Source organism: Corvus moneduloides, chromosome 4 (genome assembly GCF_009650955.1).
Source record: "Corvus moneduloides isolate bCorMon1 chromosome 4, bCorMon1.pri, whole genome shotgun sequence".
Classification (NCBI taxonomy): domain Eukaryota; kingdom Metazoa; phylum Chordata; class Aves; order Passeriformes; family Corvidae; genus Corvus; species Corvus moneduloides.
In genome coordinates this window covers 57298384-58383242 of record NC_045479.1, presented here as the reverse complement: position 1 = coordinate 58383242, position 1084859 = coordinate 57298384, and the positions used below count along the sequence as shown (strand labels likewise).

Sequence of the window (1084859 nt, the reverse complement as noted above, 5' to 3'; positions counted from 1 at the left end):
AGAGGACACATGCTTTGATAATAGCTGCATAGCTCCATGTCACCATGTACAGAGAAGGAACATGAAAACCCAGTGTGGTATCATGATTGCCTTCAATAGCAATGCCTAAAAAAAACATTGTTCAGATTTTCTTTTCTAGGGGACCGCTCCTTTATTGCCAAAAAAAAAAAAAAGGAAAAGGAAAAGGAAAATAGAAGAATTCTGGGAAATGCTGTAGTGTATTCTTTTTATATTGTGAACAACTGAGATATTTGGTCTTTTTTTTAATTCAGGTGAATAAACTCATTAATAATGACTCTTTATGAGATGGCAAATGGAAAATAACACAAAAGGAGTGCTTAAAGGTTGTATTTGAATTTCATAAGTTCCATTAAAATTCTGTAAAATTAAAAAGCTGGTCTGACTGAAATCAGAATAGAAAAAAGGAAAGGTGTTCTTGATTCTTGACAATAGTCATTAGGCCTCAGCACAGGTTAAATGTTTACTTTTAAAAGTGGAGAAGTTAAAGTTACAGTCAGCAAAGAACTTTAGCTAACTGAAAGTCATTGTTACAATACCTCATTTTAATGACACCCTGTGCTGAAATGAAAAGCCTAAATAAGAGAAATACTGTAAATATGATGCAAACAATATATATAATTTTCTGCGTTAAATGGCTTTGGGCAGACAACTGTTCTTTGACAAGACCATAATCAGGGATGAAGAAAAAGATATAGGAATTTAGATTCCAAATCTGTAACATTTTTCTGGAGAGTGCTTTCTCTCACGGAGAAAGCTTTTCTACCATTTAATAACATAAAAGAAGCACACTCAGCTCAGCCTGAATGGAGCTGAGTTCTCAAGAATGATCAGATCCTGTCACTATACATTAACCTCGGGAAGGGAAATTTCTGTCAAAGTTGTGCTCCTCAGCCAACAGAAGTCAAGATTCATCATTTTATACTAACGGCTAAGGATTGGGTCCGACAATAAGTGAGATTTGCACTGGTTCTACCACCATTTTTCCCTTTCTGCAGGCCTGGTAAGTGCCATGTTAGTAACAGAGAATATAAAGGGTGCTTAATTTTCACGATCCTCAGTGCTGTGTCACAAAGCCTTTTACACCTGGTCTCTACACTTGGTACAACATCACTTTTAGAAATCTTAGCCCAAAATACTTTTTCTTAGTACAGAAAGCTATTCCTTATTTGAGTACTCACAGCTCAACTTACTATCTTATTAAAAGCATTAAATGTCTAATGTTAGCATTTCAATGCAATAGCCAGATATTTTAATTTATAATATTAGTTTCATATTGTATTGACTTGTTTCTTTATTGAACAAAATGTAATCTATATATATATTACATATGCTGGATGTAATGACAAATCTTTAAATTCATAAAACAATAAAAAAGCATAAACCATTATAATTTTTCACAGCTCAAAAGGCCTACATGGCTTCCTGTTTCTACCTTCAGAAAAATCTAGAGAGGCTTTTTCCAATTGCTGTTAAAATGTAATGTGAATTATAAGCATGAGTGGTAGTGAAATACTCCATTTTAGCTAGTTCTCTTTTACATACGACATGGATTTGCCTTAAATCAGTTTTGTAAACTGGTGATATTGCAATAGATCAAACATTCTAATATTAAACTATTGCAATACATACAAACAAAAAAAAAAGTGTAAGTTAATTCTTTCACATTGCAAAACAGTGAATAAAAATGTCCTTAATACTTTTTGTCAGTGACAACATTTTCTGTGATGAAGATTTTTAGTTTAAAACATCTAAGGATTGAAATTTCTTGGAAAACTAAGTCATTTTAGGAATATTTAACTGGAACCCAAAACCTTCACACCTTTTTTTTTTTTTTTTTTTTTTTTTTTTTTTTTTGGTACAGTTCAGTTCATCCATTTATCTGTGAATAGCCAGGTGGGACAGATATGTCAGTCTCAGGCCATTTCTAATAGAAAATGGTTGAATATTCACTTGGTTATATGATGTAGGTATATTATTTTGATAGAAGAGCAGTTATTTAATGTCATGGGTGATGAATGGCACAAGAAGAGTTAGAAGGGAAATAATGGCGATAATTTGTCAAAGATGCTGAGAATAGAGTGGTGGGGCAGGTGAGGTAGAATGATACACTATGTAGTTAGAATAATATGATATAGGGCTGGAGGGTTGGAGAATAACTTAGTAGACAGGAAAAAAATGAAATAAGAAATGGGAAAACACTGCTTTGTACTAAAGGACTGAGAAATATTTAGAAAATATGAGTGCTTGGAATACTTCTGATACAGGACAAATAAAGCCTAAGAATAAAAATAATCTGAATTATGCAAATAGAGGGGGAAAATAAGATACACCAATTAGAAAGATTCATTTGAGAAAAGCAGAATAAAGGATACTCCTAATGTAAAGGGAGTGAAAAAATGTAATATTAAATCATTTTATATTTCATTCTTCTGGATTAAATCTTTCTGAGTTACTCAATTTACATGTCTCAATACAGTAAGAGGATAAACAAAATAAAAATAGATAAGAATAGAAAGGTGTGTTTCTGGAAGGTTTCAAGGTATTTGTGCTTGTTTCTAGCTTTTAAAAACCTCTTTAAAGACATTTATGACTAATCAGGACATTAGAGGCTTTTAAAATATAAGAGATATTTGGAAAATAGATTTTTGTATTAGAAAAAGAAAGAGTAAATACACCTGAAATCTTGAGTCATGTGAGCTTTTCAATACAACCTGCAGAAATTGAAAAGAGTAAAAATGTAGATGGATGAGTCACACATAAAACAGTAGTTATATGTCAACAAGAGAGGAAAAGAAAAGACAAGTAGGAATTTTGAGCAACTGGTAAAGTTGCTAAAAGTCTTGTTACAGGAAACATCCCTGTGAATTTAAAATATACAAGATATAAAGGAATGATGAGGACTTCTGTTGCTGACTGTTACAAACAATCACTAATGTGCAAATGAAAGGAAGTGTTCTTGAAAGACAGAGTTGTCCTTTAAAATGACAGTTCAGTTGATTCAATTTATTCAACTTTTCATCAAAGAAAATAATTTCAAGAGTAAATTGAACCCAGAACATCACAGTTTCCCCAAGGCAGTGCAGCCTTCTTTCCTAGGTCAGCTATGTGGACTGTTACAGGAAGAAGGTACAGTAAAGTCTCTGCAGTCCCAGAATTTTCTCATCTTTTAGGTGATTATGTCCTTTATTGGTAAGGAAACTCCATGCTTTCTCAGATACATAGATTGCTCACAAAGTTCTCAAACATAATACCCAGGCTGGCTTTTCTCTGTTCTCACAGTTCATGCACTGGGATAAAGCAAGGATTATTCTACTGTGGTAAATATAGTTTCACCACAAAATCGATAACACAGAAGAGTCAGGTTTATCTTTCCTTGCTTCAACAACCATTTTCCACTTGTTTTACTTTGTTTTTTGACTGAATTCATGCTGATAACTAGAATTCTTTCTTTTTGGAGTGGGGGCAGGGGAAGAACGAATTGAAGGTGTTAATGACGGAGACAGAAATTATGCCAATATTCTTCTCCCCAGTCTAGAATTATGTACCTGGAGGTGTATGTGCAATACAGATTCCTAAATCCATTCCTGCATACCAATCTTTCCTGCACGTACTATTTAATATTCTTCCTTAGACACAGCAGTGTCAACAGGTATAATCAAGCGTAGAGAGTCATGTTGAGAAGGAGCCTTGCTGTGTAAGAGCAGAGGCTTCCTACTGAAGAACCAGCACATGCAAAGCTTTGCAAACAGCAGAATTTACTTGGCACCTATGCCCTACCAAAGCTGACATGCCACCTTGTGTGTGGGCACAGTGCCATCCTGACAGATGGGGATGACTGCAAGCAGCCAAGAGACCATGTCTGAGCATGAAATATGTTTGTGGAGGGCAGGATTCCCAGCTAGAAATGTCAAAACATCTGTTTGTCCTGAGTTTTGTGTACCTACAGGTTAGATGGTCTAATGCTTTTCTAATTCATCACTGAGCTTGATTAATTTTGTAAGAGTTTCTGCTATAGCTGACAGTCGTCATGATTTCAGACTAGTGCTGTGTGTAAAGAAGCAAAATTAGTCCCTTTTTTAGGCTGCTCATGACAAGACTGAAAATAGTGTCATGAAAGGATGGAAGAGTTTTCCTGAGGAAGAAACTCATTCTGTGCCTTCTTCAGTTTCCTATGTTATTTTACTAAATGTACTCTTATAATATTTGGTATTCATTCATCTCAAATCCAGCACCTTCAGGCTTCCATACTCAAGCCCATTAAGAACTGCAAGAGTTATTTAAAACAGTTTGTTCACAAAATAACATGTCAAAGAGTAATCAGGCCTGAGAAATGTGAAAAATGGCAGATCTCTAAAATTACACTGTCTCAGCTTTTCTCTAACTGTAACAGTTTCTACAACTTTCATTTTCATAAGAAGAAAATATATTCTTTCTCACGAGGCAGTAGAGCTTCAATAAATTATTGCTTTTTAAATAAATCTACTTTTATAACTTCTTAACCTTCATTTTCAGAACTGATTTCAGACATGAACCTACTATGACTACTACTAACAGAATTTCTATAATTCCTTTTTGTAACACCTCAGTCTCTATGACTCCGGTGAATAGCTTCCTAATGACAGTGAAGTGATTCTTTTCTGTTTAAGGTTGAAAAGATTGCCTTTCCATAGGCATTATTGTAATTGCCACTTTCTGTGATCTTTAGAGCTTCAAGTGCAATGCACACTATTACTTTTAAAGAATTTTAAAATATCTACTATTCTACTGCCGAAAATCTGCATTCCTTAAGTGTTTACCAATATCAAGCTAACCAATGAATGCCATTATTATTTAAATTAAAAAAAGAAAAAAATTGAAAATAAAATTGTGCTTCAAAGACTTTTTTCACTATAAAACCTTGCAGAAATATTGACCTCAGATAAAGTGTAATTTTTGAACACAGAGGACATTCTGCATTGTAATTTATGATACAAGGTTAAGACTTTCATACCCAAGCTTCTAAAAATGTGTACTCCAGCAAATGACCTGCCTTCATATTCTCTGTTGGGTGGCATTTGTTCCCTTTGTAAAATCTTTCATAAGGAGCATGCTGACCTTGAGCAGCAATAGAGAACTGTTTTTCTTAATGGAGATGCAAACCATGCTGACAACTCAGTCTGCTGCCTGCATCGGTGCTACCAAGGGGACAATGTTTAGACCAGGGAATGAATGCATGGGGAATATTATAGTTTCTGAATGAAGAGTGTTAGAGATGACAAACAGTAAAAGATCATGAAATTCAGATCTGTGTGGCTTAATCTGCTGCAAGTACACCTCTGTGGCAATGCGCCACAGGAGACCCAGGCACCAGACTATTTGAAACAAAGGTTGAGTAAGCAACCTCACATTCTTATTCAGAAAATAAAAAGCTTAGTGGAGGGGAAAAAAAATCAAGTTCATTCAAATCATAAAAGCTGTACGGAGATTAGAAATCACTTTATTGTCTCTATCTCCTTCAACGGAAAGCTTTGACTTCCGTCAGTGCACTCTGCCAACAATGTTCACAGTCACTGACATATGCTGAATGTGTGGCTGATTTCTTAGTTTGATAATTGTGGCACGTTTTTTAACTGGCATTTTGGTAACTATTTCACATTGGAAAAGAATACCCTGCTTTCAGCTTGGCTGTAGCTTCTTCCCATACACTGCTTGTCATCTTCCACTCCCCCTCCTGACAGCAGGACTTTTGTCTGCTATGCACTGCAGAGCTCTACAGCTCACCACTGCACCTACAGGTGTGTGTGGTAAACAGAGTTATACCAGTATAAAACCATTGAAACTGAAGAACTGGGTCTGCCTTTCACTCCCAGGAGTAAATCTGCAGTTCAGCCTATAGTTACCATTTTACCAGCACTTCCAGACAGAGACAGGGCCTCAGGGACAAGGACGTTGCTCATTCTGGAATTAAGTACACAAGCCGAAGGAGGGTGGATGAAAGTAATTATAGGTATTATTTGGGACTAAACATCTGTAGATGCAATCATACCAATAAAGCTAAATAAGCTCTTTTTGCTTGTTTTAACCAGAATGTACAGAATGGTTAAAGCAAAAAACCATCAGTGACCAAAAAGAAAAAAGGGACAGTCATTCAAGTTTATTACATGAAGAAAATGTTTATATATAGGAATTTGTCAAATAAATGCAATGAAATACTAACCTATACTTTTATTTTGAGACCAAAAATTCAGGGTACTACTCAAAAAATAAAGTCTGTCAAATCAGTAACTCAGACAAGTACAAATGAAGCCATAGACACTGTGGCAAAATATATAGGCCAAAACACTTTGGCAGAAGACATGAAAAAAACAGAGTGGGCTATGTCACCTTGCAAGGCTTTGTCAGAGCTGATAGAGATCACAGCAGAGACAAATCAGGCCTACAAACACTGTCAGAGCATCTCTTCACACCATCCAGGCAGAGAGCTGCAACACAACTGAATGAAATATCAACATAAAAATATTTAGGACACAAACTGATTTGAAGAAGAATCCAGACAGAACTTATTAAAACATTTCTATTGGCATTCAGGGAGTTACCGACAATACAGCATAAATGGGCAAATCTAATGGCTCTCTCCAGTAATGTTTTCTCCTTTGCAGGAAATTGATATGTAGACTAACAAGATGTATTGAATTGAAAATTGAATAAAATATTTCCTCATCCTATTACACACAACATTATCCAGTTTTGTCAAGCCCTTCATCACTTCAAGAGAATGAAGACATGTAACAGCAGAAAAGAATTCAACAGAGGAAAAAAGTCTAAAAATAGGTCCTGGGGTTGAAGCTCTTTGTTGCTGCAAAAATAAGGCTTTTTTCATTCCAAGCAAAGTGACCTAGGGTCTGCACTGGCCTGGACTTCCCTTGACCAGAGCTGGGTTCTGCTGGTTTCAGCTCCTGCCTCGGGGTCACGTACTTGCAGCCTCCTCTGCCTGAGCCAGATCTGTGCCAGTGTCTGTGAGAAGGATCTGACAAACCCAGGGGGTGTCTGCCCAGCAAACAAGAGCCTCTGGGAGCTGAGCCTGAGCAGGCTGCAGGGCAATACTCACACTCACGTGGGAGCAGCCAGAAGGCAGCAGCCTGGGGCAAGGAAACCTATGACAACCCACACAGGCAGGTCCTGGGACTAAAGAGGAAGATACCTCCACCATTAATGACACCCTTCTCCTAGTAAAGATCTCCAGACAACGAGAACTCTTTAAAAACACACCACTACCTGCAATTTTTCTTGAGAAAACTGGAAGTCTCAGCCTTAAGACCTAAAAGGACACTGAAGGGACAAGTACAGGACAAGGGGAAAAGGTAAGTACTAGGAAATTTTGGGATTTTGAAGTGGGGATTTTTTTTGTTTTAACAATTTACACTGGGAAGACTTCTCTGTGTTAGAGAATTTGGACTATTAGACTGTTAAAACATTAATTGGATTAACAGTAAATCCTTAGCTCCATAGATACAATGAATTCTTCCTTGCCCAATGCGAGGACTTGGAGTGTAACAGGAATGCACAAGTAGAGACGAAAGATACCAACTGCCTTAAAGCTTATGTCCATTAATAAGTTCTTCTCAGTCTAAAATGAAAAAGAAATTGAATAAGCTGTTGTTAGTAGGAAGTTATAGAATGACTAAAAGAAAGAACTACATGTAATCTTGTTGGTCACTGTAAAGAAAAAACGTGGATATTTTTGCTTACTGATAGACTCATCAAAAATATATATATATTTGTCTCTACAAATAAATAGTTTTCCACTGTTAGAGTGGGAGAAATTCTTGGAGTGACAGCCAATACCCAGTATTTTTGTGTGGTGCATAGACGACATTTTTTATAGCAGATATTATAGTATACAAGAGTCAGGAAAATTGCAAAGTGGAATAACCAGAGGCTGTTCAAAACTCAGAAATAGAAATTTATGTATAATAGGTACTAAAAAGCTATAAGTACTAACTTATTACTATATATATCAAACAGAGAATAAAGTTCTAGCCCTAGGTTGTTGGGTGTTTATTTTTTAATATTTATATAAATAGACATATTATCAGAAAAATGGTCATACAGTATTTATTGCCACTGCCAGAAAATAATGCCACTGTTTGGCAAACAAATGGCTGGAAGATTAAATAAAACATGAGATATTGTGGTTATGGCATACCATATCATGGCACACACACACAGCATAACTGTAGTGGGACAAAATTCAGAGATAAGAGTCTCTAGATGTCATGAAAATGACAGAATTATGAGCCAAGATCAGCAGATTAATGGTTCAGATCAAGTGCACATTGGTTTATTATTTTGTTTACGTGATTGACAACCATAAATAATTTCTCTTCTTGTGTTAATGCCATTTGTTGATTGTTAGTCTCTCTGCTTTGGGTAGGGAAAAAAGATATGGGAAATTTGCCTTTGAAGAATCTCTAGAGAGAGATGCCTGTATTGCTCTTTCCAGATCTGTGCCATATGAGAAGTCACTTGCAGTCAGAAAGCACAGCTATGGCTGACTCACTGGATCCTGATTATTTTAGATTTAACTTGATGCACTGGATGAACTAAGTAAGCTTCCTATTAACAGTCAAGTTAATTTTTGTGATAGCTCTCAGAGCAGCAATCTCAAGAAGCTACTGAGGGCTCAAATTCCTTGTTCGCCATTCCCTATCTCCCACCTCTTGGGGCAGTGTCCACTGAGGAAGAAAAGAAAAGATTTTCTACCACGTAAAACTCCCAGCCCAACATTTAGAAACCAAAGCAGTAAAGAAAGAAAGTCTGTGAGAATGATGTGATGATTAATTAAAAGAAACTCACTAGCAAAGAGGAAAACAAAAGAGAATAAAGAAGCCTTGGTCCCCAGTCTTCCTGCAATTTATACCCAGTTTAAAGTTTATGAACATGCATCCTCATTCTCTCCTTGGTTTTTTTACACTTTATGCGGGTCAGGGGAGAACAAACATATGGTCAGACTCTGTAGTCAGCTCCTCAGATGAGTTAAGTGGAAAAATATGTCGTTCCTGACCAGAAAGGCTGAAGAACCTCACTTGTGAGCTAAATATTAAACTCAATATCTTTGTTAAACTATAGAATATCCTAAACATGTATGAAAGACTTTTGTCAGCACTTCTTCCAAAATTAAGTATTAATTATAAAATAATTATAAAGTTATATCATTATGTTTCATATATCTAGCCTGAATCTACCCTTTTTTAGTTTAAAACCATCACCCCTTGTCCTGTTGCTAGAGACCCTACTAAAAAGTCTGTCCCCATTTTCTTATAATCCCTGTTTGAGTACGGAAAGGCCAATCAGGTCTTTCTGGAGTCTCCTCTTCTCCAGGTTGAACAACCCCGACTCTCCCAGGAAACCCTGACTTTCTCATAGGAAAGGTGCTCCAGCTGTCTGACCATTTCCTGGGCCCTCTTCCAGGCCTGCTGCAACAGGTCCCTGTTCTCCTTGCCTTGACGGCTCCAGAGCTGAACCGAGTACTTCAGCTGGGATTTCACCAGAGTGGAGTAGACATGTTAAAGCAATACTGGCACAGGGCATGCTTCACAACTAAGTAGGTTCAAGAAATGTATTTTAATAAATTTTTTTACTTAGAAAATATGGATTTGATTTAATGGCGCCTCCCTGCATTTCTATTAAATATTTGTCTGTGTGGGTTATTCCATCAAACTTATGAACAAAATTTTTGTAAGCAAAATGAGTTTATTTAAATAAAAATTCTCAGTAAAATAAATAGATATTTTGCTTACAGTAGATGTCCTTATATTTGCTGACCACACTTTTTATTTTTCATTAATTTATACAATGATTTTATTAGAATAGTCCAAAAAGGAAATATAGAGTACTTCTTATTTAGGATCCAAAATACAGTATTTTTGCCAGCGCCAAATTATCTCTTTTTCTTTCTACGAAAATGAGGCACAGCCAAACAGATTCCATGAAAGAGCAAAAGAAAAGTTTCTAATTAGACAGACTCATATATATATATACTTCTAGGGCTGAGAAATATCAAAACATTTTCAACTTGTTTTTTAGAACAGGCTTTTTAATACAGTCCAATTCTTCTTATATAAAGATGAGAAGGGAAACAACAAGCAGCATTTAAAACACAAAGCACAGACTGTCATTGATAAACAGTGACGTAAGACTGAGAGAAAATTTCCAATCAACTGTAAAGACAAGGAGAGGGAAAAAAACCCAACCATCTTTAAAAGGGTATCCAAATTCATTTTCCTCACCTTCTGGAACAGACGGATGGTCCTGCTAGTAAGAAGATGCAGCTCAGAAACCTGAGATTCAGTCTCCACACTTGACAGGGCCCCCGTGAGCTCACTGATGAGGCAACAATTAATCAGTGAACTCCCTTCCCAGAGTATTAATTAAGGATCATAACACTTGCTTTCTCCCTCCCTTACCTATACAAGGACCTGGAACAGCTGACTCAGATCAGGAAAAATTGTCACTAGGCTGTGAGAACTTTGTGCCTCTCTCAGGAGATCAGAATATTTTTTTAGAAATTTATATTCTAGATTTTCTTGTCACATGTCCTAGGATCTCATTTGAGGATGCTCCAGTCTCTGATAGGGCATGGATTTGCTATGAAAATACAAAGATTAAATGCTCTATTTGCTGCTTCAGTAGTTTACAGCTTTCACACACAGCAAACAAAATATCATTGTTCATGCTAAGCATTAGAGGTTACTCTAAAACTTTATACAAATGATCAAGTACACTTTTTTTTAACCCAGAAATGCATAACATTTCTGTTTCACCATATCCTGATATTTTATCAACAATTTAAAGAAATCTTCTGGCCAACATCACCCACTGGCTGACCGCTAGAAGATACAAACACATCCTCAAATTTGCCAGAAAATACTCACTCTTTCTCTGTGAATCCCTCTTACTCACAGAAACATGACTGTGTCTGAGGTTTACCTCCTTTGCTTGGGATATTTTCATTTGTGATGAGTAAAAACACATCATCACCCAGAGAAGGCAGGAAATATAAAAACTGCTGTAGGTGCTTTGAGAGGAAAAATCTTTTTTCATAGGTCTTCTATGTTTTACACACAGTGATTTCCTTAGAAATATTTCTTGCAGTGAAATTTTACATCCACAGCTTAGGCAGTCGTCTGTGGATAAATGGTTAAGAGCTAATTTTCCATAAATTAGTGAGAGAAAACCCATAAAATTTGTCATCAGACTTCAAAAGTGTGCTATTTTCAAACAGTACAAATTGTGACTGGCTCAGCACCATATGGCATTTAATTTTGTGTAATGTATGCATGTGCACAAATTGCATTTAGGTAACTGGGATGCTGTCAGTCTGAAGATAACTCTACATACACTAACAGGTAGAAACCAAAGGTCTCTGACAATATCTGAATCATTTCTAAAGATGGACTTTTTATTCACCATTCAAGTAAACATGGAGGAATGTTAGGAGATGGGTTCTTGTCTAGATCTGAGATTTTATTTATGAACCATGGGTCAATGCAAAAATAAATGCTCAAAATATATGTATGTGATTTTCAAAACCATTTTCCTGGATTTTTGTTGTATACAGCCTTCATGGGAACCTCATGAGTCTTCCATCAAGAACAATGTCTATATTGTACCTTAACATAGTAACATGACACAATGTAAGCAATTCAAAAAACCCCTGTGAGATAATTTTCTGCTTTAGGTATGATTATTCTGTAAATATTTGGGCTGTATTTCTTTCCCTTTGCTCTTTGAAAGTTATGGGAAGTAAAACGCAGTAGCCAGATGGTGAACTTCTAATGTCAGAGAGAAATATCAGATGATATAGATCAATATCAAGGCAACAACAGAGGTATTGCTTTTGTTAAATGATTTTCTCTTGACATTGTTCTTTTTTTTGTGACTGGTGCAAAAGAGAAAAAAATAACGGAATATAACATATCTTAAATACCATCCTTAAAAGCAGATTCACAGGCAGTTTCATTTTCCAGATTTTAGAGATGGTGTCTTAGCCTTCATTTGCCTCTTGGTTTTTCTTTTAGATTATTTTAAACGTACATAGATATGAGCAAAAATAACTGAACCTACATAGTATGTTCATAGATTTTGTAAAATAGCTTCCCATTGACAAAATACGTTCTTTAACACCAGGCTGTACTTATCAAAGTCACAAAGCCTCACATACTCTAGAGTTTGTCACTAAGGTCATATGCAGAGATCTTTAAAACGTTATCCTGATAGTGAACAGGATTATATTCCATAGAAAAAGTCACAAACTTCATATTCACCAAAGGCAATTTTAGACATAGGCCTCATAGGTTTGAAATTAAAGGAAAACTCAGAATTAAAAAAGTCACACCTCTTCCAATTGTGTTTAAAATTAATTATATCTGATTACCAAAGGGGTCTTGGACTAAGTGTGTCTGATGAAGCTATTGTGCTTTGAGTTTATAGAGTGAGCTCAACTTTAAATGCTATATCCTTGGTCACAATCTGGATTCCTGATATATAAAGAGGACAGCACAACATGTTGTCAAAAGCAACCATAGCCCACACAAAGCAAAGATTTGTTGTTTTATTTGAAAACCTGTCAGTATGTGAAAGTCAAGAGATAAATGAAGAGTACCTAGAAAATATTCTTATCTTTATCTCAGAGAAATGCTGAGGATTGGAAATAAAAGAAAAAAGATTTCCAAATCCATTTGAATGCCTTGGGGAAAGATAGATGTGAAGAGGACCTGCAAGTATCTCACTTACTGTACACAGCGGGCAAGAAATTCCTGAAAGTATTAACTCATGTTATTAGAAACCTGTTGAAAATATTCCACTTAGAATGAGATCCTAATACTTAGCAACTGCTGTAGTCCAAGGAAAGTATTAGGTTTGATCAAAATCAGGTCATTTTCTTACCTACACCTAGGAAAAGAACAGATAAGACATGTAGAAAAGCTAAAGGGGCAAAATAAGTGCCAGCTTCAGAAATACAAAGCATAGCATGTTTGTGTTCAGATCTCCTGCTGAAAACAGCCTAACTAGAAAATAGTGAAGGAACTTCAATTAAAAATTGCAAAAAGACAAAAAAGTGTCATAAAAACATCACTAAGTCAAACACATGGGTTAACAGTTTCATCAAAATTAGGAAGAGAAAATGGCAGATAAGAAAATCTGTATTAATAAGCATTCACAGCAGAATATCAGCTTTATCTTGAGATAGCATCATCCTATCTGCACAATAGTTGATATACAGCACCAACAATGTGATGCAAATATTTTCACTGAGAACAAGGACAGGCCATGGCTAGCCAGATTACAGAATCAATTAGCTGAATTGAGCAATCTCAAACTCTATATAGTAGCTGCAAGATTATACATTTACTTCTTGCAATTAACTGAAATAGAGGATGTTTTAATAAAAGAGCAAAGAAACACTTGCTCTTTTTTGTTGTTTTGAACAACAACATGATGAGGTGATAATGGCTGTACCTGCCCCAGATAAACAGACACACCGAGGAAAATGATGAGAAGGACACAAGAACCATATACTCAATTCATTCTGAAAAGATGCCACCCATGACAAAAGCATTCAAAGGCATGGGACACATATATCCATCAAGCCATTTAAAGAACATATTAAAGCTGTAGCTGACATAAAAACCCACACAGAAGTGTGTAGATCCTTGAGAATTTGTTGTACAGTCCTGTGCAAGAAAAAGAGGTTTTACTGCTCATCTAAAATAATTTTTTTGTGATACCATGGATTTGCAACAGTCACAAAAGAATCAAAGTTTGCAGAAAATAAAGACAACACTTTGCCATGTCCCTGTTGTTAAATTTTGATCACTTGCTGCCAATAGTAAATGGTGATTTCTTATGGAAATCACCAGAAAAACAAATCTTGAGATGACTAGATGTGCTGGTCTAGTGTGACTCAGCATCCAGAACAATTTCTGCATAAAACCTTTATAGTTTCTTTTGTCCAATTGCACAAAATAGCTGAAGGTTTCTTCTTTTTTGTCCAGTTGGTTGTTTGTTTATTTGTTTGTTTTTGGTTTGATATATAACAGCCATCCACCTTCCAAAATTTTAGTCTTCTCCTGACATGTCAATCCATTCTGCCACTGCTAAACAGTGTGTTCTGTCTTCAACACATGGCATCCCAAAATAGGTATTGAGTGATCTCCTTGTGCAAGCAGTGAAATGCTTGACTTATTATTTTAGAGCAAGAAAATCCAACCTAATGAAATGACTGAAAGACTGTTCAAATGGTACAACCTATGATCAGAGAGCAGAAGTATTCTGGCTCATTTAAGCCTGAGAAATTAAAAAAGATGGATAGGAAACAGTGTCTTACATGGTCACTGGGTGATAGGAGATGGCTTTTGTCTTGTTATGCCTGTTACCCATTGACTCCAAAGAGCTTATGATAGGTTAATGCACCTATAATAAAGACTGAAATGATAATATGGCCAGACAGCACAGCAACAGTCTCTTCCACCCTGAAGATTACACACATGTGGAAACTACATACACAATTGAAGGTTACAGCTGGGAGGTAAAAGGCACACATCTACAAACTGGCAGCTGAGACTGGGACAAATTAGAAGAGTAGGAAATACACCAGAAGTGTTTGTGTCTGAGGAATGAGATGATTAGGTGAGACTCGCGAAAGAGCATGAGGAGCATCTGAGGAAAATCAAGAGTTAGATGTTCTCACTGTGCTAGTGTGGAGAGTTGCTGGACATCTGGAGCTGTGTGGCTGTGTTATCTACCTTTGACTGACACAAAGAGCTATTAATCATAATGCTGCCTTAATTAATATAATAAGCCACCCATGTCTCAGGCTAGATAGTGAAGACACTGGCAAGCTGCTTAGCAGAAGGTTTTCTAGGAACATAGAAATCCAGTACATTGTCCTATTTTTTCTTTAAAAATAGCTATGTGAAATCACCAGAATACTACTGTTAGGAGAAAAGTCTTACATTATTTAGGTGCTGAGTCTTCTGCACTGTGGTACTGTTAAAAGTTATTACTATCTGCCATATAATAGGAATCTATGGTCCAAACATAAATAGCCTCAATGTCACCATGAGTTCTTCATACAGTGAAGGTATGACATTTAGAAGCAGACAGTCTCTCTTCCTTTTTCCTGTGTAACTGCTGGCAAGTCTGGGGCCATAGGGAAATACCACAATGAGCAGATATCATAATTAAAAAAACTCCAAACAACCAACCACGCCTTTATCCTTCCTGAAGGACTTGGTTTGTTTATTTAATAACAGTAGCACAATTTAACTAACAGAATGCAGAAGTGTGATTCCATGGTCTATGCCCCTTTCGTTTGGGCTAAGGGGATCGGTTTCCATCAGTGACCACAAGCCAGTACTTTCAAAAGTGTTTGCTGCTTTTTTCTCTAAGGCATAATTTGGGATATTTTATGGCCTTTAATTAATGCAAAAAAAATGCTGTATTTTCAAATACTTTGTGAGGAACTGAAAATACAAACTTTCCACAGCCAAACAAAAATAGTGTGCATATCTCTAGATGCATATATGGAGGTGGAAAAAGACAAGAGGATAGAAGATAAGAAAAAATAGATACCGTCTGGGATGGGGGAGAGGAGAGGAGAGGAGAGGAGAGGAGAGGAGAGGAGAGGAGAGGAGAGGAGAGGAGAGGAGAGGAGAGGAGAGGAGAGGAGAGGAGAGGAGAGGAGAGGAGAGGAGAGGAGAGGAGAGGAGAGGAGAGGAGAGGAGAGGAGAGGAGAGGAGAGGAGAGGAGAGGAGAGGAGAGGAGAGGAGAGGAGAGGAGAGGAGAGGAGAGGAGAGGAGAGGAGAGGAGGCAAGAATGGGACAGTGCTCCAGGATCTGTGGCAAACAGTAAAGAAAAATATTTTGAGGTGTCAGAGAAGTAGAGGTGTCAGAGCATTAAAGGTGTCTCCAGTAACATGATAATTTGAATTTTAAGATAGAGTGTCTGTAGGCAGTTAGGTAAGGAGATGTCAAGGAAGGGAATGTGAAAGAGTTAAGGATAAAAGGAATTGCTTAGAATGGATCTATCTGTGAAGTTCATGAACACAAGTTTGCTGCCATTTTAAGCACCAAGTGCTCCACTCAGCCATACTTTGAGATCAAGTTCCTGTAAAATAGGTATTTAAGCCTGTATGAGGACATTATTTCACACAGGAAGAATTCAAGCTATTCCTGCAAAGACAGGCAGCTCAATGCTTGAGATATAGAGTGGTTCTGCAGAAAGATCTGTTTCTTTAGACTGATGGACTTCGAATCAAATATGAGAACGAAGTCTGTTATGACACCTATATTCGGAAGTTTACAGTAACCCTGTAGTGATGGCCCTGCGGTGATGGCCCTGCTTCAAAATTCATGCATGATGTCAATGAAGAACTAGTGCATGGACTGAAGAAGCTGCTTACCCGTGTTTTCCTAGGAGACTGAGCTGTGTGAAATCACCTTGGATGAGTATTTCATGGGGCTTTCCATGTCTGTTCCTGTTGGGAAGGCAGATTTCCTCAGTAAGCTGAGCATTGAGTCATGAAGGTCACACAACAAAATCGAGTGGAACAAACTATTTCAGCTGGAAAATTCCTACAACAGTCATAGAATGCACAGAATCATAGAATATTTTGGGTTGGAAGGGACTTTAAAGATCATCTAGTTCCAATCACCCTACCATGGGCAAGGACACCTTCCACTGGACCAGCTTACTCAAAGCCTCATCCGGCCTGGTCTTGAACACTTCCAGGGATGTGGCATTCACAACTTCTCTGGGCAATCCATTCCAGTGCCTCACTCCCCTCACAGTAAAGAATTTCTAACTTTTTATCTAAACATACTGTCTTTCAATTTAAAGCCATTTCTCCTTGTCCTATCACAACACGTCCTTTTAAAGTCTCTCCATCTTTCTTGCAGCCCCCCTTTAGGTACTGGAAGGTGCTGTAAGGTCTTCCTAGAACCTTCTCTTCTCCAGGTTGAACAATCCAAACTCTCTCAGCCTGTCATCATAGGAGAGGTGCTTCAGCCCTCTGATCATATCCATGGCCTCCTCTGGATTCACTCCAGCAGTCCGATATCCTCCTTAACTAGTTCAACTGCTTGAATCAATTCAGGACTGACCAAAATGTAAAGAATGTTATTAAGATCATTGTCCAAGTACCTGTCAAACACTGACAGACTTGGGACCATCAGCCACCTCTCTGGGAAGCCTGTTCCCAGGTTTGAACACTCTTTCAAGAAAAAAAATGCTTCCTAAACCTCATCTAGCTGAGTTTTGAACCATTCTCACATGTGGAATCATCACTGGATACAAGGGAGAAGAGATCAGCACCCTGCTAGCCAACTGCTATAGCTACAAGATGCTGTCCCCAGAAGTTGAGTATTGTCTACAGAAAATCAAATGATCAGATGGACTTTTCTTTTTTTTTTTTTTTTTTTTTTTTTTTTGGTGTTAACCTCTACAATTCTGCATAATCAGCAGACTTTGCTGATTATGTCCTCACATGCTTTTACTAAAATTCTTTGGCCTATCTCAGCTTTTATCCACATATCTAAATTACAGCATACATATGAAAATATTTCCCAGCCTTGTTTGTGCATTTATCACTGTTAATACATTGCTTTGAATAGCAGAATTATTTCAATAAATGAATGAAAACTGTCAGTATTATAAAAGGCAAGGTAGAAGGAAATAAACATCTCTCTGAAACAGCTATTAAGAATCTGTCTGTCCATATATATTTCCTTTCCACGGGACTCCTGGTTTGATATATGCGTGTTACAGTATCCGCACTGCAACAGTAGAACAGCAAATTAGAGGGAAAAGTTGGTTTTAAGGACACAGGTAATTAGGGCCAGTCATGTAGGTTAATTTTGATTTCAAGGCCACAACTTTGACCAAATGCCTGAGATTTTCCACAGAAGCATTCAATCTGGCTTTGATGACACTGAGATAAGAGAAATCTACTCTTTTCTTCATGTTTTGCTTTACTGAGTATTCACTCCATGTGCAAAAAAAAAAAAAAAGTCTGATAAGTATTTTCTGCCTGAATTCTTACATTGTTTGTACCCATAATATTGTTTGCTGTTAGAATAAACACTTCTTTAATATCCTGTACTTTTACCCTGTGAAAGCAGTTGGAAACTATGATCAAATAACCCCTCAGTCCTCTTTTTGTTGAGATAAGTACATTGATCTCTAAAAGTGTCTCAGTAAACATTAAATATTTTTAGTGTCTGTGAAGGTTTCTTACATTCTACAATTTTCCAACGTTTCCTTCCATTGAAAAATACAATATTAGAACTGTAATACTCTAACATTCATATAGTATTCCCCTATAGGTCTGTTCCTGTAGGGAGAGTGGAAAATATCTTCCTACTTGCTACTTCCTCTAAATGCAGCCAATGATCATTACAACCTGTTTTTGCAATTTGTAGTTCTTTCCAATCATGTCTTTAGGAAGTCTTGCCAAACTTTTTGTCACTACAGTCTCTCTAAATCAAATGTTGCAGTATGACTTTTTTTCCTAAATATTCCAAAATAATTTTACTTGTATGAATCACAACACCCATCAAAAAATATTTTAATTCTATTTTTAATTAAACTTTATTTTCTAGAAATACAATTTGTACACAAACATTTTCCGGAAAATATTTTTTTTTCTGTCTTTCATTCTTTTACAACCTAAAATTCTTGAAGAGGGTGTTATTGCTGATCGAAAGTTACAACAGCCTTAGAGGGATTTCTACTTAAAGAGTAAAACTGAGGGGGAGGGGGCAATGATCATTTTAATTACATGCTTTTGTGATTACTGATGCCATGGCAAAGATATTTATTACAACAATGTGTCTGGAACTGTACAAAATATAGAGAAGTGTGTGCTCTCAAAATTTACTTTGATCATCTCAAGCTTTTTCTAATGCTGTTTTTATCTTGCATTGCCTTGACTGTCAATACATCATTGCTTTTACGTTCTTAAAGGAGAGAGAATGAAGATGCTCAGAAATGGCATTAGAATTCCAACTGGGATTTCTTCCAATGCTGTTCAGCATAAGTAATTGAAACCGAATACTGTATTTTTATATACTCTGTAACATTTCTTCCAAGGGGCAACTTTCTATTCACTTATTATTGTGCAGGTTATAAATGGTATTCTGCATTTCTTCTATCAAAATGCTAAGCTAGTGATATTTAACTGTAAAGAAATATATCCTTGGGCAATGAATACTGTCAGAAATTACTAGGTGAATTTAACCAAGAAAAGAATGATCCCATATTGATGTAGTGCATAAATTTTTGAGTGTGGGACAATGGCCCCCATTTATTAACATTTTATATCCACATTGAAATGCCTGACCTTGCTTCAGCAGTTTTATGACTAGCAAGATCTCTGGAAGTTCAATTTTTCCCTCTAGAAGAAGAAAGCAGCTATGCCAATGGGAATAAATACAACTCAGATGTAATTTTTTTCTGTTTTTCTTCAGATGTAGCAAAAATTTTAATACCTCTATAGCATAACAATTCAGAGAATAAAAAGACCAACTGCTATAAAAGTGAGGAGAGGAAGTTCTTTGAAATAGATACCCTTTTATGCACAAGTGAGGCACTGAAAGTAATTTTTTAGTTATGTGAATGCCTAAAGTATAGGCAAAGATTGCCTACTAATAATGTTTGAGATGAATATCAGAACAGCTAGGCTGGCATGCAGCAAAACCTTTGGACAAAACCAGTAGTATGTAAATGAATTTTAGAAATCTAGGTTTAGGAAACGAATTCAAGAAAAGTAAGGTTCATACCCTTAAGATCTTGAAATGTTTAATATTTGAGGCAGTTATTTGTCAATATCAACTCTCACAACCTTTCATCAATTTTAAATTGGATTTAAAGAGCAAAAAACGATGAGAGCAAGAGTGAGAATTGCCAGAAACCCATTCCCAGGGAGGTGCTGAGTACTTCAGGGCTGGAAGTGAGGCCAGGCCTCTGCTGGACTGTAGAGCAATATAATCTCTGTTCTAGGGTGATATCCAAGCACTGCTGGAAAAGAGTCTCAGCTGCTCTTTGCCAACTCAGGCAAGCTGCATGTCAGAGCTTTCCTGTCCTGCATACGATGTATCTAGAGTGCTGGTACCTAGTTTAGCGTGCTATGAATTGCTCTCCCAGAAGTGGGTGCCTGACTTATGAAGCATCATCTGTCTTCCCACAGGTTTTGAAAACCACAGGGGACCTTGAAAATAGTAAAACAATATGAGTAAATTTAAACTAAATGAGAGGTGACAATGTAAAAAAAAGAGTCCCAACATTACACAGTAAGGAAAATAAATTTGATATTTTGTCTGAAAATCCAGAAGAACTACTGTTCCCCAGTGAAGAAGAGCTCTACTTTTACACAGAAAGTTAATTTAGCATCACCACCTGACAGATGGACTCCCCAACAGGTACTTACTCTTCTTTTTTCTGTCCTGTTTCACAGACCCACACAGTTTTAAAAGAAGTCTGAGACAGTGAGAGGTGAGTCTTCTTTCAGGATGAAGCAGAGGGCCAGTTTCAAGGCAATCTAGTATAGAGGCAACTTTGTAAGTCAAGCCATGACAGAATAATCAATGGGATTTTTTTTAAGCGATCTGTGCTAAAAAATAGAGGAAGAGACTGTTTTTTGTTCTGCACATTGAAAATATGTCTGAAAGGATTAAGAATTGTGTACTCTGAGTATCATCACATTGTTCCTTTGGACTTGCTACTTCCAATGACTGCTTTCTTTAAATAGAAACAAAGATTGAAACTGTTTAAGAATCCTTAAAACAGCCATTTGATACACAAATCTAAGACATTTATTAGTTCTAAGACTGTCAGTGGGAGTCATAATCTGTTGACTGTAGACAGCCAGAAAAAAACCCAGTCTACACAGTCATCAAAGCTTAGAATTTAAGTGTGTGAGAGGCTGCATACAGGGCAGAAGCAGTAGGCCAGGACAAGTACATAAAAATGTCATTGTATGGGGAAAGGGAAGAAAACACGTGATTCACAAGAAGGACTGGAACTGCCTGAAAATGTCTCTTCCAGAAGTTACCATCTGGGAATTAGCATTTCACCAACCTGGTACAAATAATTCCAGACATAGCCTTCACTGAAGAAAAAGCTAGATAAACTGGGATAAAGCTAAATAAACTCCTTAGCATGAAAAACAGGTGTGATAGAAGTCTACACAATCATGAGTAGCAGCACTCAATAGGTGAACAGAGTACAAAGTTCCTACTTGAGAAAACAAACAAATTAAATTCAGTGGTAGTTTCAAAATAAGCAAGAGGAGTCACTTCTTCACATCATGATGATGATGAAGTAATGGAATTCTTTTCCACATGATGCTTGATTACCAAAAGATTACATGGCTTCAGAAACATAATTATTAAACCCAAAAATGTTATCTTCACTATGTGTAACTTTGAACCACAAAAATTTACGCTTAAGAAAATATCCATAAATACTTGTGTTCCTGTATTCATGGTATCATAAAATAGTTTGGGTTGGAAGGGACCTTTAAAGGTCATCTAATCCAACCACCCTGCAATTAAGCAGAGCCATTTTCAACTAAATCAGGGTGCTCAGTGCCCTGTCCACCTTGGCCTTCAATGTTTCTGGGGTGGTGCATATATCTCCTTCTGGGTAACCTGTTCCAGTGTATTAACACCCTCATTATATTAAAAAAAAAAAAAAAAATCTTTTTTACATTTCTTTCATAAAAATATACGTATGGTTTGAAACCATTATCCCTTGTCCTACTGAAAGCAGGCCCTACTGAAAAGTTTGTCCCCATCTTTCCTATAAGCCCCACTCAAGTACTGGAATGTCACAATAAGGTTTTCCTGGGGTCTTCTCCAGGCTGAACAAGCACAATTCTCACAGCCTATCCTCACAGGACATGCATTCCATCCCTCTGATCATTTTTTTGGCCCTCTTCTGGACCTCCTCCATCAGATCCATGTCTTTCTGAACATTAAGTTTGGCTGCTATCAGAGAGAGTAGAAATATTTATTTACTGGAAGTCTAAATTACTCTATCATGGTTTGCTGTATGTACCATACAGGACGTGAAATGTTAACAGGGATGAAAGATCTGTAATAGGATTTAAGACATTCAGAGAGTGTTGAAAGCATCTAATCTGAGCTATTGCCAGCCAGAAGTCAGATCTACACACATAGTGTTTATCCCACAACTTAATTAAAATGGAGCATCTAAAAACATCCAATACAAAGAAAAGGTTTCAAGAGTTGGATGCTTCTTGAAAAAATGACAAGCCAATTCAGCAGAGTTTCTACATGGAATTCAGCTCTCACTTGGTAGCTTATTCTCTGAGGACACAGCTAAACATTACCAAGTTAGTCTTGAAATACTGCCATGAGAGCAAGGTTTAAATACGGCTAACTATCCATTTGCTCACAAAAAATTCCTTATCATGCAGATGCCATCTGCAGAGATACTAACACGGACAGATCTCAGCGTGCTTATTTTGATGCCAATGTTCTTCTGAAGTTGACCCATTGAATTGCATTGGCAGAAGGCCTGGACAAAGTACAAGTTTATCCTGTGAGCAAAAGCATATTGAGAATAATAATGACATTATTTTGAAAGGAAATGGGAATATGGTACAATTAAATTGTGATATAAGTTATACTCTAAATCAGAAATAAGATAACCTGCAGTTTCTTTCATGTTTCAAATACAGTATGAGTAAAAATTAATAGAAACCTGAGAAAGAGAAGTCACACTGATGAACAAGTACTTTACAGATATTTGGAGACTTCCAACAGTAGATTTCAGACTGTTGCATCTTTCATTTTGTCTGTGTCATTTAATTTTGATTCTTGATTAATGAGTATTTTCATTTTTTTTCCTGTCCCTTCAAAAACATTTCTTATTTTTGTTTGTTTGGGATATGTTGGTTTTTTTTCCCCTTGTTTGTTTGGGGGTTTTGTATGGAATGTAACTTTTCCAGAAAGCAATCTCTCTTGTTTGCAGTACAGCTCAGGAAAATTGCAAGCTGCATTTCCTGTCATGTATTAAAATAATCAAGCTTAATATGAAGATGAGGAAATAAATCCAACCACCTGAAAGTTTATCTGGCTGAACATCCTTTCTCTAGACACCATCCTATATGGAAATTTCAAAGACTGTTTAAACAATGGCAAAAAGAAGTTTCTATTGAGGGAGGAATGCTTTCTAAACCATAAGAATATTACAATTAGTATACTCTTTTAGTCCAAAGATCAGCCTGGGCCAGCACCCAGCTTTTAACTGTGAGCAGTAGGAGATTCTTGGGAGAAGGGAACAGGGCAGGCATATGTGAAAATTGTATTCACTCTCAGTTGTTCTTCTAGTCTTCAGTCCTTTGCTGCTCTTGAGCCAGAACTTGTTTCCCACAAAATTAATAACCTCCTTTTACTGCTTCCATTTGAACCTTTTTAATCCTTTAGCATATTGAAGAGTTTCTGGCAAAAGAGCTAGAATTAAGTATATAGTAGAATATTTTAATCATTTAGCTCCTATCCCATTTATATATATATATATCAATTCATCTTAGTTTGACGAGAGAAACTAAGACAAAATGTTTACAGAATGAAGATTCACACACACAAATATAAAATAAAGCTTACATGAATATTAGTTTGTGTGATTTTCACATTTTTTTGCCATTAACCTTTTCTCCCCTGACATCCAGTAAGTCATCATTGAAAAACTAATGCAGAAATCATATGTTCATGGACATTCAATCCTGAGCTCTTCCATGGGTAAGCAGATAACTTACTGGAATTCTACTGACTGGAATATAATGTGGTCCTTCCGGTATGTAAGAGAAATTTGCAATCTGGCCTTCACTGAGACACCATTCATAGAATAAATGCTGTGCTTACTGTACTTACCACTTTAATAATTATCAAATTGGAAATGTGGTGGGATCAATTAAATTAACAGTTATACATGGAATAATATCAACTGCTTAATCTCTTAAACATTTTGAAAAGATTTGAAAAGCATTTTGATAAAGTAATTTAGGTAAAAAATGGCAATGGGCTGTGTTAGGATTGCAGGCAAATGATTACAGCACATACTTGTCCCTGGCTGGAAGCTGAACTAAGTGGCTTGGGCATGGAAAACTGCTGGATACGAAACTGTTGGCCATAACAAATAACCCAGGGACATGCTGACATGAGATATAGTTAGTACCACTAGGGTTGGCTGCATTTCATAGGTCAAAGGGAGAGACAGTAGAGAGACAGTCAGACTGCACAGGTACTTGAAGGGAAGGATTATGGACCTGTTGGGGAGTAAGTGTTGCAGCCAGGTAAGTGTCCCAGAAAGGCCGTTTAAGGGAGAGAGAACCTAGGAAATGTTGTCAGAAATAACACATTTAGATACTGTTGTAGCACAGCTGGGAAAATAGTGAGAAAGTAATCATGACTGGATTTTAACTGGGAGGAGACAAAGACATAGAAAGAGAGTTAGAACAACAGTGAAAGGTCAAAAGATGCAAGAAAAGGACAACAAACTGTGTAGCCACATGACTGGTGCTGTCTGAGGGTAGCTGTGGAGCAGCCTCATGTAGGAGACTGGAGGAATGGTTGTCTGGCTCAAAACAACCACATAGGAAGGAGTGGGGGAACAGGATGAGCTCTGCATAGGTGGGACAGTGCTGGTCCCTCTCCCCACCCCCTTGAGCCCTCTCACACTGCACTATGCAGCATTCGTTCATTTGAAAAGTCAGACTCTGGTCTGCACTGTAATTGGGGGGTCAACCTCATGGACCTGCCAGGAACATTCTGGCTCTGTGTAAAATGCAGGCACAAGTCAGGCTTTGCCAAGTGCCTTATTCCATCAGAATGTTCTAAAGTTTGCAAATAAGCTTGCTATTGAACCTCCCAAGAATTTTGTTGTTTCTCCCACACACTGCCCAGAGTAAATCCAACTACCTACTCCTAAATACACCAAGCGGAACGAGGCATTACAACTTGTGCTTGATCACACACTTCGAGCAGGACGAGAAACCAAATCTATTGTCCTGATCATATCAGACAAGTAAAAGCTGCTCCTGCTATCCAGAGGATGGGATTTGGAGTAAAGGATTACCCTGACCACGGAGAAAACATCATGATAGATAGCAGAACATCCAGCTACCACTGTGCCAGTTTCCATTCCATGGCATTGTCTCATGGCATCAGTCACTACTCCTTAAACTTAATTAATTAAACTATTAATTTCTCTGCATTTCCAAGGAAAAATTAACAGGGAGATTAGGCATCTGCCTGGGTATCCATTTCTTACAGTCTCCTATCTGACTGTGACCACTGACACCAAATAGGGAAAAAGATTAAGAACAGGTCAAGATGAAGTGCTATCTTCCCAGTAGTCTCACTCCTCCATTTATAACCTTCCCTGAAGATTGTATCTGCATTTCAGCTCTTAATAACCTTGTTTATGGATTAACTGTCCATTGTATTGTGTGACCAAGAATCTGGAAGCTTAGCTGTACATTGCACATCAACTTAACTTGCACAATTTGATTATCTTGACTACCTCTTATTTAATAAATTAGAAGGGAAAATTTATTTTTACTTGTTGGTGATCACATTATACAGACATCTTTACTCCTATTGCCACTGTGATTGCATTTGAAAGTTGTTGTATTAGAAACAAGAAAGAGATGGTATGGGTTAGTTCAGATGTATCATGCATGGAGCAATGCACCAAAGCCCACATTTGGCTCCTAAAAAACTAGCCAAATTATGATCCACCAAAGTCTGCAAAGAATGAGGAAGCTTCTCTTTAAAAAATCAATAAAATATAATTTAACACTGTTTAATATATTAAAAGAGGAAATTAAATCTATCTACTTTTACATGAAGAATGAGGATCAATTACTATTTTAGGCATAAACTAAAGCCCAGAAGACTAATTTGAAAAGAATTCATTTCTAAGGCTAGAACAAAAATATTATGTATCAGACCCTTTTTTTAAACACAAAAGAGATTCAAAATAAAATACCTGGCATTAGTCAATGAACCGACTTCTCATATATGTTCAGTTTCTGGAATGATGAGAGCAAAAAGTGTATAAATACTGCAAGAAGGGTATTATGTCTGCCTATTCCCACAGCCTCAAAGAGATCAAATCTTTTTCTTGCAATATTGCAGAAGGTGAAATGAGAAAAGATGAATTGTTTATATGAGGAGTAGGGTTACAAAAATATCAGAATTTATGGTGTGCAATTATTATTGCTGTCTGTCAGCCTTATATCAAAAGAATAGAAATGAATCTAAATGATGGGGGGTAAGTACATTAGTAATAATCCCAACCCCAACAAAAGCCAAAGGCTGCTATTTGCAAAGTTTGTTTAAAAAAAAGTAAAAACCAGAGAAATACATGTCAAAGAAGTTTTAATTTTGCCTTCCTGACATAAAATATTGGCTTTAAACAAGATTCATGTGAAGTCCATCTAGTCAGAGAAGGAGTCTAGCTTACAAGTTAAATAAGAAGATATTTCAAAATATAATTTAAAGTATTTGTCATAGTTGAAAAGGATGGACAATGGTTTTCCCACAGCAGAAGAGCCAGTGACAAAATGGAAATGTTGCTCATGAAGTAGTGAATGGAGTTTTGACATCATTAAAAAAATTAGAACTATGGTAAAAATGGAAAATATTTCAAGGAAACATTCTTCATATAAATAAGAACAACACTATTAAGATTTAAAAGCTGTGCATTAAATAAGGTGATAAGGAGAGAGACTGACACCTTCTGTTAAATCCTAACTTTCATATTCTGAAAGACAACAAGACAGAGAGCAGACTTGTATGACTGAGAAAGAGGGGTGTGAAAAGGAGCACTATACCAAAATAGCATAGTTTATGATGAAATACACTGAATTAGGGTTATTAAGTGAATATGATTAACTACCACGCACACAAGTCAGCTTCCATATATAGTAAGGTAACAGGTAAATTAAATTAAAGTGCAGATATGTGAATCAAAACACCCAGAGCATGAAGTCAGCACTTACATTTGAAACATACAGGATTGAAAGTAACTCAAGCTGCACAATCTCATCTATGGCATGTGTCAAGCTCTGTGACCTGCTTCACAAGCTTCAGGATATGACCATATTTGTTCCTAGGAGGATGAGCTCTGAGAAAAGATGTGCTGGATCTTAGAAAACTGTTGTAGTTTTGATTGAATAAAGTGCTGGCATGAGGACAAAATAGAAACTACAGCACACAATCACCACTTCTTCTTACTGTTATATCTAATTATGTATAAATAATGCAAAAAGATTAACTGAAGTCTTTAGAAAATAATTTCTTGTATTTGTAAGGGGAAGAGGCATGTATTATAGCTTCAGAGGAAGCCACAGATGTTTGGAAATTCTGAAAAATTAGTCTCTCCATATTTGTATTTACATCTTAAAAATAATCACAAAATAACTAAATACTCAACAAAATTAAATCAGTTAAAGAGATTCTGAAATTTATGAGCTGCAGAAAATTGTTTCATTTAATTTATTTCAGGTAAAATATTGATTCTCCATCTTATACAAAACTTATTCTAATAGCCTCTTTCAGTCCACTTCTGATCCAATCCCAAATTATTTTCTATCTTTCATTATTCAGAATAGCATACAAAATTCAACTATTGCCTTCAAAATAAGCTCACCTGTATCATTATCAGGTTCATTAGAAGTCTTCCAAAACAAGTCTCCCTACCATCTCTTCACTGGGTTTTATATATCTTTTTAGTTTACCAGTTTCAACATCCTTAGTGCTTTGAGTTTCAAATGGACTGTAATTCTCCCCAGGTCCTCTTAGCTTCTGGAATCTAGTTCCTTTTAGGTTTCTGGCAACTCCTTCCTTGCAAACAGGCTACTTTTTTCCTGAAGTTTTAATTTTCTAGAGTTACATCTTTTGAACTGTGGATAAAAATATATGGAAAGATAACTGTATTTCTTTCAGACTGCTCCTAAATGAATACATGCGGGTTTTTATTTCATTTGGGGTTTTTTTAGATTCTCAATTACTTTCCTTAATCCTCTGTTTCCTTATTCTGTGGGGTGGCTGATTCTCAGAGCTCACATATAATAAAAGTCTTTGGTCTGAATGATCTGGGACACAGAGACAATGCTACTTTCACCAAATAGATATGTTTCTGCAAAAAATTTATAAATGGAACCACTTCAGAATGTTGTTTACTACCATTCAATCCTACCTATCATTCATTGTTCAAAGTCTCAAACATGTTTTCTTTCCCAAAAAGAGCAAAACAGGTAGGGACAAAGCCCCCACAGATGCCCCTTGCTTCCCAGTTATTTTGTACTGTTTAACGCCTTTGTGTAAATTTATTAGAAATCCAATAAAATATAGTTAAATCTCTCAGTTCCAAATTATAGTTCATCTCCCCAAAGTTCTTTCGCATATCAATACCATAGATTTTGTCTTGTGTTCCACATGTGGAAGGTTAATAATTCTTTCAGATGTTTTATAATAAATTGGGTTTTTTTCCTTTCCATCTGGAAAGCACATAATAAATTCTTCCAGAGGTTAAAAAGCCCTTGAAACTGAAGCACAAGGAGAACACAGAACACTGAGGCAGTGAAGATCTCAATGGGATATAGAACACTACAGTATGCAAATCCATATGCCTTGATTTAAATAAGATAATAGCATATTAGTTTGGTATAAGTATATAAATCAAAGAAAACTGACCCTTAACTTTATCTATTATCCTTGAGTACTACAGAAACAAAACAGATGCCCTCAAAATTCCCTTTCCCAATTCCCACACACACTTTATAAAAAGATAGAATTTTGTAAAGCAGTTAAATTTAAGACCATTCAGAGCTCAGCTACCTGGGGCTAAGCCCTGTCAGATTTCAGAATTAAGCTCATTAAGTTGCTTGTAAAAGCCCTTTTCTCCTCTAGTAGTATCGTGGTGATAAATGGTTGTGTTTGACCAACTGCAAGTGTCTTTGACGGACAGCCTGCTTCAAGTGAGTTGAAGTTCTCTCTTTCTTTCCTTACCCTCCTGCCTGCTAGGGAGAGTGGTGGTACAAAGAAAGTGCCCTCTCCTATTTTTCCCCCTTGTACATACAACTAGAAAGTGCCCTTGTTTATTTTTTTCCCTTTCATTTTTATGTGGGATCAGATTAAGAATCAGCATCCTCAAACTGAGAATGATACATATGAAAGCACAGAAAAGATTATGTCAAAAAACCAAGTTACACATTGTTTATTTGAGAGAGAAATTTTCCTTTAACCACAAGTCAGAAAAATTCATATTCTCCATTCCAGACCCATGAAGTTAAATATTTTTTGATAATTTTCCCAGTATCTCTAAATGAATGTGCATATACACTTTGTCCTTGAATGCTATTTGTTTGTGAAGGTACCTGCTATGTTTGTACAATATATTTATTTGGACAGGAAAATCTACTTTAATTTCAAAGTCATACCACTGCTTGACTGAGGAGAAATTTCTAATATGTTTCCTGCAATAAAAATACTCTTTACAGAGGAAGTTTTGTTTTAGGAAATTTTATAAGACAAAAATGTACAAAACCAAAGTTACCCTTTTTTCCAGTCCTGCAAATTCACAATATGAAGGGCTGTTGGTGATGTATTATAGAAAACTGAAACAGATTCACACAACATGATGCTAATAATGTATTTGCAGGGAAAAAAAATAAAGGAGTAATAAAAGCTTATTTTTTGGATTCCAATGTAAAATTATAACAATGGATGAAGGCAGATGGGACAGTGAAATATTTGAAGATTCCAACTACCATCTGTCCATAATTTATTATCCATCTGATTGTAGGTTATTATTGTTTTTCTGCTGTCATTAAACACTTGTTATTTATCTTGTTACACCACTTCTGCATTTAAAATTGAGACCTTCACAGATTTGAGTGCTGTTATCTCCAGTGACCTATAATTTATGTAAGTCCTTTGGTGTCCTTACTTCTATTCACCAGGCATCTAAAAGTGAATATTGCTCTCAGCTTAGATTGCTGATTAATTAATTTCTGCCTTCTATATCCCTGCATTGCAGCCTTGGGTTGTGAGTTTAAAGTAATGATTCACCATTGCACATATTTTGTGAAGTTAAATTCTGCAAACTTCTGAGAGTCTCCAATTTCCATGCTACATGTAATAGCTGGTCCCTTAGAAATTAATCCCTTTCTATTTGTGATTTATTTTTTCTTCTTGTGCTTAGTGACAAAAATGGATTTCTCCCCCGATCTGCTGTGACCTGGCTGCCTTTCCTGCAGTATTCAGTGTAAATTACATGACTCCATCTGCTATTTTTTGTTCCCTTGTGGAGTTTTAGCTCTGAAGATTACGATGCAAGTTGGAATGTCATGGCTATAGGGGACAAAACTACATCCACTCTAAACAGAGACTGATAGCAGTGGCAAAGTTTGAGTACAAACCTGAACACTCCCCATACTTGTGCAGATATGAAATTCCCCATCCGGTCCCTAGACACAGTGGGTCCACATATCACCCAAAAGCCAGCCATGCTTCATTACTATATTCAGTAGCACAGTAAGGTTTCCATGTTACTGAACCTATGCAACTACTTATGAATTCAAAGTAACTGGCTGCTTTCCCCTTACCAGTAACATGTTCAGTAAAGGTGATCCCTAAATCCTGTAGAAGTCATTCTCTTTTGCTCATCATCAGCCTTCCTAACTTTTCCATGTCTATAATAAAGACATAACTAAAGATCTGTACTTAAAGTAAAAAAAACCTGTGGAAACATTTTACTCTTCAAATTCATTTTCGTCCTTATTTGAGATAAATACTAAAGCTACCAACTCCTCTAAGAGAATGGTGTACTCAGGAAAATTAATAAACTTTGGAATATTTAATTTCTATTTCTTGAAAGAACTCAGAATATGACTATAAGTTGGACATCCTCCCAGGTTTCCAGAGTCCCAAAAATTTATCTTATATAGTGATTAATCTTATTTCCCATGATTCACTTCAATTACTTCAATAAGGATAATACCACAATGGAGGAGACTTCTTTGTAACCTCCAAGCCTTATTATTTTACTTTCAAGTCTAAAAATTTTCTTGTTCCATTTTGTAAACTAACCCTTCTGTCTGTCAGCACAGACCCTTTTCCTCAAGCTTTTCATTCTTTCCCTCTAGCTCTCATTTCCATAAGTCACTGTCACTCCTGACCTTCCTGTCATCCTCTCCAACACAGACAACTATCTCATTCTGCACCAACTTCAAACAACTAAACACTGAAAATTTCTGACCTCAACATGCAGTACACCAGTGTGCTAACATTTTTGGAACACTAAATAGAAAAAGCATATAGTTGTATTTGTAGACTATAGATCTTCAAATTTGATTTCTTGTCTACATTTTCCAGAAGTTAATTCTTTCCCCCACAATTTTCTTTCTTTATTTCATGGAAACAAATCTAGCTCTAGTCAGGACCTAAGCATCAAACTACAAAATATAAAGAAGAAAACTTCAAAAGATTTTTATCCATTAACTATCAAAGTACTGACTTCAGCAGTCACTGGCTAGCATCCCAAGCTTTGTTTGTTATTGTAAGGTAGGAAATTTATTCTAAAGAATTTATAACCTCTTGGAGCCAGTAGAAATAATGAGAGTTCCCAAGACACCACACAGATCAATTCTTTAGCTAAAAATGTGGTCCTTGTCTACTGGTAAAATTAGGACACTAGGCAGCCAGGACTTCAAAAGCCATTGAGACAGCAAAAGGTAAGAGAAGTCTAACAGTGATAAAAATATTATAGCATTTGCTTGTGGATCTCCATGCTCCTAGGTCCTTGTTCTAAAATTAGCATAATTTTAATCCAATATAAAGTATGTTTACAGACCTAGGAACAACTTCTAACTACATAAGCCTAAACAATTTTTGAAATTCTTTTACAACATGTACTTGTATATATGTAGCATTTCTATCCTCTTACAGTGTGTAGAAAGCACACCAAGATCAACTGATGTCACTGCAATAACATATTGCAGTGATGATATGACGTCAGTTGAAGTGAGCATCATTTAGGGAGTACTGAATTAAACACTGAAATATCCTGAAAATTTTTCACTGTTTATCATAATATCGTGGAATCACAGAAATTATTTGGGTTGGAAGGGGCTTTAAAGATCATATAGTTACAAACTCCTGCCATGGGCATCTCCACTAGACCAGGTTGCTCAAAGCCCCATCCTTCCTGGCCTTGAACGGTTCCATGGGTGGGGCAGCTACAACTTCTCTGGGCAACCTGTCTAAGGTGTCTTGGTTTCAGCTAGGGTAGAGTTTATTTCTTCTCAGTAGCTGTTACAGTGCTGTGTTTTGGATTCAGAATGAGAATGGTGTTCATAACACACTGAAGTTTTGGTTTTTTCCTAAGTTGTGTTTATCCTAAGTCAAAGAATTTTTTCCTTGTCTCATGCTCTACCAGTTAGGAGGTGCAAAAAAGAAACTTGGTGGGAGCACAGCTGGGACAGGTGACCCAAAGTGACCAATGGCATATTCCACATCACAGGATGTCACGCCCTATTGTGCATCACTTGTTTTTCTGTATAGACAATCAACTGCACCACACAGCTTGGTGTCATCGACAAACTTACTGAGGGTGAACTCAATCCCACTCACTCTCTTGTGTGGAAATCTTTTATTTGATATATTTTTATTCCTCATATTTTAATTTCTGCTTCCTCAGTCTAACCCATCTTTTATAGTCTGGACTTCTATGAAAATGTTGAGGTTGTTTTAGGACATCCATTCTTGGGGAAGTTCAAGAATGCCTACTGCTGGATGTTTTCAAGGATCAACTGTAGCATTCGCTGTATTAAATCCTGACAATTTGCAAGACTACAAGTTAATTGTTCTATTTTAGGAAGTCAGTAACTGTGGCAATCCAAATGCTATTTTGTCCAACGATATAAATTAAAATTGTGTCATTTTAGCCAAGCATTATGGACCTATCTTATTTAACTCTTTTTCTGTCATGCAATTTTTTGGGCTGCATAGTACAACAGTTCAGGTTAATTCAACATTAATTCAGTGGCATAGTCCCATTTTACTCATCCATGAAGCTTCCTTGTTTTGAATGGACCTATTCAACTAGTAAGGAAACTGGAAGCAAAAGGGTTACACTCTCCAGTCCTTAGGCAAAGCTGTTTCCATTTAGATTTTTCTATAATGAAAAAATACGTTCTTTCTGTGACACTTTAACTGATGGTATTTATTAGTGTCCTTCTACTTTATGCTACTCTGTGCAGTTGGGGAACAGTTTATATTAATAACCATTATAATAATACAGAATGGTATAGTGTGCTTGGGGATCCATGTTATGTATTCTCTGGGAAACAAATTGTGGTCAGGATGGAGTCTCCCCTTAGAAAACACGAGCAAATGGTGAAAAATGCTGCATTCTGGAAATAAATACAAAGCAGGTGGATGGGGCAGCGGGAAGCCATATTGAGGAGAAATGGGCAGCTTCAGTCTCTCATTGCATATTCATCAACTCCACCTGTTTATGTAAATGACAGGCAGATATTAATAAATGAATGGAAAGACTGACTTCCCATTAAAACAAAGATGCTGTTCTGAAGTTGTATATGAAATTTCCAATTGTTACTGGTAAAGATCTCTTATATACCTACAAAACATTTATTTTGAAGAAGAATAAGTGTGACTGCATCATCAAGGTAAAGACTAAGCTATGGAAATAGTACTCCGCTGAAGCCTAGCTAAAGATCCTGTTGCTTTTTACTCTTGGCCACATTTCTCCCTTCCTTTTGCCAGGGGCAATCTGTGCTGAAATTTAGTAGGGGTGATGATATTTAACTTGTTACCACCAGTGATCTGATTGCCTTTCAAGCCTTTCCTAATCTGCATATTCACTGCATGAGTTGTACTCTTCCTGGCACAAACTTTTAGAGCAGCTGAAGCACTAGCTTCCTGAGTGCTGTTATCTCAGATTAGATTTAACTGTGCTCTGTTTACATTTAGAGTTATGCTTTATCATTACTCAGTTAAACCAGCAGACATGGATTATAACTCTGTATATGTGTCAATTTATCCACACAGTACAGTCATTTTGTTTGTCAGCTGGTAGATGGTTTATTCCATTACTCACCTGAGACATCTGCTTTGCCAGTTAATCACACAGTCATTTTGTATTAGTTTTAAGCAACAGACAGTAGTTTCAACTTTAGTTAATCCAAGTTGTTTGCTCAGAAATTTTTCTAGTAACAGATCCTAGAGTTCTCTTGGAGATTTATCCTCCACCCGATTAAGAAGATGTTTTATGATTCATTTCTCAAGGCTGAAACACAAACAGCTCTACATCAAAGATACCTTCTGGAGGAAAGTGAGGCCAAATTACACCTTCTCAGCTGAAAGAATGACTTACTAGTAACTTGGTCTGGCAGAGAAATAAAATGGGCTTAATTCTCTCTGAGTCTGGAATCAACCGTTTCCGTTGTTCAGAGGCATGTTATTAATCACCCAAATCAGTAATAATAATAAAAAAAGTCTGTAAGTCATCTTAAAAACCCTCAAATGAAACCACAAATAAAAGGACAACAACAAATTTGTCTTTTCGGATTGGTCTTTTAGCCAAGACCGAGACTTCAGTGTGTAGTAAGGCATTAAACCACAATCCTGATGTCAGTTCTAATCCCATCCATGTGTCAGCCTTAACTGACCCATCCCAAGTAAATTGTACCACCCAGCCTCTTGCTCCATAAATTAATTACATGATTAAGGAAGTAAGATTAGTCTGCACAACTGGGCAATTTCTTAGGTGTTTGAGAAGGAGTTCAAACATGCACCATCAGAAGAAGGAAGAGTTAATACCAGAAAAAGGAAAACATATTTATCCTGCTCCCATAGGCAGACTCACTTAAGGACAGTTAAAGTTCTTATAGAAATTTGGCATTCTCTAAAAGAGGAAAGCATCAGTTTTTCCTTAAATGCCACAAAAGTTCCAGGGGAGTCCTTGAATTAAGAATGTATTTTGTTATTTACAGAAACTCTATCAATTATCCAGATAAAACTAGATTATGAGCACAGGGGGTGGGATTCCTTTTGATATAAATTTCTCTAGTAACTTCTTTCTTCTTAGGGCCAATTCTATTACACTTTCACAGAAACTGTATGCAAAGTCAGTAGGAATCTTGTCTGAACCTCATGACTAAGATCAAACCTTAATTATCTCCTTCTCTTGAAGAATAGTATCTAAAACTACACATTGATTTGTTTTTTATCAGTCAGGAAATTAGTTATTGTATCATGATGTGTTGCCATCAATCATTATTTAAATGAAGCTGGGTCTTTTTTTTTTCCCTGCAGTCTGCTTCTATTGCTTAGAACTATATTAAATATCACATTAACACAGCATCTTTTCTCAGTGAGCGTGCCAAAGTCATGTGTATACCTTACATACCAAATAATTAATCAAATTAACATAGCCACATTTTGAAAGTGAGGAAAGGTTTAGGAGACATTTAACACATTATTACCACATAATAACATTTGACATGTGAAGCTAAGAAAAATACCCTGTCAAATGGGAAGTAAAAGAAAATTTGCAGCATTCAATTGGGTTACAAGTTAGGACAAGTCTTGGGTTTTTGAAAAATTATGAGATTTCCTATCAACACTAATGATAAAGCTGTTTCAACTTGCTTTCAAAAATAAATATCATTATTATTGTTGTTGTTGTGCTTATTGTTGTTGTTATTATTGAAAATATTGTCCCAGGCATTGTGGTTTGGTCTTCTAATATGGGAAGAAAAAATGCCAAATCTGATAAATTACAAGGTAATTCTCCATTTCAATTTCTGCTTGATGGTCATAAGTCTAAAACAGAAGAAATGCCTCTGTTTCTACTTGGACATGCAAATCTAAGCATATTCATGTTTTCCTCAATGTTTCTGAAAGGCTTTCAAAAAGCTTCATTTTCTGGCAAGAAATATAGAAATAGAAAAGTTACCCACAGACTGGGTCAGTCTGGAAGGGATGACAGGGGTCATCTCGTCCAGCCTCTCTGCTCGAGCAGGGTCAACCTAAAGCACACTGCACAGAATTGTGTCCAGATGTTTCCCGAATAGCTCCAGTGAGGGAGACTTCACACCCTCGCTGGGCAACCTGTCCCATTGCTCAGTCACCCACACAGTAACGAAATTCTTTCTCATATTCAGGTGGAACTTCCTGTGCATCAGTTTTTGCCTGTTTCTCTTGTCTTATTCCTTGGCACCACTGAGAACATCTTGGCTCCATACTGTTGGTAGCTTCCCTTCAGATACTTATAGACATTGATGAGATCACCTCTCAGTCATCACTTCTTGAGACTGAACTGATCCAACTCTCTCAGCCTTTCCTCACAAGAGATGTGCTCCAGTCTCTGAATCATCTTCGTTGTCCTCCACTGGCCTTGCTCCAGGAGGTCCATATCTCTCTTCTTTTGAGGAGCCCAGAACTAGACACAGCACTCCAGACGCGGCCTCACTAGGGCTGAGTAGAGAGGGAGGATCACCTCCTGCATTCATTGGCATCGAGACTGTGTTCTTCCCACTCAAAGCAATTCTTTACCAGTATTAATGACCTGACAAGTTTAACCCTTCTGAGTTCACGTAAGTGGCAGGCAGCTGTAAGCATAGCTTTGTTAGCCATGCAAACCAGACACATTTATTAAGACCATGCCTACCCATGTAACTTTGTCTATGGTAAGAAAAGGAATTCTGGAGGTTGACAATTTTGATCTTTTAAAGATCATCTTTTAAAAACAGTCTGAGAGACTGTCAGGCCAATCACCTTCTGTAATTTGCAAAGCATTTATATTACTTGTCAGAAGTCAGTTTTTCATATGGAAACATTTCTATACACTCAAGACTAATCTAATACTTCTTTGTTTAGAGAATGTTACATTCCTTTTTCAAGGTGCTTATCTCAGGCTATATTATGTCACATCTCCTTGTTAGATGGCACTGAAAAACTTCAGTTTCACAAAAATTTGTTTCCTTCAGCTCCATAAGTGACTCAAGGGGTTTTTTTCTGGTTGGTTTTGTGTTTTGCTGTTACTCAAGAAACAGATTTTCAGTTGATTCTTTTTTTTAAATCACCCCCACTCCCTATTTATAACTTTCTTGGGGATTTTCCTCTGGTTGTGGCTCATTTTTTTACTAGATCTCTCAAAAGTATTCACCTAATTTGTTTTGTACTTGCCAGTCTCATTTTGAGCAGAGATATGTAAAGCATTTCTCGTTTGATTTTTTTCCATACCTATAAAATCTTTATTTTGTATTGTTTTTGCTGTAATTTAAGTTCTGAATCAGCTTTAAATTAAAATGTTTTAAACTTGGTAGGAGATGGAAAAGGAAAAAATGTCACCCTTTCCTACTTAATTTAATTTTTTAGCATATGTAGCAAACTTTATATAGAATCCAAGTCCAATGTTTCAGCAAGCACCCTAATGAGACTTTCTGCCCAAATGGAGTCATAATATTTTGTTCTTTTTATTTCTGGCTCAGTAAAACTGATAATAAATAGTTTTGAAAGTAAAAAATGTATTTGGATGAGCTTTTTAAAGTCTTTTTTTCTATCATGACTAACTACACTTTTCCAGCATGGCTCTTTTCCTAACATAACTTGTGAAAAAATATTTTATGTGTTTTATTATTAACAAGTAGATTTTATATTCATTTCAAAGAAAATAGAGAGAAAAGCTTTATGATTTACCTCATTTTTCAAAGCTTAGACTTGTATAAGTAAGTGATTGTGACAAAAACTATTCTTTAATATTGTCCCTGGCCATAAATCTCAGCAACATTTGATGATGTGGAATAATGGAGCAATGAGATAAAGATTTTATGGAAATCACTAATACTATCTGTACAGAAAATTACAAAATTTCATTTTTTCCCTTTGAACACACAAAAAGGGAAGAATTTACCATTACCACTGATTCTTTTAGACTGGTAGTGAGCAACCTAAAGCAGATGAAAATTAAGGAAAATGTCCCCTCCACTGACCTATTGAAGGATCTAGACAGGGGAGAGCAGGTGGTTTAGCTTTGCTTGGTTGGCCTTGGTGTTCTTCTAAATCCCAAGATGCCAACACATGCCCAAGAATGTGACACCCACGTTCAGAATTCCCAGAGTCAATTCGGCCTTCATCTGAGTCTTCCTGTACTTCCCATCTGACCTTGCAGCAGGCTACATCCAAACCATAGCGGGGAAGTCATCACAGCATCTCCAAGAGGGAATTAGAAGTTGCTTATTGCACCTACAAAGCAGACTGATGACTAAAGACTTCATGGGTACAGGAGCTGTTAGCCATCAAAACTAGCCATGAGTATATTCCTGTGGATAAGTGATACGCAAATTTGACTAACCTGGCCTGGAGCACTTCCTTTGAGCTGTGTGCATAGCATGATAAGCAGGGAATGGCTGGTAAAAGCAATCTTACAGAAACTTATAGTAGGACATCTGTCTTCATACAGCTCAGGATTAGGTAGAAAAACACAATTGCACATGAATGTCAAAGACAAAACTGAAATAATTAATAAACTGAATGTTTCCACAGATGGCCAGAATACCCATAATTACAGAGAAAACAGAAAGAATGAGAAAGAATTATAAGCAAAACTTCCATACTCATAGACTCAATATTGCCACAATCCAAATATTTGGCAATCTGTTCCTGTCCCCCTCTCATCCCGAGTAGGGAGTTCATTTGCCATCTCTCCTCTAACACCTTTCAATGAGGCAATTGATACATGTCACAGAAGATGAAATGATGATAGGCTGCATGGTTCATACATCTGAGCATCAAAGAATCAGTACTGTATAACCATAATCACAGATGGTTCTGGAGGGGACTGTAGAGCTTATGTAGTGCATCAGAACACATCAGGTGGTTAAAAGAACCACTCCCTCCTCACCCCCAAATTTAAAATAAATAAAAAAGATAGGAACAGTGACTTTTCTGATGGATAATTAAATCTTTTTAGGAAAAAAACACAAACACTTCCTTAAACTTGCAGTTTTCTACAAATCTCTTATTTTCAGGGCCATAAAAAATGTCTTTCATTATACCTAGAGTTTGTGTCTGCTGATACATATTTAAGATCAAGTGGGAGAAAAAGTGGACATTATGTCACGAGTAACAGATTGCATGAGTTTTTTCCAGCTCTTATCTACCACTGACAACGTGTTGGTGGTTTTTGATTGTCGTATCGGTAACAGCGATCTTAACAGAAAAACAGGTATTATTAATTTTAATTTATCTCCTATTGATCTTTTGCTTTTCTGTCTATTTTTCTGCTGAACCCACCACTTGGTACTAGGGTGCCTACCTACAGCATGTGATCAATAGAACATACTTTTATTTTGGCAAGAGGCAGGTAAAGCCTTTTCCTAAACCCACCTGTGTTTATTTCTCTGGAATCATCTGTTACAGACAAATCCGGCAACCTGTGGCAATCTACTAATAAAGTAAGAGCTCCCCTGTATATTGAATCACAGTGAGAAAGAAAATGAGTGAAAAATTTGTATGTTAAGGCTGCAGAGAGAGCTTACAAAGTTATAATATAATTAAATTAAATATGCAGTACGTGTTTATAGTATCTGTGGTGGTTTTACCACCAGCTGGGATTTAAACTCCAAATAAGCCACTCTCCTTCTCCTCACCCCACTCTGGTGTGAGAGGGCAAAGGCAGAGACTATGGGTTGAGATAACAATTTTCTGAAAGCCAACAGCAATGGAATTAGAAACTCACAGCTACAGCAAAAACATTAATAATAGAAGTATACAAAAGTGAAGGTACTTTACACATAAAAGGTATTCACGAGTTTGACTTAATTCTGCATAGCTGCTGAGACAAACACAAGATTGCGGGTGCTCCTGTGCCTAGCGTTTCCCATCCCCAAGCTCCAGACAATGAAGAACAATGATGGACTGTCATAGGTTAGCAAGCTGAGTCTTGGAAGTGATGTTCTTCTTACAGCTTCCTCTATGACCTAACAGAACCTATCAGCTGGCCAGTTCGAATATGGACAATTCTCAAAGCCACTTAAAGTTGTGATCGCCTCTGTGATCCACACTTAAGAACAGACAGACTCCCCCCCAAGCTCTCTCTCGTTTCCGGTGCTGGGACAGGTGGCTGCGGGGCCTGAGCGGGGGCCAGTGGGCCCGGCCAGGCCCTGCTCGGGCCAGGCTGGGCCGGGCCACGGCCATCCTGGAGCCGACAGGCCAGTTCCAGCTGTGGAACCCCCCCCCAGCACTTCTGTCGGCAGCCGGAGCGGTCAGCTCCCTCCCCCTCCACTTCGATAAGCAACATTCCAGCCGCAAGGCCGAGGTGAGATTAACCCTTTTATTGCTGTGAAGAGCTGAAAACCTGAGGGAGGAGAAAGAGGAGATGCTTAAAGCTGAAAGACTATGTGAAGCTATGATATATCAGAGTATCCTGTTGTAATTTCATGAAGATATGGGGGGTGGAGTGTTCAACTCGTAAGCAAAAGCACCTGTGCTGAGATAGGCAGATGCTGATGCAGCTGGAATTTCATGAGAAGTTTGAACAGGGAGAGATGGAAGCGATGAGGACTTTTGCTCCAAATGGGAAAGGAGAAAACCTCAGTTCCTAGAGATGCTCCCAGAGATAGTCCTAAAGATGAAGATGAGGAAGACCCTTTGCTCACAGGGAGGGAGAAGGGCTTCTGTTCTTAGAGATGAAATGCTCCCAGAGATGCGTGAAGAGAACCTTTGTTTCTGAATGGCTCAACCTTAAAATTGTACCCCAAAAACTTCAAGAGTGGACCCTCGAAAGCAGTTGCGGGAAAAGCTGCAAGTCGGGGGAAGGGACTCGCATGCGAGCAGAGAGACCTCTTCCTAAATGGACTGAACAATATTTGGAAGTGGGCGGCTGTCTCGTTGTGATAATGTTTTCATAGCACGAGCAAGAAGAGACTTCTCTTTCTAAGTGGACTGAACAAGGTTATTATGGAAGTGGTAAACAGACTGAACATCTTAAGGGTTGTCTTTTTACTTTGTCAGTGGGAGAAGGGAGGAAGGTGGGGGGAGGAGGAGAGTTCTGAAGGCGTAGTATAATTTTTTTTCCCTCTTTTAGGTCTGTTAATAAACTTCTTTATATTTTTTCAAGTTTGGTGCCTGCTTTGCATTTCTCCTAATTTTTATCTCGCAGAAGATAAACAGTAATGAGCATTTTGGACCAAACTACTACATGGACAAAGCCCCAAAGGGCTGGATCATCCACAAGGCACAGAACCACTTCTTTGGACTGCTGTGCTTGGCTGGGCTCAGGCTCAGCTCAGGTTCAGTTCTTCTCACCTTGGTTTGCTTCTGTTTTTTTCTGGAGCTGCGTCCTGGAGCTGTGTCTTGGCTGGGTTTCCTGCATCTCAGAGCCATGTCTCAGAGGAATGGGAAGGGCTGGGCAGCAGCAGTGGAGGGACAGAGTCTGCAGCACTGGTCCTGAGAGTCCACAGTGCTACCACAGTTACCTTTCCTGATCAAGAGGGTGAATAAAATGCTGCACTTCTGGGAGTATGTTCCTTTATACTTCCCTCCAAAATCACGCCCCTGGGCTATGAGGTAAGTGGTATAAAATAGCAATCTGGCCTTGCCCACACGGCTCTAAGCTCCGCCCCAGTGAGCAAACCAAGGACAACATCTGAATGCAGTTTACCGAATGTGCGAGGCTTGTTCTTGTCCCAGCATTAGCATTCTCCTACCAAAAGGCAAAACCAGTATTTATTATATGAAAAGGGGTCTACTACTGGGTCTGTCATACAGTACAGTTCCCACTCACAGCCGTTGACATTAGAGATAAGCAGTAAGGCTCAGATAGAATAAGATGTAGCTAATCCAGTCATCAAATAATTTTGACACTGCAACTCCCCAGAATATGACTAATACAAAAATAATTTAAATTTCTCCTGATTAAGTATACAGACATTGCAACTATTAGGAAGGAATGAGCTGAAACTACTGCATTTGGCCTTTCTCTCTGACCTCTTAATTAGTGTTAAAATGAGGTATTAAAAACTCAAGAGTGGAATTCATTTGTGCTCAGCCGTTGGGCAGAGATATCAGCTGCTTTTCTGCAGTGAGCTGCCTGGTTGGAAGTAGGAGCTAAGGCAAGATTGCGTATAAGTTGGTGTTTTTCCTGGAGTAGAAATATGGAACAGAATAATAACCCAATTTCTTCCAAATAGTTCCTGACTGTTGTAAGGATACTCACTGGATTCACCCTGGATCTACACTTCCACTCCCTCCTTTCTCTTAAAGTAAAAATTGATTGTTTCAAAACAAGGGTTTAGATTCAAAACATAAACTAATTACTATAATACAGAAGCCTCAGCTTTGCCTAAGTCTTTTCCAGCAGTTATTAACTTGACTCAAGTTTAAAAACATTCTTGGTTTGCATTTTCTTTGGTGACTTAGCTCTTTTTGGAAAAATAGGTTCCTACCAAGAAAAACTGCTTTGAATTGTGCAGTCACATGCCTAATCCTTGCTCAGGAGCAGTATGTGATGATCAAAGTGAGACAGTAGAAAGAGACCAAGTCAGAGAAAAGACTCGCATCTTCTAACTACAAGGGGTCGGTAAATAAAATTTCCTTCTAAGCAGCTGGGACACTATTATAGGTTGTTTTTTCAAAGAGACATAACTGTAAACACTTTAAGGGGAGCTGGAGCATTCAGAAGTCAAAAGGTATTTGGGAAATCATATTCATGAATCTGAGTCCTGGCTCTAATCTTTTCACCCTTTGATATTGCTGTTTAGTTATCTTGCTCACTTCCTTCTGTTATTAAATTAGCTAAGAGATGAAAATGTACTTTTTACATTGCTTTGACTTCTTTCTCTCTCCCCATGCATTGCAGGCAGGAGTAGATTTTATTTAGTAATAATGGGCTTAGCCCCCACCAGAAATTTATATCCTTTGCCTCTGAGTTTTAATTCACTCTTGCAGAAGCATTAGAGCTGCTGCTGCCCGCAGGCATATTTAGCTTCATTTTCACCAGTGTACTAACTCTTGAATCCCTGTAGTCCTTCTTCCCCTCATTACTCTGTGTTTCTCTTCTACTGCTGGTTTCAAAACTGCTGGGTTATGCATAACGATCTGGGGCCCTTCCTCCTGGAAAATTAGGTCACTGGGATGTAAAATGAGTCTCTTCTACTCTTATGAAAGCTGCACATGTTGAAAAGTACAGCACAGTTACTTTAAAACATTTGTTTATGATAAACAGGGTGGAAGCCTGCATTTTTATTAGTCCTGCCCTTGTCCTGTATCCCAGTCATACTTCTGTCTCCCTAACTCTTATTTGTGTGTAGCAGACTCTGCACAACTGTAAAGCAGTATTTTGATAGCAACCACAACATTACTTTAGTTATAATATAATAATCTTAGTTATAATATTTGGTTAATGGGAAATGTAGCAGGTAAGAAAATTCTGGTCAACTCAACTACTACTGAGGTGAGACTTCAAAAAAAAGGGGTCTCTGCAGGCCTTATCTGGCTACATGTTAACAAATATATATATATATGTGTGTGTGTGTGTGTGTGTGTGCGTGTATACCTATACACATATACACACGCACATACATATGCTGAGAAGCTCCTGAAACTCAGAATTTGTCACTTCTTTCCGACTGTCACCATGATAGCAGAAAGATCCTAAGACTAAAGACAAATCTTATTCAAAGTAAATATTTGTGTCCTTTTGTGTCTATTTCCTTATGATTCACACTGTAAAATCAGCCCATGCTGACTCCATCTAATGCTCCAGGGCAGCAGTCAGCTTGTATTCTACTTAAGAGTTTCTGAGGTAGTTAGAAACACTGGCACTGCAGATTTCAGTCCAGCTCAGCACTGCAATACCTTTAAGCACAAATAGTCTTAGAAACATTACTTTCTTGCATTTAAAAATAGTTTTAGTTTGTAAACTGTGCGTTAAGTCTGATAGCATACTGTGAACAATGAAGAAAGAATGCTTGGAAGACTAATAAACAACACATTTAGAAAACCTACTGTTCTTGAAAAGCAATTCACGCTGATGTGTATTTACAATGGTTTTGCCTCTTTCTTGTACTTTTGATTTACCAAAATATGAATATCGATCTAATATCGATATCCAACTGAGATGGACAAAAACTCTCTAACAGTTTAGAGTTAGAAGGTGTATGTTTTATTTGGCGCCAGGCACTGTGTGGATAGCTCCCTAAGACGCAGGCCCTGATCCAAGCAAACACAAAGCCTTTTATTTCCAAAAATTATGAATATCCAAAATACAAATGCATATTCATAACATTAACACCTCCCATTCTCTGCTTCGTATGGAAATGAGATTAATTGTCATTAAGCATGCGTAGTGTGTGTCCTGAATTGAGTCAGTGGTCTTGATTTGGGTCAGTGGTCCCAAAAAAGATGAAGTAACTCATCTTCCTCATTTTGACCTTTTTGCCTTTCTGAACTTTAACAATCCTAATTACTTTAGTGACCTCTAAGTTTCCTCTTGTGTGACTTTTGAACGGGTTCCCACCAAGGGAGGAAATTGGTAATTGTCCTTGTTCCCTACACCAACTTATCAATGTTCCTGTTCCTCGTTCTAAGCACAGCTAAGCAAACATACAAATGACAGATCATCAGTTATTTGGTAATCAGTTACTAACATCTTAAAACCCATTTCAGGTCCAGCTCTCTTAACTATTTTAATTAACTCTAGCTGGGCCCAAATTCCTTCCTCTTCTAACTAATTTCAGCACAGCTAGCCTATAACTAAAATCTTTATGCTTCTTCTAAATCTATGTTTCACTTTTTAGAATAGATGATCTTTTAATCAATAGCAAGAATATCCAATGACAGAATTATCTCTGCTCTAAATTCCCATCTGATTATTGCATGGGTCAGAACTTCTTCACTTACCAGCATAAATACTAGCACATAACTCTCTCTTTGCACATTAAGGGGGCTTTTCCTGTAAAGCTTATTAAGTCATGTAACTTGAGAAGCAAAATAACTGCTTCAACAGCTCTGGTCTGTAATAAGAGACATCAAATCCTACCTTTCTTTCATGTTCTTCAGCTTCCAAGAGAAACCTCTTAATAATTAAAAATACAGTAGTTTTTTAAGATATATGGTTGTATGGTCAATTTTTTATATCAGTGCCTTTTTTACAGTAGTAGAAATTCCAAGGAACTGCATAATATTCAGTTCTGAAATAACCTAACAAAAACAAATTTTCCTGCTAACTTCATAAATCTGTGATTTATTTATGGCTTATAGAAGAAAAGACAATTTATTCAGGAATTTTAAAAGAATTAGTGGCAATGGGATATTCATCATAAAATCTTGTACTTTGTTTTAACTTGGCAAAGCATACAGTAGCTTTTAGGAGCTACTGTTGATAGGTCTTGCTCTAGAATTTTCTTCTACTATTATCATAATCAAAGCTCTTCTCTCTACTCTGTGGTTGAATGCTCAGCTAAAACATGTTTTATCTTTCCTTAATCGTTAGTGAAGGCTTTTTTTCTGTTTTGTTTATTTATAAAATCTGCTTAGCATAATTTTTTTCCTTTACATCACTAAAAAGTAACTCAGTTCCCTGTTTCCCCACCGATGGCAAACTTCCACACAATCCAAATTCTTGTGTAACCTTACCACCAGTTTTTTCTGCTCCATCTAGGAGTTGTCTTATCTTAAGCATTTGACTAATATAAAAGAAGTTATCTCTTAAAAAAGGGTGTTATGAAAGTGTGTATTGTTGCTCCATAACCTCTAAGTTTTGGCTACTGTAAGTTTATATAAAATAAAATGTGAAAAAATGACTGATAAATGTAAATTTAAGCTATGTTTACAGGTCAGAATGCAGTCATCTTCAGTCACAATGCTTTTAAATTATCTACTTGAACTTTGCAAGAAATTAGCAGTGATGTTACCTGAAGAATTGTGGGGTTGATTTGTTGTCACCTCAAATTTCCACTGCAAGTTCGATGAACAGGAATGGTGCTCTAATTGGTGCTTAGTACTCTGAAGAAATGCTCTACATACCAGAAGTCATCAGCTGAAGGGCCATGCTGTTATCCTTCCTAAAATACTTGAACGGGAAAACCCAAAAGAATTAACATTCTTTATAAAGTTTTAGTGAAATTCCAAGGGCTTGAGCTAATTTTCAAGTGACTAATAAGTGTTTGTCCTTCCAGCTGAAATAGTATGAGAGAACTGAAAGACACTTCTGTTTAAGATGTCATCTAAATGTGCAGTGACATCAGTGTCTAAGGGATCTAGTTTCAGTGATTTCTCACTTACTGGAAATTCTGACTTTTCTAAAACAATAAAAAATTCTTAAGTGCTCTGTAACTTCAAGGGAAGGGTTGTGTTATGCAACATGGGAGATTTCGACTTACATTACCACTCTTGTCAGCATAAATTGAAATGTGGAATATTGCATTTGTCATGTCTCTGAATCCTGTGCTCTAATCATAAGGGTGTACATACTTTTTTTTTACTGAGTGGAAAATCTCAAAGGGAAATCTATACACTGAGATTTAACTTTCGCTTAAATGTTTTTTAAATCTTGCTTTTATTCCAGTCTGTTATTAAAAAAATGTCAAAGTCTTAAATGTTACTGCAAGATCGAACTGGCAGCTTTTGCAAAGCTCTGATCTGGCATATTCTGTTTAAATTATTTGCAGAGGATAAATAGTTTGGCAATAATAAGCACAGAATTGTTATGGAATCAATATCTTTATCTGCAAATATCTCACAATAACAAGCCATGTTTAGACACTTAACTGTATACCAGTCACCTGAGACGTGAAAGTCCATGATTTATAAAATATTCATAATATAAAATTATACATATGCCTATTGTAATGAATTTGATTTAACCAGATAAATAAATGTTATCTTTTTCAACTAAGCATATTGATAAAAATGCAAACAAAGTTTAGCTTCGTATTTGGCAACATTCCTTATTACTCTGTTGACTGATAGGTACAGAGACATGTTGGAACTTACTACAGTTTCTCACTGCATTCGACTGGATGTGAGGAGGCTTAACCAGGTTGAAAAAGTATTATAGTTATAATCCATTCAACTGTAGCATTTAATTGCTTGTGTTTAATGTCCTAATCAAATCTTATAAGGTAAACAGGATATAATACAGAAACAGGAAAAACACATATTTTATACACAGAAAAATGGGATAAATGTTAAATAAATAAATGAGATAAATAGTATTAGTGCTCAAGGTAAATGCATCATAAACATTTTTTGGTAACCAGGCCACGCTACAGAGGGTGCATCATCTGGGAAAGTAGAAGAAGCTCCTGGGGTGGAGTCCTGAAAGGAATAAGGGTTCAGACTTCCAAAGTGTTGCAAAGAAACACATTTCTGGAAGTCCTAGAGGAAACTGGGGAGCTGTTAATCACCTGAGTGCAACACTGGATGTCTTGGGGTGACTTTATCATGTGTATCCCATATCTCTGTTCTATGCCCAGAAATTAATTTTGTGCCTTTCTATGCCTTTAAACTGAGCCTGCGAGGGGAGAGAGAAAAAACCGAGCGAACTTTCAAAACAGTTTGCAGCTTGTTTTCATGTTTCAAGGACACAGATAAAACCTCTCTTGTGTTCTGCTGCAGCGAGAGAGAGGAGCGGGAGGAAGCAGCTTGTTTGCTTTCTCAGCCAGCTTTTGGCCCTTTTTCTCTGGAGAGAGACAGAGAGTTGAGATTTTGTTTTCCTGGGACTTCGATTTTTTTCCCTTTTTCTCTGCTAGACTGTTTTCAACATCAGAACACTTCGGGACTTTTTCCACCCAGGTGGAGGCCCTGGAGGTGGGCCCACCACCACGACCCAGCTCCAAGGAGGGGGAAAGAGAGGCTACCTACAGAAGGACTCTGAAATTTTCCCAGGATTTTCTCTCCACAACGAGAGGTTTTATTATTTAGCATTTTTATCCTTTTCCTGTGTATTTGTTAAATAAATAATTTTTATCTCTTTCACTTCCCTTCAAGGAAAATTCATTTTTTTCCGAACCTGGTGGGGGAGGGATGATTGTAACCTGCCTTCTCTCAGAGGATATATTTCCAAATATGTCCAAACTGGCACAAATAATTAGTGGCGCCCAACTGCCTGGCTTGAAGGAAAGTGAAAAACCTGTACTAATTACATTTTGGTTTGAATTTACTTATTCTGTGTTGGGGTAAAATAGTCACCATGTTGGTTGAATTAATGTCTCTCTAGCTTGATGTACTCATGTCTTTCTGGTCCTTAGGCTTGATTGAGGTACTAGTGCTTTTTTGGTCCCTAGGGTTGTTTGCCTACCCACAACTTGCTCTGATCTTGTCCTTCATATGTAAATTTTACAGACGAGGGGCATGAATCCGGATTTCTATTTTGCTGTGCTCTGTGATAATGATTTATAAACAGTTAACAGAGGTACAGGCAGCTGTTTAAAGTGTGTATGATATGTGGTTTCTCCGTCCTAACCCCAGTCCCAGCTTCAGTAGTCTGTTTTGGGAATTCATTAGTAATTGCACCCAGTTTGTTAGAGGCGGAGGAGATGGGGTTTCCCAGCCTTTCATCTCCCTTCCCTTTACATTTGATATGTTATCTTTTGAGAGTGTTCAGTTTCCCCTGGATGTTAAAGAGACCACCCTCCTGGTATTTAATCTGGTAATCTTCTTCTATGTGGTTTGCAGCTTGTCTAGAATAAGAGCTCTGATTTCCAGGGTGACTGATGAGACACCTGACCTGGAGGTGGAAAATCCTGAGTGGTGTAGGGTATGGGAGGATATGGGCCAAACCCTGAAGAAATTCTCTGACCCAATCGTTTAGAACTTTCTCCCTGAACAAATTCAGAAACTGGCACACTGGAGAAAGTTGTTCTGAAAGGACATGTCAGAGATAGAGATGTGCTGATCTATAAATGTTTTATCTCTATTTGATCTCCTTGAATTTCCTGTTATTTTACAATGTTAAATGTTTTAGCTTATGTTCTGATGAAATCTAATCTAATTTAAAGACTCTGCCTGAAGAGTCAATTCCATCATAAGTATTTCTGTCTTTTGCTTGCATGCTGGAGCCCAGATTCACATTCCCATTTTGTAGATGAAATTGTCCTTTATTGTGGATTATCTAAGAAAGAGGAAGGAAGGAAACATCATTATCCTTCTCTGTAATCACTTAATATATTCATGCCTTGGGCAGTTACTAAAATCACTAAATATTAAGTGTTATAATTTACACCACCATTATATTTCTGAAGTAGTTAGTGATTATTCTCTTAAATTGTTTCAGCTGTTCTTAGGTTACTAACCTGAGCTACCTGCAAGAGTGTTCTGGAAGCAGTCATTCACAGCTGCAGGTTTAAAAATCCTACTGAAACCTAATCATCAGATATCACCATGATATTTTACTGGTTTAGTCTTCTTTTTTTCCTTTTTTTTTAAGATACAGCAACTTTTCTACTAAAAAGTTGCCATTCATTTAAAAATTATTTAATTATGACAGTGGAGCAGAACAGAGCAAGAAACAGAAGCGATATTACACAAAAAATCAAAAATGGTACCACAAAAATTCTGTAAAGGGACCCATATCACAGTATTTTTCAATATTTACTTACAGGTACAAATGAATTAGGGGTGTTTGAGTGAGTTGCAGTTTGAAAGTTCAGTAGTTAAAGAATTAATATCAGTGATCCATTTTCAGTGCCACATTTCAGATTTTGCTACCTTTACTCCTTCTCTTAGACAGCATTGGTAGCACCCTATCAGTGTTTCTTATATGTATCCCTGGAGGAAGATCTAGGATCATATGTTTCTTCTAAGCATGTTAATTTTTCTTAGCTCAATTGTTTATGTTAACCTTGGGGTTTTTCAGAACTAAAGATGAAAAAGTTACTATAGGCCTAATCTACCTGGTAAAAAACTTCTCTGCTCACTGACAAGGTCATTAATCCAGAAAAAAACCAAGTGATAGCAATGTACTTAATAGAGACAGATTGAAGTAGCTGAGGTGAGAAAAGTTGAAAATGTTGTTCTTTAACACAGGCAAAGTTAAACCAACTCCTCTTTCACCTAATTCAGAGCAGACATTTGTATCCACTCACCAACAATTTGGATGAATATCCTTATTGCTGAGTTGCTGAATAGAAAGCCTTAATTTTTTGGTCTGTCCTGTCCTCCTTTGCTTTTATCACACATGCCTGAAAAATAGTAAAAAAAAGGTACCTTTCTAATGGAGCTTACTTAGTTTAGCAGTCAAACTGAACCAGTGTCACTTGCAGCACACATGCTGTTGATCCTCCTGTTAGGAGAGTTCAGATTTTTTGACCCTTCCAAGAGAGGCAGTGTGAGCACATTAGGACAAGGCTGTTGCTGCAGAAGCAAAGCTGTTCCACTTGAGTAGAATGGTGCATCCAGCTGTTTGTTTATTGCAGCCCCATGTCAGAGCAATGAGGTTGACAAGAAATGGAAACAGCAGGCAGTGATAAGAATTGTATTTTTAAAAGACAGTGGTGGTAGTTCAGTTGGAAGAGAGAAGAAATTAGTCATTAGTTTTCCCACCTGTTCCTGTGCTAAATATTGGCATTAATTTCCTAGTTCCAAAATGCCAAGCAGCTGAGCACAGAAGGTTCAGTCTAAGTGGTTTAAAGTGCTGCCTGGAGTTTTCTAAGGTTTTTCCTTCAGTAAGACAGGATCCTTTAATAGGAACACTCTACAACATGCTTAATGTGAGGTCTCCAGTCCCATATCTTCATTAAGAGAGGAATTTCCTGCTCCATGCTTTTTGGGTTGGCTGGTTGGGTTTTTTTTCACTGATTTGGCTGTCAGATTCACAATCTGTGACAGCCATGCTTCTTTTTTTTTTTTTATCATTTTATATGAAGAATATTTAAAAATAAGATTCTGTTTTTGAGCAAAGGAGAAATTAAGAAGAAAGTGCCTACCTTTTACCCTCATAATTCCAAATAGTTTCAGTTTGTCTTAACATAAAAAGTTTGTTGTGGTTTGTTTTGTTGGGCTTTTTTTTCTCTCTGTAATTAGCTTTAACCTTTTTTTGGTTTTCCCTACCAATAATCATAAGCTGAATGTTTGGAATAAGAACTTTCTTGTATCTAACTCTTATTATCTTACAGCAGAACTCCCTCTGGCTGTTACTCTTTCAGTTCTGCATTTCTTTTCAGCAAAGTTTGAAACTGAGCAACAGTCAGAACAACTAAGATTTTCTACTCCTGACCTGAATTAAATAATTTTTTGTGGTTGAAATGTCATTGTGACAACACAGATGTAAATCCACAAGCCAAACTACTCAGATGAAATGCAAACAAAAGCCTAAGAAGCTAAATACTGCTCCTAACTTTCTAGCTTTTTCCTTATATTAAACAAAATTCAAATCTACAGGTCTTGTTTCCAGTGATGCAAACTGGCATACTTTGCACCAGCTATGAATGATCTCATTAAGTTGTACGGGTAGACAGACCCCCAGTATTAGTAACTTCAGAGACCAATAGACTCTACTGCCCCTGTTCAAGCTGAGCAAAGAAGTTGTTTGGTTGAATTGTGCGTCTAGCGCCACTTTCAAGAGAACCACAGGGGGGTTGGTTTGTTTTGCCATCTCTCTGTTGTTTTCACCCTCGAGTTTGCTGCTAACAAGTGCCTCAGACTGAGGCACAAGTACAAAAAAGTTATATATTAGTGAACAAGAAGAGAAGATAAGGAGCAACCAAGCACGAATCAAAGTATATTTTTCTCCATTCTGTGCCATAAGTGGCAGACTTGGATTCATCCTTCTAACAGACGTAGGAAGTTATTAATCTGCTCTATATGGGTTTCCTGGCTTTTAATTTTTTTTGGTTGGCTGGTTCTTTGGGGATCATTGGTCCAGAGAGGAAAACATTTGCTTCTTCCCCCTTTGATTTGCCTTGAGGAGTGGTCATACTGCCCTACCTATACGGCAGTTGATCTGACCTCCAGGCATCAGGTGATTGTTATTTGAGGAAGAATCAGAAGTCTGTCACTTTCTAAAAAAATATCCTGCCCCCACTAGTTTAATTTCTCCTGACAGTAAGTGATACTAGGAAATAAGCTATTGGGGTAGACATTATCAGGATTCATGCTGATGCTTTTAATTTTTTTTAGGTTTTTTTCCCCCAGAAAACCATATAGCCTGCCTAACAATAATTTTGTATTTGTTGCAGTGTGAGGCATGTTCATCAGTGCTTCAATTAGAAGTGCAAACCTATAATTACTGCCTCCACAGACAGAAAAAAGTGAAGTTTCATTTGTGGTGATGAATATGCAGGTCTTTTAAAAAGTTCCTCAAATGTATTACTAGAATATGAAGGAGAAAAAGAAACAGAGGGGGATTTGTCTGACATTTATACTAGGGAAATGGCAGTTATATTGAGACATTTTTGTCCCTTTTAGCAGCAAAACATCAAAGATTTTATACATTTTCCTCAATATATAGGACATGAGTAAAGAGAGTATATATAATCTACTCATCAATAACTTCATTATAAAGAACCTACTATCTATATGGAATAAAAGAATATTAACAGCATTGAGATGTGCATTTATGTTTTTGTAAAGAAAATAAGAGCATGTTTCTGTGTAAGATTTTGTTCTAGCCGTTGGCTAGGACTGGGAAGTTTTTAAGTACCAAGTATGCCCAGCCTTGGGGTACTGCCTTCGAGTTTTATAATACTGAAGAGAGCAGTGTAAGAGAAGAACGGTACTTCAGAGAGCTCCAGTTTCATGCTCCCATTTTCAGCTCAGAGCTTCCCTCCAAGGAGGCCGCACCATGTGTCTGCCCCTCACTATTGCATCCTTGATTTCAGCCAGCCAGGAGCCTTTGTAAAGCTTTGTGCCTCTCTTCCTGATCTGAGAGTATTGAAGTTGTTCCTGCTGTACAACAGCACAAGGAATACTTTCAGACCTCAGTCACTGGGCACTGTTCTTGATCTGATCTGGGAAGGAAAGTACTTAGACCTCAGGTTGCCCCCATCACTCTCAGGCCCAAGCTCTGCAGAGAATTAAAATCCTCTTGGCCTGCCTTCTTTTTCTAAATCTGTGCTAGGTATAACTCCAGTGACTACTCTTTTCTGCAGCCAGCGGTATCTAGGAGCAAGTGGTACATCTTGTCAACTTCTCCTTTGACATACAGGTTTTAGAAATTCTGCATGAATTGTTTCCAGTATGGTGCATTTTATACATTTATATTTATATTTTATGTACTTATGACAGGACAAGAGGAAATGGCCCCAAAGTTTTCCAGTGGAGATTTAGATTAGATATTATGAAAAATATCTTTACAGAAAGGATTGTAAAGCATTGGAACAGATTGCCCAGGGGTAGAGTCCCAGTCCCCAGAAGTGCTTAAAAATATGTGCATTAGCACTTGAGCACATGATTTTTAGTGGTGCTAAGTTGACAGCTCGACTCAATGATCCTAAAGTCTTTTCCAAACTGAATGATTCTATGATTCTGCTTAAATCTTATTCTGCAAAACAAACCTAAGAAGTGAATGGGCTACATCCAAGATGTAGTCAAAATGAGACAGTGGAGAAAGGCTGCAGCAGAATATGTGTGTGTAGAAAATAATGCTGATTCTATAGAAATGTTCACAGTTCACAACAGCCAGGTACGTGTGACTCCTGTGGTATTTTCTAGTTGGCCTCTGTTAAATATGATCTGTAAGTTTCTGCTGTATGTGATGTAATGGGGAGTACGTGGTATTGAGAGGTTAATAAACAAGATGCAGTGGAAAATTAAGGTTACTGAGTAAAAAGAGTCATTGTGAACTAGATTTGTAACAGAAAAGCTACTGTTGAAAAATAAATGGCAGGGCTACATTTCAGTACATGGAAAAGACTGTTGAAAGGGTGGACCTCACTTAATTCTTATTCATAAATTCAGGATTGTTGAAAGTCAGGCAGAAATAAACCTTGCAAAGGCAATTATAACAAGTGAGAAAGGTTTTCTAGTAAATAGGGAGAAAAGTGGAGCAGCAATGTGTTAAAAGTGGGTATTGTCCTTAAGATAATCTGGATCTGGCTCAATAATTAAAGGAATGCTTCATCTCAGTTTTCAATAAAGGGGACTCTATAGCACAGTGGCAAAGGCAGGATGGCCAATGGGAATGACTAGATAGAAATGCAAATTAAAATAGCTAAGGTGAAGTAAAACTTGGATAACTGTTGGAGTCAGGAAGATTGAGTAATCTTTATCGGAGATACTGAAAAATTGACAGATGAAATGGAGATCAGTAACATGGATTCCTATTAAACCTATCAACAGGTTTTGTGCTTAACGGTTGAAGAAAAGAAAAATCAGTATTTGCAGTTCTTCTTTTGCAATGTGCAATATGCAAAAGGAGAGGAATAAAATGTAGGAAAGGAACTATAGGAAAATAACTATAAACACTTTAGGTTTGATAAAATGTAAGAAGAAGGGTACATTAAGGAAATCATCTATTTGACCATAGCTATTAAAATAAACCCTGATTTACTAAAAGTGGATTTTATCCAACCAGTCTGGCATTTTCCTTTGAGTTTAAATATTTGTCTTAATGAGGTTCTCAATATTAGAGCTGAGCATAGACATATAAAAATATTTTCATGAATAATCAACTAATTTTAATAGATTTTGCTTTAGTCATGGCCAACATTAATAATCACCCTTATTTTATTGGCATAAACATATCACACTGTTCAACTGTACTTTTCAGCAGACATTTTCCTCTTTGTAAACACTACCACATTTATCCCTTTAACATTAATGGATTTTAAACTCACAGTAAATTTATAAGAACAGGAGACACCATTTTAATTTTGGAGACAAGAGGTGAATTATCACAGGGCGTATAGGGAGAGAACAGGCACAAGAGAATGGTCATGGAAATTTCAGATGAGGCAGGGTTTGAAAGAAGGGTTAATTCTTCTCAGTATCTTCTCTCCTAAATCCTTCCTTCTTGCAATTGTCATATAGAAGAAGAAAGTAAACTTCCTCTCCCAGTACCTTTTCGATTTCCAAACTGATTATTTCAAAATAGCTGTATTTTTTTTCGCTTGGGTTTGGGTATGGCAGCACTACAGACCTTTCCTGCCAGAAGTCTATGTGGATATGTACTCAGCTTCAAAATAATTCTAGTATCAATCACAGAGCAGCTGGGGCAATATAGCACTGATTCAAACCTCACCTGAGAAGCTGAATTAGTACTGATTATGTTAATATTCCAGTGATTTCAAAAGTATCTGTGGAGAGGAAAATTGAGATCACCTAAAATGAGATGACCACACATAAGCTAAAGGCTTCCACACATAAGGTAAAGGGTTGGGTCATTAACCTAAAGGTAGATGTTCCGGAGTATCTCACTTGGTTTCCAGCTGTTGGTCCAGAAGGAAATTGACATCTCAATATGTTTCATGCAATAAATTATATATATTTTTTTTAATTTTCAATTTAAAATTAAATTTTTACTTATTTATCAAATACAGAATTTGTTTCATCAGGCTTCATTCTCAAACTCACTAATATGCTCCAATTGAGAATGTGAGCAAAGAAGACATTTCTTCTACAGAAGACCAATAGGAGAAAAGCAAGTACAGACTTCTGGGAATAAATTTGGTTCAAAATTCTGCTTAAACTTTTGTAAATGGCATTAAATTCCTCAGAGTTTTTTTTTTCCTCAGAATTCTGAACACTCAGGGAAGATACTAGATCCTAAATGTTGACATTTTCTATGTTCCAAGTAGAATACTACTTAAACTTAGACTTGTAGTTCTGCCCAGTTCATTTTGATATTTTGAGTGTTAATTTTGACCATATGAGTATTCGTTTTGAAACTTGAGTACTGGAGAGTAGTGGTTGGTAAACTTGAAAGTATGAAAACTGCTTACTTAAAAGTGCTACTTTGAAAATTCCTTCATTCCTTTAACACTTCTTTTTACTCTTTTCCTGGATGAGGGTCTCTAGCATATGCATGTATGAGGATGTGATTGCAGACAGACCCAGGCTGGAGGGTCTGTGTCTCTGTGGAGGCAGCAGCTGCCAAGACCCCAGCGCATGGATATCAATGCCAGAAGCTGGAGTGGGACCTCGGGTTGCAGGGACACAGATGTCCGTGGTGCCAACCACTGGAGCAAGTGGTTGATTGAGTGTGTGTCAGCAAAGGTCAAACCAGGTGAGCCACCAAGTCAGTGTGGTGGTCTGGGAGTCAGGCAGTGAGTGGATCTCTAAGAGTGAGACCACAGGGATGGGATGTGTCGTGGTTAATGGGGGCCAGGAGAGCTCAAGTTTGCTCTGTGTGTGAGAGCATGTGTGCCAGCAGCTAGAGCTTGGCATTGCATGTCCAGATGCCAGCAGCTGGGCAGACTGGGTGTCTAAGCCCAGCTGTGAGCAGCCCACTCTGTACATATGCACATATACATACTCCCAGTAGCTCAGCAGAGAGGGGAGCAGGATGAGGCCATTCATGTCATCTTGCTCAAGTGAGTGCTCTGTCAGTTTGCTGTGTTGATATGTGTGGCCAGACCTGTACACCTGTGGTTCATACTTGTGCTCCACAAACCTCTGCATGTGTGTCCTGGGAATGAGTACTCAGCCTTGCTACCTTTTGAACCTAGGTACAGGGAGCTGTGGCAGCCTTGTGTCTCTCAGGCTTTCAGATCTGGTCTGATTTTCCCCTAACAAAACAAAAAACACCAAGTCCTACTTTTTGGACAAATGGAAGTTTTCTTTTGCATAAGACTGAGGCTTTTCTTTTTCCCAGATGAATTTGTTGTACCAAAGTCAACACCTGCACTGCAGTTGCTAATAAATAGCTTTTTATTTTTGATGTTAAGCTCTTCCCTTTTTTTGGTGGCATTACCAACTGATGGAAATGATCTTTAATTGGGCCTCTCTTTCTCTGTCTGCACCAGCATTAAAACCACAGACCAACATTAAAAACACATTACTCATATGCAAAGTGCACTTTATTTCAGTCATGTCTGGTCTCAATCAGTCAATTTTGTGTAACAAAAAGGTTGAGATTGCTGATGCCCGATCTCTTCCTTATAAACACACTGTAATTTCTATTCTTCTTCCAACTGCATTCTAAAAATGCAATTTTTAAAAGATTTTGCTAGGACTTACAAACAAATGAGAAGGTTTGAAATCAAAAGACCATCAGCTGATGGACAGGTGACAGAGCAGGCAAGTTGTTGTTCTGCTATGTCCCCTCCAGAAAAGTAGCAGTTGATGGGGGGAAAAGGTTGGCATTAGCAATCTTCTTTTGTCTTCCTCCTCTGATGTGTCAAATAGATATCATATTTACTGCCAACACATGGTGCTGGTGTTAATGGTGAATGACTGAAGATCTAAAAGGCCATATGTGGCTGCACTGACTAGAATGGAATTATGGAATAGTTTTGCAAAAGGTCCACTGGTATTCCAAGTGGATTCAAAATATAAACAATGTTTCCACCACACTAGTGCCTGATTATTAAAGTAAATTTTACCTTTCCATTGCTTTCAGAGACTAGAATTTACAATTTGCCTTGTCTTGTTGGCATATGCTACACCACATTTAGAATGGATTGCAATTTTACCTTTAGTGAATTTCTTAACTGAAAAAGAGACACTTGGTCTATATGGTTCAGAGTTGACATTTTGAAGCTGCAATGACCTTTTGAGTCTGAAATGGTTTTATATTAAAGGATTTTCAAATGGTCTCATTTATACCTTACACACCCAATATTTTGGATTTATGCTAAGGGAGAACCAAGATTTCTGACTTTATAAATCTCTATCATGGCCTTAAAATGCCAAATGGAATTCACAGTCAAAACCCTGATTCTTCAAGACCAAGAAAGTGTTTGCCATTGAGTTTAATCAGCCCCAAAGTTAATTCTCTATAATATCAGCTTTCTGCTTTATGACTACATATCAAAGGTTAACCGCACATTCATGCAGCAATGTTGTGTTCTATGAATATTTTTCTGTGCTATAAATTTTTCAGTTTTAAAATTATTTCCCTGCTATGTGACAGAGTAGAAAGCAAGTGGAGAAAGGGGAGAGGGAAAGAGTGCCACTCTATCAAGGGAAGATGTGTTGTCAAAAAGTTCAGACTATCTCCTCTTCTGCCATAATTAGATTTACGGGAATAACAGGTAGCTGTACAGCATACATTTATCATATTCTCAAAGTCAATTTTCATGGTTCTTTCACTTACTCAGACTCTAAAGTTCACATTTAACTTTTAATTAAATCTAGAGAATATAATATAGAATAAAAATTACATTTATCAGTTTAATTTTGGAATGCTTACTGAATATACATTATTGCTCTGTGTTTCAATTGAATTTCATTTATTAAAGACCCTTTTTTCCTGTTATAACTACTTAGACTCCCATGGCCTCATGATTTCTTCAAAAAAAGGGATTTGATTTTGTTAGCAGTAAATGATCTCCATTCAGGCTGTAAAATATATGCTAACATTTCTTTGACAGACTATCCACTTTTTGCTTTGTATCTGTTCCCCGTAGACCTCTGTTTGTAGTAAGTGTGTCCTACTGCAATGAGAAGCACATATTATGTTTTTCAAATAATTGCCACAGTGACCAATATCTGACTCCCATTTTTCTGTAACATGCACTGGTAGAATCAATAAATTAGTTATTGGTAATCAGATTTTGCAGAGAATTAGGCATGGAAATGCCAACATATAGATACATTTTTTGAAAATTATTTTCTATTTCTATTTACTGTATGAATGCATGACAGCTTACATGTATGCTATCTAGATGAATCAGGAATGAAAGCCTAATGTTGTGCAATGGAGTATCTCTGTTTACTCTGCAAAGAGGTATTTGATCAAGTTTTGGGTGGCATTTTTCAGCAATAAAGAGAGAGGAGCTGTTCTAGGGTGTTGTTTTCTCTGGGTTCCCAGTTTCTCAGGCTTCTCAGAGTACTTAATTAACTTAATGTATTGTACTGCACCCACTCTGCATCTATCTCCTGAGAGCAGTGCTGCCTTTCTCTACCTTTGTAATTTCCTATAATGGTAGATGTACCTAAGATAAATAGAAAGATAACAGTAACCAACAATAAATCTATTTCATTTTGGTCTTTTGTGGAAACAAATAGGATTATTCAAAATTGCCCATATTTTGACAGCACTTTCATCTTTAATGGAGTTCTGAAATTCAGTCTGAAGGTTTCTCCTGCACTTCACTTACAAGGCAGAATCTGCTCTATGCTTCTGGAAAAAGCTTAGCGGAAAGAAAATAAAATTATCTTTACATCTATGTAGACTGAGGTCTCTCTCAACAGGCTTTTTCATCTTTACCGTCTTTCCCTTTTCAAGGACATCAAGTTCTCTCAGCACCCTTGAAGTCAGAAAGTTGGTTTTCATGGAAACATATGGGTTGACTTCACTCAAGTAATACCAGACTCAACCCTCTCGTAGTGATCTGTTGATTAACACCCTTCCTATCTACAGTCTCAGTGTTGCTATCAACTTGTTTCTGCCAGCTGTTGGACTGTGCTTATGGTTATTCTTGGCCTTCCCCATCCATAGCCAAAAAAAAAAAAAGGTTAAAAAGAAAAGGAAAGGAAGGGAAACACCCCCAAAAAAGGCCTATAAAAAGAAATACTACAAAAGGACAGGAAAGTTGCACTTCAACATATTTCAATTAGCTGGAAATTGTCTTTTCTAAGTTATTGTTTTCAAAAAATAGCAATTTGATATCATATCCTGCATTCCAAACAGAGGAGGAATGAGTAATTGTAACTCACCTGCAATAGCAGAAAGTTCTGCTTTATGGAAGACTATGAAAATAGTTGAGGTAAAGAAAACAAAAGACCATCCATCCCAAAACACATTTTCAAGGAAATATAAAATGAACAAAGTAGAATATATGTTCTCTTGGTGAATCTAACCTGGATTTTAAGAACTTCTCCAGATGTGTTTTATAGATAAGAACTTCCACAATGCTTTTCAGATTTTTTTTCTTTTATCTCATCTTGTTCTCTAAAAAAACTATGGAAATGAGTTTTGCAATAAGAAAACAGCCCACAACAAACAAATACTCTGGAGATTGTAGATAAGGTTTTTTTCCTTTTGGTGGGAAACTAAATTTTGTTATCCTCAGTAAATACTGAATTTGAGATCTTCTAAATCTATTTGTCCAAGCTTGCTACAAATTACTTGGGATCATGATAGATACTCAATTCTATACAAAGACACCATAGTCAAACTATAATAACAAATCTAAATCATTATAATTTCCACAAGACGTGAAGGAAAATAACTGATCAGGTCAACAGTCATTGTTTTCATAAAAACCACAGAAAACATAAAAATAACAAAAAATACTTCGATAATTATTTTGTCCCCCCCTTTTTTTCCCGCAATTTTGCCAGATATTCAAGACTTGCCCCAACACATTCATAATACTTAATTTTCTGCTGCTCTGCAATATTTTAATTGATTAGAAGAGTAATTTGTCAGCTAGCAATTGTGAAGTAATGTGTATTCTCTGCCTTGTATTTTTGTGATTTTAGAAAATTGAATTATTAAAAAACCAAAAAAACCATCAAACAAACAAACAAAAAACTCTCACCAACAAAAAACCCAACAACACCCTGCCATACTTTTAGAATCTTTGGCTTTGTTAATCTGTGTAATAAGAAAACTTCAGAATATTGCAAAGTCACAAAGGCTAGGAAAATATTTTTTCCTATACTGCATGTGGCTGCATTTGTGGGTGTTTTAACTTGTAATTAGCAGTCAAAATATATCACAAAAGGGAGCATGAATAACTTGACTGGCCCACTGAAATCAGACAATATCAGTACATGCAAATATTTTGTCCTGACCATTTTACCAATTCCAACAGACACCTAGAGGACCTCTCTCTTTTTTTTTTTACACTTTAGTAACATTTGCACTGCTCATCACACCAATAAAATCTATGAATTTGAAATATATGAATTTTTAACATGGCTGCATCCTCCTTTGAAGCATAAAATAATGGCTTTGAGACTAATGCATAATATCAGAAAGATGGCCAAACTTTTTAGAAATTTGTATAATGCTGTCATTTTTTTGTTTCTGCTTAATAAAATACGAAACACTTCTGTATTAAAAGAGTCAATCTTCTACTTGCTAATTGAGGAGGATTTAAATGATGCCCTTTGGAAGGTCAAAAAATGTTTTACTGAGTAAAAAATACATACACTTAGTAATTACAGCCTAGCATATACCTTGTGACCTCCCCATCATTCCCTAAAAGGAGTAGTTTGATTAATTAGCCTTTTGCTTTGTTGTGTTTCTTTTTTACTTATTTTTTATGCTATTCACTTATTGGATTTTTGAGGGTGTTATTATCTTAAATAATAAATGAAGTTTTACTATTTGTAATCAATACACTCACTAGTTTGCCTTAAGATTCCAGACAAGACAAAATGACCAAGTTTTGTTTCTTATTTGCATCCAACAGACATGTGTCTATCTAGACTTATCTGTGATTTACTTACTATTTAAAAAAATATATAAATTTATAGGGCTGTAAAAGAGATCGTAGGCAGGATCAATTAAATCATACAGCAGAAACAGACTGGCTGGAGGAATATGATAAGGGTAAAGACAGCTCCTGAGCACCTTAACGGGTCATCATTTACCCAATTTGCACACTCCAGGGTTCAAATTGCTTTGCATGCTAATGTTTACTGAAATGCATGACTCATTAAATCAGTATTATCCAACAGGAAGAGTTTGCCATATTAGTTGTAAGCATTGAAAACACTAACACTGTAAGTTAAGATTTGTAAAAACAAAAAGACTTTTTTGTTTGGTTTGTGGTTTGGATTTTTTTTTTTTAATAGAAGTTGGTACTTCAAATAGCTGTAAAATTTTTAAACTTCACAATACAGGTTCTCTCTCACCAGAGAAGAGGAAAGAGAAGATAAGAGAAAAGGAAAGAGAATAAATGAACCAGCCATCATCAAGTTCTGTTTTAGCTCTTTTCTTGTCAAGATAACAAAACACACTGATAGGCAGCTATAGGGAAAGCAGAAACAAATACTTTTACCAGGTGGCTGAAAAAAAATCTTGGGAAGGCTATGATATTTGCCTCAACAAATGTATGTGAAAGGCAGAGAGGTGATGATGACTTCCAAGGCACCTGCCACTTTTCCTGCTGCAGGTACTTCCCACCAGGGGGATGGGGAGAAGAGAAAGATAAGAGATAAGCAAACACGTTTTATTATTGTGACCTGAAATATATTAGTGATAATTGGGGTTTTTTACAGCTATGCAGGCCAGTTGCCTTACAGTGTACTAGTGGAGCATATCTTTCAGTTAGTTCTATTCAGACCTAACCAAGTTTGCACCCTTTGATTTGTTCCACAAAACAAAACAAAAAAAACCCAAACCAAACCAAAACAAAATGTGGATAGTTAAGTATTGGCATAGATATGGAAAGTAAGATCTTGCTTCAAAGTGGAAAAGCAGTGTAGCCATCCCTCATGTGGGCCATTTAGAAGATAATTTTTGCATTTGACTTGTAGTGGTCTTGCATATATTCTTGGTAAAGTTACTTCTCATCTGATAAAAAAGCGTCTGGAGTCATATTTTCTCTCCCGTCCTGTTTTCCTGTGAATTGCTCCATTCACTACTCTTCATCTAAAATAAGAATTTAGGTAAATTTTTCTTTTTGTTCTTGTGAACTTTTAAAATAATTGCCTAATGCAATTAACAATTATGTGTACTTTTAACAAGTTCCTGTCATCCATGGTTAGGTCTCCTTTGTGTTTCACTTCTGTCAACACTTAATCTGTAAAAAAGTTAGTACATTTTCTAAAACACCACGTGCAAATTACAAATTTTCAAGTGATAAGATTTCAACCTGCTGCAGCATTTTTTTGTGATTTGACAGTCCAATTATTAAAGCATTTTGAGAAGGAAAAAGAACAAAAAACAAACTACTAAAATTTGTAGCTAATAATGGATCCATAGGCATGAGCAATGAAAATAAAATTTACTTAAAGAAGCATAGTTATAGGAAATAGGCTATCATTTATATTCAGGAACTGAATGGAAGGTAGGTCATAGCTTTGAAGCAGAACTTAGAATGAACATACTAAAAAAAAGAAGCACTTCCAATTTCTAAAGCTGCAGCATAAATATCCTAATGCAAAGGAAATTTATCTCTCCACAAAAGACCTCCTGACCCCAGGGGATTTGGCTTCCACCTCAGCTTTGCTATGGTCCCCAGTGTGATGCCTTCTCATTGAACTCTCCAAGCACATTCATGCTAGAAAAATGGAACACCAATGGCTTAAGCCTGTGAATAAGCCCCTTAAAAAGACGCTTTCTCATACAATGAGAATGGGATGTTGGGTTCTTTCTAACAGTTAACACCTGGAAAGATTATAAACAAATGAGAAATTTGTAATGCAGTTGAAGTGAAGAGTTTGTTTTACAGTTTTATAGTTTGGGGTTTTTCTTTGATTAACTTTAAAAATCCCTACTGCTAAACTTTTTTGAGTTATCTGGACTGAGCATGCACTTAATGGCACATGACATGTAAAAGACACAAAGGGAATGTATGCACTTCCAACTTAGCCCTTATTTTTGCTATTAAAGCACATTTTTCTGAAGCATTGCTTTGGGAAATCTGGATTACCTCAATTGGCATACAGCAGAATCATTATTATTATTCCATATAAAATTCTCTTATGTTATTTGAATGATGTAATTGGAGTTTTGTATTCAAATTTTTTTTTAAAGAGTCAAAGTTTATAGATGTTAACTGTCTTATAGAAAGAGCAAAATAATCAGGTATAAAACATCTGAAGTGATAAAATCTGAGGGAATAGATTATAGTGATTTGACAGGGATACATAATAATGTAATAGTTTTCAAACATCTGCTGAAAGAGCAAAACCAAATCTCCACACATGGCACATTATAAATTCATTCGTTCAGAGATTAGGAAAAGAAAATTAAAAATTACTGCTGGATGTGAGTCACTGGTTATACTTATTGTTTTTTATAAAATGTGATATTTTAAAAGCACATGGCTTTGTGATTATTTATTAGTACTGCATGAAAACTACTGAACTTGAAAAGATAACTGTGCTGCTAGTCTGAACTGCAGATTAAACCAAGAAATGTAATAAAATTAATGTTTTTTGTTTCAAAAAAACCCCTAAAAATTGAATACTTGAAAAGTTCAACCAAAAAGAATAGAAACTATAATCTACAACACTGAAATAAGTGAGGAAAAAAAAGCATGCATTATTGTTAATTGAGAAAATTTTATCTTGTACTGAGTGTATTTCTGATGAAATGATAAAAGGTGGTGATAGTACTTGTGCAAGACTTCACACAAACAAAGGAAACTAAACGTAGAGTGCATTCAAGCCTTCTTAAAATTATCATCAATTTTGAATAATTTTGTGAAACCCTTCTATGAACAAAACTACACAAAGAATGTTTGATTACATGACAGACGGGAGAGGAGTGAGAGGAAAGCATAGAGTACTTTGTTCAGCAAGAGTAAAAGGCTATTTGTGAACAAAGGAACAAAAATGAAAAAGGTCTGAAAAAAAAGATAACAAAAAGACTCACATACAAAATTAAACCAATGTGGTACCAAGACATACTTAAAGCAGTGAGTTCTTTTCCTATCATCCAGTCAATATAGAAGTGGAAGCTGCATGAAAACTAAAAATATGCAGCAGCAGGACATTTTACAGTCAGCTTCTAGGGTTTTATTTATACCACTTTCCCAGGCCAGGCTTCAAAGCATGTAATAATTTGCCCACACCCTTCTCCCTCTCTCACTCTTTCCAGACAGAACACATATTGATGGGAATTCTTAGTCCTTTTTGGTCCACCCTGACACATCAGTTATGGGTCTTCGGACACTAGCGAAGAGAAACTACAAGCAGTATCTAAATACCTCAAGAGAACATAGTAGGTATTTTTTGGTAAACACAGTAGTTTGCTGAGACTTCAACATGCCAGTAGGGAAGACATTAGTAAGCTCCACTTACGCAATGAGATGGGTGATGAATCTGGATAGGGTTATCAGCTTTCAGTCAGGATAGGAAGAGATAATTTTCCTTGTACTGGATTAATATTTCATGTTGCTGTCTTGCTCTTTTTTGATTCACTGTTTTTCTTCTTAGGAATTTACTTCTTCTTATGCCAGTATTTACCTAGTGAATCCATCTGCTAACAATTCCCAAATTAGCAATTGTACTTCTGTGGTTTTAGTTTTCTTATACTGCATGTCATAGCTTATGTACTCTTACATATTTTTTTCCAATAAACAATTTTCACAATAAAACTGAGCCACAGACATATGACCATGCTTTAACAAAACGGGGTGGGAGCACAGACAGCTGAACTCCTGAAATGAAGGTTACATGGAGAAGCCTTGCTCTGTTACCACATCTGTCCCCATTCTGCTGTGAAATCACTGGGGTTCAATCGCAAAAAGCTTCTTCAGTATTGAAGCTAAGACTATGATAGCCTTCTTAACTAGATTGATGTTTTTAAATAAAAACATTTTATAATAACTCCTTTGGTTGTCCCATAGATTATCAAAAATCCTTGGGTTTGTTTATTTCTCCTACATTTTATAGAAGTTATCTGTGAAGGGCTGAGATATAAATACATATATATTGGGTTTCACAGCCGGCTTATCATGTGATTGACAGAAAACAATTCATTCATCATTCATTTCAGAGAGCTTTTCTGACTTGCAAGTGTAATAGTGGATTGGAACTGAATTTGGAGATACCTAGGCTTATTTTCTAGCACTGGGGAAAGATTTATGGTTTCTGATGGAAACCAAATAGAAATCAGTGAACCTGACTCCCTGTCCTGCCATAACAGTGTCTATAAAATTACACTTGAATAAATTCAAGTGTTCAGGGTGGAGGATCCACCTCTATGGGTTCCACTATAATTTTCTTTGATTATCTTGTAAATAAAAAGTGAAATATGGGGAAAGACCTACAAATAGAGTCCATGCAGGTCAGAGTAATAAAAGTCATGTGAAGCACCAGTGAATGTAAACTAGCAGGTTCTGCATGTCTATCATCTTGAGCTGAAAATACTTATTTCTTCTGTATGAAACAATATCATAGCTTCTTTTTTTATTTAAAGAAAGGAGGTAGAAAAATCTATGCATACCAAAGAAATGTAAATAGTGTAGCTATCTATTCATATCACCTCTGAGCTTTCTCAGACTTCAGCTATAAGTTTTATATTAATATTTGCATATTTAAGATTCACTTAAACAAAGAAGAGTTTTAAGGAGAAATTTATTTCCACCTTTCAATATGGGAGTGAGAGAGATTAAGAAGCAGTTATAAACTACAGAGTTCATTACTATAAAGTAGACAGTCTGGTCATAAAATAATGAAAAAAACCAATCACTTCCATTTACAGATGCAACTGCACAGTCTGTTTTAGTTGGAAAATATAGATGGAAGATGCAGCATAGTTATTAAATATTTCCAGATTTAACACAAGCACATATTTTCTGAAATATTAACTGTAGTTTACACTTTGTCATATAATCATTTTTAAAAATATAGCTCATGATCTGTTGAGGGTTATTATCATGATTGTTGGATTTATTTTTTTGTCTCAGTTATATTACAGGAGTTTGTCCTTAAAGATTTTTCTTAAGGAGTTTCATGCCCAAATTATTTATTTAGCATTATAAAATATGGTAGTTTATCTGACTGGAAGAAAGATGTGAGCAAATTGCCTAAGAGACTTTAAAAACCTACTCTTCATCACAGAAAACTTTCAGCTCATTCCTTAATAGTTGTCATCAGTGCATATCTTGGAAAAAACTTAGAATTGGCCTATCTTGAAGTAGCATGTTTTAATTTCATGTTCTAAAGAACTAGGTACTTTTAGTTTTCAAAAAAACTTGTGTAGTGTAATGTTTCTATTCAGTGGTCTATAAGCTGTTATAATTAAAACACTGCATATTGCAAAAAACCCATGAGATTTGGGGTTTTTAGAGAATAGAAGAAAAAGACTCATATCCTTAGATATTCTGGTATTTTCATACTCCATTATGTCCTGGAAAAAAGAATATGTGTGATGTTTATTCACAAAAAAATCCTGCAATATCTCATTTCATCAAATAATAATTTAGTCTTTGCTGTTGATGCCAGAATGGCATTTTGGGAGGTAAGATATGGAGCTCTACCTGTATCATCACATTCTAACAGGGTGCAAGACATTGCTCAAACAACAATCCCAAGTTACCCCAAAGACCCATGCAGGTCTTTCTTGTCTCTTTCTTCCTTCAGAAATCTCATCAGTCTAACACAAAAGGAATTGCTGCACAAACCTGTTGGTGAATTTTCTTCTTTTCTGTTACTGAATCAACTTTTGATAGGCATATCGAGAATCTAGTAATTATTTTTTTAATTTTAAAGTATGCGGCATACTTCTGAAACTAGGATAAAAACATATAATGTGAAGAGTACATCAATATTGCAGAAAAGTTGGTACTGTTGTATGAAAGAAATAAGCTTTCAAATGTATATTTGAATGTCTAAACTCATGACTTTGGATTTTTTTAATAAACAAAGTGCCATACCCACTTAAGAACTTTTCCTATAACACTGCCAGTAACTATGAAAGGATAATCAGAGCATAAAAGATAACAAAGAAGACTACCGCATGAATTTAAAAAATGTACCTGTCATCATTGAAACAGAATACTAAAGAAAGTCGAGAGTACACATACCTAGTAATTTTAAAATTAATTTGACTTTAAGGTATTAATTCTGAATGTTCTACATGCTCTTCCTCTTTAGTGGCTTCTGACATTAGTCCTGTGTCAAAGCCAAACTATTGCATTGCTTTTACCGTCTGAGCAAGTTCCTAAGCCTGAACAAAGTTGGTTGTCTCTGTTATATTCAATGCAAATACTTTTAGCCAAAAGAGTGTTCTTCACTGAGCTTCCTTAATGAACAGAGATCTCTTGATATATGTGTTTAAGGCAAATCCAGGAGAAGTTCTTACCCTAGGAAGAATGGATGTACACTTGAACTTTCAAAATCTCATTAAAATCTTTGTCCTGTTTTTATAATGACATGAAGGGGCAGCACAATGCAGTGGAGGTTTAAGCAAAAAATATTACGCAAAATAAGAATATGAATTATTCATTATTGATATAACACTAACCGCAGAAGACTATGGAGTTGTTGCTCATTGAAAAACAGCAAAATGGCCAATACCTGGTCAAGGACTTTGTAACCTTCTGGCTTATGTTTCCCTGTTCTGTAAGCCTAGGAATAGGCTTTTTTTCTGGTAGTCCATGCAAAAAATTTTGCACCAGTCTGGACAACACAACACACAGAAAGTACGTAACAGTTCTCCCAGGCAGTATACCTTAGTGAGGATTTTGCTAGGCTTATTTTTTATGCCTCTTTTACTCACTCCTGAATTTCCTTTGATTCCTGTATCCAATTAAATTTCAGGTGGGCAGGGATTTTACCTACATTTGTGATTTTGAACATTCTGAATTCTGGGAACAGGATAAAATAAAGTGCTTTCTATCATTAATCTCTATTTCTTTATTGCTCTTATGGTGGATATTGCTGCACAGTGTTTCCATGTACATCTCATTTCCATGGATGTGTGAGGGCTGTATCAGCCATTGTGAGGGTCAGTTGCATCTGAAAAGACACAAAGAGGATGTTTAATTTCAAAGCAAACACAAAGAGAAGAGGTATCTGATCCTCTCTACTCATAATTTGTGAAATCTACTGGCAGCTTGACCATATTTTCCATTTCTCTAAAATGTAACATTTTCTCCCTAAAAGTAATTTGGCAGCATGTAAGCAAACAGAAATAAGTAACTTATTAAAAAAAAAAATGTTGCACTCTAAAGAAAGCAGTGTCTGGATATTAGAACATAAAATTTTACAAGCAGGAACATTATTCTAATATGTCAAGGTATCCTAAAGGGTGTCATTCTCTGTTATTCAAGTTTCTTTGGTCAAGTCTATTGCCACAAGTGGAAATGTCCTAAAATTTAAGAATATAAATGTATTAGAAAAATTAAATGCAAAGAAAACCCATAAAATGTCTATGGAGCCATTATATCTAATTGGCTCATTAATAGAGATAACTCTCATTGCTCCTTATCTGTTCTCACAACCTCTAAGTACTGGTAACACATTCTGGGTGAATGTTAATGGCTGACAGGAGAGCTAGCACTATGCTGAGAATGTAACATGAGATTTACCTAAGATTTTAAAATTCAAGCCTCTAGCTCCCTCAAAGAAATCACAGAAGGGTAGGAAACAATTACACTGCAATATAAACTGGATTTTTTCTCTCTGTGTTGTCTTCAATTCTCCTTCAAAAGATTTGTGTCATTTTATTTCCATGTGAGACTTAAAAGCATAGAAAAACAAAATGAATTTTCTGGGATACTGACTAGAAGTCTGACTTTTAAAATATTCTACATGTTTGCTTTCAGGGTATGTCTTTAAAGCTTTCTTTTCCAATCAGAAAATAAAATGTGAGAGTCTTATTTTGGAAGCAATTCATATATTTGTTGGAAAAATCTTTTGAAATAAAAGGAAAGGTATGTAAAGAAAACAGCTTTTCTGAATCTCACAAGTCTTACACAGAACTGTAAGAACTGTCATCTAACACAGTAAACTCTCTGTGTTGCAAAATGATTAGTTAGAATACTTCTGATTAAAAATAAGGAAGCAGGAATTGGCAATAAGATCCTGGAAAACAAATAAACAAACAAACAAACAACAACAAAAAAACCCACCCAAAACAAGAACTGTCCAAAAAGTGAGGTTTTTTAATACTTCAGCTATTTGGCACATAGACGTGAACTCCAACTACATAGAAAAATAAGGAATATTCATCACACTGGAATTTCAATCTGTCCTCATTCAGTGGGGCAAATTCAGGATTTACACAACAACTCTTACTACCTCCCCCCTTCCCTTATGTGGCTACTAGTATGACATTACATGACTCACTGTGCTCAGGAAAGTCTTACAGTAAATGAAAATGAATTAATGTTAGTAAAGGTCATGGACATCATGGTGATGCACATTATGGAAACAGCTCCAAAGAAAGACAGTCAAAGAGACAGAAACAAAAGAAAAAGGAAGGAATGGGATAACAGTTACCACAAGTAATACATTTCTGTGTAGAAGACATCGACACTCAAGAAACACAATATCAGCACTCAAGAGACAATAATCCCTAATTGCAGTGTTGCCAGTCATATTGAAATGACTGACCATTAATAGAACTGGCAGTAAAAAACAAATACTCAGCTGACAAAACATGTCAGTGCCTCACCAGGTATTTGAAAAAAACCAAGTGTACCTGGTGAGCTCACAGCAATTGGAGATAATTATATGCTCAAGACATATACAATTCTGCATTCAAAAGTCATGTCACTAAATATATTTTTTCACACTCAAGGATTTTAATAAACAAACATAAAAGCAAATAAGGGAGCAGTAAGTGTTTTGGTTAAAACTTACAGTAATAAATAATACTAAAAGATCCTGTGGTGGTGCATTTGCCCCCCACACACTTTTTCCAGGCCACACTGTGATCTGAGAAACGCTCGTTAGGCCTTGGCCTTGACAAACAGCACCTGGGCTCAGATCTTCCCAAGCTTATCAGAAACACTGTCTGCTTCCAGGAAGTGTTGTCCCAGGGGCTTCTGTTCTCCTTATGAGCAGCCTTGAAAAATATTTTCCTTGCCTAAATGGCATAACGTTCCTGTTCTCACACTTTCAAAGAAAGTGCCAACCCAGCCTATGGCCAGGATGATACAATGTTGTGACTAAAGCCTCCCTTGTGACCTTATGAACAGCAGTCCAAAATGTGGCTCTTTCAGCGCTCCTGGACTGCAGTGGGCCTGTGACCAGCAACCTCCAGGGACACCTCCAAGAGCCAACAAACTCTCATGTTTGCTGTACTTGGAGGATCACGATGACAAGTCCTGGGCTGATACCCTGACTCCTCAAGGCTACCAATCCTTCACGTTTTGGGAGATGCAAAGACATCCAAAGTGATTATTTCACTGACTTTCAGTGGAATTTTTTCAGAGGAATTTTTACAGGTACCTTTCTTACACTGACCCTTTATGTCTCTGTACGTGCACATGTGCATATGCTACAGCAAATCTGGAGCAGTACTGCTTTCTTACGTGTTTAAGTACCTTAGATGTCTAAGTCAGGCCTGTAAGTAAGCTTGTGATTTATGACTTAACCTTACTTAAATGCTGCTAAGTGTTGTTCTTTTGCTAATTTGCTAAGTATAACTTCAAAGTTATGAAATTAGTTAAATGCTATTAAGTGTTATTCATCTGTTAAATTGCTACAGTTAAGTTATAAATTAAGGTATAAGTTAAGTTAGGTACAAGTTAAGTGTTGTTCCTTTGTTAAATTATTAGGTTTAAGGTGTAAGTTAAGTTAAAACACTGTTAAGTGCCATTAAACTTTAAGCCCATATTCCTTTTTATCCTTGCCCTCACTGTCCTTTTTTCTCACACACCTAAACAGACACACACACTCACACAGAGCTACACCCCCTGAATAGTTTTTAGTTTATTTCTGTTTTGATTGTCTGGATTTGGTTTGGTGTCGTTGCTTGTTTTTCCTTGGTGTGCCTTGATTCTCTTATAAGTAGTAGAGTGAATCTTGCCAACTAAATTTGTCATGCTGTCCACTTAATATTAAATCTCATTTTTGCTCATACCCTTGATTTTTAAATCAATCTTGGACATTTATTTGGAACAGATCCAAAAGGGCAAAACACAACAGTGACCTGGCTTTTGGTTATAGATAAACTAATCTTTGGGGTTTTTAGAAACAGAGAATTTAATATTTCTAATATGCATCAGTAGCCACCAAAGAGTGATTCTTCTGCTTGCAAATCTTCGGCATTTTTAGAAGGCAACCTTTCTTGAAAGTTGTCTTGGTGGTGTTTTCAGAAAGATGGACTAGACGTTCTTCTCTCTTTGTGATCAGGCAATTACTTTTGGGAAACCACCATATTTTGGCTTCAACTTCAGTTTAATATTCAGTTATATATTATGATTATGACCTAGCATTCGGATGTTTTCAATTATTTCATTTCTACTAACAAAGTGCAACAAAATCCTCTGTAATATTCTGTGAGCCCTGCAAACTGTAGAAATTATTTAATTTCTACATTTTAGTTTGATTGTATACACATCAAATATGCATACAAAACTATCAAGCTCATCATGACAGAAGATATGCTGAAAGCAGTTATACTAATATCGTAGTAATGTTAATACTACTGGCAGCATATTGGAATAATAAACAATGGTGAAGAACTTTTAATAGCACACTATAATTTCTCTGAACTGTTGTTTAAATTATATTATAGTGATACCAGAATTATTTTGATCCATCCAACTTTTGCAGCCATCTCAAACTACCTTTTTCATTGTAGATACCTGCTGAGGAAACTGTAACTTAAGTCCTCAATAGGATTTCAAGCTAGATATTTACCTTAAGGCAAATTATTTGCGAAGAAGTGTAGAGGAGTAAGTTAGGTGCTTAATTCTTCCTAAATTTCAGTCCTTTTTAACTATTTCTAAAATTTCTCACAGAAATTCCATTCTATTCTATGGATTACTATACAGCACCACAGTTTTCAGAGTCTGAATGCATTGCATACTTTTTATTCAGGCAGAATATTTTCAGTTCTACAGTGAAGGAAATGGTAAACAAAACCCTTCATTTTCAGCTATTTCTTTCTTTGCTTTCACTGCAGCTTGTTATTCTTACTTTTGGCCAAAATGCCCATGAAAAATTAACATGACTAAAGCACAGCTTATTCAAGCAGGCATATAATATGCAAATTGTGCCTGGTGACTGATGGACTGACAAGGCCAGGATGTAAAATTAAAAATCCTTCTCCAGGTTTAAATTTTATTTATTTAAAAGCAAGATCAAGAATAAATTGTTAGAATACACATACTGAACACTTAGTGGAGAAGATGCATTTATTTATTCTACACTTCGAATTCCACCCCATGCTTTGCAGCCAGGTAGATACTTGCATGAGTAGTCCTCGATCATACAAGATCTAATTGAGCTAAGGAGATCTTTCCTGATTAAAATGTATTCACAGCCATTAGAGGCACATCATGTTGAAAGGTTCTCTTGAAGAAAAATGCTTGCTGAAGTTAACTGATGCTTTTACTTTTTTGAACTTCCACATTAATGGTCTGGTTGTCTGAAAAAACAGAAGATTTTGCCTGTCATATATATAATAACCCATATGATTCAGAGGGAGATAGGTTCCATCCTTTGTGAAATGATACCTGAGCTGTCCAACTTTTGGCTTCTAACATTCCAAAGCTTTAGATTACTTTCTATCCAGGAGTCCTTGAGTGATGGCAAAAGCTGTGAGATTTTGATTAGCTTCCTCATCCAGCAAACAGAAGAAAGCAAGCTAACAGTTTTATAAATAATGAGTGAATTTTAAACTGAGGTGGTGGCTCCCTGATATGATAGCCATGATTGTGGATGACTGTGTGCAAAACCTTTTGGGTTAGTTTAACTGTGTTTTTTTGCAGAAACTACAAAACTCACCAAGATAACTTTCCTTCTAGCCTCTTTAGCCTTGTGAGAAGTATCTACAGAAGACTGAAAACGAAGACTATATTCCAGACCTAATTTATGCTAGCATGATAGATCATTCTCATTTCAATCAATTGAGCTATATTGCTGTAACAGGTCTTATGGGCTAAATATTACTCTAACTATCCCAAGATAAATACGGTGTAAAGAAAGAAGCTAATGAGATAACGATTTTATATCAATTCATCTGACAGAAAAAGTCCCCCCATGGGTTATATTTTATCATTAATTTATTTTATTTGCTTTTCCTTTAAGTTAACTTATTTCTCTCTCACTGAAAGATGGAAAAAATCCCTGTTCATTCTGAAGAGGCAAGTACAACATTATTTGAGACCATTTAAAGACACGATATGAGTTTATTCAGTGAATTTCATTTGTTATGATGCTACATTTCTTTTTAGTTACAATAAATAATAATAAATAAATTTTCTCTTTCTTTTCTTCTCATCTTAGTCCCTGTATCACTCCACACAAATGTCCAGTAGGAGCAGTAATTGATTTGTAAATATTGAGTAAAATCACTATTAGGCTTAGGAAAGAAAATACAAAAGATAATTAATGTTGAGAATTTAAGAAGATTCTTTAGTGAACAAAAAAGTTATTGGGGGGAATATGGGAAGATTTTTTTCAACTAGAAGTAAAATGTCCCTGTTACATATATCTGTGAGAGATTATTCCAACGCTTACTGTAATTAATATGCATTAGTGATGAAGTAAAGCTCAAAATCTACTTTTAAATGAAGACATCAAAAGAGATACAACACAGTATATTCTGACAGTATTCATTTAATCACTCTTCAGAAAAATTCTTGGAAGTCTTCTATGTACATATATTTTCATCCTCTAGATCAATTCAAAATGTTAATGTCTTATGTTACTGTGAAGTTTTTGCACTGTGAGTTTTATATCACTTACCTGTAGCATGAGTTTGCAGCTTTCTATTATGTTTAAAAATGCAGCTGACTTACCCTAAGTGATTCATACACAGGGAAAAAAAAATCATGAACACAGATGGAGCAATAGTGTCTAACAAATTGCTGCCTCCTTGAAAAATTATTTACTATAAGATTTAGAGCAAAAATATTATTTACTTTCTGCTATGTTTGTTTTCCAGTGCATTGTAAATAAACTGCTTCATTTCACTGATTTTTATTCATTAAAATTTCATTAATTAATGGCAAGCATCCATTCTATTAAGCTACTGTCTCCATTGCAAAACAGTCTAGTTGTGAAAGAAGATTTACATTTTTAAGACTTTATGTTTGCATATGTAAGTATGAAGAATGAAGATTTTAATATTAGACAGGCACAAAGGTCATCTATAACTGCAAATCTGTACTGTTTTTTACAGCTGGAATAGCTGAATCCAGAACAGCAATTTCACTGAATGCAGTTCTCAGAGACTTTGGTGTAACATGCCACTTCCATCTGCTTTCATGAAGTGTCCTGTTTTAATTTAGAGGAGCCATAAAACATTTGTAAGAAAACAAATCCTACTTTGAGAAGGAGTATCTTACTTGTCCAGATACAAAATCAATATCTACCAATGCCATTCTAGGGATCTAACATAGAAATGCTTTTACTTAATATAGGCAGGTGTGTTTTGGAAGCATAGAAGCTTCAGATTAGGTCTAAATCCTGCAGAATATATTTTCTTCCTTATGGATTTACCTCACCTGAAGACTGCCATACCTATAGTGGATAGCACCTTATCTCTTGAGCACCTCCACTGCTTTTATTTACCCTATGAATCTGTTCAGAAATAACACATTTCAAAGCATCATTACATGAAAAAAAAACCCACTCAGATATAATTTTCTTTAGGAACAATTGATTTCTCATTTTTCTCGTAACAGGTTGCTAACAAAGCAAACAAAGTAACAGGAGCAGCAAAGCTTATGAGATGCCTTACATCCATCACCTTTATAAGCTTTGTATATATATCAGATACACATATATGCTTCTTCTAAAAAAAAACCCGAAAACAATGAAACAACATTTAGAAACAAGTGAACTTCAAACTTTTCAAAGGATGACTAGATGATGTTGGATTTAAACTCTTTGGACACTTGAAGATTAAATTGAAAGTTTGTTAAATAAATAGCACTCTCAAATTTAATTGAAAAAGAAGCTTGAAATATTTTGTTAAAAATCAGGACTTCTCTGCTGTCATTATAGAAAAAGACCCAAAACCTCACCGCCTTCTGAGTGTGAAGAAGTATCTGATATTACAGCAGCTTTGTAGATTTTTTCTTTGTTCTTTCTCAGCATTGCTGTCTACTATTTGTGTATAATGGCAACATTAACAGCAAGCAAGTAGTTTTTTATTCCAAGTAGTGCAATATTTGGCAGTACTCCCAAAAATTCCTTTTCCCTTTAATTCTTCCACTTTCCCCACCATAGCGATGATGGGCTGATTATTTGTTTACACAAGATGAAAGAGTCAATAAGTGAGTTTTCAAATCTGCAAGCAGAGACATTTGTCATTTAAATAGGAAGTTCTCTGCCTGCAGCAGAACTCAGTTTGATCTGCTATGGAAAAAAATCTATTTGGTTAAATATGCTGCTGAAGATGCACAGTGCTTCAGCAGAGGGAATAGATTAAGAACAGATATGCACTTTAGCTCATCTAAAAATATCAGAAAACATTATGACATATATTCTGGCAAAATAGAGTCTATACAGTATTTGAAGGGAAAACATTACAGAGCTCAACATTAACATGCATCAAACACATCTCTTAAAATGGAAATAGAATGAACAGAATGGTTTTTGGTTCTTTTTTTTTTTTTTTCTCATGAACATATTGTCTTGAGAACTATATTTAAATTTAAGGAGATTCAGTGCTGTTCATGAAGGAGCCAGTACTGAGTCTCCATTTAAGAAAACCAGCTGCTGATTTCATTAGAACAATAAATATTGTAGTGAAGCATTGTAAATAAAATAATGTGTTACCTTAAACAGCTTAAATGGCACAACAGAAATCAAGTAGAGAAAATAATGGCACTCAAACCTAACTATTTTGAAAAAATATCATTCCATTTTCATTTGAGTTTTCTTCAAACTGAAGTCCCTTTATTTCAACTTAGCATATATCTAGACTTTTACAATCTGAGATTTTCAAAATACATTTAATAGCACTGCTGACTTCTGAGTTCCAGATTTAATAGAAGATATAAGGAATGTAACACCTTAATGAGATCCAAACCCCTTATTTTATTTCTTAGATTCCCCGCAGTTTGCATGGAAAGTTAAATTAGAATGTTATCCCATTGGCATTTGTGGTGTACTACAAAACTAGTGGTGGTGTAGATGTTTGCACAGTATTCTACGTGTAACAAGCCTTTTGGGACTGAGGAAAATTTTTGTATGTTTCTTGGCCATGAACTGAGTGTAGGCCTCCTCAGACTATTCAAGAATAGGCAAGGAGTGGATGTGAAAAAGATGTGACTTTATATGCTTACAGAAACGTAGTGAAAAATGAGCAATGCCTACAAAATTTTAGTCTCATTCAGCCTCAGAACCTGGAACGGAATTTTCAGATCACAGTTTGAAATGAGGTGCCTGAGTTCATTTATTGGTCAGACTTAAGATTATCTTTTGATATCAAAGTTAACAAAGGAGCTTTACCTACAAAGAGATCTTGAACAAATATTTCATTTTTCTAACTTCTCAGGAGGTATGTGAGTAAAACTCAGGAGTGTAGGGGGGGAAGAGGGAACAGAAAGAAAAAGTGACAAGAAGCCCATACAGCTACAAAACCAAATCTCTGCTTTTCTAAGTTTTGGGTTATTAGAAATAAATGCAGCATAAATAGAAAAGGAAGTGTCAAGTGATCTCTTACTTTTAAATGGAAGAATTTCACTGAAGCATCATAATTGTTGAAAGCTGTTTCTCACTCAGAAAAGTCTGTAAAGGTATGTTTTGTCAGACTCACTGTCATCATCCCACAGATTAGTATGGGGGAGGTCATGCAGCTTCCTGGATTTAGTCCTATAGAACTCGTTATTGATCCAAAGGTGAAAAGTAATGTCTTGAGAAGAATGTACCCTCAATTTCACTAATAACTAGGGTGATTACATTGATTCACATCCAACCTATACATATAAACAATAAAGTTGGTGGTAGTTACAGACTAAGTAATAAGTATCACTGAGATTGCTTCTGTAAAACATAAGTGATCCCCAAACAGATAATAGATGTCTCCATCTTTTCTGGCAACTCTGCTGTAAACAGCTCTAAATTGAAATTTTGATCAAGGGAACAGACGAGAAACACACCTTACATTTCTGTTATTTAAAATCTGGAGCATACCATGGAACCCTAAAGATGTTCTCCTTTTGTGTTAAACAAGTTACATCCTGTCTTTAACTCTTTGTAATACTATAAAGGAACATGTAGTGGTGCAGTAAGGACTTCTCTATAGATGTAATCAAAAGAAATCAAGACGTATTTAAATTAACTAATGAGTTTTCCTCTTCACTTGGAAGCACTGTGTCCTGAAATCTTCACTCCTTGAAGATTCCGATAGTAAATATCTATCAGTGAATAGAATAAGACAGAAAGCTTTGGTAAATGACCCACATTTTATTTTAAGAGAGTAGCATATAAGTTTGAATAAGCTTTATTGGAGTGAAAAGGGGAAAACCTTCAAGATGACCACGCAGCTGACTGAGTCAACATGGCATTAAATTAAACATAGAAGAGAAAAAATAGTAATTCATTTAGCACTGAATCAAAATGTCAAGAAAAAATTCACTATGTCACTATTACGTACCAAAACGGTACAGGAGTTCATCTCCTATATATATCTGCCAAGAGACTGACTTCTAAACAGTGAGAATTTGAGCTCATAAACTGCTCCTTTATGAGCGTAAATGCAATTGCATTGATATTACTGAAAAGTAGTAGAGAGAATCATATGATTAAAATATCAAAATCACAAATTAGAAATCGCTTAGGAAAGCTTAAAGCAACAAAATGAGAAATGAAACACATAGAAGGCTTTAACTTTTTAACAGTTGGAGTTGATGATCTTAGAGGTCTTCACCAACCTTAATGATTCTGGTCTGGTCTAATCTAGTCTAGTGTAGTATATCTTTACCTTGATGAAAATTCAGTTCCAGATATTCTTGGATACTTAAAGATTGGTACTCTAGTGGATAAAACTCAAGCTGTACTAAAGGAGGTGTGTGCTAAAGACCACAGCATCTCATTAGGAAAGAGATGTGCTCATTAAATACTCTTGATGAAGTACAGTAAAAAAACCACAAGGAACTTCAGTCTGTGGTAAAAGCCTGGGATTACTGGTTCAAAGCTGTTCTTTGCCATTTGTAAATGCTTACATCAAACTGTTGCTGCATCTAAGGAGAATCAAGGATCTGCATACCCTGTGACTTGAATTTTACCACTAACTTCATTCCAAGAAACATAGGGATGCAGATCACAGAACTATAAGTAAGTTGTTGGTTAGTTCCAAGTGGCTGTAACTTGTCTGCCTTTGCAAAGAGCCTGAAGTCCCAATCAGTAATATATGCCTGTTTTATACTCTGGGAAAAGTGTGCCAGTTTGTTTGCTTTATACTTGAGGACACTGTTACAGTTTCACAAAGTGGAAAAAAATTATAAGCCAGTCAAACTGAGAAAGAAGAAAAACCACCAATACAATTAATATTTGGGAACTGATTAAAAGATTTTAATAGATATCCCAAAAGCTTCGTATTTTTTTCTGATATAAATCAGCTTTTTCTAAAAGTAAAGAGAAAAAAACCCAATCAACTTCAATAAAGAGAAAACTGGCAATAATTAATGTAAATCGTTAGATAAAAATTTCAGAAAGGTCATAAGGAAAAAAATATAGACAACTGTATGGCCAGCAGAGTAAGGGAGGATGGTTAGACTTTTAAGTAAATCATTGCCAATGGCTAATTACCAGATAGAAATAGGCAAGAGAATACAATAATATAATTCAATAAATATTTCTTTTCTGTAGCTGAGGAAAAGACAGATTATACATATATATGTGTATGTATATGTTATAAGGACTTTGGATTAGATTTCACTGTGGCAGTAATTAGGAACATATTGAACAGCAACTATTGAAGCTGGACATCTCTTGATCGACAAAAATTAATAAGTTTGATGTAAGAGTTTTAAAACAATTGGCTTATGTCTGGAAAATGAATGCTGAATTTTCAAACAAATATCTTCAGACGGTGGTGTATAGATTTCATTTATAAGTGAAAGAAACTCTGATGTTTAAACACCTCATTTTTCTCCACTTTATAAAGTGAAAATTTGTGTATTTCAAAAATATAAAGAATTAAAATTACCACTAGTAATGCCCACATGTTTTGCTTAAATCCTTTAAGTTTGTACTTTAGTACAGTTGAAATCAGTCATTAGCTAAGTTGTGATTGCTGCGCTGGGAACAGTGGTTTAAAGAAAAGGTAGAGAACTAAGATTTTTACAAACAATTTCAACCAAAATCATTGTTTGGTGAATGATCAAGAATGTAGATATTCTTTTACATTTTTAAAAGATACTATTCAAAGCACTTTTGAAGGAATGCATAAATAGCTTTTGCAATATTTCCATTCAAAATTAAATTTAATGCTGGGCAATCAGTAACTTCAGATTATAAATAGATATATGCTGCTGTTATTAAAATATAAACAGCTGTATTTTCTTTTCCAATTTAATTCTGGAGGAGGGAAATTTTTCTTGGCAGCTTGACTCTTTCTTGATCTACCTACATTTTTCTGCTGAGTTTACTCTGAGAGTAGCTTGCAGTTTCCATTTGACTGCATAGACTGAATTAATTATAATTTTAGAAGATACAGATTTTGCATTGTTCGACATCTGACCTTTTCAGATTTAGACACATTGCCTCCCATGTTTAGAACTCTGCTACATTTCATTAACAAAAATGGATGTTCAGCTTTTATGTTTGAGCTGTCCTACTTCTAATTTGTACTCTCATTTCAGATGGCCACTTTCTTACTGGCAGAAGCAATAAAAACACAGTTATTTTGGTGTATTCATTACATCTAAGATGCTTTCAACATGGGAATTAGCATATCACTGCAATTAATTATTAGAGTAATAGAAATCTTCTTTCACATAATGAATTTTGATGTCTTAAGATTCCAGACTGCAATGTGCAGCTATGCAAATGTAGTGATATCCCAGATAAGCACCAGTACCTGTTTTAACATGCTAGAAGCATCTCTACCTAGATATTACTATATCAACTTCAGCTTTCTACTGTTTTAAATCTTGGCTTTTTTTTTGTTTCTACCGTTTTCCTGAACAGGTTTTAAATTTATTCCAACAGAATATTTAATGTATCAGCTGCTAAATTCCTAGACACTTCCCCAGCATTAGTGGCCCTTTTATATTACATATGTCGCAGGCTGTGGAACTTGGTAATAGCTATTGTTCTTGAATGAGATGAGTGCATCACAGATGGCTTATGCACCTGCAGCAAACATTTATCTCAGGCTGCTCATACTTAGACTGTTTTGTATTGAAAAAAGACTTGTAAAATGGAGGAAAGCATGCCTGACAATACCAAAGTACCATGTTGGGGTTTGGTGCATGCTTCTGAAAATGGACTTTATGGGATGAATGACATTTTTACCCTACAAAAATCACTTGTAGAATATAACAGAAGTTTATAGGAAATTTCTTCCAGTGTTTTCCACAATAATGTATTAGAAATAAACCTTAGTTAAGTGGTAAGAGGTAGTTTAATAGGGAAAAATGAGGAGGGGGTTCCTTTAAGCTTTGCCAGATTTTTTAAACAATTTTTGCAGAATTTTACATTTCACCCTACGAGTAGGTTTACACACTTGAACTTATGAGTAAAAGTAGACTATGTGCTTTCCAAAACATGATGGTATGGTTTCTACAGATATGGATTTTGGCATTGATGGTGAAGAGTGTTGTGCAGTGTCATTTCAAGATGAGAAGCTATAACATCAAAAGAAATTCTCTGAACATGTATCCCACGGCACAATAGACGCACTGACTTTCTGGATAGACAGATGACCTAAAGACATGTTATTAATATATTATTGAGTTAAGAAAAACCCAAACAAACAAACACCACAATAAAAAAAACTAGCCTGAAAACAACACAAAGCAAACCCCAAAGAAAAGCTCCCAAACCACAAATATTTGCAAACTTTGCTTGCATCTTTCTGCCAATTGCTAAGCTTTAGAGTTCTTTAGCAAAAATCTTACTTAAGTGAATCAGAGGTTTTCCTAAGTAGAACCAGTATAAAGCAGAATACAGTTAAACTACCTCCTTAAAAGTAACTAATAAAAGGAAAAGTGAAACTCAATTGTACTGAGCGTTGGATCATATTCATAGTGAGGAGCTACATATTATAATTTTTATTTATAATTTTAAATTTTATGTAAGAAAGGAACTGTATTACTCTTCCATTTAAAATCAGAATTTTGAAAGTCAGTTGTTTATCTAAAAACCCGCACAATTATTCATTCAAAGAACCCTAAAATATCATCACTGAAAATTTACCAAATCAAATTATATTTTTTTTTTCTGGACAGGGATCTACATCAATACTCACCAGACCAGCCTATGTATTCAATGATTTTTTAAAATTATAACTTAAAATTAAATCATGTCACTTATCTGTTTTCTTGGTATGCACCTGTGAGACAATGTTTCCTCTAGAGAATAGTGATTAATCTTGTGTAGGCTTAAACAAATTTGCACTGCTACTTGGAACTACTAAAATTACACATCTGTATTTACTGGTGCCAAGTTACAAACTAATTTCTTTCACTATGACAGATAATTTCACAGAAACACAAAAAATTCCAGCCTTCATAAAGTTATTGTAAAGCAAAACCAGACTGAAGGAAGTTTCTTTTTTTTTTTTCTTTTCTTTATGTAATACTCATTAGTCTAGTGGAATTCAAAATTTCTAGAGGCATAAAGACATGGAAGCCTTTAAGTAGGAAGACCAAGAACTCCACCCCTGGAAATTTTGCTAAATTTTTATTATGCCTGCGGTTTTCATAGTTCCTCTGTGACCTGTTAAAGGCATGAATCTAATCTGAGAGATTAAGTAAGTACTTTCAGAAGATGATTTCAGACAGAGATGGAAATGAAATGCTGCTCTGATGTAGCAGAACAAAAGTTCTGTTGTAAAGACCTCAGAAAAAATAAACCACATTAAATTTAAAGAAATCTCTATATAGCTCTGCCATTCAAAGATCTGAGCAAAATTTATCTCTACTGTTCACTTCATTAAAGTGCATCTATTCTGTGATTCAAGCATAACTTAGATTTAATCAAGTCCCCTCGCAGTTAATCAATGTTAAGATATTGGAGCGTAGAAACCAGGTCTCTGTCTTCTCGAAGTGACCAAGTGGCATTGGTGGTGACACAGGTTCAGTCTGGAACTTGCTCTCCAAACCAGTATGTCTTGAATTCTTTTCTAATTGGGCACGACATGAATAAGGGAAGTGCCAATGCAGGCAGACAGGTACTGTTGGGGTTTGAGAAATAGATTTGCATTTACTTTAGCAGGGTAGAGCATGCAGTGAAGTGGCTTCTGTCTAAATGTGTGTATAAAAAATATTATTATACAAGCAGAAAATCTCCGCCTTTGACTTTACCAGAAAACAATGGATTCTTCTCTTCTTGAAAGCCTGCCTTGTTTGCAGATCCCAAATAGATGGATATGCCCTGTAGCCTGAAGTAGATATAATTGCTTTTAACCTCATTCTTGTGAAATCTCGTGTGCCAATTTTTAGGTACTGACTCTTCAGAATTCCTGTATTTCAAATGAGACTTCGAAGTCCTTGTAACTTATGATAATGTTTTGATTCCAATCAGTGGTCATCGTCTAAATCTTAGGATCATCTAGTATAACTGTTAAATACTTTATTGACCTTTATGAAATCATCACTTCCAGAAGAACACAAATACACATATTAAATATGATATTTAAAGACCTTTTCATGGCTAACCTTCTGACTTGTTCATTTTCATAGAACAGCTACCTCAAAAGAAAAATTAATCAAGGTCAGAAACTGACGATTCATCTCATTATATTTAAGCAGTCAGAAAACGAAAAGAAAACTCAGAAAATCTATTCAAATTAAGTAGGGTTTGTTCAAGGCCTTGACATGGAAGGATGGTCTCACAGCTCCACTGTTATCACATGGCACTACTGCACAGAGTACAGAGAAACATTTGGTTTTTCCCGACTCTCATAAATTCTCCTGAAGTAGCTGTTTTGAATAATGATTAATAGGGTATGGGAAAGGGGATTCTCCAAAGTGCCTAGTTTGTACTAATAACACTGCAACTGCATTAACGATACAGTTTGTAGCAATAGCACAAGATTTTAGCAAGTCCCTTAACTGTGTCCAGTGGTAACACAGCGTTTCAGTTCAGTAGAAGTTTTAGTGTGCTCTAGCTAAAGTTCTGCAAGAAGAAATTAAATGAGAAGTTTCTCTCTACCAAATGCTTTTTAGCACTCTACTAATTTTGGCTGGAGTAGAGTTAATTTTCCTCATAGTGTGGGGTAGTTGGTGTGGGGCAGCTGGTGTGGGGCTGTGTTTTGGATTTGTGCTGGCAAGTGTTGATAACAGAGATGTTTTCTTTACTGCTGAGTGGGGCTTACACAGAGTCAAGGCCTTTTCTGCTTCTTACCCCGCCCCACCAGTGAGGAGACTGGGGGTGCAGAAGGAGTTGGGAAGGGACACAACTAGGACAGCTGACCCCTACTGACCCAAGGGATATTCCAGAGCATGTGGCATCACACTCAGCCTATAAAGACGGGGCAAGAAGAAGGAAAGAGCCAGTGTTTGGAGTGGAGATGTTTGTCCTTCCAAGTAAGCATGATATATAACCAAGCCCTGCTTTCCTGAGGACAGCTGAACACCTGCCTGCCCATGGAAAATGATGAATTAATTCCTAGTTTTGCTCTGCTTGTGGCCAAAGCTTTTGCTTTCCCTATTAAACTGTTATTATCTCAACAGAAAAGTTTTTTCACTATTACCCTTCTAATTTGCTCCCCCATTGCACCAGGAGTGGACGTGGGGGGCTTGTTGGCATGAAACCAATCAACCTTTCTTTTGACTTTATCAGCCACTATAGGAAGACTGTAGCAGACAGCACTAGACTGTGGACTGGCACTTTTAGGAGCACATTGACAGTAGGCATTGACTGTTTTACTTGCCACTGAACAGGCACTTGTGGAAGATAATGAAGGTGTGAGCTTCACTGTGCATGTGCATGAATATAGCAATAAAGAAGGGTATTTAAAAGTTTGTCTTAAAAATATAATCACAGGCTTATACTGTACATTCCTATGACCTAAATGTAATAATTCAATCTATTACATTTGGAAGTCATAAAGACAAATTTAAACTAACACTAGATAATTTTTCACCTTCAAAACACATTCTAAATGAAAGAAACAGTTTATTTCAAAGAAATCATGAGCTAAGAATACCTACCTCTTTTAAATCAATGCAACATCTAATATTCAATTAGTTTGATTAGAATCACAGCCAGCAGCATTCAGGAACTTCTCAACCTTATGGCGAAAGGTTAAAGTTATTAAAAAGAAAAAGAACTGCAAGGATAAGCTAATTTTCTTAGACAAAGGGAACAATGTCTTCCTGTAATAAAGGGACACTAGTTTGCTTTGACTAACTTTTCTACCTGCTTTGTAGATGGAAAAAAGCTCTTCAAAATATTGTTTTCATTTCTTGCTAACATATAATTTAGGACTGTTACATGTAACTGCATTACAAGTGGGAGTTTTTTTTGTTTGTTGGGAAAGTTGTTAACAGAATCAGTGGTAACAGAATGTCATAAGAATTAATACAAACTTGTGAACAATTTAAGGGAGTCATTAAATCTGTTTGTTAATCCATTGGGAAATTTCCTGGTTCAAATTGTAGGAAAGGATAATATGGATTATAATAGGGAAAATATTCTCTTTACAGTCTGATTGTTTGCTGTCACATGCAAATAATCATGAATACATCAATCTACTAATTGCTAATCAGCCCCCATGCTGTTTTAATAAATTCATCTACTAAGGTTGTTCTGTCAATATTTAATTAATGCAGCTTAATATAATGACTGTTCCTGTTAACATCTGTTTGCAGCAAATATGGGATTCAGACATTTAGCAACACAGCATTGCTTTTCTTCACAGGCAATTGGTGTTTAAACAGTGTTTTCCTTTACATAGCAAATATTACCTAAGACATCCAACAGTTTATGATACCATCCATTTTTAATGTAGCAGCAGCTTGTATAGCAGCCTTGAAGCTGCACCATTTTGGGTACTATAAGCATGCTTTTGAACCATTGACTTTGATGTAAAGTTTACCACAAAAATTGTGCTACAAGTTACATAACAAAATTATATAACAAAGAACAAGCTCTGCTATGGCATAATGCGACTGCCTGAAAATGTGTGTCCGTTTTTCGAAGTGCTTGTTATTTTGTCATGTGGTGACCCTCCATTTAAACGGTCAAGTAAAGCCAAATAAAAGTAAACCTTTTGTGATATGGAATACCCCAACTGACAGTGGATTTCCTAGAATTTTAATTTATTTAATTAGTATAATTATGCAATGTCTCAGACCATACATATATTTGTATATTAATCACATTAATTCTCCACTATATGTAAGATCCTTGGGATTTTATTCATTATAATGTAAATTGGCTGGCAAATCATCAGTTAAAAGTATCAGATGAACTTCATTTAAAGCATATAAATGCATTTAATAGCACTTTATTCACTCAAAAGGTAAGTGAATACAGGAAATCTTAAGGAACGATCATGGTTTAGTTTCATTAAAAGTTTAAAAATTGGAGAGCTCACAACATTTAGCACATTCAGTGGTTATTTTTACTCTGCTTAATAGAAATAGGAGTGTCTTTTGAAAAGTAAGCCTATATTTATTCATATACTCATAAGTATAGGTGGTGTTTTCATTTAAGTACATCACCAGATTTTAATGAAGTCATAGACACTATCATTGTTATATATATTCATATTTATAAACTGATGAGACTTTATCAACCCTATATACATGGGACTTAACCCCTCTATTTCTACATCCAGTTTCTATAAACTTTATCTTCTTTTTTATTTCTAATTTAAAAAGTCATCTTTTTATTTCAACATATTTCGTATTGATAATGGGTTTTTATTTTGTTTTTACTAGAGTTGTTTGTTTTTGCAAAACTGAATCACAGTGCACAAATCACAACAGAAATTCCAACTTGCTTGATTTGGAGATGGGGTAGAAAAAAATGCACAGGAAAACTTCTTCAAATTGTTGTTCAGAAAAAGGTAGGCAGCAGTCTGCGGAAAATTTAGACAGGCAGAAAAATAATTTTGTTACAGTTTGATAGGGGGCATGGTTGTTTGTGTTTTGTTCTGTTTTGGTTTCTACCCTAAAGCAAACACAATATAAAAAGTCATTACTGACAACTGACAAGGTTGGTAGTGAGGGAAAGGGTAAATGGGAAGATGGTCCTGCTACCAAAAGTGTCATGTCACACAACAACTTGTTAGCCTTATCATAGGTATGCAAAATAAACACTTTCTCCATGTTATACTATGTATAAAAGGCTGTGTCACTCTTGAAAAGGTGAATGGCAAGCCCAGTTAGGCTCTGTCTTGGTTTTTGAGACAAAACTTAAGGAGGAAACACTCCAGAATGAGTGTTCCTCCCTTTTTCCTCTGTCAATGAGACAAACGGATCACAAGGAGTGAAAGCGGGAAAAACAAACCAAACTGTTTATTAGCACACAAACAAAACAGGGTAGAACAGGATAAAAGCCCCCTCAAAATACAACAAATTCCCGGAGAGGGAACAGACACCTGGGCTTGGACCAGCTGGGGCCACCCCGTAGGGCTGCCGGGGCCACCCGCAGGCTCCCCGGACCAGCGAGGAGGGAAGGGAGGCAGTGAGGCAAGGGGGAGGGAAGGGACAAAAAAGAACAAGAAAAAAACCAACAGAACCTTTTCCCAGCTAGCTGGAACACAAAGGAAACCCAGAAAAACAGCACAGCGCTCCCAGCACACTCCCTCCCGAGCCCTGCCGAGCCCAGAGCCCCCGAGCCTTTGGGCTGAACCGTTCAACCGCCCCCTCGGGTCCCTGGCTCCGGCCCCACCCCCAGGCCCATCTTAAAGGCACTGAGTCCTTGGGCATTGAGCGGACGGTTAAGGAATAAAGCGGCTTCATAGCATCACCCAGGACAGGCTCTGAAGAATGTACTAAATGAAACACATAAATAAAAGGGTCATGTGTCCAAAAAGCCTTCTGGGAGACAAAATGCTCTATCTTCTACTTTTAACTGAATCAACTGGGTTAAAAATAAAAACAGGTAAGTTAGAGAAGTTCTCTGAAACACAGAATGGGGGACAATTTGTCCTGGGAAATCTGAGCCCCCTGGGACTCAAGTAGCAATTCCACTCAAAGCTAGTTAAGTCACTGGACCAAGTAAAGAAGCACTGTAGGTCTTTACTACTGCTTGTGGTAAGAGTAATTCTAATTTTGTGAAAAAAAGTTAATTATATACTTGGAATAGACTTCTGTAAATTTAGCTGGTGCTATGTGTGATAAAAGAGGTTAATTTGGGGAGAATAGAATACAGCATCTGTTCAGAACAAAGCACGAATTGAAATCAAGTGTTGTTGCAGGTTGACCTGAGATGTTTGCAATCAAGCCCTTATTTGGGTGTCTCAGGAAGCAGTAATTTCACACCATTTTGCAAGTGGGGATCAAGCTGTATCAACTATTAGGCATAAATACACAGCTCTCGTAATAAACATTATTCGGTGGGCCAGATGAAAGCAATTCAAGCAGGATGCAAATGTCCAAAGAGAGAATGTATTTATATATATATAAGTATAGGAAGCTCACCTAAAATAAATCCTACCCATACTCACTGCAGACCTACATGATGAGACGCAGACAGTTCTGCAGTTGTTCAGTTCTCCGGTCTGAGAAGTACTTGCTTTAAGGCAGTATAACTTAGAATGCTAACTATATTCTCTTGGCTAATTTTGAACTTGTTAGGATTTAGTGATTTAGATGGATTTTTGAAGTGAATTTCCCAGCCACCCTTACGAGGCTCTCTGCAAGAAACAACTTCAAAAGATATAAGGAGGATTTCTTTCAGAGGAAACAGAATTAGAAGATGGGCTACCAGAGTACAACCAGTGCATACCAGATACTGTGGACTGGCATATTAGGCTGGCATGAAGAGCTTGGCTTCTAGGCTATGTTCTGACAGTTTAGGATTAACGTATGCTGAGTGTGAATGGACAGGATGTATAAGAGCCAGAAACACACAGGGTTTTGACTTCTAATGTAGGGAAATAGTATTTTCTAATCATATGCCTGGACATATATGTGTGTCCAGTTACAATATTTAATCCTACAGTGTCTCAAGAGCCAGGATATTTGCAGCAATTCTAAAAGCCTTTTCCTCTGTTATACTGCCATTGCTTTTCTCTCTTCTTCCATCCACCATTCATAGCCATGAGAAAACATGTGAACCATATTCTTTTAAGAGAAACAAAAGAGAGAAATTTCATTAACAAAGGAGAGACTACTGTACACAGGCCACCAGGTATGGGATCAACATTATAACAACCAGCTTCTGCCAATATGAATGACAGTTGGCTACTCATTCAAACCAGAAATCTAGCAGCCCAAACTTCTTTCCCTTCATGCTTAAAATTATTCTGTTTTTTCTGTTTGCTTCCCTGCCACTGCCTCTTTCATCTTGACGTCCTTTTTTCTTTCAGAGTAGTCAACAGTAATGTGGGAAAATAAAAAGGCTTTATTCTATGATTTTTCTATAGTTTCTTCCTTGAGTCACCACTGAAGTAACAAAACCAGTAATTTCTCAAAGTACTTTCATGTCCCCTTTCTGATAGAGTTCTGAAGGTCTTTCTTGTTTGGTTTTGTTTATTTCTTAAATCAGAGAAGCTCTAGAAGAAAGTGATAATAAAATCTAGCACTCTTCCTCTTGATGAAGCCTATCACAAGGAAAATCTTGTAGGTGCAATAGTAGCCATTGGCAAGCTCTAGAGTCACTTTAATTATTAATCCTCAAGGACTGTATATAGATGAAAAGGACTACTTGTACCCATCTGCTCTTCCTGAGATCCAGTAAAATGACATCTGACTGTGTGAAACCAGTACACAACCTCAATACTCTGCTCATTTACATACTACTATCAGGAAAAAAGCTCTTGGTCCCTTTGAAGTGAATCTTCTGAGATAGTGGCAGTCGATAATGCAAATTGAGGTTTCCACATGCTTTTCTTCTGTGACCTGTTCATGTTTTTTTAGCAGCAGGACTTATCAAGGCTGATTTTTCAAAATATGTTTTCCTATGGTTTTTGACAATAATGAAAGCCCGTAAGTTAAAGGGCAGAGGGTAAGGATGCACAGAGGGCATGATTCTTAGACAACCTAGGATGTTAATGATAGATTTAAAGAGTCTTTATAGCTGGAGATCTTTGAGTTGATTATACAACTTTGCAAAAGAGCAATTCATTACAGTTCTTGCAATGGCAGCTTCAAAAAAGTCATCAATAACTACTTGGCAGTTAACACAAAAGAGTTAGCAGAAAGGGCAAATAGCATGGTCTTACAGTCAAGCAAACACTTGAAAATATGCAAGTTTCTCTCAGGAATGCATATTGAGTTCTGAACCAACTAACTATTAAAAGATAATTAAATAAGATAATAAAGCTATTGTATTAATCTAGAAAAGTAAACAGTTTCTTTGACATTATTTCTGTATTGCATCTCTTACTCTTATACTCTATGAAGAATGAAGTACTTCCATCTCCATTTAAATGCTCCAGTTCATTGGAGTATTTGTATCTCCCAGAGAAACAATTTAGCTGAAAGGTAGTGTTCTACTTAATTCTTGATATGACTGCAACTAAAAATGTCCATCTCCCACTGAAGTGAATGAAAAATTTCAGTGATTTCACTTCTTGAAGAAATGTTTATAGAGTTGATGGGGAGTGAAATAAGTATGAAGATTCTTACCAAAACAAAATGCAGGTTACTATTCTGTCAACGTACTCTTGTTTCCACTGTTGTTAGCCCACTAAATTTGATGGTTTTCTCCCTGCTGAGTGAAATGATTTTGAAAAAACAGAGAAGGGGGATATCTCTGTTGTGATAAGTGTATAAGCTGGTGGTTAATTTTTCAATATGGTTATGGTTTGTATTATGACAGTGATATGATAAACATTTATAGAAGCTTATTCTCTAGGTGTCTTTAAGAATAAAAAACCCTTTTTTCATGTAATAATTTTTCTTTATCTATGCCTTGTTTCTTAGGGAAGAATGATACTTCAATTAGACAAGGAATAACTAAAATTATTTCATTTACTTTAAAATAATTAATGTGAATACCTGCTGGAGTAATTAAAATAAGTTTCTGGCTCTCAGGAAAAACATTTATTTAGGATAATATGTTGTAAACAAGTATGATTCTAAAATACTCAAATATTACAATGAGGCACCTATACAGAGACTAAATCCCAGTTTTCAGCACTCTGTTGTGCAATAATGAAACAATAATCATACTTTTTCCCTCCCTGTCTCAGCTGTCATACTTTTTAAGCTAGCTGAACATTTTTACTTCACAAATATGTTACTTTCTTATTGGGAGATAAAGTGCTTGACAGGAAGACAGTGTTATTTTATTCTAAATTTATTTTAGTCTAAATTTATTTCAAATATGTGTGCTTTTGAAGAGAGAGATTGGATAGCAATGCCAAGGCAGAGTTCATAGTTGATACAGACAGAACTCATTAAAGCAAACCTGAAACGGTCTTCTCCCAGACTGTTTTACAGGCGAGATACTTCTTTAGCTTTCACCAGGTTTATATGTTATAGCCATACAGTGTTGAAGTGTTGAAGGCAACTACATACTATTAGAATCTGTCCCTATCTTTTTATTGTGTAGAACTTTCTGATCATTTAATATCTAACATAATTTTGTTGACCTAGATAAGCCAGGAATCTGCTCTTTGTTACTTACTATGCTTTTATTGAAAGACAGGTACCAAAATGGAAAATAGTTGAAATTCATCTTATGTCCTTTTTACTTCTGCTTCCACTTTTACCCATGTTTCTATGCTGGAAGAAGGATGATGCGTGCAAAGGTCGTGACACAATACATACTTATAGTGAAGCAGAGAAGCAGTTAAGGTTTCTTTAGTTTAGACACAGCACAGTAGCCTCAGACACATAGTCATTATGGCAGCATGGCCCAACAGCTCCCTCAGCTGCTCCTCAACAGGTCTTGTGTTCCAGATCCTTCACCAGCTTTGTTGTTTTCTCTGCACATGCTCCAGTACCTCAACATCTTTCTTGTAGTGAAGGATTCAAAAGTGAACACAGGATTCAAGGTGAAGCCTCCTTCCCTGCGTGGGAGTCAGGACAGTACAAGAGAGGGTACCCAGTGTCAGACATAGCACTAGAAAGGCCAGGTTCAGATACAGGGTCAGGAGCAGCAGTGCAGAAGTCCAGGCCCAGGCACGGCTGTAGTGCAGATGGACCTGAAACCTGGTAAGTCCATAGCCTATCTCCTGCATGCACTCACAGACCTAGATGAAATTGGGCTTCTGGGCCTTTGGGTGTGGGGTTCCCAGGAGAGGCCGCTCAGTACCATTGAAGCCCATTCGTGCCTTTGGGACCTAAATATAAGTTCCTTTGCCGAGGCAATGAAGGAAAAGCATTCACAGAGCTTGTCTTGCTCTGTCAACTGGATTTATCCATTATGTTCAGCTTTTCTTACCAGCAAGCTAAAACATCTCCTCATTCAGCACTTTTGCCTCTGCTTTTGGAAGAGTCTTATTCTCCTAAAGCTTTCAACAAAAGGCTTAAGAGCAGGAGAATGACCCCTGAAAGTAAAGCATTTTGTTACTCTGCAGGACTGTAGGTATCCCCATTTTCATCTAGTTTAGAGAATTCTTATCAAGGCCACAGCAGACTGTTCCTGAAGGACAGTACCATATAGAAAGGACCCATGCTGGAGCAGTTCTTTAAGAACTGCAGCCCATGGGAAGGGCCCATTTTGGAGAAGTTTACTCCTAATCTTACACTTTACTCCTTTTCTCATTCATAATATCTCAGTGAAAAACTACTACCCAGTGCCAGAAAGGACCTTGAATCAAATGTCCCAGCCTATGCCACCTAAACTGTCCTTTCTAATAAACTTCAAGCATATCTCCATTTTACCAAGCTGTTTGCCAATTTGTCAGTTTTCCAGTTTGCCAATTGGTTTATTTGTCAGGTTTTGTTTCTCAATTTGTTCATTTGTCAATTTGTTAATTGCTTGCCGCTTTCACAGTACTTACCCATTTGAATTCATGTCTTCATTCTAGGGATTGCAGTGGAAAAAAGCACTCAGTTCAACCCAACACCTTAGTGTTCTGTTTAGAAGGGCATGATATTGACATGTATTTTTAAAACCTCATGCTGTATGAATTTGTAAATATTTTAAACAATATATTTTAGTTTTTACTCTATATGATGTTACCCAAATACACCACACAAGCAATTATTAAATCTATGTCTTCCATAATTTGCATTTCATAATACAATATGCTTTGGCCAGTCCATTGCATGCCTCCACAGAAACTGAACTGAATCTATGTTTAAAAAAAAAAAAAATTCTAAAAATCTAGAAACAAAACAACACATTTATGACACAGTTATGACTGTAGTTATAAGACAGAATACCATGTTGCCAGGAAATTTTAGTTTTCAATGAAAGACCCACTTTGACATTTAGGAGTTGTAACAACAGCATAAATATTCAAAACAGAACAATAAAGCATAGTAGAGAAGCAGAATCATTCCCTGAACATACCTGTCTAGTACTACAGATTCCAAAGTACTGTTTTCTTCTTTTTAGGAATCAACATTCTCATCTCCCAACTCTTAAAAATGTGCTCTTGAGTTGCTCTGTTATTGTGGCATTATCAAGTTAGTCTGCTGAAGGCAGTTTCTTTGCAGAAAACAATTTAAGATTTATTTGACTTGAAAAAGTGAGTTTTACTCTGTAGTGCACTAGTTATAGCCCTTGCTCTGGAAAAAAGAGATCACAGGCTGTGATCTGTGCTCCCCGTCCTTGTTGTTCTTAAAAAAAAGTAAAATCCAATAATGTTTAAGTACTGTTGTGACATGTGCTTTTAGTTTTTTCTTGTTATTACTCTTTCCTTCATGTAGTGTCAGTTTATCTGAACACAGCTGTTACTCAAACTGTCTTGGCAGAAAAACTGTTTTTCATCTTATCTCAACATGACGGTCAATTTGACGACTTAAGACATTAAAACTGAAAATCAAGATGGTTAAATTTGTCGTACTTTAATTTGCGCCTTCTGACGTCACGACATGTAGCATAGACATGACTGGGATTGTTAATCTTTGAGGAAACAATCATAGTTTGAAATTTCCCTAGATGCCTAAGATCAAAGCACCAATAAAAAGAGGGAAATAAGTAACTGTATGAGAGAGAGCTTGATCTAATTTACTAATTATTTATGAATGATTCAAGGTTTATTAGTTACATGAAGATTAATCACCAAGTAGAAATTTCTGAAAAAATTAATTTTGTACACTGTAAGTAGAATGACTGTGACATTCTTTGAATGCTCAGTCTGAGAGAAACTGCAGAACATGGCTAACCAACTTATATTTTGTCCCCATGAATATATACTATATATAATTATATACACTATATTGTGTGGGAATAAGAAATTGATTCTTTGCTGTGAATACAACATGCTATACCTTAATTTATTGGTTTTTGTTTCCTGTCCAATAATACATATCCTTCTTTAATTTGTACAAAGGAGATTTTCTTAATTCTGGACCAATTTTTCCATAAAAAAATGGTCTAGTACCCTTCTCATAATTGTAGAAACTTGGTACTGTATTACTTTTGTAGATGATTGATTTTCCATTCCAGAAAGTGTTTGACATATTTAGAGTACATTCATACGTATTGAACCATCAGACTACTTGTATCATCTGTTTATATTTAATTTGTTGCCTCTGCTTCATTCCCTGATGTTTATTGTATGTGCAATTTACTATTTCTCTTTTTAACCTCATATTTTCAATTTAATTTCCAGTATTTATAAATGAGAAAAACACAGCAATGTTAGGAAGAAGTGAAATAAAACCTGGCAAAAGAGACAATTCATTCAGACATTTAATTATCGTATTTTATGAAGGTGTGGATAAACTGCGCAACCTGTCAGTCAACGGTCAAATAGAAATAATGCAGTTCCTCAGAAAAGACATCACAAAGTGGGCCAGTGAGGTGAGAAAAATGGTTCTCATAATCTCCTTTAGTTCTAAGTTCTCTAGGTGTATTGTTCAAAAAGTAACACATTTATATGAGTATCTGTCCTGTGGTCATACCTATCAGAGTCTTGGTGGTGGTTGCTGGAGGGTGACCCATGTGGAATGAAACAGGAACTGCTCTGAAATGGACCTAAACAACTCATCATCTGCCAAATATGATGCTAGCCCAAGGAGGATCTAGTGCTACTACTCAAACATATTTAAGAGTGCCATGCATCGCCTCCCCAAAGGAACTGTGCAGGATTGAGTGTAACCTGTGGCAAAAACAAAGCAAGCTGAGTTTAGGAAATTAGCAACTTAATGCTTTTTTTCATTAGACTAAAAACAAAACAATAAATGAATGAACATTTAATATCAGTATGAATTAAGGAAACAAAATTTATTTAATAGGATATAGGTTAACAGTTTAATCATATAGTTTTTCTTATAGTATTTTTGTAGCGGGTTCAGTTCGAAAACGGGGCGGAAACACCAATTTAGTGTAGTGGTTCTGTTCAAATTATCACTTAAGTATTTTCTTTCTGTGAGATAAGAATTAGCAGAAAGCAAAGCAGGCACGAACCTTAAACAGTTGCAGTGAAAAGGAAAAGTTTTATTACTAATAGAATTAAAAGTAAAGAGAAATAACAAGAAATTAAAGCAAACCCCCTCTCCCTCTCCAGCCACCCTCCCCCTTTTACTCAGCTCACACAAAGGGCAACAGAACATGGGATTTTATTCAGTGTTACAGTTCTTGATAAGCCTCTTTCATATGCTTAAGGGAAAAAGGGTTTTTTCTTCAGCTACACATGGTTCCCAAACTGCCACCAACAGCAGACCCGCCTGGAAAGAAGCATTCTGCTGTGGTGTTAAGCATTTCTTCCATGAAAAATCTCACTGTTCCTTCACACTGCCAACATAGGGTATTACATGGGGTTATTAATCTTTTTAAGGATGAGTTATTTTGGCCTGAACACAAAGGCTTTTATTTTCCTGACAGGAAGTCTCTAAAAGCCTCTCAATACTTCTATATAGCCTGGCATAAGCACTCTTCACAATTTTCATGGGCCACTTGTGAACTTTTCATCCCCCCATGTACTTCAAATGGATTAAAGAGACAAACAGTTTGTGATATTACAGTTTCTTACCATGGCATGCAAGAAGTTTTTTAAGCTACGTGTGAGAATCGTGGCACGGCCCTCTTTTTTCTCCCGTCGCCATGTTCAGCTCCGTCTCACGTGACTCACTTTCTCTTTCTCTCTGACTCTGTAGCTGCCATGCTGAAGAGTGTCCTTGTTCAGGCTTTACGATGGAGAAAGCCTCGCTCCCTTTGTACTGCTGGCTGCGTGGTGTCTTCTTCAGTTTGGCATGAAGTGTGCTGGCTGCAGACAGGAGGCTACGCTGGCTCCCGTTGGCTCCGCCAGCTCTGCACGGAGAGGAGAGGAGAGGAGAGGAGAGGAGAGGAGAGGAGAGGAGAGGAGAGGAGAGGAGAGGAGAGGAGAGGAGAGGAGAGGAGAGGAGACCCGCCCATCCCAAGAAGCCGCGCCAGATGGGGTCAGCTATGCGGCAGTCCATGGCTGGTTTTAGCTGCCTGCGGCTCTGGGGCAGTCCCACCCCCCCAGTGACCCAGGGTCCATGCCACAGCGTTGGGAAAGGGGGGGCAGGGACCCCGGCCCAGCCCGGTGGGGCCTGGAGGCTCGGAGCCCCCCCACCTTCCAGCAGGCGAGCTCGGACCAAAGGCAAATCCCGCCTTTATGTGCAGTTTGAATATGGAAATTGTGAGAAGTGTCATTAGTCTAAAAGACTGTCCATCAGCTCAGGTTCAACCCACTACAATTTTACAAAGAAAGTCATAATTTTATCCAACTATCAGAAAGGAAAGTTGAGGCTAAATGATGATCAGTGATTTACTAAACATCAGTTACTCAGTAGCTGGCAACAGAATATAAATCCATTTTGTTACCACTTATCGGCTCATGAATGTAACCACTGGTTGCAGGTATCATTATATTAGTAAATATGATCAAAATCCATGTGTCCACAAATCCCTGCATATCCGATACAGTCTTGGAAAATAGACTACACAGGAAGGAGACAAATTGGGATTTTTTTTTAACTGAGAAATTGGATCTAAATTTATAACATTGAAAAAGTTCAAGTACAGTTGAAACTGGCAAGAGTTGTGTCAGAAAAGAAGAGGTTTTATAACGTATGCTAAAAAGAAGAGGGAGTCTAAGGAAAATATTGGACGGATACCAAGTGGTATCAGATGCTAGTGGTTGTAGCACCAAACCTGTGTTTGGATGATGGTCTTAGTCATATGGTTTGTGTTTAGGTAGTTCTGCAAGGAGCAGGGAGTTGGTCTCAATGATCCTTGTGGGTCCATTCTAACACGAGATATTCTATGATTCTACAAGTCTATGATAATGGAAACAGTGGCTTTCCATTTGTGAACACTAAAATTCTAAGAGACCAATTGTATGTTCATAAGTCTGTAGGGCCTGATGGTGATTCATACCAAAGTACTTGAAGAGTTAGCAATGTTACAGCAGGAACACTCTTTATCTATCAAAAGTCTTGGGATCTGGGAAAGTCCCTGCTGACTGGAAGCTTGCCAACATTCTTCCAATTTAAAAGAAGGGCATAAGGGAAGACCTAGGAAACTACAGACCTGTTTGTTTAACTTCAGTACCTGGAAAAATTATGGAGAGGATCATACTGGGTGCTACTGAGAAAACTTTAAAGGAGAATTCAATCATCAGGCATAGTCAACACGGGTTCAGAAAGGGAAAATCCTGTTTATCTAATCTGATATCCTTCAATATAAGGTCACCTCTCTAGTGATGAAGGGAAGAAAGCAGATGTAACTTTACTGGATTTATTAAGGGTTTTGATACTGACCCTAACAGTATCCTTCTGGACAAGTTGTCCAGTTGTGAGATGAATGGGTACACAATGCATTGCATGAAGAACTTGCTGAAGGGCAGGGCTGAAAGGGTTCTGTTGATTTGCATGAAGGAGGTGAATGCACCACTACCAAGTTTGTTGACAATATTAGATGGGAGGTACTGTTGACTCTTTTGAGGGACAAGATGCCTTGCAGAGGGACCTAGATATATTGGAGCACTGAGCAATTGTCAACGGTCTGAAATTTAACAGGAACAAATGCTAAATTCTGCACCTGGGATGGAGTATGGTCAGACAAAAGTATAGATTGGGAGAGTAGTGCCTGGAGAACAGCCACAGGTGCTCACAGTTCTGGGGGTGTTGGTGGGCAGCAGCTCAGTAGGACCCAGCAGTGTACCCTGGCAGCCAGGAAGACAAATCTCATCGTGGGCTGCATGAAACACAGCATTACCAGCTGGTCAAAAGAGTTGATTACCCCACCGTATTCAGTGTTGGTGCAGCATCATCTTGAGCAGTATGCAGTTCTGGGCCTCACAATTTAAGAAGGATGTGAAGGTACTTGAATATATCCAGAGGAGGGCAACAAAGCTGGGAACAGGGCTGGAAGGCATGTCCTGTGAGGAGCAGCTGAGAGTTCTGGATTAAACTAGTTTGGAGAAAAGGAATCTGAAGGGCAACCTTGTTGCTCACCATAACTCCTGAGAAGCGGAAGCAGAGAGAGAAGCACTAATTTCTCATCTCTGGTAATCAGTGATAGGATGCTTGGAAAGAGTTCAAAGATGCACCAGGGGGATTCTAAGCTGGACATTAGGAAGTATTTCTTTACCAAGAGAGTGATCAAACAGCCAAATAGCCTGCCTAGAATATGGTAAATATCCCATTCCTGTCAGTGTTTAAGAGACATTCGGACAATGCCCTTAATAAAATACTCTTAACTTTTGGTCAGGTGGTTGGACCAGATGATTGCTGTAAGCCCTTTTAACTGGAACTATTCTGTTCTATTCTATTCTATTCCATTCCATTCCATTCCATTAATTCCATTCTTAATTGAAAAATCAAGCCATGGAAAAATTTTGACTATCACTTTAAAGTTAATACAGTGCTGTTGTAGATATGTCTTGTGATGTATCATCTAATTACCTCTGTTCTCCTTAGGACTCCTGTCTTCACAATATCACAGTGTGTTTCCCAGATCTGTTCAATAATTCACATTCTCTTCAGTGTCCACTGCCTGGTCTCCTCCCACTGGCCCTCTTCCCTATTTTCTCCATAAAACAGAAAGCCTGATCTGGAGAAGGAATTCTTAATTTCCCCAGAAGTGTTTTTACAACATTATCAGAGAATGTGTTACTGTTTCATAAATATTAATAAATTCAATTTCACATATAGCCACTGTCACCATTTTAGAGAGAGAACTGAGACACCAAAGGACTAAAATTAAAAAATCCCTTGTCCGAATACCTATGACCTTATTTTTCATATTATTTGCATTAATGGATCTTCATATATTCACAGCATAACAAATCAACTTCAATTACGTCTCTGAACAGTCAATATTGCTGTTACTGAGGTGCAATATGTTCTGACTATTATGAACATTCACCTTTAGAACGTATTATAGAAGAGATTTATCAAATACAGTGAAAATCAGTAACAGAGGTATAGACAGAATCTAGTTTCTATACAAACATTCAGCTTCTGCAAATATAATATTAATCTTCATGTACTTCAGCTTTTGCAATAAACAAAGCATGACACTGTATAGGCAACAGTCTCCCCTGTCCTATTGCAAATCTCCTCCTCTATTGTGCAACTGCTTTCAGGTCTTGCCCCACTTCACCCTTTGTCTCCGTGCTTGTCCATTCCCTGTGGACTATTTGACCTCAGCCTCTCAAAAGTCTTAGCTTTTAACCACATCTCCTGTCTTCTGTTTTTTCCTTCTCTCCTTCATGTCTTGCCCACAACAATACTCCTAGGAATTTTTATTCATTTTCTTATTTACTGACCAATACTCAGACCAAATTTACTGTGGCTTGAGCCAGTGAGATGTACAAAAATTTGGATCTAGAGGGGATTTAAGTGCCTAATTCGAATTCTGAAAGCTTCAGTCTAAAACCTGGAGAAAGCCGAAATGCAAAGGGACTTTATTATTTTACTTTCCTGTTTTACTGGGACATATCTTGTGCTATAGGTGGTCATTAAAGTGTTATATGGCAACAAGCAGGGAAGTTGTTGGGATTTTTCTTGTACTGAGGAGTGTTAAATAATGTTACGTTATGCTGGCACTAACATATTAGTGAAAACAAAATTTCAAAGGAATTATCTGTACTTGATGAAAGCCATATGTACATATATGTGTACACAAATGTGCGCAAACAATTTCAGTTCAAAATATCCTTTCAAGTCAAGATGTTACCAAACATTGCAGGTATGCCCATTACCAAAGCACAGCAAGACTACTGATTAATGTATATATGCATGTCAGGCAAATTATGTAGGCAATTAGCAAATTGAGCAATGTGTAACACTGTAATTATATAAGAAGGAAATTAGTCAAATTCAGATTTTGGAACCTGGACACTTATTACATCTCTTGGCTGAAGTTTGACTGGTAATATGAAATTTTACTCCATTCTGCTAATTGCCATACTGTTTGAAGTCGGGAAAACCGAGTGACAATTCTTGCAAAATATGAGGTTGTAGCTGATATGAAGGATTTATATTGATGGGAGGGGTAGACCTTATTAGAAAAATAACCTAAAAACCTTTCACTCTAAAATCAATAAAAATATAACTGTCGATGTTTTGACAGTATAGTGGAGCTTGAGCTTAGGACTAATTGGAAGCCAGAAGACAAACTCTCCTCTACCAATATCCCCAAGGACTTAATGTAACATCTATTACCACAGTGTAGGCTCCAGCTCTTGAGATTCTGTGGGAATAGGCTTCAGGCTGTTTCAGAGATCTGTTTCCTTTACTGTCCTTCATCTATTAAGTTACATTTTCAGGATATTAACTAAATTAAAACAAATGTACAGGCATTTGTATATTCTCCATCAGTGATGAAAAAACTTTTTCATGTCATTCTGGTTTATTCTTCCAAGATCAGTTAGGAAATTAAATTAAGAGGGTGTTTTAACCTACTCTACTGAATCTGTCTGACCATCCCTCAAGGTTTTAAGGTCACGATTACTTAAGGACTAGTACTGAAAAATCCTTTATGATCTGTGTGTTTATCATTTAGAAAATGTGTCTGGTTTCAAAGTGGTAATTGATGACATATGAAACTGCCCTTAGCACCTGTGACTTTTACACTTCTAGTTAATACCTAAATAGCAAATTAGAAAAGGACTTCTGTGTTCATAGGGCCAGGTGCAATACTTGGCTATTCGTCTTTCAGCTTTAGGCTTTTATTGAAGAAGGTAGCACATATTTCTTGTTCATTTGGTTCTTCTATGACATCAAGATATTTTTTAGGCCTTCATAAAATTATGAGTCAGAAATTGTTTGTCAGAAATTATTCTATAAGAATAACCATTTTCAATAATAAAAAGTAAATACTGTTGAGCTTTTGATGAGATACCCTTCCTTTTCAGACAAGGGTGAAAGAGCAGAGGAGGCTGCTCCTGCTAAAATTCTTTATTTCATAGTCTCATAGTTTTCTGAAGGCAGAGTTCGAAGGGGTTATGTGATAAGGCCAAGCAGTAACAGCAGCAGCAGCAGGCAAACAGCAAGTAGTAAACAGCTTCTTCTTCTATTATCTAAACTTACAGAAGTGCCGATTATAGTTGTTAATTGACCAGTGAAATTAACACACGATTCTAGTTTTTCTTAACCTATCCTGGTCTAATTCTAATAGTCATAAATCTTACACAAGTATTACATAGGTATTACACAGATTTGTGTGTATAGTTTCTATCAGCTCTTACTGTTTATGTGAACACTCTATCTAAAAATGTGAACAGTATAGTTCCATCTATGTTTTGTCTAAAGTAAAGAAATTCTGTGAAAGGTAACACTCCAGCAGTAAGAACTGTGTTTAAGATTTCTTTGCTGCAGCTTTTCAATGTTTAAAACACTTAGCATGTATTTTGATTAAAAGTTAAAAATCTATATTTCTATTTCATTTTGGTGTTACTTCATGTATCTCAGCTTATCTGACGGTTTTAATTAAGCCCCTGTGCTTTGGCTTTCCTCTGGGCCTGGGACCAGAGGAGCTTTCACTCCAACGAAATAATACAACTTCAAAAAAAGCTAAAAGAGAAAAAAAATACAATCAATCAATTTAGCAAAGATTCCAAGGTGGGCTTGAAGTCTGATGCTTCACACATGATCACAGTAGAATTTATGGTAACAAATTAGCACTGGACAAGTCTTGCTAGGAGAACAGTGGATTATTAATGAATTGTCAGGAAAGAACTGTCATGGTTTAACCCCAGCCAGCAAGTGTGTACAATGCAGCTGCTCATCACTCACTCCTCCAACCTACCCTGTGTGGGGGAGAATCAGAAAGAAAAGGTAAACCTCATGGGCTGAGATAAGAACAATTTAATAAACTAAATAAAATATTATCATAATAAAAATAGCAGTAATAATAAAAAGATGCTGATAATACTACTGGTACTACTACTACTACCACCACTAATAATAATAGTAAGGAGAAAGAGATGGTAACAGAACCCAAAAGAAATAAATGATGCGCAATAAAGTTTCTCACCACCTCCTGGTGGATAATCAGCCTATCCCCAAATAGCACTGGTCCCTTCTGTACAGCTCCTCAGTTTATATACTGGACATGACATTCTATGATATGGAATATACTTTTATTCAGTTTGGGGCAGGTCTCCAGCACACATCCCTCACAGTTTTTTGTGCACCTGCTTGCTGACAGATCATGAAACACTGAATAAGTCCTTGACTTAGGATCAGCACTGCTTAGCAAACACCAAAACATTGGTGCATTATCAACATTATTCTCATGCTAAATCCAAACTACAGCACTATACCAGATATTAAGAAGAAAATGAGCTCTGTCCCAGCCCAACCATGACAAAAATGATAGTACTCACTGAGATGGAAAAAAACCCTGCATTTCATCCTTCTTTTTGTGTCAGGTTTCATGGAATGTTTTCTTTGAAATATGGCATTAACAAGGCAGTCAAGATCAGTTAAACCTATAACGAAGAAAATGTATACCTACAAATGCAATTGCAGGACACCCATATTGATAATGCTATGTGTAAACTCATTTTTGCAAGCAGTGTCAAATACTCGGCTGAAATTGGGCCCATAACATGCATTTAAAGGAAAAGTGATGGGGAAAAACCCCAGCCCTGAAATACTATAGTTATTTTCCATGTAGAAATCACAGTGCTATAGGGAAAGTAAAGTAAGACACCAAACACTTCTTGATTAGAAATAAAATGGATAGTGCCATGTAATGAAAGCTAAGACTTATTTTACTTAGGCTAGTGCCAGTTGGTTAAATGCAGGGTGTCTTTTTAATAGATTACACACTGCCTTTAGCTAATTTGAATTATGTTAAGACAATCAGCTCTTTACTGGGACATATAAGCGATAAAGTCAACAAGAGTTCCACGTGGCAGCTATTTCCACTGACTTGAGAAGCTTGCTCTAGAAATATGCAACTTTTTGAAAGCTTTGGTGTTTTTGTGTATCCACAGTCTGGTTTTAATAAAAAATATTGTTTGTCTGACATACTACATCTGAAATATAGCTTATATCAACTCCAAATTTGCATATTAAAATGAATGTTGTCACTGTAAATTCTAGCATTGTATACAATTTTTTACAAAAACTTTTTAAAAATTCCTTTCAGATGAAATATTTGTTTCATGGAAGCTGTATTTTATGAAGTATCTCTCAGCACTCCTGAATAAGCAGGCGACTGGAGTTGCCTTTTTCCCCCTACAAAAAGCAGTTTATCACCAGACTACTGCAGTGCTTCAGTAATGAGTTAAAGCCAGAAGTGGCATTCCCCTCTCTGCTCTTCCCTCATGAGACCACATCTGCATCCACCTGCTACATCCAGGTCTGGGGTTCTTAGCACAAGAAAGGCATGGACATGTTTGATTGAGTCCAGAGGAGTCCTCAAAGATGATCGGAGGATTGGAGCAACTCTTCTATGAAGACAAACTTGAGAGAGTTAAAGTTGTCCAGCTTGGAGAAAAGAAGACACAGGGGAGATCTCATTGTGGCCTTCCAGCACTTAAAGATGACTTATAAAAAAGAGGGATAGAGAATTTTTGCCCAGGTAGATATGGATAGGATAAGCAGGAACAGTTTTAAATTAGAAGAGGAGAGATTTAGGTTAGATATTAGAAAAAAGACTGCTGTCTTTTGTTGGTGGTGGTGGTGGTGGTGTCTAAGGGTTATGAGGCACTGGAAAAGGTTGCTCAGAGAAGGTGTGGATTCCCCGTCCAGTTGAAGTGTTCAAGGTCAGGCTGGGTGGGGCCCTGAGCAACCTGGTTTAGTGGAGGATGTTTCTGCACATGGCAACAGGGTTAGAAGAACATGACATTTAAGATCCCTTCCAACTCAAGTCTTTCTGTGATTCTATGACCCGCACCACACAGTACAACAGCCTAGAATTTCATAGGAAGTCTACCATATTAAATCCTGTTTTGCTTGCAAATTCTGACCAAAAAAAAAAAAAACAACAAAAACCCACAAGATGAGACAAAAGATGTTATCAAAAAGAGATTTTCATTTTAACATAAGTAATCTCTAAACAGCATGTGACTATAGATCCTATCACTGTCACTATACTGTCATGGCTTTCAAGTAAAAGTAAAATAATAATATTTAGAGGCCAAACCCTTAAAACAGATGTTTGTCTGGCTTTATAATGTGATAGCAGATTTTTCTTGACTTGCTTTAGTCACTGAAACCTTTGTGAAATCTGTTCGGTAGTTCGGAAAATAATTTTGTCAACAAGTGTAATGGCAACCAAATTTTGTTACTTAAGGTCTTTTCAGCACTGTTAAACTGTATCTAAAATCCAAATTAAATACAAATTCTATTTTGAATTAGAATGCAGAGTAATTAATTTTAATTCTTTTAAGAATGTAGTCAGAAGCTAAATGAAAACAATGGAACAAAAGAAATTATCCATGAGGATAGCAGTAGTAAAAAAAAACCAAAAATCTTGTTTAGTCATGCATGAAGAACGGAGATGGATTGTGGGCAAAGGCACTGCTTGAGTGGACTTGAAAGCAAGAAGAAAAGAAGTTGAAAAATGGTAGAATAGGCAAATGTCATTAACAGATACAGCTACTTGTAATCCATAGATATCAAAGCAGGAGTAAAAGCAAATATTTATTTAATGAAGACTCCTGTGAAATGCAAAATTACTTGCATTGCAACTAAAATAAAACTTAAAGTAATTTAAACCAAACCTATAAGCAAAAATTCAAACACTGGAACCTTTAAACAAAATTTGATTGCACCTCAGGAGTTTAGAGCAGTTCCTCCAACCACAGCAATAGTTGCTGCTACTGTGTTACTTCCATAAGAAAGAAAAGCAGGTTTTCATGAGCAGTGGGATGTTTTGAGTGTCCCAAGTCTCTTTGAGAAAGGCAACTAAAATCATAACCTTCATTCAGAAATTATGAAGTAATTTCTCATTGGATTAAAGATATAACAATTGCAATATTCTCAAAAGCGGCACATTATGGAACACATACTTGGCACAATACAGTGCTCTGAAGACATGCCTTTCTATAGTTTCTGTGCATGACACTGCAGCACACTATGTGTACATGTGAATTTACCCCAGAAATTTTAAATATCACTCAAATCACAGTACTGTAGGATAATTAAGGCTAGAAGAGACTTAGGAGGTCTTTAGATCAATGTTCTGCTCAAAGCAGGGTCAGCTGTAAGATCAGACCAGGTTGCTCAGGGCTTTATCCAGTTAGGTCTTGAAAACTGCCAGCAATGGAGACTGATGGCACAATCTCCCTGGGCAACCTGTTCTACTGCTTGGAGTTACAGAAGCATGGCAGATGTGAAAGCCAGCCCATAGGCTGACCTCTAATATTAGTTACAATGAACCACTGTTTGTACACAACTGTGAAAAAAAGTTTGGTATATTATTGACCTACTTCTCACTGTATTTCCATAAAAGAAAGGTGAGAAAAGGAGGAGCTGAGTGGAGAAAAAAAACCGCTGAAATTATTCTATATAACACAGATCTTATCTTACAGAGCAGAAAAGCATAATTCATCAAAATTCTGCTCCATGTTTTGTGTTTGGATTTCTTTAATGGGCTTGACTTGGGGCAAGGCAGGGAAAAGAATGGTAATTGGACAGCTTGAATTCAGAGGACATTTTGCATCAATTATATCACATGAAAAGCAAAAGAAACATATTGAAAATTTGCTATGTAAGTGGTATATTCCTCTTGCAGGGTGTTTAAAAACAACTTTGTTTAGATCCATATTTTTTGCTTTACTGTTTATAAGCTTACAAATTATAGTTTGCACAATACAAATAGTCAAGCTGGGGATTCAATTTCTGAATTTTATTTTGACCCTCAAAACTTAAGTGATATTAAAATAATGATAATCTAATGGTTTGCATTTCATTTATTATAATCTCAGAATAATATAACTTATATTGGTCATACCACATCAGATGATTTAGAGTGAAAGACTCAGTTTTGAATATATTGAGTGAGAGAAGCTGTATACCTTCTCATAAAAGGACTGTGAAAAAGGAGAACTTATTTTTACTGTATTGCTTTTCTGTCTAGAGGGAGTTCTATACGTGCAACATATATTTTTGGAAACTCTGCTTTTTACTAAATTTATGGGCAAGAGCGAGCAGTACTAGCTGTATATCCAGATTTATTGTCTTCAGAGCTTACACCACCATGAGCAAGGAAAATATATGGTTTCTATGCATTAGCAATGCAATGTATGTAGTAAAAATATTTCAGTATAAATTAGTAAATGAAGTTTGCTGACTTATAAACAATATGCTGTTGCACTTTCTTTTTTTTCCTTCTTTTCAAGACACTGTGATTAACTCTCTCTTCATATCAGTAAATGGTCACCTATCATGCACTAGTATTAGTTGCTATTATAAATTGTATAAGGTTACCAGGATTTCGACATCTTTTTTACCTTCAAAATGATACAAGTAAAATGAGCGTGTAAGGCCACTTAATATGTAGTATTATATGCAGAAATATATAGCATTATATGCATAAATGTATAGCATTATATGCACTTACAGAAATATGCAGTAATAGAAACAAAAAAATCTCATTCAAATACCATCTAAGCATAAACCCAGTTCAGCCTTTTTGAAGAGGTCAGGAATACCACGTGTTTTGCACAGATGATCATGCAGGTTATGACTGTGATGTCCTCAGTAGCAGTGTTTAGGTCCTGTCTAGACTCTGAGTGAACAAATTGGCTGATTCCTCTCTTAGGCTTCAGGGCTACTCTGATGAACACCAGTTGTATGTAGACTGTGCAAGTTATAGAGGACTCCCATTTATATTCTCACATTATAGGTCAGTTCCAAAGGCAATAAACTCAAATTTGACCCTGCACCAAATTATATTATAAAATTTCCATCTGGATTCTTAAATTGCTGGATTCTGGAAGAAATGTTAATTATATGCAAATAGGTATTGATTTTTTATATAATTATTAGTCTATTAGCTGGATCTTTGAACTGTGTTCTCTATGCTATCCTGACACTGGTCCTTGAGTCAATAACATCTTCAGATCTAAGCATACTTTGAGATTTAGTTTTTGGCTTTTTATCACTTCAAGGATTAGTTGTTCTTTATTTTTCTTACCTAGACGGAAATACATTTTACATAGTGATTGATGAGAGATAAAGTTTATTCATGGAGATTACATAGTAAACAAGAAGGATTTTTGTGTTTTCCTAATATGCACTTGCAAGTAAAAATTGCATTATTTTCAACAAGAGTGTGAAACATCTGTTCTCAAGTAATGAGAATTTGAAAGATGATTCTGTTTTTAATTTCTATTTAAGTGATTCACATTCAGAAGAGCTTAGAATAAGCACCAGGTCTCAGACAAACAAATTTATTAACGAAGTGGGCTGAAAAACTAGCACTATTGTCCTCTTGAAGATTACACTAAATTATATTAATTTAATTAAAACAGAAAATCATGTTTATTGATTAATTTATTCTGTCGTCAGTCAAGAAGATTGAGTAGCTTCTTTAGTTCACAGGCTGAAAGCAATGTGAGATTATGTGCTGAATTAAGAGTAAACAAGGTAAATACATTACTTATACCTGCTTCTTGATATAGGTAGAGCTAAGTATAAGCCAGATTCTGCACTCTCCCTAGAGGTTTCATTCGAAAGGCAGATAAATAAATACAGAAAATGCATTTCTTTATATTTATCACCAACACTGTTATTCTTCAAGTTATCCTCATGAGTTGCAGAACTTCATTCCTTCTCAAAAACCTTTGATGCGATTTCTATTTGATCACATATTTTAGTAGGTTTTGAACATTAATAAATATAACAGAGATCCTTAAAGTTATCAAAAGAGGTCAGAATAATAATGGCCAAAAGTTGACAAAAAGTGCACACAAAGCATATAGAAATATACATTTCTTTAGACATTGTAATAATAACTAAAAAGTATTAAAAACAAAACAAAACAAAAGAAATAAAAGAAAAAGGAAAGACCAGGACACTGGGATTTGCAAGAAGAGTAGAAGAGGATGAGCTCTGATGATATGAAACACAGAAAACTGAAATATAATTTGTGATCATAGATCAGGGTACTTTAACTGCTTTTACTAGGGCCTTGTTAAATTGTATTTTAACACTGAATAAAGACACATATCCTTAAGTAAACCAGTCTGTGCCTAACGGAATGTTCTCCATTGGTGGGGTTAGTGGACTGAGCATCTAATTTCCACTTCCCCTATATGTGTCCTGGGGTTGCCTAATTTTATGGACCAGAGTTTATGGTGCAGAATGTGAAAATTGTTTTTCCTGATTCAGTAAACATTATGAAAAGTTTTGAGAAGGGAAACAATGCTCAAAGGCAAAGTCTCCAGAAAAGAGGCTGAAAATGAAGATTATGGATCTACTTCCTCTTCTCAGATTCTGACAGAAATAATAACAATCCTTTCTTTCTTTAAAAGTCTCTTCCCTAAGGAGAAGGGCTACAGCCTTTGTATTTCAAGGTATAAGGGCACAAACTAAAGTGACTCCTGAGGTCACATTACCCAGTGTATTAAAATATCACCTCACAAATGATTCAGAGTTTATCCCTGCCATACAGTCAGATGGCCGTCCTGCACATGAGTACTGGTATGAGATATCTAACCGAGAAAGTAATATATATGTTCTAGAAAAGTTTATCACACTTCCAGAAAAGAGTGAGAGATGCCAATGTACAAATTATTTCTGATTCACAGTTCTGAAAATTGAATTAGATCCTACGGTTTTGCATGGTTAACAAAAGAAACATACAAAATTTTTAGTATTTTGTAATCTTGCTGCAATATTTTAAATAGTGTAGAATAGCACAGAATGTTCTCTCAGTAGAGTTTGGTTTTCCAACTTTCCAACTGTTTTTTTTTTGCCCACTTTTGCCTCATTTGCTTGACCTTATCAGTCTAAGAATAATGACACTATGTTAACTCAATTGAAATTGTTTGAAGTGAAAAACTGCTCATCATTAATCTTATAGTGACAGTCCTTATTGTAATTAAACTCCAAAGATATGTAATTCCTTGTTAAGAAAGATTTTTTACCATTCAACTCTCAATTCAAATTCATCTATTTTCATACACTTTGCCATTTCATGGTAGTAAGTTGCCCCTTATTTTACCTGAGAGCTTTAAGTGTGTTGATTTTTGATGTCGTTTATGCAACTGTGAAATTAAATCAGAAATGAAAAAGCCTTGTAGATCAGTAAACGAAAAATACTGATTGATTATATTTGTTACCAACTAATGCCATGAATAAGTAATAAGGTTTTCATTACTGAGATTTTAAAGATATGCTCTTATAGCAGTCATGTCATGCACATATATGTCACTTTTGACACTTTGATATTCTATTGCTGAAAAGAAGGTGTTTCTGTACAGCAGAGAACTTCTGAAAAAAAAGGTAAGAAATAGATAATGATGGCTCATTTCTTTAAGCCATCTGCAATGCAACCCATGAGCAACAGATCTCCATGTTAAATAAAACAAGAGGTTATGGTGTTCCTGAACACCAAGAGAAAAATAAGATGTGCAATATTCTGGCTTTTAAATTTATTAGAATCCATATTGTTTTAAATTGAAATTAGTTTGTTTATTTTAAAAAAATGATTAGTGTATTGCCATCCTTTTTTTTCTCCCTAGTGTAGGTAGGAAATGTCAAAAAATGGCTCTTCACATTAATGTTTCTTTATTTTTCCTTGCCAGATTCTTTTATCTTTGTGGAAACAATGTGAACAGAAAGGTCATCAGCCCAGAAGATCAAGATGCATGTAAACATTCTTTCTGACAAAGACAAACTGACCTTTTATGTTTCACATACGGGTCATTAAATGTCAGGGCACTGAGGGCAACGATGGCCCTCAACAGCCCTATCCAGCTTCCCTCGGGCTCCACACCCGTGTTGCATAGCCCAGGGCCGTGTTTCAGCACAGCCCAGAGCTGTGAGTCTGTCCTTGTGGTGCTTTAGGGGTCTGGTTCTCTAGCCCCACCACAGCAGGACCAACCCACAGCCTGTTGTCGTCATTCCCACAGGGGTGCCTGGATGCCCCAGCTGCCTTCCTGGCCTGCCCTGCTCCCTGCCCAAGGGTCCTGAAATGAGGCCTGGCTGGTGAGGCTCATAGGGATCCTCTCATGTGTCCTGGTACCTGGCTGCCAGTTCTTGTGGCACTGCCCAATCCATGTGTATCGTCACTAACCTTGGGAGGGGTTGTATTCCTCCTTTCTCCACAGGGGGAAAGTTCTCAAAGCAAAGATTTCAAACAATTCATCTACAACAGTGTGCTTACCCCCAATTATTTTCATTTCATGGAATAACAGAATAAAATCAGTATATGAGGAGGAACTGTGTATAGTGGTTTGTCACTTCAAAACAGACCTCAATAAAGCAATGTTGTCAAATCTTCAGGAGATCTGGGTACCACACAAGAGATAACATCACATACACTTCAAGGTGCTTTGCAAGACAGGTCAGGTTCAACATCCCGTTTTTTACAGACTAGAGCATGGATGTATTATCGAGGCTCCACTGCACTTAACTCAAATCTCATGTCCTGTTGGCTTGTATGTTACAACCACTCAGACTCTTGTACACATCAGCAGAGTAGGGAGAAGCGTGATAAGTGTGTTTGTAAAAGGGTAAACCTTCTTAAGTGGCGCTTCAATCAACTTTGTAGGGAAACAGGATAACAGCCCTGCAAAACTCACACTAGAACAGGGAGATGCCGGTAATGACTTTATTGGACTTCCAGCAAATCAGACTTGTTCTCTTTCCAGATTTATTCTAGTTCATGTGTGCCTTTCTCAAGTAGATAATTTCTCTTATACTCCAAACTAGTGCACCTCAGTTCTGAACTTTGTTTCCAACATTTTTACTTCTTGCTAATAACAAAATTACAGATTTAAAGTACACAACAGTCAACAGTGGTTTTTTCATTGGCAAATGATTCATTGCCCTATCATTTTGCTCTGAACATACCACAAGCCTAAAATAAATAGATCAGTATTAATGGAAGCAAAAACTTTTAAAATATTTCACACCACTCTGATCTCAATGCGTGAAACATCCTAGCTGGAGAGAGTCAAAATGTCATTATATATAAGCATGGTTCATTTAAGGGTGAGATGAGATAATCCCACCCTTTGTAAATATGAAGTGGACGCAAACAATGAGGAAAACCAATCTCTTTTAAACTGCTCAGGTATAAACAGATTAATATAGGTATATACACCTCGTATACCTATATATAGATTGGCTATTAATATATGGAGATTGCAAATTCTCTTCAGATGAGATTCTGAAACAGTTTTCCAGTGAAAAAAAATGTGATAAACATGTTCAAAGTACTATTTTTAAAATCAACTCAAGAAAAGAGTACAACATGGTAGAAGCTTTGTCATTTTCTTTCCATGGTTAGTAATTCCAAGTGGGACTAACGTTGGTACTTCATTAGGAACTTCATCGATTTTGGATGATCCCCAGAAGATACAAGGCATGAACAAAGTTTTTGAGGACAATAATTTCTGGTAGATTCTGCTGATACATGAATAATCACTCCATTTTTACTTCCAATAAATTTAAATTAATTAAAATCCTTGAATTACATAAAAAATTCAAGTAATTGTTTAACTGCTGCTATGGACCAAGCCTGAGTTCTTCAAACCGGATCAGAAAAATAGTAAGTCTCTGAGAATTTAGGGAAGAGACACACTGAAATTCTCAAAGAGATCTGCAGAACATGGTTATCATGTCCTCACAAATACCACTTCCCCGGTGCAATTATTATTTTGGTTCTTCTTCGACCTGGATTATTGTGCTTATGTGCTAAATGATGACAAGAATGGGTGTGTTTTGTGGGACCAGACAGCAATCAAAGCCTTTGCAAAGGAGAAATTAAAACTTCTCAGAGGGGAATAGCTGCAGACAGGTCAAAGCTGTACCTTCTCTGAGCCATGTAGTCTGGCCTGGGTATATTAATGTGGAATCCCCGGCTGCAAAGTCCAGTGCTAATGTATTGACTATTAATTGTCTGAGCTGAGGAAAGAGATAGGCTTAGAAGTCCACCTCATCTAAGTTTAAATGTCTGTAATGTCTGCTCTAGTCACAGGTTGGCTAGCTTTGCAATCAATAGAAAGAATATTTAGTTCCCAGCTGAACTCACCACTGTTATAAGCATGATAAAACCTGTGTGCTAATCTCCACTGATTATAGTGACTAGTTGAATACCAATTCAATAAATTTTAAGCATTCTGAACTGGCACCAAGCAGTGTTTGGTGCTCTCTGTTGACTACATAACAAACTTCTGCTCCTAACGTAGCTGCTCTGATTTGTGTCAAAGTAGCTGAAGTAGCCACACAGTGATCAGAAAATAGCAACATGTAAAAAAATGAGTAAATGACAGTTTCTTGGGCATGAATCTCAATGGAATAATGGACTGTGGAGTGCCAAGAAAGCAAATTGCCTTGGAGGGACTCCTACAAAACTAACTTTAACTTTACTGGTCTTTAGAATCAATAGAGGGCATCATGTTCTTCTGAAGAACATTTGAGAAAGGACGCAAATGAATATGGTCTTGGTCATTTCTCTTGATTGTCTAGTTTCTTTCTCAGGAAGTTATTTGTACTTAGGTCTGAGAATATAAACCAATCTTAAGTAAATAAAACCAAAGAAAAATACTGCCTTGCACTGAATTGTTCAGTCTATGTGCTCTGAGAATATTCATGCATCCTGGTGATTTTCTTTGCTATGGAGTTACAACTACTCAACTATTGTAAGTGATAATATACATATATATATATATATATACATACATATATACACATTTATTTATTTATTTATTTACTTATATGTTATACCCATAGGCTTTTAATTGTAATCTGATTTTTTTTTCTCAGAGCTCTTGCTGTTGATGGAAGCAACATTTTACCCAGGATAGTTTCCCTTTCAGGGAAACAAAACTTAATGGAGTTTAAGCAAATTTATTCCTTATGTGAAGAGCTATGCCCCTGCTTTCCATTTCTTTCATTCTCTTTATCATACATTTGACCTTCCCAGGTTAACCCAGTGTATTGGCTTGGGCTGGAATAGATGCTGACCTGGAATAGTTGCGTAAGAACTTTTCCTCGTACTAGGTAGTATGGTGATATGTTTGGGGGTTTGTCCTGAAAACAGTATTGATAACACAAGGATATTTTTATTATTGTTGAGCGGTGCTTACACAGAGTCAAAGCCTTCTCTGCTCCTCTCACCACCCCACCAGCAAGGAGGCTGGGGGTGCACAAGGAGTTGGGAGGGGACACAGGTGGTATAGCTGACTCCAGCTGACCCAAGGGATATTCCAGACCATAAGGCATCATGTTCAGCCAATAGAGCTGGGGCAAAAGTAAGGAAGAGAGGGATGTTCAGAGTGATGGTGTTTTTCTTCTCCAGTGAACACCGGGAGTGATGAAGGTCTGCTTTCCTGGGGCTGGCTGAACATCTGCCTACCCATGGGGACAGGTGAATAAATTCCTTGTTTTCCTTTGCTTGTGCATAGATTTTGCCTTCCCTATTAAACCCATAAGTGTTTTTTTTGACTTTTATTCTTCCAGTTCTCTGCCCCATCCCACTATGGGGAAGTGACTGAGTGGCTGCATGTGTCTTAGCTGCCAGATGGGGTTAAATCATGATACTAAGTCTATCCAGTTATGTGATAATTTTATTTCCATTTTCTTTCTTTCTTGCCTATTACCTCGTGATCTGATTATTAATTGGAAAATTAAGGTTCTTGAGCCTTGTCATAGCAACTTCAGTACTGGGTTTAAGAAAAAAAAATATAATCAAAAAGTTATATATAAAACTATGCCATAGATGATTATATTCATCCACACTCCCTTTCTGCAATGAAGAGCCTGGACACTAGTTAAAGGTGTTTGGCATGACAAAGGAGTAGCCAGAAGCCAATGGCATATAATAATCACTTTGCATATCCCTAAGGTGTGCTGTTTGACAGCTAGTGCACCAACTATTCTTTTACTTGGGCTCTGGCAGAAAGCCAGCCAGTTTTCATGCCTGTGTGTTCATTAACAAGTATATATACACGTGAACAACGTGCAGAACATACTTATTTTGGACCTTCAGCCTGAAGAAAGGTTGATCTCTGGAATGGAATACCTCAGAACAAGAATATCAGGGCAGGTTTTCACAGTGCCTCAAAATATGTTGTACAAGAGAATAAGTGTCACACAATACAACCTGTACTGTAAGATCCTAATTACGAAGTAAATATTATATTGTCTTCTGGGTCATTTATTTCTCATTTGTACATTTTCTAAGACAGTCACTGTGTATATTGTTTCGTTGCCAGCATTGCCATAAGCTGTGGTATCCAACACCCTGCAGCTACCCATTCAATTGTTTGTATAATAACAGTGGGCCATTTCTGCCACTCTTGGTATCATAGAAAAAGTCAAACACTCACTTTCTAACTTTTGAGTCAGAAGTGTGAAGTAAGCATTATAACAGCAAAAACTACTGAAAAGTAAAATCCCTACAGAGATGGATTTATGTGGCTCCCTAGAAAATCAAAGCAACCTTTTTAAAAGCAAACATCACTTTCTTTCAGAAGATGTTCTAGTTCCACTTACTGAATGCACGTCTGTTTTGACTGGAGCCAACAATGCACTTGCACTTGCTTTAATGTCTCTTGATCTGAAAATTAACTTCCCAATGTTCTGAGTTCTGAACTCTGAAGGTGCATGAACCTTGCTTCTGACCTAATGAGTTGTTCACTCATACCAATTCTTCCCAGTTCCTCAGAGATATTCCTAGTTTCTGTCTGCCATGAGACACTGGGCTACAGTAAGCTTTAGCTCTTTGGTGAGGTTTATCAACAGTTTTTCTTATCAATGAGCTCTTTACACTTATGCATTGCAAACAAGTTACAAAATAAACTAATGGGATCCTAAAAGCAGAAATGCTATTCTGCTCTTCACCCTGTGAGTCTTGAAAAGGGTCTCAGCCAAACCCCTTGAATTTTGAGTGACATGTTTTTAGAAGAATGTCCTCCTTTCCTTAAGGAAACTCCTCTTTCAATTTTTTTTGTCACCTACTACTCTGCACCTGGATATACTAAGGGTTCGGAAAACTACAGTTGAATTCATAACTTCATATAAATTCGCCTTAGTGTCTCAGCAGAACCTGACACGCTGCTGCCAAAGTCTTAGAATAAAATGTTTCCATTTTGTTCATTCTTCTTTCCTGTTTTTTCTCCTTCCTTCTTGCCTCCTTCCTTCCCATGCCATCATGAATGAAGTGAGTAGACGGAGACGCAGTGTCTAGCCCACTGTCATGGTTTAAGTCCAGTTGACAACTAAACCCCACACAGCCACTCATTCACCCCCCTGCAGTGGGATGGAGGAGAATTGGAAGACTAAAATGAGAAAATTAATGGGTTGAGACAGTGAGAATTTAATAATATTAAGGAAAAAAAAGGTAAGGAAAAAAAACACAACAAAGAGGGAAGAAAACAAAAATTTAGAAAAACAAGTGATGCAAAAGAAAACAATTATTCCCCACCTGATCAATTCTCTGTCAGTCCCAGAAAAACAGCAGCCCTGGCTTACATCCAGCCATCCCAGGTTTATTGCTGAGGAGAATGTCACAGGGTACGGAATATCCCTTGGACAACTTGGGTCAGCTGTCCCCTCCCAACCTCTTGTGCACCCCCAGCCTCCTTGCTGGTGGGATCGAGTGAGAAGCAGAACATTCCCTGACACTGTGTGAGGACTTCTCAGCAAAAATGAAAACAGGAGTGTGTGGATACAAAAATGCTGTTAGCTGTTGGGGCCCTCCCCCTGCCATGTGGTCCTGGGAGAGGGGTCCTGGGGGGAGACACGGGGTTTCCCTGCCCCTGGTCAATCTCGTTCCCCACTGGTTGTTTTGTGTTCCCCTGCGCGGGCAAGGACCCTCGGGTCCCGTGATTGCCTCAGTTCCTCGGCAGAGCCTCAGCCATGCGGCTGGAGAAATAAACATCTCTCTGAAACATCTATCAAGAATCGGTCCATATATATTTCTTTTCCACAGGCCTTGTTGTCTGATATGCGTGTTGCAGTATCCCCGCTGTAACAAATGGTGGATAATGAGAGTAGAACGATCCCTGATCCCTAAGGACAGTGACTGATTTGTGAGTAAACTCGGGATTTCTCTTCTTTTTTTCATTTTGCTGTTCCATCTCTAAATTATGGAGGAACCGTGGAAAGACTCTTGGCTCTCAGAGCCGCATATGGACATTTATCATAAACTTGAAAAGATTCTTGAACAACGATTTGTAAATTTTAGCTTAATTCAAGCTCAAAAGGAACTGAAACACTTCCTGGCATGGTTGTTTAAGAACTTTTTCTATGTTTCTTGGGATTTGATTCTTACCAAAGACTTTTGGAAGACCGTTTGGACACAGTTAATTTCTGAGTCAAAATATATGCCAATGGAAGAATATTTTTGTGAATATTATTTAATTACCGAGACTGTTGAGCAATGCCAGCTGTGTCCTGGAGAAGGGAAGCTTGGCTCACAGACCGTGCGGCCTTTCCCACGTGGACCGAGCACTCTGCAAGCATCAGCAAGGCAATTCCCACGTGCGGGCGGAGTGGCACAAGCTGCAGTGTTGGCAGCGGAGCGAGGTGTGGCAGGAGCCTTCCTGGCCCCGCACAGCGTGTGGTGGAGTGAGCCCTGTGAGAGGAGCGGCGCACGGGCGGCGGCTGGCGGCAGAGCAGAGCTGCACCGAGCTGAAACGCGCGCTGGAGCAAGGCACGGGGGGGCCGCCGCTCGGGGGCCCGGCTGAGACGTGGGCATGGCTCCAGGCAGCGGCAGCGCAGCTGAGAGCAGAGGTGGTGGCGGCGCGCGGGGAGCTGAGCGGCGCGGCCCGGCCTGGTTCGCGCGGCCCCGAATGCAACCCCGGGAAGAGCGCGCAGGCACGAGCAGCCCCGGTGGCCCCGGCAGCCCTGGTAGCTCCAACGCGGGAGTGACCAAAAGCGAAAGAGAAAGCAAAAACGCAGCGAGACAGAAAACAGCAGCCACTCGGAAAAAGGAAAAAATCACCATAGCTAAGGTTTTAGGAATAGTAAAATGGTATAACGTTAAATAAAATTACGGTTTTATAACAAGATGTGACAACCAAGAAGACATATTCGTTCATAGAACCGCTATTAAAAATAATAACCCTAAAAATTACCTGCAAAGTGTAGGAGATGGGGAAGTTGTACAATTTGATATAGTGCAAGGAAAGAAGGGTTTATAAGCAGCAAATGTTACTGGGCCTGGGGGTATTCCAGTCAAAGGCAGCCGTTATGCACAAAATTATAAACGATATCCATCCCAGCAACTTCCCTACCCACAACCTACTTTCCCCTTTTACCCTATACCCAATATGAACCCTTTTCTAAGTTTACCTCATCCCCAGTTTATTCCTAATCCGTTTTTCACCCCATGGCTTCCCTATACAATTCCCTTTCCCTACAACTCCTCTCCGATGCTGAGGAGGGGATGAAAAGAGGGAGGGAAGAAATTAACTATTGTTGTTTAGAGTTCCAACAGGTACAAATGGAGGAAACCCTCTCCTGCCTCAGTTTCCCCACAAAGCATGCCCGGAGAGTCCTGTCTCCCTTCTGTCAGGCTTAAGATGTTCCAGAGAATCTGTTCGGACATTTCAAGACTCAGGAGGGTGGCTTGTTTTGTTTTGAAACTGTCCTTGTTATCTCATGTTTATCCAGTTGTTTTCAATGTTAAGTTTTAAATCTCTTTTTGTTAAAAATAAACAGGTGAAATGTTGGGGCCCTCCCCCTGCCATGTGGTCCTGGGAGAGGGGCCCTGGGGGGAGACACGGGGTTTCCCTGCCCCTGGTCAACCTCGTTCCCCATTGGTTGTTTTGTGCTCCCCTGTGCAGGCAAGGACCCTCGGGTCCCGTGATTGCCTCAGTTCCTTGGCAGAGCCTCAGCCATGCGGCTGGAGAAATAAACATCTCTCTGAAACATCTATCAAGAATCAGTCCATATATATTTCTTTTCCACCAGTCTCGTTGTCTGATACGTGTGTTGCAGTATCCCCACTGTAACAGTTAGCAAGGAATTTTCCTGCTTCTTCTAAACCGTGGGATACTTTTCTCTCTCATGGAAGATAATAGCAGAAGTTCTGTAAACTAAGAACACCTGTGACCTTGTAAAAGTTTTGTTTATAGTACAGTAGAAAAATATTTTGACAATGGATGTTTTAGGATTTTAGCCAATCACCCCAAGGGGTGGCTGATCTTTTGTCCAATTAGATTATGAAGAAAAAGGTCTATAAAAGAGTTTGTAAAATAATTAAATAGATCAATCTTGCTGCACAATTCCTGCCTGCTGGATCTTCTCTCCTCCTCCCTGCTGCTGCGGGACACAGTAACGTTTTACGGCATTAATAGGAGTGGGTTATCAACACTATTGCTGGATTTTCAGCACAAATCCAAAACATAGCCCCACACAAGTAGGCACAAAAAAATTTAACTATCTGAGCCAAAACCAGTATATCCAGCAAGAATCAAGCAGTATATCACCTTTTGCCTGCCTATTGGAGAAAAGTGAAAAAATTAATCTTTTATATGGCAATATGGTCAACACTTACAAAAAATTATCATAATCAACTAATTTCAGAAAGAAATGCCACCAAGTACTATGATACTTGGACACTTTTGATGTATGCATTTTTAAATTGTGTCTTTCATTGACAATAATCAAAATGTTTGGGTAGGAGTGTAATTATTTGAGCTATTTTATAATTGAGAAATTAAAAGATGGAGTCACTAAATGAATTAAGTGAAGCAGTACTTGCATCTTGGGCTGCATATAAATTTTCTAGAAAGAAAGAAAGAAAGAGAAGAAAGAAAAGAGAAAAATGCCCTATTTGGTCACAGAGAGAGTTACTCTTCAGTTTAAAATGTTTTCTGTGCAGTAAGACTTGCTTGTGTTTGATGGAAGCAAGAAAGGTGAATTTGAAGATGTTCTTCTGGAGAAAGGTTTAGAATACAAGTTATCTCAGGTTTCATGAGTGAATGGTCATAATTCTTCGTTTAATATTCAAAGGTGAGAGCTAACAGCTTACCCTTCTATATCTTGGTAACAGGTTTTAGAAAGAATGCAGACATGATTATACTTTATCATAGCTCTTTTGATAATGTGCATTTGATATGCTGTGAGAGTACTTAGCAGATCTGAACCCTGCCATGGCTGTGTCACAGATTCAGCAGGTTGCAGGCAGAAGATAGGTACTTGACCAAAGGCAATTCAGGTCATGTGCAGATGCAGAACTCAAAAGCCTCAGTGAAAACTGAGGGTAGGCTAAACAAGGATGTGCCTACCATAACTGAGTGATACTGGGATGGATGGCTTCTGAGCAGTAATTAACAAGGCTGCAGTTTTACAGTAAATCATCTTTTCCTTATTTCGGTAACCCAGACTTCAGAATGTACAGACCTCAATTACTGCTAGACAATTCCCATTCAATCAAAATGCATTAAAAAACTGATGGTCAGAAAGCTCTACTTATTTTGGTACATGAAAAATAGCGTTTTGCTCGTGGTCTACATAATGTCTAGTCCAGTTTAAAAGGCATCTTACACTTTTTAAAACCTTGTAAATAAAGACTCCCTTTATTTAAATATGTCAATGTAAGTCTGTTCAGTAGCACTATTCATTATTATCATATAACAGCTTATTTTCATTGTAAAACTGTACATAAATTGGCTTTCACACAGTTCTTTTCATTTTAAATAGATAAATTTTAGTAATTTATTTCCAATAGCCAAAGTGTTTCACAAATCTTATGTTGAAGTCAAAAAAGCATCTTCTGATATTTTTATATGTACATTTGCCCACTTGAAATTTCTAGTCATCTCACACAATTTTCAGTGCCTCAGATTAATAATGAAGATATTATATTTTGCAACTTGTGTTCTTGGTCCTGACTGTTCTAATAGCAGTAGTGTTAATACTTTTGATTATTTAGAACCTACATCCTCAACTGTTTGGTTAATTCCTTGACTGATCTAAATTCTTTTATATTATTGTGAAATGGAATATTAGAAACTAGAATCTACCCCATGAAAGACTAGCATGGTATTGTAAGCAGAGAATTTTATTGCTATATAAAAAGTGCATAAAACTGTTTACTCAAATGACACATACAATTTTATTTTTTTGGTATTAAAATTACAGGGTTTTTTTCTTTGTGAAAGTTTATAAACAGAAATTCTCAAGCTGTCTACCTGCACCTATAGAGATAATTTCACTTAAAATCAGGGAGAATTATGTGTTACGAATCAACACAGAGCTGTGACTTGAAACTCTAACTGGAACTTAAAATATAGCCTATACCTAAAAATATGAGCCTTCCTAACTAAATACATCCAAACAGCATTTTCTTTTGCACTCTGACAAATAGCCTGAGAACAAAATAATTTTATTTTATTCATCATAGTTGATATTTTCTCTTCTGTTTTATCTCCATGTAGGAGAAAAGCTAAGATATATAAAAAGCTCTGAAGAGACCTTAAAGGAGACTGAGATAGACTTACCTCAAAAACCAGCATTCAAGCACTGAGGACGGTCACTTTTAGAGTGTTAGGCCCAGGCTCAGTTACCTTCTGCAGCTCAAAGCAAATAGTTTAAACCCAGATTTCCTAATTTTCCCTGACCACAGAGTGAATCTCAATTTGTCAGAATTCAGTTAGAAATTCTACCCTGGACCTGAAAAAAATTTGTTCATTATGAAATTTTTATTAAAAAGATATAGATTTCTGTGAAAAGCTTTGGTTTCATCAAGACAATGTTTTCTTATAAAAAATGTTTTGTCAAAATTATTTTCACCAGATTTTCCTTAAAGAGACAAGATGACAACTTTCTGATATTATTTAAAAGATAACTACTATTTTGCTTCTCATTTGGCATCAGAATAAACTTAGAAAAATGTGCATGATTCTGCAGCACTTGGAAACTATCACAGTTTCCGAGAATGACATTTTAGTTTATGGGAAATCTCATAAAGAATGTTATCTATGTTTAAAAGTAGCTCAGAAAGAAGCTAAGCTGGAGAGACTACAATTAAACTAAAGGAAATGGGTGCATTGACAGGCTCAGTTCTTGCCATATTTCGCCTGTAATGGCTTTGCAATCAGGTGAAAAGTCTAATGATTTAAAAGCCATCTCTTGAAATTATATTGGAACTAAAAGTGACAAGAGAAAAAGAAAAGAATACTGTATAGAAAAGCTTTATCCAGCACCATAGTTAATCACAAGGGAGGAGAAATAAACTCTGAGGACAAAATTCAAATGCCATGTGAAAAAAATTCCCTTATTTTCAATTTTTATCATTTCTGAATTTAAGAACATGCAAATCAGTCAAAATCTGCACAGTTTTCATCCTCAGAATTTCTCAAAATAGTATTTTAAAATTTATAAGGATTTTACTCAATCTTTTCTTGAAGCCAATTCTTCCTATGACTTAAGTGTTTAAAATATTATCCATATCTGACATAAAGCACAGAGATCTTCCTGTGAGACAGGGCATTTTGATTACAGTAGGTAATTTTGGGAGTGCACAGGGGAGCAGTAGAGTACACTTTTAAGCAACACAGATAACTGAAAATATCTGTCATACCAGATATCAACAGTTAGCACGTTTGAAAGAGAGCCTTAGACATAGAGATATTCACATCAGACTTGAAGTGTCATGTTAGTTTCATGTGAGGTCCAGTTAATAAACAACGACATTGTTAAGGTCCTTCCTGCCTGACAAAGATGGTTCACACAGCTGATGAGATTTAAAAATTTACTGTGGAATGAGCATCAGAGAAATCTCTAATGATGAAGGCTGGCAACTTGTCAAGAAATTTTTCTGATTGCCTTAATTCATGATGACACAGAAATGTGTTTGGGTTCTGTTTTTATTGTCCTGCTACCCTCAGCAAAAGAATAGAAGTGAATTAAAATATTCATTAGCGGTCTTGTAAATAAGTATGTTGTTTCCTCATTTTAAGCTAAATTATTTTAAAAAATTTGTATACCTTCTGTTCACTCCAGGACCTAAAATTGTATTAACAGATTCTGCGGTTCACCTTATTCCAAACACAAAGCAGTTCTATTCAACTGGAGATAATATTGCATGATATTGTCATGATGGAGGAAATGAAGCTCCATAGGGGAGCAGCAAAGCAATGTCTCAAAGAGACACACAAAATCAATATTCCCAGCCATTCATTAGTGTGCCCAACAGGAGAAAGAACCAAGATGCCTTTCTAGGGTGCCAATGAACCAGTTCTAATAAGCTGAACATGTGACAAATTACCACTTATCACTCTTGTGAATCAAATGAGTACAGCATCCAGTTTTGGGGTCTTCAGCACAGGAAAGACATGAACCAAACAGAGAGGGTCCAGAGGAGGGCCACATTTAAAATGGCCAGAGAGCTGGAGCATCTCTCCCATGAGAAAAGTCTAAGGGATTTGGGGCTGTTCAGCCTGGAGAAGAGAAGGCTCTGGGGAGACCTTAATGTAACCTTTCAGTACTTGAAGGGGGCTTATAAGAAACATTTCAGGAAGACCTGTTGCAATAGGACAAGGTCTAAAGGTTTTAAACTTAAGGAGGGTAGATTTAGACTAGATTCAAGGAAGAATTTTTTTTACAATGAGGGAGTTGAAACACTGGAACAGATTTCCTAGAGTGGCAGATGACCCAGCCTTGAAAGCATTCAAGGTCAGGTGTGGCAGGGCTTTAAGCAACAAGATCTAGTTGAAGACGGCCCTCCTTATTGCAGGAGGGTTGGACTAGATGACCTTTAAATGTCCCTTGCAGACCAAACAATTGTATGATTCTATGAAATGTGTTTATGGCAAGTTAATATGCACAGCCGAGCAATTCTGTCTTCCTACTTATACTGCTGGATATTCCACAGGTTTGAATATTATATACTTTTCTATAATGAAGAAAGACAGTTCTGTTATCTTTCCCTCTGGGCAAGTTGCACAAACAGTAGTGTTCCCCAGCTTCCTGCATCTATCCAGCCAGCTGCAACCAGAACTTGCACCGGATCCACAGGTAATTACTCTGAAACCCCCTTTTGCTGCCATGCCAGGTGTCCACCCCTCAGCTGCATCAAATCCTGCTCTGAAAACCCAGGACCTCACAAAAGTGAGGGCAGAGATGGGGCAACCCCATCAGAGCTGACACCAGGGGTTCAGTGCCACAGGTGCGGCAGAGTAAAGCATGTCCATGTATCCCTGCACACCACAGAGGCTCCAGTGTTAGGTATGGGTTCTGTGCAAACACCAAGTGTAGTTTATGTGCAGAAATATATAATACTGCTTAAATTGGATTGCAATAATCCCAACCACAGTGAAGAAGCATCTGACTTCTCATTTTGCAACTTGTAGATTTTAAAGGGTAAAAAATAAAGCTGTAGAGAAGAAGGCAAACAAGTTTTGGACAACTTAAAAATATTTTTTTAGGGAATGTATTATTTCCAGTGGTCTAATGAAGTGTTTGCATTAATAAAAGAGTAAAAAAATAGTCCGGGTGGGATGAAGAAGAATGTGAGCAAAGAAGAAAGAAAGTGTTCAGTGAAGTGAATAACAGTGTATTAATTATAATATTTGTTTGATCTTGTCAGAAAACATTGTTATGAATACTAATGTAAAAATTTCATTTGTTTGCTTGCTTAATGAAACCTGTCCTAGATGTAACTATTCAGAAATTTGCCATGAAAAGCTGCATACTTACACTGGATATTATTCAATTTGCAGACAAAGCATGGAAGTTAAGACCTAGTAAATAAAGTTTTCAGATATCTTTTCAATGGCCTGTCTTTTCCATAATTAAGCACATTACACAGTCATTGTTAAAATTATATGAACTGTCCTGGGATCTGGCAAGAAAAGGTTGGTCTCCTCTCAAGGTGAGTACCCACATAAATAGTTAGCTACAGAATCAGTTTCACTTTTATACTTTCTCCTTCTGCCCTGTAAATCTTGATTTATTACATGTACAGCGACATTGTTTCAACAAGGGGATTGTAAGTGCCCCATTATAGAACCATTGATTGATGCAGATTTGCCCACAGCAGAGACGAGAACTGAACTGAGCTCCCATACATCCTGAACAAATGTTGTAATGACTAGGAGGCCTTGAGGACGTGGTGTGACACCTGTCCTATTGCCACCACTTCATTCCCTCTAAACATGGTACTTAGTTAAAAGGAAGGATTATAGGTAACACCCTTCAGGAGTAGGTTACCCAGGTGGATAGCAAAGCATTCAGAGTCCTAATAAGAGGACAGGACTTACCCTTGTCCTCAACTTTTTAAAGTGGATGTCTCCAGGTTATTTCTTAAGCTTCACCATTTGCTGACTTTATGGTCAGATCATGTGCTGAGGTACCCAGCCCTCATCATGCTGTCTGAAAGCACAAATGTTAGATAAGAGACAAATACCTTGAAAAGAGGCAAGAATAAGTAACTATAATTTTAAAAATATAAATTTATTTATTTATTTTTATTTAGTATTATACAGTTACTTTTTAAAGAGCAGCTGAAGGTGGTAAAGACCTTTGGAATTAGTGTAGTCGTACCTCCTTGCTCAAAGCAGTCTCAGTTACACCAGACTGTCCAGGACATTATCTAGACAGGTTTTGCATATTCCCAAGGGTGGAGACCGCACAAAGTCACTGCACAACCTGTTCCAGGGTATGATCACCCTCAAAGTAAAATATTTTTTCCTATAATTAAGTGGAATTTCCTCTGTTTCAATTTGTACCTATTGTCTCTTTTCCTTTCATTGACTAAGAAGAGTCTGTCTTGCCCCATCAGGACCCATTACTAAGACATGCATATACATACACAGAAAAAACCACACACACAGCCTTCTCTTTTTGATGATAAACAATTTCAGCTCTCTCAGCCTGCCCTTGTACAACACGACTCTGATTCCTTAACCACTCTCTCAGCTGCTTTACTAGGGAGAGAGATGGACATACCTTTCCTGTGCTCTCCTATACTACTTCTTCTGAGAGTTCAGTATGGAACAAACCACTCCAGATGTATCTCACCAGTGCTAGCTAGAGGAGGAGGACCACCTTCTTCAACCTGCTGACAACACTCTGCCTAATGAAGCCCAGGAGGCTGCTGGCTTTCTTTGCTGCAGGAGCATGTTGCTGACTTCTGGTCACCTTCATGTCCTCCAGGACTCTCAGGTCATTTTCTGCAAAGCTACTTTCCACATCATGGGCCCCAGTCCATAGTCCCTTAACCCCATAGGAGTTAATCCTCTGCAGGTGTAGGACTTTGCATTTCCCAGTTTTGAACTTCAGGAGCTCTGTGAATGCCAAACATTTTATCTGAAGCCATGCTTCAGCACTGACAAACTTTTGCAAGATGCACATGGAAGTGACAGTTTTAGAATCAAATACGTCCACTGCCTTATGAAAAAATACCTTTCTCTAATTCAGCATTTACTGCCATCTCACCACCTCTTGTTCTCCCTTCCACTGCCCCCCATAAAAATCCCACCCAAAGTCAAAAATCCCAAACTAAAAATTATTTTACCAGCAAGATCCTTAGTAAATTGCTCCTATTTGTAATTTACTGTTGTCCGTTCCAACTTCTAGTACCCTTTATTTTCCTACCCTAGATCTAAAATCTTATTTTAGATGATAGAAACAGATTGTGTTTGATGATGAACTGAGCATTTCAGCTGACCAGAAAAAACATTGGCAATTTCAACCCTTGTCTGCTCCTCAGCAATAAATACCATTCAAGAGACAGCTTGTCTGCTTCTCAAAATTAAGTCCATCAGGTTCACAGGTTGCAGTTTGTACACTAGAGTTTTGAGTAAACCAATAGTTTCTAGTTTCCACTCAGGAAGGCAATGATTTTTTTGAGGGATTTCTTGGTTACAGAAAGTTAGCTGATTTCTGAAAGACAGGATACTGATACCAGAAACACCATTTCATCCTGCTCTAAAGAACAAATAGTTGAATTGAGAGAATGCAAAGGAACTACATTCTCTGTAAGTCTTATCAGCATTAGATGAAAATTTCAGCTTTTAAATCTGCAGCTTTGCTTGGTTTGTCACGATTTATTTTCCTGAGAAAATTTCCTACTATTCACTGATAAAACATTGCTGGATGGTGAATTTAACAATTAATGTACCAGCTTACCCATGTGAACTCACTGCCTTACCATAGAGATGAGTTCTTAAAAACACATTTTTTAAATGTTTGTGTGTTACCTCACCTTCAAACAGAAGAATATTTTATCAAAATTCTCTAGGTCTTTACAGAAAAAAGACATTAACAATTCATGATTCCAGCAGCAACTAAGGCAACAAGAGACATTTAAACCATTGTCAAAGAGCTGCTCAGAAATATATCGGCTTCATTATCAACAGAATTCAGCTCTCAAACATATCCCTGTACTCTACCTCCAGAAAATACCACCTCTGTCTTCTCCTATAGCAAGGTTTGTGAAGAAAGGGCAAGATTTCCAGGAAAAAAAGTAGGGAGACATAGCCTCATATGCCCTTACCTCTCTGGTGTGTGTGTTAAAATGTCCAAGGAAATAAGGGTTTACATAGCAAACCCATAGGTGGCTTCAGAGCACACTCCCTGAAAAATGGGATCACGCAGTTGCCAGATCTACAGGGATGCTTTTTTCTCTTGAATGGGTGCTTGCTGATTGTATATACAGAAAAGTATAGGATACTTTGATTTCTCTCTCCCACAGAATACGGTGCAGGGAAGCTAACAGATACAGGACAGAAAAAAATACAGGACTGACATAAAGAAAATTAGATCTTTGTGACTGTACACTTCTTAACACGTGTAAATGTCAAGGGTGTAAGTTATCAAATTGTGGTGTGTCACTGAAGGAAAAAAGTAGAGGGAAATCAGGGAAAAAAAAAAAAAAAAGACAAAATGGAATAAATTCCCAGGCAAGTAATGTACTCTTTCCTCACTTTAAATACATTGTAAAAGAATTGCATGTGTTATTTGTCATGTAATCAAAAGCAGATTTTTCTGGACACTTTGGAACAGGCTCTGAATTCAGTGTCCCTTTTGCTTGATTGCACAAAATTAAACTAGACCTAATTCACAACAGATCTGATTAATAATTTATGTAGTTTCCAAGACAGAAATTTGCTCATAGTCATGATTTCACATCTGTCTCATTTTCTATCTATTTGCTGTAATGAAAGCAATTTAACATATTTGGATTTATCTCAGGTTTGTTTGCTGCTTCATGTTTGGATTTCTATCCTAATGTTTTTTAAATAACTCACCTTCCTAAATTATCCATGTATGCAAGTTAGTTATTTTTGTTCTTGCTGTCAAATCCAGTATATTACATCACCGTAGCTCACGTAATGACTCACTTCTGAATGATTTGGTAATTTGCTAAATTCCAGACACTTTTATAATATCATTTAAGATACTCCCCAATTTTTTTTTTCTGAACTAGTGAAGGTTGCTAAGTGACAGGAATGTACTTATCTGCCACACCAGTTGTAGGCATTTCAATGCAAAGAAACAATTTTACACACCCACACCATAAAAAATAAACATTTTATTAGTGCATGCTATAAAGAGATGCAGTTTATTTTAACCCAACTTTAGATGTGATGTTTGGACAGTAAAGTGGGTTTTTTTCGATTTTAGGATCTAAGTGATAAGGCAGTAATTTTACAAGAAGTTCATTTAATCTCTTGGTCATCTACAACTAGTATTTCTTTTAAAAAATGGCAGACACATTTTGAAAGGATATAATATTGGTGTCAGTTTTTAATAAAAACTGCAGACTTGTCTTTGACACAAAGTGGAATTAAAATGCACTTTTAAGTATTTCTCCTTCATTGCTTTTCTGCATTTTAGTGTAAAGACTAAAAATAAAATTCAGTCAGGATGATAATGTGGATGTTGTGACAACACATCAGTTATACAGATAGGTATAAAAATGTTTTGGTGACATATTCTCACTGTCACTTTCTTGCTTTTTTAAAATGCTTGGCTTTGCACGTAATTGGACAGGTTAACAGCTGTCAGTGAACAACTTCATAGATTTTGTTTTACAGGGTGAGGATCTCCCATAACTTATGAAAGCTTTCATGTTAAATCAAAACCACATACAGCTTTTCAAACCATATCTATATCACACGATATCTATAATATCACTGGCAGATAATTAAAGTTAGGGAAAAACCCCCAAACCCAGCTAAACTAATAATGGCTGGAAAAAAAATAAAGAACACTACTAACTGGTACTCTGATTCTGTTAAAGAAAGAAGATCAGTGAAAAGGCACAGTTTACAAGTAACAGGGTTGTAGTTTTGCATTTGTAAAAATCAACAAAAGCACTGAGAACACCTAACACATAGACCACACAATGCAATAAAGTAACATGACTTATATTTGGTCAACAGCTTCCCTCTAAATATAATTTGACTATGCATTAACAGAATTGTTCTTAGGAACCTTACTGTTACTGACCATAAAAAAGCCTATTTCATGTACATGTATCAAAATATCTCTCTACAAATTTTAAAATACTCTGAAAACAAAGACTTTTACTGAACTAGTGGGTAAGAATAAAGTTTCTTATCCCACCATTTCAGATGTATGAAGCTCACTGCCATTTAGACTCAAATATGATTTCTGTTATTGAAGGACTGAACTTTCTAAATTATAATTTCACAATAAAATAAGCATGCAACTACACAGTCTCTCTTTCTTCCTTACTCTTTCTTTGTTCACAAATACAATAATTTTCTGCTTCATGTAAATCAATAGCAAAAGCTTCCCTACTAAATAGATGGTCAATATTCTGGGCACTAAACAGGTTTTAAAAAAAAGTCATTGAGGCATGTGTCTAGTTAAAATATTTTTTCCAAAGATAGCCTAAGATCAGTAAATACAAAGACAGTAAAGCTCCTCATAAAATCTAACTAAAACTATTGTTTTTCCTCAACCATGAATTTGTATCCCCTGACTCAAGAAAGATGAAGAAAATTTAAGTTCTCCTGCACTTTTTTTTATATTTGCTATGGTTGTTAAAGAGGTGCTATGGATTTTTATAAAGAGACATACAGAGAGGTGCTATGGATTTTTATAAAGAGACATACAGAATTGTTTAATTAATTTGTTGAAAATATAAATGGTTAAATAAAGTTGAGGAGCTTACTTTCTTAGTATTAAGCTCTACTGCTCTTCCTTTGAAAATTCTTTAGAGCTAAAACAACAAGCTTACATTACACAGCTCTTGTATGTAGTTCATGTTTTTAACATTGTAAAAAAAAGAAGTTTTAAATGCTGCTATTGTTTTACATCTATTTTGCTAATATTTATCTCAAAATTAACAAACCTAATCAATAATGTCCAGCCAGATATTCTGTTTTTTCCTTGAAACAATCATTTAGAATCAACTGAATAATTTTATTTTATCCCAAGATAAAGCTCAGTTGTTGGCTTGAATATAATTGATTGGTAATTCTCTCTGAAGTATACTGAATCAGTGCAATGCCATGTAATTTACTCACTATTTATTTAAAACTTCTATTTTCAAAGTAAATAAGCAAATTCAAAAAGAAGAGAAGATCTCTCTGTAAAGACCTGAAGAACATTATCTACCTTCTACCATGTACATGCTTGATGCTACATGAATGCTAAGATTTATCCTCTGTATAGATATATCCTCTGTAGATTATCCTCTCACCTGTAATAGAGGTCAACATCACTACACAGGCTTCACAGGTCTGATGTGTTAGCAGAAAGCAGTGATGCATATACACATTATGGACAAACTCTGACACACAAATACAGCCTACGACAGGCTTCAAACTATGCCTTTTCTAGTCAATAGATACATTTTACTTATCATTTCAGCTAGAGCAATGGCATAACCTATCTTAGTAAAGAGCTTAAACATTATTTCAATTTCCTTGTAAATATTAACTCTTCCAACAGCAATGGCAGAATGAGAGATCTGTGTCTTTGACTGTATGGGAACAAATCTGATTTCTGAAAAGGGTATTTCACTTTGACATACAGCCTTTAACTTGGGTTTTTATTTTCTTTTCAGCTTTCAGACATCTGTCCATGACTTTAATCACTCTTTGTTACATTTCTGTACACACAAATCTGAATACTGGGATTTCTTGGGAGATTAGGGAGGTGATAAAAACAGGCCTCACACATTTTCCTTGAAAATCAATGTGAGAGGAACATATCAAGAACGGGGTAAGCAAATTAATTTGAGATCACATTCTGCCACTTTTTCCTTCAGTAAGACTTTACATTGTCAATAGTGTCACTGTAGGAGGAAATACTTTTCAATACAAGACCATGCAGAACAGCCAGGCCGTTACTGGAGATCAACGTGCACCCACAAAACAAATCAGCAGTGACCTAAAATTACATTTTAAGAGTGGTTTTAAGTCTTGTCTTTGACAATCAAATTAGAATGTAATGTTTGAAAATCTTTCTTAATTTAAAATTTCTTTGTAAAACTATTACAGGTAGTTGTATAGAAACACCAAGGCCCCAGCTCTGTCGTTCCTGTATTCAGTGAGTAGTGCCTTACTTTCTGAATAACTGAGTAGTTCTCCAGCACGGGAATTAACTTGGTCTCAAGCGAAGAATGTCAGTTCTCAGAATTATCAAAGCAAGCCTTTAGCTTCTGCATCAACCTTCAAGCTGTATTTAGGTGAACAGTAATCATGATTCCCGCTCCTCAGACTGGAAGCTGGATGTATTTCCAAGGGAAATCCTCTTGTCTAACCACAACTTCTTGGGTAAAGATCTACTATATAAATTCTGTGGACCCTACTGAAAGGTATAGTGGCCTATATACTGCTGCAGCTATCCCTTACGGCTTTAGAGTCTTCTAATCTATACATCATACTATATATCTCATTTCAAGATACTCATGCTTTTTCTTTATAGTAATTTTTAAAATATGCAATTTTACTGGACATTCATTACTCACAGATGTAACGGAAATAAATTTTTTTCATAAATACAGAAAACTGCTTAATTTACATAGTCCTGGAATTGCAATAAACACCACCACATCATGCAGAGCCATTTTTATTGCTTAACACTTTTTTACATCTAGTCTGAGAATAGGAATTTTGAGAGTCCTAGTCTTTAGAAAAACTCATGAAGCTGTACAACTTCACAACATAAAATTGAAGTAATACTTCAGGATTCCAAGGAGGATGACGAATTTATATTGACTTAGAAGGAAAATATAGTGTCTAAGTCAGGGATGGAAGGTGATGCAAAGATTTAGTCTCTACATACAAATAGTCTTTTAAATTATATGGGGAAGGAGAATACAGCTTAGCATGTTGTCTTAATGCTTGAGCTGTGCTCTATTCTAGTTTTCAAATATACTAGAAAAGAAATTCCCATGAAAATAAGGGAAAAGAAAGTCACATCTTGGAAGGAGATGTTCTGGTACCCAAATGTAGTTGTACTCAAATAATAGTTAAAATTTCATCTCTGAAGCATGTTTGAACACATTAATCTATTGCCCTACCAGTTCAGGATGAAACCTTTCTGGTAGAAAATCTTCTCGAAGACATTACATCAGCAACATCCTCATGGTGCAAAACTGAACTTAGTTACAAGTATCTAGTCAAGTGCAGCTGTACTAAAAAAGTCCTTACAGTCCTGTCTTGTGAATATTGCATCATTCACATGCAGTTTTAAGTCCAGATGTTTATAATGGCAAACAACCAGACAAACCTAGGGCTTCTGAAGGAATATGGATGAGCTTTTTCATGGCATTTTCATTATGCAAGTAAAACACAGGAGGAGATAATGGGGACATTTTGTGACCAAGCTCCTCTTCTAGTCTGCCGATCCTGCATGTACTTGGAACGTGACTACCTTCTGCAGAACTTAAAATATTAATTTGAAGACATTGCTATGGAGACTCCGAATGGAAAAGCTCAACTACCTGGTCCCTCTTAAAACATTCAAGCTTTTTATCATAAAGGATACTGGCACACATGTGAACTCAAGCCCTCTAAAGTGGGTTTCATAACGATGTGTTGCTGTCATTTCAGCGACAGAAACCGCGTGCCAACAGCAGTCCCCATAAGGACCGCAGATGGATACATAATGAGGAGTTGTTTCCTTTAGCATCTATGGTCGTGTCGAGGCGCAATACACCGTGGAGATTTCGAGCCGCACCGTGCAGGTGAGGGGACGGGGAAAGACAATTCCCTGGGCCACTTTTCCTTCTGTCGAGACCCCGTCTCAGCCGAGGGCAAAGACTCCCAGAGGGGGCTCTGGGCGGGCACCGGCTCCGCTCCCTTCCCCTCTGCTCGGTTCCCCGCCCCGCGCCACCACTCCGCTGGCGGCCGTGGGCAGACGCTGGGGGCCGGAGCCGCCTCTGCCCTGCCGAGGCACAGGGCTCGCCCCACGGCCCCTGCCCGCCGCACAGCCCGCGCCCACCGCCGGCCCCGCAGGGCTGGCAGCAGCCTCTGCGGGGACAGGGACAGTCGCCCCGCAGCCCCTCCCTCCCTAAACCCGCCGGGCGCCGCCTCGGGAGCGGGAGAGGGGAGCGGCGCGGGGCCGGGGGCGATGCGAGCCCCGGGGCGGGCGCGCTCCTCCGGCGGGGACGCGCGAGCGGAGCGGCGAGGGGGAAGGACCGCTCCGCTCGGAGCGCTGTGCACCTGTGGGCGTGACCGCCGGCCCCCTCCTCCTCCTCCTCCCGCTTCCCTTTACTTGAAGGGCCGGCGCCGCTGTAGCGGCAGAGCCTGAGAGCGGAGCGGGCGGCGCACGGAGAGGAGGAGACCCGCTGCCGACCCTCCGCCTAAAGTGTCCCGGCCGCCTCTCGCGCCTCCGCCCCGTCGAGCCGCAGGACCGGTCGGGAGGGGAGCCCAGGCTGGACAGGCCGGGAGGGGACGGGGCTGTCCTCGGCCTGGGGGCGCCGGGCCGGGGCGCGGATCGCCCTCGCAGCGCGGAGCTGCCTGGCGGAGCCCTGCCCGGCGGGCGGGCGGGCGGCGGTGGCGCCGGGCTGCCCTCGCCCCTCGGTGGCCCCCGCGGCCATGCTGCCCTGGGCTGGGGGGCGGCGGCGCCCTGAGCGGGGGTCGCCGTAGAGCGGCGGGCGGGCGGGGGAGGCCCCGCGTTAGCACCTCCGGGGCCCGCGCTCCGCCTGCGGGGGCTGCCACCGGGGAGGGGGAGGCAGGGGAAAGGACAGCAAGCGGAATAAGTTCTGCAAATTAAAAAAAAAAGAAAGGGGAAAAAAAAAAAAAAAAAAAAGCTCGTTCGTGGGACATCTTTGAAGCTCAGTACCACGCGAGGCATCCAAATCGCAGTGAAACCCTCCAGGCTAGTGAATCCCACTGCAGTGACAGGAGGGAAGCTGGCTGTGGCCACTGTGCCCAAGCCCTGCATGCATTAGAGTCGCCTTGGCTTTCTGGCTGGAAGATGATTCCTGCAACAGGACCATGTTGCTGATGATGAACAGCAAAGACGTTGGAAGATGCCTTCCTTGAGGATTACATGTGGAGAAAGGCCATCAGTCAAGGGGAGAGCTGGCTGGTGAAACTGTCTGACTTTCCCCCCACCGGGGAAGTGGCTTCAATGGCTCCATCTCCCAGGAGAAGCAGTAGGAAAGATGCCAACGCCTTGCCAAGCATGTCCTCAACTTTCTGGGCTATCATGATCCTGGCTAGTCTCCTAATCGCTTACTGCAGTAAGTACATATTTGTCCGGTGCTTTTGCTGGGCACAAATCTCTGCTCTTCCCATCTGAGGTAACGCTTCAGGCAAAGGCCAAGCTCTGAAACTGGCAGACATAGGTACTGTGCCTTAGACTTGGCCCTCAGCACATCTCCCCCCACTCCTCTATGATAAAGTAGGTAGACTGACACTTTAATGCTGCTGCTTCTCAGGAGAATGAGATATCCTTAGGTTGTAGATGTGGCATTTCCAGTCCAAACAGTAACGTCTCTTGGATTTTAGAAACAAACTTTCTAGCGGTAGTAACTCTGATTCACTGTTCACTGCTTAGTGTCAGATATTACCAATTCCTCCTAGGCTGCTCCCTCCTCTACACATTCTCCTAACTCTGTCCACCTTCCATGAAGAGAAGCTGGTTTGCTTATGTTCATTCTTTTAGGAAGCACATACTTAATCAAGTGACAGATGTCTTAACATCCCTGGGATCATATGTGATCCTCTGAAATGCCATAAGAGAAAAATCTTGGCACTTTCTTAGCATATCCTCAGCAGTTTAGTAAGTCCATGTTGCCAGTTTTAGAGCTGCATCTCAGGTTATTGGTAGAGTTTTTATATTCTTTTTTCAGTCTTGATAGATTTTCCATTAATCACACTGTTGCAGATAAGGTATCTGTTAGAATCAGGTACTCGGACTATAAATACTTTTAAAAGTCTTTAATTTTACCTGCTTTTTGTTTGTTTGTTTTGTTTTGCTTTCAGCAAGAATTGTTTTCAAGCAGTTATATAATGTAAATGGAGCTAATGCCCATACTTCAAGTCAAGGAATGCAAGTTAGTCCATAGCACCAGAGTGGGAAACTTGCAAAGAGAATAGAAAAAGCAGTTTTTACACAATAATAAAAAAAGGACACAGTTTATCAGAGAGGACCCGCATAGCTTTGCCAAAATGAATCGACACTGTATTTTTCCCCCCTGAACTGAATGGAGTCTGTAATTTACCCATGGTGCATATTGCTTTCATTAGCTGTAGCATAAAAGATTTTGCACTAGGCTTGTCTTGTTGAGCTGTAATAGGTGTAGGCTATGATGAATAGGAAATAGATGCTTTCTATTTTGCAGGAATTTGCAGGAGCATGCCTGCTGCATTTCTTAACCCTCTATTCCATTCCCTCCAACTACATTACATTGACCATTTCTCTGTGTGTGTGTTCTGGGGTTTTTTTGAAACAAGATTGTAATTGGTTAGGAGAACCTTTAGTTCACTTTTGTTTTGCATATTATAGAGGCTCTTCGTAGTGATGACACTGAAAGGGCATTATTCCAAAAAGAATAACATATTTTGTAATATTTTTTTGTAATTTGGCACATTTTGCATTACGCTTCTCATTAATAAAATCATAATAAACAGGCCACACTTTTAATAATATAAATTTGTACATAATGCTATATTCAATGTGTTAATATAAAGGATATAATAAACAACATAGTGAGTTTTAAAAGAATTTATTGTATACTAGGAGTGCATATTACAGAATGAATAGTTCAATGTAAAAGGAATTCAGCTTGATATTAGTGATAGGAAATATTTTATTAAGTTTGTGCTAGAAGTGTCCAGAGAGTCACAGGCTTTTTATGAGAATATATGAGATCTTCTGTGCATATATTTTCTACCAACATGGCCTCAAAAAGAGTTAGCATAAACTCTGACACTTCAAAAATTATTTATTTTCAGCATTGTGAAGTTTGACAGTGTTTTGTCCTAAAAATGAAGTAATCCATTTGAATTGCTACATATTGTTCATTGTTTATTTTTTGCATTGTTTACCGATGAAAAATGCAAATGTTGGCTGATAATCTGAAGGCATTTTCTGGTGTGCTTAAAGACCAGTTTCTAATTAGTTCTCTCAGCCAGTGTAGATGGTGTTCCTCAAATATGTAGTACACTCTTCATTTCATATAGCACTGAAAAGCACCATGCTGCTTAAAATATGCAGTGTCAAAACACTCCACCATTTATGTAATGCTTCACTGATTTGACAATTGCAATTCCAAATGTTAATGAAGCATCATGAATATTTTCTCTAGTGGTAGTATTTGAGACATTGCAAAAAATGGTTTTTGCTCTGTGAAAAATCAAGATGAAAAAAAAGTGAAGCTATTTCTAGGTAAAGCAGCACTTCAGATTTTATGAATTCTTTTAAAAATCAGCTAAAATTTAATCAGTCTTTTTTTCATCTGATGCCTTTTTCTGAAGAAAAGCAGATCTGGTGTTGGAGGGGACATGATGACTTTAAAAAACGCTTTAAAAATAACAGGATTGTGATATTTCTTAGGAAGTAAAAGAAATGAATTTGACTATATAAGGTGTTCTCTATTTTCTCCCACACCTTGTTGTCAGGTATATGGAAGTATACCAATAAAGGTGAATATATTATCAAAATAATTATAGGAACTTAATATTTTATTATCTCTCACTGTATCATTCTACTGCAATCAAACCCTTCAGCCTCCAAAACAAAATCTGGAAAAGAACTTTTCAATTTTTCCTTTCTTAATAGCACTGTAAGTAAAATTTTTGATCTATCTTGCCTCTTTCCATTTTTAATCTGTTAGTCTGACAAAGCTTATTCCTGAATCAGTTACTTGAACATTGCTTCTCTTTCTCCTAATTACTTTGTGAATCTTTGTTTCTGGAAGTGTATTTGTTGTACAATAGTCATCCCTGTTACTGGGAACAACCAGTAAACACCATACTCTTAAGTTCCACTTGACAGATAAGCACATTTATAAAGAATGTTCTGGATGTACATGTACAACCCATTAGACTTTCATTTATACTTTAATATCTGAAGCCCAATCATATTACTATTGATGTGGTAAAATGATAAACTGATAATTTTTTCTTTCTTAAATGTTTAGATTATACTTAGGGATAATGGCTCCATCCTATGGTGGAAGAGAAACCTGCATCAAATCAATTAGGTTAGTTGCTATAGTGATAAATATAATGTAATATTCTCCATCTGAAGGAAAATGGTCTGATTTGGTAGGCTCTCAACAGGGGAAGACAAAAACAAAGTAGTAGAAATAGGCTTTTTTTGGTCCTTGGTGTGACCAGCAAGGAGTTAGTTTACTTAACAGAAGCATCAGTAAATGTAAAAACAGCCTCAGAAGGCTCTTCTGGTAGAGGGTGGCCACCTTTGTGGCAATTCAGAATTAAAAGAGTTGTGGCATTTTTGGATTCCAGACATGCATCTTGCACACTTGTCTAATGAATAGGAGTAAACCAGAGAGAAGTACCTGCAGTGAATACCTCACGTTGTGTTTTTTACTGTTGTAAAGGTAAAATGAGTAGGGAGTATTCATGAACTGGAGTATGTATTTTGCCATGTTAGAAAGTTGGGTCAAATTAAAGAAATTCTATGTGGTATCACAGCTGCCTGCTACATCAGGAATCTAAATAACATAGTTGTGATTCAGAACTACTTTTTTTAGTGCATTTATTCAGTTGACTTTGCTATAAATATTGAGGAGCTTTTTATATGTAAATGGTAACTTTGTAAGCAATATATGAATCAGCTTTTAGCAAAGTTGTGGCTGTTACAAGCTTTTGCTTTTCCTTATTTTATACTGTTTAGTAAGCGTAAGGAATAGAACATTAGAGCCCTGTGCTGTTCTGTTAAGGTAATACTTCTAAGGGTGAGTAAATGTTTTTTTTGAAAAGAGCTACCAAAACTGAATGGTACTTGGAAAATTGACCTTCTTGCTTTAAATATTGTGTATGGAAGAAACAGTATGAAACCCAGCATTTGTGCTTACTAAATGGTGATAGTACTAGGAAAAAAGAATCTAAAAGTCCAAAATGCAAAGTATTTCTCATAACATAATACAGAGATGTTTTTGCTGTTGCTGAGCAGGGCTTACACAGAGCCAAAGCCTTTTCTGCTTTTCCTGTTGCCACACTGGTGAGGAAAGGGGTACCTGGGAGGCTGGGAGGAGACACAGTCAGGACAGGTGACCCCAACTGACCAAAAGGCCATTCCAGACCATGTGACACCATGCTCAGTATATGAAACGGGGGGAAGAAGGAAGAAAGGGAAAGGTTTCAAGTGATGGTGTTCGTCTTCCCAAGTCACTGTTATGCATGATGGAGTCCAGCTTTCCTGGGGATGGCTGAACACCTGCCTGCCCATGGGAAGGAATGAATTAATTCCTTGTTTTGTTTTGCTTGTGTGCATGGATTTTGCTTTCCCTACTAAACTGTCTTTATCTCAATCCACAAGTTTTCTGGCCTTTACCTTTCTGATTCTCTCCCCAGTCCTGCTCGTGGGGAGAGAGTGAGCGGCTGTCTGGGCCTTGGTTCCTGGCTGGAGTTAAACCATGAAAAAATATTATATTATATTATATTATATTATATTATATTATATTGACCTCACCTTAAATTGAGATCCTGTTACATAATGGGTAGACACTGCACATTTGAGAAATACCTTTTCATTGTCCTGTTCAGGAGCTGCTCTCTGTCTAAAAGATACGGGCTACTATGGTCTCTAGGTCTTACTGTTCTTACTTATGCTCTTTGAGACTGCCAGCAGGGATGGCAATTAACTGTGACTGTCACCTGGCCACTTCTACAACAGGAGCTACCATATCATCATGTATCAGCTACTGAACAGCTGTCAGATGGTAAATGGTCACTGCCCATTTATGTTGGATGAAAATAAGCTACCTCTAAATGAAAGCCTATAGCTCCTGTTATTGATCTGTTATCATTTAGGTAACTTCTTCCTTTTTCAAAACTGAAAACCACAGATTTTTTAAAAATCTGTTTACCTGATCTGTAACTTTATTATGTTTTCTGCAAGAATTACTGTGTATGTATTTTCCCCAAACCCTGCATGCAGGATGTGACATAGAGAGCAACTGTCATTAGTAAAACTTTTTTCAGTCTAATTTGTATATAGAAATCAAAAATTATACTTTCATGACATTAAATAAGAAAAGTAAAATATTAAAATTCTGTTTCTTTATGTAATGTCCCAGCTGCTCCTTTTGAAGTAGGATCAATTTTTGAGATAAAACCAGTGCTTTGAACTTGGTGGCCTCTACAACGTACTACTTGTCAATGTGAGTACCAAACTGACACTGAGATTGCCTCACCAGTTGTATTGTAGTCTGTCCAGATGATATATTACATAGAAGTCCTTGGCACCAACAGAAGAAATGTCTTCTTACTGCATTCAATATTGAATTCGACCCTTTAAGGCTAAGTAAGCACCATTACAATTTCTTACAATTTCTCAAATATATTTGAATTCTGGTAATTCATACTTTCATTGCAAGTATAACCACTGATAAAGATGGACAATGGGAAATAGGTAGGGAGGGGAAACTAGAAGAAAATGGATATTTTCATTTAAATACAAGACATTCCATGTCTTTCAGCAGGATTGACAGGACAGAGATTGAGACCTCTTTGACAGCTTTTTTATGCTGTTTATGTAATGTACTATTTTTTTCTTACCATATACTATGAAAACAGTACTGGGGGCATGGAGTAGAGCCCTGCTGCTCAAGCTAAGGGTGTAAACGTGAGCTAGATTGGATTTTGTTTTATTGGGGTCCCATTAATCTTTTGGTCTTTCTTTACTGATGCCACTGAAGAAGTAGTAGTAAGTCCTTCACTGAGCTTAACCCTTAGGGGTGGGTATTTCCCCACTTGTTCTTCTCTGCTAGAAGCTGATGGTATGAAATATCTCAGTTTTTAAGATGTAATTTAGTGCTTTCTTAGAGAGTTCTCTAACTGTAAGGCTATTATGTGAAAAAACCCCATTGACAGCAAGTCCAGCATCTGGCATGTCAAATACTGTTTTTTAGAGGTATGCCTTGAATGTTGTCAATAACTCAAAAATGCACTTGAATACTGAGCTACATATAGAAGAGTTAGATATATAGGCAAATCCTGGCAGCTTTGATTAACCCACAGTCTTCCTGGTCTTTGTTGCTATATTCAAACTAGAATGTTTCCATGCTTAGTCTTATGTTTGATCAGGTGTGCTGTTCCACTGCTGGGCTGGGAATCTATTTTTTTTTTCTGTGTTTAAATCTAAGTTAGACTGCTTTTTTGCACAGATGGTTGGCAAATATGCTTATTGTAGATGTTTTGGAAGTCATCTCTTCATGGATATGCTTTTATGTTAGCCCTGCAAATAGGAAAATGTTATGTGGTGACTATTTGAAAATATATGAACCGTATTTACACTGTTTTCCAATATTTTTAGTATAGAGGTTTATTTCAAAGACTTTGTGCATATTTTTCAATAAAAGGACTTTCCATGAATAACAAGTAAAATGGTAGAGGGTTTTGCATTTATGTGATGGTCTTTGGATCTCTTCCAAAATGTGTGGTCTGTGTTATTAGTTTGATCTCTGAATGGACTGCATCTTTGGATGTCTTCCTTCAAACACTTGATTGCTCTGAGATAACAGGAAATTATCTAACTGGAGTGAAGAGTATAACTTACTGTTTCTTAAAGGGGTCTCTGAGCAATAACCCCTCTGGTTTTCTCCTGAGTAGCATGCAGTTACTTAATATTATCTGTGCTTTTGCATGTCCTAACACTTCTCTTTGGTGCCTGCAGTCCAGTACAGCAATAAGGAAGTTGCTTCTCTAGAAGAAAGTGTTATTTATTTTGCCCAATTATATGCTGTTGTTGGAGAAAACATAAACTATATGTAGAGAGACCTCTAGCTTCAATTTTTCTTTTTACAATTCCCTCCAAGGCTGGTGTGACTTATTTATAGTTTTGATGGATTTTTTTTAATGTTTATATATTTTTTATATTTCTGCCTCATAAAATCATAGAATGCTATGTGATGGAAGGGACCTTGAGGGTCAGCTAGTCCCAAACCCCCTGCTATGGTCAGGGGCACCTTCCACTAGACCAGGTTGCTCAGAGCCCCATCCAGCCTGACCTTGTGCTCTTCCAGGGATGACAACTTTTCTGAGCAATCTCTTCCAGTTCCTTGACACCCTCACACTAAGGAATTTCATCCTAATATCTAAACCTCCCCTCTTTCGATTTGAAGCCAGTAATACTTAAAAACATTGCCTCTTACCCTATCACTAAATGCCCTAGTAAATGGTCCCACTCCTAGACTGCCTAACTCTTGCAGCCTGAGTTAACCCATGCCTTTATCTGATGCTTGGCTTCAAGAGTCCTCCTCCACTGTCATATCCTGCTCTTACAACAGGAGAATGTTTTCATAGTGCAGGATCTTACGATGTTTTCAGGATCACATACCTTACATAAGAAACCATTCTTCTGTCTTTGCCTGCAACTGAAAGTATCAATTTATGCTATGTCCCGTTTGTCCATTTTGGTGCTTTGAAGGTCTGGAACTGGGACTGTCTCTGGTTTTGTTTTATGTGGAGGTTAATTCCAGAACATAGTTAACAGATGTGTCCTGTTTGTGTTTTCTGTACCAGAAACTGAGTAAAAGCCCAGAACAGAATGCCTACGAGATTGGTAACATTTCAGATTGCAAGTTATGTTGCTTGGGTTAATTCCTCTTTTTCGTCCATTGTAGGAAGGAATTGTACTGACCAACTTTATTTAAGCATGGTGGAAGAACCTCATGGTTCTGTTATGCATCATCTGAGAGAAGGGTCCTTAATTCTCACAGCAATCAGAAATCACTACATATAAAAAGAAGTCTAACAAAAAGTAAATGGGAATGTTTACAGAGTTCTTGTTAATCCTACTAGAATTTATGGTGGCTTTGACCTTTGCTCTTGCAACTTTTTTTTTCTGATTATCTTAGAATGCTGATCTTGACAAATGTGTTCTAAGAGATGATACACTGACAAATTGAGGTTCCTTTAACCCTGAATGCCTCTATCACTCTTCAAACGCTCACCTGTCAATATTCCTTTTAGCGGATATTTAATTTTTCCATTGAACTAGACCAGTGCAAAGTTTGGCAGAACATCTTAACTGATGACAGAAGTGGGTTTAAGCTAAGCTGTTGCACTGTTCATTTAATGGTTGTCTTGGGGTGACTCCAAACTGGCACAATGGTTCAACTGAACGCAGAAATGTTGAAATGGTGTGGGAACAGCGGCTTCTGGCAGTTCTTCTGGCAGATGCAGAGAAAGCCCACAAAAATGATCAAGGGGCCGAAGCCTATGAAGACCAATAGAGAGAGCTGGAGTTATTCAGCCTGGAGAGGAGAAGGCTTAGGGAAGATCTTAGTTACAACCTTGCAGTATATCAAGGGGGCTTGTGAGAAAGATGGAGAGGGACATTTTCCAAAAGCCTGTAGTGACAAGACAAAGGGTGGTGGTTTAAACTGAAAGAGAGTAGATTCACACTGGACATAAGAAGTCTTTTACTGTGAGGGTGGTGAGACACTGGCATAGGTTGCCCAGAGAAGCTATGGATGTCCAGTTCCTGGAAGCATTTGAGATCAGGCTGGATGGTGCTTTGAGCAAGCTGGTCTAGTGGAAGGTGCCCCTGCCCATGATAGTGAGGGTTGGAACTAGATAATCTTTAAGGGTCCCTTCCAACCCAAACCAGTCTATGACTTTTGTTCTCTTGCTTTAAATTAAACAAAATGTAAGTGTAACAGATATTGAACAGTTGCCTGTTACTGATAGCATTCTCTTGTGTTACTGAAAGGGTCCACTGGTTTCTCATTTTTAAAACAAAAATGAACCTTCTGTTTAATTATACCTTGGGCAGACACTTTTCTTCTGTGCAACCTAAAAGAAATGTGACTGTTTTTTTTTTTTTTTTTTTTTTTTTTTTTTTTTTTTTTTTTTTTTTTTTTTTTTTTTTGTATACTGAACTATTACAGCTGGAGATGAGGGTCAGTGGCTCTGACCCAGGAAGAGGTGACCGGTCCGGGGAGATGGTCCCGAAAGGAATCGCCTTCCCGAGGTCCGGTGTCTTCCTCTCAGCTGCTGGCAGGAGGGCCCTTGCAGAGGCTGTCAGCTCTTTAGTGATATCAGCTTGTGATTCCAGCTCAGCTCTGCAGGGCAGCCTCCAGGCCAAGCCAGACCAGAGAGATGAGAGGCTCGTGTGGCTGGTTCCGCACAGAGGTAGCTTTATTATGGGTCCTCTCCAGCAAAGGGGGGAGCCAGGGATGAGAACCCACCCTCTCTGGGACGGGCCCCAGAGAGCTTGCTTTTATAGGGTTACAGGGGATCAGCAAGGGACCAATGGGTTACAGAGGATCTGGGATGGGAACAGGCCAATGGGTTACAGAATGATCTGCATAGTGTCTCCCAAAGGATTGTGGGTCTGCCTTTCCTCGCCGTGACCAAAGTGGTTGCCTTTCCAGGGAGTCCTGCTGAGCGATTGCGAAATTTCTTATCTCAGCAGAGATCCCTCCAGGGCAGGGGCTGGGCATACCCCACACTGAACAAATTCCAGTGTAGTTCTGGGTACCAGCTTGAGTCATAAAAAATAGAAAATTATTTTCTGAATTGAACTGATATAATCATCTGAGTTATTATTAAAAATAATTTTGTTGAAAAATATCAGAAAGGTTTTCCAGAGCTTTCTAAGTATTTCCTGTCAGTACTGCTTTATTGAACCCTCATTGTAAGGTAAGAGTTTATATGGCTTTTTGTATATATATATGTGCTCAGTAAAAAACATATCAATATTTAAAATAAAACTAAGAAGCTTTAAAATGTGATATCACCGAATGGTACTGAGAGGTAAGAATTTTGATGAAATTACCTGCTCTAAAGCATTTGACCTAATGTGCTTGTAGAGCATAATATCTGGAATAATGATTCTTTTAAGATATCATTTTAAAGAACTTTCACAGATGTTTTCATTTTAAGTTCTAAGATACAGCTGGGAAACAAACAAACAAAAACACCAAACCCAAATATAAATGTTCTGGAACTCAGATCCTCATAGATTAAAAGAAGCAGCTGACAAATAACTTCCGTTTCATCTGAACAGGATGGGTCTTCCCTTACTTTAGAGTTTTGCAGTTTAGTCATCTATATTTACCATAATCTCACTTTAAAGTCAGTGAAAACGTAAACATTTTCATAGTGCAGTTCATGTGACCTGTTTTAGATGCACAATAGAGTTTAGAGTTTGAGGTAAACTGTGCTGCAGAAGTTCTTGTCTTTGCTGGCAGATAGACAACTTGCTAAGATTTTAACATATAATGTTATCACATTAATCCAGTCCTTCATTACAGCATCTTTAAAATCTTGCTCTTCTTATTTTCAAAGCCCACATTTAATATTGAAATATTTAATGCCAAGTAACTGATTCAGTATTTTTGTAGGGAAGAAAAAACACAGAAAAATGGGCTTGTGATACAGATTGATTAAGACTGTAGTTCAAGATATTGAACTAATGCAGCAAAGGATTTGTACAATTCAAGGGATGTAGTTGGCATAAATTACTGGGATTTTCGGAAGACATCTTTGCAAACAGTTTGTATCCTGAATAATTTTTGCAATGTTTTGTCTTACTGTAAATTCTCCAGTTTCTTTGCCAGTATTGTTACACTCTGGACGCTAAAAGTACTGTCTTTCCCCCAGAAGTTGGAAACTTTGTGAATTTCAGAGTGTACCAAAGGTTATCAGCTTTACCATTCCTTTTTTCTCATTTTTAAGCCTCTTCATATGAAACAATATTGAACACATTTTCACCATGCAAACTTTTATAGTGTGGTTAAAACATTTGAAACACCTTCATCTACTACTGATTTAGGTAAGAAAAGGTTTAAATGTGTACATGTTTATAAGAAGCTGCAGGGGCAAAGAAGATCTGAAATGCTTACCTTGAATCTAAAAGAAGATATGGAGAAAATAAAAGCTTTGTGTGAAAACATTATGTGGTTATTTTTGGGAGGATATTGGGCTTTATGACCTGAGATGTTCCTCCAATTCTCCATTCTTCAGTGTAAGTGCTATTTTTACAGTCCTTTTCATCTGGAGAGATTTGTTGCCTTCTATGGCTCATTGTTTTATGTTTTTGTTTAAGGAATATATTGTTTTTCACCTTTTTTCACAGTAAATATATCTTCATGGACATTCTTTGTCTAAAAGCTGTTCAGTTCTGGTTGTGCTGCCTGTGTAACTAGAGATCGCTACCTTAATCCTGTCTACAAATGTAGAATGCCTTACTTGTCATGGTTTAGAAATGGTATTCTCCAATTTAGTACTCTCACTAAAAAACTCCCCCACACTGCTCCCCCTCCATCCCGCCTCCAATTGGAGGCACAAAACATTACGGATTGAGAGAAGAACAATTTACTGGAACAGCAGTGAGATAAGAAATGAACAGTAATAGCAACAATGTTAATAATAAAAATGTTTAAAAGAGAGTGATTCACATGCAAAAATGGTCACTGCAGACCCTATGAGAAAAAACAAGACCAGACAGTTCCCCTGCCATGTTTTCTTAACGAGAAGGAACCCCTTCTCCCCAGAAGTGAGAGGGCCTTTCCCCCTCACCTGGCAATGACCTGAGGTGGTATGGAATAACCTCCCTGTCCTAGGCAGGCCCCCTCCCAGCTACTGCTAAAAATTAACCCCGTCCTGGCCAAACATTATTGTAGAGACTTTTTAACATTTATGGTGGTAGAAAGGCTTCCTTTCACATATTTTTGCAGAGTTCTCTGAAGTGCTGCTGTGAACTCTTAAGTTGCATGAACTGCCAGTTGAAATTACAAGAAGTGGATATTTCAATAAGTGGATATAATTGCAGTGAATTAGTTTAAAAACAACTTACAATATTTGAGTATATTCTTTGGCATAAATATTACACTGACTTCACAAGATTGACATTGTCTTGAGAATAGGTAGAATCATTGTCTAATGTTTTCTCAGATAATTCATCTCTATATGGAGGAAAAGGATGTCCTCAGTTTCATAGAGCGAAACTAATCTTTTCCTCTTAGTATTTTAATTTAAGCACAGACACAAAAATCAAATGATCCACCTACCTGCCTCACTTTCTTAGTTAATTTCCTGGAATTTATAGGTTAGGGGTTTTTTTTTATCTCCATCAAAGACGAAATATGTAGAACCCAAGAAAACATCTCTAATACATTATATTATTAGAGCACATTCCTAATATATTTCACTGCCTTTCCTTTCACTGTTTATAATAACTGATAACCATTTCCTTCCTGAGAGCTTCTTTTAGAATTTAGTGTTCAGTGTTGGCATTAAGTTCCAGTATTAGTTTTCTGTCTTTCTGTATTTTTCAGTTTTGCTTCCTTTTTTTTTTCTTATCTAAGGTCAGGTGAATTGCCCCTACTGTTTGTCTTGCCACTTTCTGAAGTGCTTTTCTGTTAGTTGGCATGACAGGTACTGCTATGTGAATCACAGTTTGTCAGTGACTTTTCAGACAAATTAACTTGATATATGTGTAGAGAATTTTTCTCCCAACTGCTAGATCTTCAGAGATTTGAGAATTGGGCTTTTTTATGGGTTTTTTTTTCCTACGTCAGGTTCTGTGAGCCCAATTATAAACTCTCTGATACAGCATACTGTAGTCTGGAGTCGAAGTACCTTGTTGGAATTTAGTTTAAGTTTTCTTCTGTCATTTTCAATTATTTTGAAAGTATATTAAGCAACAGATATGGTTATTCACAGAAGGTTAGAACTGAAGTGCTGAGGAAAAAATACGCTTTCAGTTTCAGTGCATGGAATTTGAACAAGCCTTTTAAGTTGCCAAAATGCTGTACAGTGCTGGTGGATGTGATGGTTATGTATCATTTGTCATGACAAGGGCCCCTAAATTTCAGATGCATGTCAGTATTAGTGAGGTAATATGTTTTGTGTGACAAAGGACACCTATGGTTTGGCTGAATAACATCCATTTTCCCAGGAACAGGAACAACTGTCTTAAAAGTGGGTGTCAGGAAGCTAGAACTTAAATCATGCCTCGTTGGTTTTGATCTTTGAAAGTGATGGTGACATAAAGCATATGGAGTGAGAATTACAGAGCTCTTCTGTAAAGTCAAAGAGCAACATTTCTGAAGTATGCTTTTGACCAATTTCACGTTCTTTGCTTCTGATATACTCTTCTCAGTTTATATTTCTATAAATTCACTTATTTATTACCTCTATATAACTCTGTAGCTGAACTTAAGTGATCAAAATGTATCATTTTTTCCCACATCTCTAAATCTGCTCTTTTTTTCTTTCATGGAAGATCAGAGATAGTGCCATGAGTTGGGCGTTGTTGCTGCTGTTTCAATTTTTAATTTACTTAAGTTAGAAGGAAAAAAATACACATTTCAAGAAATAATGGAGGAGTAAAATTCTGAGTTAAAACAAGTACATGTGATAGAGAACTGTCAGAGAAAATTCTGTCATTAAATAATGAAAGCTTCTGAATCTACACTGAGGCTTGTTTGTGTGTTGGTTGCTTTTCCGGTTACCTACATCTCCCTTATCTTATGGATATCTCTTATTTTCTGCTCCTGTTTTGGTCTCCTCTTCAATTCCACATAGTTTTGCTGACAGACTTGCACAGTTTGGATAAAAGCAAAATAAGTAGAGGGAAACACATATGAGAAGACCATATGATACTCTGGATCAACCATTTTAGTTTTGCTTCATTGGAAACAAATGCATCTCTCTTTGTCTTTCCCACAGGCACCTGAGTCTGAAACATTACTGCTAGTCAGGAAGTTGTACCTGCTGAGAGCGTCCACTTCTGTCTCTTTTCTTAATGTGAGAACTGTTGTAGTGGAGGAATTAAAGTGGTTACAATCTGTCAAAATGTTCGTTCCTAGCTTTTGTAGTATTTTAGCTGAAAAAATCAAGATCTTACAGAATGAGTGTCAGCAAATTCATTTACTTACTTACACTTAACAGGAATCTTGGCCACGAGGTTCATGAAATGCTGCAGCATTTACATCTATAAAACACAATAGTGATAACCATAAAAATGTATTTTCTCCCACATTGAAAATAGATCTTGTTGGGACTGTTCTCAGACAGAGTGAATGTTGCTTGATACATTTAAAACCTACATATATTAACAGTTGATATTATTCCAGGAAAATTACCATAATGTTTATTTCCTAAAAACAAGGAATTTGAGCAAGTTTAAATACACAAGGTGAGGAATGATTTATTTTCTGTAAACAGTTGAAAAGTCTCTTTTTAAATCAATTGCAGGTAATTCATTAACGTATTAATGGTGAAAAGAGAAGACTTTTTTCCCTTTACTTGGATTTAAGATGGCTAATATTGAAACAACACATTGGAAATTTGTTGTAGTGTCTGAGCCAGTGAAACTAACAAAGGAAGAAGAGCTTCCACATATGAAGCACATGCAGATAGTATCAAGATACATAGCAAACTCAATATTTCTTATTCTACTTAATTTAAGTCCACAGATTGTTTTGAAACAAGCTAGATTTCTAAAGGTAGCTTTGAGGTATTACTTTAAATGTGCTTTAGTTCTCTGTTCGTTTTGGTTTCTACAACATTTGAAAAATTTTTCATCTAAATGTGAAACTTTTGCAAATATTGGAAATTAGTATCTTCTGTTCCTACAACCTATTTTGGAGAGTGATTCTATCTGTACCAAGTAGAGTTCATGTATACCCATCATAATCCTTGTTTGATAGTAGATTTTCTTCCCCATTGCCTGACTAGATTCTATACATATGAAAGAGCAGGTCTATGTAAGATCACACAGAATCACGGGATTAATTAGGTTGGAAAAGATCATTGAGTCCAACTTAGGACCTAAAGCCACCTTGCCAGCTAGGCCATGGCACTAAGTGCCACATCCAGTCTTTTCTCAAACATCTCCAGGGATGGTGACTCCACCAGCTCTCTGGGCAGCCCATTCCAATGCCCAGTCACTCTTTCTGTGAAGAACAGATGAATCTCAATTTTTCTTGAAGAATATTGATTGTACATTAACAATGTGTTTCTAAACATAAGTGCATTTTCTTCATATCTTTTTAATAACATTGAAAAAGAGTGGTTGTGATGTGTGTTTTTGCAGGATAGGCATAATACATCTGCTATTTTTGCCTTTTATAAAAGATGTACTACCTCCATGAACTTAAATATTATTTTTTAAAGAGAAGGGACTAAAAATCTACGACATAAATTCTTGTGAGCAGCAAATTTGGCTGGTAGTTGATCAGGCAAAAGAAACTAGTCTTTTTTTACACTTCAAGCATGAGGTACAGACTAATTATATGAAGCTCAAAAACATGTGTCAAAGAGTTTTATGGGCCCCATTACCTTTCAGGTTCGTAAAACATTGTCAACAAGCGTTCCCTCTCTCTCCTTTGGAGAATAAATAGCTCAATTAATTTATAGGAGTCTTTCCATTTTGTGTGTAAAAGAAGAAAATGAAGGTAAATTAATCTGAATAAATTGGATTTGTATTCTATTAATCTTGTGGGAATTAGTATCACAATGATGCTAATACCATCATAAAATTTTTGTTGCTTACACTTAATTGTGAAGAATGACAAACGTAATTGTTTTCTTGGAATGGTAATGAGTACAGAAGTTACTTTCTTGGACCAATGTAGGCCTTTGAAAGTTTGAACTAAGCTTTGTACACATTTTTATTGCTTAGTTGATTCTTTTGAATTTTTTCCCATTTGAAGCTTCATTTCTACATAAAATCACAGTTCCCTCCTCCTTTCATAACTGCAGTGCAGATCTGGAGAAATGACTGACCACTTCACCAGGACCAACCCATGCCTGGTAAGTTCCAGTAAGTCTCAGATGACAGCCAGGGGCACATTTTTGCTTCCATGGTATATGAGCCAAAGATGAGGAAGAAAATATATCCTTGAAGCTGTGACCTGTTTTAATGCCACAAACATATTTGTAAATGGAAATTATTCCAGAGAAAGGTTTTTTTGAGCACTTCTGTCAAGCTTCAAACATTGTTTTGTCCTTCCTGGATTCAGTCCTTACCACCTTCTCTCTGAACAGGAGCTTTTTACAGAATTTGTTTATGTTCATACTTGGTGTGGGGTAGAGTTGAATGCTGTGTGTGGCTTCTGCTGCTTGCACTTAGCAGATCTAGATCCTGATGAGAAGTAAATAGGAGAAGTGTGACCACTGTGAGAGTCTGAAGATGGTAGAGGAAAGGAATGCTTGTACTATCTCATGTTTATAGTTTCAGAAAAATGGCCCAAGTCATTTCAGGCTATTAGTGTTTGCTGTCTGCAACTGTCTTTGGGATGAAAGTAGGAGTATTTGGAGATCAGCTGTATCAAAGATGCCAAGTCTATTAGAATTGATATGACTGTATTCCTTTTCCCTATAATGCAGAGGTCATCCAGCAGAGCCACAGGTGCTGTCTCAGGCTAGTGGCCTGGTCTGAAGCCCAGCTGACAGGTGGTGTTAGACAGAAGGGTTTTTTACTACTTAATATTTTGCTTAGAAAAAGGGGATCAGATTTCAGCCAGCAGCTGAGAACATGTCCAGCACTGAGATGTCAAATTGTTGCATGGTTTAGTACTTTTAATGCCTGGCCAGCAGTCATAATCAAATGACCGCTCTTTCTGAGTTGCATAAATGTGTGTTTCTGCACATGTGCATTGAAACTTGACATCTAGGTCTTGTAACTGGGTTTACAGAAAAACAGTTACTTTGTTGATTAGAAAATATTGTGTCAGATTCAATACAGGAAAATAATTGGTTTGACCTCATTTCTAAAGAACAGTACACTTATTGAAATAGAAGAAAAGCTACTGATGTTTTCTTTTACTGGATTGACATGGGAACAAAAAGAATAAGGTAAGGCTTAATCTTCACTGAATTCCAGTGCATCTTTTGTTCCTCAACTATGTAATTCTTCACTTAGAAAAAAGATGTTAAAAAAAGCCATAATAATTTGGGGTATCTTGTTTCATTGATCAAGGTATTAGAACTTGCAATGGAAAGAGAAATAATGACAGAATGGGATAAAGTGGTAACTTTCTGTTTATACTTCAAGTCTCCCTTTTGCAAGAGCTTCCTTATAGATTTAGGTAGCGACTGGTCACAGCTACCAGTGAGTGACTGAAGAATTTACTTTAAGCTGCAACTGTGTATTCTTGACTGTTGATATGTGTTTATACAACAGTTTATAATTGTAATTAATTTTCACATTGATAATTACTTAACAATCTACTGAATTTTAATACATTTTATTTCAATACTTTGCTGGTAATTTTCAAAAAATCTACTGGCAACATCAATTATGCCCAAAGTTGAAGCCATTTTTCACTAAAAATGTTACGACTTTTTAAACAGCTGTTTCTACTCCTGTTTTCCACACAGTAAAGACTACAGCTGCTTCCTATTAAATGAAAAGTATTAATAATTTTCCTTTACATATAAAATCAAATAGCTGTTAAAATAGTGTCTGTATGTAGAATTTGTTGTTTGGCTGGTTTCCCTAGTTTAGAACAAATGATTTGACCACGGCATCATTTGCTACAGTATGAGTTTGGGATGTTTTATATTGAAGTAAAAGGTCTAAATAATATCAAAGACTGTGTTGTATCTAATGCTTGAAGAAGCAAATGTATTTAGGGTGAACATATCTCCTTTTGCTTGCATATTAAAATCATTCTGATATGTTATCTATAAGAAAAAGTGTAACACCAAGGGATGATTAGTGAAGACTTAGAATAGAAAGGGAGCAACTAGAGTTAAATGAAGTACAGCATCATATGAGTTCCATCGAGAAGATGATGGGAGGTGATCCTCCTTCTCCACTTGGCCCTAGTGGGGCCACCTCTGGAGTTTTGTGTTCAGGTCTGGTCTCCACAGGTCAAGAAAAAGACCTACAGGAGAGGGTTCAGTGGAGGCCACAAAGATGATGAGGGATGTGGACCATCTCTGTTACGAGGAGAGATTGCAGGAGCTGGGCCTGTTTAGTCTGGAGAAGGGGAGACTGAGAGGAGATCTCATCAATACATACAAATATCTCAAAGGTCGGTGCCAAGAGGATGTGCCAGGCTCTCTTTCATGGTGCCCTGGGACAGGATGAGGAACTATGGCAATAAACTGAAAACCAAGAAGTTCCACCTCAACACGAGGGGGAACTTTACACTGAGGGTGGCAGAGCCCTGGAACAGGCTTCCCTGGAAGGCTGGGGAGTCTCCCTCTCTGGAGACATTCCAAATCCACCTGGGCACATTCCTGTGTAACCTGCTCTAGGTGACCATTCCTTGGCAGGGGGTTGGAATAGAATTTCACCAAAGGGCCCTTCCAACCCTAACTATTCTGTGATTCTGTTTCTTAATTGTCAGCATGAATTTCTGCAGTAAAATGAAAGATTATCTATCATCTTCCTGGAACAGAGATCCTTGGCATGGTGGTTAGTAGCAGGAGAGCTGTGAATCATTACTGGGATTGTGAAAAAGATGTGTGACCCCAAGGTGAATTAGAAAATAGAGAGGTGTTAATGTCACTTCAGACAGCATTGTTGAGACTTCATTAGCAAAGCCATGTATGATTTCCCTTATTCAGAAACTCATACTGAAGCAGGGAGAAAAATGGTTGGATATTCAGAAAAATGGAATGTCTGTTCTTGAAATGAAAATTGCTTGACTTGTTTAGTCAGAAAACAACTGAGAGATATAAAGTACATCAGAAGAATAAAGAACAAAAAAGTTAAAAAAAAAAAGTGTTAGTTCAGGATTAAGTGGAAATGGAATTTAATTAATTTAGAAGTGGGATTTTATTACATAGGGGTCTGTGATACCAAGGCACCGGATTTGATGACTTGAAGAGATCTCATGTAAACTTTTGTTTGTCTGCTGACTATTTTGGTCAAATTGGTTTTCAGACAGACAGCTTCTTGAGTGCTGTGGTTGGCATAAGAGTGTGTAGGATCATGTGGCTGAGATTACTCCTTCTGATAAGTCTTTACTCAATCATGGAATTACCTATGGATTACTGTCTTCATCTCCTGATATCTCTGACAAGTTGATTAGCTCCCTTGGACTGTTTGATAAGGCTTTTTAAGTTCAAGTTTTGAATTACAGCTGGAAAGACTTCTGTTCATCAATATCATATATTCTTATCTGTAGGACTTCCCCAAATGAGTCCTGGGAGAGATCCATGTCTTTTGTGTAACATTTCTTCTGTTGAGAAGACACATTTAGGTACCCAAAGTTGTCTTGATATAATTTATTTATCATTTTATGGGTTACAGTTCTATTTAGTTCAGTTCTTTATTTATACTGAAACACAGGAACAAATTTATTGGTCACATCAACAAGTTATTCAGCCCAATACTCACAGAGGTAGCTGTTAATGTGTACCTAGGGAAATCTAAGGACAGCACAAGGCTATAGGACACTTGTCTCTAAAGCTCTCTGTTCCCCCGCTGTTTTCTGTTCAGGGAGTCTGGGGTTGAATCAGATTTAGGGGGATTTAGTAAATGGCAAATGATTTCCATTAACTCCTTTTAGCATGGCTGTTGAGAAGTTGTTTTTTTCCTCTTGTATTTCCTGGGGTCACCAGACACAACTGTAACTGGTGTGATTTAGAATGGCAATAGTATGCCATAAATTGTATCCAGTGACAATAGGCAACACAGCATAGGAATTGGGAAAACAATGATTAACTGTGATGTTAAAGTGATTTAGTATGGTCTTTTTTTCAGTATGACTGATACCTGTTTTTTTAATTCATGATCACCATATAGCATTCTTTATCACACTTGTAGCTGAAGTCTGGAATAGGGAATGAGAACATGTAATACTACATTTTTGAATGGAAATAAATAGTATGCTGATGAGAATACCAAGCACTCCCCTACCAATAATGTATATTAGATCTTCTCTCTTTCTTTTGCTAAATAGAGAATAGCATACTGTGTGTTTATATGTTTGGTAAAGTAATTCTGATAAATCTGTTGAGATGAAATTCTGTTCTATAGCCATTTCTTATCTTTTTTGGGTCAGATGAGAAACAGGTTTTTTGTGGCCATAAGGAAATGTTCAGTTTTGTAAGAATTTTTTACAGCATTCTTTTTTAGTAATACTTCTGGAGATAAATACAATAAGTAATTTTTAGCTAAAATTTTATACAATAATTAAGTCTGTTGAAAGTCAGCGGGGATGGAATGGTGAATTTCACTAGAACTCCTTAAAACTGGGATTATGCAAAACTGATTGAAGTCACTTTTCAACTTAAAGATGTTGAAGTGAATCCCTAAATCTCTACAGTCCCTCTGGTATTACAATGAGTAATGAACACTCCATATTTCACTTGACTGGTTGATCAAAGAAGTGGATTTCAGAAGGCTCACTGGGCTTCTGAAGGCTTCATCTTTCTTTGCTGAAGTGGGGACTGAGATTAATTTTGAATTTTGGCTCTTTAATCAAGATGACTTTTATAAACTGCGGTTTATTTCCTTTTAGTAGATAATCCTGTAAGATCTTGTGTTTTTAATGTTGTTATAGCTTCTAAACAATTTTTAAATCAAAAATTTGCCCAAAATTCTAGATTAAAGGAGCACTTTAGATTATGATTAAATTCTTTCACTTAGTAAGCAGATTTGATTCAATTGAGAGGTGATTACTCTCAACTAACGTCTGTCAAGCACTGGCAGTAACATAATCCTTATGCAAAAGCTTATTACATTGACCTTATCGTCAATGGGTTTAAGAGAAACATCCATGGTGAAAAATCACATCAGAAATGTTCTTTCTGATTGGCTTAACAATACTGTTACTATTAACTTTATGGTGTGCTACCTAAGGAATAATTAAACCAGATGGTGTGTTAAACCCAACTGAAAGAATAAAGATATTTTTACTTTTAAGTTGATCAAAATTAGGTAAAACAACATATGTTCATATGCATTACGATTCCTTTAACTACATATTAACTGCTTTCCTTAATATTCTTCCTGGTGGTTTGAGAGCTCTGCCTCCTGAAAAAAAACCAACAAAAACAAACCCAACAAAATTCCTCTTTCAATTCTTTTTTTCAGACTCTCTGGTCACTCATACCCCTGTGTTGCTTTGTGTTTTATGTAATTTAAATAAACAGTTTGAACACTGCAGAATCCTCAAATTATGTGAAACCAAAATGAAAGCTATTTTGGGCCACATTCAAATTGTACAAATTAGGGCAGGTACATCCAAAAGAAAGGATTTTGAGATTGCCTCTAAAGAAGCACAGCTTGTACAAATGAGCAAATTACATTTTATGCAACAGATGTTGAGGAGGGAATTACAAATACTCCAGTTCCTGTTACATTAGTCCTGACTTGCCACCATTTCTCTTTAGCAGTGCCATGCAGGGCACATAATACAGAATACCACACAACACCACACACATTATGACTAAAGTCTTTCTGCTGCCCATAAGCAGAGCTGTTATTTTTATTCCTCACATAATTGCTATGTTATTTTTATTCCCCATTATTCCCCAAAGCATAAAACACTATTATGCTTACTTTTTTCATACCAGTAACTCTTTTCAAACACTGACGGTATTTCCCTCCTAAAGATTGTCTGATGAATGGAATGCAGCTCATAGAAATATGCAGTCCCATTGCCTGAACTGATATAAAATTAAATGAGAGTGGAAACACACAGATGAGATATATGATCATAAGGCATTATGGAATAATGTTTTATCTTCACAGCTGCTCCTTATCCAGGTGCTGTTAAAAGCACTGAAAATATTCATAAAATTAAGTTGACTGTATCTTGATTTTGTGAAGGATTCTGAATAATGGGCTTTCATTAGCTTGATCATTTTATATGCTTCTGTCTTCCTCGTGTAAATTACTTCTTAGTCACAACTACCTTTTCAAACAACTCGTAGAACAGCGTTAAAAGTGAGCATCTCTCCTGACTGGATGAGCTTTACTTTTTTCTGGAAGAGCTTCTGTTGGTTGAAGTGGGAGAGAAAAATTATCTTAATATATTATCTATAATTGCCTATTATAGTCCTCAGCTCTAAATTTCTACTAGTTATAATGAAATCCATACCATCAGTATAAGTTGCCAACCAGTCTAATAATGTCAATGTTATAAAGTACAGAGATTAAACAAAAAGACTCTTGATCTTTTGTTTGTGTCTAAATGGAGAAGCAATGTGATAAAAGGTAAAATCAATGTAATTCACAGGTAGAGTGATTTCCTATGAATATGCCAAGCAGGACATTCATGTAAGTGTTTACATAAAGGCATTTGTATTAGCAGAGTTTGCACACAGATAGTGTAATACCAAGTAAGTAAGTGTTGCTATTGGTGAGTGGAAAAGAACTTTATTTTACTGGATTTAATATTCATTTAAATGGAGGATTAACAGAGTCAGCCAAAGCTAAGCCTGATGGAATTAACATTTCAATTTGATCTAGGATGTTACTGCCTTATTTTTATAATGTTTTGAACACTTTTATTGAATTCTGTATCTTCACTGGGCTTCAGTCACAAGTCTGCATTTCAGAATCATAGATTTTCAGAGCAGTTGATGTTGGAATGGACCTCTGAGCTCATCTGGCCCAACACCTCTACTCAAGCAGGTCCATCCAAAGCTGACTGCATATGATTATGTCCAGATTTTTTTTTTTTGGTATTTCTAAGGATGAAGACTCCACCCATGCCAGTACCCAGTCACCCTTACAGTAAAAAAATTGTTTCCTGATGTTCAGAGGAAACCTCCAGTGTTTGTGCCCCACTGCCTCTGGTTCTGTCACTGGGCACAACTGAAAGGACCTTGTCTCTGTCTTTACACACTCCCTTCAGGCGTTGATCAAATTCCCCTGAGACTTCTCTTCTATAACCTGAACAGACCGAGCTCTCTCAGCCTTCCCTTACAGGAGAGAAGCTTCAGTCCCTTTACCATCTTCATGCCTTCACTGACCTGACTACACTATGTCCATGCCTTATACTGGGGAGCCCAGAACTAGACACAAAACTCCAGCTGTGTTCTCACCAGGGCTGAGTAGAGGGGAAGGAAGGATCAACTCCATCATCCTGCTGTCCACAATCATCTACTGTGGCTCAGGATACCATTAGCCTTCTCTGCTGAAGGGGTGCATTGTTGGCTTATAGTGATGTTGTTGCCTACCTTTTCTGCCAAGCTGTTTTCCAAAAGATTGGTTTCCAGATGATTGGTGTACAACATGTACTGCTGCACTTCTTGTTGAACTTCTTGAGGTTCCTGTCAGGCCATTTCTCCAGGCTATTGAGGTCCATCTGGATGGAAGCACAACCCTTTGGCATATCAGCCACTTCACCCAGTTTTGTGTCACCTGCAAATTTGCAAAAGGAACACTCTGCCCTATCATCCTGATCATTAGTGAAGATGTTATAAGGGACTGGACTGCTGGGATACACCACTAGCATTGTCTTCCAACTAGGATTTGTGCCACTAATCATGACCCTCTGGGCCTGCCATTCAGCTTTTGTTCAGTTCACCTTACGGTCTGCTTATCCAGCCCATACTTCAACAGCTTCTCTGTGATGGTCTTGAGGGAGAAACTGTTAAAATCTTCACTGAAGTTAAAGCAGACAATATCCATTGCTCTCCCATTGTCTACCAAGTCAGTAAGTTATTTTTGGTTAGAAAAGAGACCTACTTCTTTCGTTGAGCATGGATTATTGTGGCTTAGAACAGTTGAGTAAGACTTGTAGGTGAAACTTTGCTAGAGAAGGATGCAGAGTAAACTATAAAAAGAAAGAAGACAATGCCAAATTCTGCCTGCCTAGAAATCCCTAAAAATAACATCAAGAAGAAATGTTTTTTTAATGTAATTTGAAGAAATTTAGGGGGTTAGCCTACACAGAGATTCATAGAACTGGTAGAGGACTATATGGAAAGTCTTTGCCCAAGTCCTCATTAAATTTGGCAATGATAGATGCTTTGAAAAAGCTGGAAATAAAGTGTGTTGTAGAAATCTATGAAATGACGCAATTCTCAGGGGCTCTCCTACTCACATGCTTTCCTCTGCAGCTGATGTCCTGAAGTATAAGTCTTGTCTTTTCTACTTAGAGTTATCTCCGGCCATGTCACAGGATCATTTACCATAAGTGCATATTCAAGCCAGTGGGTAAAGAAATTGTAAAAGAGCTATAGAGAATAACAATACCACAAAAAAACCCAAACCAAACCAAAAAACAAAACAAAACAAAAATTTAACGGAAGTACAAAGTTTGCATTTCTAGTATGTGCTTGAAATCAATCACCACATTTTGTTGAGGTGCCCTAGAAATGTTAATAGAGATAGAACTATCTAAAGCCTTCAGAAAATATGCTAAAAAAGTATTCAAATTATTTCATAATTCCATGTAACCCTCCTAGAATTCTGCATTAATATGAATCTATATTAAATTCAGCAAGACCTATTCAGAAAAGTTTGACCTTGTGGTACTCTTAAGCAAGAAATCTTGCCCATGTCATCTTTAGTTATTAGCAAAACCCAGTGGTTCTTATTGTTGCTGTGAACAAGGAAAGCATTCAGCAGTCTGAAAGGAACAGAGTATATTCCAAAATTGTTTCACACTTGCACACTGAAATAGCTTCTTTTAAGCTAGTTTTTCTCCCTTGCCTTAATTTCTCAGGGGTTTTTTTATCAATTCTGTTCACTTAGTTGTGTTAGTCTTATGTTAGCTTTCTCTGTAAAAGATTTGACATAAAATACTCATATGAAAGATACAACACATATTCTATAGCATGAAGTGCTAAATAATTCTGCCCTTTATAGTGTCTCAAGGGATTTGAAATGTAAACCAATAAAGCCACTGCAAGCTCGTTCTTTACAAACGAGTAGCACTGATTTCAAGTAGTACCCGCCTGATTTACAAAAAACAAGGTTATTTTTAAAATATGATATGACAGATGTGTAAGCAAGAGGGAAAAGAGTAGTGCACAGTAGCAGACTGAATCTCAAGAATTTTCTTCTCAAACTCCGTTTTTGAAAGCTGAACTAGTGAGTGGATAATTGTTGCAGCGTGTTTCCCAGCAACTGGTACTGTCAACAGTATACAGAAGTTTCCCATGTCACAGAACAATGACAAAAAGAGAAGAATAAATGCAGTGAAACCACAAGGCTACCATCAGAAGATGAGGAAGAAGTAGTATAACTTACTATAGAGATATTTGATTCTTTCATTCCAGGTGTTCAGTCTTATGTATAAGATAAGGTAGAGGGGGCAAATTGAATGCTCTACATGTTTGTTGATGCTCTGGGTTAGAAGGGCTGGGGACAGCAAATCTTGGATAATAAGTATGCTCCCTGACTTACTGACACAGAAGTGTTTCAGTGAAAGATCCACACAGATATCTTCCAGAAAAGAACTCTTTGAAAATAAAAATTTTCAAAAACAAAAGATCAGAAAAATCCTACTACAGTTATCTCTGAATTCCCCAGGTTTTTCTCAAATTTATGAAACATCATCAATCAAATCTTTCTAATTCTTTGAAGGTGTTGGAAATACTTCAGTGGTATAGAATGCTATAGAATAGTCAAACCTAGAAGATAATGTTCTCATTTGAATATAACACTTCAAAATTGAACTCAGGGGTAACAGTATAAGAAATTCCCCTGAGAGAGACCAAGGTTCCAAATAGTCTAGTATTCTGTCTCTGACAGTGGCTGGAGAATGTTCAAGCCTGACCATATACTGCAGTCTGGAGTCTGTTGGTGTGATTTATTTACCCTGAGCACCTGTGTCCACAGATAGCAGGGAAGTCAGAAAATCCAAATACATATGAAAAGTTACTGCCTTTAGAGCTGATTTCCGTGCTATCTGAACAACACACTAGGATATTCCCTCATTTCTGTGACAACACAGTCTAAATATTACAAAGAGGTTGTTTTGAGCTAAAACATGATTTGAACAATAGTGCAGCTAGGAGAAAATTATCTATTCTTGTTTGCCATGAATATTCACCAGTTTGTTTTGTTCAGTTTCTCAAGGCCTGATATTTCTACCACTGAGACAAAGGTAGCTCGCTCTTTAGTTCTTTCTTGACTAGAGATGGAGGTACATGTATTCTTGAGACATATATCTGCCAACAAGTTAGCTCTTTTCAAAGAGCTGAAACAGGATGCCTGGGCTTCTTGCAGTTATGTTCTATTGTAACCTGAATATTTTATGGTTTCTCAACATTTAACTTGATTTTTAATATTGGTAAAGTTTAGAAAGGGATAGAAATTTAAGTCAATGGTGTTTAAATGTAAGAATTTACATTTAAATTTACTAGTTTGGGTTGTTTTTTGGCTAATGAGGGAAGCTGTAAAGTCCCTTTGATTGGAAGAGACTATAAATAGATTTTCATAAGTTTTTGAAAGCAATCCCCGTTCTACCCCCAATCTTGCCTCTGCAGGTTCTGATAGTATTTGCAAATCTGTTCTTATAAAAAACTGAAGCACTTCAAGTTCTTAGTCTTCAGGCTTTGTACTTCAGTGTCAAAATACTGGTACACTCTGCTAGAAACACAGCTGTAGTCACCTTTATGTTACAGTAAAGAAAACTTCTCCTCAGGAAGGATCACTGACTTTTTTTGACTCTGGATGTAATATTTTCCTTTATAATAGCAATTGGTGAAATAGATCTCAAAAGAGATGGAATTAATTCAAATAATGAAAATTATGTGAGAGAGTTCTGTGTGAAGGTCCAGCATAGGACCTAATCTTCTATTAGTTAAACTCTGATAAAGGGGGTAGTGGAGGAAACTTTTCCCTGTGAATTTACCTTTGCCAGTGAAAGAAAATGTTACATATAGTCCATTTGTATTATTTTCAATGAGCCAATTCTGCCATAAGCTATTGCGAACAATTGAAAAAAAAAATGAAATGCATTCAGATTTCCAGGAGCAAGTTGCAATCTTAAAAGTTCCTGTCTCTACTTTGCTGTAACAAGCAATACTTTAACAATGTGCCCTAAATATATGACTATAGATTGCTTAAATTTGAAAATCCACACTGGATCAAAAGTGATGGTAATTTCATTCAACCTGAAGTGTTATTTACTTTCTGAACTGGTACCTATATTATTGATGTATGATGCCAAAAGGTAAATTATTTTGATCTAGATTTAATTTGAATTTCCTTGCATTTTAATTTGAATTACCTTGCAATTTTTTGTCTGACAGAGGATTTGACATTCATTTCTTTTCTTCATTTTGAGGATATTACACTTTTAATAATTGTGTTGCCTAATGCCCTAATCTGTTTATTACACTATAACTTGAACAATGCTGCTTCTGTTCAAAATAAACAGATTTGGTATGTCTGTGAAATGGACTTATGCCTAGTAGGATGCTTTACCATCTAGAAAAGCTCGGAGGTTTCTGAATGCTTAAGAAATTATAATGCCAGTAGATTTAGCATTTGTATATCTGCAGGCTCATGCTTATTCAGTTGTATCAAGGCAGCTTAAGCTAATATCTAATCTTCTTATGGAATAGATCTTCCTGTAACAACAGGATTGTGCATAACAAGCTTGAACAACCATGTGGCTCCACTGTTGTTTGAAAGGGAGGGAAGGAGGAGTTGCCTAACTTTTTATTCTTTACCAAATGTTTGATTATCCTTGCATAGGACAGCCCAAGAGTCTTGCTGTGGTACCATGTATCAAACTCATACAAACCAAGAAGTCATGAAGAAATCATTGTCCACCTTGATGCTCTCCTTTATGCCACTATTTGATCAAAGGGGGAAATAGACAAAAGCTGAAAAATTATACCAAAATTATTTTGGTACTATATTGATTTTAGCTATATATGACAATGGAAAAAAATGGATTAAATTTAGTTATCCATGTATTAGAAGGGAAAATGAATCAAAAAATTTTAGCAATGTTTTCCTGAAAAATGACATTAATTACAAACTGAATTTCTGTTTTTGACAAAAAAACTGCTTCTGAAGCATGAAGTAGAAATCTAAATGTCATTATCTTATTTCAAATTCATACTTTGTAGAAAAAAATGAGGCAACTTACTTGTATGCAGAGATTCAGTTCACTGCTCATTTTGCTCAGCACTTTCAATTGTACTCTATTGGCAGAATACCCTTAGGCTTCAAGAAAAGTGTGGATCCTGTATAGTGGAAATGATAAACCAAAGGACTTAATAACTAAAGGAGCAGCATGCGTTACAAAAATCTAGAAAGAATTTCAAGGGGTGGTGTAAGGAGAAAACAGTGTGGGGAATTGGGTAGCTTTTGCTTTTTTGGAATGCAAAAGACTAAATAAATTTATCTCTTGTGCATTTCATTGATCTCATTGATGAGCAGAAATAACATAACAGCAAAGATTAATCTACTTTCCAATCTACCTCCAGATATTGTCTTCTCTTTAACAAGTAGTGCAGCTAAAAGTATCCAAGTAGAAAACCAATAACTTTCCTATGCAGCTCCCAATCAGGTTCATTATCACCTTTCAAAGTAAAGTGTCTTAATTTTGTCCTCCTTGTTGCTTCATATACAAACCCTGTGGTTTTTTTCCTGCCTCTATTTTATAAACCCATACTTATGTTTGACGGTGCTGAAACAATACTAAGTAATTTTATTGTAGGATGTTGGGTTATAAAATCATTAAATATCATACTTAAATTGAGGAACAAAGAGAGCATAGTATGAATTTTCAAAGTTTTTTTTGTAAGCTCTTCTACTTTGATGGGAAGTCATAGTTTTGTGATAAACCAATTATTTCTTTCATTAATGAGGAATGTGTAACATAAGATATATGGTGTGTTTTCTAGAGTTAGATAAGAAAGGAAAAGATCATGCTATCTATTAAGTAACTTAAATGCTTTTTCCTTATTCAAAAATGTGAAAAATAAAGTCAAAGATTTTGTTTATATATTTCTGATAGAGTTCCAAGAAATTTTTTCCCGTTTGTCATACAAATCCAAACTGATTTTTTCATGTTTTTTAGGAAAAAAAGAAAAAAAATTCATATAATGCCTTGAAATATACAATGTAGAAACTTCTGATTGTAGGATAACTTCCAAGAAAAATACTGACTCTACAAATAGTTTATTTTTGTTTTTTAAATGCATGTTTTGCATATGCATCCTTATCTTGTTCATAATTTTTCTGCAAATTAAGATTTTGTCCTCTACCCAATGCATAATTAATATAGCAAAGTTATACAAAAGTAACAGAATAGAGACAACCTCTTGAAAGTAGATATTTAACATAAATTTTTCTCTTAGTGGAAACTAATCAGACATCATTTTGCATGTAAGATCACCTTAATTTAAATAAAATACAGTCACAATGTGCAAAAAATGAACACCACTTTCACAATTATTGTTTCATACAGTCAATTTACTCTCAGTAAAATATGACTTGATTTTCTTTTAAAAATTAATTTACCTGGTTCACTCAGATTTGTTTTGTTTTGTTGTAACTCCGTTGGGAATGTAACCGGTTTAGAAGGCTGCAGAAGTCTTATGAATAAGCTTTGGAATCATAGAATGACTATGTTTTAGAGTGCCTATAGAAAAGCTATTTGCAGCTTGCCTGACCTCTCATTCATGCAGTGTTGCTGTATCTATTTCTTTTTCTCCCATGTTGTCAGCTTTTGTTCTTTTATTTCAAACACAATTATATTTTATTCTTATCACCCCATTGAAGAGAAAGGATAATAACAGGTCCATTAGACTTCATTAAACTGATGATAAAAGCCAGAAATTCTAAAGGAATATTTAGAAGATGAATAAGTTTTAAATAAAAGTATGGTTTCTTGGATCTTGTCATATCCTAATACATCTTTAGAGCTGTAACTAAAAAACAGCAAATGGTCCTAATCTATTAAATATGAAAGAAAAATATGACAGAGGGATTAAAATTATAGTCAAACTCCCTCTATTTGTCATCAAAAAAATCATTAATTGCTCCAGGCTGTTCATTTTTATTAGTAGTTGAGCTATTTTTATTTCTTTGGTTTTACAGTTTGTAACTCAGATATCTGTCTCAAATTACTTTCAATGGGATGAATTACAAATTAATTATTATTTTTTCTTGAACCTCTAAACGTCAAAGAATGAAATCTTTGAATGTTTTGGTTCCTATTTCATATTAGATAAATGAGAATTTAGCATCCATATAGAACAGTAGTTGCATGCATACTTTTGCGGATCTGGGCTCGTCATTGTTACAGAGAAAAGAGGGGCAGCATACTGACCAAAGATGGACTGACCATGCCATGGAGAGTTTAGATGCTGGAAAGCACAGCACTGGTATAGAGACAAGATTTTTTTTTTTAATAGAGGATGTATTATAGCTTCCTCTTTCCTTGCTAATAATTAAAAAATGAATGAATTTTTAACAACAATGTAAAAACCCATCACAATGGATAAAACGTTTTTTTAGATAGCACATGATGAACCATTCAACTTGGTGCAACAGGGAATCAAGGATATAGAAGACTGGATTAAACTGAAACCATGTTTGTTCTTTATATGGAAAATGTAAACATTTTTAATTCTAATAAAAATAAAATTACTCTTCTAAATCCTCACAATTTACAAGGTAAGTCTATCTATAGCTTATGATAGCTGTGGAGGGGCCTCCACACAGACAGTGTATTCTGTATCTGTTAGGAGCAGAATTTCCTCTTACAGAAGGTGAACCTGGCCATTGTCAGCAGCATGGTGCTAGACTAGATGAATCACCAGTCTAGTAACTTTCTTATTATGTTGCAAATAAGAGAGATGCTTTATAGGATTATTGGGAGATAATAGGATGATATAGTGAGAAATCTTTTGAGGTGATAGTGGTCAGTTGGCTTAAATTTTCTCTCACTCTTGGTATTAACTGAATATATGGCATACACATCTGAAAGTGTAACAGTGTCAGAAGAAAGAACAGATGTCAGACTATTTTTGAATTTCTGCTGAAGTTTTATAAAGTTTAGTTCTTGGAACCTTTTGAAGCTTTCCAGAGTTTGAATCAAATTACTGTGGTTGCAAATTCTATCACTTTTATGTTGCTCTCTGTTATTTTGCCTCTCTTTTAGATGTGTTTTTTTTTTTCTTTTTTTAATATAATGCATGAGTCCAAAGATCATTTCAGGGATGATATATGTATTTTAGTTTTGTAGACCTCCACATTTCTAGCTTTTCTTTCCTGACAAGTTCCAGCAGGCTGACCTATTGTTCCTATTCACTTTAACTATATGTATGCTGCGCCTCTTAGCAGTGCACCAGAGATATAATAGGGTTTTTTTCTCATCTTTACAAGGCACAGCTGAAAAATTGGACCCAACAGTATGCTGTCTCAAAAGCTTATATAATCTCACCTCATTGTTAGTGTAATATAAAGAGTCTTCTAGTATAATTTTGCATTTCAGTGACGTTAATTCTAGTCTTTCATTAAACTGCCATTGTGATCTAAGCTTCTAATGGAAATTTAGAAATATTTCATCACCTGCATATTTTCAGAGCCATAGCTATTAGACCAGAAGTGATAGTTTCTTACTTAGGCATGAAGAATTCTTTGAACATTTATGCTAATTTAAATGTTTTTTTAGTTTTTAAATTTGAACTACATAACATTTGCATTATATGTTTAGAAATGAGATTCCCCCTCATCTTTTGCTCTCTAGAAAAGGACACAAGTTCCTTAAAGAAAGTTTCTTAACATGAAAGTAAATCTGACTAGTCTTAATGATACCAAGAGTTAGGAAATACCTAACTGGTCCTAACTGGAGAGTCAGGACCTCCAAATGGGAAAGGAACAAAAGGTTTGATGATGTTTAGAATAGCAAAGAGAAGGCATGAGAGGATATAGAATTTTTGACTAGAACGGAGAAGTGAGTCAGACGTGAGGCCAATGTCTGAAAGTGTATAACTGGTTTCTTTCACTGAAGAGGCATCATTACACAGATATGTGGAAATGCTCCAAACAGAATCCATTGCTGTGATGGTTTTCTGCTACACTTTTGTGAAGCTTAGCTTTTTTATTTTTATTTGCTCCTTCTTGGGCAGATGGACCATGATGGCCCCATTTGGCATCAGATTCTCTTGGGAGAAGAGGAGGGAATATAGAAGATGTGTCTCCATGGAGTGCAAAGTTGTGTATCTGGGCAGGCAGGAAGATAAGCTTAGGAGAGCCATACATATTTCCATCTTCCCTAAGGCATTCGTTGTGGATGCTGCTGTTAGTAATGTAAGCAGATACTGCTACTCATTCATGTCTCAGTTCCTGGGTTCTGTATTGTGAAAGCATTGTAACAGATGCTCAGCAAAAAAGATTCCTCAAGAGGAGGGGCTATGACAAAACCATGCACTGGTCTGTTAATGTTGTAGACCAAAGTGGCTTATAGTCTTGCTAAAAATGATGGGGTTTTCTTGAATATACATGCCAAGAATTGTACTTCCTTTAAAAATGTGCGCTGAAAATCTACGTAAAAGGGATGCAGAAAGTAGAAAAAAAAAGGCCAAGAATTTTTGCAAGGATGGATATTATTCTTGTCAAATTGCATCAAATTCACACTTAAGCTTAATTGTACTTAGTGGCTCAGAAGGAGGCTTTAGTCCTAGTGACTGACAGAAACCCTGTGACTATGACTATTAAAAATAAATTCTTAGGTTGAGTCCAATTTGAATTAGAATAAACAATCTCTTATTTTCTGATTAAGTGATGAGGGTTTTAATGAGCTCAGACACAGGGATGACTTAGTGAAAATTCCTTTACAATAGAGTCCAATGGTTATGATATAAATATTTTGTTGCTCAACACACACAGTTTAAATATGGCTCTGATAAATGGTCTCTGGTCTCTGCATGGTCAGTGGAGAGATTCCAGGTAATTTCAAGGACATGTAACGTACTTTAGACACTATAGTACATTTCCAAGGGTATTTTGTCTTAAAACATACAAAATTAACAGTAGTTTAATAATTCTAGAAGACCTGAAATCTTAATATTTCTTTCCAAATTATGGAGAATCTTTGTTTAAAAATGGTGGAAAAGTAACAAGTTCATATTCTTGTTACTAGACTGCCCTCATCAGACAGTGCTCCATTTCCTAATTTATGGAAAGACTCACAGATCTTCATCCCTTGGAGCCTTGAAGTATCTGGCTGTGTTCTGTCAGTTACTGCATCTCATGTTGTCATTGGTATAGTAAGAGATTAAATCACATTTTTTGGTGCTTTCCTCTAACATTAGCTTTAGCCTTGTAAAGATGATGTGAATCTATTACATGTACAATTTGGGTAAGGTTTTGCTGAATGACGCTGCTCAAACAGCAAAATACTACATTAATAGTCATCATACATTATGTTCTCAAGCTAATCTCTTCATAGGATTTTAGCTGAAGATCACTTAGCTTCTCAGTCAGGGTTTAATTACTTCAGAAGCTTACAAGGAATCTATGAATCTAATAATTCAGGCATCTTGAAACTGGATTATTCAAGGATTATTGGTTGTCTGTGGTTACTTGTAATTAGCCACCTGATTTTGGCTTTTTCCATCTCTTGGGGAGAGAACATATCTGTCTTATTATAGCACAGGATTGAGACTCCAGTCCTCTTAGTTTAGCTCTCTGATTTGTGTGTAGTGCATACTTCAAAAGGCACTTGACTTATCTGTGTGTAAATTTCTCTGTTGATAGCAATGGAGATCACAATGCTAAACCTTCTTTGTAAAACATTTTGATAAAAGCTCTGCATAGGACTAAGGACTTTTTTTATCATATCTAGTTAGCAGAACCAGATCAACTAAGACAAACAATGAAATAGAAAAAATAAATACCATGATAAACTTGATATATATAAGCTACTCTTGATAAGGAAGTCGTATCAATGCTAATGAGGCCAATCTCAATTAAGGGGACTGTTTGTGTCAAAAATATTTTTAGACGCCAATCTGAGCTTATTTATGCATCCATCACTGTACTATATGAGAATCATAAATATCATGCATTAAATCAGTATTAAGCACACACATTGTAAGAACCCAGCATGTGTAAGCCAGCACTGATGCTCTTGTGTAGCCCATATTTATAACTTCACCAAACTGTCAGCTCCTCGCTGTAGTATGTGCACTTCATGCAAGCTACATGGTTCAGTGATTCTTTCTAAGAACATTTTAGGTAGAAGTACCTTAACACATGGGAGACAGTAATGAAGGAAGGAAAAAGGGAAGCTGATCCCACCTGGACTGATTGATGTACAACAGAATTTTCCTTAACTATGAGGCTGTCTATTCACTGATGGAAAGTACCTATTATTTGCTGCACAGCTGTCTTACCAAAAAAATAGCAATTTTTTTGTCTGCATAAGATATAAAAACACGTAAAGCTACTTGATATCTTCCAAGGAGTAGATAAGCTTGGTTGTCTGCTAGAAACTATTTAATTGTGTGTTTATAATTTTTGAAATGACAAAGGACAGAGGATAGTCAATTAAACAGATGTAGCACTTGAAGCCAAGGAGGCAATTACTTATTTTTCAGTGATTCAGGCTACCAGCTTGCCAAACTATAGAGCAATATCTTCTGAAACATTAACATTTTTTTCTGAGCACTTTTAAATTAATCCTTCTTGTTCTTTCTTATGGTATTAATCCTCTTTGGCTAGTTTAGCCTCTTATTTCTCAGTGTTTAAGCAGAATTTAATAAAAACAATAGATTACAAAAAGATAACATGCATCTTGTTATTTATGTTTTCTGTATGGTTTTTAAGTATGTACTACATGTATTTATTCTCCAAATAGTTCTCCTAGTTTAATAGCATAATTCATTACAGATACTGGCTTTTCATTTTATGGAGAAAAATCATGAAGCTGGTAGTAGCAGTGTAAAGGAAAAAAAAAATCTGTCAAAATGGAATCATAGAATCATAGCATCATAGAATATATAAAATTGGAAGGGACCCATAAGGATCACTGAGTCCCACTCTCTGGTCCTTGCAGGACTACCTAAAACTAAACCATATGGGCAAGAGTATTTTCCAGACACTCCTTGAACTCTTGACAGGCTTGGTGCCACAACCACTTCCCAGGGAAGACTGTTCCAGTGATTGACCACTCTCTTAATGAAGAACATTTTCCTAATGTCCAACCTGAATTTCCTCAGATGCAGCTTTATTCCATTTCCTTCTGTCCTATCACTAGTCAACAGAGAGAAGAGGTCAGCACTTGCCCCTCCACTTACCCTTTTGGGGAAGTTGTAGTAACTTCAGTGATGTCTCCCCTCAGTCTCCTCTTCTCCAGGCCCAACGAACTAAGTGACCTCAGCCAGTGTTCGAACGGCTTCCCCTCCAGACTCTTCAGCATCTTCTAGACCTCCTTTGGATGCTCTCTAAGAACTTTATATCCTATGTGGCATCTAAAACTGCCCCCAGCGCTCGAGGTGAGGCCGCCCCAGTGCAGAGCAGAGTGGGACAATCCCCTCCCTTGCCCAGCTGGTGATGCTGTGCCTGGTGCCCCCCAGGACACGCTTGGCCCTCCTGGCTGCCAGGGCACTGCTGACTCATGTTCAACTTGTTATTGACCAGGACCTCCAGGTCCCTTTCTGTGAGGCTGCTCTCTGGCCTCTCATTCCCCAGTTCCTATGTATAACCAAGATTTTCCAGTCCCAGGTGGAGAATCCAGCACTTGCTCTTGCTAAATTTTATACATTCATGTAAAATTGTTGAAGGCTCAAGAAGATTAGATTTCCAAAGTTTAAACTGAGAATTGCTATTGCCTAGGACAAGATTTCTCTCTGAATAGTCCACGGATATTTTTTATTGGATGTGATAATGGACTCTCTTGTGTCCCTAATGAACACTACATGAGAAAAACACTTTCTGTTCTAAACACTAGAAATGTCTGTTGCCTTTCTGTTGTGTCATCATGTAAGCCTAGATTTAGTTCTCTTTATAATGAAACAAAAAAAATGTTCATCTTTTTTGCACACTAAAGTGAGAAATATGTCACAATGTAAATATTTAAAAGTCTGCCTTGTGCAAATATGTTGTGGGCTTGGTACAGTCATGGAATAGGAACTTGATTTCATTTTAGGTACTGAACAAGTGGTTGATACAGATACTTCCTTTCAGAAAATTTACAATTCAGCTGTAAGACTACAGATAAGAAAATAAATTCTGAGAGGACCAGAGGGGAATAATGTCAGTATGAGGAATGGCAGTCACAGCATACCATGCATATTGCTAAAATGGAGTATTTTCTTTATACAGACTTTTAATATAAGAAAGGGGAATGACAGTTAGGGGCTTTTCCCATTTATGTCAGGGTATAGTATAAGGAGTTGATACTGATTTATGAGTCGTACAGAACTTGAAACTTGACTTTCCAGAAACTGCTCCTCTGAGGCAATACAGTTAGCAGCTCTCTGAATGGAACTAGCAGCTCTGTGTATTTCACTGAGGGAAGATAAAGACTAAAGATCCCAAATGCTAGATTAGCATCCTTTTCTCTGGTGGAATCAGATAGATCTTCTGGGCTTTCAAGGTTTGGATGCAAAATATAATCCTTTTTTAGGGATTTTTATTTGCGTGGTGAGAGTTTAGTTACAGGGATCTTGATGGATGAATTATATGAGTAGTTTTGATGTATATCCATTTTTCATATTAAAATATGGCTTCAAAATCTGTAACTTCATTGTTTTGAACAAATGAATTTTCAAAAAAAAATTCAGTTAATATTCAAAATGAAAAGTAGGTGTGCTCTAGATTCTCTTATGTGGTGAGATAGCATGAACACCAGGATATGGATGAAATGTATAAGTGAATAATCGTCTTGCATACCAGTCCTGCTAAGTGTCTTCAGCTTAATGAATGATATGGAAGATGAGGAGACTCAGCATCAGTCTGGATAAGCTTGTAAGTGCTGTTTATCTCTATTATCCCTCTATTTATTAATTTCACTTACAACTTTGAGATAGTCACTTTTAGGAAACTCATCCATACAGGATAGTGAAGACAGTTTCTATGCTGCTTATTGTTACATCTTTCCTGGTCTTTACAAGATTAGACAATGTCTTGTGAATTCATTTATATGTTGATTACACTGTCATTATGTGTCCTCTGGAGATTTTTTGCAGGAGAAGAATGACATGATCACTGTTGAGTACTGTGAATAGACTTAACTAGATTGCAACATGGCACTTTTATTGGAGGAGGAGATTTCATTTAAAAATATACTATGAAATGTGTTCTTCTTAAATGCTGAACTGATGAATCCTTTTATTCAGCTTTTGTTTCTTGAATGTGTCATTTAGGAAATTAACAGAGATCTGTTTGCTGGAACTGTGGTTTCTGAGTGAGCACTCAAGGTGTTGTAGTATTTTTTATATTCTGCAAGGTTTTCTTCCTTGATACTTCTGTATTTTGACTGTCCATCTTTTATAAAACATCCTTTTTATGAAAAGAAACTAGGAATACAGTATCACAGCCTGTAAAAGCAATTTGAACTGGATGGAAAAGTTTTCATGAAAACACTTAGCATTACATTTCGATTCCATCACTCAGTCTCTTGCAGTTGTTCCCAAGTTGCAATTGTGACATGTTGCCTTGTAGCCCTGTTCTTGTACACACTCTGATAGCACCTTGACTAGTGCTTAATTACCATGCAGATGAGGGGAGAGACTTTTCATAGACAGTATGCTTCCCTTAAGATAGGAGCGTATCTCTTCAAGCATCTAAGATAAATAAAAATAGTTACTAGCTATACCTGCTTATAGAGCAGGTAAAAGTAAAAAGATTTAAAAAAATCAGTGGTAGTGTCAGCTTAGGGAATAAAAAAAGTACACAAGACTTCTCCCAACACCTAAGTAATTGCATATTTTAGAGGAGATAGAAGTTGCTGGAATTATTATGAGAGTTTTATGTCTTAGAGCCTGATCTTTGTTGACTAGACATCTGGAGTATTTCCCTGTAGTCTGTGGCTTAGTCAGTATTTATAGAGATGTAAGAACTAAATTTGACTTTAGAAGTTCTACATTTAAACTTTCTTAACACACTTACACTGTTGCTCCTCCTAAATATTCAAGTCTTTTCAGCTGCCAGGATTTGTGAATTCCTTCCGAAGAGGCACTTAGTGTGTGAGAATGTAATACGTGTATATATTTCATTATCTAATTGAAGAGCTATGTTTGGAATGACTTAAGAGAGAGTAGATTGCACTGAGATTTTTTCACCCTGATCTGGACTTCACTTTAAATGAGCTTCCATAACAAACTTGTAGTGACTTGGCTGAGAGTCAGTAATTATTGTAGGTAGATGCTTCTGTTAAATGTAGGTAAAAAACAGGTGAAGGTTGCAGTTTGTGGTCATGTGAGTAAGACATGATGACATTATTAAAGATTTCCATATATTAGGTATGTAGCTCTTAAAAATAGTACCAGCAACAAGGAAATATTAGGGATGATGTATTTTTGAAAAGCTGGGCAGTTAGTTCACACTTAAGCATTTTTTCACCACCATGAATGTTAGAAGTATGGACTGCACCTGAAGCTTAGTTAAAAAATTATGCTTTCACCCTTCATTTTAGGACATATATTAAATGTTTTTCAAAAAATAAAATGGTAAGTTTACAATCCTGTATTCTGGATAAAGCTTTACTAACACCAGAAATATTAGTAGAAATATTTTTATTTCTAAAGACTGTCATTTCAGCTGGAACATAAGGTATCTTGGTTACTGTGTTGCAGCTGCAAGTGCTGGTTCATTGTCATCGTAATAAGGAGGGCACTCACACTGTGGAACACCACTTAAAATGCCATTTATCAGAGCTGAGACTGTAAAGGAGAAGGTCTTTTGAGATTTTACAGGATTTTCTTAAAATAAAACAGTTCTATTAATAAATTCTACTGTCAAAAAAAAGAAAATTATGTTCACATGAGTACTTCTTCCCACCTTTTTTGCCTAAATACAACCCCGTACTGAGTGGGAGCTGCCTGCAGGCTCCTGTGTTACCCTGGGTGGGCTATGGTTCTCCTGCAGCCAGGGGTACACACAGCACAGCACAGCACAGCTGAGGTTCTCCTGCAGCGAGGGGTACACACAGCACAGCACAGCTCAGCACAGCACAGCACAGCACAGGTGTGACGGCCCAGTGACATACGTATAGCACAGAGCAGCACAGGCATCACCTGCTCAGGATAACTGTAGTGTGGATCACTAACTCCTCAATTTACAATGGTCTTCTGGTTACAATTGCTACAATTACAGTTCTGGAATTTTAGAGAACTCACTTGGTGTGGTCATAGCATAAAGAAATATCATGTTATATTATAGAAGTAGTTAATACTATTTTTTATGCTCAGTTTGAGATTCAGTTTTAATCTTTCTGATAAGGTCTGGACTGTGATAATGCCTTTGTCTTGTTCTGTCTGAAGATGACTTTTTCATTAGTTCATTCTTAGAGATGGAAACAAATGTCAGCATGTTATATAACAATATGTGGTACCTTCCTTTAGTTTGTTTAATTTGCTGGATTTTTATTGCTTCTTTGGTGACTTGAGGACAAAGATCTGATGGTTTCAAAGGATCAGGGTCCTCACTTTCTGCATGGTAACTTCTAAATTAGAAGCAATGGGCTTGCACATCTCAGACTAAGTGAAACACATGGGATGTATTTGTCCTTGTTTCTCTTTTTAAAAGGTGACAGTTGGTTATGCTAGTGAGCCACAGAATTATGTAGCACCTAAAATTAGCTGCTGGGAGAAGGCTGTAGTGGTGTCCCACCTCTTAAGGGTACCTGGAGACACAAACATTCAGTTCCTTCCAATGCCTTGAAACAGGACCTGGACCTGAGGTTTCTCCCTTTTAAGTGCCTTATCTGATTGTTTATGCAGTCATTTACCCCTCTGTCTTTCTGTTGGTGTATAGTGTTTATAATTACTGTTAGCATACAGTGTTTATGCTATTAGTCTGTAGTGTTTGTGCTTATACTGTTATATACTGTTTTACGGCTGTACAGTTTATCTGTGTGGCTCAGGTGGCTTTCGTTTATTTCCTCTTTTGGTTTCTGTCTGGAAAGGCCTCACTGTTTTCAATTCCGAAAGCAACCTAAGTACAAAACTGTAACTACTTTTGGATCTTGACAATTTGTAGACATCAAAACATTTAAGTGTCTAATTTAAGCCATTTCCCTAGACTTTCTCCAGAGTCAATCAAAAAGAAGAGGCAGAACCACCTCTGGTTCATCCTGTTATTTTGTGCATATATCTTATGACAGAATTAATAGTTTTTTGGTGATGGTGGCTCCGGATTGAACCAAGATGACTAATGTCAGATAAATGTCTTTTAGACTGCTAAAGTAGCTACTGTTAAGTCTCAGCTAAACGTTTTACTGAAGGAAATTAAAAAAACTACGGCAAAAAAAGGGTTGACAGTCTGCATTCTTAACTGTTTTACTGCTAGCTTGGAAAACATTTTTTAATTGTGTGTTTACCCAACCATCCTACCTACTGCTTTTCAGAAAGCTGAATTTCAGTATATGACACGGGATATTTCATCTGTCTGTTCATTTCACATTCTGTTAGTTTCTTTTATATAATGAGAACTCCTTGGCCATGACCTTTCATGAGAAGAAGACTAATCACTTGAAAAATATTCTTTGAATGCCTGGAAAAAAACCTACCATGAATGTGCATGACAGTCATTAAATATGTTTTGCAAAAGGAGGCAGAGAAGAGGACATATGCAAGGAATTTGTGACTAATTGTACAGTTTATTCTGTAAACATATAGAAAATAAAATGTCTGTACTGTACTGAAGTACTCAAGCACTAGAATATTAATCTGATGAATAGATCTTTCAGGGAGACAGCAAAAAACATCTTTGTGTCTAAACAAAATGTACGAATCACTCTAAAATGCGAGTAAAAAAAAGTAACTAGTGTTAGCATCATCTCACTTTTCTTTGCAGAGGATTCACTTTAGTGCTTTAAGTTGGTCAATCCTCTGATGATTCCCAGAAGGTACCGTTTAATTTGCATATAATTGTTCTGTAGACTGCTTTTTTAAGTTAAGCCTATTATTCTTTTACTCCGCACTGTGCGGTTTCTACAGGTCTTTCTATGCAGGCCCAGTTTCCAAAGCCTGGAAGTGAGAACATTCATATTAAACACAAGCCAAAAAACTCAAGTAAATAGTGAGAATAAGAAATTTCACTTTGTGTTACTGCTCTTATTTTATCAGTGTATATAATTTTGGACATTAGGAAGAAGTTCCTCACAGAATGGGCTGCCAGGGAGGTGATAGAGTCACTGTCCCCGGAGGCGTTTAAGAAAGGACTGCATGTGGCACTTAGTGCCATGGTCTAGTTGACAGGCTGGTGTTAGATCATCGGTTGGACTTGATGATCTCAAAGGTCTTTTCCAACCTAGCTGATTCTGTGATAATGGAAGAAATAGTACAAGAATAATCCAATTTCAAATAGTTTATTAGAATGCATCTCATTTCATTGGCATATGGGTATAGTTTGTTTAACATACAAATAGATCTTTGAATATATTTTGTTATTGGATTCCTTGTACTAATTGAAATGTTCTCCAAGATAAAATATCAAGCTCTCCATTAAATTTCATTAAATATTGTAATGATCTGAAAGGTCAAGGTTCATCCAGGAGGCTCCTAAATCAGTTGTGTAAGTTAGAAGTGTAGTTATGCCCTAAATTTTTGGCATCTTAATTTTTCCATCTCACATAAGATTATCTGTCATTAAACAGCTACATATTTCTCCTACTGTATTCATATTCTTGTGTTGATCAGAATATGTTTGCTACTTTGAGCCATTACGTTATCTGCAGTAAATCTCGGTGGTCCTTATTTACAACAGTAATTAAAACTTCATGATAGCAGAGGCCCTCTCAGGCCTGCTGTGTACACCATTAGTGTCTTAAAAGAAGAGTGTGTTACTATGTGGTGATATTTGGAGCAGCAAGTAAATCAGAGACTAGGGGTCTGGCCTGATCATTTCAGACTGCAACTGCAGAAGAAGTAGCAAGAGAACAGAAGAGGAAAGGTTGACTCTGTATTCTGTAGAGAACATTTATTAAGTGTGGTATTCTGTATTTTTTCTCTTTGTTCCTTTAGAAAACACTCTCCTTATCCATAGATGGGAGAAAGGATTATCACAATATCTTCTCATGTTAAATGGGCAATAGAATGTGACCCAATTGCCTCTGTACTGAACATAGTGTCTGTTTGCTGGGTTTTCCCTAAATAATTTTGCTAAAATCTGATATCAGTAATCTGTCTAGCACATCTCTAAGTGAGAAATTTTATTAACCTTGATAACTGACTTATTTCCTTGTTCAAAGAAATAGGATAAACAAGTGTAACAACAGATGCTTTTAAAAACACATTATCTTAGTTTAATCACTTCCTCAGTAATTATACAAATACATCAGAAGTTGAAGAGGCATGGTCTTCAGATCAAAAACTTGGGAAAATATTTCTGATTTGTTTTGAAAGAGAAATCACTTTAAATATTTTGATAATATATATTACTCTTATCCCATTTTTTAAACTCCCTCATACAAATTTTTACTTGAATACGATTGTAAGTTTAAAAAAATATATCCTTTTCCCTTCAGCAGAAATAAAAACACTTTACATATCACAAGATTTTTGAAATAAGCTTCTTGAATTCTCATAATAATATTTATGAGTATCTATGATGATGAGGAAAGAACCTGTGATGTTTAAAAAAAACCCCCAACCAATCAACTAACAAAACCTGGACCAAAGGATTAGTGAGGAGACAGTACAGAAAGCAGAAAATAAGTTCTTTACAGATTACCACTGAACATAGCAATTCAATGAATGTTTTAAAATTGCTAAGTAATGAATCAGATTCATGTAATTCCTCAAAATGTTCCAGGAGATGAAATCAGTTTTTTTATGAAATGGGAGTTTTGCTAATACTACCTTTTTGACACAAACAATACTAGTAGACCAGCAGAAGGAGAAGATGCTGAGGTATTGTAAATCTGCTAACTGCATATTCAAATAAAAAAGCTGAAGAAAATTACTGCTCCCCTTAAGATGACTGGGGGGGAACACTGTGGAGAATAAGGTAGTGGAGATATGTAAAAACTACCTGCCATCTGCCTCAGACTATCACAGAGCCTATTTCTCCTAATTTGTGGCCTTCTGCATTGCAGATAACTCAGCAGCTGGGAAGAGCAAAGAAGAACATGGAATCAACCTTTCGGGACAGTATTTCAAGGTGTTATTGGTGTAGTATGAAATATATAGATAAAACTAAACCAACCAAACTTAAAAGTTTTTAATGCGAAAACTTTTTGAATACCCACTGTTGAATGAATCATTTGCACCATGCAGAGTGGTGATTAAGAAAACCAAAATTTCAGTTTTGCAAGCATTTTGCAGCCATTTTGCACAAGAAGAAATGAGACTGAAAGCATACAGCAGTCAGACCAAAACACTCCACTTACATTTTGACATCTTATTGAAGCCCAGTAGAGTTGAATCAGCTGTTCAAAGGGGAAACAGATTAGTTTGGTACACAGAAGATGTGCTCCTCTAGGTACAATTGGCAGGCACCACTAGACAAGGCATAGATAGAAATTACAAAGACAAAATATTTCAGGCATTAATCAAATTCTTTTTTATTTAGAATTTTTTATTTTCCGTTTGGGTTGTCTTCTAATGTTCTGCTATGCAGTGTTGAATGGCTCCAGGGCCCTGCCAGAAACCTGTTGTCCAGTGTTTTGATACAACCAACACATTTCTGTACATCCAGAATGTGGGTTTCCAATCACAATTGGCTACTCACAGAATTGAATCACCAAAAAGGTCTTCTGTTCCCCCCACTCCTCTGTAACGCTGTAAGTATTTCAACAGCCATCTAACCATGCTGTCATGTGAAAGAATGGAATGGCTAACATTTAATTTTATAGGACAGAACAATCTATGCTGTGTGTAATATATAAAATAACTCTATGATATTGAAGCATCAGACTAATAGTTATAAAATAGGGTATTTTTATGTAGGTAAAAATGATTAATTTAAATACTGCTTTATGAGGAGATGTTTTGCTAGTTGAAAGAAAAAGGAGGACACATTCACCAAGAAGTTTTTTCAAATCAAATTTGACAAACTTTGTATAGAATGCAAGTATTTAAGAAACTTGACTAATACCAGTCTTTAGATTGAAAAATACATTTGTTATGGAAATATCCCAAACAAGCTAAATTAAGCATAGATAAATATTTCCAATATGTAATAAAAATAGACTTCTTAAGAGAACACTGATCTTAAGGACCTTTTCTAATTAATTGGAAAAATTATATATATCTTTAGAGCAGCATGATCCCTACATTTTGTTTTTATTGTATATGTACATATGCATGCAAGACACACAGGTATGTATAAAACTTTTTTTTCTCCCCCACAGCTATAATTTCAAATATCAGGAAAGCATTTAGACCATACAGAATATTTCTTATTAGTGTATTCCTCATCATATATGTCAGCTTCTAAGTCACAGGCAAGCAATACCTACCTGGCTACTTCTTGAGCCCTTAACAGGATCTTCTGTGATAAATGTTTGGTGCACAAATGCGTATGAATCATATGGAAAGGTGCTTTGGCACATCATATAATTTTTCCAGTTTGAGTAGCCATCACAGTACATTATGACTATTCTCTACCATCCTTATCAGATGAACTGGTCAGGTTCAGAAGGAAATTTTAAAAACTGGCATTTGTTTAAGGTAGGGATGAATTAATCACTACACATCTCTAATAGGGCTTTCCTAAACTGCAGTTTATAAAGAACTACTTCCATGAAAACTATAGCCAAGAGTTTCTTTGTATCCTGGCATAACTTTCTATGTGTTTCCTCACAAATAATTGACTTGCTTCTCCCCTCTAGTGTGAGCATTTAAAGATGGAACACTATTTGTCTTTGAAGAGGCTTGAGAAAGAAGAAATCCCGAAACCAGCATCGCAGATATATCTAAAAAGATATGGAAGATATAAATAGTGTAGATAAAAGGAGTTTATTTACATTAATGTAGATCAGGATCCTTACCTTGCGGAGTGGTCTTGAAGCTTGTAAATCATATTCCTTTCAAAAGGAGTTCAGAAGATGTGGGACCAGAGTTGATCTGATCAGGAATATAAATTTTTCAGTGGGAATTTAATATGGATCAGATATTCAATACCATCTGTTTTTCAATACAGGTCTTCTTTCCTATCCTGGTTGCTGCTGTAGATCACTCTCTAATCCCCTCTGACGCAGCACAGCCTGTTCACTTCCTCTGTAACTCCTCCACTGGTGACACAGCTCCTCAACAGCAGCACACCTCCGTGGGAGAGGGGACCACCTCTCCAGCCCCAGGGAGAGGCCCCAAGGACTCCCTGCAGCCTGGGACTCACAGGGCTGCACCCACTCTGAAGCTCTGCTGGGGTTGAAGCCTCTGCACTGGTAGAGGCAGCTGCTCGACCACCTGCTGAAGAACCTACCCTGTGGCACCTCACTGTGCCTGAAAGCATGTAGGGTGCTCTGAACTGAGATGGGACCCCCTCTTTGTGCTCCTGCATCTGTTAGCTACGTTCTGGGAGCTGTGCTTTAGTTCTGGCCCCTCCCTAGCTACACTAAGAGGGTCTTTGGCCCCCCAACATTGGGGGCATCTGTAGCAAAGGCAGTAGGTATGCTTGGGTCACAGGCAGCTGATTCAGCTTGTTAGAAGCTGCTAGAGCTTTCTCATGCTCAAACACATGTGGCCTTATCTTCTCCTTATCTGGCAGCAGATTCTCAGAGGGTTCCCAAGGGTCCCCTTATGATCCTGAATCCAGAAGCTCTTAAAGCAGAATTCAGCTAGGAATTTCAAAATTCTCTGCCAAACAGTATTTTCTTGACAATGATCAATCTTGATTGATACAGCCATTCTCACAGAGCAGTTAGGACAGGAGAATAAGAATGCAGGTTTTTATGTACTCTAAAAAATGGCCAGAGAGGTGAACACTGAATACAGAAATGCTTCTAAGTCAGCACTTAGTTTGGGAGCATGAAACCTGAATGCTGTCATAAAACCATTTCTCTGAAACAGCAGGGTAGCAATTTTTGTACTTGTTGTATTTATTTTTGGATGATAAGTTTTAGAGGTGAAAAGCCAAGATAATGACATTTAAATTATAACATGGATACCACCTGTATCTGGTTTAGCATCAAGTCCAGCATTTGGACTTGATAGAGTCAGCATTTTTATCCATTGGCAAGGTTTTCATACTAGATTGTTGAACCACAATGATTCAATAACTCATTTTCTTTGCTATACCTCAGTTTCTACTGCTATCTGTGTAACTTTAGCAACCCTCTGCTCTCATGCTTCACCATTAGACTTTTTCCTTCCCTTTGGATAGGATATTTCCCACTTTCTCACCATGTTCCTAACTTCAAAGATGTCAGATAAATGTGATTTTCCCTGACATCTGACTGATCCTTGAGGGGAAGAAGGAGGTGAAGAAGCAGGGAAGGGCAGTAGTAATGTTTAATTCAATTGCCAGTGTGTAGCAAAATGGAGCACATATTTCATCAAGGAATTCATTATGGCTTTTCTTTTCCAAGGTGAGGTAGTTGAAGAAATAGATATTCTACTTCTCTGAAGCATCTTTTGATAATGTAAAAAACATTGCCCCTATTATTCAAATGTGAGAACTGAAGTTGTAAGGAATTAAGTGACATTTTCTGAAATCACACACTATTCAATATAACATAAAATTAGGTCATCTTGTTCTGATTCTAGTGCATAGTTCAACATACCCCAGTGAGAACTCTGCCTCAATAAGACTTCAGGAAAAATAGAGTCAGTAATTCAGGACTTCTCCAGTTTTTCTTCTATTTTAAGATACTTAGTTTATACAGGTTTCTTATGCATTTTGTTATACGTTTTAAACACTTCTATGCAACTCTGCCAATTTTACATGTCTTTCATCTTTAGCTAGCAAATTAATTATTGTTAAAAATAAAAAAATCCTAAAGAAAGATTAAGAATAGCAACTATAATCTCATGACATGAGACAAACTTCTTTAAAGTTTGGGGTTTTTTTCCTAAGAAAAAAAAAAAGGCAGAGGATAAATAGAGGATGTGTTTGTCAGGAAGATTATGTGTTTAGTACTAAAGGGTTTTATGTGGAGAATTTCTGAAATGTTGTCCCAGAAGTGCTCACTTACTGGTAAAAGCTTTATATGAGATCCCATGAAAATAGAACTTTAATCTTTCAAGCTAATCTAAATAATTTATACAGGTTTATTTACAGAAGGATTTTCACAAAACACGATAAAGTTTCTGGAAACAGATTGCTTGTGGTCTCTTTTGGATTAGGCTAGATATTTAGATGTCATTTAAAATGTATGTCCTTTTTTGTTTTGTTTTTTTTTTTTTAGTGGAATGGCTTCCCCTAATTCCCTGCTCATTTTTTTTTTCCTGAAAAAATGGGTTGTTTCCTTTCAGGCATCTCTTAATTTTTTTTTTTTTTTGCTTTTCTGAAAGTCCATTTTGAAGAAAAAGGGGAGTAAAATAGTTTGGTGAAAATGAAGTTAAAGAAATGTGATAGATCTCCTGCTGGCAGCCATGAGAATTAAATGACAGAGTTGTGTGAGCTTGTCTACTTTCTCTTGGGGTAAACCATCTTGCAGTTCATTGATGTGGCATATCCTTTTTCTAAACATTCCCAGAGCACATATGTTCAGGCCTTTGTACCTTACTTTTCTATATTTGGGCCCTGGAGCTTGTTTTGCAAACATATGAGAAGCAGAAGCTTTCGCTCATATGTCCCACTTTCAGAGTCACATGCAATCCAATTTCTAAGCTGTTATCGTTGCTGCTGTATTAGCCTAGTAAAGTACAGTTTAAACGGGCAGTAAATTTTGTTTATCAACATTGCAAGAAGTAAGTATAGCAGTAGTGAAGTTTCCAGAAAAGCCATATAAGAATGGTGTTCTTTTCAAAAAGCCTTGCAACAGAGGTTACTCTTGTTACAACCCACCCCTGGAGGTGAGGTAACTGAGGTTCTTGTTAATAATAGATCCCTTGGGGAGGATTTGAGTGAAATGACACTAAATCCTTGGTGTTTATAAATATACATATGGCAGGCTTATTTCAGAACAATTTGGTTGCAATGGAAAGTACGTATGTAGCTGTTTTGGTAATTATCTGTAGAAATATAGCAATATAAAAGCATAAAAATAACACTTAGAACATGAATTGAGCTTCCTGATGCTTTCTCTTCCCAAAACATTATTTGCATTAGTTTTCATAGTGATACCTGATGACTGAATTAACTGGGCAAGCCAAATTCATTACTACTTCAGAAAGATGGGTGCAATATCAGGTGCTACTTTAAGGTTCTGAATTATTTGTCCAATAGTAAGCCTGGACCACTCTCTGGTTGGTTTATTTATATTTAAGCTTTGGCAACAGAGAATTTTTTGGTGAGTTTTCTTTTGTTATGCACCGTCTTTTTATGGCATTAATATTTTTAAAGGATGGAATAATATTTGCTTTGTCTTAAATTTTAACTATTTTGATTTATTTTTCCTAGGCCAGAATATGTTTACTGCACCAATCACGATGGCTTAGCCATTTGTCCCCAGAAAACTGCCAAGTGTCCCCTAGTGCAAGTATTAGCTGAATGCCCTGTATGTCAACATATGTTTTACTCATACAACAGGATTAGGTAATATCCATCTTTTCTTGGTGTTCTTAAATTATATTGCAGGTCAAAACTTCAGCTGATGGCTCACCCAGCTAAGCATCTAATCAAATTTACTTTCTTCTGAGAGAAAGAAAAATGCTTCAATGTGTCAGTCTTTCTAAATATGGATGATAAATCCCAACATCATTAATTCCTATTGTTCAGTTTCTAAAGAGTTAAGCTAGAAGGCTATGTAGAATAAGCAGGGTTTAAAAAAAAGAAAAAAATTGACAGTAATTTTATCCTCATGTTGTTTAGTACAATTTTTATGTTGCTCTACTGGTATTTTATTTCTTCATAAAGACAAGGTACATTTCAGGAACATTACATTTAAATGTTAAGCAGCCAAGCTAGCAAAAACGAACCTTCCTTCCCAGGGTAAAAGCTCTGTCAAAACTACTGAAGAGTATACTTTCTCTTAATAAAATTATGTATATATTACTTCCATTGATTGAGTTGCATGTGCATTTCAAGAAAAAGAAAAATTCTAAGGAGTCTGGAGATATTTTTTCTGATATAGTTTTATGTGATTACATTATTTGGATAAGAATTACAAAGCAGTTTGTCCATAGATTTCTATTATCATCATTTGTAAGCGTGACAATACTTGGACCTTGGGTTGGAAAGAGAAGTATTGTTCTAGTGTAGCTCACTTTTAACTGCAGCGGTTGTTTTCTGTCTTTTCCAAAGACAATGATTGGTTGCAGAACCCCTCTTAGGGATTTGGATAGTGTAATTTCTTTTTCTATTGTTCAATTACAGCATCATGGTACTGTTCATGCCGATAGCCTTGGGGAAAGAGAGTGATGATAAAATGTTGATGTCCTGGAGATATTTCTGCCTCTGGAAGCCCAGTGGTACTGAACCAGAAATTACTTACTAGTGCAATTTTGATTCCTTCTTCCCACCTCTAAAAATAATGTATAATTCCTTACTAGTTCTGCCAAATCTGTAGTGGCAGAACTCTCTCCTGCTCTCCATCTAGACCATTGCCACTTTCTTGTAAGTGGAAGAGGAGACAAGTAAATATTTATCTTCTATTTTAAAGTTAACTGATTTCCAGTTAAAGTTCTTTCATCCTACAGATTGATGCTGGAGATAATTAGACTTGAATGAGCCTGTGTATTATACTTATGTCCCTTACCAGACCTTGTCTGAAGTATTGGACTATTCACCATTTTGCTATAGCAGCCTTTCATAACAGATTTGATGAGAGAATATTGTGCTTCTTGCAGGCATGCTTCTCTGGCTGATTTCATAGAGGAATCACTATTCATTTGAGCCAACTTTAGAGAGCACTGAGAGCAGACAAAACAGCTGAGCTAAGCAGAAGTCAATTAGTGACAGAGCTATTTCTTTTTCCTTGTAAAATGACTAAGTACTGGCATATTGAGATGTGCAGGTGATGATTTTTTTTTCCCCCAGAAATTAGTCAGAACTACAACTCATATAATAATTGCCTTTTTGGGAAAAGTGTGACTAGCAGAAATTTACACTGCTGGGTACATTAAAGTGAAAACTATTATAAACAGTTGTTACTCTGTATGCAAACAAGGAGCTGAATTTAACTTCTGTTTGAGCACTGTAAGCCTAGATGAGCATCTGTAAAACCCAAGTGATATTTTTGTCAAAAATAACTGGATGTCTAAAATTGGAGTTTTATATGAGAATGTTGATGTTTTTCCTCCACTGTGCTGTCCAAGGAATTCAAGAAACTTCTGCTGTTGTACTACAGTGCAGTGTAGACATATGGCTTTGCTCAACCACTGAAGATGTTGTCAAAGACTCATACCAGGACTTGTTTCACCCAATAGTTTGGTCTGAGGAGCAGGGAATTCAACCTGATTATCAAAATTTGATGTTTTGAAAGAGTGTGAGAAATTTTTAACTGTTAAGTTTCCATGACAACAGCTTTTATTTTTTTCTAGTTGTCTTTATGATTTATCTTTGTCATTTGCCACATGAAAGGAAAGATTTTGTCGAACTCTTTGTGTTTGACTAGTCTATCACTGTGGGGATCTGTTAATCCATTGCTTTTCCTATTTCACATGTTCCCCTGTTCCCTCCCGAGCTTTGGCCACTCCCTCAGTTTCTCCCTATGTGTTCTGTACCCACCCCCACCCAGGGACCGCCCCTGGGCCCCTGACAAAACCACCCCGCGCCCAGACCACGCTGTCTCTCTACCTCTGAACATCACGGGCACAAGATGTGATTAAAGCCATCTCACACCCTCATGAGAGACCCTTCTCTGCCTCCTTTACTCCCACTGCGTTGTGACGCTGCTGCTGCCGGAGCCAGATCGCGGGGCTGTCCCAAATGGACTCCGGGATGCGACTGATGGCATGGCCCTGGGAAACCCTCACTGAGCTCTCAGGGAGCAGCAGCCTGCTAGGCAGAGTCTAGCAGTTACAACATATCATTGCCCCAGGAAAGGCATCCCTGTGAGGTAGAAGTCAGTTTCCTGTCAACTGATCCCAGCAAATACAATGGATTCTTCCGTGACTACTCCCCATTTTTACTTACTTTTACACTATGTTTGCATTTAGGTGGAGCTGTTGTGACTCTGGTCATACGTGATGTTCAGCAGTCATACCCTGGAGGTGGATAATGTCAGTATTACATCTGGGGTAGCCTTTAGGATGGAGATGGTTCAACAGCAAGAAAGCTCCTTTCTCCTCCCTTGGTTGACAGCTGCTATGTGGCTTATCAGCTACAAGGTACCACCAAGTTCCTCTTCTTGCAAGGATTTTAGCAGAGTCTGGCCATGGTGTCTCCACTCTGTTCCACCCTCTGTTTAGTCTCCCTTGGCATGGATTGTGTGTGGGAAGTCGGCATGGCTGCATTCCATCCAGGGAGTAGCAACTGCATTTCACCCAGGGAGTAGCAGCTGTATTTTAGCCTGTAATTTCTATACTGTTATAACTTGCTAGAATGTGAATCTTCCTAGTTTTCTCTATTTTTACCCTCAGGCATTTTGCCACACCCTTCATGAAATTACAAAGTACTCTGTTTTATATTTAATCATCACGAGACTTACTTGCCTCATCTTCACTGCAAAATATGCATACAACTGCAATTATTTCCCTGTGCAAATTGTATAGAACCTAAACTATCTTGTATTGCTGGGGCCAGAATATTTTTTATGTAATCAACATGATTAGATGATAATCAGGCTTCAATGATACTTTATGTCATTAATTAGATAAGTGAAGTTTTAAAATAGGTGATATAAGAACAAGATTAGGAACACAGAGGTCAATTTTCTGTTCTTCACTGTGAAGATATGAGTAAATGTAAACCAAAGTGTTGGGTTGTTTTGAGTGTCTCTGATTTCGGATGATTAATTTCAGGTACTGAATAATTTTCATAGTGGTAAGCAACTTCAGATCTTATTTAAAAGAACTTGAAAGTACAAACATACACTATCTGCTTGTCCTAATAAATAAACCAACCTCGTAGTACAATCCTAACCAGAGAAAATCTCAGTGAAGTAACGAATCTTCTTCCCACTCACAAAAAAGGAAGAAAAAAAAATCCATGCAAATGGGGAGAAAGCATCATTTGTTCTCATTCTGTAGTCACCGTTGCTCCCCTAGGGGTGCACCAAGCTTGCTAAACTATCCTCTCTGCAAGACAAAAGAAGAAATCAGATGTGTCTGTAGAGCTGAATACATTGCCACCTGACCGTGCCTTGAGCAGGTGATGCAGGCACAGGTGAAGGCAACCCCTGCTGCCCTTGAGTGAAGATAAAGATCCGTTTCCTATGTACTCAGAACCTACTTTGTGTTAGAAAGAGAAATACTTTTCCTCTCTGGATTATGTGCACTTTGTATGTACATATAAAAGATCAAAAATACCTGTTTACTCTTTCACCAGTGCTTTAGGATTCGGTTTCTAGGGCGACAGTTAATAAAAGTACATGGAAAACAGTTCCTTCCATGAGAAATGGGACAGACAACTGAGTTTCTTAGGGATTTGTATTCTATATCCCTAATCTTTTCTTCCTTCCTGCTGCAATAAGTATAGCTGTCTCCTATGGGAGTACATCCAGGCAAGAGACAGTACTGTGGCTTATTAAGACCTGTTCATATATTGATCATTGGGCCAGAACGCATATCTGATGGGCCAGCTGGTTGCTGCCATTGTGTTATGGGCTCTGCTCTCCCTGCATCTCACTTTTAGTAAGACTCTCTACCTAACAACCCACTTTTAGGAAACTTCTAGAAAAGCAATGGACTGTGTCAGATGGACAGAAATTATTCAAAAGTTTAAAAAGTTAAGGACTGCCAGATGGAGAATCAAATATTCAAAGCAATTTATGTTTTGTTCCTCTAAGAAATAAGCTAAAAATATACTTCATCAACATTATTCATGTCTCAATTTCAAGTACTCTAAAATTAAAAGATGTAACAATTAAGATGATCATCGTAGATTGATTTTAAAAACTTAGTGAAGATGCTTTATTTTTTAAAGCCTTAATAATTTTATAAGAGACTGTATTTTCTATCTTTACCCGGAATTTATGTAATTATGAGGACTAACTTGTTGAAAAATGTTTTAGATATTTCTCTGAGATTTTACACACAAAGGTCAAAGTCCCAGATTCAGGTCCTTGCAATTACCTGTGCTTGTGAACATGCACACGCACACACACACACACTTGCACCAAAAAAATCGTGTCAGTGTTTTGGTTTAAAGTGCCAGTACTTCTTGCAGAGATATTTAAGATTAGTAGCTATTGACTGGGCTTGTTTCTGCTCTCATTTAATTGACACAAATGGGTTAGTCTAACTTAAATCAATAGGGAGCACTGACCTAAGTTGGGTTGTTTTACATAGAGTTGAAACAGAATGTTGATTTTTTTCATAATTTTCATTTGAATGGCAATACATTTCACAGTGATAGGTAGATATAGGCTGTTGGTATATAAAGTTTGCAAATCCTAAGGTTAGTTCGGATGTTGTAAGGTCATTGTGAGACAATAATGGTAATAGTGGCAGCTGGTTTTGCACGTAGGACACTTTTACATGCCACTTCAGGTATTCTTCTAAGAAAAAAAGCCTCTTGGGGATAAAATTTATCTTTTGCTATTGTAACTTTTAAGTAAATAACTATAAATTATAAGTATTTAAAATCCTATCTGTATGCTATATGGAGTTTTCAAGTAAAGATTTTGAAGGACAGACATTAGACTGTTTAAATCAACTGCAGCATTTCAAATTTGATACAATTGTCCCCTGATGTCTAAGCCATTGCTACTAATTTAGCAGATTGTCATGGGTTAGCAAGCATGGTCCCGGAAGTGATGTTCTTGCAAAGGGGTGCTTACAGCTTCCTCTGTGACTTGACAGAACCTATCAGCTGGCCAGTTTGAATATGGACAATTCTTTAAGCCACTTAAAAGTTGTGACCGCCTCTGTGATCCACACTTAAGAATAGAAACTCTGAGGCAGAGCCTCTCTGTCTCATTTCCAGTGCTGGGACAGGTGGCTGCGGGCCCCGTGCGGGGGCCAGTGGGCCCGGCCCTGGCCCTGCTCGGGCCAGGCCGGGCCAGGCCATGGCCATCCTGGAGCCGATGGGCCCTGTTCCACCTGCGGAACTTCCCCCCCACCCCCCACAGTCCTGCTGTGGGCAGCCAGAGCGGCTCAGCTCCCCCCCCCCCCCCCCCCCGTGGCCAAGATTCAGCCGAAAGGTGCCCCGATGTCCGGCAAAGATCATGTGACCAACAGCAATAAGCAGCATTCCAGCTGCAAGGCCTCGGTGAGATTAACCCTTTTAGTGCTGTGAAGAGCTGAAAACCTGAGGGAGAAGAAAGAGGAGATGCTTAAAGCTGAAATTCTCTTATGAAGCTATGATATATCAGAGTACCCATTGTAATTTCATGAAGGCATGGAGCATTTCATGAAGGTGGAGTGTTCAACTTGTACTTGAGAGCAAAAGCACCTGCACTGAGATAGGCAGATGCTGACACAGCTGTAATTTAATGAGAAGTTTGAACAGGGAGTGATGGAAGCGATGAGGACTTTTGCTCCAAATGGAAAAGGAGAAAACCTCAGTTCCTAGAGATGCTCCCAGAGATAGTCCTAAAGATGAAGATGAGGAAGACCCTTTGCTCCCAGGGAAGGAGAAGGGCCTCTGTTCTTAGAGATGAAATGCTCCCAGAGATGCGTGAAGAGAACTTTTGTTTCTGAATGGCTCAACCTTTAAGTTGGACCCCAAAAAACTTCAAGAGTGGACCCTCGAAAGCAGTTGCGGGAAAAGCTGCAAGTCAGGGAAGGGACTCACATGCGAGCAGAGAACCAACCTGGGCAGCTGTCTCGTTGTGATAATGTTTTCATAGCATGGGCAAGAGAGGCTCCTCTTCCTAAATGGCCTGAACAAGGTTATTATGGAAGTGGTAAACAGACTGAACATCTCAAGGGTTGTCTTTTTACATTGTCAGTGGGAGAAGGGAGAAAGGTGGAGGGAGGAGAAGTGTTCTAAAGGTGTGGTATAATTTTTTTTTCTCTTCTTTTAGGTCTGTTAATAAACTTCTTTATATTCTTTTAAGTTTGGTGCCTGCTTTGCATTTCTCCTAATTCTTATCTCACAGAAGGTAAATAGTAATGAGTATTTTGGACCAAACCACTACACTGATCTAAGAAGGAAATACATTTCTTACATGCCTTGCCTTCTGAGCCCTCCATCATGTAATCTGGTAGATTTTGGCATCTGATAGATGTAATGTCAGTTATTTCAGTGAGGTCTTCAAGATGGATGCAGGCAATGATTGACAGTCTTTGTCCTACTAGTGTATGTAAAAAAAAAATATATAGTTCCTTGAAGCAAATATGATTTCTTTTTCTCCCATAAAAATATGTTTCTTTCTGAAATGACATTCATCCATTCCTTGTTCTATTTTCCCTTAAAATAGATACAAGAGGGATGGTCAGGTTTATATTCCAAATTGACACTGAAGAATGTAGTGCTTGAATATTCTATGCTGAGATTATTTCATATTTAGGAAAAAAATGAAGGGTATAAAGGGATAAAGTCATGTCTTGTTCTTAGATGAAGAGATGTTTTGAAAATTTCTCTAATGGATAATAGTTTGATGAATGGGACCTCTAAGTCTAGAGACAACAAATATTACTAACTGAAGACTCCATTGTAGTTTTAACATATGAAGGTGATGAGAACACAATGAGCTTGAGTCTCATCTTTCATGTGGGGAAAATTGAGAGTAGTTCTTCTGAAATCAGTAGAATTTTATTAAAACAAAGTTTTTGTCTATAGAAGGGAAATAGACCAGAATAAGTTATTCTGCTGTAATTATTTCCAAATAATTCCCATATGGACCTTCTGTTCTGGAAAAAATGTTATTGTATTAAGAATAATTCATCATTTTTTCAGGTAAACCAGGCATAATGACCTAATATCAGAATTTTTTAATCTGAGGAGATCAAGTGGTTTAAATGTTAGCACTACGATACAGAAGTTTGGATATTGAGTTACTGATTTAATTCTAAAAGATATTCTCTTAATTAGAAGCTTATTGTTGACTCAATTGGTAGGCTCAATCCATCACAGTATACCATCTAGACTACTTCATATTTAGTATCCTACTTGAATGAATAAGGTAATAAAAGATTTGTTCTTCATCACTGAAAAAGATATATATTCTGCAGTATAAGTGATCACAGACATTATCTATCTGTAAAATTTTGATATATGCAAAGTCATATATTTTTTTCACTATTTTAGAATCACGGGGTTAAACACATAGTTAAAACTTTATTTTATAGAGACATATCTATAAGAGAAAAAAATTAATACCTAAAGAGAGAAAAAAAGCTTTAAGGAACCTGTTTTCATCCGTTCCTTCTTATGACCTTTTAAAACTTTGGATGTCGGTATTGATTGTCAGGTTATGGGATCTCCTCACACTTCTTCAGGGACTGACTGGTTTCAGGAATATGGCACTGTATGCCAAGCTTTATCTTACTCTTTAGTAGGCATTATTAAAACTGTCTTCTATAGTACCTGCACTGGCAAACAATCCTCAATGTGGCAGTGAGACTCCAGCCTCTTTAGACAATTTTAGACACATGATCTACACGGGTTCAACAGAAAAGTGTAGGGACAGATGAGCTTCATCTCACCTAACATAGCAGTCATGGTGTACATTTTTGCATCTGATCTAGTTCTCTAAGTTTTCTCTGTAACTGATGAAAGGGAACAGGCACTTCTGAGTGCAATTCACATAACCTTTCCTAGACATGCCTTGTGAGAAGTGGTAAGAGGCCTTTCCAAAAAAATCCATTTCTCTCAATTGGCTATCAATTGAACCTTGGCAGATAAGATTTAAATATCTATACTGTGAAAGTCTGAATTTAGATGAGAAAACTTAACTTGAGTGTTAAAATTTCACCCTTAAGATCACCCTCTCTTGCTTTATAAGTGAGCTGATGACTTAGGAGGCAGCCAGAGCAAAGGTACAGAGCCAGAAAACGCAGATGTGTCAGATGTGCACGGTGGTCTTACAGCCACTCTGAGAACTGTCCATGCAAGGCCAGGTGAGGTGCAGGCAGGAAGGATGCCTCTAATCTGTCAGGTATTGTCCCTGTGCATTAAGTACCGAATTCTGCTGCTGTGCTAATCTTCTCCATTGGTTAGCATGCTTGTATAGGTATCTGTATTTACTAACTCTAATCAGGGAGAACAAAGTCTTATATAGTTGTTACATGTGTTTTGCATAGATCTGGCTGCAAAGAATTCAATCGACCTGCATTACTGACTAACTGCCAGCATTTGTCTTCTGCCTTGCTTTGTCTATGTAGGTGAAGACCTGAACCTAGCAGGTTTTCCAAGTGGTCAGTTTGCTACTGACTCAATATCATTAAAATAAAATGTAAACTTTTAAAATTAGCCCTACAACCTCCAAACAAGAGTATTTCAGTATTGAGCCATGTTATCTAACGCATTTTAGATTATTAGACTATATTCTCTGTAGTACCCTGATCTTAAAATGTATTTTGCAATTCATAGAAGAAGGATCAATCTGAGTGGAGCTGAAACACCACCGTTCATGAAAACAATTAAATAACTTTTCTGGGGGGACGTAATACTGAACAGACCAAAAGGATGATGTATAGATAATAAAAAAGCACTACTGTAATTATTGAGAAATCATTTGTTTGATGAGTTTAAAGATTTCTTTGGACATTAGCAGATTAACTTGAAATAGAGTGAAACATCTATAAAGAATTAGTCAATCTAAAGCTGCAAAGGGAGGAAGTTTAGACCTTAGACCCTCATTTGCTAGGGTGCTGAGGTTTGTTAGTGTTGATCTGTTCACCTGAGGGAATGACTTGCTAAGGATGTTTTTATATGTCTTGCAAAAGATGGCTTTAAATTTAGTTGTAAGACTATTTCTCAGTATGTAAAGTGGAAGTATATATCACTTTAATACCTTTGTTCTATAATATACACAATAAAGGATGTCACATGAAAAACTGGTGGAAGTAGGCCAATGGGTAATGAACTCATTTACAGCTTGACTATACTGAGGTTTAGGAAATGTCTTTTTATAGTTACATGCCAATTAGACTTAGTGAGGAAGAAAAATAAATATATAAATAACTATAGATTAGGTACTATAGATGACCAAATTACATTTCAGTTGCTTTTTTTTCAGTATATTCAACTTTTTATTTGCAAATATTTCATACCTATTCATAATTAGAATATTATTGTAGCAGAACACAATCAAAACCTTCTTTAATGATCTCTGTAGACTCAATGCAAATCTGTATTAATCTGAGCCATACTTCCTTGGATATTAATGCAATCTGTAGAAAAGGGATCTTAGAATGAAGCAATAGAAGGTAAGAGCATTAGTTATATATTTTTAAAATTTTTATACATGTAGAAATTAAGTTATGAAATTCAGAAATTCCTTTGCCACATAATTGGCAAGTGACTCTCACCAAGAGGGTGGAATCAGTGCTTGCTTGTCTAGCTCTGTTCTCCACTGATGTCTGCCGTGACAACACATGTTCATCTTGGCAAGGTTTTGGAGGCAGTGTGATAGTGATGCTTTCTGTCTCAGCATTGCCAATGGTGCTGCAATTGATGCATTGTTAACTTTGATGGCAGTCGTGGACTACTACCATGGCTTTATTCTTCGGCTGCATTTTCCAGGATGAAGGAGCTGGATGTTGTACACATCTAAATGTGTGTGTCTCTGTGTACACTCCTTAGATGCTGGCACACAATTGTGTTTGAAGCATGCAGATGGGCAGCTCAGTTCCATTTACCTCTGGTGTGCATTCTGTCATTGGCAGCTGATATGAGGAAGCCACAGGGACACATCTTCATACAAATGTGATTTTGAAAAGGCAATTTTCTTTTTTTATGGTGGCTTTACAGAGTTTTCACAAAATTTAATGTGCAGATGACTTGCTACAGCATATTGAAAGTCAAAAGGCCTCATTCAACTTTTGTGTTTAACAGATTACATGATGTCTCAAAATTAAAATAGCTGCAATTATAAAATATTATTTGTGATTAGAGACAGTGGACTTCTTTGCAGAGTTTGTATTTAATCATGCAAGATACTCAGCTGCTCTGAAGAAAATAAATTAGGCAGATATTAAAAACAATCAGTATAATTACTATTTAAATGCAGGTTTAAAGTTTTAATGCTTTTGAATTATAGTTCATTATCCTTACAGTAAGAGAAGCCTGTAGATTGCAAGAAAGATGGTGAATCTTTGTTAATACATTTATTGCTGTATTTTAGTACTGTTGCTCTGCTGAGCAGTGCTTGAGCACAATTTTCAGATAACACCATCTCTGCAGAGGGGAGACTCTGTGGGCCAGGGTAACGTTGCTGCCCCTTTGCCTCCCCTGTGCTGGGCTGTGCATAAGCTGAGAGAGTCTTCCAGTCTTTAATGCAGGAGAAGCAAAATGTCAGGAGAAGCAAAACTGCGCTAGTGGTGCTCTGGGCCAGTGTAAAACACATCCTCATGCTTTGTTTTGTCCACTTTTGCAACAACCATTCCACATACCTTGCAAGATAGCAGGTGAAACAGAAGTATGTATTTGGCCCATAGATGATCATGTTGACTGCACTGATTTATTATTACTAAAAACTGACTGAAAAGAAATTAAAAAATAGAGACATGAAGATTATCATGTGTTCAAATATTTATAAATTCATTTTAAACTCTCCCTTCAGTTAACTGAGCTATATGTAGCTACACAGTCTCAGAAGTCTGTGAATTTGTACAGTTAGATGATATAAGAAATAATATATTTACTCTTTACAAATTTCATGTGCTCTCATTCTTCTTAACCCTGCAACATAACCAAAACCATAAATCCTTGTCACTCCTTGTACTAGAGAATTCTTGCTTTTTCAAAGACTTTCCACTTGACCTAGAGTTTCGTAGTTATTTTATTGTTCTGAATGATAGTGGTAATAGAAGTTACAATACAATCGCTCAGAGATGTTTGTGGAATTATTCTTTAAAAGAAAGATATTAAGAAAATGGAACACATGGCATTGCAAACAATAATTGAAACAGTATGATGAAATAATTCTCAGTTCTTCTTAGCATGATGGAAAGCATCCGTCTTTGGAATTTTGAACCATGAATAAGTTTTTTTAAGTTAAATAAATTGAATAGTTTTTCAATAAAAATGGCTTTTAGTAGAACCCTAAGTACGCTATTCTGAAATCGTGCAGTTCACATCAGTTATTGTAAAATACCAAACTGCCTTAATTTTTATATTGAACAATTTATAGGATCCATTATAAACATTTTGTTATTAACTTTTCATTTTCTATTTTTCTTTCAAAATAGTTAAATGGCTACAGACCCTTGCTGGGGATTCACTTTTGCTGACATCAACATGGCTGTTCCTCTTGTCTTATGTGAACATTCACATCATTCCAATCAAACACTGAAGATTCCAGAGATTTAAATTATTTTGATGTACTGCAAGTAGTTATGTGTTGTACTTTTGTATATAGACAAATTAATTAAAAAAACTTCTTATAAATGTGGTCACCTGTGTAGTAGCGTCTAATTAAATGGGCAGGCAGCAAGGACAGTTTTTTCTAAATTCATTTTCCTACAATTTTTTTAGTTAAAATGTATTATGAAATCATCCCCAAGAGTCATAAAATTATCTTTTACTTGCAGGTGTTTATGTCTTGCATTCATTGTGTTTGATATGAACTTCTTTTCCATGTCTGAAAGAGCATCTTACTGCATGGGATATTGGATTCATTTGCCTTGTTTTGAAAAGCTTGCTACCCCCTCCAAACTGTTTCCTCTTCCCATTTTAAATATTTTTAAGTCTGTCACTTGTTCATGCAAATTTTGGCTCTTGACAAATTTAGATCTTATTTAGATGAGTCAGTTTGAGAGAAAATTATTTAATAAACAGCTACCCCTGGGACCCGGAAATCTAAAAGATTTTTCACATTTTCTGCATTGGTCTGGCAAATCAGTGAATTGGGAAAAAAGTGAAAATAAATAAGCAGAAATCATCCCTTTATAATGACATTTCAAGTTTTACTAGAAAAGAATATCACTGAGCATTCTTTATTTGGGATATTCTAGTCCCAGCTCTGCTGGTCACCTGCTGTATGATAACCAAGTCACTTCCTCAGGTTTTCCATCTGAAAATGGAGGTATTGATATTGCCTTCCATACTAGAGCGTGAGATCTAGAGATATACAATCATAGAGTCATTGAACATCCGAGGTTGGAAGCAGTCTCAAAAGATCCTCTGATCCAGCCTTTCATGGAAAAAGGAGTCTAGATGAGATTACCTAGCACTCAGTCTAATAACATATCAAAAACCTTGAGCAGTGGGGACTCTACCATGTCCATGGGGAAGTTGTTGCAGTGAATAATTGTTTTCACTCTGAAAAACATATTCCTTATATTGAGTTGAAACCTCTCATGATGCAACTTTCACCTGTCACCCCTTGTCCTCTCCATATGGCTCCTTGTGAAGTCAGAGCCTCTGTCTTTGCAGCTGCTGTCACTGTAATTGTTAAAAATTAACCACTTTTACAAATTGACTGTATTGTGGATTATCTCATGTAGGGAAATCTTTCTGACAAGATTTACAGAACATAGATCAAATGGAAACGTGACTAATCTTTCAAATTCCAGAAAAGTAAAATTCTGCCTTCAAATTATTGAAGTAGTTGCTATGAAGAGATGCCAAAAAATGATGGAATATTGAATAATATTTGAGCCAGGTTTCTACATTTTACAGTGTCTTACCAGTAGATCAGAACCGTGGAGAGAGAATTTAGTTGTGACATGCATAACAAATCAATTTAACATCAGTTTAAGCAAACTATTTGGATTATTGCTTTAGTAACCTCTACACAGATTATGATTACAAAATGTAGCCTAATTTCTCAATATTGGGAAAAGTTACTGTAAAAAGCTGAATATATTTTATCACAACTCCTTTTCTCTTTATTTATCTCCTTTTTTTTCCATTTAGGATTTCTGCAATTCAGTTTCAATTTCTGTTATGTGAATTCTGATTGTAATCTGCAATTTATATTTTTCAAACCCAAAATATCCGGAGCCACACTAGGATCATGTTGTCTCATTGGGTCATAAATCATATGGTCTTTGAAACACCCTCTAACATTATCATGAAACAGCATTTTAAAAGGATATAATTAAAATAATAAAGTCCTGTCATAGAGCATGCCTTATTCATTTTAGTCATTAATTTTTAATTATTTCCAGGAAAATAATTCAGAATAATTCAGCTTCTTGGCACAGCTTTCCTTTTCACTTTTTGCCTTTTTTTTTTTTATTTGAGTATTATTAAATTGCTATATTTTTAGTTTTATTCCTGATCAATAATAGCTATGCAGTTTGTTCCAAATGGCCAACATTAAAGATTCTTTTTCAGTCTCTTTGTAAGGCTTCTGTAGGTTTGACAGCTTATCTTCCAAATCTTCAGTGCATAGGATCATTTGGATCTATTTCAGTGCAAACTAATGTTGAGCTAAGGGATTGTTATATCATAATTGTGAAACAAGAATGAAATGAAACATTGAATTTACTGTAATAATTTAGATTGTTTTGTTGTAAAAATACAGAAATTAAAGGAAAAGAAGGAAGCCTGTAATTAGAGCCAGTAATGCCATCAAAAATTATTCAAAAGCGTCAATGAAACCACAGGCCAAATTTAGAACAATTTCCCAACACACTATAAGGAATTTTAGAACTGACAAATGATGAAGCACCACAATAAAAATGTGCTATAAGAATACAGGAGGAAGAATTTGGGTACTTTAAATGCTGTCAGTCTAAAAAGTACTGTCTTATCCTGGCATGTAAAATATTTTTGTTAGGTGAACTACCCAAATAAGAGGTCAGAGTAGCCTCTGTCCTGGACAGCAGGAGAGCCAATGTTTTCTGCCCACCCAACAAAAGGAAAACCTTTCCCTGATTGAGAGTCCGATGTCTGATTAAGCCCTGAACATGTAAGACAAAGTACTTCAGAGGATACCTGCCAAAGTAGCAGCATAATCTGCTTTATCTTCTCTTTCATGGTGATCAATGCCCCCTGGTTCAAGGGAAAGCAGTATCTAGGAGCCACATAGTGTACCAAGAAAAAAATGTCATTTTTAACCCTTGCAAGTAGCAGAAACATTGAAGTGTTCATAAAATATAAACATATGAACAATGTAAACAAGCACAAGGAAATAGCAACCACAGTGCTTCTTTCATTTGCCTGATTTCTTTTTTGTACTGTAAAATCCAACATGAGAAAGTTCAGTTTTTACTGTGATGTCCAGAGATATGAAGGGGTGAGATGTCAAAGGTGAAAGGGTGGTAAGGCATCTTAGGAGCAGAAAATGTTGTATCAAGCTATGCTACATGCATGTTACCTGCCATGAAATGATACGATTCCAAAGAAGTAAGGACCATAGATGAAATTGTGTTTTCAAAAGCACCTATGATTTTGTCTCAGTAAATATTAATGGTAGCAAAATTATACCCATATTAAGTGCTGTGGAGAATATCAGGTCCATGTTGAGAAGCAATTTAAAAAAATAGAAACAGGGCACTTATTATATACACTACTTTTCATTAAATCAACAAAAATATGTTTACTTTGATTCATCTGTTCAGGGTGGTGTAGCCCACGAAAAAAGTAATACCAGTTATACAGCATTCATCGACCTGGTGTGCAGTTATGCTTTAACATGCACTGGTATTCAGTTCCTCATGTCTTTGAAGTGTACTTCTCTAAGTGTTTTGTTGCTTACAAAGAGAAATTATTTAAACCTGAATTCATGTTTGCATGTGAGGTAGAGATGGAGTTATTTTCCTTTAAGGTTAACTTACACCAGAATACAGAAGAAGCAAACGTCACCCATTTTCATGAACAGCAAGAGGGGTCAGGTTGTGTTCTTTTTCCTACCTGAATAACCCAGCCCTCTTTTTACTTGCCAGCATGCATCAGTACTCTGAAGTATCTATCTACCTACCTTGCCATGTAATGAATTTATTTTTTGGCAATGATCCTTTCTTGCTTTTTACTTAAATCAGTCTTTTTTTATGCACTAGGCAGATCAAAAAACTGTTACCTAATTGTGGGGTGGCTGGGACAGTACCATTTTAAGGGATTGAACATTACAAAGTGATACAAAATAGGCTTAATGATGTTGGTTGTTTGGTATCTGACTTCAGACACTATGGTCATGCACTTCATTTTACCTCTATTCCTGGATGAGAAAAGCAGAGAGGCAGCAGCTCAGTTGATCTTGCTGTTGGTTTAGCATCAAACATTTTTTTCACACTTCTGCTAAGAGAATAACCTCTGTGATTATTCCAGACAACATTATCCCATTCCATCCACCCCCAGATCCAGCTACACAAAGGGAAAAGTGTCAGCTGTGAACATGCTTAAACCTATCCCAGCATTATTCCTTGGTCATTCTATAAACACTACCCAGAATTTCCCAACTGTTCTAGCACCAATCTCCAGTAGCCCTCAACATTTTAGGAGTTGGGTGTTAGGAGTCGAGCAGCTGCCTTCAGTTCCTTAAGGAAGTGTGTGAAGAACACTGTCTAAAACATATGTTTAATATGTGAATTGTGAACAGTCTTGGTATCTATCAGCATAATTCCACAGAGAACTGTGAAATACTCAGTCATGATGGCTTTTGTGTCATTGCAACTGAAAGTGGAATCCAATTCTCCAATCAGTGTGCAATGAAAACCTTTCAGCAACCAAAACTCAGTTGTGTTAAGCTTCAGCCAGGGGGAGCATAGGCCTAAAAGAGGTCAGTTTTCTGTCTAAGATCACTTAGTAAGGACAGAAGTTGTCTTATTAGGATGTGAAAATCATTATAGTGACTTAATTCAGACTACTGAATCTTTTTTCCACCCTATATCTTTCCTAACACAGAAACCTAGAAAACTGAAAAATTGCTAATTGTTTATTTTTAAAATGCTTTGAGTTGGAATTTTTTCACTAATGGGTTCTGCAGATTTGCCCTCAATTTTACATTATTTTTTTAGCAAAATGCTGTGGTACTGGAATAAATTAAATTAAATATGCAGTTTTTAGCAAGAACTAGGAATGGAATGGGAAAGCCTTTTACTTTAAAGTAGAATTACTGTAGCTTTGTTGTCGTTAAGAAATATGAAAAACAGCCAGATGCTATACACAGTTCTTAGGAAACTCGTTTTTTTTTCCTCTGCCAAAACATTCTGTATGTTCAGAATATACTATTCAGAAATTTCAATACCATAGATCATCAAGCATTGCCTCTAAGACAGAGGGTAAAATAGTATATAGCTAAGAGACTATTGATACTGTTTTTAATCTGACACTGACATAATGGTTGTTGTGACACAATTTGGAGGAACTTTTTGCCATTTTTGAACATTTACCATAAAGACTGGAATTAGTGTTGATCTTTTATAACTTTTTAGGCATATATATTTTATGTATACAGATATGTTCTTTTAACATAGTACACATGAGGGTTTTTTAAATAACTTCTAATGATTCTGTTTAGTTATTTAAAAATGAAACTGGTTTTAAGACTGCCATTTCGTTTTACTGTATCGATGACATCAGTGCTGCAGGTTGTGCTTTTAAAATTGCAAGCTTCAATAATGCACTTTCATCATCAAACAAATGGTCTGTAATACAGTTGAAAATTATGATCTTTTTAATTCCCCTTAAGAGATTTATTTTGTTTAACTGTTTTATTGGACAGCACTAAGTACTGCATATAGATAAATCTGTTTCTGAAAAGACAAAGAAGATTCATTTTCTTCTGCTTGGGTAGTTGTAGACATGCACTGGCATTTGCAAAAATGCTGAAATTTTCAGTGTCCCTTTTTGACATTTATTTCTTTTTAGATTCTTCTGTGTATTCAATGGAGCATTCAGCCTAGTTCTCTGCATTTTTGGTTTTGTTGGGAACGACAATCACGATTACAGGGAGAAAGTCTGCTAATTGCCATCTCCAACTACCTTGCAGGGCCAGTGGTGTGACACAATATATAATTAACTTCTGCCTTAGTTTAGCTACTAGCTGTGCTGGTAAGCAAATGGAATTCTGAATCCAACAGATAAGTCAACTATGCCACTACTTTTTCTGTTAATTTTACCTTCTCTTGTTGAGTGTACCTATTTTTAAATCACTCCCTGTCTTGGTCAGTGTTTTTCACACACTCTCAAGTATTATGCCTACTAGTTTTAGCAGGATATTACAGCTGTGGTTGCAGGTCATAATAGAAACCTTCTTTGGTGTTCAGACCAATAAAAAAATTAGAAGTAGGGCATAAGCTCTGTATGATAAGATGAACTGAAAGTAGGGCAGAGAAAGAACAACCTTTGTAATGAGCCTACCCTGGGGCTAAAAGTTCATTGTGTATCTCAGAACATGGTGCAACAATGGCATGAAGAGTTAGTGACTGAGGTTTTTCACTGCCTCAGGATACCGGTGGCTCAGCTGTATATAATGATAGGGAATGCTAAGAATGCTCTAAGTAAATCCTGTGTCCATAACTTGTAATTTCTCACTGGAGCTATGGGCAGGATGAAAGGCCTGACAAGGGTTCATAGCCAGCAGGATGAAATATAGATCTGGTTGCCATACTTAGTTGTTCACTGGGGACCACAGAATGTATTTTATTAGTGTGATTATATAAAAAAAATGAAATCAAACCACAGGAGAAATAAGGCATGAATTGATGACATATAAAATATTTACTGGTGGACTAAGAAAAGTGCCAAATTTGCAAATAGTAGCACACGTTCTCCTGAAAATCAGAGGTGTTTAAACCACCTTCGAGTTGAGAACCCTCATACTTCAGGGTTCTGCTTGTTTCTGAAGTACATTTCAAGATGTCCTATCAAATCCTTCTTTCTGCTCTGTAGGTTTTACTTGTCAAACCATGGCAAACAACAATTATGTGTCTACATAAAACAATTTGAAAAACTATGAAATGGTTAATTTTTATTTATATGCTTGCAATTTTCAGCAAAATTAATACGTTTGCACTTCTCGATTAGGACTAGATTTCTAATCTGAACTATTGGATTAAGAATTTGCTAGGATGTGATTTTTCATATATAAATATATAAATATGTATTTATATAAATATATAAAAAAGGTTATTACTAGGTTAAAATACAGGAATACTTAACATGTAAATACTGCTTTGAACAATTGATATCTGAACTACAATATTTTGAATTATAAGTGCATGGCATTTCCTCTTTCACTAATGTGATCTCTGTGGAAAAATACCAGCCAGTTGGAAACAGAGGAGTTCCATGTATATAATTCACAGTAGCAACTGTGTTAATGCTGTTCATGGTGATTTTTGCTTAGAGGCTGAGCGAAATAGCCTGCAAGAGTGTATGGTAACAATTTAGTTACAGATCTGAAAAACATAAACTGCTCTCCCTGTCCAATTCCCTAGTAGCAAAATTTCCCCCTGATTAAGATATTCATTGAAAATGAAAAGAATCCTTCTGGTTCCATTATTGTAAAGAACTGATTTATTTAAATGGAGATGCTGTTTATTCCTCTTCCTATTCCAGTATTTCTCATCTCAGCTTCCTTAGCATAAAATCCATAGCACCATCTCACCTAGAAATGTAAAATTCAGTCATGTGAAGTGGTCTCTCTAACCTGCTGCTACACTTTTGCACAAACATCAGTCAACTTTTTATAACAGATTCCTTGGGGCAGTTGGTATTGGGCAGGTAGCCTACTTAGATTAGCCAGGTAAATTAAAGAATTCAGCTGACATGAAGCAAAGGTATTAATCTGGGAGAAAGTCTTTGTCAGATCTTTAGACTTCAAAATGTAGTGGCTCCTGGTAAGAGATGCTATACTTTGAATGTCAGTTAACTCCATAAGGAGGTGGAGAAAAAGTTCTTACATTCTATGGTATAACTGTGCTCACACAGCTACTTGTGTCAGGACTACAAATACTCCTGGTGAAAATGGGTGAGAATGAGGCTTTTAACAGCCAACAGGCCATGCATGGAGATGGAAGATGCTGGGACACAGGTGAGCATTGCACAGCGGTGCCACTCTGCGCTTGTGTGCCCTGCTCTAAACCTTCACCCAGCCCTGTAGCCTGTCTGTTCAGCTATGTGGGTCTCGCAGTTGTATTCCTTGAAATGTAAATTTGGCAATTTATGTGTGAATTTATATACTTGCATGGCTGTCTTTGATCCAAATAATACGTTTTATTTCGTAAATGGTTTGTGTGAAATGCATACTCTCCAATTGCATTCATTCTTCTCTTCTGGTTTGAAGAGAGCTTTTACGCCTGACTAAAACTGTTCCAAACTGGCCCTGTAAAGTAGGCTTCATGAAGAGATGAGGGATGAACTATTTGACCTCTACTGGGGTAAAAATGGCCCTGTGCAAAACAGAGTTACAGAGTCTTTGGGGCAGAGAACACTGTTATTGGGTTTCCTACAGTGGTATGTGGCCTGGAGCAGATTCCAGAGTCTGAAAAGCTGGGTAAATACTTATCTACTATGTAGTTTATGCTGAGGTCTGGCTTCTGAGACTCTATTAATTGTACAATGTTTAAAGTCATTTAGGTTATGGCCTCATGAGCTGTTCAGTAATTAAAATGCAGGAAGTACCCTAGATAATTCTGAAAACAAGATTTATCCTCTGTCACTTTGGTACTTCCAGATAGAGTTTCTCTCAAGGTCTTCATCACAAATCTTCCTATTTCCAGTTAACATAATACTCAGCTTTTCTTCTCTAACTTGAGATTGATCCTGAGTTAATGAACATTTAGTTTTGAGTTAAATTAGCCATACTCATATTGTATCCTGGATGGTAGTTCTTAAATAGCTGGTGACACTTCATTATAATGCTGCTTTATCTATCAGATGAAAAACTTCATCAATAGAAATTCTGCTTACAAGTGCTAATTTCCTTTATTAATGTCCATAAAAAGTAAAAATATAAATCACAGAACGCAAAATGCAAAAAGCAGATTTCAACAACATTATAATAATGTGTTGAATTGAGAAGCCCTTTATAGATGTTTCTAAAATAATGGTGAAACGAAAAAAAACTTTGACGGGAAATATTTCCATTATGATCAAAAGGAGACAAGGATTTGTGTGTTTACATGTACAAGATATAGTATTTATTAAATACTGAGCTTAATGCTAAACAGTTTACCAACTTTCTTCGTTATCTTAATTTCTCAGCAAGATATTAATGTTTTGATTCATGTTTGTGGTTTTTAGAACTGAGTCAACACAGCAGGGAGCGCTTTAAGAGGGAATGGCTGCCTCTTCCTAAGCTTCTTTGTTAAGTAGGAAGTTATTGGTTGCCTTTCTGCATATATAACTTCCAGTTACCATCCTTCCCCAAGTTTTGGAAATCACTGCTCACAGGTGAGTCACTGCTCTTCGGACCAACAGTCAAAGGGGGCCATTTCCTAATGCAGGATGGGGAAAAGCTATTGCTGCCCTTTCACTGGGCTCATTTTTTAACAGCATTGCAACATTTCTGTGCTAAGACCAGAAAGGCACAATAGGTTTTTTGTGCCTCATTTACCTCCAATATCTCCTAATTGTTGCTGGAGGGTTCTAAAATAGATACATGGCAATAAAGGAATGCACATAACTTTTTTGTTTGTTTATTTCTAATGCGGTAATAATAATATATTTAGTATTTATTGCATTAATGACTGGTAATGGATAACTCAATTATTTCAGACTCCATTTATTAGGACATCATTCAAATGGGTAACTCAAACAGCTCATAATTTAAAAGATTAGAATATGACAACAGATAAAACTAAAAGAAAGGAGAGTGGATAACAGAGATAATTAGAGGGTTTAGCCCAAAAATGTATAGTGAAATACTTGGTCGTTAAGCTTTTTATTACTCAATTTCTGCTACTGTGTATGCCAGCAGGAGAAGCTTAAGAGTGGAGGAGATGCTGGTATCATAGACTCTGACTGGGAATTCTTTACATGTGGAACAATTTGATTTTTTTACTTACTGTGACTGGCAGCCAGAACATAGAGGGTGGCCTTGCAAGAAGATAATATGATAGGGAAAGTACAATTAATTTTGTAAGTGCTTTGCAATTGAGGGAAAGAAGTACTGGGTTCAAAGGGTAGAATTGAGATCCAGTGAAGGTAAAGAAACTTTAAAAAATTACATATTAGTAGGTGCTAATATAGAAAATTATTTTACTTACCAGCATTTTAAAATGATTAAAATAGGATTAATCTGAGAGTATGTTAAGTACTTGAGGCATCAAGGTCAGTAAAAAATTGATGACTAACTATTAGATGATAATTCTTGCTACATAAAATTAAAAAATAAAATAGGGAGAAGTTATGAGATTTGAACAGTTAGTATTCTTTCCCACAGAAAGTAATGGTTTACTTAGTAGTGTTTTACTCCATAGCTAATTAATAGCCTACATGAAATTATTGTACTTAATTATCTGCTAATTAATATTCCACAAAGGAGGATACAGTTTCAGTACACAAACTCCTGCAAAGAAAGATTCCAGTTTGATTACAATCAACACTAAAGCAAGAATGAAAAATCATTGTTAATTATATTTAACACCATGTTAATTCCTTCCTATCTTTCTGCAAAGAGATGTGTCATGAGATATCTTAGGGTTTGTTGTCTTGAGCTGCAGCAATATTGTTTTTATACTGCTACACGCAGTTTTCCTTTCTGCTTTTGGATCAAACTTCTAAAACTGGTATTTTAAGTATTTAGTAGGGTTCTCTTCCTTTAAAGAAGATCTTTGTATTTGTATCTTAGTATTTGTATTTGTATCTTTAGATTAAGAAATAAAAACAATAACTACAATGCCACTAACTAAAATAAAATTTTCATTTAAACTGAAAAGGCAAAATGGGCTTTAATAATATTTCTGTACATTTAAATCTTGCTTAAAAAGTAGATTAGGATATTTGCTTTAGGGTTAGATAAGAGATCAGTGCTGAACCATGTCCAAAACTTGTATTCAGACTAGTTACTACTGGAGTCCTCTGGGTTGTTTTTAAGAGAATTCTATCAACGTGGCTTGAAAATAAGCATGTACAGAACTGGCACAGAATCAAAACTGAAGGGATTAATTTGTCTGAGAAATTTCCTGTTCTTAATTATTTCTACCTTCCCCTATTTGATTTAAGATTCCAATGACTATCTTATCTTGTAAGGTTTGTATATCGTGTACAGGCATTATTTTAATGCCTATTCAGTTATGCATCTTACCTCTTGGTTGGGAATTAAATAAACAAGAAGGGCATCTTCCAAGTGATAAACCACTACATTCATGCCTAGAGTATGTGAAATTTAGTAATAAGTCAGAACTGTTATCTTTTAACTGTGCTCCTGTGATTTGTTTTTTAAGTTTCTATAATATATGAAGTCTGCACAAACATTCTATATACCGGGAAAAAACAAACAAACAAACCCTGTAGGATTTCGTGTCTTTCCTTACTAAACTGTCTCCTAAACCATTAAAAATTTGGCACCAATGTAAAAATGCATAAAATCAAGAAAATATTGGAGTATGTTGGGTAATCATTAAATACAGTTGGATGAATCTATTTACTGGCAATACAGATGTAGTCTGTAAAAATAGTCCTTTATAACATTTTAGGGTTTTTTTCATGACATGAGGACAAATTTATTCATATAGTCATCACTTTTTATTATTGAAAGGGATTTATGACTCTATTTATTACTCAGAGATTATTATTAGTCTTCTCCTTAGTAATCTTTGCCTCTAAAAAATGCTGACATGAGATCAGTTTGGCCAATTTCCTCAGTGCACTACAATTCCTACACTTGTTGGCTTTGGCTTAAGTAAAACAGTACAAAAGAGAGGTAATTTGACCCAAGCTTAAAAACTTGCTGTGTCTCAGTCATTGATCTGGCAAGACCAGATCGCTCAGAATGCAGACTACACTGAACTCTCATTAAAATATTTGAACCATAGGGTATATTCATCATCAAAGCTCTTAGCAGTGTAAGTCTTCCAACTGGCTTGACTCACTGAGATTCCTGGGATATCTGTAAGTATGCAATCGATCTCACGCTTTTAACTTTAAACATGAAAGAAAATAAGTTTTCAAAGTTGAACCCCTTGATGAAAAATGTTCTACAATAAATATACCCCATCCACTTTTCAATGATGCACAGATATTCTTTTCAAGTTTTATTACAAGATTCCATTTGAATATTTGAATTAAATTTTTTTTTCTAGCTTTTATTGAAAAATAATTGCCTGCAAGCCCATATGTAGGAAGTAGTCCTTGCTTTAGGCCTCATTCTGTTGTTAGAAAAGTACTTTCATGTAACATTTTTGCAATTAGCAGCTTTCAGCTGTGTAAATATCATTTATAGCTATAAAACTTAACAGAAGTGTAGAATGCAAAGATCTCAACAAAATTAATTTACTGCTGCAGTTATGCCTAAATTTTCTGTGTTTGTGTCCACTTTTCTGTACTGTTAAAGAATTGTATTCATATCTGAAGAAGCCTTATACTAAACTATTCAAAATACTCAATAGTAATGTATTACTCCTGAAAATCAGTATATTGCTGTTAGCATAATCAATTTATTTTTAAATGGTGACTTTCTAAAAAATAAATATTAGTATATGCAAAAATTGGAAATAATATATTTGTTGTAGTGTGAAAACTCCTGTAGATGCATCTCTTAACCTATTAAACCTAATTATAATAAGAAAATAACTCGGAATGGAAGTGCCAGAAGCTATTTAGGAGTACTTCAGCCTAAACTAAATGGCCTAATATCCCATACATCTTTACAGCAGTTACAGAATAATGATGTAATATCAGTCTAAGTATTCATTTCTTTCTCCTCTTAGTACTGGTACTAATTAGTACTATTAGCCACTCAGGCTAGGTAAATTATTTGTGACTTAAAGGAGAATGCAGTTCTTCTCAGAGTTATATCTGGGTAAATACACACAGATAGGCCCTTCTTCCCACCTCTGAAAAACATGAGGGCGAGGTGGTTGAAGTGGTTTGACCTTTGTGAAAACTACTATGTTCTAAATGACTGCTAGTTATTTCTTCTTTTTAATTACAGAAGGTGTTTTTTCCTTCTTGAAAAAATTCCTTCCTCTATCCAGATGACTACAAAGAAACTAAACATCCCTTTTATTTAAATAAATTGTTGTCCATGTAGTTTACCAGCAGTTCAGTGCACTTTGTGGCTCATATAAGCATTGGACTTTTTTTTTCCTTAGGAAATATTGATGTTATAATAGCAAAAATAATATGTAAGTGTATCAGAACATAGAAACAGCTACACCGATTTTTTGTCTTCTCTTCTCTTCTCTTCTCTTCTCTTCTCTTCTCTTCTCTTCTCTTCTCTTCTTTCTTCTCCTCTGTTCTGCTCAGAAATCATTCTCATCTGGTAGGAGACTGGATTGTATCCTGGTAAGTGCCAAAACACTTCACGAAATCGTGTTTGCTATTTTTGAGACTTCTTTTAGATGACAAAAGTGAATTTAGAAAATTATTTTATTTTTTATAGCTTATGTGAAACAATGTAAATGAAATTTCTATAAATACTTGGTCAAGTGTTTGAGGAAGAGATTCTTCTGCAAATAGTTGATGTTTTATTAGACAAAGCATTAGTATCCCATTGTGGATAAGGTGGCCAAACAGGCTAGATTTGTAGGAAGGTTAATGGAACAAACCAAACTTCCTTACTGGTCATGATTCCTGTGTATTTATACTTACAGGAATAAGAGTTTATTAGAGTATGGGATGAAGAACTAATTCGAGAAGGACGTTTCTGAGTACTTTCTAAGATTAGTTTATTCTCTCTTTTTTTAAATTGATCAAAATGAGGAATTGATCTCGTATCACCTCAAATATAAACATACAGCAGCAAAATAGTTGCTCAGTTAGATGTTGTACAAGTTACACAAGTATTCCAGAAAGCTCCTGAATAGATTTGGAGTGAGTCCTGTAAATATTGAAGTAATACTTTGCATCTCCTATTCTTGGTATCTTCTTAAGATCATGGTTAATTCTTTAGTTATCACAATCTTTATTTATAAAAGATAAGCTGTTTAAAGCACTGATTCACACTAAGAAGTGATGTTTCCATCCTTTGTCATCTGGTGATATTTAGGACCACTGAGAATTCTTACTAACATGTTCTCAATTTGCCTGAGTTAGAGGAAATGCAATATGATAAAAACCATCTGGTGGTACTGCAGGTATAAAAATATTTGCCATGTACATGTTGTTTTTTGGGGGTTTTTTTTCCCCTCAATAAGATATAACATGTTAGAATTTTTTAAAAAAATAATATTTATTTCATATTTGATAAAATGAGAAAACATAGAAGATATCCAAGAGATGACCATGTCTCAGTGCTAAAAAGTGGACCACTTCAGGAAAAATGATGTTTAAGTTTCTACAAGAATTTTAATGCCATTTTAAAAAATATTTTTTCAAAAAAGAATTTTCAAAATAGGACTTCCTCAACTTGACATGTCTTCTGGAGTCTTTAATAATGGCAGGAAAATTCATCCTCTGCTCAAAGCAAGGGAAGGAATTCAAGAGGATAAAGAATGAAATTTTGTTCTTGAAATGTCTGAAACAGGAAATATATAAATGCATTCTCTGTTTACTGTGAAAGTTTATTCTTTAGTGCCTTCTGGGAAAAAGTTGGATATCATGAAAATTTTTACAATATCTCCTAATGATGTTAACATAGCACATATCTTCTTTCAACTGTCCAGAATGAAGAGGCAAATGTGAAAGAAAATATACTGGTATGGCTCTGGTTAAAGTGTTAAGATCCAATTAGTAGGGAGAGATGCCTGTACCTGAATTAAGGTATGAGCAAACGAGACCATATGCTGAAGTTAATAGAATGGATTTTATTTAACTGTAAACATGAGATACAAAGAGATAGAAAGAAATAGAAAAAAGAGAGTGAGAGAGAGACAGATTAAGTAGAACAGCAGTCACCACCCCTGTGGATCCTACAGTGTCCTGTTGGTCCTCTTCTTTTGGTCATTTCAGTGGTGTGGTCCCACAAAACATAGAGTTCAATGGGTTAATATATTTCATGTATACAAGGGAATGCCCAGGCAGCTCACCTGTGGGGAGGGATGTTTTGCACTACCTTTTGCAACACTGGATCTGTTGCAACATTTGTCACTCATATGCAGTCCTCTGGTGGAAGGGTTCAGAAATGGGTCTGGGGCTGCTTTGGGATCTTTGATGGTTTATGACACCTTCTAAGACACTACAGCTGCCTCTCAGGTCAGCGTAGTTGAGTCGGTTATGCCCCATCAGAAGGGATGGACACCTTCAGGACTATGTGTGAATGTGAATGTCCTGTGTGCATGTGACCTTCATTAATTCCTTTGGAAGTCTGTATGAATTAAAGTTGCAAGGTGAAGTCACAAGATCTAGTTGTTTGGGGTTTGTGTAAGTTTGTGGGGCTGGAACACAGCACTTTTCAATGTGTTGCAGTTTAGGCATTATTGGTATACACATTTCTGTTGCCTTACTGCCTTAGTCATTTACCCTTTACTTTCTTCTCTGCTCAGTCATGCATATTGAATTAGTTAGAGTTTGTTGAGTACATTTAACATGGGCTTAATTAGGTCAATCATTTCAGATATCCTATCAGCATTTTTGCCAAGCACATGATGCTTAAAATAGTTTCAGGATGTTCTTATATCTATTAATGAACCTACTTGGGTATTGTGCTGTTTTGGTGGTTTTTAATTAAGATGTTTGTCAAGGTTGAGTTTTGTTATAGGAACTGATATAAAAGAAAGAGATTTAAGAGAATTTCAGTCACTTGCCTATTTTTGTAATCCTTAAAGAGTGAATAATTTTTTTTAAATAAAGTGTTTATATTTGACTTTATAGGTCCCTTAAACTATGAGATGTACTAGAAATACTTCTATATTCTTAAAAAAAAAATAATTTTAAAGATGAATGTCAAAGTAGGCCTGATGAAAAGCTACTGCATTTGCCTCTCTTTAATACTGATTGTTCTTGTAAGTTGAATACACTGCAAATTTTCTGTCTTTAAAAGTAATGTGAACTCAAAATTAGGAATACTGGCATTCTTTAGAGCACCAGAAGCTCTCTAAATAGATTTTTTCATATAGTTCATTTGTCAGAATGCAAGTACAAATAAGATTTCAATTGGTTTATTATATGAAAAGGCTAAGATTCTGAAGACAAAATTATCTGTTCTTTTTTGAAAATTCTTTTTTCTTAAGATGAATTTAACACATTACAGGTGTAGGGAGACATAATCCTAGACTCTGATGTGATTCAGATAGACATGACATCACATCCTTTGTAAAGAGCTACTACTTTCTGATATCAAAGACCCTTTAAAATAATTCTATTAATCTTTATGTTTGTGCGTGAAAATACACAATATTTGCACCAGCCTCACCACTGTTGATTCTTACTGAAACACAGAAAACTATTGTATCTAGGTCTTTATGTCTAAAACTGTGTCATGTTTGACCTGTGTTTCAGAGGAGATCTACTCCTTTATGACATAAGGCTCAGTAAATTAGTTCTGGCAAATTGCTCAGCTTACCTTGCCACCACAAAGCCATATCAAATACTTAAACACATGTAGTTTAATGCACATGTAAAATAAGAGTACTGAATTTACCAAAATTCAGAATACCAAAGTAGTTTCTATTATCCAAAATAAAAACTGCCTTGTGGCCACTTTCAATACTATTCCAGTATTTTTCTCTTAATTTATCTTGATTTAGAAAAAAAATATTGATCTATAATCTTCAGTTTAAAGAAAGGTAATTCTTATAATAACCTAGTATTTTTACCAATTAAATATTTTTTATATATAAAGATTAATAAATAGATATATACTTATATACCTGCTCATATATTTATTAATTACTTATATATACTTCTATATAAAATTATATATACTTATATATAAGTTAAACATTGTTTTCAGTCCAGATAATTGTTCTTGAAGAAGAATTTAGACAGACTTGAGTAGAATTGTATTAAGATTTGAAAAGATGAGACTGAAACCCAGCTTTAATGAGAATGCAAATGAGAATTACTAAGGTTCAGTGAAGGTCATAGCAGCTTAATCATCAATTTATGTCAGCAACTTCTCACAAGTAACAAATGGGTTTTAATAAAAACTGTTGTCTTAATGGATTAAACTACAAAATCATGATTGCTCTAGAATTTGACCAGCTGTCCTCACACACATGCAGTTGTACATGTTTGTCTCTTTTATCTACTAATTCAAGAATAATCTATTTAGAGATTGTTTATATTTTTTCAAATGAACATGATGACTTTGTATGGCCTTCTAAAAGGAGTTCTAAAAGCATCTTCTGGTTATGCCTCAAGTATCTTTTTTTCCTGGAAAAAAATTTTGTACATTCTCAGATGCAATTTTAAATTAATTGTTTCAATTTAAAATAGAGAGGTTGTATGGATATGCTTCTATTATGTTGAATAAAAATCCTTAATTTTCTAGGGCAAAATCACTTCACTGAAATGTCTTTCTACGTTGTAAATACATGCCTAAAACTACATCATTTTCAAGAACAGAAAGTTTTCCTGAGAAGGAAAATAGAAAATAATCTTCATTGTATCCCAAACATTTGTGAAACCCAAACAGAAGAACTCAAAAAAGAAAACTTTGCTTTAGCTCTTTTTGTTTGCTTAAGTGTCTATTTTGCCAGTTTGAATATATTTACTCTTCAACTAATAAACATAGATATGTGTATTGGATTTGCATGGCAAGGTTTTGGTAGTGGGGGTTGCTGCTAGGGTGGCTTTTGTGAGAAGTTGGTGGAAGCTTCCCCTGTGTCCAGTGGAGCCAGTGCCAGCTGGCTCCAAGATGCACCTGCTGTTTGACTGATGGCTGAGCCTATCCGGGACAGTGGTATCACCTCTACATAGTTAAGAAGGGGAAGATGTTACTGCACAGGAGCAAATTGCAGCTGGAGAGAGGAGTGAAAATATGTGAGAGAAACAGCCGTGCAGACACCCAGGTCAGTGAAGAAGGAGGGGGAGGAGGTGCAGAGATTCCCCTGCAGTTCATGATGTTGACCATGGAGGCAGCCCAGGGAAGCGGGGCCCATGCAGCCCATGGAAGTCCACAGTGGAACAGGGGAAGAGTGTGAGGAATGATCCCTCTGTGGAGAAAGGAGTGGCAGAGATGTGATGGACTGACTGCAGCCCCCATTCTCCACCCTCTGCCACTGGGAGGAGGAGAAAGTTAAGCTTTAACTTAAGCAAAGTTAAGCCTACAGGGAAGGGAGGCTGGGAGGGATGTGTTTTAAGATTTAGTTTTTATTTTTCGTTACTCTATGTTGACCTGATTGGCAGTAAGTTAAGTTAATTTCCCTGAGTCGCCTCTGTTTTGCCAGTGACAGTAATCAGTGAGTGATCTTTCCCTGTCCTTATCTTGACACATGAGCCTTTCGTTCTATTTTTTCTCGCCTGTCCAGGTGATGAGGGGAGTGGTAGAGAGGCTTTGTTGATGTCCAGCCACAGTCAACCCACCACAATGTATAAATATTTAGCCACTAAGAATGTGGCCAGTTATTGCTATCAACAAGCATTTCAATTTTAAGGAAAGCTTCCTGATCTTAAAATAAGTCAGTCATGTCACAGTTCTCATAATTTATAATCTTTTGAGTATCTAGAGAACAAGGTAAGAGGAAGGAGTCATTAGCACAGTACAGTTATTGGCAAATGTGCTTGCAGGGTGGGCTGTACTTACGAGATACTTTCTACACCAAACTGTTCAGACAAGCCCACAAAATCATGTGCAAAAAACCAAATTAAGAAAATATTTTTTCTTGAGAAATTTTCTAGTGTCAGGCAATCACATTCAAGTATCTCTTGCTATATTAGAAATTGAGAACAAGTGAAATCTAGTAATACTGGTATCTGTATAAGGCAAGAGCCCCAAACACCTTTTCCTTCTAATATCAAGATCTGGAATTTAAATCGAGAATCTTGACTTCATAATGCATGAAACCTTCCTATGGGTGGGGTTAAATAATACTAAAATTAAAATTTTATGTGAAGGGGAACTTCAAAGTTCATTTCTGGATGAAAAATCTAGAAAGTGTAGAACACATTAGCGCTGGGAAGTTACAAAGAAGTTTAAATTAAGAACTTTAAAAAATTCTATCAATATTACTGATTTTAGCTCAGTGTTAAGTAAGAACAAAATAGGGCAAATCTTCATTGTTTGAAAGAAATGACCTTCTCAAAAGCAGGGAAACAACCTATTATATTACAGAACAGGTAGCAACACCTGATTTGTCAAATGAGTTGTATAGTGTGGGAGTAGTTTTATGTGTGTGCATGCACAGTGGTGCAAGTCAGAAAGAAGATCTGATCTCTGTGTCCTGTGGTCCAAATTGTACATCAATTGCTCATGACTAAGCAAACCTTGCTTCAGTATTCGGTACAGGTTGCATTAGTAGGTGAGGATATTACAATCCTCTCTCCACCTCATTACTACCACATGGAACATTTATTTCTTATAATGGGCTGCAGAATTTATTGCTGTGCAATCTTTTCGTACTGTCCAAGTACTGCAGTCAATGCTTCTTTAATCTTCATTTCCGTGTACCTTAAACAGCAGTATGCTGTTGTTGTTGTTGTTTTTCCAGCTGAGGTTGTATTATATATATCTATAACTACAGAAGTTTGTCTTCCTTTGCAAGTATGTACACTGGTGCTTTGAAGTTCCATACCACTGTGCTCACTCACCTCATCTTTAGCTGGTTCCAGCAGGGATCTTGCTTGAGCTGAAGAATGTGTGAGGGCAGAGACATGATAATATCAACCAAATGCAGCACTAACTTTGCAATATTAACATTCTAGACCAATGAATTAGAATAGTCTAAATACATAACTCTCAATCTTTGCTTCATTCATGTTCTTAGACTACTGTAGGCACAGCAACACAGCCAAACATCTGAGCTTCACTTAAAATTTGAGGACACACGTGGTTGTCTTCATGTATGAGTCAAACAGAGTGAAACCACTTATGGTGCCACCTTCCCTCTAAGGTTAGAGGGAGCCCAGATGAGCAGCTGAGACTTTTATGCATTTTGTGCATAAATTGGGCATTTATGCTTTTCAAAGCTCAGAAATTTGGTGAGATTAATTTTGTTTGTACCAGTTTATTTTTATCAGAGTTGAATAGCAAAAAACTTTATGCTTTTCATTACATTTTTTCTGTACATTAACTCTCCTGAAGTTTATGAAGTTTTTTATAGAAATGATCTGACTGTAAAATTGAATTTTTAAGACAGGGTCTCTAATCGCATCTATCTCTCTATTTATATAGTTTTTTTCACTTTATCTGTTTCTAATTTAATGTGATTAAGTTATGATTTACTTGCATCATTTGATTCTCTCTTACTAACTTCACATTAGATCAGTAATAGCTGAAACACCTTAAATTGCTGCTAGAACCATCATACTCTGTGTATAAAGCTAGTTCCTTCAATCTGTCATTTTAACAGTGGCTAGCCAGGGTAATGTGTGTCAACCATGCACGGACTCATGGTGGAGGGCCTTGATAACCATGAACTTACCTTAAATTTTTTTCTTACCTTTGAAGTAATGGAAATATTTCACATTTAAGGCAATGCTAAAATGCTAATAGGACTTGTGAGATATACACCTTATATAGTAATAATGCTTATATTATCCTACCTGTCTTAGGAGTTTGAATTTTAATTTCTTCTTTAAAAGAACTTTAGTATTGAATTGCATTATAGGATACTATCTATGCTTTACTTCCAGTGAATTTTTATTTGGCGTATTTAAATGTGGCTACTGGAATGGCAGTTAGTCTATTTTAGCTGAGTAGAAATATACCTCTAGTGCCATTAGTATCTGAATTAGTACTGTTTTTATCAAGTTATATTTCCTTTTGAAAATGCTCAATTGAGTACAATACTCTATATTAAAAACAAAAAAAATTTGAATACCAGAATGTCACCTCTGATTTCAGTATTATTTCTAAACTATCCCTTCACCGTATCATTAATTTTGTTCTAATTTAACTTATTTACTTTTTATTTTAGTTATTAACCCATTCATTATTTCTAATAATCTTATTGCAGTACTTGGAAAGCAAATCACCTTGCTAGTTTTTGTGGTATGTTCTAATTTGCAGGAAAAGGAAATGGTTGAATATGGAATCATTCCTTGATTTAATTTTAAACCCCCTCAGTGATTTTCAGTGATATCAGAGAGCAGCAAGAATGGGCTGCTCCATGAGGAAAAGCAAGTTGGGTGCTGAGTGTGAAGCAAGGTGGGCAGCAGTGCCCTCACTAGCAAGGGCCCAATCCTGCAATACTCAAACCCGATGAGCAAAGCAGGTTTGGTTGCGTTAACCAGTCAGAGGAGAGTCTAAAGCACACGGCAAAACTGAAGTGATGACAGATGTCCCAGGTCAAGCTGAGAAGTCAAGTCAGCAAGTGTGGATCTGGTCCAGTGACATAACCAAGCTCACTCCCACTGCAGTGATCCCAGGCAGGTCTGGGAACAGAAGGAATGTCAAGGTTTTGAAACGCAAGCCAGGAAGTCAAGTTCCCAGGTCAGGGTCTGAATCAACAGGATACATCAGCAGGCATGGTAGTACTGCAGCTCAGTCAGCAGCCAAGGACAAGAGCCTGAGCTCAAACTTCTCAGCAGAGGAGAGGGGAGGCTACTGCTTCTCACAGCAGTCTGAGATGAGGTTATGCAGCTGTGCCATACCAGCACTCCAGCACAAGTGATCGAATTCAAGGAGGAAAAAGTGTACCTAGGACCTGAGAAAATAAAAAATACAAATACATTTGTAAATTACAAATACATTTTTTGTATTTTGCTGTTTTATCTCTTAGCTGTTCATATGGAAAATAGATATTAATTTTATTTAATGGATAGCTGGGAGAAGTAATTAATTTTGACAACTTAATTTCCTTCTTGTGTTGTTTTTAACTTATTAAATGCTTGAAACTTAGCACTTAGAAAGACAACCTATTATCCTCTCATAACATAAGTGTATTTACAATTCATGCTTTGTAGCTTATATTTAAAATCAGCTGTGGTTTATTTCTTCATTTCTTTGTCTTCCATGAAGTTTTCCTTCTTTAAATAAATGAGATTCAACTTAAATCCCTAACTTGTTTCTATGTTCATATCTATATTTGTACTTATTGAACAGCCTGAATCCACTGCAATCAATAATTCTGTTAGATGTCAGAAAATAAAACACGTGCATTAATTATACTTTCAAGATTTGTAGACAGTTTGTATTTTTCTGAGTTAGAGAACTCCCTTTTGACTGTGTATTCAGAAGGCAATTAAGTTCATTCTTACAGAATCATAGAATCTTTCAGGATGGAAAAAACCTGTATGATCATCAAGTCAAACTATTAACCCAGCACTGCCAAGTCCATCACTAAAATATATTCCTAAGTGCCACACCTAAAAGGTGCTCCCTTCCAGGGGTGGTGACTTAACCACCTGCATGGCCAGTCTGTTCTGATGCTTGGTAGCCCTTTCTCCTGAAGTAATTTTTCCTAATATCCAATCTAAACGTCCCCTGGTGCTCCTTGAAGCCAGCTCCTCTTGTCCTGCCACTTGCTCTTTGGGAGAAGATGCCAAAAACCACCTGGCTACAACCTCCTTTCAAGTAGTTAAAGAGTGTGATGAGGTCTTGCCTGAGCCTCCTTTTCTCCAGGCTGAACACCCCCAGCTCCCGCATCCACTTCTCACCAGACTTGTGCTCCAGATCCTTCCCCAGCTCCACTGCCCCTCTCTGGACCTCAATGCTGGACCTCTGCTCCAGCACCTCAATGTCTTTCTTGCAGTGAGAGGCCCAGAACTGAACACAGGATTTCAGGTGTGTCCTCACCAGTGCAGAGTACAGGGGGACAATCTCTGCCCTGGTCCTGCTGGCCACACTGTTGCTGCTACAGGCCAGAATGTCACTGGCCTTCTTGGCCACCTGGGCACACACTGGCTCACGTTCAGCTGGCTGTCCACTCAGCACCCCAGCTGCTTTCCTGCCAGGCAGCTTTCCAGCAACGCTTCCCCTATGACTTATTCTTCAAGTCCATAGGAAAATAGCAGAAATATCTTCCCATACAGTGAAGATCCTATCTGCCTACTTTTTTGGGGGGAGTGGTTGTACTTACAATGCTTCTCTTTTGCTTAATAGCTAATGATTAAAATAGTCTGCTAGGTCTGCTAGGACATTAAATTTAAATTTTCTGAATTTCTGGCAAGTAGTGTAATAACCAGGCTACAGTGCCACAGATAAGAGTACTTAAATTGATTATCCTAGAAGTTGAACCTGTATGCTAACAGAGGATACAATGGTTGGGACAGAAAGTAGTAAGTATCTCATTTTAGTCTAATGGTACGAGCAATGAGTTTGGAGGAGCTATAAATTTGGTTCCAAGCACAGTTCCTTGAATAAAAATCCTTTTCACCTTAGACATTAAACAAATAAACTCATTTCTGCTTTTAGTTACTCCTAGTTTAGAATCAGAATTGCTTGGTCTCCTGGTTACTCAGTAGCCTAGTTTCAAATAATCACACAAGGTGATTGCTATGGATGTCTTGTGAGAAAGGGATTCAGTATTTCTGAGTTAAGTAGAGATGGAAACCCATCTCACAATTCCAGTATGAACAGTGTGAACACAAAGATGGTTTATATGACAACAAATACTTTCTACTAAGTCTAATATTTTATTCTTCAGAGAGACACAGGCAGTGTGGACCTAGGCCAAGGTATGGATGTAAAGGAATGGGTGGCCAATGGATGTAAAGGAATCTATTGCACTAGAAATTTGGGCATGGGCAAACATCCTAATGAGGCTAGATTACAGTTTACCTTACTAAAATAATTTAATGACATTTTAGAAGTCGAAATCTTGTTATAGGGAGAATTCTTCTGAATTCTTCTGAGTCACTCTGTGTAAATGAATCAAATACAACCATAAAAAATTAAGGATTTCAAATTATTTATTGCTTATTCATTATGAGCCATAGAGGAAGGATATATATGATCTGTTTTAAAAATAAAATTATTTTAATAAGTACCATTTGAGACATGGTACTCCCAAATGAACTTGTTGCAAAGCACTTACTCATAATAAAATTTCCCTCTATTGCACTATGAAAGTCTAATATTCCTCATTTAATTAATTTTGCCAAAGAAGGATTCCCAAATGTCTTCAGCAAACTTTATATCATAGCAATTTTAAAAGCACTTAACCTTTATGATTAGCTTTGTTAGGCATATCTAACAATGTATGTTCAGATTGCCACCTTTCTGCTCTGTCTGGAGGCTGTATCTCTGGGGAAAATGCAAAGTCTGGGTCAGATTATTTATTTATTTGTCATCTCATTAACTTTTATAAAACATCTATTTTAATTTTTTCAATCTATCCAAAGTATAGAATCCATGCATAGAAATATTTCAAATACCAGATGATTTTTTTAATTAAAAAAACTGATGTTTTATGAATGAAAATTCTTTATTAATTTATTTTTACAATGTGTATTTACTTTAAGTGTATGACATAAAACATAACTCGGTTCTGATTTCTATAAATGTTTTTTACATTACTTTTACAGCATTTTTGAAACATTTACATCATGTTTGAAATAAATGTTAATATCATAACATATTAAATGCTGTAACTATTATCATACACTTTTGTTAAAAGCAGAAATGTATGCTCTCTTAAGAACGATCTACAAGTATGGTTGATGTTCTGAAAGTGAAATATCAATTTCACAAATCCTCTTTAAAGTACTGTAAACAATTCAGTCATGGAAATGATCTGTTGAATTGGAGGAAACGAGAGTGAACTGAAACTGCTTAATAGACCTTTGACTAATCATATACCCATTCTAATGTATTTCTCAAGATTACTAAAAAGAAAAATTTCTTGGAATCTAGGATGTAAATGTAATAGTAAAATAAAAAGTTGCATCTTACACAGCTGTGAAGAAATAAATGTCTATTTTAGTGTCACAACCTCAATTCAGCAATAACTAAAAATTTGGAAAGTAGATAATCTGACAGTCTAAATGGAAAAATAGAATGTTTTAAAAGCCCCTCCACAGAAAAGAGTTCTACATACAAAACAAAACTAGCAAAAAGTTAAGTGTGATAATAGATACCAGCAATGTTAGTTACTTCCAATAACACAAAATTGAATACCTCAGATTTCAGAAAATTATTTATCTGTGCCCTGGAGAACTGATTTACCCCCTTTGTGCACTGCCGTGGAACATTCATTGCATTCAGAATAAGAAGAGTCAGCTAAACATAATTTATGATGTATACCATAAACCAAGACCTGATCTTGGACTCCAACTACTCTAGAATCTCTAGTTTTTTAATTTATCAAAGATGAGTGAAAGTGGCAGCAAAAAAATTGGCTTAGATTTTAAATGTAAGTAATTATTTTTAGTGTGGTGCCTACTGCAAAAGGCCACAGAAAGGGTGTAGTATTCTAGTATGAAATCACAATTGGCTTCCATGCTGCTGTATCTTTATGACAATCAGGCTTTTCCCTATAGGGACATCAGAGACCTATTTAAAATATATAGTGAGAAGAAAAATATGGCAGTACTTAAGTGACTTGCAACATGGATCATTAAGACACCTATTATATTTCCAATAAATGTGAAAACACACTAACAAGCAGGATTACTTTAAATGTAGTCTCCTGAATACACTAAAAAAGGCTACATTCTTTGGTATGTAAAGGTACTCTTTACATTAAAAGGGTATTATGCAGGCTGTGCTGATTTTGGCAGGGATGGAGTTAATTTTCTTCATTGTAGCTAGTATGGAGCTATGATTTGGATTTGTGCTGAAAACAATGTTAATAATATAAAGATGTTTTCATTATTGCTGAGCAGTGCTTATGCAGAGCCAAGTCTTTTTCTGCTTGTCTTACCATATCACAAATGAGGAGGCTGGGGGTGCACGAGTATTTGGGAGGGGACACAGCTGTGGGGAAAACTGACCCAATTCTATACCATGTGTCATCATAGAAGCTGGGGGAAGCTGAGAGAAGAAGAAGAAAGCAGGAGACACTTTGAGTCATGGTGTTTGTCTCCCCCAGTAACCATTATATGCAAAGGAGAGCTGATTTCTGGGGATGGCTGAACACCTGCCTGCCCATGGAAATGGTGAATGATTTCCTTGTTTGGCTTGGCTGGTGTGAAGTTTTTGCTTTACCTGTTTAAGTGTCTTTATCTCACCCCATGAATTTTCTCACTTTTACCTTTCTAATTCCCTCCCCCATCCCTCTGGTGGGGGAGTAAGCAAGTGGCTGCGTGGGGCTTGGTTGTCAGATGGGCTTAAACCACAATGTAGGTGTAAAATGTTTAGAAAAATGTTGTGGGTTTTTATTTCATGTGTTTATTTATGGAAAGAAACTGGAAGATTTTAAGCAAGACTGTAAGAACCTAAGAATGACCACACGTGTTCAGCTCGATGGTCCATCTCCTCCCCTGTCTCCAACACCGCTCGTGCATTGGTACACAGGGGGACTGAAAACAGGACAAGCATATATGGTATATCAGAGAATAACTCTTCCAGCTTTTCCCAGATTAGTTTTTCTGACTGTGTTGTGATATCTTACATTAATAACTCTCAGCCAAACTTTTTTCTCCATACTTGCCCTGTCTTCCCTTGAATCCACAACATCACAAGGTGGTTCACACACCTGTTTGTTTTGAGAATCATGTACTTCTGTTTCCCTAGATCATGAATGCTGCTAGCTTTATTTGATACTCCCTAAATAACTTGTCATGATATTTTCTTTTATTTTTTCTTTCTTTCCAGTTTATCTATAAATTGATGGGATAGTAGAATTGATGGGTATAATCAGAAGTTGATGTTAAAAAGTGCTGATATTTGCCTAGTTGCTATTTGCATGATAAAGGTTCCTGCATATCATTGTTGCTATGGACTTACTGACTGCCTTACAAGTATACCAGCTGCCAGTGTTTGGGCCAATGGCAAGAAAAATGTATCAGAAAGTTGTCAATTAACACTATTTGTATTGTTGTAACCTATGCTAGAGATATTCTGGTGCTGACCTAGGAGCTGGGGACACTTCCCATATCACCCTATTTGTATGACTTTCCTCAGAAGACCTTCTATACAGAGATCTATCATTCAGGGCTCAGAAAGCTTTCTTTCTTTAGCACTGTTTGAATGAACCTGCCACTTCCCATTTTAAGGTGTGAAAACCTCAGCTGTCTTCCTGTAATTCAGCTGAATGGTTGAGGGCTGTATAGTGGAAGAAATTTGAGTTTCCTGTAATTTCTTACCTGAAAATGTGAATTAGGATTGTCCTCCTAAAGTTTGATTGGTTTTTGGTTTTTGGTTGGTTGGATTTTTTCCATTGAACTGCTCTTCTAGATAATGCAAATATGTAAAGGGCATGTAAAGGCAGAGAAGTCATGCTCTATTATTGCTCATGTTATCACTTATTGTTAGTTCACTGGTGTACACAATTCTACACCTTAATGCTGTGCTTTTGTAGTGAAGATTTTACATAGTGGCTGTTGGACAGCAACACAGTATCACTGCTATTAAAGCAGGGTGGAGAATTGTGAGTTTTTCAAAATGATTGAAGTGTGAACAAAGCATTGTTTATTACTTTTTTGTAAGTATAAGCCCATATGTATGGGTATGTATATTTTTTGAGTAAGTGCTGTTTTCTATTAGCATGATTTCCTTTGGATTTTGTATTTCCAGAGAGAATTGTAACATTTTCTCATGCAGAATTCTGCTTTGGCACACTGCTAACAGCGGTATATGTCTGCTAGTATCTATTACTTTGCCCCTGCCAGCAACCACAAATGGAATGTTTGTATCTGATTTGAGCCACGCACCAAATTGGAAACAGTTGTTGTGCTTATATTGTGCCTTCACAATTGACTGATGACAACTACCCTTCAGAGTATTGGGGGGTTTTTATGCCTAATTATTTTTACTGCAGCACTGGGAACTTAAGAAAATCCTGTGAGCAAATTTTGGACAACTTGAAGTCAGGAATAGTAGAGTAGTGAGAAGGATTGAAAAAATTGCAGGAATTTGTTTGAAGTCAGAAAACAATTTTTCAGAAGTACATTCATACTTTCACCTGGAATATTATAAATGTTTGAGAAGGACTGCTGATTTTTATTTTTATTTTCTTTTCCTTTGTTATTACCCTAAATGCAGCAGTCAGTACCATACTTTCCCATGACATTTTCAATTACATTTTCTGGTACCTTCTCCTCCTTTCCTGAAAATAAAAATCTTTTCTATGCATTATATTTGGCTTTTTGGTACTATACTTAGTAATTTTCTACCAAAAAGAAAGCATTATATTTAGTATTGACACTTTTTTCTCACAGAAATTCTTTTAGTTTAATCGAATCATTATGAAGAAAAGCAATTAATTTTTCTTTACATATTTAATTGTCTTTAGAAATATACTACAGTTCATCTACCTGTAACATATATCGAAAACCAGAGATAGTAAGATTAAACTAGATTTTATGTCAAAGCCTTTAATCATAAACTATGGTATTTGCAATCAAACTATGACATTTAAAACAAACTATGACATTTAAATATTTTAAATTATTGTTTTCTTTATTTAAACATTAAACTACTAAATTAGCAAGTAAATTATTTGATTAACGTATTTGTATTCAGTTGGTACTTAATTTGGCTTGCTTTGAAAGAAACTTGAAATTTTTGTAAAAAACATTTTCTGTATATATTCCTATATAATATAAATATATATAAAATTCAGAAATACTTTAAAAATGTAGTCATAATTAACCAGTGTGTTGGTTTCTGTGATTGCTCTTTTAAGTCTAAATAAAACCATTCTACAATATAAGTAATTTTACAGTTGTCATCCATAAGCAGGCATACTTACGGCTTCTTGGAAATGAGATCATACCCAAGCGAGAAGTTGGTTTGATGAGATAATGTGTTTTAAAAGGACAAGCATCTGAGTTTGACTGAAGCTGCTTTAGGAATAGTAGTCTAATGTATTGCTGTGCTTTATCCCCTGTATTTTTTCACAGAAGGGAAAGGTACCTGTGGCTGGAGCCATACATGTCAGAAATATTTGAAAAATTGGAAAAATTTGGTATCTGGAAAATGAAGATCGTATATGAAGTGCCACATATATTCTAACAAATTTTGCATGTATATCATTACAAATATTAAATTGCAAGTATTAGACTTAAATTCTTGTGACTGTGAATGGTTCTGACTACCTGAGAATGGTGAATAATGTGTGCAAATAATTTATGTGTTGACATAGCTAATGGCTCTACGTTGTGGGCTGGCTTTGTTATTGGTAGTTCACAACAGAATATACAGATTCTGACACTTAAGATATTACTTAAGAATTTTAGTAGGAAATGCAATTTAAGGTCATTGAGAAAGTCATACAGTTTTTCTAAAAATGTAGAAGCAAAAGTAGAATGCATTTCATCAGAAACACTGTGTGGGATTTATTACAAAAGTCTTATTAAGATTCTTTCTTTATACATCTGCTTTTTAGAATTTCTTAATTTCTTTTGTTCAAGAAACAGAAGTTCTACCTACAGAACTTTATTTTGTTTATTCTTATATGGATTTGATTTCATTTTCCGGTGGAATTTCTGCTGTAAAGTGTATTTCCTTAAACTACTTCTGTATTTTTTCCTAATGTAAGGGATTGTCAATGACACTGACTAGTGGCGCTGAGTAAGGCACAAATGGTGGCTTTGGAAAGAAGAGAGGTACCAAGGGTAGCATCTTGCAGTCAGCAAGTGGCAGTCCCAGAGCAGGGGCAATACTTGGGGTCAGTGCAGGAGCAGGTGCCAAGACTCTGCTCAGATGAGCTCCTTGGCCCATGGCCAAGAGGAATCTTTGAAAAGCTGAAAAAAGACATCTTGCAGGGTTGTAGAAAATCTGCTCATACCAAATTAACACCAATGAAAGCAAGCACTTTACATGGACTCTCATTATTGTATCATTGGCTGTGATAAAGGCATATAAGCTAAGTTTCTTCAGAAAAAATTTCTTACTTAGAAATTGGCTTAAGTTATTGCCAGTGGATTCCCCTCTCTAAAACTCATTGTATCATAAAAATTGTAATAAAACATTAAATACTGTCACAGACAGAGTGCATACATAAACCATCCTTAAAAGTGTGCATTTGAAATTTGCATACTGTAACAAAAGTAATACAGTTTACAAGCTATGTAAAGCCATCAGACCCAAGAAGGTAATAACCAAGTATAGGGATTTACTTGCTGTCCTCTACGGCCAGAGAGAATGAGCATAAAAAGTAGAAAAGTCACATGGATATTTGGTGAATTTTGAACTTGGAAATTCTGAAAATAAGAGAGAGAAATGTGAAGTTCCGAATGAAACTTCTGCTTATTTTGCTATAGCGAGGAGAGCTCTGTGGGCAGGTTAGCAGTAGGAATCTGACGGAAAAGATGAGAGTCAAAGGAGAGGAGATCTAGGAAACTTTTTATTGCCCTGGTAACTGAAGTACATAAAACTGCAAATTTAGATGTTTGGGGTTTGGAGAAGTCTTGGTATGATGTGCTTTTCTGCTTGTGTATTTTGCCTAATGTCTATTATGTTTCAGTAATTCATACACTGAGCTCAACTGTAATTCAGGTGCCTCAAGGTAGGGTGCATTGGTCAGTACAGGAACCAAAGGAAGATAAGTATTTAATTCCTTCCACTAAAACCTTTATTTTCTTGCAGAGTTCTTCTGCAATTGCATGCATAAGTTTGGCAGGCCTTCATTCTGATTTCTTTGTTTGTGCAGCGCAGAATAATGGTGCAGCATTTCATTAAGAGGCAACCATGCCAAAAATTAATGAAAGCTTACTATTTTTTATAGCTGCATTGTAGATTTTACTCTCTTCTGGCAGGTAGAACTTTTATTCTATCGTGACCTAAATATTTACAGTTGTCTGCAACCCCTGTAAGTAAGCTATTTATTGCTTTTGCTACTAGTTTCATGTCAGGATAGAAATGTACCAGTGTGTATGTGCCTTGTACATTAGGATTATGTAGATTTGTTTACAGTTATGAAATAATTTTAGAGAGTTTGTTCACATGGAGCTCCATGAGGGTATATTTCAGGGACAGGTATGAGCTCATTTATTTGTGGAAAAGGCTTGGTCCTTGTTTTTTAAGCTTTACACAATTTTTAAGCTTTACACAATTTACCATTGAAATACTATCTACTCCAGGGGTGCACAGTGCTTGTGTGCAGACATGTTTTTAGTGTGAGCTGTTAGGGCACAATGTTTTCTGGTGTACAATAAACATAGAAATACTTTTTCTAAGACTACTTCTGATGTCTTCTCCAAGAAGATTAGCATAGAATCATAGAATATAATCATAGAATACACTGAGTTGGAAGGAACCATCAGGATCATCAAGTCCAACTCCTGGCCCTGTGCAGAAGGCCCCAAGAATCACACCACATGCCTGAGAGTGTTGGCAAAACCTGTCTTGAACGCTGGCAGAGTGTCTTTATTTTGCTCTCAGTACCTTCCTTCTGCAGGAGACCCATGATGGCATAGAAGGGCTTAGACAAGCATACAAAGGAATTGTTAACGATGTCTTCTTCTTCAGTTTGTATGTAATGATATGTAGAGCTATTCATATCTCTTGCAACAAATTGATACTTCCAAAAATAAAGGAATATCTGACCAGGCATGATGTTGAGAAGCTGAGCTTCCCTGGCAGGCCAGGTTCGTTGGGGTTTTTTTACCTTATACATTTCTGTGACTGAGGAGGTGCAAGAATTGACCTAGTCCTCAGGAAGAGGCCAGTTGCTGTGGCATGGTAGTGATTTTTCCATGTGAAATAATAAGTTAAATGAATAATGTGAGCAAACAAAAAGACAAACCAAATAAGTATTACTAGATAAATTAGTAGTATTTTTGTTTATTTTTTTAATAACTGAGATAACTCATTTTATGCTTTCTGCAAAGATATATCAGCAGTAGAGCATATGATTCTCAGTTACAACTCAGCTGTATAATGAAAGGAAACAGGGGTCCCCAAAATGCATTGTGCTTCACCAAAAATAAACAGATAAATCCGAGCATCAGTGGAATTCTAGGAATTTGGAATATTAACTTGCTTGTCCAACTTGTCACCTTTAAACCTCCCTTTCTGTAGGATAATGAAAAATTAAACCACAGCATTATAATTAAAATGGTAGTGCCTGGAGCTTTTTTTTCATATATGCATATGCATATTTCATCTTCTGTCATAGCCTGATGCTATGACCATTTTGTTTTAAGTTGGAGAAAATTTCTAGACGCTTAGATCCTCTGTTCCCTTCATATTGTTTTAGTAATAAAAAAGCATGGATCTTGTGCTAGCAGATTATTTGCTTTTCATATAGAAACATTGAGCAATGGAATTTATGTTGTTGATTATCTGGTATTTATTGCAGTCTGTGTTTCTTTAAACAATTCAAGTCCAGCAGAATGCTTAGCATTTGTTGCTAGAAGAAAGCTAAAGAAACCCATAGAATGCTCTCTGTAAGCATAGATATGTGCTAACTTGCAGGCATTTGTCTTGACAGAAGAAGTGGAGCAGTGATGAAAGCCTATCTCCACAGTGAATATTACACACTGTGTTATTCTGTAATTTTTTTTTGAAAAAATAAAGACATCATTATACAGTTTTGCTTTGCCTCACATCTTAAGTGAATTTGAAAGGTTCTTCAAATAAACCTCAACAGAATTTATTCACTGTAGTTGAAACTGGAATTTCTCCTGCTTTCCCTGGTTGCATCTCAGTGTTCCTTTTCATCTCCCCAGTTTTCAACTTACAGTTAAAATTATCACCACAAGGTGGAGTTCTGAACTTTCCAGCATGAACAATCTCTTCATCACATCAAAAGGGAGCAAATGTAATTTCTTCTTAACTATTACACTGCAGCCACAGTGTCTGTCACTGTAGTTGGAGCAGCTGCAGCACCTGTAGTTGTCTCATTGTCAGATTTAGAGACCTTCTTTCCCTCCTGAGGGTACTGAGTGTTGAATATGGCTCAATAAACCTGGGCCAGTCCCTGACACATTGCAGTGATTTGGGTCCTCTTTGCAGTGCCAGGTGCCAGCACACTTTTAAAAAATATTTTGCTTGTTTTTCTGGCTTCGTAACTTGTTCGGGGGAAGATGAAAACATGTTGGAGGTGCCCACTGCCATGGGTACTTGTCCATACATCCCACAACTCCAAAATATCCGGCTTTTGGGCAGACCTTAATTATTATAAAGATAATAATCTTAATTCTTTGTCTGACCTTAAAGAAGACCTCAACCATACAGAACAACATGCTCTAGCAAAAAACCCAGTTTCGTTTCAAGGGTAGTCAAAGGATATTCAAAATCTTTAAAAATCTGAACTACTGTAATCAGCCTGGAGGACAAGGAAGAAAAAAAAGAGGGGAGAAAAAAATTAGGAAGGTGTCTCCCCCGTAAGTTGTTCCTCTGCAGAGAAAACAACAAAGGTGTGACTATTGATCATTCCCAGTAGATGACTCCCAAAGCACAAAGTGCCTGCAATACTGAACACAGACACCAGATTGGTGTCCCGATCAGTGACACTGTCATATCATAAGCCCATCCTATGAAATACACCACAGAGAACATGTACTGCAAGTAATGTATTACTGGTATAATCGAGACAAAAAGCCACAAATATGAGAGCAAGTAAGTCCACATTGTAACTAGCAATGCAAATGCTAGTTACCAATGCAAAGAATGTTTATAACAATTTTCTTTCAAAACCCTCTGCTCAGATCTTCCTTATCTCAACCCTTTGAGCCCCACACTGGGTGCCAAAAAGGACTGTTGTGGTTTTAAGCCCAACTGGAGATAAAACACCACGCAGCCACTCTGTCAAACCCCCTTCCCACTCTCAGTGGAATGGGGAGAATTGAAGTAAAACTTGTATGTTGAGGTAAGAACAGTTTAACAATTGAAAATATAGTAAAATACAATAATAATGGTAAATAATAACAATAATAATAATAATAATAAACCAAAAACAAACAACCAAGTGATGCACAATGCAATTGCTTACCACCTGCTGACAGATTCCAGACCTTCCTTCCCAAACCCAGGCTGGACTCCCCTTCTGGGTAACCTCCCCCAGTTTATATACTGAGCAGGATGCTCTATGTTGTGGAATATCCCTTTGGTCAGTTTGGGTCACCTGTCCCAGCTGTGCTCCCACCCAGTTTCTTTTCTGCTAGTCCTCAGTGGCAGAGCATGAGAGAAGGAAAAAAAAAGGGTCCTTGACTTAGGATAAACAGGACTTCTCAAAACCCCAAAACTTCAGTGTGTTATGAACACCATTCTCATTCTGAATTCAAAATGCAGCACTGTAACAGGTACTAAGAAGAAATGAACTCTACCCTGGCTGAACCCAGGACAGTTGGTTACATCTGAAATTTGCAGGAGTGCTTATAGGTATAAACATGCAATAGAAGACAATAACTTGAGGCTATTTAAATAGTCTGTCTAGAGTTTAATGGAGTTAGTGCTGGTTTTAAATCTGGACTTTTTAACCTCATCTTGTGCATAGGTGACAGTCTCAGAATATTTTTTCCAATTTTTCTATGGATTAAGAAAGACAGTTCTGCAGCACGTCTAAGACACTGCTTCATATGATCTTTTTAGTGCTTACAGAGAAGGAATTTTGTATCGTAGTCAATTAAATGTTTTGGGAGGAAAATCTACACTTATCACCCATAAAAAACCAGAATTTTTATTAAGTAGGATTTAGTAAAATTAGTTGGATGTTTAAAGGAATTCTATTATGCATGCTTAGTTATTGAGAAGAAATTATTTCTTACTTTGCAATTCTGACAGGATTTTCAAACATATATAGATTTATCAAATACATAGCTTTGAAGGAATTTCTTTGTCTTTTATAAAAGTAGTGGTTTATAAAATTATCAGTGTTTCTAGTTTATTCTAAATGAGTACTTTTACATATGCATAACTCAGAACTCAATTTGAATATTTTAATTTATGTCTTTTAAACGTATATCTCTAGAGTCTGAATAGGATTGTAGCATTCTTCTTTCATGAGACAATTCACTGCTGGAGTTGATTGGAGGGCTTTAAGTGTAGCTCAACAGCGGCTGTGGTGGGTTGTGGTGCTGAAGGGACAGCTCATGGCAGCGCGAGGCAGCAGTGCCGCAGCGGGAGGGTAGGGCAAGGGGCATCGAAAGTATAATCATTATATTGAAATTATCAGAGAAGAGTTTTTAAAAATTCTAATAAATATTATTGATTATAAACAATTATTTGTAGTGTTCTTCTTGCTTATGGAACTCACTACATTCTCTAGGATCATGGAAATATTTAGGAGGGTTGTGATAAAGTCCTTCCTCAAAATGAATCTATTTTATTGCTTAGGAGAAAGCAAACTAAGGTACTGAGTAACGGGTTTTTAATATTTATTTCTCTTTTTTTCCCCTTTATTTTGTTAAAAAAAATTATAGCATTATGTGATACTGTCTCTCAGCTTCCCTGCAAATCTTTTTTTTTAATGTCACAGAATGTGATTTACTCTGTTATGTTACTCACTAGTGATGAAAAGTCCAAACTATTAACCTTTAATTAAACAAAATAAAATCAGCAGAATTGTAAAGATTATTTCAAAAGCAGTTAATACTTTGCTCTTATTTTCCTTAACCTCTTTACTCCTTCATTTGGAATTTATTCTCTGATAATTTGAGCAAAGTTTGAAAATCCTATTGATATTTTAATTTTTTGTATGCTGTGTGCATGTTCTACATGGGTTTTAAAATGTTCCCTTAAACTTTTTAACAATAAATATTGTAAGCTGCCTTAGTTCAGGCTTTTGTCAGTGTTTTGCAAATTTCTGTTTCTTAGACTGTCAGGTAGGTGTCATGTTTGTCCTAAGCAAATAACATAAATTCTATATAAAGTTTTGGAACAAGAAAAGATTATCTATGTAACTTATTGCCAGGACTCATGTAGAGTAAAATTTTTGTGTACATGGAAGCCCATGGAAGACATTGCTATGGTGGCCTGTAGATACATATGGTAGTTAGTGTTGCATGCTACTGCTCAGCTGAACAGCAACTGCTTCTGTCACCCTCTTCTCTTAGAGACAGTTTCCTCTAATTTCTTCCATTTTGGTTGAGTTTTGCCTAAATTATTATGATGAGACAAGAGAAAATGGACATCAATTTAAATACAATTTTTTAAAATAATTTTTTATCTGTAAGGGTGTTTGAACACTAGAAGAGGATGTTCACCAGGATTTGGTGATCTGCATCTTCCCAGAGAAACAGTTCTGAGTGACCTTTAGTGCCAGATGACTCTGCTCTGAGCAGGGGGATTTGACCAGATGACCTCCAGAAGTTCCTTCTAACTTGAACTACTCTGTGACTCTAAGGCTCTGTAAAATGAAAGGAAATTATCTGTGTTACCAAGTGAAATGAAGCTACATGAAGCAGACTCATGTTTTCATTTGAGATTCTAGGTGATAGCTAGCAGTGATTCCTCAAATTTTTCTCACTCATTGGGCCCTTGTTTTCTGTGTGAAAGTCAGAAAGGCTGTGTGCTTTCCCGCAGTCAAGCACAGTCACAAAACCAAGCAAAACCAAAAATAACAAAAATTTACCCCACAACTGGATTTCTGTCTTTTAGAATTGTCATGCTATATCAGAGATTAGTAATGCAAACAATAGAAGTATCACCTTTGACAAGAGAAAATGAATTTGCTTCACTTGCCATTCTCTAAGATTTCCCCCTATATGTTGTTGACAATCTCTTAGCTCCTGGTAAAGTTAGCACAATGCTGATCATGACCAAATGTCAAGTGAAATGTTATGGGGTTTTTTTCAGTCATCATGACTCCCTTCACTGATTGTGTTGATGGTGGTTGTCCCTTTTAAGTGAAGCCACCAATTTTAACTGATACTCACAATTCTGAGACTCCTCTCATTGATCTCATATGATCATCCTATGAGGAATGACGAATGTCATTGTCTAAACCATCAAAACTATCTGGGATTCCTACAGCTTTCCTAGCTCCATATGTTCATAATTAACAGCTTAACTTTCAGTTTCCAGTATGGGATTCCTGTGGCTTTCTTCATTAGTGTTTGGCCAGGCATTCCACAAACTTCACAGCAGAGGGCCCTTGCTAACATCTTATAAGTGGGCTCTCTGGTACCCACTGTAATTTCACTAGTCTTTCTTTCCAGATTGTCTGAAAAGCATCCTGCAGGTTCTTGAACATTCTAGGCAAAGGCTGATTTTCTCTTCAAGTAAGGACTTTGCTTCATGTGTACACTTCTGGACTAGCCAGAGGTGTGGGTTTTTAGTCAATCCTTTGTACTGTCACTTCTAAACTGCACATAAACATAGCTATTCTAATAACATCTATGTTAGTGAATATGGATTTTTTGTATAAGGGACTGTACTCCTTCTTAGTGGGAGCTATGCAGGCTGCTATTTCAAAAAACCAAAATACATTTATTGATATTGTTATGGCTTTTGTATAATTTCAGATAACTGAATAGTTTATCACAATCAGCTTTTTATATGTGGGAACAAAGTAGGGCGAAGAAAACAGTAACTTGTTCTAACCAGATAACATGGCCTGATCTCAGTATTACAAAACAGTCCCAGAGGGGATTATATCTCCAAGAGGGTGGTCCACATGTAAAGTCTTCCTTTAGTCCTTTGTTAGAAACAGTTTCTACACACCTATTTGACTGCATTTCACCTGGAACTATGAACTGTTAAATCCTATTATCCTTTCATTTGAGTGCACTTCCATTTATCTCTGCCCAATCCCTGTCTCAAAAGAAATGAAAGGAGACAAACTTGTGGTACAGGACAGTTTTTTGTCTTTCACATGACACTGGTTTTTATGAAACAGAACAATCCATGAGCAACAGTTAAATTGGAGGAAGTTTTTTGCATGTGCTAACATGAACAGGTAGCTGTGATGGTAGCGAACAGGCAAAAAAATCTTGCCGTGTACTTGGGAGACCAGAGAAAATGAAAAAGTGTTCCTGCAACTGACCTGAGCACCTAAGTACTTTAATATCAACAGTCTCTTTTTCTCTAACCTGGTAATTTTGCTAATGTACAGTCTATCTTCCTAATTTTTCTATTACTCTGGTAATAAAAATGATAATAAAAATTACCCAGAAGTACCCACTCATTGCAGTTTTCTGGTCCTGTAGTGAGAATATGAGGAGCTTAAATAATATTTTATCTAAATTTGGATCTTGAGGTAGTCTGTAGGGAACAGATATGTGATCTCTAAGAATAGGATGTTCCTTAGCATGCTAAGGTTGCTAAAGGTAGACATCTCAGGAATTTCCAGTCCAAATAGGGATGTGTGACTTTAAGTGCACACAGAAAGGACAGAGGGAGGGCTGAAAGAGAGAGAACTGATGGGTGAAAGAGGAAGAAAGAAAAGAAGGGAAAGTAATAGAGATGGGGAGAGAGGGAATAAGAGATTCTACAATAGGAGTTCTTGGACAATAATTGATCTGAATGACTGTTTGTGCAGTGATTAAATGTATGTGTTAGGCTAAAATGGATCTGAGGACACAGTCTGATCTATTCTCTTATGTGAATCAGGATTGCCCCAATGGGTATTTATTAAATTATTCTTAAACATGTGTTGAAATGTAGATTCACTATCAATAATAAACAGCTCCATTATTTAACTGTCCTGACAGATGAGCTGTTTTCAGTTAGCATCTAATGTAAATCCTCTTTCCTATACTGGTAGCCCTAATTAAAAGCAGGTCTAATTTATCTACATCTTTCTTAAAAGATGAAGCCACAAACTGAGAGAAGTGCTGTTGTTGGAACTTCAGGAGACACTACTTACATTGTCTTTTGTTTCTGCCAATGAATTCCAAGATTATGCTTCACTTTGTTACAATAATATTGTATTTTTGGATCATTATTCACTTTGTGATCCACTATACCTTCATACCTTTTTCCATTATTTAAGCAGATGTCCACAATTTTCTCTTTTTAAATTGTTTAGCACTTGAGAAAAAATGTAATGCCTGTGCTTCCCCTCTGCCAAAATAAAAGACAAATTGCTGTGTTCCTGATTTAGAAGAATCCTGCTATCATTTGATCTCTGAATTCATTAAATGACTGCAAAACTCTATCTATCTATCTATCTATCTGTCTCTCAATATAATATATTTACATGATTATAATATTAAATTATTATTATTAAATAAGTCGTATTCTCTTCCCTGATATTCAGGTGTAAATACACTTACTGCAGTTGTCCCTCAAGGTCTGACCTCATTACAGCTGGAAATACAATGTGTGTCTTTTTATTGCAGAAATAGTTTACCCAAAAGGAACTATTTGGGGAATACAGCTAGCCTTTCTTTTTCTTCTTTTTTTTCCCTTCCCTTTATTCTAAACACAAGACTTCTCTGTATAATGTATATTGTTTGAAGGAGGATATTTAGGTATCAAAGTCATGTTCTGGATATGATGCCTCCTGTTCTGAATGTGATGATCTGGGAATTCTCTTTCATTGCTCTCATATATCAGTACCAGTTATGGTCCATATAACTGTCATTGTTTGAGTAACCTGCAAATTTGTTGCTGTAATGAACCTTCCCGATAAACAAAGTTATTTTTCTTTATTAAGTCAGTGGTTGGATCTACAGCTGAACAGAAAGGCTTATTGTGTAAAGATCTGAGGTTATATGTAACATATTTTGAAATTCTGTATATGGACAGGAGAATATAGTCATGCTTACAGCAGTGGGCAGGAAATCACAGTTTTGAATCTTGGCTGTGCCACAGACTTTCTGTGTGACTTTGGACAAGCTACTCTTTGTGCATTAGCTAATAATACTATCTCTATCTCCCAGGGGTGTTGTGAGAATACATTCATTAATGTTTGTAAGGCACTTGGATGCTATAGCAATGGGGCCATATAAGCACTTAGAGAAACAATCCATTTTTGCAACAATGTGCATCTCCCTGACTAAGGGCTTTTTTGTTGGAAGTTTTTCATAGATGCTTGTTATGAATAAATCTACTTTATAATGATACAGTGAGGTTAAACTGCCTTTTGGAGTGCAGTTTCACTTTAGTATTCAGAACAGGTGTAAACAGTCATAAGTTGGAAAGCTGTTCCCAAAGAAAGAGAATACCATTTTATAGTCAGACATTTGAATAGAAAAGATACTTCTCCTGATTCATCAAGCTCAAAACATGGAGGATTATTTACATCTCTGTCTGTCTCGTAAATAGTTTATTCTATTTTAAGCACTTCTCATTACATTGTCTAAACTACCTCCTCAGGCAAGTAATTTCATTGCCTAATTGCCTTTAAAGTTAAACAGCTCAAATGTCTACTCTACTTTTTCCTTGTGGATATAGGCTGCTCTTTCAGTCTGTCCTTTCTTTCTGAAATAACCTTCACTCACATGTGTTCAATTCAGACATACCACGCAGTTACAGCAGGTTAACAAGGTATTGCTTTAGTGCTGATGGGAGGTAAATTGGTAAGCCACTATAACTTGATTTGATAATTTGCCTGGCTGAGTGCTGGTCAGTGTTAAAATCTGAATGTGAGGCTCAGGACATTAACACCAAGGAGCAGAAAAAGAGTATTCAGTATTCCCAAGGCTTTTGGAAAGGACTTGGTGAGAGATTTCCATCCTAGGATAAAAGTTGCTGCAATGACTTCATAAAAAAAAAATTGTTTTGCTATGGCTTGTTTTGTTTTTACTTGTAGGAAGTAGTAGCAGCAGACAAACTGTACAAGTAAGAGATGTGGAATAGTGTGAGCAGTCAGTAAGGACAATGAAGAGGGCTCTGTAGCTTTTGAGGCTCAGAAAACAAGATATCTGTTGTGCTTCCATGTAAAGCTTTCTAATTTAGTGATTGAGTTAAATCAAAATGCCTATGAAATCATCATTAGAAGATAGAGACCCTATAAATATCCCAATACTATGTCCTCTCCTACAGCATTAAGTGTAGGGAATTGACATGGTCTTAAAAAATATTCAGCTGTAGGAATTCAGTTAATTGCAGTTAAATACAAGATGCAAAGATACAGAAGAACAGGCCTCATTTGTGCTGGGGTTCATGAGGTTGCTTGTTTGCCATTCAAACAACTATTGTTGTTTGAATATGTACTGCATAGAATTGCTTTTAATAACATTCCCATATGAGTGACAGTATAAACGCTTCTCAAGATGAGTATTATATTATGCCATGGTTAAGCCTTTCCTCACAATGCAGGAGAAAAGAGCTTTGTAATTTTTTTTTTCTTATCTCTATGAGTATTGCGGATTGAATGGGGTTGATATCCTCTATTGTACACATACATAACATATACTCCTCTAGACACAAGGACCAAAAATGAAAGAAAGAAGTACACTATTGCAACTCTTAAGTACAAAAGGAGCCAGAAGCATCAAGTCCCAATCCTCACTTGAATTCACAACCATCAGGCTGCTCCCAGTGTCATGTATTGCCATTTTCTGGATTTAGTAAAAGACTCAGTACAACCATCTTTTCTTTCAGTTTTTCAGTAAATGCAGGACCTGATTCTTAATCAGAATTCCAGATTCTGTAATATAAGTTGGTGCAGGATTGAAGAAAAAATTATCAGTGAAGTCAAGGAGAGGAAGGTTTATTTCACAATTGTTAGTGAGACAGTATTTTGTCTCAGTTGTTGTACATCCTAACATCTTTTCAATTTTTAGTTTATACATGTCTCTGGTTATCGAGCATTATTTTAGTAAAATCCTTTGTTACCAGAAATTTCCTGTAAAAATACTTTGTCATAGTGCAGCAACACTAAAATATCTACCAAAATCTTCAGGAAAAATGTAACTCAAAGGATTATTTTTATCTTCTTAAAAAATAGGAAATATTTTATGTTTTGGTCAAATTAATCCTCTTTAAGACACAGTATAAATCACACAAAAATAATTGGGATGATAAAGATTATTGTAGTTTTAAAAAAAAAAAAAAAGGAAAAAATACCTGTTTACAAAACTCAGTTCTGATAGTCAGCCAGTTAAAAAAATAAGATCATCACAAACAGTGGAAAATTCAAATTCCTGTTAGAGAATTTCTGTCCTATGTTGTGTCTGTAAGAAAGAAGATTACACATATTTGGTAGTATACCTGGAAAAAGAAAATAAAACAGTAGCAGTTACAGTTGTATCACTTTTTTTAATGACTGATTTCTCAAGAATACTTTTCTGTATGAGGAGCAGCAGGATACATAATCTGGAAAGAGTAAGGCCTTTTTCTTATGACAAAGTAAATTGGAGCTATTTCTCACAACAGGAGGTCATTGGTCATATACTGATTCTATCCATTTTGATAGGACAACATTATTCATAAACATCTTCATGCCTATGGTATGTCCTTAGGATTGATACCAGTTGCACGTGTTTTCTGCAACAAAATAACTTCTGATTACTTGCTGATTGCCTTGCTGATCCCTCAGGTGATACTTAATATACAATTAGATGCTATCTTGCTCATACTATTTGATATTTCAGTTTACTACATAAAGTACACACCTGCTTCTTATAGCCCCCCCTTTTATTGTTCTGTAGTGATTTTGAAAAAAAAAAAATTTAAAACCTAATGGTTCCTAATAGAAGAAAATAAAAATGTGTTACATGTCATCAAAGAGAAAACAATAAAAAATATGATTATTCAAAATAAATCCAAGATATCCTTTTTACCATAACAATTATTCTACTTAATATACTGCTTTTTACTAGTCCCTCATTTCTAGAAGTAATTGTCATGTGTTGGGAATTTGATCTGTTCTGATTGTATAGAATTATGTTAGTTTTCTGTGGAAAAAAAAGGCTTTTTCTGGTACAGTTTCTTTGTAAAGTTAAAAAAATCCACAAAGCAAGCTGCATGTGGATCCAGTATTTATCCTCTATGGTTTTCTTTAAGATGGTTTTACTATGAAAGCTATGACTAGGTAGGTGCTAGGTACTATACTATAACCACTTTATAGGGAAGATAATGAATACTTAAACTCTTTCAAATAGAAAAGAAGAAAGGGTGGGAAGAGAGATTCTACCAAGTTTCAGTTGTGTCAGAGGTGACTGGATGTTTTTGGTTAACTTTATGTCTGAAGTGATGTAAAATAACTCTTCTAAAAATCAGCTAAGGTCAATTTTGTAAGTACTATTCTCAGCATCTTAAAGTAGCTGTCTCATAGAGTAGGATGACAGTAGGGGGAAACACCAAAGTCTTCAATTCTAGACCTTCAGGTGTGCACGCTGTTAGACCCACTAATGTTATAGTTTGTTCTGTGTTCGTTTCCTTTTGCATTTTCAGACATGATTTCAATTGAATCATTTATGGTTCTTCCATTCAGATTATAACAGCTATTTTGGAGCGGATAACCCTCAATGGCTGTATATGAGACATTGCCCGGGGTGCTTCCAAGATGCTTTTGAGCTGGGTAAGGAAATCGCTGAGTGTTGACACATTCTCAAAGCACTATGGCATGGATTGAGAGCGTAGTTTATAAACTGTGTTACTGATCTATTATTCTGTGCTTTACTGACAGAATAGACTATACCGGTTTCCTCTGAAATGTTAAACAAAAACTAAATAAACATTTTTTCATTAAAAAAAAGGTAAAAAGTATTTAAAAAAAATTGAATACAATATCTAATCTGTATGTTGTAATTCATGCATAAAAACTTCAATTCATCATTGCCCACTTCTGATATGTCTACTTCTCATATAGTAGCCATTCAATGTATAATATTATACTAATCTAATTTCTATTACCACTATATCAATACACTGGTGTGGTAACCCAGACTCAGATTTTTACTGTGACTTTAAGGTCAAAGCTGTTTCTGCAGGTATGGCTTAACCAATCCGCTAGTTTAAGATTTATACTCTATTCAAGATGTAATGCCTGTATCATCCTTACTATCTACATATTACCTTGCACACTCCTGTTCAGTCAGGAACAATTAGTTATCATGACTCATCTCCCCTTTCATATATGGACACAGACAACTGAAAACATAAGGGCTTGTGAACTTGCATCTGTGCAGTACATGGGCTGTGGGTGTGGGGCTTTCACTGAGTGTGCACTAAGAAATTAGAGAAGGATTTTTATCTTTTGTTTAAAGTGTGATGATGAGTATGATGATGAGTGGGACAGTCCAGCACAGGTGTGATGCTAAAACCACCCAGGACTTGGCACTCCTTCTCTATTTAAGGTTAAGCAGTGTCCAAGGGACAGTGTATATTCTGTTGTAGAGGAGGATGTTTTATTTCTTACAGTGTTTGTATAATGCTCTTTGTAATGCTTTATCCGGCTGAAATCCAGCAGAATCAGCTACAGTATCTCCAGGATTTTTACAGAGTTAGTTCAAGCTGTGCGCTGTCACTCTTCCATGTACCAGGGGTCATATTTTAATACTGGCTTTTTTGTTAAATGCCAAGTATCTCAGATGCTCCATTTCACCTTGTAATTAAAGCTTTCTACTTCAAAACAATGTAAGCATGCAGAAAAATGGTTCCTATTAGCACATCATAATTTAAAACAAAACCAAAGAGGTTGTTTGCCTCTTAAAATATGTTTTCCACAAAAAGTTTTGTGAAAAGGTTCTATGGAGTGGCTACTTCATTAACTATAGTAAGTTATAGGCCTCCTGATGTATCTGGTAAATAGAAGAAATAAACTTCCTACAAAAACAAACAGACAAGCAAATAATGAATAGGTTGTGCATGCAAGAGAAGGTTATATTAATCTGCAGTTCCTGCCATTATCTCAGCCAGGTGTAAATAGATAGGCCTCCAGTGTATTAATTCCACAGAGTCCAGTCATAAACCTCAGATTAGCTTTCAATAATCCATTTTCTTCCAACTGAAAAAAAAAAAAGTCTTATACCATTTAGTATTAACTGGCCATATTTAATAATAGCTAGAGATTAATTAATACTTTTTCTTTACTGTCAAGAACTAGTGGATTATATTATACATGAATGGCTTGTAAAATGATTATTTTATACTTCAGAATGACAAAGAAGTCTCTGTATTCAGATAAAATATTTAAATTTAACAACCATTTCACCTTTACTTATTCCTGAAAACAGGCCCAGCAGAAACTTAATAAATAAAATTCTGGGTCTCTTTTAATGTCATAGTCTTATAATCTCTTGAAAACATGAGAAATTTTAGGTTAAAGAAAAGAGTGCCATAGTGGTAAATCCATTTTAATTTATATGTAAAATGTAATAATTGTTAATTTTGTGCATGTAAAAATTTTAAATGTTTATTTGAGGTTTTGAGTAATTTTTAAACCATGTGCACTTAACATTTGTCTGAAAAATTTGTTTCCCTTTCACTAGCTTAGTAGCAACCAAAGATTACTTCTCTCAGTAGTACCACTCAATGTGCTCAAACATGAGGTGCAGTTGTTGTCTCTTCCCCGTATGTTCAGAACCTGTTCTAATTTATTGTGGAGGTGCCTGGTTTGTTCTGGATATGCATCCCTTTTGCTGCAGCTCACTTTTATACATACTAGAATAAGAATTGCTACTGGCAAGAATTCCAAATGGCCGTTGACGTCTAAATTAATTTCCTGATCGATTTTTTAACACCCAGGTTTTGATGTGGAAAGTCAAAATCTAAGGAAATGTAAAGGAGGTTCTCTGGTTAAAGTTAAAACTACAGGTCAAAGAGGTCATTGGTTAAATTGCCAATGAGTATGAGTTTTTATGGCAGAATTCATTTTTGTAGAATTGGTTTTTTGGGATTTTTTAATTTTCCCCCTCCACTAAGATGGGAGAAAGAAACAAACATTGCAAATCCAATAGCTTATTCACTTTTCCATACAACACTGCTATTGGCTATTATATAAAGGTTTGCTGTGACATGGCTCATAGAGTTTGTGTGTATTCAGCATGGCTTTCTCTATGGGTCTTATTCTCAATAAAGAACTTACTCCCTGAATGTTGCAACATTTTAGCTGCATATTTTTTAAGATCCTAAGAATTGATGCTGGAAACCTGGATCATAACTACATTCCCTTAATTTTATGTGTTTAATCATCCTGGTTATAAAACAAATCATTTTTCTGAAAAAAAAAAAAAAAAAAAAGAGTAAACAATTATATTTTGAGAAGTATTTAAAAGTCTGGATGATCTTAAAATACATTAAAAAAATAAATGAGACTAGGCCCCTTCAATTTCATTGTGATTTTTGTGAATAGCCCTACAGTCACTGGAATGTTTGAGCCTATGCCTTGCACACTAATCTTAACTGTGAGTTTCAATAGTTGTATGCTCTCTCTGAATTATCATAGAATCACCGAATAGTTTGTGTTGGAAGGGACTTCAAAAGATCATCTAGTCCAAGCTCTCTGCCATGGGTAGGGATGTCTTTCACTAGATCAGGTTGTTCAAAGCCCACCCAACCTCATTTGAACACTTCATTTCAAGACAAAAATCTTACAACTGAAGGCAGGTAGAAAGGCCTTTAAGGCATTGTACAATCTCTCTTTGAGATTAGTAGTTCTCTTTGTTGCTGTAATTTGCTAACTATTCAGGTCTTTTTAGGTGAACAAAAGCATATTTTGAAGACAAGAATGGATGAAAGCCATAGATAAACCAGAAAAAATGGGTAGTAGAAAAAGGATGGGCAGATGGACACTGCAGTAATACAAGTTCTCTCTTAAGACACATGGGGTTCTTTCCATTAAATTCCAAGTTTCTTCTTCTGCTCAAATATAAAACTAGCCACAGGCAGTCATAGCATATGTAATCATGTATCACAGAAATTAAATCACATCATTTAGATGTCTCTTTCTTCAGACATCAGAATATTTCTTCCTGAATGGGTTGTGTGAAAACTTGGTACATCTTGAATTTAAAAAAAATCTATGCTTTGGAAGGCAAGAATGAGTTTCAGCACTGCAGATTCTTCACAGAGGATATGCTGCCTGTCTCCCTCCTCATTGGTAGCTCATTCATTGCAACTCATGTATTTTCTCATATGCATACTGGCATTATAGTTCCTTGGGATCTGTAATGGTTGCAAATACCAAAAGTGTAGGAGCTGGATTTTTTAAGGCTCTAAATTTTTCAAACCCAGATGCAAGGAGGTTTTTATATGTAGAAAATTCCCCAGGTCATAATGCTGTCATTGTTCTCAGTAGGAAACCTTAATTGCAGAGCTAGTTGGATAGGAGTTGGATTAGCTGGCAGAGTGTTGTCTGGAAAATCTTTCAGCTGTGCAATGTTATCACTTCCCCTACGTCCCTCCGCCCCCACCCCTGAGGATTCCTAGCCTACTGCATTTGGTGAGATACATATGTTTTCCCCAGCTACAGGAACTGTGAAGGGTTCCTCTGGGATATCTAAGTATAAATACCCAAGTGTGTCTTCAGTTGCTAGGTTATTTTTAGTCAATGGGTGGTTACCAAGTCATCTATAATTGTGCTGTTAAATGTGTCAGAGCAGCTACTGCAAAATGAGGTGCTCCCTGTAACAGGTGGAGCATATAAAGTAAAATGAGAGAGGACAAAACAACATTTCAGAACTGAACTGCTTGAAGATTTGAATTATATAATGGGAGATTTACTGGTAGGCAGATGTGAGGAGGATGATCCATGAATACAACATGGATGAAGGAACATAGTAGCATTGTTTGACTATATGTGGTGGTTTAACACCTGCTAGTAATTAAACACCAAATAGGCCACTCCCCTTTCTCCCACCCCTCTCTGGTGAGAGAGGGCCAAAGGCAGAGACTGTGGGTTGAGACAAAAATTGACTGAAAGCAAACAGCGATGGAATAGGAAATGCACAGTAGCAACAGCCATATTAGTAACAAAAGTATACCAAAGAGAAGGCCCTTTACACACAAAAGGTGTTCACCATCTCAGTTTAGTGCCATGTGGCTGCCGAGACAAAGACAAGATGGGAGACCTTCCTGCAGCTTGGCCGCAGCTCACGGTTATTCTTGAGACGGAGACAAGGTGGCAGATGCTCCACAGCCAGCATTCCCCATCCCTGAGACTGAGACAATGAAAAACAATGATGGACAAACCCCCAAAATTGTCTGTGTGGTGCTGCCTGCTTTCTGCACTGCTGGGCTTGACTGTGGCCAACAATGCTTGGCTCAGGACCTCTACTTCTTAGGCAGGTCCTTCTTTGGTAGTGGCCAAAAGCTGTTACCAAATGGTGACTGCTGTGTGGGAGAATGTTCAGTGAGTTCCCAGTGAACAACTGTCAACATGGCATGAACTGCTGGCACAGTTCTTTATAAATAGAAAAAAGGAAGAAAATCATACCTGAATAAAAAGTCAGTAAGACGGTAGGAAGAAGACGTGAACAGCAAAATAATTCAACTGAAAAGAAAAATGAAACAAAATTACTTAAAAAAACCCCTCCCTTAAACCATCAAAAGTTCTAAGTAAACATGCACTGTTAGCAAGGAGATTGCACATTGGTAATTCTAAATTATCTAGGATGTGCTATCCCTTTTATGAATCTGCCACTAGGAGACCGGACAGGAAGCAGCATATAGTCCATCAAAAATATTAAAGATATATTAATATATCACCTAATTTGGTAAGTCATGGGAAAAAAATGAAAATTGTAGGTGTTCATGGAAGGAGATGGTCAAATGAATCTGTATTTGTGGTACGTATGGTAGCTGCATCATGTCACAAAACAGAGATCAATAGCATCTCTTTAGATGATAATTTCTACTCCAGTGGCAGTTGCCCAGCATCAGCTGAAGATCAGGAATAAAATCTTGAGGACTGCTGTAGTTGTGCCTAGCTCAAAAGCAAAGAAATGCAAAGCAGCCATTGGTATGCAGAGAGAAGAGCGGGGAAAAACCACTTAAACTCTGCAAAAACTAATTGGTGGAAATATATTTATCTGTGCTTATTCCTATATATTCAATATATATTCTATTTTGGTTAGTTTCAAAATGGAAAAGGTTTTATAATGCTACTTCAGGCATCTGTGAAAGGTGAAAGATGAACTGTGTGAATTTCAACAAAATAAAATGTTAAACTTAGCATCAGGAGAAACATTCCAGCTGAGAGAACCACTGGGCTGGAATAATCACCTCAAGTGACTGGTGACAGACTATTGACTGAGTAACTCAAAAGTAACAGAAATGAAATCCAGTGGGCATTGGCAAAGGTTTGGTCTAGATAACCTAATAATAGCTATTGTCTGCTCTATTTTTTTTTCAAAGCCAGAAGTAGCTTCCAAATTCATTAGTGAAGATGGACTAATGTCATATTTTGTGCTCCTGCATTTAGGTCTGCATTGGCTGTGCATAATTTGGGGGTTTATTGCATGAACAGGAATAAAATAGTTATGCAAAAGGCATTTAGCACAGCTGAAAATAGTAGGACTTTATTTCTAGGTATGTGGAATACAATCTGAACATGATTGTTTTCCAGGAATTTTAGCACATCTTTATTTATAAAATATCTCAGTAGTGAAGAATAAATCTCACAGAGTCTGGTAGAATCTTTTCACAAAATTAAATGCAGAGTATAGATGATTTTTTCAACTCTCTATACTTGAGCAAAGGCTGCTGTCTTTGCTACAGAGTTTCACTTTTAGTAATTCTGTAGAATTCCTTTGAATTTTTGGTAAAAAGAACAAATGAGCTGTATTTCCAAGAGAGAACACACATTTCAAAATTATGCACTTCATTTTCCTGCTGCTTTCTTGTAAGATCTCAGAAGATCTTCTATCTCACACATTTGCTCTTGCTCCCTGATCATCAGGAAAATGCATTCCTCACTTCTCTTCCCAGCTGCAAATGTCTTCTATATTGGAAATATCTTCCAGCACCATCACTACCCTTTACCAGCTTTTAGGTGCTGAGCATTGCTCCTTCAGCTTTAAAACACAATGGGGAAAACTCCAGTGGAGTGGTTCCCTGGCAGGAGCTACTGCTAGGATCATGGCTTTTTGCCTCTGTATTGTATCTGGAGATGAATGGGGTCAGAGCTCTGGACAAAACCTGGAAATGCAGAGTGAGATAGGTCTGCAAATCTGTTACGGCCTAAGCAGCTTAGAAGTTGTTTGACAGGTGTTATTGCATTAGTTGGGGATGAAAATCTTACTTGGCTGAAAGATAAGGGGGAATTTTTATCAGTGGAATTTATTCAAAAAAGTCTTCCAGAAAAGTCCACACTGGTAACTTGAATTATCTTTAATATTTTATAAATCTTTATGCAGTTGACAAGTAAAGAAATTGAGGATGGATATTTCTGAATAGGGCTCATCCTATTTGGAAAGTCCAAAGCTATTTAGATAACACAAAAGTGAGAGTGAACCGTATGTAGTACAGCAAGTGGCGTTGCCAGGTACCACTGTCCTCTCAAATGGGAAGTCTTCTGGAATTCCTTGTTGCTATGAGACTAAATATGTCTGTACGGTGTGAGCACTGAACCAGATTTTGCTCCCACTTCCACTAGTGTGCAAGTAGAGTGACTCCCCTGCAGCCAGGGAGCACAATGCCACGTTCTGGTGTTTTGTTTGTGAAGGGTCTAATCCAAAGGCCAGAAAAATCCAGGAATATTTGTCTAATTCAGAAGGTCAGAGAAGTAAGACTTGTTTAAAATGGGAGAAGGTACCATCTTGCACCTCGAAAGGAGCAAGGAACAAGCAGTTGGGTCTTCTGACCCATTGACAGTGGGTCTTCATGTGCTTTTAGTCAAAAAGGAAAGCAATGAGTAAAATTTTTCAGAGGATTTCTCTCTAAATGTGTTCAAACTAAAAGATACATACTGCTTATCCTGGACTGTGTAAACTCTAAAGTTTGACACTTTTAAAATCCAGTTACCTGTGGATTTTAAAGCTGCAATGTCGGTGGGAGGGCAGGGGGGAGAGAGATGTGTTTGCTTAAGTATAAAATGTGTGAATTTTCTTTAGCTACTTGACACTTTTTTCTTTCACCCAGAAGACAAATAAACAAACAAAACCCAACTTGAACTGCGCCCAAGCATGGCAAATTTCTCACCAAAATGTACATTTCAGAATGAAGAATTTACAGTGGAATTTCTCTAGTGTAGCTATGACATTGCTTTAACATTGCATTGCTGTAATCTTCAAATATAGTAAATGCAATACATGGGTTTATAGGGATTTGTGTGAAGTTTAAAATTCAGAAGATGGTTGTTTTTAATGTTTCTCTGTGCTATCTGTGAAAAAAGAAAAGGCACAGGAATGAATTTAACACACATCATAAACAGCATGGGAGATGTTTGCGCAATAAAAATACAGATCTTTTATTAATCTGTCATTTCAAGCATCCACAGACCCTTTCCCGGTTTCTTAAAATTAAGAACATATTTAAATATGAAATATTACAAGAAACCACCCCAATCCACATCATAAATGCAGACGTAACCAAGGTGCTAGGAAAACAAAGCTCTCAGCGTGCAAGTATTCCCGTACTTGGTTTAAATCTCCAAAACTATGGATGTCTATCCCGGAGAAACCGGGGTAGCTCACTGGCCGTCGGTGCGTTACCATCGTCGTCAGTGTTGTGCAGTGAACCTACAGCCAGCCCGAGCAGCACCGCAACTTCCAGCGTTCCGCGGAGCTGCGCGGCGGAAGGCCCCTCCGCTGTACCGGGCCGGGCCGCGCAGCACCGTCCGCCCCGCCGAGGCCGCTGGGCGCTCTGGCCGCCAGCCCTCTGCCCGCAGCCTCCGCGGAGCTGCGAGCCGCACCTGCCCCTGTCCGCACCCGCGCTGCTGTAGTCCTCTCCCCGCATTTCGCGCCCGCCGCTCGCACCTCGCCGACACCCGCTCCACGCTCCGCCCCGCGGGCCAGCGCCGGCCGCGCTGCGGGACACGCAGGCGCCGCGGAGGTTGCGCGGTGCAGCGGCGGCGTTTGAACACGAGAGGCGCGGAGCTGCGCCGCCTGCGCGGGCAGAGGGCACCGGGAGGGAGCCCGGCTCGGGCAGCCCCCGCTGTGCGCCCGGCAGCACTTCGGTGTGCGGCTGTGAACCCTGCCCTGCCCCGAACCGCCGAGCCGCCGCCGCCCGCCTGTGCGCACGGAGATCGGTGCCCTGACCGGGCAGCCCCGGCCGTCGGGGCGGCCCCCGGGTGCGGAGCGCCACCACGCGTCTGCCCCTGGCCGGGGCCACACCACGTCCCGCAACGGCGGGGCCGAGCACGCAGCCCCCGCGGAGCGGCTCCGCATCGCATCGCAGCACCGCCCCGGCCTTCCCGCCCCCCGGCCCGGCTGCTCTACGGCAGCCGGTGGCCGCGGCAGGGTCCTTCCCCTGGAGTGGGAGGGCGGCAGCAAAATCACAGCCTTGGTGTTTCGTTTTTTTTCGTGGTTTTTTTTTTTTATTATTTTTTTGTGGGCTGGTTTGGTTTGTTGTTTTTTTTTTTTTTTTTCCCCCTCCCTGATTTATTACATTCTTTCATTTGCGCTCCTGTTTTCCGCGGGGATTGCTGCAGCGGAGGCATCAACCTGTAGACTGAGAGAGCCCGCCGTAGCCCGGCGCGGCTGCTCGGAGGGCGCGTTGCGGTGGCACCGCCGGGGCGCGGCCCCGGGACAGGGTCGACCCCGCGGGCGGACGGCGGACGAGGGAGCGGGGCCGGCCACGGCGCCTGGGGAAATTCCTGGGGCCGGGCGACGAGGAGCCCCGGCGGCGGAGGTGCAAGCCCAAAGGGAGACCAGCGATCTGTGCAAGAGCCCCGGGGACGGCGGGATGAACTGACTTCCCTCCCGCCCCACCGCATCCGCACTGGAGAGCATCTCCGAGCTGGGGGAGGAGGAAGGGGGTGCAACAAATTGCCGCCAGCCGGGAGAAGTTGCAGTAAAGAGAGATCCCTCCCTCCCTCCCGCTCCCTCCCCTCCCCGCTCGCTCTCTCCTCCCCGAGCCGTGGCAGCGAGCAGCGGAGCAGCGGCCCGACGAGCGAGCGGCACCCGCAGCCCGGCGATGCTGCAGCGGCTCCCGCGGAGCCTCGGCGGGGAGGGCCCGGCCCCTGCGCGCCCCGCGCCGGCCGGCGGCGGCGCGCCCTGAGCGGCGGCGGCGGCCCCGCGCCCCCGCGGCTCAGCGGGCGCTGTTGCGCAACACTGCCCGGCACTGCCGGCTCCCTGCCCCCGCCGCCGGCTCGGCGCGGCTCGGCGCGGCTCCCGCGGAGACGGAGCGCTGATTCATGGGGCCCCGCGCCGGCTGCCTCGGCGAGGAGAGCGCGGCGCTGCCGCTGCCCCCGCGTGGGGTGTGAAGCCCCGGCCCCTCCTCCGCAGCCCCGGGCTCGCCCGCCCTGCTCGGGAGTGTGGTCCCTGCCGGGAGCCGCCGCGCCTGGCGCACAGAGGGAAGCGTTGATGCATCGCTGTGGAAATTCATTGTGTGACTTTCTGGGTATTTACTGAGTTTCAGACCGAGATGCAGCTCTTGAAAGCTTTATGGGCACTAGCAGGAGCAGCGATCTGCTGTTTTCTTATATTTGTCATCCACTCACAGTTTCTTAAAGAAGGTAATTGTATGTGCATGTCTACATATCCTGTTCTTTAATACTAAGATCTTTACGAGGTGCCTTAATTATTTTTACTGTTTCCAGTATGTTCTATTTACAGCAGTGCTTCCACGCTATTTTTCCTTTCCGTTAAAGCCTTCTCAGTTTTGTTGCTTTAGATAATAGGTAGGCTTAGACTTACATCTTTGGTAAATGTATATATTATATATATATAAATATATATATATATGAAATCTGTATGATGTTTATATTCGATGTTTTAGCTGACATTTCATTTCTTTATGGGGCATGTATAGTGTATAGAAAATATTTGTTGCTATCAGATGACCACAAAACAGTAGTCATCATGGGAATATTAATAAACCAAAAAAAACCCTTAACAAGTAAACGTCTTATTTTTATACCAAATCAATAGGCATCCTTTTCCTCTTCCTTATTCAGTACATTTTCAATAGATGGCACTAAAGTTCTATGGAAAGGGCAGGGCAGAGCAAATCCTGGGCATTCAGCATCTTCCTTCTCCTCATTGCCCCGAAACGGGAAAAGGCCTTTGCGTGTCTTCAAGGATCCTGTTTTTTCCACCTTGTGGTCAGAAAATTGTGATTACAATTTACAGGAGAAAATAATTTGGATTGTGGGACAGGCTTTCCTCTTTTCTTTTTTTTTTTTTTTTTTTTATTTTTTTTTTTACTACTTGAATTGGGTGGAAAAAATATGTTTGATTAAATGAGTAGAGGGATTTGAGGGATTTTCCTGGGGAGTAGCCCTTGTATTGCTCCTTTTTTGTTTTGTTTTCTTTCCTCAGGAAATTGGTATTTTCTTTTTTTCCACTACTGCTAAAATAATTATTCCATTTGTTACTTGTATAGCAAACTGTAGTCTGAGATTCAAGTGTGACTCTTGAGAAATGTAAATATATTGGGTGGTGTATGGTGTATGGGAAAGTCCAGTCCTGTTTTTTAAGCAATGTTAACGAAGATAACACAACAATACGGGGGTTTTGGTGAACCAATATTTTCTTTTTTACCATTGTAATATAGTTGAGATTGTAGCTGGAGGAAAAAGGAGCCAAACTCAGCTTGAAGTGCTGGGTGTGTAAAGCAGGGAGAAAACTTTTTTGTGACTGGGACAAAGTTTCACTCAAGGCTGGGCAAAGCGTCAGCCTGGCAAACACTGAAGTATGAGTACTGATTTTAATTTTCTGTCAGTCCAAGAAAAGCATGAGACTATGTTTTCACAGATTTTTTTTTTTTTTTCTCTGAAATTAATAAATGCTGATTTGCCTGGTCTGGTTAATTTAGAAGCATTACCCAGATACCTTAAGTGCTAAAGGTTTCTCCTTTAAGAAACATACCCATGCTGTAATTGCATTGTGTGCAATGCCTCCCACATAGTGACTTATTTAACATTCTTTTAAAATGCTCAGACAACTGTACTTATATATATCTGTCTAATGACATGGCCTGTTTTGAGGAGATTTTGCAGAATTTCAGGCTATTTTTTTACACTATTTACCATTTTACTGCTTTTTTTCTTCTTCAGTCTTTCAGGGTTTCATGTCTGTGTTACTGTAAAAAATCCTTAAAGGAAGAAGCATTCTGTCTCACTTAAAATATTTCATCCTGCCTTGTAGGAATAGAAAGCTGACAAATTATTTTAGAAAGACAGAAACCATGGCCGTACATGAAGGACTTTTAACACATTTTACATTCTCCAGCAATTATAACCATTCTTAATGTGGGCTGCAGAGAGCAAACTGAAGCTCTTTAGCTTGTTGGATAACTTAATTACATCAGTTTGTTTATATTTGTTCTTGAAACATTTCTGCTTTCTTTAGCAATGAGAACTATATCCTGACTGTAAATTGCTTGTACTGGCATAGTTGTCAGACTTTTCTTGACAGGTGCTAATCTCCACAATAGCATTTTGACCCTTTCCATATAATTACTTCAGCAGTGTATGTTTTCCTTCCTCCTTGTAGTTTCAATAAGGACACTGAGTAGTTTAGTGGAGTTGAATGAAAGTCTGCATGGTACAACTGAGTGTTTTTCTTTATGAAGAACTTTTAAAATATCCAATAAAAATGAATGGTTTAAGCATAAGATATTTAAATGAAAGCATATAAGAGAATTAGTTAACATTGGATTTAAGCTATATATTGTAAGCAGTTTGCAAAATAAGATTTACATTTACTTTTTTTTTTTTTCATGTTAAAACCTGGTGTTTTATTTTACTTTCAGTAAGAAAACAAAGAGAAAAAGTGTGAGGAAAGAAGTAGCAAATAATTTAATCATATGCCTACCACATTTGTTTATTAAGTAAATATGTATAAAGGATACATGTGAGATTACCTCACTACCTTCATAAGACTTGAAGTAGTTTTCTGATGTCAGAGTTATCCATTTACATTATAATTTTATAAAAAGTTAGGAACACTATGTCTCATTGCACATGATGTTAGATTGTTGATTTCCTGGCAAAAAGATTAATTTCCTATTGGATCCTAATGAGCTACATGGGCTTGCTGTTTGTAACTCAGCTGTGTGGTCGAATTTCTAAGTTAAATGCTTGGACATTTTAATTTGATTATTGCTTGTGCAGAAGGATAATTTCCTGCTGTCCCAAAGAACATTCAAATGAGGCACCAGTTTGACTAGCTGGATCAGATTAGCTGATAACACCTGTCTCCTGAGACAAGTTGACAGTACAAGTTCATACACCAAGCATCTCTTTTGTATGCAAGACAATTGATTTAAGGTGAATGACATGAAAAATTAATTAAAGTTCAAACCTAATTTATTAATGCATGCTCTTCCCATTTTTGCATGTTTTGTAATATTTGCTGTTTATTAATTTTTCCAGAGCTAAGTTTTAACAGAAAACTGACATAATCTTCACTTCATACAAAATTATATAATTACTACCTGTCTTTTTCTGTGCTCATTTTCCTTTTACTCACTTGGAGTTACTGATGGTATCTGGTATGTTAGGCTGTTATGACCTATTAACACAATGTATTTTTATAGTTTCAGTTTTACTGCATGGCTATTGTGTGTAGAACTTCCATGATGTCCAGCTGAAACTTATTACCAGAACCAAATTCTCCTTCAGTCCCATTCATAAATATGAGATTGTATGTTGCAACAGTCAACTGAATTTTTTTTCATAAACAATGTTAATTTCATGTTAATTTAATTTTAGTTCCTATGCTGAAGTGGCCCTGTCTTAATTCTTAGATATTTTTATATACATTTGTGAATTGAGGCAGTTTGGTAGTAGCATTACATTGCTGCCATATAAATGGTGCTAAGAAACAATGAATGCTTGTTCTGAGATGAGTGGGAAAGAGCTGTTTAAATGTCTATTTTCATGAATATGTTTTTTTCAGGAAGTAAAGAATGGGTGACACAGGGTGCCATTTTTCCACACTTAGGCTTTTGTGTGGAAATACAGGTCGTCCTGTGGCTAATCCGTTCCCCTACGTCCAATCTGTCCTTCAGTGTTTCTAAAAGATGAATAGAGCTGTGAACCCAGAAAAGGGTATTGTGATATATAATTGCAGTCCCATGGCTGTCTGATCTTCCTGCAAAGCAGTTTAACATACTCTAGTCAGCTGCAGTCGGTATGAAGGAGTGTTTGATATTTCAATATCTAAACTTTTTGCATACACTATTGAAAATTAAAAGTAGCCAAGTACATTCACTACCCATATCTGGGTTTTAAATGATTCATTATCTATTATTGTTTAACACATTATTCAAAGAGAAATGAAAAATATTTGAGTTTATGTTACACCCCATGAATTGTGGGGACTCCTTTGCTCCGACAAGGACCTCTTTCCCGTTGTTGAACATTTTAACCATTCAAACACAAACATTAACCAATAATGGGGAAAGGTAAAGGATACAGTTTCTAAATGTGTCTTTGAATCTCACAGAAAGTAGGGCAGTTAGGGAGTAAGTTCAGATGGGTATGTGTACATGGCAGCCAGGGTGTGTTACAGCCCTGCATATACTATAAAGCTTCGTTTATGTGCTGATTGCTCATTAGGAGATAGAAATGTCTTATTTATTAAAAGGTGCATTGATTTTTTGAATGGTTTAGGAGATTACGGTGATGTTAGCCTTATTTGGAGAGGGACTACACAGAAGCATAGAGTCAGTCTCAAGAATCTTGCATAAAGTATAGAGGATTGAAATATTCTGATCCCAAAACCATATTCTTAATCCGTTGGGTAGATGCTCAGTAGTAAGCTCTGTAAAGTAGCGTGATTTTCTGTTGATACACTGCAGTAATTAAGTAGAGAGAAGAGAATTCCAGTACTTCTTTTATAACCAGATGATTATGGCTAAAAACCAGAATTTAGTATCATTTGTGCAGATTTAATGTATACTTATATCTATCAATAAGGTAGCTGTTTAGCACATTTTTCACAATTATATTTTCTTTCTTTTGCCTTGGACAAAAATTAGCAATTGTTGGTTACACTTGTAGGCACTTCTGTGTCAATCCTATTTATAGGAATCAGTGTCACAATAGTGAAAAATACTACAACAATATACTATTGCACTTTTAAAAGAGCGCATATTGCACATAATGACTTGGTTAAGTTTTATACTTAATGTCTTTTTTCTGTCACATTTTATACAGATTTAAATATTTTAGCCTGCTCTAAAAGTACAGGAAAAGCTTTATGCATGTTTTTGTTTTTAACGTGTACATTTTGACACTGACAATAATAAGGCACATATTCTATTTAGCTGTGTAACCCCAAGCAACTCTGCTACTCCTCTGCTAATGTTTGAAAATGTCTACTGACAGTATACCCAAGATGATTTTTTAAAGAGCTTTCTGTTCATATAACCTGATGGCTTGAGGAAGCTGGTATTGCTGATGTTTACTGCTGTGTAAAACATTTTGAGGAAAGGAGTTCTTCTAAAGTTCATCTTCTAAAATGTTTTGAGCCTTTGGCCCTCAAAATTTTCCTAGAAAGTATTTGAATGTGACTTAGTATGACAGATAATATTGCCAGCCTTTCATTTTTCTTTTATCTTTTAAACATTAAAAAATACTTGAACCAGTTAAGCATAGAAAGATGATTGCTTTTAAGAATGTGGGAAGAAAAAATTTTGGTTTCTTTTACAATTATTTTTTCAGTTTGCCCTTTTATGCTTTACCTGTGTCTCAAAACAGTAAGATACCTTGCATACCAGATGTGCTGCATATGTTACCTATATATAGTAAAACTGAGTTGAGGACAGTGTGTCCCAGCTGCATGCTTCCTGAAGGGTTTGTTACATTTAATGCACTGTAGTATAATTTTTTGTACTGTCTATCTTCCATACATTTTTGGGGGATGTTGTGAAGAGGCAGCTATGAACGATATTATCAGTGCAGGACATCAGGGTAGAGAGAGGCACAGAATGCAGAAGTGGAAGGTTTATTCTTCCCATCCAGGAGACAAAATTGGCCGTTGAAAAGCCCTAAGCTTGAATAAGGGCTACATAGGAAAGAAAATGTGAAAGGTATCCAATCTTTCTTTGTATTTTTTATATGGTTTTATGGCAACCAAATAGAATTAAGACCCAGTTCAGTGGCTATGTGATAGTGTGTGGCACACTGGAGCTGCAGAAAAATGAGAAGAGATCCTGCTTTGAGATAAAATAGCTTTGTACTTGAAATGTTTTGACGTTTCCAGTCCGTTGTTGTTTTTTGTTTCTTTGTTTGTTTTTTCAATAAGATTAGAGAGCTATAGCAGTGAAAGGAAGCAATGCAGACAAATTTCTCAATCATTTTCTTTTCAGGGAGGCAGGAAAGGTTTTCTCTATGCGGCGTCTGCTGTGCTGGGATGTACCAAGAGGGGGAGCCTGACAGGTTTTCTACCCACGGGAGGAAGCTTTGAAATAGTCTTTCACTTTGGGTGTTTAGTATGAACGACTTGCATGTCTTCACAGGGAATTGCACCATCGATGGTATAAACCTACTTTTCTCGACTGAGCACCTTAAAAAAAGCCATTAGTAAGAGGTGTTTCAGTAGCCTTTTTACGATTGCCTGTTTTCATAGCCCAGGAGCACAAGTGACGAATTATTGACCTTTCTCAGCATTTATCAGCACTACCTGTTCCTAAAGGCAGTACTATAGACTGATGTGAGTCACATCATACAAAAGTGCATGCTTTTTAGATCTGTTTGTTAATACTTACTTTTCTCATTTCTTAGAAGGCATACACTGAATCAAATATTAAACTGCCAAAACAAGACACACACAACTGAGACTTTTGAAGCTGAACTAAAAAGGCCAAGTGAAAAAAACCCAAAAAGATGTATTTAAAAATTGAGTTCAATATATATTGCTGAGAAAAGCCATATTTTTTTAAATTCACTAGTCAAAATAAAGATAAAATTATTCTCTTTGCACATATATTTTAGAAAAGTTTTTTATAATCATATGAAAAAAACACACAACACAATTGTACTAGTTAAAATAACAGTATTTGTTGTCTGGGAGTATTTAAATATCCCAGCTGGAATTGGTCACTCAGCTGAGTATGACTGACCAACTGGGGTATCTATTCCATGCAATATCTTCATTTTAGCAAAGATTTGTTTTTCTTAGAAATTATATCCTCTTGCTACTTATAACCCATAGTGATAGTAGGTTCTGTTTAATAACAAAATCCTATTATTTGCCTAAATGTACTTTCTATGCTTGTTCTAGAAATCCAACACAACATAATGAATCTGCCTATTCATTATATTTTACCTTTGGCACCACATCAGTTCACAAGTAAATCTTACTCAGAACAATAGATCTTCCAACTAATTTTTGTTAGTCTTGTGAAAAGCAATGAGTAACATGTTTGGAATATGTCCAAACAGCAAATTAACATATAAATATCGAATACAAATATTTTCTTAAAGCAGACAGTGTACTAACATGTGTTTTCATATGAGGATGTATTTTTTTTTGATGATATAAAGGAAAGGAGATTGTATTAATTTACCAGGTGAAAAAAATTTATTTGTAATAGACAACTATTTTCTGGAGCTCAGCTTCTTTCTAATGTGCCACAAGGCTATGGGGTGTTTCAAAATCTGGATGTTTAATTGCAGTCACACATGAGAAAAGATTAAGTTGATCCGTAGGAGAACAAAGGGAATAGCTAAATCTTTAGGAGATATGACCTAGAAAAAAGAACTAAAGACACTAGTGATACCAAGTTTAGAGAAGAGATTACTAGTATGATAAGAGATGTCAGTGGGTAAAATTCTACCTTGAGAATACTAAACCATCCTTTCTGTAAAGTGGGAAGATCACAAGAAACAATGAATGCTAACTGATTTGAGGGAAATTTAGGCTAGACATTGGGAAAGGTTGCAGCAGGACAGATTTGTGCTGATGCATTAGGGAGGACTTGCCATTGGCAAGAGCAGTTAAGCATTGGAGTAGATTTTCTTGAGAAGTTGTGGAATAGGAGAGTTTTATTTTCAGATTAAAATGTTGGGAACAGTATTCTTAAGTGGAAGCAGACAGGTGGACTATGTGACTTCTTAAAGTCCCTTGAAGTCTGATTCTCCAAAATGTGCACTTACCTAAAACCTTCAAAGGTGAAAGATATTTAAACATCTAACTTTAGGGCAATTTTCTGTTGACCGCCGAAGTGAATAGGCTCATAAGAAATTATCCTAAGATCTGAAAGTATCAGAGAACAACAACAACAAAAAAATCTCAAGAAATCAGCCAGTGTTTTAAGTATTTTAATAGTTAAATCATACCTTTTTTTTGAGTTGCAAATGTAATTTAAAACAAAAACAAACAAAAAAAGGGAACAGAAAATATAATGATTCATGTAAATAAAGATCACTTTTTAAGTACTGTTTATGTTGCAAGCTATTTTGGACTCAAAGATGTCCTGAATCAGAACCGTGCTCTGTTTGTGCTTCTTCATATGCAAAGAGCAGTGAAACAGGGATATTAGTCTAATTCACATTCTGGTATTTCTTACAAGATGAGGATTTGTGTTAAGGATTGTTTGTTTCTGCCAGTCTGCTCTTGTTACCCCAGCATGTGAAGGGTTTATATCCAGGTTACCCTATGGCTACTCTGACCTGTGGTGGAGGAAGCACAGAACCTGCCCCACAACAGGGTGAGCTGCAAATGGCTTTGTAAAGTTCTCTATTATCATGTGCCCGTTTTGTGCCATGGGTGATTGAAAGCTTTGTGTTCATTGCAGTCTGCAATGGTGTGTATCTTGATGCAGTACTGTCCAATTTTTATGGTGTTTGTATAGTTCCAAATCCAGTAGCAAAAGGAGAATTAGCAAGTTGTGCTGACAGAAATGCTTGTGGGTTGATGTAAGGATAGGGAGAGATCACTCACTAATTCCCATCACAGAAAAATTCTTCTTAACAAATAATTAATTCAGGGAATAATTAATTTAATTTATTGCCAATGAAAATCAGAGTAGGGTCACAAGAAACAAACCCAAATCTTAAAACACCTTCACCTCATGACTTTCTTCCTGGGCTTCACTTTGCTCCCAATTTTAATTCCTTCTCCCCTGAGTGGTACAGGGAGATGGGGAAGAGGAGTTGCAATCAGTTAATCACACATCGTCTCTCTTGCTCCTTTCTCTTCATACTCTTCCCCATCTCCAGCATGGGGTTCCTCCTATGGGAGACAGTCCTCCACAAGCTTCTCCAGCGTGGGTCCTTCCATAGGGTTAGTCAACCAGGAACAGATTGCTGCAGTGTGGGCTCCTTTCTCCCTGGGTCCACAAGTCCTGCCAGGAGCCTGCTCCATTGTAGGCTTCCCATGAGGCCACAGCCTGCCTTGGGCATCCATCTGTTCCAGCATGGGGGATCTTTCAGAGGCTGCAGGGGGATTTCTGCTCTACTGTGGATCCTAATGGACTGCTGGGGGACAGCTGCCTCACCATGGTCTTCACAGGAATCTCTGCTCTGACGCCTGGAGCACCTTCTTCCCCTTCTTCACTTGGTGTCAGCAGGGCTGTCTGTTTCTCTCACATATTTTCAATCCTCCTTTTTGAATGCTGCTGGTGTTGCATAGATTTTTTTTTTTTACCCCCACTTCTTAAGTATGTTGTCCCAGAGGTTCTGTCACCATCACTGATGGACTCAGTTGTGGCCAGCGGTGTGTCCATCCTGGAACTGGTTGGCATTGGCTTCCTTGGACACAAGGGAAACTTCCAGCAAGCTTCTCACATGAGACATCCCTAAAGCCCCCCAGTCTCTCCCCAAACATTGCCATGCAAACTGAATATATTCGTAGTCCACAGCTTGTGCTTGGAGCAAGTTCTGTGTGGAATTTTTTTGTGTCTATGGAACAGTTATGCACTACAGAGTTGTTCTACTTAGAGGTGTAGAAGACCTGGGTACTAGTCATTGTTTTCTTGAGCAGCACTAACATTTCTTAAAAGACAGGAAATAAGAAAGTTTTCAGAAGCTACTGTATTGCAAGTTGAAATTTCTTTGTCCCTTTACACTAGGTTTTGAAAAAGCACTTGCATTTTGTGTACTTTTGTGCTGACTGCTAATTAATCCTGACAATGATGTTATATCTTATTGAAATTTGCTACTGTTTTTATTGTATTAAATTACACTTTTTTTCTGCATTATTCTTTCAGTACAAATTTATGGCTTTAAGGAAGGAAAAAACCAAACCTCTGCTCCATTATTCAGAGTTGTACATGTTTTGGAGATGTGCGTTGTGAATCTGGGAATAGATTTAGCCTCAAGGGAATCAAACAGTTATTTGAAATGGTCAATGCTTGGGTATCACCTTGCTTACGGCTATGAACTAATTGAGATTAAACTAAAATGGTTGTGAAGATGCTTTCTTTTCTTGTGCATCGGCAGGTTCCATTATCTTTTAATCCTTTAAAAGTATTATTTAGTCATTAAGAAAAATGAATGCCCTTTTTTATTCCTCTTTTGTTCTAGCTTTTGCCTTTGTTTTTATAATACATGCTGGTAGATGAAGTAAAGAGTCTTCAGCTTCATTTATTGTGAAAAAATCTTGTAACTGTTTTAAGCATTTTTGTGTACTTGGCTATAAAACTATATAGATTGTACCAGATGCTGCCTTATCTTATTTTATAGAATTATAATAGATGCTGATGAGTTTTAGATGCAAGCCTTTAAAGATAAAAATCACTTTGCTGTGTGTTATTTTCTTTGGTAACATATAGTAACGGCCCCATGTTGTTGAATCTTTTCACCATTCTATTATTTTGATTAACATTTTAGTAAAACTTTTTGTATTTTAATATTCTAATAAGTTCTATGTCTTCTCTAAAGACTACTAAAACACTAAACATGTATTTTAGCTCTTATTTAGCAAGTAGTGGAAGGATTTTCAGGTGGGCTGAAGACCCAAGAACGCCCATTATCTGCAATTAGAGACTGTATGATAAAACATGGGTTGAGCATTTTCTTGGCCATGTCCACTTCCTAATTTAATGTCAAGGCCCAACAGATTTATTATAATTACTGGTTAATTAACAACTAGACAAATATCCTTTTGTTGTGAGATATAGACATCACTTGTAGTGTTAAGTATTTATAAAAAAAGGCATTATATGCTTAATTAGCAGCAGCTTTTCCTTTGTGTTGCACTTTTGAGCACAAAAGCATCTTGCAAACCACTCGTGACTTTTCACTTTTAACTGAACTTAAACTTTGGTAACAGCCTTAAGAAAGTAAATCTGTAAGGTATGAATGTTGAGGGGAGCAATGTGATTGATATTAGGAATGAAATTTTGTCTCCTTTGAAATTGAAGCTGAACTTCTTGCTATTTTCATTTATGCTCCTGTTTTAGCTGTGCTGGGCAACATTGAGGTTTTGCTTTGGTATATTTCTGCCTTGGTTTATTGACTTGGGAAAGTGTTCTTTCCATCTGTAAGGTGTGTGAGGTAAATGCCTTTGGAAGATAATCCCTACTGAAACTCTTTTCAAATCAACTGATTAAAGCCTGTTCTTAACTGGGAAGGTTCTGCTTCACACTACAGTTCATTGTCCCATGCTTGGGCACTCCAGCTCCTGATGACAGTGTTTTCTGATGGTAAAGCAAGGTTATTTTCCTTATTCCACAGACCCTAAAAATTATGGCTTTTGTGCAACTACATGCTCCAATGCAGTGAATTATTAGTGTCAGTAGTGCTTCTACTTAATTAGGCACTTAGGCCTTATCTAGAGCTGGAACTATATCCTTGCAGTCACTTAACAAATCTAGAGATGCTTGCTGTTCACAGAAGAAGTGCAAGAAAAAGATTGTTAAATTATACATGAGCAAGTAGTTAAAATAACAGAAGTTATGAAATATCATTTCTCCTCAGTCTCTTCACAGGCATAATGCATTTCTTCATCTAGAATTGCTGAATTTCTTTAGTAGTTCTTGTCTACTTTTAGTTTCTGTCTTGCATGCTCTCCCAAGAGAATGCAGCTTCATTCTGGGCACACACATGGGAACATGGACAGAAAAGGAGATGGTTAAGGGATCTCTTATGATTCTGAACACCATGCTTTTTTCCCGTAGTTTTTAGGCTCTCTTAGAAGTAAATTCCATGCTCGCTCTGCCTGTGTGCTTGTATAACTATAAGTATAGCCTTGACCGTCCCTCTACCCATTATAAAATTGTTATGGTCTAATTTTTAGTTTAGAATACGGCTGGCTGCATGATCTGTTTATGCCCAGTTTACTGGGCATTAGGGTTTTGTGTATTAGATAATGAATTACCATTATCCTGATTTAATTGTGTTAGAATATAGTCTGATTTTTTTTATAGTACTGGCAGAGAACTAGGATGAACCGGGACTTTGTGCCCTTTTTCTAATTCATTCACCTTTGGTGATGACTCGGTTGCAAACTTCCAGACAACTGGTCCCTTGGGAAGACAGCACAGATCACAGAATCATAGAGTGATTTGGGTTGGAAGGGACCTTAAAGATTATCTATTTCCAACCCCCTTTCATAGGCAGGGACACCTTCTACTAGACCAGGTTGCTTAGATGCCCATGCTGGGGAGACCAAATTTTATATGTAGCTAAGCTCCTACTTTTTCATATGCATTTTATTGTATTGACGTGTTTTAAAGTTTTCTTCTTCACTTTTGTGAGCTCCATTATGATAAGAGCTAAAATGTATTAGATTTATAATAATTCTTAATATTAAACCCAGTTCATAGAAATGATGCATGTTTCGTGATGGTGTAAAATGAATTGAAAGTCTCTATTTGTTACTGGTATTTTAATGAGTAGATTGGAAATTATTCTGAGTTCACAAGTTGAGATTTGCAAGTCTCTTTTTCCGCAGACAAGAAATGAGAGTCAAATTTGAAGGAGTAGCTTTTCTGTCTGATTCATTTTAATGCTATGACTCTCTGACATGATGATAAAGATGTCAGATCTATCTCTAGGCTTACATAATTCCTGTAATGTTCTCTGTAAAGGGAACTGCAGACACCTGTGCATCTTTAGGCAGACGGTTTCTTGAATTCAGTAAGTCTTTCCAGTACTAGAGAGGCATATTGAAACACAATTTTCTTCATAAAAAAACCCAGAAAAATCATACTTTCTTTTCCAGATTTTTTAAAATCTCTGGTAAGAAAAGAAGAAAAAAACCCAAACCAACACTAAAATGGGTTTTCAGTGGAATTAGCAGTAAAAAAAGCAAGAAAAGGACTGAAATGTGCAGCATATTTTCATTTTCTAGAAGTTTATAATTGTAAAAGTCAAAGAGAGAAACCTTTTCCATAGAACTCATTTGTTTGATTGCTTTCTCCTGCACTTATTTATTGTTGCGGTTTAAAAGTCAAGGTTAAGCAGAGATGTGCTTACAGTGATTTAATCCCAACTTCTCACTGTAGCTTCATCTTTTAATATAAACTGTAGGCATTTAAAGTATACAGCTATTCTGATTCATATTCTGATATAAAAAAAAATGTACAAACACAAAGGAAATAACAGAGTTTGTATCAAAGTCTCAATGTTAATTTACATGTTGAAAAAACAAAAAGTTGCCATAGTAACCTATAGGTTGCAAAAATTTTCTAAATCTGATGTATTAGACTGAGGGAACTCTTAACTTGCATGACATGTTTCTCTAGTTTTGTGAATAAGAGCATAATTCTGTGTATTTGGCCACAAATTTGTGCAAAACATGAAAAAGTATACAGACATTAGTAAGTTATGCAAACTGAGTCTTTTCCAATCAGCTTTCTAATTATGTTGTTTCTAAGATAATTGTTGTTTTGGATCTTTTTACCTAAAAAAAAATAGAATATATAGGTGTTTTTCAGTATAAGATTTTGTTGCATCTCTGTTGCTCAGCAAGTATGCAGTTAATATTGATGATTTTTAAACATGCAGGACATTATATTCTCTCTGTTCCCATAGATTTCTTTTCAATTCTGTTACAATGGCTAACTTTTTTCTCTAGAACAAACTTTCCAATAATATTTTTTTATGAAACAAAAATTGGTGCTTAGGTGAACAGATGAAAAGATAGAATTAATAACAGGATTCATTTTTGCTATTTTAAAAGGACAGTTTTAATACTATGCACTGTGAGTATTGTAAACTCTCAGTGCCATGGGCTGCTCTGTTACCTTTCTAGCTCCATGTGCAGCAAAATGGAGCAAATAACTTTTACTGAGCAATTTGCAGGGTCAGTTTTTTTAGCTAATTAATTTACTGCAGAACTCTCAGCAAACAGCCAGTTTTTATTTTAAGTGCTATTTATATATTTAAAACTGATTAAGAATTATGTATGAAATAATTTTTGCAACAAACGATTGTCTGGTGCTTTCTAAATATTGGTGTGTCAGGTCCATCTCTACTGATGATGGCCAGGGACCTTTTGACTCATGGAAGGTTGACACTTTATTGTGCCATAAATTGAATCTCTCCTGAGAGAGAATTTGCTGAAAGACCTTGCAAGGAGTTTAAAAGATAAAGCGAGATGTCTTCTGTAGTTCCAATGCTTCCAGCTAGTTGTTTAAGTCTTATCAGAGGAACTGAGCCAGTAGCGTGACCCAGGTACAGCATGGAAGGAGGAAAAGTAGCAGTGAGAGCGAGAAAGACTAATTATCAAGATTTACACAGCCTTTTAAAGACATTTTAACCAAAAGTTACTAAAAACTTACATTATTTTCACTTTCTTACCAATTATTCAGTAACACGACTAGGAACTGTGGAATTTTCTATCCAATCAATCCAAACTATTTTTACTGCAAAATATGGAGTAATAGAAGAAGGAGAAGAAGGTCTAGAGAACAACAACAATCCTCCATTTTGATATTTTTTACTCTTATTTATTTACTATAAAGAGAAGCCTAAAACCTCTAAATTTTTCACCATATGACAATCTTACATATAGTCTATCATCTAATTCACACCACTGTATTTTCTAGTTGTTGTCTGACTGTTGGTAATTTTTTCCAAGGTTTAAAGCTATACCAGTGTTGTCCAGGGGGGTAAAAACTCTTAAAAACAGGAAGAGAAATATTCTGGCACTCTGGGTTCCTACCGAAGATCTAAGCTATTTAACTTTTTAAGGTGAAGTTTTTGCTGATGTCTGATACAGTTGAGTGTTAAAGCTTGGGTAATGCTTCCATACTGGTATGTTAGATTTAAAAATAGATCTCATTTTTACTTATGTTAAATGTAATAACAGAAAGTACTTATGAATAGATAGCACTAATGTAAACGACCATTACCATTTTTCAGCTGAAGTTCTGTTGCAAAATTTCCTTTCCCATTCTAGATTTTTAGTATATATTTTTAATTAGCATTTATTGTTTCCTACAGAATCATAAAAAATAAGTCAAAAAGCACACAGCAGATCTGAGTACACCTAGACCCTTTTTTTGCTTTCAAACATCTCGTGATGGAGATTCTACAGCTTTCCCAGATTTTCATGCTGCACTCATCTGTTATGTCTGCATTTACTCTTGAGTGGTTGCTGTGGTATCAATCATTTTGTCATGTGGGAAGGCTGGAGCAGAAAGCACACACATACAGAGCTCTTTGAAATCCTAACATACTTAACCCAATTAAATTGTAAAGATAGTACTTTATGTATGATTGCTGGGTTGCAGTTGCAGAATGTGGTGAATAGCAAATCAAAAAGCAGTGTTCAGTCCCTGCTGGCAAGGAGGAAAACTTGTTGAGGACACCCAGGATCAGTGGTGAGGTGTGCCATCCCTAGCTGAGAAGGCAGTGCTGGGACAATCCTGTTATTCCTTGGCCTCTGCCCCTGAGGGAGCTGCAGCCATTTTTCTATGCCTTTTTTTTTTTTTTTTGCACCTCCTACAAGGGTGTTTTATATGTGTGAGAGGCATGTTCCTTGTTTTTCCTTGTTATGCTGGTTCTACTGAATTCCCCAAGCTGACATTCCTTCAGTAACCAGTAACTAGCCATAGAATGATTTGTGTTTATGCTCCTATCCCCAAGATTTTACATCCTGTGAGGCCCCTGCTCCACATCACTGCAGCATCAAAATGTCTTCCCATACTGCCCTATATGCTTGTCTTCTGCTTTCCCAAAATATCCCAGGTCAACAGACCACTAGTGGTTTTAGAGGTTGCCACGGGCTGCTATTTAATGGTATTTCAGAGTTTTTAAATGCAGTGTCCATGCATTTTACTGTTTAGGAGTAGCATCCATGAAGCTCTGACCACCTACTGTGGTTGTCCAGGACTTTGCAACATGTCTTGTGAGCACAGTTCATAACAATGCATTTGATATTGTGACTAATGTCTTTGTGCTATTGCTTTACTTGCCATGGAAAGGTAAATGTGTAAGGGAGAATTTTACTGATTTTTTTTTTCCTGTTTTAAAAATACATAAGTTCCTCTTCATTTGAAGTATTGAATGTATTCAAAGCAGCACATCGTGCTCTCCAGCAATACAATTTCTGAAAGTTTTGAAGGACGTCACTAGCAAATCTCAATCCAATGGGATATAAAAAGTCATGTCTAAATCCATTTTTATGGAAACATTTGGTACTTGGGAGTATTTAGGACACGCAGTTGCTACTGTTGACAATCTTGAATATTTTTGAAAATCATCCATCTCTAATTGCTGCTCTCTGCAGTCTCACTTTGTGGTGCTGTTTTCCAAAGTCTTGGCAAATATGTAGCTTATTTCTTTATGATAGAGATGGTAACTAAATTTCGTGTTAGAGGGTGAAGTCTATGAGGAAATATTCCTTACATATATTTAGCTAAGGTCCATGTTCTGCATTTTTGTGTGTCAGGGTGCTGTGAGGCTGGCAGCTCTTCTGGGTTGGGGTGCAGGGGACATCAAGGCTCCCCAAGAGACCTGGCAGCCAGGGCCTGTCTGACCCCAGCCCAGAGCCAGGCAGTCAGGGGCACAAGGGACAGCCCCCGTCCAGGCAGCAGTCCCCTCCCTGGGGACAGGGACAGGCCAGGCTGGGCCAAGGGCTGTAGGGGGCTAGAGACCAGTCCTGCTGTGGCATCACTGGGTTGGGGGCTGATGGCCCTGCAGGCTGGAATGAGATCCTAGGCTGTGGGCAGAGTGCGCTGAGCAGGGACATTGGTACCTTCAGGGCCCTGATGTTGTATCTGCTTTTGTAGCTGATCCACTAAGAAAGTCCCTTGAACGTGCTGTAGATGCATCAGGAGATTACCAGCATTCATTGACACACTGCATTTTGCATTTTTGCGTATTATGTGGAAGCATATACTTGTCTTTTAAAGACCACGTATATTACTCTGTGAATGTGGTAATGGGCCCTGAAGGAGCTCATTGTGGACTGGCACCTGAAGACAGAGTGAGCTTGGGGTGATTGATACGTTGCTGCACGATGTCAGTTCTTCAAGGAAGTAGGATCTGTGCTTCTGAAAATGTCACTTCTTCAGAAGACAAGAAAAGAAATGCAAGAATGGAGGGTTGATACTGAATTGAACTGTATTGGACTTTCTTTAATGTTATCTAACTGATGTTATCAGTTAGGTCCTCCTCTATACTGTGTTACAATTAAAGGGTTTCTGCATTTTAATAGTACCTGAATGTCTTAGAAAGGCATGAAGTTGTCTTCCATGGATGTGACTCTGTGAAGCATTTTGGGATGCAGGATCCACTGCAGGATACTTTTAAACTAGAACTTTTATCTCCTTTCTGTTTTCCTTTATTCCACCTGATGCTTCAGACAATGAATCACATCGAATATGGGACAGCATCGTTTCATCTACAATGAATGGACTGTGCTGCCATGACACAGTTTAGGAATCATTGTAGTATGGCACAGAAGGAAACATTTAAAAGTAGTGAAAATATGTAGTTTTACATTGCAACCTTAAATTGTAGAAATTAGGAGCAAACTATGCATGGTTGAATTGTTTTTTTTTTTTCTCTATATATATTGCTTATTGTCATGTTACAATAGTATGACTTGCATCCCCACAAGTAAAGTAATACTTCACTGTACTTGTGACTGTGATAGAGTAGCTCACATTTCAGATATTGTCATGCTTAAGTCATATAAAAACATTGATTCATTAAAACTGCAGTAATACAAAATGCCCTTTGTATTACTGTATGCAAAAGACAGGCTGCAATGTCAATGAGACCCACATTGTCCTTCTGGGGGTAATTTACATAGTTTGCAATTCTGATTTCTCAAAGCATGTTTGATAGCGCTATTCTATGCTGCAGGTAAATGAGTAGCCAGGACTTTTAGAAATTCATTCAGCTTGAACAGTGTGTACTCTTTTTAAATACTGCAGGTATCTCAGATGATATCTCTGTGCAATGAATGTACAATGTACAATGAAGCTTAGCTGGTCATCCCTCTCTACCAAGGCTTTACTTTGTATTTTGGTTGTATCACAGTCTAGCTGTCCTGGAAGCTTACGTACATTTTTAAAGCTTGACAGGCTTAAATGCACATTTGTGGATGGTAGTTTGACTAAATTTCAGTTTAGCTGCATGAGTGATTGCTAGCAGCAGTGTGGATGTGCCGTACTTGTAAGAGATCTTGCTTACATGTTCATTCGCATCTCAGTAGATGAAGTGTGCCATAATGCCAATTGCATATAACAACTGAAATTTGGGTTTTGGGTGAAAATGGGAAATATCGTGATCACATACGTCGTATACTTACTGAATTTTTAGCACAAGAAAATGGTGAAAGGTTTATTTATATTTGGGATGCATGCTTTCCCTATTCTGCACAGGCAAAAACATTTATATATCCTTAATTTTCAGTGATGAAAATTGAGTTAACATGTTTAAAGTGCGTGTTTATGTTCTGTGGTATTAGATGTATGTATACTGTGAACATGAAACTCAAAAATATTTCATAAATGCAGTATGGAAGGGACTTGAATGTTATGACTAAATACTTACTAGTATATCTCATTAGTTTTAGGGAACTTGGTTTTTCAAAGGTTTGTAACAAGAGGTGGAAGATGGACAATGATTCCAGACCTCTTGGCTCGTCAAAGATAATTGCTGCCTATAGTCAGTAACAGTAAATTCTGAACTTGCACACTCTGAAGCATTTGTTGGCAAAAAGCTTCATCATCCCTAACTATAAGTACAGTGTTTCCTTATAAATGTAAAGTTAGTAGTCTGAAACACTGTCGGTCCCATCTCTCTTTTGATCAGCTCTACAACTGTTCTGTTGCTCAAGTCCTTTTTCTCTCTCTTGCCCTTTCCCAACTTTTATTCATCTAATTAAATTTTTCAAGTTGAGCACCAGAACTTCGTAGACCATAACAGTCAACTACATTATATTCTGTTTATAAACTGAGTTTGTTGAAGATTTTTTCACTCCTTAATCCTATCATAGGCTGTTTCAGATTTTCATTGTTGTTTTTAGTGGAAATTGATTTTTTCCACCTTAATTTATTTATGGTACATGTCCATTTGTTATTTTACACTCTCCCTCCTTCCAGTAATTTAAGTGTACCCACTTAAATTATTAATATACCTTTTTTCCTTCTTAGCCTTTATTTTGCCCCACTTCAGAAAAATAGATATTTTTCCAGCTTTACTTCAGAATGTGTACACATAGTACTCTTGATATTACTTTTTTTCCCCACAAATAGTGGCTTGAAAAAGTATAATCTTACCTTTAGCTGTGTTGCAGTGGTGTTGAGCACTAATACTAATACTAATACTTGCTTCTCTCTTTTTAGCATTACCTCTCCTTATTGCCATTTTTTAGGATAGCAATTGTCCTTTCATAGCCTCATAAGGGTGATAGGGTACCGTGAATCTGTTGTCAGTTCATGGTTTTAGTCCTTTTTTTCTCCTCTGTCATTTCCAACCAGTAAATTCCCAATTTTTTCATATAAGTTATTCTTAGTTCCTGCCTACTTGGCTTTCCATTACATTGTTCTCATCCCACTTCTGTTAAACCCATCATCAGAAAGGCATTCAATTCTTCCTATGTTGTATTTTAAGCTTTTATTGTATTAACAATGCATCTAAAATTTGTGTTTCAGAATTCTTTTGAGCTTCTAATTCAGATGTACAGTAAAAAGAATTCAGTAACCACATTTGCAGTAATGTTTTATTTTGCACATAAAAAGCGCTGGGGAAAAAGCAAAATTTAAGATCTGATATAGGTTTAAACTGGCATTTGGAGATTAGATTTCCAGACTAAAACTGTTGTCTGCATGTCTGAAGGCTCTATCAAAAGTGGTATAAGCTGGTGTTATTAGCTCACTTTTTTAGGACTTCCATCTTATAATATTCCAGGCCGTCATAATTAAATTAGAAAAGCATATTCTTTTTTTCTTTTTTTTTTTTAACAGAACTGAACTCAGTGGTTTAGCTATGTCAATTAATATTTAATTAATCACCTCTCATTTTATAATCTGTATTTTGTCTTCCTGTTTGTACTTATAAAACCCATCAAAATGTGTAATAGTTTTCACTTAGTGGGTTTAGGAAAAGGTATGAACAGAAGAATTAGTGGGGTTATTTGTTCTCTGGCAGTTGCACAGCAATATTTTCTTTTCTTTTTTGATACCTGCTGTTTGAGAAACATAGTTTGGAATTACTGCAGCTTTTACGTCTACAAAGAAAAGCTTAGTGTCTTGTGAGTTTGACTGCATATTTTCCAGTGTATTAAGGATACAGGCTTTTCAAGTTGTTCTTCTGTTTTTCAGTATTTTTACTGCAAATAGATGATCGGGGTGTAGGAGAGACAAGAGAGGAATAATTTCGGAGTTTAAGTTTGCTATTTTTTTAAAATTAAGAACTTCTTTAAATTGCCTGGGCCTGAAAAGACCTTACTGAATAAAGTGGAAACAGTTAAAGATGAATTGTGATAGAAAAGCTTTGGGGTTTGGTAATGAAATACCTGTCTTGATTTAAAAAAAAAAACAAAAAAAGCTATAAACAAACTAATCCCTCAACATAAACTCTCGTCATTTTTAGCAACTGAGTGGGTGAAATTAGATTACCAAATACATATTGTTTTCTAGGGATGACTGTTTTTCATTGCTTGCCTCTTTCATTTGTGAGAGAACATCTCAAATTTTCTTTTTTTTCAGACCAGCATAAATGACTACAAATACTAACTTTGTACTGGCTTTGAAATGGAAGATTAGAGCAGTTGTATGGTGTGAAACTAGATTCTATTTTTTATAGGAAGCACTTAACTGACTTAATTTCACAGAAAGGTTAACAGAAGTTCATGATTCTTTTAGGTGAACCATGACTCAGCTTTGAACCAAACCGTATATCAAGGAGAAGTTTCTGATTTTATTCAATACCAGCAAAAATTGGATGGTCTGAGATCTTGAGATGTCTAATCCTGAAATTAACTGCAGAATTCAGGGTATGAACTCACATGAACTACACTGAGAAAAGAAAAAACCAAGTGTTTTCCTGTAAGCTGTTTTTCATGTCTAATTTTCTCATGCAATATTTCCTTTATCCTATGGACCGACCTCAAAATTCTGTCCTGGTCCCTTGTGTCAGAGAGAGTGTTACCTCCTGCTGGCCCTTCTGTTGTGTCATTTGCCCTCAGGAGGTTTTTGGAGGAATGTGCTTTATAAATGGCTTCTTCTATCTTCTTTTGAAAATTGTTAATACACTTTTAAAAGGAACAGACTTAGCACATTTACAGCACCGTGTGAACTATAAACTCGATTTATATGAAAGTACATGTTTTACTGGAGAAGGAAGTATACCCTAGCTGCTTATAAGCTGACTGTAAATATACAGGTTTTTTTTTAATATTACAAACTCAACTGGAATTGTGATTTTCAGAAAATGAAACATTTTGGCTGAGTTGTGTGACCCCCTTTCATCTGTAAGTACATCAGGATTTGCATTGTTATACAGTAATCGCTGATTAAGGGTTTCTATTTTAGGCTGGGTTTTTTAACTGTAATGTATGTTTCTCAAATACTGCAGCAAAAGCTGGATACCTTTATGCCTTTCAAATCTTGTGGGTTTTTTTCTGTTGAAATCTTAGAAGGAGAAAAAAAGTAAAAACTATTATAGAATTTAGAACCCGCAGGTGTGATTTGTATATGCTATGGCTTTTTCATTATTTACTAACTTGAGAAGCTATAAATCTTATCCTCCAAATCAAAATATTCTGCTCAGTGGCTGCAGCAGTAGCAGTGCTGAGACAGCAATAGCGAGTTCAGCTGACAAGATTCTGGTGTGTGTTTCTCTAACACAAACATGGCTCATAGAAAATGGATATGCAGACCAATTCTGGCAGGAGTAGTGAGAGCTCTCACAGGAAGAAGTTCTGTGCAGGTTGGAGAGCTGTGCAACTGATCTAAACACTGCTCATTTGAGCCACCAAACGGGCTGAGTTAAAACTCCTCAAATGTAAATAAGATTTATCAGTTTCAGCAAGCAAACCTGCAGAATTTGATAAATGTCTACAAAAGACATTTAAAAAGATAGCTAGCAAGCTTTCTTGGCCTGAAACTCAACCAGCTTTGAACTTATCAATATACTGTTTAATTAATGTCTTTGTGGAGCAACATTAAAATAATACTGTGCTCTATCCTCTAAGAAGTAAGGATGTCTCAGAACTGCAGCTGAACTACATGCTGCATAAATTAAAATTTGCAGTGCACAGTATCTTTCTGGAGCTTTATTAAGTGGTGTGATTATGCAAAAATAGGGAACTATGAAAGTGGACGTTTCCAAATAATCATTAGTATTCTGTTATCTTCCTTTTTTTGAATATTTAGGTCCATTTCCACTTAGAATTAGCATATTTTTGTTCAATTATTCAATGTATTACTGTTAAGAAGACCGTGCTCCACAGTTTGTGTCATAAATCTGTATTTTTTTTCATAAATTCAACATGCTTAATAGAGGAGAAAGCAGTCATTTATTTCAACATGTCATTAATTTTCTCAATTTACTCTGCTTCTTGGTCGATAGAATAGGCTTTTCAATGTAGTGTAAACTAATTGCAGTCACAAGAAAGTGATATTAACACAAATGACATGTTTTTAAATAAGAAATATTGCCAAATACTCAATGTATTTAGTCTGCACAGGACTGAGCTTTGAATAAGTTTGGAATATAGCTGGCATATTAACAATGCTTGTCAAGCCGAAAGAGGGAAAGGCTGCCCTTCGGAGATGGGGGTTAATTTAATCTAAACTGCCTGATGGTCTTCCGGTTGGCAGCTCCATTTTGCCTGATGGAAGAGCAGAGGTGAGCCATCTCCCTGTCCCCTGCCTGTCGCTGTTTCAGCAGGGATGGGTTCAGGGGAAGCTGCATCACACTGCTCTCAGGGAATGAGGCAGTTGGGGCAAAGGGCTGCTGAGGGTCTTGGCAGCACCTGTGCTGCTGTGCCAATAGTCTGCAGCAAAAGAGCTGCCTGTGGAAAAAGCCCATGTAAATTAGCTCCATTGCTACGGAATTGATAGGGTTGGAGATTCACCTCCCTGGAGGGTTTCTTTTGTTTGATGGTAAACAGTAAAAACTGACTTTATGATATTAAACTGAAATTATCCTCTTCTTCATTTAACTGCTATAGAAAAGTTGACTCCAGCCCCAGTGAAAGCAAGTATCCAGGATCTTCTACACAGGGGACAAAGACCTTGATTAGTCCTCTGCACCGCAGACATCCACTTCAAGGCCTTTATGCTCCTCCTGCCAGGGACTGAGGCTGGCAGGACAGCTGCTAAGATGTAATCAAAGATACAATCAATTGCCTGAAAAACCTGAAAGAACTGCTGACAGGCCGAGGTTCTTCCATACTACATGGAAAGAACTATGCATGTGGGGAAGGATCTTTCTATGTATAGATCTGATATTGAATAATCTGAGAATGGCACCTATTTACTCTTTATGTTAAAAAAATGCATTCACAGGGGACAGTATCAAGCAGAGAAAGGCACTTTAATGTTAGTTTTGCTGTTTTGATGGTTATTTTTTGAAAGTATGAACTGATGGATACAGTTATGTGTGAACATAGTGGTAGGAAGACGTGAGTCTTTGCATCTCTGTTTAAGAGTCCAGCTGTGCGCACACTGACACTGTGATTCATATGCTGACCTTAATTCATATTACAATGCCCCTTGACAGTGTGCCAGCTGTGAACATGCACATGAAGTATAACAGGAGTTGTCCTTGTGTTCTGTCATGAAAATATGAAGCTTGTCAGCCTTCTTTCAGTTAGCTTTGCCTTGTTAGATAAACAAGGGTATGCAATGTCATGAAGTATAGGGAAGATACTGATACTACCCATCAGGAAGATCTCATTGGTTAATGTTGGACTGGAATATTAATTGAATGTAATGCAACCAATTGGAGAGGGCAAGGTAGAGTTTGTCACCATCTTTTTAAACTAGACCTGATAGACAATTTCACTGTATACAAATGAAATCATAGTTATATTTTCATTAGATGGAAATAACATTGCAAGTGGTTGGAATGGAGTGTTGCCAGAGTTTTCACCTTCTTATTTTACCACTGGTATTCACTCTAAGACCTGAGGGAGTCCTGCTATAAAATTGTTTAAAAACCCCCCAATTTCCAGTAAAAAATCCAGGTGAGAATGCTTCCTAACCAAATTAAACCAACAGATAACTTGTTTTACAACTGTTTGATTTTCATGGAAGGTAGATTTTTAGGTAAATGGGTGATTTAGAGAATAGGGTTTTGATTTGGAACAGAATATTTTCTGGACCTGAAAAAAAAAGGGAGGAGTAATATCACAAATGACTGAAATATTGTCATTACTAAGGAGCAGAAACTTTTGTACAAAATTTGGTGATTGCTCATCCTTTCTTTCTCTTAGCTACCCATTGCAGGAAACAGTCTCTGGTGAACTTATGGGGACAAAGCCCCTTTTTTGCACTAGTTTGGTGTAAGGACAGTGCCTTGTACAGCTTCCAGCTGAAAATAGCCAGTAAAATGCAGAAAAATGGGCAGTTTATCATTTGTCAGGATTACATACCTGTATAGGGAAGCTTCTTGTTTGGGCTGCATATGCTGTCCTGCAGCACTCCTTTAATTTTACCTTTTGGGTAGCTCTGCTTGCAGAGTGTATCTTCAGGATTGCATGCAGTCCCACCCCAAAGCCAGAGCATGCAATTCCGTAAAAATACTCCTTTCAGTTTCATTGAGAGAATGGGTGCAGTTTGTGCTGCTCAAAGAAGGGATTTGTATCTGATAAGACTGCACAGAGGCATCCAGCATGCAGGTATTTCTGATTCATGAAGAATCATTTTTCATGTATGGACACAGGCTTGGGAGGAAGAAGAGGCCCTCTGCTTCTCAGAGCTTTTAGCAATGGTACTGCTGAATTCTTGCCATTGTGTCCTCTCATGCAATAATGACTTCAAAATTCTTCCTGCAAGGACATGTATCAATCCTTCAGTTCCTGCTGCTGTGCTTAGTTGAGCTGTATCTGGTATCTAGAAACTCTGCTTGTGTTTAACTTTTGTGTTGCTTTGACACTGACAATACACCTAGAAAATTGGTAATATGTTTCCTTTTTTTTCCCCTAGTAAATACTGCATTCCAAGCTTGTCATAGCTATCCTTCCCAGACATTATTTCACATGATTATGTTGTTTTACATTAGTTATGCTCTGCAGATTGATAGGAACAATATTTCTGTCACCAAAGGCTCTGCCCTAAAAATATCTGTACATATCGTGCTAAAAGAAAGACAAAGCTAAGGCATGAGCAGGTCAGTTAGACTGTTACTGACTTCGATATCTGAATAAAAGAGGGCAGAAAGAGCAGAGAAAAGGACCTGTGTTCAGAGAGACAGGTGACAGCAGCCTATGTTTAGAAAGCGAAAGAGTGCATTTCTTATTTCATCAGTCATTCCTATTCCTAGTTGAAATATTATCTGCAGTTTGGCAATGAGTAATCTGTTTGTAGGATCAGTCCCTTGCTGTTCAAAATGGGGAAGAGACTGAAGCATCCAAACGTTGCAAAACCAAACCAAAGCAGAACCAAAAGTAGGTGAGACCTGTTATGTTCTTTAGATGATCTGAGATTCTTTTCAGTGAAGATGCATGTTGACTGGCTGAGTAAATAGCCTGTATTTTTTTTCTTCAGTATATAACTGCGCTGTAGATAGAAAATCTCTATTTTTCAATTAGCTAAATCACTCCATCTCTCTGTTGGTTTTTTTTCCCCCAGAACAAAGACTAGAACAAAAGGGTTGAGATGTTAAGCATTGTGTGGTCCACCTGATAATTTTTAGTATTATATGTACTTACATATTTTTCTTAGAAGCTTAATGAAACAGATATTGCACCAGTGCTTACTTTGTAGTTTCAGTGAAGCATGTACAAGAAGAGTCAGACAGATTGGTATAGTCTGCTTTTAGCAAGAAATAATTTGATCTGTTGATAGGTTTTGGGTTTTTTTAATCTATGATCCTTTACTACAAATGTTTCAAGAAACAAGTCTTGGTTCAAGGGAATGAGCATTGAATATATTAACGTTGCTTGTTTTACCAGTTTAAGCCTTATTGGTTATGCACACAGCATAGAGCATTCAGACCCACTGCTGAGGGGCTTATAAATGTTTCCCGTATGGCACCATGAGACCTTGTGTATGAGTTCAGATAATTCAGAGATTGCTCCATTTCACCCAGCCTTCTTGGAAGAATATATTAGGTCAGTGAGTATCAACATTACATACTGTGCTTTGTCCTTCCTTTCTTCTGACTCATCTACTGTTAAAGGAGAACTTAGATTGGACTGGGTCTAGGGTTTCCCTTGTGTAAGCAGGGAGAATAATTAAAAAGGCTCAGTTAATTAGTATTTGTGAGTTGTTCAGACCTTACAGTGATAAGGTCCATAAAAATGCCAAGATAAAAAATAAAAATTATTTACTTGAAGGTCGTAATCCTCTGCCCTTTGTCAACATTTGTCCTGCAAGATTGTTATGGTTTCATAGCAGTATAATATCTTTCTGCAGCATTTCTCTTTTGAAAAATTCATAATACTTTATAATGAATGGACTAATTATCACAATACCTTTTGAGGTGGTGTGCGTTTTTTTATTATAAGGCTTTGAAAGCTTAAATTACAATATAATTGTAATTTAAAGTTAGTTGTCCATGGGAGGCCTATGTGGAGCTAAAAACAGAACACAGGTCTGTTGAAACTGTTGGCCTCTGATTTTGCTCTTTTGCTTTGATTTGTGAGGAGAGAAATTAATGCTATCAGATGCTATCTAGCAAAGAGAGTCTAAGGAGCACTGGAGCATAAGGAATGAATTCGCAGTTAGAATCTCTAGGTTTAGAGATTCACCTAGAATTTGTGGCTCTACTTGTTTTGCTTACTTAAAAGCATAACCTAAAAGTCTGTGATGCTAATGATAGTGTCTCAACCTGGAGTGTTTTTTCATCATTCAGATACATAGGTTCTGTAGAATGATTCAGATGTGTCTTTACTGGAAGTCAGACTGATGCTTTCAGGGATGACACCAGTCCAACAAGATTAGTATAAGGCTTTCTCTTGACCTACTCTGTGCAACCCTTGAGTAATACAGTTCTCAGGCGATCTGATTACTGCTGGAGCTTGGCATAATGTTTGTTATTAAAATCATAGTGTAAACCAATCTGGTGTTAACAATGGAAGAAAAGGACTAGAAATGGAGCAGGAATCGGGCCACCAGCTGTCTGTCTGTGCTGCTACTTGCCCAGCTTATCTCATGGGTCATTGCACTGGGTTTACAGGGCAAGGTTTTGGTCGTGGGGGTTGCTGCTAGGGTGGCTTTTGTGAGAAGTTGGTGGAAGCTTCCCCTGTGTCCAATGGAGCCAGTGCCAGCTGGCTCCAAGATGCACCTGCTGCTGGTCAAGGCTGAGCCCATCAGTGATGATGGTAGGGCCTCTGGGGTGACATAGTTAAGGAGGGAATAAAATTACTGCACAGAGGTAAATTGCAGGCAGAGAAGAGAAGAGTGGGAATATGTGAGAGAAACAGCCCTGCAGACACCCAGGTCAGTGAATAAGGAGGAGGGCAGGTGCTACAGGCAGTGGAGCAGAGATTCCCCTGCAGCCACAGCAGGTGGCTGCCCAAAGGAAGCTGTGGCCCTGTGAGAAACCTGTGCTAGAGTAGGTTCCTGGAAGGACCTGTGAAGGTCTGGAGAGAGAAGTCCAGACTGGAGCAGGTTTTCTGGCAGGACTTGTGACCCCACAAGGGACCGTTCTGAAGGACTGAGCCCCATGGAAGAGACTCATGCTTGAGCAGTTTGGGCAGAACTGCAGCCTGTGGGAAGGGAATGCACTAAAAAAGTTTGTGGAGAACTATTTTCCATGGGAAGCATCCCACACTGGAGCAGGGGAAGAGTGTGAAGAGGCCTCTCCCAGAGGACAAAGGTACAGGAGAGAATATTTGGGATGAACTGACAGCAGCTCCCATTTTCTATCCCCCAGCACCACTGAGGGGGAGAAAGCAGAGAAAATGGGGAGTAAAATCAAGGAAGAAGGCTGGGGTGAGGGAAAGATGTTTTAAAGATTTACTCTTATTTCTCAAATTCCTCCTCTGATTTGATTGACAGTAAATTCAATTAATTTTCCCCAAGGTGAGTCTGTTTTGCATGTGATGGTGACTGCTTAGTCATCTCTCCTTATCCTTATCTCAACCCATGAGCCTTTTTCTATTTTCTCTCCTATGTCTAGTTGAGAAAGGGAGTGACAGAATGGCTTTGGTGGGCACCTGGCAGCCAGCCAAGGTCAATCCACCACAGCCATATTGATCTCTCAAGCATCTTGTGCAGCACTGTAAAACTTTGTGTTACAGGCTCTCCATATTTCTGGTGAGCCCTTTGGGATCAGACATGAGATAACCACCCACTGACTGATAATTTTTAAATGTGCAAGATAACCTTTGTGGCTCTTTGTGATGAATTGCCCTTGACATAAGGGAAGTTGCACATTTGTTTCTAGCCCAGAAGCCAAAAGGAATTGTGCTCTGGAAACTCGCCATAACCAGGCTTGTGCCAGTCTGTAGCACAGCAGTTCTGCAGTGCGTCTGCATGGTTATCATTGTCATTACAGCTCGTCCTCTACATAATACCTTTTCCCCTGGTTGGTGTCTCAGGAATCATGACAGCCTTGCTGGAGGCATATCAGAAACATCCTTGACCAAATCCCATGTTCACTCCATGACTTTATTGATCACTGGCAGTGTCTTCTACCTGTCTGAGGTTTGCCTAGAATTTTAGTTCTTTTTTATTTTCTCCCGGGGAAATATATTAATTGAACATGTATATTGTGAAATTACCTACCTGCTTTGCTGGCGTTGCTTGCCCAACCAAATTCTTGTGAATTGTAGTGTCCAGAGGGTCTTGAGCCACATCCTTAGCTCTTACTGGTGCCCAGAAACTGAGCCTTTGATAGCTGAAGATTTGCTTTGAAAAGAAACTGTTCAGGCCATCCTGTCCTGAGAAGATACCTACCTTTTAATTACAGTTAACAAAACTGACATTTTCCAAGGACCTTCCAAGCAAAGGCTTCCACTCCTTTCCCACTGCTGCTGTTTTGACTATTTTAATTAATGACAGTGTAAGGCACTTCTTTGATTTCCTGTTTGGGTGCTTTCCCTGTCCTGTAGACCTGTGGTAATCCTGGGTCTCCATCTGAAAAAATTGCCTGTGGGAAACCTGGTGCAGGATTGGCTTTCCTGGCTGTGTTTGCTCACGTGCTTTGATTACCTGGGAGGTTCTGCCATGCCTCCATTCACATTTTTACTGGATCAATGCAGCGGTATGTACAGAACAAAAACTATTAATTGCATGTGCTGTAGTGGAGAGCATATTGTGTGGTGTTCTCTCCAGGGCTCTAGGGGTGTGTTAGCTGGAAACAAGGATGAACCTTGGACGTGGACAATCTCCTGAAGATGCACTGCAGCTATGCAGTATGAACAGTGAGAAAGACTGGCTTTTTGGTTGCCTCTGAAGGTGCTCCCAGAGGCACCTTCCCAGTGTATGTGGTGGCCATAGAGCTAAGTATGTATTCAGTGGGGGGCTTAACAAAGAAGTGAAGTGGATATTAATGCATAAGAATGGAGTTGAAGAAGAGCAAGAGGAAGATTATGCCATTGTTTGAGATTGATTAAGCAAAGCTTTTTGTATAAGACTTTTATTTCTGTGGCCCTCAAGAATTAAAAGATACCATAATTCATGTACAATTCAGTCTGCTTTACAACTGATATTTAGTATTTTTTATGAGGCAGTTAAGTTTTCAAAGTATGTTACATTTTCTTGGAGTTACATGGGTTTACATGTGAATCATTAAAAATTTCTTCATTAAATTAGTAGGTGTGTTTCAGGGTGCATGCATTGCCAACATTTGTAGATATTCACAGTTTGAATATGTCCAGAGGACCTTGGTCTCTTGAGTAATAATATAAAATTAGCACTCTATATCTACCAAAAAATTGCATCCATATAGGATATTGTGGTGGGTTTGTGTGGTTTAGAGATGTATCTTCTCTCTACTGGAAGGAGAGTCCGTACTCAAAAAGGCATGAAAGGTTCCAGGGCTTGAAATGATGTATTGTGCTTGGGACCTTTGTTTCCAGAAACAAATCAAAGAAATAAATTTTCTTTATACTGAATTTGGGCTTAAACTTTAGACCCAGTGAATGCTGCCTTTATTTCTTCTTGGATTAGTTTTTCTATGTAAATGTCTTCTCGTGGTTTATTGCCATTTATTTTTTTGCCATGTCATGGTATGACTGGGATAATTTGGATCATAAATACAGGAAGACGTCTAACTCTGTTAGGCGTTGTGCACTTGGTATGTTTGCACTTGGTAGAAGTTTCCAAGAGTGCTCCTTTTTTTTTTGTTAAGGACATTTTACTAGCTCCCATTTGCCTTTCAGAAAGGGAGTTGTTTTTAAAACATAAAATGAGAATAAGTGGAGAAGCAAAATGCAGTTCTTTCCATTTAATTGGAAAATTTAGTTTTGAACATAGTTAATATATTGCCAATTTTTTGTTTTGTTTTGTTTTCATTAATCTGTAAAGAGTTTTTGATTTATCTGGATGTGGTTTTCTAAATAGAGCCTTGGCAGACTTCCACTGCAAGCTAGTTTCTAGTTCTATTTCATTAGCTGACTTATCAAAATACTGTAATCAATGCCTGTCATAACATAAGTACATGACCCTTTTGAGTAGCCCAAGTGCGTATATTTGCTTCTCTCTGAAAGGAGTATAAATTCCTAAGGGAAACAGAAGGTCAAATCAACATTGGCAAACTTAGCTTATATCAGTTTGTCTATATGGTTTAGAAATATTGAATTTTTTTAGAGGCTCATTATTCATAAATTTCCTTGTAAGGCACCTGGGAACATGCTTCTTTTTTTCTTTCTTTTTTTTCTTTCTGATAATGCATTACGGAAAATTGTTGGATTCTGATGAGACAAGAATACAGCATGGTATAAGAATACACAGAAATCAGTGGATGGTGTTGAATGAGATGTATGACTTCTGTTGTAGAAATTTGAAATAATCTTGTTAACTATCCTGTGTTCCTGGACAAATTGAAAGAAGTTGCAGCTCTACAAAGACTCATCTAACATTAAGACAATGCGCAGAATGCTGAGTTGTTATTTAATGACATCCTTGAACAGATAATTGATATATTGTTTTGGTTTGAGTTCTAGGATGACATGGAAATGAACTGGATTTTTCACAAAGTTTTTGCATCTGACCTGTTATTTCTGTAGTCTGTTTTAGATTTGACAAGATTGTTTCTGCTTACCTTTGAATTTTTGCGGATCTTTGTACAATAGAAAGTTTTGTTTTGTTCTGTTTTGTTTTAAAAACTGCCCAATAAAACTTTACTTTTACAAATTTATTTATGTAATATATTCTACATGAAAAAAAAATCAGAAAGTTAATATTATTTTGCTAGTTTGAGTGTATATGTAGGTAGATTTGATGGAAATAAATTGACTTTTGTAAGGGTACATATTTTTAATACATATTTCCTGACATTTACTCTGAGGTGATTAGTAGTGTAACATCATTAATTTTAGTTTCGCCTAGGTATTTGAAATTTGATTTTATGTATCATATGATTTTATGACTGTTTCCTTCTTTGTGAAAAGAATTAACTCTTCATCTATGAAGCTGTTTTATGAGAGCTACTTTCTGTAAATGTCTGAAGGGACTCTCAGAGACATTTTAATGTGTGGGATACCCAATATATCTTTAAAGGGTTTTGGTGGTGAACACTGTATTAAACTGTTCTAAATAAAGCACCAGAGTCTTGTTAATCACTTTTTGCTAGTTGAATGTTAGGGTAGTTTATGGAAAGAGAGTTGCTCTCTGACATTTCTCATTCTTAGACTGGTTAGCTAATAATGTTAGACCACAACTGTAGGAATTAAATATTGTAATTTTATCAGTAGTATCTATATAAAGAAACATTTCAACATTTTATTGATCTTGGATTGTTTTGGTTTGCTTTAGTGTGTTTTTTTTGTTATCTGCTGAAAAACAAAATCAAAAAACATTTTCCTGTGTGTTTTCCAGATCTTTGAAAGATTTGTAAATATGCAGTCAAAAGAGATGGAAATTCTGTCTTATGTGTATTTGGTTTAGTGCATATCTAAAGGCTATACAAAACCAAAGAAACTTTAGTTTTATTAAAAAAATTAAAAAATATTAATCAGTAGCAAAAACTACAAAACAAGGAAATCCCCTATAGGTTGCACCATTGGGTTATTCTTATTTCAGCATGGAACGTCCTCAGAATCAAACTCAAGGAACCAAAAGTGAAGAAATACGTAGAGATGATTATTTAGAAGTAGCATTTATTCTTTGACTTTTTTCTTTATGGAACTATGTATTTTTTCAACTACTAAAAACCACGCTGACTTGTTTAATTCTTTCTTTCTTTTGCTCTCATTGGCATAAACAGAGCAAAATGAATTTCTTTTATTAGCCTGACAATTCTAAATCTAACTTACTGCCTCTTTTTCAGCCTATCATCTCTATGATGGAACAAGGGGGCTGACTTTTAACAAATTCTTATTTTATTACTTCTCTTATATCTTTTGTTGTTGTTATCCACAGTGGCATAAAATAGCTGATCAAATTGTGTTGAATAACATCACAAAATTGAAAGTTAGTGGCTTTCACAGTGGGAAACCAATAAAGAGCTGCAATATTGCTGTTCACATGACTGCACTACTACTGAGTTTTTGGGAACTTTCTTATACATCTATTAGTATGCTCCATTTGGACCAGGAACTTGTTATTGGGTTGTGTGATATCTACAATTAAAGTTTCAGTGTGATATGTTCTAAGTGCATGATTATCTCATTTATCTTAATTGCATAAGCATTACATTGCCAAAATCAAACATGCATTTATAAAGTCAGAATACATTCCTGAGGGCTTGTCAGAATATTCAGTAACTTATTATATCTGTTCCTTGCTAACACAGGGCATATAAAAAGCACATAAAATGGTTATTTTTTATATTGCCGGTAGGAGGGCAGTTCATACTATGCAAGGAAATCCTAAGAAATCATGGAAAATAGAGACTACACTGAAAGTTTTAAGAAGTTCTCTGTTAGAATTTCAGGGTTCCCTCTCTGACCATCCCTCTAAAGATATGATTTGATTTATAATTTTCACTGATCTTTTTATGCAGTATATCTATTTCAGAAGAAGCTGATATAGCTATGAGGTTCTGTTCCCATTTTGAGACCAGGAAATTTGTTGCATCTTGCAATTTTTTGAAAGAGATGGAATCTAGTAAAGCAAACAACTGGCTGTAGCAATGCTATGAATAATAGAAAACTCTTTATGTTATTTTCTTTCTTTGGCTCATAAGAAGTAGAGAAATTCTGTGGGCCATCATGGTAAACTATCTCTTTGTGTTAAATTACCCTTTTAGAAATCATTAGTTCATTGCATAGAAATAAAAAGAAAAATTGCATATCCTGGGTTTTTTAGATAAAAATAAATATTTGCATTTCCTACTTGGCTCAGCAAAAAGACAAGTAACAATACATGTGGCAGTGGGAGGTGATAATCAGATACCGCTGACATTTCCTGACTGCAAACTTTGTCTGGTGCTTGTGCCAAAGATCTAAAAAAGTCTAGAAGGATGTCTCAAGGATGTATTTCTGCTGCTTTTGCCTTCTTTGCAGTTCAAAAAAGACACAAGAGGCAGCAGATTTTTTTTTTTTTTTTAGAAATTAGACAACTTTTTACTTTGCATAAAAACCTCTAACAAAGACTTCAATTAAGGTAGGTATTAGTTTTTGTTAAACTGGGAATTGCCGTTTCTAGGGACTTGAACATTTAGGTTCAATAAATAAATATCCTTGAGCTTCTGTTGTAGTTTAAGATAGGAAATGTATATGAACATTTACCAGTGTGTCTTCTCAAGCTTGAAGATATGCAGATCCTGTGCTAATGTTATGCCTCGTATCTTTGCCAATGTGCACAGGAGTGAAATTACTGCCTTAGTTTCATTTTTGTTTTTTCTTTGTTAGTTTGCAATCTCTCTTCAAAACTGAAACCTGCAAGATTCACACATGCTACTGGCATTTCTGTGTAGTAACTGGAGTTATTTATAAAGCAAGAAGATTCAAGGGGGAAAAAGCAATGGTAAAAGTTATGTTTAAATGAAGTATTTGGAGACCTCTTACATCCTTCTCTTCTAGTGATGTGTAATGTCTGTAGAAGAAGTGGAATGTTCCCTTACTCCTGTGGAAATGAAAACATTTAGGTGAGATATGCAGAGTTAGGTGCATGTAAGGGAGATCTGAGGAACAGTGCCTTAGCTGAACTCCCTGTACTCTTCCTCTCATTCACAGCTCAAAACGGAATAGAGATTTCAGGCATAATGATTAGGGCTCTCATTTATGGAAACTTTGCTCTTAGCTTTACTCTTTATTCTTTGGTGGAGGTTGCCGTTCTGCTTAGTATGTACTGACGTGTAGCTCTCTGCATGTCTTTGGAACTGTTTTAAAATACAAACCTGGATTTGGCCATCTTAATCCATAAATTTAATCCTACCCTAAATATCTGGTAAGTTTTCAGTGCTGGCAAATTAAATAAGATCTGGGAACAACATGAAGACGAGTTGGAAAAAGAAAGAACAAGACGCTCTTCAGGCTTTATCACCTACAGAGAAGGTGTCAGCTGATTTATATGAGCTACTAGGGCTTCTGTACACTTGTTGATAAAAGTGACTAAGTGGATATGTAAATTGATCAAGCCTCAGCAGAGATGACCAAAAGAGAATAGTGGGCCTAGGCTGTATGTCAGGGACCTCTCTTTGTTTTTTAAATGTGTCTGCTGGAGTACTTTCTGAGCAGACCTTTCAGTAGCCCCTGGAGGAAGGGTTTCTGTCTCTCTGCACACAAGCTTAGTGCTGTTCACACTTCTCAGCCTTTGAAGGAGTCACTAAGCCCCTAACGGCACCCCTTGTGCCTGTCAAAACTGAACCCCAGTGGAACCAGGGACTGAGGGATTTTTGAAACAAAGGAAGTGCATAAGGGTCACTAGATCTCAGACTAGTGATTCAAGCAGTCTTTTGAAGAGACTGAAATCAGCTTTGGTCCCCGATCCTTCAGTGTTCGTATGCAATGTATCAATCATTACATAAACAAAGAGGTTGTCCAGGGATTAGTTCTGATGAGAGTTTGGAGAATTCATATCTGTGAGTAGGTGGGACACATATAGAGTTTGCATCATTGTGTATTTTCCTACTGATTAGTCATTTCAGTTAATAGAAATCTTAATATTTACATTCCAGGGTTTATACATATAGAATAGTAATATTACTCTGTTAAAACAAATACTATACATATTTTCCACAGCATGAAAATAAAACTATTTTGATAGTAACTTTCGTAGCTACTTAAATGAGAGATAAGTAGATAATTAGCTAGTCCAGAGGGTCAATATTCAAAGTTATGAAAAAGCAGCCCAAAGGAAAATTAGTACACTCCACTAAATTACAAAAAACACCTTTTGGCTAAACTAAGTGCAGCCCATTGGAATTGAAAACTCATTTGCTTTCCTGTTACTGTCATATGGCTCTTATGCAAACATGCAATTTCCTTCTGTCATCCATAGTATTCCTTTAATTTTTAATATGCTTCAAGAAACAGGTGTCTAACAGCAAGGCTAGATTTTAATTATTTATATGTACTCATATCTTTAGCATATGCAGGTTTAACATCCACAGGTTTTTCTGTCACTTTTCATTTATACATTCTAAATTAGAATTAGTTACACATGGCAGTTCTGTACAGATGTGGTCAATGTGCCACAGTAGATTCTGCATGCTAGAACCTGGTGTTCAGGGACATGACTATATCTAGTACTTTATTATGGATGTAAGGTCCGTGTAGTTTCACCAGAAATATGAGAATTCTTGGCCATTCCTTCCCTCTCACTGTCAACTAGAGAACATTACTCCATGAAGGTTAAATGAAAAGTGTTTCTGTACTCACAGAAATTGAATGCTTTGCTGAGAGCATGGATTCATTAAAAGCTTTCCCAAACTCATTTTGTTACATTTCGTACTGCTTGTGTGTGGTCTTGTAGAAGTTTGTTACTGATGCTGCTGTTATTCTAACTTAGGACTTCCTTTTTATTCTAAATAGGCAGTATCTTAACCCAGCAGGGCTTTTTAATTGCTATTTCCTACTGTGGGAGGCTGCAATGGCAATGTTAATGACTCAAAGCACTCGCCATGTGTGGAGGAGCTGGGATGCTTTTCTGTGGCAGGGTTTGCACCCCCAAGGGGAGGAAGTGAGTTTTGGGGTGTGTGGTTCCAAAACCTCTGATTGGCATAAGGCAGAGGGGTGAACACTCACGACCAGAGAGAGGCTCTGGGTTTTGAACCAGATAAGGGAGAAGGGTGATCAGAAGCAGACCCTCCGGAGGCGGGATAGTTAATTATAAGTGTTAAGTATTTCATCTGAGATTTTTTTTCTATTGTACCAAAAATAAATGATGACATCTTACAGTCAAAATGTTATTCTGGGCATAAGGAAACATACTTTAGCATGGTCCCAAGAATTTACTACTGCTCTATTTAAATCTTAGCTACTTAATCAAAATGACAACAAGCAGATTCAAAAATACAAGCAAAGTATTTTTAATCAGAATACTCTTTAAAATTGTTACATGGGAAATGTTGCAAATTTTGGCCTTTTTCTCAGGTGCTGTGCTCGCCTTTCCAACAACACTCTGTGGTGATCATGTCAGTTTTCCTTCGGCAGATGGTGGTGGGAGGAGTCACGGGGAGACTTCAGGACACTCCTCTTTGCTGGGGGGATTTCTATGTCGATGTTGGTTGATCTCCTTCCTTCACAGAAGTGCAGCCTGATCCTGCTTATGTCAACACCCTTCCCACGCTGCTGCTGGCTGGCTGCTCCCAAAGGAGCGTGAACACGGCCCCGAAGCCCCCTCCCTATGCTCAGCCTTCCCATGGACTCCTGTTTCTTAGACAGCAACTAAGAAACTCTGTTTCCAGACCCTTCCCATGGAGGCTCTGGCACATTTCAGCTCAGGTAGTGGAGGCACAGGCACTTGGCCCCGAGGCAGAGCTGAAACCAGTCCAGCCCAGCTCTGGCCAAGGCAAGCCCAGGCCAGCCCTGAGACTGGAGCTCTCAGCTCAGGGAAGGGCCTGTGACACATCTAGGAACAGCAAAAATTACATTCACTGGTCTGCAGTAGGCAAAAGATAGAAGTACTTGTATCTGATTACTTATATCCAGGAACAGACACTGAAGTCAATTGTCTACTCTTTGAAGGCTGTGTAGACTCATAGTTTTGGCTTGAGTGATTTGTCTTTGAGTTGTGAGAGTATCCCTGGAAATCAAGCAACTATGTTTCAGCATCTTTTCTTCAAACAATATGAAAATATAGAACAAAGGTTACAGGTGATTTGTTTCATAATAATCTGATCTCTTCCTGATTGTCATGTGTTGTGGTCATATTTAATTTTTACTTTTAAGAAAATACTTTTTCTTTTAATACTGTGTCCTGAGACAACAGTTATTGCTTTTGACATGAGCCTAGCAAAAAGGACAGTGACATGAATGGTAGGTCAGAAGTTGAAATTTAAGCAAAGGTGTAACAAGTTAGAATTGTGATTTACAGTAATAAGGACATCCTTTTGTGTGGAAATTTCTCAAAACTAACTTCTAATAAAAGTAATGTGAGGGGCAATTGAAAATATTCTATTTTCCCTACTGTAAAGAGACATCCCACATCTTCAGCACTTCTTTGTAATCATGACGTTATGATTCACAGCAGTGGGTGGCAAACATGTCTGTTCCTGAAAGACTCTGAGTGATGTTCCATGTCAAATTTTATGGTTTCCAACATGAGACTAACGTATGAGCAAGGAACTGGGTTGTTTGGGAGAGAGATTACCTGTTGTCTAAAAAAAAGGATAACAATTACATATTAATGAACATTAGGTTTGACAAGAAAGAGACTGAGTCTACACTGAAAGGGTCAATAAGAAATTTGGTTTGAGTTTAGTAGGACTAGCATGTCACTATATCAGGAGTAAAGGAAGCCAGAACAACCCGAATTCAACTAGTTGGATATGCTGGTCAGTTGTTTGGGGTCAACTGGCTTCCAAATCTGAGTTTGATATTTTTGGAGTAATTTAGGGATCAGGACCTTGGACACTGAAAAACACAATGAAATACATTGATGAAAAAGGGGAGACTTTCAGTCATGTGAACAAAGTCAGAATATAAGTTTGGGAAGGTGTTGTACTCCTTGTCTTGTTATTGCCCAGAAGAACACATATTCTGTGAAAATTAAAGAATTTAGTGTATTTTAAATCTTATAATCTAATCAAAGTGTTCTTCTTTAGTCCAGATCTATTTATTACAGAAAAAAGAGAGAAGAAAATAAGGGAAACAATACTAGTAAAGGGGAAAAAAACATGCACTTATTGTACATAGACTTCCTACTATCTACTAATTTCAATGGTGTCACATTCATTCTTCCCATACTTTTCTGTATTCTAAGCCTATTGGTGAAGCACCACTACCACGAGTACTTTGCTGAGAGAGTGTGATGTCTGTGCTGCGGTTCCTTTGTCCTCTGCCAAGAGGGCTGATACTGATATTGATGGTTTCTTCTTCCTCACTCTAGTGCTCACTTGGGACTATTACTGCATGTTCTGTGTCATGCCTTGGTTTAACTCTTCAGTCTGCAAGTTCACATTACAATCAAATCTATTACAGTGTCTTAACACACTGGTAGGTACTGTTCTTAATGCTTATTGTTACACTAGCATCTGGTTTTGCCCAGTTTCCAGGTCTGTATTCCTTTAACTCACTATTTTTATGGGTTTTTTATGGCCATGGGATCTTAAAGGATCCACTTTCTTATTGTCTCATGCTTTCACCTCACTACACCGCATTCTATGTCCTATCGAGACCTCTGTTATCATATCATGCCTCTGTTCCTCTATGTTACACCATTACACTAGGCCTAATATTTCTGTCTTCAGAAAATGACTTGTTTACTGACTGTAAAAATTATGATTATACCACAAAATTATTCAAATACAAATCAGGCTGTAGCCACCTGAACCTTAGAAAATTTCTGTTTTCACCAATAAAAGTTACAGCAGAGCTCCAGGCAGACCAAGACAAGCCCAGTCAGAGCAAGTCTGACAGGTGTCAGTCCCAATGCCGTGCAAAGGTTGTTTCAAAGACAGTGTGGCTTGTTACTAGCAGCAGAATATGGTGTTTTCTGGGCTACAGGGCTGCAGAGGTGTACAGGGATAAGGGATAAGTAAAGGATGACAAAGAGAAGTGACATTTGACAAAGATCTGCTGTTTCCATTGCAGGAATAAGCCCTTACTTGACTGCTCGTATCCAGACTTTCACCATTTTAGAGTGTTTCTTACTTGGCACAAAAACTTTGTTGTTTAAAAGGTGGTAGTAAAATATCTTCACTGAAACAAGTGCAGTCACTGCTGACTCTGTATTGAACTCGGTACAGTGATCATTCTGGCTGCAGTTATACATGCTTTCTGTCAGACAGCAGGGCAATTTACTACAAAATGTTCTCAATAATTTTGACAGAAAGATGTTCTCCAAATTTTTCATGTAAAACATGAGCTAGAAATTTTATAGTGGATTGGATTTCTGTAAATTTTTACAGAATAAAATAATCTCTTTAAACTAGTCTTTTCTATAGGTATTATGCATAAATTCCTGCATACAAGAAATCGTAAAAAATAAATAGTAGCTTTGGTCATTTAACTTGCTCAGTTCTAGAGTACGAACTCTTACAATGAATTACAATGGGAATTTGTGTTTTTAGTGTACCTTTTCTGTTCTTCGACAGAATATAAAGGGACCCGTTGAGGTAGCTCTTAGCTAAAAGCATAAGATAAAGTTCTTGCACTGAAAAGCTTCAAGTATGACTAGGCAAATGATGTAGAAATTGGCAGAATAGGGATGTTAATAAACTCATTTTACAGCTGAGGGGAGACTCTGTTATAACTGGATGCAGGAAAATTGTCAAGCTTAAGTTCATTGTTCTTGGAGTAACAACTTGGCTTTTCCATACTGTGAGCATTTTCTGTGTCTGAGATATTTCTTTGAAGTGTGTTTGTCGTCATATATTATGGGTCTGGGACACTTGCCTGTGATTATATGATTGCTCATGAATGCTCTGCTAATGGTATTTTTCCTGAAGAAAAATATTGACTCATTTGTTTTGAACTCCTACTCCACCCACATGTGGTAGTGTAGAATTATGTAAATTTAGTAAATGAGAAAAGTAAAGTTCTACCAAGTGTAATAGCATTTATTTAAATGGGGGTATCTCTTATTTCAGTGTGTTTTCAGAGTGAGTGTTATGGAAGTGCTGTTGTAACACATGTGAAGATCTAGGTTTTATTATTTGATCCTTTAAAATTTTGTCATATAAGAAATTATAACATAACTGAAAATTGCCAGTAGATCTTTTAGCTATAATTAAGCAAACTAAGCCTTATTTCCATACATCCAATTTAGATTTACTGTGCTTATTAACAGTTAAATGTTTTCATTTTACATTTTCATAGCTGTGGTTTTATAAAAATAATTAGCTTTAAAAAAATAATATTTTTATCAAACCAAGACTGGCAAATATAAAAAGGATTTTCTGTTAGTTTTGGCCTATTCCAGCATACTTTGTGCTGGAGAAGTTTCTATTCTTTTGCTTGGTAAGAATAGCAATTCCATCTAGGTGTATTAAATCTGTCCCACCTGTTTTAAGCCATCCCTCCATTTGTTTCAAATTCCTTATGGATAGGAAAGACCGTATATTATAATTTATTTAAAGTAAAATAAAAAGGCATGGAAGAATTAAAAATGCTTTATTGCACAACCCGCTGCCCCCCCCAAACAACCCTGAGAATAACATTGTAAGGATTCACCATCATCAAAAGAATGTGGTGTTGTCCTCTTTTAGGATATCGTGTATTTTTATTTTAAAAATTATATCGATTATACTATATTTCTATTATTACTGATTTTTTTTCTTTTCTCATAGTGGTTATGCTTGTGAAAAATTGGATACTTAACTACAAAGGATTGATTGCAGTACATTCTGGTTCAGGAGTACAGTATTATCCATACAAAGCTTAAATGAATATGCATTAAACTACTGCAGGACTAAGTCTTATGATAGCAATATTTGAAAAATCCCTAAATTCTCCTGAACAGGACTATGTGAGTGTGGAAATTTAGAGGAGCTAACAAACAGAATAAATAAATAGCAAAAAAAAAAAAAAAAAAAAAATCTGTTCTGAAATTAATTTTGTTTTCCCATTGCTAATTTTTTCCTTAGTTTAAATTGGTGAGTAAGAATTGGTATTCTTTGGTTTTGGTATTGGTGTTCTTGATAGTCATGATTTTTGCTATCCTTGTCCTTTCATTTTCAAGGAAGAAGTAGCAAATCAATGCAAAACAGTTGAAATCACATAAGTCTTTTAAAGTTGAATTGCAGACTTTTTCAGAGCACTGACTTTCTGTAGAATACAGGATTTGTGATGTTTTGTTTAAAATTTCTAAGGATAAAATTTTGGGATATAAGTCTCCTTGATTTAACTCTTAAATACTTAAAAAGTTTACTTTTATCCTAGGAAATGTCTTTCTGATATATGGCTTTAGTGCCTAAGGGAATCAGCAGGTATGAATCACACCAGCTGATGGAGGTATGATGGAGAAGATTGAAACAGTGATTAGGATTCTTAATTAGCAAGAATCTACAGGCTATAAATTAGTGACAGCAGAAGTAATTAAACTACTTTATTTGAATTAAGTGAAAAGCATGCCTAGTTTTAGGAGACAAACTTAATGAGAAGATTAAAAGAAAAAAAGACATTTGTATGTGAGGTGCAATACAGATGTTTCAAACACATTTGAAACAAAACATGACCAATGCATTTTTTTCTTCTGTTATTAGAAGCTTCTGTTTGTTATTCATTAAGTGATTTTCTTTTCCTGCTCTGTTTCTTTTTTTATTTGTCTACAATTTTTTTTTCTTTTTCTTTTCTTTCTTTGTTTTTTGTTTTTTTATGAGGGCAGCTCTGAAGGATTTGGAATCAGACATGAAGGAATAATGCCTCTTCCTAATGTAGCTGCTTTTCCAGTCACTTCATGGGCAAATATCTCCTGGGTTCAGAAAGGCAAAGTATTCTTTCAGGGTGTCCCTGGTCAGAGAACCCCTTGGGATTTCAGTTTTTTGTGCATCTGTGTCTTTTGCACCAGTCTGCTCTGAGTGAATATGAAGCTTCTGAGCATCACATAGTTTGCAAATAGACTGTGCCCTTGATCAAAAAGCAAAATGATCTTGAGCAGAAGTTTGGTCATTAGGGATCTCTAGGAGCTTCAAAGTTTTTTAATTAATTTAAATGTGATCATTATTCTGATTTTCTCTGTAGCTATTACAGGAAAGAGTCCTTTACTGGTGTGGTAGGCCAACAGGCATTAAAATTCACTTAGACTTTTTTTTGATTGATGTTTTATCTCAGTCTAAGCAGTTGGTGGGCAGAATAGGGTTTGGGTTTTTTTGCCTGTTTTTCTTCTGACTAGTAAACTTTCTACATTCCTCCCACCCCTTCTTTCCTTCCTTTCTTTAGGAATATAAATAATAATTTTTAATGGACTCCCTTTTTTCCTTTCATGTATTGAATATGTACTGTAATCCTACCATCTGATCTGACTATCGGAGATGGAAAGCTATATTACCTGGATCACTTCTAAGCACATCAAAATGACCTCCCTTAGTACCATAGACAGATGCTTGCATCCAGTCTAGTTCTGATTCCTTGTTCATCATGCAGCATAATCTATTGTTCGTATATTTTATTAGTGATTTCTTCATGGATAATATCTCTTAGAGTTTGTTGAATCTGACTCTCAAGATGAGTCAGTTTTACTCCTCCTCCCTCTCCTACTCCTCCTGACATTTCTGCATCAGAAGGACTAATATTCTGAGTCATTTTTTTTTATTTTAGAGATCAAAGGGAATTCAATCTGAGGAAACCATATCCACACGCATCAAACAGGAAACTTTCAGAGTATTAGTGCAACCTATTGAACATTTTTGTGACTCCTTACTTTCTGGCTTCTGACAGCTTCCTTGGAAGTTTTTTTCCCTCCTTATCTTTTTGGTTCGAGAATCAGTAGATCTGAAAAGCAGACTGTTAAGGAGACTGTTCCCTTTGATTAATAAGTGAATATATTTGCTGTAGAGCCAAGAATGGAACATCTTGTAACTGTTGGCAGCATCACGAAAAGAGTAAGTATCCTCATGGAAGGGGCAGAGCATAACGAGAGTTTTGATCGAGAGGAGAGGAGGGTCTTAGGCTTTCAAGAGTTGCTGCATTACTGTAAACAGCTATCTATTTTATTCTGGATGTTGTCCAGTGACCAGAGGAACCAAAAAAGTTCTTTTCAGGCTCATATGATTTTGAAAAAGGACTTTTTTTTGCTATTTGACTTGCTTTCTTCTTTTCTGGCAGAGCCAGCCTGACTTTGTATGTCTGATGTCAGAGAGTGGCATACTTGTTTTTTAGCTCGAGAGGTTGCCACTGCAAATCTACGAGATGACTCTTGTTTTCCTTTCTGAAGTGCTCATATCTATACTGCTAAAGAACACTGGACTGTATCATGCAAGACATTTAGGGAAGCTGTTTCAGCCAGTTCATCACAGGATTGGCAGTGTGAATGAAAGTTCCCACTAGAACATCTCCCGTTCAGAGAAGATGAGCCATGCTGGGCAGCTCCCTATTTTAATTTCTCTAGTGGAAGTAGAGTTATAGTTGGTCAATGCTAGTCCTCCTTCTCTGCTACTACTCGTGTAAAGGAGATGCCAGGGAAATAGCTGGAGCACAGCATACACTGGCTGTCTCCCTAGATGTGTTATGACTGCATGTTATTCCTGATTGTGGCAAGTAAAAACATTTCCTTGTTTAGGCCTTGTATTCTCTAAGCCTGGGATAGAAAACACTTCCTGGCTGCATCCCATCATAGATCTGCTGCATCCAGCAGATTTTTGATGCTGTAGAAAATCTGTCAGTCTGTGTAGATCACAGATTCACAATCTGCTCCTAAGAGCCAAAGATTACCATGCATGAAGGAAGCTTTGTTATTGAGGAAACCATTTCTCCAGGGTCTACTTATATCAACAGTTTCAGCTATTTCATTTCCCCTCCCCAAGAAAAAAAAAAGAAATAAACATACAAGGACACAATTATTTTTGCTCAAAATCAACCTTGAATTTAGTAGATTATTTAGGTTCTGACTACAAAATTTGTCCCTTAAACACAGTATTTTCTTGTGAGTCACAGACTTCAGTGGAGTGTTTATAAAGCACAATCTTGGTACTCAAAGTCAGTAGTAGAACACATTTGTTGGACCAAGGTCCCCCTGATCAGGGGGATTCTAGAGCTTGTATACAAATTTCAGTGAATACAAAGGAATTTCATTAATTTTCTGCTTTTCTTACTGGTTTGAAAAACAGTGAGTACAATCTAAAGTGAAGTTCTCTAGAGTATTTAGAGATGTCCAAACTGATTCTGTGTGTTAGAAGGGAGTGCACATAATATAATCTGCATGAATATATGTGTATATGTGTGTCTATTTATATATCTTTCAAGATCTGGGCAAACTAATTTGGCATGGATCCTGTTATTTTAATTACTGGATGTTGTGATAAGGTTCCTTTCTATATTGGTGGATGGAATGATGCTCAGTGTGCCACTGGATGATTTGAAGGGAGATTTTGCACAGTAATTCCTGACAAGATTTCTCCCCATCTAATAAACAGAATATTTGGGAAGGGGAAACTTTAATAACTCTTGGGGAAAAAAAATTGAAATATCCATGGAACAGAAACTTTTAATAAGATGTTAGAATTCCAGAAAGAGGATGTTTTTGCTTTTCTTTTGAAACAGACACACAATCATTGAAAAATCACATCTATATAAACCCCAAAATTATTATTATGATATATTATAAAGCCATCAATCAGTCATATAATTATAAGATATAGGATTAATAAATATATATACACACAGAGTAATGTATAAAAATCATATCTATATACCTGTATTTTTATACATATATAAACATAAGGAATATTTCTACATTTTTCTTTAGTCATCTTCTTACTGAAAAGTTTCTTGAATTTTGTTTTCTAAGCTTTATCCATTCTGAAAACCTTTCAATGTTAGGATACATCTCAAATATTAATTCTTCTTGATGTGTAATGATATATAGCATAAGAAAAGATTACTTGAGTTTTTCTATTATTATGTGACTGATTGGATGCAGAGCACATGGAGGAACATTAATATATAACATGAGCTACATTATTGGTCTCATAATCTGAGTCAGAAAAGAAGTGACTTTTCCCAGATCAGGACTTTAAGCATGTGCCAACTTTATTAAAATTGTGACACTGTCATGAATTTTGCCCCATGAACAGTAACATTTCACTGACAAGGAATTGCCTGATCTGATTACTCCAAGCACTTCTGGAGTCTGTTTCCACTGGGCCACAAGGGCTCTGGCTTTGACTCCTGCTCCTCAGCTGCTGCAGACCTGTCCCTTCCAGGCTGGAAGCTGCGTCTCCTCAGCTGCTGGGCTGGGGCTGGAGCTGGAACTGGGCCTTTTGGGGGCAGCCAGGACTGCTGTGATGCTGCCAGAGCTGCACGCTGTCCTCTTGCTGCTAGGAAGGGCGTAGATTCTTGGAGGACATGACTTCTGCTTCCTCACAAGGAACAAAGATCCAGTTTCTGCATTGACAGGAACACAGTGTCTTCAATTGGGGTGGGTATTTTGTTTCTTACCTGGTGCAGAATTTCTGTGTCCTTTGGCAGATAGCAAAGACAAGGGATCTGCTCCCCTAAGTGGCTGAACACCGTTGTGTTTCCTGGCTGACTGGCTTTGAGGAGGGGAGAAAAGAGGAAGGAAAGCTTCTAGTGTTTGAGTTCATGCTGAAATACTTAATTTTTAGGTAGACAGGTGATGGTTCCTGCTGTGTATAAAATAATGTCCAACCCTGGTAAAACATGTTATTAATTTCAGTTGAAAATGCCTTAGCTTCACCAAAAGATTGAAAGGAAAATTGAGAGCTGACTAATATATGTTTTCTGCAAACATTCTCATTTTGTTCATCATCTTCTGTAAACAGATCTTTTGATCTGATTTTATCATCAAATTTTATAATGCATTTTATTAATCTTACATTTTTCCTTTCATATGTCTAGCTATATAGGGTGTCTAAACATTACTGTGTAACAAAATAAAAAAAATTGAGAAAAACACCCACTAGCTATAATAATAATAATGATAGTAATGATAGTAATAATAGTAATAATAATAATAATAATAATAAATCCCTCATATCTGCTCAGGGAGTTGACTACACTTGTGAAAATTTAGACTTATCTTTATAGCAAATGATAGCTATGAAATGCTTTGGCCTATTATCTTCTGTGGACTTACAATGTCATTAGTTTAATATTTATTATGCTTCATTAACCATATACAAGTTGCTAAATGATTTAATTTTCATAAATGGAAGCTATCTTTGTATAATTCTAATAATTAGAATATTTTACTTAGAACTTTGCTCTGTCTCAAAGTCAGTGAGAAGAAATTGCCTGTTAATGACAAAACCTGCTACTATTAGAGAGATATTTAGCATAGTTTAGTATTTGTCTTGGAGCCCAAGCAGATGTTGAAGGAAGTGAAAATAATAAGATTTTATATTCCTTTTTAAATACTAATGCTGCTCATTTTGGGTAAACTAAGCAAATTCTTATATTTCAAACCTATTTTTTCAGCAATCTTGTTTCCTTGAGTTAGGAGTTGCAGTCTTCTGGTAACAGTTCAGGTGGAAAACACGCACGTTACGATAAACAAAGCACAAGCTCTGATGTTTAAAATAGACTGTTACAGACATGCTTTGCTTTTAAATGGGTTTATGCACCTGTTGTATTTGTCATGAAATATTGGGATTTCTCTACATGGAGAAAGTCATATTTGAATGGAATGATCTCTGGGTGAAGTATCAGTGACTTTAATCATGACTGAAAACAGGACTATTCTTGGCTCTCTTACGCATAGTTTCTATTAGCTAACTTTCACCAGACAACACATGGTGAGCAGCCTGACGTGTCTTCTTAATAAGTACAGCAAATAGCTGTGAGAATACAGAAGCTTTCAGTCTGCAGTCACAGCTAGGTCTCTTTTCTTGGAGAGCAGATCAAGAGCTGTTTGGAATAATCACAGTTGTTAGTGAAGCTGTTAAGGAATGCCCATCACCTCAAGTCAGATGTCAGTGAGGAGTTTCTGTGTATCAAAGGATTAGTCAATATCAGTTATAACTGAGGAATATATTTTAGTTTGTTTTAAAATTTCACCTGTTAAAAATGGCTAATATATGATAAAAACTAACATAAAATAAAAAGAAAATGGCTAGCTAAGCCTTAGTTTTCAAGCTGAATATATAATGCAGAAAAACATAGAAATCATTAATATGACAAAATGAGTTTTATGGTGGTTTCAGTAATTCAGAAGAATAATAACATATGGAGAAACTTACCTTTTAGAAATGATGGATTTTTGATTTACTATTTCTCTATAAAGCATTGTTTATTTCTGCTAGCCTCCAGCTGAGTTATAGACCAAGGAAGATAAGCACCAAGGACTGCAATTGTACAAAATGTCCTTGCTGAGATACTGTTTCATCTCTTTTAGATCAGGCTGTATAATACTTGGGCTCAAATAACCTTTAAAATGCTTCTACTCTGAAACCAACAATGGTAAAGTCAGTGCTTTCTCATGTTTTATGTCATTTCTGCTCATTACTGAACTATACTGAGATACATTTTAAATGTGTGGGTTTGGAACTCTACCCATCTAATTCATATACGTTCTTTTCTCCCTCTGCCCCCCCCCCCCCCATTTTTACTTTAGAACAAACAAAACTGCTTTTGCAAAGGATGAACATTTTGTTTGCCCACTGCTTTATAGTGGGGTCTTGTCATTGATAGACTCATTTTCTGCGCATAATGGAATAATCAAAACATTTACACTGGTACTTGGAGGTATCTTACATGTGTCGGAAGAGGACCAGAACAGACGTCCAGATGTGAAAGAGTGATGGTTATAGAGCATTTTGAAGGATACATCTTTAATGGGATCTTGAAAGTCATGGTGTCACTGATATTTAAACATGAGTCTGTGCAGAAACCACGGTATTTTTCTTTGGAATTTGTAGACTTAGATACTTGGTTTAATGGTCATTCTGGCTTACTATTTCAGTAACTATGCTGTAAAGAAGAACTGCCCTTAAAAAAACCTCCTTAGGAATAAAATGTTTCATTATCTCCCTTTAAGTGATTTAAAATAGAAATTATTTTAAGCAAAGTAAACCAAAGAATGAGTTAATGGAAAAATGAAGGTGTCATGAGCACATCACAGCCCTCAGACCTTCTAAAATATCAAGACCACTTTGAGAAAAAGCCCTGAGGGCCAACCTCTTGATTTTAACCTTATCTTTCCCATAAGATTATTCATTATATTGAACTGAATTATTTCTTTTTTTCTTTCTTTCTCTTTTTTTTTTTTTTTTTAACATGAATTACTTGATGTGGTTTTCCTAGAGGGACCTGTTGAAGTTTGTGGTAAGCTACTGTTTTTTTTGGAATTTACTCCTTTTTGTACCCTGTTGGAATTGTAGCTGACCTTATTGCATCTTCCATTAGATAGTATTAATCTATTTTCCCTTGTCTATTCAATGATAAGTGTGGAAGCAAAATTCTTTTTCTCTTCCCATTATATTGAACTTGCTGATGGCTCTTGCTTTCTTCCTTTCCTGTGCTATGAGCTCCTTCAACCAAGTTCATTTTATAAGAGCCTTGAATTTCTTACTTATTTCCCTTCTGGTAAAAAGCCAATTTAGGACAGCTGGTCCAATAAGTCACTTGGAAATTACACGTTCTCCTTTATGTAGATTTTTGGTTGTCTAGTGTATTTTTCCTGAAAGTTTTGAAGTCACAAGCAACAGAATATTTTTTTTTTTAAAATATATACCTCTTCTTTAATTAGAAACTGAACGCTAGAATTCAAGCTCCATCCTCACATTTTTCCCTTGCTCCAGCATGGATCCACATAGTCTACAGTCTTTCAGGATAAACCTGTTCCAACATGAGCTCTCTGTGCACCACAGTTCCTTAAGGAATATCCACCTGCTCTGGCATGGGCAGCCTCCATGGGCTTCAGTGTGGATATCTGTTCCACTGTGGTCCTCTCCCTCTCTTCACTGGGGACCTTTCCAGGCATGGCATGGGAATCTCTGCTCCGGTGCCTGGAGCACCTCCTCCCACTCTTTCTTCACTGACCCTGGTGTCTGCAGGGCTGTTTCTTACACTTTTTTCCTTGTCCTACTTCACTGATCTCTGCTGGTTTTGCTCTTTCTTAAATACAAATTCCCAGAGGTGCTGCCTTTGTGGGCAAGTGGCTCAGCCATGTCCTGTGGTGGGTAGGATGGAGTCATCTGGAACTGGCCATGTCCAGCCCAGGGCACTCCTGGCCTCCCATCACAGACCCCCCAGCTGCCCCCAAGGCCTGGGCACCGACAGCCTGTTCAGTGAACCAGGACTGGTGTTGTCCAATAGCAGTGGTAAGTGATTCATCATCTTTCCTTCTCTTCTTTCCTTGGTTCTGGATGCATGTTCTGGGCAGTTGTCCCATTGAGAGGCAGGACAGTGCATTGCATATCATGAGTATCAATTCCTGTGCCACTGGAGGTGACAGTGGCCCTTGGTTAAACCACACAGTGATGAAGCATGCTACATATGAACCTCCACAGAGTACAGCGGTCTTGATTTCATTCTATATTTTTTCAGCTGATAGTGCTGAAAGAAGCTATCCTGAAAGGCCCTGGAGATAAATCTCTCTAAAGAATAGTGCTGTCTTGGAAACTGCTGAGCTCTCTTGCCTCTCACAGTGATGTAACAGTTTGCTGGTTACTGAGCACCCTGATTCATAAACAGTTTCCAGCCCTGACATCACTGAAAAGAACTAATGATTTCATGGGTTTGGATCTGGTTTTTTTTTGTTTTGTTTTGGTGGGTATTTTTTGTTTAGTTGGTTTGGTTTGTTTTTTTGTAGTTTTGGTTTTCTTTTTTTTTTTGTTTGTTTGTTTGGTTTTTTTTCTTTGAGTTTTTTTTTGTTGTTGTTGTTGAAATGCAAACAAAGCATTGGCAGAAGCGAGGAAAAAAACCAAGCCCAACCCAAACAACCAAGAAAACCTCCTCAGTCCTTGAAGTTTCAATTTACTTTTGATTCAGTCAGATATTTCTGCTTTCTCTAAGAACTGATTTTTGTTGTACGTGGAAGGACATAAGCTTGACCCTTGAGTGATATTCAGGTTGATAAAATTCTAACATGTTTCATTCAGTGGGATTTTAAGCCTGTGTGAGTATGTTGCATTTTTATACAAATATATTAAAAGTTTTGGGGACTGGAATAAGAGTGAGTAAGCACTGCAAATTGAATCTGGTGATACAGAGGTGATAAAAGTTTATCTGCAATTGAGTTAGCAGACTGAGCCATTATTTATCAGGTTATTTGGGATGGTTGGGACTGAGATTTTGTGTACATTCTTGGTAAGCTTTTTCAGAATTTAGTATCTAAGTCCTGTGTAGCTGAAAATTTACCAATTCTGATTTTTTTTTTTTTTTAACAGAGTAATATGTAGTGATATTTTATAGACAAAGGATGGAATTTAAGAGCATTTCTAGTAGGTTTTTTGTGTGTGTGAGTTTTCTATGGTAATTTTTTTTCCACATCTCTCCAGGCCCTGAACCTCAGGGCAGATACTGGGAGAATGAAGTACCCCCCATTGCAAAGGAAAATCCCATTTGAATCCACTTTGAACATGTGCAAGTTCATGGGACCCAGCGAGATGCATCCCAGAGTCCTGAGGGAACTGGCTGATATGGTTGCTAAACCACTCTTAATCACTTTTCAAAAATTGTGGCAGTCACTGAAGTTGTAAATAAGCCTGTCTCTTTAAGGGGAAAGTGTAGATGGCTTACAATGAAACATTACATTTAAAAGGTATTTTCTAATGCCTTCAAAATAATGTGTAATTAAATACACAGATATAGATGATACTATGGGGGGGGGGGGGGGGAAAGGAGGATCCACTTACCCCTGGTCTTTTAGCTACTTAAAGCAGTGATTCTGTACTCTCTCTGTCTTTCTTTATCCCTACTATTCTTCAACATGGAAGGAATTTTTTTAGTGAGCAATATTTTGAAAATGGTGGCTCAGAGTAAAAGGATTTCTGTATGCAGCTGTAGCATGACAACCCAAATTTGCAGATAGTTTTGTATCTGTGTACATGCTACAACACAGATTTCAGCTAAGAACTTGAACAAATCTTTTGTTGTAATCTGTTTAGGAACAGAATTAATATAATAACTTGTCTCTAACATCAACTTTCAATCAAGAGTAGTTGCTTGGACTACTTTCTGCAAAGCCATACTTTTATCAAACATTAGCCACTTTTCTCTCCCTTTCCTTTCCCTTTCAAATGTCAGTGCTAGAAACCAACAAAAACATCTGTAATAAATATACACATCATTAAAAAGAAATAGAGGAAGTTATTACCTAAATTTGGAATTAGAATTAAAGTTGAAAATCATTTTTAATTACAATATTTCTTTGACAATCTTTTCCACTTGTTTGCTTTGTTTTGATGTGTGCCTAATGTAGAATTTAAATAACAATTAAAAAAAAAAAGAAGGGAAAATTACTTTGTACGTCTTAGAAATCTAGCCTGGTTGATCTTTTCATAAAATGTATTGATAAAGAAATATTATCATTATTCATGTTCTGGTAAGACTCAGTGATTTTTAAAATTGGGTAACCATGGAAACACAACTGGGTAACATAAGGAAGAACATGCAGGGGTAAATTTACAGTTAGTCTTTTAAGCAAAAGTTATTATGTGGATTCTGTTTTTACAGTATAATTGAGCTCAGTTTTTTATCTAATCTCTTACCAGTTTGTGTGTGGAGGTATATATATATATGCATACACATACAAAACATATTTAGTTGAAATAAAATAAATATTTACTTTTGATACATCATTTCTAATATTTTAAGTTTGTTTTTTTTTTTTTTGACTCAGTAAATTCTAGAGAGAAAACTCACTAGCTTCTCCTCCTTCATTTTTGTTTCATGGATTTTTTTCCTAAATGAGAGTTTGAGTAATCTTCCTGAGTTATAAGTTAATTTTAAAAGGCAAATTTATAAAGCGTTGTGGTAGAATACCCTAGTAGTCAAGGCATTAGGAGGATCACAGATGGATTGTTGAACCAAAGTGTAATAAAAATGTTACAAATGTAAGGTAAAGTCAGTTTCTTGTTACTGTATAAAGCATATGTTGTTTTTAATGTGATAAATTGCAGAACTCGTAGGGGTTTGCGTAGTATTTGGCACACATTCAGGTGTCTGTCTTTTATATTGCTTGTGAATGTGGACTAAAAATATGTATTTACTTTATTAGAAAATATGCCCCAGGTATTTCTGGACTCTGCTTTTATATAATGGCCTGCTGGGTAATGTTTGCTCTTCTGGATATCCCTATGTACCTCAACCTGCTGTTTTTCCTTAACATTTCTAATCCACATGAGGATATGTCTCTTTGTATGATGGAAAATGTGTTGATTTCTGTAGTGTTAATAGCAGCAATTTTTAAAATTATACTTGCTTTCTCTCAATATCTAAAAACCTTCAGATGAAATATTTTAAGCAAAAAGATCAAGGAGATTTTGAGCTTTTTTACTTTAAACTTTTGAAATTTGTAGTTTGTGACTTTCTTTGGGATAAGAGTATTTATCTTTCTTCTAAAATCAGCATTTGTTGGGAAAGACGTCTCTTTCCCTGAATCTTTTTTTTTGCCCACATTTCACGCACTCATCTTCTCCTATCTTCCTCTAGAGAAAGTTGAATAGGAAGCTAAGTCCCCAAATGTATTCTCTTGGTTCTGATGCAACCTCTAAAATGCATCAAATGTCAAGCTATGCCCACTGTGAGCAATTCATGAAGAAATTGCCTCAACATTTTGATCACAGTCAGGCTTTTATTATGAAAGTAACTGGCATAGAAAGACACCTTTAGAAGTGTGAAAACAAGCAACACAATGAAGTAAAAATGATGAAATTGAGCACAGCACTGGTACAGTACAGCTGCTGTCCCTGGCAGTGACTGTGGCCTTCAACAATAGTCAATGACTGCCAGGAAAGCCCCACTCACTGTGGGGAAGTAATTTCTGTTGGTTAACGTTCATTTTAATATCAATGAAGAGTTCCATCCAGAATCCCATCTGTGAAAAACTCTGAACTTTGGTAGGTTTTGTGTGTTCATGAAATGGTCTTATGAAGCTGGGTTATTTTTAAGATTTACGTAAAGGAACCTTTACCCTGTCTGGCTCCGTAAGTAATTGTCTGTGTATTCTGAATCAATGTTGGAGACAGAGCTTTGCAAAAGAATATATTCAGTACTTCAAGGAAGACAAAAAAAATAGTGTCAAGTGAACATGGAAATCGTTTGCACTGTGGAGGGTAAATTTGCTTCTTCCTTCCCTGGAGTTTGTATGGTAGAGGAGACACCTCATGTTCACTGCAATTTTCAGTGTGTGGTATGGCAATACAAAAGCATAAGTACTGTCTTAGTTTCCCATAAATTTCCTGGCAGGCATTTATACCCTTAAACTTGCTTCTACCTTCATCTTGCTGAAGGATGAATTCAAGTCCATCAGATGTCTCATATCCTTGCAGTATTCTGAAATTCTGCAACCAAGAGTCGACAGGCTCAGTAGCATTTTGGCTGTCAGAAGCTGGCCCATGTGCTTTATAGTATACAGGGGAGGCACATGTACTGATAAAGTCTAGATTCAGCCTGCCTGATGGCTTAAAACATGTAAATGTCCTCATTTGGACTTGGTAGTTACTATGGACCCAATTATCCATTTCCTGCCCCCTCTCACGGTCATTTATAGCTGTGTGAGAAGATGTGTAATGCTACATGATTTACAAGTCCTTTCGCCCCTGGCATGCTTATATGACAAAAAATATGAATCTGTGGAATATCAAGCAATTGATATTTGTGATATTAGACTTTCAGTGTTACAGGAAATCAAAAGTTGAAATTGATGAGTGTCAAGCCCTTGAAGGAGCTAGAAGCTTTCTTGTGTTATTTTAGTCTTCTAGAGATTGAAGAGGTGAGGACCAAAAAAGTGCTCATTAATAGCAGCCTGAAAATCTTTGGTTCTAGATGGTTCCAGAAAAAAAAACCCTCTCTGTTGTCTTTTCTCTGGTCCTGTGCTCAACCTTCCAGGCTCCAAAAGGAGCCTGGAAGTTTCCAGGCTGATGTCTGATGGGTTCTCCTAGCCCACAGTGAGTAGAGCTGTGCAATCACTGTCCTGAGGTTTTTGCTGGGTGAGCTGTGATGTTCATGATGAGAATACCCACCTCATCAGTTCTGGGACCTGGCTGGGTTTATTTTCACGTGTTTCCTTGCCCAGGCTGCTGCCTTCTGGCAGCTTTCAGCTCAGGGCAGGTTTGTGGGCCTTTGCTAGGAATGACAGAAGTTGTTACTTGGGTACTATTTATTTTAAAAGAGGTTTTGTATAGAGTCAGCCACATCTATTTCAGGGAGGTTGAGTCTGCATCTTCAAGCAAAACATCTGTCCCACTGCTTCAGAGAGTCAGGTTTATACTTCCAAGACATCTGGGATTATTTGTTCCAGGTATCATGGTCTGTCTCACCATTCCCTCCAAATATGAGTTCTTAACACTGGAATTATCTGAGTAGTTTTAATTTATGGAAACAGCTTATTTTCTGCTGAACCTGAGTGTATGAGCTGCCTATAAGCACTATTTGCAGCTCAAGAAACATGAAATAGAAGATGGGAATTGCAAGGAATACTGAAATCCTTCTGAAAGGTGCATGGCAAGCGAGAGCAGCAATGCATGGGTGGCTGACAGGACATGGATTTAGGTATGAGAAAGGGAGGAACTGAGGTCAGTGATAGAGGTACAGGATGAAAGAGGGTGGATAGCAATTCAGTGCTGCTGAAGCAATGAAGGGAATGAGTACTTGGGGATGGCTGAGGTGCAGGCTGTTACTGAATCAGGATTTGATGTGTGTGTGTGCGTGTAGGGAATTTGGAATAGCATTGACAAGCAGAAGTTCTCATGCTGCTTCCAGATGTGTGGAATTGGAAAGAGCACTACATAAAAGCTGTAGCTTCAGATGCAGCAGAGCACAGCCTGCCTGTCTCTTCATGCCGCATGAGTTTCCGTCTTTATGTAAGATCCACAGATTTTTTCTTTATTAATGAACTCTTGACTTGCATTGTTGAATGTCAAGAGACAAGTAGAACAGGATATACTGTACTAAAATATATAATTGATTGTAGCCTTGTGCAAAGAAGAAACTGGTATGTAGAAACTCTGTCCTTTATATACTAACTGATGACTTGAAGTTGATTTTCAAGTCAAAGTGATTATCTTCTTTGAACCAATGCTGTTTTCCCCAGTTTTCCAATGCTCCTATGATTTGCTTGTAAAGAGGAAGCCTTGGTTTGAAGTTTTATTTCAAAATGAGAATAATACTGAAATCTGAGATTCTCAAAATTGGAAATCACCTGTTAAGTTAGCTTTAGTTCTGCACTGAGCAATAGCAGTGCTTTTCTCAGTCTCAGTTTTGAAGGGTAAATTAATAGGAAGAAACATCCTTCTGAAAGTACTCTGTTGTTCTCTCAGCAGACAGAGAAAAATGACATTTCACCTCTTAGACTCTGCACACATTTTTTTATTATTATTTATTTATTTTTTCATTGAAGAGAGGTAGGAATTCTGAATTTATCAGAATCCCAGACTGGGTTTGAGAGAGCTGTAGCATATCTCAATCCATCCTTGCCTTCAGAAGTAACAGCTTCAAAACATGACAGTGGCAGCTTTCAATTGCTGCACTGCACTGCAGTATCAGCTCCTTTCCAAGCAACAGCTGATCACTGCACCCTGCTCAGTGCGTGGTGGAAAAATCCATGTGCTTATGTAGGTGTAAACATGTGTCAGCCTATTGTGCCACTATCCAATTCTAATAGTAATATATGAGCCTTTGCTGCTCATTTATTTGTAAGTGCTGAGTTATGGAGAAATATTAAGAATCAATGATCCATCAAATGTAAGACCTGAGTTTCCTAGAAAACTGTTTGTTAGTTTGCTTACTGCTTATTCATACTCATCAGTTTTCCTGTGTTTATTTATTTCTATGTATTAACTGCTTTTTGGCTCCCCATGTTGGAACAAATTTTTTACTTATTAACTTGTGAAATGCTTGAATTGTCAATTCCAGAACTGTTTCATTCAGTCATTACAGAATGCATCATTTATAGTAATTTTGAAATGCTTAACATAGGAAGCTTTGAATCCTCTTCTTTGATTTAGCAAGTAAACAGGTTTGCTATGAGAGGAAGGGTTTGAAGGTGACTGCCAAAGATCAGTGCCTATGAACTGTTCTTAAGCAATTATTTCTACTGTTGATTGAGTTGACTTCTGTTTTGCCATGAATATGAACTGGGGTGTCTGGTTTCCATTTGGATTACGCATAGTAAAACTGGCAGAATGTATTTGCATCTATTTTTGATACTTCCAAGCTTCAGTTACCCACCTATTTTTTCAATAAGTCTTCTATTCCAAAAGAAGTGGATTGTATGACACTGTTTGTATACCTAGTGACACCATAAAGGGCACGACATGAAAACAGAATATCGTGCTGTAGGTGTTGATGTTAGTGCTAGTCTTCAGAAAATACTTGGAAAAGTGTAGAGGAAGGATGATATCACAGATGAGGAAGAGAGCTGGGGTTTGAAATAGTTTTGTCCTGTCATAGTTATTGTGTGAGACTGGGCAAGGCACAGTGTCTGTCAATCCATTTGTAAAGCAGTACAAACAATAGTTACCTTGTAAAGATTTAGTTAAAATAAATGAATCATATTTGAATGGAGTTTTGGGAGATTTGAACCAAAAATACTATCATTTTCTGTAAGCATTGCATAAGATTTAGAGTGTAGGAATGTTTGTTGCAGTATACTGCAGTCATTGGGAAGACAGCATTTTGGGATATTTATATGCATTCTTTTTTTATTTGTTCTACTTACCTGTTCTTCATCCTTACTCTGTGCAGTTCAAAAATCTTTTAACATACTCTTTTATATAATTAAATTTCTTTCTCCAGTTTTTACACCTCACTTTTTCCTGCTGACCTTCCTGAATCAAAATTCCCTTTCTTGGAGATGATGTGGTTGACAGTTGTCTTTCATGAATTATCTCCTTCTGTCCCTATCTCCTCTTCTATCCCTCATTTGCCTGAAGCTGTACCATTATGAAAGAAACAAGGCTGTGAAAAATTATAATTTACACTTTTTTGTCTTTAAAATGTCTTTTTCCCTTGATATGAAAAGCCTTATCTAGCTCAATAGATTTTTTTTCCAGAAAGTGTGAGCTGATTTCATGTCTATGTATTTTTAAGTATTTATTTGAAAATCTGAAGGTAGCATAAAGTTTTCCCAGAATCTACTTTGGAGGTTGTATTAATGTCTAATTGTGGATTTGGTGAAAGATTTGTAGAATTTCCTGTGCACAGGTGCTGTTTGTTTCCTTTTGGTATTTTTTTCTATGGATTTTTGTCTTTATCAGAGATTATTTGTCAGTTTTTGATTTGCAGTGGGTTTCCATGTTGTAGAAAGTCATAGCAGCTTCTTTTCTTTGTCATAATCTGTGCTTTTTGAGTTAGTTTTTGTCTTCTTTACAAACTTTTTTTTCTTTTTATACTGAATTATCTTTGTTTATAAAGTTTTTAATATCAGCCCTCTTTCCAGTGCTGTATGAACAATTTTGCTAAGAGATTGAATATACACACCATATTTAGAAACTGTATGTTCCATGAACTCAACAGTGATCACAAAGTTCATTAAACCTAGTAAACTGTATATTCCCTTTGATCCACGAGTATAATAAGATGCCACTAGAGAATGGTAAAAAAATCCTTTGTTTACAATATAAAGCAATTTTGTTGTTTTGTGGATAGCATGGAGATGCTAAGAGTACTAAGCACTTAGTATCAGATCAAAATGAGTGATAAATTGGGGGAATGTTTTTCAGTCAGTAAGATGAAGATCAATAAAGATAAATGCTAACTACTAAAACTTAGAAATGAGGAATGGAATGTCTTTGTAGAAAATAGGAAATCAATGTGTAGGCAGCAGTAGTGTATAAATATATCGGGGTGTTAGAATAGCTACAAATTGAAATTAATTAATGATGTGATTATTTTGCATAAAAAAGAGCAAATAGCCCTGGGACATGCAGACAGGAATGTCATTTGCAACACATGGGAGTTGCTACTGAATTTTTTTTCAGTGAATGGCATATCACAGAAACATTTTGCCTGGTCTTGGGCATTTGGCTTAAAGAAGGAAACAAATGAATTGAATGGCCTCCAGAGGAGACAAACTATAATCAGCACCAGATATTAGAAGGACAAAAGAACATTTCTTAGTACTGAGTAGAAAGATTGAAAGGTATATATGCCAATATTATTTAAAAAAAAAATTTGTCTTCTAATGTAGGAAAGATTAGCATGAGCAATGATGGTTCTGTTTCCCAAACAATAACAAACAGAACAAAACTAATCATCATGCTCCGTAACACCAGGAATCTGGGACAAGAAAACTCTGTATGTGACAGTTAAGTACTTGGAGAAACTCTAGGGCATCTCTGTCTCTGGAGGCTTAAAATAGGTAAGGCAAATCTGTATTAAGAATATTCAAAGGATATGGTGATCTCCCCCAGAGTAGAAGGGATGCATAAATAAGATGTGTTTGGCCCTGTCTGGAGGCCAGGTAGGCAGCAAAGCCACTCTATCGCTCTCCTCCACAACTGGACAGAAGACAGAAAATGTAACAAAAGGCTTATGCGTTGATATAAAGACAAGGAAAGATCACTCATCAGTTACTGTCACAGACAAAACAGACTCAGCTTGGGGAAATTAATTGCATTTATTGCCAGTGAAAATCAGAGCAGGATAATAAGAAGTAAAACAAATCTTGAAAACACCTTCCCCCCCACCCCTCCTTCCTTCTTGGGCTATACTTTCCTCCCCCAGCAGCACAGGGAGATGGGGAATGGGGGCTATGGTCAGTTCATCACAAGTTGTTTCTGCTGCTGTTCAGAGAGAGGAGTTCTTCCCCTGCTCCATCATGAGTCCATCCCATGGGAGACAGTTCTCCACAAAATTCTCCAGTGTGAGTCATTCCCACAGGCTACAGTTCTTCATGAACTGCTCCAGAGTGGGTACATTTTCATGAGGCGCAGTCCTCATGCAAGGATAGGTTGCTCCAGCATGGATCCCCCACGAGGTCACAATTCCTACCAGAAAACCTGCTCTAGTGTGGGCTCCTCTCTCCACCCCTCTGCAGGTCCCTGACAGGAGCCTGCTCTAGTGCAGGCTTCCCATGGAGTCACATCCTCCTGTCGAGCATACACTTGCTCTGGCATGGGTCTTCTCCAAAGGCTGCAGGTGGATCTCTGCATCCCCAGGGACCTGCATGGGCTGCAGGGGCACAGCTGCTTCACCATGGGCTGCAGAGGAATCCCAGCTCCAGTGCTTGGAGCACCTCATCTCCCTCCTTCTCTACTGATCTTGGTGTCTGCGTTGTTGTTCATCTCACATATTCTCACCCTGCTCTTCTCTGGCTGCAATTACAACTCAGCAATAACTTTATTTTTACCTTCTTAAATGTGTTATCACAGAGGCGTTACCATCATTCCTGACTGGACTGGCCTTGGCCAGCAGTGGGTCCATCCTGGAGCTGTCTGGCATTGGCTCTGCCGGACATGGAGGAAGCTTCCAGCAGTTTCTCACAGAAACCCCTGCTGTAGCCCCCTTACTGCCAAAACCTGGCCACACAAGCCCAGTGAAATGAGATCAGGTCATTATTATTTACAACTCTAATTTTTTAACGATTTTTATCTTTTCTTGCCTACTTAAGTCAGTATGTGTTTCTGAGATGTTATAATATAACCTTTGAAAATATTTTAATGATTTTATAAGACAAGGTTTTTTTGAAGATATAGTAAGAAGTTTTACACATATATATATTAAGATACATATATGTGCATGTACACATAGACTATAATGTGTAAATATATGTCTTCATTATATATGGTTGGATAGATATGTGTGTGTGTGCATTTGAGTTTTATAAGCAAGAGATGTTGGAAAAATAAGCTAGTTCTTGGATACAACTATAATGTGTAAATATATAAGTCTTCATTATATATGGTAGGATAGATGTGTGTGTGTGTGTGTGTGTGTGTGTATGTGCATTTGAGTTTTATATAGAGATGTTGGAAAAATAAGCTAGTTCCTGGATGCAAAACCATCTCTTCAAAACTTAAATAAAATGCTACATGTTGAAAATAGTTGCTCTGTTTAATTTAATTATGTTAATTTAATATACAGTTTGAGAAACAATGGAAAGGGTTTTTTTTACCTGTAGAACAGTAGAAACTGCTAGTAAAGCTGGAGGTTTTCTAGTTGTTAGCTCTGTGGGATGAAAAGAGACAGATAATTATTACCTGTGGAACATGGAGAAGTTGTCTGGGGAGAGGATGTGAGTGAAATAATAATGTGTCATTGTTAAGTCTGGGATTTTTAGTATCTGGCAAAGCTGTAAGTTTTATTCCCAAAGCTTATCTTTTCAAAGTATTTTGTATCTCTCTGTTGAGAAGGAGGTTGAATGATCAGAAATATTTTGTGAAAACTGTTCTTCCATTAAGTGCATGTCTTGTCTTTTACTGTTTCATATATGAGTTCTGCTGGTATAGGAAGGTCTCTTCACTTTGCCCCACATAGTTTTATACCAGTATTGGTGTCTTCCATGCGTGCATGCACAGGATCCATGTGTTTGATGGCTCTGTTATGTGAGGTGTTTATGCCAGTTGTGAAAGGGCACATTTTCTATTTTTCATTCTGGTGAAGATTTGTTTACTGCAGCATATGTTGATAGCAATTTCGATGATAAGTGTGCTAGGGTGGAGGGTTGTTTTAAAATTAGGCATATGAGAGGAGGTTTGGATTCCCAATTTGTTCTTCGGTTACAGTGAACCTTTTGCACTGAGGTAATTCTTTCAATTTTTGAAAACTAGACCATGAATTCTTAGGTCCACAATCTTTAAATCAAGTTCAGTTGTTACCGAAATTACTAATGCATTGTGATTTTTCCAGCAGTTTAGTAAAAGAAGTGGTTTAAGCCTTCTCATCTTCTGAAAGAATGTTTTTTTACAATAGTAGATATTAGCTTTTGCACATATTTTAATGCAGCAAAAATAAAAGCAATCCTAGCCTAAAGATATATATAATACAAAGTAAATTTCTAAGTAGTGATCCAAATGTAGCTATAATTTGTTGCAGAAGGTATTTTATGCATTGATTAGGAACCTTTGGTCTGAGGAGCATAGAAGTTGTGATTATTTGCTCTTCTAGTCATAATAAATGGAAAAGACATTCTGGCTAAATGACAAAAGGATATTGCTTTCCAAATAGTATAACTCACTGTAATGTTAATAGGAGAAAAATACACAAATATGATTGGTCCTGTAATGGCTTTCTGTATGAACATTTGAAAATGATTGTCAGTTGTAGGTGTGTAGCTGTGTTGCCAGAAGCATGCCTGGAAATGAAGGATGGAGAGAGAGAGAGAAATGGTATTTCTGTATGCTCTGCTGCAAGGACAAGAGCTACCATTGTCAGCTGTAAATGCTACAGCAGCTCTGCTTCAGTGAAAGGGCCCCGATGGAATTCCTAATGGAATACCAGTTTGAGACGAAAGAAGGACTTTGTGTCTTAGCCCAGTGTTGGTAGCCATCACTGCATATAAAAAGTGGTCTCTGCTTTATCTGGGCAGGATTGGCCTTTTTGAAAACCTTAAAGTGAGCAAACAACCTCCTGTGATATTTTCTACAGAACTTCGAACGGAATCATTTATATTGCCATAACTCAAAGGAAAGCTTATGTAACACAGGCTGTATTGAAGTCTAAGATTTAGAAGCTTAGGTAAGCATGTAGGCTTTTTTGTTATTTTAAACTAATTTGCTATAATGTTTTGTCTGATTTAGCAAAAAAAAGTAAAAAAAGGCAAAAAGGTTCTAGATTCACTTGCTGACTGGTTTTAAAAAGGCTACTTGTCTATGTCACAGCCACCTAAGGGAGAGAAGGGTCTGCACTTAAGCCTTTGTGGTAATACGTGCTTTGATAGACAAGTTAAAGTAAACGTGTCTGCAGCCTTGTAAAATATTACAGCTCTCAAGTATTAAAAGGCTTCTTTTGGAAGTTACTGTTCATTGCATCAGAGCTGGTGGTGCAGAACACAGACCAATCACACCAGTGCTGTATTTCAGCTATGCCAGCAACTTCCATGGCATTTTAGCTTAAAACAGCAAACAAAAGGCAGGCTTGCGTTAAGGTATATTGTGGTCTGGAAGGGTGGGCATGTCCACACACATTCTGAGTTTCTGTGGCCAGTGTACCTGCTGGCAGAGCAGGCTGGATGCAATCCTGTACCGTCACTGCAAAATTTCTGGGTATTTTAATGTGAAAACTGTAAAAACTAGTTTAAGGGCAAGCGAAACAGTTACCTATCTGCACAGCCACATGCAATTTCAATGGCATACTAAGCACATTTTAAAGACAAGCTGAAGTATGACACCCACACTACTTCTGAACTCATGTTAGGCTGTTGAATTTTGGGTATTTTAACCACTAGTTCATGCTCCCAATAATCTTGTTGGAATTAGACAGCCATTCAGGGCATGGGCAGGGAACTGCTGGGAAAAATTTCCTACTAACATGTTGATCAACCATCTGAGGAAGTCTGCCTGTACCCCAGAATGGCCTGCTGAGATTAGGTATTTTACCATCTTTGTCCCAGGTACTGTTGGATGAGTACAAGCAACACTGGCAATGCAGCTGAGCAGCAGCCAGATGTACCTCTGCAATAGAAATAAACCTTAAGAATTACAGATTTGTAAACGCACAAATGGAGAGGGGGGAACAGAGCCTTGAAATGCTAACACAGAGAGTGAAAATAGGACTGCAATGCTCACTAATTAACAGTTTTACTGGAAGTTTATTCTTTGGTTGTGTGATCATGACTCTTCCATGAGTTTCCATTTTTTAGAACTGATTTTTAGGCATTGTATTTATATATAGTATTGTGCACAGACATTACAAAATGTTGCAAATTTTATACATAGACAGTTGTGGTGAGTTTGTGGTTTTGCCCTTTGTAGGTATACATGATACAAATCTGTGTGTAATTCACATGCTGTGCATATGGCAGCTATACTCCTGATCATGAAATTTATGAAAAAAGTGCAGGAAGAATGGCTGACTTAGCCTGTGTTGTACCATGACTCACAGGAGTCTTCCCATTTGCCTTAGTGAATGTTGGTAGGGAGAGGATGCTGGCTGCGTCTTCGGAATTACAGAGCCAAGTATTGGAAGAGAGGATCTTTTCTAGAGCTGCTCATGCCTGTGAGTCTTTAGAGACAGCTGTTTAAAAAGCAAAGCAAAACAAAAAATACTGGCAGCATAAAATGTAAGGACTCAGAAAGGAAATTGCCCAGTGTTCAGTTTGATAATAACTGCCATCAATCTTGGATGTTCGTAGGATTATGTTCTGTGTCTCTACATTTAAGAAGAAAATAAGAAAAAGCATCATAGAACATTAACATAATTGTCATAGTGCAAGGGCTTTGCAAGCAGTCTATTAGTATTTTCCTATCTGTCTTGACTTGTGTTAATTAGCAAAGGAGCAATTTCTACAAGATTTCTTAGATAACCGCTGTGTTTCAAAACCTATATTTGCAGAAATAAGGCCAGAGGCTCTCCAGCTTATGAAAGGAAACAAACGCCTTGAATTTTCTGTAATATAAGTACATGAGTGAAAGTAGTTATTAGTGAAAGCTAACAAATTGATTTGAGAGATACAGAAAGAGACAACTGGAAAGATAATTGTCTTAGAATCATAAAATTGTAGAATAATTTAGTTTGGAGATAAACTTTAAGATCCTTGAGTTTAACCATGAATCTAACACTGTCAAGTCCGCCACTAAACCATGTCATTAAGCCCCACATCAGCATGTCTGTTAAATACCTCCAGGGATACTGACTCAACCACTTTCCTATGCAGTCTGTTCCAATGCTTGACAAATCTTTCAGTGAAGAAATTTTTCCCACTATCCAGTCTTCAAACACTCCTTCCCAGCAAACTTGAGGGCATTTCCTCTTGTCCTGTTTCTTCTGACTTGATAAAAGAGACCAACCTCTGGCTACAACCTCTTTTCAGGTAGTTGTAAAGAGTGATAAGGTCTCCCCTGAGCCTCCTTTTGTCCAGGTTGAACAACCCTACCTCCATCTGCTGCTCCTTATTATACTTATGCTCCAGACCTTCACCAGCTCCACTGCCCTTCTCTGGACACGTTCCAGCACCTCAGTGTCTTTCTTGTACTAAGGGTGTGGCTTCACCATGTCAAATAGAGGGAGACAATCATCCCTGGTCCTGCTGGTTACACTGGTTCTGATACAGGCCAGGATGCCATTGGCCTATTTGACCACCTGGGCACAGTAGCTCGTGTCCAACTGGTGTCAACCAGCACCCTGAGATCCTTTTCTGCCAGGCAGCTTTCCAGCCACTCTTCTCGCAGCCTGTAGCATTCCATGGGGTTGTCGCGACATAAGTGCAGGATCTGGCACTTGGCCTTGTTGAACCCCATGGAATTGTTCTTGGCACATTGATCCAGCCTGTTCAGATCCCTCTGCAGAGCCTTCCTACCCTACTGCAGATCAATGCTCCTGCTCATCTTGGTGTCATCTGTATACAGAGTGAGGGAGCACGTGATCCCCTTGTCCAGATCATGATACACACGAGATAAATTTGAGCCTCTCAAATCTTATGCTCTAACTAATTTTGAGTATTCATACAGCTGGTATGAGTAGTGATAAAAGTATAACCACAGTAGCAGGCAGCTTGTCTTTCACCATGCACAAAAATATTTATCTGAACCTAAATGTTTTGAAGCCTGAACTGGACTTCCCCTTAGCTGTCACACTATATTTTTGAGTTTGGTAGTATCAGCACTGCCTGTTTCTGTCTACAGGAACTGTAATATCTCAGGGACTGTTATAACTGGATGCTGGAGTGTCTAAAATAAATGAAAACACAGACGGTACTAATCTGAAAATATACTCCCCGATGGGTCATTTTCTAAACTGAAAATTGCAGCTGTGTTTTAGGCCTGTCCCAAAGATACCTATTGATACTATAACATTGTCACATGTTATGCATCTTTGGCTATACTCCCTCTATTTACACAGATGAAGATCAGTATATGTGGGTATTTTGATACTTTTTTTTTTGCTGTTATTTTGTTGATGTCTGAAATATTTTTATTTACATTACAAAACCAAACATTATGATCCAGTTGGGAGAGAGAGATAGTAAATATAGAGAGATGTCAGCATGCATTGTTGGCTTGAACACCCCAGCACAGTGTCATTAAATCTCATTCTGGTTGGAGAGGATTCCCATTCAGCTGTTGTGCAGTGCAGTCAGAATGAGTTCAGTGTCTGTCCACATCTGTGCCGATATTCAAATTGCCAAAAAGAGTGAAAGAAAAGGAAGGCAAAGGAGGAGGTGGGAAATATGCCTAAGGTTACAGACTGAATTACCGGTGAAACTACTGTGTTAGTTTAGTCCTTTTTCAGGGATACCACATTGCCTTTTAACTCTCCTGACCTTTACACAAAACTCAGCCATGGGATACGCTTAGGAGTGGTGAGCTTTTGGATTGCTGTATTCTATTATCCAACTATATTGCACTCACTGTTTTCTAGTACCTCTAGGTTTTGCATTGAAGTATTGGAGTAACTTTGTAAGACAAAATCACTTTCAGGGCAGCTTTACAGTTGTATTCAATTTTACTTTTCTAGTTTTAATATCCTTAAGTTGCCCAGGTTTGTTTAGTGCTTAATAAAGTTTTCTTGAATAATTTTGACAGTATCATCCCAAAAAGTCATAGTTTTTTTCTTTTTTTTTTTTACTCATTCAGATAGTATATTTTTAATGAAAAAAGTTCTCAAGAAGTCATATTTAAAGACAAATGGTTACTCTTTTCAAGTCTGCCAAGTATCGACTGCGTTGCTATGTGCATGATAATCTAATAAATCCTAGTAAATCTAATCAAATAAATGTAATAATTTACTGGATGCTTTCTTCTGAACAGTAAAATTCTTGAATCCATAGTAGGAAATGTATACATATTAATACATACATATTTCTCTAAAATCATACTTCAACTCAAACTCAGACAATAAATGTTATTCCTGAATAAAAGGATTTATTTTGTAAAGCCTTATTCCTAGTGCCCCGTCTTGGACTCAAATCTCCTTGTACTGTGCAAAAACAGGACAAAAAGAAAGAACTCCTGCCCCAAAGAGCTGACAGTCTCAGGTCTGAGCAGCAAGAGAAGAAGAGTTGAAGGAGGCAGGATGGTGTTACAGCACTTTGGCATCCTACCCGCTCTTGTTGGGTACTTTGTTGAAAGAAGGAAAAGTACCTCTTACTAGAGTAACTGATACACTTGGAAAAATCCTCCAGAATTTCACACCCATGGCAGGTCTGAAACACACTCTAAATACATGCTGAAATAATTTGCTCTGGAGTTGACTAATTCATCAGATGATTTGAGAAGCAACAGTAGGTATTTAGTGATGTTTTACATTACTAAAAGGAAGAGAGGGCATTTTAGCAAGAAAGTTTTAAGCCTATGTTTCAAGGAACATAATGAAGTTTTGGAAGGAAAACTCCTGCCAGCTGTCATGAGAGTCAGCAAGGTGTATGTTTGAATCTTTGGGCTTGTTGAAGTCATGTAAAACAGCCAGAATTCCTATTTTAATTTGAAAATTTGGTTTTACCTTCACTTTGAGGTGCCTGATGTTTGCAAAAATAGTATGTGAAGAGTTACAGTAGGCACTCTGGAATGTTTAGAAGGGCTTTAATGGGATATTTAGGAGATACTTTATTCTGAGACAGACAGTATGTGGCCTCCTCTGTGCTTTCTGAATCGAGGAGAATTGTTTCTGCCTGAATAGGTTGAGGTTGGATTACCTTGAGGGAAAAAGGTGCACAAAAATTTATAAGGTTTGATCATGATATATAATTTTCTCTCACTTCATTTCTGGTTTCTATAATTTATTTTATCTGTGGATTTTTGGGTTTTGTTTTGTCAGTTTCTTCCTCTGGATCTGGGGTTTTTTTGAGTGTTGTTTTTTCTGGTTGTTTCGTTTTTGTGTTTTGTTGGGTTTTTTTGGTCTTTTTATTTTACTAAATTATTTTATTGAGTGTTGCTGGAGTATTGGATGTAGTTTCATGTCCATGTTAACCCTTTAACTTCATTTTTTTTACCACCTCAGATTATGGTAGAAACAGAAAAGACAAATCTTTTTGCCAGTCTGAATGGCTGCCAGAGCTTATTCCCAGGCATTCTAGGAGTCTTAGTGCCTGGGAGAAGCAGTGTAGGTGTCCGTGTTGTTTGCAAAGGGCTGGTTGCCTAAAAGAAGAGCTGTCCAAATATTCAGGATGATTCAGGAACAGAGTCAGCTGTGTCTTAGTTCAACATGTATTTGCTGAGGAGGCAAACAGTCTTGTTGGAGGTCTGGCTGCCCTTCTTCCTTCCTGAGCCAGAAACCTCAGGAGCTCTGCTCCATATCAGTACTTTTGGCAGCCTTGTGCAGAAAAAGGAAACAATGGACAGACAGACCAGCTGCCAGCAATACTGGTGGAAATAGTCCTGGTACTGGCCTTAGAGTTTAAAATATAAATAGATTTATTTGGAAAATTTTGGTTGTATTAGACCATCATTCTTTGCTGGAAAAATGCTCATACAAAAGATTTATGGACATTTCCAGTTAGAATAAGGAATCAAGGAAAGTAATTACCACCTCTCTTTAGAATATGGAGAACTTCCCATTTGAAGAGGAAATTAATGAAGACTTGATATTAATGTTTATTTTTTTGTGCAACCATTTCTCTTTATTTCATGATCACTCTAAATTATTTTATTTCTCTTGCTCTTCTACTTGTATGTCCAGTGGGGCTACATTTCTATTCTAAGAATGAAGGAATGGATCCTTATTTTACCTTATTTTCATTTTAGCAGTCAGTAGAGCATCTCTGTGAGGTGCATATACACTAAGACTAAAAATTCCATGTTGTCTTTTTTTTTTTTTTTTTTTTTTAACAGATGCAGAGTTCATGGAAATCACTAGTTACAACACAAAGGGATTGAGTGTTTTTTCAGTTTCCTAAGGTTCTATTCTTGCCTTGGATATAGGAAAATGCCTGATTTACTGTAATGAGAATACCAAATGTAACTATAGGGAGGGAAGCCAGCTTTATATCGTATAATAGTCTAGGATCTATGTGGGTTCCCATATTTTCTTGTAGATATTCTAAATTGTTAGAATGTTGAAGTATTAGGATTTTTAAAATAACTTCTGAAAGGTTTTGGGGTTTTATATTGATCTTTTGAAAGTTAAAAACCCCTCAGCTTTAAATATTTTCTGAAGAGCAACACATAACTTTTATCTGACATGCTGATTCAAGTCAATAAGACTTTATGTTAGCAGAACTACTGTTTTCTATTTATTCATATAATATCTATATATAAAGAATAGAAATAAGATAGGGCATCCTACAGTATTGAAGATGTAATGAATAATCAGCAATCATAGAATCATGGAATTGTTAAAGTTGGAAAAGACCTTTAGCATAATCAAGTCCAACCATCAACCCAGCACCACCATGATGTTCACCATGTCCTCAAGTTCTAATGAGTGATTTGGAAAAAATGGACCTAATTATTTTATATTTGGAGTTGAAATTTATTGAGTTTCTAATGGAGTGAGTTAAACACGTAGTCTTTTGACATGAATAGTAAAATATACTAAGTTAGTAAGACTCAAATAATTCTTCTAATCAACTAATTCAATGACATTTTATTAAACTACTCAAATTATACTGTCTTTAGATAACAAAAAAAAAAGAAAAGAAGTTTCTTAGGAGTGTTCCACATGTCTCAATGAAATCCATTGACATGTTTTGAATCTGGCTATGAATGTTCACATACTATAACTCACTGCATAAATAGAATGAATATTTTAAAGTGGTACATGTGTGGATTTGGAAGAAAAACTGAGCTGTCACTAACAGAAAATTATGCTGGCAACTGTGATAAAGTATCACATTTAAAAGGATTTGGGGGGAGTATGTTTTGTTATTTTGACTTCGAGATTGTGTGGCGATGAGAACCATTGAAGCATATTGCACTGATTAAATGTAGTATTTGAGAGTCTCAAATGTCACAAAACATATGGAATACCAGGAACATTCATCACTGTTTGAAGGGACCATGTAAAGCCTTGATAGCATGGTCCAATGACAGTGCCAGTAAAATAGTGAATGAAAAGAAGATCTAGTAGCATGAAAACAAGTGAAATAATATTAGAAGCAAGAGACTACAAAATTGCAGCTCCTTCTTCCTCCTGCAAATTCTCCTCCTCCTCTTCTGAAGGAAGAACTAAGACTGTGGTTAGGAAAAGCCATACCAATGGTATCAGCCTTACCCTAGCAATAAACAGACATTGAATCTACATATATAAATGTTTAGGATTTAAAAAACCCCAAACTTTGTACGCAAGAGGGGATGGCCACAAATTTTATTTCACTTGAACATGTGAATTTTGCTAAATCAGATGTGGTTTTTTTCTCAGTAAGTGGTAACAGTGATCAGTCTAATTTTGGTGGAGAAGGGAAAGACTGTTATGATTAACTTGATTTTTAAAATATCTGTTAGATAGCGTTAAGGGAGAGGAGAAGGTAGCTTCCTGAAATCAGTCCACAAATCTAAATAGGTTGTTCACTCGCTTGCAAGACCACATTTTAAAAGCATTTTAGATAGAATGGAAATTGGATGGGTATTAATTGTCAAATGTTTGAAGTCCTTACAAGAGTCAGTTTCTTAAAAGTGTCCTTATTCCTCTTCCTTCTAGTATTCCACATTGTAGTTTTATGTGATGTAAAGGCAAACCTAATTTACCATTCTGGGAGTCAGACCTAGACTTACTGTTTAATGTAAAAAATAACTTTTATTGAAAAAAGAAAAAAAGTATGAGAAAATCTCACTGTTGCAAGACAATATATGAAGAATTTAAAAAACAATGTAACTAGCAAATTTCAAAGCTTAATCATGTCATGTTTCTCAGAGATATCTGACAAAGAAGCAGGGCTCTATCAGACATTAGGTGTTACTTGAGAAGACACATGCCACAACTCCAAATGTCCTCCCCTATCTCCTTCTGCCCGCAGTTTTTATTGCTGAACACAAATGCCATATTGTCTGGAACATCGCTTTGGTCAGTTGGGGTCAGCTGTACTGGTTGTGTGCCCTCCCAACTTCTTGTGCACCTCCAGCCTGCTTGCTGCTAGGGCAGTCTGAGAAGCAGGAAAGGCCTTGATGGTGTGTATGCCCTGCTCAGCAATAACAAATCATCCCTGTGTTATCAGCACTGTTCATCACAAATCTAAAACATATCCCTGTACCAGCTACTATGACAAAATTTAAGTGACCCAGCCAAAGCCATTGTGGCTTTTATTTAATCTCTAAAATTTACAGATTAAAATTTCTGTGCAGGAATACTCTTCAACAGAAATATGTGTCATTAATAATTCCACTAGTGCTATTTTGTCTGTGATATTCAGTTGTAGTTGGTTTTTTTTTTATTCCATGAGACAATGCTGCCTTATCTTTTTGTGGCGAAGTTTCCATTGAAAACAAACTTTTCAGATTAAGTAGTCTTAGCTCTAGTATACTCGAAGCAAAAATGCATTTTGGTTACTGAAATGTCAGGGATGCAAGGAAACATAACTATTGCATGTCAGTTCCATAACAAACATAAATAAGTAGTAAGAATATCTGTAGCTTTAAGAGATTTAATTCAGCTGGAAACCAAGCAAGTTTCTAAGTTAAAATTATGTTTTGATCAAGAATAAGACATAATTGCCTATTTTGGTTTCCCCATATTATATAGGCATAGCACAAAACTTCTTATATTCACTTATGAAGTGTTCTAAATTTAAATTACAGTTCAAAGATCCTTCAAAAAAATAGAAAAATGCAATTTGAATTAAAATAATTTCTAAATCCAGTGTATTTATTGACTTCATCCTAACATGCAATTTAACAAAAAATGTTGTGCATAGTTAAAGGAAGCTTCTTTAATTTTCCCATAAAGAAACTTTCTGCCTTCTTTTTCCAGAAATATAACTTTAAATTTTTCTGGAGCTAGCTAATGTTTCTTTGAGTTATGGAGGAGTAAAAATCAGAAAATAGTGTTTTACATAATTATTAAACAATTTAGAAAAAAAATTGCCAGTTACATGTCTGTGTTGGATATGTATGACATTATTTGAAGGTCTAGATATAGCTTTTGAATATTTAGAGATTCAAAATATTATTCTGATTTATGTAACATAAGTCATTGTCATCTACGCTTTGGATAAATCAAAGCACCAAGTGATACACTGATTATTTTGAGCCTTATAATCAAGTCTTGTCTACACACTGAACCTGTTGCAAAATAGGCTGGCATATGAAATTTAAACATGATGAGTATTCCATGCTGTCTTCAGTTAAACCAAAGTGAACTAAATTACCTGAACATAGAAATTTTTGGACTAATGGAATAAGAGTGTCTGTAGGAGAAGCTATTATAGGTTGTTTTCCCTGGGTAGATAAGCCCAGAATCAGTAGAAGAGCTGGGTTGAATCTGGGTCATCTGATTGCTGCTCATATAGCCAGTTCTCCCCACTAAAAGCTTCATCTTGTGGAATTACGCGGTGATGTTTCCTACATTTGTACTGTGTTGTTAAAGATTATTATGGGATATCTGTTGTTATGATTTTATAATGTCCTACTGAGACATCTACTGAGTGAAAAAGTTGGCGTTTCTAAAAAACAAATTACTGTCCCACTGTTGTTTTGTGCTTTTAGTAATACATGTTCTATATCTTCATTGTTTGACATAGGCAAAGAACTTTTTTTTTTTCCTAGTATCTTTATTATCATTTTGAGTAAAATAAATCACTTGCACATTTCGTTTTTGAGAGCTGGATAACAACCCTATTTTGTGGCGGTTCAGGACTGAACAGATGATGTAGACTTTAGGAGACAAAATACACTTGTGGAATCTGTAGCTATGTCATGTTGATCTTGTTACAGATTTTGGACTTGACAGTTGCCAAGTAAATTAAAAAAAAAAAAAAACAAGTAATGTAAAATTCACAGTTGACTATTAGTGGATACCAGTTTCAAGGTATGGGAAAAGATTCTGGTAGATAAATAGGAAACCTACATTATAATTTCTTGAATTCTTGTATGTTTTTGGTGAAAAATAGGTGCCTTGGATGAAGTCTAAAAGAAACTGTTAACTACCTGCCTAGCATGCCTGGTACTATCTGCAAGAAGCCTGTAGGAAGTGGTAAACACAGCTGGTTTGTCTGAAACTCCTTTTCTCCCTGGAGATCAAGCTCCTTATTCTTATTATCACAGTATGTTCAGGATGGCACCTTTCTCCATTTGCCATCTGCAACCCGATAGGTACAACCAAACTTCCGCAATCCTGATCAATTCTTATTGTTGCTCTTAACTGGAAGGAGATATGTATGTATATTAATGTGAGATGGTGAGTAGTACCTACATTTTCTGTCTTGGAGATTATGGCTTTTCCATTTGAGCTTCTTTCTCACCTTGAGGGGTTCGATTGCAGCTCTGGGGATGGAGGCTGGCACCTGGGTGTCATGTGTGCTGTGGTGGGCAGCCCCAGCACCTGTGCAGCTCTGCGAAGGCAGTTGTTCCTCTGCACAGCCAAGAACTGCCAATTTGAGGAGCAAAGAGGGGTGAGAAGCATCATGAGTCAGTGTCTGCTGATTAAGGTTTTCACCCGGGCTGTGGGAGGTCTGGCTTCAATTCCTGTTCTAGCAGTGACAGCTTAGGTGTAGTCTCTGGAGGAATTAATTTAAGGATAGAAACATTCTGACTGAAGCAGTGGTAGAAAAAAAGGAGAAAACTCTAGGTGTCCGTAGGTTATGGGATAATGATAGAGGGAAAATCCTACGCAGACAGGATATAGATAGAGCCTTTTGTCACGTACATTTGGGCACCAAATTCCTGACCTACTACCTAGTTTAAATGCATCCTTGTATCAAACCTTTTCTTTTTTATTATTGTATAAATGCATATCAAAGCTTTCCTTAATGACTAGTTAGTTCTGCCAAAATCATCTAAAACACTTCCTTGGTCACTCAGGATTATTGAATTTAGACAGACTTCTAGAAGTTCTGGACTTTTGTTACTAATTCTTATTTTTCTTCCAAGTTTTTATCAGAAGTGCTGGATATTGCAGATAAAGGAAAAAAAATCCACTGATTGTTCCTTAAGCTCGCTTCTGAGTCACTGTAGGCTTTCTGTGACAAAGTTTTCACTTCTTCTATATGATATGTGAAAGACGAAGGCTTTGTTCTTTTGAGCTTACTGCAACCAATCTGTTAAACTACACAGACACTCACATTAATTTTAACAGGGAAAAAGAGTATTTTTAAAAACACAGTTAGCAGCAAGAGAGAAAAAAAATATTAAGAAAGAGTTTGTATAGTTGCACAACTCTGCTATGAAACAGCAGTAGTATCTGGGAGTCCATAAGGTTTTGACACCCAAAAATGTAACATTTATTTGGACACTAGACAACTTTCCTTAATTATATGCCTTGCAAATTTATTATATATAGCCATTATAGTTTTTTGAGATTATAAGCACTATTATATTTTGGTTAGCTTCTTATAACTCTGACTTCATGCATTAAAATAATCTATTCTGGTTTAAGATACAATTAAATAATTTCATTACTGTGTCATGAGAGATACTTGGTTTTTTTAAAGCTTTGTGTCTTTTTTGGACTGATCTTACCATCTGGGATAGGATTTATTAAGAAAAACTGCATAAAAGTGGTTGTTTAGTTAATATACTGAAAATAAACTTGTGCCTGACTACTGAGAGGCAATGGTGAGAACTATAAAACCAAAAATGGTCATAGATTCACAGAATTGTGTAGGCTGGAAGGAAACTCCATATGCCATCTACTCCAGCTACTTCTACGAAGTCAATGCAGTTAGATCAAGTTACTCAGGGCAATGTCCAGAATTTGAATATCTCCAAGCACTGGAGATCCTGCAGTGTCTGGGGGTCATGTTCCACCATTTGACCTTTTGCAGGATAATTTTTTTCTCCTTGTATCTAACTGGAAGTTCCCAAGTCCATTGACTCTTGCTCTGCACACTTTGTTTTCTGTATCCTCCAACTTGGTAGCTGTAGATTCCTGAACCTTCTCTTTGTCAGGCTAAACAGATGCAGCTCTCTGTCTGTCCTGTGTGGTCCTGTGTTCCATCTCCGTGACCAGCTTGGTGACTCCCAGTGGCTTCATTTCAGTGCATCTATTTCTTTGTTGTACCAGAGAGCCCAAAACTGGGCTCAGCACAACAGGTAGAGTCTCACAAATGGTAAATGGGGTGGAAGGATCATTCCCTTATATCTGTTAGTTATGCTTATACAGATCAGGAGGCTGCTGGCCATCTTTGCTCCAAGTACACTGCTGACTCATATTCATTTTGTTGTCCAGCAGGACTCCACATCTTTGTATACAAAGTTGCTTTCTGGGCAATCAGCCCTTCATCTGTAATATTGTGTGGAATTATTTCTGCCTAGGTAAAAGAAAACGAATTGTAGAATAGTTTGGGTTGGAAGACACCTTTAAAGGCTGTCTAATCCAGCCCCCATGCAATGAGCAGGGATATCTTCAACTACATCAGGTTTTCAGAGCCCTGTCCAAACTGACCTTGAACGTTTCCCGGAATGGGGCATGTACCACTTCTTTGGGCAACCTGTTTCAGTCTTTCACTATCATCATCATAAAATATTTCTTCTTAATATCTAGTCTAAATCTGCCATCTTTTAGTTGGTAACCATTGACCCTTGTCCTATTGACAACAGACCCTACAAAAAGTCTGTCCCCATCTTTCTTATAAGACTCTTTTAAGTGTTGAAAAGCCATGGTAAGATCTCCCCAGAGCCTTCTCTTCTGAACCATCCCCATTTTCTCAGCTTCTCTTCATCCCCATTTTCTCAGCTTCTCTTCTCTTCTCATTCATAGCCAGTTTCAAAACATGTCAATGGATTTCATTCAGAAATGTGGAACACTCCTAAGAAACTTCTTTTCTTTTTTTTTTGTTATCTAAAGACAAGGTGTTGCAACCCTCTGATCATTTTTGTGACCCTTCTGTGGACTCCAGCAAGTCCATGTTTTTCTTGTACTGAGGACTCCAGCAATGGATGCAGCACTCCAGGTAGACTATTGTGAGAGCAGAGTAGAGGGGTAGAATCACCTCCCTCGACCTGCTGGCCACATTTCTTTTGGTGCAGCCCAGGGTAAGATTGGCTCTCTGGGCTGCAAGTGGACATTGCCAGGTCATGTCCAGCTTTTCATCCACCAGCACTACCAAGCCCTTCTCAGCAGGGCTGCTCTCAATTCCTCCTTCCTCCAGGCCTGTATTGATACCAGAGACTGCCCCAGTCCAGTACCTTGAACTTGATCTTGTTGAACTTAATGAGATTTGCATGGGCCCAGTTCTCCAGCTTGTAGAGTGGCATGCGATATTTCAAAGTAACTGCTTTATCTGCTGACAGATAAACCTGTTTGTATCTTAAAAACTCAGCAGCGCTTACTTGTTTTTATATAGTAAATGATAGCACAAGGAGTGTTCTCTGGACATTGTTTGCAAAGAAAATGAGGTTAATTGCCTGTTTGTGCTTCTATGTTTATTGCACTCATTAAAGCTTGCAGAATGCCTACAATATTCAATAGTTACCAAATTAGTAGTGCCCTATCAGAATTTTATTTTGAGGACAGGTTCACGGTGACAGTTTTCTGCTCCCAGTGGCAGTAGTTTTGCAGAAAATGTTATGTTTTTGGGTTCAGAAAACAACAACTTGGAATTAAAATCACTTGAAAACTTTACAATCATTTGGTTGACAGAATTAGGTTAGTCCTCAAATACCTGTGTTCCCTAACTGCTTATTTTGTTTGAAAAGAAAAGAAAATAAAAAGACATTTTATTATCTTAGGCTTACAAAGAAAATAGGCATTTTTCATGGCAAGCTTTCTGAAAGAATGCTGTTTAGATCAAGTGTGATCAAAAATAATTTTATTTTGGTTGTTTATTGACTTAGATGACAGAGGTTTGTTTTTGTCTCTTGCTTAGTAAACTGAAGCAGGGGAAAAACACATTGAATTTGATTTTGAATAAGCTCCTTTCTTAAGCAACTTGAGAAGCCTAGAATTACCTTCTTCATTACAGGTTTTTACATATGATGTTCTGGGTGCCCATTTCTAGTAACACAATTGGTTACCATATAGCAACGCAGAAGATGCCTGACATATTTTTGTAATATGCACATTAAATAGTAATTTTTTTTTTTTTTTAATTGGAACATCTCTGTTCAAATCAGGAGATAAATTCTAAAATAGTGGAATTACTAGGGATATGAAATGAGGTATATTTCAATGCAGGTTGATAAAGTGATGCTATGGAGTTGCATTGCACATTAGAGTCTTCTTTAAAGGTAATCTAGGAATATAGCTAAGCAGGAAAGTTGCTACGTGCTACCTTTTTATACAATTCAAGTGTCAGTTTTAAAATACACCAGTCAGATGTTTGTAAAATTTACACTTTCTTTCCTACTATAAGGAAAGTTGTCATAGCCCAATTGGTTTACACTCTGCAACAGTCTGCTGGTAAATGTTTCAGTATGGGATAGATTATGGTCACTCACTAAATCTTACATAGGTTGGCCCCTGTACAACAGTGCTACAATTCTAAATATATTTGGCCAGCAAAGCTGGGAATAAGGAGTCAGTTGTTCACTGTCTGGTGCTATGTGGAAGACCAGGAGAAGACTGAGAAAGGCTGGCTCTCCTCAGGTCTTTTTGTGCATTCCATAGCTGGAAAACAAATTACTTCTCTGCATGGGTGTGGATTTTTATCAATTTAGCTGTTTATTGACAAATTTTCCATGGGTTTTGGTATTTTTCATAATTGTGGACCAAAAATGCTACATCACTGTTGTTCACTGCAGGATGAACAACTTGTGTAATCGTACCTTTGATTATTCAGTAGATTCATTGAATGACTTCCTAGGCCTGATGAGACTTGTTTTGCAGAATGTTCCTTAGGTCAGTTCTGCTGGAGGCTTTAAGCACACAGCCTGTACGTGCAGCACATGAAGGCAACTTACAGGGGCCAATATTTTATGTCACTGTGTGGTTTTTGTTATCTCATTGGGTTTATGTAGTACGTTATAAAGAAGTTGCCCTTACTGATTTCACAAGCTTGTAACCTTTCAAAATGTTTTTGCTATTTATTGAAAATAGTAGTTGATCTTTCTTCTCAAGGTTTTCTGGGTTAACCTATAGTTAATTCTTGAATTGTTTAAAAATATTTTTTTATTTTCTTTCCCAAAGAAAGTGTGTGCTTGTGTCTGCATGTGTGTGTGCCTGCAGGTTTGTGTGCTAAAAAGAGGAACAAAATGTGTGACATCTATTACAAACTGTAATTGGATACAATTTTGCTGGATTAAAAAAAAAAAAATTGTTTCAAGCAGTTAATAGTCACTCTTGGGGATTCTTGCTAAATACTTGCAATACTTTAGGCTGTAGCTTCCCACTAAAATCAGTGTTTCCTTCATGAATTTCCTATCTCAATTTGAAAATTATGTAGTTGAGCAGAGCAGGAATAATTGTTGCTCTCCTCTTAGCTGAGGTCAACACAACTACTCACATACCACATAGCTTTCACTTTTTCTGTGCTGATCTCTAGGAGAGCTTCACGTTGAAATATTATACTGTGAAAATAGCTTTATTTTGCAGACAGGGCCTAACCACTATCAGTACTTTTTTTCTCAGTATTCTGCTTATGCCAGAGAACCTTTTTGTGAACAATTTTAATTTCTGGATGACAGGACTAGCACATTTTACTAATCCTTCTTGCAGAACAATAGAACAATGATGTTTACAAAATGTTGAATCATTTAAATCTTAGCATGTGTTTGAGACTTGTTTCATTCTACAGCACTGGCTTCATTCTGAACTTGTGAGAAAACAAAAATAACTACTCCCCATGTAGTGATAAGGGGAAGTGGCATCTGCTGCTTGCCCAAGTAGGCCAGATTCGGGAAACACAGTATAAACCAAAGTATCAGCAGAAGGGAGAAATCTCCTTTCTTCAGTTTCATTTACCATGAAAATTGCAAGGTGAATCAAACCTGTTTTCATGTTTCTGTCATTAGGCAAAGGAAATGTATCCATTTCTTCTTATAGAAAGAAGGGAAGGAGAAAATTAGCATAGAAGTAATACAAAGGTTAAAGAAAAAAATCAATTTCCTGTTCATTTAAGACCTTTGCAGCACTTACAGGCATTCAAGAGGTATGTCTAAAGGAAGAATGATATTTTTTGGATACACATGCAAACCAACCTTTCTTTTCAATGAATACCACAACAAATACAGTCAGAAAATGCTATCAGAGCACACATTTGCAAACAATCTTTTGTGTAGATTTTTAAAAAATAATTTTTCCTGTTGAGGCTTTCCTTGGATTTCAAATGATTAAACTTTAACTGTTTCACAGCCTGAGTCACACTCAAATGGAGAATGGGTTTACAAGTCTGTGATCACAACTTGCTTCACTTTTTTCTTCAAAGAAGGACAGGTGCTAAATATGCAACACCCAGCTTTTCTAAATTCTCCAACTGCCTGAATTCTTCTGCATTTTTGTTTTGTCTATTCAGTCTTCACTGACTGGAAGTCTACAGTGGTAATACAATTGTCATGCATATATCCAGGCTGCAAAGAGTGTAAGCAAGATCTTGCTGCATCTCATCATTTAGGGTCAGGTGAGGATGAGGTGGGAAAAATTTCATTGTTGTTTTAATCAGGAGTTCAAGAGAATTAACAGTTTCTTAATCCCCCTTCCCCCCCGGATATTAAATAGTTAAAATTAGATAGGTTATCTTTTAATTCTGTCACTCTGATAATGTCTTCTTATGAATATTGGAACTGTTATCTTGAAGTGTTATTCTCTGCACTTCTGTAAAAATTACAGTCTATTGCATTAGAACATACTTATGAGGAAACTAGGAAAGATTTAACACAAGAGGTTCATGGTAATAGATAAAATTAGAGAACTGCATAATCCATGCGATAAATAGCAATTTTCTGCTTTAAAAATACTCATGTAAAATTCACATATTCTTCTCAGAGCAATGATAGTCCTTGTGCAGTAACTAGACATACCTTCCATTGGGAGGATATTTTGAAATAAGATTTCCTTATACCACAGTAATTTCCTGATTACAGGCTGGGATTTTTTTCTCCTCTCAGCAACATTGTGAAGCAGCAATCTGCTGAAGTCTCAGTTGTACCTTCATAAAGCAGTAAAGCTGAAGACCAGCCTCTTGACCCATTTCTATCCCCAGAGCTCACCTATTATTCCTAATGCCTTGAAAAATACATTCTTTTATTTTGTGCCAGTGTGAGTTAATGGAATGACCTTCATCTAAAAAGGGGCAAAAAAAGTCAAGGTAATTGCATGGTGCAGAGTCTTTATTCAAGTTGTAGTAGTCAAGGGTACTTCCTGCAAAGCGTTTCCCTTCCTGTGGCACAGGGCAATGTCCCCTTCATCCCTGGTGACTGACAGCAGGATGTGTTGGTATTAGTTAACACTCTGCCCACAATCTGCAACACAGATGCTCTCACAGTATCACAAGTGGTAACTTAGAGGATATATTCAGACTGGAAATCTTCATTTGAAACAATACAGCATGTTTTGCCACATAGCTTATTTTCCGTCATTTAACAGTATTCGCATTTCCTGAATCATCTTCGTAGGTCTGTGATTATCTATTTTTCAGGCATAGAAACCTCCATGGTTGCATCACAGGAAAACCTGCTGCAGAAGTACCTTTGTGTTTTGGGGGTATTCTTTTTTTCATATATCTTCTCTTCCAAAAAATAACATTGATGTAGTGTGTTGATTTACTATGGGGAATATTTGCATAAAACCATAAATAACCAAATGAAAGTGATCCTCAGTACTGACCAGGCACAGTATTAATAGTTTTAGTCTGTGCATTTTTCATGTTTTTATTACTTCTTGAATCTTCTTCTCTAGAATAGGATTATGTCTTTACTAAAGTAAATAGCATGTTGCAAGTTGCTTTTACTGAACTCTGTTTTAATTTTAATGAACCGAAATGTAATTAGAAGTGTTTGTTATATTATGCCAGCAAAGTACCAATCATGAACCAAAGACTGGCATTGGAATGGACAGTTTGTGATTATAACTGTATGTCAAGATCTTTATTAAGATGCACATTAACTAAACATAATTGACTGTAAGGCAGCTGGACAGTGGTAAAATCTTTAGTAATGAACCTCTTCACTGCAGTGTTTTCTGCCTTAAGGAGAACAATAAAAGTGTCCATATTTTCTTTTTAATACCCTTTAGTAAATGCTGCCATATTAGCAAGCAAAATTATATGATCACATGAGGGCTTCATCTTTGCTGCTTCTCTAGTTTTCTAGGGCTATTAATTCCAATACTGAAAATTTATGAAGGAAATAGAGCAAAGAGTAGTAGTAGTGTAGAAGAGGTTACTTGTGGCTCTTTCACTTATAATCAAAATTTCAAAGCAAACAAAAATAATAGCTGATTTTATTCCATTGAAAGTTGAACTCAAACAGCAATTTTCAATTTTCTACAAGTAACAGTGCATCTTTTCAGGAAATAACTGCTATCCATCTTAACAGAACCTTAATTTGGTCAGCATTTTTTAAAAGAAAAATTAAATCAGGGAAAATATACCTTGTTTTTTCATTATTTTTGTAAGTATTTCAAAGGTAAGTGATGTCACACTAATGTTTCTGAGATATTTGATGGTGTCTAGCCACCAAACTGGTTTCATTTTTTCTTACCACCTTTTAGTGGTGAGGTACTTAAAAATATATCAACAATAACATCTTAAATTTATGGTGTGTCATCTAGCAGCTGTTTCAGAGGTATCTTCAAAGTAAAGTATTTTTGAAATTGGGATTTATATGAACTTTTCATCACATCGTATCTATAGAATGTAATGGACTAGAAATAACAAATTTATCATTGTTGGCTTTTTGGCTTGTGTAAGACTTAAACTTCTCTACAGCAAAGGAATGAAGATCTCAATTTTCTTTAGGAATTGTAATTACATAATTGCACATAAAAAGTCTGTTGCAACAAATGAGAAGCAATGTAATAGTGTTGTGTTTATTATCACCAATTTGTACCATTATCTCCCTTATGCACTTTCATTATAAAGTGTTAACAGCTTAATATACTAGAGCATAGGAATGGCTGTAGTCACATAAAGTATTTGGTGTTATTGCCTCTAGTTTTTTTCACATAGATCTGTTGAGGCCTTTGCCTCACACAAGCTTATAATATTTCAGTGTTAAATACAGAACAAGTAAATTTCACCTGATGAAGTGATTTCAGAACACATAATCCAATTCAGCACTATGATATTTGAGTGGCTTTTGTTGGACTTAAAAACTTGATGTATTTTGAAACCTGATGGGCAGAATTGATTTCTTTAGATGCAGACAACTGTTATCAATAATTTATCTAGTATTCTTTGTGTTCTATGGCTTCAAAAAAAGCGCATATTACTTCCTTTAATTTAGATTTTTAAGAATAGATATATCTCCTGAAAAAGATTTTTCCTGGTATTTGATGCAGCTTGATGTAAGTAGTTCTGTTTAATAGAAAAACCCCAAAACCCCCAAAAAGGGGTTGGTTTTCTTCTTGCTTTGTTATTCCTTGAGTTCAGAAGCTTCAGCTCAGATGTACCATCTGTTGGGTATTTTCCCTTTTCTTTTCCCTTTTTTTTTTTTTTTTTTTTGGTTAGATTTTTCCTCTAACCTTTACTATTTTCTGATTTGGGTTTATTTTCAGTAAAAAAAGCCAGATCCATTTCCTCCAGTTCACTTCATGACTTAGCAGCAAAAGAACCCAAAAATCTCTTACTTTATTTTTTTGTTTTGTTTTTTTTTGCCTTTTGTTGACAATCAGTGCAGTCTTTGTGATGTATGCAGCAACATTTTGTGAGAACCATTGTGGTCAGCTATCCTTTCTTTCAGAAATGTGTTGTGATATGACTGCATATTATTACTGTCATTATGTAAATTTATGTCATTATTACTGTCATTATGTTATCAACATAAATAGTCAGGTCTGAAAGAATTCAAAGTAGCTTTCTTAACCCGTAGAAGCAATGATTAAATGTATATATGTATATATAGTTATATATCTTAGATTCTGTATGGTCATATATTATGTCTTTTTTTTTTTTTTTTTTTAAGAATATATTGTGACATTTAGGTATTGAGTTCTTAGAAAATGTTTTTCTCATAACAAAATTCTAGTTTTTTAATATAGTAAATTTTTATCTCTGGCTTGCATTAGCCAACATTAGTCAGCAGTTACCTGATACAACTTTGTAGGAATGGAAAAGGTTTTATTTCTTCTCAGTTTTTATGGTAAATGTCCTCACTGCTTGCATGGAAGTCAGAGGATCTGACTTTTCCTATCCCCAACAAAGCTCATGAAGGATTATGTAAAGCTCTTCTTCCTCTGTTTCTGTCAATTTTTCCCTGTGAAGACCGGGTATGATACATTTCCCATCACTGCTTCAGCACAAGGACTCTCCACAGGAGGCACAGACAGCACCAAGTTCTGTGATAGGAGTATTCAGTCCATGTTGTATCTGTCTAAACCAGCAGCAAAAGCTGAGTCATGTGAATCAAAAGGAGTAGTAGCATTTGAAAAAGAAAAAATACAGTAGAAGTTACCCTAGCACTTCAATTTTCATAGCTCCCAGACAAATAGCTCCTTAAAATAGATTGTTTTCTTGTGCTCATGTTAGAGTGGTTCAAAACACTGTATGACCTTGCCTTGAAGAGAGAACCAAAATATGAGCATTGGTTTTAAAGGAGCAACCTAATTTCTACTCATATTGTTTGAATAACTAAAGGAGGGTGTAAAAACCCTCCTTATCTATGCAATGGAGAAAAAAGTGGGCTTTTCATCTGCTATCTCCTACTTATCCCATGAGTAGCTGTCCTGATTCCGTTCATGAAAGGCTGGCCTTTTCTTCAGATAGACATGTTCTATCTATATGAATGAATTAAAGAGCCCCAGAACACAAATTACCCATAGCAGAAAGCAACAGGAATTTCCCAAAATAGCTTATATCATGACATTAATGCTATTGCACTCTTGTGTCAGTCAGTTGTCCTGTGTTTATATGGTTTGTTCACTATTATTCTTTTTTTTTTTCTGATAATGTTTTTACTGTACTAATATTATGACAATCTCTTTAAACGCTTGATTCTAAATGACCTAATTTTCAAACTGCTGAGCATTCATTGCTCATACTGAAGAAAATCTGGTTAAGAAAATGTCTGTTCTGCAACTCAGTGTGCTGAGGATGTTTCTGGTTTTGTATGTATATCTGACTGTCCCATGTAAATGTTCCCTTATACATTTCTACTGAGACTTGGGTTCATAATGTTGTATTTTCTTTTCTTCTTTTTCTTGTGAGAAGTAGTGTAGTTGTGTTTTTGTTCTGAAAAGCATAACATCATTTTAGGAAGAAAAAAAAACCCCAACTTTTCAAATTGTTGATTGATAATTAAATTACTACTGACTTATTTTCATAGAATCATAGAATAATTTCTCTTGGAAAATACTGTTAAGTTTATTGAGTCCAACTGTTAACCCAGAACTGCCAAGCCCACCACTGAACCATGTCCCTAAGTGCCACACCTACCCGACTTTTAAATACCTCCAGGGATGGTCACTCCACCACTTCCCTGGGCAGCCTTCTTCCTGCAAATTTATTGCTTCCTAATTCAGGAGCTGTACTGGGATAGGAAACTTTCACTTCACATCTTAAAACCAGACCCCAGGAACACAGCAGATCTCTCTAAGAAGAGAGGTTTAGGCTTCTTATTGAACCTTCTGTTCCCTTCAGAAGCATGTCTCCTATCATGATGACCCATTCTTTTTCTTTATGGAAATAGTTTTGATGCAGGGCATAGGCTATTTTGATGCACCTGGTGCACCAGGTAGGAACTCACCGCCATTGCCCCTATCCCTTAAGTCAGGGTTTTCAGGCAGGTGGACAGAGGACAGGGAATCCTCCCTGTCATGCATTCTGTCTGCATGTTGAGCCTGTCCCAGAGAAGGCAGGGTGTGATTCCAGTGGCACCTCTTGATTCCGGTATTATCTCTCTCAAACTCCCTGATACTCCTCAACCTGCTCACCTCCTGCTTGAACTCTGGCTATAAGTGGGGGGGGGGGGAGGGGTTCCACTGCCCAGGCAGAGGCAGTGCCCCTCCCACTCCTGTGCACACTGCTGCTGTCTGGAAAAAGAGCAGGGCACATCCTGCAGCCTGGCACTGGCACCACATTCCCACTGGAGCTGTGGGCAGCTGCAGAGTCGTCTTGGGGGCAGAGCATAGAGAGGTCATGGCTTTCTGCTGGGTGGGCACTGTTGCTCCCTGGTTGAGCTGCCAGAGCTTCACTGGCTTTCGTTAATTATTCTTTTCTTGTAATTATTTATTACAATGAAGTATTGAAATAAATGATTTAAACATCGCCTTTTTTGTTATTATATAATTTGTGGAACATGTTTTTAAAAATATGTGAAAGACATCTATCAGTAGTTTTGTGTTTGCATTACATTTGCATATTTTAATAACGTGTTTCATATGAACACATATTTGCAGTTTTATGTTAGTACCATGAAGTGGACTTTAGACAAGAAAACCTGTTATATTAATAGGTGTTTTAAGATGACTTTCTTATATCCTGTTGGAATGGAGTGTGGGAGATAATACTTACTGCTATTAAATTTATCTGGCAATGTAGATAATGCTTGTATTAAAAGTCACTTTTTTGTAAAGCTATAGGGCACTAGCTCTTGGGAGATAAATACAGTTTTTTTGTTAATTGTGGCACAATTTATTGAGAAACTCTTGCACATTTCTGTCAAGTTGGTTCATAGACTATGAATCTTTCTTATGAGAATTACAGCTCTTTCCAAAATAACCAATAAAGTCAGTAAGCACTGGTTAGTGTTAAGACCTTGCAGTATTATATTGAGAATTCTCTTCTCAACCTGTATTTCCAGGTACAATTTAAGTGCTTAAACCGTTACTACAACTACTTTTTTCATGATTCCATGAACAGCACTGAATATGTCTAATGGTTGTTTAATAAAAATATAAAACTTCTAGCATGGGCACATTTTTCATCATCTTGCCGTGCTTAATAACCAACTACTAAATCATTTATAAATCATTACAAGTAAATCAACAAACCAGAATCAATAATATAGAATTATTAGTAGCTTGCTCTTTTGGAAAAATTGTTGTTCAAGGAAACAAAACTACTTTTTTTGCTTCCATGGAAAATTGATTTCACCTATGCTTGATTTTTAATTTTTTTTTTTTTTTTTTTAGTTCTGGCAAAACTAGATTTGTACGAGGAAACTAATTTTTTCTTTTCATAAGGAATATCTATGAATGAGAGGCATGAACAATCAACAGTCATTGCTGGACCCAGATATCATATTGTATGATTTCTCTTCCATCAGTTTCCATACGAAGGTGACCACAGCTGCAGTGTATACAACATAACAAATCTAGGTCAAGTACCAGATTAATGATGTCGGGCACATAATTATGAAAATTACAGAAACATTTTCTTTTCTTTCGTTATATGTTTTCTATACATAATATTACATAGTTTACAGAAAGGTAATACTATTTTATGATGTAATTTTGCATCCAGGAAATGCTGTAATCATGAAGCACTGCTGTGATATCATGAAAAAAATTGCCATGTACTCAGCATAATCCTTCAGATTATAGACAGAAGTGTTCACTTAGTTAATGTTTGTCTGAACAGTTCCTCCTCCATCTCAGTTTAAAAGAAAATAAGTTAATTTTTCACTGGAGATACTTTTAAAGGTATTTAAAGTAAAAAAAAAATATAAACAAAGCTTATCACATATATAGGGCTCTTTACACATTAAACACAGCTGTGTTATATTTAACAGTATACTGTATTTAACAGAAATACTTGCCATATCTGTGTTACTGCCTTCTTGTCTTGAGGGTGATGTATCTGAGGAATACATGCCTTAAAATTTATAGTTACCAGCCATGATTCTTCAATTATTTGGGTAAGGGTATCTCCAGCCTCATGACTTTCTTGCTTGATAGATCCCAGGGCACCAGAAGACAGAAGGACTCAACGTTTCTGAATATTTCAAGTGAGAGGTAGTTTCATGATTGATTCATTTGGTATCAATTATGGGCAAAATGTTAACGGTCTGTGTAATAAGAGACAGAAATAAGAGAGTAAAGGGGAAAAGATGTATTTAAGAAAGAGTAAGACTTTTCTAGGCAGTTAACATTTCACCAAGGAATTTGGTTTTCTTGAAAAAACAAGTTTGGTTGATATATGGTTGCATATCAAATATATCATATAATATATATCATCAATATGATATATTTGATATGCAAATGCAGCATAGTTTAGCCTTTGTAAAATGTTTAATTTAATGCCAGCCCAAAGCAATTACTGATCATATACCGATTTTAAAATGCAGAATCAATTGCTCAATGAGGCACTAAACATTTTGGGGAGGGAAATTTGAAACAAAGGAAAGTTATCAGTGGTAAGTCTTTAAATTAGGCTATTTCTTTCAATTAATTTCAAATTAGTTCAGACTGAACATCAACAGTGACAGCAGAGTAATTGAGCTACTTGAATAAGTAGAGCAAACTAATAAATAATTATTGTGGAGATATTTTACCTTGGTGTAAAACAGCGGCAGAACTAATACTCAGTTGTGGTTGTTCTTTTTCATATTGAAAATAAAGAGTGAAGAAAAGAAACCTAAAGCTGAACTCTTGGTAGGAGAAAATGACACAATTTCAGATGCATCTGAATACGTTTAGCTTATCACAGATATGACTGAGTGGTGGCTTGCTAACTGTGTCTAAAACACTTAGTAATAAACGGCTTTTTAATTTAGCAAAGCAAGTTAGTAGAAGCTGAAGCCAAAATTCAAATTAAATATGTGGCAAACACTTTCAGTAGGGAGGTGATTAACTGCTGGGACAAATTGCCAAGAGAAACAAGTGATTTTTCCCTCACATGAGGTTGTCAAATTAGAACTAAATAACTCTCAGGAAATTATTTGACTCTTGCCAAGAACAAATTATTGGTCTCAGTTCATTGTTGACCAGATGAAATTTTAAAGCAGGTGGTTGAGATAGTGGAGCAAATAATTCCTTAGTTTTGTAATGTAAAATCATAAGGAATACTTTATTTAACTTGCATTTGTTGAATTATCATCAACATCAGGAACTTCATTGCAACATAGTACAATATCAAGTTGGTGGAGTGTTGTTATTTTGTGGCATATTCCCATTCATGCTATAACATTCAGGAGATGCTCACTTGTTATGTACTTCATCACATCTGGTTTCAATGATGAACTTTTTTTTTGTTGTTCTTAGAAGCAAATGGTTGTAAAGAGTCAATAGCTCTGTCAGTAGAACTAAACTCAGTATTTTATGCCAGTGCAAAATATTAAATTCTGTCTTAGTGGTGCAGAATCACTGAGTATCACCAAAATTTATTTAGTGGGTCAAATGGGAGGGACATGCCTTTAAACTTAGGGAATTGGCTTGGTTACCGTGTGTGGCACGCGCATATCTTACTGCAGTATGCAAGCACATGATCCAGAAATAATTGAAAGAATTAGTGCAGAAATCCTGCAGTCCCTTTTCAACTCTCCTTTTGTGGTTAGATATGTATTTCAGTTGACTATCATTGGATTTTCTTCAGTACTTCCACCTAAATGCTGCAATGTAAGTTAAGAATATTTAACTGCCTGAAAGATTAATTGAAGGAGTCTTTATTAAGCGCATGAGAATATTTAAATGGCAGGTGATGGTACTGTATTAGCGATCACTTGGGAAATTCCAGATTGAATTATTCTGTTGAGAAGTATGTGATTTAGTAGATGCCTCATGTCTGCAGTCCGTGAACATCCAGTGGGAGTGACCTGAGCAGGACACTGTGTAGGTTGAACTTAGTGATGCTTCAGTAGGCATTGTAAAACTATTTTGAGTCTCAGTTTCACTGTAAGGGTTTTAATAACAGGGCTTAATTTCTCCACCATTTAAGTTTAGTGCATTATTTCAAATACAGTTTTATGTTTCAGAGATGCAACATTATTGTGCCATGTTGAAAGGAAAGTGGTGCAAAGTGAATTGGATCGATCTGCCAGTCTTAGCACACATGCATGTGCTTTCCAAGCTATTAGAAAAATTAATAAACTCACTCCTTGAATTAATGGATGGGCCTGCAGGACACCATCAGACATAAATTTTGAAGCTGAATTATATTTACATTGATATTTGTACTGTAAAATTAGTAAAGGTTATTAATTCTATCTGGTCTTGATATTATCAGTTTTATACCATAATTACATGCACAGACACACACAACCTCTTGAGAGGAGTGCTGAAACGCAGGTACTTAAAAGTACATGAAGGGCCGAAGCAAATGTTCACAAGTTACCCTGTCTGTCAGTTTTATATTTTTTTGTCTTTACCTGTTGGTCCTACTGCTCATCTTGACTGCATGATGGGATCACTGCATTTTCTGTGATTGTGCAGTACCAGTCAGAGTGTAAGGAGTTTCTGTCCCAGCCTTTTAAAGACAGAATCCAACAGTGACAAAATCAGACTTGTGGTTGTGCCTTTAGATCTCTGCTGCAAAGATTTTCAGGCTGCCCAATGTTCTTTAAATAACACATTTTTTTATCATATAAGAAGATGGTAGTGATGGTGCAGTTCTTCTCTTGTCAGTGATGACATCACGCTGGACAAGATATGAAATGTTGTGAACAGTGCCATCATGAGCATGTCTGATAGATATTATGAGTGAAGAGGTATGTATGGAAACAGTGGAATGGAACAGCAATTGTAGGACTTACCTATTCTGAATGTGTTTCCACAATCTATTTTCTTTTTTCCTTTTTTTTTTTGTTTGTTTGTTTTATAGGGTTTTTTTTAGGATATAGTGATTTTTTTCCCCAGCTGTGAAACGCGGACTCCTCCAAACCTCTGTGTGTGTATTTTCCTTCAGTTCTTTGCTTTTCTGTTGGGTTAGAAGAGGTTCCCAGCCTCCTACTCACTGCCAAAATAGGTTTTAGTAACTATTTATTTTTAATAACACATTTCATGGGTTTCAAGATCACTTTTAGAGAATGATGCTCCTCAGATTGTAGACAATACAGGAAAATTAAATTTAAACATAACTTTCTATCATTGAGTTCACATTTTAGAAATCTCTTCCTGTTTGAATCATAGTCCTTTATATTGCTTCACTTACAGTGTGGTAAGTATATTTACTGATCTTTAAAGGATCTGCTTTCTGCAGAGTGGCTAGCAGGACAAACAGTGTCCCAAATTTGGAATATCCAGTCTTTCATCACTTGACCTGTCCTTATTATTATAAGTGGTGTACTGAAGAACTGAAGAAAGATCTGAATTTGCAATTCTGGTTTCTTTTTTTGACATTTACACCGGGGTAACTGAAAGTAGATCATACCCTGAGGAAATTAAAGATGAAAGTTACTAGATTTTTCAGTTCACTTCCCACCACATATTTTCTCCTTTTAAATATCCCTAGGGAAGGTGCCTCCACTGCCTGTGTCATGAAATTATAGCATAAACTTTATTAGTGATCTTAAACAATGAATCTTTATAGCATTATACTATTTTTGTAGCATCATACTGTATTTAAAACATAATATTATTGTTAATTCTTTTCTGTGTTACTGTAGATCTTCAGACTTCCAACCTTGGGCTTAGTTGCTCTCATTTTATCCCATTGCAATGACCACTGTATCCAATTCTGTAGCTGACATGTGACAAAGGAGCACAGATAGAGTAAACACATGTTATTTTTCACATCTTGTTTTAAGGTAAGATGGGCATATTTTTTATAGATTGTCTTTTCATAGGTTTTTATCCCATGGCAAGTAGAAGTATGGCTCAAAGTCTGTGCAGCTACCATCAATGTGCATAGTTTGCCAGTCTTTAATGCGACTAATTCCTAGCCAAAAAATGTCCTGCATTTTCAATGAATCATAATTGAAAAATTATTATGGTGACAGGAAATTTAAACAAAAATGTCATTTCATATTGCTGTTGAAAAGCCAGTTTCAGTGACAGTTTTAGAATTATCAGTGAGAAGACATCAATCTGTGGTGACAAGAATTGAACAGAAGTGTAATCATGAAAGTGTTTTGGGTTATTTGTTTAACAGCAGTGGTTGTTAGGATGATCTATAGATGTAAAATGTTGAAAAAATGTGTTTATTAGTAATAAATATTTGTTTGATGACAATGAGACTTGGTGATACATGCTATAAGAAGTTTCCAGTGGAAGCGTTGTGGAAAACACAGTGAAAAAGTGTTTTTTTAGTGAGCATAGAAGGCTTTCTTTTCCCTCAGAAATACCCAGAACCTACATTTGAAGTCCTAGACACCAGTGTTTTGTACCCGTTAGCTGAAATGAATGTGCATACCACATCCCCAGTTCTTTTCCACTACCTCATTAAGATTGTACAGAGTGTAAAGTACTAGTAATACAGACTTAATCTACCACTTCTCCCACTGTTCCTGAAACTGTACTCACAGTAATTGCTTATTCTGCCTTAGAGAGTGGTGTGATTCAATCAAATCCCACCATTTAGGTTGGATTTAAATTTCGGACAGTACAGAGACTGAGAGTTTCTACTGGGAAAACATGCAAACAACTGTGTTGAAATTCAGTAATTAGGGAAGTTCTGCTTCAGTTCCTAGATCTTACAAGTAGCCTTTATGTAAGTAGAGTCTCCAAGAACACACTAATAGGGGAAAATGCTCCCCAAATCTCTGTTCAAATCGGTAGGCGTCCTGCTCCCCACAGGTTCCTGGTACAGATGGGGTAGTGAAGAACTCTGCAAGATTTCCCTGTGGGTGGCACATAGTGTATATAAGGATAATTTCCAATTACTTTTTTTTAAGTTAATAGTGATTAATTCTGCCTTCCTTGGATGGGTATTTCACTTCAGTGATCTCAGAGATCGGAGCCTGCAGTTGACCTTGAAGTTCATTATATACGTCACTATCTTGAAGCTCATGCTAATGAGATGTGTCAGGCTTTCTGGCCCTGTGTAGAAAGGAGTTCAGCTACAAATAATGTAGTCCAAATGCATATTTTGCAACTTGCCCTACAGAAAGAAAAACAACATGAACTTCTTTTTGCTTGTGTGGCTCACTGAATAACTTAATCAGGAGTTTCTAAACACAGTTAAGTAGCTGTAAACTCTGCAAGCTACTACAAACAGGAACATAAAGGAAAGGTGAAGAAGGTGGAGGCACATCTTGAATCAGTGGTTTTGACTGGACTACCAAAAGGAAATTAAATGAGCTAGACCAGCTGCAGGGCTCCTGCAAAACATACTTGTGAATCTGCAATCAGACAAACTGATATTAGTTTGTGCAGTATACATAGTCCATACCTTAACCTATTGTTAGATTAGTGGTGGGTCAGTGCTTTGAGCCTTCAAACAACTTTAGCCTCTGTCATATTTCCTTAAGGATATTCCTTTCAAGCCAGGAGAGGGGGAAAGATCTGGATCCCTGTGGTTGATTCTTTATAATCGAATATGGTGTATATACATATTTACAACCTCCTCCTCTTCATTTTTCTGCGAGATGTTATCCTCGGAAAACACCCTTTAATTTTAAGGCACTGGATTTTATTTAAGCCGAGGCTTCCTATCTTTGCCCCAGTATACGTGCTAGTTCTTCTTACACTTTTCCCAGGCAAGCTGTCTCTTTTTATATTGCCAGGATGAGGCCTTTCAGGAAGAATCCTTGTTTGTCCATATGACAACAAAGTGAGCTAGAAATCAGCTGTTTCAACAGATTGTCTTACTGGATAGCTAAGCATGTGGGAAGCAGTTTGTCTGCTGAACTGGAGCCACCTTAGATTAACATAGCTATCTTATTTTCTTCAAATGCCTCCATCCCTAGCATTTGCAGCCTGCACATCTAGTTGCCACCTAGAGTTTCATTCTGGAATCCACCTACCTTGCAACAAATACCCCTACCAGGTGTGGCGCTGCTTTTGTAGGAGATCTTTTTAAGTCCTTATTCAACTTTGGTTCCTAAGATTTTTTCAAATATATTGTGTTTTGTGGGGACTACCGCTCGGAGTAAGAGTAGCATGGGAGAAAGAAGGACCACTTGTCTCTAGCAGTCCTTCCTCAGGAATTTATCTGACTGCAAATTTACAACTTTTCCTTCTTCTGCTTGGATGTTTCAAACCTAAGACTGAGGTAGAGTTCTGATTCATAGCCAGTACTATGGAGAGGTGGAGATATGTACTTTTCAAGCAACATGGACTCTACACTGTGAATACACATTTAGAAAAAATATATTGAAGCAGGAATTACAGAGTGACTTACCTTTATTTTACTTTGCTGCAGGATTATGAATGACAAATAAAGGGAATATATATAGATTCCTCCCAAGTTAGAAAAGGTCCTCTGGGATGTTTTATTTTGCCTCATCTCATGTGTACCAGCAGAATGGAGTGATGTTAACTGAAAGAGGTCAGCATATGCTCCAGCTAATCGTGGGTGTCAGTAGAGCTCTTACAATGCTGTTATAAAGTACTTTGATATCTCTAAGATGCGTTATCTCAGTTTCTCTATAGGCCATGTAAGCTGAGTCAGTTCAGAATATGTGTTTAAACAATTCCTGTTCCTTCCTACAACTAAGCAGAGTCAGGATACAGATTAATTATGCTTTGGTTCGCAACTTAACGTTGTGTCCAAAGTAATTTATTTCTTTCAAAATAGATTATTTAAAGGCAAATGACAAGGGCAAGATTGTTGTCTTCCACATAAATCCCTTTAATTGCTCCCATAACATATAAAGCATGTATTGAATTTTGTATTAAAGAGCAAACAGAATACATTTGAATCTTTACTTAAAGTAACTTATGATATCAGGGGTATACATATAACATTCATGTTTACGAGCATTATCTATTTTGTGAACCATTATGTGTAGATACAATAATTAAATCTTTAGTCAGACAAAGAAAAGTTTGTGTTTCACCATAGCAGTGTTTCTTGTTCAATTAACAAGCAATCCCAGAATTTTATAAAATATAGTGTATATTAGGTCTTAATCGAGTTATGAAAGCGTAGTATCTTTCTACTACCTGAGGAGGCTGGGGGAGGAGTCTGAAATTCATTACATTTTTGGACTGAAGGCTACTTTTCTTGTTGTTGGGTTGGGGTTTTTTCTCCTTTATTTTTAGCTTGAGTAAGATGGACAGGTTCAAATGGTAGTTCTCCGAACACTTACTAGCCCAAAGGCATATTTCCTACTGAAATAAATTCATGTTCAGCAATAGCCTTAAATTTCAAAAATCTTAAATAAAGCTCTTAAAATGCAGGCATTTATGTATAAATCAATGTCTCTTTATTTATTCATTGTTCACAACACCTTTTCCTGAGCATTGCCTCAGTTACTTGCTATACAAACCTATACAGGTAATTGTATAGATGTGCAGGTTGACTTACTTCTCAAACCTGTGTTTAATTAGTGCATAAATTCATGGTCAAAATGTTTCATTTCACTGTTTTTTTTTGCCTAGGCTATGCATTATAATAGTTAAACTCCAAAGTCATCTTTAAAATATAATTAAATGATACATGTTTAGGAAAATATAATTCCATTATTTGAAAATCTTCAAGATAAATGAATTACATGGACAAAAAACCTGCAAGTTGAATCTGAGCATAATCATCCTAGGGAATGGACTGATGTGATAAAAAAAACAAGAAAAGGAAATTTGTTCAAGATAAATTAGTGAGTAGGAGCTCAAAATAAGTGCACTAGAGGCCTTCAGAACCCAGATGCTAGATTTACCAGAGAAAAGCAAATAACAAGTAGGAAAAAAATTGCCAAAAGTGATAGTTACATTCTATCCAAAGATTGTAATTATGCATTTTAAAAACAGAATTATAAACCGAAATAACCTTTCAATGCTGTTGGAAAGAAAGATTAATTTTCAGTTCAGCAGAATTTTTTAAGTACTGTTTTTGTTAGTCAAAAGTGATTGACATGTAAATGCAACAAGTATTAAAGAAGATCAAGAAAATATAAACCATATTTTTACAAATATAGGATTAATACTGAAGCAAACGTATATTTTCAGATGAATAAAACCTTTGCCTCAAAGGACTGGATTTTAGTTTTGTAATTTATTTTATTTTAGTGAAATGACACTAACAGCAGATGGAATCTGTCACAATTTCCTGTAGTAATCTTCAAAATCTGCTGCAAATCTTTAAGTAACATGGAGAAAGATGAAATTTTCAAAATATTCTTGTCTAGTGTATTGCCCAGTAGAGAAGACTAGGATTATTAGTTAAATGATCTTATTGTTGAGAATCTTCTTCTTTTCTGCGTTCAGGGAATACATTAAGGATATTCACTTAGTGCTTTCGTGCAAACTGTAGGTTTCTCCTCATGATAATAGTAACTGAATTTGTCATAACATAATCAATAAAAGATCAAGATTGCTTCTGATCTCCTTGATTTAAAGCTTCACTCCATAAAAACCTTTAAAGGATAGTAGTGATGGGATTAGCCCCATTTAGTACAGATTTGAAATATAAACTTTTATGTAAGAATGGCTAATGTATATATGTTATTAAATTACTCTTGGGAAATAGAAAAAAACCACACACAAAAAAAAGGTGACTGATGCAAAGTTTTATATGCCTTATGTCTCATAAAACAGTAAAGTATTTACAAGATTGGTACTCTGTATGTGACTTTTGAATAAATTTGGAGAGCAGTACTCAGTGAGATCCATACAGCACTCTGGTTTTATGGCAAGCATGTAGCTGGATTTGCAGCTGCAATGCCCTTCAAGCATTTTGTAAAATTTTATTTCATTTTAATGCTTGTTGGTTCTGAAAAGTATTTGGGATATTTTTGTTGATGAAAGTACTGTTCATTGATGATATTAACAGTTTTAAAGGCTGTCACTCCACAGCACTTTTTTTTTCTAAAAGGTAGCTTCTTTTGCTGTGGTGCAGTGATCCTGGGCAGCATTTAGGAAGTGCAAAATTCATATGGTGTATTTCACTGTGATTAGAAATTGGTGGTATAAGGCATCATACCATGTATTTTGCATATTTTTCTACATAAGGCATGTATAAATGTTGCCACATCATCAGTCCTTTGCCTAAGTAATTTCCTCAACATCAGCTAATTTCTGAAACTGAACAACAGATTTAATAACTCAGCAATATAATGTTCTGTGTTATGATTTCATGGCAAAGAGATTGCCTGATTTTGTGTCAAGTTCTACAAAACCTGACCTATATTTTAAATAAACTTGTTGTGGTAGGCCACATAGGCCAAATTTCATCTGCCGGCTGCCAGTGGTCCACAATCTGCAGCAGGTATTGTGCAACCACACTACAGTAAAATTTACCGTTTCACTCTCTGCAGCTGAACTGGGTGTTTGCAGAAAATTTTGCAGGGTACAGTGAGAAATCAGTCAAAAAATCCTGGAAATTTCTGGTTTAAGTTCTTCAGTAAAGCTGTTTCAGTGTCACAGATGAAAGGTAGATATGTTGCTTGCTTTGCATTTCACTATCAGTAGAACACACAATTTGAGGAGTCAGTTTTCATGCTTCGTCTGCACTTATACAGCATTGTGAATAATTAGGGTAACAGTATGTGGTTTGAACTACTGTGCCAAGTTGTCGTATCTTGTTTCATTGACACGTAGGGATTGCAAAGTTTTCTGAAAAGCAGAGTATCAGTGGTGTGCACTGATGTTAGGAAGGACAGCTGATCGTCCTTAATTAAATTTGTGTAGCAAAGTCTCATTAGGGGATGCTTATATTTCCATGTAATATAGTCATTGCCTTATGCGTACCTGGTTTCTCCAAGGAGTGTTGCAAATGCACTTACTGTTCCTTAATGTTATATTTTGCATTTGGATCTGTGATTTAGATGACAAATGTGAAAAAGCACATGTTGCCAGAGAACGTTCAAGAGACAAGCTGTGAAGTCTAAAGAACACAGGTTATTCCAGCTAAGGTTGGCAGCGGCTTGTGCTTAAAAGTTTTTCCCCTAGCATGTGGTTTTCAAACTTATACCTGCAGAATATAGGCTAGCATTTGACTGATACAGATTGTTATTTTCTAGTTTATTACACTGAGGTGGAAATTTTATTTTCACTCTTCCTCTTCTGGTCAGGCACTGGAGCAGTGTCCAGTCCAAACAGCTGCAGAACAAGATCACATTCAAATTCCACCATTTTGGTGATTTTTCAAACTCTGATTATGGGGACATGTAAATTAGTACCATAGAAGGTTGTGTTAAAAATGACACAAAATATTTATTTTTGTTGGTGGTATGAATCTCTCAACACTGAACTTGGACTAGTTTATATGAGCAGACAATAGTATCATACAGGGTCTTACAGTTCTTACTTCATCAGTGGAAAAACCCTGCTGTGTTCCCAAGCAATACTATGGAACGTTCTGGTCTCTGAATTCTTACTCACCAGATCTCGTCATATGTCATCTGATTTGATTGTCCTCTGATAAGCATGTGACATTGTTGTGCTGTGTCTTACACAAATTCCTTACTTAGCTTTGTGTAGCTAAGATTTAGCAACACAAGTTTATTCACAAACACCTCTCCTGTCATTGATATTGACACGTCTGTGCAATACCAGTTGAAATCCAGACTGATGTAATTTGTGGCCCTTGAGATCCCAAAAGAGAACATGGCAAAGACCACATGCCTGAAGTGTATTTAAATGGAGAAAAAATGTTCTGTAATACACTTCCTACTTTTCCTTGATGAGTTACTTTATTTTAAAGGCAGAATAGGTGTCTAAATGTCAGTGGAGCAGTGGTGTATGTTTTAGAAAAAACACACCATCTTCCTAAAACATTAAAAAGAAATCAACAGAAGAGCAGTTAAAGAAAAACAACTTCCCAGCTAAAATCAAAAGAAACATTTCAGACACCAACAATCATCAGCTGTCTCTAAAGTCTGGTAAGTTTACCCACAGTGATACTGACTTACTGTTCTGTTGTCTTAATTCATAATTTCTGAAGTCAACATAAAAAAATGGCCTTAAATACTGCAGATGAAAGGAATAATGCCTCATTGGGCCAATTTCTATTAGCTTTGTTTAAACAGCTTTATTGAGATTGAGAGTAGCAAGTGAAAAATGCTGACTAAAATTTGTTTCATGCCTCCTCATAAGGTACAAGGCAAAATGTAGACATTATTACATTTTCATTCAAGCTACACCTCCAAGGACATTTCCTCAAATCCTCATTAAACTCATTCAGAGTGATTTCCTTTTTAACCAAGGTCAGGATGGTTGTATTGCAAATCTTTGGACACTGTGAATGGGAATTCATAAATCCTGACATTGGGAAGCAAGGTTGCTCTTGCCCTACATTTAATGAGGAAAAGAACTAAGATGAAAAAAAAAAAAAAAAGAGCCGGCTTCTTTGCCTGATGGTGCTAAAAGGAAGACCTAACTTTTCTGGAATCAAAAAAAGTAAGACTTTTTTTTTTAAGCAGGTCACAATGCATTGATGAAGTCTCCTGTGATATTCATCATTTATATTTCCAGTAAGCTGCTATGTTGCCTGCAATCACTTGTCAGCTTTCCTTTTCTATGGTCTGTTTAGTCTGTTAGCCCACCAGTTAAAATATATCCTGAATAACGTCTACATTAAAAATAAGAACAGTTGATAAAATGGTTACTTTAGGAGATACATGTCTCACAAACAGAATGGGTTTCTTTTCATAGATGTTGTAAATAAATCAGATTGTGCACCCTGTTGGACAATTATGGTTTGCTTTTTCTGCTTTTGTTTGCTTTTTATGTGTTTGTTTGCTTTTGTTTCCTTTTGGTAATACATTAAGCTTCTTAGCAGGAAACATGTTGTTTTTAATTAAGAAGAAATTATTTTAACTAAGCAGCCAGTATGAACATTTTGAAGTAGACTCTGGAACTTATGGTGTTTTTGTAACAGTGGCATCCTCTTTTTAAATAAATAATAAAAAAATCATAATGTGAGCTGGTATAGTCAAATCATTCAATATTGCTGACCAATTACTACTAGTGAATGGTTGTTTTCAGGAAAGATAGAACAGTCACAGCAGGAAAGTGAATAAATATATTGGTATCAGTCTTTGACTGACAATTCAGTGTATTTGCACTTCAGCGTAGATAAAGTCATCCTAACTCCCTTCTCCATAACAACATACAGGTAGTAAAATTAGTCTGTCTCACTGTGTGTTGTGTTCCTTTGTCATTGCTGCTTAGAAGATTTTAATCTCTCACAGTCAATGGGACATTTTTTTTCATATTCAACGGTTTGGGTTTTTCTGATTGAAGTAAATAACTAATGAAACCTGATCCTTAAAAGTGCACAGTATGGTAAGAGTGCTTAGGAGTGGAAGGTGCTGGATTGTTTGCTGCTACTTAAGTACAACACAGAATTTGCCTTGTTTTCTGGGGATGGATTTTAGGTCCCATTCTTTAGGTGGCATTGTAGTTAACGAAATAATTTTTTATTTAAAATATTTATTTTAGCTGTCCCAAGGATATTTCTGCATCTCCCTGGGAATGTGCAGAGTTCATCTTTTTTATCTCCTTCACTCAGTGATCTGTTTGCTGTCTCCCGATTTCAATGCAGTGTATCAATTGCTCTTTACTTAGTTGAGAGAGATGGTGTTGAATGTTGCATGAAAACGGTGTAGGCGGGTTGTTTTTCTTCTCTCTCTCTCTCTTTCTTCATTTTCATTATGTTTTCTGCTCAGTAACTCTTTAGGAGAGAAACTTAGTGTAAGAGAAATGGCAGCTTCATATCAGTAACAGGCACTCTAGAGCCAATCCTCTGCAGAGCTCTATCCCACTTACCTCTGGGCATTAAGGAATGGTGACATGCTTTCAGTCAGAAAAACTGCAAATACTTTCCCATCTTGTAGTGGAGACTATTAAGTAGGTTCTTTAGAGTGTCTTGTTTGTCATAACAGTATCTTTTTTATTAAATTACAGCTGTTGTACTGATCAAACTACATCAATTTCAGTACAAAATGAGTGAAAAGCTGTGATAGTTTTGTATGGCAGACTTGTGAATTCAAGGAGTCTGGCATACTGAGCAGAAGAAGTCAGCTAGACTTCTGAAAGGAGTCTAGGCAGATTTTCCCAAAACTCTTAGGTATTTTAGTATGAGGAGGAGTAATATAAAATAGAAGTTGTCTTTTTGACACCAGTGTCACTCCAGTGTAATAGTTGCTTACCAGTTGCAGAGGTTGCTTGTGCTTACTGGCTTTACATATAATTCCATTAACTTTACCATAAGATGTTTAAGGTACAAATTAGGCCCTAAGGTATTCAGGACCCTTAGAACTCAGTGGCTGCAAAGCCAAGGCAGATTCAAGGAACAGGTGATATGGAAGTGTATATGAGCTCTTTTTGTCAAAATAAGTGATGTTCAACAAAAAAATAAAAATAAAAAAAAAAACCACAAAAAACCCAACCCAAACAAGCAGAAAAGAAACCAAACAAAAGCCCCATTACTGAGTAATGAACTGTATGCTTTTTAACATCAGAAATTTTTTAGTACCAGTAATGTTAAAATTCTATATAATGCCATTATAAGTCAGTTATACTTTATTATAAACATATACATTTGATTTATATATACATATACATGAAGGTAATAGAATTAGTATTAACTGGGAATTCGGCTTTTTTTTTTTTTCTTTTAATTTAAGATGTCTGCAGAGGCAAAGTGAACATGACTTAGTTTCCCTGCAACAAAATAATGGTGTTTTGATAGTAACAATTGTAAGCCTGGCGATTACCCATACCCAAACTTTTTTTTTTTTTTTTTTTTTTTTTGGGAGGGGTGGGGGAGGGGATGGATGGGGGAGAAGGGAGGTGGAACCAAAACCATAAAGAAAGAAAAAACAAACCTGATGATCTTAAATACATAACAAACATACACACAGCAATCATGGGATTCCAAGGGAGGGTGGGCAAGGAAGAAATGTCAGAGTGTTTATCATACAGCTGTGCCAAAAGTAAAGGCTGAATGAATGAGATGGAGATTAAAGCCAGTAGTTCTGAGCCTGTATTCAATCACTGCAGTCACTCTGTTTGCCTCCTGCATGCTGATGAAGTGTCATGAATGGCCCCATGTACTTTCATTCCAATATATTTCAGGCAGTAGTGATTATTGCTTGTACTCAGCTAAAGCTTGAAATAACTGCAAGCTCTTGCTTAGCAACAGAAGGCCTCATCTTCTCTCTCGGGACCACTAACTCAAAAATGTGCTACTTCTTTTAAAAGTTAAAGTTAGAAGGGGTAGATGCTTTATATTCATTTCTTCACATGGTAATTTAAAGGAGAAACCACAAACTAAAGCCAGCAAATGCCTTTGTTTCATAAATAATTATTGACTAGTTTATGAAGTTCAAATCCAATTTCCTTTATAACACATTAAACTGTCCTGTAGTTGGATAATTTTTATACAGGTATTGCTTTTATATGTGCTGAGAGAATAGAATCAGTTTATTTCCTTTTAAAAAATAGTGTATTTTGATAAAATTCTTTGGAAGTCATTCATGCATCATTAAATCATTTAATGTTTGTGATTATTTTTAATGTTTAGACTGCAGTTTGTATTTTTCAGTGATCTCTCTTAAAAGGAAAATGACTGTACATTTGTTAAATAAATGACAAAATGCAGAACATTGTTTGAGTTGTAGATTTCCAGCAAATGCACTGAAGAATTCATTAAAAGATACGGCAGCATTATTCTAGTGTGAATTATGTGCTGCTCTGTAGGTTTCTATTTTTGGTTACCACAAGATGGCAAAGCAATGAGCACACAAATGCAAGGACGAGTGAGTTTCATAATAATGCATTCTACATTCACACTTTATGCACATCAAGAGAGAATCCAAGCACAGCAGGGGTGACAATCACTCCAACAGTCTTTTGAAATCAAAATACTTCCTCAAGGATGTCTTTCCAGGGCTAATTACACTCTTCTATTGTGGTTCTTGTATTGGGCAATATAAAATGTTTACACTGTCTCTGGATACAACCCCATCACTGGAAAAATGGAAGGTAAAAAGTAATCAGATTATTAAATAGATTTGTTCTCTTTTTTATTTTGCTGGTTCTAATTTGTGTTTAGGGCTTAAATATCAAAATCCATTTCCTTTATCACCAAGGGACTTTGGCAAAGATTCTAATTTTTCACCAACTCCAAGAAAGTCTACTTGAGAGTTTTTGCAATGTGGGAAGGATTGGTTGCCTAGACAGCTTGAGGGTTTTCTCTTTTTTACTGTTTCTTTTTTTTCTTTTTCTTTCCCAGTTGCATACTGATCATGCAGTAACCATTACAAGTGGATTTTCTAATAAGAGGAAGGCAAAAAACTTGAGACATGGCTTATCCCAGGACAGGATAGGGTGTGACATGCATTTGTGGTTGTGTGTATAGCCATGCACTTATGCGTGTAGGAACGTATATCCAATCTCAGTAACCACTATGAAACTCTCTCTGTGTAGGATACAATATATCAGTTATGTAATGTTTAAAAGGAAGGAGAGAGAGTGTTTAGGCTTTATAACTTTTACCTGACAATGCATAAGTTTATGTGAAGGGTTAAGCAAGCAATCCAGTCTTGACTTTTATTCTTGTCTTTACTGCTAGGCTTGGTGAAAAGGATAGTTAGTAGGAAGGACTATCAGACGAAAGTGGAAAAGGGAACCATTAAATGCCATTTTTCATGGCATTCTGTAAAAGCTGGTAGCTCACATCTTGGACAGGTGGTCCCTTTACTGGGTTAAGAACTGTCTGGATGGCCAGTCCCAGAGAGTGATGGTGAAGGGTGTTGCATTCAGTTGGCATCTTGTCACTAGTGGTGTCCCCCAGGTATCAGTGTTGGACCCAGCCCTATTCAATATCTTTATTGATGATCTGGGTGATGGGATTGAGTGTAAATTCATGGATGACACCAAGCTGTGTGGAAGTATCTATTCGCTGGGGAGTGGGAAGGTTCTACAGAAGGATCTGGACAGACTAAATCTAGATCTGTACATTTCTAAATTTCTTCAGTATGGAATATCCCCCTACAATTTCTAGGTATTCACAATTTATAGTATGCACTATACATACAGATACGACATATATACAATATTTATATCATTTATACATGTAGTTCTACATTCTCTTAAGGAGTTTAGCATTGTCAGAAATAGTTTATTTGTACACCTTACTCTTATTAAGTCTTTGGATCTGTTACTGTGTTTGCTTCTCTAACAGCGACCAGCTTCATTTGATTGAAGATACCAGAAATCAGGTATTAAATGTAATGACTTTGGAATAAGCTTCTCTCATATCAGCAGAGAAGTTTTGTTGATATTAATATCTGAAATTGGGAAACAGTAGAAAATAGAAACTGTCTACTTGAAATTGCTAGAATAGATGTGGTGTGTCCAACGTGTTTTAAAGACTAAAATGTCAACAGCCATAAGGAAGAAGCTATGCATACAAGAGTATAGACACCATGTGTACTCATTTATACCTGCAGCATACACTAGTGTATTCTGGAACATTATTTTCATCATTTAATCATAGAATGATTTAGGTTGGAATGATGCCTGGAGGTTATCTACTCCAAGAAAAATAGAGAGACTGTAGAGTTGTCATACAGTGCATAGCCAAGTGCAACACTGAAGAAGTGTGCCTCTGGTTTTACATGTACCTCTACCTCCTGATCTCAGGGCACCTTTGTTCCGAGCTGCTGCCATGGCTTGGGGTACATAGAAAGTCATACAAAGTGAATGGTTCTTAAAACAGAGCTTTCAGTTGGCTTAAGGATTCATTTGATGTATGTCCTTGGTTAGAATGACAGTTATTTAAGATGCAATACAAATTTGTTAAAGGACTGGTGCTGGGAGTGTGGAGACTTTTATACCATTGATTTTTTTTGTCCATGTAGTTAGTGGTAAGACTTCCATTGATTTTATTGGGAACAGGATTAGTCATTGTGAAAAGATTCATGTTGTACAGAAAATGTGCTACTGTTTTCACTTAAGAGTAGGGAAGGATTGTAGTTCTTTAATTCATTAGGTTTCAGCAGATTAGAAGAACTGAATTTTGATTAATACCACATTCTTATGGCTTCAGCTCTGGGCTACTGTGAGTTTGATGGGGTTGTAGTTTCACTGCAAACAGTGTTCTATCCTCCTGTTAACAAGAGCAAAATGGCTAGCTAGTACAGAAGACATATGACGATGTCAGAAACTGAATCCTAGTCTTTTGATTGCCATACCTGTTTAGCACCAAGACTATGTAATCTTTTTTTTAATACATTCCTTAATATGGGATTGTGATGTTCTCTTTATTACAAAACTGCTGTGTCCCTCTGCTGTTATCCACCCCAGCATCAGACTGAAATATCCACGTGTTCATCAACATACACACAAATACTGTGATGCGTAGTTACAGCTGTGATTAATCACTCAGTTCACCACGCTTACTTGCCCCTTAGGTAATACATGCTTGTGTTGGCCTATTTTCTGTAGAGATACCCTGCCCAGTCTTTGGTCTGAATGATTGGATTTGTCTTAGTGTCATAATCACTCTCCCTTTAGCTGTTGCTGTATAAATTCTGATTACCTATACTTAATTAAAATAACTTTATTTTGTTTGAACCTAATACATTTTGGATTTGAGGCATTTAGACAAAGGTTATATGGCCTTTCAGAAACCCTTTTTTAATGAAATATTTATTGCTAGCTTTTCTGTTCTGGTTCCTATCAGCTTACCCTCGGTTTTCATTCAGGTTTCTATATTGCCATTGGGAAAATTAAAATAAGAAGGGCAGGCCATAAGTGGTCAACATGACCATGTATATCTCATATATGTACATTAGTTGCTTGACATCATTCAAGTTTTATTACATCTGGTGAGTGCAAACATTCATTCAATAAATCTTGCTTTGCTGCTGTTTTACTCATCCCTGTGGGATCATTCTCCTCTCGGTGAGTTTTATACTTTCTCCTGCTTTCATACTATTACCACAGAAACACAATATCAGTATCACTGATCTAAACAACTGAAATATATTCACCATTAGGAAGGCAGAAAGTGTTAATGCTTCTCCATAATGTTAACAATTTTCCTTCAGCTTTTCCTCTGTTTGAGGAGCAGCATTTAGTTACGCTCCGTGCTCTTTACCTTGACAGCTTTCTTCTTGTCCTCTGCACCAGAAAATTCTGGTCAGTGCTACTTCAGTGTAACCCATGGAGCTGATCAAATTTCACATCTTAGCTTTTCTTGTTAGAGTCTTAGCTGATAAAAGATGGAATATAGTTTATAATGGTTTATGATGCACTTAATCCCAAATTTAGGAGGAAAATTTAGTGTCATCCACCAGACACAATCAGAACGCTGAAACATTGTCTACAGTCATCATTGTGGTGTTAAAGTTCTAGCAGGCAGGTGAGAATAAACAATGCAAAATATAGCCAATACCAGACTCAGATGTGTCTTTTATTTTTTGCATATGGCATTCCCTTAGAAATAAATGGGAGTTCTTCTTACACAGGTAGTTTCTGCTTTGAAATTTTTCTCTGGGTTTGACTAAAAGTTGTATATTGTAAAGTAAAGATATTGCATCCATTGACTATGGTATGATAAAGAGCAGACTTAGTGATTCACTTGGTGTGATTAGTAAAATAGTATTGTGTGAGGAACCATAGCAAATTGCTTGTATCTGATGGCCAATATGAGAAGCAATGCATTCTGCATACCCTTCAACACATCCTTCTGTGAAGAATGTCTGTGTATGTATATGTGTATGAGATTATCCAAGTACATATTTTGTTGTGTTTAGAAAACTTAACCACAGTCTATTCTACGTCTTAGAAAACATATTTCATGATGGTACACCGTGAGTAATAGCAAATTTAGTTCATCAAAATGCTAAGCAAAATGGTGTCAGGCCTCGTTTTTGTTCCTTTTTATTAAGGACCTTGAACTAAGGAAGTATTATTTATTAGGCATTCATTGGTAAGTTGATGGCATAATTTAACTTTTTATTACCTAGTAAAACTGATAAGCAGTACATAAAAAGATGGATCTTGTTATAGACGGAATAATAATAATAATAAAAAAAGGTTCATTTAAAGCTTTTTAAACGGTCATCAGTGTAAAGTCTTTTTGACATTGCCTTCTATGGTATGAACACATATCATACCACATAATTTTTGCTTCTGTTGATAGATTTGTGTTTATTTTGCAGCCACCGAGTCCAGCAGTAAATGGATTTGTACAATTAAAATATTTTCAGGTTTTCAGTAACAAGGTTGTTTCTACTTTTAATTTGAACATACATGGTGGACTTTCTTTGAGCAGAAACCCCTCTATATGTTGTAGAGTTGAAATAATGGAGTTGTGAGTGTGCAATTGTTGAACATTTAGTTGTGTAAATGGAAGGCATTGTTCCTGGTTAATGGGACACAGGAGGAGATGCTGTGTATGTCTCTAATCTCGAGCCCTTTACTGACTGGTAAAGGTGGGTGGGATGACTGTTGTCCTTGTTCACTTCTCACTGTTTGGGTAGCCTTGGATACATGAGCAACTTAAAACCTCTTTTTCTGACACCCTCCTCTGAGTTGTGCAGAAGAGAATCTTATCCCATAAATGGTTATCTTCTTAGAGGACTAGAAATAAGGATATAAAAATCATGGATTTTATCCATGAAAACTTTTCATTTCAGCATGCACCTGTTTCATAAGTCATTTTGAGCAAAACAGATAAAAATGGAAAATGCAGCAGTGAAGCTGGCCCAGATAGAAAATCACTCCTCCAAGTCTGCAGAACATCTGAGAATAATAGCCGACATACTCATGCTTCTCTGTCATATTTGTGTAAAACTCTGTTCTCAGACAAACCTTTAAAATGAAAGCCATAACTCAAAATCGTAAGTTAAGGAGCCTGTCAAGTTCATGTCTTCTGGTTGGTGCTGAAGTTTGGTATTATTCTAACAGAAAGGATATATTTCTTTTGCATACTATATGTGTATTTTTAAACTCTTACCTTGGTGCTGTACCTGCAGTAGTGTGGCTTGTGTGCTGAATGTAGCCATGTGTTCAGCATAGCACCTGAATGAGGTGCACCCTGTGTTAAACATGGAGGAACTGCTCCTGTGGAATCAGTGATGAAACTGAGAGCAAAGCAAGAAGAAAGAACAGGCACAGAAGGTACTAGCTGTTCTGTTCCAGTCCTGATGATGTGCTTGATTGGAGCACTCATGCTAGCATCCAGATTAGTTGAGCATATGCACCATAAACTTCCTTTATGATCACTGCAGGCACACTACAAGAGATGCAAATTCTGCCTGTTGAAGCTTTGGGCTTGAGGATCCTTTGTCTGCTCAAGATTCTCAGCGTGAGACTCTGATTTGGATTCATCCATAATACTTCTAATTAATGTCATATAGTTTTCAGTGGGAATATTTCTTCTCAGGTATAGTAAGACATTCAAAATTCTTGAAATTTGTTTCCTTCTTGGATATGGATACTGTTTTGCTTCAGAGCTTCCTTTTTTTTTCAGTGTTTACTTTTGCTGTGTTATTAAGTTTATATTTTCCTGTGGTTATGTGTGAGCTGTTGTACCTATATGTTCGCAGCAAGTGCAGCATAACAAAGTCTTGAGAGACTTTATTTTAAATGGAGAATGTTTATGGACTTTTTCTGTAAACAAAAAAGATGGCAAAATAATTGCCCTAGCTACTAGAACATTTTCTCTGCTGTCTAGTGACTTCAGGGTAAGCCTGCCATCTAGATTACCAAAAAAAAAAACAACTGCATTACAGTGCCATTACTAGAAAGAAAATGTTTTAGGGTTTTTTGGTCATAGCCTTTTGCGAAGAGGGAAGATTAGTGTTACAGGCAGTAGAGAAAATAAGCAGCCTTATTTTAAAGAAATTATTTAGATACTCTAACAGGACAGTAGGCTATTTAGTGTGATCATATTTGTCCTACAAAAATGACAGAAAATTTTCATAATTTGAATTTCTTATTCATAAATAGGTATGAGTTAGCATATGGCATGTTAACAAGGCTGGATAGTGTTAGGTAGGTGCTGTCTTAAGCTGCCTACTTTGGCCTCCAGGTTTTGAAACCTGCTACAGGCGCGGAGTAATGACACAGTTCTTGTTACATAGGATATAACTTAGTTCCTGGTGGATGGTAATTAGACTTTGGGGTTATTATTTCTGCAGTTTAAGGACTGAGACATATCAACAGGATTCAACAAAACAAAATTTCAGTATGTTAATTCTTTCCTGCATGACCCCTACCGGACCGAATTTTATCCAAAATCTGCTGTTGAACCCCAAATCTTGCAGTCCATATTTTGATACAAGTAGGATGGCCAGTTGTATAATGACTTTTTAAAGGCTGTGTTTCATTTGTAAGTAGTTTTCAAGTCCTTCTAGAATAACAAACAGCTAATCCTAGGATAGTGGTTTGACAGTACAAAAGAAAGCCTGAGAAGTTAAAAACTGTTTACCTGAGCTGCTACATTATATCTACTTCTGATATATGACTTTATCTGCATGTTCTTTCAAAATGATTTCATGCTCCCTGCAGTGACATATTTTGCTAACACAACAGACTTGTTCCTTCCCGACATACAGCTTCTGGCTCCAACAAATGTCAGTAGCTTTTTAGACAAACCTGTGCTTTTTATTCCTGTCTTTCTCAAGAGGAATATCAGCATCCCTTCAATAATGTTTTTTTCCCCTATGGCTATTCTGTTTGTTTTATAAGCAGACTAGGTTTATTTTACATGTAGAGGCTGGTAAAGACATAGAAATAATTTTTTCTTACTTTTTCTTGGTTTTTTTTTTTTTAATTTTCTTTTTCCTTCTTTTTTTTTCTGTTTTTTTCTGGGTTTTTTTTCTTTTTTTTTTAATCTCTTTTAATATTTTTAGGAAAGTAATAGAATGAGAGCCACTTCCTGACTTATGCAAATAAGCAAAGCTTTGTTCAATCCTGAATTCCTACACTTATTTCCTTTCTGTAACCAATTGAGGCCTCCAGAAGCAATTAACTAACCCTGCATGAAGACAAGTGAACAGGAGGCCCTCGGAGCTGCAGGTCCTCCTTGGAGGAGCTCTGTGGAGCTGAGATTTGCAGTTCACACTGACTTACACAGAGGCAGAAATTACTTCAAAAAAAAGGACTCAAACACCTTGTCATCTCTACACACTCAGTATGAATTACTTTTTAAAGTAATAAAGGAGGAAAAAATAGTTAGAACTAGGTTCCTATGTACAAATTACTTACTTCCACATTTATTCATACATCCTTGACTTTTGAGCTTTTTCTGGTCTGGAATTCCCCTTTGTGTACCAATTCTGATTGAGAATTGCATTTGTAATATGAAATCTTGCAGTTTGTTTTTACTGAATTTGGTTTTAAATTTGTTTTTCTTTCTCTTCTGTTTTTAATAGTCAGATATAGGGGAAATTATTCTTAATTATACAACAAAACATTAAGCAATTACATGCAATAGCAGTATCAGGTGCAATAAGTTAGGGCATTACTCTTATCTTGTAGAAAATGAAAGCTCCAAATGGGTCCTGAATGTATCTTGAATCTCCACAGACTTCATTTTCTTTCCTGTGCAACTACTTAGAAGAGTAGGATCTATCTTAATTAAAATTTACTGCTTATTTCAGAATGGAAGAGCTGAAAACTATTTTCCTTCCTATCCTTCTAATGTCTGTGCTGTTTATGTGCTTGAGATGGCTAAGTGGTAGTCTGAAAATTGCAGTAAGATTAGTAATTACTAGGGGGACATAATGTACTGTTTCATTGCAGTGGAACTCTGAAAAATATTTAAAGTATTTAAAGGAGAAGGCATTAATCATATTTTTCTCATTATTAATAATTTTTACTAATTAAGTTTTACAGTGAGTTTTCCTTCATAAAATGGGCACTCAAGCCACACCTTTTAAGACCAATATTCTTCTCTAATACTACTAAAATTCAAAATCACTTCTTTTAAGATTGAGAAGCTACAAAGGTCATGTTGTAATGTTGACTCTCATCAAATGTAGCTCTGAACCTGTAATGAAGTAAATGTAAGGAAACTTCTGAGAAAATTGTACTGCTTTTACTATACTGGGCACCTGTGGGTTACACCAACAGATAAGGATTATCCAAATTAGTTAGTTTTTGTTTCAGTGACATTGGTCCTGTCTTGTACTGACAGCATAATCATACCCTCAGGAAAAACTGCTGAAGACTATTTTAAAGACGTTGTCTATCTTTACTGGCATGAAGATTTGTTTTGTGTAGTTTTGTTGCTTAAATAGCCACAACATTTGTTTCAATAAAAAGATATAAGGTCCAAAATGATATATGAAACATCTTGGAAACAAATGCTTTTAATGTGATTGACTTTGAGAAGAGGAAAGGGAAACAGTGTATTTCCTTGAACATACTCTATTGAAAAATTGAAATGCCCTTGTATCATATAAGTTAACAATTGAAACAATGTTCTTATTTGATAGTTATTCTCAAATTGTGCTGATTAATTTGAAAAACTTTCCCCATACTGTCTGAGCCAATTCTGCTGTGTTACTTTATTTTAAATACTTTTTTTTTCCGGAAGCTTTGTGGGAATTGTTCTCTCTTATTTAGTGCTAGTTGGATTTCCACAAATTTTACTATTTTAGCTTAAATGTGAGTGTGGTTCTTTGAGACAAACCAATTCCTTGATGTAATCTCCCTCATTACGAACTAAATTTGAAAGAGAAAAGGTAATTGGACTGTCTGGAATTGTATCATGCTCAGTGTAACACATCTTTCAGAACATTCTCTTTGAGGAAGGATTTGTGACAAAAAAAATTGAAATTACACTTAAACATATGCTTTTTATATTTTAAATTGAATTATGTTTAAATATTTGTTACTCAGGTTAATATCAAACTGCAGATAATGAGTGACAATAAGTACTTCAGTTCCCCCTTATTTCAGTAGGAATTGTTGATCCTCAGCTCTGCTCAGGAGTTGGCATGGCTCTGTTGTCAGAAAGACTTCAATATTGTAATAGAAAACTACTGAATGTATTCCTATGATCTGATTTTGAAACAACTCCTGCATTGTGTTCACTGACAAAAGCATATCTGAATCTAGCCAAGGATTTTAATACCATCTAACTTAATGCATTTTGAACTAAAAGAGCTTGTGTTGCTAGGCATCAAATTGGTGATGCATGGAAAAATTGTTCACTGAAAATATAATATAAGACTGCATGTACACATCACAAGTAGGTTTTCTGGATGAGCATGAAATCTAAACCCCTGGAAAAATCTGTATATTTAGATCAAGCCTTACTTTCATTGTACTCCCAGATTCCATTAGTTGATAATTTGATTTTATTTCTTTAAATGAATTCTAGGTAAAGTCTTCTGCTTTTCTTTAAGCATAAATTTAAAATAAAGAGTCTGTAACTTGGTTGCTGTAGTTAATGTGGATTATATAGATTTTTATTTCCTGTTGGAGAACAGAAATATTTTTAGCCACAGAAAATTCAATATTATCCCAGGTACCCTCCACGTAATACAAATATATTTACTATTTAAGGCTTTTACCTACTGCAGAAAGTATAGATTTTTCAAAATCTTTGTTCTTTTAACAATGACATATAGTTGACAGAGGAGTCTTAGTAATAAGCATGAAAAATGCCATTTGCTTTTAAACTTTTCAATAACAAATTCTTTCATTTCAAGAATGCAAGTACTAAAGATCTATTAAAAATATGCTCGTTTTACCTTGAGATACTTCCCACATATTCGGTAAATATATTCACCTATACTTACTGAGTCTAACACACTTCATGAAAGTCTCACAAAGAGCAGTTTGAGGACTGATCACAATTGGACTTCATTTAGAAAAAAAACAAAAGAAGTGCTGTATACAGTAGTTACTGTAAACAAATCCAAGATAAAAGCCAAAAGCTCAATCCTGTTTAATTTAAAATTTTAGCAGCTGTGCAATTTTTTTATTTTTGTTTACTTTGACTTGCATTTTTAATTCAGAATACTGTGTTTTTTCCCTTTTCCTGAAATAATTCCATATAGAAGCATTTGTGTTTGTGGTGGGAGAGAGAGGGGAGAGATCAACTGGCATTTTAAGAATGCAGTGCAACATTATAGAAGAGCATTAAAGAACCTGAAACTTTTCTCTGCTTAGGAATCAGATGGTGACAACACAAAATCAAATAAATTGCTACTGAGGTCTTAATTACTGGATTAAAATTATAAAATAAATATTAAAAAATATTTACATATATATAATAACAGTAGCCACAACAAAGAAATGTCTACTAATTAACTTGGAAAACTGTATTATCGTACTTCTGAAATAATCTTCATGCTTGGTTCATAAAATAATAAAACCCAAAATTTTCTTAGAAAAAAACTTTTAGATAAGGCTAGAATGACTCTGTTTTTTAACGATGCTTGTCTTTTTTTTCCACCAAGATTATTTTGTTCAGGTTGAAGGGTGGTGAATTGCTTTTTGTGCTGCAAGAACATAAAGAAAATATAATGAAAGTATGGAGCCTTTATGACTGTTCATGGACTGTAGCTCTTAATCTCTCAATTGGAAAAGCTCCAGTGACACTCCACCCATTGCTGCCTTGAGGTTTCTTCTCTGGGTTTAGGAGTGAAGTGGAGCATGTTCAGAGGCTTACTGATGAACAGCCTTTTTTCATTAATATCTTTGAAAGAGGTCACTGTGTTAACTTCCCTGAAAATGAAAGGTATCCTAATTTTTGCAATTCAGTACTTGCAAGAAGCATATTCATTTAGTGCCATTATTCCATGTAGTACCTTATGTTTCTAGATTAAATTGTTAAAAAGCCAAAGGAGCACACATGTCATCTAAGTGAGGTACCCCTGCAGACTTACCCTCTCCCTAATGAAAGACAGAGAAGATGTGTTTTACACCAGGATGACTCTCTCTCTGGAGATGGCCTTCCATAACCTTAACTAATACTTTTCATGCTTTTCAGCCATCTAAAGCCAAGTAACAGAGGATGTACTCTGTGCTGCAGTACTCAATATGCTTACAATCTTTGCAGCCTGTGACACAATCAGGAGAAAATATTTACGTCACATATATAAGAGCTCCTGTAGCTCTACAGTAACTTGCAATTTTCTTCAGCTATGGAAAAAAGAAAGGCAACAGACAAAATGTCCGTGTATAGCAATTACTCTTGTGTAGTTTTCAAAATTCGTAAAGAAAATACGGTCACTAGGCCTGCAGGAAATTATCATTTCTGAAAACAGTAATTATGAAAAAAAACCAAATAGCCCAGCTGGATCAAAATGAGCCAATGCAGAACTAAAATTGTACAGGTCCAAAAGCAGAAAATACCATTAGGTATTCTTATTGATACTCACTGCTTGCAGTCCCTGGAAAGCTCTTCGCCTTCGCAAATTACCTTGATAGAAGGCTTCATTGTTTTTTTTCTCTGAGTATAGTCATTATTCGCTTTCACTGTGCTGTAAATCTGGTTCCTTTTCTCTGAAATGGAAGTTTATATAATTATTCACCTAGATTATATGATTTATCATATCTTTTAATGAAAGAAATAATAGTACAGATACTCATGGATAGTGGAGAGTGTGGTAACCCATACATTTACATGTGTCATACTTATGCTTTCAGTTTTTGTGGCTTAAGGCATCAGGATCTAAATACACCTCTGATTATCTTTATTTTCACATGATCTGCCAAGACAGCTATATTCCTTAGGAGCAATACATCTCTTACAACCCAGAATGAAATATATTAGCACCAGGGCAAAAAAATAGTGGTTTTTTTTTATATTTTTCAGTTCAACATGTTTGAGTGTAGCTGGATCTCCCTTGTCATTTTCTAGAAAATTGTGCCACAATCATTCTTGCTAAACCTCTGCATTCTAATCCAGTATTTTTGAGCGAACAAAGAAAAAAGCAGCGTATAATGAAGTCCTCTAATCAATATGTTTATTCTAAGATGTTTTTATTAACAGACTGGGTGGAAAAGAGTAGAAACACAGGACTGACCATAGCTCATAAGTCTAGTTGCCAGCAGCCATTAAACACTGCGGTGATAGTGTTCACAGTTGTGAACGTAATACATATATTTATAAGTGCCTACTATTGGTTGTACCAGAGGAAGTGCATCGCTTTAAAAGTATAACATTAACTTCAGACTAATGCTCTTCCTAAAATAATTTTTTTAAACTTTTTGTTTGCCTCTCATAGCATAGTGAAAATTCAGAATTAGGTGTCGTGAATTTCTTTATTGTTTAGGAAAAGCTACCCATACTGGAAAATTCAATAAAAAATAAGTAATTACTGAACTAAGGGTGTGGTGTCATTTAAGCCATTTGACAGTTACATAGTAAATTTAGTAAAATAAAAAAAAATAAAATAAACGCTACATCAAATATGAGTCAGGTAGATAATTAATAAACTTTCAGTTTAGATGAAGCGAGAGCCAAAGGACTGACAGTTTGGCAAACATGGGCATGCTTTGCAAGACTTTTTCCTTCAAAACAAACACACAAAGCAGTTAAGACTTCATTGTACACCTGGAAATGTGGGGAAGTTTTTATTTGCCATATACTTTATAATTCTTTTCTGAAAGTATGTAAAGAGCATACCATTTGAATTTCATTACCGTAAAGTATTGTTCCTTTACTTAGCCAACATAAGTAAAAGTAACCTTGTGTAACCTCAACTCATTGGCTGTTATGGAACAATAATCATTTTCTGATAGAACCAGTTTGCAGGGTTTTCATACGTCCACCACAAAGAAAAATTGTATGTCATCTCAGTTTTATTATATCCATCAGCTGGCTGCCCATTTGTTGTGGAGTGTCTGCTGTGACTTGGGGCCGTGACTCTGTTCGGCTGTAATAGATTGCCTGTAGTGCATTCAGTGACTCTGGTACCTGTTGCTGGTTTTTTTTCCAGGTCAACTGGCTGCAGGTACATGTGAGATTGTTACTTTGGACAGAGATAGCAGTCAGCCCCGAAGGACTATAGCCCGACAAACAGCTCGCTGTGCATGTAAAAAAGGACAGATTGCCGGTACAACAAGAGCAAGGCCAGCGTGTGTTGATGGTAAGAAACAAAATCTATTCAATCAGTTTCTGCAATTCAAGAGTGCTGTCTCATAAAAAAAACAAAGCAAAAGCAGTCTACAAAAGAAATTTTCATGTTGTCCCAACTACCAATGGCAATAGCATTGAAATTCACCCAAAGGGTAATACTGACTAATAGTATAGATATTTCAATTACATTTTTTTAATTGGAAATTTCACTTTTGTTTTAGCTTGATATGCAGTTGAATCTTAAGGGCACAGTACTGTTATTTATTCTGCATGTGATGATAAAATCCGCAGTGAAATGGCATTCTTTTTTCCCCTAGTTTTTATTCCTTAAAACATTAAAAAAATGCAACAAACAAGCCTCAAAGGTCTTATGCCACTGGGAGGCTAATGTGACTGCTCCTGTGTTATATTTAATGGTGTTGAAGAAAACACTGATGCTATATTTGGAATACAGTGTCTGAATGTACCTCACATGTCCAGTATTTCTTTTCTCTTTAAAATGATATTCTGTATGATTCACTGCAGATGCATTGATAGCATGTAGCTGGAAAACTGCTCACATACAGGGAAGTATGAAAATGTTTCTCTTTGAAATAATTTTTTGAGACAAATGAAATTCTCTTTTACGTTAACAGTGGGACAGTCTTCAAGACAGGCCTGCCTTGCAAGGCTTTTAGCAAGCATTCATATTAAAAATGAAATTGGAGACACATTGAAAATAATGATGTAAAATTATATGTTTTTATCTAGTCTCCATTAACAAAAGTAAAAAAAAAAAAAAAAAGAAAGATGCTTTTGTATAGAACTATAATAAATTCATGGATTGGCTTTGAATACTGGCTGGTTTGAGTCCTCAGATAAAAATATTGTGGAGAACACCCTCCTGTTGCCTCAGAATTTGGTCTTACCAGTGATTATCAAAGAAGACAGCTTAAAGGAGATTTCAGAGACAACCCACAAAGCTAAATATAGAACATCATGCACATTCTATTTTCGCATTTTTCTTTCACTGTTTTTGGTACTCTGTAAGACAGTTTCTTAGCTGTCTCTTTCATAATATAATACCACATCCAGCAATTCTGCTTTCCTGTTTTATTGTAAGATCATAAGATTTAATTGCTTAAGAAAGGAATGATTTTATTGCGTCATTTATAGTTGTAACTTTAGGAAAAATGCTTACTACCAATTAAAAAATTCAACATATGTTTGTCACTTTAAAAACAACAGAGTTCTAAGGTAGAAAAAAAGAGTTTTGCACCAGCTGATGGGAACAAAACATAATTTTTCCTCAGTCAGTTTTGGCCTATGGTTAGATTGATTTGCTGTAACTTGGGTATCTGAAGATAGCTGATAGTAACTCCAGTTTTTCTTTATACCCAACAGAGAGCAAAAGGCACCTTCTCAGAGTAATTTATCTTATCCTAAGTGCCTAAGATAAGTCAAGTGTATCACTCTCTGTTAAGCACTTTGTCTGCCTTGCCTTAATACATCTGTGAGTGTCTGAAGACGGAATTTAGATAGCTAGAACGTACATGTCACTGAGAAGACATGACTGCACCACATCCTTCAATTACTACATTAGCTTGTTTTCCAAATGTGGAAGCTTTAAGTTAATTTGATATTTGAAAATATTTTTTCTTTCTTTACTTATTTTTTCGGGGAAAATCATGAGGAAAGTCTGTTTCAAATTCTGCTTGTACTTTCAATGTGCTTGATTATAATTTTATGAAAACAGAGAACTGAATGACACGATCCATGGTTAGAGATCATGTAGTCAGAGAAGGTTCTTTATGTAGTACTTCACGTTTGAAAAACAAGTGGGAAGTTCATTAGTTGAAAAATAGAGCTTCCATTTAACATTTGTGTCTAAATATTTTATTTAAGGCTGACAAGGAGTCACATGGAAAAGATAATGCATACATGTTACTCATTGGGATATTCCAATTAGACACAAAACTATAATTTTTCAAAATGAGAAAAATCAGCCATTGAAATACCCCAGGGAACTGGTGGATTCCCCAGTATTGTACACTTAAGATCCAGTTGGACAGGGTGCTGGGCCATTTCGTCTAGACTGGTATTTTGCTGAAAAAGGTTGGACCAGATGATCCTTGAGGTCCCCTTCCAATCTGGTATTCTTTGATTCTGTGAAATATTAAGATCTAATAACATGGTTCTTCATTATTTTGTGAAATGTTTATAATTAGGATGTTGAGCCCTTTGCTAAGGATGATAACTGCAAGATATGTAGGACATGCTACTTTATTTTCCTCAACACTGTCAGGGATGTTTTGTAATCAGAGCTCAAAAATGTTAATAATACCTAGAACTGCATATCAGGTTTCCAGACTAAAAAGAAGACAAAAGTCAAACCTTTGATCTGTAAGTTTTTGTCATGAATGAAGTTTAAAAAAATAATTTTACATACCATCAACACCATTACACAGGAAAGAATAAACAAGCACTTTATCTTGTCTCTAATCTGCTTGTGAGTAAAGCTGGCGGATAAATGGGCCACTGATTGACAAGTATCCATCTGTGAATTTAGCAGGTTCATAGTTTAAAGAATATACACACTGAATTCTTCCATATTTTTATACACATTTCTAGAATAATTTTTTTCAAACACAACTACTTAATGCTTTATTCTGAACATGACATGAACACTACATAAAATTATGTATGAGAAAGCTGGTTTTGTCTCCAATATTAAGTCAAACACTGCTGGTTCAGGAATGTAACAACTAAACATAATTGCTGATTTGTTTTGGTTTTTTTACAATAAAGAATCCCATTTTTCAAACAAACAAATAAATCCTCCTCTGAGCTTGCTTAAATATATGTAGATGTAGAATGTACTTCTGCAAATTTTTCTTTATTTATATTATAATTGATATTAAGAATATAACTGCTTTTTGACATTTCATTTCTGTTACCAAAAAGAAAAAAACTCTCAAAAATTTGGTTCTTTTTGTTTTATTCTTTATATACTCTTGATTTTAAAAAGATTATTTCTTAAGTGAAGGTAGACCATAGGCCTTTAATGCGAATTCATTTGTGAAGGAAGCATGCATAATAAGTGTGACCTGCTAGTGTAACCTACTAGTGAGAAAATATTAGCTAACAATTTTGTTGCAGCTTCTGGCAAGCAAGTGGTTTAAGAATTCAGTATCAAAGCTGGTAAATTTTACAACCTTAAAATGCATTCTGTTGTGCCTGACTACCATTTGTACAATGTTTAATGGAGAGAAGTACCTTAGAATATATTCAGTTGTGTAGTGTATTTCCTGGAGCTTTGAAATCCAAGTGTCAATTCTTGCAGCAAAAGGAGTAGGTAATTTAAGGGCTCTTAAACCTTACAAACATTGGCTGAGATTGCACTTGTCAACATAGCTCTTAGAGTAAGTCCTGAGTTGATTATCAAAATCCACTCTGCTTTCCACTGCTGCATCACCTAAGGTCTTTTCCTAAGAAAGGAAAGACAGTGAATGTCAGATAAAACTGGAATTCTTAGAAATGGAAATACAGTGTCTAGGAGTTTGTCTGAGCAGAACATGAAGAACAGAGATTTTCTTGAAATATTTCCGTGTGATGGAGACGGTTGATTTACTTTGTATTTTTTTCTAGCAATCTTTAACTATGGCAGATTGCTAATGTATTCTGAAAAAATGGCATCGATATTCACCCTGATTTAAAGCTTGATTTAGTGTTGATTGCTTCATTTCTATACCCACAGAGTCATAATGTATATTTGGTATGTTTGGCTATGATGTAATTTTTATTCATGAATGTAGGGTTTGTGATATTATGACAGTGGTTTGTCTGCACTTTTCATTATATTGTTTTTATTTGCAACTAGTGTTCCCAGTCCCACTTTTGAGATCAAATTCCGTAGCAATGACCTCAGTTGCATTAGTTTGATAAGATATTTTATTTCAACATAGCATCTGGTTTATCACCAGAGTAATTTCCCTGTGTGTCAGTTAAGCTTCATCAGTTTTTAAGCTGGAACCAGTGAGAGATTGGAAGATAACAATTACTGTTTGGTTTTGTACAGTATTTTTGCTAATTTAATTTGTTTTAAAGTATGTGATGAAAAGTCTTTGATAAAAGTTTGTGTACAGATGCACCCATGATTTGTGTTCTTTCACAAGAATTGTATATATCTGACAATAAGATTTGTTATGCCAAAGCCTTTCTTAGAACACTAGTATCCTGAGAAGTGTGCAGTGAACTTTTAAATGTTCAATAAGTCATGTACTTCTGTCCAATATACACTTATAGGTAAAAAATAAAACCACAATTCTGTTCAGAAAATAGAAACAGCTGATGAGAGGAAAAGTGGTATGAGAGTGTTCCCGTTTGGCCAAATTTAGAAATATATCCACTGAGAGAAGGCAGGTCACCATCCCTCCCCCACAAGGTTCAGGAAAAATAAATTTTCCTCGAAGGAAAGTGAAGGAGATAAAAACTATTTCTTTAACAAACACATGGGAAAAGGAAAATAATGCTAAATAATAAAATCTCTCACTGTGGAGAAAAAACCTGGGAAAGTGTTCGAGTCCTCCCTTTGGTCTCCTTGGAGCTGGGGCTTGGCCCAGGGCCAGGCCCTCTGTGCTCAGTGGAAAGTCCTCCCGATGTGTTCTGGGTTGAAGCAGTCCAGTAGAAAAGGGAGAAAATCAGAAATTCCAGGGAAGGGAAAAAAGTTCAACTCTCAGTCTCTCTCCGGAGACACAGAAGCTGAAACTGGACAAAAGCTGACTGGAAAGCAGCAAGCCGGGTACTTCCTCGCTTCCCTGCCGCAGCTGGGGAAAAAAAAGTCACTATCTGTGTGTGACCTTGAACAAGCTGCAAACTGCTTTGAAAAAGTTTTGCTCAGTTTTTCCTTCCCCCTCTCAGCCTCAGTTTAGAGACATAGAAAGGCACAAGAATCAATTTCTGGGCATAGGGCAGAGATATGGGATACACATCATAAAGTCCCCCCAAGACAGAGAGAATTAGTTTATTTGCTTGAGAAGATTAGGATGGCAATCATTAATTTGCTTACCTGAATTCTGTGATTAGAAGATTCTTATGCTCTGGATTTGAGTACTGGTTACTTTTATGTCCACAAAATGCTATGAGAAATACCAGGAGATCAGTCCCAATATCCAAAAATCTTAAATTTGGACAAGTTATACCTCAGATAACTGAATTCAAAGTGTTCAGGCAACTTGTGTTACAAATCAAAGTGTGTTTTTTGTTTGGGTTTTTTTTTACTTTTTAAATTTTTAGTAATATTTAATTGCTTTTGCAAGCATTGTAACAATCTTGTTTTCTATAGGATGTTATTAGATATAATTTGTTCATACATTATGATTAACATGCTTTTCAGTTGCCATTGATTGATTTTGTTTAACACAGACACTCAGGATCTACAAGGAAGCTGCATTAGTTTCAATCAATAATTCCTTGCTCTTCTCATTATCTCTAGGACTCTATAGGGAGGTGTAGGAGTCAGAACTGATCATTAATAGAATCCTAGGTCATGCACTTCAAACAAAACTGCTTAATAACTGGAGAGCTTCATCATCCTAAAGAACCTTATTGCAGGGAGCAAAAAAAAAAAGACAAAAAGAGAACTATAATTATATTCAGAAATGGGAATTTTCGCTTTGACATTTAGAATATTTAGTATGTTTACTATTGTAATATTTATGTTATTTTATCATTATTTTATTGCAGATATTTCAAATCTTCCTTCACTCTAATATACATTTTACTTTGTTGCATTTAAGAAATGTATCTTTAAAACAAATAAAACCAAAAGGAAAACTAGTGTGGGTATTAAACTTAGTTTTCAACATGACTTGAAGAAACAATAATTTTTTTCTTCCTTTCCTCATCCTAACTCCCACATATACAGTCACAAATACATCTGTACTTATAGATGCACCGGAGCATGTACAAGGCTTTCTTTTCTTTCAACTACCTCTAGACAATTCCATCAGAACTGCAGATTTTCCTAGTTACTGATATGAAAGTAAAATTGTTTCTGTTACTCACGAGCTTCCCTTTTCTATGCATGGTACAGACACACTGACAACTTCAACCTTGCAGGTCACTTTTCATTTAGAAATGCACAGGAAGTTAAGTGTCATTCCAGTTTCTTTGCTTTCTGCTCCAAACTAAGGACAATACATGACATTCCAAAAGAAGCTGAGTGAAATTTCTTGTCTAAATAATATCAAAAACTTAGTAAAATCATGGAAAAAAGTTCACTTGAATACCTTTGTTCTCTTGGATCATGAATGTCAAGTGTCAGTTAGAGATTGAAGTGCTGCTGGGGAAGAAATGGCACTGTTCAACCCTGAGACAGAAACTGAGCAGTATAAAATGGAACATCTCAGTAGCTCCACCATCAGTGGCAACACAGAAGTGTCTATAAGAAATACAGAGAGGCAAGTTAGGTTTCCTCTCCTGACTGAGAATCCATAAAAGGAATAACCAAACACATGACATAAAAAGCCAGCAACCAATGAAAAAGAAACCAAAATCCTGCTTAGGAAGCTAGCACACAGATTGATAACTATCCTAAAGGAATACTTTAATGAAGAAGGGTAGGTAAAGGCTTCACTATGGTCTGAAGTATTTGGTACCTAAACTCAAACAACTGAGGCCCCACCTTGAGTACTGTGGCAGTTTTGGGTGCCTCAATATAAGACAGACATCAGATAGTTACAGTTTGTCCAGGGGAGAGTGACCAAGATAATGAAATGTCTTAAGGGCAAGACTTGTGGGAAGCAACTGAGATCCCTTTGTTTGTTCAGCTTGGAGAAGTCTGAGGGGTGACCTCATCTCAGTCTACAACTTCATCTGATTTACCAAAATATGAATATCGATCTAATATCAATATCCAACTGAGATGGACAAAAACTCTCTGACAGTTTAGAGTTAGAAGGTGTATGTTTTATTTGGCGCCAGGCACTGTGTGGATAGCTCCCTAAGACGCAGGGCTCCGATCCAAGCAAACACAAAGCTTTTTATTTCTGAAATTATGAAAATCCAAAATACAAATGCATATTCATAACATTAACACCTCCCATTCTCTGTTTCGTATGGAAATGAGCTTAAATGCCATTAAGCATGCATAGTGTGTGTCCTGAATTGAGTCAGTGGTCTTGAATTGGGTCAGTGGTCTTAAAAAGATGAAATAACTCATCTTCTTCATTTTGACCTTTTTGCCTTTCTGAACTTTAACAATCCTAATTACTCTATTGACCTCTAAGTTTCCTCTTGCGTGACATTTGAACAGGTTCCCACCAAGGGAGGAAATTGGTAATTGTCCTTGTTCCCTACACCAACTTATCAATGTTCCTGTTCCTCGTTCTAAGCACAGCTAAGCAAACATACAAATGACAGATCATCAGTTATTTGGTAATCAGTTACTAACATCTAAAACTCTATTTCAGGTCCAGCTCTCTTAACTCTAGCTGGGCCCAAATTCCTTCCTATTCTATCTAATTTCAACACAGCTAGCCTATAACTAAAATCTTTATGTTTCTTCTAAATCCATGTTTCACATCAAGATGGGCAGCAGAGGGGGAGATCCTGATCTTCCATCTCTTTGGTGACTAGTGTTAGGACCCAAGGAAATGGAATGAAACAGCATCAGAAGGACACATTGGACATTTGGGAAAGGTTCTTCACTGGGAGCATGGTCAGGCAATGAAAAAATTTCCCTGGGAAATGGTCACAGCACCAAGGTGGTCAGAGTTCAAGGAACATCTGGACAAAACTCTTGGTCATAGGGTTTTCTCTTAGTTGGTCCTGAGAGGAGCAGGGACTTGGACTTCATGATCCTTAGGGGTCCCTTCCAGCTTGAGATATTCAATGATTCTATGATTCTGTGACTGGAACTGGCATAAAGATGCAGACCAGGATTTTGCATAATGTTAGTCTTTTCCACAGAACAAGCAGCCAAGTAGCAGGGAGTGAGTACTGATCACAGCTTAAAAGTCAGGCACAGTATAGGTTTGTGGGTTCTCAAACTGAGAATTTGTTTGTTTGTTTGTTTGTTTGTTTTGAGATCCTAATTTTTTTTTTCTTCCTAATGTTTTGTTGACCAATAGATCTCCTTCCATGATCAAAGACTGTTTATTGGGTAACAAATCAAGGAGGTAGCAGAATTAGGTTTAAATAATTATGGCACAAAGAGGCAGATTCTTTTCTACTAGCCTCTGAAGGATTATACACCACAGATTAAGAGGGAGCACATTATATATATAAGGGAAATAATGCCAGGATAAGAGTGAATAAAACGTAATTGGAAATAAAATACTTCTTGTACTGTTAACAAAGAACTGGAAATACGTTTCACTTATAAGCATCCTACTTCGAGGTTAAACCTGGCATCAATATACTATTTCAAGTCAAGAGATGGCTGTCTTTCTAAATTATAGGGCAGGGAAATATTTAGGAAAGCAGAATTATTTATGTGATTTGGAAGGTGGCCAGGAACCAGGGGTTAGCACTGATACTGTGCAAAGAGTGCTGAGAGAACTTAAATTGCCTCTAATGCTTAGTGCCTTGCTTTCACAATCCATCTGAAAGACAACACCTTCAGCCTCCTGGTGTTTGATTGGATGCATTAGTTCATCAATGCTAACAGCTTTGTTTCCTTTACTTCCTTCATGTTCCTATGCAGTCACCCATGTAGTCTAATCCCCTTTCATCTATGTGCTCTGATGGCAGTTTCAGCACAGAAAAATCGTTAGAGGTTATGTGACATTAGATTGTGGAACAATTTTCTGAGGAAGTGACTAGAAGCCTAATTACTACAGACATTTTCAATTGAACTGGACAAAATGACTAGAGAACATATTATGCATTAACATAAGCATGCACTGAATCACTGGCTAGAGTTTTCTGTGCTTGATATCTTGCGGCAGGGCACTATCAACAACCACAGCAGTCTGCAGTCTGATTCATTACCCAACTTCAGGCAATAGGTCAACATGACATTCCTCAATTCAGGAGTTTGGTCACTGTAAGCTCCCTCTGCATCTCCCTCTGTAGGCAGGGGGATGAGATGGGCATTTCAGAGATCACTTAGTGTCAATATTGGAATCACTTGTGAAAGCTTGTCTCTTTTTTTTTTTTTTTTTATGGCATTAAAGAGAGCATAGGATGACTAGCAGATAGGTTTTCTGCTTGAATGTAATGTGTGTAAACATTTCAGACCATCAGCTGCTCAGAGTGCCTTCTGGAAAAGCCACTGTCTTCACTGATTAGAGGCAGTTTAAAAAAAAAAAGTAACATGTTTATATTACCCCCCTCTGGTTGTCATCCTACCTTCCAGTTATCCCCAGAAGAGTGGGAAAAGAGAAACTTTCAAAACTATTCATGTGTGAAGGTGGGCTTCTGTCAGGGCAACGTTTGTCTCCAGTGAGTGTAAGAGAGTATAGAGAGACGAACCTTTGAAAATACCCCTGCCATTTCACCAATGGGTGAGATATAACTATAGCTAAATGACATTTCAGGCACTATGTGAAAGTAGCATGGTCAAGGAATAACACCCCCCCCCCCCCCATATTTGTGTCATAAAAACTGGCATTTTCATATCAGAAATAAACTTTAAGATGTCTTTATTTCTCTAACTTGTTTTGCTTATGTTTTACTGCTGTGTTATTTTTACAGTATCAAAGACATGCAAGACACTTCATAATCCAGTTTCACACAGTCCTAGACTAAAAGCTCTTGCAGTCTAATGATAGACCAAGTCATTGGTTGTACAGGATACACAGAAATAAAGATGTAGCTGCTTCTTTTTGTTAATTATCCAGATTCCAGGGAGTAGGATAAGGAGAAAAGCCCTCCAAGCTTCGTTGTACTCTCAGATAAGATGGAAGTTGAAAATTGGAATTTCCATCCACTTGTTTTAGACTATGTCTTTTGAGAGTTTCAGAGGTTCCTCTAGCATCCTTCCTGGAAGGGCATACACAGGGAACTTCCACCCATGCTCATCCCTTTCGAGAGGGCAAGGTTCAGCCCCAATTGAATATGAAGGGAAATGTATCAGTCTAGACTGTGCATCACAAAGGAGAAATAAATTCTTATTTGTGATAGAAAAAAAAAATTAATTATTTCAGATAAAGAATAGAAGTTTGATTTTTTTAAAAGAAGGAAAGGTCTATTGGTTTTTTTTCATTTGTACTAGGGTGTTTTGATGCACTGACTAGCAGCAGCAGTGCAATAACAGCCAATGGAAATAATCACCTATTTTCTCTCCAATTATATCATGTAACAGTTTACAAAATTGGAAAAATCAGTCCTCCTGACCTTGAGAATAATTGTAATTTTTTTTAAAGTATATTTTTAAAGCTTACTGTCTGGGATATATGTAATACAGATTAAAATAATTTAAGAACAGGCTTTCCTTGCTAGGATAGATGTCTTCTGCACAAAGCAGCAAGCTTATTTTAAATTTCAGGCTTCAGCTTTGCATGTATTACTGAATTTTTAATTTTGTTAAGCATAAAACATGGAGGTCTTGCTAAGAATATTGACGAATTCTGAGCAGCTTTTTTAAAGTAAGTAGTTACCCTGGACTCAGTATTGATATTCTTGCTTTAACAGCCTTAATTCAGAATTTTGATGTAACTTTTGGAAATCTAATCATTATATATAAGTATGAAGCCAAGGGAAATGCCAGCCTTGGAAGATGGAAAGGAAGGCTGCAGTGATGAGTGTAGGTCCCAGCATTGCCTTCCCCAAAATATATATGAACCAGATTCAATTTCATCTGGTCCCATACACTGACACATCCCCCTTCTGGCTTGCTATTCGTTTATGTGGGGCGAAACCTGATGGGATCCCTCTAGGAGGGCCTGTTGCCTGTCTGAAGAGCATCAGCAATTTGTTCCCAGCTGGAGTTCAATCTTCCTTCAGAAGACAAATCATGCTACCCACAAAGTGCCTGGAACCCAGTTTTATTGTGATCTGACTTTGTGAAACTGGATCAGGAACATACCATGTTTTAGCTAATAATATCAAGGTTTTCTCTGCACATTTTGTCTCAGAGAAGTTCAGAAGCTCCCACAGATGTCTGTCTCTTTTAATCCGTATTTTTGTATAGATTCTATCTGAATTTTTATTTTCAACTGCAGGCAGCCTGCTTAGTAACTTCAATCTGAATGTTAGAAGCTCCTTGTTGAAGTGGTGGGCAGCAGGAGGATAAACTGCCTCACAATCATGGGGCAGGAGGACATTTGGGTTTAAAATAGCTGGGTAGGTCTTCACTGTTAGAAAATACTGCTGGGCTCTTAGTACCAGATTTCCTGAAGAGCAATTCTTAGACTCTTTATGCAAATAAACTGGGTTCTGCAATTTTGCATTTGTCACATGTCAGAAGTGGAAGTAAGTCTTGGTCTATATGAATATTTTAAGTACCTGACCTCTGTTCATTTGAATACACATCACACTTTAATTTTTGTGATTTCACCATCCTACACTAAAAAGTGCTGAGTTAGTGTTGTCTTCCTTTACCAGTGATATGAACTGCATTATCTGCATGTTGGTGTAAAGCCCCAGACTTGCTTGATGAGTTTCTTAAAGGGGTTAAGCTTTTTTTATACCCTGAGGCAGGGGCACAGGAGAAACATGACATTCTCAGGAGGTCACACAACAAACTTCTACTTTAGAGAACTCAAACTTTACTCAAACTTTAGAAAATAAGGGTACTTGGCAAATTTTAAAGCAAATATTCAATCAAAATAAAGCATTTCACATGGCATTGACTTAGAAACCTCTAACCCATCTAAATTTAAGTTACACAGATTTCCAGAGGAGGAAATTAGGAGAAGGGAGAGCAGGGTGGGAGTGACAGAGAAAGATTAATAATCACTGCTTGATTTCCAGTGCAATTACAGCTACTATAAAATCCAAATTCTGGGCTGTGCCCCCGTGTGCCTTTGTGCAACTACTTTTATCTGCTTTGGTTTCCTGGGGCCTTCCCCTCCAGGTGGGGCCTCCGGTGTACCAGTGGCTGACAGCCATTCTGGGCTGGACAAGAGGCTCCAGGGGATAGGCTGTGCAGCAGTGCATGTCCTGCTTTCCACAGAACTTGCCCTGTCTCCTGCTCTTTAAGGTAACCTGGAGTAAAGCTAATTTTGAAACTCTTTGCACAGTTTAGGACCCTTTGGTTAATGTAGCTGGAAACAAAATATATATACTGAGTATCACATTGTCTTCAGTTCTGCAGGCACCGTGCATAGCATGAGATTTTGTTTTCTGGTAATTATATTGTATTTTTCATATTTATTTCTGTCTTACAGTTATATATATATATATATGTAGATAGATCTTGTTTCTGTATAAATATATAGTAAATATAAAATCCCTTTATATTTCTATTATTATGTGGCATTGGAGTGAATAAATTAGGAGCTGAAAGGCCAAACCACAAAACTCTTTCCCAACATGTAGTGCTTCTGCTCCAAAATTACTTTCCTGGTCAAGGATGACCTTGCAAGTAAAAAAGCCTTGCTGTTGTACAAAGTTACCTAGCAATTGTAATTGTCCTAAGCTGTTAATTATACCCATGGGAGTAGTTTCTGGGACAAGCCGGAGGACTCAAGTCAGGTTTAAACCAGTGTAAGAGCCCATCCATCTATTACAATGGCTAAACTAATTTATTATGAATTAAGTGGTGCCATTTCTTTGTGTAGGAAATTCTAAAATGACATTGTGTTCAGTGTGCAAACAAAGATTATGGAAAGGTTTCTGTACTTGAAGCAGTTTTTGCTTCTCTTTCAGATGTTGATGACTATATCTGGAACATGAACATGGGTCTAGATCCTATTATAGAATTAATAAAAAAGCCTACCCAGACAGAGAGACATGATTCCTATCTTGATATTCTTATAATTTAAGGTTCACATACTTTAACCTCTTAGCCAAATTAGGAATGCTATTGTAGCTAATGAACCTGTTTCCTTGAATTTGGATTTACCGGATCAGTACTCTTTTGGATAGCTAGATATAATAAAAAAATAATGGGATCAGTGCAGTGACAAGCTTCCCGTAAGAAAGAAATTTGAAGAAGATGGTCAGATTAGTGTAAGAGTAATTTGAATTCTGAAGTTCTTTGTATTAATGTTTTCCCTTTTTTCCTAAGTTTTTATATAACAATTGCTTTAAATAGTGTACTTTTCACTGTAATCTACTAATAATCAACTGCAGGCTTTTATTTGGAATAGAAAGTTTTATATGAAACAGACAAACTGCATCTCAGTTTGCATTGGATTTTTTTCTGTACTCTGAGGTTTTTTAAATTTTATTGTGGACTGTTAACATAAAGTGTTGGGTATTGTTTTTTGGGTTTTTTTCGGGGGTGTTTTGTTTCGTTTTGTTTTACTTCGGGGTGTTGGGTTTTTTGGGGGTTTTTGTTGGTTTTTGTTTTGTTTTTTTTTTTTTGCATTGAGTTTGCCTATTAAAATAATGAAAAATAACATTCCCGGGCCTTTGATTTCTGACTTCATATCATAATATGATAAGATTTAGAGGTGTGACATCCTGTTAGAGTGCTTCTGATAGCTTCAATATTTAACCTAATTTTGGAGTATTTTTCAAAATTATGGAACTTCACTTAAATGTTAATTTGTACAATATTTAAGGTTCAAATTTTCAATTACTAAGAATACTGTGCCTACATATAGTATTTTCCATGCAGAACATGTTGCTTTTTATTTTCCCATAAGATGTTGAGATTTTTCTGTACTGAAAAAGAGTTAAGATATTTAAATGTAAATGAAAAATTACAAAAAAGTTATGTATGATAATATCAATTATGAAAATTCATCAGAGTATATATATATACACACATATATATATACACAATAAGCATAAAGAATAAAAGAGGTAAAGATTGAAATTAAAGCAGTATAAATTTCTGGTGATGTCTGTGAAAGTGAGTTTTAAGAAAATTATGAGAATATTAGTAAGTATGCTCAAATGTAAATAAAATGGATTATTAGAAGAATTTTTAAAATTTTGATTGAGACATTTATTTTTTACGTTCCTAGAGTGTACCCTTATGATGTAAAGCTGAATCCACTTGAATGGTTTTCGAAAGATTTTGCCAATTGAAAAAAATAATTATTCATGAGAATGGAAATGGGGTAGATACTCCTTTCCCTCTCCTTACCCTATCCCTCTCTTTTACGTATCCCTTGCATGCCCTGATTCGAACAGAAAAAGCTTCCACTGAATACTAGAGTATGCTTTCTACAAAGTTATTTGTGTCCCAGATTTGTTGACTCTAAATACTGTATGATATCAGCTAGAAAATCAGCTACAATCTTGGTGTTCAGCAATCTGCAGCCCTGATAGCCATCTGTGTCCATAATACTTTCATTAACAGGATGTACTATCATCACACCAGAATTTCATTATGCTGCAGAGGCACAGCGGCTGAGTAAGGAGAGATAACCAGTAGCTTATAAGAGTTGCATTAAGAACAGTCATAGACATTTTGAGAAAAATAAGGCATAACTACTTCTGAAGACCTTTCCTGGTTTTTTTTAAGATTATCAGTAGCTACTGAAACCAAATTTTGTGGAGTTTTTTTGATATATTTTATAAGGATTCTTTATCTACAAAAGTATTTAATCATTGATCTCAAAAGAGCATTACTGATACCTGTTTGAGGTATAGATTGCATAGTTGCCATTTTCTGGTAGACATTCAATAGCAGAGTTACATATGTAATCATGAATAAAGATCTTTTCTGAAAATGGACTGTTGCTTCTGGATTCATCAACATAAAAAGAAAATAACACTTTCCATACCCTCACTGAAAAAAAAAAAAGTCTGTGAGATTGTTCAGTGGCCTGTTTACACTGGTTCTCATAAAGACGTTTTAGGAAGAATAATGATGTATTCATAATTTAGTTTACCGTTGCTATATTCTTTCATCACCAAAAGTATATCACATCCTGTATGACCAAATGAGATTGGCCCATGTCAAAAACTTTGACTTCTTAGGTCAGTCAAAATTAGTAAAATTAGAAAAAAATTGATACATCTGTAAAAGCTGATTGGCAAGATTCTTGTTACTGTTTCTCATGGCTGCCATGGTAGTGTGCAAGGACAATCGCAGTCCTTTATTATGCTGAGCACTGTAGAAACTCAAAATAATAGTTAATCCCCTTCCTGAAAAATTAAATAGAAATAGGATGGGAAAAGGGCCAAAACTTAGTAGAAAAAATATGAGACCAAATAATCTTTTTCCATGCTTGTTCCATTTCGTTCATTTCTGTACGGTGTAGAGGAATTAAGTTGTGCTGAGAGCCAATAGAGCCAGATGAAAACAATATATGATGGAGATTGTGTAGGGGATGCAACCATAGAAAAAACCCTGAGAGGTGTGGGTATACAGACAAGCATATATAAGAGAAGGAAGAGTGAAGGGCCAGAGCAAGTCAGCACAGAGTAGAGGAAGTCCTATCAGCATTTTAACAACATTTTTGAGCATCCAAAAATCTTTTCTTTTGCTGTTTATATATGTACTTACGTTAGTTTCAGGATATTTTCCTACATTTTCCTTTTGCGTGATGTTTACTTTTTGAGGTTTGCTTTATTTTTATTGGCTTTTTGTTGGTTGGTTGGTGTTATTTTCTTTTTGTTTTGTTATTTTAGTAATGTAATTGGATACTGGACTACTGGACTTATAAAAAGAAGCAAGAGTTTAGAAGAAAGAAAGAAGACATAGAGGATGAGGAGAGGGTGGAGCCAAGGACAAGAAGCTAAACACTCTGGCCTGGTTAAGTAAAATTAGGGGTTGGCTAATGAGGTGAATCAAAAGGCAATACAGAGGAACTGAATAATTGCAGTGGTAATAGCATGCCTTTCCAAGTGAGTAAAAGCTGTAATTAGCTCTGAATTTAGCTGAAATAAAAAGAACAGGTATAGATTCACCTGAAGATAGAAACAGAAGCCTATTTTGTTCTCATATTTGTGAGGGATGGTAGAACCTGAACCAGGAAGGTGAAACAGAAGTTAATATTTCTATATATCTCTGAATATATACTTACTTTTGCCTTCTCCTGAGCTACTTCTTAATTTTTTAGTGTAAGAAATATAGGAGTTTTTTACCAATAATGCATGCCTAATCAGATGGATTAATTAAACTCCTAAAGGAAGACATTAGTAAACTAGTTGAGTTAGTCCTGTTGCTCAGTTCCTCAATCTTCATCACTTTTCTCACAAACCTATAGATATTCATCGATTATTCATCCTCTTATGAAAGGACATGGAAATACCACCCATCATCTAAAACACAAGATAAATATGCCTGCTGTCCAGAGTTACTTGACATCCAAATTGGTGTAGGACTTCTAATTGCATTTCTTTTCTTCTTGTGTTCAATGATAAAGAATCAAATATTTTGGTGAGGAAACCTTTTATTCTGCAAGTAACTGTTGTGCAGAGGTTTCTTCAGCTACTTTTCTCTGCCATTTATCTTGGGTAGACTGTTCAGACCAGGGTACCCTTCTTCTTTTGTTGCAAAGTAGTTAATCATATTTCTAAACATAATGTGAATTAAAATATGAATAAATCTGTTCCTGAGTGCTTGTGTAGTAGGACAAGGACAGTATAGATAATGTTTTCATAGCCATTCATCTTCTTGACCCGTTTTTATCCTCATTGTGTGCTTTATATATATGTATATAATTGTTTTGGTTTAAAAAATATGGATAGCTCCTGAGCTTCATGAGACAAGGTGAGTGGATGGAGTGTTTAGAGTGGAGAAGACTGAAGTATGCTCAGTGTCAGGACAGGTAAAATGTGATACTAAATACCTCATATGGAGAGACAGGTAATCTAATAGAAAATTATTTGCAGGTTTGCCATAATGAGAGAGGAACTACATCTCACATCTGCTTCAGATTAAATGTTTGCTTGCTGATAAGTCCAGAATAGTTAATCAAATGCTAAAATCCATTATTCTTCATCCTTCTTCCTGTGTCGTAATACTGAGTAATGATCTTGTCAGGAGTTTGCAGCTAAGTTCACAGAAGTCTTATTGGTGAGGGTTGAAGTGTGTCCAGTACCATATTCCATTGGCTTACACGGCAAAGTTAGAAGATGGAAGGTCTCCATAGTCCATTATCCTGTTGTGCTGGAGACAAGGAAGCTAACAAGGGCAGCAAGAATTTAGCAGTATTCTCTTAACACTGCTGCTTTCAAACAACTTACTGGTAAAGACACTGCATCCCCTGCTGGGCCTTCAGCCACTCGATTGTCTCTTCAAAGTCTTCAAAGTTTGTTGTGTCAGTAAATTTTGTATTAAGTCCTTAGTTCTTTAATGTCTGTTGTTGTAAACAATGGTTCACTTTTCCTGTGGTGCTCATAATTTTGTATGTGTACATATATGTACCTGTCCTCATGTAGTGTTCCAGTAATTAGACCTTATTTGTTCCTTTCTCTGAACACTTCTCTTTCAGCATCTTTTCAGTTTTAAAACTGCCTAGGTAGGTACTGTGACTTATGTAGCTTTTCAATGGTGTGGGGTTTTTTTCTTCCTGTTTTGTTCTCTGTTCTTTTCTTAGTAACTTGTATCATTCTGCTTCTAGTTCTGACAGTTACTGAGCCCTGGCTTGATCTTTGAAACATTTCTGGTTTGATTTCCAGATCTCTCTCTGAGATGATAATAGCTAATTTAGAGTACATTCCTGTATATCTATAGCTAGAGCTACTTTTTTCCATGTGCATTACTTTGTTTTTATTGACATTGGATTTCAGCTGCAGTTTATCATTTGATTTCACAGCAGTATAAGATCTCTTTGCAACTTTCACAGTTTTCTTTCTACCACTCTAGAATAATTTATTGACATCAGCATATACACCTCACAGTTCCAGCTCAGTAAAAGCTGCAGCATCACAGTTTCCTGATTTTGGACATTCTGATTCCTGTTCATCTGTATTTTGTGTTGTTTATTATCAAACTTAACACTAAACAAGTTTTACAATTTTGCAATTTTCTCCAAGTAAGACTATTAGACTCCAGGCTGTCCTTGGCTTTTTTTTAATCTACTCTTTCTGATCCCCATGCCCCTTTGTAGGGATGCAAAAAACAGAGAGAACATGCCTACGATAAGAACATATAACATAAAGAAATAATATCACTCACCGTTGTTTGAAAAAGGAACTTTCTGTTGGGTTGCAAATTGTCGGTATACTGGGTCTTCTTTCCAGTCTGATGTCAGTAGTCAATTGCTTTTGGAAAATTTCTTTTTATTGTAGAATAATCAGATGACTTTTCTTACTAGCACTTAACCTGATTGCTTTCCACATTATGATTTTTTAAAATTTTTCCTTGTAATTTGTTTTTTTTCCATAATGAAAGCTTTAATTTTTTGCAAGCTGCAAACTTGTTATTACTATTGAGAGGTTGGAAATGTAAATGAGACTGCCTTTTGCATCTAGTGTTTGTTCATGTAAATTCACAAAAAAAATGTGCACTGCCTGTTTACAAGAATCCTTTACCCTTAGTAAAAATACTATACCTGGCAATTTGTTAGTTACAACATGAGTCGCAGTTCAAACTCTTAGGAGTCAAAATTGTTTCTTTTATCTTAGGTCAAAATACACTAAAACAGTAGGATATTTTACCATCAGCAAAGTTATAAATAATCCCACAATCTATTAAATGCCTTTGTAAAATAATTGAATGCAAATCTGAGGTACTAGCCAAAATGACTTCTGACCTCATATCTCTAATATGGCATGTTGTCATGTTCATACAAGCTGAAGAGAATAGTTATTTTGTCAGCTTATTTACTTTGGGTTTTGTGTGTAACACATTAAAACAACTCTCTGGAGATCATCTGTCCAGAAAATAAGCAAAGTTTCTGATTAGTCAAACATTAAAATATATTCTGGGATAAGAGACAGAAGAAAGGTTCAGTTTGGGAATTCATATTATTAAAAAGTTGTCCTTCCTTGGCATCCTAAAACTCTTTTTGGTTTATTGTTGATTATTTTTTGTATTTTTTTTAATCTAGATTATGCTTTTTTGGCATCTGCATTGTAGAAGAACATTCTTTTAATTCTATTAGAGTAAAATGCAAGTTTTATTGATGTATAGGTGTTTCATTCTTCATTCTTACTGGATTTTTGTGCTCCTTTTCCAGATGTTTAGGTGCTAAGTGCTTTTATGTTCATTACTGAATGAGTGCTAGAACAAGTTGGTTTAGTTTTGTTTGAAAGAGAAGCTTTGAAAGGGAAGCTTTGAAAGAGAACAGAAAACCTATTACCTTTGAGGTATCTTCATTCACTGCTGCTGATTAGCAAAGATTAATAGTATTTTAAATTGTAATTTAATTAGATCTATCAAATAATTCAAACAGGAAATTAGTTTCTATGTATGCAGTTAATGGAATTGAATGTCAAGCTCATTATACGGCATTAAAATTTTGCCAGATTTAGGATAGCTTTAAGAAGAAATACTTGAAATAGTTGGGATTCACAGCACATATAGTGTCTCTGCCTTTAGGCATAGCCTAAGGCTCTGAACATTTTTAGCAAGTGGAACTCTATTAGAATCCATTTTCATAAATAAAAACAGAATTTAAGTTATTCTTCCCAGGGATTAGCTATCTGGGACTATTCAGGAATGTATTTATATTAGTGTTTATTTCCTTAGCATGCTAATTTATTTTATTTCACATTTGTATGCTCAAGTACAAACTCCTCCAGGACCATCCCTATGTCAATCAGCACATGCAAGTACTTTCTTTTGGTTCCATTTAAGCTATGCTTGAAAGAAATTTGCAGAAGTAGATCTATGAAGTATTTCCAAGGGATTTCATTTCTCAACAGTTAGCTTTACGTTTGCTATCCATATTAACAAAGTAACATAATCACATATCCCTATAAGCTTATCTTAAATTTACATATGAAGTTAGAAAATATGAGTCTCTTAAGGCATTACTAGAATAGCTTACATTTTCTAGCAGAGAGGAAATATTAGTCCTATGAATTCTCTTCCAACTATTGTGTCTTGGTAGAAATCCCTTCACAATTCCATTTTTCCAGCAGTGAGGATGATTTGTACAAGATACAGTTAACTTTCTGCCTGAACATTAGTCTGGATATCAAGCATTTTTTTTCTTTAGCAGATATATTTCTTTTGTCTTTTTTTTTTTTTTTTTTAGGTGACTAGTGGTATTTCTAGGTCTTCATTAGAGGAGTATGAATAGATGATGAATGTCTGTTGAGGGAAGTACAAGAAAAGTAGTAAAGGTGGAGAAGTAACTTTTACAAAAGGTAGTAGTTAAATGATGGTGTTCAAAAAGCAAGCAGTAAGTCACATATGTGCATCAGGCCTGTTCTTTCTAGTGTTTGTGTTAGCATTCCTCAGATGCATATGAGCTCACTGAGTATGCAAATAAGAAATGGACTGATGTTGTATTGGAACTAAAAGCATGATAATGTGAGCACCAGTATTTTGTTTCTGTGAATTGCAAAATATATGGATTTAAAGGCATGATCAAAAGGACTGGTAGTGAAGTTGTTTTTCAAGATTTCCTTCAGTATTTCATAGTGCAATAACTTTTAGTACTTGTTTTGCAACTAGACTTTATGTAAATTTTGCAAAGACCCTGTTTGCTACATACAAGTCCCCTGTGTAGTTAGTTGTCTTCAGGAGTTGGTGGCATGCCTGTTTCTCTGGTTTCTGTTCCAACCTTGTGTCTGAGACAAGACCCATGTTCTGCATGGTCTCTTCTGAGTGTTCAGATAATCCAGTCATCCACAGAGTGAACTCCTGTGTATGTGATGTTGAAGGTCAGTCAGAACTATCTTGTAGTTTTCTATGTTATGACAAAAACCACTGCAGTTTCTTCTGTGCTGTAATGTATTATGTTTTCATGACACATTCTTGTCTGCTCCTTGATAAAATCTCACCTGAAGATTGGCAGTCAGCACTTCAGGCAATGTTACAGCAGAGTTTTTTCCCTATTAATTCTTTATTTCTCACATAATATATGGCCTGGAAAATGTCCTCAGACTAAATTATTACTTTTAAGTTTTTTAGTGAAGCAGGGAAAACCTTTGTTTAAAATATATTTTTAGTCCAGGGAGGAAAAACAAAGTCCTATCTTCACGTTATATTTAAAAATTCATAAATAGATTTTAAAGATTTTGCCAGTTTAATTTCCTTCAAAGATCCTGTAACTTTTTCGGAATCAGAAGACTGGATAACAAATGTCTTCATCAGTAGAAGTCCAGTTCTGCCAGAATTTTTGTTACAGGAAACCTTTGTCTGAGGAAGTTAATGACATTTATTCATAAAATGAAAACATTGTTTTCAGCAATACTTCTATCAGTTCTGTCTCTGGAAGAAGACTTACAGCTGGAATGCTGGCTGGGCAATATTAGTCTGTTTCTATAAGACAATAATCTTTGATCTTTGAAAATAATGAATGATGAAATTACTGTGCAGTGTCTCCCTAAGTATACGATAAGCTTTCCGTATGGACTGTAACCTTGTTACAAAAATTTCAAAGCCAGGACAAGTCCAATACTCCAGCAAAGCATCATTTTCAGGGATGTATGTAATTAAGAGATCCTTATGTGCAAATCCCATTGCCTGTGCAGTAGGATGCATAAATATTTTCTTAAACCTACGGACTCTAAAATTCACATGTAGGAATAATGGGGACTTGTTTTCTGGTCACCACTTTTTAAAGTAATTCCTGAAACTTTTTGGGTTCTGGTTCAAATATCAGACTGGTGATTGTTGACCATATTCTACAAGATAACTTATTTCCACTTTATGAAAAAACTAGGCTAAAAAATGCTATTATAAATTCTAAATAATGCAAAAATATACCATTTAAAGTTTTGAGGCTTCTGTAAATTTTGCTCAGTTTATAGGACTTTGCTGATTGAAGAGGCACCTGTAATGTTTTTTATATGAAGATGAGTGGTGTGTTCTTTGAAGAATGGTAAGATCTGTATGGCTGTCAGCTGCAGGAATGTTATCATTTTCCCTTGAATCCCAACACAGAGTAAGTTTCTCAGATTGTGATTTGCCAATAATATTGATTACTGCAATCCCATTACCATGTTTGATTGTTTGTGAGATCATAACAATCTCTCAGCAAGTTATGAGGATTAATCAGTCAAAATGAACCAGAGCTCTTAGTCCATAAAATAATGCTAGCTTAATTGTAAAAGCTAGAGTTACTTTAAAGTTTTTTTGGTTTTAATCTTTCTTTTACAAATTTAACATTTGTGATTGTTTCCATAACAAATTAATTATGGTTTGCTCCACATTGCATACTGAAGTGTAACAAAGAACTAAGCTTAACACCCTAATAGAGGACAATCACATATAATATTTGTTTCTGTGGGTACAGTAGCTATATTTGCCAACTTTGTGCTCGAGTCCTTCACATACAAGTTATATCTGTACATGTGCAGCACTTACAGCCTGTATTTATGCTGCTGCATTACGCTTTAGAATTCAAGATTTTAGAATTTGACAGTTTATAGGACATGAGAGTACAGAACATAGTAACTCCTTTTGATTAGTTACTTTCAGCAGTTGAGATGACAGTAGCTGAGATAAATGTGGGTGACCTGCAGCTGACATCGTTCTGCTGGGGTTACCAGTACTGGTATTACGATGCTGGAACAAAATATTTGACAACAGCAGATACTTCACTTCCAGAGCAGGAGGTGGAATGAACAGCAACTTAAAACACTTGGCAGGAGTCATATATTACATTTTCATTAGAAAAAAGATGAAATAAAGAGTTATTTAAACAAGAGTGAAGGAATATGAACTATGTCTAGCAAATCTCAGTATCAGTGTAGAAGAACAAGAAGAACACCTACTTGCAGTTGGTAATGTATGCACCACTGGTGCTCAACATGCATGTGCTCTGTCTGCACAATTTGTGTTTGTTACCCAAAAAATAGTAGGTGTGTTTCATGTCCTGACATACTGTTTCAGCTCCTTAATGTCTAAATGGAGTATCAACACATAGTGTATGTTAGAAAACAGGTGGCAGCAAGGGCAAGGATTTTTTGTTGTCACAGCTAGTCATGAGTGATTAAAAATATCTCAGATTCTAAGGCTGTATTTTGTTAGGTGGCATAGGGACAATTCTGTTAGTCAACTGAGTCATTGGGTAGATGGAAATGTCACTTTGAAACTTCACTGATTTTCAGAAATGTTGCTTGGGTTAAGAAGAAATCAAGGGAGTTTGGGGGCAGGGGCAAGAGAAGTTGCAGTAAATGCAGCAAAGCCCCTTGTACAACACGCTGCTGCCCCTCCTGGCATTGTCCAGACTAGCACACAACTCACCTCAGCCTGCTTGAGCGCAGTAGTGCTGTGTTCTTCTACCCTGCTGCTTCTTCTGCTGCAGACCATAATACCAACAAAGGCTACAAGGCAACTGAAGCCGTTTAATCAAACACATCCCATCTAACCTTTGCCAGAGGTGGTCCATGAACAGAATAGAATTGGGAAGAACAAGAAGAATGGCAAAATCCTATTTAAACAATTTATTTCTGAAGTCTACAGCAATGTTATTATTTTTATGCACCACTGATGGCATTAGATACAAGGGATGAATGTAGAAATTGCTGTGCTTGTAAATGAGAGTAGGATTACTATAGATTGCATGAGAAAACAGCAATTTCATTGGACGCGTACAGCACTATCTTTGCTCATTTTAATATTGATTCTATTTAGTGTAATGCTTATGCCTAACATCTGCATTTTGTGCTAAAAACTAAAATATCTGAACAATTTTCTAACATAATATGTTACTCATAAAATAATGGCTATTCAGAGTCATCGTCAGATACAAAACTCAGTTAAAGTAGGAATTCCTGTTATAAGAATCAAAAAATATTTCCTTCCATTTCCAATATACTGTAAGTATAATGTAATTTTCATTCATTGTGCTTATGAGAAAATAAATGAGATTTTTTATATATATCTCAAGCTACAATGAAATATTTATTATTCATGTTTTTTTCACGTATTGTCCAGTGAAGCAACTATATATACCATAACACCACTGGTTTCCTAACCAGATTATTACAGACAAGTTGCAGAGAGGTAGGTTTCATTACTTTATCTTGAATTTCATACTTCCAAAAAGGAATTAAATAGTCCCTTTGCATAATTGTATTATTATGTTCTCCATGGAATCACATTCCATGATGCGAACAGAAATTCAGTACTGGATTAAATAATTGTAATATCCTCATAGCTGGGTGGTAAACTCAGACTGAGGTGAAAGTATGTATTTAAGTATTGTTAGCTTCAGAAAATCAGGCTGAACCAGGCTAAACCTTAATCAGCTTTTTGTTTTATGACCTTCTGTATGTGGAAACAGTATTTCCTGAAGAGCCTAATAATTTAGGATCAGCTTGAGTAATTTCAAAGAAGTAAAGCTAGAAAAAAAATGGACAAGACAAGGCAAAAATTCACATAGCAAATCCCCTTGCTAATGAAAGTCTCAGAAATCACTTCCTATTAAAAGCTTTTCTGCAGTATCTGCAAAGTGGAAATAGCTAGAATGGAAACTTTCTACATTTGATTGGTTAAATTTCTCTGCCAGGGAAGGGCTGTAGCATACTGAGAATCACTACAGAGCTTGAGGATTGAAAGATCAGGGGCCCCAGATGTTCTCTTTTCAGTCCTGCTGGTACAAGAGAAAAGCTTGGGTGGGAGGAGATGAGTGTTGGTGGGTAACATCTAGTTCAACAGCTTGTGTCAACAGCAGGGATTTGGCTTTTATGGCCATGAGATTCACTCTGAGCACTGAAGACTTCAGGGTAGAGACAGGATCCACCTGAGAAAGTGGGGCAAGAACATCCTTGTCAACAGTAAACATCCTTGTCAACATCCTTGTCAACAGTCTGGCCAACATGGTAACAAGATACTTCTAAACCAGGAATTTGGGAGACAAGTGAGGAAGTGGAGACCAAGAGTAGGAAGCAAATGCTTCTGAGTTATATGAAGAAGAGGGACCTCAGAAATTACAAAAAATAGCAAATGGATGCCTGCCTCAGGTAAATGTACAGAAAGGCATGCATCCTGGTAAACAGGCAGGAGGAACCAGAGCACCAGGTGTGGTCACAAAATGCAGATGCATGGCCAGTCTTGTTAACACTTTTATAATTATCTGGAGGAGCCAGTAGTCAAGTTTGCAGATGCCACCAAACTGAGAGGATAAATGATAGAATGACAGAATAACTTAGGCTGGAAAAGACCTCTAAGATCATCAAGTCCAACCATTAAAACTGCCAAATTCACCACTAAACCACTTCCTTAACTGCCACATCTACATGTCTTTTAAATACCTCCAGGGATGGTGACTCCACCACTTCCCTGGGCAGCCTCTTTCAATGCTTGGCAACCCTTTCGGTGAAGAGATTTTACCTAATATCCAATCTAAACATGCCCTGATGCAACTTGAGGACATTTCCTTTTATCCTGTTGCTTTTTACCTGAATGAAAAGACTAATCTGCACCAGTTTCAACACTGTTAAAAACTAAAGTTGCATTAAAAATTTTAAGTGACATTCTCAATAAGAATTTTTCTGTCCTATATCATTTTATCTTATGAGGAAAGAGAAAGTAAAAGTCTGGGGTAATCTATTTAGAGCATTTTAAAATATTTTTTCTTTCTTTTTCTTTTAATACACATTAAAGTATTTGTAATGCAAAAGTATGAAAACCAATTTTTAAACTCTGATTATTGCATAGCTAAGTGACAAATCTTCTTTTGCTATGAAAACAGATTTTTAAACTCTGATTATTCCATAGCTAAGTGACAAATCTTTTGCTTCTAAATCTGAAACCTGGAGTTCAGAAAATGAAAGGAATAATATGAATATTTTTATTTTGAATGCATATAAGCAACATATTTTACAGTTTTTGTGATTTTTATTTTTTATTTCCCCATTAAGTAGCCTATAGATCTGAGGAAAATACCCAATGTGCATATATAACTAAGGCATTAAAGTTCACAGGCATTGAATTACATAAGAATATATCTTAAGATATCTATATCTTACTTAGTAGTAAGTTATTTTAAAGTTATTTAAAAAAAAAGTAATAAGTATAATAAATAAGATATTTAGAAATAAAAACGTTACTTCTCATCTTGTTTTTCACCTATATGCAATTCCATATTTGAATTTTTTGGCGTCTTGCCTCAGTGAAATTCACTGTGACTTCAGTGGATTAGAGTTATAGACATCTTTGAAATTATTTTTTAGTAATGAGATTATTCCAGTCACCCCATAGCTTTGATGGGAGTACTTCAGAGATGAAAACATTGGTGGTGCTGACATTATACTAACATTCTCTTCTAAAAAATCCCGCCATACTGAATGTAGTCGTGTAAAAGGTTACAGAGGCCTGACACAAAAAGATGTGTCATTTGTTAAAACAGACTGCCATAGAATTGAAAAATAATAATTACTGAGAATCAAGTTGTTACCCAAGAAATGTCCTTGCTATATCCTGCAGAAAGATTTTAGGAACAAAAGCAATGCTTAATAGAAAACCATTGTAACCATTCCATTATAGAAATTAGGTAGGACACAGACCCAAAACTAGTGGGTTACAAAACATGGTCTGTTTTCTGTTACTTCTTTCTTTCCAGTTTACTTCCTGGGTTTCAACAAAATGTTCCTCAGAAAACTCACATTCTTTCAAGTTCCTCAACATCTTCATCAGAGTAATTATACTATAGAACATGACTGCTCACTAGTAGCCATGTAATGCATTTCTCACGAGGTGAGAAGCTTATTTAAATGCGGGAATAAAACCATATTTTCCTCTCTTCTTAACCTCACATTTTGAGTCCAAACATAAGAAAAATGAGTCTGTTTGTCTCTTTTGTGGACAGTAGTCCACATCATAAAACATCATGAATTATTCAGTTAAACTGGCAGGCTTTTGGCAAGACTGCCTAAATCCCAGCCAGCAGACTAGCTGATTTACTTCATGGTGAATTCTGGACACCTGTGGAATTATGATACTAAGTGTACTGAAAAAGCTTATCCTGTCTTATATGCAGAATAGAATACGGATAAATAAAAGATTCTGTGTCCAATATTCATAGTTTTTTAACCTTCATTAAAATTAATAAGTTCCACTTCCCGCTTAATATTTAAGATCATAAAGCAACAAAGTTTACTTGAAACTCATGTGAGATTTCCTGTTCTAATTGTTGTCTGTAATGAATTAATTCTACAGATTATCAACTAAAAGAACATAAAAATCTTAAGCATACCTCAAAAGAGAGGGTTTTCTTAGTAAAGTGATTAACTGTCTTGTTTGTTTCCCATCTTCAATTTGTCTTCACCCTGTCTTGCTAAAAAACACTGCCTTCATCTGTCTTTATAAGAGATGTAGTAATAAGAGATTTTGATCAAATCACCACTCTACATGTTACAGTTAAGAAGGGATGAAAGGAAACACTGAAGTCCATAAAAGCATTAGAACAATCATTTGGACGCAAGAACATGTTTCTGTGTAAACCCCAAACAGCTTTTCTCTTTTAAAATGTCACATTTAAATCTTAGAATAGTATAATAATTGATGAAATATTTATAATATTTCTTTTTCTGTGCTCTATTCCAAAGTTGAGAAGTAAGATAGAATAAAGAAATTAAAAGTAAATCAAAGCAAGGCCTGACTGGTGAGGCAGATTGTACCAGAGACAGAGCTATCCCTAAAAAGCAGAATTGTCAGGGCAGGTGTACACTGAACAATCTAGTGTTCTATCAATGACATTTTTTAAGTGTCCAAAAGCATTTCTATCACTATTATTGTTAATTACTGCATTTAATAATGTACTAATTATTTTTTCTAGCTAACTTGCAGAAAACTTGCTACCAAGATGCTCAGAGATGTGAGCAACTTATGAATTTTTTTGCCTTTTCCCTGTCAGATGTTATCCATAATTGGAAAACTGCTAAATACTTATGGAATCCAAATTTAATAGGTCTCTTTAGAGAACTTCCAAGGTAAATGGATTTAACTCAACAAACAGAATGCGATTTACAAGGTGGCTTATAATTAAAATAAACCATGCAATATTATGCAGGGAGTATAAAAAAGTAAAGGATCTGTTATGATATTTGTTCACTGGAAGACAAGGCACTGCTGCCACTATTCTCCATAGGGTTGGCCTTAAAAAAACGAGGAAATCAGAGTCCAGAAAACAGATGGCTGGCTGTTGCACACACAGGCTCTAGAGAGATGGGCGTAATACGGATTACCTGCAACATCTGCCTACCAACTTTAAACCTATCAGATAGGTACAACATCCTGTGTGCCAGAAAGAGGATATTTTATGAAATGCAGTTATTAAGGACATATTGAACAGTAGATATATATGTTGTATAAATTCAGAGTTTATATTATCCCAAAGTAACGTACATGGTAGACTGTGTCCAATTGAGTGCAAAGTTGTAGGAGAAGACTTTCATGTCTCTCCTCATTACTTATATTTCTTCATAAGGTCTGCATTGGCTTTAATTTTGCCATTTTTGTTACACTCACAAAAGCAAGGAGTCAGTGTAAGCATCCTCTCTTTCATATATAACTAAAAATTGTGATGCTCATCTAGAACAGTCACAGCCTGTATCTAATTGTGTGACCTTTACTCTTTCTGAGATACACAGAATAGCTGTCAGCACTGAGTTCAGGTACTGGAAGCCAGTTAACTGTGTCAGTGTGGGTTTAATTTATCCAAATTATCAACATTAAGATCTTTCTTCTTAGGGTTTCCTGTAAATACCCCGCACAGCTGGGATGGAACATCTCATCCCACACCACGTCCTTTGAAATAATTCCTCTAGTTTAATAGTTGCTTGTGATTTTTTATGTCCAGTTTGAGGAACTCTGAAGGAAGCTTAACTTCCAAAATGTCTTGAATATTAGCTGTCTGAAGTGTATAACCAGTGCCAGAAGTTGACCAGAGCAACTGTCTGTTATTGTCATTTTATTTTTGCATCTACATAATTAAACCTTGCACTACCCCAGTAATATTGATTCAAGCACTGCAAAATGCACAGGCGTTTTAAGTCTATATCTTAAAAAAGCCATTATCTAAAAGCACCTGAATTCTAAACCAAGGAATTTATTTCATTTTAATCTTTCCCCCACACTATAAGGAGTACACCTGGATGAAGTCCTTAAATGAATTGCAGTATGTACATCCTTCAGTTAAAGGGCACCAATGCTCATCTACGCTGTTAAACCTGGAATTAGTATGAAGGGAAAATGTTCTTCTGAAGTCTAGGACTTCACTTTCAAAGCATTTTAGTTTCAAAAGATGGTATAGTCTCTTTTTTTTATTTTTAAGGAAAAACCAAGTTAGTAGTTAACTATTTGTGTATCACATTAGAGGACACAAGTTCCACTGTAGGTAGTAGCAAAGGACACATTTTCAGTTAATCAGATCCTGCTACTTTGACGTGTCTTCCCTACTAAGAAAATTCACCTGTGCAACTTCCTGTTTTTCCTTTGATTATTAAAATTTGTTTTGACCAAAAGTGCATTGAAACAGATGAGTACTGCACACAACATGGATGTGATCCCCTACGAAAGTTTGTGATCATCCATGCATAATATTTTCATGCCTTATTTTGGATCTGTCTCACTCTCTTGCCCTTGTCAGATCTGGTGCATACCTCAGATTTCATTTGCTTCATTTTTTTTTTGGGTCTTCATTAATTAGGAGGATCAGAAACAACATAGTTTCTTAATGCTCAGGTTATTTACCAAGGCTGGTCATAGTCTGCTCTTAGAAGCGAAACAATTTCACATCACCAAAGAGTCATTTTCCTAGTTCTGGTAACAGAAAGTGTTTTGGTTTTTTTGGTGGGTTTTTTTGTTTGGTTGGTTGGTTTTGGGTTCTGTTTTTTTTGTTTGTTTGTTTTTTGTTTTATTATTTTTTTCTATTTTTAAAATCTTTTATTAAAAAATTAAACTTCTCATGTTGACAGGATTGGGTCCTGAAGTGTGAACAGAAAGAAAAAGATAATCCGAAAATGACAGCATGGGGGACAGTTGAAAATTATCATCATATAATTCTAAAAAGCTGATGTAATCACTAAATAAATGTGTATCATTGGCTGATGATAACCATATGCGTTGGTACATGTTGACATGTAAATCTGTACAGCTGATAAAAATGTTTTAACAGGAAATGTTTGTAGAATGGCTTGAGATCCTGGGGCACAAATTGAATATTTGCTAACCAAACATGATTACTGATAATGTCTTTTTCAGTTAGTTTTCCTGTTCAAATATTTTTTTTCTCCCAATCTTTGCAACAAATAAACTTTCAAAGCAGAGAGAGAGAGGAACAAACTTAAATGTGAGAGTTCTGTTTAAAGAATGTTGAGATGCAACCAGATTGATCTGTTTTACTTAGTTCTCTGTATTTTGACTGCATTTTTATACCAAAAGTCTGTCATAGAGAAAGAAAAAATTTCAAGTTTATATATTTTATGAGGGATTAGGTAAGAAATAGTCTCAGAGCTTTTGGGGGGTTTTATTTAGATTTATCATATTTGGGTTTATCATATGTATAGAAAATGTATTCGAAATAATTCAAAGTATTCTTCTGTTTTGGAATTTATCTTTCCAAACTACTGACTCCTTTATCCCCTGAATTTATAAAGTTGCAAGTGTGAAAGATTAAGCTGGTTTACGTACAGAGAGGTCAGATTTAAGTTCACAAATACTGTTTCATTTCTGACCATTTCTGCCACATGAACAGATGTATCTCAAGGTTTTAGTTTTTGTTTTCAGTCAGTCAGCATATAAAGCCCTGGCTTTTATAAATTACCTTAAGGTTGCTATGGGAAAAAATAGCACATATTCTTTGAAATGCTCTTTAGCAACATTTGGATATTTTATGACTGAAAATCCTTGCTCTGCAACAGACCTAACAAAATATTTTCCAATCAGGTTCCCCTTCAATAAAACAGTTTCTCTCAACATTTAATTTCTTTACTATAATAGCTTGTTTCTCCACATTTTGACAAAAAAGAAGGAAGACATGAACTCATTTATCTTTTTGAAATCTCAAATATATTTCTGAGATTCTTCTAGAACTGCATTCACTATTTTTCAGGTTTCTTATTTGAACTTTCTAGTGCTTGCATTGTGCATACTCTAAATAGATTATAGCAATAAATAGCAATAATCAGTGTAACAGTAAGGAAGAAATAAAGCAAAATTCCCAGCAGCTAACTGTGTGAAAGGGAACTTTCTGGTCTTCGTCTTCATACACATAATGAGGTAGTCCACAACATCTGAAGCAACTGTAGATCAGGACAAGATATTATAGGAGTGTATTTAAAACAAGGAGTTTTCTAAACATTAATTAACATTCAAATATTTTGAATGGTAAGCAATAATTAATTAATAGCAGCTCCACTTATAACATTTATATGTACAATACTAACCTGAAGCACAGTACAGATGAAAAATAATCTTTTTCCAAAATGTGTCTCCTTTATGGAGCAGGCTTTTTTCCCTTGACCTTTTAGTTTTTGTCTCCTTTTTTTCTTTCCCATCTGTTACTGGTTTGTGTGTAGTTCCAAGAAATCCTCATATAGCCTTACAGTTTTTATTCACACTAATTAATGTATGTTTGTAGTGTATGTTTGCTTTTTTCTCCTGGATTCCATACAGCGGTGAATGGGGTAGTTACAACCTCTCATAACAAATGGCTTCACTTTATTTTCAAACTCAGGTTGCAGGAGACGTATTTGGTTTACATTTTGAAAGTTTCATTATACATTATATGATTGTATATTATATAGTATTTAAAGGAGAATGTTTGCATTTATTTTAGTTTAAAAATAAGTTCTGGTACTGATAAGTACAAGAATACCATTTAGATATGGTAGTATTATTTATAAAGGCCTCTACTCAACCTTGAACTTCTTGATGTACTGTCATATCCTTCCACAATTACAGTAGGCAATATTTTGGGATAAAGTATTTGCAATTGCCCAACTATTACCATTCATGCACTATTGCAGAGTTTATCTAGTATTACAGAATTTATCTAATATTACAGATAGTCTGTCATAACATTTACTCAACTTTAAACAATTTCTTTGTGTAATCTGGTTTAAAAGGTAGTTTTGATACATTCATGAAAATGCAGATTGCTTAAGAGAAAATGAAAATGGAGCATGTAGACAATTTCCATCCTATGTCTCACTGGCATGCTCTGAAAACTAAGAGATGCTTTTCTTAAGATATATCACAGTTAAAGTATTGTTTTCACAATACAATTATAACCACTGTCTCATAACATCCAATGAAACCACATATCCTGTAAATCTTCTCATTTCTGTTACCTGTATGTACTTGCTAAGGCAGCTGCAAAGTTCTTTCGGTTGAATCTTAGATATCCAAAATAGCATTCACACTAACTCACACAAATTTCTCCCATTCACTGTAGCACTTTAGCTCTCAGATACTCCTTTAATTTGATAGCTTTATATATGAACTATTTAATTTTGACACTTTTTTCTTGACTGTTAAAGTTTTTTTCATGTACAGAACTATTTATTACATGTATTTAGGCTACTGCTCACTGCTTTCGTTTTTACCTTAACTACTGACACAAAACTCATAATTTAAAAGATTAAAATCAAAAGTTTGTGCACTAAAACTTAGATCATTACATTATGCAAATCGGTGATGACTATAAATTCCTTACTTCTCTAATAATCATTTTGCATTCTCTAATATGAGCTTAAAGTGTTGTCTTATGTTGCATAGTTATAAAACTTCATTTTTTTTCAAAGATTTCCCAGTCCTTTTAAAGGTCTTTGTTTTTCAGATCTTTGTTTTGCTGCCATATGAGACTCAACTTAGCATGTGATTATAACAGCTCATTTGACATTATTTTAGGAACAGTGGTCTCACATGTTTGGAAAAATTAGAGTTCTATTTTCCATAGTTGGTATAAGTGTGTTAAAAAGGAAAGAAACATTGCAGTTTGCTTCTGACTAGGTTTTTTTTCCTCCTTTTTTTATTTAAAGTAAGTTATCTCAATTTTTATGTCAAAGCTGCCACATCTCTCCTATTTAGTGGCACATCCAACAATAGACTGGAGAGGAAATGAGGTTATTTATTCTCCAGTGTCCAAAGGTCCCTCGGCTTGAGAAGAATTACAGGGCAGGGTTCAGAGTATTAGGTGACCTGTGAGGCAGGAAATGTTTGGGGTTTTCATTTTTCTTAGGTCACCTCATTCTATTTTTTTTTTTTTTTTTTTTTACTTTTTTATTTTTTTGTAAGTGTTCAAAATATGCCCAGCATTGCTGTGTTTGCAACTGTTTTCCTAAGCTAATTTTAGTCTCAAAAGTATAAATCTTTCCAACAAGGTTATACTGCCAAATGGATGTCAGGCATGGTTGGATTTTGGGGGATTTGTTTCTTTATTTTGAGTATACAATAGGCTATGTGTATTATACACACATCTTTTAGTTGTCTACCACAAAGATGGGTCTCTTTTTTTTGATTGTTTCTAACTTTATTTAACTTTCTGGTTTTGGACTGAAATATTTCATTACAGCTGCTTGCTTGAGGCTAAATATGGTTCATCTGTTTCCAAGAAAGAGACTGGGGAAATAATACATTCTTCTCTGTTAAGCATGAACCCAGGAATGGGTAGGAAAGGGAAGAAACTGGTAGAAGCCAACTGAGAGAAGATGGGAACTAAACAAAAAAGGGACTACAGTGAAGAGCTAGAAATTAATAAACAGTTGGGAATGGTTTCAGTGGAAGACAGACATCAATGGATGGACTCAATGATCCTTGTGAGTCTCTTTGAAGTCAGCATATTCTGTGATTCTGTGATTCTGTGATTCTGTGATTCTGTGATTCTCTGATATGGGCTTAATTTGGAGGAAACAGGTAGAAGGATGCTCCCGTATAAACATATGATTTCCAAACTTTACTTTCTTTCTTTGTTAGTAAACATGAGTGAAACCCTTTGGACAATTTCTTGTCTGCATCCAACTCCTCTGTCCATCTCCCATCTCTGTGTCCTGCTGGCTCTATAGCAGGCATCTTTATAATAAGTAAAACAGGGCCAGAGCACCAGCTTGAGCCTTGACCTGCACTCATCCAGCTCTCTTATCAGCATGGTCCCTGACCATGCATCAGTGGTCTGGGCCAGCCAGTGCTCCTTGAGACAGTGCCTGAGGGAGTAAATGCCAGAGACCATTCCTGAAGAAGTAGTGTGACCAAGATAAAAGAAAGTTTGTCTGCCTCCACAGTTGTCCATTACTATCTCAACATATTTTCACCAACAAATACTCCCATGTGCTGCCATGTCTTATCCTAGAGTATGGCACAGAAGCAGTTATGTGTAAGAAATACCGCCATTAGCAGATGCAGTTCACTCTCCCAGTATTTCGGACACTTTAAACCAGAAAATGAAACCAACAAACAAAAAAACCCCCAAACCAAACAATAAGCTTTAGAGCCCTGTGGCTGCTTTATGGGGCTCAGAGATGATCTAAGAGGGTGTCATCCAACTTCAGAACTAAGAAATGTACCCTGTGCCTATTTTATATCAATGATGCTATCATTAGAATTACTGTTAATTACTGTACTGTTAATTCAAGTGGCAGTCATCTTTGTGATAAAGATACAAAATCTTCTTATCATTCTTCTGTGTTCATATTGCTATGGAAGTCATGTAGGGGGATTTATAATTTTTCTAGCTGCTAGCTTTCCTGCTGCCCCTCAGAAAGGTAAAATTGCTAATCAAGCCGTACACTTAAGGAGCATGGTTTCCATTTGAGTCATGCCTCATGATGAGTTCAGGCTGCCTCCTTTCCCTCTATAAGTACCCATGACATTTCTTTCAACCACCCAGGTTTACCCAGAATTTCTTTGTTTTTATTTTCCAACCTCATTTGAAATCAGAGAAATTACTTTTGGGTTCAAATTTTAACAGCAGGGACACTCAGATAGCATTATTCTGCACTATCATGTCTTTAGGGAGTCATATTGAAAACAAAAGGTGTTAGAAGAATATTATTAAGGTGGCAAAGTTGAGATGGAAAATTGAGACAGGGCTGTCTGTACGATTGGGTGGGCAAGGCTATACTTATATGAGCAGACACTATCATGTGGTCAAAGCAGGTAGTGTTGTCAGAGCTTGTTTGCTCGGCTGTTAAATCCTCAATGGTGAATTAAGGAAGCAAAAGATCTACAGAAAAGTTTGTTTCTTGAACTATACTCTGAAAAACTGAATTTCATTACTACCAGAACCAAGAATTCCTAAATCATTGTAGACAAGTCACTCTAGACTTTTCACAAATCATTCATTTAGGAATTCCTCACTTTATTAAGGAACCTAAAATCTAGGGTTATGCCACTACTCAGTACGTCAGCCTAACTTCACTGAGCTTTACTCTGTGTCAGAAATTGTCTGATGTGAATTCTCTTAGTCAGTGGAAAAGGTGGTGAGCTTCAAAAGAAGCAGTACAAAATGGTAAATACCAACAATATACACTAAGAAGTTATTGCAGGTTTCTGAGAGTTCTTCCCTCCTGCTGATTTCTATTCGGAGGAAGACTTTTCTTAATAATTTGTCTTTTCTCTTTACCATGCTTTTTAGTGCATCTCCTAATTGTTTATTATAGTTGTGACTCAGGTGCTCATCATAGTGTGCCTCTTTCCACTGAAATATCTCAGCAACTTCAGTACTTCTCTGCTTTAAAATGCTGTAAACACAATGCCTTAGAGGCCAACCTCTGTTCAGACGACTTAAAAATCTCATCCTATTCTAGTGAAGCAAATGAGAATTTCTGTAGCTTTTTTCCTTTTTTTCTTTTGTTTCTTTTTTCCCCTTTTTTCCCCTTTTTTTCTTTTTTATTTCTTCTTTTTTTTCTTTTAAGGAAAAAGCACGGCTCTGAAAATTTCTAAATTTGAGGATGATATCTTAGTCCAACTGAAATGACTTAACATTTTGGATTTTTTAATGACTGCAATTTAACGTTTCAAATTTTTGTGGCATATGATGGTTTTCATTTCTTCATCCATCGAAACTTCTCAAAAAAGTGGAATTCATCTGTTCACCTGATCAATATTACCGAAGTGGCAGTCCACTGTTTTTATGTGCATATGATGAGGGTTCTATAATGAATAGAAAACCAAAACAATGTTAAGAATAATGGGTATATTTATAATTAAAACTTGTGAAATTTCTTTGAGTGTGAAATGTATTTAATCTGTTTCAGCTATTGGTAAGGAATAAAGTTTTCTAAAACAGCTGCTGAATTAGAATGTGAAAGATATTTCCTGTATTCTTTTGTGTTCTAATTGCAACTTGTTAGCAAGTTATATGTGTTTATATATGCTTATATATGTTTATATATGCTTTATAGAAAACACTGATGTCACCTATAGGGAGTACCTGAAGAAATAAAAATTTCACATAAGGCAATATCCACCTGAGTGCATTATTGGTTTAATAGAGATGGGCAGCATCTTCTCTAAGCCTGAATGGCTCATTATAAAAATGTAATTTTGGTGAGGATTTTTTAACAGAGTATTTTCTGGAGACTTAAAATGTACTTTGAAGTGTCGTACATTTTAAAACACTATTGGATGCAGAAAGTGGTCATTCTGGACTTCTTCGATATCTGGAGTTAATTTTTTTCAAGAGAGTCCTGTCCTATAAACAGATTATTTAAATTATCAATCACATTTCATCATTACTCTGTCAGTCATTTTATCATATGTTCAATAACTGCTACTATTGTGCACTACTGGAAACTTTTTAGTTGAGCATGTTCAGAAGAAGCAAAATAGGTTTCTTATGTGTGAGGGCAAAGATAGAAACTGGGATAGTCCCGTAACTGCAGTCTTTATTTTGATTTGTTTATTATGTCACTGTCTTCAACATTGATACTACTCTCAATGTTTATACTTGCTCTATATCACTGATGTATATCTATATTACAAACATTACTTGAATAAAAATGTTCTTCAGTGCTTGTACATTGAACTGAACTCTACTACTCATTTAGCTGTATTCCTTTTATATTCTCACATAGCTGACAAAAGTAATCTAATTCTTGCAGTTCGTAATGCAAAGTTTAAATTGGAAACTCAGATCCTTGTCTCTTAAAAATAATTCCCTAATATTTTAGATCTACTAATCGGGTTATCAGAAGGGGCATATTAAAGACTGCGATGTGGCATCACCTTGTTTTCATGATTAACTTGTCTTACCAGGTTTTCAAGGAGATTCTGCCGCAGACGAGGTCTAAAGCATTAACTTTAATGGATTAATCAAGATGAGAGAGAGAGAGTGATCTGTCCAAATGTACACTCACTCATCTCAAAAACAGTTAAAAATGTGAATGCTACCAAAAGCCCAGCAGTTGTAGATTTATCAGTATATAAAACCTGAGAGACCAATTCATTCAAAATTGTCAGATTAGCAGATCAGATGCCATTTTCAAACCCAATTACATGTGTTCCTCAAACAAGGAGAAAGTCATTTCTCTAAGGGCAGATTTTATCAAGTGCTTCTCAATAGTTTCTGGGATTAATGCTAAGTAATAAGTAGATTTATCACATTATTAACTTACTAATACCATATCAAACAAGCATCGCTCTCCTTTGCCCTACTGTAACAGCTACATTTCTGATGTCATGCTTATTTTTGTTTAAAATTTTAATTAAAATTCCAGACATAAAGAAGAGAAAGTGCTTTGGGCTTGTTAGGTTGTATTTTTATTTTAGTCCTGACATCAATGTTCTTGTCTTTTGTTTTATATATCTTTTCTCTAATGAGGAGCAGCTGAGGTAACTGGGATTTTTCAGCCTGGAGAAAAGGAGGCTCAAGTGAGATCTTACTGTTCTCTGCAACTACCTGGAAGGAAACTGTAGTCCAGTTGGGGAAAGCCTCTTCTCCCAAGTAACAAGTGATGGGACAGGAAAAATTGTCCTCAAGTTTCACCAGGGAGGTTTAGATTAGATGTTAGGAAAAATTTCTTCACAGAAAGGGTTGTCAAGCACTGGAAGAGGGAAGTGGTTTAGTAAGCGTCCCTGGAGGTGTTTTTAAAAGACATATAGTTGTGACATTTAGGGACATGGCTTAGTGGTACACTTGGTTAATGCTGGAGTCAATGATCTTAAAAGTCTTTTCCAATCTAAAAGCTTCAATGATTCTATGTTGCGATGATTCTATCTCTGTTCGCACTTTTGAATGTCTGTTTTTGCTTTTCTGCAGGCAGGTGGCTACCTTTCACTGCCTGTCAGATCCTCTCTTGAAACACAAGCTCAGCCAGCCAGTACTAGGAAGATACATATTTTTGGTATAAAATCTTCCATAGTTTCCTAAGGGATAGGATGGCTAGAAAGACCATTTCTTTCATAGCTTTCATATGAGGCAGAGTACTACTGTTGTACTGCCTAGTCTTTGATCCTAATGTGGTTTTGGTATCTAAAAAGAGATGCTTTTGGGAATCAGGAGTTCTAATGTGTTGATGCTGTTATTCCATGACTGCATAAGGCTGCACAGCCTGGGTAGAAGCTTCTCCTAAGGCTTACGATATCACTTGTTTGGATCTATCCCAGTGAGGCTTTAGGTTACTCTTAAGGCACTTTGTCTCATTCTTTTTTTTTTTTCTGAAGTGTAAACTTTCCTCTGAGACTTTCAGTTGTAAAGATTATACATCATTATCCTCATTAAGAAACCAACAGGGAACTTGCTCAAAAACAAGCTCAAATGAATGAATGATCATAATTATTTATTTATTTTATGCTTGAAGAGTGTGTTACCCTCCTGTATTTTCAGAAAACAGCAGTTGGCTTGTGTTCTCTTTGTCCATTTATTCTTCTTAAACAGCTGTACAGAATTGTGAGCCGTTCTGTTCCCTGTAGAACAACACTGTAAATCTCTAGGTCTTTAAACTTAAGTCTGAGTCTCTTTTCCTTGCATCAGTCTTATTTTTAATGTACAACATCTTAATGCCTGGTGCTGGAAATGCATGATTTATTTGTGATAGTTTGCTGCAGTGTAGGATTTTATTAGCTATACTAATAGAAACTCATCACCTTTACCTTTGCCATGGGAAGTGAAAGAGCTTAATTGTCTCTGACTCAAACAGTACTGATCTGCAAACACAACTGAGCCAGGAGATGTTATTTGTCGTTCATCTGTATAAACTCAGATTGAAAAAGATATCTATATTTATTATTTTTTTACTATAAAAATATTTAACAAGTAGATTATATATTTTCTTTTTTCTTTTCTATTTCTCTGAGGTTTCTAAAAGCATGTTATATTATACAGCCTTTATGGTTTTGCTTTCTTATTTATTACCGTGACATTAAGTGTAATAATAACCTAAAGGTCAGTAAATCAAAATCTTTTACCTATTCTTGATCAGCTAATGACAATTCTGTCCTTTCAAAGGCTTTTCCAGTATGGTGAGAGTGGAAACATCAATTTGTATACAATTTTTATTTTTGAATGATATTCTATAAAGCCGACTATGGAAAAGTTACAAATAGAACCGTACATGCTTGTAAGTGTAACTAATTTTCAAAGGGAAAGCAAAGTAGGATGTAGGAAAGGAAAGAAGGGAAGGGAACCAAACTAATTCTGTATGAAAACCATATTAGTTTTTGACACGTAATTTCTCATCAGGTGTACAGTCAAGATTTCTTTTACGTTTTCTTCAAGTTTCATTTTCCTCTTGACTATAAATGTGACAGATTCTTTGCTGACTCTGTGGTCTGTTGTGATGGGCTCCTGGCTCACTTATGAGCTGCCTTACTTCACTCTGTTCATCCTGCAGAGCTCCTGTTCACCTTTGCTTTCATAAAATGTTGTCACAGAGAATTGATTTGAGTAAACAGAAGAGTCCGCCTTCAGAGAACTGGGGGGAAAAAAGCATTTCTCGCAGGATATTAGAATAGTGAGGAATTGTCAAAAGGAGGTGGCCAGAAATGCACAGTTCAGATAACCTCAGTTACTCATGTGAATGACAATTAAGTAGCAGTATTGAATCAGCTTTTTGTGGAAGTTACACTCCTACCTTATTACTAGAGTGCTATGTTTATGTTATTGACATATACATTTTGCAAGTCTGCATTTATTTGTGCATTGATATTTGACTAATCCATATTAATGAAATTATATACAGAAAACTGTAACTTAATTACATTGTAAGCAGGAGTGACACATTGCGAAGTCATCTTAATGTACTTGCACTTCCCTGGAGACTATTGGCAGCATCTGTTAATCTACTCACCATTGTATTAGAAGTGATTAACAAAACCAGCAAAAAGCCAAGACCTCCCTCCTATCAGTCACACAGCTGTAAGAATGTATTGCATTTTACTTTACATTGGGAAGAAGTTTGAAGTAGAAGTCAATGATACATAGGAAAGGGAAGAATAAGACCCTTATTGTGTGTGTTTGAAAACATAATCATCCTATTTTTTATTTTGCCTTTGAAATTTTCATTCTTTGGAAGTCATAAATTCAGAATAAAAGTAGTTAGAACTACTGAACACATCCTTCAGTCCTCCAAAACATACCTTCAAAGAGTGGCAGGGGTAAACAACTGCTTGTTTTTCCTTTAGCACTGAAAAAACCTGGTTGAAATCACAACTGTGGTCAAGAAATTCAAGTTATTCTACTACTTCTCTTCAACATATTATGCCATTATATGAAGTTAAGAATAGTTTTAATATCTATTATTATATTTGCATTTGAGCATGTATTTCATCATAATACAGACTTTCCCGTTTGATAGTACATTCCCAAACTGATCATTGCATTGCAAAGACATACGTTAGAAAAAACATAGAGGCGAGAAGGTGTATACAAAGTCATAGAAAAATCTGTGTGTTTGTCAGCATATGCTATGATTCTAGGAGTAACTTCAATTGTGATTGGAACTGATAAACACATGAAAATTCATATTCTCCTACCTGAATTACAAGAATTGGATGGTGTTTACTTCTCTCTCTCATTTTGCTTTCTCTTTTTGGGGGGAAACAAGGCTTGGGAATCGTAACCTAAAAAAAAAATGAGCAAAAAGAAATCCAGTTTACAAAATGGAAATTATAGCCTAAGATTTATGAACCTTATTGATTAACAATCATCTTGTAATACTAAAAGTTACACTTGAGAACAGTTTCAATATTTTGAAGTGTTAGAGTTTTGGGGAGAGTTTGATTGGTGGTGGGAGTGTATTTTTCTGTCAAAAGAACAAGGAAAAAAAGTCTCAAATTTAGGCCATCTAGCAAATTATAGTCCATCCATCACATAATATGGCATGCAGTATTGTCATATGCTGATTCTAGAAGAAAAGTATTTTTCAAAAAAATCCTGGTGATAGTATTTTCTGTTTATACATTTAATCCTTGATCTATGCTTTTAATCCCTTTTAATCACTTCTGTATCTTGCAGTCTTCAAAGCGATTGTGAGGGTAAATCAAGGTAAGTGAAATGAAGAGGATGCTTATGATGGAGTTCAGCTTGTATAGAACTGAGTGTGCATATGAGTCTAAATTAAATACTCGTTATACAAGCAGAACACACTGTTTTGAGTTGCTAGAAATAAGCATGAGGACTGGAAATGTTATTCATTCCAGAACAGTTACAGTGTTTTAGTGTACAGAAATGCTGCATATTTTTTATCTTTTTGAGGAAATTGGATATTTTCTGAGAGTGAATACACCTACAGCTTTTAGTTCTATTACCTATTGTGGGCAGGCGTTCTTGTGATAAGTATGGTTTAGAGAAGACAGGTATTTAATTGGTTCAGAAATCTATTCTCAGCTTGTAGTACAGGTGGGATTCCTGAGAAATAAGGAAGATGGTAGGAGTGACCTCTTTATGTTGCTTTTCTATAAACTAAATTGTGCCTGTGTAAGATATTTTAAAATCTTTCATCCTTTTTAGCCCTGTTAGATGGCACAATTGAAGCCTTCCTGGTCTTTTTGGTAATATTTAAAATAAAAACCATTGGAGAAGTGGCAGAAAAAAAAGTGAGGTCATATCTTTGCTTTGCCAGTATGTACCAAGTTCTGGTGAGAGGAAAAGTTGGTTATGCAATGGCAATTAAGAAATTCTGGAGACCTGATGCTAGAAAAACTGCAAGGGCTCTACCAGCATAACTCATATCAATCAGTCCCTATTAGGATTGTCATAACATGCTGTTTATTGTTAAAGGAAAAAAAATATTTAAAAAACTTAAAGTTTGACACAAGGCATTTCATATTGGTAGGGGTCCTGGCCAGTTTATGCCTTATACAAGTAAAGATTGTGTCTGTCACGATTGTCCTTGCTCAGCTTTTGCTTCTCATTTGCAAAATGTAGCAATGTTAACTGTAAAAGTTGCACCCCTGCAATGAGAGTTGCACAGAAAGCATCTGTGCAGGAAAGAGATGCTTAGAGTTTGTTTATGTTTTCAAGTGAAATGCAGCCCTTTGTCTTCAGGAAATACAGATAAAAGGACATTAAAGCCATCAAGAAGATGAAACAAAGCAAACAATATACTGTTCAAAAATGTGCGTAAATAATTTCTGACCTTAACAGTGGATATGAACAACACAGAGGTTTTCATTTTCAATTAGTTACTATGTTACAGTGTTCTGTAAGGCTAAAAAATAGCTAATTTGAAAAAAAAAAAGAAAAAAACCCAAACAATTTTTCTGTTTAAAAGCAATTACTTTTCTTATGTTGTTATTGTAGTTTCCTAGTAAGAACTGGAACTTAATGTCTTCCTGTGTTGGCCATTAGTACAACCATATGCTAATAGAAGTCACATTTTCAACTGAGAAGGACAGGATGTACTGTAAATAATAGTTTGAGAGCTGGAGATCAAAGTGAATGAATACTTTGTTCACTTCTAGCCTTATCTTTATTTCATCTGTTGTTTGATGCTTTCATATGCACTGTTCAACTGATTTGCAAAAGTCCAGACAATGGAATGTACCAAGGGCAAAAAATACAAGTAATCCTAGTATCAGGTTTTGATATGGATCCACTAATACAGTTTTTTTTTGCATAAAATACCACTGTCAGAGTCAACAGGAGGCATTGTTCAGTGTTATAGAAATATTCTTTGTCACTATACAAGTCAACCTTCAATTAACAGTATTTAGATCCCTTCTTTTTGTACAACTCTTAATACAAGTATTCACATATTCATCATTTGACTCTTCGTATTGTTTATGTTTAAAGTAACAAGTGGTCCTAGATGCAGGGAGATCTTAACTCTGTGTATTTAATTTAAAAAAACCAGCAAACTTATTTTTTAACTGCACTTCTTTCTTAAGGAGGTGGTCATTTTAAAAACTTTGAGTTAATAACATAAACCATAACTATTGGGTCTACAATTTTCAGGGGGATTACAATATTTTATATCAAATGAGACTCTGAATACATCCATTAACTAAATATTTTCTTTCAGTTCATAAGAACACTTGTACAACATTAACTCTTCTTCATTAGTCTGACAAATCTATTCCATGGCTTTACTTCTCAGATATTCCATAATACAAAATATAAACCTGAAATATGAGTTGAAATGTCTTTTCAGGCTATTTTGATGACCTTCGACAGGTGGACCTGGATTCATCTTCCTTAACTTCAGATGACTACATCTCAGCTAACCCTCCTAAATTCCCTCTACTCTTTGGAGATAAATAAGCACTACTGGACTTGGTTCAACTGAATTGCTTTAGACAGCCACTTTTAGATGAAATAAATATCTGAAGTTGCACAGAATATATTCCATTCTATTTGTTACATTGCCCTTCTGGGAAATGAAGGAAATGGTGCTCTTCTGTAGCTGCCATACCAGCATAAAAGGTGGGATAAATAATAGTAAAAGGTGATGAAACTGGATAGTCCATCAACCCCAAAGATTCTGATTTATCTGGCCCCAAAAATGTGCAACAGTGTGGACAATGAGTCAAACAAGAGGGAACATACAGAAATGGGATGAGTAATATATGACTGTAGACTATGACATTGATCTGAAGTTCTGATTGATCTGATGCACTGCATGAAGCATAGCAGGATGAGACAGCTGGAAACTAGCACAAGGCAGGATCATCTCACCAAATTAGGATTATTTTGAAATAAGGATATTTTTTTCCTATGCATATACTCTATGCAATATGTATAATCTTATTCATGTTATCAACATGTATTTAAACAAACCAGATCACAAAGTTTTGCTGTAGTAAAACTGTAGGGTGGCAAAATTTTTCATCACTCAGGTAAGGCCTAACAAATTGAGAGGAATAGAAAGAATAAGGAAAGGTGAAATTGTTTTCTCCTTCTTACTTTTTTCTCTACAATTGAAAAATAAAGGGAGTGCTTAGTTAAGGTTGCTAAAAACTGCCTTCAAGACATTGATTGACTGACTCCATTGTAGTTGAATGTTATATTTAAAGACTAAAACAGAAGCTTCTCTGGAGAGCATGTGAATTAGGTGTCTATAGGTAGTGAGCCAAGGATTAAAATTTTTAAAATATTATATTCTTTCCCATGGAAAAGAAATGTTTCTCCAGATGCACTTGAAGATAAATGAATAGTAAGAGAGTCTTTTTTATTGTTGTTAGTAAATTCAGAAAGCAGTTTATCAGATCTTTTCTTCTCAAAGACTGTGAGCAGGAGAAAATTAAGTAGCATGCAATCAAAGTGTCAGATTAGCAGAAATGGAAATGGGAATACTCTTGTTAGTAAGAAAAAAAAGCCTAAAATCAAATAGTTGCTCAGCCTTTGCCAGTAGGAAATTTCTCACTGAATCATATGAAACCAAGCTTTTATATCTTGTTTTCTCAGGGAATAAGCAAAGTCAGTTTATTTCCTTTGTTGTCATATTCTACCAGAATTTGTTTTGAACTAGGTATAATTTGAACCAACACTGTTGTTTTTTTCCTTATCCAGCAACACTGTAATAATTACTGTATTTGAGTTTTTTAAGGTTTGCACTGATGACACTGGTCATACTACATGAATTTAAATAATCAGCCTTTGTGTCATTATTTGGGTTAAAATATTTTAATTTTTTTTCCAAATTCTAAAATTCTTATCAGGATTTAGGAAAGAGTATACCCATAAAATTCTTTACTGCTATTCCACATCAAGATGTGGTTACTTCATTCCAGCAAAATGTTATTTTTACTCTAAGAGGATAGACGATACAATGTTCTTACGGTATTTCCCTTTAGTACTATATCTAGCAACCTTTTAGCATAATTTCATAAGTTACACAGTTCCTGCAGTAAGTGTGATTATTCACTCATCATATTGTTCACTGTTCACTTAAGTAAATAGCCTCTAGTCATCATTTTGAAAGTAGATATGGAGAAGATTGCATTTCCATAATTAAAAATAAAAATCAAATCCCTCTTCTGTCTTCGTTTTTAAATTGCTGCTGTCAAACTGTACAAATGTACCAGAGAAAAATGATTGAAATATTTAAAAAAAAAAATCATTCATAATACTTAGTCTTGGATGAATTATAAAAAAGGTAGAACATTACAAATTGTTATTTCCTCATTCTAATTAGATTAAAAGATTATAAAAATCCTCAATGCCTTACATGAGTATATTATGGTATGGCAATCATAAATCCTGTGCATTTTTACCTTACTAAGCATATGGGATTGCTAATAGGTAGCTCAACAATCAATTTAATCATGCAATTTAATCTTTAAAATTAATATACTTTCATGGTAGCAACTTTAAAAAATAATAATCATCAGGGTTATACTCATTTAAATTAAACTAGCTTCCAGTATTTGTCTTGTCTTCTGTTAAGATGAAACCTGACTGTTGGGTAATGTTTTCCTTTTTTGGCTCTACTTGTTACTGTGTTATAGATGGAAAATGCTTTTTCTTTGCATATTTTATTTTACTCATGATATTTTCTTTGACTTCAAATTAACATTTATTCAACATTTCAGGGCTCACTGATATGTCCTTTTAAAACAATTGCAAGTTTAATAGGGCACAGAGCTGACATTTGTCTACAGATCAAACCAATTTCACAGGCAGAATTTTGATCTGAAATTATATAGTCTGAATGCAATCATCTTGTCTGTCTCTACACTTTAGCTTTAGAAATTGTCTACTGGAGATAGGATAGTTCTGATACATGTCTGTGTGTGCATTTTTATAGATCATGCGGCTTTAAGAACTACATGTATACTTGATCATGTATTCTTGAACAGAAAGACATCATGAATACAACTCAGCATAGCTATGTTAAGGTTATTAAAGATGTACCCATTTATGCCAGCTGCAATTCTGGCCAATAAGGATAACAAGAAATCTTTTCTCTTGTGCTTTATTGCTTAGTGCATAGTGAAGCATCCAGCACTAGGATTTAATGTTGACTATAGCAGCAGTAGCCTCATGACTGACAGATAAGGTTACTCCCTCCCCCACAAATGCTGTTCCATGCTCAGACTTTCATCTGTTGGCATCTTCAAAATTAAAAACCTAGGTTTGAAGTATATAAATTTAATATTAGAGTCCACAACCTGTATTTTATTCCATCATAATTATCATAAAGAGATTTTAGGTTTTTAATGTAAGGTGGAATGTTTATAAAACCTTTTTTTTTTCTATTTTAAATAAGAAACATATCTGAAATTAATACTATAAAAATAAAAAATCACATTGAGATTACTTCAACACAACTGCATTTAATTTTCTTTATCTTCTTTAATTTTTTGTATGTTGTAATATAAATCTCCATGAAAAGGCTGTAATATATAGATAACGACATACTCAAAGCACGAATCTCACAGGCACTTGAAGCAGAGTTAACAATTCGTTTTAGGAGTCCAGTCTCAGAGATCTCCAACTGGGAACCCAACTGCAACAGCTTTGCCCACTGAGTAGCCACTGGGATAATACATGCCCTGAAGAAAGTTGTTTCAGTGGACTGAATCCTCTGATTTCTTTCATAGTAGGCAGGGTAACATTCAGGGTCAATCTACTTGAGTCTCATACATTCTGTGAATACAAAAATGATTCTTATCTGAATGATGTTATTGGACATTCCAGTGCCATTTCCATGTAATCACGTAGGCAAAACCAGAAATAAGAGTGCAGTTGCAAGAAGTAATAATGGCCTAATTATTTTATTATGCTGATATCAGTAAATTTCCCTGGATATTCTCCTGACAAGGTTGTACTATTGATAAACCACTCTTGAGATGAAAGCTTGTATTCATCTCAAAGCATTTGGATTCATTAGTAATATATGATCACCATTAAATTACTCTTGTTTTGAGTGACATATTTAAAAACAGTGTCAAAAACTAGGAACAGGCATGGCTGTAAATCTACTCAAATTGTTCATGCCCTTTTGGTCTACATTACTAAGCAATGATTAGTTAAAAAAAACAACATAATGCAAAAAAAATAAACCGAACAAACAAACAACCTCTCTCAAACAAACAAAAAAAACCAAACAAAAAAACAAACAAAAAACCCCCACCAAGAAATGAAACCTCAGAAAATACAAATTTTTCTTTTATCTGTCTAGCAAAAAGAAGCTTTACTTATAGTAAATATGTTATATTCAGTGATACCTGTAGTATGAAGATTCTGCCCCTTCCCAAAGAAGTATATCCTGTCCCTCTGTAAAGTTCAAGCAGAACAAAAAGTGTTTCAACAGATATGTATTGATTCTTTGACATCTATCTGCCTGTATTTTGGTTTATATACCTATTTATGCACACACACATGAACTTACATAAACGTGGGACAGGAGAGAGAAAGAAAGGATTTTATTTTCTTAGCCAGACAGAGCATATATATTTCACTTCTGCAACTCCTTTAAACTTCCAGTTTGATTTTTAGTTTTATTGTCTCAACATGGGTTCTCCAGCTGTAAAGCCCCCTGTTATTAAGTGAGAGCAGAGGACTTCCAAAGATAAGCTCTTTTATGGCAACCCTAATCCAATGGACTTCCCAGCACAAGTGATTTCTCCTCTGAGTCTGTTCGCTGCCACTCCCATTTGCAAGTCCAGCTTGTGGCAAGGCCGGCATGGATTCCAGAGATGTTTGTGCAGGCACACAGAGGTGAACATGTACACACACCCCCACACACACTGTAAGGCATGACCAGCCACATGGACACCAAAGCAAGCTGTGTGCAAGTGACACCCTCATGAACACGCACAGCCCTTTGTCCAGCTGATGAGGATAAGACCTTTCTGGTGGTCACACAGTGTCACAGACAACACACCCGCACATAATGGGATCCAGAACTGGCTTCACACATATGGTCTGTCCAGGAGCCAGACCTAGATCCCTTTTGCCCCTGTTCCTGGCCTTGGTGCTCCTGTCCTACATCCATACCCAAAGTTGGTAATTCTGATACCCCTGCCTAGGTAATCTTATCTTTTATGGCATTACTTGTTATTGCTTTGAGAGGCTCTTCTCTCCACAAAGGTCTCCAGTTCTGCCTTTCAAGTACACATGCAGTTTGGTTGTTCTCACAGGACTCCTCTCATCACGACCACTCTGTCCTTTTTGTCACCTCCTCATGCTCTTCTTTACTGGCTCGAACAATTTCTTGTGTTGTGTTCAGCTAAATCTCAGGCCAGCACATCTGTCTGTGTGTCATAACATCGTGACTCCATGTGTTTGTGTACAGATCATGTATGCGCTCTGTATGCTGTTTGATTGACTTGGATGCTGCCTTGGGGACTGCCCCTTTTCTTCTACACTGGGGAATTGCAGAATGCTGTATTACAGGTTATTCCATGTTTTTTTCCATCATCAGTATTAAGATCCTGCTTTTTTACTGATTCATTTCATGTTTGATGCCAGAGCACTGTTTTCTTTTCCTTTTCCCTTTTTAAGCAGTTTCTCTGCTTTGCTTACTCTCAACTCCAATCATCTTGTAGCTTGGTCCCAGCCAACTGACAACTGTCAGCAATTATGAAATCAGTGAGAATATGCTTGCCAAAGCTGAAATTTATTGAGGACGCTCTGCACTCTTCCTGCAATATATGCTAACCTACCACTATCCCAAATTCCTCCTACACAGAAAATATTCAAAGCATTAGGACCACTTGTACAGTTTCTACATGACTGCTTTCCTCTTCTCTGGTAAAGGGGCATGGTTAGGAAAAGGAGCCATTGCCGATGGAGGTTTTAGTCAGTCTGACACTTTGGCAAGAAGACATAAATTTTAATATCTCAAGTCCTTTCTAACCTGTTCTGAAGTCCAACTCAGTAAACAAGTACTTTTGGAAAGGAAATGGATATGCATAGAAGGCTTGAATTCACCTTTCTGTGAGCACGCACATTTTAGCTTCTGAGCCCAATGCATTAATTCCAGGCAAGTTTTGCTAAACTATGTCTTTTTGTGTTGATGAAAAGCTTTATAAAATTAAACATACATTTTAGCAATTTCAGGTACTCTGAGATAGTGCCACTTGAATTTGGAGCTAGAGAATATTTCAGATAAACCCTGTGCTTTGGTTATTCTGTCATTAAAAATACTTTATAAAGCTCCTTACTTCTCTTTACTTTTCCAGGACTGAAATAAGGTGGATTTAAGCAACTATTAAGTTGTTTAATAACTATAAAGTTATTTACATTGGTTAAGAACAGTACTACAGCTGTATACAGAATTCAAAATAAATATTTGCTTCAGTATTGTCTCCACAAAGACTCTGTGGTACTTAGATTCAGAAGAGCTTTGATTCTTTCAAAGCTCACTTTGTAAGATATGGCCTGAGGGAGAGTAGTTATGCCATAAACAAATTCAATCGAATATATATATGCATTTCTGACCTAATTTTACACGTTTGCAATTAATCCAAATTGCAGTTTAAATTGTTTGAAATAATTTCTTTCAGGCATTAAGTCCAATATGATATTTCACAGACTTAGAGAAAAGTTTAGAGTGTTTTTGATCTTTTGAAGTATTCCACGAATAGGAGGTAGAGCATGCATTATCACAAAAATACTTTTATGGAAAATGAGAAATGGAGGGATAACCTTACACTGTCAAAATATGTTGCATTTATTTTTTTTTCAAGGGCTCTGAAAAGTAAAAAGTATTGCCCAAGATGGTGTTTGCCCAAAGACACTACTTCTAAGACCTGTTACGTTAACCCTAACACTGTGTCATATCTTTTGTAAATCTATGAAGAAACAAATAACCATCCACCCTGAGAAAGCTGAAAGTCAGTGAGAGGAAGTTTGTATTTACTCCAGTGTTACCTCCCAAGTTTCCTGTCTGGAAAAGTAAAACATCATAATAATTCTGCCATCCATAAGTTTAGATAAGTTTCAAAACATTGACAACATTAGCTCATGAAAGCTACATAGACATCCAGCTTGCTATGGGCACTTGGCAAGGTAAAGTAGAATGGCTGAAATAAAAACAATTTGTTAGGGGTTTTTTTATAAATATGCATATGCTCTCAGAGGCCTAACTGATTCAGAATAGGTCAGCGGAGATGGTCACAGTTTGAGATCCCACAAATGGGATCATACATATTTTATGTATGTGCCTATGTATAGTAAATGACCAGAAAAGTAGATGGGAAGTGGGAAGGCAAGAGTCCAATGGAAATTATTTTAATCAGCTTACTTTTCTGCCTATTATTCACATTTGTTTTTTCAAGTCACTCTTGCATTCATAGTCAGATCTCCATCTTTATTATACCTTCATTAACCTTTTAAATCTCCTGTCTGTGTACAGGAGCCTTTCTTTCTTTTAATTATCTGTTTAAAATTCACAAGGGGTAAGTGCTGCCATTTTGGCTTTTTGACATTTTTCACCTGCAGACTGTAAGAAACAGATTTAATAGTCTTGTTCTGCTGGTTTATGTTGCATCCTGATTTTAGCTGAAATACGGGAGCTGGAATTCGGTCATTCATTGTCATTCAGAAGCTGTTTGAGTTGGGCTTTTGTGCTTTGTGGCGTCAGCAGACCTCAGCTGAATTACAGTCTTGAATTTTGTTTTGCAACCATGCATTATTTTCCTGTCCCTGTTTCTTCCTTTTTGGTACAATCATAAAATATGCCAGTTTGGACATTTTATGCAGGGATTCCATTTCTTTTGCTTGTAGATAGGATCACTTGGTTTGCAAGTGAGTCAGTTCTCTTATCATCAGTCGATTTATACTTTTTAAGGCACACTTGTCACTCCGCTTTCTAGCACACTGCTACCTCCCAGCAAATATAAGATAGAAGTATTTATTATATCACACACTATCTGATGTACTTAATTCCTTTTCTATTCGTAGTCATCATTTTTCGTTGCATTTCCTAGAACATCTGGTGTAAAGATATGCAGGGTCGGAGTAAAATGTTTCTGTTACTTTTTAGTTGTTCAAGCAGTTCTTTCTTATCTCCTAATCATATTATTAGCACTTAATAGCAGTTGCTATGGGAGCTGCAGAACCAAACAGCGGCTGAGGCTCTGTGGCATTACATCTATGTTAAAGGTAATATCTGGTCCTTGCCCCCTTGAAGGTAAGAGAAGAGGTGAAGGGAATTTTAAATACTCATTTTTGCTCTAGCTTGAACCTCAGTACACAGTATGATTCACTGCTAAGGAAGAAGTGGTGTTACCAAGCTTCTGTTATCACATATAAGGATTAGAAAGATAGGAGGCAGACTGAGTTTCTCTCATGGCTCCTGTCTAAAGTAAGGTGGTGAAAAGAACACATGGTACCTTTCCTGCCTGTCTGGTTTATTCATTAATGTTACCACTCTTTGGCTCATAACCCGCCTCCTTCAAACACACTTTCTGATACAAGAAACTCAGGCTGTCTGAAAAAGTCCTTGTCAAAATCTGCCCTTCATCATCTTTGTCGACTTTCTGCGTATTCCCAGCATGCTGCTTTTCTCATAGTCAGTCCTTATTATAACACATAGGCACACTGCTTGCCAGAATTCCCATGAGATAAAACCTTAGCCTTCTTTTACTGGTATCAAATATCTCTTTAATATTCTTCTTTAATTCTGATAGTGCATATCTCTGGGTGCAGTTCCTTGAAACTCATGCTTTAATAGTTTTGAATGTCTGCTAAAGAACTCCAAAGTTTGATTCCTCTAATATCCATGAAAAACTCTAGCAGAGGAGCAGTATCTTTTTAACTGTCAGGCTTACAGAGATTTCTCAGAAGTGCATTTGTTTCTTTGTCCCTTGTACTTTCTTTTTGTGTGTGTGTAATAATAATACTGGAATACATATAAATGTGAACTATGCTAGCTAAAATAATTCTTTGTTGTCATGCTACGGTCTTTGAACCACAATTTCTGCAGGACATGGTGTCAGTTGACAACCTCATAATTATAAGCAAGCTTTTATGCTATACTTAAAAGCTTTCAATCTTGTTGTCATAGCAATTATTTTTTACTGAGAAAAAAGGATCTCATTTTGTAGGAAAGTATCTGACAGATTAATAATATTTCACATGTCCACAGTCCCATTCTAAGAATTGCTCAGTACTTTACACACATTATTGAATTAAACTTTCCAGTAACCTTAAGAGAAACTGTTATTATTATACAGACATGGAAACAATGGCACAGAGAAAATAAAAAAAGTTCAGACAGCTTATTTGGAGCAAGAAAGGGAAAAAATCCCACAGTCTTAGTCTTCCATTCTGACCACTAGGTCATGACTTTTGTTCAAAGAGAGGAAGCTTAACCCTCTTTCTTTGTCATCTTGGCTTAGGTAAACAACGGTTTCTCATATCCTTCTCATCTCGTTATTAAGGGAGGGTTTATCTTTCTCTAGTGATCTATATTCTTGTCCTTACTTGATGCATTGATGGGGCTACCTGAAAACAGAGGCTAGACAAAATTAAGAGGATAAAAGTGGGTATTTATTGAAGGGCCTTCGGGTACGCTTTGGACAATCAAAAGCCTTCAGAGAAGGCTTCACCCAAAATGGACGACAGGTCACAAGTTTTTCATACTTTTATAAGTTTGGTCCATTTGCATATCAGGGTTAATTCTCCAATTAAAATTTCACGTAATGAAGTCATTACCCCAAGTTTGTTCCTCCCTTTTAGAAGCTTTGTTTACATATTTCGAGGCCTGGGACAGTAAGGTGTCCTTTAAGTCCAGGCCTAGAGAAGATTTGTTTTGTCTGACCAGGATGGGAGAACAGTAGCTAACAGGCTATATGGAGTTTTAGATTTGCACTCTAACATTACAGCATCTGAAAAATATAAAAGCTAAAATCCTAAGTCATCAACTCAATTGGCTAAGGAAGAAGTCAATGGAAAAAGAAGAGGGTGAGGGGAAGACTTCAAATCCTGTAAAATAGATGCATGTCTGTCTGTCTTGCTCTCTTCCTTCGTCTTTCCCTTTCTTTCTTCCTTCCTGTCTTCTAAATCCTTCTTAAATGAATAGGTTGGACAGGCAGCCCTTCGGAACTGGAAAACTTAAGGTGCTTGAAGTGTGAACTCTTTCAGATGCTTTGGACAACCTTGTATGAAATTTCATGAGATGACCATTCATCCCGTGGCCTCATGCAGTCCTTTACATATGTCAGCAGAGCTTGGAGCCAAGATTGATCCCACCTAACTTCAGGTATTTTTTGAAGTCCCCAGTGTGAAGATCTTAGTCTCTTTAGACACCCTTCATTGTCAGTGGAGAGATGAAAGAATGTCTGAAGAGAAGTTCTCAGCTATGCTGAGCTGCTTTCTAAGGAGAAAAGGGTCTCCCTCCACACATGACAAAGGAAACTTGGTTAACCACACTCCTCATTTAGGGTAATTAGTGAAAGTATAAAATCAGAGAGGCTGTTACAGGATTTAGTGCAGAGCACTGCCTGAATGTGTATGCAAGACTTTATAGTACATCCAATGAAGGCTAAGCTCAAGCTGATCTTTTGACAATGGAAACAGATGTGGCCGTGTGTCAGTGCAGGTATGTATCACCTTCCTGCTCTGAACCACTGCATTTCATCAACACATATATGAAGGGATACAAGTTTTTCCTACATGTGCAGGTTAACTTTGTGGGAGGAAATTATTGGCTGAATTACATCAGGCTCTTAAGTTTTCTTTTTTAACTCTGATGCATAGGATGAAGCAAAAACAGCATTGCGGATGAGCAGGAAGATGTGCAGAAATCAACAGATGAGTATATCACGAAGTGAGAAAAATCATAGGGTAGCACTCCTCCTGTAAAATTGCTAAGATACTAGTAAATTAGATTTCTGGGTTACATTAGTGACTCAAAGAAAATGCAGAAACACTGTTGTTTACCTGTGTTCTGAGAATTAACTCTGCAATCTTACATTAGTATTTTTATAATACTTTAGAAGCTATTTCCTGTGTAATATTTTACTCTAAACTTAAACAATTCTTCAAGCCTGTGTAATCAAAAGTGCTGAGATTACCATTAGAACCATTTTCTCTTAGCTATCCTCCCTTGAAATTTAGTATGGAGACTCAAGAGACAAATTCTGTATTTTCCATCTTATTATAAAAAACTTAATAAAAGTTAAAAAATACAGAATATACCTTTTCTTTGGTGCTGTACCCAGGCCTTTATATTCATAACTTTTTGCTCTTCCTGCTGCCTGCACTAGATATTCACATATGCCATTGATTGGATCACCACAGGTATGTCAGAACAGGACAAGCTGCAATGGAATGTGCTTGTTCATTTAGTCAAAGCTATTTGGTTCACTTTGCTACAGACGGATGTCAACTGATGAAACTCAGTCAGAAGAAGAAATGAGAGACTAAACAGTTACAGGGCAGGAAAGCTGTACTAAATTTATGACTTTAAAACAGAAAAACCCAGGATTTTCTAGAGGTCCTGGTTAGATGCAATTAGCAGTTATGTTAAATGGAAGTTTTACTTTCTGAATACCATCAATTTTCAGTGATAAGAAATTTATTTTTTTTAAATTTGTGTTGAAACACAGTTACTTAGTTCATGTCATAATAGCAATTCTTACTCTTTTCAGTCTTATCCTTTAACATAATATCAGTATTTGCACTTAGGCTGATTTTTAATTATGTAGTTTATGATTCTGAGAGGCAAGTGGAATTTGAATTAGAAGAATATTTGAAACATTCTCGTATTTAGCATTAGTGTAAATTATTATTTTATTATTTATTTATTATTATTAGTTTTAATGTTATTATTAACATTAGTTAGCATTAGTGTAAATTATACGATGTACAGTCATCAATGTCAGAAACCGCTAATGTCTTGGAAATGTTGCTGAAGAGTGTCCAAGAATGTATTTTTAAAGAAGAATAACATTTCATGCAAATCAAGAAAAAATTTCTTTTTAAAAATCCAACTAAACCTCGATGACCTAGTAATTATATATATATATTTACCAGAAGAGGAAACTTAAGGCAGTGTGTGGCAAAACATGATATTGATTTGGATGTGTCCTAACAAGGATTTCAGAGGATCAAGTCATTACATTTGACATAGAGAAGAAACTGCAAATAGAAACAGTATAAGAATATAAACTGTTATTTATGGAGCCAGAATAGATTCGGTACTGTAGTTTCAGTAAGTGAACACATGGAGTTAAAACCAGCTTTCAGAATTGTATTGATCTTTTTTTTTTCCTTCTTTTGACATTTTGGGGTTTGGTAAGCCCTCCTACAATACTGTTAAGCATTTATTTTTTATTTTTATTAAAGAGTAATCTGCACAAACTGTATCTGTATTGAGAAGACAAATCAGGCTCTTTCTGTTCAATGCGTAGGTTCTTTTTTCTTACAGAAAAGGAGGAGTATTTAGTTACACCTTGTTTGTAACTGAATACAGTAAAAATTGTTTTTTTTTTCATTTACAGAATGTATAAAATACACTTGCAGGAGAGGAATAGCATCAGTTGCTTTTCCTGATGTCCGGTAAGCTGCAGGAATGCTGCACAGACCGTTCCTATGCATCCTTCTGTTTTAGTTTCTGCCTGATTTCCATTTTTTAGATGATTTTTTTTCCAATAAAGTTAGATTGAAGTAGGTAGCATGAATTAGCCTTGACTTCCATATCAGTCATAAATTTGCTAATACATCACTACACAGAGGAAACATTAATGAACATGTAGTGTGTTTACTCTCTCATGACAAGAGTTCTGTTTTTGTGGAAATTTACCTAAGATATGTTGATAAATAGGTAAAATTCTATATTAAAAATATACAGGTAATTTAACTTCCGGTTTTACTGCTTTGAAAGGGGGTTTTACTCCATTCTAGACCCTACTTACCATGACATGTTTCGGACTGCGCTCAAAGCCCTTTGATGGTCAATTCTTTGTTTTTGTTATGCTGCCATTGATTTCATTGCCAGTCTCTGATGATGCGTGCTGGAGCCTTGGCCAGTCAAAGGTGACAGAAACTTATTTATACTTATAGACAAAAGATTGGAGCAGCAGTTTCTGATACTTCTCCTGTTGTCACACCACCTTCAGGCCGATAATTTACCATGATTGTAAAAACTAAATAACACATAACATTAAGTTGGTTTGCAACTCTTTTGTGCCTTTAAAAAATGGCACCAGACCCGAATAGAGAAAATTATTTGAGGGACCAGGTAGGAAGGATATGAGAAGGAAATAGCCATATGTGATAAATAGGTAGCAGGTAGGAGAGTTTTGAAGAGATTGTGTCTTGATTAAGGGTTGTCAGAAGATGAAGTCCAAGGAACAGTATAAGGTGTTGAAAGTAATAGGAAAGAGATCTTCAACAGAGATTTTGAGGTTAATGAGGAAAAGAAAGGGGATGAGGACAAAGAAGAAAAAAAATAAAGACAAATGGCCTCAATTAGCTCTTTTAAAAATTCTCTGAGATACTTGACAGAGATGGAAAGAAAAGCTAAAAGTGCAGAGCAGCTCTTACAGGTCTGTGTCTCCAAGAGAAAAGCTTTAATAGCTGTAAGTAACATTTATTATCTCAATTTTGGTGGTGTCCTTGACATACAAGCAGTGAAACCACAGTTATATCAGGTTGGCCTAACAGTCAATAGTGTACATGAAAGGTGAGTGGTCATTACTTTGCTTTTTAAAAAATCTTTCCAAGTGAGCTGCTTTTGATCAAAGATACGTAATTAAAGAATTAAGCAAGTTTACATCTAGTAGACAGCCTGCAGTTCTCCATTACATTTTTACCAAGTGATAGTCTACTTTACATGACTGTCTATTATACTCATTAGGAAACTAAGCAAGCTGATTGTGTTTCTCTGGGAGGAAAGTAAATGTAAGCTAGAAAAGGTGAGTAATGCTTTAATGAGATGAGTGTGGTGCATACTTGCAGCCTGCTTTTCTTCATTTAGCACGTGCATCAACTTCTAAATTATCTTCAGCTTTCACATGGCATAATGATCATTTGCCATTTTGGTTGTGCTGCACTCAGTGTTGGCCAGTCATGGAGATTGGCTGGTGTTCTGGAAGAGGCTTCTTTCTCCCTGACAACAAAAGTAACAGTGATTAGTTCAGCTTCTTAGTTGGGGCTCTATGCTATAACCCAGCTTGACATCATAAAGGCAACACTTTTTTACAGGTTTTATTTTCCTTCTTCATTCTCTCTCCCTTCTGTCTCTTCTGGAATGCTTTCTGAACAAATTCTTTGCTTGAGGAGGAATGTGACATTCTCTTGCACTGGTTGATAAATATTTATGCCTGAGAACAGCATAAAGCTCTCTTTTTGGATGCTTTCCCATTTTACACTGTGCTGGCTTTTGGCCTGATCTCTGTATTTAGAAAACACTGTGTATTACCTGCATGCTTTCTTGACTCGATTTCCTATCTCCAATGGGTCTGCAGCCAGTACAGCATGAGAACTGTATTGCAATATTTTCAATGAATTGTCAGGATACTTGAATAAAGCAAAATGAAAAATAGGTGGCTTTTTTCAAGGTGTATAAGCACTTTTTAAGGAGAACTTTATAGATATGCCTGGAAAGGATATAGTATACAGAGCATGAAAACAGTTTTAAGCACTTCAGTACTCTGGTAAAACTGAACAACTATGAATAGATTTAGAAATAGGAAAACATTAGTACTCCTGTGGCAGTATTAATACAATCCCATTTCACAATCATGGGGTTTTTTCCTGCCCATTTTCTACAATGTATTTCTGATTTTTGCTTGTTGGAAAGTAAACGCTGTGTACATCCAGTGAAATATCTTTTCATTATTAAAGAAATTTTTCTGCCAATTTTTAGATCATTTGAGATCTACAAATGATCTCCTGAGCTCAGGCCATTGCTATGGGTCAGCATATATCGACAGAGCTGACGAGGGATCTCCCCAAGCTTCAGACCAATGTTTGATGTCAACCAGCTCAGCTGCAGGGCGGATTAGGCTGGCTAGCCTTCGTAGTTGCATGAGCCACATTTCCAGCACCTCCATGTGGGCAAGATTCACAACTGAGTGCTGTGTGCTTAGTGGGGCTTCTTTGAAGGTTTACGCTGAAATCAGCCCTCACGTGGACTATTAAAATGCTCCTGATTTCTGCTGTGCTGTGGAGTAGGACTGGGTTAGGTGTCCAGCTTGGTACTAGAGTGGATGCAGCGCTGCTTGCACAACCTGGCTGCTTCACTTCCTCTGACAGAGAATTTGGATTATCGCAAAATCTTCACGTCAGCAGACTGGCCTCAAACTGCAGTCCCAGCATGGGAACCAGATGTGAATTGCTTGTTAACTGTATGTGGCTACCATTTTGTCATCTTGAGCTAGTGCTAATCACTGACAGTGCTGTGAAAACTTTGTGATTATGTACCTGATGGGCAGTGTGATCTCTGTATGTGCGTATACACACAAATGTGCATCTACTCCTAAAAATAGCTTACAGGATTCAGACTTTAGTTAAAGATCAAAAAATTCCACTTTGATGTAGAATCTACAGTGTGACCACTGGGGCAGGAATCTTCATGTCAGCATTTAGACATGAAGAAAGAAAATGATAGCTGAATATTTATTTAAATGTGATTGGTTTTATATTTTTATTTCCTTCATTTTGTTTTTTTTTTTCCAGATATGAGAGAATGGAAATAGTTTTGCTTATTTTACAATTTAATCATCACAGAATCACAAAATGACAGAATGGTTGGGGTTAGAAGGGATTCCTGGATATCATCTAGTCCAGTCTTCCTGGTAAAGCACGTTAGACCTAGACCTGGTAGCACAGGATAATGTCCAGGCAAGTTTTGAGTATCTCCAGAGAAAGAGACTCAACAACCTCTCTAGGCAGCCTGTTCCAGTGCTCTGTCACCCTCAAAGGAAAGCAGTGTTTGGTCATAACCAGATGGAACTTTGTGTGTTTCAGTTTGTGCCGTCTGCCACTTGTCCTTTCACTGGGCACCAAGGAAAAGAGCTTGGCCCCATTCTCTTGACGCCTGCACTTAACATGTTTGTGTGCATTGATAGGATTTCCTCTGTCATCTCTTCCCTGAGATAAACAAGCCCAACTCTCTCAGCCTTTCCTCATAAGACAGATACTCCTGTTCCTTAATCATCTTTGTTGCCCTCCACTGGACCCTCTCTGATAGTTTCTTCTTGAAATGAGCAGCCCAGAACTGGACACAGTGCTCCAGGTGTGGTCACACCAGGGCTGAGTAGAGGGGCAGGATCACCTCCCATGACCTTCTGGCAATGCTCTTCCTAATGCACCCCGGGATACCACTGACCTTCCTTCACGGACAACTTGTTGTTCACCAGGACTCCCAGGTCTTTCTGCAAAGAACTGCTTTCCATCAGGTCAACACTGTTCTGGTGCATGGGGTTCTTCTCTGCATGGAGGATGCTACACTTGCCTTTATTGAACTTCCATGGGTTCCTCTCCACCCACCTCTCCACCCCATCCTGTCTGGGTCTCACTTAATGTCAGAATCCTTAATTGAGAATGAAATTATCATTTTACTGAAACAACTGGTTGGAGTTGGGGTGAAACTTCAACTTTATACTACTGCTATTCTTTTGCTGGGTAACTTAATTGCTAAGTTTCATTCACTTTGAAAGAATTGAATAAGCTGAGTTGGAAGGGACCCATCAGGACCACCAAGTCCAACTCGTGACCCTGCACAGGATACCCCGACAATCACACCATGTGCCTGAAAGCATTGTCCAAATGCTTCTTGAACTTTGTCAGGCTCGGTGCTGTAACCACTTCCCTGGGGAGCTGTTCCAGTGCTCTAGAACTACCCTCTGGATGAAAACCCTGTTCCTGTTATCTAAGCCAAACCACCCCCAAGGTTTAGCTTCATGCTGTTCCCTTGAGTCCATTCACTGGTCACAAGAGTGAAAAGATTGACACTTGTCTTTCTGCTTCCCCTCATGAGGATTTTGAAGACTGCAATGAGGTTCCACTTCAGAGCAGGTTAATAGGGCAACATACATATTTGTATATGCTGTAATAGAAATATTGTTGCAGGAGGAAAAAAAAAAGAAGGATTAATTTCAAAATAGAAAGGGGAAGAGATTAAGTATGCAAAACAGCAAAGCATGGAAATACTTTAACATTACTAGACCAATTATTATTTTCTCAGAGTCGCATTTTTCCCTGTGTCTGATGCAGAAGAAGTGTTGGTCTGTTTGGTTTTTGCAGACCATGGCTCTGTGTTTCAGTGCCTCAATTAAAATTTGCCTCATGCAAATTGTTTGAGGAGCAGATGTGCCTGCCAAACTGGGCAGAGAAAATGTGCAGTGAGGTCACAAAGGAGATGGTTCTTCATTATGCTCTGCCAAAATCTTAGTAGATCATCACTGAGCATTTCCAGATGTGAAATTTCAGTCACTGTTTTATTTTTTGCATTGTATTTTTTATTTCTTGCATTCTAGTCTCTATTGATGGGTGAAATAAGTTCTTCCCCTGTCAGCCAAGCAGAGTATCAAGTTGATGTCTCTTGTTTATAACAAGTTGGTTTTTAATTTGGTTTTGGGTGGGTTTTTTTGTTGTTGTTGTTGTTGCTGTTGGTTAGTTGGATTTTTTTTTCTGGAAAGAGAATAGGGTAGATGCATTGCATATGTGTTTTTTAATCAGGATAGAGTCTCCTAGTAGCCAGGCTAATACTTACGGGTTGAGGGAGATGCTGTATGGTATAGAGCAGTTTGCACATAATGTGCTGTGGTTTCCTATTATAAAGCTCTCCTAATTATGTGTTTTCACCCCTCCCAATCACTGTCTCTTATGTCAAATTAGTGAGTGTCAGGAAGACATTTCTGGATTTTGTCTGAATTACTTTTGGGCTGAGAATGAGCTCTGACAGTTTAAACTGAAGCTGAATTTTTAAAAACTGTTAAAATCTGGAAACAAGGGGAAATCTTTTAGCAATTTTAAAGGGTCAGTGATAGCTTAAAAAAAAATCACCTCTGCCTGAAAAATAAGTACCTAAAGATCAAGTATGATTACAGTGACTACAAAAGATCTGAGGAAAAAAAAGCCCTTCTCAGTTTCTTGTCTTTCCGAAACCTAGTGGTATATCATATATATATATATATGGCTTTCCCTGCTTTCTTAGGGGTCCAATCTTTAGGAATAAAAAAAAAAAAAACCCAAACAAAACCAAAAGAACAACACAACAAGAAAACCCCCAACCAACCAAGCAAAACCAAACCAACCAGAAAACCACACACAAAGATATGCCAGATATCATATGCTGGCAGAGCTGGTAGAAGCAATGAATATCTACTCTTTTTTTAGCCATTGTTTAGTTTCTCACTTCCAGTAAGAATTCTTGTAGGTTAATAATTGCACAACAGAGATTTTATTATTGCTTCATGACTTTAAATCTTACTTGTAGAAACACTTGGTTTTAGTATACATAGTATTTCAGGCAGCCCTCAGATATTTTAAGTACTGTAACATACCTGAGAGAAAAATAAATGGTATCTGAGACATTGAAAACCATGCCTGCTTGTATTAGGAAATACATTTTTCATCTTCAAATTTTATGCATGTATAGGTTAATTAAGAGTGTAATATGAAATAAATCCGTGGCAGTGCAGATGTTTTAGTTGCAAGAGCAATAACTTGATTGATTTCCTGTAGGTTTTTAGAAGAATAAATTTGAATCTCAGGCATTGGTCATGAACTCATTTATACTGGATAATACATTACCAGAGGAAAAAAATACAAACAAGCAGGGAAACGAGCCCATATACTTCCCAGCTTTTTTTCTATTGTTTGCTCAGGTTTTTTTCAGATCACTTAAGATTGATAAATTTTAGCTCCCTTCTCATCTGAGATGCATTTCATATTGATTGAATGATTATCCATTGAATAAAAGAAATATCGTTGGCAGAATTTCTAGCTAGATATCTTGCTGTTGATTAGAAGACAGGCTGATTGTATCTGTCAGATAAAGAAAAAGACTCTGTGTTTCCAGTATAGCTTCATCCTGGACTATTATTTCTTCATTAACTTTTTAAAAGAGAAAAAGCATCTATGAGTTGGGGTTTTTTTCACCTCAGGCAACCATGCACAAAATGAGTATGAGCCAAAAGAGAAAAGAGGGTGAGTGAAGGGAAGTAAAACAACTAGTGAACAGGGAAATGAGTAAATCATAGACAAAGCATAACAGTATTTTTTGTATTTCATCCATGATTTCAAAATCAGGAATGACCTTCCGAAAGCTGAAATGAGTAGGCATCTTCAGCAAGGTTCATTTGAGGAAAAAATGGGCAGTTAAAAAAACGGAGTAGCAGTGACTATGCAATAGCTCCTCAGGGACTTCTGATGAAGTCATGCAAGATAATTTTATATTATATAAAGAATATTAGATCAAATCTTTTGGGTCAAATACCTTAAGACTCTTATTTTTTCCCTTCTACGACTGTGGGATGCGTGACTGATCACCTTTCTTGTAGCAGGCTAGAACTCAGTTTTTAGAAAGGCCTTTAGGGCTCTGAAGCTGTTTCTGTTTGACAGTCATGGGCTGGATTCCCTCATTTATATTTAACTGTAATCATCAGCTTCGAGAAGAGCTTCTAATTTTAAACACATGGTACTCCCTCCACCCCCTCCTTTTCTCCTCAGGAAAGCTATAATTTGCTTGGGTGCATCTCTACTTTAACTACCAATACGTTTGAGCCCTAGAGTGGACTTCACACGTGAAAACTGTGCTGCCAAAAACTGTTACTTTCTTGTCTTTTTGTTTGTTTGTGATTGCTCATTTTTTCTTCTTCTTTTTAAAAATTACTTCTTCCTGGATCCTGAGTATCATCTAAGCCAATTTGTACTCTTTTCATTATTTGGCTTGATAAAATACCATCACTTTAGTATTAGTATTATGATACCTACTATCTTTCTTACAAATTTATCTCAAAGTTGAACTAATAATTTTTTAAATAACAAATAAGAAATGCAATTAATTGTCATTTCTTGAATTGATATAGACTCAATGAGATGTCTCTTCTTGAACTATATATGAAATAGAGGGATTTAAAAATCCCCAACCAACCAACCAACCAAAAAAACATATGCACATCAATATCCATATTTGCACTAGCAATGTTTTATCCAAACTTAGGTCAGATACCCACTGCTTAATTAATTGACCACAAATCAATAAATGGTTATGTAGAAATAAAACTTTACTGCAAAATTATAGCATTTAGTTAGACGTCTACGTTTTTAAACAGCAAACAGCTTTGTAAACTCTCTGCCTTTACTCTTGATACAACGCTAACCCCAGAGGGAGGGAAGAATGAAGGGCAACAGGATTTGTTTGTGTTTGTACAGAATGTTATCCTTTTAACAAAGACCAACACAAAACATACAAATCCATATGTTTGGATTTGTTGCTGCCACATTAATTATTCATGTGCTCACAGTGTGACACAGTGGGAAATAATCTAAAATTATATAAAAAAAATAATTTCAGGACTGCCATCTTTTTCTTTAGTTAGAAATCCTAAAGTCTAAGCCAATTTTTATGAGAGTATATTTAGTTTAGTAGTTTGTGAGAAAGACCATTGAAAAACACTCCCTATTATTACTTTCACCAATGTCTCTAAGAGTTTATGTCAACCACAGAATTGCAAACCAGAAGTGAGATTTTCCAGCTTGGTGAAACAATTTTATTTATTTGATTTTTTTGGCACCCATTTTGTGGTGAGGTAGATAATATCATGGGTAAATCTTCCACAGAACCTTTATCTTGCAACATTCAATATTCTCATAAACCTATCTAAATTTAGGTGTCTTAATGCCTAGTCTGTAGTAAACAAAATCTAGAGAGTCATTCAGAATAAAATAAATGCCTTTATTTGGTCACATGTATAACTCCCTAAACTCTTTGTATTGCATGAACAAAAGGTTCTGCTCTGTTATCTCCCAGCAGCCACCTAATACACCTGAGTTGCTCTACAATGTCAAAAGCATCAACCTGAGGCCTACAGTTTTGACAGAAGACTCGCCTCTTTGGATCACCAGCTGGAGGTTAGGGAACCTAAGGGCACTTCAGAAACACTAGATACTTGTGCCTGACCTATTGAATAGGAGCCTGGACTAAGATACCAAAATTCAATCCAGAGTTTAAGTCAACTCTAACTCTGCCTAAATATGGGCTGTTATGAGGTGTCTAGTTCTGCTCATAGTTGTTGGGATCCTTATGTCTGTTGTTTTTTTAAGACAGTCCAGTCATTAGTCCTGGCAATTTGGAAATTAGCAGCCATTCGCTCACCTGCATAATATGCTGAAGCCCTGTAGTTACTTTAGTGTCCCACTGATGGCCAAATATATGTTTTGTAATAGTGTTCGCCAGAGCTGATGTAACTTTTCAAACCTATATATCTGAGGTGTCATGGAATTTCTCAGTTTTCAGAAAGCATTTGTTTTGGAGTAAGGCTGTCCCAGTCCTTTCTGCTGCAGGTGTTCCACTTGGTAATCAGTTTATAGTAATTTGAATTTTTACAGTCAAATTTTATAGTCATTTGAATAAAGAAGGCTACAGAGATGATGCATGTCTTACAGCTTGAATGCTGAGGCATTCACAGTCTAGATCCAGGCTCTGCTTCATGTTAGCACATGAACTTGAAAACAGGCATCCTACTTCTTTTTTTGACTCTTCCTCTTACGGAGTCATTGGCTGTTGTATGTGCTAACAAACAAGTTCACAGGTAGTCTGTTCCTGCTGCCAAAACTATTCCAGCATCTATTTTTACATATACTTCCTCAAGTGTGATAACTTTTGAGGTGCAAAAGAAATGAACTGGCTGATCTCCTGGTGTCTGATCACAAGACATTTTGGGCAAATCAAGACTTTTTTGCCTGCTTGTTATTCAGCAAAAATGTGACTTCTCTGTGGCTTCAGTTCATTAAGGGATTAGGGAATCATTTAACAGGACTTCTGACCATCCCATTGGCATCTTCTTGTTATGGATTTAGACTTAAATCTGCAAATATAACTACACACAAATAATACCTTCTGCTTCAGCTTCTAAATTCTTCTATTCTTAAGCAAATGCATAAGAGATGTTTGACTGTCTTTGCAGACCCTGAGAAATGACACTCAGATATAAGACTTCTGAAAAATAATCAATTAGCTTGAGAAGTGTGGGTTTTCAAAAAAGTAGGGCACCAAAAATAAGTGTAGTGCCTAATTATGCAATTAAGTGATTACCTTTAGTTTGCCCCACTTGTAAAACCCCACTTGAAAGACTCCTTTTCTTGATTCCCCATTGGTAAAAATAACATGCTGTTTTGATGTCCTTTAGATATATTTAACTTATTTTACAAGATGTATAAGTGAACTAAGTAACAAAATGCCTTTCTGCAGAGATGTACAAGAAACTTTAAATGACTACCAAATGTCCTTGAGGTCTTTCCACTGATCAGTGTTGCTTGTATTTGTTAGTGGAGAATTCACAACACACATCATTGAACCTCATCATCTGTCTAACCAAAGAAATCATTTAAGCAGTTCAGCTTCTTCACTGTTAGTAGGGGCAATTTTTATAGAAACCATCATAGGGTATCCACATGCCTGAGAAATTCATTTTGCTGTCAAACAGCATGTGTAAGTCAAGTAGAATTTTCTTGTAAAGATTACTGCAAATTGATATAAATGAAGGTCTGCTTTCTGAGAAGAACAAAGTTAATCGAAGTGGGATTAAAGCTATAGGTTCCTTTCATTTAGTAGAGGTGCTCCACTGATTCGTTAAGTAATGGGTTATTTGATGTACTGTATGGAGAGTGATGTAGGTCACTTTCAGCACGCAGTGCTGAAGATTTAAATTTAAAAAACAACCAGGGAAAATACTAGTGCTTTCTAGTTTCCCAAATACCATGTGACAACACTTGTAATGAACACGTCCCTTCCACCTCCTGCTCTCAAACTTTTTTGCATTATTTCAAGGCATTAGTTTCTTTTTATACTTTCCTTATGTCACAGCCCTAACACTCAGTTAGAAAAGCCTCTCAGGAAGATGGCTTTCACTTTGTTTCTTATCAGAAATTATGTTATCACCATCTCATTTGAGCAGCAAATTTGTTTTCGGTAAGTATGAGCCTCAATTTTATTTCATATGACAGTGACCTGTATTTCTGTTGATGGGCTCAGAATACTTGAAGTGATATTGTCTTTCCATGTGTTTTGTCTGTCTGGTTTTGGTTTGTGTTTTTGTGCTTGCCGATTCCATGCATTTCTATATAATTTTATTGCTCTTGGAAAAGATCCTTCAATGGTTTTAAAAAGAAACATAATGCCTAAAGTCTCTGACTTAAAAAAATATTACCATTCATGGAGCTTTTTGTAAGTTTTCAGCTTCTGTTCAAATCCAAGTTATCGTGTGTAAGTCTCAAAATGCATCCGCATGAACAGATATGAAAGAATGAAAGGTCAGTTCAACAGCTAGAGAAAACAAGGGTAGGTCCCAGCACTCACTTGAAAAATATCTTTACTAAAGTATTTAAATTCAAGTACCCACATATCAGTAGGTATCTAACTTCCAATTATCACTGACGGAACTTTAGCATTGACTTAGTTATCCACTCATGGGCATTTCTTTCCATGATACCAGAGTGTTCAAAATAGTGGAGTTGCTGTGGCTGATATAAAATGTGCAAGACTTGTGCCCTTTGATAGGGCCAGAGGGAGGGGAAGCAGAACCCCCTGTGCTATTTCAGAAAGCACAGGATGCTTTTGTGTGAAAAATACAGTAAACCCTACTCTAGTTAATGGAGTACAAGGAGAAATTTTTACCTACTGTTAGTTGTCTAATTTAGGGTGAGCTGAACTGCCTTGAACTATCTGGCTGTATTGATTACATTTCCACTGATTAAACTGGGGAGATTGGATCCTACACTAAAAGACATCATAAGATACCATTTCTGAAAATGCAAATTTGAACTCCTTTTGACTGTTTCAGAAGAGAGGAAAAGACAGCCGGTAGAATTTTAGCATAGAGGGATGTAAGGGATTTTTAGCAAGGGATTATACTGAAAACAAAATTATCCTCTTGCATCCACATAAATGTTCAGATACATTAGTAAATGTTATAAAGCAGTTTGTCAGTGGTCTCATCTCTTTTGTTGGTTAAAGAATCTAATTCGCATAGAAACAGTTTATAGAATCAGAATCACAGTATCAAGTTTGTTGGAAAAGACCTTTAAGGTTATCAAGTCCAACCATTAACTGAGCACTTCCAAGTCCACCACTAAGCCATGCCCCTAAATGCCACCCCTACACATCTTTTAAATACCTGAACCATCAACCATAAGTGCTTCCTTTTGTTTGGGAACATTATTTGGCTGAGTATTTGGGTTGATTTTAAAATGTGTAATATAAAAATTTGTTTGCTGGACTGATTTTCCTGACTAAGTTATATATTTGTCATGAGAAAGTAAGAATTTTCTTGTGCAATCAACTAGTTCGTGCTCTAAATAAGTTATTTGTATATGCAATTCTTATTGTAAAGACTACCAATGGAAAAATCCTCCAAGATTTTTTTTCCCTAAAATGTGCTATAAAATAGCAATAAGAATGAAAGGAATCAATATTTGTATACACATGATTTAAAAACAAATAATAAGTAACCACTCTGGTAAAAAAAAAAAAAAATTCAAGTTCCTGTTTAAATGCGCTCTTTAAATTAATTAGAGATTGATTTATTTTAAAATATTTCTAATCTGGACAAGTATTCTGTCAAAATTTTTCTCATATCAGGGTAATGAGAACCAGATAAACTCTAGCTTGGAAATATAATTTTATTTCATAATATGAAACATAAAGGAACTTTGCTACACATAAAATATTACTGCCAAACTCTTGCCTGAGAAGCTGCTCTACCTTAAGTATCTATTCATGCATACTCATATCAGATGGTACACGAATTACAGAACATTCTTATCTCTTACAAGGAGATTGTAGAGATTAATTTCTTATACTAACATTTTATATCAGGGCAGATAAAAATAATTAAATTTGCCTTAAAAAAAAGTTGTAAGTGGCTATATCTCAAGCTGTACATAGTGCATTTCTTTCCTTATAGTTTAAAAACATTCTTGTTTTAAATCATACATAATCATTTCAGTTTTGAATGCAGCCTGACTAGCACATGGTATTTTATGGCAAAAGACTCAAAATAGGCCTATCTAAATAAATATACTTTTTCATTAAATTGTTTCTGGAAAGTACAGCCTAATTAGTACACCACCCTTGTAGCTGGTTTCAGGCAAAGTGATACTGACTGAAAATGGCCATTTTAATCTAGGAATTGGAAAACTAACATGGTTTGAAAACAAAATTAACGTCATCAGTTAAGACATCATTTGCAGAATGGCATGGAGAAATTTCTCATCAGAAAAAAAAAATTATTTGTGGCAGTGTCACTCTGTGGGAGCTGAAGGGTTGTCCTAAGCCTGGTGAAAGAACAGGCACTTCTCATTTCCCTGTGTCTGACTGGAGTGAATTGTGTCTTCTTCACTGATGAGGATTATACACCTTTAAGGATTACTGTTACTAATTGCAATTGCTGTCTGGTTTTGGTCAAGGTTTAAGGTGGTAATAAGATATAATGAGTTTTGTGTTCATTATGAAACAAAGTGCAACTTGGAAAAAGGCACCATACTCACCTCAGTGTAAGGATAGTCTTGCCTTCTTTATTCACAGCAACAGTCTTACTGTGCTGTTTCATTGCCACATTGTGACACTGTTAGGATTCACAGCATATGCCATGTCTCTGTTGCACGCAGGGAACAGCGAAAATCACGACACAAGTCCAGGTCAGATGATGTGGCCAAAGTGACCTCGTTTAATCACCCATAGCTTTTACAGCATGGTTCGCAAAAGAGAAATTACATGATTGGCCTACTGACCCACCACCTCTCAAGGTGATAGGTTGAGCAGTAAGACACCTATTCCCAAATATTATTCTTAGAGAAGGAAAATAATTTTCACAGTTCTCAAAACAACTTGCAGGTGTAGAAATGGTTTACATTCTCTAAACTGTTGTCCATCCCGTTCACATGAGAATGAAAGCTTTCACAGAGAAGCTGTGAGAAGCTGGATTTCTCTAACTGCTCTCTCATGAGAAAGAAAAGTTTCACAGGAAAATTCCTCTGCTCCTGCCTTTTAGCATCCACAATGCCCTGGTTTTCTATCCCTCTGAAATTGTATAGTGATAGTCATGGTTCACAATAGCTACATCATCTCATTTCATCCATTGAAAAGTCTCAGGTCCCTGAGACGATGGACAAAACCTTCCAATTCAGATAAATATAAGGAAGAATTAATCACCTGATTGGAGTCTACAAAAAGGTAAGCATATCTTTTGGTTAGTTGCAATGATTCTGGATCAAATTTCATATGTATTAAAATTCAGAAACTAGGGCAGAGTTAGTATCCCTCCATGTTTACATGTAAATATGAAGATATTCTGTCTTGCTGAATGTGAATGGATGTGAACTCTGACTTACAGTGTGTGCAGCCCACCATGTTTAATGGGTAAATTTGTATATTCATAATCTAGTCAAAGACTGAGTTGTCGATTCACCCAATAGCCAGTAATTTTGAAAGCAAACTACTTCTTTTTCTGCATAGAATTTGGTAGGGTTATAAAAGATAGTCTTCCTCTTACGGAAATTATTTACTTAACATAAGTCAAATATTTGACTTGCTCTTTAGTTTTGCATGCAAAAGAAGCAGTTTAGTTACACTACAACTCACATAGGTCAGATCTAGAACAATTGAAATAGGGTAGCTCTTTACTCCTCTTTGATTGCTCCCAGGGTACTTCCTCATCCGTAATATTAAGGTGCTATGTGTTACAAAGTGGGTATATGGTGCCCTCTGTTCTGTTCCCTGTATTCTCTTATCATGGACCTCTGGTGTAGTAAGAAGTGTTCTCCCTCCCTTGGGTCAACCATGTATGAATTTGAAGGATGTCCACTCCATCCCTCCCCAGCAGCCACAGCTCTTATTACCCTCTTATGTCCTTAGCACTTCCTGTTTCTCTCCCCCTTCTTCTTTGGTGACTCTTCCAAGGTCCTCTGCACCTGATCCAAAGCTTGCCCTTATTTTTAATTTTTCACTTCTCTTATTTTTAGAGTGTGGTGAGAGAAAATGCCTGTTCCATCAAATTTGCACTTATTTTGTAATGATCTAAGGCTGTGATTATTTTCCTTGATGTCCTACTCATGTTGGTCTGTAATAACCATGGATTTCCTGGCTTACCACTGCCCATGGCCACTTGGTCATCAGCTGTGGAGGAAGCCTTGCAGTGGTGTGCACCTGGAGATGAGCTGCTGCCTTGTTGTGGCTGCTAATTCATTGTGAAGAGACGTTCACATTAGAGGTACGATGTTGATGTGTCTTCCCAAGGTATTAGGAATGGCTTGCCTGAGTCCATTGCCATGCATACTCACTCAGGCAGATCTTTCCATCATTTCTAAGCATCATTGTCCACAATTGACACTTTGCTATTGAGATGAAACACGTCTTATTCTTAGATGAATTAATGTGTTTTTAAACTAGACCAAAAGTCTAGTTATAGTCTATAACTCTATATAGTTTTGAGTGAAAGCCACAGGTGGATCAGTTTAATTAATACTACCGTCACATTTTGGATTACTTGCAAAAGCTGGGGAAAAACAATAGGTGATTTATTATTTCTAATTACTAATATGCATAATAATAATTTTTTTAGGAAAAAAAATCAGTATTTTTAGTAGTTAGTATTTATTTTTACATGATTAAGATTCTTTCAGAGACCAAAAGCAAAGTTTTAAAATAATTTTCATAACCATTATGCTTTGACACTATCTATGTGGAGTTCGCAAACCCATCGTGTGTTTCAGAATGTATGAGTGCAAAAGTCAGCTGAGGCCCTTCCATTTTGAATAAAGGTAAGCTACTAAAAATGCCCAAATCTTGTTTTCATTATTGATTTACAGAGACCCTAAAACAATATGAAATGCCAGGGTTATGAATCAAATATTCTAATGTCAGGAAAGGTACGGAGCACATCCCGTAAGTGATGATGGCTGCCACTACACATTACCTTTCCCACAAACCTCTTCCCTGCTCTCTATAAAAAGCATGATCTACAAAAGGAACTTGGTCTTCACATGAGCTGAAAATTATGGAAGAACCCACAGGGTCTATGCCACACTTTTTCTTTGTTAGGAGGGATTTGATGAAAAGCAAGGAATTTCAGGTGGATTGGGTGGGGGAAGAATGCCCTCAAGGCAAAGGTGGTAAGAAAGGATACTGGATGATTTTCCTGCTAGAGCTACAAGTTTCCTAGATATTGCAAATCATTTAATCAATCTTTCCTACAAAGTTACTGGTGACAGTCTTTGGTTATTTGTATCAGCCCCTAAAAATACATGACATATTTTTCAGTTTTTTCAGGTTATCTTCCAGTAGAAGGATTCTCAAGTTTTATGAGGCAATATCCTGCTGGGGTTACATATCCACCTGGTCTCTGTTGCCCATCTCAATCCTTCTTATGCTGACTTATTCCACTACCTCGTGCTACTTTTCTCTCTTTCAGATTTCAGTAGTAACAGTAAATTGTGAGGAAAATTCTCCTTTATAATGAAGCTGCTATCCTGTCATAAAGGAGTTTTCCTCAAAGATCATTAATTTGTAGGGAGATCATGAAGGAAAGGAAGCATGTTTGGTAGCTTTAGAGAATTTAGGTGCTGAAACCTTTAATTTGCTAAATATTTTTTGTAGGCTGTTTTTTGTTTCTTTGTTTGCTCATTTGTTTTTTTCCCCTGCAGAACATCTCAGAGACTTATAACATCTGAACCCATTATCAGCTGCCTGTTGAGGAGCACAGAACCATTAGAAATTGTCCAGAAACAAACCAAGGACATTGTTCTCTCTTAATACAGTCAAAATTGTTTTTTTAATTTTCCTAATTTCACTCTTGTATATATTTCAAACAATCTTTTAAAATTTTCCTGACCCCATCAGCCCTAGGTGCTTAAGCAATAATATTGAGTATTTTATAATAAAATGTTTGTTATAATAAAATATTTTATCAAGATAGTAAATTATGGAATACTTCATAAATATCCAGAGCTCTTACATTGGCCATTGTAATTTGAGATACTTAAATTTGCTTTGAATTGTAGGGTATTTTTTTCTGGATCCATTTCACTATCAATTTATTAATACCACCAGAACCAACAAAACAGAAGTAAGGTTTTTTTGAAGGGACAGGAAGTTAGTTGTTCAGGAAGAATGGTTTCTCATTCTCAGGTAGCTCAGATATTCTCAGGTAACATCTCAGACAGAATTCCACATTGAGGGAGGAAAACTTGGGGAGGAAGCTAGATCAGGCTGAGGCTTGTGTACCTTTTTAAAGTATGATACAGTGGAAAATTTGAAATATATCCTATGTATATATGTCTGTTCAGTGCTGGTTGGAATTACCAATTGCTTATAGAGGAATTTTACTTTGCTGTTGAAGCACTCCTAATTTTTCTTATCTTTCTGAATTCTACAATCAGTTAAAGGGTTTAGGATATATTGTGAGGCTGGAAAGTCTAGATTATCACTGAAACTAATGCTGCATCTACTACAGACACCTCCTGCTGCTAGCTCTTTACTTCCTCAGTTGTCTGTTCTTGAGCTATTAGCAGTTTCTTCAGTATTATAGTTAAACACAGTGAGATGCCAGAATTATTCAACTGATTCGTTAGTTTTCAATTTGCATTCAAAAACTTTTTTTTTCTCTCTCTTTTTTTTTTCTTTTTTCCTCTGGGAATATATATTGTCATTTGTAAATATTTGTGTAATGTTAAACAAGTAGAAATAAGTCCAAGTGTACTTGTGATTTTCCAGCATAACTGAGTTAGTTAGGGATACACATTCTATTTTTCAGCTGACACTGCAGACGAAGTTGTCTGTACATGTCTGGTTTTCACTGATAGAATTTATGCCAGTCAGAGGAGCCTCTAGCTTTTACTGGGTGCTAGATGAGTAAAAGCATGCTATAACAGGAACACTGATTAAAAGATCGATTGTTTTCAATATACAACTATTTATAAGCAAAAATGTCTGCTGGAATACACAAGGTTCAAGTCTCTAGTTTTGAAAACATTTGTAATCTCATTGGCATTAGCGAAACTACCAGGATGGACAAACATAAGCTTTTGCAGGATGGAAGCTCAAGTAAAAACATTTGTTAGTTGTATGTAAATACAGTTTAAAATCTCCTTGTCGCTGTTGTCTGTCAGATATTAGAGACATTACTTTTTTTTACTTCTTTGTCATTCTTATCATGTTTCAATAGAAGTCATGAAACACAAAGAAATGGGCTGAATTAATTTTTGTAGAAACTGCCCTAGAGTGGTGTTTCCAGGGAATGTGGCCCATTAAGTTTTCACATTATTGCTGTTTCTTTGAACTTCTTTTCTTTAATGTTTGTGGTTTCAGAAGATGAATTACTTTTTGTCTTTATTTTTAAGGACACATTGTCCAAATGATGTAACATGCAATAGCTTGAACTAGGAGTTTGTTGTACCTAATAATAATAGCATACTCTCATATTGAAGATTGGGATGAGACAGCAATTAATCTCATTTTAAGTGTGAAATTTTAAGACATTGTGGATGTGTTTGTTATTTGCTTTCTGGGTAAAATCCTTTACTCACTTAATTAATCAGACATTTTGATGTTGTCTTGAAAGGGATTAGGATCTTTATCAAAACCAGACCAAAACAGGGCAAATACTTCTGCTTGCTGCTTTGGAAAATATTCATAAATTCTAGGAAAAAAGAGTTAAAATATGTTTGGGAGGGATCCTTAAAGCATTAATAGTGGCATATCGTTATGCTTTTACTATTATTTAATTAAAAATTTGTTAATTATGAACTTTTATCATTAATAGCTATCACAGAAGACTAAAGTTGAATAGTAAATGGCTTTGTAGATTTTTCTATTATCCAAACTAGAATATCTTCATTTTCAGATGAAAGTGTACCTGGTTTTCATAAAAGATCATAAATTGTCCAATGACCTCAGCTGTATGCAGAACCATTCTTCCAACTTTCAAATGAATTATCTTTGAAAACTACTGAGGCTGTATCATCTATTTATTTTTGATGTGATATAATCTTAGTTATTCTTCAAGCTATTACAAATAGAATTAAGATGCAAACAAACACATTTTAAAATTGCAAAGAAGCATTTTTTGGTAAGAACTTTCTAACAAGTGTAATCAAGCATAATCAAATCCTAATCAAGTAATGGCAGTCCATACAATAGCCAGCATATACATAAATTCATTCCCAATAGGAAAGCATCATCTCCTTCAGAATGACCTTCTTGTCGTATAAATTTATACTGAAAATTTCTCAATGCTTTAATTTATCTTAAATGATAAAATAAACATTGAAAGTTGTGGTTTTGGTGAACGAAAATGGTTCAGAATATTTTGTTCACCAAAAAATGTCTTCTACATATTTATTTTATTTCAGTGTTGGTAGAAAAAAAAATGCATGTGTTTGGGGGATTTCTTAGATCTACTGTGGAACATCACTAAATGTCACTTCTTTAGAGTGGTCCTGTCTATTCTATCTTTCTTTATTTTAAAAGAAAAGAACATGATAGGTTTGGGTTTTTTTTACACTAAGTTGTTGCATTGATTAGAAGGCTTATAAGACCAATGGGCAGTATTCTAGTTTTTGTTAAACAAGGACTTATTAAACAAGTAAAAAGTAAGTTGATATTTATTCTAGTGCCATATGGCACTAGAATAAATAGGATTCTGTCACATAATGAATAAAGATTAAAGGAACAAAACCTTTAGTTAGTCTAATGAAAGAAAAAAACAAACCAAGCACCTCACTAGGCTGTAGTCTGTTGAATCACCACTTTGATTAGAATGATTTGTCTCTTTAGGTAGAGCAAACTACAATTGATTTATTTTTGGTCATTTGCTAAGACAAGGTGATGTAGCACTCAATTGGAAGTGTGAAAATCTTTCCTCTTTCCCTCACAGTTAGTGGTGAAACTGTACCAACAAATTAGAAACCATTTAAGGGGACTTTTAGTGGGAAAAGATATGGCTGCAAGTAATGAACCAAGAGTAGAAAAGAAATAAATCGTGATTGGTTATTTAGAGCTATAGCATTCTCTAGCTACATAATAATCTCATCTCAATATTGAATGAGCCCAAAATATCAGGACTGCAAAATAAAGTAGTGGCAGTCCTCACCCACCTTTCAGCTAATTGCAGCACTGATCTAAGTAGGAGAGACTCAGAGTCTTCTTCAGCCTGATAAGTTTTGACTTGATGCCAAAAGGGATGGCACTACTCCCTTGTTTCTAGGGCATTATGATATAATAAAAACATCTACCAATTGTACTCTATGAGACTCAGCTGCCTTGCTGTCAAAAATGCCAGAGGGGAGCAGGTAGGGACAGGTGAGGTCTGTAATTCTCACCCACTGGAATGAAAAGGCATTTTAAAGACTTCCAGTGTGTCTAGAAGACTTACACCTCTCATGGATTGTTCCTCCTGTCACTGAATACAGGCAAAGGTCATAGGATCAAGATATTCTTCAGGTATGTGTATCCAAAAATCACAGATGAGATGCACAGTGCATTAAAGCATTTTCACAGCAAATCTCCCAATCATCCCCATTTTTAACATGTTTTACATTACATTGCAGACCTCTCTGAGAGCTTGCAAGCTAAATTCTTTTTAAACAAAAACTCAGCTGGAAGATATTTTGTCTGATGGCATCAAGTGTAATGGTTACGAGCATTGAGCCAGAATAGATCTAGTCCAGGGTAAACCCCACAAATCCATACTCGGTTAACACTGGGTTTGCAGCACCGTCTTACTCTTCAACTTTGATCCTTCGAGTCTTTCAGGCTTTCTTATATAAGGACATGCTCTTTGTACTCCCAAGGATGCTGCATTAGCTGGATTGAAATACTTCCTTCTTTTACCAGGGGAGTTTGAACTTCTAGACTTGTCAAAATTCACCTAAGTAGAAATCACAGAATAAAGAATTTTTCATGCTCTGAATTCATTGTTTTCTAACAAATAAGTATTTTCTCATTTCAAAATATTTTATGTAGCAAGCATAAATCTGAAAATGGTAAAACTTTTGTGGCCTGTTTTGTGAACACTGTTGTACTTCATGTTTTCTATCCCATAAGTTGATAATGCTGTTAAGAATGTCCCACATTGAATTATAATTTAGTAAAATAAATTATTATGAACACTGCTATTGGGACTTGACTAGTGGTAGTTTTTAATCCAGATAAACCATATCTGAAATGTACTGATAGCCAGTATGTGATAAGAGAAATAAACTAACTGCAATTATAGTATCTTGGTGTTCTTAAGTCAAGAAAGAAATGTCAGCAGTGCACCAATAAAATTATGAATTCACATCTTGAGGTCTGCCTTCTATTCATTAAAACAAAAAGCATTTCCAAGGAGTCAAACAAAAACACTTGCAATCTTTTTAAAATATTAATTTAAAAGATTAGAGTCTAGCTTTCAAGTGTCATGTTGATGCATTACAGGGGATAAAAAAGTTAGTGAAATGACATCTAAAACACAGGTTTGAAGCATTGTGCTTTAGCAAGTTGCTTATAAACCAAGATTTTTTTTTTTCTCTTTATTTCTTATGTTTTTACTTAAATTGACAGCTACCAGATGAAATTCATGGGCTGCCCCACATTGTATCTACCCCTCACTGGAAGAAATGTCTGTTATTTCTGAGCAATGAGTGTGTTGTATTTTGTTATGCAGCTCTTTTGTATCACCATGAAATACGTTTTCTCAAAATTCTTTAAGCTTTATGCAGTGTTATTCTATAAAACATATAAAAGCACATAAAAAGAAAAGTGTTGATTTCTGAAGGCCTTAGAATTCACTTTGCTGCTTTATTTCAAGTTCTTGATTTCACAGGTAGTCTTGATTTGAAATTGATCCTTGCAATTGTAAGAAAAAGAAAACCCTGATTTTCACTTGCACTGCAGCTCTTTTGCAGCTGCCACAGCATGAAGCTAATGCAAGTCTGCATGAACTGCATTCCAAGGCTGCTACCTCCTTCCAGAATGGTACTATGAAGTTCTACTGTAAATCCAAGTTGAATTCAAATGAGGAGTTTTTGTCGTCCTCTTTTGTCCCAAAGAAAAGGTTTTGAGTCTGCTAGCTTGTCTAGATAAGTTTGATCAACAGGGCTAATACAATATATTGCTTCTCACTACCAGGCTTGCTTTGTTTAAGCGTTATATGGCATTCCATTTGTCCTTAAGCAGTGAAGTGGTTCCTGAGTGGTGGAAGCATAGTTCAGAGAAACTGAAGAGCTCAGGAATGTAGAGGAAAGTCAGAAGGAAAAGAAAAATCTCTGTATTTCGTAGGAATATAGCGAATAGTTAAACAGGAATGTTTCACAGAAATTGTCCAATTTGGCCAAAATATCACTAATAAATTACACTGGTAAATTGTCAGTACAGAAATCTGAGCTTTGTGAGGTTGCAGCATTTCAGGAGCTGACCTTTTGGCCTGGAACTTCCATGCAAACTGCTGCGGGGCTTATGCATCCAATAAATGTGTCCCTTTTAAATGAGCCTTTCAGTATTTGAATTTTCTTGTTCTTAATCAGATTGAAATTAGATTTTGGAATATTAGATTCCCCCATGAAATGGAGTGACCTTCTGCATAGATAAAATAGGGAATTATATTGTAATACAAGAGAACACTGTAATCTTCAGCAGCTGTTAAACTTTTCAAAGGTGCCTTCTTTTGTTGCTGTCTTATTTATATGGGGTCTGGTGGGGCTCCCCATCAAACATGCAATGTTAAGTAATTAGGCTGCTGACAGCCAAGTTTCACAAATTATACCTGCGGTGTGTAGGCAGTCTAATCATGACTTTCAGGTTGCTTTATCACACTTTTCTTAGGTGACTGTATTGTCCACAATGGTGGCAGTATCTTCAATTAAACGTGATTAAATTCAGGCCAGGTTTTATTCTCCTGCAGCTTGGTGAAGGTAGGAATAGTGACAGAAGCACTAGAGCTGGCTCTTGTGAGCATGACAGAGTCACAGCGATATCCATTTGCACTCTGTTCACGTTTGGGTGGCTGATGCTACAAAAGAGGCCCAGAAAGGTTGCTTCATTTCCAAAAGAAAAGGAGATCCTGCAGAATTTGCACTTGACTAAGAAAGAGGTTGCACTAAAGGTGCATGCAGGTGAGTGGATAATGCACACCAAATCCTGATGCCATTTTGTGTCTTTGTTTTGCTTACATGTTCAGCTACATTATCACAGTGCAAACAGTGTGAATAGTAGGAATGTCAGCGGTTTCCTAGACTTACAGGAATGTCTGAATATCAGCATGTGTACGGGATACATCTGCTAGTGAACCAAAAGGGGAAGAAGATGCGGGAGAGACTTTAAGTAATCTATTAATTACATCCAATTAGAACTGTAAATGTTACAAAGCCAGTGAGAAAGCCTTGCAAATGCCTTTTATACCCAAGCCTAGAGACCATTGATCAGATTGAAATTAGATTTTGAAATATTCTTGTGCTGTCTCAGTTTTCTCTCTTCAGTGTCAGAGAGAACTTGGGACTGATTCTGTGCATTTGTGCACTAGCCATGTACTGGAAAATAGAAAGGGAGCTTTCTATATTGCCTTCCTACCCAAAAAAGAAAAATAGTAAGGTGATTTTATAGACTCTACTATTTGGCAACATTAGAAGAAATATTTGTATTCTTGAACATTCTAACAATGTGTGCAAATTTTCCATACCTTTTGGAAAAATACTTGCAGTTTTGCTCTTTATGGCATGTTTGAATTAAGCAGTGTGCAATGGTACGTGCAGGACTTCATGCAGTCTCACAGGTCTTGTTCTAGGTGATTCATTTTTTCCAGCTGTTGGTTAAAATAAGCAGATTCATGTGTTAAACAGAAACCAAGAAACAGCGAATTCCAAGGGGACAGGTTCAATTTGCATAGCATGATGAAATATAGTGTTTCTTTGAAAACCATTCATTTTCCACTGCAGAGGTATTTATGTCTTTACTATATTTCCAACATGTTTGTTTAATGCACTTTTGCTACATTGCATTTTGGTAAAGTGTTGCAGTGCTTGGTTTGGTTTAGCAAGCCACAGCTTTCTTGGGAAGCGCTGCGAGGCTGCTTAGGACAGAGCAGCAATTCCGCTCTCCCATAGTCCTTCCAGATGGCCCTGCATACCTGCCCCCGCTAGCTGTCAGCCCCGCAACATGGTAACAGTAAAGGAGGTGAGAAGGGTCTCTCCATGTGGGCCTCAGAGGAACTTTCATTATTACATGCCGCCCAGCCAGTTCCCAGAAGCAAAAAGCCCTGGTGATCTGGGCACAGGGGGGTTTTGTCAGATCACAGGGGCGGTACCTGGGCGGGGCTGGGGTACAGGAACCAATAGCGAGAGCCTGAGGGAGTGGCCAGGACTAGGGCCCGGGGAAAAGCGGGGGGGAATACAGCACCACAGTCAAGAGCAGAGAAAGGCATGGCTCTTATGTAAACAGAGAACTGAGGAGAAGCCCAGTTGCTGCCCTGGCCTGTGTTGTGGGAATGTGTATCACAGACAGTGAAAGTACCCAGGTGGGGAAATACAAACCTTGGAATTCCTTCTCTCTTTGACATGTCTGTGTCCAAGGAATATATCTGTGAGAAGCTTATTTTGTCACATGTTCAAAAACATATACGTGACTTTGTGGACACATGACAATTAATCTTTCTGTTAATTTATTGTTGTTCATATTGCTAAAAAGAGACTTAGTGGCAGGGTAGTATTGATAGAAGTATGGTATAATATGGTACTTTATTGGAAATGCTCCCATTATAGTGGGAAATGGTTCTGGGACCGGAAGGTGAAGCTGTGACAGGAAGGGATAAGCTAATATTCTAACGAAGAGGAGAAGAAGAGGAGTGGGGTGATTATACTAGTAGTAAAGCAGTCTGAATATCTCATTCAGTTGTGCTGGGTTTTTTTCCTCAAGTTACTCACATACTTGCATATTTTGTTCCTGAATACAATGGGAACATCCCCATTGTCTGGGAAAATGGAATCAGGAAGGGTATTCTGTATGCCATTTTCTGTATCTAGTTAAGCATTTTGGATTAGTTCTAGGTGGTTATATTTGTTGATATACTTTTACAATACAAAACATGAGATTTAAGGTTGGACTCTCAAGCAACTTTTTTCAATTTCAGTAAAGCCCCCTGTCTATCACAGGGTCCTTCTGCACAAAAAGTCCAGCGCATAACAGCTGGATAAACACATCATGTGATTGGTGAGCAGCTGGCACACGGGTTGGGCATAAAGGTTTATGGTAAATGTGATGACATCAGGCTGTTGAACTGTCACCAGTGGGGCTCTACCAGGCTTCATCCTCAGCCCTGTGCTCTTCAACATCTTAGTAAACAACTTGGACAGAGAACTTGAAGGTATATCAAGTTTGCTAATGACAGTAAGTTGAGAGGAGCTGTTGACCCCTCAAAGACAGAGAGGCCCTGCAGAAAGACCTCAACAAATTAGAGGGCTGGACAATCACCAACCATATGAAGGTTATCAAAGGCAAATGCTAGATTCACTGACTGGGACAGGGCAACCCTGGATTCCATACAGACTAGGGAACAAGATGCTGGATATTAGCGCCATGGAAAGGGACCTGCGGAGTTTTGAGAAGAAGAAAAATCTCTAAAAAAGCCTGAAACCTGCTATACTTGAATTCCAGATGAATAATCCATCCAAGCTGATATAAAATCTAATAGTTACACTTAAATATTTGGGATTTACCCTCTTGTGAGAAATTAAAACACTGGCAAAATATATCATTTGGAAAATTTTCTTATCCCTCCCAGTCAGACTGTTTGGTTTCTGAAAATATGCTGAAGCAATAGGAGAATCTAGAGACTAATGAGCCATTCCAATAAAAAAAGAAGCTTTAAATCTAGCACAGATACATACCAGACTAAATTCTGGACATCTAATTTTTCAGTATTCTGGGCTTAATTAACATTTTTGCCTCAATTTCCCCATTAAAAAATGAGAAGCAATAAAATGCTTACCTTTATAGTCATAGAGATGCTCTGTTGGTAATTAGATGCTGTCAGACAGAATTACTGTAAATTACAGTAATTACTGTTCATTAATTAATTCTGTCAGTTTTATGTTTTATTGTAATGTACTGTCAAAGTGCTATAGTGTTTAAATTGGATGCATTTAAAATGAACATTCACATTAAAAAGGAGTGAAAGAGAACCTTTTATTGAAATTAAAAAAAGTTCCAAAGAAATATTTTATTATGATCTAATTTTGGCTGTGGAATTCTGAAGCTGAAAAGTACTGCATACTAGTAATTGCATGTATTATTATAATTAAAAATTATACAAAAAATATGAAGAGACATTCAGTATTTAAATTGAGCTGCTTATTTTAGAGCAGAATTCAGTATTTAGTTGTAACATTCTCTGTTGAACCAGGTGTATTTCCAGCGACTGTTTCGTGCCAAAGAGAATTAAGGCAGGAAAGTTGACATTCCCCTCAGGAGAAAAAGACTAAATATTAAATTTGTATCTCCCACTGCTGGAAATGCGGCTTCCTTTGGCTCATACTGCACTGAAATACTGTACATATTGGTTTATTGTAGTGGCGTAGTTTGCACTACTGTGATGAAGTGATGATAATTATGCTACTTCTAAATTCTCTGAAATTTTGTAATGATTTTATCTGTGTTACTGACATGTAAATATGCAGAGGAAAGGATCTGCTGTTTCCACAGCTAGGTTAAGACATGGTTAGTGGAATAAATACTCCTCCTAAGGCAGCCCAGGATACCATTAGCCCTCTTGGCTGCAAGGACACATTGCTGGCTCATGGTCAGATTGTTATCTACTAGGACCTTCAGATTCTTTTCTACCAAGCTGTTCCCCATCTGGGTATCCCCCAGCATTTACTTGGGATAGGTTTGTTTCTCCCCAGGTGCAGGGCTTTGCACATCCCTTTTGTTAAGCTTCATGAGGTTCCTGTCAGCCCATCCCTCCAGCCTGTCAAGGTAAAAACTCACTAAAATTATTACACTGAAAATGAGAGCTAGAAGAAAGGTCACTTTAGTCTAAGAACAGTGAACAGGGATAGATTTATTCACAAGCATCTCAAGTTTCACCCAACAGCTCAGACTTTTGTGTTTTAAGAGGTTTTTGACTAGTTTTGTGAGTTTGGGGTTTTGTTTTGTTCTGGTTTTTTGTCCTGTTTTTCTTTTTTGTTTGTTTGTTTGTTTGTTTGTTTTTGTTTGGGGTTTTTTTGTTTGTTTGTTTTTTGGTTTTTTTTAATTATTCTAGTTAAACTTACCTGTAGGTAGGTATAAAAGTGAACTATCACTTGATGGGTGCACTTCAAGAAAGCAAGGGAGAAGAAGGTAATTCTACTTCAAGGATCTGGTTGATTTGGGTTCCATAGAGTAGAAAGTTCCCATTAAAAGCAATGTATTGATACTCAGATTTCTTTAAAGTGGGAGGAATTTAGGTTAAGCCTCTCTGTTGATACTAGCTGTGGTATCGCTTCAAGTAGGTGGAGCAGAGCACATTTGGAGCATTTTTGTATCAAAGCTCCCTTTAAGTTAAAACCAAAGTGGGAGCTGTGCAGGTCATGAAATCCTGGAGTCCTACTGTGACTGTCCAACACTATTACCCAAGTCAGATGGCACTTTTTTGCTCTGATTTACTTTCTAAATTGATCAAAAGTCGAAGCGTTGATTTGAGTGTAGGTAGCTGAAGCTATGTGAATATGAAGTCCTAGTACAGTAAAGACAAATGCTGAAGTGCATTCTAGAATATTACCTTACTGTTCAATCCTCTTAAAGGATCTGTGAGTGAAGTAAAACTGCTGGAATGCCAGTATAACTCATAACTGGTAAATGGTCTTCAGCAGTCAGTGGTAAGAGGATCCTGATAGCTGCCTCAAAGGCAGAAGCACCCTCTTTTTTATCTAAATCAACATCAATATTTCATCAATACTCCAATCCCATGCAGTAGGTCAATTATTTTAATTTTTCAATTTATTCCAACTTATTAGTACAATTTTAAACTTTTCATTCATTTTTTAATCAAAATAAATAAAAATATTTAATTGAAAGTAGATTTTTCTACACAGGAACCTGAGTTTTGGCCTTTTTCCTTTGTTTTCTTATTAGTGTTGTGTTTTCCAAACTGGTATGAGCCTGGTATGCTAAAGATTATGTATCTTTTCTTACAAGCTTCCCCAGAGCTTTGTTTTGATGTCAGATGATGAGATAAATTACTACTTCACTAGTTTTAAAAATGACTGTGTTGCCTAATTTGAAAGTAAAAGTATATTGAACTATAATAAAATCAAATCCTTTTGGTAATCTGAGATTTTCTCAAAGGTATCTTTTCTGAGGCTGCTTTAGAAAAATTGCAGAGACTGATCTATTTGAGCATATGTAAGACCAAGTTTTTTATTTTTTATAGAATTTTCTATTTAAGGCACCTGTTAAGTAAGATGGAAGGCATTTTTATGTATTTGTGTTGTTTTATATTTTGAATTTGAATTATATTGCTTGCATGTATCAAGCAATGAATGACAGATAAAATAGTTTCCTTTGTGGGTATGTAAACAAAGATATTTGGCTACTTAATCTGATCAAACAATATTTGCTCTGGATTTTGTTGGTCTTTTTTCCTTAACAAATTAAGCTTTCAGCATAAATGCTGTCTCAGCTACTGAATAAACTCATGTGTCTCTCAGTGTATCTGTTATAATTATCACAGTACTTTACATTCAAAAACTTCTACTTTTTATGTCTAGAATTATGTAAAAAGAAAACATTATATTAGATGGAGATGATAGCAATGAAATACTTTTTTACAGCAGCAATGGAGTACTTTAATTTGGAAGTAGTAGTAGTAAATACCATCTTTCTTAGATTAAAAAATACCCAGGTAAAGACTCTTCTCTGAATATCAGCATGGTATTTAGCAAGTCTAGCAAGTATGGAAAGTATGGAAGTACAACCAGGGACAGGTTGAAAGAATTCCTGGGAGTGGAGGTTGAGCTTGGTTATTTTTGCTTGATAATCTAGTGGCAGCTTGCAACAAACATTGGGATGTCTAGTACAAATTTACATACTAAATTCTAATAGACGAAAAGGTAATCCCAGGTGAAACAATGCCTGTAGTTCTAACACGCCAAAAGACCACTTAGGTCAGTGATTATTCTGAGGGGCTTTCATACAGTGTTTCTGAAATGTTTTAATCTTAAACATGAAAATTATTCTGTAAAGATATGGGGGAGCTTATTTGCTTAAATCTGCATATCAAAAATAAGTTAAGACAATGAGGGGAGTTCAGTTTGCACATCTCTTGGGCTACTTTAAATGCAGGCTTTCAGCTGGTATACTGCTCCCCACCTATTTGTTTTTTCCCCAAATCAATTACATTTTTTGTAATAATGGTACTAGTGTTAATGTAATGTACTTCATCTATGGACACAAGAATTAGAGGCATGAAAGAACAGTGTACAATTAAAAATAATCATGCCATATAATAAGTGAAAAACGTAATTAACTAGTAGATCCTAGTAAGTAAATGTAAATAGAGGATCTCATCAAATAGCTGCATTTTTAGTGGATCTTTTAATCTGTAGGGCCTAATATTCTTTGTTCTTAAATTGGAAGAAAATGTAAGGTCACTTTTGTTGTTTGTGAATGATTCACAGACTAAAAGGAGGTAAAAAATGCATCAATGGCTACAGTAGTTCTAATGGCTTTACCCATCCTGCTGTGTTAGATAACTTTATGTGACCCCTGTGGTGGCATAGCTATTTACATTCCTACTGCAAGCCCTTAAGGGGACCCCAGTCACTGCATTCTGCAAAGGAAAGCTCTTAAGAGTGACAGATATCCCAAATGCCATTGCTGCCGTTTCAACACAATCTTTCCAGAAATTTCTCCTCCACTGGATCCCCTGGATGCATCAAGCTCTCCCTGCCATGCCTCTGTGGATACCTGATTTGTGCTATACTTTACCTGTGTCTGCTGGCAGACCCAGACAGGTGGGACCAGGAAGCACCAGGCAGTGGGTCCATAGGGCATCCAATGTATGGACCACATAGGGACCGTCTCTGTCCGCTTTTCTCGACTGGGTGTTACATCAGCACTGGGCGGTGCTGCTGGCTGTCAAAAGTTGGATTGCAGGTCCAGCTGGCTTCTGGTTGCTGGCAGAAGGAACCAAGGAGCCAAGGAGCCAAGGTTGAACAGGCACCATGTGCATCTGTCTTCTGTAGCTGCCAAGGAACAAGATGATGCCATGGGAAATAGCAAACACACTGTGATGACCTTGTAATGCGTGCTTACATGGGTGGTTGCTAGACAGATTTGAGTTGCCTGGGAAACCCCCATTTCAGCTCTCAACCTACAATGTCAGGGCAAGAGCCCAAGTCTAGCATTTATAGTAGTTAAGTGAGGCATTTGTAGAATCTAAATGCTGGAAGGTGTGAGGTTGCTCTATTCTTGGTGATCATCATGGGCACTTCTTATAGCTGTGGCTCTAATTGTGGCTGCACATGTAGTGCTTTTCCTGTGCAGTATCATGCAGTGTTGGGCTCTTAGAAGTAAGATTTTTACTACATCTTGCCCCTGAAAAGATAAACCATGTGTGAAGTCATAATGAGATGGAAGAATGATATGGGAAGAAAGTTGTGTGGGATCTGCTGCATTGCACTGGAGGATTATGTCTCCATGAACTCAAGCAGCTCTAGGAATTCACTTCTTACCATGAGGTGATCCAGAAAGTATGCAGCAGAGATTGCTGTAAAGACTACCCAGGTCAAATTTTTCCAAAATGTTCCAAAGGCCAAGCCTGGGAATTATCCACAAAAACTTCAGTGGCTTTATCAGATGGTACAGTGCATGTAACCATGTGAACTGTACCTTTTAATAGGCTGTATTGGGTTAATCACAGCCAGTAACTTAGGCACCCACCATCTGCTTGCTTACTGACCCCCACTCCCTCTCAGGATAGGCAAGAGAAGAGCAAAAGTAAGAAAAAGAGTAAGAAAATACTGAGAGTTGAGAGAACGACAGTTAAAGTGATAGCAAGAGGGGGAAGGAGCAATGTAAAGGCAGTTGCACACCACCTCCTCCAAGCAGACCAATGCCCAACCAGCATGTCTACCTTGGAAAAACTACCCCATACTTTTTTTTGCAAGAGTGACATTGTAAGACATGCAGCCATTTGGTCAGTTTGGATCAGCTGTCACAGAATCACAGAATATGCTGAGTTGGAAGGGTGTCCTCTCACACCTCTTGCCCATCCCCAGCCTGCTCTCTGTGGGAGGACAGAATGAAAAGCATAGGAAGCCTTGGTGCTGTGCAGCATTGCTCAGGAATAGCTAAATCACTAATGTGTTACCAAGACTTTTGTCATAACAAGTCTAAAGTACCATGCCAGCTGCTGTGAAGAAAATTACCTCCAGCCTAGCCAGATCCAGTGTATACACTGCAAAAAAAGAATTGGAAGATGGAAAATGCTCATAAAGGTGAATATCTTGCTGACAAAAGTCTGGAAAAGGTTGGGTCAGTATGGGAAAACCCATTGGTACAGTTTTGAGACATAGAACAGATTTTAATATGTTAGTATGCTCAGTTCTTATGTTCACAATTCAATAAAGATACTGAAAAATTGAAAAGACTTCAGAGAGCTGTCTTGGTGATGATGAAAGTAACATGCTTTACTGTATGAAGTTTGTGCTAATCAAGACATTGATTAAGAGTTAAGAGAACTAGAAAACTCCTGAGGCCTCCTCCATCCCTAAATCTGGGGTACCCAGTTTAAGGCACCAGTGTGGTAACTTTGACTTTAAAAAATGCAAAACGAGCACAAGATTTTTCTACAAGCAATTGCGATTGTCCTTTGGGAACTGTTACTGAGGTTGTGGTTTGAAAATTTTAAACTCAGGATTTTCTGTTTGTTTTTCAAAACGGTCCTCTAGTTCTATGACATCTACAGCTAGTTGTGGTGAGTAGAGTGATGAATGCAGAGAATTCCTCTGGGTAACATTGTACAGGAGGTCAGAATATAGAATTACAATGAATCTTGCTGGTCTTACAGTCTGTCATCCATAAAATAAATTAACAGCTCTTGTGTTTGCCAGTTTCAGATTTTTCAACTCAACTTGTATTGCTTTTAGATTTCCAAATATGTAATTTTTTAATTTTTTTCTTTCTTAACCTAGTTAAGTTCACACATGTTAATGATTGAGATAATTTACAGTTTTGCTTGAAGTTGATTTCTGCTTTTATTTGCTGTATTAGGAACAAGTGTTGCAACTAAGATGTGAAGTACAGGCTTGCATTTTCTCTCAAGTAACACAGATTTTGAATTTTCTCATTTCCAAGAGCAACTACAATTTTGTCAGTTGTAAGATATGCTCATATGTATCTCTAAACCTAAAATCTCAGTGAATGAAACATCCCAATGCTTAATAAACACAAGCAGTTCTAGATTTAGTATTAATGTAAATGGATTTCTTTTGTTCAGTGGAATTATTCTGGTTTATACCGCTTGAAAAAAAGGCACAAATACTCTTTATATTGGTAATACTAGCTGTTTAATTTCCATCATGCTCTAGTAACTTGCTAAAAGAAATAACAAGGGATATAAAAGCGGAGATCTTAAATACTCTTGTTGGAAAGTTTAGAATTATACTTCACTGTTTCTTACTGTGGGATAGTCATTGAGAATTGCATTTATGCTAAGCCTTTGATATTAAATCAGAGTCAGTAAAAATATGCAATTTTTCCTAACCAAGGTTTATTTTTATCCACTGCTCTCTCCTGAATTTCTCTTTACATTATTTTAGCAATAATCTTTCAAAATCCTTTTTCAAGGTTACTCCTGGCCCATTTTTTTAATGAGTCAGTTTTATAATGACAGGTTACTTATATAGTTGACTGTGTGTGTTCAGGCCACAGCAAGTTTTACTATTTTTGACTGAAGCATAATCCTGAAGCCTTTGAAAAAATCTTCCAATTAAATGTGTCTTTGACAACATATACCACTGCAAGACAAACAAGCTGACTTGTTTGCTAGTGCCTACATCACCAGAAGATGTTAAATCTTATCTGCATTTTGCTTCATAACTTGAAGGAACTGAGTGAAGTAGACAATATGGTCAGTATTCCTAGAGGAAGTTCTCAGTGCCAGACTCCAGCTTCACAAATAGCTGTGAAACCAGGAACTCCTCATATCCACAAACGATGAATGAAGGAGTGCAGGCTTGAGAGGCATTCTAAATGTCAGAATTGCTACCTTGTCATTAATTTAGTGTGTGTTGTCCCTCTGAAGGTGTTGGGACAAGGCAGAGGCTACACATTTTTTAGGATAAATATACTGCTCATGTACTTGCATGTATGAATATTTGTCATGATCTATGCATGAACTGCACAAAAAATATATGAAACTACAGCAATAAGAGTGAAAGAACATACTAAAGGGTATAAGTGTAATTACCAGGGATTCTGCTAAGGAGAAACAGTTCCTCATTATTATAGACTTTAGTCTATAGAATCAGAAAAAAAATAAATAGAGAGAATTCCTTAACTCCAGTATGTTCCTCTCCATTAAATAAGGTAGACCACTAGCACCCCAAGTGGGTAAGATACTGGAGTAACATCCAGTACAAATGTTAACATTCAGAATTTTTTTAATATTCTCTTTTCATGTTCCAAATGTTAACACTTTGCATTATAATAAATGTGGGTTTGTGTTTAAAATTGTCCAGTACTAAGGGTGGGTTCCAGAGAGCCTGATGAAAGCAGTTGTGGTCTTTTGCCTGAAGCAATGAATCTAAATCAAATAGTAGTCTTTCCTATCTAAAACATGGGATATATTTAGGAATTTCAGGAAATGAATATGATTTCTTAATTTGAGAGTTATTTTGAGAGCTGCTGTGGAAGAGAGGATAGATGTTTGAAGAAGTGTCTTGAAGTTAATATAATTAAACATGTATTTATTGACAAGAGAGGGCAGGAATGAGAGTGCATTCAGCAGCTTCATTTGGCATGTGGCTGTGCTAAGGCAAGCAGTCCATGGCCTAACTTCAACTGAAATAAATTTTTCAGAGAACTAATGATAAGATTCAGCACATTCCATTCTAAGTGCGGGACTTATTTCATTGATTTGCTTTCCCTAACTTTTAGGTGTATATGCTCATTAAGAAAAACAGAAGCGATGAAGTGTTGAACAAAACATTTAGTGCATGTGCTTCTTGTCCTGGGGAGTGAGAGTGCACATGATAAATGAGAGCCACATTGCTTGTATCCTACCAAGAGACTCTTGGGTCCAGCACAGCTGAGTGCTGTGTAAGAAGCTGAATGGAACAGAGCAGTGTATGAGCAGGTCAAGCTTATTTAGGAAAGATTTCCTATTAGGTTGTGGAGGGAATAATGTGCTGTAGGTATTACAGTGAATGGAATACCTTGCAGATTCCATCATAAAGGAAATGTTTGTATTTTAAGCCAGGAAATGTATGCAGTATGGATGATTTTCATCTAATATATAGAGGAAGATGAAGCAGAAAAAATTGAAGGCAGTTTTCTTTTTTAACAGCTTCATAATGCAGCTATATGTTCACACATTTTTGTGAAGTGTTAATGGCAAACACAGTAGTTAATGAGGTATACAGGCCTGATGCTGTATTATATCTCAGGCAAAAGGATGTCTGATTTATCATATTTGTTTTTCTGTGTCTTTAATTTTTCTGTGATTAATGTGTGATGCATATGCAATGCTTTCTATATTATAATGGAAAAAAATTTTAGTGGTTTTTTTTCCCTCAAACTGGCAATGAAAAATCTTTAAAAAACAGAAAAAAAAGAGGCACTTTTAAATACAAATGTATGAACATTTTTAATGCTATCAGTTTAGATCTATTATGGCAAATTCTCCTTGGGTTAATTTATGGTATTATGGCTTACCGTACACCTCAGGGAATCAAGAACAAAGTTAATTGTTCCTCTGAGATGTACAATTTCCACCCTTTGCCCCTCAATCCACAGCTTGGAAAGCAGTAACTGAGAAACAAACCTAAACGTATTAAGTTATTTCTTCTTAGAACAGTTCTTGCTAGAACATACAGAAACAGGGGCAGCTGGCTGGTCCTGGGTTCTTACACGTCCCTCTGGCTACTTGCAGAGGCAGGATGTTAGACTAGACTGATTCAGGTCTGATCCAGTATAGTAATTTCTGTGTTGCTTACCCTTAGCCTTTGTTATTCTGGGTCAGTTGATCAACACATTAGGAGCTGTAACCAAGAGTCTATCCATGTTTTGACCAACTGGTAAGGAAAAGCTTAGCAGCAGGCTGTACTGTGCCTGCTTATTCAGTGTGAAATAAAGGCACACAAGAGCCTTTGAGGGGTCGTTTCTTTTTTGTTTCTTGTTTTACGAGTGTGTGTTGTGCAAGTGGGAACTCAGGGTAACACATTCTAGACAATATTACAGCTGTTCCTGAATGATCGCTTATTAATGTCTCACAGGGTTGTGTAGTTCAGGTATTGGAAATGTTGTGACTGATACTGAAGACGTTTTGGGGCATTTAGATTCTCATATCTATCTTTACATTACTCTAAAATGCTTTGATATTGCCTATATGCCATTATTGCAAATGTGTTTGTGATCTGTGTTTTTCTGACCAACTCTGTGTTACTCACTTTTTTGTCTTGTGAAATTGCCTGTAAATTACAATTATTATTAGGAGAAAGTATAAAACATTTCCACTTTCTCTTGTTTGTCTCTAATTAATATGATCAGCATACCATGAAGAAACAGTTTTACTTCATGGGAAGCCTCAGTGTTTGTCTTAGTGCCAATGTGGCAACTTGAGGTAGTATTGGCAACAAACCCCATCAGTTCCTAGCGTTATATAGCTGCAGATTCTTCCTGCTTCCCATTTACTGCTCAGTGTTAGCAATATTTTGGGAATGACTGCTGTGAATGACTCTATGCTAATTGCTGTCCATTCTTGTTGATTATACGTGTGACAAACCTAAAAGTGTTTTTCCTATCCTTTAAAGCAAATAAAAATTAAGAAAAAACATCCTGTGGAAGCACTTTGCCATTTCCACACAAAATCCTGCATCTGGTTGTTAATATGCAATTCCCAATACCATGAACTTTCATAGAGGTTAGAAATGAGAAAGATCTTTTAGGTAACCTTGTCCTCCTCTCAGTTGTACGTTGAGTAGATTCACATAAGGCACAGTCATGTCTCCTCTGCACTGAAAGGGAGCATTCTTTTCACATGGCATGAGTGCTTCACTGATACTGGAAAGAAGAAAAAAGACCTTTTTCCTGTAAAGGGTGTGTGAGATGAAGTTGTATCACGTTGGCATAAAAGGCTCTTTGTTAATTGCTATTGTGCTAATGGTGCTTTGAATATGAATGTTTTGTAAGCAAGAAACAGGCAATGATTCAGATGAGCACTGTCTCAAAGAAAACTTGAGCAGGACTGGAAGTGAAAGAAAGTCTTTGGCATTTTGCAGTCTGTTTTTAAATGGGTTGCACAGATTCCAGTAGTCAAGACCATACATGTAATAAACAGGGCACTGAAGCTGTAACATCCACTGCAAATTTGCTTAAAAAAAAAACCCCAAAAAACCCAGCATTCATATTACAGCAAAGCTGCTGAAGAATTTGCTAACAAATTTGTGTCAGTGTGTGTTATACATACCTCTGTCACATATGCTCTGGGGCATTCATTTTCAGAAAACTGAAGTGCCTGCTTGTGCACATGGTAGCAATTGCCAGTCTTCATACTATCAGACTACATATGTGTTTTCATGCAACTATTCTCCTATATCTGGAATATTTGTTGACTATTTCTAAGTTAGTGAGCTTAGAAATCTTTGTAACAGGCAGCTAAAAATACCTACCTTTTCACTTGACTAGCTAAAATTTAGAAATTTGAAGATTATTTTAGGATACACAATATGCTGATAATGGCACAAGATATCAGAATAATTTATGTTTATTAATATATACATATCTCTATTCTTGAACATAAGGAATTTAAAAAAAGGTGTAAATAGGCTCTACAGATATGGAATTATGAAAGTGTTTTTTCAATTCAACAGGAGAAAGTGTGCACATTATTCTACACTTTAATACAAATTATTCTATTATTCCAATACAACTACAGTGGTATCCTGCTGACCAGAGTAAAACACTGCAGTGAAGTAGTAACAGCAGCTTTTATTCCTAATACTGTAGATGCATAAATGCATACATACATGCTTAATAGCATAATTAGGCATTCATGGATAATTTAGAGAGCCATTTTGCTATGTGAAAATATAAAAAATGTGTGGAGTTTCCCTGGGGAGATTTCTTTAAGTTATTTTTTTTTGGTATGTTTAAAATGTTGAGTCTAAATGAATGCTTAAATAGTTCAGTATTGTACTTAAGAGAACCATGGAGAACTAGCAGTTGTTATTTCTTAATCTGCAAGGGGCTATTTCCAAGCTGCAGACTCAGTCAAGCAGTGCTTTATTCAGAAGAACCCTCAAGAAACCCATTGCAGGTTTTGCCTGAGTCAGGACTGTGAACTTGTACTGTTTGTATTGTTACACACCGTAGATATTTCCAGTAAGGTTTCCCCATTGCTCTTACAAAGTAAGAGTCACTTGAGAAAGCTCTTTTGCAGACAGTTACTGTAAAAGAAAACAATTACATTCCTGCAGATGTAGTATTCTAACTTGCTTCCATTCCAGTTAAATTTGTGGGATATTAACTCCCATGTGTGTCCAGTGTTGATGTTTAGTTTGGTTTATTTTCCTTAATATACTTTTGAATGTTAAAAAAAAAATGCAAGAGCTGGAGATTTAAAATTTAGATAATTAACCTTTAGGAACACAGAGTGTTTCGTTAGATATGTGGCTTTATTAGAGCTGACAGTACACCACTCAATCTTTTGGAGCTTAGTAAAGGAGATGAGTATATGCCTATGAGAGTTAAATGAGTCCTGTAGGAATAATACTAAAAACTACAGAACTGAGAAGTTTTGCCTTTGCCATTGAATTGTATAAGCTGCCTTAAGAGTTTTTAGAAATGAGAGCATTCTCTGAAAATCAGTACTGGATGTCTTTCTAAAAGTTGTGTTTTATGTCAACAAGAAATTATTGAAATGGTTATAGAAATTGCTGGATTAAATTTTATGGCCTTCAAAAAACTTTTTGTTTCTGTCCCTAAAATATATGACTCTGTCATGTTTCCTGTAAAGGAGTACAATGCAAAAAAAGTAGTTTTAACTCTCAGTGTCCTGAACTGATCAACTGCTTTGTGCCTGATGGTCTGATTTTTGGCCATTGGAACAGCTGTTGCAGAACCACAAATGCTTACAGCACCTAATTTTAAGAATTTCTGGTTTAGAAAAGTAAGTCAGAGTATATTTGTGCTATTTCTGTCCTTTGGCCCAACCAACCTTCATTGTGCAGCTTTTGACAGGGGACAGGATTCATGCTTGCAAATACAGTGGCTGTAGCATGGCAGAACATGCATTGCCTGCCCTGGTAGAGAGGCAGCATTTCCCCTTTTCTCAGCCTGTGGCCAGTCCTTCTAGTCTGATTCCACAGAAACAATTTTGAAAATTTCAAGTTAGGTGCTTTGATGATGAAAAAGATAGTGATATCAAGAATATATGGGGTTATTCATAGATTTGCTGGATGTGTTCCAATATATCAAATATTGCCTGTTAGGTTAAGAAAGACTACTCCTTCTAATCAGTGACTACCTCAGTTATAGAGCTCCTTCTGAACTGTAGTGTTTTTAATGCATAAAATATCTTAAGAATTTTTATGAAGTAGAATCTAGTGGATCTTTGAAAGTCAATTTCCTGCTGCATTAGGTACACAAGGTAAAAATGTCCATGCATTAGCTGAGTTTTGGAGATACATTGTCTTTTTAAGGTATCTGTCTCCCAATTTTATGAGCATTGTAAAAATTAACTAAAAATAGGAACCTAATGTCAATATAAGGCACTCATTTCTAATTTTTTTTTATTTTTACAAAATACTGGTGTATTTACATAGAAAGCTTTACTAAGTAATGAGACTAACAATTGCCCAAATTAAGTACAAAATTAGGAAAATTTTGTCAGATCATAAAATTTTGGGGTAAAGGACCAGTAATATTTATGTATAGATGAAAAGCTACCTTAAAAAAATTCACATGACCTAGTCTGTCAGTCAGAAATCATATTCTGCACAGCCATAATGTCAAACTGCCGTGTGTGACAAGACGTGTGATTGACTGCAATTGAGATATAACACATCCACCTGTAACAGGATTTCCCTGTGGACAGTGTACCAATACAATGCATGTTATATAAATTAACATCTTTGCTGTATTTTAACACTTTTGTTTCTCTGTTGGTCAAACGCTGGCTAATGAAATCAAAAGTCATAAGGAAAGGCCAGTTTCCAAGCTATCTAAAGGTCAACATCACACTTCCCTATGGCAAGTGTCCTGGGGCACTGGCACAAGTTTCAAAAGAATCACAAGTGATTATAATTAATTGTATTCTCACTATGAAAACTGATACTTTGGCTCCCTTTTTTTTTTGTTTTCATCTGTTTCACTCATTTTGTTATTTTTTTCTTAATCTTCATTCTTTAAGTATTGATTTGTGTCAAAATACCCAGTATAACTGTGGCTTATTTTTAATATTTGATAAAAGCAAAAACTCACAGGCTTACCCCAAAAAGCACACAGTTTATTGTAACACAGCATCTAGTCACGTGGAATAAGGGGAAAACACTTTGGGTAGGAGATAAGTACAGCTTCATTGCTGAGTTCCCTTTTCTAATACTTTTAATTGTTCACACAGGGCAGCTTGTTACTCTGTTTTTGTGCTAGTCATCAGCTCATTTCACCTCAATTTGCTTCCGTATTCTGTTCATACATACATGACAAAAGGAGGGCAGAATTTGCCATTGCTCTGGTTGTTGACAAAGGAAGCCCATTGTGCTTGAGAACAGCTGAATTATTATCTCTTTCAGTGCACAATAAAATGTCACCACCATGTCACAGCAGCAATACACATGCTGACACAAGACTTGGAAAGTACTAAAAGCAATGAGGGCCACAGCAGAACCACTCAGCTAAATGCTTGTCATTTGAATGCACATGAAGAAAATTAACTAAAATTCCCAGAAATAGCTGTCAAAAGATTAAAGACTAATGGATTTCTGTCCTTGGGCAAGTGAAATCTCACATTTTGATTCTCATTGATTTGTCCTTGCAAAAGCAGTTGTCAAATGGAGAGTGCTTCTTGTTTTCTTCTTCTTTTTTTTCTCTTTCTTTCTTTTTATATTTTCCTTACAAAGCATGTGTGGAGTTTGTTAAAAGTATCCAGTAAGACTGGGTACATGAACTCTCTACAGCTAAGATCCCAAGAAGGACCTTGATCCTTGGCTATCATTTTAGTGTGTGTTTTGTCAGCGCAGTATCAGATACTGTGCAGTCAAATGTGAAGCTGCAGACAGGGTGAAGTGTCCAATTATTCTCTGTCACCCCTATCCATGAGTATTTATACTCTGAGATTTAGTCTGTGTTCAAATGCTTTTTGTGAGGTTCATTTATAACCTTCCTGCCACCCTTTCTTCACTCCAGCCTCATAATCTTTTATTCCCAGCTTCTTTCCATGGCACTGAAAATTCTCTACCATGTAACCTAGAGCAGGTTTAATTACTGTGGCTTCCTCCTTAAAATTCTTGCTTTGCTGTGTATTCAGCGGTTACCTTCTTATGTTCACATGTTTCATAGCTACAAGTTCTCAGGGTCCTTCTCTCTCTTCCACAGCTGCCCAGCCTTCTCTGCATAACATAGGGATGGCAGTGAATATCTGGTCAGTTCTTTCACATTCTACTTTTAACCATAGTAAATCTGGTCTTCCACTACAGTTCTCTGCTCAAAACATCAGGAGGACTGAAACTGGTGTACTTAAGAGGAAAAAACTAGTGTGTTCTGGTCTTTTGCCTTCACTTACCTACATTGTCGTACTGACTCCACTGAACAAGTTGCTCAAGTTTTTGACCTTGCCCATTAGCTTCAGTAGCTACTACATATACCTGGGATTTGCCCTCTTTTTCCTTCCTTTCTTGCCTTATTTTTTTTTTCCTAGTATCTGTTTCCCCACTACTTCCCATTATAACCCTTCTTGTCTCTATCCTTTGCTGCCATCTTCAAATTCTCTTCTTTGGGTCTGAAATTGCTGTCCCTCTCCAGTTAAATTTGCTGTTCTCAATGTGCTGGCAACAAAGTGAAATGTGATGAAAACCTGATCTCTGAAGGGTCCTCTGCTGGAATATCACTGATCAGATTTTTAGTAATTTTTGCTTTGCTTCCAGCACACTAATTGAATACAGCAGAGCAGAACAGCAGGGGACAGAAACAGATGACACTGAGTCCTGACGAAGGCTTTCTCTAGGGGTGTTCCATTAGCATCTCTTATTAGACAGCAAATGGTAGCTACCCGCAGACAATTAAGCATTAGATCATTCATAGATTGAAAACCACTGAATATGTACATCTATGGATATTCAGACAAATGCTGAAATCCTGGGCGAAGTTGTAGGCCAGGCTGCCTATTCAAAGCACTGACATTTTAGTATTTAGTTAGCAAACAGTAGTTTTGAAGAGACTGGTAGCACATGTATTGTCCCTAAATAAAATTCAACATGTAAATTTTATATGTATTCATCATTTATTATAATTGTCAGGATGCTTGTTGGGACCTGTGCAATTTAGTAAATGATAATACATTATTTTTTTTCTGTTTCTGTTTGACTGCTTTGTAAGAAGTTGAAAAAATATGTGTTATATTTGCTGCATTACTTTTCCATGTAAGCAATTGTAGTAATTGCCAGTGAGAGGCTGAGGAGTTAAGAACAAATGCAGAGATATATTGCAATCTCAAATGAGAGCAATTAGAAAGAGAATACTGGCCCTTGAAAAGTAAAATGGCAACTGACATGAGCTGACTGTGAAGCTGATTTGTAGGACACTTTCCATCTCAGCACAATGCTTCTGTCATACAAATATTTGAACATCTGGGTGTAGACTAATCTAAGGTACCTATCACTATGTCAGTGAGTCATATAGTATTAAGGTTTTCAAAGAAGTGAAAAGAGAGAGGCCACAAAAATATATTCTGTTTTCTACAGTACAAAAAATCAGGTATCATGTTCCTGTGTATTTAGTCTCATATGCTTTTCATTGTTTATTTATTTATTTTTGGGGTATCATAATGAGGAAATTCTTCTATTTGGAGACATAAACAGGAAAAAAGATAAGACCTGTTGAATTTCATGAGAGTGCTCCTAGAATCTGGATTATACTTCAACTTTTGTTAGTGTAATTATTTTTAAACTGTCAGTATATATTTATTTCACAGGGTCTTATGAAGATACAGCAAAACATTAAATATGTCATAAAATTGAACAAATACCTGGATGCCTCACTAAATGGAGTAGTTTAAACTTGGTTTTACTTTTTTAAAGGTTTTTTTAAGTAGTTTTTGCCTCAGTGGTTTACTAAGTAGCTTCCTTCATTCAGTCAGTTTAATCCAACAATTTCTTATGCCAGCTAATTCAGCTAAATTCCTAGGGACCATTCATGTAACTGGCAATAGTGTCCCTTAGGAAGTCTTTGTTTGGGATAATACAGATGACTGCATAATTTGGAGATTGTTTCCTAGGTATTATCCTGCTCCTCCTAAATACATGTTATACAAGGTGCAATCTGCATAATTTCTTATAAAGCCAGATTTTCATTCTTTTTCAGGGTACAGGTGAGTAGTGAAGGTATTTCTCAACCCAGGGTTTGCAACAAGATTTATCCCTCAGTGGAGCTATGATTGGATGAGCTGCAGGAAAAAGCCTCTGCCCTGTCATTCAGTCTTTTACTCATGATCTAGTTACCTGGTCTCAATTTGTAGCTTCTCTGTAGCCCACAGGAGACCACTTTTTCCCATATTTTTCTCAACCTCAGCTCAAGCATCCCTCCCAATCTTGACAGCAAGAGCTAAATGATAAAATGGGTGTCTAGACATTGCTATATTGCTGTTCTTAGAACTAAATAGTCTTCAGTCTAGATGCCCTATAAATAATTGAGACAGTCTAACTCTTTGTGAATTAGCAGTGCTTCAATTATTTTAAGGGAAGCAGAATGACTGCTGTAAAATGTTTCCAAGCTTTGTGATGTTTCCTTGTTGTAAAATAGATTGACATGTGGGGCTTTTACACTATTACAGTCAAATTGCTGCTCTAAAGACAGTTCATGATTGCAGTGTCTTAGAGCACTGTGATTCAGTTTGTCTTTCTGACGGCCTCTTTCCTGCTGCTGCAATTTAACTGGTATATGTTTTTAAAAGTGTATTACTTTGCATAGTTTATTGTTGTTTAATTTTTTTATATTTAAGTACACTCTCTCTCTCTGAAGGAAGAAGGGACACAGAAAGGTCTCTAGTCTAGTGACCACTAAGAACTCAGAGGTTTCCAGCTCTGCAACAAATTCTTGTGTGACCTTGGTCAAAGTGGTTAACCTCTGTGCAAAATAGGGACAATGATCAGTATTTACCAGTCATAGGTAAAACTAGTTAAATATAGGAAGTTCTGCAAGGTGTGTGGGGATTTTTGATAGGTAGATAGTGTGTATGTACTGAATCAGGAAGAGGACGGAAATGGCCAAAGCAAAATGCTAGAGTTGAAAAAAATGGGAGAAGGAAAAAGGAGAAATATCAGATAAAAAGAAAAAATATATGAGTGGGGTGATGGAACCAGTTGGGATCGTTTGCAGGTGAATAATTATAAAAGATGTGATCCTATTCAGTGTTTATAGGGCAAGAGAAGTACACCAAGATGAATGTGTTTGTCTATGTACTTCTAAAGTGGTGAAGCCAAAGGCATTTCTGAACCTTGGGAATCCACTATGCTGATCAGCTTTCTTCGGAGTTCAAGGAAAACAACAGTGAAATAATATATGAAAGTCAAAGAGGAAATATTTTCTCCAATGCATATGTTACAGCTTGCATTAAATACAACAAATTATCATTGAAAAAAAGTAATGTGAAGAAGAACATCATTCTGTAAGAAGTATAGGTGAGCTAAGTTCTCATTGAAGAAATATGTTTCAAAACGTTGTGTTCTGCTTGGGAGAAATTTTCCCTACTCCCTACTCCAATGAGTCTTCTTTCTGCTACTTCAGGCATCTGGAATTGACTGATAAACATCAACTAAGCTGTCTTTTGGGGCTTTTTTTGTTGTTGGTTTTGGTGGGGTTTTTTTACTTTATTTAGGCTCACACACCATGGTTTTGATTATACATTATAAGTATTCACTTTGCGCACCACCTTTTATGCATAGAAGCATAATGTATTCTGAAATCATAAGTCTCAGTATCCAAGTGCTCTTTCAATCAATATTCTTATTCAGTGAAAATAAAGTACATTTTTACTTTTATTTCCTGATTCATTCTCCAATGTTAAAAAAAAAAAAGACAACAAACTGTAACAATCTGAGTGTTTTAATCTATCATATTTTAGATAGCTGTAAGTTTTTCCATTTACTGCTGCTGAACAAGACTTATCTCTGTTTTTTGCTATCACAAACAGCTGATGATTTTCAGTTAAAAGATTGACTAGAGATGCAGTGATTAAAATGCATTGCATGTAGGGTGAATTTGGGAAAAGAAAATACAGAAAATAAAAATGATTTTCCATAGGAAATATATATATAATGTTAAACCAGGTGAGAGGCTTAGTGACAAAGCTTATCTAGCTGCAGTATTTAGCAGAAAACAATCTGTGGTGTTCTGAAACGCTACTCAGTTAAACACTCTTAAATTAGGCTATACTGATCATGAATGGAGACTGATCATGAATGGAGACTTTTTCTACTAATAACTGGAAATAGATTGCAAGTTTCTCTGTCTTACAAAACAGTTAAGATCACATTGGTGGATAGTTTGTCATTATGTTGATACAGCCTCTGCTTGCATCCAATGCCTCAAAACTGTTTGCATGAAAAACCCTTGGATAGAGTCTATTTGTTCTCCAGTTCAAATGGCACTACCCAGGAAAGCAATTCTACCATGTGCTGAGCAATGTCAGTTCCTATCAACTTCAGCTTAAGTGAAGGGGCACAGCCTCCTTCTTAGGAGATGCAAGGTAGTGTCAGCACAGATTCTTAAGCTGAAATTCAGTTCTCTGCAGAAGCTCTGCACAAAGCCGGTGTATCATTTAAGTGCCGCTTAATTCTTTATAATGGAGCTCGGAGTGGATTTGAAGAAGCTGATAGTCTTTTTGCTCTCTTGTCTGCAGAGGGCTGAATTACACCCCTGGTGAATATACGCAGTAAAAAGGCAACTGCACTGCCTCAGGAAATACACTATATTCCTTTGCTTTGACTAGTGTAACTCAGTTTCAATTACCGATGAAAATTCTTTGAAATTATGCTCATAAAAATCATTGTACATTTTGCTCCCTTCCTATATTACACATTGTGCTTCACTCATACTCTGGTATAATGTGCAAACCGAAAAGTGAAAATGCAAAAGTAGACGTAGTCCTGCAGACGGGAACAGGGCCTCCCTTGTGGCACTGTGTGTGAGGGCCTGTGTGTTGGTGAAGCTCCTGAAGCAAAGCGAGGGGTGGGTGGAGAAGCAGAACTAAAAGGATGTAAAAACCAGTAACGGGGAAGAGATCCCGGTGGGAAGCAGAGTGGGGAGAGGGCGTGGGGGCTGAGGAGACACCATTTTGCTACCAATTAGCTGTAAACCATTTGAGCTGAGTAACTCTTCCCTGCAAAAGAAGTTCTGATTCTCAAGGCCTAAATGCATGAACTGGTCTATACCCAGCACAGAAATGTTTTAGACTTCATGTTTTGTAAAATATTTTTGGTGTGTCTTAAATTTATGGTATTGGACATATTGTGTGTGTTATTATGGCTAATACCCAGAGCAAGGACCCCATGGATTTGTGATAGTACCGATAGCGACCAAGCAAACACTGAATAATTCAGAGATACTTTTTTTTAAAATAAGATTACTTCAAGTTATGTTTCCAGGAAAACCTCCTAGCTGAGATAGTAAAGGCAATCTAGTCCATGTTTCTGAGTTTAGCTGACTATTCAGTCTCTCAAAGATACTTCATATTGTTGAAACATTGATAGACATAGCCATTTTTATATGTGAATTATGAAAGTTGTGCATGCAAGTAAGTCAGATTTGGTGTTAACATTTTACTGAGCTTTTTCTGTTAAGCTTGTAACTGGATGCATGCCTTCACTAAGAAAGGATGAGACTATTATCTGTTACAGAGGAGGAGTTAGTCTCAAAAACTGATATGATGCAGTTATCAGTAGAGCTGTACCTCTGGTGCCCAAGTACAATCCACATTTCTGTGTATTATGTGCTATAAAAACTTAGCAGAGTTGCTTCAAAAAATTGTAGTTATGAATCATTTCACCATTGATTTCTATATTGCCTAATGAACAGTGAAAATTCCTATGTAGACATTTAGGTGCTAAAGAGTTTTTTTTTTTATTTAAAATATTAATATGAATTTCAAATTGAATTTCCACTGAAAGAAATCAGGTTTTGTTATATTGCTAGAGCTTATCAACAATTATACCAGATCTGAGGACGCAAGTTTTTTTGTGTCAAAATATTGGAAAGGATTTTATTAAAAGACTTTAAATTGCACTTCTATTTCTTGCCATGATTCAGTGGCATTGGGAATTGTATTCTTAAGTAGTTCCAGACAGAAGAAGTCAGGCTGAATCACACGTTCAGGTGAGCATAAAGCTGCAACTGCTGCTGGAATAAATGCCTGCTTTTAGCCTTCTTGGACCCCAAATTAATTTGATACAGCATAAGCTTCTTGTACTCTTATTTTTCTAATTATTTCTCCTGTAGTTCTCTTTTTGCTGGGCTTACAACTATTGAAAGTGTGTTATGTGTATTAGTGTCACATAACATAGAGGAAGGCATGATCTGTGTCCCTGCATGTGGAACAAGTTCTGGCCTTGAATCCCTAGGACACTTATGTATGAATTGAAGTGGGAAAGCTTTCTTATAGTCCAGGCAAGAATTGGTGAGATGATCCCTGAAGGAACTGAGGACCATTTTCTGCAGACTGCAAGCCTTACAGTCTGAGAAAAAGTTAGTTTGGGGGACCTTACCTTGTTTAGCATAAGTATATGGCATCATGAAAGTGTCTCTCTGTATATGTATTTTATGAAAAGTATCCTAAACACTCTGCTCTACAATATTGTCTTCAGGGGAGAGTGAAAGAATAATAGAATGCTAGATATTAGTAATATTATTTACTATTCTAGGAGAAGGAACCCAGATACTACAAAGGTGAACTCAAAAGAAGTAGTATTATAGTCCAGAAAGAAGTTTACAGGTATTAAAGCCCCTTGTCTCCCTATCTTGAAGAAAAGTTTCTCCTTACAGCTGCTCTGCTTTTACTTCATTGCAGCCAGGGCTCTGTTCTTCCAAGGCTACATGCTGTGTATGACCTTGAGGAAGTTTTGCAGAACTGGCTTGCCAGAGACACAAGCATTAAGAGGAGACACAAAATCCGTATCACACCATCTTTCTGTTAGGGCCCTTCCTAACTAGACTTCTTTTCCCTTGTAGTAATAGGCTGTTTGTTCCTGTCTTTTCCCTCAGCTTATTGTCTCCTTCTCCATGATTTCTCAACCTTTGCTTCATTCAACACCTGTCCTTCTTATGTTCCTAGTTTCTGCCCTTGACTATACCCCTACCATAGCAAGTATCACAGTTTCACAATAGCTGTCATTATGCTGACCCCTTTAACTGTTTATTATAGCTTTTCTCTTTCCACTGCATGGCTCATGTCTATTTACACTGTCAGCACTTCAGGATAAGGACTGTCTGCTCAGGTTTATGGAGAGTCTAACACAATGGATCCCAGTTGTGGGCTACCATAACGATTAGTTAGGATAGGAAGTCTTAATTGTTAGCCCCTCCAACAGTGTTTCTTTGATTAGGAGGAGCATGAAATTAGAAAAATAGCTAGTTTCTATGTTCTTTTGATTTATAATAAAGCTGTCTTTTGTTTTATTGTTGGTTTTTAAGTTTGAAATTAAATTTGTTGGCACAACATGTGTTGTAAATAATTTTGTAAATTGCCTAGGGCTGTCTACATCATAAACTATTGCTGAATTATCAGGTAATGAAAATAGACAACTCAAATGAGAAAGTGTTTAGAGATAAATGAAATGTGAATTCTCCTGCCAATTGTTTTTGGTTTTGTTTTTCTTCTTCTTTTTCTGTTCCATAGCACGAATTATCAAAACAAAACAGTGGTGTGAAATGCTTCCATGTTTAGAAGGAGAAGGCTGTGATTTGCTAATCAATAAATCAGGCTGGACCTGTACACAACCAGGAGGACGGATAAAGACAACCACGGTAGGTCACTTCTCTGTTCTATATTTCTTCAATTTCTCATTCACTTTAATTTGTTGAAAAACAAAAAGTGAGATTTTTAATCATTTTCAGCACTTTTATGTAAAGTTGAGTTCCTCATAATTAATGTGTGCCCAAGTGTGCATGCTGAAATACACAGCAATGTTATCCCAAAGTACAACATTGGAAAAGATAACAAGTCATTCTCATGGTTATTAAGAGTAGATATTATATCAAGGTTTTCTTAAAAGACACCAGTAGCTTAACTAACATTTGCATTCAGCCTGAAGAATCTTATTCTTTCAACATACACAGATTTTCTTATGCTGTGGTAGTGCAGGATATAAAACTCAATGTGTGGTCTATCAGGGTGAAAAGAAAGCTTTCACTGGGAGTTTTGAAGAAAATATTTTTCCTATTCCAACTATACTAGAAAAACAAGTCACACAGATAGATCTTTAGTTTTCAGTGAGACCTACAGAAAACATAGCAAAAGATCCCATCTTCCAACTTCCTTTTGGCCCTGGTTTGTTGATAAATCCCTCAGTTCTCAGATTAGGTGTCTTGTGGCATGTGCTTGTAGTGAAGCTGAAAGTATATACGACACTAATAGTTTCCAGGGCCTATAATGAATCAAACAGATTTCTAGAAAATGTTCTCAAATTCCAGCAATTCTTTGACTTAAAAAATTGAAAAAATCAGAAGAGATATAATAGAGCAATTTTCTGATAGCTTGCTAGGCCTCTTGAAATTATTTCCCCTCATAATCTTTTTTTAGATTTACAGAGAGTTTGAGTGTAATTTAAATAAGTGCAATTTCAAGAATATTTAGTCTTAGATGTACTTATCAGTGAGGACTAAATTAATGCCCATCATTGCCTGCACAATTTCTCTGTCTGAGCAGGAGACAGAAAGCAGTACAAAACCTTTTACTGTTTTAGAAAACCTGTATCTAGAAAATTAACATGATTTTCACTTTTTAAAAAGAAGGGAGATTTGATAATTCTGTATGAGATACAAATTTTATGAATTGTGACCACTGTTTTCATGCTTTGTATTTTCCAGATATGATATTCATTATGGACAGGGCTATAAAACTTAACTCATCTCTGAGGTCTTACTTAAATATAGTTTGCCTTTAGATCTTTTGCATTCAAGTTATGTAAATCTTTTGCATTCAAGTTATGTAACAGTGACATTAAAAAAAAGGGAAGGAGAAAAGTTTTTTAAACATTGCCAACTTTCAAAGGCAAGGAGATCTAATACCATAACTTTCTCATAATTGAAATATAGTCTTAAATCTTATTAATTCAGGAGTGTTTTCTGTATCTGAGGAAAACAGAAAACCCATGTACTGTGACACATTACCAGCTGTCATTTTAGTTCTTTGTTTGATGTTTTATGCTAATGGCATGACTGAGTAATGCAAAGTAAGCAGAGGATCTGTCCTTCAGTTTCTGTCTTTAATGAAGTGATTCAGATATGCTTTCAGATTAAACACCAGAAGCCTGATTCTGAACTCTTACTTGTCTGTATAGCTCTTTAATGCTATTGACATGAATGGAATGACTCATGAATTTGATTAATGTAAATGAAATCATAATCATGCCCCATCAGTAAAATTAAGACCACAGCAAGTATAATATTGTAAAACAGACTCTCCCCACACAGATACATCATCGTCATTGGTAAGGAAAGATTTTGCCAGAGAGACAACTGTAGAACAGTTCTGAGCATAAGCCCTCATCCAACATCAAGCAGTCTTCAACAGTTGGTATCACACATGCAGACACACAACAAACACGCAGTACTTTCCAGTCAAGCCAGACTAGCAACTCAGAATGCTTACGGAAGCACTGAATGCAGAGCGGGGAGAGGGAAGAAAGACAAGAAGAAAAACAAATACAAAACCCTACGATAAACTCCCGTCTATAATACAGTATCAATAGCATATTGGTTGAAGGGTGAGCTTTGGACCATAGTAGTAGATTTGGAAACTGTGTCTTAGGATGACTTCATGAAATGCATGACAGTGATTAAAAGAAAACAAAATTCCAGCAGAAACACTAAGAGACATTATTTACTCTAGCAATACTCCAGATCAACAACGCTAATGCAGTAATTTCTATTTCTGCTCTCAATCGACATACATGAGTTGCCAGGCACTATCATGCCCATCATGGTATTTAAGTGTACTAGGAAGGATTTCTGGCTGGGCAGGGGCATAAAAATGACCATCAGGTAGTAGGGGGAAAAAATGTCCAGACATATTGAATTAGTTACTGTACATGGTTCTTAAGTAGGAATAATTCTTGACAACATCTCCAGCAACAGTCAGATTAGGTCCTTCATTTTTTAACTATCAGTTTTGTTAAAACACATTCGTTAATCTAATCAGCCCTTTCCTGCTGATATAGCTTGCATCTTAAAGATATTTTTGGCAGTAGGTCTTGAGTTATCATACTGATAGTAGATTGTATAGCAGAGATATCACTGTTTGGTAAATGCTGACTATAATTTGTCACCCGTACTAAAGTCAGAACAGCGTTGAACTCTGATGGACTGAGACCGACTGTTGTGGTAATAGCAGCTGTCTCGGTTTTGAAAGACAGGTGTCTGCTAAGGAAGGCAGAAGCCCCCCTTGAAGTGGCAGATATAACCCCTTTTTCCTCCAAGTTATTATATTTTGAAATCAAGGGCCTTTAGGCAAAGATGTGGGAAATAGGAATAACAGTTCTTTACTATATATATATATGTATATAACCAGTCAAACAAAACAACAACAACTATGGCAGTAACAGCAAACACAAACCCAGTCCCAGCCTTCTCGGCTGTCGGGCCCTTTCCCCTCGGGTGCAGTTCCGCTCGCAGCCGGCAGGGGCGCTGGCGGCTCCCGGTGAGCAGGGCAGGTGCGATGGTTCCCCCGCGGCTGCAGGGGGCGCTCCGGAGCGAGCTCGGGACACACGCGGCACCGGTGCCCTGGGATCCCGGGAAGGGATGGGACAAAGGCGTCACAAACCCCTGGGCAGCTGATCCCGGGCTCTCAGGAACAGCAGGCTGGAACGGCAGGCTAGAGTGGCAGGGACGAACGCAAATCCCGGGTGGCAGACGAGATGTATCCAGATGGGAAAAACCCACGGAGGCCCAGGCAGGCAGGGCGAGCAGGGCTACAGCGTAGCGAAAGCTCGAAGCAGCAGCGGGGCAGGGCAGCCACAGCCCGGTCTCCAGCAGGGCAGGGAAAGCGGCTTTTGGGGTCCCGGCGTTGTTTCCAGCAGGAAGAAAGGACGGCCAAAAAGAAAGAAGCAGCAGCTCCTTTCTCTGCAGCTTCTCTCTCAGGACGCTCAGAGCGAACTGACCCCACACCCAGGTGTAGACAAAGGAGTAGCCAGGCCCGCCCCACCCCCCTTTTTGTCTTTCTTAAGTACAGCTATTTGTCCCCTAGCAACATGCATATGGGAGAAAATTCCTTTAACAGGAAAAAAACTAAGACTAAACTAAAACCCCAACAGCAGCTTTTCACATTCGTTCCATAGGGTTTTTAGAAGTGCAGCTTTTTAAGTACTGGGTTTAAAAGCAGCATGTGGAAAGTTAGCACTTCCGGAGATCTTATAGATGACATGAGTTCCCTTTTAAGTGAGAATATACTTTAGGACTCATAGTTAAATATGATTCTTACAAAGAAAGGAAAAAATTAGCATTTGTTTCCTGTAGATGAGTTTAACATTTAGTATTTTTTCTATGAAAATTCCAAGCAAACAGCAAGTGAAAATACCCATTGCTTCAAAACAGAAGTGCCATTTCTGTAAAATGTTTGGAAAGGGCTGCTGCTTTTTGCTTTATGTTTTGTGTCAAAGTTGTTTACACATTCTATGCAGAGCCAGATTTTTCAACTGGCTGGCACTTTTTGTGTTGACCTCTGGAAATAATGCAACCAAATCAGAATTCTCTCCTCACAAAAAGTGTTTTATATCCATTTTGTGCTCACTTTGCACAGCTATAAATGACTACACAAGGTGCAAGGCAAAGGAAAATCAGACTCAAAGTACACTCTAAATGGATCTGGATGTCACTTCTGCCCTGTTGTTCTCTCTACAAGGTGTGAATGAACCAAAGATTTTTCATCTTCTAAGAGGCTTTTAGACTTGAGGACTGACTGGGCTAACTGCCAATCTATGTATTAAGATGCTGACTGTCAATACAAGGAAACAGTATGGCAAGTTGTAAAAGAAGATAGCAAGAGAATACTACACAATTGTTAGCAATTTCAACATACGAAGTACTTTCATATAACAAATGTCCTTACAGTCACTTTAAAATCTCCTGCCTTAAAAATTCTTTTTTTTAATTCTCATTATTTTTTCAATTATTTATTAAAAATTAAGTTATATGATTTTTTAAAATATTTTGTAGTTTTAATACTGCCAGAAGATACGCCTTTTTTTTTTAAAGAAATTGTTGAAGGGCCTTTCCATTTTATATTTCAAGTGCAAACCTTGCTAGTGTATAGATGAGAAGATACACAATGTATTGTTTTTACTGGGGAGATTAATTTTTATCACCCAAGTGTATATATGTTGTCAATGATCCATCACTACCTAATTGTTACTTAATTAATTCCTTCTTCTACATAATGTGATTTCAATGCATGGAGCTTAACAGAACATTCATGCACCAATTCCTCGGTAGCTAACCTTTTAAACCTTTGCTGTTTTACTGCTAAATTAGCTGAAGTGGGAAATTAAGGAATATGGAGAAGCTAAGAGAGAGCTCACAGTGGATAAAAGGTGTAATTACTCTGCCATGGAGCTCAGTGCTTAGCTAGTAAAATTTACTAAGGATTAGGCTTCACCAAGGGACCTGCCTTTCTTAATAGAGTTTACTTACGCACAGAGCAACTTGTCATTCCTCACCATTAATATAAATGACATGCTGGCTGGGTTGGAAAGGCAATTTGTTCCTTACCCTGAAAAATACAATATGTATTTGTATTGGCTGTAATTTAAATCAAGATTTTTTTTTCAGCAAAGCTTTATCATACATATATGTATGATAAAAGTAACTCAGATAAAATACACTGGTTTTTCACCACTGACATATGTATGAGCAATGTGTTCTCACTCATACAATTACATTCAGGAAAAAAGAAATATATATATATATATATATATATGTTACATATCTGTAACATACTTGAGAATTTACTTTTTTTTAGACTGAAGATCAGCTGGAAATATCCTGAGGCCATGATCTAGTGGTCTGAGCTTGGGAACTGGGAGCCAGAAACTCCTGAGCTCTAATCCCGGCTCTAACAGTGACTCCCTCTGTGGCCTTGGGTAAGTCACTGAACCTCTCTGCCTCAGTTTCCCCAGCAGTAAGATTAACAATTCTTAGCTCCATACATCAGTGAATTTAGGAGTCCTGACTTAACATTTTAAGGGATTTAGAAAGTCACAGTAACTTAGAAATAAAACTAATGTTATTTATAAATGTCCTCATTGGTAATGTTCCTGTTGTTGTTAGGTATTGACATAAAACTGGTATTATGTATTTAGCCTCACCTGCATTCCAGCTCTGAGTGTTTCTAAATGTGCATTTCACATCTCCACAGCTCAGCTGATTTTATTTGGTTAAGCTGGTTTTGGAAGTATTTTGACATCCTGCCAGTTCTAGTTCCGTGTCATTCCAGGATAGAATACCTACCAACACAAGCTTTCAGGCAATACCAGATTAGAGCAGTGGAATGTTGCATGCATGCCATGCCAAATTAAGTTTCACCCTTCCCCTTTGCCAGAAGTGGTCAACTTATGAAACAGATACAATAATACCAATTCTTTACATGTCATAGCTGTGTGCTTCAGTGTCCATTCTACAGATCTGTCAGCAGTTCATCTACTAAGTTCCTTCACTGTCCTAATTGTAGCAGAAACACTATGTATGGACCAAGATTACAGAGGACGCTTTTCATCAGGCTGGTATATCCCCTCACTCTAGTCCAAGTATTAGCTTTTAGAAACAAGAAGGAAATTAGGAGCCTGAATTTTCATTGTTCATACCCAGCTGTTGGGGAATCAGAATCTTTGGCTATATTTAACCTATGGGACTATCTTTTCTTCAAAGTCCATGAGCTTGCACAATTGTGAGTCCCTATGTCTTCTCTTTCTTCTCTTTTTCTATGTTCATAATGGCATGCCTGACACTGCCTTGTGTGTGCTCTCACAAATACACTTTTGTGGTGAAATAGATAATTAACCCTTTTGGCCCATCCTCAGACATGATCACTCTTAATTTCTAGTTGGTTGTCTAGAAATCTGATTTAAAAAACCCCTATCCATTAAGCCACTAAGAATAATTTGCATTCTTAAGTCCTGCTGCCAGCCAGTTTTGTGAGCTCTGAGACCATTGCTTCACCAAGCATTATGCATCACAAAGTCCTTTAAAACTAACTCAGGTTTCAGTAGTGTGCTTCTGAAATTGATATTTGATTAAGGTTTTCCAAGACCCCACCACATAACTGGAAGTTAGCCTGAAATAGCTTTCATATGTTAAAACATTGATGTGCTCTACCTTTTATATATACACACCAAATTGAGGAAGGGTAGAACATGAACACTTTCTGAAGAATACCTTTGGCAGATATTGTTGAGATCAAAAAGTCATGATATCTGCATCTTTGACTGTACATATGAACTACCAGAACTAGGTTACTTTTAATTAACAACTCATTCTAATGTACCAGTCTATCTATAGAATAAGTCCTAGTCATTGTACAGTGCTTTAACTGAACCTTTTAATAGTTTTGTATTAATTTGATGTTCTTCTCAGTAGTACTAATATAAATTATGAGAGAAAATACCAATTCTTTACATGTTATAGCTATGTGCTTCAGTGTCCACTCTATAGATGTGTACTTCAAGGTCTAGATTCAACCTATTTATTTCCATGGATTACCAGAGGCTTTAATCCTTTGAGCTGTATTCCTCTCATTGTTTTCCTGATCTACAAATGGGTCATCATTCACAGGATTGCAACTAGATCCTGTTCTGTTAATTTCCAAGCAAATATGGGGTATGGGAGTTGGTTGTCTTAATTCTCAGAAAGGCTAAATATCATGTTTCTACTTCTTGTGTTACAGAAGAATAGTAGACAATTTACAAGCAGAATGGTAGGATGGTCTTCATGGCCCCATGTCTTAAGGACTACATCACAGAGAAACCTAATAGAAATAAAATCCTCCTGAAGCTGAAGCGTCTCAGAAGGGGCCATGCTATTCCTTCTAAATACACGGGTTCTCTTGCATATTAGTAATGCTTCAACTATTACAGTCTTTTCAAAGCTGTGCCTTTCTTTGTCATACCAGTGTATCGAAACCTGCACATTGTATTTTCCATTATCCTTATGAAAATACACTTCTTCATGTCAAATAACTGATCTTCAAGTCCTAAGCCAAAATGGTAGCAAAGATTTTGTGATTTTTGTAGGTTGAAAGGAGCTGTCAGATATTTAAAGAACCAACTTAAAGAGATTAGATGCCTTCCTCTGTCCTGAATGCTGAATACTGATGTTCGGTGATTCACACTGCCTGAAAAGAGACCAAAATTTACACCAAAAATAACTTGTAGTGAAATGGCAAACTAAGTGAAATCATAATTTGTTAACATCTCAAATAAATCCTTGGAAGAAATTAGGGAAATTTAAGTTTTGTTCTTCACTTTTAGAGCATGTATTTTCAGATTTCAGTAATGAAGAATTATACTAATCTTTTTGTCTTTATAAAGCTACAGAAAATATGAGTGCCCACTTCTGCATGGGCTATTTCAAAGATGTTGCATATCCTGTGCAAATAAATAAACAGAATTTTAGATAGATAAGACTTCTAGTGATATATTTTCTTTCAGGATTCCCATTACTTAACTCACAGTCATATTGGGAATTCTAGCATTCAGTTCAATCTTACTATGCTAACTTAGGGACAGGCCAGTTTTAGATTCAGTGAGGTAAAAGTGATTTCTGATTAATGCTTACGAACTATGGCTTTTCATGGTTATATAGATTAATCTATTTATAAAAGCAGTTACTACATGGTAAAATGAGCTACATTTTGATCTGTTTGAGGTCTGAACTGTCCCTTTCAGTAAGTAAACGAAAGCTGATTCTACCCAAGGCAATAATAATAATTTCTGATAGTCTGTTTCATGGGTTTGTGGAATAAATTATGTTTTCAGTAAAAACACCAAGCAAACCCTTTGTTGGGTTGGGTTTTTTTCTGTACTTTGAAAGCAGAATTCTGAAATGGAAATAAAACCACATCTGTAGCTTGGCGAGTTCAGTATTCTGTCATAGTGTGAACCCACACAATGAATTGTGGATATTTGAAAAAGTTAAAGTGTTCAGTTTTTAAAAGGTGCATTTAAGGAATGCCTAAATTGTTAAGTTGGTCCTGATAAACACAAAATACTTTCATTTGAAATTCTTTCTAAATAGCATACTTTTCCAGGACACCAGTAAAAATTATGTTCTTGTATGGGGTTAGGATTATCTTTCATCGCCCCCAAAACAAGAAAAGAGCCTAAATTTAAAAATGGAAGGCTCAGGTCATAGAAAATTCACACCTCTAATAGAAGGTTCAGGTATCTGCCTGGAAAATTTGCAGGCCCATCAAAGAGAGTCTGTGAAGAGCCTGATACTAGATTTTTAAATTATTGTTTAACACCTTGGTCACCACTTGCATTTAGATAGGCCTTTCCAAATACTGAAATAGCATGGTAACTGGTCTAAGAAAAAAGCATGTTAAGAATTAGTATTGAGATGGACTAAAAGCAACAGACAAACCAAATTCATATCACTAATGGTAATATTGGGTCTTTTTGTGTTTTGACAATTCTTAGCATAACAGATAGACATTGTAAGGGTATGGACGGCATCTTTCACGGGGTAAGCACACATGACATAAAACCTATAGACCAGTGCCCTTGTGGGGTGACAGCTGGAAGTCAGGAGAATGTGCTGGTTCACTGGTTGTCTGTGGTAAGCAACTAAACTTCATTTCTCATCTGCTAAATCAGACAATTTGATACAGCGCTGCCCACTCCTACCATATATGCTTCATGATAGATTTATACTGTCTGAAGGTTCTGATTTCTTGCATGAATATGAGAAAATCAATTTTCATTTAATAAGTGACTGCAAGGAGAGACTATCTGAGGAAACAAACCTGGAGATTACTTGCACAATTTTTTGCTGTAAGTAGCACAACGCACTGTTTTTAAGAAGGGATTCAATAGATGCTGAATGCCATATAGTTGAACTGAAGGGGACTGCAGGATACATTTTATGTGTGGAAGAAAAATAGATTTGATAATGCAAACGAGGAAAAAGCCTGGAAAGACTAACACAGAACTTGGTATATAGTTTAAAACATGTTTTTGGTGGGCATGTAATGTAAACTTACGAAGGCTGGAAACTGGTATGTCACATCAACCCCAAGAATTTAAAATGCTAGAATTATTACACTCGCATTTTGCCCAAAGAAAATGTTCATGACATAAGTGTTAAAAGATGAAGTTATTGCACATGTATATCCATTTTGGAACATTTCCATTTTTAAGAATACTCCCAAAGATTTCTGTTAAATCATGCAAAGCAAGCTAGAATTCTTGGACTGAAAAAAACAAGCAGTGAATATAGAAAATGAAAAAGGTGTTTTAGTTTATGGATTTTTATAATAACATTTGACACATTATTTCTTAAAACCATACTTGAAAATTAATTCAGAAAGGCCTGTCATATTGAAAACTGTCATTTCAACAAGATACTGATGGAGGACCTGCGAACAGTGCATAATAACACTTAACAGGAGTGTATTGATCTAGGTCGAGGTGGCCCAGGAGGTGACAGACTTGTGAAAAGTCTAATGTTATTTTATTAAGAATGGTTTCAAAAGCATAAAAGATATTAAGCTCTTAAGAGTTATTGAAAATCTGTGAAAGGTAGACACATAACAGACATTTCTGTTTTCCAGTATTCCACTGCTATATTTGCATTAACCATTTGGAATAGAAATACTCAATAGCATTATGTCTGCATGTAAGTTTCTTTACCTTGGGGGCAGACCTTAAGGATAAAGTTGCCAGTTTTTTTGATCTAGTTAACTCCTGCCTGTGAGGTTTTGTTTTCAGCTACTTCAGCTACTTCCTGATCACTTGCATATGAGCATGCAGGGGTATGCAGAAAGACAATTCAGTTTACCGTGTGAGGCAAAAGTGATAGCCCAAAACTCGGGTTATTCCTGTTTTTCATTAGATCTTAGTAATCTCATTATACATGAATGAGACAAGAGGTTGGAAGTGAACAAAACCGGCTGATCCTTGATCCAAATAAAGCCAGGCAAGAGTGGGACAGCAAAATCAATCAGCAAAATATAGACTAAGAGCTTTTCTTTCAACTTGTAGTGCAGCTTCATGGTAGTCTAAACCAATCTAAATCCAGAGTGCTCCATTCCTACTCTCCCACCTCACTGTCTGTATATGCCTGACTTCTGTTTTGGTCAGGCACTAAGTGCTTGTGGAAATGTCTGGGATGCAAAACAGGCATCACTTTTTGCCAGGTTAGTTTTCAGCCAGATCAGCTTCTGATTGCAGATTAAATTATTCTAGGCCAAAACCTATGAGGTCTGTCTGCCTTTATTACATAGTTCCACTGCCTTTGGGCCATCAACAATTGCTGATGGATACCTAGTTAGCTTTTTTCAGCCAACACTGCTATTCTTCCCCACTTTGCACTTACCAAAGAATTCTGAAAGTTGACTCTGAAGTAAAGACAAAGTGCATTAAATACATCCCTCATGTGAAATACACCAGTGTACACCTACATGAACAGGATAAGATGTTTGAAAGTCCATGTCCTAAACTCCAGAGGATGTTGTACTTTTCTGGACCAGGGCTTTTAAAGGTAGCATCTCTACTCTCTAATAAATTTACTTTTTTTAAAAAAAAAATTCTCTTTTATTCTTCTCCTTTTTGTTCCTGCCTCTTTCTTTTCTCTCCATGAAGTCCTGAGAATTTTCCCTTACACAACAATTCTTGTTCTAGCCACAAAAGAATGAGATATTTTGTGGTGCGGGAATGTCAAATGTGTAAACAGTAAAAGAAAGTTTTCAGGGTTATGGGAAGACTGATACTTAGTTCTTATAATAGTAGAGGTAGCATGGGAAAGATCAGATACAAGCCAACTACTGTATTTTTCAGTAGTCTCTGAGATTTGGCCCACCTGGGTTTGAACAGGACACAAATTATATGATGAAATTTCTTTCTAGGCATTGCAAATTTTGAATTGAATTCACATCTGGGCATATCTTAAATGTCTAAGCCGAGGACATGAGCAAAGGTGCCCAGCTTTACTATCCAGCCCTCAACCAGGACAATGAAATTTTTGTCTGCAGTGGCTTTGCAGTCAGATTAGGTATCTCCAGAAGACAATTAAATCTCTTCAGACTGTTATTTATCCAATGCCAATATAAAAATCTATGTTTCATGGAGAGAGGTCTGTATCCTCTGTTCTCTTCCCTGACTGGTGTCTACTACTGAGCTTAGACAAACTATCCTGTCAGTTCTCCATGCAACTTCAGATTTGCTGCACAGTGCTTTAGTTTTTGAAAAAGGAGTGAGAAAATATTCTGATTTGACATATTTGCCTGGTGGTCATGGAATTTTCCTGGGATGCAGGACGGGGAGATTCAATCACCCTTGTGATAAATAGGTCTAGATGCATCCCAGAAAAATGGTTTACCTACTAGACTGATATGCAAATGATGGATTGCCCTGTTGTCATCATACTTGCCATGTTTTTCCTGATTCATCCTGGTGGTTCAGCCTGACTTCATATTCTTGTCTGCCTAAATCTGGAAAATAGTAGAGGGGCCTCCATTTAGAATGTGAATGAACATTTTTTATTTAATACTAACTTCAGAGAGATCTAATAAATATAAACTCTAAAGACATGCAAATTAAGAGATTGGATTTGGAAGGTTTAGATGTTTATCACCTAACCTAAGATTTTAGATGGCTTGCCTTTTCCTTCATGTTACTTGCTAAGCAATCAGGGTGATTATCGCAGAATTTTTTACTGACTTCTGTAATTTTTTCAGAGTAACTTGCTATTGGTGGAAAAAGAAGAACTTGGAGCCATTAGGGAATCTGAACAGAGGCTGTGGATATCTTGGCCACTGCAGGCAATCCAGAGGATCAGATTTACCCATATAATACTGCAGTAAACAGGTTCAGTGGAGGCTGGGGGAGCAGTGCTAAATGCATTTGAGGGAGAACACTTCCAAACAGTTAATTTTGATGCTTACCTTTATTTTTATAGTCACATTTTATGTCTTTATTTTTAAATCAAATCATCCCCTGTTACTCTCATTCCAGAAGACAATTTGACGTGGAGAGCAGCATTGCTTTCGCCTCCATTTCATTGAGTGCATACTTGCACTTAATCATCTGATTTTCAGTAGGCTTTGTTATGTTAAATATCATACCTTTCATCTTTGTTCTTCCTTTGTGAACTGCTGTTTTCTCTTTCTTCTTATTCTTGATGTAACTAACTCTACTGAAATCAATGGTACAACATGATGAATAAATGTGTGTTTATATAATAATGCTTGATAGAAGGTCCTCTAATTGCAATATGAATGCTTTCTCAAATGTCTGTATTTCACCAGTAATCTCTTTGTCCTTCTTAATAAATGATAAAGAATATAAGACCACTGGCAGATGTTTAAAATCAAACAAAGGGTTCTTTGGTAGCATATTATTCAGTTCTGCTCAAGTAAGTGTGAAAATGTCTCTACCTGCATTCTGAAATAGTCACACTGTTCTGATGGGTTGTCATCTGGCTCTTATGAGAGCAATGTAGCAACTTAGTAATGTAGAAATCCACTTCCGTTATATCCCCTAGAAGTAATATTTTATTTTTCATTTAGGAACATCAAAATTGAACGGGGTCAAAACATCCTCTTACAGTGTGTTTTGTGCCACGTTTTATTTGTTTTTGATTCAACATATGAAATAAAACTCTTAACACTAATACAAGTATAGTTGTATTTTTAATGGTGAACTTGAAGGAAATAAAGGGTACTGACAAAATCACATTCTCTGCAATATACACATTTTAATGAAAGCCAGAAATTCATCATTTTATAATACATTTTTGTTTTATATGCCTCAAATTAATGAACTTTAAAATGAAACAAATTGTGAAGCACCTCCCAAAGTGTTGTAGATGTTGCTGACAAAGCAGTCTGTATTTGAGTATTATTCCCATTGGAAGATAAAGTACTGATCGTATTTGTCAGCTCTTAACAAAATTATTGAGGTACAGGGAATTTGCATAGACATAATACAATTTTTTGAAAGGAAAACAAAAAATATCATGCACAAAACATCTGCCATATAAATGTCTGTATGCATGCAAAGACTTCTGCCATAGAACTGAGCATTGCATAAAAATTTGGCAACATAGCTTAGAAGAGTATTGTAGCTAGGTTGTAAAGAGTGAAATATCTGCACAGCAGGGTTTATATGGCTTTTTAAGGAAACCTTCATTACAGTATTATGCAGCTTAACCAAAATCTGAACAAAACAGAAAAAAAAAACCCTCAAAAAACAGAGCCATACTTATTTGCAGGCCAGGGATATTAAGGATAACAGAAAGGCTTTATAGATATGTTGCAAGCAAGAGAAAGACTAGGGATAAATGTGGGCCCTCTCCAGAAGGAAAAGAGAGACATTACTACCATGGGAAAAGAGTGCTGAGTTTCTCAGTGATTTCTATACCTCAGTCTTCAACAGCAAGTGCTCCAGCCATGCCACCCTAGTTGAGAAATGCAAATGCAGGGACTGGCAGAATGAAGACCTGCAGCCCACTGTAGGAGAGGGCCAGGTTCAATATCTTCTAAGGAACCTGAATGTGCCCAAGTCCGTGGGACCTGATAAGATTTATCTGTGGCTCCTGAGGGAGCTGGCAGATGAAGCTGTTAAGTCGTTATCCATCACTGTTGAAAAAATCATGGCAGTCAGGTGAAGTCCATGATGACTGAAAAAGGGAAATATAACCCCCATTTTTAAAATGGGAAAAGCAAAAGACCTGGGGAACTACAGACTAACCAGTCTCACCTCTGTTCCAGGGAAGATCATGGAGCAGATTCTCCTGGAAACTGTGCCAAAGCACATGGAAAATAAAGGGGTGATTGGTAAGAGCCAACATGGCTTTACAAAATCATGCCTGCCTAACCTGGTGACCTTCTAGGACAGGGCCTACAGCACTGGGAGATAGGGACAGAACAACTGACATTGTCTACCTGGACTTAAATGCAAAGCGTTTGACACTGTCTCATGTGACATCCTTGTCTCCAAACTGGAGAGACATGGATTTGATGGATGGACCAGTTAGTGAATAAAGAACTGGCTGGAGGGCTGCACAGAGAGTTATGGTCAAGGGGTCATTGTCCACGTGTTGAGTGGTGTCCCTCAGAGGTCACTACTGCGGCTGATACTGTTCAACATCTTTGTTGGCAACATGGATGGTGGGATCAAGGGCACCCTCAGCAAATTTGCTGATGACACCTAACTAGGTGGGGCAGTCAACACACTGGAGGGAAGGGATAATGCCATCCAGAGGGATCTGGACAGGCTTGAGAAGTGAGCCTGTGTAAAGGTCCTGAAGGTCAATAAATCAAAGTGCAAGGTCCTACACATGGGTCATGGCAATCCCAGACACAAATACAGGCTGGGTGAATGAGTGATTGGGAGCAGCCCTGCAGAAGAAAGATTTGGGGGTGTTGGTTGATGAAAAATTCAACGTGAGCCAGCAATGTGTGCTCACAGCCCGGAAAGCCAGCCTGTTCTGCATCAAAAGGTGCATGGCCAGCAGGTCAAAGGAGGTGATTCTCCCCCTCTGCTCTGCTCTTGTGAGACCCCACCTGGAATACTGCATGCAGTTTTGGTGTTCCCAACATAAGGACTGTTGGAGCAAGTCCGGAGGAGAGGCACAAAACCTGATAAGAGGACTGGAGCACCTCCCTTACAAAGACAGGCTGAGAAAGCTGGGGCTGTTCAGGTTGGAGAAGGTTGTGTGGAGACCTCATAGGATCTGTCCAGTATCAGGAAAGGGGCCTACCAGGAAGCCAGAACGGGACTCTTCATCAGGAACTTTAGTGACAGGACAAGGAATAATGGGTACAAATTGAAAGAGGGGAGATTTAGGTTAGATATTAGGAAGAAATTTTTTTCTGTGAGGGTTGTTAGACACTGGAACAGGTTGCCCAAGGAAGTTGTGGATGTCCCAACCCTGACCGTGCTCAAGGCCAGATTGGATAAGACCTTGATCAATGTGGTCTAGTGGGAGGGGTCCCTCCACATGGCATGGGTGATTTGGATTAGATGATCTTTAAAGTCCATTTCAACCCTTTGACATTCTGTAATTCTATGGCCCACAGACTGAAAAGCTGATAGTTTGAGGAGGGACTAGTAAACCTCATGATCAAAAACCTGTGACCATAGTGTACACAAACCAAGTTAGGAGTGCTAAGTAATAAAGTTAGCGTGTTATTGTTGATGTTTCCAGACAGTTTTATTGATTGATTTTGTACATATCACATGTTTTTAAAAGTCTGAGGTTGTTACAGCTTTGCTGCAAACTGATACACTGAAAAGATATAATAGAACTATAGAAGAGAATATAGAAGAGTTCTATAAATAATTCAGCAATTCCTTCTATTTTTGGGGTTTCCTTTTCCTTTTTTTTTTTTTTGCTTATTTTGTTTTGTTTTTAATAAGGCCTTGATTCAGGCACAGCTCTACTCATAAATCATGTATAGGTTGTGAAAATTTTGCTAGTATCAACAAGACTGAAATTATACTGTACTGTATTGACTACAGCCACAACTATGAATTCTTGGTGCATGTTTTAAATTGTCAGCATGCCGTTTTAATAAAATTGCATTGAATTCTCTGCCCATTGGTTCAAGAATGGTCCACTAATTCATATTCAGAGAGAAGAATATTCCCAAATAAACCTTCTCATTTTCTTTTCAGTGATAGTTTTGTGCCTACTTAAAATTGCAGGGGTAGACAGTCATTATGTCAGGAATGATAAAATCATTGGAATCATAGAATCGTTTCACTGGAACAGACCTTTGAGATCATTAAGTCCATTAACCTAATAATGATGTCAAGTTCACCACTAACCATGTCCCTAAGTGCCATATTTACATATCTTTTAATGCCTTCGGGGCTGGTGACTCCACCACTTCCCTGAGCAGCCTCTTCCAGTACTTGACAACCCTTTTGATAAAGAAGTTTTACCTAATATTCAATCTAACACTGACACATCCCCTCACCATCTGTCCCCCTCAGGGGAACTTGAGGCCATTTCCTCTTATCCTATGACTTGTCAAAAGAGACTAACCCCCACCTGGATACAATCTACTTTCAGATAGTTGCAGGGAGTGATAAGGTCTTTCCTCAGCCCCCTTTTCTCCAGGCTAGTATAGACCTTTTTCTCTAACCATATATTTCTGTGCATGAGGGCACCTGCGAGGCTCAGGATTAGCCAGCCTCCTTTCCTCACAGCTAGTTCTGGCCTACAGTGTGATCTAGCCCTAGAAGACCTGACCCTTATGTGTAGCCTGTGCTTTCTGGGAAGCCAGCAATTCAAGCAGAAGTGATCGTTGTACTTTGAGTGGACTTTGCCCTCAGCAGGGTGAAATTTTCCCGCTTTTTCTTTTTCCATGGTAGCAGGACTGAAACCCCATTCTTTTACCATATTTGCTGATAGTGGTGTTTTTTTCTGAGTCTTGCAAAACATGGAAAATCAGAATTTATTGAGCTGGATTCGGTAATATTCTGTATGTAATATGCTGTTGACCAGCACTACATATGTATATTTCATCATACTGCACCCTATTACAACTTATTGCATAATGTAAGAAAAATCCAGGGTTTTCACTGCTAGTATATAATGGCAGAAACAATTCAATTACAGGTGGTATGGGGGGAACTTTTTGTTCATAGAATGTGTGTTAAGTTCTATTGCTGATGAATAATGAAACACTTTAAAAGATCTTTAACCTTTTCAGTAAATGAACAACATCCATCCAAAATAAAGCTGAGTTCTGTAAAAGCCCATAAGATAGAGATACTATTTCTCACAAGTTATTTCCAAGTGACTTATTCTTAAGGGGCCTAATATAAGTGCAGAAAGAAACTAATAGGTTGTATTTCTTAAATCTCTGATACTATCTGGAACAATATCCTTTAAAAATGGTATTCCATTACGAGACAATAAAAAGATGAAAGAATAAGATAACTGCACTAAAGATTATTAACCCCGTAAAATAGGATGCATTTCTGGTTTTGTAATGTTGATAGTACATGTTTCAGTAGAATATTTTGGCCCAGCTGTGCCTCTTAAAACCAGAAATCTTCCCATAGCTCTTAAAATTGCCACCATTAAAATTATATACTTTACTGCACCTGGCCCCTAGAGGGGACTCCATGGTGTAGATGACAAGAGTTGGAAGTGAACTGAGGGTTTGGAAAGGGGCAAAAAGTATTAATACATTAATACAAAAGTTATTAATACAACTACATATGTGCTAATGCCCTCCTAAAACTTTTCTGGAAAAATGTCTGAAAGTTTCCTGCAAAATCTTAGATTGCCTTACATCTGCTGTTATCCCTTCAGTCATCTGCCAGCTCAGGCAGGTTTCAGGTGAGATGGTTATTGCCCCAGAGAGACCATGGTGCTTCAGTTAAGGTTTTGCTGTAGATCCCCATTGCTGCTTTATCATGAACTGCATCTTAAATATTAGAAATCTCATGAACTGTTCTGAGTCCTCTGAAGATAACACACCCCTGATAAGGGTTAATGAGAGAGTTTTAATCTACAGTGAGTGGCTAGTCACTTGGGTCATTTGATTTATATCTTCATACAGATAGGACTGTGACCCAGTGACCCAGTGATCTAAGGGGCTGCTGCTCTTCCAGTTCTCTGGTTCCTGTAGTGCCAGAGCAAGCTGAATTACTTGACTTGATCACAGGAGCAATTTGATCTTTCTAGGAGGAATGACTTGTCTTTTACAATCCTATGGAACTATTTCCTCTAAAATTACGATGAACATGAAGGATGCAAAAAGTACAAGAAATACATAACCAATATGAGAAGTCCAGCAGTTCCTTTCACAGAAAAGAAGTATTTTTGCTACTTTATTTGCTCTATTGAAGCTATCTTTCTCTTGCCTCGTGGTGCAGAGTGGTCTGTTGTTAGTGATGGAGATTTTACTGCTGATAACATTTTTGGAAGTAAAAATTTCAAAATAATTTGTAATAAAGGACCCATCATTAATTACAATCATCTTAGTAAAAGTGCTTGTTAAAACGGGAGACAGGGATGTATCTTATATGTCTTTGGTAATGCATGCTAATAAAGGCAAATAAGCAAGAATTTTATGAACCAAGGACTAGGTCTTCCATTAATTTATGTGAGGAATGACACATTCACATTAAAATTATTTTTGGCGTACATTTCATTTTTGTCCTTGGAATAGTATGTGATGTATCTGAAACATAAAAACAGAAAAAGCCCTGAGTTACAATGGATAAGTAGTCAAAAAATCTGTAAAGGTAATAAACTGTTTTTCAGACTGATCTTACTTTTAGATATTGACTTTGTAGGTTATCTTAATGTATGGTAATAGCTCTTCACCTGAGAAGTGTGTGGGATAGGGTGTGGGATCCCACACCTGATAGGGTGTGGAATACACACGGAGATGGCTGAGAAGATAAGATACAGAGATGGTTTCAGCTGAGTGGAAGAGAAAGGTGGGCAAATAATATAACAAGTAGAAAAATCAGTATCTGTTCAACAACCTGCTCAACACCCAGTCCACTGGCTGCCACTGCAATGCTGACAGCTGCAGTGGCCCTTGGGAAAGTGGTTTGGTTCAATGTGTTCCTGGTCTTTCTTGTTTCAAAAGTAGTTTGCAAAGGTTAAGAGCTGAAAGTCTCAGTGATTTGGTTTCAGACTCCTGAATCTAAGCACTCACTTTTAGCACAGTGGCTTTGTTGGATTTGGATGCTTGCAAATGCATAACGCTTTGCATTCAGGTTTTCCGAAATACAAGCAGTTAGTTTTTGTGAAGCAGAAGAATGCCTGGGGCAAAGGATGTGGACAAAGGAAAAGAGCAAACAGGCAAGAAACCTTGTGGATGATAGATTGCTACCACACGGCTCTGTGGAAATAAAGAACTGCAAATTAAAGAGGTTGTCAACAGTTAGGAATTTGCAGAGGAGGGTTGCTTCTAAGGACTTAATATTTTGTTGAATGAACTTCTGCAGATCTGAATTGGATCTGAACTGTCTGTTTTAAAAATGTTCAGATGGACAGACTACAGTATCAATTTACAGATCTGTTACTATTAGGTAAGTTGTGCACTCCACTCTCAGTAGGGGAAGACTATAGTTGCTTTTTCAGGCTGAATAAAGACTTTAGTATTTAATTTATTAATACAAATGGATATTGAGTGAAACAGTTCAACTGAAACAAAAATCTGGCAGTTGAGTATTAAGCTGAGCTTTCTTTTGTAAGGTCTGAATGGATGATACTTATTGCATCTTTGTGCTAGTACACTATGGATATAATTGTAACATAATTGCATTTTACATCAACAGTTGGCACCCTTCAGAATATATTTTCATTTTTGGCAGATTTTTATTTTCCAGCTAAGGGTCAAGAAAACATTTTCCCAGTTAAAAGTTAACCAAACAACCAAGTCCATCTAAATAAACAGGGATGTAATATTGTTCACAAATAGTCAACAGCAATGGTTTCATAAATTTCTGCATGTTAGTGTATATAAGGGCATGTTTTTCATCAGTTTTAATAGATTGTTCCTTGTTTAAAATGCCACTGTTAGGTTTGGATGATGGAAATGAAGAAATATGAAAAATGCCAAGGGAGGTGATGCTGTAGTCTAGGTTATTTATCTTGGAACCTCCCAGAACAATGAATTACTGTCTGATGGAGGCAATTTCTTGTTCTAGGTCCTGGGCTAACAGATTAGTTGAACGGCTCGGTGTCATAGTTCCATCTTCTCCCTTGTTCATGTTCTATGCTAATATGCTGTAATGACATATTGGTTTCTCGTGACTGCAAAATAAGTGAAATACACTGTTTTATTTATTGTACCAAATGAAGCAAAAAAAAAAAAAGGCTGTTTTCATCTTCACGATGTGAAAGATGTTGAGAGATTCTATATCGCTGCAGATGTTAGCAGATTTGTGCCATGTAAATTGGGTATGTTAATGATGTTACAAAATGTTCTAATCAGTGTTTATTCCATCATATTTTATTTATATTTGTTTTTCAAAATGTATATGCATATGGTACAGGAACCTTGAAAAATCATAATAAGGCAGTCAGATTGAAATACAGGTTTTAAGTTAAGTACAGAGATATATGTTTTAATTAAAATGGTTTGTAAATATAAATTAGGGATACTCAGAGGAGTCCTTCTAATTTGTTTAACACAGTAGTACTTTAAAATATTTCTTCTTCAATGATAACAGAAGTCCTTTCAGCATAAACTGGAGAGTGTGCTTGCTGATGATCCAGGAAAAAATACACTGACATTCTTTAAAAATACCTGACAGGTAATATTTACAATTTTTTATTCAAACTTCTAAGCTGAGCTCTTGGAAACTTTTTCAGTATGGTTCAGGCTGTGAATATAAACTTTTATAGCTTATATTGCAAGGAATATGGATGATAGCCGTTAGGTTGCTTCCTAGGAGTTAAACACTGTGTTTTCCGTTGCTTTTTAGATTGTGACTGACCATAAAAATGTTTGCAGTTTTCTGGGGAGTTAAGTGGAATTTAGGTTAGGCACAGTAGATCATAGAGAAGCTTAGGCAGAGGAAAGACAGAATTCTCCCCAGAGCACACGCTTCCCTGTGTATCAGTGTCAATGCACTCACATTGATATTTAATATAAAAGCACAGGGGAAGTTGAGATCAAACTGAGAACTGGGTAGAGAGTGAAACACTTTCAGGATTAGCTAAAGCTGGGTATTAGGTGATGTCTTGATGTAAGATATCTAAAAATCATTTTAGGCATCATTTAGCTTAGTCTACTATTCCTAGAAAGAGAAGTATTTAATTTTGTATCCTGAATATTATTACACAGCTATACCTTTGAATCTCTTCCATAGGCATTGAGTCACAGTAAGCCTAAGTGATACACAATTCATACACAGAACTTGCTAGTAAGTTTTGTCATCCTAGAAGAGTTTTTTGAAAAAGAAGCAATCACTAAAGACTGCAGCATTGTTCACCCTTTTTGTACTTAGCTCTCACACAGAAGTACAGAATATGTTTTTTGTGATACTTGAAAGCCAAAAAGAAAGAATATATTTCTTCTTATTTAATAGGCAACTATGCTACACATTACAGTTTGAAAGCTATTGTTTTGTGTGAAAGAAATTGTTTGCAGTTTACCTCCTCATATATGCAGTTCTGTTGGAGGGTAGGAAGAGGGTTTTTTTGTTGTTTTGGGGTTTTGTTTATTTTCTATCTTTGTAGTCTTTATCAAGAGCTTATTTTAATCATTTTCTTAAAGATTATCTACATAACTGTCATTGATTAAGTCTTTTTTTTGTTTTAACTGTACAGGTTAATTTACTGAGTGCTAATGTATGGAAGTTGGTCAGGGCACTAAGTGAGAACAGGATTTACGGTGGCAAACCCTAGAGACGTGTTTATTTATAGAGTCTGTGTGTTAAACCATGATACCACAGAAATCAGAGGAAGTCTACCTGTTCCCTTCATTGAAGTCAGAACTTTACCTCAGATTGAAGAGCAGGTCTGCCCAGTGTTGTGTTGTATTTGTCTCCATGGGATGACTGAAGGTGTGGTATTAAAATTAAATATATTGACAATGGTGTTTGAGGAGAAAAACTAATGGGAAGATGGATGTGCTGAAACCTAATTGCAGTCACAGAGAATAGACTAAAGCAGGAACTGGCGGAACTGAACTAGCTATTTAAAAGCCTTTCTCTTATGAGAAAGTCACGTTTTTTCTTCTGCAAGTTTGATGTAACAGTTATAGCCATCTTTGGATCTCTCTTGAGCTAACACTACAGTCACTTGCTCAGCAGTTAACCTCTGCAGACCATGACCTTAATAATATCTTAAAGGTAATATTTGTGCAAGGATGAACACTTCCAGAACAATTTCTCCAGTGAAAGAGAAGCACACTGTTTTCTCAGATCGTTGGCATAGTTTTGTTTCAAACAAAAGTACTTTTCTAATTGACTATTGAAGAATAATATACTATTTTGAATTTTTTGGCTGTCTTCTTTATTTTTAATTTTTGCCAGTTTGGTTTTCTTTTGTTACATTGAAAGACAGCTTTGGATGTTTCTAATTGAGGGTTTTTATTATAACCATCATTCTTCTTAACAGCAGTGAAGTGAAAATGCAAATAAATGCCTCTAATAAGCCTCTTTGTTTTTGTTTTTTTTATGTATACCAAACAGATTCTCATCCTGTGTTATTTACTACTGAACTGCTGCTCCATAGCTGTCCTCTGTAAAATAGGAAATGAAAAATCACACTTCATATTGTGGGAGAGTGGCTTTAAAAACACTTGAGAGAGAACATGAAAGTATTAGAAAATCCAGGCTAATCACATAAGAAGTGCATGATCTAACTGCTTCCCCTAGAATTCCAGATATTTTTTTTTTTTTATCATGGCAGCTTTTAAGATGCATTTGAGTACTTGATTTCCTAGGGAAGAATAGTAATGTCTAGAGATTTCATTCATGGTTTCTCATCTTTGCAAATTGAGGTTGGCTTTCCTTACCTTGACATGTAATTGTATCCATGTGCCCTGGCACCAACCCAAGCTGGTAATAGCCTGGACTTTTGGTAGGACCTAGAATTATCTGCAAGATTCTGTGATTTTTTGGCTATTCTTCTGCTTCATAATAAGTGAATTTATAGGGATGTTGGTACAACACTTTCAAGCAAATAGACAAATATCAGGTTCCAATTCTCTTGTTTTCATTTCCAGTTGTCACAGTTGTGGTTTTGATGCATATTTAGAATGTTTTAGTATTCCATTGGCCAACTCAGTCTTCCATGGCAACCAGAAATCAAATAAGCAATGAACTGAAGTCTGGGAAATACGAAGTGGAGTCTTGTACATGAGGAAAAAACCCTGGGTGTTTGTGCTCCACAACTGTCAGTTTGAAAACCCTAAAACTTATTTTTCTCATAATATGACTGAATTTCCACATTAACAATAGAGAGAATTCATTTTCTAATACATTTTGGACCCCTTTTTTTTTCTGTTTATCAAGCTGGGGTTTCATTGCAAATTTTGATCTTGACCAAGATACCACGATTGCAAAGTTTTAGAGAACAGCATTTTATTACCGCAGAGCGCACAATTTGGGGAATTGATAATTTTTCTTCTCTCCCCCTTTTGGTTCAGCTTTCGGCAGGTCATCTTGCTGCATACAGAGACTGATTGATCTCTCACCACGTGAAAATGGCAGGTGCTTCTTAGGCCCCCAGTGGGACTTACTTCAGTCTGCAGTGATTCCTCTTTCTTCATACAGTATTGTTAATAGATGCCATCTTTTGGTCTCTTAATCTTTAACCAGCAAACAGAATTGAACCTGTTAAATACATCCAGTATTCCGTGTTGTAAATATGGTGCTTTAGTGCATGACTGCAGTGAGTGCAGTGGAGTTTAAAAGCAAATGAGTGCTTCCTAAGAGATAGGAGATTTTGCTGTTCAAATTATCTGCAGCCTACATCCTACAGAAATAAAGCCTGAATGGACAAGATTTTAACTCAGCATATTACCTTCCCAAATGACAAAATTAGAATGGATGCTATGTTTTTAAAGAACTGTGAAGTCATGAATAAAGAACCTACTTCTTGACCAAAGAGAAATAAATCTTCATTTAGGAGTTTTTACAAAAATGTGTTTAAATCACAGATCTGTTAATGAAATAGAGGTTTATTATGCTAATTTTTTTCACTCAGGTTGTTGGTGAATTAGCCTTTTATTTTCTCTGAATCATTCACTGAATTAATTTACCCTCTAATATTAGAAGCACTAATTATCAGTTAAGTTGTTCTGTAGGTTAGTTTGGAAAAGACCATCATGTTATTAAACAATGCTCTAAAAAGCATTATTTTAAATCATCAAGTGGGGTGATTCAAAAGTAATACTACATAAATGTTTCTAAAAGACATTGGTTAGAAAATTTAACTACACTCTTGAGGCAAACTCATCTATCATCAATGCCATCACTGCCAGTCATGGGATCTTATTATACCTTTGTTTGCTGGATGGGAAAATGCAAGATAAAAACCTGTAAAGAATTTTACAGGCTGTGACTAAGTCCCTTTTTCCCCATTAATCTTTTCCTTTGATCAGGCAAGGTCTGTTTTCATTCCTTTAATTATTTTCTCTAATATCTTCTGAAACCTCTCCATTTTATTGGAGATCTTCTAGATGACAGTTTTAGCAGAACTGAACAGACTGTTCCAGAATTAGCAGATTAGCAGTGTCTTGGACTCCAGTGCTCTATTGACTCAGTAGTGAAGATCCTCCCTTTATATGCATTTTAGATAAGTCTCTTACAGGAAAGTGGATTTATATTCAGCCCAGTCCCTGTCCCACAGCACTTTGCAGAGTTTTTGTACCCCAAAATCTAGCTGTACTTATGCCATTCATTCTTTATTCCTGTAGATATAATACTAATTTTCCCTTTTCTTTTGTTTTTTTTCCTGATTATATTATTCACAGTTTATCAGCCAGTCACAATTATTCTGTAGCAGGGATCAGACCTGCTCCTTTACGTGGCTGCACTCTTTGTGTTACCTTATATTTTACCAGAGGTGATGTGGGATGCACTTGTGTTGCAAATTACTTACATAGATGGTTAAAAATCATGGGGTGAAGAAGTGACCTATTTGCAAGAGAAAAAAAGTTAGAGGTTTCTAAAAGTGCAGTTGATGAAACTTCTGTTTATATTTGCAATTTTTTAGGCAGCCAGCTAGCTAGATTTAATAAGTTTCTTTTTTTGTTTTTTTAACCTTTATTTCTTTTAAAAGTCTAGCTGTCTTTTAAATAAACCCAATCTCCAAACTGAAGGTTATCAGCATTTTGATTGGATTGGGAATTCCTTTGCATGCGTGGAAGAAATGTAAATGCTATGAAACAAAAGTTCATGTGGAGTGTATATTTCTTTATGATCTTCTGATTTAACAGTCAGCTGGGTAGAAGCACAGTTACATTAAAAATATCATGTCTTCGACTTTTTAGAAGCTGGTAGGAAAAACTTCTTCCTTTGGAAAATTAAAAATCATAGTATGACTTTCAGTAATTAAGAATGTGAGTAAATGATTACGATTGGATCCAGGCTGTTAGTATTTCCTCCATGAGGTTTTTTGGTATCATTGATTTGTATAAAAGCTTCATTTTACAAGTAAGAAGAGTCTAGTTCTACATGTGGTATTCTTTTCTAAAATTCTAAGTTTAGATTTTCTTATTTTTAATATAAACACCTCTACATTAAAATTGATAAAGTAGTTAAGATTTAGTTTTGCTGTTGGAGTATCTCATGGCTTCAGCATAATTTTGCAACTTATTACACACTGTGTATTTTCAGTGGAAAAGAATAGAAAAATTCAGAGCATTAGTCCACGAGAGCTATCTTCTACATTCTTTATGTTGCAGTAGCATTAGGGAAAAACCTGTGCAAAATTCTTGAGGACTGCTTAGGGAATCTTGGCATTCCTATGCCTGTCCACCCTGATTTTATTATAAGAAAATCTATATCTTTAGATGGCTACCCATGGCTGTGAGAAAGGCAATAAAAGATATAAGTTAATCTACCAAATCAAAAGTAAAACTGTGTGAAATATTCAACTTGCAGTTAAGATATAAGGAATTGAAAGACCACCTCAATGGGGCTCAACATTTCATGGGAATCAGTCTCACTTTCATGAAGAGCAATGAACAGGAGGAAATATTTCTTTTACCTTACAAAAAGCGTTTGCCATCCAATTATGACATTTGAAAGGTCTGCCTGTCTATGTAGACTTTCAGATTTATGCCAATAAAGGTCAGAGTCACAAACGTTGTTGCTGTTATTCTTATCTACTTATGTGTACAGAACTGCTCTATGGAATTTCTACGCAAGATCACTCATGAAACTGAAATTCATCATTCTCTTCCATGACCCAAAATATCCAAAATAACAACCACTCCTGCCATCAGTTAAGTCCAAAGCATTTTCAGAGTGAGTAACATTTTGAATGTTGCTACAGATTCGTAAACAATTGGTACTGAAGAGAAACATGGACATGCAAATCATGTAGAAAGATTGATATTCTTCAAAGAAAAAGAAAACTCAGACCTTGGCACACATAATTTCAAATCCTATTAAGCCAAATGTAAGATCTTGTCTTGTTTTAATTCATGCTAGTGCTCGTGAGAACTGGCCTGAATGAGGGCTACACAAAATTGGAGTTGTCTCTTAGGAATCTGTTCCTTGTTTCATCTACTAAATCAAATGAATGAGATGGGATTTTTTTTCTTATGATTTGTATCATTTTTCAGCTACCTGGGCTCCAGAGTTGTGCTGCTAGTGGGATTTCTGTGTGCCAATTTTGTGACTCCACAGTATCTTAAATTCCTAGAACAGAAGTTACATTAAAAAAGGGATATAATGAGCTCTCTTCAGGCTAATGTAGAGACACTTTTCCTGAATTCTTGAAAATTTTCTGTCTTAGTTTGACTATTTCTCTTTAACTGCATTTCAAATACAAGCATAGTATTGACAAAGTAAAAGAAATACCATTATTTTGAATTAATAACACATAATTTGAGTAATAGATAAGTGTTTTCATACCAGAGAGGCTGCTACAGCAATAAAAGAAAAAAAAAGTACTTCAAAACTCAAAATTTAAAAATTGGCTTTTAAAGAATATTTTGTATTCCTTGGATTAAAAAAGATGGTGTGAGTCTGTGAATTACATTCTTTATTTAGATAAAAATACAAGTTTTGAGTATTTTGAGTGTTAATAAAAACACAGAGATTTTAACTTTTAGGATGAATATCTCACCTGAATGTGATTGATCAAGCTGACATCCATCCATGCTCCAATTTGGGATTACACAGGAGTAGAGAACTTTGTCACTACATTCCCAAAGGCTATATATGGTAATTGACAACATTAGTATCAATTCTCCATAAAAGTGTGTTTCTGACAATCATTTTAAATGCATAAATGGTAAATAATTTAAATGTATTACAGCATACATAACTCCTCATTCATCAGCAGCCTTTTTCAGTACGAGCTCTTTTATTTCATGCTAGACAAGGCAATGCCTGTGAAGTGCTTAGCTCAGTAAATAAAGAGGGATGATCTTCTACAGGAAAGTAAATCTTGCTTTAAGGTATAATCAGTACTGTATTGTTAGTGCAAATCCAGCTTATGTGCAACAATACAGGAATCTAGTCAGCTCACTGCTCCCTTCAAATTTAACACCTTTTTCAGTGACAAAAGGCACAGCACTTAATAATTTTATCCTAATCTTTTGAGTCTACCTCAGAAATGCCAGGTATATTTCTATTTTAACAAATGCACAAGATGGGCAGTAAATGTGCACGACATGCTGCACTGTATGCAGTGCCATTAGGACATATCTGTATAGTAGAACGCACTCTTTGCAGTACTGGGAGTTTATTTTGATTTCACCTGAGGCAGTAGGATTGTATTCTGGAAAAATCAGAATGTGAAGTCATTAGATTTTCATCCCCTTTGAGCAATGTATAGTCAGGAATTGTTAGTGGTGTTCATTTTAAAGCTGAACAGTGGTATTAAGTATTTCATGTCAAACACTGGGATTGCTTTCACAAAGCAGAAACAAAAAGATATGGTTCCAGACTAATATCTGAAATTAAGAGAACCAATAAAATTTTTTAAAAATTGAAATTACCTTTGAAATTTAACGGAATTTATTGTTTGAACCTTAAATCCCAATACAATGTTTCATTCTGCCTTACCTACTTGCACTGATTGTATGCTTCTTATTATGAACAGAAGTCACCCTTAAGAAATCAAGACTTGCCAACACTTCCAAATACAGCAGCATACCATAATTGCTTTTCTATTCTAGGTGTAGAATTGGGCTTTAACTGCTGGCAAATTCAGATTTTTAATGGTGCCTCCTCTAAGTTGCAGCCTTTCAATTATATGCACTAGCAAAAAGCTGCTGATATCCTGTTCTAGCAACCTAGGTATAAAGAGCATTTTGAAGTGCCACATGAAATAAGATAGTAGTGAATAATAAGCTAGAAAATATGCTTAAGGAATCAGTTTGCTATTGTTGCCATGTACAAATTATACAGGAAGAGCTGAGGGCTGGCATCTGTTTTTCAGCTTACTTCTGTGCACTTGAAGCTTAGTATTGTTGTTTGCCTACAGCTATTTTTTGCATTTATTAAGAATCAGTCAATCATACAGCTCCTAAACAAAAGAAAATCATTTGGTGACTGAATTTACTGAGATGACTCTCCAAGAGTACAAATTATGGTTTTCATAAGTAAGGTGAAAAAAAAAAAATGAACTTCCTACATTTCTTCTAACATGTATTAATTTATTTAATCTAACTATGTACCATTAATAATGCTTTGTAACTTCAAAGATTGACTCATGAGAAAAAAGTTTGATGTTAGTTAATCAGCTACATTTCTTGTATGAAATTGCCTAGAATTATATCTAGGTTTGCTTTATCAGTATTTACCCATCTTCTTTGAGATACAGACTGATGTAAATTACTTCCAAGGAATCTATCCTGGTCCCAATAAATTTTTGCTTTTTCATTGGTTCTTCCTGAATAGAGCAAACTCAAGAGGTTAGAAGGTGCCATACATTTTCAGTATTTTTAATTTTGAAAATATTTTTAAGAACATTATTGCCTACTGCTCAGTCATAAAATTTCATGCTTTTTCTGGTGAGATGGGTGAGCCATATGGTTATCCACATGCAATGCAAGGTTAGAACAAACTTTTATCTTCTATTCTGTAAACTGCAAACTGAACAAAGCTCACATGTAAGACATGTATACCAAAATGATACTGCCTCATTACTGATTCTTAAAAAATATCTCTTTAAATTGAACCTAAGACCTTTATGTGGGAAAGGCAACAGAAGTAGATTCTGTTTTAAATTCTCAGTACTGTTGGCTTTCAGCATAATTCAAGTTCCAGACTTTCCTGGACTCAACATCACAATTTATCTGCTCAGTCCCTATCTTCGTAGAGTGATGGAGAAATCTCCTCAAGAGCTGATATATCAGGAAAAAGTGATACTATGATTTGGAGAGCTCCTTCAGCTGCTGTTCAATGTGACAGTTTCTTTCTAAACAGTCTGGGTTTTGTTTTCAAATGTGAATCAGGAAGAAGTGCAATCCTGAAATCAGCATGGTTAAATTGCCTAATTAAATATGATAAGCGGGTTTAGTTTTCAGTACTCTACTCCTGTAGAGTGATAGAAGCACTGTTTAATTGCACATTAGGCAAGTTGTGGGTGAAAAAGACAGACATGGAATAGGACTCACTGAAATGTAGATATCAAGAATCCCATTTAAATTCTATGGAGAGATGCCGACCCTAGCAGTGAGTGATTTCTCTCATTTTTAAAGTATCTAGTGTATATGGGTAAATTAATAGTTTCCTGTATTTTTTTGGCTACAAAGGGAGCCTGAGTGTGACTATCTGAGGATAGAAATAGGGTATAGATAATGTGAAGTCTACCTTCAGGCAAAATATAATGAACTACATCCTGTAGAAGACACCCATAGTTCTTCCAAAATATCTTAGATGGAAAAAGGAGTATATAAGAGGTGCAGCACAGGTATATTTAGTCTACAATTCAGAGTCTGTATAGGCAAAACAATGCAAGGGATGAATCTGACATCCCTGAATGACATGTCCACAGAAGTGACAGACTTAGTAGACAACAGCATGACTGCTGTGCAGTTCCTGCATATTTTTTTTATTTCTTAGTAAGAAATCTAATAAAAATAAACCTGGAAAGATTTGTTTTTAATTAGATCAATATCCAGGTCTTAGAAAGTTTAACTGCTTTTCACTGTCTTTAACAATTCTAATGCCGATGAGCACAAGGATGAAATTACTAGTCCTACTTTGTGAAGAATCAGAGAAAAAATGTCAATAACTTTAATGAAAAACAAAGCATCCTGCAATTTCTCACTTATGACATGTTTTCAAATAAATGGAAACATTTTTCTTGACATCATGATTAAAACAGGACATGATTCTTTGGCCCTCACTAATGATTAACTGTTCTGATCATAAAGCAGACTCTCAGCTTTTCTGCTAGAGTAACAAAGAGGAATTTGGTTTAACAGTAGTATTGTCAGGTGAAAAATACTATTATTTAATGTAGACTATTATTTAATGTAGACTTTCCTATGAATTATTATATTGTCATTTCATATGGACTTAACCAAATCACACTTTTTTTTTAAATGAAGGCAATGAGGAAACAGAATGATGATGCAAAAGAAGGTTGTTCTGTGCAGAAAATAAAGACTGAAGATTCAGAACAGTTTTTTTCTATCTCTGAAATGATAATTTCAAATGTTCTTTTCAAGAATAATAGCTAAAAACAGTTCATACAGAAGCATGGATTTTACACTGGAGTTATCCCTTTAAATGATTACTTGTTAAGAGGAATCTGATGGAAACCTACATTATAATCATGTTGGTATAGATAAAATCTATACATGATCATGGCAGACACAAATTAGAAGGTTAGAAACGAATGTTAGTCAAGTCTTCCTGCTCACATTCTTAAAATTTTCGCATTTTTCAGTGACAGCTTTGGTTTAGAGATGGAAAACACACAGCAGACAAATGGTTCAGAGGTACAGTGCTGAAGAAAAGCTGCATTAATCAGGGGAAAAGACAGCCTTTATAGAAAGCTGTAGGTTTCCAGACACAAGTCAAAGGTGTTTTGTTATTGATGCTGCAATATCTAGTTCAAAGGAAATGGTGTCAAGAATTGTTATTTTGAAGTAACAGCATCATCCACTGCCCAGGGCACTGTGACCCACTGTGTGTGTGACTGCAAGGAGAGCAGCAGCCTCAGGATGCAGCCATGCAACTGCCCCTCATGTCACAGAACACCTGTGATCAGCAGTACAAGTGCAATCCCTAATATGGCTCTAGATTGCTCTGACCAAGCTGTTTTGGTCTGAGTAAAATAATGTATTGTCCTGTGCTCTCTCATCAAAGGAGCATAGCAATAGTAGATGTCAACAGTCTTTCTTTGTGGCACCAAATTATGATCCTATGGCATAAAAAATTAAAAGCTAACAAAATGCACTAAAGTGATTACTCCTGCTCAGGTGAAACAATGATAGGGAAGTGTTTATGTGGATTTCTTGATGACAGACTTGTAAGGAAAACAGTGTAGAGCTCACACCAGTGAGGAAAGCAAGAATATATGACAGGGGGAAGTAATTTAGTGAAAATGTTATTGGTAGTTTTTAAAAAAAACCTTGCAGTGTCTTGAAATCAAGGAGGAAGTTCAGGAGCTATTGGAAACACCTATATAAACCAGGTCTTATGGGCCTAAGCTTTTTAACTTGGAATATAAACCAGGCATTTTGAGTTTGCTTTTGTTTTGGGTATTTATTTTGGTTTTTTCTTAGTTTTGAGGTGAGGATTTTTGTCATGTTTTGTTTTTAATAAGAGAATGCAGGATATGCTTTACCAGGTATAAAGTTGAATATCCAGTAAGATCCTCAAACACTGTCCTTTTCTTCTAGTTATGCTTGCTGGGTTTATTTTTTTTCTTAGAGATTTACATTTTTAAGTGTAAAGTTCTTTTTGAAGTTGCTTCAAAAAATATACATATGACCTCACAGAAATTCTGTAATATATTGTGACATATATATTACATCATCTTCTTTGCCCTTCAATAGTACTCTATCAAGGACAGTAAAAATACAAAACCAAATGCACAGCCCTTCTGCATCACTGCAATAATTAAGCCCAGAAAAGTGGCTGCTAAGAATGCCTTACTTATGCCAGGGGCCAGTTTGGTCCCAGCAGCCTTAAAAAATTAAGAAGAGAAGGTGACAAAAAGGTGGAGAAAAGCATGCATGACTTCAAATGATGGCTCTATCTCAACAGTCCGCTTTTGCCATTCTATGGTCTATATTGCACCAGCTGACCTCTCTTCAAAAGGAGTCACAGCTCTGGAGAGGGCATGCCAGAGGGGGAACTCTGTCATTTTTTGAAAGGGTTATTGAAGGCCACTCACTGAGTAGATGGAAAAATGGATGAGAATTTCAGAACCTGGCTTAATGGGGTGATTTGTATGACAATTACTCTTAAGACAATATTTTGGAGGGAAAAAAGGCTCCAGAAGGAGTCTAGCATGATAGGATTCCATTATAAAATTGTACTTTGGAACAGAACTTCTTTTCATGAGTAGTAGGATTTCTGATTTTAGCCATAAGTGTTTACAGAACCTGTGGGGTGCAAGAATAGTTATTTCTTCTTTTTTCCTTTGCATATAAATTTCCACTTAGCTGTGTTGTTCCTTTAACTAGCATAGCTCTTTCTTTATTCTTCAATTAGTTTTTTAAAGACCCCAGACAGTTTTGTAAAATAATCTATACCTTTGTAGAGTTTCATGTTATGATTTTAATGTATGAACTGTCATTGGAATTTAAACTGCCATTGGCAATACAAACATTATTCAATGACTGGTGCAAATTATAAAAACAACCCTTTTTTCTGCATTTGCTTTAGAAAAAAAATTAAATTTACTGACTTCCGTTCTTATCTCTCTTTGCTGAAAGCTACCATGGCATGAACTCTTAAAACTGATTAAAGTATCATGGAAAAAGTAGTTCGTATTAAGGAAACTTTAAAATCAAGTCTAATATATGTGGTGTGTGTGAAAAAATCAAGACATATTAAAGGTACTGAATTTGACTGGATATAAGAATAGGGAATATTTATCACATGAGATTTATAAAATATTACAGAAATAGCTTTAAATTACTGCAACTAAAAATAAGACTTCTTGACACAGTGGATAAGGTAACTAAAGACTAAAATAAGACAGCAAATGAACGACATGCCTTAGAAAGGGGGAAGGTTGCTATTGGAGGAGCAGTTGCATTTTGGACACCAGGGATCAAAGAAGAGCTGAGCACCATCACAACCATATTTAGTAGCAATTTAGTATCCAAATTTTCTTGAGATGAGAAAGCATAAAGCATTAAGAGTGAATTTTTGTGAAGCAAGCAAACACATTCAGCATAAAGAAAACATCAAATACTCTCCAGTCTATGACTGGCCACACATGTGGAGAGATGTGTGCCCTTCTCCCAGACATTACTTGGTGCAATAGAGGGATGAATTGCCCTTTGAAGCAATTTTGCCATTCCAATTCATTGGGATGACTTAAAAAACTGGATTAATTGACTTCTTGATGGCTATAATGACTGGGAGTATTAATTTTGTGAAGTTTTACAAAGGAAAATACAGAGTTTTGCAGCCAAAGAAAATAGCCCCACACATCAGTACAGACTGAGGACTGACTGGCTGGAAAACTGCTTTGCAGAATAAGGGAGTCTTGATGGACAGCTAATTGTGCCTGAGCCAGCTGAGCTCTCTTGCATTGAAGACCAACAGCTGTCTGGGCTGCATTAGACAGAGCATCACCAGCAGGTCCGAAGGAGTTGCCTTCATCTCTGGTGAGCACTGGAAAGACACATCAGGAGAGCTATGTCCAGTGCTGGTCTCCCCAGTATGAGAGAGACATGGACTTACTTGGGCAAGTCCAGCAAAGGACCACAAAGAGTGTTAAGGGCTTGCAGCATCTGTCCTATTTAACCTGGATGTGAGAAAGCTCAGGTGGATCTTATCCATTTCTATAAGTACTTGACGGGAGGGTCATAAAGAAGAGAGAGAGCCTGTTTCTCCTCAGTGGTGCCCAGTGAAAGGAGAAGAGACAATTGACAGAAATTTAAATACTGGAAATTTCACTTATATATAAGAATTTTTTTCTTTTTCTTTTTCTTTTTTTAACTTTGAGAGTGGTCAAACATAGTGGGATTGTAGAGTCTCTATCCTTTGAGATATTCACAACCCAAATGAACGCAGCTCTGCACAATCTGCTTTAGCTGTTCTGAGCATAGGTGTTACATTAAAGGATTTCCAGATGTCCACACCAAACTCAACCATTATGTCATCCTGAGATTTTGTGATTCTTTGATGAATTCTAGGGAAAAATGGAAGAGGACAAGCATAGAGATACATTTTTTGACTTGCATTGGTCATTTGGCTTTGTGCTGATTTCTCTGACAACAGACATCAAAAATGTAGATATACAAGCCTCAGCTATCCACCCTAACTTCTACCTGCAAATTACAGAGAGAAATGAGCACTTAGCCATGTGCTGACCTATCTCAGATGCTTATCGGAAAATAAGATTGATTGCTCTCTGGAGGAGGGTTTTTTTACCCTCCAGTGACTGCAATGCAAGCTCAGTGTCCAGTTTGTTCCAAAGCATTTAAAAGTCAGGTATCAGGAAAACTATTCAGTCAAGAAAAAAATGTTCAAATATTCAATTTTATATCTACTGTAACAATTTTTTCATACTAAAAGATGTCTAAGACATGCCCTATTCCAGTATGTAGAGTATTAAAAAAGAATAAAAATAAAACATTGGAACAACCGAAAGACATTGGTATTTAATGGTTAAAATTCACAGAATGTTGATCTGAGAACTGTTCCATGAAGCTTATATAAAGTCACAATGCACATCCTCCTAATTTAATTAGACATTAAATTCTGGAGTCATTCTGAGCATACCCTAAAAACTGGAGGTGTATTCATTATGCAGATGCAAACATCTGTATTTGTGTGTAAATCCAGGGTCTGAATATATGAACGTGACAACTGCATGCACTGTGTTATGCTAGAGGGAACAAGAGACAAAGAGGAGCTGTGCAACAGTGGAATCCCCTCAAGGAATACTCTCTGATTCATCTGTCACATACTGAAGCCTTTTCAGAGGGTGCCAGACCTCTGGAGAGGGGATGCTGGAGGAGGAGTTCAGCCACAGTTTGAAATGGTTCAGAGCTTGTTTGTCACTGCTCAGCTCAATTCTACTAACCTCGACTGCCCTCCCCAGTATTCCTGTGGCTCTCACCTGCAAGAGTAGACTTTTCTGTCATCTGGCCACTCGTGTCAGCTACAGCCTGAAGAGTATTTAATATTTTCTTTACACTGAACATGCCTGATTAAATGAATCATCAGTATAATCCCATTGAATTCAATACCATTTGTGTTTAGCCTATTCTACCTTGTAGTCATCAATGTAGACATCTAAAAACACCTAAGTAAGAGCCACAGGAGGATTTTTGAAGGATTTAGATATCATTCCCATTTTTTGCTCTCCAGAGCAATTAGTTCTCTGAAGAGAACTAATTTTAAAAACCACATCCATCAGCAGTGTTGTTCTGACAATCAAGGTTGATCTGCAAGCAGAGTAAATAGAAAATTGGTGATAATGTCAAACATCATTAGAAATAAAAACATAGAGAAAAAAAAATCCAAATCACAATGTGTTTTCCGAATGGAAAATAATATGTATTTAAATGATTCATCTATTGATTGTAAGCAAAAGAGAGAAAAATCATTTGAAAATGTAACTGAAACAATCAACAGTTGTGTTTCATTCTACCAAGAATAAATACCTTAAAGAGATGCAAATATTACATAAGTTTTTTTGTAGTTCATTCCTGCTTTCAATTATAATTAAGTCAGTGCCCTTCTTTTAGTATAACCAGTCTAAGAGAGCAAGCTCAGGCCAACAGAAGGGGCTCTGTTTCTCAGCTATTATTTTTAGTTGCACTTTAGTTTTTTGTAAAACAGTTTTTTCAAATCATTACTGTGATTATTTCTAGCTTTTCAGTTTAACTACAAGGGTTAATGCATGTCTATGCATATATATACACATATAAGCTGGTATATGTGTATAAAGCATATATATTTGTTGTACGTATCATGCAGCTGTTGGGGTGGTTTTTTTTGTTTGTGTTCCAGAAGCAGATATTAGTGGGGATAAGAGAAGGGGGGGTATGGAATGGTGGAAATAATTTCCTTCAAAACTTCACACATTATCCATTGTTGTAACGTAAGTGATCTGCCTAGACTAAAGTCTAGATAATATATATATGATTGCAAAAGTAAAAGAATAAAAGAAACAGTATAGTTTTATTACAGATTTTTGTAGTAGCCTGTCAGCTAAAATCCTGAACTTCATTTAAGAAAGACAGTAAAAGATGGGTTAATACAAATTTCATTCCATTTACAAAAACTGCATTATAAGCAATAGCAGGAAACATTGTCATTCCCCTCCCCCTGCCCCTCTGTCTTGGATAAGACCTATTTTTGAGCTGTTCTCATTCAGAGAACGAGTTGCTCCTTTTGGCTTTGTTCCCGGAGTACTGCATACTTGGTGGTGTGTGAGGCATTGCCTCCTGGGGAAAAAGGAGGAGGGGGACTGAATCACAGCACTTAATGATTGTTCTCTGTGGTCAAGAGGATACAGAGCAGGCAATGCTCTTTATTCTTTACTTACTGTTATAGCTATTGGCAGCTAGCCCTTTTAATTTAGTTATCAATACTCAATGCCCTTAATCTTTTACTTTAAAGCCAGTCCAAAATAAGTACTAGCCAAGGAGCATCTGCTAAACAGAAATATTGGTGGATAGATATGATTTAAGGCAGCACTGCTAAGGGCCTACCAGTGTAAATTCTGAGTAAGAGTTATTTGGTATTCTCTTGACAAATCTTGTTTCTTTATCAGGATAGTTGCTTTTCTGACAAAATATCTGACAACTAATAGTGCGTGGAAAAATTCAGAGGTGTTGCTAATAGATGAGCTTTTCAGATTATCCCATCTGTCTCCCTGTTGATATAGGACACTCTCCTAAAGTACATTTTCTATTACTAAACTGAGTTTGATTTTCAGTATTCTGTGAAGTGGGATTACTATGTTTCAGAGGTTACTGAATAACTAAAAAAATTATCACTGACTGGGAAGTTTCTGTTTATATTTCTTGTCTTTGTTTTCTAATTACACTCCAGAGTACTGCATACTATTATCCCCTTCTTTTCTAAGGAGTAGTACTATTGCAAGCTGATACTATTCTTCCTTTCTGTCGCTTGTCCAAGGTTGTTTGACCACTGAGTTCTCTGGAATATTTAAGTGATTTAATAAGTAAAAGTTGAAGTATTTATTCCTAATCTCTTTTTTTCTTTGAAGGACTCCTTCCCATTTGCCAATCTGTTTCTAAGAATGTAGTTCCTTCTTTGAATGAAGTATTCCAAATAAGAGTGGCTTCATTAAGACAATAATCCTCTTTCTTTTGAGTGATTTACCTGCTAGATTGTGAAAGTTAGTGCTGTGGGAGTTCACTTGGTTAATAATGAATCCAAGGCTTGGTTTGTTTGTAGTAAATGTACACTGCAGAAGAATGTTTAACCAACTACTTAATAGGTATGCATAGAAGAAAGTAGATGCACGTGATTTAATTCATAGTTCTGATTTTATCCTGGTCCTCTGCAGGGACATGTAGGGATCAGCTCAGTTCATCTGCTGAAGATGTCCATTTTGGAGGGGGTTAAATAGCTCTTTGGATCCATTGATGGCTTTGCTTCAGTTGTCCATGAATTTATGAGCCGTGTCTCAGGTATTCCTGCCTACTCTCCAGCCTCTTCTTCAGAAGAGTGTCCCTGAAGTCCTCTGTGATATCTACCAGTCCCATGAGGTTTTCTCAGATACTCTGGAAGCATTTTAAATCAAAAGGCATTTTAAATAGGAAGGCAATACTGTGTTTAGACAGCTGACTGAAACTACAGTGTTTTACTGACTAGACTGAGGTCTTGGATATGTAAGTTAGATGTAGATACATAAATTTGGTGTCTCAAACGTGATGTAAATCTCATTCACCTCAATTTCTAAATCTGAATGAGAGGAATCTCATCTCCAGATGAGGTGATATTTTGCTCTCTGAACTCAATATCCACTACATGTTAAGTAGAACAAGGGATGTTTGGAAGAGACGGGTTACTTACTTACCTCACCTACTATTTGTTGCCTTGTATTCCATGATCAAAATTTGCAATTAAATAGTGTTTTTCTACATTGCATTATTATTACAGGTACTATGTTTTGTTCTCTTGCTTGCTTATTTTGTAAAAACCTACTCTGTAGGTGAGGTCAAACATGACTACTCTGCCAGTTTAATAGTATAATCTGTCATAAACTGGGATGTAATTATTCTCACATTGTTCCCCCTTTGTTCTTGTCAAAATCATGTCTTCACATTGAATGGGTTTCTCTAATAGATTAAAGCCATGCTTTTTACAGCAATTCCAATAGCAGTATTGCAAATTATTTTTCTCTGACTTCTACCAGTATATTTATTTATTTGTCCATTTCTTTTCTGACAGCCAATATCTTTTTCCCATAGTGAGTTTAGTACTGTCAGTTTGGAGCCCTGAAGAACTTAATTGCAGCTTCACTCAACATTTGCTATAATCAGAAAGGCAGTATCCACCACACCAAAGGGAAATTTAGGGATTCTAACTAAAATTCATGTTTTTCTTTAAAAGCTCTATAACATATTTTAGCATTCCTTCTGGACTGACTTCAAACTGAAGAAGAAAACACCAGTTTGCTATTAGATCACCTGTGAAAAGTTATCTCCAAACCACAAATATTAGGTAAAAATTCAGTGAATGTGTGGTGCTACAGAATTTAATTGTTCTCTCACAAGAACATTTTCTAATTTCCACAGTTCAGTTGAATTTTCAAGGTATCTTGTCTGGTTTTTTTTGCCTCTGAATCCAGGCCATTAACAGTGACTCCAGCATCTTTGGGAGTACTTTAGCTATGAATTGAATCTTATGCCCCGTTTCACACACTTCTGCATTCCCACAGTGTAGCTAGTCTGTCCCAGCTGATTAACTGATGATGAAGGATGGAGTTCAAGGAAACATGTATTTAAAATGTAGTGTAAAATGTCATTTAAACTCATGCTTCCCATTGTATTCTTCAATTCACTTAAAATATGTCCTTATATTTAACATATTTAAACAGCATAAGGATGTATCAGACAGCTAGGTGCATCATGGGATAAAGAAAATACTGGTGTTTGTAGATAGATATAAGGATTAACAATTTAGTTGTGCTGCAGTTTGCATTCACTGATTCTTTTCCCAGCATTAACACCTTTTTTTCTACATTTCTGTTTTAAATGTCACAAGTATAAAATGCAACCTCCAGCAGAACTTGTTTGGCAGACTGTTATTAGCTGTTAGTCCCTCTTTGGAGAGGGGCAGCTAACTAGGCCTGTAAGCGTCACCAGACATTCTTTTTCTAGAAAGGTTCTTTGTATGATGTGCTTCTCATACAGATGTTTGTTCAAGGTTTTTTTCTATTTGGTATTTGTATACGTTAGAATAGTCATGGATGGCTTCTGTAAAAACCATACAGACAACATCAGTTTTAAACTGTCTGCACTGATTTATCTCATTAAAGAATTTTTAAAATTTTTCCTACTACCCTTTTTAGAGAATGAATATGTACAGCTAGTCTAAAACTTTCTCATACACACAGCTCTTTTTGTCCATCCTGCTTATATACCTCTGTGAATATTCTGCAGCAGAAAAGTAAAAGAAATAATGATAGCACACCCGAGAGAAGCTGAGAGAAGCTATTTTTTATAGATACACAAAAATTTTCTTAGGAAAATGTTTCTTAAAATGGTTTAAATTTTTTAAAAGTATCCATTAACGAAAAAGAATGTCAGGCACCATAAAGTGTAATGGGGTTGTGACCTGTCAGCTTCAGTCTCTGTTGCCTTGGTTGCTCTGATTGAAAGAACTTATGCATAATGCTGCAGCCAGCCATGTCTTGGGAATCTCAGGGCTGCGACAGACAGAGCTTGTAAATAACCACTTCAGAGGCTGACATTTATCGCAAGCAGAAGTCAGTGGGAATTCTGCAGCTGGGTCTGCAGCTCCGTGTGGCTTGACCGCCCTCTAGTTAGGAGTTGACTTCTTCCCCTTTATAGAAAAGGGGATCTATTGACCCACAGTCCCAGGAATCCTGGTAAATATGTCATGATCAAACATCAAAAATTCTCCTCCCCAAGTGACTGTTTTCCCACCTGTGGCAGACTTCCTCATCACAGTGTCCAGTTCAAAACTTTTGGCTCTAAACAGCCGACAATAAACAGCTCCTTTTTTAGTGCAATTCAAATAATAGTGATTGTAAAGGTGTTTCCAAGAGAAGTACTCGTTAAAGTCTGAGAGATATTTTTAATTAGATAGCCATTTCTTTAGCAGCAGCAAGAATCAGTATGGTTTGAAGCAGTTAGTATTTAATATGCTTGTTCACTGTGTTAATTTTCCCCAAGTCAATTTTTAAATCTGAAATAATCTCCCTTTGGCTTTGTATAGTCAGCATTATAACCATAGTCATTTTTAAATTAAGCTCCCTTATTGTCTATGTGTATGTGAAGTAGGTGATATAGCACAAAAAGCATGGGCTACATTAACTTGATACAAATGCATATTTAAGAGCTTAACAAGCCTGCAAGAAAAATAATGCTCTCGATAAACATTAGAATGGCTCACTTGTAAGCTTTTTGTTTAGTTGCATTTTCTTACTTGCACATTCAGAGGAGTGATTAAATGCTCTGATTAAATAAATAAAACCTATTATAATGTCCCAGTAGAAGGGAAAAGTTGATTTTAGTTACACTAACAAGTTTAAAAACTCTTGAATTATTAGATTTGCTGTGAATTAAAACACACAATGCCTATTAAAAAAAGTGGTAGATTCTGGTAAGCAAGTTAAGATCTGGTCTGCTACATAAATGCATCTATACTTATATAAGAAGCATTTCTCTAAACATCCTAACTATATTGCTGAATATGAAATGTAGAGTCCTACTGTGTATATGTAATTTTGTCTGGACTTTTGTTATAGTCAGTAATTGCATAGCACAGTCATGGCCTTATTGCAAGTGTGAGAAAGTGCTAAGCAAAACAGAAATTATAATGAAATTTGAGATGTCAGTGACAATTAGCTGTGCTATGAATATTCATTTCATATTCATTCTGGATAGTGCCATTTTTCACTATCTTTAATGACTGAATAGTGTTTCAAGAAATAGAGACATAAATAATAGTCATGTGATAATTACTTTTTTTCTGAGTGTTGTAGCACTTGTCAAGTGCCACGAGGGCTGGAGCAATGACTAGAAAGTTAATTTTCAGGCATGGCCAGCTCTGTGTGTTTAGCAGAACCATTTGACATTCTTGCAGAATTGTTAATTTACAGGAAGATAAAAATCTGCTTGTAAGTGGTTTTACTTAGGCTGAAGTCTCATTAGAAAGACTGAGTGCTACACTAGAATTACAGAAAGCTAAATCAGGACCCCACATGAGAAGTGCAAAGAAATTGAGTTACAGTGAAGCAATGCCCCCAAATAACAGTCACCTCTAACTAATGCTGGGAAATGTGATTCAGTGTCCTGCTTGCAGGCTGGTACATGCATATTGACAGAAAACTGAGTATGTGCTTAAATGCTCTTTTTTCAGTCAGGATGAAGGGACCCATGAAAATGAAAGGGGGAGTATTCACTGGGCAAAACGTAGTCTTTGGATATGAGGTCTTAACCTCTTCTGAATACTTAACATTACTAGTGTTCTGCTAGTATCCCCTACAAAAGGCTGTGGTATGACCTCCCAATGTCGTCCTAAAAACCACTCATGTGCACTCATACTGATGAAATGCATTGAGTCTTTCATTCAGTACCAGTACGTGAAGCCACGCAGTCCATGGAACAATAATGGGATCTTCCTCAAGTCTGACTTAATGTTTTGAAAAGAATGTCAAGATTTCCAAAGAAAAAATATCTATCTGAAACCACAAAGACCCTCAGAGAAAGACCATAATAGAAATCTTCCTTTTAGATTACAAAGCAAAGCAAAAGAGCATAACGTTTGTTAAATTAGTTCTAGAGGACCTCCTTTGTGTAAGCCTAGCATGAAAATAAGTAAGACAAATGTATTACTGCCACTCCTTCTGCATCTCACGGGCATTTGTCTTTTATTCAGTGCCCAGCTTCATCTGGCATGTGAGGGAACTGGAAACAGCTTTGAAATTACTTTGTTACAGAATGGCTAGTAAAAAGCTGATAATTCATATATGTTAGTTGATTATGTCCATAGTCTTTATTATTTAAAACTCAGGCTTATATTTTATAGTTTATTCAAGCATATCAGCTTTCATTGTTTGAAAGAGAAAAATAAAAATAATAACTGTTGCCCTCAAATTACCTTGGTGTTGGTTTCAGTACGAGTAATGCTGAATAGCAATGATAATATGTCTCAAAGTTTCAGTGTCCACACAGAAAGCTTTGTTTGTTCAAATTGTCCTGTTTGAGAGCTGAAGTTAAACTGGGTAGTGGACACTATATCCTTATTAGAAACACTGGTAGCTAATCAATCCAACAGCATATTGGAAGACACTAAGGAAAGAACTTATACATGTCTAACTCCTACTTTCAATTATACCCTCATAAACACAATGCAGAAGTGTTTCCATCCTTGATTATTTGGTTTAAACTACTTAGCTAATCTTCTTTATATTTATCTAACTGTTATAACTCTTATTTCCCAATTTCCTAGTTTTCTTTTCCCAAGGCTAAAACAAATATCATTTTAATTTATCTTATCTGACCCAAAGCCTTACCAAGAGCATTTGTCTTTTATTTAGGTTTTTTTTTCTTCCTTATCCCAAAGTTAATAGTCTTATTATAATAGTTTCCTCTAACTCCTCAGGAGGACGCGCGATTCTTAAGCTTTTTTTTGTAATTAACTCCATCGCTTCTGCATCAGGCCTTCCAACAAATATGAGTTGTTGTGTTAAGGTAAATGTTACTTGCCCTTGGAAGCACCAGAAGAATGACATCCTGGAGTAAAGAAGCAATAATGCCATTGCATAAGACACAAATGAAACCTCATCTAGTATGCTAAGGTTACTTATACTCACCATTCAAGGTTATTTCAAATTGGAACATGTAAAAAAAAGGGTTATTATAATAATCAGATTAAAGCACTTTTGTAAAATAAGTTGATTTTATTTTTTTTTTTGAAAAAAACTCCAGAACTCAAAAAAGCAAACAACCCCCCCCCCCCCCAAAAAAAAAATAAAAGAGACTGTGTGCTTTGTGGCCCTGTCTAGAGAACAAGCCTGTGAATGTAGATGATTGCACAATAGACATAGGCTGGAAAGTAAGCACTGAAGGGAATGAATTGTTTTAAGGACAATGTAGCCATGGACAATTGTGATCTTAAAATTGAAATGTTTCTGATTATTAATGGAAGTAGACTTTGGATTAGCCTCTTAGTAAGAGAATTAAGCTAAGACAGTATAATGAATTTTAATATATAGAAAGATTGGTGCTATGGTGTGGGGTATGCCCAGCCCCCGCCCTGGAGGGACGTCTGCTGAGATAAAGAGAGTACTTAACCTCCCAGCAGAACTCCCCTGGAAAGGGAGACACTTTGCAGTTACCGCGAGAAGAAGACAAACCCAAAATCCTCTGGGAGACCCTGTGCAGATCCTTTGTAGCCCATTGGCCCTTACCCTCTGACACCCACCCCCTGTATCCCTATAAGAGCAAGCCCCCCTGCCGCTGCGAGGGCAGAGAGAGCTCGTCCCTGGCCTCCCTTCGTGGAGTGCGGACTAACAAAGCTGCCTCGTGCAGAACTGCTACACGGGCCTCTCGTCTCTCTCTCCCTGGTCTGGCCTGGAGGCTGCCCTGCAGAGCTGAGCTGGAATCACGAGCTGACAATCACTAAAGAGCTGACAGAGTCTGCAAGGGCCCTCCTGGCCAGCAGCTGAGGGAAGACACCGGGCCTCGGGAAGACGATCTCTTTTGGGACCATCTCTCCGGACCAGTCACAGCTTCCTTGGTCAGAGCTACTGACCCCACACCAGCTGCCATAACATGGGTGTGTGATAGGGATGAAACTGATATATTCAGGGATGTGGTGGACCTTTACTGTGCTGCATTCCTTTGTACTTTTTAAAGGGTACAATTTGTGATCCTTAAACAATGGCTTTTCTCATTGCCTATACTGTGTAAAAAAGTTGTTTGATTATTTTGTTTTGTTCTGTTTTTAATTTGCTAGTCAAATTGAAAAAAAATCAAGGCACAGAGACTACTGAAACAGAATAATAATTTTATTGCCACTGTATTATTCTTATTTAAATGAGAGGGCAGGAAAATGTTTTACTTGGGGTTTTTGTTTTGAAGTGTGGAGTAATCTAGTCAAGAAATCCAAATTACCTATCCTAGTATTTTTGGTGTCTTCTGGATTGTATTTCTGAGTGAAATTCATTTAAAAAGTCACCTAATTCTACTGCTGACCCAATCAGAAGACCATGGCCTTAGATCCCTTTTTGGCACTCGGTGTTTCTAAAAATATTAAATACAAATCTTGTGCACATTCAGAACCTACATCAGGGATGAGATTGTGTCTTGTGTCTGCCCCTTGACTGAGTGCTCAAGGAAGCAGGAGGAGTTCTTGTACCCTTTTGTCTGATTCACTGCAAGCCCATGCAAAGCCAGATACAATCTAGCCCAAATTTATCATCTGTCCTTCATGTACCAGGGGGCAATACTAGGAAAGAATAACAGATGTAGCCTTGTGGATAGTATCAAGTGGGAAATAACTCTGAGAAATGTTTTGCATTTAACTAAAACGTTAAAAGAATCAGTTGAATGACTGTCGTACAGAAGGTCATTCAATCCTTGGAGAAACAAGGGAAAATGTCCTATGCTGTGTCTGGAGATAGCTGAGGTACAGATGGTACTTAAAGCAAGCTCTCTGACCTAGAGCTCAAAGTCTATATTGAACCTGACTCCCAGACCTAAATATTTTCTATTCAGTCTAATAGCGCTGTGTAACTTGTAAGATGATATGTATGTATGTTAGAATCTAGGAGAGCCCTATATGAGACATTACCACAGACCACGCATGCCAAGTACCTTTCTTCCTGTGCATATCTAACAAATCCACTTGCCTAAAAGTTGAAAATTATTCTTATATGACAGAATGTATCTTGATATTATCTGGATACATGTGGGAAATGGAGGGCTTACAGATTTTTCCAAGCCTGTGAGGACCTCATAAGGACAGAGAGAAATTACAGCTGTGCATTCAGAGAAATATAAAGCTTTTCTCCAATTTCATCTGATAGTCTGTGAACTGGGAATAAGGTCTGGTGGTGGTTCAGCTGACAGCGACCAGTATCCCCAGCACCCTACTATGTCAGAAGGGTGTAATGAGAAGCAAGGGAGAGAGGGGGATTGAGAGAGTGACTGCATAGTGCTTATTTTCCAGCTGAAATCACAGCAGGCTGATAGAGGGAAAGAGTACCATAAAAACTCTGCCCACAGAGGAAGCTCAGGTGTACTGTCTGCAGGAGCAGTGAATCAGGTGCTGTGCTAGAAATGTCATCCTGAAGTGTTACAGTACAAAATGCTGCAGAGCCAAAGCTCAGGACGTTGCCACTGAGCAGTGTAAGAACAGCAAAAACAAAGCTGTGTGGTAAAAATCTCAGTGCTGTATCTAGGGACCTGTACACTTAACAGCTGACGTTGTCAGGCTGGCAAGGCAGAAATCGTAAATGGACATTGCAGTAATCAAATTTCCACGATTAGACACAACCACAGCATTCTGTACCAATATTCCTAGAAAAATAATGACTTGGGCTTCTGAAAAAAAAAAGCTGTGTTCTTTTCTTAGTACTTTGTTTACATCATCTCTTAACTTTTCAATGTGTTTACAAGATTAGGGTTCTTTTTATCTTTGCTTGCTTTGCTAATATCACCTCACAGTTTGTATTACAGAAAGCTGGTGTTATTAAAATTTGCGTTATTTTGCATATTCATCTCCAGTTTATTTCCTCCACAATTTTGTTTTCATATTGTGTTTCTACACCTTCTGTGTGAAACTGTGAAGATTTTGCTATATTTTACTCTAAGTATAGATGACCTTTTCAGGGAAATTGTAGTCCAATCAAAATGGTTAATGTTTTCTTAAGAAATATTCCAGTGTGTAAAATTCCAAAACATCACACCCTGATCCAAAGAAAATTCACCAGAAAATCTTTTTTTTTTTTTTTTTACAATGCACATTTTTTTCTGTATTGACAATTTGCCAAGACTTTTTGCAAACTGTGGACTAAAACTAGTAATTAATGGAGTATGCACTAGACAGCTTGCATTTTTCCAATTAGAAAAATAGTCTGACCAAGTCAGAAAGAGCAACACAGAATGAAGGGAGTAAGCAAGCCAAGAAAAGTGTTAGAAGGTATATGCTCATTATGAAGAATAAAGATTGTTAAGGTACTTTTATTGCTAATTATGATGCTTTGATAGAAACTGTGTTGCACAAAAATTTTTCTCTTACATTAGGTCATGACATCAAGGAAAGCAAAAAGATCCCATGGAAAACACTTTATTTCATTGTTAGAAGAAATTATAAATTTAATACTGAATAACATAAAAGTCATAATTTGGTAGGGATACATTGGTTATGTAAATATAATACTGTTTAAAATTTAGTTTTGAATAGAGCATCTCACATGCAAAGGAAAGAAGAAACTGTCCATCAAACTGTGTGTGCTTATGCAACAGACATGTTGATAACTCTTCCTTTCTGCTTACCTTATGTGCACTGTAATAGTGATGAGAGATAATAAAATTTCAAAAATTAAGACTGCAGTAAAAAAGAAGCCGCTCTCTGGCCAGCAACCTGCACAGATGGAGGGAATCTATTGAAAGACTCCATGGCAGCTGTCTTTTCTCCTTATAGCACCGTTTACTCAAAGCACCAGTGAAATGGCAGGGCCACCAACTTCTAACCCACAACCTGTAGCATGGAAATGAAAGCTCTTTTCTTCTTTGTATCCATGATCTGGGATGGGGGAGAGAAAGAGACATGGAAATGTTGATCTGTCTTTCCTACCCACTTGCTCCAATGAGAGCTGTAGGAACAATACAGGTATTTACATCTTTAGTTTGATTAGAGACAGACAGATCTTAAGGTACCACTGAGGGACCACAGCCCCGCTGTCTTACTGTGGCTATACAACACCCTGTGGTCTTTGCAGAAGTCTTTTGGTACAAGCACAGATGTTACAGACCCAAATATAATCAACCACACATGTCCATATAATGGATTACCCACAGGACTGGATACACAAGTGCTCATTTCCAGCTTCAGATGCATTGTGGCATCAGTGGAAGAGCAAGAGCCGTATTTTCAGCAGTCCTTGTGGGATACCTGCTTGCCTGCTTACAGGTTGGTTGAAGCTGTGCCATCACAATGCTGAGCCAGAAGCACGTTGTTTGCTGTGACCTGGTGATCTTTGGCCACCTCATCCTCTGCCACAGCTGCAGTGAGGCAGAGAAAAAGAAGACAAGGTCTGTTTATAAGGTGCGCATCCAAATCTGGGTCCTTCTCCTATGACAAGGCATCTGCCTTGACATTCTGTTTCCTAGATGCCAAAGGAAAGTGAAAGGGAAAAACAAAAAAAAAAAAAAAAGGGCCAGTAAGCAAGGCAGAGAGAGAGGTATTCCATCCCTCAATATTCTTCCAGGCTGGAGTGGCTGGTCATCACCATTTTCAGTCCTTCTGCTCCCTCACTACTGTACTCTCAGTCCTCAAAGGTAGCTTTGAGTAATAAGAGCTCATTATCTCAGGCAAAATTCCTCTCAGTGGGATGAGTTACCCAGAGAAACAGGTACAGGTTAGAGCATCTGGTTTTACACTAAAAGAGTGGGTATGGGATAAAAGCTACAGTGAATACCCATTTATTAAAAGGTGGTTGTGCTTCAGGCATCCATAAAAGTCAAGCCCTTTTTTTGGGCAAGTGCCATTCTGGGAGCCCCAAACCAGAAATACCCCTCCCAAACTATCTTTAGAGCATGGTAAATCCTGAAAACCATTGCACCTGTGCTAGAAAGGGCTGCCAACTTGTGATGTCATCAGTCTCCTTGGAGTCTGTGTGCAACTCACTGTTGCCCAGTTACCCTAGGAACTCCACCCTCTGTTGGTCAAAGTAGCATTTCTTCTGTTGAGCACAGCCAGCACTGCTGCAAGTCATTAAAAATGTCCTGGGTGCTGTTAACAAATACCTTTTGAGTAGTGCAGAACACCAGGATATCATCCAGGTATACCATAGCATAGCTACAAACTCCCTAAGAACAGCATTTACAGAATACTGGAATGTAGCCTGAGTGTTGCAGAGACTGAATGGCATCGGAGGATGCTCATAGTGGCCCCTTATAGATCCACCATAGAGGGCAGAGGAGCCCACTGCAGACATTCAGAACACTTCAGAGTAAGAGGCAAGGAGTGCTGGTTCTTTACTCTGATGTCTTTCTGCTTCCTGCAATCCATGCAGAGGCAGAGACTCGCATTCTTCTTTGTGAAAAAATGCCATATGGAAGTCCCCAACAGGGGAGTCGGAGAAGAAGTTGAACCCATACACCAGATTGTTCTCGAGGTACTCCTCAAGGGCTGCTGACTCAGATCCTGACCAAGCCGAGGTACTCCCAGAGAGCACCTCCTCCTGAGTGGGGGAGTCACAGGTGACAATCTCTCATACAATCAGAATGGTGAAAGGTGTTTTTCTATTAGACATGGGAAATGTGCAAATCAGCACTTCTGTAATTCCTAACATGATTATAGCACACCGTCTGTGTGTGCATGGAGCTTGCCAAAATGTCTCCCTCAAACTAGAAAGATACTGGGGTGTTGAAAATGCTTGTTACTTGGGTAAATCCACTACTTTGTTACATTAAAAATGCTAAATCTAGATATTCGCATTAAATCCTGTATAAAACCTTCTAAAATTGCCATAAAGAAAGCTGGGTGGCCCTGTTGGGATGCAGCATGCTATATATGGTAGATATATGTAACCTGTAAAAATGAGTAGATCACCTCAGCTATAAATGACATCTGAATGAAATGCAGGAAAAAAATAGTAGTGAAATGATACAGAAATGAATGATAACAGAGGCCTTCTAATATAACAATATTGTACCTCCTTGGTCAATATGCCTAGTATACCTCCCAGAAAATCCTTATTTATAATGTACAATACCGACTGGAAGCAGCCATGTGTAAAAATACCATCTTGAAAAGTACCATTGAGTTGGAACACCAAATGCACCCATTGTAATTTCTAACACCCACAGCACTCATTACAACCTATCATGAGCATGTTGTATGTGCCTTTCAGTCTTCTTGGCAGCTTGTTCTGTTTGAGGGGTGATTTGGAAAGGGAGCATTTTCTGAAAAAGACAAAGACAAATCGTTCCAATGATGGGCCAGGGGAAAAAATGGAAATGCAGGCATATGATGACAAATACGATGTTTGGCTTTGCTTCAGTCACTTCAATACTACAGTATGTAGCATGCTCAGAACTGCCAGCTTCTGAAAGAATGGAGATTTCAGCATTGTCACAGTATTTAAAAACAAGACATCTGACACCAAACAACAAAAAAAAAAAACCCTCAATATTTTTCATTCTTGGTGGATCAACAAGATTTGATTACTTAAACTGGCACTGTCAACACAGATGTCCTTCAGGTATTTTCTCTGGTGTGCCTATGTGTTGGCGTTCATGTAAAGTATGTGCCATTCCGGTTCATCCTGTCTCACACTGTAGAATGGTTTCTAAATTTTTACATCCTGAAGCAGCTGCTGAATTGAAAACTATGTCTTTTTTAAAGAACAATTTTTTGTGTCATAGAAGGAAAATATAGTTGATCTTGTATGCATGAAAACTAGTTAAATAGTAGTTCAACCCAGTGAGTAAACTTATAGAGTAAAAGCGATTGTTTAAAGTTTCTTTTAAAAACAGTTTCCTTTTTTGGAAGAAGGTGCAAGTGAAATATTTCAATGAACAGGTAAAAATTTCTGTCTTTAGGTGATATGACAGTAAATTCTTCTGTACATATATACTACCACCCAAGTAGTAGCGTATATGATTATATGTATTAAAAAGCATCTCTTCCAGAGGTACTACCAAGTTTTTGTGTTAAGCAAAACAAAAGAAGCACTGAAATGAATATGAAATAATTCATATTCCTATTCTACAATATTAATTCCTTGTAGTAGGACTAGTAATGAACTTCACTGAAGGTTATGTGATATATTCCTAGCTGTATTTATTGCTTTGCCATGACAAGGGTTCTTTCCAATAGAAATACCTCTTTTGGACTTAAAGATACCACAAAGACTTTTAAGGACAGAAATGTTAATTATCATGCTTGATCAGCCATGTTCCCTTGCTTTATGCTGCTTGTATTCATCTGGTGTGTTTACCCAGATATCTTGGTCATGTTGACTGAACAAATACTCTGAAGTGAGGTGTGCTCAGCAAAACTATAGTAGCCATCAAACTAATTGGAAATTAGTTTTCTTTAGAGCAAAGAAGCTATGGGTTTCTCTTAGCTCAACCTATAGCGAGGGAACTGAAGAGCCTTCAGGAAAATATAATGAACTCATTAATCATAATCTGAGGGAACTTCAGAGGTAACAGTGAGAGTGTTTTAGCTCTTGATCTCCATAATGGGAAGAGATGATTCACTAATCCTTTCTTTCCAGGTGTTGTGGAAAGTGCGGTAGAGGTTGAGCCGTTGGAACGATAGCTTACAAGCTTGACCTCTGATAAGGCAATAGATTCAAAATTCTTTAGCCAGGAGCTGGATATACTTAATCTGTCTCTGAAGAAAGATTTTGCAGCTTAATATGTAAACATTTTATCCAGTTTTATCCACTGTAAATCAAAATGTTCTCAGTGCTGGCCAAGAAAGTGAAGCATTGTTAGCTCATTAAATAAAAAGGGCTGAAGGCCAACACTTCTCTTCATCATTAAACTTTACTTGGCACATGTTGCATAGATGGTGGATGACTTGTGAATCCTCTTTAAAATTAAAAATTACCTTCTTTAACCTTGGTATCAGCTGTTGGTTTTCCTATTAATACAAAAAATCAATGCAGATTAATATAGAAATAATCTAAAATGATCAGCAACCTCTGTGTCAGCTCTTGTACACATAAGACATGAGATATTACTTGTCCCCAAAACTTTCCACTTCGAATCTGAGGGAAGCAATATGTCAGATAAAGAGAAGAAGAAAGGAGGTAAGTAAAAGTTAAGAAGACCACTTAGCATCTGGTATGTAGTGTTTGTAAAGTTCAGTTAATTTTAGTTAAGTAATGATTATATTATGAAACATATAGTATTCTGCATATAGCTGGCTGGTTCCTGTGAAGATGAGAAACACAGTCCTCATGGTAATGACATTGTTTGAAATCACGTGTAAAATATTTCAAATATAGTAACCTTTTGCTTAAGGTTATGGCTCTTAAGCCAATTCGAATACAGGAAATCTACACACCTGATAAAATGGTCTACTTTGAGTCCTGCATATTCAAAGTCTCTATAGAACGCAATCATTATATTTTGCTTATGCTAAAGCTTCCATATAACTTCTAATCACTACGCTTTCCTCTCATATTACATCTAGACATTACCCTTGTATTTATCTTTCTCAGGACTCACTGTGAGATTGCACCTGATTTAATACAGCTACACATTGCCCCTGAAAAGGAGGCTCTTCTAGGCCTGGCTGGAAATTCATGTCCCTCTCTTGCAGCTAGCAATTGTGTGCATAAATCAGTTGAGCTCACTGCTCTGACAGAAAGTCTTTTTTCCCTTTTTTTTTTAACGAGTTAATTTTCTATCAGATCATTGAACTGTTCCACTTCTTCTTTGATTGCACCATAATTAGATTTGAAACAAGTGGATAAGCAACTGTGTATGGTGCAAGAAAACAGAAGAAGAATTGAATAGACTAAGAGCGAACTATAGAGCATAGAGTATAATGAAACCACACCTTTATTTCTATATCTGGAAAGTCTACTAATCAAAGTGGGTTAGCAGATTAACATTGGCTTTACTATTGCAATCCATTGCCCTGTTTCATCCTTCTATTTTACATGTGCCCTCTTTTGTCTGGAGATGGTGAGGGATCAGTCACTTCAAATTATGGTAACAAGGCAAAATACTGCAACAAACATTTACCATGCCCTTAATCTGTTTGGGTTTTCTTTCAATAACACTGAAAACCAAATTACATTATGGAAGCATAAAGATAATCTTTTTGTTACAGGATCCCATAGAAATCCCACTGGCAACATCTACCCTGTGCAGCAAAGTTCAATGTTATTTTTCACACTGTTACTTGTCGATCTCAAAAACGTCTTAGGTTTCCCCCTATCAATTTCACTGGTCACAAGTAGCCCTTAGTTTGTAATCTAAATCAGATACAAAGTTTTCTGGCCTTTTTCCATGCCAAAAATAATGCATGATTGCCATTCACGTAAGCCACTTTCTGGTGAATTAGCCTCATGATGTCTTTGACTATGTGACAGTGTTGTGTTTCAACCCAGATTCTCCAGCCAGCTGTTTGCCAGAAAGAGAAATTATATTATTGATGATATTATTATTATCATAATCAACAACAACGATAATAATAACAACAATAAAAACAACAACTATGACCACCAGACTTCTTTTTAAGGGCTGATGATCAGGAGCCATGCAGAGGTGCTGGTTCTCACTGTAGAGCTATCACTCTTAGAGCAAACTAAAACCATCACATATGTTTGGATTATTAAAGGAACAAATGTTACCTTGTCCATCACTGGTTTCAGATGTTTTAATCCTGTATTTCTGTAATAAAGTAGTCAGACTTAACAATTTGTTTAAGACTGGGGATAGGGAAAGTGCTTTCATTTCCAGTCATAATTTAGTCCAGTTCTCTCCTTTTGTTGATGTCAATTTCCATTGTGTGGACAAGTACAAAAATGTTCATGCTTTGCTTCAGTTTTCTCAGAATGGTAACTGTCTTAGAACAAAATTATTATGATTTGCACAAATCAGTAGAAATTGGAAAAATTTAGTATAGGATCTCAAGAGCAAGCAGCGACTGTATTTTCACAGTTCAGGTCCCTGAGAAAGGGAGACATGACAATGAAGGTGACTGTGTACTGACAACATACACACAGTAGCTATTTGTGAGTTAGTAGCAGTCCAGTTTTAAATTACATTTTTGGACATAAAATCATTATTCTGTACTTTCTGAATGGGGTTTTTGAACTATACTTTCTAGTATTATAAATCAAGTGGCTCTGAAATTAATGAAATAAATTTTTAATGAATTAAAATACTATTTTATAGACAGTATCAAGTAATGCAAAGGATGAACTGACTAGTTGAATTTTCTTTCATATTTTAAAACTTATCTCAGGCTAGCATTACATGCTACATGTAGTGTGGCTTTCCATTTTTATGGATCCTCTTGCAGTGTCATCTATTTTGGTCTAAACAAAGGTTAGGAATACATAAATGCTGCTGAAGGTAGATACATACCTGAATTTTAAATTTCCCAGTTATTTTGTTGCATATTTTTATAAGTAATGAAGAGATTTTCTTGACTTGTTTTTCAACATACAAGGTTAGGGAAAAATAATGGTTTAATCATCTTAGAAAAAAGTAAGAGTAGTAGCAATATTTATAAATATATTAAAGGAGAAAAATGCTTGGAAAAGATCTATTAAAGTCTATTTCCCTTGGGAAATACAATATCAGCTTGCATGATTAATTTACAGTGTGTCAAGGATTCACTGAAACCCATCTTAAATTTCTTTATGTGATCAATTCTGTTTTATTGCTCTGAGACTTATGCAATAAAGCAAATAAATGGTTGATTTATCTCACTGTTCCACTTGTGTGACAAAGCATGAGAGAAGCAATGAAGAGAGATGAAATCAACTGATGTAGAGAAAAGAATTTATTATATGCTAATGCTGTTTAGATTTGTGAAGATAGTTATGCTAGATTTGTTTTGAGTGTTTCCTTAACATATCAGGAACACCAAAATGTTACTCAAATAAAATAATTATTTTTGCATTCAGACTTGAATATGATGTGTGTATATAGTCCCAATGCTTTAGAAAGTCCAAAAATTTTGCCTGAGGTTTTCTGTTTAGGTCATGAGTACATAGTAGAATAGAAATACATTATAAGCTTCACAAGTGTTGTCCAAAGTGCCTGAAAAATGTCATGGTGATACCATCACTAAGAATGACAATAGGTTTTTTAATTCTGCCAGAAATAATACCCAAGAATGAGGGGGGATGATCCTTGTCTAAGATAGAAACCAAAATTAAATCCAGATAACATGAAAGTCTGAGAAAGACACTGTATAAGAAGAACATTTGGAAAGCTTATTTTATAGAATGAAGGTACTTTCTCAATGAAATGGTTTTAAAAAGGAATGTTTGTAATAGATTTTTCCTGAATTTTCAATCAACGCTAGTGATAATAGGCACTGTAGTCATTGTTTGTGGATACCAATTTTTTTTTTTTTTAATAAAGATGTATCCTTAGGTCACTGTCATGATTTTTACTGATGTCAAAATTGCATATTCTCCTCTGTCAGTAGAAGGTTTTGTAGATCTGGATCCTACAGTGTACAGCACATGACCACACATTTGTACAGAACCTTTCCCCATTTACAGCCAAAGGCAGGATCAACAAAACTTCAGACATGATTAGAAAGTTCAACACACAGCTCCTCACTATACAAGAATCAGTGGACAAGCACATCTTCCCTGGATGCCATCTTGGCATCTCATTTAGTTTTGCCTATGGCTGAAGGTGTGGCTGATTTTTAATTAGGTGTAAGGAGGTTTGGCCCAAGTTATTCTGATGATCATCAGGGATCATAGAAACAGAATCATCTAAGCTAAAAAAGATCTTTTGTCCAGCCATAACCCAGAACTGCCAAGTCCACCACTAAACCATGTCTTTAAGTGCTACATCTACACATCTTTTAAATGCCTCCAGAGCTGGTGACTGAACCACTTCCCTGGGTGGCCTCTTCCAATGCCTGACAACCCATCTGGTGAAGAAATTTTTCCCAATATCCAATATAAACCTCTCCTGATGCAACTTAAAGCCATTTCCTCTCATCCTGTCAGTTGTTATTTGGGAGAAGAGACTGACCCACAACATATTCAAAACCACTAAGAAATTTTTGGTGCATCTGCTGCCCTTGATAGCTACTCACCCACAAAAAAAAAAGCCTTGCATTTCACCTTCCTTCTTTCTAAGAGGAAAAGAAATGGATTAGTGTGCCTCTGAAACTAAGATAATAGGTTTTTAAAGCATGAGAGTAGAGTAGGTTTTAAATTTGGGCTTTTCTCCTTTTTAAGATTTTTTTAGCTTGTCTTAGTGGTCAGTCAGTCATACACCTTTTATGACTTTAATTTTTCATAAGGAGTTACATGATTTCCATTTGCTTCCCTGGACTCATCTAGTGCTGATGCAGTGGCTGGAGTGAGGGTGTTTTTCAGGGTCATAGGTTGTTTCTCAGTCATCTCTTATCTGTCCTGTTGAGTGGGAATATTTGATGCACTTCATGGGCACTAAACTGATGGGCAGTACTGGGCCCAAATTAGCATTAGAAATAAATTGGGGATTGACTGTGTCATAATACAAGATAGGCCTCAGTGAGAGGGAAAGCTGTGTGAAGCTGGAAGGAGCTGTAAGAAGAGCTGTGCCACACGTGCATTCCTCCTTGTGTTCCTGGGTTGGACCACAGACTGGCAGTGCTTTACTTCAGGCAGCTGTATGAGACAGAATAATACTCACCTCCTTTCGTGCAGTATAGCCCATTGTTGGTTGATGTTGCATTGCAAAATAAGGTTTTAGATGCTACACCCAGTTAAGTGGAAAGAAGTATATGTTGGGAAATTTTAAAATATATTTGCTTGAAAAGACAGAACAAGAAATTGCCAGCATTTCTTTTTATTGTCCCTTTTCACTGAATTTTCAAGTACTCATTTTTCATGAGTGCACATAATACACAAAAAGTACTAAAAAATATATTATTTTTAGATCTAAAAAATATCAGGATCATACTAGTAATATTACAGAGTATGCATTAGTGCAGTCCTCAGACGGTTTGATACATTTATGAAAGTTTATGTCGTTTTTGTTGTCACATCTCAGTGTTTCCAGAACATCTTATAGAGCTTGTTGAGAGCATCTGGCTGAGCTCTAAGGGAAGGTCTGACCTTAGGCATTTTAGTTAGTCCAGCATGCCTACAGTGCATGCAACTTAACTTTGTTAAGAAAAGAAAACTAGGTCTCTGTCAGAATTAATTCTTTGTGAGAAACGTTTTTGGTGGAGACATCCTTCAAAGACAACATAGAGAGTGAGACTAGTGAATGGTGAGGATGAAGAGGTGTGCAGTAGGATATCTGCTCCCTCATCATGTGAAAAGCCTGTCAGCATTCCTTGTCCCTGGGGTAGACATTCATTCTTGTTGAATCTTGTGATGCTGTATTTATCGTATTTGCACTACAAGGCACCTGAGTGGTGTTTACTGAGAAAGTATTCTGTTATGACAAAGCATTCAAAATGTCCAGGGTAATTTTCAAAAGCAATTTAAAGCCCATGGAGGCCAGAATATTCAGTTTTATCCACTCTGACTTCTTTTAGATAATTCCTGAGGAATATTGCCCATGGTTGATACTGATGTGTTTTCTAACAGTGAGGTCAAAAGGTGAGCTCCGAAATGGTTGTCAATACATTCGGTGTGGTGATTAAGGCACAAATGTGAATGGAAACTGAATATCAGAGACAACATATAGAGAAATAGTCTCTCTTGAATGAACCATGTTCTACTTGAATACTCTAGTGCAATATATTTGTGTTTATGCTGTTCCTGTTTTATTGATGAGTCTTAAATCCAAGATGGTGTTCAATACATGTTCTGCCTAGTATCTTTGTCCTTGTCATTTTATAAACAACATATGTTTTCTCGGTAAAGTTGCTCACAGGCATATAATTTTACTTCTGCATACACCCTGAGGTCTGGCTACTGTGGCAAAAAGGAGCAATTTAGTGCTACCTTGAGATTAAGCGTTTTTGAGATCCACAAAGTGCACATTCTCTCACTTAATTCTGAACTGAGACAGCCCGTGCATATTGCTACTCTGGGCTTCTACACTAAGCACTGGATCCAAACGTCTTTTCCTCAAAAACTAGAATAGGAGAAAAATGCACCAGCCATGTTTTTGTAACAATTCCACAGAGGACTCAAAGTCAAAGCCAGGACCCAATCTTTCGGAGGTTTCACAGAGTCTGAGTGTTATTTTGCAAGTTAGCTGCCTGGGGACTAATAGTTCTGGGAACCTCTGAGGTTTGGGGCTGTCCAAACTTCCACTGAGTCAATTTATCAGAAGTCAGGCATTCTGCTCTACTTCTCCCCGTGCAGACTTTTGTCATATAAGACCTGTAAAGGCAGAAGATTGTAGAAGATTTTTTTTTCTCAAGGAAATGGTCTCATCTGCTGCAATTTATTCCTGTGTAATGTAGTTCCCACAGCTGCCTCCCTGCTTCCCTACTAGGAGATACAGTACTTTGTGAAGAAATATAAGCAGGTATCCATGATCACTGGAGCCTGACCAAGTCCATCAGCACTCAATACACTGAGGCATCTAAACATGGCATGCTGGGGTTAATGGATTGAACCCATAGACTTAGTGGTTAGAACTAATGAAAAATAATTACTGATGAGGCAAGAAACTCGTGTTCTCTTCTCTTTTCAGTGTAGGAATTGAAATCTACTTTGTCTCTAGTCTGGAGATAAGGTAAGGGAGAAAATGAACACTGAATCTTTTTTGTTGTAGGTATATCACTGTGCAACCAGGAACATTGGAAAGACAGGGGAGAATTTGGAACTGCAACCTAGCAAAGAGGACATTCTTTTGAATGGTTCCTTAGGAAAAAAAAAAGAAGTACAAAGAAAAATCAAAAAAACTACTTGAGTAGTTCTTTACTCATCATCTGATTAAAAATAGACCTGAATCTGTGAACAGGTTGGCATTGTGCTTTGAGACAGTAACCAGAACCTGCAGATTCATACAATTCAGCTAAGTGCTTCTCTGATGTTATAAAATTTAATAACTCTGCTGTGCTAACAGCCATACTGCTTTCAGATACTGCACCTAATTATATCTTTGGTCTCCTTATCTCTTTCTGTGACTGAAAGTGTTACAGATATGTACACCTTATCCTGTCTTCAGAATCCCAGTGAATAACTTTCTTCTCAGTTTCTGAGTGGTAGCTGTGAACTATGTTTAAGGTAAAGTATGGTTGTTAGCTGATGCTTTAGATATTACATCAGACTCTCTCTTATTTGCACTAGGAACTGAATTGTGAGAACTACAGTCTTTGTTCATACAGTTGACCAGTCATAAATTATATTATAGAAAATAAAAAGCCGGTATTTAATCAATGATAAATAATTATATTTATTTGGCAAAAGGATCAAGGAGCTTTTTTTTCTTTTTACTTGTCTTTTTTTAAGCTTTAAGGACTTAGCCAAGAGTTCAGTTTACCTTTCGTATCTTGATATTGGAACACTTCTTTCCCTTAACTCACAAACTTGACAGACAGAAGTGTTCTACCACAGTTTTCACTTTAGGACACTATACATTATATTTTCTATGAGCCAAATATCCTTTACAGAGATGTCTGGGAAATATGCCAGTTATAGTGGTCTCAGGAGAATCAGCAGGATTGCTGAAAAACAAAAAAGTATACTTAAATATAAGTACATTAATGTCTCGAATTAGTGCAACAAATGGCAATTGACAGCTTTTGATGAATCTTGGCACTAATTTCTGATCAAACAATGTATGAGGCTTTAAAGGAAAATGTATTAATCTCTTCATTGACATTAACAAAGATCTGAATCTGTAGCTTCTTAATTATGTCTACTTATAATTCATGTCAATTTTGTGCAAATACTGTTTGTGTAGTTTTGGCCTATCAGAACCACTGTATATTTCAAAAGTGAGCAAATCCATGTCATTGCTAGGAATGATAGGATCATTTTGAAGGCACTCTGTTAATTTTGATGGCAAGGTGCTCAATTTCAGTTTACATGTGTTTGGCCGAGGTTGGTTGGTCCATCTTTGAGAAAGATGGCCTCTGGAAATACTGGTGGTTTTTTTTTTTTCCATTTAGAGGTAGCCCAAAGTGTTCCAGATGTCAGAGCTCTGACTTACAGTTGTGCCAGATTTTGAATGAAAATTCCCAGGAGCAGAGCTCAATAGGGGAATATGCAGATACTCTGCTATTTATAGAAGAACACTAGCATAATCAAATATCAACATAAGTGCACTTTTAAATAGAAAATCATGGTGAAAAGGTCTTCTATTACACGCTGATATAGCTCTTACGCATTTTGAAAGTAGGTATGAAGAACAAGTACCATTGGTTAATTAAGCATACTTTATCAGAATAAGTTTAAAGACTTGATAGTGCATATATTGTAAAAAAGTAAACCTTCCTCACCCCTACCTTTTAGTCAGATGGTGTGCTGGTATGGAGTTTTTAAAAGGAAAGGGAGGAGATTCAGGGATAATTTCAATTTTTCCTGTCCCAAATGTTAAATCAACAAACAGTCAGATGAACAACTAATCATATTTGCTAAAACTTGGAATTTTCACTTTTTTTTGATATTTAAGTATTTTAATATTTTTGCTTTCAGAACCCAAAAGAAACTTCAATTCTATCACAGTGTTTCTCATTTTCATTACACTTGTGGCAGTGTTTTATGGCCTATCCACAGCAATTATAATGTGCTTAATTCCTACTGATGTGTTATAAGGGAATGTATTGATCCAATCAATTTTTAGGTGTACATTAAAAAATATTATATATATATATACATATATACATAGATATAATTTTTAAATTATTGGGGCCTGATGCTACTTAAAACTGATTAAAACATTTAGATCAAAGTGTTCCCTGACTGTGCTGTAATGAAAAGAAGCTAAGCATCAAATGTACTAATTAGAAAGGCAGCTGTATTCTTGTTAATATCTTAGCGTGAAATAATTTTTGCTGGGAAGATGAAAATGTCATCTTATCTTTAGAAGTTGCATAGTATGCAGTTGGGGTGGGTTTTTTGTGGTTTTTTGGTGGTTTTATATTTTTTTAATAAAAACTAACAAAAACAAAACAAAACCAAGGAACGTGATTTTTAAAATTTCAAAGAAATAACTTGTGACATCCAGATTCATTTTCTTTATAAGGCATTTACCGGTCACATGACTTCAGAAGAGAGTTGCTGTTAGCCTTCCCCGTCATCAGTGGAAAGACAAAGGTCTTTCCAAAAGATAAGGTTTAATTTCATTTAGATGACTAAGACAATTTTATTTTTTCCTCAAATACTATCAAGCTTTACATTTTTAGAGCATTTGACATGAAAGCACCTAAAAACACTAGTTGCAGTATGTGTGAAAAAACTGTATTGCCACCTCAAAATGTCTGTTTTCCAGGAAGTCTCCTTGAGCAACAAAATTGTAAGTTAGGCTTTTAAATGCCCAAAAGTCAATAGGATAATATTTGCAGCCCAGTTGGATTTTTTTTTTCTATTAGAAGTATTGTCAACTTTTCACCACAGCTCAATAACACTGTGACACTGAAAATAAGACATCCCAGTTAATTCTTACTAACAAATTATGCTAATTATTTAAGTAATAAAAATCAAAATTAATATTATATACTCATAATAGCTTATCTTATTACGTATTACTACTTCTGGAGTGCAAAATGAGAAATTAATTATTTGACTTTAAAATGGAAGTTTAACTTTTTGAAATACCGGTTTTTTCTTAAGCAAATTTATTCAAAATAATTTTTGACTGTTCTTGTACCTATTAAGTCTAGCAGTGATAAAAGATTTTATGATCAGAGTTTTTAATTGTGTATAGAAGAGAGTTGCAGCTAAGCTTTCCAAACAGATGTGACTTCTGGGACAAATGTTATGCTTTTACCTTGCAAGGTTGTCTTTCAATAGTACGTTCCTGCCTGTGTTGTCATTCCCACAGTGGTCCCCATGAATCTTGCAGAATCTGTGGAACACACCCACATTGTCTCCTACACAGACCAGATTTCTGCTCCTACTTGGGGAAAAAAAAAAGGGGGTTTTTTTTTCCATTTCTGATTAATTAGTGAAAAAAGGACAGCGTCGGAGAAACACAAACTATTCCTTGCTAATTAACAATACACTGATACACTCACATCCAAGAAACTCTTAGCCTAAGCCAAGACCTGTTATGAGCAGAATCTACAAGTATCCTTCTGACAGCAGAAATTCAAACAATACGATGTCATTTGTGCACTAGTCCTATTCTATATGGCATGTAATTCCTGACCTCAACTGAAAGATTGATCATGCCTTCTTCCATCTGATATTTATGAAATGTTGCCTAGCATGTCTGGCAGAGTCAGTAATACATTTTCCTCTTTTTCTGTTTTGTCTCTTGTTTCTATAGCATCTGAGTTTTGTGTGATTTCTCATTAAACATTCTCAAGTTTCACCCACACATGCCATCTGGATTATAGTTAATATTTTAGGACCTATCCCCTTAACTTTGATGTACTTTCTTGTAGCTGCTAAAGCACGGTGATATCTCTTCCTTCTGTCTTGAGAACCTCCTCCTCACAAACCCAGACATACCAGAGGAACCAAGGGCTTGATACTGCCAGCAGCTGAACTCTTTTAGATCTCTTCTATATTTTTTCAAATCTGAGAAAAACTATGATGAGAAAAAGAAATCTGTGAATTCTCAGCAGAAAAATCTTACCATAATGAAAGGATTAAAGTCTTAAAGCATAAAATATTATATTAAAAATAAATTTTATGTTAGTGATTCCTGAAGTTGATTTGTCTCATTACATGATGACCAGCACAGAAATAGCGTGATTCACTAAAATGGATTCACTAATGACATTGTCAATAATATAGCTTGATCCCTGTCTTCACCTGAAGCTTATTTCTCTCTCAGGTTCATTGCATTTCATCTGAGTAACTGTTTTATGAACCAGCAAGGTCCATTCCATACCTATGATTGGAACAAGCACTTTATTCTGATTTAACCCAGAAGCCTCTCTCAAATAGCTCAATTACTTTTAAAATGTTCTTAGGGTCTGATGTTAATATGTGTCATTCTTACAAAGTGAAAACAAGCTTGGAAGATAACAAAGGTCAGATAAATGTTTTTAAGAAAGAAACTGACAGCTCGTATAATACCTGTGCTTAGTGTAATAAAACACTTATCTGTGATCCCATCCTCCTGATTCTGTGTGATCACTGTAATGACATTTCTTTCTTAAGGATGGACCCACACAAATGTTTCATGGTCTGTCTTGTAATGTTGACTAACTGAACCATGATCACTTGCTTCTTAAGCACAGAGACAGATCATGATTGGTGTCTTATTCTTTTTGCCTGTCATCTGCATCATTCAATCCAGATGAAATGCTCAGTCACAAGACATGGTTTGGGTACTGATGCATGTGCAGTGGGTCACTCATGACTAAATGAGGTTCACTGAGCCACAAGCAGGAGCTGCTTGGAACTTTTCAGCTTGAGAAAAGAGAGTAAGGGCAGAATTCAGTTCCCTTAACTCATGTGTCCAGGGCAGCCTAGATGTTCCGGGAGCCTAAGATATATTCAGGAGCACAACAAGGGCTTTTTAAGTAGCATCTGTAGACAATGAGAGATACCCAAGCATGTCCAACAGGCACTAAGCATCTATGCCTAGGTGGAATTGAGCTCTACATTTTGCTGATACTGACTGAAATCACATTTAATACCTACATTCAGGTTTCATAGTCTCTGAATTTGACCCAAGGTGACTGTAATAAGGGGAAGAGACACTGTCATGGAAGAGACACTGCATTAGGCATCTCTAAAATCTGCTTGAGAAAGGTTTAATAAGGTAGGGGATTCACCCCACTTTTAGGAGAGACACATGAGATTGATGTCTTTGAGAGAAGGTAAGATTTACTTCCTCTCCTCCTCCCCAAAAGTCCTATCATACCTGCTTTTATATAGTTTTGTCTTTTGTCTGTATATTATTGCAAATTACAAAAAATTCCTTGAAGTTTGCCACAGTTTATTTTTCCTCTTTTGTTGTTTGTTTTCAGACTACTGCAGAAATCTGATCACCACAGAACTGCTTGCCAAAATAGCATAGAAACAGGGTAGGGAGAGTAATGGTGATCTTGCCAAAGAATTTTGATCCAATATGCTGCACAGTGCACAAAGCGCTCTGCCTCAGTAGTCATTGAAACACTGGTTGTTTCTGACACACTGCATCCCTAATCTGTGTTAGGTTTAAATATATTTGCACTCCTAATCAGAATGCTACACGGTATAATGCATTTAAATGTCTGCTATACCTAAATGCATTATTCTAGGTGATTCAAATTGTTCTAATTGGCTGGTTTGGGATAATGGTCCTTAAATTCCTTGTTTCATCCTTCTTTCCAGCTTTGCCAATGTCATGCACAACTTAAAACTGGAGGATGAGCATAGGTGCGCAAAAGAATATTTTACGTGGGATTATAAGATTATATCACAAAACAAACATAAATATTTCCTGGAGTGAAGAACACTAGGACTGGAATGTTTGTAAGGTGTATGGATACATTAATTGTCATTAAACAGAGGATCAACATATGTTGCTGTGTGCACAATCCGCTACATCTGTCAATTTTCCCCTTACTCTGTCAAGAAATATCCTCTCCCTCCTCAAAATGTGAAGAAAAACACTAAGTCACTACATTTTCCACTGTCATTTCAGGATGTTTATGGTTGAATGATGTATTGAAGGATCTCTAGAAAACCTTGGGTTTAATCTGATATAAAATGATAGTTGACTTTTTGAAGAATATCCATTTCACTTTTCCAAAGAACCTCACTGGTTCTGTGGTGAGGTGTTTTAGGGAAAGATTTTTCTCATTTTAGAAAGTGTCTTTAGGGCCAGGAATGAAATCTCATAAACCTGTTAACAAGGATGTAACAATCTGTTAGTCTAGGACTTTTTGGGCTTGCACTGAAAGTGAATAGGATCAAGGTTTAAAAAACTGAACTAATTTGTGCTGTTACGTGCTAATGTTGTTTTCCATGTACATATTATGTCTAAGAATTCTATTTTAGCAAATTTTATCTAAGAATGTACATATATGTCTAAGAATTCTATTTTAGCAAATTTGATCTTCAGAGGACTTTCCCTTTGCAGAGGACGTAAGAACTAAGAGCAGTAGTAGACTTTCTTCTGTTTACATATCTACCTACATGTGAGCTGTGTTGAAGACCACACTTGCTTTTACTGCTTTCAGTGGATGTCTGTGTGTTATTTCTACAGAAGAATGTTGTGTGTATTCCTGCTTTTGTTTTCAAACATGTCTCTGAGAGAATAAAAACCCTACTGCATTCTTCTTACCTGACATATATATATTCCTCCTCTACTCTGATTCCCCATAGTTGTCCACTGTAGTGGTTCGGTCCAAAATACTCATTACTATTTACCTTCTGTGAGATAAGAATTAGGAGAAAGCAAAGCAGGCACAAAACCTGAAAGAATATAAAGAAGTTTATTAACAGACCTAAAAAAAAGGAAAAAAAAAAAGAAATCATACCACACCTTCAGAACACTTCTCCTCCCCCCACATTTCCCCCTTCTCCCACTGTAAAAAAGACAACCCTTGAGATGTTCAGTCTGCTCACCACTTCCGTAATAACCTTGTTCAGTTCATCTTGATCATGCTATGGAGACATCTCCACAAGAGATTCTCATGGCTTCAGTATCACAACGAGACAGCCATCCGGGTTGGTTCTCTGCTTGCATGTGAGAGTCCCTTCCCCTGACTTGCAGCTTTTCTCACAACTGCTTTCGAGGGTCCAATCTTGAGCTACTGGGGTACCATTTTAAGGTTGAGCTGTTCAAAAACAAAATTTCTCTTCGCCCATCTCTGGGAGCATCTTCATCTCTAGAAATAGAGGCCCTCCTCTTCCCTGGGAGAAAAAGGGGCCTCATCATCTTCATCTCTAGGACTATCTCTGGGAGTATCTCTAGGAACAGAGGTCTTCTTCCGATTGGAGCAAGAGTCCTCATCGCTTCCATCTCTCCCCGTTCAAATTCCTCATCAAATTACAGCTGCTTCAGCATTTGCTTATTTCAGCACAGGTGCTTTTGCTCACAAGTTGAACGCTCCACCCCCCATGCTTTCATGAAATTACAACGGGTACTCTGATATATCATAGTCCATCACCACCATAGCTTTACAACAGAATTTCAGCTTTAAGCATCTCCTCTTTCTCCTCCCTCAGGATTTCCGCTCTTCTTTCTTCACTTAATGTCTGCAGACTTCATCTGTTCTGGAGGGAACTTAGAGCACTAAAAGGGTTAATCTCACCCGGGCCTTGCAACTGAAGTTCGCTTATCACTGTTGGTCACATGATCTTTGCCGGGTAGTGGGGCAGCTTCAGCTGAATCTTCGGCTGCACTGGAGAGGGGGAGCCGGGCCGCACTGTCTGCACGTAGCAGGGGGGGTGTGGGGGGGTTGGTGCGGAAGCAAGACAGAGGGCTTCCCGGGGTTTGTCCATTCTTAAATGTGGACCACAGAGGCAGTCAAAATTCTAAGTGGCTTAAAAATTTGTCAATATTCAAACTAGCCAGTTGATAGGTTCTGTCAGGTCATAGAGGAAGCTGTAAGCACCTCTTTGCAAAAGACTCACTTCCAGGGCTATGCTTGCTAACCCATGACATCCACTTACTACTTTCTCCTCAAGTCCTAGACAAAGGCTAAGCAGAGTAACTCCAAATACTAAAATTTATTTCCAACACAACATATTTATAAAGATTGCTTGTTAGAAGTCATTTACAGTGCTACATTGCTTTCTGGAATGATGTGAAACATGGCTGCTTTCCTTAACAATCAATTGTGAAATGGAGTACATAAAGCAGACATATCTCACTGGTGAACATTGACTTCACAGTTCCTTCGTTAGAAGTTGAACTTCCAGTTTAAAGCTCATGCTTTTAAAGTCAGAATTAGCTCTTTTAATGGGTGAAATATCCTAAATATTCCCTCTAAAAGCATATTGCCTTTTTGATGTATTATTCAACTAGTTTCACAATCAGTCTTAGCAAAACACTGTTCCAGTTCTTACTGAATGTGAGACTAACCTTGCTTCAGCCCAAATACCTGTCAATCAGCTGGTACTCCCAGATGTCCCTGAAAAATCTTCTCCTTTTAATTAGAAAAGAAAAAGTAATTCTTATATTTGTGTGTGGACTTCAGTGCTGACTGATGCCCTTTTTCAGATTTTTTTTTTTCCTTTTTCTTTCATGATATAGACTAGTAAACTTTAACTATAGACAAGATTATTTTTTAAACTTTATAATTAAAAGTCACATCACCCTCTTAATAAAATACTCTTCTATTGTGTCAATACAAGCATTATTTTATGGAAGATCATTGTTTTTAATAGACTTATTAACACAAATATTTAAGTAACTTTTTTCACAAGAAGCTTTAATGTAATTAATCTTATATCTTTGTTAAAATTTGTTAGGCTATGAAGAGCATGCTTTGAATATAGGTATATAGGTATGGATATTCAGAATTCAGTATAAATTAAGTTATTGCATTTAAACAAAAGATAGATTCTTAGATACATTGGTGATTTAATCTGAATCAGTCTCCTACCTCAGAGAAAAGTGTCAGAAATGGTAAACTCGGGTTATCTTCTCAGTATCCTGAGGAAAGCCCATGGCTATTCTTAGATACTTTCAATCATGTTTGAAACCATAAAAATTACTGCAGTTGCTTTTTATTTGAAGAATAAAAAGGTGACAGAGAAGTAGTAATTTTTCAAGTTTACAATTCCATGCCAGTTACAAATCTTTCTTCATTTTATCTGCTATTAACCTTCATATGTGCACACCTGTAACCATTTTAAAAGAGCAGAAAGAAATCAGATAAAATTGAGTTACTTGCTCAAGGTCTTTAGCTGGAGTTATTTTAAGGGTGTTTAGTATTTTAGCCAGCATATGAGAGATGAAGACACTGCTTTGCATTGTTGTGCTTTATAAGAGGAGTGATCCTCTTCATCTTTCCTTCTTTTCACCCATGTTGCTTGAAGGAGTTGATACTAGACTTTCACAGGGGCACAATGAGACCTGCCTTGCTCTTTTGTTATCCACAACAGCTTTAAATGCTACTCTGGGCAAAAATCTCCCATGACCACCTTTGTGTCCAAGGGCTTTGAATGTTCTGGGGACAGATATTCTTGCTGCTGTCTTTCCCTTCTGGACCAGTGTTGACCTGGGGCGCTGGTCAACAGCCGGCTGAACATGAGCCAGCAGGGAGTGCAGGTAGCCAAGAAGGCCAACGGCATCCTGGCCTGGATCAACAATAGTGTGGCCAACAGGACCAGGACAGTGATTGCCTTCCTGTACTTGGCACTGGTGAGGCCACACCGCAAATCCTGTGTTCAGTTTTGCGCCCCTCACAAGAAAGATATTGAGGTCCTGGAGAATGTCCAGAGGAGGGCATGGAGCTGGTGAAGAGTCTTTTCCAACCTAAATGAGTCTGTGATTCTGCAACCTCCATTGCTTTTCCTTTGCTTATTCTCAGATGCTGCAAAGCAAACTTGCGATATTATACATGCCTAAGGCTGAGCTCTTAAACAAGGGTTACCAACATGACCCGAGTTCAAATGTATTTCAGCTGGGTTGCAACATGTGGTTCTAACATTTTTAGTCATTGTAAGGATTATCTAATTATAACAACAGTCCCACTTTCTTCACTGCTATTGCTTATGATGTAATAGGCAATTCAGAAGAGTAGAGGAGTGTATGATCTGACCCAATGTATTCCAAGATCTTGTAAGTTAAAAAAAGGTAATATGAGACAAAGGATTTTAACAGAAATGGAAATTAATGATCAGGATGATAGTCCTGGTAGATGATCTGGGAAACTTGAGAAGATAGGACTAGAAGTGTTATTTAAGGGGAAATGAGACTTTTGGGGTTTCTTTCAAGAGAGATTGATATTAAAATAATTATTGGGAAAAAATAATCTGCAAAGAGTCTCAGATTTGAAATAAACACTCCTTTCTGTGTCTGGTTTGAATAGTGGGTGTGAAAAGAAACAAACAATGGATGTTAAAAGAAAAAGGCATGTGTTTTTTTAAGGTGGCTGATAATGGGATTCTGCTATTTTTGACTCAGGAATGCTACTTTGTTGGAGTGCAGAACAGGAAAATATACCTGCATATACACTGCCTAATACATTAGACTTCTTTTTATAAATATTCACCCAGAAGCACAGACACTAAATTTGTTCAATCTTATAACTCCTAGTTCTGCAGGTATTGTGGTTTGAAATTGTGTTTCCTGCGGCTAGCTCAGTGAGACAGAATACAGCATTAAGGAGGGTAGCTTTCATGTTTCTTTTTGTTATTCCTAATAGCTGCAGATACTTTAGCGTTAAATTAACTTGCCTTTTTTTTTTTCTGAAGACTAAGCAATTCAGTTTGCGTTTATGAACAGCATGGAGAAAGGGGGAAGAAGGGAGGAAAACAGAATAAATTTTCAGGAGGGAATATGGCAGTTCTTATGAATGCAACAGGTCATTTCTACTCCTTGGATCACCACCAGAAATTTACATTTTTACTCCCATAAAGCAGGAGGTATCTTGCAAGGCAGTGTAAGGTTTTCCTTGAGCATTTTAATGCTTTTACATCTTTCTCTCTGCATCATACATGCTTAGTTGTTTAGGGACCTAGAACTGAGAGCCACATAAGCAGAGGGAAGACATGCTGTTTATCTGACTTGCAGTCAGTTGGTAAAAGGTTTGGAACTGTTTCTATTATGAGTAGATTTGTGAGTCGGAGACTTGTCCAACCTGCATCCATCTCTGTGAACTATCTTTGTCAAATAGAACCCAAACGAAAAAAAGCTGTTTGCACTGATGGATGCCGTACAGAATCCTAAAACTTGCAGAGGCATAAGACTGTAGTTGAAAGTGTAAAACACACAATTTAGACAAGTAGTTCAGCTGTTAAGTACACTGAAACATCTTTTCTATGACCAATTTCTTTGTAGGTACCCAGAAAATTTCCAGAAATCAATTCTGGAAACATGATAGGTAGTTCAGAGTTCACAGAGTCCCAGTGTGACTGCAACAGGTAGTCATCTAAGAGGACTTGGCTACTGTAGCAAAAATAACAACTTTGGTGCACTCTTATTTTTATTCAGAAAACACCAAGTAAAAAGCAGATGCAACTGCTAAAGTTTTATCAGGCTTGACATGGAATTGTTGGTATTTATGTGGATTCCACATGAAGTAAAAGGTCAGGACAGACATACTTGAAACTCAATCCTAACTCTGAAAATACTTGCCACTTGCAGTAAGCCTGGCTCAACTTTCTGGTTTGTGATGAGAAATTCAAACATTTTTGTCACTCGGTTAAATCCTAGATACTACACTGAGAGAAAGAGAGGGTTTTATGGGGGGTTCTTTGGGTGGAAAGCCTGTGTAAGTCAGCAAAGCATCATATATCCTTATCTTCTCAAGATGACTTACATAACTTTTTTTCCTTTCTTCTTGACCATAAAAATTAACCAATGAAATATTTTACATGCCATTAGGGCACAGTTGGAGATGGACTGACCCTTATTCTACTCCCTCCAGAGTAAGACAAATTAAGTGGACTGTGTTATAATTGCTCTAATAAGCCAAACACTCTCAAGACATATTCAAGTCACCAAAAACAACAGTAAGATATATATGGTTATGTGAACGGTATTGTTTTTTATGCTTTGGATTATTAGCAGGAAAATTTGTTTTCCTCTTGAGCAGATTCCTGTGGAACATGCAGGGGCTTGGACTTCCACCATGTAAACCATCAGAACACATACAGTAGTATTTTAATCTCTGGTACTAGATTCCCATTCAGTACCTCAAATTTGAAGAAACTCAAACTTACAGCCCAAATATTTGGCTCCTCCCAAAGGAAGCAGAACATACTGTCTGAAGCACTAGGAAAAAATTCTGACTTCACTGAAGTCAGTGACAAACAGATGTGCATTGGTACCTAGAACTGACATGAGTTCTATGTATGAACAGAATAGAAAATGTTGTCCTATGTGATTGGTACCCAGGCCTTCTTTAATTTGATGCTGCTACAAATATCCTGAGTGAAGGGAAAAAAAGAACCAAAACAATGTGAAAACAAATTTCCCAGGCTTTGAAGCAGTTTTATGTAAATAGTTATTTAAGTTGCAGTTATTATTGCAATCTCATGACCTAAATGGTTTTCTAAAAATTGCCAAACACTCATCAAGAGCATCATTTTACTTAAAACTTGCCTGTCAGGGAAGTGGCTTCTCATGCATTTTGATTCACGTTTTCAATTCTTAGAGAAGGAAAGAGGGAGGTCAGCAGAACTGCCACCTTGGACTTCCAGAGAGCAGACTACAGGCCTTTCGGTCTGACTTTGGTGCCAGGGAAGGTCATGGAGCAGATCATCTTGAGTGTCATCCTATGGCACATGCAGAACAACCAAGGGATCAGACCTAGCCAGCATGGGTTTATGAAAGGCATTGACCTGCTAGACCAACCTCATCTAATGCCAAGGCAGCTTACTCAGTGGATGAGGGAAAGGCTATGGATGTTGTCTACCTGAACTTTAGTAAAGCCTTTGACACTGTTTTCCAAAGCATTCTCCTGGAGAAATTGGCTGCTTTGATAGGTGCACCTCTCACTGGATAAAAAAATACTGGATGGCTGAGCCGAGAGAGTGGTGGTGAGTAGAATTAAATCTCACTGGCTTACAGTCACTCGTGGTGTTCCCCAGGGCTTAGTATTGGGGCCAGTTCTGCTTAATATCTCAACCAATGATCTGGACAGGGGGATTGAGTGCACCCTCAGTCAGTTCACAGATGACACCAAGTTGGGTGGAAGTGTTTATCTGCTGGAGGGTAGAAAGATTCTGCAGTGGGCTCTGGACAGGCTGGATCAGTGGGTCAAGGACAAGTATAGGAGGTTCTACAAGGTGAAGTGGTGTGTCCTGCACTTGGGTCACAACAACCCCATGCGGTGCTACAGGGGAAGAGCAGGTGTAAAACGACCCAACAGAAAAGGACCTGAGAGTGCTGGTCAATAGCAGCTGAACATGAGCCAGCATGTACCCAGGCGGCCAGAAAAGCCAATGGAATTCGGGCTTGTTTCCATAATAGTGTGGTCAGCAGGACCGGGTGGTGATTGTCCCCCTGTACTTGGCACTGGTGAGGCCACACCTCAAATCCCATGTTCAGTTTTGGGCCCCTCACTTACAAGAAAGACATTGAGGTGCTGGAGCATGTCCAGAGAAGAGCAACGGAGCTGGGGAAGGGTCTGGAGCACAAGATTTTTGCGGAGTGGCTGAGGGAGCTGAGGTTGTTCAGCCTGGAGAAAAGGAGGCTCAGGAGACACCTTACCACTCTGAAAGGAGATTGTAGCCAGAAGGGGGTCAGTCTGTTTTCCCAAGTAACAAGTGACAGAATGAGTGAAATCAGCCTCAAGTTGCACTGGGGAGGTTTATATTGGATATTAGTCAAAATTTCTTTGCTAAAAGGGTTGTCAAGTCTTGGAAGAGGCTACCCAGGGAAGTGATTGAATCACCATCTGTGGAAGTATTTAAAAGATGCATATATGTGGTCCTTATGGACATGGTTTAGTGGTGGACTTGGCAGCACTGGGTTGGACGTGATGGTCTTAAAAGTATTTTTCAACCTAACTGATTCAATGATTCTATTCTATGGATTGAACTATTACTATAAATAGTAAACAAGTCCTTTTTATTTTTTTTTAGGAGTCCCTCTTTTCTCTTATTTGATCTGTCTGTTTTTCTGGGGAGTGATTTATTTACCTGTAATGAGGAACGAAAGGGAAAAAACAGGAGGTGGGAGGGTAGGTGTGCATTCTCTTCCTCTTCTCTGGACTCATCATGCTCTCTCTTATTTTCTCTCTCCTTTCTATCTGTTATTACCTATCTTACTTCTTTTTCATGCCTTCATTAATAAGTGATGTTTATACTTCCCTGGCTAACCTATGCATTTTTCCCACTTTCATTTTCTCCTGTCATTGTCCAAAGTTGTAAATTCACCTCCTGTTCTCTAATCTGTTCCTCTTCCTGTCATCACTTTATTTCAAGCCTGCTCTATGCCCTTCCTCAGCATTTTTAAAGTGCATAATTTTCTCCTCGCTTCTTGTCTTCTTTTAAAGTGTTAATACCATATTCATGCAGCAGGGGTGTTTAAAGTGGAGACAGGGATAGCAAGGAAGGAAGGAAGCTTTTATCCCCATAAAATGACAAAGCAGCAGGTATCTATGAATGTATGTTGTTGTACCTGAATTCTCTCTTCATCCTGGGACCAATATGGTAGAGAAGTACACTATGAAAACACTGAACATACAGTCCATCAGCAGTTTACGCTGTTGCTTTTAGCTGTGGGCCATTCCAGCATGATAAAGGAAAGATGGATCTATGTCAAGCTAATTCTTAACACATAGTAGTTTACTTTCAGACCTAATAAACCATAAATTGTTTGTTTTGTGTCTTGCAACCTTAAAAAGTATTACTACCTTTAAAGTTGTGTTCTTTTCTAATGAGAAGAAAAATAGGGGGCATATCAGGAAGCCCAAGAAAGAGTTTAAAGGGGAAAGAGTAAAATTAATAGAAGCAAAACTTTAATTTCTCTTGCTGAAAGTATATTTAAGAAGGGGAATATATCACAATAATCATCCAGGTTTTTTGCCTTCAGCCTGTCTGAGGCCATGTGGTTTGGAGATCTGATCACTAGTCCGAAAAGGAAAGGCTGTTTGCAAGATTTCTGGGGTGTTTTTTCCTGGAAAAGGTGAGAGGACAAAAGCAGAAATCTATGACATACACTTTATGCCTTGTAAGGAAAGTATTCATCTATCTATCTGCCTCTCTCTCTCTCTCTCTTTCTTTCTTTCTACATGCATATATATAGAGATCCATATGTTTCAAGCTGTCACTAAATTGATTTGGAGGCAGCTTTTTTTTCATGTACAGCTCTGAAGATTAGGTTAAAAATGCAATATTTAATATATGGCTTAAACCAATTGAATTTGATTTTGTTGTTTGTTTTGCTTTTACATTCACTGTTAAGTATTTTCTGGAGTTTTGCATGGTATTTCCATCAGTAATAACAGTTCTGACTACTTGGAGACAGAAAAATGCCAAAGCAGAAGATAATTTTTTGAAAATTCAAACAGCATTTTGTAGCAATCATGCTTTCTTAATATACCCCACAACATTTTGGAGCATACAGCATCTGTGTATTTTTTAAACCATTTCTAAACTCATATTTTGGGTGAGCATGAGTAGCTGGCTCTTTGTTGTATAAATCGGTTGTTATTTTCTCATTTGTGCTTGTGCTGTCTTCCAGTACTTTTGATTTCTTTAATGGTGTGAACTTTGGTTCTGTTTCTCTTTCAAAATACTGCTTCCATTCAATTTTCTTTGCAACAGGTTCATTGGGCAGTACCTTGCCTGTTTTTATTATCTTGCATTTTGTTGGGATTTTTTTTGTTTTGTTTTGTTTGTTTCTGGTACGTAACTAAAACAATTTTCTGATTAAATTGACTATTAATAGCCATTATTTACATTATTTTGCACTTGTAATAGCATCGCTAGAGGGCAGTATTGATTAAATTAGGCACACTCTAGTGCTCTTTGGAAACTTAACTGCAGAAAAGTCTCCAGTACAAACATCTTTGCATTTTTAATATATGTTCATGGTTTTCATGTCCATTGTTCATTACATCCTAAACATAAAAATTAAAAGTAATCTTAATCACCATGTGTATTAGACATTGTTATTTGTAACTTTAATGTGTGTAAAAGAACATTCTGTGATTTTTATGAGAAAGAACGTGCAAGAAGCTTAGTAAAAAGTGGATGGCATTGAAGTTATTATAAGTTATAATTTATTGGAAATAATTATTAAAGCATAAACGTTTTATAATAAAAATATAGGCTTTTTCATATGCTTCTTTCTCAGGGAAAATTCTGTGCAAAATAAATATCTTCAAATTAATTAACTGTCTCCTTGAAAAATCTCAGTACAGTGTATTTTGTAATAATGGACAGCAAAGATAAGCAGAATTGCAAATTAAAACACTGACTCATTTGTTCTTATTGATTTACAGGTCTCCTGACAAATGCAGCAACACAGAATCCTCGTAGGAGTGGTTTAGGCTCTCTGTGAGCTACTTAACTTAGTCAAGTTTCACTGCTGTTGATCATCATCCGTTATATGTCATCAACCCAACTGTCTGTTTCTCTGTATCTCATGAATGACAGCATAATTCCTCTGCATTATGAGCTAAAGTTTGTTCTACCATTCTAAGGATCACTGGACTAAGGAATATAGAAAAAGAGATATGCTTGGGCATTAGCAATACAAAAAAGTTCATGGTTAACATTTCATCTGCGTTATACACCACTGCTGGACTTGCTGTTACCTACATGTTTCAATCCGAAGAGTCTGCTACAATGAAGAGTATCATCCCAATCAGCCTTAGAGAAGACTGTTTTGCCTATGGGAGGAGACTGAGGTGCAAAAGAGAAACTCTTCTTGTGCCCTAAACTGTCTGAATTGCTTTTATTTTCTTATACTTTCTGTATTTACAATAGACCAAAGAGCAAAATCTATTTTAAAGTGGACACAATCTTACTCTTAACAGAGTTATGTCATTAAATTGAAGGAGGTCTCTACAAAGACATGATTCCAGCTTTCACAAAGCTGAAATGTTGTCCAGCAGAAGTCTTTATGGAAAGCTGAAGTAAAAACTAACTCAGAGACCTGCTCTTGAAATGCCATGTTCAAGAGAACATAATGGAGCACTGAGAGAAAATTACCTATGTTTGAAAAACTTGGACAAAAAGAACACAAACTGTCGACACGGCACCTTTATTCCTCTGTACTTAGATTGACTTTCTCGTACTAAAATCATTTTCTGTTTTAACCAGTTAAACATGCCTCTTCTACAGTTCCATTTTTGATAGTTAAAGTTGGATAATACAGTATTTGCAAAGAGCATGTTTGGTCATCTGTGGCCTATGTCTCATCTGATACACCATTTAGCACCAGAAAGCAAATTAAAGAGAAAACAAAAGTAACACTTGTTTGAAAGAGATCATTAAATGTATTTTGAAAAGCCTAAAGTTATATATTTAACAGTTTTTATATGTTGTATATTTGTAGAAAATCCTATTTAACAATTAACGTGATAACTCTGACAGTTATGAAAAGTGGTTCAGAGTTAAGTTGTGTTTTATTACTTCAGTTGTCTCTGAAGTGACCGGTGTCGTTTGCTTTCTTCCATTGGGACATTCTGGATGTAAAGCATGACCAGAGAGGACTGTGTAGAAAAAGCAAAGAATAATGTTGTTTATATTACATAAATGCATTCAACCATTGCACTGTTGGAAGGCATTTTTTATTTTTATTTTATTTTTATTTTTTTGTCTTTATGTACTGATAAAAATAGAGTGTAAAATATTTTACTCTTTGCTCTTCATAGCAAGGCCTTCCCTTCCCTTCCCTTCCCTTCCCTTCCCTTCCCTTCCCTTCCCTTCCCTTCCCTTCCCTTCCCTTCCCTTCCCTTCCCTTCCCTTCCCTTCCCTTCCCTTCCCTTCCCTTCCCTTCCCTTCCCTTCCCTTCCCTTCCCTTCCCTTCCCTTCCCTTCCCTTCCCTTCCCTTCCCTTCCCTTCTTTTATGTAAGGGTCTGTTTGAAGCCTGTTCCTTATCCCATTTTCAGTGTTTTACCTCATTGTTAGAAAGCCCACTTTTTCAGCATTATTGGTTAGTGAAAATTTAGCAAAGACAGCGTAGACAAGGGAGAAATTATGATAAAACAGAAACAAAACCTTGTTCCCTTTTACTGTACCTTTTGGCATATAAGTTTGGTACATATTGGTATGATACAATCAACAAGGGAGCTTAATTTCTTCCTGGCAAATGTATTTTGGTTTCAAGTATACTACCTAATACTCCAATTAACTTTTAGTGTTATGCTAGTTCTATTCTACTAAAGAAAAATATATAGAGATTATTCAAGTGACCATAGATGAAAGGTACAAAAATGAAAAGTTGATTAAAGAATTTTTTTTAAAGCCTACTCAAACATTGAGGCTTATTTAATGCAGCGGTTGCAGGAAAATGTGAACTATGGATCATTTTGTCTTCAAGTAAAATAAATATCTACAAAATTCTTATTTAATCATAGGATTTTGACCAGTATCAAAGTAGCAATTTAAGCCCAGCCACTTGTAAAGTGTTATGGACTGACTGCACTATAAATGACCAATGTCAGGTTTAAAATGTCATGCAATAAATGATGGTAAATACATTTACTGTACATGTAGACCTCAAGAGCCAGATCCCTCACTCTACCAACTCTCTGTTTGGATTTATTTTAAAGGGAGCTTAGTAGCCTTATTTAGCAAACACAGAAAAAAATGAAAGTTGTTACATCCTTTTTGTTGCTTTACAGTATTCAGTTTTGTGTTGGTTCAGCTAAATTATGAAAAATAAAGAAAATCCTTTTATAAGTGAGACTTGTTCCCTGAGCATGACGTCACCAAAGGAATTTCACCAGATGATAAGTAAGGTGGGAGCACAGAGAGAAAGATGGAATTGGAAATTGAGGACATGAGCTGTGTTTTGAAGTTTTACCCTTCCTTTTTTATGTCTTGGGTACTTTCATTTTGGTGTGCTCAGTCACAGATCGTATTAAGGTCATTTATTTTCTGGAAAATGGATCTTCCAGGAACAAGAGAATCTATGACTGGACATCTGAATTCTTTACATCTAAAATCATTCTAAAATGATTCTAAAATCTACATTCCAATCAGTTCTGAATATGCAACCTTATGTTTTTGTTTTCTAAATATTTAAATACTCAAAAAAGAGTAGATATACATGGTTATAAGGCTTACTCTGGATAAGATCTATAAAGGAAAAAGATTCTGATTACTCTTCAGAGATGCATTCTAGTTTCTGAGTCTCTTGTGTACAACAGACACTTCAAGGCACTTAAAATGTGTTTTGTGCTTTTCCGTCCTCCCCCAGAATGTACAGTTTTAAGAAAACTAAATACACTGGCTGCCTTTGTCACTGTGAATTACTACTCTAAGAGCAGTGGTGAAATGTTTCTCTCTCAGGAACAATATGTTTTCAGAATATTGTTAACCTTAATTTTACAAAACTAAGTTACATAAAAAAAAAAACTTGTTTGTTTCTGAAAGTATTTTATGTGCCTCTTCAAAAGCAGAATTTGAAAGACAGAAGATAATGTCTTATTTGAATGCTATTAAATATCCGTCATTTCTCAACTTGCACACAAGTAACTTTTTCAAAACATGCTTGAAAGGAAACAGAATAATACATAAAAACACATAATAGACTAATAAAAACAACCTCTAGAAATGCAGTAAACCTTTAAAAATTTTTTGAAAAAAGCTTCAATTTAGCTTTCTGTTAGCCCAGGCAAGGACACATTTAAGTACTGCTTTTAATATCTGGGATATCAAATGGAGCAAACATTAGCACACTGTAGCAATCAATGTGACACATCATTCACCAATTTCATAATTATGCTTTTAGCTTTTTTTTTTTTTTTTGTCAATTCATTTCTTCTTAGCAGCAGCTCAGGTTTTATGTGGAATCCTCAATCATTCACTTGTTTACTGAAATTGTACCCATGTGCTGTTGCATAAATCTTTAACCCAGGCACTTACTATCTCATATAGCCTACTCATCACAATCCTGATTACTAATTAGAGTTTCCAGAAGAAAATAAGGAATTCAACTCTGTGTCTGAAAAGCCTCTGTAGCTATGAAGAACAGCTGAACTAAAAGGTGGTAAATGATTGGTTGACAGGAAAATCACAGCACTGACTGACTGGGCAACTGAACTAGTGGAAAGAAGAAATGAACAAGCCAGCAGTGGATGTAGCACAAGAAGCCAAAAAAACTCCAAAAAAACAAACAAACCCAAACCTAAATTGAAATATTTATTATATTTATTCAAAGGAGAAAACCGCACCCAGAACCAGCTGTTTCATCACATAAACCTACATATATGCAGTACCTATTCCAATTAAAAAAATATAAATACATAAGAAAGCATTTTCTTTTAAGCATCTTTGTATGATGCTGGATGTTATATGAGTAACGACCAAAGACAGGAATGTGTTGACTATTTTTTTCTGACATAACAGATTTGATCCTACTGAAGTAATGAATCTCACACTGGGTTTAGGCAAATAAAGATGGACAGAAAGCACGATATTCGACTTCTGATTTCAAACTGGGGCTTGAGTAGAGAAAGGAGTTCAAGAAAGAAACTGCAAAAAAACCCAACCAAGACCAGAGAAAAATATTTTTTTCATTTCAGAGTATTTAGTGTTTAATAAGTGCTTTTTAGTATTCAGTACATGCTAGGGGAGTCAAAAGGAGTATTATTTGAAACAGGGAAATAAGAAAGGAAACATTATTTTAACTGCAGAGATGAGAATTTTACTGATAATGTGGTTGTCTTCTTTTGAGATATAAATCCCATTAAACTTGGAGACCCATGGGTAATATATAAAAGGCAATTCTGTCACTTACTAAATATAAACTAAAAAATGGAAACTAAACAAAAAGTAGAAATTACAATAAGCCAGAATAGACAGTAACTAATAATGAGCCATTCTGTGGGAGGATCGACACAAGTTCCTGTACTGCTTTTGACTATGAATGAAATATGAATACTGAGATTGCACAGTTTGTTAGTATCAGTAAATTACACAGATTAGTGAAGATATGGGAGGCATATGAAGATATGCAGAGGCAAAATGAATCACCAAATATTAACAGAAAATGGAAAACTGAAAATCAGGAGTGTCAATTTATCATTTCTTACACCATCAAAGTAATTGTGGCTTCAATTATGTCAAATTTTAGGAAATATGTGGAAAATAACTTCTGCTCTTGAAATAGATACTAATGTTGTTTTCAAGCTAGTCAGTGCCTAGGTCAAGTCACTGTTTTCATATGGTAATCCTATGTTAGTTATGCCTTTTCAGAGCTCCAGCAAGCCATTGGAGGACACTTACGATTTATATTTGTAGTCACAAAGCACAATGTGCTCATGGCATTGATGTCCTCCACATCTGGCTTGGACAGACCATGCCCACAATTTTCTAGGTTTGATATTGCCACTATCAGGCTAGTGAAAGTGACACTAAAACACTATACTGTGCCGCAGTGATGCAAAAAGACCTGTGGAAATGAACAAAGTTGATTAGCATATAATCAAAAACCAGTTTTACTAAAAATATTAATAAATAGCATGCAAAGAACAGATACAGTAAAAAAAATGGAAAGCAGTGAGGACTTTTAATGTAAAAAAAACCCAAAAAACCAAAAACCACACCAAAATCTAGTATGAAAAAAGAAAATCTCTGCAAAGATCTTTGTTTAGGAGTAGAAACTCCAAAGGTGTTTATGTTAGGAGTATAGGGTCTGACATAACAGAAGGAACAATGTTAGCATGTGCTGAGAGCAGTTTACACTACCTAAGGAGCTTGAGCACTACCTCAAAGCCATTGTATAAAGCACTGTGAGCAAGTGTCTGTCTTCCTTCCCTGCACTGGAAGAAGCTGATGTGTACATTTCTATGTACCCAGGAAGAGAGACAGGTGGCTTAGTATGGGTTCTCACACAGGCATAACAATACTTGTCACCCACCTCAGGCAGAGGCTATAATGACAGGAAAGGTTGACATCAGCTGTCAACAAGAATTTTGTACTGAGTTGTGAAGGTGCTAACAAAAATTGGGTAGTAGAAGCCTGACATAGCTGTTAACGTACAAACACATTGCACAAAACAGCTCACAGAGCCCCGGTGGCAGTAAAGAGGGCCTTCCCATCACAATGACTAAAGCAAGTGCAAGGGTCATATATTTCTTCCTGTATATGCAGACAATCTCCACATGGATAGATGAAAATTATTGCGAGCTAGTTCTGTCCACATTCTCCATTCACTTCTACAAAGATGTACTAAAGCAGCCTCCAGAGCAGAAATTCACCATGGACTGCAACTTCAAGACATAGAAGCCTAAATGACATGCTATTAGCAAACAATAAAAAAGTATATATTGGTGCTTGAACAAAATTATGTTTAATTTGGCACAACTTACAATTTCTGCCTCAATGTAGCTATGCAGCACTTGGTTTTCTCCACGGGCATATTTGTTTCTTCTCAGAATTTTGAAGAGAGCAAAATGACAGTGATAATGTATCTTGCAGCTCATGCAAAACAAATCAAATGAGGGTGAGCTCTGGATGGGCAGAAATTCTAGCTGAGTAAATAACAATGACCTCACTGTGCACAGGAAACTAACACCCCCAGAAATGACACAGACAGTTCTTGAGCAAATGGCCACACCTTGTTCATGAAAAGGAGGCTCTTCCAGAAACATACATGCATTGCTGTAGAGCTTCTTCCAAACCAGGAACACATGAAAACTGTCTAAACTCAAAGATAAATGCAGCAAGTTAGAGAGAAAAGTTGTGAAAACTTTGTATTTAATTGTATGCATCAGGTTAGAGTTTCCTGTACTTCATTACTTGTTCTTCGTAGATTAACAAAATGTTATTGGAAGAAGATTTGTCGCTGACTCCATGACATGATCACTTTGTATTATTTAGATGGTAACTGTAGTCTCCTTAGGCAGTTTGACAAACTCAGCAAGCTTCCTCTCCTGTCCTTTTTCTCCCATTGTTGCAGCCTGTAGTGCTGTGCAGACATACCCACTGCAATGGTTACCAGCAGTTCTAAAGGAATTATTTATTGGCTACTGGTGTGGGTTTGGCAGTGTGTGGTGCAGTACCAACTAAAAGCCCATGTCATGATACTGCCTCTAGCTGAGTGCTTGTATGCCAGGTGGCAACTGGCCCTCAGGTTTGCTACTCTTGAGGGGATTTTGTATAGGATGCATAATCTGAAATCACTGCAATTTGAATGGCTTTCTGAGAACAGGAATGAAAGATTTCTTCAGTATCTCTCTCCAGTTAAAAAAAGAAAATTTTGCTTTTTCAGAAGTCTTTTATCATTCTTTTACTGTCTTGTGAAGAATTAAAAAATCTAGATAGATGCATGGTAAAGCTTGTTGACTTTCTACTTACTTGTAAAGATGCCTTGGGTCTGGAAACAAGGCAAACAGCTTGTAAAACAACTATTCACATCCAACAGTATATTTCTGTGCTCCAAAACCAATTCTTCCTTGAGAACAAACTCGAACTGGAGGTAAAAATATTGCTTCTCATTCCATTTTTAAAGATAATGCCTAAGCTTATGTTCATAGTTGAGAAGTTTCCCAAGTTTAAATATTTAATCGCGCAGTGAAATAATTCAGAAGTCTGTTTCTAATGATGCCATCTGGTGACACCTGTCATAATAATACGTAGCTTGGTCTGTTATTTTTCCAAACACAATATAAAAGCTATAAAGTAGTTTCATTAGATAATAAATGCTCAAAAAAAAATACTGCCATCTACAAGGAGGAGTATCTTGTTGAGCTTTCTAATGTTATTAATGAGAGAGGTATGTGTTTGAGGACAATCCTGCTTTCATTGTACCTTAAAAAAACTTCCTTACAACAAGGCACAACTCTTACAGAGGCTTGAGGATTGTATTAGTTTCTTAGACAGTGAGTTGGCTGCAGGGAATATTGCTGCACAGTTATCTATTGCCGAGCTGTAGCAAGGTTCCAGGGCAATACTGTATTGCTATATTCGTTTCACTGAAAAGTTTCCCTTACTAGAGTGCATTGACCAATATTTCAGTCCTACCATGAGCTAAACCAGCATTACTGCTGTATTGAAGTAATTAATTCAAAATATAAAAAAATAAACATACATTTATTTATTAAGAAGTTCGGCGGAGAACTCTTACAGTGACAGATGACATTAGCCTATAAGCCTTTATAACTTACAAGGTAATAAAATGGGGTTACATTTTTGGATTAAATTGATAACATGACCAAATCGATTTCATTAGTGTATCTGTCATATTTGCTGTTAATGATGGCTAACAGTGGAATAGAAACTGACAACAATCCCTGAAAAACTGTGCAGATCAAAATTATATTATACTAGCATTCATGAATTTTAATAACCTTTTTTATCATGAATTTTGAACTCCCTTTTTAAATTTGAGGCTCGCAAGGAAGAAGAGAATTAAACTTTCTACACCTGTCTCAGCTCCTATTATTTCTATTGTTACAAGTTAATAGGCTCAAGAATAGAAGACATTTCCACTAACTAAAACAAAAAAAAGGTCTTGCTTGAGAGTCTCTTGTGAGTGCTTATAGAGGAATGGATGTTTCTCTGCTGCTAAAGTGTTGACATCAGAGTCATTTCTCCTGAATGACTAGAAAGCTTTAGGACACCCAAATTGCTGTTTAGAAGACTGTTTGTGGAAGCTGCTATTCGTATTAATAGACGTTGGTACTCCAGTGTGTAACTCCCTTTAATAGAAGATCTGCAAAAATCTACAGGACAATATACCTACTGCCAGGAAGCATCATAACTCTCTAATCCCATTAGCAGGGCTTAAATAAACGTGAGTTAAAAAGTGTACAAGTATTGAAATGCTACAACCTCACAGCACCAATTGAAACATCAAAGTGCCCTTATGTAATGAGACACCTTGACCTCTCTGCTACTTGGAAATGCGGTATGATATTAAATATGTGTCATATGAACTGAAAGACCAAATACTCTTTCGTATTTCAAGTCCTGGATTACAACCTCATTCTTGGCTTAAAATGATGTGAAAATAGATAATTAAAAAGGAAAAACCGTGGGATAATCTGGGCACAGGTAAAGGATAACTTTACCATTTTGTTAATAGTTTTATCTTAAATATATTATATAAATGTATGTGTGTATATATATAGAAAGTGAAGGACACTGTCTGGTTTGAGCTTACTGTCTTTCTTGCCCTCATAGATGTTACACTCAGGAGCTGTGATATCAACATGGGTAAAAAAATTCAGAGATACAATCTATAGAGCTTAAGTGGTAGAGGTAGAAATATTTAGTCTTTCATATGTGAGGGTTGTTCTGACCTTTTGGAGATGCTGATATTTGCAAGAGAAACATTGTCTTCACATCTTCTATGCTACTGTTAACAAAAGTTGGGTACTTTTAGTGTGATTCTTCCTGTACTGCACATACTGTACAACCATACAGACTCTTCAGAGAGTCTTTCTAGCTACATTTTGACAACGTATTCAAAAATATTGCTGCTCCTGGTATTCAAGGTAACTTGATTTGGATTTTATACACATGGTGGGTTAATCTTGGCCTCATGCTCCTCAACAGAACAGGGGGAGAAAATGAGACAGGCACAGGGAGATAACTTATGAATTAATCTTAAGAGAAAAACTGACTGAAGTTGAGAGAATTTGTCCAATGTATCAACAATCAAAACATAGGGGATAGTAAGAAAAAAAGACAATATTTAAAGATCACCTTCTCTCTCTTCTTTTTCCCAAAGTTCAACTTCACTACTTCATTCTAAACTCCTCCTCCTCCTGTCCTCAAGGAGGGTATGGGATGTGAGGATAGTGCTGAGTCCATAACAACCTCTTTACTGTTCTTGCCTCCTGAGACATTTCCTTGCTTCAGCACAGTTCCTTCCAGTGGGCTGCAGTTCTCAAGGGAAAACCAGTTCTGTGTGGGTCTGCCACAGGCCACAGTTCCTTCAGACCATATCCACTGTGGTGGTTTAGGAATGGTATTCCCTAATTAAGTTTTTCCAGTAAAATGCAAACCACGAGCTTGAGCTTCTCCTTGTCCCCATCCCCTCTGGTGAGAGAGACAAAAGAGAGATCTCGAGCTGTGATGAGAACAATTTACTGGAAACAACATCCAGACAAGAAAACAAACAGGAACGAAAACAACATTAATAACAAAAGTATACAAAAAGAGACCAACCCAGCCCCATGTGACCCCTGAGACAATGAATGAAATGGTGGCAGATCCTCCACATGCCACTTTTTTCTTCATGACCGCAAGCCACACTCCCCTCCTTGGAAGTGAGAATCCCTTACTTTTGCTCCCTGGCAGTGAAGTAAGTGGTACAGAATAACAACCTCCACACACCCACACGGCTCTGGCCTCTGCCCCCTCACAGTTACAGTGGAAAAATTCACTGTCCTGGCCAAAACCAGGATATCCATGTACACCATCCAATGTGTCATCTCCCACAGGCTACAGTGTGGATATCTACTCCAGCAGAGTCTCTCCAAGGGCTGCAGGGAAACATCTGCTCCACCGTGGTCTCCTCCACAGGCTGCAGGTAAATCTCATCTCTGGCAACTGCAGCACCTCCACTCCACTTCTTCATTGACCTACGTGTCTGAAGGGCTGTTTCTTACAGTTTTTTACCTCACTTTTCACTGCTGTGCAGTATTTTGACCTTTCTTAAGTATGTTTTTCCACTGGTGCTCCCATCTTGGCCAAGGGGCTCAGCTGGGTGGAGCTGGCCATGGACAGACCTAGATCCTCATCACTGAGGCCCCTGGAAGCCCCTTTTTTTTTTTTCTTTGTAATTGTTTGGGGGTTTTTTTACACTGACATCTTTCTTCATTAATTGCAATACAAGGGATTTAGTCTCTAATCCAGCACATTTTAATAGCCACTGTCTTTAAAAATAAAACTAAACAACCAAAGCTAAACAAACAAACCCCCCAAAACAATCAAAAAACCCAAACCAAAACTCCACTGATCCTCAAAGCCACTTAAATCACAACTTTAAAAAAAAGTTAATTTTCAAACTACAGAAATAAATGTAAAAGGTACAGTACTGTTTCTTAACAAAGGTGCTGAGGTCTGAAGAATATTAGGAAATAAGTAAATTAGTGAAGCCAATAGAGCCCGACAAGACAGTCCCTTGACAATAAGACTGAGAAAAATTCCCTTTTCCCAAGTCTCTTTCATCTCCTGTCTCTGGGGATAATTGCATTTTCAGTGGATTAAATAAGGAAAAGCAAATGCCTTTGACATTGTATTTGCTCCCTTGTACAGCCAGCTCCAGATATCTGAGGCTTTAGAAGTACTTTGACTGCAGATTGCAGGCAATGGAAAACCTCAGTACACTTACTAATAAAGAGTTGCAATCCATGACTTCTCAGTGGCTTGTGTTTACTGAAGACGAGTCACTCCATTAAGATTATTCCATTCAGACCATCTCATTGAGTTTATTTTAAGATTTATTACTGCTGCCCATTGCTGTATCCATATGCTGAGAAGTCAATAGCGATAGGTAGTCCATATCAGAAATCACTGGATCAACCTCTTTCTATCTTCTTCTCCACCTTCTGCCCTCCTCCAAAATCCTTTGTAAAACTTAGGTTTGGTCTTGCTTTGGTAGAAAGGAACAGAGAAGTAGATTGCATGGTATGTGGAACAGAGTGCAATGAATCATATTTTAAATGAAAAAAAAAGTGGATTCACTAAATCTCAAGAAACTGCTTTTTTTTTTTTTCACTAGATAGCCTTGAGCAGAAATCTTTGTAACTCATGTGTGGCATGCTGAGTTTTTGATCTATCCTATCATGGTGGAGTGTAACCCACTTTTTAAAAAAATAAATATCCAGTTTTTATGCTCTAGTAGGAATTGGAAGGTCTGGCACCAGCATATACATGCAATTCTCTTCAAAGTGAATATATATATTATTATTATTATATCTTAAAAATCAGCTGACTAATTCACTAATATGTATGTCTTTTGGCAGAAGAGCTGAGCTTGGCAGGGACTGGTGGATATTGTCAACTACAGCAGGTTTCTCGGGATCTTGATCAGTCAGTTTTGAGTGCTTTCAACAGTGAAGAGTTCACAACCTCTCTCAGCAATTTATTCCACTGTTTGATGATCCTACCAGTAAAAAGTAATAATAAAACAGAACTTCTTTTTTTAAAGTGGAATTTTATTTTATTCAGTTTGCTTCTTGTCCTGCTTGCCACCACTGAGAAGAGTGTACTTCATTGCTACTCTGCACCACTACCTAACAGAATGGGAAATCCAAATCAGTAAATTTATTTACATGTAACATTATATTTCATCTCAGGTGCATACTTTTTTGTATTTGTTTTGAACAACATTGAAGTGGTCTTTTGAGATTAATGGAACAAAGTGATGTGAAGTGAACAAATCCAGAGCTGTCTCTGTGTGAAATTCTTGTCTCTCTGCACAAAACTCCTGAATCCAGGCTGTCTTAATAACCTATATCTAGTATCACCAGTGTGCCAGGACCTGGCATAGCACCCTATGTAGTGTAATTGCATCTCACAACACAGATCTCTTGTTAATAGGCCCCTCCAGAATTCAAAGCATGCAGGGGAATTATGCAGACTGCTCAGCTGCTGCTGTTCTGGCAAAACATAGGAGCCTGGGATCAGTAATATGTTGATGTTGTCTACAATAGGAGAGAGCTGGTTTTACAATCGGAGAGCAATTCCTGTGTGACAACAGATCTAAGCTGAAAAACTGCTGAACTCACATAAGCTTTGTGAAGGATAATTTTGTGAGGTACCATTGTGTGTGTAAAATGGAGGAGCATGTTTGCTCGTTGGCATGGTATTGGCTTGGCAGATGCTGATGCAGCTGCAGTGACAGCCATGGCCTAACAAAAGGGCAGAAATTCTGACCTGTTGGTGTCTTGGCTAGTTTGCATTGTCTGCATACTTGGAATATAAACTTTAACAGCACATCCTTATATGTGTTTCTTTACTTCCTTTCCTTAAAAGAGAGGTTAGTATATTCCTTCATAAAGCATTCAAAAGGGCATTCTAATTTTTTTTTAAATGTTAATTTTTAAGAAAATTTGCAACATGACTAAAAGCATATATTTCTAATGCATAAAATTTCCAAGCACTCAATTTGACTAATATTTCAAAATATACATAGATACAGTTCAGGCCATCATTTCACGCATACTGTCACAAGATACAATAGCATTGTTTACAATCTAAATCTAATTAAAGGATATGCAGGAATGAGAAAGGGATCAATATCTAATATGGTTTTTTCCATCTGCTTTCCTCACCACCGCTAACATGTCAGAGAAAATGCCAATAATTTGATCTCAAGCATGTGTCCTGTTGCTTTTCCACTGATACACACAAGGTCAGTTGAGATATAGGATGCTCTAAATTCTTCATTTAGTTCCCTAATTAATAGGTGGTCATGAGACAGCATATTCAAAAAGTGACAAAAAAATATAAATGTATCTGAAATACTAACTGTGGGATATCTTTAAATAAAATACATCTTTGATTTCAAGCATAGAAACATCACCTGAATACCTGAAAAAATGTTGGACAATTCAGACATTAAATACTTGTGGGACGTTTTTACATTAAAGGCATCTAAACGCCATCATTTTTATAATAAATTTCCATGAATGTAGTTTCAAAATAAAGCTAGGCAAACTCTAGTGGAAATCTTCCTGTCGTACAGCAGGCAATTTATTGAGAAGACGTGAATGTAACCTTTATTGTCCAAAAACTTGCAGTTCACAGTCTCGAGGGTGATAATAAAATTCTCCTTCATGCTAATGTTTGTTTTAGTTAGACTGAGCTCTTATCCCAATTGTGCAGAGGCTTGTATGATTGTTTCTTGTTAAAATGTTATTAAGGATGACTTGTGGTCATACAGAAACAAGAAATATTATCTGCAGTAAAGTTATTTCCTCCACTTCCATTTCCTCATCTTCCTCTAGTTTGAATGACATCCTACTTCTAGACCGTCAATGTTCTATTCCCTCAGTGTTAAGGTCTTCACTTTTTTCAGCACAACAGAGCAAACATTTATTGAATGAGGTGCAATGTTTACGGAGAATTAAAAATGTCCCTGGGGGGCAGGATGTTTGCAAAGAAATGGAAAAAATATGTGGAAACCAATCAAATATTTTGGAAGTTGTCTGACTGTGTCTAAAATGTCTAAGACTTCAGATGAATGATTCTGAAAAGAGCTGTGATTTCATTCTTCAGTTTAGATTTCCTTTAAGTCATTAAAACCAGAATGAAATGCTTGTCACAGTGATGTAAGTTCTACACTGAGCAAAGGAGTACCACTAAAAATGGTGTGCCAAACTTCCTGTGGTAAACAATCCATGAAAGGCAAAAGAACACAAATTAGGTGAAGATCAATATAAAAATATTGGAGTGTATGGAAAATTAATCAATCTGTTTTCACCGTAAGGGTACCATCTACCTGTGATGTTGTAATGGGTCTGAAATAATAAAATGCACCACTTGACTTTATTTTCTTGTAAGCCTGGCCTTCAACAAAAATCTTACAACAATTCATTTGCAAACTTATTTTATTCTCCATGGAGTGTTTTTACCATATTTCAGGTGACTGCATGTTTTCTCTTTAATATTTTCTGCTCTTATACTGAACTCAAATCTGTGATCTTAGAGAAGGCAAGTATATACCCACCTTATGATTTTTACCCCAAATATCTATAGAACATACTGACTAAATGAATACTTTACATCCTTGGTGGAATTTTTATAAAAAATAAATAAATATTGACATTTTTAAAAGTTTTGCTCCTGTTATACCTCAATTTCTGAAAATAAATAAAAATCACTTAAATAATTCTACTCTGAAATAGATTGTTTCATTAAACGTCTTATAGACGTAGCCTAAAGTATTGCAACTGAATTAACCTTTAAAATTTAAATACATGGAAAGAAAATTAAACATTCACACTGTTAATATAATGTGAGTGTTGATGTACGTGAGGTCAGTGACATAAAACTGGAAGAATTAAGTAAAAATAGGAACCATGTGATATGGCAGTCATATAAAAGAAATTACAAGATAACGGGCAGAGAAAGGTCTAGTGTGAAATAACTGATAGATAAAGTTTGTCTTATCTAAATTTATATGCCTGAAAGTCAGGCATCTTGAGGATTCTTTTGCCTTGTCTTTAACTGCCTCAAACACAGGTAATTTTTTTCAGACCTTCCCATATAGTTAGTAGAGAATATGTAAGTACTGTTAATAGTGTCCTGAGAACAATTTACCTTATCCTAAGGGAGACACCAGCATTTGGCCCTGTGAACTGCTTATAAATCATCAGCTTAATTTCTGGTGACTTATGACAGTTTATAAAACTGTATATGTAGCTGCTTGCATTCTATACTACTAAAATGAGGCCACAATTTGCCCATACTATAAGCTTCTAATAACCCTTTTACAGCCAATAAATCAACTCCAGAAGATAAGTTATGTATTCTAGTGTAGGATATGTGCCAATGGCCAGACAACTGAATCTCTTTGTAGAGACCATACAGGAAGCTTCCGCGCGTAACTTAAATCAGATACCTTGCTTGCATTATTTGCACTTCTACATTTCAAGATTGGTAGGTAAAATAAAGCAGGACAATTCTCTTCTTCATTAGTTTAGAGTGTCTCAATTTCCATAATGTCCCGGTTTATGCACTTTGCTTTATAAGGTAAAATATTATGATTCTGTGTTTGACTTTCCTGACTAGTCACCTTTACACTGTTAAATGGATGATATAGATTCTATGAAATATAGAAAGCAATCCATGGCTGGTAATTCCTACAGTGTTTGGGTTTTTTAAAGCATTGCAAGATGAAGTGTACTTTTCTACCCATAAAATTCATGAGGCACTGAAGAAGACAGATTACATACAATACTAATTTTATCCATCAAGCAGTTCAATTAGAGGAGAAAAAAGGATAGTATTCTCTATGGAGATTCTGTAATTCCCTCCACTGATCTCAGAGGGGCTGCAGATGACCAGTTTGTTTAATTACAAAACTGGGGTATAGGATTGTTCTTTCCTTTTGTTAGTGTAAATGTTCTAGTGTAAGTGTTTTCCATAGAATTTTAAAGGCGAAGGATGGATTTCTGAGCACACACACGTGCATGCACACACACATACAGGCCCCAAGCCCAGCCTTGTGAAAAATCTCTTGTTCTGCTCTTGTAATTTACTTGCACGAGAATGGTGGTGGGATCATAGTTTAGTCCACTGAGTGTGAGGATACCACAGCACTACTGCACCCAGAAGTATGAAGCATCTTTTCTGCCTTCATAATGTTAGTTTTCCAGTGTTAACAGCAACAGAACATACACAGAGGCCCAGATCCTGAAAAATATTTACGTGTCTTTTAGAACTTTAGAAGAATTGCTGACTTCAACAGGAGTATAGCTTCAGCAGGAATGCTTTCAAAGTTGAGCAATTGCTAAACCCTCAGCTGGATAATAATTCAACAGTTGCTCATGAAAAATACAGATATCTAGTCTGACAAAAATTACCTCTTCTCTTCCCACTCTCTCTTTCCAGCCAGCTATTGAGCCGTAATGTATCTAGCCAACAGGAAGGACATTTTTTCTTTTGTGTCACTGAGTCAAATGACGTAAACTTGAAATATGTTGGACACATAATTGGACTTCACCATAAGAGTCTTCCATAAGTTCCTATTCCTTCTAAAGGCAGTGGAAAAAATCTCACAGACAGCCAAGGATGTTAGCCTTTCACTCTCATGCTCAGTGACTTACATGGGAATTCTTTGTGCAAGTGTGTTGTATAATCAAATGTACAATCTGTGATTCAAAGAGAAACATATAAAACAATCACCCCTCTCCATGAGAATTAAATAGAAATGTAAATCAGAGGCTTCTGAATCAAATAATTTATGTGCTTCTGTCTTTTTAGACTGAAATAAATGAGCATGAGGTCTAAAGCTTCACTAAGGCGTGGTGATTTGAGAATAATTTATTGTGTAAAAGGGTAACCAGTCAAACAGTGTTAATTATAACACTGTTAGAAGCTGAAATGCTTAAATCTAAATCATTTAGAACTTATGTGATTGATATTAAACACCTCTGAAAAGGAAAAATGCTGTAGGCAAGTGTTCTTAATAAGTCTAGTTTGGTTAATTATTGCCTGAAGCATTTCTGAACTAATTATTTACCTCCAAAGTGGGCTCCATGTTTTCAGCATTGAAGTGCCAGATATTGATTTTCTTTAATTGTCAGGGTATAGCACTAGACAGACCACACAAAGCTGAAGGTTAAGCCATTTATAGAAAGTGATAGCCAGGTCCTCCAGTGTCACACGCTGCATCAGTGTGAAAGGGAGACCAAGACCCTGAAACTCGGCACATTCAGGGAAAAGGATTATTTGTCTCTGTCATCTGCCCTTTATGGTTCATTTAACATCTCAGATAGCCTGTGTAAACTAAGTGTGTTTAGTAGCTGCCCAAATTCCAAGTCAAAGAGAGTGTTCTGCTCAAAAGGGGAACTGGAGTATATTATCCTTCTATTTAACAAGATGTACATGGCTCAGCAAATAATGAACATTGAATTATTTGTTTACCCATGTTACCATAAATGGCTTAAAGATTAGTTCAAGATGGTTTTTGATTTTCTGCACACTTTTCCCCCCACCTCTTTTTTAATAAGTGAATATACATATTTCACAAAGGTTGTTCATGTGAATTTCTCAGTAGGGTCTGGGTGCTTAGAGAATTGTTGCCTATCTGGATGGATGTAGGTTTTTTGGCCATAAGTTGGGATTTGTGAAATATTACAAGTCCCAGCATATTGAAATCACCTTTATATCTCATCAAACCACATGTGATGTGTGGACAGACATTTGCCAATTAGCTAGAGCTATTCCAGCCTACTGCAACTTAAAAATAATATAAAAAATAATAAATGCAATATGGCCTCTTAATTCACACCATCAGTGCCATCCCTGCTGATTTGAATTTATAAATAGAAAGAAAACATTTTTCTTGTTTTGAATTCTTTGTGATTTGTTGCATTTTTCTTTGGTTCTTCAGTTTCCTCTTGATGATTTTTCTCTTCCATGGTGATTAACTTGTGTTTAATCTTTTCCTGTTCATGCTCTTAATTTCTTTCTGATACCCCAGCTATTAATTTCTATGTCTTAATACTTTGCCCCTCTTTTAGTTAAGCTGAAGGACCCCTACAGGAATAAAATGGCATACTTTATCTGGGAGCAAGGGCTGTCCCTGTGGTTAACAGTGTGAGACATACCACCAGAAGATGACTTGGTTCTTAGGTGGGGTAAACTGCCTTATGAAGGTTCCTACCTCTAATTTGTTTTTCTGTGCAGGGAGCCTAGAGTGACTGATGATCTTAACTTAGCAGGCTATCTCAAGTTAAGTGGAATGAATCCAGACCTCGTTCATCTCACTTTTTTCCTTGCTATAGACCTTTTTTTTCCTTTTCCTTTTTTTTCCGTCTGTATTGCCTGCCTTCACCTGTGTTTGTTTCAATGAGCTCAGGCTGCAGAAACCCTTAACAGCCCATGTGCCCAAACTGGGCACCATCATCACTGAATTGTGGTTGCTTCAGTTCCTATGGAGAAAGACAGACACAGAGAACAATTCAGATCACAGATTATAATGCCTGCATCTCTTTTCTGGTAGCATATATAGATACTAAACTGCTTGTGATTATGGTTTAAGCAGACTATTGTGATGTGATTAATTCCCACCCAATTTGTAATGGCAATTATTCTTTTGGGCCGTATTAAAACGGAAAATTTTTGAAGAAAATGTATCTAATCTCTATCATTTAATTTTTAACCAGTTCCACTCTTAAAGGGACAAAAAATTCCATGTATTAAATATAGAGATACTGTATTGAGAAATAATGCAATAATTTCTACAAATAAACAAATCTACACAAATATTCTGAAATACATTTCCTTGCTAAAGACATGGCATTTTAAATAGCATATGAACATGACATGTTTTGTGAATATTTTGCTTAAATGATGACTAATGCAGTAGTAGTAGTAGTAGTATTACTATTTTAATTGTGCCTCATAAACTCATTTAATTACTGGTTTTCTTTCCCCATCATGTCAGAGTAAAACCTGTTAAACGAGATCCCTATCACCAAATATTAGCTTCATTAACTATATATATATATATATATCCTTCCCCTGCCCCTGGGATTTCTTTTTCTTGTTAATGCTGATAATATCTGAACCATTGTTTTCTTTTTATAAGTTCAGGACTTTTTAATGGAGAAGATGCACAGTAAACAGAAAAATATTGCATAAAAGCAGTCATTCATTTTTTCCCATTCCTTTAAATTGGGAAGTACAGCTATGTTTTATGCTCATAGCAATATAACAAAATTGGTTTTGTTACAGTTGTCAGTTATCTATTCTTTAGAATAGAAAATGATGAAACGTGTATATATGTCTGTTCTTTTTGGTTTATAAAATGTGGTTTATGTGAAAAAATGTGCTACGTATAAAGCACGCTGAACTCCAACCCAAACCCCAGGGCCTATTTTGAAAAACTTTGGATTGAGTACTAATTTTACATTTGGATCTAGGATCCATCTTGACATTATAGTGCATTTGTTTGTGTAAATGGAAATCTAAATACTACTACATGCTGAAATTACAGCATCTTAGAAAATGTTGAATCTCTTTAGTGGCAAACAATACTGTCTTTGACATTTGTTCCGCAACTTCTTGAAGATTAAACTAAAAGAAATAAAATGTTTTTAAAGCATCTCTTACACGTTTATTGGCTTATGAAGAATGTGCACTGTTCTTACATAACCACTATTACCAGGAAAAAAAATCTCAGAGGCTCTGATTTGTCCTATAAGTAGTATGAATTTCCTTTCAAACCCATAAATTTGATGTAAATTCAGCTTTTTTTTTTTATGCATTCAAGTCTGTTGATTTTCATTCTCTTTCAGTGAGGTACCCACTATATTCACTTACAATACCAGAATTAAGAATTCAACACGCTCTATTACAAAGTGCCAGTATTATTAGAGATGGTTCTCATAGATAGGGTTGTTTATATACTACAGAAAAAAGGTGTTTTCTATCACTCTCAAGTCATTAAAATGTTTCAAATAACCTTATGAACTTCAGTTAAGACCTTCATCAAGGTCTTACGATAATTGACTTTTCCTCTAAATACTTCTAAAGACAAGTCATTGTTCTATTGGCTCATACCCCAGTTAACAAAACCATTAAAAAGTGTCTCATGTTATCAGTATATGTATATCAGTATATGTAGACATGGCGTGATGGTTATCAAATCTGCTAGGTGCATATTGTTGAGAATAGGCTTATTTTTTTTTCATATAGTAGAAAATAGTAGATAAAATCCTCTTTCTTGAGCTTTGAGCAATCATTTTTGGGAAATCATAGTAAGAAACACAATGAGTAGCCACAGGAACTTTCTTAAGGAAAGATTTTGTCCTAGCCTTAAATTAAAGTGTACAACAAGGTGCAGCACAAATATTCACATGAATATATATAAAATATCCCCAACCAACCAAGTAAACTTCAGTGTTTTCTCAGATATTTCTTTTTCTGTTACTGAGTACTGCACAGTGTACAAAGTGTTTGCTCTCCGTTGTCATGCTGATTTGTTGCGTGGGTAGTCAAAGCAGGTTTTAATTTAGAATCAAGAGTAACAAAGTGAACATGAACAACCAAGAGATCAACCAATAGCAGCAGTCATTCAGCAAAAAATAAACTGAAATGAAACAACCATGAGTTGCTCACCAACAGTTTGAGATCAGGAAAAGAAGCAACATCCAAATGAGTTATCAGTCGCAAATACGCAAAACGTGACTGTCTGAAGGCAAAATCCCTCCTTCCACCCCCAAAGATTCTGTTGCATTCATCTGATGTTTTATGAGGCACGTCCATGAATTATTTCAAAATTTTTGCTTCTTATATCTCTGTATTGATTATTCTTCTCAGAAACTTCCTGAATTTTATGGATATATTTATTCTTTTCCCAACACTCTCTTCCTTCAACTATGTAATATAGCAGGACCCCTTTTTTTTTTTTTTTTTTAAGTCTAAAGTAATATGATTAATCTTTGAAGAATATGTGTCTGGGGTTTAGGACATAGCTTTCAAAATTGTCTCTCTACACATATCCATTAATTCTCAAGAGCTAAAGTTATTCAAAAGACAGAAAACATTTTAAATAATGTGGGCTAACACTGTTGGAAAATTTTTGAAAGTTAGTAGATTATAAATTCAATATTAAACTTTAGATCAACACTACATGAAATAGATACTCAAATCAGCAATTCAAAACTGAAGGTTAAACTTCTTTCCCCCACTATTTCTTGCCTACTCTTTTATCCATTATCTTATTTAATTTCCATTTAATAGCCCAGCAGCAGTAAACAGACTACATCTTAAAATGTTACTTTAAAAATAAAATACAATTCGACCTTCTTTGTAAGTCTTCCCCCTTTCTCATTTCCCAGTGCCCATCTTATTTTAGAGCAGAGCTAAGTAGTGATTTCTTCTTCTAACACTGGGTGGCGTTCAATTAACTGCTGAAGTCCGTTCCCAGGAGTCTCAAACATTCCTGGATCTTCAAGGTTTATTTCCATAGACAGTATAACCAGAGCAGGACTACATCAAGAAACAGAGAATTTATTTTTTCTTTCATTATAAGTATACTCAATGTAAAGGAAAAGAGGTAGAATCATTCTAACCTTCATTCATATTTACGAGATCTCTATGGAAACAAATTGGGAAGACGTGAATTATTCTTGTGATGAAGCTTTCTCTTTAAAACATTTTATTGAAAATATGTATGTATTATGATGCATTTCAAGTGTGTCTAATTCTACAGTGATAAGGCTCCAAAATATTAACGTTATAAATAGTCAGATTGAATTCTTAAGTGCAATCAGGGAAACATCGTAACATCTTATGAATTTGTTTAATAAGGATTTGTAATATTTAAAGCTGCTGACCTGAAAGATCCAAAGAACTCTGAAGGCTCCTGTTCGCTAATGTGGGTCTTGGCATGCAAATAATTTGTCTAATTTTTTTAGAACTTAGTTCTCCTTAGATATACGTTCACCCCTGGAAAGTACACAAAGGATTTCTTTGGGAAATCAGGAATGACGTTCTCGTGTTTGTGATTATTCTTCTGTTACTGACTGTGGTGGATTGACCTTGGCCAGCTGCCAGATGCCCACCTGGCTGCTCTTTCACTCCCTCTCCTCAACAGGACAGGGGGACAAGACATAAAAACTTGTAGGTCAGGATAAAGACAAGTGGACCTCTTACCATTTTCTGTCAGGTTCAAAACAGACTTGACTTGGGAAAATGAATTGAATTTTTTGCCTGTTAAAATAGACTTGGATGGTGAGGAAAAAAAGACAAAATTAAAGAAACACTTTCCTTTTTCCCAGGTTCACCTTCACTCCTTCATTCCTAACTCCTCTACCTCCTCTGTCTCCCCCTCAAGCATGGGTGGAAGGAGAATGGTCAGTTCCTCTCTGCTGTTCACAGTACATATCTTAGACCAACAGCCTTTTTGTGAGTGAAGTCAAGATTTGGTCAACAGAGGAATTTACACATTCTCATGTTTATTTAGGGAATCAAAACCACAGGCCAGTTTAGAACATGACTTTTCAAATAGGTGTATCTGTTCTGCTCTGCTCTCTGCAGTTAAATAATTCAATGTCACAATGTAATGCAATAGTGATTTAATATATACATGAAGTTTACTTCAGCATAATCTCCTTAAGGTTATGATATATGTTTCCTTTTGTAGACTAGAGTTGTTCCCATGAATTGCATTCCACCCTTTAAGAGAACCCAAAACTAAAAGAAGGCCGTATCAGTACAGTGGACTATTAAGGCCTTTTAGATTTAGCTCTAAGCTGTCTCCTGGGTTAGTATAGCTCCATGACAAGGTGTCTGCTCTGGTCTTGAAAGCTATATAGCCACATAAAGCTGCTAGTGAGGATAATTAAAGATTGAATGCATCCTCAGCTATTCACACAGCTATGGAGATATGAAAAGAAAGACTTGCTGCAACAATGGTGTGATCATACATTCTTCCAAGTATTATCTGACAAGGGAAAAATGTAGACACCACAAATGTTAGACTCTAGAAATGAAGTTAACTCAAATTGCTACAGAAAATAATGTTGGGAGTAAAAATCTTTCACTACTTGTTTTAAAGCAGGTATTCACAAAATAACAAAAGGAAAAGATCTGTGTTTTTGTAATTATGTGCCACCTCATCTGTGGCACAGAACATTTGTTAACAAAACAGTCCCTTGCACTGTGTGCTCAATAGCAGGGTCTTTATATGTGTAATCAGCTGTATAAAACAATGAGAAGTGAATTCCTAAATACTCAACTACCAAGATATGTCTGGAACATGATGTGAAACTACATAATGGGGTGTGCAAACACACCTTCTTGCACACACACGGCTCGTTTCACCCAGATAAGGGAGTTAACACCATAGTTGGCCTTATTAACATGTTTTCTGAGAGCTGATGGGCTCAAGCTAATGCTTGGCATAAGCTGGATGAGCTTCAGAGGTATTCTAATTTGTGAATACTCTTTCCAGTATACTACTAAGTAGCTGATCTTAAAGCCAAGATTCTTGAAGTAAATAGTGAAATGTGCTTTTTCCATGTTCCTTAAAAAACCTGTGTCAGACTAGTTATAGGGAGACACTGCCTTGAAGAAATGTCAAAGATGGATGAAATCTTATAAATATTACTTTGACACAATGTAACAATTATCCAAATCCATTAGAATTATCTCAGTCTTTTCAGTTGTCTGAGAAAAAAATCTTAGTGTACTGTAAAAGCAATTTTTGATTTACAGCTATGCAATCGTATTCTATATGTATCATAGAATCCATAGATCTAAAGAATATTGCAAATGCTTTGTACTATAAGCATACTTAGAAGGGTCGTGCCAAAAATATAGCTGTTATCTGTTCAAAATAGTATATATGTGAAAACTAAACTGATATATACATACTCTCCCCATTCTTTCTTCACTAAATGTACATAAAGAGATATGAGAAACTTTGCAGCCTTGCTACGTTACAAAATGTACTCTTCATAATGATTTGTTAGATTTTATGCTTGAATCCTAGTGAGTGTAAACAACATGAAGATTTATGAACAAATGTTATGTGAAAATAATATATAATATCTATCACCACTGGCTTAGATCTACTTGAAATTAATAAGAATCAGATAAGGTCATAGAGGAAACAGTATTTCCTAGCAACTATATCTATTTCTCTTTTCTAAATAGGTCTGCTATGAAGTGAAGGATAGTAGTATATTATGTAGTCTTTATACTGTAACCTCTCATTGCAATGGAGTTTTCATGTTTCACCAATTTTGTTCTATGGAGTTTTGTCTCATTCCCTTTACTCCTTGCACTAAGTCTTGTTCTTCTTTCACAGTTTTAAGAGTTTAATTGAATTCAGTGTCTCACATATTCATGCCACCATTTTAGTACAAAACACAGGTCTTTGATTCCTGATGCTTTGTCCTGCTTTGTCCTTGGTACCACCTCTCGTTTGATTTTTTAACCAAAGTTTACAGAGCTGCTATAAGCTACTAGAAACAGTATATTCTGCCACTCCATAATTTATTTTAGTTTAATTTAGGACATATGAAGAAAAAAAGGTGTTTATTTGGCTATCATTTCAAATTGGCTAGTGACTGTTGATGAAAGTGTCATATTCTTTCATACTGTCCATGCACAGCCCCCCATAGGTGAGTGTGGTTATCCCAGAAGGGGCATCTGTGTTCAAGCTCCTAATATCTTTCTGATTATGCTAATTAACACCCTAGTGGGAATGCTGTAGTGGCTTTTCTTCAATCTTTCATGCAAGTCCTGTTTGTGTAAACAGTTGGTCATAGCCCAATCACTGGACTGTGTGCTTAGTTGTTCATTCTTTTCAGTCAGATTATGTACTTACAAAAAGTGACATATGTTCAGAAAGACAGGATTTTTGAAGGGGTTGACCTCGTAACCTGACGTTTCTAGAACTCATTTGGGATGATGATGCATGTTTTTTGTTTGTAGGTAATCCACATCTCCTCTGTCATCTGCTGAGCCTCCTAACAATCAGACTACCTCTGTTACCTGGTTTGTTATTTACAGGTGTTTAAGAAAAATTATTTGTCTAAGTAGATGATCTAATTCTCATTTGTGTCCATCTTGTTGGCTACATTAATGAAAGCAAGTAAGGGGCAAACAAGCATTTTGGCCTTAGGCTTATAAGAAGCTGTGTTTGGTATAATTAAAAACCTAGCAGACTAAGTAATTAATAAAAATAATTAGAACTGTATATGCATCTCTTGCTCTCCGTCTTTCTCTCTCTAGAAAATTTTTTACCTATTGTTAGCTAATGCCAAGCAATTTTTTATTAGCTTTGAATAGAAATTACTTGACTGAAATTGATGAACAGCAGGGAACAACATAGCATTGTGGGTTACAAAACTGAATTTGACATTGAAGAATATTAATACTAAGGACTCAGTAGGAAACTTAAAAAAGACATTTGTGAATTTAGCCAAACGCAATGAAAATAAATTCAAGAAACTTGAAGTAAGGTGAGGAAGATAGCTAAAACTAAGAAGGGAAATTACAATATCTTTTGGAAGAGACAGAAAGATAAGGGAAGAAATATTCTGCTCTAGCTAGAAAAAAAAGGGAGCCATCTGTTTGTATGAACCTTGTGCACAGATATCTCAGCACCCTTAGGGAACGTGCAAGCAAATCTGAAGTGTATAAAATCTTCATGCGTGATGTTTTATGCTGCGCTGTGGTATTTACTTAAGAGTCTGTTCTACTAAATTGAAGACATTTTCGAGGGTTACATTATTTATTTTGCTTTTAGTTATGTTACTTCCCTCTCTGTTAATTCAAAGTCTAGCAATTTTTGTGGCTAATCAAGAAGGAAGCTGAGCTATCAGTTATCTTAATATATATAGATAATACTTTATAAATCGCTGACTGAGCAACGAGGGCATAAGGACACTCCTTCTAACTTCAGAGAACATCAGACTGAGAGAAGAAACTTTCTGAGGCTCATTTGCTCTTCCATAGGTGCGTAGACATGTGGATTCCATCCAGAGTCAATGTCAGGGAAAAAGTGTTAGGAAATATTTCATTCTGTCTTAAAATAATGAAGATAAAAATTTACAGTGAATGAGGAAATGTCAAACCCTCCCTTCTCTGTGGCTGGAACTGTGGAGATTAGTTTCAATTACATGACTGATTTGGAGATGGTGAAAATTAGGCTAAAATTATCATCAATGTTAAAGTAGTTTCAGAGACTTTTACCTTAAGCTGTTTCTCATCTCCCACTTTCATCTTCATCTACTTTTATATCACCATTTTGTGCTTTGTTTAAGCTCAAAATATCATGCTATGCAAACTAAATAGGTCTATGTGCCTATTTATTAGGAGGTATACCATGATAAAACAAAACAACAAAAAAAAACCCCAGACACACAAAACAAAAAGAAAAACCCAAGCCCTCAAACAAAAAGACTCCACAAAACCTAAAACCCTCACCAAAAAAAAAAAAAGTCACCAAAACGTAAACTCCCAAATTTTTAAAATTCAGTGAAAGATAACTTTATAGTACTTGGCTGTAGTCTTAATGTTCAAGCTTTTTGAGCCCCTAATTTGGGAAGCAAATCAGTGGGACAAACACTTCCTTCTCTCTGCCCTTTCTTGCATACTGTGGAGTGCCTCATTTCTTCTGTGTCCTGACCAGAAACCAGCTCAAACCTGTTTCTCTTCCTTCTGTTCTGTGTGTCCAGATTTATTTCCCAGGAAAATGAAGGTCTTGGATGGGAAATGTGATAGGAAGACTTCAGTCTTGGCTTTATACAGGGTTGGGATACAACTAAAACAGTGACCTAAATCCAAGAAACTTTCAAACTTTTTACTTAATGAGTTCAAATACTGTGGCTGAATTCAGTCAATCCCACAGCTGTAGTCTAAATCACCAAGGCTGTTTTTAGGATCGGGTCTTTACTTAGTCTCTGTTTCTGTTATTTTAAGAAAAGTGATATTCAAATGGCATTATAAATTTCATACAAATCACAACGTTGCTAAATGAAAGTAGATTATTATCTAATGGAGAAGCCTCTCATCACCTTCTTATCTCGTTTCATATCACTTACTCTTTATCCTTGAAGGACGTGATGTGTTTTCACGGCCCTACAAAGAGAGGTCAAATCTAGAATGCTGTGCAGAGCAGCCTCACCAAGATTACCAAGTCCTGTTGGCCATTCACCATAAACCACTTAAGTCAACTATAACCTTTTATTTGAGCAACCAGATACCTCATCAATCTCCATGACATTGTTCTCCTGTAATTGCTTCCAATCTCCAAGTTTGCTGCTAGTTATTCCCAGTAACCGTGCACTGCAGACGGCCTGCTGGCAATGGTTTTGCACTGCCATTTCTTTAGACTTGGATCTCATGAGCAAGATCCAACCGTCAGTCTTATTAAAAATATACCAGTTTCTTGAGCAATCTTTTCTATCTTGTCAAAATCACTCAGATTGTTTGACTAAAATCTATTTATTCAAATGTGGCTGTTTGTGAGAGGACACCTTATCTTTTAGGTACTGTTTCGCTCTTGTGTTTCGCAGCATAAATATGGTTCTTTGCTTTCTTTTAATGTGCATTGTTTTCAAAAGAAATGGGCATAAAATATTACAAATACACACAAAATTTGATCTGTTCCTGTGCCTATTCTAGTCAACCCTTCAGTGAAACATATTGTAATATATGTCCTATGTATTAGCATAGTTTAAATTGTATTTATTGTTTGTGAGGTACCATGATGAATATTGCGAAGGAACAAATCATATTATGTGCCTCAAAATGGCTGGAACTGCTGCCAAGAAAACAGCAGATGTTCATTCAATCAACAGCAAAACAACAGATATTCAACATGTAGAGAACTTATTTCAGAGAATTTATAATTTTTTACTGGGGATTTTCAAGACAATGTGAACTGAAAGACAGGAGACTTATTCTATTTTTGGTTTTGCTGTGACCTGCTGTGTGGTCTCTAAGCAGTTACGTCACCTTTCCCTGTCTCCATTTCTTGTTTCCCCCTTTGTCTCTTCTCCTGAGAATTTAAGGTTTTCAAAAGAGTCTATATTACACACTTGTCACATGCACAATGAAACCACTGCAATATAAATAATAATTATAATAAGGCCAATTTTAACTCTGTCCTCAGCAGAAAAATGAAAGAAAATTCCTCATTTTCTGTAATTTCAGAAAAATTACTTGTTATTAATGTTCTTGTGAACACAACAGGAGGAACTAGAGATCGATCAGGCTCATGTCTTCATTCTATAAACTTTTTGGCTGGTTTTAGTGAAATCAGCTCACAGCCGAGCTGGAGTCCAACCAACCAACAGAAAAGACAGGCATTTAATCAGGCTTCTCTACAATGGAGCACATCCATTTGATAAATGAACTAATTAAGCAAATGAATAAGTATAACCTACCACTGTGAATGACACTATGAAAAAGCTTCAGATCCATATTAATAGTTCTAGAAACCCAGAAAAAAGGATGGAAAAAATACAAGTTCAATTCATGAAGCATGTTTATGTAAATGAAATTTTACCATGGGCAGTCATCCGGTATAATGCATGCTCTGTGTGTATAAAGATGACAAGGGATAAAGAAGTCTGAAATAAGGTTATTTCACTTCTAAGGTTTTCTTAATATCAGCCATTTCACAGGCAGAAGAATGTAGCAATGACTCATGCTCTTTCTGAATGTCCCTTTTTAAAAGTAATTGGAATGCCATAACACCTGTATCCTGGTTTTTCCTTTAATATCCCATATCCATGTATAATCCCCCTAGCAAAAAAAAAGAAAAAGAAAAAAAAAGAAGAACAGGAAAAAACAACTCAGACTCATTTAATATAACCTCAGCCGCATTTTTCCAGCTTTGTCTGATTAGAGGTTTCTAGGATTGATCTGACAGCTTTGGAAGCAACATAAGTGTTCTCATTGGTTTTAGGGAAATAGCAGAGATCCTGTACTAGTTTGAAAACAAACCAGTGGGAGGCACCAAGTCAGAATAACAATTTAATAGGGAAATTAAAGAAAAGGAAAAAACAAAAAAAGAAAACACTGGTTCAAACTGACAGAGTCAAGGTACAACCTGACACCCTGTTAGTCAGGGTGGCGGTAACAGTCCGGTAGAAAGGTGGCTGCAGTCCTCCGGTAGTGGTGGATGTGGTTCTGTTGAAGCAGTGATCCTGTAGAAAGGGCTATGTATCCAGTGGTAGCTGTGTAGCCCCTATCCTCTGGGAATCCAGTGGAAAGGGTGTCTGTGGTGTTCGGAATCTCAGATTATATCCAGGATGGAATGCGTGGTTCCTCCCTCTGGGTGGAGCATCTCACAATGGGATGATGAGTCATGAGGCCAAGTGTTGATGAGGCTCATTAACAGCAAGATAGTCTGGGGGGAGGAGGCAAGGAAACACTGCCCCACCTGGTTTCAACAGTTCATGAGGATCGTAATAGAATACACTGCAAACCAGGACAGATCTCTGAGACTGTGGGACTTTTTTAATGTCCTGCCTCTCCCATACATACCCTTGAAACTGTGGCTTTCTCTAAAAAGTATTATATATAAATAAGACAAAAGATTGACCTCTCAGGTAACCAAAATCATGTGAAGGGGTAAGAGTTAGTTATTAGAACTGAAAATTTGAATGAATTTGTATTCCTGTGATACAAATATTATATGCTGCTCATCTTCAGCTGTTTAATCTTCAGCTGCTTATCCAATTCAAGGTGCTTTGCATTTCAGTATTATTTAATAAATTGCTTCTTTTCCTGCTATAGGTATTACCTTCTAGAGATTTGTTATGGGTTTTTTCTTTAAGACATGGTACACATATTAATAACTTGTGGGACAATATCTGTTCCCAGGACCTGGTTTTTTTCATTATGAGGTTAATAATCATCAGTGACTTATCTACCAGGAACAGAAATCCAGTTAGTGAGACCCTCAGAACTGAACCTGTTGAAAAATTGCCATTTCTAGCTAGCTATGAAAACTTTTGCACAGAAGAATTTTGTCCACTTTACACCCATTACAGAAATTAAAGCAACCAGTAAAACAATTTTTAAAAAGGGCATTCAGCAGGAAAGACACTATGGTAGCACAGATAATACTTTGTTAAGATTTGTTTCTATGATATGTCAGATTCTTTACCATTGACTTTATTGTACTATAGAATCATAGAATCATACGACACTTTGGGTTGGAAGGGACCTTAGAGATCACCCAATTCCAAGCCCAATGTCATGGGACATTGGGACACCATCACTAGACCAGGTTGCTTGAAGTCCCATACATCCCAGTCTTTCATGCTTTCAGGAATGGAGTATCCACAGCTTCTCTGGGCAACCTGTGCCAGTCCCTCACTACTCTCACAGTAAGGAATTTCTATATATCATATAATCTAAATCTAACCTCTCTCATTGAAGCCATTTCCCCTTGTCCTCTCACTACATGACCTTCTACAAAGTCCCTCTTCAGGCCTTGTTTAGGTACTGGAAGGCTGTTTTAATATATTAGTATACTGGTAACCTGTTGAAGCAACTGCAGCAAGTGGGAGTGTGTTGTATAGTTGATAAATAAAAATTTAAAGCATGTTAAATTGACTGTAAAGGTGCTTTATGGGTTATTAGCTGTAAAAAATGCATGAATAGGAGAAATGAAAAAGAATCCTGTTAAAGTCACTTGATATGTATGGAATAATAATGACTTTCTGTAGTTATCCTGCAGAACCTCCCATAAAGAAGCTACAAATTCATAAAGTACAGTTGTGTAATAAACAATTCTTACATATGTTAGTTTGGAAAAATGACAAGTATCTCTGATACAGTTACAAGGTTTTCATACAAACTGTAGGCTACTGCAATTATCTCTCTTGTAGTATTTTTCAGACTTGTCTGTTTTAAGCCTGTGATGTGACTCTGCACATAGGACATGGGTTACTGACCATGCATTCTGTAATGTACAATCAGAGAATGCCTTGGGTTGGAAGGGACCTTTAAGACCATATAATTCCAAGCTCCTTACCATGCCAGGGTATCCTTTCACCAGTCCTGGTTGCTCAGGGCCACATCCAAGCTGACCTTGAACACTTCCAGGGACAGGGCATCTACAACTTTTCTGGAAACCTGTTCCAGTGCCTCACCACCCTTACTGTGAAAAATTTTATTTAATACCTAATCTATACTTACTCTCAGTTTGAAGTCATTACACCTTTTCTTATCACTACATGCCCTTGCACAAAGCCCTCTTAAGCTTTTCTGTGGGTCTCCTTCAGGTAATGGAAGGCTGCTGTGTGGTCTCCCTGGAGCCTTCTCCTCTCTAGTCTGAACAGCACTTACTCTCTCAGCCTGTCTTCATATGACAGGTGCTTCAGCCTTCTGATGATCTTCATGACACTCCTCTGGACTCTCTCCAACATGTCCAAGTGCTTCTTATGTTGGTGGCCCCAGAGCTGGATGCGTTACTCCAAGTGTGGCCTTGCTAGAATGGAGTACAGGGGGATAATCAATTCCCTCGACCTCCTGACTATGCTTCTTTTTATTCAGTCCATGATACATTTGGCTTTCTGGGCTGTGATTGCACATTCCTGAGTCACGTCTGGCTTCTCATCAACCAAAACCCCCAAGTCTTTCTCCTCAGGGCTGTTCTCAATCCATTCTCTGCCCAGCCTGTGTTTGTGCTTTGGATTGCCTCGAGCCACTTGCAGGACTTTGCACTTGGCCTTGTTGATGTTCATGAGGTTTTCAGGGGCCCAACTCGCAAGCCTGTATATGTATACTAGAACTAGAAATAGTTTAAATTTTACTTTTCATTTCTTAAAAGTGCTTTATTGGTAAGTGGCTGTTGAGTTACAATTAGTAAACACAAATTACTGTTGTATTTATCTCTATGATTATTCATTGTTCTTTAATTTAATTAATTTTATACTTTTAAGAAATCCTTGTGCTCCATTTTCCTTAGAAATGAAAAGGGAATATGAAGCTATTTTAGCTCCAAGTCTTCTGTATTCAGGAAGTTCTTTTTATTTCCTGGGACATCCTGATTTCTAAAAAGAATATAATGTTCTGACCTTGAAAACAAGGTTCTCCTTTTTAGAGAGTTAGCTTGTTCCTTTTCTTTTGTACTATATCTCTGGTGTATCAGGTTATGGTAATCTCTGTTGTGGTATATTTATCTTTCTGCAAACTGCCCCATGCCATTGGACTGAGGGATAAGAAATCAACATTGTCCTTTCTGCTCTGTGCCTCTGTGGTATGTTAACACATATGTCAGAGGTTCCTGGTGTAAAATTGCATTAAGTTAAAGTGGGTAGTAGTGTAGAGAAATCAGAGCTGGAAACAATCGAAATGTTGTCTTGCAAACTGAGAGCAGTGCTCTTTTGGGAGAAAGAAAGGGAATGTAAAATACGAGGCAAAGCCACTTAGAAATTTCAAGACTGCTGTGATGCATTCAATAATATCACAGGGGAAAGGAATTTTCTTTACAAGAAACAGGCTGCCAGTTGAGACTATTAGCCATTCTGTTACCCCTACATAATAAAGCTAAATCATGTAAGCTGTGCAGATAACAGATGGACCAACAGAGACAAATTATTTGTGATGTAACTGATAACTAGGTTGAAGCTGAATTATTGTGAGAAATGGACTGTACTTTAAGAGAACACTGAATAGTTTGCAAGATTAGGGAAAACTTGACTTCCCAAATGAAAGCAGTGAGAGAAATGAAGTGCATCTTGTTATGAGCACATACTGATCCATAAAGACAAAATACAAGGGTAAATGGATGACAAACAAAAGACTTCTTGGTAATAAATGGGAAGGCGATCACAGAAAACCACAATTTTCCAGTGCCAAGGACACATAGTCATGGTAACAATTATACCCATTTCCTGCAGACATACGTAATTTTCTGGACAAATTAAAATGTACAAAACTAATTATTTTTATTTCTTGCTTTGTATATATACAGTTTTATGACTAATTTGTGATGACATCAGTGGTCATCATAGCTCGTGAAACACATAAACAGACATACCTGATCGCTTGATTAAGAACGAGTGACAGAAAATGAATATTGGAGATGACCAAAGCATGACTTCAGGGAAGATATGGAAAAGACAATATTAATGTAATGGTAATATTAAAAACTTGCTCACTTTGCATAGAAGAATCAATTAGTGATTCTATTTTTTTTGCAGTATATTCTACTACTTTGTAATTTAAATCTCATTATTACTCGTAGTTTATTTGGTTAAACACAACAGTGATTGCTAAATACTGGCTTTTGTCATCGGGCAAAAATATTAATATTTTCTAACTTGTTTCATGCTAATAAGTAAAGTGTAATCTCTTTCTAGCTTTCCTACATATCACATTGTTTTACGTTGCTGATCTGTGTAGGGTGAGCTTTTCCCAGATTCCAAAGATAGATGAAAGTTTTCTTCAGGGTAAGAACTGACTGTTCTGAAGCCTGCCAGTTTTATTCAAATCCTTTTTTTTTTTTTTTCTTTTTTCTTTTTTTTTTTTTTTAATTGAGCCAACTCTGCATTGTAGAGTGATTTTTACTCAGAGTATCCCAAAACCCTCACTCAAACCAATAATCATGTGTTGATAGGTGAAATTAGTTTCAGAATTCTAATGAAGCTCAGCAGCTGGGAGACAGACAGCTCATCTGAAGACTAAATGAGAAAAATTGCCACTTTTGCTGGTTCCTTTAGAAACTCATTTACATTCTGTCAGCTCCCATTAGGGATGGGAACTGCGAATATTGAGGGGAATATGCATGAATTCAGTGCTGAAATGGCCAATCGTGATCAGTTTCTTCTTGCTTACAAAGCTGCCAGAAGATTTTATGTAGTTATGCCTTCTGGAAACAGTGGGTGATAATCTGCTTGCTTTCAACTGTCTCCTAACATTTTGAATTTAACATAACCAAAAGAACCAATCCCCAGCATAACAAGGAGAACACAGGATACAAATGTAATCCTAAATCCTGGGGTTAATATTCCTGGAGCCTTCTATACAGTATTCTGTCCCTTTTGTTTTTCTTCCCCCTTTTTTTTTCAACTATGTGTCTGTAAAGCTTCAGTATTTCTTTTTATGTGACAGTACCAACAGCAATGACAAGAAAGATACCACACTATTCATCTTTCCCTGTGCTTGTTACAGCCCTGAATTTTTATGCACTTGGATCCTGATCATATTGACAAGTCTTCATGAGGTCTGCTGACAGAGCCAACAGTAGACTAGGAATCTATAGCATGTAGGTGTTATCCGTTTCTCCACTGGCTTTGGTTGTATTTATGTAGACCACAAGTAGAGGTGACTGTGCCATTGAAAGAAATGCATTTAAGCATTTACCCAGGAATGTAAAAGACAATGTATAAGTGAATAGAGGAAGAGTAATGCTACTTTAAACATGGGAAAATGTGATGCTGTTGTGTTGCAGATTTTTGTTGTTATCAATTTTCTTTAAATAAAGGTTGCAGAAGATTAGTAAGGGCATGGGAAGGTGGAGTAAGATGCTCAACAAATGTTCTTCTACTGCACCTGAAGGAGAGTTTAATGACAAATTCACAGTTCCAATGAAACAGCCATATTTTCTGTTTCAGAAATAATTAGGCAAATTCTAAATGGAAAATGATTTTTTTTGTTAGATCTATAGGTTTGAGTAGCTTATTCCTAACAATTCTAAGAGAAAGTAAATTCCTTGATGCTGTTGATTTTAAATAAAGCTGAGTATATTATTATGAATAGTCTGGCATTCTGAAGAACATACTAGCATCATTGGAATGGAGCAAGTCAGTTCTACAGGACATGCTAAATGGCTTGAATCACACAGGTAGAAACGTAGCATTGCATTACACTTACAAAGAGAGGATTATGAAAAGCAAATGATTTTGCAAAAGCAGACATAATAAACAGCTAAATGTATCATATATTTTGAAAGTGATGCCACATAACTTCTTGGTGATACTAAGTGTGAATACAGAGATTACAAAGAATGAGAACAATTGGAGATGTTAAAGGATACTTCATACATCTGCAGATGTAGATTTTCAGCTGGCACAATGCTTTCAATGTATCACCTGATAATCCTTACTTCCTTGCTCCTTACTTCCACCCCTCTAAAGTACATAGAAAAATAATTCAGGATTTAGTAAAGAGCTACAAGAATGACACAAGTTTTGGAAACCCCATTTCAGAGTTTTGGAGTGAAGGGTTTAGCCAACTGACCTTTATAACGTAGTTTGAGAAATTTCATTATAACATATTTACAACTATTTAAAACACTAGAGAAATCTGAAAAATAAAAATCTCAATATACACTCTACAGATGTCCTAGAGAATCAGATACTATTTCAAATGCATAAAACTAACACAAACAAAAAGCAGAAAGCAGATTAATTTAGTGCCAAGAAACAGCATACAGTATCAACCACTGAAATAGCCAGTACATGCTAGTGGGCTCCTCATCACTGAAATCTAAAGTATCCTTGTAAAAAAAGTATACAGTACTTTCCACAATGCCTGTGACAAAATGTATTTAATAAAATACTAGCAGCATTTATGAATATGCTTACCATTTCAAAATTTTGAAAGTTATACTAATTCATACGTCCTAAATTTGTAACCTATATAAAAAGTAAGTTCATGGGAGCTACCGTCCAGACAGCTTTGTCTCTATCCCTGGTAATATCATGGTACAGACTCCTGTGGAAATTATGTCAAGGCATGTGGATGCCAGAGAAGTTATTAGAAACACTGAGAATGGTTTCACAAAGGGAAAATTGTGCCTGAATAATCTGGTGGCCATCTATGATGGACTGACCACATCAGTGGATGAGGGAAGAGGTATGGATGTCATTACCTTGGCTTCTGTAAGGCCTTTGCAGTGGTCCCACATAACATCCTTGTCTCTAGATGGGAGAGATAGAGGTTTGATGGATGGAATATAAAATGAATAAGGAATTGGACAGATGGCATTTTCCAAAGACTTGCAGTCAACAACACTTTGTCCATAAGGAGATTAGTAACAAGTGGTGTCCCTCAGAGGTCTATACTGGGACCAGAATTATTCAATATATTTATTAACAGACACTGGGATTGAGTGGACCCTCAGCAGGTTTGCAGATGGTACCAAGCTGAGCAGTGAAGCTAATTCACCTGAAGGAAGGAATGCCATCCAGGGGCAGCTTGTCAGGCTAGAGGAGTAGGCCTATATGAACCTCATGAAGTTCAATAAGGCCAAGGTCCTGCACTTGTCTTAGTATTAAGACATAATTAGAATGACCTCAGAACTGAGAGCTGCTACAGATTTTAATTACACTTGAATCTATGTGCAAGGGTTGTTTTAGAAGGTTAGTGACTGGTAGATTTTAATTTTCAAATACTACCCTAAATCATAATGAATAATACTTGAAGATCATTTTCTTGATTGCCTGATTTGGTTATTGATACCTATAATAGAGTGATTGTTGAAAAAAAGAAAAAAGAGTTGAATTTATTGATTTTTGTCTGGAATTTCATGTATATAGAGGAGATTTACATAGATAAATGTTATGTATTTGCATTGCTAGCATGTCTCATTTTTTTCACTGGCACTCTTAAGTTAAGAAGGTTTCTTCATTAATTTCCATACAGGTCAATGACCTGTATAACAGCTCTGTACTGTAAGCACTCTTACTCTCTATAAATTGCTTTACATATTAAAAATATCATCTCCACACAGCAAACTATCTGTTAATGAATAGTTGAATGACTAAAATGCATGTTGAGAAATGGATAAAGATTTTGTAAGGCAATTAAGCTTAGCATTATGCTTACATTACTCTGATATTTGCATTACAAAAGAGTATTGTACAGTCAGAAAAGTGATATGAAGACAGATGTGTCATTATTGTGAAACTCAACAGCCTTCATAACTAACTCCTCTGTTCTGCTTATACTGTGCTGAAAAATAATTTGTTTTGAAGCTATAACACTCAGTATGTCAAAAATAAACATTTATAAATGTACTACTGATTTACAAGGGAGGCTAATAAGCATGTGAAAACATATTGACCATTTGTACCAGATAACTGTTTTACAAGAGTGAAAAAATGAATCTGTCATACAACAAGCAAATATATAATCCTCTTTCAAGTACTAACCCAAGTTTCTTCTGATATAATTGTATTTTGCAGGAAATTTTTGTTACTGCTATTTAACATCTGTATTGAAGTATCGCCTGAAGAACAACTCATTGCACTATAGGGTGTATAAAATAGAACTCCACAGTCTATGACATAGTATTTATTTGAAAAGAAATGTGATAGAGGAGCAAGGAGGTAGAATTCCAGTGAAGGCTTTGAAGTAGAGAAATAAGCTGAACCAAAGCACCAGGTACATACTAATTTGGTGTCATATTATCCCAAGCACAGTATTTTCTTGAAGTTTAGGAATTCTATGAAAAAATAATCTGATGTAAACCTTGTAAGTTTTGTAAATCAGGCCTAAATATGTGGCTTGCTTAGGCTCCTGGTAATTTACCTGCACAATCCATCAGCAGTTTTGGCTTCCTAGGAGTGCAGTTCTGTGTCTCTGCATGGTGCCCAGAGCCATGCTCTTGTGCTGAACAAGCAAGACCTGGAAGTGAATTCAATATAACTTTGAATATATTGCTTTGGGATTTGTGCTGATGTATCTGCATGGTGTTACAGCGTGCACTGTTGACATTTTAGAGATAGATTGGTTGAGGGAGATAACTTGGCTGGTGCAGCTGCCAGACACTTTGATTGCCACAGGGCTGAGGATCCCACAGTTCCCCAGTACTGTAACACCAAGCATTTTCCCATATTGTCTAGTCTTGAACTACATGGATTGAACCCAGAAACAGGGATTCTGGGGTTTCTAGGGTGCAAACTTTTTAGACAACCCACATCTTCCACTTTTTTGATAGGTCTCGGTTTTCTTTCACCAAGAAATAGTTATTTTGGTTGGGTTTTTTGTTTCATAACATAATTCCAAAATATAAAATCTTTGATTAAATGGAATTTTCCGTCTCTGCACAGTTCTAATTAGGTATGAAGATGAGAAAAAAAGATGAAATTATGAGAAGATTAATGATGAATTCTTGCTACCTCAGAGCCTCTAGCAGATATCTTCTTTCAAGCTGTGAGGTAGAAAATGAGAATTCTGGCAATGAAAAAAAGAGACCATAACAAAAAAGTGATAGTAGTTCCCCTAAAGCAACATTTTTCAGCCTTTCAAAGTAGATGTCTGCTTATTCAAAGTTAAATTTTCATTGCCACCTCCCTTACAGTTTCTATAAAAACAAGTTCAAAAATGTATCAATGAGAAGTCAACAGAATATATTTGTGCGACTCTGGAAAGGTCATCAGAGAATACTTTTTCCTGAGATTACAGTTCTAAGGAGCAGGCAAGTGAGATTATCTTCATTTCAGATGATAATTACATTTTCAGCACTTCAGAACACCTAGTTGCCTCTCCTGACCCCATAACTCTGGGAAGGTAAAATGAAGTGCCTTTCCTTCACTTGTATCTATTAGATTGTATACTGTGATCCCCATGTGTTTGGTAACATGCCGAACCTATAAAACATCATTACTCTGGTCAGTTAAGAAGCACCAATCTTTTTTCCACTGTCATTTAAAACTTCTAGGATGTTTGACAGTTTTGCCCTTACAGAAGCCATACCCTATTGGGCTACAATTGCATGAATGCTGTCTTTAATTAAATTCAAAACCAGTTTCCTTGGAGCAAATATAAGACCCACTGGTCTGTAATGTTAAGGATCATATATATGGCTTTTCTATTTAATTTTTAACCTAAGATAACAACTTCCAAATCTTTGGGAACAGTGTGTGGTTTATTAAGGATATATTGCATATCTTCACTGCTACCTCTGCTGTTTCACACTTCAGTTCCTTCAGAATTCTTTCATCAGCACCATCTGGTCCCAGTGATTTACTGCCCTGGAGTTTTTTTGAGTTGCTCAATAACATCTTTCTTAGAGGCATCAGCCTTTGTTAAGTCCACTCATTAATTTCTTATAAAAATTATCTTTGAGTCAAGAAATTTCCTCATTGCCCTTCGTAGCAAATATGAGCATAGAAAGCTACTTTTCATTTTTGCCTTCCTTTGATTCCTTTGTTCATTAGTTGATAGTTCAAAGGACTAGTAGTTGTGCAGTTCTTTTGCTGGTTTCTGAAAAAGCTTTAGGTTTCTTCCTGCCTCTTCAAGATGTTTTGATGATCTTAGTCAAACTTCTTCCTCCCTTTTTTTCTTCCCTAATTATCGTATTATTTTTCCTTTTGTGCACATTTCTTCTGAGCTTAATGGTAGGACTATGTTTATGTTGATGTGTAGTTATATTATGTTAATAAGCTCTCAAGAAAATGAAGATTTGGTACATTTTGAAGCTGTATAGTATGAAGAATTAGCATATTATTAGGAATTTCCTGTGCAGAATGAATAATTCTGTGGTAAGTGGGGTGTGATTTTGCACCTACATTTCTTACCAACTGCCTGGGTAAATGAATATAAAAATTTCCACCTTCAATAAGTCTGTGAATATGTGCTTATGAGCAGCTTGGGGCAGGGAGAAGAGTATAGGGCAAGACCTCTGGATGGGTAATGCTTGATCTCTAAAGAACATCTTTGGTCTTTTTCTTTGTCTCTGATCTCTGCAATTCATATGGAGTACAAGGGAAGCTTGAGAAATGCACTTGGCATGGCCTGACCAATAAGGTTTGTCAGTCCTGGTAAGAAATCACACTCTGTCCTGAGCTGCGAGCGCTGGTCTCAGAGCTGGGCTGGGCTGGTTTCAGGTCCTGCCTTGGAGCCATGTGCCTGTTACCTTCCCTGCCTGAGGCTGAGCTCTGCCAGTGCCTCCGAGGGAAGGTTCTGGCAGACCCAGGGCATCCTTGCCCAAATAAGATGAGCCTCTGTGGCTGAGCCTGGGGAGGCTGCAGGGCCACGCTCATGCTCAGCTGGGAGCAGCCAGAGGACAGGAGCCCAGGGTAAGCAGGAATATAAAAATTGCCTGAGTAGGACCCCCAAGGCTTAGTGGGGGGGACTCTCACCATGAACATCATATTCTTCCCCATGGAAGTCTTAGATTATTAATGACATATCATGTATCACCTGCTTACATATACCCAGTGCTTTTTGAGAAAGATTGAAACTTTCAAACACAAGATCTAGAGGAAAGGTGAATATAAACCAGAAACAGTAGTGGGTTGTTCAAATACAATTTTAATTGTATTATTAACATAGTTTTTCTGTTACAATATGATAATTTACTCTTTTAGACTGTTAAAGCACTAACAGACAATAAATTCCTTGCTCCATATAGCTGGTTTCCTTTTGCCATAACAAAATTTTGGACGTAATATTTTAAGCCTTAAGGCTTAACCCAAAAATTTCCAGCTGTGTCGGCTTTGCAACAAAGTCTACATAATCACTTCTCAACCCCTGACTGCTGAGTCTGCGCCCTGGTTCATCTTAGCAAGCTCCGTCTTTCTCTGGGTGCCTCAGGTTCCATCCTTACTGTCATTCCAACTCCTTGCTTTACCCTTTCATTTTCCAAATGTGAACAGGTCCTCTCTCACCTCCATCATCTGGAGGATTTGGGTGACTCAAACTGCAATAGCTGAAACACAGAAAACGTGGGACTTTCTCCAGATGACCTAGCAGTGGGCTTTGTTTCTTTAGCAGCCTGCTAAAGAAACAAAGCCCACTGGCATGAGTCACCATACAAGCAGCAATAGCAAAACGACAGGATCCTTTTGTAGTTCATTACATATTCACACTCACATTGTTCCCTAAGAAAGCTTTTTCTCTTAACCAATAATTTTTAACTGTAGGGTGGAAATTTTCATAATACCTGAGAAATGTACCGACTATCCTGATGCAGACAGACATGCTATAAGGATGTAAATTGCTTTCCTTTGATTGTATTACTTCATGAAAAGACACTGTCAAGAGAAACTTTGATGTTCTTACCGTGGGTTTTTTGACTAGGGAAATATGAGATTGCTAAAAGCAAATTAAATATTGTCCTGATGTTTTACATAACTATAGCCCAAGCTCAAGCCAAGCATATAGGAAACAATGGAAAGTGCTAGCATGCACTGTGACAGCTGACCTTTTTTTTAGCTGGACACAAGGTATTTGGCCCATTAGCATGCTTATTTATTTAATATGATGCAAAAAACCCATTGCAATTCAAATGGGTAATTATTACAGCCTATTTGGAATTGCTATGTGTTGTTCACATTCTTTGTAATATCAACACAGAAGCCTGCCACCATGCCTTCTTTATTAAAATAGTTTATTCTACACAGTGCTGGCAGTTAATTTAAAAAAAAGCATCACCTTTGAATTCACTTATTCGATTTGAAAATAAAATGGCAGTATGATAGTTTGATTCATTATTATAAGCATAATGTCCAAAATTAGGCATTACTGAATAGCCTTTAAAGACCTAAATGTTAAAAATGTTATTGTAATTCTAAGCAACTATAAAACAGACTCCACCTGGTTGTATTTTGTACAAAGATATGAATAAATACATCTATGCAATTAGCTGGTACTTACACAACTATCTGCAGACATAACCAACTACACGTATCTTGTTTTTTGCATGTTTTTGTATAATCGTATACTGACAGCATTAAAAATGGAGGTATGGTATAGAACAGTATACATAAACTATATATATGTATACTTCAGATAAATATAAACCTTTGTATTCTTCATGCATGTATGTATCTTGATGTGACAGTCCAACATCCAATGACACTTTTCAAATGTACTGAAAATAGTACTCAAGCAAGCTTAGCTTCAAAACGTAAACTAAGTGAATTCTAGAAAGACATATATAAATATATACACATGCACATATATATCTATATGTATATATATATTGTTGTGGCCTCAGGTAAAGTTCAGTATTTAATTGTACTATGGAATGGACCATTAGAAGGAAGAGTTCTAACCTCTAGCTTTGAATTTTAAATTGAATTCACATTCACCAATTTGTGAAGTGGTATTCAAAGAGAGTTTGCTTGTTTCCTAAACCTGTCTTTTGCCTCCTATCTTGACCTAGTAAAAAACATGTGCATATGCACTGAGCATACACATAGTAACTGATGGTCATTGGTTAGTTCACAGAATGGTCTATTCACTAGTGTAATACACTCTATTGTATTGGAATTAAAAAAATATTCTTTGTCCTCATGCAATTCATAGCACTTTCTGTAAGTAAAAAGAATCATAGAGAAGTCACAAGTAGCTAATCCCATCCATTTTGCACCCAGTCAAAGCTTGATTTTTCTCTGTAACTTTGATCTATGCATTTTAATTTTAAATGATCAGGTGTTAGCATTTCACTGTGTCTGGTGGGAGACCACTTCAAACACTGCACAGCCTAGGCATTAGAGAATCATCTGATTTATCCTCACTTACCTTTATATGATTTTAGAGGTTGTTCCAGATATGCACAAAGAATTTTTTAACTTTTCAGTATAGCTGTTGTATTTTTGCTTGAGTATTTAGTAAAATTAAATATATTTAGCACTAAAATCTATTTCAAATGGATTTGCTGCTTTAATACTGAAATTTGTAGAACTACCTACAATGTGCAATACCATCACATATTTGTTTTGCTGTGAAGATTAATTTTTCCTATATGGTGAAATAGGGAATCTTAGATAATGTGTGCAGTTGTTTAGGTAAAAAGAAAATTGCAGTCACATTAATGGGGATTGCTGAAAAATATTCTAATGATCTAACTCTTGTTCTTCATAGAAAACTAAAATGTTTCACATTCCTAGAAGAATTAACATTTTCTTAAAACCGTATGCTCTTGACTTATACCCACAGTAGCTACTGCAGCACTTTTTCAGCTCGACCAAACTTTAATACAAAAGGTGATCTGAATTTGAATCAGATCCAAGCTTTCTACCAAAATATTGCAAACCCACCAGAATCAGCATCACTAATTCTTTAATAGAATAGATATTTTATGAAACCTGACAACATTAGTAGAGATTTTTTACAATTGCAGATTAAACCTTTTATGGAGAATCACAAATGACAGTCAGGTTCAATAGAACAAAAATTTCATCTAATATTAGTTTCTGGCAAGTCAATTTGCAAGATTATTTTTGCAGATTATATTAGCTGTATTGGGAGGTCACCCTCTTACTTCTAAATCAAGAAAGAGAGACAGTTGCATAATAGCAAAATGCTAGATATATTATTAACCAATCTTCCACAATAAGGAAATTAGCTATTCACCAAGAAGGGGTGAATAAAACAAAAAGGTGGTTTATAACACAATGAATATTTCTTGGAAGAAGCTGGGGAAAGGCCAGCTGAATACCACTAAGAGTGCAACCTGTCTGTATCTTAGTATTCAATCTCTGGAAAATGTAAGCTTTTAGCTAAGAGTCAGAGAAGGAAGATACCACAATTTAAACAGGCTCAGGATCTATCTATTCTGGGCTGCATGATATTCTTAAAAATGTGAGTTCAGATTGGGCTACTTAATTAATCAGAAGCTATCAGTCCATCAGTAATTAGTGACTTATAACATCCAGGCAAAGCAATTAGTTTGGATTTGAAAACTGCCACTAAATTTAAACTGAGTCCTAATGTTTTACGAATGTTTATATTTATGTTTTAGAAGTCTAGGGGGTTTTTTACTTCTGAGAAAAGTTCTGGATACAATTATTCAGTATATTATAAGACGTGCACAGAGACTGAGACAAAAAATTCTGGAAAAAAAAAGAAGGAAAAACCCAAGTAATCCAATTTACAAACAAGTTATATCTTGAATTAAACAATTTCTTGTCTGTTTCCCAGGAACTTTTGCCATAGATCAGAAAAATCTGAATCTTGTCTTCCACTTGTCCAAAACCTGACTATCTTGCAGGGACAACACTTGCTCACACCAAAACAACATAGGCTGTTATGAAAAAAACATGAAAAATCAAAAAACCTAGAGATTTTTTGAGCTAACTAAAGAACTTTTCAGTCTTGCTGCAAAGAGTAAAGGTGCTGAAAAAGGCATGACGAAGGTCAGCAATCAGTATTTTTTAATTTACTTATTTAGGTTTACCAGCAATACAAAACACCCATAGAGAAGTATTTAACATTGTTATCTATTCAATTAATTTATCACTCTGAGATCTTTGGCCAAGGATGGAACTCAAAAGCAGTGTGGTAGTCAAAGTAAATATACTAACTGGCATGTTTTTTTCCTCACAAAAGCATTTGTATTTCATCTGAAAGTGCAAATGAATACACACTAGGGAAATGTTTCCTGTTTTGTAACAATGTTTAGCCAGTGACATTATCTCCCCTCCTACTTGCCTACCTCTCAGTACAGATCATTGTTGGACTCCTTTCCTACATCATGGATACCCCATCCCTGGCATTGTTCAAGGTCAGGTTGGATGGGGCTTCAAGCAACCTGGTGTCCCTGACCATGGATGGGGGATTGGAACTTGATGATCTCCAAAGTCCCTTCCAACCCAAACTATTCTGTGATCTTTAACTCATTTATTCTGAAGGCTTTCTCTGACTGATAGAAAACTCTCCAAATGTGTGTTTTCTTCACTAATGCCATGTGACTGCAGTTCCTGATTGGCAGGTGGTGAGTAATGGATGGTTTGTTTTTAAAGTAAACGTGCATAATCACCATGTTCTTGTTTCTGATGGCAGAATCAGTAGGGAACTGAGGGCCAGTATAGTAGCAAATGCAGTATCTACAAATTTTACTAGCTGGAAGCTGTAACTAATAGAAATACAAAGCCCAACTAGCCTTTGAAATTAACCATAAGTGGTCCTTTTAAGACAATCTTAGGCTGCTGACCACTGCAGAAGAAAATTAAGCACCAGATTTTTGAAAGAATCAGAAAAATGAGGAGGGAGGAAAGAGGAACAGTAATGAAGACATGGAAGATTTTTTAAGCAGCATTTAGTCAATTACATTCTTCATCCTTTTAATTTTGTTGCACTTTTCAGATTTCTGTTTAAAAGACAATTTTCATTTAACTGCTTCAAGCTAATTTTTGTGTTGTACCTTCTATTGGTTATATGTCTCATATACTTCAGTTCTCACTTCTTTATCTTCTTGTTCATTGAGCTATTCTTATTAATTTAATTATCTGCTTTTGCTTTCCTTTCATTCAGTGTTACCTTCACTTGTCCTTATAGTCTTCTGTCATGTCAGTTCCCTGCTGTTTAATTCTTACTCCTTTCCAGCACAGGCAAAGGAAGCATTTGCCTTGAGTTCAGTGAGCTTTGGAAGGACCTTTAGCTATCATTAAGATTTTCTGTGACATGCAAAAGAGTAGCTTCCCCTTGCACTATGCCATGAGCGGCTGATGCTGACCTCAGGAAAAATTCTTTCTTCCTCTGTGGTATATAGAATATTTAGTGCATCACTGACTACAGAACACTTTGGTGGGTTTGGTGTGATCCCCCTGTTCTAAAATTTATTTTTGGTGGGGTGTGAAACAGTAATAAGAGTTCCAGGAATCCAAGATCAAGAAGAGAATCTGGGACCCACACTGTAATACCTCTCACTAACTTGCTTACTGCACTAACTCTCACTACCTTGGTGACTTTACCCTGTCATACCCAAGCCTTTTACCCTGTCATACCCTAGCATATATCCCATAGGCTTATGGAACCAGAGTAATCTAGAGTATGAATAACACGGACACTAAAGTACTAATACAGTAGACATCAGTATTGATTTTGGTAGTAATGAATTTGTTTAGACCTGTGTGCACTACTTAAAACCTTACTGTCTAATCTCCAATCTTCTTATGAAAATGAGAAAATTTCCAGGGTATTAAGGTCTCTCTTTTCCTTCTGCAGAGGACTCACACTTATCCCTAATCCCTTGCTTGCAACATATCTATAGAAGCCCTTCCTGTTATCCTTAATATCCCCAGCCACGCTCAATTCTTACTGGGCCTTGGCTTCCCTAAACCTGTCACTAGCTTCCCATACAATTCCACTGTATTCCTCTCAGGCCACCTATCAATCGCGTCTACTTCCTGAAAGCTTTTTTCACTCTGAATTTGCACAGCAGATCCTTATCTATCTGAGGCCTCCTGGCATTTTTGCCCAACTTTCTCCTTGTTGATATGCATTGCTCCTGAACTTGGAGGATGTGATCCTTGAAATTCAGTCAGCATTCTTTGGCCCCTTTACCTTTCAGGGCTCTAAACCATGGGACTCTACTGAGTAGGTCCGTGAAGAGACCAGAGTCTGCATTCCTGAAGCCAAGGGTAGTGAGCTCTTATATTTGTCCTGATTTGCTTTAAAGTTTTAGCATATTTTAGTGACTTTAGAGTAGCAGCAGAATGACCTAATAGTAAAACTGGGATTAGGATTCAGGGCTTTGGAGTTTCATTCCTGTTCCTATGTGCCTTGAAGAAAATAGAGAAATTAAGTCTCAAGTATGCCAAATTGCAATTTCTTTATTTGTTCTATCTGGAAACAGCAGCCTAAGACACTGGCTGAATAATTCTCTGTCAAAGCAATAAATGATTACACATATGCACACACACACATATATGCCTGGATATTGAACAGTTTGACTGATCTCAAACTGTCCAGCTTAGAAGTAACTCCTAACATTATAACTGGTTTGTCTTGAATATCTGGATTTTAAGTGGAACCAAGTAAGAGGCAGAGTGCCATCTAAAAGTACTAACAACAAAAATATATCTGCCAGTAAACAGACTGGATGCTAATTAAATCTTTTCTCCCCTGCCCTAGTCATGAATCTTAACTTATTCTTGGATGAATATCAAAGCTAATCATCATTTTACCACTTCAACATTCTCTTCAAAGCAGTATCAAAAGTGGACCAAGGATGAATTGAATTTACATTTTGATTTAGTAATAAGGTATCAATATTCACAGAGATCTTTTCCCCTGGCAGATAAAAATATTTCAGGTTTAGTGTATTCTCTACTTGTTGTAGTGCTAGGTTTAGTTTAGCAAGCTTCAGCTTTCCCTGAGAGCTCAGCAGAGCTGCTTAGGGCAGTGTGACCATTTCGCCCTCCCGTAGTCCATTTGGGACGGCTCCGCGGTTTTGCTCCGGCAGCTCTCAGCTCTACCACACAGTGACGGCGAAGGAGGCGAGAAGGGTCTCCCCATGAGGGTTTCAGAGAACCTTTAATGGTTACATCTTGTCCTGGTGACCCCCAGCGACAAGAGAGACCTCATGATCTGGGCACAGGGGAGTTTTGTAAGGGGCTCAGGGGCGGTACCTGGGTGGGGTTGGGGTACAGGAACCAATAGGGAGAGCCCGAGGGAGTGGCCAGGGCTAGGGGCAGGGGAAATCGGGGGGGAACAATATGGGATCAGAAAAGCTGTGGGTAAACAGATCACCACATCTACTTATTAGGCCCTATTGCTGAAAATGCTTCTATATATTCCTGAATGTAAAACATTTCTGCAGTCCCACTAAGTTAATGGGATAATCCATATACTTTTGGTTAAACAATAGTGTTTGCATAAGAGCTAGAAGTTGTCACTTTGACTGTCAGCCATATGAGCAGATTACTCATTTGACAACAGTGATTTATAATATTCATCTAAATTCCTTTGAACTTTGTTTTCATAATTTGTTTCGTAGGACAAAATAAATAAATGGACAAGTAGAAAGAATTTTTCCCTATTTTTTCCCCCAAACTTAATCAATCTCCCAAATTATGGAACTTTTTCCTTGGACTTTTCAGTCAAATATCTTGAAGGAGTGAATAATCTTTTCCAGTGTTACCTTTCTCCTGACTTCCTTCACTGCTTCACTCTCCATGGAAAACTACAGAAACTTGTGCTGTGGGGTGCAGCTGGGAACAGGGCAGCCTAAAAAGTTCACTGTATTTTCCTCCTGATAATATAGCAGAGAAGGAAAGTGAATTGCAGTTAATAATGTGCCTTGTGTGAGTACTTGTTCCACCCTTACTGCTGTGGTACTCTTTACCTTACATCCTTTTAATGCTTATACAGCTTATTTATGAATTGAAATCATATCCAGAACAGAGTCATGTTTGTGTTCAGGAGTAAAACAGACAAAATCTCAAATTTCTCCTAAGTAAGAATTATATTTGCAGATCCATGAGAGGCTAAAACTCAGATGGGGCTCTAAATTGCAGAGATTAACTTCATCAGCTGATACATGGAATGTGCAGGATATTAAGATATATAACTATGGACCAATGTCTAAAAAATCTGATGTTACTGTAGACCCCATAGAATGTCAATATATGCACTTCTATCAATAATAGGTTTATTTCATGCTAAAATCACAACATTGTCATTATCCTCCTTAGGGCATTTTACAGTTTTATCCAGTAATGAGAATCATACTTTATACTTAAATTTACCTATTACCCCAACCCCACTCCCAGATCCCCTTGTTTCCCTAAGCTGACACACTCCCCACAGCACCAGCATCATTAAGTTTTTCTGTGCCAAAAAACTGGCACAAATAGTGGTCTGAACACCTATAAATTCAATTATTCACTGAAACAGCCTGCAGACAGAGAAGTGTTTATATCATAGTTTTACAAAAAGAGAAATTGATGAAAAACATAAAGTGTCTTGTCCAGTACCATGGAGCTGTCAAAGCTAGTGCCAAGGTTGGATTCACTCATGACTCATATCCCTGTTCTCTAAATACAAGAAGATATCACTCAAGGTCCATGAAAGCCCTGACTGCAAAAAAAAAAGAAACCAGCATGTTTCTGCAATGTCTCATAATATTCTAAAATCCTAGGATACAGACAAACACAGGTGAGCACGGACCAGAATGTGGGTATGAAAGCCATGGTTAAGTCATAAAAAGAAACAGCTGCTTGAGTCAAAATCTTGCATTTGTGGGAGCACAAGGCAGTAGCATATAACACTCCACAGGAAGCTTCAAGTTAAAAAAAAATTCAACCCAAAGATAAAGAAATCCAAGAAAACTCTCAAAAAAGCATTTGGCACTTATATTTGGAAACTGCATTGGTTTAAAGTAGAAATTATTCTGGACTTCAACAAGGACATAGCATGTGATCTAATACTGTGTCTTCCTTGAAATTTATCAGTCATAATTCAGCTGATTATTTCTATTTCTTGTTTCAGCCTAAATCAGTTTTTTGTTCAATTCTACTTCAGGTCCTGTCTTCCAGTCTTCTCTTTAAATCACATAGTTTTTTCAGATGCACCTATCTGGTTCACATTTTAAATCCCTTCAAGTTTTACATCTCTTCAAGTTTAATTAAGTTCACCATTTCCGTTGTTCACTTAGAGCTACATCAGTTTTTTGAATTGCTTTATTTTCTCTGGCTGCTTCGATTTCTGGACCTAAATCATATCAGTTTTACATCAACTTTTCAATCACTCTTATCTCAGACATCTATTTTACATCTTGCTTTAAATCACATCAACTCTCATACTGATGTAAATTATATAACCTATTACTTGTTCTTGGTGTATTGACTTAAAAAGGATTTCCAATTTGTATAAATTTATGTATATTTGTTATGTTTGCAGTACCTTTATGCGTCATGGTGAATTAAAAATTAAATTGAAAATTATTTTCCATATGGAAATACTGTAACTGGCAACACAGAACTCTTAACATAGAATGTTTTTCCTTAACAAAGACCTAAAACAAATCTTCTGAAATTAATGGGAGTCTTTCCAAGTAGCATTTAGGAAAAATGCAAGGACAGCATTTTAAAAGAAATATACTTCCATGTTATTAAACTCAGATCCATTTTCACAGGAAAGATCAAATATGAGATAAATTTAGGATAGAAGTTAAATTTTAAAATAGACATAAATTATGAACTGAAGCTATTTTAGTAACACCTGTTTCTAAATTACAAGATAAGTAATGTAAGCAAATATAGCTTACCAAGCTGATCTGAAAGAAAGAAGACACGACTACATTTGGCTCTTACTTAATCAGATATTTTTGGTGTTATCATCACTCCCAAAACAATTTCTAATTCCCTAAATGATACAAATCTTAATCTATAGACAAATACATTCAGTTGCAATACTTACAAATTTAGCATACAAATTATTATTACTTTGAAATATATATGTCCAGAGACTTGTTCAAAATAACAAAAACAAAACCCAAAGCTAAAGTGTGTGAATTACAACTGCTGCAGTTATCTGTGTATCAGAAATTCCTTAGTGTCTTGAAAGGAAACATGATATGTTTTAAAACTATCTGGTTAAAACTGGAGGCTTAAAATAATTATAACAAGGACCACTGAATAACAAATTGTTGTTGCCTAGTGCATAAAATTAAATGCATAATAGATCTACTTAGATGCCTAACCATGACAATGTTTCCAATCAACAGTATAAAATTTTAAATAATAACATTTTTTCAGAGATTATCAAGAATTTTTCAGTGACATAGGAAGTTTGTCCAATCAGTAAGTTTTCTTAAAGAGAAAAAGACTTTTTTATTTGGCGCCCAACCAAATTTTGGAGACAAAACTTCAGGAAGAAACACTCCGGAATGAGTGTCTCCTCTGAAGGGAAAAGGGCCTCCCCTTTTCCTCCACCAATAAGACACGTGGGTCACAAGAAGGGAAACTGGAAAAAAGCAAACTGTTTATTAACGCCAAACAAAACAGGGTAGACCAGGGAAAAAAAAACCCTCAAAATACAACAAAATCCCAGAGAGAGAACAGACACCCGGGCTCAGACCAGCCGGGGCCACCCCGTGGGCCCACCGGGGCCACCCCGCAGGCCTCCCAGACCAGTGAGGAGGGAAGGGAGGCAGTGAGGCAAGGGAAGGGAAAAAGAACACGGAAAACCAACAGAACCTTTTCCCAGCTAGCTGGAACACAAAGGAAACCCAGAAAAACAGCACAGCGCTCCCAGCGCACTCCCTCCCGAGCCCTGCCGAGCCCAGAGCCGCTGAGCCTTTGGGCTGAACCGTTCAACCGCCCCCTCGGGTCCCTGGCTCCGGCCCCACCCCCAGGCCCATCTTAAAGGCACTGAGTCCTTGGGCATTGAGCGGACGGTTAAGGAATAAAGCGGCTTCATAGCATCACCCAGGACAACTGCTTTGCTAAGAACATGGCTCAAATGGCCTGTAGATTGACCCTGTTTTTAATATTTGTGAATATCTTAGAAATTTTTTAGTAATCAGTTATAATATTGAGGAAAGCTAAAATTTTACATTTCCCTTTACTATTTAGAGAGAGGCTTTAGCTCTTGTTATTTTTAATCACACCTCTACTTTGGTTGCAGTTTAAAATCTGTCATCCAGAAATCCCTGAAGCTTACAGTGTTTCTTAGTCTGCTGAAAACACTTTTGCCTTTGGCTGCCCTTAGGGTTGAGGCTAGAAGAGCACAGGGAAGTATGCCAAGATCTTGGACGGATGCACAAGAACTCTACCGGGTCTGTGGTACTTTAAAACATTTTCCTTGAAGGAGGGCAAATAATCATCAGAGTGCTTGAATATTGGGGAAAAAAAAAAAACCAAAAAATTCAGTGAGAAAAAATAATAAAATTGAAAGTACTTGTATTGCTTTAAAGCTCTTGTACTCTACATATGAGCGAAAATGTTAAACCCTTTTATTAAACACATAACACCTCTGACAATATAATCTATGAATGAACTGTTAATAATTACTTTGCTCAAAAGAAAAAACAATCCTCCTTCTGGTTTTATTATCTTCTAGATATTATAGTAAATTTGTTTTCATTACTAACATCAATAATTTTTACATTTCCTTATGGAGCAATCTGGTTACTTTATTTTCCTCTCCTCATCATTAATCTTGGTTGCAACTGAAAAGGTCAGAATCCAAAAGGTAAATGAAACAACATTATTTTCCTCAGCTCTATAGCATGCAAGTTGATCTACGTACAGTGTGCACTGTCGTTGTTAGTGATCATTACTGTATATATTCAGCAATCTGAATTGTATTAGAGCCGCACCTTAGATTGTGTTCAGTGTGTAGTACCTACAATTCTGCTTCCTGTCTGACACAGTTCAGATGAGGATGTGAAACTCTAATAAGAGATAAAAAAAATCAAGGCCAGGATCAAAAGTAGTTCACAAAAGGCTGGTACTAAAATAGTAGCCATCTGCAAAGACAAAAAAAAATAAACCCAACATCAAATTATATTAAAGCACTTTCTGAAGCATTTATTTTTGAAAAAAATAACTACTGAAGTAAACATTTTTGTGAAAATATATATAGGGAATATTTTTATCAAGAAATAATATTTTATTATTTTAAAGGAAGCCTTAGGATGCTGAAAATCGAAAAGTAAGCATATCCAGCTTGACTCTCCTTAAGAGAGTTTGGTTTTCCAGGTGCTTTGACCTTCCTTAGGGCACTCCATCACTCTGTAGTCTGAGAACTAAATTAAGCTTGGATGTTTGGAGTTACCGAGGCTCCCTGCATCCCCTTGAGTGAATCTGGTCATTTTTCCTTACATCAATTAATTAAAAAATATTAGTTGCATCCCTAAACGTCAGTGATTATTGCACCTCTCAGCAAGACCAAGTGTTCTGATTCCTTAAGATGCTGGATTTTACTGGAATCATTACAGTCACTGTAAAGGTGACAGTTTCCACATGAACAGGAAAAAACTAGGCTTGGCACAAGCACCAGTAAAAAAATACAGCAGCAGGCCAGAGCAGGAGAAAAACCAAAATAGAAAACCAAGCTGAGAACATAAACATGACCTAGTATGACATTCTAAAAATGACAGACACTCAGGACTGTTAACTATTTACCAGTCCTGCAATTTGCTAAATTTGATGACTTTGAAGAGGAAAAGTACAAAGTTCAGGGATTTAGAGCACTGTAAGCAGTGTAGAGGTTCTATGCTACTACTCTGCAGAGAAATTAAATTTTTCTATTCAGGAAAAAAAAGGGATGAGATGAGCATGTCAAACTGACAGGGAATTTCTGCTTTATATTTGCTTCAGATTAAACAGTAATGGATATTTGAGCTTCTGGACATGTATGTTATACAAGATATGTGGATTTTTGTGTCTTTGTTATGTCTCATCTGGGTTTGTGGACAAGTAAAAGCAAACACCATAGGGATGCATATTGAAATATACTGCTGGAACATATAAGCAATAAGATAAATTAGTGTGTATTTCTGATATTGCATAGGAAACTTACTCTGTAAAGTTCAAGAATGAACAGAAAATATATCTTTTCTTGTAGGAAATGAGAATTTTAGAAAAAAATTTCCTCACTTCGTGTTTATCATATAATGGCAATGTTTGTTTTAATGCAGGTAGAGTGTGATGTATATGTATTTAAATCTCATGGTTTGTTGAGCCACATGTAATAAACTCAATGAATCACTGTATTTGCAGCCTTGAGAAGAATTAATTATAATCCCATATCCACAACAGGCTTTAAAACCTTTAATTTGAATAGAAAATGCAAAAGCATTTTCCAGATCTCGACTGTTTCTGAAATATAAATAATTGCATTTTCAATGGGAAGAAGCTGGTGTTTTGCTAATCTATCATATGGTAGTGACTTCCTCCATCCCTAGTGATCACACAAGTGAACATTATGATCTTTCTTTTTCAGTCTTTCTTCTCAGTCTGTCCTCTCAAGGTAACAGAGATACCACCTCTGTTAATTACTTGGTAACTTAAAAAGTAGTAGAACATACTCCTTAGAGTCACAAGTCAGCTGTGATAAAGTAAAAAATGCCGGCAGCTTCTATGCCATGTGCCTGTTTTATAGACTGTTTTTCAGATGAAAATATCTAGAAATATCTACATAAACGAAAATGCCCATAATTCAGTGATATACATACATTTTTTACAGTTTATCAAGAGAAGTATTTAAATGGAAGTGTGCTTAAAATTTTTCTGGATACAAGTAGGTCATAGTTTCTCCTTGTTTCCCTTGACCAAATTTAGATAAATAATCAGGACTCTATCTTTTTCATGTTGTTTTCAGCACATGAAGCCATTGAAGACATTTTCAGCCAAGAGGAATATAAAAATAAGGGCGTAGAAGTGTACAAAGACAGTCATGAATATATCATATCAGCAAGAGCTAGCTATTTTAGGATATCATAGATGTTCTTCAATTTAAAAATGCATTACTGTGTCACCACATTTCTTCATATAATGTGTTCATACAATTTTCTCTAATTGTAAATGCACCATCACAAAAGATTCCTGATTGGATTTTTCATATATTTCTATGGAGCTTGGCAATAATGATAATTCTATGATGAACAGAAATTTGCAAATTCATTTTTTTTCTTTATTTACTCTTCTGATTGTTATCCTTATACAAATATAAAAGAACACTGAGTCAGCAGTAGTTAAATTTTCTTCAGTACATTGGATAGTTAAGTATATTATGCAGTTGGATTAGAAATGCTGGTAATTAGAGTTATCGAATCTGGCTGGAAACAATTACATTAATTTCCGTTGATTTTATCATAGTGCTCGAAAACGTTATCAAACATAAAGATGAATGCATGAAATCCCACTAATATGAGGTTTTATTAAGGCTGTAAAACAAAGCTAGTCAATGAAGGAGGGAACGTAAAATAACCTGTATTTTTATTGGTGTCTCTTTGTTTTTCTCTAAGCTCATGAAGAGAGGAGGTAGGCCTGGATTCAACCTTGGTGTAACTCCAATGAAGTTAGCTGAGATACACCAAACGTGGTTTTGCCCCAGAGGATTTTAGATTCATTTATTTTAAATGAAGTCTATACATATTTTAAAATGAGCATTGCCCTTCAGAATGCCAAAGTAGTGAGTGTAAAAAGAAAGACATCCTGAAAGAGAAAAGAAAATGTGTGTGATATGAAGTATTTTAGGACAGAAAGTCAAATAACTTAACCATATTTCCAGCCTCATTCATCTGATTTACTTTGCTTATGCAATGCCTGTGAATTAAACTCTGGTAAAGACAGGAGAGGGAAAATCATATACCCCTTGTGCTTCTGGTTGACTTGGAACCTTCCTAAAAGGGACTGCATCTTTCACTTGTTGGGCATGCTGTCATACTCAGAAAAATAGAAAGAAAGGGATTATGTCTTTAGCTATGGTGCCACTCCCCAGGACAAAAGGGTGAGTAAAGTCTTTAGATCACTTTTTTTAATGTGTTTACAGCCATATAACTCCTGTCTGAAGAGAGTTATAGGCTGCATAGAGATGTGCATGCTCAATCTTTCCTCCAAATCTTCCTTCCCAGTGTGTAGAAATATGGGAGAAAATGCAGAGGTCATGGAATGCTACCTTACACTGCTGTCAGAGATGGAAGTAATTTTTTTAAAAGGATGTAAGTATCAGTGTGTTCATATTCCTACATGAATTGCAAGATCTAGCAATGAACTTTAAAGTGTTCAGAGTCCCCTCTTCCAATACCCTGTTGCTCTTCTAGCCAGGTGTATGCCTTAGAGTCCCCCCTCTTGGCTTCCAGCTGCTGCTTCAAAGACCTGCTAGTTTCTTGAAAGTCCTGAATGTGTCTGTCAGCTTCATGATAAGCTGTGAGACATCATAGGGCAAAAAAAAAATGGCTGTAGCTGGCTGTGTATGAGCTACTGTACCTCCCTTCTATGAAACACAAGGAGGGTATCACTACCATTTGCAATAGTCTGAGTGAGATGGAGAGGAAGGCATAAAATATATTTCTTTTTGCCACTAGTTGACAAGGACTGAATCTACCTTGCGTGTGAGGCTACAGTAGAAACCATATCTCATATCAACCAGAGTTACAGGACTCTTTTCCCTGAGTGCAAACAGTGAATATGAATTCTCTGCTACTTGTAAGAGGTTAATAAGGGAATACAATTCCTTCGAAAAGTAAGGGAGCTTTTTGTCAGTTTTTGTTTTATGAGTTTGTATCGCTATGCAAGTCTATTCTCCTGTGGCATGTTCAGCAGGATTAACCCTTTCCTATAGCAAAGGCAGTGCTTTAGGAATCATGGTAGGCAAATTAACAAATAAATACATTATATCTAAACAGGGAAGAAGAAGACGCCTGTTGGGCTGTAGCCAGCCTCCCCTACCAGTGAGCACATATACTACTCTCAGCATGAAATTACAGGCAGCTAGGATGTGTGAACACGCTGCTTCTGTTTTACACAAGAAACTCTGTGATGTTCTTCAATGTGCTTTGCCTGGAAGAACCACTATGAAGTAGTCAAATCACACTATATGACATAATCAGGTTGAATTTGGTTGTATATTTTGAAGAACTACAGTTTACAAATGCTACATATTTTGTTGGCTATGTCTCTACTTGCATTAATTAATTCATTTGTCAATAATTACAGCAACTACAAGTACCTACAAGTCAGTACTGAGACATCAGACCCTGGATATACCAATGTTAGGAATTCATTATTAATTCACTACAGATTAATTTTCCATGTTACCTCTGCTACAGGCTGGAAAGTGGGAACCAAAAGAGCCAATGTCCCAAAGGAGAGGAATTTGAGAGTCTGATAGGAGAGCACATTGAAGAGAAAGAAGGTTATAATTAACATATGTGTCATAAATATGCCTATAAAAATTCCCTTTGCATAGGTACTAAACTGACATGTTGAGTTAGGCATTCAGGTAAGATTTGGTTTCAGACCAGAAGATCTCTCATACAGGTATTTGGGTTAGTCTGTTGCAAAGGTTCAACTATATCTCTCCTGTAGAACTGGCAGGATTTTGATCCATAGGTATTATACAGAATGAAAGATGTAATTTTTTTCCTTAAATTCCTATCGGTTTCTTCTGAGTTCTATAATGAGTTTAGAGAAAGATCCCAGTAACACAGGGATTGTTACACAGTTATTTTGAGATGAGATTTTGCAGATTATGTTTATGCTGGCGTGTTTCTAGAGCAGCAGGTACAGACACAAGTGACTGAGAGACTACCAGCTATGCTGAATGCATGCAGAAAAATACTTCTTCCTCCCCCTATTCTCAATTTGTTATTAGGAAGATTGATACTGGTTTCTCATGTTAAGTATTACAGATACATTAAGAGCCAGAAACTCTTACTGAATTGCTTCCTTTTAACACAAATAGATGTGTAAACTAATTTCATCTGACCTCCAGCCAGAGAACGTTTATATTACGAGTCTCTCTCTCTTTCCTATAACTTTTCTCTTCAACTGCAATTTTCATTTTGATTTCAGGAGTGGTAAAGACAGAGTAGTCTGTAATCTGCTACATAAATCTAAACTGCATTACTCTTAGATTGAGGCACATTATACTGTTTATCATTTATTAAAAATAACAGTGTTATTACAGAACTAAAGCAGATGTTAACACCAGTATAACATAGTTAATTTGCTCTATATAATAATATATATAATCTATATAATCTACATAATAATAGATATCTATTTTGATATGTAGAATTAGACCTCAACAGAAATAATAATTTGGAGATGAAGAGCTCAGATCTGAAACCATATTTAGATAGATGATCAGGTATCAGCTCTTGCTGGGAGTTAGAATTTTATGGGGGGGGGGATTGCTTTGTATTTGTTTGTTAAGTATGGCTGTAAATTGCTGATTTTAATTTTCTAGGGGAAAAATGCAAAAAGAGGTTGTCCTTTAAATTTTATTAAATGAAAATGCCTACAGTTAGTTCTCTCACTCTTCCACTAAGGGCAGTACTCAGTCCTGTAGAGGTTCTTTATAAGGAGCACACTCAATTACTGCTCTGTGTTGTATTCTGACCTTTTTATTGGTGCCCTGTATGTCCTTTTCACGACATCTGGGATATGCTAATCACACTCCTGTCACAGACTGAAATTTATTGATCACATTATCCCTGAAATGTTTTTGGGTTTGTCTTTTTTTCACTGGCTCAGCTCTCTGTTCCTTCTGCTGATCAAAAAATGTGATTCCACACCAAACGGTGCGTGTCTTTAGTTGGCATTAGCTTATGAATTCATGCCCTGAGTCAAACAGTTGTTGGAAGAAGTCCTGCATCTCTTCTATGACTCCCTTTGTGCAACATATCTGTATATGCTTCATTGCAATCTCTGAAGATCATGAAAATTTCAGAACTCCCACCTTCTGTTTTGATGAGTGAGAGGAACTGACAAGTGCTGGAAGGATTAAGAAATTTGTTTTCTGATAGTCTAGATCCACCTAGTGAGCATCATTTATCCTGATTTCTAACCAGCTTCTAATTTAGTTTTGGTTTTGGTTTTTTTTTTTAATGGAGGAATCTGTGAAAAGAAAGGAGAATGATACTGCTCTGCCTGGAAAATTGTTCTGGGAAACTCCTATGAGTGACAAGATGAGGGATTCAGAAAGGTGAAATGTGACTTAGAAACATCTTAACTCCTTTTTCCACTCCTGAGGTCTTTCACCAGGTCACAGACATTCTGGTCCTAGTGTGAGAGAATGTTCTATTGGCTTGTTCATAGGCATTTACATTATGTCCCTACATTTGCAGCTTCTTGGAAGTGCTCGTTGTATGCTCTACAAAAGACACCAAACCATGAACATTTTTTATAGTTAATGCAATTTTGGAAATAAGTTTTGTCATAGACTGTAGCTTGGGAAAAACTGCCAGCTTTCTAACTAAATACTCCCTTATTTCATAAAATGAACATTTATACACAAATCTGAGCCATCTTCAAAAACAATACACAAGTGGTCTTTGCTCTAAGTGTTAAAGTTACACAAAAATTAATTATCCAGTGGATTTCCATGACTTTAAAAGAAAATTTGACAGATATTGACTTAACTGAGTACAAGAAGAAAGACAGAATCCTAACTCAGCACTGAAAATAGTAATGAACCTATTTTTGTACTGAACCTATTTAAATATGTAGAAATATTTTTGCCTATATATTATGTTCCTTTCATTTTCATACTGTGAAAGAAGTCAAATTTGAAAAGAAAATGAACAGTTTGCCCAGAGCCCCATCAGCCAGCACATGGCGCATGGCCTCTGTCTTGTGGTGTCACTCCATCCACCAGCAATGAGCTTCCCGCTCATACTGGTGCCCTGAATACTTGTCCTTTAGGACCTGCACCATTCCCACTCCATGGCTGGAGGTTAAAGATGCCCACTCATCCCAGTTGCTGAGACCACCCTCGCTCCCATAGCTGACACCACAGGCTAGGGGTACCCATACCCCTGGTCTGAGTCCAGTAGCTGGCACCAAATTCCACTCACACACACACTGGTCTCACCAGTAGCTGGCATTCAGCCATTGTATTGCACAAGTACACACAAGATAGAGAGTGAATTGCACAGAGAGATAGTTAAGAAAAGGTTTAAGAACGAGATATGAGAAGATAGGATAGAGTGAGGTGATTGGACACAGGGCTCAGTCAGACAAGTGTGCTGAGTGACCCCATTTTTTGTTTACCCCTCACTTTGTTGCTCCCTGCTTGCCCTTACCCTGCACATTGCCTCACCAGCTGGCATAGTCCCACTGACCTCTTCCCATGTACTGGACCCTCAAGATCCTATCCTTATCAGTTTCAGTGTCCTGGTTTGCCTGCAGCTTCCTGAAAGCACATCATTTAGTGCTAATGACCAGGTTTGTTTCCTGTTCTTTTTTTAAACATTAATTGCTCAGGGTTTATGTCTGTGTGTTGTCTTCCTCCCTTTCCTTATCCTTCCAGCTGAATAAAGGAACCTTCTCACCCTCCTTATGTCCTTAGCGATTTGGGTGACAAACCACAATTTTTTATGTCACAGCCCCGTTATCTGTGTGGTCAGGTTTGTCTCTGTGTGTTCTTGTTTATGGCTCCTTTGACCAGATATTCCTTAATGGCACAGACAAGCCCCTTCCATATACCCTTACATATTATTTTCAACCACACTAAAGCCACTTCAGAGAAGAATACACATGTAAATCATACAATACAAGAGGAAAGAACAGAAGAAACACAAGGAGGGAATGTGATTTAAGACATCCTGTTAAGAAAACAATTTGAGTTAGTATTACCTTATATAAAGCAGAATCATCCTACAGTTAATGATGCATAAGGAAGAGTATCATAAACAGAGGAGGAAGAAGTTCTAGAAAGATTTTCAAACAACTCCTTTGTTAAACCTCCCAAATGAACTGATTCTTTCTCATATGTGCAAACACTTGAAGAACACTAGAAGTCTTACCTGCATTTACAGATTAAAATCACAGCGGAAAAAAAGTTGCATGAATACACTTTATGCTGTTGGTTAAATCCAAAGATTATATTTAAACATACAATTTTAAATATAAATACTTAGCCAATATTTCTCTTTTTCAATAGTCTCTTATGACAAAATAATTATGTCAGAAACAGGTTCTGCTATTTCCTATAGGCATATTTCTCTGAAACTCAGATTTAGGAGAAAAAAAAACCACCTTTACAAAGCATAAATTTAATGAAAATTATGAAGTAAACCTGTGAGCTTCTGCTCATCCAAGGATCTACTCTAAATATTCTCATATAGGGAAAAAAATGTATTTATGCTTCAAATGTTGATAAAGCAGAGTAACAGTCATTTCTTTTTGTTTTCTGACCTCTGATATATTCTTTCATTTGTTCCTTAAAGAATACCTTTACTGAGTCTCTTTACCTCACTTCATTCTCCTTTCTGCTCTTACTCTTGGATTTCATTGTTATATTGGTTGTTATTTTCTTTCCCACAGCTATAACTTCAGAAGAAGAATCTTCTGGGGAAATGATTTTCCTCTTGCTGCACTCCCAAGGGTCTAGTTAGGCCCCTTATAGTGATGTCCTTGGTGACTACTTTGTTTAAACTTGGAGAATATCTGTTTTACTTTTGTATTTTAGTAGTCAAAAAATAGTATAAGTCACAGCAACAACAATAACAACATTGAAAACCTGTAGAGAAAAAGGATGAAATCCACCACAGACAGGTCAATAAGCAAAATCCAAGACAACTTTTGGCCCCAAAATATTGAATATTACAATATCCAGATGCAAATTTGTAGGTGGAAAGAAGTTAAGATGAAACAATCTCCTTATTCGCTTGCACCGTGATCCTGCAACGGGGCTAGAGATGGAAATTTTCCCACAAAAAGTGGGCTGCCACTTTTTTGGAAATCGTATATTAGATCCTTCTTTTTATTTGACAAGAAGTCAAATATGTGAGTGGGAAATCCTGTGTGCTATACAGAGAAATTAGATACTTCAAAATACTCATGTGTTGATTAGGGATTTAGGAAACGAGGAGGACCAGAGAGCTAGTACCTGAAATCCCATTGCTTTTCAGCCTCAGGACTCTAACATATCTTCAGGTAGGTATGCGCAACAAATTTAAAAGGAATGACTGTACACAATTAAAGCATCTATAGCAAATTACTGCCCATGGGCCACTATTTCCTGCCAACTTTTTATAGACAGTTTAATGAATCATGCAAGAAATTGGTGATAAAGATAAAATATCCATTTCAGTCCAGCCGTTTCAGATCCATATCTCACCGTGACCACTGGTTATAGGCTAATTATATGACAAAGCTGCATCACTGTGCAAATCAAAGTGTATGATTCATGAAACCAGGGCAAAAAAGAACAAAGTGGAAGTGTAGCTGAAGTCCAGTTGTTACAAATGATAACTTAGGAAGAAGGCTGAGCAGCTTCTAATTGTACCATTTTCCAAGCCTGTTTCTTGCTGGAGCCAGACAGCCAGTTATTGCACCATTTCATTCCCCACTGTATCAAAGCTGTGAAAAGCTGGGCTCCCTTTGCTGCCAGCTCCAAAAGGAGAAGCTGGGACCACAGCTTCTGCAGAGGGAGAAGACCCTCCTATCTGAAGCTGTCAGTTCTCTCTTTCTTCATCCTGCTCCCCCCACCTGTGATGCAGAAGCTACGAACTTTGCATATCCACTACATCCTTTCTATGGCATAACTGGCCCAGCCCCTGGTCTTCATTCTTGCAGGAGAAAAGTAACACTTCATTCAAAAACTCGTAAGACAGCTTAAGAAGTTGTCCAGCATTTCAGTCCCTGCGCAGTGGGATGTTAATGCCTTTTATACTGGCAACAGTTTAAAATTTGGGAGCTCTTGCAACCTGGTACTCTCAAAAATTAATTTGAAATCAGGCAACGTTTCAAACTGAAATGTAAAGGCAACTATCAAAATTTTAATAATGCCAAAAAAGGAAAACCTTTTGGGGTTATAATTTTCATTTTTATTGAGAGCAGAAGAGAATTAGCATCAGCTTGCCATTGGCTGTTTATGTACAAAACTCTGCTTTTGTCAGTTTAAGATGGATTCTTTTAAAGGACTGTGCAATCAAAAAAGTATTTTCATTTGTATATTATTTAGAATAGTTATTCACTTTTTGTAGCTCTTGTTTTTTAAAAAATAGCCAATAGGAACTAGTGAATATTTTCTCTGTTACTGAGAAAAAGATATTTTCATTGTTTTAAATAAATAAAAGTGTGCAAACCAAAGCAAAGATAGTCTTTATTGTTGATTCCTGGTGTGGAAGTTTCTTTAGGCCCTGTAAGATTGCATTAGTCACAGTAACAGCATGTCAAATCTGAAATAGTAAGGAAACAAAGTAGAAAACTCACCAGCAGTGACACATTGCAGTATAGCCCAGCATGAAGAAATACATCAGCATGTGTAATGGATAGAACCAATTTATCTCTTTATTCTATAATCCTTTAAAGGAGCAATTTATTTAAGCGATGTATTGGGAATGTTTTAAATCACTTTTTAAAGGATCTGCACAACAGTTTCCTGTATTGTATAGCAAGCTGCTACTACTCAGAAGTTTTGGGGCCAATTCCTCGTTCACATGATAGAAGTGTTACCAGTATCATAAAATAGATGCAAACATATGTTATGAAGTTAATGCTAAGATAGAAACAGATTGGGCTGGCACCATCCTGGAGACTGCATTAATGAATCATTTGCATAAAGTCACTTCAGTGGAAAACTTTATATTCAGTTTACTAATTTTCTCAGCCTGAAGACAGGTAGTTTACAACAGTAGTGAAAAGAAAGTACCTCAAGAACTGGTGCTTAAAGACATGTACTAAAACATAAGTATTTCCTCTACCGTGACTCAGGGATTTTTCCTATATCTTCTCCGTACTCTCTCCCATTACCTTTCTAATGTCTAATTTCCTTTCTTTTCAATACAGTAAGAGAGAGTCCTGCCCTTTCAAAAGATATTCTTATATCTCAGTTTTCCTCCCAGTTTTAAGGACCTTCTAACTGATAGAGTTTTTGCAAAGAAGTCTGTGCGTGTACAGTTTCTACCAGAATTTTCAGACTTGATAATTTGAAGCCAAATAGGTAAAATTATAATTTTTTTTGTAATGAGTATTTCTTTGTCATTTGAGTTTCCTTTTACCTAGATGCTTGCATATTTCTAGACAAAGATGTTCAAAATTATTTTGGAACACGTGCTGCTTTAAACAAATGCTTTTCTGATACCATCTGATACCATTTTTCTGGCAAAAAAAGGTTACTCTTACAAAACATTCTATAGTCCTTATTCAGATAACTGGCCATCTATTCTAAAAAAATTGCTTTCAAAACAATAAGCATATAAAATTAGAATGGTCAGGAGTTTCCTTATTTCAAAATTTCTCATGAAGATATGTAGTTTGTTGTATTATACAGAGCTATGATAATGTATAAGCTTGTAACTAACAAATGATTTCTGCTGACTAAAGCCACATGGAAAGCATGGAAGTAAATAACTGATTATAATTATCTGCTGATTTTACTCTGCTGTCTATTGTCTGCTAATTATGGATCTGGCTTCTCTCCTTTTTATGTTTTTAAAGAAAATTGTAAATCATTGTCAACAAGCCTTTGGCTTATTCAAGCAAAATTCCTTTCATAATATTTTCAAAATTTAGGATGTGTCTATATTTGAAAAAGCTGCAGCCAGGGATATTACCAAAGAAAAAGAATCTCCAGTGAAATACCTTGGGGAAGATTAATATTTTCTTACTGACAATTAAAATTGAGTGACAAAAGAAAATTCCTCTTCAGATATGTAAAGCAAAATCCATCAGAGATCAATACCTGAAGCAAAATGGGAGGGTTTGCCAGGAAGATGTGGCTTGACATGAAAAGGTATTGCAAAATATGCACAACATAGAAGAAAAATGTAACAGTGTTATACATGACAGAGGACTGAGAAAAGGATGAGGCTCATCAGTCAAAGATTTCCAAGAAATTAGAGATGAAATGTAAAGATAATTAATCAGATTTTTAACCCAGAAAATTCCAAGGAAGACAAATATTTTCTGTACAGTTTCATTTTGAAGAATTTTTAGATAGACTTTTGATTTAATTAACATACATTTAAATCTCTATGATGAAACAGTTCCCATGTGTTTGCTTAAGTACCTTTTTCTAGGCCAGATTAAAAAAAAAAAAAGAGAGAAAATTGGAACACTATTATGAGAAAAGGACACCAACTATTTTTAAAGTGAAACCTTACAGCAGCTTGTAGCTGCTTATAGCTTTCAACTTTGAAATGGAATATTCACTTTAGGCTGCTGTAGCTGTAGCTAATCTGCCTACCAATGGAACTCTTCCAGTGGACAGGATGCAGAATAATTCAAATTTCCAAAGTGGAATGAGAAATCTAGCAAATACTCCAGTTAGTTATTACCTATAATCCTAAAGTGACTTACTTTGACAAGTCTGATGACTCTCTTTAAAAAAAATAATTCTGTACTTATCCAATGTCTTGTCCCTTCTGTATGTTTACCTCTTGAGAAATATTATCTGCATTCTGAGATAGCATTCAAGTTGAAACCTTTTGGTCCTGCTGTAAGTATTAATTCAAAATAAACAACTGGTAAAAAATAAACAGTTGTATTAAAAATATATAGTTTAATTATTATATTATATATTAATATATTAGTTATTATAATTTTTATTATTTATTATAATATATATTAATATAAATTAAAAATAAATAGCTTAATGTGAAATATAAACAATTTACGATTTTTTTTCCTGAAAAATGGTCATTATCTGAATTCTTACAAATAACAAATATCCAGAACTTAAAGACACTTTGGTTCCAGTAGTATGACACTCTTATTTTCTATGAGAGTAGAAATAAAGAATATTAGAAGGTCCTATATTTTACACATTTTATGAAATCCATTTGGGAATTACAAAGAGTCAAATTTTCATTCTAGACCCTTTCTCTTCCATGTAAACTAATACTGAAAATATCAAATAATTATGATATGGTCATGACTCTGATAATTGTTGTAAGGTGGCAAGGACAAAATACAACAGAACGTAAAAGCTGATTCTCACAAAGACAGCTAAATCCATGACTGAAATTTTACCATCACGTTTTGTAGTAATTTTGCATTCTTTTACACTGAAAAGGCCTTTCAGAGCTTTGGGATGTAACCAACTAATCCACTTAATACTTATTTAATTATCTCAGCACTCTGTTTTACAACTCTCTATGAACTACTTAGATGTGAACTGATATCTTCTCATCACAGAGCTTAGAATACAACCTTCACAAAATTTAATCAAGGGTAAAATTAAAGAAGAACAACATTAAAAAAATTATATCATCCTTATAGTAGTAGCTTTGTTCATTTACAGTTATTCACAGAACATATACGAATAAAAATTTACATATAAACCTCATAATTTTGTGATATATTGTGAAGATATAAAGATTCTTAATAATTGAAATCTCAAACATAAATGTAAAGGTAAGATATAGGAAATCAAAATGGTAATAATTTATATATATTAATACAGGATATATTGTATAGCAGAGCTACTTTTTTTTTTTTTTTTTTGCAAGTATATATTATCTTCAGGATCTTGACCTATTACAGTTAAATTGTAAGGTCAATAGTAAACACTGCAAGAGCACTATATGAGTGATACTGATGTGATTAACCCTGTTAATTATAATAGGAGCTACACCTAATACAGACATTGAAGCGGGGTAAATTGGATAGATGTCAAGTGTTTGACCACAGCTTCAGCAGTAAATGCTGGATTGACATGAAATCATGTACACCATGTGCTGGAGACCCACAGGAACATATGACGGAGAAGAGTCATCTCAAGTAATGAAGATTTCATGACCATTTGTAACTGCTATAATTTCATCAAGACAAATTATGTATTGCAATGCTGTTTTTAACATACCAATGTCTGTAAGACTATTTTATCATTCTGTCCTTAGGTGCCAAAAAAAATAAACAATCACCTCTTACCAAATTATATTCCCTCCACCACTTGTCACCCCGTCTTCATTAAGAACAACTATGAACACGTAGTTTCAGAGATGGGACCACTGTCTCATTTAATATTTTAGTTTAAAAACCCCTAAACCTTAAGATTTTTTTTTACATTCTTCTTCTGACTATAAAATTGAAGTTGAAACCTTTGTCATCACTGTTGAAACCAAGCTGACTAATTTTACTCGTGAACTATTGTGAAGTGTTGTTAAAATATAAAAGGTGCTGGGTAACTTGTATGATTTGAATCTTACATTGTTTTACCTCTGTTCACTAGAAGTGGCTTGATATTAATCTGGAATATGCAGCTTCAGGAGCTGTTCTTCCATCTTCATCTCATTCTTTCAAGAGCCATGGAACTATACGATTCAGGTATTTGTGTGCATATTTGAGAAACACATCAGTAAACGTTTGTTACATATTCATAACAGTTTAAAGTACAAAGAATTTGTATTTATTGATGTTTTTCTCCCTCACTGGTCTTTCTCATACTTGATAATATATTTTTTTTTTTCCCAAAGGAAAGATGCAGTGCATATGTAGATGATAAGAAGCTCAAACTGGAAATGTACCTTGTTCAAATCCAAAATGAATTTGCTTTGGTTTCATTATGTAGTATACTTTCCCCCTCTCCCCACCCTACCCCCCCAGCTTTAAAATTTTCATTGGGTAGTGTTTGGAGTTGCTGGCTGGAGTTACTCTTGCTCTTGTAACTCTCTCCCCCGTGGCAACGGGGAAATGAGTGGGTGGCTGGGTGGGGCTTAGTTGCTGATTAGGGTTAAACCAAGACAATCCTTACAGAACACATAGAAGTTGCTATATTCTGCAGATCCTCTTTCAAAAAGTTTCCTGGATATTTCTTAGTCCTCCTGAAATCATAATCAAATTAGTGTGCACAGGCATACTGTAACTCATGGAGGTAAGTGTATGCAGTGAAAATTCCAATTCTGACCATAAGAAGTATTTGCTTTGGAAAGTATTTTTATCTGTAACTGCCAAAACAAAAGTTGGTTATGTTTCTCTACTGTAATAGGTGAAGTCAAAAGTAATATCTTTTCATATGGGATGGTCAAAACCTTTAGAGTAGAAAATTCAGACACTGATCGTAGAAAGAAGGAAATTCACTACATAATCTCTCTTCTCAAATCTGTTTTAGTGATTGTTTTATATTTATTTTTCTTTATGCAGAATTGTCCTGCTGGCAGTATCCATTGTCTCAGAGTCATTCCTCACTACATGGACTGCTCTGTCCTTTCTGCCTACAACCAAATGGCAAGGCATTGCATCCATAAACTCTGTGTTAGAACAACCTTGCAGAACCATAAATGACACTGAACTTTGAGCCTAAGCTTTTATTACTCTTTCTTTCATCCTGCAGTTAAGAAACCATCTTTCATTGATAACTGCCTCAATCCTGCATATAAGCTGTCACTGACTTTTGTAAACAAATTCCTTATGTTGTGTAACACTTCTGTTTATTGTGTTGATCGAAATCTTGACTGTAGCCATGAATGTTATCCAACATCTTACCAAGGCTTCCCTCATTCCAAACACCTTATTATAGGAACATATCCTAAATTCTGAAACTTTGGGCCTGGTATAACTTTTTATGTTGTTGAGGTTAACTCTGTGTTCTTTACAGAAGAACTGGATAACAGCACATAAGCTGATTTTACATATGTCTAAATTTTTCTCAGTCACATACAATAGGGCTTATATATTTAAAATAGTCTTTAATAACTATTTGTATTCAACAAAATACACATTTTTTCATGCTTTATTAAAGTGAGAGAATGTCTGGCATAGTTAGGCATTTCAGTGGAAGACATTGTTTTAAATACAATTGAAAGTATTACACTATGCACCAGATTCCATACTTTTCAAAATTCAAGGGATTTTATTTCTTAGTTATCATATGGCATGGAAAGAGTTCATTAAAGCAAGGAATTCAAGAATGAAAGCTCATCCTCTGAAAACAGAGTGACATGTCGAAAGAGTTATACAAATCTATTTATTTTAAGTACTTGACAAGATCTCCATTAAAAAAAATAATGTGCCACATGTGCCACTATGTTGAAAGAAAAACTGGAATCCCTTGGGTGGGAGCACTGGAAACAGACTGTATACATTTGACCCCCCTGAGATCTGCGCATTATTTCAGGTTTTGGTGCTCATGTTTGAATGATTCTGTGTTTTAGGCTCATGACTCTAAGTGTTCTTTCTATATTTTTCTGAAAATAAAAGTTTTTTGGTAATTGTATGTGATATGGTACTGTATGTTTACTTGATTAAAATCTCATGTGTGAGAAGTGAGTTTTCCTTTCCGATTTCTTTTTTAAAAAATCATATAATTGAATTGTATCTCTTTTATTCTCTTAAATCAATACCAATCAAATGATAGAGTGATAAAATACATTTCCATCCAGCAGTGTTATTTTATTAAAATTAAATTGATTTAATCTCTGTTTTAAAAGTGGGATATAATACAAATAAAACAAATCAAATATCCTCTCTCTCAGAGAGAAGGCAATGTGCAAATCATGATGGCACATGCAATCTCGTTAGCAGGCTATCAAGGAAAAATAACTTATTAGTCTCATCTGTCTTTACTGTATGAGCATGTGGCAAGGGTCTATAATTAAGTTTCAGTTTCTAGAATGCAGAAACTCTAGAAATCAAGAATCCTAAGTTCAACCTTCTGATGTGATTAAGCCTATTATGACTACAGCTCACTAAAGAGATTGTATTCTGCTTTTATTTTCACTCTGGTCAACACTGGTTTATGGGGATTAGGCTTTGAAATGAATACTATCTAGATTTACATCCAGTTTTATCTAAATCACTAAAATTTGAGAATGCTGAAGAAAGAACAGCTTGGAATTTGTGATGAAATAAATTTTGTCAAAACACATCTATTAATCCAGACTGAAAAAGTTAGTGGGAGCATATAAAATTCAAGGGGTTTTTTTTTCTTTTTGAGAAAGCGTTTTCTAGCCAAAATAAATTAGAATTATAGATAGACCCTAAATCCTCAAGCATCCAATATCTTCAGTTAAAGCAGCTAGAGTAAAAGTCTGACCATGTCTTTTATTAGTATACATATCTTTACATTCATTTCTTTATAAACAAATTCAAAGATCTCAGCTTTGTACAGTTACTGAGTAAATTTCAAATTTCAATAATTTCTCCACAGCAGATTTTCATTTTCTGATCAGCCCTAATAAATCTGAAATATTTATTTCTGATCCACTTCTAATTCAGAAAGTTTGGAATGTTGAAAAACAAAATGGGTGAAATTTATTTGGGTATTTCTGGCACAGATGGACAGCTAATGTGTCCATATTGACATTGAAATTACTTTTCAAAGAGAAATAATAAATCCATAGATCATTTGACCAAAATACTGTTTTGTCTAAAATATGTTTTAAAAAGAAGCAGATATGTATTTGCTTCGTGTTTCAACAAATTGACATAAACTAGGAACTTTTTTTTTGAGAGACCTATATAAATATATATAGATATAGATGTGCCATTACGTATTTTCATTTGTTTGAAAGGAATAGAAGCAGCATTCTATCATGCAGTAGCATTTTCAGCTCAGACATGTGAATCCTGGAGAATAATTCCCAACTTTTGTGGAAAATCCCTGACACTGTAAGCCTTTGTGCAGTGCACAAGACTTGCACTCCAGCTCAAGTGTGAGTAGAAGCTACACCTGAGCTCAGAGTAAAGCACTAATCTTTATCCTTTGCAGTCAGCATGAAGAATTCCAAGGGTGCTTTCTTCTGGACACTACCTTTATTTGGTTATTCTGACAATATAAACCCACTGCTGCTGGGGGAAAAGGAAAAGTAAAATTCTCCCTTCACCTTGCTGATCAGGCACCCCAACACACAGTGAGGTGTGTGTTCTTCTGCTGACAGTGGTGAGCAGTTATGATGGCTTCTCAGCAGCCTCCAGCATGTAATAACAGACTTCTCTGCCCCACACTTCATCTTCTGATTATACATCTGTGCCTCACTGACTACACTTTTGTGCCCCACTGAGTTAGGAAGGACCAGGTTAACAAATTATGCAGTGTGTCAGCATTTCTACAAGAAAAAATATTTATGCTTTGTTTAGGGCAGGGCAGCCTGGTTTTTAACACTTTTTTTTTTTTTTTTTTTCCTACCTAAAGAAAGACCATTTGAGACTTTTATTAGCTTGGTTGGTTCTAGATTTTTTTTTTCTATTTGAAGTTTAGACTTTCTAATGCAGTAGAGACCAACACTGCAATGAAACATACAGCTTTATGAAAGCCTAAGTAAATTCGAGAAAAAGATCCATGAAAAAAAGTTCAGTGTGCCTTCAGCAGAAAAATGACCACCCCACACCCCCCATCCACACAGATGTGTAGGTAACAGATTTAATTAGAAAAATGTTCAAACTGGAATTCTCAATAGGGTCAGTTCTTGGCACTGAGATTATTTGAGATGCAATTCTCTGGTCGTCTTTACAGACTTTCAGTAAAATTTGGTGGAGGTATGAATGTGCTGCCTTGCCCATCCTTTGCAGCTATTGTTATGCACAGGTGCTTGTATACTCACCTCTATTGCTTCTCACTTAATCCTACAGATAGAATTGATTCTGCATGTCCAGTCAATGCTATGTCAATTTGAAGCAAGTGCACACACTACAGAATGCAATACCTGTCAGTATACTATTGGTCTAAATTAAGATTAGGATTTAAGAATTGCTGCAATCCAGACATAAACAAATGACAATAGCATGACAAAAAAAGCCTCTCTTAGAAGTAATGCATTTCTTACCAGCTTGGTACTTGAATTTTTTCTTAAAATGCATATAATGATATATCCTCTGATTTTAATTTTTTTTCCATGTTGACATTTCAAAAGAGTGAATAAAGAAGGAGATTAGTGAGAAGAACTTGATGGCCTTTCTGAGTCCTGGGAAGTACTAAGTACTTAGTACTTACTAGCATTCTGGGAAGAGAAAATAATATCTGCTAAGTTTCTGAGTATAATACATCAATGGCATATTAAGGCTAATAGTTCACAAGAGAGATGTTGTGTGCCACCTGAAAACGGTAGCTTGATGGTTATGCTTTGAAATTTAATAGAAGAACCCACATTTCCCTGTATTTGATTTGGATCAGTCAACAGAAGGTAGATTCCTCAAGACATTTGAAATACACAAGTATAAAAAAGTCCCATTGTATAAATTTTTGATTTGTTTAGATTATTGATTTGTCTAGATTATTGATATTTGTTTAGATAATAGATCACCCTATCTCTGTCCTAAAATAAGGAAGGGAGTATCTCAGAGACAGAGTACTTAAAAAAGCCCCCACTACTATGGACTCACAACTTCTGGCTCCCATTTCTAACTCAAAACATTGACATGGGAGTCCTCTTCCCTTCACATAAACCCTGAATGCAAATGAAAAAGACAGGTACTTACCAAAGAAATGTCTTCTTACCCAAAGCCAGATATCTGAGACAGAAGAAAAAAACTGCATTCAAATTTGCTTTGTTATTTTGGAGAGCTTATCCAACTAAAGGAAGGAAGGAATTCAACACTAATTATATGACTTTGTGAGTCTGGCCTGCAATGATTTTTTTTTCTATAAATTCATTTATGAATATAAAAGAGCTTGAGTGGAAAAAAATCAGCTCCCTACCTCAGAAAACTCTGTAATAAAAAGCTGCAATATAAGAAGTCTAAAATGAATTTGAAATAGGCACTTAAAACATTACATGATCAGTATTACTGTTAAATTATTAAAGTGAATACAGCTTCAAAACGTTTTTATGAGAAAAATTATTATAGAACCACAGAATAAGCTGAGTTGGAAAGACCCACAAGGACCATTGAGTCCAACTCCCTGTCCTGCAGAGCACCATCTGCAAGAGTCACACTATTTGCCCAAGAGCGTTGTCCAAATGCTTCTTGAACTCTGTCAGGCTGGTGCTGTGACCACTTTCCTGGGGAGCTGTTCCAGTCCCCAACCACCCTCTGGGTGAAAAACGTTTTTCTAATATCAAACCTAAACCTCCCCTGACACAACTTCAGGTCATTCGCTCAGGTCCTGTCACTGGTCACCACAGAGAAGAGATCAGTGTCTGCCCCTCCTCCTCCCCTCATGAGGAAGTTGTAACTGCAATGAGGTCTCCCCTCAGTCTCCTCTTCTCCAGACCAAGTGCTCTCAGCCACTCCTCATATGGCTTCTCCTTGAGGCCTTTCACCATCTTTGTTGCCTTCCTTTGGACACACTCTAATAGTTTAATGTCCTTTCTTGCATTGTGGCACCCACAACTGCCCCCAGCACTAGAGGTGAGGCTGCCCCAGTGCAGAGTGGAGTGGCACACCCTTATCCAGGTGGTGATGCTGTGCCTGATGCACCCCTGGACACTATTGGCCCTCCTGGCTGCCAGGGCACTGCTGACTCATATTCAACTTTCCATCACTGCCATATGAGAATAAAATATTTTCAGGATTGACAAATAACAGTAAAGGGGCATGTCTGAAGCAGCATTTTTAAGATTCCAGAAAAAAAACAAAGAAGTCTGTAACATGACAATAATATATTTGGTTTTAATCATTTGGTAAATAACTGGAACGTTTGTGTGAAATTTATAGCATCACTTGAGCATTGCTTTTTCAAAACTAGAACGCATTAGACGCCCAGCTGGGATAATTTAATGTAGAAATGGTCTTTTCACAGTGTCGCTTAAGTAGGATAAAAGATTATTTTCTTTAGAAGAAATATTTTTTCAAAAATTCTTTCTGTGCTTTAAGATGTCACTTACTGTTATTTCATTTTTTTTTCTGGTCATAGACTCAAATGGAATGTTATTCTGGCACAAATTGCAAAAAGTAATTAACAAGACCTGTTATGCATTGCAGGAGGGTGTTGGGCAGAGGTGGACTGGCTGCTGAGCACCAAATATTGTTTTGTCCATATCTTACTCCCAAGCCTATTCTGTAGATTTCTGGTGGGTTTTTGTTCACCTCCAAACTGTTTGTAAGGATGTAGCTACATGCTTTTGCCTACAGCCCTGATTTTCCTTGAAGCTAGAATTTACAGACACAGAGAATGTGGTATTCTTGGTAGAAGCAAGATAAACAAGACATACGTAAACTGAAGGACGCCCCAAAGTGGTAACATCCTTGGAGTTTGACTATGGGTTACCAGGACAATACAAGGAAAATACAGCAAGACCATCTGGACAGTAACAAAACCAGTCGGGTTAGATGATCACAGGAGAAGGAAATTTTTGGTGGGAAAGGCAATACTGATTTATTCCTTCCCTTCAGCATCTTCCTAAGAGAGACTGTACACACAAAGCTGTGAATATAAAATCATTAGAGAGCTTCAGCAACTCAAAGCAGGTTTTGGGATGTTGTGGTTAGAGAGTGTTAAACAGCTGTATCTTTACTCTGATATGGGAGACAGAGACACAGATATGCTCATTCCTGCTTATTGAATCAGGAAATGAATACTGGTCTCCTGAGGGCAAGACCAGAATCTGACCTACAGGTGTTTCTTTTCTTTTTTTTAGAGAATGTTTTCTTTTCTTCTTCTGCCTTGTTTAAAGCCTTGTTACAAATTATTACACCTTCTGTGTCAGGTCAGTGAGGAAATACAGAAATCTGAATGTCATATTTGTAGATGTATTGTGGATTTTGGCGCACGTATTCTTTGGGATTTTTGCACACATATTCTTGTAAAAGCAAGTGTGAGAAACTAAAAATTTCCAATGTACGATACAATTTGCATTAAAGCGCGAGTCTTTAAATGGATGACAAGGACCTTCAATTCCATCATCTGGAACTCTTGGAGTTCTTGGAGCTGTATTAGCGAATGGTCAGCTTAGAATGAAACAATGTATTACCCTCTTAGATATTAATTCTGTGGCTCGTATTAAAGCCAAGTTGCTGGAAAGTTGTTGGAATGAGACTTTTATTGATCCAACCCATTTTTATTATTAAAATTTTGAGGAAAAATGAAAGCTATAGGAATACCTGAGCCATCTGCTGCCTCAAATGTTTCTTAAAAATATTCTTACTCTGTAGACTCATGAATCTTAGGTTCAACAAGAAAGGACAGTGTTCAGTTTCATTTTCAAATACAGAAGAAAATAAATCAGCATGGGTTTTCAAGTATTCATGTTTAGTGTTGTAAAAGAGTTTTCCAGCTAATCATGCAAATTATCTTGGTGATTATATTGCCATTGCAGGAAGATAGGATCCAAATAAAAGTTTCATATTATATTAAAAAAAATTACTTCAGGCTAGTTGTCAGTGTTTTTAAATTTATAATTCAGTAGGTAATATGTTCAAAAATGAAATTAAGAATTCTTGCTTGAGGACATCAATACAAAGGAGTAGAAAGTCAAAGATGCCTAGGACGAACACCTCTGTGTATTTGTGATTGCATTTGCCTGAAAATCAAGATATTTTCTGGGCCATATTCAAAGAAATGTTGGAGGTTTTCTTCCTTTCAAACATCAGTGCTTGAGAAGCTATACGCAAGTTGGCTTCAGTGACAGAATAAGCGACTATGTCAATTCAGTCACTGCATAAAACCAGCTTTAAATACCGGGATTGTACATTGCTGTGATTTATAGATTTCAAGAGAATGGGATTCTTTTAAAACTTTGCTTTGTCTACTAGAGCTCTAGAAATGCTTGATGGTATGTTCAACTGCCCAGGGAACTGCAGTTCACACTGAATACACATTTGAGATATACTGGAGATTGCAGCAAAGGTCAAAATCCTTTGCACAATTCATGATGTATCTTCATACCTGTGCTCTTTCTTTTTGATCTGGGTCTCAATTCATAGAATCATGGGATATGCTGAGTTGGAAGGGATCCATCAGGATCACTGACTCCAGCTTCTGGCCCTCTTCAGGACATGCCAGGGGTCACACCATGTACCTGAGAGCATTGTCCATACAGGTTTTCTTGCTGTGCTTTTACAGACAGGGTGGAGAGCCTGCATCTTCCAGAATGAGCCCCTTGGAAAAGAGAAACAAACTTAACTGAACTCCTTCCTGTAAGAAATATGACTGGTTTTGGTTTATTACTGATTACCAGTGACATTTCCATGAATTGAAGTATGTGCACAATCTGCTTTCATGCATGAGCAGCTGACTCTAAGTATCCAAAAAGACACTTTGTGATCAGTACCTAGCTTTAGCCTGATGTTTTTTCTCATTTTATAGTCTTTACTGTGTCTTTTTAGACCATACATAACTTTGACCCACCTTATAATTTTGCAGTCAGTGTACCACATAATAGCAGCTTTTGGTCTGTAACATAAATAAGCAAAATATTGCAGTTGGATTAAATTACTTTTGTAGGTCCCTTCAAAGTGAACTATTCTCATCTATTCTATTCTTTAAATGTAATTCATGGCTTAGTGTTCAGTGTGCCACACTGAAATTCCTTTAGCCATATACATATATACACCACACAGAACTGAGATACGATTAACCCTCTCAACAGGAAATAAACTGTTTCCACACTAGTGTATGGGTGCATTGGCTACATCCATACAGATGCTGGAGGGATCAAGATAGAGACCTTTAACATTAAAATTGTCACCCTTACCACTCGATGAAAATGAGTTATTACTCTAGTGTGAGCTTCAAGTTATCATTACTAGAATCATCTCTCAGATATAGTCATATTCACAATGCCTGTATATTGCATAAGTGCTTTGCTAATTTCACACTCCAGTACCTTGGCAGTGTGCATCTGTGAAACACTTAGGAATCACGTAATGTGTTATCTTCATAGTCATTATGCCAGTTTTTGCCAATCAATTAATAGCAGGATAAAGTATTTTGTGCTTGTTATAAAATCATTCTCCAGTGAAAATTTAACTCTAGCATTGCATCTTTGGAAAGTTGTATTCATATGTGTGTTTCTTCTCCTTAACTGTTCTAACACATTTTGATAGTATTTAGAGAGTCTTATACAGTATTTCCTATAATAAGACTTTTATTAAATACTATTTTTCAAAATATCTCTCCTCACGTAGAAAGCCTCTAGATATTTGCATGAACTTCACGTGTCTTATTATTGGTACTGGTATAATATGGTAGCACTGGAGCTGCAAAGCAAACTCAGTTTTGTGCTAAGCTTGATTTTAAAAATATTCTTATTTTTCAATATTTCTTCCATTTGAATTTTAGTTTGCTATTGTTTTCGCAATCAAAGGACCGCAATGGAACAATCAGCACTGAAAGAAGCAGCTATTTCTTCAAGCACTTTTTTGTTTGCTATACAAAAGAGTCCTGAATTAGTCAGCATTATGGAATCATGTTTCTCCTTGACATTCCTGACTGAGAGCTTTAGTTAATATCATGTTGAGTTCAGTGGAAACTCATATGGTCAGCACCCAATAAAGAAAAATTTTATGGTTAAAATATGTTAATTTTGATTCATAGGAATTCCTTAGAAAGGGCTGGGAATGCTGTCAAACAAATAGTGTATCTTACTTTAGGCTAGAAGAAGCTGAAGTCTTAGAGAACAAGTTCAGAATAGATTATTGCATAAACAGCTAGGTGAAACTGAATCATTTCTAAGCATTACTTTTTAGTCATAAAAAAAGAGTAACACCTATTCTTTACTCCCTAAAATGCAAAAATATGTAATATTCTGTAGAATTCAAAACAAGAATTTGAATAGAATACTTCATGTGTTTCATTCCAAAGGAAGGCAAATTTGTTACAAACTGAATTAAAACAAGCTAAACCGAGAAGCAAATTCTGACTTTACACATTACACTCTTAACTTCTCTTGCCCAAGAAGTCATGTGTGTTACTTCTTTTACTACCGGCTACAGCAATTCTGTAGATTTTTGGTGGGTTTTTGTTTAGGTTTTTTTTTCTCTATTTTTGATGAATAAGAAGATAAAAAGGGCAGGGAAATAATTAATTCAAATTTGAGTATTTAAAGTTGGGTATATACAGTGGATTATCATCAACCATAAATCTCATAAATGCTATTGAATTAAATAGGACCCATGAAGGACAGCACATAGCAAAAGCAGAATGTGTGAGAATGATGTATCAGTTCTGACTCATGGAAGTCAATTAGTAGGGGAAATTACTGCAGTCAAACAAGCTCACAGCTAATGATATAACTACACTTTCTGTTAGAATTAGTATATGATTTCAAAGAAAAAAAAGAAGAGAAGCTTCACTGTCTGGTAAATGGATTCTGGTTATCACATTTTTCCACAACCATATTTCTGTCCTGAATGTAAGTACAGACAGCTTATGGTCAAATGAATCCTTTACCTTCTTTTTGCTTTCGAAGTCTTTCAAAATAAGCACGAAGGCTGACTTCTTCCTACCAGAATAGTTGCTATGCTCTCTATGATAAAAGAGGCAAAGGAACTGCTGTATCAGAAAATTTTTAAAGCAGTACCTTAAGATTAGGTGTAAGATTTATTTCCTGATGCTTAGATATGTTTGCAATGTTTCTCGGTACTTGTTTTTAGATATATGAGTGTCCTTCTTTAATTGAGGAGTACAGAGATAGCCTTAGTATTCCAAGAAAGAGAGTCTGAATCCTGCACAGGCCAGGATTGCATTAGGCTCTTCCAGGCATAGTACATTGCTGTTTGTCATCCCCAAGGTTTTGGAGTTTTAATTCTGAGGATAGAGGTTTTTTCATAAATGTTCTTTACACTGTTGTCCCTAGATACATAATTTTCCTTGTCTATAATAGAGAATCGTTTATACCTGATATCTGGTGGATTCCAACTGCTTGTCATCAATCTTTCCTTTTCCTCATTTACCCCTCCTCCAGTTGCTGTGTTATCCACTATTTTTTTTCAAGCAATAATGCTGTTATACTGAGGCTGCAAATAAAGCTGAAAATAAGCCCTCTGGCATTTTTTAGAACACATGCTCATTGATAGTTCTTTAAATACAGTATATTAAAACCTACATGTTAGAACATTTTATTCAGTTTAGTATGTATAATGTTGGTGTTTGAAATTTCTTCGTTAATCAGCATGTTCAGAATGAAACTAAATGACCTATAGAAGTAAAACAAGATCATCAGCATCATCCTTATCCATGTTCAATGCTAGCTTTTCCTGATCAGCTTACAAGCAAGTTCAAAAGGATGTCTTTCCTATAAGCCCATGCTGATTGCCATTTATTTTATTATCCTCTTTTAATAGGTTATTCATCAAATCCCATATCTCTTGTTCCATAATTTGTCTGGGATCAATGTCAGGATGACAGGCCTATAATTAGATGTCCCATTTATACTTTTAAAATATTGGCATAACATTAGCTTCATTCCAACCCTTTGGAAATGCTCCAGTGCTCCAAGACTTATTGAAAATCATCTCTGATGATCAAGAGATCTGCTCAGCTGACTCTTCACAGCACTTGCAGGCAAAATTATCTGGACCTGCTGATTTAACAATCTATCATACTGTTATTTAGCAACCTTGTTATTTCCCATTAATATGGAAAGCCTTTTACAATTTAAATCTCATCCAGCTACAATGTCGAGCTTTTTCACAAAACCATAAAGTTATTCCCTCATTCCCAATGCTGTAATTCAAACTACTTCTCTGGTTTTTAGGGTTTTCCTCTGCTATAATTTTTTTTTTTCTACTCATCTTTTTTTCCTCCTCCTTCCAATTTCTGGTTTATCTGAATTTCTAAGCATTTAGTTTTTCTTTCATGTCTTTTACAGTCATAAAGCCATGCTCGCTTTATATATACTGGATATAGTCTTCTAAGCTTTTGGAAATTTATCTAAGGTTTTGAAAATAATTCTATGACTCTATTAGGTAAACTGTGATTACATGCCTAATTTACTGTGTCTTTGAAAAGGCAGATTAACTCTGTGAAAGGAATACACAGGATTCCTGAAATTTACTTCTGTTTAATACCTCAAAGCTAGTAAGTAAAATAGATCAGGTTCTGCTTTCTGCAAGTTATAACCTGATATCTTTGTTAACAAAGTTAAATACAAAAGTAAAAAGACCATAACTTCTTTTGAAACATTGTTGTGAATGAGTTGCTTGGCGACTTTAAGAAACATTGTCAAAGTACTGTCAAAAACAGGGTTTGATATGAATTTGTGAAAATTTTTTTCCAGATGTTTACAGAGTTCAGTGGCAAGGTTCACTCTACTGCTTGCTACAAAGATTAATACAAAGGAAGATCAAATTAGATGTAATTTTGAATGATTTGCATGGAACCCAGGAACTCAAAAGGAGGTAAGAGCGAAAAGGATGTGGATGGAAAGATAAGGGTGCAAAAGGATGTAGCAGCTCTTAATCATCATATATTTTAAAATTCACAAAGTGATTTGGTAGATTTCACTACAGTTACAACAATGACTTAATTAAAGATTTGAAATAGTAACAATCTGTCATGTTTTAACCTCAGCCATCAACCCACCCGCAGGCAGCTGCTCACTCACTCCCCCACCAGTGGGATTGATGAGAGAATCAGAAGGGTAAAAGAAAACTCGTGGGTTGAGATAAAGACAGTTCAATATGGAAAGCAAAAGCCACACAAACAAACAAAGCAAAACAAGGAATTAATGCACTATTTCCAATGGGCAGGCAGGTGTTCAGCCATCCCCAGGACAGCAGGGCCCCATCACACATAACGGTGACGTGGGGAGACATATGTCATCACTCAAAACATTAACTCTTTTCCTCTTTCTTTCCCCCACTTTATATACTGGGCATGATGTCATATGATCTGGAATACCCCCTTGATCATTTTGGGTTACGTCTCCTGGCTGTATCTCCTCCCAGCCCAAACTTTCTCACTAGCATGGCCGTATGAAAAGTAGAAAAGGCCTTGGCTCTGTGTAAGCCGTGCTCAGCAATAACAAAAACATCTCCATGTTATCAACCCTGTCTTCAGCATAAATCCAAAACACAGACCCATACTATACATTCGGAAAAAAATTAACTCTAACCCAGACAAAACCAGCACACGTTCACACCATCATCAATTCACACACACACAGATAAAATGATGTGTACACTTATTTCTGTGTGGGAAAAGGTACCTATCAAAAATTACCCTCAAGTTCAGAGAACCACTCACATCAAATCCCTTTGTGTTTCCCCACAGGCAAGGCGTGCACATCAAGGAGTGTGGAGATGGGGGTGGGGAGTATCAGCCCAGGCCTCTAAACACAACAGACTTAGTGAGCTCTGAGAGGTGTCACACACAGAAGGAGGTGGTGGCACAACCTGCTGTGGTCCCAAGATGACTAACTTCTGTCAGCAGTAAGTTTCCATCCTGGCTATAATGCAAGTTGGCAGTTACTGGGCTTTTTTCCCCAAAGTGCAGTAACAATGATGCTGTTCCTCTCGGGCTACAATTCACAATGGTACCACTCCACTCAGACTATAATTCAGGTAAATGGTTTACCAAGGTAACTAAGGATAATTGCCTATCATTTGTTTTCCACCTTGACTGGGCAGCAGATGTGTGTGGCTGTTTCCACCTTTACCATGCAAGAGCTCCTGGTAAATCAGGGAGTGACTCATGGCCCAGCTGATCCAATCAAGGGATGTTTCATCACTCAGTCAGCTTGGTCAAGATTTATCAGGAGCTTCTGAGATCACAGGGCAGGCCCAAGATGTCCCCCACAGACATACAATCTCCATTTGAACACAGAGACTCTGACACCAAAGTGACTGTATAATTACAACTTCTTGCACTTGGTCTCTTTGATTTTACTGTTTCCACAGGATCTCTATTTCTTTGTTTTCTGCAAGTGGGAGGTCTATTAAAGGAAGCTGTAGACTGTTCTATAAGAATACACATTAGAGGAGGATTTTTTTTCCCTGTATTCACTAATAAAACAAAACAAACAAAAAAAAAAAAGAAGAAAAAAGAGAGGCTGTTTTATACTATTTCAGAAACTTCTGAGACAATACTCAAGTAGCTGGAAGGTCTATAGAAGAAACTGCAAAGTCACTACTAGTGAACTCAGTGAATGACAAAAATATTGGCTGTTATACAGACAACTCTGTGCTACTCATCAACCAAATTCACTTGCCCTTTAAGACAGCTAAATACAAAACCAGCTAACTAACCAAAAAATTGTGGGAAAATTCAAATCTTTGAAATGTGAGTAATCAGAAAGCACTCTGAACATACCTATGGCAGACAATATCTTCAGACTATTGAGTCTCAATAAGCAAAAGATTATCAAGTAGAAAGAAGGAAATTGTATTGCCACATTAGTGAGGTCATTGCCTGAATACTGACTGTGTGAAGCTCTTTAGAGCAAAGATGACAGAGTGAAACAGCTTCATAAAACACAGATAAAAGGATTCATGGTTTGACAGTGGCTTAAACAGAGACATGCTTTTTGGTTTATCCAAGAGAAGTTTAAGAGGTGACTTCATCATAAATGAAACATACTGAAAATTGAAATATAATTGGTTTGTGATTTAACGAGCCATTGAAATAACTTATCAAAGGCCAGGACACATTCTACTTTATATGACGTTACTCATTCAAGAGAACTGACTTTTGGGAAGAGATAGTATAGCTGAAGGTAATGAATGCATTACAAAAATGATGTGAAATTATATACTCTACGCTATGCAAGATACTAGATTAGGCGATCATGTTGATTTCTTCATGCTTTAAAATCTGTGAGTCTAGTGAAGAATTAATACTTGAATTATACAGCTAGAGAAGAGTATTCAGCACTTAACAGAGCAATAGCAATAAAAATTTTACTTTGCTAGAGATGAGCTTGATACTGCCAATGAGAGCATTATTGCTGAATTCAGTGAAGCAGCCTTCTATGAAGCCACTCACTTGGGAAAAAAAGAAAGGTTACAAAAGCAGAAGCTAAAGTAATGATAAAAGGAGGAATGCTGGATGGAATAAAATATAAACGAAGTCAAAGGTAAAATTAGGGAATATTGTCAGCTGGATTGTTCTCAGTTTATTAAAACTAGGTGCTGCACTTTGCCTGTGCTCTGACACTGCACATTTGTTTAAGTTTATGCTGTCTGTAGTCTATACAACTTAATGAGAAATATTGCCTGCGTTGGATATTGGATGTTCATGCTGACAAGAAAATGTCACAATCAATACCAAGGAGCTGAACTTGAAGGGTTCACCTCCAAAGAGCATGTTGACTTCTGGAGGTTTGCCACATTTACAGTGAGCCAAGGTCTTAAATTTTCACAGTGAGAGATTTAACTCTACAAACATTCTGGCTGTTTTTCATAAACAGTGGATTTTGTTTTTAAAATATTTTCCACTCACTTCTGATATAAAAAAATAGCTGCTACTCATATTCATGTATTGCAGACACAGTTGTCAGGCAGTGGTAGCTTTAAAGTTTTAATAAAAATTAGCAAAAGCTTTTAGGGTGAAAAATTAATTTAAATCCAAGTTTCTTGTAATGCAAACGGTAAATGAGCCTAGCGTGCTGATTCAGTAAAAGTCTGAGCATTATCATCTCAGCATTTTTGTCCCAAAAAAGAATCATAGTCATACCAAAAGAAAGCCGATGAACTCAACTCAGTGTAGGAAGAATGTGAGAGAAATAATTTATCCTAAGATTTTAGGACAGGAGATATGTATTGCGTCTGGTTGAGATTAAGATTTTCCCCACAACGGCCCACATAGTGTTTTTCTTTGTATAAGAAGCTGGAAAGGTGATGGTAACACACCAGCATTTTGGCTGCTGCTGAGCAGTGCTGGCACAGCATCAGCGCTGTCTCACCAACATCGCCCCCTTCACCAGCAGGCTGGGATGGACAAGTTGGTAGGAGAGATAGTCAGGACAGCTGACCCTAACCGACCAAAAGTATTCCGTACAATATGGCATTTCTCTCTAGCAGAGGGCATGGTCCACTTGTTGGGGTCAGTACAAAATTTTGCATGTATTTGTTTTACCACTATAGCAGAGGCCTTGGCAATACCCTTGAGCTTTTTCTGTGGGGTAAACTATGTGTATGTTTATATGTCTTGACCTTCTACAATGGTGGTTCTTTTTTTTATGGAATGGGGATGTTGTGTCTCCTAATGTATGTGTGAATACATGAAACATTTACAATGGAAATGAAAATTGAAATTTTAAATCATTAAGAAAATTTCTCAATCTGATCATTCTTGAGCATCTCTGGCAGTCACACTCCCAATGCCAGACTTTCACTGCTGGGACCAGAGCTCCTTCACAGCAGCAGCTCCAGTGACCAGAGGGGAGCCCCCTTGACTCCCTCATGCCCCACTCACACCCAGACAGACCAGGTTTCCTCACCACTTCGATCCCAGGTTTCCCATCACCATTTATTTGTGGTGCAGTGACACAGAAACAGCTCGAGCTGGTGCTTCTGAGAAGGGACCCCCAACAAAGGAATCCCACGGCTTTTACACTCTCACAAACTGTCCACAAGTCTCGTTCTTCTTCCTGAGGCCCCGCTCCTGCCCCTCTCCATGTCCATCCAGCTCGCTGGCTGTCACTTTTTTTCATCTCCTTTGTTATCCAAAAGATCAGCAATTCTGAGCTCCAGCTATGTCTCCTGATGCCTTAGGTTTTAACTTTTATATTTTTCAAATCCTGTACTGCCTAATGTGTAACTCTGAAGTTTCGTGTGGCCTGCTAAGTACTGTTCTCTCATGCTGGTTAGACATAACAAACCCTCTCTAGCTTTTCACTCCAAGGACACCTTGATTGTCCCAGGCCCCAAAATGTGTAAACTAAAAGCCTCTGAAGAAGAGGGACAAACTTGGGTTAATTACATCATTAACTGAAGTTATGATTGGAGAATTAAACCCGATATGCAAATGGACCAAACTTATAAAAGTGTGAAGAACCCATGACCCAGGGTTCATCTTGGGTGTGGCCTTTTGACTACCCAGGGTGTACCTTTGAAGGCCCTTCAAATAAATACCTACTTTTATTCTCTTATTTTTGTCTAGCCTCTGTTTTTAAGTAGCCACTCAAGGCATCACTCCCAGTGTCCATTCACCTGGCTGATGTCACCAGTTTTCATGCCCTTTGTTATCCCAAAGGTTGACAGTTCACAGCCTCTTGTCTCGGGCTCCCACCCAAGCTCAATCTGCATCTCCATCTGCAGCTTTTGAGCCCAGCTACCTGCACCAGATATATTCCTCAACAAAATGTGCATGACATTTCTTTCAACTGAAAAAAATTAGACTCTCTGCTTAAAGTTATTCTTTACAGCAATCTCTGGAAAGCATAGCAGAAGTGTGGCTGCTGCTTGCTTGGAATCAGTTAACTGTTTGAAAAACAAAATTTGCTACTAACATAATTTTTATCATAGTAATATTTTCATGTCATTTTAACTTACATAACATATCCAAATGAAAAGAAGCACATGCTGTTTATTCAAACTTCTTCCAGGTAAAAAACATGTAAGAGGTGGTTCAGAGTAAAGCTCCTGGTTCCTCAGAGAAATCTTAATTGTTTGATGACTCTATAATGAAGCAGAAACACTCTGTTAGACATACAGACTGTTATTAGTTGGAACTACCAGGAAGACCTAGAAGCTCAGTGACAGTTAGGATTGCGGTGTGTCAGAAGCAACATGGAAGGATGGACAGAGAAACATTTTTTGATTTAAAATACATTTCTGTCTTTCCAGACTTTGCCTTCAATAGTAAAAGCAATTATGTTTTAATTAATTTGCCCAGATTGTAGTGAGTCCTGTGACAAAGCTAGGAAAAGAAGGGAGATCTTACTATTTATTTTACTTCAGTCCTAGATTTTACATTAGCTAATATATATACTTTTTTTTTTCCCCTTGGATTTCTTGGCTCCACATGTCTCCCATATATGCTGTTATTGCAACTTCACTGAAAGCCATTCATAGAAATGCGCAGAGAATATCTTCCAGCCTAGTAAACTCTTGTTTTATGTAAACCAGTCTCTGCTGAATTTTGAAGTTTTGTCCCAAGGATCTTAGCTGCCGTTCTTGACACCTTGGGGGAGGCAAGGGGAGAATTATTTGCTTTCTCATATGTGAAAATTAGTTTGTTTTTAATACTTTTCTCAAATGGTTCCTGTAATGTCTCATTTTGATGTTCTTGATATTATTTTTTTCCTACGGCCTAATTGCACTACTAATTATCTGGTTGATTTAGTCACTGTATAAATCAAGAACTAATGTAATTCATCATTCAATAGCATAAACTTTGAAGTATGAAGTATTTTTACCAGCTATCATAAACTACAAAACTAAGAATTTTTAAAGTTTGTTTACATGTAAAATGGCTTTTAGTTTGTTTACATATAAAAAGAGGGGATAGTTAATAAGATGGGGCCTAATGTTTCTGTTCTTTCAAGATTATTCACTAACTTATTTTTTAATTTATTTTTAATATGCTCCCTGTAGAAGGAACAAGATATGAACAATGTTCCAGAGTCTCTGGAACTGTATTTTTGCAGAGGAATCTCATTATTTGAGTATCAAAACTTTCTTTAAGAAGTTTGTATTGTAGCTTGCTAACAAGTGTTGAAGGTAAAATACGTAAGATAAATGAAGGTAGAATACATAAGATAAATGAAGCAATACTTCTTAATGGTATCAGTGAAAAAGGAAGAAATATGTTCACCTGTGCTCCATATCAAGGTAATAAATCACTTAGCTTTCATAGCAGAATCTTTCACCATTTTATACGGTAACACATAAGAAATATATCTTGCACAGATTTAAAGGACAGAATTCTTTGAGTTGCTTTCACACTGCCCAACTCCCTGAAATTAAGCTCCTACCATTGAAACAGATTCTGCTATTAGTGAGAATGGCTGAGTAAATATCACAATTCTTTAAAATAATATCTGCTTTAGAAACAATATTTAGCCTTGTTATGTATCATGTGAGGTTTTCCCAGACGCTACTGGCCAAGGGAGCTTATTACCTGTGCAGTTGGTTGTCTAAGGCATCACATTTAAATTCATATCAAACACACAGACTTTCTCATCTCTCAGAAAAACATTAAAGGGTGTGATCATTCATTGATAATTTCATCAATGAAGATGTTTTTAGCAAGGATTTTTTCTCTATTTTCTCCTTTATATGTCTAGGATCAAATAATTTTTATTTATTTTATGAAGTGTTTAAAAACCCCCAAATATTTCTCTTCTTTCAGAAGACAATCTCCCATTTAATCTCTCTCTGTTGAGAAAGAATTATAGTACAAAAAGCAAAAGCAAAAAGCAAAAAAAAAGTAATTGCAACTGAATAAACTAGTCTCTTGCCTTCCATGTCCACGACCAAATTTCTGTTAGATGCAGCTATATGCAATAACTACTGCACAGATTTTTCACTTCTATACTGTGTGATTTTTTTTTATTTTGACAATGACAGCTTTGACAGTAACTTTTCTCTCATCCTTTGAGTGTGATTCTGTACTTTCAAGAGAAGAACAGCATTGGAGGCTGAACATGAAATTGTCTCCTACCATCTGTTGAAGGCAGACAGTTTAATAGGGAGATCTGAACAGGGAGAATCCAGGGAGGTTTCACTAGGTTTATACAAGTGACCTTCCAGAAAATTATTCATAAATATAATTTCATACTGTCCAATATTACCCAAACATCTGTTGAACAACCCTTTCAGATGCTCTATCCAGAACTTTTATTTTTTCAAAAAAGAGATAGCAGATTTCTATGACTGGTGTATTCTCTAGAGAGAAAATTTCAGAGTATTTGTAAAATTTCATAAGGTACTGTCCTAGATACAACTAAAACTGGTGTATAGAAATCAGCCTTTATTATCACTGACTCAAAAACAAACACAGATTTTGATGCTTCAGTAAGTAATGGCCTGTTTGCTCTCAAAGCACCTAAAAAACTGGTAGTTCCAAAGTAGATACATGTTTCTGATGGAACGTTTGTTTTCTCTTTTTCTTAATCTAAACTAAAGGACTCCAAAATTTTTTATTACAGTCCTATGGCTACTCTGGGTCACTGTAAAACTGAACAATAATATCTTTGCTGTGAATTCAATAAGACAGTCTTCATATATAATTTGTTTTCAAAGAATATTATCTAAAGACATATGAGGTTTTTTTGTAGTAAGGAATGGTGCATTCACATCCATGTAGATTGTATCGAAATTATCTCCAGAAAGTTATTCTTTGCTAGAGCCAACAACAGGAGTATGACTTACTGAAGGAAAGCAGAAATTTAAGCGGCAGATTTGAGCATTTTTTTAGTATTCAGATAAATATTGGCTGTGTATCTGTGCTCCTGTGAAATCTGACAGAACATCCTTTTCTTTACAACCTTCTATCTTTATCAACTACTCCAAAGATGCTGAACACTCTAATATTAAATCAGCATTTAATTTAGGTGGATGATTCTTTTATACCTATTGTCATATGTAAGAGAGACTTTCATTCTTTTTTTTTAGTTTATATATTTTTAATTACATTTCTGGTTTTAGCTTTTTTTTGACACTGAATTTTCCATATTTTTTTATATTGCTACAAGAGAAGTAAAAGATGTGATGCATGCTCATTCCAGAAAGGCAATTTACACAATTTTGTCTGGTTTTCCTTTCTAAATAAGAATAAATTAAGGAAATACTTTCAGAATAATAATTTTGGTTTTCCTAATAGCATTTTGGACAATCTTTTCTGCAGAAAATTTGGCTGCTGCTGTTTCCACTGCCAGTTTTGCTGATGCTTTACAGTGAAGCTCTAAAACTGCAGAATGAAAAAGCCTGTAGAAGGTCATATAGGATTTAGTGAAATGCCTTGTATTGTCTTTGGCTGTTAAACTCATTGTGGTGGGTTGACATGGCAAGGGTTTGGTAGCACAGTGTGCTGAAGGAGTGGCTTCTGTGAGGGGAAGCCTGGGGCTGCCCTATGTTGGACACAGCTGGTTCCAGCCAGCTCCAAAAGGCCCCAAAATTGGGCCAAACTGAGCCCATTATCCAAGCTGGTGACCCCTCTGTGATGGCACGTTTAAGAAAGGGTAAAAGAATGCTGTGTAGAAGTTGTGAGAGAGAGGAAAAAGAAGTGAACGGCCATACCGACACCAACATTAATGAAGAAGGAGGGAGAGGAGGTATTTCAAGTGCCAGAGCAGAGATTCTCCTGCAACCTGTGGAGAAGACCATAGTGACACAGGCCCATGGAGGACCACATATAGCAGCAGGTTTTCTGTCAGGAGCTGTAACCATGTAGGGAACACAAACCATTCCTGAAGAAGAGTACACCATGGAAAGAACCTTGTTGGAGCAGTTCATGAAGCTGGTGGGAAGGATCCAAAAGGAAGAAATTAATGAAGGACTCTATCCCATGGTTGAGGAACCCACACTGGATTAGGAGAAGAGTGTGATGAGGAAGGAATGACAGAGTCAAAAGGTTATGAACTGACTAGAATGCCCATTACCTGTCTGCCTGTGCCACTCGGGGAAGATTTAGAAGAGTTAGGAATGCAGTTGAGTTTGAGCAGAAAAGCAGGCTGGGAGTATGTGTTTTTAATTTTGTCTTCATTTCTCACTATTCTACTCTATTTTTAACTTACAGTAAATTAAATTCATTTCCCCAAGTCAAGTCTGTTTTGCCCATGTCAGTAATTTGTGAGTGATCTCCCTGTCCTTATCCCAACCCGTGACCCTTTTCACATTTTTTTTCTCCTCCTGTCCTGCTGATAAAGGGGAATGAGAGAATGGATGGTTTGGCAACTGGCAGTCAGCAAGGTTAACTCACCACACTGATTCATATTCCTTCTTTAGTTATGGAAGGATGATTTTGATTGAACCAATTTTTTTATGATTTTTGAGTAAGGCTGAAATAGTGTCTGTTTTTTGATCTATTTTGCTGTAAAGATAGACTCATAGGGAAAGGTAATGAATGTTAAAGACAGGTATGTGAAAATCATTTTTGTATCAGCGTATCTTCTTACATTGCTTACATTTGGCAGGATTTTTTTTTTCTTTTGGAACTACTGGCTGATGAATATTCACTTGAATTAATATACAAAGCTTATACTAAACAGATTTAACATTAGAAATTTTTTTTCTTGTGCTAATAAACTTGTAATTTATGACAACATCTAAAAATGCTGATGTTTGGAAAAAAATTCTGTTTCAACAGCAAATAACTTGGGAGGCACTGAATGCAATTATGCAATTTCTCCTACTACCACACAAATTAACTGCCAAAACAAAAAGATTTCTATACTCATATGAGTTACCAAAGATCTGTTGCTGGTGGCAAGGTTTCAAGGGCTTACAATTTGGTTTAGTTCTTGATTTTCCACATTTTTTTGCGGATGCACAGATTATTCCTCTAAAATTTTAGGACAGATTTTGCAGTCACACTTGAGCAGCACTGGAGAACTGACAGCAACATGAGGCAAAGTGAGTACCAATCACACGTACACATTCATGGTTCAGAAAACATTGCCAACCTCCGCAGGGCTGGGCCATCTTGCACAAGGTCAAATTTGTATCTTAGTACTCAGTCTTCCATCCTAGCATTCAATATGAAACATCCCAGGATTCAATGTAAAATATAAAAATAATGAAATGAGTCAGAGATGCCTGAGATTTGACAAGCATGACCAAATAATCTTAACAAATCTTTTTAAGACTCCCCATTCTCTATCACTACCATCAATGTCATACTGCATCCTCAAGGATGTACCTTCAGTTAAGGTCAATAATGGGAATATAATACTAAATTCTATTTGACTACAACATTTGGGAGCAGGTCATGTGCTATGGGTTTCTCCATAATGCACATATCTGTCATTGGTAGATGGGAACATTTCTCATACAGGAAAAGAAAAAAAATTGTCTGTTCCTTCCTCTCTCGCTCTCTCTCTCTTTTCACAGTAGGGCATTCCAATTTTTTAGGTTTTCTAATTTGTAAAAAACAGCCCTGAAGTCCAGCTTGAGTATTCCCAGTTTGAAACAGCACTTTAATAGTTGTTAATATACTGCAAAAAGCAAAATATAGTTTTCAACCTCCCTCAAGTGTTCTTGGCACTATATTTTTATTACAGACTATATAATATCCATAACTGAGTCCTAGTATGAATACTGACAGAATCACACATTAAATAAAAACATGATCACCGTAATTTTGTTTGTTTCTAATGAGTCTTCCAAAAGATGGTCTATGGGCAGTCTAAAGCACAGCTGTATTTGATTGAATTAGGTTGGTTTGAATTCTAGCACTGTTTTCAATTTAGTGGGGTTTATGTTATTCAGTGCTGTGTGCTGCCTTCTGTGGATTACCGTCGCTAGGGCCTATCATGTCATGGGTAACATCAATGCATATGTCAATAGTCTTGTAAACTGCTACAAATTATTTGACTGTTCTTCCCCTTTACATATGCAAGAAAGCAGTGCTAATCACAGGGCATCGAGTTCTGGAATGTTTAAGACTGAATAAATGAACTTGTTAAAGAAAGTGAATTGCAGTGACTGAAAGGATTCCCAAAATTAAATTTGTGGGGTTGCAATTACCAATCCCATAAGAAACATCACATTATTTTTACCTTGTGTTTTCACCTGCTGTGCAACAGCTTGGATTACTGTTCCTTTGTTTTCACAAATTTTCAAATAAATATCACCATAAAAATGAAGATAATTCTTCAAGATTTTAGAGAATCAAAATAGATTTGTTAATATATAGGGCAGAAAATGTCAACAAGATTTCAAATATTCAAGAAACTTGGTCAAGTTACATTAGATAACAATATTCTTGTAAATTGTGATAAAAACTGTCTAACCTGATTACTGACCCATCATGTCATCATATGAAATAGACCTGTAGATGGTGACAGCACTTTGTGTAGACTGCTGGTAGTTTTCAGGACATTTTATTCTTAATCTTTGAAGATAATACCTGGGCATTATATGATGAAGAACAAGACAGTTTTGTATTTACAGAAACTCAGGAAATTGTTGAAGCCTGATGGTAGAAAGAAAATCATTGACATTGACTCGGTTTTTCTTCTCAGGCCCAGTGGCTCTAATTGCATGAGACTTTGCTAAGTGATGTAAATGAGTGATATCAGGATTTATTTCCTAAAATATTATTTATTTTTCAGAAGCATTTTCCTTTAAAGGAGAAATTAATTTGAAGTGTAAGCAAATGAAATGGAGAAAAAAAAAATCTTACTAAATATTTTAGCAGACATTTCAAGAAAATACAATGCTTTGAAGAAAATGTCCAAAAACCAACAACCTCATGGCATTACTAAAACTTATGACAGCTGAAACTATAAGCCAGCCTTTCAGCTCCTAAGATATGTATTATATCCTGTAATGTCAAAGAAAAGATTCAAGGCAGTGACTTCCGTTGTTCATGAACTTAACAAAATTAAGTCACTGGCCAGTGCATTAGCTTGTGTCAGAGACACATTTCAGGGCTGGGTGAATCTTTTGGAGGATTTTCCCCTGGTAGTTTCACCCCTTGTCAGTCACAGTGGTTCCAGGTTAAATGCTTCAGATAGAGCATGGCACACAGGTAGTTGCCATTCCCTGCATTTGCAGTTAAAATAAGGTATATTTGAAAAACTTTGGCTCCCCTTTGGAGCATTTTTTATGGAGTGCAGTGTATGAGAAAGTGCAGATGACCTAAAAACACAGGACTGATATATGCCTTCTGAAACACTCCCATAGTAACATGCAGTTTCATCCTGCCAGACATCTGTAAGCACAACTGTATTTCATGCAGTTGTGGAGTGCTTTGTAACATTCCTGCTTTGCGACTTTGTTTTGTATTCTCTTTTACTAACCATCTCTCCAGGTCTTACCCTGTCTCTGGAAAAAAATATTGCAAGTGTCAATACAGTGTGTTTCGGTGCAAGTGACCCAGGTCCCTGATCCCTGATCTTGACAGAAAACCAACGCATCTCACAAAAGGATGGAGCTCTGCAACTCTACACCCTACAATCACCACTACTTTAAAAATGGTGATCCGGAGCTGCTGACAGGTTTTTGTCACCTAGAAGCAGGGAAGGCTTAATTATCATCCAGCTAATCCCATAAGGAGACATAGTTAATAGAGTATAATTTTGTGCACTTCACAGTAGCTGCACAGCTTGCCTTAGTTACTCACTGGCTCTACAAAGCAGCTTGCACAAAGGTATCCCCTTACAATAAAAGCCGATGCCAACAGAAAGAGAATGAATTCCTAATCAGGAATGTACTGTCAAGTCCTTTCAGTAATATTCCTTCAAAGGAATATAGGCATTTCAAGTTAACTCTCTCTCCAGTATTCATTGCCCTTTTCAGAGCATCTGGGTGTATTCGGGCGACAATTTGCAGATGGTGCTATAAACTGCAAAGAAAGGAGCATTATGGGGACGGAACATAAATACATACACAACACACATGTGGTTCTACAAATGCACATTTGTGTATATACAGTTATGTGCCTGGGTGTATATGAGTTCTTTGTTATCTTTTCTACTAACCAATATAGCTGAGGAAATAAGATTTGGTTAGTATAAACAAATACATATTTTACTTGACAAAATATATATATTTGAAGATTAATTTTGTTTGCTGAAAGAACTAAAAATTATAATTCTTTTCAAACTTCAGTGATTTATCTGTGTGGTTTTGGTTTGTGACTCTCAGGGGAAATGATATCACTGTTACGGTATATTAAGCTACTGAAAGTGAGACGACCATAATGTTCAGCTAACTCAAGTATTTAGTGTCAAGAGCCATATAAAAATGGAAGTAGATGCATTTGAATAACTTAAAACTATTTGAACTAGCATGTCTTTTCCCAGTAATCTCCATTTTCTACTCCTTTGTCTGCCCTTGTTTCACTGCCTGCTGCTTGCCCTCTCAGTAAATTTGAGTGCTAGCCTAAGAAGACATTGGAGCTGATTATGAAAGATGAAGAAAAGGGAATAGCTTAAAAGCAATAAAATGGTATGAGAAAAAGAAATTGAAATGAAAAAAAGATGTTTTGCAATGTAGTGCTACTCAGGGAATAATTCTAACAGAATTAACTAGCCACAGTACAACAGGGGCTTGGTTTATTGAAGGCTTTAAAAGATCCTTTAGGGTCTTGAGTATGCAGTAAATGGAGCCCATCTCTCTCTCGGGAAAATCAACAGGAGTTTTGATGTTGATATTACTGCAAGTACGACTGATACAAAGAGCACATGCAGGGGAAAGCTACGCTACCCCTTTCAGCACTGGTTTTGGGTTAATAATTCTAATTAAAGTCACTATTCAGAAATTAGAGCATGCATGTAAATCATGGGGTTCCTTCATTACTACCTGAAATATGGCAGCTATTGAGAGCAAATGAATTTTTCATATTTATCATATCCAAATGAAAGCTAATATCAGAAAACATTATGTTGCTTTAATGAGGCCTACTGACAAAATAAGTAATTTCTCGGTGGTAAAATATATGCCCATAGCTCACATATATGGAGGCAAGTATCAAAGAGAGACGTTCTTGCCAGTCTTTTGTATCTTTATAAAACAACAGATCAGCAAAAATGAAGACTTGTTCTAAAAATGTGTTGGAAAATGATCCTACCATAAAGAATGTGAGCAGCTCTCAAATTCCTATTATTTGGAAACTTTTATTATAAGACATTTCTATGCAGACACAAAGCTTGAGCTTGTGACACAGAGTTGTGATAAGGCTTTTGAAGGGCAATATCACAGCTGTTTTTTCCCCTAATCTGAATGAGAAGGCTTCTTGCAACACTTTGTCCCTTAACGTTGTTTTGAATAGGACTGTTTTACGTATGATATAAATTAATTGAAGTATGTATACTAATAAATTTGCAGTTATTTTAATGAAATAAATATTTAAAAAATTCTATTTCACATTTTAGGTCTTGGGATAACCTCTTGAGATGAGCAGTTACATCTCATTTTCATTTTTATCCCAGGGTCATTTTTCTGAATGAGAAGCATCAATGTCTCAGCTACACAGGTTTATGGGGTTATGTCTTTCATTCCACAAGAGATCTGCAAACTTTGAACTACACAGTGACAGAAATTAAGACGATCTATAGAGATCAATTCTAAACCTATATATCATGGGGGAAGAGACTTCTGGTCAATAAGCTCATGTGAACTTGTTTCCATTTCTAACCTGCCTGTACTTGTATCATGTTCCCACACAAATTCTTCTTTGTCATACTTCAGGGACTTCCAACATTAACTTAAAGACATAAAATTAAAAAATAAAACGTCAGATGCTGTAGAATTTTCACCACAGATGCTGGGCAAAATTCCCAATCAAATAATATCATGGTTCATTCCTCGTGGTATCAAGGAATGGGCAAGATTAATGAGAAATATGACATAGCGCTGCAGTTAGCCCTACAGTATAATATAGCCATTGTGATTTCAGTAAGAGTTTTGAAATTTCATAGACCTTAAATAAAGGTTCCTAATTTAAGGACATCACATATAAAAACCTTGAGTTGTGCCTATTTGTTTCATAGCAATAATGTAATTAACATTTACAAGTCTAAATCCTAATGACTGAGATCAATGATATAGCTCACAGAAAATATTTACAAAAAACCCTCACACTCAATAATGTGCCACTGTTGCTTAAACAAGCTTATTTTGTCTTTCTCTATGTAATATTGAAGATAATGGTTCTTCATTGGAAAGGCAAGGATTTCAATAGTTGATTTTGATAACAAGTGCCAAAGGTAAAATTTTATGAACTGAAGAGGTTTAAAGACACCGGTTTTTTGGATTGGGATTATATTTTCTGAAATATATGAACACTCAGTGGTTCCTTCTTACTCTATATGACAGGTCTGACATTGCATTCTGAACTCAAATAAAGAGGTATACATCTGGTTTGGTTATGACATAAATATAAGAGTATCCTTTAATCTAAACTGGAAGAGGATGATGAGGGGGCCTTAAAATCCAAGAGGATTTCCCTCCTATCAAGTGCTCCTTGATTGCTTTCTGATAGAAGACCACAAATTAAATTGGTGATATACCTAAACTTCTTGCTGCAATTCAAACAAGAAATGGCATTTAAAAAAATAATTAATTCCAAGAGTCACACATCATTCTCTTTGAAACTACTATATCCAGTTTGTGTCTGAATTATTATATTTATAGACTTATAGATACATATAAGTTATAACAATTTCTCAGTCTTTTCTTTTTAATTTTTCCTGCCATGAAAGTCAGAAAGTTAAAATCCATTCTGCTCTTTCACCACTTTTGCAAGCTGTTACAAACCTAAAATATTCTAGTTGATGAGTGCTTTTTTTTCAGATGGGAATGCAGGCAGTAACACTGGTTACTGAATGGACAGGTAACTCTGTAAATATGTATCTTCTCTCTCCATGGTCTCACACACTGGGCACAACAGCGATTCTTGATGCAAAACAGCAAGGACCAAATGCTGTTGTAAATGCTCTCATCTAATTCTACCACTTTCATCCACTTAGTAATGTAATGTCAGTGCTCAGACTCAGCAGTTCAGCATCCAGCAGCCCCTCAGGGAAAAATTCTTATGAAGTTACCAGTGGCTGACTGGTAAATTATATGAAATCACCAGGGCCCTATTAATATAAAATAGTTTCAAAAGAAGAATGATGGAGTTGTAGACCTGGAGTTTCCCTTTTTCCACCATGAAATAAAGGTAAAGCCATCTAATAAAGGTAAATGATTCTTATGAAGTGCTAAAATAAAAGTAGTTGTCTAATACCCTTATTATTACCCTTGTTGTTTATAAAACTGGTTGCAGATTTTGGTCATCATTCTGTTATAAAACAGCCTGCTGTGGTAATTATCATTTAAAATATCTGAGGGGCTGCCTGTTGGTCTCCTCATGCCAGAGGTATTTTCCATTTATCAAGGACATATTGAGGACTCAATTCCCAATGTGTAAAAAAAGGTAATTTATAGAGAATAGTACATTCTTGCTGCTACTAAATATCAGGCCCATTAATATTTCCTGCTGTTTTTCAGCTCCGACATTTTTTTGCCTGATGATGTATCACAAAGTATCATTAAACCAACAGAAAACAGAAAGATGAAGTGAGAAATGTAGAAAACTTTTTTCACTATTTCCTCTTAATCTGAACACTGTTGATTACTTAGCTCCCTAATGAGAAATTGTTTTTCCTGGTGGAAAAAATAATCTCATAAAAAGTAGATAGAAAGGATCTAGTTTCATTAAATTATTTTATATGAGCCTCAAATACTTAATTCTGAAATAATCTGCTGACAATGCCACTTGAATTGTGGAAAGGATGAGAAGTGCTGCTCTAATATTTGTTTTTCTGTCATATTCACCACAGGTATCTGTTGTATCTATCTATATTTAGGCAATATATATGAAATGAGAAACTACCTCTAAATTTGAGTATAATTCTGCCCTTTGGAGAATTATAAATGACTTTATGAAATGAAAAACCTTTGTAATCTGGCCCTATGTTCTTAAGAAACCTCCTTCTCCTTTACTATGCTCTCTATGGCACTCATGTAAATGTTACAGGTAAAGGTATTTAAAGCAGTAGCTCATGATACATTGGTCTCAAATTTATACACACAAAGCTTTTTTTTCTTTCTTTTTGTTTTCACTTTTATTTCTTCCTTTTTTTCCCTTTTTTTTCTACTTTTAAATTATTTTCACAATACTATCATTGCATAATATACAGAATATGAACTTCTGACTGGATTTTTCATACAGGTTTTGCACTTAGGCGTTTCAGACCATTGTCCAATGAGGGTCTTACACAGACTTGTATATCCCATTTAACATGATCTCTATATTGAATGAGCCCAAATTTCTGAAAGTGATGAAAAGTCTTCATAACACCTATGACTGGGGTTATAGATCCCTTGGTAATATTCCCATTGAAATCATCAGAGCAGAGAATTGCTGATTTCAGTTGTAGATCAGATAGCGATAAGGTTAGTTTGAAGAGTTAAAACAGAAAACCAAAGAGGAATGTTAGACTCTTAGGATTATTGTATGGCATCAATTAGGTGCCTCACATTGGGTCTAATTCTCATCCTCTGTCCTGGGGTCACCCTCCTGATACATGGTGTAAAGTTTTAGAAAGCTGTGTAAGACATGAGCTCACAGAGCCCTCCGCTAAGGGCAAATGCCAGTGACTGTTCTGTCAGGGAGAGTAACAGATCTGCCTCTGACATGCAGTCAAAGGAGACACTTTTCCCTTAACCCAGTGGTTAGCAAATTCACACAACCATGTCAGGGGATCTGATCTATATATCTTATATTCTGTGAAAGTTTCCTATTTATCACAGGTGAGCTGCTGCTTTCAGCTCCTTTGTTCACCCCTTGGCACAGGAGAAGCCCAGAGAATGACTGAAGAATAAATAGTCTTCTGACTTGATAGCTTGCATTTAGAGCAGTTATATCAGTAACTGAGAAATAATGAAGGTTCTAGGCTTTACTCTTAATTTTCTTTAAAATCCAATTAGTGTTTACTGTAAAACATAAATAGAATTAGAACTGAGATTTCCTTCATCTCCTTGTTGAACCCAGCACTGAGTTTAACCCTGCTTGATTCCTTTTGGGTTTTTTGACTGCTCTGAGACTGTTCAATTCCTTGAATTTCGCATGCTTAGTTCATTAATTTGCAGCTATGTATTCTTATCTGTGCAAGCTCTGGGGCTTCACACATGATACTATTATTTGTATTTCCACAGAGTGTGGGATTTGCATTGAGAATAAGCACCTCTTATGCAAGGCTCAATACAGCCACATGCTACAGTGTTGTATCCACAGAAATTACAAAATTAATTAATGTGTTATTTCTATTTGCTACTTTGCAGCACGTGCAACTATAATCGAGCTATTTGAAATATGTTAAGTGTTGGTGTAGACTGAATTCCTTATTAGAAAGGAAGCATTTTCACTGGCAAAAAGCCAGATAAGAGACTGATAGCAGGGTTTGGCATACAGTACGGGTAACAATAATTGCATGTCAGTAATTGGAAATATATACTCATGCATGCCATTTACCTTAACAGATATGTCATTGATGAATATGTAAACCTTAACCTCCATATATACCCATTCTACATCTGTAAAATTGAAATAACACACATGCTTCTCGTAAGACAGCAATGAGATAGAGTCACTAAGAAACAAAGAGAATTTATCTTGATCAATGGCAAAAAATAGTCCATGATATATTATTATAATCTCTTCAAACCTGATTTTGAATATAGATATCTAAATTTAGTTAAGACAGGGAGAGGCAGTGAACAACAAATAGATAGCAAAATACTGCATATCCACTGATTTAATGGAGATTGTCCATTACACACACTGACAGCAGCAGAAAATGCAATCATTAAGTTACAGGTTGTTTCATAATTCATAACACAATTGGGAAAATGATATCTTTCTAATTTATTTTTCTTTTAAAGAATTTTTTATGTTAAAAATGCTGGCTTTAAATAATCAAACTCATGAAATGAGGGAAGCAAAACAACAGAGCAGATAAATATTTTCTCAAAACCTGTGAAATTTTAATTATAATTTTCTTTCATTCTGTCAAAGCCTATCTTCTGTTTGAGTATCGCTCTAAAAAACTGACTTGAATGTCCAACTGCTTTTCCATGAACTCTCATTATAATGTCAAGTATTTAATGATAACACCACTCAACTCTATGACACTAATAAACAGCTAAATAGTAATGGAATTATTCCAGTCTAATAAAAGCATATACATTTGTTTCAGTCTGTAGCTGTTTTTTCACTCATGAGATTCCACTGGGAATAGTTTGTAAAGAGGGGCTTTTGAGAGGGTACACCTATTCACAAAAAATAAGAGGGTAAGAGGTGAATTTTTGCATGGAGTGGGAGACAAAGAATAGGTAAGATAATTATATCTACTCATATCTTGCATTCACACATTCCATTTAAAACAAATAAAATAAAATCCCCCAACCCTCTCAAAACACAACTTTCCATGCTTTTTATCTGAATTATAGCACTTTAGGTTAAAACTATTACAATATTATTTAAGACTAGAATAAAAGCTGTGGGCTTAATTCATGCTGAAGTAGGTTTATGCAAGTCCCTTGTGACATACAAAGTACATTGTTGTGTTAAGCTCCACAACTGAATATCCTGCAATACATAGGACTAAACTTGTGTAGCTATGTCAGAGAAGTACATTTGAACCTTGCTGTTATGATCACTACAGAATATTCACCAAGAGACCTCTGGCTTTGGAAGACCTATTAATGGAGTAAGACTGCTTGTGGTGGCCGGTGAACATACATTACAAGGGACAGAGAGTTCTCAGTAAGACAAGTCCCTAGTACCACAACAACCACTTCATGGTTTCTCCCAGGATACTTATTCTGTTATGTTAATCTATCCTAGTTTGGATTCCCCGGTTGGCTGTCAGCCTCTACCCCTCGTCACTCCCCCAGAGCTTCCCCATTGGTCCCCGTTCCCTGGTCCTGCCTTTTCCCCGCCCCCAGATAAAACTGTGAGTTTCGGGATCATGTCCATATTTGCCTCTGCACCCTTTGACAGTGTAGCAGCAATAAGTGCTCCTGGCAGAACGCACGCAAATGCCCTTCTCGACTCTTTGCTACCGACTGTAACACTGAACCCACCCGTGTGTCTGTGGGGGCATGTGGGACCCTACGGAGCCGGGCAGGGATGGTAATAACTGCTCACAATGCTACAGTTGTCACCACTTCAAGCTGTCCCTCAGAGAATTTTCTTTTCTCTGCTGAATATAAGAAGGAACTTGGGGAAATGAGACTTGAGGTAAAGTAAGGCTCAATAAGTATTGATCCATCTTTTGTTTTGCAACTGAACATTGCACTATTGTGGTTCTTTTTTTTTTGTCATCAAGCTGCAAATAACTCCTTAATATAACATACCAAAGTTGTTCAGTAAAAAAAATTGAGAAATCCCAAAAGATAACCTTCATTTCCTCTCAGTCCTCACCGCTCCTTTTCCATGCCTCCAGCTAACTCATTTATTCTGTGATAAAGAAGATGGAAGAGTGAAATAATGTCAAAAGCTTGGTATGGATTTCAGTTTGGCTGTGGTGGCAACTGACTCACCAGATGCAACTGCTACACCTCCTCAAAGATAAGTCTATACCTTCTCCTTCAGAAGGAACCGGGTTTATCTAGTGAAAGCAAAGGAAGACAGCATCCAAACTGCTATAGACGGAAAGAGCAGAGCCTGGTCTAAAAACTTGAGGACGGCTGTACCTAGACTATATGAAAATAATAAGAAATTAATTTCTGGACAAAGAATATGTATTGGATAAAGGGTAACAGTGCACACAGATGCAGCAACTTAATTCTAATTGGATTTATACACCAGCTGAGAACACAATGATCTAGGACTGAAGAAAGATATCTTTGTGAGGAGGAAAGGAACAAACAATTTTGTTCAGAATATTCAATATTTCTTTCACATTTTGCATGTTTTATTCTTTTCTTATTTCCTCTGTCCGAATCAGAATAATATGTTGAACACTAGAGGTTCCTCTACCCTGTATTGAAGGACAAGCAGATAGTCAAATTCATTCACAGGTACATATTTATATTTGCTCCTGTGATGCCACATGCATATTCTGTTGACCTAGATGTCCTAGATATCTGCCTTCCTAACTTTGTATTTCAGTGGTCAATGTGTGTTGGGAAGACAGCCCTTCTTAGCAAAGAAAAAAATTTAAAATATTGCTAAATCTTCAGGTACAGAGAGTGCATGAGAGCAGAGCTAAGGCAAACATCTAGGCTATTACCTAACTATGATTTTAATTAATTTTTCCTGAGATTTTCATTTTTCATGTGACGGCTGCAGATTATTTTTAATCAAAGTGTGAAAACAGTAAAAAACCAGCTTTGTTCTCAAACAGTTTTTTGACTGTTCACTATGTTCTATTACACTCAAAATCTTATAAGAAGAAAGGAACATAATATACATTTAGCTATGAACTTTATGTTAGTCCAATTAACTATTTAACAGTCCAAGAGTCTAAACAAACAGTAACATTACTCTTAAAATCTTTATATGTGAACTGGCTAGGATCTACCCCTTTTACCTGGCCTTATTCCCATCCTTTTAGTATCTCTTTGGGATCTATGGTCAGCACTTCATTATGCCTCATGAGCTGCTGGATGGAAAGGTTTTAATATGTTTGAAACATCACAAAGTCTCACCAGGAGGAACAGGTCATTTCTGAAGTGCATAGGAGATTCGTGTGCAAAGGTGGGGTGCGTCTTTCCTCCTCAGTTTGTTAAGCTTGGATTTATTTTAAAATACTTCCTTACCTATGGCTGATGCCTTCTGGTTGATCCCAGCTGAAGGATGAGCATAACCCTCACCATTTCCCTGTGCTCAGACACAGGGACCCCCTGGGTTTGCCAGACCCTTCCCATGGAGGCACTGGCACAGTTCAGGCTCAGGCAGGGGAGGCAACAAGCCCTTGGAGCTGCGATACGAGCTGAAACCAGCCCAGCTCAACTCTGGCCAAGGTGAGCCCAAGCCAGCTCTGAGACTGGTGCTCTGAGCTCAGGGAACAGCCTAAAGCCTTCTACTAGAAATGGCAAAAAAGTAGAATTTACTGTGTTACAATTCTGGCCAGAGATGAAAGTGTTATTTGGTTTTGATTTCTGGGTTGGTTTTTTTTTTTCTCATCTATTTTTATAACAAATACGTTCAAAGTCACATCTTGCACTCTTGCAAAAAGTTCTATTATAAAAAGCCTTTCATCAACGTGATAGGTTGTATTTAAACATATCTTAATGAAGAGTTTCCTGGAACTGATGAACACATACTACTAAGCCATTTTTCACATGGACTTTATTCAGTAAATTAACAGGCCGTCTGTTATCCACACTTCTTTCACCTCTAATGAAAGAACTACATTCCTCAAAATTCATTGCATACAGGTTTGCTAAAGAGCATCAGCATCTTTTTTTCCTAAAGGTACTAAGTGCATTGTGTACTCATACATATACATAGGGTAAAAGCTTTTTTCTTACCATTTTCTTGCACATTGTTGAATATCATGAATCTTAAAGTGTGATTTACTGTGTAGACTTATCTCTGCTTTTATGTGAATGCATAGCATTTATTTTTAATGCTAATGCATCTTCTCTGGAAAAATTACTAGCCTGTAATGACATCTTTCTTTTGGTTTAAAGCTGTGCATGCTTGCATGAGCTGAAAGGAAAAAGTTTTTATATTTGTTTTCATTATTGCTGTTGTGTATTAAAAGAACAGAAGGCAAAAACCACAAAGTGCTTTATAAAACTTTTAGATGGTGCATGCATCAATTAAGCTATAAAAGGTGTGACTTTTCTCATTGTGACCAAAAATGATTACAGGAATGTAAGATCCAACTGAATGAACTCACATACAACGAGAAAGAAAAGCTGTATGTTTATTCTGTACACATCTGACTGATCTTTGGACATTTGTATTTTGTTTTTAAGCACCAAGCAGTGCTAAATTGAAATTTCAGAAATGTGCTAAATAATTTGTTGTAGTCAAAGGTGAAGGATATGCAAGTAATAATGGGTTTAAAAATGTTTTTCTTTCTTTCTTTCCCTGTTGTGATTTGAAGCCCACAGCAGTTTGTATTCATTTGGAAGGGGAATTGCATTGAACAGTGGTAAACTGTGATACTTCTTGTAGACCATACAAAGACTATTATGAGTTTAACAGACATTAGTTAATTTCTATAATGTACCATATTAGGATAACAGAACTTAGACTGGATAGCTGACACATCTGAAAATGGATTAGAGTTGACTTTCCATGTGGGCAGGCATTATGCAAATGACAGAAAACTGAATGAGTTGGTCACTTGGCTTAAGTATCTGTCACTTGCAAACTTTGTGTAGGTGTGCTTACTCTTCTTTGTGTGTTTGTTGTGGCCAAGATTCCTATCATTGCAATCAACAAGACTGGATAGGGGTAGAATTAAGAGAAATATACAATATTTTTCAGATCTTTCCTTTGGCTTAAGATCTAGCTCAGAATAATTGACTTTCCTGGGTACGCCAAAATACTTATCTGATCATTTGACTGCATGAGGCAATTTATCCTAATGTGGGTTAGATACATAAAATAGAAAAGGGTTAAAATTATGTGGGATGAGACTGTCTCCTAGGGGACCTCTTTCTTCAAAGGCACCTGATCTAAAAAATTGATTCTAATGTTCTAGTGTGTACTGGAATAACAGGGATGTTGCCAACAGCTCTACCATAGAAGGAAATTGCTACCCTGGATTTAAACAATGCTTTCTTCAAAATTTACATTTAAAACCTGAGAATTTGTCCTTAGAATTCCTAGACATTTATATATATGTTTCTATACATATATAAAATACTAGTTAGTTGTGAAAATTACTTGCCTGTTGTTTGTTATATATATTTTATTAGGATCTTTCTGAAATCTAATTGAGGAAGAAAGTGTAAGAAAGAGGTAAGAGCAGCTAAAGAAAGTATTTTTTTTTAATAGATGTATGCTAACAAACATCTAGATACAGCATTAATAAAATTGTGAGACCTATGATTTAGACACCAAAGCATAAGCAAATGTGCAATGAGAAACATCATTATGTTATCCCTGGTTCCATTATTAAAAGCCATAATTTTGAGTCTTGTATTTTTATTAGTTACTGTCATATATCCTTAACAAATATATCCAGCATGAAAACCTAGCCGATACATAATGAGCATAGACTTTTTCTTTCACATCTTTCACACTGAAGAGGAAAACAACTGTACTTATGAATATTCCTGACTCATGGAAAAAACAGTGTTTGAAATCTACAGTACTGTTTACTCCTATTGTTCTATAGGAACACGTAAAAAAATAGTTGTGTGACTTGCTGTACGTATCAGCCCAAACCAGCATAATGCAGTGATCCTCCACAATGCACTTCTTGCCTTACAAACTCTGTGAAGTCATGGGTAATTTTCACATGATGAGGAATGATGCTGAGGCCATTCTAAAGAAAGATAATTGAAATTGTCAAGAGAATTATCACACGGAAAAAACCAACCAACCAACCAAACCACCAAGAAACCCTGAAAACAACAAAACAAAATCACTTTAAAATCATATGCCATTGTCTTCATATCAAACTACCAGGGTTATTAGGATCGTAAATATAGATACAGATATAGATCTATACAGATAGATAGATAGATAGATTTATGTGAGCAAGAGCAAGAGATATGACATGTAGAAGGCACTTGTATCTTCTCGCTTCTAGAAATCAGAACTGTAAGTTTGTGTCTGCTCCCTGTTCATTAAAGTATTTAAGACTGGTTCAGTTTAGAATTCTGTAAGGTTACTGACTTCAAAGAAATGTATGTGTAAGTTTCTAGCTTGTATCTTTGGCTTGATTAGGGACAAAATTTCCAGCACTTCACTGGATTAAAATTTTGAAAAATGAAATATTAACACAGGTTTATGAGAAAAGGAAATGAAAGCAAGAAATATCTGTGTAATTTTTTGAGTGTGTGCTTTCTTTGCCAGTCTTTCTGCGTGGTCTGTATTAAATGTCTCTTATTTGGGTCTTAAAAGATAGTGTGGTCTGACAACAATCTTCTGAAGATAAGCATTGAGAAGGAAAATTAAGAGTAGGATGAAAGGATGATAAAAGTTCTATACTGAAAGTGAATAAAGACAAGCTATAGGCAATAGCAAAATAACACTAATAACCAGCAGTGGGAAATGAGGCATTCTATACTAATAAAGTAATTTTCTTTTTACTTTGGAATACTTTTTCCTCAGCATTAGTAACAATAATAATGATTCTCTTCACTGCCCGAGAATGAACACAGAAGTTTTACAAGGATAGTTAGGATGGTTTTGTGAAGATGTCCTGCTGCTTCACTGCTGCACTATTGAACTCTGTTGACCTTTTTTCAGATGGGACTGAGGGGATGTAAAGGATAATATTAAGGACGTCTGCTCAACTAGAGAAAGTAAGTTCCTTGTGTTAACTACATATTTTTTGTGTATTTAAAATAAAATGAGAACATTTTCTTGTAATACATATTTCTTGAATTTTGATATTTTCCGCTCTGCTTTTTGGTGAATGGACTGTGTTATTCACATTTTCATTCTAGAAGTGTCTGCTTTTTAAACCAATCACAACAAACAGAGTTGCAGGAGGCTGCAGGTATGTCAGAATAAGTAGATGATTTAAAACATCTATCATTTGCTTTTGGGACAGTTTGTAGATCACACAGGATGCTGAATTGCTCTCATAAATTTGTATTCCTAACAATCAGAGGGACTGGCTATATGAAGTTGCTGTTCAAAATTGGGATTATTAAAAGAAATTGGTTTTAAAAGTCCGTATAGGTAGTTACATGGTATCTTCCTAACCTGGAAGATGTGAACATTTAATACATGGAGGAAAAAATCCCAAACAGTCAGTCATGAAGTTGTAGAGTTTTAGTCCCATCCACAAGGCCTCTCATACTCCCTCTGAGGCATTTTTTCTTTCCTCTTAGGTTCTGCACCTGATTATACTGCTTGGGTCCTACATACTGTGCTGAACTGTTCAGAAGACTTCCAGCTAAGCCTTGAGATCTTAGTGTTCACAAGCCCAAGTGAAAGTGAATAAAGACTGTGGTGGCTGGTTAGCCTGTGGTACAAGGGACAGAAAGAGTTCTCGGTAAGACAGTCCCTGGTGCCAGAGACTTAGCAGTCTGGCAGGTGAGAAAAGAAGCCTCTCCCAGCATTATTCTGTTATGGTAATCTACCCCAGTTTTGCTTCCCTGGTTGGCTGTTGGCCGCTCCACCTCCTTGCTACCTTATATGTTCCATACCATAGAAAGTTCTCCACTCCAGGTTCCCCCCATTGGCCTCTGCCCCTCGCCACTCCCCCAGAGCTCCCCCATGGGTCCCCATTCCTTAGTCCCGCCTTTGCACTGCCCCTGTGCCCTCACACCATTGGTTCCTAGTGCAAGCCTCACCCCCGTACTTAAGCTCGAGTTCTGCATTGTTCTGGGATTTTTGCTTCTAGAACCCTTCACAGTGTAGAGGCAATAAACTACTCCTGTGGAACTCCACGCAAAGACCCTTCCTGCCTCTCTGCCGCTGACCATATTACTGAAGCTGTCCGTGCATTTGTGCCTGCACGTGTGTGTGAGTGTGTGTGGCTGATCCTGCTGAGCAGCTTCGCTTTGGAGATGCCTTTTAGAGATCGCTACACCTCGTGCTCTGGCACAGAAGCTACAGAGCCAGAGAGATAGAGATAAAAGACCTCCAAATTTGATCGGTAATGAAGAAGAGCTAAGTAGTTAATTATCAAGGGAATTAATATTTTTATGTCACAAACTATCTAGTCTCATTTGAGAATGCTTTTTGGCTGCATACATGGCACAAAACCTCCTCCCTTTACAACATTATACCCAGGTAACATCTCTTTCAAGTGCCATGTTTGGAATGACAGGAAAAAGTATTTTCTCTCCAGAACTTTCACTTAATTTATTATACTGTTCTCTATTTACAGTTTCATAAAATAAAATAGAAAACCGTCTTAAGGTATCCATACAAACTCAGTAGCAAGCTAGAGCTACACTAGAAAAAACCAGATGCCATGCCCATCACTAAGATGGACCTTCTAACACGTATTTTTTATAGGAGTGTGTTTTGTGATTGCATTCCCAGTCCTTCATTATGCTGAGATTAATGAATTTGCAGTACTGTAAATTTTGATAAAACAACAGCTTCCCTAGAATACAAGTACTAAGGCACATCCCTGGCTTTCATTCAAGGTACCTTTTCATGATTATGTAGCAGAGTGGATGCACTTCCACAGAATCACGAGAGATGCTCAGTTCTATCTAAAGTCACAAAACTGGAGAGTGTCAGAAAATGCTAATGCATTTCAGAGATTATGCTTTCTTGGCTATGGTCCCTGAACATGGTGACAGCTATAGTACTGATGTTTCCCATTCTCAAAAGTCTGTCAAACCCAATTAAAAACTGCATTCTGGTATTCCTTGTCCTTTTCAGTGGCAGCTTGCAGTGGAGATATTTGTCTTACTTTCTACCTGCTCCAAATAATCCTTCTGTGTTTATATACTGCTCCTCTCACCATATGTAGACATGGGTGTACATAAACACATTTCCTAGAACAAAGAAGACTACCTGGTTGCTCTGCCATGTGTACCAATATTTCACTAGGTTACTTTTTAATGTAAAATTGTTAGATTGATCCCATAAAACTTGTGATCATGTGTTTTCCCTTACTGTCCTCCTTCGAAACAGTACCTGTTTTTAAAAAGCTTTCTGGCAATGTATTGGTTTGTATGAGACTTTTTAAAATAAGACATCTAATTCATGAGTCTATGCTATTATGTTATTTTCCAACTGTTATGATGTTCTTTTCTGAGTTTTCCAATTTCAGAAATTGGCTCCTCTACAGGGTAATTTGGAACATCACAGATAAAGCGCTCTGTACTGCCTTCTGGAGGAGACTGCAGAAGGAGAGTAGGAAGCTTGTTCAATCATACTGACCCTCAAATTAGTTACCTTTTTCAATGGGATCGTTGTCTTAATTTTGGTGGAATCAGTAGAATTTGATTATTTCAAGCTACACGGAAGCATTAAAGCCTCATTAAGGAAATCTGTTGAGTTCCCTATACTTCATTGGAATGTAAATTCCTAGGTGAAAACCATAATTTTCTGTTTATTTTAATATGATCTGGAAAACATAAGGTCCTGAGTATCTATTCTAAATGAAGACTTGTATACCCACCTGTCATGGTCCACAGCTTGTTGGTGCTGGATAGTGAGGTGCCGCGACCTTCCTAAAAGCGTCTCCTTAGCGAAGCCGCTCAGCAGGACCACCACACACTCACACACGCATACACGCACACACACATGGATAGCTCCAGTAATGCGAGTTGACGGCAAAGAGGCAGGAAGGATCTTTGTGTGGGATTCCACAGACAGAGGTTTATTACAGCCACACCGCGAAGGGATCCAGGAACAAAGACAGAGAACAATGCAGGGTTCAGGTTTAAGTATGGGAGCAGATGGAGCATCCGGGACCAATGATCTGAGGGCACGGGGGCAGTACACAGGCGGGACTAAGGTAAGGAGGCCAATAGGGAGCTCCGGGGGAGTGGTGATGGGGCAAGGGCCAATGGGGGAACATGGAGTGAAGAACCTTCTAGGGCAGGGACATATAAGGTAACAAGGGGGCGGAGAGGCCAACAGCCAACCAGGGAAGCAGAACTGGGTACATTAACATAACAGGGCAGAGTGACCTTGGAGAAGCCTCTTTTGTCACCCTAACCTGGGGAGGATCTCTGATCTTAGGGACTGTCCTACCACTGGACTCTCTTTGTCCCTTGAACCACAGGCCCACCGGCCACCACACCCACCAGATGAAAGTTTTAATTTCATGTGTCACATTTATTAATATATTTTCAGCCTGATTGTCTAAAGTTGCTTTATGATGAAATTAGTCCAAAGAAAAGATTGTGACGCCATTCTTTATTGTGACCATGAAGAATGCTTCTGAGTTCTTTGGCGTCTGGTACAAACCTAGTGTGTGGAATTACTTTTAAAATTAATAAATATTGCTATATATGGAGTCACCAAAGGGAAAATACCCAATACCTCCAATCTGGGTTTTTTATTATTGCATTTGGGGAAGTTCTTGGAAGGAAAATATATTGAGAGTTAGAAAAGACAAATTACTTTTAGCTCAAGAGGTTACTCTACCTTGAATAGTTTGAAGCTGTGAAAGTAGGCAGTGGAAATAAAATGTATGTATGCACACATGACTTTCAGGTCTTTACTTGCAGAATGAGCTGCAACAAGGCAGCTGAAGGAGTATTTGAATGACCAATGGCAGTTAGAAGTGGCTGAATTTTGCCATAAATTTAACACTGATGTTTATGGCGTGCAATGTTTCTACAGAGACATTTAATAGATGTAGTCTTCTGCCTTGAAATCAGCACTTCAGTGTAAAACTCTTAATATACCAAGTTATAGTATTGCACAACTGTAGATAAGACAACCAAGTTTGGTTTCAGAAAAATGAGAATTCGGAGTGGAAACTGCAGGAATGTGGTTGATCTGCTTCTTTAGTCTCCTCACCCACAATTTCTGTTAAACCTTGATTACCAGTGATGTTTTTTCAAGGTTTTATATTTATGTATACTTTACGGAGATTCTCTCTGTTAACGTGGCTTGCCTAAATTCTGTGTGTTTTGTGATAACACAGAGAATGTTAACAGTGGTAAATCATAACTATGTAAGTTCCACACTTCAGTTATGTTTGTTATCAACCTACATTTTTTAAGCACTCTGCAAGGATTTTTCTTGAAATGCTAGAAAATACAATTGAAATAGCTCATGGCAAATAGGTAGAATGTAGATTTGTTGTAAACTCTTTACCACTTAGTAGCTGGTGAAGATAACTTTTTTATTAGTCTGTTATAGAAACTTAAGAATACAGCCAAGATCCTATGAGGAAGGGAAAAAATAAGTTACAGTTCATCCAGCACAGCTCTTCTTTCTATACAACTTTTACTGACATGTATAAAGTTGGCAGGTAAAGTCTGGAGTTTTTATGCTAAACAAACTTTGGGATACAATAACTTACTTGCTAATGATTGCAGCTAGGATGGGGAAGAAAATATCTGGAAAATATAAAGTCGCTGGCAAAAAATTTGTAAAAAGGTAAAATGTTCTGGGGGAATGTTATGCCCCAGTCCACTTGGTGGGTGTAGGGGAAGGTTGGTTGATTTATTCTGGGCTGTGCACAGAATAAACAACAGAATTCTCAGGAGGTTCAAAACCACACTTTTACTTGCAAACTTTAGAACATCGTGGTAGAATAAGGCATTCGGCAAATTGTAAAACAACACCCAGACAAAGTAAGGCATTTCACAAACTTTAACTTAGCAAATTTATACTTAGCCAAATTTAACCTAGCCAAAGAACAAGGCACTTACTAAGACATTGACTGGAATTTTTTAGTCTTGCCTTCAATATATTTTGATAAGAAGTTAGGAGAGAAAGAGAGAGGAAAAGAAGAGAAAAAGGTATATAGTCACCACCCATGATATAGCAATGAGATTTGACTGCTGAAATTTCAATGTCTGTCAAAGTGATGGTCACAGTCTTGGTCCATCAGTGGTAGAAAAAGCCCACAAAACACAGAGTTCAGTGAGTACACTCTGGTTACGTGGGAACACCCACGTGCCTTCCCTGGCTTAGGAAGTTCTACACTATTATAGCACTGTGGATCATGGGACACTTCAGGGTTCTTCGGTGGTTTATCACACATTCTAAGACATGACAGCTGCCTCTTAGGTCAGCACAGTTGAGACAATTATGCCCCATCAGAAGGGTTGAATACCTTCAGGTGAATGTCCCAATATCTCCCTCAGAGAGGAGTTTTCACACCTGAGCCAGTTGTGTAAGGGCAGAAATTGACATAATGAAAGGCATTATCCCACATATCAGGAGCTGTTTCTTACTGGCCTCTTCCCTTATCTGAGCCAAAACCCTCATGTAGCCTCTGGTGTTGGGTGTGCACCCCCTCTGCACCTGGGCTGCAACCTTGAACTCCATCAGCCAAGCACCCACTGCTTTGGCAAATGGCCGATTCTTTGAGACCTTGATCTCTCACAGTGATAAGAGAGACAGATGAAGCACCAACTGGCTGAGGAAAGTTTGGTGTGTACAATGAGGATAAGTTTTAAATTTTAATGTACATATGCTTCAAAAAATAATTTAGGGTTTTATTTTATGTGTATGATATTATCTCCTAGATATACCATGATTTGAAATCAAATGATTCTATATTTCTGAGGAAACCTGAATTCAGTAAAGACTAAATCCCACCCCACAAAGGAACCAAACTAATTTCGATCAACTGAGTAAAGTGGGCCTTCTGGCTTAAAGTAAAAGAAAAGAAAAACACAACATCCCAAATATGAAGCTCTTTTTATTGATATAGTGTCTGCTCTTTTTGGTCCTATTGGGAATGACTGCTGATAAGAACCTTGGGAAGCAGCAGAAGCTATTGCTATTTGCAGTCATCAATAAACTTTAAACTACATCCAAGATTTATCTGTTAATGTTCTTGTATTACAGCACAAAAGAAAAAAATGTATAAAGCCGGAAGCATGAATTTCCATATGTGTTGAGCTGTTGGGATTGATGGCTGCTAAAACTAAATGATGCTGAATTTACTTAGCTTTATTAGGCTATTGACATAAGAAAAATACTTGTTGAGAAAAAAATGGATACAAATTTCTAAGAGGTTTTCTGTATTAAATGAAAAGATTCATCGGATGTCTTTATTATACATCAGAGGCAGTTGTCCAGACTCCCTTTAGAGATCACAATGTGGTTCCCATCACCCCAGAGAAAATATTTAAGTTACATCTGAGAAATGTTACTGTAAGAAGCCTCTTGATCTCCTCTGTTAAGCAGATGTACAAGTCTAAGCTGAATGAGAGGAATTCCATCAAATTTATCACTATCATCAAAGATCTATCATGGTGCAGCCTATATCATATATATATGATTTGATTTGATTACTTGCACTTTCTATGGGAGAAGGTAAGAATTACTTTTAAATTTAAGGTTGAAAAATAGTTCAAATCTTTAAGGAATGTATTTTTTTCTATGTTGTCAAGAAGTTTATGTTATTATAAATGTTGGCCAGAGAAATCTGGTCATTAAAACTTGGCACCACTAGCCATTACCATGGCTATGGAATTTTCAGTATTGTTTCCTGTGCACAGTTTAGGTATTGGTGGAAATAGTATGAAAAAGCCATGCTTGAATGTCTAATGTATAGGCAATACCTATTGCACTATCACAGATTCACGTTGGTATGTGACAAAATATGAGATCAGACAAACTTATTGACCTGAAATTTTTGGGATTTTTTTACAAGGGCAAGCTCAAACAATGAGAGTCTATTTGGTCTGGCTGAGCTGGAGCTCATTTTCCCACAGCAGCCCTCACAGTGCTGTGCTTTGCACTGGTAGCTGGAAAGGAGCTGATAACACTCCAGTATTTGGCTGCTGCTGGGCAGGGCTGGCACAGCATCAGCGCTGTCTCTGTCTCTATTGCCTTTTTCTTTTCCTTTTTCTTCTTCTTCTTCTTCTTTTTTATTTTCTTTTTTTTTTTCTTTTTCTTTTTCTTCTTCTTTTTTCTTTTTCTTTTGCCCTTCCCCTCCCTTCCCATCAGGGAGCTGGGAGTGGGCAATATCCTGGGACACAACCAGGCCTGCTGACCCAAATTAATCAAAGGGCTAGTCCATACCAGATGATGTCAGCTCAGGAATAAAGGCTAAGGAAGGGAGGAAGAATAGGGGATGCTTGTTATTTTGTAAGGTTTGCCTTCTGGAGCAACTTCTCCATATGTTGAAGCCCTGCTTCCCAGGAAGTGGATAAACTTCATTCACTGATGGGAAGTAGAGATTAAACTTTTTTTTCTTTGCTTATGCATGCACAAGCTTTTGGGGTTTTTTGCTTACTTTTTTTTTTTTTTGCCTTTTTCCTTATCTCAACCTACAAGTTATTTTCCATCTTATTTTGTCTCCCCTGTGCTGCTGGGAAGGGGAGTCACAGAGTGTCTTGGTGAGCACCTGCATTCAGCCCAGGTCAACCCACTACAGAGAGTAAATATAAAACCTTGAAAAAACATTGCTGGTAATCAAGGTTTAGCAGAAATTATGGGTGAGGAGACTAAAGAAGCAGATCAACCACTTTTAAAACACTTTTTTTTTGTAAGGAATATTACAGTAAAGAGAGGATTCAGGTTAAGCAGTAAATTTCAATCTGAACACAGGACGAAAGGAGGAATAATGCAAGGTTATTACACTTCGCTCTTTTTTTAGCAGAAAAGGTCGATATAAATAATGGTCTCTTCACAAATAGCAAAGGTATTTTCAGTTTACATTAATAAATTTTAAAAGTTTGAGCGTGAATTGATTAGGTCTTTTAAGAGGCCTAACTTTCCCAGTTACAAAGTCCTGAAAAAAGACTGATTATAAAGATGGAAATTGATATAAAGTGAGATAGCGCCATCATAAACATGGCAGAAAACAGTTGCAGATTCCATGTCAAGTAACTAGACCTGACTCTCATGTTGAATTAAGTATTATCAACTCTTCTGTTATGGATGAGTATCTAGACCTCAGGAAAACACTTGCCAAATGCCCTTGAGAAAAGCTTTGTTCAATTATACTTACTGATTGGCTTTTAAAGAAGACAGCATTAAAAGTGGGTCTCGGGAAGTCCTCTAGCTCTTCTACTGTGTTACTTTGCACATGATTTTTATGAGAGCGCTTACAGCAAATACATCACATGATAACCTTTATGAAAGGTTCTGGCACAGAGTACATTTGGAGACAAGAGTGTTTAGGGCCTCTGAGAAAAATCTTACTGCTTAGAAATAAACCCTTTGGCACAAGAATAGAGCTCTTGCCCAAGCTAACAGCACTCTGGGGGTCTCTTCTACCCCTTTACATTCTATACTTAAAATCTCCCTGGAGAAATTACACAAATTAAATTCTGTGGGGCAATACTTTTAATTTTTCAAAAAGTAGCAATAAAAGCCTCTCTGGACCTTTTGACTTTAGGACTAAAAATCTGCAGTAAGCTTTGTTACCAAGTAAATTGCAGTAAGACTCGATATTTATACTTCTACTTAGAGGCCTGCATAAAGTTCATGCTGATTTTGGCACTGCTGCATATGTTTTGGCATTGCTGCCACATTACATTTTGAATTTGTCATTATTTGTATTTGTCATTAGATTTTAATAACAAAAGAGAATTCAAAAGTTTGGAAGTAAGTAAAGCAACACTCAAGTCTCAGGTAGAATTTTGAGCTGCAGCAGTTCACAGAAATAAAAGAAATACCTGAAAGACAAGACCACTTATATCTGTGGTCCTACTGATTTCTTCTTACTGAGTATTAGAGCTTTTGAGGCTTTGAATGTTTGAAGGATTCTTGGGTCTGCAACTTCATGCACTTTCATCTATTTGTTCCTTAATAATCTGCCGCTTTTGAAATACTTTACAATAGAGTTGAAGTAAATCTGTTAGCATATAGATGAATACAGACAAGAATATAATTTTCAGTAAAGAGTTACAGAAACAAGCAAATACTTTAGCAATGGAAAAAGAAATAATGTGATTATTAAGAAAAAGAGTAATTTGGGTTTTCTGCTTTGGAACCTTCTTTCTTTTTGGTTTGGTTATTTGGGGATTTCTTTGGGTGCTTTTGTCGTTTCATTCAGTCACTTTATATTTTTGTTTGTTTTGTTTTTTGATTTCTGCCATGTTTGCAGGTAATTTAGAAGAATCCTTATGCTGTCCTGATTTTTTTCTATCTTCTTCATTTGCTGCCCAATCTATAAGTAAGAGAGAAAACAGAATTGAGGAAAAGCAGAGTCACTGGTGATCCATGGTCTTGTCTCCCATCTCTTTCCTGATTTACTACTGCCTTCAGTGAAAGGTGGGAACACACACTAAGTCCAAAGAGAGTTTCAATAGGAAAGCAATTATCCATCTATTTTAAAAAATGAACCAAGTCCAGCTATCCTACTAGCTTCATAATACTATACTGATGTTTTATGAGGCAGAAAGTGGTGCTGCTATTGGCAAGATCTACCTAGAGCTGAATTATTAGAATAACTAGAGAAATAATATTTTTTTTTTCTGTTAAGATATTGGCTAAAGAAGAGAAACATGATTTAATTTTTAGGCTAAATTTAGTGCAGGATTGGGTATATAATTTTGCCTGATTTAGTTCTTCTTTTACAGTCTATGATATGTAAATGTGAATGCAATAGAATCTAAATCTAAAACTGTCTCTGAATATGAAAGTTCCAGTGGATTCTGTGAAAAAGTTAGGCAAGGAAAGATTTTTATATTGATTGAATGTGTCTGATTCTGAAAATGGTGCATCCTTTTTCTCTTATACCCCAGTATTAAGCTCTTTGTAAAATGCACTAGATGTTTCTCCTTACTAATCAGTGTTTTTTTTTATTTTCAGTTAACTTGACATAATGTCTGTTCTAAAAGTTTTATCCTTTTGTCTTGATGCTGTAGCATATTCCTCATTCAAAGCTAATAATGTTTTACAACCTCTTTGCTCCCCTCTGTTTTGTCAAGGAAACCTCTTCTATTGTGGTATTGCTCAGGTTTATATCACAAATTATCATCTTAATTTTTATTAATAAACCCAGCTTCCTGACAGCAGGGGTTCAATGACTCTGGTGATAACTGTTTTGAATACATAGTGAAGTTGGGAATTGGCATCAGAAAGTTATTCTGAAATAACACTAGTATATTTTCTGTTAAAATATTTTAATAGAAGAAATGAAATAATTTCATAAGGAAATCAGCAATAGTGTGTGTGTGCCCCAGCTGGTCTTTTTCTAGGTCATTGGCTTTTCAAGTGTGAAAGCATAAATAGCCTTTTGTGTTGTCTGTAGTTTTACATGGAACTTTACTGATCAAGCATGGAGAGAGTAGGAAAACAATCTGCATTTTCATTTAAGGAAAGCAGTGTCCAAACATCTTTCAGGGTGTTCATACATGCAGTATGATTATAACCTACACTATTGCTTCACTTTGTATGAGCCAATTAGTCAGTCTATATGAAATCTGTTCTGCATTCATGTTCTACTTGTTTTATTTTACATTCATAAGAAACAAATATGAATGAATCATTTAAATTCAGGTCTAATCCATTCTTTAGATATGTTATGTACTGTCTCATTTCCTTTTTTATTACTCTGGATTTTCATTTGATCTGCTTAAGAATTTTAAGGTAAGTATCTATTTTAATAATCATAGAAGACCACATTTCAACTCTGTTTTATCACATTCTGCTTTCTGTTTTGAGATAATTTCTTTAACGTTATTGATACGTTCTTTTCTCGTGTATTATGCTTCCCTTGTGTATCATCTTGGGATAATCTTGTCTCCACCTTAATGAAAAATCTGCTAGGGAATTTCTATGTAGTTTCATATAAATGACATATATAAAGTTTGCACAACTGGTGCCAGCTGAATTTCTTTATTTAGGCTGAGGAAATAAGTAGTTGCATAAAGGGAAAACATTTCAATTTGTCCATACCATTTTCCAATTTAATTAAGAGTCAACATCTGAACCAGAGTTGAATTCTCTGTTCACAATCCACAATTGCACATAGTAAAAAATGCAGAAAATCTTGTCTGTAAAAACAGAGGATAATAGGAAATTTTTGTTTACTCATAAATATGGTGACACTTTATTATTTACTGTTTTTATACTGTTTCTGGCTGTGAATTTTCTAAATTATTTGTATATGAACATAGATGCAACTAAACTTAAGTATCAGCTGAACTGGGATTATGTGGTATCATAATTTAAATTACTGCAAGTACATATCATTCAAATTTTCCATGGGAAAGTGTTTCAGATGATAAAAATTAAAATTAATTAAAAACTAAATTGTATTTAAAAAAGAGGCAAAAAAATATTACTCTGGGTAAGAGAATGAATTTTTAAAAAATATTGTCAAAATATTTATTCACATATGCTACAGGAATATATGTCTAATAGTCTATCTAATAAAGAATATGCTTTTTTAAAAAGTACTGCCAAACTTAATCACATTTTAGAAAATGTTTCTGTTACTACTGTATTTTAGAAGATACAAAAAAAAATTACTTTCCTGTAATACCCATCATGACCAATGCTATGAATTAGTTATAATTACCAAATATATAGATCTTATCTAGTAGTGCATCTGAGGGACACTAGGGTGCTACCTAAAGTGTATTGGATTTTGCATAAAATACATGCTCCACTAAACTGAGGTGGTTTTGCTTGTAATGAAACACTGTTCAACAGAAGTTCTGAATTTTTAGAGTATTTTCTGCCTTTATCTTTTCTGAAACTATGTAGGCTTCTTCCTGTGCATCCCTGGATACGTTGTGCGTGCCTTGTCGGTAGACTGTGGTTCTTCATGGAAACTCCTGCCCCAGTCAGGCATCGCGTGGGTGGATAAAGGGAGGGGTTCCAGGAACTTTCTTAGCTCGTGCCTCTCCCACTCAGATACCTCTCCTCAAAGTACAGCCAAGCACACTGTAAATATACTTATTTCCTCCCAACCTGACCCTGTGGTTGCATTCAACTCCTGCCTGTCTCTGGCCCTAGACACTCCTCTCTGTCAAGGCATCCTTCACCTTTTTCTTTTTGATACTCATTGCATGCATGTAGCAGGGATGAGAGAACACAAATGGGAACATCCTGTGGTAGGATTATACATGGGCTTTGAAGGAGCTTGAAATTCAGTGTATTAGGCTTTGAAGGCATCTGTGCCATGTCTGGAAGGAGAAACTGTGATCCCTTGTTATGAAGGGCCAGTGTTGGATGTATAACACACACGTCATATGAGTATTTTGATCCTACCCATAATTTCCTACATGTATTTACAAATATACAGATATATATGCATTGTATACAAATTTAATGTTCCTTCTTTGCTGTTGTCTACTTTGGTTCACCCTGCTTTTTGCTTGACAATCCCTGTAGCAATTCTGCTGTCAGTCTTACTTGAACTACTTTTCATTTGTGAGCACACTTTATCCTCCTTAAATCCTTTCTTCTTTAGACTCCATGCCTTAAACCATCCTTCTTGCTTTCAGATTTAAAGCCTGCATCAGCTTTCACTTGAAACGTTATGCAGATATTTGTCTCCTCTTACATTACAAGTGAATTTTGTTGTAGAGTAGCTGAGTGAATATATGTAAAACACTTCTGTGCTCTGTTCAATTTGCTTGAATCCTAAATGGATATGGCATGCTGGTTTCAAAGACAGCATACATAGGAAACCTGATATTAACCTCCAACCATCTTGCATTCTACAACTTAGAAGACATAGACACTAAGGCACTATGCATAATGAACGTGAAGGACTGATCTACATTGCTGATACCTTTAGAGGTGTTACACCTGAGACATGTGTGATGAAATATTACCAAATTGCTCCCAATACACCTTTTAAAAGAAACAGACGTATTCCCTGTATAGTGATTCATTTTTTTGTACTTCTCTTGATATTTTCTTTTACATACTTGTGTCTGTGCACTCTGTTAATGATATTTTGTTGTGAAAAGAAGAGGTACATGTATAGTTTACACTGCACTGAAATTCTGGTTTGGGATTTGAAGTGAGTTGTGAGATACGCATAAACCTTCTGGTGCAGTGCAATACTTAAGGCATGAGTAATATTTATATAAAATTTGAGTGAGAATCTTCACCTCTTATCTGAACGTTCAGGACAAAATTAAGTATTTAAGCTTACTATTTTGTTTATGAGGAGAAGAAGCACTTCTCCTCATAAATGGAATGGGAATGGGAACAGGTTTTCCTGTTGCTTTTTTTTTTTTTTTTGGTAGCACTGAGGAGGAAAAGTCTGGTTAGGTGAATTTTAGGCACAAATCTATAAAGGGTCTATTCAGCTCATTATACATATTCAATGAAAATGTATAACATCACACTCCGCTGGTCTGGCTAAGTACTAGTAAGAAAGGATCATTTTGTATTTTATTAGCAGAACTATTTTGCAAGAAGAATTAAGGAACTCTCACATCAAAATACCTAATAATCCAGTGGTTTGAACACTTCTTAAGGTTGTCCACCAGTCAGCTCATGTCTCTGCATCATTCTCATGATTTACTTTTTCCCTCATGACATACTTCCTCCCACATAACAGTGAGATCGAGGGCACCTTCAGCAAGTTTGCTGACAACATCAAGCTATGTGGTACAGTTGACAGGCTAGAGGGGAGGGATGGCATCCGGAGGGACTGTGATAGGCTTGGAATTTTTGCCTGTGCAAACATCATGATGTTCAACAAAGCCAAGTGCATGGTTCTGCATGTAGATCAGAGCAGTCCCAAGCACAAATACAGCCTAGGTGGAGAATGCATCAAGAGCAGGCCTGAGGAAAAGGATTTGGGGATGTTGATTGACAAGCAGCTTAACGTGACCCAGAAACGTGCACTTGCAGCCCAGAAAGCCAACTGCATCCTGGGCTGCATCAAAAGAAGTGTGGCCAGCAGGGTGAGGGAGGTGATTCTTCCCCTCTTCTCCACCCACATGAGACCCTGTTTGGAGTACTACCTCCAGGTCTAGGGCCCCTGATATAAGAAGGACCTGTACCTGTTGGAGTGAGTCCAAAGGAGGGCCAGGAAGATGGTCAGAAGGATGGAGTATCTCTCTTATGAGGAGAGGCTGAGAGAATTGGGGTTGTTCAGCCTGAAAAAGAGAAGGGTCTCCAGGGAAACCGTACAGCAGGCTTCCGGGAAGCCTACAAGAAAACTGAAGAGGGACTGTTTACAAGGGTATATAGTAACAGGATAAGGGGAATGGCTTCATACTGAAAGAGAATAGGTTTAGATGAGATATTAAGAAGAAACTCTCTACTGTAAGAGTGGTGAGGTACTGGAACAGGTTGCGCAGAGAATCACAGAATTGTTATTGATGGAAGGGACTTCTAGAAATCTTCCAGTCCAACTGCCCTGCCAAGGAATGGGACAGGTGGATTTTGAGCAGGTGACACAGGAATGTGTCCATTTGGTGGATCTTGAATGTCTCCAGAGATGGAGACAACATGACCTCCACAGGCAGCCTGTTCCAGTTCTCTGCTACCCTCAATATAAATAAGTTATTCCTCATGTTGAGGTGGAACTGCCTGTATATTAGTTTCTGGCCATTAGTCCTTGCCCTGTCACTGGGCACCACTGGAAGAGTCTGGCACTGTCTTCTTGGCACCCACCTTTGAGATATTTATAGTTGTGGATGCCCTTGTTCCAGGAAGTGTTCAAAGCCAGGTTGAACGAGGCTTTGAGCCACCTGTTCTAGTGAAAGACATCCCTTGCTATGTCAGGGGTTTTGTAACTAGATGATCTTTAAGCTCCCTTCCTACCCAAACCATTCAGTGATTCTACGGTTCTCTTCTGTTCCACAACAATAGATCTATACATCTGGTCTGAACAATTTAATAGTACAGTTCTCTGGTAATCACTGCTCTTCCTGTTCCTTGGGAGTGTGGAGGCTGTCTTCAGAGCTGTTTTCTTAAATTTCAAGGTCACTGCTAGGTAGCTTTGGTCTTACAAAAGAATCTCACTGGCTAAGGCACAGAACTAAGCAACGAGTATTTGGGTGAAAAGGCAATAATCACACGAATGATCATAGGTGTGATAGCTAAAGTTCGTGTGATTCCTTTTGAAAATATTTGTAAGGACCTATCACTTCCCAGACAGTAGAGGAGAAGAAAAGAGAAACATATTATGTGTTTTCTTATGCATATTACCATTTTTTGACCTTGTTGATGCTAATGGAAAGGGGCAAGCTGGTTACAAAATTGATTATCTCCTTCATCTTTGGTCAACAGAGAATTATTTCCAGTCAAGGAATAATCCTTTGTGTTTGCAAAATTTGGCATTTCTGTCATTCTTATTTGCTAAAACTTAGCCAAATATACATTTTGTATTATTGCAAGTTTTTAACATGTGACACAACACATTTGAGGGAAAAATGTGCTTCATTATTAAATCCTGAAGGGCTGTCCAGAATAAGATTTAGCTCTTCTTCAAAAAATGCCAAGGAAGTTAGGCAATTTGAACATATGCATTTTAATCTGTGTAGTTTATGATTTCCCAGCAGTAGCTTCCCTCTGGAATGTTCATAGTTTTCATTTAATATTTGTGTCTGAATAGTGACAAAATCATTTCCATTCTCTTCCCCTTGCCTTTTCTTGTTTCCTGCCATTTCTTCTCTCTTTGAACCTAATGAAACATAATTTTCTGGTTTCAGTGGGATCAGAACTTTTTTCCTACATTTGAATAAAACATGGAAATACACAATGCATTTACGGTGCTGGAAGAAAATTGACTTGGTGCTCCATATATACCTATATTTCTGTGAATGCTTGCTCTATCCATTTCAGAAATAATAAAGATTAATTTTAGTCCCAAGAGGACAGACAAAAAGTCAGAGGTGTCACGCCAGAAAGGATGTGATAGAAGTTGTCTTTGTCTGATCTTCGGTGGCAGGAAAACTTGTAAGGTTACATCATCCTTAATCCCAATGTCCAGAAACAAGACCAAGAAACAAGACCTGCTTCCTAAGCAGAGGTGTGTAAACCTCAGTGATCTACTTGCCAGTAGGATGGGGAAAATTCCATTTTTTTCCAAAGGAAAACCATAAGTATTAAAAAGTATATTTATGAGACTCAGTTTATAAAAATGTATGAAAACTACTTTTTTCTTTTTTTGACTATTGCATTGTTCTTTCTTCTATCCCAGCTGCCAACTTTCCACTTAAGCATGTATGTTAAGATAAAGAAAAATTTGTCCATGAATGACACCGTCTTTGGAATAATTCGAACTAAAAGGTAGAATTTCAGGAATGCTGTTAAATGTAAAAGCTGTGTCAAGCCTGCAAGTTTCTTCCCTGAAATAGGATAAAAATTGTCAGCATTCACGTCACTCTGGAGAATCACTGGCAGAATATCACCCCAGCCCAAGGATGTTGCATAACCCTCTTCAGAATAAACTTTTTTTCCAAACACTTTGGCTGACTTGTGATGATTTCTATTCTAAAGATATGCAAAAGTTTTACATAGTCATGAAACAGAGGAAGGATCCTTCCATCCATTAGATTTCAGAGTGCAGTTGATGTCTGCTTCAGCTCCATCTTTATGCAAAAACAGTTTTCTCCTCTTGTTGATCCATGAAGTAAATTTTGCATTTCAGAAAAGGAACAGCACAAAGGCTACCCACAAGAAAGAGGCCTGATAAGTGCAGATGTCAGGAATTTTTTTTCTTTTCTAGGATCTTTAAATCTCGTTGACTTTTTTTAAGTAAATGTGTAGAGACTAGTGCAGTGAAAACAAGATAACTTTTAATATTGGAAGAAAAGAATGAGGGAAAACATTATCAGACAAGGAGATTTTCACATGCTGAGGAATTAAAACACATTTTTTATCTTTAAAAATAAGTCAAGCTATTGTGTCAAGTTGCAAAAAGAATGACTCAGATAAAAATGAATTTTAAAGTGAGCCAGATGCCACAATATAGATGATTCAGAAAATAGTACTTCCTCAGACATGTCTTCCACTAGCAAAATGTTCTTAAATATTTTAATACATATGGCTCAGTTTATTGAGAGCAGCTTTGAGTCCCTGTCGACCATGTTCTAGAAAAGAAATATCAAGGCTATCAAAGTACTCTCACATGCCCATAACAAAAGACATTTAAAATATAAATATTATTAAGACATAGGATTCTGCAACTAGATTTAATTTGGCACATTTTAATGTTAAAAAATGACCTTTCAATCAAATCTGCAAATCAGAGAAGTTTCAGAAAGCAAAAAGCTATTGGTATTAATGGAACAGGAATAGTATCCCTCTTCAACTGAGTATTTTCCTAATGAATTGTGTGCTTGTATTGTCCACACTCAAAAATACATTTCAAATTCCTTAATATAGGAAATTAATATATTCTATAAGGTACATTATGATTCTATCCTTAATTTATAGATGTTTTATCAACATCGGTTTTGCACATTTCCTTGGTTACATGGTCTTTATCTCTGCTCCTTAGTGATACCTATGGCTTTAAACAAATAAAAGGCTCTTGTCATGTGGATTGTAAAAGTACCATAGGCATTTTGGATTAGATTCCTGAAAGATAATGCACTTTCTTCATGACAGTCTGAACTTCTGTAAGGATTAGCAAAAATTCTGTCATTTACATTATATTCCAAATAGTCAAGCTTTCTTCTTCTTTTCTTAGAGGTCTTTGAAAGAAGAAAGTAGAAAACTAAATGTTACTTTCTTTTACTTGTGTGTCAAGCAGAACACAAGTGCTCTGGTGTGAAAACTTAAATTCATATTGTCTTATCTATTTTTCAATAAGAATAGCCTCTGCATTTTCTAAATGTTATGCATTTATTAAATAGGTAACAATACCATATGCATTTAATTGTTTCATGTCACTGCTTAGGTAGAAACTTGCCATACAAGAAAACTGAAAACTGCATGTAGGATGTTCTGGTCGCAGTTCTAATAGAAAATCTCTGAATACATGAAGAGACCTTACTTTTTACACTCCATTATACAACAGCCTCAGTTTCAAGGGAACACTGCTCTTCTGATAATAATTTCTCAAACTCATCATGTTTACATGCTTAAAGGGAATTTATTTATATCTGGTATCTTTAGAAACACTGCATTTTGTTACTTGAAGATTGCAAAAATTGAATTCTGAATCAAAAAAATGAAAAACAATAGACGTAAGTAATATCACATACTGCAAGCTTTAATCTGACAAATGTCAGGACACCAATTTTGATGTTGATATTTATTCAGAGAATGGAAACCTACTGCATATGGCCTCATCTTTCCAGAAAACTTACTCATGTATTTATCTGTAAGTTACCCTTCTGGGTTTATAAAATCCCATCTGTATACACAGAAAACATTTATCTTATTGAAAGGCAGGGTTACGCTTTTCTGCTGTTTGTTTTTTGAGGCATCAGGACTTGCAAGGAGAAAAACATAACTGGGTTGACTGTTTCCACACTGAAGTTCTTCTGCAGGGCCTCTGTTTCTCAAGTTCTCAGAATTTATTTCAATTCAAATGTTTGTTGCATTCCTACAGAAATATTTATATTTTGGAAGTTTGACTACATGATGACAAGTGGAACAGCATCATCAGGAGAGATCTGAGCTATGTATACACCAGCAAATTATGTGCTTGAGTTGGAATGGATTTATGCACTGGAATACTTGGTGCTGAGAATCTCATATCCACGTAATTTCTGAGAGTATACTTCAGGCTGGCTTCAGTGCAGACTCATGGGAGGACTAATTTATAATCCTGGATTGATTGCATTTTCCAATTTAATTTCACCTGTAAGAAATTCAGCTGATGTAGTCTAAGAATGCTGCACAATGTGAACTGAACAGTATATAAGTGGATTCAAATTCAAGATTCATTTCTGAAGAACACTTTTGATTTGAACTAGGAAAAATTAGTAATGCAGATGCAAAGAGTCCTGAATTCAGACCATTATGACATTCTTAAGTCATAGGACACTGGTTGAAAATCACTGCCCTGAATCACAGAGTAAAAAGTATTTAAAATCTGGTTACAACTTTTAGGTGAACTGTTGTTCATTCTGAGATAGGGCTGTCTGGGACATTACTTGTCAGCAAGATAAACAGCAAAACAGATATACTGGAAATAGCAATTTTATCATGCTTGTTTCTGACTTGCATGGGGAAGGTTGTGAATGTCTAGGAAAAATATGCTCCTTGAAACACGTCCTGGTGATGATTTGGTTTGTTATGTGGATGTTATTGTGAGGTTTTTTTGGTTGGGTGGTTTTGGTTTTGAATTTATTAAAAGAAATTTCCAAATACTACTTGACACACTGAACTTTAAATTCTTAAATTTGAGACCAAATAAAAGCGGAAAACTGGCAGCATTATTAGAATTCTCTTGTGGGCAGCACCATGTTCTGTTCATCAATCTGCTGTACCCATTTTCTTAGCCCTCACTGGGAAATTAAATAATCCTGACTGACAACTGACACATTAATTGCCTTTGAGGGAGCGCACCTTTAAAAAGCAGTAATTTAAAGTCTTCTGCTTTGGTGGAAGAACCAATTTGCAGCATCATCAGTCAGGGTTTTGACATGTAACTTTGCACTTGCCATTTTGTTAATAAAGAATCACACTTGAATCCTGAGAGAGTGTTTCCCTAAAGAGAAACTTAGATGTCTTTGTGAAATTAAGATGACTTTGATAGGGACATGTAATGAATGTTTAAATGAGTTATTAACCTTTCATGACTTCAGTGAGTGTTACTGCAAGACAATTCATCATTATATTGTCATAAACTGCAAAAAGGTGAATATCACAGTAAGATCCATTTCTTTAAAAGTTTATTTCTTGCTAGTTTTGTGCATAACTAAACCAGCTTCTTGTGTTTTTAATGTTTAGCAAACCGCGTGAAAGAAAGAATATCTTGAAAATAACTTTTACTATAGCTAAGTAAATAAATGGAAATTAAAAAAAAATTCATTCAGCAATTAATATTTTCAAGTATTTAATTCAGGTCAAATTTTTCCATGCATGTTATTAAGTCAAGAATAGTTATATCATGTTCCTTTCTATCAAAGATAGTCTATGTATGTAAATCAATTTATCAGAAAACAACTTCCTTTTTTATTATATGCAAAATATCAATGAAATGGAAAATTTTAAGAATTTTTAAATTTAAAATTGTCAAATTCAAACACATGTTCACATTCCGAGGGCAGAACATTTTCAATGCTATAAGGTTCTATTTTATTTTTACGTGAGTTGGGTGCATTCAAAATTCACTTTTGACGAATGAACCAACTTGTTTGATTGGTTTTGTTTTGTTTTCATAAGCCTCAGTACAAGTCAGTTTTGATAAATTTTCTTTTAAACTTATTTCAAAATTGTTTGATTACCTTATGACTTGGAAAATGGAAAAAAAAAGAATGTAAATTCTTTTCAGGAAGTACAGTCTTCCATGAAGAAAAAAATCTACACTTACCTATAAACTTGTGCAGTTTTTAAGTGTATTTAGAATAGGAGTTAATAGCAGGCAAACAATTGCTTTTCAATAGTTTATAAAGCATGTCATGTCTTTAGATCCTCTGTTGGCATATCTGCAGTTCTATGAAATCAGGTATGTTCTTTGTAGAGGTAAAATTACATCTCCCAACAGTAAGAATGCCTATTTCTGGGGCAAGCTACACACATTCTTTAATTTTCATTATATTGGTGGAAAAGTGTTTTAAGTCAATAGTTTCTTTTACTGACTAAATCCAATTAATACTAAGAAATCCTTATATTAAATTATAATATAACAAGATGTTATAGAATTCTTTATTTCTTCATTTTCAAAATAATATTTTAAAAGAAGTTGAGAAATTGCTAATACTTTGAGGATATAAAAGGCTGATTCATTTAGGAATACACTGTAAGTATATAGTGAAAAAAAGGAAGTGGGAATTACTTGGGAAAAGTAAGTGACATGCAAAACACAATATTGAGAATGAAGACTTTAAGCAATATCACAAAGAAGCTTTTAAGACTGGAAATGCACTGTTTTGGGCAGGTGACACTTGCCCCCCAAGAGCTGTAAATTATTATACACAGTATGAAACTGGAATCAAACAAAGATACAAGATTATTTTCCACAACAGGAGCTATATGTCCATTTGACACAATTCTGTGACAATTACAAAAAAAAATTGTGCCCTCTCCTGTAATGTGTTTGCTCTCATTATTTGTCTTTTTTGTCATCATGTCAGTAATTTCAAATTTGAAAGTTAAATCATGGAAAATTGTCACAGTGGTAGTTCATGCAGTGTTAGAAGTACATTTATGTGATTGTTTTAGTAAATGGCTCATTGAAAAAATATTTTCTGCTCAGTTGAAAGTTTTGCTGCAGGCATTAAAGCATATGAATCTGAAATACAAATTCAAGTTATTCATGTGTAAAAATTGACCTTTCCCTGATATATTCTTAATAAAAATATTCACTAGGTTGAATATGAACTGGAATTTTGTGTTTATTTCATTTTACCATTGGCAATAACATTAATGCAACTTTATGCCATTTAAGTATTTAAAACTTAGCTAAAACAGAAAATTTACTTAAGTAAAAAAACAAACTACTTACATATTATAGAAATTATTTTCTTTAAAAATTGTCATATAAATTTCTTATGCACAATGATCTCATATATATTATGTTCTGTTTATTCTAAAGCAAAACATAAGAATAAGAAAAAAAGCAATATTTATCTCTGAATTTTAATAGCATTAATTTTTTTACAAAGTAATTGCGAATGCATGAAAAGGTACCCTAAAAATATTGAAGATATTTTGGCTCAGAATCTGAAATGCCTGGGATCATAATCAGAGATATGAAAACTCCAGGGAATTGTTTTATCCCTACTGTTTGCACCTGTAACACAAATTAAATAAAAAAATTTGTCATAGATATGCACATTTACATATTCAAGATAGTTTTGATATTGCTATCATCTGGCTGCACCCAGAACTCAAAGGCTATTGTAAATCATCATATGCAAAAAGACTGTCACGGTGTTGTCACAAGTAATCCAATTTTCTTCTCTTTTTTTCCTAGCTGTTCCAAACTGTAATTAACTTTCATAAGAAATGGAGATTCAGTCTTTTAAGATATCTTCATAGTTGATAATGTGTAAAAAGGTTAAGCCACTGCATTAGTAGAAAAGAAATAATGGGTTACAAAATATAGTGAACTCTGAACCACTAAGCTTGTTTCGGCAATAGACACAGAATCATCTCCTACCGGTGGCTGTGACTAACGAAAGGGCAACACAGTTTTGTTTGGGATTTTTTGTAAAACCAGTATCTAGTTGCCTCAACATGATATCTGAAACTGGATAGCATCTCTCTAATGTAGAGTTTCAGAGTAAGACTCTTAAAAATCACAATTTGTGATTTTTGCCTTGTTAATTGGCCAAGACACTAGTAAAACACAGCTTTCTTACCCAGTCTACAAGGAGCTGTCAGAGTTAGGACACACTGACTGCTGCCTCAGCCTAAGTGTTGGGGTTTGTATGTGAACACTGCTGCACACAAGAAACCTGGGAAAGGAGGGAGCAGTCTGCATGTGTTGTATACACATCAGTTGCAGTTCTGGAGCCACCACTTTCTTTCAAGCGCATTCTTGATTACACGGGAGGATGCTGCTTCCATAAAGGGGTCCTTTTTCTCACTGTGTAGGAGAAATGTGCTAGAAGCTTGAATTTAGTTTCTACAGGGAACAGGAATCTGCTGGTTCTTAACACTTGAACACTTGCTTTTGCAGATTTAATAATGTATTTTCTAGAGAGATTTTTTTGATGTACTTTCATATAGGTAAGTAGTAATATTTTTAGGACCCCAACTCAACTCACTGGGTTGAAAAAACTGATCTGCTTATTTGTTTTTGGTGGAGGGAATAGACAAAGAGCATAGCCTAACTTCTTTTCTTCCTTGGAGGTTTGGTTCACTAGACAGACGAGAAGAAAGTCTCATTTATAGTTTGCTGGCAATCATCTTCCTTCTGGAGGATGGTGGACTGTTCATACTGCAAATGAAAGCCCATGTTGTTGCATGGATGCACCAAACTCAAAATTTTTGTTTGTAGAGATGACGTGAATTTTCATTCTGTTGCTCATAGGGCTCAGACAAATGAAAGGTAGTGACTCTTGCTAAAGTATTAAAGCTGGAGTAGCCAACTGGGGTAGCTTGATGGCATCATGGTGAAGTAATCCAGGGCTTAAATTCTTTTCTCACAATAATTTGCTGTGCAAGACAGTTGTTAAGACATCCTATCTCCAGGACATCTCTAGGATATCTCTGCAGAGAATGAGCTCTGTTCTCATATGCTGAAGTAGATAGGAAGAAAATGATAGCGTAAAGAAACTCAACAGATTTTGATTTGAGAAGAAAGCTACACTAATTTTTTCCTGATCTATGAGACTTATTTTCATATGCTTTATTTCTCTCATGCCCTTCATTTTCCTGTAGTTAGTATTTTCATTAGAAATCAAACACAGAGACAGAATATTACTTCATTGGTGTTGGTGCATCTTCAGCAAAATTGTACAAGAAAAACTTGGTCCAATGACTCTGGGAAACTTTCATTAAATGGGAGTTTGCCCTGTAGCAGATTTGCAAGCTGTTCAAATTTCCGCTAAGTTAAGTCAATCAATCTCCATAACAAGAAGATAGTTTTATGGAATGCCTGAGGCCCTCTGATTCCCTGTTGGTTTCTGTAGGGCAAAAAATCTCAGGTTTGGTCAACTTGTTCAGAGGAAATATCTTGTTTGTTAAAAATGCTCCACAAAAATATAATCAGAATTCCTGACATCTTTGTCTGTGATAAGAAAAAATTCAGTTTCTGTTACTTGAAGTAAATTTTTTTCTTAATTCTTTTTCTGTTGTACCACACTGTTTCCAAGGCACCCCAAGTCACTTCAACTATGTCCCCTGTTCACATAGAAATTTGAAACTGCCTCGTTTTGACAAATAGTGTTTCAATAGTATTTCAATAGTATTTGATAAAAATTGTTCTGAATTTAAGTGGAATATAGAAACACATACAGGCTTCCTGCATGCAAGAATATGTGAAGACCACAGAAATGTAGAATTAAAAAAAGAAAGGGGAAGGGGAATTCTGAACTGTTTTTTCCAGATCTAAGCAAATTGTATTTTCCATAGGTCTTTGTCATTCTGCTTTGTGAGACTGAAGGCAAAAGTAAAAAAGAAACCTTAAAAATACTGAAATCTTTAAGAGTTTGCATCCTTGATGTATGGGAAGCCTAATTTCTGGTACAAAATCAGAGAAATTCTAGACATATTGCTGAACAAAATGGATGTAATGTTTCATTGGGAATTCAGCTGTTTGAAACAAGGAAACTTCAGGTATACTGTGCTAATACTTGTCTTTCCAAGCTGAAAAGATACTGTAGGTTGACTTTGGCTGGATGCCAGGTGCCCATTAACTGCTTTATCACTCCCCTTCCCAGCAGGACAGGGGAAAGAAAATAAGATGGAGAATAACTTGTAGGTTGAGATAAGGCAGTTTACTAAAGCAAAAAGGCAAAAGTTTGCACTTACATAAACAAAGAGAAAAAAAATTTATTCTCTACTTCCCAGCAGTGAGTGAAGTTTATCCACTTCCCAGGCAGCAGGGCTTCAGCACAGGGAGCAGTTGCTCCAGAAGGCAAGCACTAGATAAAAAATGCCCCTCCATTCCTCCTCCCACCCTTAGCTTTTATACCTGAGCTGACATCACACGGTATGGAATAGCCCTTTGGTTAATTTGGGTCAGCTGGCCTGGTTCTGTCCCCTCCCAGGACCTTTCCCACCCCCAGCCCCCTGATGGGGCCGGGATGTTGGGGGACAGCACTGATGCTGTGCCAGCCCTGCCCAGCAGCAGCCAAACACTGGAGTGTTATCAGCTCCTTTCCAGCTACCAGTGCAAAGCACAGCACTGTGAGGGCTGCTGTGGGAAAATGAGCTCCAGCTCAGCCAAAGCAAAGAACCATATCCTTAATGGAGGAAAGAATGTTTTGATGCAAAGTAATATGCTGTATTTGATATATTGTGGGAGTTTGATAATAGAACTGAAGCAATTCTAACAACAAACATTAACCCCTGATTTTTCTAGTCATTGATGAGCATATGTCATGTTTGAAGATGGAGGCATCATTAAGGTGGTTTTGTTGCTGCATGTACTGAGGCTTGCTCTCAGTGCAAGGTGAACAATTTTATTTGACTTCTGTATGAGATCCCTGATATTCTGATTCTTTTCTCAAGTCTCTTCCCCTTCTATTAATGCAGAAATCACTGTTCTTCAATTTTCTTTGTTCTTAGTTTTTCCTTTTTCTGCCCCTTCTCCCTTCTCCCTCTACCTCTCCCTCTCCATCCCAGCACTCTGTTAAAAATACCTAACATCTTTTTGGTGGCTTCCTGATTAATATGTATATAAATTTGGTTTTCCATTTCTCTTCTATATGTAAGAGCAAAATCTGGGCTGGTTATTCGTCTTCAAAGACAAGACAGTAGGGTTTATTTTATTATACCCCCTTTCCCTTTCAACTATGTCTAAACAGTTTTAAGACATCTTCACAGCGTGCCTAAAAAGTCTGTAGTAGGAAGTTAAATAGTCATACATTCTTTTTTAATCTTTATGGTTTAATTATTTTTCACCTCCATATAAAGCGATTTTTAGGAAAACAGAACTGTCAATTTCAGCTTCTTACAGGAAGATATAGAGAAATGAGGATCTGCATAGAAATGGATGATTTTGGTTCAGCTAAGTGTTCTCAGAAAAACCCCAGCTGACCATGTGAATAGCCCAGATTGAGTTTCATTCTTGGGGAAGTCTGTATGGCCTATGATTTTGTAGATAGGACTTTTTTTTTTTTTTTTTAAGTTATTACTAGTATTTTGGCAATCCAAAGAGCAAAACAAGCTTCTCTATTTTTCAGATCATTGAAGTGACAGGTTTGGGGAACGCAAAGTATAGATAAGGGTATATGAATTTCTCTTCTAGCAACTTTGTAACTTTAAATGTTTACATTTTCTATGGTAGCAAACCCTTCAGTTATTTTGCAGGGATGATGTTTCAGTTGGTTGTGTTCTTGACTATTTACATTTAGCAAGCATTTTATTCTTCAGTGTAATTTTTTTTTTTGCCTGTGAGTTTAAGATCTCTTTAGGTTTAAATCTTACCATGAAGATGAAAATTAATTTAGATTTCCTACTTTAACCTCTAAGGAAAAATGGACTAGTAATATGTTTTCTTTTCTCTAATGTGAAAGTAATATGGATGATGAATGCCTGACTTGTGAACCTGGTGGAATGTTGCTGAGAACCACAGAGCCAGTCATTCCACAGTTTTGATAGGCAGATGTTACAGCATGTCTGTTGGGGTCTCTCCCCCTGCCATGGAGCCCTGGGAGATGGGCCCTGGGGGGGAGACACGGGGTTTCCCTGCCCCTGGTCAGCCTCATTCCCCATTGCTTGGTTTGTGTTCCCCGGTGTGGCCAAGGACCCTCGGGTCCCGTGACTGAGGGAGTTCCTGAGCACAGCCCCGGCCATGCGGCTGGAGAAATAAACATCCTTCTGAAACATCTATCAAGAATCTGTCCATATATACTTCTTTTCCACGGGACTCCTGGTTTGATATATGCTTGTTACAGTAATCCCCGCTGTAACAAACTGGTGGAGGAATGCGGGCAAGACACCGATCCCTGAGGAAATTCGTGAGTAAAAAACCACTCTAGACCTCTCTCTTCTCATCTTGGTTTGGATATTCTCTCTGGATTATGGAAGAATCGTGGGAAATGGGGCTCTCTGAGCCACAGAAAAAAATGTATCTAGAAGTAAAAGGAATCCTTGAACAACAAAACAAAAAAGTAATGCAACCGGGAGATCTAGAACATTTTTTTATCTGGCTTTTCGAAAGGTTCTCCTATATTTCTCGAGACTTACTTTTTGATATCGAACCTCCTGGATCTTGTGAGGGGTGTTTCTGGGACGAGATCTGGGATAAGGTAAGGGATCAAAGAGAAGCTTTCCGTGCATACCTTATAATCAGGGAAGCTCTTGAAGAGCATTTGTATCATCCCATTACCCCTAAAGCAGAAGATCATACTTATCCCGTGGCCGAGACCGCGCGGCCGCCATCCCACGAGCACATGACTGCAGCCGTGCCGGCGGAGGTGCCTGTGCTGGATGCGCCCGGCCCCCTCGGGAGCGCGCGCCTTATCGCGGACCCCATCCCTGTCTCGGGGTCCCCGGCCATGCGACCGCGAGTGAGGGAGCGATGCCGCAGGCGCTGCGGGTGCCGTGGGCCACAAGCAGCCAGGAACCGGGCATCAGCGTGGCAGCCCGCTCTGAGCACACGGCTCGGAGAGCCCTGTGGAGGGAGAAGCGGCGGTTTCCACAGCGACACGAGAAGCCGCGCAGCGCAGCGCCGAGCCGAAACGGGGCCACACTCAAAGCAGTGTGGAGTTTGCGGAGCGGAACCACTCACAGGGCCCGGGGCCAGCGGCGATGGCAACGCGGGGCCGCGTGGAGCCCAGACACGCACCGGAGCAGCGCCGCTCGGAGAGCGTGGAGCAGCCGCAACGCGGGGGCCCGGCCGAGACGTCGGAGTTGGCGAGGCGGCGGCCACGCAAGACCAGCAGCCACGACGAGCATGCAAGCACGTGATAGGAGAAGTTATAGCAATGAAAATCACAGGAACTGTGAAATGGTACAACGTAAAAAACAACTATGGATTTATAACACGAGATGATAGAGGGGAAGATTTATTCATCCATAGAACTGCCATTAAAAGGAATAACCCTAAAAATTACCTGCAAAGTGTAGGAGATGGGGAAGTTGTGCAATTTGATATAGTGCAAGGAAAGAAGGGTTTACAAGCAGCAAATGTTACTGGGCCTGGAGGTATTCCCATCAAAGGCAGCCGTTATGCACAAAATTATAAACAATATCCATCCCAGCAATTTCCCTACCCACAGCCTACTTTCCCCTTTTACCCTATACCCAATATGAACCCTTTCCTAAGTTTACCCTATCCCCAGTTTATTCCTAATCCGTTTTTCACCCCATGGCTTCCCTATACAATTCCATTTCCCTATAATTCCTCTCCGATGCCGAGGGGGGGGTGAAAAGAGGGAGGGAAGAAATTAAACCCTCTCCTGCCTCAGTTTCCCCACAAAGCATGCCCGGAGAGTTCTGTCTCCCTTCTGTCAGCCCTAAGATGTTCCACAGAATCTGTTTGGACATTTAAAGACTCAGGAGGGTGGCTTGTTTTGTTTTGGAACTGTCCTTGTTATGTTTATCCAGTTGTTTTCATTCTCCTTTTATTAAAATATAACGGGTGAGATGTTGGGGTCTCTCCCCCTGCCATGGAGCCCTGGGAGAGGGGCCCTGTGTTGGAATTGTAAAAGGACAAGAGCCCGGGGATCCCGACGGGGGGAGGAATGCAGTCCTAAACCAATGTGGTTGATAAGCGCAAACTCCGGTTTATTAGCAATCCAAAAGCACTTATATAGTATACCAGCTTGTTAACTCCTAAGTGGCTTAAAGCTTATCACAGCACATTTCTATTTCTACATAATTGGACCTACATTGGCAAGCCTCCATAGTCATGTTATGATTAAAGAATTCGGTGTTTACCCCTCCTGTTCCCTGGTTAGCACCTTATCAGGACAGCTGCATCGTTTCAAACTCCCTCTTTATTCCCAGGCTTGTTTCTCACGCCAGTGCTTTCTCATGCAGGCAGTTTCTCACACACAGGCCTTTTGCTTCTAGGCCTATTGCTTGTACAGTTTTTCTATAGATCCCATAATTCTATCAATGATCCATGCCCCTGATCCTTTAATAATTGCAACAGCCCAGGGGGGGAGACACAGGGTTTCCCTGCCCCTGGTCAGCCTCATTCCCCATTGCTTGGTTTGTGTTCCCCGGTGTGGCCAAGGACCCTCGGGTCCCGTGACTGAGGGAGTTCCTGAGCACAGCCCCGGCCATGCGGCTGGAGAAAGAAACATTTCTGAAACACCTACCAAGAATCTGTCCATATATACTTCTTTTCCACGGGACTCCTGGTTTGATATATGCTTGTTACAGTAATCCCCGCTGTAACACATGTCTATGAACACAAAAAAGACATAACCCCTTATTGAAATACCAGATAGATGCTTAGGTGTTTTAGGAAGGGAGAAGGACTGCAAAATGTTTTTTAGGGGATCTGAATTTTGATTGAGGTCCCTGCAGAGGCAAATTTTATGATAAAAGGCTCTGATCTACATGCATGGAGGAACACAGAGGCACAAGGACAGGTAGAGGAACCTCAACAAACCAGTCAGAGAAAAATTCCATTTCTGGGTCCTCCAGGTCTGCCCCAGGAGAGTTTCCTTCCCATGGACCACATTACACCCACCACTATAAGACAGTGGGAGCTTCTCTCCAGGTCCCCTTTCACACTGAATATGATGACTGCCTAGGTGTATGGGACACAGTATGGAATCCAGAGGAAGAATATTTTGGGAGTGTACAAGAATTTTTATTGGATGCTTGAAGGGAGTGTGGTGGGTTGACTGACTGGATGCCAGATGTCTACCAAAGCTGCTCTATCACTCCCCTCCTCAACTGGAAACAGGCTCATAGGTCAAGCTAAGGACAGGGACATATCACTTAGTGATTACTGTAATGGGCAAAACAGACTTGGGGAATTTAGTTTAATTTATTACCAATCAAGTCAGAGTAGAATAATGACAAATAAAAAATAAATCTTAATAACACCTTCACTCACCCCTCCCTTATTCTTGGGCTCAACTTCACTCCCAATTTTCTTTACCTGCACCACCTTCCCAGCAGCACAGGGGGATGAGGGATGGGTGCTGTAATCAGTGTGTTATACATTGTCTCTGTCATTCCTTCCTCTTCAGGGGGAGGACTCCTCACACTCTTCCCCTACTCCAGCATGGGGTTCATCCAATAGGAGACCGTCAGAAACTTCTACAACACGAGTCCTTTCCACAGGCCCTGCTCTTCATTAGCTGCTCCACCTTGGGTCCCTTCCACAGGGTGCCGTCCTTCAGGAACAGACTGCTCCCGCATGGGTATCCATTGGGGTCACAAGTCCTGCCAGCAAACCTGCTCCAGCCTGGGCCCCTGTCTTAGGTTACAATGTAAGATGTAACCAAAAGTATGTATTCTATCACCATCTGTTAAAACCAGGTGGGGTGTTGGGGTGGGTCAGCCTGCTCTCGGGCTGAAACCATCAAATGTCAGTCACCAGAAGAGATCACTGAGGTCTAGGTTACCTCCCCCTGGGTGGCTCCCAGTCCTAAATTACCTCCCCCCGTTCCAGAAAGTTCTCTCTTTTTTAGTTATTAATTGGTTCCTTGTTATGACTCCTGCCTCCCTCTTTTCCCCATTTGTTCTGAAAAATTGTATCCTCCCCTCTGCTTGTACCCCATTGGTTTTCCCTTTCCCTGCCTTGCTCCACCCCCCCATAAAGGGGGCTAGCCCGCGTCTCCTCGGCGCTTTTTGCTGGTCCCTGGTCCCTCCTGCAAACAAACCTGTTGGAACTCACACCAGAAGCCCCTCCTGCCTTCTTTGCCTCCGGGCTAACGCCAGCCTGATCATCGGCTGCCCGACGACGTGCTTCCTCTGAGGAGGAGCCAGCGCACGCACCCATCTCACTCCGATTCCACTGAGCCGTCCAGCGAGGACGCTGTGGAGGCCAACGCTGCGTCCCCTCTGCCCGAGGGCACGCCGGGGCTTGTGGTGACAAGCCCCCGGTTGCGTTAGTGGGGCAGTGTTCTTTGTCTCTTCCATGACACATCCCTGATAACTCCCTCCAGAGAGAGATTTTTCTGTTAATGAGCCATCCAGCCTCACTCATGACTCATAAAATTACATCATCCCATCGTGAGATGCTCCGCCCAGGGGGAGGAACCAAGCATTCCTACCTGGATATAATCTGAGGTTTGGAACACCACAGGCAGCCCTTACCTACTGGGTTCCCAGAGGACAGGAGCTACATAACCACCACTGGACCTTCAGAGGAAGGGCAGACCCTTCTACAGGATCACAGCTTCAACAGAACCACATCCACCACTTCAGGAGGACTGCAGGCACCATTTAATCAGACTGCTACCACCACCCTGACTAACAGGGTGTCAGGTTGTATCCTGACTCTGTCAGTTTAAGCCAGTGTTTCTGTATTATTGCCTTTATCTTAATTTCTCTATTAAATTGTAATTCTGACTTGGAATCTCTCACTAGTTTGCTTTCAAACAGCCCCCCAATTCGTAGGGCTGCAGGTCCTGCCAGATGCCTACTCCAGCACAGGCTTGCACGTGTGTGTGTACCTGTGTGCCTTGGGGCTTTGAGTGCCTGGGTGCCAGCAGCTGGGACAATGAGGACATAAGGGCTAATTAGCACAGAGACTGTAAGTCCAGCTCCTGGGGAAACGTGTGTTGTACAGATACAATATCTATAGAGATGTACATTGACATATTTCTCGCTAATGCATGCTTAGCCTGTGAGTGGAACAGGATAAGGCCATTGATGCTGTTTCTACTTGCATGAATGCTGTGTTTTCTGTCTGTGCTGATCTGTGTGGCTTTCCAGGGGGATACATGTGTATAAAATACATGCATTTGTCTGTGTGCATATTGAGAAAATGTGCCCAGTCTTGCTGCTGGAGTTGAATCAGCCTTGGTTTTGTTGGGCTACTCAGTTCAGCAATCTCTAGCAACCACATGACTCTAGCCAGAGGGTGTCAGAACTATAAATGTTTCCAGTGTGACCCTTCATTAAAACTGTAGATCAAGAACACCTACAGGATTCTTCTTGACTCCATTCAGATATGGGTTTCTTACTATGTAACACAGTTTACAGGGCTCTTTTGTAGGCTCTTTCTCCTTTGATACCCACACCTTTGAAACTGGAAGTACAAAGCAAAAAGGAGTATTTTTTTAAACAATGTTTTGAATGCACTTTCAGCTGGATGGCTATATTTAAAATCAGAAATAGACAGTTTTTGTTGGCTAAAAGCATTTGCAGTGCAGAATAAAAAGTCTTCAAAGACTTTATGTTACAGACTTTCTCTTATGATTCATTCTCAGCTGTCTGTGGGAACTTCTTTTCAGGGAAAAGAAATCAGGGATTTCACAACACAGTTTCTAAATGTAGATCCAGCCAGGTTTTTTTTTTATAAATGGTGTACTTATTCCTAAAACGAATATGGTTTCATATCCATTTCTCAACAGAAAATATACAGAGATATGAGACTAGGGGTGAAGTGTAAGGTGCAGTCTCGTCCTACTGTGATATGTTTTACAGAATCTTGCAATCTCAAAAGTGTGGTTTTTAAAATAATTTGAAGTTAGTGGTATTAAGTGCTTTCTCTTCTCTTGGTCATGTTTGAATCCTGTGTGACAACTATGCAGCTGCTTGATCACTCCCCACTGACGGGCTGTGGGAGAGAATGCAAAGAGTAAAAGTGAAAAAACTCAGAGGTTGAGATGAAAACCGTTTAATAGGTAAAGCAAAAGCTAGGTGTGTAAGCAAATCAGAACAAGAAATTCATTCACCGCTTCTCATGGGCAGACATGTGTTCAGCCCTCCCCAGGAAAACAGGACTCCTTCACACCTGGTGTTCACTGGGGAAGACAAACACCATCACTCTGAACTTCCTCCTCTTTCTTCTTCTTCCCCCAGCTTTATATGCTAAGCATGATGCCACATGGTCTGGAATATCCCCTGGGTCATCTGGAGTCATCTGTCCTGGCTGTGTCCCCTCCCAGCTCCTTGTGCAACCCTGGTTTCCATGCTGGCAGGGTGGGGTGAGGAGCGGAAAAGGCCTTGACTCTGTGCAAATACTGCTCAGCAATAAAAAAAACATCCTTGTGTTACCAACATAGTGTCCAGCACAAATTCAAAACACAGACCCATACTAGCTACTGTGAAAAAATTAGCCCTGTTTCAGCCAAAGTTAGCACACACTGGCAAATAAGGGAGAAGGCAGGGAACTTTATAATCCTAAAAGGGCTTATGCAAACTAAAGCCCTTTTGAATATTTTTGTACAAAGGGCACTAGAAAATACTTATGACCACAAAGTAGAGAAAAGATGAAATCATCATTCTTTTATAGACTTAGTTGGAAGAGCATCATGCAAAACTTTATATAATTCATTACTTCTTAACTTAAATTAGAAATAGGGACAAATCACAGAATAGCAGCATGAAAAGTTCTGTGACTCTTAATTCCACTCTAGCCAATCACTCAATTTCTCTTATTTTGATCAAATCACAGTGTCTGAACGTGTATGTTTATACATCTTCCCTAATTTCCAATTTTCTCATTAACCTAACTTTCATATTCTCCTAAAGATAACTTTGGTTGGAATATTAAATGGAAGCTCTAAACACTAAAATGGAAGAATTAAAGCCATGATTTATTTATCAATTTAACAGGACAAAATTTGATGAGGAGAAGCTGAGGGACTTGCTTGGCTGAAAAAAGGGGCAGCTCTAAGGGAGCTGAACAGCATCTTTCTATTATTAGGGAGAAAGTCATCAAGTAGACAGAACCAGGCTCATCACAGCATTTGAAGGCAGGAAGGGAAGAGACAATGGATATTAGGTGAAATGAGAGTTGTCATAAACAGCAGTAGGAGTGTCTAACCAACTGGATATAAGGAGAAACGTCTTCACCGTGTGGATAATAAAGCCTTGAAGCAGGTTGTCCAAAGAAAGATTTTTTTTTCACAAGTTTCCATCCTTAGGTGTTTGCCCAACTGTATAAATCTCTGAGCAATCTGATTTATCTCACAACTTCTCCCTGATCTGAGAAGTTTTGACTAAGGTTCTGTTCACTCTGAGTTATCCTATCATTCTGTGAGTTATACTGAATGTCTTCCCTGAATAAATGAAAAACAAATTTCTCTCTACAGAAGATTGGCTAAAGGTGTTTGAGCTTTCATTAGAGAAGTATGGTAAGTGCTCAAGTTTGGATTTTATTGTTTGGTTTGGGTTTTGGTGTGTGTTGTTTGGAGGTTTCTTAATTTTTTGTTTTGTTTTGTTTTGTTTTTTTTTACATTTTTTAGTTACCTTGTGAATGCTGTGTTTTGTGAGGTTATCAAGCTGGTGAATTTATGTAACATATTGGATCAGTCAGTAACCCCACATTCATGGACAGCCTCAGAGCTGTAACTCTGTAAAAGGCACAACTACCAGCAGGCAAAGCCAGCTTACATTATTTTGGAAATCCTAATTTCCTGTTGGATAGAAGTTTATGCAATGACTTTGATGGTCATGGTCAAAAATCTGGTACTCCAGGAGTTTAGGGCACAATCTAAAACAGGACTTTTAGAGCCCAAAGGACAAGGGATGGACTGACAGGGAGGGAACTGTAGAAAGAGAAAACAAAGAAGTCTGTGTGTTTCTGCTCTCAGCAGTCCTAGCAGCAGAAATTGCTGGATTGAGTTCTAAGTAGAACAGCTGATCACTGTCCCTCTCATACTGTTTTGCCACCTTGACAATTTGCTGCTTGAATTGTTGCCAGAGGAAGTCTTTCAACAGAAAGAGAATGGAAGAGGCATATGAGATCCTAATCCCTGACAAGTGAATGTATTTTACATTAAATATTGAAAAGTAGAAGCAGTCATGGAAACAAAGACCACATCCCCAGGCCACCCTTCTATAAGGAGTGCATCTTGTGTGCTGTACTCTCTCTGAAGAATACTCTTGTTTATTTTTACCATTTCTGTCTTCATTCACAAGACCTATTTAGATGAGTAGACTCAGAAGGAAGACAAGGAAATTGAACTTTGAATGGAGTTAATGATTTTGTATTTTCCTCCATATTCCTCTTGAATCATTGAATAGAGCTGTGCATCCTAATTTAGGAGGACCAAGAAATTTTCAAAGATTTGTAGAGGTGACTTACAGTGAATTTGTAGAGCAAGTATATACTTATGTTGGAGAACATAAAATCAAACTCTTTCTATTCTAGTCTCTAGAAGACATCTAATGGTGCATTTCTTCTGCTAGGTGTGTTATTTAAGTACATGTAGTAGGTACCCGTTGAATATATATGCATTCTCAGTTCCATGAACATAAATGCCCAGAAGCTGTATGCAGACAGTTTAAAAGTCTGCAGTCCATTGACTTGCATGATTTTAAATCCATGTTTGGAAGCTTAATTTTTTTTTTTTTTTTTTTACCTCTGGGGGGTAAAGTTAGAGGAAACTGAGAAATTATATTCACATGCCAACAGACGTTATAGTGATACAGAAATTACAGGATAAAATGCAGCTGCTACACCCTGGCATACTTGAGACCTAATCCACAATGATTCCTCATACTTGTAATCTGCAAATGTAAGCACCTGCTAAGGGGAATGGAATGGAGGGTGGAGTGGAGTGGAAACATCAAGGCCAGGCTCTGATGAAATCCTTGCAGGGAGAGGAACTCAATGGTTTTTGGCAGCTGATAAATTGCATAGCACCTGTCAGCCAGGGGAGAGAGGATGTCCTGCTGCTGAGCCAACAACTATGGTGAAATGGTTCTCCTTGGTTGAACTTGGTCATTATAATCTAATTCTAATATTACCACACACCTCCTGCAAGATACAACCCCCCCTTGCTGAGCATGTGCTCTAGATTTTGTGGACTATGTCTTTAAGAGAGAAGAGAGAGAATTTTACACTGATAAGTAACAAAGGTATGTATGACTGGTGTCACTCAAGCTCCACCTAAATATGAAGAAATAGCATAAAAGTAAGTTGAGAATGGGTAGGGAAAACTCCATTGTAACTGCTGGGATCAGTCGATGGGCTGAACCTCTCTTCTACCTGGTAGGGATGCCTGATGGGTGAGAACCGCACCCTGTGTGTGCTGAATATTTTTTGGGGGGATTAGAGCTGGTCTGTGCATTGCTTTGAGTATGTTTTTGCAGTCAGATACTATCACCAGTGATCCCCAAACCTTAACCTGTCACAATTTTCTATTAACAAAGAGTATTTCATAAACTGTTAGTGTGAGTCCCTCACAGGTGCTGGCTGTCACCGGCAACAGGTAACGTACTCGAATAAAGTGTAAGACCTACTGAGGGGTCATAACATGAGAAGATCTATGAAGAGATCTTGTGCTTCTGCTCTTGATGTGTGTTTCTGACTAAGTCAGTCAAACCCCACTGCAATCCAGCAGTACTGCTCAGTGAAGTGTCCCCATAACAGGACATTGACAGACTGGTCAGGCACGAGGGTCTCACCTTTCCTGGAGCACTGACAGACAAATCAAACCCTAAAGGTTGAGGAAATCTCCCCACACTAAGGGTGAAAGAAATCTCCCCTTTTCACATGACAAGTAGAGAAAAAAGTTTTGGTGAAAGGTCTTTAATAACATGAAAAATACTTGGAATTTTATATTTATGTATATAAAAATTGGGATAGAATGTAGCAGAAACTTCCTGATCTCTGTCAAACATGAGAAAAGGATTTTGTTGCTTATGTACCATGCAGGGGTCATCCTTGAGATAACTCTATAATATTTTATTTTGTGTTGTTGTTTATACACAGCTAAAAACTGCATAGAAATGCCAAATAATATTTGTCAGTGCATTTCGGTAGGATAAATCTCTTACTAAAATCTCTGAGCACTGATTGAACCACACACTACAAGCAGAGTCATAGGAAACAAATAAAAACCAAAAGAAAATTCTGGCCTCCTCAAACTTAGCAAGGTGAATATATTTTTATCTTAACCTTTCAACATGTGAGGTGTATAGTTTACATTTTCTATTCCAGTAATATTTGAGTTTCTGTGTATATCTTTCATAAATATGTGTCAATTTGAACCACTAAAGCAACAGTTCATTTTAAAAGTACTGAATAATGTTCTTTTTGTAATAGTATCTGATTTTTCAGTCCGTAAGAGTAAACATATTTGGAACAATAGGATTTTTGACATTAAGAAGAAAGTAACCTTTATTTTTAAAAGCAATATTTGTAATACAAATGTGCAATTTGTTTGTGATTTCAGATATTTTTTATCCCACTTCTACTTTTTTTTATCTTTCAAATCCTAAATCTAGAGTTGGTTTCCTGCAGGAATTAATGAATTGTGAGTTTTCCCCCTGTTTTTAATCTCAGGACCAAAATTAAATTGTGTGATTAGAATTGGCTTCCCATTGAGTTTTATTAGGATGAGTTCTGATTTCTGTGTGAAACCCTGATGTTCTCCCACTTTCAATTGACAGGATGTATATTTTGGTGGCATTTTGTTATCGCAGACTTGAGTTAAACTAATTATAAAGACATATAAGTTTAGATTTATTTTAAGCAAAATCTCAGAACTACATCAAGTGCCCTCTGAAAGTGCACTGAAATTGCTGTATATTGGCAGGGGTTGACTGAGGGTATCAGATCTTCTCTGTGGTCATTGCTCTAGGCTGCAGTTTTTTCCATGCCTACTGAGCATGAATAGTGAAGTAGTGGATGAACACTCTATCAGAGCATCTACCAGTAGGTGATAAACTGCCTTCCCAGATTGCTACTGGTTGCCCCTAGGTTGTCCCAGTTCCTTGCCAAACTCTCCTCCAGTACAAATTGTTGGCTGAAATAGTTCTGAGACTCGATACACAGTAGCTCAGAAAACACTGTATATAAATCACATTTTACCTGTGCATTTCCTGATTGCTGGCTGATTCATGGTCAAAAAATTCATGTTGCTCTTTAGTGAGAAAGAAATTGTGTATCTCTCCTTCCCTTTTCTTTCCCTTTCTGCTTTTCCTGTCTCCTTAAACTTTTTCTCATTTAAGTTACAGACAGCAAGGATCACTCAAGACATGATTACACACATTTATTTTCTTTTGCTGTTAGTATTTAAAAAAAGAAGGCTAATCTCACATTATTCTGGAGAACTGCATGACTAGTACTTGAGAAAGTACAGTACTTAAACATATTACAATAAGAACATCACCAAGATAAAGCACAAGAAAACAAGAGAGGCAGTATTTTAATCCTATTTCCAGGAGATAAATACCTCAAGTTTACTAATTTTTTTGTTTGCAACCTTAAAGGATCACAGATAATTCCCTCAACAAAGCATGAAAAACAAGAAATGCCACTGTACCTGGCTACTGAAAACTCTTAATATGAAAGATTACTTGAACATAAGTCTCCAGAGTGCCTTTCTCAGAAAGATGTAATGATGTCACAAAAGAGAGAATTTCAGAAGGAATTCTCGAACTTACAGGAACTTGAAAAGGAGACTGAAAGAGATGCTTTCAGGAATAAATGAAACAATCAAAGGGTGATAATTGTGGCACATGAGAATCCTCTCAGGGCTAGGTGCAAGGATTATGTTTTAGATCTCAAACTGCAAATTTTGTTGCTTCCAGATATGCTTTGCAGCAGTCATTAAGAAGTGAAGATGACTCAAGCAGTTCCAATACTAAAAGTTATCCAAGTAATACTGTTACTTTCTCCATAAATACACCCTTGAAATAACAGCCAGAAGTTTTACACACCTATTGAGACATCATATTTCAAACACACTTTCCAGACACTGAAAACAATTTTGGAGACATTACAATGTCATAGATACCAGCAAAAGTAAATCCCTAACTTTCAGTTTCAGCAATTTGCGTACTTCAAAACCTAAACTCAAAGTTAGCCACATAGCATACATATATCAAGCAGCGAAGTAGGACAATTACAGAGTTGCTGTGCCAGTAAGTTCTTTAAATACTAATCAAGGAGATTATTGAAGGGATAATTCATAAAATATAGTTCTTCTGAGGAGCTCTCAAAAGCGATATGAAACTATCAATTCAGCAGACAAACACAACAAAAAAGAAAAAGAGAGAAAAAAGAAAACATTGGTATGGCAAGGTTATAGCTGTAAAATAACAAAACAGTATGGAGAAAAAACAATGTGAAGAAAAAATAATCAAATGCAAGAAGAAGAAAATATTCTAATCTCATCCAAATTACAATGTCTTTAAATTAAAAGGCAGTACTTTTCTACAAAGTGCAATACAGATTTTTTACTGGAACATAGATTTAAGTACTTTTGTCAGTAATAAGGCCATCTACATAGAAATAGAATAAGATGCATAGCTTACTAAGTTCTAGACAATTAAAAAATATTTTAAAATATATTAAATCCATGTAAATTTTAAACCTTATATTTTGAAGGCTATTTACATTAAATAATATTAAATTGTCTACTACTTACTGAGGTGCTAACTAGATTAATCTCTTTTAACTAGGTGCATTTTCTGTATCGGCATATGGACTGCATAAGGCAGAATGCTAAGAAATCATACAGAGATAAAGAAGAAACAGATTTGTAAACCTCATCTGGTTTTAAGCATTTTTTTCCTATTCTTAAAGTAAATAAGGATTTTTCTTGACTACGGCAGAAAATTTTAAAATTGTTTCCTATAGATTATACTGTATATGCCTAATGTCCATGAATAAAATTAGGCTTGAAATTAGAAGAAAGTCTTTCACAAGTGTGTTTATGATGTTCTAGAACAGTAATCCAGTAGGTGGCTGCTTGGAAGGTGATCCAGCTACTTTTAAGATGCTTCTGTGTTAAGTCATTATGCTGAGTTTATGTGACAATGTTTTGGTAGTGAGGGGCATCCAGGGGTGTTTTCTGTAAATCAGTGCCAGTTCTCCCCATGCCTGATAGAGCCAGATGGCTCCAAGATGGTCCTGACACTGAACAAGCTCAAACTCATCGGTGACTGTGGTAGTGTCCCTGTGAAAACATAGTCATGGAGGGGGAAAAGTTAGTGTGCGAGAACAACTGCATCTGTAGGGAGGGGTGAAAATATGTGAGAGAAACAGTTCTGTAGAGACCATGGCCAGTGGAGAAGGAGGAGGTCATGCAAATCTGTAGCCCATGGGAAAGACTTAGGCTGGAGAAGTTCATGGAGAGCTGTCTCCTATGAGAGGGATCCCATGCTGGATCAGGGGAAGGGTTTGAGGAGTTCTTCCCCTGAGCAGGAAGGAGCAGCAGAGACAAAATGTCATGAGGTAACTCCAAGCCCCATTTCCTGTCCCCTCATGCTTTCGGGGAAGGAGGTGGAGAAATCTGGAGTCAGGTTGAGCCTGGGAAGAAGGAAGGGGTAAGGGAAGGTATTTTAAATTTTCATTCTTATCTCTTATTAACCTAGTCTGATTTGATAGTTAATAAATTCAACCCATTTTCCCAAGTCAAGTCTGTTTTGCCAGTGATGGCAACTGTTCAGTGTTCTCTCCCTGTCAACCCAGAAGCCTTTGATTATATTTTCTATCTCCTATCCAGCTGAGGAAGGGAGTGATAGAGCATCTTTGGTGGGCACCTCAGCTAGGGTCCACCCACCAGTGGCAAACTGGTTTTTAGGGATGCTGAAATTAGGTCTTATACCACTTTGATGCTGTTTAGCCAGCTTCTGTATTTCTTCTATCTCTCCTATAGAGTTTTCATATGGTACTGCAAAAGAATATCTATCTCTGCAATGAGAGTATCAATTAAGTAAACCCAAAACTGATACTGAGTCATTAGGCTTTTTGTCTTAGAAGTCATTTCCTGATGGATTCAAGGCCAAACACCTTCACATTTTAGAACAGCTTCTCATATCCTTGATTCTTGTTAAATGTCTTTTCTTTCTCCATTAAATAGCAAGGATCTTCTGAGCTTGAAGAACCTATTTTCTCAGAATTTATATTATGAGAAAGAGGTCATGGGTACATGCTCAAGGTCTATAATTTGACAATTTCAAAACATTCTATATTTCTATATTCTATATTCTATTTCACACCTTGCTTTCTTTGTTTGAAGACTTGGATTTTTTTTCACCTTGGTTTATTTGTTTGTAATTTGGGTGTTTCTTTTGTTTGTTTTGGTTTATATTTGGGTTTGCATTGGCCTTTTTTCCTAGTACAGTTATATCTGTTTTCCCAAGGCTTATTTCAGAGCTTATATAAATTGTGGTCTCTCCAAGAGAAGATTTTAACTTTCTGCTGTCCCTTAAATGTGCTCAACAAACGACTGAATTTTATTTTAGTTCTTGTGCAATGAAATTTTTGTCCGATTAGGAGCGAAGTCTCTGCTGGCACATCTCTCAGGGTCATTGTAATGGGCTTCCAACTACGTCCTCTTTGTCTTGTAAGGATTCTAGTCATTCCAGTCTGCAGAAGTATTTACTGGCTCAGGATCTCCCAGACAGGGCATTACCTAATTGGAAGTTGGACTCTTTTTTTTGAAGAGTTTTTTTTTTTCTTCTCATTGTTTTGTCAAGAATTGCATCCTAAGCATCTGCTATATAGATATATATTTCCCGTTTCCAAGTACTCGTTGTGAAGAGGTGCAGAATCAGCTGTATGTCTCAGTGGTGTAGGAGGACTTAGTGTGAGCCATACATCAGCAATGATAACAGGATCATGATTGCTGTTAGCCATAGTTTGTTTAATTCTTTACTCAAATTCAGGACTGTCTTCAATAATATCTTACTCAATTAGTTGAATAAAAGAAAATTCAAACATTTTATAAGCTTAGCTGTTTAGGTTGTTCTTCTAGGACACTTCACAGAACTTTAAATATTTTAGAAATCTTTAAAAAATAATGCTGTCTTTCTTTAGGAAAGTCAAACAGACTGATAAAGAGAGAAAAAAATGCCTTAACATCCCCATCATTTTACTCCTAAAGGGAAAGCTGAAAGAATTTGTGAAAGCTGAAACTACCCTCCAGAGTCTCAGTTTTACATCAGTATGTTTTTACTACTGCACTTAACATATTTTCAAATCTACTCCTAGTCTATGACTTGGGTTCCTTTGTGAATGAAAAGGTTTTAGTGTTTTTTATGACCTATGCTATGTTATTTATTGCATTCTATGATTTTTTTTCTACCTAAAAGGCAACACTTTCATGGAATCACAAGACTGCGTCCGTTTTGAACGGACCACAGTGGGTCATCTTGTCCAACTGCCCCGCTCAAGCAGGGTCATCATAAAGCACATGGCAGAGGATTGTGTCCAGATGGCTCTTGAATATCTCCAGTGGGGGATACCCTATAACCTCTATGGGCAACCTTTTCCAGTGCTCAGTCACTCACACAGCAAAGAAATTTTTCCTCATATTCAGGTGGAACTTCCTGTTTATCATTTTATGCCCATTGCCTCTTTTCCTATTGCTTAGCACAATCAAGAAGAGCCTGGCTCCATCCTCTTGATACCCACCCTTTAGGTATTTATACACATTATTGAGGTCCCCTCTCAGTAGCCTCTTCTTGAGACTGAATAGGCTCAGCTCCCTCAGACTTTCCAGACCCTTGACCATTTTAGTATCTCTCCACTGGACCTGCTCCAGAAGGTCCATATCTCCTCGTACTGAGGAGCCCAGAATTGCACGCAGTTCTTCAAATGTGGCCTCACCAGGGGTGAGAAGAGGGGCAGGATCAGCTCCCTTTACCTACTTGCAATGCTCTTCCTAATGCATCCCAGGATTCCCTTGGCCTCCCTAGCTACAAGGACACACTGCTGGCTCATAGACAGGTTGTTGTCCACCAGGACCCCCAGGTCCTTCTCTACAGAGCTGCTTTCCCTATTTCTTATGCTGTATCTTGCTCATTTCTATTCATACCCCATTTCCTCAGTAGCATTTTCTCCCCTTCTTCCTATGTATTACCAATACTGAATCAGAGCTCAAGATCCTAGTTGCATTTTTAAATATTTTTCAACTGATCTTATGTATGTAAGAAAAAATCCTCTTATAAATTGAATCACGGTGTAATAAGGTACCTTGTTATTACTTGCAGTTTTCTCTTTCAATAGAAGTAAGACAGAAATTGATGTCACAGTCTTTCATTGCGAATTTCAGAGGATTAAAATCTGGGAAATAAACCAGTGCATCAAAACTGACTACAAAATCTCTGTTGCCTATAATCTAAACAGGTAGTCTACAAATTATTAAATAGGAAAAATACCTCATGTGACACAAGACAATGATGGTCAGGGGATCAAAATCATAGAATCATTTAGGTTGGAAAAGACCTTTGAGATCATTGACTCCAACCATTAACCCAGCACTGCCAGCTTCACCACTAAACCATTTCCCTAAGTCCTCATCTACACATCTTTTAAATACCTCCAGGATGGTGACTCAATAATTTCTCTGATTAGCCTGTTCCAATGCTTGACAAACCTTTCACTGAAGAATTTTTTCCTAATATCCAATTTAAACTTCACCTGGTTCAACTTGAGGATGTTTTCCCTTGTCCTGTCACTTGTTATATGGGAGAAGGGACTAACACCCACCTGGCTACAACATCTCCTCAGGTAGTTGTAGAGTGGGATAAGGTCTCCTTTTCTCTTGTTGAAAGGTGTAGGTGGTCAGATGACAAAAGCTGAGCCATCCCTCACCTTATAAATTGAGAGTGAGATAGGAATTTCTAGAGCAAGAGATTGAAGGTCTTTATAACTTCTTCCATACCTCAGTCCTGATTTGTAGGCATTGTAGTGCCTCTATCTGGTATCTTTGGAGACCATTTTCATTTGTACCTCTCTTCCACTAAGGGTAGGAATGAAACTGCTAAACATAACTCAGCAAGAGGCCTGCTTACGTTACAGATAAGAGTAGGAGAGCAGGAGTACACAATTGCGCTACGACTCCATGATAGAAAATACTGTTTTGTACACCATATTTTAAAGTGGCTTAGAATGCTAGAAGGTATTTTTTATTAGACTGTACATAATAATCTAAGGAGATGGAAGGAACAAATATCAAATAAAGTATATGTTCTTCTGGGGAAGACTGTAAAATGACAAACTGCAGTGCATTCTTTTAATGGTCAGCTCTCTTCACTTTTAATAATTTAATAACATCTACTCTTATGAAATGGAACTATGAACATGGAAAACAGATTTGAAGAATGATCTAGGAGAGAAATATAAATGAGTACGTATCAGGTTAGTGAAAATAGATTCTGGTTCTCTCATGATATTTGGATGAGATTTCAGTTTCCATGTAGAGTTTTTTCTAGTCATTAGATGGATGAGAACAAAGTTGACGGTCTTCCATGCTGTTGCAGAGTATAAGGAAAAACCCCAGTGACAAAAATGGTGCCAAAAAGAGCAGTCTCATCCTCAATAAATCTTATTGCAAAATAGCTACATATTTTTAATTTCAAACTCTCAGTCTGTCATATTTAGCTTTTAAATGTACCAAACTTAGATCATAAGCAGAGTGCTGCAAAATGTTAAACCCAGTTTAGCATGGTGCTCATTCTGAGCATGAGTATCAATAAGAATCTGGGCAGAAGTGTAACAAAATGAGAAGTGTTCATCCAGTTCCAGTTGAGGCTGTATTTCCATTTAAACTAAAAAAACTCCAGGTAACAGCCAGAGTAAGAAACGTCAGTTCCCCAGATAATTGATTCATTACGGGAATGTGACTCATTATAGGAATCTGATCTAGTGCTCAGGAAATGCTGCAAAGACTTTCTTCCATTTCAGGTGGTTTTTTCATGAGGTCTAACATAACCAATCTCTGTACCTATTATCAGGTAAAAACAGTCACCCGTATCCACACACTCCAGCATGTGATTAGAAGGAAGAACATAGGAATTCCCTGATGTTACTCAAATACAATCAATTTCAGTGCTATTTCTGATACAGGTGACTCCATCCAACCAACAGGCAATACACAGCATTTTCTATACATAGAGTGTTTTCTTCTCACTTATCTCAAGACAAAGATCTTTTAACTCTAGTTTAACTTTTAACACTAGTTATGTATTAATAACTTGCATAAGGCTTGTGCACTTATTTTGAGACTACTTAACTATGGAATCATGATAACTGAAGTTGTACTGATTTTGGAATATATCTCTGGATGCCATCTGGTAACAGCATTCTTTCCTCTGCCTTACCCTCTATAACAAAGGCCAACACCATTGTGTTTGGATAGTTCACCAGGAGTCACGCTGCCCACTTCATACAGATAGTTTGTTTCTTAAAGAACTCATTATTTGTATCCCTTCTCATCTGGAGAGATATGAAATCACATCTTCCTCAAGGATATAAAATGTCAAGAAAATTGTAATATCTTCCATAACTAAAGTTTTCTAAATCTGAACAGCAATACAATGAAGTTTAGAAGATTCTTGAATTTAGAGAAAGAGAAAACAAAGACTTGTGACCAAATCCACTGAAGAAAGATCTTGTGTTCTAGTTTCACTTCTCAAACTCTTTATTCTAGAAGAATAAAATAATCAGAAGTAATGCTGGGAATCCAACTGAAAGCCAAGATTACACATTTTCCTCTAAATGCCATACCTACTTACTGTTTTTGATTTCTGCCATATACTGAATGAATATCTTCAGTGAACTGACTCTGTTTTGAAATTTCTCCTCAATAATTGGCTGCATTTATTTGTTTATAAAATCCAGCATGATGATGAGCTATGATGATACATTCTGCTTCCTAAAGAGACTAGTTAGAAAAGCAAGAGTCAGGCAAAAATAAGAAAGAAAAACAATGTTGGCTACTTTGAAATATTCCATGGTGGACCTTATTTAGGAAAGCTCTGAGTGACTCCCAGGCTTTCAATTATAGTAATACAGGTCCCTTTCTGAGGTAACTGACACAGCAACAAGCTATGTGACTACTTCAGAAAGTCAGGATGAATTGTTATTGATTGATGTAAAGTATTTGAACCTTGATAGTGTGCCCCAGCCAAACCATTTTTAGTTATTTTTACCAGAGCCCTCAGAGTGGGACCAGGCTGGAATTACCCTCACTGGCTTCACCTGGCCTTTCCACCTTCACCTGCAGCACATCAGCCCCAAGAGGGTTTTTAAGCTCCGGTCTGAAGGTTTGAGGGGAGAGGTGGGATTGGCTTATATCTGTTTTCTGCTGTTTTGTTGTTTGGGGGTTCCTGGACTATCTTGGTTGCTGATCACTGGATGGGTTTTGTTGCTGTCATCATCTCGATGCTGCTTGCCTGGATCAGGAGTCCCACCTGTTAGAGCCCTCAGGAATTCATCAAGGACTGAAAGGCAAACTGTGCTAAATTGGAGATGAATTGGGAAAGAGGAAGCTGAAAAACTAAATACCAAGACAGCAAGGAATAAATAAAAAAGGACTGTGCTGCACTGGATTAAAACCAATCATATTTTCAGAAAAATGTGTGCAGAGCTCATGGACAAAATAGAGGGAACAATCCAGCAATGTGAGATCTCATGCACAGCAGTTGCAAAATGTATATGGACTGTATTTTATGCAAAAGTTGTAAAATGTATAAGTAGAGTAGTATGTAAAAGTAGGTAGAATGTGTAAGTAAGTAAAATGCATAAGTAGTGTATTATGTATAACTAGGTAAAATGTATAAGTAAGTAAAATGCGTAAGTACTGTGTTACGTAGAAGTTGTAAAAAGTGTAAGAAAATGTATAAGTTGAGTGATGTGTATAAGTAGTATAAGGAGCAAGTGAAATGTATAAGTAAGTAGAATGTATAACTAAGCAAAGTTTATAAGGTATTATGTCAAAGTTGTGAGATGTTTGAACACAGGGGTATTTTAAGCAATAAGATGCTTCTGCGTAATCATATTGATTTGTTGATCAGAAGGCATGAGTTCCCGCAATTGATCGTACCCAAATGCTGTCAAACATATTAAAAAAAAGTCTTCTACAGCATAATCCATAAGTGATATGGATTGGAATAAAGTTTTATTCATATTTTACATTCAGTGATCTTTAATTAGAACTATTTGTGTGTTAATGATGCATAGTAACAAAGCAAACAGAATGCATATACCTCTATGATAATTGCACATTACTCAGAAACTAAATATAAAAAACAATAAAAGCAAATATTAAACCCACAAACAGAATAAAACTATTTCAAAACTCAAAAATCTTTGTAGCAACATGAGAAGCACTTTAATATTCCACAGTGTATTTAGAACAAATAGGTATGCTTTGTTACTGTGCAAAAAATAAAACCATTTGATTTTGTATTAGGTGATTCTTCCTAGTTGCATTCAGTGGGAAGTCCCTGTTCTCCTGAACACATGGGAGACTGGAAATATTCTGAGGAAACAGAGGGGAAAAAAAGAGAGAGAGAAAGAAGAAAAAAACAGGTATCAGAACTGTTATCTTGAGTCAAATTTCGCAAATATATTCATACATAATTTTTCCCTCTGTTGAGTTGTTTGGTGGTGAGTTGGTCTGTTCTTCTATGACAATTCTTACATACTCATGTGAAACACTGAAAGGAATTTTGTAAGACTGACATCTAATACAGGAAGCCAAATTATACACTAGCCTTGCATTACAGTGTTATGTGCTGATAATGTGAATAGGTATGGCATGTTATTTATTCCAGTACTGCCTTTTCCTAAAATATTTTGCACATGGTACATATCAAATTTGATTTTTGGCAGGGCAGGTTGTGAATAGCAAATTGCCTTGTCATGTGTTTTCTTGCCAGAGTTGATTCAGGGGAATCTTGCACACTTCTGCATTTCAGGCCTGATTCTATTCAGAGAGTTTTCATAATGGTGAAAGTCTTTGGGCTTTAATGAAATTCCTTCTCAGCCCACACTTTCTCATAGAAGGAAGAATTAAGCTCTTCTAACAGTTTCCTGAACACCATCTGCTTGATAAGATATATGGCCTTTGATGAATGTTCTACGTGAAGACTGAGGGGCTGTCAAGGCTCTGAAATCTTTAATGCAGACTTGTTGAATGGGAATGAATTCTGTAGAATTTCTGCTGACTAATTAGAGGATGGAAATTTTTAATTCACAGCAATGCTTTTAAAATCTATTGTTGTAGCAGGAAATGAAAATATGTTTATAGTTGTAACTAATGAAATCAAATAAGTACCTTAATTATTGTTGATACACACAGTATGGGTAATACAAAAAGAAAAAAAAAAACCCAAACAATCCCAAAACTAACAGCAAGAACAAACCTCGAAACTTTATTTCAAGGTATTACCCTTTGGCTTGACTGACTTCGACTCTTTTTTCTGTTAGAGAAAAAACAAAGATCCAGTGTCAATTTATTATTTAATACCCTTGGAAGGAAATTCCAGTTTTCTGAGATTGCATTTCTAACCTGTGAAGGGCATAAAAATACCAAGTACTTCACATTGTGTGTTAGTGATAAAGCCGACAGTCAGAGCTGTGAATGTGCTGGTCTTTGCAGAGTTGACCTAATGCAGACACCCTGTTTTCACTTTCAAAACAGTCATACATGTCCCAGTTCTTTCACTGATCAGACAACTTTGTCATGTCTGAATCTGCTGTTGATGACAACATCTTTGGGACCTTCTTCGTGCTTCTTTCACTATTGCACCTATGGTTCTTTGAGGTTGTCCATGTCATGCCAAAATCTACATGTGAATCACATGTATCTTAAGGTGTCTCACATCACTGTAGAGCAATCACACCTGTCATGCTGTCCTCCAGAAAGACGGTGTCTGCCCTGTGATTATTTTAGCTTTTAGAGCAGGGTCCTTTCTAGCTATTCCTTATATCACCTCTATCCTTCATCGTCTACCTTATCAATTATTTTGTAAGAGTTTGAAACAAGCTGTTGCTTTGTATTACTTATATAGCACCTGCTAGACTTAAAGGTTTGGTAAAATAATCAATTTGATGTTTCTCAATGAAAACAGTTTCTGGTAACCTGAAATTCCAGGGACTTGTACCGCCTGTTTAAGAAGTCTTAGTAATGTTAACTTAAAGGTTTGGTAAAATAATCAATTTGATGTTTCTCAATGAAAACAGTTTCTGGTAACCTGAAATTCCAGGGACTTGTACCGCCTGTTTAAGAAGTCTTAGTAATGTTAAAAAGGAAGAGATGTAATAACCGTTGTCTGCAGAATATACATTTCTGACAAATTAGAAGAATCTGCAGCAAGTGAAAATTCTTCTATTTGGAGAAGAGACAGAATCTCTAAGAGATTAGAGAGCTCTCTAAGAGGGCTAAATCAAGACACAAATAACCATGGAGTAAAACGAGACCAGTGAAACAATGCACACACTGCTTCTCATCTCTGTTAAAGACCAGCTGTTGAGTTATGGGACTACATTTTGAACACAATTTTTTTTTCCTTTGTAAAGACTTTTATTAGTCTTGAGAATGCATATAAGGAAATAATTCAGTTTGATTTGATATGCAGGGCTAGGTAGATTCTGAAGCACAGTAGTTGATAAATAAATCAATATGTTGTCTATAAACTAAGCTAAACTAAGCAAATTTGTTACAGGATCAGTGAGATGCAATAAACACAAAACCCCACAGAACCATTTCATAGTCACTTCATTGTAAAACTACATTTTAGTTTCTCATTCCATCTGCTATTGCACCCCCATAAAGTGCTTTGAGATGACGTTTGGATGAACAGTGCTAAAGAAAATTAAACTGTTGTATTACAGTTGTAATATCTGCACATGTCTATGCACAAAAGAATGGAAGCCTTTTGGAAGTAGTTTCCTAATGGATCCCATGCAAAAAAGTGATAATCTGAAAATATTTAGTTATAGATATGTTTAGTATGCACATTTAGTTATAGATATGTTTGGTATGCTCCTTAAAATTTTTCCATGTTGTCAAACATCCACATATTTTTGATTTATCATCATTCCTTATCTTGCATTAGATGCAACACTGAGTATTAGATGCTCAGTTGTCATGCAGTTACTTAAAATTAAAAAGTGGCATAAGCCAGATTAGACAAATCAAAATGTTGAATTTTATTGTAGCTATATGACTGTATGTAAAATAAGTTTTACAGCGGACCTGTACGTGCATATACACATTTTAACAAGTGAAATTAACTGTGAGAAAAAAATAATTTTTCTAGTGCTCAGAGAATAAACTGATCAGAGTTCCAGACCGAGGGCTACTTTTCTCTTTCCTCTGTGAGGACAGAAGACTATTATTTAGAATTTCCAAAAGATATGTATGGAGTCTGTGGTAAATTCTCCTTTCCTATTACAGAGGTTGCAGGCCAACAAGAAAATAAGTTGATCATTACAAGACAGCGTACTGTAAATGTGCTATAACCTGTGTACTTTCATTTTTGTATATGTTTACTAGTGGCTTGAGGTATTTCAGTAGGTTGCAGTAAGCAGGACCAATACAGTCTCTGTGATAGATACCAAGTGGAACACTTGGTATCTATCTATACTACACTGGAACACAGCCTCCAGTTGTCAGAGTGATTTGCTGGAAGTTGATGAGTGCTGGATCCTAAGGAAAATCCTCTCCTCTCTCACTCATATTCACTGATTCATAACCCCACCTATATGAACACATATATACATATATATATATATATATGTGTGTGTGTGTGTGTGTGTATATCTGTAAATATCTAGATATAATTAAAATACATTAATTAATGTAATTTCTTCATCTGCCTACTGAATGGTTTGGTAAAGCAGAACTATTTGTTTGCAGTTGTATAACACATACTTTGCTAAGAGGAATTTCTTGTTCCTGAGGAGTTTAAAACCAGAGCACATAGAAGAGCAGGGACTTGACTGCAGCCTTGACTGCACAAAGGTATTCTGATAATCACAGACTAAAATTCTCTTAAAAAAACATGGAAAAAATTTGGTGGATTGTGTACAGACTTCCACAGTTTGCTGAAAGGGACTGGTATCATGGCAGTAATTTCCCTATCTTCTACAACCATGTATCAGGTTTTTTCATTACAGGGCCTTCAGTTTTTCACTGTCTGCAGCATCCAAGTGAGAGTTTTGAAGAGCCTTCACATTCTTTATGAACTCTTTAGTTGGGCTTGAGTCTAAATATAAAATGAGCATGCTATTTGTAAATCATGCAAAACCACAATGTTACAGAAGATTGATGCTTGAAGTTTCATCAGCACCTGAGAAGTATCAAGGTTTAATTAACAAGTCATGCAATGGTGTATAGAGTCTTTGAATATTTATGATGATATTATAATTTTTGGAAGAGACCAAGACAAGCATGACATGAAACTGGGAAATATTTCAAGATGTTTTAAACAGAAACATTTGCTAGAGGATGCAAAATAAGGCATTGATTTAAAATTTTTAGAAAAATAGAATGACCAATGAATTTTTAGTGATTAAAATTTGTTTTCCTATTGAGTATTTTTTGGGATTTATCTGTTTTATGTTATCAGATATATAGCTCACACAAATCAACATTCCTAAGATTAGATTTGTGCAATTAAGTATGCAAAATGAGAAAATACACTCAGTAAGACTGTAAATGTATCCCTAATTCCATCTCCAAGTGCATTTTATTGCAGGGTAGATTGTCCCTGTAGCTTGTGGCAATCTGTGCATCTACTAGAAAAAGAAATGAAAACTCTTACTGTCATGTCTTTTTTATTTCATAGAAAAATTTCAACCCTATCCAACCACAACCCATATTTCTCTATATGAATTGTAGCTTGTCTGCTGGTTTAAAAATTCTTCTTGTATCCTTTATAGAGCTGATTGTCTGACACACCTTGATCCTTTGATTGTAAAATTGTAATCCTCTTTTACATGAGAAAAAGGAAAATAATCCGTGGGCACTAGAGGAAGAACAGATTGAATAGGAAGCAAAAAAGGAGTTTCCTAGATTACTTAGTTTTTCAGCCAAATCTTAATCTTTGGGGTTTTTTGACTTCTCACAAGTAAATTAGGCTCAGGAATGGACTTACTAAATGTTTGAAATAGGTTTCATCTTTAAATATTTTTGAGTCAGACAACATGTAAATTTGTCTTTTGAAAGGCAGAAATAATTTTCTTAGGTAGTTTATTTCTTTTGAAAATTTTACTCAATCTGAAATAATGCTTAAAGGTTTCTAACAGATCTTTATATTCATAACATTAAGAAAACTTGTGCTATTCTGTTCCAATGGCCTGGATAATTTATTTTTCCTCTAACACATATCATTTACAGATGATGCTGTGAAAGTTATATTTTACTTGAAATTACCCAAGAGAAGATTTTATTCAGAGAAGTTTCTGTAATTTGACTGAAAGAGTTAGTGATTGGTTAAAACAAGAAGGAAAGGGAGGGTGGAGATAGTAATTAAAACTAATAGAAAAAGATAAAGAAAAAGTACTCATAATAGTAACACTTATAATAGTAACAACACTATTTATTTCTATTTTTCCTTTTCAGATCAAGATATCCCTAGGTATCCTTAATTGTATCAAATACCATTATTAACAAAAAAAATATTTTTATCTCTTGTGAAGACACAGAATTGAGACAGAAACTTTCTCAAAACATTATAAAATTAATTATGTATCTCATGTGATCAGTTCCTGTTTTCTCTTTCACTTTAAATGGTACTGACTATGGTCAAGGGAAAAAAAAACCAAACAAACCTATTCTGAAGCCTGATGCTACTTTCCCTATCAGAAAACACCCATGTGAAATTAAAAGACATTAGAAGAGATAAAACAGATAATTTTGTTCTTGAATTCTACTCTCCCATACATCTGCTGTGGAAACAGACTGACATATCATCTTATCTGTTGCTCAAAGAATTGAATTTTCTGGCATGGAATTTTTGAGACCTTTGATTTTAAATTGCTTTCCTAGCTGTAGGTTAGGGATACTCTTACAGAATATTAGCCCTTGTACTTGGCAAAGTTGGATGTTTTAGAAAGTAAAAAAACCGAGATAAATGGTAGAATTAATAAAAAGACGTGTGGAGGAAAGAAAATGTATTAAGGAAAGACCAACAGCATGAAGTTTATATTTATAGCCAAAGTGTTACTCAGTGGTCACATAATTGAAAAGAATATAGTGATGTAATTCTGTCTTCTGTTGGACTGCTACTGTCTGTTTGGCCTTTTTTCTTTTCCCCCTAACAATTCTGTACTGCAAGGTTAATTGCTCTTTTGCTTTTCTCATTCACTTTGGACAACTTAGGATCCAGGACAACCTTGATAAAATCCCACAGTTCCCATATTAATCATGGTAAGCTGACAGTACTGTGCAATGTTCAAATCCCTCAAAGGATTGAAACCATAATTTCCAATACAAATTAAATAATATCTCAAACTTTTGGAAGGTACTGAGTGCCTTGAAAATGGTCTTTGAATGAATTTTAGTAATGACAGTCTACATATAGTGGTATACAAGCGTGTAATTTTATTTGCATATATAAAATTTGAGGTAATAAATATTATTTAGATAATCCTTCTTAATGGTCAGAATTGTAAGGAATATAACAATATTGCAGGACTGGTAGTCAGTTAGTGAATAAGTGACTGTACCAGAGACTTCAGAGACAGAAGAAAATATTTACCTTTACTCATCTGATCTAGAAGTGGTATATCTCAGGAAGACATCAGTGGCCATGAGAGGTTAAATTTCCAACTTTATTGTGATTTCACTGAACCCTCACTCTCCACAGATTTTTCCATATTTTCTTGGTGCTACAGATATTCTTGCTGGATTTTTTTAATGGACTAGTTCAAATGAGATACAGTTGTTCTCTAACAAGGTAAGGTATCTCTGCAGATGGAAATTGGCAGCTGTCCCTGTGAAGGATTGCAGCAGGCTACTGATGTTAGGGATATTGTAGGTGGCAGACAACCCTTTACAGGATTCTCAGCTGGCATGGAATGCTGAATATTTATCATCAGACTTTATCATATTTTGCAGATCTGTCTGAATTATATAGGCCATAGCTGTCTGTAATTCAGATTTTGTAAGGACATATATGTGCAAATAAAGAATGGATTGCTATTTATTCTTTTGTATTCAGTAAGAGAGTGCTAATTTCCCTTAATTAAATGCAAGCTCTTTCTTGGCTTTATATCCAATAGAAAGTTAATGATTCTTTTTTTTTTTTTTTTTTTTTTTTTTTTAATATATGTGAATTTTTGGGGATTCTTTTGGTCTACATGTAAAATTTGCTTCCAAAATTTAGTAGCTGAATATTTGGCTGTCTTAGAGAGATGACAGACAAACACATTTTCTGCTCTACCAGCACAAGAACTAAGAGACAGTAGAATTGTTTCACTTTATTTCACCTTATATTTTATTTTGATAACATTAGTATGAACAAAATAATACAATATCTAATATTATGTGCTATATGGGAAAATAAATTAATTCATGGTGGTGTAATTGTACTTCATGTACTCTAGGAACTGAATACTCAAAATATTTATCAAATGTCTAACAAGGTATTATGTAGCAAGTAGTTACTAAACAAAATCTCCTTCAGATAAAGCAGTTAGCTTTTCCCCTGTAGTGTCTGAAATCATTATTCTGGTTCCAGAGTTTAGTCATGTTTTACAGAATCATTTTTAACAGATAGTTGTGCCTTGCACTTATACTCAAAAATGCAGTGGAGACTCATAAAAGGCAATTCTCTCAACTGTGGAGGTGTCTAATTTAATGAGAGATTTATCAGTTGAAGGGTGTCAAGCAGCAGTATCAGGTGACCTCCCTCAGGAATGAAATTTGGCACATTTAGTTTTAAGCTACAGATCATTTGTAGCACAAGGGCCTGGTTACATTTTTAAAGAGAAATCCTACTTATTTACAAATAGTTCTGAAACGAAAAAAGGATGTAAACAATGTTGAATATAGAGAACCTGCAAAAGTAAAAATGTGAGAAAACATGGGCATAGACAGACTATGACACCGGGGTGAAAAAAAGCCAAACATCTAGTTGAATAACAAACTTTAAGATGTATCCTTCTTTAAAATTATTTTGGTCATTTTATTACTGATAAAAGCAAGAGTTGTGCTTCTGTTTTGTGTTTCTCCTTTCTTCTGATCCTTCTTTTTTCAAGGGAGCAGTGTGCTGCACCTGGACTGTGCTTAAGAGATTTTCTTCCCAAATAATGCTGCAAGTGAGCAGTTAGTAAGGTCTGATGGCAGCTAACTAGCAGCTATGGGGTGGCAAAACTGATGAAGAAATGAGATAAGATCTTCCTTCAGCTCATCTATTACTGAGAATGAAATTATTTCCATCCTTCTCTCCTTTATTTAGCTATCAGATCTCTGGTGGTGTGTTATATGTGCCTGATCTCATGTTCTGTATCACAAAACACTAAATGTTGTTCTTGTAGTTCAATATAGTTTATCATGCTTCATAAAATTTGTTATGGCCTTCATTTTAAATATAAAAATAGTGGCTGCATGTCATTGAAATTTTGCATAGAAATATCCACACAAATACATGGACCATTCCAAGTTCATTATCAACATAGTATCTTAAGCAGGAAGACATTTTGAGAAAACAGGTTGATTAAAATTCCTGTAAGTTTTCATATGAAGAATAAGAATTAAATATATTTGCTTTGTTAACAGTATCAAAATCAATTAAGCATACGGGTAGGTTATATGAGTGGACTGGAATTTATTGAAAAGCTCATGAGGTGGTTTTAATTTTGAAAGATAAGGAAGTTTTAATAAGAGATTTATAAGATTAATTTGCTTTCATTTTAAGGATTTTGGTAGCATTTTGAGGAAGTTATTACAGCTCCAAAACTGTTAATAACTTTGTAAATTGTGTGCCCTTAATAAAATTACATATATAAAGGCCACAACTACAAGTTAAAGTACATCCATGAAGCATACCAAAGGTTCTCTGATATATGTTAGTATGCTAAAAATGGAGAAGAAAAAAAAGAAATTAAGAAAAGAAAACCTAAGATAAACGTTTTATTTCTGCATGTCAACCTCTTATAGTAGTTTATCATAAGGAACTCTAAAACAGTTCAGAGTTAATATCAAACATTTTCCTCTTATACTGTGGGAAAAATTACACAATCCCACCTTCCAATTTCCTATATAGCATTTGATCATGTCTTCCTCAAGTAGTAAGCCTGTAGTAATCGACTTTTACTCTCTCCATGAAGAGTTAGCAGGACTCACAAAACTGTTATTAAACCCTCTGCCACTGAAAGAGCACAAAAAAAAGTTTGCTGTAAAGCATATCAGACTTCCTCTGTAAACCATGCAACTAAAAGCATCTTTCTCATTATCAGATTGGTTTAGAAGAATTTGTTCATCAGATACTCAGGTTATGATGCTGTCAGTCACATCCTGTCTGGAGAATCTTACAACTCTCTAACCTCATCCATTTCAACCTTACCCATGTCAAAATTACTGTTCACAAAAACATGTTTTTTCAGATTATGACAGATAACTGATTGTCCCATCATATGCTGAACTTTTAATAAGCCACTTTGATAAAGAGATTTTTTTGAATAAGTTCAAATGATATTTTAATAAGTTACCATAAAGTTCATGATGCAATGTGTCTATAAGACATCCTTATCTTTTGGATAAAATTTGGATTGTGAGTCTATTATTGCAGCCAAAAATTAATTACCATTATATCTCTATGAAAATTTAATATATATATTATATATTTTTCCTAGGGACAATGGTCAGCATACATGAAATGGAAACCCACAGGATCCTGTTAAACTTGCATAACAACATACCTAAATAAAGCCAAGAGCTGAGTGAAACATCCTGAAGTATGCTCTATACAAACTTACGCACAAATACACTTAATAAATTATACTGAAAAAAAAATTATCTTGAAAGAAAATTTTCCAAAATTATGCTAACAGATCCCTCTTCATTTGCACACCAGAGACAGATGCCTTAAATGGGTTGTCCAACATACCAGATGCTGTCCAGCTACATTTGGAAGTGAAATGAAATAAATACTATTCATGAAACAGTGACCATTCTTCCTACTGTTTGTTTGAAACAAATGACCAAGTGGACTTGGCACTAGAAAGTACATAGGCCTTCACTGGCCCTTTTGAATGAATTTCTTGACTTGAACAGAACAAGATGTGTATGAGAATCCCATGCCCATAACATATTGTGTCTGTTTAGCTGTGGTTTCAATCACGTATTTGTTTATACAGTTGCATAATTAGATTCGCATCAGACTGGTTATTTGAATCTCTTCATATTTAAGATGCTCACACACTAAGTTTGCACAATCTGGGTCTGTAACAGTGCTGACACTAATTTGTGGGAACTAGAGTTTCAGATTTGAAAATCAGTCTTAATGGGTTTTTCCATCTGTTCTGGTTTTAGATTTTACAACAGTCAAGAGTTTTGTGCTGTACACTTTGAATTTTGCTATGTCTTTCTCCTTATACTAAAGTATGTCTGACTGAATTACCCAATGAGATGCTTAATACATAGTCATTTGTGGGTTTTGTATGTAAACACACCATCCTAAATTATACACTAATAATTTCTTATTGGTGGACAATTTTTGCCCATAAAATGACAACTTCCTACAACATAAATTTTGAAATAATTTACAGAATGAAATAAAACAGCCTTATCTCCTTGAGGTATAAAAAACAATCTAGTATACCAAAATATGCCCTATAATCCAAAGATTTGTATTGTGCTTTGAAAATTATTATTCAATGAAATTGAATTTTTTCTTTATCAAGTATTCAACAGATGCTTCTAATACCCATCAAATTCACTATGTTCAGACTCGTATTATTTTAATGTAAAAACTTATAAAATATTTATAAGGAGATGGTGCAACAGTACTTTTTAATTATGTTTATGTCTTTCTGCTCCATTTAAAATATTTATTGCACCATGAGAAGATATTTAAATTAGAGAGAGTGAGGAAGAAATGTAGAAGAGACTTTGTAAAGCTTATATAGCTTATGCCAACATCAATATCCTACATTATTTTATCTAATTAAAGCATATTGTGGAGAGTTAATTAGAAAAATCCTTGTAGTTTTTTAGTTTGTTTTTTTTTTTTAATGAGCAGTAAAACCTTTATAAGTTACAGCAAAAAAAAAAAGGGGGTTGGCATTATTAGAGAAGAAATCAATTTTTTTGCTGTTTTTCTCTTCAAATGTTTGTGTTCTGTAAGCTTTCAACAGAGTGTTTCATCTGTGATTTTTCCTATCTGTTTCAAAAGTGTAAAGAAAATTAAGGATTAGTTGAACTCCTGTATACAGAACACCTTTCAAAGTATCTCTACATTCCTGCAGAAGCTTGGCTTCCATAGTTTCCATATATCTTTTATCAATAGAAGACAGCCAGAAATAAGGCAGATCCCAACACACCCAAGATGCCAAATTGATTAATGGTTTCATTTGGAAATAGAGCTCTTCTTTATAAATAAAATACTATGTCTATGTTCTGCAACTGGGTGATTTAAATACTCAAAGAACAGAAAGTGCACCTAGAAAAATAAATAAAAAGGGCTGGTTTTTTTTGGTTTTTTGTTGTTTTTTTTTTGTTGTTTGTTTAGTCCCCTGTTCTACCAACAGAACAAGAGGGGGATTAGACATATCTGAGGTGCTCGACTCTATGAAGTTTTGAGTAGCATGTGAGTGTTACAGTCATGACCAGGTTTACAGGATATTGGAGTCTCACTTAGGACAAGGCTGAGCTGAGAAAGCCAGTGTCATGGCAGGACACACTGAAGCTGGGAAGCTGAAATTGGGAAGAGACAGTCCAAAGGACCAGGATAAGACATCATTTTAGTCAGTACTGAGCAGCAGGAAGTGGAGTCAGAAATCTAACCAAGAAAAAGGGCAAAAATAAGGACTCCAACTCTGCCATTAAATTCTAAGGATACTTTTCTTCCCCCCGATACTGATGTGGTATCAGTGTAACGATCTGAAGTTTTTACTTGGTGCTGCACTATTTTCAAGTCAAAGTTGCACAGTTGCTGGGCACTCTCCATGACTTCTGTACACTGTACTCTGGTAGTGGATAAAAATTCATAATCCATTGTAACTTCTTCTCCAGTGTGGAAAAGTGATGGTGTGAGAACTTTAATACCCCTACATCTTTCTATTACAGCTTAGATGGCAAGATACAAATGAAGATATTTTAAAAATCAATTGCATCTTGTATTCAATAACTTGGCTTAAGCTTTTTTTGCTTGATGCGATTACATATGATTAAACATTTCACTAAAACACTGAGGCTTTTTCTTCTGAAACCTGTTTGGTTTTGAGATCAGCTGTCAAAATGGGCAAGATATGCCAGTTTAAGTGATTGTTTAAAATAGGGTATTTTTGAGACTGAATGGGCTTTCAGGTGGCATTAATTGGAAATAGGATCGCGCCTTCAAGAAAGCTATCTGGAAAGTCCTCTTCCAGAATTGTTGGAACCAAGAAACACTTCAAAGTGAATAGATACTCCTTACAAATAACATTCTGAGTTGTAGACATTGGAAGCTTAATGGATGTTGATTGAAAAAAACAACTATATTTTTGAGTGGGGAAAAAAAGAAAAAATGAACTGCTCTTTAAAAGCCAATTCTACAGTAAGCCAGAAAGACTTGAGACTAGACAATAAGGTAAGAAGAGGTTATCTCAAGGAAGATTATCCGTGTGAGGTATTAGGAAAGTTAAAGTGCTAAATTCAATCTCATTTAATTTGTATATTACTGGCATTTTTAATGCTAAAAGTATATTCATTCTATATGGACCAGACTGACCGGAAACTGAGTTTGTTTTATTGAATTGAATTAGGTGATTCATCCAAATGCATCAGCAATAAAAGTAAATGTGCCTCTGCAAATCTTCAAACTTCCAAAGCTTGATGTTACCTTTATACTACGTAGCAACCCATCCAGACTTAGTAGTTGTTACAGGACAGCCCCTCAAAGTTCATTGCCCTTCAGAGATGTTCCTCTAAATGAACTTGTTTGGAGAAAGAAATCACCAAGTAAAGGAGATCTTGAAGACTTCAGAACATCTGAAGGAAAGATGAAAAGAACTCTGCAGCACTGCTTGTTTTCACCTGCTTCCATGGCAGAACTCATTCTGCTGGCATTGCCCCTAACACAAATGTGAGTGATTATATTCTGCCACAGTCTTAGGAAACTGAGAGCTCTGAGGGCATACTAAATACCAGGAAAAACTTTCTAAATGGGTAGACATTAGATATCCACCAGAGGTGACACAGCCATTTCCACTTTGCTGTTTCATCTGCATTGATTCCCCTCCTTCCAGTCAGAGGGACAGACTCTTCAGGATCAGGTATTTATGTGGTAGTATATCACACATTCGGGTGCATCAGAGCTCTCTCCCCCTCTGAGAAATCAAAAGTCCTAAGTGTGCTTATTCTTGCAGCTCTGACAGTCAGCGTCAAAAGTAAATAGATTTTGAGGGAGGAGGTAAGGGAAAAATAGGTGTTTAGCAAAAAGTTTAAGTCAGTCATATGTTACTATCTCAAACAGAATGATCTTGAGCCAATTTAATGAAGGTAAGTTACAATTGACTTTGAAAGGATTAATTTATACTCTTGAGTCTCCTCGGATGCAGAGCTAATAGAAAGCTGTCTGGGTATTTGAGTTTTCACACATTTTGGAGCTCAACTAGAGATTTAAAAGCTAAATCAAACACTCTGGGACACCTGGGAGGACTCAGAATGCATACAACAGTGAGCTGATTGCTCTGATCAGGAGGGTTTTATTCCCAGCTATAATAATATTGATAGCTGTTAATGTTATTCTCTGTTAATGTTATTCTTCTAACAATTAGCCCAAAAAATTATTACAAATTAACTATGTTAGTTAAATGTTACCAATTTTATATTTTCAGAATGCAGCAATTTCACAGGAAATGGAGGATTATTTACAGCATTTATGGTGCCTTGTCACTGCCATATCAGATCTCCTTACAGTTTTTGAGAATATTGATCTTTACATCATGTTATTTGATGTAGAATATAGTGGGGGAGGAGGAAAGATTAAGTTTATCTGGTGTCTGCTGCAGGCTCCGTATGTAAATTATATACTAACAAATTCTCTGATAAAAAGCAATTCAGTAAGAGGAGCAAATAATAGACCTCAGGCTTTCCTGTGGAGTGCCTTCAGCTATGGCTCAAGATGTTGCTCAGTTTTGTTCAGGCTCTCTCTGATCCTGTTAATTTATTTAAGCATGCTTTTGGACTGTCAGTTGGGGCCTGGACTGTGGTCCAATACACCTGTTCTCCTGAGCAAAAGTGACTGATTGTCACACCACGGGGTGGCAGCTGCTCCGTTAGAAGCAGTGCAATCCCATGCCTCCAGCCCTTGTGCTGAGTTTCGTAGGGGAGATCAGGCAGCTGTACAAGACTTCAGCCAACGGGGAAAACACAGATATGCAGTGCTGTAGACTGTCTCCATGCTCTTGCATCTGCTCTGTGAGTGGGAATTTCACAGATGAGCCCCCTCACTGTCCTAGGAGCATAATTATTAGCACAATTGGGAAGAGAGCTTACAGTGATCACCAGCTCTTTGGAGAAAGAGTATGACTTCTTCATACAAGGTGTCTGTTATCTGCTGCAAGTTTCAACAATTGAATTTCAAACAAAATGTCCATAATTTTCATTGTCTGAACCCCAAAAAAATGTCAACGTCCCACATATTTCCTTATGCAGCTCTCCATGAAAGGATTTAGAAAATTTGTAAAATCTCTATCTGTAACTTCCATTTGCTTTTGTCCTTCATTATTGAGGCCATTGGAAGTATTTTTTCTTGTTTTACTTTGTAATGTAATGAACTTCTGTAAAGCAGATGAGATACATGACCCAGACTATAGCTGGTGAGGGATCTGAAGTACATATCTCAATCATACCCTAATAGTTCAGTGATGAACTTTGCTGATAAATGGCAAACATAAGGTTAAGATTGATGTTAAGATTTGGTACCTAAGTAGTTCTCTGAACACATAGATTCTGATAAAGTACTGTTTGCTGTTAGTTTCCATGGTTTGTTTTTTCAAAGAATTTAATTTAGCTGGTTAATGCCATCTGTACCTCAAATAAAGCACTATGTTCTCTCTAAATATTAACTTAGAAGTGTAATATGATATGCTTCAAATGTATAGGTCATTCTTTAAAGCATTATTAATCCCACCATTTTAGAAACACAGAATTTCTAGAGATTCACAGCCTTGGCAGAACTGCAGCTGGAGGCAAAGATTGCTCAGAGTTTCTTTTCTTGCCCCTGAGGTTGTCAGAGTGGCCAAACTGGCCTTGAGTATCAGTCCCTGTAAGACTGTCCTAATTTGCAGTGTTATTGGTCCTTAAGCAAGTATGCAGCTAACATTTAATGTTTAATTAATAAATGCAATAAATGCATTTAAATTCTGGACTAAGTACACCTAAAGTTGGGAAAAAAACTAGACAAAGAGGTTTTTAAAATCAATCCCTTGTTGCCAAAATTGTCACTTTAAGACCAATTTACATTTCTCTGGCAGTGCAGTGTAGCTTTATTGGACCAGGAAGAATAAGACATCAAATGCAACTAAAAATTGTAGGACATAAATCCATATAGCAAGTGTGTGACTGAATTTTTTCTCTTACTTCTTTAATAAGCTCAAGCCTGAAAATGTAGATAATAAACACTTCTTGATATGAGTAAACTTTTCTAGAAGATGTTTAGTAGTACACAAGTTACCAGATTGCAGACAGAAATACTGTGCTGAAACTTTATACTTTGGTTACAGAGAGCTCCATATATTATTATTAGCCCCTTTTGTCCTTCCAATCTGCAGAAGAACAGGGATTTCTGTCTCCTGGTGACCAGTTGAGGGTTATAAAAGCATTAATTTCATTCTACTTCCTTTGAAGAGTTTGATCTTAATTCAGGGTTGGAACAGTTTAGTATATTGTTTCTGACATCCTTGTGCTTTCACACTCCTTTGCATAATGCTCTTTATGTCTTCATCACTTGAGTCAGCCATAACTATTACGCTTTCTGAAAATCAACTTCCCTGGCTGAAATCACAGTAAAAAGTACTTCTTGAATGCATAAGTAGCAGTCGATATTTCTAAGCCATGTTTGTACCTGAACCTCCTGCATACTCTTTGAATGAACATAAAGTGGAATTCATGGTGGGGCAGAAGCAATGAAAGATGAGCTTTGTTAATGAGAGATGCCTCACTGACTCTGCCTTGATTAATGTCAAAGCCTGCTGATCAAAAAACTCTCTCTCATGTTCTCTTACTGACTGATTTCTAAGGATCAATTTAAAAAGTCTCAAGAAAAAGGTATTAAAAATGGCATGAAATTCTGCCTGACAGGGTCAGTAACAGAGCCTCTGATTCACCTGAGTCTCAAAAATGGGGCTTGAGAGAGGATTAAATTGAGGCTATTATTCAGAGAGCCCTCTGATCTAAAATTTGCTGTATTTATGTATTTTCTTTCAATTATTTATGATTTTCCTTCAGAATACAACAGACAAGTCCTACAAAGATAAAATGTTATTCCAAACTCATCAGAATTTATTCCAGGACTTTGGATTCTTCCCACAGCATCTTCTTTACACTCTTTTCCTTTGTCAATTAGAAAAAACACACAATGGAAAGGTCTTTGTGAAGATCCCATTAAATATTGAGAACATATCATAACAGAAATTTTTTTTTCTTCTTCTTCTCTGGATATATTGTTTTCTTCCAATCTTAATTTCTTTTCAGGTTATTTTCTCTGTGCATGCATGGAGGACATCTGATAAACCTTGAGAAGACTTATAGAAGTCCTATTTCCATTGAATTCCTGCATTCATTTCAAAATGCAGGTGCTAATGCTAAGGAGCAAGGAAAAGGATTTATTTTCTCTTTCAACACTAACTCTTCTGGTGAGAAGACAGACAGAAATGAATCTTCCTTAGCTCACTAATATATCTGTAAACAGCCATTCAAATATGCTTTCTTTTCCTGTGTTGGGCCGATTGGCAGCTTATGGGCAGAACCATCAATTCATTTGAGCAACTGAGAAAGAGCAAGTAAAATACCATCAAGTGAGAGCCAGAGCACTGACTCCTGATGCCCTTCAGCTATGCTGCTAAGGTGAGGAGGAAAGATGCCCCAGTGGCCTGAGAAATTTGAAATAAATGAAAGTCACAGCTCCTTCTTTGTGACTGCTGCCTTTCTCCTGGAAAAAGAAGACATAAACGGTGGAGAAGATGTACAGCTTTTCTGTAGAGGACAAAAAAGGCAGAAAATATCGTGTGGAAAAAACAGGTTCTTGGAAAAAAACCCTCAGAAAGCAGCAAGTGTGAGTCAAAGTAGGGAGTTAGGCAAGAAATGCAGTGCACTGTGAATGTTTTTAAATGCAAGACAAAGTAAAGACAGTTTAAATAAAAGGTTTTTAAAAAAAAAGAATATCAATTTTTTCCCACAGAGATTTGTCAAATTACTCCATTTACTCCTATTGTTTTTTGTCTAGGATCTTTCTTTCTGTTTCTATTTCCGCTGCACTCCCTTCAGATATTCTGGTCATTTACTCATTTTGGTTTTCTCCTAGCTAGCCTTTGGACTACTGTTTGCAAACTCTGCCTTTACTATATACCTAATGAAATTGTCTTGACCCCAAACAGACATTGTAGAGTGTCCTGGCAAAGTTGGTTGTTTCAAAGAAGAGAGAAAATATGTGAGAAGCAGATGCAGGATAGTTAAGTTCTAATTCAACCATTTCCATGTACCAGTGTACAGCTTTTGCAGCTGGAACCCAAACACAAATTTGTTCAGCTAATACAAAGTTGCTAAGAGCAAAAGCTTTTCTCACCAGTGTCTTCTGGGGCACTCCTTATTTGCTGCTTCCGAAACAACCAGATGCTTTTCATGCCCAGCTCTCCTAATAGAAATTGCTAACTCATAGTTCAAAAACTCTGAGCCAAATGTGTCTCTAATGTAACTCCATAGCCTTACATTTGGCCCTCTGTACTAAAAACAGCTTCATGACACATCTAGACTCCTCTTTGTTCTACACTAGCTGGCTTTCTTCAGAAACTATTGCACACAGGGATATTTCCTGCTGGTAGGCTCACGCCAGCTTTCTGAAGTACTTGGCAGTAGCAGAGGATCATTTGTAAAATTAGTAGCCCACTTTTATCTGCTCACTTACAGCATTATTTGGTTAAGTGGCCCATTCTCTGAGAAAACCGAGCAGAGTACAATTCTGCTCTTTGTTACAACAATTGAGCAGTGCCGAAGCTTTGCTATTGAGCATAAATGCAATGCTACAAAATATAAGTACTGTGCCAAGGAAAATTTAAGACAATGTATTTTTTCTTTTCAGACATACTGCTCTTCTGTTTAACTTATCCATGCAGCACAACGGTGACTGATTTCATCCTCTGGAGAAATCTGTCTAATTCCATTTGTGTAGGAACATTCAGGAACAGAATTCAATCTTACACACTTTAGAGATGTAACCTGCTTTCATTGTAGGAGCAATTGCGTACCTATTGAGTAAAATAAGAGAGAACAGATTTCCCTGGTTTTAACTATTGCTTTCAAAATAATTTCTATCCAGGCACCCATTACCAAGTCTTAACAGAAAAAATTCAATTTCACTTAACATTTCAGCTCTGTACTCATAATGAATAGTGTTATGCCTTTGCAGTTGTTACTTTATACGGTATTTGTACTAGAAGTATCATAAGAAAGTACCAGATTTAGTTTTATATCCTATTTGAGCAGGATTGAAAATTCAGGTTCCATTTGTCTCCCTCAAGGTCTGCCTTATCTGAATATGTAATTTGTGCTGGAAGAAAAGCAGCAAAATATGTTAACATGACATTGAAATAAATACACATATTTTATAAGGTTTGTCAGGATATTATGATCAAAAGCATTCTTGATAGTCCCAATGACATCACAGAGTTATTTTAATGACTCAAAGATGGTAATCTTAATGCTTAACCAAGACTCTTAGACCACATTTTATCTGAGAAAGGAGGAAATGTGGCTAAGCTGGGGGCATCATGCCTGCTCCTGACATTTTTAGGCAGAATACACACAAAGTTGTTGGCGAGATCAAATGTAGCTACTATTTATAGTAATCCCTTTGCAGTATTTGCCTTCCACTCCAGCCTTGCAGCCCTCTGGGCTATGCAAAGGGAGAAAAAAAGCAGTTACAAGAATGTGGCTGTTACGACACTTCACTTCCAAAATCTCCTTGGGCTGCTGAGTGCTGGTGGCTCTATCACCTGTATGTCCTCAGGAATTTTGATCAATTATTTCCTCTTTCACATATAATGCAGCAGAAGAGAACTTTGTGTATTTTCCTAGATACTGTATTACTTTTGGAGAAAGCAAATGAAATATGGGAAAATTATTAAGTAAATAGCTGATACAAGTACATCAAAGAACTTTTAGACTCTGACAGTCAGTCCAGGACAACTTTCTTAAGTACTTTCTCAGGACTCCAAGTTTACTTTCCAAGTAGAAGCAACAAAACTCATATAAATAGATGCTTTTAAATATCTGAAATTAAATGATGGAACATTGTCCTTCCCATGCCATTTTTGAATGTATTAAAATATGTAGTGATGAATGCAATATAAGAACCTGATGAAATCTAAGTGCTGCAAAGGCCCATCATGTGCTTTCCACTATTTCAGTTCTTTTAATAAAACACTGAGATTTTTGGTATAATGCACCTGACCAAAGACCATAGAAGTTGATCCATAGGAAGCTTCCATTTGGTAACAACTTTTTGCACAGTGTGAGGGATATAGACAGAAAGACAAAGAAAACTGGAATTCTGGAACATTCTAAATTCTTTAAAGATCCCATCCTACTATCCCCTAGTGCAGGAAAAATGGTTGGCTGCAATGGAATGTTCTATCATAAAAGTTGCAGAGCTGGGTTTACAGCTAACTTGCTCACATCGGAGAAATTCAATGCAAGGCACATCAAATAACAGTACTGAAAATCATGCCTGGTGTTTTCTGCAAATGTCCCCAAATTACTCAAACAACTATAAAATGGTGTCTGCTTATACACATTTCCTACTGTGCAAATCTGTTCACCTCATGTTAATTTCCTTCTACTGTGAATGAGCAAAGGCAACCATTAGCAGAAAGATTATGGGAAAAGATTTTCATAAACAAGTAAGCTAGCTCCAGCAGGACTGCCCTGATTCAGTATACCCATGAAAGAATTCTGAAATACCTTATGAGAGCTAGAATTATTTTTTTAAGAGCAATTCAAAATTTTAGTAACTGTAAATGTAGATTGTAAGTGTAGATTATTCTATTGCCTTTTGGCAAGAAGTTTAATTTCCCATCCTGCAGTAGAATGTAAGATACAGCCACATAGAATTTTTTAAATTTTTATTAATATTAATTTCTTCATTAGTTGATTCATGGCTGTTCTATTGTTGGTTTTTTTTGCCCATGGAGAAACTAGAAGGTTTCCAAATCCAGCTGCATGCAAAAAAAGAAGGAAGTAGTAAGTATTCAAGTATCTTCCATGTGACAAATTATATCACTATCAACAAAAAAAAAATTCCTTTGATTCCTCTTCAAGATTATGATTCTTGCTTTCTTGGTATTGGTTGTCTTGTAAATTAGTTTGTATAATGAGTAACAGTTTTAGGCATTGTATGCACAATTCTTGATTAATTATGAATATTAACCTAAAATAATATTTTAAAGTATTTCCGTAATAATTTTATTTATAAATACTTTATATTTCACTTTACAGCCATATGGTAACACAATAACTACTTGTTTTCAGAACCAGGACATCAGCTATTCAGTTTGACTTTGAAACATTTGCATTTACTTATTCTACATTTCCTTCAGCCTCCACAGCATTTAGAAAACCCTGATCTCCATCAGTAAAGCTTCAAAACAGTGAACCACAATTGCCATTAATAATTTCCTCTCCTGAAGAAGCTGCTTGGGACACAAACCCAATTAATTCTTACAATATTTCCCATGACAGATTTTACTTTTCAAACCAATCCCTTTCAGACCCTTTTCATCTATGTCTTTTATGATACTAAACTGTTCTGTGGATTCATTCTGCCTGAGTCAGTTATAAGAAAGTGGGTGTTTTTATTATCTCTTACTTTCTACTATCTCTATCTCATTAGTGTTTCACATTACTAAGCAAGTCTAGATACAGACTTGAGTGTGGGTTAGAAATAAAATAAAATATAAAATAAAATGAAATAAAATAAAATAAAATAAAATAAAAATAAAATAAAATAGCAATTCCCTGTGGGTTCTTTTTTATTCTATAAGTGACAAATACTGAGAAATAACCACCCAGAAATACAATCCAAAAGTGGAGGAGGTCTGTCTGACTGAGCAAACTCAGGAAAGGCATTGTGCCTCAGGCCTGCAGCAGCTGAGAGATTGTGAGGAGTATATGACAAATATGTCTGCTTATTTATATCAGTGGGACTTTGATAGGACATTGTTTCCCTTGGAAAAAATTGATTTTTCACAGCAGTAGTGAATAGAATGTCATAATGCTAAGTTTCCTAAAATGACTAAAGCACTGACACCAGCCATTTCGTGAAATGCCTGACACTTTTAGGTATTTCATATAATGACTCCGTGTAACAGTTAAATAGTGTAATAGAATGCCTATAATTCCAGGAACAACTTTCAGTCATATCATGAAATGAATGATTTCTCAAGATGACTGCAATGTATTTATAAAATCTTCACTGTGAGCAATGAAACAGGTGCTGTAAGCTGGGAGTTTGCCAGCCAGTGTTCCAGGCCAAAGACAGATTATTTTTGTGAAGTGGTATTGTAGATTTGACAAATAATCTGAATTAAAATTTCCCTTTTGTCATTTAACCTGATGTACCTTTTGTAGAAGAACAAATTTCAAGTAATAGTAATAGCAACAACATCAACAACAAAGTTATTGCTCACAATACTTTTTTAGAGAAAATAAACACTGTTACTGGCCAGGAAGCTGGCTGAAATATTTCTGGGAAAATGCATTTTTGCTGAAATATAATTATTTAATGAAGTTAAATCTTTCAGGAAGCTGTGTACCTTTGAATTAATTTTTCAACCAGAAGATTGCTGAGGTTCAAAGTTTCCAAGTCACCTTCCGAAGTGTACGTGTGTGTGTGTGTGCGTGCATGCATGTAATAGGAGCAAAAGCATAAGAGCTGCTGGTCTGATTTTCTGAGCAGAAATGAATGGCAATATATTCACTTTTTAAAAACATACTTGGCAATTCTTGTCTTCATTGTCACATGAAAATCAAGTATATTTAACACCCTAGGGTTACCAGAGAATAGAATACATACTTTCCTGTATGTTTACACCACTTACTCAAAAAAGCTAAAATCCTATCTCAGATCCTAACAACTCCTGCTTATTGCTGCAGTAGGATTGATAGTAACACACCTGATTGAAAGTGCTCTTATTGGTCAGTTAGGAGGTGGTGCACTTTTATGACGTTATTTTTTAGAGATGTGATTTAGAATGTTTTCAATCACTTACTTAAAAATATTCACACCTGATAGATAGTGTTACTCTGCAAAGATCATAACATCAAATGTTTTAATCAGCTTCAACTGACATTCAAAAGTGTCTAATCTGCACAGGTTCAAATAGATGAAACACTAAAACCTTGGATGTGAATAACTGCAACATTATTCTCTTACTCTACAGTAATTGCATTGACTTCAGTGGATTTAGACCAGCATAAACATGGAGTAACAGACTAGCAAAAATAGCCCCCTGTGTTTCATTATCATTTAGAAAATCTGGTTTGGATCTTCCTTTTAAATACAAATTTCTATGACAACATGGAGAAGCAATGAAAGGAACACTTCTAACTCTTAATAAGGAGTTTTGTAATTGGGAGCAGGGCTAGAAGTAAACGAGTATATTAAAAATATTGATGGATTACTATGTGGAAGGTGTTTTTGCAGTTCCATGGAAACAAGTGAGAAGCAAATTCACCAGTCTTTTCATAAAAAAAATTAGCATTAATAAGATAAAAAACTACTGGGGACTTGCAAGAATTGTAGGTGATATTTCTGATGGATAATGTTTTAATTTGCTTTGGGGCATTTTACTTTTAAACATTACTTACAATAGAAAAGGAAACATTTCAGAACTTGAGAGATAATCTTGCCTAGGTAGATATATATGATACATCAGCTTTGTAATCATTCAGAAGCACAAAGATATTTATTGAAAAGCTCTTATGACAGCAATTTATGTAACTGAAATGAAAACTGACAATGCAAAAGTACACAATGGTATTGGATCACCTCTAGATTATAGAGGAAGCCTGACTTATTTACAGCATTGTCATAGCCCAACAGCAATGTAGTCCTATTAAGAAATTCCATGTTTTTTGTAAAGCTGTTACTAAACAGTGTTGATTTTATATTATACTATTGTCTTTCAAACATAAAACTTTTTGAACAAAAATTATTACACGATATGTGAATGTTCTCAATAAGTTAATTTTACAAGTTTGAACTTTTTTGTTAGTGTGACAGTATCGTGACTAATGTCTTTATTCTTGGTAAAGTAAAATCAATATGCACACATATACAACCTAATTCACATTTAAAATCTCATGTTTTCTGTTCAGAACGTTGCCAGATCTCTCCAAATCTTCCTTTTATTATATTAAGAACCACATTTGAGATATTCCTGCATTTTTTTGAAAAACAAAGGGAAAGAAAAATTAAACCATCATAGTACAGATATTAAAAATTAGTGAATTACATATTACAGTGAACATTTCTGTAAATTTTTCCTTTAATCTACAGGGAGCTTTTCTCATAAAAATATTTACATCACTCTTTTGGATATTAAAGATAAAATCACCATCCTTTATGTGAATAATTTAAAGGATTTGCCCTTTGAATTACCTATTTCTTCTTCCATCAACTGATAGAGCTTTAATTTAGAAGTTTAAATACTAAATTAGGGCAGATTAATCCCAACCTCAGATACCTAAATTTCATCATAGGCACCTAAATCTACTTCTGGATAAGACTCTGTGCTTAAAAACTCCTGCATATTAAATTTCTCTTATAGATTTTTTGGTCAATTCTTTCCTTGAAGCACACTTCCTATTAATCTTCAGAGTTCTCATATGCTACCTACTGCCTTCCACTTACTTGAACTGATCACTGCTGCTGCCTGAAAGACATTTCTTCCTCTCAGCAACATTTTGATAACAGCACTGAGATAGCTCTGGAATCTTTCATTATTACTCTGATAGTCTGGGGAATGCAGTTGGGACTAAAAAGGTTTTGCTGTTACCCTGACCTAGAGATAAACAAAAATCTTAATAAGCTATCTCTTGTCATTATAATGTCAACATAGTAAACTTTTTAATACTAATTTCATTGGACTAGTTGTCTTCTCAGTCTTCTAACTAAGCACTTAAATTATTCTTCATTTATGGAAATATTATATTTTTTTTGATTTGACATATTAAAAGATTTCTTAAACTCCTCTTTCTCTCATTTCTCATTGAGAAATGTCTCAGTGTACTACACCTCTAATTTTCATCATACTATATGCAAAGAAACAACTAGTACCCCAGATGTTTAGATAAATGTGTTTATGTCAATTGAGAGTCACCATAACAGTAATTAACCACTTTGGGGTGACAACAGATTTAAATTTAAATTTTAGGAAGCTAGAATTCCACGCACAGCTAATGTTCTAAGATCACAATTATTTCCCATCTTCACCTTGTTATGATCCATCACTAGGGGCCAAGATGTTCACTATGAATTCTCATCAGGCTGAGCAGACACTGCACCATGTGTCAGGGAGCTTTTATGCTATTTATGCCCAGGGAAAGCAAGGGAAGGAAACAAAAAGCATCACCAGTCCTTAGATCTCACTTTGGTGCTGCTGCGTGGATGGTTAGGAGCTGGGGTTGCAAGACAAAGAAAACAAAAGAGAAAGAGAGGAGAAAGAGAAAGAGAGAGAGACAGAGAGACAGAGGAAAGAGAGGGAAAAGGGGGAGAAGGTGAGCCAAATAAAAAGAGAGAGAGAAAAGAGAGCAAGGGGGCCCAATCTGCTCCCTTTTTAGTTTACCTGGCGCACACCTCTGATGTACATTAGACATTTCAGGCATTTGTTCACACGAGAATGGATAGTCCTTCTCCAGGAAGTGAGTTGGCAGGAAGTGAGAGGACAACACTGAGCACGGGTCTCTAGGTGGAGCAGGGCTTGCCTCAGAACACCTCTGCCCCACCTCTCAGAACCCTCTCCTCCGACCACTTTTCCTGCAGCAATACTCAGAAGACAAAACATGCATAGGTCTGGTCCTCTACACAACTGCACAAGCTCAGTTTCTTTGTCACTTTTATCCTACACATCTTGTACAACATTTTACCTGGTTGCACGGTAACGCCCACTTTTAACGTTTCTCCTGTGGGTAATGAAAAATCTCTCCTTAGAATCTGGCCCCACCTGCTATCACCTGGCCCCACTCTGCTTAATAATTTGGTTTCAGGATCTCTAAGTCAACCTAGGGCTCAGACCAAAATCAGTGCTTACTCTGCTTGAAAGGCCCTAATAGAGAGAATTTTGATAATTTTAGAAGCCAAAGGATATGTGTGTACCATTAGCTGCAATTTTTGAGATGTTGTTTGAGATATTTTATCTGCCTGTTTATATTCTTGAAACCATGCAAAATTATGAGCCTTAGTACAGAGCTTCTCTGCTTAAGCACATTATATCTGATGTAGCATTTTTTATTCCTAGATAGTTGATAGATTATCATCCTTCACTGTCAGGCTAAAATATTTGGAATAAAGAAATGGGATAGAGTTTTCAATCACAAACTGGGATATGGACATTAGGACCCAATTTGTTATATTTGAGATCCCTAAGTGCACTCTACTATTTACTCAGCCTATAAATATGAAACTGCTGTCTTTCTTGACACAACACAATAGCTGCTTTAGTTAACTTATGGTCTCCAGAAGAAAAAGTGGTCTATATTTGGTTACATTACTTGACTTTCACAGAAAATTTTTATTCATTTCCACTGACTCTGACAACCACAAAGCACTTACACCCAGTGGTATGAACTATGATGATTTAATAGACCTGAAAGGTTTAATAGAGTACTGCTTTTCTTACTACTCTGGTTTAGAGAGGACTGATGATCACTTCACTTTTCACCCTACAGGAAAGTAAAAATGCTGAATGAAAAATATTTAGGTAAAATAAATGGAGAAGAAACAAGCAACATGAAAAAATCAGTGTTCTGAAGCTCTAACTTAAACTTTTCAATTAATTTAGAAGACCAGACTTTATCTTCCATATTGACTAGGCACCATGACCTGAAACAACTTCTATCAGTAGATTTCAGTTTCTAACATGATACAAGAAAAATTCAGAATAATTTTCCATAGTTTTCATCCTCTTACAGGAGAACAGATTTTTTCTTCCTCTTTAGTATGAAATTTTCTATTTCTAGAGGAATATTTTCCCAGAGGACTACGTAAGTATGTAAAGAAAGCAAAATTTCCAGTCTCTTTGCTGTCACATCTTGGAAACGTTTTCTAGAGAGGACTGTGGCTGTGATTGGAGAAAGGGTGATATTTCTTCCAAAATGTGGGTTTACTGCTGATGGAAAGATGAATTTTTATTTAGAAATGGGGTACTTAGTTGCTCATTCACCCTGTGTCATGACACACCTTTGACAGGTTTATTGCACTGATTGCCTTTTCTGAATAGGGTGTGATCAGTAGGTAGTTCTCTTTTCTGGTCTAGATATAATTGAATCCCTCACAGATTAAGGATGATCTGTCACTGCTTTATACTTCAAACATCTTAGCAAATAAAATTAATATAAACCACACCTAACAAATTGCCTGCTCCAGGCTCTCTAAAGAATTTAGCAATATTCTGTTCACTATAGCTTGAAAAAAGCTCACAGCACCTAAGAATAACGACCTAAATTTCTATACCAACATTTAATTTATTCTGAAGAAAGCAGTCAGTCTAGTTCTGCAGAGCCTTTGCAAAATGCTGTTCTAGTGTTAGCCTTGTATTACATAAAATTCTGGTGTTCATTAAGTATATACTGTAATGGCACAGAAGTTACAACTCCACAGATAGACAACAGTCAATTCATCCTCTCTGAAACATTCTGTCCAGCAGCAGTCTCTTTATGCCAGATAATTTATCGTTAATTGTAAAACTGTTTCTTTCTGTATTGATCACATTTGGTTTAGGAGCCCGAGATGGTAAAATTGGTGTGTGCATATTTCCTTATGCAGTTAAATGATACAGATACAGTATCGTTTGAAGACAATTCACATTTCAGCTAAGATTACTGGAAGCATTTATTAATCCCTGTTGATTAGAGCAAAATAAGTGTGAGTATACTGGCTTTGGAGTCTCAGGTGACATGAATTCAAGTCTATAGCTGTCTTATTGAATACTCAGAAGTTCTGCAGCTGATCTACTGAGAAGCTGTCATTCTGTCTCAGTTTTTCCTCCTTCTGGGTCTTCATGAAAGGTCATCCTATAATGTTGTGAATTATGCAAAGTGGGAAAAAGAATCCACCTGAATTTTGAGCTCCAATTTCCTCACCAGAGAGGTGATTTGGGATTATTCCCAAAAACCTGCCTCTGACTACTGCTGGGAGAACAACAGGTTTTATTCTTCTGACACTCAGTCAAAACCCTGATCCACCTGCATTATAACAGTCCCAGGCAAGACTGGGTAATTTAGTAATAATTTACTAATCAAAGTGATTTACTCACTAATTGCCATTTTTAGTACTTAGACTATTTGTTCATTAATATATTTTTAACAGTTTCTAGTTGGGAGATAATTTTCATGATAATTAAATCCATAGATATCTTAATATATTAATCATAGATTCATCATGGGGAAAAAAAAAAGGAAAATTCACAAACCTCATGTTTTTACTTCATTAAGTTAAATTTTGAAGCAATCACTCAGCAGAGAAGGACATTATCTGTCAAGATAACCTCAGAAATTCTTTAAGAAAACAGCATTGTCTTTGGGCCTGAAAACAGCACAAGTAATGCATTTTGTTTAATTAGACTCCACTTTATTTAAATGAGGAAGTCATGAGCTATATCTTAATTCTCTTTTTTAACCCTTAAAACTATACATTGTAAATTTGATTATATCTTTGTTATGGTGAGTCTGATATACAGAATTATTTTATGCAAAATAATGTGAAATATATTGAAATGACCCTGTGGCAAAAATGAGATAAGACATCACAAATGCAGAATTTCTCTGGAAAGAGAAGGAAAATAAGAAAGAGAGAATCTACATTGATTCCCTCCCGGGGAAAGCATGGACCATGAGTTCCTCCCATTCCTATCCCAAGAATGCACAAAGGTTAGGAGAGCTCTGGAGATAAGCTTGAGCAGAAGTTTGTGCTTATGAGACAGTCACCAGAGGCAGTTTCTCTCACTCCTCCTCCTGCTCTTCCCCTCCTGGATTCTCTGATGTCCAGAGAGAGTAATTTATGATGCAGTCCTAACAGTTAACAAGCAAAAATTTGTTGGATTATTATTTTTGTTCAGAAAATGTCTATTGTTCCTCTGGACCTTTTGATTTTTTTTTTTTTTTTTATAAGACCAATTTTTTGAGTCTGTGGGCTTTAAAACTGAAATTGGTACTAACATTTCAGCCCATGTTATTGCCATATTTATTCAGAAGTAGAAGCATCTACTAAAATATTTAGTAAGCTTTCATGGAATGAGGAGTCATCTAATCAGTCCTGGTGTAACATGCTTGCTAATTAAGAATGTCAATGAATGGAGGAAGTTTTCCCCAAAGTACTTTTCTCTCACAATTAAACCGAGTACAGGTAGTTAACCTCTGGCTTGGAGTCACCATCCCCACAAACCAAACGTGAACTCCAAGTTTGCTCAAGCAGCTAGAAGCATAGTGATTGAGCAAGATGGAAATTCAAATTTAATAACAACTTTCTTTTCCATGTAGCATATGAATATGCCAAGAAAACCTATATTTATTATGGAAGTTCAGAGGAAAGGGATAAGGCTTATGATTCTCTCTTCTTGGTTTCTAAGCATTCAGCTGTTTGGCCTCATATATAAGAGTCTACTAATCATTAATTAATCAAGGAATTCAAGAGGGAAAGTTTATTCCTGTGCTAAGATTTAGTCAGTTTTTTGCTCTTGTATTTCAGAGGATTTCAAAATAAATAGATGCTCTTCAAAGACTGCAGCCAAGTAATTATTTTCTTTTAACAAGCTTATTAGTTTATTGACTTATGGTGAAGTGGGATTGCCAGTCATTATATTTCATTTTGGGAACATTATTTTTGAAGAATGATAGGATGATTAGCGTCATATTAGAGTTTCATAATTTGCAATGTTATAGTCAAGGGTTTGCCAACATTTACATCTCATATCCCTTTGGTTCAATGGCTTCTTCCAACTTAGCTATTAAAAGAACTTTTCACTGCTGGCCCATGAGTCTGTCTTTCAACAAATTAGTATAAAATTATTTCTGTAAGTTTCATTATCGTTGAAAGAACTTGTATAATTTTTGCAATTTTTTAATATAACCAAATTTAACAGTTTTGATTGAAGCCACACTTCAAACAGCATTTTAAAGGAATAAACAATATTTTAAAGGCAAATATCTAATATGCATGGTAAGTATTTGGATACTTCATATAATAAGGGGCATAATTTATCTTTTCATTTTGATATATCATAGAAAACTTGTAGCTTGAACTAACTTAAAACTTGTCAACATCATTATGGTAAGGACCAACACATAGTTAATGAGACTTCAGAAAAGTTGAAAGCCTTCAAAACAAACACAAGAGCAGCTTACCTTGTGTTTGGTAGTGCATCTTACCTAAAATGATGCAGTCTTGGTTCTTGACTAACATATTTATGGTTTCTTGACAATCTGCAGGCAAGAAGAAGAAAATTTTCTGTCTCTTATAGCTGACTCACATTCTCATCAAAAGCAAAGACTGATTTTTCAATGCAGCTATTCAGCCACTTACACTCATACATTCATACATACATTCACTGGTATTACCATCAAAGGGATAAGTACCCACTCTCCTGGATTGGCCTGCAGTACTAAAGCAGTAGTTCCCACGCAGCTGAGCCAACTGTGACATTCATCACAACCGAGCAACCATCTGCCTGCATATAAAACAGGTTTTTTACTGCAGACTAAATGCTGTACAGAAAATTTGTTAGTTCTCAAAACACAGTCTGAATGTATTTAACTTGGCCATATTTAATGTTGTTCTATGGAATTGAGCGAGTGTAGCCATAGCCTACTACCTGGTTGGTTTGTTTTGGTTTTTTTTCTGGCAAGAATAAATGTTAGGAGCAGGGATTCATCCAGAGATTTAAGAAATGTGCATTATTTAAATGCACAGGCACTGGTTATATGGTATAGAGGATGGAGAGGCACAAACAAGGCCATCAGGTTTGTTAACTGTTTTTTCAAAGACTGTTATTTATATTTCTTTTCTCAGAATGGATGAAGAGAATTCTTTTCTTGGAATGAACACTTTCTTTATCTATAAGACTGAGCACCTGTTACAAATCTTCTTGCCTCTTTGTGAACAGTTATGTTTTCATCATGTCATCCTCTTATAGATGAATCAAGGTCAATCAATGGTAGAGGACACAAAAAAGAGGTATTGACAAGGGTTAGCAGGAAAGAGTATTAAACAAGACAGAGAAATGATGAATAGAGGAGAGAACAGCAAAAGCTAACAAAAGAACATTGGAAGCATGGCTGCTACTGTGCCCTTTGGACATAGAGCAAAGACCACTGTAGTTTAGAGGCCATCTCTACTCTCTGATGGTGAGCTTAAGGAAGAAGTGGAGCAGTTTTAGGCCCATTCCTGACTCTGGGACTAACTAATGATCTAAGCAGCAGCCAAGGTGGCTTCTTAGCAAAAGTCAGTTTCTTTGGAGTTTTTTTTTTTTTTTTTTCCAAGGTGGCATAAGTCCTTTATCTGTGTCCAAAATACAATTAATTTCCGAGTTACTTGTTTCTCATTTTTTTTACTTTCAGCAGCTCAACAATTTAGTGAGTGCAATCAGCAGTTTGGGAGATTACGACCACAGAAGGTTTAATTGTGATTTAGAGAAGGATTTAATGAGCTTGCAACTTAACAGAGACTTTACTACAGTCAGTGTCTGCTGATTTTAAGGTTGAGTTCCAAGAAAACATACCATGGACAACTTTCCAGTGTCGGTGGCCACAGTGAATGAATTCATTCAAATCTCTGAAGTGACAAATAGTTCCTAGGATAGGTTTTACACTCCAGCTGCAGTACACTCACCACTTCTTTTATTTCAGTAGTTTTATATAAGAGCCAACATCTTCGGAGGATTCACAATTAGATTTGTAAATAAATACTACAGATATTGTGAAATTTGTTCCTAGGTAAGGGAAAATTTGAGCAAATTTATATTACACTGATTTTTTTCCTGTGCTTGTTTTTATTTGATTTAAAGAGTTAGATGAATTTCCATATAATTTTATGACACCATACACTGTAATAATAATTCAAAATTGAAGCACATTTACATTTAACGACCCATTGAATATATAGCTGTTAATTTTTTAAGCCACAATCCTTCCTAGAATAGGTGCGCACCAACTACTCTGTGCCTGATTGGGAATCAAGTGATACAAAGCACAGCCAAAGGGTTCTGACCCACAAAATTGTGTAAATTGACCTAATTTTTGCATCTATTCTTCAGGGAAGTAAGATCCAGATGACAATAAAATTGCTGTATCTCCATTATCTGCATCAAAAGGCTGTCATGTCCTAAAGAGCTGGAGTTTGAAACCAGCTGGTCTTTGCCATGTTTGTTATCATTCTTTTGCAGGGCAGCATGATGAGCTAGTTGGAGGATAGCTGTGCCTCCAGTATAAGAGACATCTGCTACAGAAAATGTCACTGCAACTGCTGAGCTATGGTTTACAGTATAGGTGTGCCTAGAAACAAAAAGCTGGTTTTGAACCTTTCTTCAGTCTCCCCAGACATCCTTTGAACTGGGAGAAGCTTCTCTCACTTGTTGACTCTACTCAGGCTGCCTCCCAGACTCTTTTATCCACTATGCTACAGCTATATATAAAATATATACAGCTATACATAAATGTATAAAATGTATACAGCTATACATAGAGCTAACAACAGCACCCTCCCAAAATGTTTGTGATTATAAGAGTCATTTTCCCTAGGTAAAGCTATTAAGGTTTTGGAACCTTTTGGATTTTGTAATTTTTCCTTGCACATGGATGTAGTGCCTTTTTATCATGTCTAAACTTCATTCCTACTGCTCACTGATATATTTTCATGGTGGAATTAATTTTAGAGCCCTAAGTTAGGCAGAGAAGAACTTATTCTCTACTACTTCAAAAGTATTTTCTTCTTTACCTTGTCCACAGGCATATATTCAGGAGGAATGTGCCTCTAGAATCTTAAAATATTGGCACAATTTAGTTGCCTGGCTTCGATTTGAATTCATTCTTCCAATTGCTTTCTCTTCCTTTTTTTTTTCTCTAACACTTGCCTCTACAGACAGGCTTAACTAGCTGAGAAATGTAATAGAAGTATCCATGACACTGATAAATGTATACAATACAATAATCTCCCATTCTCCACAAAAGCTACCAATATGTTTTGTTTTCTGGGGGACTGGTATTTTCTATGTGGCCCACTGATAATTAAACAAGCAAAATATTAACATTTAAAAAAATAAATATAAACATTGCAAAATGTACATCTCTTTAAAATGTGTACTTTGATTACCCAGTGTAACAAATACCAAATTTTGGTGAAAAACATGACTTTCAGTCTCTATTGAAGTAGTATCCAAGTGCTATAGGTGGAATATGGGGTTATATTTGCTAGAATGATTAAGGCTTATGCCCACCAGAAGGCCCTGTGGGAAAGGCCCAGCTGCGGGTGGGACAGTTGGAAGTCGGGTGAGGGGTGAGAGGCAGTTGCGGGTGAGGAGAGAGTTGGCTGAGTGACAGTTGGCAGTGAGACTGTGATTGGCTGGAGGAGCGCGTGCACAGCGATGAGCGGGAAGCTGATTGGGTGAGGACAGAGTCAGTTGAGTGACAGTTGGCAGTGAGACCGTGATTGGCTGGAGGAGCGCATGCACAGCGATGAGCAGGAAGCTGATTGGGTGACAGGACGCGTGGCCAGCAGCAGCACAGCTGTGCCGGCCAATGGGTGCCCTCCTGCTGTTAAGTTCTGTTAGGCTTCGGTTTGGTGTTGGTTGGCATTAAGGGTATAAAGAGGGGGTAATTTTTGGCAATGAAGGGATCTTCTTTGGATATACAGGGGGGTCTGTCATCTTTGTTACCCATTACTACACTATGCATGCCTGAAAAGCTTTTGCAAAACAGATCCTGTGAAGCTACTTAACACAAAGCTTCTGTTTGTCAGGGTTGTATCTGCCGGTCAGACTCATTCAGTCACTAGCTGCAAAGATTAATTAATATTTGCAGCCTTGGTCATGCTACACGTATAAATCTAACACGTGCTTTCAGGAAGAGAAGAAACACCTAACAGGTGCAGCTGTAGATATTGTGCAGGCACTAGACAATATGATTATTTGGAAAAGAGACATTCCTTAGAAATAGTTGTGACCAGTATACTATGGCACTAATTCAGTTTTTTAAGATCCTGTTTATCTGCTATGCCCTATGAATGAGAAGTAGTGCCTGGGAGTTATAAAATGTGTTTCATATTTACATGCTGTTTGATTATTTTGGCTTTGCATTTTGAGAAGATTAATCACCAAGAAATGCATCTTACCAGCAATTTTTTTTTTCAGAATCATTATAGTACACATGAAAACTAACTTTGAAATTTATTTATTAAGAATCTTATTTCAAAAGGGAATAAATAGCAATGATCATTTCAGCTGCTTATATCCCTGGAGACTTTGGATGCCAAACAATAAGAGATTCATTTATCAGTGTTATAATGCTCTTGGAACACAACACAGTACTACAGAATTTTAATTCCAAAGTCCCTTATTTTCCAGGTGTGGAGTGGGTAGAATAAAAACAAAACATTCTAGTAGGTAAGATACTCATTTAGAATCAGGGAGATCAAAGTCCAAGTCCCACTGACTACTTAGATATTTAAATTAAATGGAAAGAATCCAACAGAAAAGTTAGTACTGGTAACAAATTTTTGCTGGGAGTTTTTGTATGCAAGTCTGTACATCAAATAACTTCTCCAGTCTCTCGGGTTATTCCAGGGGCTGAGGGGCTCTCTTTGCTTTTTATTGAAAAATCTTTGGTTCATCAAGAAGCTGGATGGGAAAGCCTTTCAGATTTCTCAGAAAGTTTCACTTCATTAAAAGTGGTTTCTTTCACAGATTTACGTTGTAAATGCCCAATTAGCCCAATTCAGGATTTGAGTTTTACATATCAATATAGTCTTGTCTTTCATGACAGAAAGGTCTACTCCAGGTGCTATGAAATCATGATTTCTTTAAAGAAAGAAAGATATTTCTCTATTTTGGTTGAAGAAAGGAAGAGTATGAAATGAGATATGCTAATTGTGATGAAAACTTCCATAGATCATCACAGCTAGGGTATTAAAGACTTTTTCTTCAATCACTTAAACCAATTATGTAGATACAACATTTCAAAAGCCTTTAAAATTTCTTTTCTGACTTGACATTGTTTTCTACTTAAACTTCCTTGATTTGCATTTGATGAGAAATTTGTTCTCTCCAACAAGAAATAATTACCTTTCCTCATAAGAAAGTGTTGTTGCTTATAAACATGGATTTTGTTGAAAGTAGTTTCAGGGATTATAAATTATCTGATGTTCATGAAAGCAGTGATCTATCTTGTAAATTGCCATCAAAACTGGGATTTGATTCCTGCTTTGTTAGAGCTGCTTAATGTCCATGTAAAACTAATGTAAGTTTTAATTGCAAATTCTCTGTATTTCAAGGAAACCAAAAAAGCTGCATACTAAATTTGACTAATGATCTGTTCTATCAGTTTGCTGCTTTCTCTTTGCTATTTAACTGGTGTTAGATGTTGTAATTACATTATAATCTGATTATAAGACAGTTTTTCAACTCTGAATGCTTAATGACTAATTCTAAAGTCAAAAGATTTATATGCATAATAACATAATAACATATACTCCTAATTATGTTATAGACATTTGTGTTTAGATTCAGTCAGTCCATCAATCCTACTAAACACTTAGAATTACAGCAATTGGTTCAACTGGTTATACTCAAGGGAAAAAGTAATAACCATATTTTAAATTGTCCAACTTTCAGTTTTGTTGAAAATCAACTTCTTGTCATTGTAGGAGATTTGAAGGATCTGACTGAAAAGATTTCTTTATATCAAAACGATGAAATAAATTTTTAAGACAAAAGGTAAAGAGATATTTTTACTAGTAAAGGTAAGATACTCATGTATTAAAATGGGAAACACTACAGATTGTACAGCTTGTTCATGGTGTCCAATTTATTAACTAAAGAATGTACAACATGGTATAAAATACATTTATCTTTAGCAATATCTAGAAATGAAAGACAATGAAACCACTGTTCTTTTTACAGTATATAATTCCATAGAACAGTAGAGACAACATGGTTCTCTTGACATTTAAATCCAGCAAATGATGCACTTTTCATTTTTTTATCATTATATACAGGAGATAGAAGCAGTGACATACTACAAAGGAGAACTGAGAAACATTGCCATATCATGTAAGGTTGATACTGGGAAAGACCAGGCTCGGTGACAGATGAAGCTCAGAAGGTACATGAAGGGTGTGGATACAAAAACGCTGTTAGCAAGGAATTTTCCTGCTTCTTTCTAAACCGTGGGATACTCTTCTCTCTCACAGAAGATATTCACAGAGTTTATAAACCATGAACATCCGCAACCTTTCATAGTACAGTTTATGGTACAGTAGAAAAATATTTTGACAATTGATGTTTTAGGATTTTAGCCAATCACCCCCAAGGAATGGCTGATCCTTTGTCCAATTAGACTATGAAGAAAAAAGTCTATAAAAGAGTGTTACGATCCGGTTTAGACCCAGGAAAGCAAAGCAAGCTAAGTCTCTGAGCATAAACCGGAAAGAACTTAGAAGGTTCAAAATATTCCCAGAAATGAGATTAAAACCAAACAAGGTTAGATGTTGTTGCCAAAAAATTGATGTATTTTATTTAATAGTAAGAGAGGCAAAGAGAAGGGAAGAGAAAAGAAAGAGAGAAAGAGAGAAAGAAAAAGAAGTGTGCGTGGAGGGTGGGGGGACAGGGAGAGGTGACAGGGGTTAGATGGAAGCACATCACCCATCCGAGGGTCCCAATGATGTCTCGTTGCTCCCCTCCATCTGGTCTGCTGGTGGTGAGGGTCCCCCGTCGCCACCGTGGCCACGCCGCTACACGCTGCCACATGCCACGCTGCCACACGCCACCACACGCCACTACACACCACCACACGCCGAAGAGTACAGAATCCCATGGATTAATATACACTTTGGGTCAGGTGGGAATGCCCACGTGTCTCCCCTTGCAGGGCCTGGCTTGACACACTGTCCCTTGCAACACTGAGGGTCTGTTGCATCATCTCTGGTGCTCTGATGCAGGGTCTGGGGACCCCTTTGAGGGGGGCCCCTGTGATGGGCCTTGTCACCCCCTTCTGCTGTGGATAAGCTTCCCCCACCCCAGTGAGGACCCCTCAGCTGGGCTCCTCTGCACAGTGGAGGATGGGCAGTCACTGCGCCTCTGACCAGAGGCTTTTCCCGGATACTCAAAGCCTCTCCTCCCTCCACCCCTTGGTTCAAGGGTCTGTTCGAGCCTGGCAGCTGATAGCCCTGGGGCTGTGGTCCTCATCTTGGAGGTGTTAAGCCTGTGCTCAGTGAATGTCCCCAGCCCTGAGTTGTTACTTTATCTTATCTTCATCAGTGAACAGTGTCAGGCCTCAGTCAGGGCCCCATTCAGGGTGTGGTAGTCTTCTCTTCAGCTTTTGGAATACAGTTTTAAAAGTCCTTTAAGAAAATGTTTAAGTCAAAAAATATAATATTTCAGTCTCTGACAAAGAGTTTGTAAAATAATTAAATAAATCAATCTTGCTGCACAATTCCTGCCTGCTGGATTTCTCTCCTCCTCCCTACGCTGCAGGATACAGTAATATTTACTGCACTAATAGAAGGGCACTAAAGAGCTTCAACTGCTACATTAGTAGTGAAAATCTGAACACAGAAAATGTGGACTGCTGAATGAAGCAGGGGATTCAGTGGCAGTGAATGCAGACAGGGTTGAAATATCCAAAGCGTTCTTTGCCTTGGTCTTTGCAGATAAGATCTCTGCCATGGCCTGTAAAGAAATGGTTCCAAGAGAAGAACAAGCAGCAGTGATTGAGAGTCAAACCCAGGATTGCTTGAGATGGCTTGACCCATACAGGTCCTTGGGACCTGACAGCCTGTAGGTAAAGACATGTCCTCACAGGGCTACTCTCCATTGTATCTGAAAAGTCATGGAGGCTGGGGAAGGACTCCAGCAACTGGAGAAAGGGGAATCTTCAAAAATCCATCTCCAATAAGGCCAGAAGTAAAACAGTCTGATGGCCAGCCAGACTGATCTTGTTACCTAGGAAAATTAGAGCAAGTCCTCTTGGAGCACATTTCAGGGCACATGAAGGAGAAGACAGTGTTTGGGAACAGTCCGCATAACTTACCCAAAAGTAAATCATGTCTAACCGATGTCAATGGCCCTGAGAGTCGGAACACTGGATTTTTGCATGAGGAGAGAGCTGTAGGTATAATGTATAGGGCAGATTTTTTGACATGGTCTGCCACAAAATTCATGTATCCAAACTGAGATATCACAGTCTGTATGGATAGATAAATAGATGGGTAAAAAATATATGTAATGATCAAGCTCCATGGTTAATAGGGCTCACTCAACCTTCAGGCTGATAAGTGGAGTACCACAGGAGTCTTATTTTGGGATATGACTTTGTTAACCTCTTCATTAATAACTTGGAAGAAGCAGTGATATACACTCTCAGTCAAGTTTGCAGCTGACATCAGACTGAGATGACCTAGTTTACCTGAGGCAGAGGGAGCTAGACAAGTGGATGAATGAGGAACAGGAACATTGTGAAATTCTGAGAGTCAAATGCAAATTCCTTCACCCAGGGACGAAGAACTTTTTACAAAGATACTGGCTGGGTACTGAATGTGGGGAGCAGCTCTGCAGGAAAGGCTCTGGATGTCTTGGCAAACAGAATGGAGGATGAGCCAGCAGCACCCTGGTAGCAGAGAAAGACAACAGCAACCTGGAATATATGAGCAGGAAACCAAAGAAAGTGTCAGAGTCCCACAGAACTTGGATGCTTTTTCAGGGTCAGGGCACCTGCAAGTCAGTGACTCAGGATCACAGTCATCATGGTGAGAGTTACCAGGGTCAGAAACTACCCAGTGATATTTGGGTAGGTTCATGCTGACTAGAAAGTTCCAGGGTCAAGCCAAAAAGTCAGTCCAGAGGCTAAGGTCTGAATCAACCGGTTCCGTAGGGGTTCGTGCATGAGTTGAAGACTTGGCCTCCTACCTGGTGCTCTGAAGACAATGAGAAATTCTTTCCCTATGAGGACAGTGGAAAAGTCAGCCCAGAGAAATTGTGAAATTTCTCTCCATCCTGAGAGTTTTCCAAGACCCATCAGGATAAAGGCCTCAGCTGCCTGGTCTGATCTTTAAGCTAACCTCTGAGCAAGAGGTTGGAGTAGATTTAATTTTTGTTTTTAAACTACCATCCTACATTTTTATTAAGTTAAAGATTTTTGAATGCCTCACTGAGGATGACAATACACTTCTTTTTTCAAGAGGGGAGATGTACAAGAGGTACTAAAACCATATTGCACATACAACAGAATCAAGTTTGTCACTCTCATGTGATATACCATATAAAATGCTGAATGATTTTAAAAGCCTCAGTAAGCAAGGATGATAAAACCAGAATCAGAAGCAAACAAACAATATATCAGAAACATTTTGAAGATTATTTTGAAGTGGACTTACAAATTTTATTTGTACTGTTATGTAAGATCCAGAGCTGATCTGGCTCAATTTAAGGTTTTTCATATCTTCTTTATTATTTGTCTGCTAAAGATATTTTTAACAACATCGTCATGAGAGTTGTGTAACTTCATGTTTTTGCCTTGCTCTTGTTCTATTGTGAATGTTAACTTCAAAGCTTTGGAGGCCTGCTGTGGCTCTTTTCTCATATATTTTCTCCAGGCTGAAATACTGTATTACACAAGATCTATAACTTAACATATATATATATATATATCTTTTTTTGCCTTTAGGAAGCCAAAACTGTTCATCACCCACCAGATGTTCAAATTATTTATTTAGTTTGGTACAGATTCTAATTTTGTAATTTGTCTGTGAACTTCTCAAAGCAGCAAAAAACTCTGGAAAATTAGTGTCAGAAGTCAGCGTTCTATTTTAAAGGACAAATTTTTATTTTCAGATGTACTGATGTACATAGCATGAAAAAATATTCGCGCAACTTCATTATTTCGTGTGGACAATCAAGTGAATTTCTAGAGATTGCAGAGGATAAAGGGTTTCTATAATTGGAACTTTATTGAGGCAGTACAGAATTTTCCCATTTTGGAGTGAGCAACAGGAACTCCTGCTCTTCTAGAGCTTTCCAAACTACTGCTCTTCTAGAGCTTTCCAATAGGCAAAATAAATGCATCTGCTGTGATGTTTCCCAAGGAAGAGAAGGTTATTTTTTGTCATGGGGTAACTACAGGCAACTTTGTGGGCTGGAGTTTGACATCCTAATTAACCTTCCTAAGACCTCCTTATGTGGTCATCTGAAAGTAACACAGAAATAAACCACAGATTCCTATATGCAATATTAAGAATAAATGTGTGATCTATATGCAAATTTCAAATGTATTCATGATTAAATACTTACTGTTAGAACTTGAAGAAAACAGAAAAAAGTGATTAACATACAGCAAAGAATGTGGTGATTAAGTATATGAAGGTCAGCTAATAAAAATATGGCATGCACAGTTATTAGACTTACCTCTAGATTTCCATTCATACAGATATGCAAGTTGGATATTTTTATTTCTAATAAATACATTCGTTGATTATTAAGTGCACTTAGGAGCAATCACAGGAGGAACTTAATGCAAATTATGAGGGCAAAATATTTTCACTCTCACTGTGTTACATCTTGAGTTATTATCAGCCACAATTTGTTGTTTACAGAAAAACAAAGTAGATTTCTAAGAATTGTCAGCTGAATCCTTATATTACCTGTCTAGGTTTTAGCAGACCATCTTTTAAGAAAAAATTAGTAAAAATACTACTGATTCCCCATTAATTTTTATTTTGGTGCTTTGATTTCAGAGGCGTCCAGTTGCAAAGGACACATTTTTTAGAAAAGGTAGATCCTGTTTTTTCCCTGAAGGTTAGGTTCAGTATGGTTCCACTGAACATTCAAACCCACAAGCTGATTTTAGAAATTTTGGTTTGAGATTTTTATATCATAAAGTTCTCAGCCCAACTTCTGAGGAACTGTTAAAATTAAATCATGCATATTTATGCATCCATGCTAAGGCACTGTATCAGGATCCTGTATATATGAGATCTGAGGAATAGGGCTGTTTTCACTTCTAACCTGTACTATGAAAACAATAAAAGGGCATTCAGTTCTTAATACAAGTTTTTATTAGAATGGAGATCTGAACAAACTGATTTTGTTTGAGAAAATGGGTACATGATAATAAAATCAATGGTTTGAAAATACCCCTACGTACATATAGCTTTACTGTGGGAATCTTTCCCTATTACACTGGTTTTTGTTCCTAGTGTTTTGAATGGCTTCCCAAATTGCAAGAACACTATTCTGTCTTCCAGTTGTCCATAAAAAATAGGTCTCACTTTCTGTTAACTTTGATGTGTTGCTTTTTTCTTACTTCTACTTAACACAGAAATGCCTCAACCAACATATTTCCCACAGGCTATCTCCTTCCTGTGAATCTCAGACTGCTTTTTCTCAATATACTTAATCTAATTTAGCTATCAGTTCTCTCTAGGGAGGGCTCTTTTGCTATTCTACTTTCTTCCTATTCTGATACACTGTCCCTTTTCCCCTTTTCATTGACTTTAGTGCTTGTCTGGCACACACTTGGATTTAGTTCATGACTCCTAGAGCAGATGTAGAAGAGGTGGAAACATGCAGCTGAGCACAAAGGCTAATCTTTTCAGCAGCAGCCTGAGGCTGAATTTCAATGTGAAATATCTTCTTTAATCATCCTTACACGGCACGCCAGATTTTTCTCACAGTGTGAATTTTTGATTGCTTTTAGGAAGGTATCACATCCCCACCTCTGTTCAAGTGATTGCACCTGACCCTGAGCACAACAGCCAGGAGAGAACCAGCAGCCAGGCCTCCCTTTGGCTGTTCACCTAAGTCCTTTTGACAAAATACTAGCCCCAAAACGTTTTTCATATTTTCCCTGATTTGGAGTAAGCAAATAATTGAAATGGATACCAGATTATACCTTGAATTTGAAACACTATGTTTTGGCATGTGGGTATTTTTCTTTTTGGTACACCCCAGTAATAGGAAAAGAAACACTAATCCCAACTATTGCAGGATATGAATGGATTTCTTTAACATCTTGCATATACCTCATCTTTGTAGCCACAGGAGAGCTGTGTTATGGCTGACAGTGACTGTCACATCCCTATTCTTAGGTTTCTTATGTTGTGCAAAGGCAGGTTACATTAATGAATATCAGACAGCTGCAGAAACCTCAGCAGCACTCATGTGCTCCCAATTAACTGAACTCTTTTCTTACCTCACTTCTGCTCTTCTTCCCCCACCCCACCCCAAGATCAAGTTTCATTCAGAAATTGATGGGGCACACTCAGACTGAATGTTCCTTTTCTTTCTCAGATGAAGGTAATCATTTCCCCTTTGTTTATTTTCTTTCTTTGGCTGTGGAGTCCTGTCTCTCCTTCCTTCTGAAAGAAAACTTTTTTTTTTAAATCTTAAAAAACTTCAGCTTTCAGCAAGTTTAATCCTCAGGGGTGGAGATGGGGGAAGCAACAAGCAATTAATTTTACAAAAATATTGTCTTTTCAATACATAACTCAGGTACTTGCTCTTATATTATAAATCACAATTCTTAATATTTTTTACCTTTCATTTTGTTTCAGCTTAATGTAGAACCAAGTCCAATAGGAACTGAAAGTAACATAGTGGAAGGATGTTCTTTAAAGCTGAGGGAAACTTCTGAGTGGAAGAGCAAGTACAAACACGTTTGAATTAAGCACAAAAGTTGCAACGGGAACAAATAGGAATTTCAGATAGTCTGAGAACCAGCCTGTGTCAAAGAAGGATGCTTGGCTTTCCAATTTTAAGAAAGAATGATAGCTGTTATATAGGATTTTTGAATTATTTTATGACAGCTCTATAGCAAGAACTTATTTTTCAATTTTATTCTGAAGGAAATAACCTGAACCATAGGACACAGTTGGTTGACTTCTTCACTCATCTGTCAGTCAGGAGAAACACCACAACATTCTGTCTTCTCATAGCTGGAATAAAAATGACAGTGATATCCCCTTTCTTGATCCTCTGTCTGGGAAATGAAACATAGTGCTGCTGCTTGACTGTAGCTAGTCAGATGAGAGAAACCAGTGATAAACACCTGACATGACATGCACATTTTTCACATATTTAGAGAAAAAGGTTTTTTACGTATATTACATAAATATGTGTTTAATATTCATGCTACTACATACCTAAATTACTGTTTTGGAAGTGGTTGCTCTCTCAGTAGTTTATCAAAACTAATGAGGTTTTTGATCTGTGTAAATTTAGGCAGATCAGTTTGGCTTCTACAGCACAAATCTTGGCAGTCCTATAAGTTTTCTATTGATTTCTGCCAGGAAGCCATGCTCTCCTTGCATGGTTCCCGGTGCAGGACAAAACCTTAATATTTACTGTATTCCTGTGTGAACATACAGAGATGTAAGCTTGTGGAAATAGTCAGTGATAGTAATTACTGAGATTGTAAAAGCACCTACATTTTAAAGAATAGCTTTTTCTCATATAAAATTTGAAGTTCTTTCTCTCCTTCCTTCCCACAGATGGTTTTTAGCAGGTATTTCAAAAGTCTGTAGTTAATCATTGGAAGTTGGATGATACCTAAATTTATTAATAAATCTTTGGGGAAGAGGTGGATAATTTTTATCTTTCCTGTACTTATGAATTATTCTGTAAATCAAGTGTAATTAAATGAAACAATTAAGATTCATATGTTTTATTAATCCAAAGCTACAAACACAATGTATCCTACTCTTTACAGCCAGTCAGGCATAATAAACTCTGTGTATCTGTAAGGTGTCAGTTATTAGGCTCTAAGACAATTTTGGGGTGTATGTTTTTGCATTTTCTTAAACTGAACTTTTATGTTCGCTGATGACATTGTAACTTTTGTTTTAACGTGCGTGTCTGTAGTGGTTTGGTCCAAAATACTCATTACTGTTTATCTGCTGTGAGATAAGAATTAGGAGAAATGCAAAACAGGCACCAAACTTGAAAGAATATAAAGAAGTTTATTAACAGACCTAAAAGAAGAAAAAAAAAAATATACCACCTTCAGAACTCTCCTCCTCCCCCCACCTTCCTCTCTTCTCCCACTGACAATGTGAAAAGACAACCTTTAAGATGTTCAGTCTGTTTACCACTTCCATAATAACCTTGTTCAGTCCATTTAGAAAGAGAAGTCTCTTCTTGCTCATGCTATGAAAACATTATCACAACGAGACAGCCGCCCACTTCCAAATATCGTTCAGTCCATTTAGGAAGAGGAATCTCTCTGCCTGCGTGTGAGTCCCTTCCCCCAGCTTGCAGCTTTTCCCGCAACTGCTTTCGAGGGTCCACTCTTGAAGTTTTTTGGGGTACAATTTTAAGGTCGAGCTGTTCAGAAACAAAAATAGAGGCCCTTCTCCTTCCCTGGGAGCAAAGGGTCTTCATCATCTTCATCCTTAGGACTATCTCTGGGAGCATCTCTAGGGACTGAGGTTTTCTCCTTTCCCGTTTGGAGCAAAAGTCCTCATCTGGTTCATCTCTCCCTGTCCAAACTTCTCATGAAATTACAGCTGCGTCAGCATCTGCCTATCTCAGCACAGGTGCTCTTGCTTACGAGTTGAACACTCCACCCCCCATACCTTCATGAAATTACAACAGGATACTCTGATATATCATAGCTTCACAACAGAATTTCAGCTTTAAGCATCTCCTCTCTCTCTTCCCTCAGGTTTTCAGCTCTTCACAGCAATAAAAAGGTTAATCTCACCTCGGCCTTGCAGCTTTGCAGCTGGAATGTTGAATTTTTCTTATCGCAGTGGAGAGGGGGGAGAGCCGAGCCGCTCCGGCTGCCCACGGCAAGGCAGTGGGGGGGGTTCCATGGCTGGAACAGGTCCATGGCTTCAGGATGGCCGTGGCCCGGCCCGGCCTGGCCCAAGCAGGGCCTGGGCTGGGCCCGCTGGCCCCCGCACGGGCCCTGCAGCCACCTGTGCCAGCGCCGGAAACGAGAGAGAGCTTGGGGGGGAGTTTGCCTATTCTTAAATGTGGATCACAGAGGTGATCACAACTTTAAGTGGCTTAGAGAATTGTCCATATTCAAACTGGCCAGCTGATAGGTTCTATCAGTTCCCAGAGGAAACTGTAAGCACCCCTTAGCAAGGACGTCCCTTCCGGGACTACGCTTGCTAACCTATGACAGTGTCCTACTTACTTCTTTACTCTGCAATGTGTTTGTAGTCAGAACAAGCCTTAACATCTGGAACTATATGCCAAAAATGCTCTGTTGGTCTACTTGGAGCAAGTTCAGAATGCCAAGGGAGCACAGCTGTATCTCCACAGCTGAGACTATGGGACAGGAGTGTTGCTAATACATCTATGTGCATTTTTCAGCTTTTCCACAGATTCATTTTTGACTTGATGAAGAAGCTTAATAACTATAAATCATGAAAGACCAAGTTCATCCTCTGTCGCTAGCAATAGTAAAATCATCTCAATGTCAACTTCTATGGGAAGTATTGCCATCTGGTTGACGTTATGCGGACAGAAAAATCTCTTTCAGATTTATTATCCATGAAGCTAAAGACAATAGTAGTTTCATAATGTAGAAACTCCGGGACTTGTAAATTTTGCTGAGGCCAGTAAATCAGACAACACAAAATCTTTCTGACAGAGTCCAGCAATACTTGAAAGCTAATTTTTGATTGTGGGGGCAAAGTAACTGACTGTCCAATACAGGCAAGAAGTTTTTGCTTTAAATTCTGAGTTGTTTTCAATTCCTACTACTCTCTGTTGGTTTCCCTTGGTGTTGACAGGAAACATGCAAGAACCATTGATTTTATTATGCACAAGCTATTCCCCTGCCTGAAAGGCAATTGCAGGGATATAAATACTCCATTTGTTAAGCAGATGGATCTCTAAATTTGTTTTAGATATTAGCAGTTGTTAATTTAATGGAAGAAGAAGAAAAGAAGAAAAATACCATATTTAATATCTCTCAAACATTTCAGCATGTATTATTCTTTCCATGTTTCATCTGAAAAAAAAAAAAGACACCCCCTCCCCCCAAGAAGGTGGGAGTGGTGCAGATGGAGATCTGTCTGTGAACTGTAAATGGATGCTGCTTATGCATTCTCTGTCAGTCATTCTCTTTAGTGCTGGCACTTTGAAAGACACCACAACTCCTAGTTCCTAGGTGCCTGGCATCCTAGAGATGACAGATAAAAAAATGTACCAGATCCACAGGTAAGTGGGCCTTTTGAACAGGGAGACCCATCGCAATTATATATATTTTTAATTATCTTTGTGTTTGTGAATAATCTAAATTAATCCAGTTGCTTCTTCCCTAGATTTGTCAAGATTTTAATTAAGGTGTCTTGAATATATATTCTATTTTTGAGTGAGTACCTGCAACATGTTTTCACTTTCAAAGATCCAAAAGTTTTCTTCTTATGGCTAGCTTTGTGTCCATAGAAAAAAAGGAAAGAATGAGCTTTCCACACCCAACAAAGAAGCTCAATTTTTTTCCCTAATCCATTATTTCTCTGTTAGTTCAATTTCAAAGTTATTAGGTAAGATATAGCAATACTTCATTTCCTGAGTTTGGTGAAAGTATAATTAAAATATTATTGCAGCTTTAAGCAGAAGTTTATTTGAACTCAAGCAAAGTTGCTGGATGAAGAGGCGACCCCATTTTGAGAATCTGGAATTTAACTTAATCATTGATGGTACATCTGCCTAAAAAAGCCAAAAACCAGCTACCTAGGTTGCACTTATCCTAATTAAGGCAATATTTTTAATACACAGCTTTATTTCTGAAAAAAACCCAAAAAAACTAAAAACAAACAAAAAAAAAACTGGAAAGGTATTTAAAGCAAAAATCAATCTTGACATTTGATAAAAATTTGGATTTTTAAGCTATAACAGGAAGACAAAATTTCTATGTTATGGCATTACACAGAAAGAGAGATAAGATAGATGCTTAAAACTTCTGGCACACCCTGACTCAACAAATATAACTAACATAAGTCAAAAACTGTAAAACATTTTTGTCTACTGGAGTTTTTTTCACTGCTGATAATTTAATTTATGCTTCAAAGCCTACCTCAAATGACAAAAAACCCCCATAATCTACAGTTATGATAACTCCATGTGACAACATGTCTCAATCCACTCACTAGTAAGGGTTGCTTTTATCTTTCTTGTCATCATCACTATTTCATACAGTGATTGTGAGAGAAAGAAAATGATCTCTGTCATTAGTAAATGGTCTGAGAATGATGTCTGGTTACAAAAGCAGATTCCCTCTGTCTCTTGTGAAGAGGAGGGTGATGCTTCGGTGACAGCTAAGACCTTTTTGATTTCTGATTAAGTTTTTCCATTGACTACACTAATACTGTGCCTGAGGGAAGGAAATCTTTTTCGTTTCTTATAATTTTCACCCCAACATCATCTGTGTTTTTGACTATTTGAATGCCTATACAGTTGAATGTGATAGCAGGCAAAAAATATAAACATGGCCTGAACTGTAAGAAGAGTTGTATTCCTTAGTTTCAAACCTAAATTAAAAAAAAAAAAAAACTCTTGCCTTATCTCAGTCTTTGTTGATCCTTTCTTCTTTATGTGTAATTTCATTACTTTGTTATGTTAATTTGTTAAATTGGGTTATTGCAATGTAACTATCATTATGCCCCCATTCCTAATTGTCAGAAGTGCTTATGATATCTTCATTTAATATCTGTTATTGCTGTATTATGTCAGGTATGTCAGGATTTGATTCATGCATTGAATTTGTAGCTAGATAACTTACTGAGTCATAGGCTCTAGTTGTCATTTTTCATGGGCACAGAAAATATTGGCTGTTGCCCAACATAAAATTCTGGTAGACTTCCACAGTTCTTATATCTTCTTGCTCTGTTTGCTGACACAATTGTTGTCTTCTTTGCCCAGATGTTTCTGTCCAGAGTTTGGTTCAGTTATTGAAAAACTTCAAGCAACTTTTACTACTGAATATACTTTACTTTCTGTCCTCTGATCTGCTTAAAAACCTCTCCTCAATATAACCTATTCATATGGCTTTTGGCTCCTCTTTTATTCACTTCTAGTTTCTCACCTACACATTTATTTTCATAAAAAACTAAACTTATTAAGAATAATAATGAAAACATAACATTTCTCACCTTCATTTGTCACTTCTTCTTTTAATTGTTCTTCCCCTTTTTTTCTCTGCACATTTATATATGTTATCTTTAACTAGTATTTTCATTAAATTTGAAAGTGAAAAATATAGATCTTCAGTAGTCTTTTATCTATCATTAATCTCCATAATCTACAGTTTATAAATTGTTCATAATTTTCGCAGTGTTGGAATTTGGAATTTGTTACCTTCAACTCACTTCTCTTGTCTAGAGACAGGAGATGTCAGGATACACTACAGTCATAAGAAAAATTTTCACTATTAGGACCTGCTGTTTGCCTTTCATAACCCCTCTCACAAACCTCTAAAACCTGTGCTTGTCACTTCTTTTTCATGCAAAGTATCTTCACACCTGTAGTTCCTAGTGCTTATCTCTACTTTTGGGCTGTGTTCTCTGCTTTCCTCCCCCAGATTATTTTTGCTGAAGGTACCTGTTTCTGAGTTCTTTTGGGTTGTGTTCTCTGCTTTCCTCCCCCAGATTATTTTTGCTGAAGGTACCTGTTTCTGAGTTCTACTGTGCTTTACTTAAATTTAGTTTTGGAGTTTTGGTTCAACTAAAGCTGTTTATTTACACTTGAGCCTTTTATAGCTACTGTGTATTTCTGGTTTTTAGCAACTATTTGCCCACAATCTGAAACAATCCTCAGACACATCCTATCCTACGGCTGACCACCAAATTAAACAACAAATCATGACTGGGCATGAAAGGAGCTAAGATATTGTCATTTCTGCAATTAGCAGTAGAAGGAGTGTGTAAGTTTAAGTATCACTATTGCCACCTGAGAAGTGCTGGTGTTTCAGAATAAAACACACTTTATTCTGTCTAGACACACCTTAAACAGTAAACATAATATATTTCTGTCATCTCAGTGCCTTCTTCTCTGAACTATACAATTCAAAATTTTTTAGTCCATGTCAATTGTTCTTTCCATTTATCATCCCACTTGCCATATGCTGAATTTTCTCCATCCTACCTAACTGACACTAGCTATACAAAATGGATTTTTTTTATTGGCTGCCAAAGCATTCCATACGGCAAGGGCAATTTCTGCATCTATAGAGATCTGGAATAGCTCAGAATAAAATGGAATGGCTCCAGATTTGTACCATTATGTGTCACAGAGGATTTTGTGCCTCAGCAACAGTAGATGTTTCTTCACTTAACCTTATGAGCACATATCTAGAGAAAATGTTTTTGTGTGGTATAGCAAGCTTATTAGCTTCATTATAACTGCAAGCACAGAACTCCATGTAGGCTAATCTGTCTTGTTTCACTTTAACTCAAGTCAAGATGTACCTCCTATATTACCAGATTTATACTGAAAGAGTAGAAGGTTGTCGTTAGCAATTAGTATTTCTAAATTATTTTCTTAGAATCAAATCTGATTTGTCTGAATTTAAAGGTTTTTCCTCAGGTTTAAGATCTACATTTTTCTTTCATTCAGTTGGATGTTACCACAACTGAACATTTGGAAACATGGCTGAAAGATCTGTTTTAAATTGACTTTTCACAATTTACGTCACTTTTGAATTTACTGTATTTAATGTCTTGCAAAAGAAAAATGCCAAAATGAGCTCAAATTTCAAAACATGCACTTTTCCACCAAGACGATCAAATAGCAAAGCATGTCAGAAGAGGTTCAGAGAATGAAAAATAGCAGAGCTGTGAACAACAGTACACTCCTGACAATATTCAATCTGTTCTTTATGAAAATAAGGTATCCTTGAATCAAAGAAAGTGTTAGCTTCAAAAATAGTGTTTCCATTTTTCTTCAGAAAATAAACATTGCTACACAATACATATAGGCACAGATCAAAGCAACTGTGAAACATTAAAACAATACATGCTACACGTAGAATTTTAGAAACAATGGTTTACAATAGCTGTTATTTTTTCTGAACTCACCCAGTATCATATGATATTTTACTTACTTTTCCATCTGTCACTGAATGGAATGACCGTGTCTGATGTGTGATATGACACTTATCAAACCTGTCAATGCAACACCTGATTCAATACCATAATGTCAGCTATTAGTTGTTCTGTCAAAAATATCCTATAGTTAAATTTCTTAAAGAGTCTGATGAATTTTACAGAACCCTATTTGTTCTGAAGTAGAATTGATTCATCCTTTCTGTAAAGCGATCAGTTGAAAACCAACAGAAACTAGATTTTCTCAAAATACTATTTTGCTTAAAAAAAATTAAAAATTGAAAATTAAGAAGAGCCCAAAATTATTGGGTGAAAGGTTGCAATAGAAATTTTTTTTAGCAAATACCCCTCCTTTCAACAAGGACTTATTCAACAAGGACTTAGGAAGTAATATCTAAAACTGCAGACTCATAATTGTATTTTTCTTAGAAAAAAGAGAATTAAAACTGTGATAAGGAAAAAGACAATAGTGGAAAACAATAAATATAGTATACTGAGAGAATTCAACACAGCAAAAGGAAAAAGATGTCCCTCATCCTTTCGAGTTCTTTGATAATTGTGGTATTTTGCAAGTACTTTTGCAAGTACTGTTACTTTCTAAAAGTACTGAAACTGTCTCTCACCAAAACAAAAATGTAGTAGAAGACTATAAAGTCACAAATTGTTTGTGAAATGTGAAGACATAATGATAATTTTCTATTTCTCACAGATTGAAAATGAGGGAGATTTCCATGAAATTATCAGACAGCTGGTGTAAAACATTAAGAAGAAATACATATTTATTTATTTACTTATTTACTTTCTTATTTATTTCTTTTTCCTAATAGCTCAACTGTGGTATCAGGTCAGAGCTCATAAGAGCTAAGCAATGGAAGTAAATATCACTAACCCAAGGATGTGGACAGCCCTAAAACTCATATATATGGCAGTCATGAGTATATATGATGGGAAATATCTTTAAAGATTCCAGAATACCTCAATATTTCTTCCTCACCAACAATTTGTGGTTAATGTCAGACACAGAATATGAAACAAAACTGGATTTCTAGTTGGGCACTGTCTGCCTGATTTATGTTCTTATCTTACTATCCAAACCATTGAAAGACAGATATTTTTGAAATATTTACATATCTATAACAGAGTAAATACTAACTTGCAAATTAAATACTACAGAACATTTTTTGAACTATGTAGGGAATAACCTATCTCTGCTGTTTTGTCTACTTTTTAAGAATTGTGTTGCTTAAAACAGGGATTTATGAAATGCACATTAACTTTTTGAAATCTGTTTAATTTGGATATAATCTGAGAATAAAACATCTAAATTCAAGGTGGTTTAATCTGATGTAGAAACCCATCCTGTACCATTGGTGTTTGACATCTTCCTGCTGAGTCCAGAAATGATTTGATAGAATTTCATTTTTGCTTTTATCCATTTTCATCCTTGTTCTCTTTCCTGCTTTGCAGCAAATAAGATCTGTGTAAGAGAACTAGAACAAGGGTTAGTTTTACCTGTTGCCTGTGCCTGTGGATTTAAAAAAATGGGTATATCTAGTCTCAGGAGAAATGGTAATATTTGCAGGAAACAACTCGAGTACCCGTGGGTCAGTGGTGAAGGTTTTATTTTGATCCAGTGACGCTAGAAACTAATTCCAGTAGAATTTATTGGGAACATTTCAGACAACAGGATTCACTTTTAGAAAAGTCTTCGGTTTTCAGTGTTTTAGGTACCTTTCTCTTCTACCTTCTCTACTTTCAAAGATTTCACTTGTCTTTCTCCTACTATTTCCCCTAGTCTTACCCAACTATTTTGCATGCTTCCCCATGCAAAATAAGCAATTCTTGTAGAATTGTCTTGAAAAATATGCCTTCTGTACCAAAACCAAAGTAGTTTCACCAGTATATGTTGTCAGCTCCCAAGACTGCACAAATCTTCTATAAAGTATACTAATATTTTTTATTTAGAAAGGAATAAATAGATGCTAACCACCTTGAAGCTTTCTTTTGTGACATTTTACAGAGAAAGGGCTGCATTATATGAAACAAAGTCATGGCAATTTCTGTGAGATTTTTTTCTTTTTAATACAGCTAACTCAAATTTCATGTTTTGAACTTCTCTCTCCTGTACATTTCCATGAAATGAAAACATTTTAAAAACTGATCAACCTATACTATCAGGAAAGCAAACGTATATATTGGAGCCCCCTTGATATGTTAACATTTTTATTCATTCTTCCTTTTATCGCTATAAAATGTTACATATTTAATGCATAAAGTGCCTTGTTAAATCAGAACATCAGCAATTATTAGAGCAAGTATTAACATGTTCTTTGCCTGTTGTTTAATTTCTTTATTTGCTTTGATTTTTTTTTTCACAAAATAATTAGCCTACTAATCATCTAATTACTGTCAAGGCATACATTGTACAGATCTCCAACACTGTGTAAACACTGTGTTAGTGAACACAGTAATATTTAAGATGTTTTCAATCTGACCTACTGAAAGAAAAATTTTCTTGACGTTTGTAATTTCCTTTAAAAATCTCTGATTAATTTGCCTGTCTCCATATTTCTAAAAAATATTTGATGGAACATAGCTCTCACTGAAAATAAAATTTCTTCTAAATTGAAACACAGATTTGGAATTTTATGAACAGTCTTTTGCAATCCAAGGTCTGGGCAGACTTTCAACACAATATTTTTGTATAGTCAAATCAGTGTATTTCCCTTAAGCTGGGATCAATATATAAGAGAAAATATCTTATAATAATGTATAATAACTAGAATTAGAATTCTTTTTTCTTGGCTGAAAAAATTTATTTATATATTTATCAGAGAAGCAATTAACTCGTACACTAATTTTTTGTCTCAGTAATTTTTTATTAATGTACTGTTTGTCTTCTGAAATATTTCTGGTTTTCTTCTTGCAGTATTTCTTTTCCAAGAGCTATCTGCAAATAATTTTTTTCCTCAATTTTTTTTTTTAAATATTAGGGAAAAGGAATCTTGAAAATTCATGTTAGATATAAAGCACATTTACCAATGGCTCAGAATATACAGTATAAAGTAAATCCTACCAAACAGAGTTCCTTCTAAAAACTAAGATTTCTAGATGACTTTGACCCTTATTTTTGGGGAAAAAACAAAATAAAACAAAGAAAAGCCAAACCCCAAAACCAAAGCCCATTAAAACACCCCCAAATCTCAAATGAAAAGGTGCAATTCAAAGCTCAGTTCACACCAGGCCAAGTGGGAAGTGGACTGGTAGATGCAAAAAAAGAAGGCCCTAAAGAAATTATGGGAATTCTTCTGTTCATTTGTGCGCTCTTGACAGAAGAAAAGGTGAAATCAAACATCCCCCAGAGAACTACAACCATTTCTCCTCAGCTGGATCAGAAGTGTCAGGAAAAGGTGTGTGTGTATGTGAGAGAAAGTGATTAATAGAAAGTCCTGGAAGTAAACAAATGCATACATCAAATTACATTACATGAAAAGATGCATATGCATAAAGTACTTGGAATATATGGTATTTCTAAATTCCCGTATTTCTGCCTCGTCTTCTGTTACTTTGTTAAATCAGAAAATCTACTTCCTTACTGCTCAATATTATATTTCAATTGGATTTTTTAATTGATTCATTATATAATTCTGAAAATAAATATTGGAATTGTTGAGAAAAAATCTTTTACAAATGTAATTATGCTTATTGTGCAGCACTGAAAAAATATCATAGTGTTGTAGTCAATCAGTTTTATACGTCTATTATTTCTTTCTGTTAATAGCATGATGTTTCACTTCATGATGAACTGTGTAACTACTAACAGAAAAAAAAGACATCAAAATTTCTGTAGAAGGAGTTGCTCACAAGTTTTTATAAAAATTATGAAGTATTATAAAGAAGGTTACATTTTACTCAGCATAAAAAGAAATCCAATAATCTCTGCAGAAAACCCAATATAATTTTCTAACTGGACATCTTTGACATAATGTCAGCATCCAAAACGGACATGCTATAATCTGCACAGTTCTAATTATCTTCTAGATCGCTTTGCCTGGTATTGATTGCTGCACATATTTCTCAATAGATAATAGCGATTTAAAAGGATAATTCCTGATTAGGCCTGTGAAATATTTATCTTCACACTTATTACCCTAGTTCTTAAAATTAAATGACATGATGTTAAATTTGCGTGCAAACTTACATCAATAGAAAGCATAAAATAAGTATTTACAGAAAGCAGTTCTATATTCACGGCTGTGATATGAAGATAACAAAGGACATAGGATCCTGATGAATTCTCTTTAGTGCAGTCAGTGAAGATTTGGGGTATGGGCAGGTAAAAATGTGTACCTTTGGGTTTTTGTTTTTTGTGGGGTTTGGTTTGGTTTGATTTGGTTTGGTTTTGGGTTTTTTTGGTTTGTTTTTGTTTTTTTTGTTGTTGTCGTTGGTGGTGGTGGTTTGGTTTTTTGGGGGGGGGGTTGGTTTGTTTGGGTTTTTTTTTTTTAATTTTTGTTTTTATTTTTATTTCATGCTTATATTATGGAATGCCAAATGGAGGGAGTTCTTTTTCCCATCTAGATTGAAAACTTTCAAAGAGAACACAACTAGAGGCTTCGTTTCATCGCAGGTCATAGGATAGCAGATAGTTCAAGGGGCTCTGCTGTATTTTTTCCAAATCCCGAATATAAGATAGGTATAGAAGATTTATTATACTGGCTGAGTAACTAATTATAATCATGTCTTAACAGCATTTGTCAAGGGATTAACAAAATTTTGAGCAGAGCTACTGAGTTCTCTTATGCTACTATTGTAGCCTAAACAATTTGGCCCTTTTGTTCCTATCTGCCTGTCTTGGGTTCAATAAGGATTCTTGTCACCATGGTATCCTTATTAAATTGTTTCTGAATTAGCAAAAATCAAGTAGCAAAACAAACAAATATACATTCTGGCATATGAAAGGAAAATCTAGCAGAAGAGACAGAGAGAGAAAACTTAGTTTTCCTCTCTTGTGTTGGAATAATATAAAGTTTTTATACATTTACGATTTTTTTTCCAAAATGGTTAGATTGATCACAAATCATGCCATAACTGATGTTAATGTAAGCAAATTTTCCAATTTTTTTATTTATCATGTTGGCCTTCCTTTTTATTTTTCAATTTTGATAGAAACTTTGGCGAAATGAATAAACATCTGAAAAGGAGGAACCTGGCTTTGTGTTGCTTGCCACAAGAATACAGGAATGCTTATTTCAACACCTCGACATGTTTACTCAGTGAAGACTGAGACTCCACATCATTTATAGAGGAGTCTAAGTGTTCTATTCATTTTCTAATTTGCTCCTACACAAGAACAGGGGGGCATTTCCAACTCTGACCTAAAAGAAGATAACAGCATAATTAAAAACCACTGTACACTTTTTATGTTACCACCTAAATGAATTGTGGCCACCTGGTGCTTGTCAGATTCAGCAGCAGAGCAAGTCCTTCTAGAAAACAATACCCAGAGATTGTTGGAAGAAACAGAAGGACAGAGGGAATGCCTTTCTTAGAAATTTCTTGTCTGATTGCTGAAATCACACATTTTTATAGTGAAAGGGGTTAGCATTAAACTGGTCCTGGTTTGAATGACTGCAGTAGTTTTTATGGTATAGTACTACTAGGAAGAAAACCCTATTCCTTTATCTATAGCCACGGGAGAAAAATAGGTAAGATTCCTGTGGTGCTTTAGTGTTTCACCCTGAAAGTCTTGGTTTCTATCATAGAAAATAGTTCATTTAAAGTGAAGACAGGGATTTCACAGAAACAAATTAGTCCATGTGCACTCTATAAAGCATATACAGAGAATTCAGCATATTCTGAACACATCACATTTGATACATCCTCTACAATCACCTGTAGAGGTGAATGTATGAGCTAAGCTCAGCATCCCTGCACAGACTGCTGGTGTTTTGCAGCTCATCTGATACATCCTAGATATATTAATCTCTTGTATAGTCACCATATTAATAATGTAATTAGGACAAGAAATGTATAAATACCAGTCAAATTCAAATGTCTTCCAAATCCATCCAGTCAAGATTTCTTTGTTTGTTAAAGAAAAACATGCCAAAGTTAGAATATTGTAATCTTATTACTATTATAGTTCTAATGTCAACCACAGCTACACATGATCATGACCACACATCCTGCCTGGTATCTCACAGTTTCTAAGATAGTGAAAAATATACATTATCCTCAGTTTTGGAATGAAAAATATGACTAAGTCAAGTGAGTATGGATAAAGAAACATTGAGGTTCTCCTTGATGTCTCTCTTTGCTTTTATACCAGTATGTTTGTAAATTTAACCAAATATGTAAACTCAGACCCATAACAGAATTATAATTTGGCCATTGTGATGGTCTCTTTAGTGAAAACCCTTATATGTTTTTCGGAGAAGTGAAAAAGAAAACACAAAGTAGTTATTTCCCTTTCTAATAACTCTTCCAAGCTCTGAAAGATTCAGATAGAAGGTTCTATTTTATTTCTGTATTTATTTCTGGACTTGGAGAAGGCACTTGTCATAGCCTTGGACATTGATCAAAAAGAGCTAAGAAAAGCTGACATCATGGTGAAATTAAATTCCTTGCCATTTCTTGACAGAAGGGGACATGCAAGCGAATACATTTCTTCCAGTTTACCAGATGAAATTTGTCTGGACATTGTAAGGATCTAACTCACAAGGAAAGTCCAAATTCAAGCTGTTTCAGTGAAAAGAAAAAGCTGGCGGTAAGTCATATGAGTTATTGTTAGATGTTCTGTGTTGCAATATAAGTATTTTCCATCAGCTGATTGTATTCAACTTAGATAGTTTGCACTGAATCTTTTGTAACATAGGACAAAATGCGTTCAGATGTTGAGGTTGTTGACATTTGACACAATATTCAGGAGATCTTACTAATTTTCATTCTACTCATGAACTCTGTAATGTTTAGAGATATTCTGTCCTCCACCCTAAACTGCTATGATTGAAAAAAAAGGTTACAATGAATCTATTTGGTTGCATAAATTAGATAGTCATATGATTATTCACCTTGGAAAGCAGAGGGTAAGAGTTACGTCCTCCCATAGGAAAGAACATAGGAGGTATATGTGTAAAGTTCTTTGTTTTCCAGTGCCTATCATGCCATTATCTTCAGTCTCTAAATATTGTTTTTAAAGGGAGTATTAAAGTTGGAAGGATAGTAAGAAACTAAGGGTTCATAAAGAGTCCCTTCTCCATTTGGTTCTGACAAAAGAAATTAAATTCTACAGAAATATCCGATGACACTGTTGGGGCTGCCCGAGGCAGCACAGCATCCAGCTGCAGAAGTCCTTGGTGTCAGCTGCAGCAGGCAGGGAAAGCTGTGAGCTGCAACAGGCAGGGGTTGGCTGCAGCCTGCAGGGAAAGCTGTCAGCTGCAGCTTGCAGGGAAAGCTGGCTCCTTCCCAAGGAGCGAGTCCCAAACAAAGGTGGTGCAAAAGCGTCAGCAGAGGCAAAGGATGAGAGAGGGGTCTCTGTGTAGGTTCCAGCTGGTTTACTGCTTGTGGAGGGTCCAGGGACAAAAGACAAGAGAGTGAGCGAGAACAAAGTATTTTATATGGGGGTGGAACAAAGGGAAACAGCCAATGGGGATCGACTGAGGAGGAGGAGATAACGGGGGAATAACCAATAGGGATAACTTAAGGGAGGGAATTACATGAGTAGACCAATGGGGCATCAAAGAAGGGAGAACTTTCCAGACTAATAAGTAAACAACTAGGGGAAATACATAAACATGAATTTATACATGAAACTAGGTGGAGAACTCCTGAACCAATAAACTTAAAGCATGTAAACTAAGAACCACTAGGAACGTGGGAACTCGCCGTGGGTGAGGATTAGACCTTGGTGTTCTGGAGGCCTGTCCGATAGTCCTGTGAATGTTCTTCTGCTGTGGCCACTGCTTCGTGCACCACAACAATCTGACATATGCAGTTAAGACTCACTTTTTCTAGTGTTACATAGTACTAAGTATTCATTTTCTGATTTGCCTGAGGAGAATTTGAGATTTTACCCCAATTTACTTTAGAAACTGTATCAATGTGTTCATTCTAGACTCTTAGTGTTTTATCTTTGGATTTTACCCAGAATTTCTGAACATAATTGAGTAAATGCATGATAGAATCAAAAATCTGTCTTGCTCTCCTGACCAGAAAGGGTGAGAGAGAGTCCCTTTCCCCCAGCTCCTGGCAATGACATAAGATGTTATCAAATAACATAATGTCTTGTTCATGCCCCCCACCGCTGATCTGGGCTGGAACCAGGACAGATATCACAGGTCCATACTGTGTTTTCCCTCCTTCCATAGCTCTGAGAGTTTTTCCCATTTGAAAATTAGTTCAGCATAGTTTTCAGAATACAATGCGACTGAAGTATAATTGATACATCTTTTTAACCAAGTTACCAAGAAGCAGAAAGTTATACCATGTCAAGTGAGCAATCTGCTTCATGAAGTAAAACACTCACATAAATTTTTATATTGTAGGCTAGCAGCTTTTTTCTCAGTTACATGCCTCAGTTGACTTAGATGTAAATTGTTATGTTTTAATAACTGGCTTACTGCCATCTATGTTAAGAAATATGCCACCATTATACTTAACATTCATTTCAGGGGAAGTACTTGTGCATACTAGATACTATCAGCCTAATAATAACTCATTCTTAGTAAATCTGAACAGTAATTACACTCTGAATACTTGTGTGAAAACCAAGATAGTGTGATTGAGACTGGGACAACCATCAGCAAATATTATCAACATCCAGTACAGGCAAGACATAATTCAGTCTTTATTAAGGTGTGTATGTATCATATGAGATTAAAAAAAAAAAAAAAAATCTGATGCAAGAATAATGAAGTTCATGAATATTTTCTTGCTTCACTATTTACAGAGAATGTCTACTAAACGGACATGTCTCAGCGAATGACTTTTTGCTTGCTAAATTCTTCCACTGTAGAATCAAGCTGCAACAGCATGCACAGTCTTAATTCCAATTCACCTATGCACAGTACTAGTTCCAGTTCACCTTCACTGAAAGTGAATATGTAAGGAAATATTTGTAGGTGTGTGACACTGCAGGGATTGCTGGGTCAAAACATTTCAGATGCCTGTGTGTGGGGGAAGAGGAAGGTCAGGATTTGCCCTGGTGAGGTGATGTGCTGCCCTGTATATCCCACCCCCCACAGCCAGTATCCCAGCCTGGCAGTGGCTGCCAATCCCTGGCACAGCAGAGTCCATGCCCCACACCTGCCCCTGGACCCTCCAACCCAGGTCCTGAGTAGCCAGATAACCTGATGTCCCATCTGGGGATAGGCCAAAGAGTATTTCAAGGAGAACATGCAACAACCACATGTACTGACTCTACCCTCCCTTGGAATTTCTATCAGCTGAACAGCACTGGAGCCAGGAATGGTAGTAATGTTTGTTCTTTTTTATATCTTTTCTCTCTTTATCTTTCCTCTTCTTCTAATTCCCTCTTCTTGGAATTTTTGAGTAACTTAAAATCAAGTGTGCTTAGAGTTTGCTGAGTTGAATGGGCTAAGTTAATGCTTTGAGAAATGTTTTATGTTGATTGAATGCTGCTCTAAACTTTTTGCCACAGTTCTCTAATTTTCTGAAGTTTCCAGTAAATTTTTTTATTGTTTTGACCCCTTGAGAATATCCTGTTGGTGTTTCTGCCATGTGTCTAACTCAGAGTGCATGAACAATCATAAGTCCTTTTAAGTGTGTAGTTGAGTGACATTTTGGGACCTAACAGTAGGAAAGAACCATGTTCAAATGCAGTTCATTCTTACCTGCAACCTGCAAGGAGACTTGCTTCACCAAATTAAGTGGAAATCTTATTTAAAACATCTGCTCCACAACCTCGCTGTACAACCTATGCCAGTCACTCTCACAGTAAAAATAACATTATTTTCTGATGTTCAGACAGAAACTCCTGTGTTGTGTATTGACCCCCGAGTCAGTATTGACCCCTGAAGTACACCACTAGTTACTGGTCTTGCACTAGATGATGCCAATGATCATCTGGTTCCTCTGGGCGCAACTGTTCAGTCCTTTTTTAATCCACTTCACTTCTTCTCTCCCACCCCATAGTTCAACAGCTTACCTGTGATAAACTTATGGTATGTTCAGTTTGCTTAAGTGTTCTTAAGTATTTACATTACCTGGGATCAGTCTGCTGTGAAAACATATAGGCAAACATATAAGTGAGAAACCATTGTGGGAGGTTCATCTGGGGGTCTCTGTCCCTTTGCTCAATTGCTTCATCTGAGCTCAGGGCCTTGCTCTATGTCCTTGTGTGTACCTCTGCCCAGCATCTGCTGTCCCTGATCCAGCATCACTGACTTGGCTTCCTGGGCTCCTTGGGTCCTGGCCTGGTCTCAGCTGGCATTCTCACTATGGACATGATAAATGTTGTCTGACTTACTGGCCCCTGACTCTTCTCTTCATAAACACTACTCTTTAACAGCCACTTTCAAGATTTGTAAAGGTATTGTAAACAAAATCATATTCTGCAGATGAGAGAGAATTCATGATGCACTAGGATTGTGTCCCTTAATAAATATTGGCTAGATGTTTGAGCATTCAAGTACTGCTTTTACAATTCTCTATGGAAAAATCCCAGCAAAGTGGCCATTCATGAAAAGGGCAAATATTTTCAAACATTCAGATGTCTAATTTAATTGGTCAGGTTTTTGAAAAGTGTAGGTGAAATGATATCAAGCACTGTCCCAGCATATAACCACACAGTACTATGACAGATCTGAAATTCAGATCTTTTATTAAGGTGTCAATTAAAGTATAATGCCTGGTTTGCTTGAGTCAGCAGCAAATATTTTCTGCCTGGAACTAAAGTTGTATTGCCCTTTTCAATCGAAAGTTACCCAGCAACACTACTTGACAAAAGAGAATCTACCTGGCATTTGATTACAAGGAAGAAGCACCAGTTGTAAAAGTGAATATTCTGCATAAGGTACTAGAAGGTCATTGTGATTTCCTCCATTTTATTAAGGGAAAAACCTGAAGCAGAAAATGACAAATAGTTTGCTCAAGGTTATCTGGCAGTTGCAGATCTACAAATAAGCTTAAGCATTCTTAATCTTAGAAAAGGTGAAGAAGACAAGATTGCTTTCCTCGTGGAGTGTTTTGCACCTTCATTGGAACTATTTCTGAAATAAATGAGAAAAAAGAGTACTTGTTAGAAGTTAGGCAGTAATTTCCCCCCTGCCAACCCAAATATTCTCTGTATTTCTGAGTACTCAGTAATTAATTTTTTTTTTTTTTATTCTCTCTTAGGCATTCCTTTCTGGGGAAAAAAAATGAAACAATGTTTACTATATTTAAAATATTTTTCTATTTGACATGCTAGCTACAAGAGCAATAGGTTGCACTTGTGACATTTTTATAAAAACCTCTTCTTGTTTATGTAGACAAATACAGTGAAAGTGGCTGAAAGAGGCTTACTTTTTTATCACTTCTCTTGTATTTAGAAGCTCAAATTATAGTGAACTATAATTTGACATATACTTCATTTTGATCAGATTTTAATCTGATTTTAGTCAGGCTTTTATTACTAGAAACATTTTCTTTATTCATGATAATCTAAGGAAGACTGCTTCAAAAGCTGAAATAATTTTTAATGACGTCCTTTAGTACTTAAAAAAAGTATCTGTTTTGGAATTGCTGAAGAAAATACTTAAATCCATTGTCTGAAAAGTGGTATTTTTGGGGCTTTATATAAACATTTGGGCTTCTTTTTGTTCTGAAGTAAAATTATTTCTTTTCCTGTCTGATTCTCTTTCTACCTCTCCCATACAAGCCATCTGTTCTGGTTTCTTTCCCTCATCTAAACTCCTTTCTAACATACTTTTTTTTTTTTCAACCACAAGGTTAAGATTTTCTGTGCAGAAGTCAACTGAAAATGTGAATTTCTTTCAGCCATGTATCAAGGACCACAAAGTTTCCATTCTTTCAGGCTTCATATTTTCATTACATTCAAGTCCAGTATCATAAAAGAAGCTGTGAAGAGTGTAAGATTTGATCATCTGAAGGTGCTTGGAGGTATTTAAAATCATGCTCAGGATTCTTGCAGGAGAATAGTTTCAAGCAAAATTTGTGCATATGCACTACACCACACAGAAATAGAAAACTTGATGTTGTTGGGACACATAACATGGACATAGGAGTTTATTAAATATTCATTAAATATTTTGCATGTGCAGATCTTTGATAAAAATGCCTGATTCGCTGGGCATGCACAGAAGTGTTTCTGTCTGCATGGGTAGTGTACATATTTGGGATTATTGCATGGTAATTCCAGTTGAAAAAAGTGGAGCTAAATACATTGAAGACTTAAATTACTAACTGAAGAAATCTACTTGCAGTCCTCAAAGCTTTGGATGGCATTGGCTTCTAACTGCCTTCTCAAAATGCATATCGAGATCCTAATGAGATAGAACCTCCTAGGTTCCTATATGTTGGAATCAGCTCCCACAACTTACTTTGAATTTTGAGTTTCTCTGACATCTTTATTCTTTTCTCCACATGTATCTCTACATTCTCTAAGCACGAAATTTGTGAAGCCCTATTTTCTTGAGCAGTGTCTGCCCTATCTACTGCTAGGACACTTCTCAGATCACTGCACTCTCCAGGCTTCTCCGGTCCTGCAGTTTCTGACATAAATACTACATGAATGCTAGTCTTGCTGATCCTTTTTATCGGCGCTCCCAAATGAGACCATTACTTTTTTTTTTTTTCTCCAAATTCCTTTTTGTATCTGTGATTGTGTCTCCAAAACACTGGAAGCAGGATTATCAGTTTACAGGAAAAGTTGGTCAGAGGTAAAATTATGAAATAAGACACACTGAAAATATTGGAGACAGATGATGATCTTACTGTAAGGGCTAGTGAAGGATAAAAGATGCACTTTTGAGTACCAGCAGAGAATTAGGGGAAACTGCATTAGGTTGATAGTATTAGTCAATAATTCACTGATATTTCTCAATTAAAAATTGAAATTTTCTATGCAAATAATAACAAAGCATATAAGAAAAGGATCCCCAAACCATGAAACTGCAAACAAGTAACTTTGTAAAATAAACTAATTAATACTCCTTATTTTATTGTGATTTCAATGACAATGAAGTATTTTTTTTCTTTTCAAGCAGCTGAACTTCAAGTCCTTGGAGAATTGACTCTGGAGAGGATCTAATGAGACCTGTACTATACATAAGTGTTATGATTTAATTGAGCAATTACTGGGAGATGTACAAGAGTAGGCATAGGTTTTGTTTCTGGATTAATGTACAACTTGTGTACTGTTACTGACAGAAATATGGGCAATTTTTCATGGTGATGAGGCATTGAAACCATTTAACTAGTCATTGAAAGGTGAAACGGAAAGATCTATTTAACCCTCAAAATTTTTTCTTAATAGGGAAAAATGAAATAAACAGACATTTTCCCATCAATAGTGTATTTGGAATTGTTCACTCAATATAGACTTTAAAGGGCCCTGAGGAAAATAAGATCACTTGTGATGATCTCTATTTTACATCAAGCCTGACCAAGTCCTAAATTATTCTTCCATAAGACTTACAGATTATTACTGGTCTCTTCATTAATATAGTTCTTTCAGATGATGACACAGAAACAGTAAAACCTGCAACTCCACATCTGTGTGAGACCTGTGATAGTGGGTTGTTTTCATTCACTTCAGTTTTCTGTTTTAACCATAGTATACCAGGTATTATGAAAAATAAAACTGAAAAAGTAATACAACAGCAGTGTTCTACTTTTTGTTCTGTTTAAAGCTCTTGCTTGCTTTTCATTGAGTTGAGCAGATAAGGAAAAGAAAGGAAAAAGACATTGCTCATGTTAAGGTTTTACAATTACCTATCAATGATACTGTTTTCTTGCTTAGGTTCAAATTAATGTGAAGGAAAATGTAAATTTCTATGGAGCTGAGAAACTAATAGGGAATTAGCTGAGAATTCCACTAAAATAAAACATAAATATGCATGGAGTGAGAAGTTTTACATTGCTGATATGGGTCATGCCATGGTAAGCATTGATCACAGCTTTGTATTTCCAAGACTACAAACAACTTTTAAGGATGTGAGATAAAATAGGATTTTGGCTTGCTGGCTTTTCATTTTTATTTTGTTTCTGTTTGAATGATTTATAGTTGTTGTGCTAGTCTATCCACAAAACCAACTTTACTGAATCATACACGTAACTGTAAGAGTTTACAGAATCAGGCTTACATTAGAAAAATGTTTTTATTTCTAATTACTTGATGTGATGAAGTCATTCATTCAGCCCATGCATAAGTGAGTTGACCAAATTCATCTCAAGTATAAGTGGGCATAAATCAAGATAAGTCATTGAAATTGCACCAACTTTTACTGGTGCTGAATTTCTCTCACTCTACCAAGGAGTGGTAAAGGTGGACTCAGTGTAAGTAGTATACCAGCATTGATCCAGATAAGATAAATAACACATCATTACAACTAAGAATATGTCCTGGTTTCAGATAGGGTAGAGTTCATTTCTCTCAGTACCTGTTACAGTTTTGGATTTGGAATTATAACGGTGTTGATAACACAGTGATGTTTTGGGGTTTTTTTGAGTTGTGTTTTTCCTAAGTCAAGGACTGTTTCTTTCCTTGTCTCATGCTCTGCCAATAAAGAGGTATGCAAAAGAAACTGGTTGGGAGCACAGCTGGGACAGGTGATTCAAACTGACCGAAGACAGAACATAGAGACATAGAACATCATGCCCAGTATATAAACTGGGGGAGAGTTACCCAGAAAAGGGGGCCACTCTGGGTTCACGAAGAGGGAATCTGGAATCTGTCAGTGCATGGTGAACAATTGCATTGTGCCTCAATGTTTTTTTTTTTTTCCTTTTCTATTATTATTGTTATTATTATTATTATTCACTATTGTTATTATTTACTATTATTATTGTATTTTACTGCATTCTCAATTATTAAACTGTTCTTATCTCAACATCCAAGTTTTACTTTTATTCTTCTCCCCATTCCATGGGGGCAGGGGGGAGAGAGAGGAGGGGTTAGCAAGAAAGAAGCTGTGTGGTGTTTCATCTCCAGCTGGGCTTAAAATCACAACAGAATACTTGCAAAATTATAGGTTAATATCTGAAAACTCATAAGAAAACACATGTTTACCCATAACCATTAGTTTTAGAGGCACTGTTCAATCTTAAGATCACAAAAAAAAGGCATGCCTTTACAATTTGTTTTTCTATGCTCAAAGACTAGGATTTGCAAAAATAAGTACCCATCAATTACATGTCTTATGGTTTTTTCCTAAGGGTATTTAATTTTTTCACTCTATATTCTCCCCTGTGATATACACTGAAAGTGAAAGTGTGTCTGTGCATTCATTATGCAGTATGGGAAAATTTGTCTCAGTATTCAGAGAATTGGGGCCACAGTGGTGGAATTTCTTTTAGAAATGTATCTGGTTTAGAAGAGTATCTGGATGTAAAATTATAGAAATAGGTTAATGAACTATTGGCCTTGAATATGGAATTGGGCTAGCTACAGGAAATCAAATCTGATTTAAATGACATCAAAGTAAACTCACCATGATCACACATATTTTTCCTTAAGTTAGGGAAGGGATACTACTCCATTTACAAAAAAAAGAGATAATTTTTATCCCTATATATTCAAATTCCAAACCAAGAGAGACTTCTTCTGTGCTTTATGATAGGAACAAGTAGTGCAACAGAAACAATCTAAAGGTTCTAGACAGGGAAAGAAATCATCTGTGCATGTTAATGTAAGAAGCATATATCAGTTCACTCTACGGTTTTTCCAGATGCATTAATTTCCCAGATGACATTGTTAGATGTTTTCTATTACTTGAGGGAAGCCAGTAGCTAAAAGATATATTTACAGGATTTGCATTGAAGAAATTTTCTTGCTAATATTGTAAAGTAATTACTTCCTGTTTAAGCAAGTCTTGAGGCAGAAAGCTCTAGATTTGATGATATGTATAAAGATAACTATTGGTTAGCATGAAATATGCATTCATTCTATTAATGCAAAGTGGTAAGTAAAAGAGAAGTCTATCATAGTAGAGGCAAGGGGAATATTGTATAATGTATATGTCTACAGAGACAAAGTAATTGTATTGCATGCATTGAAAGCAAGCCTTCCCTCCCAATTAGAGAACTTTTCCATTATAGCGTGCTGCTTACAAGACTAGAAGGGCATACATTTTATTTAGTACCTAGCAAAAACATATACTTGAACTCCAAAAATACTGGACTGGCAAAAAGTTGTTGGCATGGGATTATATGCACGGCAGTGATCATCAGTGGCATCCAGGAAGAGGTTGCCACCCCTGCTGTTAGCAACATGCCATCCTTTTTCTGCAAGTGCAGCGACAGAGAGGAAGGGAAAGGGGAACATATGTTAAATCAGCCACAGCTCAAAGATACATGGAGTGAATGATACAATACAGACACAGCGCAGTGAGACTGATTTCTTCCCCAGTGGGAAAAGGGGGCTAAGTTGTGGAAATGGTCACCTGAAAGGTACAACACACAACTGTGAGAGGCCCATGGGTGTCATGATCTGGTTCTTAAAGTTCTTAGAAATGCCTCTGCCTGAATTAAGGTGCAAACAAGACCATATGCCAGTGACAATAGTATGGGTTTTATTTGATAGTAAATATGAGAGAGAGAGAAAGAAAGAAATAGAAAATAAGTGGGGGGGACAGAAAGAGAGTGACTGGGACAGAATAAGGAAAATATCACCACTCCATGGATCCCAGCAATGTTCCATTGATCCTCTCCAGCTGGTCTTCTTGGTGGTGAAGGTCCCCCTGAAAAGCATAGAGTCCCATGGGTTAATATATGCTCAGGCTAATTAAAACCCAGGCACCTCCATTGTGGGGGAAATTTGCTGTTGTCTCTTACAACAGACTCAGCGTTTGTTGCATCACATGCAGTCCTGCGGTGCAAGGCTTCAGGAATAACTCTGGGGAGGCACTTCAGGGGGCCTTTGATGGATTAAAGCACCCCCTCAACTATCTCCCAAGCGAATGTCCTGTGGATGTGGCCTGTGGGGTTGGGGGTTCCATAGACAGTTTGTGTAAGGGAGGATGAGCAGAGGTTACAACACGCTGAAACTTCCTCCCCCCACCTTGGTTGGGGGGAAATCTGGGCAAACCTGTTCCCAGCAAATGGGTCTGTGGGCTATGGCCTCCCCCACCCTGAAGCAAGCCAGAGATGATTGCCATCATGGCTCTTGGGTTTGGCTTTCATTCTTTTCTTTGTTTACTTGTTTGTTTCAGGTAATTGAAGAATGGGTTTTCCCTTTATCTAATCTCAGTAGTTTGACTTACAGTCCAAAGTTCCAGTCAAGCATCTTCAGGGAGGCTTCTTTGGTTGCAGCTTCTTTATACAGTTTTTGTTATAATGCACAAAACTCGATATCAATGTTTGAGGCATGAACTATTTCAGTCTCTGACAATGGGAAATCTCACAAATTCTCCTGCACAAGGTGCCTGGTCCATTGGAATAATCTGGCCATGTAGACTCACAGCTGTGCCAGATGGCGTGCTACGACGCCCAAGAAATATGCTCCTACTACAGCTTGCATTCACAGACCTTTCTGTCTATACTGTTTTCTCACTAGGAGTTTCAGGAGTAGAGAGGTGCAGCCAAGGAGGTGGAAGTGAAGGATATTGCCATGATATTTCAAAATGAAGTGACTGATGAAGTTGCCAACCTTTTTGCCTTTAATATGTGTTCAAGAGTAAAATAGAGTGTCTTAGTGTTCCCTGAGTCCTCAAAAAAATAGAATACAATCACTTGCATCACAGAAATATTTAGTGGCATTGACTCACATCTGTTATGATTATCCTTGCACTGGAGACGTGTGCGTAACAGCCACTTACAACTCAGATGTCTGGTGGTGCTGATTTCCATGATCCTTGTATGAATGTTGAAATAGGATAAATTTCATGGTTTAGCATAGCTTGAGTTTCAGTTAAGGAGGGCTCCATCAGCCACAGAAGTGATTCTTTTGCAAAGAGGTGCTTACAGCTTCCTCTAGACCTGACAGAACAAATCAGCTGGCTAGTTTGAATATTGGCAACTTTTTAAAGCCACTTAAGAAGCTTGACACGCCTCTGTGATCCACATTTAAGAATGAGCAAAGCCCAGGAAAACTCTCTTGCTTATGACTTTTGGACAGATAACTTGGGGGCCTGCATGGCTTGGCTAAGATCTCAGCCGCTTCTGCTCGCTGGACACGCAGTGCAGCCCCCTCAGTGCAGGCTGCGCTGGCCAGGAGACAGCCACCCCGGAGCCTCGCAGCTCTGTTCCACCCGCAGCCCTGTTCCACCCGCGGCCCTGCTCCATGCAGACAGGCCCGTGGCTCGGCCAGGCCGGCCCTCACCCAGTGCGGCCAAAATTCATCTGAGGCTGCTGCCCAGCAAAGATCATGTGACCAACAGCGAGAGGCGAATTCCAGCTGCAAGGCCTGGGTGAGATTAACTCTCTTAGTGCTGTAAGATTCCTCCAGATGAAGCCTGCAGACATCAATCCTCTCCCAAGTCAAAGGAAAGGGAAAGATGAAGTCACGTGAAGTAAACACCATAGAGACACCAAAGTCAGCGAAGAAGGAAGAGCTGAAACCCCAAGAGAGGAGAAAGAGGAGATGCTTCAAGCCTAGAAGCTGAAATTCTGTTATAAAGCTATGGTGGTGATGGACTATGATACATCAGAGTACCTGCTGTAATTTCATGAAAGCATGGGGGGTGGAGCGTTCAAACTGCAATTGTGAGCAAAAGCACATGTGCTGAAATAAGCAAATGTTGAAGTAGCTGTTATCTGGTGAGAAGCTTGAACACAGAGAGACGAAAGTGATGAAGACCCTTGCTCCCAGGGAAGAAGACCTCTGTTCCTAGAGATGAAGATGATCCAGAAGTAGGTGAAGAGAACCTTTGCTTCTGAACAGCTCATCCTTAAAATGGTACCCCAGTAGCTCAAGATTGGACCCTCGAAAACAGTTGTGGGGAAAGCTAAGTCAAGGGAAGGGACTTTCACATGCGAGCAGAGAACCATCCCGGGCGGCTGTCTTGCTGTGACATTGAAGCCATGAGAGAACTGTTTCTTGTGGAGATGTCTCCATAGCACGAGCAAGAGAGACTCCTCTCCCTAAGTGAACTGAAAAAGAGATTATTATAGAGATGGTAAACTGACTGAAAATCTCAAGGGTTGTCTTTTTACATTGTCAGTGGGAGAAGGGAGAAAGGTGGGGGGAAGAGAAGTGTTCTGAAGGTTTAGTCTTTTTTTTTCTTTTAGTTCTGTTAATAAACTTTTTTATATTATTTTAAGTTTTTTGCCTGCTTTGCTTTCTCCTAATTCTTATCTCACAGGAGGAAAATAAGTAAGTAATGGATATTTTGAACCCAAACCACTACAATAAGGAGTTACAAGGGTTGCTAATCACTAAAATATTAAAAATTGCTATTTCTTTTACTTTAATTCATAGATCAATCCATTCTTCAGTTCCAAGGAACCGGAACAAATAACATATATCAAAGAACAGTTGCAGGTGTTTATGTTGATCAGGTATTTATATTACTTTTGAGGTGACTACGTTATATTTATATTGAGAGAAACCTATTCTCTCTTTTTGTTCTTCCTAATCACCTATTTTATTTTAATCTATTAATGTAAACGTCAAACAAGCATTAGTAAGTTCATCTCCTCTACAACCAACCATCATCACAAGTCCTCATCTCAACTACACACTTCTAACTTTTACTGATATGGCATGTATGAAATACAAGTTTACTCTCCTAAGTTTTTAGTACTTCCTAGTATTCTTTCTAGGATTTGGTGGCAAAATAACACAGTCAGTATTTTATAATCAAGTAAATCCTCCAAGAACAAGCTGGGAGACAGGCTTGTTAACAATTGTTGGTCTTCTTTGGAAAGAACTGGAATGACTCAGTGCATCCTCTTCTGTAAGCCATCCCTAGCTGCGTAGAGTAGAAAGGTTTGCTATGGAGAAATAGGATTTAGACTGTAGACTTAGAGGCGCTAAGAAAGCAATCTTAGAAGCAGAGAAAACTGAGAGCAGATTTGAACAGAAATTTGTTGGGGTTTTGTGGATTTTTTTTCCTGGTAATATCTGAGCACAGGAAGAGAATAAGAATAGATTCTTACTACCACAGGAGCTGTATTTTCAAAGCATGTTAGGGAAATTATCTTCCGTGACAGATATATTATGTAAGTATTATATTTTCTTATATATTAGCTTATCAGTGTAAAATAAAGATAGATTTGGGAAAGAGAAAAGCAAGCAGAAGATTCCCTGCATTAAGAACCTCTTTGCTGCCCCTTGAATCAACACCTGCAAGCCAAACAGATGCTATTCTATCCTGTAAAAGACTGCAGTCTAAGTCTTCTATTCAAAAGATGGTAGTGTAGTTGCACTACAAAGTTGGCCCAGACTGAGTACAGTACTCCAGTAGAGGTCGTTTGAAGTATGTTTATCAAAGATGCACCTCCTGTCCTGTGGTTTCTATATGCTCATTTATATAACTGTGGTGCTTTCTTTTTTCACAGGACTGTTGACTCAGCTTCCATTAGAAGCCTGGCTGTTTTCTGTAAAATCACATTGCAGACAACTCTTCCCAGTTATGAGTCTGGTAGTCAATTATTGCTGCCCACTTTTTGCAGTTGTACATGTTACTGTTAAATATCTTGTACTTCTGCTCCAAAAAGAATATTTTAGTCTTAAAACTCTAAGCTTGTTTCTTTTTTTTTTTTTTTTTTTTTTGACAGTATGAACTAGATTAGCTCAGAAGCTTATGTAATGAACTTGTTCATCTGGACCATTAGCAAAATTTCTAGATTGTATGGGTTCTGGATGAATCTTCATGGGACTAGGCAATGGAGATATGTAAAGATTTTGATCAAAATTCAAGCAGAATTGTTTTGCAGACAAGTACATGATACAAACTTGTGCCTGCAGGTCTGGAGTAAAGATTGGGGGTATTTTTTGAGTAGGATTACTGAATTGTATATTTTGTATATTTTTAAAATATTTTTTAACAGAGTACCTTAACTGATATTAGCTCAATCTGTGAATTACTTTATCCTTTTATTCATGTATCTTCTAGTTGAAAAAGTATGGGAGGGGGAATTGGTAAACACATGGTGTAAGTATATAAAAATGAAACAATGAACAATGTGTACAAATGGGGAAAAAAACCCAAAACCCACCAGTAGGACATGGAGTTCAGTTCCATACAGAGGAAACATGAAAATTCCATGTAGTATAAGAGCCATCTATCTTGTTTCATTATTCTCTGTTGAATTTGTTGAAAATTTGAACTTATTAAAGTAATATACATCATTATATTATGCCTCTGCGTCCTTTTTGGAGCAGTTCCCACTTTGCCCGGTCAGCTCTGGACGCAGCAGGCTGCAGGGACCAGCCTCCGGAATCCGGGAGACCAGAGGTCTGGCTCGTGGGTCCTTCCACAGGACCGCGGCAATAGAGGCAGGTGGTGGAAGAAGGAGGCAGGCTCAATTGTGGATGAAATCCGGAAGGTTTATTGTGTCTCCGAACAGGGGACCTCGCCCCCCGGGGGTGTCCAGCAATGAGCAACCCTGAACGCGCCTGCCAGGGGTTTTATGGGGGGGTGGCAACAGGGGAGGGATGACAACGGCATCGAATCAGGGAAGGAGAAGGACGGGTCTGCGGGATGAGGGACACAAGGGAACCTATCCTGGGAAAGGAAGGGAGGGATCCTCCCCCCAAGACCAATCACTCGACGGCCCTGCCAGAACTTTCTAGAAGCTTGGGAGGGGTGCCGGAGCGATTGGCAGGGGTCTGGGAGTAGACAAATAGAGAAAGCAGGGTTATAAACACGAAACCAGGAGGGTATAAACTGGGATGGTACAATACCACGAAACCCAAAGGGGAGACCCGGACTGAACCAAACAAGACACACTCCCACAATATTAGTTTGACATTACATACACTTTCCTGACTTTATTTATTCAGATAACCTTCAAGTGTCTGCCATGAAGAAGACCATGCAATTTTAATATTCAAGTAAAAATATGTAGTCAAATTTCTACTTCCTAGAACCTTATGTACACAAACTCACGTAAAGAAAGCAGTTGATCAGTTGTATCACACTGTTAGTATTGGAGGGACTAGGACAAACCGTGGAAGTACAAAAGTTAGCAACAAAAACTACCTCTTAAAAAATCTGAGTCAAGAAAAGTTTCCATGAATAGCAGATAAATATTCAAGTATACTGCCTGCCTTGTCAGTAAACATAACAGTTTACATGGGAATATTCTTCCCATTTACAAGAGGAGCATAATAATAGTAATAATAATAATAATAATAATAATACTACCCACAACTTGTATTATTCAACACATCATAAAGGACAGAGAAGAGAACTGCATTCCACATCTTACAGTCATGCACTCTTTCCCCAAGATCAAAGTAATTGTTTTTGAGAATGTGGATCACATTTAATATGCCCTTCGAACTCCACCAAAATATTACAGTGAAGGTAATATCTTGTTCTGATACTCTAAAAAAGGCATTGCAACCAGTTATTGCACCACAAAATATTCTTGTGATATCATTAACCCTCTTGCACAAATTTGGAAATTTGTCAGATAGATAAAGTTTTTGACTGAGTTCAACTTGAAAATAACTCACAGACCTCTAAATATCATCCTTACCTCCTCTCAGTCTTCAGACCACTGACCCTAAAATTAAACTGTTTATTTCCACTTAAAAAGTTCTCGAAATAAATTTACTTTACCCTTGATTTATACACTGATAAATGGGAGAGTTAATTGGAATGTTACTGGTTGCAACATCCTGTCTTTAATTGTTAAATGGAGTATTCCTTTAAAATATTTTTCAAAAGTGGAAAAGTGACTTGGATTAATCAGGTCAAATTCTACTTTCTCTGATACTTGATCAAAGCAGAGTAACTCCATTCACATCTATTTTAGTCAGATTTCTGGAGATAACAAAAAGGAATTAAGCTCATTTTATATAATTTTATATCTGTATGTTCTGCACATTTGGGTAGCTATTTAGTTCTGCTCACAGTGGGAGTAAAATATTTACAATAGTGATTGTAGAAAGAATATAGTATGTTTCAATGTGTGATTAAGATCTCTCCTTTATTAATTCTGAAAGGCCTAGCTAGAGACAAGAATGAAATTCCACCCATCCCAAAAGAAATATACAGAAATGAAAAATCTGTGTCTGACCAAAGTTTAAAATAAGTTTTTTCCATTGAAAAAATTTATTTTTTTATTGTGGTAACAAGACCTTGAATCAAAATAGTACTTATTAGGTAAGAAATGTACTTTTCCTCTTTTTTAATAAGTAAATAAATAAACATAAGTCACTATGTGTTGAAGCTAGCAGTGCTTAATTTCTTTCCCAGTGCTGAGTGACGAGTTTCATTTTTATCATAGAATCAAAGGTTACTTGTTTCTTTTTTCCTCTTGACAGGAAAAGAATTGTTTGCATTATGACTATCAGTTGGGTGCTGACAAGTGAAAGGAATTGCAAACTTTCAGTAACTCACTAAAACAAAACCAGAATTGACCTTGAAAGATGGAAGACACAAAAATAGAAACTTGAATATACCTTTTTACTTTACTATTAAAACTACATTGTCTTCTTCCAGACACCTGTATGAAATCTGACTAAATAAAGGCTGTAAAAATACTTAAGAGCATAAACATGTCTTAGGAAACCATTTCTGTGTGACATGAATGATGATCTCAAGCGTTTTCCTTTGGAACCTAAAATTTATCTTTTAATGTGGGTAGAGTTGAAGTCGTTCTGAGATCGCTCAACCCTACAAAAATAATTATGTCGACTCTTCCTCATTAGGCACAATAAGTTATACAAGAGTTTTTGAGTACTTCTTGTGAAGAATCGTGTCATTGGATTCCTATATGGCAGGAATTCTTAATGGAAATTTGAGAGATAAAGGATTACAAATCCAGTACTGTTAAAGAAATAGACAGAATATCACTTACGGGATTACTTATGCAATGACTTTCAAGCTGCAAAAATTATTCTGGTAAAAAAAAATTGATAAATAAATGCAGTCTTAAGAGCAGAGGAATTTTTTATTTTTCTAGTTCCAGACCTAGTAAAAAGGATGGTCTTTTTTCAGATACACTAGGTTCCATAGAGAACTAAGCTGAAGCGCTTGTCTCAGAGCCGTCACATTTTTCAGTGATAACCAATAGGCTTGGGCTCTTCATTGTTGTCCGTCTCATTGAAAAGACCAAGTAAGATGTTCCCAAAGCAAATCAAATACTTCATTGGTAGGTGATTAAACTGACCTGACTACAACAACGAACAATTTACCCAATAACTAAATAAAATACTAAGGCATGGACTTCTTGCCACTATTTCTAATTGTTTCAATATATACTTGAAGGAGAAAACACAAAATTTTGTGTACCTGGTTTTCAAGAAGATAATGAAGCTACAGATTACATGCATTGTCTGATTTTAATTTAGCATAATCATAGTAGTATGTCATATGACCCTTAATGAAATGAGGTAATGTAAACTGATTTACAGTCAATACATTTCAATTACATTGCCTTTATAAAATGTGGTGTTCTCTGAGTATGTTCCATTCTTGTGCTTCTTTTCCAACACTAAAATATCACCTTTTATTAATTTAAGTATTATTACTGTCAGGTTTCTACCTGCAAAAGGTTTGGATGAATCTCGCGTAAGTTCCTTTACTTCAGACACTGTAGTTTGGTAATTTAGAAGAGTTTTTAATGTTAAATGGTATGCTTTGAAAAAAACCTCCAAAAGTTTCAGTGAACTCCAAGAAGCAGCTGTCCATTAATTTAAGACACACTTAACCTCTTTTGTCAAAGATCAAGGTTCCAGGAATATCAACAGCTTCCTGCCCTTTCCTCTTCCTTTCTGCATATCTCCTACAACAGCTGTCTAGGCATGCTAGTTCTCAGAACCACCAACCCCTTCTCTCTCTGCCAAAGCTGTCTTGCCAAGGTAATGAGGGATATAATGGTCTTCATCTTCATTAGATATAATTTGTCCAAAGGAATTTCCAGGGCAGTCTGGATCCTGACAATGAGATTGATGTCTACAAAATAAGTCTTGATTCTTAGAGAACTAAGACATGCAAATACTGCTTTATGGATGTAAGACCATATTTATAAAACTGGATTTTATCCAGACAATCCAAAGCATGAGGAGGGAGAGCCAATTTGTCTTCAGGAATCTGCACAGACATGGTCACAGAATACAGAGGTGAACACACCACCATTATCACTGAGCCCTATGATACCCTTCAGTCATCATGGATAGACAAAAACCACCATAGGATAACAAAGCCTCCTAAAATACATTTCTATTGAATCTTCCAAGCTAATGGGAAAAGATTTGGAAAACATTTTGCATCCCTTCTTTATTTAAATCATTGAAGGAATGTTTTGCCTTTGTGTAGGCAAGAAATGTATTTTTTTACACTTACATCTATTTCTAGAACTTTGTTGGGTTGATTTATGTTCAAGGTAAAATATTTTATTAAGTAATTTGCAGGACGAACAAGTTACCATTTTAGAATATTTGCTAAATTATCATTTTGCAAGCAAAATTGAATTCTTATATTTTCTAGGCTATTCTATTTATTTGGAGATGTGTGAAACAGTAACATTTAACATATGGGAATATGCTGAAAGCACAGGAAGCTTACTAAAGGGAAAAGAAGAAGCAAAGGGATACAAAACAACAATTGACCCAGTTAGTGCACCGGATCAGGTCCAATGCTACTAACTACATCTCATAACAGTTTCATCTGTGCACTCTTTAATACTGCTGAGACAGAAATAAAGGAAGGGAGAGAAATTATTTTCTCCAGTATAATACTGATTTTATTGGAGTTTGTGATAAGAATCAGTTCTATAGGAAACAAAGAATCACTTCCAAATAGATATGTATTTCACATCTTAGTAACAAAAAGAAACATGTTATTTAAAACATGATGTGAGAAGGAGGTGATTGCCATATTTTGCCACATAATGCAAATTATGTCTCCATGAAACTTGGAGTTACACTGAATTATTCTTCCTGTGCAAAACAGGTTTCATTTTGTTTTTCTTCATATCAGTTACATACCCTAGAAAGCATAGGACTGGATCCTAAGTTTGTAGAAACTGTTCCAGCAAACATCTGTATTACCTCGTGACATTGCTAACTAACAGACATAGATGTATGGAACCATATATATCAGATTAAAAACACCAAAGTATCTCTCATTACCTACAGAAATCTGTCACTCAAAGGATTTCTTTGCTACAACTTTTTTTCTACATAGTATGAAAGCAAGAAACTTATGACTTGTTATTCATATTATACTGGGTGTTCATATCCACGTGTTGATAGCAGGGATGCTGGAGACATCTGTAAAAGGTGGCCAAGGCTGTTGTGTGCTGGATTTAGCTGGGTCCAAAGGACCCATCACAGGACACAGCTGAGCCCATCAGCCAAGCTGGTGGTGCCTCTGTGAAAACATTTTTAGGAAAGGTCAAAATGCTACATAGTCAGTGAGGAATGAGGGAAAACGTGAGATAGGCACGTCCACGAACACTGTGGCCAGAGAAGAAGCAAGGTATTCCAGACACCAGATCAAGGGTTCCCTTGCAGTTTGTGGAGGACACTACAGTGGAGCACATCACATGAAGGACCCCATGATGAAGTTGGTGGATATGCCTCAAAGTAGCTGCAGCCCATGGAAGACCCATGTTGGAGCACAGAAAAAAATGAATGAGAACAGAAAGAAACAGTTAAGGACTGACAAGAGTCCCGTATTTCCCATATCCTCTGTGACACTTGATGAGGGAGATAGAAGAGTCAGGAGTGAAGTACTTGACCTGGAAAAAAGCAGGGATAGGGAAATGTTTTGTCTTTGTCAGTATTCAACTCTATTTTAACTGACAATAAATTGAATAAATTTTCTCCAAATTCAGTCTATTTTGCTCATGACAGTAAGGGGTAAGCACCTCCTTGCCTTTATCTCAACCCAGGAGCTTTTCCATCTCATTATTTCCCCCTATCCTGTGGAAGAGGAGATGTGAGAGAGCAGTTGGATGGGCATATTGCAGCCAGCTAAGATGAACCCACCACACCTACAGGAGATTCTGTTGTGTCTTACAGGTCCTTGCTATTTCTTTCCTTCTGAGGCTTTCATCCAAATTTAGTCCTTCTAGTGGTTTCCAGTATTCTGCTGAAACCTTCTGCAGACTCTCAGCACTATTCACCTCATCAGCTACAAGTTTGAAGGGTGAAACTGTTACTTTCTTATGTTTCACACCACCACTTTCATCAGGCTTTTAAACACCATTCAGGAAACCGTTCAAAGGAGCTAAGTGTCCTGGGGTGACTGTATGATACTGTATTCCCTATCATCTGCCCTGTGCCAGACATAAATCCTCTGCCTTTCTGTGCCTTTAAACTGGGTCTGGAGAAAGGAGGGAAAAGAGCCAAACAAATTCTTTGGCACAGTTTGTGTTTCAAGGACTCACAGACTCGCCCACGCTCTCACTGCTGCAGCAGAGCAAAAGGGAGAACCTTCCTGCATTTCCCCAGCTTTCGGCTCTCTGCAGCAGGGAAGAGAGTTGCATTCTCTTGCTTTTTAGCTAGCTTCTTGTTCGTTAGCTAAAGCACGGAGTTTTGCTGGGACTTTGGCTTCTTCTTCTTTTCTTATGGACTGTTCAGCAACACCAGGACATCACTGGGAGGCCTTACATGGCAGCCCGGGGGGCCCGCGCTGCACCCCAGCTCTGGAGAGAGCAAAGCCACACCTACAGAAAGGACTCAGGTTTTCTCCACGGCAAGAGGTTTTATTATTTAACATTATTCATTTTTTTGGTGCCTGTGTGCACCCTGCTTGCTAAATAAACAGCTTTTTTTTCACTTTCCTCTGAGAAACATTCTTTTCGAACCTGGTGGGGGAGGGGCTGCTGAAACCTGCGTTCTATCAGAGGACATTTCCTCCTAATTTGTCTCAAACCAGGACACTAAGTTATAAATCAGATTTTGAAAGGTGAGAAAAAAGAACATGATAATTTACTGAAATAAGATTGAAGAAAAAGATTTTATTTTGAAATATGATTCAAAACGTTGATCTTATTTTTAATAATAATAATGATAACAAAGGTGTAACTTCTTTTATTTACAGTGGAGATATAATTTTCCCTAAATCACCACTACATAATAATCCTGAATTGTTCTTGCTGACAGTGAAATTATAGTGTTTCAGTGAGTTATAAAAAAAGAAAACTTTCTTTAACTAGGCTCTATCTTTTTGGAACAAAGATTCGGCAAACAGTATACTTACACTATGTGATTTTCCAACCACATCTGCACGTAATGGCAAAGACTTGAAGGGGTGCGTGGAAGAGAAATCCAGAATTAATGCAAAAACACTGATCTCCAATTCCCTGATATGTAAACGTTGATGGCAAAGAATCAGTTTACATTCCTTATAATAGCACTCTCTTATACAGCAGGTCTCACATTTTTATTTTTATTAGTGACAATATTCACAAAACAAGACCTATTCTTGATTGCAAGCTCTTGTGAAAAATGATATTGCTACAATACCTCACTCTGGAAACCCCTAATTGTCAGAGGAAATTAATTCCTGAATTGTATTGTGGGCTGCCAGAGTAAAATGAGGAACTGTTCTGGTTTAACCCCAGCTGGCAACTAGGCCCAACACAGCCACTCACTTGATCAGTCACCCACTGTGGGTTGGAAGAGGGAACACGAGCAGTAAAAGTGAGAAAACTTGTGGGTTGAGATAAAGATAGTTCAATAGGTAAAGCAAAAGCCATGAAAACAAGCAAAGCAAAATAAGGAATTTCTTTACCACTTTCCATGGGCAGACAGGTGCTCCACCATCCCCAGAAAAGGAGGGCTCCGTCACACATAACAGTGACTCAGGAGCACAAATGCCATAAGCCTCAACATGCTAAGCATGATGCCATATGCTCTAGAATATCCCTAGAGTCACTTGGGATCAGCTGACCTGGTTGTGTTCCTTCCCAAATTCTTGCACACCTCGAGCTGACTTCCTGGTTGTGTGGGCTGAGGAGAAGAAAAGTGTAAGTACTGCTCACCAGTAACTAAAACAACTCTATGTGACCTGCACTGCTGCCAGCATAAACCCACAACTTATCCACATACTTGTTACTGTGAAGAAAATTTACTCTACCCCAACCAAAAGTAACACTGGAAGCCACCTAGTAAATGAGATGAAAATGGTTAGAGACAGAAGAGGCAGAAGAGCTCCACAACTAGGAAAAAAACCCCACTAAATTCTTGTCTAAGTATTATCTAGGGATCAAAATGATACTATCAGGAGGGATTTTTTGCAGTTTTTTTTCTGTCTGTTTTGTGCTTCCGCTTCTCATTAAACTGAAATTAGGTCATCTACTCCTTTCCTGAAAACTGGTTAAATATGAAGGAGCTACAGTGATTTCCTTCACGTGATCACTGATTAAAAGATCTGTTAATTAACTAATACAACTTAGTTCAGAAAAATATACAAAAACAGTGGCATTGAAGGAAAAGACAGATCAAAACTTCATAGTTATTTATAAAGTTATTGGAAATTTATAAATAAATCAATCTTTTCTGAATTGTTTATATTGTTCTGAGTCTTCAGAGCTCCAGCCATATTATAAACTAAATGTTTTACACAGATATAAATATAGATCTCAGATTGGTTCTCAGACTGAATCTCAGTGTTAAACCAGAAGTGGATGACTTTTATAAGCTTTCAGCTATGGTGAAATGTTGTTCTCAAACCATCTGCTCAATGTAAATATAATATACCAATATTTAAATTACATAATATTTAATTCAATACATTGTAATGTGAAAAATTCAGGATCATGGAGACACAGAATCTACTGTAGTCAGTGATGATCAAACCATGAGCACCTATCAAATTACTGAAAAATTCAGGCAGTACAATGAACTAGTTAGTAGTTCTCTTTTAGGAAAGCATCCTGTGTTGTCTGACACAATCAGATGTAAATGATACTGGCGCATATGAATATACAAGGCATCTCAGTGAATTGAGCTAAGGCTATTGTGATCATTTTAAATCACAAAGAGAACAATTTTACACTATAATAAATGGCTTTCCACTAAGCTGGTTGTGAGATAAAAATGAATTCTATGTCTGACTTTTCCAAAATATTTGCTGAATATGTATGGGAATATTCAAAATAGTGAAAGATAACATTTTCCTGTGTGTACAACACTTGAATGACCATAGGCTCATTCTCTGCTCCAACAGTTGCAGTGCAATTAATATTGAACTTTGAAAAAGTATTTATTAAAGAATTTAATCAAGTATTTTATTAAAATGATGCACATGTCATTGATTAACCAAAATCAGAATAAAGTGCATGATTAATGGCGAACTTGAGAGCTAGTTAATTAATTCAGTTCTCTGGATCATTTATATTCTTTCAAGTACACTATTCTAAAAAGATATGAAAAGCAGTAAATAGTATTCCATCACACTTGACCACTCTTAGAGTTGCAACAGAAAATATAGATCTGAAGTGTAGGAAGGTTTATTAGTAGGTTTTGTTAGGTAGGTTTTGTAGCAAGGTTTTGTTCATTTTCTCCAGTGCCATATGTGAAGATGAAAACAAATGCTGCAAGGAAGCAAAATTGAAAGGCTTCAAATTATTGTATCACTAAATGGGATAAAAGAAACTTATCCAACACGAATTTGAGGTGAATAAGCGGACACTTCTTTACTGGGGGCGCCAGGAAGATGGGGGATAGCTCCCCCAAAACATGTCCCACTCAACAAACACAACCCATCCCTTTGATATACTTTTTCTGTTAAATCATCATTACATGAGTTCTTTAACATACTATGCATATTATTCCCACTCTTAAATTTAACCTTTACATTGATTGGTTCCAACAGTTAATAACTTTGTCAATATTCTTGTCCTAAAACAATCATTGTCTATTTCTACTAAGGTCTACTGATTGGAATCCTTGATATTAAAATCAAGATGGGAAGGGTAGTGGGTTTCCAAGCAGCATAACTGGTGAGCATGACAATCTCCATAGTTTCTTGACCGAAACATAAATATCCAGTAAATTCTTGGTGACATTTCTATGGTTACACATTCAAAACAGAGCACTCCTAATATTTCTATACCTTATACTTCACAGTTTTATACTTATAATCATAGCTAACCCTTTTATATTATTTAATTGCTTATTTGATCAAAATATTCATAGCAATTGTATCAATGCAGGTTTTATATATTTTCTCCTGTTGATTAAAAAAAAAAAAACAACTTTATAATACAAAAGATAAAGCAAAAGGACAGACTAGGCACACAATGCTAGAATTTTGAAGGCTTGGTGTAAATGGTGGATCAAGAAAGCTATATTAAAAAGAATGTGATTGTTGAGATTTTTAAACAGCTTTCAGGTTGATTTCCTTGTATATAACTGATGCATCTTTGTTTTTCGACCTGAGCTGGATTTGGAGCTCAGTAACTCCACATACTACATCTCCTGTCCTGAGTGACCACCATGACAGATGGAGACCAAATTCCTGGACTAAAGGAACTCAATGGATATTTACAAATATTTTACAGACATTTCATGGGGGTGTTCTGTAGATGAAGGGAATCATATCTGTGTACAATATCAAAGCATGAGAAAGAGGGTGGTGGTTAATGAGGATGTACTGGATAGTGTGGAACCTGAGCATGACATAAATGGCATGGAATAAGGGATAATTTGGCTGGGGTAATTAATTTTCTTTACAGTAGTGAGTGGTTGTGGTTTAAGAATAGTATTCCCCAGTTCAGTGCTTCCACTGAGGCTCTCCCAAACCAGACCCTGCTCAATTACTCCCCACCTTTCCCTCCCTTTCCTGCTCTGAGGATGGAGCTGAGAATTGGAGACACAAAAGGTGCAAATCACGAGATAAGAACAATTCACTGGAAACAGCAAAGAGATAAGAAAACAACCAGTCAAAACAGCAATGCTAATAACAAAAGTGTACAAAGAGCGGGTGATTTACATGCAGAATACTCACCCAGCCAGAACTGATGCTGCTGCACAACTGCAGCCACTGGTGGCAACTCATCTCAAGTGCTCTGTCTACCAGGCTTGCTCCACGCCTTTCTTCTCCAAAACAAGAGAGAATCACCTTCCCCCATCCCAGCAATGATAGTGTTGAATAACAAAATATCTTGGCCATGCCCCCTGCTGCTGATCTGGGACAAACCAGAACAGGAGTATAGAGCTACATTTTGGATTTTTGCTGATAGCACAGAGAAGTTTTTGATAATGCTGAGCAGTGCTTGCACAGTCAAGGCGTTTTCTGCTCCTTATGCTGTCCTGCCAATGAGTAGGCTGAGGGTGCACAAAAGGTGGGGAGGAGCCACAGATGGGACAGCTGACCAAAGTTGTATTCCATACCATATGATGTCAGGCTCAGCATATAATCTAGGGGGAAAGTTGGCTGGGGGCTAGCTAGGCATTGGTTGATTGGTGGTGAGCAACTGTTTCTCATTTGTTATCATTTGTCTTTATTGGGTTTTAGCTCTCTCTCCTCTTTTTTTTTTTCTTTCTCCTCTTTCATTACATTATTATTATTATTGTTGTTATGATTATCACTATTATCTCAATTATTAAACTCCTCTTACCTCAACCCATTTGTTTTCTCTTTACTCTTCCATTTCTGGAGGGAGTGAGTAAGCAGTAGTTTAGTGCTTAGTTGTCAGCTGGGGTTAAACCACAGCAGGGCATTATGTCATATTGCTAAATAAAAGCAAGCAGAGACCACTGTCTGACCCTGAGGCCAGCTGGCGCAGGCTCACTGAATTCACATAATACAGTATTTGGCCCAAGGCTTCTTCAGGGCCCCTATAGCATCTCTACAGCCAAAAGAAGTAAATCTAATTCTAATTGTGTGTATGTGTGTGTCTCTGTATAAAGGAAGGGGTTCAGTTCAAACTGAGTCAAGAAATTGCAGAGATGTGTTATAGTTGCCTAAATCATGCCCAATGTCTTGGAAAGCAAATGGGAATGGCTCAAGTATGTCAGGGAGCATGCAACCACTTAAGCCAGTATGGATGACCAGCAGTCTAATGCTGCCTTTGCCTCCTGGTGCCGTCTTACTTAACGGTACATATGTGAGCTATCCATCTCCATTGGCAGTAGAGGAAGGTTTGGGTGAATAGGTAAGCTTTCCAAGGGGTGTCTTTATTTTTGATTATATGATTCAGTCCCTAATGAAATTGAAGATTCAGGAGGTGAGACATTAGGTAAAACAAGTCAGAAAAAGTAAACTTACGCGTTGATTTCCTTGGCACTCTCTGGTCTTTTCTTTGTTTGGTTGGATTTTTTTGTTTTTGTTTTTCTTGACATTTTGAGTCATATATTGTTCATGGTATACCAGATGGCCTGGTAGCATAAGTAGCAAAGGGAAAAGGAGGACTATTTTGATATTCAAAAATATTTTGGTATCATGGCACTTTGGATTTCTGACTTATTTTTTTCTGTGGTGCATGTATGAGCTGTCTAGATCTCTTTACAATATCAGTATATGTAATTTATGATTATTTCATTTTGCAGAAAGTCTAACAGCATTCATTATGTCAAAGTTTATTGAGTGTTTTCTATCAGTGTAGAAGTTCCTAAGTCTTACAGTCTAAAGTTTATCTAAGATAACATAAGGAGAAATTACATGAAATAAGAAATGTATACATATTTCCTGAAAAGTAAAGAAAAAAATCATATCAGCAACATCTCCTGCCTTACAGTCCTCAAGCAAATGCCTAAGGGTAGGTGAATCAAATGCTTTGTGCCTGGAATTAGTGCTAAATATCATTGGGATCCTGTATGCGGATGTCCTGGGTTGTGGTGTATTCTATTACCATCCTCATGAGCTGTTGAAATCAGGTGGGGCAGTGTTTCCTTGCCTCCTCCCCTGGACTATCTTTCTGCTAATGAGCCCATCAATGTCTTAACACATGACTCAGAGACAACTCCCTCCGGACTATCTTCTGTTAATGAGCCTAATCAACACTTGGCCTCATGACTCATTATCCCATTGTGAGATGCTCCACCCAGAGGGAGGAACCAAGCATCCCATCGTGGATATAATCTGAGATTCCGAACACCACAGACACCCTTTCCACTGAATTCCCAGAGGACAGGAGCTACATAGCCACCACTGGACCTTCTGAGGAAGAGCAGACCCTTCTACAGGATCACTGCTTCAACAGAACCACATCCACCACTACCGGAGGACTGCAGTCACCATTCTACTGGACTGCTACTGCCACCCTGACTAACAGGGTGTCAGGTTGTATCCTGACTCTGTCAGTTTGAACCAGTGTTTGCTGCCTTTTTTTTTTTTCTTTTTGTCTCAATTTCCCTATTAAATTGTTATTCTGACTTGGTGCCTCCCACTGGTTTGTTTTCAAACTAGTACAGTGGAATAAATATTTTATGCCACTGGGTCAGACCTCAGGTACAAAGGCTTCAACTAGGCACTTTGTTGGACAAATATGATTAATAAGATGGGGGATTTTCTTTCTAACCCACTGTAGCTTAGTAAACAGGGCTTTTTGCTGGTATGAATTAAAAGCCAGTTAGAGACTTCCATGCCCAGGGCTCAGGACTCACCTTGGGCAGAGCTGGACTGGGCTAGTTTCAGCTCCTGTCTCAGGGCCAAGTGCCTGTTGCCTCCCCTGCCTGAGCCTGAGCTGTGCCAGTGCCTCTCCATGGGACAAGTCTGACAAACCCAGGGAGTCGCTGCCCAACAAACAAGAGCCTCTGAGGGGCCTGAGCCTGGGGAGTCTGCAGGGCCATGCTCCCACTCAGTGGGACCAGTCAGAAGGCAGAAGTCCAGGGCAAGGAAACAAAAATAAGATCAAGATGAACATCATATCCCTCCTAGTCAGGGCCTTGGGATATTGAAGGCTTGTTTACAGAACAGTGACATTAGAGGGGCACTGTGAGTGTAAGAATAGCATGAAAGGAAGGGGAAGATACTAGTAAGATTTCTATATAACAAGTTACAGTATATCAATGAATGTTTTCTATATTAATTTGTACTCAGAATCCCAGTGTTTCTTTAAGTGAACAAATGGTGGCTATTTGTTGTATTTTAGTTAGATTTTTTGAGATGTTAACCACACACATACACACACACACACACAAATTCTTGAGTCCACACATGTGGCTTCTTTTCTTTTATCCATAGTGGAATATTGTTGGTTAGAAGTTAACTTAGACTTGAACACAAAAGTATTACAACCCTACTGTGAGTACTGCATACAGCTCTGGGGTCCCTGACACAAGGCGGACATGGACCTGTTGGAGTAAGGCCAAAGTAGAGCCAGGAAGATGGTTGGAGGGATGGAGCAACTCTCCTATGAGGAAAGGGTAAGAGGTATGAGATTGTTCAGTCTGGAGAAGAGAAGGTTTTGGCATGACCTATTTTCAGCCTTCCAGTGCCTAGAAGGAGCCTACAAGGAAGATGAAGAGAAACTTTTTACGGAGTCATGTAACAAGGGGGAATGGCTTCAAACTAAAAGAGAGTAGGTTTAGATCAGATATTAGGAAGAAGCTCTTCACAGTGAGGGTGGTGAGGCACTGGAACAGGTTTCCCAGAGAGGTAGTGGATGCCGCATCCCTGGAAGTGTTCAAGGCAAGGGGGCTTTGAGCAAGCTGGTGTCCCTGCCCATGACAGGGATGTTGGAACTAGATAATCTTTAAGGTTCCTTCCAACCCATGCAATTCTATGTATTCATTCCATGATAATCCATGGTTTGGAATAATCTAAATCATGTAATGATATTTTTAGAACACATGGATGAATTTAATTAATTTTGGAAACCATATCTACCAAGTATTTAATACTCTAATAAGGTTTTTTGTTGTTTTGCAACACTTAAAAAAATTAGTTAAATGCATGTGCATGTAGGGAGGAACTATTGATGCTTTTTCTTTGTCCTCACTTGGTCTTGCTGTAGATAGGACACAATTCACAAAATACTGATATATTTCCAATAAAGTCAATTTATTCTCCCTTCCAAGAGGATTCAGCACAAAGCAGCACTTCGTACTTGTCTATAAAACAGGTTAATAAACCTAGCCTTATTTTTAAGTCAACAAAGCTATCTGGACTTGATGGTTTCAGAGCAGAGGTTAATAAACACATGATTAGTCTGTTCCTGAAATGTTTAATGCGTAACATCGTAAAGGATGACATCTTGAGTCATCGAGTGTATTTGCTTTTAAAGGCTTTTGAAGGAGCAATCATAACCCCTTAGGATTTTAGACCATGACAAATTTCTTGGTAAGTATTTGCGCAAAAAAAGGGTTAGGATTTGCAAGCACATAAAGTGCTCTTTGGGCTTGCTAACTAATCAAACAGGCTTCATTTCTAGAGAGTGCTTGGTATAATATTCTTTATAATTAAAATACATTTCATTCCAAGTGTAAACTCTTCAGAAGCCAGAAGGCAGTAGGACAATGTGAATGAAGCTAATTAGTTAAGGCATTGGTTAAGATTTAAAAGGGTATTTTCATCTAGCATTATCTGGATATGCCATTAGGCATTGCTTTTAGGTTTGTGGTTTTGGGTTCTTTTAGTCTGCATATGGAGTATCTTTTTGCAAAATTTGCTGCCATCTTAGAAACAGAATTTTTTCGATTAATAAACAGTGAGAGTTTTTTCTTTCTGTTTGAAAGGAGATTACGTATAAAAAGAAAAGTGAGATGTGTCTTTCTAACACAATCTGCTAGTATTTATAACATTATTACAGATATCAGAATGCTGTTGTCATTTAATTCACTGACGCTATGATTACTGGTCTTTGGCTAAGAGCAGGATTTAAGCTATTGTAAAGAGAATCTCTTACTTAGAACCTTTTACTTTCCTCTAGTTTTAGTTTCCTATCGGTTAAGATCTTGTGAGCTACATACTTTCTGGATGAAACGAGCTGTCACCAGTCATGGACTCAGCTGATTTAAATGGTCCAGGTTGTAATTGTGGATCCTGGAATAGTTTGGTTTTCTCCTCCAACCATTTCATAAATTAAAATGCACAGTGTGATCATAAATTAAGGGTTGCTTGCAAATATTAAAACCTGAAGCCACATCTATAATAAACTTTAAATATGGAAAAAGTATCAATAATGTTATTTGTATCTTGCGTGATAACTGACTCACCCACAACTACAGAATTAAAAATAAATAAATATGTAAACAGACCAGACAGTCTGAATATTGCAGTGTCAGAGATACAGTAGGAAGAGAATAAAAAGGTCAGCCTTTGCTTGCTTTTCATGTAGTCTTTGAGTGGAAAAAAATTATATGTTTACCACCAACTTAAAGTATTCCTGATTTTCTTTGCCTTTTCCACAGTTTCACTGTATGCATTTGGAAAGTTGTCAAAAGACTAAAAGCTGCTACATAAAAGAGGCTGTGTGTATTTATTTAGCTGTTTCCTCATGGAGGTGAGCTTGCTGGGCATGAACAGTGTCTGAACAGAAATTATCTATGCACACTGAGAATAGCACCATAACCCAAAAAATATGTCTGTCAGCAGGCATTTCCAACAAATATTTCCTGGGAGGAAAAAGGCTCCACCCAAGGCTCCACATCAACTACCCCCCAAAAGAAACCACCTTAGACATTTAAAATTTTACTTGTTCCATGTTTCATAGCCACTTCTTGTGAATGAAGTGCAGATATAACTTCAGTGGCAAAGTGCTTGTTGATGGTTAATTATGGAATTGCCCCCTAAGCGGAATGTTGTTAAGATATTTATTCTTCCATACACATTTATGAAGACAGTTAATTGTCTTAAAGTTAGATAAAACTTCCCAAGGGAAGAGAATTTTCCCTTGAGTAGCCAAGACCTGTTGACAATATAAATTAAAAATCCTAACCAGGTACTGTAGCTGAAGGGGTAGATGGGTGCTTTTGTTCACTGATGATCCATTCTAGACTATTTTTATTCAAACATTCATTTTTAACTACTGAGAGGGCAGTTTCCTCTTGTCCTTCCTTCTTACTTGGGAGAAGAGACAGCCCCCCCACCTGGACCTAACCTCCTTTCAGGTAGCTATAGAGAGCAAGAAAGTCTCCCCTGAGCCTCTTTTATCAAGGCTGAACAACCCAACACTGGAGAAGGGAAAGAGTGTGAGGAGTCCAACCCATGAGGAGGAAGGAGTGCCAGAGACAATGTGGTGAATCAACACAATCCCACTTCCCTGCCCCCATGTATTGTTGAGGAGGAGGAGGTACAGAATTCATGAGTAAGATTAAGCCTGGGAAGAAGGGAGGGGTGGGGGAAGTTGTTTTAAGATTTAGTTTTTATCTCACATTATCTGACCCTGATTTGATTGGTAACAAATTAAAATAATTTTTCCCCAAGTTGAGTCAGTTTTGCCTGTGATGGTAATTGGTGAATAATATCTCACTCTTCTTATCTGACCAATGAGTTTTCCATCTTTTTTTCTCCCCTCCCCTGTCCAGTTAAAGGGCACAAGTGATAGAGCAGCTTTGGTGGGCATCCGGTATCCTGCACCCACCCCAGCCTGAAGACCCTTCAGTAGAGGTAAGCTGTTGATCCTGTGAAGCTGCATGAATATTTGAGTTTCAGTAAGAATATGCATATCTATATAATTATATATGTGTAAGTATTTCAAACTTGGTAAGATACAGGCCAGATCCAAGTACTCAGGACTACATTAGTGGGGACAACTGGAAACTCCGTTAGTTTTATAAATAAAAATACAGACTCAAGAAATGAACATAACCACAATTCAGGGTATGAGTGGGCACAAGGACTTGAAGGAAGATTTTAGGAGACATTGCCAGCTGTGATATGAGAAGATGATTTTAACTATGTAAATCCACCAAAAAAAAAGTACTCATAAAGAAATAATAATTTCAGAAGTTTTACTTTACTCCGTTGAGGAAATAAAGATAGAACTGTTACATGGACTGAATGATGGGGGAGAATTATATGAAAAGTGTCACAGAAAGAACAGATATACTTATGAATGACAAATGGAGGTGAGTTATGAATTGAATGCTGTAAAACATAAAAAAGACTATGATTTTTTCAGATAAGTACTGATGCTTTATAGAGATAATACACTTCAGGTTATGACTGATTTTAGGAGAACAGACATATGTTGAAATAGAAATAGTATAAAATGAAAATATGAAACATAGATATACTAAAATTTGGAGTTTTAGAAGGGAGAGGAGACAGTGAAGCAATGCGTCCTCAAAATCAGAAAAAGTGACCCAATAGAGGTTGTCATTTTCATAGTCAATGCAGTATATAAAACAAAAATAGTGCAACTGCTAAATTGCACTGTGGTCACTGCATTTGTGTTTGGCCAAATCTTTTTCAGCCAGGCGTAAGTACCAGAATGAATGTTTAATTTCAAGCAGGCAATAACTGAAGGGATTATTTACAATTAAATGTAATGGTATTGAGGAAGCAATCAATTAAAAAGAAATGTTTAGTGTTTTAAAAAGTTTACAGTGGATGGTTTTGCGTAAACTTAATGTTGTATAATTATCAAGTTAAGTGAAATAAACATTCTAGAATTACTAGGTAAATCTTTCTTTAAGAGCTATCAGATGACAATGGAAAAATGTGAATTGCAGACCTTGAGAAGAATGCTAAAAAGACAAAAAGGATATTAAAAATGCAAGGAAAGATGAAATAGAAATCTGAGAAGAATGATGGAAACAGTAAAACAGATAAAGGGGATATTAGAAAGGAAAGAGATAATTGAAATAGATACGTGTATTAAGGGATGCTAACCACATTTCTAAAAATATTTTGAACACTGCAAAAAAAAAAAGATCAGTGAAGGATGAAGTTGAAAATGTCAAGATCGAATAAGATACAGAGTAAAAGAGAATAGGAAAAGAGATAAACCATTACATTGACTTTTCTTCCATGAGCTGCACAGTATTTATGAGAGAATAAGAAATCACGTCATCTGTTATTAGCTGGGTGTCCAGAATCTTGAAGGCTTTCAAAAAGGGTGAAGAAATATCATATTTGGGCAATTTCAAAAAATCTTGAGGGGCAAAATAAAACCTTTATCTGACATTTACAAAAATGACACAAGACTTAAATATATGTGTATATATATATATACACACAATGTAGTTTTAGTTATAAAGTAGAATTTTCAAGATGACACCTTACAAGTAAAGGACCATGATATATTTATGACTCATCTTAAAATACAAGACTAAATAGTTATTTTTCTCTTAAATAAAATAAAAAAAAAAAACCCAAACCAACGAAAACAAAAAAAAAATATTAAGGAAATTAAAAACTAAGAAAAAAAAGGAGGAAAAATATAATATCCTAAGAATTTATTAATTATTATGGTCCACATGCTGAAAAATATTTATTTTCATCCTAATCTCTTCTAAAAATTCTTCTTGTTATTAGGCAATTTCTAAAATGCTATGTGAATTCATTCAAAATCTCTCTGTTATAGCTTTCAAAGTCTGGACCATAAGCAGCTATGCAAAAATACAGAAGAGCTTTGAACATCTCAGTTGCAGGACAGACTTTCTGTATGGTACACAAATAGTGTAAAAAATTGCAATTTCCTTGCCTTGTACTTTGAGTAAGGAGTGAGTCATCTAAAGCCACATGAAACAAAAAGTACCTAAAAGTGATAATGGAGGAAGAAACAAACCAACAAATATAATTTATGACAGAGGTGCCTAATAAATCCTGTTTCCTTGTTTAATCAAAATTCTCAACCTGAAATCTTGTGATGTAAGTTATGTGTCCACACATTTTCTTCACTCAAGAAAACTACAGTAAGTGCTTTCTTTCAGAAAATACCTCATAAAATGAACGATTTCACCCTCTTCATCTTTTATGCAGTTATTTGGTAGGTGATATTAATTCACATTTCCTTTCTACCTTCCAATACAATGTCTTAAAACCCAGAATATACTCTTTAAATTGGGTTATTTTTTGTGCTTTCTTCTGAGGATGCTATGCTAGGGATAAAACAAAAAACCTTTTAACTCTTTAGCTTCATAATCCTGTGGTATCCATTTAACCTATGAAGTGGTTAAATGCAAGTTCTGATTGCACATCTTGGTGCTATATATTATATTTTTGATAACAACCCCAGCCCCCATCCAACACAACACTCCTCATACCTATAGTCTTTAAAGCAAGGACTAGAGATTTTTTTGCTCAGCCAGCACACACACTCTAACCATAAATCTTAGAGTTTCATATAGGTTCTTTCTGACTCACAAATTTTAAGTTTCATTTAGTTTCAACACAATGTGTTTAATGTCCCATCTCCTTGAGACTTTAATCCATAATAGTTAGGATAGATTCTTTCTAGAAGGTTTGGAAGAGCATTTTCTCAGAGAAAGAAGTGAACACCTGTCTTGAATGCATTAACTCAGCTCTCACTATGTACTACTGTAGCTGGGAAAAGTAGTAGAATGTATTTTGCTTGGGGCATGATCTGTTAGGCTGAAACCAAATTTAACTCTTCTCTGTTTTAATAAATTCCTAATTAACAGAATCAGGTACTGATTAAGCACAAACAACAATTTATTTCCCCAAAAGTAATATGAACATTAAAAAACCCAGTTGTCATGTAACTGGAAAATTTTGGTATCAAAAATTGAAGTAGATTGTTCTGGTTTCAGCTAGAATAAAGTTAATTTTTTTCTTAGTATCTGGTACAGTTCTATGTTTTGGATTTAGTATGGGTCTAATGTTGATAACACACTGGTGTTTTGGCTGTTTCTGAGTGGTGCTAACCCTAAGTCAAGGGCTTTTCAATGTCCCATGCTGCACAAGAAGCTTGGATGGAGCACAGCTGGGACAGCTGACCTGAACTGGCCAAAGGGATATTGCATAGCATAGAGCACCATGCCCAGTGGTGGGCATAAACTGGGGGAAGCTGGCTGTGGGGAACTGATCATTACTGAGGGATGGGATGGGTATCAGTCAGTGGATGGTGAGGAATTGTATTATTTGTTGCTTGTTTCTTTTGTTTTTTTTTTCTCTCTCTCCCTCTCTTTGTTGCCTCCTTAATAATAGTAACAATACAATTCTTAAACTCTTCTTATCTCAGTGCATGGGGTTTACCTATTTTGATTTTCCTCCCCATCCCACTCTTGTGGGAGGAAGAGTGAGTAAGCATCTCTGTGGTAGGTAGTTGTTGTCTGGGGTTAAACTGCAACAAGATACAAAACTTTACACTTTCCACAGTGAGATGTCGAGAAAGAAAAGTCATCTGAGCATTGCCTGTAATCTAAACTTCAACAAGTTCATTTTCTATGAACTTAGCTTTTAGAATAAAATCATATTTGGCAATGGGACGAATCACAAAAAAAAATTAATAGCTGCACTATTTCATTCAGCTAGAATTTCTGTTTCTGCATGTAATTACATAGTTCTCACTGGACATGCTTGAAAGATTAACAAGAAATTTTCTGTTTAAATTGTTTCATTGTTGGTTTGTTTGTTTCTCTCAAAAGTACAAGATTGCCTTAATGCAATTCCTTCTTTTCCATATCTTGATCAGTTGTAATAACCAAGTTCTAGCAGACAGCCGTCCATCTGGAATTCAGTGTTACGAAAGTAAATAACACTATTCAGGATCTCTTCTCAACTCTTGCATTGAGTATTTATATGCACATGTAAAAGGCACACAAAAATTAGAATCACCTGCATGTCTCTGTAAACACAGCACTGCCTGCCTGTGTCACTCTGACTTTGTTCAGGCACTCTCATCTGTATCAAAAATACTCTCTAAAGGTGGGGAGAAGTGGGGTGGGGAGAGAGGGAGAGAGGGAGAGAGAGACATACATATACACACACATATGAACTAATTATTTACAAAGGCACACTAAAGATAGGTTCACTATGCTTACTACTCTCTGCTAGATGTCTGAAGAGTCTTTGCTTTTGAAAGAGCTCCTTTGAATCATGTGGGTCCATTTACTACATCAGAAGTAAAATAAAATTCTTCCATTGAGGTAGCCAGTCCAATGTTAGAATCTGATTTATGCTACTGATGTGTACTGCTGCTTCCCAAATGCTTTTCAATGTATCCTTTTAAATAGATGCATTTTAAGAAAAATCTTGCTCAGTGAAGTTCTTGGCAAAGCTCCCATAGGCCTCAAGGCTATTTCTGAATGGCTTTCAAGTAGCAGAATAAGGGAACCAGGCCAGAGAACAGGTTCAAGCCTCTCCTTGAACATTATCAAATTTTCCAAATGGAAATCCTGCATCTTGACTGGATGTATCCACCAGTCTGGTAAACGTGGTAATTTTTTCCCAAAAAAATCTTTCTCCCTTTATGCCAGACTTAGGCCACAATAGAATGCAAATCCCTAAATATCATAGAACTATTGCTTATAAAAGGCCTCAGATCTTGAATTGACTTTCCTCTGGAGGTTATGAGGACTCATCAGGACTCACCTTGGATAGAGCTACAAGCTCAATTTTTCCTTGCTGATGCCTAAACTGCCTGAGCTAGACAATGTTGTTTACGGGAATGGTCTGACAAACTGAGGGGTCAAAATCCCCAAAATACAGCAGCTTTTTTAGTTGAGAAAGGCTGATGGGCCATTTCCAGACTTTAGCTGGGCTACAGTGAGGAGAAAGCAATCTCTGATAACAAAAATAAACTCAAGCTACCCAAGATCAAGGAAGAATAAATCCCACTATGAGCAGCATTCTCTCATTTGAAGAATCCAGGATGATGACAAGTCTGCTTCTTGAAAAAGGCATATCATTAGGATCCAAAATTTGTGTTCAATAATTTTAATTCTCTTACAGATGAGGCATTTCTGTATTAATCAGGTAGTAAGGATTGCTTAGATATTATCTTAACGTATAATAATTCTTTTATTTGTTATTTAACTACTTTCTTATTTTTTCCCAAGATTTTGAAAGCACTAAGAGCACTGCCATAATTTCGCATTTTGCGTATGTACCTAATGGCAAAATTTGACTTACTTGTCTCAGAGTAAAACCTTATTTTGGTTTAAAAAAGACCTGGTGCTCCAAAATAAATCACTGATGAGTTAGCAAAAATATTGGAGTTGAGAAATAGTGTCAAATGTTAATAATTGAAATAATACTTTTCCCAGCCCCTCTGTTGTGTGCTCTTGTAACACACAAGAGATCAGCTTAAACCTTGTCCTTTAATGATCTCCTCAGATACAATATCAGACATTTAAAAATGTTTGAAAAATAATATATGTGTAGTTTAACAATCCAAGTTTGTGTACATGCCAAAAGTACACAAAAAACCTCAAATGTATCACACAGATTTTGCATTTTGAACATTTTTCAAAGTTTTACAACAGGGCTAGAATGATCTTACACTACATGCGAGCAGAACCTTGAAAAGCATCATTTGTTGTGATGCCATGATGATTTTTTGCCTTTTCTTTTATCCCCCTGTTACACCTTTTTCAACTTCTGTATTCTTAGTGCTTTTTGCCTACATTCTTGGACTTGTTTGTTCAGCTAGGAGACTAAACATTTTAGAAGCTTTGTAGGTAGGGGTTAGTGTGTCCCACACCCCAAGGTCCTCTCCAGAATGCATTCTGTAAACTAAGATAGAATCATCCAGGGGAAGATTCCTTGGGGAAGGGGGCTCATTCGAGCCTCTCACTGGGAAATTTTTGATAGATATGCTAATTAGTAAAACCTATAATGTTATACCCGATCTTTTGGGGGTGCATTATGGTGTGCATTTCAGTGCATTCGACCTGGGCGTAGTGCTCCTAAGGATCCTTAAAATAAATACCAAGTTAAAATCCCTTTTTCCCTTCTAACTGTGTTTGACTCGATTTTAAAACCAGGAAAAGGCATCAGTAGGGAAAGGGTGCAGAAAAGCAAGGTAATCCAGCATCTAAAACACAATCTTTGGCCAAAAATTAATAATTCCTGCTGAAGTATAGGCATTTTGGAATAATTAGAATAGTTAAAATACTTTGCCCTTCTGTGGTTACATAAAAGACCTGTCTCCTAATGAAAAAATCATCATAATGCATTTCAGAGGGTTATAATTTGCTTTCAAATGTTACATAAATAACTGCAAATTTAATTTTCAAATGATAATTTTCAATTTGACAGAACTTAATTCTTCTATGTCAACCCATTGACACTTCTAAATTTAATATACTGTGTTTAAAATTTTTAATTTTAATATCAGTTAAGAAAGTTAAATATATTCTTGCTACAAGGCAGATAAATTAACCACACTAAATGATGCAAAACATTTCTTTTGGTGATTATTATGCCCATAATACAGTTCTTTTGATGTTTTAAAGTCATTCCCTCTTTAATATGAAAAAAACCCCTACCCTTATTCTTTCCATGTCTCTCCTTTAAAATCAAATCATCTGAAATATGATCATTCTCAATAATCAATAACAAATATGGATTCATACTAATGGGCAGAGATTGGGATCTATTAGAAAAAAATATACCTACCAGTTTAGAAATGATGTAGGAACACCACAGCAATTGATGAGTTAACAAAAGTACTGGATCTAAGAAGTAGTCTGACAAAGCTGGTGAGACTTACTGTAACTCAAACTCGAGAAAACCATTCTGCATGTAGAAGAAAAATTTGGAAGTTGACGGGATTTTTTTGCTGAACTATGACAAAGCTAAAAGCAGGGTAATCATTTCATGTGACACCTGATTCCATAAGGTCCAGGCTTTCTTCTGCATGAACTGCTTCTGGAGATATTTAATTTATTAAAGCTTTGATAATTGCTCCTCTTTTAGAAGGATGAGGGATCGGTTTGCAGCCTGTGGAAATTAGCAGAAGCAATTGCAAACCATATGCATATGTAGGTCTGTTCATATGTCTTTCCCTCTCACCATTCTTAACTCATTTTTCTTTCACAATAAAATTAGTTATGACAGAAAGTTGGATTTCTTTGTCCATAGGTGTTTCCTTCACTCAGTTTGTTCCTTATTTGATCCTCCTCTTAGCCTTACTTGACCATCTTCAGTTTCTTAACTGTGGAGGTTTGGATCCTTTCAAAGTCATACCACAAAGCAGAGTCAGCAAACCTGAGTTTCAACAACTAACATCCTTTTAAGTCTTAATATATAACTCTTTATTTGTATCAGTCTATTGTTATGCACTCCCCTGGTATGTTTTATACCCCCTGCTTGCCTGGTCTGTTTTATTTTAGTTTATAAAGCAGCTTGTAGGAAAGAATCCTTGTCTGATGTAAATCCAGTTAGATTCCAAAGGAGCTACCTCAAATTACATCAGCCTCCAGTGTAGCTCATTATGTTCCTTTGATATCTACTTTGCCTTGTTTATAGCAGGAGAACAAGCTGATTTACATTGACTATTAAATTTTAGACTGACATGTCTAGCTTTATGTTTTCTATTTTAGCATTTGTCTTTAACTCCATTCACAGCTGTCAAGGTTTTTATATATCCTGGTAGCAATTCTTAGAGAAGTGTTCCAGGTACAGAAAGAGACAGCTGAAACTGTCATATGAGTTAGAGATTCCTCACTTCCTCCACGCATCTAACTTTTTCAACACCAGCCTTAATATTAACAGATTCGATTGTACTCCATTACAGTAGTCCTACTGTACACCTTGTGTTCCTATAGCATGGCCTGATAGGGGTCATGACCATACATTTTTTCTTCTCTGTCATTTTCATGATGCTGAACATTTGCTTACGTGATTTACCAGGGGCATTTATGGTATTAATGATGAAGGCATGTTATTTTTTTCTGGTTTTAATCATATCTTGCTGCTGTATAAAACTACTACCTTTACCAGAAGTTCATAATTATATGTCTTTCCTTGTGAGTTGCTTAAAGAAAATTTTTCTGCATGAAGATGTGTAACGTAATTATTTTAGGTGTAGTTCAAGTATTTCAAGTTAATAAGACCATCAATAAACTGTAAAGCATAGTAATTATTTTTGACTAAGTCACCCCAAGACAACTCTCTGTACAGACTTTTGAGTGACAACAAGAAAGGGTCACATTTTTGCCTCAATCTATCAGAGCTACACAAAATTTTAATCTTAGAAATTAAATTCTAATTTTTTAGCTGCAACAGAAAAACTGTTCTGCAACAGTGGAAAACACCTGGAACCTGTTTCATTTTCCACCACCTAATTTTCCTGCCACTGTGCAGCTCATCGGAGATGCTTTTGTTCTTGTTGTAAGTTAAATCAGTTTTTCTAATTTCATTGCTGCATTGCACCTCAATAGGCTGCAGTCATCTTAAGAGTATAGGAGTAATCAGTAAAAACCTGATTTGTGATAAACACATGTACCTGTAGGCACTCATTATAACTTCTAAAAGCATTAAAAGACATGTAGGGATGCTCTTTGTGGAACAAGACCAATATTCCCCTTCTTAGCCATTGGTAACAGCATAAAGTTCATAAATATTTTAAAAGGTGTTCTACCCCTGCCAGATGTGGATGACATATTTTTTTTATGCTCAAGCCTACCCATTACCATACAGTTGAACTTGATAGTCTTAGATATTTTCCAACATAAATAACTATGATTCTATGATCATCACACACAGGGAAGAGACTAGTGTGTTAAAATAGAAAAGCAGAAAATAATAACTCAAAGATGGCTAGTGAAATGTCCATCTGGATTTATGCCTTTGGTAAATCATAACCACAATCAGAATATTTCTGGAAAAGATTTGTTAAATCATAACTCGATTATTGATTTTTGAATTGGTTCTGAGTAGCAATTTAATAAAGATGTAGATGTTGTTAGTCACTTCTCTATGTTTAATTTCTTAACTCCATTCTTGAGCTGATAAAATTGACCCTACATTTTATGTACCTGTTTCTTATGAATATTGTCATTTCAAAAAGGTACATAATTTTACTGGCAGTTTGACCCAGATGGAAAACAAAGCTTATAGTTCTATAATAATATATTTGCACAGTCTTTCACTTATAGAAAAAGAAAATGATAGGAAAAAAATTGGTATAATGCTCTGAGCGATATTGAATGGTGACTACTCAAATTACTTATAGTTTTTCAGTTTTATTTCTTTTATTTCTTTTATGAAAATGACCATACACTGAACTCTCTTTACCTTTGTGATTCAGTAGCAGAAACTTTCACGCTTGAGCTACTTCTTCAGAAGTTTCAAGTACAGTGATTGTTTATGAAAAGTGTACTGTGAAAATCAATTTTCCCCTCCAAATATTTCAAAGGAAGCATCTGTCCTTTGCGAACATGTTTTTTGTAAGTCTTCATTTGAAACCAGATGAAGTTCAGTCATATCACAGTTGTCATCTACAGATACAATTATACAGCTATATTTAATGCCTCAGTGGATAACCCCACATTACAGTTTAATTTTCCACGGGAATCTAAATTTGCTCTTGGACTGTGTATTTTCTATCACATTAGATAATCAGTCTGAGGAGAAATCCAATTTTAACTCAATCAACAATACTTTAAAGAAGGTTGAGTAAAATATCTTGCACAGATTTTAGTATGCAATCCAACATGTGACTAGTCTGTTCATTTATTCATTGCTGGAAATGTATTCTGGCATGAGACTGAAACACTATGAATGATCCTTGGAGTACTGTTTTACTGTTTTGGGACATATTATTCTCCTGGGGATTTTTGTTTGGTTGGTTTCCTTTTTTTTTTTCCTTTTTAGGAAAGAACATGGCAGAGTTTTTACTGTTTAACCCGGAAATTTCTAGTTCTAACTGAGCTCCAAGACCAAAGTGGCATTCATAGCATCATGAAATAGATATGACATTTATTTTCTTAGATTGCAGAAGAAAATAATATACAGTTCAGAATTATTTAATTGTCGATTTTCTTCTGCTGATAAAGGATTGGTCTCTGTATCCCTGCATACTTGTTTTAGTTGGTTTTAAACTGATGGGAATCACTGGACTTCAAAAATCTTCACGTACACAGCTTGTTGTATATAGTTATACCAACCCAATCCCATGGTATTGACCTTTCGTTTTGTCTCAGTAGTTATCTCTTATTAATCCCAGAGACTTTAAATGCTAAATAATATCCCTTTTTTCCTTGCTTCTGAACAGTAAAAAATAGTCATAGTGCACTGACACAAAATACTCATTCTGAAGCAGGAATGTTTCTCAGTTAGCTTCATATATATTTTTTGATAATATTCAGTACCAGAAATTTTAGAAGTTGTAACAGGGTGATTGCATTGTACCATGAGGAAGAGTGATTCGACTGATAGGAACCATATGTCTGAACCTGGCCAGTGTGGAAACTTAGAAGTGAGCTGCTCTATTTCTTCTCAAGTTCCTGATCCACAGATATAAATTAAATACTAATACCGTCCCTGCCCGGCTCTGTGGGGCATATGCATGCCCCCACAGATGCACGGGTGGGTTCAGTGCTACAGTCGGTAGCAAAGAGTCGAGAAGGGCATTTGCGTGCGTTCTGCCAGGAGCACTTATTGCTGCTACACTGTCAAAGGGTGCAGAGGCAAATACCAACATGATCCCGAAACTCACAGTTTTATCTGGGGGCGGGGAAAAGGCAGGACCAGGGAACGGGGACCAATGGGGAAGCTCTGGGGGAGTGACGAGGGGTAGAGGCTGACAGCCAACCGGGGAATCAAAACTGGGATAGATTAACAGAACAGAACAAGTATCCTGGGAGAAGCCTTTTTGGTCACCCTAACATGAAGTGGTTCTTGTGGCACTAGGGACTTGTCTTACTGAGAAATCTCTGTCCCTTGTAATGTATGTTCACCGGCCACGACAAAATACTACCATGGATCCCAAATGGTATAAACTTGCAGCAGATTTCTTTTCCATTGCCTGAAAAACAGATTTAATAATAGGGTCATTACAGTTCCTTCTCTCCAACCCCACGACCTTTCTGTAAAAGAAAACAAGCTCTTTCTAGAGCCAGCATCCTCAGCTGGACTTTGGTACACTCTTCAAGGTTACCTGAGACCCCTTTCCTATCTAAGTTTGAGTACAGAATTATTCTGGCTGTAGATTTCAGATTTTATTTTCTTTATGCTAGCCTTTCATGAGATCAGCAATTTTGCTATACTTTCCAGGAGGAAACCCACTACTTGGTAGCAATAAAATATGTAGCTCTTGTCATAGAGTCTTGTTCTCTTTTTTCCCTTCTAAGGATTCCTTCTTTTTATCATCCTCTCACAAGTGTAAGTTCTAGGTATCCTTACACAATGCAAAGTCATATGCCTACAGAAAGATGAGTGCAGGCTACAGCGTAAAGCAGAGAGGAGTCATTATAGGAGAGGCTGATGGTGACTGTTATTCTCTTCAGAGGAATGCGGAGTGCTGCTTCCTTTGCTTTTCTATAGATATCAGGTGTGATCTACGTGGTTCTCTCAATGCATCATGGCTTAAATATAAAAACTGGAAGAAAGCTAAGTACAGACGAATATAGCACAAGGGAGACAGAAAAATATTTCTGTGTATGCCTCTGGGGATATGTGAATGTGGCAATGTCGTGGCAACACAGTTGCTCACTAACTCTTTCCCCCCCCCCTACAATGGGATGGGGCAGACAATAAAAGCAAAATTGAGAAAACTTGTGGGTTGAGATAAGGACAGTTTAATAAGTGAAGCACAGTTCTACGTGCAAGCAAAGCAAAATAAGGAACTTACTGACTGTTTCTCATCCACAAGCAGATGTTCAGCCACTTCCTCTAAAGCAGATCATCATCACAGGCAGCAGTGACTTGCAAAGACAAACAACATAAGCACCTATGTTTCTCTCTTCCAGCTTCGTTCCTTTCCTTAAGCTTTTTTTGCTGAGCACGATACCATATGACCTTGCTTTGATTCAGGTCAGCTGTCCCACTGTACCCCTTCCGTTTTCTTGCTTACCCCCAGGATCATTATTTTGGAGTGTGAGGGCAGGGCCAGAGTGAGAAAAAGAGAAGGCCTTGCTATTGTGTAAGCACTGATCAGCAGTGGGCAAAACACAGGTGTGCTACCAACATTGCTAGCCACAAATGTGAGCAGAGCACCATACAGGCTGATGTGATGAGAGTTAACATCTTCCCAGCCAGACCCACTACGAGCAGAGACTCAAGTGTGTCCATTCTGGCAAAGCTGTTTCATGGAGTGTAAAGGTTAAGAAAACTGTGTGCATACATTGGGCAATGCCTTTTCTGATAAGGAAGAAGGACTATATGTACTCTGTGTAAAGAATATTTTCCACTCATTGTCAAATGGAAAGCAATGAGAGGGAAGGAACATTTTTTATCTGAAAATGTTTTTAGTGAGAGGTACAGAGAAGTGTGGCATGTGACAGTAAGTACAGCCAGGCTTCTTCTGTTATCATCACAACAGAAGTGAAAGTCTGCCCTTCACAAAAAGGCTGGAGACAGTAAGGAAAACTGGAGGAAATTGTTTGAAGAAGGAAAAGAGGGAGAGGAAGATATTAAAAAAAGGAATTGTATATCTCTGCGTCAACAGAATGGTTCATAAGCCTTGTACTTTGTGGAATTTTTACTCCTATAAAGTGAAAATATGTTTTATTTTACTCAGAAAGGAGATTAAGTCTGTATTGAAGTCTTTCCTGCAAAAATGTTGGAAGGACTTCCTGTATATTTTTGCTCAGTTTTCAGTATGTGCATAGTGATTCAGATTATATTCTCATTTTTGACATCTACTTGATATCACAGGTATGTCTTTGTGGGGTATACTCAGCCTCTGCCCTGGAGGGAGTCCTGCTGAGATAAGGAGATTGCATAACATCCCAGCAGAACTCCCCTGGAAAGACAACCAGTTTCAGTTACGGTGAGAAGAAGACAGACCCAGAATCCCCTGGGAGACCCTATGCAGATCCTTTGTAACCCATTGGCTTTTACCCTCTAACACCCACCCCCTGCATCCCTATAAGATCTAGCCCTCTGCCCTGTGAGACCAGAGGGAGCTCGTCTCTGGCCTCCCCTGCGCAGGGTGCGGACTAATAAAGTTGCCCCATGCAGAACTGCTACACGGGTCTCTTGTCTCTCTCCTCCTGGTCTGGCCTGGAGATTGCCCTGCAGAGCAAAGAGCTGAAATCGTGAGCTGACAATCACTAAAGAGCTGACAGCTTCTGCATGGGCCCTCTAGCTAGCAGCTGAGGGAAGACACCGGGCCCTGGGAAGACGATTACTCACGGGATCATCTCTCCGGACTGGTCACAGCTTCCTGGGTCTGAGCTACTGACCCCACACCAGCTGCCTCATCTCTTTTAGAAAATGAAACATTTAATGGAATTTGTGAAGGCCATTGAGACAGAGCTTAGAGCAGTTGCTTTACTACATTGATCACCAAGACAGAGCTATGTGAAAGATGACAGTGGAGACAATTGTCATTGCTGAGAATGAAGATTCCCGCTTTCTGGACATAAAAGCGATTTTGTACTGAAATAAGACGTCCATTTGCATCAGGAACAGTCAAATGTTCAAGCATGAGGAATACTATCAAAGCAGGAAATACTAGTGTATCTGAAATTTCTGAACTGATGGGTGAAGGTCCTAGAATACCTTGCAATACTGGTAACTACTGGCCTTATTTAGGGCAGGGGTATGCCTGCCACTAATGATCTGCTAGGATCCACTGGCGACATACTGGTTGGGGATATATCTGTCACTGATGGTCACGGTGAAGTTGGAAATTCTGCTTTATCAGAATTCAACAAATACTGGTATGTCATGGGTAGCAATTTCTGATATGTAGACAAGATGATGGTAACACCACCTTGCAAGAAGACAACCGAGGGCAGATTGACAACTAACAGTTGAACAGATGGAGTGTTTCATCAGGCAAAACAGGAAGCTTCTTGGGACCTGGAATAGTCAAGACAGAAACTCAGGACTGACATGCCCACAACTAATAATTTGTTCCTGGCAGAGGTCTATGAAGGCTATTCCATAGCCAGAGATGGGTGATCCATGCTAGCTGATGGTAGAGTGAAATGTGGTCCTGATAAAATTACATGCTCTGTTTTATCCTGCCTGAGGCTGGTAGCTTCTCTTACTCAGATATGCTCTTGAAAAGCTTGTGCAGTGCTGTGACCAGTGTAACCTAATGATAAATTATCCAGCACCTCACCTATGCTGGAGATAACTTTCCTACTGCTTAAGAGCTCTCAGGAGCTTGCAGTCTAGGACAGCATATTACGGAACATAGAAGCAGAGAAATCATTGCTGAGGATCAAAGGAAGGAAGTTATTTCAGATATCGGTGAAAGCAGGTCAGAAATTCTTCATAGATTTGTTGGGTTTTGATGCATTTATAGTTCCTTTTAGGTAGGCAAGGCCTAGGAAGGACATGGAAACTGTAAAACTTTAAAGTCTTCTGGGATAGATGTCATGGATTATGTTGCATGGCTGAGAGGATCTTTGAAATACCTCAGAGGATGACAAGTGCTATGTTAGGGCTACTAGGTATGAAATGTTTATATCATCTTTACACATCCTAATTCCTTTTAATGCGACCCTTAGTTTATGAATTATATATGTTGTACTTTTTGTGGGCTACTTCTAGAAAAAAGCAGTGGTCTGTAAAGCAGAAGAATTACCTCAGGGTGTCTAATGATGCAGGTCTCTGCAGGAAATCTTTTGTCACCTTATTGCATGCAAACTTATGTCTAGTTTGCTAGGAGTTATCCTAATATTTTTGATTGTGGCTGTGTAAGCATGTTTTGTGAATACTTTCCTCCAGCATACATTAGAGTAAAATATTTTATGTGCTGTTGAGAGTTTTTACTCTTATTTCTCTGTATTTCAGTAGTTCTACCTAGTAATATATTAAGGTGCAAATTACTTCTGTTCCAAAATCGTGAAAAAATGAACTTAGTGAAAGCAGACACAGAAACAATTAGTGTGTTTTGACTGTAACTAAACTATTGCTCCCAATTCAAAAGATTGTTATCCTTTCATTTAATACTTTACTTTGTTCTTTTGGGGGAGAGAGGGAAACATGCAGAAACTAAGTGATAATTTAACCTATGTCTTCCTTCAAATTTCTTCAAATTGTCACTTTGACCAAGATTAGAAAAGCTAATTTCATGACAAAGAGTGAGGCTGAAATCCAGAGTTTAGGGTGAAAACAGGAATTTGTTTTGGAATCTTTGTGTTGGGAGTTCTATAGTGACACAGTATCTATTGCATTTGCTGTAGTCATTGACTTTGTAATCAAATCTTAAAAGCATTCAGCTGTGTTCTGTGTTCATGGCAAACTGGAGCATATGCCCACTACTATGTAAATCTTTTGACAGAAACTTAATTTCAGAGATGTCATTCATAGTATTTAACATACCACCTTTCCTTCATTGTAATTCTAAGAACATATTAGGGTAGGTGCTTGAGCAATTAGTATCCATTTCTTTGTGTTTGTGGCTGTGAGTAATTTGTATATTTAAATTCATATGTTAAGTTAAAATAGATTTAAGCTGGCCATCACAGAAAAATTTTAATACATTTAATTTCTATAATACAATAATTTATTCTTTTATTCTCCTTGGAGAGAGGGACATTACAAAGATTTTTCAAGAGAAAATCCTCATCTGATTTTTTTAATAACAAAAAATTTTGTAGAGAATAATTGTAGTTACTGAGTTATAACTAATAGTACTATAGTTATGTGAATCATAAATTCATTAATTATAGCTGATGATTTATGGAAAGGAGACTTTGAAATGTTTGTTATTAACTCCTTCTTTACCTCTTTATGACATGAATCTTGCTATTAATAGTCTTGTGTTAACATAACACTCTTGTAATGTGAAAAGTTACCTGACATCATTTGAAGTGAGATACCATGCCATTAAAGTCTTACAGCCAGAGCCTTTTCACTTCTAATGGAAAAATCTTTAGGAATCTTGGCTCACTTTTTAAGAGACTCAAAAAGAAGGCCTTGGACGCACCAATGTTTACTCTGCTTTTGCTGACTCTAAACCAAGAAGACAAGAGCCATAAAACAATGGAAGGATTGGGTAGGTGCAGGAAGAAGTAGCTCCCATAAGTGTGCAAAAGAACTCAGTATCTCCTGAAATGCTAGTTCAAGGCAGTGGTGACTGAGATGCTGCATGTCCTTGTCCATCCTCTCCAATACTGAAGGAGACAGGTGTCTCAGTGCTTGCCAGTATAGCACTGATACCTTGGGTTAGTGATGAGCTATACCTTTTGATGCTCTTAGGGGAATAAAAGAGCTATGCCAGCAGTTGTGGAAATAATTCTCTGACATGAGGGAAGATGGAATGATGAAGAGGAAAGGGAAAGAGCAAAGTGGAAAAAAATAGCTGCAACTATATAATGAGTTCTCCACTTTTTGTAGGCAAAGCTCAGGAAACAACATAGAGAATAAGGACCCTAGCTGGAGTGCCAAGTTAGTGTAAAAATGCTCTGCACCTCACAAATAAGAAGTAGACATGGACTCTGGAATTTAAGTATTTAAGTACCATAATTCCACACAGTTTACAGTATGGACAGTATGGGGAAAGGAGTGGATTCTGTCTTCTTATTGACCTAGCATCTCACTTCACCCAGTGTTTATATGATAATATTTCCTTATTGAATACTTAATAATATGCAGTCTTATATAATATAGTGAGCTATCAGCAAACTAACTAACTAGTTCTAACTCTACTTATATATATATTTGGCTCATCAAGGGGCCTTCTTGGGGCAATATAGCAATTGGGGCAATATATGAGTTAGCATGGATTTATATAAGTAAGGGCTAGTTAAGGGTTGAAAACCTTAGGGAGACTACAGCAAAACAGTTGGCAGGGGAGAAATTTATGTGCCTTTATGAAAAAATGCAATGTAAATTGCTTAGGAGCTTTACACATCTAATTCTGCATCATTATTAAATTGAAAGGCATACTGAGTTTCAAAAGTGGACGTGACAGGAAAGGTGAGGTGAGCTAAGAAAGTAGATTTAATAAAATAAATCACATCTGAATGTCTAAATCATGGAGATAAGTTCAGACTTTTTCCTTTTTAATAAGGGATTTAAATAAAAGAAAGTGTCAGTTTTGTTCCAAAAGCTGTTTTAAAGGCTAATAGATTTCTAGAAAAAAGTAAAGACTCTTGAATGAAAAGTGCTATAAGTTATGAAGAATTAGCATGACTGCTGTGATAACTATTTTCTTCATGTTTTTGCATACAAACTTTTGTTTGCCTACCTTCACAGTAGATGTAGAAGTTTTTTTTCCTGGGAACACATCCTGGGCTGACAGACTTAGAAGTCTGAGTTCTGTACACCTTTTCTGCTGTGTAAACATGCAAATATGTGTGACCAGCTTGTGGCGGTTCTAAATTTTCATCAGGCTTCCCACAGATAATTTTAAGTGCTTTCACTCTGGTTTTGGCAAGGGAGTTCTTCTCTGTTCTTATAGCAGTTGCACAGCTGAAATAATATAACAGACCATTGCAAAAGCAAATGCTTACAATGGATTTTCTCCTACTGTTCAGAAACAAAAGTGAAGGCTAGTGTGAGCAGTAGGAGGTCAACCTATCTTTATTTGGTATAATTCTGTCTGAGTTGTATCCTGTAAAACCTAATGAAAACTCAATATTGTCAGCATGGTGTGGCAAACTATTCAACAACTTGAACTTAGAAAGTTCTAAATGATTGATTCTTTCTTCTACATGCTCTGCATAAAAGTACTACCCAAATGTATTCAAATTCATTAGAAACCAAACAGGAAAGATTCCCCATGCAGTTTCCTACACTTGTTTCCATATGACTTTAATTCTTAGAAAAGAGAAAAACAAAGAAAATGAAATCACAGACAGTATGAAAAATGCATCTTGGCAACAACTCTCAAAATTACAGCAACATGAGTTTATTCTTCTAATATTATTTTAAAAGATGTTCTCTCAGTCTGTTTTGCCATTTAAAAGTTTTAGCTTAAACCACTTCTTCTGTCAATTCATAGATTGAAACTCAGACTTCAAATGATACAAGAGGTTTGTGCTTTATCTCTTTGCTAAGGTTTCTTTCACAGTTCATGAAATGTCATCACCTCTGGAGACTGCTTACTTAATCTAAACAAGGGCAGCCACCTGCACTGAATTCCTGACTAATTGGCCATGTCCTTCCTTTATTCCTTCTTCAGCTGATAATTGCCTCTTCAGTGCACACTAATTCATTGCATTAGTCAACATATTTATTTGCTTGAATAAACTCACAAAATAATTTTTTTTAGTCAACAAAAGATATTATTTAAATTTTATTTACTACCACCAGGATCCCATGTTTTGCTTCAACCAGTAGCATGGAATTTACAATTATTTCTTATAATTTTTCTGAAAGATTATGTTTTCAGCTCCTGTTTTTCTACACACCCAATTGATCTGCTTGGGGGAAAAGCCACTTACTGCAGCTATCAGAAAGAACTGCATACCTTTTTTTTTATTTTTAAAATGGTGTTAACGTTATGTTACATTTCTTTCTCTCACTGGAACACACTAGAATAAAACTAAAAACAGGATAGCTTGATCATCATTGAAAAGAAGGTCAAGCAAACTGACAAGGAATTTTGTGAAGGAGAAAATCAATGGATATTGTTGCTCAAAATTCTTATGGCTATAGCAGATGGACAAAATACTGTGTTAGCTTGCATGTGTCTATTTGACAGTAAATGAAACATGGCCTATAACTAACTGATGATTTCAAATTTAATTCTAAAGTATAATCTTCTAGATTAGAAAACAGAACAAAATGGATCTTGATAAAGGTCATACTGTTTGATACTTTCTACCAATATAGGTCAATAGAGCTGGTAGTTGGCGGTAGGTAATATAGCCACAACACTGTTTCATGCTCACTTTTGTACCCTTAAGTGATCTTAGCCAGATTTTACAAAGTAACTTTAAGGAAAAAGTTCAGTTTCTTATAGACATTGTTAGTTATATTCTTTCTTAACTAGCCTGTCTGTCAATGACCTCAACCCTGTTTTATCAATCAACAGAGGCAGTGAGCAAACCCAGTAGCCACTGATGGAAGCCAAAAGAGAATTTTTCATCCCCTGTCTTATTAGTATATGCTCCCTCAGGTATGGTTTTGACACGTCGCAGAGCTCATTTCCCCACAGCTGCTTGAGTCACTGCACCAGCCATGTCAGAGGCCTCCAGCCAGCCAGACCTTCTGTTGGTAAATGCATGTCACCAGGTTTCTGGTTAACAAGAGTGTCTAATGACTCTCTGTAAGGCTGGGACTTACAATAATTTTTTTCGCAAAAGGTGTGCAACTGTCAATGAACTGTGTGAAGGAACTACCGGAGGAAGTGAACAGGCTGTGCAGTATTGGAGAGAATGAGCGAGAAATTGATATGTTGTTCTCAAACCTCAAGAGCCTCAAACCTCCACTGTAGTAGACATGCAGGTGAAGTTGGAACCCTGTCAAGTAGTTAATCAAGGATCTCTTGAACATGAAGGCTGGAAGATTGTCCGTGCCCATACCAGAAGGAAGGCTCCTCCTTTTCCTGAAAACTTGGCAATGACAAGTAGGACTGGCATTTTTGCAACAGGTATGAGGCTCTAAAACTAGGAGAGTTTTGCCACAGACAGTTTTACCTGAGAGGTGAACAAAGGTGCTCTGGGGATAGAGGGACCACATAGGGGAACACAGTCTACCCCCTGCACCATGACCTCTGTTAAGAGGAAAAGAAGGGTAGTTATTGTAGGTGACTCCCTTCTCAAGGAAATAGAGGGCCCAATATTCAGACATGAAATTCTGTCTATCAGGGGCTCAGGTAAGGGTCACTACTAGAAAACTGTCCAGTCTGTTACAGCTCTCTGATTATTATCTGCTATTGGTGAGAAAACAAAAAGAAGTCTGAGGGCAAAAGAGATTTCAAGGCCTTGAGACGACTGGCTGAAGGAACAGGAGCACAGGTAGTCTTTTCCTCAATCTTTCCAGTAGCAGGGAAGAATATCAAAAGGATCAGGCAGACTCCTCAGACCAACACAAGGCTCCAAGGTTGGTGCCATTGGAAAAACTGGGGGTTTTGGCCATGGGATGGTCTGTACTACACCAGGTCTACTGTCGCCTCATGGGATGTACCTTCTTCAGAGAGGAAAAAAGGGGTTTGGCGTAGGAGCTAGCAGAGTTCACTGATAGGGCTTTAAACCAGACTGGAAGAGGGAAAGGGACAAAATCAGACTTGACACTTACAGGGATTCAGAATGTCGCCACAGAGAATGGCTTTGGTTGGCGTAGGGCCTTGGGAGAGGTGGGTGGGGCCATGTCTGGCAGGGGACGGGACAAAGAGCAGGAGGCGAGACAAAGAGAAGGAGGGGAGACAAAGCGTAGGATAGTTAACGGGAGGTTGGGCAAGGAGATTGTAACCTGTAGTCAGTGGAGATGTAAAACATGTAACCCTAGAAGCTGAAGTTTGTAGCTGCTGAACTGTTGGTTTGCAACAATATATTAAGATGTGGCTTGTACAATAAAATTTGGCTTTGCATGCACCTGGTGAAGTCTGTGTTCAATCATCAACAGACAGTGATAAGCAATGGGATGGAAAGTAAAAACTTGAGGAACTGAGCACTACTGGGATCCCTCAATCTGCTCCACAATGTGTCAGCTAAAATGAGCCACACCTTAAATGTTTCTATACCAACACATGCAGCATGAGGAACAAGTAAGAGCAGCTGGAAGGTTTGTCCCAGTCTCAGAGATTTGGCAACACTGGCATAAGTGAAACCTGGTGGGATGAGTCCTGTGACTGAAGAGCCGTGTTAGATGGCAGGGCAGGCAAGGTGCAGGTGTGTTGTTGTATGTAATAGAAGGGCTGTATGGAGCTTACATGGAAAAAGCAGGGCTAAGGGCCACTGAGTAAGGATTAAGGGACAAATAAATAATGCAGGTTATCATGGGAGTCTACTATAGACCTCCCAGACAGGACAATGAATCCTTCAACGAATTAAAGGACATTTCCAAATCAGCTGCCCTTGACTTTTTGGGAACATCAAGTTTCTGGGTATTAAGCATTAACACCACACAGCTGGCTCAAACAGGTCCAGAAGACAAGGACATAGGCAAGGCAGAGATGTTTAATTCTTTCTTTGCCTCTGACTTCTACACTGGGGATGGGTTAAGGGGGTTCCGGTGCCCTGTGCTTGAGTACTATGGCTATGAGAATGATAAAGTCCCAGTAAACCCTGAAGTTGTGCCGAATCTGATGCTCCAGCTGGATCCCTATAGGTCCATGGGACCTGATGGACTTCATCTGAGAACACTCCAAGAGCTGACTAATCACAGAATCACAGAATGGATAAGGTTGGAAGGGATCACAGTGAAGTCATCTGGTGCAGCCTCCCTGCTCAAGAAGGGTCATCCCAGTGCACATTGCACAGAACTGTGTCCAGATGTTTCTTGAATATCTCTAGTGAGGGAGACTCCACAACCTCTCTGAGCAATATGTTCCAGTGCATGGTCACCCACACAGTAAAGAAATTTTACCTCATAATCAGGTGAAACTTCTTGTGCATCGATTTCTGGCTATTGCCTATTGTCCTATTTCTCAGCACCACTGAGAAGAGCCTGGCTCCATCCTCTTGACACTCTCTGTTCAGATACTTACAGAAATTGATGAGTTTCCCTCTTAATCTTCCATTCTCAAGTCTGAAGACTCTCTGAGTAGAGAGGTCCAGCTCTCTCAGCCTATCCTTGTAAGAGGTGGTCCAGTCTCTCAATTATCTTTGTTGCCCTCAGGCACATAGTGTTTCTTGTGATGCCTTTTCCTGGTTTTAAAATCAAGAGTCAAACACGGTTAGAAGGGAAAAAGGGATTTTACCTTGGTATTTATTTTAAGGATCCATAGGTGCACTATGTCCAGGTCGAATGCACTGAAATGCACCCCCCCAATGCACACCCCCAAAAGATCTGGTATTACATTATAGGTTTTACTAATTAGCGTATCTATCAAAAATTCGCCAATGAGAGGCTTGAATGAGCCCCCCCCCCCCCAAGGATCTTTCCCTTGGATGGTTCTATCTTAGTTTACAGAATGTGTTTTGGAGAGGACCTTGGGGTCTGGGGCACACTAACCCCTACCTACGAAGCTTCTAAAATGTTTAGTCTCCTAGCTTGACAAACAAGTCCAAGAATGTAGGCAAAAAGCACTAAGAATACAGAAGTTGAAAAAGGTGTAACAGGGGGATAAAAGAAAAGGCAAAAAATCATCATGGCATCACTCGGAACTGTCCTGTGCAGGGCCAGGAGTTGTTTGATGATCCTCGTGGGTCCCTTCCAATTCAGGATATTCTATGATTATCATGTTTGTGAAAACTATAATGAACATCCCCTACATGGAATTGCTATTTGACTTGAGCTTGACTGTAGCTTTGCCCTGGACATGGGTCATCAGACTTCTGTGTACTGCAAGATGAATATTGTTACCATTTGCTCCCATTTGTTTTGCAGGGAGGATACCCTGGGACAAGCCAGCTAACTACAGCAGCCTTTGCAAGATTATGCTCTTACAACAGCCTGCACACACTGGCATGAACCCTTGCACAAAGAGCATAAGCAGTGCCCTGAGGCTTCTGTTATTCTTGTCTGGAGAACTGAAACATGACTAATACGAGGTGCGATGCACATGCTCTTTACTCCCTTGTCTGGCTATTGAAAATATGCCACAATTTTCCCTTTCCAGAGGCCTAGATTCAGAGAAGAAAGATAGGGCCAGATCCACGCAAGCATGTAGGCAGGCTGATAACAGGCCTTTTCTACTTTTTCACAGCATTTTCTCATGAGCAGAATTCATAAATCAAATTTGACAATGTGAGAGGAATTTATAACACATAGAACAGTCCACAGGATTAGTTCAAGATAATTTATAGCATATTATGAAGATGTTATTGCAAGGAAGACTTTCCTAAAATATTCTCACTAGGAAATAAATATATTTTTTGCAAATTTATATCAAGACTTTCTTTTAATGGCTTAAATCATAATATAATCAACAATAGGAGATAACTGTACCTTTCAAAATAATATTAAAAATTACTAACTCTCTTCTTGACTCAGGTGCTTTAGCAAATTTAGTAATTTGGCTGTGCAAGTTATCCAAACTCAGGCTCAACTTTTTCTTCCAAAAAGTAGCTAGAGGAGCCTGGCAGGCACCCACCATTTATATTTAATTGATTCAGTTGCTTAGCTGTTACAGTGTTTGTCAAGGAGGTGAAAAATTTCCCCATGAGGGGAACTGACCCACATCTGTCTTGCCTCTCAGCAGAGTGCCTGGTTGCAAGCTATAAAGGAAAAGGTGACTATCCTTCTCTTCACCATACGTGCTAGTATAGCAGAAAGCAAATTTCAAAGGGGAGAGATTGAATGAATAAGCAAATGGGAGCATGACTTCATGACCCAGAAAGGCCACTTCCTGGCAAGGGAAGTTTTGGGTCTAATATGTGGTGATAACATTATTTATTCATTTTATCCAGTGTTTTTTCAATGCAAAATTCAGAAACAATTTCAGACTTCTGTGCTGTGATGCTACACCCTTGTCTGTACCGAAGCTACTCTAAAGTAATTTCTATCTGTTTACATAAATTGCAGTCATACAAATTGCAGCATTGATTTATGTTTCAGCTGCCTGTCTCTCTTTGGGCATTGTCTAGAGAACCTGGATGCATAACTCAAGGCTCTGAGAATCCCCTAAACAATAGTGCTAAGGTACTGCAGTGTTCAGTGATGAGATAGCCAAGTGTTGCAGCTCCAGCTTTGTGTAAATAACCATAACTGATGTAAACAGATTGACAAAGTAGCTCTTAGCAAACCAACATAGTATATCTACCCTCTGCTTATCCACTGTAACAGTAGGACAACAAGCAGAGCCATATTTCTATGAAGAGCACTGGGTACCTGCTTATAAAAAAAACCAAAACATCTATGAACAAGTAACACAGCCACTGTAGAAAGCTCCAAGATATTTTAACTGGAGCTGGTGACATATTCAGCTCTTACCTACAGTATAAATAGCTTTTCTCTTTTTAATTTTTTTTTTCTGTATAAGGCACAGAAGCTACTTCAGCATATTTCCTTAGTTCTCAGTGTTTGTTCTTAGTATCTCAGTGTTGTCACTTCTGATATCATATAACCAGCTGTATACACACTATTTGTTGCTGGAGGCACTGCAGACTCTTGGGAAATAAGAGGTAGAATCAAGGGTTTCCTCTTTCTGGGAAGATGGTATTCAATTTTAATTGAGAAAAGATAAAATAACTGGCGCACAAACTTGCTAAATCCTAAAGTTTTTTTTCATGGGACTGCATTCTGGAAGTTTTAAAAAAGTCTAGTATAGAATCAGACAGGAATCTTCCCTTCCACTGAACTTTCGCATATTGTATGGTTAATGTCTTCACAGAAACAGAGTCAGAAAACGTTAATATCAGATATATGACTTAGATAAATTTTCACACAGAAAATACTTCAGAAAACATAATAACATTACAAAATCAAACCATTAGAAGCTAGAGAACAAAAAAGTCCACCTGGGATACTGTAAATTAATCCTAAAAATTTACACTTTATATGCTACCCAATATGCCTCAATTAGATGATCATACTCTACTATTTTGAAAGAGCTCTTGCTTCACTCAATACTTGCATTTAATATTGCCAGTATTCAGAAAATTATCTGTTTCTCAAAGTATATTTTTATCTTACCTGTTGGTATGAAATCTCCTTTCTCTATTTTTGCCTCTATATGTGTTGAGGTGTTGAAATGACTTAGTTTTAGAGGGGTACACTGTACCCAGTTCAGGTGAATGTGATTACAGCTTAACTCACCTTACCCTGAAACCTCCTAAATTCACATGTACATGCTGATGTTTTCAGAAAGTCTGATGATACGGTCAAGATGAAGAAGATTTACAGTGTAACATTACATGAAAATAAACCAGTGGACAATGTTATAAAATTATTTCATATTACACATCTCAGCTTACAATGCTGGGCAAATTTAAAAGTTGTAACTTAATATAAAACGTTTTAAAAATTAAGTTGTGAATATTCCACACGGCTGAATTCCACCAATTACAAGTTCCATAGCAGGTTTTTCTATTCAAAGTTTTGTTCACAAAGTTTTAATCACAGGCTAGGATGTATCTTCACTGTAGCTGATCACCTCTTTCTACAAGTTGCCCTTTTGCGGAACTAATGTGACAGCTAAAGATATGTCTTGTGGGTGTTTGTAACATTTCATCATCTTGCCTTTCATCCATACACTGTGTTTCGACTAGCCATAATAATACCTCTGGTGACGCAGTTCTTGTGCTCGAGGCACGAGCTCTGGCGAGCCCCCGGTCAGAGAGAGTCCAGCTGTGTTCTTCTGTGCGCCGCAGAAACGACTTCGGGATCAGGAAAAGAGCTGCTGGCTGGGCTAGCTAGCTGGCTTCTTTGCAGAGGGAAACACAGCAGAAGCCGATGGTACCAGCTCATGTTAGCTCAGAGACAAAGGAAGAGAGAGGCTATTCTGGTCTGACTCCTAACAGGTTTATTGTTAGAAGTTTGGCAACCCGAAGAAGCTCGGAAGGGATGGAATGCGATGGGATCCTCCCCTGAGGCTTGTCCTCAGTTTTATAGGGAATTTGAAAACCGTGGGGAAAGGGGAAAACAACCAATGAGTTACAAGCCAGGGGGAGGATACAATTTAACAAGAACCACTTTGGGGGGAAACCAAGAGGCGGGAGTTGTAACAGAGAACCAGTGAAAAACCCAGTAACCGGGAATTTTCCCGAACCAGGGGAGGCGGCTTGTACCCGGGCACCGCCCAGGGGGTGCAGCTTTGGCTTCTGAGCCGCCCCTCGACCCGCCCTCTGAGTCTGCCTCTTCGGGAAACTCGATCCAGGGGATGGGCTGGGATTGATTGGCATCACGCTGCCCCAGCCCCACAGGGGGCTGGGTCACAGCAACACTCTGGGCTGCATTTTATCTAAATACATAGCAGATGCCCAAAGCTGTATTAGCTGGCCTATGTTCCATTATACGGTGTGGAACAGTGCTTTAAGGTCCCAGGGTCTAGGACCTGGCTCTGCAAATTTATGCCCTGAAGTGCACGAAAGAAAATGCCCTTTGGATTAATTGAGATGCTTAACATAGCAACAAATAGTTTAGTTTTGTTTTGAGTTGGATCCTCTTTTGGATGTCTTAGTCTTCTTAAAATCTTCCTTGTTGTGTCCTCTGTGTGACTTTCTCACCCATCACAGAGTCTTGAGGCAGAGGTGGCCGTAGCAGAAGAGATCTACAGATATCAGTGCTTTGTTGAAAATATTGATACTAGTCTTGACAGGTTTTCTTTCAGATCATGCCCAGAACAGGACTTCTTTTGATTTATGTTGATACTCAAGCCAAGCTTCTCAGCAATATAATGAAAATTTTAATATTTTTTGGTTTGTTTTTTTTTTTTTTTTTTTTTTTTTTTTTGCAAAGTGTACTTTGGTTGTTGGAAAGTGGTTGCTGGAAGTAGCAGATCACTTGTAATTTCGAGCAAATCATACATGACCTTTAACATTTGGTTAGGAGTAAGGTCTCTGAAAATTGAGAGCTTTCTCGTTTAAGATCTCCTGTCTTTAAATGCAGAAAGTATATGTCATTTATAAAGGAGTACTAGTCAAGCATTTTTATCCACACCATAATAAAGAGGTATCATTTTTCAAAATTCCAGTCCTCAGTAATTGTGCATTATCATTATTCCCTAATATGATAAATATTTCATTTCCTGAAGCTGAATTGCTGAAGAGAAACAGCAGATGATCTAATCAATATAGATAATACCTGATCATGATGGTTATGGAAAAAATACGAAAGGAATGTTAACACCTTAGCCCATTATTTCTTGGAATTTACATCCAACTTGCATTTTAATATCTTATTTATGTAAAAAGTAACTCCAGATTTTTAATGCTCATCTTCTAACCTGCCTATTCAGTGGGAAATGCAGAAATTTTTTAAAGTAAAATTTCATAAGGTGATTTCTCTGCATAAACTTAGGTCAATTTTGTAGTGCTCAAGCTCATAATACAGGAGTACCATGCACCTTTCAAATTTTGTGTCAGTATTACAAAGTAGTTCCACATCCCAATAGACTTAATTCATTTAAATCTAAGGAAATCTGCATTACCGTGTGTTTGTGTAGGTGGCTATAGACATGTTTCTAAGCATCTAGTTAATACAGTGAGTGGAGCCTATCAAATGACTGAGCAGCCAAAAAAGTTTACTTCCAGAAAAACATTCAAAACATAGTCACTTAATATAGTTATTATATCAGAACATATCTTCTTTGGCTGGCCAGAGTCACTCAAGACAGGAGAATGTCTCCCTTTTGACCCATAGAATACCTGCCACATAAATATCTTAAGTGCTCTTGGGCCTTTCAAGCAGCACTAGTTGTAAACAATTAATAGATATTTTCAGACTCCTGCCATTACCATGAGTCTATTAACTAACTCTTGTACAGAAACCTACAAGTAGTAACTGAAGTTTAGGTGTCCTAACCTCAAGTCAAATCCATCCTTGGATCTCAACTTGAGACCAGGGGGAAGCTTGAACCCTTATGGAGTGTCACTTGAGGACTACATGGAAAACACACTGATGTGCACCACCACCAGCCCCCAAAACCCATGTCAAATTATCCTCCATGTAGACCTTCAAACACCCTAATAAATCCTATAATTTTCCAACATTAATTTCTTTCTTTGTCTCAATAGGAATTTCACAAGTGAGTGACAGTGGGAGAGCACATAGGCTTGCCTGGGCTCTTCATATTCTCCTACTCAATGGCAGAAGAAAGTTAGGTAATCTATGAGTTATACCTTAAAGTAGGCAAAGAAAAGTAAGGCAAAGAAAATGAAATTAAAATTAAAGGTGTGTCCCTATATCTGTTTAAGGTAAATTGAGACCTGTGCCTGTATTTCACAGAATGCATAGTTCAGAGCATTATGGCTCTGTAGGTATCTTTGCTGGTTTTAGGTGAAAGAAGTTGTACTCCAGCTGAAAGCACACTAAGGGTTCATTTTCCAGTGACAGTGTTAATATTGCAGGATATCACTCCCAGATACTTGCTGTAAAAAGGATAGGGACACAAGGAATGAGTGCCCTTTGGATGCAGAGTGAAAAAACAATCTAATTATGCTGCTGAAGGTCTGCTGAGAAAATGGAATAGACACATCAGCATAATTTAAACTACCTTCTATTTATCAGCACTTCCAGCCATCATTTTGCTGGCCTTGCCCCATTAATACAGACAACATTTTTATGTAGCTCAAAGTTCTTCTCTTGTTGACTCATGCTTTTTCTTTGAAGCAAAAATGAAATTAAGGGTTTATCAATATGGAATACAACTCCATTTCTAGTATCTTGTGCTTTTTGACAGATTTCAAGTTTTCTGCAGGGACATCTGAGGAGGTAGAATATTTAATATTCCCAGCTGTACTTTCAACTCTACCCCTAGTACTACAGTTTTCGTGCTATACTCCCCAAGTACTTTATTGCTGCTTTATCAGCATCCTCAAACTTTACAAAATGTCAAAAATATTTTATGAGTTTTTGGGCTAATCAAAACACCATAGCTGCCTTCTCAGCAGGAAAGTAAGTAAATCACCTCATTTCTTGTCTTGTTGTTGATCCTTAGAGGTCTCTCTCTTTGTTGTTTCACATACATTTTCCATACTTCTCCAGGTCTGCTGAAATTCAGGTCCAGATACATTCCTTAAATATCAGGATGTATCTGGACCTGCAGCGCAGAGATGGGGAAATGAGGGGAAAATATATAAAAATATATATTGATATTGCATGTCTGCAGAAGAGCTAGGAAAAAACATCCATTGGGGAATGTAATCTAACCACATTTCATAACTAAAAAAGATAAGAAAAGGGAGATGTAGCTTTCTCCCTTTTGTAATAGACGCTGACACTGTTGAGAGTAGGAAATTTAGTGGTCTGCCTCCACTTAAGTATCTACAATTTAGAGAGCTCAAGTTTCTAATATGTAAATATTTTTTAAAGCTAGTCTCCTTTTAATGTTTATATTGAAGGCTTTCTCCTGCCTTTTTGCCTTTTTTGTCATATTCCATGCATTATTCTAGAAATGATAATTAAGTATCTTAAAGGTCTTTTTTGACCTGAGTCTTAACCGAGATGAATAATTCTATTATTAATTTGTTTCATTTGTTTTATTCCGTGCTCCTGTGCATTATGTAGGAAGAGATTCAATGACCTTCTCTTACTGAAATTTTTACTAGTCTCTAATTGGAATAATATGTGATTTGGTGAAAGCTATATGTATCCAGATTCTTAAAGAAACAGCAAAAAAATACCCCAAACAAACAAAAAAACCCCTTGCCCAAAACCAACACAACTCTGAAATCACAAGCTTCCTTGATAAAGGGTCCTGCTTAGATGTGCATGCTCTGGGAATTACAACATATCTGCTGACATTTTCTGTGAACTGAAATATTTCAATTAGTCTAATCTACTGACTTTTTAGTAGGGTAAAAACAGCACTATTGGATCGGTGCAGTCTTTCTGGGATAATCTTACCAGAAAGAGGAAAAGAAAACTTAAACATACATGAGACTGCATTCTTGCAGTAATCCAATATGAATTTTCTGTGTTTCACTAAATTTCACTTTATCTCAGTGATGAATCATTTTTCCTGTCTTTTAATAATTCAGGGAGTTGTTAAAAAAACCCCAAACAACCCAAACCCCATCTTTCTGAAGTGAATACCTGAGAAGTCATTACCATACATCTTCATATTTACTTCTTTAGTTCAACCAAACTTCTCAGTTAGGGAGATACTATTAGATCTTCTGCTGTCACATGTAAATTATTACATATAGGCATCGAATTAGTCCTTCTTCCACATTACTTTAGCGGCAATTCTTGGTTGATCCATTGAAGAGGCAAAGAGTAACAAAAAACCAATGTGCACTGCACGAGCAATGGCGTCCAATCCATTGTCCTTTAACATGTCGATACAGAGGGTATTACAACAAGACAGTCTCGAAGTACTGGCTGGGAATACAAAATCCCTACCAATGACGAGTAAATCTGTCTTGCATTTTCCTGAAGCAGCATAATGAATCCATTCAATTTCTGGTCCGCTATTTCTGAGCTAGTCAACTTCTTAGTCAACAGAGAGAAATAAGCACTTCTTAGGATGTATTTCAGCTGCCTACCTTAAAGATAAATGTGCTATGCACTGCAATTGCCTATTACTTTCTGATGAACTAGAATGGTTTAGATTATAAATAAATGAATGTATACATAAAATATACATTTTATGTAGAAATATATATAAAATACAGACATTCCTGGAAGCTGAAGACATGATATAACCAAAAATTGAGGCTGTTTGGTTTAGATGAAACGAGACTAGAAATACTAGATAAAGACCCCAAAATACTGAAAGCTACAGGGAAAGGGAATTGCATTTTCTTTTTAAGTCTGACAGTACAGAACCTTGGGATATTTGGTGAAATTAAAAACAACATATCTACAGCTTTTGGAAAGGTTCTTCCCTCAGGACACACAGAAGAGTTTTCACCATGTCTTCAGAGCAATATTTAAAGACTATGTCTTTATATATGAGATATATGAGAGCTACAAAATGAAAGAAAATTATTAATAGATTGGATAATGAAGGCTATGGAAGAAGTATCCTCCAATGAGTGATGGGATAAACACAAAGTGATTTAACCCAAAAGTGATAGGAGCATCTCTTCTCTTGTGCAACAGATCTGCCATTGACTTTCTGCATCCATGAAGTTCTACCATATGGAACATGTACATTAGGTTAGAATCATAGCAATATAGAACAACTCAGGTTGGAAGGGACCTCAGAAGATCATCTGGTGCAACCTTTTTTGAGACTAGATGAGATTAACTAGCACCCTGTCCAATCACATCTTGCAAATATGCAAGCCAGCTGGTGATGCTGTGCCTGATGCTCCCCAGGACATGGTTGGCCCTCCCAGCTGCCAGGGCACTGCTGACTCATAGTCAGCTTTCCACTGACCAGGATCCCCAGGTCCCTTTCCATGGTGCTGCTTTCCAGCATCTCATTCCCTAGTCTGTCTGTACATCCAGAGTTGCCCCATCCCTGGTGCAGAATCCATCACTCTCCTTTTGTTGAATTCTGATTGGTGATTTCCCACTCCTCTAAATTGCTGAGGTCTCTCTGCAGGGCCTCCCTGCCTTTGAAAAAGTCAACAGCTCCTCCCAGTTTTGTATCAGCTGTGAACTTGCTTAGTATCCCTTCCAGTCCTGGGTCCATTTATGTCATTTATGAAGATGTTGAAGAGCACAGGGCTGAGGATGGAGGCCTGGAGAACCCCACTAGTGACAGGTCCCCAGTCAGATGTCACCCCATTCACTACAACCCTTTGTGCCCCACCTATGAGCCAGTTGCTCACCCATCTCATGATGTGTTTACCCAGCTGTGGCTGGACATTTTGTTCAGAAGGATCCTGTGAGAGACAGTATTGAAAGCTTTACTGAAATCCAAAAAGATTACATCCACTGGCCTCCCTTGATCAGCAAGGTGGGTTACCTTGTCATGTCACGGTTTTTAGGACACTTCTGGCCTGGGTTGTACCAGCTGTGTGATGCTTCCAAGTTAATTTCTGGCAAATTGAAGTGCCCCGTAAGGACAAGAGCAATTGACTTGGAAGCATGCCTTAGTTCCTCAAAGAATAATTTGTCAGCATCATCATCCTGGCTGGGAGGTCTAGAGTAGACTCCCACTATGACATCCACATTATGTTTTTGCCCCTTGATTCTTATCCAGAGACTCTCAACTGTGCCATTGCCAACTGTGAGCTCCATACATTCTAATCCTTCTATTACATATTATGCTACTCCTCTGCCTCTTCTACCCTGCCTATCTCTCCTGAAGAGCCTGTAACCACTCAACAGGGCACTCCAGTCACAGGACTTATCCCACCAGGTTTCACTTATGCCAGTGATGTCAAATCTCTGGGACTGGGCCAAAGCCTTGGGCTCTCTTGTTTTCTCCTCATGCTGGGTGCATTAGTGCAGAAACATTTCAGGTGTGGTGCATTGGAGCCAAGACATCCTAAAGCAGATTGAGGCATCCCACTCGTGCTCTTTTCCTCAAGTCTTGGCACCTATTGCTCATCACTGGTGAGTCTGGTTTTATCCCTTTTTCCCTTCCAAGCTAGTTTAAAGCTCTGCCAAGGAGCCCCACTAACTCCTCTGCTAGAAGTCTTTCTCCCCTCTGAGAGAAATGCATCCCATCAGGTGTCAGTAGACCAGTTAAAAAGTTTGTCATATCTGTATCAAGATCCTGTGATGTGGGGTCCAGCTGCAGCTGGACAAAAGGTGTTGTATAACTGCACATTCTCAGGGAGGACTTGAGGTCTGGGTTTCACATGTGACTTTAATGTGGCATTAAAAAGAAAATAAATTTAGACTGGTCACTAGGTTTAAACCTGATATAATTGCTTTGTGGATTTGAAATCTTTTCTGTGTGATTTTTATGCAAATCCTTTCTATATGAGATTTCCAATGAGAGAAAGAGAATAAGCTTCCAATTGCATTTATAGAAGAGAAAACATCTTTAATTCTCTGTTTGATCTCAATATTTTAGTGATCACATATAGGTTCTCTTGCATGAAAGTGCTCCACAAGAGATCAAACAGATTATAAATGAGAAGCTGGATTTTACTGTGGTCATATTTTTTCAATAACAAAAGACAAAGACATTAGGCAGTTGTTTGATTTAGCTTTATTTTACCCATACTTATGTACAAAAATGTTTATGTTTCTTGGAAAGCTGTATGCCTTAGATCATCACTTCTCCTTTTCCTATTTCTTAGATAACTGCTAAATTCCCATCTTCTAAGACAGAACATTGTGGCTGTCGTTCAGTGTGCCAAGATTAGCAGAGATTCTCTGTCATGCATTTTGTCTTTTGACAGCTCAGTGGTATAATTACTTACAATGTCACTGCTGTTGCTGCAGCTGTAATCAGCTTCTACTCTCTTCTCTCTTATTTTGCCATCTTTCAGTGCTATCAAGAACCATGCATCAGCCTTGCTGTCTTGGACATCCTTAATGAAAGAAACTTTTCCTTGAACATATTGGAGGCCCTGCAAAAACACTGTCTAAAGAAAAGACCTTCAAAAATTGTCATCCTTGGCATGAACAACAGGACTAACATTGTCACAGTATAATGATAGGTGGTCCAATAAAATCCAGTGACTTTATCACACCATCCTTTTCTTTTTTTTTTCACCTCTGGAGCCAATCAGATACAGATTGCTACTGTGAGGGGAACTATTGCCAGAAGAAGAGCATGCCTATTTTTTACCACTACAGGAAAGCAAATATACAGCAGTTGATTCATGTTTGATCTTCTTCAACGGTTACCTTGGATTCCTAAATACTAACCCATATGCAACTTAAACACATTTCTTTTTTGTTTGGGGGCAAACTGAGAATACAATGTAGGAAATATTTGGTATTTGACCTCTTAGGTGACTGAAGATGTGAATTATCTATATCTAGAACAGGGTAGGAAGTCATGTAAATAAACTGGAGGGGGGAAAGAAAAAGAAAATATCTAAAAAATCTAAAAAAAAAAGACGTAATTCCAAACTTTCACTTTATACAGGAATGCTAGCAAGTTGAATTTGGGTGAGAAAATTACCTAGATATAATTAATAGCTTGGTCTTTGTGGCTGATTCTTCAGTCTTTATTAAAAGGTTGATCATTACTCATGTTAAAAGACAGCAGTGGTCTTGACTCTGATTCTAGGAATAAAAAAATTGTAAACTCTGGACTCATCCATGCACAGTGATCCTGATAAGTGTATTAAATGTATAAACAAATATATTAGTCAATTAAAAAAAGGGGGGAAAAAGCTGTTCTTTTTCTTTTTTAACGATACGTGTATGTCACAATTTTTGCACCTACATATGTTGAATTTGCACCAGCCACTGTCAGATATTTTAGCTGGTGATCATAGCTGTTTATTAGTTATGGTAGTCTAACCAAGACTTGAGTCAAGGTGAGGTGGTGGAGTTGTTCTTTACGTAAGCAAGCAACTGGAATGCATCAAGATCTGCCTGGGAATGAAGAATGAGTCGAGAGCTTACAGGTAAGAATTAAGGAGCAGGCTAATGGCTAATATGGGTGGCACTGTTGTGGTTGGATACTACGGGCCACCTGAGCAGGAGGAGGAAGTCAATGAGGCCTTCTGTAGACAGTTGAAAGAAGCCTCAGAATCCCAGGCCCTGGTTCTCATAGGGAACTGATATCTGCTGGAAGGACAGCACATCTGGGCACACACAGTCCAGGAGCTTCCTGAAGAGCACTGATGGTAATGATGTTATGATACAGATGATGAAGAAGCCAACAAGGAGAATTGTACAGCTTGACCTATATTAAAAAAGGACTGTTTGGGGACATCCTTGGCTTGAAGTAACCATGAGATTGTGGAGTTCAGGATCCCACGTGGAGGAAGCATGACTATAAGTAGGGTTATGACCCTGGACTTCAGGACAGCTGACTTTGGCCTCTTGGCAGAATCCCATGGATTAGAGATCTGAAAGTTAGGTGGAGTCTAAGAGAGTTTGCTAATATTCAAGAATCACTTCTTCCAAGCTGCCCTGGTACATTCCTCTGAGTAAGAAATCACACAGAGGGGGCAGGAGACATGCCGGGTGACTGAAGAGCTTCTGGCAAAACTCAGATGGAAGAAGGAGGTTTCTGGAAAAGGGACAGGCTATTTGGGAGGTATATGAGAACGTTGTCAGAGTATGCAGGGATGCAACAAGGAAGACTAAGGTCCACTTGGAATTAAATATGGCAAAAGATGTCAAGAGTAACAAGAAGGGCTTCTTCAAGTACGCCAACATCAAAAAAAAGGTTAGGGAGAATGTGGATCCACAGCTGAATAAGGCTGATGCCCTGGTGACAGAGGATATAGTGAAAGAAGTGTAACTGAATGCCTTCTTTGCTTCAGACTTTACTGCTAAATCCAGTCCTCAGAGCCTGGAGGCAACAGAGAAAGTCTGGAGAAAGGAAGACCTCCCTTGTTTGAGGAGAATTGGTTTAGAGACCATTCAGGCAAATGTGACACAAGTCTTTGAAATTTCATGGAAAATAAGAGATGTGACTTAGGACTGGAGGAAAGCCAATGTCACTCCAGTCTTCCTGGGGAACCCAGGAAGCTACAGCCTGTCATCTCTAATATGAGGAAAAACTTTCCTTTGAGGGTGACAGAGTACTGGAACAGGCTTCCTAGAGGGGTTGTGGAGTCTCCTTTGGAGATCTGCCTGGATGCAATATTGTCCAACCTGCTCCAGGTGAACCTCCTTTAGAGGGGAGTTGGACTAGATCATCTCCAGTGGACCCTTCCAACTTCTATAATTCTGTGATTCTTCCTTTTGACTACTTAACATTTAAACACTTGCAAAACAATGGGGTTTTAAGTACTTTAAGGGACTGTAACTTTGCCCTGGTAACTTTAGTGAGTTAGTCATATTTCGACCTTTTCTTTGAATAAATAGTATTTATCTCTCCTCCATTGCTAAAAGGAAGATCTGCATATATCAGAGGAAAAAAAAAAGTGATGATATTAGAACTTGTGAGCTCTGCACCTGGCATACTTACCAAAATGTGGGTGGAAATGTGTTCTATTGTATGAAATATCAAGGCAGAACAAAAACAGATTTCAAGGAAGTAGATTTTTCAGTTTTATGAAACCAGGTTAAGTACAATTTTTTAAAAAAACCTGGAATACGGATGTTTATCTAAGTGGCTTTTTCTTAGCCTAAATATTTAAACTTGGCCATTTTCACCTTTTCATTTTTTCTTTTTTTTTTTCCTGTTTCAGAGGTTCCAAACATCCTCTCAAAGATTAGGCTTACAGTGACATCTCTGTCATTGTAGAGGGATGTTTTACAAGACATGCACATCCCTTGTAACAGTGGCATAGATTAAGTGGTATGTAGAGGTGCTCATCCCTTGTTGGGGAAGGAGACTGGGTATTACACATAAATTAGGCACCTCTTTTTTGACCCAATAAAAATGGCATGAATAATGAAATGTCAAGAAGTGACAAGTCTTCCATAGGTTTAGAGTGAGATTTTTGTTAGTAGCCCTAACCTCTTGTACAAATCTTTCTATAAAATGCCCTGCTAGTATTGCCCTAGACCTTCTTTCACTGAAAGCAGAGATATGTAATACAAAATGAATTATTTCTAACTTCAAAGTGCAATGGTTATGACAAAGAAAATAATTTTTATTTGGATGGTAACATAGAGCAGTTACATGGTTATATCCCTCAGATGAGGGAAACTGTAATATGTTTAACATTTTAAAAATGGCCTGGATGATGAAATATCACTGGGTGTACTCGCAAATTCCCAGTGTTAGAATTTGTGGTAAAAAAAAATGAGGTGGTATCTTTACTTTTTTACTTATACTTCTTCCCAGCCTGTTTCCACCCACATGCCCTATGTTCCTTTCTTTGTATTTTTCAAATAGAATAAAAAAAAAAAATTATAAAGGGAAAGAAGGGTACAATGCCCAACATTAACACTGGCAGAAGAATAGACATTGCATGACTGGTTGTTGGCAGTGTCTGTAACATAAAGCCCACATTTCTTCAGTGTACTTATTTTAGTATGACAAATTTCATTCCCTTTAGGATGCTTTTTTCTTTCAAATGTGCTAACATGTAAGTATTCAAAAAAAATTAATTACATTTTGGCAGCTCATTGAATATAAACACTACATCCTTGATGGGCTTTTGGACTTTGCCCATATGACAAGACTGGCAGCCTAAAAAAGATTCTCAATCCCCTGATGTTTACAGGATTTAATAATTGTATTTTGGAAATCCATTCTTGCAGGTCATTCTCACAGACTACAATAAAATATGAAGATATTTAGCATGTCTCTTAGGATTTAAAGCCAGATATATGGCTGAGGATGTGACCTGGAGAGAAAATTCCCCAAAAATCTTCCAGTTAATCTGCTAGTAGACATTTTTTTATTAAAATTTGGGGGGTGGGAAGGTCTTACAGGTAAAGTCTACAGTTTCTGCCTTACAGGAACCTAGAATTTTATTTAGATTTTTCTACCTCATCCTGAAAATAGAAGTGCCCTGAATGGAGAATTGTTTGGGTTAATTTCTCTAAAGGAATGACACCTGGCTTCAAATCTAAACTAAATTAACTTTCAGAATTTGTTCATATGAACTTTTGCCTCCAAATGGAAGGAAACTTTTGTGTGACTTGTGATGCTATGTATCAAACTCAAAAAAGAGATACTGTAAATTTTCAGCTACAATTATCAGAATAATTTCAGAAATTTGGATTCAACCTTTCGTTTGTAGTAGATAGTGATCAAGATCAAGTTTTACTTAAAGAAAAGTTAAGGTTTTTTCCTATCAATTTTTAAAACCTATACATTGATGGTAATTCCAGGAATACAAGAATTGAAGATTTATTCTGGTATACATTAGTAAATATTTCATTGATCTATCAAAGGCAATTGTCCAATCATTATTGCTGTTTGGAAGTTGTGTGAAGATATAAGCCACAAAATATATTAATTTGAGATATAAACAGAGATGTAATCACTTAGAAGCTGCAGTTTCACTTTCCTGTTCCCAAATTTTTGCAGTTAAATATTCTTCCTGCAAATATCACAGCTCAGAATAAGTATGCTTATTCAATGCTGTTTTTGTCTAAAAATGCAATTTCAGATTTTTAGAAAAGGTTTTGGTTGGAGCATCAAAATTCCCCAATGTCAGTCTATAGCTCTCTGATTATTTTTTAATCATTATTTTTGTCTTGAATACAATATATATGATTATATTATATATTATTATTAAATATAGATTATTATATTTTATATAGCATGCTACCTCATATAATACTGCTAAAGGCAGAGCAAGAGATAGTGGTACCAGGAAAATGGTCTGTCTCAAAACCTTGTGAGGGAGGTAAACTTTAATCAGGCCCAGGAGACATAGTCAAGAAGTCTATTTATGAAAGTCCCTAAATAATAGCCTGTGGGCAGAACTGCTTTGAAATCAAGACAGCTAAATTCATCAGATGTATTAATGCACAAGCTGTTCTCAGGTGCTGCATTAGTGGATGTATCACTTGAAAATAAACTGAATGTGGGTTTTTTTTCTTTTCCCCTAGGTCTCAATAAAATGTTAAAATGGCATCCTATCTCACAGGAGTAAGGGCCTCTCTGACCCATACCAGGCAGAGAGGTTCCAGTCACTGTATTTTTCTGGGATTCCTTAAGAGTACAAACCCTCCAAGTACTCAATGCCAATTACAGTGCTCATTAACCAAAGGTTGTCTCTCACAAAAGATGTTTGTGCTAGCAGGAAAAACCTCAAATTAATGTATACAAGCAGATTTTCTTAAGTGTATCTTTTACTGGATAATAGCTTTAGTGAAACTCAAAACACCAGTGCTAGTTTTGGGAGGACATTTTTTGCGTGCTTTGTGCAGTAGAGCTGACTGCTAAAGCTATAATTTCCTCTTGCTCACTAGCCTGCTGTGACACTGACAAGTGAATGACTCAAGCAACAATACCAAGAAGTAAGAAAAACAATGATCAAGAACTACAGTTGACAAATGTCTCTGGTTTTCTCCCAAGAGCCTTTCAGAACAGTGGAAGATGAACCTGAGTGCTTCTTGCCCACTACAGATGAAAGCAATCAGGGATCAACTAATAAATGGTGCTATTTTCCACAGCTGTGAGATTGTGATTACAAAAGGGATCGAAACATGGATCGACTCAGGAAAGACCACCTTGCTGGCTTGACAGGGTCACAAAACCACCAAGGAAGTAATTTATTATTGCTATTCATTAAAGAAAGGTTATGGTCATCTTTCTAATTACTTTTCTTACTTAGGACTGCTAACTTTTTCACAGATTGCTTGTCCCTTGTACTGACCTCTGTATAAAATCAATTCATATTTGCATTTTTTTGTGCTCATTATGGTGAGACATAACACAGACTGAAAATAAAATGTCTTTCTCTGTAAGTGCAGGCAAACACTGAAAACACTAATGACAAAGGTTTGGTTTTTCTCTTGGTTTTTTTTCATTGATTCTTTCACATATTCTTGCAAAATTCATATATTATGACTATGCTTGCCATGAAGTTGCTATGGGAAGCTTCAGAAAAAGTGAAGCCAATATAATATGCAAGTTATTCCAAGAACTAAGATATGGTGTGCATTGGGTTTTTTTCTTAATTTTTTTAATTACTAAGGATTGCCAAAAAATTATTTCAAAGCAAACATCTTTATCTTTTTTTCTTGATGTTGAACTATCCAGTTATCCAAAGCTCTATATTTAAATAAAAAAATGAACTGGCACAATGAAATTTGGAGCTAAATATGGATTAAGCTAAATCTGGTCATATGCTTTTATGAAAGACTAGTGTTTGCAGAGTAATTTTGTTCACAGAATTAAGATTAGAGCCCGGTTTCTTATTTGAATACTAACTTTTGTCCAAACCTGATCTCTTCTCATCAGGCACAGTCACATATTTAGCCCTGCTCCTAGCTCTATTATCTTTAAATTCTCAAAGGCAGCTGTCACCTTTGTCAGGAGCTGAGAAACTGAGGGATCCTATTCTAAAAAAACAATACTGGCTGTGGTACCTTTTAATAACAACAGAAACATTTAACATTTCTGGTAAAACATCATCCTGAATTGTTATCCATATACTCCAAGGAGAAAGACTGTTAAATTCTAAATGGTTCAAGGTTATTATTGTCTATCTTTTTCAAGGGATTATGAATGATTTGAAACAATACAGTTGGAGAAAATCTCCCCATTGCATCTTTGCTTTCCATGCCTGTTTTAAATACATATATAGTGATCATTTGAAATAGGGCAACTAAACAATTCACATGACTAAGAAAATGTTAAGGAAGAGAAAATTCGCAGTAGTTTGGAGGGAGATAAGGCAGTATCTTTGTTTTGAGACCAAGACTGACAAATAAAACCAGGTGTGTTTCTACAATGGGTTTCTGCATGACTGTAGGGATTTGAAAACTTTACATTGTAAAGAGGTACTTGATTTAGCAGTAAAGAATAATAAATACATCCTGGGCTGTATTATCAGAGGCACAGCTGGTAAACTGAGGAAACTGGTTATCTCCATTCAGCGTTTATTAGTTCTACATATCTAGAGTACTGCATCCAGTTTTGATCTTCCAATACATGAAAGACATGACAAAACTGGACCAAGTGCAATGTAGGGCCACTACAGCGGGGGTTTGGTGCAGTTTCCCTGTGAGAGGATGATGAAGGAACTGGTTTTGTTCATCCTGGAGCAAGGACATCTTTAGGTACAGCAAACAGCAGCTCCCCTACATGGGTAGGCAGTGGAGAAGGTGGAGCTATACCCAGCACAGAGGTACAGGATGTGTCCAAAGGGACAAAGGAAAACAATTGAACTGGAGGAGGTTCTCACTGGGTGTAATGATAAGCCTTTTCCCCACAAGGACGCTCAGTCCATGACACAGGCTGCCCAGAGCTATTGTGCATTCTCTCTCTCTGCTCGGGAGTAGATAAGGCCCTGATCAACCATGCCTGACCACATACTTTGTGGTGATCTTGCTTTCAGTAGGAGTTTGAACTGGGGATCTCTTAGGGTCCCTTCCAACCTGAATTATTCTTTTATGCCCTGAAATAACAGCATACACTTAAAGTAGTCCTAAAAATGTGATTGTATTTTATTTGCTGTTGCATGTGCAACATCTTATTTTATTCTCTTACTGACCTAAGTTTATAATTTTGACAAATTAGTGAATTCAGCTATTCCAAGGAGATCTGATTCTTCTCTCAGCTATACTGGTCATGAATATGCAGCAACTCGACTGAATGTAACACTTGAAAACATTATTTGAGAGCCTGGAAGCTTAGTAGACTTTAGATAGTGACCATCTGAGATAAGAGCAGAGTGTGATCTTCAGACTGTAGCATTGACTATGACTAAAGGGATTTGTGCTATGTAAAGAGAAAGTCAGAACTTTGTCTTTTCATTCACTGTAAATCATTATGAAAAACTGATGAGTAAAGTGTGGATCTTTCTCTTGGTACTTTTTTTATTCCATGAGGAGAACAGCAAACACAGCTGATAAAATATTTTTGGCAGTATATTAAAATTGCCACAGCTCTAATGATTTGTATTCATAGTACAGTCTTAAACTACCAGTAGCTATAATTCATATTTCTAATTTTACAGAGGCACAGATGGCTGTCCACTCTAGTGGTCCCAACATTACTGAGTTAAACATGGAATAGCATGATTGATTAAAAGTTGTAATCAGACATTACTCCTTGTAATTGTGATTAATATGAGTTTACTATTTCTGACAATAAATACTTTTATTCTTTCTTTTTAACAGAGAGAATAGAAAGCAAGGAGGTTACAGGCTTAAAAAATCAAGATTTTAGGGCCAAATGAACAATTAGTTTTAACTGCAAAAAGAGAAAACTGCTGTTCATACTTTACTTTTCAGGTGGTTTAGGGATTCCTGTTATCCTTTTGATACCAGGTGGCTGTTTTTTCAAGATGAGCCTTTGCTTCTTGTGGGAAAGGGAGAGCTAATAATATACTTGTACGATTTTCTCTATACCATTTAAATATTTTTTTGTCTTTCAGTAGTGCCCAGTAACATGATTTTATTTTTTAGGAATGTTGGGCTATCCTTCGAAGTTAAAAGAAAAAAAAATTATATTGCCTGAGGCAGTGAAAAATTAATGGACTGATTTCTATTAATGTACTTTGCATTCATCAGAAACACAGTTAATGGGTTAATTTGGCTTTGGGTCAGGCCATTGTTTCTTTCATACAGGATCCTCATAGTCAAACATAAATCAGGCCTGTATTGTGATAAAATCCTTGACTTCCATATGGCTCTCTTTTCTTTGGAAGAGCTTGTGAAATTTACACTTAAATTGATACTATGTCTCTATTAGTTTATTTGCTTAAGGACTGGGTTTACACAGCAAGGTTTTGATAGCAGGTGAGCACCATGAGTGGCTTCTGTAAGAAGACACCACAAGGTGCCCCCATATCAGACACAGGCAGTGTCATCCAGCTCCAAATCCAGCTAGACAAATCTGAGCCCAACAGTGACCGTGGTGGTGCCTCTGTGTAAACATATTTAAGGAAAAGTAAGAGCACTGCAGAGCAGCTGTGAGCTAAAGGAGTGAAAAAATGAGAAACAGCCCTGTAGATACCCAGGTCAGTGAAGAGTGAAGAAGGAGGGGAAGGAGGTTCTCCAGGCACCAGGGCAGAGATTCCCCTGCAGCCCATGGAGATCTAATGTGTAGTAGAGATCCACGTGCAGCCTGTGAAGGATATCCCTGAAGCAAATGGTTATTCCCTGAGGGAAGCTGCAGATCATGGAATCCTATGCAAGAACAGACTCCTGGCAGGAACTGCAGCCCGTGGAGAGGAACCCACACATGAACAGGTTTTCTGGCAGGAACTGTGACCCTGAGAGGGACCCACTCTGCAGCAGTCTGTACCCCGAAGGAATGTATCCTCCAGAAAGAAGTCATGCTAAAACTGTGAGAGGCACCCCATTCTAGAACAGGGTAAGAACATGAGAAGGACATGGTATGGTAGGATACAGTTTGTTCATTTTTATATCCTCAGTGAAACATCTTCATTCCCCATCTTTCCTTCTGAAACAAGATCTAGTCTTTCAACAAGCTGAGGGATGCAGGCAGTGAAAACAAAAGAAAGAAGCTAAACATAACTTTTGGGCAAAGTGTTCAGAGAGAAGTGTTGCTGTTTCTCAGCATCTCTGGTGCTGTCTTTGGCAGACAGATCTTATGAAGCCCAAGGCAGAACTAAGAGATGCTTCCCTCGAGTAGAATACTTACAGCAGGCCTCTTTGGTCTTGTTACCACTGTTTCTCCAAAGGTGAAATAGGCAAGTATGGTTCTTTCCTTGGCTGCAGGTTAAATTTTTTCTTACTTTACTCATAGTGATAAATCCTTCTTATCTTGTTCTCCCTAAGTCCCTCTCTTATTTTAATCTCCATGTCTCCAAGAATATTTCTTTTTTTCTTCTTCTATCACTGTACTGATGCCCCTATGATGCTGTTGTTTTCTTTATGTGGATGCCTTTAACTAAACAACTAATTTAACAAGAAAAATAACAAATATTTCAAGGAAGAACTTGTAGAATTTATATTTATAGAATTTAGCAGAAATTCTCTTTCCAATTTTTAAAAAAAAATCCCAAGCAATCTTCTTCTTTATTTTCTGTTTAACAAGATACACTGCATATTATCTTAAGTTTTAATTTCAAATGGATGATACTTTCTAAGACCAATGATTCTACTAAATTCATCGCAGCAGAAAGATGGATGGTAAAACGTCACGTGTAGAGAAAGGTTGGGTGTTAAGACTTCAGTGGCTGTGTGCAACTTTTCCCAAAAGATGATCAGTCCTGTATAATTACAGCTGGTATGTGCTGTATCACATGGTGTTGAAACCTGCTATCATGAGAGATGGCTAATTGGCTATTTGATTAATAGCTCTCCACCAGACTCCATCTGTAGTGAGATTTAGCCTACTGTTCTCAAAGCTGGCTGAGGCACACTTCACCACAACCTATCTGAACAGCTACATGGAGCAAAATCATTACACAGTGAAAAAACAGTTATGATTGAGCAAAAGGTGTCAAGTATATGCAGCCACTGTCAGAGGGTCGTAGCTCTTTGCCACTGACTTCAAAGTCTTTTCGCAATGGTGCAGTGACTAGTTTCTCTTTTAAAGAAAACATTTCCATTTCCTTGCATGGTAAAGAGAAAAGAAAGAATATATCTATAACAAGCAAAAATCCTCTCCAAAACCACAGTGCTAAATAAGTTTATAATGGGAATGGTGAGTACCTCTAGATCAGCCAAAATGAAGGTGAGAAGGGCAGTAATATGGAGCCAGCTGCAACCCCAGAAGCAATGCAACAATAAAGTTGCCTGTGGCCCTAACCCCTTTTTATGTACCCAGAGACAAGTATAGTTGAGCAGGCAGTTGTCTGTGCATTGTAGTATCCAGGTTTTTATAAGTGTTTTATCAAGCTGGCATAGGATGCTAGTTAAAATGAAAACCAGGACTTAACAGTCTCTTATTATAGCCACTAAACAAGTGGGGGGGAATTCAGTGAACTAGATCTACAAATACTACGTTCTACATATATGCCTTCTTATCCTGATGATTTTATTTTTTTGTTTGCAATACATATGTTAACTTGGGAAAAATGACCATGAAGTAAAAAGAAATAACCTATAGAACGCTATTGTCATAAAAGTAAGCTGCAAAACATAAAGCACAGAGAAATTTTAAAGACTATGGATTATCTTAGGTGGGGGGAGGGTTGTATGAGACCAGTGTCTAACAGGTCTGTGAATGGTAGTCAATATAAAAATGTTAACATGCTTCTGTATTTGTATTACCTCTTTTAGAAAGCAAAGAAACCTGTATTAAAAACTGTTGTAAATTGCTTCACAAGGAAGCATCAGCAGTGCCCAGCAAAGTTCACCTACAAAGCAAGCTTTATATGCTTGAATTTTACCAACTAACTCTATATACTTATTAGCTATCCTTTTGAATTCTATAGCTCTCTAACAACACTAACAACAACAGAATCCAAACTGGATTTCATACAGTTTCTTTACAGTTGACCAAGTTTCTGAAGACTTTCAAAGAGACATGGATACTGAAAAAATATTTGCAGAGGCACAGTGCAACAGTCTTACAGAACAAGTCCTTCTGGATAGAGAGTCCATACAGAGGCAGTAGAAAAGGCTGATCCACCTGTATTCAGCTTTAAAGTTCGGTCTTTAAGATCTACCCCATCCATTCACGTCACAGCAATACTGCTGTTTCTCACCTAATAGAGCTCCTGGTACAATGTTGTATACTTTAAACATACGTAGGGAATATATTCCTTCTTAAATATATAAGCTGCTTTGCCAATGTACACAGAAGTTCCAGAAGCAGTAACACAGGAAAAAAAGCAGCACATCCAGCTGGACCTGCAATAATTCTCCATCTGATGCCTAGTAACTATGTGAACCAGGTTGCAGACAAAATTGTGTACATTTTGGATCTTTAAGGATAATTAAAGTGAAAACTTTATTCTTCTGATGAATCACATTCTTATCTTTTACCTGCTTTTGCCAGTGGGTAGTGTATTTTTTGAGTATTTAACAAGGTTGTTGCAACTTTTGAAAATAGTCCATCTCTAATTCCTTAATCCCTATTTCCACCAGAAGAATTTTGTTTCTAATAGTTTAAATTTATAGTTTAACATAAACTGTAATTTCATCCTTTCTTAAAAATGTGTTGTCTCTATATATACAGAGGTATATACATGAATCTATATGCACTTTTACTAACCAAGGCAAACTAACAGGAAGTATTCCATGTGTGCATGATTTACACTATTTGTGATCTATGTTACATTAAAAACTGCTGCATCTTCCCTTCTCTTATCAGTAGTGCAGCCTAAGATGAGCATAACTATTTTCAGCATTGTTTTCCTGTTTATTGTATATGGACAATGGAAGAATGTGTACAGAAGATAGCACAGCTGTTTCATCTTTTTTCAGCTAAGTACCCTAATGCTTCAGTATTTTTCATTCTGTCTTCTGTGAAAAGTTAGGTGATTTTTTCATACATACAAAGTAACAGCTTTGAATACTCAAAAAAACCTCCAAAACAGTAAAAAGAAATAAAATTTTTGTATGCTTCATGTCTTTGAGGCTATATATTAAGTTGAATGATTTCTTGAAAGAAGCCCCAACAAACCAGACAAAATTATTTGCTTCTAGAACATATTTTGAATTCAGTTAAAAATCTATAGGTTTTTTGCCTCATGCATTTTTAGTACTTAATTGTAGAAGAAATTCATATGCTTTTTTTTGCTTTGTTTTTGTTTTTGTTTGGATGACACTATCTTTACTAAGATCTCTTAAATAATATATACATAGAAAATAACAGGTTTGGTTTTTTTGAGGTACATATTACAACAGAGGATGTGACTTAGAGACATTGAAATGAAAACCAGGCCTAAGCAGGATTTACCATGTATATTTTCACTAGTCTAAATTAATATCATATCCATCACTAGCACTGGGGATTTTACAATAATGCCTGTGCTAGCCAGTTAAACTTGCCAAGAACATTGAAAAGTATTTCAATATTAAGGATTAAACAAGACAACACATTTTATAAAGACCCAAATTTTCAGAGTAGAGGATTGAAATGTGGAAAAACATCAAAGAGCACTGACATACAAAAGAAAATAAGGGGGGAATTATAACATGAGTAATAATGTAACAAGATACTGCGTCACTTCTTTGGTTGCTCTGGGATGACCCTGCTTGATCAGGAAGGCTGGACCAGATGACCCATTATGGTCTCTTCCAACCTTACCCATTCTGTGATTAACATGCCAACATACCAAAATACCCAAATAATAGTGATTTATAGTGATTTTTAACTTATCTTCTTGATTTATTTATCTTTGTCATTTTACCATTAGAACACAGGAGAAACAGGAAAAAATGGTGAAATGAGAATCAGTAAAAACGAAACACTTCAAGAAAATGCCTGAAGGGCTGAAGAGCTATACGTTGGTCATTAAAATGTCATCACTTTTCAATGAATAGATCTGTCCACTGGTAATGTTAACTGGCCCCAGTTTTCTGGAGATCTTGAACAATGTGAGAAATATCCACACACAAATAAATTTTAGTCTTTAACAAAAATATATATTTCGTATTAATTCTGAGTCCTTGGCATCACATAATATAACTCTCCTGAGACCAGAGAAGACCTAACCTTTAAGCTTGTGTTTTTTTGAAACAAAAGCCAGAGAGAAAACCAAAGAAAGAAAACTTACGGCTTAACCATTTCAACTGAGCTAAATTCAAGTGCTTCATCTTACCAGGGTTTTGCAGACCAGAAAATTAATATGAATTTAAAGCAGTGTATTAAGAGTAAAGAGAATTTATGATGTGTGTGGCCTAATATTAGAGATTAGTAATTTGAATGAGAAATGGATATGTGTTTATTTTTCTATGGGCAAATTAACTCACTTGGTGACCTTTCTCCTCTTATCTATAACTCAATGTATCTATATTTAAACCACAATTGTATACCATTTTACATCTAATAATCTTACCTGATATCACTAAAGTTATCCAACATGCCCCAAGTTGAGCTGTTACATGATTTACGTCAGTCATAATAATGATCATTATGATCACAATACACTCCCTAAAATCTGTTTTGTCCCTCTGACAAAGCAGTTTTCTGTATGCACTGATTCTGATGAACTGCTATTGGAACATCTAGTTCTTGAAAGTATCTTAAAACTTGACCTGTGATTTTCTTTTTTAGAAAGAGGATTTTAAAATTATATTCTTTGAAAGGGGAGACACATTTTGTTGAAAAAAGTGATCTTGAGAATGCATAAAGGCTATGATAGTAAAATAATCTTTCAAGTGAGGCTACTTTCAGATTTCTGACCCCTTAAAATAATTGGTTATTATAATGTTTTTATGTCAATTAGAGCATGAACTCATTCTTTTATTTAACCCTTGGCAATCATTTTTCATCAGTTTCTCAAGGACAACCTGGCACTCCAGCATGAGATCCAAAATTTTTTTATTCTGACCTAGCTATCAGTTTCCCAATAGTAATTTCACTTATAGAATAAAGGGTTGCAGATAACACATATTTTTAGTGCTGAGAATTCTGCCAAGGTATTACAATTACATTGATTCTCCAACTACTTTGTTTTATTTGAGTATATGAAAACAACATTTCATGGGATTAATTTTTTTTTCTTCCTGAATTCCTTCTTAACTCTTCTTAATTCAAAGTGAACTTCATTTTGAAAGACTGGGGACTTTTCGTTTTTATTATGTTACATTTTTCCTATATTTCACAAAGTAAAATCTTCCTGGGAAATCCGAAATCATGTAGAAACAAAAGCACATGAGAACGAATCTATTCAAATATCTCTAGCAGAACTCTGCAGTACCTTGTGAAAATGCAGTATAACAAGAAATAAAAATATTTTTTCCATCTTTTTCTCTACTCAACTGCCAATCACAATTACAGCCCAGTTAAAGTGATTTCCACCATTACAAGTTGTACTGTGTCTGGGTGGAAAGCTGCTAACTTTCTTCATATCAGCCCATCTGGTGCTGTATTTTGGATTTATAACTAAACCAATGTTGGTAACACAACAGTATTTTGATTGTTACTGAATAGGGCTTGCACAGCATCAGGGTGTTTTTTTCCCACACTGTGGCATCCCAGAATTAGGCTACAGGTGGGCCAGAAATTGAGGGGCACTGCCAGGACAGATGACTAAAGTCAGCTAAATGGATATTCCATGTCATGTAACATGATCAGCAACGAAACCTTAGTTAGAGGATGAAATGGGGGACTTCTGTTTTCCAAGATGATTACTACTCAGTCACCATCTCAGTTGGGAAAGGCTGTGACTGCCTTTGCACCCCTTGCATCCCAACCTTTCACCTACTTCACTGTCTTTATCTCAGCCCACAAGGATTTGGGTTTTTTTAATTGTTTATGGGTTGGCTGTCTTTTGTTTTGTTGGGGTTTGGGTTTTTTTCACCTTTTCTTCTTTCTATTCCCCCTCCTGCTGGGAGTCAAAGGAATAAGCAAGCAGCTGTATGGATGATTAGCTGCTTGCCAGTGTTACCCCTCAACAGTCTTAAGTTCCCAAGCTTTGCTCTGACTTGGGAGCATATGTATCAGGGCTGGCCTGAGCTCCTTTCAGATCCTGACTCAGGTCCAAGTGCCTGGTACCTCCCCTGCCTGAGCTCTGATGGTGCCTCTGAGGAAGCAGTCCACTTCAGCAAATGAGAGCCCCCTGGGGAAGGCTGTAAGAGCACACTTGCACCTCATCTGGGAGCAGGAAGCAGGCAGCAGCCTGGAACAAGAAAACAAATAATCTCAAGGAAATGCCAAGACTGAGGATGAAGGGAATGCACCATCAGGGATGAACCTCTCTCCCTGTGTAGGTCCCAGGGCAGTAGGAGCTCTCTGTGATACCCTCGCTTCTGATCAATGAAGATCACCCCACTGACATTTGGGAAGAGAGCATGAGCTCAGTGGAAGGGGTAACCAGCAAGATAGGTAAATAAAACTATTTTAACTTTATTGCATATGAGGCTATTCCTGATTAGGCCTATTAAGATGAAAATATAATAGGAATACCAAATTAACTTCGCATATGTAATGTGATCTCTTTTGGTCATAAAAAGAATGAGTAACACTGCTACCATTATTCCATGAAATTCAGATTCCAGGAATGGTAAGAGAAACATGTTTCTGCTTCAAGCATAGCAAAACTGGACATAAGTGATAACATTCCTGCAATGAAAATATTTCAAAATAGCATTTCTAGGAATCAAATCATCATACAGATGTCAAGTGATATTTTTCAGACTGCTATTTGCAACTGAGATTTTGCCTCATACCTTATATGTTAAACTAAACCCATATTTTTAGACTTCATTTTTCTCTTAGTAGGAGATAAAAATGTATTTCCAGGTAACATTGTTGTATTGGTAGATACTTAAGATAAAAAAGAAAAAAAACTCCCGATAAGAGGAAAAAGGTGTCTATCTTAAGTAAAGAGTTTATGAATTTCTGCAAAATGACATTAAAATTAAACAGCAGTCTGATGTGTAGCAATGATATTCTCCTTTTAGATGTTCTTAGTCACCCACTGAGCAGTCACTCACTGAAACTGTTGAGATTTAAGTGTATATCTTAGTGGATAACTAAAGTACTCATGGTCTACATTCCTGATTTAATATTTCAAAAATTACATCACTATATATTGCTTTTCCTTGCATTGGACTGCAATAAAACAAGCCATTGAGACAATAATTATGATAGATATCCATTATAGATGGAATATTATGTCAATTATAGATGATATTACTTTATTATATTATAAATTAAAGACCATGTCTTACCATGCAATCATAAAAATGCCTGTCAACACTACATCTACTGATTTAGTACTGGCTTATGGGGCAACAGTAGCTGGAAACATGAAATGCTTAAGAGAAAATCCCTGATTTAATACATTTTTCTGGCCTCTAAGTTTGCTCTTTCTTTTCTGGGACATAATAACAAGTAGAGTATTAGAGAAGATGAGGCTTGCATCCCTTCAGTTAAGGGTCTGGCAGTATTTCTTGGAAGTACAGCACCCCTGGCTCTGTAGGCTTATAATGGAGCTTCAGAGATCCATGTTGTGTTAGAGCTTTTATTACCAGCACACAAAAAAAACAGTTAATGAAAACTCCAAAGCTGAGTCCAGTGCAGTAAAACCAGCAAATCCTAAAGCATGTTTAAAGCATGTTAATGTCAGAGATAAAAGGAGCTATATTGGTTTACCTGCCTAACATGTCCCACGTACAGCAGCTATATAGAGTCTGACTCAATAACATCATGGGTTAACTGGCTAATTAGTAAGAAATAGCAAGAGTAAACAGACTGCACCATTTCCTGGTGATTTCTGCAAGTCAAAGAGCTGATTCTCACTGCTTCCTTTACAACCTCCAAAATAAAGTGATTATCAAAATGTGCTATACAACTATTTCTGTACAATAAATTAATTCATCTGACTTTGAAGGTTGGTCATCTAACGTTTCCTCACCCTCAGAGAGGCCACTCTAATTTTGGACACTTCAGTTTTCAGTAAGACACAGGAATTAAAATAGTAGTCTCCTTATTTCTAATTACACTGATTTAATGAAATATGGTTTTGCCTGTGAACCTTAAATTTAAAGAAGGAATTTGTAGTCTTCATACAAGAAACTATCAATGGAATAACTAGCAAAATATCAAGAATTCTCCTCTGACCATGTTATGTCTTTTACAACAAGGCTTAAAAAGCTAATATATGCAAATATCAGTAGTTTTTTAAAAATAGATTTATATTATAGATACTCCAAAATTATAAGTATAAATATTTAGTAAAACTTTGACTAAACTTTCAGAGTTTATCTACAGTCTGCCCTTCCAAAGGCAGTTTAATCTCTAAATCTTCACATTTAAAAATGGCAGAACCCTTTTATACAGCTGAAGGAATAGAGTTTCTGTATTTTCTATAAATTATTCTTTTAAATTCAAATTCATATGTTTAAAGAACAGAACCCAAAACACAAAAAAATTACTAATAACAATTTTTTCAGCCCTTAGATTTCAGAAATCACGATCCAGGCCACTAGGGCAATGGGCTAGGTCTTAGAAATCCTGGATGCAACAGAAACGCATGGAAAATGTTTTCCAGTTCTGGGTTTTTTTCAGCTTTCATTAGAGTTCTTTAGTTTCTCAGTCACTGCAGAGCCCCAAAAACCATCTTTTTTTTCCTACTGTTCTCCTTGGTTCAGACAGCCAGGATGCAAAGGATGAAAAGATGTAACAAAATAACAAATTCCCAACTCTTTTACATCTTTTGGATTCTCCTGAGTTAGACCTTAGGAAATGCTTATGAAAGGATAAATTACTACACTCAGTAGAAATTGTACACCAACTTCAAGAAAGAGTGCATTTCACTCTTCTCTAATTTCGTAACCATCAGTATCAAAATTGGCAACAAAGCTTTGCTGTCCCAAACTGAAACAGACTTTTCTATGTTATAAAAATGAGCAAATAAAAAAAGGTAAAAAGAATAAAAAGGGGTTTCTTTATGTTCATGGGTTACAGAGCACACCTGAATGTAGTTGGAAAACTGAAATCCAGTTCTTTGAGGTAGAGCAGACAGCTATCAGTGTGGGGCTCCTTCTCGCTTCCATACCAACTTGCATATAGGAACACAGTGGTATCATTCACCTATTATACAACATTATTACTCTGAGATCTCAAAAAAACCCCCAAAACCAAAAACAAATAAACAAAAAACCACCAAAAAAACCCCAACTTACCCCCCAAACAAAACAAAAGCACCACAACAAAAAAATTGAAGCTATTAAAACCCTTTAAACCCTCTTGAGAGTTACCAAGATTTTCTTGTGCTATGATATGCTTTAAACCAGGAATTCAAGTGTCTTCTAGCTTTTCTAGTGTATACAGAAGTAATCCAGGAGCCTCCCTCAAGCAAATAGCTGTTTTTCATGTTTCACAATACCTAGAGACATTTTTAGCACATTCCTTTGTCATCACTCATATGACTCATATAGATTTAGGCATTTTAGTTTTGATTTTACTTTCAAGAATGTCTGTTGACAAGTAACTAAGAAGCAGTTCAAACTCTGCATGCTTTTCACTTCATCATCTCAACTTGGCTAAAGTAAAGAGTGCACATGAAATATTTATATTACATACCAGAAATGCTTCCTGCAGGGAAACAGCAGAAGACTGGGTTCAGTCCTGGCATGGTTCTATAGCACTTTACAAACATAACTTTCACTCCTACTACTAGACACCAAAATCTCAGGCACTCAGCCTTCCATTTTGCTAAACACATTTCTTATTTACTTATAGTTGTTAATTCTGGTATAAAAACTAATAAGTCACTATAAGAAAGAAAGAAAGACAGTTTGTGAGAGACCATTTAGTACTTGGACACGTATCCTCTCAGGGAACATCAAGGACCAGCATCTCCCTAAGGGCTGGGAAGTCAACGGGGGTATCATGGCTGGCAGGGACAGAAGCCAGAGCCTCATCTCACAGTACTAAACTGAGGCAAGCAGGACAAAACTTGAGATGGTGGCTCAACCCAAAGCCCAGATCATAGGGCAATAGCGCAGTGATGAGACAAGTCTCAGGTCAGGGTCATGTGCATTGGGCCTGCCAGGCAGAACCAAGGTCAAGCCAGCCACAGATCCAACTCCAGTCCCAAGGTTCATGTAGCCAGGCACTGCTGAGTAACATACAGTACTATGGCTTAGAAAGAGAGGAGGTGCCGAGGGCAGAGCTTGAATAGATCTCTTGGCCCGCGGCTGTGGGTGGAGTCTTCAAGTGAAGCTGATTTGGGTCATTAAGCCTCACTAATGCACTCACCAACCTGACACATTCACTGTCTATCCCTCTAAAAGATTTCCAATATGTACTTGTGCTGTAGCATCTGACCACTTCAAATGCACATTTTTAGTTTTTTGCCATGATTTCAGAGCTCTTTCTTCTTTTCATGGAATAGAGTTTGCATTCTGGATTTTTTATACATTATTAATTTCTGATTGTCCTACCCTTTTCCTGCTTTATTTTTTGTTTTGTTTTGTTTTATTTAAATTGTCAATTTGTCTTTGTTGTTGTTTAGAATACATAGAATTCACTTGATAATCCATTCTTTTTTTCTACTTCTTTTCACTGTAAATTGAAAAACCCTAGTTCAGTCAAGCCTGATACAGCAGGCTGGTGCTATGACACTGCTAAAAGGCTTCAGGGATTAACATCAGTTTTGGAGACATACATATAGGCTATACTATGGCCACAACAGCCCCAGGAATAAAAAGTCCTTTCTAATTGATCTATGAATGTAGTAAAACAAACGAACAGCAAGGCTAAAGGGAATATTATTTTCCTGAGCAGTCAAAACCCCACAGGATACACAGAATCAGAGAGAAAACTGACAGTAACTTTTAGATTTCTGGCAACTGCTGTGAGCCAAACAGCTGCTGCTGACAAACCAGGGAATACAGTATCTCCCTTCTGCCCTAGTATCCCATATCTCAGCTGTAAGGTACAGCTGCACAGCTATTTCCAGGTGGAAACGAGTGTGCTCTGGATGTATTCTGAGCCTGAAGGATGGGATAATTTCCAAACCAGAAGACATGTTGCCAGGTTAGCATGATCTTGAGCTATTAAGCCTTGCTGACAAGCTGCACATAAAACCCAAGTAGATGCCCCAAGGGTAAGAGTTGAATTTTTCCTCCCTTCCTGCTGAGTATTGTATGGATTTATGTCTAATTCTCAGTTCTTCATATGTACCTTGCCTGCATCTGTGTGTTGATAGGACAGCTGTTTTCAGTAATTTAAGGGCGTTTAGACCTTCCTCAAGTGAATTAATGCCCATTGTCAATATACATATTCTTGATTCATAATGTATATCAAGAAGGTTAAATGTCTAGTCCATTACTTGTTTCCAGAATGTATTTGTATATTCATCCTCAGGAAAGGATCAAAAAATCCTACATACATAGGTATTTTCTATTCTTTCCTACCACTAAGCTGTTGAATAGCAGAAGCTGTTCAAGTTTTTGAGAGGAAAGAAGAAAAAGAAATGTTTTAATGTAGATATTGAAAACAAAACAAAGCCAAAATGATGTCTCAAATAATGCTAATGAAACATGAGAAACTCTCTAAAGGATAAACTTGCTGTGAAGCACTTGAACCAACAAAGCAAATGTTTATAAAATGTTTAACTGCTATTATAATTTAAGGTACATGATTTACTTCTATAAAATGAACTTTATGAGTAGCAAAAATCATTGTGCAAGAAAGGTCTTGCCTGTGCTGACAATTTTATTGTTATACTCATAATATTTGGTGGTTTTCCTGAAGCTGTGGATTCCAGCATTATTACATTTCATGAGACTCAGTTTTAATTTAAAAATAAAAAATATTTTTATTGGTCTTGAGTTTTAGAGAAAAACATGTTTATATGCTAAATATTCGAAACTCAGAAAACAAATAAGAAATATGTAATAAACAGAGCTTACGAATTAATAAATCTGAAGGTACTTTAATCTAGTCAAGTCTTTTTATAAGATCTTGTTTCAATTTCTGAGCAGCTGAGATTATCACTTATACACACTTTCATAACTCCTCTGTTTTTCCATAAGGTATTTTTTAACACACAGAGCTGAAACAAAAACTTCATGTAATAATGTCATCTTTGGGTTCCTTTGGGTTCATTTTTATGGTGTATTCTTAGAAGTTTTTTACTTATGTTCCAAAATGTGCTTGCAAGAAAGCATCACTATGGTCAGAACCATGTCAGGAACTCAAACTTTAATAAGAAAACTTTTTAAAAACCTTTTTTTATCAGGAAAATCATGCACCCTCAATTCAATTCAGCAAACCTCCAGGTCCACATCATGTCTTCTTTCTGTCTTCTAAATGTAAATGTCTTCTAAGTGGTAGTTGTTTCATTTTTACAAATGTAAAGAGAAAAAACAATGTGATGACATTATTAAATGCTTTCTTAATGACCATAATGTTAAATACTTTAGCAGAGACTAACCAGTTAAAAGGAACTGAAGACAAGCATAGGCACAGAAGTCTAACACTGTATAACACTCCACATCTTTGCTGTTATCATGAACATTTCAGAGGCATCTAATTTATACATTGTACAAATAAAGTCACCACCACTATAGAAGTATACTGGTTTTAATCTATCTCATAAATGTCATCAAAGGCTTGAGAGGAACCTAAACTATACTTCTGTCATTGAACTCTCAGCAGGGAGAGTGCTGTGTCAGGAAAGTTGAGATCTCCTCTCCTTCAGGCTTGGAAGATTTGAGCTGATAGCTCTCTCCTCTTAGACCTCGCCTTGACTTTCATTCTCCCTTTGGAAGAAAGTATAATGAGTAAAGCAGGGAACATAAAGGAAGCATTACTTTATTCCCATTCCTAAAACTGTTCCCATTGTTAATCAAATGACCACCGAAGTACCCTATCTCCTTGGCAGGTACAGAAGGACAAGCCCTCGTACTTGCTCCTCACACTGTAAGAATCAGAAAGCCAGAGAGTTCTCAAATCCTAATGTTCTTGGTAGGTTTTAGGACAAATTATCATTTTGGGCTGTGCAACAGCATAGGCTCTGAGATTCCTGTTTATGCTCAAAAGATTTATTTAGTGCATAATAGTATCCTAGAAAGCATATTATTTCGGGAAACCTTTGAAACAGTTTTCTGAGATTCTAACTCATAAGCTTGAAAAGTTTGAAAATACTGAATGTCATCTCCTGAAAATCAATAATTTCCTCCAGGTTGCTAAGTCTAGTCCCTTTTCTTTTTCTTTCCCCAAAGGTAGACACCAAAACACCTTTGAGAACTTGGGCCTGAATGATGGGAGACAGTTAGTCACCCAATGTACACCAGTGCCTTGAGGACCCACATCTATATATTCCTGTGTCTGAAAAGTTTTAGAAAATACAGGATTTTGATTCATGTGTGTAGAAGCAAACAGCTGAGGTTGTTTTAGAGGAACTCTGAACTGAGGTAGAAAACAGATCACTGTGGGTTGTTGCCATCTTCAGATGCTGAAGAAATTTTGCCAGATTTCATCTACCAGCCTGGCAGCTCCTAAATCACAGAGATATTTTTGAAAATGTTACCTACACTCTGTTGTGATTAATGATAGCTGAGACTCTAGAGAGCAATTTGGAGGTCATTCTGTGCCTGTTGCCTCTATTTCATCAGTCTTCCCATGGGGCACACCCCATGCTTTGGTAAATAGTTAGGAATTTGTTGTGTTTGTAGTGCTTTGAAGATGAAAACCACTATAGATTAACGAGCTTTAGGTTGCAATTACTCTGATTATACTTCACAAAATGTTATTTAATTTCAGAAGTACCATAAATCATGTTGGTATTCTGATTTTGACCCTGCTGAATAAAAGGAAGGAAAAACATTTCCAGTTCTTTTCCATTTAGCCATTACTCTTTTCCCTCTATCTTATATGTGGGTTGTAAAAAACAGAAAGGTAAGATGTTTTACTCTCTTTGATATAAAATTTGTCTTGACCACTATCTAACTTGTAATTTGTAAAATCTTGTACTAGCAAAATTAGTTGATTTGGCACAATTTGAAGCACTAAAGGTTTTCAGCCTTTTTACATTAAAAATCTCCTTAATCCTAAAGTCAAATATTCTTGCAGTCCCATTTGTCCATTGTAAAAATTTTAACAACTTATGATCCCACCCAGCACTTTGCCTCCAGATAATCTTCCAAATCAAATACTTCTCAAATTCTGTTCTTTGGTCTCTTCTCTCTTTTAAAAATTTTGAATTCCAGATAGGAAGGCTCCTTTCCTTTCACTTCTGGCTAAGAAGAAGTCTAGGGGAATGACTACAGCAATTCACTGCAATTAAACAAGGGGGTTGTCCTGTGGTTTCCCTTCTAAGGCCTGATCAGAGTCAATTCACAGTGCATAGAAGGGAACAGCTAGAATGGCAGGAACAGCTCCCTCTGTGTCTCAGGGAATAGGAGTATGTTCAATCTGTTTGGGATCTGAGGGGATTTTAGCTGCTAACACCTGCTGACAGTGCACCATAGTGATTTTAGGCAGCAGCTCTCCAACAGGAACTCTGAGCCAAGATGCATCTGTAGTCTAATGAAGCCAGGCTAAAAGCTTTCCAAACATATAAGCTAAGAACCCTGTCTAGTCTTTCTAGCTGCAGATGACTTTTCTATGTAAACACTGCATATCTAAATTGAAAGTGCATGTATAGGTTATAATAAATCTATTACATCAGTATAGATGACTTTGAATTGCAAATCATGTGAAAACCAATCACAAATAGTGATCCATATCCCATCTTAAGGCTTCTGCTTCAATTTTCAGCTAACAGCAACTGTGACATCCTCTACTCAGAAGTACCAATGCAACAACTCTCTATATATTTTTTGGACAGAGTTACTATACAGAAATTAGAATTTGTTTTATTCTAATACTCAGTAATTATACAGTCAGTAAACAGCTAGCCAGCTAATAAGGCCAACTAATGCAATGACCTATGGTTTAAGACTAAACATCAGGAATAACAACCAACTCTCTTTTGGGATACACATGCCTAATCTCCATTTTCTTTATGTAGGAGAATGCTGATTAGAGTCAGGTTCCTGTCACACTCCATGTTCAGCATTGAATAGCAGAGAGCAACCTACTAAAATACAGCTGGCAAGTAAAAGCATTACACTGTTTCTGTAAAGTAAGAGATGAGCAATTTTATATACCTACACAAGATAGAGCCTGGATATTGCAGTCCTTTTATGTTAGGTACACTGAAAAGCAGGATCTAGTCCTATCCTTCATAGAATCATAGAATCATCCTTCAACCAAACACTGCCTTGTCAGCTAAACCAAACACTAGGTGCCATGTCCAGTTGTTGATTGAATACTGCCAGGCATGGTGACTCCACCACCTCCCTGGGCAGTCCATATCAATGTTTGACAACTCTTCCAGTGAAGAAAGTCTTCCTGATGTCCAACCTGAAACTCCCCCGGCATGCTGGAAGCCATTTCCTCTTATCCTGTCACCAGCTTCCTGAGAGAGGAGGCCAACCCCACCTGGCTACAGCCTCCTTTCAGGCAGTTGTAGAGGGCAATAAGGTCTCCCTTGAGCCTCCTTTTCTCCAGGCTAAACACCTCCTGCTCCCTCGGCTGCTCCTCACAGGACTTACCCTTTCAACAATTCACCAATCTCATTCTCCTTCTCTGGATAGGGTCCAGCACATCACTGTATTTCTTGAAGTGAGGGGCCCAGAACTGAACACAGGATTTGAGGTATGGCCTCAACAGGGCTGAGTGCAGAGGTACAGTCATTTCCCTTGGTGCTTAAACAAAGATGTTCACATTTTTGTGATCTGCTCCAGGACATTGAATCATTGTTCCCCCTACCTGCTGATCAACTGCAGCTGCAGAGTACTTACAGCGCTGGAAGCACATTAAATGTTTCTTCTGATGGATGTCAAAAATATTTTTTTTTTATTTCATAGAACAGTGTGAAGAGCATGGTGTACAGGACAAGAGCTGTGACATGAGTCTATTTGATGGTGAATAGTAAAAACATTTTTGGGTATCTGAACCACAAGGAGGGAGAACAATTTAGTGGTGCCCCATCCATCTTTCCCATTGCTGAGGAATGAAACAAGGAGGAATCAAACCAACAGCAAAGAAATACTCTGTGAAACCTTATTTCCATAGTCTTTCTAGGTTTTCATAGTTTCACAAATGTGTATTTCAAGGTATTTTATGCCAATCTGTGTATATTTTGAATATTTACTGTTTGTTTTTTGGCTTTATCCTGTAATGATTATGATCTTTCTGGATAAGACAATGGTAATCCATTAACATTTAATATTTTGCTTTGTATGCCTTCTCCATCCATGGAGTAAATCAGCAGGTATTCTTTGAATTGCTGGAAGACATGTAACCTTGTAACTTTGTAGAAAGTCTGTAGAGAAGAATTTTCAAAATTTTCTTTCCAGGTTAGAAATCTTTTTCAAAGTTTTATTCAGGCATTCAACCTCTCTGTTTTCTTGAAGGCAGAATGTTCTTCACTGCCTGTATATAAAACCTCTCCTTCTGAGAAAAACAAGATTTTGACAATCTTCTGAAAAAAATGAGACCGTTTGTTGTATGTTGAAAATATTATAATTTTAACAGTATATGTGACTCAAATTGAGTTTATAAATTTTATTTCAGATGATCTACCAAGGCAGTAGGATAGAAAATATGTCAGTTGTGATCTTAAGTGCAAACAAAAAAAATTCTTATCTTGTCCAAAACTGAGGAAGAGTTTGTAATTACAGTATATAAATTCATGCATTTTTAGCATAAGACTGGCTTCAAATTTAGACAAATTTAACTTCAACATGCAATTCTGGCCACCAGCAGATTTCTCATATGTACAGTTTTGTCCAAACAGTTTTTGATGCTTTCCATGAAACAATTGTATCCATTGAAAAAGAAACAATGACCAAGCCTGTCATGAATATTTTGTAAGAAAAGTTCATTTTATAGAATAGAATGCTGTTGTAGAAATATATGTATATATCTGGAAATGTTGGGCCACCTTGTTATCAGGAAAACACATAATTTTCAGATGAATGAGATGTGTTAAATTGTAGTCCTAAATTGCTCTCCTGCACTGTAGTACATATGCTTGAAGTCTGTGCAAGTACTCTATATCATCATTTATCTGAGCATCTGGTAGAGATAAGGGCAGATGAGATAAGCAGCCAGTCATGACAATTTCAGTTTCTGCTCTATACTCTCTGTCATACATAAATGGAAGTATTCTCACTGATCATCAGGAAATTTGCATTCCTGTTTATCTGAATCCTTTTATTGCTAAGTGTCATCAAGGAGCTTTGATCTGATAGCAGTTAGAATGTGTATACCCAAAGATAGTTACTTCAGTTTCCTATAGCCCCTAAACAACACAGTGATTCTTTTTCACAAGTGGGGTGCAATTTGGTGGCTTCTTCTCTTTAAATGTTCTTGGCATAAATGTTTTTCTTGGTTTGTCTTCATGAGCTTGAGTAGATGTGAAGCCAGCTCTGCTGTCTTGTCAACCAATGTCATGGCAGGTAACATGGAATCAAACTGTAAGTGCTTCTCTGTTCACAGTGAAGTCTTTAATCAGGCTGAACCTTGTTTGTGTCTTACCAAAGGCAGGTTGGTGTTTTCCTGGAAAAATTATCTCAACAGCTAAACATTAAAACATAGGTAGGAAATAACTCCACTAGAATATAAAAGTGTAAGAGAATGTAATGTTTCTTATCTGTGGTGGGATGTGGCCCTGGTAACAATTTTTTTCTGACAAGTCATGGTCCTAAGAAACTCAACTGCCTGCCTGAAACAATATTTGGAAAAGTTAGATTTCAGTCTTTCAATGTTGTGGCACTGCAGAATGAGCAGGCATCTTTTGAAGGGCAGTAACATCCAGATGAAACTGAACTTGACAACGGTTATTGAGAATTATGGATGTCATTTATCCAAAAAGCATTTCATGCTGAAGCAACTTTATGTAGTATGCTCTTAAAATAGAAAAGCTTCAAATAGCATGTATTATCTTATGTTTTCAGTAAAAATATAACATTAATTATAAATTTGCATGCAATTAAATCTATGGATCATCTGATACTTTTCATTAAGCTAATAAATTTACACAAATTTATTTTATGTCAAATACCCAGTACTGGGACCAAAATCTATAGATGAAAGTTTTAAGTGTTTCTCCAAGTAATTTCTTTTCTCCAATTCTCAATGTATGTTTCAAATTTGCTATCTATAAAATAATTTGTCTTTTCATGGCTAATAAACAGTTACTGAGTCTAAAGATACTCTGGACTGTGTCACGGATGCAGGGTGGGTATTTTATTTTCTTAAATTTGAATATGTGTTGTTGTTTCAATAGAATTATTACTGCTGGATTAGTGTTTCTCCCATTTAAATGACTGAATTTTAAGTGCAGGTCTGTAATATGTTACTGTTGTACAGTGAATTGATTTTTATAGAATAGTTTCATTTACTTGAAAAATGTCTAGTCTTTTAATGAATGTGAATTACAGTACATTTAGGTTCAATTTTCAAATAATCTATTTTAACTGTGCAGCATTAGTGTGTCACTACTCATTACAGAACATCTTAAGAAGCAGTTTTAATTATTTGGAAAAAAAGTATTTTACATGCTAGTGAACATCTTGAAATTAAGAGTAATATCTATATTTAAAGAATGTTTTTATTACATTGTGTATAATTCAATTTTACTGAAGTAAGATACTTCTTTGCCCCTTGAAGTCCTAGAATAGTTCTAGTGTAGAAGGATGTTGTTATTATTGCACTAAATTCATTTCATGTATTTTTGTGCTTCCATGAAATTTTCAACCCTCTTTAATGTAACTTCCTATTTCCAACAACTAACGGGTTTGCCCCTGTTACAAGTGGAATAGTGGGTCAGCATTGTGACTATATATTAAAGGATCTGGGGTCAAAATCGTTGCCTGTTTTCCATATGGTTTCTAGAGTAGCTTAATATTTTTCACACAATAATAACATGGAATTGTAATTGGAATATTTTTATCTAATTGTGGGGAAATTATTCTTTAGCTTGCATCCAAAAATTGAAAACTGACTGTTCCTAGGGTTTCCTGATTCTTAACCACACTTCTGCATCTGGAGCACAGTGACAGCTACGGTGACATTCTACATGCTGTGGCAGAATCTAGGGACTTGATGGTTCCCTTTTGCAACCAAGAAAAGGTGCAAAATAAATTTTTGGGCTGTTCTGATGACTGAATGATTGGGAAGAGGTAACTCCACCTCCATGGTTATGGAAAAGTGTAGCATTTAAAACTTTTCCACTGCAAAGATGGGATTATCTTCTGTTATTCAGCATATAAGAGGCAAAAGGAAATTTGAATTCCATCAGTTTAGAGTCAGTTCTCTGCTGAGCTGAAAATGAGAAATTTTCCTCAATCAGATAAGCTTTGAGTAGTTTTACTAGTCAATTTTCACAACTGGGATATTAATTTTATCATTTTATCTTCTTTGATGGAACAAAGGCTTTCTGATTACATTTTAAAAGCTATAGCATAGACAAACAATAGACTTATCCGTTAAACCTTTCATCAGATAACTATGTGGTGTGGTGTGGAAAATTTTACAAGATTGATCCCAACACATACACTGAAAGAAGACCAGCTTCCAAACAAGGTTTTACCCTGTCTTTGAGGTGCATTTTCATGCCATGTCTTTAGTATTTCTCTGTGAATTGTCTTCTCAAATCTAACATACTTGATGTAGTTTTTGTCACCCCAGAGGAAAATCTAGATTGGTCCTCAGACTTCCTTTTTCATCCAGCAGGAACTTTTCAGCTGTTTTGTAAATGGTTTAACTGTCCTGCATTTTGTTGGGGTTTTCTTTCCACTTTTGTTCTTTTTAGGTCTCTTTTGGTTTTGTTTTGTTTTGAATTCTTCCTGGACATGGTGAAGAAGTATGGAACTGTCTGTAGCTAAACACACATAGAAAAAAGATGTAATTATATTTCACAAATGGGAAAGAATGTCTCCAGTATCACATTCAAAGTCTTGAAAGATCAAATATACACTTATAATTGTGAATTCTAGAGTTATCCATCAGTGTAAAATTACAGCTAGGTTAAAACACATGCAAATTTAAAGATTCTATTTGTAACATGAGCTAAAAACCCAGATCACAATGAAATCAGTAATAACAACTTTTTTCCTTTTCCAGGATAGCTTGAACTCTTTGTAGATTATTCCTGTTTAGATCAAGTTGAGGGACCACTTTCAGTAATAGTGCTCATGGAAATCAGTCAAGGGAACCAGAATAAGTGCTTCTATATTGCTGTCGTTATCTTACAGCGGAATATATCCCCACAATTAAAATACTAGTGTCATCCATAATGCATCTCAAAAAAGATCTATATCAGAAGTGTAATTGATATGACCACCTGAAAGATTAAAGAACACATTTGATGCGTGACGGTTGGCGATGGAAGAGAGGGGGCAGATTGCTTGGAAGCAATAAGATGATTTTATTGATACAGAGCTGAGTATTTATACCTTTTCAGCAGTAACTAAAAATAGATTCTTATATACGCAACAATCACTATAACAACCATATCTATGTTTCTTAAAAACATTGCAAAACTAAAAGCTAGCACTAAACGACACAGGTACATACCAAACATGCTGTCCCCTTATACTAGCTATTTCCCGGTAGGCCGTACTGCCTGCCATGGTTTGTGGCCTAGCAGCGTTAGTGCGTCCACTTCTGACATGAGTTTAGCAGTGTCTCACTTCTGCTTTTTAGCTGTATCTCCACATCTCCCACTTTCTTATTTATGAGCAAAATTTTCTTTGTTGACTTGCCAATCAGTCTCTGAACACACTGCAAAACACATGGCAGACAAATCATCATAACCAGCAGCATGGCTAAAATATAGATTTCTGAATTAGCTAAATCCTTAAGCCAGCCAGTAAGTCCCCATCCTCCAAGTATGTTTCCAAGCCAGTCGTTATCACTTACAACTCTCAATTTGGTGACATTATCTTGAAGGGCTTGTATGTTAGCATGAATAGACAAAGAGTGATCAGACGAGTTCATGCAGCATAAGCCTTCAAATTCATCACAACCGTGCCCATGTGCCAAAAGCAAAAAATCAATTGCAGCTCTATTCTGCAGTGTAGCATGTCTCACGCTATCAACGTCTGTTAATAAGCCTGTTAAAGCAGAGCTAGTAGCATTAGCAAGCCAGCAGCCAAGGTTATTCAGGGTTTTTAGTGCATGTGCCGTTCCAATAGATGGAATAATAGAGGCAAACACTTGGGCTCCTAGGTTCCAAGATTCAACATTTTCACCACAATCCTGGCTATATGTGTGTGTGCTGTATTTTGCTTGCACCAGCTTGTGCAAAGATGGTAAGTTTCCCCAAAAAGAGTGAAACGTTTAGTCGCCCAAAAGTACAAGGACCTCCTATGGCCCTACCCTGTATTCCCTTCCAAGCTCTGTTTCCACATATCAAAAATATGTTGTCTAACAATCTAATAGCAGCGCTTCCAGGAGTAATTGGTTGGGGCAAAGTATGGTTACACCAGGCAGAAGCATTGGCGTAAATTCCTGTTCCTGAAACATCTAGGCCGAATTTTCTGTTGGGACTGTTAGTATAATTTACATAAAAACATGCAAAAGACTGCGTGGACCCAAAAATATCCAATTCTTGAGGCTGAATAGGAAGAGGGGGAAAGTTAAGACCCTTATTTACTCCTAAACCCTTGTCATTGGAAAAGTACCATCCGGCTGATTCACCAGCCTTTTTACGCCAACTTTCCTGGCACCACCAGGTCGGCTCAATTCAACACATAGCAGTACACATTCACTTCTTTTAACTGTGCTTATTTTTAAGTCTCTCTCTACTTATTTCTCAATGCTAGTTCAAGAAGAACAATATTGAGAAAATATTATGTTCCTGTAACAAAATAAAGTATCAGAATCAGACAGATATGGTAGCCCACAGTCAACAACCTTAAAAGACAAGTGTATGACTTTTATGAGTATTTGAAGTTTTGACAAGGAGGAAGAAGTCATATGTTCTAAAAGCCTGTCCACTTTCTCTTTCATTTATAAAAAAAAAAATATTCCACTGGTATTTAATATCCTGGCATGGCAGAAAATCCCCCTGGTAGCCTTAACTTTATTTATCATTCATTAAGATTTTAGTTTGGAAGTGTGAATAAGAATTTTTGATATTACCTGTGAAGGGCTTTTCTAGATTAATCAGATATCTAGCACTAATAGACTGTTAAACTGTATTTGGACTAAGAGCAAATCCTAATTTTCTTATGTATGTGGTCTTCCCTTTGCTCACAAAAAGATTTTCTGTTAAACACAAGCTAATTCTTATTTGTAAGACTTTGTAGTTTCCACTAAGGTAGTTTATTTATGTGTGTCCCTTATCTCTACAATATCAGCCCTTGCGAATAGTAATACCTTCAGCAAGTGTTACATTGCATTTCTTACTGTTGTGCATTATGGTTTACTGCTAAAGGTTCTGACAGGGAAGCTGCAGTGGTTTCAAGTGAAGCAGTCAAAGCCTTTTCTGCTCTTTGCTCTATACCTACCCATTAAACATTAGTATTTCTTGCAAGGAAGTGGCAGCCAAGTGCTCGTGAACCTTTGGTATCCTCCTTCAAAGTTTTCTCTTCGTCTTGTATGTATGCACTGTCTCTTGGCTTGTGCGCTGCCTTTGATACTGCTAATCTCCCCTGTGGTTACCTCACTGCCCTACAAGTCTCATTTTGGCTGTTGCTCCCTCCCAGACTCACCTACACGACCCACAGCTCTTTTCCCGTTTATCCCTTGCTCCCGCACAGGGCAGTAGTTTGTTGCTACTGGCCTCTGCTGGCGACGGATTGGTGTAGTCTGCACATCGGCTCCTCTCTTGGGCCTTGCTTGCAGTCCACATATTCTAGGCAGCAGCTCTAAAAATATGCTTCCTGTGAGGATCTTGGATCTTTTCAGTAATAATGACAGAAGGAAATTTTCCCTCCACCCTGTGATTCAGTGCACTGCACAGAGCGCACAGCTGAGTTAGGTCTGAGTTTATGGTATCCAAACTTTCTGAGAACACATCTGCAGCAATCAGAAGTGCAACAATTTCCTTCTTTGAAGGTGAGAAATTTACCCCTCAGGAAAGCTGTATTTGTGTGCATATGAGTAATTAGCTGTATGGCTCATTGCCAGCTTTGCTTTGCACTATGTCCCTCATATAGACAAGCAGTGCTGTACAACTGAACCCTCAGGCTGAACATGAGAATGTATGTGAACTCCTGATATGCAGATCCATTTCTTGAAGGAAATCAGTGGGTAAATCCTCTAAATCTCTGTGGGTAAAGAGCCCTGTTTTAATTCTGTAGTGACAATCTCACCTCAGCAGAAGTGAAATGGCAACAGGATAACATACTCTAGATCATCTCTGGCTTCGCATTTGCTACACTCTTATTTTGCTGTAGAGGAAGTTTCATCCTCTGCTTGTAAAAGTCTTCAAAATTAAGAACAAAAGGAAAGGCTTGTCTGTTTACATTTTTTTAGTATATGAATTGAGAAGATATTGCTATAATTATATTATTTCTCTCTGATTCAGCTTAGTGCTGAAAAAATAACCAAGTGCACAAAACATTTATATGCATGTACTGTCATATACTGTAAAAGCTAATGAAAGCTTGTAAAAGTAACTCTAAGCATCTTCTTAATAAAGTCCATTGCAGTTTTATATGTGGTTTTGTAACTAGTGCATTGAGGTAACATAATTTATAATTTACTAAGAGCTTAAATTCCCCAAATAACAACTTTGCAGCAAAAATATGCTGAATAGTAATTTCACTGAAAGTTTGTGTTTTGATAAAAGGTGGCAGGTGTTTGTAAAGGAAAATAGGTGTTTATTAGACTAATTTTTAGCATATTCCATAATAAATGTCATCCTCTCATTCTTAAATAAAAATACAGCTTTAGTTCTAGAACACAGAGACAACAGAAATACCAGTGTTTCTTAAATTTAAAATAATATATGTCATGGATTTTTTAAAACTAATTTTGACAGAGAAAGCATTAATTAGACATTAAGTATTTTAAAACCTTCCATTAGAGATATGATGAAAGTTATTTGATAAACCCAGAAAGACTGGCCTGGCCTAGGACATGTCCATCTATGTACTAAAATGAGAAACACATTAAGGGTGGAAATTGTCTTGGCTGATGTTAGTGTCTACAATTTGGACATCTGTAGCTGAGCTACAGTCTTGTAAGTTCCATTTTAAAAAGAATGGAGGTGTGCTCATAGGATATGATTTCTCTGGCATTTTTTTCTGTCTACCTTAAGATGAACTGAATGATACCTGTGCCTGTCTGTTCATCTCCAATGTAAGCAAAAAGGACTTCTGTCAAACTTCTGTTGAATTCCTGTCAAACTCCTGCGACATAACTCTTTACTTTATGGATGTCCATAACCCCATAGAGGAAACCAAGGGATTATGTTAGCTATCCTTATAAAAATATACATTTTGGTTTAAACTCCCATGTGCTAGTTCACTATTGTTACATTGTGAAAAGTGCATAGGCACACTATGGTATTTATATGGAATTTCAAAGTCTAGTTATGGCCCCTACTGAGAGTACAGGAGAATACAAAATGTGTTGAAAAGTATTTACAGCAGCCAGTGAAACAGTAAAAACCTAGATAGCTCCTGCAAGCAAGTAAAATAATTAGATGCTTCCCAAAAATGATGACAATTTAGAATGGCTAAATATCATTCCTTCCATTACCAAAGAATTAAACCCTGAAATGTAGGGGTTAATCAAAAGCAATTCAGACCAAAAGAAAGGCCATTACTAAAAGAGACGAAAAATCTTTATCTAAGTGAGATTAATCTACATGTGTATTGTCATTGTTAAATCTTTTCTGCTTTGCACTGCTGCTTTTATCAGAATTACTCCTTCTGTGCAGCTTAACAGCAGGGAGGGAACTCAAATCTCCTTGTTCTACTGGAGTGTATAAAAACAAGTGTGAGTGGGAATGAGGGTTGACCAAAGCAAAAAAAAAACCCACAAGCCAACTTAAATCAAAGAAAGAAAGAAACAAAAGAAACCCCAGAAAAAAACCAACAAAAACCATTATTTCAAATACATTAAAATTTTCTGATTATTACCACCTGTTTGGAAATGTTCTTTGTTAATTTCTGTCCAGTCATAAATGTATTTCCTAATCCTTTCTGGTTTTGCCATTGAAAAAGACCCCTTTTTCCATTAGAAATTTTTCAGTTCTGAACTTCCATCTCAAAAATATCACCATGTTTTATCACTCAGACTGTTGAAAAATGCCTGAACGTCTAAACTTGTCACGTATAGTAAATAGTCCTTGTTAAAGAGCAAGTCTACAGCTAAATTTGTACAACAGTCTTAGAAGTTACTATAAAATGAAGTATACATTACTGGATGTGGTCAAAAGATATATACCACCCTGTCTGGTGTTCAGCCTAGCAATTTTCCTCTCTTGTGTGAAAATATGACATGTAGACCCTCACAACATTTTATCCTTTCATGCCTAAAAATTGTGTTTCTAAGTTATGTTTCAAGGTGCAAAATTCTGAGAGTGAATAATGCAAAAATTGAATTGATACAATTCAGAACAAATATAAACCCCCCCATATAACCTGACCTTATTTTAGCACTTTTGGCTTGAAGAGCTGAAAGTGTACTGTGGCACAGTAAGAATGCAAAATGTTCACATCTGTAAAAATATGGGATCTATCTAAGCAGTGGAAGCATGTGCCTGTTCTAGGAGCTTCCCATTTTCTGAATTAGTAAATGCTTAAAACTGATGTACATAGGGAGAAAATGGGTAGAAAATAGCTCAATTTTATCAGAGCATTTTGTGATGCTACCTATTTGTTAAACTATATTTGTTGAACTATAAAATTTCTTGAAAGTATCAGAAAAGACAGTTCTAATGAAACAAAGTTTGGAGGAAATGTTCTTGTTACATTAATTTATTCACTGTGGAGAGGAGAAAAAATAAACAGTTCTGAAATAGAATCCCATTTAGGCAATTTTCCAAATTTTTCAAAATTTACACATGAACTGGTTTTTTGTTTAGAAATTTGAGCTGAAAATATATAATATAGAAATCAAAATATAATAAACAGCAGAAACTGGTATGTGAGGTACTAGGTATTTGTAATCGTCAGTTATTATCACACATTATTTTTTATTATTAAAATTTAATTTTATTATTAAAAATTTTACTTTCTGCCCAAACTTGGTACTAACTAAAAAAAAAAGAAATTTGCAGTTTTACATATTATTTTTTACTTATCATTAGAGTAGCATGCTCCAGTTATTCCAGAAGATCCCTAGTGTGTGACATAAATTTAAGAGGTGCTCTGCATGATCCACGGAATTCTTAAAGAACAATTATGTTCCTCCTTGTGATACAATTTCTCTACCTTATTTTAGTTTCTGGCACTTTATTTTTGGGACAATTTCTTTAATTTGGGTTGGGTCTGGGTTTTTTTTATTTTCAATAATTGCATCTTGTATGCCATCTCTTGAGATTACAAATGTTTGGGAATAGTATTTCAGATACATTTGGCATTCTTCCCCAATAAGGGTGCTGAGGTTAAAACAGCACATTCTAGGTCAATGCATTTTACCTGTGTGACTGGAAAATAGCAGCAGATGTGAACGATGATAAAACAAGATGGTCTGGCACTTCATGCGATCAATGATTATACAGAATGAAAAGCTTGACATATTTGATCAAAGGGAAAACACAAATTTATCAGAACAGGAATGGCCAGTAATTGCCGCCACCACCAGATTCAACTTCAGACGGCAAAGCTACAGCTGCTGGCAACAGAATTAACCTTCATTCTGGAGGCTCTCATGATGATTTAGATTCTGTAAGAATAGCATAAATAATTCCGTTTAAAATAAAGCCCATGGAAATCACACTGTGGCAATGCAGTTTTTCCAAGATTGAAGTCTACAATGATAGAGACACAATGGCTTTTCAGAGAGGGAACAGCAGGACAGCTCATATGTGAGTGGTTGCTCTGAGACTGCCAAAAGAGATCTAATTCCATCTTTTTCCATCCAGCAAAATTATGTAGCACAAGAGGTTTTGTAAACTGCAGAAGCATTAATTCAGATAGCTTCCTACATACTGCAGGGGCGAATGTAGCCGTATACTGGGAAAAGCTAGAAAAAAATAGATGTGTAAGCTAAACTCACCGATAATAACTTCAGCATAAAAGGGTTTTTTAAGCACCTGATGTTTAACAGAAACCAGGATTTTTACATTGGAACACAATATTGAACTCTTTAGTGATTTCTCACTGCAGTTTCTTGACACTGTCCATATTCCAAAACACAACACTAGGCCAGACAACAGCCCACTCTTTATTAATGAGGAAAGTTTGGTCTATAGAGAAGCTCCTCTCCATAATCAGTTTACAATAGTAATTAAAACTTTTAAAAAGGAAAAAAAGCAACAAAAAAACCTCTCTGCTTCTTCCTGCTAGCATACCAATGAATAGATCATAATTTTAATACAAAATGCAAAATAAAAAGGAGAAAAAAATCCAAGGACATTTAAACTTGAAATATGTTCCTAAGAAAGTGCTAAAAATGAATCAAGATGCATTTGTCTAAAATTTCAAGGGGCAAAAAAGGACGATTAAAAACTTAAAGGATCTTTTTGTGCATGATCATGAATACTGATTTTTCTGACTCATCTTCATCCCTATGGAGAGAGAAGAAATAAGCATGTTTTCTATTGGGATCTTAGTTTAAAATGCATCCATGTGGGATTTAAGTCCCAACGGCGGACTGGAACATGAAAAACAAATAGCATTTTTCATCTCAAGACAGAAATGTATCTCCATTTTTTTCTGATATTCTAATGTAACATAAAGGTCATTGGATTTTGCATAGCAATGCAAATAACAAGAAAGCAAAGCAATTAAAGTCTGCACTGAACAAGAATAAGCATTGACATCTATTTTTCATTTACCAGAAAGAAAAATTATAGTGACATTATTGATATTATTAGTAAAGAGATAATTTTTTGCAACATTTTCAAATACATTTTTAAATATTTTCTAGAGGTTATTTTTTTATTTACTATTCTTATATTTGTTAAGCAAATGGAAATTATCCCCAGCTGATATTAACCTGATATTAAGCTGATATGGGTTGGCATTTTTAGTTTCTTAACCTGTGACAATTTTGTTAAGAATTAGAATTCTACCATCACAATTAACACAGAGGTGACATTGTGTGGCAATTTGTGTCTTCATAATATACCTAAATCTATTAACAGTATCTCAAACTAAACACTTTGTCTTCCTATTAGAATCCTTCTCAAACTAGACTTAATATCACATATTATTTCTTCAGATTTATTTCTCTGTGAGGCGTCTCTGGAGACAGAGAAATAAAAATACACAATACAAATTAACATGCAAGAACCACAACCACCTCTACAGAAAAAAAATATGCTTTTTATAAATTAAATTCTAGCTAAAATGTCACATACTATAGGTACCGGAGCCCTTGGTACTGCAAAGTTCATAACTTCAAACTCTTAAAACTCTTCTCATCAAGGCGTGTTCAGTTCTGAAATAGACACCTCGCTCTGTAAACAGTGAGGGCAGATGCTTTTATTTCTCTCCCAGAATCTCAAAAAGTCAACAAAACTCTTGTTTGAGACAGCAGAAATAACTGCTATTCTATAAACTGTTCACTTTTCCATATTGGAGCTACATAAATGTGAAAGGAACCTGGACTAGATCCTGAGTCTTAGGAGCTTTTCCAGCAAAATGGACATAATTGCCTGACTAATGAGAAATCCTGTATCCAAGACAAACTAGATCTTGAGTGTTTTTTTCCCCAGATATTGTCATATCATTTGGCAAAAGAAATATATTTCTGTTTCATAAAACTAATGATTATTGTCCAAGTTTGTTTAATGCCAGAATTCATTTATTATTTTAATGGGCTGAAGAGTCTTCTCTAAAGGCTAATTAAACTTTTAATAGCCAGCGTTATAAGTGTATTGAAGAGTAATGAAGATTATTGTACTGCCAATGTATTGTGTCCTGGGAATTCCCTATATTAAGGACAGTCACAGTACGGGAGTATTGCAAAGGACCATTTTAAAGTTCTGCACAGCTCTTTTGCTCTGGCATCCAGGGTGTAAAGGCTCCATTGACTACTAGCAGTATGTCTGAATGAAGCTGTCACAATCACTCTAGAACTAGCTTACAGAATTTCTGGAGCTGTGTTTTCCAAAACTAGGGCATATGTTTTAGCCCTTTGCAATCAATGACATCTCCTTGTATCCTTCAGTGCGAGAACATGAAAATAGAAAGTGAAAGGAAAAACTGTACCAAGACTATAAAAGCATATTGAGAACCTCAATTCTAATTTTGTATAAAACCAACCCCAGGCTAGGGTGAGGAAACACACTAAGGCAAAATGCAGACTTTGAACAATAGTTTCTGGGTCAGTGCCAATAACACTGTAAAAACAGCTGTAAAAACAAAACATAGGTAAACAAAGAACAAAAAAGAAAAAACAAAACCCAAACCAAGCAAACCAAAAAACCCAGAACAAAATAACACCAAAACAAATGAACTAAAGTAATAAACACCTAATCTGTTCCCTCTGGCAAAACTCCATAAATGTGGGAGTGTGTTTCCGTTTGGTTTGGTCTGGGTCTCCCCTTTGGATTTGTATTATTGCGATAACCCAGTTTGTACCCTCCCAGTTTCATGTTAATTGCCTTACTCTCCCTCCTTGTCTCCTCCCGGGCTCCTGCCAATCGCGTTGTCACTCCTCCCAGGCTTCTAGAAAGCTCTGGCCAGAGCGTCGAGTGATTGGCCATGGGGAAGGGGTCCCTCCCTTCCTTTCCTCTGATTGGTCCCTTTGTGCGCCCTTCATCCCATAGACCGCACCCTCCCCTTCCGTGATTGGATACCCTTGTGATCCCTCCCTTGTCGCCACCCCCCCATAAAACCTGCTGCACGCGCCTTCCAGGCTCGCTCTGAGCTGGGTTCCCCTGGGCGGTGGGGTGTCGTGCTCGAGGGCAGAATAAACTTCCCGGATTTCACCCAGATTCAAGTCTGCCTTCTTCTTCTACCACCTGCCTCTATTGTCGCGGTCCTGTGGAAGGACCCACGAGCCAGACCTCTGGTTTCCCTGATTCCAGAGGCTGGCCCCCGCAGCCTGCTGCGTCCAGAGCTGACCGGGTTAAGTGGGAACCGCTCCGAAAGGACACAGAGGCACATAAATTTGTCTGCACTTGTTTTCTCATGTGGTGAACTCTTTAGAATGGAAAACATACCCTATTTCTCTCACTGGAGAGAAAGTTCAGCTGACAACCGAGTTAAAATAAGCACCTTGTATTTAACTGTGTTTGTTTACAAATGGAAATCAACACACATTTCAGAGATTAAATATTGTTTGGTAATTGTTGTCATTGTCATGGTGTTTTTTTATTTCTTAGTGAAAATTATTCACTTTGAGGTCCTTGCCAAGAATTAAATGGACCACAAAAAAGTCTGTGTTCAATTTATGATGATGCTTAAATTGGTTACCACTCATTTATGACTATTCTAAATTATATTCTTCATTTTATTAAATGCGCAAATATTCTTTGATTCCTGTGCATCCTGGGCAATTCATTAATTCCACTGGAAGGAGAGAAAAAACCCATAAGAAAAGACATAAAGAAAAAAATGCCTTTTTCAAAAGCCTATTTTAACCTTAAGGGAAAACAAGCAAAGTAAATCCAATTTTAGGCATCCCTTCCGATTCTTCACTCTCAGTGTTGAGTTTCTAATTGAAAAGATTTCCCCAAAGTACATGATATTAGAGCAATGATATGGGTTAATTGCAGAATTTATTGGGTGGTGATACGGAAAAATTAACATGCATCACTGTGTAATTCAAATAATTTTCTGTGGAAATCCTATGAAATAATCTCAATTTTAATGTAGAATAATGTAAGTTTTTTTCGATATCAATTAAGAATGACATTTCCCAAGCCTTGCTGGGAGTTGCATATCCTGATACCACTGAAAGTCAGTATGAGTTGGCTTCTAGTCTTCCTACAACCCCAGAAAAACACTGAATTCAGTGGTTTCAGGTACAACCTCAAAAAAAAAGGACAAGAAAACAGGAACCTCCATTCAGCAAATTGCTCAGTTCTAAAGTAGTCCCTGTCCTGGGTTTGAAAAAGACAAGTACCATAGAGGCAGAGGTTTGAAATATGATTCAGCATTACCTTAATTAATCTCTTGGCTTTTCTTCAAGTTTAGACAATTTGGAAGCCAGGGAGGGTGGTTGTCTTTTTACATAAGTATCTGGGAAACCCTGCAGTATGCCGAATTTTTACTTTTTTTGATGTTTTCAGTGACACTGTTATAGGATTTAATAAGCATGTTACTTTCACCATTTAATCTTCTCGACTTGAATGTTAAGGGTTAAATGAAATGTTAATATTTAAACTTTCCTTTCCTTTCTTAATAACCCTAAAGAGAATTTGGAAAAAAAAAAAAAAAAAGGCATGACTGAGATATTTTGATTTTGTTTTCTTGTCAAACAGAAGAAAATGAGAAACTAATATACATGTTAGATAAAAAACTGCTTGGTTCTATTCCATAGCCCTTTCTCCTTTGAGAATTCTTTTCCTACACCCACAGCTCCCTACTTTTGTTTTAAACGTGCTCTAACATAAAGGTTGTTGCCGCTGACCCAGTACTAAATTTTGTGATCGTGGGCCTCTGACTGAAATTTTTTGCTGTACTTCTTTCAGGAGCAGGGATCTTTTCTTTTGATTTTCAGTTGATACCTTTTTAGATTTAATATTTCATAAAAGTCTTGATGTAATCTAGGGATTAGTTACGTGCATAAATGATAACAGCTAGAATTGGAATCAAGTGCAGTTATTCATTACAAATTTTATAACTGACACCAATTTATACTTTATCCACCACACACTTGCCTTGAACCTCCATCTTGTGTTTTCCCTTTCTATCCTGGTTATTAAAATTATATAGTAAAAGAATAAACACAGTTAGAAAGTTGACTTGTCACTTTGCTTGTTTTCTTTTTCATCAGAGAGTGCAAGAAACTTTGTTAGATGAAATTGCCCTGGGATTTTACTCTAGTTCTTACGTCATATTTGGCATATGATACAAAAGAAGTGGCAGACGTGAAAGCTGATAAAACAAGAAGGGTCTGAAATTGAGACAATTCCCTCTCCTGGTAGTTAGACAGTGCACTCCATGAGCAAGAAACACACTAAGATTATGAGTTTGACTTAATTTGGTCAAGGTGAAAATATTTGCAAATGTTTTCCGGGAACACCAGGAGGTACTGCCATAAGTTTGCACCCAGGAGGGCTTGGTTGCAATTGCTAGCGGCAATATCACCAATCTATCTCAGAGCCCTTGCACTTATTTAACATCAACAGCAGGAGAAAAAGTGAGCTTGAAGATGACCTAGTGCTGACAAGAGCTGTTGCATTTGTGTATAGCAGAGGGGACACCTGTTTTCCCTTGAAGTTAAATGCTGTCATTCTGAAAATAAAAAAGTTGAAAGAAAAAGTAGTAATATCAGGGTCAGACATATGTTCTTTCTAATGAAAGAGCCTAGCCAACATGATATATCACAGAATTTGTTCCACTGCTTCCAGCATGAGGACAGTAAACCTAAAAATTGCAATAATTTCCTGATAAATATTTGATTTGAACATCTACACAGAAGATGGACACTTCAGCACAGTGTGAATTCTAGATCAATCATATTTCTCTATATGGCTTTAGATATACTGTAGAGACTCAATTTAATTAAGATAGATCAACTCAGAACAATTAAATGAGTAAATTCAGATGAAAAATTTATTACAGCATACACAAATTTAACACATGTATGCAGGTACATTGGTTGTTTGAATGTACTTGTTGTACCGAATTTCTTCTGCTGTTTTCTTAAATCTTTATATTGGGTCATTTATATTTATGTATCAAATATAAAGTAGAGTATCATAGAATCATAGAATAGTTTGGGTTGGAAGGTTTCCCTGAAACTGGTGCAGTAGCTTGCACTTGGTTCGGTTAAAGCTTATGAGGTTCCCATGTGTCCATTTCTTAGTCCTGTCCAGGTCCCTGTGGATGGCATCCCATCCTTCAGGAATGTCAACTGCACAACTCAGCTTGGTGCCATCTGCAAACTTGCTGAAGGTGCACTCAATTCCTTCATCTACACCATTCATAACAGTATTAAACAGAACTGGTCCCAACACAAATTAATCCTGCCATGAGGAACATCATTTATGACTGATCTCCGTCTGGACATTGAGCCACTGATCCCTGCGTTTTTGATGTGATGATCCAAGCAATTCTTCATCCACTGAACAGTCACCCATTGAATCCATTTCTCTCCAATTTAGAGAGAAGGATGTTGTGGGGGCCATGACAAAGGCCTTACTGAATGGCAAATAAATTGCATCTGTAGCCATTCCCTGGCCTACTGACATAGTCACCCCACCAGAGAAGGCCACTAGGCTGGTGACACGGAACTTGCCCTTGGTGAAGCCGTTCTGGCTGTCACAGATTACCTCCCTGTTCTCCATGTGCCTTAGCTTAAGCTTCCAGCAGGGTCTGTTCCATGATTGTCCCAGGCACAGTGGTGAGGCTGACAAGTTGGTAATTCCCAGAATACTCCTTTTCACTCTTTTATTAAAATGGGATGTGATATTTCCAGTTTGTCCAGTCACCTGGGACTTGACCTGACTGCCACGACTTTCAAATATCAAGGAGAGTGGCTTGGCAATTACATCAACCAATTCTGTCAGGACGCTGGGAGAAGTAGTATATCAAATACACATATTTCTTTAGATTCTGAAGTTCCTTAAGTTAAACCTAGAAGAGAATGCGGAAATACTTTCCTACAAAAATAAATAGAAGATATTAATAAAGTTACTGGTGTCCTTGGGGTTGAAATCTTTAGAATTAACACTTTCTTTTCCTTTTCACTGTAAATTTTGTAAATTTCATTTTCATTTTTCTTCATTCATCTCTTTCTCCAGAGAAGGGCAACAAAGCTGATGAAGGCTCCGCAACACAAGTCTTCTAGAAGTGGCTGAGGAAGCTGGGAGTGTTTAGCCTGGAGAAGAGGAAATTCAGGGGTCACCTTATTGCTCTCTATGACTTCCAGAAAGGCGGTCAGCAAGGTAGAGGTCGGTCAATTCTCCCAGAAAACCAGTGACAGGACAAGAGGACACAGTCCTAAGATGCCCCAGGGGACATTTAAGTTGGACATTAGGAAGGATTTCTTCACAGACAGGCTGATTGAGCATTGGAATGGCTGCCCAGGGAGGTAGTGGAGTCACCATCCCCGGAGGTGCTTAAGGAGAGACTGGATGAGTTACTGAGTGCCATGGCCTGGTTGACAAGGTGGTGTTCAGTCATAGGTTGGACTTGATGATCTCAGAGGTCCTTTCCAACCTGACTGATCCTGTGATTCTGTGACTTCTTCATTTTTTCCCCCTTAATTCCTTGAACTTCCTGATCTTCTTCAAGTTGTTTTAACTTTCAGTTCTTTTTCTATCCTGGACATGAGATTATCTGTCTGCTTGTCTGTCTATCCATATTCATAATTATTTCCTGAATATGCATATTCTTAATTATATTCATATACCAGAAGATAAGATCAGTGTCTAGTCTATTTAGGCATTTGGACAGGAGAAAAAGCAGTAAACAATTTTATTGAAGGTAGGAGTGTGACTTCTTTGCTATCAGGCACAGAAAAGAGATTTTTAGCCAGAGTCCAGTGTCTGGCAGTCCTTCAAAAATTCCTTTTGGAGTCTTGTACAGATCAGTCACTCCAGGAATATTATAACTTGCTGCCTATTTCATGGCTGGCTTGGCCTGACACTCAATGCCAGGGTACAAAAAAGGATGCAGTGAGGTTGTCTTTGATCATTGTGTGTATGAAACAGTAAAGTTCCCTGTGCTACAAAGTTCAGGAAGCAGAAACTCAATTAATTAATAAAATGTTTCTTTTCTTTGGTCATTTTTTGAGACTGATTGAGGGAATGAGGGAAGCTCCCTCTCTTACCTCTCTTTGCAGCTTTTAGATAGAATGCAGTCCACAGTAACCAGTTTGAGATGGTTATGGAGATACATTTGATGTCTTATTTCTCCATTTATAAGAAATGCCATACTGGGCCAAGACAAGATAGGGTACCTTAATTATGTTTTACAGGATGCTTGCAAAGAAGAATTTCTGAACAGACCAGAAATACCTTATAGAAAATGGGACATAAATGTAAGAAGAGTAGTCCAAATAGCTATTTTAGAGATATCATCAATCAGAAAATATCCTACTCTGGCAGAGTCTATGGTTGCCCCAAAGGAAGTGCTTAAATAAACTAAACCCTTTCTCTTCCTGTTTCTTTCTTTCTTTTTCTCTTTCTCTCTTTCTCTTTCTCTCTTTCTCTTTATTTTTCTCTTTCCCTTCATCACTTTCCTCTTTTTCATTTTCCTTACTCCCCTTGCTTTTTGGATTTTTTTATTCTAAGTGTTTTTCTCCCAGAGAAAGAATTGTTTGTTCATTGAACATTCAGAGGAAGGTCTTTGGAACAGATCTTAAAACACTCACTATTTTATGCTTATGTTATGGCAACAAAAATTCCTATGCAAAAAGTACAAAATCCTTGTATTTCATAGTGATTTTCACAATCAGACTGAATGTTGATCATCTATTTGCCTTGTTTCTTTCTTCTCTTCCTTTCTTTGAGAATTGCACCATAACTTACAGATAATATTCATAAGGATATGTAAAATGAAATATTCTTTAAAATGAAAACTAATCCAGTAAAAATATGTTAGAAAGGGATCAACTGTTATGTAAGCAATGCAATCAATCAATATGTGAGGAAGTAAGTTCAAAGCATATCTCTTCAAAAAATGGTTTTCTTTTATTCTAGATTGATGATATGGGTAAAAACCAAGAGAGCATTCTAGGGTGGCATAATCTGTGCATTACATGAAAATTGTATCACTCTGCATTAATTTTAGTCCATAGTATAGAAGCTATATCCAGCACAAGTTGGAAATTGGAGTCTCTGCTCAGACATGCTGAAGTGAAAAAGAGACATAAGACAGACTAAGTAAGTTTTGCCTTGGAATAATTTGAACCTCACAGTTGTGATCACCTTCCCACAGAACAGGACATTGAATTTTGACACATAGATAGTGATCGCATAAATAAAAATCCAATTACAAAGTTGGCTATTTGAGGTGGAAATATCTAACCTTCTTTATCAGAAATTCCATTTTAGAAATATTTTTTTAGAAGACAAAATTATTTCTTCATTCTGTAACATAACCAAATTTTAATTTTTAATGGCAAGACATTCTATTATGTTGAAAATCTGTTGGTCCATTTATTCTTATGTGCAGAAATATGATGCAGAATTCTTATGAGAGTATTTAATTGTAAAAATATTGTTTATCTTGGGTGTTACAGTAATCAGACTATTATTTTTCCTGAATATTATAAATTAGTAGTTTTTAATACAATATCTTGAGTTCTATAATTCAACTGTAATTCCATAGAAAAACAAAACTCTTCTAGCATAAGGCATATGCTAGAAACATATAGAAATACAGTTTAATACAATTATCATTCAGAAGATAAATTGAGTGTATCTGACTTACACATACTTTTGTTCTTGTCTCTTTCTCACCGACCTGTATGAAAGCCTTACTAGTTAAGTTTTCGTTTGATGTACTGTAGATTTATCTAGACACGAAAAGGGTTCAGAAATAACTTTGAAATAAGTACAAGTAATCCCTCAAGTAATTCAGGAGTGTCTAGTTGAGCTGTTCTTTAAATAAGAAAACAAAATAAATATATTGCTTATATCAGCCCAGGTTTTTAAACTAGAATTCTGAAATTTTATCAGATATTATGATTGCTTCAGTAGACTTCAGGTATATAGGTAATATAGGTCTCCTCCATATATATTAAAAATAAATAAAATCCCAAGAGAGAGAGGGAACCTACCATTCTTTAATCAGATATGCATTACTGTTCCTTTTGTTTACTGATGAAGTGAGTTGGGGTTCACATGCAGGGAACATTTCAGTTAGCAAATATTAAATAGAAATACGCTTTCCACTTTTTTTGTATTTCAAGAAGAGTTGAAATAGATTTGCTGTACTTGGAGCTGGGCATTTGTTCTGCTCTTCTAATGAGTATAGTTGTTGCTGTAAAAAGGCTCAGAATTGCCTTCTTCAATCAAACCAGCACAATTTAGAGCATTCCTGATCGTTCCTCCTGTATAACAAGAGCAAGCTTCTTTTCATGCAGCCTGAGGAAAACGAATGCAGCTCTCTTTAAAAAGCCTCTTGTTTTTTGAGAGTAAAACATGTGCAAATAATTTTTGACTCTTTCTTAAGATGGATGCCTAATAAATATTTAAAGTTATCAATTAATATACTCAAGATAAAATTATTTATTGTATTTCCTGAGAAGCCTCACATTTCCTCATATTAGGTTATAACATATATGGGTCTGAATAGATCAATGTTTTCAACTTCTGAATTCACTGTAATGACAATGAAATGAAAACAGAAATCAAGATTACCACAGTAAAAAATCAAAGACTAAAACATCTAAAAATTTTGTCTCATGCAACCATAAGCAGGAAAGAGAAAGAAAGGAAAAATTAGTCAACAAGCTGGCTGTACTACAGTAAATTATTACAATATAAGGCCTTCAAAATTTTAACCCATGCAAGTAGATTAAATATGTCTGGGAAAATTTCTGACTACTGAGGCCAGCTGGCACAGAGGGGCATATATCCATGCTAATAAAGTCTCTTAATGTCCAGAACAAGGAGACTACATGCAAATCACTTGCTAAGAGTAGTTCCTGGCATGTACTGGACCCTAAATCCTGCCCAAAGATTATTTGGAAAAATGCTAGTTGGCAAAAATAAGTAATATTTGATATTGATGACTGAAGTCCAACACCAAGGATCAGTTACTGGCCTGGTTAATTTTCTAGTACTGTAGCAGTGGACTACTGTCAAGTGTTGAAAGATCAGGACAAAATCCCAAGTTTGCCATCAGGCTTAAAATTTCTAATCAAGGATCTTCATCTAGACAGGAAATGGTTTTGGATCCATAAACTGAAGAGGTTTGTAAATTACAAGTATGGACCAGGTTCTCCTTGAGCATGCAGGGAGAGGGCAGCATTGAAATTCAGGCAGTGGTGAGAGGAACATGCTTTGGGGGACACACTCATGAGCTGTTCTCAGGTTGTTTATAACTTGCTCATAGGCTGAAAAGGTTGACTGTTTTGGTAGAAGTGTATTTTTCACTAAGTGATCCAAATTAAAAGTCTTTAATTAGTGACTTGAGTTTAAATTGACTTAGTAGTTTCGTATTTTTTTTTAACAATGATTGAAACACAATGATTACCAGAAACAGGTGGTTACAGGAACTATCTATATAGTGTGGCATATTTTAAAAATCAAGAATAGTCAAAGTTCTTAAGATACTCTACGATCCCGGTTATTGTAGCTGTGTCTTCTTAATGACAGCCTAAGCTGCTGAAATAATCAATGTTTCTTGTGATCGCTGTATGAAAGAGTGACTTATATTCCCTTTGAAATAAAAGCTGAGAACAAGACAAGAAAAAGCTGTCACTTTGCACTCTTTATTGCCCTCTTTGCCCTATCTCACATATCAAAGAAGGTATTTCACCACAAGATCATATGCTTGTCATAGGTGAGACTGGTAAAGAGTCATAAGGGCCATGTAAGGAAGCTAGAATTACTTTAATGCCTACAGAGAGAAAAGAAGGTAGGAAAGTGAAAGAGAGAGACCGGTGTGGGACTGCAGCACAGGCACACACTATTATGTCTAATGGGAAGTAAATCACTCCCACCAAAGAGCTCTGGGAAAAGCTAGAAAATTCTCTTCTGGGTATATTCCATTTTAGCAAAATGAGTATGGAATAGTAGAAGGTAGGTTTTCAAAGGTACTTGCTGAGCTTTTTTAAAGCAAAACAGCAGATTTAATTGTATTTCCCCCTAGAGCTGACAGGAATGATACAGCAACATCCTCAACTCTGCTTCAAGATATCCCAGTACTCATTTAGGTCTCAATATTCTATGAATGTCAGCGTTGTCAACATCAGGAAAGTTGATAGAATGAAGTTCTGAGATAATGTATTTCTTCCTTAGTCTTTCAAAATAAAGAAAATAAATGAATGAGTGAATAAATATGTGATTTTTGGATATTGTTTGTGAGTGCCAGCCACTGGCAAACACAGAGGTTGTTGCAAGGGAAACCTGATTTAGATTGGTTTCTAACAAGTGGTATTCAAGTTCTCTCTGTGCTGGAGCCTAGAGTTCTCTACCTTCACTAGAGTTTTGAGGTAAATCTTCCTTCCTCTTCTCCTTACATTACACTTTTTAAGAATAGAAAGGGACTTTTATTCTCTAAAGATACATTTCATCATCATTAAAACAAAAAGAATAAAGACAACTCATTTCTGATAGATAAAATGTAATGGGCTGGAAGAAGTTTGAAAGCAAAATCCTGGCCACTGTGTTATCATTAATTCCCCCTAGTTTTTATACTCGAATAAGCAATTTTCAGTATTCTTCTGGGCTGCAGCAAACCAGACGTTTGTCTGCTTTAATGTTTGGCTAATGTTAAATGATTTCCAGGATGTCTGGCAAACTGCAGCTGCTTGATTCCCAAGAAAGCAGCAGTGTTTAAAAAGTAGTTGTGGTGTGCAATGCTTGGGATTGCAAAACACGTATCTCATGTTCCACACAGTCCCCAGTAGATACCTAATAAAAGGTTTTTGTTTTTTTCTTTTACATTACATATCAGACCTGACTGTCCATCTCCTATTCTCAGAAGTCTCTTAAACATCTGTCTTTGTTACAGCCTTTTCCTCCCTTTGTGTCTGGCTCGATTTCCCTGTCCCAAACCATTCTCCAGAGGTTTGTCTCCCTCCTTTACTTGCCCTTTTCTTGGCTTTCTTAGTCACTTTCCATTGAAGAGCAACCTGCCCCTGCCTCCAGAGGCTCTCTTTCTCAAAGCAAACAATCAGCCCTTTTTTTCCTGCTGTATGGCCTCAGGTCTTTTAAAGGAATATCACACATAGTACATGGTAGACAAAAAAACCAGATATTCATCTTAGGGATAATTCATCTCAAAGATTGGGTGCTATCCTCACTTTAGCTCTGATAGTGTTCTCTTTTGTGTTTGTATAGCTGATTAATTACATAAGTCCTGACATAAGGATTCATTTAGTCAAACTTTGGAAACTGCTCCTCAAGCACCCTACTCACCAATAAAGTGAGGGACTTGTGGGAACATTCTGTGAAACTCAGAAAAGTAACTGAGTAAGTTTGTTTTGGTTTTATTTTCTTGCCAAGAATGCCATTGAAACAGGTACAAAAGGCAGTACATTTCAGTATAACACTGGAAAAATATGAGGAAATATAACACATAATTTAGTGTCAAATATTTTTTAAAAATTTCAGTGTCACTTTCATTTTTAGTAACTTTACGAATTTGAATACTGAAGAAGATAATTAATGTTTTTAAACTTACTGAGTATAAGTTTTAAAACTCATTGGTCAATATAATGTATTTCAGTTAAATACAGTCAAAAAGCAGTACCTACATAAGACTAATGTGCAGGAAAACATAGTGCGTAATGGACACTTTTTCTTATGAATATAATTTACTTGTGAATATGTACCATCATGGCAGAATCTCTGAATCTGAAGACAAAAGGTTTCTGAATAAAAGAAAACAAAAATCCAGAAGCAAAAATATTATCTTCATACAATATTTAATAGTACTGCCAATCTGTATAACACTTACAGAAAATAAGGACTCCATTAAGTCAGGCAGTGTAAAAGAAACAAACAAAAAGATTGTCCCTTAGGTAAAAAGCTTACAATCCAGGCAAAAGGTGGATCCAGGAGAAGTATTCCTCAATGTGTCTGTATATCCCTGAAGAAATGATGAGATTATAATGATCAGCACTTGTATCCATATGCAACGTCAAGGGCAGATTGACAGACAGTCTATTGTCCAATTTTCCATGGGAATCACAGAAGATCACAAAGCTGAAAGTGAAGAAGATATAAATGAAGTATTTTTGGAAAAAACATATTTTCAAGGAAGGCTATGCCCAAATAAATATCTGTCATATAAAACAAAAAAGAAAAAATCCATTATGATTAGCCCATTGCATGACACTTAGTAATTAAAAATGAATTAAGATCTATTAAGAATTTCTCAGGACAAAAAATTTGCTTTAGAGTTTTTTCATAGTGACCTTAATTTTGAAATTTTCCTGCTTTCCGGGAAAGGATGCTATTGAAATAAGTTACTCCGTTTCATTAATAGCTATCATATATTTTCCTAAAATACAAACAAACAAAAACCCCCCCAAAAAACCGAAAAACCCCACAATAAAACAAAACAAAACAAAAAAGTAAATAGAATGAATAGGCTTTTCAGCTGGAAAAACCCTCAATTATAGAAAGGTTGAATTGGAATATATATTAAAACCCCTTCCTCTTTACCTGTCACTAACTCAGAAAGATATGTTTTTAATGGACCCTACTATAATTACTGCATGTTATGTAAAACAAACCCATTTACATAAGATAATGATGGCATGATAGGGTTCTCTGATGCTGAAACAAAAATTGTTATAATATATATTTTAATTAAATTGAAGTTAAAAGCTTAGGAGGTGTCTTTGTGTAACTGATAATATTAGAGACTTAAGAGGCCAAAACAACCTTCCCACCTGTACTGAGAAATTTCCATTATCATTTAGTCTAGCTTGAAAAGATCAAAGGCCTCTCCTTCTTCTCTTTTCCATGCCATGTATTTATCTCATTAAATGTCATTAAATTAATCAACAGCTTTTTTAGAGTACTGGTTCTTGTGTTCAGCAAAAACCGAAAGAAGAGTTAATGACACAGAGGAAAGCAAATGAGCACTTTCAAAGAGCAAAGTCAGTCACCTCTGCTTATAAAATAGGACCAAATTTAGCAATAATAAGCTATTCCCAGCACAATAACATGACTGAAGATAGATCCCAGATTAAAAAGAAAACGAATCAAAAGCCAGTCAGAGAAATGCTCCTTTCTGCTCCATTTTTTTTCATAGTGGACTGCTGCCAATAGGAACCTCTGACAGGGCTGGCAGCCTGAGCTGTGGAGATGAAATTTTTCTTGCTCCAAATCTTCCATTACTCAAAGGGAAGGCCACTTTGAGTGCTTTTGTGAAAATTAATTTTCAGGAAAGAAAACAAAAAGTTCAAATAATAATAAAAAGTAGTTTTCCAAACTGCATTTTTATTCAAATCTAATTATCAGATTAAGATGACTGCACTTAATGGCAAATATAATCCTGCTTTCAATGTAATTGACACGTCCCCCTCATGCAAGTAGGAAAAGCACCATTCATTCATTCAGAAAAATAAGTCTATATTTAAAGTTGTCATATCTCACAAGAATGTTGACTCACATGCATTATGGAGGGTTTTTTACTTTCCTCTGAAAGAGCTTATCACAGCAGTTGCTGGAAACAGACATACAGGAGAGTCAGGGCTAGTGTGTCAAAATTTGAACGTCTGTTCTACTGCCATTGTGCAGAGCCAGGCAATGTGCTGGTAATGCAGTATTCGAGCACCTTCAAACCAGTTTTCTAGAACTGCAGTTCTCATTTGCAATCATCTGTTTGTCATTTTAAGAGGCACCTCTTTCCTCTGGGACAGTTATGTGAATGACATTTCCATGTATGATTCTTATGAGATTTAGGATGCCATCCTGCTTTTCTCTGTAGTGTTTCCTGAAGTTAGATTTTCAGAGGAGAAACAGTACTGTACTCTGAACTCTGCTCAGGGTAACTGTTTTAAGGAGTCAGACTGTTTTAAAAAAACAGAAAATCTACCTAACTCTCTTTCCTTTTCACAAGGATTTGATATAGAAGAGGTGTGGTGTGCTTTAAAAATTCTATCTCTATTACAACATAATACATATAAAACTATCTTAGGGATTGTATCCTGAGGAGGTATTACATGTTTTAAAATTGTTGAATTCTTGTCATATTTATTTTTTATTATTTAATATGACCAACATTCATAAACAGAAGTAAAAAATTATTCTGCTCCTGTGAAATGTCACGTAATGTGAAACGATGTAGGTAAAACAAATGAAATTCAGTTCTGTGGAGATGTTATAACAAGCTACATATGTATTTCAAAGGATCCTGGAGAAATTAATGGCCTACATGTCCATTCACAACACACATTCACAATGGCCTACATTCACATTCACAATCCAAATCACGATTATAAACTCACTGAATTGGAACACCTTAATTCTTCAGAACCTGCTCAATAAAGAAACGTTTCTAAGTACTAAGAACATTCTAAAGCTTTCCTCTACTTTTGACTAAAAAAGTATGTAAGTTGCTTTTTCTTGATTGTGATATTTAACTAAATAAAACCTACTTCATTCCCATCTTGTAGAGGTGATAGAGAAAAATCAATATTTTGTAATCTTATACATTTTATAAGACTGAAAGACAAAAGAAACACTTTTTTCTCCTCTCCATTTTTACTTATTTTCTTCCAGTAGATGCTCAAGCTAGAATGGTAAAAACATCCATAGACTGTGGTTTTATGCATATTATCTCTCATTCCTTCTATGTGTTAGTCACAACCTAGGCATTAATCAAAATGATAGAAAACAGTGCAAATGAGATGGCATAATAATATAGGCTCAAATTAACACATTCACTTTAATATTCACTCACGCAGAAAACCTTTCCAATTGTCAGATGATCCATTAGGTTGTTTAATGAGTCAGAGAGTACCTCTAAGCTGCATATATTACTACACTATACTACCATAAGCATATTAAAAGACAATATACTTGCTGATTCAGATCACTAGCTCCTTGGGCAAATACAGCTGGCTAGCAGATCCCTGAGGTGACCACATTTTCATTTGGGACCCTGGGTAACTCTCAGGTTAATCCCCACTGCCATGATATTGGGTAGTAGTGCGAGTTGTTGACTGCTTTGGTGGCTTCCAAGGGGACAATTAGCAGTTTCCTTGTGAGTAAACACATATTCTCTTTACTTATTTCACAGCAAAGCACTAATGATCACAGTGTATGCCCACAAAAGTGGAAACTGGCCCTGTGAAAGCCAAGGCTGGAATTCAAGGATCCACAAAGCAGATGAAAAAGACAGAGATGCCAAATTGGACAGCAAAGAGGAAAATCTTGGAGTGCACAATTGATAAAGTCTGGCCAGCTTTCTCTCCAACAGGATGATGCAGCCAGGAATCTCAGCTGTTTGGAGGAGATAGTACAGCTTCCAGGCTCTTGGGACTCTGATACTGGTTCACAGGCTGAAGGATTAGGAATACTGGATTGCTTGAAAAGACTAAATCAATGCCAAAAGAGTTTTTTACTCAAGGACTCAGGAACTATGACTTTTTATCCTCTATTCCCAAATTAGGGGAATTTGCATATCTTTACTCATTTTTTTCCTTAAAGTATCTAGAAATCTATCTGAATTTTTTTTAAGTATCAAGTTTGAATAGGCTTCCTTTTGCATCAGGGATGGATGTTACTTTAGGCTATGATCCTTATACAAAAATCTGTTCAACATTTGCTTGTTTTGAGGGGCAGAGATTATGTGGCCTTTAATTATCTGATTTAAGTGTGAAATACAAAACCTTTGAAATAGGACACTCATAAAAGCACAGTGCAACACAGGGAAGAGTAAAACTTTGAAAGGTAAAAGTTAAGAAGTACATATGTACAAGCCAAAATGAGTTATAAAGCGAAGTTTATCTTGCACCAAGCAAGCACAAACCTATTACCCAAGGCAATAGAAAGCTGATTGATGATATCATGATGACAAATGAATTCTCATTTTGAATTCTGCCTGCTAAGTAATTAGTAATGTCATCAATATCATTACTAGCTCCTCATTCAACTTCATCAGCAAGCTGTTCCCGTTGCTCATTTTTCAGCTTTTCCTTTCTGTGCTTCAGTCACAACATGAATCTACATTGAGGACAGTTTCTAGCAACTACCCAAGGGAGCAACAAAAAAATTGGTTGTCAGGCACAAGCAGTCTATTGAAACTCTGAACTACATTTTAATAGCAACCTCGTGATGTTATTTTTAAGTGGTCACAACTTGAGAATTAGTGTAAATAGTGTCAAGGACATCTTTCTTTTTTTCCTGAAATATATTTGGAAACTGACATAATATAAAATGAAAATACAATTAATGCAAAACTTAGTGATTATAACTGAGCAAGTGACTGCAGGACAAAAACTTATTAAAAATGTCTTCTCATCTCATTTTCTCATGTTTCTGAGATGGAAAGAAGCATTGCCGAGGAAATTGAACAAAATACTGCCAATGCATATTTTCCCCAAGCTTCCAGTTCTATATTTTAATTTAAAAACCTACAAAACTCATCTTAAAAAAAAAAAAAAGAGAACAAATCCTAATGAATGATGAATGAAATATTTGAAACACAACTGCACCTTTGAGGCCAAGATAGATTCTGAGCATAGGTATAGTACATTAGAAAAGACCATTAGATTGTCAGTATTTGCCCTTTCTCATTTTCTGTGCAGCCAGGTTTGTATTTTAACAGAATGTGACCAAGTTCCACAGACTTGTGTTTGTTGTTTTATCTTTTTAGGAGGAGGAGGGGGAAGGGGTTAAATAATTTATTGATTGTATTTTTTCATGGCATTAGGACTTTTCAGAATTTATTTTAGACAAGCAGACTTGTCTACCTTTATATGCATTTTCTACTGTATTCTTGGAGTTCTGAAGCAAAACTTGCCAGATATGTTTAATTTTTAAAACTGTATTTTAGTACACGCATCGGTTTCTGCTAAACTGGATTTAAGTATCTTAGTTTAAACAAGAGTATCTCTGCACGGTTCATTTACAGATTCTGCTATTTAGAAAGAATTGTATCAAGTGATTAAACAAGGATGAGTGAAGATGAAATTTGTTTCCTCTTAAGGCTGGTGTCTATTTGAACAAAAAGTCAGATTATTTTAAACAAATGTAATTTTATTCCAAAATATGCAAAATATATATTATGCTTCAGTCAAGGTTATTTTCAACATTAGAATACTTTCTCTGGTCTTTTCATTGTGCTCCATCTTTTAATCCCATTTTGCATTGCTGAACAGAAAAGAATTAAGAGGTGTTTGATTTTGTCCAAAGATGGTATACAACTAATGCCCTATGTCCAAGTTACTTTGCTTTAGACAGCCTAGTTCACATGATCTTTCAGCAGGATTGAAAGTGTTATGGTTTTGCTTTTGTGTCAAAAGCAGTATTCCCTAAAATTGTCTTTTCAACAAATCTCAGAGTAAACCTATGACAAAATAAAATTGGGGTTCATGACAGATGATCAGTAAACCATAACTCCACCTGAAGTTTTGTGGTAAAAACTATCACAGTGACTTTATCACCAAAGAGGAACAGGAACACGGTGACATTAAGTCAGTTGCCTAAAAAGAAATTTCTGTACTGTGCCTCATCCCTACCAATCTGCCCTGGCCTCCAGCTGCCTCTGTGGAAGGGCTGGACCTCCAAACAATGCTGATTCCCACCTCTCAGACCCCTGTGACTGCTCCAAGAACTCTCAAGTGCCAGATACAGATGTTTAGACAATTGAATTGAGCCCTCAGAGTTTGTCTGCATTTTCAGCTGTTGAGATTAACAGGAAAAAAAGAGAAAAAAAAAAAAAGAGAAAGAAAAAAAAGATAAGATAAAAGAAAAACAATCTATTAGGTCCATGGAAATGTGTTTATCTGCTCTAACTGGCTTAGCAGCCCTTTTAATGCCCTTTTAATCCATCAGTACCTTGAACTTTTTGCAGACTTGTAACACTGGATATAATTAGATAGGGAAAAAAAAGGTAGCTTTTTTTTCTTTCTTTCTCCAAGGGTGTATGAGATGACTGAAATACATTTTATTTTATTTAAAATTCTTATTTTTTTTCTAAATAATCTTAATGGCTATCTTCAAGACGATCAGATTTGTTACTTCTGCAAAACATTTTTGGGATTGAGATACTTAATTGAAATTTACCATTTGATCTCACTGGTTTATTCCTTGCCTGTTAGTAAGAATGCATTATATTCTGATGGGTTTTTTTTGTTTTAATAGAGTCAACTTTCCCTTTTTTTTGGACATCTTAATTTGATATGAAGTTTGAAAGGCAAACAGAACAACAGTCTTTGTTATTCCAGTCGAGGAAAGTGAAGTGAGATGACTATGCTCATAGTTAATATATTGATTTTGTTTAATTATCATAAACAACAAAAATGGTTTATTGCCAGATGACTGGATTTCATTTTGCGTTTGGTTTGTCATAAGGAATTTTTTCTACCAATTTACAAGTTCAGTAACCTGAGAAATGAGCTAAATAACAGTAAGTTTTAATGGAGTTATGGAAATACGACACAATAGTAACATTTTTTAAAGTCTCATGTACCCTATAACTCACCAGCTTGTTAAAGAAATGGTTTCTACAGGAAACATTAATGAAACCTAAATTCAAATTAAATTTCAGTCTGTTTTACTGTAGTTAATGAATAATATGATAAACTGACCTAAACTAACATTTCAGGACTCATTAAAAATAATTTTTAGTAGCAGCATTAGCCTTCACTGTTGCTTGTAAAAGATTTTATGTAGCATACTGAAATCCAGGAGTCATGGTAACGTCTTCTTGCAAAATGACAGTTCTTCCTCGATATCAAGTTTATTTTCCTTGTTCCAAGACTCTCTATTCAGTGATTAATATCTGGAGCTCTGTGTTTCTCTTGTTTTTGGTTTTTTGGTTTTTTTTTTAATGACCATTTCAGTGGTCTTGAATAACATAATTTTCGAGGAGTAAGTTTCCTAAGCTTTTTGAATATTAGGAATGTACCTTACAGATGGTGATTAACTCCAGCTCTTACTGACTGTCAGTTCTCCATTGACTTATTTCCTCAGGGAACACTGTCTGTTTCTTCTTCAATCTATGCATATGTAGATTATGCGGAACAGAAGTTATTATCTTTTTGTGTTCTAATACAGAAAGTCTTTAGAACCCACGATATTTTACCTTTGATTTTTTTCTATTATTCAGTCCATTCTTCAAACTGTTATCAAGTTCCAGAAATGTATAAAAGTACTGGGAAGAGATTTTTCAGATTTTCTTTTTACGATGAGTTTTTAGCCTAGCCCTTGGTTTTGAGCTCATTTTCCAGTGCAAAAGTCCATATCTCATCAGGCTTCTTTAATCAAGTGTTTTGTAATAACTTCCCAGATCCAGAGGAATTGATATGACCATATTGGAGGACAAAGGGTGATACTATGTTCTTCATATCAGGGACAATAGGAAAAAAAGTATTTTTCTTTTCTTATGCATAGAGAATGAAAGTATAAAAATACTTCAGCATGAGTTCTTCTTTTAGATTGTTTTTCTCACACACAGAATTTTTTACATTTAAAATATTATTTTATTCTTCTGTTTACATAGCTGATGTCATAATCAGACATGATTATGACATCAGCTATTATATCTTTGTAATACTACTCATTATTATCTATTTATAATGAAATCTAAAGACAGAACAAGATAGAAGGCCACCTGGCCCTGGCTTTTAATAACAACATATGATAGGAAACATGTCATTTTATAAAATTGCCTTCTAAACAGATAAGATACTAAATGGCACAGGAAGGAGAAAAGCTGCAAAGTGAGGCGTATAGTAGGAATTAAAGATCTGTGTCCTTTACTGTATTTTAACTGTGATTGCCATCAGGAAGATAAACCAATGGAAAATATAAAAATCCTATTACAGAATAAGCAAGGTGTGTATCCAAAGATACATCTGCATCTGTGCAAATATTTTTGAGATTTCAAATGAAGACTCAAATATATCATTTCTGTCACTGATGGTAAATCTTAGGAGGAGGAAATAACTTCTGAATATGAGATCTAGAAAAATATACTCCAGACAATTCTGTGAGTTTGTGATAAAACAGTTGCTATTTTTAAACACAGAGGTTAAGAATAGAAAAAAAAAAAAAACCTGTACTCATTTGAAAACATTAAATTCTTCCTTTCTAGAAATTCACAACAATTTTAGACAAGCCATTAGCTGTTGTGAAGGTAGCAGCTGCCTGGGCTGCCGCTATGCAAACTTCCATGCCAGGAGTTAACTGATTCTTTTTTTACTGGTGACTTCCCAAAGGCATAAGAAGGTAGAAACAGTCACATCAGAAAGAAAATTCTGCATGTGAGTGTGAAAGCTAATAGGTAAAAAAAAGACATATTCAATGATTTTCAAACATTCTTTTTACACATTTAAGAGATTGACAGTAGAGGGCCCATGGCAGCTTCCAGTCCCACTACAAGTAAGTAGCTGACAAACTCAGTGGTTTAGAACCTGGGAAATAGAGGCAGTCTGATAGAGACCCAGCTTGTTCACACATCTTTGTTTAGATGGATTGACAAGCAACAAAGCAAATTTTATGGCTAATAAGCTTAAGTCAGATACAATCTCCTGGTTTTCAGCACTAACAGTATCCCCTAATTCCAGTCTTGTTTAAAGTGTCTGCTTAAGCTGAAGTTAGCTATTATTTTAAAGGTCAAGAGACAAAGCTTATAGTGTTTCTTCCTCTTGTCAGGAGTACTAATTCTAGCTTAATTAAAATCCACTGCCGTAGTTCAAAAGGGATTAATTTTAAATACCTCCAAAGGGAAATAATATCTTTTTGGAAATTTCCAGTCTGAAATGGTCTCAAATAACTGAAATTTTCCTTACTGTCTCAAGTCAGGAAGTGCTTATAAAATGTAAGATTTACAGAAGGACGGGTTGCAAAAAAAAAATTCCTTGTCAAAAGTGCCTTGATTTGCAAAGTCCTTAACTTATAAACAATATTTAAAAGAGCTATAAATCAATTAATCAATTGTTTTTATTAAGAACACTTGCATTAGTAAAAAGTTATCTTAGAATTTTAAACAGGCAACATTTTTTAAAATGTAAACTTTCTCTTTGATTCAACTCACTTTGATTGTCTCATGTAAGACACCAATTTTGATCTATAAAAAAGATAAGTAAATTTTTTTTGTGCTTAAGAATCTTACTTATTTTTCTGGAGGACAGTAAAAACCAATCTTGGGGTTACCTTAACTTGATCTAATTATTTTTGGAACTAATCATGGTAAAACTTAGAGATATCTTTGGAGAGAAACTGTTTAATAGTTTCTCAGCAAGCTCTCCACCATTTTGTCTAAATCAATGAAGTTTCTCAAAGAATGCTCCTGGGAGGAAATCTACTATCTAGCTTTTAGAGATATATTTCCAACATAATTTCTGTGATGCTGTGAATCTTTCATTACAGCCATGGACAACATAGGTAATGTAGTCTTTGCAGGTGGAAGAATATTAATTCAAAATAGTACTTTTACCCCACCTGTCTGGGATGACTGACAATAACCTGTCAACATACATGATTATATAATGTTCCTTGCCTGAATAGAACACAGCAAGTAGTCAAAACAAAAATGAATAAGTAAAATCATGCAAAGAACTAGTGTCTGGGAACGTGAGGAGTAAAACTAAAGTGCTAAAGATGTTAGGCTGGAATGTGAGCAAGAGGAGCAGTGAAGTTTGGTGATGGAAAGCGTCAAAGAAAATGCTGAAGAAACAATTGATGTGAGATGGGGGATGGGGCTGTGGCTCTGCAGTTGTGAAGACAAATAATGGCAGATATGGAATCAGTTGGGAAAAGGAAGCTATGGAAAAGCTCAGGGAATGTATAGGTTAGGACTATGAAGTCAAGTAAGAAAATACAGGCAAAGCTGAGATCAGATGTGAGAATGAAAATTTATATATTGAGAAAAAGAGGAAGGTGAGGCTATTGCATGTTTGCTCATGAAAGACATGATGTGTATGGATTTAATGTATGTGGAATTGAATTTGAAGTGGGAATTGAATACATAATAAAGACTTTGAATAGTTAACAGCTGTTAACAGTTCAAAGCAGATCAACAGCCATTTCCTTCAAGTCCTCTGGAAATATTATTTATGCTTTCATTTTGAAAAAAATTCAGTGTTTGACATATGATATCCTTCATACAAATTTTAATGGTATAAGCATAAGTAGTGGAAATGAATTGGAAATTTTAGATTTTGTCTTGATTTTCTAAGCACCTTAGTTTTATTGAAAGATGACATAAATTAGCTATTTCTTTCCTTGTTTTAGAAGGTTCCCGAAATTATGATATCAAGGTTTGGCTGTGGGTCTCTCAGATCACTAAATCTAATCTTAGGTCAGACATCAATGCTTGGAAAAAAGGCAGCAATTTAGGAGTTAATTGTTTATAGCTTGTCAAATTAATCATTTGATATCCTAAAATCAAAGGGCAAGTCAGGTTGGAAGAAACAAAGTAGTCACAACCTTAATTGTGACCTATTTCATACTTGTCTCCTAAATGGCTAATACATCACAAACTGAATGCATGCAGGTGTTTCAGTCTCAAATTTTGTTGATGCCACTAAAGTTATAATTACCTTTCATTGATGCAATAAAGATTTATTTATGCTGTGTGTTTCTGTATCTGAAGGAGACAGAGGAGAGGTCTTTGTGAAGGTCTGGAGTCTGTCACTAGAGATACATGGATATTATATTGTAGTTCAGATTTGTAAGAAAATTTCCCATGTCTTTACTTCACAGAACTGCAGTCAGAGAATATATAGAGTTGGAAGGGACCCACAAGGATTATGGTGTCCAACTCTCAGCACCATCCCCAGGAGCGACTGACAGTACTGTCCACGTCCTTCTTGAACTCTTTTGGGCTTGATGCATGTTACCAATTTTATTTCCCTTTGCAGGAAATATTAATTCATTGAATTGCTATTAATACATCACACAAATTACAATAATATCCAATAAGGGATCATGCTGATAGGCACTGTAAAAACACATAGTAAGTGGCAATATAGAATTTTTAAAGTAACCAGGTGCTTATTTACAGGATTATTGTGGTGGCTACTGTTCAGAAAATATATAAAATACCTAAAGGACAGGTCAATAATTACAAGTATATAAGAAGAATTTTCAAAATTGTTACCAGCAGGACTCACAAGAGTACTGCAGATTTTTTGTAAGTTTATTTGTGCAGACAAGCAAACGACAAAGGTGCATATCTTAGGCATTCTGGTGACTTTCAATTTTTAACTGTCCTTCATTGAAAAGATAAGTTACATCTGACAACCATACAGAGACACTGGATCTGTCTAGATCATTAAAGCTCCCTTTGCCTTCCACTTCTCATTCTTTAAAATGTCTGTGTTCTAGACATTTCCTGGGAAATATCATAACATCTTTACATTATTTTGACCAAATTGTTTAGATTATTTGTAATATCAATAATAATTGTTCTTTTTAATCACCTAAGTTCTTCTGAAAAAAGCACTGCAGGGTTACCAAACTCAACAGTTTAAAACCTCATGCTAAAAGGGTGTCGAATTATTTAGAATTCACCCAGCCCTTTTGAATGGTCAAGAGCATGGAACTACTCACTCAGCAAAGAATTTGTGACTCACTATTCTGTCCTCTATTGAGGCATGTAAGGCAGCAGTTTGCAATTCATTGAGAAATGAGTTCCAGATGTCCTTTAGAGACATGGATTTTTTTACAACTATATCTGCATAGCTGTTTTTTGAATTTTTTTGTTTTCCTTTTTAAAACGTGTTTCTCAATGTGTACATTAAGGAACAGAAGAATAAAAGTGAATCAACTGATATTTTCATGTAATTACCAAGTAGGTTCAGAATATTTAAACCTTTCAAAGGAAAACTTTGGAGCCAAGGAAGTAACATTTATTAAAAAGGAAAAGGTGTTATTGTGTATGCAGCTTGAGAGAGAAGGTAAAGGCAGAAGATGTTAACTGGTGAAAAACAAAACCCGGAATATAATCAGACATCTCAGCTATATGTATATAGCTTCTTCTTGTGGGCAGAAAGAAATTTCATGTGTTTATTCTGCTTCTCTCTGAATTCTGTCTGCCATGTTGAACAGAAATATTTGATTGCCATACTCCAAGGAATGTGAACAATGGATGTGTAGCTATGCTAGCAATCATGTACTAATCTGCACAGCAAACTGCACTTTCAATATTCTGTGGAAAGCTAAGTTCCTTGTTTATATTTCAGCTTCAGCCAAAGCGTCAGTAGATGGAAGTTTCTGTGGTGTTTCAACAACAAAAATTTGAAACTCCATTCAAAGCCCTGTAGTGCATCTGCCATCAGCATTTTGCTTAAAGGGATTGCATGGAAATAAATTGTGTTTCGGTGGCCACTAAATTTTTTCTTCAAGACATTCAAGTGTTGAAAGAGTGTAATAGCACTAACTTGGAGATGGGTAATGTTACCCTGCAGTGGAGCTCCTTTGAGATGTTGCATTAACCTCTTTCCTTCTTCCCTCTAGCTGAAGCACAGCAGCAAGGTATTTCTCCTTCTTCCGACCCCTATGTGACAGGCATAACAGTTTGACAGATCACAGCTAAGGCATGCAGTTGTGATTGTCATGTGGGATCACAAAGTATGACAAATGATCTGGTTTTGTGCTGTAAAAACATATGGTACAGAGGTGTTACTGTGAGAAGGTGCAAACAAAGTGCCACTTGTCTGAGTCTCGTGCTCATGTTGTGAGACGTGATGGCTCTGTATATAACACACCAGAAGGTTTTCTAATATTCTGGGTTCTCTTCAGCAATACAGCAGTCAAATACAAGATTATTGGCAAAGAAAATGGAATTAAAGTGAGAGCAGAGTGTCAAGCATCCTATACTACATGCATACATGCAGACACATAATTCATTAACTGTGAGGGCAACTTGACTGTAAAGCACAATAAGAATAAATAAATAAAGCTAACATACAATAACTGCAATACCAAGTGATATTATAGTGATAGAAAAAAGTTATACCAGAGTTCCAATCACAAACCCCAGAACTTATTAAGAAAACCCAAATTTAAAGATGTGATATTCCTTTTGCAGATACTTTTTATGCTAGCCTTTATTGAAATTCTTGAACTTACTCCAGCTTGTGATGCCCCCTTTCATTCAACCATATAATATTATCAAAATGCCACAAATTATCTATTAAAAATATGTATGAGATAAAATTATGTCTAGACATGAAATGTCATATTTCATATGCCAGGTTTTATTTAGTCCTTACATAGTCTTTTTAACATGGAAGAAAACCTCTAAAAATAAGGATATATAATGAAAATGCTGACATTTTGATTTTTTTCTGTGATATTTCACTTTTTTACATAATTTATGTTATTTGATTTCCTTTCTTCTTAGTGTATACATGTGCTATAAGTTGATTTTAACTAAGACACTTGTGCTTGTGTTAAAACTGTTTCCTATAGGGAATGAAAAAGAGTATAATTTGCAATGCTTTCTTTTATAAACAAGGGTTCATATATTTTAGTCTGATGAGAATAGCAGAGAAAAGAATCAATAAATTAAGTGTGCTGAAATCCCTTATGATCACCCAGGAAGAACTTTTAAATTAATTCCAAGATGACTAATGATGTATTGAAATAATTCTTTGGGTAGACAGAGGCAAGTCTGTGACAAAAAAAAAAGGAGATTTAGTCCTTCATTATGTTCCTATGGAATCATGGTTATAGAAAGACATAAAAATAAATGAAAATAGTGATGCCATAATCACAGGTGTAGTTAATAGGCTCTATCTAATAGTAAATTAGAGCTTGAAGAAATTCTGACCATCAATTTTCAATTGTGCAAACTATCATTTAGAGTCTGCTCCTCTCACTTATCCTGAAGTATTCACATTATCTGAGTCAATGCAGGCATAAGTTCCATAAGGAAAATCTTCTATTAAATGTGGATCAATTAAACACCAAGGACTACAAAAAGTTACATCTCTAGTCTAAAATAAAGGACAGACCAGAACAATGAGTACAGCTTTTTCAGAAATTATTCTTTTCTGACAGAAACCCCATGAGTCACATTGATGGAACAAAGGACAGGTCAATGGATTAGGGGGCAAAATTGTTACTAAAAACACTGTGTTCCCCCTGTTTTGAGGTTTCTCTTTCTATGTACATAGTCATGGCCAGTAATAACAAGGGAGTTTCTGCTGAGAAAGTAGCTAAAGCAAGCTCATGCTGAGAAGAAACCCAGAACCTTCTCCAACCCAGCACATTACAAAGGTTTTTCATAGTAATTCCCAAAGGATGTGATAAGATGTAAATATTATCTCAATGCGATGTGTGACACACATTTACACTTGAGAGAGAGAGAACATGTTTCTGTGTGAGCCATCATCTAACTTTTGTCTGCCTCTCACATATGGATATGTAAGACAGGAATATTTAGAGAATGTTGTGCTTAGATTTGTTTCCCTAGGGACTGAAATGTTGTATAAGGGTCCTTGTAGGTTCACGTCATGGGTTGACCCAGGTCAGATGCCAGGCACCCACCAAAGTTACTCACTGACTCCCCTCTGCAGCTGGACAGAGGAGAGAAAATTTAGCAAAGGGTTCATGGGTTGAGATAAGGACTGGGAGAGTTTGCTCATCAAATACCATCAAGAGCAAAACAGGCCCAACTTAGAAATATGAAGTGGATTTATTACTAACAAAATCAAAGCAGGATAATGAGAAGTAAAATAAGCCCTTAAAAAAACTTTCTCCCCACCCCTCCCTCCTTCCCAGCTCTACTGCCTACCCCAGTAACACAGGGAGATGGGAATGGGCATTATGGTCACTTCATCACCCATTGTTTCTCCTGCTTCTCAGGGAAAGTAGTTGTTCCCCTGCTGCACCGTGGGGTCCCTCCCATGGAAGACGGTTCTCCACAAACTTCTCCAGCATGAGAACAGCAGTTTCCTGTGAACTGCTGCAATGTGAGTCCATCCCACTGGAAACAGTACCCCTCAAACTGCTGCAATGTGGGTCACTCTTCCAAGGGGTGTAGTCCTCCATGAACAGGCTGCTCCAGCCTGGAAGCAAGGGCCCTCTCTCTCCACCGCATCTCCCACTGGATCACAGCCTCCTCCAGGCATCCACCTGCTCCGGCATGGGCACCTCTCCCACAGGCTGCGGGTGGATCTCTGCATCCCCCGTGGATCCCCATGGGCTGCAGGTGGACTACCTGCTTCACCACGGTCTCCATCACAGCCTGCAGAGGAATCTCAGCTCTGGTGCCTGGAACACCTCCTCCCTCTCCTTCTTCACTGATCTTGGTGTCCCCATGTTGTTTTCCTTCACATGTTCTCACCTCCCCCTCTTCTCTATCTGGAATTAAAACTGCACAACAACTTTGTTTTGATTTCCTCTTAAATCTGTTATCACAGAGGGGTTACCAACTTCTCTAATAGGCCTAGCCTTGGACATAGGCACGTCTGTCTTTGGAGACATCAAGGATTAGCTCTGCTGGACACAATGGAAGCTTCCAGCAGCTCCTCACAGAAGCCACCTCTGTGGCCACCCTACTAATAAAAACCAGCCCATACAAGCACAGTACACTTCAGGACAAGCATTTGTGCTTGTCCAGGCGCAGTGTAGTCTAAAGAAATATTGCCATTTTTGGACAAAATATAATTTAAAAGTTGAAATGAATGGAACTTGAAAGACACCCTTAGGTGCCCAAGAATGGATTTAAAAGCCTAGAGGTAGGCTTCTATTTCAGAAATGTTATAAATTATTTTGTTCAAAAAACAGACTGAAGCCAGATTTTGCTAGTTATTTGTAAGAAAAGCTGTTACAGTGGACTATTCATTATTTAGGAACACCTACAGATAACAGCCTGTATTATCAGTATGCAATCTATATTACACGATCTGCAGGGGCAGTAGAGAAAAGCATACACCTGAAAATCATGAACAAAAGAGCTGCAGAAAACATTATCCTTTTTCAAGGCATGCCAGGATTATCTTTAATTGCTTTATACTGCTAAGGGCTAGTCTAAACTAGGGGGGGATTGCTAACACATCTGTTTCAGCAAAAGTTTTAAAAGGAGATGCAGCTTTTACTGATAAAAATATGTTTCTTTGGATGTTGCAGATACCAGGTTCCCACAGAAAATAAGCTATGTGAGAAAGAGAGACTTTTCTTTGTTCAGAATTGCTGTGTCTGCTCCAGGCCCTTGAGTGGTCTAAGCAGTATCATAAAAAATTCATGAATATCTATAGCTGATAATGTTCTGCCAGGCAAAGTTTCTGGGGTAGACCCAAGGCATAATAACCACAGTGACAAAGGAGCTTGGAGTTGTCTTGTTTATTGTACACATCTTGGCTCGTGTTCTGTTTGAGTGGTCTACCACAGTTCAGAAACATGAGGAAGGCAAAGTCATTTCCTAAGTGACAGCTCATGTCCTGAGTACAACAGCATTTTTGTCCCATTAACACATCAGTTTCACAGAGTAAAAAAGACTGCCATGTGAAAATAAATGTCTGGAGTGTCCTAAATATTTTGTTGCTCAAGACATACAGTGAAAACTAATGTGTTACCTCTAGGTTACACATATATTTGTATCTATTCAGTTCTTGAAGAGAAATCACTGTAAATACTTTATTTAAACCAAATTGAAGCCATGCATGCAGATTTTTCTGTGAATAAATAAACACTGTGATAAGTGAAACCTGATTGCCCTTTTCTGTCCCATGTGCATTGCTACAGCAGTTAATTTTACCTTATTTATCAATAAAGATTGTATTTATAATGAAAAATGTTCTAAAGAATTACGTACATATAGATTTAGACTTGTGGAAACTCTCATAATTTCCCCTGATAAAGTCTATTGCAGCTGTGACATCCCAAATTTATGATGTTGTCCTGTGACGTATCCCAGATTCATAATATTTTCTGATTAACTTCATCTAAAGAAGAAAAACATTTTTACCACTGCCCTAGGACATGCACACACATTCCTCTGCTCTTGTACACATCTTTAAACTGCAAGTATGCTCTTTCCAGTGTTTAGTAGTGTTCTATACAGCTGTACAATGTCATTACCCCACGTTCTTTATTACCTTACGTGAAGAAAGAAATACCTAAATGATGAATGGAGTTACCTAAAGAGAACACTATATGATTTACTAAGTAAAAATGAATTGGTGTAAAAACTGAAGGATCTGAAAAGGTAGTACATAAAAAAATCTAATATATAATGGCACAGATGGACATGTGTTTTAATAAATAAGAATGACACCAACTCAAAAAACCGCCAGATTATTCTACATAATTTCATAAATGACAAAGCAGAGTGTTATGATCAACAGTGTCAAAGATAGAATTCAGATCAAGCAAAATAAAATGCTTGAGCAACCCAAACAAGACTGCATTAATAAATCATCATAAACTGTAAGTATAGCTGTAATATGATTGTGAAGTAGATTGTTATTTCTCAAAGGGCTTGATTCTCTCTAAATGGGGATATAATTCAGAAACACTGATCTGCTTTATGTTCTTGTCCAAAACCAACAAATCTTTAACAGGTAGGTAACTCCAATCCCCATTTCAAATCAAGAATGTTTCTTTAGTAGTATGGTAATCTGTTCAAGTTTTAAATATGATGGAACATAACTTAACAGTGTTGAGAGTTTGAATAAAATAAAAATATGGGCTATATGGATATAATAGCATATAGATAAGGGGATCTGTCATGCCTGCAATGTAAACAGGTGAAATAAAAATTCAGTTGAAAAATAGACCAGTGAAATCCAAAGATGAAATAGACAACTTTGTAAGGCTTAGGAATTTCATAGCTGCACATAAACCCAGTTTTCTTTCTTCCATGGTAACAACCTATGGAGCCTTCTTGTTGTCTCCATCAGGAAGCAAGATTGCTCTTATATTCACATGGAGCATTTAACCTTCTCCCAGCTATAGTTGCAATATTTTATAATTCTGAATCATATTACAGTAAAGTTGAGGTATGAATAGAGGGAAAATAAAGACTTCTTTGGTCTTCTTCAGAGAAGGGCACTAGAACTGCTGAGTAACAGATCAATAAATACAGCATAGATAAATATTGATTTTAAGGTGCAAATAAATTTTTATAATAAAAAAATAAGATTTTTTATAACTCACAAGAGTTTTATTAGCAGCTATCAAATGTAGCAGTAAAATATCCAGAGAATGACAAAAATATGCTGATATAGAATACATTCAAGAGAAAAATGCCATGAAAATAAAGAAAATTATATTCTGATAAATTTAGGAATATATTGTGGAACAAAGAGGTCAAAACTACTGAAAGCATTTAATATGGAGCAAACTGTGAATCAAATCTAATATCTTTGAGACTTGGGATCATGAAATCAAGGAATCTCAGTGAATATTTAAAAACACATTTAAAAAATATTAACCATTCAAATTTTGGTTTACAATATATAAGAACTCATCAATATTAAATTTTCTTTATGAAATGTCTTACAAAATCTGTAATTTAAATTATAGTTCATAATTACAAGGATTTTTTCATCCTAAAACTGAAAAAAGAGCTTAACTGTTTAACTTGCTATCAGTATGTTTACTATACCTTTTTAATTTTACTTGTCTAGTCTATACACTTGGCAGCAGCAGCAATACTAAAGAAATGTCTCCGACATTGGTCTGGGAAACTGTTTTCAAGGTCATGCAAAGTGTAAATGCAATCCACTCACCATGTGATTATGTCAGAAAGACAATACCCAGTTCTTCACATTGGCAATTGTGAGGCTTCTCAAGCATGAACTATCATATTATTATCAATTCAAATGCATTTGATAAACATTCATTTTTCTAAAGTAAATAATAGACTAAGAGACTCTCAATGTATTTCAGTGACTGTTTCTTAACTGTTGAAAAATATTGAAAAATAGCTAGGAAAAGTCATAGCCCATATACAACCTATTAGCATTTTGCTCTTTACTGAGTTTTTATGCATGGTTTAAAACTGAATTACCGCTGCATAGAGCTCAAATGCATTTTTTTCTTTCAGGAAATTTTGTACATAAAATTAAATTATGTTATTAAATGCAGAGACAGTAATACTAATGCTAAAAGGAAAGAAAATTTGATTGTGAAATCTGATTGTGTGTATGCTTTCCAATTTTTCAGTTTTGCAATTGTAATTTTTGTTCATGGAATAACAACTGTAGCTGCAATCATATTGTTGCTTGATTTGTTTGTTTTGTCCTTTGTTAAGACTTCAGGGGGACTTTTCAGCAACTGGCATGCTTGAACATCACTTGTTAAGGTTAATGAGTACTGCACATGCATGCTATTGCAAGAACAAAGCCCTTAGCTCACTGACTGGTTGTCCTTAGATCATAGATTATGAAACCAATATGTGTTAATATGGTCAAATCAAGTTATATAACAAGTATTACAATCATAATACTTAAAAAGAGAAAATAATAAGTAGATTTTTAATTTTTTTTTTTTTACGGATTTGTGAAAGATGCTCAGTTGCAAACAATGTTTCATGGCTTTCCATGTATTTTACAGCGGGGCAATTGTAAAATTTAGGTTTATTTAACCAGGAAAAATTACCTCTATGGAATGCAAAAATAATCCAGGTCCCAGAGCCAGTTCAAGAGACTTGAAAAGTCTGAGACCTGTGCTGGCCATTTTTCACTTCTTAGACTACCACAGAAAGTCCTAGTTTTGAAGTTGAGAGTGGGAGTGTTCATAAAAACTATCACTGTGGGCTGTGCTGGAACAATTATATACAGTTAGCAGGTTGTTTTAAATTAATTTTAATGAGAAAATTAAAAAGACGACAATCTAATAGAACAATTATCTGGGTCCTGTTTGTACATAGTACCTACAAAATTACTCACTTATTGTAACAGAAATTTTTCTGAGAAAAGACAAGGTAGGATCACAATAGATTTTAAATTTATTTATAACTTTCTTGGATTTGGTAAAAATTTTAGCTGAAGAAATGAATAGCGGTGTTTTAAATTGTCTACTGCCAAGTCTGCAGAAAGTCATAGCTTCTACTTGAATAACAGAAACATAATTTATTTCATGATTTGATGTTTGTGAACTCTCTGAATGTTGCAAAACACTGCTTATCTTGTCGAGCAAAGTTCAGATCCTGTAAGATCAGATCCTGAAGATTATACGGAGTAACTTGTAGTGTATTGCACCATAAAGATCATCTAGTTCCAACCCCCTGCCTAAAGCAGGGACACCTTTCACTAGGCAGGTTTGTTAGGGTCCCATCCAACCTGGCCTTGAACACTTCCAGGAATGGGGCATCCACCTCTTCTCTGGGCAACCTGTGCCAGTGTCTCACCATCTTCATGGTACAGAATTTCCTCCTATTAGGTAATCTAAATCTCCCCTCTTTCAGTTTACAGCTACTCCCCCTTGTCTGCATACACTCATAAGAAGTCCTCCAGCTGTCTTGTAGTCCCATTTAGGTACTGGAAAGCTTCAATGAAGTCACCCCAAAGCCTTCTCTTCTCCGGGCTGAACAGCTCCAACTCTCTCAGCCTGTCTTCATAGGAGAGGTGTTCCAGCCCTCAGATCATCTTTGCAGCCTCCTCTGGACTCATTTCAGCAGGTCCATGTCCTTATGTTGCAGGTACCAGAGCTAAGGTATGGGGCCCAAATAATGTCTATTGGTGACACTTTTTCAATGGACTGAACTTTGAAAATGTTCAGCAAATCTACAAAAGATTTTAGTCTGAATTTTCAAATTGATTAAAAAAATCAAAACTATTTTTATATTGTTTTTCTCCTAACTCACTAAAACTGTCTTCTGATGTTATATCCCAAAACCATTTTTTTTAAGCAGATCAAATGCACCTTACGCATTATTGAAGAGAACATAATTTTCTCACTTTAGAATGCTGTCATTGGCAAATACCAGGATGCGTTGTCTGGCCTAAATATCTTATTTTTTGATGACAAAGAGGTTAAATTGAACTCTGTGTTCTGTTTTCTCTTTCATTGCTTTTCACGTCTCTGTTCTTCCATTTTCCTCAGACTATTTTATCTTTGATGCTTCATTCCTTGTAGGAAAAATGTTCTAATAACATATACCACCCTGTTCATTGTCTGCAAGACAATAAACAATTTGACCATGTCAACCCATATTGGTTTAGTAATCTATGATCTAGAGACAATCAGGTTTCAAACTGAGAGGTTTATTCTTGTAACAGTGTTCAAGTACGATTCCGGTTAACTTGATTTCCCATTCTTCCAAATAAAATGTCTTTCCATTAAATCCATTACTCCTAAACCCCATAGTTCATGAACTACTTCTGACCTAGAACAATTATCCAGAAGAAAAAGAGACAATCTAGAATAAAGGTCAAATGAAACATAGAACATATAATGAAAAATATCTTTTTATGCATAAATAGCTTATAATGAAATTATTAACACGTGATGTTCATGGTTTTATAGGCTTCAAAGCATTGATAATATTTTCATTTCCTCCATTTTTTTATGTCATGTCTAGGCAGAATCATAATGTGGATGCAAGTACAGCAATTTAAAGAACATGACACTAAAATTTAGCCTACATGAAAATTTTAGATGCACCAGCCAGTCAAATACCCCATATCAAGTCTTCTGCAGCTTCTGATGCCTTTAAGAAGGGAAAAATATTAAAAAGGTACTCTGCTTTCCCACCCCCTCAATTCTCAACCTCACAAACAATTTAGTATCTTTTGTTTACTCAAAGTGTAATATTATTAATTGGGTTGGAGGTTATTTGTGTAGATAGGAGTCCTGCAGTGCCCTAAAAAGAGTTATGATTCCAAGTTTGATAGTAAGTCTTTCTGTAACATCATCTCATTCCAGATTGTACTCTCTTTGGGAGCCAGACTAAGAATCCTGAATAAATAAGGAAATCAGAAAAAAGGAAGGGGATTTTTTTAGGCTGCTTTCTTCTAGATCTCATTTTCAAGATGAGTTGATCCATAGTATATGTTTGGACTTTCCAATTGTCTTTTACATTATCTACATGAGAAAGCATTTTAATAATTAAATTAAGGGTGAAAAAAATGTCTACCACAGTACACACATAGTGTAAAAAAAAGTTGTACATTTATTTGTCATGGTCTAGAGATGAACTCAATAATCCTTTAAATCTTTATTACTTTTATAATGAGGAGATATACTAAATTAAAGCCTTTCAAGTTTCTGAAAACATTTTCCTCTCCCCGCTGCTGCTGCCTATATCTTGTTGGAGGAGCCCTCCACTGCCTGGTGCCATGTCTGTAAGTTGTGTGTGATTGTCTCACATCAGTCCAGTAAATGAAATTATTTACTTCTGAAAAAGGCCTTCAGAAAAGAGACGTGTCAGTGTCCTGTAGGACACTGAAGATCAGCACTCTTAGGGAAAGGGTGTAAGAGACCAGCTGACAGCAAGAGGGACAGCCAAGTCCAGCCTCACATTATCTTGCATACAGGTAATTGAGAAATTGTGACAACAGCTTCTGACACATCCAGCCATATCAGCAGACAAAACTGTCCTTTATTATTCAGGACATTGTTACGTGAAATATTTTTTGCGGCCTGCTTAGGTTGCAGTCTTCACAAGCTTTCACATTTAATTGAAATAAGTCTAGGCAGTACTGATCATTTTTATTAAATTGGTTTGACAATATAACGTGTCTTCTCCTAGGAGATAATCCATAAGTTAAAAGGAAAGCAGAAAGAAAATCTACAACGTTTTAGAATTGAAACATCATGTTTTGTCACTATAGGAAAAAGATTTCATTTTTTCCTTCTAAATCCTTCTAAATGACTTTGGAAAGGAAATTTCTATTTGTATTTTGACAAAATACTTTTAAAAGCTTCAAATGTTTTCATTCTATGACAAAAAAACCTATTTAAGTGAATTGTGCTTCAGGAATATTATTTTTCAGAGGAAATTTAAAAAAATGTATTATCAAGGTAGGAAAAAAGAGACAATGTAATTAAATGTAATGAAAACTCAGATTATTGTGGTACTTGCATTCTTTAAACCTGAAAACTTTCTTTCAATCCTTAATGATTGGAAGAGTCAAAAAAGAACCTTTTGATACTAGCTGGCATTAATGTTGGTATAGTTATATAGCTGGGAGATGAGGAACGAATTTCTGCTCCATCTCTTTAACAATAGAGAGAACAGTTACTCTGTAGGCTGATTTAGAGGAATTTTCGAGCCATCAACAGTACTATTTCTTTCATGTGGTTTAATGTCAATGATAAAAATGTAGAAGGTTTTTTTGTGAGCATGACTTTTATGAGGAAAAAAGTAATATATGATCAATTCAATTTGGCATATCTTCAATCTATAAAAAGAATAAAAATTAAGGACTGACATTTAAAAGATTTTCATACATCTGCCGCAGGATTTTCAAAATTTTTCTTTTTTTATTTGTTTTGGAAATAGTTAGAAAGTCAGTTAGATAGAGTAAAACTTTTTTGAAGACTTCATGCTTTCAGAATATTCACTATACTTATTTTTCTAACTGCAAGCATTTACTGTTAATGTACATAGGCCTTCTAATGACATTTTGAAAACTAAATTATCAGAAACTATGACAGTTTGTAATGAATTGACTATGGGCTGATGGCAGAAAAGATTTCCTCACTGCACTGGGGTTAGAAGTTGGTACTTTTATTGAATATTAATATCAATGCAAGAAGTGTAACTGAAATACCTTCAGACACAGCCTGACTCCCCTGTAACTGAACATGGTGTGGTAGCTAACTTCAGAAATATTTCACTGAATTTCCTTTTCTTACATAGCATCTGTAGTTTTGTTTTTCTTCAGTCAGTATCTGTCATTCTTCATGCACAGAAACAAACCCTTCCCTTACAAATAAGAGGACAATTAAAAGAAATATGTCATTTATAAAAACCTTGCAAAGAGGCTGTTGTTCAATCATTATTGCTTATTGTTTTGGGGGTTGTTTCTTTGTTCTGAAAATTCTTTGAGGGGATTTATTTTATTCGGAGGTAGATATTATCTAGGGGATAATGTCCCCAGATATTTTCTGTGATAAACTGGATATGCTGAGAACAAGGGAAATAAAAACAAGAGTGAAAAGGCATGTGAAATGCCATAGAATATGCTGTGTGGCATTCTTCAAGTGCATCAGAAGGGTTGAGGCTTCCTGTCTGTTATCTATCTTACCTGCCAGTCCTGTGTGGATATCTTGGACATCTTAGGGAGAATTGTGTGGGGCTACATACCTGCTTTTACACAATTTAGTCCTACCCTCAACTTCTATTGGCTATAATAGGTGGATAAACATCTACCAAAGATGTGCTGATAGATACTTAAAATTAGAGTCCTTAATCAGTGAACTGAATCACATTCTTATATTCATACTCTCTATTCTTAGCCACTTCTGAGTCTTCTCACAGTATAATAACACAGCCTTTATAGGAAAAAGCTGTTAAGCAGATGTAAAGGAGGAAGTAATAGACTTCAAGATCAGGATAAGGTTTCTGAAAGATTTTAAGAGTCAAAACCTGATTATATTATTTTATTAAATACAAGTACATATCCACTTGTATTCCATATTTAGCTAGACCAGGTGTGTGATACTGTTTTAATGTCATCCAAGCCTGGACCAGTGGCCCATGAGCACAAAAATGAGATTAGGTTAGTATATTGGGGATTTCTACATTCAAGCTTGAATAGAAAAAAAATAAAAGAGATACAGGAACTTGGTCATTGGAATGGGGTCGTTTGAAGAAGAGAAAATAGAATGAGTAGAGAGTGGGATAAAACAGAAGCTTCTTGAGACAGATAACACAGAAACCAACTATAAAAATCAAGAAGTTAATTAAATTAAGTCCTCCCCAGCAATGATTCAGACTACAATGTATACTATATCCGTACAATATAAGATTAGGTAGATCTCCATATACAAATCCTACAGCATATTTCCCACTACATCTGGATTTCTTACTGTGAGCTTTCCTTTAATTCAAGGGTGTATGAATGTGAAGTCAGTTCATTCAAGTTATATCACACAAGATTCAGCCTCCACAAGCTTTGTTTTTCTGGTGAAATGCTGTACATAATTGCTAATCTACTTTGAGCAGTAACACACAAAACAGTCTTGTCACTGATTAAGAGACATTCAATATTTTCTAAAAATATATGAAAAATGTTTGCTAGTACAGAGTGGATTGTTCTGAATTCAGAGATCAATAGTAAATAGGATATCCATCACCTAACACATTAGCAGACCTCTGCCTGACTTTTTTGAGAGGTTTATGATTTTAAAATGACTGTGTTGCATTTACTGTGCATTCACAATAGATTAAATTAGGCCACAAGCCAGTAACATAAGAATTAGACAAACAATATGACTTATTCCTGTCCTTTTAGCAATTATCTGGTGACAGTTTTCCTCTGTTTAAAGTATCTGCTAGTAAAACATATCTACTCATAAAAGAAAGATGATTAGTGTGATGGCAATTTGCTTGTTCATATAAGGATATGTGGAATATTATTACAATTAAATAAAATTGTTTTAAAGCTAAGGACAACAGTGTCATTAGGATGTACATATCCAGTCTATTAAGTTTAAAGGGAAGCCAGACTAATGTTTGAGTTCCAAACAGTGTCCACACTCCTTACAAAGACTTCAGCCTTTATTTCCCTATATAGGATATGAAGTTGTTTACATAAAATGTACGTGAGCAAGATTAATTTTCAGTTATATCAGAAGACCAAAATTCCATGCAAATCAACAGAGATTTTGTGTGCTTCACTAACAGAAACCACTTAACTAGGGTGACCACATATCACTGTGAGCATATCACTTGAAACATATTGGTTTAGTTTCTTGGACTGGTTTCTGTTTGATCTTTTAGTCTGGGTTCCTAAGGGGACAGGACAATCAGGGTCCTGCCTCATAGCTGTCTTATCTAGAAACAGATGATCAATAAAGTCCAGAAAAACCTTGGGATGCCTAAATGCAGTAAATGAATGATCTCAGTGCTTAAGGAAAGCCAAATTGAGTATAAGCTGTGCTGCAATGCTTCACAGTTTGGAGACGTAGTGAGGTTTTGCCACCACTTTTATGGTAGGAATGGTGGGACAGCTTTTCAGGCAGATCTGTTAAACATAAGTGGGTCTATACTGTTTATTAGTTTGATGTTCTTCATTTCTACATAGCATCCCACAGAAAAGGTTTTAAATAAATTAAATACTAGATATGAACAGCTTATTCTCTCTCTTGGTAGCAGAGAAATTACTAACAAGGCCTTGGTTTTTTATCTACACATTACTCTTATTAGCTCTCAGGAAAGATTGCTTTCCATGAAGAGCCACGATTTGCAAATGAAAGTAGTGTAACAATCATTGATTATAAGGCTATACCAAAGTATTATCTATTTGTTCAAAGGTTTTTTTAAAAAAATTAATTTTAAATGGTAACACTGACCTTGAACTACATTTGCCTCAAAATACATAATGTAAACTTATCAGCACATTATCAACAAATAAAAAATCTAGTATCTGTTTAACTATCTGGAATATATTCTTTGAAATGAAATACTGTTCATCTAATTCTGCAGGAAGTTCTGGACAAACATACAAGGAATATATGCAGAATACTCCCTCCCATTAACCTCCAAAATATTTTAATTTGTAAAATTAACTGAAAGAATTTGAATGGATTTGATTTGGATTTCTGAGTTGGTTTTCTGTCAGGATCATTTAATTAAAGCAAAAAGAAAGAAAAAAATCTACAAAACCCACCTAGTTTCCTTCATTCCCTCTTTCTAAAGTTTTGATATGAAATTTAAAAATAGAATTAACATAAAGCTTTGCAATATAATATTCAAGCATTCTTTACTATGTAAATATCTATATAAACATCTGATAGAATGGTGCAAAGAGCATCTCCCGTGTGGTATCCAGTGACAGGAAAAAATGCAATAAACACAAATAGAAATGCAGCAAAATTAATTTAATCATAAAAAAAATGTTTCTAATATGAAGTTCATCACATACAGGAATGGCTTGCTGAGAGTTGGGCAATCTCCATCTGCAGAGATATTCAAGAGCTAACTGGACACAGCTCTGGACAACCTGCTTTGACTGAATTTGCTTGGAGCAGATGAGTTCAATTAGGCAATGCCCAGAGGTCCCTGTCAACTGCAGGTATCTTTTGATTCTGTGATGCTTTAAGGATGAAAAAAATGAATAGCTGAAAAACTAAAATATAGGTCTGTCAATGTGCAAGCAGACATATAAAATCTATGATGAAAATGACTAAAAATTGTGGAAAAAAACCAGCAGGGTGGGGAAAAAATATAGCTCTTTTTACATAATTTATGCTTGAAAAAATGGAATGCATTTATGCATATAGAGAAGTATTGCTTATTTTAATTATAGAATACAAAATACTTGGTTCTTCATTTTGTCAATTGTGAGGATCGTCTGATCCCAAACCCTGTGATCTGATAAGGTTCAATAAAGTGCCTCACTTAGGTCATGAATTTGCTGTGTCTAGAGATTATTTTCAGCTCCCCAAAACCCACTGGGATTATGTCCAGTATTGTTCTTAGGCAGATGTTGAGGTAGTTAAAATCACCTACAGGTATGAGGTGTTTTCTCTAGCTGTCTGAAGAGGACTTTGGTACCCATGATTTCCTCTTTCTCATCATAGGCAGATAAGCACAAACACAGTCACACTCATGCAAAATTTCTTGCTATGTATCATTCCTTAAATCTATTTCATTGAGAAGAATGACCACACATACCTTTAGCTCTTTGTTATAAAGTCATTTCTTTATTCATCTTAATCCAAAAATCTGTTACTTTCTGGTTTTTATGAAAATTACTCCTAAGATAAGGAATCACGAAACTTGACGTTGGCCTTGTTAAATAACGTGTGTGTGACAGTCTTGAAGATTTGCAGCTAAATCCTCCAAAATAATATAAAAATGAAGAAGAAAAGAATCAAATTAAGTGGTTATATAAATTCTATATGATTTCCAGGTTGCTGGATTGCGGTGCCCGTTCTGTGGGTTAACTTGACATAAATACAGGCTGTAGATCTTTTTTTAACATGGCATTTTATGGGCAACTACTACATCTTTCTAATTAGACATTTGCGGCCAAATTCACCCTCTGCAAGAAAACCACTGTTTTTAAAGCAATTACAGCAATGTGAATCCAAACAGCTTAGTGCTGAGAAATGACAGGAGGGGAGAAAATGAAAGAAAACAATAAAAATCAAACCTTCCTAACTCACACATTGGGCTGCGAAAGTGAGGCTAGATACAAGCTCTTAGCAACAAAGCTATTTTAGTATTCTGTATGTTGCAAAGAAATTTAATCATGTTTTCCTATTCTTTCTACTACTCCTTTACTAGAACAAAATCAGTAATATGAACCAAGCTGAAAATTAAAAGTCCTTTTAGGAGGAAATCTTAACTGAGGATTGGGGAACAAGGATAAAGATAATTGTGGAGATGTTATACAACAAATCACATAAGACATCTGGAAATAGGAAACACTCAGCCTTCCCATGTGACGTAGAGTAAAAGTAATTAAAATTATTTCTGCCCTATAGTTTAATTATTTACCACAAACAGTTGTAATAATTATCCCCAGAGACTATTCCATTACTTCATAAATCTGGTAACAACAACAAATCTGCCAGTAACATTAACCAAAGACCAGAATGAAACTAAAGGAATTACCTGCCCCTGTGAGGGACTGTACTTTGCAGTATGCCCAACTTTAAATTATATCAAATCAATATTATCACAGCTTCTGCTAATACACTACATGGTTCAAAGGAAGAATCAGTGTCAGAGAGTCAGAGGAAAGCAAGCTAGTACTGAGGTACTGAAATAACATGTTAAAATTAGGAAGGAATCAACTCTGCAAGTTGCTGAAGAAGTAATGAGTGGTGTTGAGTGTCTCAAAATGCCCAAGAAGCCGATGAGATTTCATAGAACCTTTTATATCTATGAGTGTTCCAGAAATGCTCCCACATGACTGAATAAATATAGGCCAATAACTACTCTGTTCTCAGATAGTTATATACTCTGAGATAGATAGATAGATAGATAGATAGACAGACAAATAGAGTTTGTTCTATCTGTCTATCTATCTCAAGAAACTAGAGATTTGCAAAGTTCAAATGAAAGCTATTACAAAACATACACAAGTCTTTGGGCCTTAGTTCAGGCTTCCAGAGACTGTCTGAAAAAAAAAAAAAAAGAATAGGGAACACCAACATCTGGACACATATAATTTTGTTCTAACTCATTATTTCTTGAAGGATTGTGTGCCTCTTCTTATGGCATGCATACCACTCAAATAGACAACATGAGTTAGCACAGAAACAGCTACTGATTTATTACCCCAGGTAGACATGTCACCTACTGCTGCTACTGTTGATCCTGAGAGTTATTCATGCAACAGATCTTTGTATTCCTTCTCAGACTTTGGCTCCTAATTCTGCTAATGGTTAAGGTGGCATTTCTAAGAAAAGCTTTTTTCCTTATTTTCTTTTTTCCCCCCATAATTGTGTTCTTCTAATGACATCCACTCTTAAACGCTAGGAAAAATGGTCTAGATTATTTTCTCTCTTATACAGACTTTCAAAACTATAATCAAAGCAATTATAAGTGGCATTTTCTTTAATTTTATGCTGCTGTTAATATTAATAATAGTTTTGTTTAAAATAATATTTTAATTGTCTAATAATTCAAATTTTATATTAATATGAAAATATTTTTGTTGAAGAGGCTACCATAGGCATACTCATGACATAAATTATGAAACAAATTTGTGGGTGTTGCTCCTATGCCTTAAATATGTATATGAGTCTTAAGTATTTACAGTAGCAATATGTGTCAATGGTATGTATATATCATGGACTCCTGAGGTAAATGGATTTCAAAATTATTCTGGATAATATATCCCAGAATTACAAAGTAACAATTCCAGCCCCTTCTAGAATTCCAAAATGTCCAGTAAGCCACATTTATGTAAGTGGCGCTTTTCACTTCATTTCTTCTGGTTACTTTTAAAACTTGTCTGGATCTTTCTTTTTTGATTGCCTTGTGTTAGTTTTGAAACTAAAAGGTACTGCCAAAAGCTCTTTCATTTTACAATAGCTGTTTATAACAGCTGTATTTTCATCACCCATTTGGAACACTGACCTCTGTGGGCTTTCCTTACACAGATAAAGTTCAGCTTTCTCACAAGAAAGTGACGAGGAGTTTATAACTTTTCTTGCATTATTTTGTCCCTGCTGATGGGTAGTTTGGATTATGATGATTAGCCAGAGGGGTAAATTAGAGCATTGATTTCTGGAAATACATATAGGCTGTTTTATATAGGATTTGATACTACAACTCATTTCCTCCTGATCCCTCTGCACTACTCAGGGGAGAAATAGAGAAGTTAGGACTGAAGTTGAACTTGGTGAGGAAGAGAGAAGAGGGGAGAAGATGTTTTAGATTTCTCCTTATTTCTTATTATCCTATTCTTTTTAATTGGAAATAAATTCTACTAATTTTACCAATTTGATTCCTTTTTGACCATGGTGGTAATAGCTGAGTGACCTCCCTGTTATCTTGACTCATGAGGTTTTTTGTCACATTTTCTTGCTGGTCTTGTTGTGGAGAGATAGTAATAGAGAGGCTGGAAACCTGGAGATGAGAAGGTCAACCAACCTCAAAATAGTATATAGTTTAACTTTTCCACTTACAATTTATTTATTTATTTATTTATTTTTGAAGATTCTTGATTGCCAGAATACGGAGGAATGAGAATCATTCCTTACAGCAATAAGAAACAGCTTTATGATTTATCAAGGGTTTTAAGAGATGTCTCAAGGTAAATTAGTCAGTCCGTGAAAATTACTGTGATCCTGGAGGTTCCAGACTGGAGAAATAAACCTGAAAACTGAGCTGCTGCTAAGTAGCATCACTACATGTGACAGTCTGTTTACAAAGAACAGATTCCCCTGCACAATACCACTGTATTTTTTCCTGATGCCTGGCCAAAGTCTGGACAGCCTGAGACCTTCAGGTGCCCCTCAGCTGTATATTTCTCCAATTCTCTGAATAGCAGGATAGTAAGAAAATGTGAAGAGTCTTTTTATGAGAGGAAAAATGGAAGTCTTTTAAAGATTATGCTACATATTTAAGGATATGAAGAGTTAAACTTTGAACTATATAAATGCTTGAACAATGTTAAAGCCAAATTACCAAATACTAAATCATTTTAGTAAAAGAAACACCAATTAAAAATCAGACTGGTTAATAAAAACCTTAAGAGTAAATGTTAAATACAGGGGAAAATATAACAATACAAAGGAAAACAAAACAATGGGCATTTTTATATGAGTTTGACTAAAAATTAGGACCTTATTACCAATGGGATGAGACATGATGTATGATAGAACACACATAGCACACAAAAACATAACATTTTTTATCTTTTCCATCATGTAAGAATAATTTTGTAAGGACATGGAAAGCAGAATTTTGTAGCATAACATGTTAACATAACTGCTTGTCTCTGATTTTGGACAGTCAAAGCTATTATTTAGATGGATCCAGACTTACCTGAGTGAAAGATGTTCTTGAACTTTGCTGTTTGAACTCAAGCTCTCTTACTGAACTTTTTTTTCCTATGGCTTGAATGGAACAAGTTATATTTTCAGCTGCTGATTTTAATTTTATGTATAATTTTCAGATGAGTAAGAGGGTAATGATAGAGTTCAAAAGGGTAATACTCATATCACAGTTAAGCCAGGAAATTACAAACTGCTACTCTTTGGGTGCTAATTCCTTACTTATTAGAAAACACTCTGGATAAAAAAGGTCAGTAGTGGCAGCTACTCATAAATAGATTCTGACATGTTCCTACAACCATATCGAAAATATTAAAAGGGAGAGTGACAACATGTACTCCTGCTATCTGCTGGTCCCACAAAGATGTGCTTGGCAGGAGATGTGAGAGGCATTTAACTAAAAGCAGCTTTAAACTGACATACTGTCCTTCGGATTTTGTAACTACGCTTATGTTTATCAGGCATAAAGAAGTTGTTCTAAGAAGTCTTTTAAAGAGGTCAATTCGACTTCTGAGAACTATCAGGATGGTGAAAAGGTTTTTGGTTTTTCTAATTATACGTATTGCCTGCATCAGAGGAGACTTGTGGAGGCTTTGTCCAAAGCTTTGAGATGGTGAAGAGGGTTATTTTTGGGAAAAGTCTTTGTGATGATGAAGAGGCTTTTAAGATACAGTTTGTGTCCCCAGAATGTGCTCTGATCCATAGGACTCAAGTGGGTGTGACCCTGAACAAATCAGAGTCATACCGACGGAAACAAAAATGTCTAAAATGTACTAGTCTAGAGATGAACCTTGTGGTTTGGTAAAGAAGCACTTTTATTAGCACTCTCTTTGTGACTTGGCTTATGGAGATAGAATGGTGTGGAACTGTGTGATAAGGCAGTGTATATATTCAGTTATATGGCAAACATTTAGCTGTTACTCCTGACAGCATGGGATATAAAACATCTAAGGAAAAGGAAAGTGTAAGAGTCTGATGAATGTTTAAGTGCAGTCACAACAGAAAAAAAAAAGAAATCTGTTATTTGGTTATAAATACACATTTTCTGCTTCCTCCATACCACTAATCTGCTTTATTTGCAGATTCAGTCTGATGCTTTACTGTCCTACATGATTACAACTGGTTTTTAGGTCCAGGTGGAGTGGCTGATATTGATAACTCTATTCACTGTTCACTATGTTTAAAGTGTCAAATCAAAGCAAACAGGTGTGTGGCATTTCACAGTAATATTTCCTTCAGCACATGACCTGTGATCTGTTAATGTGTCCAGTCAGGAGTAGCCCATAGCTTGGAAAATCATTTTCATTCTAACATACATTGTGAGTTACCTATTAGCCATTGAATTAAGACCAAGATGAAAAAACCAGTTACTTGAGCCATCAGAAAATGGCAGACTGGCAAATTGAAAGGAAAACAATTATCAACAGACTCTGATAATTTTGGGGTTAGGGGGATTTCTAGCTCTGTTTCCAGTTCATTGTTTCCATCAATGAAAAATACTGATTATAAAATGAAAATTCATTTTTAAAAATTATATTAATCATATGGAAAATCACTCGCATATGCTCTTAATCGTATATACATTTTAGTGTAAATTGACAAAATCAGTGACTACCTCAAAAGAGAACATGAGCACACTTTACTTTTAGATTATGGGTAAATATTTCTGAGCTGCACATTTAGGACTTTTAGAGTAATAACTGAGTAACAGTATTTGAATCAGGAAACTCATGACTTTAATTTTGGTTTTTAAAATAAGAAAAAGTGAAAAAATAATGTGATCCTCTAAACTGCATATTTTGGGTACCATTTTCAAAAGCAAGTGACTTCAGGGACTACTTTTACAGTGGTTTTTTTTTTTTCCCCAGGGGTTTCTGTGAAGCTTAGCGCAATGATCTCCTAAAGCTACAGTACACAAAGCAGAGTTTCAAGAAAAGAACTGTACAGCTATGCTACTTGAAACAAATTTGAGACAGTTTGTGTGTAATAATTCTTTGGGGCATTCTTCCAGATATTTTCCAGTTGCTCAAACTAAAGGAACAGACAGAATCTTTTAGGGTCCTTTCGTAAGCCACTCTGGTTCTTTTATGTATCTTATAAAGGGCAGTGTAGCCTCTTTAACAGTCCAACTAGTCAGGGAATCTGGAAGATGTTCTTTATTTTAAAGTTTGTTTCAAAATTGATCTGATAACAAACCAATAAATCAATCAACAATGCAAGTAATTCCTTTGAAAGTTAACATATATAGTTCTGATGTTTTCTGTCATAATTATTACAATACACCTGAAAATAAAGTAGAAACAAACCCCCTCTGAACCTAGAGAGAGGAAAAGGAGTCTTAATTAATTAATTTTCCTTTTGTATCTCTGGTTTTAGTTTATACCTTAAATCTCTCAACAGGAAGATAAGGATTAAATATGTAGACAAAGTTTTTAAAAGTACTGCAAACTAGGATGCTTTTAAAATATAATTACAAGTCTGACTAATGATAGACAGTATAACAACCTCCATTACCTGGGAAAAGGAGCACCAGGAATGATAGAGAGTATTAGGGAAACATAACAGACAGTAGGAATATATTTTAATGCCTTTATCACTGCATCAAAAGTCCTGGGAACAGAAGCTAAAGACAGAAAGACAGATTAGATCTCAGTCTCATGCCAATACATGGCTATTCTCTAATAACAGCTGCTCTATTTGTGCTTCAGTTAAAACTCACGGCAATATGAGCTTATTCACTTTATAACCCTGCCTTCCTCTTTGTCTCTAGAAAGAAATGAAATCCTAGAAAGTGTCTCAGGACACTTATTCTTGTTAAAATCTGAAAAGTAGCCTGAAAATTGCTGTTTAGAATTGGACCTTTTATTTTATAGTAGAAATTACATGGGTTGTACATTATTTCTACATAGAGAAACTATGAACTGTCCTCTCTTTTCTCCTATCATAAGAGCTGTTTTTTGAATGAGGAAATTTGGAAGGTGGAGAAGGAGGATAAGGGAGTGTAGCACAGAGATATTCCATGTCACTCGTCCCTAAGGGAGACTAGCAGAGGATGGAGGCAGGAATTATTTCTACTGGGAGAAGTAAAGCTGGAAAGGACACAGAGAGTAGATAGTGTGCTTGCAAGGAAAGAAAAAGGAAACTTGCAGGAAATTATTTGTGAGGGGAGGCAAGGAGACAGGAGGAGAGCTGTGAAAGAAAACATGAATTGTGATAGTCTGAACTTGATAGGAAATGGACAGAGAATAGGAAAAAGACACAGAAAGACTATGCAGCGCACCTGGTCAGGGGATGGCAGAATCCAAATCTGAAATGCTGACACAGCCTCCCTGTAAAACCCTAATTTTTACAAGTAAGCAAGACAAAGATCAAGCACTGAGCCTCTCACATGTCCCCCTTATCATTACTTCATCAGTGGTTTTAGGAATAAACCTAATTCTCGCTTTCTGGGCTTACCATGTCTTGAAGATGCTCACTGTGATTGTACAGGTAGCTTTCTTCACTTTCCCAGAGAACTTTCCAAATCAAACCACAAAGACTCAGTGAGATGACAGGCACTAATAAAGACTTACAGAGGAGGAAAATTATCTTAAAAAGAATCTTTCCAGTTTGTTTTTTTTTTTTTTAAGTATTGTTTTTAGAAGGTAAGCAATGTCCTGGAACGCAAATTTTGTAATCAGTTTCATGCAGGCCTTTAGAACTTGTTTTCTACCTTTTTGTTATCATTTTGTTTACTTATACTTTCCAATCCTTTTATCTACTTACTCTTAGATATGGACCCACACCACTTCAATCTTTTTTCATCTAGTAGGCAAGTGGTTTTGTCTTCTGCTCAGTGTATTTTTTTCCCTTTTAACTTCAATACCTTTACTTCTAATTACAGCCTCTTGTATCAGGCTAAATTATTCCTCTCCTTCCTCTGTGTTTACTGCCTTCAGATGTTGGTAGTTTATTATGTCCTCCTTTCTTCCCTAACCTAATTACTTCACTAAACTATTGGTATTTATGCTTTTAATCTTTTCTAATAAGTAAGTCTGTTCATCCCTTTCATCATTTCCACTACTCTTCTTTCAAAAACCTTTTCTTTAGAGCTTTTCAAGACTTACAAAATGCTTTATTTATTTTTCTTGTTAAACATAGATTTAAAATTCATATTTTACATCTTAACCATGTAAGTAATTGTCCTTTTAAAATTATTTTTATTTATTTTAATAACTCACTTTTTCTCATATGAATTTTCTCTTTGTTTTCATGCCTCTTTTTATGTCCTTTTACCTTTGTGGCCCAAGTATGGATACTTGCTTTTTGCTTCAATTTTATTTCACATTTTCTTACCGTGTAGTCATCTGCAGGATATAGAGAGAGACAGAAACACAGACACCCAATCCAACTATAAGTCATTTAGGATTCAGAGACAGAAATAATTTCTAGCATGTGCATCCTCCATAGGCATCTATTTACTGTGAATGCTGTGCTGTCTCCCACTCACATCACCTGCTTTTGTCTAGTACTAGCTTCAATACTGGCAAGATTTGTGCAGGCCTGCTTTGTGCACATACATACTTCATCTCCCATACGGCACAAAAAGTGGATTTCCTTTTTTTGCGTTTCAACAATGTGTCAACTGGTTTTACAGCATCTGCTGACTGATGATATTCCAGTGTGGAACAGTTTGGACAAAATTAAGGTTGAGTTACAAAGATGGTTTTGAGAAGCCTTAACATGTTTCCTGCAATGTAAGTTAACTTGTACTCTAATTTCACTGATTAACAAAGCTATAACTAGTTGGTAAGACAAGGTATTGTAAAATTTAAAAAAGGCCTTTTGACAATTATAAAACTCTGACTGAATGCCATTGTCACTAAATAGCAATTAAAAATGCATCTGCCAGAGTGTCAAGAGACATGAGCAGGGATTTAAGGAGCAGAATAGCTCAGTTAACTGTTGTTGCTAAACAGACTTCTATTTCTGCCTGCTTCTAAGTGAGTGCAGTTGAAAAACTTGTCTGGAATAGAAAGACCTGACAACATTGTATTATACAGAAATTAAGGCAGTGGGAGACATGGCTTTGAGCTCAGGAGTACATGTCAGTGCAAAGAGGAAGCTTCTGTCTCCACCAAAATGGGAATTGTGCTGTTTCCTTCAGTCAGACACCAACTCTTTCCTTTGAGCCCGCTTTGATGTAGGTGCCTTCACCAAACACTGCTAATTTTTGACTAACACCATTGTGTGTCACACACCAGCAGCTTCTCTGCAGTTCTTTTGCCCTCCCTTTTTCATGCATGCTTATTAGTGTGGGGAGGGATGTAAATTCACAAATTTATTGAAGATGATAGATAAAAGTTTCTGCATTATTGTCGCAATATATATAAACTAGACCAAATTGAAACATTGCATGTACTAACTGTATATTTTGTAACGATGAATTAGCAAAGCATACATATATTTGTATATAACATTTTCAAAAGAAAAAAATAATCTGATTTAAATGGAAAGAGTTCTATAGTTTTATAAAAGAAAATTATTTAAAGAGCTTAAAATACTTTTTAAATTCATTGGTCTGTTATTCAAGTAGGAACAAATTTCACTCCAAATTGCCTGTTCTCAACCAACAGAACTAACAAGTTATTTTAATCAATTCTCTGCTTTCTTCTTTTTACATACCAGACTTACAAAACACATACCATAGAACATAGGCTTGTCCAAACAGTCTTCATTTAATAATTGATTCTATTTCTAGAAGATTTTATGCTTTTTCTAATAACCTTTTCATGCAGCCTTTATTACATTTTTCTTAGTAGTAGTGAGTAAGAACACTGTATATTTTCCCTTCCTTTCTTCTCTCCTTCCCTCCTTCCTTCCTCCCTTCTTCCCTCCATTCTCCCCTCCTTCCCTCCTTCCCACTCTTTTTTTTCTTCTTTCTCCTATCTTGAATCTAGTTTTTTTTTTGTACTTTTGCCAACTTACTGGTTTACTGTTCTTATGGCATTTATGTATACTCAGGGAAAATGGCTCTTTCCACAGCTGGCAGACCTTCCCTCTATTGGAAGTGAAAGTAAAAGTTCAGTCTCTGCATTCCAAGATAAAATACTTAATGCAATTAGAGATAGAACTGAAATTAAATATTTCTCCATCAATATGCAGCATAACATGGAATCTTAAAACGATATATATTCAGGTTCAGGATGAACACTGAGGTCTGCCCAAATATGCCTTCACACAATGAAGTCTAAGATCAAGCACTGTGTATTTTTAGTAATACTGACACCTCATTGTACTTTTAGCCAGCTGACAAGCACCATTCTAGTGTTAACTTCCCATTCCTATATCTACCTAATTGTCTTTAAGTTGCTTGAACACAAACTCGTACAAATATACCTCAAGTGTACTTAAAGCTAACAAAAGATTAGGAAAGAAATTGAATATGAGCTGTTTTTCAAGATAATAGATTCGATTTACGTGCAATCATTACAGCTGAAAGCATTTTTATTCATTGCAGGTGTGGGCCTTGGTATGAGGGAAGATTGGGAAGAGCAGCCTTTAGGGTATTTGAGCAACCATTAAACTGTGTCTATTTTCAGAATGACTTTTATGTAAATAACATATAATTGGAAAAAAATATTCTCAAGACTAATTATATTTTATTCTTGTGATACTAGATGGATTACAGGCCTTCTGTTCTGAGCTGATAGAAATACTAGATAGAAATCTAGTATTTCTGGAGAAACAGGGATCAAACTTTGAACTCATATGCTATTCAAAAGATGCATTTTTAAAATGTAGCCATATAACAATTTTTAGATTTTGTGGTCACATCAATTTTGCAAACACTGAATGGTTTCTGTTTGCTTTGCTTTTGCTTTAGCCCATAGAGAATCTTATGCAAGTAATTCACTTTAGCATTTATTGGTGCATTGACTACTGTTTATAATTGCTTACAGAATATACAGAAATGCTTTTAGCATTGCTGAATTATACGTGACATGAACCACGGAAGAAACAGTCACTTAAAATGGTGCTGTGAATACTCTAGGCTTCTCTGACAATAAATTATATTTCACAATTCAAATTTTAATTTTATTTTGGTGTAATTAGATTTTAGTCCTATATGTTTCTGCACATCTATTTTCTCAAACTTTTTCTTCAAAACAATGGAAACATTCAGAAATATCAACATTCAGAGTGAAAAATGCACAACTCTGTTCCTTGAAGAATAAAATATTCTGATGAAAAAGAAGCTGAAATACTGAAATAGGTTTTAAACACACCACATGGTTGGTATTTCTAACACATGAAACCAGTATTCATGGTTGTATGAGTAAAAAAAGATCTACTTGGTTCCCTGTTTCAAATGTTTATACAATCCATCAGGCATGAGTCTAGGAGAACCAGTCAAAATCTTTCAGTTAAAAGGTAATGATGTACAGAATTTCTGAAGTCTCTTCACCACTACTTTTTGAATAGGTTAATTGAAAAAAAACCCCATTGTTAAATAAGGAAAACAATTTTCATATGACTGGCAGAAATACCCTAAATCAATAAAGAGCTACAAAGTTGTAAAACTTTTACATTCTGGCAGGATTGTTTTAGCAATAGAAATTTGTTCTACCAGATAAACATGGTGCTGGAAGACACTATTTTTTGTAGGCTACAGTAGCTATATTTACATGAATTGTATATTGAGAAGATATGTAGGAGAGGAGGAAAGACATCAGCTTTGCAGTGCATGCCTGTAACTATCATTTGTACTTCTTTAATGGTAGAACACCAGTCTCTGTTTTATGTCCTGTGAGAGAGCATGCTATATTTGCTCAAGGACACACAGTTACTGCATTCATTTTGTGCAGTATGAATTGCTCAGAGGAGGTTATTCCTTCTTGATGAAGAAAGAATTGATATCATATCTTCTCCCTCTCTTACTCTATTTAACTAGTAGCAGCCAGAGAAAATCAGGTGGTCCCACCCATGTGTGATTGTTCACGTGGCCAGTTAGCACAAGGAATTAGATTCACTTGATGAACTTCAGCACTATGAATTCTGTCAGACAACCAAAACTGAAATTTCTGGTCACAAGAATGGCAATCATCAGGTGAAGTTTCAGAATAAACAGCGGAGATCATCAAGCTTCGTCCAATGCAGGAGGAAATGTGTGAAACCTTGTCACGGCTGCTGAACAAGAACAAAAATTTCACAAAAGCACAGCTAGATATGTATTTGGTTTATGTGGCAAGGTTTTGGTAGTGGGGAGATACATAGGTGGCTTCTGTGAGGAGACACCAGGCTCCCCACATGTCAGACAGAGACAGTTCCAGCCAGCTCTAAAATGGACCCACCACGACACAGCTGATCCCATCAGTGATGCTGGTGGCATCTCTGTGGTAACACATTTAAGAAAGGGTAAAGAACACTGCAGTAGCGCGGTGAAGGAGTGGAGTGAGAAAAATGTGAAACAGTCTGGATCCGTGAAAGAGTGTGAGGAGGTGCTCCAGGCATCAGAGCAGCCTATGGCAGAAGACCATAGTGATAGAGGCTGTGTCCCTCCATCCCGTGGAGGTCCACCAACAGTGAAAGCAGAGGATAGACTAGGGGATGTCACTTTTTTAAGTGCTACAGTTACAGGACATGCTAAACAGATACATGCGTATTTCACAGGACACTATGAAGGCAATTTACTTTCAGTCAAAATATAAGCAAGATCTCTAGATATTCCTTGAACTTCTGGTAAGCTCTCTGCCACAAAAATCAATGATCACCTAACCTCCCCTCTGCTTCTTTGAATAGATAGATCAAGGGTGATGGACTTCCTGGAAGAAAGGGCATTTCAAAAATGTGAGCAAGTGACTGACATGCAATTCTACTCATCTGCTATGACAAACAGACATTGCTGATTGTCGTTTGTGGTGTTCCATTCAATGGCACTGGAATAAATCTCTGCTAGACATAACCAGATGGGAATGTAGTGCTTATCATGTACTATTCAAGAACATTGACATCAACTGAACAAAGCTATGCACAATACGTGTGCTTGCTGTTGAAATTCTTAATGATGTCTATAGGTATATAAGGTGGAGATTGATGTGGATCCCAGGTGTATTCTAGAGAAAGAGGAGCTGACATTGCTGGCCACATCCTGATGATGGCGGAGATGATCCCTTTGCTTGCACAGCTCTCTGCAAGCCAGAAATACTGGCATGATGAGCTGTCTGCTGAGGTAAATGTTGAAGTGTTTGTACTTCCGTTTGAAAAGCTGACAGTGGAATCCTTCTCTGACTGGTTTCTTCAGGTCAAAAATTATTGACAGTGGTCCAATAGAGGCACAGTTCAGGCTGAAGAGATGGCCAAAAGACAAACTCTTTTAATTCTTCAGCATGAGCAGACTATGACAAAAGATTCTTCTTGTGAGGAAGTAATATTATTCTTCCTGACTGTGCAGTCTAGACCCACTAGCAATCTTTTTGAAGCATATCAGATCTTTGTTTCCATGAAAGCAGTTCCACTTGCAGTGCTGTAGTGCAGGGAATATGATTTTTTGCCATTCCTAGTAAAAGGCCACAGGTTCTGCCCTGAGCTGAGAGCTCCAGTCTCAGGGCTGGCCCGGTTTCACCTTCTGCTTTGGGGGCAAGTGCCTGTTGCCTCCCCTGCCTGAGCCTGTGCTGTGCCAATGTCTGCGTGGGAAGAGTCTGGCAAATCCAGGAGTTCACTGCCCTGGGGAAAGATTTGGGGCTGCGGAGGCTGTGAAACAGGCCATGCTCGCACCCATCTGGGAGCAGACAGAAGGCAGGAACTTAGAGCAAGAAAGATATAAAAAAAATTCAAATGTGCTGAGGAGAAAGGAACTTAATCACTGTGTTACATTCTTCCCAACAAAGGCTTTGGGACTCTAATGGCAACTACTTGCCACTGCTGGCTGAGGATAACTGGCATAGTTGACCACAGATCCAAAAGGGTGTTAGATGGGAGAGTACAATACTGCTAATACTGCTAGTAAGATTATTAGAGAAGGAAACCAACTTCTTGAAGACAGAAACTGAAGAGAAAGAACTGTGCTGAATGTCAGCGTGCCTGCTCAGTACAAGGACCAGGAATTGATTTCTGACTATAAACCACAAGGTCTGCACTAGTCTTGCAAAAAATTCCAGAGACGCTAACAATCTTTGGGATCTTAATATCATCCTAGTATATATTCAAATTAAGGTATACTCTTTTTCTAAGTCTAGTGATAAAAAAACCCCAAATATTCCATTTCTCACAGAATTATTCAGGTTTTGATCTTTGATCTTTAGTAAGAACTGAAGAAAGACACTAAGATCAAATAAAATAAATTTTCATTTTAGTCTCAAGTATCAATTTACAGAATTTTCCTACTTTACGTTATGGCTGTCTGAGATTTTCTTGTGATGCTAATAATTTATTGACTCCATGAAAGATTTAGAGATGTCACTGAGACACATGAAATGCAATTAAACTTTGACACTAATCGCTTTGATCAAGTAAGGTCAGAGACAATACTTGCACCTATTAATATTTTATGAACTGAACTTTTTGCCTTGATTTCTGAATAAGAGGGGAAAACTCAAAGGATATGATATGTCAAAAGTGTCAGACAGAATTTTTAAAACTAATACACAAGTGAATCACTTGATGACATGAGTCATGCAGAAGCCATTCAGGTTCAAGTTGTTGTGACAACTGTGCTAGCAACATTTTTTTTTCTCTAGATACAGCCAGGGTTTTATCTAAAAATTAATTTGAATTACACTTTTGTTTTTCAGTCTCTCTGCTTAAGTTTTGTACTAAAATTGATCTGTTTACTCTTGCAACAATAAAATAAATACTTATATTTAAAAAAATATATAGAATATAATTTATTATTTATAAATGAAATAAGTTAAAGTAATATTTTAAAATATTCTATTGAAGAATTGAATAGATATAGAAGAACTATAGTCTCTCTATTCATGGTGTAGGATTCTTCTGAAATTAAATTAAAAACTAAATACCAAGAACTACACTGGTAATCAGGAGTAGCCCAAATATGGTAAATTAAAATCACAGAATTAATAGCATAATTTTTTATTTTCTATACTTCCAACAGCCATTTTACTTCAACTGAATAAAGAAATGTGTTAAAATAATTGAAGTCACACCAATACATTTTTATCCAGCACCAGGGAATTCACTTCCAAACTTCTGTCTCCATCATTTGATGCTTAGTAGAAAGTAGACTGGCCACAGGGAGCATGAGTGTGTGGGTGCCCCTATATTTTTTGTGTTGTTTTCTTGTCACAAAAGTGAACATTTTTGACAGTATTCTATACTGAATAGCATTTAACCTCTGTGAGAATATAGCCGCACTAGTGAGGCCCCACTTAGTGTACAGTAAATCCCAATCCATCATAGTAACCTCAAGCCTCTACAGCAGAATATGTCTTGAGGATATATCTCGTGAAGTCAGCACTGCTGGGCTACTAAAGCAAAACCAAAACATACCCTAAACAAAATGCTTGGTACAGCTTTTCCCAAATACAGTGGAAGATGAAAAATGCTTCCTTCCAATTATGATGAAATTCTCTAGCACTTAGTGAGAAAATTCTTTGTGATATGTTTTTAAGTATATATATTTTTCAGCATTTCAAAATCCTTCTGTACTTCCTGCATACTTTCATAGTTTTCCATCATAGTTTTCCATTATTTGTTTATTTATTTATTTTCAGGCAACCATCCTAAGCAATACCCCAATTTTCTTATATTGTTTTTCTGTTTTTAAGTATTGATAGGCCCTGTTCTGGAGATTTTTCAAAAGAAAAGGCAAGTGGGAAATTGCTGGAATTCAAACCACTAATTTAATTTCTTCTAAGACAGCTGTTTTCTGCATAGCTAGCTGTTCACCAGCTTTTCAAATAGTAATAACATAACACAGTATTTAAAGTCATGTGCATCACCTCTACAACTTTGTATGGAAAACAGTTTAGTGAATCATTAGTAAGTTTGTATAAATCAGACAACACAGTAAGAGGATATGGGGATAGCTGCTGACGTTTGGTAATGCCAAGGTAGAAGATTTTCTGTGACACTTATTCTTTGATCACACATATGCAGATGAGAGGTATTAAAACAAACAAGCAAGCCTTTTCAATCTGTGAACTGTCCTATTTGTTATCAATGGTCAAGGTGAATTTTGAGACATGTTTTTGGATTTCAAAGTTCAACTTGGTTAAAGTGTACATTAAAAAACACATTTTAAATACCATACTCCAGCATTGTACTTGTCCTACCTTTAATTGTCTATTACCATACTTGCCATAAAGGGTCATATGCAGAGCCAGAAGGTGTGACGCCCAATAGCCTAAGCAGGAGTTTGCTTTCATTCCTAACCACAAAGTTACCATCATGTTGCAGTCTCTCAACATCCAGCATAAATCTTAGTGACTGCACATGAAACACTCCACTGTGTAAAGGAAACTGTTCCTGTTCATTATAACGTGCTGTGCACATTTTCTACATGAGGAATTATGTGCAATCTCTTTCAAGGACATCAAAGGAGCTAAGTGAAGCACAATAGGTTTTTTTGTATAAATAGTATATATCAAAGCCTTGCTAATGCCAGTCACGGAAGTATTTCTAAGGAACACTTTCTTTGATACTGTTATCCAAGGAAGGATGCAATATGTTGCTTTTCTTAGTAGAAGCAGCTTAAAGCATAAAGTTCAAATTTCTGGTCTTCTGCTATAGAAAAAGAACTTAATTCTGATCACAGAATGGTGAACACACCTGCATCTTAGATTCAAGGTAGCATTACCAAATTAAACATATTTTTGACATAGTTTCAAAATATAAAGTACACTGAAAGTCATTATTAACAAATGTCCCATCTTCCCTATGTCTGTTAAAAATAATTACAGAATGTGGTTGACAGTTTTTGTAATCCCAAATTAAGCCCTTTTAAAGTGAATGGTTGTAGCAGTGCAAAGAGCTAAACCCGCAATGGGATTTCAGTGCTACTGAAGACACCACCTCTCCCAAGGAACACAAGGCATCCAGTAAATCAAGTGTTGATTATTAGGTGCTACATCACTGAAAACTTTATCAAAGAGCACTCATTCTGCACAGGTTACTCAAGATTGCTCATATGGAAGGCCAAGTCTTTGACTCTCTTACAGAACAGCTGGATACCTGTTTTTTCCTCAAAAATCTTAGAGAATTTGTGAACATTTGTCCTGAATTTACATGTTCAGGTCAGGCTCCTCTTTCTCATGATGAAGAAATGAGAGAGAGATTATTGTAGCCAGATGACTAAGCATAGACTTGCTGCAGTCAAACAATAAACTAGGTGCTTTATCAGTGTTGACATTGTAAAAAGAAATGTTAAATTCACTTCCGGCAATATCCCAGTTAATGCACCTCCTTAGAAGGGAAGAAGATTCTTTCTTTTTCAAGACTTAGGGAATTTTTATACAGACAAAAGGAGTTTCAACATTTTAGAATTCAGACCAGGCAATTCCAAAAATGGTGCAAATTATGGTCGGGGAGAAGACTCAGAGCAGCTCTCTTTCTGCTTCCCTGAGTATTTTTCCCAGGGTTGCTGACTAAGAGGAAATGAGCCCCACTGTCAGTCTTGGAGGCAGTTGTGTTTTGGGGAAAACTTGGCTGTTGTCAGCATGTCCCTATTCACACTTTAACTGGGCTTGTTTTAAAGCTCTACTTAGGCTCAGATATGAGTTGACCTATCTGCCAGTTCAGCTGTCAGATGAAGAGAGACACTTTTTAGTGTCTATGAAACTTGTGAAATTACTGAAACATGAGTAAATATTTAGAGAGGTAGCTCTAAATTCCAGATATGTGTATAACAGGGACAAAGTAGACATATATAAAATGACAAGGGTCTGTCTCAGTCCTATAGCTTATTCACTCATTACCCCTGACATATTTCTAAAGCTAAGCACTTCTAGAGGACTTTTTTATCTTCAAAGCACCTTTCAGATTTTGAATCTGATGATAGTCCTTATTTTATGGACTTTGATGATGCAGCCATACAACAGATAATCATTACTATCTATTAGATTTCTCAATTAACATTTTGAGGGAAGAATGAAGAATAACTATGGAAATATCTATATAAAAACTCTTGAAAGGCAAGGAAGGGAATAGCTTCACTTTAAGTATTGCCCAGCTTGGTGACCAGCTATCCTGAGGAGGGAAGTTTTTCACACTGTTTTTCAAGTGAAAAGAGATCAGCATATCTAGAAGTTAAATTCACCTGGCATGTAGGAAGATGCCAATTTTGCACTTGGAGACAACAAAGATAGCAATGAACTAAGCAAAACTACATTAAGCTTTTATGTTGAAGGCCAAACTGAAATACAAGACTACTTGTATTTTATTGTGTTTTAATATAAGTAGGTGATGTTTTTCCTGCAAAGTATGTTAAATTTTCCAGTGGAAGTCCTCACTTTGAGATAGCCCAAATATCAGTCAGAAACACCTTTGATTGATGTATTTACCTATTGATTCTCCATGGCATTAGGAAAATATTTCTTAGTTTAAGTTAAGAAATGACACCCTTCTGTTTATTTTTGAAGGTTGTTTCTCTACTGTTGAAGAATCACAAAAGAAAGTGTATTAAGTACTTTTGGTAAATATATACCAAATGTATAATTATTTAATATGTTTTTGCTTTCAGAAGGCATAAAAATCTTAAACATATAAAATCAACAATATAGACATTTTAAGAGTACAATTTCTTTAAAAGTAGGTTTGCATTCAAAATAATTACCAATTTTTATAAATAATAAAAACTTGAAATTATGCCAAATATTCCCTTTACATTCAATTTTATTAGCAATTAGTTACTGATCACTATGCTAAAACAAACCCAAACAAACCTTAAAATGTGATCTTACTCTGAATGGGAATATTTTTCTTAAATACTGCTCGTATGCCATGGCTTGCCTAACTCCAATTACCATTATATCAAAATAACAATTATGATTTAAATTCCTCATTTAACTGCTATAGCAGGGACTACACTGAGGTGTCCCTGTATCCCAAATCACCATTTAAACACACACATAATTTTTAAGGCTGCTATCTTCAGATCCAAGACATTATAAGATGGTCAAGAGACATTATTTGTTATACTCAAAGAAAATGCTTTATTTCTTTATGGCCTTGTCTTTTTATTTTTCAGTTCAAGGCTTTTTAGGGTTTAATTTTGCTTTTTATTTCAGCAAAATTTCAAGAAAAATAAGAAGAGATAAACCAAATGTACATTGCATAGAAAGGCCTGAGGAAAAAAACCCAACAAAAACCACCCCAATAACAACCCAAAACCAAACTCCGTTGTAAACATTACCATGTTTGGTTCAAATACTTTTGTTCCTCTGGGAAAAAGAAAAATAGATTTAATTCAGAACCCACAATCATAAATATTCATTATGCATACTTGCCTATCTGGAAATGCATCAATTAATTAATTAACTATTCATAGAAGTGCTTCTTTTTCCCCTCACTTTCTACTCAAATTCTTTCCATATTTGAATTCTTCCTCATGCTACATTTAAGATGCTTTTTGCCTCTGCATTAAATGGGAATATGAATCTACATGAATGAAGAAATTGTTAGTAAGCAAATATGATCATAGTTATGGTCTGTGTAAGAAGGAAAAAGAAGGGGAGGAGAAAGAGGACTGTGAATTAAAATTGTATTGCCATGACTAAAATACTCTTAACTGTCACACCTGAATGGTATGTGGGCCTACAAGAGTTACGTAAATACTTTGCCTTCTTGCACAGTGTTTAATAGATGGTTAAGCAGATGGAGTTACTGCACTGAAGAAGAAAGGTTAATGTACTTACCAGCAGTATATTCCTGTGTATAGCTTCATATGGAAATGACCAATTAGAGGTGTTAAAATTTTGGGTCATTACAAGATCCACAGGTTTACATGCAGATTCTGTCAAAAAAACAATTTCATGCAAGTTTTGTTCTGTGATTTTAACAAAAACTAAGTTCTAGTTGATATGAAAAAGCAAACAAGACATGTTTCTTTGATGTTTTACACCTTATTTGTCAGTGCGAAGGAAACAGGTGGAAAAGGTTCCAAAAATCCTTAGGACATTATTTCCTACATGCATTAAAAAAAATAAATTTTAAATTATAGTGAGGGACTGGACTTTCAAAGTGATCCAATTAGAAGTATGTAGAAGTTGTAATTCTTGTTATATCTTTTAATCACACGATTTTCTTCACAAGTAAATGGTAGTATGCCAACTCTGACAATACTCACAAAACAACAAAGCCAACTAAACTAAAAGAATTTGTCTTTGATTTTAATTCCTGAGGACCAAAATATGCAATGTGAAATATGAAATATGCACACCTGAGGACAAGAAGAACAATGTGTATGCTTCAATTTTAGCAAAAGCCATCTGAAAATTTTGCTGAAGTGATTGCAATAAAATATTTAGAATTTACGTTGTCTGTATTCCACTAATCTTGCTTTGAAGGATGAGGCTTGTCGTAGAGGATGGGAAAACATTTGGTGATAGTCTTTTTGCTCTGGAATTATTTGATATTTAAAGAGAGTTCAGAAAAGGACAGGATTTGAGCAGTATAATTTAGGACCATATAAAGACCTATTAATCAATCAAGACAATTGATTAAGGACTCTGGGGATAAAAGGTCATAAAGGATTAATTTAGTTCAATTTTTTTTTAAATTTTAAATGAAGTGTCAAACTTTCATGTGGGACAAAAGGGAATTTCAGTATTAATTCATCGGTATGTATAGTTTAACTGATTTTCCATTCAATGAAGAATGGTGGCTTTATTTTTTTATGGATTTTTTTTTTTTTAATTCAATTGAATCCGTAACAACACTTTGGTCATGCTGGTCTATTAAGGTTTTCTCTTTTTCTTTCCTGCATATCAAAAAATAATCCATGTTGGCCTAGGTGTTTAATGGAAACAGATTAACTCAACAGGACTCTCAATTAGCATCTTTATCTAACCTAAAAGTTTGTGTTCTTAATCATATAGAGTTGAACTGGATATTCAGTATACATAATATAATATTAAAAATATGAACTTAAAAGACTCTTAAGCTGATTTTATTAACTAGTATTATTTATTAACTATGTATTGTGAATACATAGATTGATGCTGGGGGAAGTGGAGCAGAGAAGACTAATTCAAATTTATTCTGTCTTAACATTCATGATGAGTGTCACTGGTATGCACACATACTAACTTATGGAGCTCATGTTGATGAATACTTGAAGAGGTAAATTTTTATTAAGCATGGCCTACAGCAGGGTTCATAAAATTTTCACACTCATTTGGTTGACTTCTACACTGCTGAAGGTTTGGGTTTTTATATTTAACTCATTGATTTAAAAATTGTTAGAGAATTAGCATTTGTCATTGGCCTCTATTTTCTCTTTTAATTGTAACTTCCCATGGAAATCAATGATTCTATTTAATGAAATGAAGAACTCCTAGCTGGGTATTTTCTGGGCATTTGCAGATTACATATTTCTCAGTGTATTTCAGTAGGAGGCTTATAAGGCATAAATTTTCCTTTGTTTTTTCCCATGATTCCCCAACACATCTTAGTAGATAGCACTGTGAGCACAATAGGTGAAATGTTAAGCCTCGACGTATGTGGTTTATTTGCAGTTGATGATAAAGTAAATTATTTTTTTTTCTACTGTAATGTTTATTTACATATGCCTTGTTTTTGCAGTCTGCTTCCTTTTTTCTTTTTCCTTTTGTTTCTTATTTCCTCACTGCTCACTTTTTCCAACTATTTGTATGCACTTTGGGTTTTTCAATTACCTCCATATTACCTATTTGGGAAGCACTGTTTTAAATGCGTATTTTAACAGCACAATTTGGTTTGACAGAATGATTTGTAGTGCTGCAGCAAGCCTTTCACCAGAGATCTGAAATCTTGTGCACAAACTCCCTAATCTAGCAAGCTTTAATTCGTAAGCTTACTGCTGTTCCTCCATTAAGGTAGTGGTGAAATGCTAATCGGAAATTGTTCTGCAGAGCTTCTAAGCTGCTAAAAAATGCAGAACTGCTGAAATTCTACAGGACTGTGACATTTAAAACATCATTGTATCAGACTCATCATTTGCTTTTAATTAGGAGCAGGTAGAGGAGAGTAAGGGGAGTATTTAAGTGCATGTTATGTTGATGGAAAAAGAATGAGGAAAGTAGCAGTGTCCTCAGCAGCCTCTGATTAGTAAATCACTTATTTGTTCTCTGCTTTTTCAGGTCTTGTATTCATTTCACAGTGGCACATTTGCAGTGGGAGTTAGCGAAACAAATGCCATCCCATCCTCACCAAGGGTTTGCTGGTTAAAGCACACTGCAAGAATTCAGTGTTCTGGGTTGGACACATTGCTCCGGTTGCCAACATTTGCAATCAAGCTCTGTAAGTGCCTTCATCCCCAAACAGTTGTATCTTAGAGATTATGGAACTCTTCTCTTACTGGGCAGAGCTGAAAGTGTCAGCTTTACTTCAGGGCAAGAATCAGGCTTATGGCACTTTATGTTTATTACAGGAGAGGCTCCAAATAATGGCAACAAAGTTAATATTTTTCAAGTTTGTCATGACAAGCAAATTGATAAATTTTGTGTTTCTCATTCTAAAATTAAATTGTGAGTATAAGGAGAAATAATCTTTTTGTGTAGGCAAGGGAAAATAGTAAAAATATAAGTTCCTTTGGGACACATAAATCCAAAGACTTTATCCTTCAGTCTGAGGTCAGAATTTTCTCTGAGGTTCTGCAGATGCCAGTACATATTTATTGTACATGGCAGCGGATCCACTATATTACATTGTATTAGTGATCCAAAATGATATAAATTAGTATTGTCTATGTCAGTGAAAATTTTTCAATTAAACGAATTACCTTGCCTTTCCAAAATGAGCCTAACAGATGCTTAAAACTTAGTCCATGTGGCAGATTCATAGTTCTCTGAGTGGGGAGGTGAGACAGAGGAGGACATAGCATGAGATACACTGGTGTTTGTCAGGTTTCCTCTTCTGTAGACATATTCACCCTGCTCTCTTTGGTCCCATTTTGCTCCTGGCAGCATTCCATGGCTCCAGTAAGCCACAGTAATGTTTTTCTTCACATCAGAAATATCTTGTGGGTGCATTCAGATTATCTGTTCATTATTCTTCTTTGCCATGAAAAAATATTTGTACTCACCTAAGAAAAACAGTTTGTTTCTTTAAACTTTTAAAGAAGCCTAGCCTTTTGCTGAGACGTAATAAATGTAAATGCAGGCCTTTATTTTCATGGTAGTAAAATTCTTAGTATACCAATATACTAGACTACTTTGATAGTTTAATCAGTTTTAAGGTACTAAACCACCAATATATTCATACTGATTAATTTAAATTAACAAATACTTTAATTAATTGATTCAGCAAATACTTAATAACTTCTTAATAAACAAGAATCAAACATTAGTTAAGGGAATTTCTGATACAATGGTAAGAAAAGACACAGTACCATTTGTGATGTCTAAATTTAAATACTTCCAAATAATTTCATTTCATCATTTTAACAGGATTTCCTAAATTTATTTGAAATAGGTTTACAACTCTGACCAAGTACAGAAATGTAGCTCCAAACTATTACTTTACTTGCATAAATATCTTCTATTCTCTATGGAATCAAAGCAGAAGAAACTTAAACTTTACATGAATCAGGTTGTTTTTGTTGGGTTTTTTTTGCATAGCCATGCACAAATGCAGGTATGTAGAAGAAAAACACCATTTGTAGTTTTCTAAAATAAATGAATCTGCCAATAAATAAATCAATAAACTCAGGATTTAAAAGATGATGTTACTTAAAATAATTTTAAGAAGAAAATAATATTTTAATGATTGACTAGCAAGTCTAGAAAGAGTAGACAATTCTTTTGATTAAAAATTTAAAACCTTTATCAAGTAGCTTATCTCAGAAGACACAGTTAAATGAGGAACACATACATCTTGTAAATTTCTTCGCTAATTCTCTGGTAGGAAATTATAACTGCAGTGACTGGAATTGCTTGTTCACCAGTTTTAAAGATTCTGAATTATATTTTGTAAATCAAACTTAGTATAAAATAACTTCATCTCATGTCAAACCCATAATTCAGTGATTACCTGTTTTATTTGAAGATTTAGACGTTTGAAAATAATAATTTATTGGCTCCATCTTTACTGTGACCTCAATTAAAATTGTTCTGCCTATAATTAGTTTAATTAATTGTACTAATATGCTTGTTTAGGTGAATATTTGCTTCCTTAGCCACTTTAGTCAAAGTAATAAAATACACAGAAATAGTTTATACCATCAAGTTGCAAGCTGGGTCATGAAATCTGAGAGTTTAGCTAACTACATTAAATAATTTTGCAAGGAATTTGAAATTTTTCCAGAGTAAATCAATGGCACAGATTTAAGACCCCTAACCCTTTTTCCCTTCTTCTTATGTATATAGACCCTGATAGCTAGATAGAGTACAGTATTTTATGTATGCCAAAACCTGTGATCTTGAACACTCAAAGATCTGTCTAAGACTAGTGGCATCTTACATCCTTACTCATTTTTACCGGTTTTTTTTTCCACTTTAATTTTAAGCATTTCTTAAGTACCTGAAAGTTTTTGTCCTGAGTATGGCCGTAGGTCTCTCAAACTTGAGATTGCTGAGGTATGTGTCATCATATGAGAGTCTCTGGCTGACTGCAGCTCAGAAACCAGCATGTTTGTGTGCTAGTCCCCTCAGGGGCTTGACCTCATGGTGTTTTTCAGAGAATCCCTAACACATAGTAACAAGATTGGGCACTTCACGCAATGCTGTAGTAGCTGCTGTTTTCTTTTCAAATGCTGCTACTACCACAATTTTATTTTCATAATAGTGGTTGATGCACTTTTCCAGGAGGTGGAAGACTTGATTTTATTCTCACTTCAGTCTGCCAGGATTTGAACCCACGCCTCCTGGCGTGGAACACAGAGTGCTGTAACCATTAAGTTGAAGACAAAAATGGAGATGAGAAGAGCAGGAAGGGATTAAAAGTCTCCCTTTTTTTAAAGCTATGCTGCTATGCTGAAAGCAAGCAAGTTCCTTGAATGACGAGAGAAAAAAATATGAGAATCAGCATCTTTTTTTTATGTCTTATAGGCAGTAAATTTTCACAGGAGAAAACTCAGTCCCTTATTTATGTAGGCTACTTCAGATAGATGTTGCATAAAACCCAGAAGTAGCACTAAAGGAAGTGCTATACAACACAATTCCAAATACGGGCTGTAGTTTTAACTTCTCTAAAGACCCCCATCAGAGTAGAAACAAATATATTTTGCTGGGTTTTCTGTGCAGTAGACTACAAAATATACTGTAACTGAGTAATCCCTCCATTTTGCTTGTGTCTTTCCATTAAAAAAAAAAAAAAAAACCACAAAATATTTTTCCGATTATTTTTGTAACTTAGCTCATAGTTTCTTATAGATATTTTAAGAATAGCTCCAGGTGATTAAGCGGTGGCAGACTTATAGTCAAACAAAAATATGAAGTTTAAATTGCTTTCTTGCTAGACTGCATTGCTGATTTAGAAGTCTTATACTGATATAATATTACTCCCCACATTTACACCCAAATTACACTAACAATCGAAAAATCTCACAAGGACTTTCCATACATTCTGCTGTTTTATAAATTGCCAGTATGTGATTTGAAATTTCTCAGAAATATCCATTCCTGACTCAGGATTCCCTAATTAATCTCTCTCCTTTATTCCTTCCTAGTATTTGTTCCTTTATTAGCAAATCTGAGTGAAACTTGAATCTTTATATAATTTTTGGTTAATATTGCTCACATAAACAATGTTAGCAGTTTGTGTGTTTCAAAGCAAAATTCATACTTCAACCGTATGTTGACTGCAGTGTTAGCTGGAGGCATTTTCATCTTTTCACAGATTATATGGAGATGGGACTTTCAGGTGGAAGAACACAATGAAATACATTATTATTAGATGGAACTGTGAAGCTGCTTGTAAAATATTGATTCTGTGTACTAAAATAACTAGCAGTTCATGACATTTTATTTTTCCTGAGATGATTGAGCTATTTAAAAGGAAATAGTATTATTTTTCTGTAACAGAACATTTCAAAATTTTCAAAAATTAAATACTTTCAGGACAAACAACTAAAAGCATATTTTAAAATATTTTTCATCCAATTTTATGTTTTGGACTTTTTGTTTGTTTGCTAATTTTTTAAATCAGGTCTCTGGCATAAGCCAAATAGAAATTTTTCCCTTAAGCCACTTCTCACAGTGATATAATGAATCATAGAATATTTTAGGTTGGAAAAAATCTCTAAGGTCATGAAGTCAAACCATTAACCTAGCACTGCCAACTCCACCAGTAAACCACGTCATTAAGTGCCACATCTACATATATTTTAAATCCCTTTGGAGACAGTGACTCAACCACTTCCCTTGTCAGACTGATCCAATACTTGACAACATTTTCAGTGAAGACTTTTTTCCTAGTATCCCATCTAAACCTCCCCTGGTGCAACTTAAGGCCATTTCCTCTTGTACTGTCACTTGTTACTTGGGAGAACTGACCAACCCCTGCCTGCCTACAGCCTCCTTTCAGGAAGATGTAAAGAGTTATAAGGTTCCTCCTGAGCCTCCTTTTCTCCAGGCTGAATACTCCCAGCTCCCTTAGCTGCTCCTCAACAGGACTGATGTTCAGACCCTTTACCAGCTCAGTTGCCTTTCTCTGGACATGCTCCAGTCCCTCAATGTCTTTCTTGTCATGAGGAGCCCAAAACTGGACACAGGATTTGAGGTGCGGCCACAGCAGTGCCATGTACAGAGGGATGATCACTGCCCTGCTTCTGCTGCCCACACTACTGCTGATCCAAGCCAGGGTGCCATTGATCTTCTTGGCCACCTGGGCACACTCTGGCTCATGTTCAACTGGCTGTCAAACAGCATTCCCATGTCCTTTATCCCCAGGCAGATTTCCAGCTAATCTGCCCCAAGGTCCAAGTTCATGGGGTTGTTGTGACCCAAGTGCAGGACTCAGCACTTGGCCTTTTAAAACCTCATACAATAGTTCTTGCCCATCAATCCAGCCTGTTCAGATCCCCCTGCAGAGCCTTACTGCCCTCCAGCAGATCAACACTCCTGCCAGGCTTTTTGTCTGCAAACTGACTGAAGCTAAGAAGGGGAAACTCTTTCCTGCTGGATGCATATCAGTGGAGTCATGGGCAACTTGGTACCCAGTAGTTGTTAAATGTGACATCATGTTTTAGGCAAAATAATATGCAACAGAAAATGCAAACATAGGCTCTGCCCTGTCTCTGGTACTTAGGATTAATGGAGTTTATTAGGGTACGTTAAAAGGACTGAGTGTTTAGGTTATAATTAATGCACTTGTTCCAGATCTTCAAATAAGACAAAAATATTGCAAAGTTATCATATTGCAGAGCAGGAAAATATTGTGAAGGCTTCTCAACAATTGTAAAAGAAGCAGGTAAAAAAATCCTAGCATTATTTATGGATCTTTTCTGTAAAGATATAATAGCAGAGAGATGAAAGTATAAGTAGTCTTCCTAGAATTAATCCTGTGCTCCAAATCTTAGATATGAAAGTATGTAATGAACAAAATAAAATAAATTAACCGTTATTGATTACCATAGGATCAATAATTTGTACACATTGTTATGATGTTTTATGATCATATGGAATAATAACTGAACCCTTCAGAAATCAACCTCTCAGGATGTGTATATCATACCTTTATAGGAAACTGTTACACAATAACTCCCCAGAACACCAACAGTTGAGTCAGTTGCCATCGGGTATCTGCATTTCCTTTTTATTTTTACTCCAAATATTACGTAAAATTATATGACTGTCTTACAGGTATTTTTAATCTTGTCAATATGCTCAAGAAAGTGTTGTTTCAGGAGACCTAATATATCTTTTTGAGCAGGCCGAATAAAGTCATTTGTGTTGGAGACCTCTAATGCTACTAACAAAAAGATGTGGTGCTCATGTATTCACGTATCTGCATGGTAAAGCTAAGGAGTAACAGAGTCAAATTAAAATTTAACTCATAAAAAGTTTCAATATGTTATATTTTCAGATTCAGCTTTCCTGATTGATTAAATGAATGCTTATGATAGCAGAAGGCAGGCTGAAGCACAGGCTAAGATATTTGCCAAAGAAAGCATCCATGGTGAGAAATAATATATCAGTACCAGGTAAATCTATAGTATCATAATGCAATGGGATTATGCTAACAGCATAACGTTTTGTCTGATATCTGGTCATAACCATCACATAATATACAATTCTTGCCACACTATTACACCATGGTAAAATTGTACTATACATTACTAGAAATATCTACCTTAGTCTCTGTTGGGGACTTGAAATAATAATAAAAAAAATCAATACAAGAAAAAATACTTTATATTTCTTCAACTTGAAAAGAATACATAGCAGGTAAAGCACCATCACAACTTAAAGGCTATTTTTAAATCAATGCATGGATCCCTACAAAGAACTTTCCTTTGATTTTTTTATACTTTAAAAAAGACATGGTGCTCTAAAGATGATGTTATTCCAGCTGAACCTTAATTTGTGCATGGCTTTGATTGATACACTACATTGCTAAAACACATTGACTGCATGAATTCTTTTAATATAAAGTCTTAATGCCACTACTATCTGTCAAAAAAGGTTTTCTTCTCTGCAAACAATGAATCTCTGCTAATGCTTACCATTGCAAAGTAATGAGCATTCTAAAGTACTCCCAGAATCTCTGAGTAACATCACTGTATTAATCAGATCTATGATACTGGAGACAGAAGTGGAGCACCAAACTTGTCTAACCATATTTGCCATGAATAGATGATGATGAGCAATGAATACACGGTTTCACATGAGAGACAGGTGTGTGAAAAAGAACATTATGACATTATAATTACACTTTTATTTTTATTTCTATTTCAGAAACTTCACTGAGGCCCACAATGTGGGAGAAACAAAGGTGGGTCTTCTCCATGAGGAAAGAAAAACCAGAAGCTGATGGTCATCACAGCACAGGCAGGAATCTGAAAACTTCCTTCCCAGTGAAATCAATGAGGCTTACATTCCTAACTGTTTATAAGGAACTATTACCTAGGAAGTAAAAATGGGACATATTGATTTACCAAAATATGAATATCGATCCAACTGAGACAGACAAAAACTCTCTAACAGTTTAGAGTTAGAAGGTGTATGTTTTATTTGGCGCCAGGCACTGTGTGGATAGCTCCCTAAGACGCAGGGCCCCGATCCAAGCAAACACAAAGCTTTTTATTTACAAAAATTATGAATATCCAAAATACAAATGTATATTCATAACATTAACACCTCCCATTCTCTGCTTCATATGGAAATGAGATTAATTGTCATTAAGCATGCGTAGTGTGTGTCCTGAATTGAGTCAGTGGTCTTGAATTGGGTCAGTGGTCCCAAGAAAGATGAAGTAACTCATCTTCCTCATTTTGACCTTTTTGCCTTTTTGAACTTTAACAATCCTAATTACTTTAGTGACCTCTAAGTTTCCTCTTGCGTGACTTTTGAACAGGTTCCCACCAAGGGAGGAAATTGGTAATTGTCCTTGTTCCCTACACCAACTTATCAATGTTCCTGTTCCTCGTTCTAAGCACAGCTAAGTAAACATACAAATGACAGATCATCAGTTATTTGGTAATCAGTTACTAACATCTTAAAACCCATTTCAGGTCCAGCTCTCTTAACTATTTTAATTAACTCTAGCTGGGCCTGAATTCCTTCCTATTCTAACTAATTTCAACACAGCTAGCCTGTAACAAAAATCTTTATGTTTCTTCTAAATCTATGTTTCAGTATCAGGAAGATAAATATTTAAATCCCTTATACTAATGCATTTCAGTACCCAAGGTTAAAATCCTGAAACCCTGTTTACCTGCCTGCTTGTCTCTAGTTGCCTCCTGGGGCAACCAGAACACAAAACCTGTGTTTTGTGTTTTTATTGTGTTTTGTGTTGTTTATTTTTCCCTCCCTCATCATCCTCAGAGCCCCATAAGGACAGTTACTACTTCCTTGTAGGTTTTTTTAATGTAAGTGGAGTTCCCTACTTCCTTTACATTCATAGTTTTCTAGCTGTCATAGGACGCACTTTTATGCTGGGTGGAGTCCACATCCTTATCTTTTTTTCCTCAGTATCAGTGGAGATTGACCAGCAGCAGCTGCTACACTGGAAAGAACTAGCAAATACGTCTGGGCTTCAGTGACTGGCTGTGTCTTTTATATGAAAAGGATAATTCACCAAACTACATAGCTGCACTTTGAAGGGGGGATTGAGACATACAAGCTTCCATTTATTGAGGGCCCTACAGTGTAGACTAGAGAATTATTTCATTTTCACTGCCCAGTGGAAGATTCAAATGGAGATATTTTCTTCTTCCTCCCCTGCTCCCTACACAAAAACTATTCAAATATTACTGCCTAAAGCGTTTTCCCTATGATGTGGATCTTAATTCCTCCCAGGTGGATGAGGAAGCTGAACACTCATCTCAGAAATCAGTGTTGAAACACTTTAAACACTCACCGTTCTCAAAATACAGGGCTACTTGTCCCCTCCCTCTGTGTTCTTTTGGTTTGGTTTCTGGTTTGTTCTTTTGGTTTGCTCTGTTTGTCTTTTGGTGTTTTTGCTTCTGCAAATAAAAAATTAAATAAATCTGAGTTGAGAACAATTTCTAGTAAAGCACCATGTGGACTGCAGAATTTTTCCTGCCACACAGATGATACACACTTCACAAGAGACATACTCTGAAGAGTAGTGGAAAAACAATCAATCAAGCAGGCAAACTACCTGCATCATCTGTTGCCAGCCTTGCTCACCCAAACATAAAAAATTAAAATCCTTTACAATTTTGCTCTAATAATAGTAATAATAATAACAATAAATATCAATTTTATACCAAGTGTAGATATGTTCAGTCCGCACTTCTGAAGTCTGGCAATATGATATACAACCAAAAATGGTAGATTTAAAGAAATATTGAATAGTCACAATATAAGAGCACCAGAATCTGTCTCTATAACTCCACACTCAAATTATTTTCATAAATGTAATTGTAAGCTATATGTTAATAAACTATTTCAGTAATGTCACCATAAACAGCCAGAAATACTCAGGACTATCATTACCTCCATCAGCGAATTACTTTCAGTTCTCCTGAGTTTTCTCAAAAAGTCCTATTCCCCATGCAGCACAGTTAACACACCTGACTCTGAAATGTCTTTAAAGAGCCATAGTTTCAATAATATATTTGCTAAATTTGTACAATTAACATTAGGGCTTAAACTCTGCCCGTGAGCATTCCTTCAAAGTTCATGTATCTGCAGACAGAATGTGACCTTTTAGTAAGGTTAAACCTCTGGTTCTTTGTTCACATTTTGAATTGTTCTGTTTATTTAGAATTATCTCACTCATAATAAATTATAGGGATAATTTCTTTGAAAATTTTAAAGTTTTCTACTGCTCAGAGAAAATCCTTATACTCCCATTACAGTATCTGATGAAAGAATTAGTCTCAAATGGTTTCAGTTATTTTGGGTGCATTAAGTATCTCTTTTACTAACACAAATGTCTTTTTACCTCACATAGGATTTACCAGCACCATTTGAATTTTTTAATTTCTGAAAATGTGTCTGAAAGCATAACCTTTATAACTGGTATATTTTATTACTTTTAGTATTTAAAGTACTTTAACCATTATTTTGCAGATTAATTGTTTTCTCACCTTTTAAAATGTCACAACTGCCCAGAGATACAGTGTTAGAGAAACTAAGATTTTTTTAGTTCATTTGTTTAGTTTTGTAGGATTTGGGGTGGGGGGATGGGAGTGAAGCTTTTCGAATGTGCATTCAGGCACCATACATTAGTGAGTTGCACATCCTCACAACCCAGTCCCTGGTTTCTTTTTGCAGCAAAAATAGTGTGTGGTCCCCTTACACAAAGCTTGTTGGAAACCTGTAAATGAGTTCTGGGACAAAAATGCTTCAGGGAAGTTACACATCTCATTTATGGAGTTTCTGTACCTGAGAGTGTAATTTTCAAAACACATAATCTGAGTTAACTGTCAAAGGCATTTGTTTGTCCAAAACCAGATTCATTAGGAAACATGAAAAATCACTAGCAACCATAGAACGCAGGAGAAGAAAAACAATAGGGTGGTTCTGCAACATATATTGTTTTCATGCACTGCTTGACAAACCCTTTTCAGACTACTGCTGGTCCTGATTCTTGGTATTGTTCAGGAGTTACACCATCTGTATTTTATACAGAGCTTTTTCCTCTGTAAACATAATCTGTTTTAAGATCCTAAGGTTTGAATAGAACTGCACCATTGCTCTCAGGGGACATTCCCAGCTTGTTTGATATTCAACACAATCCTAAAAGCCTGCATCCTCTGCTTGAGCACCAAGAATAGAAAAAACTCACTCTATAGTAGCTCTCTGGAAGTGAATCAGAGTAAGGCAGTTTGGTAAAGTATATGCAAGTTGGATGTTACTAGCTGAAACCTCAACAGTTTTGTCAATGTTTAGAGTACTAAAAGGATAGGGAAAAAACATCCTTCTGTTACGATTACATTGGAACAGTGACATTTTTTCAGAAGTAGGTAAGATATGACATTTTTATTCTTCTAAAATCAGGGGTAAATATGTTACTGAGAAAAATGGGAGATAATTAAACTGCATAGCAATTAATTAATTTAAAGAATTTATCTGTTCATTGAAAACATAAAATCTATAGGCATGAGTGACTTCAGGTTTTTTATTAAAATCTTATTGACCCTTTTTAGTCACTTGAAAACATATATACGACCATGAAAATTCATCACTAATTAGTGTTTCTGACTTCCTCTCCAAAATCCTCATGGAAGCCAGAAGTTTATTTCAGCCTTGAGATATTTTTGTTCTGCTGCTGTTGACATCTGTGCCTTTAGGCTCGCAATTCTATACACAGTTTTCCAATTTACCCCTCTTTTGTGAAATTCTCCATTTATAGAAATCTGCAGTGCTTAAGAGCGGTATCCTTCCATGAAATGAATTTTCATGGTGTGTCAGAATTTGGCTGGCCCTATGTGAAAGGGATTCCAGCCTCCTTTATCTGCTTGTTTATTGTGCAAAATTATTTGCTTTACTTTTTCACATTTAGTAACATTGTGAGTTTCTTAATTTAAACACTACTAAAGATGACACTTACTGTCAACACAAATGCCAATTAATTTTGCAGTAGAAAAATTATTTTAAAAAGACGTAGGAAAGAAGCAGACTGAAGATTTATCATTCAGCTCTGCGACATCTCATGGCCGTCATTGTAATAAGTTATCAGAGTTGCTGAAATATCAATTTGGCACATGGTTTCACATGATTGCTTGCATTCCTACTTAGGGCCTATTACTTAATTCTTCTGTCATTAGGAAATTAAATCAATGATTCTGGCCAGAACTGGAGATAGCCTGATATTTATATTTAAATTGACTATTAATTGTGGCATCACAGAGCTGTTCTGAAGCCTGAAGCACCTGAATTGGATGATGAAAAATGTGATCATATTCATACAGACAAGTAGAAGGGAGGAGCAAAAATAAATATATACCAGTGAGCAGCTTTTCATCATGCAAAACTATTGATTTTCCTGAGGAAAAATCAAGAAAACAAAACAAACCAAACCAAAAACTTGCATGGTTAATTAACTGTGAAGAAAAACCTATAGATTTTTTTTCTCATTCCTGTCTTTGCTGGCAAAATCTCTGCTTTGAAAACAGTGTCTGATCTCTAAACTGGTAAACAGCTATTCAACTGTATTTCTCTCAGTGGGATTACCATTAAGTATGAAAGTACATTTTTTTGGTCACATAACTCCCTGCTCCAGATAGGTAATTAGCCAGAATATAAAAGAAAAAAAATTGCAAAGAAATGTGATCATATATCTACCAACAGGTAATTTTAAAGATAGAACAGATCATATTTCAAAATAACTTCAAATGAAACAAAGAAACTGTTAAAAAGTCATATCTGGTTATGGTACGAGAAAGAGGAAGGAGAAGAAACAAGAAATCTATAAAATGCTCCAAGCTTGCAATGACCTAATCTTAAAGAATTTGTTAATACTTTTTGGCTGTTCAAGAAAGTGAAGAATATAAAAATATAAAAATATCCCTCAAATGAATTCTCTTACTACTGAGAATGAAGAGGGGAGAACTCTTAGTGTAGAAAAATGGGCAAGAAAGAATATATAAATCATACAAAGAACACTTTTAGTTGTTCAAAGAAGAAACTCATCTATACAGAGTGGCAGAGTATTCTGAGTTGGGAGGGATCCATGAGGATCATCTAGTCCATCTCTTAAGGGAGCAGCTCATACAGGGATCAAACCCACAGTCTTGGTGCCGTTAGCACCATGTTTTAACCGAGTTAATATCAGAGACCTGCACCTGTATACCATATGTTGGTCTACTTTGTCTTTTTTCCACACAGGAAATTATCTGCATCACTGCAGAGCATGACAAGAACTGTATTTTTTCTATTGTGCCCAAACACACTAAATTCACAGATTCTGCTTCAAAAGCATGAGATACATCACTCCTAATGCACTTGAACTGTGAAGATGGCCATTTGTGCAAGACTTCCAGACTTTTGTAGCTCAATAAGACCTAATGAAATCCCAGATGAAAGACAAGTTTCCTATTGTTTCTAGAGATGTGTGGGTGTGTGGGTATGTGGGTCGGGAAGCCTTGTGAAAGAAAAGCTGGAGCTATGACAGCTTGTTTTCATGACAGCTGTATGAAACTTTCCTTCACTTTAAGGATCTTTTTCTAAAGAGTTTCTGAGTGTGTCCAGACACAACAGCTAGATATTATTTGAAGAAAATAGTGACAGCAAAAAACAGGGATCCTGTTTGCTAAATAATATACTGTAATTAAAACTATTGATTTATCTGAAAAATTACCTATTTAAAAGAAAAATAAAAAAGGATTTTGTTATTCTTCTGTCTGAAGGTAGGACACTTTCCTTAACTACAGAACATGTAGATTCTCTGTCAAACATGTCAAAAAAAAATTTAGAGCAGCATGAGTATCCCCAGACTTCCGTGTATCCCCAGGTATTCACACAACATCAGTAAGCAGGAAGTTAGGGCAAATTCATCAGTGATGTGGCTCATTAGAAACATGGATGTGAACATGTTTATGGGGTAAGTGGGGATGAATTTCTGTTTTCTATGTCTTATTTCAAGGCCACATTTTTTAAGATTTCTTACCAATGAGGCTGTGGTTTCAAGCCAAATGGAGCAATTTCTTTCAGAAAAATTCTGAATTTATGATATTTATCATTTGTTTCTGTGTTCTAAGTGTTCATTGAATTAATTTTGCAAGAATAACAGATATGTCTGTTAGAAAGAAGATATAATTTGTAGACCAAGGAGTTAGTACACAGGAAATGGTGTTCTTTCATTTATCTCATTGGTTGAATATTTTACTATGAAAACCTTGACCCTATTTATAGGGGGGTTTTTTTGCCTGTTTTTAAAAATACTATTGTAATAGGAAAAATCATTGAATTAGTATTTCTTAGGTGAGAAAACACAGATAAATCTCATATTTATGAATATCATATGTGTATGGTCCTCAACACTGAGACAAAAATGTCCCCAGAAAGAAACATATGGAATTGCTTCCACTGGTAAGGAGAAAAAAAAAAGTGACAGTCTCTGTGGCATGTCAGGTTGTCATCCCAGTGATCTTTTACCTTAAATTTTTAAACCTGAGTATTTGGCTTTTTAATTATTTTTTTTTCAAATGGTACTGTGATTTTAAGATTCTATTGACTATGCCAATTGCAGTGGGTAGGTTTACAGTCAAATAAAAACCCACAGTGGAAAAATTTCCAGTGTCTGACACAATGTTGAAATGGGTAGAACTCAGATCTTGAAGACGGGATTATTTTATTTTTTTTCCCCCAACTGGCATTGAAGAAAGCTTTTAAAGGAAAATATTTGAGCATGGTCTCATCTGGACACTATTTTGGAACTAAGAACAATTTTGTGAATTACACTGAAAACAACACTGAAAAAATTCTGTCTGCGAGACAGGTTTTAATCAGAAACTACTTGTGTGATTTCAACAGCAAGGCAAATTGGGAGGCCACAAAATAGTGCACACAAAAATTTAGCAAGCCCTTTCTTCTGTGGTAGCATTTTGTCTTTAGTTTTAAGCTATCAAAATAAAAATGTCATCCTGTGTTATGTGTGATAAGCTTTCATTTCTGTTTTTGATTTAATTTTCTCTATTGTCATTGTTTATAAAATTTCATGAAGTAAATTACACTGGATAAAAGTGAAAGTCTTGCAGCGCTGTATCCTGACTTTGTGCAATTGCCATGGTATTCATCATAGTGTATTTATAATAGCATTAGGAATTTGATTCATAACTTACATGCACAGATCCCATTAGCTATCATTTAAATTATTCCATCTTTCCACAGATCTTTCGTTTCTGCCCAACCAACTTTCATTCCCCACCAGCCAAACACATCAGCTTTTAGATATAATATTAGAGGTGTCACTCTACTCTAGTAATTCAAACATCATCTGTCTTATCATATTTTCAGTTTCACAGCTCCCAAAGACATCTGGCTATCTTGAAGTCAATGGGAGTTAGATACATAATCTGCTTAGGTGCTTTCGAAAATCTCTTACATACCTAATGACATATTTAGTGCTCTTCTGTAAAATAAACTCCTGATTATTCTGTATAATATTACACTGTCTTATGCTGTAACCCTTTGATGTGCAGACTTTCCTTGGTTAGCATCATGTTAAGTACGGAGCAGAAGGAGATGACTACTCTTGTCTGCATTATCAGCTATCATAGAAGAAAAAAACCACAGTGGGAGAAACAGTCTTAGACAAGAAATAGGACTACGTGCTTTCCAAATCGTATTATGTATTTAAAGAACATTTTTTTAAAAGCTTAATTAAAGCACCTTAAGCATATCATTGTGTCACAACACTACTCAAGTCATATCACTGTACAAAGGATGAGAGAGGTGCAAAGAACCAAACATACTTATCTGGTATCAAACCATTAAAACTACCATGAAAAAAATTACTCATATTTCCTTATTGAATTGGAGGATCAAAATTTGTCTTTAACTTCATCCCATAGAGAGGATTTCAGGGACATGCTTTCAAATATTTGATGAGTAGCTGTGTGCAAACAACAAAAGAGTGAATCTCTTACTCCAATTGCAACGAATTTGATCACGTTTGAGTGAGCCCTTGCTGAAATTTGTGGAGGCATTTTTTAGCATGCATGCTGAGGGAGTAGGCAAAGAGCTGTAAATCTGTTTAAATCAAGAAGATTCCTTTTAATCTGAGGGTACTGTGGGAGTGCAAAGCCTGATTTCTTTATGATTTTAAAATTGACCAAGTTGGCAATAGTTTTTAGTGCTTTGAAGAAGCAAAGAATACTGCTCTTGGTCAAGAGGAGAACACAGAAGTGCCACTAAAGCTCTTCACAAACCAGCACATTGACAAAGCAAGAAACTGCTTAGTTTTTCCTGTTCTAGAGCTCCTGTTCAGAATGTTAATTTTCTGATTAATTCTACTACAGAGCAGTAAAGAAGATTTGAGGTATACCTCAAGGCTTGAACAAAGCTAAGACCCAACTACCAATTTTCCCTTAATTTTTGCCCTTATACATTTTTATCATAAAGATGTATAATTAAGAAAAATTTATGAAAAACAATATTTAACTATCCATTTCTACAATTACCCTCAAAATGAATGTGAATCTTTTGAGAAGCAAGAAGATTTTGATCTAGAACCCCTATAAACATGATAGGTAGTAATTACAATGAGTTGTGAGGGGTTTGAGTTATGACTCATGGCCACATTTTTTTTAATTAATTACTTGATGTTCTTCTGCAATAAAAATGTGAATTAAAAATACTGATTCAGCTTTAAAATTGCTTCTGAATGACATTCCCGATTGGTGGACTTGATATTCCTAGGAAAGAAGACAGGCACACCTTTCAAATTAAAAAATCCTGTTACAAGCCATAGCAAACACACTGTATATGAGCTAAGAGTTTATTGTTGGGCTGATTAAAATTTTATCAGTGAATCAAAATAAAACAATTACTGTCATTAATCTAATTTACAGCACCACTATTAGTGACTACAAAATCCTTGCTCTCTTAAAAGAATGAAAATTGCATATGCTTTCATCCTATAGCTCAAGAAGGAATTTAATGATGTTTAACTGTAACAAAATACCAGATGTGATGAGATTAAATCAACGTATTTTACTGATTCAAGTCATATGGTTAAATATTTTTCTGTTTGATGACAAACCCATCTACTAGAAGGATATTGCTGTATAATTAGTTAAAACATAAAATAAACTGAATGAAAAAAAAGAAAATTTAGTCTGGTTTTCTGGGCATAATGAATTTTTGACCTAGGTACATGTCTAAGAATGAGAATTTACAGAAAAGGATATGGGAGGATCTAAGTGATATATTTACTTTCAAGATCAAAAAAGGACCAAAAGGACCAGAGGTATCCACTGGGTTTGTTACACAGTCTCTGACTACAATAACCAAAGAAACCGACAAAAAAAAAATCACACTCTACAGTAATTAAAAGTAACTTATTGCCATCATTGTCATAAACTACCACAGGACTTCCTCCCCTCAATCCTCAACTGCACCAAACCTTAGTATTCTCTAAAATTGTGATTGTGGGAAAAAAGGAAACCAAGAAAAATATGTTCAAAGAAACTTTGTGACCACTGGGGAATAAAGCTTGTCTCCAGATTTAAAACTATGACTATACATATCCAACCATATATATACGTTTACATAGATATATGCACACATACATAGACATATTTTGAGTTTCTCAGACACTAATCAGAAGAACTACATTATATATCTGTATATATTGAAACAAGAGCTAGAAAAGCAGTTCTTTTTCAATCAAATATTACCCTGAAATTTTTTTTTTTTTTGGTTCTGAAGACTATCAGTCAGTTTCTCAGATACCATACTGTCCATTTTACAATTCAGAGATCTTATTTGCATGCTTTCAACTCAGCAACATTTGAAAAAAAAATATGGCACCCTGTCCTGATGCATGCTCCTGGTATTAAATAGCGCCCCCAACCCAAAAAAAAAAAAAAAAAAAAAAAAAAAAGAAAAAAAGAAAGAAAAATGGAGACATGAGTTTGATTCTAATATGATTACTTACATGAATTTAAGGAAGTAAGAATTTCATCACCAATTATGTCATTCAGATATCTGTACAAGGTTCACTCACATTGCTGTTCAACACTTTTTGTTATACCATATATAAAATTTTAATTATTCCATTAAGTGTTTCTTAAATAACCTGTCTATAGCACTCTTCTTTCTTTTTGTATCAGTGAAAAAGAAAAATATATCAATATTTATTTTTCTACAAGGGAGCACACAAAACAAAATCTATGGAAGATAGTTTTTCATCATCTGACCCACTGTAATATCTAAGATTTTTGTTGCTGAGTGTAAATCAAAATCTCAAAAAGAAGCTTGCTATACTTTAAAAATATTTTTTATTCTCCTAAACCTTTGACAAAAAAAACCAAGTAGGACAGTGTCCTTGATGTTTGCTTTCTCATCAGATGGAAAACAGATCACCTGTTATAAAATAGCTCTGACAAGTCTATTGCAATGTCAGCTTTTCTTTCTGCAGCTTTATTGTGAGAAAGATAGTTTTCCCTGTAGTTTTAAAGGGCTCTAATTTCAAGTATGTTAAGAAGTTCCTCTCTCTACAGGCTTTAGGCTCTGACAGTTTCTGAGGAGTATTTGCATATACTAGTTTATGGGCATGAATACAACTTGCTGTTCCTGCTTCTGCAAGATATCTTCGATCTTTTGCTTAAAAAAAAGAGAATTGAATTTGAAGGTTTAAGCAGAAAAATAAAGAACAACCATATATAATGTTTTCTTCAGAGTTTCCTGATGCTTATCAGAAAACAGAATTACGATTAATTTTTCCATCAGTTTTAACAATAACGTAGTATAATACAAATTATACAGTGCATATGATGCATATGCATGCATACCTACAGTATATTTATAGTGAAAAATTAAGTCTAATGACAAAAAATTGTTTCCTGGAATACACTGAAAACATGTTTTGATGATCACCAATAAAATAGCAATAATAAAATCTGTACATATTCAAAGCCTTTAAAGGGGAGAATTTAGCTTAAAGACATATACACAAAAATGTTACTAAACTTGCTAGAGACATTTTATGAAATCAATTTTTATATATTCCAGAAAGCAAATAAAATTATTATGGTTGATAACATATCAAATGATTATAGCACATTTCAAAACCTGCAAATCATTTATGACCAACATCTTAACATCAAATGTGGCCCTCAAACACAGAAAATTGACACAGAACTTTTTTTCCTGTATTTATATGATTCAAGGCTTGGTGGAGGATAGGACTGTGTGTATGGTAGTGTGTTCACAATGATTTTCATATGTTATTATTAAAATATCATATTTTATAAAGAAATCCTCAGAAAGACACATTATAGAATAACACTGAATGAGCAGTGTGACAGCTAAAGATTAGTCCAGTTTTGAAAATGCATTATTATTTTATAAGGCAGTCCCGCTCTGTCCAAGTACTAAGTAGAACAGATGTGGTGGAAGAAGGAATTAGACAGTTTGACACATTTCTGACCCTTTCTCATGTATTTCCTGAAATGAAGCTGTAATTATTATGCATGTTGCAGGTTATGCTGATGAGCTGATAGAAGAGGTTGTCAAATTATACAGCACACAATCACTCAGTGACACAGCAGAAGAAAGAGTGGAGCAAGATTTCCAAATCTATCTACAACACATAAGTTTCCAGGCAAAATGAGCATTCCGGAAAACCATATGTCACACTTAGGTAAATGAGACACGCATATGTTGTGGACAAGAAAACACCCATTAAAAATAAGTAGGTGAACTGTTTGTAAGTTATGAGATGGGATCCAGACCAATCACTCTGTACAAATGAGAGAAAACTGGGAGACACATTCCTATTTCCAAATGGATACCACCAATTCTACTCAAGAGGCCACCAATCTAAACTCTCTGCTTGGTGAAAAGATAGATTTATATAGTGTGAAAAGACGGTTATTAAATACAAGGCAGATAGGGCCTTAATAAAAAACACTAGCTGACAAAAGTGAAAAATATGAAACTGGATTTTAGTAATTTAAAAACTTACTGTTTCAGAAGAGTCATAAGCCCCTTCATTCTTAAAAGTAAAGCTCAAAAAATCTTTCTTTAGTTTACTGATGCTGGCAAATCAGTCATGATAACTACTAACCAAGAAATAACTAACTAAATCTTTATTTCACCTGGAAACTTATATTAGTATATTACAAAAGCTACGTATTAAACAGATCCTTTGGGTGGCAGTATAGTCTACCATTTTTCAGTGATCCCTACAGACGTTCTGCTTGTTTCAGGGTGTTTTCAAACTTCGTAGTGATCTATTTGATTTAAAATGTTCTTCTCCCTAAATAACACCATTGATGATAAAGATCTTTCTATATGCTTAAAAATATCTGTCTTTTACAGAATTTTTCAGAGAAGAAAAAAGGAGAAATGAGGAAAGAAAATGAGAAGAAATTAAGGAATTTGAGTGGTTTTTTTATTTGGTGCCATTTATTTTGGTTTTCACATAATTCAATCTAAAAAAATCAAATTAATATATCTGCTAGCTGATCCTCATGAACTTTTATACTTTATAGTGAGCAATAAAACTCATAAGTCTTCTCCATTAAAGCTTTTTTCTCCCTATAACTACTTCTTATTATTTGATCGTTCAGAAGATATATCTCTGTGTGACGAGGCTGCTCATCTTGATGGGGAAGGAGAAAGAAAATAAGAGGAGAATTACTTCTCTAGTTCTGTTGTGGTGATCATAATCATCAACATATTTTTCTTCCTGTTTTTACTTTCTCTCAAAGTAATTTTAATTTGATTTGGTAAACCTTTGAGAAATGTCATTAACAACAGATGATAGAATTTGCCCCACTGGGTCTAATTGTTACCAAGCAGAGCAAGTAAGTAGAGAGCACATAAATATACAAGTTTAGCCAATATGTTAGGGTTAATGCTTTTGCTACACAAACCTGCTGATCTTTGTCCGTTCAAGTCTTGGTTTTGACAGTCTGTGAAATTCTTGCCTTCCAGTATTGAAACTTTCATTAGAGGACACTACAGATGATTCAGAGTAATTACAGAAGCACTAGTAAGCCCAGCAGTACTTGGATTTTTCTCTCTGGTACTGGTCATGTTTAGCTTAGTTAAGGAGTTGCTGCAAAACATTAAATAAGACAGGAAAGCAGGTTACAAATAACTTTGTATCCCCATTTTAAACAATATATACCTTGAGCATTATATACAATATATACCTTATGAGCATTGTTTAAAATATGATCTCATAGAAATATGTTATTAATAACAATTTCCAGAAGATGAAGTTTAAACAACTCACTAAACCAAATTTCAGACAGAAAATGCAGCTAGCGCCAGAGTTAAAAGAGAAGCTGTAGCATTGTCATTAACAATAAAGTATCACTGTTCACATCCTATTACAAAAATATTGTACTACTCTACTCTGAAGATTAAAAAATTTTAGCTGTAAGCCAGGTCTTGTTTGACATGAAATTTTGTAAGGAAAAGCTCAGTAACTTTTGAATTTATCAGTAATAGGATAACATGCTACAGTAGTTGCAGCAAGCGTCCAACATCCCTATTGCTTAGCTGCTTTTTATTTTTTATTTTTACTATTTTATCCTCTATTCTCTCTCTCCATTTCCCACAAAGAACAGGCTCAGAAAAACATCACATATTTCAGGGAAAATAAACAAAACACTCAGACAACCTCATAAACAAAATTAAAAAAAAGAAAAACCCCAGTCTTCTCAAAAACACCTTCGTGAAGGATAAAATCACAATGATTTGTACAAGTGACAACACAATTCTTTGAATACAACAGAAACGTATCTATTATTGAATCAAAGATGAAGTGAAAATACTATCTCTTGAATGAATTACAAATTTTTACATATTGTAAAGTTATTTTTCTTTAATTTTCACATGTGTGGTCATGGTCATTCTCAAAATAACTAGTTCTGGACATGTATTGAAGCCTTTAAAAACCTAAATAAATTATCTTCCCCTCTCCTAATTTTCCTGCTGTTATCTTTTTGGACCAAGTTTTTAATGTATTACTAGTTTTTTATTTAGGCTGACAAGGAAGGCTAAAGGAAGCTCAGATAAGGATTTGGAATAAATCACTAACTGGAGTTCTACATTTAATTTTGCTAAAGCAAACTAAAGGACATTGTCCAGTCTGAACCATATGAAGTGTGAAAGGTTTCTTAATGTAAGAGATATATGGCTAGAAGACCAAAAAAAGAAATGCTACCCAAGGCAGAAAGACACACTGAGTTTGATGCAGGAGTTAATGAAATAAAATAAATATGGGTACATATAGAAAACTTCAGTCACTATTGTGCTTCAGGAGGAAAAAAAATGAAAAAGGAAAAAAGAAAAAACGGGAAGCAGCTTTACAGTGAACTCAAGAGCATCAAGAGAGCTTGTACTGCTCAAAGGTAGAGGATGACAGGAATGCCACTGGTTAAGTGGAATTTCTCGTAAGAATAATATGTGACAGAAGATGAGTGGACTAGCCACGTGGGAAAAAAGGAGCATGTTAATTGGACAATTGTTTGCAGCTCTAACTTGTGCAGCTCAAGGAATAGTAGCACAGGAAGAGCAGCCAGACATAGCAGTGAGCAACTGAATGAGACTTCAGGCTGTGATAAGAAACAGAAAGTAAAAAAATTAAATAGATGGGTAAATCACAAAAAGGGAACATATGAGAAGATCAGGATAAAAGAATTTTCTGTTTGGTTAGAAAGAATATGTTGATTCTATGGTCTAAGAAATAAATTGTGTCTTAGAAGTGTAAAGTAAAAAAATACATTTTTCCTCAACTGGGATTAAAGGAAGCCCTTGAAAAGAACAAAGATGAAAAACTCAAGTGTTTCACAATTTTCTAAGCTACTCCTTTTTCCCTAAAGTTGAACCTAATTTACAATGTGAAAAGAAGTGACTACCTTTACTTGTTGCTGTAACCTGGAAAGACAAAATCTGGGAGTGTTTTGTTTGTTTATTTATTTATTTTGGTTGTTTAGGTTGAGTGGGAAGGTCAGCTTTTTTGATGCACTTCTTCATCAGCACTGCCTGAACTGTTGTCCTAAACAACATTGTTGTTCACATCTCATCTCATTGGTGGAAAATGCAACAAAGATTTCAGACTTTGCTAAAGTTTACACAAATCTAGTTTGTACAGAAAAGAGGCTGAGATGTGACAGATTTTTGTAGACATGAGATATATTCAGTAGTGAGACACAGTTGTGTGGTCCGTATATATCTACATTAAAAGTAAGCTAATGTGTGTCCAAGTAATTAAATAAAAAGTGATGGGACACATGAAGCAGCACCCATAATTTGATTCTTTCTGCATAAACTGAAGTCCCTGTAATTGCCATATGCAGACTCTCCATGTCTTTACTCCACAATTAAGGTAATAGGAATGAAGCCCTAGATTTCAAGTCTAGTTTTTTTTCATTATCCAGTCACACACGATTTTTTTTTCTCCAAAGGTATTTTTTTAAGTGATAAAAAACAATATTCAGATCTTTACCTTTAGCATTTGATGCTGTAAGAATTATAGAATTACCAGAATAATTACTGAGTGCACCTTTATGCACTAATAGCTCCAGGTCTATTAAAAGGAAGATTTTTTTTTTTAAATTAAACACCGTGTTAGTCAAATATTTCTTCAGCACCTTTCCAGCTTGGAATTTTAAGAGCGAGAGCTAATAGCCACCATATAATGGCATGGGTTGGAAGGGACCTTAAAGATCTAGTTCCAACACCCCTGCCGTGCACAGGGGCACCTTTCACTGGACCAGGTTGCTCAGAGCTCCATCCAACCTGGCTTTTTTCCAGGGATGGGACATCAACATCAAGATGTCATCAGGTTACAACTTTTCAAACATCTGCCTAGGTTCCTGGAGGAACTCTTTTAATTGTAATTTAATAAGATAAATTATGTTTCTTCTTCCTATTTTCTCTAAACGCTGCCTCATGATGAAGGAAAAACATATACATGGGCATAGCTGACTCTTTTTCAAATTTTTAATGGATGTCCTGGCTTATAAATATATTGCAACATATATGTTTCAAACAATATGTGTGGTTGGTGGTGGTTTGGTGGGAGGAGTGGGGGGTTCAATTTATTTTTTTTCAAAGAAGCAATTTCTAAGATTGTCATCTTGTATTCACTAAGCTGTTTTCACCTTTAGAGACACCTGGTCTAAGGCCTTGGCAGGTTGTCCTCAGTGTTTCTTCTAGTTTAGGCAGGCCATTTTCACAGCAGGGATCCAGACTGACTCTTACAATTATGCAAGGCAAGGTTTATTTTATGAATTTTACTAGTGAGCTACTGAGAACACCACTTCATGATTGGTTTCCCCAGGCCAATGAAAGTGAAAACTATCCCAAATTTCTACTCATACTCAAGGTGTCTGGACATTTTTAGTCTTCAAGACCCAGAGTCAGGTGCATTAAACACACTGCATCTCAGACAGATAGGAAGCTCTGAGGCAAGGTGTAAATGTCCATGGTGTTTGTAATTTTTTAATCTACTGATTTACCTGATGTCTAGTATAATGTTTCAATGGATTAATTAAAAAAAAAAAAAAAAGGAGAAAATTCTTAACAGACACTGTGATTAGATTCTGTTAAATAATTTCAGAACCTCAAATGATTGGTGCTTCATATCTTGTAGCCTCTAAGAAAAGATGTGTTATAATTTCTAGAAGAAGCTGTAGATAACTTGTTTGTTGTGAATTGAAAACACCTCAATTTCAGAAGCTACCAATTCTGTGGTACAATATGCATTAAGTTTTACTGAGGCAATCATGTTGCCTCATTTAAGACATAAACTCTAAGAATATATGAAACTGTGAGAGCCTGCAACTGTCATGTATATCTTGCAGTAGAATGAAAATTTAAAGTCTTTGGCTAAAAAAATGTGATTCCAATTACAAAGATGTCTCTAATACTTCAGATTACAGTAGATCATGATGTCATGAAGCACCCATTTTGGTATATTTGAGTTCCTATAGATTCTGTTGGACACTTAACAATTAAATGAGAGCATACATGCAATAGCTCAGTAATCTTATGTGACAAAAATTAATTTCCTGAATTATAGTTCAATGTGTTTAAATAAAACTTGTGAATGTATCCTAAATTGCTCACTATTCTGCCATAAGAAGGATATGTGAATTAGCTCTGAAAAGAACTGCATCTTGTGTTCTGGATGTGCTAAAATCTTAGTGGAATGAATTTCTTTGATATGCTTCATACTACCTTTGTGCTGTATACGTATGTCCTACAAAGGCAGTGAAAGGAGATTCATGTCATTTCAGATATTTACAATGCAAAATGTATCAGTCTGTTAATTATAAAGGCAATCTAGTCCACTTGGCAGTCAAATTAACCCTACTCATAACATGAGCATTGCTCCAAGTGCATGTCTACTGCTCACTGAGACATCTTTCTTCATTCAGCTACTCTAAGACTACATCTAAAGCAAGAATTAGGAGTAAAATTTATCTACTTTCACTTACTGTCCCCACAAGTAGAATTCTCTGTCAAACAACTTTTCTAGCGCATTCTGGTGATGACAGTATTACTCATATAAACACTAATTACCTTCTGAAGCTGTAATTCCCACCTACAATTTAGAATGTATCCCTATGGAAAAAAAAAAACCAACTAAACCTCCTAGACCCTTCTGTTTTATCTTTAAATACTTAATCTAATATAAAAAATGTGATTTTCTACTGTCGTATTACTGGGTTTTGGTTGCTTTTCTTGCATAGGTAAAAAGAGGCAGTAATCCGTAGGTCTGACGATTCTACAGATTTCTCAAACATTTCATTCTTTACCATCAGCAACAGAAGAAATCTTCTAAATATGTAGGTGTGCTAATGATTTTAAATACGTTTTCCTTAATTCTGTTCATGCAAAGGAAGTACTACATTACTTTGTAATTGAACAAGCAACTGAAGAGTCATTGTTGTACATTTATCTACATATTTGGCTCCTCAGATTCAAAGCCAAGCCAGGGATCTCCAGATCCATTTGTCCTAAACAAAATATGCAGTCAGGCTTGAGCTTTGCCATGAGAAGTCTTTATAAAGAATTCAGTGTGATCTTGAAAGAACTAAAGGAATTAGGCCTTGAATATATAAAGAGATATAAAGAAATGGTTGATGAAAGATTTGCTTTTCAGGAGTACCCACTCTGAGAACAAAACCAACAATCATGATTATAAAAACTGAGTGAAGTGTTGTCAAATATGATGTCATTGCTCTTAAGAACAAAAATTATGACAGTCAATATAACCTTTATCTTACAGCAGTTGTTATCATAGTCATCACTAACCTTTTTCTTCTTCCTTACTTTCTCCTTTACACATAGTATAACAGACTCCACAAAGAGTGTTCAGTTCAATTAAAATCTTTGATTTATTTTTTTGTCTTGTAAATAATTACAAGAGAAATTAATAATTACAAAAAACTGCAAATAGTTACATCTTCAATTTATTGTGCATGTAAATTATATCAAAAGGTAAAAAGTTTGATGTTGGTAACTTTGAAGATAGGGGCTTTCTTTTCAAATTTCAGAGCTGGTTAGGCTGAGTGATATGATTTTCAGGCATAATAAGATTTTTAGACACATTTATTAGAAAGAGCAAAGTTGTGTTTACAAAACCAAAGGCCACTTGTCGATTCAGACAAAAACCTGTCTCTATTTCTTTCATGTCAGAAATCCAATACAGTTATTTATTGCATTCTGCCTGATTTATTTTCTATATCTCTGTAAAAAATTGGTGAGTTGATGTCCTTTTAATGTATGAGTTTCTAGTTTAATTTAAGCTATTCCAGGTATTTGAGCTAAACCATTTAACTGTTTCTATTAAAGAGAGACATAGGAATTTTCTTTAATCACATTGAATAAGCTAATGTAAGTGATATTTACATTCTCATTTTGGGGTTTGATCCTGTTTCTACTTCCTCTTTGTAGAAGAAAACCATCTGACTCTTCCACCTTACCTCTAACCTGATTCTTTGCAGCAGCTATCAAGTGTATCTCCAGAAGAAATGGCATCACCTAGGGCTGCTTTCTCCTCTGAACATCAGGTTTTAGTGAATTTGCATCTGAGCTGCTGCCTGTACTACTGATGTTTCTGCCATTAATAAAGCTGTGGTGCCACTGAAGGCTTTCTGAAATTCAGGTCTCACTGCTTCATGCTTCAGCTTAGCATAGGTCTTGCTAGCATTTAAGTGTTATTATTTCTGTTTTAAGGGAATTACACAAAACTGATACATTCAGACTTTTGTGCATTTTTCTGTCTCATTTGTGCACTTTTGATAATGGGGTAAGCTTGATCTCAAAGTTTTAATTATTTTTCTCTCTTTTTTTAATATGTGTGAATTAAGGTGTGAACGAAAAAGGAGTAATAATTACATGAATGGATCAACAGCCTTGTGGTAGGTGTATGTGATATTTTTCTTGCTAGGTTTAAAGCGTCTTTAGTCTGAGCTCACGCAGAACTCTTTGGATGAACCCCTGTGTTAGCAGATCTTACTAAGACTGCAAATAGTCCAGCTGAAAAAGAGCTTTAATAAAAGCTACTGTTGTGGGTGCTCTGCAAGGAAAGAAGATCAATGAATTTTGCAGTGATAAGACTAATATTCATAAAGAGATTTGACATACCAATGCCTGCTACAAGTCAAAGCTCCAAAGATCTGCAGGAGTTAAACAACTAAATCATCATTTGGTGCGTAATTAGTCAAGGATGTATTGCATTTTATTGTAAAAAAACCCTTTATGTTACAATAATCATTATCTAGAGACAGGGAAAGAGAGAAAGGACAAAACTCATAGGAAAAATATTACTAATGATACTTTATGCACCTCTGAAAGCTGCTCATTATTACAGTTATGAAGGTGATATAAAAATAGAAATAGAATGGAATAGATTTTATCTCTGCTGATGGATATGTTACTAAATTAATAATAGTGCTAGAACTAGGAATAAATTCTTTTGAAAAAAGTGGTTATATAGCTAGGAATGTGTGTAAAATCAGTAACAATTTGATTAATGGTTATTTAATCCAATTACTTTTACAATTAGATATTATGATTACTTCATCGACTAATGCTTTGTAACTATAGTAAGCAATCAGTATTTCTAAATGCTTGAGTAAGGACAAACCATGCTGATCTAGCAGTAAAACGATTTTACTGCCTAAATGCTTTTTTGTATTTTCTAGATATGAGATGTGTTTGTTTAATCTCTTGCTTGATTCTAAGAAATCACTTCAAATATGGCATTAGAAAGAGAAACACTTTTATTAAGTAGTGAAAACTGCAGAATTTTCCATAAAGAATTTTAAACTCTGTTACTGACTTTATAGATGTGATTAATAAAAGCTAGTGAAATCATGCCATTTCTACCTGATTTGACAAAACCAAATTAAAGAGTTTGAACATTAATTTAAATATTTTCTCTACATTTCTGTTTTTCATTTTGAACTATTTGCTTCATCTACAAATTTTACTAGAATTATAAACAAGAAAGGAAACATTACAAAAAGGTTTTTTTGTGATAAAAAGATTTAATTATATCCAAAACAAAATATTTTCAGGTTTTAACTTAATTTGGAAAATGAAAACATTTTTCCCTTTTGCCTGAAAATGTTTGAATTTCAAGACCTTCAACAAATCAGATGAAAATCAATTACAGATATATATCCACTGATATACTAATTTTTTTTCATAGCTTTCTTTTAAGGTAAAATGTCGAATCATGTTTTTAGCTGGGGGTCCTTTCATCATATAATGAGGTGTATCAAAGTTACTCAATTGTCCCTCCCCAGTCTCATAAATTAGTAGAGGGAGCAGTCATTGAGAGGAACATTAGGAGAGGAGTACTGGCAAAAAAAGTGCTCTTTTCCTTGGTCATGATGTGAAGTTCTTCTGGTAGTTTCTGGGACAGTGCAAGGAACAACTGAGCTTAGAAATCACTCATTCTAGGTATCCTCAAGATAAAAAGAAAGGATGAATCCAACCTCAGTTTCATATGTATTTTTGTAACTCACCTACATTTAAAAATTGAAAACTTTATTGCTTTTCTACATGGATTGAATAGTTTAATAAATTCTCCATGAGCCACAAGATTATTACTAACAGTATTGTAAAATTGCAGAACAAAACACAAATTATCTATACCCTTAAATTGATTAAAGACAGTACTTCCAGCACGTTCTTCCTTTCAAATACATTGTTAAGCATTTGTAGAAAGTTTGGTATTCCATTTATATTCAAATCTATGAAATCCACCTAATATTTATCTTCCAGCTGCTATAAAATGAAATATATTGTTTTCTACCTTACTTACTCATTTGAGCTTTAATATGGCAGTATTATTTTAGAAAATACGATGTGTACATTTCATTTTTCAAAGTGTTTTTTTCTAATGAAGACATCAACACATTTGATATTTTTTAGTGGCAGAAGTCATTGATGGGATATCCATAATACTGAGCAGCTGAGTAATTACATAGAATACAAACATTTTAAAATTTGATTCAACTGCATTTTATTCATCCATAGGGTAAAAAAAAACAAACAACAAAACACAAAAAAGTGGTATGAAAACAGATGCTGTCCATATTCTACTGGTAAAGCAGTGTTTTAACATTGGAAAGTTTTGCAGGTCTACTGCTTAAATTAATGGTGTCTAGGATTTGAAACAATGGCTGCCATTTCAATGCATCTGAAAATTCAGAGTCAAAGGGGAAAGTCATATCTCAAGAGCATATCTCAAATAGTGTGTAGGAAGGACTATTCCAGCCCCGTCCTCTTGATTTGGGACATGCATGTGCCACTGACACACTCTTCCACAAGTGTGTTGATCTCCCTACTTTATGACAGCACAGAAACACAAAGCATTTTGCTCACCCTTTTACTACCCTGAGGAAAGTTTATTATGTCCAGGTGTCTTATGTAGATCTTATCTTTACTCGTTAAACAATTTACTATGATTCTGTAACAGTGAGAATATTTGCCTGAGGATCTTCTACAGCTCCAAAGATTTTAAAGGAATTTTTCCAGAATTATTAGCAGGATCATCTCTTCAAAGTCCTAGCTCTTTGTAAAGAAAATAGTTATCATCCCAGGGTATGTGCAATGGAATGATTTAAGGAACTATATTTTAAAAACAAAAACTGTGAAACATTGCTTCATACACTGTGAATATTCCATCTGACTCAGACATCCAGAGGAAAATCTTTAAATGAATTAACTTGGAGTCTAAAATACCCAGTGGTGCCAGTAGCAAATTCATTCCCAAATACCTTTTAACACACTGTTTTTCTCATTATACTATTTGCTTTTTACACTTTAATAATAGCAGTAATTATACTTACACATGTAAAGGTTTCAACTGATTATTACTTCAAATAATAAAAAAATGCAAGAGCTTGAATATCAATCAATCCCTTTTAGGAGATAAAGCAAAAGCAGTTAAATAACAGGATCTGAAAGCTGATAATTCCCACTTGCTTTGGACTTGAGGGGTAGAGCAAACTGTCTTTTTCAATCATACTATTTTTTATACCCAGAAGAAGATCTAGGTTTCTGGGATTGTTTTACCTCCCTTTAATTAGAATTTGATGCACAGACAATCACAGATAATTTGTTAAAAAATCCTGAATTTTTGAGATCATGTAATAGGAGAATGCTTATACAAGTAACTGAATACTCTGAGATAAATTCTCAGTCACTGTCTAGATGGTGAAAGAAGTTTCCTTTGCAAGGGTTCTTACAATGATGTCTTCAGTTGGATTGGATGAGATTCCCCACACTGCTGTTTCGCTCAGTTCTCAAGTTCTTGTAACCAGCTGGTTTGTGCTCCTACAGGAGCAGTCCAGCTCAGGCACAGTCTGACCCATTGCTGTTGTTTTAAGCCACACACAAACCAGCTCACTGTAGTAATTGTATGCAAAAGTTTGTCTTACTCGAAAATTTTCTATTTATAAAGGTCTTATCTGTGTAGGATTTGGTCAGTCCTGCAAGCAGTAACTTTCTTAGGAGTCCTCAGAAAGTCCAGTTTTTTCCACAGGATTTAAATCAACACACTGAAATATATAATTTAGTTAGGCACTGCAGGTCCTGCCTGAGAGAATCTTCAAGTCAGTCCAGAATTCCCACCTGAAGAGCTCCTGCACCAGCTAATCCAATGCTTTGTTGCAAGGGAGCCAGCATTTCAGACTTCACTTGGGGCAGTCCATCACTCATCAGCCCGCTATTCTGTGCATGGAGTGACTAAAGAATTTGTGGACCACGTGGGGAATGAATGGCCTGAGTGCAGCAGATGTGCACATAGCACTGATAACCATCCACACCACTTTAACAACACAACCAGCTTAACTTTTATGTCTCCCAAATTCCAAGGTTCTTGGCACAAATTCTATTAGGATTTCAAATGACACTACTAAAATAGATAATTTTACCTTTTTTTCCTTAAAATAATTAAATCAATGATCTTAAACAGCTTTTAAAATTTCAAAGAGGATCCCCAAAATAAACTGCTTAAAAATTACATTAGTGTTCCCAAATTCATTCACTGTTTAGGAAAATTCTAAGTTATTTCTTGCTCATGAGTCTCTGAGTGCATTTAATGCCCACAGTATTAGTGTTTCAACCCATTAACCATCTTTAATTTGAAAACCACCTTGGTTGATTAATTTTATCCTTCAGGCTACCTCAGATATCATGTTCAGCTTCAGCTTTTTCTGGCTGCATCACTGTAGACATCTTGAATATAGGCTAATAACCACTGGGAAGGGAAGGGAAGGGAAGGGAAGGGAAGGGAAGGGAAGGGAAGGGAAGGGAAGGGAAGGGAAGGGAAGGGAAGGGAAGGGAAGGGAAGGGAAGGGAAGGGAAGGGAAGGGAAGGGAAGGGAAGGGAAGGGAAGGGAAGGGAAGGGAAGGGAAGGGACCTTATGAATTCTTGCTAAATCTACTGGAAAAGTTGCCTTGAAAGTATATTAAAAGTAAGCTATAATATGAATTGCAATAATTAAAACTCAAATATTTTATGGATACTTTTTTCCTTTTATAGACAAAATGTATTTTATCATCAGTAATAAAATTGAAGTCAATATTTTGAATTGATAAGGAGCTACAACAGTGGTATATTTATCTTTTAAGATCCCTGACATTGCTGCTGTTTTAATCTTGGGGTTAGATGTAGCATAGAGGAATCTAATGTTATTTGTACATAGAGGTTGATTTTAAAGCAATTTTTCATCATCATGAAAATATTCTCCAAGAGTCTATACTTTAAGCTGAATAGGAAATTAATAAAGATCCTTAGTGGCTGTGATGTCATTTGAACTGATGCAATACTGAATAAATATATTTAACCTTGATATTAAATTAAATTCTGTGTAACACCTTGCATCACATTTTATTTTTTGATATTTTTGTTACTCCCAACTGGCTTCTTAACAGATTGAATTTTCATTATACAGAAATCCATAAAGCTAGTATTGCACAATTCTGACAATTGTAACCATTTTCTCCATGACGTGTGTCCCTCACTTCTATTAATATGTACTTAAGAAAGCACCAAGCTGATATTATACCTTTGAATGAGGTATACAAACACTTACAATAATTTCCTCTTTGTGAATGTTGCCTTTGGAGGATGCTATCTTATTTTCTCCTTTAAATTTCATTTAAAATATAACTGGGTTTATGGTCTGTTCTTGTGCTGTGTGTAAAGAAAGAGACTTCTAACAAGCTCCTTTTCAGCTTTTGGGGATTAGCATCAGTCTTCTGGAAAATCATATCAAAAAAATGGGTACTATTCAGCCAAAATTCCCATTAAAATGGTCATTAATGCTAATTACTTTCAGTTTTGCCTTGAGTATTCATTCACATCTTAAAGGGATTTTTTTTCTGAAAATCTGGTTAAAGGTGTAATATCCTTGATCATATTTTTCCCTGACTTCAAATTGCAGAGGATTTAAGTCTTCTGGTTTGATGTGCAATTTTTCCTTGATGCATTACAAAAGCCTGTAATTTTTCATGGTGGTGTATGCCTTGTCCTGGTAGGAAGGACAGAATATTCTGGTTGAAAACAAGCAAATATACTCTCCTTTTCAAAACAACAAAGTGGTTTCTATTTTGTTCTTGTTTGTAGGGCCTTTTTTTTCTTTACTGTGGAAAAATTTTTCTGCTGTTTCCATGTTTAATTTATGTATGTCTGGTTTGGTTAGGACAAGTCCTTCCTAGAAGGAATTGTGCTTTATTACCTCCAGCACTGCTCAGTGTCTTGTATAATGAATGCATCTTTCACTTCACCTGAGTTTGCACTTTGCTACAACAGCAAACCTCTTACTCTGTGAATCCCACTGAAGTAACACTGTTTTGTTACAGGTCATGGATCTTCAACCATGCTTTTAAAGGCTGGGTAAGAGCAAGCTGCTCTGTGATGATAAACTATACCTGCGAGGAGTGCTTCATGAGATTCTGCCTTAAACCTGCCCTTGCCTTTTCCTGAAGATATCCTGCTCACAAATTTTTTCTCCAGCAACAACATAGAATATAAGTGGTGCTTGATGTACTGAGCAAAAGCAGAGTAAGTTCTGTGCTTGTATTTGTTGTACTGTGACATCCTGGACTTTCTGCTCCAAAGGTGGGGTGTGTTATGCTGACTGTGTGGGATCAGCCATGCCTCTAGCATATGACTGCCAGAACCCTCCCAACATATCTGAGAGCAGGGTGAACAGAAACCGAAAAGGTCCCTTCTTCCTGATTGTTTAATTAAGTACCAGAATTAGGACATGCTGATTATAAATGATTCTACCTACTTGAATATTGATGGGAAAAAGTCACCAGTCCAATAATAGTATGCAGTGCCTTTGTGATGAGATTTGTGATACAGAAAACTAAGAATGCAAGAGTAGTGGATCCTTGTCGATAGGAGAAAAAAACGAAAGTGGAGAACTTTATCATGAAAAGCATTTGTGGTTCTTAGAAAGACAAATATAGCTGATAATGTCATGATTGGAATAACAAATTTCTTTTTCTAATTATTATTTCAGATAGGAGAATAAATATACTTATTTTATAAGTGCAACACATAGATAATTAAATAGTATTTTGGTAAATTTTACAATTTTCTTGTGAGAGTTCAGCCACTTTGTGAATCACTTGGCTCAAGAGCTGTAACTTTCTGCAATTAGTTTAATTTTCTGAATTGACATTATAAGCAGTGATGAATGACTGATGCCTTTGTTGAGAGACTGGACAGGAGCTTATATAACTTTCTGCTTACTCCTTTCAGTCAGGATATTTTGAATTTGCCATGGAAGACAAGGATGAAGACACTCTTCCTGGTAAGTGTAGCAACACATATTTATCTTATTTTTAAACAAAATGTTGAAAGCTGCATGTTTTCCCATCAACTGTGACAAGAAAGAAGTCTACAGTAGCTGACTCCTAGCTATTTCAGACATTATTTTGTTTCAGGCACTGTGTGACATGTTCCTTGCATCACTCTATGCAGTTTCATAGCAATTTCAATAAGAAATTTTTATACAAAGTTTTTATTTTCTGATGATGTTTTTAGCCAACTTCATTTTCAGATTCAAGTAATATTTATTTCTGTGTTCACCCTTATAATGGTACCATATCTTCATGAAAATTTTAAGATGTGTGATTGACACTGATCGTGCCATAATCAAATCTGTCCTGATGGGAGAGAGTATTTAAAGTCCTTGCCAGGAGTTCCAGAGACAAACGGGACTCTCAGCCTTCACTGCTTCTTGATGGTTGTTTATTAAGTCTTATCAGAGAAACAGAGTCACTAGCGTGATCCAGACATAGCACAGAGCAGAGAATGCAGGAGAAAGCCAAATTACCAAGATTACACGGCCTTTTTAAAGGTAAATCAACCAATGGTTACTAAAAACACACATTATTTTTACTTTTCTACCAATTATTCAGTAGCACAGCCAGGAACTGTGGAATTCTTTGTCCAGTTATCCCAAACTACTTTTACTGCAGAATATGGAGTAGAAGAAGAAGAAGAAGAGGAAGGTTTGGAGAACAACAACAATCCTCCATTTTGATGTTTGTTTTGCTTTTATCTATTTACTACATTAAAAAACCCAAAACCTCTAGATTTTTCACCCTGTGACAGTCTTTCATAGTAGTCTATCACCTAATTTACACTAGTGTAGTTTCTAGTTCTTTTCTAACAGTGGGCAGTTTTTTTCCACAGACAGAGGTCAAAAGCTGTGTTGTTCAGGGGGGTGAAACCCCTCAAAACAGGCACAGAAATATTCTCTGCACTCTGGGTTCCCACACGTGATTATAAATAATTAAGTAATGAGGTTGGACAAATGCCTCATTTTTTATATGCATAAATAATATTTAGTTGTTAGAAAGGATACTTAGCTTGTTTGAACTGATTTCTCCCTGTTGTTTTTGGAGAGTCAAGCACCTTCTTCATAAAAGTGGGAATAAAATGCCTGTGAGGTAGGAATAGGAAACTCCATCTTTCATTCCAAAATTGGTTGAGTGTGCAGATGAGAGTGCCAGACTTGCCAAATGCAAGTGTCAGCCTCATACGCTTTAATAAGGAAAAAGGGTGATGTTGGAAGGGAGGATTTGTTCCCAGCTCTTCTCTATGCATGTTAGTCCTAAACAGTTTCATGTAAGATGAATAAACCATTTTTAGAGTTCTGACAAGAATGAGTAACGTATCCAAAAAGTACATTAAGTGTCCTTGATTCCAATAGGCTTGATGAAAGTAATTTAGTACTGAAGTACTCGGTTGTAAAATCTGTTTTTCCCGAGCAAATGATTAAACTAAAGAACTTAGTATCTAAAGCATTTACTACATACAAATTGTATATATGAGTATTGCAGATGCTGTGGGGAAACCTTTATTATTAATTCAAGAAGGCCTTACAGATTTTATTTTGTTGTACTCATTGAATTCTTTCATTGTAAGAAATACTTCTGTCCTTAAAAAAAGTATTATTATTTATGCGGCTGTATTACATAGCTATCTTATAATTTCTCCCTTTACACTCTTCTCCACTTTTTCTAACAAATATGTCAGCTTTTCTGCTTATATTTTATTTTATTTCATCTTCAATTTTTTTTTATATTTGTATATTTTCATTGCTACTAGCACTGTTCTTCTTTTACCACAGTGTTTTTATTATTTAAGCACTGCAGAAGACAGGGATTATGGCTAGGAGCTGTTTCAATTTTCACTTTCCTATTCATACAAAGATTCACTACTTTCACTGAAGTGAGTTGGCGTATAAATACAGTATCCCCACCACGTTGTTGACTCTAGTATGAGACAGGATTGAAAAAGAGAAACATTATGAGATGAACAAGGGACACTAAAACAGTCTATCATTCCCAGTACTCTTGAGAGTAAGCATTTCAATGCTGTTTCAGTACAGCGGCTCTTTGGGGTTTTTTGAATCCATTAGTGAGTGCATGGACTTCTACACAGCCCAAATCTGCTCCTGAAAAAAAAAGAAAAAAAATTATTTATCAGGCACCCTTTGGGTTACATAGCAAAACTTCTGCTTAATATCATGAGTGGGAAATTACTGAGGGTAAATGATCAAATCTACTTTGCATTTTTTTTTATCTCTACTCTCAGAGAGAATCACTTATTACAGTCAGTTTCAATGGACAGAAGGATAATTTGGCCAGTGGGTTTGTAGCTAAATAAGTCCATCACTGAGAAGACTGTAAGCCACTTTTACTTTAATAAGCAAAACTCTGTTTCACAATGTAAGGATATCTAGATAATGGGTACAATTTATTTCAAGAATGAGAATGTTCACACTAAAAAAATCTTTCTTGAAAAATTTCAGTATATAGATGAGAGAAACTCTGCAAGATATCTAAGTAATGTACTATATTCAGGTTTAGTTCATAAGGAGATCTATTTAGACATCCCTTTAAGATTAAAACATGCATTTTTATTAAGAAGAACAATATTCATGGAATTTATTTTGAAGGATACCATTTTCACTCTCACAAGTTAGCAACAAAACCTTTGGGTTTTTTGCAGTGACTTTTTAACCACCAGTCACTGGCTTGTTCCCTGGGAAACCTCAGGCATATCTGATTTGAAAAGAACAGCTTACTTTAATCTGATGAGTAGCACTGGTTGTGCTCCATGGGAAAGTCCCTAAGTATGTGTATAACTTCAAGTTTCAGAAATACTTTAGGTAGTCTGAAAGCGCAAAGCTCAAAGCATTGTGGCTTCAGAAAAAAATTAGAATAGAATAATATATAGTACCCATTATATGTTACATAAAATAATAAACAATACATTATATAAATTATGTACTAATTATTATTAATCATAGAATTATAGAATGATTTGGGTTGAAAGGGACCTTAAACTTATCTAGTCCCAAAGCCCCTGACGTAGGGAGGAATGATAGTAATGTACTGATATATTAAACATATTTTGATATATTTTATTAAATAATAAAAGAATATTCTTGATTTATACTTATTTTATACTAATATAAAATAATTAGATAACTTGATAAAACAATTTGCCAAATAAAAATATATATTAGTTTCTTAATATAACATATTACTCCATTTTTACATACAATAGTATATATGTTATATATATTATACTAGATTCTTCTATATTAAATACTACAAATAAAAGTAATGCACAGGAGATACTAGAAGCTTTGATCCACTCTCAGAGATATGACACCAATGACATAAGTGAAACCAGGTAGAATGAGTTCTGTAACTGGTGTGCTGTGATGGACAGTCACAGGCTCCTCAGGAGGGACAGGCAAGGCAGACAAACTGGGGAGGGGGTACTATATTTAAGGGAGGGATTGGATTGTGTGGGGCTTGCAACTGGTGATGACAGCTGCGAGAGTCTGTGCAAGGATGACAGTCCTTGTCCTTATGGGTGACTTTTATGTCCCAGATGTCAACTGGGAATATCATACAGCGGCCACAAGGAGGCCCAGGAAATTCCTGAAATATGTTGAAAAAAATTTTTTTGGTGAAGTTACTAAGAGAGCCAGCTGGAAAGGATTTGTCCTAGATCTATTGTTCGCAAACAGAGAGGGATTCTTGGGCTGAGTGGTTACCTTGGTCACAATGATCATGAAGTAATTGAGTTTGAAATCATGGGTGAGAGGAGAAAAGCTGTCGGCAGAACTTTGACGCTAGGTATGGGCAGAGAAGATTTTGGGTTGCTAAAGGAACTAGTCAGTAAGGTCCCTGATAACCTACCTTTGAAGTTATTGATGTCTACAAATGCTGGTTACCTTGTAAGAGACATCTGTTAGACGTGCAGGAGAAGGCAATCCCAAAGTGTCAAGAGGTCAATGAAAAGGGGCAGAAGTCCAGCTTGGCTGAGCAAGGATCTTCTTGAACTTAGGTGGAAGGGGAAAAGGAAACTGAATGGACATTGGAAGAAAGGACGGGCAATGCAGGAGGACTACAGAAATACTGCTCACCACTGTAGAGAGAAAATTTGTATGCAATGGCTTGGTTAGAATTCTGCTGCACTGTGAAGGGCAGAAAGGGTTGTTAAAAATGTATTAACAGTGTAAGTTACAAAGTAAAAGTATACATAAAGTAAAACTAATAAAGCAAATACAGATTTTAGCATAACCAAATTAAATTCTGTCTTGTTACAACAGATATAAACCTGTCCTGGTTCCTTTAAGAGTTATTTGCTTAATTTTTCTACAGTGTGGTCTGATATACAAATGGTCCCAGTAGAAAACATGTTGAACAGCAGCTGCATTTCTCAGTCATTTACAGGGGGAGATGAGTGGACTGTGTCCAAAATGCTATTATGCATCTGCAACAAAATGGGGTAGGCTAGTTAGTAGAATGACATATGAGTGTTCATTTTCATATTTTCCTTTTGGTGTGCTAGTCCTCCCATGAGATAACTGAGTTGACTCTCCAGCAATTCCCAGTGCTCAAGTAACTCTATAGCATTTCACTATTTGGTGTTAATGACAACAGATAGTAATTCTAATCACTGAAAATGAAAAATGTGAGAAAAATGCACTATTGAAATATTTATCAAGCAACTTTAAAATATGATTTGTTATAGGAAACAATATCTTATTTCAAATTTTACTTTCTACAATTTTTATTTGATTTTTCTATTCATTTCAGGTTATGATTTTATCATTAAGCATTCTTTCTGGCCAGTGTCAATCAGCATTATGGTCACTTAAACATTATAGAAATAATCATGTGCTAGTAAGTAAAAGAAGTTCAGCTTTTATTGACTTTTCTGATACAAGAGACAATTTCCACTTAAAACCATAGAGAATTGTAGTATCATATTCTTAAACCACAATTTTCTCAGCTTCTGTGCTGCAATATTTGACTTAAAATAAAAAGTTATCTCTAAAAATGCACAATATTTATGTAGTGAAAACACCTCAAATGTCAATATCTCAGATGTTATTCTATGTTTACAGTTGCATCAACAGTTAGAATTACTTTTTACTTAATCCTTAATCTCACATACCATAATTATCTAATGTAAATCTCAGTACTGTATCACTTTCCTATTCTGCATCACTTCAAAATCTGAATATATTTGTGAGCTTGATCCATATCTCTTCTTCATTTCTCAGATTGCCAACCTTTAACCTTGTGTTGTAACTCATCCATGAAACTCAGACCTTCATCAGAAGTACATTATCAGCAACTCTGCAATCTTATTTTCCTGCTTTCTAGACCTTCTTTGTCTTCTTTTTATTTCTATAGCTCCAAAATAGACAGAATCAGTTTTGTAACGTATTTAGTCTCAGAATTCTTTAAGGAAATTCATAATACTGTGAATAATATCTGTAGAAATAGTAGTAATATTGATATTATTAATTATATTGTTAATAATAATCCCTGTGCTCATAAACTAGGCACAATATGAAAATATATGAGGTATGAAATATTTTGAAAGGATGATTTTATGCTGATGTTTATACTGCCAGCAGCCCACTCATTACAATATTGTCAAGGATTTTAATATGATCCTTCCAAGCTGGTTGTTAAATTACTTGATTACTTTTTCTAAATCATCAAGCACTTGTTTAGACAAAATTGAACTGTCTCAACATGAGAGATATTAAAAATCTGAGAGATGATACATACCTGGAACCCATGAGATTAATACTGAATACTCTCTGATCAGGATCAGGTAGAACTGAATTATAAGTGGATCACCCATACCCCAGGCAAGAGCCCTGGCTACAGAGCAATTCAGGGCTTCAGTAGGTGATAATAGAAAAGAAAAATAACACCTTGAAAAGTTTTCATTTCGTCACAGGGCGGACTAAGATATTTTCTTAAGTCTTGAGTGCTTTTGCATGAATAGGTAATTTCCTATTGAGATATCACTGAAAAAAAATATTGATACTCATTGGTACAGCTTCATTGCTAAGACCAGAAATTTCATAAAAATCAGAGAGTAGGAGGAAAAGGGCTAACTTCTCCTGTTACTTTTACACAGAACTGTGCTCTGAAAATGTCATTAAAACTTCTCCGTAATTTTGTGTGTATAGAATAGATTATATGAGTGTCTGCAGGAGAGAATAGAGAATTACTTACTAGAAAGCACAGGCGAAAGAGTGGAAATTCACCCTCTGAGACACTAGTATGTGTGAGGACAGATAGAGTTTGTCATATCTGCACCAGGACACTACTGCTGTAAACATCAGCGATGGATTGTGTGGCGCTCTATATGTCCAGAGGAGTCTGATATATGAAAAAAGGTGGCAAATTTATATATTAGGCTGAAAAAATAAAAGGTCCTCTGAAGGACCAGGAGAACACTGCCCTAAAAGCCAATGGTGTGACCTAGAAGCCACTGGTGAATGCTTTGGAGTTGGTCCCACATTTGTTGTTCCAGCTGTGTAACTATAAGTGAATTTCAGAGTAAACCATGTCAGAACATTAGTGACTATTCTGTGCAACATTCTGTTACTGGTAATAGTGGCTTGATATTATTAATAAACACATTGTCATAAAAATTGAAACAGCTTAGAAATATTGAGTAGATGGGGGGAAGACTTGTAACAAGAATCTATTAAGCAAAAAGGAGTTATCACCAATTTCAGCCAAGGAAAGCTCTGTGAACCTGACTGGTGTAAAACAAATAACAAGATATACAGATTTGCAGAATGCATGAAATGAGATCTGCAACTGCCAAAAAACCCAGCACATTAGGGCTTTTTTGGTTCGTTGGTTGGTTTGGTTTGCTTGTGTTTTTTTAAACTCTTGTGATAGACTAAAAGTATCTAAATAAAATCGAGAGGAATTAATTAGAGTCTCAAAATCTGTGCTGGCAAGATTCCAATAACTAAGCACATACAAGGTGATTATTCTAGTGGTGCTTGCTCATAAACTGCTTGTAAAACAATAAAACCCCCTCACTGGACCCCAAACAAACAGAAAACCAAACAGAAACATAATATAAAGACAGAAGTGACTGCATAAAGCAATGACTAAAAATCCAGTTCATACAGAACACTCGTTAGAGAAAGTTCTATAGGATTACTAAGAATTTAAAATGGAAATGAAAGAAAAGAGGGAAGATTTAGGAACTCTTATAACCAACTAAGAAATTTAAGTACCTTGTCCTAAAATATTCAGAAATTTAAATACACTAATAAGGAGGCTAAGAAACCAAAGTTCTGACAAAGCTGAAATAAAGTAAAAGAAGGGATGAGAAACCTAAAAATAAATTAGAAATCAAACCTCAGAAAATTTTAAATTTGAGTGAGGAGTACACTTTCTATTAAGGACGTAAGTTACAGAAACACAGGAGAGGTTCAAGTAAAAATATTAAAGGTTAATCAACAAAAGTCACTCCTTTGAGTAGCTTAGCTTTCCTCTTGTAAGTCAGTGCATTTCTACAATGCACTTGCTTGTGAAAAGCAGTAAATTACATCCTAGATGAGTATATTAGGATGGAGTTTATTACCTCTTGACTGGGGTTTACTGGCTTGAGATCCACATTCCATTCCTCAGAATAAAAGGATAAAGTATTTCCAATTTAACTGATATGGATTGCAGAAGACAGTCAAATACACAATCACACTTCAGAATTTGTGTAACAGTTCAATCCCAGCCATAGCTAAATACCATGCAGCCACTTGCTCACTGGCCCCCTGGTGGGATGGGTTGAGGTAAAAAGTGTTTAATAATTGAAATAAAGATAATAATAAATATAATAATAAAAATAGTAGTAGTAGTAGTAGTAGTAGTAGTAGTAGTAGTAGTAGTAATAGCGGTAGTAAAACAAAGAGTAGAGAAGAGGAATAAAACTCCAAGGAAAAACAAGTGATGTATTTCCTCCCCATCTGCTGAGACCAATGCCCAACCTGTCCCCAAGCAGTGATTGGCACCTTCTGACCAACTTCCCCCAGTTTATATACTGGGCATTCATGGTACAGAATATCCATTTGGCCAGTTATGATCACCTGTCCTGGCAATGCTCCCTCACAACTTCTTGTGCACCTGCTCACTGGCACAGCATGGAAAACTGAAAAGCCCTTGACTTAAGGTTAGCACTGCTCAGGAACAACAAACACATCAGTGTGTTAAGATTATTCTCATACAAAATCCAAAACACAGCACTGTACCAGCTACTAAATAGAAAATTAACTCTATCCCAGCTGAAACCAGGACAACTCTCCAAGGAGAGTTGCTAAATCTTTAATTGTTTAGACTGTTGGAGAGATAAAGCCTAAAGCTACAGCTGTGGTTAATTGAAACTCCATATTCAATATGAAAAATAAAATGTTGTGTGTGGAAAGAAAATTGAGCTAAGAAAAGTAGAATTCATCTCACACATCTGAACCTGGAAATCTCAACAATAATTGGGGATTTAATCTCAATCGGTACTCTCTTCTTACTGAACTCACTAGTGAGCTTCAAGTGCTTTTCTGATCAGTAGGGTATCTTGGGACCACCAGATTCTTAATGATTTACTGCTGGATACAGTGAAGCATCCTGTCCTGAAGTAATATAACTTTGATTGAGAGCAGTGAATTAGGGGTTGATTTACATTGCTGTGTCAAAGGCCAAAGATATTTTCTGAATAACCATTGTAAAACCACCAGTGATAATGAGAATCAATAATTGTATTAATATGTCTAAGGCTGTAGTATGGTTCATGGTTTGTCAAGGTTAAAACACACATACATAAGTTCATCTAACCTTTCAGAAATCTCTTTGAACCAACTCTAAGGACGGAACATGCCACAGTTTAGCAGCCAATACTTGTTCATATATTATTTTTTGTACTTCTATTTTTAAAAAAGAGGCAATAGATAATAGAGTAACAATTACCCTCCAACTCTCATAGTTAACACATATTAGTGAAGATGTTCTGAATAATTGTGTTAATATGAAACTATACGTGAAGGGAAAATGCTAATATATACACTAGTCAATATCTCAGCCTAAAATATTGCTCTAAGTATCATACAAAGTGCAGATATATTTAAAATACAATACACATGTGACAGCACAAACTGCTTCTTCTCAGAATATCTCCCAGTTGTAATGTCTAAATGGAAAAAAAAAGAACATAATCTAATGAAGATTGATCCAAACATGAAATGGGACTTCTCAGAAAAAGCTATTTGCTATGTTTCAAGAAAGATTCTGTAATACTGTATATGATAATCAAAAGCAGCTGCTAGATCCAAAATAGAAAAAAAAGAAAGTATCACAAAATATTTTACTTATAAGGACAGTTCTTGTCATTAAAAGAAAGATAGGCCATGAAATTACTTTAGAGTTAGGATTCAAATCATTCAATAGTCATTGCTTTTCCAAACTGTATTCACAATTGCAAATTTATTGCATCCTATAGTAGGTGAAAATTAACATTAATATGCTTATGAACATGTCAGATTCTGAACTCATGGCATTTATCAGGATTCAGAGAAGACTAATTATGTTAATTACAAATCAGGCAAAATTTTCTATTACAACTGAGATGGACATGAAAGAAGTCCTATAACAGTCTAGATAAGTGAAATCTAAAATTAATGGAATTGTTTTGTTTATTTGTTTTCCTTTTTTGTATTAAGACAGCAATTGCTATGAATTAATGAGCACATGAGGAAAGTGAACATCTGAAGGATCAAATAAGATGTATTTCCCCACAGGATGCAGCTTTCAAAAGGTAATGTAGCCTTCCCCCTCTTGATCATCTTTTCTGGGCACCTTCACCTCATACAGAGATACCACAAAGTTTCTTTAAACACAAGTTGGAAGTACAAGGTAGGTACCAAAGTATAACCCCCATGACAGATACTTAAGTCAAAGGAGTTACTCAGCTAACCAACAATATGTTCACCACCTCCAATAAAGTATTTGGAGGGTCTTTGCAGGCTTCTCACTTATCAGGGAGGTCAGGCAGGTTGGCCTCCACTGCACCTTTGGATGGACTGATACTCATTGCTGCTGAGCTGCTGTCTTCTGACTCACTGTTTATTTTTTTTTTTCTTGGGATATTATATATTTTCCTATCAGTGTTTTACCTGTCCTACCGTTGAACTGCTAACTATCCCTGTATCAGCAATCTTAGCTCTCTCATCTTACATAGCTCTATGCTACGTAATTTTCACAGTCGTTTTTCACAACTTGGCTATTTTCATGTTTGAGTCAAGGTTATACAGTTGGACCATATCAAAATTATATCAAAATACCAAAAACCTTGACTCACATATGACTGGATACCTAGGTCCTGTAGTTTCCTATAAGTTTGGTAAGTATTTTTGACTTCACCATCTAATAATATATTCAATTTCTATTTTAATTTATATTATTTTTTTAGGCATCTAACACATCCTCTGGTAAGCAGTTTTGCAGTTTACTGTATTTTGAGTAAGTAAATGAAAGTAATTCCATTAAGTTTTGTCACCTTTTCTCTGAATCATTTTGATTCTACAATATCATTTTTGAGGTGAAGCAATTTGAACAGTACTTTGCTTGTGAAATGATGATACTCTGTCTTTGTGTGTGAGATGATGATATAACAGATTTACTTTTGTGGGAGTAGGTAAATGCTGCTGCTTATGTACCTGAGAGGCCTTTTCAAGACTTTAGCTCTTGGCCTGAAAGAAGCAGCATTGAAATCAATAATAGCTAGGCCTATGTAGAAAGGAATAATCATAATTAAACCCACCAGATAATCGTGACTGACCTTGATCATCCAGAACTAATTCACAATGGTTTAAGGTAATCCTTTCCTACATTTTATCTTGAACTCACAGAAAAGTGCTGATCTCTGTTTATCCATTACAAGGCATGCACTGTCTTAAACAAGAAAGTCATTCCTTTACAGCTGCTCTATTTGCCATTCTTAATACCATCCTTAATCATAAGACAGAACCCAAATCTTCTTCAGCTCAAGCTGCAGATCAAATTATAATCTTTCTTTAGAAGTTTAAGTCAGAATTTAAAGGGCTCTATTTCAAAATAATAAGACTATATCTTTTATAAAACTAGAAAATTTTCCCAGATATCTCTTTTGTTATTCTAATGTCTTCCTTGCTGTTTCCATGCTCCCAGGCTCCTGGATTAGAACCAATTAGAAATATGAGAAAAATAATTTGAACCCAAAAATTAATTTAGTCACATCCCAGTAAGAAGAAGGTAGATGTTAATAAAAGAAATTTTAATGAAAGCAAATCCTCTACAGGAATTGAACCCATACCATTTCATAACACTGCCAGTTACCCTATTCACAAGGCAACAGTAAGCGAGAAGCACAATGGAATCAGGTGTTGTAAATAGCCAACAGAGGATGCTCTTTGATCCTTATGAAAGTAATAAAAATATATTAAGAGAAGCAAAGTAATTAAAATTTTACATGACTATAGAATGTAGATGAAGTGTATTCCCTAGGTCATTCCAAAGACTATGTGTGTGTAATTTAATGACATTCAGAGGATATACAGCATATATCTGATCCTCAGTGGCAAAAACCTGAAAAGAAAGAAGACTTTTTTACAGCTTCAGTTCTGTAAATTCAGTCTAGGATAATGATAGTATACGATTAGTAGAGAAGATCTTCCCAAAATACCAATAACATTCCAATGCTTGGATTATTCATTGCTGCAATGTCTGCACAAGATATTTAAAACTACACATAGTTTCAACCACTGGGAACATTATTTAACTGAGAAAAGAGTATCTAAATGGTATAACAAGTCTCTTCCATTATTAATGACTCTTCTTTTGCATATCTTACATGGTTTATTCCCAAAGTCAGAGCTCTTTTTACATTATCAAAAAATTGCCTCATTGCTTAACCCACATTATTTTGAGTGGATGATTTCTACAATGATTTCTACAATATACAATGAAAAGCCTTTATTTCAGAGGTTGAACTACAGTGTTAGCACATACAGAGAATGAAGTGACAGGTCCAGATATGAGTATCTGTATTTATAAAACATCCAATAAACATCCATTTGGAAGACCAAGTGACAGCATCAAAGTGAAGTATTCCCTCAGCCAACAGTTTTTATTATGTGAATAGAATGTATAATTTAAAGCATCTAAGATGCTTATGAATATTATATAATGAATATTATATAAATATATATTATATAACTATTATGATACTTTTCATTTTGGACTTTCTGAACAAACTTTGAAGAAAAACAAGTGTTTCCTAAGGCTGGTGAAGAGCTTAACTACTCTTACCATTCTAGAAAATCTGTAGAATGATTAGTCTTATGCCTAAAGTTAATTACTTTGTCCACAGCCCCCATTCCTGAGTGTGTAAATAAGCTTTTTAGAATATATATTTTTTTAGTTTACAATGAGATCTAACTTACTTATCCAAAAATCCAGAATGAATCAATACATGTAAAAAAATGTCATCAAAGTCAAAAAATTACTCCAGCCAAACACCTAGCTGTTAAAATCAGGGTAAATGTTCTTCAGCTTTTAATAAGAAATCACCCACTGAATGAAGAATTCGCTGTACAAAATTAGAAAAATAAGGCTTGATTTTAGGTTATCACAATTACATTTGTGTTGATACTTCCACTTAAAAACTGCTACTATGAGAAAAACCTTGTTAGTGCAAAACCCATATACTGGAATTAAAATAAAAGCCCTCGCATGCTTCACTTTTTCAGTTATAAGTAAACAGATAACCTGCAATATTCTAGATATATGCAGTTTTTGTCGTATATATTGATTTGCTAATCTTTGAAAATATTTGTTCAAAAATTGTTTGAAAACATTTTTCAAAGAGGTCTACTGTCATCAGCTAGAGTTTTTATGGGACTTTTAGCTGCTCTTTCATCAGTCTAACAAAAGAGAGCACCTTCTCTTTGCAAAACATTTTGGACACATGACACATTTTACTAGAAAGTACTCATAATGTTTTTTTTTTTCTGTTGCTTTATTGTTCTGCACTTTTGGCTAATTTGTTAACTATTGTTCACTACAATAATTTAAAAACAAATTTCTGCCCTTGGGTCAGAGCTTTGAGACATCCTGTAGCTGTTCAGAAACCCAGTTTACTAAGTGTACAGATCTCAGGCATATCAGTCATGGAGTCTGTAAAAGCATGTAAGGAGAGTACTCCCTACATCTTCATTACCAAAAAGTACCTCCTACATCTTCATTATGAAAAATATAGATATATGTTTGAATAATATTTCTCCTCCAGACATGTTATAAATGATTGTTGGAGTTAGACCAACAGGAGTGCAGACAGAATGAGTAGATAATTCTCCATCTTTAATATTGTTGAATATTTTTTTAAAAAATATGATATTTGTATTCTCCTTTTTTAATGTAAATCTCTTGGAATAAGTAATGAGCTTTTGTGATTACAGAAATGTGTTGTTTGAATTGTATTTCTGAGCTAATATGTCTGACTAATCACTAGGATGTTGACTGTAGGGAAGGAGTAAAATCTTGGTATCAGTAAGGCTTTCTTCTTTCAGGGTGACATCCTCTTTCCAAGGACAGCATCTGACAATGCTGGCAGACAATGACGTCATTTGTATCCTTTCTTGTCCTAAGACCCACTTTGTAGAGGCAGCCCAGAAGCCCAGTTGTCAGTTAATAATGCAGAAAGAAAGGACTTTATAGGTCATGCTTTTCTGTGTGGCATGTACAATAAAATCATATCTCCACATGCAGTGTCCAGCACAGGGCAGTGACTCAAAAGGACAATCATAAGAATTTACACTATTAAAACCATTTCAAATCTCCAGTTAAGGCTGATTTCACTTTTCCTAGCAAGTATTTGTAAATGTTTTGGGTTTGGTCTTTTTTTGCTTTTCACAAAGAGCAACATAATCTTGGGAAATTCAGATGAAGGACTAGAAAGTGTTAGCACTCAGAAATGTGTGATGTTGCAGCAATAACAGCAGTCTCAAGGCCTAGACAACAGGCGGAAGAGCAAACTCTTGGGAATTATAATGCCTCAAATCCTGGGAATCTAGAATAAAGACAACTGAGGAAATTTCTAATATTTTATTTTTTTTTTTTTAGAAGTTGTTCATAAATTGAAAGTGATAAAGAAAACCTACTCCCAAAACATTATGAAATAAAGTGACTCTGTCTGGTATTTTCCAAAAGATTCAATATCTCTTTGGGAGAGTGTGTATGTAATTTATATCTAGGTACACCTACAGTTAGGCTTGCTTCATTGTGTTTGAATTATCAATATTTAGATGAAGATAAGCATGAAAAGCAACAATTTATTAACACAAATATGCTTCTGTCACAGCACAGATATATTGATGAAAGGCACTTCATCCTTCCAGTAGCTTACACAACACCCACATTGCATTGGCACATATTTTTGACCACAGCTCTAAAACTTACCTCTCAGACCTGACAGAGGGCAGACCTGGACTATAAGCAGTATTACCAGTTGCATTCCTTTCCTGGAGTGAAGGCTACTGAACATTCATTTTACATCTACTCCATTGTCTCCAGGCCCAGGCCCAATGAATCCATAATAGCATACAGGAGAAATAGTGCAGTAGAGTGGTGGTGACCGGATCTCATCCCATCTACAGCTGCTGTTGCATTTAACTAAATATTTCAGTGAATAAATTACAACAAACAGACCACGTGAGGCAATGTCGAGATTAATTTTTGTCTGTATATCACCACCTATAGGGCAAGAATAACTGCTCTGGAAGCATTTGTATTTTACCATGCTTAGATTCCACCAGCAGTATCCTTTTATGGAAAGTAATTTGTAAGTTCACTGGAAGCAATGTGCAGTTTCTGGGCAACTGGTACTCTATTCAGAAGTGTCAACATGTCGACCATTGAGCTAATGTCTTGCTTATTTATTTGCTTTTTGGGTTGGTTTTTTTTTTCTTTTTTTTTTTGTTAAAAGAAGAAACAGATCTGCTTTACCTGAAAATTGACCTTTTTCTTCTAACGTCAGGAAATGAGGATTAACTGATGCTGCATTTTTTTTTCCATTTTTAGACAGTGGTACTTATATCAGTATCTCTGAAAGAAGGCATAAAGGGAAAGGACACAAGGCAATATATTTATTTTTCTTACTTCATGGTTGTTTATCATGTTGCAGATGCATGGAGGTCTTAAATATTTAAATTCATAAATATGTACCTATTTAGATGAGTTGTTTATATCTAAGAATAATTTTAGAACCTACCAATTTTGAACTTCTAATCATAGAATCAGGTTTTTTTTCAGCATATATATATTTTTTTTCTTTCAATATGAACCAAGAGAATAATTTCACCTAAGTATCTTCATTTCTCTATGGTTAGATGATCTTTTTTACATAAATAAAGAAGATTAAATAAACAGAGCAAATGCACAAAAAGTATTATGGGTAAAAATTAAATTTATCTGAAAATAGCAATTGTTATACATTTAATTTGCTATTTGGAAAGTGTTGCAATTATATTTTTAAATTTTGTTTGTGATACGATTGTGTTCACCAATGACTTGACACAGTTTGCATATTTTTTAAAGCATCGATGATATTAACAAATGGCACTGGACAAATGAAAACAAATAAGAGTGTTTTACAAGTCATGTATTGCTCTGGGGTGTGAGATCTGTTGTCTGCCATACGGAAACAAAAGATACATCCCCTGCTTCTTTTCTAGCTCATTTCCTACTACTTCTGTTTAGGTTTCCTACTTTTGGGGAATCAAATGTCCTGTTGATATTTTATCTTGTTAATATTCCACAACACCACAGTTGCTGTCCCACGTAAACATAATAGCTCAGACTTCATGGGATTCATCTTTCTGCGCAGTGTGTAGGGGTATTATCTCTCATTGACACAGCATGGGCTTCTTGCACACCATAGCTACCATATAAAGGTAAAGTGTACACTTTAGATCTTGCTATATTCTGTGGGTCTGATTTACAGAAAAACTAAATAAGTGCAATGATAAATCTTTCTAATGCAAAAACATGTTTGAAACCACAAGATGTGGTTTGTAACAGAGTAAATTTTACCAAAAGAAAGAGCTTTCTAAATGTCAGTATTTGTTGAAATACAGTGAAAAAAACCCTTGGGAACCACAATTTGTGTTGTATTTTCCAAAAACATGCAGGAATGTGCTTATAAATACTTTTTAAATTACAATGACTGTCAAACTGAAAGCATGCTTGCATCTCCCTTGAAAATTGTGTTTTGGACAGTTGGTGCTCTGTATCAGAGATTTAGTTGAAACTTCTCTCTCTGTGGAAAATTAATTGTTACTTCCAGGTTTTGTTTTGCTTGATTGTCTGTTTTTTTGGTAGTAGTGGGGTTTTTTTTCTGTTTAAAGAACATTTTAAAGATATTTTTCTTTTCAGATGAAGATAAATGTTTGATTTGGATAAAACTCACTAATCATTTTTTGCAGAGAGTTTTTGGTCTGTTATTAGAGTTTCATTACAGACTGTCTGCTTTTCATTCTACACCATATGAAGGGATGACAGAAGCCTTCAACGGAGTCTGTTCCCCTTATCAGAATTGAGAGTGGGCATTGCAGCACGGTGAGCTCGCACTCCCTTCAACACACAGCCCCTAGATACGCACCAGCATTCACTTCTGAACCTGTAACATTTTCAGCTTAGGGGATTCCTCCTTTCAGCCTCTCAGAAGCTGGGCTGATATAATGTGCATACAGGTATATGATTGCCCTGGTTTCAGCTCGGATAGAGTTAATTTTCTTCTTAGTAGCTGGAACAGTGCTGTGTTTTGGATTTGGTATGAGAATAATGATGATAACACACTGATGCTTTGCTCGTTGCTGAGTAGCGCTTACCCTAAGTCAAGGATTTTTCATTATTGCATGATCTGACAGCAAGCAAGTGCAAAATAAGACAAGAGAGAGCATTACCAGGAAAGGTGACCAAAGAAAAACTGGTCAGAGGAATACTCCATACAATAACATGTCATGCCCAGTATATAAACTGAGAGAGTTGGCCAGGAAGAGTTGCCAGTCTGGGATGTCAGGGATAGGCTGGCATTGGCCAGTGGATGGTGATCAATTTTACCATAGATCACATCTTCTTTCTTGGGGTTTGTTCCTCTCTCTCTATTTTTTTCATTATTATTAATAATAACATTATCAATATTTTTTGTGTTTTATTTATTAAACTGTTCTTATCTCAATCCAAGAGTTTTATTTTTTTCCTGATTCTCCTCTTTACCGGCCAGGGAGTGAATGAGTGAGCATCTGTGCAGTACTTAGTTCCTCTCTGGAGTTGAAACGCAACCATGATGTACACAAAGTAACTAAATGCAAGATTAAGTAAAACTTCTGGAATGTCAACCTACCCAGCCTCAAGGATTGTTGTTGGGAGCAATTCAAGGAACTGATTTAGGTAACGAGCATGATCCAACAGGGGTAGTTTGGAAGAGCTCATCACCCTTGTGACATGGGAGTGCCCAAAATTTTTGACATTGTTTAATTACTTTCTATTTATGTTTAAGCCTTAATTATTTTTCCCATTAACTTTTACTTCAGAATGTTTTGTACATGCACCTTTATGGATCCATATAATTAACTTTTATATCTATATATAAATATATACAAGTGCAAAGTTATATATAAATCTATATCTAAAGCTTATCTATATATAAGTATTAAATTTTTATAAATATTTGTGTACTCATTTACACATATGTGTGTATGAAAAACTCTACATTTTCAAATATGAGCACTTCCTGGTCTGAAGGGAATTAGGGAAACCATCTGAGGCTGCTCAGGGAGCATATGGACATGACAGTTTCAACAAATGGAAATAGCCAATGAAAAAGTCATCTGAAAACATGTGGAGTATGATACTGACAAAAGTGGCAGCTGCTGTTTATGCATTCCTTTTCTGTCATTCTTGATAAAGTGGAAATTGTGGCTGGTCACAGTCACACCGTGCAAGCACAGTGTTGTATGAAAATACTTGGGGTTGTGACTTTGTCAAAAATCATGGCTCCCTGTCAAATGCAAAGCAACATTGAAAAAAAGAATTGGACAGGTGCAATCTGTGGGACCCAATGTGATAACACGCCTGCTGAGGGAGATGGCACTGTAAAGCCACCCTCAGTTATTCGTCAAAGGTCACGGCAAGTGGACGAGGCTCTTGAGGCTTAGAGGAAAGTAATGATCATTGTCATCTTCAAGAAGGGTAAGAAGGAGGATCTGGTGATCCTCTACCGAACGGATGAGTCTCACTTCGTTCCCCAAGAAGGTGGTGAAACAAATATTCCTGGAAACCTTTACTAAGAATATGAAGGAGATGGTGGCTCTTGGGTGTTGTCAGGTTGGATTTATGAAGGGGAAAGAATGCCTAATCAACCTGATAATCACCTTCTATGATTAAATGTCTGGCAAGGTGGATGAGGGCAGAGTGGTAGATGTTGTATAACTTGACTTTAGCAAGGTTTTCCACAATGTCATAATAATTCATTGACAAACTGTTGAATTCCATGCTAGTTAAATGGACAGTTAAATGATTTGTAAGCTGGCTGAACTGCCAGGATCAAAAGGGTACCATTAATGGAGCAAAGTTCAGCTGCAGGGCAGTCACTAATGGTGTGCCCTAGGGGTCAAGACTGTACCAATATTTTTTCACTTAATTAATGATGTGAATGATAGTACATACTGCACCCAAAATGAATTTCCAGAAGATACAAAAGTGGGAATGTTGGTTAGATCAGATCAAAGAGACCTCAACAGGCAGAGAGGAATCTCACAAACTTCAACAAAAGGAAATGTCAAGTATAGCTCGAGGTAGCAGTATCTGGTGAGGGCTTTGCAGAAAAAGACCTGGTGGTCCTGGTGGGCACCAAGTCTGACTTTGTGGCCAACAGCCTCCTGAGCTCCATAAGGAAAAGAGTTTCTTGCAGGCTGAGGAAGGTGACCCTCCCCCTCTGTTCCAGATTTGTGAAATACTTTTGGAGTACAGTTCTCAGTCCTGGTTTTGCCAGTTCAAGACATGGACTGGAGACAGTCCAATGAAGGACCACAAAGATAATAATCTTTGCTGGTGACTATCAAGAGACTGGAGCACCTGTATTGTGAGGAGAGGCTGAAAAAACTGGATCTGTTTAGCCTGGAGACAAAAAGTCTCAAGAAGTATCTTACTTGTACATAAATACGTGCTGGGTGAGCCGACAGCTTTGATACATGAGGAGGATCATCACATGGCTGTGAACATAGAGAAAAAAATAAATAAAAAAACAAATGTAAATTTATGCAAAATTACCTTGGGGTTGGGGGATATTTGTTGCAAGAAAGAGAACACTCTCAGACAGGCTAATTTCTATCAGTGTGAAGAGACTCAGAAAGACATGCGGGGTAAGTTAATTTGATTTCTTCTTATTGCTGTTTTGCTTTCTTTGTTCCGTTTCTTCAAGTTATCTCTCCCAACACAAATGGTCTCCTGCTCTGGAGCTGGGATCAGCTCTCTCCATCATGCGCCTCTCCTTCACCAATGACAGCAACTGGTTTTCTTGCAAAACTTAGACACACATTTCATTTCACATCTTTCCCTCTGTTGTCCCTACTTGTTGCCTACATACTCTTTTTTCCTCCTCACATTCACAGGTTTCTCATCTGTTCCACAACTCTCATTGTTTTCTTTATTGTATTATTGCTCCATGAAAGATAAAAATCTATCTAAATGGAAAGCTATCCAAAGCACCATGAAAACTGAGGATTTCATAACTGGTGTCCTTCCTTCTCTCCCCTTATTCCCTCCTAATTCTTTCTTTTGTTTTACCTTCTCTCATATGATTGTACTTATGGGTAATGAAACTCTTCAGAGACAAGGATTATAGCTAATTTATCTGCTTGTATAATATCTCAGAGTACTGACAGATTAAACAACAATACTCTAGGGTAGACAAGGCAGTTTAAGATAGGAAAAGAAGTTTTGTAAAATATTGTTTTTGTAGAGTGTTTAGTCAGAAAAAGAACTGCTGTTTTGTCACCACAAAGTAATAACAGATCTCCTACTATCTTTAATATTTGAAGGTCACAGAGTAGAATTTATTTTGAAGTTCTTGAGATATGTTTTCCCTAACCCTTTCTATAAATATTCACTTTTCCATATTGAAGACCTGCAATAGATTTTAATTTTAACCATGATAGAAGTATATTTTTGCAGAGACTTCAAAGAAAGAAGGCTTTTCAAAGCCTTGATATAATAATCTGAATGTCACTGTGCCCTAAGCTTTGTTCTTCACGTATTAAAAAATACTAAGAAAAATATAACTTGTTTATAACAGTCCCTTAAAATTAGAGTTATGTCTTCCAATAATTGCTATGAACTCAGACAAAAAAAAAAAGTTAGAAAGGATCAATTTCTTACCTTCCAAAAAAACCAAAGTGACTGCAATGACATCAACAGTATTATGAAAAATTTTGATATTTTAGAATATTTAAAGTAAACTGCAGCTCAGATGGAATAAATCAGTAGTAAATATACAAATCCATCCTAAAGACAAATTTATTTTTAATAGTATTTAAGTCAAAAGGCAGACCTTTCAAAAAAATATATTATTTACAAAGAAAATAATGATATACACTTATATTTTATCATCATCGCAAATTATGAACCAGAATTTGTCAATAAAAGCATATGGAAATGTCATAGAAAACATATGGAAATGCAATTTATTTCTAGTTAGGTCACGAAAACCACAGAATTATATCTTTGCTTAAGATGGAAGCTATTCTGTTTTCTACTGTCCTCATAAACACCATATTCATTGACCCCACTCAATCTAACAATTACACTAAATATTAAAGAACAGATAAATCTAAAAAACTGTACTTCATTTGTCATCTAGAGAGAGCTCTTTATTTGCAATTTCCATTGTTACAGGTGAAGATTCTTAGTGAGTCTTTAAAGTAAGAGATTAAAATAACCCACAACAATCCACAGAAACAAAACCAGAAAAATTAGACTGTGGGTTGAGATGAGAAACTGTGGGACTAGAACATGTTTAAATGGCAAGACATGTCAGTAAGGACTTTGGTTTAAGTATCTTTGGCAAAAGGAAAAAGAAAAACAAAAACACAAAGGGAAAATGTCATCAAATAATGACAGTACAGAAGCTATTATTATTTTGTATGTAAACAAAGCAAACCAAGTCAGATTGCATAGCACTATTTTACAACTGGCTTCATTTTAGGCAGGGCTTTTTATGAACTATAAAAATAGTGTAATACAAAAGGCATTTCCTTAAACATGTCAGATGTGCAGAAGTGCTTTTCCACCATTACTTGGATAATTAACACACTACATTTGGCCATTTGCAGTACTGCCAGCCTTGGAATGTGTATTCATATACTCATGTAATTGATATTGCTCACAAGCATATTTTCAGAATCAGGTCCCCTTTTTTTTTTAAATTTATTTGCGATTTTAAGAACAAAGGGAAGCTTTGCTATCAAATGAAATGCTATCGGGGAAAACTCAACCCTATTCTTACCTGTTACTCTATTAAATCTATAGTAATATTTTCTGGTTTAAGCCCTCATTGTCTTTCTTTCCTTCCCTGTCCCTGTACCCTTACTGGTGCCTCCTCATTGCCTGCTTTGGCAGCAGTAGGCAGCACCAACTGCCCTGGGCATAACTCTCAGACCCTGCTATGGCTTATTCACCAGGGCTGCCCTCTTTGTCACACGCCTCCTGCAATGCCTGAACAGCTCACTGCTGGCTCGCACTGCTGGAAACCTGGGACACAGGGTCCAGACATGTGTGCTCTTCTAGTTCCAGGAACACAGGAGCTTGCTTTGCCTGCTTTAAGCTCCTCTGACACAAATCAGCTCTCACCTGAGATTTGTGCCTGCTTCCTGCAGGGTCTTTTAATTTTGCCACCTTGACTCAAGGTGGCACTTATGTTAGCACTAAAAGCTGGATTTTAACTGACTGGTTCATGTTAGGGCAGACGGGATTTCTCATTTGACTTATCTCTTCTAGGCAGTATCCATATTTTAAATTTCTAACTGATGAGCCATTTATACCATCCTTAAAGGACCAGTGTTACTTAGTTTTGTGTACTTTAGATGAGTGCCTGGAAGACTTTTACTTTAACCTCACAATCGCATGTAGGAAATGTCGAGAGATGTATGACTTTTTTCCTCTATATGATACAATGCCCAAAGTTTCCCATTCCTTTTTTTTTCTTTATTAGTTGCACAAAATTTTAATTAAAATAAAAATAAATCAGAGTAGGGACAACTTCTTAGGGAAAGTGGGAAAGTGTCCCATAAAAAGAATAGTTAGATTCACACACATGCTCAGAGATACACAGATAGACACACATAAAAATATATATAGAGATAAAAACACAGAGCGTACTCACTATTTCCCCCAACATGATTTAACCCCTCAAAAAATCCACCCACAGAATAAATGCAGGGAAGAATAATTATTTAAAAACAAATAAACAAACAAAAAAATTGATTTATAAAACACTTAGAATTTTGTTTCTCATTTTTTCTTTCTTTGCTCCTCTCTATTTTTATTTTTCAATTGCTATCAAACATTTCATTTTTGCTTGTTTTTAAGTCTGTCTTCCACATTTTTTGTCCCATATAATTTTCCTTCTTGTTACCGATTCTTAACTTCTATTATTCCACATCCCCATCAAACTGACTGTCCTGTGCCAGAATTTCCTCTGCTGATCAAAGGCTTGAGACAGCCATGCTGTATCACATGCCTCGAAAATTTTCTGGTTTAGAATGCTAGAAGACACTGTCAAAAAGTATCGTGAAAGGTGAATTGCACTATGGTAGCCAGGCTTTACAATTTCAAGGTTTAGAGTGCAGTCTTCATTTAAAGTTATCTGGAAAAACTAGTCTTGACACAGTGAATTGCAGTGTCGCATAAAACCTGGACTTGTCATATACACATCTTTGAAATAGGTAGGCTTTTGTTATTCTTGCCTTCAAGAAATTTGTCAAATTTAGGAGAGTCGACTGCTCCTTTCTATGGTAAAGGAAGCCTTAGAAATGTATTTCAGAGTGATATATAGTGCATTTTCAGAATTATAGGAATATTATAATTTAAAGAGATCAGAAAATAGTATGCAATGTCTAAGAGGCTGAAGAGTAATGGGAAATATTACTTCATTTTATCACAAAAAAATACCCATACTATGTCTCTGCTATAAGAGAAGTGTAATTACTTAGCTGTAGAACATTTTTGGAATGTACCTACAAAAGTCAAGGATTCATATAAAATACTTAATCAAACCAATGTCTTGCTGTCACAGTTCATGTAAAATTTCGCATTATATAAAAAAGCAAAAGCAGATTTTGAAATGCTATAAAAATGACTAGAGTATTGTAATCTAGATTCAATGGAAGATTTACAATTTTATCCCCATCTTTTCCTCCCATGTTTTTTCATAAATTTCTGATAATTCCTTGTCTTTTGAATTAATCTCCTGAAATTGAAACAATTTTACTTGCAGTCTTTGATTTTTTTTCATGTCCTCCTTACATCTCCTTCTATTACTGGTATGTTCCTAAAATGTTTTCTTTTCTGGTGGTATTGTATTCTGTGAACCTGCATTTTAGAGGCCATTTCTTATTTTGTACTAGAGCATTTACCATTGCTTAAATATCATTACTGTCCCTTGAACAGTGCTTCTTCAAAGAATTAGAGGAAGTCAGTATTTTCTTTATACTCATGTTGGTCTGATGATGTCCTCTGAAAGTGAATGGTGAAGTGCCATTGGTTCCCGTGATAATAAAATTAGAATATTGGCTTTCAGAAATAACTGAAACTGCTCATACTAAGATAATTCTATCATAACAAAGAAAAAATGTACTTGATATTTCACCTGTGAAATATTTTAATGCTAGTGGCAAGTCCCTTTTCAGTCAGTGTCAAATTACAAACTCATACTCAAAATGATTAAGATGTTGAAACATTTATCTGTTATTCAGCAAATAAGTTCCGCTTTTATATACCACTATTTTTTTTCTATTGTTCCATCATGCCCTGTGAATGAGTTTTTATTTCCTCATTGAATCTTTAATTTTGAATAATCCGTACTAAAACCATAGTAATTGCGCTCCAGGCATTTTAATAAAGTACGCTTCATACATTTCCTAAAGAACCTATATTTTAACTTAACTTGAATTAATGGTTTTTTTCAGCTACAAATTTTCATGATTATCTGAGGATTTTGTTTGCCTGAGTTTGATCAAACAGTGGCATCCAGTGGGAAAAGTATTCCCGAGACATGTAGCTACTGATATATATATCAGCTATGCTCATTTTAGAAAGAGAAGAATATTAATACCCTATGAGAAATCCAAAATATTTCTTTAATTTATAAGTAAGAGTATGGCAGACTTATTAAGCTGATTCAATATTTGCAGCAGCAAGAAGATGACTTTAGTCAATCTTTGATTCCCTTAATTTTTGCTGGACTCTTTTGAGCAAAATGAAAGCACAATTTGAACCATTATCAGTTTCTGACAGTTGCTTCTGCTACTGCTATCTTCCCTGAAAAAAAGGTACAGTATTGAGTACAACTTACTAATGTTCTGATGAGAAATACAGATGATTAATGCACTTGAAATCTATTTTTTTCTGGCTTTAATGTACATGGATATATTATGCCTCAGTTGAGCTATATTCATGTTAGCTGTCTAGAAATTATTGAGTTAATATTTCAATCTAAAATAAAAATAAAACCTTGAGAAATTCTATGGCAGAAGCAAGATAATGAAAGCATGAAATGTCTGGGAAATATTAATCTCTCCTTGTTCAGGTCCTTCAAACTCACTTTATATACAGAGCTCCTTCATGCTGCCCTCCACCTCTGCCCCACATTTCCACTTGTTGGAAGCTCTCTGCTAGTAAATATTGATTAAATCAGCCTATGGCACTTTACATATATTAGGTAAGAAAAAAAGATATTTTAAAAAATTATACAACTGATTTTCATTGTTAGATACACAGACTTTTCCAGTTTCCATTTGAAATCTGGTAAGCACCAGTGTCCTGCACAACTTTCATATGGTAGAATTTACATAAACTAAGTTTATTAGCTTCGGATTGCATTGTAAGTAGCCAATTTCTGTTTGAGGTTAAGTTGGTAAATGCTTGTTCATTAAAGTACATTGTTACTCCATTTGCCTAGATGAAGGTTTGCATGGCAGAAAAATAAGAGAAACCATTGCCACTATAGTTATGGATGGTAACAGGATTTGCAAGCAGAGTGGAGCCCAATTTACTGCCAAGAAGAGACAGACAGTAATGGCAGATGTGGCTAGGGAGGTATATATTTATTACCCAGGAGAGTTCCACTCAGAAGACAGGAACTAGGGAAAGTAGAGGATTCTATCACAGAATTCACACAGGCACTCACAGAAGAAAATCCTGTGAGGATTTAATTTTAAATGGAGAATTTTAAGATTCTGATTTCTAGATCATATTGTGGTTAGTAAGGGAAAAAGAGGGCTTAGCAAGGCAGTTAAGTCACCTTAAAACTACAGGCAAGAAATACAGACACTATAAAAGGGACCTGCCCTGGGTCAGAAATTTAAAAATTAAAAACAAATGAGAAGCAGAACTGACCTGTTCTGCCCTTATCAGGTCTTTTACTCACTATTTGGTAAAAATGTTAAAGATCATGTAGATTATTTACTCTTTCAGATATAAAGGTTTAGGTAGGTTTTTGTGTATGTGTTTTCTTACCTGTTTTCCAAAGATTGAAAGGGCCTTTATTCACAAGAAATAAATTAAAAAGGCAACCCCCCCCCCAAAGAAAACTAAAAACCCAAACCCAAAACATAGAAATCGACCAAACCTGAAAGTATGTCATAGTCACCCAGTCTTGACACTGCCAGAAAAATTCCTAAAGTTTTGCAATAATTTTGCAAGACCACAGTACTGAGGTTTGTCAGACTTCTTTTGTCTAGATCAATTTTGACTGGGTTTGTTTTCGTATGTATTTTTAAAAATTAATTTAGTTGTAGATGCAATTTTTTTCTAAAGACAAGGTTTCTGCATCTACTTTTTTTTACTTTTGTTTATCTCTGTGTGATACTACAATAGATTTTTTTTGGTCTATGAACTTTATTAGTGTTTTTAAGTGTTAGGTGGATGATAGATGAAGAGGATTTAAAAATAGAAAAAAAACAAAATAAAACAAAATTTTCATCTAAACACATCTTAATATCCTAATATCAGATAAAATTACTATTTTTAATAGGGAATATTAAGAAACCAAGCTTTTCAAAGAACTCATAAGTTAATAAAATGCTCTATGTGCAATCAAAGTCAAACATTAAGGAAACATAATTTCATCTGAAAATAACTGATAAAACACAACTTCCAAAAGATAAATTATTTTAGGATTCTTTACTAACAAGTCATTACACTTTAGGTGTGCTGACATAACCCACATAGGATTTTGAAGAAGACAAAATTAAAAGCACTATGAGCTTATCTTCAGAAAAAATGGGACATTTGAAATTCAATCTCCCTGCTGTAACACTTCTTTCTTGACAGTCAGAGAGATGGTTCCCCCATATATTATGGTACTGTAATATTTTATGATACTGTAAATCTTGTTTCTCTGAATAAAATGAAGTTAGAAAGAAAGTGGGTTTTCATAGTAGAAAATGATCAGTGGTTGGCACCAGCTTTGGTCCACTTTGATTTTAATACTGAAAATACAAAACTACAGATAGTTTCATTTTCAGCTAATCATCTTTGTTGTGCTTAGGAGGATGAGAAATAGAAGTCATGTTTATGTTTAGTCATCAAAAAAAAAGGAAAAAGCAAAAGCAGGAAAAAGCAAAAGCAAGAAAAATCAGTCTGTCTTCAAATCTGACCAGTGTAATCCAATGTAACTATCCACACTGTTTCTGAGAGGAAGAGACAGATTTCAGAGAGAAAAAGAAAGAGCTGTGTGGTGCTTTAGCAGAATGCTGAGATTCTCATGTCCTACTCATTATGCTTTCTCAAAGGCCACAGGAGCAACATCCTGCACTCCCAGGTGCTACCCTGTCTCTTTGGGGCAATACTGACCTCCCATCACATTTCCACTGTTCTGTTTTTTCTTTGTCTCCCCAGCTGTAGAGGCCTTGATATTCCTGAACTCCTGCTCTCATGTGAGCACTTCTCTCCACTTCCATTCTGGGTGAGTGGTCAAGATAGCTATTCTGTAACAAAATTCAAATTAAGATGGGGTTGAAGTGAGGGTAAGAGAGGGAAAGGATGGGGCAGACAGGAAGAAAAGGAAGGAAATTACGAGTTTTTCACTAGATGTTTGTGCTTTTTTGTTCTGTCTCTTCGTTTTAATTTTGCAGTGGAAATACTGCAATCTGTATTTCTGTTTTGAAAGTTTACAGCAATTCTTTACTTTGGGGGGAGGTTTCCTCTAATTAATTATCTACAGTTTCTGCATGATTTATTTCTCTTATTCATCATAAACTAATTGCTTCCCACCAAGAGCTAGTTGACAGAACTGTCAATTTCTTTATGTCCTTCTGTTAGCCTGCCTCACTGATTCATCATCTGCCTTCTTCAGATACACTCAGCACCATTTTTGATGGGCTGGCAAGCTGGAAGATCTGTCACATTGCCAGCATATTTTTCATTCTTCAGATCCACCCTTTCCAACTCTGTGACTGAAGAGGGTTTATAGATGTTTAGCTGACTGTCCATGATCAGCAAAAACAGCTGATAGAGATAAGACATGCATTTGCAATGTGTTCTCCCTCAGCATACTCAGCATTTTCTCTTTTGAAGCAGTAGCCAGTGGTAAACCGGGCAGTGTTATACAACAATCACCCTCTCAAGGCTTGTTGAGACAACTACTATGTCTTCCTGTAAGGCAACCTGTTCACTTGACTTCTTTTAGAGAGGAATTTCAAAAAGCTTCATGAACCAGGAATAGTCCTCGTACTCTGTAGGGAAGAAGAAACAGTTCTAACCTGATTCCCATAACACAGATCTATAGAAAGAAGGGTCCTTAGAATTGCAAAATTTTAGGTCTAATGGTAAATTTTTTAAGGACTTTTCCCTTCCCTTCCCTTCCCTTCCCTTCCCTTCCCTTCCCTTCCCTTCCCTTCCCTTCCCTTCCCTTCCCTTCCCACCCTATCCTCCCCTCCCCTCTCTGAAAATATAATTAGCTGACATTTACATATTATCATCTTTACACTGTGTATTACAAGCAGTAGACATGAAGCTGGTTTTAGAGAATATGTTTAAGCAACCTTCTAAATGAGCACTGTGTAAGTTTTTGGAGAGGGCTCACAAGTGCAAAACAGCAAGCTTCCAAAACCTGAACACATCTGTGAACTAAGCCAGCAAACAAGTTTTGAAACAATGCAATTATACATGCCTGATGGAGAAGAGTAAGCCACATAGATTTATTCTGCCCTTCCCCACAAACGTTTGATTAATTTTTCTTTACTTCTATTCCCCTTAGTTGTGTGTTCCCATAAACTCCAGTTCTTGATCATTTTTACGTCTTGTGCCTGTACTGCTGCTTGCATTGTAAGTCTTATGTTATTTATTATTCATATGTAACAGAGATCAGACTCTAGTCATTTTTACATACTATGCAATATATCTCCTTAGACTTGAGAGCAATGATAAAATATGCAAATAGATGAAAGTTAAAACCAAAAATATACAAAAGTTGTTGATTTCTTTCCTGAAGCAAATCTAGGGAGAAATAAAGATAGAATGACAGGGCTGTTAATAAAATTTACTATGAAAAATATTTAGCAGACACCGTCTAAGGGCTTCTTTTTTTTTCCTGTAATTATTTGGAAATCTAAGTACGCTTATCTTGCCTAACTGCCATATAGATACTCAAGACTGAGGCAAAGCATTCTGTAGGCATTCAGCCACTCAAAGCTTCAGATGTGTAGTTCCCACAAGTCACTTATGCTAGACAGGCCAATCAGGAGCACCCAGAAAAGAGAACTTTTTCTCAAATTATCTCCTGTATCTAAGTACTAAATTTGGGACCCCAACTAGGTACGTTGGAGAACTTAATGACTAAAATCTCCTCTGGGAGCTATGCAGTTACATCTTAAAATAAAAGATATATTTTTATACATGTAATTGTTAGATATTTCTTCTCTAAAAAGCCTCACATTTGGTTTTTTTCAGCTAATGATAATGGTCAGTGAAAAGTGCTTGTCACCTAGCTTAGCCATGTATTAGCACAATTAATATAGCGTAGGAGTTCAAAACAGACATTTGGTATTTTCATAAATATAATTAAGTAAGAAAAATATCCCTTCAAAGTTTAAATTGAAAGTGCAGATACACAGCAGATGCTACCGACATTTCTATAGAAACAGAGAGCTTCGTTCAGGAAACATCACAGTTTATTTGATTGATTTCCCTTAATATAATTGTGTTCCAAATTTTCATGAGTCTTTTTTTTCTGAGTGAGAATGAAGTTTCAGTAAAAAAGAAATAGAAAGAGAAGCAGAGGTAAGAATACAATTATTCACCAAATGGCTGATCAATTTTACAGATTTCAGGAATGTAAATTTAAAGGATTTTCCAAAATTTTCAAATTTCCTTTCTAAGCATATGTAGCAGATCTCAGTTTATATTCAGAATTAGGTCTCATTTCTGTTTATTATTTCAAGGCAAAAAAATCAAAAGGAAATGGAAAAAAAATCACGTATCTACCACTGTCTGTGGACAGGTCAAGATTCAACATTGCATTTAAAACATGATAAATGATGGAGATAAGACTGAAAACACAGAATCCTTCTAGAAATAAGGCTTCAGTTAGCCATTTTTCATTTAGAGAAATATTCAGCTGCCCAGCATATGAAAATACTAGTAAATTATTGAGACTGAAAATGTGGAAACATAACAACGTATGAGCCGCACTAAAAATATTAAAGAAATTGAACTCCCCTTGCTTCAAAGTTTATCATTATTATTTTTTGTTATGAGTTATCTCTGACCATGTGTTTGTGAATGAAATTGAATTATGATATTTAGCAGACCCTAGTTACTAAAATGTGTACTTGCAATTGTCTTTTGTTATTAATTTCTTTTTAAATTATGGTCTTACACTATAAAACAAAGCAAAATGAATTATCTAAACAGCAGAACATGTCTTTCTTAGTTAGCTTCATTACTTGGTTTTCATTTATGCAAATAATAATGAGATTTTCCTGTTTTTATAATGATCTGTTTATTTCCAATAAAACCAGAGCCCAAAACTGGCAGCTAATTGTAAATTTCATGCAATTGAAAAAAATATTCTTGCACTTTAGACGCACAAAATTTTCAAAATAAGATAATAACACTATTTATTTTATTTTGTGATGGTACAAATGTGTGTCATTCTAAGCATATATGACATAGTAATAAATCTCTCTGTAGATATTGACAGAACCTGCCAGTTCTACACCAAAACCTAAGCTGAAGGTTTTCAAGTAAGATCCAATTACACTTTCTTCCATCTCTGTTGCTCTGACAGACTTGCTTCATTAGCAAAAAGTGTGTGCCCCGTTGCAAAAAATCTCCATACTAATATACATTTTACTACTCCTGAACAACTGGGGAATGAGAAAATGAGATGGTGTGCTGTTGGCTATAGTAATATGCGTACCTCTTGAGTATTGCTTTAAATTGATTTATTTTTGGTATACAGGACCCTTGTTCTAAGAAGAAATATTTTTTTCATCTGTTTATCTTTAATTCTTATATTATGATGGAAACTCTGGGTGTAATATGACTTGTGAGTTCCACTGATTCCAGTGGAAATCAGGAACAATTATGACTAACCACTTTTGAGCATTTTATATTACTTTTCCCTTTGTTTTTAGTACCTTTGTTTAAATGCAATTCTCTTCAAAGGAATTAACTATGTTTATATAAGATCAAAAAAAAAAAGATGAGAGTTAAGATCCAGAATAACAACTGTAGTGCTCTGGTGTATTGGATTTGTGTGGCCAGGTTTTGGTAGCTGGAGCATTGCAGGGGTGGCTTCTGTGAGAAGCTGCAGGAATCTTTCTCCATGTCCAGCAGAGCCAGTGCCACTTCTGGCCAGGGCCGTGCCAATCAGGAATTATAGTAATGGCTCTGGGATGGACTCACATGTGAGAAGTTTGTGAGAACGGTCTCCTATGGGAGGCACTCCATGCTGGAGCTGTGGAAGGACTCCTCTCTGAGCAGCAGCAGGAACAACACGGGATGAACCGACCGTAGTCATCCAGGTCTTTGTTCCCTGTCTCCCTGCACTGCTGAAGGGGAGGAGGTAGAGCCTGGAAAAGAGGGAGGGGTGGGGAGAAGATGTTTGTTTAAAGATGTTTCATACTGCTCATTATCCTGCTCTGAATTTTTTAGTAATAAATTCAGTTACAATCCCTAGGTTCAGTCTGTTTTGTCTATGATGGTATTTGATGAGTAATCTCTCTCTGTCCTTATCCCAACTCATGAATCTTTCACTATATTTTCTCTCCCCAGTCCATTTGCAGAGGAAAGTGATGGAGCAGCTTTGGAGGGTGTCTTGTATCTAGCCAGGGTCAACCCAGTGCTTCTGATAAACTTCAAATACATCTGACTATATCCAGTTTTGGAATTCATTGTTTAATATAGGAAAACTCAATTTTTTTTTTTTTTTTTCACGTTTCTTCTCATGGTAAGAACTCCCTAAGCAGCATGCAAAAAGCTTTTAGTAGCTTGATTTTCTTTTGGGTTCAATTAATGAAAATATATTACAGTGTTTTCAATTCACTGTAAATTTTTTTCACTACTCCTGGTGCTTTTCACTGCACTTGGATTCACAAAACCCCAAGAAGATTTCTGAAGCTTTCTCACTATCTTTGAATACCCATCCCAGAATTTTTTAATTTGTACCTGACAAATGAGCTCTCTGGAGACCCAAATCACATAAAAGAACAAAATAAAGGAAATTACTAAGGAAGAGTTAAAACACTGAAATAATTCCCATAATCCATATGTATTGTACAATCCTGTCTCAGCTGCAGCAAACATATGAAATGGTGCATAGAAAAGATTATTTTTCTGCCAATAATCCTTGTTTGAGCATCAACACTACCTGAAGTTAATGGGCCTGGGAGTCAGACTGCCTCCAATTCATGCGTCGCAGGCCTGCATTCAGGCATCTGTATATGTTCATGAGATGCTTGAGCTGAGCACAAGGTGTTTTCATTCTTGGAATGGAGGTGTTCAAAAAGAGCATTTCTTCAGTCAGTGAATCTCAGAGAGAGAGCCATTGGGTCACCTTAGATAGCAACCTGGAGTTTTATTTGCCTAAGCACAAGGGTAGTACCATTTCACAAATTTTTTAACACAGAAAAGCGGAGGTAGATCTCCAATAGTTTCTTTGCCGCAAATTCCTTATTGCCAGTTTCCTATCAATTCTTAGATGCCAGTGGGTTTTTGACTGACACTAAATGCCTCTGTGTGAGTAGCCATGTCAAGTTTTAACATTATTTTAGGTGCTTCCTTCTAGGTTGAACTGCATTGCTTCTTTCAGAACTGCACCATCATCTGCGGAACTACAAAAAATATGTACGGCTAATAGCTAAAGAAAGATTAAGCTGTGAGATATATTATATGCAATACAAAGTCAACAACAACCTTTTAGTAGATCTGCATTATTCCTCATAGTCCTGGCATATATGCACTTATCAATAATCTGTGTCTTAAGTGTTTAAATATAGTTACTGTATGCTGGCAAAAGAGAGAAGGAGTGGTTTATGTTATGAATTGTAAGCTGGACCTCTTTCTACTCTTACTGAAGTATAGTTAAGAAATAATTTATGGTGATGTGAAGACATTCTAACAATTCTTTACTTGAAAGATTCTCTAATATTTGACTAAAATGAGACAAGAACGTATGTCTAGATATATTAAAAAAAACAATATTTTTTGCCCTTGGGCACTGCGTAGAAATAGACATGATGTATTTCACTCTTTTATTTAACTGCTTGGTATTTTGAAGTATAGAGCAAACATGATTTTGTCATGGCTTTTTTTCTAGTAAATTTTTCTGGAGTAAGTGTGACCACTTACTCAGGTCACACATAATAAAACAGATGACCTAGTGAAATAAATAGAAAAAAAAAAAGGTACATAAAATCTGGAGATAAATTCAAATGTCTAACTGACCTTTAATATAATTCCATAAATTAAAATATCTTTGTATCAGTGTTGAAAGACACTGAGAGAAATATTTCATCATATTTGTAGTTGCTTTGTTTATTATGTTAGGTCATATGTCACTGAACTTGCAATGACAAAACAATGAATACAGAAATTTAAAGTAGTAAATATCTATAAAAACGCCCATTATACATTTATTTGCAGCTAGAAGGAAAACAATCAATTAAAAACTGGTATTCACAGCTGAAATTAAATCGTGAACTGGCAAGGTGCTATTGGGTAAGTGTCACAGTTATTCACGGTCTTGCAACTGGGTAAGAGATTGTCTGAATTTTAATTAGTAGGTACTGTTAGCTTCTAACTTACAAAATATAGAGCATTTTTTACCATATGTCATTATGCTTTTATAAGTATAACAAGTGGACATTTTTATTTCTCAATTTCTAACAGACAGAGTATTTCTTTTCCTTCCAGACACAAGTTTTCAATTGCCGTATTGCTGAGGATCACTTTCAGTATCACACTCAATGAGTGGATCTCACTGAGTTCAAATTTTGCAGTTTTGAATAAACTTGCCAATATAATTAAAATAATTATGAAACAGCTGTTAAGGAAACTTCCCTGTCAGACCATTCATGAGACTCTCTGGCAGCCAGAAGGAGGGGAACACCTCACCCGGTATGTTATGAATATACAGAAGGGGGTTGAAGGGTGGAGAAAGTATGCACAATAGCACCAGCCAAGCCCACCTGAAATACAACCTGGGGTGGAGTGTTAGTCAAGATATGCACTTGGAGAAGCAGACTGAGATGCAGATTGAGTTCTGGGTGGGGAGCCCGAGACAAGAGGCCATGAACTGACCAACCTTTGTTTAAATAACAAAGGGCACAAGGACTGGTGGTGCCAGCCAGGACATCGGGGGACACAACAGGAGCTGAGGGCTTGGAGCAAGAGCAAGACTAGAGGACAGACTGTGAGGGTGTAAAAGCCCAGGGGTTCCTTTGTTGAGGTCCCTCCTCAGAAGCACCAGCTCGAGCTGTTTCTGTGTCACTGTGCCGTGAATAAATGGCTTTACGGAACGAGATGTCTGAGGCTGCGATGGGAAACCTGAGATGGAACTGGTGAGGAAACCTGTTCTCTCTGGGTCTGAGTGGGGCGTGCAGGGGGCCTCAGGTCACTGGAGCTGCTGCTGTGAAGGGGCTCCAGTCCCAGCAGTGAAAGTCTCTGGCCTTGGGAGTGTGACTGCCAGAGAGGCTTGAGAATAGTCAGACTGGCAGGTTTCCTTGAAACAGTTTCACAGTAGGACATTTTAACCAGTCATGTTGAATTTCACAAGCACTAAAAAAAAGAGAATCATAATTTTCACATTAGTACTTCTTATGAAATCATAACTGACTAAAAGTTTTAATTTTATTTTTAAATTGATTTTCAATTCTGATGGTCTAGGGTTTTTTTATTTCTGTAAGTTCCTTAAATAAAACGTGTTTCTATAAATACCAAAATTCTAATTTAAAAAATTGTATTTATTTCCATTTTACAGATTCAGGATAATTCAGAGTGTAAAATTTTTCATATATGCCAAATTTCTGTAATCATTACTGATAGTTGGTGGTTATTTTTATATGAGTGGATTCTTTTGAGTGTGCATTGAGTGTGCATTTGAGTGCGCATTGTGCATAAGGAGACTCCAAAAAATTTAGCTCTTTTTCTAGTTTTCTTCTAGAAACTAAGATGGGTTTCATTTGATTTAGTTTGTCTCATGTCTGGAGAATTTTTTATAATCTATGAAGAAAATCTGAGGCAATTGTGCTTGTTTAGCCTGAAAAAGAGAAGGCTCAGGGAAGCCCATATTGTAGCCTAAACACCAAGAAGGGCTTGTAAGAAAAATGGAGGTAGATGTTTTACCTGGGCCAATAGTGACAGGACAAAGGGCAACAGTTTTAAAGTGAAAAATTTAGGTTTAGGTTTCCTTCAGATAAGGAAGAAATTCTTAACAGAGGGATGTGGCACTGGAACAGGTTGCCCAGGGAGGCTGTAGGTGGACCATCATCAGAAGTGTTCAAAGTTAGGTAGGAGTGGGGCTTTGAACAAGCTGATCTAACGCAAGAAGTCCATGGCTGTGTTGATCTATCTCAACCTTTGGGGGTGTAGAAGAGGAGTGTGGTAGTGGTGGTGTGCGTGTGGTAAGTGGGTGATCTTGATGATCTTTAGAGATAGCTTCCACCCCAAACCATTCCGCAGTTCTGTGATTCTGTCTGATAAGAGTTCCACCTGATAAGACAGTTCATATAGGGCAATCTCTGAATAGTTCAGTTTTTCTGCAGGAAATATAATGGGATTTAAAAGTTGCTATAGATTTACGTTTCAAACTTTCTCTCTGAAAAAGATGTTTAAATCCTACCCTATTTCACAAAAAATAGAAGACTATGATTCTCTCATCTACAGAAAAAGTTGCACTCTGCATCTACTATCTGGTTCAGAATTAAGTTATAACCTAATTTCTACGTGAGACTAGTGTTCTGAGTTTCAGAGGTTTTTTACAAGAATCACATTGTTTGATAGTAAATTTACTTGAGTTATGGATTCTGACAATACTTTTAAAAATCATAGTAAACTGAAACAGTATTAAAGCATTTTACCAATTCTTTTTTCACAATTTTGACCCATAATAGACAAACTGATTCATATTTTACTGGGAAATTTCACCTCATTAAAATGTACTTTGATAACTGTGATCTTGAACCTACTCTGTAGGCCACATGTAAATATGAAAAAAGGAGCTTTTTCTTTCCCAAAGAGACCTAATATTACAGCATGTTTTATCATGGTGTAGTCTAAAAGAGTTTAAATATGTGTTCATCTGTAATGAAATGTAAATATCTAATGATAGCATTATTTGTTGATACAGGTTAAAATAATTCCTTTTCTACATTATTTATTTATTTATAGTTGGAAGTAATTTCACCAAAATAATGTTAAATAAAAGGTAAAAAAATGGTTTAGATCTGGTGTGTTTAATTTTCCTCTTTTAATGAGATAGTGACCCCTTGCTCTCTCCTTCACTGTGGAGTAATTACTATCTGCTGTTACTAACACTTCCAGAAATAAATGATCTAGTTAGGATTAGAATTAACAAGCATGGCTGATCAAGCCACTGTGAACCTGCCTTCCTTAGAGTCTGTTTCAGTTCTCAGTCTCAATTAGGCACTATCTTAGAACATTTACTTACTGAATATTTACTTGCTGCTCAGCAATTGCTGTAGCAGTTTCATGGGCTGTGGAAAAAAACACTCAACTAGAGTAGGGAAATGTACCTGTCACATTCAGTAGAGGCCCTGGTGATACGTATAATGGTAACTTAATAAATTGATGACACTGTACTGAACTGGAATAATACAATTTAGCAATTTTTTCAAAGGAAAAGTAACATGACTTGTTACCTTCCTATTTTTATTTTAAAATGTAACAAATTGAAAATTAAGGCAAATCATTGTTTCCATTGCATTCAGTGACATTTACTGTAAGTATAATCTAGAAGCTTAATATCTCTGTTTCATAAATGCCCTCTTAAAATTGTTCTTCCATATGATACATTAGTTTCAGATTGAACAATTAATGAATATTTACTGTTTTGATAAGAGTGACAGCATAATACACTATTAAAAACTTGTTTGGGGAGAAAGAAAAGGAAATGTTTGTTTATGACTTCGCATCTTGTATCTTTATATCATGATTTTAATTTATTCATAATAGTACTAAAAAACAAGCATGAGGCTTAGGGACCAGAGCAGCAGAATCACAAAATCATGCCAAATTAGCTGACAAAGCTGCCTCGGTGGTTTTGAAATCACTCTGCAGTATTCACATATAATCTAGTGATGAAAATAGTTTGTTACCACCTTGAAGGAGTACATGCAAAAGTAGATCTGAACCAGAAACTGTCTAATTTTACAAACACACTGGTTTTTGGTCTGATGTTGCGATTTCATGAGTCTTAAAGTATCTCAGATAAGTACCATTAGTAGTTGCTATTATATTAGAATTCTTCATCTATTTCTTTCAGTGACTCAGAGACAATTTTTCTAACAAGGAATAGAGTTAGAAAACTTCAGATCATTCAGATATTATTAAATTTATCAAATACAACGTACTTTTACCAAACTAAAACTGTATAATATCACTGTCAAAAAGAAATAGGAAAAAATCTGAGAAGAAAGGTACCATAAAAATTTCAGAGAGTTGCCAGAAAGTTATTCAAAAGCAGGAAAAAGAAACTGTTTGGTATTATAAGTAGGTTTCAAATTCTTCAGTCTGAAAAACAAAGAAATCTCTAGAAGACATGGCAGAAGGCTTTTATGATCAGTCTAGAGATAGCAAATTTGGACCATTTTTCCCTGCCTCTTCCAATGGAAGAGCTTTGGGACATCAGAGGAAACTACCAGGTAACACAAAAGAAGACCATATCTTGAACTTATCCCTGCCTTGAACCAGTGGTTGAACTAAACTTTCAGTTTTTCTAGGATTATATGAGATACTAAAAAATGTAAGGTAAGGAAGACCTTCTCTCAGGATACTGAGAATATTGAAAGCATATTTGGGTTTAAGGAAAGGTAGAACAAGTCTAGTAAATACATCTGTTGAAGTTTCCAAAATTTTTGGAATGCATTTTGATTTAGGAAGTTGTAAATTACTGAACAGCACTCAGAAAAAATATGATTTTTTGGATGTTATTTTCTAGCCTAGGCATTGCTTATGCATAGTGTTGGGAAAATAAATGTTCAGATTATACAAACCTTTGATTTTAACCACTGATACAGCTATAGTGTGTTTGTTCATGTGTTATTGCATGTTACCTTATTTGGGACTATTATTATGAGTATTATTGCTATTAACAGTCCTATTAAAGGTCCTAAATTTGTAAGAATGTCTACAAAGTCTGAATGGTTACTCTTCAAAAGTCTCATTTCACACAACTTCTTCATCTTTTACTTTTCCTTTTTACTTCTTCTTGTTCTTCTTTTTTTTTTATATCAGCAGGTATTATTGTGAGTAATCACTGCAATCTCTGTACATTTTTTTCTTCCCTTTTCTCTTTAGCATCGAGTACATTTTTTCAGCATTCATTAAGATTCCTTTCACTGGGGTTGCCTAAAATGCAAGGCATCCTACTAAATTAGTTCCATAGCTTCTCTCCACAGACAATAGAGACAGGCAGATAGCTTCTCTGTATCAGGTGAAGGGAAAAAACCTTTTTTCTGTGCAAAACTTTCTGATAGTTTCTTTCTGTTTGGTTATCCTGTGACAAAACTAATGCAGCTTTCCTCCTCAGTTTCTATTATTACAGTCCTTCTATCAAGATGGCAACTAACTTTGCATTGATGGTTAAACATGTGTCTTCCTTCAGTCTTGTTACTGACCTCCAGTTGCCTGCTATATAAGGTCTAATAATCCATTTTCCAGGGGGGTTGCATATTTCAGAGAATTCCCTGGAAATTAGACGATGAATAGGGATGATACTGTGCTGCTGTGGCTGCCATGCTGCTTTTTACCTAATGGCAGGAAGATTTTTCACTTGCTTTGGTTACTGTACATGTGCCATGTGCTTCTGGTTCCCACCTGAGCTGCTTGTGCTGATGTGTGGTGGTGGTGGTCTCTCCTGCAGTGGAAATTCTCCTCTTGCACTGCAAGAGGGAAACAGCTGAGGACGTTGTCACTGAAGTGGTTCTTAGTAAAGCTCTGAAGAGGCTGTAGGTCATAGCTCCCCATGTACTGGAATCTTAGTTAAAGACTTAGCCTGTACTCAAGTAGCCCCTGAAATCATCAGGCCAGTGCATTAAAAATCATTTGAAAAGTTAACAATCTCTTAGGTATGCATAAGGCTTTGCATTTATTATGGGAAAGAACTCTGATAATGAGACAGAAAATTATTTGAAACTGACACGTAATGAAGTGGATTGAATACATTTTTATCAGTATATCTTATGGCAAATTAATTAAGTAATAATATAGCAATAGAGAACTGTCTGTTACATATTAAGAGTTGGCTTAAAATAATTAGCACATTATAGGAACTACTTTATATTCCCACTAATGATTATGACAAAACTGCCATTAACTTACCAAGAACAAAAAATTGTCCAGGAGCAGTAAAAGTAGGAGCAGAACAATATTTTTAAAGTTAAAATGAAATAACTTAGAAATTAATATGCACATAAGGAAAACCAACAGAACTAGTAAACTCCTGCATAGTTATGAGTGTTCCGTTTCAAGCTGAATTGAAGGCTAAGGTGATGATAATAAACCTTTCACATCTGCTTCACTAATTGGAACATGACAAGCAGCCAGACTCCACACTAGGTTACAGAACTGTCATGTCAGCTTCAAGAGGGAATTGAAAGGCACCTGAAATCTCAACTTTGTCATGGTTTTTAGAATCATCCATTGCCAGCTTGAGAAAAGAAGAAAAAAATAGGACAAATGTGACCAAGTCGGCACTGATGTAGCATATTTTTCAGGCAATCAACCTTGCCAAAGTGCCTTCTTTTGGCAGACTAGCCAGATGGAACAATGATATTCTGCTTGCATGTCTTGGAAGGGGAAGATGACTGCCCCCAAAGTGTACAATTTTGAAAACTGATGTCTGCACCTTGCAGTGTATTTCTAGGTAGCAGCTGTCAAGAGATGTCAAATTAATTTTTGTTTCTTTCATGGTTTTTGTTTTGTTTAATTGTTTTTTTTTTATCTGGTATGTAACTATGTAAACTGGATGCTAGTTGCAGGCATAATCAAATACATACAAATAAGACCAGTTTTAAAATAAATTTTCTTTTGCTTTTATTCAACAGTACTTCTCTATATGTTAAAATTATGTTGTTCTTAAGAAATTCTTATTTGTGTAAATTGTGGAATTGTTCCCTCACAGTTTACTGTGTGTCACTCTATGTTCTGTAAAGAGATTGCTTTGGGATCAGTGTCATGGCCCACTGGGAGAGACAGGTCATGTGCAGTGGGTGCAGTTTTATGGAATGGGGTTGGTACAGGGGGACTCACTGGTTTGCATGTTTGCAGCAGGCTCTAGGACTGGAAAACTTTCAAGAACAACAGGAGATTTGCTTGACGAAGAGCCAAAATGTAGGCCTTTGAACCAACGAATAAGAACATTTGTCTTGTGACCTAAGAACCAATTTAAATTGCCAGATTGGAAGGGAACGCTGGAGGAAAAGATAAAGTAGGAAAAGGGAAAAGTGATTTCCAAGCCTTTCTGAGGAATGAATTTCAAATCCATACCTCTAAGTGAAAATAATACTGAATTTCATGAAGAAGAACATGACTTTGATTCTGATGCAGATGAAGGTTTAGAGGTCAAGACGTTATATCCTGTGTTATTGTATAGGAATGCAACAAAACAAAGTAACTATTATGTTTGAGATGCCACTTCATAAATATGTAGACCTATTTAAAATACAGCACTTTTTCTTTTCCTCTTTCTATAGAAGAACATAAAATATCTCTGAAGTTTTAGTCCGAGACTTGTACTTAAGTTTTCAAGTCTGACTTCCTCATAGTTTCATGGTGTGTAAGGCAGCAGGGAAATGTCTCATTTTACTTACTTGGCCTGTAATACTACCATATATTTTAAATAAGGAACACCTTATAAGAGCAATTAAAAAAGCCTTTGGAATTTTGCAGATATCTTTAATTTTTTTTTAATTGGTTTTGTCTTAGGAGAGTGCAACCTAACATGATTTTTTAATTATGTACCTAGAAACCAGAAACTGATCACTATACAAGTAATCAAATATTTGGACATTTTTTATGGGTTTGATTTTGTTTGGGTTTTTTTTTTCTGGAGATGTGAGGGGGTTTTAACATTAATAACAATATTATGATTTCATAATGAAAGCAAAGACATTTAATATTACATGTGCATTACATGTACATTAGTGAAATGTACCTTGACGGAGTTTATGAGTTTAACAAACAAGTTAAACTGTCTGGTTTTGAGGCAATAGGAACATATTAAATAATTTTTGCCCTTACGTTATTCATAATATCATTCAAATTCAAGTATCATTTCTATTAAGTATTATTTCAACTTGGTAACAGGCTTTGATTTAAATGAATAGCAGATTCTGGAGAAAATGTAATGTATGTGATTTATTAAAATTCAGAAGGTCTCCTAATAGTAGGCATTGAAAGTGACTGTGCCTAAAGCATGCAATATGAGTCAAATTATTATCAGATTTAAAATGCAGCTTTTTTATTTTTAGTTTCAGTTTCTCCCTTTTTTTTACCAGTGGCATGTTTAAAGTCTGATGTAGATGTTCGGAAAATATTTTTATAACTGAATGCTTAAACACTGCATTTGTTCCAATTAATGTAATTAAAAACAAAATAAATAAAGAAATATTTATGATCATACTTTCCTTGAACTTTTCGTAATGATATAAGAAAACTTGAGTGGTATTGCAAATATTACAGATGAGTTTTGTGTTTTCTTTTCTTCAATTTCAGTTAAAAACTCTTAGAATTTTTTCTGTACACTCTTTAGGTATTTTTCAGATTTGTTTTCATGTCGAAGCTATCCTTTTTCTTACCCTGAAGGTTGCCTCAGTATATTAACTAAACTTTTTAGATTAAAATTATCCTGCTGGTACTGACATACAAAAATCATTCTTGCAACAATCTAAGCTTGTGCACTTTCATACTGATTAAAGTCTGTATGCTTTACCTGCTAACAGGGTGCTATATTTCTGCTATAACAGAAAAAGTTAGCAAAAGTTAGAATTATTAAGACTTAAAAATCTACAATAGACACCTTGTAATGCAGAGAAAGATTCATTCTTAACAGTAGAATAAATACATTAAATACTCCAGAGAATAGGAAGATAGAAATATGAACATCAACTTGATTGTTGTACTAAATCAGAAGTATTGACTTCCATGTAAACGTTTTTTTTATCAGCTCTGCCAGGCACTGCATATATAAATCTTATTATTTCTTGTATTGAACTTTAATTCAAAAGCACATACAAAAATTAACATGACAATGGTTCTAAGAAGTTTGCTGAAATTATTGAAGAGAGAAAATTTAATGCTAAGGCTGAAATCTATATTATGTTTTTATATTATTTTATATATATTTGTAGTCTCAAGTTTCACCAAGGGAAGTTCAGGTTGGCCGTTAGGAGTAATTTCTTCTTAAAAGGTGATTAAACTGGACTGGCCAGGGTGGTTGAGGAGCCACCGTCCCTGGAGGTGCTTAAGGAAAGACTGCATGGGGTACTCAGTGCCACGGTCTAGTTGACAAGCAGGTGTTCAGTCATAGGTTGCACTTGATCCATCCAAAAGACATCTCAGATCTCTTTTCCAACCTAATTGATTCTGTGATTCTGTGATTCTACCCTTCCCTCATCCTATTGTGATATCTTTTTGGTTAGCCAAATCTGTTTATTGCTTTGGGACCTTAAATTTTCCAGAATTAGTAAAATAATTGTGCTGCATAGAACAATGATGAGTTTGGCATTAACAGAGATTTGAACTATCATCAGTGACCCAGATTGCCCTTAAAGTAAATAGGAACCAGGAAGGTAGATAATCTCTTATGTAAATTTTATGAAATTAAATAGATGCTAGTAGTGAAGCTGAAATATCTATTATTCTATATAACTGCAAGGCCTCCTTTTCTAACATTTGAATGCCTTCTGCAAGTCTGTGCCTCAAAAATATTTATGATAGACAGAATGCATAAGGATAATTACAGATGAATTTTTATGGTCTGATTGACCCGCAGCTGAGATCAGAAACTGAAAAAAATTTCCCTAACACATGCATTAGATAGTTTTCTATGTTAAAGCACTACTCCTGAACTGCGAAAGCTACTTTAGGTAACCAATGCTGAGCAGCTTAATTCTTCATCCGAAAGGATATAGTTGGTTGAACAAAATGAGTATAACTACCCAGTTCTTGTTCTCTCACAGCAGAAAGAGGAAAAGTCCTTCTTAGGGACTCTTTGAATATTAGAGAACTTCCTATTGCTCTGTCAGTATATGATCATATCAATGCAGCCAATAGCACTAACAACTTCTAACATTTCTAAAGAAACTCATAACTGTTGAATGAACTTTGCAGAATCGTGGAAGGGTAAGGAGATGTGTTGTGCTTTTAAAAAGATGGAGCCTTTATTTAAGATTATCTACAATGCAATGTATGAATATTGCTACACAGTGAAATCATGTAGATGGGAAAATTTATACATGGATTGCTAAAATACATCACTCTACTAAAATAAAATATCTGCCTTTTTTTTTTTCTCCCCAGAACAGAATATTGAATTTTAATTGTTGCAAGATTCTACTTGCATTTAAAATTGCTCATATATTTGCTGGATTATTTGTGTCTTCATTTATGTTATGCTCATATCCAGCAGAATATAAACATATGTTCAGGTGCAAATAGCTACCTGTTTAAAATTTATTATTTCATTTATATAATTTAAACCCCCATTCAGGCTTTTACCTCTCTACTGTCACTGTTTCTTTAACTACTGGTTAAAAGCTGTTACCATTAACTGGGTGTTTGGTGACTGCTACAAAATAGTCTTACAAGACACTAAATATCAACTGCATTTGGCTTTAGTGCTCTTAATTGCAGTCCAGGAAGTCATCAGCAGAATATATGTAAAGATTGAACCATGTGCCATTGCATTAAACTTTTCACTTTGAGGACCTAAGTTTGGCATTGCACAGTGAAAAAGCCTCCAGTTTTATGAAACATCCTCCGATGCACACCAGTAACTTTATGTTCTAGTAATGGTCATCCTTCAACAAACAGCAATTAATTTATTCTATGTATTTTAAAATCCTGAAAGACTATTTGATCCCAATTCCCTATTTGAGGCATAGTTTCATGTTCTAACACTGGGAACATAAATTTTGAATTTGCAGTAAATGTAGGTAAGCTTTTAAGGAGTCAGCCACTAATTTGTATCTAAGTTGAGTGTCACAATGGGAGAATTATAAACGTATATTGTATTATTAACATAATGGAGACATCTATAACTGTATGGTAGGAGGAGGTCAAAATAGATGAGCCTGAAGTTAATAGTACAATAATTATTAAACTCTCTAGATGTTCAAAGAAACAGAAAAATCACTCCTTTATTCTGGCTATACAAAATATGAAAATAACCCAAATATAAATATTCTTGATAATGCTTATGTAGAGTTGTGCTTCATTAAGATGGCTAGAAGCTGGTTTGTTTTTTATTTATTTTTAAGGCTATGTATTATTGCAGGCAAAAATATCAGGGCATCATAGGAGGCTGAACAGCAACATCTTATGTTCATGCATGTCTTGGACAATAGTTTTTCCTGTCAAAGCAAAGGAAGAGTTTGTGTCTGCAATGGGATGCTGAAAGCATTATCACCTGAGTTTTAATTCAGTCTACTAAGCTATAACAGTGATACATAGTTATGAAAGCTAATTTTGACCTCCTTCAGAACCATTGTCCATTGATCTCTCCCAGACGCAAGTGTTCATATACTTACCAGGTATAGTTCAATTAATTCTGTACCTTCCACCTGGCGGTGAAAGGAATTGTGATCATCTGGTCTGAATTGTGTAGGACAAGTTTTGTTTCTTCATGAACATGTGGGCAACATCTGTCTCACATCTGACTAGATTAGATTATGTTTGTTTCCATTAGTAGAGCAACACTGAAGCTCATACAGCTCTATTTATTGACTCCCTTTGAAGGACTGATCTCATATTTCCAACCAAGCATGATCTAAAAGAAACATGTTTTGTTGTGCTGAAGAATAAAATTCTTCAATAATAAATAAGTTCTTTAGGTATTCTTCCATGAGTAACCTCTTCCAGTTATTGTTTAAATTTTGAAAATGTAAATGATAAAACTAGCAGCAACTCTGGGCAGAACTGACTCTCTCACTGGCTTAATTTGCATTCAGTTATTCTGAAGAAATTAAATTAAATTAAATTTGCAAAAGGAGCAGCTATCCTGGATTCCATTTGATCATCCTTTATTTATTAGCATAGTGAATACGGCAAGAAACACGCATTGCTGAACAAAGATAACTGCAGACAGTTTACTTAACTGCAGACAATTATGTGTGTCTCAGCAAAGCTGCAATGTAACAGAAATCTGTGACATGCCTCAAACTGAGCTGTGCGTGCACATTGCAGATCACTGGGACGATCCCCGCTGATGCACTGTGTTCCATCATGTTGCAGCAAATTATTGTCTTGTCTCTTCGCTGCATCACAGAAGGCATTAAATTGCTTCTGGACTTAGATACATGCCTGCATGAACAAATGCTAGGCTACAAGCTGAGAGCCTTCTTAGAAATGTTACTGTACAAAATAGGAAAAACACATTGTCATATCAGTGAATGGGACTGTTCTATTATGATATTTTGGGCTTTCCTTCACTCTCTCACTGTGGCTTTGGTTTTGGTGATTTCTCCATTCTTATGAAAAAATATTAGGTAGCTGAGAAAAGGGGAACAGTATTTGATATATGAATGTCACAAATTTCATGAACAAAACTTCCACATCTACCTGATAACTAATCACTTATAAAAAGATGACCAAAGTCAATTTGGGCAATTAATTATTTTATTATGATAATGGATGAAAAAGTATTCTGAGTTCAGTTTCTGTTTGACATGTTGAGAGAAACATTTTATATATGTGTTAGCATTACAGACGTCAAAAGCTGCAGTTAATGGAAATAGCATAGTCTAACAATAACATGTTTTCAAAAGTACTTTATTTTTGGTTTTCATAGTCTGATTTACCCAGATACAGGTTTTGTTCTTTTGAATTATAATAGGGATTTAAAAGAATAAAAATACCTATGATTCAATGGACTTAATATTCTCTGGTAATAATTTTATTTTATTAATTATTTTACTTAAATGAATAACAATATTTGCACATGATGTTTAGTTTAAAGAGCATAGAGGAATAGAGGATTTGATTTTTGGACCAATTTCTAGGAAATTTCTATTTTTTTTTCTCAGAACATCACCTCCATGTTTTACAATGTCATCCTGATGTAGTTAATTAAATTTATATTAAATTTCATTCTATTTACTGTTCCTATGGTAAATACCTGCAAGCACTCTTTGCAATATCAATAGAGTTAAAATATTGGCATTCCTATGGCTGCCATAGCATATTCTTCAGAGATGTGCTTTTTTGCTTCATTGTATTAACTTGCATGAATTGATGGTATAGAGAGGTATAGAGATAAAGAATAAAAGGATACTTAAAAAGCATACATGTAAAAGAGTAGGAAAGCACTATGAGTACACGCAAGGCTGAGGCTTGCACATGTAGAATATGGAATTGGAAGCATGCATTTGAATATGAAGATCCAGCAAATGTGGTTTTATTCTTTTAATTACTATTAATTTTGTACAGAGGGTGAATCAGACAAAAAGATATATAAAAGAAATATTATTTTTTGGCCTCTGTATAAATTTCAGGGTGAAACTTTTTCTCTTCTTTTTGTTTTAGTGCCAGCAGGAGTGAGTATTGTGTAAAAGTGTAAAAAAGTGTGAAAGTGATGAAAACTATCAACTTCAGATTGTCCTTTAGTCGTAAGCCATAAGATATTTCTATGAGGTGCAATTTCATGTTTTGTATTTCTGTGGGTTTGTTAGGTTTTAGACTCCAAGAAATTAGGAACTTATCAGGTGCATGCAGTTGTATAAAGAAGAGTTCTCTCAGACATGACTGAATCTGAATACATCAATGAAACTGTGAAACCTTCTTTAGTTACAGGAAATGCTCATTTAGACACAGTGGTAAATCTTGGAGTCGATATGGCAAACACTGTAAAAGTAATAGGGGAAATCAAAGTATAATAAATACAGTGATAAAATACCTATATTAAAAAAGAAGCCAGAGCTGTTTGTCTGTAAGACTATTGTCCATTCGAAGTTAGCAAATGCCTTAGCCAATGCTAGAACAAATTTATATTTAGCCCAGGCAAAATGCAGGTACAGAAGGCTAACTAAGGAAATGTGATGCTCACACTGAAAAACAAGAAAAAATCCTATTAGAGAAAGCTCCTCATTGAGACATCAATAGCATCTTTGGCTGTATTCTTGAAAGATCTGACATGTCCCTAAACACTCACCATATGCATGGGAAAAAAAAAATTAAAAGTTGTGACAGGAACTGCTGTTTTCTTCAACATAGTCCTTTACTTAGCTGTTCACAGAGGGAAAAATGAAAGATAAGAGCTCTTCAGAATCACAGTAAAAATTTCATCTCAACTGCTGAAAAAAAAACACCTTCAGCACTGGTTATAGTAAGGAGGACTTTGAAAAAGATATTGTTTTGGGCTGACATGATGAAAAGATGTCAATAATAAAGTTTGTGTTTTCTGAATTTTTAAAAATTACTTATTCCTTCTTACCTTAAGTGAATCCTTGAAGTCTATTTATGTTATTTTTTCCTATGCTAGCACTTTGGAGTCCTTTATTAAATACTGACATCTATCAAACATACTGAAACAAGTGAAACTCCCATTCTTTACTTCTTACATGAAAGAAAGAAATAGTTTTATGGACAAAAAATTTATCATTTGCTTTTGATGGCTGGTCCAAGTAGCAGGAATTTGAATCAGAGGTGAAATTTGTGCCAGTCAGATCCATGCATTTTGGAAAATGCTAATTTCCACAACTGTTTGAAAGAAAGAAGAAGGTAAAACTTCCTGAGAAGCTCACAACAGCCTTGGGGACTAAAGACAGCTGTTTTGGGAGCAGGCTATGGCTTTTAATGTTTATTTTATTGACCTGGAGTGAACTGTTTTTAGGAGAAAACCAGTAGGAAAAATTACACTTCTGTGTAGAATCAGATTATCCCAATTCAGGAGCTGCTTCCTAAACCACAGGCATTTGCCACTGATCAAGATGCCTTGGAAGTGGCACAAATAGAGAGAGGAATGTGGAATGATTGCCTGGGGAGCAGATCTGAAAAAAAGAACCTGGGGATCCTGGTAGAGAGAAAATTGAGTGTAAATCTGTAGAATGCCCTTGGAGTGATGAAGGTTGCCTGAAAAAAAACAGCAGTGGGTCTAGAGAAGCTATTTTTCCCCTCAGCTTGGCCATCCTTGTAGTATGTTGTCCTGCTGTAGCTCTCCCAGCAGAAGAGAGAGACTGAGAACTGGGGAGAAACCAGTGAAGGACCAAAAAGATGGTTAGGGAGATGGATCACATCACAGTGAAGAAGAAAAGAAGGGTACTGGGTATGTTTAGACTGGAAAGTTAATAAAATTCTACTGTCTAAAAGGGAATTACAGGGAAGATTAAGCCAGCCCCTTACCAGATATTCACAAAAAATATCAAGAAGTGATTGTGACAGTGCTACAGCAAAGAAAACTGCAGTTACATGATGGGGAAGGATGCTTCACTAGAAGACGTGTTAAGCATCACAGGAGATTGTCTAGAGAATGGGGAATCAGTGTCTCCAGGGATTTTCAGAGCTTGTCTGGGGAAGGCCCTCATAAGCTTGATCTAGTCTTGAAGATATCCCAGGTTTCTGAGCAGGAGCTTGAACAAAGGTCCAATTCTAACGTAGGTTTTTCTGTGACTCTGTGATCACACCTGGTGTACACTGATTTAAAAAATAAGGCAATGCAGAGGGACGGAAAATACAGAAAAACACCTAGAAAGAAAATGTAGTTCAGAGGGAGTGTTTTTAATACAAATATTATTGAAAAATGGCACCTCTCTCCTCAAATGTTGAAAAAAGTTACCTTCTCTGATTTGTGATTTGTTCAGAGTAGCAGGACTTAAATGTCTTTTACATAAATATGATTACAATAACAATGAGAGAAGAGAAGGGAAGAGGAGAGGAGAGAAGAGAAGGGAAGAGGAGAGGAGAGGAGAGGAGAGGAGAGGAGAGGAGAGGAGAGGAGAGGAGAGGAGAGGAGAGGAGAGGAGAGGAGAGGAGAGAGGAGAGGAGAGGAGAGGAGAGGAGAGGAGAGGAGAGGAGAGGAGAGGAGAGGAGAGGAGAGGAGAGGAGAGGAGAGGAGAGGAGAGGAGAGGAGAGGAGAGGAGAGGAGAGGAGAGGAGAGGAGAGGAGAGGAGAGGAAAAAGCAGTGGGCTGAGCACCATTTTCTCCCATAAGTGAATCCAATTTATATGGCTTGACTTTTAAGCAGTTTCTTGTTACCAAAAGAAATAGCAATAGTATTTCTGTGACGTTGCCCTGCTGGAAAACATGAAGCAATAACAAAGCCATAATGGTAATAAACTGAGCACCTAGAGCTGTTATGCTGGAACACTAAAAATGTATAAATCCATTGTGTTTGCTTGAGATTGTCAAGTCATGAAAATGGATCTCAAAGATAAATCTGTCGCCGGAAACAGGAAATGACCACGTGCTAAAGCATAATAAAAGTGTCTGAAAGACCATGTGGTCATCAGATGAAAACATTCACCTGAGCATGAGAACTGAAGTAGTGCTTACCACCAATAAAAGAAGCAAACCTCTGATGTATTCTGTGGACATACAGAAATGTCTCCTCAGCTGCTTGGTGGTTCAGATACAACTGTAATTCTTTGGAAGTGTTCTGGAGTTAGTGTGTGTGAACATCTGAGGCATAACTATTCTGCGTTCTGAAAATATCTGCTCATTCAGAAAAGGATATATAACTATATTCATGTCAAAGAGTGTAATGAGAAAAGAAAAGAGTATAAAGTTAATTCATCTTGTGACAAAGATTATAATGGAAGTGGAGATTAACTCTGTGGAATAAAATAGTCTGGTATTTAATTCTCTACTTACATGTCTTAAAATAGACGTGTAATCCAGAACTTCAGTTTTAATGTTTATATTTCTGCTTCCTTGAATTTTTATGTGATTCTGCCTTCAGGAAAAATATGAAGTCAAGCAAATGGATACCATAAAAACTCCTCTTGAAGCTATATAATTTCATAAATATTGTGACCCAAATATTCTTTTAAAAATGTTTAAACTATTAATGTCCTTTTACGCTATGGCCACTATTAGTTCACTGCTGCAGTTTCAAAACAAGAACAAACATCAAACCTACATTTGCACAAAGAAAAAAAAAGGTACTTGTAATTTTCTTAATTGATATACTAAAATCTACCTATTTTACATTATTTAGAAATACTAATCATAAAACTAAAGTGATCCAAGCAAAACTTATATATTAATTAAATATGCTTTTCATGATAGAACTACATCATCTTGTACATTAAAAGGCTTTTCTATGCTATAATGTGGTAAGTTACTCTGAGTAATTTTTCAAGACTCATCCGAAATACAAATTACAGACTTTTTTTTTATATTTTAAATATATTTCTGTAGGGTCCAGAAAAATTTGAAATGGTGAAACTTAAAGTTCCCAGACAGGGAGAAAGAAACCTTACTAATAGAACTACTAAGAGATATCATTACCATCTTCTGTCTTCACAGTAGATATCTCAAAAAATGTGCTTATGGACAGCAAAAGTAGACAAAAAAATAGACCAAACAATATAAACTAATCATAGCATTTCTCTTTAATTTCACAATTTTGTTCCTAAATACCTGTTTCATATTGCTTGCAAGACTCCAGTGGCTGTGACCCTTGGGGTTTAATGGACTAGCTCTAGACAGCTCTGTGTATATTACATTTTGTGACGTGCTTGCTTTTCATACAAATATCCTGCAAGTTGTAACAATTACTGTCCAACAACTGCCATAGTAGCAGTCTAGTAAATCACCAAAAGGAACATCTGTCTCCAGGGAATGTCTTCCAACTCTTCGTGTAAAACATTTTTGGGTTCAGTATTGACAGAAAATCTGAGCTTGAAGGAACACCATGGATCTGTCAAAAATGTTAAGGGTGTAGATATATTAGTGATTTTATAATGATTAGATATAGCAGCTATTAAAGAAATGTTTTTGATATCACACACACAAAAAAAACCAACTCAGTCTTTAAAGTAAAAACATGGCCAGATAGTTCAATATTAGTAAAGGAGTAAAAATTTGCTTATTCCTAATCTCTGAAAGACAGATTTTTATGATTGTGATCTCCTGTGTGTATTACTTTTTAGGAGGTAGATGTTCTAAAGCACATGGAAGTATGAGAAAGGTTAAGAGAAGAAAAATAGTAAGTCTGACCTTGTCCTTTGGTCTAAAGAAGTTCTGTAATTTAGACTAAATGAAAAAAATAAAAAAATGATGATGCTTGCTCTGTACTAGTTATGCCTGATATACAATAAGCAACAAAATTTATTAATGTGCAATGTAATGAAGATATAAAACAGATTAACTTTGTTGGGGCCATAGGATCAGCTCTTCAACTTGAGAAAAGTTTAATCACAAAGATGCAGGTTTTAATAAAACTAGTGACATATGTCTAATTCCATGTTATGAAGTACTGTATTAACTACAAGTTACTACTGTTAACTACTCTAGTAAGTACAAGTTTCTGGAAATTAGGTTCTTTCTTTACATTGTGCTGACTCTTGCAGTTACCAGCTTATCTCTTGGTATTTTTTATATTATTGCAAAATCATACCAGAATTTTAAACAAGTTCTTCCTAAAACAAACAAAAGAAGATGGAGGAAGGAAGGCAAATGTAATACACCTTTGATAACAACAAATGTTTTATTTATATTTCCTCACAAATATATATGCTACCAATACATTTATTTGCTGCAATTATAATGACTACCTGAATATTTTTTGAGTCTGTATCATGCCAGTGATTGCATGATTTTACATTTCAAGTCAAAAAGTTTCGGGACAAACACTGAAAGCCTGTTGACACAGTGCGATGTAGTTGGGTAGGCCACAGATCGCAGGCAGTTACAAAGAAAGACTACAAAGCAACAGCTGCTAGTGTAAGCAGGAAAAGGAGATCATCCATCTCACAGGACATCTCATTTCCACAGCCTCATTTTAAGAAAAGTTATCAGGAAGGGACTGACTACAGCAACCATATGAAAAGCAAAAGACTTCACTTTCCTAAGCCACAGTTAACAGCTAAAATAATATTTCAAATATCCATTTTGCAGATCTGACTGGGTGGGAGTTTGTAAAAGCCAGAAACTAAGACAAGTAACTGAAATTTAATCCACAGAAAAAAATATTCTTAAATTTGAAATGGTGGGCCCTGTGTTTGTTTTAAGGGCAACAGAAAGTAAGATTTTAGCCCATCCCATCTACCTGGTCTAGTCATAATTTGGACATCAGAACTGAGGAAAAAACTAATAGTTGCTGAGGAATGCAGGCAATATCAGTAACTTCTGATAATATTCCCTCTGCTTGAAAGAAAGGGAGTTTTCTCTTCACTCCCTTCCTACTAAATGTATACACATGCATAAATTCTGCTCCTAGGCTTAACAATTAAAGTGTCTCTTGTTTGTTTTCTAATGTGTCAAATGCCTAGCAAGCGCCTTGCTTTACCTTAGAAAGCATATGTACTTCCAGGAGCACACTTTACAGTCCTGCCAAATGGTGCATGCAGTAATGTACTCGAGCATGATTTTATTCAGACAGACATTTTGAGAAACTCAGGAGTTTGCTCAGCTATGGAAACAGAGAGAACTTTAGACAGCTCTTTGTGTCCTGAACTCTCAGTGAAGAAATCCTTTTCTGCTTAGCATAGCACCCTTTTTTTTTCTTGAAGGGACGCTGTATTGGGAACAAGTATGCAAAGAACCTGCTACAAGCATGTTAGAAAAGCAGCGTATTCAGAACAGAAGGTGTACTCATAACAAAAAAGTATAGGAAAAAGACATCCTAAGTGAAATATCCTGTGCTTCAGAAGATGCATGTAAAATACTTTAAAATAATACTAAACTCAGTGGTAGCAAGAAGGAAATACAAAAGCCACCAGCTACAGTCTGCAAAGCTGAAAGCAGAAATGCTGCTATAAAACAAAAAGAGCAGAGTCTCAGGCACTTTGCTTGCTCTGTAGAGACAACACCCCCAGGCTCAAGAAGGTAAGTTTTGTGTATACCAGGTACCTTGAGAGGCACAGGATTTTTCTTCCACCTAGAGATCAGTTTTACCAGGAAGAAGAAAGGAAGACAGATATAAGCACAAAGTCACTGCTTAACCATTTTAAGAGCAGAAAAAGTCACTGGAGAGAAGCCAGGAAGCCTTGTATGGCTCTGACGGGCAGGGTAGGAGTAAAGGAGACCTTCTGTTGGATCTAATGCCCCCCTTCTCCATCGCAGAAGCTTCCTGAGAGCCTTGTGCTCAAGGTTTTGAAGCCACAGTCTAAAGCATCAGGCATACAAGATAATGACTGTAAAAGGGGACTAAAGAAGGAGCTTGCTTTATTTGCTGTTCTCTTTTCATCATAAAGTGTAAATATCTCCTATTTCTATGGATTTGCTTATTAAAAATCTCACTGACACAGGTCTGAAATTTCATCTCACCTTTTTGTAACAATGTTTGAATCCCTTGGAGGTGGATGCTCTCTGGAAGAATGTCATTTGGGTGGAACTTTCTAGGCAGAAACTTTGCTTTGAGAGTGAGAGAGTTGCTTTAGGGATAAGACTGTTTCTTTGTTCTAATATATTCCTTTTTTTGGTACCAGTGACTCTTTTGATTCTTTATCAAAGTCAGAGACAGAACATCCTTATAACTGACTGTTATTTAATCCCCTAAAGGAGAGGCCTTTAATATTTAAATCATATTAATGTACCACATTATTTTTTTTACTGTCTTTATTAGCCAATAGTTATTCTCAATTCAAACTGGAGACTATGAGGAGTTGTTTTTATTATAAGGGTACCCTAATATAATATTCTATTTTTAACTGCTCAGAAAAAAAGCCCCTTCACACTGAAGCAGTTTCTATTTATAAGTAGCTCTATGAATCTAAAGAGAGATCTTCTAATGATGCTCCTTTTGGCAGTGAGTTTTGTTCTTTCTATCATTCCAGCCACATATATTTAAAAAAAAAGAAGACATATGTCACCAGCTGAGTGTCATTGCCAAACATCTACTGGGCAAAGTTTAAGCTTGCCAGGTTATCTGAAAAGGTTTTTGGGGCTTATAATGCTATTTGATACTGAATGTGTATTTGTAATACATTTGGCAACATACGGTGTGCTAGCAAAACCATTTGAGAATCCCCGGGTACAGCAGGAAGTGCATATTTTTATTAAGAAATTCTCTGATTTGGATGTTGAGGTTGTCAGTCTTCTGTATGTTGTTATTTCAAATGGGAAGGCCAAAATGTAGCCTAGGAGAGCTATTGCCATTTTCATATATGCCTGTCCTTGGGCTCACATGATCCAAATGATCCACTCCTTTTCCAGTGTAAAGCTCTTCATGATTATTTTCTACAATGCTTTTCCTAAGTTACTGTTATGTCCAATAATATATCATGAAAATATTTTGATCCTTAGCTGTGGGGAAAAAAAAGTCTTAAGTACCTGAATTGTATACTGGAATAAAAGCCGCCACATTATGGGGTGTGGCTGCATGTGATTACAGTTATAATGATCAGACAGATAACCCAAAATAACTGGAACCTCTTTAGTACCATCCTTTGGGAAAAGTATATGCAATCTGGTTTTCTAATTACCCAAATTGACTCTATAAATGTCTTTCTACAAACTATTCTTTGACCAATCAAATTACTTGCCTACTTTTTAAAAATTTTTAATTCTTTTAACTACTGGAGTGTATCAAGGTTTACATTCATTGGCTGTAACTTTATCTGTTGTGTTAGGACTGTCTGTTTTCTGCAATATGAGTGTGAATTCTGCATTTGCCTCTTTCTTAAAGCCTTTCCTTCCAATTTTAGTTTCACCTGTGGCTGTATATTAGGTGTTCTCTCTTCATGCATAAAGTTCATAAATCTTTATTTTTTCAGTTCTCTATCCTAAGGATCATCTCTATCAGTATTCTTGTCCTCTAAATTAACCTCCAATTTACATTTCCCACGCATTCATGTGCAGGCCAGTTTTCTCCTTGATTGCACTTGGACATCTATTGTCTTGTACCTCTATTGGCCAGACCCTTTCTGAAGGTTCAAATTCTTCTTATTTCTTCTGTCTTCCTTAGATTGAAACTGACCACCAACAGCTTCCTCTGCTATTTCCTGATCTGTACTTGGCTCCTCAATAAGCACTTAGCCATGAACTATTTGAGTACTTTTTTCTCAGTGTCAGCTCTGAATCCATCTGTAACTCCAGTGACACTTCCTTGTCAGCAATATCAATTACAGAAGCATCTTTAATTTGTTCTTCTTTATCTATCCCAAAGTTGCAAGACTCAGCCAGTTCTGACAAGGGCTTAACAAATGCTTGGTATTATAAATTGAAGTGAATAAAAACACTAACAACATCTAAAGATTCCCTGGCAGAGAATCTTCCAGCAACATCTCTCAAATAGGAAATATTCTAAATTGCTCCTTCAGTGGGATGATTTATATGATTATTTTTATTTGGAAAATAGTACATTAATTTGACAAAGAAAGTCAGAATGGTACAAATATGCACAAAATTTCCATCTTGCAATGGAAACAGAGTATTAATGAATCTGTTTTTATATGCTGTGGTTAAGGTGTATCTGCCTCAGAGCTGACTAATAGATAGGAACAACAGCAGATCCACAAAACCTTAGATTGGAAACTAATTCAAAGAGGATTTAAAACAACAAGATTTTTTTTTCATTTTCAGTTATATTATTTTCTTATTTTTATCTTAGTTTTAATGTAATTATATATTATTTGTCTGTATTAATTTTTTCATTATTTTATATAGCATAGATGGTATTAACATCTAGGCAGGAAGTAATCATCATTGCTTCTTTTATGTCGTCAAAATGATTACTGAATATGATTATATCCCTTGATTTGCAATAACTTAAGCTTCATTATAAATTTCTGAATAATTTACTTGCTACATAAACCTGATAGTATGCGATGTGGGAATACATGGGAGGAAATATCTATCTTATTGTTCCATGCCAGTCTCTACAATGAGACATTATTACATAAAAACTATTAATAAAAGTATCATATATCTAATTTATCTGCTAACAAATTCTTCACAAGTCAGGATAATCCATTTAAAAAAAGGGACACATTATTATTTGAGACCATCTTTTAAAAGTCTTAAAAACCTTTAGGTTTTGAATTTTATTCCCTTCTCCTATATAACTTTGCATTTCAGAATTACAGACCAGTTACATTCCTTGTTTAAGTCTGGAAGCATCAGAAATTATAAATAAGTATTTTCAGTAAAAACAAGTGAAAAGAAGGAACAGACAAAAGTACTCCAAACCCAAAAGTCCCAACTTACATGTCAATATAGGACATAAACGAGCAGTTTTGTTATTTAATGAAAGATTATATGTCAATTACAATATTTTGACCTCTTTTGTTGGAAAGAACTAGGAACTGACAACTAGTAAAATGACTTTTCAGTAATGTGGGTATTGATAATGGTTCTAAAAGAACCACAGGACTAGGCAACAAATGATTGTTCCTCTGCCCTCTGTCATGTATATTTAAAAACCCCACTTTTCTACAGCTACTTTTTTTGCTTTTCAAAAGGATTTCTCCTAAAGTAATTTTAAATGTTGGGATGAATCAACATTTAAAAAAAATAAATTAACCTATGATCTAATAACTGGACATTACTTTCAATGAGTGAAAAAGGAGTTGGGTCTTTCACTTTATTTATGTTACATATTAGGGTTAGTAGACAATGATGACCCTTGCAGCTATAGGTAAGGTTGTCAGAAGGGCAGTAGATGGGGAGGAAAGTAGCCAGGGTAGGTATATCTATAGACATTCATAAACGTGTGTTAAGTATTTATATGTCAATATGTAATCAAATAGTACTGAAAAAAAAATGTGTTAGTTGATGCAAAAGCGCAGAGTGTTAATTTAAGTTCTGCAAACCAGTGCCATATTTTCTTAACAATTACACTGGCACAGCTGTAGTACATCAGTTCTGGACACAGTTCAGCAGCAAACATTTCTGTGATTCTATAAAGACCCATCCATGTATTCAAATTAAAAGCATCAGAAAAAAATACTTGCAGAGTTGAATTCTGCAGTGAGTACCTGGATCTCAGAGGCTGTTAGCTGTTCTTAGATCTGACAAGTATTTCTGTACCCTTGACCAGAAAATATCTGTCAGGTGAAACTGATGGACTGTTTCTTAGATATATTGACATAGGATTTTCTTTTTTTTTTTTTTTCATTTTTTGTCACAAATTATAGAAAACCAGAAATACTTCTGTCAAGAATCTTGGGTGTATTTGGGTCTGAATATTTCAATGCCCACCTATCTCCCTCTGTTTACCTTCAGTGGAGAAGACAAACTGTACCAGAAAACTAGCTAAAGGTTATCAGACTCTCCATCATTAAATCAGCTACACGGAGAACAGAGTTTGCAATAATTTTATGGCTGATAGTTCATATCACACATGAGGTGAATTAATAATATGGATATGAAGAAAAACAATTTATTAATGTTAATAACTCTTCCAATAAAATTTCCAGGAGGACCTATAGTGATAAATTGAATAATTATGAGTATAATTATGACTAACTAGAACCATAATTTCATGCTAATGCAATAATAATGACACAAAAGTGTAGATCATGAATTTTAACTGCTCAGTTATTCCAAATTTCCACAAAGAGACCAAAAAAAAATATATATAGGAACACCCAAAAAAACCTCCTCAGCCTTAAAATCAGATTAACTTATGCTTTGCTGCCAGAAAAAAAACCTATTCATTGCTTAAATAGACATCACTTTGATTATTTTTAGTGGACTGCAGGAAAAAATGCCATCTCATTTAATTAGAAATGTAGTAGTAGCTTGAAAGCAGGAAATGGATAGTCTATGTGCACACTATGAATCATCTATCAATCCTCTGGTGGTCTCAGAGAAGAAAAAAAGAACACACAGAAGAATTATGCTTAAATTTCATTCTAAACATAGAATTTTCATACTTGCACTTGGGGAAGGGTATATGGAGGATAATCACCCCAGAAAAAGCTGTGCAAGTGTTCAATAATCAGATCAAGTATAAGCTGCACCCCACGAAGTGAAGGTCAGATTAATTTTTTGCCAAATCATTTTGGGATGGAGGATAGTGAGGTAAGCAAAAAAAAAAAAATAGGAGTTGGTGAAAGGTTTCTCTAAAACCAACCATTTTCATTCCTGATAATTTATTACAAAAGCTAATTAATCTCTTTGGTTTCAGGATGACTCAGAGCAATCTAACGCAGACAATTGCTGTAGTTTTGATTTAATGTGTCCCCCTGATGGTGCAAACTGTTGTTTGTTCATTAAAATTTCTGGAAATTAAAAGTAGTGGAGCTGGTATATTTACCAGCATATGTGTCTTTAGTTCTCTGACTCATTTTGGTACAAGAAAAGCATTTTTTAATGCTTTTTCTTCACAATATGGAGAAAAACCTTGAATCAAAATCTGATATAAAACATTCATATTTACCTATTGCAGGCAGTGACTATAGTTACTTGTTTTCTCTATCTAGGCACTCAAGCATGTGAGGACAAATTGATAAGAAAAGTACAGCTCTGGTTCAGTTGTGTTTCTCTGATGACTAGTTGATTAACCCAAGGGGCCTGAAGGAAAAAAAGACTGTCTTTTTTTCTAACCATTAATCCTTGAAAAAGCAAAAGTTAGTGAGGGCCAAATTTAAGCCAGGGAACATGCTGACACTGTATCTACAGGGATTTTCCTTATCACTGCTTCAGCTCATCTCCTGGTTCTGCTTGGTTAGGATATGCCTCGCCTCCTCTCCTCTCCTCTCCTCTCCTCTCCTCTCCTCTCCTCTCCTCTCCTCTCCTCTCCTCTCCTCTCCTCTCCTCTCCTCTCCTCTCCTCTCCTCTCCTCTCCTCTCCTCTCCTCTCCTCTCCTCTCCTCTCCTCTCCTCTCCTCTCCTCTCCTCTCCTCTCCTCTCCTCTCCTCTCCTCTCCTCTCCTCTCCTCTCCTCTCCTCTCCTCTCCTCTCCTCTCCTCTCCTCTCCTCTCCTCTCCTCTCCTCTCCTCTCCTCTCCTCTCCTCTCCTCTCCTCTCCTCTCCTCTCCTCTCCTCTCCTCTCCTCTCCTCTCCTCTCCTCTCCTCTCCTCTCCTCTCCTCTCCTCTCCTCTCCTCTCCTCTCCTCTCCTCTCCTCTCCTCTCCTCTCCATGCTAGCCTTGACACAGTGAAGGCCACGTCAAGACAGGATTGTAGTTGATTTGTTTTCGGATACCTCAGGTCAAACCATTCTCCTTGTAGGTGTTATTCCCACCATGATGCAAATCTGTCAGGTTTTGAAGACAAATTTCAAGGAGTACTTAAAGTGCATTTTAGTTTGGAAAGAAACACAATTGGAAGGCAAAGGAAGATAATATTTTTTACTGGAAGATATGCAAGAAAAGGTACAGTCATAAAACTGATTATATCAATAATATTATCAAAGAATGTCCAGTACATCATTTTTGTCCTGTGGGAAGATAGATCATGATGTTGGGTTATTTGGGTTTTTTTTGTCTTTCCTCTATACAGACATTTTTGGGCTATCATTGGTGCTTTAAAAAGGCTGTGGTAGTGGCAGGATTTTTTGAAGAATCACAGGGAGAATGTTTAGAAAAACATAAAGAGAAATGGGAATAGATAGTTATATAAAAGTAATGAATTGCACAGTGCTTCAAGAAAGAGTTTCTAAATAACAGTGTAGGAAGTATCAAAGAAATAAAGTGGCATAGACAGCAAGCCACACTAGGATAAATGAAGAAGATGGAAACCAGCCTGAGGCATGAACAAGAGGTTGCTCCAAATTCTGGCAGGGATTTAACTCTCATCTGAATGGCCTAATTTAATCTCAGTGCTAGAAGAGGATATAGCTGCATTCAACTTCCTGGTTCCCTTGAAATTAGGAACACTTTGAAGCATTGATCCCACACTTTCCTAATTAGTTTTCAGCAGCCAACAATATTAAGCTTTAATTTGTAACACACAATGTCAGTATGGTTTCAGCTGCAGTGGAGCCAGATAACATTTCCTCTTACACAGACAGATAAAATATAAAAATGAACCTGACCAAAGGTTAATAATTAATATAATTCCCAAGAATACTTTTTTAAATTGAGAGCAGACTACTTAAACAAAAATAATAAATTTCTATTTCAAAGGCTTTTGTACTAAGATTAATAACTATAGTAGATTGAAATGGAGACAAAGTAGATAGCACATGCCTTCTGCATTTTTTTCCTTCTTTCTTTCTTTTTAACCCTGCTTTTGGGACTAAGTCAGAGGAAGCAAATGAAATCTTTACAATGAAATCATTGAAATTTAACTTAGCTTGATTATATCTTCAGAAGGGAGAAAAGCTATAAAAATCATCTCAGGGGATGTTTGATGCATTATTATTGGAGTTTTTAAGTTTCATGGACTCACACTTTTTAACTAAAAATTTTAGTATTTTTGTCACTATTCTACATTTTATAGTTTCAAACATAATTTGCATTTTTTCAGGTTCATGTTTCTCAGTTGAATCCGTGAATCTGTCTTTCCACTTGAAAACAGTATCTTTATTCTTGCTTTGAGAGTTTCCTAACTTACTTCGTTTGAATATTGCTTATGTTCTTAATGAACATATGAAGACAGAAATTAATTTACTGTCACTGAGGGTTTTTATTTTGCTCTTTAATAGCTATGAGCAGTACTGAACATACCCAAATTTTCACACTCTTATTTAGAAGCCCATCTACAGTTTTGAGTAATTAGCCACTCCACCTGAGTGCACAACACTTCAACTCCTGCATCAGGAAGTGCAAAAGCAAGAAAATTCTGGGATGAGATAGTTTAATAAGTGAAAAAAAAGAGGAAAGAGAGAGGAGAAAACTAACTGAAACCCCCACAAAAACATAAATGATGCAAAGACAGTCACTCACTGCCTCCCACAAGTAGATACATGCCCAGTCTCTGAGCCATGAATACCCACCCAAACCCCACCTGCTCTTCTTTCTTACCCCTGAGCATGATGGCAGATGGCATGACATATCTCTTTGGTCAGTTGGGGTAAGCTTTCATGGCTGTCTCTCCTCCCAAATTTTGGTGCATCACCAGCCTACATTCTACTAGAGACAGAGTGAGAGACGGGGAAACAAGCACTGATCCACCAGTAGCTAAAGCACTGGTGTTATCAACACTGATTTGATCACAAATCTAAATTGAAACATAACATCATATGGATTACAATGAAAAAAAGTTAACTAGGTTCCACTCAGATCCAGTACAAACCTGTTTCTCAGAATATCAGAAAAATGCAAGTGTTTACAAAAAAATTCCAAAACCAAACAAAAACACCAAACAAAACAATATCCATATTTAAATATATTTATATCTGTTTCTATTATCAAACCTCTGCTGTTCGAATAACATTGCTCTAAATCCTTTTTCTGTGAGAATTTTTAATAAGCAAATATATAGTAAGAAACCTGAAAGAAAAATTGGCCTAACACTGTTCTTTTGTGACCAATTTTTTTCTGACTGCTAATCAGATATTCTAACCATCTAAGCTCTGGTTTCAAAAAGTATTCCTTAAGAATAATACATGCTTGCTAAAAATTAAAACTGTCTTCTAAAAATATTGTAAGATATTAGAAGTCCATTGTGAGCCAGGAGTACTTAATTCTGTGTAAGTCTAGTATAGTTCTCAAAAGAGATCTACAAGGGCATGAGTAAAACAGAGACAATCAATCAAAGTTTACAACTAATATACAAGGGGTTTAACATACTGTTTATAGTAATATATCCAATTACTGCTGGTGTTTGTGGTACATGTATTATGCAGATTTGGTGCCTTAGAGCTGCTATTGAATTTTTTTTTTTAAGGATCTGTGCAAATACAATGGCCATACCTTAATTGCTGTTGTCAAGTACTGATATCAGATTTATTGTTTGTGTGTTTTGAGGTGTTCATTAACAAATGGAAAAATGCTCTGACAATCCAGCTTTAACAAGAAAGATTAGGAGTATAGCAAATGCTTTCATAAGGATCCCTTTTGGCCTTCCCTTACATCTCTGGAATAAAGAAGGAACTGACCTACTTAAAAGTGCTAAACACTTCAAAAGCTGGATAGCTAACAAAATTAATAGTTAAATACAGTGAATTGTACAGATTGCTTTATAACTCTATTGCTAAACATAAGCACATGGATGGCTCTTCTTTTCCAACACAATTTAAATATGCTCCCTTAACTTTGCATAGAAGTTGACTAAACACATCATAATATCAGTTACTGCAGGATGTTTTTGGAGAGTTTTTACACTAGTAATTTCAGTTTCTCATTTTTTAACCATTATTAAATTTAGGGGTTTTACACTTTGGTAACCTTCTGCCCTCCTTTTTGAGAGATGCCTTTAAAAATTTTAACATTTTGGCATAAAGTCTTCAGAATATTTTAATAGATTTTTTAGTTTTATAAACATTTAGAAATATTATACAGTGTTGAAGCTGAATGCTTAATATATAAATGAGACTAAACAAAATTTTTAAAAGTTAGTAGGAAAAAGCTGAAATTTAATTTTATTTTCATATCACATTTGATGGAATATCAACAACTATTTTGTAACACTATTTCCATAAAGGCTTTGTATTAGAGAGTAGTAAGTCTGTACAGTGAGAAAACTAGGAATTGACCTCATATCTTAGAAACCATTTGACTTAAAAGATGCAATTTTTAAGTAGGAAAGAAGTACAAGTGAACAATGAGTCACAAGTATTACTATATGGTTAATGTAAACAATGTTAAGAATGTACATATATAGTTAAGCTATCTACCTCATGTTACTCAGCAATGGCCCTGCTCTGATATAAACCTGAGCTGAACTTGAAAGCTCTGTCAAGTCACAAGTCTGCTGAGGATGTTCCTTCAGGCGCACTGGTACTTCCCCAAACTGCATCATGTACAAATTTCCCTTCTACTGTTATCTTAGATATATTTGAAGAGAAAAACTACTACAGATTACCACATTTCCATATAGGTGAAGTCATACGCAGTTGGAAGGGACCTACAATGATCAGCTAGTCCAACTCTCTGGGCAATTCAGGGCTGATGAAAAGTTAAAACCTGTTACTAAGGGCCTTGTCTTTCAGTTTGTAGAACAGCCCTTGTCTTATCACTAGATGCCCTTGTAAAATGTTCCTCTCCATTTCTCTTGTAGGCCTCTTTAAGCTACTGGAAGGTGCCCTAAAGGCTCCCCAAAGACTTCTCTTGTCCATGGAGAACAATCCCAACTCTCCAACCTGTTTTCATAGGAGAGGTGCTCCAGCCCTCTGATCATCTTTGTGACCCTCCTCCGACTGACTCAAGTGGATGATATTGGGTCTAATGTTGCTTAATTTGGGTCCCCAATGGGTCTATCAGGCATAATGTTGTCATCAGACAACACATATAATAGGCTGAGTTACAAAATAAGGTAACTCACTTATAAATTCTGGACACATCTTTGGAGAACAGAGTAAAAAGATTTTTTATATATTTTTATACTATCAACAAAAAGTGAATCATCCCTTTTCTGTTGTGATACACTACAATTATGGATATTGCTCTAATACAATCTGTGACAAGCATAATGGAAATTAATTGTATATGGTATTATCAAATATCATTTAATCAATCATCATGTAGTTAGAAAACCTAAAAACAATATTTGCACTCTTTTGAAAAAAGTAAGAAATCACAACGTTAACCATCATGAAAAGCACAGGATTTTCATCAGAAAGGAACACTTCTGTATTTTCTGTTCTGTTCTTCATTTAACTATGCATGTTCTAAATAAATCTGTGAAATGCTCTGTAAGAAACTGAACCCAGTGCTTATTAAAACCAGGAATAAATTTTTCCATGGTTCACTGAATTGCTCTGAGCATGCATCTTCCCAAATTGATTCCAACAGCTGCCACTGACACAAAAGGTAGTCAGCATTTTGCATATTTAGTTGGGGACTAAAATGCAGATTTTGAAGGCTTTAGGGTTTCACTATTTTAAACATGGCTTTTTCTCAGTTATGTATGGTCACAAGTTAATTCATTTGTAAAGTGAATTCAACAGTCAGAGCCAAAGAGTAGTTCTCCTAATGTGTGCAAAAGGCAGGACTGAGATTCAGACCTCTGAATCTTGGGAAATGGCTATAATTTAAATCAAGTTTTCAAGACATAATTGTAACTTCATTGGTATAAATGAAAACAGTGTAAAACACTCACTTCCAGAAAGCAGAAATGATTCATGTCCTTTGTACTCTTAAAATAAATTGCTTACAACATATTTAAGTATAAATGACCATCAAACATTGATCAAGGAGCTAGAAATTGATTTTCATTTTAATTTATTCTCTTCCTTTCTCAAACTGTCAAACAAGTAAAGGCCATTTGTACGATGGAATAATTTACATAATTGCAATGAACCTGCTTTCTTCAGATTTTTGAAGTATCTGTTAGGTTATTCCACTGATAACATTATGCAAATAAAATTAATACATTTGATTACTTCATTGTTTTTGAACAATTTTTATTTAGTTATGGTGCAGTGCTATTCACTTAATTGAAGCAGCAAGGTAAAAGCAAAATCCTGTCAATTAATCCGTTGTCCAAATACTAGTTTTATAGGTTTATATTATTCAAGGAGACAGTCACTTTATTTAATTAATTGCTTTAAGCCAGACACCCTGATTGAGAATTCATTTCATATTTTTTTGAGTACCATTTAAGAGAATTAATTTTAATATTTGGGAATGACGTGTAGAGACAGCCAGACCTTGCTACTATGTGAATAGTTGTTTAACCAAACAATTGCTTATATAGTTTGATTTCTCACTGAAAGTATATGCTTCATACATGTACTTCACAGTCATAGCTGCTTATTTCTTAGGGAAAAAAGAAAGTCTACATTATCTTTCAAGGCCTGATAGAAATCTAAAGGAGTAAGTTAAATTCTAGTGAGGTTTGTACTTCATCAACAGAACCACTAAATAAGTTTTAATTTCAACAACAAATTGTGGCCTCATTTTTCACTTTAACATTAGACATAAAAAGATATAAATTAACTCTTGAATTTTAGGATGACTTTGCAAGGCTGCAAGAATTTTCTTTCCACTGGAACTGAGCAAATGTTGCCTCAGTTAGTATCAAGGATAATATAAACAAGGTATCAACATTATATAATTTGCAGAGAAACATATTTTAGAGTGGAAATACATGGTAAGCACTGCAGAAATTCTTTGAGATTGGCAAGACTCACAGAAGAGAGAAAATAATGGTCCTTTCCTGAGGCACAAATATGATTTTCATGGTGGGGATCACCCACTCCTCATTACTGGGATCTGCTTGGCTTTATTTGTATGTTACCTCACCATGAGTTGCTGCCTTTTGACTGCTCCAAGCTGAGTGTGAGTGTGGTCCTACAGCTACCCCAATTACAATCCCAAGGGTTTTATTTTGTTGGGCAGTGATCCCCCGCGTTTGCCATAAACGTCCCATAGCTTTTTATTGCGAATGGCAAAAATGACATTTTCTGGGCTATGCATTTTATTCTTATTTACATGTAAAGTGTATAACCACCAGAAACATGAGCTTTTAAAAATTCAATCTATTAATGAGTTTTTTCTTTTTCTCCTTTTTATTTCCTGTACATTGCATAATAAAATATTTGGGGGGGGGGGGGGGAAATGTACATTCATGGTTTCTAAGAAATTTTTTGTAGAGGAAACGCTCATTATCAGAAAAAAATTCTAAAACATTTATAAACCATCTTTCTTAATGAAAGGCAATTAATCATTAAATTAAATGAAAGGCAATTAATCATAAAAATCATATTCTGACACCAAACACTTATTTTAAGTGTTTTAATATTTTTACAATACCAGCAAAAATTGATATTTTTTTTGGCTTTGTATCAATCACTTTGGCACAACTTTGAAGTTCAATATAAGAATAGATTATTATATATTTATTTTAAGTTCACATACCATAGCAGAGAAGGAACACTTGATCATAGAGGTCAATTAAATTCCATTTAAAATGAACAGTTGCAGAACTTTGTAGTGATTAATTTTTAATTCCGCAGTCATGGTGGCTTAACATACAGTTGTTAATGTAAAAATGTTTTTTGATAACTGAAGTAAGTGAAACTATAGAGAGAAGGCAGTAAATTTTCTATAACTATGTTTTTTTATTTATATGAATGTGATTCAAGCTTCAACTTTTAAAGTTGGACTATCAAGGCATGTAAACAAAATTAAGAAGGAATAAAATGTCTCAGTGATTATAGCTGTAATCCTGTTGTGAGTAAGAGACTGTAAAATCTAGGAGAGAAAAGAACCAATTGTAATGTATATAAAAGATGCTGTATTATCTCGCTTCTGAAAATCTTTATATAACTAGCTGTCATGTAGAGCTAAGTTCTTAACTTTCTTTAAGCGTATTAAAACAAATAATAATGGGCTGAACTAAAGGAAGTTATTTTAATTTTTATTGTCATACAGATTATCATTATCCAAATAGATTTGAAGAAGAGATAATTAAGAAGGGTCCCCTTGCCAAAACCCATAAATAGTTGAGTGGTCTTTTGTGATTTACAATATTTCACCTACAATGGCTCTTATACAGCAGCTTCTCTACTGATCTCTTCAGGTGACAAAAAAAATCTAAGGGGTAAGAAAAAAAAAAAATCCCTTACATGGGTAATATCATATGAACAAAACCTTCTTATTGTACCATGTTTTCTTGTGACAATGAGTCAAACAACAAAAAAGAAGTAGGAAGAAGTGCATGAGAAGAGCAAAAAGATTCCTCCCTGCCAACTGGTGGTTTATGGTATACACCTGCTAGTGTATCCTTCCCACTCATGTCTTCAAAGAAATCCACACTTCTCTCATCACTTTGGTTATTCATTCTGAAAAACTTGATCTAAAAAGGAGCTAAGGCAATTTTAAAAACTCTGAAAAATAAAAACCTATTAGCATCTATACTGGTCATTTCTTCTCAGTTATATGCCTTTTTCTGATTGCAGTATAGTTTGCAAATGCTGAGGAAGTTTTTTATGTTCTAATTTGAGTACTAGAAGCATGTCAATCATTGCAGCATTGGTGGGGTAAACTAAGCCACACAGAGCCCTCTGTCTGTGTGGTTAGACTGACTAGAATGCTTTCTGTACATGAACTTGTATCAGATGTTTGGGCAACACACTGATATTTGCAGCATAGACATTCCCCTTAGTGCAATCATTTCTTAATCGAGACCATACTGCAATGTGGGCAGATATTTAGTTAATTTTAACTCCTGTGATTAGCATAATGACATCTAAGTTTTGTTTTTCATTTATAAAATTTGAAAATAGTTAAATAAGCTTAAAAATATTTCCTGCTTTATTTAAAAAAGAAAACTATTTGGAAACATCAACCAGATATGTGTTCAGCACTGTTATTTTTTGGAGTCATCAGAAATCCTGATAAAGTTCCTTTAAATCATGTGGAAAGTCTCACTTATTTGCAAAGCTACACCCCTGAAAGTAAAGTGGGGTTTTTTGAGTTGCACACAGTACTGTCAATGTGAGAAGAACTTGGAAAGGCAACTTTTATGCCAAAATTTTTTTTGCAGACTATCCAACTCAACAGATGGCCTCTTTGGGTGTAATGAATTTACTCTTGGTAGTAATAATGAGCACTGTCCCACAGAGTTTTCTGAAGATGAAGTCGCTAGGTTATTTTAATCTATTAGTATATATCTTTCTGTTTACATTTATGGGCATGACAAGTTTTTCACATCAATTTTCTAAAAGTGTCCTTCAAAGTCATTATTACTTCATTACAATGGAGTAATATGAAGTAATATGAATTACTTCATACCCCGAGTGTTGCTCAAGACACTATGAATATTTAGGGCACCTTCTGTGGTTGCTTTCTTCATGCACAGCATGGTGGGAGCTGCCTGCTGTTGTCAGGACACTTTTATGACTGCAGACTGAAAGAACTGCAGGGGCTATGCTTGGAAGTCAGCTCCTCACACCACCATTAACTGAAAACCATCTGGAGCATCTACAGATGCTTGGATCTGACTTATCCTGTTGTTGCCAAAGTGTTGTAACCCTATCTAAAGGGATGTCAAAAGGTGTTGACTTCCTATCAGAAAGATTTATTATCAAGATGTCTACTGATATGCTACATCAGTTCTGAAAATAAATAAATTTTGAAAAGAAACAAAAAATTTCAGTTTTCACTCATATCAACAGAAATATGCGCTACTACTATGTATTCAGTAAGTATTGTATTGCCCATTCTAGATTTTGTTGTTGTCTACATTTTTTATGGTCTACTAAGGTTCTTCTGTTTCTACTTTACTGTTCTTCACGTGTATTCTGCTTTCAAATTTAGATGCTGCTAATCTGATCTATGATTTTTGAGAATTTTTAAACTAATTTTTCTCTTTTGAATTCCATAACAAGTTCTAGTAAATATACGACTATAAAGTAAAGCCCAGTGTTAAAGTGTTAAGGAGAATGCCCGTTTCTTGTCATTAGCTTGTTTTGCTTTTGACTAGGAGGATTTTGAACATTAACAAGTCCTGAAATCTATTCTTTTTCAAATGTAGATTATTCTTTCTATCTAGCAATGTTAATTCATATTAGACTAATGGTCATGTAATTTTAATGCTTTGATTCTTCTTAGCTGTTCATGAGACCTTCTGAAATAAATTACATGAGATTCCATTTTCAATGACTAAATAGAGAATATCAAAAGTAGAAACCTGCCCAGGCACTCAGGGGTTCAGTCCAGCTGGTTTTGAGTACCTATCGACCATGTCTGTGATGTCATTTTTGCAGTTACCAGGGACTGAGCTCAGTTTTCTCTCTCACAGATGGGGGCTGACTTACAGATTCTGCACACTGGCAGAGCTAACTTGTAGGGCACATCAACACACACTTGAATAAAAAATGAGTTTTAATTCTTTTTGCATTTAGCCTCTAGCTTACACCATATTTGTGTCTTGTACAACTTCATGACAAAACTGGCAAAATCCATCTAGAGAACTCCTCCCTTATTTTTTAGTTAATAGTAACTGTTTAACCCCTATTAATGCAGAGGTGTTGAATTTGGAGGCCATCCAACTGAACCATCATTATCTGGTGTGCCATTCTTGATCCAATACAACAAAGAGATGACTCACATGAGGCTATACTTTAGGATGATACTGGAAACACAAGTGACTTTGGAACTTTTAGCAATGAAGAAAGAGCAATGGAGCAGATTGTGCTAGAAAATATTCACAACCAACTTAAACCAGATTCAAATATGAGTAGGGAGAAGCACTCCATTATGAACATAGTAATCTTCCTAAGGGAAGAAGTAAGGATTATTTGTCGTAACTCACCCACACTCTTTGTGAAGAAGTCTTTTGGAGGAAGACCAGCTAGCACCATTAAACCTAGGACTAGAGGAACATTGTGAGAGTGAGAACAATATCCAAGAAACAATAGGAAAGATCTTAATATTATTGGAAAACAATCTTAAATGCATTATCAAGGAGATTTCTCTGTATTGGTTACATTGACTATCAGTGTTAAAATTAATTTAACTGGACTAATAAGAACTGCTTGCTGTATTTTAGTTACACTGTAAAACATTAATTGTACTAACAATAAATTCTTGACTGCACACAGTTTGTGTTCCCCTGTGCTCACAACAAGATTTTGAGAGTGACAGTAACCATCTGCAAAGTGTTGACCATATGGCAGACATGGCAAGTGACCTCCTTGTAATACTGTGGGGAATCCCCCCGACAGCAAAATTTTGAGACAGCACAAGGTCCCTACAGGTAGTCGATCCCTACCAACTTTTGTGTGCTGATACCTGAGACAGAAAAAATGACTAATGAGAAAGCTTCTGCAGTTCTCCAGATTGTTTTCTTACACTGTGCTGAAACTCTGACAGGTATATTCTGGGAAGCAGCATGAAAAGTATGCAATGTGCTGTTGTGAAGGATGGTACTGAATGGAGAAAAGTAACTTTGTATTGGAAGACTCTTTCAAGCTGGAGAAAAAAAATTACTTATACTGTCTGTTGGGTGTAGATATAGGTGTGTACAGCTAGCCAGATTCCCTGTCAAATAAACGTAAGTTCCTTCCTGAACAGAGCTTGGGAACACACATCCCTGCAGGTATGATAAGGAGACTAGAGCACTGGAATAAAGCAGCGAAATAACTTCCTAATACAGGTGCAGTCCGTGATTCTTTCATAAAATGCTGACAGTTACTTAACACAAGCTGTTACTATATAAAAACTCATGGCAAGAGAAACTTCTTTTAAAATTTTGAAATTCTGAATTACTAATTTTCTCAATCAAAATTAATTATTCTAAAAAAAAGTTGCTATGACAAGTTTTTTTGATCTAAGATGGAATTTCTATGAGATTAAAAAACAACAAACAAAATAAAACAGCCAAACAACACCTCTCCTGATCAACTAAGCTCCATGCGTCCTTTGTTGTTAATGAATAAGAAGGCCTGAAACTTGGAAATGCAACTTTGTTATCCTATCTTCCTAACATGGAAAATGTTAGGAAAATTATCACTTAGCTATTCTTCTGCCCTCTGTAGATTCATTTAAGAAATACCTACATTTCACCTCTCAATAGCACATCGTCTTCAGGGCCTGACAACTAATAACTTGCAGGATGCTTCAACATCTGTGAGTCCTTGCCTCACAGATGTTCTTTCAGCTACATGAAAGAAATCCCTTGTCACCTCTCTCCATGCAATTCCAATGCTCAACTAATTATGAGTTTGTGTATAGTGATGATCACTCCCATGTGTCACTGAAGGAATTATGAATAAAAAATTTATGCAAATGAAACTCTGCTTGTGTCTCTCCACCAGGAGATGGGAGTAGAGAGTATATTTTTTTTTCATTGGGATGCATGTACTTTATGGGTTCTCAATCTTTTCTGTAGAAGAATGCACATATGACTAGTCTTCGTGTTCATATAAGATTTGGAATAGACACCTTCTTAGTCTAGAATGCTAGCTTTAAAAATATCTAATTAAGTATTATAGCAGAAGAAGGGACACATTCATGTGGGTTTAAACATCTTGACAAGAGGCTATTTTTTTTCTTAGTTATTTTCTCAAATTCCTAAGGGTACAATGTCTTAATATTTCAGACTACATTTATTTTTATTTCCTTGAAAAAGCAGTTATTGGACTAATACTTGTATTACTCCAAGAATTTCTGAGTTGTAAAAAGAGAAGAGATTCCTTTTTCCCATGCCTATTTCTTTGTGAGTTGTTGATACCCTTATTAAATGCTTAACTAAGAATATTTCAACTAATTCATTTAGTTTTAACATGAGAAAATTGTGAGATAAAATTCACCCAGAAAGATTAGTCAAATAATAAGGGGAAAATTGAATTTTTTTTGCTTCAACACCACCTCATGAAAACATACAATATCACTGTAACACATTTTAATAAAAATATATGACTCCTTAATTTATGGAACTCCCATTTCCATTTCTTAAGGTATGAATTTTTCCACTTGAGAATCTAGTGCCACATCCTGTAGAGCCCTTCAGAGAGAAAATACAGAGCCTGGGAAGTAAAGCAAAAAGCTTATGCTCAAATATAGTGCATAGTTGCCAGTAAAGACAACTCGTATATTCAATTAAAAAGATCATAGAGAGACACAAACCTGACCAGACAATAATGAGAATTAAACATTGTCAAAAACATGAGCTTGTAAGAGTAGATAGAGCACAGAAATGTTTACTTCCATAAGATTATCTGATTAATGACATTGTCAAATGGAATACTAAGGCAAAAAGGGAAGCCATAGACAAAATATACAGAGACACAAAACTAACAGCCAGTATGGAGGCAAAGACAAGGAACTGACCTGGTCAGTATCAATAATGAATGGGCCATCACCAAGGAACAGGCAAGGGAGGCCTTTGCAAACTGGAGGCACTGTTTGAGGGGGCCAGTGGGACAGTGTGATGAAGAAAGCAAATCAGAGAATGAAGGAGAAAACACAGAGAAAAGGCTACAAAAGAGTCCTGTTGTCTGTAAAATGGAATTGGTCAGTACAGTTGTCTGACTGAATTCTGTGTCTGATCACCACAGTCTATCCTACCTTCTTGCAACTTCTTAAACATCTGCATAATGTCACTCTCTGGCCTATGTGTGTGTGCTGCAAGGACCAAGTGCCAGCTACTGGTGAGAACTGTCTGTGTGAGCAAAAACTGGTACCAACTGGTGGAGTCAGACAGAAGGTGTGGGTGCCCCTGGACTGTGGTCAGCTATGAGAGAGAATGGAGTCTTGAGCTACTGGAGCGGGGGGCGGGGCGCGGTTTAACCTCCAGCCATGGGGTAGGAATGGTACATATCCCGAAAAAGAGATAATGGAGTCAGTGGCATGATTGAGGATCTCAGTGCTGGCAGCTGTAGCAGGACCTCAGGACACAGTCTGTGTTCCGGGTGTTGGCTGCTGGAGCTCCAAGAGACTTTATCTTACCCGATGCTGGAGTGCTTGGGCTGTTCATATGCATTTGCTAGCAAACCTCAAGCTGAACCAGCAAGCAAGCAGGAGAGCCTCAGGCTGGGCCACAGGTATCAGGTGGGCTGAGGATACAGAGGATCCATGATTGTGGGGTGCCTGTGAGATGAGTGAGCAAGTACTGTGTGTGTGCAGCCAGCAGAAAGGTGGACCAGTAGGTGAGTAGGATAAGTAAGGGGGCTGGGATGAAGGCAGGGATGCCAGACAGAGGGACTGTCAGTACTCAGAGGAGCCATGAATGCAGAGAGTTTTATGTGTATGCCTGTATCAGTGAAATCCGGCCTCTGCCAGCCCAAGAGCAGGGGGTTTGGGGAAGGCAGCGCCTTGTCTGTGACAGCCTGTGTGGCTGGCCAAGCCACTGTCCTGCATATCTGTATCTGCGTGTGTCTCTGGGATATGTACTGAAATTCCCTTCTGGTTCTGCAAACAGGAAAGTGGCAACAGTGTCCCTCAGCCTGGGCAAAGACCCTGGGTCCCTGAGGCAATGGGTTCCAGTGGCTGTCAGGAGAAGTCCTGAAATGGTGCTGTTGGAGGCAGCCTTGTGCCTAACATCCTTTAACATAAAGTATTAGCACTACTATAGATTCATGTTGTAATATTCTTGTCTGTTTATATGAAGACATTTATCTGAATGAGGAAAAACACACTATACATGTGTTAGCAAATTTTCATCCCATCTCTTGTTGTTTCTAGAGGAATTTAAGTCACCATAATGCTTTAACACTCTATATGAGACCTGAATATATCATTAACTTCACCAATTTATTTCCATGGATTTCTCAATCACCATAAACTTCAAAAGACATTTAGGAAAAGATAAAATGGTCTCAGTTCTACTAGCCATGCATAAAGTGGCACCATGAATCAAGATTAGCTGGAGGACTGTTCTCAGGAATGCTCCTATGTATCTACAATTGTTTGGGAGGTAAGGGTAAGTTGTTTTAAATATAATCATTTACTTATCAAACATGTACCTATCTTTGTAATTTTATATACCAAAATGAAAAGAGTGTCACAGATAACCACTTTAAATATTACTCACAAAAACTAATTTTGAAGTATGTCTGCTAATTTGTGACTTCTTTTTTATCATTTACTGCTGCTGCTGTCCAAGTCATTACTAAAATCATCTGGAATTAATTTAATTTTCTTAAAATCTGCAAATATGCTGTTCATAACACATTCACAAATTCCTTGTTGTATTATCATATTGTGCAAAAAAAAAAAAATAATTGTCAGAAACTAAATAATCACCTTTTTCAAGTCATACATGAAAATAACTCCACTGTAAAATTGCTTTCAAATACTTGCACTGATACTCAATAAAGTTAATTTTCCAGAATCTTTCCTACAAATTACAACCAGAGCATGGAAATATTTTGCAGTAAAGAAACTAGAAGCATTATGAATCCTCACAATACAAAGTGATCTGCTTCCTGCCATTTCCTAGAAAAGCAGGCAGAATTTTCACTGTGACAACTTCCCAATGAGTCATACAGCATTTGGTTAGCTGATACAGTCACATAAATTTCACTCATTCATTTCAAAATTGTTTGTTATACCCAGCAGAGAAAAACTGGTTTCATATGGACTTGTCTTGCATAATGATTTTAAGATTTACTGTCATATTTTTTACCCATGTTTTATTATATTATCATCACAATGGATAACCATAGATACAGGGGATTTTTAGAAAAAAGTTTATAGCAGCTGTTATTTGAATACAAAAATTGAAATTAATACAGACCACATATGGGAAATTATTTACACATTTTTGTAAGGAACACTTCATTAATTTCTGAAGTTTTGTCAAGTTAATTCTTCGAGGATTGAATATTACTCTTCCTATTTATCAGATAGAGAGATACATAATTCTTCAGTTCTGTCATTCTTAGGTTTTGCTGTCATTCCACTGTAAGAGTAAAATGCAGAATGGTCCCTACAATACTGATTTTCCAATGGAGGATCAGTACCAAACAACAAAGGGTGAAATGGAGCAGTGCTGATGGCCACAAAAATGTCCCATTAAATTGTGAGGAGAGTGAAGGCAAAACTACCTCTAACAACCTTTCTGAAACAGCAAATCTAATCCTAGGTGGTAGTTGGATCAAAGTGACTTTTACACTCCGTCCTCTGATTCTTCCTTCCAAACACCTTTTCCTGATTGTACGGAAGTGAAGCTATAACAAAGAACAGGAGAGAGGAGGCTTAAGGAAAATCTTTGGCAGTAGGAGGCTGTAGATACGTAATCTCCCTGATATTTTAAGAGGGTCTTCACTCAATACCTGTGGACAAGAATAAGAAAATAATTTAATTTACGGTTCAACATAGTCAGTGAGGTCAGTATTGCCTTTGATCAATACCATATACTGTCAAATCATATTGTGGTAGTAAGCCTTTCCTCCATGATCATAGATAAACTGGATGCTGTTGCAAAGAATTTTAATTAGTCTTTTTTTCTTAGTAGGTATTCAGTTCAAAACTTGGTAAAGACAAAAAAAAAAAAAAAGCTATTATTATGTTAGTACTTTGCTTGGTATTGGAGCTCTTTCTTCCCAATGATAAAATGAGTAAACCTCTATTTTCTGACCATAAATTCACATTTTATATGTCATATACAAATTGAAAGCTACTTTTCTAATTGTGTGCCTATCTACTTAGATGGACTTTTTTATCCTGAATGTTTTCCTGGATTATTTCTTTGACTGAGCTAGAAATTGCTCACATTAGATGTACAATTTTTCCTAGATATTTTCAAATTTAGTTGAATTTTTTTTTTTTTTAATGTGAAGTCAATGTAAAAAATAGCATTTTTTATATTACTCAAATTTAATGTAGTTTACACCTAATGTTCTATAATTTGTCACAATCCATTAAGTCTGAAAGAAGATAGTATTCTACTACCAGGAATGTCACTTTTTGCCTTTCTTGTAGCACTGTAGAATTTATATCTGATAGACCATTGCATCTTTTGTCTCTGTGTTCTAAAGTATAAACAATCAACCAAAAGGAAGGTGCAGCAGAGAAATTGTATCTCTAGGATTTACTGTACCGGAAATCCATTTTATTCCAAATTTGGTGACTTTTTGAACAGTGCTAGTGAAGCAGGAGAATTTGGGAATGGACCTTGGCAGGAAAGGGCAAAAACCTTGTTCTCTGATGACTGTGCATCTTTCTAACTAGTGAGCAAGGTACTGCACTTCCACTGTACCCCTTCACGAGCTCAGGAGTGATGTAGCACTCCCTTTTCTGTGAAAGGGATAATAATTTCACCTCTTACAGGAGATCTATTCTATGCTTATGCAATTTAAAATGTTGCTAGTCTTTTGACTGATTTTTTTAATATAGCAAGTGAGGATTTTTCTGTTTAGGTGAAATTTCCCTACAGGAATTACACATAGATTGATTCTAGTGCTCATAGTTAAGGAGTTCTTTATGGCTGGTAATGAGTTTCATGAAAAATACATTAAAATATAAATATTAACATTATGTACTTGTAGTCTGAAAAGATACTTTTACCAGTGAGTATGAACTTGGGGTTAGACTGATATCTTAGAAGTTTTTCACCTTATATTTCAACAAAGTCCACCTCATATTGACTATGTTTTTCTTCACCACAGCTCTAAAAGCTGTTTCACCATCATTTTGCTTTGTCGTCCTCCTAGCATACAATTAATCATAAAGTGAGAATTTTCATTTATTTTGAAAATAGCTGTAATTTTACTGATTTGACAGGTGCAGGAAGCATAATGTCTGTATTTTCTGATAAAACCTTTGCATATTTTGGATTTCTTGTAGGTCTGGTGTTTCCACTGTTTTTGTAGATAATGCTTGCAATGGTTGGAAGATCAAAAGTTTGTTCTTCATTTGTAAATACAGTTATGAATTTTAATGAGCTGTTAGTCTAACTACGTAAAGTAATGCATAAGAGACAATGTTGATACTTGTACTGTGTAAATCCCAGACACAATATATTCATTCATTAGTGTATGAGTTTATGCCAAAAAATTATGAACATTTTGATTATCTCACACTTGCTTGCTCAGCTGTAAGCCTTCTTTAAGGTTTCACTTTAGGAAGGACTTTTTCCCTCAGATACAGAATTTTTTAAATTGCTTTTTTAAATAGTTCTAACTAATAGTTGCTTGCTTGCAACAGTAGCAGTAACAATAATGGTAACTAATAAAAATCCAAAGCAAAATTTCCCTATAAATTTATAAATCAGCCTGCCTTGATCATTTTTGGAAGATATAATTTCATCCTGGATCTCACTGGGATAGAGTCAAGTTACTTCATAGCAGCCCATAGTGTTCTGTGCTTTGAATTCCTGTCTAAAATACTGCTGATAACACACCAGTGTTTTTTTACTGTTACTGAATGGTATCCGCACAGTGTCAAGTTTTTCTCTCTCCTTTCCTTCATCTTAATTTCCTCTGCCCAATGCCCCAGTGAGCAGGCTGAGGATAAGCAGGAGGTTGGGGGCATCATAGCCAGGACAGCTGTTTCAAATTGACTAATGGGATATTCCATACCATATGATGCTGTGCTTAGAATAAATGCTCAGGAAATGAGAGAAGAAAGGGAAATGTTACTGATTATGGCATTTGTCTTCCCAAGCAGCTGTAATATGTGTCCCTGCTTTCCAGGATGCAGATGGACATCTGCCTACAGATGGGAAGTAGTGAATGAATTCCTTTTTTTGAATTAATTCCTTTTTTTTTTCCTTTTGCTTTCACACACAGCCTTTGCTTTTTCTATTAAATTGTCATTCTGTTGATCCATTAGTCTTCTCATCTTCTTTTTATTTTCTTTCTGTCCTGTGGAGAAGGTAGTGAAAAAAAGGCTGGATAGGTGTTGCCTGGGGTCATCACACTACAAATTTGAAAAATAATATTTTCTACTCGACAGCTTTTAAGAAGTTTTTATTCTCTCTGTCATATAACAGTGTATGGTGTTAAAGTTATTGCATTTCACATCTGAACTGAGAGATTTCCATACGGACAACTCAATCTTACCTTTATTTCCCATCAAATTTAAAGTGCATGTCCCTTGATCCAGGACTGAGAAAAAATATGAACAGTTGCAAACTAGTGTGTTTGAAATTTGACTCTGTGTTTGCAATACAATTATAGAATGTGTTAATACTGTTTCCCCCCCCCCCCCCCAAATAAAAAACCAAACATACAAAAGGGGCTTTTTGCTTTTTTTGTTTTGTTGGGTTTGTTTTTTATCCCTTTGTATCTCTAAACACAGATGTTCTCTAGGCAAGATAGAGTTTTAGATAAACTGAACAAGAAAAAGCTATACTTCTAGGGAGAATTTAAATGTAGAAGGAAAGTCTGTTCATCTCATGCAGCATTAGCCTAATCTGAGTGAAGTATTTCTAGACTGAGTGACTTCTACAATGGCATTTTTCTAACATCTTTATAAGCTGAATATTTCATTCGCTTCAGAACCTAGATTCCAACATCATAAATCATGATATAACTAGTGATATATCACAGATTTTTTTCAGAACTCTGGTTGGTTACAAAGACTCATGCTCTTTCAGATTCAGCTAAAGTAGATTCCTGGTTGGTCAGAAATATGAAGAACACCCATTTTTGGCCTGAAATCCCAAATATCAGTACTGTGGTATGAAAGAAAACCCATGTACTCTATGAGTCCTAGGCTCACAGTAAATGTGATCTAATCCAGCAGGACTGGAGAATAAAGTTGAAGAGTAGATCTGAACAAGTAGGTAAAAGCAATGTCTTGTGACTTTTGTTTATGAATTGACTGTTATGGTATGACTACCATAAGACTGAACTGATAATTTTCTTTTAATAGCATCTTAGCTCAATATCTATGTCCTGAACATAGCTTCTACCAACAGAATATTTGTGGAAAAGATACCCTTTTCAATAAGATCAATATAATGGTCATAAAAGGTTTATTGAGAACAGAGCACTATGTTCAGAATATTAAAGAATAAATATTCCGATCCTTAATATTTCTTAAACACTGTAATAAGCTTTCTTGGAGTATGAGTTTTTGTCTACTGGTACTTTGGCAAAATACATAAAAAGACGAATAGATATATGCATTAGATGAAAATTTGTGAGAACTTTCAATAATGAATCAGAATGGTTATGAAGATGCATTACTTTTGCCAACAAAATACATACTACCAATAGATTAGAACTTCCTCCTTCTCTGTCCCTGCAGCTGCTCAATTCTTGCCCACAGCTACAGCTTATTAAATTTTTAGGGTCCCTAGACTACTGAGTGTTGTAACTTGTCTATATTTAATGCTTTCAGCATGTCATAACTGCATAATCTGATATACCTATTGCAATATTTTTCTGTCTTCAAACAATTTACAAATTTCATCAAATCAATGTTAATTTTACAAAATAGTGAAAAGTAAGCAGTTTTTTGAACTGGTGAATCTAAATGTGTTTTGGAGCTACCAGGACTCATGAATTCAAATGAAAGGTGATAAAATGAATAGTGTCCCATATGTAAATGCTCCCTGTTATCCATGCTGACTTTAGTGGCCAAGAAAGTATTTTAACTCTGGTATCGGTACATAAAGATTATATTATAATACTAGGTTGCTGATATTAAAGGTCACCACCCAAAACTATATGTTTTTCTAGTTATCAAAACTGCTTTGCCTATCTGACTTATCTAACCTTCAGTTATCTCTGACCTGATGAAAAATAAAAAAAATTAGCAGTAATGCAGAATTCAATTCTGAATTCTATAATTCAGAAGTTAATTCTATAATGCAGAAGTAAATTCTGAATCCTACCAGGGCATCAAGATGTACCAAAAAGAACATGGATTTCTCTCTAGGAGTATGCATGTAAGAAGGAAAAAACAAATAGAAGTGAGATTATATCACTAAAACTTTATTCTGTAACTACTTTTCTGTTCTGAACAGGTGCATGTGTTGCTTTGATATTTCATATTTTATAGGCATTGAACTATTCAAACATATTCACATGCAGAGAAGTAATTGATGAACATAGGTTCCAACGTGCTGTAATGTCTATATTTCTTTTTTCTCCTTGGAATCTTGGCGCAACCAGACTTATCGGCTTATCAGGTTTTTTTACCTAACATAGATAATCTGCTGAAAAATATTATTTGCTCTTCTAATTTCCTTCTTGGAATATATTTTTTAAACCATATGTTTTATTCTTTCTAGCTTTTCCCCTAATTACAACACCAGACAATTGTTTTTAGTTTATTGTTTAACTTTCTCTTCTTCAAATACAAGACATCATGAAAATATTACCCCAAGGAATGTAAATATTTGCAGGTGGAATGTTACTAAGATGACCAGATCAAATAAAACTGCTTTTCCTTGTTCTCTGTACCTAATTCATTCCTAGACTTTATTTCTTAGAGCAATGAAAATTGTGTAAAGTTGCTATTGTCTGTCTGCAGGAACTTCCGTTAGTCAAAAGGCCTAAAACATCATTACTCAAGTGAAGCATGATTGTTAAGGAAGATTTAACCTGTTTCCCATGTTTTCCCTTTGGCAATAAATACAGCACTATATTTTACAGATCTGTGAACTCTCCTCAGCTTTCTACCCAAAAGCTTTGAAGCTATTGTAATATATACAGGAGAAACACAACTTCAATGACGTTAGTTTTTCTGTGTGGAAAAAGATTCATTATACTTACATCAGAAGAAAAAATAAAACACTTGTTAATTTCTTTAAAACCTGCTTTGCAAGGGAAAATTAAATTGTTAAATGCATTTAACCAGGACAAAGTGATTTACTCAAACATTATTTATTTTAATTTGTCCTTCAATCTCATTTAGTACATATATTGCCTATGGCTGCAATCAGAGCTGCTTAGCATCCCTTGAACCAGATTAAAGATCAAAATCCTTCTTAGTGCCAGCTTATTGCGTAGCAAATACAAACTCAATGCAATCAGCAAGCTTAAAACAAGACTCAGATGTTTGCAAAGCCAGTGGAGATCAAGAAAGAAATGCACAAAACAAGGTGACCCAGAACAGAATATCAAAGGCTCTTTTGTATTTTTCAGTTCTGGCTAAAGCCATGAAGTCATTCTTGTGAACATACTATATGTTAAAAAGAGGTAGTTGTTTGGAAATTTAAACCTACTTCTAGTCTACAATTTCAAATGTTGGATCTAATTTTACCACTGTTTATACATTACTTCTTCTATATGCTCTGCATGCAGATATCAAAGCATGCTCCATCAACTTATCTCTGGAAGAAATAGTTCATTTCTTCTTTGTCTTTTTGTAATGAAATAGATGTTCAAGACAAATAGGAATGGCTCAGAATTATGGCAGCTTTGGCAGTCTCTGATGACCAGAAAGTTTCCTATTCAGCACTGTGATACTACTGTTAACATCATATTATTTTGTTCGGACTTAATAAAATTAGTTCAAACATTTCCTTTCTAGATGACTTTGGGGTTGCCTTGCACAGCCTGTATTGCAGTGTGTTATTTACTTACATATTTATTATTTATTAAAAAAAACCCAAAACAAAACAAGCCCAACCCAAACACCGCAAACTTCAAAAATTATCACAAATGAAGTCTTATCCTGCCATCTATGAAATTATTAGAAAAGAGAATTCAGCTCTTCCCTGCCCACTAATTCACAAGTTCTCAATCATATTTTTCTGCAAAACTGCTAATAATCCTGTCCAGAACTTATTCTTTATTACATTCTTAGGAAAGAGGCCACTTATTTTTGGAGAAAAAAGTTACTGAGCATACACTTAACTCGTTAGCACTCTATGAGGAAGGGGTTTCCTTCATGCAGTTGATACACATTTACTCAATAGAACAAGAGCTTATCTATTGAATGATGTGAACAGAGACCATTTGTGTCATCCATCAAGCAAAGGGATGTGTGCCTATCAAATGAAAAGGAGTGTGTTTGACCAGGTGATTAATGCACATCCAGTCATGCAGGTGTGCAAACAGCTTTGGTAGCATGACTTACATACCCAAAGAGTGCCAACACCTGATGAGAGACAGTGTATTTTTAAACAGCTCATAGCACCTCTGAAAACAAAATTAATGATTTGACTTGCAGGAAAAATGTCTGCATGCATCCTTGTTCATTTGGGGTTTTTTTGAAATGAAAAAAAAAAAAAAAGAGCCAGTTCAAGAACAAAGTTAATATACCTTTTGCAAATTAACCCATTCCCAAGAATTATGTGGATAAATGCTTGTTTAGCATAGAATTAATATAGTTGAAGCTGAAAGGACATTAATATTCAGTAATCACTGAAAAACAGTGGTACCTTGGCCTTTTGTAAACTTCAGCCTAATGATGTTATACCTTTGTGTGGATCCAGGTACTGATGTTCAGATGTACAGATACACAAAGACGAGAGTTTGTTAGCTACAGCATAGCAACAAATAAAATTTTGTAATATATTTTGATTTCTAAAATAATTTCTGTCTTTTTAATATTCCTATACAATGCTTGAGTTATCTGAGATTGCAGATACTTTATTTGATTTGTGCCTCATTAAAGAAAATGAAATTTTTTTCATGTTTACTTAACTGAATTTTTCCTCAAAAAACTTTAGGAAATGCGCCTCAATATTTTAATAATAATTCCACTGTATTGTAGTGCCTTTTTAACAACAGAGTAATGTGACTTACAGGAGGCACAAGCTTCAGGCTACAGTGGAGTGCAGACTAAGAGCATAAAGACAATATAATCTGGATTTTTGAATAATTACTTTTTTTTTATTTGAGATGATGTACAAGGCTGCAACAAAATTACAGTAACTATAGATACATATATATGTGTGTACATATGTATGTGTGTACATATATATATTTACAGTAAACAACACCAAAACCAAACCCACCATCAAAAAGAACCACCCAAATACCTAAATTTCACCAATAGAGAGGTTTCACTGTATGTCTATTCTGGGAGCTAACTCTTCTATCAATATCTCTGTTGGGAATATTGAAGAAATCTCTTTACATGAACAAGATCTAACTGTACACTGAACCCAAATAGCACAATGTTGTGTTGCCAAAAGCCTTGTCTTAGGAGGAAGAATTCCCAATCCTGGTGAATAAGGTGCCATGATGAGTGAGGTCTAGGTTTCTAACACTGACATTTACAGCAGTTTTCTCCCAAAATGTTTGGAACAGGATATGCACTAAAATGAATTTCGGCACTAACACGAAAATGAAGGAAAACCTCTCTAGGAAGAAAGATCCAAAGGCTGTAGTAATTTTCTTCATGTACAGACAAGTCACACATTTGGATCTGTCTGGTTTGTTCTCCAGGTTTGCTTCTTCTGCAGCCACAGAAGGAGGACATGCTAGTGTCAAAGTTTTTCATTAGAGGTTAAATACTGGCAGGGGCTATGTGAGCGCTCTCTCCAGCTTGGTCTACAGGATCTGAATCCATATCTTCCTAATGAAGACTGTTTTCTGGCTTTAGATTTTTCAATTTTCTCTGCAGTGTTAAAGAGATTGCTGCTTATCCAGAGTCAAGGAAATACCCTATCATAGAAATATTAAAAATGTAGGTTTTCTAAAATAATAACAACACTGTTATACATGCATAAACTTGAAAAAACATAGGGATGAAATCTTTGCCACCTAAATATCATCAGCAGTGAATATCTGGTACTTAGGTCTGAGACAGAAATCCTCTTTGAGTGCTTATAGGGTTTTCTGGACCATTGGATAAGACAGTTAAGCCTAAAATTCTCATGGATTACTGATTTTATGCTCATGTAGGTATTCAGAATTGTCTTTTCTTAGTAGATATCTGCCTCTGAGAGCTGTATTCTGACCTTTGCTTAGGTAGCCACCCTACTCTTCTTTCTTCAAATATTTTAGGAGTTAATGGGAGCAACACGAGAGGTAAGAAGAAGAGTGGTATTAAAAGTAGTGCCATCATGATCATAAGAGTTTGGTAACTGGGAAAAGATGGGCCTTCATACAGTAATTTTATGATAATCTTGTACTATTGTCAGTCAAAAAATCTGAAATATTAAAAAAAAAAATTAGCTTAACTCAATGGTAATCCTGAAAACGTTGCTTCTGAGGTATTTCCCAGGAGGAGGTGTTCAGCCATCCTCAGGAAAGTAGGGCCACTTAATGGTGACTTGGGAAGACAAACACCATCACTACAAATGTCCCCCCTTTTTTCTTCTTCACTCAACTTTATATACTGAGCATGATACCATATGGTCTGGCATATCCCTTTGACCACCTGTCTTGGATGTGTCTTCTCACAACCTCCCAGGCAATCCCAGCCTCCTTGTCAGTGTGGCAGTACGAAAAGCACAGAAGGCTTTGGCTCTGGGCAAGCCCTGCTCAGCAATAGCAAAAACATCTCTATGTTATCAACTCTGTGTTCAGCACAAATCCAAAACAGAGGCCCATACCAGCCACTGGGAAGAAAATTCACTCTATCTCAGCCAAAACCAGTACACTAATGAAAATGGGACTTTTAATTCATGTCCCTTAAGTAGTAACTATAGTATTGTGGATGTTTTTAGAAAATATTTTATTTTAATATACCACTTGAATTGATCCTGTGACTAGGTAACAATACTGCACACAAATTGCTGGAATAGTCCACACAAAGTGTGGAAATAAGTCTCTAATTCATTAAAATTTTAAGACAAATCACAGGTGCATTCCTTTTATAGTTCATTAAGAGTTATTGGAGATATATGCTCAGTTCTTGCTGTCTAAAATACTCTGTTTCTGTAGTGGGCCTTAACTGTGTCAAAAGGAAGCTTGACAGCTATAGAACTGAATTTATAAACTGTTTAGCTATGCATTTTTATATACTTTAATCAGTAAGATGAAGTTTTTCTTTAATGAAGACACTATTTTAGGTTACTGAGCTTCCTTTAGGCTTTTCTCTGCTGCTTAGCATCTTAAAGAAGATTTATAACAACTTATAGAAGCAAGAATTGTACTAGGAAAGGGAATACGTCTTTAAATTTGGAGAAGACAAAAGGTTTTCAATCTAAAAGAGAAATCAAAAGAATGGGACTGTTTCATTGTTCTACTAGGGTTCATTTATGCAGTGTTTGTAGGAAGTGATTTTTTAGTTAAAGAAATTTTCTGCATTCCTGTAATTAGATGACTTACTGTGTAAAATTTAAAAACATACATATTGTAATAAATGTGGTTTTTTGTTTTTTTTTCTTTCTAAGGAACACAAAGTATTGTTAGAATATTTTAAACTGTCCTTTAAACTTTTGCAAGCTCTAGAAGTTCTATTCACAGTGCTTCTCTATATTTTATGAAATATCCTTCAATATGAAATCATTAACTTTTCTAAAATGGTCAAGGTGACAAGCTTTGTTCTTTCCAAGAGCATAGCAGAAATGCAGATGGCAAGAAAACCGGAAGAGACAAGTGGACAGTGCATTTTAATGTTTTAGAGAGGATTGTGGACTCAGACACAAATTACTGGAGCAAGACTTAGATGTCTGAACAGGGCCAGTGCAGTTGCTTGCTTAAAAAGGCTGTCTGTTTAACTTTTACTCCAAATGCAAATTACACATCCCTTTATTCTTCCAAAATGCAATGACTTTACCATTATAATTGCTTAAAGCTAGCAGATTTTGCAATCACTGTGAAGGTCTTTACCTAAGACCGTATAAGTGGCTTACTGAATAAAAGCTAATTTAAAGACTTTGTAAGTGTCCAACGAGTTCAAAGTTTCAAAGCAAAAGACAAAGTTAGCTGGATAAGAGCAGTGGGATTTTTTGCATTCCACTGACCTATTTTTTCTGTGAAGTCATTTGAATAAGTTCATAAATCTAGTCCTGTTTTTTTGCCACCATTGTGAAAGAATTTTGATTAAAGAGCTTTACTAAGAATGGTTTTGGATTAAAGTATGATTGCACTTAGTAAGATTCTTTTTAATACTTGATTTTCACAAGTGATGTGGAGAAAATTTTAATTTTAATGCCATTACTAAGAAAGGATTTTCAGAATGAAGAAATAAGTTTTTATAAGAGAAACTTACCAGTCTCACAGGGTAGTATAAAAATATAGAGTTGGGACGTTATTGGAGCAAGTCATTAATTACTAGGGAAGGATGTTAAAACCTGAGTTACGAACATGAGACCTGTTGTAATCGCACAAGGTAAAAAGGAGATGGTAGACTAGCCCGTGGCAGAAGGTCTTTTGTTCTTACATTTAAACTCTCTTAAAACATAGTCCATTACTTCAATAAACTGAATAGATCTTGTCAGAGGATGTGAGCTGTCTTTAGAAATACCTTCACTGAACTGGGCTTTCCTGTAAAGACTACTGTCATCTAGTAATCATAGCTTATCAGACTTAAGGTAGCAGCAATTGTGTATGCAGCTGAGGTTCGGCTGTGCAAATTAAATAGAACTACTGATTTCAAGCTCTACTGAAGACAGATGGGTGTGGTTTTAAAAGAAATGTCACAAAGCAAGTTTGGTTTTTTTCCTAATTCAAAAAGTTGAAACAGTGTCCTTCAAACTCTGACCATAATTTCTATTGGCCTCAAGATCTTCGTTTACATTTTCACCATTTATCTGGAAAGAGGTAGACAGTGGAATCTCTTGAAGTACAGATATAACTTTTTTAATGCTGATTTTACTGCTACTTCACCTGTTACCGAGTAGCCATCACAAAGATTTTAAGGTTAAAAATCCTGAGATGTAAACATAAGAAAATCCCGCATTTAAATTAAAATACATGTTCTCAACAGGTATTCAGTCTCTGTAAGACGTCAAACATCTTATAAGAATCTGCAACTTCCTTGGTTAAATTATTCCAATGATTAATCACCTTCAGAGCAAGAAAAGGCCATACCTTGAATCCTGTGCCTAGATTTGGGCCCCTCACTTTAAGAAAGACATTGAGGTGCTGGAATGTGTCCAGAGAAGGGCAAAAGAGCTGGGGAAGGGTCTGGAGCACAAGTATGATGAGGAGCAGCTGAGGGAGCTGGAGGTGTTTAGCCTGGAGAAAAGGAGGCTCAGGGGATAGCCTTATTGGTTATATGCATATCCTCATTGGTTTCTGCAACTACCTGAAAGGAGCTTGCAGCAAGGTGGGGGTCAGTCTCTTCTCCCAGGTGACAAGTGACAGGACAAGAGGAAATGGTGTCAAGATGTGCTATGGGAGGTTCAGGTTGGATATCAAGAATGCATTGGATAACAGGATATTCAGGGAGGTGACGCTGATCTTTTGCACCCTTAATGTTTCTATGATTCTGCTGTTATTTATAGACAACATATTTTCGCTATTTTGAGTTTTATGCACTTTTAAAGCATGAGAATTTACATATCTACATAAATAATGTATGATATAGATATGAAAAACCTGCAATAATAGAAAATGCAATAATCAAGAAAACAGGTTAAGAAGATTATCACTGTCCTGTTTCTCATTCGAATATATAGATATTTTGAAGTCCTTACCCAAGCAAAAATTCTAATGCACATTTTATCTGATAAAAGCCCAAAGCAGATGGAAAAGCATTAATATTGTGGAAACAAGCATGCCACTGGTAAATCTCAGATAAGTTCAATATAGTCTGTATCACCTTGGTTATGGATAACAGGAGAAAGCTCATTATTGAGTAGATTTTTTACGATGATGAGAAGAAAAAATGCTTACTTAGCAGATGCATCAAAAGGAAAAGGCTGTTAAACCCTGTATGACAAAAACAGTGAAAGATGCTTTTGCACTCTTTCTCACTCTAGAGTTTACTATAAGGTATGCTGAGGAAAGAAAAACAGGATTTTTTTGGTGTTGCATGTACAATTGGAATTTTGAAATTATCAGCAGAATGGATACTTATTCATTTCAATATCCAAGCCTCTATATGGTAAGAAAATTTAACACTTAGTCATTATACCATAATTTCAGAATAATTTCCTTATATTAAAATGAATAATCAAGGGCAGAATAAAGACATACAGTATTATTAATTTTAGAGTAATTGTCTTCTCCTTGTACCATGAGGAAAGTAGAATTCTCACAAAATATTCCTCAATACAAAAACACATATAATTAAGTTTGGGTGAAAGGAAACTATGACAGCCATCTTCTAGAAGACTTTTTTCCTAGAACATGTTTAATTTTCTAGAGGCTCTTCTACAAATTTTTGTTTCTTATTTAGCTCCATTAGAAATCGCATAATTAATTGATCAAAGTAAGCTCATTTCAATTCCTCCAACATTTTTTAATCACCAAGTTTTAAAATAAAAATACATGTAGACACTTAAATTTAAATGGAATCTTTTGAATCTAAGGAGAAGTTAAGACCTTTCATAGTCTTTATTACCCTGTCTTAGAAAAATCCTAAACAGTATCTGAAAATGGCTTCAAAACTGAAATGCTAAAACTGTGTAATACCAAGAGGTTAAGCAGTATTGTGGTCCACTTAATGGTTGCCTTTTGACTTATGAAAAAATCTCAAAACTATGCTTGGTCAATTTAGTGTAAAGCTTAATTTCATAACCACATAGAGAAGTGTGCTTATCTTTCTTGCAAAATTAAGAGATTTTAAAATAAATTAATGTGTTATACATATGTGTATTTTGTGTAAGGCTATATACGTGGGTATGTTGGCATAGACACACATACATATACATACACACAGAATGATTTCCTAATCTACTGAAGATTTGTAGTTCTCAGTATTGAAAAAAAGTGAAATTAGAAGACCAGGCTATCACTCTCTTCCTTGTCCTTTGCAGATGACTTTCTGACCTTTTTTCCAGTTGAACACAGTTTCCTTGATCTTTGCCACGACTGTTGCATTAATCACCTGTGATTGGCACAGTGGCAAGGCATTTTTGCAGCATAGTCTTCTACTCCATATCATGTTATTTACTGTGGCAGTAAGGGATGTTTTTGTTCCCCTGAATGAGGAGCCAGAAGTGATCTTCAGTTTTCCTATTATACAAGTTACAGCTGGACTAGTGAGTAAAATAAAATTTATGAAAATGGATAATACAAACTGTATCACTAGTAGTAACTTTGGTAATAGCAGTCTTTTCGTTACTTAAAAGAAAATAATGTTGAAAGAATGCAGAATTATAAATACAAAGATGCTAATTGATTTATCATGCCTTACGTTCTCATTACATTTGTCATGAGGTAAGAAAGGATATTTAGCGAAGTTTTGTTTGAATCCCTGGTTCTCATTACTTTAGCTAACATCTAGAAAGAAAAAAGCCAAATCTTAATGATCCAACAGTGCTCTCTGGTGGTGTGAAAACAAAGGCATTGTATTCTCTGTAAAAAATTACATAAGTCCAGTATACAAGTCCTTGAAGACAGATAAGTGACAGGAAGTCTCAACGTGTTCCCTTGTGATAAGAAAAATAGAGCAATAAACAACTTTAAAACCACCAAGGCATGAAATGTGAAACCTGGCTTAGTAATGTAAATAAAAATATTAAAATAATATTTCTTGTCCAGCAGATGTTTTAGACTCTTAACGTTCACAAGGAACATATTCCTTCAGCATGCAATGCTTATCCAAAAAATGAGAGAAATATACTGAATATTAGTATATTTTATCATGAAATAATTTTGAATGTTAAGAAACTTTTTGGTTTAAATTTTATTCTCTTGAATTGGGGAAGGGAAATAAATAAAAAAGAAAAAATAAAAATGTTGCTAAAGGAAATGGAGTAGAGAGGTGAAAGAACAATTATAAACCAGAGTCATTAAGCTGCTGAGTTCAAAACAGTTTCCCTTGCAGTTCTCACACAAAGATTCTGTCTCGGATTTTTATTATATTTTTATAATCATAGGTAGGTTTCATTCATACCAACAAAAATTTGTTAGGCCATCCTCTATTGCACTCCTTCAATTTTCCCTTGCTGATTTGTTTGGGGTTTTTTTCTGTTAGTTTTTTTGGGGGTTTTTTTAACTTTTGAAGGCTTGGAGACTTAACATATTATGTAGCAATATAGTAAGAAGTAAAGGAAAAGATGGAAAAGACAGTTTTATGGAATGTAGCCAAAAATCCTGATCACAAAGATATTTATAGTATAGGCAAATCTCTGATAAGTAGGTTTTTTGATGCTAAAGTAAAAAAAAATGCTTCCAGTGCTTTCTGGGATCAGAGTTATTCTGAAATTATTCCATATTGTTTGAAACAAATATGCTTAGTCCCAGATACACTAGAAACATTAATATTGATACTATTGAAATGTTAAAAGATTTGGAGAAACTGTTAGCCAGATAAAGAGGAAACAACCAAGAATGTTAACTGGAACATTCCAGATAAAGACAACAGAATTGGTTATGCTCTTTATAAGAATAAGGTCTTCTACAATTTTCGAGATAGAACTTAAGAGTTTCCAAAGCTACAGGAGAAAGAGAGGTGCACACAAAGAACTTTCACCGCAAGGGACAAAGAAGAATGAATCCGTATTGGACCAAGTATCTCAAGTAAAACACCAATACAGATACCTGGAAAAGATAAAAACTTACTGTGAATCTGATTTTGAAATATAGGAAAAAAGAGTACTTCTAAAAGCAAGCATAAATTGCACTTTTTTCCTACAGTATTTGCTAGCACAAAGGAATTCACGGCACACTTTTGTTTCAGTGAACTATAGATTGTGCCATAGAACCCAAAAGAATAGAACTTCTTGAAAACTTCTTGAAAATGGATAAGAATTACACAAATCAAGTTTTCTTGAAATATGTATTTGAACTGATAAGTCATACTCTAGTAATGTCTCTTCATACCAAAGATTTTCATTTATTTCAGACTATTAACTTTTGGGGTAGGTGGGGAGTAGATGAATTAAATCTTGGAGAAGAAGAGTAAAATTACACTGTCATTTAGTCTTTCTTGAGCTAGTCTAACAAAGAAAATAAAAGAAGAGTCTTTTAATTGTTTGTAATTTTCAATTTTACTTAGACCTGAAAGTTATTCTGACTACATGCATAGTTCTTCATTATTTTTTTGCTGTGAAAATATAAGATTTCCATAAAAGGCATAGGATGAATTCTACATTTACCTTTCTATTTCAATGAGAGGTGGTAACAATGTGGGGACTGTCTTGACTAAACAGTTTGCTGCTGCCATACGGGCTTGTCCAAAGATAGTCTATCTGTTTTGTCCTTTCCTGCCATCCAGAAATGTGCAAACCCTATTTTTGTCAGCCCTGATCAGATGCATTTGGGTACCCTCAGACACATCAGTTTGTCTATTGTTTATGTTTAGCCAACTGCCTCAAGTCTTACTATTATACAGATAGTGACTTTAAGAAGTTACTGCAGGATATAGGGAAAAAAACCTTGTAAAGTATTATTTTTTTTTCAAGTTTTCTTCATCTTACATTTTGTGGCACAATATAATGTACTGCCCCTCTGAAAAGATACAGTGAGGAAGACCTTTCCAAAATGTTTTTTAAGGATAATGAAATAATATTGTTGCATTTACTTATATAGAATATTACACAATTGGATTCAAATACAATGACTAAATTAGGTACAGGTGTTTCCAGTAAAAAACATGCAAGTACCTTTTTGTCAGAACCTAGCTATATATTTGCAAAAAGACATTTATCAGTCATTAGTGTGCAGGTTGAGTGGGGATGGTGACAGTCACAGTCAAGGATTAAAGTCTGTGAAAAGAAAATGATTTAAAAAAGGAAACTATTTGAATACTTAGGACTGTCTTACTCATGTTAGCCTCTATTATTTAGAGTTGTGTTTTCAGTGTTTTAAGATAACATCCTTCCTAAAACTCAGTTATATCAATGAGGAAATAATGTTAAGGGGGAAATTCTGCTTCAGAAAAACATTGGGGAATATTTAATTTTGATGAACTTTTTTGTTTGTTTCACTGTGAAAGTGTTTATTTTTGGGGGGAGGTGGTGGAAAACTTGTGCTATGCACAAAAGGAACTAAAAAAGGAGCAGAAATAGAAGTAACAGCTTAGGAAAGAGAGTTCTGAAACAAGCCTTTTTCATGCATATTAATAACAAAGAGTATAAAATGCCAGCGGAAAAATAAAGGTGCTATGAAGACTCTGAATTGCACAGGATCTATGTAAAGTAAATACTTACAATACACGATTTATTAAATATTGTACCAGTCTTGAAAATAGTGTATCATTCCTCCCTCATCCCCTGATGAAATAGAATGCTTAATTTACAAGGAATCAGCCTAAGGCCAAGTAGTGAATGTTTCATTTACATTAAAAAGGTTTAGGAAAAAGATCAGCACAAGAGATAGAGAAAATACAGGGGAGGGGAGGTGAAAACAACAAAGTGAATCATTATTTGTGATAAGATATATATGTAATTGAAACTTAATTCCTGCAGAGAAAAAAGTGGGAAACAAGAATATAATAAATAAAAACAACAGAGTGTCAATGTTGAAGAAATAAAGAGTGTGAATTGAAAAGCTTCTTTCCAGGATAATTTCCCAATGGTAGGGAAATTACTAGATAGATTGTCAATATCGTGTTTGTTTATAATTTTACACTTTCCCAGTTTGTTTCCTATTTTATAATCAATAACTCAATTTCTGATATGAAAATAAAAGTAATCTAAATTTTCAGCTGTGGGGCATGCTAAAACTTAAAAGAAGCTAAACTGATAGGTTTTGGGCCATCATATTTTCCTTAAGTATTAAATAGAGTTAAACTAATTCATGCAGGTTACTTTTTTTTTCAGGAAACCTGTGTATTATGACAAATACATGTGACTCAGTTTCTGTATTTTGGGAGCTGATATAACAATGTAGATCCCCAGATGGACTTTTATCAGCTGTGAGACCATGAGACAACAGAAGATGAAGGTGTTAATATTTTCCAAGGTAACAACAGGTTGCAAAATATTTGATTTATTTATGAAGGCTATTGATAAATTGAGCTTTTTCTCTCTTGAAAACCAATGGTGGTTGCAAACACATCAAAAAAAAAAGGTTTCCTAATGTACTGTTGTATGATTGAATACCATGATAGGAAAGAAAAGAACACCACAGCCCCCACATTACTATACAGGTATTGTTAGTTTGGCTGTATTTGATCTTAAGGTGGTGGTGAAAAAATTTCTAGTAATGTGTATGCAATGAACACTAAGGGTTTATTTTAAATCATTATTTTATTTTTATTAGTATTAATCTCCAAGGTTTATTCAAGGATCACTTCCCCCAAGCTCAGGAGTAATGAATCCCAAGGAGGAGGAAGTCAGTCAAAAGCACCAGGAGGATTGCATGGATGGACAAAGTCCAACACGAAAAGGAAGCCTACAGAGGGTGGAAGGTGGCCCAGAAGTAATACAGAGACTTTGTCTGAGCAGCCAGGTGTCAGGTTTGGAAAGCTAAGCCTTGATGGATTTAAATAAGGCCAGTGATGTAAAGGATAACAAGAAAAGCTTCTATAGGTATGCCACTGATAAAAGGATGACAAGGAAAATGTGGGGCCTATTAGGAAGGAAATAGGAGACCTGGTTACCTGGGACATGGAGAAAGCTGAGGTACTTCGTGAATTTTGACTCAGTCTTCACCAGCAAGTACACCGGCCACACTATCCAAGTCAGAAGGTAAAGGCAGGAACTAGGAGATTGAAGAATTTCCCACTGTAGAAGATCACTTTTGAGAACATCAAAAGATGCTGAAGGTGCACAAGTCATGGGACCTGATGAGATGCATCCAGGGGTCCTAAGAGAACTGGTGGAGAAAGTGGGTGAGCCAATATCCATCATATTTAAGAAGCCGTGGCAGTCCTGTGAAGTTTCACTAACTGGAAAAAAGGGAAATATAATCCCCATTTTTAAAAAGAGAAAAAAAGAAGAGCCAGGCAACTATAGGCTGGTACCTCTCAACCTAGAGACTAGCAAGATCATGGAGCAGATCCTCCTGGAAATTATGCTAAGGCACATGGGCAATAAAGAAATGATTAGTGACAGCCAGCATGGCTTCATGAAAGGCAAATCACGCCTGCCAAATTTGGTGGCATTCTTAGATGGGGTTGTGGCAGTGGTAGATATGGGAAGAGAATCTGACACCATTCATCTGGACTTGTGTAAAGCATTTGACACTGTCCTGCATGACGTCCTTGTCTGTAAACTGGGGAGGCATGGATTTGACATATGGACTACTTGGTGGATAAAGAATTGGCTGGATGATCTCACTCAAAGGGTTGTGGTCAATGTCTTGATGTCCAAGTGGAGACCAGTGATAAGTGGCTTTATTCAGGAGTCAGCACTGGGACCAGCACTGTTTGACACCTTTGTCAGCAACATGAGCAGTGGGATTGAGTGCACCCCCAACAAGTTTTCCTATGTCAGTGTAGAGGTAGAGACTCAGAGAACTGGCTTTTTTCAGTCTTAAGGAGAGAAAGCTAAGGGAATATCTTCTCACAGTCTTCAAACACTTAACCAAACTTTCCTTGGAGGTGCAGTGACAGGAGAAGATGCAAAAGTACAAGTTGAAAAAAGGAAAATTCCCACTACAGCTAAAGAAAAGAAATCACAGTGACAGTGATCAAACACTGGAAGAGATGACCAAGTAAAATGGTGGAATCTTCATCCCTGGAGAAATTTAAATCCTGACTGGACTTGAGCAACCTGGTGTAACTCCTGCTTTTTAGAGGGATTTAGACTAGATAATCTCCAGAGCTTCTTACAAACTTAAAATTGTGACTCTATCATGAAATTACATCCAAAACAACTTTTTCAGGCTATAAGAGATAATTGAGATATATAAGATGCTTCTTACAGCACTGCTATTAGACTATATTTGCAAGAACTTAAACACAGTCCTTGCAAAGCAGAAGTTTTTGATTGGTATCTTAGATCTTTGATAATTAGATGAATTTGGACTGAATAATTGAACCATTTAATTCATAGTTAACAATTTGAAACTCTGTTAGTGCTAAGGACCAAAAGAATTTGTGTTAACTTCTATATTAGTGCATCCCTATGGATCAGAGAAATAATAATCATATTACCTCATTATATGTCAAGTATTTATTGGTGCATTTTAAGCTAAGATAAATCTCTTTAATATGTCTATAAACATTCTTCAACAGATCTGACAAAGTGTCTATGCTTCTATAAAAGGGGAATAAAAAGAATAAGTAGCAGCAACACCTGAAAACAGATATTTGTGGCTATAATTCATTGTAGAATGATAGAACCATAGAAATATCTAGTCTGGAATAGATTTCCAGGGTTCATTTGGTCCAGAATTCTGTTGAAACCAGGGCCCTAAATTAGTTTTCCAGGGCTCTGTTCCAGCACCTTGTAAGCCTGAATCTTGAGCATTTCTGGAGAGAGAGGTTCCATCATTTCTCCAAGCAATATATGACAATGATTAATTGTTGTCACAAGGAAGTATTTATTATATTCACACAGAATTTCCCTTAATGCAACCTGTGGCCATGGATTTTTGTCCTGTCACTGTGAATCCTTGAGAAGATATTTATCCATCTCCTCTGTAACTGTCTTTTATTTAATGAGTGTGACTGGAATATGGTTCCCCTCCATCTACACCAGACCAGACTTCTGTTCTCAAGGTGGAACAGACCCAGTTCCTTCAACTTTTTCTTCATATCTTCCCAAGCTATCTCATCATCTTGGCAGTCGTCTATGGATATATCAATGTCTCTCTTAAACTAGAAGAATCAGTTTACTTTTCCATGTGTGGCATACCACATGTGGAATAGTGTGGAATAATCATGTCCCACAGTCTGCTGGTACACTTTTTCAGATTGACACCTGGAAGCTATTGCCCTTCCTTGCTGCCAAGACACACTTCTGAGTCATACTGAGCCCCAGGAATCCCAGGACCTTTTAATCAGATTTGCTTCTCAGCAATCAGTCCCTAGCCTTTAGATACAGAGATTATAATTATTCTGTCCGAAGTGCAGGATTTCACATTTATTTTTTGTTAATTCTTATTGATTTCTTGCTGGTGTGTCTTCCAGCCTGCAGAGATCACACTGAGTGTGACTCATGTGCCCAGACTCATGTACTTCTCTTCCCAATTGGATGCCATCCACAAACTTGGTGTGTATTCATTTTTCCACCAATTTTGCTATTCCTCTGTCTAGTCCATATCTTAGCAGCTCATTAGCAAGGAAACTTTGTGAGAGACCAGAAAAAATGCCTTACTGAAATCAAGGCAGATCATATCCCCAGCTCTCCCCTCATCCACACAGCTAGTTGTTCTACCATAGAAGGCAATTATGTAGAGATCAAAAAATATTTATTTTAATCAGGTATTAGTATCATGAATTTTAATCATTCAATGATGATCTGAATTATCTGACTTAATTACCTGATTATGCTATGTTTAAGTATTTCTATGACCTTTTCATATCCAATTTTCATATCTAAAATTAATTAAATACTTCTATCATGAGGTAACCTTTCACAATGTGAGATCACTTGCTTTATACAATTTGTCGATTTAATTTAAAACTGAGATTTTAAATTTAGATCACAGAATACTTGTCAATAAAGCTGGGTTTTTTTGGTTTTTTGGTTTTGTTTTTTTTTTTTAACTTAATACAGCCTAAATGCTGAATATAAAGTTAAGATATATCATACATTGAAAATCATATACCTTTTTATGGCAGATATACTTGTTCTGGTGTTTCCATGTTCTTGAAGGCTTGAATATGTAGTTAATATGTTATCTAAATGATACATTTTTCAAAAGTAGCATATGTGTGCACTTCCTCTGAGCTAGCCTTGCATGTTTTTGTTACAGTGAAAATAGTGAAATAATTTGTAGTGAAAACATATACTGAAATTATAGTGAAAATGATAGAGTTAGGAATAGCATGAACTAAGCAGCATCACTAAAATGCCTCAGGATTCTTCTTTCTGTCCTTAAGCTAACATGTTACTTAAGCATGTGTTTAACTTTTACTCAATGTTTAAGTAAAAATACACAAAATGTTGAAGAGATCAAGGATCTTTTTCTTTTAAAATCCTGTTCTGAAATTGTAGTCATTTTGTTATAATTGGTATAAGACTAAGTGGATGTGTGTATTTTGTCAGAGGCACATATTTACTTTTCCAGTTGAGCAGGGTTAAGGAACTTGTCACAAAATTTTCTCTCACTAATCCTCTCTTCAGAAAGGTGTGTTAAGAGGTGTGTTAGGTATATCACAATGCTCTACACTACTTGATCTCATCTGAATATGATCTAGAAATTGTCAAGGAAATGTTTTATCTATTTCTACAGGAATTAAATATTAAATTGTAACCTAAAAACATCTACTACAGAATATTTTCCTAAGACTTCTCTGAAGTCTGAAACCAGTAGGGTTAGGTCTGTTAGGTCTATGCAGTAAATATAATAGTTTACTGCAGTCTCTGGAAAATTATAGTTTCTTCTATGTTGAATTCTGAAAGCAAGTTTATAATTTTGATTCATATTATGAAGATGGGATGTTTTAGTCTGAATTTTTAAAGAATTCTTTACAAAATTTTTTGTAATATCATGAGACTATGAAGATAAAGAAAACATTTGATTGTGCCATATTGCTTCTGATCATCCCCAAACAGTGCAGTAAAGGCTGGAAAGTTGACCTAATCATTTTGTCATTTTTGTCACTTAAGAATACAAACATAGACCTATGAAGTACTGTGTTCAGTGTACAGAAACCTCAAAAAGTAAAGAGCTCAATAACAATGATTAACAATGTTCTTTTATTGTTGCTTATAGTTACACAACGTCCATTTTATGTGGACTATTGTATTTATTATATATCATCCCTGTTTCCTCTTTAAATTGTTACGCACCACACTCTGCAGATTTGCAAACTTTCTATTTATCCAGTCATTCCTATCTTATATTTCTTCAAGGAATTCTGCTTGTGTGTGTGAGTTCTCATCCTTATAGAATCACTTCATTTTTTTCAGAACCCTTTTAAAATATTAAATTTAATTTGAAAGGCTGAATTTGTGTTACGATGTGCCACTCTGCTTAAGATAAGCTTAAAATTTAAAATCAAAATGTATGTAATTGAAAAGTAAACTAGTACCAATTTTAAAGCAGCTTTCTGTTAAATTGAAATGATCATATGGTATCTTTAAAAAGATCCAACATATTATCTCTTGTCTGTCAGTGGACAGCAAGAGTCGTCAATCAGTAAAAAAACAGGGAAAGTATATGATGATTTTTTTTCCAAAAAGTCTCCTCTAACATTCATTCAGCTGTGCTTTAGAGATTTCCTGTTACATTCTTTTGGTCTATCATGTCATTTCTAATGAAAATAAAAAGTTTCTTATACATTATATTATAAATATCAGAAAAATTCTTTCATTTTCTGTGTTGGGATCCACAAATATAAAAAAAAATGTAGCGTTTCTGAGGCACTCCAAAAATTTCCAAGAGCTGCTTGCTGACATTTATTCTTAGAAATAGCTTGAATGGATTCCAGATTTCTCATTTTCTTAAAGAGTATTACAGACTCTGTGTGAACATCAAAGACATCTGTGAAAAACTGATAATAAATACCCATCTTTTATGTAGTGTAATTACTGAAAAGCATAATTTTATTTTCAGGCTGTCTCCTGATGACAGTCACATATTTTTGCTTTTCCCTTATGAGACGTGAATTGTAAAAACCACGCTGTAAATAATTGAAATGAATCATTATTTTAAGGCAGATTAAATTGTCTCATTAGCTTAGACATATTGGCCATAGTTCATATTGGAATGGCTTTGAGGATATTTTCCAATTCTTTATGATGTCTTTTAGAGATCAGCAGTGTAAGGCAGCATTTACCATTAGGCAATTATTCAAAATTAGAATTTAAACTGATTGTTAATGGGAAGACTCTGCTAGCCATTCTGGAAAAATTGTTGCCTTGGCTGAAGTATTACCTGAAATGAAGAACAAGCTCTGACCATCTGGGAAAAGGACATATTATACCTTAAAGACAAGGGCAGAATAAAGGTTGTATTATCACCATTTTCTTTCATAAGTAACAGAGAAATTTAAGAACAAAACTCTTTAAATGAAGTTCTTGATTTAGTACAAGAAAGTGTACATAAATCACTGTATGCTTCCTTTCTTTTTTGTTATTTTTGGGGTTTTTTTCTTTTTTTTTGTTTTTTCAGTTTTATTTTATATTTGTGTGAGGAGCCATTAAGAAGGCCTGGTTAGAAGGGAAAAAAACTGAAAAAAATGTGTTTGTTGAAATACTGACAATGAAAATGCTTGCCAGACTGGAACTGTTAGCCTAGGAACTAAGCCTAGGAACCAGAAGCATCCTTTATGAGCACAGCTGGTACCTCTCAAATACAGTTGGGTACCCAGAAACATCCTAGGTATATCCTGAGATACCACTAATAAGTCAAAACTCAGGGAATTGCAACAATGGCTTCTAGTCTGAAAAGGTGAAAAATAGTTGGTGAAAAGGGGAAAACATCACAAGAAAGTAAGAATTGGTAACCACCTTTGGCTGTTCTAACAGCAAGAACAGGAAAACAGTCTAGAAAAATAAAAAGTTTATCCCATAGAACAGAAAATACTATCATCTACTGGCTTCCAAGTGAAAAAATATAAATGGCCAGCATCTACTTGCTGCTTGAAGTGGTACAGTCCTATGACCTCTTATGCCTCTATAATAAAATAATGATTTATTTTTCATCAAAAGTAGAGCTTCTCTTTCTGAGAACTCCCCGTGCTGCATATACATTTCCCTTTCCACAAAAGTTTGTGTGAACTTTTTATGAGATCTTGAGCCCTCAGGGGGACACCCAGCTGACTCCAAACTGATGTGAATTGGTTCTCCTCTGGGACTTCCCCTGGGGTTGGTTCAGTTACTTCTCCCAATTCTGGGACAGCTGAATCCCCTCTGGGTTTGGTCCCTTTCTGAAATCTGTTTAATGCACTTTGCTATTGTATGTATTCATATAAGTAAACTATCATATTTGCTGTTACATTATCGATAAGTCGCTTTACTACTGATAAATTTGTAGTAACCTGTAATTTTATAAATTGTTTTTGCTGCTATTATCTATTCCTGCTATTATTGCTACAATTCTGTTGATTGTTGCTATTATTGATTACTGCCACACTATTTATTCCTGATAATAAAATATATATATATATATATATATTTGCTGTATTAATAATATATCTATTTGCCAGTGGTGATTTTTTAAAATATTTCTGATAATGCCTAATCAAGTAGGGAAATTCAGACAATAAAAATTCTGTGTGCTTGTGTTTTCTGGATTCCTATGAACCCACAGTTGTGATCTTTATCACTAGCAGCCTGGGTAACCCTTTAGGTTGTGAGACATGTAAACAAACTTTACTTCTGAATCTAGAAAAATATAAGAATGAGAAACAAAGATTATTACTGATCTGTGACAGGTTTGAATTCTGTTAGGAACAAGAAACAGAGCTTTAAAGACTTTTGCTGAACAGAGTTTACACAGAGCTAAGGTCTTTTCTGCTTTTCGTACTGCCGCACCTAAGTAATAGTTTGGAGTGATGGTGTTTGTCTTCCCAATCACCATTACCATGATGGGGCCCTGCTCTCATGGAGATGGCTGAACACCTGCCTGCCCATGGGAAATACTGAATTAATTATTTGGTTTTGCTTTGCTTGTGTGCACGATTTTTGCTTTCCTAATTGTCGTGGTTTGACATTGGCCCGATGCCCATGCCACAAGAGTCACTTGCTCACCCTCCCCTGCCACAGCTGGGCAGAGCAGAGAGGGAAAAATTAACAAAGGCTTCTTTAGTTGAGATAAGGACTGGGAGAAAACACTTCAAGAGCAAAACAGGCTTAATTTAAAGTTACAAAGTGAATTTATTGCTAACAGAATCAGAGGAGGGTAACGAGAAGTAAAATAAACCCTTAAAACACCTTTTCTCCCCAGCCCTCCCTCCTTCCCACAGACAGCGCAGGGAGACAGGGCATGGGGGTTTGGTCAGTTCATCATCGAGATTCTCTTCCGCTGCTCCGGGAGAGGAGTCTTCCCCTGTGAGGCTGTGGGTCCCTCCTGTGGGACACAGTTCACAACCTCTCCAATGTGGCTTCACTCTCAGCAGCAGCAGCCACACCGCTCCTGCTGCAGCGTGAGCCCCTCCCACGGGCACACAGTCCTCCCAAAACTGCTGTGCCGGGCCTCTCTCTTTCCACAGGGTGCAGTGCTCCAAGGACAGGCTGCTCCAGCCTGGAAGCAAGGGCCCTCTCTCTCCACTGGGTCTCCCACTGGAACACAGCCTCCTCCAGGCATCCACCCACTCCGGCACGGGCACCTCCCCCACGGGCTGTGAGTGGATCTCTGCATCCCCCATGGATCCCCATGGGCTGCAGGGGCACAGTGGCTTCACCATGGTTGGCACCACGGCCTGCAGAGGAATCTCGGCTCTGACGCCTGGAGGACCTCGTCTCCCTCCTTCTCCACTGATCTTGGTGTCTCCATGTTGTTTCCCTCACATGTTCTCACCTCCTCCTCTTCTCTGGTTAGAAGCCAAAACCCCCCTGACTTTGTTTTCATTTTATTCTTAAATATGTCATCACAGAGGCATTACCAACCTCCCTCATTGGCCCAGTTTTGGCCAGCATCATGTTCATTTTTCATAGCCATCAGAGATTGGCTCTGCTGGACATGGTAGAAACTTCCAGGAGGTTCTCACAGGAGCCACCTCTATGGCCTCCCTGCTACCAAAAAACAGCCCAAGCAAAACCAATACACTTAATAAACTATCTTTATCTAGATTCATGAATTTTCCAGATTTTACCTGTTTCTCTCTCCAGTCCCACTGGTGGGAGAGTGAGCAAGTGGCTGTGTGGGGCTTGGTTGCTGGCTGGGGTTAAATCACAATGGTCCTTTTTGGCACCCAATTTCGGGCTTGAAGTGTTTGAGATAAAGACAGATCTGACTGGGATGTACTCAATTGAATTTGGATGTACTAGATTTGAATATCTGTTAGTGCTGCCTAGCTAGTAATCAGCAGGCTTCTTTGCTTGCCATGGGGCTCACTTTCCTGGCTGTGTCTTAGAGTCTAGTGCTTGTTAGTGGCTGCTTTTTGCTTTCACTGCTTGCTGTAGTGCTGTACTGCTTATCACCTTACTGATTCGTGCCTGAGAACATTTTGATAACAACCATTGGCGGTGTGCCTGGGCTGGCAGTTGGCCAGGGTACTGCTGTTGTTTCTGTGCTGCTGTACTGGACAAGCTGGAACTTCAGAACTTGTTGAAGGGACTGTGATATATGAAAGGATCCCATGCCAGAGTAGGTGGGTGCCTGAAGAAGGATGTGACCCTGTGAGATTCCTGTGACAGAGAAGGCTTGCGGGCAGGACTCGTGACCTCACAGAGGACTCACATTGGAAAGGCTTGTGAAGAACTGCAGCCCCTGAGAAGGATCTATGTTGGACACATTCAAGGAGGACTATCTCCCATGGGTGGGACCCCACACTGGAGCAAGTGCGCCTGTGAGCTCCTTCACTTGCAGCCCATGGTTAAGACCATGGTGGTGCAGCTGGGCCCCTGCAGCCCACTCAGGAGTGTAATGTGGACTATACTAATGGTGGACTATTCTATAACAGGAACCCCTTGTTGCAATCAGGCTGGGGACAAGGGGAAGAGTTCATTGCAGTGTTAAACCCTAAAATCAGGGCCAAAAGGACCAGCAGTGGAGATTGTGATGGATTTGTCTTTAAATTGTTGTAAGCCATTATTTGAGTTGTATATTACTAGAACAGGAACCACTCAAACCAACACAGAAGAAACCTTACAAGAAGTTCCAGTGCAACAGTGACCTGACCTGAGCTGGCATTGGTGTCCAGTAACTCCAGATTACACACCACCTCTCCTGACCCAAGTGATCACCATAAGAGATGGAGCCCAAAGCTGTGGACTAAACAAATTCAAGAGAGGAAAAATATTTGAGTATTATATTAAAGAAGAGGAAGAGAGGTGGTGGGTAATGATGTACTGAATACTGTAGGACCTTGGCATGATGTAAATGGTATGGAATGGGAGGTGGAATGTGCTGGTTTTGGCTGGGGTAGAGTTAACTTTCTTCCCAATTACTAGTATGGGGCTCTGTTTTGGATTTGTGTTGAACACAGAGTTGATAACATAGAGATGTTTTTGTAATTGGTGATCAGGACTTGCACAGAGCCAATGCCTCTTTGCTTTCTGTACTGCCATGCTGGTGTGGGAGTTGGGGGTGCATGTGAGGTTGAGAGTAGACACAACTGGGACAGCCCACCCCAAATGATCACAGGTCAAAGGACGTCATCCATGTGACGTCATGTTCAGTATATAAAGTGGGAGGAAGAACCCCACCGAACACACATATATAATTAATTGTGCATGGCACTGAAAACAGCATGAGAGCAGTGCAGGTCTCTTAGTGAATTTAACTAACAATACTAAATAATCCTAATAAGAGCTAAATTGTACTAGCAAGTACTCACTAAATTAAAAATAATCAAATATATTTATTAGGCTTAGAACATAGCAGTGAAGTGAATTAATATCTAAAGCTGAAGCAAGCAAGAGATGTATTATTTACACCTGAAGATGTTTGACAGACAAGACTGTGAATGATCCTGGTGCAAACCTTGTGGTTATGGCAGAAAAACTGCTCAATAAAATCAGGAACCAAATAAAATTCCTGTCCTCACATTGTCTCATTCCTTAGAGGTTGTGCGCATGAATTGTACTGAGAAGAGCACAGAAGCTCTGGGAACACATTTGTGCTGAGATGGATGCTGTCAGTCAAGTGTATGCCACTGATAATGAAAAAGAGAAATTACTGTTTGGGAATGATTTGTTATTGAAGTTCTGTCCACTTCTCAGCTTAATCCATAAAACCATTTGACTCTAGTGAAGGAACAATATCCCATGTAGTAGGCTGATAAGAGAGAGAAAGTAGAAAATACTGTTATTTGCTGTCACGGGAAGATCAGCAGCTCCTGCTCTCTCTTTTTGGCACTGTAACTGCTAAGAGAGGCACTATCTCTGCTTATCATGCCTGTCATTTAACATGGAACTATCATTTCCTAACTCACCACTTATATCCTATATCCCTACTTATAAGCTCAGCTCTCTGGAGCAAAGAAATTCATTAAATTCTTTGTGTTTTGGGTTTATGTGGCAAGGTTTTTGCAGTGAGGGGAGTGTGTGTATGTATGTGGGTGTGTGAAGGGGGAACATGCAGAGGTGGCTACTATGAGACGACACAAGAAGCTGTCCCCATGTCTGACAGCCCGTTCCAACCAGCCCCAAGACAGACCTGCTTCTTGCAAAAGCTGAGCCCATTAGTGATGTTGGTAGTGTCTTTGTGATAACTTATTTAAGAAAAGGAAAAAAACATTGCACAATAGCAATTGTGAGAGAGGACTGGTAACATGTGAGAGAAACAGCCTTGGAGACACCAAGATCAGTGGAGAAGGAGAGAAAGGAGGTGATCCAGGTGTCAGAGCAGAGAGTCCCCAACAGTCTGTAGGGAATACCATGGTGACAAAGGTTGACCCCTGCAGCCCATGGAGGACTACACTGAAACAGATATTCACCTCCTCATGCTGAAAATTCAGGAGAAATCATGTTCTTATAGACAGAAAATGTTTATTTTATCTACAGCAATTAAATAATCAGCAGGATTAAAAAGTTCTCAAGAATGTGCTGTTGACATTGCAACATATTAGACACTACCAGGATAGTAATTCTGACAGGTTGAACAGTCACTTTTGTTTTGTAGCAGATCTATGAAACTTCAGGATGAGTAACTACTGTGCATAGTCTAAATAATATAACTATACATATATGTGTTAAACTCACTACATATGAGTAGTGTAAAGCCACTACAAACATTTCAGAAGTGTAGGATACACTCCATTTATATAGATTCATTGGATTCCATAGAGGCACTAGGCCCAGACTATAATTATTTTCTTTTTAAATATCATCTCTGCCTGTGCAGTAGGTCTGAAGCTGCTGGTACATCTCTGCTCTGCCAACCTTTTTGTATTACAAAACAAATTAGTTCAATGTAAAAAGTACAGAAGATAAGCACGCAAATCCTGCTGATTATGACTAACAGGATTTGTCTGACTTCCTCCTAACATCCACCTTAAAATTTTACTTCTAAGATTCTTTCTTTCTATCTGTGCTTACACTGATTGACATTAATACCTAAAATGTCTTTAAATATTATTGTTATGCAGACAACATACAGATTTATTGCTACTTTAGGCTGATAATTCCTTGACAAATCCTGTTTCTGCACTTTGAGAGTGTTTGATGGTGATTCATCAGTGGGTATATTCCAGCAAGCTGTCTCTTTACATCCTGTAGACTAAGTTATTATAATATTTCCATCTGCGTCTAAAAACTGTATGGTGACTTCTGTCTTTGCCTAAAATTTAAATAATTACCGTACAACATCAATTCTTGCAAGAATTATGGCTTAGCACCTGAATCCATGTCTGGGTTTTTTAACACTGAAAAAGTATCAGCTACCTAGAACTATTGTGCAAAGAAGTTTCTAACAAAAGGTCACAGGCTTCAGAAGTAAGGTGTTACAACCAGTGCTATCAATCTATTGTCTCTTTTACAGAGTCCATAGAGTGAATATGAGTAGCAAAGATAACGTTTCTATTCTTAAAGATCATCTGTTTCAAAATGGTTAATGCTCTTACTCTGTGGGATTAAATATAACTTTGTATCTGTATTTCATCTTCTCTATTCTTTCCCTCAAATATTTTGCTGTTATTATGGGCTTCTCCTAATGACAGCTGATAATTTTTCCTTAATATTTTTAAAACAAGATAAGTAGAATGAGAAATATACATTAAGTCATTGAAGACAAGCATACAAAGTTTTTTAAGTAGCAATAATTTGTTTTTATAAGTAATTCTTTTTTTATGAGAGTCATTTAACTGATATTTGAAGGCGATTCACAAAGTGAGTTTGAATATTATTATAGAAAATTCTTCCCTAACCAAGGGGCATAGTAGCTAGTAGAGAACGATATATCTTTTACTTTGAGAGAGAAGCTTCCTGCATTCTGTAAAGTGGTCAGTTAGTTTAGGCTTAGTCCAGAAATACTTTCAGACATGATGATTCAGTGAAACACAGCACTTCAGTTAAATACCGAGACTTGTTTTAGAAACTGTTTTGAGATAATTCAAATATGACATTTGCTTAAGTGAGACTAGAAGAGATCTCCCCAGAATGCAGTGAAAAATTTATAAGAATATTAGACATGATGATGATATCCTCCCATATTGTCTAGATGGGATTGTAATGCTTTGATGTGATCTAAAAAAAAGTTGGTAGTAGAAGACCAGTGTTGTCTTGTCATTTAATCAAGATATATTAAAACAAAAGAAGTGACAAAGTTCATTTTGAGGGAATAACAAAGGTGCAATCTTTTTATTAGTTAATATACTTTAATAATATCTAAAGATGAATGGCAGTGTAATGTCTTCAGTATCTTGAAATCTAAAAGAAAAGCTCTCTCAAAAATAAATGAATCAATGAACACTGGTTTTAAATAGCACCACAAACTCTAAAGGAAATTATCCCATTAAAAATGTGCTGAAGTTGAGGGCTGGTGAAAATTTAGCATGAATTATCTGGAGTTTTTGTGAGGGTCCAGATTTCTATTTGCAATTTTTAAATATATTGATTTTTAATAATTTTAACAAAATATTAACATATATAAGATATAAAGTAAGGATTTAAATACATTTATTACATTAGTAAAATACATTGAATTAAAAAAAAATTATATATATACTATATACTCATGATGAAAGCTATATACCTACAAAACTACAAAATAAATAAAAATATTGACTCCTAGTCTTCATAGAGCCATTTCAAAAATCTTCAAGAATGCAAAAAACAGATTTGGCCTGAGGAATATGTCTATTATAATTAAATCGAATATACTTTTGTAATGTTATTCAATTATTTGAGGGTTATAAAAAGTGAGATAAATTAGGTTTGTCTAGAAGAATTATGTTTGTGTGTTTACTTTAGAGTGGTTGTGAGACTGATATCTCACCAGCTATTCTAGCAAAAATTCAAGAACAGTGCTGAAATTATAAACCTTATATATCCTTTATCATTTAAAATAAAAGGCTTTATTCCATTCTGTTACAACAAATATATGTAAAATTGAAGTGTTAAAACAACTTAAAACCATCTTGAACTTTTTTCTCTTCTTAAGAAATATGTCTAAGTTATATGCTCTATCATTACTTAGTGTTCCCAAAATATCTATATATCAAGAAAACCCACTTCTTAGCATTCTTAGCTATATCGTTTCAGAGAGAAGTGCAAAGTGAGACCTTGAATTTAACAATTTTAGCCTGAAACTCTTTTACAGATCCATTTCCTTGTAGGATCAATAGGCTGATCTGATAGACATGCACATTCAATATATTCTACCAAGGGTTGCAATCTTCACTGGATGCTACAGGAGATGTTTCCGTTTTAAACAGGGTCTGAAAGGAGAGGCTGAACTGTTGTATTAGAGCCAGTATTTATTACAGATTTTATAGTTTAGACAGTTGGTCGAAGGAAAGATTTAAAAAGAGACTCTAAAGACAGGAAGCTGCTCCTCCAAGGTCAGGTGGCAAAGTAGTCATGAGGATGTCCCACATAAAAAGACATCTTGCCTCTTATATTTTACAAAGCTACGATACTCCTTACTTCTGTGTAAAATATAATACTACATAGTTATGTTCATTTGAAACGCTGGTTTACATACATATAAATGAATTAGAATTCATTAGTAAATCCCATTGGCAATTTCTATTTAGCTCATTTTTTCACTGATAACAAAATAAGTTTAACTTTTTTTTAAAGTGTTTTATCAATAACAATAAACTTTAAAGCCTTAAAAACCCGGATGGCAAAGCATCACATTCTTCTTTACTGCTGGTTTCTAATGCATTTCTGAATTTTTTTTAAAATGTGTTCATTTTAAAAGATCTGTAAAAGTTTATTGTCATGTTTCTGGCCACCTATCTGTGGAAAGATGTCTAAGGGTAAAATTAGAGGAAGCTGAGAGGCTACATTCACATCCTAACACAAGTATGTAGATTATAGCATAAAGTACAGTTGTTGCTCCCTGGCTGGAATACAGTTGGCACACTTGAGACCAATTCCACAATGAATTCCCCACACCCACAATCTGCAAATGTAAGCATCTGCTAAGGGGGATGGAACGGAGGGTGGAGTGGAGGCATTATGGCCAAGTTCAGCTGAAATTCTTTCAAGGAGAGGAACTCAATGGTTCTTTGCAGCTGATAAACTGCATAGCACCTGTCAGCCAGGGGAGAGAGGAGATGTCCTGCTGCTGAGCCAACAACTATGTTGAAATGGTTCTCCTTGGATGAACTTGGTCATTATAATCTAATTGTAATATTAACACACACCTCCATGCCTAAGTTGCCTGCCTTCAAGGTTCAACCATACCTCACTAACGTGCAGTGGTGGGGTTTTTTTCCTCTTTCTACTGTAATTGTCATTGTCTTGAAATTAGTTATGTATTTTAAAATTTGTATTACTAGGTTTAAAGGTTGCTTCATCTTAGATAATAAAGACAAATATGAAATCTAAACCATAAATTTTGTTGATAATATGGATTATAAGACTAAAAAACATCACAGAATATTTACTACCATTGAGGCATAGCCTCCAGTGTGCTACGACTGAGACAGATACACTGTCCGGAGAGTAACATAGCTATTGAAGATCTTAGAACAGCACAGCTTTGCAAATGTATATGGTTCAAAATATTATTTGATTTATAATTACAATTTTCTGCCTTTTACCTGAAAATACTCTGTGCCTTTAAATTACCATGTTTATATTTTCACAAGCTAGTATTTATCAGAAGTTTGCTAGTGAATTCTGTGCAACTGCTTCAAAATAAGCTTAATTAGGATTAGGTGTTGATCAGCACGGCTAATGCCAAACCAAAAGAAGTAGCTTGCAAAACCCTGAAATTGTAGGTATTTAGGTTCTGAAGGGCACAGAAAATCATCAGAAAATCACACTGAAATCGTGAGAAAAAAGCCCAAAACCAGCTCTTTAAAGGAAGGACCACTATAGTTGTTTCAATTTTTTACACTTTGATACAGCACTGTCTTCTATTTGCTGCTTTCTTTTTTGCTTTTCTTCATTTTTCTTTTTTTTAAAACATTAATACAATAAAATGTATTTCAACTTCTATAAAAATAGACTCCTGTATATATATATTGCTTTTTACTTTGAAGAAATATATTTTATAAACCAGAAGGAACATTTATTGCTTAAAAAAAAAAAATACAATCCTAAGTCTGTACTTAATAACTTTGCAAATCTTGCTGTCAACCATTCTGCATACCTAAAATACTCTGTATGCAAATGATACTTATAACCCCCATATATCTACCTCTGATGAAATCTGTTTTGAACACTCTCTAAAGGAGAGGCAAAAATCATTGCTTATTGTAACACCAGAATGAATGTCAGTGATGCCTCAGGTTTTAACTTTTTTATTTTTCAAATTCTGTACTGCTTGGTGCATGACTCTGAAGTTTCTTGTAGCCTGTTAATTTCTGCTCTCTCATGCTAGGTAGACATAACAAAGCCCCTCCAACCCTGCTTTCCAAGGACACCAAGACTGTCCTAGGTCAAAAGTATAAACCAAAGAGACACTAATGGGGGGGGGGGGGGGGGGGGAAGGGGTGGAAATTGAAGCTTTAATTGGAGAATTAATCCTGCTACGCAAATGAACCAAACCTATAAAAAAAGTGAAGAACTCATGACCTGGGGTCCATCTTGGGGTCCATTTTTGAGAATAGCTTCAAGCTCCCCAGGGTGTACCTTTGAAGGCCTTTCAAATAAATACCTCTTCTAATCCTTTACTCCTGTGTAGCCTCTGTTTCTAGGAGGTCTCTCAAGGCATCATCAGAAACAGAACTACAAACAGATTGAGGACAATTGGGTCCCTTTAAGTGTAGCACTTACCTGATGGACACATCTTTGACACTGGTTGGTCTCTCAAGCCTCAGTTATACTGGGAGAGATACTTTTCACTGATGTTTTTACATACATACAGTGCCTCAAATTTGCATTGAAATCTCTAAAACCTATGCTATTGAAGCCTATGCCCTATGCCAAGAAAGTCTATCAGCCTCCATTAATTCAAGGTGTTTCTTAAAACATCAGCACTTAGAAGATTCAAGTGCTTAAAAAATATATATTCCTGTATTTTATATCCATATCAATGAAGTTGCTTCTCATATTTCTTAAAATCTTTGTAAAATAACCATTGTATTTGGAGATAACACTATTGACCCTTAGGGTTAATGTTTCAAAGCTGTTATTATTACAGGTCTTTGCATTCGTACTCCTTTCTCAGGATTTGTAGTTGCTCAGCTATCAGTCACTTTATATGATACTAAACGCTAGACTTGGGAAGAAAACATCCAGTAGAAACTGCTGTTCACTTCTGAAAGATATTAAAATTTAATACAGTCTCGGTATGAAGTTTGCTTAATCAAATGTCAGGAACATCTTAAATCTATCAATAAAGACCTTAATTCACCCAGGGGGTAAAATCAACAAGGAAGGTGAAAATTCCAAACGAAAAAAGAGCCTTTAAAAATTGTATTTGTAGTGCCATCTGCTTTGAGTTAATTGTTCTCAACAGGCTACTCAGGTGCCATTTAGTCTCTGTATTACCTATTAAAGAAGTAACAGATACACAGAAATATATCATTAGCATTAGCAAAATCCTGATATAGTGATAACACAGCCTGATTGATAGACTTATTTAATTTTAAACTTTCTTTTCTTCTTTATGAGTGGAAAAGCAATTACAGCTACTAATTAAAAAACCTGATGTTTGTGCAATCTTGGTAGGCAGACATATATATAAAAAAAAAAAACCGTTGCAACACTTTTGGTAACTCACAAGTGAATGTGAGTTGTATTGGTCTTTAAAAGAGCTTTTCTCCATAGATTGAAGCACTGCTCAGAATTTCGTATGATGTAGAACTATACACTATAGAAAATAACAGTTTGCCCTTGAATCTAACAGTTTGATCTGTAGTGAAATGAATGGAATGGGAATACCACCATTTGTATCAGCAGGATATTGCAAACTGTCTGTCCTCAGAACTGCAGTTCGAGTTCAGCAATCGCTGTAATGGAGATAATGGAGGGCAGCAGAGGGAAGGATCAGAGAAAGCTGAAGTGAAAAGGAGGAGTTTTGGACAGAGTTTTCAACTCTGTTTATTGGTGTTTGTCCTTTAGAAAGACTTCATTGGTGTGATCTTAACAAACAAAGAGTAAATGGAAACATTTCTATTTACTAATAAGTTTAAAAAATATATATAAGAATAATTAAACCCCCCAACCAAGAAGCTAAAATTCACTGAAAACCCACAGTTGCCTGTGAATCACAGTAATCAGAATCTGATAATAGACCCATGTTTGCATTACTTCTTTTGCCTTTAAAAGGTCTCTGGACATCAGCCTTACTTAATAAATTTCTGAGCTCTGATACTGTTGCATCTATTTGTGCAGCACTCCTTGTTTATTTCTATTTAGTGTTACAGTTGTTAAGTTTTTAAACCTTCAGCTACCGAATCTGATTTTTTAGAAAGAAAAAACGCTGGTGTTTCCAGCAACAAAGTTACAGCATATTTAGCCAAGTTTAAATAAAAAATAAAGATTTAATACAGTAAGAGAAGAGTTTCACTTAAAAGGGTAACAAAAATGAGATTTTGAATTACTCATTTGGTCTCTATATTATGAGGAAATGCACATGGAGCCTCAGACAGAACATTGATTCTATTGCTTTCAGTGGAATTATTCATCTCCTTAAAGCTAACCATACTTTAGTTTTTAACTTGATCAAGTTTATGCAATAAATACCCAATAAGAGTGCTATAGATAACGTCTCTGGAGAGTTTGCATTCATCCCTCCATCCATCTATGTACCCCAAGACATAGCATAGCTTCCAAGCTTCCACTGAAACTGTCTGTATGCATTGTTCCTAAAGCACTGTGATATGAACAGATCATATTCATCTATTCCTACCACTGTGCCACCTTTCATCATCTATTTTTGTTTTTTTTTTCATTTTTTCCAACACACCTTCATTCTAAAAGAAGGCTTCCATGAAATGTATTTGAAGCATGTGCTTCAGAAGAGCAGCGGAAGACACTGAGGAGTAAAATAAATCTGACCAAGGTGTAATGGCAACTTTTCAGTTTGCAGTGTTTTTTCACTTTCTGATTTATCTTTGCTTGTAGATTTGAAACCCTACCTCTTCCTATAGGACTACTGTAAAAGATTAAAGTCTTCCGAACACTGACTCCACAATCTTATTTTCAATTATTTAGCCTAGAAGAAAAGTATATGAAGGATCAAGATCTGTTCTAACACTATTACAGGCAAACTCAAATATTAAATTGCTTAGCTGCTTACTGTGAAGCAGAGCTATGTCTTTAAACAGGCTAGGTATCAGAGAAATTAAATGTTTGATATGCAATGTGAGCTTCTAAGAAGGTCATAGGTCTGATCTCTGTGCTTGCCATCTTCAAAATCTTGTTATAAGCAAAAGGAAACCCACCACATATATGAATTTAGGTCCCATTTGGCAGCACTGTTAATGTTTTAACACTCTAGTGATACAAACTATGTAATTAATAGAGATAAAAGCCTTATTAATGACAGATTTAAATCTGTTATGCAATCCCTTGGCCCTTCCTGGCATCTACCTGTTTTCCATGGGACTGTGCACATACCTCAAATATCCCAGAGCATCCTTAAATTGACAGGATCAGCTCCTGGAATGATGACAAGAGAAGTATATAAGACATGACACCATCAACCTGAGGTCTTTGGAAGGATTAGTATGAAATTTGTGGGGTGGGGGAGAAGACTTTTCTGTCCTGAGCTCGCTTGGATTTATTTTATGCATTCCTTTACCCTGGGCAGCTGCTGTCTGGATGTTCCCAGCTAAGAGTAAACAGGTTCTCACAGCCTCCCCAGGGGCTCTTGTTTGCTGGGCAGTGGCACCCTTCCCATGGAGACACTGGCACAGCTCAGGCTCAGGCAGGGGAGGCAACAGACACCTGACCCAGAGGCAGGAGCTGACACCAGCCCAGCTCTAACAAAGCATGTGACCTGCTGGGTCAGTGAAGAGCCTGGAACCCTTTATGTGTAAAGGAGAAAATAATAATTAATGGACTTCCTTCTGAGCAACTGGCAGAAGCAATAGTACATAAGGCAAACAGCAGACATGGATACGTACTTTGCATAGGGGTAGAGACAACATGGCATTCTGGAGAGATATCATACCTCACAAATTCTCCAAAATTCTTTGAAAGAGCTATGCATGCAGATATAATGCATTTGGATTTAGAAAACCTTTATAGAAGTCTTATCATGGGGAACTAATCTGTAGGTGGATACGAGAAAATATTTTCTTGGATTACTAGCTGGTTTAAGATAGCAAAGAAGGAATGGCAAAAAAAAAGGTCAGCTTTCAGAGTAAATCTAGGCTATTGGTAAGGGTCCCAAATATGACACGAGTACAGTATAGTCATAAATGTCCAGAATGGATTTAAATAATGAGGCAAAAATCCTTTCTGAAACTACAGAAGTATTCAAAATACAATAAAAAAAGACTGGCTTTGAAAATCTCTAAGTCATTGGTAGCTTAAAACCAGGGACATTAATGAAGTCAGCTCCTTTCAGAGATGTCCACTTTATTTTAATCTATTTCTAACCATCTACTGCTGACAGAAAGGGTCTATGGAACCACATCAATCTTCTGATTTAATCTGACCTTTTAGACAGATACAAAATTTTATGATTTTTAAAGATTTTATAGTGTTTTCAAAATGAAAACTAGGATTAAAACAAAAGAAAGTTCTTCTAATTCTATTTCTACAACTGACATAGTGGAATATAATTCACCATGCTGGACCCACCATATAATCTTTTTATATTTTTCTCTTTGTCCTAGATGCTTTTTATCCACACAAGTCTATAATTCAGAATGTCACCGATGTCTCGGTAAATTATTATCTGGCAGTGTGATCTGCAATTTTCGTGCAGTGTATTTTGAATGAAAATATGGAGGGTTTACAGAAAGCAAACATTTTTGGAAAACTTACTATTATAACACAGAAAATTTAATATGCTCCCAAGTCAAAAGAGGAACTGTCCCTGTAAGAGAATATCCAGCTGTGCTATCTCTTGTAACTTTTTATTCTAAGGGAGACCAAACTTCTTTAAATAACATAGAGGATGTTCTGATCAGTATTATAATGAAATTTAATATTTGATGTTAGATTATTAACATAATGAATTTTTCCTTTTATTATTGATGCATAATCAGTGTTTTAATCAGGTTCATCAATGATATCATATCTAGAATTCAGCACAGCAGGAAAATTAATTGATGGACTGATTACAAACATGCCTTATTATGATTTCCATTTTATATACTCTTCAGTAAGTGATTTTATAGGTGAACCATTTTTTAACTCGAGTGAGCACTTAATGCCTTGCTTACTTAAATGAATCCATATTAGTGGATAATTTTATATTAAGCAAAAGGATATATAGAATAAATTTTTTAATGTAGAAATAGACTTATTCTGAAAAATTCAAAATATTATTCATCCCACTGTGTGCCATGAATTTTAAGATTGCATCTTTTACCAGAACTTACTTTGCTCTTCACTGGTCTATATTTTAGTGAGAGGAATGTGAAAGTGAAAAAAAAAAAAAGGATTAAATATAGGAATTCTGCATGTTGCCTGGGAATTACTGGCAATATTCAGAGTATGAGGATTATTTTGAAATAACAAATCACAAGCTTATTTCAAACTTTCTTTCTGGTTGGTAGGAGATGCCATAGAAAACAAGGAGATAAACAGTCATGTAGATGTACTCAGACATACTTTGATGAACATGTCACCAGTAGCTCAAATGTCGAAATTGACATATTCTTTAAGAGCAGATAAAAGAGAGATAAAAGTACCTATTTTGAGTGCATTATAAGATTCATACCTAATTTTAATAAGTTAAACACTTATAAACTAGTTTTAAATTCTATTACTTATTATCTCAATTCATTTGAGAAGATAAATCTTTACCAAGCATACTATTTATGTTTCCTGTTATCAGTACTTGGACATCTGCAGCAGGGACATTGGTACAAACTAATAGTTTGATTCCAATGTAGAGTATAAATAATCAGTCCTTAAGCATCCTGGAATTTTCTCTCTACTAAGCTAGTGCCTTCTCATATTCTCTAGAGATAAAAGTGAGAGAATGTGACTTAGCTTTTTCATCAAAAGTAGTTCTTTACCAGAAGAAATATAGTAACGCTAAGACTTTTTTCTTTTTGCTGTCTAGTTGACTGTTGGCATGATTTTGGTTCTTGTCATATTGCTAATAATCTGAACATAGCTTTCAAGATTCACTCTCTCTGGTTTTTAGTGTACACAACTCTTGAGTCATCATTGGACATAATCATCACCTCACAGTAGATTAAAATTACCAGCTGTCTCTTCTTTTGTGTTTTGCTTTCATTTACATATTGTATATTAAGTGTGGGGTAGGTCTTATTCTGGTGCTAATAAGTACTTATATCTCAGAGTATTTCTCCATTTTCTCTCTGAAAGGAGAGTGAGTTTATTATTAAAAACCAAATTTGGGAGAATAGTATGTAGAAAATAAGATTTCTTTCTTAAAATGTAAATTAAATGGACTGTTTTTAAAAGTAGAGAACAAACATCTCTAAAAGGGCAACTCTCAAGCCAATTTTGCCATAGTTTTCCAGATTTGTCTATAAATTCCTTTGCAGGAATATCTGCACATTCTTTCCCCCCCATTTTTTTCCTTTACTTACTTCAGTACCTTCATGAAAGAAGGCAACTACAAATATTCCTAACTGAAACCATACTCCCATATTTTATCAGGTTACAAACTCCTGAAGATAAACGGGGATTTTCTTTTTTTCAGACTGCAGCTTTTCTGTGAATAAAAAAAATCTTTCTGTGTTTTTTTAAAGTCCCTCAAACCATTTATAATTGATGAAAATTATTATTTTTTTAAGGGTTCTAAACCCAGTCAATTATCTCATACCATACATTGTCTGACAAGAAACATTAGTGTGACTACTTAAAATTTCCTCAAAGTGTTTCAATAAAGGCATATTCAGAATAGTTGTCAATAGTTTAGGAAAAAAGCAGGAAGAATAAAGAATACATAGTGTGTGTATGTGTATGTGTGAAGGATGTATATAGTCAGTCAAGGAATAACTGAATCACAATTATGGTTGCCATGCTTTCCATTTATTTATGCACACAAACTCTTATGCTTACACATGAGTTTCAGAACAAATCTGCTTGAAGACAGAAAACTACTCTGTTTTTATTCTTTGCAGGAATCAAACTAATCAGTTTTAATCATAGTTGCCAACTTTTAGGTTGTCCTTCACATTTCACTGGCCAGCTAACAATAATCAGCACACATTACTTACATACGGCTCAATCCTAATTACTCTTCTCAACCTACAATACAAACAATCAGAGACGCATGATCTGAATGCTGACTCACTTTTTAAGCTTTAGAAGTTTTCTCGGCATCTCTACAGACTGATCTCCAAATATACCAAATAGAACTGGAGTGGATACACCAGGCTGACTATAATACAAATATATGGGGATCCAGGGCCTTTATTTTGAGTACAGAACATACTCTTTTCAAAATGATAGAAGATTTATTAATTGAAATAAGGTGTCCATTTTCTTGCTTAGATCTAAAAAGATTCAACAGCGAACTAGAAGGTTGTCAAAGCTATTAAAGTATCTTTGAAAATGTAAAAAGTGTTTATGTACTTCATCCAGAATCTATTTATGAGAGACCAGAAACAAGACCTCTGTGAAAGGAATATCTTTTCATATTTTTCTAGAGTTGAGTTGTCATATCTCCCTCTCATGCTAGCCCCTGGGATATATTCTGTGAATTTCATTATTTCAGTTCTGGATGAAAATATATCAAAGTGCTAATTTTTTCACTGTGTTTTAATTGAATTGATAACTTCATAAACCTTGATAATATTGGGAAACTTTGTAATATACCTACAAACAGACACAGAAGAATAGCTGCAGTGCTTGTTTATCTGAAACAGGAGGAATTTCTTCTTCAATATTCTGAGATGATTACACACTCTATAATTAAGAAAGGGCATCAATCCTGGCTCTGACCAACACTTAGCAGGAAAAAATCTCTGGTGATTTAAATAAGCATTTCTCAGTTTATGGATAAAAATATTTGGACTGAAGAAGGTACAGATCTTCAGAAACAGAAAGCAAGGGATATAGGAGAGGAATGAACTGACATAATTTGTTCTTTGGGGAAAATGGCAAAATAAAGTAAAGCATAATGTGGTTCTTTGAGTTGAAATGCTATTAGAATGGTACTTCAGTTCTGTAACTTTTGTTAAAGACAAAATAAATGCAGACATAAAATGGAAGTATTCACTAGCCATGGGTCTAATCTTAAAAGGAAACAGAGAGAAATTTCTATGAAAATTGGAGTTTACAGAGTGGCACAGTTAATAATTTCTGAAAAAAGAAACTGCCTATCACTATTTTTTTATGCTACGTTCAACAGAAAAAGTTTTTACGACTTCTTTTTTTTAAAAAAATAAAGAAGATAAAATAAACTAATTTCTCCTCTTCAAGGAATCGACCTTAGAAGCTAAAACAGTAACAGAAACTTTTATTGATCTCAATAGGCTTTCTGGAAATCTTTCAATGTATATGGAACAAAAACAAAAGTAGTAAAAATAAGATGTTATTTACTTGAGCATCTCTCAAAAATCTTTTCCTTGAATTTTCCTCTTAGCTTGACAGAGAACTTGATCCTGCCTTACAGGTGTGATGGGTGAAAGAAAGATAAGTTTTTCAACCCTCTTCATGTGTTAGTGTAAAAATAGAACTAAGGGCTCTTAAATGACTCATGGAACATACCATCTTCTTGAAAGAAATATTGTAAATTAAGTCTGGCAGAGAAGTTAAGAACACTTCAGGACAAAGCTACAAAGACATTGTCTTCTAGAGAGAAAATATTACATGATAATGCAGAAATGGAAGCAAAAGTTTAAAGAGATCTTCCAGTAAATATGTGAAAGCTGTGATCATTTAAATTTTGATATAGCCATTTAGATTCTTAAATCATGTAAGTTGCCAAAACACTGACTCTGTATTATTTCATATGAGAATTTTTTTTCCTAGAAAAAAACCTGAAAAACTACTTTTGTTTGTTTGTTTTTATTATGATTTTAAATAACACTTACCAACTGAGTTTGTAGGAACCATGAAAATGAAGAAGGAAAACTTGTTACTAATAAATGGTAGCTAGCAAAGTACTAAACAAGTAGTTGAAAAAATTAGGTTTTTTCAATGTATAATTATTTCTTGTTTTAATTTTATGGCACCAGCATGATGAAGGACCAGAAAGTCCTGAATTCTGAAGTACCGGATGGCTTCTTTGCCTTCATCTTTACTAGCAAGATTAGCTTTCAAGAATCCCAGGTCCTAGAGAACAGAAACAAAGGATGGAGCAAGGAAGATGTACCCTTGGCACAAGACAATCAGGTCAGGGAACATTTCAGAAAATTTGACACACATAAATCCATGGGATCTGATGGAATTCATCCACAAGTGCTGAAAAAGCTAGTAGATGTCATTGTAAGACCACTTTCAATAATCCTTGATAAATCATGGTGACTGAGAGAAGTATCTGAAGACTGAAGGAAAACAAATGTCACTCCCGTCTTCAGAAAGAGAAAGAAAGCAGACTCAGGGAACTGTGGTGTCAATCAGCCTCACCTTAATTCCTGGGAAAGTGATATAGGAGCTAAACCTGGAATATTTTTCCAAGTGTTAAGGAAAAATTTTACTGGGCTTTTATACCCTCACAGTCTAAGTGGGCAATAATCTGGGGTATTCCTGCTGGGTCATCATTTTCTGCTGTGTCTCTGAGTGCGTGGTCACCTGGCTGGTGCCACAGGTCCCTGTGCTCTTTGTTGTGCAAAGAGTTGGCACCAGTTCACTCTTTCCTCCAGCTCCCAGCATTTTCTGCCATCCAGAGCTCAGCCTGCAGCTCTCACTGCACCTTGCACACCAAGCTACCTGTACTGAATATATCCCTCAACACAGGCACATGAAAAACAAGAAAATCATCAGGAACAGGCAGCATGTGTTCCCAAAGGAGGAACTCTTGCTTGACCAATTTGGTAATTTTTTTGACAAACTGGCTGGCTTGGTAGACAAAGGGAAATCTATGAATATTGACTACCTACACTTTGGTAAGGTTTCAACACTGACATCTATGACATCCTCGCAAAGTAGCTGTTTATGTCTGGGCTGAATGAGCAGACAGTGAGGTGGATTGAAAATTTGTTGCATGATCAGTCCCAGAGGGTACTGATCAGGGGCACAAAGCTAGTTGGAGATCAGTGTCTAGCAGTACACTCCAAAAGTGAGTCTAGTCCTGGTTAACATATTCATTAATGATCTGGATCACAAGGCAGAGTGTAGGATAAGCAAGTTTGCTGATGACACAAAACTGGGAGGAGTAGCTAATATGCCAGAGAGTCATGTTGCCACCCAGAGGGACCTCAACAGCCTTGAAAAAGGGTCTGAAAGAAACCTTATGAAGTTCAACAATGTACCAGTACATGCTGGGGCCACCCCATCGGAAAGCAGCTTGGCAGAGAAGAGCCTGGGGATCCCGGTGGTCACCAAGTTAAACATAAGTCAGTGAAATACCCTGTGGGAGAGGAAATCCTGGGCTGCATTAGACAAATTGCTGCCATCAGATTGAGGGAAGTGAACCCTGCCTGCTACTCAGCTGTGGAGAGCCCGTATCTGGAGTATTTTCCCAGTTCTGTGCTCCCTAGGGGTAAGAAAGACATGAACATACTGGAGAGGGTACAATGAAGAGTCACAAAGGTGATGAAGGGACTGCCAGCACCTCTTCTATGGGGAAAGACTGACAGAGGTGGGACTGGTTTACCTAGAGATCAGAAGGCTCAGGGGGAAACTTATCAATGTATATAAATACTTGAAAGGAGATTACATGGAAGATGGAACTAGACTCTTCTCAGTGGTGCCCAGTGGCAGGCCAAGAAGTAGAGAATAAACTGAAACACAAGGGTCTACCTGAAAATTGGGAAAAATATTTTACTCTGAGGGTGACTGAGCAAGGGCACAGATTTCCCAGGGAGATTGTGAAGACTCCACCCTTGGCAAGCGGCTCTAGGTAGCCCTGCTTAAGCAGAGGGTTGGACCAGATAACCTCCAGAGGTACCTTCCAACCTTAACCATTCTGTGGTTCTGTGATGACTGAAGAACGGAATCAGGAATCCAATTTTTTAAGAGATTTAGATTTTACTTTACAACAGACGAGCTGTAAGACTTCCTAAGAATCATTAAGTGGTATGGTAAACTAGATAAATAATTGGATGAGAAGCCTCAACTGCAGTTTTACTGTTTACGTACCAGATTGATATTAAAGTAATCTCTGACAGTGGGACCAGCAATTCTCAAGTGTAAGCTTAGGGGACTAGTACAGATCTGTATGCCTGTAAGATTTGCTTTAACACATGATCATTTGAAAAAGTCATGACATGCATTTAATTGAACTGTGTCTTATTTTAGTTTCAAAAATTCATTTTCAAAGTTGTCTAAATGGCTTAGAAATATGGTGTGAACATTTGCCCTGCTGATATCTAATCTTCTGAAAGAAATTAATGAATCTGGCTACTAACGATTTGAGGACAGCTCTCCTTTCTTATCTTGTACTTGTCAACATGCTTGGGACAATTTCCATTTGTTTCTAAAGCCTGTCAATGTATAATTAGGTTTGAATCACACTGCTGTAGGTGATATTTTGGCAAGCTGTTTGAAGCTGTTAAGGATTGTCCTCCCTTTTTATCTTGAAAGAATGAGTACAATGTCCAAAAATTTTTATATTCTACATGTAATATATTTTGACTGTGATAACAGTATTGTAGAAAGTGACTGAAGAAGATGGCTAAGTATAGCCTGAAGCAGATTATATACATAGAGATGTATCTGTCAGCTGTATTACTGATTAAATGCATAGATTACACAATTTGTCCTTCCAAAAATGTAGGGTAGTAGTGGTTCAGTCTTTCAAAAAAGTCTGACTGCTCCCATTAGTACACGACAGGGAAACTGACAAACTTATACAGTATGTGCAAGTGCACATGACCTTTCAGTGAATTGGGTATGATTTTCAAAACCAATGACTTCTTCTAAATAGCAAATCTTTACAGCTACAGTGTATCAGAAATACATTTCTGTAATCTGGGAATAAAGCCTGAACAGGAGTTGAATGATCACTCTAAAAACTGAGACACCAGGATATACTCAAGATCAGCAATCCTATGAAAAAATTCATACCAAAAGCAGTGAAGATTCCAGTTCCTTATATTGCTTTCTACCTCCAGGCTATATGGGCTGACTCAGCTGGGGAGGAGGTATGTGCAGAGCAAATTGATTGCTTTCTTACAGCTGTAAAAGACATGGAATTTGTGACATAGTCCAATTTCTTTCTGTTTGTGGCTTCCAGTCTCCATTACCGTTCCACTGGAGGAGGATCTAATTTAAGATATTTTTCTCCCCATTCTTTGAAAGATTTTATGACACCCTCAGGTGTGCTGATTCAGCTGTGTGGCCTTGCTCTAAACCAGACAAGTGTGAAAAGCCATTTTAAGAGTAAAACACACCATATATTTTTATTTATTTCAGTGGATCATTTCAGGAAATGTAGGTTACAGTAAGGTGACACAGCAAAGGAATTGAGAAGGGATTGTAGTCTTTCCTGGCGAACAAGCAACTGTGGAAACCAAAAAGGCAAAACCCTGAAAATTTGCTACTGCTTCTGATGCATTACTAATATAAAGCCATTGTATAATCAAGAAGAGAGGCTTTTTCACATAAAATTCATTCTTAACACTTGTTATGCTGTTTACACATATGAATATACTTTTATAGTGTTCTACACTAGGAGAGGTTGGGTTTTTTGTTTGTTTCAAAGAAATAAGAGGAGAAATAAGTTTGGTTTTTTCAAGTCTGAACATTCTTCTTGTCTGACTGACAAGAAATAAAAATATTCCTCTAATTAAAAAGAAAACCTGTCACTTAGAAATTTTCTTTCTGGATTGCTTTCTAAGAATTAATAAATACTGGCCCATCAAAATCAATGGTATCATGTTAGTTCATATTAGCTGAAATATGGTGCACTTTTATATTGAACACTTTCTTCCTTATGCTACTCAGATCTGTGTTTGCTGAGCAATTTCTCCCTTTCTGTTGTACAGTTTTGCTAAAGACTTGTATACGTGGAAAAAATTCTAGTGTTGAGTTTGTATTTTGAGTCCTTTAGAAATTCTTTTCTGTGACCCTTTTTTACATTTTCTTATGACACAGAAGGATTGTCCTCTGACCCCATGCCCCCCTCTTCCCTTTACGTAATTGAAGACTGTAAGGAGGTCTCCCCAGAGCTTTCTTTTCTCCAGACTGAACCCCAGCTCACTCAGTCTGTCTTCATAGGAGAGCAGCTTTATCCCTCTGATCATCTTTGTGGTCTCTTCTGCACTCACTCCAATATGTCCATGTCTTTTTTGTGCTGAGGACCCCACAGCTGGACATGTGGGGTCTCACGAGAGTAGAGTAAAGGGACAGAATCATGTCATGATAGAAATTTGCCTTGTAAGTTATTGCTTGAAAAGTCTCTGAGCTCCCAGGAATGATCTTACTTAAACACAATAGAAAATCTTATGAGAACATCATTAAGCAGTAACTGGCAAAATTATGCTACAAGATTAGACAAGAACATCTGTATTGCACAGGGCATAAAACATTTCTTGGAGAAAACACACTACACACTTATCATTCATGTTTCATACTACTTGAGAGTTGCTGAATGATTAAGTAAAGTGAATCATATCATAAAGGCAGAATGATATATACTACGATAAAAGTAATTCTGAATATTCATATATAATGAGAGCTGAACCTGGGGAAGATACTTAAAGTAATTTTCTCTGTGGTGCCCAGGTTTTAGGGTTTACGGTGTATATTCCCATTTTAAAAAGGTAAATTTCAAGATGTGCTAAAAATTGCCCATTCTGAAGCATGAAGCCAGTGAAACCAAGCATTACAGAAAACCAGTATAAAAAAATAAAAAGTTTCGGACACAATGAAGCCAATTTTATATCTCAGATTGCTAAACCTTTTGTAAAAAATGCAGGATTTAAGACTTGTGATCTGACCTCATGTTAGTACCCCATAGAATCCTGCTTCTTCATGATGGATAAAAAACCTCAAAAAATTGTGAGAGAATACCTCAGTAGATGATCAAACATCCTGGTATCACATGTCAGTGCAAACTCCAAGTCTCATGACATTGGAAACTGTTGACTGATTCACAATGAACTCTAGGAAGAGTCTTGTTTAATACTTCTTATTTATGCTTTAAAATTCTGTAAATAAAATTGGATTGTATTTCTAGTTTCATGAAAGATCATTCAGTGTAAATAGCAATTTAAAAAAAATCATGTAGAACAACAGTATGGACAATAAATGATGTCATTTTATGGCAAAAGATATCTAGTTACTTATCCTTCTGGGTCACCTGTGGGCCTTATTTCATACAATGAGACTTCTAATTCAGAATAAATGCAAGGTATGATAGTGAAATGCTGATACTTTCAAAAGTGAGTTGCATCTTTCTGCACACAGTGCAGTTCCTTAGGCTACAAACTACCATTCAGGGGTTTTCAAACCTTTGAAAACAAAGCTGATTTTTTTTGCTACAGATGGTGAAAATTGGTGTTTATAAATAAATATTGGAGGATCAATTAATACATACTCAGGAAACAAGAAACAGTGGTTTATAATGCAAGGTCAATGTCTCTTGTTCCCTATCGATTTTTCTTTCTATCGATTCATACCATTGATAGTGCTTCCCTTGTAACCTGTTGTCAAGGTCGCCTACAGTGTCAAGATGTCCTTTTAAAAACACACTAGCTACATTGTCACACCTTCACAAGTACTACTTTTCCACAGCAAGTTTGCACCATGTGTGATTGCTTTAAGGGGCAGAAAGATTTGATCAAAAACATCATTAACATTGCTTTAACAATATTCTACATTCTGCACAATATCATAATGCCCTTTTAATTTTTGAAGAATATTCTCGTCAAATTTCTCTAACTCTGAATCTGCCTTTCATGTGCATTTGAAAAAGATACTGGAGATTTGTGTTTGGTTGAAGAAGAAAAGTGGAACTAACATTTTATGAGATTTTTCTAGCTGTTAATTTTCATAATTTTTCAAACAATTATCTACACTCTACAGCTGAATAAAACTCTGTGCACAGAATCAGAGAATGTGTTGGGTTGGAAGGGACCTGGATGACCATCTAATTCCTGCCATGAACAGGCACAATTTCCACTAGAATAGGTTGCTCAAAGATCCATCCAGCGTGGCTTTGAACACTTCCAGGAACGGAACATCCACAATTTCTCTGGGCAATCTGTTCTAGCGCCTCACCACCCTCACAGCACAGAATTTCTTCCTTGTATGTAAACCAAGCCTACCCTCTTTCAATTTGAGGGCATTCCCCTTTGTCCTGTCACTATCTGTTCTATATGGAAGCATTCAGGGCCCGGTGACTGAAATATCGTTTTCCTCATAGTAATCTAGTATAAGTTTTAGGAAGTCCACATCAGACTAAAACATAACAAGACTGTAAGACCTGGGCAGTAAGTTTTACTGCCATGGAAAGTAACATGTACACAGTGTTAGGAGAAGCATGAGGCTTTTAAATATAACTAGAACTGATCTGCCAAATCATAAAAAAGAAAAAAAAGGGGTGAAGTACAGCCCAATGACCTTCATATCTGGAAAACGTAAACATTTCACATTGCAAAAATATAAAGCACTTTGAGAGATTTCTGATGTCTTTGGTTTATCATTTTGGCATGACACACAGATATGACAGCTGTTGGAGGCAGGTAAACAGCCCTAATCTTTTGAGGTGTCAGTAAAACTGACAGAATTTATAAGGAGTTGCATCCTTTTCTTGCATTCCAACTTTGATTAAAAATTCAAGGATATTTTCAAAGCTTCTAAACAAATCTTAGAAAAAAAAGTTTACAAAAGATTGCCAATTTTAAATTATTAATTTTTCATCGCTTTCTGTTTTCTGTAAATCCACTAGGACCGAAGTCATATGACATAATTTTAACCATCTAAAAGTTAGGTTTCAAATTAACTATATTTTCCCTCACACTGACCATCACCTAGAGAGGCAATGCACCCCAACCAAAATAAGTATCTAAAATACATTGTAGATAGCCATTCAACTTTCTATTTTTTATCTCACATGTCTATTTTACATTCAACATTACTGAATTTCAGGTTGATTTTTTTCCTGCATCTTCCAGAGAAGTCCCTGAAATAAGTGTTTTTAAACTAGTAATATTCATGGTGTGTCAATCTATTTCCATCAAATCATCCTGAAAAACGTGTGAAACCGTTCAGTATTTTTGCTTTCTTTACTTTTGTTTTTGTTAATTTTGTGCTTTATGACATGAGAGTTTAAATCATGAGTTAAGAAATTTTACTCTGACACCATGTACTGTGATAGTGAAGCTACCCTGGAGCACAGCAGATGCCTTCTGGCAGAGCAACACAAAAACTCCACACAGACATATCAGAGATGCTATAACCATCGGTGTTCAACATACGCACACAGGCACGCACATAGTTCTCATGTTAATTAGAAATTCCTACATGAAGAGTCATATATTTGAGCAAACCTAGTTAGTTATTACAAGAGTGTAATATTTTTGTGAAGAATAATTTAAGGCATTGATCATGACAAAAAAATATGCCTTCTTGACTGGTGTGAAGCACTTGAAATAGCTCTTGTTCTACACTGTTAGTAGAGCTAGAAGTGTTTGAGCTTAAACACCATGCTTATCTCTGTCAAATACAGAATTCATTTACACTTAAAAAAAGAAAAAGCAGCTTTATAAGTTTTGTACTGTTGCATGTTCATGTTTTTGATGTTACCAATGTCAGGTCCAAAAGTAATTATTGCTCTAAATAGGTAGAGTGTAAATGTTAAACACTGCTTGCATCAGTAGTTGCAGAACAATACAAATATTCTCTTTTCTGTTTATCCAAGCCCTCATTCTCTGAAGAATTTTCATCTTGGTCTGGTTTGTATTTTCCAGTTGGATGAAGAGAACTGCAGGTAAGAGTCTTTCATGAGAGGCATGTCTGATTTAATTAATCTTTAATTATTGTGCAAAACAAATGGAAGGATAGCTTCGATCAGCAAATTCATTTGCCACATTTATCAACTAGCTGATCTTTATCACCCACCCAGATGACAGTAAATCAAATGCACACCCCTTTTCAATTCATGACGCAAATGATTAAACTGTCCGTAAGAGTCCCCTATCCTAACTAAATCTAATTGTGTGTGAATAATCAGTTAAGTTGTGTGATGAATGTGCCATCATAGAATCGAGTCCATAACCAAATCATATTTTGAATCATACTTGCTTTGAAAGGATCACTCTTAAACTCAGCTGTTTCTTCTTCTTCCTCATTTACTGATAGATAAATATGTATCATATTAATTACATTATTGTGCTTTGCTTTCTCCTTCACCTTTTATATTAGCTTTAGGGGTTACTTTCACTTGAGCTTTATAATTGAAACGCATTCCAAACACACATATATATATCTTATTAAAAATCATCTTAAGCACAAGAAGTATTACAGTATTTCACTATAAACACTTCATTAGTCCAAACCAAATTTAAATATTTTCCATTGCACATCTTTGATTCTTAAGATCATTTTTACTTGACTAGATATCTCCTCAACTCAAAATGAAGAAAAAGATATTATAGCTGTATTTGACTATTGCAGAATAGAAATGGTACACATTCTCCTTCAGAACACATTTCTTAACATCTGCTGTTTTTAAATATTTATGAACCCATTCTTTTTTTACCTGGACTTCTATGATACCATATTTAAGGTTTCATGAGACTTTTGTTCACAGAAAAAATTTCATTTAGTGGACTTAAATAAGGATTTCAAACCTTTAAGGATTTGTTCATCAGTATGTAATTAAATAATGAGGAACTAACATGACAAATAAGCATCTAACCTTAACTGATACTACAGTGTATTTCATTTTTTTCAAGTGTGAATATAAAAAATGAGATCTTTTTCCTTACTTCTCATCTTAAAAATAGTTTGAGATGTCTGTTGACCTAACAGATTGAAGGGAGAACAAAAATTTTGTAATTAGTTATATTTAATTGGTTTTCTAAAACCAAAGAACTAACTGCAAGGGCCTTGAAATCACTGAAAAAAATTTGAAAAGGAAAAAATATTTTATATATTGATTGTTTCTATATACAAAGGTGGAAGAGAGAAAATAGGATTCATATACACCCTTTGAAAATGCAAAATCCCAATGTACAATAGATGTACAATGACCTGGTTTTGTTTTCATTTGTGTTGTTATTATTCTTAATAATAACAATAATCATCATAATAATAACCATTCTCCAGTATGGATCATCTCTTTGGAAAATCCCCTTAGTGACAATGCAGTTAATTAACTACCACTTTCAACCATGGTAATGATATGTTTGGGTGAAATGTGTACTTATCTGAAACAGATTCTGTAGCTATCAATGAAAATGCACCCATCAGATAACAGAAAGTGAATACTATGTGAATAAACAATCCCATCAGCCAGTTGGCTTCAAGAGTTGGTTTAAATCTTCTCCATATTTCCATATGAGCTCCAGCATATTTCAGATGACTAGATGCCATCCACAGCCACCCTGATGGGTCACCAGTGATAGGTCATATGCACAAAAGTAGACAATGAAATAATGAAAATGTCTTACTATGTCCCTAGGGTAAATATAATAACAAATGAAAATTTAAGTATATATTCAACTGAATTTAAAAGAGGCCTCATTAACTCAAGGAATTATTTATTCCCTGCAATCTGGAATCATTGTAATACCATCTTTGATTTGTGTGTGAGTGTGAATGTAAATACTTATTTCAAACTAGAGACTTACAGATTTTCATTACTCAAGTATTTAATGGGGCAGTTTGCCAGGCTTTTTTTTAACAATATATGAAGTGATCTCATTAAATTATTAAGCAAGTGGTTTAATTATGCCAGATTTCACATCTAACTGAAAAGCAGATGTTTTATTGGAAAACACATTGCTTTGGGAGAGCAATATCTAGTCACATAGTAACAGATTAAGACCTAATGACAGTTTAAAGGCTAAAGGCATTTGGATACCAAAACACTTAAGTCACAGATTTATGCAGCTTTACAAATTATACAATTCCCTGTTTTGTGGGAGAGAAGTAGGAGAAGTCGGTGTGATGTATGTAGTCCTGGACAGGTCATGGGATTTCCTGGTCTCTCTTCTGCTCCCTGCGTTCTCTAGAGGTAGCAGAGAAGATCTTGGCTCCAGGTTCCTGGGCTCCTGGCTGCCCGCACCATAGTCTGTCAGTACTTTGAGTACCCCTGACACTCTGAATTTTCATGAATTATAGTGCTGGATAGGGAAAACCTTGTTTGTGAGTAGATAATTCAAATTATACATTCTTTTTCTTATTTGCTGTTGCCATTTTTGGCACTCGCGATCTGTTCCAAACACATCTGGTCACATTTGCACTTGTTAATGATCAAAATGGTGTTTGCATAATTTCATTATTTATTTTATTGAACACACCAAAACTATTCTTTTGCTTGAGGCATCTGTCTGATCATATTTTATCTACTGCTATGAAAGCAAAGGTTTTACAGCCTGTACTAACAATGCCTGACTTGCTAATTGCTACAAGTATTGCTGTGCCTTCCCTATGCAGGAAGGTAGCAGATAAACAGGTGATATACTTCCAACTGCCAAGACCCTGTTCAAAAGATACAAATGGATGAGTCACTTTTGTTTTCAAGCTTAATGAAACATATATATATGTCTGTTCTCAACAGAGGGTGAAAACGGAATTAATTTGTTAGCTTCTCAAAAATCAAATGAGAACTTCACAAAAGATGGATGGATTTCATATGAAGAGACAGGGAAAACCAAATAATTCTTATAAGGATCCCTTACAAGTATTTTGAGAGAAATTTCTTCTTTAAAATGGTACACAAATTAACAACTGCTTTGCAATACCATGAACACCATCTGCATGTAGCAGAAACTCCCAACAGCCTGCAAAAACCTCCCTTATTTCAAATATGACCTTTCTCTTAGATCGGAGTATTTGGGGGGTGGGGATGTGGCGGGGGGGGTAGGGATGTGTGGCGGGGGGGGTAGGGATGTGTGTCGGGGGGCATCAGTTATTATCAGTACAATGTGGGTCACTGAGATAAAAATCTTTCTTTCTCTGAAAAGGAAGATTGTGTTTGTCCTCCCTGAAATAGACAAAGGTTCAAACTTTCCTAACAGAAAAAGTAGGTATTCAACAAAGAGTTGGGTGCTTAGGTAAGCCACAATAGCATTTATAGTGAGTCCCCTACAGAAAACTAGGAAATGGCTCTCCCCTATGGCCCCTTTCCTCAGTGCTGTGTTCAGGGAAAGGAGACCACTCACTTGCTCTGTAACCCTTGTCTGAGTGAAAGAGAGGACCTGAGCTCACTTTTCTTTTCTTCATTTTCTTGTTTTTTATTTGTCACAGGGAAAGGTAATGCACACCTTAAAGCATGTGTATGAGAACTGAATTCTAAAAATATGGGAGAAATCATGAATTCCATGACAAAATAAAAATGCAAAATGTATGTTGCTGGAAACAAGATTTCACGTGTGTCTCTTGGCATATAAAAGAAATACAGTTAGAAGCTTACAGTAGGCCCTTGAAGATTATGATCTACCATGGCATGCACACACAGGCATTTTGCAAATGCTGTCACTATAGTTTCTGATTAGCAATTGGACATCAGTCTCTGCCACAGGATCATTGCCCTAATGTGTTGCTTTCATGTAATAACAGTAAGCTGAAATAGCCACTCTGAGCCAAACTCAGGCAACTATACCTGAGTTTTCACTCATCCTGTTGCATTATTTCACAGAGCTGGATGGGATGGGTTAAAAATACCCCAACATGACAATTTATGCTGTTTTCCATTTTGGAGACGGCTCTTCTCTAACTCAGTTGGAGCATGGGCAGAGAGCAGCCTCAAATCTACACCACGGGAAGAGTAAGTCAATATTTAAAAGGTTATTTGAACATATTCAAATATTAAAATTTTAAAAATATTTTACACAGAATAAAATATTAGTTTTTTATAATCATATATATAACCTATATGACTGAAGTAAAAAATTATCAGAAGTGTAACCAGAAGAGTAATTTTGATTTCCTTTAATAGAGAAATATGTTCATATCCTATTAAAGAATATGTTTGATACCTCTGCACCCACAACTTCTGAACAAAAATATGTGGTTTTCATAAGTAACTGTTCTTAAGTGCAAAGTAGGCTTTCATATTGATAAAAACCACTTAAAAATAAGCAAATTCTTCAAAGTAATTGGTGAGCTACAGACATTGAAAATGGTTGTGTGAAACCTTATATAGGGATATCTCTTTACTTGTGAATTACTGTGTTGGTACAATTAGAAAAAATATAAGCAGTATATGAATGAGGGTTCTATATCATCCCTCTTCATTAGTTTTGCACAAACTTTGCTATCACACAAGGAGAGGCACCTAAAATTCATGCTTGGTGTATGCAAAGCTGCTAGAAACTATGCACTCTTTTCTTCAGAAAGAGTTCCTTCAGACTGACATTCTTAGCATGGCTGCCCCCTCACTTCCACCCTCTTCTTCATCAGGACTGGGGGAGAAAATAGCAAGAGCAAAAGCAAAAACACTCATGACCCAAGATAAGAAAGGTTCAATAAATGAAGAACTGAGGGGGGAAAAAAACAACCAAACATACGACAACAATTACCACCTCTGCTGGCAGATCAGTGCCCAGCCAAACGCTGAGCAACAGCTGTCCTGGAAGATGGTTATGATGATTGCACAGGACATCATACAGTATGGGACATGCCTTCAGTCAGTTCAGGTTAGTTGTCTCAGCTCTATCCCCTCCTATAATCTTTCCCACATGTAGCCTAATTGCTGAAGGAGCAGGTTGGGTAGAGTGAGAAAAAGACTTGTCATCAAGTACTGTTCAGCCATAGCCAAAACACTGGTGTGTTATCAGCACTGGTTTACTCGCAAACCCAAAGTTATGAAGAAAGTTGACTACATTCCAGCCAGAACCTAAAATCATATTATGTTGAAATGCCTTTTGTAAAAAACAGCTTTGCATATTACTATCATCAATTAAACCAGTGAAAAGTTGGGAGGTTTTTATGTGTATGAGGTTAGGATTTTTTTGTTTTGCTTTATTCTATGAAAGACAAGAAACAAGTGGTACATTCTACTAGACAACATTAAGGATCATTCTATTCAATTTGCCAGGACTGTTGATTCATCATAATAGTTCTGTCAGATTGTATCCACCAAAATGGCTCTTGAAGACAGGTACAGTAACGAAGTGATGCAGATGAATAAATTATCTACTCTAGAAATAAATAATCAAATATGAAAAGCTTCTTGACATGTTTCTTGACAGTAAAGAAAATATTATGTGCTGATTACACTCCAATTCAATAGAGGCAGAAAACCGATCTATAAAATATTTAACAAACCAATCCGAGTGAAACATGCCCAATCCCATTGGACTATGTGAAAAACTGAATTACTGCCTTTTCAAATTAATCAGAAATACTTCAGTATGCTCTTTTAATCGGAAGGTCATTTTAAAGATGACAGGCAAGTGTTCTTTCTATTTGGATAAATATTTGAACTTACTACCTTGTTGTGTTTATATAAAACTGTGTGCATTGTCCTTGTGTAAGTACTTTTCTCTGTGACCTTTTCAAGCATATAGCAAATAAATCTTTCCTTAGCTTTAAAGTGCCTGTCATAACAACACCACAGGGCTCTAGGCATGCTGACTAACAATTTCAAAACAGTCTAATCTATTTGGAAATATTTTTCTTTGAAATTAATAGGTGTTGGTATGAAATTACTAAGCAGCTTTAATGGTTGCAGTTTGGGAATTTTACTATCTTTCTCAGTTGCATTAACATATAGTTTTATAAATAAGAAAGTTGTATCAGTTTTTATTAAGATGAGATTAAAGTGAAAAATTGCAGTAAAGAAAGGACTCGTGCTGATATCATAACATTTGCAGCAAGATTTATTTTTTTGTTTTGTTTCTTTTCTCTTAAACTGATTAGGAATTATCTCATTGCAGTTAATTAAAGTAGACTTTCCATCAGAGGAGTGCCTAGGTAAGAATGCCATCTCAGTTCAAAACTCATTATCTTTAAGGGAAAGTTTCATATGATATTTACTCAAGCCAGGATTTCCAACAGAACCCAGAATCTCAAATTTGGGCTGCATACTTTCTCTGCTCTGGCCCAAATGGAGTTTCTACTCAGGTTCAGGGATCCCTGTGGTGTGTTGTCCACAACTGGGACAGAATCAGGTTTGAAGTACTTAGGCAAGCAGTGAGAGAGGGAATAGAGGGGAAAAATATGCCATAATGGTAATTTCTTTAAGCAAATTTAAATCTTAAAGATAAAATTGGTTTCTTCTGTGTCTTTGTAGCACATTCACATCTGAGTCATGCTGCAGGGCTGTGTCACCTACATGTGATCATAAGAAATTTAACCCAAAAGGTGAGTTTTCCCCTGACATAATTTTGATCAGAAAAGTCTGGGGTAACAATCAATAATAGGATACTATCTATACTGTGACTTGGCTGGTAGGATTAATTGATACTGTCTTCATATATATGTGTGTGCATGTGTGACTGAGAGAGTAATCCTAAAGTATGTATTTAAAATTAATTACTTGTTCTGAAAAAAAGGAAAGTCAAGAAAACCAGCTTCTTTGAATCCAATAATACTGATTGTCAATAATCTGACTTATTTATGGTGTGATTTTTGGGGTTGTCATGTGCAGATCCAGGAGGTGGAGTTGATGATCCTTGTGGGTCCCTTCCAGCTCAAGATACTCTGTGATTACAATTCTGAAATAATTCAGGATGCAACATGGCTAACCCATGAACAACACCATGTGTCTAAGAAGTGATAAAATAAAATAGAACCAACCAACTCTGTTAATATTCCTTGGTGTCAGCCTTACATTCCTTGAAACACCTGCATGAGGAATTCTGCCTAACACATGTTAGGCACAGCCCAGTCAAAGAACCCATGATGAGATACTTGAAGTCCAAACAGATTAGTTTACCTTCACGTTGAAAGCAATGCAAAAATGCTGTACATGAAAAAGGTATGCACTGCAAGCACTTATCATAACATAAACTCTATTATGCACCTTTAGTCACTAAACAGAATATGCATAAAGAACTCAAATATTAATCCCCTCTGGTCAGAACACTATTGGATAAAAGCTAAAGCTTTTTGTCCTGTATCAGGGTACTGGGAGGGCTGGTGTCTCTCATGGGCCAGGTGCCTGGGGCAAAGGGACCTCCCCACAGGGTGTCAGGACAGGGCTCCATGCCCAATCCCACTGCCAAAAGACAAAGCCAGTCAGATGGACACTGGCTGGGACTCCCAGCTCTGCCTGCTCCCAGCCAGGGCACAGAGCAGTCCAGGAGCCATCTGGGGGAACTGGGCATCTCCATGGGGATGGAGATGGGCCAAGGATTGGTCCAGGATTGGTCCAGGATTGTCCTGTTAGGGCATTGATGGGACAAGGACTGAGAACTCCACAGGGGAGGAAAAGAGGTCCTAGGCCAGGGGCAGGAGACAATGCCGGAAGTTCCTAAGTGTCATTTTCCTTCGTAGTGATTAACACAATCTTGATCTCACCCACATCATCAATCCCAAGCCTTCAAACACAGTGAGTCTTTCACTGTGAAACTAGTAGATTAGTGAAAACTAGGAAAACAGCTAGGATAAGGTAATTTATCAGAGGCAGTTTAGCCAAAATTGGGATACCTATCTTTTGTACTGAAAAAGGTGTCAGAGGAGCTCTGGAAAAGCATCTTGTGTTCCCAGGAACTCAGAACATGAGAAGCTCACAAATGCACTATCAGAAATTCTTATGTAGTCTTCAAGCTTCTATCTATATCACTCAACATAAAAATAAGCATAAAGCTATGCTATTTTAAAATTCAAGACAGTTGCTCTAAACTGATTATGGTAATTGGGGGAATTTAACTTAGCAGGGAGATATTCAACTGGAATAGCCGAATTACTATGACTACTTCTAATGATGTCCTAAATGGTCAGCAACCTGCCAAAGAATGAAAATTAATTCTATATGTAATAAGTTTTATCACAAATTATGTGGTTTAGGTTGTTTTAAATGGAGGGAAAACTCCCTAGCAGTTTGTAAACCAATTCTTCCTTTCTTGATGGAATTCTGTGATGTTGAGCATTAACTGAAGATCTCTTTTGTGGACAATAGGTCTGATTCTCCAGTGCATTGTTCCTTCTGCAGCTAGCACATTTGCATTTAATTTGCAAAAGAAAAATGTTCCTAATCTGCTTTTATAGATGTGATTACAGGAGTAGAATATCAGAGGTGGTTTTGCTGTCTTTTTCTTCATTAATAGAACAGTATGATTCTGAATTTACTCTGTG

At 36.4% G+C, this 1084859-nt stretch overlaps 1 protein-coding gene across 11 annotated transcripts; it reads left to right on the top strand.

The window, feature by feature from the left end:
• Positions 1 to 134098: 134098 nt before the first annotated feature.
• On the top strand, positions 134099 to 658361 carry TAFA5 (TAFA chemokine like family member 5). 11 transcript variants are annotated; one of them, XR_004239670.1, is made up of 7 exons: positions 134101 to 134630; positions 238330 to 238416; positions 363136 to 363285; positions 467173 to 467300; positions 539412 to 539509; positions 540364 to 540456; positions 541778 to 543057. XR_004239670.1 is itself a non-coding variant. In XM_032106457.1 (6 exons), the coding sequence occupies exons 1-5, from the start codon at positions 134438 to 134440 to the stop codon at positions 646806 to 646808; spliced, it is 585 nt and encodes a 194-aa protein (XP_031962348.1). In that variant the 5' UTR covers positions 134101 to 134437; the 3' UTR covers positions 646809 to 646837; positions 656200 to 658361. The 11 variants fall into 11 exon arrangements, 8 of the variants coding, with proteins under 8 accessions (XP_031962344.1, XP_031962348.1, XP_031962349.1 ...); XR_004239671.1 differs by lacking the exon at positions 540364 to 540456; XM_032106457.1 differs by lacking the exons at positions 539412 to 539509; positions 540364 to 540456; positions 541778 to 543057 and adding exons at positions 646782 to 646837; positions 656200 to 658361.
• Positions 658362 to 1084859: the final 426498 nt, after the last annotated feature.

Coding starts and splice junctions, on each gene's coding strand:
- TAFA5 (XM_032106453.1), top strand. CDS start 134,438: ATGTGGAGAAAGGCCATCAGTCAAGGGGAGAGCTGGCTGGTGAAACTG. Junction 134,631..238,329: donor TCTCCTAATCGCTTACTGCA/GTAAGTACATAT, acceptor TCTTCCATTCAG/ATTATAACAGCTATTTTGGA. Junction 238,417..363,135: donor CCAAGATGCTTTTGAGCTGG/GTAAGGAAATCG, acceptor TTTTTTTTCCAG/GTCAACTGGCTGCAGGTACA.